Genomic DNA, 1,065,673 nt, shown 5'->3' on the forward strand with positions numbered 1-1,065,673 from the left:
GATTTGTTAAAGGACATAAAATTAGGAGGAACAAGTTGTAGTGTTTTATGGCACTATGGGATGACTATAGATAACAATAACATATTTTCAAATAGCTGGAAGAGAAGATATTGAACACCCCCAACACAAAGGATAAATGTTTCAGATGATGGATATGCTAATTAGCCTGATCTGATCACTACATCTTGTTTGTATGGAAACATCAAAATGTACATGTTTATAATTATGTATTGATTAAAAATAAAATTTTAAAAAAATTAAGAAAACTTTTGGGATCTTAGCTTATGCCGGTAGGAAGCAGACTGCAAAAGCTGTGCTATTCCCAAGGAGGGCATACTCCCTAATATCCACTTCAAATGTGGACAAGGAAGATTATATACAAATGAATCTCCCAGAGGGATGCAAAGGGACGCAGAAAACAGTGGATGTGGAAGTTTCTCTCAGAAAGCAGATCAGAATCAAATCAAGGTTAAGTGACTGTGGAAGGCAGAATTTCTAGAATAGCCCTCCAAAGATGTCCCACCCCAATCCCTGGAGCCTTTGAATACGAGCTATCACTCTTGTTGTGTTACATTACATGGTACAGTTGACCTTAAGATACGGAGGTTATCTAGGTGGGCCCAGGAGCCCTTAAAAGCAGAGAGCTCACCAGGCGCGGTGGCTCACGCCTGTAATCCCAGCACTTTGGGAGGCTGAGGTGGGCGGATCACGAGGTCAGGAGATCGAGACCATCCTGGCTAACAAGGTGAAACCCTGTCTCTACTAAAAATACAAAAAATTAGCCGGGCGTGCTGGCGGACGCCTGTAGTCCCAGATACTTGGGAGGCTGAGGCAGGGAATGGCATGAACCCGGGAGGCGGAGCTTGCAGTGAGCCGAGATCGCGCCACTGCACTCCAGCCTGGGCAACAGAGAGAAAAAAAAAAAAAGCAGAGAGCTCTGCTTGAGCCCAGGAGGTAGATGCTGCAGTGAGTCACGACGGCGCCACTGCGCTCCAGCCAACAGAGCAAGACCCTGTCTCTTAAAAGAGCAGAGAGCTTTCTCTGGCTAACTGTAGAAGTGAAAGAGAGACTAGAAGTATGAGAAGGACTCAGTGTGTCATTGCTGCTTTGAAAATGGAAGGGCTCTAGGAGAAGAGAATGGTCCCCGGCCGACACCCTGCAAGGAAACGGGGACCTCATTCCCACAACCTCAAAGAAATGAATTCTGCCAACAACCTGAATGTGCTTGGAAGTGGATTCTTCCCCGGAGCCTCTGGATAAGAGCCCAGCCCAGCCAGCACCTTAATGTCAGTTTCATGAGACCCAGGGCAGAGGACCCAACTGAGCCCACTCAGATCTCTGACATATAGAAGCTGTGAAATGATAAATGAGTACTGTTTAAGCCACTAAGTCTATGGTAATTTGTTGGACAGCAATAGAAAGCTGGCACAGCGGCCTTTCTAAGGCCTCTTCATTGGTATTCCAGAAATTCTATGGCTGGTGATCGCTGTGACTCTCATTCTCCTCCTTGACACAAAGCCTTGCCTTCCCTGATTCATTCTTCCCCTTCCCGTCTTCCTTCGTTCTTTTTATAATAAGTGAACAAATGCTAGAAAGCTAGCTCTCTTTCAGGCATGGTGTTGGTGTTAGGCTTTAAGAATAATCACGAAGAGGCCAGGACTCTGCCTGTCTGCCTCCCTGGTACTGTGAAGATAGAGTCATGCACGTTTCTGAGAAACTGGGGCTTGTGCTCACCCAGGTTATGAGGTTGGTATTGGAGATGTGTAAGGGCTGTTACCCTGGTCTCTTACAAGTTCTCTGCATTTGTTTAGAGCAGATTCTCTTTTTGTTATTGATATTTTTCACACAAATATCTAACTTTATGACCAGTACCACTTATATAAAAAAGAATTCGTTATCCATATACTTTTCCTATAAAAGACATTCATTTTGGAAAAATCTCATAAACCTTTGCCCAAGACATTGCTTACAAGCTAGAACTCCATAATTACCATGAAGCAAAAACCACTGAAAATCCAGCTGGAAAAACATAGAGTACACTCTGCTGGTACACAGCACAGATAAACCTCATGTTCGTGGAACAGGAAAGGTGGAGTTTGACTTGAATTCTGGCCTACCAGAATATTAAAGGAGTTATTAAGAGAAAGTTATTTTATAAAGGACCCCTGCGGTGATTACTATTGTAAAGTTAAAAATCCTTGGGGAAAGTGTAAAATGTTTAATTTTGTAAGTTGCCCTCCTCCTTGTGTTATGTAAATGTGAACGTTTATATGTGCCTGGTTTCTTTGAAAAAGGAATCACCTGTAGTGGTGTAGAGATTTCAAATGTGTAAAAGGAGACTCAAAGGAAGGCAGAAGGTTCTAGACTCAGTATTTAAATGGACATTTACTTTCATGAGCTTCAGCATCATACCCTGCAGATCACAAGGCCGAACAGCTGGGTGGAAAAATCACTGATTGCCGGAGGAAAAGAGGCACAACCTATGCTCAGTCTCCTTTAGGGACAGAGATGTTTCTAGGAGTACATAAATGATGGACTCCACAGGCAGTAACAGTGAATGGTGTGAGAACTGAGCTGCTGGGGGAGGGGGAACAGCAGGGAATATGGGAATTGGGAGAACCTTTAGCAGTTCACACTGTGCTATCTGCCTTCCTCATTTGTGTGTTTTCTGAGTCAGCATTAGCTAAACTTTCCAGCAGGCCATCCACAAAGTACAGCCTGGGCGTTCAAGGGACGTCACTCATTTCCCCCAGTGACCTTGACAAGTCAGAAGCTTGAAAGCAGGGAAATCCGGATGTCTCGGTTATGAAGTGGAGCAGTGAGTGTGAGCCTCAACATAGTTCCAGAACTCTCCATCCGGACTAGTTATTGAGCATCTGCCTCTCATACCACCAGTGGCCATCTGAGGTGTTTCCCTGGCTCTGAAGGGGTAGGCACGATGGCCAGGTGCTCCAGCCTGGTGTTGCTTCTCACTTCCATCTGGACCACAAGGCTCCTGGTCCAAGGCTCTTTGCATGCAGAAGGTAGGTTTCTTACCAGATTTCCAAACTGAAGCAAGGCTTCAGTCCTAAGCCTCCTAAGCTGTTGACTATGGATTTCTGGGAATGAGGGTGACCTTCAATGTCAACAGCAGGTCTAATTGGTGGTACTGTTCTGCCAAAAATATACCACCATATCGTCAACTTCACCAAAATGATTGACATTTACGTTTATATCATCTGGACTTTTACTTTTGGTTATGGAATATTTTTAATGAGGACATTTTGAAATAAAACATTGAAGAGAAACAAGTTGATTTTTACTCTTTTTTTTATGGGTGGTATTTAAATTTTTTGTAGCGATGGGATCTCGCTTTGTTGCCCAGGCTGGTCTTGAACTCCTGGCTTCAAGTGATCTTCCTGCCTCAGCCTACCAAAGTACTGGGATTGCAGGCATGAGCCACTGCATCCAGAAGTAATAATTTTTTTTTAAGTATTTCATTGAAGAAGCAAACCATGATTGTAAAAAATTTAAAGCAATCACTAAGCTTGGGAATAATGGGTAACTTTAACTAAAATTGGCCTATTTTTATGTTTTTTGGGAGTGTTAGCATAATTATTTTAATTTTGATTTTATCATACCATGAATGAGGTGCAATGTTTTTAAAAAATATTCAGTAAATAGCAAATTAGCTGAAAAAAATCTGTAAAAATATAAGTTTGAAAATTAAGCCATCGGCTGTCTACTAAAGGAATGACAAAGTGATTGCTGGGCTTTTGAGATGCCTAAATGGAAACCTCATTTTGCACTGTAGGCAAAAAAAATTGTAACCACAAATCACTCATTGCAGCTCTGGGCAAATGAAAATCTGAGCACTTTAATAGGAAAATGTGTGTTCCTATGCTGGAAGATGACCTGAGATATAAAATATGCTAGAAACAGACATTCAGAGTTGATTTATATATTGTTGCATTACATTTTATAAGAAAGGTCAGAGTTACATGATTGGTTTTTTAAAATACTGTTACTTTCAAATAAGTTTGGTCCTCTTTGAAATCCTCTGGGGAGACTATTTTTCCCCACAATGCTGCCATTATTCAAACTATTGGACACTGTGTTTTGAAAATGACTCCATCACACTCTGGACTATGCTCAGCAAGGGAAAAAGATTTCCTAAGGAAATTACATTTTTGGAAACAACCAAAAGTCATCATAACCATGACTGCAGAATAAAGTAGCTGATGAAGGTAAGTGAATGGGGGTGGGAACTATTTTTGAGGGCCAATTATATAGTGATCCAGAGCTAGGTGTGTATATACAATTTCATTTAATCCTCTCAAGAAGACAGTTTATAGGTGAAGTGACTTGCCCAATGTCATGCAGGCAGTACATAATAAATATTGGGTTTGAATTCAGCCCTATCTGATTCCTAAGCATATGCTATTATCTGATTCCACATCCTTATATCTAACTCCTAAGCATACACTATTTCTACTATGTTTGCTGTTTCCTGAGAAATCTTAAGGAAGGAGTTACTGGAGTACCCCCTTAAATTCCAGCTCCCTCTTTTGATCCCTAAATGAAATAGGAAAGCATAAAATGACTAATGTTGTTGACTTCCTACTGGGCCCTGCCTCTGCTAGGTACAAGTTATCTAATTTAATTCTGATAAAAATCATGTGAAGAAGATATATCCATCCCCATTTTCAGATGAGAATGCTGACTTGCCTGATGTCCCAACAGCCAGTTAACAATAGAAAAAATATTCAAAGCTAAGTCTATCCACCTAGAATAAGTCTATCACTCCTCTAAATAATAGTATTTAGACTACCAATGACATATGATGAGAGGGTAGTAAGACCACTTGATAATGTGACAAATAAACCTCTGCAATCCATTCCCAAAGAAGTAGCTATAAGAGACCTGAGCAATAGCAAGCTCATGAGCTAAAAGAGCCAAATTTCAGGGTAAACGGTGTGTTCAGGGAGTTCAGCCTAGGGGTGTGTGTGTGTGTGTGTGTGTGTGTGTGTGTGTCTGTGTGTGTTCATTTCCTTATAGCACTGTGAAAGGTAAAACAGTGTCATTGTTAAGAACTGGGGGCCGGGTTGGGCACGGTGGTTCATGACTGTAATCTCAGCACTTTGGGAGGCCGAGGTGGGTGGATCACCTGAGGTCAGGAGTTTGAGACCAGCCTGGCCAACATGGTGAAACCCCATCTCTACAAAAAATACAAAAATTAGCTAGGCATGGTGTCTCGCGTCTGTAGTCCCAGCTAGTCAGGAGGCTGAAGCACAAGAGTTGCTTGGACCCGGGAGGCAGAGGTTGCAGTGAGCCGGGATCATGCCACTGCACTGCAGCCTGGGTGACAGAACGAGACTCTGTCTCAAAAAAGAAAAAAAAAGGGCCAGGCACAGTGGCTCACGCCTGTAATCCCAGCACTTTGGGAGGCCGAGGTGGGTGGATCACATGAGGTTGGCAGTTCAAGACCAACCTGCCCAACATGGAGAAACCCTGTTTCTACTAAAAATACAAAATTAGCCAGGTGTGGTGGCACATGCCTGTAATCCCAGCTACTCGGGAGAATGAGGCAGGAGAACAGCTTGAACCCAGGAGGTGGAGGTTACGGTGCGCTGAGATCACGCTATTGCACTCCAGCCTGGGCAACAAGAGCAAAACTCTGTCTCAAAAAAAAAAACGAACTGGGGTTGTTGCTTGGCCATACTGGTGCACACCTGTAGTTCCAGCTACTCAGGGAGGGTGAGGTGGGAGGATTGCTTGAGCCCAGGAATTTACGACCAGCCTGGGCAACATAGCAAGATCCATCTCTTGGGAAAGAAGAAGGAAAAAAAAGGAACTGGGGTTTTAGAATCAGGCATAATTGAGTGTGTGCTCCCAATCTGCCACCACAGCAAGGTTCATATGGAGGACTTAGAAATGCTCCTTCCATGTTTTCAAAAAGAAACTTCCATTAGATATCAACCTAGAAAGTGGTCAAAGCATTTGACTGAGCATCCAATACACAGAGCTGTGTACAAGCAATTACTTGAGAGATTTAAATGTCCTTTTATGGATGTTTGTGGATGAAGCCCAGTAGGAATAATGTATTTGAATACAATACAACTTGGCAATTTCATACAGGTCTATACATCCCAGAACCCAGAGAAAAGGGTTCAAAAGAATTCCGAAATCCATTAGATTTTGAGTAGAAATATTATTCATATCTTACCTATTCAACAGCGTCAGCTTCTGTGGGGTAATCAACCATTAGCAGACCAAAACCAAAATGCTTTAAAGATAATGATAATGTTATGTGTGATTTATTAAGCACCTACCATGTGGCAGGCACTATGCTAAACATTTGTATTAGAATTTACTCATTTAACTTTCACTACCCTATTCAGTAGACACTGTTACTCTCTTGAATTTATAAACCAGGAGGCTCAAAGAGCTGAAGATTAAAGAGATGAAGTATCTAGGCTAAGGTCACAGAGCTAGCAAGTGACATATGCTAGATCTAAGCCCAAGTCTGACTCTAAAATTCTGCTTTCTTTATTTAGTTTTTCTGCCATTCAAGGTTTACTGCCAGGTCCTCCAGCAACTTCTGAGTAAGCCTGCCCCCCAATGGCCAAAAGACCTGGAACTGAGAGCACTCACATTCTTTGTAACAAGTGTGACATTTGCAGCCCATCTCACAAATAGTAGTGTCCCCAAACCACATTAGTTTGGGGTATTGCTAACTATTCTATTAACTAGAGCCCTGAATTCTATCTTTCTCAAAGTCTCAGATGCTTCATTTTACAGACGCCAGAAAGGTTTGCAGTAACTGCTTCCCTTAGACTGCACCCCAAAAACAGGTAGCCAAAGCCCCTATGTGGTGAGCAAGGCATCTTAATGCAGTGGGATGGGATAGACTTTGATCGGGCGACATTTACAGCTTGGATAAGAACAAGCATCCATCTAGCCCAGCAGACGGTCCTTGTGGAAAATGCCTGGTCTGTGTCCTGTTATTCTAAACCCCAGTCCCGGCCAGATAGACCTCCCTGCTGCATCAAGACGATATGCTCTGCTAGGAAGGAGAGTCTGAAGGCTGGAAACAAGGACAGCAGCAAACTGAGGACCTATGTGATTCCTTTGCAGAGCTTTCCATCCAGGTGTCATGCAGAATTATGGGGATCACTCTTGTGAGCAAAAAGGCAAACCTGCAGCTGAATTTCACAGAAGCTAAGGAGGCCTGTAGGCTGCTGGGACTAACTTTGGCCAGCAAGGACCAAGTTGGAACAGCCTTGAAGGCTAGCTTTGAGACTTGCAGGTGAGAAAAAGCTGGTTTCACTGTCACTGCTGAAGTTCTTTTTTAGCTCTGTGTTCTTGTTCAGCAATAGAGATGAAGCCTTCTAATCATTTTTCTGTTCAACTAGTGTGTATTCTTTTACAGCTATGGCTGGGTTGGAGATGGATTCGTGGTCATCTCTAGGATTAGCCCAAACCCCAAGTGTGGGAGAAATGGGGTGGGTGTCCTGATTTGGAAAGTTCCAGTGAACCGACAGTTTGCAGCCTATTGTTACAACTCATCTGGTAAGTCTGATCTGCAGCCTTTCCACGTGGCATTCTCTGGGTATCTCTCACTCTGAGACCTGTATGGGAAGAGTAACCCTGAGCAGCAGCAGAAGCAATCACAGCCACGGCCATCTAATTCTCCCAAAACTGTCTCTCTGGCCAGGCTAGGGGTGGCAATATGCCCCTCAGAGGAAAAAGTTAGGAGAGATATAACTGAACGGCAACACAGGAGAAGACATTCAGGAGGCTCAATTACCACTGCCAACCATCCCTGCATCCTATAAGATAAGCAGGCAGAAGGGAAGGAAACAAAGGTACAGATGTATGTAATGCATCCATTATGGACAAAGCAATGCACAGTCGTCCCTCAGTGTCAGTGGGGGATTGGTTCCAGCACCCCATCATATACAAAAATCCACAGATGCCCAAGTCTCTGATATAAAATGGGGTCATATTTGCATATAACCTACACACATCCTGTACACTTTAAATTATCTCTAAACTACTTACAATACGTAATACAACGTAGATGCTATGTAAACAGTCATTGTACTGTATTATTTGCTTTTTTATTGTTGTATTGTTATTTTTCTCTTTTTTCCAAATATTTTCAATCCAAGGTTGGTTGATTCCACCTACATGGAACCTACAGATCCATAGGTCTTACTGTACTAGGTTATCTCACTGAACCTTGACAACTTCCCTATGAGATATGCTTTATCATCCCCACTTTGCAAATAAAGAAACCGAGTTCAGGCCGGGCACAGTGGCTCACGCCTGTAATCCCAGCACTTTGGGAGGCCGAGGCGGGTGGGTCACGAGGTCAGGAGATTGAGACCATCCTAACACGGTGAAACCCCGTCTCTACTAAAAATACAAAAAATTAGCCAGGCGTGGTGGCAGGCACCTGTAGTCCCAGCTACTCGGGAGGCTGAGGCAGGAGAATGGTGTGAACCCAGGAGGTGGCGCTTGCAGTGAGCCAAGATAATGCCATTGCACTCCAGCCTGGGCGACAGAGCGAGACTCCATCTCAAAAAAAAAAAAAAAAAAAAAAAAAAGAAACCGAGTTCAAAGGATGTAAATGCATTTGTCTAAGGTCTCATTACTGTAAAGGTTCAGACTCAGGTCTAACTCTGAAACCGCGCTCTTTCCACTGTTCCACATTTCCTTTATAATTTTAAGAACCAGACCCAGTCTCCATTTTATGAAGGAAAAGATTGACACCTGGAGGGTAGCACTGATTTGTTCATGGTCATGAAGTCACCCACTAACCTTGCTTGAAGACCTTGGCTGCCTTAGCCCAAGTGCTTCACCTAAGTACTTCTCAGAAAGTTTTTCTTTTACTAAATTCTCACTTGCTCTCAGTTTGTCATAAGGACCCCTGTCTCATTATTACTCTTCACACATACTCATCTATCTGACCTTCTGAAGGTTAGGTGGCTGAGAGGTCATACACAGGATAGATTTCAAGATCATTCTCTAAGATCCGAGAGATAAATGTGTACCAGCCAATATTAGCAAAAACTGTCCCAGAAAGGCAATATAGGATCCAAGTAGTTCCCTGATCTGGAGGGCTTTGGCACAGAAAAGGCCCATGGAGAAACTTTGACCAGTTCCCTCACTTCATGGATGAAACAACTACAGTTCAGAACAGGGGCTTAGCTTGTTCAAGGTCCTACAGTCAGTTAGTGGCAGAATCAAGACTGGAACATAGGGCTTCTCCTAACATTGTATTTGCCATCTTCCTTCCCTTCTCTGCCTCTTTGGTCTATCATCACTGGCTGGGGAATTGGTGAGCTACATGCCTGCATACCCCATAGCCAGCCCATGCCTGTCAAATGGCTTTGCTTTTTAACTGCCTTCCTGCCAGCTGGCAATGTGATGATACCCAGCCCTCTGACTAAACAGAGAAGAGCCAGAGGAAGAGGACTTGGATTTGTCTATTTCTTCATGGTTTCATTTAACTTGTACTCCCATCCCATGTATTTCTTTTCTTTTTTCCAGAGATAATTTTATTTTATTATTTTATTTTTATTATACTTTAAGTTCTGGGATACACGTGCAAAACGTGCAGGTTTGTTACATAGGTATACATGTGCCATGGTGGTTTGCTGCACCTATCAACCCGTCACCTACGTTAGGTATTTCTTTTAATGCTATCCCTCCGCTAGCACCCCCCCCAGCCCCCAGCTGATGCTACCCACTGCCATAAATAATTAGGGACTTAAAATAGATGCAAATTTATATTATAATATATTGCATGGCTCTGCCATTTACTAGCTCTATGACTTTGGGCGAGTTATTCAATTTCTCTAAACTTCAGTTTCCTCCTGTGTAAGCAAGGGTTTGATAATATTGTTCAACGAGATACCTATTTAAACACTTACTGCCATGGTCAACTCAGATTAAGATGCTTTAACAAGTGTTTCCTCTCTAGCACATGCAACAGATTGGAAAGCAAAGCCTTATCCCTCTCCTGGCCACTTTTTGTTCACTTTTTTTTTTTAATGAGCCCAGAAATATCAGCTCTTAGCATATCTTTGTCCCAAAGTGACACCACATGTGTATATTTGGTCTTCCAATCTATACTTTCCTTCCTTTCCCTTTTCCTTCCTTCCCTATTCATCAAATAGTTATTGAGCATGTGCTATGTACCACACACAGTGCTCATACCATGATGACCAAGACAGATGGGGTTTCTGCTGCCAGAGAGCTTGCAGTCCAGTGGGGAACAGTGTAATGAGAACTGTGACAAGGAAGTACAAGAACATATGCCTGGGGACCCAATCAAGTCAACAAGTCTGCCTGAGAAAGACAGGGTCAATCTGAGACCTGAGGGATGAGTCAGAGTAAGCTAAATAAAGAGAGGCAAAGAGTCATAAAAGTGAATAAAGCATCGTGGTGCAAGGCTTCGATGTAAGATAAAGTGTATCAAGGAATTTCAAATAATTTCAGTATGGCAGGGGCAATGAGAGAAAAAGAGCAGATGAGGCTGGCATGTTAGCAGGGGCCAAATCACAGAAGGCCTTGTAGGCCATACAACAAAGATAGCCACTGAAGGCTTCTAAGGATGGAAGTGATATGGTTAGATTTGCTTTTTAAAGACCATTCCAGCTGCAGTATAAGGGGTTTGGGGGTACTAAGACTAGAGGCAGGAAGAACAGTTAGGAGGCTGTTGCAATACTTTTATTTCATGTTTCCCTCTCCCAACAGATACTTGGACTAACTCGTGCATTCCAGAAATTATCACCACCAAAGATCCCACATTCAACATTCAAACTGCAACACACACAACAGAATTTATTGTCAGTGACAGTACCTACTCGGTGGTGTCCCCTTACTCTACAATACCTGCCCCTACTACTACTCCTCCAGCTCCAGCTTCCACTTCTATTCCACAGAGAAAAAAATTGATTTGTGTCACAGAAGTTTTTATGGAAACTAGCACCATGTCTACAGAAACTGAACCATTTGTTGAAAATAAAGCAGCATTCAAGAATGAAGCTGCTGGGTTTGGAGGTAAATGGTTTCTCTGTCTATGTTACGTGTGTATGTATGTTCATGCATAACAGACAATTCATAGAATCCTGCCTGTCTCTAGATGAGGCACTCAGGATCTGTCAAATACTAATAAAAGCTTAACACAAACTCAACTTTCATAAAGTCATAGAATCTGAGAGCTGTAAAGAACCTTAGTGATTAAGCTAAAAAGTATAAGTATAAAAGAATTTCACTGTTGAAAACTCAAGACTTTTAAAAATAAATCACTATCTGTTCCTATGCAGAAGTTCTTTTTAAAATATATACCCTAAAGGCCTATGACTTTATTCTAGTCATCTCTTTCTCAGGCAGGCTTGTTGACTAGAGTAGGTCTCAAGGCCATGGAGGAGAAATGAACTCTGTCATATTGCAACTGATAGAATTGAGAGAGTGTGAGAAGCAAGGCCAATGATTCTACAAGCATGAAGCAAAGAAGCTGGTGTGGGCCCAACATCATAAGGGGCTACAGAGAAGGTTTTTCTCCTGTACTGTCTACTATCTCAATCACCTGGATCATTCAATGAGCATTACACACAATGTTTAAGTGAAGGAACAACAGGCCATGTCTCTGTTCCTTGCAGGTGTCCCCACGGCTCTGCTAGTGCTTGCTCTCCTCTTCTTTGGTGCTGCAGCTGGTCTTGGATTTTGCTATGTCAAAAGGTACGGTTGTTGGCGTACTGCTAGTCTTGTAATCTTTGTCACGTTTCTATCCTGTGCTTTTTCAGGGTCGCTACTGGCATTTTGCTGGTCAAAATGGAGATAGCAGTCCTCTTATACTTTAAATTTCTCGCTCATCTCATCTCTTTCCCTTCCGCTCAATCTTTTCTATTTCAGCACATGCATGTCATCCAGCCATCAGTCAATGACTGTCCTTTGAAAATCAAGAAATAAAAAAAATTGGCATCTGGGGAAAATTTATATGCTTTATTTGATTTTTGTTTCTTTGGTTTTGTTGGAAGAGTTATGTGGTCAGCCTAAAGTCTGGCCTGCAAACATATTGTCCAATTTAAATGAATCCATTAAGGTGGTGATGTCTTAATGTATTAGAGCATGCATGTGCTGGCATCACTCTGAAATAAAGGTATCCAGTGTACTGTGCCAATATGTACCATGGCCAAAAAGTGTTTTCTATCGTTATGTGTGTTACACAGAGTCTCTCACTTTAATTTCATATTTATGCCTAAAGGTATGTGAAGGCCTTCCCTTTTACAAACAAGAATCAGCAGAAGGAAATGATTGAAACCAAAGTAGTAAAGGAGGAGAAGGCCAATGATAGCAACCCTAATGAGGAATCAAAGAAAACTGATAAAAACCCAGAAGAGCCCAAGAGTCCAAGCAAAACTACCGTGCGATGCCTAGAAGCTGAAGTTTAGATGAGACAGAAATGAGGAGACACACCTGAGGCTGGTTTCTTTCATGCTCCTTACCCTGCCCCAGCTGGGGAAATCAAAAGGGCCAAAGAACCAAAGAAGAAAGTCCACCCTTGGTTCCTAACTGGAATCAGCTCAGGACTGCCATTGGACTATGGAGTGCACCAAAGAGAATGCCCTTCTTCTTATTGTAACCCTGTCTGGATCCTATCCTCCTACCTCCAAAGCTTCCCACGGCCTTTCTAGCCTGGCTATGTCCTAATAATATCCCACTGGGAAAAAGGAGTTTTGCAAAGTGCAAGGACCTAAAACATCTCATCAGTATCCAGCGGTAAAAAGGCCTCCAGGCTGCCTGAGGCTAGGTGGGTTGAAAGCCAAGGAGTCACTGAGACCAAGTCTTTCTCTACTGATTCCACAGCTCAGACCCTTTCTTCAGCTCTGAAAGAGAAACACGTATCCCACCTGGCATGTCCTTCTGAGCCCGGTAAGAGCAAAAGAATGACAGAAAAGTTTAGCCCCTGAAGGCCATGGAGATTCTCATAACTTGAGACCTAATCTCTGTAAAGCTAAAATAAAGAAAGAAATAGAACAAGGCTGAGGATACCACAGTACACTGTCAGCAGGGACTGTAAACACAGACAGGGTCAAAGTGTTCTCTGAACACATTGCGTTGGAATCATTGTTTAGAACACACACACTTACTTTTTCTGGTCTCTACCACTGCTGATATTTTCTCTAGGAAATATACTTTTATAAGTAACAAAAATAAAAACTCTTATAAATTTCTATTTTTATCTGAGTTACAGAAATGATTACTGAGGAAAATTATTCAGTAATTTGTTTAAAAAGTAATAAAATTCAACAAACATTTGCTGAATAGCTACTATATGTCAAGTGCTGTGCAAGGTGTTACACTCTGTAATTGAATATTATTCATCAAAAATTGCATATAGTAGAACGCTATCTGGGAAGCTATTTTTTTCAGTTTTGATATCCCTAGCTTATCTACTTCCAAACCAATTTTTATTTTTGCTGAGACTAATCTTATTCATTTTCTCTAATACAGCAACCATTATAAGCTTAATTTATTATTAACATACCTAAGAAGTACATTGTTACCTCTATATACCAAAGTACATTTTTAAAGTGCCATTAACAAATGTATCACTAGCCCTCCTTTTTCCAGAAGGGCCTGAGAGATGCAGAAATATTTGTGACAAAAAATTAAAGCATTTAGAAAACTTCTTTGCTTTCTTATTTACATAGATGCATTATGCCTTTCGTGTAAAATTAAAGTGAGGACCAGATCATACCATATTGTTTGCAAAAATAAAAGGGACAACGTTGGTTGTTAAAATACAAGCATATGTCAACCAAACAGCATATATCATATGGGACTATTCATGCTCCAAACATTTTATTTTGAGTTGGCCAAGTATATACACATTAAACAGTCCTTTGCTAGAGATGCTGGCCCTACATTTCCATCCATTTCAGAATTCACCAGGGAACTAGAGATTCAGGATGGCTCATTTGTCTCACTTTTGACAGTCCTGCTTCTCTAGTTTTCTCTTTCCCTCCCCCTTAGACTGCTAATTGTCTTCTTTCTCTCACCAGTGACCCCACAGCTCTATGGTTCCTTTAGCCCAGATGCCACAACCTGCTGGCATAATCTTTTCCGGTTGGCCCATGGAGTATAATCTTAAAATTTGGTTTCATTGCCAGGTATTAAAAATCAAGAGATTTCACATGTTTACATTTCTGGGTTCCCTCTAAAAATGGAAAGATCTGGAAGTAAAGAACCCATATTCCCTCATAGCAATCATTATCTGATACTGAGTAGCGGCTGTCCCTTTTCAATGGGGTCTGCTCTTTGTTTCACCACAGTCCTCATGACTCTCTATTGCACACTCATGCCAAAGTAAAGGTGCCCTTTCCTAACACTGTTGCCTTTTCTTCATACCCAGCCCATGTCCCTCATATATATCACCTGCCTGCCCCAGTAGGTCTATGAGTTTGAAACCAGTTTGTCAGTCCTTAAGCTTTATCAGCTTCATCCATTTCTCAGGGAGTAAAGAAGAAAAGAGGGAAAGCGCCTAAGTAGTGATCTTCCCTCTGTGTGTTAGCTGAAAAAAACAGATCTCCCACACCACATCTCCCATCTTGTGGGCATCTACTACATATTAGAATGCTACCATCTTCTCCTGTTAAACAGGTTTGTGCCCTATCCAGGAGGAGGAAGGGGGGAGGAGAAAACCCCACCCAGCCACATAAAATCACTCAATAGCCCAAATATCATGTGCAAACATACTGATAAGAATGTAACTTCCATGATTATGGAAGGAAGGAAGGAAGGAAGGAACGGAGGGAGGGAGGGAGGGAAGGAAGGAAGGAAGGAAGGAAGGAAGGAAGGAAGGAAGGAAGGAAGGAAGGAAAGAGGGAAGGAAGGAAGGAAGGGCTGGCTGATTTATGGAGCATCTACTAAGTGGCAGTCATTTTACATGTTGCCTCATTTAATCTCTACACTTTCCCTGAGAGGTGAGGATAATTACTGCCATTTTTATTAATTAGAAAACTTGATATTTAGAGAAGTTAAATCACTTTCTGAGGTCACAGGTCTAGTTAAATGGTAAAGGTCAGAGTGACTGCAAAGCCTATGCTCCTTTCCCTACACCATAGTGCTTCTCTTGCAAATGACAATATAGAAATGTAAACTATTCCAATATGCAAGCTTGAAATTGGACACTTACCACAAACAACAGGAGTGAAGTAAGGAAAACAACTTAGGACTCCTGTGTCAACTTCACAGAATCTATCTTAAATCCGTTGGCAATGACAAGGAGAAAAAGAGAACCACTAAAGAACTTTGAGAACTGCCTCCTCGTTGATGTAGACACCAACCTCAACAAAGACCTACCTGAGCCAGTTCATAGGGTCAGAAAATGTAAGGCTCAGAAGGATCCAGAATAATTTCCTCTAAAACCTTCATTCACAGAGTAAATAAAATGAAGCCCAATGTCACAGATAGCTAAAGTTAGTGCTTGGTCTAGAAATTTCCTCCTTATTTAAATTTTCTTTATTCTCCACTGAACAAAGAGAAATTGGAAGAATACAAGGGATCTCCCCACTTCAGACCTACAGTCCACCTCGCCACAGCCAGTCTTCAAAAGAGGCAGGTGGAGAGCCACGTGATGGCATTTTCAGCTGGTGCAAAGGATCTTCCCTGCCCTTTCAGAATGCCCCGTCTCCATGCCTGCCTCCCTGGCTCACACAGAATAAATCCACTCCTTTGAGCAAAGATACTCTATCCTGACAAGGAATGGTCTGCAAAATTGTACGCTTTTATAAAGGCCAGGCCACTATCAAACATTAACATGCCAATATAGGTCCAATCAAGCAAAGCTGATTTCCAAGAATAGGAAGCTGGACTAACGCAGATGACTTGAGGCTCCACACAGGGCTTGCACACAATTGGAGTCTACAGATATCATTTGGCTTGAACAGAATCGAATCATATTGATTTCTAGACAAGGATCCTAAATTGTATTGCCTCTAGACCTTCAGCTAGTACCTAAAGCAAAATCAATTGCTCTAGGGAAAAACAAGTTTGTAAAGACAATAATAACATGCAAGTAAATACATTTTTACTAAGGAATGGGAGGGTCTCTCACACCAAAAAGAAAATGTTTTACTATTATGAATAGTGCCACAATAAACATATATGTGCATGTGTCTTTATAGCAGCATGATTTATAATCCTTTGGGTATAAACCAGTAATGGGATGGCTGGGTCAAATGGTATTTCTAGTTGTAGATAGCAAAGAATTGGAATCAACCCAAATGTCCATCAATATAGACTGGATTAAGAAAATGTGGCACATATACACCATGGAATACTATGCAGCCATAAAAAAGGATGAGTTCATGTCCTTTGTAGGGACATGGATGAAGCTGGAAACCATCATTCTGAGCAAACTATCACAAGGACAGAAAACCAAACACCGCATGTTCTCACTCATAGGTGGGAATTGAACAATGAGAACACATGGACACAGGGTAGGGAACATCACACACCAGGGCCTGTTGTGGGGTGGGGGAGGGGGGAGGGATAGCATTAGGAGATATACCTAATGTAAATGACAAGTTAATGGGTGCAGCACACCAACATGGCACATGTATACACATGTAACAAACCTGCACGTTGTGCACATGTACCCTAGAACTTAAAGTATAATAATAAAAAAAGACAAAAAATAAATATCATGCTTGAAAAAAATAAAATTTAAGCCTCTGTTTCAGAAAAACTCCCGAGCCTTGTTTTACCTCTGCTCTCACACCACCACAACAGTCATCAACAAAGAACTCAATGACCAAAGGTAAGGGAGTTTTCCCCACACAACAAGCCGCAGACAACAGCTGGGTGTCCTCTAATTAAATTCTGACACTATCTACCTGGAGATAGCGTCAGATCCCACATGGGGAGGGCTCGGTCCCCAAAACTGCCCCCCACCCCACAGACACCAGTCGTAAGTCTGGGCCTCCAGAACTCCCGACGACCCGCTTGAAGCAGGGGTTCTCATGAGCCCCTCTTTGGGTTCAATTAATTTGCTGGAGCTGCTCACAGAACTCAGAGAAACACATTTACAGGTTTGTTATAAATGTTGTTACGAAGGATACAGATGAAGAGATGTGTAGGGCCAGGTAGGGAGGAAGGGGTGCAGAGATTCCATGCCCGCCCATCTTCCAGGAACCTCCATGTGTTCAGCCATCCGGAAGCTCTCCAAACCCTGTCCTTTTTGTTTTTTACATAGGCATGATTGACAACTGTGTAGAAATGTGATTGGACAAAAAGGATATGACCTCATACTAACAGACTGAGTTGGGAAGCCCAGCAAGGCCTGCCTGTTCAGGTTCCCCTTGGCCTCTCTGTGCAGCTTTTCATCCTCCAGAGTATGGGGTAGGACTCTGTCTGGAATGAGGGTCTTTGACCCACAATCAGATTAGAGTCCTGCCTTGGAGCAGGTAAAAGGAGGACAGGAGAAGGTCAGAGAAAGAGACTCTGTTGGCCGGGCGCGGTGGCTCACGCCTATAATCCTAGCACTTTGGGAGGCCGAGGCAGGCAGATTGCCTGAGCTCAGGAGTTCAAGACCAGCCTGGGCAACACGGTGAAACCCCATCTCTACTAAAATACAAAAAAATTAGCCAGGCATGGTGGCGTGCACCTGTAGTCCCAACTACTCGGGAGGCTGAGGCAGGAGAATTGCTTGAACCCAGGAGGCAGAGGTTGCAGTGAGCCAAGATCGCGCCACTGCACTCCAGCCTAGGCAACAGAGTGAGACTCCGTCTCCAAAAAAAAAAAGAGAGAGAGATTCTGTTTCCTGAGACCTGCTCCTGAGCCCTAAAGCACCTCAACATTGTAACAAAAGACTGTAACAAGGACTCTGGGAGTTATGAGACAGGAACTATGGATGAAAACCAATATATTAATATTTATATAATAGTAATATCATAGCCTCTAAACAGGAGGAAAAGCAGTTATTTGTTAGTTGGATTTTCTAGTTAAAATAAATAAAATTTAGTGGGTTACTCCTGTAATAGTCTATATATAAGGTCAAGTTTGATCTAAGAGCATTTTTCGTAATACTAAAATCAAATAGGAATTCTCTCCTCTCTCTATGTTCCTCAGGAAATGCCCAAATTTCCAAACAGTGCTGATGTGATTTAAGATTTCCTCCTTTAGCATCTAGAAGACTACTTTTTTAAAAAAAAAAAAAAACTTATTTCAGAATAAATTTACCAAAAAAATATGAAAATAGCGCAAAGAGTTCCCATACATCCACACCAGTTTCCCCTGTTATTAATATCTGATATTAGTATGGTACATTTGTAACTTAATGAAACAATGCTGATATGCTATTATTAACTGAAGTTCATACTTTATTCTGATTTCCTTAGTTTTTACCTAATGTCCTTTTACTGTTCTAATAGCCCACCCAGCATACCACGTTACATTTAGTCATCATGTGTCCTCTTGGCCATGACAGCTTCTCTGACTTCTCTTGTTCTTGATAATTTTGTCAGTTCTGAGAAGTACTATTTGTGTATTATATAGGATATCTCTCAGCTGGGATTTCTCTGATGTTTTCTTATGACTACACTGGAGCTATATGTTTTGGGAAGGAAGACCACAGAAATACAGTGCCATTTTCATCATGTTATATCAACATGATCTATCACTGCTGATGTTCACCTTAAGCACCTGGCTGAGGTAGTGTTTGTCAGGTTTCTCCACTGTAAAGTTACTCTTCTCTATACCATATTCTTTGGAAAGATGTCACTATGCACAACCCACACCTAATTAGAAAGGAGTTATGCTCTGCTTCCTCAAAAGTGGAATATCTACATAAATTATTTGGGCTTTTCCTGTGTAGGAGATTCATCTATTCCCCCTCATTATTTTTTAAATAATTTATTCATATCAGTATGGACTCAAGAATATTTTCTACTTTAGGTAATAATACAATACTATTTTATTTATGTTGTTGCTCAATTTTTTCCAAGACTGACTATTGGGACTATTGGGAGCTCTTTCCATTTGCTCCTGTATCCCTTTGACATACTCCCTTGTGTTTTTATTGGGCACTTCCCTACTTTCTGGCACTATAAGATGTTCCAGTGTCCTCTTATTTTGTTATCTTTTTTTGTATCTTATTTTGCCCTTGTTCTAGAATCAACCATTTCTTCAATGAGCTCTTGCCCCCTCCTTTTCTTTAGAGAGAGAGAATATCATTTCTTTACCTTCCTGTCACATGACTTCCCCTGCACTCTTTGACCAGTCAGTGATCTCCATACTCTGGCCCACTCCGAAACCCTTAAAAACCTTAGCCTCAAATTCCCTGAGGAGACAGATTTGAAGTTTCCTTCTGTCTCCTCATTCAGCAGCCCTATCTATGATTAAACCTCTTTCTCTGCTGCAACCCCGTGTCTTGGCATATTGACTTCCTATGCACATTGAGCAACAGACCTATTACAGTTGCATCTCCTGCTTCCCCACTTTTGTTATTATAGAGGAGATGGAAACTTCCCTAGTGGACCCATTCAGAGATAATTGTTCTGGGAGGCATTCCTGGGGCTGAGACCAGAAATTATTACTCCAGCCCTTCCAATGATTTTATAAGTACCTAATTTCCTGTCTTAAACTTTTTTGTGTTGTTTAAAATAGCGAGTTTTCTGTAAGGGAACAGTGAAATAAACGACACTGAGTGCATTTTACAATTTGACCTTGAATCCTCTTCTCAAACCTTATTCATTCCTGCAAGGATACCTCATGCTATGGCTACACAAATTCATTTACCATTCTAGAATTTAATCTCTACGATGCCCTCTCATTTTGCAACTGCCATTCCTTCTATTTTAGTCACCTTCCTTTTCTTCCTAATTGTATGAGTTATCAATTGTTGCAAAGCAAATTATCTGAAAACTTCATGACTTTTACAGCATTTATTATCTAACATTGTTGTGGATCAGGAAACCAGGCATGGGTACCTGGATCCCCTGCTTCAGGGTCTGTCACAAAGCTGCAATTCAAGTGTCTTCCAGGGCTTAGTTGTCTCAGGATTTGACTGGAATAGAATTAACTTTCAAGTTCACTCGCATGGTTGTTGACAGGATTTAGTTCCTTGTTTGCAGTTGGCCAAAGGCTACCCTCAGTTCTTTCCTAGCAGACCGCTCCTTTGGGACAGCTCACAAAATAGCAGTTTGCTTCATCAGAGCAACAAGCAAGAAGAGCCAGAGATGAAGCGTGCTAGCAAGATGAAAGTCATAATCTTTTAGATCTAATCTTCGAAGTGACATCCGATTATTTTTGCCATATTTTCTTCGTTGGAAGCAAGTCACTATGTCCAGCCCATGCTTAAGGGAAAGGGATTATACAAGGGCATGAACACCAAGATGAGGAGATCATTGGGAGCCATTTTAGAAGGCTGCCTCCTATCACATTAATGAACTTTTCTCATTCCTTCTTTTTAAAATTTGTTTATACATCTGTGTTATATGCCACATTGTATTATGTTAACTGTGTACATATTTTATTTTTCCTTGCATTCTTAGCACTTGGGTAGTATATGTAAATCTAGCACATTTACTGAGTAGGCTGTGACTAAATGTTGAATGAATACATGTATATACATTCATCATGTATACATTCATTCACTGAGATTTCATGAGCTGCAAGTTATACCTTTATCCAGTTATCTACATTAAGTGCTAAGGTCACTCAGTACAGGGCTGTTTCTGTCCACTTAAATTTTGTTCTTCTTGAATACTTTATTTTGGTGTAGAATGCAACTATGAACAAGCCAGAATAATGCATAAAGGCTACTATACTTGAACTTTACTCTCTGAGTTGGCCATTGACTCACTTCTGTGAGTCAAACTGATATTTATCTTAATAGAGAAACTAAACTGCAGTGTGTTTTGGACTGTGGGTAATTAAAAACAAATTGAGTTCCCTCAGTAACAACAAAGCTAATAAGTATTGGCAAAAATTTGATTCCTTGTTCTCTATATTTCTATTTTAGTCTTTGAAGCCTAGGACGCTTTCTTGGCAATCTAAAATTCTGCACTAAATGCTATCATTTTCTGAAAATTAGAATCCTTTTTGATAACTTCCAGACTCATTTTACCACTCCACTGTTATTTTGTTTGAATTTTGCCTTCAGTGAAGTTGAAAATATTTTTGTGATAGAAAAAAGACAAAATCAATTAAGAATACCAAAAGACCGGCCAGGCGCTGTGGCTCACTCCTGTAATCCCAGCACTTTGGGAGGCCGAGGTGGGCGGATCATGAGGTCGGGAGATCAGGATCATCCTGGCTAACACGGTGAAACCCCATCTCTACTAAAAATACAAAAAATTAGCCAGGCATGGTGGCGGGCGCCTGTAGTCCTAGCTACTCGGGAGGCTGAGGCGGGGGAATGGCACGAACCCAGGAGGTGGAGCTTGCAGTGAGCCGAGATCGCACCACTGCACTCCAGCCTGGGTGACAGAGCAAGACTGTCTCAAAAAAAAAAAAAAAGAATACCAAAAGACCTAATTCAGTACTCCACTGTGCATATTCTTTTACCTATGAAGATCACCATTTCAGTAAAGTCAACATCATAAATGATAACAGTAATAACAAAGACTTCAATGTTATAAAACATTGATGTTATATAACATTGATACAATGTTATAGTATCATAACCAAATTCTTAAAATCATGTTATGTTTTCTCCATTAGTAAAGATTAGTAAAAGAATATATTAAAGATATACTATCAAGTTAAAGAACATAACAGAAATTTCTATGTAGTAAAAATATGGGGAGAGGATGTCTAAATATGAAGATCCAGCATGGAAAATATGTCTGGGTGGTCAATCCGGAAAGGAGGGTGGGATGAGGCATATACCATTAGTAGGCATCAGAAATTATGTCAACTCACCCTTGGTATTGACTGGTATCTGGGCAGAGGCAAGAGGCAAACTTGATCCTGATTTGGACGGAAACAAGGCTTTGCCTGCAAGAGATCTTGCCCCAAGCCTGAAATCCCAAGGCAGGTAGATCAAAGCACTAATATACTCAATCAAAACGACATAATAATCATTCGGTAGCCAGTGGGAAAGCTGGGGAGTCTGCATCTGCATGAAGGAAAAACGTCACGTGGTGACAATCAAAGCTGGGGAGTCTGTATCTGCATGAAGGAAAAACGTCACGTGGTGACAATCAGAGCTGGAGAACACTTCAGACTGTAACATAAGCAAGAGAATATTCCCATTCTTGCTCCCACTTCTTCATGTCCCCTTTCCAATTCCCCACTCATAGGAAGAGGAGTTGCTAAGCCTACTGAAAAAAGACCAAGACTTTTACTGGTAGGCACACACATTTTACTGATTGGTGAGGTTATCCTTAAACTTCAAGGTAGCTGAGCTACCTTAAAGCTCAGCACCCATTCATGGCACTCACTTGTCTGCTTTCTGTCTCAGCCTCTGGCAGGACTTGCGCCCTAGAGGCAGGTTAGCCACTTTCTACCATTACTTCTATTCCACATATGGAGTTAGATAGCTGGACTCAGCCCCTGTTGCATCTTTCTCTTTGTGGATCCTACTTAGGCCTCCAGGCTTAAGCCATATGCTTAAAAGAGTTTTCTCAGAGAACTCTGCACTGAGGGTTATTAGCTGATATTAATGAAGTATGGATGGGGGCAAAGATAATTATTTTTGTTGTAATATCCAAACTTCTTTTATTCTCCTTTCCCAGAATGATGGCTTGGGATGCGCCAATGTAACCTTTTCTCTGAATTGATTAAAGCAGAATCCTGCTCCCCGCAAAACAACAAACTTCTAGGTTTATCTGGAAGCAAGTGACTCAAATATGCTCACAAGCAAGTGTGATCACTTTCCACATGGCATTAAGTGTTTTCCCACTGCTCTACTCCACTAATTCCACTAATTCTACTCCAATGAGTACTATCATATCTCCCACTAGGCACACTGACCACTTCCCCTTGTTTTGTCCATCTTCCTCCATAACTATTTCCTCTAGGTATCACCACATCTAGCTGGTACTGCTGCCCCTACTAGGCACTGCTTCTGTATCTTCTGGGCACTGCCACACCCACAAGGCACTGCTGACTCTGCCAGACTCTACTGCTGATTCCCTGGTAATATCCTAGGTGGCATCTACCAAGTAACAGTGCTACTTCTCTACATGATGTCTTGTCCACTGGAGACTGCTGCCTTTTCCTCCAGCAACCACAGAACTCTCCAGGCTCTGCCATCTCTGCCAAGAACTATTGCGGTTGCTATTGACTGACACCAGCACGGATACACTGGAATTCTGAAGCCACTTTAGTATGGAAATCAAGGCACCCTTGCTGTGGTACATTCATTCCTATGGGAGATATTATGTGTAAATATGGAAATACAGGATTAGAACATCAATGAAAGATAACAATTGGCAATGTAGATTTGGAAACCATCTCAATACTGGTGAAAATTAAAGCTGTGAGTGCATGAGCACCACACCCCCTCCCCAGGCCCCAAACATTTAAAAAATAAGAGCAGAGGGCTGAGAACAAAGTTTGAGTAGAAGCAGCCAGAAAGAAGAAATCAACGAGATAGAAAAGCCTCAAAGTCCTAGAAAATGATGAAGCTTTCATCTTAATTGTAGGTGACTAGGTGTTCCTCTTATTCTACACTGATAGAATTAAAAGCAGTAATGTATTGTTAGGAAAAGCACTGGACTAGTGGCCAGGAAATCTGGATTCTAACCCAGTTTAATTAACTTGCTCTGTACTCCTTGGATGAATTACTTTCCATCTTTGGGTCTCAGCTTCCTCACCTCTAAAAGAAGAATATTGGACCAGGTGATTGTTAGGCAGTTTTTTTCAACTTTATGATTTTGTGAATTACATACGGAAAGTTAAAAATGTTTACAATCCATAGCCACTCAGGGTCTTCCTCATATATTCCCACAGTCCTAACACAGATGCTTAGTGACCTTACAAAAAAGCAGGAGACACTGGACATACTTTCCTAGAAAAAAATATACCAGGCTGGGCTCAGTGGATCACGCCTGTAATCCCAGCACTTTGGGAGGCCGAGGCAGGCAGATCATGAGGTTAGGAGATCGAGATCATTCTGGCCAACATAGTGAAACCCTATTTCTACTAAAAACACAAAAATTAGCTGGGCATGGTGGTGCACACCTGCAGTCCCAGATACTCGAGAGGCTGAGGCACGAGAATCGCTTGAACCTGGGAGGCGGAGGTTGCAGTGAGCTGAGATTGTGCCACTGCACCCTAGCCTGGCAATAGAGCAAGACTCCACCTCAAAAATAAATAAATAAAAGGAAGAAAAAATATACCATTCCAAAAGTCTCCAATTTTCCTGATCTTCACTACAGGACCATGTTTACTAGAATTTGTCAAAGCCTCTGTGTTTTCTTTAACTGGAAAATACTTATTAAAAAAACTATGAAAATCTGAACATACATTACAAATTACAAGACTCATGGCAAAATGATCCTTCTTCTTATAAAAAACTTACAAAACTTATAAAAAACTTAGAGGTTTCTTCTTCCATAACTCTTACTATTTATATATGTGGTTTCCTACAAATATTTTTCTTATACTTTTTTATATGTAAGAAAAATAAAGTTTTCCTTATTCTGCTGCAAAGTAGCTTCAAAATTCCTATTCCACAGAGGATTTCTAATCTCTTCTATTTTGGTTTTTAAGATAATCTTTATTACTGTCTTGTTCTGTTTTACATTCTAATTAATTCATTATGCTCATGCAAAGGTAAGAAGAAGAAAGCTGTTGTGATGAGAAGGTATCTAGAGATGTCATTAATAATATTAATTTAATACTGATTTTAAATATTTTAGTCTTTTAGTCTTTTACTTGTCAATCCTCACTATACTCCCCATGAGATATAAGAAGGAGTAACGGCTCTATTTTACAAAGTTGAAGGCAATTTGTCCAGAGCACTTTTCATGACTGTTTAGGCCACAATACAAAATCCTTTAAAATTCAACTAGCTATGTCTTTTTTAAACAAGTTTATTGAGGTATAATTGGCATACAATAAACTGTGCATGATTAAAATGTACGAGTTGAGAAGTTTCAACATACGCATCTGTGAAACCATCATTTATAATCAAGAAGATGAACATATCCATCACCCCAAAAAGCTTCCTCCCACTCCTTTGTGGTACTACCCTCCCATCCATCTCCACAACACCACCCCCGCATTCCCAGGCAACCACTGATCTGCATTTTGTCACTATAGGTTAGTTTGGATTGTCTAGAATTGTATATGAATGGTGTCACACCATAGGTACTCTTTTATTGCAGGGGAGGATCGGGCTTCTTTCACTCAAAATAGTTATTTTGAGACTCATCCATGTTGTTGAGGTATACCAATCAACCATTCCTTCTTATTGCTTAGTAATATTCCATTTTGTAGATATACCACAATTTATTTTCCATTCACCTATTGATGGACATTTGGGTTGTTTCCAGTTTGGGCCTATTACAATTAAAGCTGTGTATATTCATGTATAAGCCTCTGTGTAGACATATGCCTTCATTCCTCTTGGGTAAATACCTAGGAGTAAAATGGTTAGATCATGTAGTAGGTGTATATTTAGCTTTTTAAGAAATAGCCAAACTCTTTTCCAAATTGTTGTATTATTTTACATTTCCAACATGCAGTATACAAGAATTTCAGTTGTTCCACATCCTTGTCAACACGTGATATGATCTGTCTTTCAAATTTTAGCCATTCTAGTAGCTACAGTGCACCATGAAACCTTATTATTTTCCTAATTTGCATTTCCCTAATGATTAATGGTATTAATTCATGCACTTGTCATCTATAAATCTTTGGTGAAATGTCTATTCAAATATTTTGCCCATTTTAAAAAGTTGGGTTGTCTTCTTATTGGGTTGTAAGGGTTATTTATGTATTCTAGTTAGAAGTCTTTTGTCAAATATATGTTTGCAAATACTTTCTCCAAGTCTGTGGCTTACCTTTTTATTTTCTTAACAGAGTCTTTTAAAAAGCAGAAGTATTTAATTTTGATGAAGTACAATTCATCCTTTTTTTTTTCATTTATAGTTTGTGCTTTTTGTGCCATCTTTAAGAAGTCTGAGAAATCCAAGGTCACTAAGATATCTTCTAGAAGTTTCGTGATTTTAGCTCTTACATTTAGATGTATGATCCATTTTTAGTTAATTTTTATATATAGTATTGATGGCAGTGGCAGCCCGTCCGGAGCAGCTGCTGGAAAGATGCAAGCTGCAGTAAGGGAGGCCTGGCCAGGGCTGCACACTCCACAGAACCATGAAAACAGCAACAGGCTGAAGCCCCACCCACTTCTGAGTTGGTGGGGTGGGAGCCCTGCCCTCCTGGGCACAGCTGCAGCTGCCCAACCACAGCTGTGGACCTGGGCATCCTTGTGCTCTCAGCGGCCCAGGAAGCCCCTTGTCCCCACAGGCTTGAAAGTGCCTGCTCCTGCTGTCTGGCCTCTCCCTGCTTCTGGCGCAGAGCAAAGTTGTGGTCAAGCCCAGATGCCGTCACAATCTGACAGGTGTGTGCATGCTTGGGGCAACACTGACATGCCAGCCCCCTGCCACTTCAGCCCCTTCTGGACTTTGGATGCTGATGAGCATGAGGGGAAGCTGAGGGGGCGCTGAGGACAGTTCAGTGTGGGTCTGCAGGCTCCCCTTGGCACAAACAGCCTTGGTGCCATGGATAGTGGCATGAGGCAGACAGGCTCCTGAGCAAAAAGGGGTGGGTCCTCAGCAAAACCCTACCTTTAGGCAACTGAGAGTCTGAAGCCTGGGGGCTGGGCTGCCAGGTCCTCAGACTGGAGTGAGAACTTATGGCACTTTTTCTGCTGCCCATGGACCAATCAGCATGCACTTCCTCCCTCTTGAGCCCATAAATACCCTAGGCTCAGCCAGACTCAAGAAACATGGGGACAACCTGCCTGCGTGTAGGAGCTACCCACTCCAGGTCTCCTCTCTGCTGAGGGCTGGCAGACATCCTGACCACCTGCCTGCAGAAAGGAGCCACCCACTGTGGGTCTTCTCTCAGCTAAGAGCTGGGCAGACATCCGGACAACCTGCCTGCAGAAAGGAGCTACCCACTTAGAGTCTCCTGAGAGCTATACTGTCCCTCAATAAAGCACCTGTTCACCCTACTCACCCTCCAGTTGTCTGCATACCTCATTATTCCTGGATGTGGGACAAGAACTTGGGACCTGCCAAATGGCAGGACTGAAAGAGCTGTAACACAAACAGGGCTGAAACACCCCCTTACTCCCTGTGTTGCAAGCAATGAGGAGAGAAGAGAGAAGGACAGAAGAGCTTTGACATTTCGGGGAGCCCAGGCCTAAGAGCTCCCTGAGCCAGGACTGTAACACCCTCTTTGGGGCTCTGCATTTCCTGGCATCTCAAAGCTTCCAGGTGCCACCACGTTCCCTAGTGCCAGCAGTGGAAGCCGCTTGTGGTACTCCTGGTCCAGCCACAGCTTTGCAGGAGCCAGCGCCCATGCCAGCACCTGGAGCTGCCCGCCCCACCACAGCTGGTGTGCCTGACTGTGCACAGCGGCCAGACCTCGTGCTCACTTGCTCACGCACCCCTCACCACTCTGCACCTGGCTCGTCCTTGGCAGGCATGGGATCTGGGCCAGTGGCATGAGCCGAGTGCAGCCTGCAAGGCCAAATGGGCAGAATGAGCCCAGTGGGCCTGAGCAAAACTCGGGCAAAGGAGCCACTGGCCACAGAGGTTTCTGGCTGGCAAAGCAACACTCCAAGGATCCTGTGACAGTATTAGGAAAGGAGCAAGATATTAAGAGATTTTTGGCATATGCTATTCAATTTTTTCAGGTTTATTTGTTGAAAAGATTATCTTTTCCCCCATTGAATTGCCTTGGCATATTTGTCAAAAATCAATTGATGACATATGTATAGATACATCTCTGGGTTCTATATACTGTTCCATTACTCTATTTTCATACCTATACTATACTGTGTTGATTAGCTCTTATTATAATGTCTTGAGATCAGGTAGTGTAAGTCCCAAAACTTTGTTTTTCTTGATGAAAGTCTTGACTATCCTAGGTCCTTTGCATTTCCATATAAATTTTAGAATTAGTTTGGTCATTTCCATCAAAAAGAAATCTGCTAGAATTTTTATTGGAATTTCCTTAAATCTGTTGGTCAATTTAGGCACAAATGATATCTTAAAAATGCTCAGTCTTCTGATTCATGAACATAATATATCCCTATTTATTTAGGTCTTCTTTAATTTCTCTTAACAATGTTTTTTATTTTTAGATTCGGGGGTACACGTGTAGGTTTGTTACATGGGTATATCGAACGATGCTGAGGTTTAGGCTTCTAATGATCCAGGTCACCCAAGTGGTGAACATAGTACCCAATAGTAGTTTTTTCAACCCTTTTGGAATCCCCAGTGTTTATTGTTCTCATCTTTGTGTCTGTGTACTCAATGTTTAGCTCCTACTTATAAGTGAGAACATACGGTATTTGGTTTCCTGTTTCTGCATTATTTTGCTTAGGACAATTGCCTCCAGCTGTATTCATGTTGCTGCAAAAGATATGATCTAGTCCTTTTTGTGGTTGTATAGTATTCCATGGTGTATATGTACCACATTTTCTTTATCCAATCCACTATTGATAAGCACCTGGGTTGATTCCATGTCTTTGCGATTTTATAGTTTTCAGTATACATGTCTTTCTCATCTTTGGTCAAATTTGTCCCTAAATTTGCTGCTTTTTTTTTGGCTGATAAGAGATATTTAAACATTTTCCATTTCTATTTGTTCATCACTAGTATATAGAAATACAACTGATTTTTGTATATTTGATTTTGTATCTTGCAACTTTTATAAACTCACTTATTAGTTCTAGTAGCTTTTTTGTAGTATCCCACAATTTTCTTAGGCAAATAAATGCAGTGCTACAACTTCCGTTCCAACTTGGATGCCTTTTATGTATTTGTCTTGTTTTATTTCATTGACCAGAACTTCCAATACAATGTTTAATTGAAGGCAATTTTTACAGAGTAATATTTCTAACTCCCAGGCCCAGATTAGGCTGAACTATGGAATCTTCTTGAATTTCATATCTTTTGGAATTTACTAAATCATTATTTATACTTCATTTTTAAGCTTTTCCCTTTTCCAGTGTTCAAATATTCATCAAATGTTCAAATATTGAACCACTATCATGCTGGCTGTCGGGGAAATAATGGTGCACAAACAGGCATGGACCTAGCCCTAATGAAGTCTTACCGTACTACCGAGGCAGTTTAAAACAGGAATTAAAAACACAGGTTCAGGGTTCTGTCTGGTTTGGTTTGAATCTGGCTCTGCTCCTTAATGGTTGTTTGACCTTGGAAAAGTTAATCGACTTTTCTAAGCCTGTGTCTTAGTGAAGGTATTAATAATACCTACTCACAGGATTGCTGTGAAGATTAAACGAATTAATACCTTTAAAGTCCTTAAAATAGGGTTTGACATATAGTAAATGGTCAACGAATATTATTATTAGAGGGAAGAATTAGCTCTTCACAGGGTGAATCTACAAGTGACTGGTGAAGGAGGGGTGTCCAAACAAGAAGCATAAAAAGCAGTTTAACTGCTAAGCATAGAGGCAGCAGTGTCAGCTGTACCTGGGTTAAAATCCTTGCTCTGCTGTTTATTGTCTAGGCAACTTCAAGCAAACGACTTAAACAAGAGCAATGCCTGTAAAGTGCCTAGTGCAGTATTTGGCACACAACAGATGCTTAAAAGGCAGCAATTATTGATTCAGACATCCTGAAGAGCAGTAATATCACTAACATGTGTTCATCATCATATCTATCATTTATCAAAGCTCAGGATTTTGAACCTTGTAATTACTTTTCATGCATTCCCTTATGCTTAACAGCTCGGCTAGGTGAACACAATCCATTTCCTCATAAAGAAACAAGATGATCTTTGTGTATCTATGATCAGTGGGGAGGCTGGAGGTCTGGGAAGTGGTACCTTGGAGCCCAACTGTTGACCAAACCAGGGCTCTCAGTGCGGCCTTGGTCGCCCGCGGGGTGCTCGACTTTCCGCTCCGGAGACGGCACCAGGAGAGATGGGAGTCTGCCAGGCCGTTTCCATGGCCACCTCATGAAGCCCCTGCTCCGGGAGCCTGACAGGCGAGACTCTCCTTCGCTGCCACCTCTCGTCTCAGATGACCATCTGGGCTCGAAAGCCCTCAGGAGCTGCGGAGCGCGGGTCGGTAGGGGCGCTGCAGAGGAAGGTTGGGCGCCGTCTCCAGGCAACGCGGGGCGGGGCGGGGCGGGGCGGGGCGGGAGGGGGGAGCGGGGCTTTGCGTCACAGAGGTGCGACCGGGTCCCGGGCTGAGTCGCCGCCACCCGCAGGTCTGAGCTGCGGGCTGAGGCGGCGCCGCCGCTGCTGCAGGGTGCGCGATGCCTTGAACCTGGGGTGAGCTCCGCGGCGCTGTCCTTTCGTGTTTCCTTTGCTAGCTGCTCCAGGACTCTGGGGCTGTGAAGAAAAACCCCAGCTGGCCCTCCGCTGCCGAGCCAGGCTTCCGCGGGGAGACAGGCCCGGCCCCGCCGCCCTCCTCGGGCCTCGGATTGGGGCGTGGGGATGGCTGGGGAGGCCCTTCTGTTGACGCCCGTCTTCTGCCCGGCGGCTTCCAGTTGCCCGGGGTGGCGGTGGTTTGTCCCGCCTGGGGGTGGTTCTGAGGGACCCGGAGAGAGTTTTTCCTCCTCTATCCTAGAACGGTTGTTTGAATATTGCCGCCGGCTCAGTCATTCGGCCACCGGACTTAGCTGTTGGTTAAATGTCCAGGTGCGCTTGAGGAGGGGCTGAGGCGGCGTAGCCAGTGCGAGCGCTAGGGTGGCCCGCGGGCTCGGTCTCCGCCGGGCTGGACACCCAAATAAGAAACGTTTTGCCTGGGACGATAGCTCAGAAATAGCCACGTCGATCTACTTAGCCAGCCCCACACTTCTGAATTGGCTTAGGCTGCTACCCTTCCCAAAGGTCTTTCCTCGTCAAACTAGCTGCTACCTTGAGACCCGGCTAAGAAAAGAACGTTTTCTTGCTAATAATAATAAGGTAGTGTTATGCCCCTTATTAAAGGTAGTGTACCTTCTATATTCTGACACTGTCCTATTTAGCGGTGCCAGCTAATTCAGTTCTTGCCTCTGGCATATATATAAAGCTGCTGGAACACTTTCAGTTGTTTATAGTTCTTACATCTTCAGCACGAATTTATTCGTTTTCACTCCCTTCTGCCCATTCTTCTTGCTATAAAATGACCTCTATACATTCAGAATTTCGTGTGGGGGCATGAGCTGCCACCGGCCGACGATCCTAAATTAGTCACCTCTATGTCGAAGTCACCCATCTGAGAAGTGATGCTTCCTGAATTCAGAGCTCAAAAATAGTATGGATTTTTCTCCTTTTCTTTCACATTGCCTGACTTCAGTTTCTAAAACTTTTTCTCAAGAATATGACTATATGTTTCAAAAATTAATATTTGTCATTTGGTGTAAATGAACTTTATATTTGATGTGTGTAGCCTGATCCTTCTTGGTTCCCGTCTAAATACAAACACGCTTTCCTTCCCCTTCCCTTCCCAAAAAGGCAAGGAAGGTCCAGAGAGAATTCTTACAAGTCTAGTGTGCTTTTTCCAATATGAAATGGATTTAGTAAACACACTGTCACTGTTAGAAATCCATACTCTTAATCTCCTAGTACGGCACTCTATCCTTTTGTAGTTTCTCTCTCCCTCTCTCTCTAATACATATATATATATTTTTTTCTGATCAAGATCTTTGATCCTGGAACAGGCATTCCAGACTCTGTAGTGACTCTGGCCTAATTATTTCACTATGTATCTATGTTAACCTGTCTTGAAAAAAAAAAAGTTGGTATCTGTTTACAGATCTACAGTTTGAGTAAACAATGAGTAATAAAGTAAATAATATCCTTAGGGACCCAGTCAGTAGTACTTGGTATTTATTACTGATGTTAAAGTTGACTTGACAATGAAAATCATTGATGTTTATTTCAATTAAATCCTTTTAACTGAGGTTGATACAAAATTTGATGGAGAACTGGTTTCAGAGAGGTTTTTAAAATACTACAGTACAGTACTTGTCATTTAGTCATTTTGGTGCATTTTCAGCCTTTTCCATTTTGCTTTAGTTATTTTATGAATGAATTATGGTTTAAATTTTTAGGAGTTTTTGAGCAGTTTTTTCGTTTTTGCTTTGCCAATTACCCATGATGTAATTTTTATATTTTTATAAGGAATATTTGAACTACCACAATTCATTTGTTAGAAAAATAAGTGATTCACTATGTACCACCCACTAGAGAATGTGGCATTTTTGGAATCCTTGATCTTGTGCATTTCAAAATAACAGTTCTTTATTTAGAAAATCCTTCAAATGCTTTTTGAAAGCATATTTTTATCTTGCAAAAAATGACTGTGTTATAGGTGGCACAATAATATGAGAGCTGCTAGTTCTTTGAGAAATCTTAACCAGAAATTCGTCTTTTGTTGAATTCTATGCCAGTGGTTTGCAAATTATGTTTCTATGCAGTACCACTGTTGCATGGCCTAGGGGGAAGTATCTTGTTAATATCAAATAGTAAATGTTTCCCAGTTTACATAAGCATTAATTTAATGACAGATTTTCACAGTTTTACATTTTCTTTCATACATATTTTTAACTTCTGCTTCTCTCCAACCTAGTACTAATAGATGACTGACCAAATTAACAAAAGTCAAAAGAATACCAAGTGAATAATAATAAAACAAAAACTGCCAATGGTATTTACTGCATTTATTCAGTAAACATCTATTGAGTGCTTGTGTATCTGCCAGAAGAGAGACCATGGCTGCTCTCCTCAAGAAGCTCACTAGAGGGAAATGGCCAAGTGACTTAACGAATGTCATAGTATGATAGAAATATGTGCAGTCACCAAAGAGGGACACTGAAAAGCTGTAGTGGGTGACTAGAGGATGGCCTCAACAGATTGTTTTTGTGAACATGCACTCTATGTTGTGGTTTTATATTGTATATAGATCACAGAGTCATATCTTATTTTCACACCCATATAGTGATAGATGTTAATATTTGTCAATATTTTATGATTTTCAAAATAAACTAAATGTCAAGCCCTCTTTCTGGAACCAGGTTGAAAACCACTTTTGCAGGCTCTCTCAAGTAGTCTCTAGATAGTGTTGCATTTTAATCCAAGGAGTTAGTGATGAAGTTTCCCAGATACCAAGTACAGTTACAAGATAAGTTAATATGCTGCCTCAAATTATAAACTTTACTCAAAGCTAGGGCGGCAGATGAAAACAATGCTGAAACAAAGGGGATCATTTTCTATTAATAACTCAATAAATAAGCAACTAACTCCTTTTCAAATATGATTTTGGTGGGTAATGTAGGGTAGCAAAATATGCCACTTTGGCATAAGGATTATTTTGAGTTAGAGGCACATTGAAAAGCAGCAGATGTAAGAAGGGCCCACTGACCCTCCTAATTCTTCCTGAAGGCTGGACATAAAACAGCCATGTGAAAGATGTCCTCTCTATGCCAGGAGGAAGACATTATCATTACCAGAGGTGGGCAATCAAAGCTGAGAGAAATGTGTTCAAAGAAGCCTTCTTAAAGTAACGCTTATCTTCCTAGTCACTTTTCTATGATTAACTGCCCTAGCGCAAACCCTTGTGTCTTGTCATGTTTTCACAGTTTACTTCTCCTTTGTCCAATCTACTATGTAAGCTTTTGGCCTTAATTACTTTTTTTAGTCCTTATTTTTCTTGAGGGCTCCTGTATATATATAAAAATTACTAAATAAAATTTCTATGTTTTTCTCCTGTTAATCTATCTTAGGTTAGTTTAATTCTTGGGCCCAGCTGGAGACCCTAAGAGGGCAGAGGGAGAGAAATTCTATCTCCCCTATACCATGTTGGTTAAATTATCATAGGTATTTATATTAAATATTGAGACTATTTCAAAAGTTCAGTTTTTTTCTTTGTTAAGTAATGTAGATATTATTCAAAGTTTCAGCCTGGTTGACTAGAATCTTAATTACATTTTCGTTAAATTGGTACAGGAATGTTAGAGGAAGGTTCAGTTTCATTTGGGGAATAAAATGTTAGGTTAGAGGTCACCTACTCCACTTCCCACCCAGGTAAAAATCCCTATAATACTTATTAGATGTACTTCTAATCTTTACCTAAACACTTCCATACTTCCAGTGAGAGAGAGCTCACATGTAGCAGCCATTTCCACTTCTGGATGGTGGGACATGCTTATAATCAACAAAAATCTGCCTTTCTAATTTATACTTACTATACTTATTGGCCATCCTGTTCTCTGTAAATGAATCTTGTTTTTCCACATATTTAAACAAATTTATATTGCTTCATTGTTACCAAACTATGACTAGAATAAACCTTTTTTTTTCTATGCCCATGAATATGTTCTAATTTATGAGTTTCCTTTAAAGCCAACTGCTTAGAGCTGAATACAGACTTTTCAGTGTGGCCTAATCATTGCAGAGCATAATGGACTAGTAGGCTGCTTGCTCAAGATATCTGCTTTTAGCAAGAGTTTAGGATTATTTTAGCATACTTGTTGCCCCTGTTATACTCTTGACTTATTTTGATTAAAAACCCCAGACTTGACCGGGTGTGGCAGCTCATGCCTGTAATCCCAGTACTCTGGGAGGCCGAGGTGGGAGGATTGCTTGAGCCCAGGAGTTTGTTACCAGACTGGGCAACATAGGGAGACTCCATCTCTTTAAAAAATACAAAAACAAAAACCCAGACCTTCTATATTTTAACTGCTTTTGAGTACATCTTACATATGTGTTTTTGTGCAGTTGGCTCTTCAGGATTTAACTTTTAGTCATATTAAATATTCATTTAACCACATAAGTGTCTGTTTTAGTCTTGATCCTATTATTCACTAGATATTATTCATTTATTCCAGTTTTGGTCATCTGCAGATTGGGCAGGCATACAGTCTTTGGGTCATCAACAAAAATGTTAAACAGCCCAACTCTTGGTGCCAGTTTCCCTCTCCCTTTGCCTCTCTGCTTTAGTCATTGTGGCCTTTTTAAAAATTACCTCAAAGTCACCGTGCTGCTTCCTGTCTCAGGCACTTTTCATAACGTCTGCCTGGAGTGTCCTCCTTTTGCCATGTCCCTACCTCTTTTTTAATCCCTAACTCTGACCATTCTGAACTCAAGTAAAATGTTGTTTGCCCAGGGACTTCTTCCCTGATACAAAACTAGGTCAAGTCCCCCTTTTATAGGCTTTCACAGCACCTGTACTTGTTCACCTAGCACTTCTCATTTTGTCATTTTACATTTATTTGTGTGGTTACTGTCTCTTCTCCACTGTATTGGATGCTCCACAGTGGCAAGAACCATGTTTCTTTTGTTCACTGTTGTATCTCCAGAACATAAGCACCAGGCACATGCTACTTGTTGAATTTAATTTTAAAAAAGTCCTGTAACACAGTGGCTCCCTAATACCAGTCTGCAACCCTTGGCTCCTGATGATGTGTTCACAAGTTTGGATTCGATCAAGAAAAATAAGGACAATGTCTAGTATACCTGGTAAATATGTGGTATACCTCATTGTGAAGTTATTGCCCTTCTTGGGAAAGACTTTTTTTCTAATATTCTACTTTTCAGGTTGTAAGTTCTTTTTAAGATTTTTTTTAAGTTTTGGGGAATTTTTGTTTATTTTTGGAAACTGTCCTTGCTTAGAATTAAAAGAAGTATCCAACACCATGGTGCTTTGAGATTTTACTAGTCTTTGAAATTCAGCAATCACTGTTGTTGACTGCCCTAGAGACCTCTTCTAAGCTAAGATCTTTAATTGTTTCTTCTTGGATATAGTTGCTGTAAATCCACTTGGCTATATTTACATACAATTTGACTTCAGGGATTTTGTTTTTTTTTTTTTGCCTGGATCTTCCTCAACAACTTCCTTTCATTTATCTCTATAATGTGATATTTTATTATTACCAAGTAGGCTCAGATTCAAAACTGTTGTTTTTTTTTTTATTATTACAATTGTCCTTTTCCTATTTTAGGTAACTAAAGGAATAAACTTCAAATACAGTATATTAAATTTTAATACCTAAAGGAAATTTTACATATTTTTGGGTTACTAACTTCATAAAGTTATATATATTTTAAATTTATAACGTTATTTTTTGATTAATGATAAAGCAATCTTCCTACCAAAACTTTTTCTATAAGAGTATTACTGTTTCACCTGCTTTATGTGATATGAGTGTTAATTTGGATGAAATAAAATGATAGTCTTTGATGGATAAATAAAATAGAATTTCTTGGGGGGGCATCTGATTTTGGGGGCATTTAAAAATTTGATAATTAGATATATATTTGGGGGGTACCTAAAAGAGTTAATGAACAAAAGAGCTATCTTTTTCCAAGCAGAAAATGTGAGGTGGTTAAATATCTAACATTTTAATTTTCTTAAGTTTTTCAAGCCACAAGTCTATTTATATATTTTTAAAAATTAAAACTAAGGTACACATCTATAAATAAAGTAATTCAATAACAAAATTATTTAGCTGATGTAAATATATTGTGAGCCAGTATGTCATAGTGGATAAGAATGTAAGTACTAGAATCTGAAAAACAAATTCAGAGTTCACTTTCACCACTTATAGCTGTGTAACTTTAGATAAATCACCTAGCTCACTTTCCCTGTCTATGGGAAATAGGTAGGGGTGTAATATTGTCTACCTCTTAGGATTGTTGTGGGAAGTAATTGACATACGGAAAACAGTTTGGAGCCTGACATGTGGTAAGCAGTCAGGAAATGTTCTTAGGAAAATTATAGAAGGTAGACAAACTTCCTCTTAAATACAATTACTTGAATGCGTGTGCGTGTGTGTGTGTGTGTGTGTGCACATGCACATGTGCTTTAGTGGTTTTTGACTTGGTAAAATTATAAGAATTAGAGGTTCATCACCCTCCCAATAATATATAAGTAAATCCTGTTTTCTCATTTAGCTATGTGAATCTGAAAACAGAGTCATTTAAATTCTACCTTAGACTCATGTAGGTCTACTCAACTCTCACTTAAAGGTATTCCTAGTTTTTCTTTATTCTTTTGAAGAATGAGTATATTGCCGTTTTTGTATTATATGTAAAAGTAACTTTTCTGTATATTTGACAGAAACTATGTGAAGCAACACTCTTTCTCGATTTTGAAAGACATCGTTTCATCATGGGACAGCAAATTTCGGATCAGACACAGTTGGTTATTAACAAGTTACCAGAAAAAGTAGCAAAACATGTTACATTGGTTCGAGAGAGTGGCTCCTTAACTTATGAAGAATTTCTTGGGAGAGTAGCTGAGCTTAATGATGTGTAAGCCTTGCTCTTTTTGTTTTTCATTTTTCCTCTTGTTGTATGTACGCTCCATATGCCATGGCTGTGTAAGATATAACCAGAGTTATTGATTGGTAAGACTTAATGTTTTCAGTTCGCATTAACAAATACTTATTGAGTATCTATTATAAGTTGACTTTCTATGTAGCTTTTTAAAAGTATGTAATGGGGACAGAAGAGATGGAAAGAACTTAAAATGGAACCTGGAACACAGCACAGGCATATTGAAGCAATTCTAGGATACAGTAGTACATACATCCCAGCATCTCAATTTTATACCAATAGACTCTTGTTTGAAAGCACTAAAGGTATGCATAACAAAATGGAATATGAGAATTAGCCATTCTAGAGAAAGACTCCTAGGATAGTCAAAGGTAACACTGAGAAGGTTTCTGTACATGAAGCAATTCATTCGTGTGTGTGTGTATATATACACACACACACATACATATATACTGTTTTTTTACTGTGTCGTTATTTTGCCAGAGGAATACATATGTAGTAATAGCTTATTTCCATCACTGAGAAATAATATATTTCATTTATTCATATTTTCTAATTAGTTAACACCTTTAAATTTCTACTTAACTTTGACTAAATTTCTAAAATGAAATACTAATTTCTCTGCCTTCTTAAAGAGCACACCTAATACAACTTAGTCTTCTAATTATTTATTTATTTATCAGTTTTGGTATTGATCTATGTAGAAGCTATGAAAATATATAGGGCTCTTTGTCTCTGAATGCCCCCAGACCACTGTGCTTTTAAAATATTACTTTTTTGCTGTTTATTTTCTCCCTTGGCGACAATTGGGCAGATGTCATATCTTTCTTTTAAATCTGCCTCTAGCAACATCCACATCTACCTTTATTTATATATATCTTCTAACCCCTGGGAGTATAATTAGAACCTATGGAGTCACCTCTTAAATGAGATCTTAAAGGTTCTCTGTTTAGTCTCTTCAACTTAGCTAACATTCACTAAGCACATAGTATGTGCAAGGCCCTCTGCTAAGGATTGGACCTCTTAACTGAGGGCTAAGTTGATTACACGGGTATTAATGGCATGTCCACCTCTCTGAATCTCAGTTTTCCTGTTATCCCATATTACCTCTCCTTAAACCTTAAAAAGGCTGAATGAAATCGACTAGCAGTTCAGGACCACTTAGTATATAAACTTACAGTACTGTAGTCATTATTAATAGTTTAAGGTAAGATATATGAACCCACTCCATAGGCATTACAACCATGGTGTTAGGTGATAAGAGACATACTTAGCAATCTGGAACACATTAGATAAGCTTGATATACTGTCTTTATGTGAAGACATACTGTCTTTATTGGGAAGAATAAAGACTGTCTTAAAAGTTATCTTAGAAGATAGTTTCTTTTAAGAAGACTGGATTTCATTCATTAAAACAAAACAATACAAAACAAAAAGCTGTATATTGTTGTGGGATGTGTGTGTTTGTGTGTGTAGAAAATGAACTAAACTATTCCCAGTGCTTGTCTCTCGGTTGGGAGACGGTGGGAAAAGAGGGCAGAGAGGGAGATTTTACATTTTACTCTGTGTATTTATGTATTTTTTGTGCTAAAAATATAGTCATTGGTTTTAAAAACTCTAGCATTTTACTTATTTTTTTTAATTTATCCAAAGGGTATTGTGCAAAGCATTAATTCTGGGACCATATTCTTAAAGAATTTTAAAAATAGGATTCTGAACTTAGTAATATAAGAGTGGAATGCTTTGTTATGTTTATGTTTTCAACTCTTATGAGCAGTAATCAATGACATTTACCATTCCTTTAGAGTCTTGGAATTTATATTCATAAACCCAGTCTATTGTATAAAATTTTGCCCTTTAGCCTAAAGATACAGGTATTAGATAAAATGTACCCTATAAAACCATCCACAAACTAAGCTTACAGTGTGATACAGAGGTCTTCCTTTTATTTATTTAGCACAGGATATTTCTGACTGGATTTGATTCTTAAAACCAATTCCCATGGGTCAGAGTTGGCATTTCAGACATGCAATGATCTCCGAGAACTGTAGAATTAAACCTATACAGGATGAAGCTTGGCAGCTAGAAAACAGAGCTGGAAACTGGCACAGCTGAATTATTTTCACCGAAGACTTTGTTTCCTAAGGCTAGTTGCTTAACTTTCGATGGCCTCATTTTATTTAGCTGTTAGTTGAGTGTGATATCCCCACTGGTGCTCAGAGAGAGTTGTTAGTAATGATAAAAGAGAACTGCAATACTTAAGCATGTCTTTGAACTGATTTAAATTAATGTTGATAGCATGATATCATTTATCTTCTAAAAGTGATATATTTTTATGTTAAAATCCTGTAGCTCTCTAAATTAAAATTACTCTGCTAGGGGAGGACAGTAGAGCTATATATAAAGTGTCTCAAATCGTTTGTTTTACTTGATCTAGCCCCAAATTATCTGAACAAAAATTTTCAAGAGGTTTGTTAGTATCGTTGTTTAAACAAGGACTAAACCAAGAGCGAGATGTTTTTCATGCTTTATATACGTCTGAGGCAACAGTCAAAAAATTTTGATAAATGACACTAGCTAACCTTTTTTTTTTTTTTTTTTTTTTGAGACTGAGTCTCACTGTCACCCAGGCTGGAGTGCAATGGCGTGATCTTGGCTCACTACAACCTCCGCCTGTCGTGTTCAAGCAATGCTCCTGCCTCAGCCTCCTGAGTAGCTGGGATTACAGGTGCGCACCACTACGCCCAGCTAATTTTTGTATTTTTAGTAGAGACGGGGTTTCACCATGTTGGTCAGGCTGGACTCGAACTCCTGCCTCGTGATCTGCCTGCCTTGGCCTCCCAAAGTGCTGGGATTACAGGCATGAGCCACTGCCCTGGCCAACCTTTTTTTTAAGTCCCTGATTTCTAAGACTTGTTTTTCCTAAATGTCTTTGTTAGAAATTTAAAGACCATTGAGATATAGATGTGACAAAGAGAGATTTATAAATATCATGCCAGCAAGCTGTTGACTTTAAAAACCTTAGAAATTAAGTTGCATGTTTATGTTCAAAATATTCTCTATCCCTGTTTTAAGAATCCGGTTATTATAATCATTATTATTTGTCTTTTTGTGTTTCTTCGTATTTCCTTCTCTGAAATTGTTTCTTGAATCTAGTTTCATGGCGTATTATTTTATTAATATATAATTTTTCATAAAATTAACATGTTCTTGTCTCTTTTCAGAACGGCTAAAGTGGCTTCTGGCCAGGAAAAACATCTTCTCTTTGAGGTACAACCTGGGTCTGATTCCTCTGCTTTTTGGAAAGTGGTTGTACGGGTGGTCTGTACCAAGGTGAGACTGATGGAGACTTCTGCCTCTGAGCTTAAGCTATTTTGGTGGCTAGAACTATATTTAATAGTGTAAGATAATATAATGCATATACATTTTAATAACTTGGTAGTTTTATAAAACATAGTTTTGTTACTGTTTTTGCCTTCTAACTAGCTGTTTGAATCTTAGAGTTGTCTAATTGCTATACAGCAGGGGTTTTTATAATCAAATTGTTTTTTGCCTCAATATCTCTAACCATTACATCATACTAATGTATCTCCGTTTTTGGGTTTTTAGCTGGCTGTGGAGTGCTAAGGTGACATCCTATTTAGCTCTAAGATGATACCTTAAAAATTAATGTTATCTTGAGATCATTTCTTTTAAGAATACATTCATTCATTAAAAAGAAAAAAAATCCATTGAAAGAGTTTTTTTGTTTTTTAGTAATTTTTAGTTATGGGATAGATTTTTTGCCAGCTGTCATTGAGTATTAGAAAGCCTCAACCACCACTGAGTAGATTCAGATAGAAATTTCTTAACCTTTCTAAGGCTACAAACCTTTTCATTAAATGAAGGCATGAATTTTATTAGGCTACCTCCTATCCCCACCCCAGCTCTAAAACAAAGAACAAAATCATCCATATGCATATAAACCATAAATTGGGCATTCATGAATGCTCTGAAGTTCATTCCCAACTGACCCATAAAGACTCCTTGGGTTAGGACATTTTTCCTTTGACTCACGGACCCTGGAGGTTACCCAAATAATATGCCTTATTTCCTCAGTAGATTGTCAGTTTTACCCACACTATGTTTTGCTTCCAGTTTTTCAAATAAACATTTGAGCACAGGTGTGAGAGGCACTAGGAATATATGATAAGACAGATTTCATGCTCTCAAGCAGACTGATCTCTCTCTTCTGATCTAGATTATCACAGATTTTGTATTAATCTCTATACTTCCAGACTCTTCTCCAAATTCTAATTTATGCTGCTGTGAGATTAACCTTTCTAAAGCACAACTCTCATCAGATTACTGCCTTGCTTGAAATTCCTCAGTAATTCCTTCTTGCCTTCCAAATAGTCCCAACTCCTACAATATGACTCCAAACTGTCTTTTCTGCATTAGTCACAATGACCTTCTTTTGCTCTGCATTCTTATCAGGCTTAACTAACTTAAGACTGTATCATTGTTCGTTTTCTTTTCCAGTTCAGTGCTTATGCTTATTGTGTTTTCTCAACTAGGATGTCCATTCCTTCCATTAGGAAGTCACGGAAAATTCCTGTTAAACCAGTTTAAACAAAAACAATACTTATTTTCTCACTTATCGAGAAATCCTAGCTCCGTAGACTAACTGCAGGATTGGTTAAATTAAAGACCCGGCAGATGTCACTTCTGAACTCACTGGTCAGTATTGGGTCATATCCCCTTCATACACCTACACTGACAGAGGGAATATGATTAGCATGATTGGTTTAGATTAGACTAACCAGGATTGACTCCTGCGTCATTTCAGGAAATGGTGGACACAAAAACAAAATCAGGTTCTGCTGGCAATGAAAAGAAGGAATGGTATTTGGATAATCAGCCAATAGTTTCTGCCACATCTTTTATTTCTGCATCTCTAAACCTGATGTCTCTTTAAAGGTCCACCTCAAATACCATCTCATCCATTAAGTCTTCCTGAATAGGAGTTCTCTTGTCTCTTCCAGATTCCAACAGCACATTATTTATACTTTATAATTCTGCATTATGAAAAAAGTTGTTTAGGTTCTTAGCTCCCCTTTAGAGAGTAAGCTCCTGAGGGCAGGAACTGTGTCTAGATTCGTTGTTATATCTCTTACAGCCTGTAATACAGTGCTTTACACATAGTAGGAACTCAGTATATATTAAGTGAACAAAAAAAATCTGTTGAAATAATACTGTCTTTTTAAATGACTGGGATAGGTTGAAGCTTTCCTTGTTTATTGACGCAGTATATTATCTAAATTACACTTACTGTTCATTTTTATTTCATAAAGTACTCAGCTCACATTGAAGAGGCCAATATAAATTGTAGAAAGCTAAGGGAATATGAATATATCAGGCTTTTCATCCCTTCGTTTTTTGTTGCTCTTTGACAAACACAGACTTAAGTTTTAATTTTATTAGTAGTCAAATTCCTTTTTGCCTCAATTTCTCTAACATCTGTATGTGATTAGTTTAAACATCTTCCTTAAAATAAGATTCTAAGAGAAACAAAAGTACTAAAGGCAGAGGCAATTAGATATTTTTTCATGTGATTTTTCTTTATTTTAGAGCTACTCTAAAGAAATTTTTTTATTTGCATTCCTTAGGTTCTTTCTGAAAGAATCTTAGAGGTCAGTGTTTATATTAGAAAGAGGTCAAGTCTACCATGAAAAACTGATAGGAGACTGAGAGTTTCACATTTCTTAATGTTAAACAACTTTTAAAAAATTGCACTTTAACCCTCTGTGTTACATTAAGTCTTTTTCTTGACTCTCTGCCATCTGCTATGATTATCCTTAAATAATATTTAATCCACTATAAAAAATGATCTAAATTATGTTTAAATGGAATATTTTATGGACATAATATTAGAAAAATAAGAGATTAATTAAAAATTAGGTACTAAGGTGGCTGTTAAGAACTACGTGAATTATATTATTTCATCCTTCTTTTTTCTTAGACCAACTTCTTAGAGTCATTCTTGGCTTTTCTTTGTCTCTCATACCTCACAATCAATCTGTAAGTGAGTCCTGTCACATCAAAATGTATTCAGAATCTGGCTAGTTCTCACCATCTACGCTACTACCACCCTATTCCTAGTGACCATCCTCTCTCACCAGGATTATTCCAGTAGCCTCCTAACTGATCTCCCCGATTCTCTTGCCCTGCTTCTGTCTATTCTCAGCACAACAAGCAGTCTATTCCATGCACAACAACCAGCCTGTTCCACATCACAATTTGAAATGTAAATTAGATCATATTACTCCTTGGCTCAAAACCCCCCAGTGACTTCTCATGCACTTGGAATCAAAGCTACAGTTATTACTGAAATCAGCAAAGTCCTGTATATTCTATTCCCACCTCACCCTCTATCTGCCACTCCTTCCTCTGTCCATCTGTCACTCTGTTCCAAACACTCTGGGCTTCTTGTGAGACTCTTTGTGCTCCTTGCCAGGTACACCTCTATTAAACAGCCTTTGTATTTCCTGTTGTCTCAGCCTGGAATGATCTTCCCCCTAGACATCTATATGACTCATATCTGCACCTTTTAGTTCTTAAATGTCAACTTCTCTGTAAGGCCTTCCCTGTAACCCCTCAGCATTCCTTCTCCCCTGTTTCATCTTCTCCATTACACTTATTTTCATCTAACCTAATCTATATCTGTATTTTATTTGCCTGTCTCTCCTGCCTATCATGTAACTTGCTTGAGGGTAGGGATTTTGTTTTATACACAGTGTGGCTAGTACCTAGAGCAGTGCACACAGTACCAATAACATCCACGTAATGGTACTCAATAAATACTTGTTTCAGAAATCCTATGATGATAGTTAACAGTGTGATACACTTTGCTATTTCTGTACTAACCTTATGTGGATTATTCCATAATTTCTTCTGTACTATGCAGTTCCAAAGGACTACCCCAGTTTCCTCAGCTCCGAAGATCTATTTTGTAAGCCTCTTAAATTCCTGTTACTTTTTAATTCTGTTTATTCTCTACCTCATGTACAGTCTTTTATCACAAAGAACCTTGTATATTTGCATCTCCAGATAGATTTTACCTTCCCAAAATTTAATCAACTTTCTGATTATTAGAGATGGTTCTAAAATTTCTTAGTATGGTATATGACTCATTCTTTTTTTTTTTTTTTTGAGATGCAGTCTTGCTCTGTCGCCCAGGCTGGAGTGCAGTGGTGTGATCTCGGCTCACTGCAACCTCCGCCTCCTGGTTCAAGTGAGTCTCCTGCCTCAGCCCCCCGAGTAGCTGGGACTACAGGCGTTTGCCTCCATGCCCAGCTAATTTTTTGTACTTTTAGTAGAGACGGGGTTTCACCATGTCAGCCAGGATGGTCTCGATCTCCTGACCTCATGATCTGCCCACCTTGGCCTCCCAAAGTGCTAGGATTAAAAGCATGAGCCACCGTGCCCAGCCGCATGACTCATTCTTGAGTCTCAGTATTTTTTTCCCTGCCTTTTCAAATAGTAAGCAATTAATAAATGTGTTACTATTATTTTCATTCACAATATTCAAATGTATAATATTTTAAAATATGTAATCTACCTCACTTTCTGATACCCCTAGTTCCATCAATACATTCCAGAATCTAAAGTCACAATTTTACGGCCCTGTATCTTTGTCTCTTTCCCTATATTCTTCATTTCTTTCTAAATATTTTCTGGTTTTGCTTGTTCCACTTACTCTGATATGCACTTAATAGATTTCATGGCTTACTTCTTCTTCCCCAGTCTTCCATCCTATGTCTTGTGCTGAAAGGAACTATTTCACATCTCTGATCTTTCTCTGATTTCAAGTTCTTCACCCAAGAACATTATACCTTCACCTTACTGGCCTCGATCATTTCATTATGCCTCACTCCATGGCTCCCCAAAGCTTATGAAAGCAATCCCCTCTACTTGCCCCAAAATATCTTGTACATTAGATTATAAACTGGATGGGGGAGAGGTACAACCTGTAAAGGTACAACCTTTGGGCCACTGGTTTCACTTCATATTAAACGAGTTTTTTTTGTTTTTTTTTTGTTTTTTTTTTTTTGAAGCGGAGTCTCACTCTGTCTGCCAGGCTGGAGTGCAGTGGCACAATCTCAGCTCACTGCAAGCTCCGCCTCCCAGGTTCAAGCTATTCTCCTGCCTCAGCCTCCCAAGTAGCTGGGACTACAGGCGCGTGCCACAGCGCCCGGCTAATCTTTGTATTTTTAGTAGAGTCGGGGTTTCACCATGTTGGCCAGGATAGTCTCGATCTCTTGACCTCGTGATCGGCCCGCCTCAGCCTCCCTAAGTTCTGGGATTATAGGCATGAGCCACCGCGCCCAGCCTAAACGAGTTTTTTGATAAAGCTCAAAATGGCCTTCTGGGAAAAGTCCAACCACTTTTTGTTAGGATTTATTTTAAAGTAATTTTCTTGCTTTAGTTTAGAAGTTTTGGTACAAAATAGAACTTAAAGATATTTAAGAAAGTACTTGTTTGAGTTGTAGAATCTCATGCGGTTGTTGGATTCAAATGAATCCTTTGGTTAAGAAATTCTTTAAGAAATTAAAGGGAAAGAATTGTTAATACTGATCTCTCAAATTTATTTCTTAACTCTGAGAAAGTCACCTTACCCATCAACAGGATAATGCCTGATTAATCTTACAGGGTTATTTTGAGTATTAAATGAGATAAATTTGTGTAAGAACTTTGAACCCCACAAATGTAGGGGACATGGTATTACTCATTTATTCAGACTCTTGCTTTCTTACGTAATTTGCAAATCCTGAAAACTCCTATTTCCTAGGATGTTTGACTAAATATTTGTTCCCCCTTTTTGGGAAAAATTGGTCAGAGAAATGATCAACTTTTCTCTTTTTCATGTTCTTTGTATTTTTAGATTAACAAAAGCAGTGGCATTGTGGAGGCATCACGGATCATGAATTTATACCAGTTTATTCAACTTTATAAAGATATCACAAGTCAAGCAGCAGGAGTATTGGCACAGAGCTCCACCTCTGAAGAACCTGATGAAAACTCATCCTCTGTAACATCTTGTCAGGCTAGTCTTTGGATGGGAAGGTATATAATGCATAAGTACTGTATTTCACTTATTTTCTAATATGAAAACAACTAGAATCTTATTAATATTTTTGCTGGTGCTCATTGTAGCATCTTAAATCTTTTTTTTTTTTTTTCTCAGTTGGTATTGTATCTGAGATCAGTTTTGGGGTTATTCTGTGCTTCAGATGTTGTTACAGTGCTAAATTAAAGTGGCTCGGCAGGGCCACTTTAATATTAATGTTACTGTCACACTGGCCTCCAGGAATCCACTCTATATGCATGCATTTATTGACAAAGGAGATAGTTAACACCTTCCTTATAATAGGTATTTAGGTTCTTAGTCAAAGCTTTTTAGGGAATTAGGTCAAAGAATTTGGCAAAATCATCCCACTTTTTCTTAAAAATGTCTAATTGAAGCATTAAAATTTTAAATATTGGCTTCAGGACTTGGCAGTCCATTCAGGAAGTAACCGAATGCATATACTTAGTTACCAGAAGGAAATGAAGTCAGCCAGAGTTTTCTCTGATGATGTTTGTTTACCCAGGCCTAATACATTATTGTTCTATCTAAACTTTCTTTTCCTTCTCTGTTATGCTTTTGGCACATGAAAGCTCCCACCTCTTGACATTTGACAATCATGATCATAATTTAAATTTGTAAATGTCTCATTGGAAAAAGATTTACATGGATCCAAACATGTTGACATCCTGTCTTACTGTCATACTGGGTAGATAGCAGAAATCTATATTCACCGTGTCCTTTACCTTAAAGTTAAGAATGTACTTAACAGTGATTTTTTTTTTTTTTTTTAATTGAGATGGAGTCTTGCTCTGTTGCCCAGGCGCGATCTCGGCTCACTGCAAGCTCTGTCTCCCAGGTTCACGCCATTCTCCTGCCTCAGCCTCCTGAATAGCTGGGACTACAGGTGCCCGCCACCACGCCCGGCTAATTTTTGTATTTTTACTAGAGACGGGTTTCACCGTGTTAGCCAGGATGGTCTCCATCTCCCGACCTCATGATCCCGCTCTCCTCAGCCTCCCGAAGTGCTGGGATTACAGGCATGAGCCACCATGCCCGGCCAGTGGTTTCTTTTTTTTTACTGCTCTATTTACAGTTGCATTTTCTGGTTCATTCTTAACCAACTGGTTTTCAAGTACTATGTTACAGTTAAACTGTATTTTCCATTTATTATTTCCCGATTATGTTTAATAGAATTACTTGGTTTTCTAGGTTTGGTCTATACAAGTGTTACTGATATGCCAAGTGACTTTTAGAACATGGTAGGCAGTGTTTAGGCTTGTCTTTCCTGTATTCTGTAATCTTTCAAAGGTAGATCTGATTTTTCTGCTTTTCTTCTCTCTCTTCAGAATAGTGGTTGTTGTTTTGTTTAATTGTTTTAAAAGCTGAGGATGGTGTTTGCCAATGTATTTAAGCTGTATGGTAGCACATGAAAAGAAAGTATTGTTTTTTCTTGTTGCAATCTTCTTAATGAAGAAGGTAAAGGTGTTATCCCTTTTCAAGTGCCCTCAAAACTGGAAATTCAGTTCCTGATTAGTTTGTTAGGGGTGCTTCTTGTTTTTGTGTGTTTTTCAGTTTATAATAATACCCTTATACACTAGTTCATAGAAAGAGACTTTCTAAATTGAAGGAGGAGGTCTTAAGGGATATTTATGTAGTTGAACTTTACATCTGATGCATAATTCCATTGATGGTTTACATTTATTGATTACTTACAGGGTATAGAATTGTGATGAGTGTTGTACATGTATAAACTCATTAAATTCTCACAACCCCATATGGGAGTACAATTATCGGCCCATTTCAGCCGAAGAATCTGAGATTTAGCTAAGTAAGTGTCATGATTAGAAATTGTTCTAGCCAAGACTCACATTCAGGCCTGTCTGGCAGTACAACTGTGCTCTAACTTATTACTTTATGGTGCATAAAGATCTTGCACACAGAGCTTCTCAAACTTTATTACTCAGTGGTTTTGAGGAGGAGTCTGAGAGTCTGTCAGGCTCCCAGGTGGGGCCAATGCTGCTGATCCTCAGATAACACTTTGAATATCAAGACTCTGCTTACCCACATTTTGCCAAGTCCGGCTTGCAAGTACAAGTAACACCTGCAGTTATGTGAAACTCACTGCCTGAAAAAAAGCAAGCCTTTTCATGCTCAGATGGCTCTAATCACTATGAAGTTTTTCCTGTTGCTTCATTTTCCTCAGAGTAGCCAAAATCTTTCTTGAGGCAGCACAGCACAGACTCTAGCAGCAAGTTGCCTGTGTTCAAATCCTAGCTCCACTCCTGTGTGATTTTTTTGACAAATCAAACTGTTTCCTCATCTTCTAACAGAGATTGATAACTGTAGTATATGCTTTATAGGATTTTTGAGAGAATTAAAAGAAATAAGATGCTTAGAACAGTACTTGACACATAATAATTTGTCTATAAGAGTTAACTGTCATTATTATTGTTACTGTATTCTATTTATTGTTTTCAATGGCTGTGCCCTCTGGAATTCCTCCAGACAAATCTGTTCTCTTTTCCAGCCTTTCAAATATTTGAAAACAGTCATCAAATTCTCACTGAACCTTCTGTTCTCAAGGATAAACACCCCCAGTTCCTTTGGCCTTTGTTTATGTGGGTCTCGTCTACATACTGGAGGCTTTCCCAGATGATCTTTTCTCTGTCAGTATGTGTGCCTTTCAGAGTATGAGGCATAGAACCAAATACTCCAATCTACAAGTGATGTAACAGGAACAAACAGCACAAGACTCTCCTTCCTTCTGGTCACTGTGCTGCTAAGAAGGTAGCAAAAAATTAAGAGAACTTTGTACTGGTTCCACTGGCTATTTCTGTGTCTCCCATTCTTTTATCTCTCTCCACAATGTTCTTCTTTGTAGTCCGCTGCTTCTCACTTTTAAAGTCCAGCCTTCAGAATATTCTGTCACTCTGTACGGATTCAGTTATATTCTCCGCTACTGAGAAACTCAGATACATTAGACCCATATCCATCTAGATTTTTATTCAGTTTTCCCATTCCAATTCAGTGGCTTCCCTCTTTTCCCTGTTACTAACGTATTACACTTAATCTATTACTACATAAAAGATTTGTCTTTTATAATGCTTCTTAGACCTAATTATCTCTCACATGAATTGCTGAAATAAGGTCCTAACCAGTTTTCCTCTCTCTAGACTGTCCCTCATACTGCACTCCCAATTTATCTTCCTAAAGTACCATATCAGTTGGAGTTCACTTCCCCTTGATTATACACTGATTGTAGTTTGCTTGTCAGGACACGTTCAAACTTAATATTTTGACATTTAAGGATGAGATTATCTCCACCTTATCTAGTCAATTTTTTTCCTCAGTTTTCCATACCCAAGCATCATGCCGGCTTCCTGGTTACATATACACAGACATAAACACACATGATTTTGCTTTTTACCTCTACAACTTTGTTTATGCGCCTAGAATGTCCTCTATTAAAATCCTATTATTTTTCTATCTCATCTTTTCAACAAGTTTGAGATACATTCATCTCTTCCTTCTTTACTTAGCACTTACTATATTTAATGTACATTTGACATTTATTTTTACGTTCAAATCAAAATTTTAAGTACTATCTGAATATCTTACATACAGTGCTATAAGCACAACAGGGAATGGAAAACATATTAGTGATAGCTCCTATCCTTAAGAAGTTTATAGTCTAGTGGCTGTACTTTGGAACATTCAGTTTTTATATGATTACAAAAGTAATACATGTCTGATGAAGAAAACCTTAAAAATTACAAAAAAGCACAAAGGTTAAAAGAAATTAAAATCACTTCAAGAAGCATTTATTGAGAATCTAAGACAAACACCCTATATTCAAAGAGCTTACAGTTTATGGAAAGGCCAGCCAATCAATATGCAATATTTAAGTCTTTTCATTGAGGCAAGTGTTGATTTTGAGAGCAGAGAGATGATGATGTTTTGAGCTGAGTTACCAAGGTTGGAGCTTACTAAACTCACAAGAGCAGTTTCAGGAAAGGAAAATACCAGCTGCAAAGGCATATGGCTCATTCAGGGGCTCTCTGAATTGTGGCTGGAGCAAAGGGTTTGAAATCTTTTTTCTTCCCAAGAAGATGAAAGAGCTCCTGGAGGACAGAAACTGCTTTTTATTCCCTTTGTATCTCTCATAGCACCTGATACTTAAGACTAAACTATTCTTTCACTTATATGCCCATTATCAATGTCAGCATTGTAAGGCCCTAATGGCAGGATCCATATTTTAGGGAGCTTTGTGTTACACATAGTGAATAAATTATATGGTCCTGCATCACCTAACAATGTTTTGGTTAATGACAGACTGCATATGTGATGGTGGTCTCATAAGATTATAATGGAGCTAAAAAATTCCTATTACCTGTGGACGTTGTAGCCATCCTAATATTGTGATGCAATGTATTACTCAAATGTTCTTGGTGATGCTGGTGTAAACAAACCTACTGTGCTGCTCGTAGTATAAAAGTATAGCACTTACAATTATGTACAATAATACTTGATAATTATGTTACTGGTTTATGCATTTATTATACTATACTTTTTAATCATTTTAGAGTATACTCCTTCTACTTATTAAAAAAAGTTAGCCGTAAAACAGCCTCAGGCAGGCCCTTCAGCAAGTATTCCAGAAGAAGGCATTGTTATCAAAGGAGATGACAGCTCCGTGCATGTTACTGCCCCTGAAGACCTTCCAGTGGGACAAGAGGTGGAGGTGGAAGACAGTGGTGGTGATGATCCTGACCCTGTTTAGGCTTAGGCTAATGTGTGTGTTATGTCTTAGTTTTTAAGAAAAAAGTTTAGAAAGTAAAATGTAAATAAATATTAAAAATAGAAAAAAGCTTATAAAATATTTCTGTACAGCTGTATAATGTGTGTTTTAAGGTAAGTGTTGTTACAAAAAGAGTCAAAAAGTTAAAAGTAAGAAGTTTGTAAAGTTAAAAATCTATAGTAAGTTAATATTAATTTATTGAAGAAAGAAATATATTTTTTATAAATTTAGTATAGCCTAAATATACAGTGTTCATAAAGTCTGTACACTACTGTACAAGTGCTATACAGTAATGTCCTAGGCCAAGCTTGTTCAACTCGCGGCCCACCGGCTGCATGCAGCCCAGAATTGCTTTAATGTGGCCCAACACAAATTCATAAATCTTCTTAAAACATTATGAGATTTTTTTGCAATTTTTTTTTTTTTAGCTCATCAGATACTGTTAGTGTTAGTATATGTTATATGTGGCCCAAGAAAGACAGTTCTTCCAGTGTGGCCCAGGGAAGCCAAAAGATTGGACCCTCCTGTCCTAGGCCTTCACATCCACTCACCACTACTCACTCACTGACTCACCTAGAGCAACTTCCAGGCCCACATGCTCCATTTATGGTAAGTGCCCTATACAGGTTTACCATTTTTAATCTTGTATACCATATTTACACAGTACCTTCTCTGTGTTCAGATACATTTAGATACACAGATACCTACAGTGTTCCATACAATAACATGCTGTACATGTTTGTAGCCTAGGAGCAATAGGCTATGCCATATAGCCTAGGTATGTAGTAGGCTAAACCATCTAGGTTTGTATAAGTACACTATGATATTTATACAGCAATGAAATCACCTAACAATGAGTTTCTCAGACCGTATCCCTGTCTTTAATGCAATAACTATATCAGTTAAATTTGTTTATATAAGTCCAATATGATTAAAATGGGCTAAGTTATTTCCAGAAAGATTTGACTATTTCCACTTTTGCCTATGTTTTCTTTATCACAAAGTGTGTCTTTTATCTAGTCTTTCTTTATGAAATGTAGCCCTCTTAATACTTTTTCTCTAATATATTTGCTATCCCTGAAAGATAATTTTAGTCTGATTTTGCACATGAGTCATATTGTGCTTTATACTGTGGGCATATAGATGTTTAATAATGCTTTTTAAAGCAACAAAAACAAAGTATAAAGCATAATGACAGAGAATATAATTGTTTCAGCTCAGTTTTCACATTGCAGGGTGAAGCAGCTGACCGATGAGGAGGAGTGTTGTATTTGTATGGACGGGCGGGCTGACCTCATCCTGCCTTGTGCTCACAGCTTTTGTCAGAAGTGTATTGATAAATGGTAAGTTACCTACTGCATTCATGGGCTAGGCCAAGGTCAATTGGTTAGTGTACATGAATAACCTTTGAAAAGTGCAAAAATACTGTAGTTAAGTATGAGAGAGATTTTATTCTTTAGTACTTTGAATTTTATGGCATGCCTTTTACTGGTTAAAACTATTTTTATTTTTACATCTAACATTTATTAAATGTGGGGGTGTACTTTAGTTCTGAAACTTTTGGTGCATGAAAATTTGTGCCTGACTTAAGTCTAAAATCAAACATTTCCCTTTTTTCTCCTCATTTCTACATTTATTCTATGTATGTATTTAGAAGGAATAAAGTCTTGAATACTGGACCTCAGGGAACTTTAAAGATCAGCTAGTCAAGTTCATTATTTTACAAAATAAGACTTGAGCGTTTAGGAGAATTTATAAAATACATACAATAAACTACATGTATTTAATGTACAGTTTAATATGTTTCGACATATATACACACCCATAAAAGTTATGAATTTTTATAAATGGAATCATATAATATATGCTTTTTTCTCTGGCTTGTTTCATTCAATCTAGTTACCTTGGTATTTATCTATGTTGTAGCATGTATCAATAGTTCATGCCTTTTTATTGCTGAGTAATGTCTGTTATGTGGATACCATAGCTTGTTTATTCACCTATTGAGGGAAATTAGATTGTTTTCTATATTTATCTATTACAAAATAAAGGTACTAGATACATTCATGGACAAGTCATTTTATGGATGTATTTTGGTTTTTTTCTTGGGTGAATACCTAGACATGGAATGGCTAGATCATATGGTAGGTGTGTGTTTAACTTTTTAAAAAGCTGCCAGCTATTTTCCAAAGCAGTCTTGTGCCATTTTCCACCCCCACTAGCAGCATATGAGATTGCATTGAATAAATATATCAATTTAGGGAGAGTGAATTTCTTACTAGTGAGTCTTCCTATCCACATACACAGTATATTTCTCCATTTATCTAGGTCTTCTTTAATTTCTCTCACCAATTTTTGTAGTTTTCAGTGTTGCATATCTTTGACATCTATCCCCAAGTATTTCATATTTTTATGCAATTTAAAATGGTATTTAAAATTTCAATTTATGATTGATACTAGTGTATGGAAATGCAATAGATATTTGTATATCAACCTTGTATCCTGCACCCTTATTAAACTCATGTATCAGTTCCGGTAGTATTTTTATAGATTCCATAGGCTCTTCTTGAATGTCCGAATATCATTTTTCAAAGATTTTTTTTCTGATTCAGAATTCTAGACTTGAGAGTATTTTTTCTTTCAGTATGTTAATACACTCATCTTGTTTGCATTGTTTCTAATGAGAGGTCTGTCATCCTTTTTTCCTCTGTGGGTAATGTGCCATTTTTTCCCTTTCTTTTTAAGGTTGTTTTCTTTTCACTGGTTTTGAGCACTTTGATTATGATGTGCCTTAGAGTAGTTATTTCATGTTTCTTGTGCTTGGGGTTTATTGAGCTTCTTGGATTTGTAGATTTACAGTGTCATCAAATTTGAAAATTTTTCAGCCATTATTTTTTCAGATTTTTTTCTATCTCCTCTCTCCTGTGATTCCAATTACCATGTATTAGCCCACTTGAAGTTGTCTCATAGCCCACTGGCGCTATTTTTTTTCTTTTTTGAGTCTTTCTCTGGGTTTCATCTTGGATAGTTACTTTTGCTATCTCTTTTCATATTCACCATTTTTCTTCAGTGTCTAACTTGCCATTAATTCTATCCAGTGTATTTTTTTTAACCTCAGATAATTTTCATTTCTAGAAGTTTGATTTGGGTTTTTATTATCTTTCATGTCTCTTCTTAATATCTTTGAGCTTTCCTCTAGTTTTTTAACTATATAGAATATGGCTATAATAACTTTACATTTTATCTGCTAATTCTAATATCTGTGTTAGTTCTGGGTGGTTGTGATTGATTTTTCTCTTTATTATAGATTATATTTTTCTGCTGCTTTTTTGTATGTCTGGTAGTTCTCAACTGGATGCCAGATTTTGTGGCAGACTTTGTGAATTTTACCTTTTTGGGTATTGGATATTTTTGTATTCCTATGAATATTCTTGAGCTTTTTTTCTGGACTATAGTTAAATGACTTGGAAACAGTTTCATTCTTTTGGATCTTGCGTTTGTGAGTTGTTAGGCAGGACCAGAGCAGTATTTAGTTTAGAACTAATTATGTCCCACTAATAGCAAGATCCTTTAGAGAACTCTACTAATGCCCCAAGAGTTATGAGGCTTTCCAGTCTGGCTGGTGAAACAGGCAGTATCCCAGGCCCAGTGAGCTTTAGGGGACTATCCCCTCAAAACCCTTTGATTGATTGTTCAGCCTTGGTAATGTCCTCACATGCACACACTGATCAGCACTCTGCTGAGTATTCTGGCAAGGACAGTTCCGTAGACCTCTGGAATTTTCCCTCTGTGCAGCTTTCCATTACCCTGCCCTGTAAACCCTAGCTGTTTGGCCCCCCAAGATTCTCAGCTCTGTGTGTTCAGCTCAGGGAGTTTGCCATCTTCCGTCAAGCTTCCCCCTTCTTGATCAGGGACTAGAAACTCTCGAGGTTGTAAGCTGAGGCAAGTATAGGTCTCACCTTCTTTGACTCCCATGTCCCAGGGATCACTGTCCTTTGTTGTCTGATGGCCAGTGCTTTATTTGAAAGATTATATGAAACCATTGTTTTAGTAATTTTAAGTGGGAAGATAAATCTAACCTCTGTTGGTTGGAAGCAGAAGTTGACTATTTTTAAATTGTGATGTTTTGTGCACAGAAGAGCATACATATAATTATCTTGTAAAATATCTCTGAAGAACTAGAAATCAACCTAAATAATATATGCCAGCTCTAGCTTTCACATTTAGTTTTTGGAACAGAGTTCTAAATTTTTGTATAAAAGCCAAAGAGCAGTTGATATAAATAATTACTTTGGTCACAGATTTCACTGAGAGATGAAAAGAAAAACATTTTTCCCTGCATGATATGTCTCTGGCTCAAATATGGTATTTTTTAAATTACCAAAATAATGTTTGACAAGAAAAAAATCCTTTTCGAAAACAATCTTATTTAAGTGATCATATATGAGTTCTTTCCCTGCCAGAAAAATTATTGTGCATGTAAAGTTTATCTTTTATTTTCACTTTGTATGCTCCATTTTTATATGTCTTCCTGTTGCTTATGAGCCATAGGAATTTTTTCAGACCTTTAAGCAAGCAACAGGGAGATATATTGTTGAAAGTCATGTAGATATTACTTAGAAAAATAATTAATAATATCCTTTCCTCTTGTCATATTCCCCTGCCACTGCCAAGAAGTTATTCCTAGAGTAATGGCTTCCATTTAAATAATCACAAATAAGCATTTATACTTGACACTGACCAAATCTTCCATTGATGTGAGGGAATTTCCTCTTAGGACTCAGAAGGAATTTTTATTATAAAGGAAAACTTTACCTGTTTAGGTATGGGGATGCGAATTGCTGCATTGTTGGTAGCAACAAAAGACGGAAAAAAAAAAACAATGTCCTTCTGCAGGAGACTAGTTAAACAAATTATGGCATAGCGATACAGTGTATGTTAAAAAGAATAAACAGCTCTAACAGGTGTTGATACATAATAGTCTAAGATATATTGACAAGTGGAGAAATGTGTGTGTGTGCACGTGCATGCATGTGTGTACACATAAGCTTAATCTAGCTTAGTCTGTCTCTAGAGGAATATATAAGAAACTGGTAACTGCGGTTGCCCCTGGGAAAGAGAACTAAAGATTGAGATAGGAGGGAGGGATTCATTTTTCACTGTATATTTCTATGCTATTTCCTTTTTAAAAGCCATATGCATGTATTACTTTAAATAAAATCCTGTTTTTAAAAAAGAAGAAAAAGCAAACTGTTCTTGTTTTGACTTCTCTAATAGGAGTGATCGACACAGGAATTGCCCTATTTGTCGCCTACAGATGACTGGAGCAAATGAATCCTGGGTGGTATCAGATGCACCCACTGAAGATGATATGGCTAACTATATTCTTAACATGGCTGATGAGGCAGGCCAGCCCCACAGGCCATGATCTTGAATTGAAAGTCTTCTGTTGCTATTGTGGGCTCAAATATTTGGTCGTGGGGGAAGAATGTAGGGTTGTGGCACAGACACAGAAAAATCCATTTTCCCCACTCTTATTTTTGCTATTCTGATCATTTGTCCCCCTTTTAAAAATAAACTTCCCATGTCTTCCATTTGTGGTACTAAAATTTCCTACTGTTTTAGACTGTATTTTCCTATTATTTATCTGTTCAAATTTGTATTATTACAACTAATAGCTCTTGAATTCTTTGCTAAAGGTAACAGCAACACTTCCAGAGGCTTCTGAAACACTACTGTTTTGCAGGGCAGGAGTATTCTGGAATCCTTTTACTTAGATATAAAATAAACCTCGAATATTAAAAAGTTGTAGCCATCTGAGAGAGGAAATTTTAAGTGACTGAAAATGTAGAGTACTTCAAAGTGCATGTTACTACTTAAAACTAGTCATTCTGCTGGAATCTAAGGAGTATATATATGCCCCCTTGTGGTTAATTATTGCTCCTTTAATAATTTTTACTTGAAATGATCCACAATTATTTCATAACTTTAGCAGTGTGTTTTGGAACTACTGTACTTAAAGGTTTGTTTGTTTGTTTGTTTTTGCCATACTGTATAATTTGGGTGAGGTCTACAAAATTGGGTGTGACTTTCCTTTGCAAATGGATTTCTCCTGGGGAATTTTCTTGGCTGTTCTGGAAATGCTTTCCCACAGCTAGGTAACTGTTCTAAATGGCTTTGATAATGCTCACACATCTTGGAGTTTCAGAAGGAAATTATTCTGCATCACAAATACTAAATTTTATATTTCTAAATTACTGTAGGTCATTTAATATTGGTTTATGGTGCTTTTATTTCCTTAACTTGAAAACATCTTTCTGAGATTTCAGAGTCCTCAAATTTGTTCACACCTGTAATCCCAGCACTTTGGAAGGCCGAGGTAGGCGGATCATTTGAGGTTAGGAGTTTGAGACCAGCCTGCCCAACATGGCGAAACCCTGTCTCTACTAAAATACAAAAATTAGCTGGGCATGGTGGCAGATGCCAGTAATCTCAGCTACTCAGGAAGCTGAGGCAGAATTGCTTGAACCCAGGAGGTGGAGGTTGCAGTGAGCCGAGATCACACCACTGCACTCCAGCCGAGATCACACCACTGCACTCCAGCCTGGGGGACAAAACGAGACTCCTTCTCAAAAAAAAAAAAAAAAAAAAAAAAGACGAGAAAATAGAGTGAGGCTTTTTTTACCATATATACATAAAATACTTAGGAAAATTAGAAGATAATTTGGCATTCTTACTGTTTCACTATACTTCCATTAAAATACTCTTTCCATTAAAATATTCTGAAAGAATATAGTAATGAATTGTGATCTTCAGTCGCACCTCAACCATTTTTTTTGCTTATGAACTAAAATTTCTAACATTAACATTTCAGCATGTAATAAAAAAGGGGCCTATCTCCTTTAAAATTTAACATTCCATGTAACTTTTCTGACTTATCATTCATAAGTTGCAAATATTACCATTTTCCTAAACCAGGGTACACAATTTAAGTTGCCACTTACTGATGACAGAATTTCTGGATAATAGGATTTTAATAGGCAAGCAAATAAAATTAAATCAATTTCAAGGAAAAACATCTGGCCAGGGGTAGCTTAATTTCGCCCCCCAAAATACTGAAGACTAATCCATTGACATTCATAATGGGACAGCTAAGTACCAAATAGCTAACTACTCCCTATGGAGGTTTATGCAAGAAGAGTACCAGGGGTTCCATCATATCAACCTGGCAATGTACTTGGTGGCTGTGTGACCCTGAGAAAGTGTCTTACTCTTGTTTATATGTTCCCACTTTAGAAACTGAAACTTTATTTGTTGTTTTCACACTATTTCAGCAGCAAAAACTTTTTCAAGGAAAATCTTACAGAACCTTTAAACAAATGTGCATACACACATACCCCATACCCCACTATATAAAAGTCATTATTATAAATTTCCTTATTTATTATATAAACTTTATATACTATAAACGTGATTAAGTCAACGAATAAAAACATTAATGCATTGGTGATATCCACCATGTTTGAATTTGGTGAGTAACACACATATAGTGGGAGTCGTTATTTAAAAAAATTTTTTAATTAAATTCAAGTCAAATTTGCAGAACCTGTATCTCCTCCATAGATTCTTAGTATTCCATGGAACATATTTTGAAAACCTTGGGATAGATGATCCACTGAAATCTTCTCCAGCTCTAAGATTTTAAATTGTCCTTTTAGATTAGACTTGCTGAGTTTAATTCGGATTACCTAATTTTAAAATGTTTCTGAAAATTGAACAAAGTTACCTTACAGAGTTTTGGATCTTTCCAGGGATAGCCGATGATTTTATCCCCCAGAATCCTTCACCTTTCAAGGAATTATTTAACAATGAGCCCAGTGACTCAATAGGGACCGCCCAAACCTTTTTATTTTACAATATGAGCTCCAAGACACTGATCTACTGTGAATATAAAATGTTATTAGCCTTATCAAGTAAATGAGCACAGCTCTTTGCTCTATTAAACTGGGTGATAATTATTTAGATGTGAATGTTAAGTCAGTTCTACTGTAATAACTAATCGTAAAAGTTGTAAATTTGTTTAATGGATGAAATGTACACTTTTTGTATTCTGTACAGCTTTGTCTTTTTTAAATATGAAGTACTTAAATGTACTTACTATGATAGGAAATATAATGTGTGCCTTCTAGGATTTGTGAAGTGGTTTCATGAACTCTAAGGAATGTTTTCCCTATCCTAACTCAATAACAGAGGGTTTACTCCGATTATGTATAGAACCTTAGTTTGAGAAAATGAATTTTACTATGTACTGAATTTAGAGGTTGAGAATAATAGTATGTGTGTTATTCTTAGTACCCACTGATAAATTGTGCAATAAATAATCTTTCACAAGTAATTTTAGCTAATTGAAGAGATTCTTTTCCTATGTAATTTCACATTCTAATATAGTAAATGTTTATATTCCTTAGAGAACTATTTTATATTGTGCGCTGGGGGCTTGTGATGTTTGTGTGCTGTTTTAAAATTCATTTCAAATTGGACTCGATTTCCTTATATCTAATATATATCTGGGAGAAAAGGCTGCCTGAAAATATCTTTTGATTCGGTGATTTTTAACATTGGGAAGTTGAGTTTATTAAAAGGTAGTCTGAAGAATTTGCATTTTTAACTGTTATTGTCTGAAATCAAGCTTAGTCTATCCAGGAATAAGAAAACTACTTGGAGATTAGGGAAGTTAACAGGTCACTCACATTTATGCTGGGCCACACAATGACAATATAATATAAACATAAGCAGCTGACAACAGACTCATTTGTTCTTATGTCTTTTCACCCTGCTGTAGCGGTCCTCAACCTTTTTGGCACCAGGGACTGCATTCATGGAAGACCATTTTTCCACAGACCAGGGTTGGGGTGGGAATAGTTTCGGGATGAAACTTTTCCACCTCAGATCATCAGGCATTAGTTAGATTCTCATAAGGTGCATGCAGCCTAGATCGCTCGTATGCGTAGTTCACACTAGAGTTCATGCTCCTTGAGAATCTAATACCGCTGCTGATCTGACAGGAGGTGGAGCTCAGGCAGTAATACTCACTCACCCGCGGCTCAACTCCTGCTGTGCGGCCTGCTTCCTATCAGGCAGCAGACCAGTACTGTCCACAGCCCAGGGGTTGTGGACCCCTACCCCAACAGACAGTAAAAATAAAATGCTCAACCCTGTTGTAGTTTGTTTACCTTGTAAAATCATTTCCAAAATATAAGAATATAATTAGAGAAACATCGTAGAATCTTAGTGCTGAAAAGTGCAAGGACATAAGAATGAGTAGCAGTTGGTAGTTAAATTGACTGTATCATCATACTGTGGAGAAATGCACATTTTACTGTCAAAAGACATAAAAGCCTTTGCAGAGATAGGTTTTGACACTCTTGCAGCTGTTTATAGTCTTACTCTCTGTCATCTTCTATGCTACTAATTGCAAAAATTTCCAAGGAACTATGTTTATCTGGTTAGTATTCCCCTAGTTACACTTGTTCTTTATAATGATCATAATTCAGGCAGAGTATTTGGGTATATCACCTTCAGTCATGTCTTAAACCCAGGAAATGAAGAATATTGTTTCACCAACACTCAGAAGTAAAGAGAAAGCAAGAGAAAAGTGCTTTCAGCTCTTTTAATCCAAGAGGCCATGAAAAATAACCCAAGAGCTGTGATTTTTCACGAGGCAAAGAGCAATGATATCGATCGTTTCAGCGGTACAATTTGAAGTAACACATAAAGTGAACTTGAGCCCTTAAGGATAAAGAAGGGATAACTGCCTCAAAAACTGTTGCTTTAGAAACCTAAGCCAGTATACAAGTAATTGCCTTTTATTCCTATTGCAAACACAAAGGAAAGTAGGGATTTGTCCCCCAAAAGGCCAATTAAGTATAACAATGTAAATAAAAGCACAAAGTGCTATAGAAAAGATGTCAGAAAAGCTTGCAGGACAGGTAAAACCCAATAAGGTGTTAGCTGGACAGACTAAAATAATATCCGGGGAAAAGGAAATGAACATGTATAGCTTTGCTCATGAACTATAACGGTAGAAGTTAGAGAAAATAACAAAAGATTTATCTTCTGGGTCTAGTGAGCTTCAGTTTGAAAATTTTGAGTTTTCCTAGTGAATGTCATTCATGTCTGAGTCTTAGTAAAAGATAAATTAGCTATTATTACTGATAGCTTTTCATGGTGCCCAATCTTAACAGTAAAAAAACTTTAACATTTGCTTTAAATATGATTATCTTTAAATAGTTTTAAATTATTGAGCCACAGTCCTAGCTGACTTTATTTAACAATTTAAAAAAAGATACTTGATACAGATAAAATGACAATGAGAAACTACACAATACTTCCTATGTTAGGGCAAATCTATATAAATGGGGGCTTTTCAAAACTAATCCCCAAGATAACAACGGATTTTCATTCAATTTCTTAATTAGCTGTAAGATAGCGTATATATCTGCCTAGTAAAAAGACTGCATTTGTAGTTCCATATGCTGAATTGACCAGTGGAGGGGACAGGCATTATAAAGTCACAAGATGAGACAATCTAAAGTCAAATAAGTTCACAGGCAGAAATCGAATTCTTCTAACTATGATGGTTCAAAAAGACCTCCTGTAGTCTGAATTTGACCACAGAAATAGATAAGAAGTTCCTTGAGCAGCCTCTTAAGTACTAAGAGCACATGTCCTTAAAAAGTTGCCTAAAGAAATTCACTTAGTTATTCAATATTCATTTATTGAGCACCTACTACATACCAGGCACTAGTAACACAGATAAAGAGTACACTGATAAAGCTTAATTCAGATTGGTCTTTAAAAATGCTTTCTACCTGGCCCCTGGGACCATTGTATCTTCTGAAGTCATCATAGTAGATAAGGGAGAAATTTTGCCTTAAAAAAATGCGCCCAGTTACAGTGATTAAAACACACACACACACACACACACACCTAACATTTGTGGGGTCTAATGGAATAGTGGGGAAAAGACAAGATTTGGAATAAGGAAATCCAGTTGTAGGCCTATTACTTATTAGCTGTGTGACCTTAAGTTAAATTTCACTTATCTGGCCTCTTAATTGGTAAAGTGATAGTTGGCCTACAGTTGTAGCATATTAGAGCCAAAAGGAACAGAGATCATCTAGTCCTGTGCTTTTTGAAGTTCTTCATTCAAATGAAAATATTATGTAGCAGCCCCAGTGTAAAACTGATGAACGCAGAGTCACTTTGACAGCCCCTGAGCATCACTCACTCCCTTCCCTCCCCCACCCTAAAGTATTCATGAAGAGATTCACAGAACACCCTGAAAGCCACTCATCTAGTCCAAAGCCTCACTTTCTAGGTGAAGAAACCAAGACTCAGAATAGGAGTGGCTGTTTTCATGAGTACATTTGGCTTCCAACTAGAAAGGGGGGAGAAGGGCTAAATAAAACAGTTTAAGAAATTCATTAAAAACACAAATTGTCAAGAAGGAAGTCTTCCATCTTAACTCCTTCAAAGTAGCCCCTTTATGAAATGGAACTTTGAAATTGATTGTGTTTAAGGCAGCCAGCCATCCAGAGGCTGAAATGAAAAACTACCAATTAGCCTACCTGGGCCAATGGAGAAAAGTATAGCAGAAAACCCCATGTTACTTGGCATCTGACCAGGGAAAATCCTGGCCCCAACAGTTCAGGCACTGGCAGTTTCAAGAGAAATACTTGGAAAATTAAACCAACCAAAATCACCAGTTTAAAATTTCTTCAGAGGCATCCTCTTCACAGAGGAAAGTCCTGGTTTGGAATCTTGACCACTATTTAGCCACAGCAGACTTGAAATTGAACCAAAAAGTTAAAATGCATGTCAAATGCTGGACCTATTTGATCAAGGCGGTGATCTCTTCTGATTTCATAGCATCAGACAGGAAGCTGAGCTCATTGCATAAGGTCTCATATCGGAATGCCATCCGGATCTGAGCCACATTTGTCTTTCGAATATCGTTTCCTTCAGGTCCTTCTTTGTAATAATTTTGTCCCAGAAACTTTTGCTTTTCCTGTGGACCAAGAGAAATACAAATGAAACGATATACTTTTGATTCACTTTCTATAGCCATGTGGGCAGCTTTGACATCAGTCACAGCAAGTCAGACTAGTCCCCCTGAAGCAGATCTTTGGTCAGGACATCTTATCCCCACAGAACTCTTAAAATTCCTGCTGGCCTCTGTGTCCTCAAGGATGTCACCTTGACAACCTCAGTCATCCTCAGACAACCCTTCATTCCTGGCTGTGCTTTCCTTGATCAGAGAGGAAAGATAAGGTCTGCAGCAGCTACTGGGGATGGGAAAGGCAAGGGGAAGGAGGTAAGACTCTAATTAAGAAGTCCCTCCTGAGAGCTGACAAGGACAATGTTCCTGGGGAGGACCAGTCCAAGGCACCACACTGCACATGAAAAGAATCTTAAGCCTTTAACTCTGCTGCATCATCATCTGACAAGCACAGCCCCTAATGCAACCTTTTCCTAACTAGTGACATCACCCGGGCAAGTGTCAGGGGACCTAAGGTACATCAGAACATGGGTCTTAGTGCCAGCTTCTCGTCAGACTTTTTAAAAAATGACAGATGTCTGAGTCCCATAGTCTAGATTTTTATTCAGTCTAGATACTGTTCATCTATTCAAGAAATATTGAGCGCCTGCTATGTGCCAGGGACTATCTAGGGCCCGGGGATATAATTCTGAACAAGCCTCTGCCCTCACAGAGCTTACATGCTAGACGGAAAGACAGAAAAACACATAACTAAATATCAGCAGGAATAAATGGTATGGAGAAAAACAGATTAAGAGGATAGAGAATAATAGCAAGTGTGTGACTACTTTAGAATGGGCGATCAGGGAAGGCCTCTCCCAGGAGGCGTAGAGGTCTGAGAAGCGTGAGGAAGCAGCCATGAAAACGCAGGAGGCTGCCGCATTTTCTCTCCCCATGCCTGAGTGTCTCAGAGGCCCTGCCTGCTGTGTTCATCACAGATCCCCAGTGCCTGGAAGGCTCCTGGCACACAGCAGGCAGCCTTCCCAGGAGGGACACAGGCAGCACCGTCACACTCCATACCTGATGCGAGAGGCCGCTCTGCAGCACGCTGTTCCTGGCGATCTCACACAGGTCGCAGGTGCTCAGCTTCCACACTTGAGCTGCAATGGCATATTCTTCCATAAGAGCTTCCTAGACCCTCCCCCAAAGCATGTGGATTAGACGGGAGGATATCCATGTCAATCGTTCACACATGTCCAAAGCTAACAACATCAGACACTGTGGGTTTAACTTTTCCTCACTAAATGGCACCTGGATCATCAAACATCACACCTTCAAAGCCTAAGATCTTTTCTTCTGTGAAATCACAGGTTATCAAAGAGAGATCTAAAATCGTGCCTCCACATTTATTCATTGACCAGCACTGAGACCTCATGTTGAAGCCCTGTGCCAGTCATCAGGGATGGCAGTCTCTGCTCTCCTGTGACAAGCCCTCTAGTCATGCCAGTTTTAGCACTTGCCCTCTAGCTTTTCTTTTTAACACACTATTTTCTTAACTTTGCGATAGATAGATAGATAGATGATAGATGATGATAGATAGATAGATAGATAGATGATAGATAGATAGATAGATAGATAGATAGATAGATAGATAGATAGATGATAGGTAGATAGATGATAGATAGATGATAGATAGATAGATGATAGATAGATAGATGATAGATAGATAGATAGATAGATAGATAGATAGATAGATAGATAGATGATAGACAGATGATAGGTAGATAGATAGATAGATGAGTAAAGTACTAAAAGCAGAGATGGAACATCAAAAAAAAAATGAGAAGTGATCATAGGATAAGCAGTAAAATGGTGTAATCCCAGAATGATCTGGGTTTGAGCTGTGGTTTTGCTTCCCTTCTGGGATGTGAAGTGCCTATTCATCACAAGCCCTCTGTGACCTCTTCCCCACCCCACTGCCTCTGTAGCCTAGAGCAATGGTTCTCGAAGTACAGATCAAGGACCCCTGAGAGTCCTAAGACCTTTTGAAAGATCTTGTCTTTTCCAATTATGTATTTTCATGAGGCAAGATTTCTATTTTTACATATTTTGCTTAAAAGCAAATTGAAAGCAGAAGTGGCTAGGAGAGTCCTGCTGACTTCCATTAAGACATTAAAGAGGCTTAAAAATGCAAAACAAAGGCAGGGGAAACTGTTACTTTTTAGAAAAAAAAATTATTATTATGTAAAATTTCATTGGTTTATTGATATGGTTTTTAAATGAGATAATAAATATTTTAAAATTTCTTACTCATTTCTAACATGGTAAATATCAGTAGATATAACCCACATAAACAACAGGTCTTTGAAAGCTTCAGTTCTTAAGAGTATAAAGGGGTGCAGAGACCAAGAGGTTGGAGAACCTCTGTCCTAAAAGACTCTGGTGCTTCTGTTTTTGTTAAGCAACGGCTGATCTTGTCAACACCATCAAAACATGCTGGGTACACTTGCAGCTAGTCCCCATGCATGACACCACTGTTACCTTCCTCTTTTATTTTCCCAGAGACCCAAAGTGTAGAAATTATAATAGCATTGATTTTAAAAGTAGCAACCATTTTGAATATATGCAGACACTATATTAGACCCTTTGATTCATTATCTTCATGAATCCTCACAGGGTAGGGACAGAGAAAATTTTATCTCCATTTTACAGATGAAGAGGAGCTTGATCCAGAAATCTAATAACTTTACCAAGGTCACAGAGCTCATAAATGTCAAAGAAAGAGAAAATAGAGGAAGGCAAAGATACTAAATTGTGCCTTTGAGGGTTCAAGAACCCCAAAGAAAGGGCTCCTGGAGGGCACAATTTTCCCCCAACAGTGGCTTCCTTCCTGCCTTCACTGGGCCACCAACCCCACCCCAAAAGCAGAACTGAGCCATGGGCTCAGGTTCCTGAAATGGGAGGACAGGCTAGAACTGGTGCCTACTGAGGCACTACTGTCCTCACCCCAAAGTCCTTACCTTCGTGTAGTGGAACTGCATGGGGTCATCGGTGGAAAGAGAAACATGCAGTCCCTTGTGCAGGAATTCCCTCAGAGGGTTCTTGGAATATTCGAGAAACAAACTGTTGTTGCTAAGAGGAGACATGGCAATGGGGATCTGAGCAAGGTAGTAAAGATACTGCAATACCGGACTCTGCAAAAGAACCACCGAACTCATGTGACAAGTGCCAGAGAGGAGAGAAGGGAAAAGGGAAGGGAGAAAGGGAGGGAAGAAGCATTCACCAGTGGAAACCAGGGGTCTGAACCATGTCTGCCCAAGTCCTCAACCCGAGTTCCTCGAAGCCAGGACACTCAGACCCACTCTCCCCTTCCCCACTGTTCATCTCATTCCTACATTGCATGCCAGCCCTCCCTGGTGCCTCTACCCACTGTTGGAAGTGCTCACTCTTGCTCCAAACCAGAGGCAAGGCTCAGGGCAGGAAGGGCAGCCCACTCCAGCCTACACCTTCAGCTCCTTTCCCCTAGGCATGGACCCAGTCTAGAAGATGCCCCACTTTAGCTATTTTATTGCTTTGACTGCAAACAGCCAGGTTGAGACTATAAACACTCCAGCTCCTGGGAGATGATCCCTGAAGGGATGGGAGGGGCGGACCTGCCCAGGATAGAGTGGTTTTCTACTGTAGCACCCACCCCACCCAAAAATGTGACCCATGGTTACACCTCACCGGGATCAGGGAAAGGGAGCATTTTGATCAAACTTCGTGCCAATGGAAAGTGATCCAAAATATGGAGAAGACTGTATGCACAGAGCTCAAGCGTACACATGTGAAAAGGTGGATGGACTCTGTGTCCAACTAGTGTGGACTTGTTGAGTCGATTACAGACAAAGTGGCAGACCCTTCATCCAGCAACAGCCTTGGAAGGAGGAGTATAGATATTATGTTGCAGCATCAAAAAATGCTGGTCATATAACAGTAAGGGACAAGGCAGGAACCAAATTCTGTGTTCATTATGATAATAAACACATTAAAACTATGCTGTGGATAAAAGATGGAAATTAGATATACTAAAAAGCTAATAATGGCTATTTCTATTAACGTAATATCATAAGGGCTGGCTTTTTTCCATTTCTCCAGTTTTTGGAAAATCAAAATTGTGATGAGTTTGATTATATTATTTTTAAAAATAAAACCAAGATAAGAACAGACATCCCAGCCCAGAAGAGGGCCCAGCCTTCTGGCCTCACTGGTTGAGCCTCCCAGGAGCCCAGGGCAGGGCAGTCACTCAGGACAGGCTCCCGAGAGTGGCCTGGTTACCTTCTTGAGGAGCAGCCCGTGGGAAATGTTGTCAGCAGTGAGGAAGGCAGACACCAGGTGGGTGATGGAGCCGGCCTCCCCACAGTGCGGCCGGAACAGGAACGTGCTCAGGCCACGCTCCCTGTAACAGAAGGGGTTTCCGAATCAGGAAGGCCCCCCCAGTTGGCTCTGCCTGGGGCCTGTGCAGCCTCAGCTCGGGGCCAGCTCCAGAAGGAATGACCACCTATGGTCAGCTGTGCTGACCCGGTGCACCCTGGAAACTACCCCTCCTAAAATGCAGAGGCCCAGGCCCCGGGTCCCCTTAGAACCAAGAACATCACTTCTACTGGCAGAGAGTGGGCCTTGCAGTAGAAAGAGACTCTGCTGTGCCCTCCAGCCACTCTCCTGAATTCCTCTCCCGGCCTTGTGTCCTGCATTCGTAGAACTCCAGAGCAGGGAAGGCCATGAGAAACCACGGAGTCTGACCTCTGTGTTATGGAAATGGGCAAACCAAGGCCCGGAGAGTGAAGTCTATGTTCCATGCCACTGAACAGGTCAGTAGCAAAGCCAGAACCAGAGCCCCCATCTCCAAAAGCTCAGCCCAGGACTGCCTCCACCCTGCCAGGCCATTTCTCTCAGTCAGGACCCCATTCAAAACCTCCACACCCACCAACTAGCACCAGTTTAGGCTGAGCTAGAGAGGCCCCAGGGCCCAGCAGGGAAAAGTGGGATGCAAGACTTGTAGGGAAGGGAATGGCTCAGTGTCCTGCTGCCTTGGGCAGCTAACTCCTGGCCACATGTGCCTCGTCTGTGTGCATACTGGTGGGAGCCTCTGCCTGTAAAGGCATGCATGGATTTAGTCTGTCTTGTTCCCTGTTATTTGTCCAGTGCCCAGGGCAGTGCCTATCGCATGCCAGATGCAGTGATTTGCTGAACGAAAATATGCACATGTGGACATTGTTGGTGTGGCAGTAAGTGAACATGCATGTGTAATAGCATGTCCTATGCTTCCATTATCTCAGGGATGTACAGGCACACATGGAGTGTGCCCTGGTGTGTGTACATATAAATGTGTGGACACGTGTGGACTGTGGCTGCATTGCATACTGTACATGACATATGTCTGTACTGGCATGTGTGTTATGGTGGGCATGTTTGCATGTGTGTGATCACGTGGAGACATGCCTCACACAGCAGGCTGGAAAGTGCTGTGTGTTTTAAGGTGTGTGGGCACATGGACATGCGTGTTGGTTCAGGTGCACATGGACACAAGGATCACATGCATGTGTGTGTGCATGTGTGTGCATGCGCGTGTGTACTAACATATGAACCCAAGCGTGTGCGAGGGCAGGCCTCACGCACCTGCGGAGGTTGTTGAGCACCATGATGTTGGCATACATGTAGTACAGGTAGTAGCTGTAGGGTGGGTTCTGCTCACTGGTCCAGACGTCTGGGTTCGGGCTCTTGTCGGAAAACATGTGGTCGCTGTGCTTGGACTCATCATCCACGCTGTCAAACCCCGTCACCTGGGCAGGAGAGGTCAGCTCAAGGCAGGACCAGGACTCAGCCTCGGCTCAGCCTCCCAGGGCTCATAGCTGCCAGAGGCCTGGGGGTCTGGGACCCTCAGGTTCACACCTCAGCTGGGGACCCCTTGGCCTGGCTGAGGCCATATTCCTCCCAGGGATGAAAAGTGGGTACGACACCAAGGCCTGCCCCTTCGGAGCTTCCATAGGTACTCTGGAGGTGAGACAGGAGAGTGCCAAGCCCCTGTGTGGTGGTGGTGACAGTGGGGGAAACTGCCAAGCCAGGTGAAGGGCAAGGCAGCCATGGCCACCACCTGCCCCTCTGCTATGCCGAGGCCAGCCTGCAGGGAGCAGTGGCCATTGCCATCAGCAGCAGGGACAAGCTGTGAAGGAGAAGGGTCCTAGTATACATCACGCATCAGGCCTTGCTCAAAGCACTTCACTCACGTCAGTTAATTCATATTCAGAGCAACCCAGGAGGGACGGGTTGGCTGCCAGCCCCATTTTACAGTTGAGCAAACCAGGGCCAAAGCAATTAAGAAAGTTGATCAAGAAACCAGGTTTGGCCAGACACGGTGGCTCACCCCTGTAATCCCAGCACTTTGGGAGGAGGAGGCGGGCAGATCGCGAGGTCAGGAGTTCAAGGCCAGCCTGCCCAACATGGTGAAACCCCATCTCTAGTAAAAAAAAAAAATACAAAAATTAACCGGGCATGGTGGCGTGCACCTGTAATCCCAGCTACTCAGGAGGCTAAGGCAGAAGAATTGCTTGAAGCCGGGAGATGGAGGTTGCAGTGAGCCAAGATTGCACCACTGCACTCCAGCCTGGGTGACAGAGCAAGACTCCATCTAAAAAAAAACAAAAAACAAAAAACAAAAACAGGTTCTGGGCTCTGGGTCTGCACTCTTTGGGGCTGTAGGTAGAGAATACTCTAGGGCATGTCCAGGTGTGGCCAGGAGAAACCAGCCAGCTGCCTCACAGACAGATAAGAGGGTCCTTGCTGGGCTAAGCCTTGGCTCCTGGGAGGCAGCTCTGCTCTCCGATCCCCACTGGAGCTGCCCTCTGAGATGGGCCTGAGTAGCCTCAGGAAACCCCCACCCTTCCACTGCAGTTCTACCTTGGCTGGGACCCCGGGGGGCCCCTCCTGAGTCACTGGAGCCTTCTGGCTGATCCCAGAGGTCATCCCCAACCAAGAACACATGCGTGGAGGGTACGGGCTCTCAGCACACAGGGGAGGCTTGCTACCAGGCCACGGCAGTGCCTTGCAAAGGAGCCTCTGAATAGCAAATGGGAGAAAGAGACTGTCCCCCTTAATCCACAACTGGCCCAAACTGGAGGGCTCCCAGCCCAGGCCCCAGGCCCCAGCCAGGTCTGCTGGCCTCTCCTGTTCCTATGGGGGCAGCAAGGGCCCAGAGGAGCAAGGCAGCATGAGGGTCTTGGCCAGAATCTTCCGTGTCACAGAGCCCTGTGTGTCAAAGGAAATGACAGGGTCCCTGCTATGACCCTAAGCACTCCCTAGACGGGTTTGGGGGGCCTGGGAGGATCTTGAGCTCTGCTCTGTGCTCACTAGCTCCATACTTCACCGGAACTTTCTAGGGCCTGGCATGGGGATAATTTCAGCCCCTCTTCGGAGCTCTATCCAGCTGAAGCAGGGCCTCACAACTGCATCTCCCACAGCCTTGGGCGCAAAATACGTTGTCTCCTCCTCCTGCTCCTCCTCCTCCTCCCCACACCTGCTCTTCCTCCATTGCCGGCAGCAACCTTCGAACAGCACACCATCCATGCTCCTGCAAAGCCAGGCATCTGCGAGGCATCCTAGACTCCCCCCAGTGCCTCCTTCAGTCTCTGTCCAGGTCCTGCCAGGTCTATGCCCACCACTTCTCGCCAAGCCCCACACTTTGTGCAGATCCCTGCGCTGCCACACCTCAGAGACACAAGCTGGTAGCTGCTATGCACCTTACTATTCTCACTTGGGAGGCAACATAGAATAGGGGTTCAGGGCACACCGCTGGAGTCAGCCTGCCAGGACACACATTCCAGCTCTGCCACTTTTAGCTTTATGATCTGTTTTAATTTCCTTGTGTGTCAATTGGAGCTAGCAGCTTCACAGGGCTTTGGTGAGGATTAAATGAGATAATCCAGGGAGAGCACTTAACACCGTGTCCAACACACACCAAGCACATAATAATTCTGCTTACTGTTAACAAAATGGTAATAGTAATGGGGCAATTGTGAGGCTTAGGTGAGATCACGTTGTGGCGTCTGACCAGGCCAGGCAGAAGCACGCACGAGTGTGAGCTATTTCCTCTGGGTCAAGCTCCCCTCCTGTCTCCAGGCAGGCCCCTGACTCTCACCCCTGCCCCCACCTCCAGCTACCTTCTCTTCTGGGCCATCTCCACACAACAGCCAGAACATGTTTGTCTAAAACATAACTTTGATGATGTCCCTCAGCCTGTCCAATCACTTTCTGGGCACACAGACTCAATCCTTCCCTCGTGCCCCAGCCCTCGGGCTCCCCCATGTGCCTCTCCCTGTAGAAAGTCATCCATCACCGGGCACTGGCCTGTATCACCATCTGATACACCCTCGATTCCAGGCATCCAGAGGTAGGGACCGGCTCCCGCCTCCTTCCCCCTCCCTCCCTGGTTAAGTGTCTCCCAGACTGCTCCTCTCCTTCTCCTACAACTAACTGAATCTGGAAGGGAAATATATTTTAGGGGCTTGTACTTAATCACACATAGTGTGAGGACCTTTGTTGCTAGGTAAAGCAGGTGAATTGAAGTGTTCGCATTTCTAAAAAAAAAAAACCTGAGGCTGCTGCTTGGTACTGCTAGGGGCTAGATCCAGCCTTTCCAGCCCCACCTGGCAGAAACCGAGTTCCCAGTCTTTGCCCACTGTTGCCCTCCCTGCTGGGGGAAAGGCCTGCCCCAAGACCACCACCCCCACCCCCCCACACCCACTGACTCCCAGAGCTGCCCCTGAGGAGAAGGGGACTTTTTAGAAATCCAGCTTCTTGGGGCTGGTGACCCCATGCCTGGAACACAGGTGGCAGGACCTGAGATACCATCGTGAAGGGCAGGAGCAAACCTGACCCAGCTCACAGCGAATCCATTCCTGCCTCTGCCACTATGAGCCCTGCCTGGGGCGCCACCCGCACTTACATATTTAAGGAAGAGGTGAAGCTCTCGATGATCTTGGGGGTTGATAGTGGCCTTGAAAAGGGGCAGGAAGATGTTCTCCAGCATCTTCCCAAAGTTTGGCAGCAGCTTCTTTGACCTAAATATGTCACTGGGGGACAGCAAAGACTCGCTTGTCAGGTGGATCTAACAGCCTGCTGCCCTGTCAGAGACCAGCCCCAGTCACTTCCTCAGGCACCCTGTGTCCCCATCAAACACCCAGAGTCAATTCAGATGTGACCTGAAAACAGATCCCTCCTCTGTCCTCCTCTCCCAGCAATGTCTGCAATACTCTGCCTTGGTTTGGAAGCTCCACACCTTGCAAGCTCCTCCATGCCCATCTGAGCAGTTTCTCAAGCCAGAAGCCACTGGGAATGGGATGGTGGCATTCTGGCTGACCAAGAGGCTGCGATATGAGTCCTCAAATTCCCAGTGACCCAAACATTCTGTTACTCAGCTCTGTTTCCCTAAACCACATACCCCAGCCCATCCTGGATTCATGGGCTCCACCCTGGCCAGCCGCCTGGAGAGGACAGCAGCCATCTGAGTGACATCCAGGGAGAGGCCAGCAATGTAGACCACTACAGCTCTCCCCATACCCTGGGGCTCACCAAAAGGACAATCCATCCTCAACCCACAATGAGAAGAAGGCGGGGGTGGTAGTTCCCCCAAAGCCTTTGCACATCTATATTTTTCAAAGATCAAGAGTTCTAGTGTCAGCCGGACGCAGTGGCTCACGCCTGTAATCCCAGCATTTTGGGAGGCTGAGGCAGGTGGATCACAAGGTCAGGAGTTCAACACCAGCCTGGCCAACATGGTGAAACCCCATCTCTACTAAAAATATAAAAATTGGCCGGATGTGGTGGTGAGTGCCTGTAATTCCAGCTACTCAGGAGGCTGAGGCAAAGAATTGCTTGAACCAGGGAGGTGGAGGTTGCAGTGAGCCGAGATCATGCCACTGCACTCAGAGCCTGGGTGACAGAGTGAGACTCTGTCTCAAAAAAAAAAAAAAAAAGAGCTGTAGTGTCATGCAGACATCTTTGCTCGTCACTCCTTCTATGGAAAAATCCCTGGAAAGGACAAGCTTAAGCTGGCACCAGAACAGGCCCTACCCCTCAGGAGTGCAGACTCAGCAGCCCACGAGGGACAGACTGTCACCTCTGTAGGGCACAGGGCAGACAGCGGGCCACCTCACTTACTAGATCCGGGGCACCTGGATGATCCAGCGCATGTTGGGAGAGTAGACCTTGTGCTGGATAAACCAGCGGGCCAGGTTGGGCCACTCCTCAGGACTGCGGCCGTAGATGGAGAGCCGTGGCTCTGAATACTGGTACTTGCTCTCCTCCAGCTCCCGGGCAACCTCCTGGCACAAGAAGAGCTTGGGTCAGCCCCAGTGCATCCCAGCTACATGGGAGACTCTCACTCTCCATCACCAGCAGGGTCCTGTAGCTCCCCCAGCCACCTTGCTCCCAGGCTGGAAGCACTGATCTAAATCCCCAGGGCTGCCTGCTCCTGTAAGCTCTTGTTCCACTTTAGCAGAGGCCCCCTCTGGGGAGGAAGGCCTTGGGTCTGCAGAACCAGGCCACAGCAGAAGCATCTCCACACGGAGCTCATCTGCACCCAGCCAGGTTCAGGCTGCAGAGACACGAAAGCCAGGCCAGGTGCTGTGAGCTCCGCCAAGGTGGATACCCTTCCCTCCCCTTCCCGGCAGTTGGCACATGCAGCACTGCCTGGAGCAGGCAGCCAGGCCACAACACTGGGCACCTGGGCACCTCACCTTTGCCTAAGCTGATGGTGGACAGATGGAGGGAAAGGGGCCAGGGGCACACAAGACCCCCACCCTCTGAAAGCCACAGCACTGGGCGCCTGGGCACCTCACCCTTGCCTGAGCTGATGGTGGACAGATGGAGGGAAAGGGGCCAGGGGCACACAGGGCCCCCACTCTCTGAAGGCAGATGTTGGCAGGCACCTGAGAGGCCTTAAAGAGACTGAGGGTTCACTCACCTTGACCATCCGAGCAAAGTACTCTCCTCCCAGATAGTTTTCAGTTTTCAAATACAGGTCACGCAGCTCACTGGCCCCCACAGGGTTGTATTTGGAGTTGAACTTGTCAAAGCGGTGGAATGTCTGTCGGCCCTGGGGGAGGAGACCACACCAATCGACACATCGTTCTGCAGCCACCATGAACATTCCCCTCTCTAGACCTTACGATGCGGCCTTCTGTATGGCCACACCGAAAGACATCTTCTATGTCAATTCTTGCATGAAACCTTAGGAGCTCCTGAGCGCCAGGACCATGGATCCTCACTCGGTCAGCTTGAGATCCTTTGGCAAGGCCCCCTGTGAAGGAACAGCAGAGGCCCCACCTGCAAGTTACCACAGCTCGGCTCGGGACATGGCTGACTTAGTGAGCAGAGAGGCTGCACCATTGAATAATAGAACATTCCCTATCACTACTCACATTTTGTAAAGCACTTTCTCCACATTATATCATTCAATGTTTTGTTTAACAAAGGTTTTTTTTTGTTCTAATAAAGCATGCACAACACAACATTTACCATTTCCACCATTTTTAACTGTACAGTTCCAGTGGCTTTAAGTACATCGACATTGTTGTGCAACCATCACCACTAACCATTTCCAGAATGTTTTTATCATCCCAAACAAACTCTATACCCACTAAACACTAACTCCCCATACCTTCCTCTCCCCAGCCCCTGGTAACTTCTACTCTCCTTTCTGTTTCTGTGAATTTGCCTATTCTAGGGACCTTATATCAGTGGAATCATATGATATTTGTCCTTTTGTGTCTGGCTTCGATTTAGTATAATCTTTTGAAAAGTGCATTCATGGTTGTTGCATGTATCAGTACTTTACTCCCTTTTATGGCTGAATGATATTCCATTGTATGGATATACCGCATTTCGTTTACCCATTCATCTGTTGATGAACACAGGCTGTTTCTATCTGTTGGCTGCTATGAATACAACTGCTATGAACATTAGTATGTATCTGTTCAAGTTCCTGCTTTCAGTTCTTTTGGGTATATACCTAGAAATGAATTGCTGAGGCATAGGTAATTCTATACTTAACTTTTTTAGGAACTACCATACTGTTTTCCATAGCAGTTACACCATCATTTAGTGTTTTAATATTTTTTTAAGTTAATAAGGCACATGGCTGTCACCATTCTATAGGCAAGGAAATAAAAGCTTCCATGAGTTGCCTAAGGGCACAAAACTCCTAAGTGGCAGGAGTGGGATTAGTGCTTAGACCTGTCGGGCCCCAAGCCACACACCCTCTTTCCCTGTCCCATGGCTGCCCCAGACCTGTTATTCTCTGAGGCCACATGACCTCTCAGTCAGATAGAAGAGAAAGAGCTGCTTCCGTAGCACCTCCCCACAAGCACAATCACGGTGGCTTTCCAGGGGGCTGAGTCCCCAGCCAGGGCTGTCATCTGCTGGCGGCACTGGAGCAGAAGCTCACTCACCGCATGGACATCCAGTGAGTCCACAGTGAGGTCGTAGGGGTCCATGTGCAGGCTGTCAAACACCTGCCGCAGGGTGATCTTCCGGCCCCGCTTCTCCGCCACAGTCCTGTCAGGCTCCGTCTGGTATGTGTGCTTGATGAAGCGCAGCAGATGCTTTTGGTTCATGCAGGCAGCCGCATGGATGTGCGTGTCCACCTGGAACACAGCGCCCACCAGGCCCTGAGTCAGGCCACCTCCCCTAGCAACAAGAGTTAAGACATCCAACCCTCAATGTGCACAGAACCCCAGCACCTCGTGGGCCATCGGGGCAGCCCCACCAGTGCCTGGATCCCACCCCCATTTCTCCTCCAGACTTCGGAACTGGTATCCCTCCCTTTCAGCCTTGCTGCACATTCCACCTCCTTACAGCACTAGGAAATATTTTTAAAATGCAGATTGGATCAGGCCATTCCCCAGTTAACAAATGATCTATGGGCCCATCGGCCCAAGCACCTTGGTCTGGGATTCAAGGCTTATTTCAAGCCTTAACTCTCACCTTGCCACTGCCCCATTCTGTGCTGCAGCCGTGACAAACCACTTATGGGTACACAAGACACCAAGGTACTGTATCACTTTGCCCACGTGTCACTTTGCCCACATGTTTCTTCAGTCTGGAATGCCCTCCTTTCTCTCCACCATCTCATCCACCTAGAAATTTCCCACAACCTCCTCCATTTGGGAGCCAACCTTGTTCTTCCAAGCACAACTGAATGCTCTTTCCCTTGCCCAACCTCATAACCTGGCACAGGCATCCCATTGTTGTGCAGACCCTCCTGATCACTCTAACGTTTGTGTGTCTACTCTTTCACTAGACTGGGAGCTCTTCAAGGACAAGGGCCATGTTTGATGCCTCTAAGTCTTCAGCACCTACCCCAGAGCCAGTACAAAGTCGAATCAATGGATGAATTAATGAACAAATTAACAGGTGTGACAGGTTCTCACAGTTTCAGTGATAACCCTGAGGGCCCATCAAATCCCACTCTTCCCATTGATCCCTCTCAGAACACTCAGAGCATTCCCAAAGCAAACCTCCAAGTAGGAATGAATGAGAAGAGCAGACACTAAAGGCCAACCCTCCAAACACACCCTTCCTTGACTAGTTACACCTCACCCAAACTCCAGGGCATCCAAGTCCCAAGAAGAAGCCACTCTACTGGAAGCCGCTCTACTGACCCTAAGCCAACATATGGACTCAAGCTGTGGGGCCCAAGGCCAGAGATCTTAGAGCAAATCCTAAAAAGCAGAAACGAACAGTCAGCTTAGACTTCTCCCCACATTCCAGGGAAAGGCAGTTTTTTGCAGAAGGCACCTTTGCAGAAGGAGCCCAGCAAGGTCTCAAAACACCTCATGGGATTTCTCATGTCCTCTATATTGTGCTAAGTCCTGTGATACCAGACTGACCCCTTGCATCTCTGTCCTCTCCTTTTCAGCCTCCTTAGTCAGCTCATCCTCACTACCAGACCTCTTAATAATGGAATTTCTTGATGCCTGGTCCTGGGCCCTCTTGTCCTTTCACTACAAACTCTCTCCAAAGGTGATCTGTTCCATTTCTGTGCATTTAATTATTTTCCTTATACCAATTCCCAAAAGCTTTTGTCACCAGCCAAAAGCTCCAGAACTATACATACTACTGCCTTCTTGACATCTCTATCTGGATAACCCCAAGGCAGTTCAAATTTAACATATCCAAAAGTGGACTCTCCATCTCTGACCCCAGCCCAAACCTGATTGTCTCCCAGATTCTGGAATCCCAGGAAATGATGTGTCTTGAATCCAGCTGGTCACGCTGAAAAACTGGGAGTCATCCTTGGCCTTCCTACTACTCCCTTCCCTCAGTGAGTCTCATCAGTTCTACCTTCCAAATGGATGTCAAATCCATACAATATTCTCCAACCTCAATGCCACCACAGGAGTTCAAGCCTGCATGTTCTCAGGCCTGAATTCACAGTGATCTCCTAACTGGTCTTGTTCCTTTTTCTTGTGCTCTGGTTCAATTCATTCTCCATACACAGAATCTAGAAGGGATTTTTTAAATGTAATTTGATTCTGTTACTGAACCCTCTTCATTAATCTTAGGATGAGGGCTCTGCTAATATTACCTGGATCCTACCCATCTCCCCAACCACTCATCCCCACTCCGCCTTTTCACTGTGCTTCACTCATAGGACAGCCACAAGACCTAAGGAAATGAAGCCCCAGCTAAGCTGAGGGATGGCCTGACATCACTGTGGGTAAACTGACTCCCCCTCCCTGAGCCCAAGGGACCTACAGGAGCTCCCGGGGAGGACGACAGCAGCCTCAAGGCCAGGCTGCTGACAGCCATTAGACCACACTCTGGAGCTACTGCTGTGGCCGACTGGGCGCTCAGCCCGGGCTGGGGTGAGGAGGCGGCTGACCTTAGAATGCTGTCTATGGCTGGCTGAGCATCTCCAAGTAATGCCAAACCAGATATTTGATCCATTGGACCTCTGTGAGCATTATGCCAGCCAGCCCATGTTGTTAGCCACAGCACTCACTCATCAGCATCCTTCCTGCCATTAATCTTGCCATTCTTACCGGAAACACAGACCACTGGACATTGGGGAAACAAAGCAAAGCAGAAAACTGAAACATCCCCAAAGCCCAGGCTCCTCAGAGATGAGGCTGGGCTCACGTGGGATGCACAAAAGAAGGTCAGCCTGGCTCAACTCAGCTGGACACAGCTTGGTACAACGACCTCAGCATGACTCAGCGGATTCTGGGCTTTCTGGTCCTGTCCTCTGGCTTACCAATGACATACCACAGGGGGGTCAGCCTGTCCTTACCCCCATGAGTCACAAGATAAATGAGGAAAACAACTGGACAATCCAGGAAGCACCCCATCCAAACTTCAGAATCTCAAGGGTGATTATTTTAGGAACAAAATAATTGAAGGTCATTGGAGGTCAGTGTTTTCAGTTCACCAGAGAATCCAAGTGCATTTCCTGTGTTCACCTAAGACCTCAGATATAAACAAAGAGCAGAGTTTCCAGACCTGGGACCTAAGCCAACATTCACCATTTCCATACCCACGGCATCAATAATCGAAGACAGCACTCTTTTCACTAAGCTTTAGGAGTAGCCTCTGGTAACTACCCCTAATTGGTCAGGTTTGGCACAGAAGATAAAACTTATTTGCTATTCTTAATATGACACTTAAACCACAGTGGATATCACCTACTTCTACCCAATTCCCAAGCAGCAAACACACTCAGCCCTTCTGTCTTACTTCTGCATAGAAAACAAGTGTCTCAGTCACACAGTCCTGCTGGCTGGGCCTCGGGGTGTCTCAGCCCTTCACCTGCTGCAGTGTGACAGGTGCCTTCACAGATACCACCCACACAGATCCACGGCCACATCACAGCTCCTGCCTCAGACGACAGCCCTGGTCTGCCCCAGGGACGCCTACAGCCACTTTAGACATATGGAGGCCATCATCCAGCCCATTCTGGATTTTAGAAAGCAGCTCTCCTCCCCATAGTAGAGGCTATGAGAGTGCTATCAAGGCCGGGTGTGGTGACTCATGCCTGTAATCTCAGCACTTTGGGAGGCCAAGGCAGGCAGATCACCTGAGGCTGTGAGTTCAGGACCAGCCTGAGCAATATGGCAAAACCCCATCTCTACTAAAAATACAAAAATTAGCCAGGCGTGGTGCCAAGCACCTATAATCCCAGCTACTCGGGAGGCTGAGGCAGGAGAATCACTTGAACCCAGGAGGCGGAGGTTGCAGTGAGCCGAGATTGTACCACTGCACTCCAGCTTGGGCAACAAGAGCAAAACTTCATCTCAAAAAAAAAAAAAGAGAGAGAGAGAGAGTGCTATCAAGTAGGCAGCACCCAGGGGCGGGCACAGGCCTGACTCATAGCAGACCTGCACCCATGTTTATGGACTGACTATGGTGCCTAAGAACAGGCCACTGGGTCATAGATATCAAGGTCATCTCCGTCCAGAGAAAATATTAACCCCAAGACTGCAGGAGAACCCTGGGGATAGGCTCTGATTTGTTACCCTAGCCCCACACCAGGACTGTTTCTCACGTTGTGGCCAGGGAGCAGCTGGTAGACCCAGGAACACCCACTGGGGCCCCACCTTAGAAGCAAACAGTGTCAGTGCCAGCACAGTCAGCGAGGACACCTTGGCCCCAGGCAGCAAGAAGCAGGTAAGCCCAGAGCATTCACGTATGCTCAGGGCAGGGCTGCATCAGGCTGGGCGAGGCGTTTCTTTGGACATGGGCCTGGGCATGTGCTAGGCGTGTGAAGTTCTTTGGGCAGGGCTGAGAGGAGTTCACACAGTGGTGGAGGCATCCACCTGTCTGAACACCTAAGGCTCACAGAGAAGGAACAAATGGTGCTTGAAGGTGAAAATGCCAGAGTGCCCATGTAAGTTGTGTCTAAAACACCTTTCACTTCTGCCTGGAAATCCCCAAGACACTTCTGTAAGCCTCTCAGGGCACATGAACTGAAGCCAAACTCTCACTTCTTAAAGCTCTTGATCCCATCCAAGTGGGAGTCCGTGTTGGAACCCTGGCGTGTAACAGAAGTGGTCTTAGGGCCTCCAGGTAGGGTCTTCCATCTGCATTGCTGCGTGCTCCCAGCCAGGAGGTCAGGGAGGCTAGAGCTGGGCTTTCCCAGAGGAGCCACATCCTCCCCTGGCCTACCCTCCCTTTTCAAAGCTGACCCCAAAAAGAAGAAGTCCCCAAGAGGTCCCAGCTGGGACAGAGCTCCTGTGGAGATGACAACTCCACTGTGACTCCACTCAGCTTTGGCCATCCCTCCTCCAAGCAAAGCCTGATCCCAACTCTTCCCCCAGGAGCTTCTCTCCCAGCTCGCCACCACACCGCGGCCCACCTCCCTGCCTTCTGTGGGAAACCCACAGCCCCTGCATGATCCAGGACCTCCCCACATCTCTGCAGCCTTACTCTCCCCACAACCCGCTGCTCCCTGCTCCCGATGCCTGAGCTCCAGCCACACCGCCCTGCTTGCAGTTACGTCAACACGCTGTTCTGACTCTCTCATACCATCCCTCCCTCCTGACATTTGCACATCACGTGCCTCTACCTGGAATGCCACCACTTCCATTCCCCTACCACACCCTCTGTCTGGCAAGCTCCTACTCACTCTAAGTCAGCTCAGTTCTGGCCTCTCCCTCAAAGCCACCTGGTTGACAGGAAGCGACTCTTGCTCACCATCAAACACCCCCTGCCTAGCACTGACCCTGTGCCTCACTGCACAGTGCTTCAGCAGAAGAGAATGAAAAGGCTGGAGCCATGATCATTTAACCTTCACTCCTATCGCAGCTGCAGCCCCTGCAGGCGGAGACTGCCAGGAGCCCCGGACAAGGCTGCCATCCCCTCGGTGGGAGAAGACAGGCAGAGATCTGAGCATATCAGAGGCTTTTCTTTAAATCCACATGATCCCGAAGGATGCAAAACCACAAACTCCCATCTCCAGAGAGATCTTTATTTTTTTCAGGGAATTTAAATTTTATTTTATTTACTTATTTATTTTACTTTAAGCTCCAGGATACATGTGCAGAATGTGCAGGTTTGTTACATAGGTAAATGTGTGCCGTGGTGGTTTGCTGCACCTATCAACCCGTCACCTAGGTATTAAGCCCAGCTGGAAGCCATCATCCTCAGCAAACTAACACAGGAACAGAAAACCAAACACCGCATGTTCTCACTCATAAGGGAGCTGAACAATGAGAACACATGGACATAAGGAGGAGACCAAAGAGATCTTAACAGTTGTGTCTTTCCTTGATGACTCAATACATCCCCTACCTGAAAAGTAGGCTGTGCTCAACTTTTATGACCAATTAATAGGCTATGCCCTATTTTCCAAGGAAGAGGGCACATCCCAACAGATACACAATGCGGACAAAGGTTTCCACCTAGAGTGATTCAAGTGCTGTCTGAAGCCCAGCCTGACACAAACACAGCTCACCTATCTTCCTTCTGCACATATGCTTCATACCCCTCTGGCCACAAAGGCTGCCCTTAGCCAGGAGCCCTGACGTTCTCACATGGGACAAGCCTCAGACTGGCTCAGGGCATCCCATGGGCTGGGAGGGGGACCGGGAGGGGCAGCTGTGAACACTGGCCCCTAACGCACCTTTCTCACGTTATAGAAGTCCCGGTGGGGGTTACTCTTCAACTCTTTGAACTCGGACATTTCGTTTAACATCTCATGAAGGCTGAACTTGGATTCCAGAAAGTTCAGTCGTCGGTGACAATAGGTTTTCCTGCAATTGGAGATGGGGAGAGACCACAGTTGAGCAGAAGTCACATCGAGCTCTCCAGTTTGAAGGCCTCCAGCAGCTGCAGGGGCCAACCCTGGCTGGAAGGGTCAGGATGGAGCAGGGCGGAATGAGGAGGTTCTGGCTTTCTACAGACCCTGCTGAACTGTTGAGTCATAGCCACAGACTATAAAGTCAGTGGAGAGTCAGGAGATTGGGCAGTAGCAGGCCAGCTCTGGGACCTCATACTGGTGTTTTGACTTCTAGCTTATGTGTTTAGGGAATTAACTGCAAGCCTCCATTTCCCATGAGTAAATATCAGGTGGTAACACCCAAGGCTGAAGTAAGGGTTAAACTGGTTTATGCTTGGGAAAGGGCCTGACTCCAAGCAGAGTGGATGCTCAGCGGAAGTCTCCCTCCTTCATCCCCTCCTTTCCTTCCTCTTTTCTATCCTCAGCCACTTGTCATTCCTTGAAGAAGGAATCTGTTGCCTGGAGGATTGATAACACAGTCAAACTATAAGGCACGAACTGCCCACCTTGGGTTGCAGAGGAACCAGCCCCCTGACCTAATGGCCATGGCCCAAGGACCTCTCAGCTCTGAGGCTTCACAACAAGAGGTGGATGTTTTGCATCATGGGCGGATTGGGATTGTAGGGATATTTGTTATCGAGACAGAAATCTCTGTAAGGACTGATGCCCCCAGATTCCCACCAACTCAGAGAACGGGCCCATGATTTATCAGCCAGCAAAGGCCTTTGGGGATGGGGGTGCTCACTGCTGTGGCCAACCGCCAGCCCACACACAGCCCAGGTGCCTAGCCACACACCTGCATCCACAGCCACATGGAACCTTTGACCACAATTTATGCTACCCTGCTTCCTCGGGCCCCCAAAACAAACAGCAGCTTCCTTGGCATCTAATCATGTAGACTTCCATAAGAGCGTCTGCCGGTGACGCAACAGCACAGTCATCCATCTGCCCAGACAAGCCCCAGAGTGGACGGAGCACAGGACAGCCTCAGAGTCGGAAGGGAGTTTAAAGGCCATCTCAGTCTCTCTCCCCAGGCAGTATCCTCACAACCTCCCAGATGGGACAGCCACTGCTTGCACACTTGGCCGAGGACAGCCTCTGAGCAACCGCCCCTGCCCTTCCCATGCCTTAGTTCTGCCCTCAGATCAGGGAGGACTAAGAGTCATGCTGCCCATCCACGTTGGGCTCACTAAGCTACTTTGGAGATTGGCATCACAGGATTCCCAGAAAATCAGAGAGAAGGCCCTCAGGAGTGACCAGCACCTCCCCTCACCCAGACTCCCACTCCCAGCACAGCAGCACTCTGAGGCTCATAGGGTCCGGGCATTATCAATCAGCCTAAGTGCCCACCAATAAGTGAGGGGCCAAATTCAGAAAGATGGCTGCCCACCAGGTTAGCTGGAGCCAAGCCCACAAGCATCATGGGGCATCATGCCCATGAGCAAAGTTCCCCAGGCTCCCTGCATGCTCCCCTCCAGAAACCCAGAAAACCCAAGGCCTGAAGCAATGTCTTCATCACTCCTCACCAAATACAGTTATGGTCTGGGCTGGTAACTCTCTGCAAGGCTGCCGTCCTGCCTGGGGAGAGGGATGACAGCCATTCAGAGGCGCCCAGGTGGCCACCAGCAAGCAGAGGCTCCACACTATGCATGCAGAAGGGACAGGGAGGCTGGGCACGGTGGCTTACACCTGTAATCCCAGCACTTTGGGAGGCCGAGTTGGGTGAATTACCTGAGCTCTGGAGTTTGAGACCAGCCTGGGCAACATGGCAAAACCCCTGTCTCTACTAAAAATATAAAAAATTAGCCATGGTGGCACGTGCCTGTAGTCCCAGCTACTCAGGAGGCTGAGGCAAGAGAATCACTTCAACCCAGAAGGCAGAGGTTGCAGTGAGCCCAGATCGCACCACTGCACCCCAGCCTGGGCAACAGAGCAAGATGCTGTCTCAAAAACAAAAGAGGGGACGGGGAGTACCAAGTTGAAGGCTATGCCAGCTTATGAAGGAAAACCGTTGCAGAAACCCGCAAAGCACTGAGGAAAGGAGAAAACCGCGCTCTTTCTAGGATGCTCTAAGTACAGGGGACCCCAGGGCAGAGGGGTGAGGCCTTTCTCATCTCCTTCCTACAGAGCAGCACCTGTGCAAAGAGAGGCAGCCACAGAGAAGCTGGCTTACGTGGGGCCATCGGTGATGAGAGCCAGGATGTGGCTCATGTCCACCGTGTAGGTCTCCAGGTCGGGGTAGGGTAGGCTGTGCGGCTCCTGGCGCTCCAGCATCTTCTTGTTATCATACACGAAGAGGATGCCCCCCTGCATGTGGACCAAGTAATCCAGGTTGGGGGGTGCATCATCCAGGCAGTAGGGGTCTTCCTGGGGCAGTGGAGGAGGGTGGAAATCTGCAAAACAGGATTGAGGGATGGCAAAGTGCCCCTGACCTTGTGAGCACACATGGGCTCAAAAGACACGGAGGCCTGCCCTGGCCTTCCTGCCCAAAATCCAACCCCGCACCGGCCCCGCATCTCATATGCTCTTCCCTGCTTCCTTTTGTCTCGTCAGCACTTACCATGTCAAACCATGTCACTTCTTTATCTCAGATATGATGTCTTCTCCACTCCAATAGAAACTCCACGCAGGCAGAGACTTTAATTTGTGCTGTTCACTGCTGAGTGTCTAAACAGTCCCTGGCACATGGCTAGCACTTCAACAATTTTTTTAAATTTAACTGAAATGGGCTTCATTTTCCTTGGCACTTCAGAGATCCCAGGAATATTAAAAAGAGCAGCGGTGTCTTCTCCCAGGAAGAGAACAGATTGCACCTGGACTGCCCAGTGGAAATAACTGTCCTGAGCCCAAGCCAGCTGAGGGGCTAGATAAAGAAGCCACTCCCTCCCCAAAGGAGCAAAGGATAGGGAACTTGTCTCCCCCAGAGCGAAGAATGCCAATGATAAAGCCATCTGCCCCCCACCACTATAGGTTAAGGTTAGAATTAGTCAACAGGAGGCAGAAAACTCCTCTATGCAATTTCCCTGCTGTGAGACTTTCAGCAAACTCCTTTACCTCTCTGAGCCTATCTCCTCATCTGAAGATAACACCCCCTGCCTTAACACACTGCTGTGAGGGTTGCAATAGTGTGTACAGGAAAATTCTTCATAAACAGTAATGCACTACAAATAATGAATTATAGGATATTATTCTTATTATTCTCATAATTAGTTTTCCTGACTCTTGATAAACTCTGTTCCTGGCCAAGGAGCATATTGATGCTAAATATCAGTAGAGCTGCAGGCTTCAACTCCATGCAGCTCAGCCAGCACCATCCAGGATCAGCTGCCCAGCTGCCAGCATAGGCAGGAGCAAACCTCAAGATCTGCATCAAAGGAAGCTGCCAAGGCAGAGTGACCTGCTTGGGCATCCTCCATCCGTGCGTGGAAGGAACAGACCATCCCTAGAGCACATGTGAGGAGCCACAGAGGGGCTGATGCAGGCAGAGCTGGAGAGGGGCATGCCCCATCAGGCACAGCCACAGGCCAGCTCAGGAGGCCCTAATGCATGCAGTGGTCTGTGAGATGCAGGCAGTTCAAGGCCCGGGTGAAGCTACAGCCTGCATGTTCGGAAGTTGCTCCTCTTTTCCATACTCATGCCCAGAACATGGGGGTCCTCTGTCCATGTAAAGTACACATTTGACAGTTATTTATGTCTGTCTTTGCCAAAACTGGGGTGGTAGGATCCACTTCCCTCAGATAGGGAAATGGGCCCAAAGGGCTGAGATTCACCTAGGGCCCCAGATGCTCAAAGTACAGGACTTGAAATTCAAGGAAGCCAGAGACTGGGGCAACTTGGCACCACCAGCTACTCCCAGAGGCAGCCAGGGTCCCAGGCACTGAGGGAGACCACCAGGCCCTTATGTGTACCCCACCACCAACTTTCAGGAGTGGAGTTTCCTATTGTCCTCATTACCGCCTCTACTGCTCCTACATCCTTCATGGCAAGGCTTCATGAGGGAACCACCCAGCCCTCTCCGATATCCCCTTCCCTGAACTCAGCAGCATAAATGTAGCTACCATTTATTGAACACTGACTAGATGCCAGAACTGAACTACGTACTTCACATGCATTCTGCTGTTTAATCCTCACGACAGCCCTGGGAGATAGGTATTATTTGCATTTCCATTTTACAGATTACATTTTACAAAGTGAGGCTTGGAGAAATATCTTTCTCAAAATCCCAAGAAATTGACAGAGCCCAGATACAAATGCAGGTGTGTTTGACACCAGAGCCTACATGTCTTCCCAGGGAACATGCCCTCTGTTCCTACTCCCATCCCGATCCACCCTATCACCAATTTGGCATTTACTGTGTGATTGTGTTCTTTTAAATATGCCATATGAGGCCAGGCGCAGTGGCTCACATCTATAATCCCAGCACTTTGGGAGGCCAAGGCAGGAGGATCACTTGAGCCCAGGAGTTTAAGACCAGCCTGGGCAACATGGTAAGACCCCCATCTCTACAAAACATAATAATATATTTTTTTAATTAGCTGGGTGTGGCGGTGTGTGCCTTTGATCCCAGCTACTCGAGAGGCTGAGGTGGTAGGATTGCTTGAGCCCAGGAGATTGAGGCTGCAGTGAGCCGTGATTGCACCACTGCATGCCAGCCTGAGCAACAGAGCAAGACTCTATCTCAAAAAAAAAAAAAATCCCACGTAAGACTCACTGTCTCCCTGGTGGACTCCCAAGAACAAGGACTGTCTTTCACTTCTCTGTCTTGACTTCAACAGTTCAGCTCTGCACAGGCTAGGCATACAGTATACCTAGAATCAATCCTTGGGGGAACCATCAAACATCAGTGTGGGAGAAGCCAATGAAAGAACACTGTCCTTTTAAAATACCATCAGGGGAAATATATCGAGCCAGAAAAAAGCCCTGACTAGCTCTCGGTCTGCCCACACTTGGGACCCAACCTCCAGCCAGAGCTCCATACCTGGAAGGCCCTCTTCCGGAGGTGCAGTATCCGCCCGCGGATGACCCAGGTACTGGGATGTGATCCGCGGGAAGCGGTGGTAGGCGAGCCGCGCATACTTCTCCCGGATCATTAGGGCCTTAGCCAGGCTCTTGGCTGCCTGCTCATAGTCCTCCAAAGTGATCTGCAGAAGGGAGGCAGGCAGGAAAGGGTTCACGCAGCAGGCCTGAGACTGCCATCCTTGGAAAGATGTGCTTGCAAGATTGGCCCTTGCCTGGTATATGGGAACCTAGATTTCAGGAGGGTTCTCACCACTCCCTGACCAACAGGAGTGGTTCATTGCACCTAAACTGTTTGTACAAACAATATGGTTTATGTTGGACACCTGCTTTCCTTCTTGGAGGCTGGAATTTGAGATGTGCTGTGCAGATGTGTGACCAGCCCCATTGAAAACCCTAGGCACCGAATCTCTAATGAGCTTCCCTGGAAAACAACACTTCCCACATGTGCTGTCACAACATGATGCTGAAGGTATTCGGTATGTTCTGATGATCCACGTATCTCTCCCTTTGCTGATTTGCTCCGTATCCTTTCACTGTAATAAATCAAAGCTGTAAGTACAGCTATATGCTGAGTCCTGTGAATCCTCCTGGTGAGTCATCCAACCTGGAGTGGTCTTGGAGACCCCCAACACAGGAGACACAGGAGGAGTTAGGGTCGTTGGAAGAGAGACGAGTGCTCCAGCCTGCACACCCAGAAGCTGGCCTCACATGCAGCTAATTAAGCCAAAAGTCTGTTTTTGCACCAGGCCCATGAAAGGACAAAGCCTGAGACCTATCCCTGAAGGCGATGAGCACCGTCATTTTCAGTTGAGAAAATTCATATGTCCTTCAGATGTCGAAACAAAACAAGAAGCAAAAGCAAATTCTGCATGCTCAGCCTGCTTCTTTGCCAACCCCACACTTCTGATTAAATCTGTTAATCACCCAACTCATCCAGGCAACAAGCCCCATTGTCATGTGTTAGGTGCCAGACCTTTCCATAGATTTCATTTTGCTCCTTACTGCAACCCATTTTGCAAATGGGAAAACTGAGGCCCAGAGAGGATAAATCACTTGCCAGGAAGCTACAAAGTCAAATTTCAGACTCTAACCTGATTGAGTCCCAAAGTCTAAGGATGTTCTGCTTTACCAGAGCAGCCTCATATTCAAAGATGAATGAGATAAATTCCCACCTTCCAATGGGCTCATTAATCTTAGTCTGTTTGGGAAGGATGGGAATCGCAGAAAAATGCTTGGGGAGACAAGTGGCCAAACAGACACAATGCAGGGTAAGGGGCACAGCAGAGGGAGGAACCACATGCTGGCATAGCCCAGAGTGGGGAGGGCTGGGGCCTGAAAGTGATCTCCTCTGCTTTAATAAAATCATCATTTTTAATTTTGTAATATTTTAAACATACAGACAGGCGCCAAAGATAATATAACCTACCTTCTAGAGCTGAAAATAATATTTAGCATAATTCTTTCAAATTTCTCACAAGTTTAAAGAAATAAATCATCAAAGATACAGCTAAAACTCTACCCTCCTCCCTACCCCATCCTGAGAGGGAAGAAGTCTGAATGTATTTTTCCTATGCATGTTTTTATACTTTTACTAAATACTACTTCTTACTTTTTGTTACAGTGGTAGATTCTCTTTTCCTGCCTCCAAATGTCCCCATAGGGTATGTTAATTCCTTTTACATTTTCCAGTGGATGGCTTCGGAGAGCGGCAGGAATAGGTGAGCAGATACCGACATCCTAGACAAAAATATGTCCCTGCCAACAACAAAGCCAAATTCTTTCTCTGGGGAACCAATGGACTCAGCATGATAAGGGGCTCATGCCATGGCTAAGGACATCAGAGAGGATGCTCAGGACCCCTGTGGACTAGTGGCCACCGGCCAAGCTTATAGGCATCACAGGCCCCATGGCTGACAGCAGACCTACTGTGTGCCAAGGAGATCTGCAAGGTCAGCCTGCCTCTCACAGACACTTAGCTTTCTGAGGACCAATTGCCCAGTTCAGGTGCTCCATGCACTACTCTGTGCCAGCCAGGAGACTGGGAGAAAGAAGCTATTATATGCTACAGGCTGATGTCCTCCCGTTCAGCTGGTGGTCGACCCACCTCAACTCTTGCTTTCCAATGCCCTGCCCACCTGCCTCAGGCTGGGTGAACACAAAAGACTCATGGTCAGGATGCTGATCTCCAGACAAGGCCTGCATTGCTCCCAACCCAACCTAAACTCCCATCCATGGGAACTTAATTAAAATAAACTATGATACATCCTCACAAAGGAATACTATGTACATATTTTTTTAAAAGGACAAAGGAGTTCTTTATATATTGATATGGCATTATCTTTAAGATGTAATGTTAAGTGGAAAATGCAAGATGCAGTATAATGTATATTGTAAACTACCATTTTTGTAAAAATAAGTAAATAAACTATGTATGCATAAATAATTGTAGGTACATAGACCATACACGTGAGAATACATAAGAAACCAAAACCAATGGTTGCCTCTGAGGAGGAGAATGGGTGGCTGAATAATTGATACCATTTTTGTATCTTTTAAATTTTGTACCATATGCAAGTGTTCTCCATTACATATAACCAAAAAAATTTTTTGAAAGCTAGGGGAAATTTTATAGGAAGAGCAATAAGCTGCATTGCTTTCTCAGATTCACCATATTTTCTACAGCTACTGTTAAAAAGAGACTAATGAAGCCAACTGAGGCATAAGTAGTGAGTTGGGGCCAGGGAGATGGAGCCAAACTTAACCCTGGCACTAACTCAGTGATATTTCTCTCCAAGAAGTAGGCATGCATAAAAAATGCATCATCCAATCAGGTGAAATTAGCACATTTTCAGTGACTGCATTAATTGACTTAGTGTAAACCAATTTGCTCAATTTCTAAACGAGATTCTCTCTTCCTGGTTGAGGGGATCTAGCCTATATTTAAGGGTACTGAACCTACATGTAAGAAGAGATGATTTAGCAACAACTAATTTCACACAAACCACTCGGTACCGTGGCTTTGAATCTACTAAACATTTGGCAACATTGAAAGGCCCAAGCTGGCACCTTTCTCAATGGGCTACAGGGAGCAATTCAGCTTTCTGGACTTAAGAGAACATGTGAACTTACGAGCCACAGACACAGTGTGCCAGCCTGCACCCCGGGACCCTCCTCACAGGGAACAGGCAGCCACCAAGACACCACACCCACACCCCACAACCTCTGCTAGGACCCTCCTTGCCACCTGTGCCTCCTCTTCACCTTCTCCCAGACATCCATGGACAGGGCCAGGCTCCAGAGGGAGGCACAATCCTGTGGCGCATGGGGCCCCTGGCCTCTGCATGCAAGGCACATTCAACACTCCCACAGACGCCTTACCCCGGCACAGTAATCTCCGCTGATGGTGACCCGCTGGAACTCAGGCATGGCATAGGGTGCTGGTGTGGGCAGGGAAGTGGCTCCAGTGACCACAGGGGTTGTGGGAGACATGGCCGGACTGGCTGCCGGGGGGCCTTTCCAATCTTGCTGTGTCGGCATTTGCAGAGACAGGGACTGGGACCGAATCATCTTGAAACTTTTCTTTCTAAGAACCAAGGACAAGGAAAAGTGGGAGACATCAGAAGCTAATTGGGGCAAGTGATAAAGACTCTTTGCTGTGTGCATGGCAGGAGAATTTTGCTATGATTAATCACTGGTGCTGGCCCTAACTATTAAGAAGTTTCTAATTATTCATGCCTTCCTCTTACACATGTCTGCGTGAGATAGAACACAGCCCTCCAGACACCCCTACCTGTGGTCACCATGCACCGCTCAGGGCTGTTTGCACAGCCCACAGAAGATTAAAGCGGGCAAATGCCCCAGGAGACAGAGAGACAAATGGCAGACCACATGGCAGGGGCTCTAAAACCACAGGGCACTGGAGGGGAGGACAATAGCAAATCATGTAGACTTTCCCCACAGTGTGGGCAGCATGCTAGCTTCAGATAACACAAACTCTCAGTCCCAACATATGAACGGTCTCAGAAAGGACCAGGAATAGGGTCACAGAGAGACAATCACACTGCAATTCACACAGTTAGACATTTGGGGCAGTGGAGCCAGAAGAGATAGGGATGCTCAATGAGTCCAATCTCCTTGTTTTACAAAGAAGGAGTCCAGAGAGTGCTCAGGACCGTCGACTAGCGACCGACATCCAAGCTTACAGGCATCATAGGCCCGATGACTGGCAGCAGACCTACTGGGTGCCAAGGAGATCTGAAAGATCAGCCTACTTCTCACAGACACTTTCCCAGAGATGAGAAAGGGCTGGCACAAAGTCACACGGCACAGTGGCTGCTCCACCCAGCCTCCAGCCCTGCTGCTCCCTCCTCTAGCCTGCCATGTGCCATCCTGGCTGATGCTGCTGGAGCAGGCACAGATATATACCTCTGTTTGGGGAGAGGGATTGATCAGCACCAAACTCAGGTCCCTCTGGACCTGTTGCCTTGGCACCAAAAGATGATTACACTGGCTCTTGGGCCCAAAGTTGGTTTAAAATGCCACAAGCCCAAGCTTATTTGCAAGGCTGATTTATGATGACTCCACCTTCCTCATTCATGAAACAGACATCAGATGATGTCACTGCAAGTCTCTTCTGCAGGAAAAGAATTACCCAGCATTAAGGTGAGGCCATCAGCACTCTTCTCCCACCTCGTGTTTCTGACTGCTTCCAGTGGAACCCAGCCTCCCCATGGTGCCATCCCACAGTGTCGAATGCCAGAAACCAACTGACTACCTGCCCTACCTTGTGCCACGGGCCCAGTGGCTTCCTGAGTGTTTATTCTACCACAACCACAGCCACCAGCAAGGACTCAGTGACAACTATGACCCACCAGAGCCCTCCTCCTCTCCAGGTACTACTGTGATACCTACAGGCCTGAAGAAATCGGTTGATCCCCAGATAGGTTTCAGGGCTTACCCAGAAGCAGCTCTCTTCCTCTTGGCCTGTGGCCAGGTCTCCTCACTGCCGAGTTTTCAAGAACCACAGTTCTCCTCCTGTGTTGATACACCCAGTGCTTGCCATGGTCCTCTGGTTCTCACCTGCCTACCCTGTGTTATCACATCTTTGGGACAAGGCTATTTTAACCTGGAAGACAGAGGTGGCTCCTTTTCAGGAATTTACCTTCCCCTTGCCCCGGTCCTGCTAAGTGATGCACTGGGCTGCTTCGGGAAACTCAACCTGAGCCCTGGGAGCCCCCAGCCTCAGCTTTCTCTGGTCTGTCCTCCATCAAATGGAGCTCAGCCAAGCATCCTGCCCCAGGGATGCCACCTTGTCAGTCACTCCTCAGAGGCGGATTCACCTTGAGGATGAGGTTCTCCCTTTGGCATCTTTTGGATGTTCACACCCAGAGGCAGAGCCATTACTTCGGGCTCCCCAACACATTCTGACCTCAGCTGGGACGCATGAGATTCTGGTTTCTGTGTCACTCACGCATGCCTGCCAGGTCACTGTTTTTGTTTCCATGCAACCTCACCCCCAAATGCCTCAGCCAAGGCTGCCTGAGGTCTGGTCCTACCAACAAGAAGCAACAGGTGACATCTAAGGTGAGAAACAGCTAACAAAGTTAAAAAAAAAAAAAAAAAAAAAAAAAAACCACACACGCACACAAAAAAAACACTACAACCCAAATGCTGGGAGGCTGCCTCAGCCAACGGCCTACCAGGCTTGTCCTAGGAATGTTCTTCTGCCCCAGTGAGGAAGCTAGTACCCACAAACTGGTGCCCAAAGAATTCTCCTTCCTGGGGATATCCATTATGGCGACAACCTTGGTCTTCAGATGAGCTCCAGATTGTCACATATGAGCATCTGCGGGCCAGGAGCTCAGACTTTGTAGGCACAAGGGATAGGTTTAACCACAGATGGGCTAACTCCTCAGGGCGCACTCCCCTTAAGCTTGGAAGAACTGGAAGTTAACCACAGCTTGTATCTCAGGAAATTGGAAAAGCTATATGGAGCCCAAGGATGACCCTGGATTTGTTTTCTATTGCTGCAGAACAAATTGCCACAAACTTGATGGCTTAAAACAACAGCTATTTATTAGCTCACAGTTCTATAGGTGAGAAGTCTGGGTGGGCTTGGCTGGGCTCTATGCTCAGGGTATCAAGAGGCCAAAATCCAGATGTTAGCCACACTGTACTCTTGTCTGGAGGTTCTGGGAAGGAATTCACTTCCAAGTTCATTCCAGTTGTTGGCAGAATTCAGGTCTAGTGGCCACAAGGCTGAAGTCCCAGGCTGCTTGCTGGCTTTCAACAGGGGTCACTCTCAACTCCTACTGACCTCACTCCAATCCCTGCACATAGCCCCCTTCATCTCCAAAGCCAGGAGTGGTCATTGTGCTGTTGCTTTGAATCTCTCTGCCCTCCCCTCCTACGCTCAGAAAGCTCTCTATTTTTACGGGCTCATGGGATTAAATCAGGCCCATCAATAACCCCCCGATCTTAAGGTTAACTGTGCCATATTCCATAACATCATCACAGGAGCAATAACTCATGTTATTCACCACATTTGGAGATTAAGGAGGGACATCTGCAGGGGCCGTTTGAGAAATTCTACCTCCCCTAGGCCCATATCTAGCATCCATTCTATACAACCGAGGCCCAGCCAGTAAAGGTAGAGGGTTGGAGCTAAGTGACTGGGTGTGTTGGTGTAAGGGTCAGAGGGTGCGTGACATGGTTTGCATTCATGTCTCTGCCCAAATCTCATGTCAAATTTTAATTCCCAATGTTGGAGGTAGGGCCTGGTGGGAGGTGATTGGATCATGGGGGTGGATCCTTCATGAATGGTTGAGCACCATCTCCTTGGTGCTGTTCTGGTGATAGAGTTTCATGAGATCTGGGCATTTAAAAGTGTGTAGCACCGTCCTCTACCCACTCTCGCTGCCTCTTGCTCCTGCTCCCACCATTTAAGATGCCTGCTCCTGCTTTGCCTTCACCATGAGTCAAAGTTCCCTGAGGCTTCCTCAGAAGCAGATGCTGCCATGCTTCCTATGCAGCCTGCAGAACTATGAGCCAATTATACCTCATTACTTTATAAATTACCAGTCTCAGGTATTTCTTTATAGCAGTGCAAACTAATACAGTGAGTGAGTGTGTCTATGAGTGTGTATATGAACAAAACTGATCCAGTACCCCTGTTAGAAAGCACTTCCTTCTGATGGGCCAAGGTCTGTCTGTCCACTGTCTCACCTGCTGCACCTTGCACTAGCCCTTGGGGCGCCAGCATGCTGGGCCACAGCTGGCACACCCCCTCCTTCCCCCACCCACACTTGCACCTGGCAGAAGCACACTCCTGCCAAGGAGCCAGCAGAGTGTGGGGCTGTGAGGACACCAGCTCCAGGCCAAGCCTGAGGGCTCAAAGAGCCAGGAGCAGTTTTCACATCCCTGAAATAGATGGTCTTCCTGACGCACAAGGACATTCTTGCTAACCAGGCCCACAAGACAAAGAGTTGATCAGGTCACCTGGGCTGTTGTTACAGCATCTTACCTCCCAGCACCTGTCTGGTGCTCCACCTGCTCTATGGCCCTTGGTTGCCCCTGACAGTCACTAAGTCCCCTCCCTTACTCTGCTCCACTCCGTAGGCCATCCTCTACTCTGGGGAATCAGGCTCCCAGGGCCTTCCCTATATAGCACTCATATGCTAAAGTGAGGAGCCCTTCAGGCCCTCCTTGCTCTCCTAGAGAATAGCCAGAATCTTCCCAGGGGCCATCTGAAATCCACTGCTCTGTGTGGTCTGTCCAGATGACTACCAGGCAGGGAGGGGCACTGGAGCCAACCTTTCACCAGGCTCTCATATGTGTACTATATGAGCTGGGGCCCACTATGGACCCCACTTCATTCAATAAACTACTGTGTGCCAGGCCCTGGGGGTAGAGGAGTAGATAAGATATAACTCCTGCCTCCAGGGGATGACTGTGGTGGCTGAGATGAACCTAGACAGTTCTACAGATTATCATACAGTGTGGTTGGTGTAATGAGATGCCCTGGATTTTTTGGGACCCCAGAGGAGACACTTAATCCAGACTAGGGGTGGGAGCAGTGGAGCAATGGGGTCAGAGGAGGGACATTTCAGAACATGGAAGCTGGTTTGAACTCCTCCCCCACGCACACTCAGCTCATTCTGGCAGCCCCTCCACATGAGAATTGTTACGCTAAAGGTTGAAATCAGAAGTCACAAACCGGCACAGGGTTTTGCAAACACCGGGAATCTGAATGCCATTAGGCGGGACAGGCATCCTCCACTTCCACAGGCTCACACTGCTGCTGCTCATGCTGCCCTGGCATTGGCTTACCTGGAATTGGGACCCCCATCTAAGGAGGGAACTAAGAGGAGCTGACACCTCCCCTGTACTTGAGACCAGAGGTCCCAGCCTATCTGGAGAAATATGCTGCACGATGGGCACTATAAAGGGGTCCCTACAGAGAGAGCAGGGGCCCACAGAGACCACTCACTCCGCATGCGCAGCCAGATGACCAGCATCCTGGTCAGGTGGGTGTAACTTTGATTCTAACACTTTGCAGCCAGTCAGGTGTGAAAACTCACAGCCCCACCCTCTGTCTCTCCCTGAGCTCCTCTGGAAACCTGCCACCTCTTTCTCCATCCTCCCTTCCCCACAACCCCTCCTGGCCTACTGTAATCTCCACTCATCTCCTGCCACTCACCTTTGCTTCTCCCTTTCTCAATCCTTCCCAACTGCCCTTCCTCCCTAAAGACCTGGAGATCAAAATGAAGTACAATCTGTACTATCTGTTAACTTAAGTGTTACAATCTCTCTCCCTAACTTTATTTTTAGTTTTACTTTTTTTTTGACACAGGGTCTTGCTCTGCCGCCCAAGCTGGAATGGAGTGGTACGATCGCAGCTCACTGCAACCTCCAGCTCCTGGGTTCAAGCAATTCTCGTGCCTCAGCCTACCAAAAAGCTGGAACCATAGGCGCACATCACCATGCCCAGCTAATTTTTGTATTTTTTGTACAGGCAGGGTTTTGCCATGTTGGCCATGCTGGTCTCAAACTCCTGGCCTCAAGTGATCCACCCATCTCAGCTTCCCATTCTCCCTAACTTTTTTTTTTTCGAGACAGAGTCTCCCTCCCTCAGCCAGGCTGGAGAGCAGTGGGGTGATCTTGGCTCACTGAAACCTTTGCCTCTCAGGTTCAAGCGATTCTCCTGCCTCAGCCTCCGGAGTTGCTGGGATTACAGACATGTGCCGCCACACCCAGCTAACTTTTACATTTTTAGTAAAGACAGGGTTTCTACATGTTGGCCAGGCTGGTCTCCAACTCCTGACTTCAGGTGATCCTCCGGCCTCGGCCTCCCAAAGTGCTGGGATTACAGGCATGAGCCACCGCGCCCAGCCCAATCTCTCCCTAACTTTAAAAGGGGATAAATTGACTATTTCAAATGAAGCTCCTTTGTCAATGACCCTGAATTTTTAAAAAGTTCCCCATTCTTATTTTCACAAGTTTCATAAAATGAAGTGACTTAGCAACACTTTAGCTGTGCTATGCTCAATTCATAATGCACATATGTTTCTCAATTTCACTCAAAACATTCTAGGGAAGTGGCTGTCCTAGATAGCCAAATTTTTCAACTAATAAAGTTTGTTCCCTCTCTATCCTAATTTTTTTCTTTTTTTATTATACTTTAAGTTCTGGGGTACATGTAAAGAATGTGCAGTTTTGTTACATAGGTATACACATGCCATGGTGATTTGCTGCACCCATCAACCCGTCACCTACATTAGGTATTTCTCCTAATGCTATCCCTCTCCTAGCCCCTCACCCCCCAACAGGCCCCAGTGTGTGATGTTCCCCTCCCTGTGTCCATGTGTTCTCATTGTTCAACTCCTACTTATGAGTGAGAACATGAGATGTTTGATTTTCTCTTCTTGTGTTAGTTTGCTGAGAATGGTGGTTTCTAGCTTCATCCATGTCCCTGCAAAGGACATGAACTCATCCTTTTTTATGGCTGCATAGTATTCCATGGTGTATATGTGCCACATTTTCTTTATCCAGTCTATCATTGATGGACATTTGGGTGGGTTCCAAGTCTTTGCTATTGTGAATAGTGCTGCAATAAACATACGTGTGCATGTGTCTTTATAGAATGATTTATAATCCTTTGGATATATATCCAGTAATGGGATCACTGGGTCAAATGGTATTTCTAGTTCTAGATCCTTGAGGAATCACCACAGTGTCTTCCACAATGGTTGAACTAATTTACACTCCCACCAACAGTGTAAAAGCGTTCCTGTTTCTCCACATCCTCTCCAGCATCTACTGTTTCCTGACTTTTTAATGATTGCCATTCTAACTGGCGTGAGATGGTATCTCATTGTGGTTTTGATTTGCATTTCTCTAATGACCAGTGATGGTGAGCTTTTTTTCATGTGTTTGTTGGCTGCATAAATGTCTTCTTTTGAGAAGTGTCTGTTCATTTCCTTTGCCCACTTTTTGATGGGGGTGTTTTCTTGTAAATTTGTTTAAGTTCTTTGTAGATTCTGAACATTAGCCCTTTGTCAGAAGGATAGATTGAAAAAATTTTCTCCTGTTCTGAAGGTTGCCTGTTCACTCTGATGGTAGTTTCTTTTGCTGTGCAGAAGCTCTTTAGTTTAATTAGATCCCATTTCTCAATTTTGGCTTTTGTTGCTATGGCTTTTGATGTTTTATACATGAAGTCTTTGCCCATGCCTATGTCCTGAATGTCCTAGGTTTTCTTCTAGGGTTTTTATGGTTTTAGGTCTTACATTTAAGTCTTTAATCCATCTTGAGTTAATTTTTGTATAAGATGTAAGGAAGGAGTCCAGTTTCAGGTTTTTGCATATGGCTAGCCAGTTTTCCCAACACCATTTATTAAATAGGGAATCCTTTCCCCATTGCTTGTTTGTGCCAGGTTTGTCAAAGATCAGATTATTGTAGATGTGTGGTGTTATTTCTGAGGCCTCTGTTCGGTTCCATTGGTCTATATATCTGTTTTGATACCAGTACCATGCTTTTTTGGTTACTGTAGCCTTGTAGTATAGTTTGAAGTCAAGTAGCGTGATGCCTCCAGCTTTGTTCTTTTTGCTTAGAATTGTCTTGACTATACAAGCTCTTTTTTGGTTCCGTATGAAATTTAAAGTAGTTTTTTTCTAATTCTGTGAAGAAAGTCAATGGTAGCTTGATGGGGATAGCACTGAACCTATAAATTACTTTGGGCAGTATGGCCATTTTCATGATATTGATTCTTCCTATCCATGAGCATGGAATGTTTTTCCATTTGTTTTTGTCCTCTCTTATTTCCTTGAGCAGCGGTTTGTAGTTCTCCTTGAAGAGGTCCTTCACATCCCTTGTAAGTTGGATTCCTAGCTATGTTATTCTCTTAGTAGCAATTGAGAATGGGAGTTCACTCATGATTTGGCTCTGTTTGTCTATTATTGGTGTATAGGAATGCTTGTGATTTTTGCACATTGATTTTGTATCCTGAGACTTTGCTGAAGTTGCTTTTTAGCATAAGGAGATTGGGGGCTGAGATGGTGGGGTTTTCTAAATATACAATCATGTCATCTGCAAACAGAGACAATTTGACTTCCTCTTTTCCTATTTGAATAGTCTTTATTTCTTTCTCTTGCCCGATTGCCCTGGCCAGAACTTCCAATGTTATGTTGAATAGGAGTGGTGAGACAGGGCATCCTCGTCTTGTGCCAGTTTTCAAAGGGAATGCTTCCAGTTTTTGCCCATTCAGTATGATATTGCCTGTGGGTTTGTCATAAATAGCTCTTTTTATTTTGAGATACGTTCCATCAATACCTAATTTATTGAGAGTTTTTAGCATGAAGGGGTGTTGAATTATATTGAAGGCCTTTTCTGCATCTATTCAGATAATCATGTGGTTTTCGTCATTGGTTCTGTTTATGTGATGGATTACGCTGATTGATTTGCATATGTTGAACCAGCCTTGCATCCCAGGTATGAAGCCAACTTGATCATGGTGGATAAGCTTTCGGATGTGCTGCTGGATTTGGTTTGCCAGTATATTATTGAGGATTTTTACATCGATGTTCATCAGGGATATTGGCCTGAAATTTTCTTTTTCTGTTGTGTCTCTACCATGTTTTGGCATCAGGATGATGCTGGCCTCATAAAATGAGTTAGGGAGGAGTCCTTCTTCTTCTGTTGTTTGGAATAGTTTCAGAAGGAATGGTACCAGCTCCTCTTTGTACCTCTGGTAGAATTTGGCTGTGAATCCGTCTGGTCCTGGGCTTTTTTTGGTTGGTGGGCTATTCATTACTGCCTGAATTTCAGAACTTATTATTGGTCTATTCAGGGATTCAACTTCTTTCTGGTTTAGACTTGGGAGAGTGTATGCGTCCAGGAATTTATTCATTTCTTCTAGATTTTCTAATTTATTTGCATAGAGGTGTTTATAGTATTCTCTGATGGTAGTCTGTATTTCTGCGGGATCAGTGGTGATATCCTGTTTATTATTTTTTATTGTGTCTAGTTGATTCTTCTCTCTTTTACTCTTTGTTAGTCTTGCTAGCAGTCTATTTATTTTGTTGATCTTTTAAAAAAAAAAAAAACAGCTCCTGGATTCATTGATTTTTTGAAGAGTTTTTCATGCCTCTATCTCCTTTGGTTCTGCTCTGATCTTAGTTATTTCTTGTCTTCTGCTAGCTTTTGAATGTGTTTGCTCTTGCTTCTCTAGCTCTTTTAATTGTGATGTTAGGTTGTTGATTTTAGATCTTTCCTGCTTTCTCTTGTGGGCATTTAGTGCTATAAATTTCCCAATACACACTGCTTTAAATGTGTCCCAGAGATTCTGGTACATTGTGTCTTTGTTCTCACTGGTTTCAAAGAACATCTTTATTTCTGCCTTCATTTCATTATTTACCCAGTAGTCATTCAGCAGCAGATTGTTCAGTTTCCACGTAGTTGTGTGGTTTTGAGTGAGTTTCTTAATCCTGAGTTCTAATTTGATTGCACTGTGGTCTGAGAGACTGTTTGTTATGATTTCCATTCTTTTGTGTTTGCTGAGGAGTGTTTTACTTCCAATTATGTGGTCAATTTTAAAGTAAGTGCAATGAGGCGCTGAGAAGAATGTATATTCTGTTGATTTGGGTTGGAGCTTGGTCCAGAGCTGAGTTCAAGTCCTGAATATCCTTGCTAATTTTCTGTCTCGTTGATCTGTCTAATATTGACAATGGGGTGTTAAAGTCTCCCACTATTATTGTGTGGGAGTCTAAGTCTCTTTGTAGGTCTCTAAGACTTGCTTTATGAATCTGGGTGATCCTGTATTGGGTGCATATATATTTAGGACAGTTAGCTCTTCTTGTTGCATTGATCCCTTTACCATTATGTAATGCCCTTCCTTGTCTCTTTTGATCTTTGTTGGTTTAAAGTCTGTTCTATCAGAGGTTAAAATTGCAACTTCTGCTTTTTTTTTTTCTTTCCATTTGCTTGGTAAATATTCCTCCATCCCTTTATTTTGAGCCTATGTGTGTCTTTGCATATGAGATGAGTCTCCTGAATACAGCACACTGATGGGTCTTGACTCTTCATCCAATTTGCCAGTCTGTGTGTTTTAATTGGGGCATTTAGCCCGTTTACATTTAAGGCTAATATTGTTATGTGTGAATTTGATCCTGTCATTATGATGATAGCTGGTTATTTTGCCCATTAGTTGATGCAGTTTCTTCAAATTGTTGATAGTCTTCACGATTTGGTATATTTTTGCAGTAGCTGGTACCAGTTGTTCCTTTCCATGTTTAGTGCTTCTCTCAGGAGCTCTTGTAAGGCAGGCCTGGTGGTGACAAAATCTCTCAGCATTTGCTTGTCTGTAAAGGATTTTATTTCTCCTTCGCTTATGAAGCTTAGTTTGGCTGCATATGAAATTCTGGGTTGAAAATTCTTTTCTTCAAGAATGTTGAATATTGGCCCCCACTCTCTTCTGGCTTGTAGAGTTTCTGCAGAGAGATCCACTGTTAGTCTGATGGGCTTCTCTTTTGTGGGTAACCCGACCTTTCTCTCTGGCTGCCCTTAACATTTTTTCCTTCATTTCAACTTTGGTGAATCTGACGATTATGTGTCTTGAGGTTGCTCTTCTCAAGGAATATCTTTGTGGTGTTCTGTATTTCCTGAATTTGAATGTTGGCTTGTCTTGCTAGGTTGGAGAAGTTTTCCTGGATAATATCCTGAAGAGTGTTTTCCACTTGTTTCCATTCTCCCCGTCACTTTCAGGTACATCCATCAAACGTAGGTTTGGTCTTTGCACATAGTCCCATATTTCTTGGAGGCTTTGTTCATTCCTTTTCATTCTTTTTCCTCTACTCTTGTCTTTTCATTTTATTTCATTAAGTTGGTCTTCAATCTCTGATATCCTTTCTTCTGTTTGATTGATTCAGCTATTCATACTTGTGAATGCTTCACAATGTTCTCATGCTGTGTTTTTCAGCTCCATCAAGTCATTTATGTTCTCTAAACTGGTTTTTCTAGTTAGCAATTCATCTATCCTTTTTTCAAGGTTCTTATCTTCCTTGCATTGGGTTAGAACATGTTCCTTTAGCTCAGAGGAGTTTGTTATTACCCACCTTCTGAAGCCTACTTCTGTCAGTTGGTCAAACTCATTCTCCATCCAGTTTTATTCCCTTGCTGGCAAGGAGTTGTGATCATTTGGAGGAGAAGAGGCATTCTGGTTTTTGGAATTTTCAGCCTTTTTGAGCTGGTTTACCTCCCCATCTTCATGGATTTATCTATCTTTGGTCTTTGATGCTGGTGACCTTCGGATGTGGTCTCTGATTGGATGTGCTATTCCTTTCTGCTTGTTAGATTTCCTCCTAACAGTCAGGCCCCTCTGCTAGAGTTTGCTGGAGGTCCACTCCAGACCCTGTTTGGCTGGGTGTCACTAGAGGAGGCTGCAGAACAGCAAAGACTGCTGCCTGTTCTTTCCTCTGGAAGCTTCATCCCAGAGGGGCATTTGCCTGATGCCAGCCAGAGCTCTCCTGTAGAGGTGCCTGTCGGCCCCTACTGGGAGGTGTCTCCCAGTCAGGATACATGGGGGTTAGGGACCCACTTGAGGAGGCAGTCTGACCCTTAGCAGAGCTTGAATGCTGTGCTGGGAGGACTGCTGTTCTCTTCAGAGCTGTGAGGCAGGGACGTTTAAGTCTGCTGAAGCTGTGCCCACAGCTGCCCCTTCCCCCAGGTGCTCTGTCCCAGGGAGATGGGGGTTTTATCTATAAGTCCCTGACTGGGGCTGCTGCCTTTTTTTCAGAGATGCCCTGCCCAGAGAGAAGAAATCTAGAGAGGCAGTCTGGCCACAGCGGCTTTGCTGAACTGCGGTGGGCTCCACCTAGTTCGAACTTCCTGGTGGCTCTGTTTACACTGTGAGGGTAAAACCTCCTACTCAAGCCTCAGCAATGGCCAACGACCCTCCCCCTACGAAGCTTGAGTGTCCCAGGTTGATCTCAGACTGCTGCTGTGCTGGCAATGAGAATTTCAAGGCAGTGGATTTTTTTTTTTTTTTTTTTTTTTTTGAGACGGAATTTTGCTCTTGTCGCCCAGGCTCAGTGCAATGGTGCAGTCTCGGCTCACTGCAACCTACTTCTCCTGGGTTCAAGCGATTCTCCTGCCTCAACCTCCCGAGTAACTGGGATTACAGGTGCCCACCACCGCGCCCATCTAATTTTTGTATTTTTAGTAGAGACAAGGTTTCACCATGTTGGCCAGGCTGGTCTTGAACTCCTGACGTCAGGTGATCCACTCGCCTCAGCCTCCCTAAGTGCTGGGATTACAGGCATGAGCCACTGCACCCGGCCACCAGTGGATCTTAGTTTGCTGGGCTCCATGGGGCTGGGACCTGCCGAGCCAGACCACTTGGCTCCCTGGCTTCAGCCCCCTTTCCAGGGGAGTGAATGATTCTGTCTCGCTGGCGTTCCAGGTGCCGCTGGGGTACAGAAAAGAAAAAAAAAAAACTCCTGCAGCTAGTTCGGTGTCTGCCCAAACAGCTGCCCTGTTTTGTGCTTGAAACCCAGGGCCCTGGTGGTGTAGGCACCGGAGGGAATCTCCTGGTCTGCAGGTTGCAAGGACCATGGAAAAAGCACAGTATCTGGGCCAGAGTGCACAGTTCCTCAGGCTCAGTCCCTCATGACTTCCCTTGGGTAAGGAAGATAATTCCCCCATCCCTTGTGCTTCCCTGGTGAGGCAACGCCTCACCTTGCTTTGGCTCACCCTCCATGGGCCGCACCCGCTGTCCAACTAGCCTCAGTGAGATGAACCAGTACCTCAGTTGGAAATGCAGAAATCACCCCCTTCTGCATCGATCTCGCTGGGAGCTGCAGACTGGAGCTGTTCCTAATCGGCCATCTTGCCAGCCTTAACTATATCCTAATTTTTTAAAAATCAATTTTTGTCTGGCTTCTTAAAAAAATACATAATTCCTGCATTCTTCCTCAAAGCGTGCCGAACATAATTTAAAGTTTTCTCATGACTCAGGATCATCACTGTATTATCCAGTCATGATCTCAGAGGTGTGTTATCCCTAAACTACTGTGCTTCAAATTCTTGTGTCTGCTTTTCATAATTATTTTGTTTCCTCTCTCACTGTTGACTGTCTAATAACAACAATAACAAAACAGGAACATTAATGGTACTCCAAGCACTGTGCTAAGGATTTTTTGTGTATTCGCTCATTTAATTCTCACAAGGTACGTCCTTTTATTATTCTCATTTTGCAGTTTAGGAAACCAGCTCAGGCAGTCAAGAGCTTTGACCAAGGCCATTCAGTAGTAAGTGACAGGGCTGCCACTTGAACCCAATAGGTCTGACCCCAAAGCCCAGGCATATAATCACCACACATCACCTCTGTGACCCTGCCTGTAGAAGTCTCTCTCCCTGCTTCTAATTTGCTTCTTTAAATCTGCCACAGGATAAGAAACAATATAGCCAGATTATAGAACTCTGTGTAAAGTAAGAATACATAGGAGATGGGATGGGAGGTACCACAGATGAAGAGGGAGCTGGAGAGAGGGTGTTCTCCATGAAAATGTTAACTTTTGAACATTTACATATAAAGGCACCTCTAGTGAGAAGAGAAACTAAAAGACAAAATTGGGTATGCACGGACCCCAGAAGAGGATCCTGGGGCATCTGACAGTCCAGGGACCAGGCTTTTTTTCAGGAAAGAAGCCAACGGACAGAGCGGGAGCTTTGACCAGTTTCCCTCCATTTCATTTAGAAGCAACAATTACATTCTAGGGAGCAGCACCTAGTGTCATTCCAGGGTCTACAGACCAGGGAACTGAAGACTCCACCCCTACCTGAAGAGGGGATAGACTTATGGTTGAAGTGTGGGGTCTAGATTCAAAAGATGTGGGCTCTAGTTCTCGCTCTGTCATTTACTCACTATGTGTCTTTGTGAAAAATTCAGCTTCTCTGAGCCTTCGTTTCCTAATCTTCAAAATCAGAATACTAAGAATATCCACTTGATAAGCTTGATGTGAGAATTAAAGAATGAATCCAACCTCCGCAGGCCAGTACTTAGTCCACTTGCTCCCTCTCTCAGCAGCAGGAAGTCAGAGAAATCACTTACATTTATCGGGATGCACTGTAACCAGACACTGTCCTAAACCTTTTACCTGTGGATTCCCTCATTCCTCACAACACCCCATGAAGGTAGCTATTAGCATCTCCACTTTATAGATGAGGATGAGGATGAGGCCCAGAGAGGTTTCCTAATTTGCCCAAGGTCACAGAGCATGCCAGTGAGTGGCAGAACACAGAGGTCCAAGAAGTTGCAGCCACCCTGATGTAGTGTCCATGGTGGCAATGGGGAGGCAGGATGTCTTCCTCTGCCAGACATCCACTGCCCACCAACTAAGTTCCACAATGGATCCAGTCCTCAAGGAGCTTCTAGTCAAATGGGGCAGACAGATGCAAACTAAGACACCATAACCTAGGCAAGGACAGAACAAAGTTTTTGGAGAGAAGTTTGCAGGGGAATTTCTGGAAACCACAGAGCACCATTCGGACTTAGAGTAAGAAAGCTTCCATTTTGCCCTGAGTCTGGGCATTGAGAAGAGCACAGTCCCTTCAGCAGATGTCAGGCCCAGTGTCACTCTGCAATGGAAACTGGTCCCAGAAACTTATCGTTCCTTGTAATAAAAAATACCAGGATTCCTTTTCCTCTCATTGTTAAGGGTCTCAAATGCTCAATTCATAACACACAGAAGGCCCTGCAGACCATTCAGTTGATGAAGTCAGCCCTTCTGTTCCACCCATGGAGTGTGAATGAGGGTCTCTGCAGTCATACTCTTCTTGACCCTCCAGGGATGAGCACACTGCTGGGGCTGGGGCCACCCCACCTTATCCAACACAAGGCTGGCACCAGTGACTCCTGCCTTTATGGGCTCACCATCCTTTCAAGGAAGGAAAGCACTGGTCTTATGAGTGGTGAAGCTCTGTCCTTGCCTTTACACCAGTAGTCAACTTTTTACTTCTTTCCAAACGAGTTAAGAAAATGCTGAGCTTCTACACTACCAAGAAAGGAAAAGACTTGCCTTTAAAACTGAGGCAGTATCTAGTGTGATCACAGACTAGGTCTGAGAGGGCTCAAAGGTCTACCCTGTCAACTATTGATGTTTGCAGGGTACCAGGCAGGCGGAAAATGTGATAAAGCCTGGGGTGAGATAAACTGTGAAAGGATGAGGGCTTCTCATTACACTTAGACTGCAATCCAAACTTCTTATCAGGGAGCACAAGGCCAGTCTGATCTGGGCCCCACAAGTCCTCCAGCCCTGGTCACAGCACTTCTTCCTTTAACAGACCTCTAACCACATGGGCCTTCTGGAAGAAACTGGGGGGCCTTTGCCCTAGCTGACTCTTCTACCTGGAAGGCCACATAGCTAGCTTCTTTATACCCTGAAGCATCCACTAAGATGTCATCTCCTTGGAGAGGCCTTCCATGACTTCCCAGTCCAAAAAAAGATTTTTTCTCTCTCTTTCCCGGTCTCTCTCTCCCCCAACCCCATCTCCTCCTTATTCATCTCTTTCATAGCACTTGCGCTGCTCCTGGGCCTGTTTGCCCTCAGATCCATTCCTCATCCTCTCCTGTGTTTCCCAAGTGTGCCAGCAGGATTCTGGCTAGGTTTGGCCCATGGCAGACATTGGGAGAACCTAGAAGGTGCAGGAAGGGTCAAGCGAGGTATTGCCTGCCTCCATCTCTGCCTTGGGAGGCATCTCTGCAGCTGCCACCTCTCCCCCTTGGCTCCAGTTTCCACTGGAAAGGCCACCACAGTTCCACCTTCCTCAGGGCGACCCCACCTTGGCTCCAGCAACACTACCGCTTTCCTTGTCACTCCTGTCCTGGGTTGTAGCTGCTCCTTACTGTGCCTAATCTCTGAGCCGCCTCTCTCTCCCCTGTTTGGTTTCTCAGCTCTCTACCATCTGTGTAACCAATTCCCTGCATTAAAATTCTAATACTTCATTGGTTTCTGATCTTCTAGTTGGACCCTGACTGATACAGCACTTATTATACTTGTAATTTTTAAGTTAATTTGTCCGGTTACTTAATTATTGTCTAGACCTAAGGACTCTATCTATCTTGTTCATTATAACATCCCCAGTCCCAGCACAGCACCCGGCAAATAGTAAGCTGTGTTCATTAGTAATGCAAAATGCTTGTCAAGTGATAAGAAGAAGTACAATTGCTGTCTCCTAAGAAATCCTCAAATTTCCAAAAAGAAAAGAGAAATGCCATTTGGAAATGGTGTATATTTTTGCACATCAGCAGTAAAGTGGGTTTTGATCTTTTCAGCACAACAGAGGCACCGAGACATCCCTCAATAAATAAGAGGTGAGTTAAGTGGTCTTGGTTAAAGAACCAACACAGCTCCCGGGACGTACCAGTCCCCATGAGGTGCCTCGTATCAGGACACACACCCACAGCCTGCCTGGGTCTGCATGACTCTATGTACACGAAAACAATGCCTTGGGAACAAACCTTTTTGCGGTCTCCACAGACTTCTGCTCTGCCAATTCCTTCTGCAGCTCCCTCTCCTTGGCTTCCTTTTGCCCGATGGGGCAGTCCTCTGGGACAGTGAACAGGGACAGGGCATCTTTGCTGTCCTCTTCTCGAAGCACTTTAGCAAACACCTTCTCCGCCAGGAGCCGGACTTGCTCATCCACTTCAGAGATGTTCAGCTTGGGAAACTGCCGCGGCATCTCGGCTAGCAAAGAAAGAACAAGCATCAACTTAATGAATTGCGGGATGCCCTGAGTCACCAGCACCGGGGAGGAGAAGGCACTGAAGTGAGGGCCAGGCCCACCTGGTACTTGGGGTCAGCTGTCTACTTAGGAATTCCCCAGACCAAACCCAGCATGCCAATTTCAAAATCAGCTCAATAAGTAACTGGATGTGAAGCATGTGGAGCCACTTACGTGTCAGGAGAAAGCAAGTGTTCAAAATTCAAAGAATGAACTGTTCAACTAGGTGGGCTTCCATTTTCCCAAACTCAGGGAATCTGCAGCACCTGGCAGCCCTGCCCTCCTGACTTTGTTCCCATGTTTGAGAAGGGAGAAGAGAGAGTTCAGCTCTCCCTTCTCCAGACTATGAGGATACTGTTATAGCTGCAACAATAATCAAACTTCACTCCCCCACTTCACAGAGGGGAAGCCCAAAGGCTTTAACAGCTAAGGTCCCACAAGATTACAGCAGAGCCCTGGGAAATCCAAAGCTGCATTCTTCATTACATAAATCAAGGCCTTTTGCTGAAGAGAAAGAATCTGCTATTGCAGTTCCAAATCCTCTGGAACCCCCTAATGAGACACAGCAGATAAAATAAAGGTTTTAGAACAGGAAAACTCTTTACCCAGCTGAAAACTCACTCTCTATCCATCTCCTTGCATACTGATTCCTTACTAACAGTCACTGGCCTCAACCACCTGCTTGGTTGGTTGGGTTTCATTCTTGCTTGCTTGCTTTCATTTCCATATTTCTTTCCTTTTTTTGCAATTACTTATATAGCAGTTAATATGTATACTCTGGCCAGGCGCATTGGCTCACGCCTGTAATCCTAGCATTTTGGGAGGCTGAGGTGGGCAGATCACCTGAGGTCAGGAGCTTGAGACCATCCTGGCCAACATGGCAAAACCCCGTCTCTACTAAAAATACAAAAAAAATTATCCGGGCATGGTGGCGGGCACCTGTAATCCCAGCTGCTTGGGAGGCTGAGGCAAAAGAATCACTTGAACCTGGGAGGTGGAGGTTGCAATAAGCCAAGATTGAGCCACTTCACTCCACCCTGGGTAACAGAGTGGGACTCTGTCTCAAAAAGAAAAAAAAAGTACACTCTGGGGCCAGGTATGGTGGCTCACGCCTGTAATACCAGCACTTTGGGAGGTCAAGGCAAGAGGACTGCTTGAGCCCAGAAGTTTGAGACCAGCCTGGACAACACGGCAAAACCTCATCTCTAAAAAAGATTTAAAGAATTAGCCAGGTATGGTGATGCATGCCTGTAATCCCAGTGCTAGGGAGGTTGAGGCAGCAGGATCTCTTGAGCCAGGGAGGTTGAGGCTGCAGTGAGTTATGATCGTACTACTGCACTCCAGCCTGAGAGACAGGGTGAGACCTCGTCTCAATTTTAAAAATTTTATATATATGGCCGGGCGTGGTGGCTCACGCTTGTAATCCCAGCACTCTGGGAGGCCGAGGCGGGCGGATCACGAGGTCAGGAGATCGAGACCACGGTGAAACCCCGTCTCTACTAAAAAATACAAAAAATTAGCCGGGCGTGGTGGCGGGCGCCTGTAGTCCCAGCTACTCAGAGAGGCTGAGGCAGGAGAATGGCGTGAACCCGGGAGGAGGAGCTTGCAGTGAGCCGAGATTGCGCCACTGCACTCCAGCCTGGGTGACAGAGTGAGACTCCATCTCAAAAAAAAAAAAAAAAAAAAAAAAAAAAAAATTTATATATATATATAATACTCTGCAAAGAACTTCATACTTATTAACTCAGTTAATCTTATTATTCCCACTTGACAGATGAGAAAATGAAGGCATAGAGAGCTAACATGCCCAGGGTCACACAAGTCAGCAGAGATTTGTGCTGTTCTCAGCCTTTCTCCCTCATCCCTTTCCTCTCTGATACTCAGCTCAGGGATCTGAACCCAGGCACCTGGTTCCCACCTCTGTGCCCTCACCCACCATGCTGTGCTGCTTCTCTTTGTCCATGTATGTGTCCGGGCATGGGCTTCTCACAGTCCCCAGCATAACACTTGTGGAATGGATTAATACTACATCCTTTCCGACAAGCCACCCTCGCCGGGAGCAGCTCTGGAAGAGGAGTTTCCCATCTACCTATGACCACAGTTTCTTTAAGGTTGGTTTAAAGAGAGAAGCAGTTTTGTGGACCAGACAGACAAGAGTGGAGGTGAGACAGAGCCCTGCTGCCGTCCAGCAGGGAGAAGTGCAGCTACAGGGGAGGAGAACACACTAGGCCATCTTGGGACAGTCATTCTCCGGCCTCACAATGTTCTCATCTGTGAGATAAAGGGATTGAACTAAGTGGTCTCTAAGGCCCTCTCAGCTCTAAGTGGCATAATTCTAGGTACCAGAGAGATTTCTGGTGCCTGAGGAGGGCTTGCTGCTCTGAGTCTGAGTGGCATGTGGGACTAAGCCATGTCACAGACAGGAAGGAGGAAAGCAGGCTAGTAACAGGCAATCGAGCGAGGTCTCCCTTAACTCTGAGACCCAAGGACCTGCCACTCCCTGATGAGGGGAGTGGGAGGGAGCCAGTGGGGAAGAGCCTCCCAGCACACAACTGTCTGGGGAGCAGACACCAAGACAGCGAGGCCTGGCCTCTGCAAAGAGGAAGAGGAACAGAGCTGACTGTGGAGATTTCCATGTCTTGATAGCAGACAGGGGGGAAGCTGGAGGCCATCAAAGGAGGTGACAGGGGAGAGAAAGTCTCCTGTCACCTCAACAGCACAAAGAACCAGACCCAGGAGTTTTCATCAGGCTGAAACGAAACTGGATCCTCACCTCCCCCCTTATTCCAAGGCCACCAGTCAAGGGCAATGTCCCAAAACCTCACATTGCATCTCAGAAGGACATCCAACAGGCTCAGGCAAAAGGCCGCAAATGCCATAAAGCACCACACCATTTGACTAAGCAACTCTACTTCTAGAAATTTCTTTTAAAAAAAGAATCCTAGGAATGAAAAGCACAAGGATATTTACCTGCATTCTTTACATAAATAGCTTTAAAATGCCTAAATTAGAGCATACTCACTTGAAAAAGATGTTAAGTAATCAGAATTATAATTATGAGGATGGTGCAATCACATAAAAAAACATAAAAATACAGTAAATGAAAAAATTAATACATAGAACCATACCCATGCTTTATTTACAGTGATAGGAAAATGCATCCCTTTATGGGCAAGACCTGCAAGAGATTCTCGCACTCAAAATGACCAGGTGGCAGGGCCGCCTGCGTGTGAGAGGATATTTTATTTTGATGATGAATGCTATTATAATGCCATTTTTAACAAATACAAAGAGAATAGAAAGAAAATGAGTAGACTTAAGACTCTATGAAAAGAGAGAAAAATAGGAAGACAAATCAAACTTCTTTTTCTGGCAGGTTTTGGCAATTAGGGCTCCCTCCTTAATTGCCAAAGGGAGGGAGGGAGCATCACCATACCTGGCTAATTTTTTTTTTTTTTTAGAGATGAGGTTTTGCCATGTTGTCTAGGCGATTTGGGAGGCCGAGGAGGAAGGATCACTTGAGGCTAGGAGTTCGAGATCAGCCTAACCCACACTATTGAGAGGCCAGGCCAAAGGGAGTTTCACCATTCAGATCTATCTCTGCATTAGCGCCTACCCTGGACAGAAGCCATCCACCACCAGCAGCACCTTCCTACCTCCTTCATGCCCTCAGACACACACAGGCCTGACCCAGACACCCCCAACCAGGCTCCCTTGGCAATGGGTATTTGGGTGGGAGGGAAGTCCTTGATGTCTGAGGGCTCTTATGCCAGATCCTGCCGTGTTTGTTCATGAAGCATGCATTTATTTATTGATTGATTGATTTAGAGACAGGGTCTCTGTTGCCCAGGCTGGAGTGCAGTGGCACAATCACAGCTTACTGCAGCCTCGACCTCACAGGCTCAGGTGATTCTCCCACCTCAGCCTCCCAAGTAGCTGGGACCACAGGCATACACCACTACGCCTGGCTAATTTTTGTATTTTTAGTAGAGATGGGGTTTCACCATGTTGGCCAGGCTGGTCTTGAACTCCTGGTCTCAAGTGATCCGCCCGCCTTGGCCTCCCAAAGGTCTAGGATTATAGGTGTGAGCCATCACACCGGCGCACAAAGCATTTTTAGCTTTCTCTAATCAACTAAGCATACTTTTCAGGACACAGCTTTCTATAAAATATCTTCCTTTCTCTTTAGCTTAAATCAACCTTTCCCAAACTGGATGCCATAAGAAATTGATACCTGTTGCTGGTAAAACAGGTCCTGTGGTCAGTTATTGGGAGATGCTGCATTCCACAACCCCTCAGCTCACATTCACAAGGCTCATTAAAAATCAAGGATCATAGAGTAACATTACCGTACAGAACCCATAAAAATCTTCTGCAGAACTACTACCAGTGTCCTAAATAGTTGGTAGATAACTCATTCCAAGACCGGGGGCAGTGGCTCATGCCTATAATCTAAGCAATTTGGAAGGCTGAAGAGGATCGCTTGAGGCCAGGAGTTCGAGATCAGCCTGGTGCAACATGTCAGAACCTCGTCTCTACAAAAAATAGAAAAAAAATTGCCAGGTGTGGTGGTATGCACCTGTAGTCTCAGCTATCTGGAAGGCTGAGTTGGGAGAATTGCTCAAGCCCTGGAGGTGCAGGCTGCAGTGAGCCATGATGGCACCACCGTACTCCAGCCTGGGTGACAGAGCAAGACCTTCTCTCAAAAAAAAAAAAAAAAAAAAAGCAAGAAACAACAGCAGCAACAACAAAATAATTAATTCCATATCTTAGTATGGACCAAGTAACCCACTTGGGGTGCTGCAGGCCTTAGCAGCTGCCCGCACATCTACTGCCTTCTGGATGTCCTTGGCAGACAGCTCCCACCTGCCAACCCATCCCTCCAGAGTGTCTCTCCTCTCAGACCCTCCAGACACCTGCCAGGCCAGGCATGACAAGGAAAGCCCACTCTGCAGATGCCAAGCAGAGCTTCAGCTCCAGCTGCATGTTCACGCCTGGCTTCCAACCCTTTGTCAGCTGAAGCCAGCAGGCTTGGGAGGCTTAGCTGTGAATTCACCAACATCAGTCAGCTAGTGATACAGTTTATCTCACTGTTACATGCAACATGCTCCGATGAACTTGAAGAAGCATCCCAAAGTTAGAAAGTTCTAAAACACTGCCAGTTTCAACAAACAGTAACTTTTCATGGTGCCACAGTCCCTCCAGAAAGGAAGCCCAGTGCCACTGAAATCCCCTCCTTATACGAAGGAAGCTGATTCCTACTCTTGCCAGACTCCCCTCCCAGAAGCCCCGACACAGACCTGAGCCTGGCTCCATGACTGGTCCTGAAGATGCCACTCAAGTGATGCACCCGGGCCAGGTGCTGCCTGCCGCCCAGGAGGCTCAGCTGAGTCAGTGCGTGCATGCAGCTGGCTGGGTCCTGTCTGCTGGCTGGAGTGGGAGGTCTCTGTTTTGCATATATGTGAGCAGCAGTGAGCCAGAGCAGGAAAAGCCTGGGCTGGAAATTCTTTCGTGAATATGAAATACGAGTGGAAAATTTCCAAGAGCCCTGAAGTCCCCAGGTAATGCCAGTTATCCAAGGCAAAATGGCTGTGGCATCCTGAATGCAGTGTCCTGGCCCTCTTCACAGCCCTCACAAGAGGAAACTAAAGCGGCAGCTTCCTCATTACAACAGCCGTCCTGCCCAGCGGCAGGAGATAAGCCACAGCCTCCCTCTAACGCCCAGCCTCCTCCTGAAAGCTGAGTAGCAATGAGCGATATCATCACCTTTGCTGCTTCCATTCTGAACGTGCTTCAGGCCTGGCCAGACAACTGGGTCCATTTTATCAAGGGGATTTGTCTCAGGTACAGCCCACCCTGCCTCTTCTCAGAAAGCCCCCCTAAAGCAACCCTCCCGAGGACACCCCATAACTGGCAGGGGGAGCTTCAATCCCAGTTGCTAATACAATCCCCTCCATCCCCTCCTCCTCTGAAAGGGAAAGACCATGAACTGCTTCCACCTTTCTCAGGAAAGGACAGAGACTCAGGGAGCGGGAACTGCCTCAGCACAGAGGCAGACAGTGGACGGGGCAGGCTAGGATGAAAAGCTGACAGCCCCATCCCACTCCTTCCTTTCTTCCCAGAAAGAAGCCCACACCACAGGTGACTGCGGAGCCTGACAAGCTTTACCAGAACCCCCACCCCCATCCACACACACAGAAAAGGAGTACACCCCAACTGACCCACCGGAGCCCACCCCAAACCCTCCCCTGCTTACAGCCGCTCACGGCTCCCACGTGGGCCTCCAGCTCGGAGTGCTGGCTGGACTCTGCCACTCCTCCTGGGGAAGGTGGAGCCTGCCTCGAGTGACCCACAGGAGCAGTCCTCTAAAACTAAGCAGGGTTGATTAAAATGGCATCACAGGGTGCAAAGCTCTGATCTTCATCTGCCCTTTAGGAGAGTGGGAAGGCTCAGAACAGATACACAGCCTCCCAGTGACTGAGGCAAATAGTGTTGGTCTGGGAAATCACCATGAGCAAAATGGCTATTTCTGTGGTGCTGTTGAAATCCTGGGGAGAAGAGCCCAGGAAGGATGGGTCAGTTGTTTACCGGGAGGCTAGCTGTAACCCTGACTTGGGCCTGAGTCACCTCCGCATGTCCAATCGTGAGGTTGTGTCTTACTGAGCTCACATCATAATTCCTGTGTGCACAGAGCAGTATTACAGGGTTGACACATGATCCTCGGGCTGCTGCTGGGCTTTAATGCTACCCAGAGATTACGACCCACCTGTCCTCACAGCTGTTTCATAAACAGTGCAATCAGCAGGCTACAAGCAACCTAGAGGGAGGGTAATATTTATTCATTAAACAATTAAGTGAACTTACATTATGAGAAAAAAATCCAAGCCCTTTAGTACTATTCTGCCAGAAGGAGGAGGGGCAGATGACTTTTTCTGCTAGTGTTTTGGGGAAGGGGGAGGTAGAGTGGGGACTGCAGTGGGAGGATTCCAGCCCAAGGATTTAAGTTCAACATATTCAGGGAATTTTATTCTGCACCTTTAACCAGATCCCAGCTAGCCTTAGTCTAAACGAGCATTTTTCAAAGTGCAGTCTGCAGAACATGAAAGGTCAGAAGGCTTGGAAAACACTGCATCCCGTTCCACCACTTAGTTTTATGACCCTGGGCAAGTTAAGTAACTTTTCTGTGGCTCAGTTTTATTCCCTATAAAGTGTGGATAATAAAAAGCCAATCTCATAGGTTGCCATGACAACGAGCATACGTAAAGTGTTTAGACTGGTACCTGGCATACAGTATGTGTTTTATAAGCATTATCTGCCAACATCATTGTCATCATCATTATGATATCAGATACGAGAGAGAATAACTAGGAAAATAAGCATGAAGTTTTATCTAGACACTGAATCCTTTTATTCAACCTTATTTATTGAGCACCACCATGTGCCTGGCACTCTCCCAAGTTTCTATTACCTGGGTGCAGGAAGAAGGAAAACATTTAAATGTGAAGCCAGATCAGGAGGAGGAACATCCTTCTCCCCTATGAATGGTACGTCTCAGTGACCGTACACAGCCAGGACTCCAGCCATGAGCTCATCCTCCCATGCCCCAGTCAGTTCCTTACAAATCAAAAGCCCAAAGCAATTGTCTGTTGTCCTAGATATGCAACCAGCATACAGAAGAACTAAGAGGTTATTATACTTGGTGGAAGAATCATGGAGGCCAGTGGGCAGCTTTAGGGGAGAAAGTGTATCTCCCTGTTAACCCGAAGGCTACATGTTATCTGCCCATGACATTTTCAAGACCTGAGACAGATTTTGAGGCCATTTGAAGAGTGATCCAGTCAGTGTAGAGGCAAAAAAAAAAACAAAAAAAAAAACACCTCATCTCTCAAAGAGCTTCTTGACCTAGCTGAGAGCTAGGAGAACCTTAGAAGACTGAGGCTGAGCTAAAGATGGGACTGAGAGGTCAAAGAGTCTCCCAGTCACCACCTATGCAAGTGTCATTATTCCTAGAGAGGGCAGCCCCATACCATCATCTTCAGAGCAAGCCAGGCCCCATGGAGCTGCAGCTAGGCCAGGCCAACTACCCCAGACCTGCTGTCAACACTCCTAGAGGTGCAAATTGACAGAGGCTCTGTCTGCCTGGCTCAATGGCTCCATTAACACTCGGCCTTAGTGCTGCACAGCCAGGGGAAGAATTTCTCCTCTGCAGGTTCCAGCTGCAGGCAGCTTTTCCATGAAGATGGCCAAATGTTGGTCACTGCATCCAGAGGGAAAGCCAACAGGGGCTCAAGACCATGCTAAAATCCCTCCTTGTGCTGCCTGCTTTCACCCAGCTCCTTTGCTGATGTGTCACCATCAAGCTTCCAGCCACATACAGTTTGGGGAAATGATACTCTAGTTAGCAAGCCTCTCCTACTCCAAGGCCTCTCAAAACTCTCCCCAGGGACCTCTGCCAGCCTACACCAGCCATTAGCAGCTCTGCTGGCAAAGCAGCTACCAGAAGATCAAGGGCAGAAAGCAGACTGCCAGAGCCCAAGGCTGTACACCTCCCTTGTCGGGAGAGAGCAAAAGAGGTAAGGATGAAGGCCTCAAACGACCTCATCACGCTGTCATCCAGTCCATCCCCCGCCTCCAGGTAGAAGTCCACCTCAGCTGTCCACATCCAGCCAGTCCTCAAGCACCTAGAAACTTGCCCAGGCGCTTAAAGGGTGGCAAGTCCCAGGTCCCTTAATTTCTCTACACCTTGCTATTCCATTCTAGGCCGCCAGGGAATCGGGATGCTGCCGGCTCACCTGAGGTCGCTGGGGCTCGGGCCACCGCAGAGGCAGGGGCAGGGACAGGGACAGGGACAGGAACAGGGGACAGGGCAAGGGATCGGACCGGAGTCAGCGCCACCGCCCCTGCGAGCAGGGAGGGCGGAAGCCGCGGTTCAGACCCCAGGGCGCTGCTGATTCCCGCCTGGGCCGCAGGGTCCGCGGGGCTGGCCCAAGGTCAGCAGCGCAGCCTCGCGCGCACTCACCGGGTTCGGAGGACAGGGCCATGCCGCCGGCCGAAGGGGACGGCCGCAGGGCTGGAGCAAAGGGGACGCTCTGGGCAGGGCGAAGCGGGGCTGCCGGGCACTGAGGCCAGCCGGGGCCGGGGCCCGGCCAGGCCGCGCCCCGCAGCAGGCGAGGGGGCCGGGCGTTCAGAGGGCGCAGCGCTGCGGATCCCCGGCCGGGAGGGCCCCGCGGGAGGAGGGAGGGCCGCCTCCGCAGGGAGGAAGCCGGCCAGCCGCGTGCAGCCCCCGTCGGTGCCCTACCTGGGCGCCGAGCGGAGCAGAGAGAGCCGAGGGGCTACCTGAAGCGCCCGGACCGCGCGGCCAACGGGAAACTTGAGAGCAGCAGGGGCGCGGCGGCCGCCAGGGCCCTTGGCCGGAAGCACCCGCCGCCGCCTGGGCTCCGCGGGGCCCGCGCCGCAGCCCGGGGCAGATGCCAGCCGGGCTCCCCGGACCTCAACTGCGCTGGCCCCGCCGGGCTCCCACACCGCTCCCCGTGCCGCCCGGGCTTGCCCAAAGTCCTCCCCTCTCCGCACAACTTTTCCCCGGGCGAGACTCTGGGGGTCTCGGCCCCGCACAGGTGACTTACTCCCTGTAGTTGCAGCAACCCTTAAACATCGGTTTCTTCCAGGCGTCCTTCTGGTCACTTGCGTATACACACACACACACACACACACACACACACACTCCCTTGCCAACCGTCCACTCTTCCAGGCGTCCTTCTGGTCACTTGGATCACCTACACACACACACACACACACACACACACACGCACACACCACATGCACACGCTCCCTCTCCAACCCTCCGGGCTCTGCCTTCACCCGCCCCTCAAAGTCCTGAATGACCTCCTAGTTGCCAAAGCCACTGGGTGCCGTGCAGCCTCCCTCGCTCACCTCTTCCTGGCATCTGAGCCTGTTGACCACGTCTTCCTTCCTGAAACGCTTGGAGTGCAGTTTCCAGAGTTGGCACCCGCGGCCCCCACCTCCGAATTTTTCACATACCTGGGTACCTTGCAGCTTCTCGGCCTCCGCGGCCTGGCTTTTCTCTGTGGTCCCACCGTGCCAGCCCCTCTCCCAGTCCGAGGCCCACTCTGGGCATCTCAGCCACTCCCATGGTTTTAACAACCTCCTGCCTGATGATGACTCTTGAACTTCATCTCCAGCCCAGAATGCCCCCGAGCTGTTGAAGACGGTGAATCTAACTGCCTAGGGAACATCTCCTCTAGAGCTTCCTAGGCCAGCGGAAGCGGTCCAGACCCAAACTCCTAATTGCTTGCCAGGAAAACGCCAGAACCTGCTTCTGTGTTTCCAGTCTCAGTAAATGATACCGGGGTCGGCACCACCGCGGGGCCACAGTTGGGATCCATTCTTGACTTGGTCTCCCTTTCCTGTTTCAACAAGTAAGTCACCAAGCTCGGAGAGGAAACTTCATTAGTGAGCACCCACTGTGTGTCCTCACTGTGTCAACCACTTTCACAGAGTTGTCTCATGTAAGCACCAAGTTTTATTCCTTCTACCCCGTAGTCTGATTAGTCTGATACTCACAATTCATGTGTTCATAAACATTTTGCACATGAGACTGCATTAATGAGTTACATATTATAAAGAACACTAAAAAGTTAAAGGATGTGGTCAAGATGAAACAATAATTTTAAATTGCTTCATCTTTATGAATGGTATAATATACCTTTTTCCTTTCACTTTAAGTCATTAGCAATAATCTGTTTAGTGATTCCACTAATAATCTGTTAGTGATTTAGTTATTAAATCATTAAGAATGGATTTAAATAAATCTTAGTTTAATATTTTATGAGACCAGAAAGTGTACTTGTAAGTTCAGTTAATGTCTGTACTTGGTCTTAATGGCTATTCTTTAAAAAAAAAAAAGATATCTCACAAAGATTAAATAGACCTGAATAGAAGAACTGTATCTTTGCACCTATTAAATCATAGTTCTTACTGTTTAAATTTGATCTATCAATTTTGCAAATGTGAAAACTCTTCTTTGTCCATGAAAACAACATTTTCAATGATGTTTTCCTCAGCTGTTCTTGCAAATCATTTTAACAAATGGGACTTTTAAAACACTTGAAATTCTGCATTTGGAATATTGTAAAACAGATTTAGAAGTATGTTTCTACATTTTGCAGATTGTGACTATGAGATTATAGGTGACACTGGCATGCTTCATTTTGGCATTAAATTCACATGATGATGGAAACAGTTCCAAATGTCAGTTTTCAAAGTGCCTTCCTTATAACACAATCCTTCTAAAGCACATTTGTTATGTCAGTTCATTGCTGAAATATCACCTTTACCCAAAAGGATACTGTGTGTGTGTGTGTATACGTGTGTGTATGTGTGTGTGTTTCTTTCTGCTACATATATCACACTTGTGACAATCTCAGGCCAGCACATCGGAGGTCAGCAAATTTGGAGCACTTGTTCTTTGTTAAAGAAACTCATCTTTAAATTCACAACGTTCAAGTTGTTTGCCTTGAGATAATCAGTAAACCTTGGAATCATAAGAAAGATTTTTAGTGTCATTCCACATCTCAATACAAAGTGCTATAAAGGTTCTGCTCTATTTTAATTTTTTAATTAACCATATTATTGACATCCTATAATATTTCGTGCTCTTCTTGCTTCAACTTCTTGTTGTACTTTGTAAATGAATAATGTGGTTGCTGAATTTCACACGTAGTCCTCATGGACCAGAACACGAACCACCCCCCCAGTTTTGGAGGAGAGATTTGTGGTGCTGCTACTGCTTGGGGTTGGGTGAGAGCGACAGTGGCAGTGAGAGGTGGAGGGGGTGAGGGGTAGCGGAAGTGGTTGTATTGGCAGAAGACTAGTTAGGTGGTATTCATGTTGAACTGAGGCAATGGAAGGGTTACATTAAATCAGTAGTCTTCAAAGTAGAATGTGTAGAATGATCCATTGAAATGTAGAAGAAAAATTAAAACTTTTATTTCTACGTATTTTTTAGTCTAAAAATAAAAAAATTAACATTCACCAATGTTAACTACATGGAACCCTTACTCAACTCATGCATCAGGTGTCCATGCCATGTGTCATATCAGAGGCATAGTCAGGGACGAGAGGAGGTTGTGCAACACGGGGGACAGAGAATGGGACCATGACACCCTTGCCTTCAAAGTGTATTACTAGGCCTTATGAACTATTTGTATCCCGGGCAGTAGATAAACAGATTATGTTACCTGGTTTTCACTAAACTCTTCTCACAAAAGAGACAAGTGGTAGAACAAGACATTTACACGTCTTGCTGAGTTTATAGCATTTGCATGTCTTGTTGGTCATACAAAACACCAACAACCCTTCATTTTGTATTCCAAAGAGGGCATCCACTCCCTCAGTGGTTTACTTTCACCCATAAAAACCACAGCATGTTTTACTAAGCTGTTCACTGTTGTGAACATATCTATCTCTCCTTTAGTAGATCACAAAAAATATTTCTTTATGAATGTCATTATCAAAAAGCATAGCAAAGACTCAAGGTGAAACATGTTAGCAACTTGCATCCACCCATACAGCAAACCTCCACAACACACCATGTGTTCTAAAACCTATTCTTCAAACTTAAAGCCTGTGTGTCTTCCAACAGAACACATTTTTATGTACTGCCATCTTCTCTCTGTATTAACTCAGTCACTTTAACCATGGCAAATACAACAGCTGTTTTTTCCAGTGATATTGACTGATATTTTGTCTTTTACTATTAAATAAGAAGCCTCAAAAGAGATTTCTGAGCATTTTTTTTCTTTTTTTTTTTTTTTGAGACAGAGTCTCGCTCAGTTGCTGAGGTGCTGGAGTGCAGTGGCTCAATCTCTGCTCACTGCAAGCTCCGCCTCCTGGGTTCACGCCATTCTCCTGCCTCAGCCCCCCGAGTAGCTGGGACTACAGGCTCCCGCCACCACGCCCAGCTAATTTTTTTTGTGTTTTTTTTTTTAGTAGAGACGGGGTTTCACCTTGTTAGCCAGGATAGTCGCGATCTCCTGACCTCGTGATCTGCCCACCTCGGCCTCCCAAAGTGCTGGGATTATAGGCGTGAGCCACCGCGCCCGGCCTTCTGAGCATTTTTATACACTCAATAATAATTCAGTTCACAAAAGCACGCAACTGAGTATCCAGGCGCAGTGAAGTGTGCCTGCACTCCCAGCTATTTGGGGGACTGAGGCAGAACGATCTCTTGAGCCTAGGAGTTCAAGTCCAGCCAGGGCAAATAACATATTAAAAAATAATTTTTTTTGAGACAGAGTCTCGCTCTGTCACCCAGGCTGGAGTGCAGTGGCATGATCTCAGCTCACTGCAACCTCCTCTTCCCGGGTTCAAGTGATTCTCCTGCCTCAGCCTCCCAAGTAGCTGGGATTACAGGCATGCGCCACTATGCCAGGCTAATTTTTTTTGTATTTTTAGTAGGGACAGGGTTTTACCATGTTGGCCAGGCCGGTCTCCAACTCCTGACCTCAAGTGATCCGCCCACCTCGGCCTCCCAAGGTACTGGGATTACAGGCATGAGCCACCATGCCTGGCCAAAAAATAATTTTTAAAAAGTACACAACTAAGTATTGCATGACTTGGAAAATCCCTGAAAAAAAAATTGTAGAAGTTTGTCTTCTTGCCCTGAGTTTATAGCATTTACATGTCTTGCTGATCATGATTTCATGTTTATATTATTATTAGCTAATATCTCAAGGGCCAATATATGGTGGTGTAAATCCATATTTCAAGTAGTCTTTTTTATAAATTTGAACTTCTTAGTTGTCGAGCTGACGACTACTGAGCTGACTAATCATCATAATGGATATCATATGAGTAGTAAGAAATCGCCAGCTTTGACGTTTTCTGAGTTTGCTTTTGCTTGCATTGTTCATATTATTTTCAGTCTGTGGGTTCCTTTGAGGAGTGTCTTCAAACCACTTGTCTCTTTTGTGAGAAGAGTTTGGTGAAAACTAGATAATACGTCTATCCACTGCCCAGGACACAAATAGTTCTTCAGACCTAGCAATACATTTTGAAAGCAGCTGGGCCAGGGAGGGTGCCATGGTCCGCTTCTCCATCCCCCATGTTGTAGAACCTCCTCTCTTCCCTGGCTTGCCTCTGATATGATGCATGACATGGACACCCGATGCATGAGTTGAGTGAGGGTAAAGTGTATAATAGTAAACATTGGTGAAGGTTAACTTTTTATTTTTAGACTAAAAAATAAGTAAAAATAAAAGTTTTAATTTTTCTTTTACATTTCAATGGATCATTCTACACCTCCTGTGAAGACCACTGATTTAATCTAACCCTTCCATTGCCTCAGTTTAACAAGAATACCACCTAACTAGTCTTCTGCCAATACAACCACCTCCCTGACCCCTCACCCCCTCCAGCTCTCACACCCACTGTCACCCTCACCCCACCCCAAGGAGTACCACCAGTCTCTCCTCCAGCTTCACACGAGGGACAGACATCCTGTGCTGTCAGCTCTCTCCTCCAATCGGCCTGATGCTCCACTCATTCAGACCTTTGAACACCTAGGAAAGCACTTGGACCAGAGCTTCAGGTTACCTCCAACAATACTCTGACTCCTAATGCACTGGGGGATGGGGTTATTTGAGCATTTTTGGAAGCCAATATCTGTTTGGGGTCTCTGTTCCCATGCCCTGACTTATGCTCCCTTCTGAATAATGGTTGCACAATGCACACATGTATACAAGATGGGCATGGCAGACTCCGAAAACCCAGTTTCTCTACCACCTTTCCAGTCTTCTCTGCTACAGAGGTCCAAATCTCCCCCCAGGAGGCAATAAGAGAAGTACTTTGCTTCTGAGAGCACTTTAGCAAAGCCTCATCAGATATAGCCAGTTTTCAAACCAAAGTGCCCTGGGGCCTTCTGCTAATTGAGTGGACAGAAATCATGGCATATGGCCTGACACTAGGATAGAAATAGGTACCTCAGAAGTACATGATGGCTGAAAGAAGAATAACCAGGGACATTTTCAGGGCACCACGTGTGGAAGGGCACTGCAGCCTACCCTGATGCCGTGGCATAATGAGAGTACAAGCCTTTCCCGCACCACCCCTCCACTCAAGTTTGAGCCTAATTCCTTCCCAGGATTTTAACTCCGTGTAGTCAATCAGACCTAAGCAAGCTGGAGTCTGACAATTGGCATAGCAGTCTCCTTACTCTTAAGATCTGGTTCCTTTTTTCTGAAATGGGTTTCTAGAAAGAAGAGAACCAAATCTGAGCACTTTGAAAATTGGTGCATGTGACAGCTAGGCCTCGTCACAGAGTGCGTGCACTCAGGATTATGGCAGGAAGTGGGGAGGGGGGTGTCCTGGGCACCAGGTCAGGAGACAACCAGAAAAGGGCTCAGGACTAGGACTGGGCTGAGTCTGTTTCGGCGAACCTTGGGTCCTTGAGCTTAGAGTCCCTAACTCGTCACCAGACTGGAGTGAAACAGAGTCGTGAGTGGGGATCTGAAGCTTGGGGTCTATCACATGTGACCACAAAACCCTCTCTCCATTATCTAAGCGTATGGCAGGGGGCTGGTGCTCCCCAGGCATGGCTGTCTGCTGATAGGGACATAGTTTCTGAATCAAACTGAAGTCTGAAAATTAGCAGTCCTTTACTCCATCTAAGAATGACCTGTCGTCTCTACCTTCTTGCCAGGACTCTGTACAAGATCATCCTCAGTTACACAAGCAGAGTTTATTGCTCCAGGTCACCACTATCTTGTTTCCATGTTTGTGTTTCTTTCACAGTCTCCAAAATGCCACCAGCAGCCTCAACATTACATTATTCTAGTGAGACTCTGCAGCTGAACATCCATAGATGAGAGTCACAGCTTCAAACAGAATTTCCCAAATTCTCTGCCCTCAATCTGCTTCAACTCTTCTGCCTTATCATCTGAAATTCAGACTTCAAATTCTAGCCTGACCATAGCCGCCTAAAATTTTTGGAAGCAGGGAGAGGGAGGTGAGTAGAGTGAAACTCAGGTGAGGCTATGACCTCTGTCTCCCAGAGATGCAATCTACCCCATTGCCGCCCACCTGCCCACCACACACACATTCCGCTTAGGCCATACTCTTTCCCAGGAGTCCTCCCTGGCTGTAGTTTCTAGTTTTCCTAGTCTCAAGCTACCTTCGTCCCGGTGCCTTGTTCAGAACTGCTCACCCAACCATTCAATGGGCAATAGGGTCAAAAGCTAAATCTGGAGTGAGGGTCTGTAGCCTTCCTGTCCCACGGTGTTTGCTTCCCAGTTGAATGTCAGACTCCAGGGGCTGGCCACCATTGGCCTTCGACAGTACCATCAACACTCAATACATCCACAGCTGTGTGTATTCTACCAGGGACATCTGGAGGAAGGGGTGGCTTAAATTATACCAGAGAAAAGCATGGGGATTTTTCAAGTTCCTGAATTCCTTTTATTTAAAAAGAAGCCTAACTATGACCTCACTGGGGCTATACCATCTCTGGGTCGGGAAAGAGGGCTCTATTTAAGAATTTAATTTGGTAGAAGCCTAAACCTCAGCATTACACAATATGCCTATGTAACACACCTGCACATGTACCCCCGAATCTAAAATAAACAAAATAACAACAATTTAAAAAAATTTTTTTAACATTTTTAAAGAATTTAATTTGGGAAATCAAAAATTATGATGATTGTATGACATTGTGAATGCAATTAATGCTGCTGAATTACACATGCAAAATGGTTAAAATGGCAACTTATATATATATTTTTACTACAATAAAAAATTATCAGAAGAACAACAAAATTAAAAATTGAATTTTTTTAGAAACTGTTATTTCAGAACTTTACTATTTCTTCGGAACATTAAGTATGAACAGGGCAGAGCATGTGGATCTCTATCCACCATCCAGTATCCCCAAGCCTTCAGGCAAAGCGGTTTAGCCGTGTTCTGGGGGAACACAGAAGACAGAGTCATGTTCCACACTGGCAAAGCTCAGAAGAGGAAAGGAGGGCAGCAGCCAGGGAAAGAGCGTAAACACCAAACAAGGACTGAGGCCCCGTAGTCAGAATGAGGACTCTGACACAGAAGCTCGAGCCAGGTCCTCAGAACTCTTGAGAAGAACACAAGCCCCAAACAGCTCAGGGTGGGCAATCATTTCCATAGCTCACAATTCATCCAAAGGATGAATCTTTAAGAGGAACAAATCAGCTAGAAGTCATCGGTATCTATCACCTGTCAACTGCTCCCAAAAGGTAAGCCCTCGTCACTGGCCCATCTGCACATTTCATGTCTTGGTCACATTCCAGACAATTCCCACTGGATCCAGATCACTACCAGTCACCTATGGCAAAGTTCAGATCCCCATCTAAATGAACATGATGAACACTTATGATGCACCAATAATTTAGTGTTCACGAATATATTCACGGGAATTAAGTTCAGCTGATGGTAACAGAGACCCACAGTAATAGTGGCCTAAACAAGAGAAAGGTTTCTGTCTCATTTCCTTTCCCTAAATAGTCCAGAGTTGAACATTACAGGCTGTTCCACAAAATCCCCACACTTCTTCCAGCCATCACTCTACCATCCCTCCAGTGTGGCCCTCATACTTTGTGGTTGGGGGGGGTGGGGATGTGGGGAATTAGCTCTTCCTTTGTTAAGAAAGAGGCGGAGGCTAAAGCTTCCGCCATTACACTCATGTTTCATGGAGCAGAAAGGAGGAAGTGATGAAGAATAAAAGGCAGAGGGCACAGGCCAGAGGCCTTTTAATTAAGCCACCATATCACACCTCCCACTGGCCTTACTGAGCTGCTCTCTAACATCACTGACCAGTGACATCAGTATTTTTTGTGTCTCACGTATAATTTCACCAGGGCATAGCCTTCCTTTCTAAATATAACGGCAATTGTTTTTCGTGGTTAACTTGAGTATACCAGGCCTAGAAGCGTGCATCAAAGAGAGCAGATAAAAATGTCAACACAGCACAGTTTAGATATCCTCATAACCTCAGAACTTCTCCAGCTTGGTCTCGGTGCACCACCATATTTGCATAGTTGTAGCAGCCACTGAAAGGTCCAAAGACCTATGAGTTCAGCAAAAACCTTTTGGCAGTTCAGGGAGATCAAAGAGAAAGTATGTCCCTCCTGCTGTAAAGGTAAGATTTGATCTGATTAAAGTTTTCACCCCCCTTCCTTATGAATTCCTGACATCAGCAGGACTCCCTCCTGGTAATGTGTCAGAAATGTGTCAGAGAAACGGAGGCAACATAGGCCTGAGGTTACCAGGATTATATTAATATATTATGTGTCACCTTCTCTAATTTGGGAAGCTAGTCTCAACTTGACATGCTTTAAAAGTCCGTCATGTTGTCATCCATGAAAGATCTATTGAGCATCTAGTTGTCAGCCACTGGGTCCTAGAGCAACAGTGGTGAGCAGAGCACCATTCTTGTCTTCATGGATGTCATCGGCTAGTGGGTGACACAGGACATTAATCAAATGACTTCAAACTATGATAGAGCTGTGAAGAAAAAATACAAGAACCATGTCAGAGCATAACAAGAAAACTCAACCTTCGTCAGGATATGAGGGAGGAGACATCAGGAATGGCACGTGCAAAGGTCCTGGGAGAATTGAGGGGAATAACACCTGAGTCATTTCTTCCCCTACTTTACTTCTATCACATATTTGTGATTGGATATTCTGTTAGGTTTGCACATTAAAGCTTTGTTTTCAATGTGTATAAATTCCTGACTTTACCAAAGGGAAGTACCAGATGGCCTGGGTAAATAAAACCAGATTTAGTGCTCCAGGGTGGTGCTGTTTTTACATTAACATTACATTTTCCAAATCCTGCCACTTTTCCAGCATTTATTAAATATATAACAAACCTATTTTAAGATTCCTCAGGCCCAGGCTCTTGTGTTTTCTCAACATTTCCAGCTGTGTGTCTCACGCATTCCTTCCACGTGAGCATATTCTGAACGTCAGAGGGGAAGAAAGTCCTTCTCCCCATAGCTACTCTGTAAGCACCTTGCTTCCTTCCATCAAAGTTGTAGAGGTGCCCACTCATGCCACTCCCTGTGCAGACACTCTAGTGCCAGGTACCACCCATTCCACCCTCCTCCTTCTTTGGGGGACTCTTCAACTTTAATTCTTCTCTTCTTCCAGGGTCTGGCCTTCTGTTCAGCTCCTCTCCATAGAGCAAGAGGAATAGGTCTGAGTGATGATCATGGCCCTGGGCTGAGGTCTGACTGTAGCCTTCCTGTCCCCTAATACCACCACCCCATTCCTGCCTCAAATCAAATCTCTTTAATCTCTACTCATCCTGATGAGTTAGGCTGCCATGTAGTACCAACTTTCTACCAGGAATCTCTGAAGTACGTCAATGAAGTCACAATCTATATCCTTAGTTTTATGTGATATAAGGGGTCCGCCATTTAAACCTCAGTCCCCGTCTTTTATCTCCAGAGCTGGTTACTGAGAGCCAGAGTTCCACAGGGTCCCCCGGAGCCATCAACAGAATGGCTTCTGCGTTGGTAGAGTCCCAGCAGCAGGCAGATGGTGCATTCATATTAGGCTAATTGATTTTACAGGTCATTTAATAGAAGGACTATTTTCAAAGGTATGGCAAGTGTATAGGGAAACAGTGAGGGTCTGTGCGAGACTCCAGAGCTAATAATATCAGGGCTGTTACTTTCTGGGCCTAAAGGGCCAAGATGAGAGAGCAGCTACAGTGATTATGCAGCAAGCTTCCAATGAAGCCAGATTCCAAGTTATTTATTTGTCTCGGGTTCCCTGGCTAACTCCTGTTAGCCTGGTCCTGATAGGCCTTTTTAATCACTGCCCTATCCTATTTCTCCAGATCCCTCGCAAGATCTCACAAGTCCCCTCTCCAAGTTTTATTCTTCAGCACGGGATCTTCCTGCCTCTGACCTGACCTCAAGGCCTCCTGTGAACCTGATGGCTACAAATACCTGGCCAAGCCCACCTGTCCCTGTAGCTTTTCTTTCCTCCTCAGTGAGGATCTGTAAACAGTGCTAAGGGTCACCACCTTTGCCCCCTGGCCTTCTTTGCCCTTTTTTTTGTAGCTGGTGACTTGTACTCAATCAGGCCTTATGGCTTATGGCCTTAAGGCTCAGCAGTTGTGTCCCAGGGTTTTCACCATGAAGGGGAGAGATCCCTCCCACTATCCCCTCCCTGTCCCCATGTGTCACTATTACTGAGAACACAAAACACGGTGGCCCTGTACTCTCACCACAATTTCAGTGAACTGTCCTGTTGTTATTCACTTTCTACTACAGCCCCTCCCTCTGAGGCTGGGCCTGAGTGAACAACATTCACAGGCTAGACCCTTTCCCAAGAGGTTTCTAGATCCTTCTGCAAACAGACTTCTGCCACCACAATTGCTCTGGACCATCCAAATACACGTGAATCCGACAGTCCTGGTGCTCAGAACACTAGGCTGTCCCACTAAGACCATGCCTCTGGTATAGTCTTGCAAGGGAAAGCTCTGTCCAAGCAGTCTCTCCACAGACATATTTAGAAATATTTTTCTTTCTGTCTAGCTGTCAGCAGCTGAAATCATGCAGCCCAATTTGTTAAACGTTTTCTGCCCAGGGGATAGGATTTTGGGGAGTTGCATGTTCTTCTCATATCCTTCAGGACTGAAAATTATGTTTTTAAATAGGAAAAAAATGTGAATGTAAAACAGATGTTTCCCAATATTATACAGTAATATGGTAAATACTTGTGATAGAACATTAAGTTAGAAAAGCAGTCCACAAGAACATGGTTTCAACTATGTAAAAATAAAGCAAATGAAATAAAATCAATAAAAACCTGAGCATAGAAGTAAGTTGCAGTACAATAACGAAAAACACCACTTTAGATTCTGGGGAAAACCCTCTCAGCTCAGGAGGGCCTGTCCTGTTTCTCCAACAGGCTTCCCACTGCTCCATTTCTGCCTCACAGACATCTGAGTATGCATTGGTCAGTAGAAAAGAGACCTTGAGTAAGAATCTGATTTGATCCAAGGTAAAGAAAAGCTACAACAGCAAAGCTGGAGTGCTTCAGGTTGCTTTGGAATAGGATGGATGGGAAGAAGCAAGAATATGGAATGTGAGGAAAGGGTTTAAATGGAGAAGGGGACCTTAAAGCTTGACAATAGGTCAGGGCCAAACCTGAAAGACAGGCAATGAAAAATTCCCTGGGGGAAGGAGGGGACTGTATATTAAATTACAATTGTTTTGTGTTGTGTGCTATGCTGTAATACCCCTCCGTTAACCCCACATCTTCAGGAAAAACACTTGGGGGAATCAATGGGAAGTCTGTCTTGGCAAACTGCAATATGGACAGATATAAGAGCTGTTGTAAAACAAGCCCTCTTGTAACAGCTAGGATAGGATAGGCCATAGCAAGCCTCTTAAGAAAGAAACAAAGCAGTTCAATACATCAAAGGTATGTTTCTTGCATATATCGCTAGCCAATGCATGTGAGGCAGCTCTCTTGCATGGCTCTCCTCCAGACAGTGACTCAGAGGTTCATGCAGATTCATTCTGCATTTCCAGCGTCAGAAGTCTTTCACTACTGGATATGTGGGGAGAAGAGAGGTAATGTGGTCAATAACACTGCTAAAGCAGCATCTAGAAGGAAACATATACCATTAAGTCAATATATTAAAAAATAAGAAAGGTTAAAAACCAATGATCTGGCTGGGCACGGTGGCTCACGCCCGTAATCCCAGCACTTTGGGAGGCTGAGTCGGGCAGATGATCTGCTGTAGGGAGTTTGAGACCAGCCTGGCTGAAATGTTGAAATCCCATCTCTACTAAAAATACAAAAATTAGCCGGGCATGGTAGTGAGTGCCTGTAATCCCAGCTACTCTGGAGGCTGAGGCAAGAGAACTGCTTGAACCCAAGAGGTGGAGGTTGCAGTGAGCTGAGATCGCACCACTGCACTCCAGCCTGGGCAACAGAGCAAAACTCCATCTCAAAAAAAACAAAAACAAAAACCAACCAATGATCTGAGTTTTCAACTCAAAAAGCTAGAAAAACGGCCAGGCATGGTGGCTCACACTTGTAATCCCAGCACTTTGGGAGGCCAAACCTGGAGAATTGCTTAAGCCAAGGAGTTTGAGACAAGCCTAGGTAACATAGTGAGACCCTGTCTCTATGTAAGAAAATCTTTCTTTAAAATACATTTTTAAATAACAGGAAAAAAGCTAAAACAAAAACAAAAAACAGAAAATTAACACCCTCAAAAAATAGAAGAGAAGAATACAGAGCAGGATCAATGAAATAGAAAACAGACATTTAATAGAGAAAATCAACAAAGTCAAAAGTTTATTCTTTGAATAGGTTAATACACTTAATAAACTCCTAGCAAGACAATTCAAGAAAAGAGAGAGCAAGAGAAAGAAAAACATAAATACAAAAACCAAGCTTGAAAAAGAGAATATCACTACCTGCCTTACAAACATTAAAAAGATAACGAGAGGATGTTGGGAAAAACTTTATGCCAATAGATCGGCATTCTATACACCAATATTTATGCCAGTAAATTAGAAAATCTAAGTGAAACATATGTTTCTTAAAATACAATTTGCCAAAATTGCCACAAGAAGAAATTTTAAAATACCAATAGCCCTATATCTATCAAAGAAATCAAATCTGAAATTAAAACTGTTTCCAAAAAGAAAACTATATGCCCATATGGCTTCACAAAAATTTAATGGATAATTAATCCTGGCCTGCAGAGGTGTGTCCAGAAAATAGAAGAAGGAAAATATTCAAACTCATTTTATAAGGCCCACAAAACATTGATACCAAAAGCTCAGAAACATATTACAAGAAAGGAAAATTACCGGACAACACCTTAGGCTGGGAAATTTAGAGAAGCACATGTGAGCCAACTTGGTGAGCAACAACAGTCTCCACCACAGTTCACTCTTCTGGCCATTAAATATCCCTTTGTTCCCTTCATCCTGAAGGTAGAGCATCTTCCACCACTCCTCACAGAAGACAATCCAAAGTCCAATCTATTATAGCATTGCATTTCTTAGTCCTCTCTATCAGGAAAAGACATGGCTTCTCTTACACCTGTGAACTGAAAAGTCAAGATGTCTGCCTCATATCCGTGTGATATGGGTTGCCTGTGTCCCCACCCAAATCTCATCTTGAATTGTAGCTCTCATAATTCCCACATGTCATGAGAGGGGCTTGGTGAGAGCTAATTGAATCATGGGGTTGGGTCTTTTCTCAGGCTCTTCTCATAATAGTGAATAAGTCTTACAATATCTGATGGTTTTATAAAGAGGAATTCCCCTGCACAAGCTCTCTTGCCTGCTGACATGTAAGATGTCCCTTCGCTCTTCCTCTGTCTTCCACCATGATTGTAAGGCCTCCCCAGCCATGTGGAACTGTGAGTCCATTAAACCTCTTTTCTTGTAAATTACCCAGTCTCTGATATGTCTTTATTAGCAGCATGAGAACAGACTAACTCACCGTGACAGCATACAAACACGTGATAATAGAACAAGAACAGGATAACTACAATAACAGGAACACGATAACTCCCATTCAGAAAGGGGAAGACTGAGAGACCTACAGTAGTCACTGCCTGTGACAGTGCTGGAATACCAATGGGCAGATATTATAAAACCTGCCTAGCCTAGAGCAGGAACGCCCTCCTCCACTATTCTTTGTGATCCTTGGCATCACACTCTGAGGGGCTTCCTCCTGGACCCTGATACTGCTTGACCACATGTAAAGAGGGAGTTAGGGAGAATACTCTCTTTAGAGAAGGTGCAACTTCCTACCAGAGGTTACTTTAAGGCTTAGCTAACGGACTCATGCTTTTTATATAGCCTTGTGGTTTCTTTGACAATACTGTTTCCTCAAAAATTTGGTAAGCATCTGATCTATTTGCCAATATCCACACTCAAGGTTGCTTTTGTAAGATACAGTTTTCCAACTTGCTTTACCTTTCGCCTTCTTGTCCCCCTGCTTCCTCTCTCTTTCAGTATGATAGTGTCTACCTTGAAGCTAGCTAGAACAAAGGAATGCACCTTTAATCAGATATTTTCTTTTTTTTTTTTTTTCCTTTTTTTCTGAGGCAGGATCTTGCTCTGTCGTCCAGGGTGGAGTGCAGTGGCACGATCATGGCTCGCTGTAACTTCAACTTCCCGGGCTGAAACAATCCTCCCACCTAAGCCTCCCAAGTAGCTGAGACTACAGGTGTGCACCACCTTGCCCAGCTAGTTTTTTAATTTTTTTGTAGGGACGGGGTTTCACTATATTGCCCAGGCTAGTCTTGAACTCCTGGACTCAAACAATCCTCCCACTTCAGCCTCTCAAAGTTCTGGGATTATAGGCGTGAGCTGGGATTTTAATCAACTGAGACATTTTCTCGGGCCTTATTATGCAAAGCCTTTTGAATGACCATCTCTTACTATCCGGAAACTAGAAACAGTCAATTTTTTCAATTCTACAGGCCTCAATATTCTGAATTTTCTCTAATTTAGTTAATTTCTGCTGGCAAACAGGCAACTCTTTTTTAAACTTTTTAAAATTTAGACATAATTCACACACCATGATATTCACTGTTTTTAAAGTGTACAGCTCAGTGGTATTTAGTATACTTACAAAGCTGTGCAACCATCACCACTATCTAATTTCAGAATATTATCACCAGCCCCAAAAGAAACCTTGGAACCATTAACAGTCACTCTCCATTTACCACTTCTCGTCTCTCCTAGAAACCATTAATCTACTAACTGTAGATTTGGATATGGATTTGCATATTCTAGACATTTCAGATAAATGAAATAATACACAGCCTTTTGTGTCCAATTTCTTTTAGTTAATGTTTTCGAGCTTCAGCCATGTTGTAATGAGAATCAGTACTTTATTTCTTTATATGGATGAATCATATTCCATTGTATAGATACTCTATATTTTTTAATCTGTTCATCTGTGGATGGACATGAGGGTTGTTTCCACTTTTGAGCTATTATAAATAATTGTGCCATGAAAAATTATATACAGATTTTTATGGGAATGTGTGTGTTTTATAGCTCTTAGGTACCTAAGAGTGGAATTGATAGGTCATACAGGAATTGTATGTTTAACATTTTGATGAACTTTCAAACTGTTTTCCAAACTAGTAACACCGTATGACTTCCCAGCAGCAGTGTATAAGGGTTCCAATTTCTCCACATCCTCACCAGGGCTTGTCATTGTCTCTAATCACAGTCATGTTAGTGAGTAGGAAGTGGTATCTCATTTTAGGTTTAATTTGCATTTCCCTAATGACTAATGATTTTGAGCATCTTTTCATGTGCTTCTTGTCCATTTGTGTATCTTATTTGGAAAAAAACATCTATCAAATCCTTTGTGCATTTAAAAATTAGGTTATTTCTTTTTATTATTGAGTTATAATAGTTCTTTATATATTCTGGATACTAGATGTTTATCAGATACACATGACTTGCAAATATTTTCTCAAGTTCTGAGTTGTCTTTTCACTTTATAGTGTTCTTTGAAACACTTAATGGTGTCCTTTAATTTTGATGAAGACTATTTTTTCTTTTGTTGCTTGTGCTTTTGGTATCATATGTAAGAAATCATTGCATAATCCAAGGCGATGTATACCTATGTTTTTTTTCTAAGAGTATTATACTTTTAGCTCTTAAGTTTAGATCTTTGATAATTTTGAATTAATTTTTGTGTACAGTGTGAGTAGTAGTCCAACTTCATTCTTTTGCATGGATATCCAGTTTTCTCAGCTCCATTTGTTGAAGAGACTATTCATTCCCTATTGAATGGTCTTGGCACCTTTACTGAATATCAATTGGCTATAAATACGTGGGCTAATTTCTGGACTCTCTGTTGATTGATTTATATATCTATCCTTATGCTAGTACCACACTATCTTTATTATTACACTTTGTAGTAAGTTTTGAACCTGAAAGTGTGAATGCTCCGACTTTGTTCTTCTTTCTCAAGATTATTTTGGCTATTCTGGATTCCTTGCATTTCCACATAAATTTTATTATCAGCTTGTCAATTTCCGCAAAAACCTGGCTGGGATTTTCTAATTTCATTCCATTATGGTTAGGGAACACACTTTATATTATTCAAAACCGTACATCAGTTTGTGGAGTACTGCCATCTTACAATATTGAGTCTTCAAATTTGTGAATATGTGATGTCTTTTCATTTATTTAGGTCTTCTTTAATTTCCTTTACCAGTGTTTCATCTTTTTTTAGTGTACAAATATTGCAATTTTTTGTTAAGTTTGTCTCTACATATATTATTCTTTTTGATGCTACTGTAAATGGAATTATTTTCTTAATTTCATTTTTGGATTGTTCATTATTAGTGTACAGAAATACAACCAATTTCTGTATATTAACCTTATATCCTGCAGCCTTACTGAACTCATTGTTAGCTCTAAGAGTTTTTTTGTGGATTCCCTTGATATTCTATGTTCAATAAGATGTTATCTGCAAGTAAAGATCATTCTACTTCTTTCTTTCAAATATGGATGCCAATTTTTTTCTTGATTAAATTCCCTAACTAGAACCTCCAGTACAATGTCGAATAAAAGTAACAAGAGTGGACATCCTTGTTTTGTTCCTGTCTTGAGGGAAATCTTTTATTTTTTCACCTTTAGGTATGATGTTAGCTGTGAGGTTTTCATATATGCTTTTTAGAAGACTGAGAAAGTTTCTTTCTAATTCCTACTTTATTGTGTGTTTTGACCATGAAAAGGTGCTGGGTTTTGTCAAATGCTTTTTCTTCATCTATTGAGATGATAATGTGGTTTTTGTCCTTTATACTATTAATATGGCATATTACATTTATTGATTTTTGCATGTTGAATCAATCTTGCATTCCTGCCATAAGTCCTACTTTGTCATGGTATAAAATACTTTTTATATGTTGCTGATTCAGTTTCCTGGTATTTTTATGAGGATTTTGCATCTATATTTATAAGGAATATTGGTTTCTGCTTGTGATATTTTGTTCTGCTTTTGATATCAAAGTAATACTGCCTCATAGAATGACTTGGAAAATGTTCTCTCCTCTTATAATTTTTGGAAGTATTTGTGAAGTATTGGGCTTAACTCTTTAATACTAGGTATTATAAAATTCACCAGTGAGGCCATTTGTCATCTACTTTTCTTTGTGGTAAGTACTTTTAATCACTGATTCAATCTCTTTACTTGTTACAGGTCTGTTCTAATTTTCTATTTCTTCTTGAGTCAATTTCAGTAATTTGTGTCTTTCTAGGAATCTGTTCATTTTATCTAGATTATCTAACTCATTAGCACACAAGTGTTCATAATATTGCCTTATATTCCTTTCTATTTTTGCAAGGTCAGTAGCAACATCCCCTCTTTCATTCTTGATTTTAGTAATTTGATTCTCTCTCTCTCTCTCTGCTCTCTCTCTCTCTCTCTGTCAGTCAAGGTAAAGGTCTGTTAATTTTGTTGACCTTTTCAAAGAACCAACTTTTGGTTTTGTTTTTTTCTCTATTCTTTTCTATTTACATTTTATTTCTTTCTGCTCTAATCTTTATTGGTTTCCTCCTTCTGCTTGTTCTGGGTTTAGTTTGCTCTTGTTTTTCTAGTTCCTTAAGGCAGAAGTTTAGGTTACTAATTTGAGGTCTTTGTCTTTTTTTCAATTTGGGTGTTTATAGCTATCATATTCTCTAAGCACTGCTTTGGTTACATCCCATAAGTTTTGGTATGTCATGTTTTCATTTTCATTCATCTCAAAATATTTTCTAGTTTTGTCTGTGATTTCTTCTTTGACTCATTGATTATTCAGAAGTGTTGTTTAATTTCCATATATTTGTGAATTTCCCTCTGTTATTGATTTCTAATTTCATTCTGTGTGGTTAGGAAACATACTTTATATTATTTCAAAACTTTTAAACTTATTGAAACTTGTTTAATGACCTGACATATGGTCTAAACTAGAGAATGCTCCATGTGCACTTAAGAAGAATGTATATTCAGCTGTTTTTGAGTGGAGGGGTCTATTGCTATTAGGTCTAGTATGTTTATATTGTTATTTAGTCTCTATTCCCATATTGATTTTCTGTCTAGTTGCTCTATCCATTATTGAAAGTGGTGTATTGAAGTCTTCAACTATTATTGTATCAATTCTGTCAGTTTTTGCTTCATGTATTTTGGGTCTCTGTTGTTAGGTGCATATATGTTTATAATTTTTATATCTTCTTGACAAATTGATTTATTTATAATTATAAAACTCTTCTTTGTCTCTGATAACAATTTTTGTCTTAAAGTCTATTTTGTCTGATATTAGTATAGCCAATCCAGCTTTCTTTTGGTTACTGTTTGCCTGATATATGTTTTTCCATTCTTTTACCTTGAACCTATTTCTGTTTTTGAATCAAACATGTGTCTCTTATATGCAGCATATAGTTGGATCATGTATTATCCATTCTGCAAGTCTCTGGCCTGTCCTATTCTGAGGTTTTCTTGTAACACTTGCCAAATGCAGAAATAGTAGCCAACACACCTACTAATGTTCTGTTTTTCAGTCTCTTTTCCTAGAGATTCCATATAAGTAAACATGAAGCTTGCCTCCCAAGTTAGATTGGTTAATAATATTTTGGCACAACATAACGTGAATTAACATATTTCTGGTCTCCAACATCAGTCTTCCTCTCAGCACACCATCAGCTATTATAGCAGTGCCCTATTTCAATGTACCTATATCTGTCTTAGTATGATATTTATATTAGTCATAGTATGATAAACTATACCCTAGTAATAAATTAACTCAAAAATCTTAGTGTCTATTCACAATAGCCAAGATTTGGAAACAACCTAAGTGTCCATCAATAGACAAAGGGATAAAGAAAATGTAATACATATACACAATGGAGTACTATTCAGTCATTTAAAAAAATGAGATCCTGTCATTTGCAAAAATATGGATAGAACTGGAGGTCATTATGTTAAGTGAAATAAGCCAGACACAGTTAGACAAATTTCACACGTTCTCACTTATTTGTGAGAGCTAAAAACTGAAACAATTGAATTCATGGAGATAGCAGAATGATGGTTACTGAGGGCTGGAAGGGTAGTTGGTGGGGTGAGGAGGAAGAGAGATTGATCAGTGGGTACAAAAAATAGAAAGAAATAAGATCTAGTATTTGACAGTAGGACAAGGTGGCTGTCGTTAATGATAATTTAATTATATATTTTAAATTACTAAAACTGTGTAATTGGATTGTTTGTAACACAAAGAAAGAATAAATGCTTGAGGTGATGATACTCCATTTACCCTGATGTGACTATTATACATCATATGCACATATCAAAAGATCCTATATACCCCATAAACATATACACCTACTATGTAGCCACAAAAATTAAACATTAAAAAAAAATTTTAAGTTTAAATCTTAGCTGTCTAACCCAACAAAGGTTTATTTCTCACTCATGTCACCATCCAAGGCAGGTCAGGTAACTCTTGTGTGGCTTTCTCCAAGCGGTAAGGGATGTTCACATCTGGCAATTTAGGCATTTCAGAGCTCTTCACTTCTGGAGCCATAGAAAGGAGTAAGAGGAGTGGCTGATAATGCGGCGGGGCCAGGGGGCAGGGGTGTTATTTCCAGGATAGAAAATGGCACAAATTTTTCTGCTTACTTCTGATGGGCTACACATCACATAACTCCAAATCAACTGCAACAGAAATAGGGACTTTATAGGAACACATTGGTATTTGGTGATCACTAGTAGTCTCCACCACATCCCATTCCATAAACAAATCAAAATTTCACCTTTGAAAGGGGAGAGGAGTGTCTAGAGTCAACTATTTTATGAATACAGGCCATGTAGGGTTCTAAGAAGCATCATGATTAAGTGGTATTAGCTCTGGAGCCAGTCCATCTGGGTTCAAATCTTGGATCTGCTGTCTATTAATTATGTCATCTTAGGCATACTTAAGCCCTATAAGCTTTGGTTTCTTCATCTGTAAAGTGGGGATTAAATATTACCTACCTCCTAGGTTTATTGTCAACCTGAAATGAGACATTCCAGTGCAGTACCTAGCATACATTAAATGTATAACAGATATAACCTATTATTAGCTAAAGAGCTAGAAAATAATGGGACATGAAATAAAACCATACAGATAATATTATAACTGTTAATGATATTTCCCTCTGCATGCCTGATTGGAAGTGCTCTTGTCTGGGGGCTCTAAGCAGTGGCAGGAAACAGGAGGCAAGACAGATGAGGCGCTAATAGGCCTACTTATATGAGATGAACACCCATCTGATAATGGTATTAGCTCTCAGAAGTACATTAGTCCAGGCCTGAGAATGCCCCCCTGAGGACTAAGAGAGGAGAGACTTAATTGAAGTTCAATTTAAATCTCAATCACATCCCTACTCACAGGAGAGTAGAGCTGCCTGCCTGGTGGCAAGAAGTTTGGACTCTACTTGGGCTGCCTCTGATATTTCAAACCACTCTGTAGATCTGCGAATCCCAGTGGGAGCGCCTAGAGGGAAAATGGCAAGTGTGAATCTTCCAGCACCATTCTGGGGAGCAGGACTAGGAGCTCTTGTTGCTGCCGCAGCTAAGAGATGATACTACAAGGGGATCAGTGAGATAAAGTAGTTCATCTGAGCTGTGCACAGTCAATCTGCTGTCTGAATTCAGAGTCTTCACCTGAGAGATGATAGCGCCTAGTGGTTAAGAGCACAGGTTCCAGAGTCAGACTTACTGAGTTCAAGTCCTAGCTCCTCCCTTGAGTTGACTGTGTGAATCTAAAGAAGTCACTAAGTCCTTCAAGCCTTAGATTATTCATCTGTAAACTGGGATTTGTATTATTGTCTTGGCTGTCTTCTATTTGCCCTTCCATATGTGCTCTCATCCCTCTCTATCCTGACCTGTGTCCCAGGAGGCTGGCCTATATGAACCATATCCAGGGACTCCTTTACCCTCTGGCTTCTAGTTGCACCCATGAAATGGGAAGGTGGGAGGAGAGTGACATCTTGGTGCTTATTCCCCTGGTACCCACACCGCTGGGTTGCGAAGGGTTGGTTATGACCCTCTCCCAGAGACTGAAACTACTTGCAGGCAGCCTTTGGACAGCTCTTTCCATAGGGTCCAGAAGCCACTACCTCCTCTTTCCCCTTCAGGCCTGGGATGGTAACAGCTCCCACACTCACTAGCCCCAAGATACTGCAGCATCCTTTGTTGCTTTCCCTAAACTCTTCTCACTTAATCCCCTCATTAAATGCTCTTCAATTACCCACTTTTCAATGTGCCAAAATCCTAAATGATAGAATTGTGTGCTTGCAATTATCACCCTTTGAGTGACCAATCAGCTCACAGGGATTCCATTTCTCTGAGCACAGCTCCTATATAAAGCTGAGAGTGCCTGGTGGCCATGCCTATGCTACAAATTCCTTTAACATGATTGGTCCAGGGATATACACCTGACCCAAGATAGGCCAATCAGATTCTCCCACCCCGAAACATGGTATTTGGAACAGGGCGACAATAGGGGCTAGGAGCCAGTAGTGCTGCACCAGGTTTATCCCCAAATCCACCTTCTAAGGGGACAAGATCAGGCAAGAATGGGTTCTTATACTTCCAAGTTTTGATTGTTCAATCCTTCCTCTGACAGGGTATCCATTAGATACTCTATCATCCTTTCAATTCATTTGTTCTTTTTCTAACTAGCTAGATTTGGTTTCTGTTGCTTACAATCTAAAGAACCTCAAAGACTCAGCACCTCATGGAATTTTTATTAGATATATGTAGGGTTTTTAGCAAAGTGCTTAGTTTATGGCAAGCTCTCAATAATTTTATGCATTTATTATCTGTAGAAGCAGAGCTAATAATTGCCTCACAGGTTTTGTGAAAATTAAATGAGTCTGTGCAGTCTCTACTAAACCCTGATCGGCACCCACGTAACTCACATCTGGAAAATTAAGTAAAGGTTCTGAATGAATCTCAATTGGTTCTAACATCCTGCAAGAGAAATAATATTAACAATGCCTGAGACTGATACAGCCCTGGAATGGACATGTTATTTGGTCTGCTTGTGTTTCTTCATTTAGAAATGGTTCTGCCCCTGCTTCCAAGGGAGACTTGTGGGACTGCCACTCAAGTAATAACGGAGGAAGAGGGGCAAATATGATAAGCTGGCCAGACGCCCAAGCAAGGAGCAGTTGGAGTCCTCTGAAGAACAGGCTGGGTCTCTAGGAGAAGTCTCTTCTTCTGAGGTCACAAGCTTAAGGACTCTGAAAACCTGGAGTCTTTGAGATTCTTTCAACATGTGGGAAAAGTGTGCTAGGAAAGAAATTCATCATAGAGAGAAACAGGCCCACAAGAAAGGAAAAGAGAGAAACAGATTCCTGGCAAAATTTTGGGTTTCCTGAGCCAGCTACACTTAAAGCTGAAACCTAGAGTTTTCAGTTATGACCACCAATATATTTCCTTTCTTTCTATGTTGATTTGAGATGGATATCTGTTATGTGTAATTGAAATAGTCCTATTATATAAACCAATCTTCTGAAAAGTTTAGACACTGTCAGAGTTATTACCTTTGTCTTAACAAAAGCCCTGGGAAATAAGCAGGTACAGAAATTTTTCTTCCTATTTTTCTGGCAGAAAAAAAACTCTTATATTAAGAAACATATCCAAATTTACACAGCAAGTCAATGGACCAAAATGGCCAATGAGTCAGGGTCCTGTCAGGGCCAAATTATTTATGGCTTTCATGAGCCCCTAACACTTTTGTCTTCCTGAGCTCTTTCCTCCATAAAATAATGCTTAAAATTATATTTTATGAATTCATGAGTATAAAGACAAATATAATCCAGTTTAGGTTCATTGTTATATATTTTATATTCATTTTTTCTATTTTTAAAAGAAATTAAAATTAATACTTTTTTATAGGCCCTGGTCCCTAATGTGCCTGCTAGATAAGCTGGCTTTCAGTCTTCTTTGCAAAAGAAATTAGAAGACAGTATAGGGATGTGGTGTTTTGGAGGGAATCAGGGGCAAGCCCAACTGCAGCTCCACTGGAGAGACGTGAGGCTTGTGGTCCTGGGCCCGGCTGAGTCGCAGCGGCTGAGCTGGAGGTCAAGGATGCACTCCAGGATAGTTCCATAAAAATACATCATCAGCTCCAACCTGATATTTGACCTAGCCATGGAAAACCTCACTGGCACCTCACTAGATCAGAGCATAGCTGGCACTCTTAAAAACTCTTCCCATGAAAAAGTATCAGGAATGAAAATTTAAGATACATTCCTACCACTTCAAGATGTTCTTATACAAGTCAACAGTCTAGCAGATCAGCTAGTCTCTTTCATCATCAAGCTGACATACTCGAGGCACCAACACAGCAAAGGGCACAACATGTCTCTCTATGAGTATTTTTTTTTTTATTAATTTTTTTTTTTGCACACAAAAACAATAAACATTTTCTAAAAAATACATACAAACAAAAAGATGCGTATCAAACATATTAGGAAGGTTGCACATGGGAAGTCGGGGAATAGAAATGGGGGGTGGGAGTTAAAATAAATGAGAGAGGGACTTTATATGGATCAGTGATAATAACTCAATCCTCTATTTGACAAAGAAGAGGGAGAAGGAAGAGGAAGAAAAAGAAAGTGGGATAAAGGATCAGAAAGGGAGGAAAATAGAAAAAATTAGAGTATGACTCCAGGGTAGACCTGTTTTGTTGTCACTGAGTTGGTTGGTTGGTTTGTCTGTTGTATTTTTCATGTTTCGCCAAGTTGGCCAGACTGGTCTCGAACTCCTAGCCCGAAGTGATCAACCCGCCTCGCCCCCCAGAGTGCCGGGACCACAGGCGTGAGCCACCACGTCCAGCCCCCACATTGCTTCTGGCCTCCGTGGTAGACCTCCCAGACGGAGCGGCCGGGCAGAGGCGCTCCTCACTTCTTCCCAGACACGGGGCGGCCGGGCAGAGGCGCTCCTCACTTCCCAGACGGGGCGGCCAGGCAGAGACGCTCCTCACTTCTTCCCAGACGATAGGTGGCCGGGCAGAGGCGCTCCTCACTTCCCAGACGATGGGTGGCCGGGCAGAGGTGCTCCTCACTTCCCAGACGGGGCGGCCGGGCAGAGGCGCTCCCCACTTCCCAGACGGGGCAGCCGGGCAGAGGTGCTCCTCACTTCCCAGACGATGGGTGGCCGGGCAGAGGTGCTCCTCACTTCTTCCCGGACGGGGCGGCCAGGCAGAGGCGCTCCTCACTTCTTCCCGGATGGGGTGGCCGGGCAGAGGCGCTCCCCACTTCCCAGACGGGGCAGCCGGGCAGAGGTGCTCCTCACTTCCCAGACGATGGGTGGCCGGGCAGAGGTGCTCCTCACTTCTTCCCGGACGGGGCGGCCAGGCAGAGGCGCTCCTCACTTCTTCCCGGATGGGGTGGCCGGGCAGAGGCGCTCCTCACTTCTTCCCAGGCGAGGCGGCTGGGCAGAGGAGCTCCTCACTTCCTCCCAGATGGGGTGGCCGGGCAGAGGTGCTCGTCACCTCCCAGACAATAGGTGGCCGGGCAGAGGCGCTCCTCACTTCTTCCCGGACGGGGCGGCCGGGCAGAGGCGCTCCTCACTTCTTCCCGGACGGGGCGGCCGGGCAGAGGCGCTCCTCACTTCCTCCCAGATGGGGCGGCCGGGCAGAGGCGTTCCTCACCTCCCAGACGATGGGTGGGCGGGCAGAGGCGCTCCTCACCTCCCAGACGATGGGTGGGCGGGCAGAGGCGCTCCTCACCTCCCAGACGGGGCGGCCGGGCAGAGGCGCTCCTCACTTCTTCCCAGACGGGGCGGCCGGGCAGAGGCGCTCCTCACTTCTTCCCGGACGGGGCGGCCGGGCAGAGGCGCTCCTCACTTCTTCCCGGACGGGGCGGCCGGGCAGAGGCGCTCCTCACTTCTTCCCGGACGGGGCAGCCGGGCAGAGGCGCTCCTCACTTCCCAGACGATGGGTGGCCGAGCAGAGGCGCTCCTCACTTCCCAGACAGGGCGGCCGGGCAGAGGTGCTCCTCACTTCCCAGACGATGGGTGGCTGGGCAGAGGCGCTCCTCACTTCCCAGACGATGGGTGGCCGGGCAGAGGCGCTCCTCACTTCCCAGACAGGGCGGCCGGGCAGAGGCGCTCCTCACTTCCCAGACGATGGGTGGCCGGGCAGAGGCGCTCCTCACTTCCCAGACGATGGGTGGCCGGGCAGAGGCGCTCCTCACTTCCCAGATGGGGTGGCCGGGCAGAGGCGCTCCTCACTTCCCAGACGGTGGGTGGCCGGCCAGAGGCGCTCCTCACTTCCCAGACGGTGGGTGGCCGGCCAGAGGCGCTCCTCACTTCCCAGACAGTGGGTGGCCGGGCAGAGGCGCTCCTCACTTCCCAGACGGGGCGGCCGGGCAGAGGCGCTCCTCACCTCCCAGACGATGGGTGGCCGGGCAGAGGCACTCCTCATTTCCAGACGGGGCTGCCGGGCAGAGGCGCTCCTCACTTCCCAGACGATGGGTGGCCGGGCAGAGGCACTCCTCACTTCCCAGACGATGGGTGGCCGGGCAGAGACGCTCCCCACTTCCCAGACCGGGCGGCGGCCGGGCAGGGACTGCAATCCCAGCACCCTGGTAGGCCAAGGCAGGCGGCTGGGAGGCGGAGGCTGCCGCGAGGCCAGACCACGCCACCGCACTCCAGCCTGGGCAACACCGAGCACCGGGTGAGCGAGACTCCGTCTGCAGTCCCAGCACCTCAGGAGGCGGAGGCGGGCAGAGTACTCGGGGTTAGGAGCTGGCGACCAGCGTGGCCAACATGGCGAACGCGTGCCTGCAGCGAAAGGAGCGTGCCGGCAGTCCCAGGCAGTCCGCGGCGCGGGCAGCAGCGAGCCGAGTAGATTGCAGCGTGGGCCCCAGAGGGAGGGAAAGAAGAAAGAGAAAGAAAGAAAGAAAGAAAGAAAGAAAGAAAGAAAGAAAGAAAGAAAGAAAGAAAGAAAGAAAGAAAGAAAGGAAGAAAGAAAGAAATGAAGGAAGTCTATGAGTATTTTTTATACTGTGTGTGTGACCCATTAGTGAGGCATGAAATTAATTCTGTGAGTCACAATAAACTTAAAGAAAAATAAATGTAGGTGGCTGGCAAGATGGTCGAATAGGAACAGCGCCAGTCTGCAGCTCCCAGCAAGATCAACACAGAAGGCAGGTGATTTCTGCATTTCCAACTGAGGTATCCAGCTCATCTCACTGGGACTGGTTAGACAGTGGGTACAGCCCACAGAGGATGAGCTGAAGCAGGGTGGGGTGTTGCCTCACCCAGAAAGTACAAGGAGTCGGGGAACTCCTTCCCCTAGCCAAGGGAAACCGTGAGGGACTGTGCCATGAGGAACAGTGCACTCCAGCCCAGACACTACACTTTTCCCACAGTCTTTGCAATCCAGGTGAGACTCCCTCGGGTGCCTACACCACCAGGGCCCTAGGATTCAAGCACAAAACTGGGGCAGCCATGTGGGAAGACACCAAGCTAGCTGCAGGAGTTTTTTTCATACCCCGGTGGCACCTGGAACACCAGTGAGACAGAACTGTTCACGCCCCTGGAAAGGGGGCTGAAGCCTGGGAGCCAAGTGGTCTAGCTCAGCGGATCCCACCTCCTCAGAGCCCAGCAAGCTAAGATCCACTGCCTTGAAATTCTTGCTGCCAGCACAGCAGTCTGAAGTCCACCCGGGATGCTTGAGCTTGGTTGGGGGAGGGGCGTCCACCATTACTGAGGCTTAAGTAGGCAGTTTTCCCCTCATAGTGTAAACAAAGCCACAGGGAAGTTTGAACTGGATGGAGCCCATCACAGCTCTGCAAAGCTGCTGTAGCCAGACTGCTTCTCTAGATTCCTCCTCTCTGGGCAGGGCATCTCTGAAAGAAAGGCAGCAGCCCTAGTCAGAGGCTTATAGATAAAACTCCCATCTCCCTGGGACAGAGCATCTGGGGGAAGGGGCAGCTGTGGGCACAGCTTCAGCTGACTTAAACTTTCCTGCCTGCCAGCTCTGAAGAGAGCAACAGATCTCCCAGCACAGCGCTCGAGCTCTGCTAAGGGACAGACTGCCTCCTCACGTGGGTCCCTGACTGCTGTGCCTCCCTGACCCCTGTGCCTCCTGACTGGGAGACACCTCCCAGCAGGGATGGACAGACACTTCCTACAGGAGAGCTCTGGCTGACATCTGGCAGGTGCCCCTCTGGGACGAAGCTTCCAGAGGAAGAAACAGGCATCAATCTTTGTTGTGCTACAGCCTCCATTGGTGATAACCAGGAAAATAGGGTCTGGAGTGGACCTCCAGCAAATCCCAGCAGATCTGCAGCAGAGAGGACTGACTGTTACAAGGAAAACTAACAAACAGAAAGGAATACCATCAACATAAACAAAAAGGACGTCCACGCCAAAACCCCATCCGAAGATCACCAACATCAAAGACTAAAGGTAGATAAATCCACAAAGATGAGGAAAAATCAGCGCAAAAAGGCTGAAAATTCCAAAAACCAGAATGCTTCTTCTCCTTCAAAGGATCACAACTCCTCACCAGCAAGGGAATAAAACTGGATGGAGAATGAGTTTGACCAATTGACAGAAGTAGGCTTCAGAAAGTACATAATAACAAACTCCTCCAAGCTAAAGCAGCATGTTCTAACCCAATGCAAGGAAGCTAAGAACCTTGAAAAAAGGTTAGACAAATTGCTAACTAGAATAATCAGTTTAAAGAAGAACATAAATGACCTGATGGAGCTGAAAAACACAGCACAAGAACTTCATGAAGCACACACAAGTAACAATACCCAAATCAATCAAGCAGAAGAAAGGATATCAGAGATTGAAGACCAACTTAATGAAATAAAGCATGAAGAAAAGATTAGAGAAAAAAGAATGCAAAGGAACGAACAAAGCCTCCAAGAAATACGGAACTGTGTGAAAAGACCAAACCTACATTTGATTGATGTACCTGAAAGTGACAGGGAGAATGGAACCAAGTTGGAAAACACTTCGGGATATCATCCAGGAGAACGTCCCCAACCTAGCAAGACAGGCCAACATTCAAATTCAGGAAATACAGAAGATATTCCTCAAGAAGAGCAACCCCAAGACACATAATCATCAGATTTACCAAGGTTGAAATGAAGGAAAAATGTTAAGGGCAGCCAGAGAAAAAGGTTGGGTTACCTGCAAAGGGAAGCCCATCAGAGTAACAGCAGACCTCTCTGCAGAAACCCTACAAGCCAGAAGAGAGTGGAGGCCAATATTCAGCATTCTTAAAGAAAAGAATTTTCAACCCAGAATTTCATATCCAGCCAAACTAAGCTTCATAAGCAAAAGAGAAATAAAATCCTTTACAGAGAAGCAAATGCTGAGAGATTTTGTCACCACCAGGCCTGCCTTACAAGAGCTCCTGAAGGAAGCACTAAACATGGAAAGGAACAACCAGTACCAGCCACTGCAAACATACCAAATTGTAAAGACCATCAACACTATGAAGAAACTGCAATGGGCAAAATAACCAGCTGGCATCATAATAACAGGATCAAATTCACACATAATACTAACCTTAAATGTAAACAGGCTGAATGCCCCAATTAAAAGACACAGACTGGCAAATTGGATGAAGAGTCAAGATCCATCAGTATTCAGGGGACCCATCTCACTTGCAAAGACACACATAGGTTCAAAATAAAGGGAGGGAGGAATATTTACCAAGCAAATGGAAAGCAAAAAAAAGCAGGGGTTGCAATCCTAGTCTCTGATGAAACAGACTTTAAACCAACAAAGATCAAAAGTGACAAAGAAGGGCATTACATAATGTTAAAGGGATCAACGCAACAAGGAGAGCTAACTATCCTAAATATATACGCACCCAATACGGGAGCACCCAGATTCATAAAGTTCTTAGAGACCTACAAAGAGACTTAGATTCCCACACAATAATAGTGGGAGACTTTAACACCCCACTGGCAGATCAACGAGACAGAAAATTAACAAGGATATTCAGGACTCAAACTCAGCTCTGGACCAAGCAGACCTAATAGACATCTAGAGAACTCTCCACCCCAAATCAATAGAATATACATTCTTCTCAGCACCACATCACACTTATTCTAAAATAGATCACATAATTGGAAATAAAACACTCTTCAGCAAATGCAAAAGATGGAAATCATAGCAAACAGTCTCTCAGACCACAGTGAAATCAAATTAGAACTCAGGATTAAGAAACTCACTCAAAACTGCACAACTACATAGAAACTGAACAACCTGCTCCTGAATGACCACTGGGTAAATAACAAAATTAAGGCAGAAATAAATAAGTTCTTTGAAACCAATGAGAACAGACACACAACATACCAGAACCTCTGGGACACAGCTAAGGCAGTGTTTAGAGGGAAATTTATAGCACTTAATGGCCACAGGAGAAAGCAGGAAAGATCTAAACTCAACACCCTAACATCGCAATTAAAAGAACTAGTGAAGCAAGAGCAAACAAATTCAAAACCTAGCAGAAGACAAGAAATAACTGAGATCAGAGCAGAAATGAGATAGAGACACAAAAAAAACCCTTCAAAAAAAATCAATGAATCTAGGAGCTGGTTTTTTGAAAAGATCAACAAAATAGACCACTATCCAGACTAATAAAGAAGAATAGACAGAAGAATCAAATAGACACAATAAAAGATGATAAAGGGGATATCACCATTAATCCCACAGAAATATAAACTACCAAAAGAGAATACTATAAACACCTCTACGCAAATACACTAAACAATCTAGAAGAAATTGATAAATTCCTGGATACATACACCCTCTCAAGACTAAACCAGGAAGAAGTCAAATCCCTGAATAGACCAATAACAAGTTCTGAAATTGAGGCAGTAATGAATAGCCTACCAACCAAAAAAAGCCCAGAACCAGACAGATTAACAGCCAAATTCTACCAGAGGTACAAAGAGGAGCTGGTACCATTACTTCTGAAACTATTTCAAACAATAGAAGAAGAGGGAATCCTCCCTAACTCGTTTTATGAGGCCAGCATCATCCTGATACCAAAACCTGGCAGAGACACAACAGAAAAAGAAAATTTCAGGCCAATATCCCTGATGAACATTGTTGGGAAAATCCTCAATAAAATACCAGCAAACCAAATCCAGCAGCACATCCAAAAGCTTATCCACCACGATCAAATCGGCTTCATACCTGGGATGCAAGGCTGGTTCAACATATGCAAATCAATAAATGTAATCCATCACATAAGCAGAACCAATGACAAAAACCACATGATTATCTGAATAGATGTGGAAAAGGCCTTCGATATAATTCAGCACCCCTTCATGCTAAAAACTCTCAATAAACTAGGTATTGATGGAACGTATCTCAAAATAAAAAGAGCTATTTATGACAAACCCACAGGCAATATCATACAGAATGGGCAAAAACTGGAAGCATTCCCTTTGAAAACCGGCACAAGACAAGGATGCCCTCTCTCACCACTCCTATTCAACATAGTATTGGAAGTTCTGGCCAGGGCAATCAGGCAAGAGAAAGAAATAAAGGGTATTTGAATAACAAGAGAGGAAGTCAAATTGTCTCTCTTCACAGATGACATGATTGTATATTTAGAAAACCCCATCATCTCAGCGCAAAATCTCCTTAGCTGATAAGAAACTTCAGCAAAGTCTCAAGATACAAAATCAGTGTGCAAAAATCACAGTCATTCCTATACACCAATAATAGACAAACAGGGCCAAATCATGAGTGAACTCCCATTCTCAATTGCTACTAAGAGAATAAAATACCTAGGAATAGAACTTACAAGGGATATGAAGGACCTCTTCAAGGAGAACTACAAACCAATGCTCAAGGAAATAAGAGAGGACACAAACAAATAGAAAAACATTCCATGCTAATGGATAGGAAGAATCAATACCGTGAAAATGGCCATGCTGCCCAAGGTAATTTATAGGTTCAATGCTATCCCCAACAAGCTACCATTGACTTTCTTCACAGAATTCGAAAAAACTACTTTAAATTTCATTTGGAACCAAAAAAGAGCCCATATAGTGAAGACAATCCTAAGCAAAAAGAACAAAGCTGGAGGCATCATGCTACCTGACTTCAAACTATACTACAAGGCTACAGTAACCAAAACAGCATGGTACTGGTACCATAATAGACATATAGACCAATGGAACAGAACAGAGGCCTCAGAAATAATGCTACACATCTACAGCCATCTGCTCTTTGACAAACTTGACAAAAACAAACAATGGGGAAAGGATTCCCTATTTAATAAATAGTGTTGGGAAAACAGGCTAGCCATATGCAGAAAACTGAAAATGGACCCCTTCCTTACACCTAATACAAAAATTAACTCAAGATGGATTAAAGACTTAAATGTAGGACCTAAAACCACAAAAACCCTGGAAGAAAACCTAGGCAATACCATTCAGGACATAGGCATGGGCAAAGACTTCATGTCTAAAACACCAAAAGCAATGGCAACAAAAGTCAAAATTGACAAATGGGATCTAACTAAACTAAAGAGCTTCTGCACAGCAAAAGAAACTACCATCAGAGTAAACAGGCAACCCTCAGAAAAAACAACCCCATCAAAAAGTCAGCGAAGGATATGAACAGACACGTCTCAATAGAAAACATTTATGTGGCCAATAAACATATGAAAAAATGCTCATCATCACTGGTCATTAAAGAAATGCAAATCAAAACCACAATGAGATACCATCTCACACCAGTTAGAATGGTGATCATTAAAAAGTCAGGAAACAACAGATATTGGAGAGGATGTGGAGAAATAGGAATGCTTTTACACCATTGGTGGGAGTGTAAATTAGTTCGACCATTGGGGAAGACATCGTGGCGATTCTTTAAGGATCTAGAACCAGAAATACCATTTGACCCAGGGATCCCATTACTGGGTATATACCCAAAGGATTATAAATTATCCTACTATAAAGACACATGCACGCATATGTTTATTGCAGCGCTGTTCACAATAGCAAAGACTTGGAACCAACACAAATGCCCATCAATGATAGGCTGGATAAAGAAAATGTGGCACATATATACCATAGAATACTACGCAGCCATAAAAAAGGATGAGTTTATGTCCTTTGCAGGAACATGGATGAAGCTGGAAACCATCATTCTCAGCGAACTAACACAGGAGCAGAAAACCAAACACCACATGTTCTCACTCATAAGTGGGAGTTGAACAATGAGAACACATGGACACAGGGAGGAGAACATCACACACTGGGGCCTGTTGGGGGTGGGGGGATGGGGGAGGGATAGCATTAGAAGAAATATCTAATGTAGATGACGGGTTGATGGGTGTAGCAAACAAACATGGCACGTGTACACGTATGTAACAAACCTGCACGTTCTGCACATGTATCCCAGAACTTAAAGTATAATTTAAAAAGTGTAAAATATCAAAGTGCTTTGCATGGATCCTTTGCCTGAATTGTGCATGTTGCAAGGAATACTGAGGTCAATTTCAATATGTGAGAAAGGTATTTGATGGAGGGGATATGATGAAGACAATGTATATTGGCTAAGAAGTGGTTTTCGGTCATTTGCTCTTGGGTGTCTCGCTTGGTTTTCATATTAACAAAGTTAATGTTGTGCAGTCAAGTTTTATATTACAATAACTTGAAACTAGAGATATTCAACTGAGATTCAATTGCAAAATTTGAGTGTAGTTTTTGAAAAGATGTCATTTAAACTATATATATGTGTTTTTTTTCTTCTTTTTTGAGTTAGTACCAATTATACCATTTTAATCAAACTGGAAAAAATTGCTATTAAAATGCATAATTTCTTTATTAAAAGAAAGAGGAATCATGAAATGAAATATACAGAAGCATGTTCAAGTTCATCTGTTGAATTTGGAAGTGTGAATAGTGACAATACTGAGAAAAATACAGACTCTAATCTGCAAACTTAAACATCATTTGAGCCTCATTTCAAAAAGAAAAACTTAAGTGCAAGACGCTATTATGATTATGACTACTTAAAATATGGCTTTATCAAATGTGAAAAGCCCGTTGAAAATGACAGACCTCAGTGTGTTATTTGTAATAATATTCTTGCAAATGAAAGCTTAAAACCAAATTTAAAAGGCACTTAGAAATCCAGCATGCTGAACTTATTGATAAGCCTCTTGAATATTTTCAAAGAAAGAAAAAAGACATAAAATTATCAACACAATTTCTTAATTGTCCTAGTACTGTTAGTGAGAAATCCGTATCATCATATTTAGTTGCATACCATGTGGCAAAAAGAACATAGCTAACATAGCTGCTGAAAAAATTATTCTTCCAGCATGTTTGGATACAATGCATATGATTTTTGATGAGAAATCAGCTGATAAATTAAAAACTATACCTAATGATAACACAATTATCTCTTTGGATTTTTACTATTGCAGAACATTTAGAAACAATGCGTATTACTCTGTAACAGTCTGGTATAGATTTTGCAATGCAGTGTGTGAAAGCACTGATGATATTGGCAGCTGCACAAGACATTCAGTTTATGTCAGATATGCATGGAAAGATGATTTTATGGAGGGTCTTTTGTGTTTTTTAAATTTAACCTCACACCCAAGTAGATTAGATATTTTTACAGGATTAGAAAGGCACATAATTGGTCAATATAAATTAAACTGGAAAAACTGTAAAGGAATTGCAGGTGACGTCGCAGCAAATGTAACTGGAAAACACAGCAGAGTCATTAAAAAATTACTAGAAGTGACTAATAGTTGTACTGTGTGGAATCACTGTTTTATACATCATGAAGGTTTAGCATCCAGAGAAATTCCACAGAATCTCATGGAAGTATTGAAAAATGCAGTGAAGTTGTCAGTTTTATTAAAGGAAACTCACTGAATAACCAACTTCTTGAAACATTTTGTTCAGAGATTGGAACTAACCGTACCCACTTTCTGTGTCATACCAAAGTTCGTTGGTTGTCTCAAGGGAAAATACTAAGCAGGGTTTATGAGCTCAGGAATCAGATTGACTTTTCTTCTCACTGAAAAAAAATCTCATTTGGCAAATATTTTTGAAGATGACATTTGGATTAAAAAATTGGCATATTTAACTGATATTTTTGGTATTCTTAATAAACTGAGTTTAAAACCACAGGGGAAAAACAGTGATGTATTCCAACATGTCAAACATATCCAGGGATTTCGAAAGACGTTATTGTTAAGGCAAGCAAGACTTACAAGTAACTGTCCTAGCTACTACATGTTTCCGAGATTTTTGCAACATATTGAAGAGAATATTATTAATGAAAACATTTTGAAAGAAATAAAATTAGAGATATTGTTGAATCTCACTTCTCTATCTCAAACTTTTAACCATTTCTTTCCAGAAGAAAAATTTGAAACATTAAGGGAAAACAGTTAGGTAAAAGATCCAGTTGCGGCAAGGTGCAGTGGCTCACGCCTGTAATCCCAGCACTTTGGGAGGCTGAGGCGGGCAGATCACGAGGTCAGGAGATCAAGACCATCCTGGCCAACATGGTGAAACCTCTTCTCTACTAAAAATACAAAAATCAGCTGGGTGTAGTGGTGGGGGCCTCTAGTCCCAGCTACTCGGAAGGCTGAGGCAGGTGAATCGCTTGAATCTGGGAGGCGGAGGTTTCAGTGAGCCGAGATCGTGCCACTGCACTCCAGCCTGGCGACCATCTCAAAAAAAAAAAAAAAAAAAAAAAAAAAAATCAATTTGCTTTTTGAAACCCAGAATCAATAACTGGGCTTAATTAATAACTGGTGCCTGAAGAAGAGAATGAATTATCTTAGCTTAATTATTCATATACATTGAAGAATGATTATGAGACCTTAAGTTTATCAGCATTTTGGATTAAGGTAGACTTTCCTTTGTTAAATAGAAAGAGTGTCCTACTATTACTACCATTCACAACAACTAGTTTGTGTGAACCAGGGTTTTCTATCTTAACTCAGTTAAAAGCAACAGAAAGGAATGTATCAAATGGTGCAGCAGCTATGTGGGTAGGATTATCTTCCTGTGTTCCAGACTAAATGAACTTATGAACAGGCAAGCACATCCATCATAATAAATAAAATCTTATCTAGGTTTTGGTTTTGTATTTCTTATTTTGTAGTATTTTTCTATGTTATATTTAAATGGTAATATAACATTATATGTGATACTTTCGTTATGTTTTAATTTTTGTTGTATCTGACAAAATCATTTTATGTTTGCTTAAAAAAAGAAAGTATGGAAATGAGATAATACATGTGAATATGCTGAAGTGCTCTGTTGACTGTAAATCATTGAACAAATGTAATAAGTATTACATTTATTTCTAGAAGGGTGCTCTCTGGAGGGTAATGAAGGTACGTGGTCAAGAAACAGTTAAAAGTCAAAACCCTAAGTGGCTACAGATGTTTAATGGTAGGAGACCAGAAGGATGGGGAATCGATGACTTTTGGCAGTAAGGAGCCCTTTGTAGGTCAGCATCCACCTCTGCTGACCAGCCTGCTCCCATGACGTGGCCCAGCATGAGGCACAGCTGAGGAGAAGCCAATCCTGGCCACAGCTGGAGGCAGGCAGAGACCCTCACAGGTGTCTAGGCCATGCTCCTCAACTGGAAAAGGCTGGTAGAAGCCACCTAGAAGGATCCGGGCCAAGGAAGAGCTTTAGAAACAAGGCTGGAAAGAGAGTTTTTATTCAGGTTGCCATAGGTGGAATAGAGCCAGCAGCACGGACCAAATGTCAGGTGCAAAAGACAAGGTGAAGCCAAACGTGGAAAAATGCCAGGTCAGGAACTGGCAGGATTAGGAACAAGCCAGAACACAGTGTGTGGAGCTGTCAGGTGAGGTTCAGATCCAACGCTATCAAGCAAAGGATATTGAGACCCATGTTAGTGTCATGCTGGCTTTGTGACCCAAAGGCAGTCCCTAGTATCTTAAGGAACCCATGCAGAGCCAAACATACTGGATAAAAGTAAACTTCCTCAAAAACATGACTACTGGGCCGGGAGCAGTGGCTCACGCCTATAATCCCAGCAACTCAGGAGGCTAAGATGGCGGGATTGCTTGAGGCCAGGAATTTGAGACCAGCCTGAACAACATAGTGAGATATCTATAAAATATTAAAAATCACCTGGGCGTGGTGGCACACACCTGTAGTCCTAGCTACTTGAGAGGCTGACGTGGGAAGATCACTTGACCCAGGGAGGTTGAAGCTGCAGTGAGCCATGATCATCACACTACTGCATCTAGCCTGGGTAACAGAACAAGACCCCACCTCTTAAAAAAAAAATAGCTATTGAAAATTTTCTCCTTTATTGTGAGCTTTCAGCACCTGCTGATGGAGAGACTGAGAATCCCCCACTATTGATATTAAGACCCATTTTTTTTTTTTGAGCCAGAGTCTCACTCTGTCTTGCCCAGGCTGAAGTGCAGTGGCACCTCGGCTCACGGCAGCCTCTGCCTCCCGGGTTCAAGTGATTCTCCTGTCTCAGCTGGGATTACAGGTATGTGCCACCACACCTGGCTAATTTTGTATTTTTAGTAGAAACGAGTTTTCACCATGTTGGTCAGGCTTGTCTCAAACTCTTGACCTCAGGAGTCCTTGGCCTCCAGAAGTGCTGGGATTACAGGCGTGAGCCACTGCACCTGGCCAAGACTCATTTTAAGCAAGCAAAGCATTTCAATGCAGACAGTATGGCATGCAGACAGCTTGAGATGCAGAAGAGGACTTAGAAGCAAAACCAGACAATAAATGAAGAAGATGCTGACAGAATCAGGATAGAGGTAATCTCCTGGCCACATCTGGCTACAGCTGTCACAGTCCCCTAGAGAAGAGGGACTGGCATCAATAACTGAACAGCACTTCACCCTTTTTGTGATGATTTTGTGTCTATACATTTGCTTAATTCCACTTGTGTAGTTCTCATCTCCTAGTGCCAGTATAGTCATTCTAGACTGACTGACCTCTGTGTTGCCATTGTCTTTACAGAGTTCAGGAGAAAACAAAACCCCTCTCTGGATATGGTAATAAGAAATGCTTGTTGTTATTTAAACAAACAAGCAAACAAAAGATACCTAGGCCAGGTGGATTCCAACAGGTAGTCACTGTTTAGGTTCTGCTGCCCAAATGTAGAACAAGCCAGAACATTAAAAAACACAGCCTGAACATGCCTCATGGCTATGTGGGTGTGCCACATATTACACAAGGACATAAATTAATTAAGAAGCAAGGAAGGGACTTAGGACTGGGTGAGACATGAGGGAGTCCAATAAACAGCGAGAACTCCAATCACTGAGAACATGACCTGGGAACCTGCCAGTCAACTGTGTCATCAAGTTAATAAGAACATGTCAGCCGGGTGTGGTGGCTCACGCCTGTAATCCCAACATTTTGGGAGGCCGAGGCGGGTGGATTACAAGGTCAAGAGATCGAGGCCATCCTGGCCAACATGGTGAAACCCTGTCTCTGCCAAAAATACAAAACTTAGCTGGGCATGGTGGTGTGCGCCTGTAGTCCCAGCTACTCTGGAGGCTGTGGCAGGAGAATCGCTTGAACTCAGGAGGCAGAGGTTGCAGTGAGCCGAGATCGCACCACTGCACTCCAGCCTGGGGGCAGAACGAGACCCCATCTCAAAGGAAAACAAAAAAAGAGAGAGAGAGAGAATGTATCGCTGAGAGATGCCAAGTCTCTGCAAAATGACTGAGTGTTTTTCTCGTGCCACCTCTTTTCTAAGAAGCTGAAGAAGAGGCGATCACAGCTCCAGGACTGCGGGCACATCAGGAAGGAAGTGGGAAGTCCTGGGAAAGCCGCCACCAGGGCTCGGCCAGCTCATGCTCTTCTCAGGGCAGCAAGAGTTGAGGTTTAGGATGCTGAGGTTTCAAAAGTTCAGCTGACTCCAGCCTTCCTTAGTTCTGTAAAAATTCCACAGGAGTGCTGTCATCCCCCTGGAGCCTTCAGTCACTCCTAAAGGAAATTATTTTCAGGCACCTTACTCCCCTCTTTCCTCTCTTCCAGATGTTAAGTTTTAGCTCTCTTCTTTGTTCATAAATATGTTGCTATTTTTGTTTTTGTTGTTTTTCCCCAAACCAAAAACTTCAATAACCACGGAGAAACACAAAGGAAAGGAAACGGTGATAAATAGCCATTGCCCACACTCCAGCCCACACTCTTACGGAGAATGTGCTCTTAACATCTGCTCCGAGCTATAGACCACAGATTTTAGTTTTAACATGGAGGAAAAATATGCTTCCTTAAAAAGAGCCACACAGGAACATCCTGTATGTCACAGTCTAGGAGCCTCCTACGCAAAAGGGAGCTGAAAGTCAGTGCCAGGTGCAAACGACATGCATCTTCCCTGTCAGATGGTCTCAGGGCCTCCCAGCCATTCTGAGTCCCACTCCTCACCATTGCACTTGAGGAGCTGGCTGATCATGTGGAAAATTACTCAAAGGCTATAAAAAAAAATTTACGGAAAGTTACAGAATGTCACAATGGAGAAGCTGTGCCGCTTGGGACAAAAGAATGGAGCAAAATCTTTGCAGAGCAACACCTACTGCACCTTTGCTGAGCCGTGCCACGCTCTCCACATCCACTGCCCCTGCCCTCACCTTTCCCTTCAATTTGTACTCGCTGACCCTTTATAAAATTAGAAGACTTTGTGTCATACTCTGGCCTAGAATGAAGCAAAAGTTCAAGAGACCCGCTGTGGAATGCCTATTCTACCCACATCCCCCTCTGCAGGGACTGTCTCTACTCCTAGTCCCTTTAGCTTCATTGGTCATTCATTCATTTATTGTACCTGTATGTATTGAGCACCTATTGTATACCAAGCACTGTGGTAGATAAAGATATGAAAAATGAGCAATACAGACAAGGACCCTTTCTCATAGAGTCCATTTTTTAATGGGGAGAGTTAGCTGGTATGCAAGTAAACAAATAAACAAAATAATTCTGGATAATGATACCTACTATGAATTTTTTAAGACAAGCAAAACAAGGTGAAGTTCTAGAGCACGGGTCCCCAGGGCCGTGAACAAGTACCTGTCCATGGCCTGTTAGGAACTGGGCTGCACAGCAGGAGGTGAGCCATGGGCCAGCAAGCAAGTGAAGCTTCATCTATATTTACAGCCTCTCCGCATCGTTCACATTAGCACCAGAGCTCCACCCCCTGTCAGATCAGTGGTGGCATTAGATACTCATAGGAGCGTGAACCCTACTGTGAACTGCACATGGTGGAATCTAGGTTGTACACTCCTTATGAGAATCTAATCCCTAATGATCTGAGATGGAACAGTTTCATCCCAAAACCATTCCTGGAAAAATTGTCTTCCACGAAACAAGTCCCTGGTGCTGAAAAGTTCGGGGACCACTGTTCTAGCAAATGATTTGGGAGAAGAGGTTCCTACTTTAGATAAAATAGACTAAGAGAGCCTCTCTGAGAATGCGTGAGCTTGCACCTGAGTGATGAGGAGTTGTGGCTGCAGTAAGCATAAGATTGTGGCTGCAGTCTTCCTTCTTGGGCAGAAAGAAGAACAAGTATAAAGGTCCTGGGGTAGGAATGGGAGAGGACCAGAAAGGCCATAGTGATTTAAGCCTGTGTAAAAAAAAAAAAAAAAAAAAAAAAAAAAAAAGGAGTTTAGGCTGGGCACACTGGCTCACACCCATAATCCCAGCACTTTGGGAGGCCAGGAGTTCAAGACCAGCCTGGGCAATGTAGTAAGAACCAATCTCTTTTTTAAAAAAAATTAAAATTAGCCAGGTGAGATGGAGTATGCCTGTTGTCTTAGTTACTTGGGAGGCTGACACAGGGCCTGGGAGTTTGAGGCTGCAGTGAAACATGATGAAGCTGCTGCACCCCACCCTGGGCAATAGTAAGACCTCATCTCTAAAAAGAAAAGAGAAAGGGTTTGCAGAGGAGCAGAGGCCTTGGTAAGAAGTGTGAAATTTATTTTAAGGGCAACAGGAAATCACTGGAAAATTTTAAACAAAGGAGTGGCATAACCTGATAGACATGTTTAATAGAATCATTTGGCTACTATGCAGAAGGTGGATCCTTGGAGGGCCATAGTGGAAGCCAGGAAACCACTCAGGAGTCAATTGGAATAGCCCAGGCAAGACATGATGGTGGCCTTGACAGGAGCAGTCAGTCAGCAGTGGCAATGGAGAAGCAGACTCACTAATCACATATCATGGATGCACCGACAGGGCTTGCTGACATAGTAAATGGGAAAGGAGAAAGGAAGAGCAGAGTGAAGCATGATCCTGAGTTTTGGCCTTCAGCCACTCATTGAATGAGCATGACTTTGATGGGAAATACTAAGAAGAAACTGGTTTGGAGGTGAAAATCAAGAGTTCAGGTTTGCCCAGTTAAGTTTAAGATGCTATTAGGCGTCCAAATGGAGATGTCTGGGAGGAGTAGGTAGTTGAGATTCAGGAAAGCTATCAAGGCTGCAGATAAATATGTGAGAGTCATTGTATATAAAGGTATTTAAAGCCCTAGGACTAGATGAGATCAACTAGGGAAAGTGCATAGATAGAGAAAAGAAGAGGACCAAAGAAAGAGTCCATGGGAATTCCCAGAAGAGGAAGATATAGCAAAAGAGGGTGAAGCATGCTCAGTGGATGTAGCAGACAAATCAGAAGCATGTGTTATCATGAAGGTCAAAAGAAGCAAGTTTTTCAAGAGTGGTCAAGTGTGTGGAATGCTGCTGAGAGACTGAGTATTATGAAGACAGACAGCAAAGTGACCAAGAGATTTGGCAACATGGAAATTGTGGTGTCCTTGACAAGAACAGCTTCAAAGGACTGATGGAGCCGAGAGAATGTGTGGAACAGTGACTAGGATTTCTAATGAAACGTGGGGGTGTAAACACATGTGGTATGTCCATTCCATCCTGACACCCACTAAAGTAAAAGTAATGAAATACTGTTAAAGAGAAAAAGAGTGAGCCCACAAGAGCAAAGAGAATGGCATGAACATGACAGAGGACAAGAAAAGTCAGTAATTATTGGAAGAGGTAAGAAGCTGGATGATAACCAGCTTAGCAAAGCAGAGAGAGCTGAAACCAAAGTGAATGCAAAGAGAAATGTTAGCAAGAAGCAAGCAAGTTCCAACCACCGACCCCACAAAGCCTCATGCATTGGAGCCAGGGTGAAAAATGGGGCTGAAAAGAGGTGGATAGGGCAGAAGTCTTCATAAGAAAGTGTTCCTACCCTAGTCCTCCTCGAAACCCTGCACTGCCTGGAAACTATCCTGGTAGGCTATAGATGATTTCATCTCCAGAGAAATTGATCCAGAGACACTCAAGGATAAGCGATACCTGGCAAAGAGGAAGTTAAAGGTGAAGCACTGTCCTGAAAGCAGGGAGGTTAAGTGAAATCTACATATGGGATGGTGAGACCCTCCCACCTTCCCCAGCTCAGCAGCCAGCCCTGTTGACAGCCCTCTCTGGAGGCGACTGAGGGGCTGTGGGTTACTCCCACTCTGGCTGGTAGCCAGGTTAGCCATGTACAGGCAGAGGAAGTCAATCAAGATGAGAGGAGAGAGAAAGCCGTAAAGAAGAAAGATGCTGCTGTCCCTGGGAGATGTGGACAGTTTTGGGTACTGGCCTCAGGCCAGGAGCAGATAGCTCTTCCAATCACATGACTTGGTACATGCTCACAATACCTTTTCCTTGAGCCGCTTGAGTAACTTCCAGCCTCCTAGGCAGATGATCTGTAGCAAAGGCTGGAGGCATCCAGAAGAAGGCTGATTTTCCAGACCTTGTCCAAGCTCTACTTGCAGTGCTCTCGGTATTTGTTATGCAGAGGTGGCCAACTGAGCTGCAGACTTCCCTTTCCCGCAGGGACTCCAGAATGTCCAAGAAGAGCCCATCTACAGGTCTGAAGGTTCTAGAAAGACAAGCAGTGGTCCCACATCATAGAAGGCCAGGCTGTTAGGCAATATCTTGTGTAGCTACCACATGTTACAGATAGGGAAGGTAAACCTGGAGGCGTTAAGCCATTTGCCTAAAGTCACAGAGCTTTATTATCCAAAGAACTGGTTAAAGGTAAACTACAGTCTCTTGACTTTCAGCCCCTAACTCTTTCCACTACCCCACATTGCCTCCCACCAGACTTGACTGATTTGAAACATGGGGCTGTGCCCAAAGACGACTTGGACAGGTGAGATTTGGTTATTTCCATGGCACTACTGAAATCAAAATACTAAAGCATGAAATTCTAGATTCACTATTGTGTAGCAGGTAACATGCTGAATGCAGAGCCCAGCAATGTGGGTTCCAGTCCTACCCTTACCTCCTTGTTCTGTGTTATCACATAGGTAAGTTGCTGACGCACCCCTCCAGACCTTGTTTTTCTCACTCGTAAAATAGAGACAAAGTGACAGTGCTAAGGGCAGAGGAAACAACACGAATTCCAAGGGTCTGAGAGAATCACCTAAATATGCCTCTAAAACTCAAAATTTCTCTCCGGGCTCCCTATTTCCTTAAATGTATATCTATGCAAATTCAGTATTTTACTCCTATATGTATATTTGTTTTAATATAAACACAGGTGGGGGTGCTATTCCCCACCAATGTTCATGTCAAATTGTTGCTCCAGGAAGATGACCCATATTTGTCCTAACTTTGCTTGTCCTTCATATAACCTGATGCTACAAGGCCTCCTTTTAATGTCCTTTGTGAAGAAAAGAATAAATGCGTTAAAGACTCAAGCAGCAGTGTCAGCTTGGGCCAGGGCCTCGCTGTTGTTGTCCAGCCCACCATTTCTCCAAGGCCTCGCAGGTGCCTCACACAATCCACAAAACACTGGGGCCCAGAGAAATCCCCTTCCTTCCACCCAAAATTGCCCTTTCCCAAAGCAATTATCCTCTGCCACCCACAGCAGACAAAATCTGAGGGTTGAAATCTCCTCCTATAAGAACCCAGGAGAGTTGTGAGTTTGAGTCTTCAGTGCTCTGTGATCAGTCCCCAGGATGCCAAGGGAACTCTCACATGCCTGTTAGGCATAGCTCTCCCTGGGAGGCATGGGAGGCATCTAGCTTCTCTCCATCCTGCCCAGGAAGGGAGGGCCCCACAGGAAACCCACATCTCACTCCCCCTGCCCTCTGCTTCCTGCTCTCTCTGCCCCCTGCTCTCTCTGCCCCTGCCCCATGTCAATGCTCCTGCCAAAGTCCATTTCTGTAGCCTGACCTTGTCCCTGAGTCCATCTCCATCCCTCTCTGCCCTGTGGTGTTACAGGACTCCCTCCTTGGTCCCCATCCCACTCCACCCTTCGGATTCCTTGTTAGTAAACATGACACAATGTTCTCCAGTGTAGCAACAAGCAGGCATCCTCAGTGGCTGAGGGCCCCTGAGGACAGGGCAGGAGGGACTGGCTACAGCTCCCAGTTTCTAGCCAGGCCTGGGCAGATTCCACTAGTGAGCTGCTGATTTAATTCCAGACAACAAATATTATCAAGGCCCATTCTGGGCCCAGCCCTGCAGTAGGTCCAGGAGGGGCAGCTATGAAGCACACACAGCATGGCACAGCCCCGAGGTTGGGGTGCAGGCCTGAGAACCCATAATTAAAATCTGCGGGTTACACAGATAAGATGCCTGGTGAATGGAGAAGGGCAGAGGGGGTGAGGGAAGGGAGCAGCTATGCTGACACTCAGAATTCCAAGAGCCACACCTTTCCTTAAGTCCTCTGCACTCAGGACCCCCCACACTAAATACATGACTCTAAGCCAGGAGTTGGCAAGCGATGCCCCAACAGCCGAATTAGGCCCACCACCCACTTTATGAGGATGATGAGCTAAGAATTGTCTACCTTTTTTAGGCTGGGTGTAGTGGCTCCCAGCCTAAAAACCCTGTCTCTACTAAAAATACAAAAATTAGCCAGGCGTGGTGGTGTGTGCCTGTAATCCCAACTACTCGGGAGGCTGAGGCAGGAGAATTGCTTGAACCTGGGAGGCGGAGGTTGCAGTGAGCTGAGATCATGCCACTGTGCTCCAGCCTGGGCAACAGAGCAAAACTCTGTCTCAAAAAAAAAAAAAAATTGTCTTTACATTTTTTAATGGTTGAGAAAAAAATCTAAAGAAGAATATTTTGTGACACATGAAAATTACATGAATTCCAATTTCGCCACCCATAAATAAAGTTTTCTTGGAACATGACCACATTTATTCATTTACCCATTGTCCTTGGCTGCTTTTCCACTGCAATGGCAGAGTCGAGTAGTTGTGACAGACACCATATGATCCCACGAGCTTCAGACATTTACTATCTAGCCCTTTACAGAAAAGTTTGCCAACACTTGCTCTAGACCAAAGCCCAGAAAGGGAATTTAAGACCCATCTGGCTGACCACTCTCACTTCCCTTCCCATCCCACTCCATTTCTCCTCGCACTGCCCCCGCCACCGCCCTCCACTCTCCATCATCTCCCGTCCTCCCTCCTTCTTCCTCCCACAATTCCCTGGGACCAAGAAATGGGTGCTTATTTGCTTCCTTTATGTCAGATCCTCCCCCTTTCTACTCTAGCCTCACGAGTAAGCCTTAGGGACAGGCACAGGTACCTTCCCTAGGCCAGAGCTTCCCCGTGGAAGTGCTTCAGATGGGCCACAGGCGTGCAGCACAATAGTGATGCCCTCGGTCCTCAGGTGAGAGGGCAGCCAGAGTGCACAGGCTGGGTACCTCTAGGGAGAACCTCACCTACATCTCCTTGAAGGGCAGCCAAGAGTGGGCCCCATCAAACAGTAAGGACAATGATCTCATCCCAAGCGGCGAGGGAGGCCGCCCCCCGGGGACACGTCCTTTGGCAGCTTGCTGCATAGTGTGCCACTCCCACACGGACAGGGCCAGAAACCCACTGGAGGAGTGTGTGTCCCTTGCGTCGAGTGAGCACAGAGCACAGGCCAAGAGGGATGGGGCCAGGGGCAAGGAGAGCAGGAGGGAGCTTCTGGCAGCCACAGTAGCAATGGCAGCCCTGAATCTGTCTTCACGCATATGTACAGAAACCATATTATTCATTGTCCAAAATAGTATACTTTCTTTTTTTAATCAACTTTAATGAGGTATAATTTATATATAAGAAAATGCATCTATTTTAACTATATAGTACTATGAGTTTCTGCAAATGTATAACATGGGTGATCCACCAGTGTCACCTCTACCATGATCAAGATACACAGTGTTGTCATTACCCCCCAAATGCCCCATATGCCCCACTGCAGTCACTCACCCCCACCACTGCCTGAGACAACTACTCATCTGTCTTCCATCACTACAAATTAGTTTTGCCTGTTCTAGAATTTCAAATAAATGGAATCATACAGCATGTACTTTTTTGTGTCTGGCTTCTTTCATTAGGGGCAATGTTTCGAGATTCATCCACACCGTGTATCAACACCAAACTGGCATGCTTCTTGTTTGTTTTTGAGCAAAGGGAAGTGCTCTGAATAGTCATGTCATGTCAGAAGAATGAATCAGAGCCCTTCAGGACAAATCAGGACAACCGTCACTCGATGTATACGGGCTGTTCCTGTCTTTCTCAGCAGGTGAGCCTCTTTAGTCACATCCACACTGCCTGCAGGATATCTGATGTAAAAGTGCATGTGTATTCTGCAGATTAGGGCTTCACCATTACCTAAGTGCACTTGAATCCAAAAGGTTTGAAGGGTGAAATCCAATGAGCATCGCAAAAAATTTCAATACCGCATTTGTTGTTTAAAAAAAGAAAATGCCGTTATAGTCTTTATATGATTTCAACTGATATATATTTTTTAATAGGTGCAAAATTGTTTTTAACTTTTAATCACCAACCTGTACAAATAAATTTCCTGTTAATGATGATTATGGTTACAATGTACACTATTCAAGTGATAGTTACAGGAAAAGCCCAGACTTCACCACTTTGCAATATACCCATATAACAAAATGGCACTTGTACCCACTGAATCTATAAACATTTAAAAATTAGAAACGATAAAATTTGAAAAAAGAATTTGAAGAAACCCTTAAAAATCTTGATCAGAAATTCCATGTAGCCATTTCAAGCCCAAAACTACATAAAAAAGACATGCTAATTTGAAGCAAGCTCATGTTTAACAATAAAATATTTAAATGATTTTATTTAGAATGTTATATAAATTCAATAGTTAACATTTTGTTTTGTATATTATTGTAATAACATAACATGAAGAAAATGTGAATTTTTTTCACTAGCTCTCACGTAGGCGTTCCCAAATCCCCTTTAGCTGACCCCAGTGTGCCATACGCATATTCTCACTTTCTAAGTGTGTTGTGAACAGGGAAGCATTAGTCAGCACTGCCCCCACACTATGGTAGAAGCCAGTACCCTGGGCTAGGACGCATGTTTTCTTGCTAAAGAGACCTCTCCTGCCCTCTAGTGATCATTTTTGTAGCTGGGTCTCAGAGGGAAAACAGTGATGTAATGAGTAATTAAATATACCTGTTTTATATTTGCAAAATTGCCATCCCTGTCACATGCATTATAGCTATCTTGAGTCCTGACAGATAAAAGCTTTCACAAGCATCCCTCTGTTGTTCCATGGGGCCTGGGAGGTCGAGCCTGTGGCTTCTCTTCCATGATTCCACCACTCCTCTCTGCCCTCATCTTTTCCACCCCTGTGGCATGGCAAAGTCTCCACCATCCCTAGCCAGTGACACCAACCTTGCCATCACCTAGGACCAGTGGCCACTGGACCCCCTTCCCACCCTTACCAGATGCAAGGACTGTAGTGAGGGAGAGGGAAGCATGGGCCTAGGAAGCAAACACCCAATTGTTCATTGTACAATAATTTGTTATCAAACGAAAAACTCCAGGCATTCAGAGAATTTGGGATTCCCTTGGCACACAGAGGGAAAGGGGGGCAGCTCTACCATAAACACTTCCCATACCCCCTTGTCTCTGTAGAAACCCAGCCTTTTATCCCCAAGCAGCAGCACTTAGCAAGTGGCCACACAAGAGCGAAGGCAAAATCATCATCCATCAACTAAAGGATGAAGTATCTGAGTTATCAGTATATAGTTACAGAAGTGAAAGATATATGAATGAAAATCATATGAAAATTGGAACATATCAAAGTTGAGTATCACCTATGCAAACAACAAAAAAGTTGTTGAGAACAGCTGAATTTTCATCTGAAATGAGAACTATAGAATATTTACTATTGAGGTAATTTCTGTTCTATTGAGTAGAAATCCAGCAAACAACAATCTTTTTTTTTTTGAGATGGAGTTTCGCTCTTGTCGCCCTGGCTAGAGTGCAATGGTGAGATCTCGGCTCACTGCAACCTCCGCCTTCCAGGTTCAAGCGATTCTCCTGCCTCAGCCTCCCAAGTAGCTGGGATTACAGGTGCCCACCACCACGACCAATTAATTTTTGTATTTTTCTTAGAGACAAGGTTTCACCATGTTGGTCAGGCTGGTCTCGAACTCCTGACCTCAGGTTATCCACCCACCTTGGCCTCCCAAAGTGCTGAGATTACAGGCATGAGCCACCAAGCCCGGCCACAAACTACAATTCTATATATAGTTGGCCCTCCATCTCCAAGAGTTCCATAGCCATGGATTCAACCAAGTGTGGATGGAAAATATTCGAAAAAACAAAGTGGCATCCATCCTAAACATATAAAGACTTTTATTCTCTTCATTATTTCCAAGAAATAGAGTATAACAACTATTTACATAGTATTTACATTTTATTAGGTATTATCAGTACAGTTAAGCATCCATTAACAATCGGGATATAGTCTGAGAGATGTGTCTTTAGGTGATTTTGTTGTGCAAACATCACAGATTGTATTCACATAAACCTAGATCGTATAGCCTACCACATACCTAGGCTACATGGGATAGCCTGTCCCTCCTGGGCTACAAACCTCTACAGCGTGTTCTGTACTGAATACTGTAGGCAACTGTAACACAATAGTAAGGATTTGTGTATTTAAACTTATGTAAACAAAGAAAAGATACAGTAAAAATACAGTATAAAAGACTAAAAAATGAACAAATGGAGCTTGCAGGACTGGAAGTTGCTCTGGGTGTGTCAGTGAGTGATCGGTGAGCGAATGTGAAGGCCTAGGACATCACTGCACACTATTGTAGACTTCATAAATACTGTACAATGAGGCCACACTACATTTATTTTAAACGTTTTTTCTTTCTTCAATAATAGATTAAACTTAACTTACCGTAACTTTTTTACTTTGTAAACTTGTTAATTTTTGCACATCATGACTCTTTTGTAATAACATTTAGCTTGAAACACATAGTATAGCTGTACAAAAATTCTTTATATCCTTATTCTATGAGCTTTCTTCTATTTTTTATAAACTTTTTTTTTTTTAACTCTTTAAAATTTTAAAACTTTAAACTTTTTTGTTAAAAACGAAGACACAAACACACACATTAGCCTAGGCCTGCACAGGGTCAGGATCATCCATATCACTGTCTTCCACCTCCGCATCTTGTCCCACTGGAAGATCTTCAGGGGCAGTAACATTCATGGAGCTGTCATCTCCTATCCTAACAGTGTCCTCTTCTGGAATACCTCCTGGAGGACCTCCTGAGGCTATTTGACAGTTAACAATTTTTTATAAGTAGAAGGAGTACACTCTAATAATAAAGAGTATAGTATAATATAGTAAACACACAAACCAGTAACATAGTCATTTATTATCTTATCAAGTATTATGCACTGCACATAATTGTATGTGCTATACTTTTATGCAACTGGCAGTGCAGTAGGTTTGTTTACACCAGAAACAATGTGAATGGTTGTTTATCATCACAACACATAAATGATGCATTGCACTATGACTATGAGGGCTACGATGTCACTAGGCAATAGTAATTTTTCAGCTCCATTTTAATCTCATGGGACCCCATTGTATATGTAGCCCATCACTGACTTAATCATCATTGTGTGGCACATGACTGTAATTGAGAGATGATTAAAGTATACAGAGGATGTGCATAGGTTATATGCAAATACTGTGCCATTTTATACCACGGACTTGAGCATCCTCAGATTTGGGTATCTGTGGGAGGTCCTGGAACCAATCCCCCACGGAAATCAAGGGACAATTGTACTATGTTCCAGTGTTCAGTTCCACTTAATCTTCATTCTGCTCTGCTACATTTTCAACCTCTTCAGGCCAAAAGCCCTGAATTCTCTGCCTAGTCCTCTTTTCTCCAGGTAGAGACCCGGAAGTCCATTTGGGGAAGAGCTGTCAGAAGGTTAAGGAGTGGCAGCTTGTATGGCTATGATGGACATCAGAGGGACACAGGATTTCTCTCCTAGCCTTTATTTCTAAGTAGACCCTTTTCAGAAGCACCCTCCACCCCAGATGGGTTTTTCAAGTCCTAGTCCTGATGTCTAACTAATCCCTTTTCCCTGGACTATGTGAGCCGACTGGGCTACAGAGCTAGGCAGTAACCAGCCAAATCTCTTCTTAGTCACAGATACATGTGGCACAACAAGGCAGGTGCCTCGGTGTCCAGGTGGGCAGGCTGTGTTCATACCTCATTTGGAATCAAAGAGCAGCTGTCTTGGGCCCCCAGGCTGTTGGTCTCTAGATCAGTGGGGCACCCATTAGATCCCACACAAGATGGCAGTCATCAATAATTGAGCTCCACTGAGTTCCTGTGGGACTGAGGTCTGATGATTTCTTGAGGACACTTCCCTTATCACACTGATCTTTCTGAAGACGAATTTTATCATCGGTTATGTGTCAGGTAGGACTCTTCTGGTTGCAAGTGATTTTTTAAAAATTCTAATCGGCTTAAGCAAAAAATGGCACATGAAACTAAAAAGGACCAGGGACAGCCAGCTTCAGGCAAAGCTTCACACTAGGCTCAAAGAATGGCATCGCCCAGTCTAGCTGTGCCTCTGCTCTACTCTGTCTCTGTTGGCTTCAATCTCAGACTTCACATCTATGGAAAAATGGCTACCAGCAATTCCAAGCTTCATCTTCCCAGACACATGTCCAATGGGAAAAGAACAAGTCTCTTCCCCAATGCTCAGGATCAATTCCTGGAATTCACTCAGAAAGACCACTCTTGGGCCATGTACCTGTCCCTGAACTAATCACCACAGTCACAGTGATGGAACAGGACACATTTCCAACACATCCAAGCTGTGCTGTCTTCTAAAGTCTGGCCACCAAGGCAGCAGCAACCTCGAGTCCCAATCTCTGAGTCAAACCAACCTGCCCATGTCCACTTCCAGGTCTCAGCTTCTAAAGAACTCTTTGTCCTCCCATCTTTTTTTTCCCTGGGCTGTCCACCCAGAGGCTACCTCTCTGAGCCTGTTGGCCAGCTGGCCCTCCCTGGTTCTTGATATAACCTACTCCTCGGTGCCCTCTCTTCCACCTCCAAGTTTAGGCCTGAACTCAGGAACTGGAAAATCGTCTTTCAAAACCCTGAGTCTGTTAGCACCAGGCAGCCAGAATTCCTAGAGAAAGACAGAGCTTCCCTGTGCTCAGATGCCCAGAGTGTGCCCCTGCCAGGTTGCCTGGCACAGGAGACCAGCTGGGGTTCCAGATGAGGCGTGTGAAGAACTGGTAAGACAGAGGGAAGAACAAGAGCCATTCAGGAAACAAAACCTCTCATCCAGCTTCCTCCTAGATGATACAGACTGTGAAGGGCCTTAAATGCTATGTCAAGGAGCTGAGACTTGATCCAACGGGAGGTGAAGAGTAGTCAAAACGCTTGCTGGATGGATGAATGGATGGATGAACAGACAAACAAGTAACGGCTCGGAGATGGAAAGTGACTAGCCCCATATCACACAGGAAGCAACTGGCAGAAACAGGACCAAACTCCAGGCCTACCTGTGCCCATCCTAGGGCTCTAGTATCAGCCCAGGCTGCCTCCATTTCAACAGAGCAGTCTGGGAACCCTGGAGATTATCAGCCACTTCTCAGAGGCTCCAGACCTGGGCTTCTGAGCTTGGAGCAAAAGCAGAGGCCTGGGCATTAGAAATGTGGACCATAGGAAATTTTAGGAAGGCTCGAGCTGGTGCCTAAAGTTGAGGCTGGGGATTTGGAGTAAGACTGAATTCTCTGTGAGGTAGAAGAGGGGCAGAGGGAGACTGCTTGAAGCTCAGCTGCTCTGGGAGAGTCCAGCCAGACCCCCAGAGGGCAGCCCATCCCTGACAAAGCCCAGAACTCAGCAGGAGGGGACCATGACTCCTGGGGAAGAGTTGCGAGGAGATGAGGGGTGTTATCTTTGGCTTCCAAAGGCCTTGCCAGTGTTCCTGATGAGCCTGGCACTTTGCCCCAGGGCACAGAGCTATAATTTAGAGACAGCAGGGACTGGGATCCAGGGTGGAGGGGAAGAAGCCTTCTAGCCCTTGGTTTAGGGGAGGCTGAAACTACTTTAGGGCAGGATAAGTCAGGATATCAGAGGTGAAGAAAGATCCAGAATTTTCATGAGAGCAAGAACTTTGCTGTCTGGCTCACCATTGTATCTCCAGTGCCTGGAACAAACCCTGACACATAATAGTTCCTCAATAAATATTTGTTGAATTAATAATGAACCCTTGCTGAGGGTGAGGGAGCAATTTTTCACTCTCTTTTGCTGCCCACAATTTCCTCTCTACTGGATCTCCAGCATATAGTAAAAAGTCAGTGTGGAGTCAAGTCAGCACATTTACAGTGGTTGGCTGAGGACTTTCTGTGCCCAGAGTGGCTGCACATCCCAACTAGAACAGTTCACTCTTAGCTCCATCAAACATATCTGATGGATACAAAAAGTATGAGGCTGGAAATCAAGAAATTTAGGTCCTAGGTACAGCCCACTGTTTATCAGTGACAAATGTGAAAAAACTTTCAGAACGTCTTCACAATTAATTCTCCTCTTGTTATGCCCATTTCGTAGATGTGAAAGCTAAGTTGAGGCTAGCACTAGATCACACAGCCTCGGAGTGGCAGAGCAAGCCTGACATCCCAGGAACTTGCAACTATCAGTAGCTTCTTTCCCCTCTCTGTGCCTGTTTTCTCACCTGCATTATTGAGGTTTCCAAAGACAGTCCCGGATCTCCTACGGTAGAGGCAGGAGGCGACTGTCCAAGCACCCCACCATGCCCGCTAAAGGCTGGTCCAGCTTAAATGTACTGCAGAGAGGGGTCCACAGGGCAAGATCAGGCCACAGTGGGTGTCTGGGGCTGCTTGGGCCCAGCACGTCTGAGGCCATCATTCGTTTGGATCTTTCTATTACCTTTTCCTGGAACAGAGTAGAAGACTGCAAAGGACTTTTCAGGAGAAGTGAGAGGTGAGGTTAAAAAGTCAGGAAAGAAAGAAGAGGGAAAACAAAGGTAGAGAAAGATACACTAGTGGCCAACGGGTACAATAAAAGATAAATCAAAATCACAATGCAAATCAAAACCACAATGAGCGATCACCTCATACCTGTTAGGCTGGCTATTATCAAAAAGACAAGAGATAACAAGGGTTGGCAAGGATGTAGATAAAAGGGAACCCTTGTATACTGTTGGCGAGAATGTAAATTGGTACAGCCATTATGGAAAACAGTATGGAGATTCCTCAAAAAGTTACAAATAGAACTACCGTATGATCTGGCAATCCTACTATTGGGTATATACCTAAAGGAAATGAAATCACCACCTTGTAAAGATAGCTGCACTCCCATGTTCATTGCAGCATTATTCAAAACTGCCAAGATATGAAAACAGCCGAAGTGTCCATCAAGAGATAAAAGGATAAAGAAATCATGATGTATATGTATAAATATGTGTGTGTATATATATTTCTTTGTGTATATATAAACATATATGTGTGTTACATATATTTATATATAAACGTAAACACACATAAAGAAATATTATTCAGTCTTGAAAAGAAAGCAATCCTGTCATTTGTAACAACATAGATGAACCTGAAGAACATTATGCTGAGTAAAATAAACCAGACACAGAAAGAAGGAAAAACACTGGCAGGGTGCGGTGGCTCACACTTGTTATCCCAGCACTTTGGGAGGCCGAGGCAGGCGGATCACGAGGTCAGGAGATCAAGACCACGGTGAAACCCTGTGTCTACTAAAAATACAAAAAATTAGCCGGGCGTGGTGGCGGGCACCCAGCTACTCAGAGAGGCTGAGGCAGGAGAATGGCGTGAACCTGGGAGGCGGAGCTTGCAGTGAGCTGAGATCGCGCCACTGCACTCCAGCCTGGGTGACAGAGCGAGACTCCGTCTCAAAAAAAAAAAAAAAAAGAAAGAAAAACACTGCATGATTTCACTTACACATGAATCTTAAAAAAACTGAATACTTACAAACAGAAGAATGATGATTGATGGGAGGGACTGGACAGATGTAGATCAAAGGGTTGAAATATGTAGTTGTATAGGATGAATAAGACTAGAGATTCAATGGACAGCATGAGGACTATAGTTAATATTGTATTGCATACTGGAAATTTGCTAAGAGAGTAGATTTTAGGTACTCTTACCAAAAAAAAGGAAGAAAGGTGACAATGTGAGATAATGGATATGTCAATTTCCTCGGCCATAGCAACTGCTTCGGCTACTGATAGAAAGAAACTACTGATAGTTGCACAGCAAGTTCCTGCCTATGTACATTATGCATACATACGTACATTAAAACATCATGTTACATGTTTTAAGAAAGGAGGGAAAGTTAGCACTCCCCTTGACAATGATGGAAGAGGCCCTGCAGCCTGACAACATGCATACAGTTAAGGCATCGTCACCTACTTCAAGGCAACTAACCATCCTTTTTAAAAACACAAAAGGTTTGGTTTGAGGGAGCTTCCTGGTAGCTGAACACCTGAAGGCTCCTGGAGGGTGGTGCATCCAGAGAGGGCATGGAGCCCCTCGCCTCTTCCCACATCTCTTGCCTTAGGCATCTATTCCATCCATCTGTCTGTTGTTCATCTGTATTCTTTGTAATATCCTTTATAATTAACTGGTAAACATTTTTTTAAATTATGTCCTACACTGGCTCCTTTGTAAACTCACTGGCAGGAGTGTCCCACTCAGGACCTAAGAGTTCAACACCCATAGCAGGGCTGCAATCAGCTGTACCAGACTCAGGGGACCCATGGATGACAGACAAGTCTGTCCCCCAGGAAGTCCAGTCTCCTGGTTGGGGGTGGGGGTAGCAAGCACACACAGTCACCAGCAATCCAGCCTGCAAAGTGCTTTGAGGAGGCAAGCCCAGGGGCTGTGAGAGCAGGGAGGAGGAAGTGACTGGCTCTGCTCTCGAGATCACAGAAGGACGAGAGCCTGGGGCGGGATGCCAAGCCTGTGTGTGAAGGAGGATGGACTGTTCTAGCCCCAGGGAAGAGCATATACAGAGGCACTGGGCATGGTCACCCTGAGGAAGCAACTGTTCCTGTGGGATGCCCCTTAGTGATCACAGCCTCCATCCTTCCCCTGATTTCCCTGCTTTTGCTTAGCCTACCTTTGAGACTCTGCATGCCCTCAGCCTCTGACCTCTCCCAGTTCTCCTCCTGCAGGTGCCTATGGTCAGCCATGCACCCTCTGGCCTCCCTGACTTTCAGTCCCATCTTCCCTGATCCCAAACCATTTGCCCACGAGGACTTCAGGAGAGTGTCTTCCAAGAGAAGCCTGGCCCCACTGCAGAGTCAGGCTTTCCATCTTCCAGGGAGCCTTCCTGTAGACCCTTATTCAACCCAGGTGTCTCCCCACTTCTCTGGCCAACAAGCTACACTTCTTTTCTCCCCTGAGCCCCCAAAGCCTCTTTTGCCAAGCTCAGCATTTCCAGAATAGCCTCTCCCTGTAGCAACAGGCAGTGGTCATTTAGTTTCCACTCCCTCCATTTCTCTTCCTTCCACTCCAAATCCACACTCTCTCATCTCCCATTCTTTCCTCCTGACTTCCCCTCTCCAGCCTTACCCATCTCCTGTCCATGCTCCACCCAACTATGAGAGAGGACTATCTGATACACAAAGTTGTCCATGTCACCCATGCTTAAAATGCTTTCTAACTCCCTATCATTCGCAGGGGTAAATCCAGACTCCTCAGATGGCATGTGAAGCCCCCCACACTCTCTCCAGGGGCATTCTGTACCTGTCCCTCACACACTCTAAGATCCAGCCCCTTCCTGCTTCTTGGCCTATCGCGACCTGCCCTGCATTTTATCACATCTGTCACATCCTGAAGCAGCTGCAAGGTTGAGAAAGACTGGAGGGAGAGGGATTAAACACTGGGCGCATCACCCACAGAATAGCAGTCTTGGCATTTTGGGGGTCACCTACCTTTTTTTAGTGTCTATTAGAAGCCATAGTTTCCCTTCCTAGAAAAATGAATATAAAAATGTACCTAAGCACAAATTTTATACCACATGTCTGGGAAGTTACAGATCTTTCCCTTGCAGTCTGATATGGTTTGGCTGTGTTCCCCCCAACAAATCTCATCTTGAATTATGGTTTCTATAATCCCCAGGTGTCATAAGAGGGACCAGGTGGAGATAATTGAATCATGGGGCAGTTCCCCCATACTGTTCTTGTGCTCATGAGATCTGATGGTTTTATAAGGAGCTTTTCTCCCTTTTGCTCGGCACTTCTCCTTGTTACTGCCACGTGAAGAAGGATGTGTTTGCTTCCCTTTCTGCCATAACTGTAAGTTTCCTGAAGCCTCCCCAGCCCTGCAGAACTATGAGTCAATTAAACCTCTTTCCTTTATAAATGACCCAGTCTCGGGTATGCCCTTATAGTGGCATGAGAACGGACTAATACACAGTCCATCCATGAACCCAGCTTTTAAAAGTCCTGCTCCAGAGAGCAGGCAGGAACTGTGGAAGCTGGCCTAGCCATGCCTTGCAGATCCTTGTGCCACCAATAACCAGCATGGATCTGAAACTGAGTTGGTGTCCATAAGAACTTGTGGAACTGAGCTGAATTCAACAGAAGGCAGGAGCTGCCTCAGAGAGAGAGGAGCCAGGGGCTCAAGATACAAGGAGAGCTGAGAAGCTCAGGTAGAACTTCCCGCAGGTATAGCTCATGGGGTTACCATCCAACGGTGGGCTTGCTGATAAAGGAAAGCAGGTGAATTCCAGGCAGCCACTGGGAAAAAGTCGCCCTGTCAAGGTTTCAGCTCAGGTCTCCCTCTTTGAAGCTGGCGCCAGTAGATGACCAGGCCTGACCACATCCCTGCATACCTAAGAGGCATTACAAACCCGATTGCCCACCTTCACCCTCCACCAGCTGTTGCTTCTCCCATCTCAGTTAACGAAAGCACCATTCAACAAATTGCTTAGACAAAAACCCAGAAATCTTCATTCCTCTTTCCTTCATCTGCCACATCCAATTCATCAAAAAGGCCTGTCATTTTAACCTCCAAAAATGCACCAAATTTACCTTTTCTTCATCTGCACTGTTGTCACACTGATCCAAGCCACCATCATCTCTGGCTTGGGTGACGTCTCCAACAAGGCATCCTGCTTCCACTCTTGCCCTGTGTGGTCCATTCTCTACACGGCAGCCAGAGTGACCTTTTATAAAATGTGAGATTATAGCATTCTACCACTACAGACTTTCCAACAGCTTCCTTGAAATTAGAATCAAGTCCCAGGATTCTAACCATGACCTGCAAGACCCCCATGACCTGGCCCCTCTCTTTCTCTCTGACTTCACCTCATGCAACTCTCCCTCTTCCACTGCACACCTAGCAAACGGCCTTCTTTCTGGCCCCCAAGAAGTCACATGTTCAGGGCCTTTGCACTTGCTGACTCCCCTGCTCCCCAGATCTGTGCATGACTGATTCCCGAGCAACCCTCATTCTCAGTTCAAAAGGCACCTCCTCAGAAATGTGAGACCCCATCATTACCAATCCCATTGTCCTGTCTTATTTTCTTCATAGTATTTATCACGGGCTGAAATATTTTTGTTTATTTGTTCATATGATTGACTGACTTCCAACTGGAATGTAAGCTCCATGTGAATAGGGACTGATTTCTCTCTTTTTAGCCGTGGGGCTCAGAATAAATGAAGTGACAAAAGGGAAAAACTAGGTATGACTCAGGGCCCCAGGGATATGGGTTTGGGGTAAGGGTCAGGCCAGGGCAGGGCCAGAACAAGGCAGAATAAGGGGCTTGGGCACCCCCGCCCAGTCCTTCCTGATGGGGCCCCACTGCTCACTGGTGTGACTTGCCGCAGGAGGACTCCACCAGAGGCATGAATGAGATAAGGCACCTTGGCAGCTCCTCCTAATTCTAAGAGACTGCAGCTACTGGACTGTTCACCAGCATGTATATTGCTGCCAGGGTAAGTCCCCGGGATAGTTAATTCTATGCACTAGGCTATGGTGGCCAGTTGTTTAATCAAACACCAGTCTAGACATTGTTTTTGGTGTTTAGAAGGTGTTTTTGGCATGTAATTAACATTTAAATCAGTAGACTTTAAGTAAAGCAGATTACACTCTATACTGTCATGGGCCTTAGCTCATCAGTTTAAGGCCTTAAGAGCAAAGACTGAGAGTTCTTGAAACAGAAGGAATTCAGCCTCAAGACTGCAATATAGGAATTTCCTGAGTTTCCAGCCTGCCAGCTTTCCCTACAAATTTCAGACTAGCCAACCCCACAATCATGTGAGCCAGGTCCCTAAAATAAACTCTCTTTCTCTCTCCTTCCCTCTCTCTCCCTCGCTTCCCCCATCCCTTTCTCTTCCTCCCTTATGTATGTGTGTATCTATATACTCGATAGGATATATATCCAATAGGGTGGATGGGTAGATATCTTAATGGTTCTGTTTCTCTAGAGAGCCCTGACTAATAATACACTCCTTTCCTCTACTTCATCCGCAGAGAAGGAAGTAGCCTCAGGTGTCTTCCAGGGAAAATCAAATCAGAGTGAGGTCACTGTGAACGTCCCGGAAGTGCCATGGCTCTCTTCTCCAACATGAAGGGCCCCAGGGTACCAGCCTGTGCATCATCCTGCGAGCCTGTCCTGCAACCCTTCCAGGAATAGCCTGGCTTGTGGCCTAATGCTCAGGCGGTCCCCTGCACTGATGAGATAATACTATCAGAAAATGAATCTAGTTTTAAAAGAATGTTGATAAATGCGGCAAACATGCACTCAACAGATTACATATCAATGCTAAAGAGTCATCAAAGCCTCTCTTCTCGTCAGATGTAGTCATTCATTCACCCACTCAACAAATATTTATTGAAAGTCTGCATGTGCCAGACATTCTTCTAGGCATCGGGAATGCAGCAGCAAACAAAACAGTGACATTCAGGCAGAGAGAGATGGACAGTAAAGAGATTGATACAGAATACATTATGTGGCGATGATAAAGAGTTACGAAGAAAAAATGAATCATGGTAAGGGGAGTAGGGGGTAGGAGTGAAGAAAGTGTCTAATTGGCTGGGCACGGTGGCTCACTTCTGTAATCCCAGCACTTTGGGAGGCTGAGGCGGGCAGATCACAAGGTCAGGAGATCGAGACCATCCTGGTTAACACGGTGAAACCCCGTCTCTACTAAAAAAACACAAAAATTTACCCAGGCGCGGTGGCGGGCACCTGTAGTCCCAGCTACTCGGGAGGCTGAGGCAGGAAAATGGCATGAACCCGGGAGGCGGAGCTTGCAGTGAGCCGAGATAGCGCCACTGCACTCTGGCCTGGGCAAAAGAGCGAGATTCTGTCTCAAAAAAAAAAAAAAAAGAAAGTGTCTAATTGTTGTGGGGTGTGTGGAGAAGGCCTCTTTGTTAAGGGAGCCTCCAAACGGAGGCCTAAAAGAAGTGAGGGAGTGAACCAGGCAGCACTGTGCGAGAAGAGCATCCCAACAGAGGGCCCAGCAGATGTGAAGCCGCGTGGCATGGCACGCTGGCATCTTCCAGGAACAAGGAGGCCAGTGCGGCCAGAATAGAGTACACAAAAGAGAGTCCAGGAGAAGGGGAGTACTAACTCCATAAAACTCATAAGAGGTAGAGAGAAAAGAAAGGGACAGGGGTGGTTTTACTTCCAGCACTTCTGTGCCAGCCACTCCTAGGCCACATATGCCCCAAAGAGGCCTCCGCGATTGACTTTTCAACAGCTGCTTCCTTGCTTCCCATTTATGTTGCCTCACCTCCCATTTATGTTGCCTCATCCATACAGGACCAGTTTTAACTTCAGGGTGACACACCTGGGAGTGGGAGAACGGTGATGGAGGGAGGAGGACCATCGGGGCCACACTAACCCCCATCTCCACAAGTTTACGCTGCTGCTTTCAATGCTGCTTCCTCTAATCTTTTATCATCATTATCTTAACTGTCGTGCCACTATACCACCTTGAAAACTGTCTTCCAGAAATGTCCCACGGAGACAGTAGCTCCCCCTTTCCTGGCCCTCTGGAGTGTTGATCCTCACCCCAGCCCTCCTCTTTCATGCTCAGGACCACAGCCCTGTGGCTCCAAAAAGGACCTTCTGGGTCAGTGCACAGAGCACTTAGAAGCACCTCTGCCCCTTCCTCACTTACTTCCTGTTCCTCCATCAGCATTCTACAGCTCTGGCCAACGCCATCAGCCTCTACTCAATACGGTGCTTCATTCCACTGTGGGAGGGAAAGTGAGGAAATAAAAATATGACAAAGAAAGAGAGAGCTGAGAGAGCAGGCCAGAGGAGAGGAGAGGCACGATTCAGGAAGGAAATGCTGAGACACTTCATCCCTGAAGGAGCTCAGGAATCACTACATCTGGTGAGCAGGGACAAGGAGCTCATCAGAAAAGACTCTGCTTCCTCAAGTGTGTACTCTAAAGCTAAGAAGAGTGGTGGCAGGAATCTCCATGGTAGGGGAAGAAGGTCCCTGAGGTCAAGTTGGGGACTTTTTTATTTTATTTTATTTTATTTTATTGACATGCAGAAGGGTTCAGCAGGTAAAGGGAAAACTGCACCTATCGAAGTCCTATCCTTTTCACAAGTACCAGCTCAGATGCCCCAAGAAAACAGCCCACATCTCCAAATGGGAATGAACATCTCCCTCCTTCTCTATCCCAGAGAGCTCAGCCATAGAGAATCCAGAGCCCTAGGCGGGAAATATTCTTCCTGGAAGCCAGAGAAGCATGTCATGTTCTCCTGCCACACCAAAATGACATTTTCTCCTCCCTTTCCAATTCTACCCTTCCCGCCTTGAATATTAGACTGACTCCGTGCCCCTCTTCCTCCACATCATGTGATGCTCTGCGTGGGTTCCTCAGGGGTGAAGGGTTGACTCAGCCTGGCTGCCTGAACCCACTTTCCAGCTCTCTGGCCCGCGGCACATCCTCAGCACGGCCTCCACACCACAAAGCAAGATGCGCCCTCTCTGTCTTCGCTGCATTCAAATCCAAAAGAATTTTTCCATGATTTATCACTTTCAGAGAGGGCTTACATAAAGAGTAGTTGTTTCCAGAGCAAAGCAAAGAATAATCAATGGAATTTAAAACAATCCTAAGAAAGGCCAGCCCCAGTGGAGCCAAGGAAGTTCTCCTGCCCCAGTTGAATCACTATTATGCACAGTCCTGGCCCTGCAGGAACCCAAGAGCCCTCATTTTGGAAGGGTATTCCAGGTCCCCCACCCCTGATGTCTTTACTCAAGTCTGTTTGAAAGACCTTAGCTTTAGTGCAAGACTCCCAGGGAAACAGATAAGAGGATGTCCCTCCTACCTTACCTAGTCTCCATATGCTGGCAATTCAGCTTTCGCTCCAGCCCAAGCCTCTCCTGAGTTCCAGTCTCATTTATTCAAGTGCCTACTTGACCTTCGTGGATGTCTAACGGAGATCTCAAACTTAACATGCTCAAATCCGAACTCTGGATTTCCTCCCTGAACTCGGAAGCTTCTCTGCTTGTGATCTTCATATCTCAGTTAAAGACACCACTATTCACTCAGTTTCTCAAGCAGAAATGTGGCAAAAGTACATAAAGTCTCCCTTGCCCACCACATCCTACTCTATACCCCAAACCTGTCTCCAGTGCTGTCCCATCAGATTAAGCCACCGTCATCCCTTGGCTAAAAGACCAGCAGTTCCTTGCTTCCATGTGATCCCCTCTCCAATCTATTTTCCATGTAGCAGCTACAGCAGTCTTTTAAATCAGATCACATCAATTCCTGCTTTAGCCCTTTCCTTTTATAACTTCCTCACCAAGGCCAAAAAGCTGTGCATGAATATGTCTCCTGCCTTCTTCCCTGGTCTCATTGTCTGCCACTTTCTCATTTGCTGTACTTCAGCCACATCAAGCTTCTTTCCAGTTCTGGAACATGTTTTCTTCTCCACCTCACGGCCTTAGCACTTTTTGTTTTCTGCTCTCTGCACATTTTTTTCCCCTATGACATCCTTCAGATCTTAGCTTAAAGGTCACTTCCTCAGAAAGCCTACTAATACCCTTCCTAAGTAGGTGCCCCCATAATTTGTTGTCATTTTCTTTGGCAGTCTTATTCTTTATATAACATTAAGCCAATTAGCAGTTGACAATTACTTATATGTTTACATGTTTATTGCTAGTCTCCCTGCCATTGTCTGCTATCCCCATAAGAATGAGCCTAGACTGGAGACATATTAGTGAGTCCAGCTGGAGACAGTCCAGGTCCTGCCAGACAGAGGCAGGGCTTGAGGCAGACACAAGGCTCCTTGCAGGAAGAAACCATGCCCGAGTTGTTTACACAGGACTTGGAAGATACATTTATTGGATGACTGGATGGGTGGGTGGGTGGGTGGGTGGATGGATGGATGGATGGATGGATGGGGGAATTTCAGCTGTGGGCAAAAGGCAATAGAAACCATGTCTGAGGAATGGGAGGTGACTGAACAGAACAGACCCTGCACTGGCAGGAATTCTATACACACAAGTTCAGAGAAAATGTCATTTTAGCACCTAGATGAGAAAGAGATTAGGATAAGTCAGCCTTGCATGTGCTCATAAGAGGGAGAATTAAAACCAAAAAATAAAGAATATATATAGTCCGACTTTCTCCTTCTTCACTTTGGCCAGAGTTGCCTTGACTCAGGTTAATCACATGGGTTGATGAGCTGATGCGGGATGACCCATAATACTCTGGGAGATGTCTACATGAAGAATTTGATTTTGCAGTCAGTAACCCTTACCGGTACATGAGGAGATCTACTCACTGGGGGAAGGGCTGCTGTCAGTGGACTCCGAATGACCTTTGCAACCAACAGAAGGGAGACAAATGGAAAGGAGAGAAGACTCCTGGGCATGACTCAGTGGGACAGGAAGCATAGCCCATGCCAAGTGTCATTAGAATGGGCTCAGGGAAGAAGTATGTAGGGCCAAGGAGAGGAACAAAGAAAATGGAGAAAGCCTCCTCACTAACCCTGAGCCACAGGTTCCAGCCCAGCTGCAAAATGGGCTGGTAAACTGTTCAGAGGTCATCCCTAGTTGACATCAGTATTAAAGATAGCCAAGCCAGTTGGCAGAGATGATAGAGATGGGAGGTAACATAGAGCCAGGTGAAGGTTCATCACCATGCCCAGGGTTCCCTTCATCAGTGGCTGGAGGAATGGGCCAAAGTTTATAAGCAGGTATAGAGCCCCAGGAAGGCTTAAAACCTGGGTACAGACCCACAGGAAAGGTTCAAGGAAATATAACCAAGTGAACCAGGAAGAAAGACCAAGGCAAGACCCCAGTCCTGTGGATATACTAACACAGCAAAGCAGGAAGGCCAGCCTGGTGCTACCAGAAGGAAGATGATTCCAAGCCCCATAGAATGGGATTGGGGCTGTTTTCAGTATTGGCTCAGGCTCCCGGATGGGCTCAGGCCTGGAAGTGGGAACATCAGTGACTCCAGGCATAAGGTGCTGGATAGACAGATGCAGGGACAGCAAGGTGCACACAAAACTGACAGCATCTTGAAAAACATGAGTATCCCTTCCCACACCAAGATGGTGGAATGAGGGAAAGCGTCATTGTTCAGCAGGATTACGGATGACCAAGGAGACACCAAATGTCCTACCCCTTATAATCCTTTAGGAGCTGGCTCTCTGGCCTGCCTTGGGGACCCTCCTCTCCAGCTTCAGAGAAAGGCCTCTTCCCCTAACACCATTTTATGACTCAGTGTGGTTCCTTAGTGTGAGGTGGGACTCAGGAGAGAGAGGCTCTTCCTCCCTGCCCTGCCTGGGCCTTCCCTACATTCTGTCTAGGAAGCAACCTTGGGCTAAAGAAGACCATCATTGGTAAGGGCCCATCCTTCCCCCAGGATCCTGACACCCTGTGAGAGGTCACCCTGTCCGGGATCTATGACACGTGCCTTCTGATAAACTCCCCAAGGGTTGCAGCTAGCCACACCACTGGCTCCCGACTCGTTCCAAGGCCTGCCAACAAAATCCTATTTAATCAACACTGCTCGTTCTGCAGCTGCTCCCGAGGGGAAACCACATAGGCACAGTCCATTTCACAACTGTTGGCTCCACATCAAGACCAGCGGAACACAGTGTAGCGGAAAGAGCACTGGGCTGGGAGTCAGGAGCCCTGCGTCCAGCCTTACTCTCACACTAATGGCTGGCCCCCATTTCCCTGTCCTGTCTCCCTCACAGAGGTGGAGTCGCATCAAAGGAGAAGCTGTCTGTGACTTGTAGTTCACTACTAAGCACTTTCTATAAAGAAGAACCCCCAGGCATGGGACCTCAGGGTGGGCTCCTCTTAGCCATATTCATACATGTGACTGACCCCCTAGCCACCTCTAATTTTACCAATAGTGAGCCTGTCACCCACCAGGGCTAACTAGCACCTTTATCCCAAGGAATTTGGACTGGGGGAAGAAAGAGAGGGAGAGAAAGAGGCTCATGAGGACTTAGGAGCTGTGGGGCAATTGTGTTTTCTGCCACACTGTCTGGAGATAAGAGAAACCTGTTCTGCAAGGAGAGAGAAACATGAAACAAACATTCAAGACTTGCAGACAGAGGTGCAAAGAGAGCCGGTGGACTTCTAGTTCTGGTTTCCAGGTCTCCCTGAAAGCTGGCTACACCTTTTTTTAAGCTGGCTTTTAAAAATGAGTCTCTCTCGCATCCCAAGTCTCCAGACAGCTTCAAAGTGGTGAGCCCTGACAAGCTATCAGGGTCCCACTCAGCAGTCCACCTGTGTAATGCCTGTGTGTTCGGGCATCTCTCCTCGGCTGCACTGTGCTCAGGCAAGCTGGGCTCAGGCGCTGGTCCACACCTGTGCTTCACCCCTGCCCCACGACGCAGCCCAGTGTTTCAGCCAAAGTAGGTGCTCCGTCAACTGGTGTCAGGTTAAGACAGAGAAAATCCAAAGACATCATTCCTCTGTGAGGCGTGTTCCTCAGAACCAGGCCAGGCAGCAACTCCCTCCCCGTGCAAGGTTGTCCACAATACATTCATGACCTGCCCAAGCCCTTCCGGCTCTGCAATCCATGGCCCTGCATGAGCCCAGAATTCAGCCCCTGATGCAGCCAGCCCACAACTTCCCAAGTTTTATTTTCATTAACCCAACTGGAAAATTGGACTTCACTCAGGATTATGCTGAAAACCAGATGCTGGAGCTGGGCTCTGGTTTCCTAGATAAACACATTGCAATAATATGTATCTACCCGTGAGATGCTCTGTGTGGCGGCACGTGGCAGCACTCCAGAAGAAAGAAAAACAATGTCAAACCTTCATTTGAGGCTTCTTACTCCCCTTCCTGGCCAGCGGCTGGGAAAATAGCCACATTTTTTGTTGGCCCCACTGCAGGCCAGCTCTCTCTCTCTGCTGGCTCCCCTCGCCCTGTCCCTACCTCTGGCCCGGAACTTTACAGCTTCTAGAAAGAACTTCAAGCTTTTCCCAATTGCCCTGTCTGGATCCAGCCCTTTTCCTCTGCGTTCCCACCGTGCCCTGTGTCGACCCCATCCTAGGAGCGGAAGACAGTGTTGCAATTGTTGCAGTTGTCTGACCCCTCCAGAGGGCTCCAGCACAGTCAGTGAACATAGTTCTTAATGTTGTTAAATGAATGAATGAAAGTGAGTCACACCAGTGGCAGTGGGTGGGGGACAAAGTGGGTTGCACATGTGGAGCAGGCATGGGCTTCAGGGATGTCGTTGAGGGCTGATTTTCTACAGCCTGAGTATTTTCATTCACTCATCCAAGGTTCACTGAGCTTTCCCCTTGCAACAGACCCTGTGCTTAGTGTGGGGACAGGTGGGATTCCGACACATCCCTGCCCTCAAGGAGCCTGCCACCTGAGAGAGGAGCAGTGGTAGCAGAATGAGGTTTCCTGTTCCCCTTGCCCACTTCTTCCCAACATATAACCCCACCAACCTTGTAGAGAAGGCTTGTCTCTAGATAGTCACCACAGAGTGGCAGAAACTCTGTTAGCATAAAAGCCACAAGCTATGGAAGGCAATCAATATTAGAAAGAGAATGACTTGGGTTTTGGGGCATGGGAATTTGAGACAGTCTCGCTCTGTCACCCATACTGGAGTGCAGTGGTGCTGTCACAACTCACTGCAGCCTCAACCTCTTGGGCTCAAGCCATCCTCCTACCTCAGCCTCCTGAATAGCTAGGACCACAGGCATGTGCCACCACACCCAGATAAATTTTTACATTTTTTTAAGAGACAAGGTCTCCCTGGGTTGCCCAGACTAGTCTTGAACTCCTGGGCTCAAACGATCCTCCCTCCTGAGCCTCCCAAAGTGCTGGGATTGAGACTTGTTTTATGATGCTCCTCTGACTATCTTGAAAGACGTTAATACCTGAAGACATCAGGATATGATGCTATCACTCTATAATGGAGTAGGAATCCTAGGGGAGGCCAGGGAGTACAAAAAATAAACAGGAGGTCATAAGGGAGGCAAAGAGAGCAAAGGGAACACCGATTTGCCTATCTAAGGCTGCTTCTATATGGACCAGTGGATGATTTGCTGAGAAAATTAAATGCTTTGCTGCACCCTTTAGACTCCATAGGTATACATGAATCCCTGACAATCAGAGGTGTTAGAGCTGTGTACAAGAATAAAGAATTCCAAGATACTTCCAATGGGGCATAATTGGGAATGGTACAAGAGCCTGTGGAGCATAAAGGAAGGGAGGGCTTTTTAGGGAACCCATGCCCTCCTTCAGGCATGTACGCTATGTGGCATTTGGCTTCAAATCCTGCTGTTGTCCTTCTCACTTATTTCCTTGGCCTCTCTTGACCTCAACTGCTCCAGGTGGATAGTAAAAATCCCATTGCATCGTGCAAGGGGGACAAGCTCATGTCAGGAAAGATGAGCACATGGATTCACAGAGCTGCCAGGGGAATCACAATCACAAATCCAGCTGTTGTTGTCAGGGACATCTCTCTGACGAACTCACAGCTCACAGAACTGCTCCAGTCCACATGGTGTTTCTCTCTTCTGAGGACAGTCAGATCCCAGAGAGGAATTCAGTTGCTGCCGCCTCTCCCGGCCCTTGGCCCCCTCGGTTTCTGAAGGGTGGTGTATCCTTAGGGTAATCCAGGGAAGAGGTCACATCTCCTTCGAGGAGAGTAGGGAGGGCAAAGCAAATTTCTTAACAACTTGAAAGCCTGACGTAAAAGCAAACAAATACCAAAAAAGGCTTGGTTTAGACAATAATATGTAATCTACATAAATGCAAACTGGACCACTTTTTTATGTGGAAGAGAATTGAGTCCTTAAATTTTAAAAACTAAAGGAAATTCAAGGTTTTAATTTAAATTAAATTTTAAAAACTTAGGAAATTGACGCGGTTATTATAATGAAACTGTGAAGACCATTTTTAATTATAATTATAAAAATGTGTTGGAAGGCTGAGTCAGGCGGATCACCTGAGGTCAGGAGTTCAAAACCAGCCTGACCAACATGGAGAAACCCCGTCTCTACTAAAAATACAAAACTAGCCAGGCATGGTGGCTCATGCCTGTAATCCCAGCTACTCAGGAGGCTGAGGCAGGAGAATCGCTTGAACCCAGGAGACAGAGGTGGCGATGAGTCGAGATCGTGTCGTTGCACTCCAGCCTGGGCAACGAGAGCGAAATTCTGTCTATTAAAAAAAAAAAGTGAAGACCACTTAATTATAAAGACATTTTTGTGTATTTCAGACTTCTGTATGACTTCTCTCATAGGAATGGCAGGATATCCTCTTTTTTTTTTTTTTTTTTGAGACAGAGTCTCGCTCTGTTGCCGAGGCTGGAGTGCAGTGGTGCAATCTTAACTCACTGCAACTACACCTTCCAGGTTCATGTGATTCTCCTGCCTCAGCCTCCCAAATAGCTGGGACTACAGCTACATGCGCCACCATGCTCAGCTAATTTTTGTATTTTTAGTAGAGACGGGGTTTCACCATGTTGGCCAGGCTGGTCTTGAACTCCTGACCTCAAGTGGTCTGCCCACCTCAGCCTCCCAAAGTGCTGGGATTACAGGCGTGAGCCACCACGCCCAGCTAAGATATACTTTTCTTCTAAATAAATGACGATTCCTAGAGAGGGACTCAGGGAGTACCACAGGCTACTGAGACTCCCAGCATTGGAGAATGAATACCCGGCTCTGAAGGAGGGAGCCCAGTGCATCACAGCACTCACTAAGCCACATACATTTCAGGGTATTTGAATTGCCTGTGAATATCCTTTAACCAATTTTCTCATAGTAGTTGTGCCTTTTTTTTTTTTTTTTGTGACAGAGTCTCACTCTGTCACCCAGGCTGAAGTGAAGTGGTGTGATCTTGGCTCACTGCAACCCCTGCCTCCCGGATTCAAGTGATGCTCCTGCCTCAGCCTCCTGAATAGCTGGGATCACAGGCGTGCACCATCACACCCGGCTAATTTTTGTATTTTTAGTAGAGATGGGGTTTCACCATGTTGGCCAGGCTGGTCTCGAACTCCTGACCTCAAGTGATCCACCCACCTAGGCCTCCCAAAGTACTGGGATTACAGGCGTGAGCCACCGCACCTGGCCAGTTGTGCCTTTTTAATGGATTTACACTTGCTATATATTTTTTATGAATCTTGATATTTTGTTCTATATACACTGCAAATCTTTCCCATGCTGTGTTTTTTTTTTTTTTTTTTTTTTTTTTCCTTTTTCCTTATTGCTTCCTCAGTCTATGAATGAAACTCATCATTTGTCTGTCCAGGACTCGTCTACTTTTCTTGAGGAAACAGATTGTGAGACAACCTGAGTGAAGAGGTAGTAGACAAGACTGGGGAGAAAACCTAAGAGGGAGGATCAGAGACTCAGAACTAGGAGCTGAAACTCAGGAAGAAAGGAGCCAAGACAGGGAAGGAGGAAGAGTCTCTGAGAGAGAGGAGCTGAGACTCAGAGAAGTAGGAGCTGAGACTCAAAGCGGGAGGAGCTGAGACCCAGAGAGGGAGGAGTCGAGACTCAGAGTGGGAGGAGCTGAGACTCAGAGTGGGAGGAGCCGAGACTCTGAGTGGGAGGTGCCAAGACTCAGAGTGGGAGAGGCTGAGACTCAGCGGGAGGAGCCGAGACTCAGGCTGACAGGGACTGGAGAGAGGCCAGACTTAGAAAGATAGACACCAGAGAGAGGGGGCAGAGATGCAGAAAAAGTTTCTTTTGTGTTCTTAATGTTTTTATGGTGTCTTAACTTGCAAAAAAGTTTTCGAGTTTATGTAGTCAAATCTACCAGCCCCTTCTTATTAAGACTTCTCAATTTTAGAATTTCAGAATGGTCTTTCCCACTCCAAGATTGAAAAACTGCTCTCAAATGTTTTGTTCTAAAGCATTTTAGTTTTGTTCTTTAGTATTACTTTCGTAATCCATTTGAAAATTTATTTTCATTTGTATACGTGTGAGATAGGAATTCTAATCTAATCATTTCCAGATAGATAACTAATAACATCATCATTATAATATTCACCCTTATTCCCCTCTTTGTGCCCTGTCATTTCGAATATCGTGTTCATTACTTCTCAGCCTTTTGGCTAAGATCAAGTGTGAAATACCATATTCATCATATACTAAACTTCTACATGTAGATGAATCTGTTTCTGGAGTCTCTGTTCAGTTCCACTAAATTATTTGTCTATGCTCGTGCCAATCCCACAATGTTTTAACCACTATAGCTTTATGGTATATTTTGATATCTAATAGGCAAAATTCTTCACTATTGTTCTTTTTCAAAATGTTCTTGGCTAGACTTCTGCATTTTTTTCTTCCAGATGAACCTAAGAATTTGTGGTCAAGTTGCATAAAAAGTTCAGAACCCATCAAATACTTTGTTTCTAAATGTTTCTCCTTTTCTAGTTACTGATCTATTTCTCCTTCTCCCCATCCCACCTCCTTTAAGCAGTACATATGGTCATCAGCAAGGCACTCCCAAAATTCTAAGAAGTAAAAATTTTAAACCCCCACGTTATAAATAAAACTAGAACATGTAGAAAGCAATAATCATAGACTATTCTGGGGTAAGGAGTAGGAAGCACAGAACCTAATTGATTCAGTTTAACAAACTTACTTTAAAGAATAAAGAGGCTGGGTACAGTGGCTCACACCTGTAATCCCAGCACTTTGGGAGGCTGAGGTAGGACAATCACTTGAACCCAGTAGTTAAAGACCAGCCTGGGCAACATAGTGAGATCCATCTCTACAAGAAATAAAAATAAAAAAATTACCCAGGCATGGCGGCACACAACTATAGTCTCAGCTACTTGGGAGACTGAGGTAGGAGGATCATTTGAGCCCAGGAGGTTGAGACTGCAGTGAGCCATGATCACACCACTGTGCTCCAGCCTGGGTGACAGAGTGAGACCTGGTCTCAAAAAAAATAAATAAAGATAATTGACTAATCATAAAGGGTCAATGACACAAGTACAGAAAAAAAAGGGATGAGCTTTTTTAAGCAAAGTCAATTCATGACTGCCCACAATACAGGGATGGGCAAATATGCGACTTGTGCCCTTCTTATATCCCCTCAGCACTACCCATTTCAGACCCACCAGTCCAACTTCTAACCACCACATCTGTTTCTCTTGACCTGAGCTCTGGCCACCAGAGCTCGTTCTTCCCATGTATGCAGTAGGAAGGATGTGTTGGCAAATTAGCCACCCAATCCACTCCCTGGTCAGGAGTATCACTCAGCCAATGACTTATGAGAGTTGGTGCATAAAGACCCAGATCTCCGGCCGAGCACAGTGGCTCACACCTGTAATTCCAGCACATTGGGAGGCCAAGGTGGGCAGATTATCTGAGGTCCGGAGTTCAAGACCAGCCTGGCCAACATGGTGAAACCCCATCTCTGTTAAAAATACAAAAATTAGCTGGGTGTGGTGGTGCATGCCTGTAATCCCAGCTACTCAGGAGGCTGAAGCAGGAGAATCGCTTGAACTCGGGAGGCAGAGGTTGCAGTGAGCTGAGATCACACCACTGGACTCCAGCCTGGGCAACAGAGTAAGACTCTGTTTCACAGAAAAAAAAAAAAAAAAGACCCAGATCTCTGGACCCTAGGTTGGATTAACATGGGGATAAATATTATACACTGTCTCCCAGAGTCTCCAGTGAGGCTAAGCTTCAGTTACCCACGGTGGTATCTTGTATTGGCTTCCTTCCTTTCCCTGTTTCATTTCACTCTGCTACCACTGTTTCCTGGAACCGCTTTCCAATTAAACAATTTGCACTCAAATGCTTGTTTCAGAGTCCGCTTCTGGAGGAACCTGAACAAAGAGGGGCAGTCTCCTGACCCAAGGCCTTAACCTACCCAGCTTCAAAGGTAGGCCTTCCCCCATCCCAGGTATGGGGGTAACAGCTGATTAGAATCTGTTGCCATCAAACCGCACCATCATAAAATGATCACCCCTAAATCTGATTCCAAGCTCACCAAGCAATCTTCTGATGATGACCTGGTTTCCCAGATGGCTTTCCATTAAAAAAGAGGGGATGCTGACAAGAAGCAGCAAATGCCCAGTTCCCAAGTGGTTTTGCTTCTCATCGCCAACAAATACTTAGCAAGTAGTTTACACAGTAAGCACTTGCAAGCTCAGACAATGAAACCCTATTCTGAGTGAGATAGAGCCACTCTCAGTGTTGACAAACATGTGTTTCCAAACCTACCAAGATGAGAACCAGGCTCTGGGCCAAGGAGACTTTCCACCCTAAAAGCTGATTCATAAAGAGCCTAATGGAAGTCAACCAGCCTCTCCTGCCAGCACCTGACCTGGCCACATACCTTCTTACAGGCTCTGGTGGAAGTGTTCCACTTCTGTTAAGGGAAGCAATAATAGATGGCTTCACAATTTTTCAAATCTTTATGATCCCTCTTTTATGCTTCCTCCTTTTACTAGAGGAAAATCTGTGCACCCTCTAGTACTTTAGTTCCCAGGGCATTCACAATACTGGGATATCCATTTCCTGTTAGACTTCTCTCTTCTACCTGAGTCATTCTAGACTGCTGGTTATGAGCAAGAGAAGCATAACTCTGGATTTTCTGGGACAATCCAGATTCCAAATATGCTGAACTTTAGCCTGAAACCATTGAAATATCCATGGAATTCTAAGACTTCTCTGTCCAACTAACCTCTCCCATATTGCATTAATACTGGGAAATAGCCCAAAATAATTTTTGTAAGACGATGTGTTCTTGATGTTGATTTGGTTCTGAAAATCTTGTTATAAAAGATTCCTGAGCTGTGATACACACCCATCCTTGAGCTGTTTCTAATTCAGTTACTCAGGCTCTTATATTTAGCCAAAGGTCCTTTATTTGGACCAACTCATTCCTTTATATACATTGGGTACATTAAAGAATGAAATCTCTTAAATTGGAGCTCCTTACACCAAAGTGAATTTTTTAAGAAAGAAAGAAAGAAAGAAGAACTGGCCGGGCGCGGTGGCTCACGCTTGTAATCCCAGCACTTTGGGAGGCCGAGGCGGGCGAATCACGAGGTCAGGAGATCGAGACCACGGTGAAACCCCGTCTCTACTAAAAAATATAAAAAATTAGCCGGGCGTGGTGGCGGGCGCCTGTAGTCCCAGCTACTCGGAGAGGCTGAGGCAGGAGAATGGCGTGAACCTGGGAGGCGGAGCTTGCAGTGAGCCAAGATTGCGCCACTGAACTCCAGCCTGGGTGACAGAGCGAGACTCTGTCTCAAAAAAAAAAAAAGAAAGAAAGAAAGAAAGAAAGAAGAACAAGAGAAAGACAAGCCAGTGTTTCCAGAACACCGGTGGCCCAGGGGCCCCACTGAGATGAGGAGATTCTGGTGGCTGATGGGGAGCTGTCCACTAGGGAGGTGCTGACAATTTCCTGGAGTTTAGATGGGGACCGTCCTCAAGAGTTGTGAAAGAGTCCACTCCATACTCCTACCACCACCACATTCCCCAGAAAAAAAAAAAAAAATGTAAAATATTGTGAGGATTTATGGAAACATAGGCCATGCCCCCAAGTTGGAGTGGGAAAGACAAGAATTGGCCCCCAGAGCTTTCTGAATCTTCTCCACTTTGCTCAAATCTAGACACAATATCTGCCAGGACTCCTTTACTCTGATTCTAAACATTCTGTGTGATAGATGCTATAGATGCCTCCAGAGAGGTCTTGAAGTCCCTACAGATGCTAATTCTGGCAGATCCAATAGGAAAAACAAGACCAGCTGCTGAAGAGGGGGAGGTTGCAGTCCCAATCCCCCTCCTATGCCCTAACATTGCCTTCCTTCTCCCTTTCTGTACTGAGAATAAGGGCCTGAAGCCCTACCACCTTTCCTTAATCACAGGGCTTGGGGAAAAATACTGAATGCCTTTGAAGGGACAACTGATTGCCTTTGCTGTGTGTGGCAGGCTGCTGACTCTAAACAAGCCACTCTTTCCCTCTAGGCTTGCTCTCCTCCTATATAAGATGAGAAATACCTGGACTCGCAACCCTTTTGCTGTCTCACTGTCCTCTGGCCATCTTTCCTCCTCTCCTCAGTTGTATGTTTCCCTGCCAGGGTATCCACAGCCTCCTTGCCAAGAATTTCCACCACTCAAGTTCCCCAGCACTAAGGACCCCCGAGCCCTGGAAGCAAAATCCTCTGGAACAATCATTGGTATTAGGGTATCAGAAGAACCTGAAAGCCTTGGTCCTGGAGTATATAGGGTGAGGGAGAGTGGGAAAAGCAAGGAAATCCCCAGTTGTTGGGGGGAAATCCAGGAGCACTGTCTCCCTCTGTTTTTTTAAGATAATGCTTTATTTTTATAAACATGATACACATTTATTATAAAAAATTCAAACAATATTGTAGAACACAAAGAAAATATTTAAAAATCTTCAATATCCCACCACCACCAAATAACCATGGCTGACACAAGTGAACATTGTTGCAGATGTCACTCTCCTTATGTGTACAGAGAGAAGGATGGATAGGTAACTAAGAAGGGACAGTGAATGGATGTATGGATAGTTGAATATAAAAAGTGGTTTAGAAAGAGATCATACCTTACATGTTATTTAATAGAAGGTATAAAATTTAATTTTCCTTGAATTTAAGAGAAGACAAAGATGTTAATAAAGCTAATGGAATTGCTTAACTTGGTGTATTCTCCACAAGAGATATTTTTATTTTTATTTTTTGGGGACAGGGTCTCATTCTGCCACCCAGGCTGGTGTACTGTGGTGCGATTACAGCTCACTGCAGCCTTGACTTCCCCGGCTCCAACAATCCTCCCACATCAGCCTCACAAGTAGCGGGGACCACAGAAATGTGCCACCACACCTGGATAATTTTTGTATTTTTGATAGAGACTGGGTTTGGCCATGTTGTCCAGGCTGGTCTCAAACTAGTGAGCTCAAGCATTCCGCCTGCCTTGGCATCCCAAAGTGCTGGGATTACAGACATGAGCCATTGCACCCGGCCCAAAGGAGATAGTATTTCTCAAGGATGTTGTACCTCTAAGGTTAAGAAAATATGTTATGAAAAATATTCAGAGACTGGAATAAACTTTTTTACATGCTTCAATTTTAGGCAATATCAATTGACTGGCTGCTATAAAAGATAAGGAAATTACCATTCTTACACTTCCCCTTCCTCCCTTCCCCCACTTCCCGAATATTATGAGTAATACTGTTCTTTTTTTCTGTTTTTACCTCTTAATATGAGTCATTGTCAGTGCATGTGATCAAGATGAAATGGTGCATGTCATGGAGAAATGTGATAACATGGATGTCTATATTTATAGATACCAAATAATATCAAAAATAGAAATATTAAAAATTGTATTTGGCTACATAATTATAATAATAATGTCAATGATTTCTGTGGACCACTGACCTTATGCACCTGATTACTATGCAGCTAATAATTGTGTGATTATCTTCAAAGGTCAGATCAGAAAAACAATAATAAAATCAAATAAGCGGACAAACTAGATTATCACTGAGGCTTTTGTAATGCTATGAGTTTTGAAACCTATCTTCTTAGAGATCCCCTGGAGGGATCTTTATATGAGCTCTGGGGAAGCTTTTCCTGTCACACAGCACAGACAGACTTGATAATAATAGCAACAATTGGCCGGGCCTTGTGGCTCAGGCCTGTAATCCCAGCACTTTGGAAGGCCGAGGTCAAGAGTTCGAGACAAGCCTGGCCAACATAGTGAAACCCTGTCTCTACTAAAAATACAAAAATTAGCCGGGCATGGCAGCATGCACCTGTAGTCCCAGCTACTCGGAAGGCTGAAGCAAGAGAATTGCTTGAACGCGGGAGGCAGAGGTTGCAGTGAGCCAAGATCGCACCACTGCACTCTAGCCTGGGCGACAAAGTGAGACTTTGTTGCCAAAAATAATAATAACAATAATAATAGCAATAATTTCTAACATTGCTACTCACTGCCTGCCAGGCACAGGCTTAACTACTTTACATATACTGGCTTATTTAATCTCCCAACATCTCAATGAAGGATGTACTATATTCTTAATTTAAAAGTGAGGAAACTGAGGCAGAGTGATTAAATAACATTCAAGGTCCCACACTAGTGAGTTATAAACCTCAAATACTCACAGTAAGTAGCAGAGGTGGAATTTGAAGACTGTTCCCTTGACCTCAATAACTCACCAAGCCATGTGCCCTTGGGTTAATCACTCATTCTCTCTGGGCCATCATGTTTTCCATAAGCTAGGGACTAATAAGGACTTCCCTGCCTGTCACCCAGGGCTTCACTGAGGATCAAGTAAGCAGTGCTTGGGAAAGGGCTTTGAAAAGCTACATTATTTTCTTCTTCTCCTCTAGTCCTCACTACGGCATGCGGCCAGCGGCCTTGGTCAGGGCTCAGGCAGGAATCAGTCTCTGCTGATGAGAAAAACATTACCACGAGGCCACAAAAAAAACAAAACAAACAAAAAAAAACAGTCCTCCTGCCAGAAGACAGTTAGATGGGGTGGGCAGGGAATACCAATGGCGAACACTTAACCAAGTTCATGTTCAGGGTGAGTTACAGCGAGACGCTATTCATTTATAAGGTTTGTTGTCCAACAACGATTTCACAGTAGAAGTCATTGCATGGAGAGAATATCAAGAGGGCCATTGGCTATTGTCTCCACTCCTTTGGAACAGGTCTCTTTTCTCGGGTTCTCAACACTTGTTCTCCCCTGGAGCAGACATCCTTTGGCTGGCTGAGCTACCAACCTGCCTCTCTGGATGCGATACTTGAAAAGTGACGGCCAGAAAAAATGCCTTTTTAAAACTCAGCCAGTGTAAAGAAGAAGACCAGGCCAGCATTAGGAGCCCTGGGGGCTCTGGGAGACAGAAAAGCTGATTTCTGGCCCTGACTCAAAACCATGACCTTGGGCAAGTCCCTTCTCTTCTCAGGGGTTTTGCTTTCCCATCTCTAATACAAGGGCTTCCTGGATGCTCTCTCAAGGCCCTTCTACCTCTGCCCTCATGCTGACTATTCTGGGGAGAGGTGCAGTGCAGATATGACTGGCTGTGATTTATCTGGGAGATTTCCAGAAAGAGAGCAATCAAGCAAGAATCCAGAGACCACAGATTAAGACAAACTGCAGTTTCAGAACCCTTGGCCAACAATGCAAAGTTTTAAAGCCACAGCAGTTGGTTTGCAGGGCAAAAAGGAGAAGATAGTACTGTCTAGAGGAGCATCTGGGGATGGGTTTTTTAACAAATGTTGCTGGGATCCTCTATTGTATGCAAGGCACGTGGAGAAGGGGAGGGAAAGAGAAGCTATGGAAGCTCCCAAGATGAATAAGACATAGTGTCAGCCCTCACAGATTATAAACTAGGGGAAAAGACTGTTGTATACTAAGCCAAGAGGAATGAAAAGGGTATAGGATAGGGCTGTCTGCACTCGCCGTGGGATGCAACAGGAGCCACTTTTAAGTCCTGTGCTAGGTATGGCAGGGTCAAAGGTCAGAGAGAGGGTCCTCTCCGGTCTACAGATAGGAAAGCTGGCTAGGCGGAAGGGATACTCTTACATACTATCCCAGAACCTTGAAAAAGAGGAGAGAGCTCTAAAGGTCTGGGAATCAGTTGCCACTCCAGTTTCATACCTCTAAGTCAAGACCTGTTTCTCTAAAGGCCTTCCATTTCTCCATGAGCAAAAAACAAGAGCCATAGCTTCCCTCCCCACTGCCCCACTCCCAGCATCCAAGGCCTCATTCCTTTCAAAAGAAGCCAAGATTTCCAAACTTGTTCCCAGACTTGTCACTTACCTTGTCACTGGCACGGCTCCTCTCTGAGAGACGGGTGAGGGTCCTATCTCCCAGGGAGCCTGAAGCTAAGTCTGGTCAAGAGAAGAGAGGCTGGATCTCCCCATTAGACAATCAGAATCATGGTGCTGTTTCTGCCTTGCTGGCTTTCTGTGCGCTGCCTCTGGTCTAACATGTAGCCCAAACAGATAGGCACAGGAGACAGCTTATCTGGGACATACACTCAGCCCAGGAATGATGACTACAATGCCAGCAGGTCCATTCATTCAGATCTCCCTCCTGAACAAAAGCTTCTGTGATTCAGGACTTTGTAAAGGTGACAAAAGGATCGTTTGAAAGACCTAAATCCCCCTATGACATTAACCATGTAATACGGTTTGTGAATTATACATACATATAGATACACATGCACGCACACATAAGCATACATATACATACACATGCATGCATATATGTATATATACATGTATATACATTTGTATACATGTATATACATTTGTATACATGTATATACATTTGTATGCATGTATATATGCATGTGTATGTATATACATGTATATATACATGTGTATGTATATACATGTACATACACATATATACAGATATGTGTGTATATATAGGCATATATACCCATATGTGTGTGTGTACATATATATGTGTACACATATACAGTGACTTTGAATAAAGTACAGTCATGGCCTAGGGGCCTGGGGTTAACTGCCAATCCCCCTCACCAGAATGAAACTGGCTACAGGTGGAGTTTCTGTGATGGCATTCTATGGTCTACCTCTGCCTGATCTGACTGTGCATCTGCTCCCCCACTTCTCTATCTTGATGATGTATATCCCACACAGACTCACACTTCCTTTACAGGTCCCATTTACCAACTGATAAATATGAAGAATTATCAGTAATAGATCTGATCTCTATCAGTGCAGGCTATAGATCATCACTTTTGCCACAATTAAAAATAAAAATAAAAAAGGAGACCATCTCCTTTTTTATTTTTATTTTTAATTGTGGCAAAAAAACACACACACAATGGAAAATTTACTATCTTAATCATTCTTAAGTGTACAGTTCAGTAGTGTTAAGTATGTTCACGTTGTTGTTCTCCATCTCCCCTTTAGCACTTACCTAAAAGCCTTGAAGCAACAGTCTTCATTTGTTATGGTTAGATTGCTTCCAGAAATTTGACTCCTCTTTGCTCCTGCACAGATCTGTGTAGAGCTGAAGTGCAGGAGGTTCATACTTGACCTGAAATGCACTCTGCTAATGGCTATAATAAATTATCTTCACATTTTGCTGACTCCATGGATAAAAGCAGCCAAGAGTCTTGGGCCAGGCAGTGGCATGGGCTCCCTTCCAGGGAATCAGTCTCAAAAAGGAGTGGGTCTACTTGTGTTCACAACACAAGTATTGGTCTGTTTGCATCAGATGGGGACACCAGACAACTGTGCCTTTAAGGGTGGTAGGCACCCACCTTGTGGCCCCAGCTTTGCCCTTTGGAGGAGGCACTTGGAAGAAGCAAGTAATGTAATGTCAGGTTCCTCACCTGAAAAATGGGAATAATATCCACCTTATAGATTATTTCAAAGCTTGAAAAAGATGATGTTCATAAACTGTTTATTTTCAAGTAGTAAATAGTTTAAAATAGTCACATGGTAAGTGCTTTTTTCCCCAAGTTTAATTTTTCAAATTCATTTCTATCTTGCAGTATACTATACTTCATAATATGTCCACTCTTTGAACTTCTATTTATTTAATTGACAAATAAAAGTGTATATATTTGTGCAACATGCACAACATGATGTTTGATAATGACTACATTGTGGAATGACTAAAAATTAACATAACCATTATCTCACATACAAAGAGACTTCAAAAAGTTTATGAAAAATGTGACTTATGAGAAAACTATGCATGGATTTAAAATTTTTTCTGCACCAACATAAACCCATATTAACTTGTTATAATATGTATGAACAGAATCTAGTTTGAGGCACTAAGGAGGATAAGACATGAGTTTGAAAAGAGCCTCTATCAGAGCAACATGAATTCTGCTAAAATTGAAGAACAAACATCAAATTTATGGTGAAGCTTGGGTGGAAGAACGATAAAATCACTGATGCTTTATGAAAGTTTATAGGGATAATGCCCCAAAGAAATCAGCAGTTTGCAAACAGATACCCCATTTTAAAAAAGGATGAGACAATGTTGAAGATGAAGCCTGCAGTGACCAACCATCCACATCAATTTGTGAGGAAAAAAATCATCCCATTTGTTCCCTAATTGAAAAGAACTGACAATTACCAGCACAAAAAATAACAAACACCATAGACATCTCAATTGGTTCTGCTTACACAATTCTGGCTGAAAAATTAAAGTTGAGCAAACTTTCCACTCAATAGATGCCAAAACCATTGCACCCAGATCAGCTGCAGACAAGAGCAGAGCTTTCCATTGAAAGTTTAAATAAGTAGGATCAAGGCCCTGAAGCATTTCTTCGAATAATCGTAATGGGAGATGAGGGGTGGCTTTACCAGTACGATCCTAAAGACAAAGCACAATCAAAGCAATGGCTACCAAGGGGTGGCAGTGGTCTACTCACAGCAAAAGTGGACAGGTCAAAAGCAAAGGTCATGGCAACAAATTTTTGGGCTGCTCAAGGCATTTTGCTTATTGACATTCTGGAGGGCCAAAGAATGATAACATCTGCTAAGTATGAAAGTGTTTTGAGAAAGTTAGTCAAAACTTTAGTAGAAAAATTTCTGGGAAATCTTCACCATAGAGTCTTTCTCCACCACGACAATGTTCCTACTCATTCCTATCATTAAACAAGGGCAATTTTGACAGTGTTTTGGTGGGAAATCATTAAGCATCCTGATTTGGCTCCTTCTGACTTCTTTTTTGTTTCCTACTCTTAAAAAGTCTTTAAAAGGCACCCATTTTTCTTCAGCTAATAATGTAAAAAAGACTGAATTGACATAGCTAAGTTCCCAGGACCCCTCAGTTCTTTAGGAATGGACTAAATGGTGGCTATCAACAATTACAACAGGGTCTTGATCTTGATGGAGCTTATAGTGAGAAATCAAGTTTATATTTTGTATTTTAATTTTTTAGTTCCATTTTTCCATGAACTTTTTGAAGTCTCATACTTATCATTTTTTTCTCCTGAGAACATTTAAAATCTACTCTCTTAGCAATTTTCAAGTGTATAATACATCATCATTAACTACAGTCACATGGTTGTTCAATAGATCTATTGAATTCGTTCTCTCTGTCTAATCTTATTCCTTTGAACAACATCTCCCAATCTCCCTACCCCCATGGTAAGTGCTTAATAAGTAGATAAATAATATTTCTTGTTATTACTGGACCCCAAATTTTCCCAATCCCTGCAAGCCTGCAAGCATGAGTGAAGATGCTTTAACAGTAAGAGATCTAATTTCACCAACTAATGTTCTCCTTTAGTAACTTAGGCTTTCACTTTTGTGGAATGTGTCTCACATGAGTTATCTTTGCCCATGAGCAAATCTCTCTGGAGCATCTGCTGCCCCACAGATTCCTAGTTTCAGATACTGCTCTTTGCACTCAGCACCACCAGAGATGTGTGGAACTTTCTCGGTGTCATGTAGGCTCTCTCTCTGTGTGTCACACCCAGAAAAAGTATCCTAAAGAACCGTGGATGGTGCACCGACGTTTTGCATTATTTGTAAAATGGCTTGAGTTTTTACTTAGAACTCCCTGTTTAGCACAAGACAGGCTTGAGTGAGTCTTTTGAGACTGGATCAAGAGAGATTTCTAAGGGATAGAAAACAATCTGTATTAGTATTTCCTACCCCCTCCTCACCTGGGTGGAGTGTTCTCAGCAACCATACACAAAGATATATGGGAAACCTGACCCTTCAGGTCACCAGCCATGGTGGCCAAATCTGTCCCAGATCAAGAGACACAACCTATACTAAGCAGAGATCTAGAATTGTTATTCTACTGGGCTTTGACATTCCAAACACAATCTCTCAAATACCTGCCTGTATTAGTTATTTATTGCTGCTTAATTAATGATTCCACACTTTGTAGCTTTTGTTATGAGGTCAGGAACCTGGGAGTGGCTTAGCAGGATGGTTCTAGTTCAGGGCCTTTCCCAGGGTTGCCAGGGCTGCAGGCATCTGAAGCTCAGTTGGCAGGAGGCTTTAGTTCTTTGCCACATGGGCCTCTCCATAGCTTATGACATGGCTTCTCCAGAGCAAATTATCCAAGACAGGGTGACTGAGACAGAAACTACAATCATTTATAACCTAATCTTGGAAGTCACATACCATCACTTTGCCATAGTCTACTGATCACACAGACTTACACTAGTACCAGGTGGGAGGGGACTACCCAAAAGTGTGAATACCAGGAGGTGGAGATCACTGGGAGCTGCCTTGGTAGCTGCCACCACACACCCTCTACCCTCTCCAGCTCCAGCCTCTACAATCTTGCCTGAAAGGAGCCCATCTTTCTTCACAGTCAAAGAGGGGAGTTTAGAGGCCCTGAGGATAGAACTAAGCAATGGCAAAGTAGCAGTGGGACCCAAGGATATGTGTGTAAAAGACAAGAACCAGGAAAAGAAAGAGCAGAACATAAGAGGACAGAAGTAAACCAAAGGGCACAGAGCTTTGAAGGGAAAAAAAGAGAAAAAAGCAATACTGTAGGACAGTAAAACTGAAAATAGTGAGAAGACCTCGATCCTCAGGGGGTAGACTGACAGAGGTCTGTACTTTATAACAGCAGAGGTGCATTTCCCTCTTGTGCCACCTGTCCATGGTTGGGAGTTCACTCCGCATCTCACTTGGGAGCCCAGGCTGATAAAGCAGCCATCATTTGAACATCACCTGCATGTGGGTGGAAAGAGCACTCTGGAGGGTCTTGTATTGGCAATGAAATGCTCTGGCCCAGAAATGATTCACGCCCCTTCCATTCACAACCCTTTGGCCACAAAGGATCACCAAGGAGCCAAAAAGTGCAATCCTATCATGTTCCTGGAAGAGGGGAAAACTGGAAATATTTGGCAAAAGCATTCATGACTCCTCCGGGTCTAAGAGAAGAACAAACTTTTCAGAGAGAAAGGTAGGGAAGGGACTAGGACTGGGTACTGGGGACTAGACTGGAGTCTCGCAAATGAGGCTTTTCCAGAGCTGTGCTCTAGAAGGTCCTCTGCCTGTGACCCTACCCCCACCTTGGGTTCAGCTCATCCTTTGCTGCCTCACACAGCAGGCCAAAGGAGCAAGCATCTCTTGGGGACTCTGTCTCAGGCCTGGATCATTCCCTGACCCTCACCTTACACTGTTTTCCTCCCTCACCCAGCCCATTGATCCAGAGGGAGGATGCCCAGACACCAGGTCACAGGTTTCAAAGCAAGGCCCAAGCCATGGGATCCATGGGGGCAGCCCTCAATTCACTTCCCAGAGATGGGTATACTTCTAGCCCTAATCTGACAACCTGACCGTGGTTCTTGGTAGATAGAGCTGGGCCAAGCTCCCATCAACCTGAGAGGTCCCTGGAGTAGTAAAGCCCTTTCTTGCCTAAACCCATTCTCTCTCTTTTGACCAGAAACTCAACTCCTAAGAATCTCAAGTTCTCACCCATACTAGCTGGCCCAGCCTACCCAACCAAGCCAAATACCTCATCTCCCTAGCAGGCTTTTCAGAGAAAGATCTGGAGGTGGCTATAAGACAACATAGGGTAGCAGTCTGGCTTGTCTCTCTGCAGACTCTATGTGACCTCACACTTTTGTTCATAGTCTCACATCCAACAACTGCTTAGGTTAGAGCTGATTTAGTTATCGGCCATTCTTAAGGACTCCACTGGCTCACTCACAGATTAAGAATAACCGTGGTTCATCAGCAGGGCCAATGCCACCTGACCCCAACCTCTTACCCCCATCCCCTAAGCCATCCCTAAAAAGTATACAATGTAAGTGAAATCAGTGTGTTTTCCATACAAGACTTCTAGCTTCCCCTTCCACTGCAATGCCTCCTAACCCCTCCAACATAGAAATGCTGGGGCTGGCAGGGCGTGGTGGCTCACACCTATAATCCCAACATTTTCAGAGGCCGAGGCGGATGGATCACCTGAGGTCAGGAGTTCGAGACCAGCCTGGCCAACATGCTAAAAATGCAAAAATTAGCTGGGCATGGTGGCATGTGCCTGTAATCCCAGCTACTCAGGAGGCTGAAACAGGAGAATCACTTGAGCCCAGGAAGCAGAGGTTGCAGTGAGCAGAGATCATGCCACTGCACTCCAGCCTGGGCAACAGAGCAAGACTCGGTCTCAAGAAAATAAAATAAAAATAAAAGAAATGCTGGAGACAATGGCACCTCTCAGGCTCAAGCACTCAGAGATCAACTCTTGGGGTGGGGTTGGGGGGATGTCCACAAAAACTTAGGACATTCATCACATGAACTTTGACATTAAGTTCATTCTCAGGGGCCAATCTCATCCAGTTCTTGGCTGAAAATAGTTGCAATGGCTGTGCTGCTACAGGAGGCAGAGAAAAACCTCTTAAGGGGCAGCCAGGAACTCTTCATGGGGTAGGTCATATTTTAACTTGGGCCTCAAAAATTGGGAAGATTCTCAGTCAAGGATGCTGAGGAGGTTACTCTGAGTGCAGAGAAAACAGCATATACAAAAGCAAAGAGATGAAAATTTAGCTGACTAATATAGTATGTGTAACACAGTAGTGGAGATAAGGCTGGAAAGACAGCTCATAAACTGACCCCAACCTCAAGAGAGCCTTGAATATCAGTGAAGAGTTTACCCCGATTCTCAAGAGAGATACAGAACAATCAGGATAAAGAATAATCTTAACTAATTAGTCCGTTTTCATACTGCTATGAAGAAGTACCTGAGACTGGGTAATTGATAAAGAAAAAGAGATTTGATGGACTCACAGTTCCACATGGCAGGGAAGGCCCCTCACAATCACGGCAGAAGGTGAAGGAGGAACAAAGGCACATCTTACATGGCAGCAGGCAAGAGAGCGTGTGCAGGGGAACCGCTCTTTATAAAACCATCATATCTCGTGAGACTTATTCACTATCATGAGAACAGCACAGAAAAAACCTGCCCCCATGATTCAAGTACCTCCCACCAGGTTCCTCCCACGACACATGGGGATTATGGGAACTACAATTCAAGATGAGATTTGGGTGGGGACACAGCCAAACCATATCAACTAACATCTATAGAATATTTACTAGGTTGAGCATTAGGCCAAGTGCTTTATATGCATTATTATCTCACACCAGCTTAACAAGTATATCTATTATTTTTCTGTTTTAAAGATGAGAAAACTTGGCTCAGAGATGCTGAGTTACTTGCCTGAAATTACAGAGCTAGTAAGTGGCATGCCCAGAATACAAACCCAAATCTGCCTGATTCTAGAACCACTAGGTGATATTAAATGGTGATGAACAGCATACTTACAAAAGTGCCTCTCCATGGCCATGGACTTAGACGGCATCAGGGGGATGGCAAGGAAGGTGTCAGCCTAAAGCCAGACAATTCTATGCATAGCTCAAGTGTCACTATCAGGTGTCGTTCACAGTTGACAGCTGAACAGAAAGGCTGGACATACACATTGTCTCAGTTAGCAGGGAAGGACAGGAAAGAAGCATGCTGGGCAAAGGTCCATATTGAATGTGATCCCTTCCCTACTCCAGACTCTGCAGAGCTGCCCTGCCCAGCTGCACCAGGCCTTCTCAGAGTTGTCCTTTGGCAGAAATGTAATTCATGTTCCCCACTGAGGGCAGAGTCCAGGCTTTGGGTCTATTCTGGCACCCCTTTTCTTCACAGGCAGCCAAAACAACCCATTGCCTCATTGCAGCACCCCCTTCAAACCAGTCACTTTGGAGAACTTCCAAGGGCTTCGAGACATCTGTGAACACTGGATCTGTTGAACAGAGTTCCATTCTCAATGCCTCTGCCTGTGGAAAGCCACGACAAGGACAGATGTTGTGGCTAGAGGGCAGCAGAGAGCTAGAGGCAGAAGCCCAAGGAGGAGCTAAAGATCCCAGCTGGGAGAGCTCTTGGAGGAAGTAGGGGGATGGGGGGCACATGGAGAACCTCCATCTGCCAAGGAAATCCCCTCCCTTGAGTTCACACAGAGGCCAGTTCAGGTTGAGCCATAGATGTTAGGGGATCACATTGGGAAGCCAGACTAGAGAAGCAGAGAGATGCCAGAGACAACACCACTAAGAGTCAAGAAGAGAGCTGGGAACATACTGGAGGTCACCAGAGGTCCTGAAGGAGGTCTGAACACAGGCCAGCCTTGTTCTCTCCAGGCCAGGAGAGCAGAGAAGAATTTGGGCAAAAAAGCAAAGAAGAAAAGCTGCCCAGTTCATTTTATGAGGTTATCATAACCCTGATAACAAAACCTGTCAAGAACAGCATATACACACACACACACACACACACACACACAGACCAGTCTCACTTTTGAATGGGGACAGAAAAATATCTGGAAAAAAATTAGCAAATTTAATTAAAGCCCATCAAAAAATCATCCATGATAGTCAAGGAGGGTTTAACAACGTAAGGATGGTTTCACATTAGGAAATCTGTTAAAATTATACAGTTCATCCTTAAGAAAATAAATCACCCAAACCTATATTCTGAAAAGCACTTGATAAAGTTCCACATCCATTTCTGGTGGGTTTTTTTAACTTTTAAATTTTTAGGAAGAGCAGAAAAATCCCTTAACATAAGGAATGGTGGCAATATCTTACTTAAAATTGAAATACTACAGATTGTTCCATTAAAATCAGTAACCAAAAAAAAGATCAATGTTATTATTATTATTTAATATTGTTCTAGAAGTTAAGGTCAATGCAATAAACGAAGGAATAAAATAAAAACTAGATGTGGCAAGAATACAAAATCATCATTACTTATCAGTGCTATACCTTAGTTATAAAAGCTATATTTTAAAATTCCAAGACAACTTCCAGAAATAAAATAATAGTAAACAAGAACTTAAAAATCAATAATAAAAGTAATGTGAATAAAACAATAGGCAATATAAGTTGTTTACCACCTAGAATGTTAATGGTCAAAAAGTTTGAAAACAATGTTGATAAGGGTTTAGGTAAACAGGCACCCTCAAATGTTGCTGATGGTATTTTGTATAGGGGGGAAAAACCGTTTCTTCTCTATACTCTCAAAATGTTTCTGGCCACTAAATATGTATGAGCTTTTCCCATACCAACCAATTCTCCAATTCTCTGTAGGCACCAACTGGGTATCCTATAATTTAACTCAATTCTGACACTAACTTTCCCGAGTTACGGCAGACCCCACAGGTTAAGGGCTCAGTGCCACAGGACTGCCCCCAACTTCAGACACCAAGTACAAAGAGTAGGTCCCCAGGTTACCCAATTGAGGGCTGTCACAAGCCCCTTCCCCAGGTTTGATAATTTGCTACGATGACTCATAGAACTCATGGAAACACTTACGTTTACCAGTTTATTATATAATAAAGGATCTGATAAGGATACAGATGGACAGCCAGAGGAAGAGGTACATAGGGCAAGGTCCGAAAGCAGGACAGGCATAGGAGCTTCTGTCCCTGTGGAGTTGGGGTGCACCACCCTCCCATCACGCGGATGTGTTCACCCACCCAGAAGTTCTCCAAACCCTGTACTTCAGGGACTTTTATGGAGGCTTCATCACGTAGGCATGATTCATTATTAACTCAATCTCCAGCCCCTCTCCCCTTCCCTGAGGATGGGGTGGGGTGGGGCTGAAAGTTCCAGGCTTCTAATCATGGCTTGGTCTTCCTCGAGAACAGCCCCCATCTAAGAGCCCACCAAGAGTCATTTTATTAGAACAAAGATGCTCCTAGTACCCTTTCACTTCAGAAATTACAAGGGTTTTAGGAGCTCTGTGTCAGGAACCAGGGTCAGACACCAGTATATACATATATGTATTTCTTATTGTTTCACAGTATTATATATTGGTACAGCCTCTATGGAGAGCAATTTGGCAATATTTAAAAATTATAAATGCACTTGCCTTTTAGACTAGCAGTTCCTCTTTAGGAATTAATCTGACAGATATTCCTGTATCTATGTTAAAAAGTATATGTACAAAATTATTTTTTATTTATTATTATGACATAAGAAAATGGAAATGACCTAAACAACCATCAACAGAAAACTGTTCAATAAATTGTGATATTCATTCACTGGTATACTATGCAGTTGTAAAAAAGAACGAAGAAGCTTTTTATATATTAAAATGGAATGAGCTTTAAGATATAAAGTTAAGTGAAAAAGCAACATACGTAAGACCGTGCATAGTATGCTACCATTTGTATATATACATTTTAAAAACAGGAAAAATCATATTTACTAGTTTATGTACAAAATATCCATGGATGGATATACAAGAAACTAGTAACGTTTATTAAATATGTATGCCGTATTCTATAATTTGAGTTTAAAACTAAGTATATATATTACCTGTTATTAAATATATTTAATTTTAAGAAAGAACTGGGGAAAATGTTCACAAAAGTATGGGACATCCTTTGCTTTGCCAGACAAAAATATATTTTAAAACTACTATTATTAAACACTGTACAACTATAATACTGGCAGAAGTACTGGCACAACATGTAAATTAGTAACTTAAAAGACAAAGGAAACATGAGAAATTAATGCAGAAATATCAAGTTATTCACTCACCAAATGATATTGTAAAAAATAACACTTTGGCAAAAAATTATATTCTTACCCTAGCCCCATATACCAAAATTAATTTCAGATTATTGAAAATTTTAAATGTACAAAATAGAACTATATAAAAACTAGGTGAAATATATGTAAGTAGTTAACCGATCTTTAGATGTTGATGATTTTCTGTTTCAAATGTTAAGTCTACCTTCCATTCCTGGGATAAACCCCACTAGGTCCTGATATATTTTCTTTTGCAAATATTATTGGTTTTAATTTGCCAAAGTATTACCATTGGTTTTAATCTGCTACCTCTATTCATGAGACATGTTGGTCTTCAGTTTTGTTTGTGGTATCAAGATAATGCTAATTTCCTAAAACAAGTTGGGTGACGTTTCTCCTCTATTTTTTAAGTGAGTTTGTATAGAATTGGTATTATTCCATTCTAATGTATAGTAGAATTCACCCATTAAACATAAAGTTGTTCATAATATTCCTTTGTTTTTTAAATATCTATAGAATCTATAATAATGTCCCCTCTTTCATTCTTTCATTCTTAATGCTGGCAATTTCTCTCTCTTCTCTCTCTTTCTCTGTTAGCCTGGTGAGAGGTTTATTATTGGCTTTTTTTTTTTTTTTTTAAAGAACAGCTTTTGATTTTATTTACTTCCTTTATTATTTTTCTGTGTTCTATTTCATTTATTTTCACTCTCATTTCCTTACATTCTTAATTGTTTCTACATCTACTTATTTTGTGTTCAATTGCTCTTTTTCTAGTTTTTATTATAAGGTGGAAGATTAGATCATTGATTTTTTTTAGACCTTTTTTTCTCTAATAAAAACATTTAATGCTAAAATTTATTTGAAAGTACTGCTTTAGCTTCATACCAATTCTGTGGGAGGAGGGGGGCAGTTGTTGTTTTGTTACATTTTGTTTTGTTTTGTTTTGTTTTGTTTTGTTTTGTTTGTTTTAGACAGAGTCTCTCTGTTGTCCAGGCTGGAGTCCAGTGGCATGATCTTGGCTCACTGCAACCTCCGCCTCCTGGGTTCAAAGAATTCTCATGCCTCAGCCTCCCTAGTAGCTGGGATTACAGGCACGGGCCACCACACCCAGCTAATTTTTGTATTTTTAGTAGAGACATGGTTTACTGTGTTGGGTAGTCTGGTCTCAAACTCCTGGCCTCAAGTGATCCACCCACCTTGGCCTCCCAAAGTGCTGAGATTACAGGCGTGAACCACCACGCTCAGCCCATACCACCAATTCTAATTTGTTTTGTTTTCATTTTCATTCACTCCAAAATATAATTTCCCTTGTTTGACCTATGAGTTGTTTAGAAGAATGTAATTTTATTTCCAAATATTTGTGAATTTTCCAGTTACGTTTTTGTCGTTGATTTCTAATTTAATTTTATTTTTAAACAGAGAACCGACTCAGTGTAATTTCAGTTCTTTTCATTTTATTGAGATTTGTTTTATGGCCCAGAATATGTTTTATCTTGTTCAATGTTCCACATGCACTTGAAAAGAATGTGTGTTCTGTTGTCACTGGGTGTTAACACTCTACCTATCAATTAGATCAGTGGGTAGATAATGTTCTAGTCTTCTTTATTCTTATTGATTGGCTGTTTTACCAATTACTAAGAATGCAGTGTTGATATCTCCAACCATAAATGTGAATATTTCCATTTCTCCTTTCATTTTTGTTAGTTTTTATTCATTTTTTTCTATTTTCTTTATTTTTGTCTAATTGCAATTCATATATTTGGAAGCACTGTTACTGGGTATATATATATATATACCATATATATATATGTATATACATATACCATATATATATATGTATATATATATACTTAAAATCTTCTGATTAATTGATCTTTTCATCATTAGAAAATGTCCCTCATTATCCTTGCTAATATTTCTTGTCCTGAAGTCTACTTTGTTTAATACTAATATAGCCACTGCACTTTTTTGATAAGTGTTTGTGATGTCTACCTTTTTCTATCCTTTTTTTTTATTATAAATAAATGAGACAGGGTCTCACTCTGTCACCCAGGCTGGAGTGCAGTGGTGTGATCATTGCTCACTGAAGCCTCAACCTCCTAGGCTCAGGTGATCCTCCCACCTCAGCCTCCTCACTCTCTGGGACTACAGGTGCGTGCCACCATGTCCAGCTAATTTTTTGTATTTTTTGTAGATATGGGGTTTTGCCATGTCGCCCAGGCTGGTCTCAAACTCCTGGGCTCAAGTGATCTTCTCACTTCAGCCTCCCAAAGTGCTAGGAATACAGGTGTGAGTCACCACGCCCAGCTACTATCCTTTTAATTTTAAACCGTCTGTGTCTCTATATTTAAAGTGGGTTTCCATAGATAGCACAAAGCTAATCTCTGTATTTACTGGACTATCTGGACCATTTATACTTAATGTAATTATCTATATGGTTAGATTAAGTTTATCATCTTGCTGTTTGTTTTCTACATGTCTCATTTTCTCTTTTTCTTTTTTTTTTTTTTTTGTTTTGCTTTTTTTTCCTTATTTTATTTTATTTTTTTGAGACAGAGTCTCACTCTGTCACCCAGGCTGGAGTGCAGTGGCATGATCTTGGCTCACTGCAACCTCCACCTCCAAGGTTCAAGTGATTCTTCTAGCTCTGCCTCCTGAGTAGCTGGGACTACAGGCATACGTCACCACGCCTGGCTAAATTTTTTTTTGTATTTTTAGTAAAGATGGGGTTTTGCCATATTGGTCAGGCTGGTCTTGAACTCCTGACCTCATGATCCGCTCACCTCAGCCTCCCAAAGTGCTGGGATTACAGGTGTGAGCCACCATATCTGGCCTTTCTTCTTTTTTTTTTTTTTTTGAGATGGGGTTTCACCATGTTGGCCAGGCTGGTCTTGAACTCCTGACTTCAGGTGATCCACCCTCCTCAGCCTCCCATAGTGCTGGGATTACAGGTGTGAGCCACTGGTGCCCAGCCTCCATTTTTACTTTTTTTGTGGTTGTTCTTTATTATTCTTTTTTTTCTTTTTCCTGACTTCTTTTGAATTAGTTGATTGCCTTTTCAGTATTCCATTTACCTCCCCTTATTTGAGGTTTTTTAGCTGCACTTATTTGGACATGTTTTGTTCTGTTGCTTCTTGTTTTGCATATGCGTATTTACCCTACCACAGCCTACATTCAGACAATATTACACCACTTCATGTATAAGATCTTACAACAACATGCTTCTATTTACCCTTCCATCTTTTGTGCTATTGTGGTCATAATGTTATAAGCATCATGAAAAGTTGTTATCTTTAAATAGTGAATTATCTTTTAATAAAATGTTTAAATTTTTTTAAATTGTATAAATACATTTATCATTTCCTCCACTCTGCTTTCCTTTATGTAGCTCCAAGTTCCCATGTAGTATCATATTTCTTTAGTCTCAAGAATTTCATGGCCAGGTGTGATGGCTCATGCCTGTAATCCCAGAGCTTTGGGGGGTGCCAAGGTGGGAGGATCACTGGAGGTCAGGAGTCTAAGACCAGACTGGGCAACATAGAGAGACTCTGTCTCTACAAAATGTTTTTACAAAAATAAGCAAGAGCGTATCTGGAAAAAAAAAAAAAGATTTCCTTTAACATTTTTGTAGTCCAGGTGATAGTCACAAATTCTCAGCTTCTATCTGTCTAAAAAAGTCTTTATTTTACCTTCATTTTTAAAGGATATTTTTCCTAGGTAGAGAACTCTAGGTTGGCAGATTTTTTGGTTTTAATATGTACTTTGAAGGTGTTGCTAGAAACAAGGGCTTATTTTTGCATTCATTATCTGTGTGCCCCTATAAGTAAGGTATCTCTTTTTCTCTGGCTGAGTTTCAGATTTTTCTCTTTGTCATTGGCTTTCAGCAATTTGATTATGTTTTACCTTGGTATGACTTACTTTGTACTTATCTTGCTTGGGGTTTATTGAACTTCTTAGGTCTGTGGATTTATAGTTTTTATCAAATATGAGAACCTTTTCTGCCATTATTCCATCTGCCCCTTCCTTTTAGGACTCCAGTTACACATCTGTTACACCTCTTTTTATATTGTCCAATAAGTTACAGAGGCTCTGAACATCTTTTTCAGTCTTTCCCCCTGCTCTGCATTTTAGTTGGGATAGTCTATTGCTCTGTTTTCAAATTCACTGATCTTTTCTGCAGTGTCCAATGCATTATTAGGCCCATGAGTGAATTTTTCATTTTATGTATTCTATTTGTCAGCTTTGGAATTTCCATTTCATTCTTTTTTATATCTATCATTTCCTTCCTTATTATGTTCATGTTACTATTTAAATACTTGAGCATATTTATAATAACTGTTTTAAAGTTATTTTCTTCTAGTTCCATTATTTCTTTTTTTTTTTTTTTTTTTTTTTTTTTTTTTTGAGACAGAGTCTTGCTCTGTCGCCCAGGCTGGAGTGCAGTGGCACGATCTCAGCTCACTGCAAACTCCACCTCCCGGGTTCACACCATTCTCCTGCCTCAGCCTCCTGAGTAGCTGGGAAGCTGGGACTACAGGCGCCCACCAACACGCTCGGCTAATTTTTTGTATTTTTAGTAGAGACAGGGTTTCACCATATTATCCAGGATGATCTCGATCTCCTGACCTTGTGATCCACCCGTCTCGGCCTCCCAAAGTGCTGGGATTACAAGTGTGAGCCACCACGCCTGGCCCCATTATTTCTTTAATATCTACATCTGTTTCTGTTTACTGATTCTTCCCCTGCTTATGGGTCACACTTTTCTTGCTTCTTCTCATAACTAGTAATTTTTTGGATGCTGGGCATTGTAAACATTGTGTTGTTACATGGCTGTAAATTGTTGTCTTCTAATGTAAGTAACTTTATATGCTCAAACAGAAAAGGGACACTAGAGAAAAAAGTGGTGAAATCCAGAGTCTGTAGTTTATAATATTGTACAATGTTAATTTCTTAGTTTGACAAATACAACATGGCCATGTTTACAATAAGGTAAGCTAGGTGCAGGTCATACAAAAATTTTCTGAAATATTTTTGCAACTTTTCTGTAAATCTAAAATTATTCCTAAATCAAAAGTTTATTTTGTTCAATTTCTCCTTTTTTCCTTCTATTTATCTTAAGACATTATTTGTTTTGTCTTCCCCTTCCATTGCCTTCTAATTTAGTCTTCATTTCTAAAACAATTTTTTTCATGGTTTCAAATTCTTTTGTTCTATCATCTCATTTCCAAGTTTTCTGATTCTAATTTACTTTGCTCTTAAATCTTTTGTTTGAAATAGAATGTTATATTTTGATCTCCTTTTTGAGTATGTCTCTCTGACATACATGCTTTTGTTGTCTGTAAGTATAATACTGCTTATTCCTTTTCCTCATAGAATTTTTTTCCCTTTTTTTTTTTTTTTTTTTGAGTTAGAGTCTTGCTCTGTCTCCCAGACTGGAGTCCAGTGGTGCAGTCTCGGCTCACTGCAACCTCTGCCTCCCAGGTTCAAGAGATTCTTCTGCCTCAGCCTCCCAAGTAGCTGGGATTATAGGCATGTACCACTGTACCGGGCTAATTTTTGTATTTTTAGTAGAGATGGGGTTTCACCATGTTGGCCAGGCTGGTCCAAAACTCCTGACCTCAGGTGATCCGCCCACCTCCACCTCCCAAAGTGCTGGGATTACAGATGTGAGCCACCATGCCCGGCCTCCTCATAAAATTTTTGACTTTGGTATTTTTCTGTGGGTTATGTTGCTATGAGTTTCATTTTTTATTTTTATTTTTTGAGACAGAGTCTCACTATAGCCCAGGCTGGAGTGGAGTAGCTTGATATCAGCTCACTGCAGCCTTTACCTCCTGGGCTTAAGTGATCCTCCCACCTCAGCCTCCCAAGTAGCTGGGACTACAGTCACACTCCTTTTGGGATTTTATCATAAGAAAATAATTCAGCAACACCAAAAGGCCAAGTACATAAAGGTATTTATGACAGCATCATCTGAGGCAGCAGAAAAATGGAAACAGCTCATGTGTCCACCAATAAGGGACAGGCTGAGTAAATTTTGGTAGGGAATGTTTTGTAACCATAAAAATGATCACTATGAAGATTATGTACCAAAGGTTTGCTCCTCAGGACTACAGGCACTCTCCTCAGCTAAGAGTGTGTGTGTGTGTGTGTGTGTGTGTGTGTGTGTGTGTTTCCTGTAGAGACAGGGTCTCGCTATGTTGTCCAGGCTGGTCTCGAACTCCTGGGCTCAAGCAATCTGCCCGCATTGGCCTCCTTAAGTGCTGGGATTACAGGTGTGAGTCACTACACCCAGGCTTGAGTTTCATTTTTTTAAGTTTTGTTCAGATAGCCTTCAAAATCTCACAGAGCTCCATCTTCTGTTGTTTTCATGTAATGTCAAAAAATAGCAGTCTGTATTCTAAATGAAAATGTTTATTTTTAAAAGTTTTCTTTTGAGACTTCCTAGTTCTTTTCTTCTCCTTTTTTTTTTTTTTTGAGACAGAGTCTCGCTCTGTCACCCAGTCTGGAGTGCAGTGGTGCAGTTTCAGCTAACTGCAACCTCCGCCTCCTGGGTTCCAGTGATTCTCCTGCTTCAGCCTCCCAAGCAGCTGAGACTACTATTTTTAGTAGAGATGAGGTTTCACCATGTTAGCCAGGATGGTCTCCATCTTCTGACCTTGTGATCCACCCACCTCCGCCTCCCAAAGTGCTGGGATTACAGGCGTGAGCCACTGCGCCTGGCCCTTCTCCACTTTTATCTAAACATTCTTTCTTTAGTTTCTTCTGTACTTATCTTATTCAATTTTGATTTCCCTCCTAGAAGTTTCCCTAGTTGGGGGCTTGTCTTTAAATGGCATACCACAGGCCACTCAGTTTCAAGAGTTCATGTTCAAACAGTGCCCCAGTCTCTTCAGGCCTTACCTTAGCCCTTTGTTCTCATACATTATTGAAGTGGACAAACTTCTTCTAGTTTTAGCTGCTGCTCTCAAATTGACCCTCTGTGCTTTTCACCACGTCTGATGTTTTCTCATAATTTCTCAGGTCCATTGGATGTCCTATTGCTTCCCACTGCTTTCCCCCCCTCAGATGCCAATAATATGTCTGTGGTTGTTGGTGACTGCATTTTGTCACCTAGCTTTATTATAAAAGTTGTCCCCAGGTCTTTAGTTTTGTTAGCTAATTGCTCTGTTTTTTAATATGGTGATTAAAGAAGATTCATAAACCATGCTGCTCTGCTCCTGCCATCTTCCCAAAATCCCAATACTATCTACCATTTTTTAGATTGGAGCAGGGTGGGGAACATTAGATATTTTGAAGCAAGCTGGGTGCTATAACTTACACGTTCAATCCCAGCATTTGGGGAGGCCAAGGCAGTAGGATTGTTTGAGTCTAGGAGTTCAAGACCAGCCTAGGCAACATAGTGAGATCCCATCCCTACAAAAAAATTTAAAATTAGCCAGGCATGGTGTTGCATACCTATAGTCCCAGCTACTTGGGAGGCTGAGGTGAGAGGATCGCTTGAGCCCAGGAAGTGGAGGGTGTAGTGAGCCATGATCATGCCACTGCACTTCAGCATGGGTGATAGAGTGAGACCTTATATAAAAAAAAAAAGATATTTTGAAGTAAATCTTATATTATTTTTGGGATTTAACTACAGTGATAGGAGCTTGGAAAAAATTAATTGCTTGAGACAAAGAAACACTCAACACATTTGCACTAATAACATATATAGCATTTGGTATACTTCTTTTGTCTAAATTATTTATTCTGTGTTTTCTGCATTCGGTACCTAATCTTCACAGTGATCATTTTTATGGTTACAGAATATTTCATACCAAAATTTACTCAGCCTGTCCCTTATTGGTGGACGTGTGAGCTGTTTCCATTTTTCTGCTGCCTCAGATGATGCTGTCATAAATATCTTTATGCACTTGGCTTTTTGTTGTTGCTGAATTATTTTCTTATGATAAAATCCCAAGAGAAGGATTATTGGGTCAGGAGTAGGAACATCTCCCTGGTTCTGGCAATCTATAAACTGAAAATGTGTTTTGAGAATTATTTTTCTTATTATAGGGGAAAGGTTGAAGCTCAGTTGTTGGTGGTAAGGATCACATGAGGAAAACAGGCCTGTTTCCCTGAGCCCATTAGCCCAGGATCACTGCCAATCTATCTTTTCTCCAGCCATCAGCCTTTCCTATTTATTTTATTCAATTTTCATCATTCATTCAACCAACCTTTATTGGGGGCATACTATGTATCAGGCACTATTATTTCTCTCTGCCACACTGCAGTGAATCCCAGAAGTGAATCTAATACACAGAATTTAAAGAGACCCAATCCAGACATGCCCTGGCCTATCCTCTCTGAGGACTATGAAAGGTATCAGAGCTTGTCCTCGCCAGAGTTCCTGCACTCCTTCCAACATGTTTGAGATTGTTCATGGAACCCTGGAATCTCTTGCCTGGACAGATCTGGTATTAGCAATCTAGCCCATTCCATAGACAGGCTTGGTACCATGGTAGGGCAGGCCCGAGCAGGAAAGGGAGAGCCTAAGCAACCTCAACTGCACCAGCTGATCCAGTTGCCCGGTATCATCTTGATACTTCTGTCCCCAGAACTGGTAAGCTAGAAGTAACCCCAGGGTCTCCTAGCCACAACCTAACAGCTATATTGATTCAGTCCATATACTTGACTTTCAGCCTCAGTTTCCCTCAGTCTGTCTTTTCAGTGCCCCCCCCCACCCCGAAAACTGAGACTTGTCCTGAACCCAGATCCTCTTGGCTTGGGTTCTGGTTGTGGTTCTGAGTCCCTGCCTTCCCTGGCCAGCATCCTTTCACGTCGGAGCTGACCCTGCTCCACTGATTGAGTCTGTGTGTTTAAAGTGGACAAACTCCCTCCAGTTTTAGCTGCTGCTCTCAAGCAGCAGACTAGTTGATTCATGGGACTAGTCCATGACCAGTTGACTTGTGGGAATAGTCCGTGGTGCTGAGAACCCTATATAACTTGTGTCCAAGCCTGTTAAGTTATTAATAATAATCACAATGTTCTAAAGGTGAGGACCCCAAGGTCTACAGAATAAATGTGACTTTGTGACAGTCAAATAGCAAGTTTGTATCATATTAGGCCTAGAGCTCAAGGTTTTCGCAATCTAGTCCCCTCCATAGGCAGACTTAGCCCCATTCTAGGGTAAACTGCTTTCCTCCTAGTTTATGCCTAGAAATTTAGCAAAATATTCCAAAGCAGAAGCCCAATTACAAGGCCAAGACCCACAGGGTGAAGGAGGAGAGAAGACCCCAGGATTTGAGAATAAAATTTGTTCTACTTTTCAAAAGAGGGGCATGAATCAGGAAAGTCCTGAGCAGCAGGACTGATTTTATGTAGAGCCCTAGACCATCAGTCTGGATCTAGTCATCTTAAGATGCTTCTTGCATCTCAAGAATGTACCAGGAACCTGGAGTAGGACTGGGCTCATAGGTGAGAAGAGACGGGGTAGAAAATTGAGGAAGGATATGGGGGTGAGGAACCAGGCTGGACCTGACGCAGAGATGCTCAAGTAGCCCACATGTCAGTTGAGACCTCTCTGCTTCATAAGTCTTAGGTAACAATTGGCTTAAAATACACATCCCCATGGCCTATGGGAGAATACAGCTTTCTCCAAAATTTCTGTAAATACCCAGGACACATACATTCTCCTGTCCTAGTCTCTCAGGGATAATGTTCTTTGAGTAGTCTTTGCTCTGTACTACATCAATCAAAGCACAAATTTAGCTCTTTCATAGAAAAAAATCTTAATATACCATATATGAATTTAATAGACTTTGCTGAAAATGTTGGGAGGGGTTTCACAGAAAGGGAGTCCGCTCATTCACTGTACCCTGGACAACCTAAAAGTCTCATTCGTCATTGCACATTCTTGCTCTCTGCAGTCCTTGTCAGCCACCCACTTAAGATGGTTTTCTCTATTGGTTTCAACACTACACCCACCCTCGCCTCACTGCACCCACCCTCACGCGCTCCTCTGGTTCTTCTGTCTTCCTTCTGCCTTCTCTTTTCTCTGTTCTTTCTTCTCCGTCCAATCTCTCCAAAGTCAGACATAAATTCCTTTCCTTATCTCATGCAGAGAGGCTCTAGTAGGGGAAGGAGGAATTATACCTCTTTTGCTTCATTATTAAATTCTTTTTTTTCAAGCAAAAACACTTCCTTCCCTTCAAGAATTCTAGTGCCAGATGTTTATTAAGGTAATTCAAAAAATTACTCAATACACATGTGTAAACAAAAAGTATGCAGAGTTATTCCGATGGATAGTTCATGCCAGACCAAGCACTATGATAGTCCTATTCAAAATGGACTAATGAGAATGTTTAGAACATCCTGTCTGATTTAGGAGTATGCCCTTGACCATAAAAGCTCAGCTGAATCCCAGAACCGAGCCTGGGAAAACTTGATTTCTCTTGTGCCCTTTGAAAGAATTTTACAAACTGCTGCTATGGGCAAGATACCCAAAATGGGGTGCTGCTTTTATTAGATAAGACAAAAAGGTACCTACGGTAACCAGAAAGTTTCGAGGTTTTTCAGACCTGTGTGGACTCTTAAGGTATTTTCAGCTTGCAAACTTTGAGCTGAACTGTGATATCAATCCAATTGCAAAAATGCAATGGTCATTTCATGTGGTCAAATCAGGTGACCAGCTGAACAATGAAACTTCAAGATATGTGGCTTGTTCCACTTGCTACCTAATGGTGTAAAACAACAACCAGTTTATTATTCTCAAGGATTATATGGGTCAGGAGTTTGGGAAGGACATGACAAGGACAGCTCGTATTTGCTCTACAACATCTAGAGCCTCAGCTAGAAAGTCTCAAGGCTGAGGATTACTGAATAGCTGGGAGCTGGAATTATATGAAGGCTCTTTCACTCATGTGTCTTGGTCTTTGAGGTCAGAAAGTCTACATATGACCTCCTCATCTGGGCTTTCTCATAGTGTGCTGGTTAAGTTCTGTGGTAAGAAGCCTCTAAAATGGTCCCCAGTGATTTCCACCTGCTGGTATTCACAGCCTTGTGTAATCTCATCTCCTTGATTAATTTGCTTCTAACCCATAGAATATGGCAACATTGAAGGAATATTTCTGCTATGATTAGGTCACAAAATAATCTCTCTCTTTCTCTGGCTTTGATGAAGGAAATTGCCACAGTGAAGAAGCTCACATGGTAAGGAACTGAGTGTTACCCTGGCCAATAGCTATACAAAACTAACGGTCTTCAGTCCAACAATCCCTAAAGAAGTGAATCCTGCCAAAAACCACAAATAAACCATGTAAGTGACTGTGGAAGTAGATTCTTCTCCATTCAAATATTCAGATGAGACCCCAGCCCTGACCAAAATCTTGATTATAGCCTTGTGAAAGATTCTGAAGCAAGCTGGGCGCGGTGGCTCATGCTTGTAATCCCAGCACTTTGGGAGGCCGAGGTGGGCGGATCACAAGGTCAGGAGATCGAGACCACGGTGAAACCCCGTCTCTACTAAAAAAAAATACAAAAAAATTAGCCGGGTGTGGTGGCGGGCACCTGTAGTCCCAGCTACTCGGAGAGCCTGAGGCAGGAGAATGGCGTGAACCCGGGAGGCGGAGCTTGCAGTGACCCGAGATTGCACCACTGCACTCCAGCCTGGGCGACAGAGCGAGACTCGGTCTCAAAAAAAAAAAAAAGAAAGATTCTGAAGCAGAAGGCACAGTTAAACTGTGGTTGAATTCCTAACTCAGAAACACTGTGGGATGGATAATAAATGTGTATTGTCTTAAACTGCTAAGTTTTGGGGTTGTTACATAGCAATAGATATCTACTATAAGTTCCAAGAGCAAATATCTCACAAGAACCAGGCAGAAACCATAGCTTTTATGACCTAGGCTCAGAAATTACATAGCATAATTTCCCCCAAATTCACAAGCCTGCACAGATTCAAGCAGATGGAATATAGACCCCATCTCTCACAACGAGGGGTGTACAAGTGCCAACATGTCATCATAGGAAGAACATATGGGAGGAGAGATGCTGCTGTGGCTATCTTTGGGGAACACAATCTTCCTTGTGGCTCTTTGGCCTTGACCTGTAGCATGGCCTGATCTGCTCATGTGAAAATTTCAAGAAAGATTTATGTTGTTTTGCTATTTTGAAATTGAGGTTTTGTTTATGTTCCTTCTGACATGTCTCCTCTGCTTTTAAGAAATTCTCAAGCAATTCATCAGCATGTCACAAGATTAATGGGAGTCTCCCCTCCTGCAACCAAGGAGACCTCAGAACATAATTTCCAAGAATGTGAATGACTATCTGAAGAACAAGATCCTGTCCACTTAAGAGTGACTCCTAATAAATTACAACATTGCTCTGGCTACACGCTCTGAAACATTCCTGTATTGCCCCACACTCCATGCCAGTTGAGGGGAAAGAAGACAGTGAATGAGGGGGATGTGGTTGGGGGATCTAATGGACACTCAAGCCGGGCTGACTCCAGTGGTATTTCCAGTACCCCATAAACTACAGAACTTCTGAACATGAAGGAATCTCAAAGATCGATCAATTCAATTTATACTGGAAATGATCATAGCTACATTTAGTGAGATCTGATTATAATAGTATGTCCTTTATAGCTGAATGAAGTAGACATTAGAGTCTAATAGAACTCAAGTACGTCAGACTTCACCAGTTTGTAAACTCATGCTTCTATTTAATGCACCATCATTGTAGCTTGAGCCTCATCCTCGACTTCATGAAATCAGGATTTTATCCAGTTCCGCTGGGGAACACTTACATGGTCCACCCATTTCCTCTGTACTTTTCATCTCTGCCAGCTGCCTGGCCCCACATGGGGGACTCCTATGTCTGAACACCTGCTTCCTTCAGGGTACAACTTTCCTAACCTCACTGTTGTGCCCCAGCACGGGCTGTACAGACTCCTCCACCATTTCCCTGTTGTGATAAAGCAGACTAGGCTGAAACTTTTAACAAGACATTACCAAAGGCTTGGAAAGAAAAGAGAATTACAACAGAGAGAAACTTGAAACTCAGTACCTTTGCCCAGATTCCCCAGTCTCTGGGTTTGACTTCTACATTGCTCTCTACTGCTGCCATGGAGGAAGGGCCAGCCTGCCTCCCCACAGTGGGAAGATACTTCATTCTACAAATCCTTGAGGTTCAGATCAAGGACGCAGTTATTTCCCTCACACTTCAACCTAAACTCCATGTCCTTAGTCTTTATTTCCTGCCTTAGGATTGATCGTGTTCCAGGAGGCCTGAGAATTAATGTGTCTATTTCGTGGAAAACTCCAACTTCTAAACAGTAATATAACAAGCATCCTAACTATAGAATACTGTGTGTGATAATAACAGCCCAGTCAATGCTGAGTCCCATAAAGCCCAATTAAGTTCTTTTCCTCATTCTGTCCTCTAGCATGAGTCTATGATCATTGTTATACAGTTGTCTAGCCATCTTCAGTGTCTCAGCTCTTGAGTTTCTATGATTGTCTAGTTGGAAAATGGCTTATTCGGCCTGGCATGGTGGCTCACACTTGTAATCCCAGCACTTTGGGAGGCCAAAGTGGGCCAATTGCTTGAGCCCAGGAGTTCAAGAACAGCCTGGGCAACATGGCAAAACCTCATCTCTACAAAAAATACAAAAATTTGCTAGTCATGGTGCCCGTATAGTCCCAGCTACTCAGGAAGCTGAGGTGAGAGGATCGCTTGAGCCCAGGAGATTGAGGCTGCAGTAAGCAGAGATCATGCCACTGCACTCCAGCCAGGGCAACAGAGCAAGACTCTGTCTCAAAAAAAAAGACAAATGGCTTATCCATTAGAAAATTTTCAAGAGCAAGCAATAATAAAGCGACAAATGGCAGTGTAGATACGTAGGAAATTTTAGACTGGGCATGGTGGCTCTCACCTATAATGCCAGCATTTTGGGAGGCTGAGGTGGGAGGATCATTTGAGCCCAGGAGTTTGAGACCAGGCTGGGCAACATAGTGAGACTCCATCTCTACAAAAAAATAAAAATAAAAAAATTAGCCAGGCGTGGTGGCACATAACTATACACCTCGCTACTCGGGAGACCGAGGTGGGAGGACTGCTTGAGCCTAGGAGGTCAAGGCTGCAGTGAGCCATGATTGTGTCACTGCACTCCAGCCTGGGTGACAGAGCCAGACCCTATCAAAAGAAAAGAAAAGAAAGAAAATAAAAGAGAAAAAGAAAAAGAAAAGAAAAGGAGGGAAGGCAGGGAAGGAGAGAGAGATAAAGAAAAAGAAAGAGAGAAAAGGAAAGATAAAATGCTCCAAATAAAACCTTTTGAAGAGATCAATTCTGCCTAATATGTTGACATTTTACACAATTTTGCCAAACATTTTAATTCTTGGAGTCATAGTAGCAGACATTCCCCCATTCCAAGGTAAGATTTTTTTCTCTATATTTGCATACGGCCTATAAGAAGCATTTTCTGAGACATTTCCTCTTTTTAGAGACACAAAAATGTGTAAGGATTACAAATGACAGTTCTTTTTCAGTCTCTACTTCTCAAGTGATCCAAAAATATTTGGGTCTAATCTCAGCCAAGTTCACCTTGTTATATCCACTTTATGGACAAAGGAAGCTGAGCTTCTATGAAATCCAATTTACTGAATTACACAATTAGAAAATGGGGCTGGGAATGGTGGCTCATGCCTTTGGGAGGCCAAGGAGGGAGAATCACTTCAGCCCAGGAATTAGAGATCAGCCTGGTAACATAGGGCGACCCCATCTCTATAAAATATAATAATAATAATTTAAAAAAATAAAACAATGGAAAATGGGAAGGCTGAAATTCAGAACACCAGCTGCCCTGGATGCTCTGGCCCTTACAACTATACCAGGCCACACTTGATCTAAAAGGAAATGTTACATATCACAAAAATATGCTTTGTGAAGACCAGCCAAGCATACAACAAATCAGTCCCATTCAGTTTCGGATTACAAGCCGGACGAACAATTGAGCAGGCTTCAAAATAAACTTCCGTTTCCAGGATGAGAAGGAAACATAGGGACATAAGCTCTTAGGAGACACCTGCAGTGAGCAAGGACCTGCGCCAGAGAAAGGGTATAAAGCGGAGCCTGAAAAGAGGGGACTCCGAGGAAGACACCGCGTTCATTCTTCCATCCCACAAACTTTCGCCAAGTGAGTCCTTTGTGCCCGGCTTTGTGCTTGGCTTTGTGCTACGCAGCAGGCACATGCTGATGAATCAGTTAGAGGCGCCTGCTCCCTTGGGCCTCAAAATCTGATAGAAGAGACAAACAAGTAAACATAGAACCTGCATTCCTCTCATTCAAGTGAAAAGGACATCCTGATTAAAATATCTATGGCAGCTCTGAGAACATTCGTGCCCAATCACAGTAAGGGCCTGAACTGATTGTCATTTCCTTTGTTTAACCAATTCTCTTACACCTGGAGTAGAATCCCTGGGGCCAGCCCGGCTGGGTACCCAACGTGATCCCTCCAGATCTCTGGAGCAGCTCGCCTTCCTCGTAATCATTTTACCCTGGGATGTTTCAGCCTTTGAGGTACAATGTGTGACTAAGGCCACTGTCAACAGGCAATGACACAAAGCATCTGTCGTCTGGCAAAGACCAGCTGAGCAAATGCTTAACTCAGAAGACTGTTACAGTTTTTGTGAAAACAAATTACATCAGCGCCTAACCCGGGAGTCTCCCAACCAGGCTAAAGGGTGTTTTCTTTGGTGAGCGTGTGTGCTTCTACCTCACACAGCATGAAGGAACTCTGCATAGAGTGAAGTGGCACAAAGTCTCCGTATCTCAGAGCTTGGTGATGCCATCAAGAAGACTCCTTGCAAAATCGGCTTAGCAAGGAGGCAGACATTCTGAGACTTCTCGGCATGCAAAGAGCCCTGTGCTGTGGGAAGGGACACACACGAGGTCAGCCAAGGTCATGGGCTCCCAAGGAAATATTTTTTTTTTTTTTTTTTTTCAGTTTAATGCTGTTATTTTTTTTTTTATGTTATCACAATAAAAATACATTTATATAAAGTAAAAAACATAATGTGGTGCAAATATATACATATACATGTACATTGTTAGAGTTCAAGTGAATATACAGTTTTCAAGTGTGTAAATAAATTTCATAGCACTACAAAAATACAAGTCATCTGAGAGAAGTTTACAGTGGTCCCCAAAACTATAGGAGAAAGTAAAATAAAATAGCTACAGGTAATTAAAAGCTAATTAGATAAATCAAGTTACAGTTTCATCCTTCAGATTAAGGTGCTCCAATATAATCCATACCACAGCAAACAAAATCCTGAAGAAGAGTTCTGCTGCCAATTATCTTGCCTCTTAACCTCAATATAACAAGAACATACATAAAAGAGATTACTGATTTAGTAAATGCTATCATCTCATACGCCATTCACACCACTGGCCTGTGATATTCTTCCCCTGGGAGAGATGTCAAGATTTAATGAGATTCTATCATAACCTGTAGAAAAAATGAGCAACATGGAAACATTCCAATTCCAGTCTTAGGTGAGTTCCAATGAAATTACCTGAAGAACTGAACTAGTGCTTTTAATTAAGGGGAAAAGTGCCCTAGCTTTTAAAAAATATGTCTATAAATCTAGTTTTTTTTTGTTTTTTTTTTGTTTTTTTTTTTTTTTATTATACTTTAGGGTTTTAGGGTACATGTGCACAATGTGCAGGTTTGTTACATATGTATCCATGTGCCATGTTGATTTCCTGCACCCATTAACTCCTCATTTAGCATTAGGTGTATCTCCTAATGCTGTCCCTCCCCACCCCCACCCCACAACAGTCCCCGGAGCGTGATGTTCCCCTTCCTGTGTCCATGAGTTCTCATTGTTCAATTCCCACCTATGAGTGAGAACATGCGGTGTTTGGTTTTTTGTCCTTGCGATAGTTTACTGAGAATGATGTTTTCCAGTTTCATCCATGTCCCTACAAAGGACACGAACTCATCATTTTTTATGGCTGCATAGTATTCCATGGTGTATATGTGCCACATTTTCTTAATCCAGTCTATCGTTGTTGGACATTTCCCAAGGAAATATTTACTGATTAGCTTCCATGGGCCAGGTGCTGGGTGGAGATTTAACTTACCTTATCTCAGTTAATTATACCCCACGTATGCTCAGCCCCATGGCCTTACTCTGGACCTGCCTTAAGGCCAGCACTTCACAAAGATACCTTTAAAGCAATAGTGAATAACGCAGATTCTACCACTAACTCCATGGGGACATAGAAGGGACATTTATATTGCAGACCACAGGTAAATATCAATCTTCAAGAGATCTATTGTACAACACAGTGACTATAGTTAATAACAATGTCTTGCATTCTTGAATATTACTAAGAGAGTAGATTTCAAGTGTTCCCATCACAAAAAAAAAGTACATGAGGTAACGCATATGTTAATTAACTCAATTTAGCCACTCCACCATGTATACAAATTTCAAAGATCATGTTGTACACAATAAATACATACAATTTTATTTGTCAATTAAATACATAGATAAATTTGAAAAAAATACTTAGTTTGACGCCTCCATTGTCTTCTACCTTCTTTCCCTTTCCATTCTCTCTAACTTCCCTGTGACAGTTTCCTCTCTCTCTCTCTTTCTCTCTCTCTCCCTATTTCTCTCTCTGCCTCCCCATATACACAGCTTCTTCAAAATCCCCTCCACATCTTCCTGTCACTTGCCTAACCCCACACACAAAAGCCTAATAATAGCCAAAAGGCAAGAATATCCAATTACTCCTTAAGCAAAATCCTTGTGAGCCTCAGTTTGTCTCATTCATTCATTTAACAAATAGTTGTCAAGTGCCCAGCACTGTTTTGGGTGCAGGAGATTAGCAGTGAACATGATAGACAAAAATATCTGCCTTCATGTAGCTTCCATAATCCTTATAGCAATCCATTTTTTTTTTTTTTTTTTTTTGAGACGGAGTCTCGCTCTGTCGCCCAGGCTGGAGTGCAGTGGCGCGATCTCGGCTCACTGCAAGCTCCGCCTCCCGGGTTCACGCCATTCTCCTGCCTCAGCCTCTCCGAGTAGCTGGGACTACAGGCGCCCGCCACCACGCCCGGCTAATTTTTTGTATTTTTAGTAGAGACAGGGTTTCACCGTGGTCTCGATCTCCTGACCTCGTGATCCGCCCGCCTCGGCCTCCCAAAGTGCTGGGATTACAAGCGTGAGCCACCGCGCCCGGCCAGCAATCCATTTTTACATATAAAAAAAAACAGAGGTTTGGACTCAATTTATCCAACAGAGTCAGATACTTGGGGCCCAGGGGCAAATTCCAGCCCAGAGAAAGCATTTAGCAGGACCCAATGAGGGCTTCAGGGGCCCAGTCAGCACTCTGGAATCTGGTGGTGGGACTGGGTGCCTAGAGCCTGGAGAATGAGGGGAAGGGACTCAAGTGTCATGTTACAAGGACAGCCCTTGGAAACAAATACATTGGGTTCAAGTTCAAGCTCAGCTACTTACTTGGACTAGTTACTTAATTCTCTCTAAGTCTTAGTTTTCTCATCTATAAAATGGGGACAAAAATTAAACTTACCTTAAAGACTGTGATTACATGTATACACACTGTGTATATATATACACAGACACAATCATTAAATTCTCGGCACCCTATGTTGTGCTAAACATCATATATATATATGTGGTCTAACAGAGTAAATGCTGCATTAGTTACCACTTATTTATTTATATTTGTAATTATTATTAGGTATAAAAATGGGTCTACTTAGTAATAGAGCCCTATAATTTGTCAGCCCAGCTCCCTTCTTTTTCTGGGAACAGACTTTCTCACAATCACCTCCCCACCCATCCCCAACCTCCTGATCAACCAACTCTATCTACGAGGTTTCCATGGAAGCCACATGTTGGTACAATATGACCTCTCCCCAGGCACTTGAAACAAGCTTGACACATCAGAGTCCTTTCCCAGAAAGCTTGCCACTGGAATAGGAAAGAAATTAGTCTCCAGGTAGCTAAAGCTGTTACTACTAGCAGCCATGTTTTCAGCCACATGAACTGAGGAGCAGAAATCAGTCTGCAATAAGAACAAAGAATGAAATTGGTGTGCAAATAGATAGAAGTGGAGACAGGATATGGGGAGCTGCACCAGCATTTGAGGGCTGGTTCCACTTCACTGAGTTCCAAGAGACAATTCTGTAAGTGAATACCTCATTTTTCTCAAGCTGGTTTGATTTAGGACATTATGCCTTGCCATTAATGAGTATTAACTACTACAGATTTAATCCAGCAGACTTGGCCTTCATATATGGGTCATACCAGCCTCTAAGAGAACTTCTCTGAAGACAAATTCAATTTCTCCTTAATAGTCAGGATCAGTTATCCCAAGCCAGTTTAGTAGCCCTCTCCTTTTCCTGTTGATTCACTGGCATGATGAGCCCATGTGGCCAGGGGTCATCTTCACTTCCAGGTTAATGATACAGTTGCTGTGCTCCCTGGAGGAAATATTCTTCCCCTGAAAAACAAGACTTCTAAGCCAGCAGAGTCTAAAGTTCTAGAGATAGGAAGATAAAATTTCATAGTGGATGACTAAATTTAATAATAAGAAGAAACTCTCTCATTTCCACTCCTTGATTCCTGAACCCAGAAAAATTGGCTACGGGAGAAACAGCAACATATGTTGGTCACTAATTTAGGACATATGCTACATACTAGGGGACACTGCCCCAGCTCTACAAGGTGTTTCCACCCAGCTGGCCCTGTAACTATGCCTTCAAAAGGTCATTCTACCACTTTTTCAGGACAGCTGCTTCGAGGTAATGGGGTATTTTGCAAGACTAGTGAATTCCATGAGCGTGAGCCCATTGCCACACTTCATTTGCTGTGAGCTCCCTGGTCAAAAGCAATGCTCTGTGAAATACCATGTGAATAACACATTCTGTAAATCCCTGGATGGTGGTTTTGGAAGAAGCATTGTGAGCAAGAAAAACAAATCTTTATCCAGAGTAAGTGTCTATTCATTCCAGTGAGAACAAAGTTCTGTCCCTTCCGTGATGAAAGTGATCCTTTATAATCAACTTTTCACCAGGTGGCTAAACTGGTACTCCCAGGGAATGGTGCCAAATAAATGCTGTGTTGATCTCTGCTGTTGGCAGGTTGGACACTCAGCAGTGGTGATTCAAAGTCCATGTTGCTGAGCCCCCAAATAGCCCTATGGACCATTTTATGTGGCTTCCGTAGAACAAAAAAGGGGAACCTGGGGAAAAAGGGTAACAAATGTTCACGAAACCGGCAATCTCGCCCACCTACTTATTAAGATCTTCTTCAGATGAGATTGCTGTTTGGTGAGCATTCACATGAGATATACTATCTTCCCATTCCATGCAAATTCATAACATTCAACCTACAAACCTCTTTCTCAGCTCTCCCTGCCACCAGTTTTTTAATCATGATCCTTTTAAGGTTTGACCATCCAGCCAAACCATTAGCCACTACCCTAAGTCAATATAGATTCATACTGTCCACTGAGAAGATTTTCCTTCCCCCTGTCTTTCAAGGCTATGCTGTGGTGGAACTGCAATGGTACAACCACCTACTTTTGGGTAGTGCCAGCATATTGGACACAACCATCTTTAAACAAGGCCTGGAATTTTTCCTCTTCAGCCAACTTGTTATAGGGAACTACCCAAAAAGACACAGATGCAGGTTGAGAGGGAAGAGAAATTAATTAACATAGATTTCAAATTAATACAGATAATCATAATAGATAACATTTACTTAATATGTAATGTGTACCAGACACAGTTCTAGATGGTTTACATGTATTATCTCCTTAATTCTCACAATAACATTCCCATCTTATAGATGAGAAAAGTGAGGCACAGAGATTTAGTAACCTGCTCCAAATCACATAGTCATTAGGTGGCAGAGTTGGGATTAGAACCCATACCTTCTCATTCTAAAACCTGTCATGCAATTCTGCCTCCCATGATAAAACAAATTTGCATGTGTTTTTGCAAGTTACACTGTAAACTCCCAAAATTAATACTTTGATTGCCATAGGAGTCCTAACCCTGGAGCTGTGTCTTTTCAACAGAGGGTTATTTTAATACACACTTTTAGATATGATAACAGGTGCAATAGGGCTGCTGGAAATGTTATTATGTGCCAATTTCAACTGCTCTTAGATCTCAATGTGAATTTCAACTTAAAATGAAACAATACAGGACAAAAAATATGATGCTTGTTATTCAAAGATAATGTCTCTTCAACAGAACCTACCTTCAAACAACTGAAATTTAAGGCAGGAACTCAAAGAAAAGAACTTTACTACAAAAAAATTGAGAGTTTCCATATGTTGAAGCCCAGAAACATCATTTTCAACATCCTCTGTCTCTCACAGTTAAATTATCTTAGACAAAAAGTTGTATACAAGGTTTAAAACATCTGAAGTGGAAAATTAATCTGTATCAATGAAATATTATTTTTCTGATATTTCAGACTACAAAAGGCAGGCTGGAAGTTATAGTTTGGATGCTAAAACATTGATATTTTCCAGGTGTTCTGGTGGCTTATGGAGATAGAAAAATTGAAGTCAGCACTGTCCTGGTTTTTCTAAGTTATATGGCAATGTCACTTCTCTGGCCTTACTTGAATAGCCCCTGGAAGGATTTTTGTAATAGAAAACTAATATGCATTTGTAGATGCAGAGAGGAAATTTTGAAGAAAGAGGTACAGCAATCTGAGGATTATGGTTCTGCTAGGGATGGGAGTAGAGATGAAGCTGGTTGGAAATGGGAGAACTTATTTATATGCTTCAATTTTTTGAATATAGCTTCAAAACATGTATTAATTACAAATGTATCCAGCTGGGAATAACAAAAAATAACAACCAAAAAATGTGGTTTAAACCACTGGTTCTTAATCTGGGCTACACATTGGAATCTGCTGGAGAGTTTTTTAAATTATTGAGGCTAGGGCTGGGTGCAGTGGCTCACACCTGTAATCCTAGCACTTTGGGAGGCTAAGGCAGCAGAATCATTTCAGACCAGGAGTTCAAGGCTGTAATGGGCTATGGTTGTGCCACTGCCCTCCGGCCTGGGAGACAGAATGAAATCCTGCCTCTAATTATTGAGTCTTAGGTGCTACCACCAAAAATTCCTATTCATTTGGGGGTATATAGGGAGATCTTAAAACTGGGAACGTTAAGACTCCACAGGTGATTTTAATGGGTAGCTAAGTTTGAAGGCCACTTTACTAACTAGTTCAAAAAAGTAAAGGCTTAGCCAGGTGTGGTGACATGCACCTGTGGCCCCAGCTACTCAGGAGGCTGAGGGGGGAGGATCACTTGAGCCCAAGAAGTTGAGGCTGCAGTGAGCGGTGATTGCACTACTGCACTCCCATCTGGGTGACAGAGCAAGACCCTGAATCAAAAAACAAAACAAAAAGTAAAGGCATTTTTTAAACATAACACAAAATCCGGAAGTGGGTGAACCAAAACCAGCATAGTTGCTGCTAAAGGTTGTCATCAAGGAATCAGGATCTTTCCGTCTTTCTGCTCCACCATACTTAGCTCTCAGCTTTCATTGTCTTGGTAAATAAATGGCTGCTGCTACCTCATTGGATCAAAGCTCCAGACAGGGAGAGGCAGAAGGGCAAAAACACTCCTCCTCACAAGTCTTTGCCTTTTTTTTTTTTTAACATTTTCATAATTTTCTTTTAATTTCAATCCTCTGAAGTAACTAATTTTTTTTTGGTTGATACTATTTTCCTAATTTTATTTTTTTATTTTTATTTTTATTATACTTTAAGTTCTAGGGTACATGTGCACAACACACAGGTTTGTTACATAGGTATACATGTGCCATGTTGGTTTGCTGCACCCATCAACCCATCATCTACATTAGGTATTTCTCCTAATGCTATACCTCCCCTAGCTCCCCACCCCTGACAGGCCCGGGTGTGTGATGTTCCCCACCCTGTGTCCATGTGTTCAAATTGTTCAATTCCCACCTACGAGTGAGAACATGCGGTATTTGGTATTAGGTTTTCTGTCCTTGTGATAGTTTGCTGAGAATGGTTTCCAGCTTCATCTATGTCCCTGCAAAGGACATGAACTCATCCTTTTTTATAGCTGCATAGTATTCCATGGTGTATATGTGCCACATTTTCTTAATCCAGTCTATCATTGATGGACATTTGGGTTGGTTGCAAGTCTTTGCTATTGTGAATAGTGCCACAATAAACCTACATGCGCATGTGTCATTATAGTAGCATGATTTATAATCCTTTGGGTATATACCCAGTAATGGGATGGCTGGGTCAAATGGTATTTCTAGTTCTAGATCCCTGAGGAATCGCCACACTGACTTCCACAATGGTTGAACTAGTTGACAGTCCCACCAACAGTGTAAAAGTGTTCCTATTTCTCCACATCCTCTCCAGCACCTGTTGTTTCCTGACTTTTTAATGATGGCCATTCTAACTGGTGTGAGATGGTATCTCATTGTGGTTTTGATTTGCATTTCTCTGATGACCAGTGAGGATGAGCATTTTTTTCATGTGTCTGTTGGCTGCATAAACGTCTTCTTTTGAGAAGCGTCTGTTCATATCCTATGCCCACTTTTTGATGGGGTTGTTTGTTTTTTTTCTTGTAAATTTGTTTAAGTTCTGTGTAGATTCTGGATATTAGCCCTTTGTCAGATGGGTAGATTGCAAAATTTTTCTCCCATTCTGTAGGTTGCCTATTTACTCTCATGGTAGTTTCTTTTGCTATGCAGAAGCTCTTTAGTTTAATTAGATCTCATTTGTCTATTTTGGCTTTTGTTGCCATTGCTTTTGGTGTTTTAGTCATGAAGTCTTTGCCCATGCCTATGTCCTGAATGGTATTGCCTAGGTTTTCTTCTAGGGCTTGTATGGTTTTAGGTGTTACATTTAAGTATTTAATCCATCTCAGTTAATTTTTGTATAAGGTGTTAGGAAGGGATCCAGTTTCAGCTTTCTACATATGGCTAGCCAGTTTTCCCAGCACCATTTATTAAATAGGGAATCCTTTCCCCATTTTTGCTTTTGTCAGGTTTGTCAAACATCAGTTGGTTGTAGATGTGCGGTGTTATTTCTGAGGCATCTGTTCTGTTCCATTGGTGTATACATACACACACACACACACATATATATCTGTGTTGTGTATATATATATGTTGTGTATATATATATATATGTTGTGTTGTGTATATATACACATATATATATATACACACACATATATACACACACACACACATATATATATCTGTGTTGTGTATATATATGTTGTGTATATATATATATATGTTGTGTTGTGTATATATACACATATATATGTGTGTGTGTGTGTGTGTTGGTACCAGTACCATGCTGTTTTCGTTACTGTAGCCTTATAGTATAGTTTGAAGTCAGGTAGCGTGATGCCTCCAGCTTTGTTCTTTTTGCTTAGGATTCTCTTGGCTATGTGGGCTCTTTTTTGGTTCCATATGAACTTTAAAGTAGTTTTTTCCAATTCTGTGAAGAAAGTCATTGGTAGCTTAATGGGGATGGCATTGAATCTATAAATTACCTTGGGCAGCATGGCCATTTTCACGATATTGATTCTTCCTATCCATAAGCATGGAATATTCTTCCATTTGTTTGTGTCCTCTTTTATTTCATTCAGCAGTGGTTTGTAGTTCTCCTTGAAGAAGTCCTTCACATCCCTTGTAAGTTGGATTCCTAGCTATTTTATTCTCTTTGTAGCAATTGTGAATGGGAGTTCACTCATAATTTGGATCTCTGTTTGTCTGTTATTGGTGTAAAGAATGCTTGTGATTTCTGCACAATGATTTTGTATCCTGAGACTTTGCTGAAGTTGTTTATCAGCTTAAGGAGACTTTGTGCTGAGATGATGGGGTTTTCTAAGTAAACAATCATGTCATCTACAAACAGGGACAAATTTGACTTCCTCTTTTCCTGATTGAATACCTTTTATTTCTTTCTATTGCCTGATTGCCCTGGCCAGAACTCCAACACTATGTTGAGTAGGAGTGGTGAGAGAGGGCATCCTTGTTTTGTGCCAGTTTTCAAAGGGAATGCTTCCAGTTTTTGCCCATTCAGTGTGATATTGCCTGTGGGTTTGTCATAAATAGCTCTTATTATTTTGAGATACGTTCCATCGATACCTAGTTTATTGAGAGTTTTTAGCATGAAGGGCTGTTGAATTTCGTCAAAGGCCTTTTCTGCATCTATTGAGATAATCATGTGGTTTTTGAGGTTGGTTCTTTTATGTGATGGATTACATTTATTGATTTGCACATGTTGAACCAGGCTTGCATCCCAGGTATGAAGGTTGATCGTGGTGGATAAGCTTTTTGATGTGCTGCTGGATTCAGTTTGCCAGTATTTTATTTTATTCTAATTTCTGTTCTTTTACATTTGCTGAGGAGAGCTTTACTTCCAACTATGTGGTCAATTTTGGAATAGGTGTGGTGTGGTGCTGAAAAAAATGTATATTCTGTTGACTTGGGGTGGAGAGTTCTGTAGATGTCTATTAGGTCCACTTTATGTAGAGCTGAGTTCAATTCCTGGATATCCTTGTTAACTTTCTATCTCGTTGATCTGTCTAATGCTGACAGTGGGGTGTTAAAATCTCCCATTATTATTGTGTGGGAGTTTAAGTCCCTTTGTAGGTCACTGAGGACTTGCTTTATGAATCTGGGTGCTCCTGTGTTGGGTGCATATATATTTAGGATAGTTAGCTCTTCTTGTTGAATTGATCCCTTTACCATTATGTAATGGCCTTCTTTGTCTCTTTTGATCTTTGTTGGTTTAAAGTCTATTTTATCAGAGACTAGGATTGCAACCCCTGCCTTTTTTTGTTTTCCAGTTGCTTGATAGATCTTCCTCCATCCCTTTATGTTGAGTCTATGTGTGTCTCTGCACGTGAGATGGGTTTCCTGAATACAGCACACTGATGGGTCCTGACTCCTTATCCAGTTTGCCAGTCTGTGTCTTTTGATTGGAGCATTTAGCCCATTTACATTTAACGTTAATATTGTTATGTGTGAATCTGATCCTGTCATTATGATGTTAGTTGGTTATTTTGCTCATTAGTTGCTATAGTTTCTTCCTAGCCTCGATGGTCTTTACAATTTGGCGTGTTTTTGCAGTGGCTGGTACCGGTTGTTCCTTTCCATGTTTAGTGCTTCCTTCAGGAGCTCTTTTAGGGCAGGCCTGGTGGTGACTAAATCACTCAGCATTTGCTTGTCTGTAAAGTATTTTATTTCTCCTTCACTTATGAAGCTTAGTTTGGTGGGATAGGAAATTCTGGGTTGAAAATTGTTTTCTTTAAGAATGTTGAATATCGGCCCCCACTCTCTTCTGGCTTGTAGAGTTTCTGCTGAGAGATCAGCTGTTAGTCTGATGGGCTTCCCTTTGTGGGTAACCCGACCTTTCTCTCTGGCTGCCCTTAACATTTTTTCCTTCATTTCAACTTTGGTGAATCTGACAATTATGTGTCTTGGAGTTGCTCTTCTCGAGGAGTATCTTTGTGGTGTTCTCTGTATTTCCTGAATCTGAATGCTGGCCTGCCTTGCTAGATTGGGGAAGTTCTCCCGGATAATATCTTGCAGAGTGTTTTCCAACTTGGTTCCATTCTCCCCATCATTTTCAGGTACACCAATCAGACGTAGGTTTGGTCTTTTCACATAGTCCCAAATTTCTTGGAGGCTTTGTTCATTTCTTTTTATTCTTTTTTCTCTAAACTTCCCTTCTCTCTTCATTTCATTCATTTCATCTTCCATCAGCAATACCCTTTCTTCCAGTTGAACTCATCTGCTACTGAGGCTTCTGCAATCTTCGCGTAGTTCTCGAAACTTGGCTTTCAGCTCCATCAGCTCCTTGAAGCCCTTCTCTCCATTGGTTATTCTAGTTATCCATTCTTCTAATTTTTTTTCAAAGTTTTTAACTTCTTTGCTATTGTTTTGAATTTCCTCTTGTAGTTCAGAGTAGTTTGATCGTCTGAAGCCTTCTTCTCTCAACTCATCAAAGTCATCCTCCATCCAGCTTTGTTCCGTTGCTGGTGAGGAACTACGTTCCTTTGGAGGAGGAGAGGTGCTCTGTTTTTTAGAGTTTCCAGTTTTTTTGCTCTGTTTTTTCCCCATCTTTGTGGTTTTATCTACTTTTTGTCTTTGATGATGGTGATGTACAGATGGGTTTTTGGTGTGGATGTCCTTTCTGTTTGTTAGTTTTCCTTCTACCAGACAGGACCCTCAGCTGCAGGTCTGTTGGAGTTTGTTAGAGGTCCACTCCAGACCCTGTTTGCCTGGGTGTCAGCAGCGGTGGCTGCAGAACAGCGGATTTTCGTGAGACCACAAATTCAGCTGTCTGATAGTTCCTCTGAAAGTTTTGTCTCAGAGGAGTACCTGGCTGAATGAGGTGTCAGTCTGTCCCTACTGGGGGGGTGCCTCCCAGTTAGGCTGCTCAGGGGTGAGGGACCCACTTTAGGAGGCAGTCTGTCCGTTCTCAGATCTCCAGCTGCGTGCTGGGAGAACCACTACTCTCTTCAAAGCTGTCAGTCAGACAGGGACATTTAAGGCTGTGGAGGCTCTTGCTGAGTTTTTGTTTGTCTGTGCCCTGCCCCCAGAGGTGGAGCCTACAGAGGCAGGCAGGCCTCCTTGAGCTGTGGTGGGCTCCACCCAGTTCGAGCTTCCTGGCTGCTTTGTTTACCTAAGCAAGCCTGGGCAATGGCGGGCACCCCTCCCCCAGCCTCGTTGCCGCCTTGCAGCTTTATCTCAGACTGCTGTGCTAGCAATCAGCGAGACTCCGTGGGCATAGGACCCTCCAAGCCAGGTGCGGGACACGATCTCCTAGTGTGCCGTTTTCCAGGCCCGTTGGAAAAGCGCAGTATTAGGATGGGACTGATCCGATATTCCAGGTGCCGTCTGTTTCCCCTTTCTTTGACTAGGAAAGGGAACTCCCTGACCCCTTGCGCTTCCCGAGTGAGGCAATGCCTCGCCATGCTTCGGCTCGCGCACAGTGCACTTCACCGACTGTCCTGAACCCACTGTTAGGCACTCCCTAGTGAGATGAAACCGGTACCTCAAGCAGAAATGCAGAAATCACCCGTCTTCTGTGTCGCTGGGGCTGGGAGCTGGAGACCGGAGCTGTTCCTATTCGGCCATCTTGGCTCCACCCCATCCCTTTATTTTGAGCCTATACGTGTCTCTGCACATTAGATAGGTCTCCTGAATAGAGCGCACTGATGGGTCTTGACTCTTTATCCAATTTGCCTGTCTGTGTCTTTTAATTGGCACATTTAGCCCATTTACATTTAAAGTTAATATTGTTATGTGTGAATTTGATCCTGTCATTATGATGCTAGCTGGTTATTTTGCACATTAATTGATGCAGTTTCTTCATAGCGTCGATGGTCTTTACAATTTGGGATGTTTTTGCAGTGGCTGGTACTGGTTGTTCCTTTCCATGTTTAGTGCTTCTTTCAAGACCTCTTGTAAGGCAGGCCTGGTGGCAAACTCTCTCAGCATTTGCTTGTCTGTAAAGGATTTTATTTCTCCTTCACTTATGAAGCTTAGTTTGGCTGGATATGAAATTCTGGGTTGAAAATTCTTTTCTTTAAGAAGGTGGAATATTGGCCCCTTCTCTCTTCTGGCTTATTGTGTTTCTGCTGAGAGATCTGCTGTTAGTCTGATGGGCTTCCTTTTGTGGGTAACCCAACCTTTCTCTCTGGCTGCCCTTAACATTTTTTCCTTCATTTCAACCTTGATGAATCTGATGATTATGTGTCTTGGGGTTGCTCTTCTCAAGGAGTATGTTTATGGTGTTCTCTGTATTTCCTGAATTTGAATGTTGGCCTGCCTTGCTAGGTTGGGGAAGTTCTCCTGGATAATAACCTGAAGAGTGTTTTCTTTTTTTTTATTATCATTATTATTATTATTATACTTTAAGTTTTAGGGTACATGTGCACAATGTGCAGGTTTGTTACATATGTATCCATGTGCCACGTTGGTGTGCTGCACCCATTAACTCGTCATTCAGCATTAGGTATATCTCCTAATGCTGTCCCTCCCCCCTCCCCCCACCCCACAACAGTCCCCGGAGTGTGATGTTCCCTTTCCTGTGTCCATGAGTTCTCATTGTTCAATTCCCACCTGTGAGTGAGAACATGTGGTGTTTGGTTTTTTATCCTTGCGATAGTTTACTGAGAATGATGGTTTCCAGTTTCATCCATGTCCCTACAAAGGATATGAACTCATCATTTTTTAAGGCTGCATAGTATTCCATGGTGTATATGTGCCACATTTTCTTAATCCAGTCTATCGTTGTTGGACATTTGGGTTGGTTCCAGTCTTTGCTATTGTGAATAGTGCCACAATAAACATACGTGTGCATGTGTCTTTATAGGAGCATGATTTATAGTCCTTTGGGTATATACCCAGTAATGGGATGGCTGGGTCAAATGGTATTTCTAGTTCTGGATCCCCAAGGAATCACCACACTGACTTCCACAATGGTTGAACTAGTTTACAGTCCCACCAACAGTGTAAAAGTGTTCCTATTTCTCCACATCCTCTCCAGCACCTGTTGTTTCCTGACTTTTTAATGATGGCCATTCTAACTGGTGTGAGATGGTATCTCACTGTGGTTTTGATTTGCATTTCTCTGATGGCCAGTGATGATGAGTATTTTTGCATGTGTTTTTTGGCTGCATAAATGTCTTCTTTTGAGAAGTATCTGTTTATGTCCTTTGCCCACTTTTTGATGGGGTTGTTTGTTTTTTTCTTGTAAATTTGTTTGAGTTCATTGTAGATTCTGGATATTAGCCCTTTGTCAGATGAGTAGGTTGCAAAAATTTTCTCCCATTTTGTAGGTTGCCTGTTCACTCTGATGGTAGTTTCTTTTGCTGTGCAGAAGCTCTTTAGTTTAATTAGATCCCATTTGTCAATTTTGGCTTTTGTTGCCATTGCTTTTGGTGTTTTAGACATGAAGTCCTCGCCCATGCCTAAGTCCTGAATGGTATTGCCTAGGTTTTCTTCTAGGGTTTTTATGGTTTTAGGTCTAACATGTAAGTCTTTAATCCATCTTGAATTAATTTTTGTATAAGGTGTAAGGAAGGGATCCAGTTTCAGCTTTCTACATATGACTAGCCAGTTTTCCCAGCACCATTTATTAAATAGGGAATCCTTATCCCATTGCTTGTTTTTGTCAGGTTTGTCAAAGATCAGATAGTTGTAGATATGCGGCATTATTTCTGAGGGCTCTGTTCTGTTCCATTGATCTATATCTCTGTTGTGGTACCAGTACCATGCTGTTTTGGTTACTGTAGCCTTGTAGTATAGTTTGAAGTCAGGTAGTGTGATGCCTCCAGCTTTGTTCTTTTGGCTTAGGATTGACTTGGCAAGGCTGGGGGAGGGGCATCCGCCACTGCCCAGGCTTGCTTAGGTAAACAAAGTAGCCAGGAAGCTCGAACTGGGTGGAGCCCACCACAGCTCAAGAAGGCCTGCCTGCCTCTGTAGGCTTCACCTCTGGGGGCAGGGCACAGACAAACAAAGTCAGCAGGAACCTCTGCAGACTTAATTGTCCCTGTCTGACAGCTTTGAATAGAGTAGTGGTTCTCCCAGCACGCAGCTGGAGATCTGAGAACAGGCAGACTGCGTCCTCAAGTGGGTCCCTGACCCCCGAGCAGCCTAACTGGGAGGCACCCCCCAGGAGGGACACACTGACACCTCACTTGGCCGGGTACTCCTCTGAGACAAAACTTCCAGAGGAACGATCAGACAGCTGAATTTGCGGTTCATGAAAATCCGCTGTTCTGCAGCCACCGCTGCTGACACCCAGGCAAACAGGGTCTGGAGTGGACCTCTAGCAAACTCCAACAGACCTGCAGCTGAGGGTCCTGTCTGTTAGAAGGAAAACTAACAAACAGAAAGGACACCCACACCAACAACCCATCTGTACATCACCATCATCAAAGACCAAAAGTAGAAAAAACTACAAAGATTGGGAGAAAACAGAGGAGAAAAACTGGAAACTCTAAAAAGCAGAGCACCTCTCCTCCTCCAAAGGAATGCAGTTCCTCACCAGCAATGGAACAAAGCTGGACGGAGAATGACTTTGACGAGTTGAGAGAAGAAGGCTTCAGATGATCAAACTACTCCAAGCTACAAGAGGAAATTCAAAGCAATGGCAAAGAAGTTAAAAACTTTGAAAAAAAATTAGACAAATCTATAACTAAAATGACCAATGCAGAGAAGTGCTTAAAGGAGCTGATGGAGCTGAAAGCCAAGTTTCAAGAACTACATGAAGAATACAGAAGCCTCAGTAGCCGATGCGATCAACTGGAAGAAAGGGTATCAGTGATGGAAGATGAAATGAATGAAATGAAGCGAGAAGGGAAGTTTAGAGAAAAAAGAATAAAAAGAAACAAAGAAAGCCTCCAAGAAATATGGGACTATGTGAAAAGACCAAACCTACATCCGATTGGTGTACCTGAAAGTGACGGGGAGAATGGAACCAAGTTGGAAAACACTCTGCAAGATATTATCCAGAACTTCCCCAATCTAGCAAGGCAGGCCAACATTAAGATTCAGGAAATACAGAGAACGCCACAAAGATACTCCTCGAGAAGAGCAACCCCAAGCCACATAATTGTCAGATTCACCAAAGTTGAAATGAAGGAAAAAAATGTTAAGGGCAGCCTGAAGAGTGTTTTCTAACTTGGTTCTATTCTCCCCGTCACTTTCAGGTACACCAATCACAGGTAGATTTGGTCTTTTCACCTAGTCCCATATTTATTGGTGGCTTTGTTCATTTCTTTTTACTCTTTTTCCTCTAATCTTGTCTTCTCGCTTTATTGCATTAATTTGGTCTTCAATCACTGACATCCTTTCTTCCACTTGATTGAATTAGCTATTAAAGCTTGTGCATGCATCACGAAGTGTTCATGCTGTGGTTTTCAGCTCCATCAAGTCATTTAAGGTCTTCTCTACACTGTTTATTCTAGTTAGCCATTCGTCTAACCTTTATTCAAGGTTTTTAGATTCCTTGCGATGGGTTACAACAAGCTTCTTTAGCTCGGAGAGGTTTGTTATTACCGACCTTCTGAAGCCTACTTCTGTCAACTCATCAAAGTCATTCTCCATCCAGTTTTGTTATGTTGCTGGTGAGGAGCTGTGATCCTTTGGAGGAGAAGAGGCATTCTAGTTTTTGGAATTTTCAGCTTTTCTGCTCTGTTTCTCCCCACCTTTGTGGTTTTATCTACCTTTGGTCTTTGATGTTGGTGACCCACAGATGGGGTTTTGGTGTGGATGTCCTTTTTGTTGATGTTGATGCTATTTCTTTCTGTTTGTTGGTTTTCCTTCTAACAGTCAGGACCCTCAGCTGCAGGTATGTTGGAGTTTGCTGGAGGTCTACTCCAGACCCTGTTTTCCTGAGTATCACCAGTGGAGGCTATAGAACAGCAAATATTGCAGAACAGCAAACATTGCTGCCTGATCCTTCCTCTGGAAGCTTCGTCCCAGAAGGGCACCCACCTGTATGAGGTGTCTTTCAGCCCCTACTGGGAGGTCAGGCTACATGGGGTCAGGGAGCCACTTGAGGAGGCAGTCTATCTGTTCTCAGGGCTTGAACACCATGCTGGGAGAACCACTGCTCTCTTCAGAGCTGTCAGACAGGGATGTTTAAGTCTGCAGAAGTTGTCTGCTGCCTTTTGTTCACCTATGCCCTGCCCATAGAGGTGGAGTCTATAGAGGCAGTAGGCCTTGCTGAGCTGCAGTGGGCTCCACCCAGTTCAAGCTTCCCAGCCACTTTGTTTACCTACGCAAGCCTCAGCGATGGTGGACGACCCTATCCCTGCCAGGCTTCAGCCTTGCAAGTCGATCTCAGACTGCTGCACTAGCAGTAAGCAAGGCTCCGTGGGCATGGGACCCGCCAAGCCAGGAACAGGAGGGAATCTCCTGGTCTGCCAGTTGCTAAGACCTTGGGAAAAGTGCAGTATTTGGTCAGAGTGTACCAGTTTTCCAGGTATAGTCTGTCACGGCTTCCCTTGGCTAGGAAAAGGAAATCCCCTGACCCCTCATGCTTCCTGGGTGAGGCGACGCCCCGCCCTGGTTTGGCTCTCCCTCCATAGGCTGCACCCACTGTCTAACCAGTCCCAGTGAAATTAACCAGCTACCTCAGTTGGAAATGCAGAAATCACCCACCTTCTGCATCAATCTTGCTGGGAGCTGCAGACTGGAGCTGTTCCTATTCAGTCATCTTGGAAGCAACCCCAAGTCTTTGCCTTTTTATTCAGAAATGGAAGCCCACCTCAGGGACATCTGCTTACTTATCACATTATATTACACAGCTGTCTTAGATTGTGATGAAGTCTGGGAATTTGTGTGTGTTGTTTGCAGCCTCTATAATAGAAAAAGTCAACAGAGAAGGCAGTTGGGATGGTTATTGAGTGAGCCAGTCCACAGCATCTGCCATCCATGAATGTACTACTTTTGTAATTTTTTTAAATGTAAATATAGGCTGGATGCAGTGGCTCACACCTATAATCTCAGCACTTTTGGAGGACAAGGCAGGTGGATTGGTTGAGCCCAGGAGTTTGAAACCAGCCTGGGCAACATAGTAACACCCCATTTCCACAAAAAAATAAAAGAACTAGCTGGCTGCAGTGGTGCACACCTGTAGTTCTAGCTACACAGGAGGCTGAGGTGGGAGGATCACTTAAGCCTGGGAGGCGGAGGTTGCAGTGAGCTGAGATAGCACCAGAACAACTGCACTCCAGCCTGGGTGACAGACCTTGTCTCAAAAAAACCAAAACATGTAAATATAGTGGCATAAGGACTACAGGGAAACTGCCTAAGCATGGTGGCTCATGCCTGTAATCCCATCACTTTGGGAAGATGAGGCAGGATTGCTTGAGCCCAGGAGTTTGAAGCTGCAGTGAGCTACGATTGTACAACTGCACTGAAGCCTGGGCAACAGAGTAAGACCCTGTCTTTAAAAAAGAAAAGAAAAGAAAAGGCCTTACAGAAACAACATACCTGGGAGTAATTTCATCATAACCTGGCCTATCTAACACTCTATTTTCTGTTTATGTCATTCTGCCCAAGCCCCAAATCTCTCTGTCACTTTTTCTGAGGCTATGTTAATTGGTTAATACAGCAGCCTTTTTAAGTCTCAGAGTTTCATTCTAGTAGAAAAGCAGCATTTAGTTTTAAGCCTGGAGAGTAGAAAGACCACAAAATCCTCCCCAAAGTCCTGGCCTCCTCTTGCCTGATAGTCTCCAAAATAAATTTAATTTCTCTGCTGACCTGAAGTTCACATTCGACTGTTTACTGCCAAGGGTTTGAATTACTGCAAATATGGCCCTTGGGTTTATCCCAGTTGAATTAATAATCACAGCCCCTGCCACAATCTCTTGTTTGCCAATTACACTTATTCCAACATCCCTCCTGAACTTAAGACTCATGATTTCCAACTTCCTGCTGGACAAGAACACCTCAATACCCCACAGACAAATCAAACTCAGTATGTCATAGTGATCTCATGATATTCCCCCTCCAAACTCCTGTATTCCCCATCTCAGTAAATGGCACAACTGTTGATCAAGTCATTTGAACTACAAATCTCAGAACGGTGCTCAAATTCTCTCTCTTTTTAATATCATAGATCCAATCAGCAAAATCCTGTCAATTCTACCACATATATACTTTCTAATCTGTTCCTCCTCCTCTAACCCAATCATCTTCTACCTGGACAATTAGCACCTTCAAGAAATAGAAACAGAAGGCTGGATGCCATGGCTCACTGTAATCCCAGCACTTTGGGAGGCAAAGGCAGGAGAATCTTTTGTTTTGTTTTGTTTCATTTTTGTTTTTGAGACAGGGTCTCACTCCATCATTCAGGCTGGAATGCAGTCACCAGATCACAGCTCATGGCAGCCTCAGCCTCCTGGGCTCAGGTGATTCTTCCATCTCAGCCCCCCAAGTAGCTAGAAATAAAGGCCACCACACCTGGCTAATTTAAAATTTTTTTTATCATTATACTTTAAGTTTTAGGGTACATGTGCACAACATGCAGGTTAGTTACATATGTATCCATGTGCCATGTTGGTGTGCTGCACCCATTAACTCGTCATTTAACATTAGGTATATCTCCTAATGCTATCCCTCCCCCCTCCCCCGACCCCACAACAGGCCCCGGTGTGTGATGTTCCCCTTCCTGTGTCCATGTGTTCTCATTGTTCAATTCCCACCTGTGAGTGAGAACATGCGGTGTTTGGTTTTTTGTCCTTGCAATAGTTTGCTGAGAATGATGGTTGCCAGCTTCATCCATGTCCCTACAAAGGACATGAACTCATCGTTTTTTTATGGCTGCATAGTATTCCATGGTGTATATGTGCCACATTTTCTTAATCCAGTCTATCAAACTATACTACAAGGCTACAGTAACCAAAACAGCATGGTACTGGTACCAAAACAGAGATATAGATCAATGGAACAGAACAGAGCCCTCAGAAATAATGCCACATATCTACAACCATCTGATCTTTGACAAACCTGACAAAAACAAGAAATGAGAAAATGAGTCCCTATTTAATAAATGGTGCTGGGAAAACTGGCTAGCCATGTGTAGAAAGCTGAAACTGGATCCCTGCCTTACACCTTATATAAAAATTAATTCAAGATGAATTAAAGACTTACATGTTAGACCTAAAACCATAAAAACCTTAGAAGAAAACCTAGGCAATACCATTCAGGACATAGGCATGGGCAAGGACTTCATATCTAAAGCACCAAAAGCAATGGCAACAAAAGCCAAAATTGACAAATGGGATCTAATTAAATTAAAGAGCTTCTGCACAGCAAAAGAAACTACCATCAGAGTGAACAGGCAACCTACAGAATGGGAGGAAACTGTTGCAATCTACTCATCTGACAAAGGGCTAATATCCAGAATCTAAAAATTTACAAGAAAAAAACAAACAACCCCATCAAAAAGTGGGCACAGGATATGAACAGGCACTTCTCAAAAGAAAACATTTATGCAGCCAACAGACACATGAAAAAATGCTCATCATCACTGGCCATCAGAGAAATGCAAATCAAAACCACAATGAGATACCATCTCACATAAGTTAGAATGGCCATCATTAAAAAGTCAGGAAACAACAGGTGCTGGAGAGGATGTGGAGAAATAGGAACACTTTTACACTGTTGGTAGGACTGTAAACTAGTTCCACCACTGTGGAAGTCAGTGTGGCGATTCCTCAGGGATCTAGATCTAGAAATACCATTTGACCCAGCAATCCCATTACTGGGTATATACCCAAAGGATTATAAATCATGCTCCTATAAAGACACATGCACACGTATGTTTATTGCGGCACTATTCACAATAGCTAAGACTTGGAACCAAGCCAGACTTTTTTTTATAGACAAGGTTTCACCATGTTGCTCAGGCTGGTCTTGAATCCTGAGCTCAAGTGATCCACCTGCCTCAGTCTCCCAAAGTGCTGAGATTACAGGCATGAGGCACCACACCTGGCCAGGAGAATTACTTGAGGCCAGAAGTTGAAGACCAGCCTGGGCAACATAGCAAGACTCCCTGTCTCAAAAAAAAAATTTTTTTTTTAATTAGCTGGGCATGGTGGCATGCATCTGTGGTCCCAGCTATCCCGCTACTCTGGAAGCTGGGGCAGGAGGATTGCTTGAACCCAGGAGTTCGAGGTTGCTGTGAGCTACAATCATGCCACTGCACTCCAGCCTGGACAACAGGGATGAGACTCCATTTCTTAACCAAAAAAAAAAAAAAAGAAGAGAAAGAAACAGAAGCTCACGGGCTTGGCATAAAGAACAGGGAAAAGAGTGTCAGCGGATGAAGTCAGAGAGGCGGACTGGGTCTAGATCCTGGAAAGCTGTGTGAGCCACATTAAGGAGTGAGTTACTTTGTTTTGTTTCTTTAATAATGGTGAAGGTAAGACATTGCAGGGCTTGAAAATGAAAGGGTACTGACTTAATAAATTTGAACTAGTTCACCTTCCACATTGGCCCCATATCACTTTTGTAAAACACAGGTCAAATGGTCTTTAAAACCCATAGTACCCACAACCCCAATCTTGTCATGTGAAAAACATCAGAAAAATTCCAATAAAGGGGCATCCTACAAAAAGCCTGGCCAGTACTTCTCAAAACTTTCAAATTTATCAAAAAAAGAAAAGAAAGCCTGAGAAACTGTCACAGCCAAGAAAAGCCAAAGGAGACATGAAAAATGTAGTGTCCAGATAGGATTCTGGAACAGAAAAAGAACATTAGGCAAAAACTAAGGAAATATGAATAAATGATGGACTTTAGTTAATAATAGTATGTCAATATAAGGCCAGGCACAGTGGCTCATGCCTATAATCCCAACACTTTGGGAGGCCAAGGCAGGAGAATCACTTAAGCCCAGGAGTTCAAGACCAGCCTGGGCAACATAGTGAGACCCAGTCTCTATAAAAAATTCGAAAATTAGCTGGGTTTGGTAGTGCATACCTGTGGTTCTAGCTACTCAGGAGGCTGAGGTGGGAGTATCATTTGGGCCAGAGAGGTCAAGGCTGCAGTGAACCATGATCACGCCACTGTGCTCCAGCCTACATGATAGTGTGAGACTCTGTCTTAAACAACAACAACAAAAAGTATATCAATATAGATTCATCAATTGTAACAAATAGACCATGCTAATGTAAGATATTAATAATAGGGGAAAGTAGGAGGCTATGTGGGAACTCTCTATACTATTTGCTTAGTTTTTCTATATTTCCAAAACTACTCTAAAAAATAAAGTATGTTAATTAGAAAAAAAAACTCTACAATAATTCCCTAGTTCCCAAAGGACGAAGGACAAACAGCATTTGCTTAGGACATTTCCCCAAGTGAATTTCTTATTCTTCTCATGCCTCCAAATTACACCCCAGTCACATTGAACATTTTACTTTTCCTTGGATATTCTAGACCCTTTTTTGCCTCTGAGCCTTTGCATATGCTGGTCCCTCTACCTAGAATGCCATACTTTGCCCTTCTCAGCTTAGCTAACATTTCAATTATTCAACTCAGTGCTTCCCCACCTCTCCCAGTTGACTTCTCCTGTGTCATCCTATAGCTCTTAAACATTCACACTCTCTGCTCACAACAAACTCTAGAAAAGCCAGGTCAACCATCTCCCCTTTGTTCCCAAGGTTCAAGCATCTAATCAAACCATCTCCATCTTTTAAATTTTCCGGGCAGAAGCCAGACAAAAGTCCAATATGGACCCTCCCACCCCACAATGGCAGGAGATACATAACAAGTTCTCAGGGTGGTCCTGTTTAATCCCTTCTCTCTTGATCTGAGATGATAGGAAAAGCACTCAGCTTTATTCCTCGGGGTTGATGGAAGTACAACTCACTGCACAACTTTTCCAAAGAAATCCTCTTTACAAATCCTCTCCTTTTTAATGCATGTGATACCTTTGATATAGAAGAGAAGTTTAATAAATTATGTTGTCAGTTTCAGGTGTCTACTCTGAATACCTACAGATTGGGCACTTGCTTTCATCTGATATCTAGCATACTGTGCTGGATATGTCTGCGTGCTTCAGTGTCCTTTCCCGCTCCTTTCTTTGTGCCTTCCTGTGCTACAGAGACTGGAAGGTTAAAAAACCTCAGATCCCTTGCAGCTGGGATACTAGATTCAATTAAGTGCCCTCACATGAGATTTGGAAGGTATAACTGGGATGGAGGCCATCACCCTACTACCATTTCCTCCTGGCAGTTGAGATCATGGGCACCTGAGATGGGCAGTTGACCTCAGCTTTTCACTGACTCAATTGTGACGAGGCAGCTATGATGGCCATGGCAGAGCCAACAGAAGAGGCATCAGCTTCACAGTCCCCAGACCACAGGCAGTGCATTCTTAAACACATTAGTTCTAGTGGCAGCCCCAACTCCAGCTACTCCAGCTTTTCCAATGATTTTGAAAGCACCTAACTTCCTATATTAAATCTTTCTCTGCTTAAAATATCTACAGTAGTTTTTATACTTGTGTTAGTTTGCTAGAGATGCCATAACAAAATTCCACAGACTGGGTGGCTAAAACATCAGAAATTTATTTTCTCACAGTTCTGGAGGCTGGAAGTCCAAGAATAAGGTGTCAGCAGATTTGGTTCCCCTGAGACCTCTCTCCTTGGCTTGCAGATGGTTGCCTTTTTGCTGTCCTCATATGGCCTTTCCCTGTGTGGGTGCATTCTTGTTATCTTTCTGTATGTCCTAATCTCCTCTTCTTATAAGGACCCTAGTCAGATTGGATTAGGGCCTTTCCTAATGACCTCATTTTAACTAAATTTCTTCTTTAAAGGCCCTATCAAGATTTTTGTTTTTGTTTGTTTGTTTAGAGATAGGATCTCACTCTGTCACCTCAGCTGGAGTGCAGTGGCATGATCATAGCTCACTGCAGCCTCCAGCTCATGGGCTCGAGTGATCCTCCCACCTCAGCCTCTGTATTAGTCCATTTTCAGGCTGCTATAAAGAACTGCCTGGGCCAGGCTAGGTGGCTCATGCCTGTAATATCAGCACTTTGGGAGGCCAAGGCAGGCAGATCACAAGGTCAGGAGATCGAGACCATCCTGGCTAACATGGTGAAACCCCATTTCTACTAAAAATACAAAAAAAAATTAGCCAGGTGTGGTGGCACACACCTGTAGTCCCAGCTACTTGGGAGGCTGAGGCAGGAGAATTGCTTGAACCCAGGAGGTGGAGGTTGCAGTGAGCTGAGACTGCGCCACGGTACTCCAGCCTGGGTGACGGAGACTCTGTCTCAAAAAAAAAAAAAAAAACACAACTGCTTGAGACTTGGTAATTTATAAACAAAGGGGGTTTAATTGACTCACAATTCCACATGGCTGGGGAGGCTTCAGGAAACTTACAATCATGGTGGGAGGAGAAGCAAGCATGTCTGACATGCCAGTAGGCAAGAGAGAGCATGTGTCGTAGAGGAAAATCTACCATTTATAAAACTATCAGATCTCATGAGAATTCACTCACTACCTTCAGACCAGCATGGAGGAAACTGTCCCTGTAATCCAATCACTTCCCACCAGGTCTCTCCCTAAACACCTGAGAATTACAATTCAAGATGAAATTTGAGTGGGGACACAAAGCCTAACCATATCAGCCTCCCAAGTAGCTGGGGTTTTAGGCATATGCCACCACACCCACTAGGGGCCCTATCACATTCTGAGGTGTTGGGAGTTAAGGTTTCAGCACATGAATTTGGGGACTGATATGGTTTGGCTCTGTATCCCTACCCAAATCTCATCTCGAATTGTAACCCCCACATGTTACGGGAGGAACCTCGTAGGAGTGAATGGATCATAGGGGCAGTTTCACCCATGCTGTTCTTATGATAGTGAATTCTCATAAGATCTGGTGGTTTGAAAGTGTTTGGCAATTTCCCCCACCCTCCATCTCCTGCCACCACGTAAGATGTGACTGCTTCCCTTTCCGCCATGACTGTAAGTTTCCTGAGGCCTCCCCAGCCATGCAGAACTGTGAGTCAATTAAACCTTCTTTTCTCTATAAATTACCTAGTCTGATGTAGTTATTTAAAGCAGTGTGAAAACAGACTAATACAGGGAGACACAAGTCAGTACATGCCAACAGCCTTTCCTGAAGGCTGAGACACATATCTCTACTTTAGCATCTTTAACTGAATGAATGAATGAATGAATGAACAAACGTGGTAGTAGAGCTTCACAGCAAAAGTCCTTTCCCTAGTCACTTTCTTCTCCTCATACAGGTTGCTGGAGTTCCCTTCCAATCTCCCTTCCCTACGATCATTTTTTTCTCCTGCAGTTCTAATGGAAGGCAAAAGAAATTAACTGTTAGGATATTAATTAACTATTGCTGCTTAGCCGTATTACCACAAGTTTAACTGCTTAAAAGAGCACAAGTTTATTATCTCAGTTTCTGTGGTTCAGGAGTACGGGTTTGACTTAGCTGGATTTTCTGCTTAGGGTCTTACAAGGTTGTAATCAAGGTGTCAGCCAAGGCTGTGATCTCATCTGAGGCTGGTCTAGGGAAAGATCTGCTCCAAACACACTCAGAATTCAGTTGGCAGAATTCTGTTTCCTGTGGTTGCATTAATAAGACTCAGGGCTTCAGTCTCATGGTGGCTGTCAACCAGTGGCCACCCTCAACTCTTAGAGGCTGCCCACAGTTCTTTGGCACGTGGGGCTCCCACATAGCCATCTGCTTCCTCCAAGCCAAGAGAGCAGTTCAGTAAGACAGCACTAATATTCATATCATACGCAACATAATCAATAATCACATACAATTCACCACCTTTACTATATTCTGCTAGGTAGAAAAGGCACAGGCCACATCCACACTCAAGGAGAGGGGATTATACCAAGGTATGAATTCCAGAGGCAAGGTTTCATGAAGGTCACCTTAAGAGTCTTTCTGCTTCTTCATGGTTTCTGTTTTTTGGCCTTTTCCTCTTTCTCCCTCTGTCAGGGTCTCTGTGGTCAGGACCACATGGCCTACCTGATGGCCATGGAAAAAAGGAAGGGGCAGTGGACCCTCACCCAAAGTAAGTGCCTCTTCTACCACACACTGCCCGAGCAGGAGCTGCCTGAAGGCAGAGAGTCCATCAATTTTCCTATCCTAGGTCCAAGAGTGGCAGAAGAACTTTGGTTGTGATGAAAGTCTCAGCTGCCTGAACATCTCTTGGCTGCTGCTCCAAGGTCTAGGTAGCCCCACAGGAGAGAAAATTATAGTCCTTTGTGTTTAATCAAGGCCCCAGAGCATGTGGCACACTCCCCTGTAGTAGACCCTAACACAGAGAACCTTGTTCCAACACTATAAATGCTTATTTTGTGACCTCTATCAGATTCCAAGTCTCTGGAGGGCCAGGCCCTTGCCCAGTTTTTCTTTTTAATTCCTCAATGTTCTGACACAACTTCGGGCATATGGTGGGTGTTTAATATACATTAGGAAGAATGGATTAGGCTGAGCATGATGGCTCATACCTATAATCTCAGCACTTTGGGAGGCCGAGGTGGGAGGATTGCTTGAGCTCTGGAGTTTGACATCAGCCTGGGCAACATAGACACTATTTCTACAAAAAGTACAAAAATTTGCTGGCTGTAGTGGCACCTACTTGGAGTCCCAGCTACTCAGGAGGCTGAGGTGGGAGGATCACTTGAGTCCAGGAGGTCAAGGCTGCAGTGAGCCATGTTAGCACCACTGCACTCCAGCCAGGCAACAGAGCAAGACCCTGTCTAGAAAAAAAAAAAAAGAAGAATAGATTAACTCCATAATTTGAAAACAAATGATTTTTATGTCAGAGTCTAATGAATTTAAACAGATAATGTGTTAAACACTTAGAAGAGACTAAGGTTCATGCAATGAAATTCTACTGAATAATAGACAGGTAGCCAAAATAGATTAAATTAAAAAATGCAAAATAGATTAAATTAAAAAATGAAGTTACACATGATTATGTTTCTTGTAAAAGAAAAAAATATAATTTTGGTTATTGATAATGATGATAGTTGGCATAATGTATATTGTCAATCATAGTTGACATTTTATTTTCCTGTAATGTGTGACATTTTCACTTAAAACAACGAAAAGGAATATAAAGAGCACTGAGAGCCCAAGTGGTTCATCAGTGAATCATGCCTCATTTCCTTCTTTTAAATATGTGTTTATTATGCTGATGATTCACAGAATTCAGTTTAATTCCACAAACATTTATTGAGAGCCTATTACATGCAAGATACTGGGCCAGTGCCAGGCCGCCAGGGTGGAAATGCTAGAGTCAGTGTAACTTGATTTCATAAAGAAAATACACAATGCATCTCATGACCCAGTGATGGATAAAGTGGAGCGGGAAAGTGGTATAAAAGTACCATGAGGCCAGGCATGGTGGCTCACATCTGTAATCCCAGCACTTTGGTAGGTCAAGGCAGGTGGTTCACTTGAACTCAGGAGTTCAAGACCAGCCTGGACAATATGGCAAAACCCCATCTCTACTAAAAGTACAAAAATTATCCAGGCATGGTGGAGTGTGCCTGTAGTCCTAGCTACTTAGGAAGCTGAGGTGGGAGGATCACCTGAGCCCTGAAGGTTGAGGCTACAGTAATCTGAGATCATGCCACTGCACTCCAACCTAGGCGACAGAGTGAGATCCTGCCTAAAAAAAAAAAATATATATATATATATATATATATATACTGTGAGATGGTTTGGCCACTGACTGAATAGCTATACACACACTCACTCTGTCACCCAGGCTGGAACAAGGGCAGTGGAGTGATCACAGCTCACTGCAGCCCCAAGCTCCTGGGCTCAAGCAATCCTCCTACCTCAGCCTCCCAAGTAGCTGGGACTACAAACACATATCACCAGACCCAACTTATTTTATTTTTAATTTTTTGTAGAGATGGGTGTCTCACTTTGTTTCCCAGGCTGGTCTTAAACTCCTGGCTTCAAGCAATCCTCCCGCCTCGGCCTTCAAAACTGCCGGGATTACAGGCATGAACCACTGCACCTGGCCCTAGTCAATATTTTTATACATGTCTTAAATGATGAAGAAGGTGAGCACAAAGTTTAGAGTAATAGCTAATAGACAAAATAAGCAAGATGCAAAATAATCTGACCGCATGACTTTCAAGAAGAATCATTGTAAAGTTCTGTATTTGGTTCAAAGAAAATCAACAACATAAATTCACAGGGATTCCTGACTTGGCAGCAGTTCATGTAAAAAACAACTGGGCTTTTAATTGACCATGGATTCATTATGAGGCATTATTGGAATGTGACTGATAAAAACAAGACTAGGGCAATTCTTGACCACAGCCATAAATCTAGTGTCCCGATAAGAGGGTGGCAGCTCAATCCTGTTCTGGTCAGACCACACTGGAGTTCTATTTTCATTTCTAAGCATCCATTTCACAGTTGGAACATGGCACCCTTGACCCACTTTTGTGAAGTCATGTTTTCTCACACTCTTTTTCCATCCTGTATTCTAGCATACTCTCAAGTGCGGTATGCTAAACTAGGACAAATGAGCTCTACCCTTGTAATACAGCACAATTGCAAAGCAGTAATGTCATGTGAATCAAGTTCCTTCAGATTTCAGTCATGTCAGCTTTTTGTTAATTTTTCTTTTATTGCAGTCTCCTCTCCCTGGTGACTTGGGCTAAATCTGGGGGTAATGAAATGACCGAAATCTGACTTGCAGCCACTATGTGTACTCCAAATGATTCCTCCTTCCTATTAGTCACAACATAACCCTTTATTCTTGAACCAGGCTGCTCTGCCTAGTTTCCTATTCTTCATGCAAAAACTCCAAGAAACCAGCCTTGCCAACCTCCGATAGGAGTCTAAAGCTACCATTTAGTCTGAAAACTGAGATCTGTGCTACACTTGAATGCAAAGTCATCAGAATTAGCTTACACAAGTTCCCCTTTCTCCCTCTGGCATACACTTCCACTCCTTTGCCATCCCAGCTTTGACTTCCCTTTCTTCTTCAGCCCTAATGAGAACTGGGAGTGAGAAAAAATGTAAGGAAGAAAGGAGGAAAAAGAAGAAAGAGAGGAGAGATTAATCTTGATCCCAAAGATAGGTAGGACCTTTAGTTATTGCACCAGCAAGTCATGGTTCTCTCCTTTCTTCCCTCTTTGTCTCCCAACCCTCTTCAACGTGTATACTTGCCAAGGGAAACCCCAGGTTACAAGATCCACTCCCTCTAAAGGGACTGATCCTAAAATTAAAGCCAGTCCAGAGGGGCCACCTTTCCAGCCTAGGCAAGATATTCAAGCCTCAAACCAGGTTAAGGCCTTGTTGGAGTCTACACATGCCCTCTTCTTCCCTATCCAACAAAGGCCTGAGAAACGATGGTCTCTTCCATTAATGCCCTTGGATTGGAAGGGCAGGGGTCATATATAAATTCTGTGCTAAATACTATGAATTTTTTTTCTTTTTTCAGCATGAGACAGATACTGTGAATGCTATATCCCATTTAATACCCATAGTAAATCCTGTGCTATAATGTATTAATTAAGATGGCTTCCATTAAAAGGAGCAGAAAGCTCAACTCACTATGGGATACTAAGTGAAGGACATGATTGGTTTACACAGTAGAAGTATAATAGGATTGAGGATGGGTCCGTTTAGGAGTTCAACAACTTTATCAGGGAGTTCTATTTTCCATCACTCCACTCTGCCATCACAATGAGAGCTTCCATCTAGGGCTTGCCCCTGTTTTAGTCTCAGAGTGGCTTTCTATTGCTGCTGAGACTGCATATGTCTCCCATTTTTATTTAGCAGGAGAAAGGGAGCTTGTTTTTCTGGAAATAAGCCAGTAAACTTATGCAAACTCATTGGCCTGAATTGCCAGTGAGACCACATATGTGTCCCATTCTCATCTAGCAGGAAAAAGGAAATTTGTTTTTCTGGAAATAAGCCAGTAAACTTACACAAGCTCAATGGCTTGAATTAGGCCAGCACCCATCACTGGGTCCTATAATAGTGGCCTTAAAATGGAATTGCACTAGGCCTGAGTCTTCAGGAGTGGAATGGTCTATTGGGGGAGATGTGGATACCCTAACAAAAGTCATGGTAGTTACCAAGAGAAGAACAAGGGCTGGGGAGGCAACTCCAAGGCTCTCTTAGCTACATATTATCCTATTTTTCGGAGGAGAAACTGAAGCTTGGAGATGCTGCCCTGTGTAATGATAGAGCCAGGATTCTCACCCTTCCCTACACCAGGATATCTTGAAGAAACAAATCAAAGAAAAGCCGGAATGGTCATCCCTTCACTTTCAGCCTAAAACATGTAGATAGGAAAGAGAAGCAGGGATTTCATGAAACTGGGAAAATCTCAGCCACTGTGCACCCAGGAGCTACTGAATCTACCTACTCCACAAAGCTGAGGCAGCTTTGAACCTTCACATCACCTAGGACCAGGCCTAGCTCAGCAACTATTTGTAAACTGAAGAGCAGAGACTACAAAGGTATTACCCATAATGATGAGTTCTAGAGTACTGCTTTCCAAGCCCATTCTGGGTTAAATCAGAGCTGTGGGCTAGCCTGGGAACCTTGCCACACTGCATAACATTGCTTCTCCTGGGGAATGTCTTCCGAGTTCCAAAGGACAGATTTGCAAATAGACTTCTGGAGTACAGGCCCATCCACTGCTGGGAACTGCCTTTGTTTGACTTGTTTATTCAGGAGAGCTGCTCTGGACTTTCACCCAGCCGCTGCCTGGCAGGAGGTGACCTGGCTTTAGCCAACAGTGGGTGGGGACAGCAGGAGAGCAGCTTCTGCTCAGTGCTAACTGGACACAAAGCTATACCATAGGAAGGGGGAAGGGCAGAGTATTCAAAGGCCATAAGACAGCCGGTCTTTGACAAGGGACCTCATTTAAGGAGCATGAGTCTCCCTGTCTCACTTCTACCTGGTGGAAGAGGGAGACAAAATTAACTCACATGACTTGAAAGGCTTTTGCAATTTTTGAGGGCCACTGAGTATAAATTTTCCAGTAAGCAGCTGTTGGATTTTGTTCCTGCTGAGGTCTCTCATAAGGCAGCATCAGGTTTGAGTGTCATGGCCTGCCATGGCCATGCTGGCCTTGAGGGTTTCTGTGGCCTATTTTGAGCGATTTTACTGTTCATGGTCCTGGCAAACATATCCATTTTTCTGACAATATTTATAGTCTGATGTAAGTGTGAACTAGATAATGACCTTTCAAGTCATGGCACAATGTTCTGTTTAAAGTTTTCATTTTTTTGCTCAGAACATCTGCAAGATCCTTTGACCCTTCTGCATGGTCTCTTGGAGATTTTCCTAACTTTCTGACCACTTGTGGGGATAGAGGGGTGAATGATGGGCAGAACCTTCACATGTCTTGGGTCATGTGAGCATCTGAGCCTACAGAGAACACTCCTTTTGCTTCTGAAACTCTTGCAGCCTGTTCTGAGATATGTAATGCTGACCAGTTCATCTCAGGCATTTCTTTCTCTCCAGACATTATAGGATCATCCTCAAAGCACGTGTGAGGGCACATACATCATCAGCTTCCCCTAGTGAGTAGTTACTAGGACTTGGATAACATTTCAAGCTTGACATGGCCAAAACAATACCATATCTGCAGTTAACTTTAGGTGACTCACCAGAAGAGCTATTTTAAACAGAATTTGTAGCGACTAAGATTACATTTGTTCTATGAAAAACAGACTGAAAGGACAAAAGGCTAATGCAATATTTTTGAAATGCTCTTTTTAAGCTCAGTGAAGTCCTGCTGTATTTTCTTGACAGCATCCTAGTTACCAGGCATAACGGGAGGGGCAATAACTGGTATCTAAAACACTCAAGAAACAAGCATGTCTTGACACCATCCAGCAGGAGTATATGTTCATCAGAAGACAGGTTTGTAGAAATAGTGATGGCCATGTTCATCTAGTCACCAGGGATTCTAATGTATTCCCCTGCAAAATAATATTGGTCAGGCTAGAGCTCTGGTAGCCTTGTGAAGGGTACGGTTTACCAGTCACCTGGCCTGCCTTAAGGTCATCTTCAGTTCTCCTGGCAATTACCATACTCTCTTCTCTACCCCAGAGTGCAGACAAAGTTCTGTATTTAGTTCAAAGAAAATCAACAGCACAAATTCACAGAGATTCCTGACAGAGCCAGAAGGTCAGAGCTAGAAGCAGTTTGGGGCTTCTAGCTCTGACCTTTGAGCTGAGACAAGATTTCTAAGGGGAGAAGAATGAACAGATGTGAGGAATGGGGTGCTCTCATGCTACTCAAACGAAGCACAAAGGTAAACACCAACCTCATTATTCTCCTGAGAAGTTGCTTCTTTTCCTGGGGTGGGGAACCTGGGGGCAGGCAGAACTTTCAAGGCCTGAGAACTATCAAGAGACTCTTTAGGAGTCGAGGAGAAGCTGAAACCACTATCCCAACCCAGTTCTCCTGAGTTTTCCTTCCTGCTTCGGGTTTCCCACTTCATTTCCCATTGCTGTGGCATCATGTCAGCCCCTACCTGTGAGGAGATATTGACATTTCTTTAGTGTTATACAAACTCCTTCCCTGAACTCTTCTTCATATAGCTGAGATAGGCTGGAACTTTTCCAAAGCCTTTACAAAATTCTAAGGGAGAACAACGGGGACATAAACAAGAAAATACATGAAACATAAACATGGTCCAGCTTGTGCAATACATTAACAATCATAATATTTAGGGAATGAGACACGGAAGGCAGAAATGTTGTATATAATAACCTTGTTTGATAATTTTTAGGAACTGTATATACTTTATAAGTAATACACATATATTTTGACATATACAGTATTAATTTTGGTCCTACCATAGCATTCTAGCTCCCATGGTTCACTCCACTTACAGACTTTCCACCTGATTAACTCTGAGACTCTTCCTTCTGTTCCTTTCTATCCCCGTCCCTCCCCAACAGGTCTCATGAACCTTCTGGGAAGAACAACGAGTGATAAGTTTGATCATTCAGTCAATAAATGTGCCAGCTATAATGCCAGACACAGTGATAAGCCATCACTTACCTTCAATGCTTATCGGTACCACTCAAATGCCTTTTCTCTTTGATAGGAGAAAAGACCAAGGGTCATTTCCTTAACACTTCTTTCTGTGTCCATCTAAAAAGTCACTTAGAATTAGATGAAAACACACTTAATAGACTCAGTAATCTCTGCCAAGAAAAAGATCTTGGTTGAAAGAATTCTCAGCTACAACAATGACTGCAATCAAAAGGAACTCATTTACATACAAATGGATCTTCCCAAAGAAGGCAAAAAGGAAAATCCCACTTTCTGATTTGGAGCAGCAACAAGCTACTAATATAGTCAAGGCAAGGCAGCCTCTGTCCTCTGGATGCCTCCAATAAGATGACTAAGGGCTTTATCGAGCCCATCTAAGCTTATGACTATATTAACTCTCCAGTGCTCTTTATTTGGGCTCTGAGGAGCCACTGTTTTCCTCATCCCTCTCATCATCTTAACCTGAGCTCAAGTATTCTCATCCGGGTGTGATTCAAATGGAGCTAGCCTTTACTTTCCTGGGCACCCCTCTTCCTTAATCTGCTTCAGTTTCCTCAAGGAAGACAAAGATAAAACATTTGGAGACACCACAAATGAACCTCATCACAAATGAACCTCAAGCTGAGAAGAGCACTTCTGAGAGACACTTCCAATACCACCCACTGACACCCAGCGGAGAACAGTCTGTGCTTGGAGAATTTACCTGCTGTTACAGTTTTCAGAAATCATTGGCCCATAAGGAAAAGACACTTAAACCTATAAGCCTCCTGGGCTTTGCTCTGGAGCCTCACTGCTCAGAGCCTTGCGTGAACTCCCTTGGAAAGTTGTCTGGGATCAAGGAGTCTGCCCTTGAGTCTCAGCAAGGGATGAGGGAGGCAGGACTCCATGGACTGAAAGAGAGAAGCCACCCATGTGGTCCAACAGTTCATCCTAGGAAATGACAGTCCAGTTGGTACACAGCTACATAAACTTATATTCCAAAATCCCCCAAATTCACCACCAAGGCACTTGGCTAAGATAAACTAACATACAATCAACCTAGAACTGTTTCAAGAATGTATTCCTGAAGAAACAGCAGGTGGCAGCAAAGGTTTACATTTTTTTTACCCTTTCGCCTGGAATGAAAACAAAGTGTCACGGAATAATCTCCTCATCTCTGAGTCAGCCAATTGGCCCAGAAACGGGCATATTGCCATCTTGTAACGTGAAGAGTATAGCACCTCCCAAGAATGGGCTCTATGCATTTTGACAAGAGAATACAACATCACCCGCCACCCCCAGGCCAGAGACCTGCCTGGTTCTGTAGGCCACGTAGGAAAGTGACTACCCCAGAATGACCAGATCACAGAGGCTGTGGCCCTGAGTTTCATATTCATTTTCCCAATATCGAGGTGTTGCTCATTTAAAATGTGGAGGCCCTCAAAGAAAACTGAGTATGATTAAGTGGAAGTATGCCTAGGAATTGAGTATACACCTCACAGCATTTTCACCATCATTATGATATAATCCATGTCAGAAATGTGGGGGCAAAAAAAAGTGGAAGAGAAAAGGGGAGTTAATAAAATCTGGTTTCTGGTGTACTTAGAGATTTAGAGATCTCTGAAAGCTGCATCACCACCCCACAGCTGCTGGAGCTTGGGCTCAGGAGCAGGCAGTGCCAAGACCACTGTCTGCTTTGGCCTCAAATACCTTCTTTGACTTAGTATTGTGCTTGGCTCCCAACTTCCAAGTTGTAGCTGGAAAGTTTCCATTGTCACAGTGCAGCACCAGAGTTTGGAACCCAAGTTTTTGCTGAATCGTTTTGCAGAGCAAATCCAGTTTTGCCTTTAAGAAGTGACTGGTCAGCCGGGAGCGGTGGCTCACGCCTGTAATCCCAGCACTTTGGGAGGCCAAGGCAGGCAGATCACGAGGTAAGGAGATCGAGACCATCCTGGCTAACACGGTGAAACCCTGTCTCTACTAAAAATACAAAAAATTAGCTGGACGTGGTGGCAGGCGCCTGTAGTCCCAGCTACTCAGGAGGCTGAGGCAGGAGAATGGCATGAACCTGGGAGGTGGAGCTTGCAGTGAGCCGAGATTGCACCACTGCACTCCAGCCTGGGTGACAGAGTGAGATTCCATCTCAAAAAAAAAAAAAAAAAAAAAAAGAAGTGACTGGTCAGTTTGTTCCATCCCAAAATGGTGATTCAGAACTCTCTCAGACACATCTTAGACTGAGATACTTATTTTTTTTTTCCCCTTTGATTAGAGAAGGGGGATTTCCTTATGTTGCCCAGGCTGGTCTTGAACCCTTGACCTCAAGCAAGGCTCCTGCCTCAGCCTCCCAAAATGCTGGGATTACAGGCCTGAGCTGCCTCACCCAGGCTGAGATGCTTAATTTCCATCCAAGAGGAAACTTTCTTATCATTTAGAGTAGAAATGGAAGGATGGAGGAAGGTGGGGGTAGGGCTGGAGGAATTTTAATTGTTACCATTTTTTTTTAATATAAAACTTGTTCAGGAAAAAGATAAAGTTAAGGACCTTGTTTCCAGGATCCCAAACAGATTTTGCAAACATATATTTGTGGGTTTTCCTTTTGGAAGTAGAGTTGACAGAAAAGTGAGTAGCTTTAACTCTGTAGCAACACAACTCCTGGTGACCAAAGAGAACATTCCTGAAAGATCCGGTGGAGGTAGAAGATGTTCATTTATTTACATGACATGCAGCCTCAGCCCCAAACATGTTTTTTGTTTTCTTTTTCTGCAGAAAATATGATTTTGTTCTGACAACTTAAGGACAAATTTCACAGCTCTCAGCCCCGAAAGGGTCATTTAAGATTATCTAATAAGGAAAACATTGTATAATTCCTTTGAATGTAATAAACAATATCTTTTGGGGCAACTTGCAGCAAATGTTCCAAATTTCACATCAACATTTAATTCCCCCTCTGTGTGTATGTTCTACACTCCACAAAAAACGATGTTAAAACATTTAATGCAGAGAATTGACAGCACCAGGAAAATATTTGGGTTGTCTGGAGTTGTCGTTATTGGCTTTAATTATGACCTACTGGCTCTTGGGTCCTAAAGCAGCCAGAAAATGAGATATGTGTGCCAAAATATTCATTTGAATTCCCTTCTCAGTCATTGTACAGAAAGAACAAGTTTCCTTCTGGCTCCCATCTTCAGTATTTTAAGTGGAATTATTAATATGCCAGATTTTTTAAAGGATCAGTCAGTAAACAAGATTATGTGCATACCTTGTATTTTACATTTAAAAAATCTTGAAAAGGTCAAATGTCCCCTTTGCTCTCATTGTATTACTGTGAAGAAAGAATTGTTTTTGCAGCCATGGAGTTAACCGGTACTCTCCACCCAGGCCTCCTCATCCAAGCCCTGCTCTCTTGAACTGACTTGATCCTATACGCTTTGGAACTGAAAGTACTGACGAAGCACAGCTTGAGTCTCCCAAGGAACTAGTCAGAAAGATAGTTTAATTTCTCCCGCTTTTCGATGTTCATTTCTCCCTGAATATAAGACCTCAGAAGGCTAGAGTCATAGAGGAGGAATCTTTGAGATCCTTGATGCCATGTCCTCATTTTAGAGATGATTAATCTAAGGAGAATTGGTATATTCACTGCTTTACCTTTGTGTTCTGGCATTGAGAAAGAGCAGGTGCTTTTTTCTTCTTTATTTTTTAAACCACAGCATCCTTAGTCGTTACTCTTAAATAGAGTTGCCATTTAATGAGCTTATACTATACTGCCAGGCAGGGGTTGTTGCTTTCATCCATGTTGTAGCATTCATCCTTACAACAAGCATATAAGGTAAATATTATTATCCCCATTTTATAGCTAATGAAACTAAGACTTGGGTTAAGAGATGTGCCCATAATTACAGGGCTAGGAGGAGGGAGTCTGTGTAAACTCAAGGTTGTCTAACTTCAAAGCCTATGTCCTCTACTATACCACTTCCCTGCCCCCATCCTGCCTGCCAAATGAAACAAGGCCAGACTAGAAATCAGTTGGCATATCCTGGGCTCTCACATTGCTTTAATTTTTCAGGTAGTGGGGTGAAGAAAGAGTCCTCCATAGTGATAAAGTGGAGAGAGATGCCTGTGCCCAAGCAGTCTTCACTTACCAGAATGTGCCAAGAGATAAACAGGGACCATATAGATGCAACTCTCCCCTATTAACTACTTGTCAGGTTTAACATAACAGTTCACCCTGAAAGCTTTTGAAAGACTTCCCAGTTTTTAATAAAAGTTGGCTGATTTGGTCCTGACAATTTGTCTTTCATTCAATAGAAAATTGAAAGGGCAATTTGGGTCAGATGCTTATTTTGGGAAAAAATAATTTGGAGTTTTGTTTGCTGTGTGTGTGTGTTTGTGCGTGTGTGTGTGTGTGTGTGCGCGCGCGCTCAAGGTCATACAGGGCTGGGAGAGCAGACGTGGTATGAATTAAAAAAGTTTATCTGATGGTTGTCTACGGTGGCACAGATGATGGGGTTATTGCCTGGAAATGCTTGTGTTTTCCATGGAAACATGGTTTGGGAAAGAAACTGATGTTTTAGAAAAACTAACAAAGTTAAGATAAAGTTGGAATGTTATGTGTTAAATTTAAGAGCATGAGATGAAGACATCTGGGCAAACATCTAAGTTTGCTAACCTAGGTACCAGTGAAAACTGTAAACTGAAAATTTCTTTCTCTCAAAGAGAAAATTCATATACCTGGGTTAGTTATAAATAATCTGCCTGGTCTCTGCTCCCACAGTTCCCTCTCTGAAAATGAAGTTACTGGAACCCTCTGCAAATGGGTACTTGCCTGATCAGGAAGACTTAAAAGACATCATCTCCACATTGGGTTGTCTGAGTGTCAAATCACCCTAGCCACTGACATCCTCTTAATCTAAATGAACATAATTTTTTTATCTGGACTGCTGCAATGGCAGGCTACCCAGTGTCTAGAACAGAACCCTGCATGGAGCAGATTGTTGATCTGAAATATCATTGATTGAATTAATAAATGAAATCCTGTTTGCCCTGACTCAGTTACCCTGTCCTGATTCCCTAACTCTTGTTGCGTGTCTGGTGCTGAAATCCAGCCACGATACCACGTCTCTAGGCCTGTCGCCCAGTCCTGTTCTCATCAATCCCTTTGACAGAAGTACATTCATTTGTGAGGACCGTCATAACAAAATACTACAGACTATGTGGCTTAAACAGCAGACATTTATTTTCCCACACTTCTGGAAGCTGGAAATCCAGGGACAAGGAGTCAGCAGGTTTGGTTTCTTTGGGAACCTCTCTAGTTGGCTGGCACGTGGCTGCCTCCTCTTTGTGTCCTCTCATAGTCTTCTTATAAAGACACAAGTCATATTAGATTGATGACCACACATATGACCTTATTTTTCCTTGATTTCCTCTTTAAAGGCTCTATCTCCAAATACAGTCACATTCTGAGGTACTGAGGGTTAGAAGTTTAGCATATGAATTTGGCGTATGGGGGTAGGGGACACAATCAGGCCCATCATAAGGAATAATTCCAGTCCTGTCTGCTGCCTCCGGCTGGACCTCTCTGGGGCCTGCCTATAGTTTGCTCCTAGAATGCACGCTGCTGTGCTCCCTGACATGCCTGATGCCCTGTCATTTCCTGCTGTTCCTCCTTGATGCCAATACCCTACAGCACAACCACCTGTTGTCTGTTACCCTGCCCTCGGCTGGGGCTGGCCTCCTTCCCATCATCTGCAGCTTGTCTTCTCTCCAAACACCTGCCCCACTGGCTGCAGTTAACCCTTCTATTTCTGGCTGTTTGACTGGATACAACCCTCAATCTACAACAAACGAATAAGTAAATAAGCTCTTGTTCTCAGTCTGTTAGCACCACCAGGGTGCATTTTTGAAATAGCTGTATGGGGACAATGTGTGGGCCAAACAAAGTTAAGTGGCTTCACAAAGATAAAATGTTACTCACAGTCACACAATGACATTAGGCCCCACCCACAGACAATCCAGTTCAGTTGGTTAGGGATAAGGCTTGGTATCAGTTTTTTTTTTTAAGCTTCCCCCACATGACTTTAATAGGCAGAAGAGGTTAAGGATCACTGCCCTATCTGGTGGAACAAACCTATTAAATTGAGACAAAAGGTTACCAACTAGCTGAACATAGGAGCAAAACAAGGCTGGGGGATCCCTTGAATGTAGTGGAGTACGCCTCCCCAGAGTCCAGTCCCTCCCAAACACAGGGGTGGGTGACTCTTCCTTCAGCTCTAGCACCCCTTTGGTGCTAATTGCTCTGCCCTTTGGTCTAAGAAGTTGGGGGTGGCTTATTAGTGTCCTGCCATGTAGCGCAATGTGGGTAAGGTTCAGCAATGACTCTAGACTTAGGCAAGTATCACGTCTGCTGGGCCATCCGAGAGTGACTTGCAGGCTGTTATTGATGAAAGATCTCCAGCAGTAGTAAAAAGAGCAGTTAACATGGCTCTTTGGCTCAGGCAACAGTGGGACTCACTTGGATGGCAGGGGATGAGCTCCAGGCATTTAATTGGCCTCCACAGGTTTGCTGGGACTGATCTGCAGTCTCTCCATGCTGATCTCCTCTCTGTGGGGCTCTTTCCCAAGGCCTCCCTGCAACCTCATAGGTCCCTGCTCTCCCCCAGCCCGGGATGAAGGCGGCTTAGTCCAGCTCTCCCTCTAGTCTCTTTCCAATGTGGGTAAAGCCCAATCCCTGATGTTTCCGGGCCTTCCCTTTTGATTCTCAAGAGCCTTTTCTTCTCTCGACAAAACCTGGTTCTCTGCAAACAAAAGGCTTTGGCTTTCAAAACTATTGTTTTTGATGTGGGCTTCAAGAGGCTATTTTAAAGTCAGAAAACTGAACATTTACTGTTTCATTCTGACTTTCTTTCTCTTAGCATTCCGGTTGTACCAATCCTAATTCTCCTCAAGGCAATGCCTCTGATTTACTAGGGAAAAGGTCAAGTGGAAAAAGTGTAGCAAAGAAAAGCATGAACAATAACATTTCAAGATACTCTTTCTCTATGTAAGAAATACTGCAACACTGGCCACTCCAAACCTCCCCTCAGGCAAGCCCCGACAAGTGAGCAGGCCAGGATGTTCTGGCTGAGTCCACACAGGCAGAGTGAAGAGGACAACCAAGATTTTTCTTGATGATAAAAGTTCTAAATCACAATTATTAAATCATTGTTTTCTTTAACAAGCCAATGGCTAAAAACAAAAGGTGGGAGGAGCTTGCTCTAGATAAAGAAACACTAGAGATAGAACAATTTTGTCTGGATTCTATTTTGAACAAACTATTGTCAAAAGACATTTTTTGAGGGAATTGGGCATAGTTGATTATGGCCTGGCTATGAGATGATACCGCAGAATTATTTTTAATGTTAAGTGTGACAATAGCATTTTGGCTATGTAAGAAAACATTATTTTCCTTTTTTTAAAACAGATGCATACTGAAGTATGTGTGGGTGATATGACAGGATGACTGGACAAAAGAAAATTGAAGAAAAGAAAAAAGTTATTAAGAAAAGAAAGAGGAAGAAGAGAAAAGAGAAGGATAGGCAGGAAAGAAAAGAAAAAAACATACTTTGGCAAAAAAAATTTTTTAAAAACAAAAAAGAAAAAAGTATAGATGAATCAAATGTGGCAATATCATGATAATTATTGAATTTTAATGATGAGCATATGGGGGTTCATTATATTATTATTTCTCTGTTTTCGTGTGTTTGAAAGCTTTCATAATTTTTTAAGTTGTAAAACTGGTGCAGAAAAAGACAGACTGAGCAATGGGAGAGATTAAAAGGGCCAGAAGCAAATTTAAATATTTACTATTTAAGAATTATTATATTACTGATTTGCAGGAAGATGAATTATTTCTTCAAATAAAATCTTCAAGTAAAATCTGATGAGGAGCTCCAACAGAAAGGAATAAAACAAAAAAGGAATAGAGATGTTCCACTAGAAGCTGGAGAAAGAGACTAGCATTTTTTTTCTTCCCCCTTTGCTCCCCAGGAAACTTCAGAAGTAACTCAGGAAAACTCTGTGTCTCTGTGGAACACAGTTTAAAAACCTCTGGTGCATATGACGAAGGAAGACCCTCAGGTCCTACGGAAAATATGCATTACTCATTATAAATACTGGACAATTGGCTAACAATTTAGGGGAAAATAAAAGTTAAATCCCTACCTCATCAGATGCCAAAATAAATTCCATTAGCTTTAAAATGTTTAGCCTGGGCAATATGGTGAAACCCCACCTCTACAAAAAATTTAAAAATTAGCCAGGCATGGTGGTGTGCACCTGTAGTCCCAGCTACCAGGGAGGCTGAGGTGAGAGGATCACCTGAGCCCAGGAGGTCGAGGCTACAGTGAGCCATGATCACGCCACTGCACTCCAGCCTGGGCAACAGAGCGAGACCTTGTCTCAAAAAGATAAATAAAATAAAATGTTTAAAGTACAAAACAAAATCATAAAAATATTAGAAAAAAAGAGATGGCTATTCTAAAATATTGAGGCAGAGAAAGACTTTGTAAGCAAGCCAGTAAAGACAGTAATTATAAAGGAAAAGATTGTTATCTTTGATTATATAAATATTTATAAGTTTTATATGGCAAAAAATAAGCCACACCCTACAAAAAGAAAAAAGGTGTGTCTCTGTGTGACAAAACTTTAGTATTCTTAATCAATAAGAATATTAAAGTATTTCAGGTCAACAGGAAAAAAACAAATATTCCGACAGAATGAATGAATCAAGAACTCAAAAAAAAAAAAATGTCAGGGTATAGTAGCTCATTTATAATCCTATAATTACAATCCTATAATTCCAGCACTTTGGAAGGTTGAGGCAGGAGAACCACTCGAGCCCAGGAGTTCAAGACCAGCCTGGGCAACACAGTGAGACCTCCTCTCTACAAAACATTTAAACATTAACCAGGGTGGTGCACACCTGTAGTCTTAGCTATTCAGGAGGCCGAGGCAGGCAGGTCACTTGAACCTAGAAGCTGGAGGCTGCAATGAGCTATGATCATGCCATTGCACTCCAGCCTGGGTGACAAAGCAAGACCCTGTCTATTAATAATAAATAAAATAAATAAGTAAATAAATAAACAATAACAATATATGTAAGGGGAAATATAAATGATCATGAAGACAAGAAAAATACTCAAGCTACACTAATAATCAAGGAAATAAGTTAAAGTAGTGAGAAGAGTTGATGATGTTAAATTAAATTTAGCCTAAATCTGCTTCCTTACATATTTTAAGTTTGGCCAAAAGCTTTTTGCATACATAGTGAACGGTAACCTAATGATGTGAAAACACACTGTAACCTACTCTTATAACAAGCAGCCAAGTCTCAGCCAATCACAGAAGCCACACTTCAACTACTCACAGGTTGCTAAGTGTTTAAACCTTGTTTTAAAAAGGCAGACACAGAGCTGTAACCAGTCTGGCTGTTTCTGTCCCTCACTTCCACTTTCTCAATGTCACTTTTGTTTTTCTGTCCATAAATCCTCTCCAACCACGTGGCAGCACCAAAGATGCTCTGAACTTACTCTGGCTCTCGGGGGCTGCCTGATTCGTGAATCCTTCGTTACTCAGTTAAACTACGTTAAATTTAATTTGTCTAAAGTTTTGTTTTTTAAACAATGCTGATTCCTCTTCCTGGTGATATAGCAGACTAAGTTGAAAATCCTGCTACTATAAAACATTTAGAAATGCTAAGTAAAATACACTTAATATCCTTTTAAATGCATAGCTGAACCCCATGAAAATACAGAAAAGCCACAGAAAACTAAACCAAGGTAACTAAAAACCAGAGTAGAAAACTTGAGCTGAAAAGCAGTTGCCTGGGCTTTGGGGAAGGGGTTTCCTCCCTTTGGTAACAGAGATTTGTTTAGGGACAGAAGAAAAGGAACTGAGATACTCAAGTAAATCCAAGGACTATCAAAATGCTACACCCCACATCGCCAGCACAGATGCACTTTTGCGTGGTTCATAAACATAAAATTAAGAAATTAAAGAATGGTCTCAGATGGGTAATAACCTTGGGACAATTGGCAGAAGCAAACATAAATCTCTCTGAAGAGACTCAACCCAGTCCACACAGAATTACCATCAACTAAGCTTTAATAAGATGAGCTCGGAACCCCAAATTACGGGAAATAGAAGGAAATACATCACAATGAACAAGAGTCAGCTGATAAAGATAACAGAGTTATTAGAACAAAACTATAAATGTTTTAAATTATTAAGGATATAAAATACAGTCTCAAAAACATGAGAAAAGAATAAAACTTTTTAAAGAGCAATAGGAAACAGCATGTTTACCTATTACATGACACAATATTATTAATTGGAAAGAAGAATAATGTTCAGTGTTTCAAAGGAAATTGGAAATTGACTTTTTTTTTTTTTGAGACAGAGTTTCACTCTTGTCACTCAGGCTGGAGTGCAATGGCACAATCTTGGCTCACTGCAACCTCTGCCTCCCAGGTTCAAGCGATTCTCCTGCCCCAGCCTTCTGAGTAGTTGAGATTACAGGCACCCACCACCACGCTCGGCTAATTTTTTGTATTTTTAGTAGAGACGGGGTTTCACCATGTTGGTCAGGCTGGTCTCAAACTCCTGACCTCAGGTGATCCACCCATCTTGGCCTTCCAAAGTGCTGAGATTACAGGCATTAGCCACCACACCTGGCCAGAAATTGACTTTTTTATACTGTTAGTAGAAGTAAAAATTGATCCTTCCAGCAGGCAAGCTGGCTCAAATGCTTTAACAAAAAAGAGGACAGACCCAATGACCCAATAATTTTATTTGTAATAATTTATCCTAAAAAGTAGTCATAAAATTACTCAAAGATGAGTTGAATGGACATAAAAATGTTCATTGAGGGCTTTAAAAAATTGTTTAGTGATAGGATCCCCCTATGTTGCCCAAGCTGGTCTCGAACTCCTGGCTTCAAGTGATCCTCCCACCTCGGCCTCCTTGTAGCTGAGATTATAGGTGCAAGCCACAGTACCCAGCTATCTTGGGGGCATTTTTAATGGTAAAAACACAGAGGGAAAACCTTAGCATTTAGCCAGGTGCAGTGGCTCATGCCTGTAATCCCAACACTTTGGGAGGCCAAGACAGGAGGATCACTTGAGGCCAGGAGTTCAAGACCAGCCTGGGCAACATAGTGAGACCCCCAGTCTACAAAATATTTTTAAAATTAGCTGGGCATGGTGGTGCACACCTGTAGTCCCAGCTACTCAAGAGGCTGAGTCAGAAGGATTGGTCGGTCCCAGGTATTTAGGTTACAGTAAGCTCTGATTGTGCCACTGCACTCCAGCCTGGGACAGAGTGAGAAACACACACACACACACACACACACACACCCCAAAACCAAAATAACCTTAACATCCGACAGCAAAGAATGGTTAAACAAATTATGATTTGTTTCATAATTTGTTTCATTTCATTTTAATAAAATGAAATACTGTGCAGGAAATTAAAATGATGTTGCATAGATATATTTATTGGCATCAAAAGATGCCCAAATATACTGAGAAGTAAAAAAAAAGCAGATCAGCAGATCATGGACAAATATGATCTCACTTCTTTTTAATTGTGTAGCCCACTAGGAAAAGTTCAAATGACCAATAAATGAAGATATGCCAAAATTCACCAGCAACCAGTAATGGAAAGTAAAACAATATTACTTTTATACCCATCAGCATGGCAAACATCAGAAGAGGATCTATGCTATATTTCTCAGGGTTTTCTAGAGAAACACAATCAGTAGGATATGTATAGATTTGTTGGTTTGTTTATTATGGGAACTGGCTCATGCAATTATGGATGCTGGTAAGTCTCAAGACATGCTGTCTGCAAACTGGAGAACCAGGAAAACTGGGGGTGTAATTCAGTTCAAGTTCAAAGGACTGAAAACCGGGGGAACTGATGGTATAACTCCCAGTCTCAGTATGGAGTGAGATCACTGGTGTAAGTTGGAAACCTCAAGAACAAAGAGGTCTGATGTCCAAGGGCAGGAGAAGATGGATGTCCTAGCACAAGAAAACAGAGGGAGAATTTGCCCTTCCTCTGCCTTTTTTGTCCTATTCCAGGTCTCAAAAGATTAGATAATGCCTGTCCACATTGGTGAGAGAGCTTCTTTACTCAATCTACTGGTTCCAATGCTAATCTCCTCTGGAGACATACTCACAGACATACCCAGAAATTTTTTACCAGCTCTCTGGGCATCCCTTAGCCCAGTCAAGTTGACACATGAAATTAACCATCATACATACAAATATTGCAATGACATGGGGAGGTGAGAACTCTCAGGCACTGCTGGTGGAAATGCATACTGGTACAGGCATTTTGGAAAGCAATCATACAATTTAGCATAATCTGTATGTAGAAGCCTTTTAACTAAATGATGCCATTTCTGGGTATATATCTCGAAGAAATTTCCATTTAGACCCATAAGAGGACATGAAATGGAAGGTTAATTTACATATTGTTTGTGGCAGAGGGGTACTGGGGGCAACCCAAGTGTCCCTCATTAAAAGACAAGAAAAGTAAAATGTGGCAGATCCATAAAATAAGTAATATTCAGCAGTAAGAGGAAACAAATCTACCTGGATAATTTTTTAAAAGTGTTGAGTTAGATTAGGAAACAATAAATATTTTAACACAATGTGTTTGCAGGTTAAAAACATGTAGTTGTGAAATAACACAGCAGATTTTACAAGATTGCATACTATAATAAGCACAGATATCAAACACATTAAAGAGGGTTCCTATAAAGGAGATGTGAAGGGATACGGAAATTAAAGAAGAAAAAATAAAATAATTATTGAAAGAGAGAAGCCTTGCGCAGATTGGTAGTGACAATTTGCCTTAAACTGAGTAGGTTTAATTCAGCTCTCTCCACTGAATTCAATTTTTTAAAGTGTGTATATGTATAATATATAAAAATGTCTAAAAGGAAGTTAGCCAGGCATCATGCCTATAGTCACCCCTACTCAGGAGGCTGAGGCAGGAGGATTGCTTGGGCCTGGGAGTCTGAGGCAGTGAGCTTGATCAAACCACTGCACACCAGCCTAGGCAACCGAGCAAAGCCCTGTCTCTAAATAAATAAATAAATAAATAAAAGATTAAAATGTCTAAAATATTAATAGTTGTTATCTCTGAAAGTAGTATTACAGGTGAATCTTTTTTCTTCTACACTGAATAAATATTGTAAATAAGTAAAATGCGTTTTTTATGCTTTAAAATTGTATCTTAATACTCAAAACTACTTTCCTAATGTTGGATAAATGTACAAAAACCTACTAAATTCAGCTGCCTGTGTGGCCACAGTCATTTTATTGTTTTTCCAGAATGTTCCAAAACAGCTCTGGAACAAGACCAGTGGGACCACCAGATAGCTATCTAGCCTCACCCTTCTTCCCATGCATATGAAGACCAAGCCTCCAGCCTGGCTTTGGCAGAAACCTCAGTGAGACTCAGGATAACAAGGCCTTCTCCTTCTCAGCTGGGGAAAGGAGGGGCCTTATGTCATAGCGCTCTCTCTCTCTCTCTCTCTCTCTCTCTCAGAGTCAGCTCAGAACATCCTCTGAAAAGCTGCCTTGAGCAGCAGTTGCCAAGACAAAAGATCCCACCTCAAGGGTGGAAACTCTATTTGCAGTTTTGTAGACACAGGTGTTCTTCCAGGCGACTTAAGACCTACAGTGTGGGACTGTATTTGGCCAGGAATAGCTCAGAAGGCCTTCCCCTCCGAAACCAGTTCTTGAAGCTTCAGTGTATATTTTAACTATATTTGGCAATTCAAACCAAAGAGGTCAGTGGCTTAGCTCAGGAGAGGAAAAAGGTTGACTTATAATCCCTTCTTCAAACCAAGACCAAGAATTTAAAACTCAGTTCATTTATTTATTTTTCACTCATTGAGCTTACTGCTGAAGCAGCTCTCCTTCCCTCTTCTACCAGCCCTCATGTAAATCTTTCAGAACCACAGGTGTAAATCACCTATACAAGCTCTCCCTGTTTTAGAGGACATTTGGGGACATTTGGCTGGAGAATCTAAATGTTAAAATTATCCCACTTTACTCCGTATGTCTTTAGAGGATCAAAATAGCCTGTAGCATTTGGGTGCAAATCCAGGCTCCATCGCTTATTACTCACTGTGTAACCTTGGCTGAGTTACTTTATGTCTCTGAGGTTGTTTCCTTATCTATAAACAGATAACACCTACTTCACAAGGCTGTTGTAAGAATTAAATGAGATAAGGTGTATAAAGTGGCAAAGAGAATATCTGACACCAAGCAAGTGCTAAAAAAGGAATCTGTTTCCATTCCTCCCCATCACTCCCCTTCACCCTTAGCTGTTCAGCCAAGGTGCTGGCTTTTCAAGAAATTGCCTGATACCCTGTGTTTGATTACAGATGTATGGTATCATTCCCACAGCAAGCAACAGTAGCTAAAGATAAAAGCTGTGACTACTCCTCAGCTGTGGACAGGTCGAATCAGCTCACAAATGACTCATCACTGTTGATAAACAATGTGTTCTTGGCATCAAGAGTCCCTATCCTGATAAGCTTCAGCACCTCAAAGAGAAGGGCCTGGGGTTTGATGGTGACCTTCGGTTAATCCTGAACTCATACCAAACTGGTTTTAGGAGGGTCTCTGTCTCCTCACACATGTCTCCAGTCACAGGATTCTCAGCGGGAAGGACTCCAGCTGAGCAGCTGCGTCTTTTGTCTTAGAGCTGAACCATCTCCTTCACTTGCCTTGGATTCCCTCAAGTCATAAGACTTCCTCAGCACAAGGCTAGACGCCTATTCCCTGCTCACAACCGCCCTAAGCTTGTGCCCAACCTGCCTTCGGCAGCTTTGTTTGCTGGCTGACGCTGTGCCAGGGTGAGGTTTGGCTGGAGTGCTTTGTGGCTACAGGACAACCTTGGCTCAAGGAAAGGAGTGAGTGTCTAATCTTGCGCCACTGTCTGCAAGGCTAAAGTGTTTGCTGCTCTCTGCAGTTTCTGTAGCCCCTTCAGACCACCCAGAACCCACTCACTGGCACAGAAATTCCATGACAGGAATCTTGAGTCACTCTTTCATTCATACATGCCTGGTACCTTCTCAGTGCCTGGCACAGAGTTCCCACAAAGTGAATCTTTTCCTGAAAGGCCCTTGAGGACAAGAATGGTCTGTAGCTGCATTTCTAACCCCCTCAATTCTAGCACACCTCATAAAACTATTAAGATCAAACAGGACAATAAACTGTATGAGATTGGCACTGTCAACAGCCAGGTGCCCAAACTGAGGCTTTGTATGGTCTTAAGGAAATTTTATGTACTCGAGTTTACTTTCTTCTAAATTGAAACTGCTTTGGGATGAGGTATCTCTGGACCCCAGAGTAGGGCCCCTCTCTCTCAGTGGGTATGCAGTCCTCTTCTGCAAGAAACTAAACATCCTAGCCCCTCGGAGGGGACCCTGTAATGTGCAAAAGCCCCAGAAGGCCGTAGGCTACCCTGGAAACATTTCCATTCTCCAAACTCACCTTCAGGTTTTCTTCGCCAGGGAGGTGTCTGAGATCACCTACAAGCACTGACATTGAGGCCAGGGAAGCTTTTTTGGAAGGGACAAGTAGCTGGTCTCCATCTTGGGTCTTCAGGATATTGGATGAGACAAACGGGGCACCCTGAAATCAAAATCAGAGGTCCCTCACTTTACTCTCCCCTTATGTCCTAACTGTTCCTATGTCCCCTGCCTTTCTAGTCACTCAAGGGGGGCTTAGTGTCCGTCTATCGCCGGAACTGGGGTCAACCTTCTCAGAAAATAAGGCATATAAAGAAAGCAAGGAGGAAGGAAGGAAGGAGAGAGAGAGAGGAAGGCTGGAGAGAAATGAAGAAAAAAATGAAAAAAGGCTTGGGAAGGAGGAAGGAAGAGGTGAGCGGCTAGGGGAGGCGGAACAATGAAGGTCTCAGGCCGTCAGAGGCTCACGGTTCCGGCTGCACGTCCGTCCTGCCCGCCTCCAGCCGGCAGCTGCACTCAGCGCAGCGTGTGGGCGCTGAGTCACTGTCCCAGAACAGGGAGCCGCGGTGCAGGTCTCGGGGGTGTAGGGGGACGGCCCTGGTTGGCATCTGCAAACTGTTTCTTTCTTTCTTTTTTTTTTTCTTTCTTTCCTCTTTCATTAAGGCTGTGTGCTGACTCCCACGTAGGAGAACTTATTAAACCGCACGTACTGCTTGGCGGCGCTGGGCCTGTCTCAGCTGCCTGCAGGGGGCGCTACAGCCTCGCCCATGAGCCAGCGGCCCGCGGGCGCTCAGGCCCGGGCAGACCCGGGGTTACTGGGGGTTACTGGGTTTTCCGGAGGTGTCCCAACGCATTGCTGGGGCGGCTTGGAACTTTAACAACCGCGGCAGGCAGGGGGAACGCCTCTCTTAGAAGGCCTCAGAGACCACCCCAACTCTTCGAAGCGCTCTTTCGCGCAGGGTTCTGTGAGCAACTCTATAAATCTAGGACTCCGTTGCGCAACCCGAGAGTCCAGGCTCGCCAACCCACTAGGGCTCCCCCTACCCCCGCCCCGCCTGGCCGCCACGCCAGGCGGTGACCTCGGGCGTCTCCGCGAAGCCCTGATCGCACCCAGGACACGTGTTCTGCGCGCCCCACACAGAGAACAGAGCTCGCGACAGCTCAGCCCGCTCAGAGTAGGGCCAGCACCTGCACGCGCCGCTGTCCCACCTTCCCAAGCCCGGCGGCGGGACCCCAAGGCTCCTGGGCGGACCGGGACCAGGGCACCCTCCCTCCCTAGACGCGAGAGCCGAGCCGAGAGAATGAATCAGCATTGAGACAGTTTATTGGTTTGCTGTTCGCATATCACCCATTTTATGTAAATAGATTACACAGAGACTTGGTGTTTCCTTCTTCCACACAGGAGGTAATCAGTCTTTCTCTTTCATGCACACAAACACAATCACATTCCACGCGGCGAACAACTTTACACCTCGCTGAGACATTCACGTCTTAAAACAGGGGGAGGAGGACAATATAATTGCTTTTAAAATGCCCTTAATACAATATATAACGTACAAAAATATCTCTATATTTGAAGTTACAAAAAAATCTTGACAGCAACAAACTTAAATATTGATAGTTACCTCTGTATATACAACACGCATTGCACTTTTCCTCTCTAGGTTTTGGAAAGTTCAAGTAATAGTGAGGCTTGCGCCCTGGTGGGGTGACACGCCGTGAGAAATCAGTTTGTGGGCGAGCACGGCTGTGGCTCAGACCCCTGCCCCGGGGGTCTCAGCATTCATTTCTCAGTTTCTCCTCTCCTTAAGCCTGGCAAACACTCGGATTCTTCTGCACCCCGACCCCCGGGGCACCTGCACCTGAGCAAGGCTAAGGAAGCGAAGCCCCCAGAAGGAGGGGCCCTTGCAAAGCCAGAGCTCGCTGCCGGACGTTGCCTCCCCGACTCGGGGTCTCTGCAGGGCTGTCAGAGCCCGGTCCCCACACCGCTCGGGAAGTCCTTCGTCCCGGGAGGCACCAGCGGGATGCTTGCGCGACTATTCGTTGTGCCATGGGCGCCTAAATCCTAAAGAAAGTGGGGAGCACTTCCACTCAGGGGGGCTGGAGCCCGGTGTGCTTGTGGCTTGGAAGACATCAAAGTCCGACCCGGTCCGGCCTCGGGTAGGGAGCGCCGGCGCCGGCGGCCGTAGCCCTGGGGGCTGATCTTGCTCCTGGGGGCGACGTTGTCCTTGTCCTTGTCTGTGAACTGGTAGATCTGGTGTGCCAGCTTCTGCACCGTGCACGTCCCGAAGCGGCAGCCAAAGCTCCGGAGGCCCTGGAAGTTGTTCATGCTCTGGCGGTAGCGCTTGACTCGGATGCGGGCGGCATCCGGACTGCTGCGGGGCGGGGGGGAAGAAAGGCAACTTGAGACCCCATCAAGCAGAGCTTTGGCCCCAACATCGGGAATGGGAGCGATTCTAGAGCCAGAGGGAGCTGGAAACTGCTCGCGCCATCTGAGCTGCGGTCCAGCCCCGACGATCCCCCGGGCCCGGGGAGTGCAGAAAGAGAGCTCCTCCCGCACACCTTCCTTCCCTCCCGTCCCTGGACAGCACAGGGCATAGTTACCTGTCTTCGGGGCTTCGAGAAGAACCCTTCATGTCCTGGGGCCGAATAAGAGTCTGGGCAGGCCCGGCCTTCACGTCAGCGAGCCCGGTGGGGTAGCTGCTGGACATCCGCAGTTCCCTCTTCCCACGACTCAGAGCCCACTTATTCCACCTGGAAAACACAAGGAGATCTGATTCGCGTGCGTTCAGGTGACGCCCAGGCCCGTCCCTGCTCCCATTCACTTCTAGACCTTCGGGACCAACGGTCAGTTCCCCTTGCCTGCCAGGTACCAGCCAGGAAGACGCTGCCCCGACTCACTTCTTTCGAAACTCCGACGCGACATCCAGCCGAGCGGTGTCAGCGCCTAGGAAGGCGAGCGAACCCAAGTACATCAGGGCGACGGAAATCAGCTTCATCCCGGCTGCGAAGCGCAGACCCTGGAAAAGAAGAAAGAGAGTCGAGCGTGAGCACCCGGGCCAGCTGCACCGCCCAGGCGGGGCACGGAAGGCGGGCAGGGGCCCCGGCGAGGCGGGTTTAGCCCGCGCTTTCCCTGGCTCAGACGCTTATCTCCCTCCGGCGCAGAGAGGCGCCAGAGGCGTTTGCACGCGCCGGCCGGGTGACAGGCCCCGCAGGGGAGGCGGCTGCACCCCGCCAGGCTCCCAGAAGGTCTCTGCTCAACTTCTTGGAACTTGGCTGACGGAGCAGAGGGGACTGGGTCTCTGGATCTCCAGCTGTGTGCACGAGCTGGGCCCAGGATATGGGGTGTATCCTTCAGAGAACCCCCCAAAGTGGGTTGTTCCCCTCACCAAGCGCTCCCAGTTTAGGGCCTTGGCAAGCACTGCCCCCACTCCATCTCTTAACCCGCAGGGTCTGCGGCACCTACCTGCTAAGAGAGTGATCTGCCAAGTACTTGAAGGAGAAAGTCTCAGATGTCCCACTGGCAATGGCAAAACCCCTAAGTCCAAGCCCAGCTGCAGTGAGAAGCCCGAAGTGGCAAGGCTCGAGCTGTTCTATCTAGTGTCACCAAGAAACCACTGAGTGGCCAGCTCTAGTTCCTGTGCTTTATAAGCGCACGGGTGGGGGAATGGCGGGGCGGGGCCTGGGCTGCCCGGTTGCCTTCCCTTTCTTTCCTCAGCCACGCGCGCTCCTGCTCTCGGACGCGCGCATTGCTTCCTTTGGGGCCAGAGTTGGGATGGGGGGAGGGGGGAGAGGAGGTCCCTCGTGCCCAGAGGGCTTAGGTATGGGCTCCAGGCGGTTGGTGCAAGAACTGCCACAGCCCTAACTCTTTGGGCACAGGGTTCAGACAGTACGCCGGAGCGAAGGGGCGCCACTACAACCTCTTGAGGTCCTTATCCAGGACCTATGCGGCCCGGAGTGCAAAGCCTCCTGGCAAAGAACAGCAAGAGCCCGCGGGAGGGACAGCGCAGATGGCCGGAGCCCCGGACCTGGGGAGCTGTGGCCTCAAGTGGACCGCGCCCCCTGCCGGCTTGGCGCCTGACCGGGCCGCGACCCCAGACTCCCGCGGAGGGGCCGGGGCAGGGACGGAGCAGAGCCGAGAGGAGCAGGACTCACTAGTCCCCCAGAGGACCGAGACCCCGGGGTTTCGGGATGGGCTAGGAAGATTTCACAGTAGGGACAAGGCTCAGAAAAGCTAAACTGAGAATTGAGATTTGGAGGGGGGAATTATCTGAAATTTCAGAATTTTCATTTCTATTTGGAAACATAGGAATAACCAAAATTAGGAGGAAATACACTGTTTCATTTTGCCTCCTTTTAATCCTATTATGCCTTATAAGGTCATAACCTGAGAGTGTGCCTAGCTGCCTTCATTAATCCATCGTAAACGTGAGGACTGACTGCCAGGGAGCACACTAACGCTTCACGTATGCTAATCATTTTACAGTTTACCAAGCACGGCCACATCCCAGTCTACTCTGAGCTTCACACCCACCCTTGAGTCAGGCAAGGAAGGTAACATTCCTTTTCCCATTTCAGCAGGTAGAAAATTCAAGCTCAGAGAGGGGAGGTGTCTGCAGAGAGGGGAAGTCACCCTGCAGGTAGGAAGGAGCAGAGTCCCTACTCGGCCCGACACTCTAGCACGGCCGACTGGGGCGCGGCGTGGATTCCTCTAGGCTGGGGTCACCATCTTCTCAAGGGGGAAAGGAGAGTCCTAGCCCCCGCCCAGAGAATTTGTGCCTGTTCATGATGAATCACGCTAAACACGTTTGTCACCCGTTTGTGCTCTTCCATCACAGCTTCTTCTCTTTCTTCTCTCCTGGGGGCCAAACTGGGAAGGAAAAGCTAAGCCACGGGGCTTCCTGCTTCTTGCTTGTGGGTTTCTGGGGTCCTACTAACCACTCCTCTACTCGAATGTCCTGAAGCCCAGCGACTCGACGGAGAGGCCAAAGGTGCGAGACCACTAGCCAAACAGGCTTCTAGTCCTCACCTCCCGGCAATTCGCTGTGTGAAGGTGGGCGAGTTAGGTCCCATCTCTCGAGTCCCCATCTTAGAGCCGGTCCCCAGCAGACCTTTAAGCTTCCTTCCTACTCTGCCATATGGCTCTGAGCTCCGGTGCAAAGGCGGCTGGGCAGTGGGTCGCGCGGACCTTGCCCAGAGTGGTCTGTCTGGGCCGCGCACTGCTGGCTCAGCCGCCTTTTCACTCTCGGGACTCAACAGTGGACATTGCACCTGGGGAAGAAATGGCCGCGCGGAAGTTATTTAAGGACTCTTCCTGGAAGGAGTCACCTGAGAGGACCTGAATTCCATCTGAGGACGGAGGGCAGATTCCGGGCCGTGACCCTGGCCCTGGTAAGGGGTTGGGACGCGGAGGGCTAGAGGAGTGCAGCGCGGCGCACTGGTCTGGATCCGGCCGCCTGGCTGGGCGCAGGGCAGTCACCGCAGCGGCCCGGCTGGGCGACTAGTCCGTCTGCACCGCAGACAGCAGCTATTACTGCACGCCTGCTTGGTGACCAGAAGCCTCCCCAGCCTAACTATTGTTCTTCTCCCTTGTCTCCCATTTCCTTTTCCTTTCACTTTATCCTCTGCGAGTCAAGCTCTTCGCGCAGATCCAGGACTGGCTATCAGTCGCTCTGAGGATGGGACCTACTTGTCGCCAGCTTCCACTTGGTTCCGCGCCAGGACAGGTTTTACTTTCATTTCTCCCGCGGGCGCCTCCGACTGCTGGGGAGGTCAAGGACAGCTAGGCGTCGGCCCACGGCCAAGGAAGGTCCCGTGGTCTGGACTCGTTCCTTCCAGTCTCCACCAGTCCTAGGGGGTGGGGCGGGTCGGGGGTGTTCGTTCTCCAGAGAACTCTGCGACTGTACCTCGCTGCCCTTTAGAAAAGCCCGTGATTCCGTGGGGAAACTGAGCTGTGGCTCTGCCAAGAGGATCGCGAAGCGAGTGCTCTTGGTTCAAACTCCTCTTTGAGCTGCAGGCGGCTTCAAAAAGGAAAGCAAGCCCAGGAGTGTAGGGAGACTCAGAGGCTAGGCTCTGCCAGCCTCGGGTGCCTACGCCAGCAACCTCTTGGCTGTGACAAGAATTCCCACCTGAGAGTCTTAGCACGCACCTTATCAGCCTGGTGCACTTTGCCGCTCTGGCCCTTAGAGATCTGTCACTTGAGAACCAAGTCAATTCTTATTTTAAGTAAAATCTTGGATTGGCAGCTCAAAGGATTTTGCTAGAAAGTCCCTATCTTGGAGTGCGTGTGTGTGCGCGCGCGCGCACCCCGCTTGCATGGGTGAGTAGCAGGGGCCAGAGTGCTCCCCAAAGCGTCGTGGGTTTAAGTCGAAAAAAGATAAGGAATTTGTTAAATCTGGGCATCTATGTTTTTTCTCGTGAAATCTCGAGTCTGTTTAATTAATCATCGTTAACGACAAAAAAAAAATCACTAGAATGCATTTCTGGTTCAGTGGTTCTATGGAGAAGGAAACGCTGCAGTGGGAGTTCTGATCCTGGTGATTTATTAACGTAAGTTGCATCCATTCAAGTGGCAGTGATTGTAGATTCACGTTGAGCAAGGACAGTACAAGGAAGGAAGGAAGTGAAGGAAGAAACATCTTTAAAGTTTCTGGCAAGAAAAGAGAAAAGAAAAAGAAAAAAAAATCCTTGTTAATGAAGATCTATTTTTTTGTGTGCTCCAGAATTTTAAAAGGTCAGATTATAAATAAACCTCCAAACCACTGTAATAAATGTGTACATCCTGACATTAGAGAGACATACATACACATATGCTAAAGGGTTTTTGCATAATGGTGTTGCAACTTCTTCACATTCCAATTGAATGATTTTTAGGCCCTACATCCAAGCCTGATTCTTAGTAAGTTTGGAGTTTAAAAAAATGTGTGGTAGTGGTTTCTCAGCTAGCACTGTGGACATAGTTCTTAAAGCCAGAGTGGCCATACTCAGGTCTTTCAGAGAAGCATTGAAAAATAATAAATATCAATGATATTAATAAGAATAACTAAAATGTGAGTAGCTAAGTGCATTGCATAATTATCTCAGATGCCTCCTTTATCAAACAGGAAATTTTATGATGCATTTATTATTAATATAGTTCAAAATGTCTTTTAAGCTGAGGACTTGTTTACAAAGTTCACTTGAAAACAAAGTTCAAGATGCATCCTGAAGTCATAACACAAAGTGATTTAGAGAAAGGACACAATCAGCCGTGTGGATTTGATCACTTACAAGGAGAAGTAAAGCAGGATACAAAGCCCAGGGCACTTTTTTGGGATCCCTGACTTCTCTAAGGACCTAATAAAAATATAGATCCTTTCCAGAAAAATGAACACGTACATAAACCAATTAAAGTATAAAATAGGCATACAGTTCTGGGAGGTTGACCAAGTTTAAAACCCTGACACAGAATAAAAAGCACTGTTTCCATATGTTAAATTTCTGTCTGGTTTACAGTGGCAAGGGCAAGGAGGACAGTTAACCTCCCTCTTCAGGGCATAATATTTTCCAGAGCATCAGCATAAAGAAAAGTAATGCATTTGCTGCCTCATTTTTGTGCTCCTGTACAAAACAGGCAGAGAGTAACAGTCAGTTCTTGTACATGATAAAGCCAGAAGGCAAACCTCCCTGAAGCTTAAATAAGGTAAATTACTACAGAACAAATGAAAGAGAAGAGATGGTCCAGTACAGTGGCTTGTGCCTGTAATCCTAGCACTTTGGGAGGCTGAGGCGAGTGGATTTCTTGAGCTCAGGAGTTCAAGACCAGCCTGGCAACATGGCAAAAATCCATTCCTACAAAGAAGAAAACAAACAAACAAACAAAAAAACGAGAGAGAGAGGAGAGAAAGTAGTAAACCTAAAGAAGTTTGTTACAATAACACCTGTAACAGGACAAAATGAAATTACTTCAAGAGAAATTTGCTACAGAGGGCACAATAAATGGCATTAATGAATGGATGATAAAAGAGATGATTAGGCCATTTGAATCATCCATAGCCAAAGAGAATGGTGTTAATGAGAGCAACCATCATGCTACTTGTCTCCAGGTAGGGATCCTGTGGTACCAGATTAGAAGCACCTGGAAAGAAGCAATTATTTTATATATGTATATATATATTTATATTTATATTTTTTCTTTTTTCTTTTCATAGAGATGTGTTTTTATCATGTTGCCCACGCTGGTCTTGAACTCCTGAGCTCAAGAGATCCATTCGCCTCGGCCTCCCAAAGTGCTAGGATTACAGGTATGAGCCACTGTGCTTAGCCAAGAAGCAATTCTGATGTATAAGCCTGAATGAATTGATAGTTTTTTCATTCTTTCAACAAATATTTACTGATTATGTATCATGTACCCAGCACTGTGCTAAGTTCTCAACATACAGTAATCACCAATGCAGTCATCAACAAACTTACCCTCAATGAGCTTACAGCCTAGTGACGTAGCCAGATATAAACAAATCCTTATCGGAATTATGTATTTACATGATTATAAACTGTGTTAAGTATTCTGAAGGAAAAAGCAAGACTGGGGGATCTAATATTCCAAATGGAGGAAACAGCATGTGCAAACACTCAAAGATGGGAAAGAACTTGGTACATTAGAAAAAATGAAAGGAGTCCTGTTTGATAGGAATGCATTGAATGATGGAGAAAAGAGGCCTAAAATGAGATTAAAGAGGTCATCAGGATCAGAGTAAATAGGACCCTTTCCAACATGAAGATTTTGCACTTTATTTACAGTGACATGGAAAACTACTGACAGGTTTGAAGACAGGAGAGGCATGATCTGATATACATTTATTTAAATGATCGTTTTGGCTATGGAATGTGGTAGATAGATTAGAAAGGCACAAGAAAGGAAGCAGCACAGTGGTGGTACTCTGGAGAGACTGCAGAGTCTAGTCCCCCCATAACGTTTATTATACCCCCTCCCCACATACACATACTCATTCCATCCTAAAGTTCACCAGCTTCACTGACATGCACTCTGTTCAGTAGCACACGGCCTGCTCTCAGAAGAGCCCACACTTGGTGGAATGCTCTGCTGAAGCTGTTTTGAAATTCTCCAACATTTCTGAACAGGCAGTCCTACATTTTCATTTTGCACTGGACTCCACATATTATGTAGCCAGTCCTGCTCATCAAACATGTGATCTAAGTAAAAGCAGCCTGTAAACTCTTACAGTAACTATCTACACTGTAGCTGCTAATGTCAGGGGTACTTCAAATAAATGTTAAGATTCAACCATTCATCTCATCACACATGTGACCACAACTGCAGGACACTTTCTTTTTTTTTTTTTTGAGATGGAGTCTCACTCTGTCGCCCAGGCTGGAGTGCAGTGGTGCCATCTCGGCTCACTGCAAGCTCTGCCTCCTGGGTTCATGCCATTCTCTTGCCTCAGCCTCCGGAGTAGCTGGTACAGGTGCCTGCCACCACTCCTGGCTAATTTTTTGTATTTTTAGTAAAGACAGGGTTTCACCGTGTTAGCCAGGATGGTCTCAATCTGCTGACCTCGTGATCCGCCCAACTTGGCCTCCCAAAGTGCTGGGATTACAGGCGTGAGCCACAGCACCTGGCCAGGACACTTTCTACGTCATCTATGAAGCTTTTTCTTTGCACCCCAAACACACACTCAAGGTAGAAATGGTGTGTTTGCTATACAAATTTAATTTTGAGACAGATTCTATAACCTGCTTACTGTCCTTAACTTTTACCTATATAGAAAGTTTGGAACCATCAGTGAAGCTGGGAAAACAGTTAAGAACCTATTGCAATAATAAAGGTAGAAGGTGATAATGGCTCAAACTAGTGGGGTGGCAGTGAGGGTGGAGAGAAGTGGACATATTTGGGAAGTAGGAACAATAGGACTGAGTGATGAATGTGGGGCTGAGAGGCAGCTGTCAAGGGTAACATTCATTAAATTTCTTGCTTAGGGAACTAAATGGTTGAAAATATAGCAATGGATCAGGGAATTTTCCACCACAGCTGCATAGTCTCCTTTGTTATGCTTTGATAGAGACGATCTGAAGAGGCCCCAGCCCTGCCTGGTGACGTTTGCTCAAGTCTGACTCTCATACTGCCTCCTTGAACTACTGTGGCTAACCACAGCAAGCACTTGAAATGACTGTACAGATCAAACCACTTACTCCGCAAGAGCCCACTAGGGGCAATGGGCTGATAAGCCTTGCTCACTGATAATTAGCTCTATTTTGTCTTTTTTTTATTTTTTATTTTTTTTTTTTGAGTGGGAGTTTTGCTCTTGTTGCCCAGGCTGGAGTGCAATGGCGCGATCTTGGCTCACTGCAACCTCCACCTCCTGGGTTCAAGCAATTCTCTTGCCTCAGCCTCCCAAGTAGCTGGGATTACAGGCACCTGCCATCATGCCCAGATAATTTTTGTGTTTTTACTAAAGACAGGGTTTCACCATGTTGGTCAGGCTGGTCTCAAACTCCTGACCTTAGGTGATCCACCTGCCTCAGCCTCCCAAAGTGCTGGGATTACAGGCGTGAGCCACCACATTCCGTCTATTTCGTCTTCTAAAGCAAAAAAGAAAGGCATCTGCCAGGTACACATCATGATAGTGTTACATACCCTTCCTCCCTTCCTGCTCCCATCAGCATTCAGGAAAACAAATCTGGGCTTGCTTTACTCTCTCTCTCTTTGGTGGAAGGTGATGGTGGTTATTGTAGGGGATGGTCTGGCTTTCAGCCAACCTCAGTAATCAGGCTGCCTTGTCAGGGCTTATCAGTTTCAACAGGCTGGCAGCTGTTGGCTGAGAAGCAAAGCACAGCTTTAGTGTATACAAAATATGTTCACATGTATGTACAAACACACAGTGCCTTTCTACATATACCTAGGATATGTTAAAATCTCTATGTGACAAAATGGGCATTTGCAAAGGGACTGGAAGTCTACTTATGACAGTAACAGATGAAATATGCCTAAAAGCAGAATAGCATTTGATTCTAGGCTTAAAAACAACTAAACTTTGATTTTAAAAAATTAAAATATTTAAATGAGTACTTGCAAACGAAATAAAAGCCAAGACATTTAAAAGGTAAAACAAGACCGCTTACCACTACAAAATTAACTCAAAATGGGTCAAAGTACTAAATAGAAGAGCTAAAACTATGAAGGAAACAAGAGTAAATCTTCATCTCACCTTTAATATGGCAATAATTTTTTAGATATAACACTAAAAGCATAGAAACAAACTAAAAAATTGGACTTTATCAAAATTAAAAACTTTTTCGAGCCAAAGGACATTATCAAGAAAATAAAGCCTGGGTGTGGAAGCTCATGCCTGTAATCCTAGTACCTTGGGAGGGCTAGGTGGGAGGATTGCCTGAGGACAGGAGTTTAAGACCAGCCTGGGCAACATCATGATATATCAACTCTACATAAAAATAAAATGAAAAATAAAATAAAAATAGGAAATATTGGGCCAGGCACTGTGGCTCACGCTTGTAATCCCAGCACTTTGGGAGGCCGAGGCAGGCGGATCACGAGGTCAGGAGATCGAGACCACGGTGAAACCCCGTCTCTACTAAAAATACAAAAAAAATTAGCCTGGCGTGGTGGCGGGCACCTGTAGTCCCAGCTACTCGGAGAGGCTGAGGCAGGAGAATGGCGTGAACCCGGGAGGCGGAGCTTGCAGTGAGCCGAGATCGTGCCACTGCACTCCAGCCCCTGGGCAACAGAGCAAGACTCCATCTCAAAAAAAAAAAAAAAAAGGAAATATTTGGGGGGGAATAGGGCATAAAAATTTTAAAAAGAAAATGAAAAGACAACGTACAGAATGGGAAAATATCTGCAAATCATATATCTGACAAGGACTAGTATCCAGAATATATAAAGAACTCTTACAACTCAACCTCAAAAAGACAAAGAATCAATTAAGAAATGGGCAAAGGACTTGAATAGACATTTCTCCAAAGAAGATTTAGCAATGGCCAACAAACACATGAAAAGATCCTCAACATCATTAGTCTTTAGGGAAAGGCAAAACACGACCACAATGAGATATCACTTCACACTAAGATAGCTATCACAAAACGTAAACAACAGGAAAACAAGAGTTGACAAAGATGCAGAGAATTTAGAACCCTAGTGCATTGCTGGTGAAAATGTAAAATGATGCAGCCACTGTGGAAAACAGTAGTAACAGAATTACTACTTAATCCAGTAATTCCAATCCCAAGAATATATCCCCAAAATTGAAAACAGGTACTCAAATACATGTACATGCATGTTTGCAGCAGCACTGTTCACAATGCCAAAAGGTGGAAACAACCCGTATGTCCATATGGGTTGTTCCAGATAAACAAAATATGGTATATACATATGATATGGTTTGGCTGTGTCCTCACCCAAATTTCATCTTGAATTGTACTCCATAATTCCCACCTGTCATGGGATGGATCCGGTGGAAGGTAATTGAATCATGGGGGCAGGTCTTTCTCCTGCTGTTCTCGTGATAGTAAATAAGTTTCATGAGATTTGATGGTATAAAGGAGAGTTCTCCTGCATAAGCTCTCTTGTCTGCCGCCTTGCTCTCCTTGCCTTCCGCCATGTGGAACTGTGAGTCAATTAAATCTCTTTTCTTTATAAATTACCTAGTCTCGGGTATGTCTTTATTAGCACCGTGAGAACAGTCTAATACAACATACAATGGAATATTATTGAGTCATAAAAAATGAAGTATTGATACTTCAATGTGATGCTACAACCTTGTACTGAAACTGCCCGTATACAAGCTGAGAATATACTAAATGAGAAAAACCAAGACACAAAAAGTCCACATATTGTATGATACGAATATGAAATATTCATAATAGGTAAATCCATAGAGACAGAAAGCAAATTGGTGATTGCCAGGGGCTGTGGGAGGGGGTAATGATTGCTTAATGGTTGTGAGGTTTTCTTTTGGGTGATGAAAATGTTTTGTAACTAGATAGACATGGTAGTTGTACAGCACTGGGAATGTACTTAATTGCCACTGAATTCTACATTTTCAAGTGGCTAATTTTACGATATGTAGATTTTACCCTATTTTTAGAAAAGTTGGGAAGGAATATGATAGTTGCCTTAAAAATCTATCATATGAAGATAGATTTTTTTTTTCTGGATAGTTCCGGAGAGCAGAATCAGGGGAAATTACAGTAAGACAACTCTGAAATAATAACAAAGAACTTTCTAACAACAGGGCTGTTAAACAGTGGAACGGGCTACCTCCCAAGGAAGTAAGATTACTCTTTACTGCAAGTGATCAAGTTGGATGATGAGCTCTCAGGGAAGTTACAGAGAGGATTGCTGCATGGGGTATGACTGAGGTTTTTTTTTTTTTTTTGGTTTAATTATTTTCAGGATCAAACTATCTTCCCTCCACGTTTGCAAATTCAGCTGATTCAGTTTTACCATTAGCAACTGACATAGAGGTCCTGGAGTTAAAGTATTCCTTCAGTTTCAGTTCTAGTGCAGCCCAACCCTCCCAATTTGTAGATGAAACAAGTGTGGCAGAGAAAGGGGAAATAGTAAATCACAGCAAAGTAAATCTTCAGGAGCTGAGATGTCAACTCTCTCAGTTCAGAGTTGGAGCCATTGCGGCTTCCTGCTGGTCGTTGGGGAAAATCGCACCTTTACTCATTTAAAATATTTGGTAGGCACCTACTACATACTAGACGCTTTGCTAAGAGGCCTTGTCTTATGTGTAAATATGAAGGATCAAACCCTCAATTAATAGTGAGCCGTGATAAGCAACCACAAACACAACTTCTAAACCACGGAGATTTCCAAAACTTTGGTCTACCACTTGTACAAATTCTACTAAAACTTCGTGAGATATTAACAAATGACAAAGTAAGTTCACCTGAATGTCACACCAGCCAAATTCGAAATGGTCAATAGGAGGTTCAACAAAAAAGCAAGCGACCTTGATAATCCCGACACGGAAGGACGGGACCATCTATTCATTTTTGTGCATGTTTGAGCAGGGAAGTTGGAAGTTCACCTGTTCGGGCTGCGAGACCCTGGGACCGCTGCGAGGGAAGCAAGCCGAGGCGGGCGGGGCTCCCCAGGGAGAGACCAGCCCAGTTCGGGAGGATCCGGGGATGCCGCGTTCCTCGGTGGAATCTGGCTCCCCCGGGCGCTCCAGGGGAAGCCCAGGCCGACCGCCCCCGGCCCACCCGGCATTGAAATCCGAGGCTCCTTGGAGGATTGCGCAAAAGCCTCTCCCTCCCCCCCGTCTGCTCGGTGGCATGTTTCTAAAATTCCCATCTACACAACATAAACAGGAAATGTGCAGCAAAAGCCCTGTCGATGCAAATTCCTTGCTTCCAACCGAGGGCGGGAGAATTTCATCTTTGGTGGTGGTGGGGAGCATAGGAAGCAGCCAGCTTTCCAAGTGACCCCTCAACTCTCCACGTCCCTTCTTCCAAATCCAAACAGAATAGAGAAGGCGGAAGGAAGGACCCCCTGCTTTAGGAAAAATAGGGAGGGGGAGGGGGCCGTGAAGCAGCATCCAGGCCTCAAAGTGAACCACCTCCAGGGGCCGCGGTGGCGGCGCGTGGCGGGAACACGCCCGACCGCCCACTCCCCCAGCGCAGCAGTCCGCGAGGCCCGCCGAGGGTGGGGGTGGGCTCGCCGCCCGGGCTTGGGGCAGCCGAGCCAGCGCGGGTGGGGGCGGGGGAGGAGCGGGCACTAGGCGCCGCGCAAGCGCAGAGCGCGCCTCGGTTGTCAAACATGGCTGAAGCGCTGCCGCTGCCGCTACTGCCGCTGCAGGGAACATGCTGAGCCCTCCCGGGCCGGGTGGGCGGCGGCGGCGAGGGCAGCGACGGGGACCCGCTTCCCGAGCGCGGCGGCGGCGGCCATGGCCCGGCTGGCTGACTACTTCATCGTGGTAGGCTATGACCACGAGAAGCCAGGTAAGGGTGTGGGGCGGCGCCGCCCCCGGGCCTCCCCGCCCCCCGGCCGCTGTCCAGTGGGCTCCGCGGGGCCGGGCATCGGGGCCGGGCGTCGGGGAGGGCCAGGCCGAGTCTCGGAGGAGCGGGCGGTCGGCGTCCGGCCTTCTCGGCTGGGCTGAGCCTGGCGGTGGGCGTGGGGGGCCGGCACGACGGTAGGGGGAGGGAAGACGCTGCGTCTGCCCAGCCCCTGGGCGCACCCGCTGGGCCGGCCGGAGGCGAGTTGGGGTCTTGCGACCCTCCCGCTGGAGGCTGCAGGGTACCCGGGGCAGAGCCCTGGGATTGGGCCCAGGACCGCAAGGCTGGGAGGGCGGGAGCCAACTGTGCTAAGTTCCTCGGGGATAAACTTCTGCCCTGCATCCTGAGTGAGTAACCAGTGACGCAGGGGGTTGTCCTCTCCGAAAGGAAGTGCTGAGAGTCCAGTGCTAACTCACCCCTGTGCTGTTGGGGGCCTAGTGACCTCCCCAAGGAACGCGTGGTACCAGGGAAGGGGAAAGGATTCTTTGCACTTTTACACCTTTCTAGGAAATGCTCCCTATTCTTTCAGGACAAATGTGACGGTCACTTCACAATGACATGACTTGTCTTTTAACTAAGGACAGCCAGCTTACCGCTGAAGGTGATCTTGTTTCACTTTAATGTGTTTTCATTGTTCTTTTTATTTGTCACAATTTTCTTCGTAAGGAACAATTGGGCAAATGCATTGTATTTTACACTTTAATTGACGGACTTCCACAACTTAAGAGAATTCAGGGTTCATGCACGTTTATTTCTGTATTTGTATTCTTTTGTATTACTATGTAGCTAAGCATAATGTAAACAAATTGAGCTGGGGAACCACTTCTATTTCAGGGCAATTCTAGTCCCACATTTGCAAGGAATTTTAGATATCAGCTCTACAGCCCCTTCATTTTTCAAAGATGCTGAGATTGTGTTTTCCTGATGGTTACAGCCATTGGTAGCCCAGAATACCATTGTTCTACCCACTCTTGGTCCACTGTCTCTTTCATTATTCCTGTCCTAAGAACTTCCTCTCCTTTAATGGGAACCTTTCATGTTCTTTTCTCTCTCACCAGTCATGACCTGATTGAGGTCAATTGTTAAAGAGAAAGATTAAATATTTAAACTTCTGGCTCCAAAACTTTATTTCCTAGTAATTTTGCATAGTCTGATGTTTCTTTTCTATCAGGATTAAGTGTGGGAAATCAGTTTTTTAACCTTTAGTTTTTAGTGACATTGTTCCGCTCCCCCCCCACTTTTAAATAATTTTTTTTTTTTTGAGACGGAGTTTTGCTCTGTTGCCCAGGCTGGAGTGCTGTGGTGCGATCTTGGCTCACTGCAACCTCTGCCTCCCAAGTTGAAGCAATTCTCAGCCTCAGCCTCCGGAGTAGCTGGGATTTACAGGCATCCGCCAACATGCCCGCTAATTTTTGTATTTGTAGTAGAGACAGGGTTTCACCATCCTGGCCAGGCTGGTCTTGAACTCCTGACCTCGTGATCCACCGGCTTCAGCCTCACAAAGTGCTGGGATTACAGGCTTGAGCCACCACGCCCGGCCAACAATGTTGAAACAATAACAGACTTGCAAAAAAGTTGCAAGAATGGTGCAAAAAATTCTACCCCCCCCAAACAATTTGAGAAGAAGCTGTTGACCTGTTGCCCTGTCATCCCAGAATACTTTAATGTGCATTTTCTGCAAACAAGAATGTTCTCCTACATGATCACAGTGCAATAACCAAAACAGGAAATGAATAGTGATACAGTACTCCATCTAGTTCTCAGACTGGTTCAAGTTTTGTTGATTGTGCTGTTAATCTCTTTACTGGCAAAAGGATCGAGTTTAGCAATATGTGTTGCATTCATGTTATGTCTCTTTTGTCTCCGTCAATCTGGAACATTTCCTTTATCTTCTCCTGACTTTCATGACCTTGACATATTTAACAATTACAGGTCAGTCACTTTGTAGGTTGCCCCCTCAATTTGGGATTGTCTGTTCCTTCATGATTAGATACATACAAATATGCACTTGGGAAGGATATCACAGAAGTGATGCTCACTGCATCCTGTCAGGTGGTGCCCAATTTCACTTTGTTTCATTGTTGGTTATTTTTACTTTGATTACTTGATATAAGTAATATCTGCCAGGCTTCTCCACTATAAAGTTAATACTTAATTGTTTTTGCCATGTACTTTGAGACTATGTAAATATCTTGTTCCTCACTAAACTCGTAATCATTTATTGACATCTACATGGAGTGTGTGTGTGTGTGTGTGTTTAGTGGATTATATTCTGTTACTATTTGCCTTAATCCATTCAGAAAAAGTCACTAGCCCACCTGCCTGAAGCACTGGCCTGAGTGGGAAGTAAGAGAGTCTAAGCACATCCAGCCGAAGTGAGACCAGAAAGGGGAGCTCATGGATTATATTCTGTTACTATTTGCCTTAGTCCATTCGGGCTGTTATAACAAAAATACCTCAAACTGGGTGGCTTATAAACAATAGAAATTTACTTTTCACAGTCTGGAGGCAGAGAAATCCAAGATGAAGACTCTGACAGATTCATTGTCTGGTGAGGACATGCTTCCTCATAGCCATGTTCTCACTTTAACCTCATACGGCTTAAGGGTCAAATGAGCTCTCTGGGGTCTCTTTAAAAAGGGAACTAATCCCATTCACAAGGGCTCCACCCCCATGACCTGATGACTTCCTAAAGGCCTCCGCTCATAATACCATCACCTTGGGTGTTAGGATTTTAACATATGAATTTTGGGAGGGGACATACACATTCAGACTATAGCATTATTTATTTTGATGTTCAAATTGTTCTTTATTTGGCCAATGAGAGTTGTTCAAGCTGGCTTCTGTGTTCTTATGGTACATCCCCATCACTCTTTGAGAACAACTTTGTACTTTTTGGCACAAGAAGCTGTTCCTGGCTCATCTTGTACTTTCCATGCCTTGATTCTGGAATCAGCCATTTAGGGATCCCTGATTCCTTTTAGTGGAGAATGACATTTAGAAGCTAAGATCTCAAGGCTAGTGTGTTTATTGCTGTTGGGCTGTTATTCCTTCCAGGTCCTGTTAATGGTCAGGGCTGGTAAGTATAGGTATGTATGCATAAACATACATATGCATTTATATCTATATTTATTTATTATCTCTGTATATTGAAAACTATGAATTCATACTGATACCTCCAATTTCAGTCAAATAGTCCAGGATCTCTTCTAGTTTTCTCCTTTTTCATATTGTAACGCTCTTCTTTGACAGTAAGAAATCTGGCTTCCGTTATTCTTAATGTATTTACTTATTGTTCAGTCTCCCATCTTCACTACCATCCACTCCTCTCCCTGCTGGGACTTGGATTCTTCATTCCATTTCCTCCATCCCCCTACCCCAGTCCGGATCTAAGAGTCCATACCAGCATGCTTCAATACAGGGACACCCTCCCCAGCACTCTGGTTATGACTCCTCATGTTGGTCTCCCCACTGTTGGTAGACACACTTCGTACCCCACTCAGACTCTGACACCCCACAGTGAGTTGCTTCCATTGGAAGATATCCTTCTCACTCTGTTGTACCCCAATGCCCTTTGCCAATTTCCCCCTCCTGCCTTAATGCTTGGGCTCTGAAGCAAAATGTTTGGCTCTTCCCCTACCACACAGACTCCCTCCTTAGCTCTCTTGGTCTATGACAATATGACAAGCTCCACCCCAGGGATCCACCTCCACCCCAGGGGTACCATGACAACTGCTCTTCTCACAGCAGGAAAAGGGAAGGAGAAGGAAGATTAATTTTTTAAGTAATACAATCCAGAAGCTTGTATAAATTGTAGAATGTCAATAGTGAAATGTGTAACTTTTTAACTTGGGATAATTCTTCTTTAGTCATGTTGATGACAGCAAGGAGGTGCGGGCGGTGGTGTCAGGAGCGGCTGTGGGAGCAGCAATGATGCTGGTGGGTCCCCTGTGCCCTGCATCCCTGACGCAGCCGACTTTACCGCCCCTGCCCTTGTGCCTCTGGGCAAGACCTGCCCTCAGGCCGGGAGCCTCCCCAGCTCCTGACTCTGGCCCTGTGTCACCACTCTTGCCCACCAATGCTGCGGGGAGGGTGTGAGTAGGAGGCGGAGCTGGAGGTGCGATTTGGGGGTCTGGGGCCGGAAGTGGGAGCAGTGCCTGCTTCGGGGACCCAGCCAGCAGTGTGGTCACCACACCCACCCTGCCGAGGGCACCAGGTTCCTGTGCCTCAGGGGGAGGCTCTGAGCAGGGCTGCCTAGGGCCGCATCCATGGGGTCCACCCTGCATCAGGGTGATTGCCAGGCCTGGCACTCCCAAGGGCTGGGCTCAGGGCCCACAGTCTGCTCCTGGAGGCAGCCCCCTAGGCAGGGCCACAAGCTGGGTGAGGAGGAGCTCGTAGAGATGTTGCCTCTGCCCTAGATACTGGCCCGGGCCCAGCAAGGACCTGGAGCCCCTGCTCCAGGCTACGAGGGGGCATGGCTGGGGCTGCACACTCCACGGACCTGGCGAAAGCCGGGAACAGGCAGCAGCCCTGCCCTCCTGGGTGTGCTGCAGCCACCCAAGTCGGAGCTGTGGACCCAGTTCTCCCTGTCTTCTAGGGGGCCACGAGCAGGAGGTCCCCCCACCCCACACAGCTGCAGCTGCCCAAGTTGGGGCTGTGGACCCAGGCCTCTTTGCACTCTTAGGGGCCAGGGAAGGCATCCCTCCTGCCCTTGTAGGCTTGGAGGTGCCTGCTCTAATCTTGGAGCGGGGTTGGGGCCAAGCCAGGGTGCTGTTACAGCCCAGCCGGGTGTGTACATACTTAGGTCAGCGCTGACACTCTGGGCCCCTGCCTCTTCAGCCCCCTCTGGACTTTGGGCCCTGACAAGCACCGTGGGAGGGGTTTGAGGGCGGTTTGGCGCTGGCCTGCAGGTACCCCTTGATGCGAGCAGCCTCGGCATGGTGGATGGCGGCAGGAAGCAGACAGGCTCCTGGGCAGAAGGGGGTAGGTCTCTGGTGAGGCCCCACCTTCAGGCCGGGGAGGGCTTGAAGGCTGGGGGCCCGGCTGCCAGTCCTATGGACTAGAGCGAGGACTTGTGGTACCTTTTCTGAGCCCACCTATGGACAATTGGTGTGCACTTTGTCCCCTCTGAGGCCCATAAAAGTTGTGGGCTCAGCCCAGAGCAGAGCAGAGGATGGAGAGATGATGGGACAACCAGTTACAGAGAGGAGTTACCCTCTCTGCTGATAGCTGCAGAGATGATGGGACAACCTGCCTAAAGAGAGGAGCTTCCCACTCTAGGGCCACCTCTCTGCTGAGAGCTGAAGAGATGATGGGACCATCTGCCTGCAGAGAGGAGCCACCCACTCTAGTCTAGGACCTCTCTTCTGAGAGCTGCAGACAGCAGGACAACCAGCTGCAGAGAGGAGCTGCCCTGTCTGCTGATAGCTGAACACCTGTTGGGATGACCAGCTGCAGAGAGGAGCCACTCTCACTGCTGAGAAAATACTTGCTGGGGTGACCCACCTGCATGAAGGAGCTACCCTCTCTGCTAGGAGCTGAACACTCATCAGGATACCCTTGCTACAGAGAAGAGCTGTCCACTGTGGGTCTTTGAGCTGTTCTGTTGCTCAATAAAGTTCCTCTTTGTTTTGCTCACCCTCCATTTGTTGTCTGAGGACCTCATTCTTCCTGGTCACAGGACAAGAACTTGGGACCCTTGAATGGTGAAGGTAAAAGAGCTTTAACACAAGCAGAGCTGAAACATGCCCCTTGCTCACCATGTAGCAGGTGAAGGGAGAGAAGAGCTGTGGCCCTTTCGGGAGCCCAGACCTGGGAGCTCCCCAAGCTAGGGCTGTGACTCCATCTTTGGGGCCCTGTGGTTCCTGGCGTCTTCAAGCTTCTGAGTGCCACTGCATTCCCTGGTGCCGGCCAGGGAAGCTGCTTGTGGTGCACCTGGTCCAGTCACAGCCTCACAGAGAGCTGGCGCTTATGCCAGCACCTGGAGCTGCCCACCCTGTGGCAGCAGCTGACATGTCTAACTGCTCAATGTCCAGACTGTACGCTCACTTACACACCCCTCACTGCTCCACGCCTGACTCCAGTCTTTCTTGGAGGCATGGGATCCAGGTTGGTAGCATGAGCTGAGTGTAGCCTACCAGGCCGAGTGGGTGGAACGAACCTAGCAGGTCTGAGCAAAACTCAGGCAGAGGTGCCACTGGCCACAGGTTTCTGGCCAGAAAAGTGACACCCTAAAGATCCCATAACAATATCTAATAAAGTATAAATTACATGCAATAAAATTACTCTTTTAGGTGAACATTTCAGTGAGTTTTGACAAATGTATACATTAGTGTAGCCACTACTGCAATCAAGATACAGATATAGGGCTGGCCGCTGTGGCTCACATCTGTGATGGCAATGCTTTGGGAGGCTGAGGCTGGAGGATTGCTTTAGGCCAGGAGTTTGAGACCAGCCTGTGCCACATGGTGAGCCCCATCTTTGAAAAAAAAAAAAAAACAACAGCCTGGTGTGGTGGCACATGTCTGTAGTCCCAGCTACTTGGGATGCTAAGATGGGAGGAATGCTTGAACCTAGGAGTTCGAAGCTGCTGTGAGTCGTGATCACTCCACTGTATTCCAGCCTGAGTGACAGATTGAGACTCCGTTTCTAAAAATAGGTAGATAGATAGATAGGGAATGTTTTCATGCTTCCAGAAAGTTCTCTCATGCCTCTTTGTAGTCAGTTCCCTTTCTAGCATCTGGCAGTCACTGATCTGTTTTCTGTCTGTATGTTTTTGTCTTTTCTAGAATGTCATATAAATAGTATACAGTTTTTTGTGTCTGACTTTTTTCACTTAGGATCATACAGTTGAGATTTATCTATGTTGTATTTATTGGCAGTTGTTGCTTTTTATTGTTGAGTATGATACGATTTATCCATTCACCAGTTGAAGGACACTTGAATTTCTAGTTTTGGGCTATGGTGAACATAATTGTTCTGAACATTTGCATACAGATCTTTGAATGTTTTCATGTTCATGTTTTTATTTCTCTTGAGTAAATATGTAGGAAAAGAATTGCTAGGTCATAAGTGTCTTATTTGTGTGAGACTGACAAACTTTCCTAATTGGCTGTGCCATTATACATTTTCACTAGCAATGTATGAGAGTTTCAGTTATTTTTAAATTTAATTTATTACTTAAAAATATTTTTGGTTGCTCTGCCTGTGGAGTAGCCATTTTTTTGTTAACTTCTTTAATAAACTTGCTTTCACTAAAAAAAAAAAAAAAAAAAACAAAAACTGGGTGCCATAGCTCATGCTTGTAATCTCAGCACTTTGGGAGGCCAAGGTGGGTGGATCACGAGGTGAGGAGAACGAGACCATCCTGGCCAACATGGTGAAACCCCGTCTCTACTAAATATACAAAAATTAGCTGGGTGTGGTGGGATACACCTGTAATCCCAGCTACTCGGGAGGCTGAGGCAGGAGAATAGCTTGAACTCAGGTGGCAGAGATTGCAGTGAGCCGAGATCGCACCACTGCACTACAGCCTGGTGACAGAGCAAGACTGTCTCAAAAAAAAAAAAAAAAAACCAAAAACTTCCGCTAGCTTTATTGAGGTATAATTTACAAATAAAAATCATATATATTTATGGTGGACAGTGTGATGTTTTATGTATACATTGTGAAATGATTACCACAATCAAGGTAATTAACATATCCATCACTTCACATAGTTACCGTGTGTGTGTGCCCGTGTGTGTTTATGTGTTTATGTGAAGAAATTAAAAATCTCTCTTGGCTGGGCGTGGTAGCTCACGCCTGTAATCCCAGCACTTTGGGAGGCTGAGGTGGGTGGATTGCTTGAGTCCAGGAGTTTGAGACCAGCCTGGGCAGCAGGCTTTTTTCTCCAAAAAAAAGATCTACTCTCTTAACATACCTCATTTATGGTTTTAATTTGCGTTTTCCTGGTGACTAATGATGCTGAACACCTTTTCAGGTGCTTGTTGCCATTTGTATGTTTTTTTGTGAAGTATCTGATCAAATTTGTGCTCTTTTGTATTGGGTTGTTTGACTTCTTACTGTTACTGGTGGAGGGTGTCCAGGTTCTTCGTGTTTTGAAAAAATAATTGGACAAAATGCACAAACATAGCAATGATGGAAAAGCACAGATTTATCGAAATGACACAGATTTATCGAAACGAAAGTACACTCCACAGGGTGGGAATGGGCCTGAGCAAGCAGCTTCAGAGTGCTGGTTACAGAATTTTCTGGGGTTTAAATACCATCTAGAGGTTTCCCATTGGTTATGCAGTGTACGCCTTATGTAAATGAAGAGGATGAAGTGAAGTTACAAAGTTATTTATTTGGTGTACACCCTATGCAAATAAAGAGGATGTTTCCTGACATAGCTGAAGTGAAGTTACACAATTATTTACTTGGATGTAGAAAGTTGGGGTTTTTCTGTTTGATTTAGTTCTAGGAAGTCCTTAGGTTCCCTGCCACCAGGCCCTATTCTCCTGCCTCAGTATTATTGAGATTTTTTTTTTCTAATTCTAGATATAAGTCTGTCCCTCCCTCCCTTTTTCCTCCGCTCTCCCCTCTCTTCCTTGCCTTGCCTTCCCTTTTCTTTTTCCTTTCCTTTCGTCTCACTCTGTTGACCAGGCAGGAGGGCAGTGGCACAATCACAGTTTACTGAAGGCTTGATCTCCCAGGCTCAAGTCATCTTCCCAGCTCAGCCTGCCGAGTAGCTGGGACTACAGGTGCATGCCACCATGCCTGGCTAATTTTTGTATTTTTTGTAGAGATAGGGTTTCACCATGTTACCCAGGCTGTTGTGGAACTCCTGGCCTCAAGTGGTCCTTTTGCCTAAACTTCCCAAAGCACTGGCATTACAGCCGTGAGCCACCTCACTGGCCAAATGATACACTCTTTATTTTTGTTCCTAAAGTGTCTTTTCAATTAACAATACTTGCAGTCGAATTTTTAAGTATTTATATTTTATAATTGGATAAAAAGAAAAAAAACTCTTGTTAGCTGGGTGCAGTTGGCTCACACCTGTAATTGGGAGGCTGAGGTGGGTTACCACTTGTGCCCAGGAATTTGAGACCAGTCTAGGCAACATAGTGAGACCTCATCTCTACTAAAAATTAAAAAAAACATAAAAATAGCCAGGTGTGATGATTCAGCATGCCTGTAGTCCCTCCCTGCTTGGGAGGTTGAGGTGGGAGCATTACTTGAGCCCAGGAGGTCGAGGCTGCAGTGAGCTGTGTTTTTGCCATTGTACTCCAGCCTGGGTAATGGAACAAACTCCAGCCTGAGTAATGGAACAAGATCCCGTCTCAAAAACAAAAGCAAAAACCCCTTGTCTTTTGAAAAATTTCTTTTACAAACTGGAAAAAAAGAGTTAATGCATGTTATTTGAATTATATAGAAAGAAGGGTGCCTGGTACATCATAGGTAGTTAACGAAGATACATGGAATGAAGACACAGTTGTTGAAAATATGGGGAAAAAAGCTATAAAAAAGAAGGGTGGGAGGTGGATGTGGTTATAAAAGGGTAATTGGGAGGAATTTTTGTGGTGATAAAATTTTTTTATGTTTTGACTGGGTGGTGTATACATATATCTACATGTGTGATAAAATTGCATAGAACTAAATACACACATACAACCACAAATGAGTATAGGTAAAACTGAGGAAATGTGAATGAGATTGGTGAATTGTATGATATCCTGGTGGTGATTTTGTAATTTAATTTTGCAAGATGTCACCAATGGAGGGAACTGGGTAAAGGGTATATGGTTTCTGTATTAATTCTTACAATTGTGTGTAAATCTGCAACTATCTCAAAATTAAAAGTTTAATTAAAAAAGCTATGAGGAAGATAGAAAGATACCCTTACTATCTTTTTAAAAACTATTAATGACATAAGGAAAAGTTATTTTATAAAATTTTAGAAAAACATAGTGTCCAGTGGCTGTATTATTGTATCATTTGAGTGTTTCATTTTAACTTAGTCACTTTACTATTGGACCTTGTTTCCAGTTTTGTGTTCTTATAGTGCTGTTATGCTGAGGAGAACATAGCTTGAAAACCACTGATTTTTATGATAGTTTGATTTTAATAATATGAAATTAAGACTTTATTTTTCTGACTTTGCCTGTGTACTATGGCAGAATAATTAGGAAATATCATTAGCTTCTAATATGTGAAGTTATTTAGCCAACTATATTTTTCTTACTGTTTTTACTTTCTTTTACTGAGATTTGTCCAGAAAAATTGATAATGACTACCTGGGTTAATTTTATATGCCTTTACTTTTTTTATTTCTGCTGTCCATTAATACATTTATAATTCATGTATCTTGGTGGTATTTCATCTGGAGTCAATTATGTTAATTATTTGAAGTTCTTGTATTTTTTTCATATCAATCTGCTTAAGTGTGTTAGAGAACATTCGACATGTTTCTTAGGCATTTAATCAGTTTTATTTAAGCACTATAAGTGAGACAAGCTAGAATGTAAATTTATGTATAACACCTGAAATACCACATTTTGAGACATTGTAAAAATTGATAATTGATTATTATTAAACCATTGTAATACATAGCCTGAGTTTTCTCCCTTGAAATAGTTGGTATTTTCTAGTTGCTGTTTATTGCCACCTGTCAACAACCATTTGGGATTCACTGATTTGACAGTTATTTATTGCTTTCCAGGCATTGTGCTAAGTGCTAGGCTAGATACAAATGAGTAAAGATTAAAACTCTATCTCTAACCTAGTCATTAGTGGACAAGGTCTTGAAATAAGTAATGATAAATTGCTTATTTCAAGAGGATGGACCCACTTTACTGAGGGAAAAAGAGAAGACTTCTTATGAGAGGTGATGTTTAAACCAATTTGTATGGTATGCATAAACATTTGCTATGTGGAAAAGAGGACAGAGGAGATTATAGGCATAGAGGAAAAATGTGTGTATGTGAATGTCTTGTTACAGGAATGGAGAGAAGTGAAAGTAGATGGAAACTGAGGTAGGCTTTGATGCTTGAGTGGGTTGACAATTGTGAAAAGCTCTGTACATCAGGCTATAGAATTTAGCCTTGACTTTAAAAATGGTAGCTCTTAAAAAGCAGGAAACAACATAGAAATGTGACCCAAATGGCAATGAACTGAAGGGAGAAAGACCAGTATGAGAAAGCTCAAGCGTTTTTATGGTGGAAATGGCAAGGAAGGTATGGATGCTAGAGAAATTTGAAAGTTCAGATTAGTAAAACTTAGTAATGAATGAATGTGAGGGGTAAAGTAGAGTGGATGAGAGGTAATATGTGTCATGATGCTATGGATACAAATAGGGAATTCAGGAGAAGAAATGAATTTGGATGAGGGAAGGAAATGCTGAGTGAAAGGTGATGGTCTATAATCAAGGCAGAGATGTCATTTAGGTGTTTAGACATGTGAGTCAGGAGGTAAGGAGAAAAGTGAAGATAGAGATTTAACTTGGCAATTGTCAGTAGCCAGCTGATTGTCAAATATGAAGAAAAACGTGAGATTGCGTAGGAAATGTGCAAGAGTGAAAAAAAGAGTGGCCTCAGAATTGTACTCAGAGAAAAATCAATATTCAAAAGGTAGATAAAGCAGTGGCAGCCTGGAAACTAAATAGGAGTAGTCAGAGGTATTACAGAAGAACCAACATAGCATGATATGGTATCATGGAAACCCTGGGTATAGAGAATTTTGAGGAGGAGGAAATAACAAATGTCAAACGCGCTGAAAATGTCATGTATAATAAGGACTAACAATAGGCTTATGGATTTAATAATTAGGATAACTTTCGAACATTATAGTAGAGTTGTGGGGGCCATAGTCATTTTGATGAATGCATGCCCCAGGTCATATGCTGTATAAACCTCATGTAGTCTAGTTTGTTTCATTTCTTTTTAGAAGTTCAATATGACCTGCAACTCATGGCTTGTTGAAAATGGAAAGAGGAGTCAGAGGCAAATTCACAATTGCAGACCTGGAGGTCTGGGGGTACTTGTGATGTTATGACTTAAATTGGAAGATTGAGAATGTTTTTCTTTTAAAGTTACTTATTTGTGTTTGTGGGCTTGACATAGAATGGTGTTTATTTTGTAGCTATCCAAGTGGAGACTTCAAAAGATGGGACAGGTAGGGACTGGGTACAAAGACTTGAGAGTCATTAGAGTATATAGAGTTATGAAATTGTGTAGGTGTTCCCAAGAAGTTGGCAAGTTGTATTTCTTTTTTTTTTTGAGATGGAGTTTCGTTCTTGCTGCCCAGGCTGGAGTGCAGTGAGGCTCGGTCTCGGCTCACTGCAACCTCTGCCTCCCCGATTCGAGCTATTCTCCTGCCTCAACCTCCCAAGTAGCTGGGATTACAGGCGCTTGCCACCATGCCCGGCTAATATTTTTGTATTTTTCTTTTTTTTTTTTTTTTGAGACGGAGTCTCGCTCTGTCGCCCAGGCTAGAGTGCAGTGGCGCAATCTCGGCTCACTGCAAGCTCCGCCTCCCGGGTTCACGCCATTCTCCTGCCTCAGCCTTTCCGAGTAGCTGGGACTACAGGCGCCCGCCACCATGCCCGGCTAATTTTTTTTTTTTTGTATTTTTAGTAGAGACGGGATTTCACCGTGGTCTCGATCTCCTGACCTCGTGATCCGCCCGCCTCGGCCTCCCAAAGTGCTGGGATTACAAGCGTCAGCCACCGCGCCCGGCCCTATTTTTGTATTTTTAGTAGAGACAGGGTTTCACCATGTTGGCCGGACTGGTCTCAAACTCCTGACCTCAGGTAATCCACCCGCCTTGGCCTCCCAGAGTGCTAGGATTACAGACATGAGCCTCTGCGCCCTGCCAATATTTATTAATTTTAAAACATGGTCAGAACTGAGATCATTAAATATTATAAGATTTAGTATCCTATTATTGCTGAGCTCGAAATTTTTGGGGTTGGTTATGCAATTGTTTATTGAGTAAAAGTTATTTATTTAAAATTATTATTACCATAATTTACATTGCGAAGGCAAATATAAGTTTTATAAAAAAGTTGATAATTTTATTTTTCCGTATACTTATCAATGTCTTCATCATAAAATTTTTCATAAGTTTTTAGTTATATCTGTAGGTTTCATTGTTTACTTGAAAAAAATTAAAAACTAATTTTGTCTAGGGAAATATTTCACATAACTGCTTAAGTTTAAATGAATTTGAAACAGTATAGAAGGAATAAAAAGATTGTTAACTAAGAAGATAAAAAAGTTTGTGTCTTAAGGGAAAATTAACACTATTGCGGGGAAGTACAGAGAATTCTCACTTTAAAATGTTTAAACAATAGTGCTTAGTTAAGCTCCAACACTCTGCTAGTTTCTTGGGATTGCCATGACAAATTACTACAAACTTGTGATTTAAAACAAACACCATTCTCACAATTCTGGAGACTAGAAGTCTGAAGTTAAGGTGACAGGAGGGCCTCAGTCTCTCTGAAGGATTTAGGGAAGGATCCTTCCTTTCCCTCTTCCAGCATCTGGTGGCCCCAGGTGTTCCTTGATTTGTGGTGGCATAACTCTGATCTCTGTCATCACGTGGCTGCCTTCTCTGTTACTGTGTCCAAATCTCTTGTTCTTTTCTTTTATAAAGATGCTAATCATTGGATTTAGGGCTCACCCTAAATCCATGATAATTTTCATCAGAAGATCCTTAACTATATCTGCAAAGACCCTATTTCCAAATAAAGTCACATTATGAGATTCTGATGGACATGAATTTTTGGAGAACGCTATTCAACTCACCACAAACACAATGGTTCATGTAGTTTTTATAATAATAGTAGTTGTTTGTAAATATTAGGAAATTTATCTGGATAGAACAGTGCTAAATAGGCTTAATTTTTTAAAAACAATTTTGCAACAAACAAAATTATTCAAAAAGCCAAATATATGAAATAGAAATCATTCCCACAACATTACAAGTTAAATCAGCATCCACTCTAAATACTTCATTGAAAAATATGCTGTAGAAAATTCAGAATTCCTTGGAAGACAGATACATAGCTTTGCATGATTTTTTGTTTGTTCGTTTGTTTAGAGACAGAGTCTTTGTGATGCCCAGGCTGGTCTCAAACTCCTGGGCTCAAGCGATCTGCCCGCCTTGGCCTCCCAAAGTGCTGGGATTACAGGCCTTTTTTTTTTTTTTTTTTTTTGAGACAGGATCTCGCTCTGTTGCCCAGGCAGGAGTGCAGTGGACTATCTTTTTAAATTTTTTTGTAGAGATGGGGTCTCCCTGTGTTCCCCAGGCTGGCCTTGAACCCCTGGCCTCAAGGAATCCTTCTGCCTTGGCCTCCCAAAGTGCTGGTATTACAGGCATGAGCCATTGTGCCGAGCCTGCTTTACACAGATTTAAGAAAGGCTTAAATTTGTGTTGTGTTCTTTGTTCTAACTTTAAATTACTAGTGCCACCTGTTTTCTCCGTATTATTATATTGATAACAACCATAGATACTTTCTTGGGATCTAGTGTCACAGCCTACATTTACTTCTCTATACACTTGTTTTACAAGCAGAGACTATCAGATTGAATCTTCATTCATTTAAAAAAATTGAGTGTGTTCACATTATTGCATTGACTCTTCATGGTTACCCTGAGTTATCCTTGAAGGTGCATAAAGGTTAAATAATTTGCCCATGTTCATACTGATCATGAATGGAATTAAAAGGGATTAAATGAAACTTGAACCCAGTTTTCTGGCTTTAAATCAAAACTTTTTTCTATAAATACATTGTGCGGACTGGGAGGTGGAGATGAGTAGTGCCAAAGGCACTGAACTGATAAACAATGAGTAGATTCTCAATTTGGCTGGAATATTGGGACCATAAGAAAAGAACTAATAAGTAATAAATGAAGATTATATTAGAGCAGCCAAAACAGGTTTTTTTCCAACTATTTTACTAGGCCAACCACTTTACATTGTGTTTCTTCTGTCCTCCTTCTCTGAGTTGAAATTCTTGATATTTTGGCAGCCACACATGAGAAAATTGATACAAATAAATAAAAGAAAATTTGAAACTTGTTACACAGGAAGGTTTAAAAGTGTTTTCACTTTTGGTAGTGGAAACTTTGGTAGTCAGGAAGATTGAAAATGCTTTTGAAAATATTTTTTTGTTGCAAAGTATGGTTGCTGTTTTTGGCGTAACAGGTAAAGTCCAGATTCCTAATTATGGTAGAAAATAATTTTTCCCCTTATCAGTAAAGTATTTTGTAGAAAGTAAAAAACTATGCAAATTGACCACTGTTAAAAGATCATTCTCAGAAAACATTGCTTCTTTTCAAGCTTCTTGACTTTAATTCTTTGCTTTTAACTATGATTACAGCTCCAGAGAATTTTCAGATGTTGAAACCTGTATAGCATGTTGTAATCTGTAGTGTTATGAATACCACATAAATTTAGAGACAGCAATGAAACATCACATTTTTTTCCTCACTCTTAAATGTTGACTTAAGAAGTCACCTAGTAGACTCTCAGTGGTATGTATGATTAAAAATGGATAGAGCCTATAGAATTTTATGTTAAAATATTTATTTTGAAACAATGAATTGTTCCCCAAGAAGCAGTTTTTGTTTTACTCCTTCTAGTATATTGGTTTTTTTGTTTCGTTTTAAGATTCTGTTGCAGCCTTGGAAATGAGGAGGATTGGGATACTTTTTTTTTTTTTTTAATTAATGAAAGAATGTTAAACTGTAGAATACAAGTTAATGACAAGTCATGTAAGTAAAAAGCAATTTTAGTTTTGTAAGGTATACATGTATTTTAGTGTAGAAACTAAGAACACGAATAGTAAAACAATATTCAGTACATCCTACAAATAACTTAAAATATTTTAGTTTTATTTTGTGTAAGTAGGAAGTCATGTGGAGATAGGTGTCATACCCATCAAGATGCTCCAACAGAGAATCAAATATACTTTGGTCTTAGAATTTACAGTTTTGCCACTAAAGACTTTTAAAGCCATATTGTGCTTTTATAGTTACAAGCACAAATTGGGGTAACACCTTGGGAAAAGTACTGGCTCTCAAAGGAACCAGGTTAATTGCCTTTGCTTTCAGATTGATTGTCTGGTGTTCTCTCTCTCTTTTTTTTCTCTTCCCTCTCTTTTCTTGGTCTCCTTTCTCTACAAACTGTGTTTTGTTTTACTCACATTTGACTTTATCTCCTCATAGACTTAGTTTCTGAATGGATCCTTTCTCCCTGGCTATTGAGTTCATGTGTCCATGTGATTTGGAAACTCTGCTCATCTATTTTTCTACCCAGTTTTTACTTATAATTCATAAATAGGATAGTGGTGGTTCTGCTGCACATTTCTGGTGCATGCTTCTGCATATTCATTTGTATATTGCTTCCACTGATGTGCCTATGCTAAACTGTTTTACTTACGGTAGTAATACATGTTAAAAATTTTAAGCATTACAGAAACTTGCTGACTCTTGAATGTAGTACATATCTCTGCAGATCTTATCACAATGAATTTGTTTCTAGGTACTTGAACAGAAACTTTCTAATTTTTTTTTTTTTTTGAAATGGAGTCTTGCTCTGTCACCCAGGCTGGAGTGCAGTGGCATGATCTCGGCTCACTGCAACCTCCACCTCCTAGGTTCAAGCGATTCTCCTGCCTCAGCCTCCTGAGTAGCTGGGATTACAGGTACCCACCACCACTGCCCGCTCATTTTTGTATTATTAATAGAGACAGGGTTTCACTATGTTGGCCAGGCTGGTCTCGAACTCCTGACCTCAGGTGATCCGCCTGCCTCGGCCTCCCAAAGTGATGGGATTATAGGTGTGAGCCACTACTCCGGCTGAAACTTTCTAATTCTCTTAATAAAATGAAACCCTTAATAAAACGAAACCCTGTAATTTTAAACATTACGGAAACCTGCTGACTCTTGAATGTAGTACATATCTCTTCAGATTTTGCCACGATGAATTTAGTTCTAGGTACCTGAACAGAAACTTTTAAATTCTCTTAATAAAATGAAACCCTAGTCCTCTAAGGTTGACAGCAGAAGGAGCACCTGCCTCTCTATGGGAAGGATTGGCTTGAACTCAAAGCTCCAATTCTTCTATTTCTCCAGTGATCTCACGGAGTGCCACTTTTTCTTAACATTCTGGCCTAACTCCCACTGCCAAATCATTCATCCCTTTATTTGCTGAGGCACAGCTGCAGCAGTGAAATAAAACTTTTCTAAAGGTTAAAAATAAAAAGATAATGAAACCAAAGAATAACTTTTAAGTCAGTAGTCTGGTTTGCAAGGTATAGTTTCCTCCTTTTCAGTCTGTAGTCTCCTAAAGGGATTCCACCCTGCCTAGTTTGTGGTCTGCCATCATATGATGAAGGTCACCTTGCCTTTCAACATGCTTCCTTAAGTCTAGGCCCCAGATGGTGGCAAGACAGACAACCTATTCCTGTCAGGTCTATCTAATGAGGTCCATTTTCCTGGTTCTAGTTTTCCATCCAAATGTCTGTTTCTTTTCTGTATGATTGATATCAGGACTGTGCTTCAGGAGATATTCCATTTCTTATCCAAGGCCTTTTTTTTTTTTTTGAAACGGAGTCTTGCTCTGTCGCCCAGGCTGGAGTGCAGTGGCGCAATCTCGGCTCACTGCAAGCTCCGCCTCCCGGGTTCACGCCATTCTCCTGCCTCAGCCTCTCTGAGTAGCTGGGACTACAGGCGCCCGCCACCACGCCCGGCTAATTTTTTGTATTTTTAGTAGAGACGGGGTTTCACCGTGGTCTCGATCTCCTGACCTCGTGATCCGCCCGCCTCGGCCTCCCAAAGTGCTGGGATTACAAGCGTGAGCCACCGTGCCCGGCCCCAAGGCCTTAAACTACAGCACTAACTGGTCTGCTGCATTATAATTTAGCACAAGAAGAAGAGATACACACATACAGCAGTGTGGGAAGGGACATCTTTGTTTTTGTACCTGTTTGCCACCCATGGTCCTAGCATTGACAAAACTTTGATGTTACCTAGAAACGTGGTCATAACATTCATATACAAATCAAAGCACAGCTAAATAAGCTTTATATTTTCTGTTTCTTTTAAAAGAAAAATAAGTTCTCTAGAAGTATGTGCTCATATTTATTTTTAATTGATTCATTGCAGTCTTTTCTGTTTGATTTTAATCTGAACAAATAATGATACCATTTTTATTACTTAGTAAGCATGAATGTTGAAGCAACTTTTTAAAAAACAGTAGTTCGAGTTCAAAAACATCTAGATCCTGGACTGATTTAACTTGTGCAATTAAGTTGAAGTAATGATTTCTGAAAGCTGTCCTATCCCTTTCATTTGACTCCCTTTTGTATAATGGGTCTGTTCTTTCTGCTAATAATTAAACAGAATAATTAGTTATCAAATAATTCAAAAACTAAAAACGATTTTTTCTTCTGTTTACATGTTACATAAAGGCTCACTCCAGGGATTTATTTATTTATTTATTATTTTTTTCTTTTGGAGATGGAGTCTCACTCTGTCACCCAAGCTGGAGTGCAGTGGCACGATCTTGGCTCACTGCAACCTCCGCCTCCCAGATTCAAGTAATTGTCCTGCCTCAGCCTCCACAGTAGCTAGGATTACAGGCATGCGCCACCATGCCTGGCTAATTTTTGTATTATTAGTAGAGATGAGGTTTTACCATGTTGGCCAGGCTCTCTCGAACTCTTGACCTCAGGTGATCTGTCCACCTCGGCCTCCCAAACTGCTGGGATTACAGGCGGGAGCCACCGCGCCTGGCCTATTTTATTATTATTATTATTGTTATTATTATTATTATTATTTTAAGACAAGGTCTGGCTCTGTTGCCCGGGCTGGAGTGCAGTGGTATCATCACAGCCCACTGCAGCTTCTGCCTCCCAGGCTGAAGCCAATCTCTGCCTTCCAAGTAGCTGGGACTGCAGGCACATGCCACCATACCTGGCTAATTTTTGTATTTTTAGTAGAGATGGAGTTTTGCCATGTTACCCTGGCTGGTCTTGAACTTGTGAGTTCGCACTTTGGTAGTGCTGGGATTACAGGCGTGAGCCAGTGTGCCTGGCCTGGTATTTTTTATTTTTAATGAATAATTTTAAAGAAGTGGTATGGTGAAATCACCGTGTTTGCCCAGGGTTGTTTGTACTTGTGGCTCATGAGGTTTGAAGTTATTGAAGAAATTGTTGCAAGAGTTAAGGAAATTGTGTGAGTAGCTGGTAACTAGCAAATAAGTAAGCCTTGGTTACAGTGAACTACTTGTCATTCTCCTAAAGAATCAAGATTGCTGTCCTTGATTTTGCAATTGCTACTCCCTTGTTATTCTGTCTTTTTAATCATAACCACTCCATTGGGTAAGAAGTGGCATACCGCTGACATTTTAACATATATTTCTAGAGATTTTTGTGTGCATCCATGTACATATATATGTATAATTAATTTTACTTCTTTTTTTTTTTTTTTTTGAGACAGAGTCTTGCTCTGTTGCCCAGGCTAGAGTGCAGTGGCACAATCTTGGCTCACTGCAAGCTCCACCTCCCGGGTTCACGCCGTTCTCCTGCCTCAGCCTCCTGAGTAGCTGGGACTACAGGCGCCTGCCACCACGCCTGGCTAACTTTCTTCCATTTTTTAGTAGAGACGGGGTTTCACTGTGTTAGCCACAATGGTCTCAATCTCCTAACCTCGTGATCTGCCTACCTCGGCCTCCCAAAGTGCTGGGATTACAGGCGTAAGCCACTGCGCCCGTCCTAATTTTACTTCTTTTTTTTTTTCGAGACGGAGTCTCGCTCTGTCGCCCAGGCTGGAGTGCAGTGACGCAATCTCGGCTCACTGCAAGCTCCGCCTCCTGGGTTCACGCTATTCTCCTGCCTCAGCCTCTCCGAGTAGCTGGGACTACAGGTGCCCGCCACCACGCCCGGCTAATTTTTTTGTATTTTTAGTAGAGACGGGGTTTCACCGTGATCTCGATCTCCTGACCTCGTGATCCTCTCGCCTTGGCCTCCCAAAGTGCTGGGATTACAAGCATGAGCCACTGCGCCCAGCCCTAATGTTACTTCTTAAAAATATGTTTATAGCATCTATCCATTTATATAAGCTGTGTTTTTAAAACTTAACTGCATGTTATTGGAAGCTTTCCATATTCTATATACAGCTGACCCTTCAACCACATGGATTTGAACTGTGTGGGTCCACTTATACACATTTTTTTCTGCCTCTACTACCCTTGAGACAGCAAGAATAACCCTTCCTTTTCCTCCTTCTCAGCCTACTCAACATGAAGAAAATAAGGATGAAGACCTTTGTGATGATCTACTTCCACTTAATAGTAAATGTGTTTTCTTATGATTTTATTAATAACATTTTCTTTTCTCTAGTCTGCTTTATTGTAGAATACATTATATAATACATACAAACATTAATAATATGTATTAATCTACCATTTATGTTATCTGTAAGGCTTCTGGTCAAGAGTAGGCTATTAGTAGTAAAGTTTTTTGGGGAGTCAAAAGTTATATGTAGATTTTCGACTGCACAGGAGTTGGTACACCTAACCCTTGAGTTGTTCCAGGGACAACTTTGTATGTATAAAACATAATAACATTAATTTTTATTAACTACAAATTTTTTTTATCATTTTAATATATAATTTAAAGTAAATAAATTAATCTCTAATGATTAGATAATTTTGTTATTTCCAAATTTTTGCTGTTATAAATGGTGCTGTGATGAATTGTTCTAGCCAGATTTTTGCATTGATTTTTAATTTCTCAGGATCGATAGAGAGGCAGTAAAGTTTAGTAGTAGAAAAGTTAGAAGTGTGGGATGAGCTAGATGCGGTGACTCACTCCTGTAATCCCAGCAAGTTGGGAGGCTGAGGTGGGAGGATCATTTCAAACCAGGAATTTGAGGTTCCAGTGAGCTATGACTGCACTACTGTACTCTAGCCTAGGTGACAGAGTGGGACCCCATTTCTACAAAAATAGATAAAGTGTGGGATGGAGCCACATAGTCTGAGTTTGATTCTTGGTTTTGCCTCCTAATAGTTCTGGCTTTAGACAAGTTACTTAATTTTTCTGTCTCAGTTTCTGCATTCATAAAATTGGATAATAGTAAATAGTAGTATCTACCTCATAGAGATGTTGTGAAGATTAAATGAGTTATTTCATGTAAAGTAAAACAGTGTCTGGTACACAATAATAGTGCCACATTTTCATCATAGAAATGGAACTGCTGGGTCAAGGATATGTATGTTTATATGGACGTATGTGAATTTTCTTCCTGGCATCCCTTCCTTTGGGAACCATGCCTTCCTTTCCCTATGGTTCCAGGGAAAGTTTCAGTCCTAGTTACCCTACCTTCTACTTTAAGCTGGGCCAGTTAGAACTTGGGTGTTTTCTTTTGGAACAAACTGGCACGCCTATCTTTTCCCACTAGGATGACTAAGGTAAGATGCCGTGATTAAGTTGAGGCTGCCAGTGTGTATTTTCCTTACTGTGTTTAGAGAGTCTCTGAGTATTGAACACAAGCTGAGGCAAGGATAGTCAAAAAATGAAAAGACAGACATAGCTCTGGAAACATTATCTAAACTTCTGGTTCCAGCTGTTTTTGAAAGCCGGAAGAACATTTTGAATAGTTTTGAGGTACATTGCTAAAATGCCTTGCAGAAAGATGTGTCAGTTTATACTCTCAGTAGTAGTATGGGAGTATACCCACTTGCTTCAGGGAGATTTTAATTAGGAAAAAAAATCACTTAATGAGGTATTGCTTAAGAAACAACAGAGGAAACTGCATAGCTTCATGAAGACGAAGATGCTAAGGGGCTGGTTCAGAGAGATCAGACCTTCAGATTACATCTCTGAAACATTTTGCTGCTTGTCTTTGGTCTTTATTGTGACCTAGGAATGTTTGAAACAAGGAATTGGAGTTCTGAAAATTTCAAGGTCTTTCCATTTATATTTGTCTAAATTTTTTAGACTGAAAAAGAGTTCCTTGAGAGTGTGGCCCAAATATATCCCAGTATGCTATCAGTAGAGAAACTTTTGAAACTGGAAAAAAAGTCCTTTCAACAGAGATACTACTTTTTTAGCAGAATGCTTTACATACTGGGAAGTAAACAATTATTTACTGATTGTTTATTGAGTAGGCCGTTGAAGGGCTTTTGGTGATTTTCCTAACAGACTGAGTTAGGAGAAAGAATTTGTGTTGTTTCTGAAAAGGCCTATTTTCCACTGATGACACTGTTCTATAAATGTCATCTTTTTCCTTGATCCATTGTAGCTTTTTGTGTACTGTATTAATAATTTACAAGGTTCACTAATACCGTGATTTGAAGAAAACAAATTGTTTGGGAACTTGACATCTCTCTCTTTTTTTTCTTCAAGCAAACATTCTATCCTTATAGTAATTTAAAATATAGGTTTAAGAACTTAAAATGGAAGATTCTTGTTTAAAGAAAATAACTGGTTTTTCGGCAAGTTTTTAAGTGGAAAAAAAAATCTGTATAGTTAATGACATCTGCTTGTAGGTAAAACTATGTCCTTTGTTTTTCCTAGCTTAAGTTAATTCTAGTAACATTTACAGAGAGAAATCAAGTGTCAGAACAAACTTGGACAATAATAGTATGAAAATTAATTCACAGTGGAAAGTAGCAGTTGGGGGCCGGGCGCGGTGGCTCACGCTTGTAATCCCAGCACTTTGGGAGGCCGAGGCAGGCGGATCACGAGGTCAGGAGATCGAGACCACGGTGAAACCCTGTCTCTACTAAAAATACAAAAAAATTAGCCGGGCGTGGTGGCGGGCGCCTGTAGTCCCAGCTACTCGGAGAGGCTGAGGCAGGGAGAATGGCGTGAACCCAGGAGGCGGAGCTTGCAGTGAGCCGAGATTGCGCCACTGCACTCCAGCCTGGGCGACAGAGCGAGACTCCGTCTCAAAAAAAAAAAAAAAAAAAAAAAAAAGTAGCAGTTGGGACTGGAGTGAATTTTATAAATGCTTCATATACTTGTCCTACGCGGTCTTCTAGGGAATTTGAAAAGAATGTTACTTGTTTTTCTTCGGAGACAGATGTTTTACCAAATCTTAGCCTGAGTAAACCCAAATCCATATGAGATTGGAGTTAATAAAAGTCATTTTTTTAACAGGAGGAAAGAAATGAGAGGGAACGACAGAATAAATATTCATTTAAGATAGTGAAACACTGAAGATTTTTGAAAATGTAAATTACTGTATTACCAAAAAACCATATTACTCCCTTCTCCCTCACCCCCACCTTAAACTCCGTTTCATTGCTACTGTTCAGACTGTGTGTTTGAGGAATTGGGTTGTAGAAGAATAAAGAAAATTCTGAGAGTATAGCACCTGATAAAGTTATCACAATATGAATTAGGAGAGGATTATATGGTGACAGTCTTTGGCCTTTTTTTAATTGTGTGAATGATGGAACACATAATTCCTACTATATGCCAGAATTTATCTAATTGTGTTAATGTCTCATAACAAGCTGATAAGATAGTTGAAGTTACTGTGATTTGGAGACATTAAGTAATTTGCTGAAGGTTATACAGCTGGTACTGGTGGTATCGGTAACTGAGTTGTCTTTTCTTCTTTTTCTTTTTTTTCAATCCAAGACCCATGCTCTTAATACTATGCACAAAACCTCTGTTGACCTTGGGGGAATCCCCAAATATTATTTAGTTATTTGTTTATTTGAGAAATGTTTATTGACCATTATGTGCATGGCATGATGCCACAAAAATAAAGCAAGTCAGATACTGAATGTGCCCGCTTGCAGATTAGAGTAAATAGAACTAGCTCATTTAGGAAAAAGCTAGGCTTTTCTCCTTTAAGGAAGAGTTAGCAGCCTTTCATAAGTGGAGTGCTAAATGACTTCCTTTTAGCCATTCAGTCAAATATCTATCGAGTGATGGGGTATTGGCTTTGTTCTTAAGGAATTTATCCAATTTTGCTAGGTTTAATCAACATTATTAGCAGAGAAATGAAAAATTCTTCTTTTAAAAGGCTCACATCAGCTGGTTGTGGTGGCCCACGCCTGTAATCCCAACACTTTGGGAGGCCGAGGTGGGCAGATCACTTGAGCTCAGAAGTTCAAGACCAGCCTAGGCAACATGGCAAAACTCCATCTCTACAAAAATATACAAAAATTAGCCAGGTGTGGTGGTGTGCACCAAAAGTCTCAGCTACTTGGAAGGCTGGGTTAGGAGGATGGCTTGAGCCTGGGAGGCAGAGGTTGTGAGATTGTGCCACTACATTGCAGCCTGGGCAACAGAATGAGACCCTGTCTCAAAAAACAAAACAAAACAAAACAAAAACACACACACAAAAACAGAAAAAAGCTCACATCCATATTATTAATAGTATTAAATCTGCTAAATTTGTAACAATCAGGTGGTTGTGGACAGCTGTGAGGCATCAGGAGGAACTAGCATGGATATGTAGGTAGGGAGTAGGAGGTGGAACTGCCTACAGAAAAAAATTCACCTAGATGTCTCATAAGAATGGAAAATTCAGGCTGGGCACAGTGGCTTGCGCCTGTAATTCCAGCACTTTGGAAGGCTGAAGTGGGAGGATTGCTTGAGGCTAGGAGTTCAAGACCAGCCTGGACAACATAGGGAGACCCCATCCCTAGAAAAAAAATAAAAAATAAATTAGCCCGGTGCGGTGGTGCGCACCTGTAGTCCCAGCTACTTGGATGGCTGAGGCAGGAGGATTGCTTGAGCCCAGGAGTTTGAGGTTGCAGTGAGCTATGATCACACCACTGCATTCCAGCCTGTGTGACAGAGTAAGACCCTGTCTCAAAAAAAAGAAAAAAGAAAATTCAGCATGTTCAAGCATATCTGGCTCATTCAAACCTCTTCCCCTTGGCCATTCGCTCAAGTCAGAAACTTGCCACACTCTTTCCTTTCTCTCTCACCTTCACTTCAAAGTGTTGTTTTTTTTTTCCCTCAAAATTTTCTCACATCTCTTTTTTTCTCTGTTTTCACAGTCACTGCCATAGTTTAGGCCCTTATCAGTTCTTACTCAGATTACTATAAAGTGCACTCTGTTAGGATAGAGGTTTAGCTTCCAGTAATAGGGACTTAAGTGTCTTAAACAATATAGAAACTTATTTATTTAAAAGTTAAAGTCTGGGTGTAGACAGTTTTGGGTTTGTATAGCCATCTGGACCAGGCTGCTTCTAGCTTTGTACTTAGCATCTCAGCTCCATCCCATCTATATTCCAAGTAGGAAGATGGAGGAAGTAGAGAAGAAGAGATAGCCCCCTTCCCTTTTAAATTTTATTTTATTTTATTTTATTTATTTTTGAGATGGAGTCTCACTGTCACCCAGGCTAGAGTGCAGTGGCACAATCTCAGCCCATTGCAACTTCTTCCTCCCAGGTTCAAGTGATTCTCCTGCTTCAGCCTTCTGAGTAGCTGGGATTAAAGGCATGTGCCACTACACTTGGCTAATTTTTGTATTATATTTTCAGTAGAGACGGGGTTTCACTATGTTGGCCAGGCTGGTCTCGAACTCCTGACCTCAAATCATTTGCTAGCCTCGGCTTCCCAGAGTGCTGGGATTACAGGCGTGAGCCACCACGCCTGGACCATCTACCTTTTAAAGGCCAAAATCAACTATGTTTCCTTTGGCCGAAACTTATCCTGGGAAATGTGGTCCATATCCCTCATGTTAAAATTGGAGCTTCTGTTATCACCATCATCATCATTGTCATCATCATCATAGCTGTTAGGAAATAACTAATGAAGTGTAGACATCTCTTTATTTCCTTGCTTTCAGTTAAATTCTTCTCTAGCTAGTTCCATATTGCCACCAGAGTAATTTTTTTTAAAAGGAATGTTTATGTCACTTTGTATTTAATCCTTTAGTAGTTTGCTACTAGCTTCAAATTCATACTCAGAATGTCTCACGGTATCTAAACATTGTCAGTAGCAGAGGAAATCTGCATTTACCTGTATCTAGCCTGGGTCCTGTTGTCCTGCATACAGGGATATCCCCTCCCCATAGTGATCAGTGTCTCCTAGTCCTTTACAGTCTCAGTGCTCTGTCCTTGGCCGAGAGGTCTTTAATTGCACAAATAGTGTCCTCTCCTCTGTAATTCTGCAGTGAGGGTCTGTATGAGGTAGCATGGCGGATTGATTGGTCACAAGTAGCATAAGTTCTAGCGTCAAACAACCTGAGTTTGTGCTTAGCCACCCATTGGAATGTGGCTGTGAACAAATCATTTAACTACAGAGCTGGGTTTATCCTCTGTAAATCTGGGATAAAAGTACGAGTAGTAACTGCCTCATGTGATTGTTACGAGAATTAAATAAACTGATAAGCAAGGTCTTCTGCCTAGCAGAAAAAGTACTAAAAAAAATGGCAGGTTGGGCTGCCAGGCACGATGGCTCATGCCTGTAATCCTAGCACTTTGGGAGACCAAGGTGAGGGGATCACTTGAGGCTAGAAGTTCAAAACCAGCCTGGGCAACAAAGTGAGACCCCCATCTCTAAAACACACACATGCGTGCGTGCGCGTGCACACACACACACACACACACACACACACACACACACACACAATTAGCCTGGCCTGGTGGTGTGCACCTGTGATCCCATCTACTTGGGAGGCTGAGGCAGGAGGGAGGAGTGCTTGAGCCTGGGAGGTTGAGGCTGCAGTGAGCTATGATTGCACCACTTGTACTCCAACCTGGGTAACAGAGCGAGACCCCGTCTCAAAAAGAAGGCAGCTATTATTATTTACATATGTGCATATATGTTCTTCACATAAGTTCATAATATTTAGGCGTGTTTCACAGAATTTAAGCTGCATGTGGTTTTCGTTGAGTTCTCTAGATTTTTTATATTGACTGTATGTTTGTGTATTCATTGACGTATTTTAAAAAGATACCCTGTGTTGATTCCCCCCCACCCCCCACCGATTTCTGCACTTGAATGTTAGCTTTTAAAGATAGGAACTGTTAAATTTACAAGAAAAATACAACCCCATCAAAAAGTGAGCAAAGGATATGAACAGACACTTCTCAAAAGAAGACATTTATGCAGCCAACATACATATGAAAAAATGCTCATCATCACTGGTCATTAGAGAAATGCAAATCAAAACCACAATGAAATAACCATCTCACACCAGTTAGAATGGCAGTCATTAAAAAGTCAAGAAACAACAGAATGCTGTAGAGGATGTGGAGAAATAGGAACGCTTTTACACTGTTGGTGGGAGGGTGAATTAGATCAACCATTGTGGAAGACAGGGTGGCGATTCCTCAAGGATCTAGAACTATAAATACCATTTGACCTAGCAGTCCTGTTACTATGTACCCAAAGGATTATAAATCATTCTACTGTAAAGACACATGAACATGTGTGTTTACTGCGACACTACTCACAATAGCAAAGAATTGGAACCCACCCAGATGTCCATCAATAATAGACTGGATAAAGAAAATGTGGCACATAGACACCATGGAATACTATGCAGCCATTAAAAAGGATGGGTTCATGTCCTTTGCAGGGACGTGGATGAAGCTGGAAACCATTCTCAGCAAACTATCGTAAGAACAGAAAACCAAACACCGCATGTTCTCACTCATAAGTGGGAGTTGAACAATGAGAACACATGGACATAGGGAGGGGAGCATCACATACCAGGGCCTGTCAGGGGGTGGGGGGCTAGAGGAGGGATAGTATTAGGAGAGATACCCAATGTAGGTGACGAGTTGATAGGTGCAGCAAACCATCATGGCATGTGTATACCTATGTAACAAAACACATTCTGCACATGTACCTCAGAACTTTAATAAAAATTAAAAAAATTAAAAAATAAAGTAGGAACTGTTTTCTGCCCATTTTTTTCTAGTACCTGGCAAAATACCTGGCACATGGAAAACCCTTGGTAAATACATATTGAATTAATATTGAATGAGCAATTTACTAAGATGGGATGGCAGCCTAGATGCTATCCTTCTGCTCCCATTTTCTTTTCAAGCATGCATCTCCCTATATAATCTTCCCTAAAAGAACTTTTAGTATACATAGGTGAGATCTTTATTATAACTCTAAGTCGGTTATTCTCAACATTTTTTCTAATGAGAAGCTGAGCTTAATTTCCCTGAAGTATTGTATTAGGATTAGAGAAGAAGGTGACCGAGTATCATTGTACCAGTTACTGATAGGAGTGGGAGGACGATTATGGTTGCTGAGCATTCCTTCCCCATTATAAGGAATACTCAAGAGCTATAAAGAGGGCAGTTTGGCAGTAAAACCATTTTGGAATTTGACGACGTAAAGCTTGAAGATCTCCAAGCTGCCTGCTGTTGACAAATATTCCTTAGTAAGCTTTACCTAAGGTGGAAGCACATTCACATAAGCACCTTGGATTATCTTGTAGTTCTTATTTTTTAATATTAACTTTATAAATCATGAATATTTTTGTAGTTACCAGGTTATTGTTAAGACCTGTTTGGATAATTTTCCTCAGATAATGCTTGAATGATATGATTTTTGGATATTGTCGTTTTTTGCTTTTTAAGTGGATAATTTGGACTGTTCAAGAGTTTCCTCACCTTTTCTATAAGGATTTTCAAATGTGTTTAATGTATTCCAGAGAGTTTAGTTTCAGCCAGGGTAGTTTTCGTTTGATATGGTATATTCTTCTATGTCATTTTTCTGGGTGAATGGAGTTGAGTATTCTCTAATATAGCCAAAGGCTTCTATTCTTAAGTACAACAGAGATTTTATACAAACGCTTCACTTTATAAATGAAGAACCTAATGTTTAATTAGATACTTATTAGTAGTAAGAGTCTCTGACTTATTTAAAGGTCAGAGTTTATTCTAGTAGAAGTTACTGCATGTCTCTTGATACTAGTAATTAACCTATTGTAGCTTGAATTAACCATAGTTATCATTAAGGCTTTAAGAAGATCGTAATTCATTCTCTTGGTCATTCATACATGGAAGTCAGGGCAACTCCTCTAAACAGAAAGTAAAGTGTAGTTTCTTCCAGTATTATGTCATTATAATTCACACAAATTAAAAAAAAAACTTGAATTTTTACTATATCTGATACTTCCAGCTTCATAATTTTTCTTTGGATAAAAACGTGTAATTATTATTAAAATCATATAAAATATGAATAATGTGCTTATTTTCTTTTGTCCTTAAATGTTGATTTATTGTGCTGATTTTTTTAATTTAAAAGGATAACAGAAGATTCTTGAATGATTTATTAATTGGCCTTCAATAGGTATAGAAAGAAGGTATCTATAAGGAGGAGACTTTAAGATTCTAAATGTATATTGTATATAATTTTTAAAACAGGGAAGTAGTACAATTTCTTTAGGATTAAAGAAATGTATTGAACACTGATAAAATATTTATTAATTTTAAATAATGTCATTACTTGTTAATGCAAGTTTTTTTTTTCCGTCTTATATGGTAGTAAAATTATAGACTCCCCGAGGATCCTTTTATCCTCAGGTAAAGAATCTGAGACCTCTGGTGTCATAGCTCTTTGCAGAACATTTAGAGAAAGCATCAACCAATTATTTTTGCATAGATGAACTATTAAGTTAAATTCAGTAGGTATAGGATATTTCATTAATCAAGGACTCAAAAAAATCAAGGATACTTGGTTAAAAGTTTTTAGCTTTCAATGCGTGTGTGTAGCGTATGCATATACATCCATGTATTTACATTTTAGTTGACTGACAATTGTCTTTTGGAAGTTATGGTTTATAAAATAATTTATACATACATAGAAAGCATAATAAACAGATCACTAAACTCTTTTCTACCCTCCCATCAGAGAGCATCCCCTAAGAGGCTTATAGTCTATTTTGTAAGGATAAGATGTACGTGGAAAGATAATTATCATATTGCCAGATGAGTGCTCTAGACAGTAAGACAAGGTTCAGAAGGCTGAGGGTGACAGGAAAGGGCTAATGGAAATAGTTCATTTTGAGTTGCACTTTGAAGGATTGGGTGAGGCTTTTTTTCCTCTACAACATTTGATTATGAAAAATTTCAAATACAACAAAGTTGAAAGAATTTATACCGAACGCCTGTATAGTACTACCTACACTTTGTACAATTAACATTTTATTATACCTGTTTTATCATATATTACTCCATCTGTTGATTCCTATATCATCCACTAATCTTTTTTTGGATGCATTTCACAGTAAATTATTGACACCAGTATCTTCCCCCAAACTAGTTTGGCGTGCATATAATTAACCATAATGCAATTTTGGGGACTTTTTTTTTCTTTTGATGCAATGTTCACATATAATGAAATCTTAAATTTACATTCCTGGAATTTTACACATCTTTGTAATTTAAACATGTATTAAGATACAATATATTATGCCCCTTCTGAGTCACTTCCTGCCTTGTCCTCCAGAGGCAGTCACTGTTCTGATTTTTTTTGTCTGCCATAGATTAATTTTTCCTATTCTAGAACATCATAGAAATGGAATCATATAGCACATATTTCTTTATGTAAGGCTTCTTTCACTCAGCATGTTTTTGAAGTATATCCACATTATTATGTCTGTTAGAAGTTTGTTCCCTTTTTTTGCTGAATGATATTCCATTATGTGAATCAACAAGTTTGCATATCCATTCCATTGATGAATACCTGGACTGTTTCCAGTGTTTGGCAATAATGAATAAACTGCTATGAATATTCTTATAAGTCTTTTTGTGAGTGTAGTTTTTAATTTCTTTTGGGTAAATACCTAGCAGTTGAATTTTTGGGTTATAGGTGGGTGTATGCTTAGTTTTGTAAGAAATGACCACATCTTTTCCCAAAGTGGTATACCATCTTACGTCTCCACTGACAATGTATGAGAATTGCAGTTGGCTGGACACAGTGGCTCACGTCTGTAATCCCAGCACTTTGGGAGGCCAAGGTGGGCAGATCACCTGAGCCTAGGAGTTTCAGACCAGCCTGGGCAACATGGCAAAACCCACTCTCCACAAAAAATACAAAAATAAGTTGGGTATGGTGGCATGTGCCTGTAGTCCCCACTACCCAGTAAGTTGAGACGGGAGGACTGCTTGAGCCCAGGAGGTGGAGGTTGCAGTGGCAACGATGATACCACTGCACTCCAGCCTGGGTGACAGAGTAAGACACTTTCAAAATCAAAGCAACTACAACAAAAAGAGAATTTCAGTTACTCTATAATCTCATCAGTATTTGGCATTGTCAGTCTTTTTCATTTTAGCCATTCTGAGATATAGATACTAGTCTCTCATTATGATTTTAATTTCTAGTTTTCTCTGCTGATTAATGATGTTGATCAATTTTTTTCTTCTGCCCTTTGATGAAGGGTCTGTTCAGATCACTTGCCTATTTTATAATTGGATTGCCATTGTATTACAGAGTTGTTACTACTTATGTAGTGGTGCTTAAATATTGGCTATTTTTTTTTCTTTTCTCCCTCTCTCTCTCTCTCCCTCCCCTTCTTTCTTTCTTTTTTTGAGGCAGGGTCTCTCTGTTGCCTAAGCTGGAGTGCAGTGGCACAGTCACAGCTACTGCAATGTCAGACTCCTGGGCTCAAGCAATCCTCCTGTCTTAACCTCCTGAGTAGATGGGACTACGGGTGCACACCACCTCGCCCATCTAATTTTTAAAATCTTTTTTTTTTTTTGAGTTGGAGTCTCGCTCTGTTGCCCAGGCTGGAGTGCAATGGCGCGATCTCAGCTCACTGCAAGCTTTGCCTCCTGGGTTCACACCATTCTCCTGACTCAGCCTCCTGAGTAGCTGGGACTACAGGTGCCTGCCACCATGCCAGCTAATTTTTTGTATTTTTAATAGAGACGGGGTTTCATCGTGTTAGCAAGGATGGTCTTGATCTCCTGACCTCATGATCTACCCACCTCGGCCTCCCAAAGTGCTAGGATTACAGGCATGAGCCACTGCGCCCAGCCTCTGAATTTTTTTAATAGAGATGGGGTCTTACTATGTTGCCCAGGCTGGTCTTGAACTCCTGGCCTCAAGTGATCCTCCTGCCTTGGCCTCCCAAATTGCTGGGATTACAGGTGTGTGGCATTGTGCTCTGCAGATATTGGCTCTTCCTTGCATATGCCAAAATGTGCCCTTAGTGGACATGATTACTTATGAAAGATGAGTAATAGTCTTATTGAAATAAAAATAATGCAGAGTTCTAATTTTATTAACACATTGTGGGTTCTGGGGCAAATTAAAAACTATTGTGGCCTTTTAAAATTTTTTTTTTTTTTTTAGATCAGCAAATTTTTTTTATTATTATACTTTAAATTTTAGGGTACATGTGCACAGTGTGCAGGTTTGTTACATATGTATCCATGTGCCATGTTGGTGTGCTGCACCCATTAACTCGTCATTTAGCATTAGGTATATCTCCTAATGCTGTCCCTCCCACCTCCCCCCACCCCCCACCCCACAACAGTCCCTGGAGTGTGATGTTCCCCTTCCTGTGTCCATGTGTTCTCATTGTTCAGTTCCCACCTATGAGTGAGAACATGCAGTGTTTGGTTTTTTGTCCTTGCGATAGTTTACTGAGAATGATGATTTCCAGTTTCATCCATGTCCCTACAAAGGACACGAACTCATCATTTTTTATGGCTGCATAGTATTCCATGGTGTATATGTGCCACATTTTCTTAATCCAGTCTATCGTTGTTGGACATTTGGGTTGGTTCCAACTTTTTGCTATTGTGAATAGTGCCGCAATAAACATACGTTGTGCCTGTGTCTTTATAGCAGCATGATTTATAGTCCTTTGGGTATATACCCAGTAATGGGATGGCTGGGTCAAATGGTATTTCTAGTTCTAGATCCCCAAGGAATCACCACACTGACTTCCACAATGGTTGAACTAGTTTACAGTCCCACCAACAGTGTAAAAGTGTTCCTATTTCTCCACAACCTCTCCAGCACCTGTTGTTTCCTGACTTTTTAATGATCTCCATTCTAACTGGTGTGAGATGGTATCCCACTGTGGTTTTGATTTGCATTTCTCTGATGGCCAGTGATGATGAGCATTTTTTCATGTGTTTTTTGGCTGCATAAATGTCTTCTTTTGAGAAGTGTCTGTTCATGTCCTTCGCCCACTTTTTGTTGGGGTTGTTTGTTTTTTTGTTGTAAATTTGTTTGAGTTCACTGTAGATTCTGGGTATTAGCTCTTTGTCAGATGAGTAGGTTGCGAAAATTGTCTCCCATTCTGTAGGTTGCCTGTTAACTCTGATGGTAGTTTTGCTGTGCAGAAGCTCTGTAGTTTAATTAGATCCCATTTGTCAATTTTGGCTTTTGTTGCCATTGCTTTTGGTGTTTTAGATGAAGTCCTTGCCCATGCCTATGTCCTGAATGGTATTGCCTAGGTTTTCTTCTAGGGTTTTTATGTATATTATTTCTAAAGCTGATCTGAATAATTATTTTGCTGTCAGGAAGGAGAACTCAAACTATCCAAATCAGAGGAGAATGATGTAGATAAATTTCTTAAGATAAGTATAAATTGTTCCTAGTAAGCAAATAACTATTTGAATATATGGAGTGAAATTAATATGATTCAGGCATTAGTTGGGTTAAAATCAGCTAATAAATGGTAATGAGATCACTTGTTTTTGGATTTGAAATTGTTTGTTATTAAAAGGCCTCAAGAGAAGCTACTATTTTTTTCTTTTAAATTTTTTGTTATTATAGTAGTTCTGCATATTTATTCCAAATATAATAATCTTAGAATAAAAAATTATTTTTTATTTTATAAAGTAGGCTTATTTTGTCACCCTTTAAAATTTGTTATGTTTTGGAATCTTTAAAAATGTTGATGCTTTAGATAAGGTATATCTGGTATTGATGTAACATTTTTATCCTGTTTTGGAAGAATTATTTTGTTAAGATCAAACATATTTTCAGAGTATTTAATATTATTAGTTTTATAAAAAGTACTAAGGGTGAGAGATTCCCTATGGCTAAGGCCTTGTGGCTACAGTGTACTAATACATTTTTTGAAAAGCAGTATTTATCAGATGTTTACATCTAGAAGTAGGATTTTTCTTTTTTCTTAGTTAGGTTCTAAGGACAAGGTTTTCCCGTTGAGTGAGAGAAAAGAAATGCATGCAGATTAGTAGTAATAATAGCTAACATTTATTCAGTGCTTTCTATGTACAGAGCACTTTACAGACAGCTCATTTAATCCTTGCAGCCTTACTGAGGTGGAGATACTTTCATTTCCATTTTATACATGGGAATTGGAGGCTTCAGTTAACTTTCCCCAAATTTTGCATCTTAACAATAAAAGATGTGGGCTTAATTACAAGGATTCTAACTCTACAACCTGTGCTCTTAACACCTGACTTGTACTACTTCATTTCAGTGAAATTAAACTCTCCTTGTTTGAATTTAAATAGTGTTGGTTGCAAGGAAAAGAAAACTTCTCAAGCTAGTTAAATCCAAAGGGGTACAATATTATAAGGGTACAACAAAGATCTCATAGAAGTCCAAGGACTAGGTTCCCAGGAGCTAGAACTAGCTCCAAATGTGAACACAGAGTCCATCTCTTACTTTTCTCTATGCCTTCTCTGTTCCCTGCCCCTCCCTTTTTTCTGTTGGCCTTTGCTCTGTTCCTTTGCTTATTAGTAGTTTCTTACTCCTTTGTGATTTCCATCTGCTGTCCTATTGTCACTGTATGGCTATTCTGGACCCTCTGCTTTATTGTTTGTTTCCCATTTTTAAAGATAAATCTTATTGCCCAACTAATCTTTTTGAGGCAGACTATGTAGTGAATGGGCTATATTCCTTTGGTGCCTATTCTGTCCGGTTATCTCAGAATGGGAGTAAAGTTACATGATCCAAAACATGGTCACTGGCCCTCAGCGTGGCCATGACATTTTCACCTAGAAGTGGTGTATGGATGAGCAGTAATCATAAGATTTACTGATTAGTAACTGACCTAGTTTAGTTGAAATTATCAAAGAAAAAGATGGTCATGTGAAATTTTTTTTTTACTAGATAAGCATTTTCTAAGGTGCATTCCACAAAACATGAGTTCCAGGCAATGGCCTGTGAAGAGTGGTAACTTCGGCTAAATAATTATGAGAAACTCTGCTTAATATCTTTACTTATTTACTTCTTGGCTGGGCACAATGGCTTATGCCTGTAAATCCCAGCACTTTGGGAAGCCACAGTGGGAGGTTTGTTTGAGTCTGGGAGTTTCAGACCTATCTGGGCAACATAGAGAGACCCTACCTTTAAAAAATAAAAATAAAAAATTAGCTAGATGTGGTGGTGCATACCTGTAGTCCTAGCTACTCTGGAGGCTGAGGCATGAGGATTGCTTAAGCCCAGGAGTTTGAGGATGCAATGAGGTTTGATCACGCCACTCACTCTAGCCCAGGTGACAGAGGGAGATCCTGTCTCAAAAAAAAAAAAAAAAGCGTGTGTGTGTGTATGTGTGTGTATGTATGTGTGTATTTATACCTCTTAGAGATTCATAGTTTGGATTGGCATATTAAAAATTCTGATATGTCCTACAATATAGAAGTTTGAGCTCTTTTTTAAATTTATTTTTACTTATTTTTATTTTTTTGAGACAGTCTTGCTCTGTCACCCAGGCTGGAGGGCACTGGTGCAATCTCGGTTCACTGCAACCTCTGCCTCCTGGGCTCAAGCACTCCTCCTGCCTCTCCTGGCTAATTTTTCTAGTTTTTATAGAGACAGAGTTTCACCATGTTGCCCAGGTTGGTCTCGTATTCCTGGGCTCAAGTAGTCCACCCACCTCGGCCTCCCAAAGTGCTGGGATTATAGGCGTGAGCCACTGTGCCTGACCAAGCTCTTTTTAGTACAGCATTTCTTTTTTTTTTTTTTTTTTTTGAGGCAAGGCCTCACTCTGTCACCCAGGCTTGAGTGCAGTGATGCTATCATATTTCACTGCAGCCTCTACTTCCTGGGCTCAAGTGATCCTCTCACCTTAGCCTTCTGAGTAGCTGAGACTGGAGGCACACAAAACCATGCCTATTTTTTTTTATTTTACTTTTTAGTAGAGACAAGGTTTCTACTGATAATAGGTGATCCTGAACTTCTGAGCTCAAGTGGTCCTCCCATTTAGGCCTCTCGAAGTGTTGGGATTGCAGGTGTGAGCCACTGAGCCTGGCCTGTAACATTTCTTATGCCTATTTGGTCATAGAACTTTCTTATTGTATGGTATCTCACTGCATAGTGTTTTGGGAATCATTGCATTAGAGCATATTGGGAGATTTTTTTGTGGGGAAAGAGGTAGGATTAGTCAATGTTATAAAATCCTGTTGATGATTCTACTTTGCAGTCATTGACAGTATGGGATAATTGTTAAAAACATGAACTTTGGCATCACAGAGACAGAGTTTGAATTTCAGTTGTGCTATTTATTAGATGTGATCTTGGATAAGAACTTAACCTTTCTGGGCCTCAGTTTGCTAACGCTTGATGTTTCCTATCAAGTGCTTAGCTCAGTGCCTGACATGGTAAATAATTAATAAATGGTGATAAGTAAAATTTACCTGTATTTTTACTAGGAAGTGTTTGGATGTACCAATTAGTATAATCATTCTTCTGTAATAAGAAATAATGATCTTTCATCTGAATAGTTTTGTCTAGCATAATTCTTGTGTCAGACTTCATTATAGGATAAATGTGGGATAAATACTGGGTCAAAGGAAAATTTCAATTTAGAGAAAAGATTTTGATGAGAGAGAGGCTATTACGTTTTCCAGGTCAGGAGTAGAAATTATGGGGGCTGGTGTGAGATGAAATTGCTGTTTTGGATCTGCTGTGAAAGGAGTATTGTGTATAGGGGTGACGGTACGAGACTATACCCTGGAGAGGGTAGGCCAGATTTTTAAGTCTGAGTTTAATGAGGTTTTGGTTTATAATCCAAATGTATGTGGGCAAACAGTGCTGTTAGTGGAAGCTACAACCATAGCTCATTTCTGACTAATGCGGCTTCAAGGGCTTGTATCAGTTGTTATGCTTTGTTATGAAGCCATTCTTCTTTGCCACAATTACCTGGACCAGCAACTGGCATCAGTGATACATAGGTAGGCCAGTGGCTTATAGCTTGGCCTGGCCCAAGAACTCTGTCCAATAGCTCTGTAAATGATGAATTAACTGAATCTTATCTTTCTTAGGGAATTTCAATGTGAGATATCAGAGACTGCAGTAAGTAGAAGCTGCAGGACAGTAGAAATCATGTAGTAGAAAGAGAGTAGTTATTGTGGAGAGTAAAATAAAACTACAGTCATAATAGGGGCAGAGTTGGGAAGCTAAATTTGGACAATAATCAACCAGAATTCCTTCCTATTGGGATACCAATTTTATTTTATCCTGGCCAGTATTCCAGTTGTCAGTGAAGCCTGATTGTGGAGATTTTTCTTATATTTTCATATTACCCCACATTTTCTTGTACTAAATTTTCTTTATGAAGTAGCTTAAATGAGTCTGCATATAGTTTGGCAGTTGGAAAGAGCCCATCTTGCGTAATACACCCTGTAAGTAAAGCACAATAATTTACTTAGTTGATGTGAATGGTGTTGACTGATTTGACAGGTGGGAGCAACAGGGACTTTGCTTGTGGCACTATTGACCAGGGAAACATGACTAAAGTTGTGCTTCTTTCCTGTTTTGACATAGTTTCCTCAGTAATGGGGTAAAGAGACCTGGTTTTATGTCTCTGCCATGCATTAGCTATGTATGATCTTAGGTAACTCTTAATTTTATGGATGACCATTTTCTTTCTATAATTCGAATAAGTCAAACTGACTTTTTGATTCAGAAAAAATGCTTTTTTAGGTCATTGTTCATAGTATTTAGAAATGGTCAGAGATAATAAATGTAAAAAAGTTAGAAAAAGAGGAACTATTATGGTCAATCTAAGTAAACATTAAAATATTGATGCAGCTGCACTAGGAAAGCCTAATAGAATTCAGTGTTACTCTACCACTTTTGTTTATGTAAAAGGAATATCTGGAGGATAATGTATCTTCACAGAAGTGACAGTAACTTATTTACTTTTGCTACCATGTGTTTCTGTTTTTTCTCCTTTATTTATATTTCAAATATTTATAACCATTTCCCCCAAAGAACTTGACAAACCAATAGCTTTGCTTTTCTTTTGTTTAAAGATTTTTATTTTTAATTGACATAAAAGTTATGTATGTTTATCATGTACAACATAATGTTTTCAAATATGTTTACATTAAGAAATAGCTAATCTAGCTGAATAACATATACATTAACTTATTTTGTATACTGAGAACACTTAAAATCTATTCTTTTAGTGCTTTTCAAGAATACAGTATATTATTTTTAACTATAGTCACCATGATATACAATAGTTTTCTTGAACTTTTTCTTTTGGCTAACTGAAGTTTTATGTCCTTTGACCATCTCCTCAATCCTTCTCACCCCCTAGTCCCTGGTAACCACCATTCACCCTCTGCTTCTGTGAGTTTCAATTTTTTAAGATTCCACGTATAAGTGAGATCATTCTCTTCTTGGCTTATTTAATTTAATATCATGTCTTCCAGGTTCATTGATGTTTTTGAAAATAATAGGATTTCTTTTTTTTTTTTTTTTTTTTTGAGATAGGAGTCTCACTCTGTTACCCAGGCTGGAGTGCAATGGCACAATCTCAGCTCACTGCAACCTCCACCTCCTGGGTTCAAGCTATTCTGCCTCAGACTCCTGAGTAGCTGGGACTACAGGCATGCACCACCATGCCCAGCTAACTTTTTAGATATTTTTAATAGGGATTTCATCATGCTGGTTAGGCTGGTCTTGAACTCCTGACCTCAAGTGACCCACCCGCCTCAGCCTCCCAAAATGCTGGGATTACAGGCGTGAGCCACGGTGCCCTTCCTCTTTTTTTTTCTTTTTTTTTTTTTTTTTTAAGGCTGAATAGTATTCAATTGTGTATGTATACCACATTTTCTTTATTCATTCATCTGTTCATAGACACTTAAGTGGATTCCGTATCTTTGACTACTGTGAATAATGCTGCAATGAACATGTGAGCACATATATCGCTTTGAGATATTGATTCCCTTTTCTTTGGATATATAGCTAGTAGTGGGATAGTTGGATCATATAGGTAGTTCTTTTTTTTTTTTTCTTTTGAGACAGGGTCTCGCTTTGTTGCCCAGGATGGAGTGCACTGTCACTGCAGTCTCGACCTCCTGGGCTCAAGCAGTCCTACTACCTCAGCCTCTCGAGTAGCTGGGACCACAGGCACACAGCACCACGCCCAGCTAATTTTTAAAATATTGCTTTTTTTTGTAGAGATAGGAGTCTTACTATGTTGCTCAGGCTGGTCTCAAACTCCTGGGCTCAAGTGATCCTCCCTCCTGGGCCTCCCAAAGTGTGGGGATTACAGGCATGAGCCACCATACCTGAGTATTTTTAATTGTTTGAGCAACCTCCTTACTGTTTTCCATAACTGTACTAATTTACACTCCTTCCAACAGTGTGTAAGGGTTCCCTTTTCTCTGTATCCTCACCAACACTTGCTATTTTTTATCTTTTTGATAATAACTATTTAACAGATGTGAGGTGATATTTCATTGTGGTTTTAATTTGCATTTCCCGTACTATTATCGATGTTGAATATTTTTTCATGTATCTTTTGGCCAGATTTGTTTTTCACTCTGTGCTTACCTAGGCTTTTTATCTGGCATCAGCCTGATAAGGGGCAGAAGACCAAAGAAGGCCTTTTTTTTTTCCTAATGTGTGAATTATAGTAAATAACTGACAAACTAAATTATACTGTGATTCATTATAGTAATATCTCAGGGCAATAGTGATTTTTCCTTTATGAGAAAAAGTGCCCCTTTTAGCAAACAGTAATGCAGACTTCCCAAAAGTAATCATTGTGGTTTTGTATTGGTAGAGTCTGTGATTTAGAGATTCTTTGCCATAATATTCTGTTTCTCCACAGAATCAGGGATATATCCAGGAACAAAAAGAAATTAAGAAAAGTGTTTCCAAGCAGTTAAAATCACTGTCTTAAAGAGTACTAATGTGCAGACAGCGTTTACTTTTGATTTTATGTAGTTCTTACCTTATCTCTTGCATCTTCTCCCAAAAAGAAAAAGACAGGCATTCAGAAGCAAGCTGTGGCTCATTTCTGCTTTCCTTTCTCTCATATCTCTTTTTATTTTCATTATATTGTATATGCACATAGTTTAAAAAGTCAGATAGTTCTGTAAAAGCATATTATAGAAACTAGTATTCCTTACCACTACGCTCTAATTCCTGCTATCATTTTTCTTTTCTCTAGAGGCAAATTCTGGAAACTTCTAAAGCTGATTTTTTTTTTTTTTTTTATATTTACCTCTTGTGTGGAGGTTGCTAGTCGTCTGCCAGTATGTTTTTCCCATGTTAAAACTTAAGCCGAATTAAATCTAAAGGACTTTAATTGAGCAATGAACAGTTCGCTAACTGGGCAGTCCCCAGAATCACAGCAGATTCACAGAGACTCCAGTGCAGCCACGTGGTGGAAGAAGATTTATAGACAAAAAATGGGAAACGACATAGAGAAATCGGAAGTGAGGTACAGAACTGCTGGATTGGTTACAGCTCAGGGTTTGCCTTATTTTCTTTTTTATAACTTTTTTTTTTTTTGAGACAGAGTCTCGTACTTTCGCCCAGGCTGGAGTGCAGTGGCGCGATCTCAGCTCGCTGCAAGCTCCGCCTCCCAGGCTCATGCCATTCTCCTGCCTCAACCTCCCAAGTAGCTGGGACTATAGGTGCCCGCCACCACGCCTGGCTAATTTTTTTGTATTTTTAGTAGAAACGGGGTTTCATCGTGTTATCCAGGATGGTCTCGATCTCCTGACCTTGTGATCCGTGATCTGCTCGCCTCGGCCTCCCAAAGTGCTGGATTACAGGCATGAGCCACCGCGCCCGGCCAGTGTTTGCCTTATTTGAACACAGTTTTAACACTCAGCAGTCTATGAATGGTTGAAGTATGGCCGAGGGGATTGGCCAAGACTTAGCTATTATTACAGACACATACTCCTAAGTTAGGTTTTCAGTCTTGTCTACATATTAAGCTAGGTTGCAGTTCGTCCACAAGGACTCAAATATAGAAGTACAGAGTCCTTCTCAGGCCATATTTAGTTTGCTTTAACAATTTCCCACTTTTGGTCATTTTCTCAATTTTGAGAGATTGACCAAAACTTTAGTTATTGATGTCACTATCACCATTGTAAATGTACTTATTTGTTCTTGAAACCCACTGGGAAACAGTAGAACACTGAGTTTTGCAATGGTAATAACGAGGACTGAGTAGAGGGTACCTCCTTATGCTGGAACATCCTGTTTACAGGAGAAAAACAAAACCTGGTCTGTTCTAGGATCTAGGTGTTTCCTTGAAGTCTTAAGTTTGATTATGTCACATTTAGCATGATGACTCTATTTTAGTTTGGTTTGGCCTGTTGGGGCCTCATGCATGAGCTTAGTCCAAACGGTAGCCTCCCATAATTTTGTTTAAAAAAATTTCCCCATTTTGGTCAGCTTCTCACTTAGGTGAGAGAGTGACCAAAACTTAGGACCTTAGTGCCACTCTCTTATCATTTTGGGTTTCTGGTCTCTGCACATCATTCATAGGTTACGGTGTCCTCACAGTTGCATATTTCTTTCAGCTTTTGTCATTCCCGTTGAAGAGAGACCATTTGACATTCTAGAGATGGCTGCATGCAAACATTTAAAGTCTTTGAGAAGCCGGGCGCGGTGGCTCACGCTTGTAATCCCAGCACTTTGGGAGGCCGAGGCGGGCGGATCACGAGGTCAGGAGATCGAGACCACGGTGAAACCCCGTCTCTACTAAAAATACAAAAAAATTAGCCGGGCGTGGTGGCGGGCGCCTGTAGTCCCAGCTACTCGGAGAGGCTGAGGCAGGAGAATGGCGTGAACCCAGGAGGCGGAGCTTGCAGTGAGCCGAGATTGCGCCACTGCACTCCAGCCTGGGCGACAGAGCGAGACTCCGTCTCAAAAAAAAAAAAAAAAAAAAAAAAAAAAAAAAAAAATAAAGTCTTTGAGAGAATACAGCGCACCAGGGAGACTATTATCATGACTATTGGGAGGATAATACCAGGAGTTTGGAGTGTGCTCCTTACCCAGGGTCCCCATAAACCAAACCACCTAAGATCAAATAGATTAAAGAAAGAGCTAGATGAAGAGTCTACTCACTTGACTAAGTAGTCTTTTCATTAATCCTCTACAACTGAAATTTTATAATCTACATTTGATGGATTTCTCCATAGGCCACAAGTGTCAGTAGCTGCACAGGTACTTTTCTGTTTAGCCAATTCTATTATTTAGCATGTCTTTCACAAGAGAATTTAAAGTCTGTTGTGTAACCATAGCCTTTACAGTAGAATCTGCTATAGAGCCTATTATGAGGGATACATTTTTGATCATTGCCTCTTTTATTCTAAACCATGGAAAAAGGATCTAACAAATGATGTCCTTCTAGAAGAGTGAAGGCTTCCTGACAGTATTCTCTCTAGCCCATGATGTGGGTTAAGAGGAGTTTTGAATGATTATGAGGCAACATATGTACCCTTAAGGTTTTGCATCTACATTGGGCCTTCATCTTTTATCTACCAAAGTATAAGGTTATTCATGTATAAGGCTGGCTGCAAAATCCTCTACAAATAAAAGTATACCCTGTAAGTGCACATAATAGACCCTCTTTACATTTCTATTGTTCATGGAGGCATAAATAAGGAAAAAATATTCAAAGATAAGAGTCTACTGATAGTAGAAGTCTTGATCCATGGTCCTAGGAAAAGCTGTTCACATTAAGGATGCCATTTTCTTCTGGGGAGAAACTTGCCTGGTTAGTTTTACCTTAAGGGTTCCAGTGGGTGTACAGTTTCCAAGAGTGTGGAGGGACCCTTCTCAGTTGTGAGATTATTAACCCAAGGTTCAAGCTTCCCGAGTTGTGTTGCAGTGTGAATGGCAAGGGCAGTCTTTCTCTGATGTTCTCAGAATGTCCAGTCTTCAAGTTCTATATTGTGAAGGGGTTGATTGTCCTTAGTGAACCATAAAAACTTTCTTTACCTAGTGAAAATATACTGTGGCATAGTAATTAACTATTATAACATAAAACATGCATTGAAAATGACACTTGAATGAAATCCCTTCATAAATGTTTAAATGACCCATCAGGTAGCCAAATGTACCTGAATGTTTGATTGTCTTCCCAGGAATATGGAACCAAACATTGGTTTTAAACTAATTTTCACAATTTATAAGTCACCACATCTACATATTTAATTTGGATCATTTTATCCTTTCCATGATGAGTCATGGAATGCAGACCCTTTAATAACAAGAGCTTTAAGGACTCAAGAAGGACAAGGCAGCTGTCCTGGTTCTCTCCATGAGTCCGCTTAACATTGGACTTACATCCTCTTGAATACCACTTGTTTCTACAATTTAGGTGCATAGCACAGATAACTAATGGGTTATCATAGGTAGTTTAACTTAGACCATGGAGTTCAAATTGTATATCTAAACAATTTTAGTATCAGCTAGTTTAACATGAAAATCTGGCAAAGTATTTTCTTGGTATTTAATTTTTTTCTTCTGCTTGGATTAGCAGTTTTACACAAGGATATTTGGTTATTTCTATGGTGTATAAAACTTAATAACCATAATTATGATTGATAGCATATACTCAGACATATTAGAATTTTAGAAATCCCATACAATTTTAGAGCATATATTAATGTTCGCTAAAATATAACCTGAAGATTAAACATTATTTTTGCTTTGACAATGCTTCCCATGTAACTTAACATGTTAAATAATTCTCTTTACCTTTCTTTTAGATGCTTCAGGGAGGGGCCCTCCGTAGCATTCTAAAGTTAGAAGTCAGAAGAGACTATTTGGAAGCTGAAATTTGATTTGGGGAAGCTTATTAAATATGTTAAAGATTTAAAACACTTGATATTATGAACTAGAATTCCATGTTACTGTAAGTCATTTATTTAGCCAAAATAATGAGTCAAAAATTTTTAAAAAGGCAAAAATGTTTACTCGTTGATAGAGGGAAGACTTAGCTTTTCAAACAATCTTTTGTCTTTCCCTTCTTTTTTTCTTTGGTAGTGTATTTAAAAGACAAATAAGTTTTTCATTATCTTTTAATATTACATGAAAATCTTGTCCAAGAGAGAAAGCCATATTTCACTCTTGCATTAGTAGACTATTAATGTCAACCCCAATTTTTAATAAAACCTCATAGACAAATCTGTCCAATCTTAATCAGTTTGACCATAAGGAGAGATTTTTATAAACCTTTTATAACCCTTTACAATTTTTTTTGTTAAAGAGCAGATTAGTGCTTTAAGAAAACCCTGTTGTGCTTTTATTTTGATGTTCAATTTACAGAAAAACCAGATAATACCCCTTTAAATTTAGTCAATATTTTCACATATAGAATTTTTTTCTTTCGAGATGGAGTCTCGCTTTGTCGCCCAGGCTGGAGTGCAGTGTCACGATCTCAGCTCACTACAAGCTCTGCCTCCCAGGTTCATGCCATTCTCCTGCCTCAGCCGCCTGAGCAGCTGGGACTACAGGCTCCCGCCATGACCCCCAGCTAATTTTTTTGTATTTTTAATAGTGACAGGGTTTCACTATGTTAGCCTGGATGGTCTCAATCTCCTGACCTCGTGATCCGCCCACCTTGGCCTCCCAAAGTGCTAGGATTACAGGTGTAAGCCACCGTGCCCGGCCTAGAATTTGTTTTACAGGGTTAATTTTTACAAACTTTCCACAAGTCGTTTAAACCTTTAGATTTTTCCTATTTCACTTAAAACAGTCCTTTAACTAAAGTTAGGCAAAAAATTCACATTCCCATGACTTTTAATAATCTTTTACCAAAAACACATTTAATTTTCTTTACACACCTTGCATGTAAAACTGTTTTTTCAGTAGTTTCAAATATACATTACACTGTTAACCCTTAGCATTTTTACTTTTGGTGAAAAACCTTGGTAAGTTCGGCATTTCAATTATGTACTAGGTATGGAGCCTAGGACCCAGACAGAAATGAAGATAAGGTCTGACTCTTTCCAGCATCTCACTCCACAAGTCCCAAGCCTTACCTAACTGTAAAGCAGGCAGGTAGTACAGTTAAGAGTCATAGTGGCATTTTATGAAGCATTTAAGAGGCCTAATCACCTTTAAATTGTACAACATTTCTTGCATAAATTCCCTTTCACCAATTGTTTCGTGACTTACACAGACCACCTACAACATGCTTAGACTTTTTGACTTGTCCTAAACATCCCTCTTTTTAAATGACCAGTCATTTTACTTTAGCTTAAGGACAAACATTTACTATACAAGATCCTTTTGTATATAAAATCTCTTTTCTTTAATACCTTCTTTGCCTAGCTAGGGGGCATGGGTAATTTCACATGTTGCCAGGCCTTATCTAGAATGTAATGCTCCAAAATAAATTGAACAATTTTTAAAAGTCAAAGAAGCAGCTTATGACCTTAAACCATTTAACAAACTTAATATCTGACCTGCATAATTTAGACCAAATGTTTATACTTTTGAAGACATTTTTATTTTACCAATAATCTTTAAAACTGGGAAGAGGCGGTGTCAGCAATTCAAGACTGTTCATTCTACCCTCTTCAGTGCCTCTTTGAACAATATGAAGTTAAAATCAGGTACTGTAAGGGCTCACCTGATTTTTGTTTTTTATGAAGGTGTTTTCTTCTATGGATAGTTGTTCAATTTGGTGTTCCTGTGAGGAGGATGATTGTTGTAGACTTCTATGTAGCCATCTTGCTCTGTCTCCTATTTTGATTGTTATTTTATTTTATTCATTTGTTTTTTTGCAATGGAGTCTTGCTCTGTCACCCAGGCCTGGAGTACAGTGGTGCGATCTTGGCTCACTGCAACCTCTGCCTCCTGGGTTCAAGCAATTCTCCTGCCTCAGCCTCCTTGAGTAGCTGGGATTACAGGTGCCTGCCAGCATGCCTGACTAATTTTTTTTTTTTTTTTGTATTTTTAGTAGAGACGGGGTTTCACCATGTTGGCCAGGCTGGTCTCGAACTCCTGACCTCAAGTGATCTGCCCACCTTGGCCTCCCAAAATGCTGGGATTACAGGCGTGAGCCACTATGCCCAGCCTGATTGTTGTTTTAAATTCTTTTTTTTTTTTTTTTTTTTTTTTTTTTGAGACGGAGTCTCGCTCTGTCCCCCAGGCTGGAGTGCAGTGGCGCAATCTCGGCTCACTGCAAGCTCCGCCTCCCGGGTTCACGCCATTCTCCTGCCTCAGCCTCTCTGAGTAGCTGGGACTACAGGCGCCCGCCACCACGCCCGGCTAATTTTTTGTATTTTTAGCAGAGACGGGGTTTCACCATGGTCTCGATCTCCTGACCTCGTGATCCACCCGCCTCGGCCTCCCAAAGTGCTGGGATTACAAGCGTGAGCCACCGCGCCCGGCCTGTTGTTTTAAATTCTTAAATTGTAGTGAATGACAGAGACTGATTTTCAAATGTTAAGTCTATTTTACATTTTTAGTAAATGCAGCTTGCTTTGCTATGTATCCTTTGTGTAGTTTGCTTGATTTTGTTTGCTAATGTTTTTAGGAGTTTTGCACGTGTGTTTATGAGTCACATTTGCTTGTAACTTTTCTTGTGTTTTCCATGTCATTTTTTTGGTAATAATGTGCTGGTTGGGAAAGTGTTACATTCCATCCCATTTTTCTTTCACTGGAAGTTTATGTAAGATTGCTGTGACTTCTGTCTTTCTTCCCTTTTTTAAAGACAGAGTCTTATTTATGTCACCTAGTACAGTAGTATAATCATAGCACACTTTTACTTCGAACATCTGGGCTCAAGTGATCTTCCTGCCTCAGCCTCCCAAGTAACTGAGACTATAGGTGTATGCCCCATGCCCAGCACCATGCTGGGCTACTTTTGTAAATTTTTTGTAGAGACAAGGTCTCACTATGGTGCCCAGGCTGGTCCTGAACTCCTGGACTCAAGCAATTCTCCCGCTTCGACCTCCCAAAGTGGTGAGATATAGGCATGACCCACCATGCAAGGCCAGTGTTATTTCTTTCTTAAATGTTTGTTATAATTAAGTGGTGAAGCCATCCGGATTTGGAGTTTCGTTTGTGGAAAGATTTTAGATTCATTGTTTTTAATGGTTATAATGTTTTTCAGATTTTTAATTTCTTTATTGACATATGATTGTCTTTTTTTATCATATATCAATTGACATATGATTGTCTTTTATTGACAGAAACCTGTGCATATCAGCTGGGTGTGGTGGCTCTTGCCTGTAATCCCAACACTTTGGGAGGCTGAGGCAGGCAGATCACCTGAGGTTGGAGTTCAAGACCAGCCTGGCCAACATGGTGAAACCCCGTGTCTACTAAAAATACCAAAATCAGCTGGGCATGATGGCACACGCTTGTAACCCCAGCTACTTGGGAGGCTGAGGCAGGAGAATTGCTTGAATCTGGGAGGTGTAGGCTGCAGTGAGCCGAAATCGCGCCATTGCACTCCAGCCTGGGTGACAAGAGTGAAACTCAGTCTCAAAACAACAAAAAAAAAAAGAAAGAAAGGAAACCCATGCATATTTAATGTATACAAATTGATGAGTTTGGCAATAAGTATACACCTTTTAAAGAGTACTACAGTGTATGCCATAAATCCAGGACCTTCAAAAGCTTCCCCCCACTCTTTCTTTTTTTGTGTGTGATAAGAACACAATGTAAGATCTAGTGTCTTTGTATAATTTTAAGTATACCATGATGTTAACTATAGGCAGTATGTCGGACAATAGATCTCTACGATTTATTCACGTGTATAACTGTAACTTTATACCCTTTGACTAATACCTCCCCAGTTCTCCACCCTCAACTCATGGTAACCACCGAAATTCTACTGTTCTTTTGTGAGTTTGGCTATTATAGATTCCCCCTATAAGTGGTATTTGTCCTTTTGGGTCTGACTTATTTCACTTAGCGTAGTGTCCTTCAGATTTACCCATGTTGTCACAAATGGCAAGATACCTTTCTGAAGGCCAAATAACACTTGATTGTATTTATATCCCACATTTTTTTTTATCCATTTAGCTGTCAGTGGACATTTAGCTTGTTTCCATGTCTTGAGTATTGTGATCAATGCTGCAGTGAGCATGAGAGTGCAGATATCTTTTTGATATCTTGATTTCAATTCTTTTGGGTATATATCTGGAAGTGAGATTGCTAGCTCATATGGTTGTTCTATTTTTAATTTTTTGAGGTACCTCCATAATTTCTTTTATAGTGGCTGCACCAATTTATATTCCCACCAACAGTATACAAAAGGTCACTTTTCTCCACATCCTTGCCAACATTACTCATCTTTTTTTTGTTGTTTAATAATAGCCATTCTAACGTAAGGTGATATGTCATTTTGTTTAAGATTTTTATAGATAGGGTCCCGCTGTGTTGCCCAGGCTGGAGTGCAGTGGCTATTCAATGGCAAAGTCATTGTGCACTATAGTCTGGAACTCCTGGGATCAAGCAGCATTCTCCTGACTCAGGTTCCTGAGTAGATGGGATGACAGGCATGCACTCCCACACCAGGCCTCCATGTGGTTTTGGTTTTTATGAGTAATGTTTTCTACCTTTTCATATACCTGTTGGTTATTTATATTTCTTCTTTGGATAAATATCTAATTAGTTTACCCATTTTAATTTTTTTTTTTTTTTTTTTTGAGACAGGGTCTCACTCCATTGCCCATGCTGGAGTACAGTGGCTGATCTCGGCTCACTGTGGCCTTGACCTCCTGGTTGTAAGCAATCCTCCCACCTCAGTCTCCTGAGTGGCCAGGACTACCCACGTGTGCCACCACACCCAGCTAATTTTTTTGTGTTTGTAGAGACAGAGTTTCACTGTGTTGTCCAGGCTCGTCGTGAACTTCTGAGCTCAAGCGATCCACCCACCTTGGCCTCCCAAAGTGCTGGAATTACAGGCATGCACCACCGCACCTGGCCTGCCCATTTTAAATTATGTTATTATTATTGTTTGCTATTGAGTTGTAGGGATTCCTTGTATATTTTAGATATTAATCTTTTATCAGTTATATAGTTTGCAAATATTTTCTCTCTTCCATAGGTTGCCTTTGCATTTTGTTTTTTGTTTCCTTGGATGTTCAGAAGCTTTTTAGTTTTGGTGTAGTTCCTGTCAAAATCCCATTGGCATTTTTTACAGAAACAGGATAAACATGCCTAAAATTCGTATGGTACCAAAAAAGACCCAAATACCCAAAGCAGTTTTGAGCAAGAACAACAAAGCTAGAGGCATCACACTTCCTAATTTTAAAATATATTACAAAGCTGCAGCAATCAAAACAGTACAGGACTGGTATCAAACAGACTTACAGACTGATGGAGCAGAATAGAGTACCTAGAAACAAATCCATGCATATACTCAACTGATCTTTTACAAGGGTGCCAAGAATACACAATGAGGAAAGAACAGTCTATTCACAGATGGTGTTGTGAAAACTGGGTATCTATATGCAAAACAATGAAATTGGACCCTTACCTTACACCATAAACAAAAATCAACTCAAAGATATAAATGTAAGACCTGAAACGATGAAACTCCTAGAAGAGAATATAAGGAAGAAGCTGTTTGATATTAGCTTTGGCAATGATTTCTTGGATATGACACTAAAATCACAGGCAAGAAAGACAAAAAAAACACTTGTCTTGAGTTATGTATATTGGCCTATGTTGACGTCCCAGGAGGGAAGTCCCACTTGGTCATGGTTTATGATCTTCTTAACATGCTGTTGAATTTGGTTTGCTAATATTTTGTTGAGGATTTTTGCATCTATTTTCAGGGATTTTGGCCTGTAGTTTTCTTGTGTCTTTGTCTGTCTTTGATATCAGGTTGATGCTGTCCTTATAAAAGAAGATTAAAAATTTCCTTGTTCTCATTTTTTTGAAATAATTTAAGAAGAATTGGTGATAATTCTTCTTTAAATGTTTGGTAGAATTTATCCCTGAAGTCATCTGGTCTTGAGCTTTTCTTTGTTGGTTGGTTTTTGATTATAGATTCAATCTCCATATTTGTTATTGGTCTTTTTGGCCTTTTCATTTCTTCTTAATTCAGTCTTGGTAGATTATATATTTCTAGGAATTTATCTGTTTAGGTTGTCCAATTTGTTGGCATATAATTGTACACAATCATCTTTTATGATGTTTTTTATTTATATGGCATCAATTGTAATGTCTCTTCTTCCATTTCTGATTTTGAGTCTTCTTTTGTTTCTTTCTCTTAGTCTGGCTAAGGGTTTTCCAATTTAATTTTTTCAAAAAACTCTCAATTTTGTCATTAAAAAAATTTTTTTCTCATCTCTTTTTCATTTATTTTGACTCTAATTTTTATTATTTGATTCATTTTTTTAACTTTAGGCTTGGTGTGTTCTTTTTTTTCTAGACCCTTAAGGTATAATGTTAGGTTTTTATTTGAGATCTTCTTTTTTTAATGTAGGCATTTATCATTATAAACTTCAATCTTAGTACTGCTTTTGCTGCATCCCATAAGTTTTGAGATATATTTTTGTTTTAATTTGTCTCAAGATATTTTCTAATTTCCCTTTTTGGTTTCTTCTTCGACCCATTAGTTGTTCCAGAATATATTGTTTAATTTCCGCATAGTTTTGAATTTTTTTCTTTTTGTTTTTTAGTTTCATTCCATTGTGGCTGGAAAAGATAGTTGGAATTATTTCAAACTTCTTAAATTTCTGGACTTGTTTTCTGACCTAGCATGTGATCAACTCTGTAGAATGTTCTGTTTGCACTTGAGGACACTGTGTGTTCTGCTACTTTTGTATGGAATGTTTTGTATCTGTCTGTTAGGTTTATTTGATCTATAGTATTGTTCAAGTTTGATATTTTCTTTTGATCTTCTGTCTGGATGATTTGTTCATTATTTTAAGTGGTGATTGAAATATCCTAGTATTTTTCTGTTGCTATCCATTTCTCCTGCAGATCTGTCAATCTTTATGTATTTAGCAGCTTTTATGTTGTTTGCATATATAATTTTTATTTTCCTGTATTCAGTTTTCCCTTTTATTATTATGTAATGACCTTCTTTGTCTCTTGTTAACAGTTTTTGACGTAAAGTCTATTTTGTCTGATATAACTACAGTCACCCTTGCTCTCTTTTGGCTACCATTTTTATGAAATATGCTTTTTCATCTCTTCTGTTTCAGCTTGTGTGTGTTCTTAAATTTAAGGTGTATTTGTTGCAGACAGCATACAGTTGAATCTTGTTTTTTAATTCCTTTCACTACTTCACCTCCTTTGATTGGTGAATTTTACATTTAACGTGATAGATAAGAATTAAGTATTGCTATTGTTAATTTTTTTCTGTTTTATAGTTCTTTTTATTCTCTATTGCTGTCTTTGATTTTTTTTTGTAATAATATACTTTTTTTCTTTTTATCTTTTTTTGTACCTACTATTGGTGTTTTCCTCATGGTTATCATGAGGCTTGCATAAAATTTCTTAATAGTTATGACAGTCTGAAGCTGATACTGTCTTAACTTTAACTGCATATAAAAACTGTACACTTGGCCGGGCGCAGTGGCTCACGCTTGTAATCCTAGCACTTTGGGAGGCCGAGGTGGGCGGATCACGAGGTCAGGAGATCGAGACCACGGTGAAACCCCGTCTCTACTAAAAAATACAAAAAATTAGCCAGGCATGGTGGCAGGCGCCTGTAGTCCCAGCTACTCGGAGAGGCTGAGGCAGGAGAATGGTGTGAACCCGGGAGGCGGAGCTTGCAGTGAGCCGAGATTGTGCCACTGCACGCCAGCCTGGGCGACAGAGCAAGACTCTGCCTCAAAAAAAAAAAAAAAAAAAACTGTACACTTTTATTGCCTTTGCCACACACTTTATGTTGTTTATGTCAGAATGACTCTTTATGTTGTGTATCTATCAGCACATTTTTGTGGATAGTTTTTATTTTTTTAATACTTTGGTGCTAGGACCAGTCCTTGGACCTACCACTGCCCATAGACACCGGTGGACCTAACTTGCCCATAGACCCTAGGATCTAACACACCTGCCTTGGTGTCTGTGGGCAGGCATGTTAGGTCCTAGGGTCTATGGGCAAGTGGGTCTGCAGGGAGTAGGGTCAGCCTGGTGGTGTGGTCTGTAGGTGGACAGGCCTGGTGCTAGGATTTGTGGCAAAGGTAGACACTCACCTTACTCTTTCTTTCTCCCATTGGAGAACTTGTGGGCCAAGTGAATCTGCTGGAGGCTGATTTCTGGAGTTCTCTTGAAGGTAATTTTGTATTTAGATGGTTGTTAATTTTGTGTTTCTATGGAGAGATGAATTTTGGAACCTCCTATTGTGCCATTTCATAGATAACTGCTTCTCAGATTTTCAATTTCTTGAACCAGTTTCGAGAAGTTGTTTTCAAGGAATTTGTCCATTTCATCTAAATTTTCATATTTACCATAACATTGTTCATAATATACTTTTTTATCTTTTTGAAGTCAGTAGGATCTGTAATGTTTCCTGATTTTGATTATTATTGCCGCCTTTTTTTGTTTTGTGTCGCTAGGAGCTTATCAAATTAACAACCGACTTTTAGCTTTGTCATTCTTCTCTATTGCATATTTTTTTCTATTAAAAATTCTGTTCTCATCTTTATTTACTTCCTTCATTGGATTTAATCTGCTGTCCATTTTCAAAGTTCCTTGGATGAATTTTTACATCATTGATTTTTAGCATTACTTACTTTCTTTTTTTTTTGAGACAATCTCACTCTGTTACCCTGGCCAGAGTGCAGTGGTGTGATCTCAGCTCACTGCAACCTCTTGCCTCCCAGGTTCAAGTGATTCTCCTGCCTCAGCCCCCCAAGTAGCTGGGAGTACAGGCGCGTGCCACCACACCCGGCTAATTTTTTTGTATTTTTAGTAGAGATGGAGTTTCACCCTGTTGGCCAGGGTGGTTTCAAACTTCTGACCTCAAGTGATCCCCCCCTCCTCTACATCCCAAAATGCTGGGATTATAGGCATGAGCTACTGCGCCTGGGCACTTTCTTCCTTGTGTATGCATTTCAAGCTATAACTTCTTTTAAGCACTCTAATCTGTGACACAAATTTGTTTAATCTATTAATATTAATTTGTCAAACAATTGGTATATCTTTAAACACTAATATTCCTGTAAGTATTCTTATATTCCTTATGCAAATAATCAAACTTACTGATAATGCAATAAAAATTCCCAGATATTTAAACACGTATTGCAAACTTAAATACTTTTATTGGAGTCATAAAATTTAATAATAAGTGTTTTTCAAATGATCTAAACACATTAAGAAGTAGAAAAAAATGCACCATATATCTAAATTATTACCCCAAACCAGTTACATCATTAAATACCATGAATTTTACTGTTTCACATCCTGATGATAATATAATTCTACTGTTCTAATTTTTCTGTTTTTGTAGGTATAGGTAATTCAACCAGATGCAATTACATTTTGCTTTTTTCTTCTTTGGGTTTTAGTCATACCACCAAACTCAAAGGTAAAGAGCATGCATTCTCAGACCAGCAAAGATACTGATTCTATGTCACTGACCAGTTGATATTTGTGTTGGACATGAAAACTGATTTCTTAGTCCGTGATGATTCGTATTTCAGCTGTTGTTCTCTAGGCCAAGTCTCCATTTAATCTGAGTTTTATGTGTTATATCATGGTACTTTTAAATTCCCATCTTTCCTATAAATTTATTTTGAAAATTTGTTACCTTTCTCAGAAATAAGGAAGTCTTTAAATTTTGTTTGGCCGGACAAACTTAACAGGTTATCCTGGTTTTTTTTTTTGTTCTTTTAATTGTATGCATAGCTCCTAAAATGGTCAGCAACTTATGCCTGCACTTCATTAAAATTATCATGTTCATCTAGGGTTTCATCTCCTGAGATAAGGTTTTAAGTCTGTATAGTTAGCTTACTTTTGGGGACTTTTGTCTCATGTATTATTGGGACACACTGCAGAATCTTTCTTCTAATTGGTTTTTGGATATAACTACCAATACTAATCAGCTGTGGGACTCACCTTATACTTAGTTACTAAAGGACACCTCCAGTGCTAATTGGGTCTTCTTGTTTGTAGCATAATTCCTTCTTTTGGCTAGTGCTGTTTGGCTCACTACTAATTTTATTCATGCTCTTCTTCTTACAAAGATAAAAACAGACACATTTATGTGTTTTATAAATGAACACAAAACATACTCAAAATTTAAAAACCCAAAATATACATATATATTAATACTTTTCTATACATTATAAAAACAAGCTACTATATTTACCATTAGATTTATATAGTACATTTTACGTTTTCTCTTGAGCATTGTTGTGACATCATGGTCTTTTATAAAATAAAAAACGTTAACAATCATTAGTTGGTATTTTTATTTTATGTGCAGTTTTTCAAAGTGTAGTTAAATCCTCTATTTACCTTTTCCTCCTTTTTTAGTGATGTTTATGATCTTGAAAGTAAAATTGTTTTCCATTTACAACAGGATGTTATAGACACATCCAGTTTTTTCTCCTACTCCATTATATTGTGGTTCATTTACTGGTAGAGTATTAGGCACCAAAATATGAATGCTAAGGAAGCATCTAACAAGTTTTGATATTGTATTTTTAATCATTTTGTTTAACATATTTTCTAGTTTTTATTGAAATTTAGTTTTTAACCCATGGATTATTTAGGAGCATATTTTAAAATTTCCAAGTATATGGCAATTTTCTATTTATCTTAGTCTTATTGGTATTAGGTTAATTGCAGATGGTTAGGGAAGAAGCTGTATATGATTTCAGTCCTTTTAAATCTGCTGAAACTTGCTTTCTGTTGCAAACAAATTTAATTTTGGTAAAAATTTTGTATGAGCTTGAAAAGGATTTTATTCTGTAGTTTGTGCAGTGTTATATATATTCACATACATGCACATATACGTATACACACATATACACGTTTATGTTGATATACATATATATGTATATACACATAAACATATATGTGTATGTATGTATAATTCAGGTCAGTTTTGTTTCTTCTGTATTCCCGTTTTGTTTGTTCACATGTTCTCATCAGTTGCTGCAAGAGTTACATTAAAATCTTCCACTATTATTTTACTTATTTATTTTTTGTTTGTTTTTTGAGATGAAGTCTCACTGTTTTGCCCAGGCTAGAGTGCACCAGGGCCATCTCGGCTCACCGCAACCTCTGCCTCCCAGGTTCAAGCGATTCTCTTGCCTCAGCCTCCTGTGTAGCTGGGATTACAGGTTCGTGCCAGCACACCTGGCTAATTTTTGTATTTTTAGTAGAGACAGGGTTTCACCATGTTGGCCAGGCTGGTCTCAAACTCCTGACCTCAGGTGATCCACCCATCTCAGCCTCCCAAAATGCTGGGATTACAGGTGTGAACCACTGCACCCAGCCATGTTATTTTGGATTTGTCTTTTTCTCTTTGTGTCTCCCAATTTTGCTTCATATATTTTAAGGTTATACCATTAGGTACATAAGAAAATGTTAATCTTCTTGTGGAATTCAAGCTTTTTTCAATATGAAGTATTCCTAAAAGTCCACTTTGAAGTTAATAGAGCTACACCAGGCTTCTTTTGGTTAGTGTTTTCATGTTATTTTTATTTGTTTTCATTTTTGAGACAGGGCCTTACTCTGTTGCCCAGGCCGGAGTGCAGTGGTATAATCATGGCTCACCACAGCCTTGACCACCCCAGGCTCAGGCAGTCCTCCCACCTCAGCCTCCTGAGTAGCTGGGATTGCAGGTGTGCGCCACCACACCCAGCTGGTTTTCCTATTCTTTGTAGAAACAGGGTTTCACCATGTTGCCCAGGCTGATCTTGAGCTCCTGGACTCAAGCAATCTTCCTGCTTGCATCCCCCAAGGTGCTGAGATAACAGGTATGAGCCACCGTGCACCAGCCTCCATGTTATATCTTTGAATCCTTTTATTCTTTCTGTGTTCTTGTACTTTAGAATCTGATAGGAGTGTTATCAGAAACAGGCTTCAAAATATGCATACCTTATGCCCATACATAGACTTATATAAGGATGTTCCTAGTAGCTTTATTTGTAATAGCCAAAACCCAGAAACAGCCCAAATGTCTTTCAGTGGATTAATAACTTCAGGTCTACTTATGCAATCGAAGTGACCCCCTCCCAAAGTACATACCATTTATTTACATGAAATTCTAAACTAATTATACAAACTAATCTATAGTGACAGAGGCTGATCAGTGGTGGTTTAGGACTGTGGAGTACGAGGGTAGGAACAGGTAGAAGGCAAAGATTACAAAGGTGCATAAAGAATCTTTTGGGGGTTATGGCTGTGTTAATTATGTTGACTGTGATGATGGTTTCACCAGTGTATATACACATCAAACCTCATTTAACTGTACATTTTAAATATATGCAGTTTATTTAACATTATAGCACAATAAACCTGAAGAAAATAATCCTGCTCAATATGTTCAAAGAAATAAAAGACAAGATAGGGGTATTAGTAATTCTGTATCACCTTAATCCAGTTTTAAGTACTGAGATGATTTGAGGCTAGGCAGTATTTCCAGGGATAGTCAGTTTATTTTAGGTTTCCTAGGGTAGCCTTCAGTGTATGGTCTCCAAGCATCAGGTATTTAACAACACTCCCTTATTTGGCTCCAGTTTTTTTTGTTGTTGTTGTTTTTGTTTTGTTTTTTTTTTTTTTTTGAGACAGAGTCTCGCTCTGTTGCTCAGGCTGGAGTGCAGTGGCACGATCTCAGCTTACTGCAACCTCTGCCTCCCAGGCTCAAGTGATTCTTATGCCGCAGCCTCCCAAATAGCTGGGATAACAGGTATATACCACCACACCCAGCTAATTTTTGTATTTTTAGTAGAGATGAGGTTTTGTCAAGTTGGCCAGGCTGGTCTCAAACTCCTGGCCTCAGGTGATCCGCCCGCCTCCGCCTCCCAAAGTATGGCTCCAGTTTTTGTTCCACATTCGTTTATGCCTGTCAAAAAGCCCTGCCTATCTTCTAAACCTTCATCTGGATTTCAGATTGGCAAATACCCTGGGGGAAAAGTGCCCCCAAATGCTGACTTTATCTCTGGGTTTTCTGTTTTTCTTTCCAGATCTGTGTCCTGTAATTTATTTTCTGTTTTCTTGACTCATTAATGCCTTTAATCAGATTTATCCAGCTTTTCTATTTGTTTCCATCAGAGAAGTTAGTCCAAATTACTGAATATACATTACTAGAAATGAAAGTAATTTGTTTACATTGAACATTCTTTAAACTTTTTTAAGAGACAGACTCGCGTCTGGGCGCGGTGGCTCACGCCTGTAATCCCAGCACTTTGGGAGGCTGAGGCGGGTGGATTAAGAGGTCAAGAGCTCGAGACCATCCTGGCCAACCAACAGGGTGAAATCCCATCTCTACTAAAAATACAAAAATTAGCTGGGTGTAGTGGTGCACACCTGTAGTCCCAGCTACTCAGGAGGCTGAGGCAGGAGAATTGCTTGAACCCAGGAGGCAGAGGTTGCAGCAAGCTGAGATCACGCCACTGCACTCCAGCCTGGGTGACAGAGTGAGACTCCATCTCAAAAAAACAAAAAAAAAGAGACCGACTCGCTCTGTTGTCTAGGCTGGAGTACAGTGGTGCAATCATAGCTCACAGTAGGCTTGAACTCCTGGGGCCAAGTGGTTCTCCCACCATCAATCTCTTGAGTAGCTGGGACTGCAGATGCATACTACTATACCCAAATAATTTTTTTATTATAAAAAATTGTTAATAGAGATGGGATCTTCCTATGTTGCCCAGGCTAGTCTCAAAATCTTGGCCTCAAGCAATCCTCCTGCTTCGGCCTCCCAATTTGATGGGATTACAGGCATGAGCCACCAAGCTGGACCTAAATCAAACATTATTTCAGATATTCTTTGTTCATTTTTATTTGTTCATTTGTACACTTTCTCGTTATATGAGGACCCTTTTTTTTTTTTGAGACAAGGTCTCGCTCTGTCGCCCAGGCTGGAGTGTGGTGGTAGGATCACGGCTCACTGCAGCCTTGACTTTCTGAACTCAAATGATTGTCCCACCTCAGCCTCCTGAGTAGCTGGGACCACAGGCACAAATCACCACACCTGGCTAATTGTTTCTGTTATTTCACTATGTTGCTTAGGCTGGTATTGAACTCTTGGGCTCAGGTGATCCTCCTGCCTCATCCTGGACTACATTTTTAAAAAGCAAATTTGCTACTTATCTTGGATGATGGATATCTAGATGCAGCAATGATTCAATTTTCCTGTTATGGATTAATAAAGTTCTAGGACATTGTCAATGATAGTCCTAGGATCTGGTCAGTGATAGTCATTGAGAAATTGTAATATGAAATATAGAAATGTTCAAAGGATTGTTGATTTGAAAGTATCTTCTAATTTTTCCAAAAAGGGAAGTTTATGTAAATAGGCTTGCTGTTAATGTTGGCCAAGGTTCTCAATTGATTTTTTTTTTTTTTTTTTGAGATGGAGTCTTGCTCTTGTTGCCTAGGCTGGAGTGCAATGGTGCAATCTCGGCTCACCGCAACCTCTGCCTCCCGGATTCAAGCGATTCTCCTGCCTCAGCCTCTTCAGTAGCTAGGATTACAGGCATGCACCACAGCTAATTTTGTATTTTTAGTAGAGACGGGGTTTCTCCATGTTGGTCAGGCTGGTCTCAAACTCTTCACCTCAGGTGATCCTCCTGCCTTGGCCTCCCAAAGTGTTGGGATTACAGGCATGAGCCACCATGCCTGTCCTCAATTAATTGACTTTAAAAAAATACTTCAAGTTCACTTAAAAAAGGAAGTATAATTAGATGTATACTTGAAAAACAATAAAGTGTAAATTAGTTATTTATTAAATACTCAAAAGTGTTGGCAATGAGCTATGAACTTGTTATCATCTCATTTCAATCTTTATAAGTACCATAAGGAAGATATTTATATTTGAGGCTACCAGTGCTTACTCATACCTGTTTCTCCTTAATTGGCACAAAGAAACCCTATGTAGTTCTCTTTGTATGTAGGAAGTGCAACGTAACTAATTTTAGGCAACGAAATTTTAACAAATTGATGTGCCATGTCAGGGCTGAGGCATATAAGAGACACTGTACCACCTGGCCACCCGTATCCCTTTTTCTAACAAGCTATAACCACGCTGATTTTCTTTTTGTCCAGCCAGCACACTAAGCTTGTACCCCTTGTTCTATTTTGGATGCATGCATTCTTTTCGTCATAGAGATGGAGGAGTATTCCTTTGAGAATACTCCTCAAAGGACAGTCGGTGCAGGACAGTCGGTGCAGCACACTGTGTGCGAGCCAAAGCCGGGTACTCCTCTGAGACAAAACTTCCAGAGGAACTATCAGCTGAATTTGTGGTCTCACGAAAATCCACTGTTCTGCAGCCACCACTGCTGACACCCAGCCAAACAGGGTCTGGAGTGGACCTCTAGCAAACTCCAACAGACCTGCAGCTGAGGTACCTGTCTGGTAGAAGGAAAACTAACAAACAGAAAGGACATCCACACCAAAAACTCATCTGTACATCACCATCATCAAAGACCAAAAGTAGATTGAAACGACAAAGATGGGGAAAAAACAGAGCAGAAAAACTGGAAACTCTAAAAAGCAGAGCACCTCTCCTCCTCCAAAGGAACGCAGTTCCTCACCAGCAGCAGAACAAAGCTGGACGGAGAATGACTGACGAATTGAGAGAAGAAGTCTTCAGATGATCAAACTACTCCGAGCTACGGGAGGAAATTCAGAACAATAGCAAAGAAGTTAAAAAGTTTGAAAAAAAATTAGATGAATGGGTAACTAGAATAACCAATGAAGAGAAAGGCTTAAAGGAGCTGGTGGAGCTGAAAGCCAAGGCTCGGGAACTACACGAAGACTGCAGAAGGCTGGGTAGCCGATGCGATCAACTGGAAGAAAGGGTATCAGTGATGGAAGATGAAATGAATGAAATGAAGCGAGAAGGGAAGTTTAGAGAAAAAAGAATAAAAAGAAATGAACAAAGCCTCCAAGAAATTTGGGACAATGTGAAAAGACCAAACCTATGTCCGATTGGTGTACCTGAAAATGACAGGGAGAATGGAACCAAGATGGAAAACACTCTGCAAGATATTATCCAGGAGAACTTCCCCAATCTAGCAAGGCAGGCCGACATTCAGATTCAGGAAATACAGAGAACGCCACAGAGATACTCCTTGAGAAGAGCAACTCCAAGACACATAATTGTCAGATTCACCAAAGTTGAAATGAAGGAAAAAATGTTAAGGGCAGCCAGAGAGAAAGGTCGGGTTACCCACAAAGGGAAGCCCATCAGACTAACAGCTGATCTCTCGGCAGAAACTCTAGAAGCCAGAAGAGAGTGGGGGCCGATATTCAACATTCTTAAAGAAAAGAATTTTCAACCCAGAATTTCATATCCAGCCAAACTCAGCTTCGTAAGTGAAGGAGAAATAAAATACTTTACAGACAAGCAAATGCTGAGTGATTTTGTCACCACCAGGCCTGCCCTAAAAGAGCTCCTGAAGGAAGCACTAAACATGGAAAGGAACAACCGGTACCAGCCACCGCACAAACATGCCAAATTGTAAAGACCATCAAGGCTAGGAAGAAACTGCATCAACTAACGAGCAAAATAACCAACTAACATCATAATGACAGGATCAAATTCACACATAACAATATTAACTTTAAATGTAAATGGACTAAATGCTCTAATGAAAAGACACAGACTGGCAAACTGGATAAGGAGTCAAGATCCATCAGTGTGCTGTATTCAGGAAACCCATCTCACATGCAGAGACACACATAGACTCAAAATAAAGGGATGGAGGAAGATCTATCAAGCAAATGGAAAACAAAAAAAGGCAGGGGTTGCTATCCTAGTCTCTGATAAAATAGACTTTAAACCAACAAAGATCAAAAGAGACAAAGAAGGCCATTACATAATGGTAAAGGGATCAATTCAACAAGAAGAGCTAACTATCCTAAATATATATGCACCCAACACAGGAGCACCCAGATTCATAAAGCAAGTCCTCAGTGACCTACAAAGGGACTTAAACTCCCACACAATAATAATGGGAGATTTTAACACCCCACTGTCAACATTAGACAGATCAACGAGACAAAGTTAACAAGGATATCCAGGAATTGAACTCAGCTCTGCACAAAGTGAACCTAATAGACATCTACAGAACTCTCCACCCCAAATCAACAGAATATACATTTTTTTCAGCACCACACCACACCTGTTCCAAAATGACCACATAGTTGGAAGTAAAGCTCTCCTCAGCAAATGTAAAAGAACAGAAATTATAACAAACTGTCTCTCAAACCACAGTGCAATCAAACTAGAACTCAGGATTAAGAAACTCACTCAAAACCGCTCAACTACATGGAAACTGAACAACCTGCTCCTGAATGACTATTGGGTACATAATGAAATGAAGGCAGAAATAAAGATGTTCTTTGAAACCAACAAGAACAAAGACACAACATACCAGAATCTCTGGGACACATTCAAAGCAGTCTGTAGAGGGAAATTTATAGCACTAAATGCCCACAAGAGAAAGCAGGAAAGATCCAAAATTGACACCCTAACATCACAATTAAAAGAACTAGAAAAGCATGGGCAAACACATTCAAAAGCTAGCAGAAGGCAGAAATAACTAAAATCAGAGCCGAACTGAAGGAAATAGAGATACAAAAAACCCTTCAAAAAATTAATGAATCCAGGAGCTGGTTTTTTGAAAAGATCAACAAAATTGATAGACCACTAGCATGACTAATAAAGAAGAAAAGAGAGAAGAATCAAATAGATGCAATAAAAAATGAAAAAGGGGATATCACCACCGATGCCACAGAAATACAGTCTACCATCAGAGAATACTACAAACACCTCTACAGAAATAAACTAGAAAATCTAGAAGAAATGGATAAATTCCTCGACACATACACTCTCCCAAGACTAAACCAGGAAGAAGTTGAATCTCTGAATAGACCAATAACAGGCTCTGAAATTGTGGCAATAATCAATAGCTTACCAACCAAAAAGAGTCCAGGACCTGATGGATTCACAGCCGAATTCTACCAGAAGTACAAGGAGGAAATGGTACCATTCCTTCTGAAACTATTCCAATCGACAGAAAAAGAGGGAATCCTCCCTAACACATTTTATGAAGCCAGCATCGTCCTGATACTAAAGCCTGGCAGAGACACAACCAAAAAAGAGAATTTCAGACCAATATCCTTGATGAACACTGATGCAAAAATCCTCAATAAAATACTGGCAAACCGAATCCAGCAGCACATCAAAAAGCTTATCCACCATGATCAAGTGGGCTTCATCCCTGGGATGCAGGGCTGGTTCAACATATGCAAATCAATAAATGTAATCCAGCATATATACAGAACCAAAGACAAAAACCACATGATTATCTCAGTAGATGCAGAAAAGGCCTTTGACAAAGTTCAACAACCCTTCATGCTAAAAACTCTCAATAAATTAGGTATTGATGGGACGTATCTCCAAATAATAAGAGCTATCTATGACAAACCCACAGCCAATATCATACTGAATGGGCAAAAACTGGAAGCATTCCCTTTGAAAACTGGCACAAGACAGGGATGCCCTCTCTCACCACTCCTATTCAATATAGTGCTGGAAGTTCTGGCCAGGGCAATCAGGCAGGAGAAGGAAATAAAGGGTATTCAACTAGGAAAAGAGGAAGTCAAATTGTCCCTGTTTGCAGATGACATGATTGTATATCTAGAAAACCCCATTGTCTCAGCCCAAAATCTCCTTAAGCTGATTAGCAACTTCAGCAAAGTCTCAGGATACAAAATCAATGTACAAAAATCACAAGCATTCTTGTACACCAATCAGAGACAGAGAGCCAAATCATGAGTGAACTCCCATTCACAATTGCTTCAAAGAGAATAAAATACCTAGGAATCCAACTTACAAGGGATGTGAAGGACCTCTTCAAGGAGAACTACAAACCACTGCTCAATGAAATAAAAGAGGATACAAACAAATGGAAGAACATTCCATGCTCATGGGTTGGAAGAATCAATATCGTGAAAATGGCCATACTGCCCAAGGTAATTTATAGATTCAATGCCATCCCCATCAAGCTACCAATGACTTTCTTCACAGAATTGGAAAAAACTACCTTAAAGTTCATATGGAACCAAAAAAGAGCCCGCATCGCCAAGTCAATCCTAAGCCAAAAGAACAAAGCTGGAGGCATCACACTACGTGACTTCAAACTATACTACAAGGCTACAGTAACCAAAACAGCATGGTACTGGTACCAAAACAGAGACATAGATCAATGGAGCAGAACAGAGCCCTCAGAAATGATGCCGCATATCTACAACTGTCTGATCTTTGACAAACCTGACAAGAACAAGCAATGGGGAAAGGATTCCCTATTTAATAAATGGTGCTTGGAAAACTGGCTAGCCATATGTAGAAAGCTGAAACTGGATCCCTTCCTTATACCTTATACAAAAATTAATTCAAGATGGATTAAAGACTTACACGTTAGATCTAAAACCATAAAAACCCTAGAAGAAAACCTAGGCAATACCATTCAGGACATAGCATGGGCAAGGACTTCATGTCTAAAACACCAAAAGCAATGGCAACAAAAGCCAAAATTGACAAATGGGATCTAATTAAACTAAAGAGCTTCTGCACAGCAAAAGAAACTACCATCAGAGTGAACAGGCAACCTACAGAATGGGAGAAAATTTTTGCAACCTACTCATCTGACAAAGGGCTAATATCCAGAATCTACAGCGAACTCAAACAAATTTACAAGAAAAAAACAACCCCATCAAAAAGTGGGCAAAGGACATGAACAGACACTTCTCAAAAGAAGACATTTCTGCAGCCAAAATACACATGCAAAAATGCTCATCATCACTGGCCATCAGAGAAATGCAAATCAAAACCACAGTAAGATACCATCTCACAGCAGTTAGAATAGCGATTATTAAAAAGTCAGGAAACAACAGGTGCTGGAGAGGATGTGGAGAAATGGGAACACTTTTACGCTGTTGGTGGGACTGTAAACTAGTTCAACCATTGTGGAAGTCAGTGTGGCGATTCCTCAGGGATCTAGAACTAGAAATACCATTTGACCCAGCCATCCCATTACTGGATATTTACCCAAAGGGCTATATATCATGCTGCTATAAAGACACATGCACACGTATGTTTATTGCGGCAGTATTCCCAATAGCAAAGACTTGAAACCAACCCAAATGTCCAACAGCGATAGACTTGATTAAGAAAATATGGCACATATACACCATGGAATACTATGCAGCCATAAAAAATGATGAGTTCATGTCCTTTGTAGGGACATGGATGAAACTGGTAACCATCATTCTCAGTATACTATCGCAAGGACAAAAAACCAAACACCGCATGTTCTCACTCATAGGTGGGAATTGAACAATGAGAACTCATGGACACAGGAAGGGGAACATCACACTCCGGGGACTGTTGTGGGGTGGGGGGAGTGGGGAGGGACAGCATTAGGAGATATACCTAATGCTGAATGACGAGTTAATGGGTGCAGCACACCAACATGGCACATGGATACATATGTAACAAACCTGCACATTGTGCACATGTACCCTAAAACCTAAAGTATAATAATAAAATAAAAAAAGCACATGAATTGCTCTAGCAATTCAGTGAAATGAACATTTTTTAATAAAATAAATGGTTTAGCTATCCTATAGAAAATCAAGATAGGATATTGGCTTAGTGAAACTGGCTCAGGAAAAAAAGATACATCCTTGATGTCAGGGTAAAAGCATTTACAAGATCAAAATGAGGGGTAAAAACAACTACCTCAACCCGCATCTCAAATCCTCTGCATACCTGTTTTTAATAGTTTAACTCTCCATATTTTTAAAATTTTGTCTGATAGGTATGGCAGAATGTAAGGGGACATATAAATGAGAGAAATAAATATTGGTACTAGAATTGTAATTTTAAATCTGGATCTTTAATGAATAATATTGATGTGTCAATATTAAATCATTATATCTGTTGGGTCCTTTGGGAAGAAGATGCTGAGGTGGAGTTAGGAGTGCAGGAGGTTGATTGAGGAACAATGACTGTGAAGGATTAATGAAAACAACATAGGGCCAAGGGAGTCTCCTCACAGTGATGCAGAGCTGACAGTCTCAGCCAGCCCAGTAGGGAGACCAAGAGTAAAGATTGCATATCGAAGGAGTCCCATGTTAGGCAGAAATGACCAGGCCCTAGTACTACATCTTTGCTTAGTCATTGGTTGGGAGATAACTTGGGGAGATAATAGTTTTAACCGGAATGCTGATGCAGAACCTGAAGGCTCTAATAGCTAATTACCCTCCCTTGCAGCTGAATCATAAATTCTTTCTTGAAAGGAGATCTGAGTGGCTCATATCTTTGGCTGACTTACTAATCAATACCTTTTTTTTTTTTTTGGAGAATTATCACAGGTTGTTTAAAGTGATACAGAATCTTTGAGAGAGAGATATATATATATATATTTGGTTAGGATATATACCAAGAGGTTAAGAAAAAAAATGGCTACTTTTAAGCTTAGAGATCTTAAAAATCAGTGGTATAAGATTAAGATTATGAAATATGGATTATTCATAATGGGAGCACCCGGCAGTAAAATTTTGGTGGGGAGGGTTTGGGAGAGGATTGGCTACACAGTTCTTGTACTTTAAGACAGGAATAGAATTCTTCCTATTCAGTTTTGATGATGATTAGAACATAATACTTATGATACATGGGAAGAAATCTTGTCAAAATATGATAAAAATGGAAAGAATTGATGAAATGACAAGATTACTTTGTAAGGAAAAATTAAAGAGTTCAATTTGTTTATAAATATGAAACTTTCAAAGGGATGAAAAGGTATGAAAATTAGTACTAAAAATCTAAAAATAGGTCTTCGTATGTGGCTAATTAGCTTCTTTGGCTGAAAATATTTGCTTAAAAGGGAGGTGTAGACCATTTATGTTTTCAGCGTTTTGTATTATAGACTGCATTCGTGACCCCTGGCAACTGGGGTTATGCAGATGGCAAATTTGTACTCTTGGTTTTCCTGAATGAAACAGCACAAATTCATCACACCCTATGAGAGATCACAACTTCTAATTCTAAGTACTAAGTAAATGACTTGTCTGAAGGACTCCTCGTTGTTATAGAAGTAATAGAATTTAGTTTGGGGAAGCTTAAAAATAGGCTTCATATTTAGGAAATAAACTTTTCCCAAATGAAAGCATCTTTTCCCTTGTCATAGAAGTAGAAGATGCTCATTTTAAAAGTTCTAAACTGGTCACAATTGTGTGTACCTGTAGTCCCAGCCGCTCAGGAGGCTGAGGCAGGCGGATTGGTTGAGCCCAGGAGTTCGAGACTGCAGTGAGCTATGATCTCACCAATGTACTCCAGCCTTGGTGACAGAGCAAGACCTTGTCCCTTACAAAAAAAAAAAAAAAAAAAAAAAAAAAAAAAAAACAGACAAAATGAAAATATAAGAAAGAAACCCTACTACTTTCATGTAATTCTGCTAACATTTTGGTCTATGTATTTCCTGACTTCTTAAAAATACATGTGTACCACATGCAAAAAACATGTTTTGTTTCTTAAATGTTACTTCATAGTATAATGCTGTTTTGTGACTCCTTTTTTTATTTCTTGGTTTTTTGGGACATCTTTCTATGCTAATAAATAAAGATATATGCTACTTTTAATAGCTGTACACTGTCTTTTAAAAAAATGAATAGCCTTTATTGTGACTCGGTTGTGACCATGAATATGCCATAATTTATTTAAAAAATTGCCAGTGTTAAATATCCAAATGACACATAGGTCATTTAAATTTTTTCAGTGTTTTCAGTTTTATAGTAAACAGGCTTATATGTGTCTTCTGGCTGCTTATTTCTGTTGGATAAAATTTTAATAATGAAAATCCTGGTTTAAAAGGCATGAATATTTTTTAAGACTTTGAAAAACATACTACTAATCGACTCCTATACATTTTATTTCAAACAGTGGGGTATATGAGTGCTTTTTCCTTTTTTAAAAAGATCTCATCAGCTGTGGGCATTATCAGTCAATTTAACTTTTGCCAACCTTATTACAAATGGTTGAGTCTAAAATGATGAAATGTTCTTGGGAAGAAGTCAAAATAATTTCCCTTGAGATAGTTAGAAGTAAACTGCACAAAATGTTATTTAAGAATTTTCTTGACAGAATGAATGAATGCTTTTGGTAGAATTAAATAAATGAAGGCAAAAAACCCAGCACTTTTTTCTTTTTGAAAATGATGTGTCATCTAGAATTTCTATAAAGATAATACAAGACACAAAAATAGATCACTTATTAGGAAATAAATTTCTATTTATAATAGCACAAATATAACCTGTATGACTAGTCTTTAGGGACAGAGAGTACTCCTTGTCTAGGATTTAGATGTTTACTATTTTCTTAAGAACATTCTTATACCACTTAGACAACTTTTTTTTTTTTTGATAGGAAATTGGGTTTTCAAAATGCTGCTTCTATTAAAAAGATCATTTTCATTTATCTGGCATAATTTCATGTTCCATTTGTGTCTTTTTTTTTAAAGAAGTGTTTTTATTTTTGTTTGTTGAAACAGTTAAATATCAATAATATTCTCAAATTGGTATATTTTAAGATATGAGTTCATTTGGAAGATTGCCAGTGATTTGTTGAGCTTTTTAATTTATATAAGTTCAGTTGTTTTTCATCCTAATTCTGAGGTAACATAGATTATCAGGGACAGTGAAGGGAATGTTTTTATGTTCATTTTATTTTTAATAAAAATACATTATGAGCATTTATTTGTTAAATTAGTCTCCTCATACCCCTCTATCTCCAAGATGGGAAACCTATTTAAAATGAAACACTATTTGAAATGTGTGAAAATTTGAGTTTATCTTGAGCTCTCAGTTAATAAAATTTATAAGCACCGTCGCTTACTCTTATTGTATTAGCCATTGGGCATCCTGGTAAGTCATGCAGGTGTGGTCCCTGTTCTCATGGAGCTGTAGGCCTGTAGGGGTCTTAGGCAATAAAAGCAAAACAAAACAACAACACCATAATTAAGCAATTTGCAACAAGTACTATGAAGGGAAAATATAGTGTTAGATAATGGAAAATCTATTTTCAACAAGGTGGTAGGATAGGTACTCTGAAGAGGTGTGCCATACAAACTAACGTGAAGAATTCGAAGGAACCAGTCATGTATGCAGAAAGGGAAGTAAACCAGTCTGAGGGGACAGCCTATTAAAAAAACTTTAGGTATGAAAGAACTTGCAATTTATCCTTTGCATGTTTGGTTCAGGGGTCAGCCAGAAATTTGTACAGAGTTTGTAACTAGATTTTGTGTCTCTACCTTTCTGGGTCTCTTCTTTCTAGGATGTGTTTCTCACTTTTCAGCAACTGTGGTCTTCCTGAACTCTGTCCTTTGATTCTTCAAGATAGTAAAACAGTGGGGTTTATCTTAGAGTTTTAGGCACTTGCTATGGTGCTGACTGGATCTGCCCTCAGGCCAAAAGTTGTAGATGGGAAATTCACCTAATACCATACTCTTCCAAGTATTTTGCAACCTACTCATCGGACAAAGGGCTAATATCCAGAATCTACAATGAACTCAAACAAATTTACAAGAAAAAAAGAAACAACCCCATCAGAAAGTGGGCAAAGGACATGAACAGACACTTCTCAAAAGAAGACATTTATGCAGCCAAAAAACACACGAAGAAATGCTCATCATCACTGGCCATCAGAGAAATGCAAATCAAATCCACAGTGAGATACCATCTCACACCAGTCCTTGCCCACGCCTATGTCCTGAATGGTATTGCCTAGATTTTCTTGTAGGATTTTAATGGTTTTAGGTCTAACATTTAAGTCTTTAATCCATCTTGAATTAATTTTTGTATAAGGTGTAAGGAAGGGATCCAGATTCAGCTTTCTACATATGGCTAGCCAGTTTTCCCAGCACCATTTGTTAAATAGGGAATCCTTTCCCTATTTCTTGTTTTTGTCAGGTTTGTCAAAGATCAGATAGTTGTAGATATGTGGTATCATTTCTGAGGGCTCTGTTCTGTTCCATTGATCTATGTCTCTGTTGTGGTACCAGTACCATGCTGTTTTGGTTACTGTAGCCTTGTAGTATAGTTTGAAGTCAGGTAGCGTGATGCCCTCTAATATTTCTCTGCTTTTGGTCACTCTTCAGTGCCTGATTTTTATATTTTGGTATATACCTATTTATATATAGGTAGCTGATTTTTATATTTTGTTCAGAATTTATAGTTGTTACCTGTGGGAAAGTTAATCTGGTAGATGCTTACTCAGCCATAGCATAAGCAGAATTCTCTCTTGTTCCTCTTTGTGGGGAAATTCCCTTCATGATTGTGCCCCCTAATGTAGATACTAGCTTTGTAGCTGTATGATGCATAAATTAGTTAAGAAATTGTCATTTTGAATATCACTATTGTAAAGTGCTTGACTTGTGAGAAAAGCCACAGCTCTTAAGAAGTAACAGTCTTGGCTGGGCACAGTGGCTCACGCCTGTAATCCCAGCACTTTAGGAGTCTGAGGCAGGCAGATCACTTAAGGTCAAGAGTTTGAGACTAGCCTGGCCAACATGGTGAAACACTGTCTCTACTAAAAATACAAAAATTAGCTGGGCATGGTGGCTCACGCCTGTAATCCCAGCTACCTGGGAGGCTGAGACAGGAGAGTCACTTGCACCCGGGAGGCAGAGGCTGCAATGAGCAGATATCGCGCCATTGTACTGCAGCCTGGGCAACAGAGCGAGTCTCAATTTAAAAAAAAAAAAAAAGGAAGTAACAGTCTAGTAGGGAAGACAAATAGGTAAATAGAAAATAGTAATATAAGTGAAAGGAGCCGTGATAAGAGGTATAAACAGGATACTATGAAGAACACAGAGGAATAGAAGCTTAGCCCAGTCTGACAGGAAAGAGAGGAGATGAAAGAAGGCTTTCTAGAAGAGGTGATTCCTGTGTTTTATCTATGAGAAATAGGATGTGCCAAGTGAGGAATTAAATAAAGGGCTTTCTAGGAAGAAGAGAGAAGAACACAGATATGTATGTGGGGGCCTAACAATGAATGACAGGTTGGAAGAATTGCAAGTGGTTTTGGTGGGGCCATAGTATAGGATATATATGGGGAAAGGGGGAAGTGTCAAAATGTGATGCCAGAGAAGCTAAACTGGAGCCAGATGATTCAAGGCCTTGAATGTCATGTCAAGGACTTTGAACTTTAAATCATAGATAGTGGGAAGCCATTGGTGCATTTTAAATGTGAGTATGACTTCAATTGTGCATGTTAGAATGATTATTTTGGTAGCAATGTACAGGGTAAGAAACGGGAGGTAGGGATACCAAGTCACGCAAGAAATTATGAAGGCCTAAGGGAGTGGTGGTAGAAAGGAGGGATGAACTCACATGAAAATTTAGTAACAGAAGCTATAGGTCTTGGTAACAGATTTGTTGTATGTGCTGTAAATGTTAATGAACAATAATCTAGAACAATTGGAGGTATCATTTGGCTGTGTCCCACCTAAATCTCATCTTGAATTGTAGCTCTCATACTTCTCATGTGTCATCAGAGGATCCCGGTGGGAGGTAATTGAATCATGGGCTGGCGGGGCAAGGGTGGGTCTTTTCCATGCTGTTCTCGTGATAGTGAATAAGTCTTAAGAGATCTGATGGTTTTAGAAAGGGGAGTACCCATACACAAGCTCTCTTGCCTGCCACCATGTAAAATGTTCCTTTGCATATCCTTTGCCTTCTGCCATGATTGAGGCCTCCTGAGCCATGTGGAACTGTGAGTCCATTAAACTTCTTTCCTTTTTAAATTACCCAGTCTCTGATATGTCTTTATTAGCAGCATCAGAACAGATTAAAACAGTAAATTGATATTGAGGTAGGGGGGCACTCTGTAAAGATACTTAAAAATGTGGGATCATCTTTGGAACTGGGTAACAGGCAGAGGTTAGAACAGTTTAGAGGGCTCAGAAGAAGACAGGAAGATGTGAGAAAATCTGGAACTTCCTAGAGACTTGTTGAATGGCTTTGACCAAAATGTTGATAGTGATATGGACAATAAAGTCCAGGCTGAGGTGGTCTCAAATGGAGATGAGAAACTTGTTGGGAATTGGAGTAAAGGTCACTATTTTTATGCAAAGAGACTGACAGCATTTTGCCCCTGCCCTAGAGGTCTGTGGAACTTTGAACCAGAAAGAGATGATTTAGGGTATCCAGCGGAAGGCATTTCTAAGCAGCAGAGCATTCAAGAAAGAGCAGAGCATAGAAGTTTGGAAATTTTGCAGCCTGACAATGCAATAGAAAAGAAAACCCTATTTTCTGGAGAGAAATTCAAGCTGGCTGCAGAAATTTGCGTCAGTAAGGAGGAGCCAAATGTTAATCACCACGACAATGGGGAAAATGTCTCCAGGGCATGTCAGAGACCTTTAAGGCAGTCCCTCCTATCACAGATCCAGAGGCCTAGGAGAAGAAAAATGGCTTCCTGGGCCAGGCCCAGGGCCCCCTTGCTGTGTGCAGTGTAGGGACTTGGTGCCCTGCATCCAGCCACTCCAGCCGCAGCTAAAAGGGGCCAAGGTACAGCTCAGGCCATGGCTTCAGAGGGTGCAAGCCTCAAGCCTTGGCAGCTTCCACATGGTGTTGAGCCTGTGGGTACACAAAAGTCAAGAATTGAGGTTTGTTGAACCTGTATCTAGATTTCAGAGGATGTATGGAAACTCCTGGATGTCTAGGCAGAAGTTTGCTACAGGGATGGAGTCCTCATGGAGAACCTCGGCTAGGGCAGTGCACAAAGGAAATGTGGGGTCAGAGCTGCCACACAGAGTCCCCACTGGGGCACTGCCTAGTGGAGCTATGAGAAGAGGGCCACCATCCTCCAGACCTCAGAATGGTAGATCCACTGACAGCTTGCACTATGCACCTGGAAAAGCCACGGACACTCAACAGCAGCCCATGAAAGCAGCCAGGAGCAGGGCTATACCCTGCAAAGCCACAGGAATAGAGCTGCCCAGGGCTGTGGGAGCCCACCTCTTGCATCAGCATGACCTGGATGTCAGACATGGAGTCAAAGGGGATCATTTTGGAACTTTAAGGTTTAATGACTGCCCTATTAGATGTCAGACTTGCATGGGGCCTATAACCCTTTTGTTTTGGCCAGTTTCTCACATTTAGAATGGTGTATTAACCAAATGCCTGTACCTCCATTGTATCTAGATGAGATCGGGTGCATTCTGGGTGGTATGGCTGTAGACCTCTGTTGTATCTAGGAAGTAACTAACTTGCTTTTGATTTTACAGGCTCATAGGTGGAACAGACTTGTCTTGTCTTGGATGAGACTTCGGACTGTGGACTTTTGAGTTAATGCTGAAATGAGTTAAGACTTTGGTGGACTGCTGGGAAGGCATGATTGATTGAGAAATGTGAGGACATGAGATTTGGGAGGGGCCGGGGTGGAATCAGATTGTTTGGCTGTGTCCCCAACCAAATCTTAGCTTAAATTTTAGCTCCCGTAATTCCCACGTGTCATGGGAGGGATCTGCTGGGAAGTAATTGAATCATTGGGAGGGGGGTGGGTCTTTCCCATGCTATTCATGTGATAGTGAATAAGTCTCTCGAGATCTGATGCTTTTATAAAGGGGAGTTCCCCTGCACACACTCACTTGCCTGCTGTCATGTAAGATGTGACTTCACAGCCGGGCACGGTGGCTCACGCCTGTAATCCCAGCACTTTGGGAGGCCGAGGCAGGTGGATCATTTGAGGTCAGTAGTTCGAGACTAGCCTGGCTAATATGGTGAAACCCTGTCTCTACTAAAAATACAAAAATCAACTGGGCGTGGTGGTACACACCTGTAATCCCAGCCACTCGGCAGGCTGAGGCAGGAGAATTGCTTGAACCTGGGAGGTGGAGGTTGCAGTGAGCTGAGATTGCGCCACTGCACTCCAGCCTGGGCGACAGAGCGAGACTCCGTCTCAAAGAAAAAAAAAAAAGATGTGACTTTACTCCTCATTTGCCTTCCACCATGATTGTGAGGCCTCCCCAGCCATGTGGAATTGTTAGTCTATTAAACTTATTTTTTTTAATAAATTAACCAGTCTCGGTTACGTCTTTATTAGCAGGGTGAGAACAGACTAATCCAGAGGTTATCCTTCCCTTCACACATTATTATAAAATAGAGTAATACCTCTCTAAGGCTTAGAGTTTTTTCTCTCATAAAAATTATCAGGAAGTAGCAGCACATTTTGGCCTCTGATAGAGGCATCTCATCATCTCTGACTTGTAGCAGTGAATATTTTGTGATTTTATAGCAATGATACTTTAGAACTAATAGAAGAAACTACTTAAAGTTGTCAGGGGTTATTTGCCTTTTATTGTCTTAAGTACATAATCACGGATTTGCCAATTATTTTCTGCCATGTTATAGCATTAGTAACTGTTTTATTAAGCTACTTGTGTGTGTGTATGTGTGTTTTTTTTTTTAACTATACTTTAGGTTTTAGGGTACATTTGCACAATGTGCAGGTTTGTTACATATATATCCATGTGCCATGTTGGTGTGCTGCACCCATTAACTCGTCATTTAGCATTAGGTATATCTCCTAATGCTGTCCCTCCTCCCTCCCCCAACCCCACAACAGTCCCCGGAGTGTGATGTTCCCCTTCCTGTGTCCATGAGTTCTCATTGTTCAATTCCCACCTATGAGTGAGAACATGCGGTGTTTGGTTTTTTGTCCTTGCGATAGTTTACTGAGACTGATGTTTTCCAGTTTCATCCATGTCCCTACAAAGGACATGAACTCATCATTTTTTATGGCTGCATAGTATTCCATGGTGTATATGTGCCACATTTTCTTAATCCAGTCTATCGCTGTTGGACATTTGGGTTGGTTCCAACTCTTTGCTATTGTGAATACTGCCGCAATAAACATACGTGTGCATGTGTCTTTATAGCAGCATGATTTATAGTCCTTTGGGTATATACCCAGTAATGGGATGGCTGGGTCAAATGGTATTTCTAGTTCTAGATCCCTGAGGAATCGCCACACTGACTTCCACAATGGTTGAACTAGTTTACAGTCCCACCAACAGTGTAAAAGTGTTCCTATTTCTCCACATCCTCTCTAGCACCTGTTGTTTCCTGATTTTTTAATGATGGCCATTCTAACTGGTGTGAGATGGTATCTCACTGTGGATTTGATTTGCATTTCTCTGATGGCCAGTGATGATGAGCATTTCTTCGTGTGTTTTTTGGCTGCATAAATGTCTTCTTTTGAGAAGTGTCTGTTCATGTCCTTTGCCCACTTTCTGATGGGGTTGTTTCTTTTTTTCTTCTAAATTTGTTTGAGTTCATTGTAGATTCTGGATATTAGCCCTTTGTCCGATGAGTAGGTTGCAAAAATTTTCTCCCATTCTGTAGGTTGCCTGTTCACTCTGATAGTAGTTTCTTTTGCTGTGCAGAGCTCTTTAGTTTAATTAGATCCCATTTGTCAATTTTGGCTTTTGTTGCCATTGCTTTTGGTGTTTTAGACATGAAGTCCTTGCCCACGCCTATGTCCTGAATGGTATTGCCTAGATTTTCTTGTAGGATTTTAATGGTTTTAGGTCTAACATTTAAGTCTTTAATCCATCTTGAATTAATTTTTGTATAAGGTGTAAGGAAGGGATCCAGATTCAGCTTTCTACATATGGCTAGCCAGTTTTCCCAGCACCATTTGTTAAATAGGGAATCCTTTCCCTATTTCTTGTTTTTGTCAGGTTTGTCAAAGATCAGATAGTTGTAGATATGTGGTATCATTTCTGAGGGCTCTGTTCTGTTCCATTGATCTATGTCTCTGTTGTGGTACCAGTACCATGCTGTTTTGGTTACTGTAGCCTTGTAGTATAGTTTGAAGTCAGGTAGCGTGATGCCTCCAGGTTTGTTCTTTTGGCTTAGGATTGACTTGGCAATGTGGGCTCTTTTTTGGTTCCATATGAACTTTAAAGTAGTTTTTTCCAATTCTGTGAAGAAAGTCATTGGTAGCTTGATGGGGATGGCATTGAATCTATAAATTACCTTGGGCAGTATGGCCATTTTCACGATATTGATTCTTCCAACCCATGAGCATGGAATGTTCTTCCATTTGTTTGTATCCTCTTTTATTTCATTGAGCAGTGGTTTGTAGTTCTCCTTGAAGAGGTCCTTCACATCCCTTGTAAGTTGGATTCCTAGGTATTTTATTCTCTTTGAAGCAATTGTGAATGGGAGTTCACTCATGATTTGGCTCTCTGTCTGTGATTGGTGTACAAGAATGCTTGTGATTTTTGTACATTGATTTTGTATCCTGAGACTTTGCTGAAGTTGCTAATCAGCTTAAGGAGATTTTGGGCTGAGACAATGGGGTTTTCTAGATATACAATCATGTCATCTGCAAACAGGGACAATTTGACTTCCTCTTTTCCTAATTGAATACCCTTTATTTCCTTCTCCTGCCTGATTGCCCTGGCCAGAACTTCCAGCACTATGTTGAATTGGAGTGGTGAGAGAGGGCTTCCCTGTCTTGTGCCAGTTTTCAGAGGGAATGCATCCAGTTTTTGCCCATTCAGGATGATATTGGCTGTGGGTTTGTCATAGATAGCTCTTATTATTTTGAGATATGTCCCATCAATACCTAATTTACTGAGAGTTTTTAGCATGAAGGTTGTTGAATTTTGTCAAAGGCCTTTTCCGCATCTATTGGGATAATCATGTGGTTTTTGTCTTTGGTTCTGTTTATATGCTAGATTACATTTATTGATTTGCATATGTTGAACCAGCCTTGCATCCCAGGGATGAAGCCCACTTGATCATGGTAGATAAGCTTTTTGATGTGCTGCTAGATTCGGTTTGCCAGTATTTTATTGAGGATTTTTGCATCAGTGTTCTTCAAGGATATTGGTCTGAAATTCTCTTTTTTCGTTATGTCTCTGCCAGGCTGTGGTATCAGGACGATGCTGGCTTCATAAAATGTGTTAGGGCGGATTCCCTCTTTTTCTATTGATTGAAATAGTTTCAGAAGGAATGGTACCAGTTCCTCCTTGTACCTCTGGTAGAATTCGGCTGTGAATGCATCAGGTCCTGGACTCTTTTTGGTTGGTAAGCTATTGATTATTGCCACAATTTCAGAACCTGTTATTGGTCTATTCAGAGATTCAACTTCTTCCTGGTTTAGTCTTGGGAGGGTGTATTTGTCGAGGAATTTATCCATTTCTTCTAGATTTTCTAGTTTATTTGCATAGAGGTGTTTGTAGTATTCTCTGATGGTAGATTGTATTTCTGTGGGATCGGTGGTGATGTCCCCTTTTTCATTTTTATTGCATCTATTTGATTCTTCTCTCTTTTCTTCTTTATTAGTCTTGCTAGCGGTCTATCAATTTTGTTGATCTTTTCAAAAAACCAGCTCCTGGATTCATTAATTTTTTGAAGAGTTTTTTGTGTCTCTATTTCCTTCAGTTCTGCTCTGATTTTAGTTATTTCTAGCCTTCTGCTAGCTTTTGAATGTGTTTGCTCTTGCTTTTCTAGTTCTTTTAATTGTGATGTTAGGGTGTCAATTTTGGATCTTTCCTGCTTTCTCTTGTGGGCATTTAGTGCTATAAATTTCCCTCTACACACTGCTTTGAACATGTCCCAGAGATTCTGGTATGTTGCGTCTTTGTTCTTGTTGGTTTCAAAGAACATCTTTATTTCTGCCTTCATTTCATTATGTACCCAATAGTCATTCAGGAGCAGGTTGTTCAGTTTCCATGTAGTTGAGCGGTTTTGAGTAAGTTTCTTAATCCTGAGTTCTAGTTTGATTGCACTGTGGTCTGAGAGACAGATTGTTATAATTTCTGTTCTTTTACATTTGCTGAGGAGAGCTTTACTTCCAACTATGTTGTCAATTTTGGAATAGGTGTGATGCGGTGCTGAAAAAAATGTATATTCTGTTGATTTGGGGTGGAGAGTTCTATAGATGTCTATTAGGTCCACTTTGTGTAGAGCTGAGTTCAATTCCTGGATATCCTTGTTAACTTTGTCTCGTTGATCTGTCTAATGTTGACAGTGGGGTGTTAAAATCTCCCATTATTATTGTGTGGGAGTTTAAGTCCCTTTGTAGATCACTCAGGACTTGCTTTATGAATCTGGGTGCTCCTGTGTTGGGTGCATATATATTTAGGATAGTTAGCTCTTCTTGTTGAATTGATCCCTTTACCATTATGTAATGGCCTTCTTTGTCTCTTTTGATCTTTGTTGGTTTAAAGTCTATTTTATCAGAGACTAGGATAGCAACCCCTGCCTTTTTTTGTTTTCCATTTGCTTGATAGTTCTTCCTCCATCCCTTTATTTTGAGTCTATGTGTGTCTCTGCATGTGAGATGGGTTTCCTGAATACAGCACACTGATGGGTCCTGACTCCTTATCCAGTTTGCCAGTCTGTGTCTTTTAATTGGAGCATTTAGCCCATTTACATTTAACGTTAATATTGTTATGTGTGAATCTGATCCTGTCATTATGATGTTAGTTGGTTATTTTGCTCGTTAGTTGATGCAGTTTCTTCCTAGCCTTGATGGTCTTTACAATTTGGCATGTTTGTGCGGTGGCTGGTACCGGTTGTTCCTTTCCATGTTTAGTGCTTCCTTCAGGAGCTCTTTTAGGGCAGTCCTGGTGGTGACAAAATCACTCAGCATTTGCTTGTCTGTAAAGTATTTTATTTCTCCTTCACTTACGAAGCTTAGTTTGGCTGGATATGAAATTCTGGGTTGAAAATTCTTTTCTTTAAAAATGTTGAATATCGGCCCCCACTCTCTTCTGGCTTCTAGAGTTTCTGCCGAGAGATCAGCTGTTAGTCTGATGGGCTTCCCTTTGTGGGTAACCCGACCTTTCTCTCTGGCCGCCCTTAACATTTTTTCCTTCATTTCAACTTTGGTGAACCTTACAATTATGTGTCTTGGAGTTGCACTTCTCAAGAAGTATCTTTGTGGCGTTCTCTGAATTTCCTGAATCTGAATGTTGGTCTGCCTTGCTAGATTGGGGAAGTTCTCCTGGGTAATATTTTCCAGAGTGTTTTCCATCTTGGTTCCATTCTCTCCGTCATTTTCAGGTACACCAATCAGACGTAGGTTTGGTCTTTTCACATAATCCCAAATTTCTTGGAGGCTTTGTTCATTTCTTTTTATTCTTTTTTCTCTAAACTTCCCTTCTCTCTTCATTTCATTCATTTCATCTTCCATCAGCGATACCCTTTCTTCCAGTTGATCGCATCTGGTACTGAGGCTTCTGCAATCTTCGCGTAGTTCTCGAAACTTGGCTTTCAGCTCCATCAGCTCCTTTAAGCCCTTGTCTCCATTGGTTATTCTAGCTATCCATTCTTCTAATTTTTTTTCAAAGTTTTTAACTTCTTTGATATTGTTTTGAATTTCCTCCCATAGCTCAGAGTAGTTTGATGGTCTGAAGCCTTCTTCTCTCAACTCGTCAAAGTCATCCTCCATCCAGCTTTGTTCCGTTGCTGGTGAGGAACTGCGTTCCTTTGGAGGAGGAGAGGTGCTCTGCTTTTTAGAGTTTCCAGTTTTTCTGCTCTGTTTTTTCCCCATCTTTGTGGTTTTATCTACTTTTGGTCTTTGATGATGGTGATGTACAGATTGGTTTTTGGTGTGAATGTCCTTTGTGTTTGTTAGTTTTCCTTCTACCAGACAGGACCCTCAGCTGCAGGTCTGTTGGAGTTTACTAGAGGTCCACTCCAGACCCTGTTTGGCTGGGTGTCAGCAGCGGTGGCTGCAGAACAGCGGATTTTCGTGAGACCACAAATTCAGCTGTGTGATACTTCCTCTGGAAGTTTTGTCTCAGAGGAGTACCTGGCCGTGTCAGGTGTCAGTCTGTCCCTACTAGGGGGATGCCTCCCAGTTAGGCTGCTCAGGGGTGAGGGACCCACTTTAGGAGGCAGTCTGTCCGTTCTCAGATCTCCAGCTGCGTGCTGGGAGAACCACTACTCTCTTCAAAGCTGTCAGTCAGACAGGGACATTTAAGTCTGTGGAGGTTCCTGCTGACTTTTTGTTTGTCTGTGCCCTGCCCCCAGAGGTGGAGCCTACAGAGGCAGGCAGGCCTCCTTGAGCTGTGGTGGGCTCCACCCAGTTCGAGGTTCCTGGCTGCTTTGTTTACCTAAGCAAGTCTGGGCAATGGCGGGCCCCCTCTCCCAGCCTCGCTGTGGCCTTGCAGCTTGATCTCAGACTGCTGTGCTAGCAATCAGCGAGACTCCATGGGCATAGGACCCTCCGAGCCAGGTGTGGGACACAATCTCCTAGTGTGCCGTTTTCCAGGCCCGTTGGAAAAGCGCAGTATTAGGGTGGGACTGACCCGATATTCCAGGTGCCGTCTGCTACCCCTTTCTTTGACTAGGAACGGGAACTCCCAGACCCTTTGCGCTTCCCGATTGAGGCAATGCCTCGTCCTGCTTTGGCTCGCGCACAGTGCGCTTCACCGACTGTCCTGCACCCACTGTTTGGCACTCCCTAGTGAGATGAAACTGGTACCTCAAACAGAAATGCAGAAATCACCCGTCTTCTGTGTTGCTCAGGCTGGGAGCTGTGGACCGGAACTGTTCCTATTCGGCCATCTTGGCTCCACCCCGTGTGTGTGTGTTTTTTGTTTTTTGTAAACAAAATAGTCATTAAACAGAAGAATATGAAAAGTCTCCCTTCCAAGAAAAAAGAAATAATCTTGCACACTCAGTCCTACTTCCTCAAAATAAGACCTCTTTTCAGTCAGCTTTTGTTCTGTTGGTGGATGCTTTATGAGCAATGAATATATTGGACAACTTTAGAAAGCATCTGTTCTCCAATATGAAGGATGGGGAATTTTGTGTTTTTAATAATTGTCTTCTCCTTTACCTGCTGATATCTGTTTGCTATGTTAATGTTTAGTATTGTCAGTCTAGAGGATACTTGATTACATTAAACCTCTATTTCCTGAATTATCAAATGTATAGTGTCCATTGATTACCTACTATGAAAGACAAGGAAAGTGGTATACTTACACTTTCTATTTTTAGCTCCTGTATTATTTATGATTTTTAAAAATTCATTTAGGCACTTATTTATATCATTTAAATATTTGGACTTAATCTTAAGATGAGTTCCACTTTGTATCCCTTTCTACTTTTTTTTTAATTATTATTTTGAGACATATTCTCTTTTTGCCACCTGGGCTGGAATACAGTGGTGCAATCTTGGCTCACTGCAACCTCTGCCTCCCAGGGTCAAGTGATTCTCCTGCCTCAGCCTCCTGAGTAGCTGGGATTACAGGGGCCCGCCACCACCCCTGGCTAGTTTTTGTATTTTTAGTAAAGACAAGGTTTTATCATATTGGCCAGGCTGGTCTCGACCTCTTGACCTCAAGTGATCCACCCACCTTGGCCTCCCAAAGTGCTGGGATTACAGGTGTGAGCCACCGCACCTAGCCCTCTTTCTACCTTTTAATCCTTTTAGAAGTTCTTACTCTGAACTAATTCTTCTACGTTCCTTAAATTGTTTCACTTTAGTTGAACACTATTAAGGATTAGAGCAGTCAACGGCTGAGAAGCTATGCCTATCATAAAGAAGGAATAGATGCATTTTTTCTTATTCCAGGTAACATCAGTTGGTGAGAGGACTTCAAAAAGATTTTGACTCAGTGTAAGGAAAAAGAAAGTTTCTAAATGATTTAGATCTTTCAACAACAGAATGAAATAATCTCTCAGCGTTCTCTTATAATCATTTTTATTTTTTTCCTTTATGTCTGATAGTTAAGTCCTACTGGAGAAGATTACATAACTGTTTGCATTTCCTCCCTTAAGGATTTTGAGTAAGATATTATGGAAGCATAGGGAAGGACCACTCTTAGTCTAGGGGAACAAGGTGTCAGGAAACATTCCTAAAAAGAGATGACACTTTAAAATGTGTAAATGTTAACCTGGTAATGGGAGAAATGGAGGTAAGACTAAAGAGGAGAATGTCCACAGAAGGGACAGTATACTTAAAAGCAGATAAATGAGTTTGAATGGACCTGACTTACTTGGGGAGCTGTAAACAGGTTGTTGAAACTAGAGCACTCTTAAAGACATAGATGAGTATTTGGTAAGTCAGATGGAAATTCAGTCATTATCCTGAATGTGATGAGAAGTCAGTTAAGTGGAGTAACATGCTATATAAATTCTGGTACTTTGGGGAAAATGATTTGAAGTGCACAACAAGTAAAGTCAGGGAGAGCAGTTATGAAAGTATTGCAGTAGTCTATGCAAGAAATGATGTGGATTCATTGTAGTAAGTGTGGGAGAATGTTGCAGTTCAGAATCATAAGAGATACATGGTTTTTTGTTTGTTTTTTTGAGTCAAGGTCTTGCTCTATCACCCAGGCTGGAGTGCAGTGGTATGGTCATGGCTTACTGCAGCCTTGACCTCCTGGGCTCAAGCAATCCTCCCACCTTGGTTGTTATTGATGCAGAGGATTTTCCTTTATGGAAGTCCAGATGGTTACACAAAGAGGTTGCTACAAGGTGACATTAACCTTAGTTTGGAATCTATATTCCAGTAATTCAGGCTTAGAAAACTGCATTATTGATAGGTTAAAAATGCAACAATGCAATAATTTATAGGTTACATCTCTTGGAGAATACCAATTTTTAAGATGACAGTGAAAAACATAGCTTTCACAATGAGAGTGCCTAATAGTCTTCTTGGCTAGTAAATTTTTTTTTTTCCCTATAGGCTGCTTTGTTTTTTGGACATGATTTAGGTTCCACCCTTCAGATGCACTTTGATTTGGAAGTGAACCACCTGGGGAGAGAGGAAGGATGTGGGCTTAGATTATGAGAAAAGTAGAATGGTTCTGACCTAGTAGTTGGTGGGGCAGCCTTCTCACTTAGCAGTGGCTTTCTAATTCTGCAGCTTCTACCCGAGCTTTCTTGCTTGCCAGCTTCCTACACTGATGATACCAGCTTTTGTGATTGTGGCTGAGGCGGAGTGGTTCTGTGGGCTAGGAGGTGTTTCTAGGAGCTCAGTCACTCTGGACCCTGCCTCTCTTACTTTTTGCAATGATTTTGTGAGCATCTGATTCTTATCTTAAGCCCCCTTTTTGCTTAAACTACCTGGAGTGGATTCTGATCCTGGACCATTAAATAAATGTAAAACTGTTTTGGGCAACAGATCCTCAAGCAATCTAGAAGAGTCACTGGTAACCAGTTTGTGGCACCTAGTGTTTTTCATCTGTGGTTACCTGGGATGAAGTATCTGTTGAAGGCAAAGCTTTGCTAAACCGATTGATGATCCATTTAGGAAAGTAAAGATATGGAAGGACTGGCTGTTTTTATTTATTTGTTTGTTTGTTTTTTGTTTTTTTTAGACGGAGTCTTGCTCTGTTGTCCAGGCTAGAGTGCAGTGGTGCTATCTTGGCTCACTGCAACCTCTGCCTCCCGGGCTCAAGTGATTATCCTGCCTTAGCCTCCCAAGTAGCTGGGACTACAGGCGCATTCCACCACACTAGGCTAATTTTTTGTATTTTTAATAGAGACGGGGTTTCATCTTGTTAGCCAGGATGGTCTGGATCTCCTGACCTCGTGATCCGCCCGCCTCAGACTTCCAAAGTGTTGGGATTACAGGTGTGAGCCACTGCGCCTGGCCAGTTGGCTGTTTTTAACTCCACTGTAGAGTTTAAAGCAGTGGTTCTCAACCTGGGGTGATTTTGCTCTCCGAGGCATATTTGGAAATGTCTGGTGACATTTTTAGTTATCAGACCTGGGGGAGCAGGGTACTACTGGTATCTAGTGAGTAGAGACCAAGAATGCTGCTGCACAGGATTGTCCCCTCCCCACCACAACAACAAAGAGTTACCTGGCCCAAAATGTCAATAGTGTTTAGTTTGAGAAATTCTGATTTAAAGAAAATTTAAACCGCAGGGCTAAATTTTTAAATCTTGGCTGAAGTTATGGTTAGAACACTAAGGAATTTGATGATTGGCTTAAAAGAGTCTTTTATGTCTTATAACTCTAGGACTGTCATAGTGTAAATCAGGTTCAGAGTCTGATCCAACAAGTTATTAAACTGTGTTCAGTGCAGGGTGAACTCAGAGCTTCATCAGATTTCATAGGTGTTAAGTTGGGTTATTGATTGGGAAAGAGTAAGATTCCAGGAATTGGAATCATGACATGGAACCATTTGAATGACTCCAGGTATTCTTAACCTGTGATTTGTACTGAGCCTCCCTTGCCAGCAGAAGTAACCCTTCTTCCTTTGAGTGATGCTTAAAGATGTTATAATGACTTCAGCTTGTTGAGTGATAGCTATTTTTATTCCATTCCCACCACCTTTTGGCCTCTAGACCAATAGTGAGAGTCAGATCCTAGGAAGTTCAAGGCTAACTTCATGATGAAAGAAAAGTTTTGTGCATCAAAAGAATTGCAAGAATTTTACTAGTTTGTTAGCAAAAACCTATGCAATTGATATGAAATCAAATTGAAAGAGGTTCTGGACCGGGAAAGGAGGAATCTAATTTTAGTTTGGGCTGAATCAATTAATGTAGATTCATCTATGAGAGATTTTAGATTTGGTTCTTGCTCAAGCAGCTAGGAGTGGTTCTAATTGTCTGCTTGTTTGACTGAAATGTGGATTCAGTAGTGACCTCCATTGAGTAAAGTTGAGATGCCAAACTTGGGGAGTTAGGAATGTTGGGGTGGATTTATTTTCTGCAGCTGGCTTCCTTACTCTCTAAGAACGTCCCCCAAGACAGGGCACAGACAAACAAAAAGACAGCAGTAACCTCTGCAGACTTAAATGTCCCTGTCTGACAGCTTTGAAGAGAGTAGTGGTTCTCCCAGCATGCAGCTGGAGATCTGAGAACGGGCAGACTGCCTCCTCAAGTGGGTCCCTGATCCCTGACCCCCAAGCAGCCTAACTGGGAGGCACCCCCAAGTAGGGGCAGGCTGACACCTCACACGGCTGGGTACTACTCTGAGACAAAACTTCCAGAGGAACGATCAGGCAGCAGCATTTGCAGTTCACAGAAATCTGCTGTTCTACAGTCTCCGCTGCTGATACCCAGGCAAACAGGGTCTGGAGTGGACCTCTAGCAAACTCCAACAGACCTGCAGCTGAGGGTCGTGTCTGTTAGAAGGAAAACTAACAAACAGAAAGGACATCCACACCAAAAACCCATCTGTACATCACCATCATCAAAGACCAAAAGTAGATAAAACCACAAAGATGGGGAAAAAACAGAGCAGAAAAACTGGAAACTCTAAAAAGCAGTGCGCCTCTCCTCCTCCACAGGAACGCAGTTCCTCACCAGCAACGGAACAAAGCTGGATGGAGAATGACTTTGATGAGTTGAGAGAAGAAGGCTTCAGACGATCAAACTACTCCGAGCTACAGAAGGAGATTCAAACCAAAGGCAAAGAAGTTAAAAACTTAAAAAAAAATTAGACGAATGTATAACTAGAATAACCAATACAGAGAAGTGCTTAAAGGAGGTGATGGAGCTGAAAGCCAAGGCTCGAGAACTATGTGAAGAATGCAGAAGACTCAGGAGCCGATGCAATCAACTGGAAGAAGGGTATCGCTGATGGAAGATGAAATGAATGAAATGAAGCGAGAAGGGAAGTTTAGAGAAAAAAGAATAAAAAGAAACGAACAAAGCCTCCAAGAAATATGGGACTATGTGAAAAGACCAAATCTACGTCCGATTGGCGTACCTGAAAGTGACGGGGAGAATGGAACCAAGTTGGAAAACACTCTGCAGGATATTATCCGGGAGAACTTCCCCAATCTAGCAAGGCAGGCCAACATTCAGATTCAGGAAATACAGAGAACGCCACAAAGATACTCCCCGAGAAGAGCAACCCCAAGACACATAATTGTCAGATTCACCAAAGTTGAAATGAAGGAAAAAAATGTTAAGAGCAGCCAGAGAGAAAGCTCGGGTTACCCACAAAGGGAAGCCCATCAGACTAACAGCTGATCTCTCGGCAGAAACTCTAGAAGCCAGAAGAGAGTGGGGGCCAATATTCAACATTCTTAAAGAAAAGAATTTTCAACCTAGAATTTCATATCCAGCCAAACTAAGCTTCGTAAGTGAAAGAGAAATAAAATACTGTACAGACAAGCAAATGCTGAAAGATTTTGTCACCACCAGGCCTGCCCTAAAAGAGCTCCTAAAGGAAGCACTAAACATGGAAAGGAACAACCGGTAACAGCCACTGCAAAATCATGCCAAATTGTAAAGACCATCAAGGCTAGGAAGAAACTGCATCAACTAACGAGCAAAATAACCAGCTAACATCATAATGACATGATCAAATTCACACATAACAATATTAACTTTAAATGTAAATGGACTAAATGCTCCAATTAAAAGACACAGACTGGCAAATTGGATAAAGAGTCAAGACCCATCAGTGTGCTGTATTCAGGAAACCCATCTCACATGCAGAGACACACATAGGCTCAAAATAAAGGGATGGAGGAAGATCTACCAAGCAAATGGAAAACAAAAAAAGGCAGGGGTTGCAATCCTAGTCTCTGATAAAATAGACTTTAAACCAACAAAGATCAAAAGAGACAAAGAAGGCCATTACATAATGGTAAAGGGATCAATTCAACAAGAAGAGCTAACTATTCTAAATATATAGGCACCCAATACAGGAGCACCCAGATTCATGAAGCAAGTCCTGAGTGACCTACAAAGAGACTTAGACTCCCACACAATAATAATGGGAGACTTTAACACCCCACTATCAACATTAGACAGATCAACGAGACAGAAAGTTAACAAGGATAACCTGTAATTGAACTCAGCTCTGCACCAAGCAGACCTAATAGACATCTACAGAACTCTCCACCCCAAATCAACAGAATATACATTTTTTTCAGCACCACACCACACCTATTCCAAAATTGACCACATAGTTGGAAGTAAAGCTCTCCTCAACAAATGTAAAAGAACAGAAATTATAGTAAACTGTCTCTCAGACCACAGTGCAATCAAACTAGAAGTCAGGATTAAGAAACTCACTCAAAACCACTCAACTACATGGAAACTGAACAACCCACTCCTGAATGACTACTGGGTACATAACGAAATGAAGGCGGAAATAAAGATGTTCTTTGAAACCAATGAGATCCAAGACACAACATACCAGAATCTCTGGGACACATTCAAAGCAGTGTGTAGAGGGAAATTTATAGCACTAAATGCCCACAAGAGAAAGCAGGAAAGATCCAGAATTGACACCCTAACATCACAATGAAAAGAACTGGAAAAGCAAGAGCAAACATTCAAAAGCTAGCAGAAGGCAAGAAATAACTAAAATCAGAGCAGAACTGAAGGAAATAGAGATACAAAAAACCCTTCAAAAAATTAATGAATCCAGGAGCTGGTTTTTTGAAAAGATCAACAAAATTGATAGACCACTAGCAAGACTAATAAAGAAGAAAAGAGAGAAGAATCAAATAGATGCAATAAAAAATGATAAAGGGAATATCACCACTGATCCCACAGAAATACAAACTACCATCAGAGAATACTACAAACTCCTCTATGCAAATAAAGTAGAAAATCTAGAAGAAATGGATAAATTCCTCGACAAATACACCCTTCCAAGACTAAACCAGGAAGAAGTTGAATCTCTGAATAGACCAATAACAGGCTCTGAAATTCTGGCAATAATCAATAGCTTACCAACCAAAAAGAGTCCAGGACCAGATGGATTCATAGCCGAATTCTACCAGAGGTACAAGGAGGAACTGGTACCATTCCTTCTGAAACTATTTCAATCGATAGAAAAAGAGGGAATCCTCCCTAACTCATTTTATGAGGCCAGCATCATCCTGATACCAAAGCCGGGCAGAGACACAACCAAAAAAGAGAATTTGAGACGAATATCCTTGATGAACATTGATTCAAAAATCCTCAATAAAATACTGGCAAACCGAATCCAGCCGCATATCAAAAAGCTTGTCCACCATGATCAAGTGGGCTTCATCCCTGGGATGCAAGGCTGGTTCAACATACGCAAATCAATAAATGTAATCCAGCATATAAACAGAACCAAAGACAAAAACCACATAATTATCTCAATAGATGCAGAAAAGGCCTTTGAGAAAATTCAACAACCCTTCATGCTAAAAACTCTCAATAAATTAGGTATTGATGGGACGTATCTCAAAATAATAAGAGCTAACTATGACAAACCCACAGCCAATATCATACTGAATGGGCAAAAACTGGAAGCATTCCCTTTGAAAACTGGCATGCCCTCTCTCACCACTCCTCTTCAACATGGTGTTGGAAGTTCTGGCCAGGGCAATTAGGCAGGAGAAGGAAATAAGGGGTATTCAATTAGGAAAAGAGGAAGTCAAATTGTCCCTGTTTGCAGATGACATGATTGTATATCTAGAAAACCCCATTGTCTCGACCCAAAATCTCCTTAAGCTGATAAGCAACTTCAGCAAAGTCTCAGGATACAAAATCAATGTACAAAAATCACAAGCATTCTTATACACCAATAACAGACAAACAGAGAGCCAAATCATGAGTGAACTCCCATTCACAATTGCTTCAAAGAGAATAAAATACCTAGGAATCCAACTTACAAGGGACGTGTAGGACCTCTTCAAGGAGAACTACAAACCACTGCTCAATGAAATACAAGAGGATACAAACAAATGGAAGAACATTCCATGCTCATGGGCAGGAAGAATAAATATCGTGAAAATGGCCATACTGCCCAAGGTAATTTATAGATTCAATGCCATCCCCATCAAGCTACCAATGACTTTCTTCACAGAACTGGAAAAAACTACTTTAAAGTTCATATGGAACCAAAAAAGAGCCCGCATTGCCAAGTCAATCCTAAGCCAAAAGAACAAAGCTGGAGGCATCACGCTACGTGACTTCAAACTATACTACAAGGCTATAGTAACCCAAACAGCACAGTACTGGTACCAAAACAGAGATACAGATCAATGAAACAGAACAGAGCCCTCAGAAATAATTCCGCATATCTATAACTATCTGATCTTTGACAAACCTGACAAGAACAAGCAATGGGGAAAAGATTCGCTATTTAATAAATGGTGCTTGGAAAACTGGCTAGCCATATGTAGAAAGTTGAAACTGGATCCCTTCCTTACACCTTATACAAAAATTAATTCAAGATGGATTAAAGACTTACATGTTAAACCTAAAACCATAAAAACCCTAGAGGAAAACCTAGGCATTACCATTCAGGACATAGGCATGTGCAAGGACTTCATGTCTAAAACACCAAAAGCAATGGCAACAAAAGCCAAAATTGACAAATGGGATCTCATTAAACTAATGAGCTTCTGCACAGCAAAAGAAACTACCATCAGAGTGAACAGGCAACCTACAAAATGGGAGAAAATTTTTGCAACCTACTCATCTGATAAAGGGCTAATATCCAGAATCTACAATGAACTCAAACAAATTTACAAGAAAAAAACAAACAACCTCATCAAAAAGTGGGCAAAGGACATGAACAGACACTTCTCAAAAGAAGACATTTCTGCAGCCAAAAAACATGCAAAAATGCTCATCATCACTGGCCATGAGAGAAATGAAAATCAAAACCACAATGAGATACCATCTCACAGCAGTTAGAATGGCCATCATTAAAAAGGCAGGAAGCAACAGGTGCTGGAGAGGATGTGGAGAAATAGGAACACTTTTACACTGTTTTTGGGACTGTAAACTAGTTCAACCATGTGGAAGTCAGTGTGGCAATTCCTCAGGGATCTAGAACTAGAAATACCATTTGACCCAGCCATCCCATTACTGGGTATATACCCAGAGGACTATAAATCATGCTGCTATAAAGACACATGCACACGTATGTTTATTGCGGCACTATTCGCAGTAGCAAAGACTCGGAACCAACCCAAATGTCCAGCAACGATAGACTGGATTAAGAAAATGTGGCACATATACACCATGGAATACTATGCAGCCACAAAAAATGATGAGTTCATGTCCTTTGTAGGGACATGGATGAAACTGGAAATCATCATTCTCAGTAAACTATCGCAAGGACAAAAAACCAAACACCGCATGTTCTAACTCATAGGTGGGAATTGAACAATGAGAACACATGGACACAGGAAGGGGAACATCACACTCCGGGGACTGTTGTGGGGTGGGGGGATAGGGGGAGGGACAGCATTAGGAGATATACCTAATACTAAATGACGAGTTAATGGGTGCAGCACACCAACATGGCATATGGATACATATGTAACAAACCTGCACATTGTGCACATGTACCCTAAAACAAAGTATAATAATAAAAAAAAAAAAGTTTCCATTCCAATGAGTGTGTAGTGATAGCAGGTTGTTGTAATTTCCATTTACCTGCTGACTAAAATTGCTGCATCTTTTTTATATGCACATTGGCAATTTGCGTATCTTCTTTTGTAAAGTTTGCTTAATTATAAAGGGGTTATCTGTCTTTAAAAAAAAAAAAAATGAACGTCCCCCAAGATAGGTGTTCTCTACTACCTTTGAGAAAATACAACAGTGAGAGAAATGCTGGCATCCTTTAAAAGTACTGTAGTGGCTGTCTTCTCTGGCCTTGGTATGAATGTAAGAGATGCTACAAAATGAGCTTTCTGAATTTAGTGGAATCCTGGAATGGCAGAGGCAAATAACAGAACTTTTTTTTTTTTTTGAGCCAGAGTCTTGCTCTGTCACCAAGCTGAAGTGCAATGGTGAGATCTCAGCTCACTGCAACCTCCACCTCACAGGCGATTCTCCTGCTTCAGCCTCCTGAATAGCTGGGACTACAGGTGTGCACCACCATGCCCAGCTAATTTTTGTATTTTTAGTAGAGATGGGGTTTCACCACGTTAGCCAGGATGGTCTTGATCTCTTTACCTCGTGATCTGCCTGCCTTGGCATCCCAAAGTGCTGGGATTACCGGCGTTAGCCACTGCGCCCTGCTGCGAGTAACACAACTTAACCATCAGACTCAAAATAGACATGCTTAATATAGTATGTGAATTGATTCAGGGGTTCCTAGGACTGATATGGAAGGGTAGCTCACTAAGGTCTTGATCTAGATACTGGAACTAAACAAACAAACGAAAAGAGAACACTTTAGGTCCAATGAATGTAGTATTGATTTTAGGTCTCCATAATGTCTAATACCTATAACTTTATCACTTTACAGATCTAGAACTCCTTGAAGAAAAAAGAGGCAGCATATCTTCCTTTAAGGAAGGACCTTGTGATAATATCACAAGTAGGCACAATTAATTTTCTTCATAGCCTTCCCGAAAGAAAGGGGTCTTTTATTATTTACAAGCATAACTGTTAATCAGAAGGCAAATACTGAAAGCTTTCAGGAGTTATTGGAATCCAAGCTAATGATAACTCCCAGTGACTCAGGACACCATTGTGTTCCATGAGGCAGATGGGAGCTTGTGGAAATCAGGCCTGGAATGGAGCTTTGACTTGAAATTATTTCACAGTCCATGAATTTGTACTGTGGTTAGTATCTTGTCTTATTGCATGTTTGGAATAAATATGTTCAACAAGTGGAAGAATCCCCAAATTAGTTCCCATATCCATGGGTTAATGGACTTTATGGTAGGAAGAGCCAAGTGTAACCTCCTGAAGTTCTTTTTACCAAAGCAGTCTCACATCCTGAATCTCAGAGATTAGTGCCATATTAAAGACTTGAAAGGTTGAGCCTGCTAACTCTGGTTTTACCTATGCAGAAAATAGATATATTTTGGAGAATGATGGTGTATTATCATAAGCTGCCTCTACCACTCCAGTTGTATCTTTTTTTCGACATGTGGTCTCTTTGCTGGAAACAGAACCTGGCAACTTGGTAGTTAACTATTGATCTATCAAATGCCTCACTGAATCTAATTAACAGAGAACATCAGAAATACCCAGCAGTGTAGTACACTGTCATCATATTGCCTCCATGGTTAGGTCAGCATTTTGTCTCTGTGCCATCATTTAGTCTGTAGGGATTTTGTTCATCTCACTATCCCACAGTATATTATTCTGGTCCCCTACAGTGATGATATCATGCTGATTGATAGGACATTGTAATAGAGAACTAGCAGGCACCTTAGATCCTTTGTAAAGGCACTAAAGACACAGCTGATGATGGGACATGAAGTCCATAAAAAATTGGAGGACCTGAAACCTTAGTGAAGTTTCTGAGGTAACAGTATTTTGGGATATATTGGGATGTCCTTTCTGAAGTAGAAGATAAGCTATTGCATCTTGTATTCACTGCTACCAAAAAGAAGTGCAGTAACTGGGGGGTCTCTCTGGGTTTGAAGTCAGGATGTACTAAATTTTAAGTGTACTGCTCCAACCTCTTGACTCAACAATCTATACAAACTGCCATTTGGTTGCTATGTGGAATTTGTGGCAGGCTCTGACAGGAGAATCACAGTGAAGCCTCCTTCATTTTAGAGCTAACCGTATCTTCTCTGAGAAAGCTACTGGCTTTGTTGTTATATGTGATAGAGAACAAATTTCTAAATACTGGATACCAGTGACATGAGCATGCATAGCAGTGTTACATCATCAGATAAAAGCAGTATACCTGGGATTGGGCAAAATGGAAGTACTGAAAACACATGTACATTGAGCAAGCAAGAGGCTCTTTTCTTTTTTTTTTTTTTGAGTCAAGATTCTTGCTCTTGTCACCCAGGCTGGAGTGCAGTGGTGCGATCTTAGCTCACTGCAGCCTCCGCCTCCTGGGTTCAAACGATTCTCCTGCCTTAGCCTCCCAAGTAGCTGGGATTACAGGCACTTGCCACCACATCCAGCTAATTTTTGTACTTTCAGCAGAGACGGGGTTTCACCACGTTTGCCAGGCTGGTCTCGAACTCCTGATCTCAGGTGATCCACCTCCCTTGGCCTCCCAAAGTGCTGGGATTACAGGTGTGAGCCACTGCGCCTGGCCACAAGAGGCTCTTTCTATACTGTGATTCCTTTCACAACCCCACACCCATGGTTTTATTCCTGGGGAGTCTGCTGTGTTCTTGGTTAACAGGTGGTTCTACATGATGTGTTGGCATCTGTCAGACTAAGAGCAGACTCTGGTAGAAACAGCCAGTTGCCTTCTAATACTTTTTTTATCCTTTAGAAATAAAACTCTTGTTTTTTAGCAGGGTAATTGTCTGAGAGACTAGGAGACTCCCTTGCTATTGGGTGTAATCATGTGACAAGGCTTTGGCAAGTGATATGTAAGTGAAATTGTTCTTCCAGAAATTCTCCTTAAAATATTCTATACCTTCCTCCTTCTTCTCTTCCTCCTCCTTCTCTCCCTCCTCCTCCTTTCTTTTCTTCTTTTTTTTCTTTGTGCAAGGGAGCATAGGGTCTTGCTCTGTTGCCCAGGCTGGAGTGCAGTGGAGCAATCTTGGCTCACTGCAGCCTTGACCTTGTAGGCTCAAGCAATTCTGCCACCTCAGCCTCCTGTGTAGCTGGGGCCACAGGTGTGTGCCACCGCACTCAGCTAATTTTTGTGTTCTTTTTGTAGAAGTGGAGTTTTGCCATGTTGCCCGGGCTGGACTGGAACTCCTGGCCTCAAGTGATCCTCCTGCCTCAGCCTCCCAAAGTGCTTGGGATTACAGGCATGAGCCACTGTGCCCAGCTTCCTTCCTTCCTTCTTGATTTCTACTTGAAACATGGATATGATGTTTGGAGCTCTAGCAGACATTAAACCATGAGAACAAGGGTCTAAACCTGTAGATAGTGGAGTGATAAACCTGAAGAAGCTGGATCTTTGAGACCATAGATCTGACATTGATCCTGAATGTTGTCTTTGAGACATCTTTTATATGAAAGGAAATACACTTTTATCTTGTTTAAGCTATTAATGTTTTAGGTTTTCTGTCATATGCAGCGGAACATAATCCTAGTGGAGACACTGAATGCTTAGATGGATAACGTGCCATTCTCTGAGATAGAGAATGGAGGGAGAGAAGATACAGATTTTGTAGAAATAATAGAAAATCCCAATTTGGTCATGATTAATTTGCTGTGTTTATGGAAATGCTTAATAGGGGGTACAAACAGCATTGGGAGCTTAAGAAATACTCTGTTTTATCTGTTACGAGAAGGAAATGATTGTCTTCAGGAGAGTAAAACGTTAAGGAAAACAGCTGGTAGTAAAGTATATTACAACCAGCCTCGTAACTTGTTTGGACAGATAAACAATCTGTAATTCTTTTTGCAGGATAGGAAGTTTGCGTTTCAGAAGAGTTGAGCAGAAAACACACGGCTTGGATTATCTGTGCTGTAGATGCTCCAGGGTGAACTTTGAGTTGCAGATGGGAAGTTAGAGATGGGAAAAAAAAAAACAGAAATTTGTGGAGAGGACAGCATTGTAGGCAGGGGACATGTTTAAACTGTATTTGGGAAGAAGAAATTTGTCACCTGTATTTGTGTAATGAGAAAGGCCTAATTGATTTTGAAGGCACAGGTTGCTGGAGAACTAAGGATTTTTGTAGCTTCTCCTTTATTGACATAGGGTTAGGGAATACATTGATAGGGACACATTGAATGAGTTTTAATGAGAAATTTATGTGTATCATGTCCAGTTGCATTATGCAACATACAAATTTCTCGTTTAAGGAAAATTAACATAATAGCCTTTGCTGTTTTTCAATCAATAATTTTCCTCCCTAGTTTAAAAATGTTGTATTTAAAAAATCTGTGCTGAAACTAAGCACTTGCTATGTACTAGTCTTATCTTCAATTGGAGGAAAACGTAAATATAACTTAAACATAGTGAAAGTGGTACAGTAAGTCATAGTAGAGAATTGTGTTTTAGATTTTCAGTTGTCTTTTTATTCTGAAAAGATCAATGTTTTATAGATACTACCAATATATTAATGTTTTTAAAGCTGGTTCCAAGAAATTTGTCTGAAATTTTAATGTGGCAGTGTTTTCTCTGCTGAATTATCAAGGGAGGCTAAATATTCTGTGGTACAGTGGTAATACATTTTCATAATACCTTGATAGGCATAGATAATACTGCAGAAATCGCCAAAAACCAGCTTCTTTTTTTTTCTCCCGTCTGTCCCTCCACCTGTGTTCTTTCCTGCCACACGTCTTCACCGCCTCCTTCACCCCCTCCTTTGTTGTAAACTTATTTTCTTAGAATTATGTAATAAGCATGTCTCTGTAAATTTTCAGTTTGGTTCATGATAACTGTAACTAGTTCAGAAAGAGGTTTCTCATTCTACATCATACAAAATAAAAGTATTTATGAAGTAGCCGGGAGTTCTTTGCCAGCAGACAAGTTATTGAGGCTTAGTTTAAATTGGTATAATTTAAACTGGTATAGTTTTCCTAACAAGGTAATCTATCTGGAGGAGATTTTGGTCTGCTTTTCAGATCAGCAATCATAGTGTTATGCCATCTAGTGGTAGATGTATGTATTTCACATTTTTTGTTGGTTTACCATGCCTGGAAGTTTGGAGCCAGGAGGGACCTAAGATCACTTTACAGGTGGGAGACCAAGGCTCAGAGAAGTTAGAGGATTTGCTTAAGGTCATCACTTAGTGACAGAGCTAAGATAAGCCTCAGATCTCCTGATTACCAATGTAGTATTCTTTTCAAAACATGGCAGTGTTTTTCTTGAGGACTTTCTTAGATTAATTTGAGTATATAAACCATGGGAAGGTATTTATATTTTAGATGATTTCTGTTTATTCATAATTACTGTTGATAGCTTTAATGTAGTGGTGTTTTAATAGGCCCTTGTACTCAGAAGTTAAGGGAAATGGATATCATATTTACCTTTGATAAGACACAGTAGTTTTCTTTAAGTAGTTAAATAAGTGCTTGTGAGAGGGTTGAGCTTGTTTTCCATTTGTTACAGTTAGAACAAATATTAATTATTGTGCCTTTGAGCTTGCCCTTGTATGATCTAGTTTTTTCCCATAGAAAAGGAACTATTAGGAGAGAGGGCCCTAGGACTAAACTTATCTGTTAGGGTCATACTCAGATTAAGTTTTGTGTTGAAAAAAGAATCAATTCTGACAGTGCCTTCTGGTCCCTCCTCACCCTACCCTGGCAACTAAAGGTTGCAAATCAGGCAAGCAGTAAGCTTCAAGGACACAGAAGTTTTAAGCAATCTTAAAGGTTGTTGGAATAAGCATGAAGAACATTGCCCTGGGAAGAGGTTTAGAGCCAATTGATATCAGAACACCAGCTATTGGACTGGAGAAGTATTTAAGTACTAGATTGAGGATGACTTAGATTTGTATTTTTGTTTTGCCACTGATGCTCCAGTATTGCTTCTTTTGTAATTTCCTTTCTGTTTAAACACCTTCCTTCAGCCAATCTTCAATGTTAGTGTTTTGTTTTGTTTTGTTTTTGGTCCAAGAATGTCTGGATTTTTCTTTCATTCCTTAAGGGTAGTTTCGCGGGAAATAGAATTCATGGTTGATAGTTCTTTCAGCGCTTGAAAAATGTTATGCTGCTTTCTTCTGTCCTTCATGGTTTCTGATGAGAAATTTGCTGTCATTTGAATTGGTGTTATCCTGTAGGTAAAATGTTTCTCTCTGGCTTCTTTCAATACTTCTTTGTTTTTAATTTTCAGATGTTTAATTATGATGTATCTTAGTGTAGATTTCTTTGAGTTTATCCAGTATGAGATTCACTCAACTTCTTGAATATGTTTGGTGCTTCACCAAATTTGGGAGTGTTTTAGCCATTATTTGTTTGAATATTCTTTTAGTTCCCCTCTTCCTCTTCTTTTTTCTGGGACTCCAGTGATATGAATAGTGGATCTTTTGTTATGGTCTATGGACCTCCCGTGGGTCCCCAATATTCTTTTCTTTATATTTTAATTTGTTTTCTCTCTGTTGTTCAGACTGGGTAAATTCTACTGATTTCATCTCAAGTTCACTGATTCTATGCTATGCCATTTTCACTCTACTATTGAAACCATCCAGTGAGATTTTAATTTTGGATATTTTATTTTTTAGTTTTATAATTTCTGTTTGATTTATAACATATTTCTGTGCTGATCTTTCTATTTTTCATTTGTTTCAGAGAGTTTATGATTTGATGTATTTTTAAGGTAGCTGCTTTAAAATCTTTGCAGATAATTCTGACATCTGATTCATGTCTGTGTTGGCATCAGTTGTCTTTTTGTCATTTAAGTTGTGATCTTTTCTGGTTCTTGGTGTGATGGGTGCTTTTTTACTATATCCTGGACATTTTGGCTGTTACGTTAGTTTTTGTGTTTAGAGTTAGCGTGTAGACCATAGTCTAATTTTGTAGGCTGTTGTTCCAGTGGCAGTTTAATTTTCAGAACCTTTGCAGTGTTATTTTGATTTTCTTGGTTATTTGGTTTTGTTTATTTAATGCTGGGGCCATTAAATATAGCCCTTCTGTCACCTCAGGCAGCACTAGAGCTCCCGCTGGTGCTGCCTGAGGTGGCAGAAAGCATTCCCCAGGCTGAGCTGTTTAATGTCTCTTGGTGGGGGAGGGGACTCTCAGGCTACAGGGACAAAGAGGTTTTGCTGGACCAGGCTACTTTGTGTGGCACGATGTTCATTATTGGTGCTATTTCACTGCCCTGATGTCACTGGGGAGAACATGAGAGATTCTGACTCATGAGGACAAAGAGGCTCCCTGGGCCAGACTGCTTGTTACAGTGGAGTCTCTCTTACTGGTGTCCTCTGACTACCCCAGTGTTTCTGGATTGTGGAGGGAATTCTTAAGCCCGTAGAAACAAAATGTCTGCCGAGGTCACTTGATACAGCGAGATACCTCTTGCTGGTGCAGGCTGGACACCTCAATATCTCTTGGTTGTGTAGGAGAGCCTCAGGCCTGTGGTGACAGAGGCTTCCCAGGCCATCCTGCTTATTCTGATGGGGTCTCTCTTGCTGGTGATTCCTACTCACATGGTATCTCTCTTTGAGGGAAGGGAGTCAGAGCCAGGAGTGAAGGAAAGTGCTTTCCCTGGCTGCTTATTATCATTGTGGCTGTCTGTCACTTGCTCATGGTTCTGGGCTTTCCCTGTGTTGTTAGTGGAACTTCTGTTTGATCTGGGAGATGAGTGAGCCTACCTTGGCTGCCTTCTGTTGTTAGCTTGGGGATTGGGACATGCTAGGCCTGGGTTGCCTTCTTCTGTTTGGTAGAGATACGTAAGATGTCCTGCCATTGTGTTGTTCCTCCATTTCGAGGGTTACAAAACAGTTTACTTTCCTCTTACCACCTTTCAGAGTTCTCCTTTGGTTGCCTCCTGTTTTATTTATAGGCTTATACTTAGTGGGGAAGAGCAGGAAGAAATGAATTTATACCATTGTGTCTGATCAGAGATTCATTAAAGAAAATCGTTTATTGAGATATAATTTACATACCATAAAGTTCTTCCTTTTAAAATGTAAAATGCAGTGGTTTTAGTATATTCAAAGAGTCCATTATCACTATTTATTTATTTGTTTATTTATTTTAAACTTTAAGTTCTGGGATACATGTGCAGGACGTGCAGATTTGTTACATAGGTAAACACGTGCCATGATGGTTTGCTGCACCTATCATCCCGTCACCTACATATTAAACCCCACAAGCATTAGCTATTTTATCCTGATACTCTCTCTCCCCTCTCCCACCTCCCCTCAACAGGCTGTGGTGTGTGTTGTTCCCCTCCCTATGTCCATGTGTTCTCATTGTTCAGCTTCCACATACAAGTGGGAACATGCGACATCACCACTATTTACTTAAAATATTTCATCACCGCAAAGAAACCCTATATCCATTAGCAGTCACTCCCTTTACCCTCTTAAGCCCTTGTCAACCATGAATTTACTTTCTCTCTTTGAATTTGACTTTTCTGGGCATTTCCTATAAATGGATTCATACCAATATGTAGCCTTTTGTGTTTGGTTTCTTTCAATTAGCATACGGTTTTCAAGGATTATCCATGATACGTAGCATGTATCAGTGCTTCATTCCTTTTTTTTTTTTTTTTTGAGATGGAGTCTTGCTCTGTCGCCCAGGCTGGAGTGTAGTGGCGTGATCTTGGCTCACTGCAACCTCCACCTCCTGGGTTCACGCCATTCTCCTGCCTCAGCCTCCTGAGTAGCTGGGACTACAGGAGCCTGCCACCACACCCAGCTAATTTTTGTGTTTTTAGTAGAGACAAGGTTTCACCATGTTGGCCAGGATGTTCTTGATCTCTTGACCTTGTGATCTGCCTGCCTTGGCCTCCCAAAGTGCTGGGTAATATTACAGGCGTGAGCCACCGCACCCAGCTTTCATTCCTTTTTATGTTCAAATAATATTTGATTATATAGATATACTTAGCTTTTTTTTTTTTTTGAAGGATATTTTCTCTGGGTATAAAATGTTCGGTTGGCTTTTTTTTTCCTTTCAGTATTTTAAAGATGTAGCTCCACTGTCTTCTAGCTTGTACTGTTTATAATGAGAAGTCTGCTGTCATTCTTATATTTGTTACTCTGCACAATGTATCTTTTTTCTCCAGCTGTTTTTAGATATTTATCTTCATATCTAAGTAATTTATTATGATATGCCTTTGTGAGTTCTGTGTGTTCTTCGTGTTTGGGATTTGATGAGCTTCTATGATCAGTGTGTTTATAGTTTGCATCAAATTTGGAAAAGTCAAATTTCATTAAATTTGGCCATTATTACTTCAGATATATCTCTATCCCCTCCATTCCATGCTGGGACTCATGACTCCTGTTACATGCATATTAGGCCACTAGAAGTTGTTGCACAGCTCTGTTTTTTTTTGTATTTTTTTTGTTTTTTGTCTTTTTCCCAGTCTGTTTTCTCTGTTTCATTTTGGAAGTTTCTATCACTATAACACCATTAACCTTTTTTTCCTTGTAGTGCCCAATTCATTAGCTATATTCAATATATTTTTTACATTTATATTCCTCAGAATATGCAACATAATGATAATTTAGAATATCTTTATCTACTAATTAATACCTACATCATTTTAGAGTCTATTTCAGTTGATTGATTTTTGTCCTTGTGGCCCATACTTTTCTGCTTCTTTTCATGCCTAGTGATTTTTGTTTGCATGTTAGACTTGTGAATTTTACTCTCTTAATTGCTGGATATTTCTGTGTTCCTGTAAATATTCTTGAACTTCGTTGTGAGATGTAATTAAGTCACTTGGACATAGTTTGATCTTTTTGAGGCTCGTTTCCCAGCTTTGTTAGGTAGGTCTACTACAGCAGCATTTTATCTAGGGTTAATTTTTCACACTGAGGCAATACCCTCTGGGTTCTCTGCATGATGCCTAGTGAATTATGCAAGTTTTTTTCGTTTTTTCCTCTTGGCTGTTGGGAACAAAAACAGTCCCTGGCTTTGTGTGATTTCTAGGGATTGTCCTTTCTGTTCCTTTTGTGTGCTTCATTCAGCCTTCTGCAGGTCTCTCAACTTCTTTCTCCCTGTTAATGTCTCTTCTCTTTGATACTCTCTGAACCCTAACCTCTTTGGGTTCCCTAGATTCCCAACTCAATTGCTTCAGTTTTACAGGACTTCTCCTGGATTTCCCTTGATTGAACTGCAGTCTAGAAACTGCACCCCCTTCTCACCACCCCCACCCCAGCTAAGCATCTAGATCCTGCATGGAAACTCTTACCAAGAAGTAAGATGGGGCAATTATAGGGCTCACATAATTTGTTTTCTTTCTCTCTGGGTTCACTGTCCTCTGTTGCCTGATGTCAGGTGTCTGAAAACCATTGTTTTGTAGATTTTGTTTTTTTTAGTTATTGTAGGTTGGAGGGTAAATTCAGACCTTGTTAATTCACCTTGGATGAGGTAGAAGTCCCTAAGGTAATGATTTTGGACAATTTTTTTTTTTTTTTTTGAGATGGCGTCTTGCTCTGTCGCCCAGGCTGGAGTGCAGTGGTGCAATCGCAGCTCACTGCAAGCTCCACCTCCCGGGTTCACGCCATTCTCCTGCCTCAGCCTCCAGAGTAGCTGGGACTGCAGGCACCCGCCACCACGCCCAGCTAATTTTTTGTTGTTGTTATTTTTAGTAGAGACGGGATTTCACCATGTTAGCCAGGATGGTCTCGATCTCCTGACCTCGTGATCCACCCGCCTCGGCCTCCCAAAGTGCTGTAATTACAGGCATGAGCCCCTGCGCCCAGCCAATTTTGGACTATTTTATTATGTAGCTAGTTTGAGAATTACTGAATTATTTTGATCAGAGAAGTTAGGGTGAAGAACTTTGATTTTGCAGAGCTTATTTCTAGACTGCCGGAAACTTGAACATGGCTCGGAGTGAAGTGAAACAGGAAGCAGGGAGATGATGAGGCTGCTGCTGTTACCCAGGTGAAGATGATGGGAGTTTGAACTACTAGAGTGATTGTGAATGATGCTGGGGGTAGGAACACATTCGATGCATATTTGGAGAAGGGACTTGATAAGACTTTCTTTTCTTAAATGTTGATGTACAACCATATAGTTTTCACAGCATTCCAGACTGCCAACCATTCTTTCTTCACTGCTGTTAAAGAAGACATTTTAATTCAGTAAAATGATGCAGTCTGAAGAATTTCATCAAAATGCTAGATCATATGTTTAGTTTTAATTTCAGTTTGTATTCATTTCTCAGTTTTTCTTAGTGTTGACATTCTCTAGATTGCTGGATTTATACATTCTCAATGAACTGTGAGTTTATAAGGATTAAAGCTGTGTAGCTGCTATTTATTATTTTTAATGACATACCTTGTTCGTTATGTATTCTCATCAACTTAAAAATGCATTTTTTTTTTTGAGATGAAGTCTCGTTCTGTCACCCAGTGATTGTATTTTTAGTAGAGACAGGGTTTCACCATGTTGGCCAGGCTGGTCTCAAACTCCTGACCTCAAGTGGTCCGCCTGCCTTGGCCTCCCAAAGTGCTGGGATTACAGGCATGAGTCAGTAAAAATGCATCTTTTTCACTTCTGTAAAAGCCTATGGGCTCTTTGCTAAATTTAAGTCTGGGAAAAATAGCTTGTGTGTTCCAAATAAACCTTTTGAATAATAGGAGATTGTACTGGAAAATCAGAAAATCATATTACATTCCTACCTAAATTTTTAAATAACCACAAAAAAGGCTTATGTCAGTTGAAACAAACAGACTTCTCTCATTAAATGCTAAATGGATCAAATATGAAAGCCTTTTGTAGAATGATTTCCTGCATGCTTTCTTTTCAGTGAATGAACAGCTTTTATTTTCCTTATCTTTTGAAAGTTGGTCTATACTGGCACAATTAGATCTACTTATTTTGGTGAACTTTGATTTTCTGGCTGTCTTGGCATTATAACACAGGTCTTCTAGAGAACATGAAAATAACATTTTAAAAAAAATCATTTGCTCAAAAGCAGATTTTCCAAATCACAAACGGGAAACTTGGAACTTGCAAATTGAATATGGCCTTCATCTTAGTTCTGTCTTTGAACAGGTTTCTTTAGATCGGCTTCTATTCTATTAAAATGAGTAAATCAATGCATGTACCCAAGAGTCTGATTTTCTAGTGTTGTGCTTTTGCTTTAGCCATTTCTTCTGAGATGATATTCTTAATGAAGAAGAGAGAAGAACAGGTGCTAGGTACAATGCTGAAGTTCCATGCAGATTGTTTTGGGATAGAATGGAACAGAAGCGCTGGTGCCAGTGTCAGTAATGTGTATATAGCATGTTTTGACCAAGACTTTTATCCTCAGGAAATTTTGATTATTATTGGGAAATTATAATTGGACTTATGCCAATATTGATGAATTTTTTGGGGGAAATATTTTCTGGAGGAACTCCTTAAGCAATATTTTAATATAATTTCCATTTTCTCCATTTTTGTTTTTATTCTACTGCAATTGTTTTTATTGAGAGTTTGTCAATATATATCAGACTGTTAATTTAAAATGGTTGCATTTTGTAGTATGTATCTGTAACTAAAAAAAAGTAAGTTAATTAAATAAAAAATGGATATAAATACACTGGGTAACCGACATAGGATCCAAAAATTGCATGTACTGAGCTGACTAAAGAAATTTAACAGGGATAAAACTTGAGTCTGAAAAATCTTTTGTACAGGTACAGAACAGCATTAAACATGTTTTAAAAAGGGATTTACATGTTTCATTCCAAAGTAACTCCAGTAAATCAAGAGTCCTGTGGCCACCAAGAGACCTTATATAACACCATTCTTCTTTGTTAATAACATAATTGTCTAGAACAATAATAGTTTTCTTCTCTACACTGTATTATTCAGACCGGCTCAGTAATCTCAACTATTATGTTCACGTTCGAGTGCTATTCTGAGAAACATGCACCTACTCATACTGGTGTATATTTTACATGCACATTAACTTAAATTCTTCCTCACAAGAGCTCTAAGAGTTAGGTAATAGTATCTTCATTTTTTGTATGGGGGAAATGAAGTACAGAGAAGTAATGTAATTTTCCCAGGGTGGAATGGTGGAACTGGACTAGAGTATAGGTAACCTGGATCCTGAGTCCATGTTCTTAACCCTGTTTCATATGTATATAAAACCTCACGTGACAGGTCGCAATCAAAATGCAGATAAATGTTAATTTCTCAGTTTTGACAACTCCTGGGCTCAAGCAGTCTTCTTGCCTCAGCCTCCCAAATTGCTGGGATTACAATAGCATGCCCCTATGCCTAACCAACATCCTGCTTTTAATTCCTTTGGAAATATACCCAGAAATGGGATTGTTGGAACATATGATAGTTCTATTTTTAACTTTTTGAGAATCCTTCATACTCCATACCTTCATATTCCATATTTTCCATAGTAGGCACACCATTTGACATTGCCACCAACAATGCACAAGGGTTCCAGTTGAGTCTCGAGTAGCTGGGACTACAGGTTTGTGCCACCATTCCCAGCTAATTTTTGTAGAGATGGGGTCTCAATATGTTGCCCAGGCTGGTCTCAAACTTCTGGCCTCCTCGCTCCTGGGCCTCCTAAATCCCTGGGATTACAGGTGTGAGCCAGTGCACCTGGCTTTACTTTTTGCTTAAAATTTTCTGACTAAATCTCCTTTTTATAGACAGACATACTTTGGTTTATTGTTCTTTGCTTATTATTTATTATTATTTGTTTATTGTGCCTTACAGATATTGCGGGTGGGTTTTTTTTTTTTTTTTTTTAACAAATTGAAGATTTGTGGCAACCCAATGTTGAACAAGTCTGTCAGCTCCATTTTGCCAACAGCTTGGGCTCATTTTGTGTCTCTGTGTCTCATTTTGGTGATTCTCACAAGTTTTCAAGCTTTTCTATTATATGTATTTTGGTGATATGTGATCAGTGATCTTTGATATTACTGTTTTGTTTTGGCATGCCACAAACTACACCCATGAAAGGTGGCAAATTTAATCCATAAATGATTTATGTATTCTGACTGCACCACTGACCACCCATTCCATCATCTCTCTCCCTGTCCTCAGGCCACTCTATTCCTTGAGGCACGCCAGTATTGAAATTAGGTTAGTTGATGACTTTACAATGGCCTTTAAGTGGTCAAGTGAAAGGAAGAGTTGCGTATCTCTCACTTCAAATCAAAATCTAGAAATGATTACGTTTAGTAAGGAAGACATGTCAAAAGCCAAGATAAGCCAAAAGCTGGGCCTCTTGTACCAAACAGCCAAGTTGTGAATGCAAATGATAAGAAAATGAGACAGCATTATTACCAATATGGAGTCTGAGTGGTTTGGATAGATGAAATTAGCCACAACATTTTCTTAAGACAAAGCCTAATCCTCAGCACAAGGCCCTAACTCTCTTCAATTCTGTATAGTCTGAGAAAGTTGCAAAAGAAGTTTGAAGCTGGAGGTTGGTTCATGAGGTTTAAGGAAAGAAGCTGTCTGTATAACATGAAAGTGCAAGGTGAAGCAGCAAGTGCTTATGTAGAAGCTGCTGCAAGTTATGCAGAAGATCTAGCTAAGATGATGAGGGCAGCCACACTACAGTAACAATGTAGACAAAACAGGCTCTGTTGGAAGAAGATGCCATCTAGGATTTTCATAGCTGGAGAGCAGAAATAAATGCTTGGCTTCAAAGAACAGGCTTACTGTCTTTTTAGCAGCTAATGCTGCTGGTGACTTCAAATTAAATCTGTTTCTCATTTACCATTCTGAAAATTCCAGTGCCTTTAAGAATTATGCTAAATCTACTCTGTCTGTGCTCTGTAAATGGAACAACAATGCCTGGATGACAGCACATCTATTTATGGCATGGTTTACTGAATATTTTAAGCCCACCGTTGACAGCTACTGCTCATAAAAATATTCCTCTCAAAATATTACTACTCATTGACAGTGCACCTGATAACATAAGAGCTCTGATGGACATGTATAAGGAGATTAATGTTGTTTTCATGCCTGCTAACACAACATCTATTCTGCAGCCCATGGATCAAGAGTCATTTTGACTTTCAAGTTTTACTATTTAAGAAATACATTTCATAAGCCTATAGCTGCCATAGATAGTGATTCCTCTGACTGAATCTGGTCAAAGTAAATTGAAAGCCTTGTGGAAATAATTCACCATTCTAGATGCCATTATAACATTTATAATTCGTGGGAGGAGGTAAAAATATGAACCTATTAACCAGGAGCTTAGAAGAAGTTGATTCCAACCCTTATGGATGACCTTGAGGGGTTCAAGACTTTAGTGGGGAAAGGAACTGTAGATGTGGTGGAAATAGCAAAATAACTAGTGTTAGAAGTGGAGCCTGAAGATGTGACTGAATTGCTACAATCTCACGATAAAACTTTTAACGGATGAAGCTTTGCTTCTTATGGATAAGCAAAGAAAATGGTTTCTTGAAATGGAATCTACTTTTGGAGAAGATGCCGTGAATTTTGTTGAAATGACAAAGGATTTAGGATATTACATCAATTTAGTTGATAAAGCAGCAGCAGGGTTTGAGAGGGATGATTTCAATTTTTGAGAGAAGTTGTGCTGTGGGTAAAATGCCATCAAACAGCATTGCATGCTATGGATAAATTTTTTGTGAAAGAAAGTGTCAATCGATATGACAAACTTCACTGTTGTCTCATTTTCAATAATTGCCGCAGCCACCACCCTAATCAGTTAGCAGCCGTCAACATCGAAGCAAGACATTCTACCAGCAAAAAGATTACAACTTGCTAAAGCCTCAGATGATTGTTAACATTTTTTAGCAATAAAGCATTTTTAAATTAAAGCATGTACATCTTTTAGACATAATGCTGTTGCACACTTAATAGACTACAGTATAGTGTAAACAAAACTTTTACATGCACTGAGAAACGAAAAAATTTGTGTGACTCACATTATTGCAATATTCACTTTATTGCTGTGGACTGGAACCAAACCTGCAGTATCTCCCAAGTATGACTGTAATTGTTTCCAGATCCTCTACTAGTTTCAAAGAACTCAATCTATCAAAGTGCCTCTTACAGTAGTGTAGTCTCATTTAGGTTCTTATAAGGAATACACACCAATTCTAGCTTCAGTAAGAGAAAAAAATATTGTCAGAATGCCTCAGACATTTGCTGACAGTTGCTACAGTTTATTAGAGGTAGAATCTGGAAAAGAGTATTTTTTCAGGAAAAGTGAGATGAGGATAAAGATTTGTAAATAAAGATGTTTATTGTAGTATTATTTATAATAGTGAGAAACTAGAAAATGTATGTTCAACAACATTAAAGGCCCTTTGTAAAATATTAATAAGCCAGTGTATAAAGTTAGGTTCAGTGTGGTATTCATTCTGTAGGAAAAAATATATATATATATTTATGCAAGAAACCTAGGAATAAATGGACAGTCCAAAATGTTAATAATAATTGTCTCCAGGTGTGGGATTATGGGTGATTTCTTCTTTATATTTTTATGTATTTAAAATTCTTTCTGCACTTAACATTACTTTTATAATTAGTGAAAGTTAATATGATTGGGCTGGGTACGGTGGCTTACACTATAATCCTAGCACTTTGGGAGGCCGAAGTGGGTGGATTGCTTGAGTCCAGAAGTTCAAGACCAACTTGGGCAATGTGGCAAAACCCTGTCTCTACAAAAAATATGAAAATTAGCTGGTTGTGGTGGTCTGCACCTGTAGTCCCAGCTATTTGGAGGCTGAGGTAGGAGGATCGCTTGAGTCTGGGAGGTCAAGGCTGCAGTGAGCCATGATTGTGCCACTGTACTCCAGTCTGGGCAACAGAGTGAGACCCTGTCCAAAAAAAAATTAATATGATAAATATTTCTTGAGCCTAAAATACATTGGGTATGGCTTTCAGAACTGAATAAACAATATAGGGACATGATTAAACATGATAGAATAAGTACATTAATTTATCTCTTTAAAAAGAAGGGAGCAATAAACTTAAAACAATTTCAGTCAGTACCAATGAATTTATTAAAGTAAACATTTTACTCAGTATAGACTATATGCCAGGAATTCAGTATGCCAGGTGCTTGGGGAAACAAGTTGGTTACTGAAAGGAAGTAAGCTTGCTGTCATTTCTTCCAGAAAGTTTTGTATGGTCTTTCTATCATTGAGCTTATTATGATAACATAACTGAAATTATCAGTTCATTTGTTTGTTTCCCCGAATTGATTATGAGTTCCTTTAGGATAGGGACTATGTCTTTTTCATTTGTGTACCTCCAACACCTAGCAATTTGTTTCATTAACCCTGCTTGGGATGTCGTAAGTGAGATGCTTGAGGCGGATTTTGAAGAATGAGTGCCTATGAGAAAAAGTTGGTTTACTCTTAACAAAATCCTTCATTCCCCTATAACAAGAGATAGATAAGTTATTGTAGTGCTGCAATTATTAATTTTAATTGAGAATATTTTTATTTTGTCTTTTTCAAATGGATTTTGGTTTGACCTCGTTTCAGAATACAGTTCTGAGTTGGTCAATAAAGTGAATGTCACTTTCCATTTATATTTTAAACATAAAAATTTGGCCATAAATTGATTGCACTTTAGGTGAGGGGCAAGGGAGAAGTTGCATTCATAGAGATGAGGTTCAGAAGTAATACTGGATGATTTTTAAAGTATATTAACAAAATGAATTTGTTGTGAAGACTTCCTCAAGTTAGGTATACAAAACAAATAATCAGAATATTGTTGCCTTCATTTCATATGAACTAGGACAACATGTAGAATATGCAAGCAACATGAAGATCTTAGAAAACTATAGCAAGAATTAGTTTAGATTTAACATGTACCTTCCATCCCCAATTTACTCACAAATTACATCCCCAAAGTTCAATGGTAAGTTGATTCCTTCTTTGGTGTCACAGGATAATTTGATAACAATAGTGATAGAGATCTGTGGTTTTCAACCCAGGGAACATTTGGCAACATCTGGGGACGTTTTTCATTGTAACATCTTGCTGGTGGTAGAGGGTGCTACTGGAACCTGGGAATTGAGACTAGGAATACTGCTAAACATCCTACAATGCACAAGTCAATCCCCATTCCCCCAAAGAAGTATCTATCTGCAAATGTCAGTAGTGCTGATGTTGGGAAACCCTGCCAAAACAATGGTCAAGTTCCCAGGCCAGCCTCAAAAACTTTAACCAGTAACAGTATTTATAGCCCATAACTGAAACTTAGTGTTAGTGATGCCATTTCATTTGTTACTTAAAATTATTTCGTCTCCATAGAAAAGTTCTTCTTAAATTTCAATTTGGGATTAATTTCCTTATTGGGGCACAAAGGGCAGTTACTCCCATAATGTGGTAGAGACTCTAGATTTCATTGCCTCTGGCTAGTGTTTTTTTAGCTTTTCATATGTATCAGTCAATCTTACAAAATAGTGGCCAGGTGCCGTGGCTCACACCTGTAATCCCAGCACTTTGGGAGGCCAGGGCAGGTGGACCACTTGAGGTCAGGAGTTCAAGATCAGTCTGGCCAACATAGTGAAACCCCGTCTCTACTAAAAATACAAAAATTAGCTGGGCATGGTAGTGGATGCCTGTAATCCCAGCTACTCGGGAGGCTGAGCCAGGAGAATCGCTTGAACTCGGGAGGCGGAGGTTTCAGTGAGCCAAGATCATACAACTGCACTCCAGCCTAGGCAACAGAGCAAGACTCTGCCTCAAAAAAAAAAAAAGGGTTTATAGAATAGAGATTGCCTGTTATTTCAGTACAGTCATCCCTGGGTATTTGCAGGGGATTTGTTCCAGAACCCTCACGGATACTAAAATCCATGGATGCTCAAGTTCCTTATATAAAATGGTACAGTATTTGCATATAGCCTATGCATATTTTCCTATATACTCTAAATAATTTCTTGATTACTTATAATACCTAATACAATGAAAATGGTATGGAAATATTTGTTATACTGTATTTTTAAGATTTGCATTTTTAAATTGTTGCGTTGTTAATTTTATTGTTTTTTCATCCCAAATATTTTCAATTCATGGTTGGGTGTCTCCTTCAGATGCAAAACTCATGGATATGGAGGTCCGACTGTATAATGTTTAGATGGTGCATACTCACATGTTTTTTAAAACTTGAAAATGTTTAATCAGTTTATTAACTTATTTACCAAATATTCATTTAGAAATAAGTAAGAGTAGAATGAGTATTTGTATTTTTTAGTATCCCACAACTGATTAACTTTGATTTTATTAACAGGATCAGGAGAAGGTCTGGGGAAAATAATCCAGAGATTTCCACAGAAGGACTGGGATGATACACCTTTTCCACAGGGAATTGAGTTGGTAAGTGGTTGTTGTATTATTGCATATTTATAATGTTATTTTTCTTTTTTGTCACAGTGGTTTTTACAGTTATGTTACATTTGCTGTTAAATAATTTGATAATTTAATTGTAAGATATTACTGTACTAGAAACAATTATCTTCCCTCCTAGTCCCTGAAGTACAGTCATCTTTGAATATATTAATTCTAGAATGCCTATTTTGCTCTTCTTTTTCTCATTTAAATTTCCAATATTAAAGATGAAATTGAGGGCCAGGCACGGTGGCTCACGCCTGTAATCCTAGCACTTTGGGAGGCCAAGGCGGGCGGATCACGAGGTAAGGAGATCGAGACCATCCTGGCTAACACGGTGAAACCCTGTCTCTACTAAAAATACAAAAAATTAGCCAGGCATGGTGGCAGGTGTCTGTAGTCCCAGCTACTCAGGAGGCTGAGGCAGGAGAATGGCGTGAACCTGGGAGGCGGAGCTTGCAGTGAGCCAAGATCGTGCCACTGCGCTTCAGCCTGGGCGACAGAGCGAGACTCCATCTCAAAAAGGTGAAATTGATGATTTTCATATACTTAAAAGCAGAAAAGTTCCACTGCTTCTTTAGTAAAAGTCTTAGCCTAGTAACTTCAGGGATACACATACATATTTTTTTTTCCTGAAAATGTCCAGGTTATTGTCTTAGTAAAAACAAAACAAAAAAACACAGATAAATAAAAAACCAAAAGTTCGTTTAATGTTATAACCAGTCATGGTTTGAATTTGATCTTAAAATCACAAATTAGATTTCTTCTGTTTTTAGCTACAAGGTCTGAAGGTTATTTTGTAATAGTGCAGTTCAACTCCTTTTGTTGTTGTTGTTACCCATTTTAAAGGAATTTATTGGTTGAACATAATTTATGCTGCCCAAGATACTCTATCTGGTGGTGGATCCATGGTGGTTAAATGAGGGACTAGAAAGGTGATTACTAAAGTACTTTGTAATATGTCTATGAAGTTTGGTTCTCCAAATTTACTGGGGGTGTGTGTGTGTACTTATTTATATTGTGTTTATGGATATGCACACACATAAACACATAGAAGCAGTGTCTTCAAAGCAGTCCTGTTGAGAGGACATTTGGTATAATATGATACTTAAGAGTACAGGCTCTGGAGCAGAGTGCCTAGGTTAAAATCTCAGCTGCATGGTATGACTTTTGACAAGTTGCTCAACTACTTTGAGCCAGCAGAATACTTATCTATAAAATGAGGATAATGATTATATTAATCTCATAGGTTGTTGTAAAGATAAAGTAGAAAAAATACACATAAAATGCTTAGAACAATGTCTTCCATACATGAGTTGTCCGGTTGTTTAGTTAGTATTGTTGTTGTTTGTTCAACATATCTCAGCACCTTACCCACAGGAACAATTGTTCATTGTCTTGTTGGCATGGATCAGAAATATCTATTAGACATTTTGTATTGGAAATTGTAAATTTTCTCATCCTAGCTAATAACTGTCCAGTTTTGCTTCACTGAAAATTAAGGACACATTGCTGAGTGCTTAGTTTTGATTGTTATAACTCAGCCATGTAAAGAAAGCTGAGGGTTCTGTAGGCCTACAGAGGGGGTAAATCTTGAATTTTGGCATTAAAAATGAGGAAGGAATGTGAGGATCCAAGGAAAATGGCTTTTTGGAGAGCCCTTTGCATTCCTTTCTGTTTTTCCCCATATGCCTGCAAATACCAGTAATTGACCTTACGGTGTGAATAAGCAGGCACTTGTTCTATACAAGCTTTTAAACCCTGTTTCAATGTCCCTTTTAGTGTGATTGAGGGGAAATTTTTGGTGCTAGGGACCTGTTAGAACTTTTTGTGGGTTCCTACCTCCATTCACATCAAAGTGTGGAGAGATATAAACTATACTAATTTAACAGTATGAGCAGTGACTCACCTTCATAAGTTTCAAGAACAACAGACATCATAGAGGGAGAGAGAAATCATGGATTGGCATAGCTATTTAGCCAGAACAGAGAAAGGATAGTGTTGTTTTGAAAACCAAGAGAATAGATACCTATGATACCTCTCTTGTTTCTCTAGTAGCGAGGGAGAGAAACATACTGATTTTACTACTTAGTAAATGGATATTTTCTCTTTGTATGACAGACACTGCCATGTTCAAGTGCTATAAATGTCTCTCCAATAAGTGGAGTCATGTGCTGCTAGAATAGTGAAATGGAGGTGCTTAAGAGATAGACAGAACTTTTCCTCCCTAAGATTTTCCTAGATGACTTCTTGGCATATTCTTAGCGTAGCATTTCGAGATTTGTTGGGCTAGATTAATATTTAAAGAGTAATCTGTTGGATTACGTCAGAAATTTTCTTTTTCCTTTTCCTTTTTCCATAATGGATCGCAATTTCAATTCTTTAATGTCTATGGTGTTGTCAAGTACAAAATAAATTTATCTTACATCTATCAAAGTCCATTTTAAAAACAGAATAAATCACTATTAATTTTTTATTGTCTAGTCTTTATTGCCTTATTTTTGCATATCTTTAGAGAGTGTGAATATTCTGTATATGAACAGCAATAACTTGAATAATTGTGATGCCTTATGTGATCTAACCCTGCGGCTTCCAGACCAAAGATAGACATAATAAAATTTTAGTCTAATTGAAGGTGATCTGGCTTAGTCCTTAAGTGGTTTGTTGTTTCCAGTGTAGTCGTGACCCTTTTCTGATGATTTATGGGAAAAGTTCTTACCCCTTCCACAATGGTGGAACAACATTAGCATATAACATTCATGTTAATATCTAACAGTTTTATAGGATTAATAGATTGTGGTGAACTCACATACATAATGGTGGTAGTATATTAATTCACAAATAAGTAAACAGAGGCTTAGGAAGTTTAAATAACTTTACTGAGATCTGACAGCTAGGATACAGCAGAGCTAGGATTCAAACCCTGATCTTTTGACTCTTAGTGTCAGCCAAGATCTGAGAGATTTCTGGGAGTGACACTTTTAGCTATGGTTTGCATTTTAGTGTAAATGGTTAGTCTTTTAGTGTAAATGTAGAATTCTGTGATTTGGAAGAACTAAGGTTGAGAAATGTTAAGAGAAGGCTGTGTTATTGAATAGGGACGAACTTTATTATTTATTTTATCTGAGAACACACATGGGTTCAGAATATAATATTATATTCAAATTACTTTCTATTGCCACTTCTCCTTCCCAGGGAACATATAATTGATGTATTTAAGTTCTAAATGAAAAATAGATATGTTCAGCCTTACAAATGGTGGAAAAGGATTTTAGGCATTCATTCACTAATTAATCAAATTCCAAATTTAATTTAGAGGATGCTGAATTTCTTTTTCCATTTTTACATAAAGAAATTGCCTTCTATTTTTCTGTTGAAAAATGGTAAACTTTAATTCGGATGGATTTTAAAAATAAAAATATGAAAGTAAGCTAAACCAAACATAATGACTGCTTTTCCAATTCTGGGATATTTTTATCTTTCTCTTGTGCTTTTTAGGCATACATGAAAACCACAGACAGTCATATAAATAAAGTTGCAGTTAATTTTAGTGACAGCATTTCAAAGAAAATTAAATTGTTTTTCAGAGGCATTCTATGGTTAACAATCTATTCCTGATTATAGGAACAATATTTTTATTGACTAGATCAGAGACATCTAAACAGCTTAAAGAATTAAAGCAAAATAGTATTGTTTTGACCTTAGCTCTTTTTTTTTTTTTTTTTTTTTAGATGGAGTTTCACTCTTGTTGCCCAGGCTGGAGTGCAATGGCACAATCTTGGCTCACTGCAGCCTCCACCTCCCAGGTTCAAGCAGTTCTCCTGCCTCAGCCTCCTAAGTAGCTAGGATTACAGGCATGTGCCACCACACCCGGCTAATTTTGTATTTTTAGTAGAGACAGGGTTTCACCATGTTGGTCAGGCTGGTCTCGAACTCCTGACCTCAGGTGATCCCTCTGCCTTGGCCTCCCAAAGTGCAGGGATTACAGATGTGAGCTACCACACCCAGCTGACCTTAGCTCCTTTTTAAGATGCCCTGCCTTAGGAGTGAATTTTTTTATATCGTTATTCAGAAAATATGCCACAATCTCAATAAGGCATGCCTGTACTAAGGTTTTTGTTAGACGTACCTGATTTTTTTAGAAGACTAAAGTACTGTGATAAATAAATTTTGTGGCTTGAAAAAGAGAAGCGTTCAGTTAGAATTTCTAACTTTAATGTTCTTAAGAAATTAGTTCTGTTATTTAAATTATACACTAGCGATTTGACTACCTGCCCTATGAATTCAGTCTTCTGTAAATGTAGATTGAGGAGAAGAGAGGAAAAAGAGCTTGTATTCCACATTGTGCAGGTGTAACATAGGAAAAGTAGCTTTAATATGGGATGTTATTTGCGGGCAGAGAGGTGAATATAAGTACCATGTAATGCTTTAATTCTTTAAGCTGTTTAGAATGCAATACATACAATAAATGGGTAGCAATCATCCATCTGACACAGATGTAAATACTGTTTGGTTGGAAGAGACTTTTCCTTTTTGTAGAAGAATATGCTTGAAAGGAGAATGAGATGACAGAATCAGCGTTCACAAACATTTTAAAAGGCAGGAGTTATGGGATGTTTAAGAAAATGAAATATAATAAGTAAAAATTTAAGTTCTTGCATGTGAGTATATAAAGCTAGATTTATAAGTAATTATTTAGAATAAAGATAGGCAGATACTATCCAGCTAGAGAGGTTTGGGAAATAGAAGAAGACAGATTTTAAAAAGTTTACAAAAGGTATGTATGGTAGATACTGTAGATAGAATCTAAAGCCTCTATACTGAGGTAGGGTGCGAGGTAAAATACACAGTTTTAAAGATGGTCCAAAGCTTGGTATAAATGGTGTGTGGAAGGACTCTTGATTTGGCATAGAGTTGAGGCTGAAAACTTAAGAATACTGCTATGAAGTATGAAGACATGGCTTTTAAAACATACTAAGAACTATAAAAAGGATTTTAAAAGTTATGTTCACAACAAAGCAAGTGGATATAAATGGGGTTTAAGCTAGAAAATGGTCGTTTGAGCTCGTATTTTTGGTACCCATTCCCAGACTGTTGTCTCTTTGAAGTAATAAAACCACAGGGCAGGGAACCTGATGAAGTCTGGAAGGTGCATGTGAGGTAGTAGATTATTTTATCATCTCTGAGGAAGAGATTAGTTAATCTTGGTGTTATGATTCTAATACACTCCTCCATACTCACTACAATGGTTTGTTTATACTGTACTAGAACTAGTGTCTCTCAATTCTGCTTATTTTGCCAGTGCATTGATACCCTCAGTTATGCTAGAAAATCTTTCCCCTACAGTCACATACTTCACTACTGCTCTCAGAACCACTTTAGACAAAGTTTTCTTGTCATGCTAGGGTTCTGCTCTACCTGGTGCTTTAAGACCAGAGAGAACTTCCTGAGGAAGATGTAGAGCTACATAGGCCTGACCCACTACATCTGTGTATTGTTTGCAGGCAGCCTGGACTTCATTACATGGTATCATACTGCTACTCATCTCTCATGTGCTTGTCTGTCATATCACCCTTATGGCTTATTCTGTACTTCTTAAGTTCCAGTTCCTTTTTGCTACTATTCTATTTCTATTAATCCTATTTCCATTGTATCTATAATTTTAGCAAAAAAAAAATTTCTTGACTTTATGTTTTAGCTACTATCCTATTTCTTCTTTATTGTAAAATGTTTTCAGTGAGTCTTCATTTGCTGTCCCAATTTCTCTAAGAGACTAATGTGGTTCAGTAGAAAGAATACGGGATTTGAAATTTAAAAGCCTTGAGCGAAGTTAATTTACTCTCTCTGATAATAATATTTTTCCTACAGGGATGTTATTAGATGATCATCTGTTAATATTTTAATATTTGTAATGTTACAATTTCTTGTTATTTATTCTCATTTCATACCTCTATCTCACGCACATTTCAGGGATTTATTCTGAAGTATAGTTTATGTCCTCTCTGTTCTGAAATCACAAAGTTGAAGTTAATTTTTGCTGAGTTGGTTAAGGTAATGCTAGCTTTTGTAATAGATATACCTGGAAATCTTAGTAACTTAACGTAATAGAAGTTTCTTTTTTTCCTTATTTACATAAAGGCTAATTAGTGGCAGTAGGGTAGATGGGAGTGGGGTTTGCCATTTTCAAAATGTGGTCTTGTAACCAAAAAGCAAGTTAGATGCCCACTGAATATAGAGTTCAATTAATGAGAGTGATGTCTGATTAAAAAAAAAAAAAGTGAGTTTATTCCAAATCTAGCTTGGGGGAAGAGGCACAAAGCGTTCTTCCTTTAAATGTCCCACTTCACCTTTGGAGCAGAAAGCAGGCATTTTTATAAGGCAGGGGAGGAGATGAGCAAAGGCAGGGGTCTCCCAGCTACCAGGCAGTTATCTACTAGGCAGTTGGGTTGGCATCTTCCTGGGAAAAGTTGTAAAAGGTGCCAAGTGGACATGCTTTCAGCAAGCCCTCCTAGTAGGTGTAAGTTCTGAGGTGGGTGGAGAGGGGAGGCAGAGAGAGAGAGAGAGAGAGGAGAGAAAAAGGGAAGAGAGAAGAGAGAGAGGAGAGAGAGGAAAAAGAGAATAATTAAATCACCTCCAGAAAAATGGGGGTACTTGGTTACAGTCCTCAGGGTCTTCTTGGGCAGCAGTAGTTGGTCGGCAGACTAGTAAGAGAAAGCATGAAGGATAGTAAAAGTTAGTTTTATGGGATATGTCTGGAGGCAGTATATATTATCCATATTCTATTAATCAGAAGTCAGTCACAAAGCCAGTTAGCTGTAATAGGAGGTTGGTAAATAAAGCCTAGATGTGTGCTTAGGAGAAAAAGGAAACAGATTTACTGAACAAATAGCTTTCCTCTGCCATAGTGTTCATGCTGAATCCAAAGATTGTTTCCCTTATCTTAATTTTCCTTGACCATTTTATTTTTTGACCTCATTAATTTAGTCTTTGTGGTATAATGAAAAAATAAATGTTTGGTCTTTGTCCCCAGTTTCTGGCACAGAGCTCCTGAAACCTTTGTAATTTACTGTGTTTTATATGCCAGTGAGATGGCTCTTGGGTTGAGAGGCCCTAAATAGTTTCAGGATGGGGGCTGGTCACCAGACGAAGCAACTATGCATTTAGTGGGTTGGAACTTTCACCCCCAGTGGGGAGAGAGACGGGCTGGAGATTGAGTTTAGTCACCAATGGCAATGATTTAACCAGTTATGCCTACTTAGTGAAACCTCCATTAAAACCCCTAGGTAACAGGGCTCAGAGAGCTTTTGGGTTGATGAACACATTTTTTTTTTTAAGTGACAGGATCTTACATACTCTGTCACCCAGGCTGGAGTGCAGTGGTGTGATCTTAGTTCATTGTAACCACTAACTCCTGGACTCAAGCGATCTCCTGCCTCAGCCTCCAGAATAGCTAGGACTACAGGTGTATGCCACCATGCCTAGCTATTTTCTTATTTTTCAGAGACAGAGTCTGTCTTGCCCAGGCTGGTCTCAAACTCCTGGCCTCAAGTAATCCTCTCACCTCGCCCTCCCAAAGCACTGAGATTACAAGCATGAGCCACTGTGCTTGCCCGATGAACACACTAATGTCTTGTGAAAGCGGTACACCTGAGAGAGGGCATGGTCCCTGCCATACCTCACTCTGTATATCTCTTCCACTGGTCTCTTTCTTAGTTGTATCCTTTATAATAAAGTGGTAAATATAAATATCTTTTTCTAACACTAAATTTCTAATATGAGGTAAGTTCTGGGTAACAAATAGCCTGGAAGGTTAAATCACAGCTAGTTCTTGCCTAATTTCGCTTTCAGCAATTTATCTTATCCTTAATCTGAAACTAGGGTAACTGTGTCTTATTCAAACCAGAATGTTTTTGAGAGTGAAAAGGAGTGAATCAAAAATATGCATAAACGATCTATCTAGAACCAACTGATTTGTATGGTTACTTATATACATGTGTATGTATGAATTACCTGTATGCAAAAGATTGGAAACTATCTAAATGACCATTAGTAGGGGACTCGTTGAATTAGCGGTACCACAGCCACTCATCAGAACATAGTACAGCTGTTAAAAAGTATGAGATAAGGAGATCTACAAGCACATGAAAAGATGCTAACATCACCAATTATTAAGGAAATGCATATTAAAACCACCATAAGATACCATTGTATGCCCATTATTATTGCTATTAAAAAAAAAAAAAAGCCAAGCACAGTGGCTCACATTTGCAGTCCCAGCAACTGGGGAGGCTGAGTGGAAGGGTCACCTGAGCCCAGTGGTTGGAGGCAGCAGTGAGCTATGATTACACCACTGCAACTCCAGCTTGGGTGATAGATGAGATTCCAACTCTAAAAAAAAGCCCCAAAACAAAACAAAAATCCCAGAAAATAACAAATGTTAGCAAGATTAGGGAAAACTGGAACTCTTGTGCACTGTTGGTGGGAATGTAAAATGGGGCAGCCACTTGGAAAATGGTATGGAGAGTCTTCAAAAAAAATTGAAAATAAAATTACCATATGACCTAGCAATTTCACTTCTGGATATATACCTAAAAGAACTGAAAGCTGAGATTCAAACAGATATTCATACACATGTCTATAGTAGCATTGTTCACAATAGTCAAATGGTGGAAGCAACCTGAATGTCCATAGACAGATGAATAGACAAGTGAGATGTGTGATACACGTGCGCGCGCACACACACACCCCAGAATGTTATTCAGCCTTAAAAAGGAAGAAAATTCTGACACATGTTACAACATGTGCCAACATTTGTTGTGTTGTGCAAGGTTCAACCTGAAGGATGAACCTTGGGGACATTATGTTAAGGGAAATAAGCCAATCACAAAAAAACACAAATACTAGGAGATCGAGACCATCCTGGCTAATACGGTGAAACCCCGTCTCCACTAAAAATACAAAAAATTAGCCGGGCGTGGTGGTGGGCGCCTGTCATCCTAGCTACTTGGGAGACTGAGGCAGGAGAATGGTGTGAGCCCAGGAGGCGGAGCTTGCAGTGAGCGGAGATCACACCACTGCACTCCAGCCTGGGCGACAGAGTGAGACTCTGTCTCAAACAACAACAACAACCAAAAAAAAAAAAAAAACCAAACAAAAAAAAACCAAATACTGTGTGATTTCACTTATATCAGAGACATAGAGTAATCAAATTCATGCAGACAGGAAGTAGAATGGTGGTTGCCAGGGGCTGGGGAAAGGGAGGAATGGCAAGTTGTTTAGTGTGTATAGATTTTGAATTTTGCAAGATGGAAAGAGTTTTGGAGTTTAGTTGCACAACAGTGTGGATGTACTTAACACTATCTGAACTGTCCACTTAAAATTGTTAAGATGATAAATTTTGTGTTATATATATTTTACTATAGTTAACTTTTTAAAACAGTATGAAATAAAGCTTTATGTACTGAAATGAATAAATCTCTAAGGCATATTTTATAGCAAGTAGCCAAAACCTATCTGGGGAAAAAAAGAACAAAGCTTGGAAGACTTATACTACCTGGTTTCAAGACATCCCATAAGGCTCAATAATCAAGACAGTATGGTATTGGCTTAAGGAATAGACATGTAGGTCCATGGTACAGTCTAGAAGCAAACTCACATATATATCATAAATGTATTTCTTTTTTCTGAAATGTTCCACTTTATTGAAAGAAAAGCATGTGTTATCTTTTTTGCCTTTTCCTTTTATTTTTAGTTGATACGTAATAATTCTACATGTTTATGGGAAACAGGGTGATATTTCAGTACATGTATGCAATGTATAATGGTCAAATCAAAGTAATTAGTATATCCATCACCTCAAATACCTATCATTTCTCTGTGTTATGAACATTCAGAATCTTCTAACTTTTTGAAAATATACACTAAATTATTGTTAACCGTATTCACCTTACGGTGCTACAGAACACTAAAACATTTTTCCCGTTTAGCTATGACTCTGTGTCTGTTAACCAGTCTCTTCCTTTCCTCCCCTCCCCACATCCTTCCCAGCCACTAATAACCACAGTTCTACTCTCTGCTTCTATGAGCTCAAATTTTTGGTTTTTTTGTGTGTTTTTAGCTTCTACATATGGATGAGAACACACAGTAGTTATCATTCTGTGCCTGACTTCATGAATTGGTTTTTTGACAGAGTTACTAATGTAATTCATTTGTGGAAAAGATAAGCCCAAATGGTGCTGGAACAACTGGATATCCATTTAGGAAAAAAATGAGCCTTGACCCTTAAACCATACACAAAAAGTAACTTGAAATGGATCATAGTCTAAATGTAAAAGCTAACAGTATAAAGTTTTTAAAAGAAAACTTAGGATTTTGAGACGTTTAGTTAAGCCAAGATTTTTTAGAGAGAATGTCAAAACCGTGACTGATTAAAGTTTCTCTGGATTTCCTGAAAAACGTTGAAAAATAGTATATAACCATGCAGAAAAGGTGGATAATACAATAGCAATAAGCCCCATTTTTTTAAGAAGTTTCCCTTGGATCTACAGAATCTTTGGATGCTACGTGGGCCTTCTAGTTTTTACTATTTACCATTGGAAAGGAGGAAGACGCTGAAAGAAATGAGAGGATGTGGGACACTTTAAGCAGCACTTTCACTTAGAAAGGGAGAGCAAAGTTTACACAGGTGTTATTTTTGCCAGATGCCAGGTTTTCTTCTTCAAGCCAGAATTTTGGGTATATTAAAAAATGTGGGGTGATGATCACCCTGGGCAACATGGTGAAACCCTGTCTCCACAAAGCATAGAAAAACTGGCCAGGCACAGTGGCTCATGCCTGTAATCCCAGCACTTTGGGAGGCCGAGGTGAGCGGATCACGAGGTCAAGAGATCAAGACCATCCTGGCCAACATGGTGAAACCCTGTCTCTACTAAAAATACAAAAATTAGCTGGGCGTGGTGGCGCGTGCTATAGTCCCAGCTACTCTGGAGGCTGAGGCGGGAGAATCACTTGAACCCAGGACACGGAGGTTGCAGTGAGATGAGACATCGCCACTGCACTCCAGCCTGGCGACAGAGCAAGACTCCATCTCAAAAACAACAACAACAACAAACAAACAATAACAACAACAGCAACAAAAAGACATAGAAAAATTAGCTGGACATGGTGGTGCTTGCCTGTAGTTCCAGCTACTTGGGAGGCTGAGGTGGGAGGGTCGCTTGAGCCCAAGAGGCAGAGATTGCAGTGAGCCGAGATTGCACCACCACATTGCAGCCTGGGTGACAGAGTAAGACCCTGTCTTAAAATAAACAGACAAAAAAAAAGTCGGGTGAATTTGACAATAAGACTTCTTTCTTGAAGTTTTGATTGCCATAAATGGTAGCCAACTTGAGATATTAAAATCATTATGTGAAAGACTTTGTGATATGCAGGAAAGAATACTGAACTCAAGGATTTTATGTATCTGTATGTTTATATTTATGTATATATAGAGGTGTATATTTACATATAAATACATAATTTGCTTATAATGGACAACAGCAATTTGAAAGAACACCATCTCTCTAGGTCATTCCTGTAGGTCATCTCTCTAGGTCTACTTTCAAAGGTATATAAGGAATGAATTTTTATATTACCTACCTCCCCATTTTGATCTCATAATGCTTTTTGTCGAATTATACATCTATACATCCATACATCCTAATTACTGTATGAAATATGTTTACATATTTTTGCTTGAGTTTGAATAATTCTTTAAGAGTTCCCAGTTACGGATATTACCATGTATGGTCATCTCCTTGTAACTTAGCTTAACTTAAAGTACCTTTAAGCTAGCCAGAATAACTTGCAAATCTGTCGATTTAATAAAATGAAGTATTTGGTGGCCTCTAGTGGTACTTATGTGTCTATAAAAAGTCACCAATGTACAAAATTTTAGAGTGAGAGTTACTAAGGTGACAAAGTAAACAAATATGTGTATTTATTGAAGAAAAGTTTTTTAGTCTTTGAGAACTAAAAGCTCATTAATCAAATATAAGTTTATCAATGATATGGCTGTATGTACTTTTATAGCAAATTATCGCCACTAAATTTTCCTGACTTTCAAGAAATGCCTTGGAATTATATCTCTTAATTGGAAGAATTTCTATGTAAGTTGTATTTAACATTCAGAAATAGTTTACTATTGCATTGAATTGAGATGTGTCCGGGAGGGAGGATGGTGGTAGTATTTCTGACCTCTTTTGAAATGTAATGAAAGCTAAAAAGGGAGTCACAATTTCATAGATTAATTATAAAGATAAAAGTCCTTAGTAAAATGTACTTTTTTAAACAGTTAATTCTGGCTAACTCATTATTATTATTATTATTATTATACTTTAAGTTTTAGGGTACATGTGCACAATGTGCAGCTTTGTTACATATGTATCCATGTGCCATGTTGGTGTGCTGCACCCATTAACTTGTCATTTAGCATTAGGTATATCTCCTAATGCTGTCCCTCCCCACTCCCCCCACCCCACAACAGTCCTCGGAGTGTGATGTTCCCCTTCCTGTGTCCATGTGTTCTCATTGTTCAATTCCCACCTATGAGTGAGAACATGTGGTGTTTGGTTTTTTGTCCTTGCGATAGTTTACTGAGAATGATGATTTCCAGTTTCATCCATGTCCCTACAAAAGACATGAACTCATCATTTTTTGTGGCTGCATAGTATTCCATGGTGTATATGTGCCACATTTTCTTAATCCAGTCTATCGTTGCTGGACATCTGGGTTGGTTCCAAGTCTTTGCTATTGTGAATAGTGCCGCAATAAACATACGTGTGCATGTGTCTTTATAGCAGCATGATTTATAGTCCTTTGGGTATATACCCAGTAATGGGATGGCTGGGTCAAATGGTATTTCTAGTTCTAGATCCCTGAGGAATCGCCACACTGACTTCCACAATGGTTGAACTAGTTTACAGTCCCACCAACAGTGTAAATGTGTTCCTATTTCTCCACATCCTCTCCAGCACCTGTTGTTTCCTGACTTTTTAATGATGGCCATTCTAACTGGTGTGAGATGGTATCTCACTGTGGTTTTGATTTGCATTTCTCTGATGGCCAGTGATGATGAGCATTTCTTCGTGTGTTTTTTGGCTGCATAAATGTCTTCTTTTGAGAAGTGTCTGTTCATGTCCTTCGCCCACTTTTTGATGGGGTTGTTTGTTTTTTTCTTGTAAATTTGTTTGAGCTCATTGTAGATTCTGGATATTAGCCTTTTGTCAGATGAGTAGGTTGCAAAAATTTTCTCCCATTCTGTAGGTTGCCTGTTCACTCTGATGGTAGTTTCTTTTGCTGTGCAGAAGCTCTTTAGTTTAATTAGATCCCATTTGTCAATTTTGGCTTTTGTTGCCGTTGCTTTTGGTGTTTTAGACATGAAGTCCTTGCCCATGCCTATGTCCTGAATGGTATTGCCTAGGTTTTCTTCTAGGGTTTTTATGGTTTTAGGTCTGACATGTAAGTCTTTAATCCATCTTGAATTAATTTTTGTATAAGGTGTAAGGAAGGGATCCAGTTTCAGCTTTCTACATATGGCTAGCCAGTTTTCCCAGCACCATTTATTAAATAGGGAATCCTTTTCCCATTGCTTGTTTTTGTCAGGTTTGTCAAAGATCAGATAGTTGTAGATATGTGGCATTATTTCTGAGGGTCTGTTCTGATCCATTGATCTATGTCTCTGTTGTGGTACCAGTACCATGCTGTTTTGATTACTGTAGGCTTGTAGTAGAGTTTGAAGTCCGGTAGCGTGATGCCTCCAGCTTTGTTCTTTTGGCTTAGGATTGACTTGGCGATGCGGGCTCTTTTTTGGTTCCATATGAACTTTAAAGTAGTTTTTTCCAATTCTGTGAAGAAAGTCATTGGTAGCTTGATGGGGATGGCATTGAATCTATAAATTACCTTGGGCAGTATGGCCATTTTCACGATACTGATTCTTCTATCCCATGAGCATGGAATGTTCTTCCATTTGTTTGTATCCTCTTTTATTTCATTGAGCAGTGGTTTGTAGTTCTCCTTGAAGAGGTCCTTCACATCCCTTGTAAGTTGGATTCCTGGGTATTTTATTCTCTTTGAAGCAATTGTGAATGGGAGTTCACTCATGATTTGGCTCTCTGTTTGTCTGTGATTGGTGTACAAGAATGCTTGTGATTTTTGTACATTGATTTTGTATCCTGAGACTTTGCTGAAGTTGCTAATCAGCTTAAGGAGATTTTGGGCTGAGACGATGGGGTTTTCTAGATATACAATCATATCATCTGCAAACAGGGACAATTTGACTTCCTCTTTTCCTAATTGAATACCCTTTATTTCCTTCTCCTGCCTGATTGCCCTGGCCAGAACTTCCAGCACTCTGTTGAATAGGAGTGGTGAGAGAGGGCATCCCTGTCTTGTGCCAGTTTTCAAAGGAAATGCTTCCAGTTTTTGCCCATTCAGTATGATATTGGCTGTGGGTTTGTCATAGATACCTCTTACTATTTTGAGATACATCCCATCAATACCTAACTTATTGAGAGTTTTTAGCATGAAGGGTTGTTGAATTTTGTCAAAGGCCTTTTCTGCATCTATTGAGATAATCATGTGGTTTTTGTCTTTGGTTCTGTATATATGCTGGATTACATTTATTGATTTGCGTATGTTGAACCAGCCTTGTATCCCAGGGATGAAGAATTTTGGCTAACTCTTAAAGATACTTTAAGTCAGGCCAAAAATTATCCAGAATCTAAACTGCGTGTAGAAATTTAGAAAGATCACTTCAAAAATTGGGAAAATTTTTATAAAGTTAAGATTTAGAAAACCAAAGAGAAAAGTGACAGTTTTAGGTAAGTTAAATTTATTTCTTAAGTGCTAAAATTCATTCATTAAAAAAATTAGAAATTGAAATCTCGGATTTCATAGCTTGCTCAGTGTTATGTAGCTACTTAGTAACTGCTGAGATGATAATAAAAACCTGGTCTTTTGATTCTCTGCTAAAGCTTTTCTTTTTTTTTTTTTTTTTTTTTTTTTGAGGCTGAGTCTCGCTCTGTCGCCCAGGCTGGAGTGCAGTGGCGCGATCTCCGCTCACTGCAAGCTCCGCCTCCCGGGTTCACGCCATTCTCCTGCCTCAGCCTCCCGAGTAGCTGGGACTACAGGCGCCCACCATCGCGCCCGGCTAATTTTTTGTATTTTTAGTAGAGACAGGGGTTTCACCATGCTAGCCAGGATGGTCTCGATCTCCTGACCTCGTGATCCGCCCGCCTCGGCCTCCCAAAGTGCTGGGATTACAGGCGTGAGCCACCGCGTCCGGCCTTGCTAAAGCTTTTCTAAAACTATTCTACTAGTTGTATTATATGAGAGAGGTGATTTTTTAAAAAAGTTTTCTTTATTTGTGATACTTAAAAATTAATAGACTAAGCCTTAGATTCTAATTAGAATGGTTTAAGTGGCATTAGAAAGACACTTAGAGAAAAAGCATTTTCTAACATTATAATCAGAAGAGTGTAATGACATGAATACTTGGTGCTTAGAGAGTTGGCAGCTTTTATTTTTTCCAAAGGTAGACCGTATTTACCAGAAAAACCTCTAATATCTGTGAACTTAGGAATAGCTTTGATTATGACAGCCACAGTGTTCTAATGAAAAAGTTAGGTTTTACTATTGGATTCAAAACCAAGTGAAAGATTTCAATAAAGCTAAGGAATGCATCAGAGTCTCTTAACAGCAGCAGAATTGATCAAACAGAAGAAAGAATTTGTGAGCTTGAAGAGAGGCTATTTAAAAATACCAAGTCAGAGAACACCAAAGAAAAAAGAATGAAGCATACCTAGAAGATCTAGAAAATAGCCCCAATGAGGCAGATCTAAGAGTTATTGGCCTTAAAGAGGAGGTAGAGAGAGATAGGGGTAGAAAGTTTACACTAAGTGATAATAACAGAAAATTACCCCAAACTAGAGAAAGATATTAATATTGAAGTACAAGAAGGTTATAGAACAGCTAGCAGATTTAATCCAAAGAAGAATATATCAAGACATGTAATATCAAACTCCCAAAGGTCAAGGATAAAGAAAGGATCTTGAAAGCAACAAGAGAAAAGAAAGAAATAACATACAATGGAGCTCTAGTACGTCTGACAGCAGATTATTCCATGGAAACTTGACAGGCCAGAGAGAGTGGCCTGATGTACTTAAAGTGCTAAAGGAAAGAAGCTTTTATCCTAGAATAGTGTATCTAGCAAAAATATTCTTCAAACACGAGAGACAAATACTTTCCCAAACAACAGTTGAGGGATTTCATCAACACCAGACCTGTCTTACAAGAAATGATAAAGGGAATAGCTCCATCAGAAAGAAAAAAAATTAATAAGCAATAAGACATCATCTGAAGGTACAAAACTCACTGGCAATACTTATAACACTGTAGCTGTCATGTGTAAACTCCTCTTAAATAGAAAGACTAAAAGATGAACAAATAAAAAATAAAAACCACAAGGACTTTTCAAGACATAAACAGAACAATGAGGTACAAATAGAAACAATAAAAAGTTAAAAAGTGGAGGAACAAAGTTAAATTACAGCGTTTTTATATTTCTTTTTGCTTGCTTTTATGCAATTAGTGTTAACTTGTCATTAAAGTAATTGGTTATAGGATATTATTTGCAAGCCTCATGGTAACCTTGAATTGAAAAACATACAACAAATACACACAAAACAAAAGGGAGTAAAAATAAAAATAAATGAAAACATACCACCAGAGAAAATTACCTTCACTAAAAGGAAGACAGGAAGGAAACAAGGAAGAGAAGACTGCAAAACAACCAGAAAACAAATAACAAAATGGCAGGAGTAAGTCCTGCCATATGCATCCAACACTGGAGCACCCAGATATATAAAGCAAATATTATTAGAGCTAAAGAAATAGACACCAGTACAATAATAGCTGGAGACTTCAATACCCCACTTTCAGCATTGGACAGATCAAGACAGAAAATTCAATAAAGAAACATCACACTTAATCTGCACTATAAAACAAATGTACCTAATAGACATTTATAGAACATTTCATCTAGTGGCTATGGAATATACATTCTCCTCAGCACATGGATTATTCTCAAGGATAGGCCATATGTTAGGTGACAAATTTTCAAATTTCAAAAATTTGAAAACATTGAAATAATACCAGGTATCTTCTCTGACCGCAATAGAATAGAACTAGACATCAATAAAGAGGAATTTTGGAAACTATACAAACACATGGAAATTAAACAATATGCTCCTGAATGACCTGTGGGTCCATGAAGAGTTTAAGAAGGAAATTTAAGGCCAGGCACGCTGGCTTATGCCTATAGTCCCAGCACTTTGGGAGGCCAAGGTGGGCGGGTCACTGGAGATGAGTAGTTCAAGACCAGCCTGACCAACATGGCAAAACCCTGTCTCTACTAAAAAATATAAAAATTAGCCAAGTGTGATGGCACATGCATGTAATCCCAGCTACTCGGGAGGCTGAGGCACGAGAATCGCTTGAACCCAGGAGGCAGAGGTTACAGTGAGCCAAGATGGCACCACTGCACTCCAGCCTGGGCGACAGAGCAAGACTCCATCTCAGAAAAAAAAAAGAAATTTAAAATTTTATTGGCCAGGCATGGTGGCTCACGCCTGTAATCCCAGCACTTTGGGAGGCCAAGCCGATGCATCACCTGAGGTCAGGAGTTTGAGACCAGCTTGGCCAACATGGTAAAACCCCATGTCTACTAAAAAATACAAAAATTAGTTGGGCGCGGTGGCAGGTGCCTGTAATCCCAGCTACTTGGGAGGCTGAGGCAGGAGAATCCCTTGAACCTGGGAGGGGGAGGTTGCAGTGAGCTGAGATGTGCCATTGTGCTCCACCCTGGGAGACAGAGCAAGACTCCTTCTCAAAAAAAAAAAAAAAATTATTGAAACAAACAATAATGAAAACACAGCATACCAAAACCTGTGGGATATAGTGAAAACAGTATTAAGAGGAAAGTTCGTAGCTATAAGTGCCTACATCAAAAAAGAAGAAAAACTTCATATAAACAACCTAATGATGCATCTTAAAGAACTAGAAAGGCAAGAGCAAACCAAACCCAAGATTAGGAGAAGAAACTAATAAAGATCAGAGTAGAAATAAACTGAAATTAAGAAAACAATACAAAAGATCAACAAAACAAAAAGTTTGTTTTATGAAATGATAAAATTGACAAACCTTTAGCCTGAGTAAGAAAAAATAAAGACCCAAATAAATAAAACCAGAGATTAAAAAGAAGACATTACAAACAATACTGCAGATATTCAAAGGACCATTAGTGGCTACTATGACCAGCTATATGTCAATAAATTGGAAAACCTGGAAGAAATGGATAAATTCCCAGAGATTTACAACCTACAAAGATTGAACAATGAAGAAATGCAAAACCTGAACAGACCAATAACAAGTACCAAGATCAAAGCCATAATAAAGTCTCCCAGCAAAAGAAAGCCCAGGAACCAATGGCTTGACTGCTGAATTCTAATATCAAGCTTTTAAAGAAGAACTAATACAATTTCTACTCAAACTATTCCAAAAAATTGAGGAGGAGGGAATACTTCCAAACCTTATTCTGTGAGACTAGTATTACTATGGTACCAAAACCAGGCAAAGACACAGCAAAAAAGAAGACCATAGGCCAACTTCCGTGATGAACATTGATGCAAAAAATCCTCAATAAAATCTTAGCAAACCAAATTTAACAACATGTTTAAAAGATCCTTCATCATGACCAATTAGGATTTATCCCAGGGATACAAGGATGGTTCAAGACACACACATCAATCAATGTGATGCATTTTATCAACAGAATGTGCAAAAACCATGTGATCATTTTAATTGATGATGAAAAAGCATCTGATAAAATTCAACATCCCTTTATGATAAAAACCGTTTAAAAACTAGGTATAGAAGGAACATACCTTAACACAATAAAAGCTATATACAACAGACTCACAGCTAATGTCATTCTGAATGGGGGAAAACTGAAAGCCTTTCCTCTAATATCTAGAAGATGACAAGGATGCCCACTTTCACCACTGTTGTTCAACGTAGTACTGGAAGTTCTAGCTAGAACAACCAGATAAGAGAAAGAAGTCTAGGGCATCCAAATTGGAAAGGAAGAAGTCAAATTATCCTTCTTTGCAGATGATGTGATCTTATATTTGGAAAAATCTAAACACTTCACCAAAAAACTATTAGAACTGATGAACAAATTGAATAAATCTGCAGGATACAGAGTCAGCATACAAAAATCATTAGCATTTCTATATGCCAACAGTGAACAATCTGAAAAATAAATCAAGAAAGTAATCTCATTTACAGTAGCTACAGATAAAATACCAAGGAATTAACCAAAGAAGTGAAAGATCTCTATAATGAAAACTATAAATCACTGATGAAAAAGAAACTGAGGAAGACACACAAAAAAGGAAAGATATTCCATGTTCATGGATTGGAAGAATCAATACTGTCAAAATGTTTATACTACCTAAAGCAATCTATAGATTCAGTGCAGTCCTTGTCAAAATATCAATAACGTTCTTCACAGAAATAGAATGAACAATTCTAAAATTTACATGGAGGCAAAAAAGACCCAGAATAGCCAAAGCTATCCTGAGCAAAAAAATTAAAAATAAAATTAAAAAAACTGGAAGAATTACATTATCTGACTTCAAATTAAACTACAGAGCTATAATAACCAAAATAGCATGGTACTGTCATAAAACCAGACACACAAACCAATGGAACAGAATAGAGAATCCAGAGACAAATCTGTATATCTACAGGGAACTCATTTCTGAAAAAGGTGCCAAGAACATACACTGGAGAAAAGACAGTCTCTTCAGTAAATGGTGCTGAAGAAACTGGATGTCCATATGCAGAGGAAAGAAACTAGACCCCTCTTTCTCACCATAAAAAAAAAACAAATCAAAATTGATTAAAGACTTAAATGTAAGACTTCAAGCTATGAAATTACTACATGAAAGCATGGGAGAAACTCTAGGGCATTGAACTGGGCAAAGACTTCTTAAGTAATACCCCATAAGCACAGACAACCAAAGCAGAAATGGACAAATAGGATCACATTAACTTAAAAAGCTTCTTCTGTACAGCAAAGGAAACAATTAACAAAGTGAAGAGACAACCCACAGAATATAGGAGCTCAAACAACTGTGTAGTGAAAAAAATCTAATAATCTGATTAAAAGCTGGGCAAAAGATCTGAATAGACATTTCTCGAAGGAAGACATATGAATGGCAAACAGTTATATGAAAAGGTGCTCGGCATCACTGATCATCAGAGAAATGCAGATCAAAACTACAGTGAGATACCATCTCACCCCAGTTAAAATGGCTTATATCCAAAAGACAGGTAACAACAAATGCTGGCAAGGATGTGGAGACAAGGGAACTCTCACACAGTGTTAGTGGGAATGTAAATTGCTAAAGCCACTATGGAGAAGAGTTTGGAAGTTCCTAAAAAAACTGAAAATAGAGCTACCATATGATCTAGCAATTCCACTGCTAGGCATATACCCAAAAGAAAGGAAATCTCAGTTTATCGAAGAGATAATCTGCACTCCCATGTTTACTGCAACACTATTCACAATGGCCAAGATTTGGAAGTAACCTAAGTGTCCATCAACAGACAAATGGATAAAGACAATGTGACAATATACACAATGGAGTATTCTTTGACCATAAGAAGAATGAGATTCTGTCATTTGCAACAACATGAAACTGGAAGTCATGTTGAATGAAATATGCTAGGCACAGAAAGACAAACTTTGCACATTCTCACTTATTTGTGGGAGCTAAAAATTAAAGCAATTGATGTCATGGAGAGAGAGAAGAAGGATGGTTACCAGATGCTGGGAAGGGTAGTGTGGCAGGGGAGAGGAGGTAGTGGAGATGATTAATGGGCACAAAAATATAGTTGGATAGAATGAATAAGATTTAGTATTTTATAGCACAACAGGGTGACTACAGTCAACAATAATTTTTGTACATTTAAAAATAGCTAAAGGAGTATAATTGCATTTTTGTAACATGAAGGATAAATGCTTGAAATGATGGATACTCCATTTACTGATTATTATGCATTATATGCCATATCAAAATATTTCATCAAATATCAAACTGATAAATGTATATACCTGTGTACCCATAAAAATTAAAAATTCAAAAAAGATTTCATTAAGAGTACTAACAGCTTCAGTATTTTTCTCCAATTAAATGCTCTTCAAAAGAAAGAAAAACAGTACAATATTATATACTTACTTTGGAAAGAGGATTAAACTGCTTTAAAACTTGTGTGAAAAATGTGCTCAATTGGTTAATTTATTGTGGTATCCATTGCTTGAAGTTCATTGTCTTTTTCCTTATGCAGTATAACTGCTTTTCCTGAGACTTCTGAGCTTTGATAAAAAGATGAGGTGGAACCCTGGGTTGTTTTAAATATTTTACTTTCTGACGAGCCAAAGAAGCAGAAGAAAAGACATGTCCTTAGAAGCAGCACAGGAAGGCCACCTGCTCATAAATAATATCTTCCACTCATTCTGTTAACTACAGATTCTTTTAGGCTGATTCTGGCCTCTTTAAAATTTCCAGAAGTTACATTTTAAATTCATATAAATATTTACCTGGATTAATATTGTTCTACCTGGGTATTATCTGTAATTTCATCTCGCATAGCAGCCTGTTTCCTGTTGGTGACAGTGACAACTTTGAGTAGAATGACCATGTGATGCTGATACTAGTAAAAGGGAAGAATTGTTTCTTGAACATGAAACGGGTAAGGGTGGAGTCTAGAAACTAATAAGTTAGTTATAGATCACCAACAACTGGCTTGCAGGTACTTAGAGAAAAACAACCTTTTTTGGTCGTTGCTCATTTATGCAGAATTTTACTTTACAATTTATAGCCTTTTTGAATATTTAGCAATGATAGATTCTATCTAGTCTATTCATTTAACAGATATCTATTTGGTACTTACTATGTGCCAGGAACTGAGATCAGGGTTGAAGATACAGCTGTAAACCAGATAAAAGCTGTCTTCTCAGAACTTAAACTTCTAGTGGAGAGAGACCAGTACTAACCATAATGTTAGTAAATTATGTAGTATGTGATAATTGATAAGTACTATAAAAAAACAGTAAAGCAGTGATGGGTGGAATGTGGTCTGTTACTTTGTTTTTGTTTTTTGTTTTGAGACCGAGTCTCACTCTGTTGCACAGGCTAGAGTGCAGTGGCACAATCTCTGCTCACCACAACCTCCACCTTGGGGATTCAAGTGATTCTCCTGCCTCAGCCTCCAGAGTAGCTGGGATTACAGGCACGTGCTACCACGCCCAGCTGATACTTGTAGTTTTAGTAGAGATGGGGTTTTACCATGTTGGTCAGGCTGGTCTTGAACTCCTGACCTCAGGTGATCCGCCTTCCTCAGCCTCCCAAAGTGCTGGGATTATAGGCATGAGCCACTGTGCTTGGCTGTGGCCTATTACTTCGTAAATAACCAAGGCAACCAGTTTCCTGCTGCCTTTTGCCAAACAGAGTCTAAGGAAAGCGATGATCTAGGTAAAATAGCTGTTAGCATTTTTCATATTTCCTATATTGCCAAGCAAATTGTAACTAGATTTTATTTATTTATTTATTTAGAAGACATGGTGTTGCTCTGTTGCCCAGGCTGGAGTACAGTCTGTGGTCAGGGCTCACTGCACCCTCGACCTCCTGAGCTCAAGTGATCCTCCCACCTCAGCCTTCCAAGTTGTTGGGCCTATAGGCATGAGCCACCATGCCCAGCTAATTTTTTAATTTTTATTTTTGTAGAGACCAGGGTTCAGTATGTTACTGAGGCTGGTCTAGAATTCCTGGGATTACAGACATGAGCCACCACGCCTGGCTTGTAACTAGACTTTTAATCTTAACAAATTACTGAAGAAAATATCTTTAATGTGAAGTATATTATGGGAAGTTATGTGAAGTTCATTAACGGTGGACATTAGTTTCTTGCCTTAAATTAACGATTATTTAATGTGTGACCTATTTGTATATAATTCAAAGATTTCAAAAATATTTGTATTTTATAGAAGGACAGAGAAAAGAGTAGGGAAATATAGTCAGATATTTGCAGCTTATCATTAAGTACAAGTATAAAAATCCTGTGTATTTCTAAACTAATTCTGTAAGTGAGCAATTGCTTAACTGGTACTGAACTTTTCAATTAGTAGCTTTTTTAAATTTTTTTTTGGAGACAGAGTCTTGCTCTGTTGCCCAGGCTGGAGTACAGTGGCATGATCTTGGCTCACTGCAACCTCTGACTTCTGGGCTCAAGTGATTCTCCCGCCTCAGTCTCCCGAGTGGCTGGGACTACAGGCATGCGCCACCATACCTGGCTTATTTTTGTATTCTTAGTAGAGATGGGTTTTGTGATGTTGGCCAAACTGGTCTCGAACTCCTGGCCTCAAGTGATCTCCCCACCTCGGTCTCCCAAAGTGCTGGGATTACAGGAATGAGCCGCTGTGCCCAGCTAATTTGCAGCTTTTAAGGAAAAAATAATTCTTACTTTCAATACCAGGGATTTTCCCCCTAATTATTAATACATCATTTTGGGATTTGTTCTTTTAACACAATTCATAGACCTAGTCATTTTTAGATTAACATTTTTTTGGTGTATAAATATAGAAGTATATAAACAAGGTTAATTTATCCTTTAAGATCACTAATGTTTTATGGTTTCTCTTGTGCTCCCTTCCCCCCCCCACCCCCGCTTGACAGTTATTTGTATAAAAAGGCTGACTGGTAGATTATAATGCATCCTGTGGTTACTGATAGACATGTTTCTAGTAGTCCTTTTTATAATAGAGTATGACCTTCATTTAATACCTTCACTGGCATAGTGATGAAAATGGTATGAAGTCTTGAGGTTTGGAAAGCACCTTAAAGATTTCCTGGTCAAATTCTAACCTTCCTTTTACTGATTAAATAAGTTTGTATACAATACCCCTGTCAAGTGATCATCTAATTTTAGTTTATATTAAATATTTGCTATGATTCATTCAGCCTTATGTATTTTCTTAGTGCCTATTATGTGCTAGTCAAGGTGTTGGGTGCTGGGAATATAGTGGTAAATAAAACCAGTGTGGCAATGCCCTTATGGACTCGGTATTGTACGGTTTTTGCAGTGATTGTGAACTTCCTCTTGTATGTATACTCACCTTCATTGATACATGTTATCTTCAAGAGTCTTGTTCTTTTCCTTGAGTTTATAGGACCATTAACTTGACATATGCTAAAAGTACAGTTACTGTAATTGAAAATACTGTGAGATCTTTTTCTTCTCAGAAGCCTATTTGCTAAATTTGTATTAAAATACATACATATTCAAATTCCTTTTTCAAGAGTTGAAGCTCCTAATATGTATGAATGTGTCATTAAGTTATAAATATAGAACCCTTAACCTAATAAAAATTTCTAGAACTTAGGCAGGGCAGAATGTGGAGTATTTCCATCTCATTTAAGTACATTATACTAAGGGTGAGATTTTAGATACTATCTAGTTGAAGTGACTGGGATGGAGATTTGGTTCTGTTTAGTGTTGGTACAGTGTACAATGCTACAGTGTACTGGTAGAATCTTAATGAAGTTGTCCTGTGCATTTCAAAGAGAAATTCAACTCCGGCAAATCTTTGGACATCATTTTTGGCTAATTTTGCAGCAGATCATATTGGAAACTGGAAACTAGTGCCAACTATTGCTAATGGGGCCATGAGCTCTTGCTGTTATTCTGGCAGTCATTTTTAGGGATGTTAGCTGTAGTGCTATTAGGGCATGAAAGCATGGCAAGGCTAATGTAAAGTTGATCTAATCCATATCACACTGGATTAATATCTGTGGCAAGCTTCAAATACCAATAGCAATGCATTATATCTTACAATCTCACATCACCTTAGCGCTTTGGATCATGTAGCTGTCCCTTGTCTGTGGAGGAAAGAGCTCACCTAAAGACCAAAATCATTTATATAGTAAGTTACCCAAGCTGCTAGAAGAGGTATTTCTCCAGATTAAAAATAGAAAATAGGAGGGCCTGAGGTATAGGTCAGAATTAGCCATTGTTTATTTCTTTCTGCCTCTCAAGAGAAAGTACAGAAGACAGCACTTTCCACATCCTGTTGTAAAGGGAGGTGGGAAGCAAGGAATCCATATGAGGGACCTTCAGAGTTGTTCCAAGATTTTGGATGACTATCTGGTTTGGAATAGATTAGGATTAATTAATGCTGAGAGCAAATAAATTGTGGTAGTTTAGTGTGAAACTTGCTAAGAGATGCCCTGAGGCACTTGGCTTAGACCTAAGTGTGTTGAGATATTGAGATCTCTGACTGTGAGCAGTCTTGTGATTAGCCATGCTATGGTGTATAGATAACATTCTCTATGTTGCATGAAGTGAAAAAGGTTGGAGAGCACTGTGATTTACTGTATGCTATGGACTGTTTTTAGCTGTTTGGTTGTTTCCATTTGGTAGTCTTTCTGGTCTTCAAACTGTCTTAGTGATACTCAGTGGAACCAAGACAGATTAAAGGAAGCACCGGGCTCCCGTGACAGTTATATAAATTAGGATTTTGGTAATTGAACTAAGAGCGCCCCACTCCAAAGTGTAACTTATGTGTTAAAAGGTCACTCGATTCAGCTACTCTCCTTGACTGTAGATTCTATTAAATATTTCCAGTGCTAAAATCTTAAAGGCTATGTGTTTCGTTTGAATAGGAAATGTGATTGATTTCTTTTAGTTTACCTTAAAGTTTTGCCTATCCAATTTGTGTTTGGTGTATATCTGGAAGGGAGGGTTAATATGCAGACTGGAATAATGGACTGAAATTAATAAAGTGAATTTTTTTAAGGAAATGTAAAATATTTTATTATAATTATGTCCTATTAAATTATGATATGAGACCTGCAGTTCGTGTGAAAAAGACCTAGATGTTTTATTAATAAGGCTGGCATGAGCTATTAGCTTATAGAAAAGCTGATGCAGTTTTTGACTGTACAATATCCAAGATGGTGACAATATGAGTGGGAATGGAGTATTTAATTGACAGGGTTTGGTTGGATGACTAATTGAATATGGAATGCACTGAGGCACCAGAAGTTATCTCACTGATTCAAATTTGGATAACTGGGAGAGAATCACTACCTTGATAGAGTAGTGAGAAGATAGAAATAATTGCAGCTTTGTCCAGCTTGACTCTCTAAACGAACTTAAGGTATAACACTTAGAAAGTAATTTGGTACTGGCCAGGCGCGGTGGCTCACGCCTGTAATCCCAACACTTTGGGAGGCCGAGGCGGGTGGATCACCTGAGGTCAGGGGTTCGAGACCAGCCTGACCAACATGGAGAAACCCTGTCTCTACTAAACATACAAAATTAGCCGGGCATGGTGGCGCATGCCTGTAATCCCAGCTACTCAGAAAGGCTGAGACAGGAGAATCACTTGAACCCGGGAGGCAGAGGTTGGGGTGAACCGAGATCGTGCCATTGCACTCCAGCCTGGGCAACAAGAGCGAAACTCTGTCTCCAAAAAAAAAAAAAAAAAAAGAAAGAAAGTAATTTGGTACAGTGGTCAATATCATGGACTCTAGAACAGTCTTCTTGGGTTTTAGTTCTGGCTTCTCCACTTGGTAACACTGTGACCTTGGGCAAATTATTTAAAGGCTCTGTACCTGTTTTTATCAGTCTAATGGGGATAAACTTCATATACTATATACCAGGAACCATTTTAAACATTCTATGTATATTAAGTCATTTGATCCTTATGTATCTATTAAATGTTTCCAGTACTAAAATCTTAAAGGCTCTGCATTTCTTTTGAATAGGAAATGTGATTGATTTCTTTTAGTTTACTTTAAAGTGTTGCTTATCCAATTTGTGTTTGGTATATATCTGGAAGGGAAGGATATGTGGATCAAATGACTTCATACACATAAAGTGCTTAAAATGGTTCCTGGTATATAGTAAGCATAAAAGTAAAAGCTGTTGCTACTCTTATTGTCATTATTAGGGTATGTTTTCAAAAGTAATACTGTGGTATCAGTATAAAACCTAATGTTATCAAAAGGATTTCTTTCATTAGGAGCAGTTCTAAGAAACTTCATTTTCTTTCCTTACTTGCCACCTTTGCCCTCTCAAACTTGTAGATCCAATGTGTGGAAAATTAGTTGTGCAGTTTTAATTATTAAATCTTGTCATTATTGTGTATTTTAGGGATGTGAGAGAGTCTTTGAAAATTTTTTTTTGCTGTAATTACAATTCTTTTTGAATTTTAAAGAGCCATATTGAAAATGGCTATTTCCCACTTTGTCATTCTCATCTGGACACTGTGTTTAGCTTATGTTCAGAATTGTGATTTCAGCTTTTATTTTTCTCCTACTAGACCTCACTTAATGACATTAGCTTTGTCCCTCAGTGAATTTATCTAGTCGTTTGGACTTCATGTTTTATGCTCTCTTCGACCCTCATACATTCCCTGATATTTTCATGAAACATATAGGAAGCAATTTGCATTCTTAGAGGAACTAAAATTAGTCTAAAGACTCAGCTGAAAAACCTGGGTTTTTTTGGAAATTTCCAGATGAAAGGGACAGTCTGAGGAATGCTGTCAGACTGGAGGAAGCCCCACATATAAACAGAAGTGTTCCTAGTTATTCTTGGATCTGTAAAGGTCATATAGTTTTGGATGTTTCTTCTCTTTGATTTCCTTCCATCTATCACTATTTAAATAAATTATGCATATCCATTTCTGTTCATTGAATGTTTTAAATAGAGCCTGTCTATTTAACTGCATGCGAGATAAGGATGTTAGAATATGGAGGGGGACGGAGTACTGGTAATTTGGTTCTGATAATTGGACTGCCAAAACTTGTGACTGTTTTATTAAAAATTTTTAAAAGAGTGCATTTAAGGGTATCTGTAAAAATAAGGTTATTCTCACTTATCTGCATTCTGATATCTTTTTGAATGGAAGAGAAACCAATGCTATTTTAGTTGCTGCTCTGGCCTGCAACGAAGCTCAGACAACATGAAACCCTGTGTTCTTATTTCAAAGACATAACAGAAACTCTTTGGGTGCTCAGCATTAGAGTTTGTCTTTTCACTGTTGGCTATATTTATCATTCTCAATTATATTACTCCTTTGCCCCAAGGATAGAAATTTCAGTTAGTTCCACTAGTTATCCTCAGCCTCCACTGAGGCATATATTCAACTAAATGTCTGTAACAGAATACTCAAACTGTAGTGGAATAAATGAGGTAGGGATGTATTTTTCTGCCCTGTTGGGAAAAAAAAAAAAAGACAAGGTAGGTGATTTGGGGCTGTTACAGTAACTTTGTGATGTTGTCAAAGACTCAGGCTCTGTCTAGCTTTCTATTCCTTCCTATATAGGATATCACTCGTATCTTCATGTTCTCATCCTACACAGAAGGAAGAGGAAAGGGTAACAGTGCTAAAAATGCAACCAAGTCTTCCTACAATTTTTATTTATTTATTTTTTAGACAGGGTCTCACTCTGTCGCCCAGCCAAGAATGTAGTGGTGCAATCACAGGACACCACAGGCTTGCACTTCTGGGCTCAAGCAATTTTGCTGCTTCAGCCTCCTGAGTAGCTAGGACTAGAGATATGTGCCACCAGGCCTGGCTAATCCTTATTTTTTAATTTTTTTTTTTTTTTTTTGTAGAGAAGGGGGTCTTGCTATATTGCCCGGACTGGTCTTGAGCTCCTAGCCTCAAGCAATCCTTGTTGGGATTACTGGTGTGAGACACCACGCCCACCCTCTTCCTCCTTTTAAAAATAATTTTCCTGAAAGTGTACCAATCACTTCCACTGGTATCTCTTTGGCCAGAACTGATGTGTAACTATGTCTGACTACAAAGGAGGCAGAGAAATTTAGTGTGTATTTGTTTGAGTTAGGCATATTGCCATATACAATATGGAAAATGGATACTAGTGGACAGCCAGCAGTCTCTCCCATATTATCCAATATGGAGAGTTCTTAACAGTGCAGGCTTCAGCTAGTCATTCCTGTACTAATCATTTGTGGTTAGGAAATTAAAATTGGTTTCTCTTGTCATTCTTGGCTTTGTAAATTATAACAGACTGCTTTGGCTTGCTTTTAAAGAGGAGGCATATAACTGGGAAACACTGTGAGGCTTCATACCGTATTCATTAGGAGTAGAGTTATTTAGCTTCTTGTGGGAAGAATGCATAACTTTGGATGTGTCCATGTTTGTAGTAGCCAGAAAAAAATGATTGAAAACTGCTATTTTCTTATGACCTATTTTTTTTTTTTTTTTTTTTTTTTTTGAGACAGAGTCTTGCTTTGTTGCCCAGGCTGGAGTGCAATGGTGCAATTTAGGCTCACTGCAAACTCTGTCTCCCAGGCTCAAGCAATTCTGCCTTACTCCTGAGTAGCTGAGATTACAGGCATGTGCCACCAAGTCTAGCTAATTTTTGTATTTTTAGTAGAGATGGGGTTTCGCCATGTTGGCCAGGCATGTCTCGAACTCCTGGCCTCAAGTGATCTGCCCATCTTGGCCTCCCAAAGTGCTGGGATTACAGGCATGAGCCTGTAATGAGGTTTGTGGTACAAGAAGATTTTATGGAGGAAGTGTTACACGTGTAGTTTTGAAGGATGAATAGGAATTAGCCAGGTGCAGGTAAATGGGGGTAATGTTCCAGGAAGAGATAGCTGCTTCTGCAGAGGTACAGATATGAAAAGATACAAGGGTATGGGGTGTGGCAGGAGGTGTATGAACCACATAATGAAGGGCTTAGAGTTCTTTCAGAATATCATTAAAGACATTTTCAAAACAACTTTTTTTCTCTCTCTGATGAAAAAGGAAGCACAGTTTTTAAGGACAATCTCCAAAATAGAGAAAGGTGTATAAAGAAAAATATGAAGATGACTCATAATCTCTTCAACCAGAGATAACCACTGTTAACATTGTGGTATATGTACTGCCATAATTCCTCTATTTTTCCCCCTCTCTTTTTCCTCCTGTCTTTCCTTTTGTCCTTCTTCCTTTTTTCCTCTCTTTACCTCTTCTCTGGCCAGATCTTTTTGGCCCATATGGCAAAAACTTGAAGCACTCACTGAAAATAGAGATTAGGGATGGAAAGAGGCAAGGTTTTTGTCTTAGAATAATTTTCTGAAATAAATACTATAGAAAAAGGTATAGTGTTGGGAATGGAGAGTTTGAATTTGGTCATTAGACATGTTTTTATTTCACCAACACTTATGTAGCATGCAATACGTGTCCACTACTATTTTAAGACCTTTAAAAATTACATATTTAAACCTTTTCATGACCATGCAAGGTAAGAACAGGTTGAATATCCTTTATCTGAGATGCTTGGGAGCAGAAGAGTTTTGGAATTTGGATTTTTTTCAGATTTTGGAATATTTGCAGATACTAACCAGTTGAGCATCCTTAATCCAAATATCCAAAGTCTGCAATGGTGCAATGAGTATTTCCTTTGAGTGTTACCTTGGTGCTCAAAAAGTTTCAGATTTGGAGCATTACAGGTTTTGGATATTGGATTTTCATATTAGGGATGTTTAAACTGTATTATTATTCCCATTGTATAGGTGAGGAAATCGAGACACAAAGAGATCTAGTAATTTGTTTAAAGTTAACAAAGCTAGTAACTGAAGAGCCTGAAATCCAGGCTCTAGATTTAAATCAGGGCAGTTCTGGCTCCAGAGATCATGCTCTTTACCACTATACTATGCTACCTCTCAGAATGAGGCCAAAATATATGTGAAATCATCAAGTAAAGATATTCAATAGGCATGCAATTATCCATTGGAAACCCAGTGACAGATTAGGTCTAGGGATATAGATTTGGAAGTGATTTTTATTTCTTCTTTGGATATATGTCTATTCAGGTTTTTTTTTTTTGCTGTTGAGTTGTTTGAGTTACTTATACATTTTGGATCTTAACCCCTTATGACATATATGGTTTGCAAATATTTTCTCCCATTCTGTAGATTGCTTTTTCATTTTGTTGATTGTTTTCTTTGCTGTGCAGAAAAAATTAAATTTGATATAATCTTGTTTATTTTTGCTTTTATTGCTTATGCTTTTGGTGTCATATCTAAAAAATTGTTGCCAAGACCAATGTCAAGGAGCTTTTGCCTTCTATTTTTATCTAGGAGTTTTACAGTTTCAGGTCTTATGTTATATCAAACTTTAATCCAGTTTGAGTTGATTTTTGTGTATGATGTAAGAAAAGAGTCAAATTTTACTCTTTTGCACGTGGATATTCAGTTTTCCCACCACCACTTATGGAAGAGGCTTTCCTTTGCCCATTGTATATTCTTGGTAACTTTGTCAAAAATTAGCTGACTGTGTATGTGTGAGTTTATTTTTGGGCTCCTTATTCCGTTCTATTCGTATATGTGTTTGTTTTTATTCTAGTACTGTGCTGTTTTGATTACTGTAGCTTTGTAATACAATTTGAAATTAGGAAATGTGATGACTCTAGCTTTGTTCTTCTTTCTCAAGATTGCTTTGGCTATTCGGGTCTTTGAGGTTTCATATGAATGTTAGAATTGTTTTTTCTACTTCTGTGAAAACTGCCATTGAAATTTTCATAGGGATTGCAGTAAATCTGTAAATCATTTTGGGTAGTATGAACATTTCAATGATATTAATTTATCCAGTCTATGAGCATGAGAAATCTTCCATTTATTTGTATCTATTTCAGTTTCTTTCATCAGTGTTTTATAGATTTCCAGGTACAGATCTTTCACCTCCTTGGTTAAATTCAATTTCTAAGTATTTTATTCTTTTTGATGCTATCATACATGGAATTGTTTTCTTAATTTATTTTTTTGGATAGTTCCTTGTTAATACATAGAAACACAACTGATTTTTCTTTGTTTGTTTTGAGATGGAGTTTCACTCTTGTTGCCCAGGCTGGAGTGCAATGGTGCAATCTTGGCTCACTACAACCTCTGGCTCCCAGGTTCAAGTGATTCTCCTGCCTTAGCCTCCCAAGTAGCTGAGATGACAAGTACACACCACCACACCCAGCTAATTTTGCATTTTTAGTAGAGACAGGGTTTCACCATGTTGGTCAGGCTGGCCTCGAACTCCTGACGTCAGGTGATCTGCTCGCCGTGGCCTCCCAAAGTGCTGGGATTACAGGCATGAGCCACCGCATCTGGCCCACAACTGATTTTCATATGTGGATTTTGTATCCTATGACTTTACTGAACTTGTTTATTCTAACAGATTTTTGGTGGAGTATTCAGGATTTTCTGTCTATGTATACATAAGATTATGTCATCTGCAAAGACATTTTTTACTTCTTCTTTTACATTTTGAGTGTCTTTTATTTCTTTTTCGTGTCTAACTGTAACTACCCAAGGGGTTCACCTTGCCTGCTGCCTAGCCAGAGCTGATTCATCAAGACAGGGAAATTGCAATAGAGAAAGTGTAATTCACACAGAGCCAGGTGTGCAGGAGAACAGTTTTATCATTACTCAAATCAGTCTCCCCAGGCATTTAGGGGGCAGAGGCTTTTTGTGGTTTTTTTGTTTGTTTATTTGTTTGAGATGGAGTCTTGCTCTGTTGCCCAGGCTGGAGTGCAGTGGCGTGATCTCGGCTCACTGCAAGCTCCGCCTCCCAGGTTCATGCCATTCTCCTGCCTCAGCCTCCTGAGTAGCTGGGACTATAGGCGCCTGCCACTGCGCCCGGCTAATGTTTTGTATTTTTAGTAGAGACGGGGTTTCACTGTGGTCTCCATCTCCTGACCTTGTGATCCGCCCGTCTCGGCCTCCCAAAGTGCTGGGGTTACAAGCGTGAGCCACCATGCCCAGCCAAGGGGGCAGAGTTTTTAAGGATAACTTGGAGGGAAGCCAGTGAGCCAAGAGTGCTGATTGGTCAGGGATGAAATCATAGGTAGTCCAAGCTGTCTTCTTGTGCTGAGTCAGTTCCTGTGTGGGGGCCACAAGATCAGATGAGCCAGTTTATTGATCTGAGTGGTGCCGGCTGATCCATCAAGTGCAGGGTCTGCAAAACATCTCAAGCTCTGATCTTAGGAGCAATTTAGGGAGGGTCAGAATCTTGTAGCTTCCAGCTGTATGACTCCTAAACCATAATTTCTAATCTTGTGGCTAATGTTAGTCCCACAAAGGTTATCTAGTCCCCAGGCCAGAAGGAGATCTGCTTTGGGAAAGGGCTGTTACCATCTTTTTTTAAACTATAAACTACATTTATCCCAAAGTTAGTTCAGCCTACGCCAAGGAACAAACAAGACAGCTTGGAGGTTAGAAGCAAGATGGAGTCGGTTAAGTTAGATCTCTTTCACTATCTCAGTCATAATTTTGCAAAGGCGGTTTCGTAATTGCTTGTCTCTGATGTTAGAGGGAAAACTTTCAGAGGAAAAGCTTTTTGTCATCGAATATGATGTTAGTGGTGGACTTGACATATATCGACTTTATTATTTTGGGGGTACATCCTTCTTACCTAATTTTTTGAGAGTTTTTATCATTAAAATATATTGGATTTTATCAAATGTTGTTTGTGATCTAATGAGATGATCATGTGATACTGATTCTGTTAACGTGGCATACTAAATTTATGGATTTTCATATATTGAACCATTCTTGCACTCCAGGGATAAATCCTACTGGATCATGGTATAGAATGTTTGTAGTGTGCTGTTGAATTCCATTTGTTGAATATTTTTGAGTCTGTATTCACCAGGGACATTAGCTTGTAATTTTCTTTTTCTGTAGTCTTTATATGGCTTTTTATGATTTGTATGATTCAGTCTCCTTGCTTATTATTCATCTACTCAGATTTCCTCTTCATGATTCAGTGTTAGGAGGTTTTATGTTTCTAGGAATTGATACATTTCTTCTAGGTTATTCAATTTGTTTGCATATGATTGTTCATAGTAATCTCTTATGATTCTATTTCTGTGATATCAGTTGTAGTGTCAGCTGTTTTATTTCTGATTTTATTTATTTGAGTCTTCTCTTTTCCTAGTCTGGCTAAAGGCTTGTCAATTTTGCTTATCTTTTCAAAAAACCACCTCTTAGTTTTGTTGATTTTTTTCTTCTGCTTTCCTTGTTTATATTTCATTTATTTCTACTCTAATCTTTATTATTTTCTTTTCTGCTGACTTAGACTTAGTTTGCTCTTCTTTTTCTAGTTCTTGAGGTATAAAGTGAAGTTGTTTATTTGAGATCTTTGTTTTTTTATTAATGTAGGCATTTATTACTATAAACTTTCCTTTTAGAACTGCTTTTGCTGCATCCCATAAGGTTTGATATGTTATTTTTTTCATTTTCACTTTCTCAAGATATTTTTTGACTTCTCTTTTGGTTTATTCTTTGATCCATTGGTTGCTTAAGAGTGTGTTAATTTCCACAGATTTGTGAATTTTCCAGTTTTTCCTCCCATTATTTATTTCTAATTTCATACCAATTTTTTTAGAAAATATTCTTGGTATGATTTCAGCTTTCATAAATTTGTTACGACTTGTTTTGTGACCTAACTTGATCTATCCTGGAGAATGTTTAATATGTGCTTAGGAGAATGTTTATCCTTCTGTTGTTGGGCGGAATGTTCTGTATAGGTCTGTTAGGTCCATTTGTTCCAGAGCAGTGGTCCCCAACCTTTTTGACATCAGGGACCACTTTCGTGGAAGACAGTTTTTTCATGGACTGTGGGCAGGGGGATATGATTTCAGGATGATTTAGGTGCATTACATTTATTGTGTACTTTATTATTATTACATTGTAATATATAATGAAACAATCATAAAACTCACCATAATGTAGAATCAGTGGGAGCCCTAAGCTTGTTTTCTTGCAAATAGAAGGTCCCGTCTTATTATGTGGTTGTTTGTTTTGTTCTTGTGAATTTAAGTTCCTTATAGATGCTGAATATTAGACTTTGTCGGATGCATAGTTTGCAAAAATTTCCTCCCATTCGGTAGCTTGTCTGTTTACTTTGTTGATAGTTTCTTTTGCTGTGCAGAAGCTCTTTAGTTTAATTAGATTCCATTTGTCAATTTTTGCTTTTGTTGCAATTGCTTTTGGCATCTTTGTCATGAATTCTTTGCCAGTTCCTATGTTTAGAATGGTATTGCCTAGGTTGTCTTTCAGAGTTTTTATGGTTTAGGGTTTTGTATTTAACTCTTTAATCTATCTTGAGTTAATTTTTGTATATGGTGTAAGGAAGGGGTTCAGTTTAATCATCTGCGTAAGGCTAGCCAGTTATTCCAGCGCCATTTATTGAATAGGGAATCCTTTCCCCAGTGCTTGTTTTTGTCACGTTTGTTGAAGATCAGATAGTTGTAGGTGTGCAGTCTTATTTCTGGGTTCCTTGTTCTGTTCCATTGATCTGTGTGTCTGATTTTGTGGCAATTCCATGCTCTTTTGGTTACTGTAGCCCTGTAGTATAGTTTGAAGTTGAGTAGCATGATGTCTCAGCTTTGTTCTTGTTGTTTAGGATTGCCTTAGCTATTTGGGCTCTTTTTTGGTTCCATATGAATTATAAAATAGTTTTTTTCTAGTTCTGTGGAAAATGTCAATGGTAGTTTAGTAGGCATAGCATTGAATCTATAAATTACTTTGGGTAGTATGGCCATTTTAACAATATTGATTCTTCCTCTGATAAGCATGGAATGTTTTTCCAGTTGTTTGTGTCATCTCTGATTTCTATGAGCAGTGGTTTGTAGTTCTTCTTGTAGAGCTCCTTTACCTCTCTGGTTAGCTGTATTCTTAGGTATTTTATTACTTTTGTGGCCATTGTGAATGGCAGTTCATTCCTGATTTGGCTCTGTGTGCTGATTGGTCCATGTGTGGCCACAGGCAGACCTGGAAAAAGCGCCATCTGGCTGGCTGAACAGCCATCAATGAAGTTCTCACTCTGAGCCCCAGTCTTCACCCAGAATTGACAATGCCGACTTCACCCAGAACTCAATGGCCTGGACCCCAGGCTTCAGGCTATCCTTGGCCTGAAGGTGGGGGTTTCACCGAGGACCCGCCCCTTCCTGCCTGGTAACCTATCTGCCTCCCACTGCCATTGACATGCTGTCCACGGTGCCCAGGCTTTTCGTGCCAAGGGGCAGCTGCAAGCCAGCACCCATCTGTCTTCACTCCAGGCCTCCCTCCCATGCTCACTTGTTACCAAAGTCCAGAGGTAGGTGAGGCAGCAAGGGGCTGGCATGTCAGCACCGCCCTGAATGCACACACCTGGCCAGGTGGCGACAGCACCCGGGCTCAGCCACAACTTTGCTCTGAAATCGGAGTGGGCACTGAGAGCAAGGAGAGGCCAGGGAATAGGAGCAGGCACTTCCAAGCCTGTGGGGATGGGGGGCTTCCTGGGCTTCCTAGAGTGCAGGGATGCCCGGGTCCAGAGCTGCAGCCGGGCAGCTGCAGCTGTGCCTGGTAGCACGGGACTTGGTAGGGGGCGGGGCTCCCACCTGTCCCCCACCCCCGTGGGCTCTGTGGAATGCACAGCCCCAGCCACATGTCCCTGAGTGCAGCTGGCATCCCCACAGTGGCTCCTTCAAACTGGCCACTGCCACCATCAATTTGTATTCATTCTTTCAGTAAAGTAAATGATCTGATAGCTTGATAAATTGTATCCTTGAAAAGATACAAATAGTATAAAGTACATGGTAATTTTCCCTATTTGTAACTTTCAATAATGTGAAAATACCTGTAGGCATGGAAAAATAAAATTATGAAGACATTTAAAATGTTACTCTATTTTAGAATAAGGTAGAGTTGAAAATTGTCAGAACTACAAACGTTATTTAGCTATTTAATCCTTTATATATGTGAAGTTTTAAAATATGTATGACCTTCCTCTCTGAAATGAGAATAAAATTGGTGGGAAATTTTAACAAAAGAACATATAAAGTTCTAGACTATAAACATAAATATTATTGTTTGGCATTACCCCAAAGTTCCCCTTTAAAAAAAGAATAAATGGAAATAATATATATTTGAGTGTTCTGTCTCTACTTTCTTTGAACCAAGGAGGCCTCATACTTTATGAGTTTGTTCCACCCTCTTCTAATATATCTGTCAACAGAGCATGGCAACGGTGTTACAAAATTTAATGTTTTAAAATTTTGAACAAATTAAAAACATTAAATTTATATTTATCTTACATTTTACTATTCTCTAATGAGGGAAAATGATTTAAATTTTGGACTAAATGCAACCAGTGTGTAAAATAATTCTCTTCTGAGTGATAGTGAAACAATTACTGAATTACAACTATATGCAGAAAGTATTTTTGCCTAACGTGTTTTCCATGTGACTAACATTATAGCTCATTGCAAGTGGTTTATTTGTTTTATAATTAATGAAGTCCAGGTGGACTTTAACACAAAAACAGAAGACAGAGAGCATTTAATTTTGGGGAGAGCTTTCAGTACTAAAATAGGTAGTCAGAATTTTCTGACTTTAATGGAGTCAGAAACTGGGTAACTTCATTCTTTTAACTTAAATCAGTTTCTGGATTTAGTTTGTCAAAATAGACTATATTGTATGTGTATTGGTGAACTAGAAATAGATCAGCTCTCACTGAGACTGAATCCTAGCCTTGAATAATTTTAACCTCTGATTGGATTAAGGTGATTTGTTATTTCTAAGGCCATTAGGCTAGCTGCCTGCTAAAAGAAAACATAAGTTTAATTTGGATGAAGGTAGCACCATTGAGAGTCCCAAGTTATGGCCACATAAAAAACATACAGCATTTAGCATTTAATCAAAAGTAGTCAGACATTCAAGGAGGTAAGACAATGTGATTAAGAAACTAAGAGAAATATTACTAGAAACAGACTCACAGGGGATTTAGCTAATGGCACTATCACACATGGCTGTGCTTAGTATGTTGAAGGGGGAAAAAGACTTAGTATGTGGCAGAGAACTAGAAACTAGAAATTACATCAAATATGAGAACTGAAAAAGTATGATAACTGAAATTAGCAACTCAGAGGATTGACTTAGCAGCACATTGAGTATTGTTGAAGAAAATTAGTGAACTAAAATATAGTCCAGAAGAAAATACCGAAACTATTTCATGGGAATTTTCTTAAAAAGATAAAAAATACAGAAAAGAGTTGATAAAATGATCCTGTATGTGGAATATTTTCCAGAATCTCCAAACACTACTAAAACTAATTAAGGATTTCTTGGAAGTTGCAAGATAAAAGATCAGTTTACAAAAATCACTTTTGTATAGGATAGCAATAATCTATTGGAATTCAAATTTATATGTAAGTGCAAAAGACCTAGACTAGGCAAAACAACTTTGAAAAGTAAGAACAAAGTTTGAAGACTTCCACTAATTAAATTGAAGATACATTATAATGATTAAAATAGTTTGATACTGTAGACAAGATAGATAATAAACAATATGAATTTAATCAGTAGAACTAAATAGAGAATACAAACATAGACCCATACATATATGGACAACCTATTTTTTAAAAAAATGTATAAAGATTATTCAGTGGAGAAGGGTAGTCTTTTCAATAAATGGTGCAGAATAACTGAATAAGCATATTAACAAATGATCTTCAATCCATATCTCAGTGTATTAAAAATGATCCAAATAAATCATAGACCTAAATGTAAACTCTAAAATTATAAAACTTCCTTCTTTCCTTTTTCCCTGATCAATCTATAAATTTTGTTGATCTTTTCAAAACCAGCTTTCATTTATTTTTTTCTATTACTTTTGTTACCACTTTCATTGATTTCCATTCTCAACTTTATTGTTTTCCTCCTTCTGCTTACTTTTGGGTTAATTTGCATTACATTTTCAAGTTTTTAGGATAGAAGCTGAAGTCATTGATTAGAGACCTTTATTCCTTTCTGGTAAAAGTTTTTAGTGCTATAAATTAATCTTTAAGCACTGCTTTAACTGCATCCCACAAACTTTATTAAATTGTGTTTTATTCAGTTAAAATATTTTTAAATTTTTCTTTTGAATTATTCTTGACCCGTGAGTTATTTAGAATTGTGTTCCTAATATTGTGAGATTTTGTAGATAAATTGGTTTTGAATTTAATTCCATGGTGGTCAGAAGATGTAGATTTGTATGATTCAAATTATTTTAAATTTTATGAATGCTAGTTTTGTGGCCCCAAATATGGTCCATCTTGGCCTCTACTGCTTAAATTTAAGGCTCTCATTATCTTTCTTCTTGGTAATTATAAAAATTTCTTATCCAGTCATCCTCTAGTTTATCATTGCCTACATTTCACTGTCACCAGAGTTATTATTCCTAAACACCAATTTGATTTGTCACTTTTACCTTACTCCAGAAGTGTCAGGGACATCCCACTATCTACAGAATGAAATGAATCCTCTTTATCATTGTAGAAAATGTCTTTCATTATTTGCCTATAAGTTGTTTTTCTATGAAAGCCTCGTCTAGTACTGTCACCCTTTTCTGCTTCTTCCCGAACATTCTGCATTTCAGCCATGTTTTATTGGCTTTTTTTCCCCCAGAAAATGTATTATGGAATTTCAGACCTCTGTGCCTTTGATCAAGCTATTCCTTTCTCTTTGAATTCCCCTTCTGTCACCTTCTTGCTTTTCGTTTAATACCCATGGTTGATTCTGCAGCACATGTGGAACATTTTTGATTCCCTTAGTCAGAATCCTGCTTTATCTTTGGTTCATCATTTATATGTTTCTTATGGTATACTTTGACTTTGGGTGACACTTTTTGTGTCATTGTTCTCACCTTTGAGTAGATGCCATTTTTCTACTAATCTTTTAATACCTGAAATACAGTAGGCATTCACTGTATCTCAGTTGTGAGGAAATTAGGACAATATATGGGGTACTTTCTTTTCTTTTCTTTTTTCTTTTCCTTTTTTTTTTTTGTTTTTTTTTTTTTGAGATGGAGTTTCGCTCTTGTTGCCTAGGCTGGAGTGCAATGGCACAGTCTCAGCTCACTGCAACCTCCACCCCCCAGGTTCAAGCAATTCTCCTGCCTCAGCCTCCCGAGCAGCTGGCATTACAGGCATGCACCACCACGCCCTGCTAATTTTGTATTTTTAGTAGAGACGAGGTTTCTCCATGTTGGTCAGGCTGGTCTCGAACTCCTGACCGCAGGTGATCCACTCGCCTCGGCCTCCCAAAGTGCTGGGATTACAGGTGTGAGCCACCGCTCCCGGCCTATATGGGGTATTTTCTAATTAATAAATATGCCTTCCTTAATTCAGCATATGGGTCAAGGGGTTCTGGCACGATGAAAATTTTTAAGTTATGTTTTAAGATAAATTGGATTCAAAATCATAGATTCTATACGTATGTCTTTTACAAGTCATCTGCATTATGGATAGTTTTTACAAATAGAACAGAATTCCCAGTTCAGTTCCACAGGTACAGCAGAATTCCCAGCCTAATTTTTAGTAGATCTTAGAGAAAAACAAGAACTAACTTTGACAATGCTACAGAAAATAATGAATCACAAAAAGAACTAAAAATATAGTTTATTGGGTGATAGCTATAAAAGTATGTGTTCCTGAATGTTTAGTGAAGATGACAGTAATAGTTAATTAATGTTGACTATTCATTGGAAAATGAAATTATGGGTGATGTAGGAATCATACGCATAGTGACAGCAATAGACCTATTTAAATATAAAGAGGAAGATGGGCAAAAATTACCTGCAAAGCTAGAAATTTCTTCTGTGGTAGCCAAAGTCCCCAGTCCATAATTTTATGTTATACTCAATAATTTAGTTTAATTTATGAAAAACAGTAGGAAGGTTATTCAGGAAATCATCACCTTTCTTCTAAATCTAAAAGTTTCTTATTGTAGTAAAAGTTGTACATTTATGTTTTAAGTTAAAATGAACAGAAATGTTTATCATTTTTTCTGATTTCCTGTGTTTGTCAACTAGTTTGAGTAATCAGATTAACCTGCTGTATACTTTGTGCTCTATAAGGAATTATGTGAACGGGAGTTATTCTTATAACCAAGAAAATAAGCTCTATGCATTAGTAACATTTGAATACCACTTTTACCATTGTCGAAGATATTTTGGGTGTGCCGTTTCTTTAACTTTCAACAACGTGGGGAGGAAAGGAATCCTAATTAAAGATATCAATGGATGTATGGAACCTTGTGCTCTTCCTCCCTAATCAGCGAAAAAAGATGGATCCAGATGGCTGAGCGAGCAAAGAGATGCCAAGGGATTTTCTGGTCAGCATTATAGAACCTCTTTAGAACTGGATTACTGGATAGTTTTAGAGGTATAAAGTATTGTGTATGTTTGCATAGATGTTTTCAAATGTTATTGAGTCCCTGAAGGCAAAAGACCGTGTATTTTGGAATATAAGATTTGATAACATATAGACATGTTCTCCAAGGGAAATAACATGTCAACCTTTAGCATAGAAAGTTGGGAAGGACCTTTTACTTTTCTAGGAGTCTTACAAAAAATGCTGACTAGTGTTTCTGTAATGATTTCATCCCAATTCCAGAAGGTTTAAGTCATATGTGATTAATAATTTAATATATTAGGTAATTGCTCCAGTTCTACCTTTATCCTTATTTGGTGATTTATCCTCCCATTTCATTCCTATTCTTTTTACTTAGCAGTTGACCTTTTTATATAGACTTGAGGGAAAAAAAACAATAACTAAATGCCTCCATTTATATTTAAAGTTATGTTTTTCTTTGAAGTGTTTAAGTCTTTACTGTTTTATCCAGGTACAACATGTGTGACATTTATGTTAAGGTAGAACTAAAACAGATGATCAGTTATTTGTCAATAAAGAGTTTTCAACTGAACAGCTTAAAAACTACCTTTTGGGGTTGATTTCTAGTCAATAAAATATTTTGAATTATTTAAACAAGACAGATTATTGTAACAAAACAAATTTTTTTCTTTGAAATAAATTTTAAAACATTTCAAAGTAAATTTAAATATTAAATTATTATGTTTCCATTTAAGTACCCCCTCTTCCATCAGTAATCCCATTCTCCAGAAATAATAGATCTTGATTTGTTCATCTTAATCTTTTATGTTGACATTTGGTCAGGAATGAAAATGGTGTTTCGCCCCTGAAAAAGTAATGAGTTTTCTGTCATAAATTTGATCCAATCATGACTAAGATAATTTATCTTTAAAAGAATGACAGTAAAATATTTGACCGGACGCGGTGGCTCACGCTTGTAATCCCAGCACTTTGGGAGGCCGAGGTGGGTGGATCACGAGGTCAGGAGATCGAGACCATGGTGAAACCCCGTCTCTACTAAAAATACAAAAAATCAGCCGGGCGTGGTGGCGGGCGCCTGTAGTCCCAGCTACTCAGAGAGGCTAAGGCAGGAGAATGGCGTGAAACCGGGAGGCGGAGCTTGCAGTGAGCCGAGATTGTGCCACTGCACTCCAGCCTGGGTGACAGAGCGAGACTCCGTCTCAAAAAAAAACAAAAAATTTGATTTCAATTAAGTTCATATGGTTATATCAGAATTATACTTTATATACTAGAGTAAATGAACCTATTGAATTCATTTATTTAGTATTCTCCATCTGTGGGCTGAGAAGGGTCTGCTTGAAATGATAGTTTTGGATTTTGGCATAGGTAAGAGCATGCAATTTTTGTTCAAGGATACAGATATGGCAGAGACTGGGTGGTTATTCTATTATAACCATTTTCTCTCTTCTGTGGCATACTATTAGACTATACTTCCTCTTGTATTAGGTGGGGCCATGATACTAGCTCTCGAAAGTGGAATGTGGATGAAAATAATGAACATGACGTTTAGAACTAACCCTGAAATTTCCTTCAAAACTTTCCATACTCTCTTCATTGAGGAATATTTGGTGGGTGTTTCCAAGGCCCTAGGATAGACATTAGTAGACAAAATGTCATTGAGTCACATAGCGAAAGACCATCTTTCCCTGTCCCAAATCGATTGTGACATAAGAGGGAAAACTTTTATTGTGTAAGCCACTGAAGCTTTGGGGTTGGTTGTTACAGCAGAGAGAGTTACTTACCCTGATCAACACAGAAACACATTTTGAATTGGGTTGCTACTGTAACAAGATCCCAAAGTATATGACATTGGCCTAAGGGTTGGGCAGTGAGGAACACATACAGCATATTGGGATGGCCAGAAATCCATGTCATGTGATGCATGTTTGTAAAACTCTTACCTTTGGCAACTTGGATGCCATTCCGTGTTTCTACCAAGATTGAAGGTTTAAGAAAAGAAGTTCTTAGTAGGGGGGGTGGAGCCAAGATGGCCGAATAGGAACAGCTCCGGTCTCCAGCTCCCAGCCCCAGTGACACAGAAGACGGGTGATTTCTGCATTTCTGCTTGAGGTACCGGTTTCATCTCACTAGGGAGTGCCTAACAGTGGGTTCAGGACAGTCGGTGAAGCGCACTGTGCGCAAGCCGAAGCAGGGCGAGGCATTGCCTCACTCGGGAAGCGCAAGGGGTCAGGGAGTTCCCTTTCCTAGTCAAAGAAAGGGGAAACAGACGGCACCTGGAATATCGGGTCAGTCCCGTCCTAATACTGCGCTTTTCCAACGGGCCTGGAAAACGGCACACTAGGAGATCGTGTCCCGCACCTGGCTCGGAGGGTCCTATGCCCACAGAGTCTTGCTGATTGCTAGCACAGCAGTCTGAGATCACGGTGCAAGGTGGCAACGAGGCTGGGGGAGGGGCGCCCGCCATTGCCCAGGCTTGCTTAGGTAAACAAAGCAGCCAGGAAGCTCGAACTGGGTGGAGCCCACCACAGCTCAAGGAGGCCTGCCTGCCTCTGTAGGCTCCACCTCTGGGGGCAGGGCACAGACAAACAAAAACTCAGCGAGAACCTCCACAGCCTTAAATGTCCCTGTCTGACTGACAGCTTTGAAGAGAGTAGTGGTTCTCCCAGCACGCAGCTGGAGATCTGAGAACGGACAGACTGCCTCCTAAAGTGGGTCCCTCACCCCTGAGCAGCCTAACTGGGAGGCACCCCCCCAGTAGGGACAGACTGACACCTCATTCAACCGGGTACTCCTCTGAGACAAAACTTTCAGAGGAACTATCAGATAGCTGAATTTGTGGTCTCACGAAAATCCGCTGTTTTGCAGCCACCTGTGCTGACACCCAGCCAAACAGGGTCTGGAGTGGACCTCTAGTAAACTCCAACAGACCTGCAGCTGAGGGTCTTGTCTGGTAGAAGGAAAATTAACAAACAGAAAGGACATCCACACCAAAAACCCATCTGTACATCACCACCATCGAAGACAAAAAGTAGACAAAACCACAAAGATGGGGAAAAAACAGACCAAAAAAACTGGAAACTCTAAAAAACAGAGCACCTCTCCTCCTCTAAAGGAACGCAGTTCCTCACCAGCAATGGAACAAAGCTGGATGGAGGATGACTTTGATGAGTTGAGAGAAGAAGGCTTCAGACGATCAAACTACTCTGAGCTACGAGAGGAAATTCAAAACAATAGCAAAGAAGTTAAAAACTTTGAAAAAAAATTGGAAGAATGGATAACTAGAATAACCAATGGAGAGAAGGGCTTCAAGGAGCTGATGGAGCTGAAAGCCAAGTTTCGAGAACTACGCGAAGATTGCAGAAGCCTCAGTAGCAGATGCGATCAACTGGAAGAAAGGGTATCGCTGATGGAAGATGAAATGAATGAAATGAAGAGAGAAGGGAAGTTTAGAGAAAAAAGAATAAAAAGAAATGAACAAAGCCTCCAAGAAATTTGGGACTATGTGAAAAGACCAAACCTACGTCTGATTGGTGTACCTGAAAATGATGGGGAGAATGGAACCAAGTTGGAAAACACTCTGCAAGATATTATCCAGGAAAACTTCCCCAATCTAGCAAGGCAGGCCAGCATTCAGATTCAGGAAATACAGAGAATGCCACAAAGATACTCCTCGAGAAGAGCAACTCCAAGACACATAATTGTCAGATTCACCAAAGTTGAAATGAAGGAAAAAATGTTAAGGGCAGCCAGAGAGAAAGGTCGGGTTACCCACAAAGGGAAGCCCATCAGACTAACAGCTGATCTCTCAGCAGAAACTCTACAAGCCAGAAGAGAGTGGAGGCCGATATTCAACATTCTTAAAGAAAAGAATTTTCAACCCAGAATTTCCTATCCCGCCAAACTAAGCTTCATAAGTGAAGGAGAAATAAAATACTTTACAGACAAGCAAACGCTGAGTGATTTTGTCACCACCAGGCCTGCCCTAAAAGAGCTCCTGAAGGAAGCACTAAACATGGAAAGGAACAACCGTTACCAGCCACTGGAAAAACATGCCAAATTGTAAAGACCACCGAGGCTAGGAAGAAACTATAGCAACTAACGAGCAAAATAACCAACTAACATCATAATGACAGGATCAGATTCACACATAACAATATTCACGTTAAATGTAAATGGGCTAAATGCTCCAATCAAAAGACACAGACTGGCAAACTGGATAAGGAGTCAGGACCCATCAGTGTGCTGTATTCAGGAAACCCATCTCACGTGCAGAGACACACATAGACTCAAAATAAAGGGATGGAGGAAGATCTATCAAGCAACTGGAAAACAAAAAAAGGCAGGGGTTGCAATCCTAGTCTCTGATAAAATAGACTTTAAGCCAACAAAGATCACAAGAGACAAAGAAGGCCATTACATAATGGTAAAGGGATCAATTCAACAAGAAGAGCTAACTATCCTAAATATATATGCACCCAACACAGGAGCACCCAGATTCATAAAGCAAGTCCTCAGTGACCTACAAAGGGACTTAAACTCCCACACAATAATAATGGGAGATTTTAACACCCCACTGTCAGCATTAGACAGATCAACGAGACAGAAAGTTAACAAGCATATCCAGGAATTGAACTCAGCTCTACATAAAGTGGACCTAATAGACATCTACAGAACTCTCCACCCCAAATCAACAGAATATACATTTTTTTCAGCACCACACCACACCTGTTCCAAAATTGACCACATAGTTGGAAGTAAAGCTCTTCTCAGCAAATGTAAAAGAACAGAGATTATAACAAACTGTCTCTCAGACCACAGTGCAATCAAACTAGAACTCAGGATTAAGAAACTCAGTCAAAACCGCTCAACTACATGGAAACTGAACAACCTGCTCCTGAATGACTATTGGGTACATAATGAAATGAAGGCAGAAATAAAGATGTTCTTTGAAACCAACGAGAACAAAGACACAACATACCAGAATCTCTGGGACACGTTCAAAGCAGTGTGTAGAGGGAAATTTATAGCACTAAATGCCCACAAGAGAAAGCAGGAAAGATCCAAAATTGACACCCTAACATCACAATTAAAAGAACTAGAAAAGCAAGAGCAAACACATTCAAAAGCTAGCAGAAGGCTAGAAATAAATAAAATCAGAGCAGAACTGAAGGAAATAGAGACACAAAAAACCCTTCAAAAACTTAATGAATCCAGGAGCTGGTTTTTTGAAAAGATCAACAAAATTGATAGACCGCTAGCAAGACTAATAAAGAAGAAAAGAGAGAAGAATCAGATAGATGCAATAAAAAACGAAAAAGGGGATATCACCACCGATCCCACAGAAATACAATCTACCATCAGAGAATACTACAAACACCTCTATGCAAATAAACTAGAAAATCTAGAAGAAATGGATAAATTCCTCGACAAATACACCCTCCCAAGACTAAACCAGGAAGAAGTTGAATCTCTGAATAGACCAATAACAGGTTCTGAAATTGTGGCAATAATCAATAGCTTACCAACCAAAAAGAGTCCAGGACCTGATGGATTCACAGCTGAATTCTACCAGAGGTACAAGGAGGAACTGGTACCATTCCTTCTGAAACTATTCCAATCGATAGAAAAAGAGGGAATCCTCCCTAACACATTTTACGAAGCCAGCATCGTCCTGATACCAAAACCTGGCAGAGACATAACCAAAAAAGAGAATTTCAGACCAATATCCTTGATGAACATTGATGCAAAAATCCTCAATAAAATACTGGCAAACCGAATCCAGCAGCACATCAAAAAGCTTATCCACCATGATCAAGTGGGCTTCATCCCTGGGATGCAAGGCTGGTTCAACATACGCAAATCAATAAATGTAATCCAGCATATAAACAGAACCAAAGACAAAAACCACATGATTATCTCAATAGATGCAGAAAAGGCCTTTGACAAAATTCAACAACCCTTCATGCTAAAAACTCTCAATAAATTAGGTATTGATGGGACATATCTCAAAATAATTAGAGCTATCTACAACAAACCCACAGCCAATATCATACTGAATGGGCAAAAACTGGAAGCATTCCCTCTGAAAACTGGCACAAGACAGGGATGCCCTCTCTCACCGCTCCTATTCAACATAGTGCTGGAAGTTCTGGCCAGAGCAATCAGGCAGGAGAAGGAAATAAAGGGTATTCAATTAGGAAAAGAGGAAGTCAAGTTGTCCCTGTTTGCAGATGACATGATTGTATATCTAGAAAACCCCATTGTCTCAGCCCAAAATCTCTTTAAGCTGATTAGCAACTTCAGCAAAGTCTCAGGATACAAAATTAATGTACAAAAATCACAAGCATTCTTGTACACCAATAACAGACAAACAGAGAGCCAAATCATGAGTGAACTCCCATTCACAATTGCTTCAAAGAGAATAAAATACCTAGGAATCCAAGGGATGTGAAGGACCTCTTCAAGGAGAACTACAAACCACTGCTCAATGAAATAAAAGAGGATACAAACAAATGGAAGAACATTCCATGCTCATGGGTTGGAAGAATCAATATCGTGAAAATGGCCATACTGCCCAAGGTAATTTGTAGATTCAATGCCATCCCCATCAAGCTACCAATGACTTTCTTCACAGAATTGGAAAAAACTACTTTCAAGTTCATATGGAACCAAAAAAGAGCCCACATCGCCAAGTCAATCCTAAGCCAAAAGAACAAAGCTGGAGGCATCACGCTACCTGACTTTAAACTATACTACAAGGCTACAGTAACCAAAACAGCATGGTACTGGTACCACAACAGAGACATAGATCTATGGAACAGAACAGAGCCCTCAGAAATGATGCCGCATAGCTACAACTATCTGATCTTTGACAAACCTGACAAAAACAAGAAATGGGGAAAGGATTCCCTATTTAATAAATGGTGCTGGGAAAACTGGCTAGCCATATGTAGAAAGCTGAAACTGGATCCCTTCCTTACACCTTATACAAAAATTAATTCAAGATGGATTAAAGACTTATATGTTGGACCTAAAACCATTAAAATCCTACGAGAAAACCTAGGCAATACCATTCAGGACATAGGCGTGGGCAAGGACTTCATGTCTAAAACACCAAAAGCAATGGCAACAAAAGCCAAAATCGACAAATGGGATCTCATTAAACTAAAGAGCTTCTGCACAGCAAAAGAAACTATCATCAGAGTGAACAGGCAACCTACACAATGGGAGAAAATTTTTGCAACCTACTCATCTGACAAAGGGCTAATATCCAGAATCTACAATGAACTCAAACAAATTTACAAGAAAAAAACAAACAACCCCATCAAAAAGTGGGCAGAGGACATGAACAGACACTTCTCAAAAGAAGACATGTATGCAGCCAAAAAACACATGAAGAAATGCTCATCATCACTGGCCATCAGAGAAATGCAAATCAAAACCACAGTGAGATACCATCTCACACCAGTTAGAATGGCCATCATTAAAAAATCAGGAAACAACAGGTGCTGGAGAGGATGTGGAGAAATAGGAACACTTTTACACTGTTGGTGGGACTGTAAACTAGTTCAACCATTGTGGAAGTCAGTGTGGGGATTCCTCAGGGATCTAGAACTAGAAATACCATTTGACCCAGCCATCCCATTACTGGGTATATACCCAAAGGACTATAAATCATGCTGCTATAAAGACACATGCACACGTATGTTTATTGCGGCAGTATTCACAATAGCAAAGAGTTGGAACCAACCCAAATGTCCAATGACGATAGACTGGATTAAGAAAATGTGGCACATATACACCATGGAATACTATGCAGCCATAAAAAATGATGAGTTCGTGTCCTTTGTAGGGACATGGATGAAACTGGAAAACATCATTCTCAGTAAACTATCGCAAGGACAAAAAACCAAACACCGCATGTTCTCACTCATAGGTGGGAATTGAACAATGAGAACTCATGGACACAGGAAGGGGAACATCACATTCCGGGGACTGTTGTGGGGTGGGGGCAGGGGGGAGGGACAGCATTAGGAGATACACCTAATGCTAAATGACGAGTTAATGGGTGCAGGAAATCAACATGGCACATGGATACATATGTAACAAACCTGCACATTGTGCACATGTACCCTAAAACCCTAAAGTATAATAAAAAAAAAAAAAAAAGAAATGGGTGTACAGTGATAAGCAGAAGACAATATATACATGATCACGACTTTTATAATATTTATGGTACAGGTAGTGGCTAATCAAAACAAAATACACACACACACACACACACACACACACACAAAAAGAAAAAAAAAAGAAAAAAAGAAGTTGTTACTAGTGTGTGTTCATTGTAATTGCATTACCTTGCCAAATGTAGTCAAGGAAGAGATGAGTTTAGGAAAGTATTGTTTGGTTTCCAGGAGTGAAAGAAAATAATAACCAGAAATTCAGAATTGGAAAAAAAATGACTGTTTTTAAACTATCAAAAATAAAAGATGTATTTTAAGAAGGCTTTGAGCAAAAAAGACCCCATAAGACTTCTCAGTTGAGCCGAGTGGCTACACATTGATATAATGGTCAGATTAAGATGTGTGGCTTTCTTGAGCCTGAAAAGTCAAAGTAGCCACCAGTAAATTAACAGAGAGATGAGACATTGGGAAAAGAAGCAAATAAATGAAGCAGATTTGAGAATGATAAAAAGTAATTTTGGAGTTAGTTATTAGCATTTGGATCTGACTGGAAGCTGCTATGATTCTGATGGAATTTTGTTGCTAGAGAAACTGTGAACTTGGCCTTAGAAGGCATGGGACTGTTCATTGAGCTCTAAAAGCTATCCTCAAGTGGCGTACTTCTCAACACCAACTTCGTATGTGGCCACGGGAGATAACAGGCAAGGAAAACCCATAGAGGGTGAAGCCAGGTGCCATGGAGAACAACCAAGGACTAGGGAGTTTCTCCTGGAGAACAAAATTAGGGCCTTAACAAGGAATTTCTTCCTTCACAATGTTCATACATCCAGTGGGATTTCAGAATGCTACAGATTAGCAACCACTGAATATTTTCCTTTTTTTTTTTTTTTGCCTTTCTAAATGTGGTGATCCTTTCTCTGTTTTCCCATGGTATGTGTTTTGTACAGAGGGAGATGGGACAGATGTCTTTAAGGCATATGTTGTGGGGACATGGAGAGCGACATCTACATCTGATGAAGAAGATTATGTATGAACTGGAGATCCTAGATTTTGTCCTGGCTGGGACCTTTGGTAATCTTCCTAGTGGAGAGCTTGAGTGCATTCTATATCTGGGAGGAAGAATTAAAAAAAAATAGGTATTTAGTGAGTTAATTAAGGGATTGTTTCAGAAACTAATTAGATTCTCTCTTTGCTCTTCTGGGGCATACAGATAGACTCAGATAGCCCCCATGTATGGAGGCTATGTGACTATGCCTTGTCAATGGAATATGAGCAGAAGTCATTTCGAGGCAAAGGTAGGGTTTGCTTTCTTTTCCCTTTGAATTATGTCCTCAAAAGTAGATCTCACAAGATTTTTGGAACTTAGTTTCCTAAATGACCATGTACCAAGTATTCTCTCTCTACTGCGATACTCCTGCTCACCCCCACCCCCAAATCTAATATTTAATGAATATTAGACTTTCATTGTGTTAAGGCATTGAGATTTGGGTTATAGCAGTAAACTTACTCCGTATTATGTAGTAAAGCACAAATAAAAAATCAATATTTTACATTTACAATATTTTGGTAACTTTTAGAAAATAACATTTCTTGATTATTTACAATGTTTTAGGTACCATGCTCTAAGCATTTAGCACATTGTCATCTTATTTGCTCTTTATAGTTACTTATCAGAAGTGAATGTTATTCCTGTGTTAGAGATTTAGGAACTGAAGCTGAGAACATTTATAAGTAACTTTTTCTAGTAGCTGCTATTTATTGGGTTTGTATTTTACCATAATTACTTAATTCAGAGGCTGCAAGCCCCAAGCCTTGGCAGCTTCAACGTGGTGTTGAGCCTGCCGGTGCACGGAAGTCAAGAATTGAGGTTTGGGAACCTCCGCCTAGATTTCAGAAGATGTGTGGAAATGCCTGGATATCCAGGAACAAGTTTGCTGCTGGGGCAGGGTCCTCAGGAAGAACTTCTGCTAGTTCAGTGCAAAAGGGAAATGTGGGGTTGAAGCCCCCATACAGAGTCCCCACTGGGCTGCTGCCTAGTGGAGCTGTGAGAAGAGGGCCACTGTCCTCCAGACCCCAGAATGGTAGATCCACCGATAGCTTGCACTGTGTGCCTGGAAAAGCCAGACACTCAACAGCAGCCTGTGAAAGCAGCCAGGAGGGAGGCTATCCCCTGCAAAGCCACAGGGGCGGAGCTGCCCAAGACCATACAGCTTACCTCTTGCATCCATGTGACCTGGATGTGAGACCTGGAGTCAAAGGAGATCATTTTGGAGCTTTAAGATTTGACTGCCCCGCTGGATTTCGGACTTGCATAGTGCCTGTAACCCCTTTGTTTTGGTCAATTTCTCACATTTGGAATGGCTATATTTACCCAGTGCCTGTACCCCCATTGTATCTAGGAAGTAATAAACTTGCTTTTGATTTTACAGGCTCATAGGCAGAAAGGACTTGCCTTGTCTCTGATGAGACTTTGGACTGTGGACTTTTGCGTTAATGCTGACATGAGTTAAGACTTTGGGGGACTGTTGGGAAGGCATGACTGGTTTTGAAATGTGAGGACATGAGGTTTGGGGGGGGCCAGGGCAGAATGGTATGGTTTGGCTCTGTCCCCACCCTAATTTTATCTTGAATTGTAGCTCCCACAATTGCCATGTGTCATGGGAGGGACCCAGTGGGAGGTAATTGAATCATGGGGGGCAGGTCTTTCCTGTGCTGTTCTAGTGATAGTGAATAAGTCTCATGAGATCTGATGGTTTTGTAAAGGGGAGTTTCCATGTATATATATATGTTCTCTTCTCTTGTCTGCCGCCATGTGAGACATGCCTTTCACCTTCTGCCATGATTGTGAGGTCTCTCCAGCCACATGGAACTGTGAGTCTATTAAACGCCTTTCTTTTTTAAATTGCCTGGTCTCGGGTATGTCTTTATCAGCAGCATAAAATCGGACTAATACAAAGTCTAAGGAATTTAGAAGCTTTATGTAAGATGCTCCTACCACTGCTATCACTCAGGGGATTTAGGAGTTCGGTGTCAGGAACCAAGGTCAAAGACCAAATATTAGAACAAAACATGCTCTTAGGACCCCTGTCATTCACGAAATTACAAGAGTTTTAGGAGCTTTGTGTTAGAACCAGGGGCAGAAACCAAATATATGTATTTGGTTTGTTCCATTGACCACTAAGTCAGTGGAACAGAACAGCAAACCCAGAAATAGCCTATCCAATTACAGCCACCTGGCTTTCGACAAAGGTACAAAAACAATTCAAAGGAAAAGAATGGTATTCTTCAGAAGTGAGGCCAGTGCAATTGGATATCCATAGACAAAAAACTTAGATCAAAAAAAAAAATCTTGACCTAAGACTCACAATGGTACCAGAGTAACTCAAAATGGATAATAGATTGAAGTTTAAAATGTAAAACTATAAAACTTTTAGGAGAAAACATAGAACGTCTTTGGGAACTAAAACTTGGTGAAGAGTTCTTAGACATGACACAAAAAACATGATCTATAAAAAATTGCTAAATTGGAATGTATTAAAATTAAGAACTTTTGCTGTGCTAAATACCCTGTAATGAGAATGAAAAGACTAGGATAAAATATTGGCAAAGCACTATCTGACAAAAGACTTGTATATAGAATATATAAAGAACTCTCTTGGCCGGGCGTGGTGGCTCATGCCTTAATCCCAGCACTTTGGGAGGCCAAGGCAGGTGGATCACCGGAGGTCAGGAGTTTGAGACCAGCCTCCAGCCTGACCAACATGGAGAAATCCTGTCTCTACTAAAAATAAAAAATTAGCCAGATATGGTGGTGCATACCTGTAGTCCCAGCTACTTGGGAGGCTGAGGCAGGAGAATTGCTTGAACCCGGGAGGCGGAGGTTGTAGTGAGCCAAGATCACGGCATTGCACTCCAGCCTGGGCAACAAGAGCAAAACAAGAGAATATATAAAGAACTCTCAAATCACAATCTTTTTTAAAAACAACAGTAAACAAGAGTTCATTTAGAAAATGGGCAAAAGACACAAAAAGATATTTTGCCAAAAAGGATTTAGGGTAGGAGGATCTACTTAAGCCTGGGAGGTCAAGGCTGCAGTGAGCCGTGATCATGCCACTGTACTCCAGCCTGGGCAACAGAGCCAGACCCTATCTTAAAAAAAAAAAAAATTAGTGGCATTATTAAATGTTGGCAAGGAACAGCCACTGGAGGTGGCAAGGATATGGTAATACAGTCTCTCATACATTGCTGGTAGGAGTTGTAAAATAGTATAGTTGCTCTGGAAAACAGTTTAGCAATTTCTTAAAATGCTAACTATACACTTAACCATATGACTCAGCAGTTGTACTCTTGGGCGTTTCTCCTAGAGAAATTAAAATTTATTTCTGCACAGAAACCCATACATGGTTTTATTTTCAATGGCCCAAAATTGGAAACAACCAAAATGTCCTACAATAGTAGGAATGATTAAACTGTGGTACATCTGTACTATGGTATATCTCTTAGCAATATAAAGTAATGAACTATTGATACCCTCAAAAATTTGGACAGATCTCAGTCAGGAGCATTATGTAAGTGAAAAAAAATCAGTCTCAAAAAGACACATACTGTATGATTCAATTTATATAGCATTCTCAAAACAACAAAATTGTAGAGGTCATCAACAAATTAATGGTAGTCATGGGATTTTTGTGGGGGCGGGGTTGGGTGAAGCTATAAAAGTGTAGCATGAGGAAGCTCTTTATAGTGATAGAATAGTTTTATTTATTGATTGTGATGGTGATTACACAGATCTATGCATGTGATAAAATGACACAGAACTATACACACATTGTACCAATGTGATTTTTCTGGTTTTGATATTGTATTATAGTTATATAAGAAATAACCATGAGGGGGACTGAGTAAAGAGTACAGGGGACCTCATTGTATTGCCTTGTAACTTGATGAATTTCTATAATTTTAAAATAAAAACTAAAAAAATTCTTTAAGGGTATATTGTTAAGAGTGTTAAGAAGTCTACTGAACTTTTTTTTTTTTTTTTGAGACGGTGTCTTGCTCTGTCACCCAAGCTGGAGTACAGTGGTGCTATCTCGGCTCACTGCAACCTCCGCCTCCTGTGTTAAAGTGATTCTCGTGTCTCAGCCTCCCAAGTAGCTGGGACTATAGGTGCCCGCCACCACACTCGGCTAATTTTTTGTGTTTTTAGTAGAGATGGGGTTTCACCATGTTACCCAGGATGGTCTCCATCTCCTGACCTCGTGATCTGCCCACCTCGGCCTCCCAAAGTGCTGGTATTACAGGCATGAGCCACTGCGCCTGGCGAGGTGTATTGAAATTTAAGACTATTTTAAGTTTTCCAGTCCCTTTTTGGTTTTTTCTTTTTTAATATTTTGAGATTGGGGTCTCCTTCTTTCACCCAGGCTGGAGTGCAGTGGCATGATCTTGGCTCACTGCAGTCTTGACCTCCTGGGCTCAAATGAGATTCCCACCTCAGCTTCCCAAGTAGCTGGAATTACAGGTATGCACCACCATACCTCATTAATGTTTGTTTGTTTGGGTTTTTTTTGTTAGAGATGGGGTCTCGCTATGTTGCCCTGGCTGGTCTTGAACTGGTGGCCTCAAGCAACCCTCCTGCTTTGGCCTCCCAAACTGCTGCGATTACCGCCTTTTTATTATATTTGATTAAAGATGCTGTCTCTAGGTAAAACATTGAGACATAATTAATATTCATAAGATAATTTTTGGAAAAACCATTTTGGTTTACTTCCCAGAAGATTAGAAACTGAATAATTCTCATGTCTGTGTATAAACCCTATTAGAAATTAGATGATTCCCAATTAATTGCTTTCAACAAAATTAAAGGAGAATCTGATTAGGTTGAGCTGATATAAGAGAGCACCTGCCTTACTTATAATTTATTTTTTAGTTTTCTCACTTCCTAAGCACAGCACATGGCTATGTGTTTGATATATAGCTGTTGATTCCTTTGAAGAAAGGAGAGAAAATTGGCTGGACGCGGTGGCTCATGCCTGTAATCCCAGCAGTCTGGGAGGCTGAGGCGGGCAGATCACCTGAGGTCAGGAGTTCGAGACTAGCCTGGCCAACATGATGAAACCCCCGACTCTACTAAAAATACAAAAATTAACTGGGTGTGGTGGTGCATGCCTGTAATCCCAGCTACTCAGGAGGTTGAGGCAGGAGAATCGCTTGAACTCGGGAGGTCAAGGTTGCAGTGAGCCAAGATCGTGCCACTGCACTCCAGCCTGATGGAGCGAGACTCTGTCTCAAAAAAAAAAAAGAAAGAGAAAATTGCATGCAAATAACAAAACCATTTTTCTCAATGCTTCCTATCACCAAGAAAATGGTAACAAAGGAGTAAGAAATAGTATTTCATGGGAAACATGACTCTGTTAGCCTGTAATCTACTTGTTTGGATACTATCTGCATTGGTGCAGGTGGAAAGGAATTCCTGTTTTGATAGCTGAATAGAACTAGGTAAGAAAAGAAGCAGGAAAATAAACATGTATTTATTAGCAAATGTGGTTTGAAAGAAAACAAACTTGTTTCCCCTACATGTTTTAAACAGATGAAATGTTTGCACTTTCTAAATTCGCTATCTTTTATTTTGTTGAGCATTCTTTCTTCTACAAGTTGAGTTTATAAATTAATAAAACTGCCAAAGTATACTGTATCTCATTTTCAGTCTGAACAGCAGTATTTTCTTTAGGACTTTGAAGTTTAGTACTGTAGTTTCATCTAATGCCAGAGTCATCAGAGTTTTTAACCAGTGTGTAATGTACAACTACAGATTATTTTTCTTTATCTAGCATATGTTCTTGGGATTAGAACATGTTGTAAAATAGGCAGGGACTGAAACAGATCGATATTCTGTGGTTACCTTTGTAAAAAATATAATCTCTGCTTTTACTGTTCAAGAAGGCAGAATCATCTTTTCTTACAGGGAAAAGAGGAAGAGGGGGGTTGTTGTTAGTAATGTAAGCATCTGAGTTTGAATTTTACAAAACATTAGCTTTTTGATTAATTTATTCAGTAGTTATTTGAATGCCAAATTTGTGTGCAGTGTATTTCTCCCAACTTCTGTGTTAGGTGCTGTCTATATGGTAGTAGATAAAACTGATACAATGTCTGACTTCATGAAGGTAGTGTAGTTAGGAAGACAGCTAAAGAACTGGCAAACAAACAAGTGTGTGTTTAATCATATTATTTTCTCAAGTTTGTCACCAGTGTGCTGTAGAGTCACCAAAATCGAGTTTCATTTATAATTCAACTTCTCAGAAATTTGCTAAACATCATTTATGCTAAATAGTATCAGGCACTTCTAATAGTAATACTGAATGCTAACATTTATTGGGTGCTTATGTTCTTTTAACATTCATTATTTTATTTAATGCTCACATAATGTTATAAAGTATAGATACTTTTATTCTTGCCATTTTGCAAGTGAGAAAAAAGAGACTCAGAGATTAAGTAACTTGCCTAACCTCATAACTTGCTTAGCCTCATAATTTGCATAGCCTATTTTGTGGTAGAACTGGTTTTTATATTGACTTAGTAACAGCAGATCTTGAGCTCTTAACCACTTGTGTATTCTGTTCTGTATTATTTAGCACTGTGTTAGGCCATATAGGGATATAAAAGAAACATGACCAAAATCCCTATCCCTTAAGGTGCTTTCGGTCTTATTCCAGTAGATAAAGACAATATATTTAACTGTTAGATGATGTTAATAGATAAAATTCTAAAAGTATAGTCAAATGACATACTTTGACACAAAAGCATTTTTGGATAGAAAATAGAGATAGAGAACCATCAAGAAGAATTATTGGGAAAGACTCCAGGGAGAACTAACCCTTAGAAGATGGTTAAGATAAAGATATAGATGGGGAGCTGCACTGTGGAGGCAATGGAGAGATGTTGATGAGATAACAGCAATAGAAAAGGATGCTTTGCAGGAATTAGCATGAGTCTTTCAGAAGGTTTTGAGGATAAGACCAGCCTAACAGAGGAAACAGTTTTGCCCATTCATTCCTTAAACTTTCTTTTGAGAGAGCCAGATACTTTGTCAGTAAATAGTAAAGCGTAATATGTGAAAAACATTTCAAACTAATTATGTAGCATCTTCAGTTCCAGGTAGTAAGGAATCTGTATTTATTTAATTTTTTAAATTATAAAATATGCATACACATAAAATTTACCATTTTAAGTGTTGTAAGTGTACCATTCAGAGGCATTAAGTACATTCACATTGTTGTGCAACTATTGTTGCTATTCATCTCCAGAACTTTTCCATCATCCGAAACTGAAACACTGTATTCATTTTTTAAAAACCTCTCAATTTCCCTTTGCCCCTACCTCCTGGTAATCTCTGTTCCCTTGTATGTCTCTATGATTTGCCTGTTTTAGGTACCCTTTATAAGTGGAATCATGCAATGATTTGATCTCTTGTGTCTTATTTCACTTAGTGTAATGACTTCAAGGGTCATCCATGGTATAGCAAGTATCAGAATTTCTTTCCTTTTTAAACATGAATAATATCCTGATGTATGATTATAGTACATTTTGTTTAACCTATTCATCCGTTGATGGACAGTTGGATTACTTTCACTTTTTGGCTATTGTGAATAGTACTGCCATGAGCATGGATAGACAAATATCTGTTTGAATTTCTGGTGTCAGTTCTTTTGGATATATACCCAGAAGTAAAATTGTTGGATTGTATGAAATTTTGTGTTTAATTTTTCAGTATCTATTTACTAAATATAATATTTTATTCCCACCTGTTTAATGTTGCTTACATCTATTCTTTTTCATTCCTGCATGTATTATATATTATAGCTAGACCAGATTACAGATCACATGCTCCATATTTTCCAGCCTTCTTTTGCTGTAGTCATCTGGCTTGTTCCCTTTGCCTTCCTCTTTCCTTCTTGATCTGTCAGCACATTGACCATTTATCAAGATCTAAATACCATTCGTTTGATACATAATGGAGTTAAACGGTGACAGTAAATTAGAAAACCAAAATATAATTGATAATGAAACTCAAAAAATGAACAAATTAGGTATACCCTAAAGAAGCCTAAGAAAAAAGAGAAAGAAAACAATAATATACAGCATTAGGGTTGAGAAAAGCAGTATAACCACAGATTTAGATAATACCAAAAATAATAAAACATTTTGTGCAGTTTTAAACACACAGTTATTAAATCTAGATGAGACAATTACATTTTAAAATAAAATATAAAGTATCAGAATGAAACGTAAGAAGAGAGAGAAAACCTGAACAAACTGGTAACAATGGATGAAGTGAAAAGGACTGTTAAAAACCAAGTAACCAAGATTCACATCACCAGTAATAAGTCATGTGAATAGAATGTACCTCCTAATATGATGCAATGAGAAGATCACTTCACCTTTGTGGTATCCTTCCCCTAAATCTGTAACACAGTCTAGGCATTACAACACAGAAAATAAACCCAAATTTTGGAACATTCTACAAAATTTCTGACTCATACTTTTTAAAATTGCCAAGTTTATGGGAAAAAAGAAAAGACTGAGGAATTATCACAGAGCAGAGGAGAACAATTAAAGAGTCATGGTGCTAAATGCAGTATAGTGTCCTGGAACAGAAAAGGACATTAGTGGAAACACTGGGGAAATCTCGATAGAGTCTGTGGCTTAGTTGATAGTATTATACTAATGCTAACTTCTTAGTGCAAACAACTGTACCCTGTCTCTAAGATGTTAGCCTAGGAGGATGCTGGGTGAAGGGTATATAAGGATTCTATTCTATATTTACAATTTTCTTTAAATCCAGAGTTGTTAAAGATATGACAGACAGACACACACACAAAAGGCAGCAGGCTATGTCGTTTTATAGACTTACTGCCCTTTCTAGTGTCGTTCATTAATAAGTAACTGAAAATTCTTAAATTACTATTAAAACTATTTCCAAATATTAAAAATATAGAAAGCATCTCACTGTATTATACGAAGGCGGCATTACTTCAGTACAAAAAAAACTTAATGAAGATACCAAAAAAGAGAAAATATGGCTGCAAAAATCCTAAGCAAAGTGTTAGAAAATCGAATCTCGTAGTCTGTTGAGAGAGTAATATGCTATGTAGTTTTCATTTGAGATGTACAGTATGTTTCATTACAATGAAATATATCAGTATATTTCATTACATATTGAAAGAGTAAAACTGCATAATCATACTATTCATGGTAAAATTCTAAGTAGATTTTTTTTTTTTTTTTTTTTGAGACAGAGTCTCTCTCTTGTCGCCCAGGCTGGAGTGCAGTAGCGAGATCTCAGCTCACTGCAACCTCCGCCTCCTGGGTTCAAGCAATTCTCCTACCTCAGCCTCCTGACTAGCTGGGATTACAGGCACCTGCCACCATGCCTGGCTAATTTTTGTACTTTTAGTAGAGACGGGGTTTGCCATGTTGGTCAGGCTAGTTTCCAATTCCTGACCTCAGGTGATCCGCCTGCCTCGGCCTCCCAAAGTGCTGGGATTACAGGCGTGAACCACCGCGCCCGGCCAGAAAATTTTTTTAATCTGTGGAAAATAGATGAGTATATATATGTTTGTTTGTTTGTTTGTTTTTTCACAGTGCAGAAATGGAGATGACCTTCCTCAGTTAATGAGAAAGCCCAGGTGCTTTAAAGGAATAACGTTGATAGATCTTTCTACAAATAAATTAAATGTCAGGTAATTTTCACACATTAGAAAAATGACTCTCATGAAAATATAGAATGAACATGTGTCAAAAACTCATTCAACATTTTAATTAAAGTAGGAACCAGTAAGATAATAAAACTTGATAACTTGATATTAGAGCATTTGAATAATAGAGACTTATATAGTCCACCTTTCCAGGAAAATTGAAAAGTGATGCCTTCAGAATAATATTGATTAGATACAAATTTGGTTAATTTTCTAAAAAGTTATAAAACTGTAACCTTTGGGTTTATACTTTCTGTAGGACAGAAATGTACAAGTTACATGGAACTTCACAGTATCTAGACTCTAATCAGATAGAGTAAGTAGGCAGGTTAACAGTTTTCTAGTATGCCATTGGAAGGATAAATTTTCTTAATGTTAGTGTACTGTGGTAGACATTGTCAACCAAGTTAAAAGATAAAAAAGTTGGTTACCTTGATCAAAAACACCTTAGAACTTAATAGTAAAACTAAACAACAACCAAAAAAATACAAACTGTCAGTTCACTGAAGAAATACATATTGCCAGAAACCATGAGAAGCTGCCTGCAATCTCAGTCATAATTTTTTAAAGGCAGTCTAAAATAAAAGTGAATGAAGATTTTGGCTATCAGATTGGCCAAACCATAAAATGTTTCTATAACTAACTATCAGTCTTAGGCTCTTCATATTCACACTTTAATAGTGAGATTTTAATTTGTTATAAGCATATTCATTGGTGTTTCTTGGAATAGCAAAATACTGAAAACCGTCTCAGTAGTCTTGATGTTAGGTAAATACACCATGTTTGAGAAGTGTAGAAAAGAATGAGATTGTTAAGTGAGAAAAGCAAGATGTGGACAAATGTACATTTTTATTTTAAAAAGCTATTATTACATGTGTATGTTTATACCTAGGTCTGAATAATGCAGACAATAAAGCTTATTTATGTTAGTGGAAGTAAGGAAAATATTTTTCTTTTTTTTTTTGTAAGGAAGACTTTATAGTCAAGACTGGGGAGAGAGATTAAACTCAACTCTGAATACAACAGGAACTAGTGGAGATCTATAACCATTAGGCACTGTTAGGAAGTAGATTTCTCTCTCTCTTTTCAAGTAGGGATAAGTGATTTTAGTTTTTGTATTTTTAAAAAGAATTTAAAAAATATGAATACCAAAACTTAAGTATCACATTCTCTTGTTAGATTTCTTATTGTCGGGATTTATAAAACTACCCAGATAACAGGGAAATCCTTCAGTTTTTCCTAGTAATGTTAAAGACAGATAAAGTAGAACGAGTGATTAGAGTATACAGTACCTCAAAGTGTCTGTCATAAATAAACTACTTAGAGAGGAGGAATGAATATTTTGTACTCAAATAAATTGCAAGTATTTGTGAGCTGATCCCTATGTTTCCCTTCTTACTCCTGTTTGTGTTTGTCGAACTCTTCCTCCCTGACTTTCTCTTTCAAAGATGAGCATACATGGATTCATTTCGGTTTTGTAGTGTTTTGTGACACTCTAACCCTGATGTTTTTTTCAGTAGGGAAAATCAGAAGGGTTTTCTATAGTTGAGCCAGGTGATTGGAGTGGTGAAACCAAGCAGGGAGAGGTAAAGCCAAAGTAAGAGCTGCCTATGTGGTGACTCATGAAATGGTTGAGGTTTTAATAGCTTTTGGCAGAAAGCAGAAGAAAAACGGAGACAAGGTATGGGTGTGTATGTGTGTGTGTAACTACACGCTGTACAAGCTATGCATATTTCTGAGAGCACATACTAATATAATTTAACCTTTGATGACTAAGGCTATTCTATAGAGTTTCAATTCTTGTAATCTACTCTAGTAAATGATGCATACAAGTAATATGTAAGTGTGTAGGTATGAAGGGCTGACCTAGCCTACTGTGCGTGCTGAGACTCCCATGTCTCCATCTTCACCCCCAGTGTAAATGCATTGGTTATAAATTGGAAAATGACTTAGTTGAATTTGCTAGAATTATGTGTAAAAGTATCTAATAACTGAGTGTCAAATGATTCTCCTGTGAGGAACATCAAGTGCCTTTTAATAAAGAGTTGTGATATCTAATTTTAGTTTTTTATAGTTTGCTTGTTTGGCCTACTTTAAGGACCTTGGCTGTGTGCCACATAATTGAGGGTGTTGAACAAGTGAGATGTTGGAAAAGTCTCATAATTCAAATATTAAGCAAGTTTTTAGGGCCTGTTCTGAGTTCTAGCTGTATACTCTAAAATACATAAATATATATTAGTCCCCACTTATCTGAGGAGTATATGTTCGAAGACTCCCACCCTGAAACTGTGGACAGTACCCACTTGATTGCCATCAGTAGGAATATGTTTTTATTCCTGTCTTCCACCCACAAATTTAATGCCTTTTTCATCTTAACTAAACACTTACTATACACTGTAGCTGTAACTTTGGCAGTTTGAGGTGTGACAGCAACACTAGCATGAATTTCTTTTTCCTTCTTCACAATGTCATGGGTAGAAGATTTATTCTTACCATAGATCATAGCAGCCTAAGCATACGATGTTTTTCTTTCCTTATTCACTTGAGAATTTTTACTTTTACACTTAAAGGAAGCACTTTATGGCTTCTCTTTGGCATATCTGAATTGCCAGCATCACTACTCTTGTACTTTGGGGCCATTACTAAGTAAAATAAGGTTACTTGAACACAAACCCTGTAATACTTCAGCAGTCATCATAACCAAGATGGTACTAAGTGAGTAACAGGTGGGCAGATAGCATGCACATTGTGGATTCACTGGACAAAGGAGTGATTTATGTCCGAGGCTGGATGGAGTGGTGACAGATTTCATCACACTATGCAGAATGGCGTGAAATTTAAAACTTAAGAATTATTTATTTCTAGAATTTTCCATTTAATATTTTCAGATCTGAAGGCACAGAAAATGAAACTGTGGGTAAAAGAGGACAACTGTAATTTATTCTACAGATTCCCAAGTAAATGCTTGGCTTGTACAAAAGCATATTTTTATATCAATGTTGGTTGTTTTTGTTTCTAAAAATTGTCAGTCTTAGGTGAAATAGGGGATCAGCTGCTCGTTATATTTAAAATTGGTTGCGAGAATACCAGCCCTGCATACCTCTGCCTTGTAGCTAAGTCTTAAGGCTTTATCCCATCCACCTTACCATGTGGTGGCGAGAGGGGGATATATCTTTCCTTTAACAGTATGAAGACTTCATACATAAATGTCCCTGGGAGAAATAAAAAATGTTCCTCAAGTCATATTAAATCCTTTCTTAAGAGCAGAATTGGATTGAAAGAATATAGAAAAAGGAGAGATTGGAGAGATTTCAAAGAGGGAAGCAGGCTGAGTCTTAGATGGAAGAAGCAAACCAGTCTTACTTGAAAGTTTTGTCTCTCATCTAATTGTATTTCAACTATTACCTCTCTATGTATTATCTTCTGAGTGCTGATCCCATATTTCTGACTGGATGTTATTAATGTGGATGTTTCTTAACATCACTAATCATTAGAGAAATGCAAATTAAAACCACAATGAAATGTCACACCACACCCATTAGGTTGGATACTATTAAACAAACAAACAAACAAACAAACAAAAAAACAGGCCGGGCATGATGGCTCAAGCCTGTAATCCCAGCACTTTGGGAGGCCGAGGCAGGTAGATCACTTGAGATCAGGAGTTCGAGACCAGCCTTGCCAACATGGTGAAACCTCGTCTCTACCAAAAATATAAAAAATTAGCCGGGCGTGGCTGGGCATGGTAGCTCATGCCTGCTAGCTCCTAGCATTTTGGGAGGCCGAGGCAGGCGGATCACGAGGTCAGGAGTTCCAGACCAGCCTGATCAACATGGTGAAACCCCATCTCTACTAAAAATACAAAAATTAGCCAGGCGTGGTGGCACATGCCTGTAATCCCAGCTACTCAGGAGGCTGAAGCAGGAGAATCGCTTGAACCCGGGAGGCAGAGGTTGCAGTGAGCTGAGATCGCGCCACTGCACTCCAGCCTGGGTGACAGAGCGAGACTCTGTCTCAAAAAAAAAAAAAAAAAAAAAAAAAACAGAAAAAAACAAACAAACAGAAAACAACAAGTGTTACTGAGGATGTGGATTAAATTAGACCCTTTTGCCCTATTAGCAGGAATGTAACATGGTACAGCCATTGTGGGAAACAGTATGAAGGGTCCTTAAAAAAATTAAAAATAAAATTAAAAAAATTATATTTACTGTATGATCCAACAATTCCACTTTTGGGTGTACTTCCAGAAGAACTTCAAGGAGAATTGCAAAGGTATTTGCACACCCATATTCATTGCAGCATTATTCACTGAAGCCAAGAAGTAGAAGCAACCCAGATGTCTATCAGTGGAATAAAGAAAATGTGGTATATACTTTCAATAGAATATTATGCAGCCTTAAAAAAGAAGAAAATCCTATTACATGCTACAACATGGATAAACCATGAGAACATTATGCTGTGTGAAACAACCCAGTCATGAGAAGACAAATACTTAATAATTTCATTTATAACACGTCTCTAAAGTAGTCAAACTCATAGAATCAGGAAGTAGAATGGGATTGCCAGGGGCTAGGGGTAGGGAAAATGGGGAGTTGTTCAGTGGGTATAGAGTTTCAGTTTTGCAGGATGAAAAAGTTCTAGAGATCTGTTACACAACAATGTACACACAGTTAACACTACTGAACTATACATTTACCAATGGATGAGATGGTAAATTTTATGTTTTTACCATAATTAGAAAATTTAAAATATTGATTCTAAGGCCTGACTGCCAAGATATTCTGATTTATACAATTTGAGATGGAGTCTTGATATTGCAGAATTTAAAAAGCCTCCCAGGTTGATTCCACAGCACAGAGTTGAGAAACACTGAACTAAACATAAAAACATAAGTAATTGTAACCACAAGGTATTAGGTAGGTGATTTTTTTATGACCTTATAAATAACTTTATTCCAGGAGATTAAACATTCTTTGGTTCACATACTGTCAGACTCCAATTTACTAAGCAATTATTTATTAATTTAGCCATCAGAGTTTAAAACAGAGAATCACTTTAACAAATGAAGAAATAATGTGAAAACAGACATATCAGGTTCTCTTATGAATGATTTTGACCAGTGTATACAAGATAACAGCATATCACTTGGTTAAGAACTTTTGAATCTATTTTTGACCTTGCAATGGCCTATGTACAGTTAAACGAACATTTATTTAACTTAAACTTTTGCTTTGGGAGATGAAGTACAGTTCAACTGGAATAGTGTTTGTTGCTTATGCCTTTATTGTTTTTATCTGTATATATCTTTAATTTTTTTCTGGATTTTTTCCAGAAAAATTGTCTCTACTTTATTCTTTATACTAGTATTTACTCATGAGAATCATAAATGGTAAATATAGTCCATGGGAAAAACAAGCAGAACAGGGAGTACTAAGACAAGCTTTGTCATATAAAGTTTTAGAAAACATGGTACAAATTGGAGACTTGGACAAAGTGGCAGACTTACTAAAATATATTAATTAATAATATAACTACCATTTAAATATTCTGAGTGTGGAATTTCCACCTTAAATATTTGACCCTATAAAACTATTTTTTTCAAACATTGTTCTACCCCGAGCATTGCAAAATATCTACTGGCAGGATATGAACTTGGAACAGCAGATTGTTCTTTTTTTAGTAGCCTTTTTCCTGCAGATGTGACTTTAACAGAGGAGGATGCTGAGTGTTTTTTTTGTTTGTTTGTTTAGTTTTGTTGGTTTTTTTTTTTTCTTCCGGTACTTCAGGTAATCAGCAGAAGTAAAGACAATAGTTATTTGCTAAATGAACCCTAGTTAATTTAGAGATAGAGGGTGTATACCATTGAAAAATGTTTGAGATTTTCTAATGTTCTTTTTAAATTGCTTATTTTCTTTGAAATTCCTCTAGGGAAATTTTAGAAATTTTAACTCATTCAATTATGTCATCTCTGATTTTGGGGGGAACAGGTACATTTAATCCATTGACTAAAATTTGAGATGGAAAATTGATAGTAGCAATTTTTACATGTGATTATCACATGACATTAGAAAAAGGATATATGGTACAACCAAATATTATTTATTATAGAATTTAAATTCTTTTTAAATATTTTCTGCTTACGTATGTTTGAAATGTATACCTTCTGACCATATTTTAAAATTTGATACTAAGCCAGAATTAAATTTCTTTGGACAAAATTTGATAATATTATTTGTAATTTTAAAATAAATATTAATACCCTGGTGAATTTGACCCAGACTTACTTACATATATGTATGCTTATGGATCTTATTCTGCCTGACACTTGACTTATTGCATTTTTTTCTTTATTGTACTTTAGTCCCTGTCGTAATCTGGAATGCAAAAAGAACTTCCAGGAAGGACATAAGTTTTACTTTAAAAATGTACAAATAGGAATAGAGTCATCGGTCAGTGACTAAGGATAGCTGAACTCAATTTGCTGATGTTTAAATTGTCTAATGTCCTGTCTTTCAGAGAGAACAACATTTGGCCTTCAATATCTGGGATTGTGGGTGAGGTGAAAGGAAAGGTGAATTCTAATAATGAATCAAGGCAGGAACTGAAAGAGGCTTTGTTTGTTTCTTTAACTTGTTTTGTAATAACATCAGTTGTTTCAGTGAATAACCAAGTTGTAGTGACATGAAGAATTGCACGTTGCTTGTGAGATGCAGAACGACATAGAAACTGCCAAGATTCTTTTCATTTATCATGAATTCCAGAAAAAGAACTTTTGACCAGAAGTATCACATTCTTTGTTTTAACAAAAAACTAAACAGTATTAATTCTTTAGAGAATACAGCATTCCAGCTGTACTTGAAATCCCAAATGGAGTCATATTGCATAAGTATAACCAGAAAAAGAAAAAAAACCCAACAACATGGAAATAGCACCCAAGAGAGACTCTTAAGGCTGCTTTCCCAAGTTCAAATATGTCTTTGTGTCTCTAAGCAAATCCATAATTAATCCTCCCCATCTCCCCTGCTCCCAATAATCACACCTAATTTGTATTGATGTGAACTTACACTTGAAAGTTCATAAACTTTCAGTCTGATCAGGAAAGAGGAATGTCAGTGGATTAACCTGCAATAAACAGAAATGTGTAATGGGTCCCATTTGTGATTTTAATTTTTGTATTAAGCTAGCTGAAAAGCAAAATAGGACACAGGATTTGATACATATCTTTTTTTTTTTTTTTTTGAGACGGAGTCTCACTCTGTTGCCCAGGCTGGAGCGCAATGGCGCCATCTTGACGCACTGCAACCCCCACCTCCTGGGTTCAAGCTGTTCTCCTGCCTCAGCCTCCCGAGTAGCTGAGATTACAGGCATGCGCCACCACGCCTGGCTAATTTTTGTATTTTTAGTAGACACGGGGTTTCTCCATGTTGGCCAGGCTGGTCTCGAACTCCTGACCTCAAGTGATTCACCTGCCTTGGCTGCCTGAAGTGCTGGGATTACAGGTGTGAGCCACCATGCCTGGCCTGATACATATCTTTTGTTTTGCTCCTTACTTCATGTATCGGTATTATGAAAGTAAAAGATCACTAACCTGGGTTTTTGACTAGCTTGAAATATTTAACTCTTTGATCTGGGCACTTCACTTAATTACTCTGAGATTTAGTTTTCTATCTTTACAATCTCTTTTCTTTTTAATAGAATTTCCTCTAATGAAAAAGAGAAATGATCAATAATGTTTTCCATATTCCACATAAATTTGGAAAAAGTAATAGTTTTGAAACAAAGAATAGAAAAATGCCATGGGTAACTTACATAATAATGTCTCTAGCTATAAATAGGAGCTCAAAATGAAGTAGATTAAGACTTGAATGGGCCTGAAGGCTGGACAGGGTTTTTCCTGCTAGTAAGAGGGTGACACAGGAAGTGAGGACCAAGGCAGAGTTGTAAGCAAGATGGGGACTTACTTAAAGAGACTGATCTGACTTAAGCAGAAAGCTCATGGAGAATTGTGGAGGAAAAAAAAAGACAATTAAAATTGTATAAATTAATGAAGCCAGGTAATAGAGGGCCTTGAAAGTTGTGTAGAAGTTTATATTTGAATTAGGAAGCAGTGAGAAACCATTATAGATTCTTGAACAGGGAAATAATATGACAAAAGCAATGTTTTGGAAAAATAATATATCAATTATTTTTGAAAAATTTAGAAGAGAGTATCTTGAGTTTTTTCTGATGTATAAATCCTCTCCTGGCATTGTAATTCAGCAACTAGTTTTTAAAGATTTCATGTTTTCCACTGTATTTAATTAAATGCCTTACGTGGTATATGACAGTCAACTTTATATGTATAGTCTTACTTTCTGTTTCAGAACAGTATCACAGTATAATCTTTTTAGAAAACTAGACAACCAGGTATTAAATGAATTAAAATTCAGTCACAATGACATACAAATGCAAATACCTCAACCAAAGTAATATTCAGATAAACAAATATTTTTTTCTTTTTTTTCTTTTTGAGAGGGAGTCTCACTCTGTTGCCCAGGCTGGAGTGCAGTGGTGTGATCTCGGCTCACCGCAAGCTCCGCCTCCTGGGTTCATGCCATTCTCCTGCCTCAGCCTCCCGAGTAGCTGGGACTACAGGCGCCCACCACCACGCCTGGCTAATTTTTTTGTATTTTTTTTAGTAGAGACAGGGTTTCACCGTGTTAGCCAGGATGGTCTCGATCTCCTGACCTCGTGATCTGCCTCAGCCTCAGCCTCCCAAAATGCTGGGATTACAGGCGTGAGCCACCGTACCCAGCCCAGATAAACAAATATTTTATATGCACAATTGTGTTTGTAGTAGTATTATAACTTACTTTTCTACCTGATCATCAGAAAGTTTCCTTTGACATTAATTGAAAGATACATCCTGATTGTAGAAACATTAAAGTGTGAAAGATATGTTTTAGGTTTGAGGTTATATAGTGTTTTCATAATGCCTATAGCATTATGTGTCTGGTAGATTAGGAGTGTCGATTAGTGTTATATGTTAATAATTGAAGAAGTAAAATAGGTGGGAAGAGTTGCAGGATTTAGTATCTAGAATTTAGCAGAAAACAAGGAAGAATAGTTACCAATGTGAGAATATCAAATATGTGTACTCCAAATGAACAGTAAATGGGAATGTAGTATATTTCTATGTATGCACATGAGCCAGTAGGTTTGGATCTCGGATCTTCATGTCTCAAATGGGATTAGTAAACCATGCCCTTTCTTCCCAGGGTGGTTGCAAGGAATACATGGAAGACATCATTTTTTGAATTTACTTAAAGGATTATGTAAACTCTTAGCATACAACTTGAATGTATTTAATATTATTTTTATCACAATTACTCTAAAAATACACAGCAGTATATTGTAGTCCTTTATTAAAAAGATGATTTATAGAAAAGGTTAGAACTGCCAGTACTTGGGATAGTAGTATACATATCTGGTATGATTTGAGTATATTGTTCAGAGAAAAACATCTAAAAGAATGTTAATTTGTTCACTGAGGCCAGGAATTTCATTAACAATGATGAAGTCATCCCTATCAAAATCAAAAATACTGTAAAATAAGCAAAAAATTATGCATAAATAAACAATTCCTACAAACTTGAGTTGCATGTGAACTTCTTTCCCATATCCCTGGTTGGAACTAATGAGAGCTCCTGGAGCCTGGCTGAAGCAAATGTCCAAATGCAACTGCCCTGTAGATGGATTTCCATAGCTCCAGGCACACCAGGCTCCCACAGAATAAACTGACCTTTGCTGATGGTTATAGACATTATAAACCACAGGAGAAAACAAGCCATCATGTAGAAGAATGTGCAAACATAAGTAAGATAATAAACACAACAAGAACTGGAGATAATAGAAAAACCTCAAAGAGACTGTGAAACAAATTTGTTTGAAATGATTATAGACCAAAAGGACAATGGGATCATAATGGAAAACCTGTGCAATACAAAAGGAACAGGAAGATTTGAAAGAGGTCAGACAATACTTAGAAATGAAAGCATACAATAATTGAAATTAAAATGTCATCGGTTTTCATTCAGCAAACTTTTGAGTTCTTTCTATGTGCCACTGTGTAGTTCTTACTATAGTGTAAGACATGCAAAGACAGACTTACATAATATGAAGGAAGATTTGAGGATGTCACCTAGAAAACAGCATGTAGATATAAAGAAAGAGGAAAGGAAGAGACATGTTAAGAACATGGAAGACAAAATGAGAAGCTTCAACTTATGCCTAATAGGAGTTTTAGAACCAGAGAATAAAAAGAATAAGAAACGCCATCTGAAAGGAAGATAAAGCATATATTTTCCAAAATTAAAGAAAAGCATGAGATCTCAGATTGAAGATGGATACTGAGTTCCAAATAAAGTATGTACAAATAAATCTACACTTAAAAATAATACATAACATTTATTGAGCACTTATTATGTTATATCCCTGGCATGTTCTAAATACATGCATTATCTAATTTAATTCCTTCAGTAATGCTTTGGGAGAAAGTACTGTTTTTATTCCTTTTTTAAAATTGAGGAAACTGAAGCCCAGAGAAGTAACCTACCTAAAGCCACGCAAGTAGTAAATGGTGGAGCCAGTGTTTGAAATTGTGCAATCTTCCTAACATTGATCAAGAAATAAGAGAAATACACACTAACAATATTAGGAATGTAAAGGGCACCTGTTGAGATTTTAAAACTTATAATAGCAGCTTTGAACAAGTTTATTCTAAAGTTATGAAAATTTTGAACAAAGAATTTCCAATTTTCTGGAGAAATATAAAAGCAAATAGAAAATCTTAAGGAACTCTAACCTTTAAAGACATTGACTCATTTTTTTTTAAACTGCATGTAAGAGAAACACCAGTCTCATACATTTTATTTCTGAATTCTCCCAAACCTTCTATTAGTATTTCCAGAAAATATAAAATTGAATAATTTTTCTGAGTAACATTTACCACATATCTCTACCTAATGTATGTTTCACTTTCCCACTAAAAAGTAACCTTTATAAGGGCAAGGATCATGTTTTGTTTATTTGCCATCTACATCTTTAGTCTTTATAGTGAAATACCTGGCGTGTGTTAGGCTCTCAATAAATATTTGACTTAAAAATAGATACAGTAATATCTTAATTAATGTTTTTAAAATATTTATAAGTCTTTGATAATTATATTTGCTCTCATTATTTGAACTGTCGTAATTCCTATAGAAAATATCAGATGAAACAAGTTTGTTTATATTTTTATATTATTTATTCTCTGCAAATATTTCAGGCTTAAATATTTAAGATTTTTAATGTGTGTCATTTTTGAACATGTATGTTGTTATTAGAAAATAGTCGCAGCCAGGCATGGTGGCTCACGCCTGTAATCCCAGCACTTTGGGAGACTGATTTCGGAGGACTGCTTGAGCCCAGGGCTTTGAGATGAGCCTGGGCAACATAGTGAGACCCTGTCTCTATAAAAAATAAAAAAATCAGCCAGATGTGGTGGTGTGCACCTCTTGTCCCAGCTACTTGGGAGGCTGATGTGGGAGGATTGCTTAAGCCCAGGAGGTGGAGGTTGCAGTGAGCTGAGATTGATCCACTGCACGACAGCCTGGGCAACAGAGTGAGACCCTGTCTCAAAAACAACAACAACAACAAATAAAATAAGAGAATGATCTCTTTGAGATACAAGAGTGTTTTGTATTTTGTTACTTTTTAGAAATAATTCAGGAGAGGAGAAGATAGAAAAATTGTTTTCTGTTCTTCATAAGTACACGTATGTAATGCACTTCTTTCCTATTTATTTTTCATTCTGTTTTCAGCATACTTCAGTAGGTTTTCCTTTTAATAAGGAACATTCTCATTATTTTCTTTAATGCACTTATAATTTAAAGAGCTGTGTCAGAGTCAGATTTACATGATTTTGCTGTCCCTGATCTTACCTCTTCTGTTTATTCATTTTGCTTCTGTGTTCTGTTTGTTGAGCCTTACAAATTTTATTTTCCCCAAAGGTGTGTGCTAACTGACTTACTAAAGGTTGCATTATCCTTATCTGGTAGTGTATTAGTCCATTTCAAACTGCTGATAAAGACATACCTGAGACTGGGTAATTTATACCAGAAGTTTAATGGTCTTACAGTTTCACATGGCTGGGGAGGCCTCACAATCATGGCGGAAGGCAAGGAGGAGCAAGTCATGTCTTACATGGATGGCGGCAGGCAAAGAGGGAGCTTGTGCGGGAAACTCCCATTTTAAAAACCATCAGATCTTGTGAGACTCAGTCACTATCACAAGAATGGTGCAGGAAAGACCCGCCCCCATAATTCATTCACCTCCTGCTGGGTTCCTTCCACAACACGTGGAAATTGTGGGAGTTACAATTCAAGGTGAGATTTGGGTGGGGACACAGCCAAACCATATCAGGTGGTAAATGCCCTCTTTACTCTCAGTTCTTTTTCTTTTGCTTTCAAGAGTTTAGATAAAGGAAAGACCAGATGTGTTTTAGAAATCAAGGGTTCAAACTTTATCGTATGTAGAATGTGACATTTAGTTCATGGCTGGTCTTATTCACACTTTGATTCTTGAAATTAGAGACTACATCTTTCTGTGATTCAGAGTAACTTATGTCATTCAAATTTGATGTCTAAATACAGCTTATAACTGCTTTCCTCTGAAATGGGGGATTTTGCCCTTGATAGAATTTTTTAAATAGTGAAACAAAACATCTCTAATAGAACTCTAAGCTAATTTTTTTTTTTTTTTTGAGACTGAGTCTCACTCTGTCACCCAGGCTGGAGTGAAGTGGTGTGATCTCAGCTCACTGCAATCAAGCGATTCTCCTGTCTCAGCCTCCCGAGTAGCTGGGATTACAGGCGTGCGCCACCACACCCAGATAATTTTTCATATTTTTAGTAGAGATGCGGTTTTGCCATGTTGGCCAGGCTGGTCTTGAACTCCTGATCTCAATTGATCTGCCCACCTCTGCCTCCCAAAGTGCTGGGATTACAGGCATGAGCCACTGCGCCCAGCCAAGTAAAATTTTTGTTCTTAATTTATTTGTATTTAAAATCCAACTACAGTAACTTTTTTCTAGAGAGAAATTCTTAAGGCCCTAGAGTTATTGACACACACCAAAATTATGCATTAAGTATGTGTTTATGAAAATGATCTACTTCTGGTTCTTTATAGTATTGGAAATGAAATACTGTTGCTATGATTTGAGTGATTGTACAACTTTACTGAAGCCTAAAACATATATTCTTGCTGACTACTTCGCATTTATTTCTGATGCATGTGGGAAACCATCCCTCTTCCATAAATTAAAAAGTAATTATTTATAAAATATTTCTTGGCTGGTAAAATTTCTTCTTTTTGTTTAGAATTTTAATTTTTGGAGCAAGCATGAAATATTTCTGTGAAATCATCTAAAATCATATTTTTATTAAATTAAAATGGGTTACTAAATTTAAAATATTCATTTTTATGCCAGCATATGATAATTTTAACATTCTTATTAAATCCTTGACAACCTAAGCTGTACAAAAGTTAATTCAGTTTAATGTGGTTGTATGTGTGTATTTATACTCCTGTAATTTGCATTGATATATGACTAGCTACTGTTTCAGTTTAATGTGGTCGTATGTACATATCTATACTCCTGTAATTTGCATTGATATATGACTAGCTACTGTGTCTCGGTAAATTAAACAATTTTCATATAAAGTAAGTATTGATATATCTGTTTACAATTATTATAACTAAATAGTATATGTGTACATTCTTTTCCTGGGTAAAATTAAACATTTCAACTAGATCACCCGTTTTCCTGATTTGACTTTCTTTAACATTTAAATAGAGTTGTTAAGCATTTGAAGGATCTCTGGTAGAGGGCAAAGGAAATATATGTGCCAACAGAACCATTTTTGTTTTTTTTTTAGTTAGTTGAACTCTTAATATGATGGAGGTTGGTTTTGTGATATTAAATTTATAGCTTTTAAAACTCGTGTCATTGGTATTTTAAAGTAATTTGAAATTTTGAGACTATGCAATTAGATCCAGGTGTATTACTAATATTATTAAATTTTGTTGTGATCATTAATTTGCCAATGTAGATCCATGTTTTCTTTGTGCATAGAAGTTTATTTTAGATCTTGAAGTCATGACATTTTAGTTAAAACTGAAGGAATACTTTTTCTCTTTAATTTGCAAATAATGTGAAAGCAAAAATTGTTTTAAAATTTTCTATTTTAATTAGTATGGCTACTGAATACCGAGAAAAATGGAGGATTATAAAAATGATGTTAAGTTGATTCTGATTTACTAGTAACTTTAATGTGCATTGATAATATGAAAACTACTCGATATATAGTTTGGTTAATTTAGTAATAATTCAACAAATGATTCCTTCAGAATAGTGGAAGACTCAAGATTTGTAGGATTTCCTTTTTGCTATTTTTATCTAGTGTATTTTTAAGTGGCCTCAAATAAAGCCAGTGAAGAAATGTTTTATTTTTCCTCATACATGTGAAATACATCTGGACGAATAAATCCACATCTGGTTCATGGATTTCCTCCATGGAGATGATCCAAAATCAGTGTCAAGATTAGAGCTTGTACTCATGGGTTTGCAGAATCTTGTGTGGAATTTGAAATATTTTGTTTGGAAGTAGTTGAGACAACAATTGATTCACATGTTTGTGTTAAGTTCTAATTTTAGATATATTTCTCCCTCATGAAAAATAAAAATGTTTTGTGCTTCATAATATAATCAAGGTATGTGAAAACACTGTTTACATTTAACAAGATGTTTTAGGTGACCATTCTCAAATATTGTTTTATGAAAGAGAGATCAATTAAATTGTTAAACTTACTAGGTAATGATCATTGGTAACCATAATCCTTACTAGAAACATACTTCTAGTACATAATGTTATGTGGCCTGAATTATACCATCTTATTTCATTGAGTCCATGTAGAAGCAACAACAGTCATTTTTTAATTATTCTAAGTGTCTACCCGAATGAGATGATAAATTTGGATTCTCAGAATATCATGTTGTGTGCACTGAGTGCCTCCCTCAGCCTCCCAGTTGCTAACAAATGTATTTGTATCTGAATGGAGTCCCTAGAGTAGCATAAAGCAGCAGCATTTGTGGGCTGAATCCAAGAAGCATGCAAGCTAAAAATAATATTGTCAAACTTTTATGAATTATTTGTCTTATGCATTGAGACTGCCAAATCAAGCTGCTAGTCATGTGAATTAAACTGAATACACTAGAACAAATGGTTGCTGCTTAGTAAATCTCCCTCATTAAAGAAGATGTTTGATCTTTCTCAAGGATTATTTTTTAGTCCTTTAACATGTAATATATTTTCCATATAATAACATTATAAAGTTCATTCATAGATAAATCTACAGCTATTTGCATATATATATATAACTTTGAACTTTCTGTGGAATAGAAAAAAAATGCCTTTTGCATATGTATTTAATTTGGCGGTTTCTAAATAATATGGCAGGAATTTTTATGTTCAGCATATTTTCCAATGCATCACCAAATTGTAGGTATTGTAGGAGGCTTGGAAGGAGCCAGCCTTTGGAGGTTCCTACTCTTTTCCTCTTATTCTTTCTTCTAACTTTTCCTCCTATTCTTTCTTCTAACCTTTCCTCCTCCTTTAGTCTGCACCATGTAAAATTTTCTTCTTGGCAAATGAGAGTTAAGTGGAAACAATTTATTTGGTCTTATGTATGCTAATGTTACTATAGAAATCTGGTTTGTCGTACTGGTACATACAGTCCCCTTAAAAAGTTAACTATTACTGTTTGTTTCTGCAGCCTTCTTTGAGGTTCTGTGTGCCTTACTTTGTTCCAACAAGCACCCAAACTGCACTGGATCTATAAATACCACTTCATAGTTAACACAGGGAACTCTGAATTAGTGCTTCATTGATCCACTGACTCACTCCACCAGTATTTGTTTAGGGTCTATGTAGAAGACAATGCTCAGGGAACTAATTGTAAACTGTCTGATTTACCTGTCTTCCCTTTTGGGGTAGCAGAACTCATTCTTCCTTAGCCTCTGTCATTTATTAATTTATAGCTCAGTGTTCTGCTATCGTTTCTCAATTCCACATCTTTTTAAACTATTTCTTCTATTGTGTTTGAATTTATGGTTACTTACTTAGGTTATATTTGATGGTTGTATTCGGAGACTCAGACAGGAGAAATTATGATATTCTTGTCACAAACTGTATACTTTGATAACTTTTAATATACATTTATATGCATGAAGCCACTACCACAATCATGATAGTGGATATATCTATCACCTTAGAAGTTTTCTCATGCCTCTTTGCAATTCTTTCCTCTAATCCCTCCCCATCTCCAGATAACCACTGATTTGCTTTCTGTCGCTAGAGCTTTGTAGTGGGTTGAATGGTGCCTCCACCCCAAAAGATATGTCTATCCATAACCTGTGAATGGTACCTTATTTGGAAAAAACCATCTTTGCAAATGTAATTGAGGGTTTCAGATGAGATCATCCTGTATTAGGACAGGCCGTAAATCCAATGTCAAATATCCTTAGAAGAGAGGGGGGAGACATAAAGAGAAGGTGATGTGATGGAGTAGGCAGAGACTGGAATAATACATTTAGAAGCAAAGGAATGCCAAGTATTGCTGGCAGCTACCAGAAGCTAGTCAAGAGACACAGAATACATTATCCTTCAGAGCTTTCAGAATGAACCAATCCTGCCAACACTTTGATTTGGGACCCTGGCCTTTAGAACTGCAACAGAATAAATCTATGTTGTTTAAAACCACCAAGATTCTGGTAATTTGTCACAGCAGCCCTGTGAAACTAATACAATATCGGTTTGTATTTTATAGAATTTTACCTAAATGGAGTCATACAATATTCTTTTTTATCTAGATTCTTTAACTCAGTGTAATTATTTTGAGATCTGTCTTTGTTATTGCATGGATTAATAATTCATCTTTTATTGCCAGATAGTATTCCATTTATATGTATATGCCACACTTTATCTGTTCACCTGTTGATGAATGTTCGGTTGTTTTAGTTTTTGGCCATTATAAATTAAGTTGCTATGAATATTTGTGTCAAGTTTTTGTGTGAACACATGATTTCATTTCCCTTGGGTAAATTTGTAGAAGCTGAATGGCCTGGACTTATTTAACTATATATATGTATATAGTTAACTTTTGGAATAAACTGCCGAAGTATTTTTCAAATATATTGTACACCATTTTACATTTCTTCAAGTAGAGTGAGGTCCATTGCCTCCACATCCTACTAACATCTAGGAAGGGACAATTGGTTTAATTTTAACCATTGGACTACAGTGTAGTGGCATCTCATGGTTTTAATTTTCATTTGTCTAATGAATTAGAATATTGAGCATTTTTATGAGCTCATTTTCCATCTGTATATCTTATTTGGTGAAAGTACTTCAATTCTTTGGCCCATTTTTTAAGTTGGATTTTTATTTTAAATTATATTTTTCTTACTTGGTTTAGAGATTTAAAAAAATCTATCTGGATACAAGTCCTTCAGGTATATGATTTGCAAATATTTTTCTTTCAATCTGTGGCTTTTTTATTACTTTGTAAGTAATATTTCAAAAAAAAAAAACTGAGGTTTAACAATTTCATTAGTTTTTCAATTGTGTGGGTTTTTGGTTTTTTTTTTAATTGAGTCGGAGTCTTGCTCTGTCACCCAGGCTGGAGTGTAGTGGTGCGACTTTGGCTCACTGCAACCTCTGCTGCCCGGGTTCAAGCGATTCTCATGCGTCCAGGCGTTCGCCACCTGGGACTACAGGTGCATGCCACCATGTCCGGCTAATTTTTTTGTATTTTTAGTAGAGACGGGGTTTCGCCATGTTGGCCAGGCTGTTCTCGAACTCCTGACCTCAGGTGATCCGCCTGCCTCGGCCTCCCAAAGTGCTGGTATTACAGGCATGAGCCACTGTGCCCAGCCAGTTGTGTTTTTTGTTGTGTATCTAAAGGATTATTGCCTTACCCCTGTAACAAAGGTTCTTCCCTATCTTTTCTTTATTTTCTTAATTTCAAAAAGGTATAATGAGATGTAATTTACACACAGTGAACTACACATATTAAAAACTACAGAGGGAAGTGAGGAAGTGGGGTAAGCGTTCAAAAACTACCTATTGGGTACTATGTTCACTACTTGGAAGATGGGATCATTACAAGTTCAAACCTCAGCATCAAGCAATATAGCCATGTAACAAACCTGCACATGTACCTCCTGAGTCTAAAATAATAATAATAATAAAAAATAAAACTACACACATTTGAAAAGCTTTGACATATCTAAACACCTGTGAAGTCACTTTTGAAGATAATGCAATATTCATCAATTCTAATAATTTCCTATTGCCCCTTGGTAATCTCCCTCCTGCTCTTCTCCATGCACCTCCTTCTTGTCAGCTATCACTGATATGCTTTCTGTCACTATGCATTAGATTGTATTTTTAGAGTTTGATATAGCTATAGAATCTGCCAGAATGTGCTTTGAAAATTGGATTTGACTATTGCTTCCAGTTACCCATTCATGCTTCAGCTGATGGCTGATTGATATAGGTTAGGTCATGTGCCTTTCCCTGGCTGCAGAGAAGACTAAGAGAGCAAGTGTTTGACATTTACAGCATATGTTAGTGAAATGGCCTTACATCGGATATTCTCTAAACATAAAAAAGTGAGCTCTTACTTTTCACAGGCTAAAAGAATATCAAATGCCTTCTGCTCTGTTATTCAAAAGGTACATAGCATGTAGTGATACCATGTTCACATTGTACAAGAATGGTACAATCCATTTACTTAATCTATTTACTTTAGTGAGATTATAGCAGTGTGATTATTCTTCAAGAAGTAATTGAAAATTGGAGATATAAATTCCTTGTATGTTTCTTTTTATCATCATGTTTTAGTAGCTTATTACCAATGTACCAGAAATTGCTGAGTTACAGCAAAGTAGGCTGCTTATTTCCTTAGTTTGTTTTAAAAATTTCTCATATTTGTTCCCTTAGTTATGGCATTTCTTCACCCCTCTGTCCTAAGACTGGCTTTTGCAGGTCAGATTTCACCAACTGTATCAGTGCTCTCAAGACACAGTGTTTTCTTTTGAACCCCTACATTGCTAATCTATCTGTAGCCCATCGTTCACAAAGTCTTTCAGTGAATAGAGGAGGAGGAATACTTTCCAACTAATTATAAGGCCAGCATTATTCTCACCTTAAAATCAGGCAAACACATTATAGGGGGAAAAAAAGGCCAGTGTTCCCAGTGAAGATAATAAAAATATCCTTAACAAAATATTAGCAAATTGAATCTAGCAATATATGAAATAGATCATATGCTGTGACCAAGTGGACTTTATTCCAGGAATGCAAGGCTTAATACTCAGTGAAGAAGAGAAAATAATATAATCAAAGATGACTTCTGAAATGATAGTGTGAGATGCTCCACAAGTATTTTAAGTCTCTGGAAATGGTCCTAAGGTCATAAAGCAAATAAAGGAAAATTTATTTAAGAAAATCTATTAGAGGATTATGGGAAGAGGCTGAGTAGGAAGCAATAAGAATCTGTCTCTTCACCTAGACAACAATTGCACTGGTAGAATCTAATGTGACTATTGTGGAACTCTGGAGACTGTTTAATGCTTACAGTTTCCAAGAAAAGGCTTAGATGATAAATGTAGTTTGTTTTGGTCAGTTTCAGCTCTTATCACAGTACCAGCTCCCTATCTCTCACACCCAGCCCCGTGATAGGCAGCCATGTATATATTCCTGGAGCAGTTTGCACCTACGTTGCAGAAGATAGGAGCCTGTTCTCCAAATATTGGGGATCTGTGCTCCAATTGCTGATTGCTGCTTCTTATCTCAGATTTCCAGACAAAGAAGTGGGCAGCCATTGTTGTTATACCTTCCACCGTTGTTTCAAACTGCTCTTCTTTTGACAAGTGACCTCCAGGGGATTTAAAGGGCTAGTACTGTTTCCTTTTCTTTTTTATTTTCAAATTTTTCTCAGTTACACATGGAACATTTCCCAGGATAGATCATGTTTTAGGACACAAATTTTTGCCTCAAATTTAAAAAGAGATATCTTACAAAGTATCTTCTCTGACCACAACAGGATGAAGTTAGACTCACTAGCCAGAAGTAAAATTGGAAAATTCACACATTTATGGAAATGGCACTCTTTTTTTTTTTTTTCTGTCTCACTCTCTTGCCCAAGATGGATGGAGTACAGCGGTGCAGTTTCAGCTCACTGCAACCTCCACCTCCTGGGCACAAGTGATCCTTTCACCTAAGCCTCCTGAGTAGCGTGGACTCCAGGTGTGCACCACCATGCTTGGCTAATTTTAAAAGGTTTTTTGGAGTGATGAGGTCTGACTATGTTGCCCAAGCTGGTCTCAGCTATCATCTCAGCTCAAGCAGTCCTTTTGCCTTGGCCTCCCAAAGTGCTGGGATTACAGTATGAGCCACCACACCCTGCCAAATCATGAGGGAAATTAGAAAATACTTAGAGATAGATAAAAATGACAACAAAACATACTGAAATTTACAGGATGCAGTGAAAGCTGCGCTAAGATGGAAATTTATAGCTATAGACACTTATCTTAAAAAATAAGAAAGATCTCAGTTCAACATTTTAACTTGACAACTTAAGGCACTAATAAAAAAAAATAAGACTAACCAAAAGCTAGCAGAAGGATGGAAATTATGAATACTGGAGCAGAGATAATAAAACAGATAATAGAAAAAATTAGAAAATCCAATAAACCAAAAGTTGGCTTTTTTTAACAAAATTGACAAAGTTTTAGTTAGATCAAGTGATGAAGAAAAAAGAGACAAGACTCAAATTGCTAAAATCAGAAATGAAAGTGGGAACATTACTACTGATTCTGTAGAAATAAAGATCATAAGAGAATACTATGAACAGTTCTACACCAACAAATTGGGTAACCTAGATGAAATATACAAATTCCTAGAAATAAAACCTACCAAGGCTAGGTCACAAAGAAATAGAAAATTTGAAAAGACCTATAACTAGTAAGGGATTGTGATAAAAAAATCTTGTGACAAAAGCCCTAAAGCTAAAGTCTTAACTGGTGAAATCTACCAAACATTTAAAGAAGACTGAATACCAATCTGTATACCAAACTGTTTTCATGCTGCTGATAAATAACTGACACTGGGTAATTTACAAAGAAAGAGATTGAATGAATGGGCTCACAGTTCCACATGACTCGTGAGGCCTCACAATCATGGTGGAAGGTGAAAGGCACATTCCACATGGCAGCAGGCAAAGTGGGAATGAGGGCCAAGTGAAAGAGGTTTTCTCTTATAAAACCATCAGATCTCATGAGACTTACTACCACAAGAACAGTATGGGGGAACCACCCCCATGATTCAATTATCTCCCACCAGGTCCCATCACAACACATGGGAATTATAGGAGCTACAATTCAAGATGAGATTCAGGTGGGGACACAGCCAAACCATATCAAAATCCTTGTCACAGTTTTTCAAAATATAGTCATGCACCATATAATGCCTTTCAATCAGTGACGGACCATTTATATGATGGTGGTCCTGTAAGATAATACTGGAGCTGAAAAATTCCTATTGCCTAGTGATGTCATAGCTGTCATAATGTTATAGCATAATACATTACCTTTAATATGTTTAGGTATGCTTAGATACACAAATACTTATTGTATTCAGTTGCATATAGTATTCAGTATAATAACATGCTGTAGAGATTTATAATCTAGGAGCAATAGGCTATATCATAGACTTGGATTGTATAGTAGGCTCTGTCCTCTAGGTTTGTATAAGTACACTTTGTGATGTTTGCACAGTGATGAAATCACCTAACAATGCATTTCTCAGAATGTATCCCCTTTGTTAAGTGAATCATGCCTATATTGAAGAGGAAGGAAGACTTCCTAACTCTTTCTATGATGCCAACATTACCCCGATACCAATGCTAGATAAAGGCACTATAGAATAAGAAAACTATATATCAATATCTTTTATGAACATGGATGTAAAAATACCTAAGAACATACTAGCACATCAAATTTAGATGTATGTTAAAAGATTATATACCATAACCAAGTGGGATTTAGTGCTGTAATACAAGGATGGTTCAACATTAAAGAAATTGATCATGTAATACACCATATTGAATGAGTAAAGGAAAAAAACACATGATCACCCCAAGTAATACAGAAAAAGACGTTCACAAAACTCCACATCCTTTCATGATAAAAACACCCAACAAACCATTATGGTTAGAAAAGATACTTGATATGATTTCAGTCTTTTGGAGTTTGTTAAGATTTATTTTTATGGGCCAACCTATGATACATCCCAGAGAATGTTCTGTGTATTCTTGAGAAGAATTTGTATTCTGGCGCTATTGGATAGAATGTTCTATATGTATCTATTGGGTCTATTTAGTCTAAAGTGTAGTTGAAGACCATTATTTGCCTGTTAATATTTTGTCTGGATGATATATTCATTGTTGAAAAAAGAGCTGTTGAAGTCTCCTAATATTATAGTGTTGCTTTCTATCTCTTCCTTCAAATTTGTTAATATTTGCTTTATATTTAGGTCCTTCAGTGTTAAGTACATATATGTGTGTGTGTGTATGTATATATATACATATATATATATATTTTTTTTTTTTTTTGAGATAGAGTCTCACTCTGTTGCCTAGGCCGGAGTGCAATGACACGATCTCAGCTCACTACAACCTTCGCCTCCTGAGTTCATGCCATTCTCCTGCCTCAGCCTCCCGAGTAGCTAGGACTACAGGCACTCCCCACCACACCCGGCTAATTTTTGTATTTTTAGTAGAGATGGGGTTTCACCACGTTAGTCAGGATGGTCTTGATTCCTGACCTTGTGATCCACCCACCTCAGCCTCCCAAAGTGCCGGGATTACAGGCGTGAGCCACCATGCCCAGCCTAACATCTTTGTTTTAAACTATAAACTAAGTTTTAAACTAAGTTCCTCCCAAAGTTAGTTTGGCCTTTGCTTAGGAATAAACAAGGACAGCTTAGGGGTTAGAAATAAGATGGAGTTGTTTAGGTCAGATCTCTTTCACTGTCTGTTGTATTATATTGCACTGGCGGTTTCAATTCCTACCTTTGGGTTTTGTTAACACCTTAAACTAAGGTGTTGATTAATGAAAATGGGAAAAGGGTGAATACTGCTGTAATTGCTTCCTGCTGACCAGGGGCATAATGGTGGTAGGTGTTACCCCAAGGCAAGAGTAGTGGAACTGCTTTGCAACTGTCTGTACTCACGCAGGCCTGGTTGGGGTTCCAAGACTTGTATGACAAAGGAGTTAGTATCGTCATGTATAGTTTTAGTACTGCATTTAAGGGAACAGTGTACTATAAGGTAAATAATGAATACTAGGATTAAGGGGTGCAATTCTCAGTTTTAAAAGTAAATATTTGAAAGCATTAGTATGGGGACTGGTAGCCTGCCAATAGTTTAGGATTTAGTCCAAACTGCAGGGAAAAAAAACTCAAGAACAGCTAAAAACAGATGTACTATAGTTTTTTTGAAGCATAATTGCTCTCTTTCTAGTACCCATTTTTATTAAACATAAATCATGATAGGACTGATTTGTTTGCAAAACAAACTTTAGTCTTATTATACTTGGCCTGATTATTTGCATAAAATGCAGCAAGAATAATCATTTTCCCCATAGGTTTTCATGGAACTCTGTTCCCTAAGGTATCTCAGGTAAGACTTTTTAAAAGCCATGCCCAGCCATGGATTTGTACCCTCAAATACCTATAAGTTGGATAAATTCCTCTCCTCTTGAGGTCCCAAGATAACTTGGGGCTCCTGGGCCTGTCAGAAAGTGGCATTCTTTACTTACCACAGGTCAGGAACCCTGCACAGGGACTGTGTAGACAAGGTATGACACCAGTTTTCCCAAGGGGCTTTGATTGGTGTGCTATAAGTCAAGTTTGATTCCCTAAAGGAACCATTCCACTCAAAGCCTTGGTAAAATAACTAGTTTCTCTAGTTGTATCCTGTTAAAGAAAACAGATTCTTATTGTACTTATGCAAATAACTATACTACCATAAGTTGGGAAGACTCACAAACAGTTTTTATATTCTGGAGAAATCAGGTAGAGAGAAGCAAATATGCTCCAAATTTTGTTTACAGGAGTATGTTTTACTCAATGGTTAAAAGTTATAAATAGCTCAAAAGAAAAGTTTTCTTGGCTCTGGAAAACAAAAAGGATTAGCAACACTTTAGGTAAAAAAGTTAAAAAATGTTTACTTCCATTTTCTTTTTTTTTTTTTTTTGAGATGGAGTTTTGCTCTTGTTGCCCAAGCTGGAGTGCAATGGTATGATCTCAGCTCACTGCAACCTCCACCTCCTGGGTTCAAGCGATTCTCCTGCCTCAGCCTCCCGAGTAGCTGGGATTACAGGCATGTGCGACCATGCCCAACTAATTTTTGTATTTTAAGTAGAGATGGGGTTTCTCCATGTTGGTCAGGCTGGTCTCGAACTCCTGACCTCAGGTGATCCAGCTGCCTCGGCCTCCCAAAGTGCTGGGATAACAGGCGTGGGCCACCGCACCTGGCCTTCATTATCTGTTAGTTCAGTCCATTCGGTTAACTCCTGTTTTGCTTGATGGTCATGAACATATCAGCTCTCCATGAGAGTCCTAAAAGTTATTTCCCTTCATTTTAATGTTGCCATCTTCAAAGTTATCAGAAACCTGCATTTAAGAACATCCGTTAGAGTTTTACAGCTGATTATAAAATCACCATTTAAAGAGGATCAAAGCAAGACAACAATTTTCTGTGGATGACAAAAAGTCTTAGCCACAGGTAAAGACAAAATTGACAAGGAAATTTGTTACTTTTGTGGCATACAATAATTTAACATAATTATTACTGGTACCATATACTAAGTCATATCAGAATTATGACTTTCATATAATTTTGCGACATATACCAATAACACATTTACAGAAATATAGCACAAAGAAAGCCAAACACCATTTCATATTTGACAGTGTTTCTTTTATGATTTTTATACCAAATAAACCAAGTGTGTCGTTTTTGGTCTTTAGAGGACATAGTATCTAAAAGATTAATTAGGTCAGAAAAAGGCATACTTCATAATTTGATTTTGGAAAATTTGTCAAATATGAAAGGTTTAAAACACTGGATATCACAAAATAGAATTTCAGGTCACCATAATTCATTCATTTGGCCAAAATGATAACTCAAAAATTTTTAAAAAGAAAAACCTTTCCTCTGATAGGAGACTCAGCTTTCCAAACAATATATTAGACCCAATGAAGACACCCTGAGGCCAACCGAATCTGTTTCTTCTCTCTCCCCTCTCTCCCCATTTTTTGTAGTTTACTCAAAAGGCAAGCAAAAATCTTTCATTGTCTCTCAATATTACATAAAAATCTTTTTCAAAAGAGAAAAATTTTATGTTTTTATTAGTGCATCTTTAATGCTAAAGCCAGTTTTTAAATAAAATTTTATAAATTCATCCACTTTTTATTAGTTTTACAAAAACATAAGGTAAGATTTTCATAAACTTTTTAGATCTCTTTATAATTTTCTGTTAAACAGCAGATAAATTTTCTAAGAAAACCCTCTTACTGGGACACATGGGCCCAGATTCTGGCCCCACATCAGTGTGCCTTTATTTTAATGTTCAACCTACAGAAAAAAAATAATACGCTTCAAACCTTAGCCAACTTGCTTATACCCCCAGAACTTTTTTTACAGGATCAACCCTTAACACACCCTTTTCAGCCTGCTTAAACTTTCAGTTTTGTCCCATTACTCTTTTAGGTTAAGACAATCTTTAAAACCCTCTGAACTACACAAAATTACATTTTCTTTCACAAAAACCATATCCCCATGCCTTCTTTTCATCTCCCAGCAAAACCATATTCTACTTTTTCCTTCTATACCTTGCAACCTTGTATGTCAAGCTATTTCTCCAGTAGTCTCAATTACATGTTACAGTGTTTAACTCTTTGCAACTTTTATTTTTGATGAAAAAGCTGATAAATAAGTGATTTTAATTATGTACTAAGTGTGGAGCCTAAGACATCAGACAGAAGTGCAGGTGAGGTCTTACTCTTTCCAGCATAGCTAGGCAGCCAGGCTAACTCCACGTGTTCCCAGGCCTTATCTAGATTCTAATGCTCCAAATTAGGTAAACTGAACAATTTTCAAAAGTCAAAGAAGTAGTTTATGACCTTAAAGCATTTAGCAAATCTGATACCTGACCTTAATTTAGACCAAATGTCTAAATTTTGAGGACTTTTAATTTTACCAATAATCTTTAAAACTGTCTTTATTCCCAAAAGATTACTAAAGTCACATGTCTTCTGGATGGTGGAAACCAAGAGAGAGTATCGCCACATGGTCACAAGGTTAAGCTCTTAAGGACATAAAACAAGACAAAGTTTCATCTAGTATTGGTTTCAGGGACCCCTAGCAAAGTTTGTAACTGACCAGCCTGGCAGGCCGGCTTGAAAGGTAGGCTTATAGGGGTCCTAAACCCATGTTCTATCCTGTGATACCTCTCTCTCCATTACAGAATGACACTGAAAGATAAATTCGTAGCACAAAGCGCACCAGATTTGCTACAGCTTAAGACTAGTCTCACAAATCCTTTTTTCTATTAATTAAACCCTTGCAGAGGAGATAAATACTGACATTTACCATGTACACACACACACACACACACACACACACACACACACACACACACACACAGCGAGAGAGAGAGACACACCAGAAACTTTTGACTGGTAAGAATTTCTTACGCTTTTTGCCGGCTTACCAGGTTTCCGGGTTCCATTTCTCTGCAGCTTCCAGAAAAATGGAGCAGTTTTTGATGACCCTGCTTACTGTGCAATAGCTGTGGGGGTCAAGCCACTTTACAAAAGGAAATCACCCTTTTCTGTTTTATGGAACTATTGGCAAAAGATTCTCAATTTTGCAAAATGCTGCCCAACAGACTGCATGGGGAACTGAGTTAACATTTTCCATCCCAGCCAAAGCAAAATACATATAACAAAACAGACACTAGTCAACTCATTCAGCACCCAATATTAAACTGGCAAGGTTCAACTTTCTCCTGTTGGTCCCTGTTGCCTTTGATTTACTCCAGGCAGGGAGGGATGACCTCTGAATGGTAATTCATTGGATAGTTGCTGGGTAAGACGAAGAGTGGATAGTCTCCCCGAGTCAGGCCTGTTGAGCTTCCTTCAGGCTCACCGAATGTGACCAGACAAATAAGGAGGGTTCTCTGAGTTAGGCCTGCTGAACTTGAGCCAGCAGTTCCTCCAGAGATTCCCTTCACATAAACAAACACACACACAAAGACACGATAGGCAGAAGGCCTTCCAAATCCAGATCCCTAACCAAGAACTCCAAGAGTACCCTTTCTAAACTACTCTATTTTCCATCTGAGAAATCTCCCTGAAATCTTCCTGATTGAGATGTCTGCTGAACCAAGACTCCTCCTTCTAATTAGGGAGAGCCAACTGAGACCCCCAAAGGGGTTGAACCCAGACACCCTGCAGTGGAGCTACAGACACCCCCACACAAGGCTACAGAAAAACCAAGACCCCTGATGGAGCCAAACCAAGACAGACACCATGCAGTGGGGCTACAGACAGATACTCCACCGTGGGGCTACAGAAAAACCAACACCCCTGAAGGAGCCAAACTGATCAGGAGAGGGAAGGAGGTGTGGGCAGCACCTAGGATACTAACCAAACCAGATAACCCATAGTGGGGCTACAGCTATAAGCACTCCATGACCAGGCTACAGACATATACCCTGCCATGGAGCTACAGACAGACACCCTGTGGTAGGGCTACAGTTATGGGACGTCTCCCTAGGACTGTTTCTCTATTGCAGTTAAATTCATGCATATTGGATCGGCAGCACCCTGCCAGTAGAAAGATTACCAGAATCAGCCCCCAGCCCAAGACAACTGTGGCTGCTTGGGCTGGCCTTTGGATCCATCACCAGAGAGGGGGCTACTGAACCACAGGCAGGCAGCCACAAGGGCAATCCCAGACGAGCCCCCAAATTTGTAACTGCCCAACAGATTCACTCTGCCCGCTGCCTAGACAGAGCCAATTTATCAAGACGGGTGAATTGCAGTAGAGAAAGAGTAATTAATGCAGAGCCAGTTGTGCAGGAGATTGGAGTTTTGTAATTACTCAAATCTGTCTCCTTGGTTTCCATTTTTACGAAATGTCTTTTTCCATCCCCTTTTAGCCTATGTGTGTTTGTAAAGTTAAAATGAGTCTTTTGTTGGCAGCATATAGTTGGGTCTTGTTTTATTATTGATTCACCCACTTTGTCTTTTTATTGAAGAATTTAGTTTCATTTGCAATTTAAAGTAATTATTGACAGATAAGAACTTAGTATTGCCATTTTGTTAAATTTTTTTCCTGCTGCTTTGTAGGTCCTGTGATTCTTTCTTCCTCTTTTGTGTTTTTCATTGTGACTTTATTTTTTTATAGTGGTATACTTTGATTTCTTTCTATTTCTTGTTTCTATTTGTTTCTATTAGAGGTTTGTGTGTGTGTGTGTGTGTGTGTGTGTGTGGTTTTCATAAGACTTATATCAAACATTTTATAGTTTTAACAGTCTTTTTTAAACTGATAACATCTTAAATTCACTGACATACAAAAACTCTGCACTTTTATTCCCCCCACCCCAACAGTTTGTTATCGATGTCACAAGTTACAACTTTTTGTCCTAATATACTTAACAAATTATTATGGCTATAGCCATTTTAATCGTTGTCTTTAAGCCTTTATACCAGAGTTAAAAATGATTTGTGTATCATCATTATAGTATAATATTCTGGCACTGACTACTTACCTTTACCAGTTAGTTTTATACCTTCATGTTTTCAGGTTATTAATTAGAATAGTTTTGTTTCAGGTTAAAGAACCCCCTTTAGCATTTCTTGTAAGGCAGGTTTACAGTTTTTGAACTCCCTTAGCTTTTGTTTGGGAAAGTTTTTAATCTCTCATTTCTGAAAAACATTTTTGCTAGTTATAGTATTCTTGGTTCACATGGTTTTTTCAGCACTTTGAATATATTATCCCTTTCTTCTGGTCCGTAACATTTTTAGGAAGAAGCTTGTGGATAGGCTAATTGGTGTTTCTTTGTCTCTCATGAGTCAGTTTTCTCATGCTCCTTTCAAAGTCTGACTTTGTCTTTGACTTCTGGTAATATGATTAGCACATGTCTTAGTATAATTTTCTTTGGATTGGTCTTGATTTTAAGGATCTTTGAGCTTCATGAATATGGAAGTCCATCTCTCAAGATTTGGGTAGTTTTAAGCCATTATTTATCTAAAGAAGCCTTTTGCTCCTTTCTTTTTGTCTTCTTTTTCTGGGACTTCTATCATGCATATTTTGGTTTGGTTCATTTTGTCCCATAAATCCTGCAGGCTTTCCTCACTCTTTTTCATTCTTTTTTTTTCTTTTTCTCCTCTGACTGGAAATCAAATGACCTGTTTTTGAGTTTGTAGATTCTTTCTTTTCTTTATTAAGTCTGATATTGAAGTTGGCCGTTACATTTTTATTTCATTTGTTGTGTTCTTAAGCTCCAGAATTTCGTGTGTGTGTGTGTGTGTGTGTGTGAGCATTTTTTGTCTTTGTTGATTGTATATTGTTGATATATTGTTTTTCTGGTTGCATCGAATTGTCTGTGTCCTCTTGTAGCTTATTAAACAATTATTATGAGTTCTTCGTCAGGCAATTCATAGATCTCCATTTCTTTGGTGTTAGTTACTAGAACTTTACTTTGTTTCTTTGGTGGTATCATGTTTCTTTGTTTTTTTTTTTAATTTTCCTTGAAGCCTTGCCTTGCCATCTTCACATTCAAAGAAGATGTTATCTTCTTTGCTCTGTAGTGACTGGCTTCAGGAGAAAAGACTTTGACCAGTCAGCTGAGGTAGGGATTCTGGAGGTCTTTCAGACCTTTTCTGTGGATATAACTACTCTACTTCTTCCCTTTTTTGGGGAAGAAATCTTAGGTTTACGTTCCTTCTCTCAATCCTGCAAAGGTAGGTCCATTGTTGAGAGCCTCCTTTAATTTTCCCTACGGTAGTGTCCTGAAATGTTCAGAATCAAACCAAGTCTGTGGATGCTTGTATGTATTGTCTGCAGGGGCACATATAGGGTGCCATGTACAGGAGAGAGGGGTGCACGGTATGTTAGGGGAACATATAGCCTAGTTGGCAGATGGGACCACAGGTAAGATGTTCTTGGGAATACCTCTTGGTGGAGTGTGGGAGGCAGTTAGCAGAAACCATGGTGCTTTGTTGAGTTCTGTGCCCTAGTTGTTTTGAGTCCCCACCCTTTTCTCCTGTTTCTAGCTTCTCCTCTGAGTCTTCTATGTGTTGTCAGTGGGGTGAGAAAGAAGTAGGCCTCTTAGGCAGTGACTCTCAGAGCTGTAGAAGACAGGAACTCACTATGCTTTTACTTCCCTTTGTGGGACAGATCCAAGGCTGATTGGATCTCTCTTGGCACTGGGCTGTGCTGCTTTAGGGGAGGGATGAAGAAATAGCTAAAGTGAAATTGTTCTTACCCTTTTCAGTGCATCTATTTATTTAAGCTTTTTTTCTACTGGGTTATTGGCCATATCTGCTGGACTTTTGGGCTCCCACAAAGCTACTCTCATCTGTGGGTGGTTGACAAAATTGTTTCTGTAGGAGGATGATAGCTGAAATTTCCTATTTCTACATCTTGATGCCAAATTTTTGAGGATTTCCTTTCTAATAACTTTTTTTTAAAGAATGTGTCTTGGAATATTTTAAATTTTGTTTATTTTGTTTCGTGGTCTCTGCCTGAATAAACAGGCACTTGCCTGGAAAGTAATACTGTTTCACTGCGTCGTTTTTACCTGTTTAATCTAGAACCAAATTGGGTCAATGTGTCAGCCCATTTGTGCTTTTGTAACAAAATACTACAGACAATAATTTATAAAGAATAGATATTTATTTCTTCACAGTTCTCAAGGCTGGGAAATCCACGCTTAAAGGTTCCAGAAAGTTTGTTGTCTGGTGATGGCTTGTTCTCTGTTGTCAAGTCCTTGTTGCTACATCCTCTGGAGAGAATGCTGTGTTCTCAAATGGCGAAAGTGACGGACAGGGTGAACTCATTTCCTCAAGCTCCTTTTTAAGGTTGCTAATTCCATTCATCAGGGTTGTATTCTCATGACCTAATCATCTACTGAAGGCCTCACCTCTGAATACTATCACATTGTTGATAAAATTTTAACACATGAATTTTAGGGGCCTTTTAGACCATAGCAATGGGAATAGTAGGTTCTAGAGAAAGTCATAGTGACTGAATAATGTAAATGTGTTGGTTTATTTCTTCTTTATTCATCCTTTATATACATGTCCAATTTTCTCTTAATTTCTATTATTGCTGCCTGTAGTGGTGTCAGAAAAAAAATGAATCATTGACACTATAATTTGGAAAGCAAATTATTTTGTACTTTATAAGAGAATATTTTCCCTTAAGTTTTATGAGAAAAAGTAATGACTCATTGCAAGGTGATAAAAAAGTGCATTATTATTGTCACAAATGTATACTATTGAGTTGCCTTTTGACATTATCAGAAAAGTAATATTTTTAAAAGACTTAGCGCTTGTATGAGATTTTGTGAATACTTTATTCCAGACCTTGAGCAGTTCTGCTATTTTGTACTTGCATAATTACTTTGTTCTAAGTCTCATAGGGCTTTTTATTTTTTATTTATTTATTTTTTTAATGTTTAACTTTTTTTAATTTTTATTTTTATTATACTTTAGGGTTTTAGGGTACATGTGCACAATGTGCAGGTTTGTTACATATGTATCCATGTGCCATGTTGATTTCCTGCACCCATTAACTCGTCATTTAGCATTAGGTGTATCTCCTAATGCTGTCCCTCCCCCCTCCCCCCACCCCACAACAGTCCCCGGAGTGTGATGTTCCCCTTCCTGTGTCCATGAGTTCTCACTGTTCAATTCCCACCTATGAGTGAGAACATGCGGTGTTTGGTTTTTTGTCCTTGCGATAGTTTACTGAGAATGATGTTTTCCAGTTTCATCCATGTCCCTACAAAGGACACGAACTCATCATTTTTTATGGCTGCATAGTATTCCATGGTGTATATGTGCCACATTTTCTTAATCCAGTCTGTCGTTGTTGGACATTTGGGTTGGTTCCAACTCTTTGCTATTGTGAATAGTGCCGCAATAAACATACGTGTGCATGTGTCTTTATAGCAGCATGATTTATAGTCCTTTGGGTATATACCCAGTAATGGGATGGCTGGGTCAAATGGTATTTCTAGTTCTAGATCCCTGAGGAATCGCCACACTGACTTCCACAATGGTTGAACTAGTTTACAGTCCCACCAACAGTGTAAAAGTGTTCCTATTTCTCCACATCCTCTCCAGCACCTGTTGTTTCCTGATTTTTTAATGATGGCCATTCTAACTGGTGTGAGATGGTATCTCACTGTGGTTTTGATTTGCATTTCTCTGATGGCCAGTGATGATGAGCATTTCTTCATGTGTTTTTTGGCTGCATACATGTCTTCTTTTGAGAAGTGTCTGTTCATGTCCTCTGCCCACTTTTTGATGGGGTTGTTTGTTTTTTTCTTGTAAATTTGTTTGAGTTCATTGTAGATTCTGGATATTAGCCCTTTGTCAGATGAGTAGGTTGCAAAAATTTTCTCCCATTGTGTATGTTGCCTGTTCACTCTGATGATAGTTTCTTTTGCTGTGCAGAAGCTCTTTAGTTTAATGAGATCCCATTTGTCGATTTTGGCTTTTGTTGCCATTGCTTTTGGTGTTTTAGACAGGAAGTCCTTGCCCACGCCTATGTCCTGATTGGTATTGCCTAGGTTTTCTTGTAGGATTTTAATGGTTTTAGGTCTAACATATAAGTCTTTAATCCATCTTGAATTAATTTTTGTATAAGGTGTAAGGAAGGGATCCAGTTTCAGCTTTCTACATATGGCTAGCCAGTTTTCCCAGCACCATTTATTTAATAGGGAATCCTTTCCCCATTTCTTCTTTTTGTCAGGTTTGTCAAAGATCAGATAGTTGTAGCTATGCGGCATCATTTCCGAGGGCTCTGTTCTGTTCCATTGATCTATGTCTCTGTTGTGGTACCAGTACCATGCTGTTTTGGTTACTGTAGCCTTGTAGTATAGTTTAAAGTCAGATAGCGTGATGCCTCCAGCTTTGTTCTTTTGGCTTAGGATTGACTTGGCGATGCGGGCTCTTTTTTGGTTCCATATGAACTTGAAAGTAGTTTTTTCCAATTCTGTGAAGAAAGTCATTGGTAGCTTGATGGGGATGGCATTGAATCTATAAATTACCTTGGGCAGTATGGCCATTTTCACAATATTGATTCTTCCAACCCATGAGCATGGAATGTTCTTCCATTTGTTTGTATCCTCTTTTATTTCATTGAGCAGTGGTTTGTAGTTCTCCTTGAAGAGGTCCTTCACATCCCTTGTAAGTTGGATTCCTAGGTATTTTATTCTCTTTGAAGCAATTGTGAATGGGAGTTCACTCATGATTTGGCTCTCTGTTTGTCTGTTATTGGTGTACAAGAATGCTTGTGATTTTTGTACATTAATTTTGTATCCTGAGACTTTGCTGAAGTTGCTAATCAGCTTAAGGAGATTTTGGGCTGAGACAATGGGGTTTTCTAGATATACAATCATGTCATCTTCAAACAGGGACAATTTGACTTCCTCTTTTCCTAATTGAATACCCTTTATTTCCTTCTCCTGCCTGATTGCTCTGGCCAGAACTTCCAGCACTATGTTGAATAGGAGCGGTGAGAGAGGGCATCCCTGTCTTGTGCCAGTTTTCAGAGGGAATGCTTCCAGTTTTTGCCCATTCAGTATGATATTGGCTGTGGGTTTGTCGTAGATAGCTCTTATTATTTGGAGATACGTCCCATCAATACCTAATTTATTGAGAGTTTTTAGCATGAAGCGTTGTTGAATTTTGTCAAAGGCCTTTTCTGCATCTATTGAGATAATCATGTGGTTTTTGTCTTTGGTTCTGTTTATATGCTGGATTACATTTATTGATTTGCGTATGTTGAACCAGCCTTGCATCCCAGGGATGAAGCCCACTTGATCATGGTGGATAAGCTTTTTGATGTGCTGCTAGATTCGGTTTGCCAGTATTTTATTGAGGATTTTTGCATCAATGTTCATCAAGGATATTGGTCTGAAATTCTCTTTTTTGGTTATGTCTCTGCCAGGTTTTGGTATCAGGATGATGCTGGCTTCATAAAATGTGTTAGGGAGGATTCCCTCTTTTTCTATCGATTGGAATAGTTTCAGAAGGAATGGTACCAGTTCCTCCTTGTACCTCTGGTAGAATTCGGCTGTGAATCCATCAGGTCCTGGACTCTTTTTGGTTGGTAAGCTATTGATTATTGCCACAATTTCAGAACCTGTTATTGGTCTATTCAGAGATTCAGCTTCTTCTTGGTTTAGTCTTGGGAGGGTGTATTTGTCGAGGAATTTATCCATTTCTTCTAGATTTTCTAGTTTATTTGCATAGAGGTGTTTGTAGTATTCTCTGATGGTAGATTGTATTTCTGTGGGATCGGTGGTGATATCCCCTTTTTTGTTTTTTATTGCATCTATTTGATTCTTCTCTGTTTTCTTCTTTATTAGTCTTGCTAGCGGTCCATCAATTTTGTTGATCTTTTCAAAAAACCAGCTCCTGGATTCATTAAGTTTTTGAAGGGTTTTTTGTGTCTCTATTTCCTTCAGTTCTGCTCTGATTTTATTTATTTCTAGCCTTCTGCTAGCTTTTGAATGTGTTTGCTCTTGCTTTTCTAGTTCTTTTAATTGTGATGTTAGGGTGTCAATTTTGGATCTTTCCTGCTTTCTCTTGTGGGCATTTAGTGCTATAAATTTCCCTCTACACACTGCTTTGAACGTGTCCCAGAGATTCTGGTATGTTGTGTCTTTGTTCTCGTTGGTTTCAAAGAACATCTTTATTTCTGCCTTCATTTCATTATGTACCCAATAGTCATTCAGGAGCAGGTTGTTCAGTTTCCATGTAGTTGAGCGGTTTTGAGTGAGTTTCTTAATCCTGAGTTCTAGTTTGATTGCACTGTGGTCTGAGAGACAGTTTGTTATAATTTCTGTTCTTTTACATTTGCTGAGGAGAGCTTTACTTCCAACTATGTGGTCAATTTTGGAATAGGTGTGGTGTCGTGCTGAAAAAAATGTATATTCTGTTGACTTGGGGTGGAGAGTTCTGTAGATGTCTATTAGGTCCACTTTATGTAGAGCTGAGTTCAATTCCTGGATATCCTTGTTAACTTTCTGTCTCGTTGATCTGTCTAATGGTGACAGTAGGGTGTTAAAATCTCCCATTATTATTGTGTGGGAGTTTAAGTCCCTTTGTAGGTCACTGAGGACTTGCTTTATGAATCTGGGTGCTCCTGTGTTGGGTGCATATATATTTAGGATAGTTAGCTCTTCTTGTTGAATTGATCCCTTTACCATTATGTAATGGCCTTCTTTGTCTCTTTTGATCTTTGTTGGTTTAAAGTCTATTTTATCAGAGACTAGGATTGCAACCCCTGCTCATAAAGCTTTTTAAAAGTATTGTTATGATAACAATATAGTTAATGCCTTGTGTAATGGACAGCAAGGAATTTAGATTTAAATAACTGATTCCTGATAAAGTGATAGAGATAAGTAAGACCTTTGGCTCATTTAATTGCGTTTTTTTTTTTAACATAACTTTGACTTATAAGGCTAATCAAATTAAGTAGTTAAAAATACATATTTCTAGGGAAAATATTTTATTTTGTTATATACTAAATCTTATATATCAATCGAAGCAAAATCTTGATTCACCTGTATTGTTTATTAATGTGTAGGTAGTTTTGATTTTAAATCTTTGTTTATAAGCTATACCTAAAACTTGATGATAAACTAGCTTACATGTAGAAAAATACAATTATCTTGTTTTAGAAAACCTCTAGCATCTATTTAGCCAAATATTTTTAAAGTATGGAGAGATTTGTTTATGAAGGTCTCCTTTGTGTTGAGTCAGTGTGGCCTGGTTTATTTGTATTTATTAGATGTTAGGGCATTTTATGGCTCCTGGTTCAGTTTACTTTTGAAATAGTTCACTGGTTATGGCTCCTGGTTCAGTTTACTTTTGAATAGTCACTTAGTTAAAGTAACTAAGCAATGGCAGGTTGAAATAAAAATAACATTTATTTTTTTAGGTATGTTCTTCTGATGTTAGCATACTTCTTTTTTTCTCCCACTCTGAGACTCTATATAGCTGTTTTATTTGGGACATTTTGCTCAACTGTGTAATATAAGGTTCTGTAAGTCTAGAAACAGGTAATGTGTGATTAAAATCAGTATGTGTGGCCGTTAGTTTGTTCTCTGAGACAAAAGCTTGAATCCTCTTCTTATTCTCACGCAACTTTCTTTTAAACCTTTAAAAAAAATGGACTATTTTCTTTGGAACATGACTCATCAAATATACCATGTGCTTTGATTTTCTTATTCTAGCAGCAGTTGATTTTAAAAAAAAAATAAGCTTGTGGAGTTCAGTGATATTCCTTTATATTTGGGGAAGAAATGTATAATACTGTCATTGTTGGCTGTTGAACGTACTAAATTGTGGGTTTAAATCTGTTTTCGTTAAAGTATTTCTATGTTATATATCTTAAGTTTGTGTGCAAGTGATATCTTGTGTTCTCTGCACATGTTTAGCCCTCCGATCTTACATCAGGAGTTGTCATTTTAGTGCTGATACAGACTAAATCCTATTACTTCATTGTTAATAATGTTTTCTTACTATTTAAATGTTTACAATAACTTGAAGGTGATATTATTGTACTATTTAAAAACCAAATATAGGCAGGACACTGTGGCTTATGTCTCTAATCCCAGCTTTTTGGGAGGCCAGGATGTGAGGATTGCTTGAAGCCAGGAGCTTGAGATTAGCCTGGGCAACATAGCAAGACCTTGTCTGTACAAAAAAAAAAAAAAATTTAGCTCGGCATGGTGGTGCATACCTGTATAGTCCCAGCTACTCAGAAAGCCAAGGTAGTTGTTTGAGGTTACAGTAAACTGTGATTGATTGCATCACTGTACTCCAGCCTAGGAGACAGAGCAAGTCCCTGTCTCTTAAAATATGTGTGTGTGTGTGTGTGTGTGTGTGTGTGTGTGTGTGTGTGTGTTTATGTATTTAGTGGCTTTGATGGTTCCTTTTTTTTTTTTTTCTCAGCTGGCCATAACCTATGCTGTTTAAAAATGTGATTGTGTGGGATTCCTTTTTATTTTTTTTTATGGTTCATGAGTCTAAGAAGGCTTGTCAGTGATACCCACTCCCCATTTACCACCACCCAAAAATCATATGATATTAATACAGATATAATCTGTATGTATTTGGGCCAGGCACGGTGGCTCATGCCTGTAATCCCAGCAGTTTAAGGAGGCCGAGGCGGGTGGATCACCTGAGGTCGGGAGTTGAAGACCAGCCTGGCCAACATGGTGAAACCCCATCTCTACTAAAAAAATACAAAATTAGCCAGGCGTCGTGGCGGGCACCTGTATCCCAGCTACTCGAGAGGCTGAGGCAGGAGAATCACTTGAACCTGGGAGGCGGAGATTGCAGTGAGCCAAGACCAAGAGTGAAACTCTGTCTCAAAAAAAAAAAAAAAAAAAAATCTGTATGTATTTGTAGTAGGGAAAAAAAAAATTTTAAATGTATGTAGTCACATACCCACAGACTCATATGCACAACCTTTATAGGCAGTCGGGTTTAATTGTTAAAAATAAATTCCTGGCCGGGCGCAGTGGCTCACGCCTGTAATCCCAGCACTTTGGGAGGCCGAGGTGGGCGGATCACGAGGTCAGTAGATCGAGACCATCCTGGCTAACACGGTGAAACCCCGTTTCTACTAAAAATACAAAAAAAAAAAATTAGCTGGGCGAGGTGGCGGGCGCCTATAGTCCCAGCTACTCGGGAGGCTGAGGCAGGAGAATGGCGTGAACCCCGGGGGGCGGAGCCCGCAGTGAGCCGAAATCGCTCCACTGCACTCCAGCCTGGGCAACAGCGAGACTCCGTCTCAAAAAAATAAATAAATAAATAAATAAATACCTATATGTTGAAAATGATTCTAAATGAAAGTGGCAAATTACAGGCCTTATTTTGAATAAAAAGTTAATATGTATACATCTATTTTTTTGAGATGGAGTTTTGTTCTTGTTGCCCAGGCTGGAGTGCAATGGCACCATCTCAGCTCACTGCCACCTCTGCCTCCTGGGTTCAAGTGGTTCTCCTGCCTCGGCCTCCCGAGTAGCTGAGATTACAGGCATGTGCCACCACTAATTTTGTATTTTTAGTAGAGATGGAGTTTCACCATGTTGGTCAGGCTGGTCTCAAACTCCTGACCTTAGGTGATCCACCTGCCTTGGCCTCCCAAAGTGCTGGGATTATAGGCGTGAGCCACTGCACCCGGCCAAAAGTTAATATATTTATAGGAACTTTTAGGAAACTCTGAGAAGTACTTTCCAAATTTTATGCTTTACCAAATACCCTTGTTTGTATTTTTTAATGCTTTTTAATGTTTATGCCATCTTACCGTTAGCGAATGGGATTGTCTAAACTTTATTGTGTCTATTTAACTACTGTATGTAGTTTGTGATTTATTTGTGACAAGAATGTTGGTATTATTTACCTATCTTCCTAGTTTTTCAAGATTTCACTCCACTACAAAATATCCCAAGTTGGTATTTACTGTACACAAAGTTATTTTGGGATAACCTTTCTGTATTTAGCAAAAGAGAACATACTTTAAAAGTTATTATTTTTGAAACAAACAATCACAGTTTAGTGGGAGAATAGAAGTCCCATATCTATTATTTATTGCTTTAAGAAATAAAACTAGATAGGTATTTAGCATATGTTAACAATCATGTATAGTTTTTTAGTACATATGTGCCCATCATATGTGATAACTGGGTTCTAAAGTTAACACATAAGAAAAAAATCTGGTATTACCAAGGATGTCTTAAGAAATTGATAAATTATCTGTATAATTACAGAGGTAATATAAAATTAAATCTTATATATAAAGCAGCTTATTCTTTCAACATTGGAAGAAATTTTTTGTTGTTGTTGTTTTTTCCAGCTGACCACTGGATGAAGCTGTTAGTATATTTGGAGTTTATATTGATCTAAAATTATGAATTGTAGGCTGGGCACAGTGGCTCACACCTATAATCCCAGCACTTTGGGAGGCTGAGGCTGGTGGATCACTTGAGGCCAGGAGTTCGAGACTAGCTTGGTCAACATGGCAAAACCGTCTCTAATGAAAATACAAAAATTAGCTAGGCATGGTGGCATGCACCTTCAGTCTCAGCTGCTTGGGAGGCTAAGGCAGGAGAATCGCTTTAACCCAGGAGGAAGAAGTTGCAGTGATCAGGGATCATGCCACTGCCCTCCAGCCTGGGTAACATCAAGACCCTGTCTCAAACAAACAAACAAACAAAAAAAAAAAGAAAAGATAATGAGGAATTGTGACTTCAATGCTTGAATCATACATAGTGTAAATGTATTCTATTTTTTTTTTCCTAAAAGGTGTTCCTAAATTGAGGTAAACTGTGGATAGCATGTTTTTGTTTTTAATCTTATGCTCGTTCTAGGGTATAATCTTACTGAGAGGAATATCAAGTAAAATTGCCTACACTGCATTCATTATGTTCTTTCTCTCTCACTTTGGTGTTGGCCAAGCTCCGTTAGTTAACTCTTGAATTTAAATGCATGTGTGTGTGTCATCCCTTTATTTTAGCATTAATGGATGTTCTCTTCCTCTAAATCGTACCCTCTTTCATTCCTTTCACCAATAGAAATTACAGCTTCTGCACAGATAGCAAGTTGACTTAGATCTGCCAGAATTAATTTCTAGTTCTAGAATATTAGAGAAAACAGATCTGTGATAAATGGTTTAGTGGAGTTATATGATTGCATGGTAGCACAAATGATTAATGATATACTCCTTTCTTATAATCGTATGGGAAAATCAGATTCTGTCTTAGGCAAGTCAAAGTTTTTCACTTCTCATTTCATTCTTCAGCTAATTAGAGCCATACATAAGTTGCAAAAATTACAACTTCGGCCTTATATTTACAGAGTCCTTCTTTTTAGAGTAAAATGTTTTAAAACTAAATATAGCAATAAAAATTACCCATTTTCTAGGAAAAATTAAAATCATGTATATGTTATCTCCAAGAAAAAAATTAGGGTATTAGTAATCATTTTGATTGCCAAATGATGGAGCTTTCTAGGGCCTTAGACCCTTACTGTTCCCTTGGGACTTGTTTTAATTTCTGTTTCTCAAAATTACTAACTTTGCTTTTTCTCTACTTTTATAAGTGATTGGAAGAGTTATTTTCTCTAAATATTGTCTTCAGATCATATTTTGCATTATTTTTCCTCTGTAGGTGAGTTTGATTATCTTCGGTAGTCTTGAAATGTTTAATTATTTTAAAGTTCTTAAAAATCAGATTACAGTTATTACATTTTACAGTACAAATAAATTCAGCTAAACTATTATTTGACTAATCCAAATTGTACTGATGTCTTCTGGACCTCTTCCAAGTAAGAGAAATCAGGGAAGCAAAACCCAAAAACTCCTAGAAATGTACCAAGAACTAACATTTCATCATAACCGACAACTGTCTTGGTTTTAGATCATTTCATGCTTTCTTTATCTCCTTGTGCAGGAAACCACAAAAGTATGTACTGGCTCACCTAGAAAGTATAGAATTGTCTCAAAATAAAGGCAGCAAGTAATTGTTGAATGCCTGCCATATCCATAATGCTAATACTTTTTGGAGTGGAATAAATGATGAGATACAGTTCCTCCTCTATGCAGCCTCCCTACCCCCAAAATTATCTGTATTACAAACGTTAACCAGTAATTGTTTGCTTTATTATGTACACAGGCAGTATTCCCGAGAGCTTATAACGGAAGCATTCATTTCAGTTCATTGGGTCTTTATGGAGCACTTTCTTTATGTACAGAATTATATTTAATAATGTACTTTCTGTTAGCTCAGTTGTTATGGTGACAAGCTGATGTATAAGAAAATTGAATATAGATTATATCATAGAGTACAGCAAATTACATATAGAGGCTAGAATAATTAGGGAAGACTTCTATGAAGAAGGACAGTAATCAAGTAGAGAACTGATATTTCTTGAAATCTGTAGGAAAGTTTATAGGAAAGTTTGTATCATGTCTGTTCTGGAGGTTTCTTTCTTGTCTTAGCTCCTTTAAAATCTGTTGTTTGTGCCACTCATTTTGAACCTTGTATATGTTGCTTCATATTGTATATAGTTTTTAATGCTTACCTACCTGGTCCCAAACTGCATTGTATTCCCAAAGAGTGAGGATAGTATTATACTTCATTGTACTTAATTTGTTAGCATAGTATCTTGAGTAGAGTAGATATTCTGTGATACTTAGTAGCTGTATCAATCCCTAGAAGATGTGCTGATGAGTTTTCAATAATTATTTCTCAGATACCATTTTCTTGGATTTTGGTGTGTGAGAATTGCAATATTATAAGTTAGGTTTTATAGTAGAAGCTCCTTGTTCATAGCCCCTGGAGCTGGAAATTGAAGAAGAAAAAAGGAATTGCATTTTATTTAGCATTCTGGCCTCACACCTGGGACTTAGGAAGAGGGGAATTACTGTTTTGATTGTTTAGTTGTACTAGGTTCTAATGGTTTTTTTTTTTTTTTGAGATGAAGTCTTGCTGTGACTCCCAGACTAGAGTGCTGTGGCGCAATCTCAGCTCACTGCAACCTCCGCCTCCCAGATTCAAGTGATTCTCCTGCCTCAGCCTCCTGAGTAGCTGGGACTACAGGCGTATGTGACACACCCGGCTAATTTTTGTATTTTTGGTAGAGACGAGGTTTCACCATGTTGGCCAGGCTAGTCTCAAACTTCTGACCTCAAGTGATTTGCCCGCCTCAGCCTCCCAAAGTGCTGAAATTACAGGCGTGAGCCACTGCGCCCAGCATCTAATAGTTTTATGTGCTTATTTTTCACAGTAAAGTTATATCTATAAGATGGACATGGGTCATCTGTACCTGGGTCAGTGTTTGGGTGAGACCTGTCAACTCTTCCTTCACTAAGTTTATATAACTGTGTTAAAATATATATAACATAAAATATACCTTTTTAATCATTTTAAAGTGTATAGTTCAGTGGCATTAAGTATATTCTCATTGTTATGCAATCAGCACTGCTATCCATCCCCAGAACTTTTTAATCAGCCCATACAGATGCTGTACCCATTAAAAAATAACCCCATTTCCCTCATCATTCATCCGCTCATAATCACCATTCTATTTTCTGTCTCTAGGAATTTGACCATTCTAAGTACCTTGTATAAGTGGAATCATCCAATATGTATTGTTTTGTGTCTGGCTTATTTCACTTAGCATAATGTCTTCCAAGCTCATTCAGGTTGTGGCCTGTATCAGAATTTCCGGCCATCTTAAGACTAAATAAATTTCATTGTGTGCTTATACCACATTTTGTTTATCCATTCATCTATTGATGGACATTTTGGTTGTTTTTACCTTTTGGCTATTATGAACAATATTGCTGTGACTATTGGTATATTCACTGAGTTTTTATTGTTGAGTATTTGAATATTTCTCATTTCTCCCCACCTCCTTTCTACTTAATATAATTCTCTTGAGAATATATTTTTAATTAAATGCCATTAGTTTTGTGTTGGTCTGGCTTGTGGACCAGGCTTGTAGACCAGAAATTTTTGAAAAGATGACACTTTGTTGAAATATATGTTAATGTTTAAAATTTTATCTTGGAGAACAGCTTTACTTATTTCATTTCCAAGTTTTTTTGGTACGTAACTGCCCTGTATACATACAATATTTGTTTACAAGAGGTATTAAATAAAGTACTCTGGGTATCTGTGGATGTAATAGAGTTATTTTAATTAAGGTAAATCAGGGAATAGAGAAAGTGAGATTGACCCATCACTTGAACAATTTATACTATTTTGATGAATAGTTGGAAAATAAGGGAGGCATTCAAGAAGAAACGTTTTGAAAGATACAGAATCAAGAAACAGTGAAACTTTTATTGGCATGTAGGTTGTTTAGGCCAAAGAAGTGCAGTCATGCTCTGCATAACGATTTTCCAGTCAACAACGGGCTGCATATATGATGGTAGTTTCATAAGATTAATGCCACATTTTTACTGTACCTCAAGGTGTATATATGGACATACAGTGTGGACTCATAGACATTCGAGACTTGAAAGGTGGGAGGAGTTTAAAGGATGAGAAATTACTTAATGGGTTCAATGTACACTACTTGGGTGATGTATGTTGTATTAAAAGTACAGACTTCACCACTGTGCAGTGTATTCATGTATCAAAACTGCACTTGTACCCACTAAATTTATACATTTTTTTAAGACCATCTTTTGGAGGAGGGCAGGACCCAGGTTCTATGTGTCAGTATTTACATAAGCAATGGAAATACTGATGATGATCTTGGGGCTGATGATAATTATTTCAGTTAATTTATTGAACAACCACTATATGCAAAGGCCTGTTTTAGGATCCAAAAATACAATGAGAAAGATAAAATCCTTGCCCTGCGGAAGTTTACTTTTTGGTGTTTCTCATTATTCTGATTGCCATAGTTTGGATGTTTGTCCCATCCAAGCCTCATGCTGAAATTTGAGCCCAATGTTGAAGGTGAAGCCCTAATGGAAAGTGTTTGGATCGTGGGGGTACACTCCCTCAAAAATAGATTAATGCCTTTCTGCGGGGGACGGGGAGGTGAGTTCTCACTCTATAAGTTCCAGCAAGAGCTGGTTGTTATAAAGAGCCAGGCACCTCCCCTTCAGTTTTTTGCTTTCTCTCTCATCATGTAGTCTCTGCACATGTTGGCTTCCCTTCCCCTACCTTGGGTAGAAGCAGCCTGAGCCCCTCACCAGATGGCTAATCTTGAACAGTCCAGCCTGCAGAACCATGAGCTGAATAAGCCTCTTTTCTTTATAAATTGCCTACCCTTAGGTGTTCCTTTATAGCAATAATAAACAGATGAAGACACTGTGGATATAGTGTATAGTAACTCTCTTTTCTGTGGAATGGCTACATCTCTTAGACTACTCTTGCTATAAAGTTTGCAGAGGGCTGGGCATGGTGGCACATGACTGTAATCCCAGCATTTTGGGAGGCTGAGGTAGGCGGATTGCTTGAGTCCAGGAGTTTAAGACCAGCCTGGGCAACATGGCAAAACCTCGTCTTTACTAAAAATACAAAAAATTAGCCGGCCATGGTGGTGTGCGCCTATAGTCCCAGCTACTCAGGAGGCTGAGGTGGGAGGGTCACCTAAGCCCAGGAAGTCAAGGCTGCAGTGAGCCGAGATCACGCCACTGCACTCCAGCCTGGTCAACAGAGTGAGACTTTGTCTGAAAAAAAAAAAAAAATTAAAGTTTACAAAGGAAATGACACTTTGACACTTCAGATTACAATGATATCTGATACAGAACCTACCACATAATAAGTACATAAATCTCAAAAAACACCTGTAACAAAATCATTCTTTGGCAGCCAGGAATCAAATGAAAATAAGTTTCAAAATACCAATTCAATTCATGGCTGATATTTCAATGGCAGAAACAACCCAGGTTTTACTGAAAATGCTGACTGATTGGAATACTCCAGTCACCATTGTTCTTCAAAACACAGGATACAGTATAACTTGTGATTTGGAAATAAATCAAAATATACATCTAAAGAAAACTAATGAAATATGACTGAAGCAGCTCTAAATTTGTTAGTTTTAGCCCGCATGAGCTTCATAAAAATATGTTTGGTATGAAATACTAACACTGTTTTTGATAAAACCTGTCTAAACAAGATGAGTATTATTTACCATAACAGAAAAACAATGTTTTAGCCAGATATGGGCAGTTAGCTAACTAAATTTAACTTCTATTATCTCGGTCATTCAAAATATTTACTGCTTGTTTACTTAATGCAGCCCTTCTGAGAAAGGCACTTGCAGAATATTCACTGGCTGCTAAATATTATTGTTAAAATCAGCAACCAGAGATGGTTGTCTGTTTAAGCTGTTTATCTTTGTCTCTTGAAAAAAAATTATGGCAAATAGAACACAATGTCCTACTGCAGCAGCCCAGTCTAAATTGTATCTGGATAATAGCAAAATGGGTGTTTCCTTGGAACTTCAGATTGAAAAGCAGACTGGAGGAGAAGATTTTCAAAAATTACATTATCAAAAGTAAAACATACGGTGACAAACTTTTCCCTTGAAAATACACATCAAAATTAGCCATCACAGATGAGAGAATGATTGACTGACAAGCACCAGGACCCAGAAGATGGAAGATTTAAGTGCAAGGTCCAACCTACACAATAAACAAAAAAAAAGACAAAATGGCTAAGTGGTCTCCAGTCAGATTCACTCATGAGAAAACTTTGGTATATAAAATAAAATAATAGCACATCTTACATTTACGTAGCATCTTGGCATTTTCACAGGACTTTAGATCAAAGATGGGTTACTAAGTGAAGTTTTTACTCGTTTCCTCAAGTGTAAATTATTCCTTTTGGAGGGTTGTCTTAATTCATTGTTTATACCTAGTTTAGTGTTTACCACAGTCCACATTGCATTCTTACAACTCATAATAAAACAGGCAATCTGGACCACAGTATTATAAATAACCAAAGGGCTATGCTTCAATTTTTATTTTCCTAGACCTAGCAATATATCTGTCTCCAAACAGAAGCTAAGTAAAACTTTGTTGAATTTCACTCTGTTATCTCTGCAGTGTCCTCAACAACTCCATGTCAAGGTGAACGTAGACCTTATTATACCTTATTATAGCTGTTTTATAAAGGAAGAAATTGAAATACAAAAGTGCCCAGATTCACTCACCTAGGCTCCAGGACATTAGACTTCTGGGCTAATAATTCTCTGATTGTACTATAGTGCTTAGAAAACTTGGGGGCAGGAATTCTTGGAGAACTTACAGAATTCAGAATGAAGCCAAGCAATTGCAAGTTATCAATAAGTAAGCCACTTATATATTATCTACTGCAGAGGACCAGCAAGTGAATTACATTAGATTTATAATCCTAACTTTTCCTTGCCTTTCTTTGTCCACTTAGAATCAGTAAGAGCTATGTCAGGTATATTTGAAAATCTACTAACTTAGGAACTTGTCTTCAAATCAGGATGCCATGATAGTGAACCATCAATCATTGATTGCACACCAAAAACATGGCCAGGACATATAAAACATATGAAAAGACAAAAAAGGCAGGGCCAAGTTCAAAAGCAAGATAAACACCTCAATTGCCAATAATTAAACAGAAATTGTATAAAGAAGAAAAAGGAAACTTAGCCTGTTGATGATAAAACTTAAACAGAAATGACAGAGTTTAATAACACACCAGCACTTGTCTCTAAGAAGGCAAGTTAGAACACACACACATGCATGCACACATGCACGTGTGTGCCAGCCTCCACTTACATCTTTTAACAAACTGCTTGCCTGAGGATACCTGGGGTGGGGAGTAGGGGGAAGGACAGCTGACGTACTATTAATCTATTAGAAACGGAACCAAAGTATCAAATATGTCTAAAGAGTCTTCCATAGATACAATATAACTGGTGATAGAAGAAGAATTATTTTTGGCTGGGGACAGGAGGGTCAAGATGAAAGATAAGGACAGACAGGTATGAGCAGGGAGAAGGAAGTGAGAGAAAACAACCGCAGAAAAACATCTTCCACTCAAAACGAGCTGTTAAAACAATATTCAAAATCATATGGAGAAATCTGCTGCTAAAAATTACAGCCAGAAGAAGAAAAGTCAGAACTTGAATTTGCTCAATATGAAATTAATTTTACAGAAATAAATAACAAAAACTTTAAAAATATGTTCATACCGAATGTTCAAAAAGACAAATGCAGACAAACATCAAATAAAAATGAACAGAAAATGATAAAAGCAGGAGAGAAATGTATGTAGGAAGAGAATCCAATTAGAAACTTGAAAATAAAAATACAGTCATTGAAATAAACATAAATCAGTACATGAAATAAAAACTTCTCTAGATAGAGTTGAAGAGAAAATTCCAGATAGTCCTGATACATTTACCAGAAACTCAATACAGGGTCAGAAAAAAAACAATTTTTTTTTAATTTACCACAGCCAAAAGACATATAAAGTAGATTGAAAGGCTCTAATATTCATGTAATATGAGTTTGAGAGAAAGGGATTAAAAGAAACAGTGAAGAAACAATAATTGCTCAAAGGTTTTGAGAACAAAAGAAAAATGAATCAAGAAACTGGACATTTGAAGTCAGCCTGAAAAAACAGTATTTTCAAATTGTTTCTTAATCCGGGAATTTCCCATAGATTTGTCTCTACCTCAGCATCCTAGTCTTTTCTGTTTTGTTTTGTACACATTTGTGGAATGCAGGTGCGATTTTATTATATACATTGATTATGAAGTCATGTCAGGGCTTTTAGGGTATCCATCACCCAACTAATATATATTGCACCCATTAATGAATTTTTTTACCATGCTACCCCCACCATAGCTCCTCACCTGTCTGAGTCTCCACTATATATATAATTCCACTCTCTCATCCATGTGAACACATTTTTAGCACCCATTAAGTGAGAACATGTGGCATTTGACTCTGTTTCTGAGTTATTTCACTTAACAGCCTCCAGTTCCATCCATGTTGCTGCAAAATACATGATTACATTCTTTTTTTATGGCTGAATAGTATTCCATTGTATATACCTACCACATTTTCTTTATCCAGTCATCCATTGATGGACACTTAGTTTGGTTTCATATCTTTGCTATTGTGAATAGTGCTACAATAAACATACACAAGTGCAGGCATCTTTTTTATGTCATAACTTATTTTCCTTTCAGTAGATACGCAGTAGTGGGATTGCTGGATGTAATGCTAGTTCCAGTTTTAGTTCTTTGAGATATCTTCATACTGTTTTCCACAGAGGTTGTGCTAATTTACATTCCCACCAACAGTGTATAAGCATTCTCTTTTCTTTGTATCCTCACCAACATCTGTTATTTTTTGACTTTTTAATAATAGCCATTCTGACTGGGATAAGATGCCTCATTGTGGTTTTAACGTGTATTTCTCTGATTATTACTGATCTTGAGCATTTTTTCCTATGCTTGTTGGTCGGTCATTTGTATGTCTTTTTCTGAATAATATCTGTTCATGTCTTTTGCACACTTTTTTTTTTTTCCAAAAGTTCCAGGGTACATGTGCAGGATGTGCAGGTTTGTTATGTAGGCAAACATCTTTCTACACTTTTTAATAGGGTTAATTTTTTGTTTTGTTCTTAGTTTGAATTCCTCATAGATTCTGAGTATTAGTCCCTTGTTGGATAGATACTTTGCAAATATTTTCTGCCATTTTGCAGACTGTTTGTTCACTCTGTTGATTATTTCTTTTGCTGTGCCTAAGCTTTTTGGTTTAATTAATTCACATTTGTTTATTTGTGTATGTTTTATAGAGATGTGGTCTCACTGTATTGCCTGGGGTAGTCTTGAACTCGTGGCCTCAGGCAGTCCTACTATCTTGACTTCCAGAGATTCTGGGATTCCAGGTGTGAGCCACCATGGCCATCCATTTTTGCTTTTGTTGCATTTGCTTTTGAGGTTTTAGTAACGAATTCTTTCCTTAGGTCAGTGTCCAGAAGAGTTTTTCCTAGGTTTTCTTCTGGTATTTTTTTATAGTTTCAGGTCTTATATTTAAGTCTTTAAAAATATCTATCTTGAATTAATTTTTGCATATGGTGAGAGATATGGTTCAATTTTATTCTTCTCCATATGGCACTCCAATTTCCCTAGCACCATTTATTGAATAAGGTGTCCTTTCCCCATTGTATGTTTTTGTTGACTCTGTCAGAAATCAATTGTCTGTAGGCATGTGGCTTTATTTAGTTCTCTGTTATGTTCCATTGATCTGTGTCTATTTTTATATTAGTACAATGCTGTTTTGGTTATTATAGCCTTGTGTAATTTGAAGTCAGGTGATGTGGGGCCTCCAACTTTGTTCTTTTCTCTCAGGATTTCTTTGGCTATTTCGGCTCTCCCTTGATTCCATATGAATTTTAGGATTATTTTTTCTAATTCTGTGAAAAAATGATATTCGTATTTGGATAGGGATTGCCTTGAATCTGTAGACTGCTTTTGTCAGCATCATTGTTTTAATGATATTGATTCTTCCAATTCATGGTGTGGGATGTTCTTACATTTGTTTGTGTCATCTACAGTTTTTTTCATCAGTGTCTTATAGTTGTCCTTGTAGAGATCTTTCACCTCCTTCGTTAACTGTATTCCTAGGGTTGTGGTGTTGTTTCGGTTTTGGTAGCTATTGTAAATAGGATTGACTTCTTGATTTGGTTCTCAGTTTGGTAGTTATTGGTGTATAGAAATGGTACTGATTTTTGTATGTTGATTTGTATGCTGAAACTTTAATGAATTCGTTTATCAAATACAGGAGTCTTTTGGAGGAGTCTTTAGGGTTTTCTAGGTATAAGATCATATTGTCAGCAGAGATCATCTGAATTCTTTTCCAATTTGGACGCCTTTTATTTCTTTCTCTTGCCTGGTTGCTCTGGCTGGGACTTCCAGTACTGTGTTGAATCGGAGTGGTGATAGTGAGCATCCTTATCTTGTCCCAGCTCTTAGGGGAAATATTTTCATCTTTTTCCCCCTTCAGTATGATGTTGACTGTGGGTTTGTTTTATATGGCTTTTATTACATTGAGATATGTTCCTTCTGTACCTATTTTGTTAAAGGTTTTTATTATAAATGGATGCTGAATTTTATCAAATGATTTTTTGCATCTGTTGAGATGATCATATGGTTTTTGTTTTTAATTGTGTTTATCTGGTAAATCATATTTATTGATTTGCATATATTGAGCCACTCTCGCATCCTGGGAATAAAACCTACTTGATCATGGTGCATTATCCTTTTGACGTGCTGTTGAATTCAGTTTTCTAGTATTCTGTCAAGGATTTTTGTGTCTGTTCAAGAGGGATATTGATACGTAGTTTTCTTTTTTGTCGTCATTGTTGTGTATTTGCTGTGCTTTGATATCAGGGTAATACTGGCATCATAGAATGAGTTAGGGAAGTTTCCCTCCACATTAATTTTTTGGAACAGTTTTAGTAGGACTGGTACCAGCTATTCTTTGTACATCTGGTAGAATTTGGCCGTGAATTATCTGGTCCTGCACTTTTTTGTTGATGGGTGAATTTTTATTACTAGTTCAATCTCACTAGTTAGTCAGTTCATAATTTCTGTTTCCTCGTGGTTCGGTCTTGGGAGGTTGTGTGTTTCCAGGAACTTATCCATTTCCTCTCGGTTTTCTAGTTTGTGAATGTAGAGTTGCTCATAGTAGTCTCTGATGCTCTTTTGCATTTCTGTGGTATCAGTTGCAGTGTCTCCTTTTTCTTTCCTGATTGTGTTTATTTGAATCTTCTCTCTTCTTTTCTTAGTTAGTCAAGTGTTCTATCAATTTTGTTTATATTTTCTAAGTATCAACTTTTTTATTTTTGGCTGATCCTTTGTGTTTTATTTTTTTGGTCTCAATTTCTTTCTATTTGCTTGAATCTTTGTTATTTCTTTTGTTCTTCTAGCTTTGAGTTTGGTTTGTTCCTGGTTTTCTAGTTCCTTGAGATACAATGTCAGGTTGCTAATTTGCAATATTTCTTTTTCTTTTTTTTTTTTTGAGGTGGAGTCTCGCTCTGTGGCCCAGGCTGGAGTGCAGTGGCATGATCTCAGCTCACTGTAACCTCTGCCTTCCAGGTTCAAGCGATCCTCCTGCCTCAGCCTCCCGAGTAGCTAGGACTACAGGCGCGTGCCACCATGCCTGGCTAATTTTTTGTAATTTTAGTGGAGATGGGGTTTCACCATGTTAGCCAGCATGGTCTCGATCTCCTGACCTCAGATGATCTATCTGCCTCAGCCTCCCAAAGTGCTGGGATTACAGGTGTGAGCTACCGCACCCAGCCATTTCTTTAAACGGAGATATTTAATGTTATAAATTTCCCTGTTAGCACTGCTTTTGCTGTATCCCAGAGGTTTTTGGTATGTTGTGTCTCCATTTTTATTCTTTTCAATTTTTGTTGTAAATTTCTGCCTTAATTTCATTGTTGACCCATAGATCATTCAGGAGCATATTCTTTAATTTCTATGTGTTTGTATGGTTTTGAAAGTTCCTCTTGGAATTGATTTCTAGTTTTATTCCACTGTGGTCCAAGAAGATACTTGGTATGATTTTGAGATTTTTTTTAATTTATTGAGACTTCTTTTGTGACCCAATATATTTACTGTATTGGAGAATGTTCCATCTGTTGATATATTCCTTGTATAGAATGTTCTTCAAATCTATGTAGGTCTGTTTGGTCTAAAGTCCACTTTAATTTTCTGTCATGATACTCTGTGTAGTGCTGTCAGTGGTGTGCTGACATCCCCCACTAGTATTGTATTGCTATCTGTATTTTTATCTTAGGTTTAGTAATACTTGTTTTATGAATCTGGATGCTGCAGTGTTGGGTCCATATATATTTAGGATTGTTATATTTTCTTGGTGAATTGATTGCTTTATTATTACATAAAGACTTCCTTTTTTTTTTTACTGTTGTTGATGTAAAGTCTGTTTTATCTGATATAAGTATAGCTATTTCTGCTTGCGTTTGATTTTTGTTTGCATGGAATATGTTTTTTTACCCCTTTACTTTCAGTCTATACATGTCTTTATGAGTAAGGCAAATTTCTCATAAGCAGAATATAGTTGGATCTGTTTTTAAATTCATTCCACGAATCTGTTATCTTTTAAGTGGAGCATTTAATCAATTTATGTTAAAGAATAATACTGATATGTAAGGTTTTTGTTTCTATCATAATGTTTCTATCTACTTGCCTTTGGGATTCCTTTTTTTTCTCTGTCTTTTTAGGTTTAGTAGGGTTTTGTCACATTGCCATATGATTTATGTGTCTTTCTCATATGTGTAATTGTTTTATAAGACCTGTGAGTTTTATACTTTTGTGTTTTGTTAGGATGGAGAGTGTCAACCTTTTGTTTCCATGTTAAAAACTCCTTTGAGTTTTTTTAATAGGACTGGTCTAGTGGTGATGAATTCCATCAGAATTTCCTTGTCTGGGAAAGACTGTATTAAATTTGGGGTTTAAAGAGTTTTATTTTTAAAGAGTTTATAAAATTTGTGGTTTACTTTTTTTTTTGGGGGGGGGACAGAGTTTCACTCTTATTGTCCAGGCTGGAGTGCAGTGGCCTGACCTCGGCTCACTGCAACCTCCGCCTCCCGGATTCAAGCAATTCTCCTGCCTCAGCCTTCCGAGTAGCTGAGACTATGGGCACACACCACCAGGCCCGGCTAATTTTTATATTTTTAGTAGAGATGGGGTTTCACCATGTTGGCCAGGCTGGTCTCAAACCCCTGACCTCAGGTGATCCACCCTCCTCAGCCTCCTGAAGTGCAGGGATTACAGGCATGAGCCATCATGCCCGGCCCACATTTTTTTTTTCTTTAAGCACTTTGAAAATAGAATCTCAATCTCTCTGGCTTGTAAGGTTTCTGCTGAGAAGTCTGCTGTTAGTCTCTTGGGGTTTCCTTGATAGGTCACTAGATGCTTTACTCTTGCTGATTTTAGGATTTTTTTTTCCCACTCTTAATGTTAACCATAGGCATTCTGATGACTATGTCATGGTGAGTTCCTTCTTGCAATGTATTTTGTGGAGTTCATTGAGCCTCTTGTATTTGAATATCTAGATCTTTTGCTAGAATAAGGTAGTTTTCCGTAATTATTTCCTCAAATCAGGTGTCCAAACTTTTTCTTTCTTAGGAGTACCTATGATTGGTAGGTTCAGTCTTGTTTTTATAGTTCCATACTTCTCAAATGCTCTGTTTGTTTTTTAAATCCTTTTTTAAAAAACTTTTGTCTAACTGGATTAATTTGAAAGACCTGTCTTCAGTTTCTGAGATTCTTTCTTCCATTTGGTCTAGTCTATTGTCGGAACTTTCAACTGTATTATGGAATTTCTTCAATAAATCTTTCATTTCCAAAAGTTTGGTTTGGCTTTATAGATAGATAGGTGGATGTAGATATCTTTGGTGAATTTCTCAGTCATATCCTGTAAATGTAGATACTGACGTAGTTGTATATATCTTTGCAGATTTCTCAATTATATCCTGAATTTATTTTCTAATTTCTTTGCGTTGGTTTTCTGGTTTCTCTTGTACATTGTTGTGAGATTTCTTTTTTGTTAGGCTTCATCGCTATAGAATTACGGCATTTCTTTGAGATGTCATAGCATCTTGTTTTTTTTTAATATTTCCAGTATTATTGCACTGATACATTTGCACATGGGGTAACAGTCACTTCTTATTTTTGAATTCACTTTTACTGAAAGGTAACTTTTTTTCTTCTTCAGGATGCATCTATGGTGTATGTTGAGTAGCGTTCTCTGGCTTTGATTCTGGGTGCGTTTGGTGGCATAGACTATGTATGATTTTCTTGGTTATAAATAGCCTCAGTTTGGTGGATTTCTTAAATGCTAGTTGCAGTCATAATGTAAGGTTGAGCAAGTGGGTTCAAGTCCTCCTGAGCAGCCAGGGTGTGATGTTGGTAGTAGAGGTCACGCAAAGCTTGTCTGTTCTTCAAACCTCATGCACTTTTTTTTAATTTGTTTTTTATTATTATACTTTAAGTTCTGGGGTACATGTGCACAACCTGCAGATTTGTTACATAGGTATGTGTGCCCTGTTGGTTTGCTGCACCCATCAACTCGTCATTTACATTAGGTATTTCTCCTAATGCTATCCCTCCCCCAGTCCCCAAACCCCCGACAGGCCCTGACTTGTGATATTCCCCTCCCTGTGTCCATGTGTTCTCATTGTTCAACTCCCACTTATGAATGAGAACATGTGGTGTTTGGTTTTCTGTCCTTGTGTTACTTAGCTGAGAATGATGGTTTCCAGTTTCATCCATGTCCCGACAAAGGACATGAACTCATCCTTTTTTATGGCTGCATAGTATTCCATGGTGTATATGTGCCACATTTTCTTTATCCACTCTATCATTGATGGGCATTTGGGTTGGTTCCAAGTCTTTGCTATTTTGAACAGTGCTACAGTAAACATACGTGTTCATGTGTCTTTATATTAGAATGATTGATAATCCCTTGGGTATATACCCAGTAATGGGTTCGCTGGGTCAAATGGTATTTCTAGCTCTAGATCCTTGAGGAGTCACCACACTGCCTTCCACAATGGTTGAACTAGTTTACACTAGTGTAAAAGCGTTTCTCTTTCTCCACATCCTCTCCGGCATCTGTTGTTTCCTGACTTTTTAATGATCGCCATTCTAAATGGCATGAGATGGTACCTCATTGTGGTTTTGATTTGCATTTCTCTAATGAGCAGTGATGATGAGCATTTTTTCATAAGTTCGTTGGCTGCATAAATGTCTTCTTTTGAGAAGTGTCTGTTCATATCCTTTGCCCACTTGTTGATGAGGTTGGTTTTTTTTTCTTGGAAATTTGTTTAAGTTGTTTGTAGATTCTGGGTATTAGCCCCTTGTCAGATGGATAGTTTGCAGAAATTTGCTCCTAGCCTGTAGGTTGCCTGTTCACTGTGTTGATAGTTTCTTTTGCTGTGCAGAAGCTCTTTAGTTTAATTAGATCCCATTTGTCTATTTTGGCTTTGTTGCCATTGCTTTTGGTGTTTTAGTCATGAAGTCTTTGCCCATGCCTATGTCCTGAATGGTATTGCCTAGGTTTTCTTCTAGGATTTTTAATGGTTTTAGGTCTTACGTTTAAGTCTTTAATCCATCTTGAATTAATTTTTGTATAAGGTGTAAGGAAGAGATCCAGTTTCAGCTTTCTGCGTATGGCTAGCCAGTTTTCCCAACACCATTTATTAAATAGGGATTCTTTTCCCCATTGCTTGTTTTTGTCAGGCTTGACAAAGATCAGATGGTTGTAGATGTGTGGTGTTATTCCATTGGTGTATATATGTGGTTTGGTACCAGTACCATGTTGTTTTGGTTACTGTAGCCTTGTAGTATAGTTTGAAGTCAGGTAGCGTGATGCCTCCAGCTTTGTTCTTTTTGCTTAGGATTGTCTTGGCAATATGGGCCCTTTTTTGGTTCCATATGAACTTTAAAGTAGTTTTTTCCAATTCTGTGAAGAAAGTCATTGGTAGCTTGATGGGGATGGCATTGAATCTATAAATTACTTTGGGCAGTATGGCCATTTTCATGATATTGATTCTTCCTATCCATGAGCATGGGATGTTCTTCCATTTCTTTGTGTCTTCTTTTATTTCCTTGAGCAGTGGTCAAACCCCATGCAATTTTATCAGCAGATAATGTAATAAGATCTGCAGGTTGACCTTGCAGCCAGTAGGTGGCGCTAGCATGTGAGAGCCAGCTGAGGTGGTGGCAATATGCTTGACCTTTGTTAACCAGAGATACTCTGATGTCTTAGGTGATGGACTAGGCTGTGGAACTCCCAGGGGCCCTGTTCCCAAGCTCTTCCTCAGATGCAGGTTGATGGAGGCAAGGCCAAGTGGGGCTAGGCTGGACAGTCCCATGCTCTGGCATCCCCAACACCAAGCACAAGTGCTGTCTCCAAGGAGGATCAGAAAGCAGTTCTCAGGCCCCTGGGGCAATGCTCGAGGGAGGAGAAGAGCAACTGGTGCTGTGTCAAAGAGCCAATACAGGGACAGAAGGGTAGTTTTGGTTCCACAGCCTAGCAGGCAGTAGTGGGACCTGCCTGAAGTCCACGCTTTCAGCCTGGCAGGGCTCCCTCCCATTGCCTGCTGCCAGTAGTATGCTAATACAGCCAGCCAAGTTATAAGCAGTCTTTCTTCAGATTGTAAAATCACCCCAGGTCTCAAAGCTCCCTCCCTGAGACAAAAACATGGCTCCCACACCCCTCCTGGTCTCATCCTGCAAACGGCTAGTGCCCAACTCCTGTACCCAAAGCTGGAGTCCACATATTCTCACCTCTCAGTTCTGGCCACAGGGGCTTCTGTCCCACTAGAGACTGGATTGCAAATCCTGGTCTGAAGATTCTCCAAACCAGTGTCTGCCACCTGTGCTGGCAGGCTGGTTTTCATGCAGCCCCCTTAGTTGGATCAAGAATGGCCTTCTGTCAGTAGTGAGAGATGGGAGTGCATATGGAGCACTTGCTACTGCCATTCCTTCTCACAGTCTCCCTGTTGTTCTCCAACTTAGATCTAGCTCTCAGTAGGGTCACGGAGCTCCCCAGTGGCCTGGATTGCCTCGTTCCTTAGTGGAAATATGTATTGTAAGATACTCTCTCCCTCGTCATACACTGGTGATTCACTCACGGTTTTCCACCACAGATCCACAGCGCAGCCTAATGCCCACTGTATTTTCAAAGTATTCAATTATGCTTTTGCTTTTATGTTCAGCTCCCATATTCCTTCTTGAATAAAAGTTCACCATGTGAATCTGTACACGCTATTTTGCTATTTCTGAGTGGGTGAGTTATGGTAACAAAGCCTCTAATTTGCCAACTCGCAGAAAAAAAAAAAAAACTACCAGAAATGGTTTTCTGTTTCCTCTACGATCCCATCCTTTATGTCTCAGGCTAGAGGTGTCCTCTGTTCCATTCATCAATTACTGTTAGTCTGTTCTCACGCTGCTATAAAGAACTACCCAAGACCGGTAATTTCTAAAGAAAAGAGGTTTAATTGACTCACAGTTCCACAGTCTGGCTGTACAGGAGGCATGGCAGAGAGGCCTCAGGAAACTTCCAATCAGGGCAGAAGGGCAAAGAGGAAGCAAGCATGTTTTCACATGGTGGCAGGAGAGACAGCAAATGAAGGGGAAAGTGCTATGTACTTTTAAACTACCAGATTTCATGAGAACTCATTCACTATCATAAGAACAGCAAGGGGGAAATCTGCCCCGATGATCCAGTCACCTTTCACCAGGCCCCACCTTCAACACTTGGGATCACGATTCAACATAAGATTTGGGTGGGGACACAGAATCAAACCATATCGACTACCTATTATTCTCTTATATAGCAATAGCAGTAGTGGTGAAGATGTTACTCATTACTTGCGTACTGATTGTGTGACTGGTCATAATTCTGTAACAGTGTTTATTAATCACTTACAATGTCTGAGGCGGAATGCTAACAAATTTACATGCATGATATCATTTAATCTTGACAGTAATGATGTATTTTGTGTTTAAGGAAAACTCAGGTTTAGAGAAATTAGGTAATTTACCAAAATCATAACCTAAGTTAAGAGTCAGATCAAGATTCTTGTCTGTCTGGTGGCACAGGCCATGAGATTATCAAGTTTTAGCCTTCTCTGTGAATCTCTTTATCTGATAAATTGCCATCCAACTTCTGGTTTAATATGTGAAGTAAGGGGTTCTCATTCTCTAGGACGTAGTTTATTCCATTGTTTGACAGCTTTAAATGTTAACGCATTCTCCCTAATATTAAGGAAACATTAATATATTTTTCTGTAACTTTTAAACTATTATATCTTAACCATTCCAGATATACAGAGGGTAAAATGAATCTATTCTTATTAACATTGGCTTTATTTAGCAAATTGTATTTAATATATGTGTAAACAAAATTGGCCTGGCTATAAGCAAGAAATCTCTTTTCAGATGGATAAACTTGTATTTAAAATTGTGTGTGTCTGATGTAAAAACCAAAAACAAAATTACTCTGGGGAATTTAATGTACACATTTTCAATTTTCTCTATTCTCCCTAGTCTATACCTACATCTAAACTTAATAAACAGAGATAGGTAATGGAGTTCAGTGCAAATATTTTTAATCAGCCTAAGTAAAATAATATAAAACACTTAAAATAAGCAAAAGATGAATATATAGCTATCACAGACTTTGAGAGATAACTTTGAGAGATAATAAAATCTGCAGAATGAAAAGTCAGTCATATGTGAGAGTTTTATAAAATTCAAAGAACATTTTGTTTCTAATTTTTGTCTTTCCACTTGATCTTCCTTTGCTGGCTGAGTTTTTGTGAATTCATCATTTCTTATAGATGGACCTTTCTAAGAATATTGATTTAAACATGTTCAACATCTATGTTTTTGGTATTTATTATTTATCAAATACAGTGCTAATAAGCATTAGGCAAGGCACAGTTGTATAAGGTAGGGTTCTCTTGGTTTTCTTGTTAAAAACATAGAAAAATTAAAACATAAAAATAGAGAACAATGAACTCCCATGTACTCATCATACAACTACGGCAATCATTAACTCTGGGTCACTCTTTCTTTCCCCCTCTATTATACCTGTCTACCTACTGGCCTCAAACCCTTCTAATTGGATTATTGTAAAGCAAACTACAAGTTTATTAATTGAATCATACAAACTACAAGTATATTAATTGAATCATACAAAATTGTCTGCATCCATTTATTTTGACCTATAAAATAATTACATATGATTCAACTTCATATCACTTTGTTCATAAATATTAGAGTACTTCTAAAAGACCTCTTTTTTTCTTAACACAACCACAGTGTCATTTATCATACCTAAAAAGTGATAACTAATAATATCACCAACCATCTGCAGTCTTTATATTTCCCCACTTGTAGTATGTAAGTGTGTATATTGCTCATTTACTATCTTTTCACAGTTGGTTTGTTTGAATTCACATCCAAACAAGGTCTACATATGCATTTGGTTGATAGGTCTCTTAAATCTTTTTTTTGTTTGTTTTTTTGAGTTGGAGTGGCACTCTTGTCTCCCAGGCTAGAGTGCAGTAGTGCAATCTCGCGATCTTGGCTCACTGCAACCTCTGCCTCACAGTTTCAAGCAATTCTCATGCCTCAGCCTCCTGAGTAGCTGGGACTACAGGTGCATGTCACCACACCCAGCTAGTTTTTGTATTTTTAGTAGAGACAGTGTTTCGCCATGTAGGCCAGGCTGGTCTCAAACTCCTGACCTCAAGTGATCTGCCCGCCTGGCCCTTCCAAAGTGCTGAGATTACAGGTGCAAGCCACTGCGCTGGGCCACTTAAATCTTTCTTAATCTATAGTTTCTTCTTTGATTTTCTTCTATGTAATTTGTTAAGGAAATTGCTCTTCCTTAATTTCAATTTAATAAGGAATTTGAAAATTTTAATTTTAAAATGAAAATAATTTTAATAATTTTTATTTCAACTTTACAAGGGATATAGGAAACACATAACTATAACTCATTGTAAGTAAAAGCTTACTTTATTTCTTTTCAGATAAGCCTTTATTGATTACTTACCTGCTAGGCAGAATTCTAAGTACTTTCATATTCACAGCAACCCCGTAGATCCCATATTGCAATACATCCCATTACTCAGATCACATTATGTATCGGCCTTTTGAAGGAGTCAATTGAAAGCAAGATTCCCACTGGGTGCGATGACTCACACCTGTAATCCCAGTACTTTGGGATGCCAAGGCAGGCGGATTGCTTGAGCCTAGGGTTTCAAAACCAGACTGGGCAAAATGGTGAAACCTGTCTTTACCAAAAATAATAATAATTAGCCATATGTGGTGTCACGCATCTGTAGTCCCAGCTACTTGACAGGATCATGATTGCTTGACTCTGGGAGGGCGAGGCAGCAGTGAGCTGAGGTGGCGCCACTGCACTCCAGCCTGGGCAACAGAATGAGACCCTGTCTTCAAAAAAAAAGAAAAAAAAAAGATTCCACTGGATTTTTTTGTTTTTTGAGAACATAGTAATGCAGCTCTTAGTGGAAAAGCCCCAAATGATAGCATTCTTTCTATTTGTTGTCCAGGAAATTAGTAAAATTCCAACTTTTATAATGTATAAGAAAGGAAAAGGAATTGAAATGGAGCTCACCTTATTTCCTCTATTTAAGTACTTTTACATTTATTCTTAAAAATCAAAGAATTCTTATTACTATTTGTCAATTTTAATTGAAAAAATAAAAGTATATCTTCAACTGTTTCCTGAGTCATTATGCATAAGATTTCTGACTTTTAAAAGCTAGTGAGCTTCAAGAAGTGAGTAGGTTGTTGGGCCTGAGAGATTTTGAAATGTCAACACTTTGTGCTTACTAGAATCTTAAATTTCCCTTAAAATATACAAATCCTTGATGTTATGAGTCATATTTTCTTAGAAACTGTTTGTAAAGTTTTGGCTTTAGGAACTGTAGTCTTAATATCTACCTTAAAGGCTATATAAGATATAAAAGATATTTTGGTTAAAAATCAAAATTAGGTATTTTTATGTGGTGAATTATTTGGCAATTAGTGAATCTAGGTAAGGGTAAATGGGTTTCATTGTACTATTCAAATTATGCCTGAATATTTATATGCACACATACATGTGTATGTAAATGCATACAAAAATATTTGGAAGGAAACACATAAAGCAATTAATAATGATTAATATGGCTGGAGGTGAAGGGTGGAGTGCCCCACATCATTGGGTTGGGCGGCAAGAACTTGAATGATTTCCCTACAAATTTCTGTATTGATGCGAAAATCCTCAATAAAATACCGGCAAACCGAATCCAGCAGCACATCAAAAAGCTTATCCACCACGATCAAGTCAGCTTCATCCCTGGGATGCAAGGCTGGTTCAACATATGCAAATCAATAAACATAATCCATAACATAAACAGACCCAATGACAAAAACCACATGATTATCTCAGTAGATGCAAAAAAGGCCTTCAGCAAAATTCAACAGCCCTTCATGCTAAAAACTCTCAATAAACTAGGTATTGATGTAACATATCTCAAAATAATAAGAGCTGTTTATGACAAACCCACAGCCAATATCATACTGAATGGGCAAAAACTGGAAGCATTCCCTTTGAAAACTGGCACAATGGCTGGGCACGGTGGCTCACACCTGTAATCCCAGCACTTTGGGAGGCTGAGGCAGGCGGATCATGAGGTTAGGAGATCAAGACCATCCTGGCTAACATGGTGAAACCCTGTCTCTACGAAAAATACAAAAAATTAGCCAGGTGTGGTTGCGGGCCTTGTAGTCCCAGGTACTCTAGAGGCTGAAGCAGGAGAATGGTGTGAACCTGGGAGGTGGAGCTTGCCGTGAGCTGAGATCACACCACCACACTCCAGCCTGGGCGACAGAGCGAGACTCCCTCTCAAAAACAAAAAAAAAAAAATAGAGAAAAAGAAAAAAGAAAATTGACACAAGACAAGGATGCCCTTCCTCACCACTCCTATTCAACTTAGTGTTAGAGATTCCAGCCAGGGCAATCAGGCAAGAGAAAGAAGCAGAGGGTATTCAGATTGGAAGAGAGGAAGTCAAATTGTCCTTGTTTGCGGATTATAATATTGTATATTTAGAAAACCCCATTGTCTCAGCCCAAAACTTCCTTAAGCTGATAAGCAACATCAGCAAAGTCTCAGGATACAAAATCAATGTGCAAAAATCACAAGCATTCCTATATACCAATAACAGGCAGAGAGCCAAATCATGAGTGAACCCCCATTCACAATTGCCACAAAGAGAATAAAATACCTGGGAATCCAGTTTACAAGGGATGTGAAAAACTTCTTCAAGGAGAACTACAAACCACTGCTCAACGAAATAAAAGAGGATACAAACAAATGGAAGAACATTCCATGCTCATGGATAGGAAGAATCAATATCGTGAAAATGGCCACACGGCCCAAAGTAATCTATAGATTCAATTCCATCCCCATCAAGCTACCAATGACTTTCTTCACAGAATTGGAAAAAACTACTTTAAAGTTCATATGGAACCAAAAAAGAGCCCACATTGCCAAGACAATTCTAAGCAAAATGAACAAAGCTGGAGGCATCACGCTACCTGACTTCAAACTATACTACAAGGCTACAGTAACCAAAACAGCATGGTACTGTCACCAAACCACATATATACACCAATGGAATAGAACAAAGGCTTCAGAAATAATACCACACATCTACAACCATCTGATCTTTGACAAACCTGACAAAAACAAGAAGTGGGGAAAGGATTCCCTATTTAATAAATGGTGTTGGGAAAACTGGCTAGCCATATGCAGAAAGCTGAAACTGGATCCCTTCCTTACATCTTATAATAAAAATTAATTCAAGATGGATTAAAGACTTAAATGTTAGACGTAAAACCATAAAAACCCTAGAAGAAAAACATAGGCAGTACCATTCAGGACATAGGCATGGGCAAGGACTTCATGGCTAAAACCAAAAGCAATGGCAACAAAAGCCAAAATTGACAAATGGGATCTAATTAAACTAAAGAGCTTCTGCCCAGCAAAAGAAACTACCATCAAAGTGAACAGGCAACCTACAGAATGGGAGAAAATTTTTGCAATCTACCCATCTGACAAAGGGCTAATATGCAGAATCTACAAAGAACTTAAACAAATTTACAGGAAAAAAACAACCCCATCAACAAGTGGGCAAAGGATTTGAACAGACAATTCTCAAAAGAAGACATTTATGCAGCCAACAGACATATGAAAAAATGCTCATCATCATTGGTCATCAGAGAAATGCAAATCGTAACCACAATGAGGTACCATCTCACACCAGTTAGAATGGTGATCATTAAAAAGTCAGGAAACAACAGATGCTGGAGAGGATGTGGAGAAATAGCAATGCTTTTACACTGTTGGTGGGAGTGTAAATTAGTTCAGCCATTGTGGAAGACAGTGTGGCGATTCCTCAAAGATCTAGAACTAGAAATACCATTTGACCCAGCCATCCCATTACTGGGTATATACCTGAAGGATTATCAATCATTCTAATATAAAGACATATGCATATGTATGTTTATTGCAGCACTGTTCACAGCAGCAAAGTCTTGGAGCCAACCCAAATGCCCATCAATGATAGACTGGATAAAGAAAAGGTGGTACATATACACCATAGAATACTATGCAGCCATAAAAAAGGATGAGTTCCTGTCCTTTGCAGGTACATGGATGAAGCTGGAAACCGTCATTCTTAGCAAACTATCACAAGGACAGAAAACCAAACACCACATGTTCTCCCTCATAGGTGGGAATTGAACAATGAGAACACTTGGAATAGGGTGGGAACATCACACTCTGGGGCCTGTTGGGGGGTGGGGGGAGGGGGAAGGGATAGCATTAGGAGAAATAACTTATATAAATGATGAGTTGATGGGTGCAGCAAACCAACATGGCACATGTATACCTATGCAACAAACCTGCACATTGTGCACATGTACCCTAGAACTTAAAGTAGAATATTAAAAAAATCAAAATTAGTTATTTTTATGAGGTGAATTATTGACAATTAGTGAATCTAGATAAGGGTAAATGGGTTTCATTGTACTATTCAAATTATGCCTGAATATTTATATGCACACATACATGTGTATGTAAATGCATACAAAAATATTTGGAAGGAAGCACATAAAGCAATTAATAATGATTAATATGGCTGGAGGTGAGGGGTAGAGTGCCCCACATCATTTGGTTGGGCAGCAAGAATTTGAATGGTTTCCATACAAATTTCTATATTGTTTGGGCTTTTAACAATAAAAACATATTCATATTTTAATTGTTTAAAGAATTCAAAATAATCAGTATGTATTTTCATTCATCAGCTCCTTGAGGGCAACAATGCTGTGAATTGATTCAAGTTTTGAGGTAGAGAAGAATCAAGTTGACATTATTTTGAAGGGGATGACGGGGAGTGAGTCGGTAATAATATTAGTAATAATGATAATACAACAGCTACTATTTATTAAATATTTACTCTTTACTAGGTACTCTGTTAAACATTTTAAAATAGATTTTTATAAAAACTACATAAGGTATATCACAGTATTTTCATTAAGATTTTATTAAAGGATTGTGGAGAGCCCACACAGCTAAGTAAATAGCAAGTCTGAAATTTGAATATGTCTTTTATTCTAGAATCCAAGTCTTAAACACAGTGCTAGAGTCTGAATAATGAGAATGGGGAAGAAATAGGAAAACAGTATTTCTAAAGTCACAGCTCTGAAAGTGGTTAAAATGGTCATGTCAGTGGTATGTAGGACCCTTAGCCAGAGGGCTAGACCTTGGATTCAAACAGAAAAGCAGCTTGTTTCTCAAACTGACCAAAATGAGGATTCAGGAAAGGGTGAGTTGTAATCAGAACTCAATTGCCTATGATTTATTCTTAAAAATCACTTAAGGAAGCCCTTAATACTGTATAAATACATGTAAAGTAAAATTTAACCATGTGGATGCTATGCTAAGGTTGCAGCTGGCAGTTTGCAAGCAGCAATAGATCAGGTAATCCAATTTGCAGGGAGAATTTCTGCTGCCGAGGGACCTTCTCCATTAACACATTGCCTCATTTCATGATTTCATTATCCCCTGCTTTAAGAACACCTAACAATAGTTATACTTTTCTTGAGCAAGTGTTAAAGTTTCTCATTAATGGAAAGGGATCAGTTGTCCTTGTATTTGTGGGTTTCTATGTTTTGTTTTATTTGTCTGTTTGCATGTCTTTTTTTTATTGGGGGCAGGGGTATCATTTTGTTGCCAGACTGGAGTGCAGTGGCATGATAATAGCTTACTACAGCTTCAACCTTTTGGGCTCGATTGATCCTCCCACCTCAGCCTCTCGAGCTGGATGCAGACAGCTAAGTTTTTGTTTTTTGGTTGTCGTTATTTTTTATAGAGACAGGGTATCCCTATGTTGCCCAGGCTGGTCTCAAACTACTGGACTCAAGCAATCCTTCTGCCTTGGTCTCCCATGGTGCTGAGATTACAGGTGTGAGCCACCACACCAGACCGTATTTGCATTTCTTTACTCCAGTATGGGAATTTTTTTTTTTTTTTTTTTTTTTTTTTTTTTGGTTAATGTTGCTTTACCACAATTGTCGGAATCAGGTAGTGTTACTTCTCCAATTTAGTCTGTTTCAGAGTTGTTTTGGCATTCTAGGTCCTTTACATTTTCACTAGAATTTCAAGCTCAGTTTTACAACTTCTACTGTCCTCACTTTCCCCCTCCCCCTCAAAAAAACAAACACACAACCAGAAAACCTGGTGACACTTGGACTGGGATTGCATCAAATCTGTAGATTTATTCAAACATAGATTGACTTGTAAGAGAATTGACATCTTGACAGTATCAAGTTGGCCAACCCTTGAACAACATACATCTTCCTATTTGTTTGAGTCTTATTTAGTTTTCCTCAGCCTATGTTTTGTAATTTTCATTGTCCAGCTCTTTCACATCTTTTGACATATGTATCCCTAAGTAATTCATTTTTAAAAAAACAGAGACAGGGTCCCACTGTGTTGCCCAGGCTGGTCTCAAACTCCTGGCCTCAAGCAATCTTCCCATCTCACACTCCCAAAATGCTGGGATTACAGGTGTGAGCCACCATACCCAGCTTAGTTCATATTCTTGATGCTATTGTAAATGACATTTTTATTTAAATTTCTGGTTTGCTCATTGCTAGTAGGAAGAAATGTAATTGATTTTTACATATTGATCATGTGTTCTACTACCTTGCTAAACTTATTTGTTCTAGACACTCTTTGTAGAGTCCGCTCTTTGTAGATTTTCTCCGTAGATTTTCAGCAATCAGGTTCCTTCCTTTTTTTTGCTTGATTGACCAGGCTAGAACCTGGAGCACAATGTTGAATACAAGTGGTGATAGAGGACGTGCCTATCTTGTTTCTGATCTTAGTGGAAAAGCATTCAGTTTTCCAACATTAAGTATGATGTTAGCTGTAGATTTCACATCAATGCTCTTTATTAGGTTGAGGAAATCTGGTTTTTATTCTAGTGTACTCAGAGTTTTTAACAGAAGTGTTTGTTCACTTTTGTCAAATGCGTTTTCTGTTTGTGTTGAAATGATCATATCATTTTTCTTAGTTTGTTTCTTTTTTATTTAAGCATGTTAAAATGAATTCTGTTGATTGCTTTTAAAATGTAAATCAACCCTGTATTCCTGTGTTAAACCCCACTTGGTCATGATATGTTAGCCTTTTATTACATTGTTGGATTCAATTTGCTAAAATAAAAGATATATATATATATAGATATATATATATTAGTATTTTTACAACTGTGTTCATGAGGGATATTGAACTGTAGTTTTCTTGTAATGTCTTTATCAAGTTTTGGTATCAGGGTAATGTCGGCCTTATAAAATGGGTTGGAAAGTATTCTTTATTTTTCCGTTTTTTTAGAAGAGTTTGGGTAGAATTGCTATTATTTTTTTAAGGAAAAAACCTTAAATGTTTAGTAGAATTTACCAGTGAAGCCATCTGGAACTGTAGGGTTTTTTGTTTTTGTTTTTGTGGAAAGTTTTTTAACCATAGTTTTATTTTCTTCAGTGGATATAGGGTTATTCAGGTTATGTCTTCATGAGTGAGGTTTGGTAGTTTGTCTGGTTTTTTGTTTGTTTGTTTGTTGTTTGAGAAGGAGTTTTGCTCTTCTTGCCCAGGCTGGAGTGCAATGGTGTGATCTCGGCTCACTGCAACTTCCGCCTCCTGGGTTCAAGGATTCTCCTGCCTCAGCCTCCCGAGTAGCTGGGATTACGGACATGCACCATCACACCTGGCTAGTTTTTGTATTTTTAGTAGAGATGGGGTTTCACCATTTTGGCTGGTTTCGAACTCCTGACCTCAAGTGATCCGCCCGCCTTGGCTTCCCAAAGTGCTGGGATTACAGGTGTGAGTCACCGTGCCTGGCCAGTAGTTTGTGTCTTTTAGAGAATTTCTTTATTTCATCTAAGTTGTCAAGTTTATTTATAGGATGTTTTTCATAATATTCCCTTATGATCCTTTTAATAGCTATAGAAATTCTAGTGATATCATCTTATTCCAAATATTAACATATTTTTTCTCTTCGTGTGATCAGTCTGGCTAAAGTTTTTTTTTTCATCTCAAAGAACAAACTTTTGCTTTAGTTGATATTTTATTACTGTGTCTACTTTTTATTTTATTTATTTCTGTTTTTATCCCTATTATCTTTGCTTGTTTATTTACTTTGATTTAATTTTCTCTTCATCTAATTTCTTAAGGTGGAAACTGAGTTCATTGATTGAAACTTTCTATAACATTTTAAGTGTTTAGTGCTATAAATTTCCCCTTACATACTACTTTAGTAGCATCCTACAAATTTTTATAGGTTGTTTTCATTTTCATTTAGTTCTGAATACTTTCCAGTTTTTCTTCTGACTTCTTTGGCTTATGAGTTATTTAGGTATGTATTTAGTTTTTAAATTTATGAATTTTCAAGAGATGTTTCTGTTTTTCATTTCTAATTTAATTCCCTTTGACATGAGAACATATTTTATATTGTTTAAGTCATTGTAATTTTATTGTGGCTTACTTAGTAGCCCAGTATATGGTCTGGTTTGGCAACTAATTCAGATGTACTTGAGAAGAATGCATATTCTGCTGCTGCTGTGTGGAGTATTCTATAAACATCAAATAGGTCAAGTTGATTGATAGATTGTTCAGATCATCTATATCCTTACTATTTTTCTATTCATTCTATCAGTTATTGAGAGGAGGTTTTGAAATCTTTGACTGAAATAGAGGGTATTTGTCTCTTTCTTCTTGCTGTTGTATCAGATTTGTTTCATATAGTTGAAAGATCTTTATTATGTACAAAAATGTTTAGGATTTTATGTTCTCTTAATTGGCCCATATATCATTATAAAATGTCTTCTTCCTGTTTAAAAAAAATTTCTGAAATCTACATTGATATTAATATAGCCACTCTAGCTTTATTTATTTAATGGTAGCATAATATATCTGTTTCCCCTCCTTTTTCTTTTAACCTTTTCAAGACTTTGTATTTAAAATGTTTCTTGTACACAGTATGTAGTTGGGTCTTGCTTTTTTACGTGGTCTTAAAATCTATTTAATGTAATTATTAATATGGTTAGGCTGGAATCTATTATTTTACTGTTTTCTGTTCATTCCATTTGTCCTTTGTACCCTTTATTTTTCAGCCTTCTTTTAGGTTAAGTCCTTTATTGGCTTATTAGTTACAATTCACTGTATTTTCATTTCAGTGGTTACTTTTGGGCTTAAACAATACTTGTTTAACTTATGCAATCTTTAATATGTATATTCTACTTTCAAGTGATACTGTATCACTTTTCCTATAGTATAAGAACCATACAGCAAGAGTACTCTTTCATTTCTCCCTTCCCAAATTTTGTGCTATTGTTAACATATATTGTAGTTTTATATATGCTATAAATCCCATGCTGCAGTGTTATTTTTATTTATATAGTCAATCATCTTTAAAAGAGATTTGAATAATAATAATAAAATCTTATGCATTTACCCTGTAGTTACTCCTTCTGGTATTCTTCATTGTTTTATGTAGTCATATTTTCATCTGGTATTAGTTTTTACCATTATTTCTTAAAATATTTTTGCTCCCCCTGACACCTTAATTCCTGTTATTTATATTTTAGGCCACTTGAAGTTCTCTTACAGCTCACTGATTCTCTTTTCATTTTCTGTCTCTCTCTCTGTGTGTGTGTGTGTGTGTGTGTGTGTGTGTGTGTGTGTGTTTTATTTTAGATTATTTTTATTGGTGTAAACTCAAGTTTACTAATCTTTTCTTCCATAGCATCTAATCTGTTGTGAATATCATTTTATTTATCTTTTATCTCAGACATTATGGTTTTTGTCTTTAGTAGTTTGAGTTTTTTTATATTATAATTTCTAAATTTTAAAAAATTTTTGGCTGGGCGCGGTGGCTCACGCCTGTAATCCCAGCACTTTGGGAGGCTGAGGCAGGCAGATCATGAGGTCAGGAGATCGAGACCATCCTGGCTAACACGATGAAACCTGTCTCTACTAAAAAATACAAAAAATAGCTGGGCATGGTGTCAGGCACCTGTAGTCCCAGCTACTCGGGAGGCTGAGACAGGAGAATGACATGAACCCAGGAGGCAGGGCTTGCAGTGAGCCGAGATCGCGCCACTGTACTCCAGCCTGGGCGACAGAGCAAGACTCTTTCTCAAAAAAAAAAAAAAAAAAAATATATATATATATATATGTGTGTGTGTCTGTAAATATATATATTTTACTTTAGGTTAGAGGGTACATGTGAAGGTTTGTTACACAGATAAACATGTGTCGGGGGTTTGTCATACGTATTATTACATTACCAAGTTATTAAGCCCAGTACCCAATAGTTATCTTTTCTGTTCTTCTCCCTTCTTCCACCCTCCCCCATCAAGTAGACCCCAGTGTCTGTTATTTCCTTCTTTGTGTTCATATGTTCTTATAAGTGAGAACGTGTGGTATTTGCCTTTCTGTTCCTGCATTAGTTTGCTAAGGGTGATAGCCTGTAGCTCCATCCATGTTCCAGCAGAAGACATGATCTCATTCTTTTTTATGGCTGCATGATATTCCATGTGTATATGTACCACATTTTCTTTATCCTGTCTGTCATTGAGCATTTAGGTTGATTCCATGTCTTTGCTGTTGCAAACAGTGCTGCAGTGAACATTCACGTGTCTGGGTCTTTATGGTAGAATGCTTTGTATTCCTTTGGGTATATACTCAGTAATGGGATTGCTGAGTTGAATGGTAGTTCTGCTTTTAGCTGTTTGAGGAATCACCATACTGCTTTCCAAAATGGTTGAACTAATTTACACTCCCACCAACAGTGTATAAGGGTTCTCTTTTCTCTACAACCTTGCCAGCATCTGTTATTTGTGGAATTTTTAATATAGCCATTCTGACTGGTGTGAAATGGTATCTCATTGTGGTTTTGATTTGCATTTCTCTAATGATCAGTGATATTGAGCTTGTTTCCATATGCTTATTGGCCACATGTATGTCTTTTTTTGAAAATGGTCTGTTCATGTCCTTTGCCCACTTTTTAATGAGGTTGTTTGTTTTTCCCTTATAAATTTGTTTAAGTTCCTTATAGATTCTGGATATTGGACCTTTGTCAGATGCATAGTTTGCAAAAATTTTCTCCCAGTCTGTAGGTTTCTGTTTACTTTGTTGATAGTTTCTTTTGCTGTGCGGAAGTTCCTACGTTAAATTAGACCCCATTTGTCAATTTTTGGTTCTGTTACAATTGGTTTTGGTGACTTTGTCATGGAACCTTTGCCTATTCCTAGATCCGTGAGGGTATTACCTAGGTTGTCTTCCAGGGTATTTATAGTTTTGGGCTTTACATTTAAGTCTTTAATTCATCTTGAGTTGATTTTTGTATATGGTGTGAGGAAGAGGTCCAGCTTCAGTATTCTGTATATGGCTAGCCAGTTATCCCAGTACCATTTAGGGAGTCTTTTCTCCATTGCTAGTTTTTGTCAGCATTGTCAAAGATCAGATGGTCATAGATGTGTGGCCTTATTTCTGGGCTCTCTATTGGTCTCTTCCATTGGTCTGTGTGCCTGTGTTTGTACCAGTACCAGGCTATTTTTGGTTACTATAGCCTTGCACTATAGTTTGAAGTCAGGTAACATGATTCCTCCAGCTTTGCTTTTTTTGTTGAGATTTGCCTTGGCTGTACAGGCTCTTTTTTGGTTCCATATAAATTTTTAAATAGTTTTTTATAGTCCTGTGAAGAATGTCGTTGGTAGTTTGATAGGAATAGCATTGAATCTGTAAATTGCTTTGGGCAACGTAGCCATTTTAATGATACTGATTCTTCCTATACATGAGCATGGGATGTTTTTCCATTTGTTTGTGTCTACTCTGATTTCTTTGAGCAGTGCTTTGTAATTCTCATTGTAGAGATCTTTCACCTTCCTGGTTAACTGTATTCCTATGTATTTTATTATTTTATGTGTGGGAATTGTGAATGGGTTGCCTTTCTGATTTGGCTCTCAGTTTCATTGTTATTGGTGTATAGGAATGCTAGTGGTTTTTGTACACTGATTTTTGTACCCTGCAACTTTGCTGAAGTTGTTTTTCAGCTGAAGGAGCTTTTGGGCTGAGACTGGGGTTTTCTAGATACAGAATCATGTCATCTGCAAACAGAAATAGTTTGACATCCTCTCTTCCTATTTGGATGCCCTTTATTTCTTTCTCTTGCCTGATTGCTCTGGCTAGGAATTCCAATACTAAGTGGTGAGAGAGGGCATCCTTGTCTTGTGCCAGTTTTCAAAGGGCATGCTTCCAGATTTTGCCTGTTCTGTATAATGTGGGCTGTGAGTTTGTCATAGATGGCTCTTACTATTTTGAGGTATGTTCCTTCAATATGTAGTTTGTTAAGAGTTCTTAACATGAAGGGATGTTTAATTTTATCAAAGGGCCTTTCTGCATCTAGTGATATAATTATGTGGTTTTTGCCTTTAGTTCTGTTTATATTATGAATCACATTTACAGATTTATTTATTTATTTATTTTTATTTTTTTTTAGACGGAGTCTCGCTCTGTTGCTCATGCTGGAGTGCAGTGGCACGATCTCGGCCCACTGCAAGCTCCACCTCCCAGGTTCATGCTATTCTCCTGCCTCGGCCTCCAGAGTAGCTGGGACTACAGGTGCCCACTACCACGCCCAGCTGATTTTTTGTATTTTTAGTAGAGACTGGGTTTAACCGTGTTAGCCAGGATGGTCTCGATCTCCTAACCTCATGATCCTCCCACCTTGGCCTCCCAAAGTGCTGGGATTACAGGCGTGAGCCACTGCACCTGGCCACATTTACAGATTTTTATATGTTGAACCAACTTTGCATCCCAGGGATGAAGCCTACTTGGTCATGGTGGGTTAGCTTTTTGATGTGCTGCTGAATTCAGTTTGCAAGTATTTTGTTGAGGATTTTTGCATTGATGTTCATCAAGGGTATTGGCCTGAGGTTTTCTTTCTCTGTTGTGTCTCTGCCAAGTTTAGGTATCAGGATGATGCTGGCCTCATAGAATGAGTTAGGAAGAAGTCCTTCCTCCTCAGTTTTTGGGAATAGTTTCTATAGGAATATTACTAGCTCTTCTTTGTACACCTGGTAGAATTCAGCTGTGAATCCATCAGTTCCTGGGCTTTTCTTTGGTTGGTAGGCTATTTATTACTGATTGAATTTCAAAGCTTGTTAGTGGTCTGTTCAGAGATTCAGTTTCTTCCTGGCTTAGTCTTGGGAGGGTATATGTGTCCAGAAATTTATTAATCTCTTCAAGGTTTTCTAGTTTTTGTGTGCGGAGAGGTGTTCATAGTAGTTTCTGATGGTTATTTTTGTTTCTGTGGGTTCAGTAGTAACATTCCCTTTGCCATTTCTAATTGTGTTTATTTGGGTTTTCTCTCTTTTCTTCTTAATTAGTCTAACTATTGGCCTATCTGTTTTATTAATTTTTTTCAAAAAGCCAATTCCTGGATTATTGATCCTCTGAATGACTTTTTGTGTCTCAGTGTCCTTCAGTTTGGCTCTAATTTTCGTTATTTCTCGTCTTCTGCTAGCTTTGGGGTTGATTTGTTCTTGTTTCTCTAATTCTTTCGTTTTGTGAAGTTAGGTTGTTAGTTTGAGATATTCCTAACTTTTTGATGTGGGCATTTAGTGCTCTGTATTCTTCTCTTAACACTGCTTTAGCTGTCCCAGAGATTATGGTATGTTGTATCATTGTTGTCATTATTTTTGAAGAACTTCTTTATTTCTGCCTCAATTTCATTATTTACCCCAAAATCACTCAGGAGCATGTTGTTTATTTACCAAATAACTGTATGGTTTTGAGCAATTTTCATTGTGTTGACTTCTATTTTTATTGTACTGTGGTCCAAGAGTGTGTTTGGTATGATGTCGGTTCTTTTATATTTGTTAAGGATTGTTTTATGTCCAATTATGTGGTCGATTTTAGAGTATATGCCATATGGTGATGAGAAGAATGTATATTCTGTTGTTTTCGGGTGGAAACTTCTGTAAAGGTCTATGAGATCCATTTGGTCCAATGCTGAGTTTAGGTCCTGAATATTTTGGTTAATTTTCTGTTTAATTTAGGATAGTTAGGTCTTCTTGTTGAATTGAACCCTTTATCATTATGTATTGCCATTTCTTGTCTTTTTTTATCTTTGTTGGTTTAAAATTTGTTCTATCTCAAATTAGTATTGCAACCCTTGCTTTTTTATTTGCTTGGTAGATCTTTCCGTATGCTTTTATTTTGAGCCTATGAGTGTCATTACGCATGAGATTGGTCTCTTGAAGACACATATCATTGAGTCTTGTTTTTTATCCAGCTTTATCCAGCTTGCTACTTTGTGCCTTTTAAGTGGGTCATTTAGCTTGTTAACATTCAAGGTTAATATTTATATGTGTGGATTTGATCCTGTCATTGTACTGTTAGCTGGTTGTTATGTTGTCATGTTTGTGTGGTTGCTTTAGAGTGACACTGGTCTGTGTGTTTAAGTGTGTTTTTGTATTAGCTGGTAGAAGTCTTTCCTTTCTATATTTCATGTTCCTTTCAAGATAGACTCTTGTAAGGCAGGTCTGATGGTAATGAAGTCCCTCAGTATTTGCTTATCTGAAAAGGATCTTGTTTCTCCATCATATAGGATGCTTAGTTTGGCTGGATATGAAATTCTTGGTTGAAGGTTTTTTTCTTTATTAATGTTGAATATAGGCCCCCAATCTCTTCTGGCTTGTAGGGTTTCAACTGAGTGGTCTGCTGTCAGCCTGATGGAGTTCCCTTTGTAGGTGGCCTGCCCTTTCTCTCTAGCTGCCTTTAACATTCTTTCTTTCATTTCGAAAATCTGATTACATGTCTTGGAGATGATCTTCTTGTGTAGAATGTTGCAGGAGTTCTCTGTATTTCCTTAATTTGACTGATTGGCCTCTCTAACAAGGTTAGGGAAGTTTTCATGGACAACATCCTGAAATATATGTTCCATGTTGTTTGCTTTCTCCCCCTCCATTTCAGAGATGCCAGTGATTCATAGATTTCTCTTTACATAATCTCATACTTCTTGGAGGTTTTGTTCATTCCTTTTTATTCTTTTTTCCTTATTTTTGTCTGACCATCTTATTTGAGAGAACCAGTCTTCAAGTTCTGAGATTCTTTCCTCAGCTTGATTTATTCTACTCTTAATACTTGTGATTGCATTGTCAAATTCCTATATTGTGTTATTTAGCTCTATCAAACCTGTTAGATTCTTTTTCATACCAGCTATTTTGTCCTTTGGCTCCCATATCACTTTATTGTGATTCTTATTTTCCTTGGATTGGGTTTTGCCATCCTCCTGAATCTTAATGATCTTTGTTGCTATCCATATTCTGAATTCTATTCATCAATCCATCTAGTTTGGCGTAGTTAAGAACTCTTGTTGGAGAACTGGTGCAGTCATTTGGAGGACATATGACAGACACTCTGGACCATTGGAGTTAACAGAGTTCTTGCATTGTTCTTTCTCATCTCTGTGTGTGGGTGTTTCTTTAATTGCAGTGTAGATTGAGTAAACTCAATAGACTTCTTTTCTGGATGTTTTCGTCAGGCCAAGACTTTGTGTAGGGTCTTTATTTGAAACTGACTTCTTGTCTCTGGTTTTAGAGGGGGGTGTGTTAGTGAGGTATTTTTGGTGTTGAGCTTTGGGGTATGATCCAGCAGGTTGACACTTAGGCTTATTGGTCAGTTGGTTGATTCTTGCTTGGTTGTGTGGCTTCCCTATGTTTCCTCATGGTTGTAGCCATGTTCCCTCTCAGTGCTTTGAAAGTGTGGGCTTCTCTCCCACTTGAGTACTGGCTGTAGTTCATGACTTGGTACTCCTGGGCTGCCCACTGCAGCTTTGGGGCAATCTCTGTGTTTATGTTCCTTCCTCAGCTTAGAGGCAGCAGAGGAAGAAATCTTAGTAGTAGTTGTGGCCAAGGGTCATTTGCTTGACTCCTGGAGGCTCCACCCCAGAGAGATGCAGGTCAGCAATCACTCAGTACAATCATCCCAGGACAGAGAGTGTGCGCTATGGACCCAAGCCAGGGGTTCCCTGTCTGATGACAAGACACGGGGGGTTTGTGGGACCCATGGGAGAAAGACTGGCCTCCTCTCCTTGGGTCAACTGCCACTTATTGGAGGTGTGGATAAGGTACTTAGGGTCTTTGCTCCTTCGTTAGTCCGAGGGTGACAAGGGCAGTTACATTGCAGAGGTAGTGGCAGAGAGGCTATGTCCAGGGTGTTGCTGAATTGGTACTGGCTTGACAGTTCTGGCAGGGGGTGGCTGGAGGCTCAGGCCTGGAGGACCTGCCCAGTAAGGAGATGTGGGAACAGGCACCCATGTAACAGTCTGGCCACTTTTCTGTAGGACTGCTACAGTATGCTTGGGGCCCGCTGCAGTCTCTAGTCACCTCAGATTTTCCAGAACCTAGAAGTGTCACCAGTGAAGTTTGTGAAACAGCAAGGATGGGAGCCTGTTTCTCCCTCTGGGAGCTTTGTCCCAGGGAGGTACAGACCTGTTGCTGGCCCAAAGGCACCTGTAGGAAATTGCTGGAGACCCTGTTTGGGAGGTCCTACCCAGTGAGGAGGAACAGGATTGGAACTGCTTAAAAAAACAGTCTGGCCACATTTTAACAGAGCAGTTGTGCTGTGCTGGGGTCCATTTCAGCCCCCAGTTGCCTCAGACACTCCAAAGCCCAAAGACTGGACCAGTTAAGTCACCCAAACAGCAAAGATGGTGGCCAGCCCCTCCCTCTGGAGCACCATCCCATGGGAAATTCAGTTCTCTGTTGGCTGGAAACCTCAGGCGAGGGTGGCTGGAGGCCCTGGTTGGGAGGTCCTGCTCAGTGATGAGGGACAGGATTACCCACCCATGTAAAGCAGCAGTGTGGCCACTTTTTGTTAGAACTGCTCCTTCAGCTAATAAACAACTTCAGCAAAGTGGCAGGATACAAAATCAGTATATGAAAATCACTAGCATTCCTATACACCAACAACAACCAAACTGAGAGCCAAATCAGAAAGGCAACCCCATTCACAACTGCCACACACAAAAATAATTACCTAGGAATACAGCAAACCAGGAAGGTGAAAGATCTGTACAATGAGGATTACAAAACACTGCTCAAAGAAATCAGAGAAGACACAAACAAATGGAAAGACATCCCATGCTCATGTATAGGAAGAATCAGTATCATTAAAATGGCTACACTGCCCAAAGCAATTTACAGATTCAATGCTATTCCTATCAAACTACCAACAACATTCTTCACAGGACTAGAAAAAATTATTTTAAAATTTGTATGGAACCAAAAAGGAACTTGAATAGCCAAGGCAAACCTCAGCAAAAAGAGCAAAGCTGGAGAAATCATGTTACCTGACTTCAAACTATAGTGCAAGGCTACAGTGACCAAAACAGCATGGCATTGATACAAAAAGTTTTCTTTTGTGGTCTTCATCTTGGAATTATTTTAAACTTATAATTAGTTTGCAGGGTATTTTTTCTGTTTAGTTTTTTCAAAACTTGAATGTTCAAAGCTATTCCAAATGTTTATTTTTCTCTTTAATTTTCTTCTTGAAATTTTTATATGTACTTCATTTTAAATTTTTTAATTGTTTTATTTCAATAGCTTTAGTGGGGTATAAGTGGTTTTTGGTTACATGGACAGATTATATCATGGTAAAGTCTGGGATTTTAGTATACCCATTACCAAGATAGTGTACTATGTACCCAATAGATAGTTTTTCATTTCTTACCCCATCTACCTTCCCCATTTCCCCACTTCTGGGACTCTATTGTCCATTATACCACTGTATGCCCTTGCATAATCATAGCTTAGCTATCACTTAAAAGTAAAAAATGTGGTATTTGGTTTTTCATTCCTGAGTTGTTTTTCTTAGGTAATAACCCTCCAGTTTAATCCAAGTTGCTGCAAAAGACATTATTTTGTTCTTTTTTATGAGTTAGTAGTATTCCATGGTGTGTGTGTGTGTGTGTGTATCATTTTCTTTATTCACTCATCTGTTGGTGGGCACTTAGGTTGATTCTTTAGCTTTGCAATTGTGAATTGTGCTGTCATAAACATAATTCACTCAGGTGTCTTTTTCATTTAATGAATTCTTTTCCTTTTGGTAAGATACCCAACAGTGGAATTGCTGGATCAAATTGTAGATCTACTTTTAGTTCTTAGAGAAATTTCTTTACTGTTTGCTCTAGAGGCTATTCTAATTTACATTCCCAGCAGCAGCATATAAGTGTTCCCTTTTCACCACATCCATGCCAACATCTTTCGTTTTTTGACTTTTTAATAATAGCCATTCTGGCCAGCCTTGGTGGCTCACACCTGTAATCCCAGCACTTGGGGAGGCTGAGGCGGGTGGATCGCCTGAGGTCAGGAGTTCCAGACCAGCCTGGCCAACATGGTAAAACCCCATCTTTACTAAAAATACAAAAATTAACCGGGCATGGTGGTGTACGCCTATAGTTCCAGGAGGCTGAGGCAAGAGAATTGCTTGAACCTGGGAGGTGGAGGTTGCAGTGAGCCGAGATCTTGCCACCACACTCCAGCTTGGGTGACAGGGCAAGACTGTCTCAAACAAACAAACAAAAAAAAAACAAAAAAAACCATGGAAACAAACAAAAATAACGGGCATTCTCGTTGGAGTAAGGTGGTATCTCGTTGTGGTTTTAGTTTGCATTTTCCTAACGATTAGTGATGTTGATCATTTTTTCATGTTTCCTGGCCATTTGTTTTTCTTTTTTTTTTTTATGGATCAATGATAATAACTCAATCCTCTATTTGACAAAGAAGAAGGAGAAGGAAGAGGAAGAAAAAGAAAGTGGGATAAAGGATCAGAAAGGGAGGAAAATAGAAAAAATTAGAGTATGACTCCAGGGTAGACCTGTTTTGTTGTTGCTGGGTTGGTTGGTTGGTTTGTTGTATTTTTCATATGTTTCGCCATGTTGGCCAGGCTGGTCTCGAACTCCTAGCCTCAAGTGATCAACCCGCCTCTGCCTCCCAGAGTGCTAGGACTACTGGCGTGAGCCACCACGTCCAGCCCCCACATTGCATCTGGCCTCCGTGGTAGACCTCCCAGACGGGGCGGCCAGGCAGAGGCGCTCCCCACATCCCAGATGGGGCCACCAGGCAGAGGCGCTCCTCACTTCCCGGATGGGGCGGCAGGGCAGAGGCGCTCCTCACATCCCAGATGATGGGCGGCCGGGCAGGGGCGCTTCTCACTTCCCAGATGATGGGCGGCCGGGCAGAGGCGCTCCTCACTTCCCAGACAGGGCGGCCGGGCAGAGGCGCTCCTCACTTCCCAGACGGGGCGGCCGGGCAGAGGCGCTCCTCACTTCCCAGACGGGGCGGCCGGGCAGAGGCATGCCACACTTCCCAGACGGGGCGGCCGGGCAGAGACGCTCCTCACTTCTTCCCAGACGGGGTGGCTGGGCAGAGGCGCTCCTCTCTTCTTCCCATACAGGGTGGCCGGGCAGAGGCGCTCCTCAGTTCCCAGACGGGGCGGCCGGGCAGAGGCGCTCCTCAGTTCCCAGACCATGGGCGGTCGGACAGAGGCGCTCCTCACATCCCAGACGATGGGCGGCCAGGCAGAGGCGCTCCTCACTTCCCAGACGGGGCGGCCGGGCAGAGGCGCTCCTCACTTACCAGACGGGGCTGCCGGGCAGAGGTGCTCCTCACTTCCCAGACGGGGCAGTCCTGGCCATTTGTATATCTTCTTTCAGAAAATATCTGTTCATGTCATTTGCCCACTTTTTAATACGATTATTTGTTTTCTTCTTGCTAATTTAAGTTTCTTATAGATTCTGGATATTAGTCCTTGTCAGATCCATATTTAAAAATATTTTTCTCCCATTCTGTAAGTTGTCTGTTCACTCTGTTGATTATTTCTTTTGTTTTGCAGAAGCTTTTTTAGTTCAATTAGGTCTGCTTCATTTATTTTTGTTTTTGTTGCATTTACTTTTGGGGCTTAGTCATGAAATTTTTAAATTTAAAGCCTTAATCTGTTCATGAGACTCATATACCAAAATATTAAAAACTTAGAAGTTAGGTTAGCTTATCCTTTGTCTTTGAGAACATATTAAGATTACAAATAGGATCTTTTTTCTAATTACTTATTGCTGATGTCAAAGAAAATTTTTGATTTGTGTATGTTTGTATATCTGCCTACCTAATTAAACTCTTACTAATTGAAACAGTGTTTAGTCAGTTTGTATGTATTCTCTAGACAGACAATCATATTATCTTACATGTAATGGAAGTTTTATTGTGGTGAGGACAATGCAAATGTTTTATAGTAGTAATAAAATATATGGATGTAAATTTTTACCAAAAGCAATATAGGTGACCCATTTCAGTTGTTTCCATTTTAAGCAAATAATTTTGGATAGTCCCTTTTAAGTATATACTTTATCAAAAGCTGCTTATTAAAATTGGGCCTATATGTGACATGCATTATTCTGTAAAAACAAAATGTTTGAGATTTCACAAACTCTTAAATTGACTTCTCTTCCAAAGTCTTCTGCCAACTATATTTTCTCTGAACTTTCTTTTTTTTTTTTTTTTTTTTTTTTGGTGGAAGAACAGAATCTCGCTCTGTCACCCAGGCTAAAGTGCAGTGGCATGATCACAGCTCTCTGCACCCTCAACCTCCCGGGCTCAAGCAATCCTACCCCAGACTTCTGAGTAGTTGAGACTACAGTTGCATGCCACTACTGTTGGTTAATTTTTTTTTTTTTTCCGAGACAAGGTCTCACTCTGTCACCAAGGCTGAAGTGTGGTGGTGCGATCTCAGCTCATTGCAGCCTCTTATGCCTAGACTCAAGTGATCCTCTGGCCTCAGGCTTCCAAATTGCTGGGATTACAGGCGTGAGCCACCATGCTGGGTCTTTTTTCAAACTTTTGAAGAATATCTATATAATGTTCAGAGCACACATCTGACACTGCCTTGGCCTGGCTTGGCACAGACTTCAGTCTCCTAAAGCTTCTATTACTTTTTTCACAAATCAGTTCTTCTTTGGTCAGAATGTAGTTTATAATAACAGTTCTTTGTTATCACTTCTTTTCTATCTTCTTTAGAAATGCATCCGCAAAAACAAAACAATTTAGGGGTTGCTTAACCTTTAAAAAGGAATTCAAAGATAATTAAACATTTTTGTGCTCAACTTGTGCATGCTCTAGAAAACCAGTTCTGTTTCCCTGAGAAAATAAAAAGACATGTCTGGAAATATTTATATACTACTATGCTTATTTCAGCGTTAATTATAAAACATTATAAACATCTTAACCAACAATAGGGAATTGGTTATGATATTTTATATCTACGTGATGGTATAATATTCAGTTATTAAAAATAATTATGTTAAAAATATATAAATACATGGGAAAATACATGTTATAGGAAGGGGAGAAAAACAGGATTCATAACTATATATACAATATGCCCTCCTTTGGATAAACACACACACACACACACACACACACACACACACATACATACATGCATACCTTCAGAGATAAATGGTTGCTAGGAAATATTACATGTTACAAAATTTATTTCACTTTCATTTTATTTCTTAAGTTTTTCTGCCATGTATTTATAATAGCATAAAATAATATGCATAAGGTGATTTATGAAGATAATTTAGAAGTGAAAGAACACGGTTTATAGAAATGCAGAGACTTGGATTCTAGTCCTGCCAGTGCCACAAACTCTTTATGACCTTAATGTCTAACAGTCTTGGTTTCATTGTTTGTAGAATGAGTCTTGTGAGATATGGTTATATATAAAATATCTTACAAACCTGAGAGATTGTTATATTAGCACATACCTTTTATTTGCAGATGGATGGCTTATTTGCAAATTATCTACTTCATACATTTGGGCAATTAAGCAAGTAAACAAAGCGGGTGTTTATAATGCATTAACATATAGAGTTTAGCAATGTCTAACAATTCCAGCCTTGCACCTTGAAGTAGAATTTGCTTATAGGTTATACTGAGTTCTTAAAGAAAACCAGAGAAACAAAGACAGAAGAACATCCTGAAAAGGATTCCCCCATTGCCTGTTCCCAGATATGTTGTAACATTTTTATGGGCATGGTATGTGTGAAATAGTGAAGTCAAGGTGGAAGGGAGTTGTCAAAAACATAAGTCGTTGCACATACACTCATGCATGTATGAAAACGGTATTATTTGTCAGATTACGTGGTATATTTTGTCACTACAAATGTGTGTGTTTTCTCAGTGACTTGAAAAAAGGAGGGCGCAATGTTAGGTCAGTCTGTTATGACAGTCAATTCTAAACATTTTGGGTTTTGCACCTGTGATAGCTTTTTTTTTTTCCTATTTGCCTATAAAGGCACTGGGGAGAGAAAAATCCTGATTTTTATCCTGTTTGTTTAATGCTTATCATCCTGCTTACTATCTTTTAGTGACTGCTCTCCAGCTGTCTAAACATTTTCCTCACATTCCTGTCAGAAGTGTGACTTAAACCCAGGTTCAAGAATTGTAATGTCCACATCCTCACTGTTTATTTCTCTAACACATTTTTAGTTAAGAAGGGAAAAGACTAAACCAACTAGCATTGTTACATTTGAAATCAAAATTCTATGAGGAGTTCTTCTCATTAAATTGTGGGTTTGTATTCTGATACTCCCAAATCTATTATTGCTTAATCTTATGATACAGTGAATTGAAAGAGTCATTTAACTGCAGGTTAGGGTCATTTCTTTTCATCCTTTGAGAAAGAATTTTTGTAAACTGTGTAACATAGACTATGTCTATGTTAGTGTATTTTATTTGAGAATATAGAATTCAAAATTTCCTATAAAATGTTATTCTAATGGTATTTTTAAATGCACAGTATGTTTAATGTCATTTACATGTGAAATAGAGGATCTCATACGTAACCAGTGTCTAGTTAACTATATTAACCTCTTTGTGAAAAATTTAGTAAACAAAATCTGACCAGGCCAACCGTTAATTACTATACTATTTGAGCTGTGGTCACATTAAGCTGAGTTTTGAAGAAGTCTATTGGATTTGAAAATTGATCCTTGGAATTTCCCAAAAGTTTTAAGGGTAATACTTTTTTAATCACAGAATTATTCTTATAGTGTAAACTAACATATTTATGAGGCTATTTAAGTAACTAAGGTGGTCTTACTACCTAAACTCTCACATTCTTTTTCTGGATGTTATATGTTTATTATTTTCTATTAGGAGAAGGAATTTTCTTATAGGCTTTTTAAAAAGACACATTTAATTTAAATGTTATACATTAAAACATGACTCAATAGCTATAAATTTATGGATGCAGATGAAAGTCTTGGGAAATATTGAAAACCTATAATATTTCACCTTCAAGAAATCATTCAATTTAGTCACAATGCTATGGACATTTTTGTTATTCTGGTATATTTTTCTTATATTGTCTGTATGTGCAAAGCATTTGAGAAAAATGGGCACATTAATAGTTATTTTTTCTAGTTTCAGGCAGCAAAATATCTGACTGCTCATTTAAGTAATAGATCTACTGTAGTTTCCCCCTTACCCATGGTTTTGCTTTCTGTGGTTTTATTTACCCATGGTCAACTGAGGTCCAAAAATATTAAATGGAAAATTCCAGAAACAATTCATTGGTTTTAAATTATGCACCATCTGAGTAGTACAATGAAATCTCACACCATCCCACCTGGGATATGCATCATCCCTTTGTCCAGCATATCCACACTGTATACACTATGCACCCATTAGTCACTTAGTAGCCATCTTATCTGATTTACCATCAGAAGGTCAATAGTAGCCTATAGCTATGTCACAATGTTTATGTCATTCACCTTTCATCTCATCATGAAGGCATTAAATCATCTCACATCATCACAAGAAGGGCAAGTATAATACAATAATACATTTTGAGAGAGACCCCATTCATATAACTTTTATTATAGTCTAATATCATAATTGTTATATTTTATTATTAGTTATTGTTCATCTCTTACTATGTATAACTTACAAACTAAACATCATTGTTATGTATGTATGGGAAAAAACATAGTACGTATAGCGTTCCATATACATACATACATAGTACGTACAGAGTTCGGTATTATCCACAGTTTTGGGTAACCACTGTTGGATTTTGAACATATCCTCCATGGATAAGAGGGGACTTATAGGCCTATATGTATATGGTTATAAAAAGTTGCGTTGTTATTTCTGTTAGGTAACTTTAATTTGAGAAGTCAAATATATTTGGTAGAATTAGAACTAAAATGAAGGGATTTTGTTTGTCCTTATTGAAAACCTATGGTTTCTTTAAAAATGTGAAAATATGCAGTCATCATTCTCTAGTGTATATTTTTTAGTACCATTTACCAAGCCTAGTGATTAGCTAATGATATGAATGACAGACTTCTATGAGAATGGGATTTTTGCTGTTAATTCACAGAACTGATTCACTTTTTATCAGAGGGGCAGTTTGTGGTGGTGGTAGAACTGATGATGCAGGCTGTATCGTTACATTATGTTATAACCCAAGCTCACATACTTCCTTCCTGATTCTGAGGCTCATTTTAGAAAATGATGTACCTTATTCACGAAAGAAGTTTGTTGAGAGAAAGTAAAAGGATTTTGAAAGATATTTTTGGCTTTTACTGTAGCCTGATAAAACTTTCCAGTTCTACCAAGGATTATACCTTTCTGTTACCCAAGTAGTTTAAGCCAAGGATTGTTACATGTTAACACCCATTCTCATTAAAATAGCAGTTCCCATACTTTTAGTCTCAGTACCCTTTATACTGTCACAAATTATTGAGAACTCTAAAAGAATTTTATGTGGTTTTATCAATTCATTTATATATTAGAAATTACAACTAATTTTTTTCTTTTTAAGATGGAGTCTGTCTCTTGTTGCCCAGGCTGGAGTGTAATAGCGCGATCTTTGCTCACTGCAACCTCTGCCTCCCGGGTTCAAGCTTTTCTCCTGTCTCAGCCTCCGAAATAGCTGACATTGCAGATGTGTGCCACCACACCCAGCTAATTTTTATATTTTCAGTAGAAGTGGGGTTTCACCATGTTGGCCAGGCTGGTCTTAAACTTCTGACCTCAAGTGATCCACCCACTTTGGCCTCCCAAAGTGCTGAGATTACAGGCGTGAGCCATTGCACCCAGCCACAACTAAAATGATTTTTTTTTAATTTACCCACTTTTAAATAACAAAATCCCATTTCATGTTAACAAAAATACCATGTTTTTATGAAAAATAACTATCTTTTCCAAAACAAAAAAATACAGAAAAGAGTGATACTGTGTTACATTTTTGTAAATGTCTTTGATATTTGGCTTCATAGAAGCAGCTGGATTCTCATACCTGCTTTTGCATTCAAGCTCTTGTGATTTGATTTTTTTGGTCGAAGTATATGAAGAAAATCAAATCTCACAAATATGTCATTGGAAAAGGAAGGAGTATTTAGTAGCTTTTTCAGATAATTATGGATACTTTTCTTTATATACTGCTCCAATATCCAATGAATAGTAGTTTCTTAAAGGTTACAGTGTGGAATTTGTAACCACATCTGTGAACTTTTCTTATTGTTACATTAAAATCTGTTGGTCTACTGGGCACTTTGAATGGATCTTTCACATGCATGATTTTATAATATCATGCAGTGGTCATTTGGCAAATATGGGTTCAGCTTCCAAATATTGACACATGTCACTATATAATACTTAAAATATAACATTAACTGATAGTATGATAATATTTGTCATAGAAGTCTTAAAATATTACAAAACTCTCAGGTACTTGAAAGCTCATATTTTATCATTGATAACAAATTGTCTTAGATCTTTATCTTGAAGTGACAGGCCCAGTTGATTTATGTTGAGAAAATGTCTGCCAAATACATGTCTGCCAAAATATGTTTGGCATATATAATGCCAGTTATAATGAAATTAAAATGTTTATTGCCTCATCAAGGGCCTTTTCAATTAAAACTGGCTTTTTTATTGCAAATGTGCAGCTATAAAGAATACAGCGATTACTAGTATAGTTTGGTGCCACTGCTTTGATTCCTATTAAGACACAAGCAGTTTTACTCACAGGAAAGAAAAAACCAATATCTTAGTTTTATTATGAAAATAATTTTGACATTGGGGACTCTTTTGATAGCTGCTATTCTAGAATAAAAATGCTTATTGCAGTCACAAGTAAGCCTGAGATATAGGGTTATGGAATTTAGTATAGATGGGTTGTTGAGAGAAAAATATATAGATATCAAGGGCCGGTTTTTCATATCTGCAGGTTCCTAAGGGCTGACTGTGGGACTTGATTATCTGCAGATTTTGATATTAGTGAGGGGACCTGGAACCATTCCTCCACAGATACCAAGGGACACATAAAGATAATGATGTTGGCTTTTCTTTACCAGATTAGTATCAATAGATAAGAAGTTCTAGGGAAATACAGAGGAGGATAGGTTATTATTGTTGTTGTTATTCATAATAAAGATGGTTTTGGAGTATAGTAGAGGAACAGCCTGGCCTGATTCTTTGGTTTGGAGAAGGCGAGAGAAGCTAGGAAGTTTCAAAGAAGACTTCATAGAATAAATGATTCTTAAGTTATCAATAATATTTTGAATAAATTGCTATTTTAAACTAAATATGTAATAGGAATGTTTTTACTGATTTGCTAATTAAGGTACAGTTAAGCCTTTCTCTAGAGAAACTGTGAACATGATTAACATTCCTCTCCAAATGTAGGAAATCATGTCGATCTTACTTTTCTGTTGTCTCTAGACTCATACAAGGTAGGCAATGAGACAGTGAAAGGAAGAGCTAGTTTTGGAAAACGTCTGTACGAAAGAGGAAAATGTCAAAGAGATGGGGATAGAAACATGGGTTGGATCAAAGGGGGTAATGGTCATAATATCTAACATTTACATCCACTGGATTATATGCCAGGGGCTTCTCTGAGCACTTTGCAAGTGTACATAAGATCAGTTGAATGTATTTGTGTAAGTCTATTTCTGGGCTCTCTATTCTGTTTCATTGATCTCTTTGCCTATTCTTTTGCCAGTACACACTGTCTTGTCTACTACAGCTTCCTAGTAGGTCTCAAAGTTTGGTAGTGTCAGTCCTCCAGCTGTTTTTTCCAATATTGTATTGGCTATCGTGGATCTTTTGCCTCTCTTTATAAACTTTAGGATCATTTTGTTAATATCCATAAAATAACTTGCTGGGATTTTTGTTGGAATTATGTTGAATCTGTGGGTCAAAGTGGAATGAACTGACATTTTATCAGTAGTGAGTCTTCCTATCCATGAACATAGAATCTCTCTTCATTTATTTAGTTCTTTGATTTCTTTCATCAGAGTGTTATAGTTTTCCTCATACAGATCTTTTGCATATCTTGTTAGATTTATACCTAATTATTTCATTTAGTGGGTGCTAATGTAAATGGTTTTATATTTTTGCCTCAAATTCCACTTATTTCTGACATAAAGGAAAAATGGTTGATTTTTGTATATTAACTTTGTATCTTAGAACTTGTTTTTAATTGCTTATTAGTTCCAGGGATGGGTTTTTTTTTTGTCCTTTCAGATTATCTGTTTACACAATCATGTCATCTGTGAACAAAAGCAGTTTTGTTTCTTTCCTCCCAATATATATACTTTTTATTCTTTTTCATTTTATTGCATTAACTAGGACTTCTAGGATAATATTGAGAAGCAATGGTGAGAGGGGCATCCTTACTTTATTGCCCTGATCATTCTTGGAAAGCTTTGAGTTTTTCATCATTAAGTATGATATTAGCCATAGGAGTTTTTTTTTAAAAGATATTCTTTATCAAGTTGAGGAAGTTTCTCTCTACTTCTAGTGTACTGAGGCTGTTTATCATCAATAGGTATTGGATTTTGTCAAATGCATTTTCTGCATCTATTGGTATGATCACATGATTATTATTCTTTAGCCTGTTGATATGATGTAATGCTTTAATTGATTTTTGAATGGTTAACCAGCCTTGCTTGCCTGGGGTGAATTCCACTTGGTCATGATATTCTTTTTATTCATTGTTGAATTCAACTTGCTAATATTTTTGCTTTTATGTTAATAAGCAATATTGGTCAATAATTTTTATTTCTGTAAATGTCTTTATCTGGTTTTGGTATTAGTATACTGCTGGCCTCATAGAATAAAGAAGGTATTCCCTTTGCTTCTGTTTTCTGAAAGAGGTTGCAGATAATTGGTATACAGTTGTCCTTTGGAATCTGCAGGGGGATTGGTTCCAAGAATCCCCCACACATACCAAAATCCGAGGATGCTCAAATGTTTTATATTAAATGTGCATATAACCCATGCATATCCTCCTGTATATTGTAAATCATCTCTAGATTACTTATACCTAAGACAATGTAAATGTTATGTGAATAGCTACTATCCTGGATTTTTATATATACTATTTTTATTGTTGTATTGTTATTTTTCTTTTTTTTTCAAATATTTTTGATCCGTGGTTGGTTGAATCCACAGATGTAGAACCCACAGATACAGAGGGCTGACTGGAACTTCTTCCTTAAATGTTCAAAAGAATCCACCAGTCAGTCCATCTGGGCCTGGTGCTTTCTGTTTTGGAAAGTTATTAATTATTGATTCAGTTTCTCTAACAATATAGGACTATTCTGATTGTCCATTTCTTGTGAGTTTTGGCAGATTGTGTCTTTCAAGAAATTGGTACATTTCATCTACATTTTCAAAGCTGTGGGCATAGAGTTGTCCATAATATTCATTGATTATCTTTTAAAAGTTCATGGGAACCTTTGTGTGGAGGAAAAGTTAAATATTAAATTTGAACTCAATTGAACGTGGACACTCCTGGCACAGGTTGTGTGAGCCCGTTCAGGTGTTCATCCAGCACTGTTTCAGAGAAATCTCTATTTCAATCTATTCCTATACCTTAGTTATTGAAAAGCAATAGGCTGGGTGCGGTGGCTCACGCCTGTAATCCCACCACTTTGGGAGGCCAAGGCAGGTGGATCACTTGAAGTCAGGAGTTCAAGACCAGCCTGGCCAACATTGCAAAACCCCGTTGCTACTAAAATACATGAATTAGCTGGGCATGATGGCGGGCACCTGTAATCCCAGCTACTCAGGAGGCTGAGATAGGAGAATCACTTGAACCCAGGAGGCAGAGGTTGCAGTGAGCCGAGATCGTGCCACTGCACTCCAGCCTGGGTGACAGAGCAGGACTCATCTCAAAAAAAAAAAGAAAAACAATAGACAGTCACAAAAACAAGTTGACCTTTTTGTGTTCCTTGAGTCCAGTCACGAAGGGCCTTCATGACTGGACCTCCTGCCAAACAACTCGTTACAAAAACAGCTAGGGTCCCACGCTGTGTGGAAGCTTCATGAGACCTCTCCTTGTCTATGCACAGACAAGTGGCTGACTCTAGAGCCCAGGCTGTTGCTTCCCAGTCTGGTGGTTGTTAGAAACAAGTGCTTGGTACTGCAAAGTGAAACCAGCACTCAGGCAAAAAGCGTTCTCAGCAAGGCAATTTAATTCTGCAGAAGGGTGCTCCCTGCATCAGCCACGATCACAAGAGCACACTGAACAAATAGGGTAGATGCACGATTCACAAAGGAGGGGGTAGAAGTGGTTCTTCTGCTACGGCACAAGACATGTCTGGACATGTCTGGGCAAGTTAGGGCACAGCAAGAGTGGGAGGGCTGCTTGCAGGCTGAAAATGAGAAAGTACAAGGAGTTGGGGCCTTCGAACCAAGGACATTACACAATTAAACCCTTTGAAGAGGAATTCACCACCTCTGGCATGGTGAATCCTCCATAGTCTGGTGAGTGCCGTGTCCAACTCTGGAGCCCAGACTGTTGCTTCCCAGTCTAGTGGTGAATCCTCAATAGTCTGGTGGGTGTAAAAACATTTATCTCTTTTCCCTTCTCCCCTTTGCATTGCAATTTGCTTATTATATCATTTGCTTATTTTATTCATTTGCTTATTATATCATTTGCTTATTATATCTACATTGCCATTTACATAGGATAAAGCTTGTTTACCTTTAAAGGTATTGTGTATGTGCCTTTTCTTCTCTCGTGGGTCTCCCGCCCAGAACAATCTGTACTGATATCCCCTCTTTCATTTCATTTGTTAGTAATTTGTACCTTTTTTTTTTTAATTAGCCTGGCTAGAGGCTTATTGAGCTTTTCAAAGAAGCAGCCTTTTATTTTATTGATTTTTCTCTACTGATTTTCTGTTTTCAATATCATTGATTTCAATTCTAACTTTTATTTTCTTTATTTGCTTACTCTGGATGTAATTTCCTCTTCTTTTCTAGTTTCCAAAGGTCAAAGCTTAGATTACTGACTTTAGATCTTTCTTCTTTTCTAATATGTGCATTTCAATGATAGAAATGTTTTTGTAAGCACTGCTTTCACCACATCCCACAAATTTTGATGTTTTATTTTCATTTTCAGTTAGCTCAAAATATTTTTTAAATTTCTCTTGAGATTTCATCTTTGACTCATGTTATTTAAAAAGTATTATTTCCCTTCCTTCCTTCCTTCCTTCCTCCCTCCCTCCCTTCCTTCCTTCCTTCCTTCCTTCCTTCCTTCCTTCCTTCCTTCCTTCCTTCCTTTCTTTCTTTCTTTCTTTCCCCTCTCTGGCCCAGGCTACAATCTACTGGGCTTCCTGCTGCCCCCGCCGCGGACTGCCTGGGACTGCCGGCGCCCGCCACCGCTGCCTGCCTTTTCTCCTTTGGATGCAGGCACGCGTTCGCCATCTTGGCCACGCTGGTCGCCAGCTCCTGACGCCGAGTGCTCTGCCCGCCTCAGCCTCCCGAGGTACTGGGACTACAGACGGAGTCTCGCTCACCCAGTGCTCGGTGTTGCCCGGGCTGGAGGGCGGTGGCGTGGTCTGGCCTCGCGGCAGCCTGTACCCCCCGGCTGCCTGCCTTGGCCTGCCAGGGTGCTGGGGTTGCAGCCCCTGCCCGGCCGCTGCCCCATCTGGAAGGTGGGGAGCGCCTCTGCCCGGCCACCCCGTCTGGGAGGTGAGGAGCACCTCTGCCCGGCCACCCACCGTCTGGGAAGTGAGGAGCGCCTCTGCCCGGCCGCCCCGTCTGGGAAGTGAGGAGCGCCTCTGCCCGGCCACCCACCGTCTGGGAAGTGAGGAGCGCCTCTGCCCGGCCACCCACCGTCTGGGAAGTGAGGAGCGCCTCTGCCCGGCCACCCACCGTCTGGGAAGTGAGGAGCGCCTCTGCCCGGCCACCCACCGTCTGGGAAGTGAGGAGCGCCTCTGCCCGGCCACCCACCGTCTGGGAAGTGAGGAGCGCCTCTGCCCGGCCACCCACCGTCTGGGAAGTGAGGAGCGCCTCTGCCCGGCCACCCACCGTCTGGGAAGTGAGGAGCGCCTCTGCCCGGCCACCCACCGTCTGGGAAGTGAGGAGCGCCTCTGCCCGGCCACCCACCGTCTGGGAAGTGAGGAGCGCCTCTGCCCGGCCACCCACCGTCTGGGAAGTGAGGAGCGCCTCTGCCCGGCCACCCACCGTCTGGGAAGTGAGGAGCGCCTCTGCCCGGCCACCCACCGTCTGGGAAGTGAGGAGCGCCTCTGCCCGGCCACCCACCGTCTGGGAAGTGAGGAGCGCCTCTGCCCGGCCACCCACCGTCTGGGAAGTGAGGAGCGCCTCTGCCCGGCCACCCACCGTCTGGGAAGTGAGGAGCGCCTCTGCCCGGCCACCCACCGTCTGGGAAGTGAGGAGCGCCTCTGCCCGGCCACCCACCGTCTGGGAAGTGAGGAGCGCCTCTGCCCGGCCACCCACCGTCTGGGAAGTGAGGAGCGCCTCTGCCCGGCCTCCCATCGTCTGGGAGGTGAGGAGCGCCTCTGCCCGGCCGCCCCGTCCGGGAGGAAGTGAGGAGCGCCTCTGCCCGGCCGCCCCGTCCGGGAAGAGGTGAGGAGCGCCTCTGCCCGGCCGCCCCGTCCGGGAAGAGGTGAGGAGCGCCTCTGCCCGGCCACCCCGTCCGGGAAGAAGTGAGGAGAGCCTCTGCCCGGCCACCCACCGTCTGGGAAGTGAGGAGCGCCTCTGCCCGGCCGCCCCATCCGGGAAGAAGTGAGGAGCTCCTCTGCCCGGCCGCCCCGTCCGGGAAGAGGTGAGGAGCGCCTCTGCCCGGCCGCCCCGTCCGGGAAGAAGTGAGGAGCGCCTCTGCCCGGCCGCCCCGTCTGGGAGGTGAGGAGCGCCTCTGCCCAGCCACCCATCGTCTGGGAGGTGAGGAGCGCCTCTGCCCGGCCACCCATCATCTGGGAGGTGAGGAGCGCCTCTGCCCGGCCACCCATCGTCTGGAAAGTGAGGAGCGCCTCTGCCCGGCTGCCCCATCTGGGAAGTGAGGAGTGCCTCTGCCCGGACACCCATCGTCTGGGAGGTGAGGAGCGCCTCTGCCCGGCCGCCCATCGTCTGGGAAGTGAGGAGTGCCTCTGCCCGGCCACCCATCGTCTGGGAAGTGGGGAGCGCCTCTGCCCGACCACCCATCGTCTGGGAAGTGAGGAGCGCCTCTGCCCGGCCACCTATCGTCTGGGAAGAAGTGAGGAGCGTCTCTGCCTGGCCGCCCCGTCTGGGAAGTGAGGAGCCCCTATGCCCGGCCGCCCCGTGTCTGGGTAGAAGTGAGGAGCTCCTCTGCCTGGCCGCTCCGTCTGGGAGGTCTACCACGGAGGCCAAAAGCAATGTGGGGGCTGGACGTGGTGGCTCACGCCTGTGGTCCCGGCACTCTGGGGGGCGAGGCGGGTTGATCACTTCGGGCTAGGAGTTCGAGACCAGTCTGGCCAACTTGGCGAAACATGAAGAATACAACAGACAAACCAACCAACCAACTCAATGATAACAAAACAGGTCTACCCTGGAGTCATACTCTAATTTTTTCTATTTTCCTCCCTTTCTGATCCTTTATCCCACTTTCTTTTTCTTCCTCTTTCTTCTCCCTCTTCTTTGTCAAATAGAGGATTGAGTTATTATCACTGATCCATATAAAGTCCCTCTCTCATTTATTTTAACTCCCACCCCCATTTCTATTCCCCGACTTCCCATGTGCAACCTTCCTAATATGTTTGATACGCATCTTTTTGTTTGTATGTATTTTTAGAAAATGTTTATTGTTTTTGTATACAAAAAAATTAATAAAAAAATACACTCTAAAAGACAAAAAAAATAAATAAATAAAAAGTATTATTTGGCTGGGTGCAGTAGCTCATGCTCATAATCCTGGCACTTTGGGAGACTGACACAGGAGAATTGCTTGAGCCCAGGAGTTCGAGACCAGCCTGGACAACATGGAAAGACCCTTTCTCTACAAAATAAAAAATATTAGCCAGATATACCGGTAGGTGCCTGTAGTCCCAGCTACTCAGGAGGCTGACATGGGAGAATCGCTTGAGCCCAGGGGGTTGAGGTTAAAGTGAGCTGTGATCATGCCACTGCACTCCAGCCTGGGTGATGGAACAAGACCCTATCTCAAAAAAAAAAAAAAAAAAAAGTGTTGTTTAACCTCCAAGTATTTCCAGATTTTCCAGCTATCTGTCTGTTATTGATTTCTAGTTTAATTCTGTCATGGTCTAACAGCAGACATTCTATGATTCCTCTTCTTTAAATTTGTTAAAGTATATTTTATGGACAAGAATGTGGTCTGTCTTGCTGAACAAGATATCTCTTTTTTTGTAATGAATTGAAGACTCTCAGATTCATACAGAAATTTTAAAATAATTCTATTTTCCCTCAATGATACATATTTTGCATTTGATATCTAATGTATTCCATGATTTGTTCTCATAGTTAGGGGGATGTCTTTCATTTTGATGCGGTATTCCTACGTATGCCAACCTAGGTCTCAGAAATGGCACCCAGAGTGGCATCTGTGGGAAATCGAGACTGTCTTCATGAAATATATATGCACACTGGTGAAAGTTTTCAACATTATGAATCTGTACATGAAATTTTTTTTAAATGTTGGCTTTAGAGTCATACCACATCAGGTAGGAACTGGTTAAAATGGGCAAACATTTAAAATTTCTCAGAGATTAACTAATAATTAACTTTTATTATTTTTAAATGTTACTTTTTTTTCTCTATTTCATTTAGTTTTGTCAGCCTGGCGGGTGGCAGCTGTCCAGAGAGAGGAAGCAGCCAACATTCTTTGTGGTTGTCCTGACAGATATTGACTCAGATCGACATTACTGCTCATGCCTAACCTTCTACGAGGCAGAGATCAATCTTCAGGTACAAAAACCTTTACTAGCTAAAGTACAGTCGAAGGTACAACATTTAGGAATGTTTTTTATATGCCATATTTTTGTTAAAACTGCAAGTTTGCGTTTTATGGGCTAGCTTAAGAAGCATGAAGAAATTTTTATGTTTAAGGTTGGAGAGGAGAGCAACATGTTAAAATTACTTTCCAGATTTAATTGTCCTTTTTCGAAACATTGATCATAATCTGAATATTTCTAAAAATAGTGCATCCTTGAATTGGTTTATTAAAAATATTAATTTCTTCTCTTGGTGAACCTATGATTTTCCCTGCCACCCCTACTCCTGGGAGGTCTTTCATACAATGTGGAACATTTACTCACAATGTTTGCAAATCATTATTACAATGCTTGACATTATTGTTTAAGCACCCAAATGTTAACTCATTCTTCTTAGGGGTAGTATTATCAACATGATCAGGCAGAAATTCATAAGCTAGAACTATGAAGACATATAAAATAATTGCTCTTTCAGACTATTGGTTGAAGTTCTTAGTTTCACACTACTGGCTCTACTTTCTCTAAGCAGAAAGGAGTCATAACAAAGTGTTTGGCAACTTATGAAATTTTAGGGGTGAGGGACAAGCAGGGAACCAATTCTGGGTACTAGGAACGGCCCAGCTTGGTGCTATTCTCATAGAAACCATATTCATTCCACCTTTTACCACTTGGCACTTATGATGCTGGGTATATATCAGACATTATAACCTTCACCATAGTTGTGCTAGAATATCCATTCTCCTGCAGATATTCACACTGCTGACTTCTGCTTTAGTCTCACACTGCTGACTTCTGCTTTTAAGTTTTACATGAGTTGTTTCTTTGGTGGAAGTAAGATTGTATACAGAGCCCATTTTGCCCCAAAAAGTTTAGGGTTTTTTTTTTTTTGTTGGTGCTGATGGTGGTGGTTTTTCTTTCCAGGCTCTATAATAGAAGAAGGAAACCATAAAGGGGATTTGGAAGATATTGAGTAAGCCAGTTTGCATAATCTGCTGTAGTTTCTGCTACGTATAGAGTATCACCACTGGGGGGAATAGATTGGCCTGCTTTCTGAAATGGCTTAACAAAGGAGTGTTTGGTAGTTTTGATTATGTTTATCAAACTCTAAGATCTGAATTTTCTGAATGCAAAAATCTGATTTTTGAGTACAAGAGGAGACAAATTACCTTTCATGATGCAGACTCACTATTCAAGTTCATTAGACTGATGTATTAAAACCAACATGCTAGATTACTAATTTATAGGAAATGTGAAAAGTGCTGAAAATGCATATAGAACAAAATATGCATTATCAGCACGTTGTCTTCCTGTCACCAGATCTTAGTAGAAAGCCATATCAAAGTCCGGGATTTTGATTATGGAATCAAACTAAGGGATATTTGATGTTAAATACTTAAAGACTATCAGACTAACATAGCCTGTTGCTTCTGTTTGAAATTAGAGATTACCGTATGTTATCAATGGGGACAGAAAACTTTTGGTCTGTGACTTAAAGTCTCCTCTCCCGTGGATAATGTTCGGATGTATGTTGCCAACAAATAGCTAATCAAATTCTCATTTTTATCAGTTCAATCTGAATAAGTTAGAGGGTGTTCTGTAGCCCAAGAACCACTCTGTCTCTTTTATTGGCCTTTGATTTCTCTGTTGATCTTTAGCATTTAAGTTAATGCTGAGAATTCAGTATATTCTATTATTTCCATATTCTTGAGGGTATCGCTTCACCACTCCTTGGAATTATCTAATGAAACTAACTATAATTATTTAGATTCTCCCTCTTCACTATTCACCCCTCTTCTTCTAGACAAACTGACAGGAAGGGAATATATTGACATTATATTAATAGCAGATGTTTATAAATAGGTTATAGGAATTCTTGGGTATTTTTCAAACTTTTAATTTGGAAATAATTTTAAACTTTCAGAAAAGTTGCAAGAATAATGCAAACATGTATATAGCCTTTACCCATATTCACCTGTTGTTAATATTTTGCCCCATTGATTTATTTGAGGTCTTTTTTCCCTACCCTTCTTTCCTCTCTTTATCCTTCTTCCCTCTTCCCCCCTCTCCTCTCCCCTTCTCCCCCATACACACACACACCTAAATTCTTTAGAATACGCTTCAGAGGTACATGAACAGTACATAAACAGTACAGTTATCAACCTCAGGAAATTTAACATCAATATAATAAAACCTACTATCCATATTCCAGTTTTGTCATTTGACCTAATAATGTCCTTTATAGCACCCCCCCATCCCTTTTTTCTTCCAGTATAGGATCTAGTACATACTACATATATTGTGTTTAGTTTTCATTTCTCTTTTGTCTCTTTTCATCTGGAATAGTTGTTCAGCCTTTCTTTGTCTATAATGTTGACATTTTTAAATAATGTAACTTCTCACCCCCATTTTTAATACAATGTTTCTTATTTTGTGTTTTCCAGTGTCTCTCATTGTTAGTTTCAGGCTGGCTCAACAGTTGGAATATTACCTGTGTTTCTTCTAAGGGCATCCTTCTAAGAGTACACATCCGGAAGTCCGCAATGCCTGTCTGTCCCTCATTGATGATGTTAATTTTGGTAACTTGGTCAGATGATTGTCAGATTTCTCCACTTTATAGTGGCTATTTTTATGTTTGCAATTAATAATCAGTCTACTAGAAGACACTCTAAGACTATGCAAATATGCTACTATTCATCAATTATGTTCCCCTAGATTCAGCATTTACTAATGATTCTTGCCTATAGCAATTTTGATTCTGATAACAAAAAATGATTATTTTCTAACTCCATACTCCCTCTACTTTTAGCAGTCAGCAGTCGACCTTTTACTATAAGCAAGAACTCTCTCTTCCTATTTGAGCTACAGATTCATGGATTCAGGTTTTTTTTTTCCAATAATATATAAATCATTAATGGTTTTTATTATTTTAATGCACAAATTATCCCATATTTGACCAGCGTGCACCACTCAGACAGATTCCTGTGTTCTTTTCACAGATCTCCTTTTAGAAAAAGTACTTCTTAACTTTTCATCGTAACAAGTTGATCTAGGATCATTTTATTCCTTACCTGCCTCTGCCTTGAAATCAGCCATTTCTTCAAGGAGTCTGACTCCTTTGAATAGGGAATAATATTAGAAGCTAAGATCTGGGTTCTTGTATAGTTTGAATCCATATGTCAAGAAGTTATTTCTTTTTTTAGCTTAGATATTTTCCTACTTGCCATTTTAAGTGGACCCAGAAATCATAATTTATTTGTTACGATCACCTTACAAAAGGTTACAGTCTGCTTCATATCAGTTTTGTCCAAGATTCTGAAAATGTGGATAGGTTGTGAGAATTCTGGATTCTGTATAATTGTACTCAGGTACTAGCCAGAATTGTAAGACCACTTTTCTGGAAACATAAGTTAATGTCTTTTGGGCTTGGTTGAAAAGAGGGACAAACAATGAAGCCGAATTTGAAAAAAAAAATAGAACCCAGAAGATGTTTCTTTCTTGTCATCAGTAAAGTTGTTTTCATTTTTGGCATGAACTGTTTATGTGCCTTTAAAAATGTGTTTTTCTTTTCTTTTTGGATCATATCATCAGTTCAAAATAGATCTTTTAATTCTTGTTTGGTGTGAATTACTTCATACCAAATATACTATGACACATTATTTGGAAGTGTTAAGAGGGGGAACTTAGGGACATACACCATCCAAAATATGATTGTGCAACTTTAAAAATGTTAGCTCTGTTATCTTTCCAAGATACAGTAACACTGTCAGTAATCATAAGCAAAACTTGGCATTAAACTTTTGGTAATATGTTTCCAAAATTACTCAACTAGGTAATATATCTTAAATTTTTTTAAGTAATAAGTAAAATATGATAGATTTACATTGACTTTTATTACTTATCTAAATAATTATTTGATTATCTTAAAATATGTTAAAAGTATAAAATTTTAAATATCTAAAATTTAAATTTAGTTCTATATCTTTTTAAAGTTATTTCATATGTTTGTATACTTGTCTCTGAATCAGTGATAATTATGCAGTTCTCAGTGAGAACATTTGGTATGTCATCAAATTGTCATCAAAGAAAGAGAGAGGGAATGAATTTTGTAATTTCGAGAGATAAGAGGAGGAAAAAAGAGGGAGAGACAGGCCGGGCGTGGTGGCTCACGCTTGTAATCCCAGCACTTTGGGAGGCCGAGGTGGGCGGATCACAAGGTCAGGAGATCGAGACCATGGTGAAACCCCGTCTCTACTAAAAATACAAAAAAATTAGCCGGGCATGGTGGCGGGTGCCTGTAGTCCCAGCTACTCAGAGAGGCTGAGGCAGGAGAATGGCGTGAACCTGGGAGGCGGAGCTTGCAGTGAGCCGAGATTGGGCCACTGCACTCCAGCCTGGGTGACAGAGCAAGACTCCATCTCAAAAAAAAAAAAGAGGGAGAGACATAGAAGGTATAAGATATGTTTCTCCATCACAGTGGGCTTCAAATCTAGCTTGGGAAGCAGAACCAAAACTTAAGTACAAAACCATTCCAAAGTATCATATGCTAAGTATCATTCAGTGAAATAGATAATAATTGCAGACTAGGCAACTGGAATAAATCATACAGAGTTTAAAAGACTCAGTGGACATTTTAATAAGAGCTAACACCTAGAGTAAGGGAAAGAAAAAGGACAATTCAAACAAAAAGCTTGTGAAAAGGAAAAAAGATCGTAGTGCTTATAATAAATTAAAGTCTTATGTTCTGGGTACTGTGCTAAAAGTTTTACAACACTTTATTTCATTCTATTTTATTTAACTCACATATAGTTTATTCTCACAAAACATCATTTGATAGGTTTTAACATTTCCATTTTACAGATGAAGCTTACTTAGGGACATTCAGTACCAAGTTGAAGTGCTCGATTGATTCTGCCTCCAAGGACCAAATAATAACTACATATACTACAAAGCTGTGGAAATTATATCAATGTGCTATAGGTTCAAGAATTAAGTTTCAAGGATAAAAGCAATTACGGGAACAAAAACAATACTCCAGAAGCAGACCCTATTGTGTATAGGAGATCAGTATCCAACAATAGAAGCTTTATAAATCAATGGAATGTGTGTATTTCAACAAATATTATTTAAACAGTTGATGAGCTATTTGAGAAAACAAAAAAATTTAAACATAATATCATATAATTAATTCCAAGCAGTTAAGTAATTACCTGGAAAATGGAGTAATAAAAAGGAATTTATGAATTCATCTCTAGATGGTATAAAACAGTGGAGAAAACCACACACAAAACATTGTATAGATTTAGCTGAAGTACTACAACCCAATCATTTCTGGTACTCCTGCACCCCCACCGTCCCGCTCTTTATCATAGTAAACTATACTTATTGTAGAAAAGCATAGAAAGAACATGCAGGAAAAAATTTGAGAGAACAGAAAAAAATTATTTGACATATTTTCTTCCAATAATAAGGATTTTTTTTTTTTTTACAAAAATTGCTGTACACTAGTTGACCATATGGGTAGGTTTAATTAATCCCCTGATGGACATGTATTTCCTGTTTTGTCAATATTATGAATAATTGTGATGAATATCTCTTTGGAAAAACCTTAGTTCCTTCAAGAAAGGTTTAGTCCCAGGTAATCCAACTCTTTGAACTAAAAATTAGAAATAGCGGTGTTTGGGAATTGGGCTTGCTGATATTGTAATCAACTTTACACTTGGTAGCATTCTAGAGACTAATTCTTAGGTCTTATTCAACAAGACTAGACTTTGTTAGAGTCTAGTGAAAACTAGCATGCGTAACATAATTCACACAGAGAAAAAATTGGGAGACTTGTATATTCTGAGTTTATTCTATAGTTTGATAATTTACAACTTTGCAAGTATCCACATGGGATTCTTCTTAGAGTATGGATGCTGAAGATTATGTTTTTTACCAAAGAATCTGTCTTCTCCTCCCCCTTTTTGAAATGAGAATTGGCAAATGGACAGAATGCTGAATCTTAACAGTCCCCTTGATGTCCCTCACAGATGTATTTTGTAGGGAAAAACTATCACTGAATTAACTATGATTTAATTGATGCTACATGCTTAAAATGATATAAGACTTTAAAACAACAGGAGAAATTTTTGGGAATAAGTTTCCGGAATCCTTCAACATCAAATACCTTTTCTTAAATTTTGACAACTGTTTCAGGCTAGGAAGGGCTGCAGTGAGAACTGTGTATTGTTACTATTTCATTTTAAAACAAAGATTACTACATTCAAATATAATTAAAGGAAAAACAAACCTGAACATCTTTTCAAATTGACAGTTTGGCATCTCAGTTGTTATCTTTCCTAAACAGCTTATTTTAACTAATATGTTATTTCTTATAAAGGTTACATATAAGAGTATAGGATACTGGAAAGAGAAGTAGCTTAAGAGAAGACTTGGCTTGTTAATCCCAGTTATACCTTTAATGATCTGTATGACCTTGGCAAGTCATTTCATCTCTCTGGGCATGTGATTACTGATTTATAAAATGAAGTAGGTAGCATAGATTTTAAATATCTTCCACTACTGTATTATTTTTCTTATTCTGTTGTGTTAACTATATCTGATTTTGAAGATATATTTTAATATTGTTCATAGCAGATATACTTTAAATTATGTCCCACAGAATACTATTGCAAGTCATCTTCTGAATAAAGTGTACTTTTATTTTTTTTTAATTTTACTTTAGGTTCTGGGGTACATGTGCAGAACATGCAGTTTTGTTACATAGGTATACATGTGCCATGGTGGTTTGCTGCACCCATCAACCTGTCATCTACATTAAATATTTCTCCTAATGCTATCCCTCCCCTAACCCCACCACCCACTGACAGGCCCCAGTGTGTGATGTTCCCCACCCTGTGTCCATGTGTTCTCATTGTTCAGCTCCCACTTACGAATGAGAACATGCGGTGTTTGGTTTTCTGTTCTTGTGTTAGTTTGCCGAGAATTATGGTTTCCAGCTTCATCCATGTCCCTGCAAAGGACATGAACTCATCCTTTTTTATGGCTGCATAGTATTCCATGGTGTATATGTGCCACATTTTCTTAATCCGATCTATTATTGATGGACATATGGGTTGGTTCCAAGTCTTTCCTATTATGAATAGTGTCACAATAAGCATACGTGTGCATGTGTCTTTATAGTAGAATGATTTCTAATCCTTTGGGTGTATACCCAGTAATGTGTTGGCTGGGTGAAATGGTATTTCTAGTTCTAGATCCTCAAGAAATCGCCAGACTGTCTTCCACAATGGTTGAACTAGTTTTCACTCCCACCAACAGTGTAAAAGCGTTCCTGTTTCTCCACATTCTCTCCAGCATCTGTTGTTTCCTGACTTTTTAATGATCACCATTCAACTGGTGTGAGATGGTGTCTCATTGTGGTTTTGATTTGCATTTCTCTGATGACCAGTGATGATGAGCATTTTTTCATGTGTCTGTTGGCTGCATAAATGTCTTCTTTTGAGAATTGTCTGTTCATATCCGTTGCCCACTTGTTGATGGGGTTGTTTTTTTCTTGTAAATTTAAGTTCTTTGTGGATTCTGGATATTAGCCCTTCGTCAGATGGGTAGATTGCAAAATTTTTCTCCCATTCTGTAGGTTGCCTGTTCACTCTGCTGATAGTTTCTTTTGCTGTGCAGAAGCTCTTTAGTTTAATTAGATCCCATATGTCTATTTTGGCTTTTGTTGCCATTGCTTTTGGTGTTTTAGACATGAAGTCTTTGCCCATGCCTATGTCCTGAATGATATTGCCTAGGTTTTCTTCTAGGGTTTTTATGGTTTTAGGTCTTACGTTTAAGACTTTAGGCTGGGCATGATGGCTCACGCCTGTAATCCCAGCACTTTGGGAGGCTGAGGTGGGCAGATCATGAGGTCAGGAGATCAAGACCATCCTGGCTAACATGGTGAAACCCCGTCTCTACTAAAAATACAAAAAAAAAAAAAAAAAATTAGCTGGGTGTGGTGGCAGGTGCCTCTAGTCCCAGCTTCTCGGGAGGCTGAGGCAGGAGAATGGTGTGAACCCAGGAGACGGAGCTTGCAACGAGCAGAGATTCTGAACTGAAGACTAGTGGCCTAGTTTGTTTGAAGGCTTGTTATCCTAAAATGTGTATTTCTTATGCATTCATTATTTTCCAGACCAATGAAAGGGCAAACCTGGTTTGATCATGTAGACATGTCAACTTGATTAAAAGATTATTTGGCAAGAAATGAAGGGTTCAGGGGGAATTTTAGAACTTACAGAATTTTGCAACTACTTAGGCTCCATTATTTCCAATTCTGGAAAATTTTTAAGTTCTTAAATTGCTTTACTGAGACAATTCTATATAATGGTACACTTGCTGTATATTACATTTCAGAAAGGAAATTTAGGACTGAAAATTTTTTACTTGTGGAATTAATTTTATCATCCTTTTATAACTGATTATTTAAGAAATGCTGTAGGAAGATTTTTAGTGTGATACAGTATTGTTAAAAATGAACATAGCACAGAGAAGATGTTGGATGCAACAGTTCTTTAAGGATAAAAGGGTCAGGACTTGACAGTTATTTTGATATTAAAATTAAGCATCAAGATACAATAAAGATGAGGCTGAAGTGTTCAACCTGAATGGTAGGATAACCTTCCTTAAAGCTTGTGCTGATCTGCTACATCAAGTTAGTGCATGCAATCGGCAATCTAGTACTTTTTGTCTCAGGATATGTTTTAAGAGCAGTAGCACTTTTAGGCCAGATTGATATGGTGAGTACTAATTTATCCCATATTATTGAAGCACAGAGACGATGAACTACACATAAGTTACACAGAAGCTGGGGATCACTAGCAGATGTAATCCGTAGTGGTAATTGGTAGGCAAAGATAACTACAAATGGGCAAGTTGTGGCATGTGATTATGATATGTATTGACCTTGTAACTCAATGTGAGATATTTAGTAAACAGTGTTTCAGATAAATTTGTATCTTTAATGAGACCTACTAAAAGCAAGGAATAATCTTTAAGTGGCCAATTTAATGAGAAGAAATAATCTTAAGTTGGCAAAGCCCTTAAAATATTGTTCATCTGGATAAAATATGTGAAACTGTTTTGTAGTATAAAATATTAAATTTAGCATTATTAGAATATCTCATATTCATAGACTATGTTTTGAATTTCCTGCTTATTTTTAAGTTTTTCACATCTTTCCAATGGGTGAAAATCTGTCATTGTAAAACACACACCAAATAAAACTAGTGTCATTATATAATTATTACATAGAATACATCTAGCAGCTATATAGAAGAGGGAGTATTCCTCTTACATGATAAATTATTTCTAGAAAAATTTTATCAAAAATGTCACATTACCATTCTAGAACAAACTTTATTTTACATAACAAATTTGGGGTTTATTTGTGTGTGTGTGTGTTTAATCACAGCAGTACATTTTGCTTTAAAAGCTGAAATAAGAATTTTTCTCTAAACTTGGGGCATTACATTCTTATAGGAGAGATATTGAAATTAAGAACTAAGAATATTTTAGGATTTGTAACACATTTACAAAGGAAAAGTCAACATCGTAATAAAAAGTGATATAAATTAAAATTATTTTTTATTTAATACTGATTTTCACTCTGTTGGACCTTTTTCTTTCTCATTAATAACTATTCCTTTTGGTGAGTGTTTAATTGAAGAGCAGCTTTAAGAAATGACCAATGTATTCTATTTTGTGTTTTGGTCAAAGTTAGTTAATGGTCATATATTTGAAATGGTTATCTACTGACTCTAGCTGACTTCTAATGGTACTCTAGGGCATTTATCACAATCTCATAAAATGTGGATAGCTTCATCTCTTCCAAGAATTTTAGTCATTCTTTTGTCATTTTGAATTTGTTAGTAATCCATGAAGAATATGATTCATTAAGTGTGGAAATCTTTGGTAAATTCATATTCATCACATTTTTATTATTTCTAAGGATTCCAGAAACCAACCAACCTAATTTTTGTTTTTGCTTTGTAATACATGAAAATCTTTCAAGAGCATATGGACTTTATCATACATACAAAAACTAAACAGATAGTTCCCTTTGGATGTACACATTCCACAGACATCTAATACTTTGTTATATTGTATTGTACTAGAAACTAAATGAGCTCTAAAGAAAGTAGAAAATATAATTCTTGGCTTCTGTGAATGGGGGGAAAGGATTTCCCTTGATAAAATGCTCAAAAAACTATGCCAAGAAAATGTATTCATGCATGTATGCAATGAATAAATATTAAGTATCAGCTATGGGCATAGCCCTTATTTTAGGAACTGGAGGAAATCACCGTTTAACAAAACAGAAATCCTGGCCTTTATGGGAGCATGTGCTAGTGCAGTTGACAGACAAACTAAAAAACAAGATAAGTGAAATAGATAAATATGTTGGATAGTAACAAGTGCCATGGAGAAAAATAAAGCAGAGAAAGTGGGTAGAGAGTGTTAAGGCATTGCAGTTTTAAATAACGTTGTCAGCAAAAGCTTATTAGAGCAGAAGATGCTTGAATGAAAACTTAAAAGTGATAAGGAACTGAGTCATTAGAATATCTGTGGAAAGAGTATTTAGGCAAAGGAATAACACAGAAGTGCACAGAGCAGTGGATGGGAGCATGCCCAGTGTGTTTAAAAAGCAGCAAGGAAGCAAAGTGAGGCTAAAGAAGAATAAAGGAGATGAAGGGAGGCTGTTAGAGTAATCCACACAAGAGATTATAGTAGCTCACAGCATTATGGTAGCAATAGAGGAGGTAAGAAATCAGGATTTGTTGACAGTGGGATATAGGTTATTAAAAAGAGGGGAATCACGATTTTGGGTTTGTTAAGCGGGAGAATCATATTTTTTCAAGTTTATTAACCAGTGTTTAGTTATTGAAACTTATGTATGGTTTTAAGCCTTTTTTATTGTGGTAAGATATATATATATATATATATAAGATTTGCCACTTAGCCATTTTTAAGTATTCAGTTCAGTGACATTAAGTACATTCTGAAATTCAGTTTTGTATGTAAAAATGTTCTCTCAGCCAAGCATGATGGCTCACACCTATAATCCAGCACTTTGGAAGCATAAGGCAGGAGCATCACTTGAGCTCAGGAGTTTGAAACCAGCTGGGCAGCATAGGGAGACCCTGTCTCTACAAAAAGTAAAAAATTAACCTGGCGTGGTGGTGTGTGCCTGTGATTCCAGCCACTTGGGAGGCTGAGGTGGGAGGATCCTTTATGCCCAGAAAGTTGAGGCTGCAGTGCACTGTGATTGTGCCACTGCCCTGCAGCCTGGGCGACAGAGCAAGACCTTGTTTCAAAAACGGAAACAGAGTTCTCTTTTCTCAAAATATCAGCATTGTTGCTTATGAACAAAAGCAATTTAGAGCCAATTGTGCTTTACTGCCAAGAGTGTTGAGCACCAAGCATTCTCCAAGCCTTAGAATCCTTGTTTGAGAGAGTGAGACAAGTAGAAAAACCAACATGAAAATTAGTGTCCTATTTCCAAAACAGATCTTCTTTTGAAAACTGACTTTTCATTTAAATATCATTTTTTAACTTTTCATCTAAGTGAGTATAGTTTTTAATTGGATCACTATTTAAAACAATTTGAGCATGTCTTATTTGTCTTTGATTCACTCAGAAAGGAAATGCTCAAATAAAGTTGTGTTATGTATCTGGAGCTTAAGGAGCTTTTCAAAAATGAAATAAGTATTCCCTGCTTCATAATTTGTCTACTTTACTTTCAGAATGCTCTTAAAGTCTATTCTTTATTTGTAATTTGATTTTTTAAATTATATTTTATAATTAATTTTGAATTTGCATAAGTTATATTTAAGGTGATGTTCATCTTTTGTGAATTATGAACCTAGGAAATCCCTTCTGTTTGTTGATTTCAGTGTCTCTTTTTCTAGGGAACAAAGAAGGAAGAGATTGAAGGTGAAGCAGAAGTGTCTGGTTTAATTCAGCCTGCAGAAGTGTTTGCTCCCAAAAGCCTGGTGTTGGTATCCAGATTATATTATCCAGAAATTTTTAGGGTAAAGAACACATAGTTATCATTATTAATTTGTATTATTGTGGGAGTCTCTTGAGTGAACCATGGTACAAATTCTTTGGATTGAAAATATTGTTAGATTGATTTAGGAGTTCATCTATGAAATACAGTTAGCGTGAACAGAAGAAATATTTTCATGTTGGATGAAATAAATACCTGAATAAGTTAATGTGACTACGAAAACTTCTAAGGATATAGTGTTTGTTTTAAAATAGGTCCCACATTTATTGAATCCAGAATGTATACATCCTAAAGAAATAATTTGATTACCTGTAGTAAATGTAAATGCATGAGTGATTTAACAAATTCGTGTATGTATATTCACCTTATGAGGAATCAGGTTCAAGTAAATAGGGTGAGTGTTTGAGATTTCAAATAATTCTGATCATACTTCTGTCAAAATAGTATTAAAATATTGCTTCCAGGTATTTTCTTGTTTTAGAAACACAGAATTTTCAAACATAAGAGGAAATTTTTATTCATTTGTAAATATTTGTACTAAGATACAATTTCTGTAAAACTTCTAGAAATTGAGATTATTTGTGTTATAAAAGAATTAAATTAGTGCCAAGATTTCAATGACAATGGGTAACTCCAAGCAAATACTAAGTTTTCAGAGTCACAAATTTTGCTATACTGAAAGATTCATAAAGATTGCATTATGTCTATTTTACCACCTACCTCCTTCTGAACTCAGTGTTAATCTTACAATCTTGTCTCTGTTTTGCAATCCTTTCTTAAAATTCACATGTTAAATTTTTCTGTAGAATAAGCATTCCGGATTTATAAGAACCACCAAACAAGATAAAATTTCTAAGTTTTTATCTTGAGATTTAGAGTTTAACAAACTAAGTTGAGGCAAAAACAATATTAGCCCTGCAGATTTGCTAGAGTAGTTATCAGAGCACAAACGTCTGTTTTACAAATTGTGGATTTCTGCTTTCTGTAAACTCATCTCAGAAGCTCATTTGGAGGTTCTGGTTCTAAGGAAAATTTAATAAACTTAATTTTTGCTGTTTAAAATGTATTCCATGTTCACTGTATAATATACTTTACTAGGTTCAAAGAGAAATTGTCCTAGAGCAGATGTCATAACAATTTATTTTTAATGCTTTTTCCATGAAATAATTACATGTATTTATCTTTTTGCAGGCTTGCCTGGGTTTGATCTATACCGTGTATGTGGACAGCCTGAATGTCTCCTTGGAAAGTCTAATTGCAAACCTTTGTGCCTGCCTTGTCCCAGCGGCTGGAGGGTCTCAGGTAAATAGAGTAGAAAGAGAAGTGGAGAAGGATTGTTCCTCTTCCCCTCTCCTCCAGTTAATTTAATTTATGGAGAAAGGGAAAGAAATAATTCTTTAAATATTTTTGTTTTAAGGAAGATCCTACTTTAGTTAAGCATTGTCCCCATGGTCTGCTTTCTAGATACTCAAGATTCCATTCTTTTCTTAGGTCATGAGGTTAATTTTAACACAGGGTTCATCTTTCACATAGCATAATTAGAAGTCGTATTTTGTGTAACTTGAACTGCAGTTTGTATTTTCTTGGAAATATATTAAGTTGAACTTTTAAATGTGCTCTTTTTCTTACTCCTGTATATAGTTACACCTCATTTTTATTAACCTAAATTGAAAAATGTTGGAGTGAGAAAAATTAGAAATTAAGAAATTAGACATTAAGAAAACTCTCAACACAGTTCTTTGTTACATTGTAACTACTTATTAATAGATTCATTTATTCTGTATGTCTTGAGATTTTCATATTTGTCTCTAAAGTAGAAAAATAAGAATCTCTGCTGCTATGATTTATTTATTGTTTCTTGGTCAACCATACTTTTTAAAGAATAGATTTTTTCCTTAAACCCTAAAAATGAATAGTTGATAATTTATTTTGCTTATTCTGATATAATATTGGGGAAGAGGACAGCCTTCTAAAAATCACATTGTTTTCAGTCTGACGAAGATCCTGCTTATAGTGGGATTGGCATTTCTTTTTCTTGCCCTTCACCTTTTTACTTCTCTTCTATCTTTCTCATTGTCTTTTGTCTTAAATTTTTATCCTTCTTTTTTCTCTCTCTCTCTCTTGCTCTCTCCTCCTTCATTCTTCTACCTCTGCTCAAAGGGCAGAATATTAAATGTGTGTTTGGTCACAGATGGGTCTAAACTTGAATTGCTTTATGAGCGTTTATTAAAGTTGTTGACTTTAACATTTCATTATTTTTTAGCCAGTTATGATTATCAATGATTTTTGTGTCTTATCTTTACTAGATTTTCAACTTTCAACCACTGAATTTCCTTATGCCACTTAAGTATACAAAGAACTTAAATGTTTTGGGGTATACATTGTTGCCCTTTGTATCTGTTAATTGGATCTTATATGGTCGTTTGCTCTAAAAATGAACATCGAAGGTATTTTTATTTTTTAAAAAATGTCTGAAATTGTGTGTGTGTGTGTGTTTGTGTTTCTCCCATTCTACAGAAGCTGTTTTCTTTGGGTGCAGGAGATAGACAGCTGATCCAGACTCCTTTACATGATAGTCTTCCTGTCACGGGCACTAGTGTGGCTCTCCTGTTCCAGCAATTGGGTATGTCTTTTCTCCCATTTTCAATGTCATCTTGTAGAAGCCTATGATTAAAGAATTTATTTTAAGTCGACATCACCTCACATGAATCAAGAAAATACTTTTTAAACCATTAAATATTTTATATATAGGATATATATAATTTTGTGGGTCCTGATCTTACCTAGTGTTCATTCTTTTTAAAAATTTTAACCCAGGCCCCTTTTTTCCTTAGGTCAGTTAGACTTTTAGAAAGTGGATGAGACGGGTGTGGTAGCTCATGCCTGTTTTCACGGTACTTTGGGAGGCCGAGGCAGGAGGATTGTTTGAGCCCAGGAATTTGAGAACAACCTGGACAACATAGTGAGACCCCATATCTACAGAAAAAATTTTAAAACATTAGCTGGGCATGTTGGTGCACACCTGAAATCTCAGCTACTAGGGAGGCTGAGGTAGGTGTATCACTTGAGCCCAAGAATTCAAGACTGCAGTGAGCTATGATGGTGCCACTGTACTCTAAAATAGAAAGAAGGAAAGTGGACATATTTTCTTTATGCTAAAAGATGAATAGATGATATGTTTTGCGTTTCCATAGATGAACTGCTTTTGTAGAAACCTTGTCAGATGGGACTGTGAGTCTCATTCTTCTCATCCCACCATTTATATGAGGACTTTATCTCCAATTTTTTAGCAGTGGCTAGGATGAAAGATTGGGAGGATTCTAGAAAGTGTCCACTGTACATTGGACAGCTTTTACATTATTTAATAAAAATATAACTTAAAAATGAGGATATTTCAAACCAGGGCTGCCCAAAGATTCCCATTTACGTTACCTCTGACTTGTCCTTTGTATATCCTGCCTATGAGTGTCCCACTCTCATTGTTCTCCATCTGTGTTTGTCTTTTCCTAGTTGTGCTGAAATCTTCCCTTCCCTAAGGTCCATACCCTGCCTCTTCATGGAATTCTTAATTTCTTGCACAGAAATTCTACCCTCCTGCTTCCCTCCTGTCTCTTGTTGAATTTTGCTTGTAGTTTTGCTTTGTATCTTACCACCCTTTTCATCAGTGTCCCTATCCATATTCTTCTGCTTTAACTTCAATCAGTGAAAGTTAGAAAGCCTTAGAGGAGATTAGTATAAATATAAATAGAATCTTCTAATATCTGAATTAAAATGAGTGGTGTTATCAATTTCAAAGTAATTCTTTCCAGCTACATTTGCCTCTTCTCGCGCCAACTCTAAAATAATATCTCCCTTTGGTCAAAAGATACAAGATTTCAATTAGGAGAAATAAGTTCAAGATATCTACTCTGCAACATGGTGACTACAGTTAATAACAGTGTATTGTATACTTGAACATCATTAAGAGAATGGATTTTAAGTGTTCTTACCACAAAAAAAAGTATGTGAAGTAATGCATATATTAATTAGCTCAATTTAGCCTATCTGCAATGTGTACATATTTTAAAACATCATGTTGTACACTGTAAATATATAGTTTTTGTCAATTAAAAAAATTACATCTCCCTTCTAGTGCAAGTTTTTACTCATTGAGCATAGTTAAGCCTTAAACTATTTAAAGCTATTTTCTTTAATTTCATATTACATAGATATTTAATGCATATCTATGTAATATGACGTACATAATCCCTTCCTGGTGGCATGTCTCCAAAGAACATCTTGTTGATTACATTCTCCCTCCACAAGCTTTTGGAAATTAACAAAAAATTTTTTTTTGGAGACAGGCTCTTAGTCGTCACGAAGGCTGGAATGCAGTGGCATGAACAGAGCTCACTACAGCCCCCAACACCCTGGACTCAAGCAGTCTTCCCTCCTTAGCCTCTTGAGTAGCTGGGATGATAGGCACATGCAGTCATACCCAGTTAATTTTTTAAATTTTTTTTGTTTTATAGAGACAGGGTCTTGCAACATTGCCCAGGCTGTTCTCAGTCTCCTGGGCCCAAGCAGTCCTCCCACTTTGGCCTCCCAAAGTGCTGGGATTATAGGCATGAACCACTGCCCGCAGCCTGGAAGTAAATTTAGTAGATTCATGGACTACCTGCAGCTTGTCTGTGGTCCCTATTAACCATTGACTTAATTGATTTTAGCCAAGAACCATTCACCTGACCTTTTTTACTTTAAAAAAGGTTGTATACCTCTAAAGGGTCAATCAAAGCAGAGGTTTACTATGAAAAGGTATAGAAGGATATGACACAAATGAAATTATTTCACATTTCCAAATGTGAACTTAATGAGTACCTTATAAACCTCTATGGTCTTAGTTTTACAATGAGTTGTGAGGGGGGAGGAGAGGAGGAGGTTGTAACCAGCATTTAGCGTCAAGGACCAGGGATATTAAACATCCTGCAGTTTGTGCGATGTTTAGATACCAGAAGCATTTTTACCCCCAATACCATTAGCATTCCCACTGGAAAAAAAGAAAAAATACTACTGTAGATAAAGTATAAATTTCTAAAACCCAGAGCTCTCTTCCAGTAATGGTGGCCTGTGTAATTCAGAATAATCCTCTTAACAATGACAACTTGAAAAGATAAACAAATATAAAGAAGATCCACTAGATCAGGCACAGTGGCTCATGCCTGTAATCCCAGCACTTTGGGAGGCCAAGGCAGGTGGATCACTTTAGGGCAGGTGTTCTAGACCAGCCTGGCCAACGCGCTGACACCCCGTCTCTACTAAAAATAGAAAACATTAGCAGAGCATGGTGGTGGGTGCTTGTAGTGCCAGCTACTCAGGAGGCTGAGGCATGAGAATCGCTTGAACCCAGGAGGAGGAGGTTGCAGTGAGCCAAGATCATGCCACTTCACTCCAGCCTGGGCGACAGAGTGAAACCCTGTCCCAAAATAAACAACTAAAATAAAATAAAAATAACATCTGCTTGAAGGCGTCAGAGCCGGTAAATAATTGCCAAGCCATGATCTAGGAGAAAATGAAGTGAGCCAGACATTTGGGACCATTTTTTCCTAAGGGCACTTGTTGATTTTGGAAGAAATGGCTGAGAAGCTGATCAGTACTATTGATATCTTATTAGGAAGAGGGAAAATTGGAATTTAAGTTTTAACAAGATGGATTTTTTTTTATGAAGCTCTCATAATTTGAGTTGAGACCATAAAAGGCCACAGTCCGGGAGTGGGTAAATCAGAAGTAGATTGGCTCCCTCGGGAACTACAATACAGCTAGAAATCATTTCAGTTTCTTGAGTTGGACTAAGGTAATCCTTGATGCTACTGTCTGTCCATCTCATAGAAGTAAAAGTATATCCTCTCTGAAACAAGATAACTACATTCTAGACCTCCAACTTGTCTATGAATTTTTATATACCTGTACTCAATCAAAAATAACCAGAAACGTGAGGACCAAAACTACATGAAAGAAATGCAAAAGAAACCATAGACAATATGAAAGAACCACAGGGGCTCTAGCAAATAGAGTTATCAGATGCAGTTATTAAAATAACTATATTTGAAATCGTGAAGGAAATAAATAGTCAAGACTGAGAATTTGGGAGTGACATTAACCAGATAGAGGAATAGGAAATTCCAGCCCTCCCTCCCTGACAGAAACACTGATTTAACAAGGATTTACTGACAAAAATCCCTACATGACAATTCCAGATTCTAGTTAAGAAATTACAGTACCTCAGACTTGCACAAAGCAGAGAATAGCAGCATTGAAATGTGTAAGTAGAGCAATTTTAGGTTACCTGTATCAGCCCCTTCCTCAACTCTCTCAGGCTTGGGGGTACAGGGAGGAGGGAAGAGTGGAGCTTGCATCCCAAATTCTGGCTGTTGAGCAAGCTGCCTAAGGGACTTGTTTCTGTGTTGCCTCATTGGAAGCACAAGCAGGAGCTGACATAGTTTGGATGTCTGGGGTGGCTGAGAACAAAGAAGGGGTTTGGGGAGACGCTTGCTGTGACCTGCACAGCTTGGTGTGATTGGAAGAAGGCACACAACTTGAGGCTTATCAACCTTGGCGAGAAGCGGGAGGAGCATTTTGTGTTGAGACTTCAGAGTGCTTCTCTGAGTACTGGTAAAAATGTGAATGAATTAGACCTCTTATTCATGGCTAATAGGAATATGAAATGGTACCACTATCTTGGAACACAGTTTGACTATTTTTTTTAAAGTTTAAAAATGTTCATAAAAATATTTGTATGTGAATGTTCATAGCCATTTTATTTATGGTAGTGAAAAACTGGAGACAAACTCAGTGTCCACCAGTGGTAAAGAATAATGGATTATGGAAATGGATGAAGCATCTGTGGTATGTTCATACAATGTAATACTACTAAGCTAAATGAATAATGAATGGCTGATACACGCAACATAGATTAACCTGGAAATAATTATTTTGAATGAAAAATGTCAGAAAAATTATATACGGCATGATTCGATTTCTCTAAAGTTCTAAAAAATGTAGTCTAATCTGGCCGGGCACGGTGGCTCACGCTTGTAATCCCAGCACTTTGGGAGGCCGAGGCGGGCGGATCACGAGGTCAGGAGATCGAGACCACGGTGAAACCCCATCTCTACTAAAAATACAAAAAAAAAAAAAAATAACCAAGGCTGAAAATGTAGTCTAATCTATGGTGATGGAAACAGGTCACTGGTTGTTTTGTGGATAGGAAGAGCGAGATTACAAAGGGACATGAGGAAACTTTCTGGATGATATTTGTGTATACAGTCTTGATTGTGGTGATGGTTTTATAAGTATGTACATAAGTCAAAATGTATCACATTCTTAAAAAAACTGAAAAACATATATTCACACCAAAACTTGTACATGAATGTTCATAGCAGCATTATTTATAAGAGTCAGAAAGTGGAAGCAATCCAAATGTCATTCAGCTGATGAATGGATAAACAAATTGTGATACATCTGCACAATGGAAAATTATTCAGCCATAAAATGGAATGAAGTATTGATACGTGCTACAACCTGGGTGAATCTTGGAAACATGCTAAGTAAAAGAAACCAGGCACAAAAACTGTATATTATATGATTGTGTTTATGTGGCATGTCCAGAATAGACAAACACATAGAGGCAAAGCAGATTAGTGATTATGAGGGGCTCGAGGGATGGGGCCGTGAGAAATAACTGCCAGTGAGTGTGGGGTTTCTTTTGAGGAATGAAATTCTTCTACAATTGGATACTAATGATGCTTGTACAACCTCGTGACTACACTAAAAACTACTGAATTGTATACTTTAAAATGGGGAATTTATGGTATGAGAATTAAGAAAAAATGTTACTGTTAGAGGCTTGTTAAAAGAACTCAGGAGCCATCTTGAAGAGGCTCACAACTGATTTAAGATGATAGAATTTGAGCTTCAAAAATTACAATAATTGCAGTTGGTTGAAACCCAGCAAATATTTTAAGATCCATGAATTCATAATATTAAAAAGGGATTGTCACCTACCTCAGAATATGATAAAGAACAATTTATCTTGAAAACTAATCAATAAAGAAAAAATGATAACCAATAGTAGTTGAGGGCAATTATCTTTTTAAGAAAGTCTTCTAATTAATAAAGGTGAAAGAAATGATAGAAATAGAGTATCATTTTGCAATCCTCAATGAACCAAGATCTAAGTATCAACAGCTGTTACCACAAAAAGAAAAACAAGCAAGTATTATGTGCCTAACCTTACCAAACACTACTTATTGTTTTGCCAAAGGGATTAAACCTGAGTCTAATCACAGAAAATGTAGAAAATAGAGGAACACATTAAACTGCACCAAGAGAATGTAATTACCAAAATCCAGGCTGTTAGAAACTCTCTTAGTCAAATGTCCCAGAGGTTCCTTAACCTTGAGATTGAAAGAGATTTAAAAGACATCCAACTTTTTAAGAGTGAGACTAAACTATAGTGTCTACAGATGTACTTTTGGGTGATAAAAACTGCCTATAGAAAAAAATCAGGAAAGTGGATAATATTAAATAAAAACATGGTTACTCTTGGCAGTAGAGAGGAGATTATGATGGGGGGGTACATAAAAGCGGCTTCCAGGGGCTTTTACTTTTGCTGTCAAAGTTCTCTTTCTTGATGTGGGTGGTATTTTTAAGATAACTTATTAAGCCATACATTTGATTTGTGTGGTTTTCTCTATCTGTGTTTTATAATAAAAAGATTTTTTTAACTTGTAAAATTATTTATGTCCTTTATGTGCATACCTAATTTTTTTTAAACCTTAAAAATATATATTTAAGCAAAATACAGATTTTATCCTTCTCACATAACAAAAAGTCTACATACAGGTAGGCAGTCCAGGGCTGATGTGTATTGATTCTGGAATGTCTTCAGGGATGTTACGGAAATTCTATCCTATGCTTTTCTCCCCTGTTTGTTTATAAGAAGTTTTTCCTAAAACTTACATGTCTTATTATTCTTGTGTACTATATATCTGGCATAATGCCTCAGGTACAAAAGGCATCAATGTTTACTGAATAAATGAAAGAATGCACTAGCTATGAGGAAGTGGTAATCATATTGTAGAAGATTTTTCTGTGGGCTGATGAAGTGTGCCGGAATACATAATAATTGGTCATTTGAAGATCAAATTTTTATTATTTTATTTTACTCTAGCATTTTCAGCTTCATTATCTTTTGCTTGCATGTTGTAAATTCACTTTTTTCTGGGAAAGAATGGGGAAAAGATAAGGAAGCAAAGCAGAAAGAAAGATGCAGTGCAGTGTGCAGAGTTGTTGTTTCCAAAGCATATGGTGGTGATAATTCTATATAAAGGCATTCTCTTATCACCAGTCATTTTGTTTGGACTTTGTCAAAGGCCAATATTAGGCCATTATCAGAGTTCATGAGCTGGGTTGGCAGTAGTGGTTGTAGTGGATTTTACAAAGCACAGACAGGAAGCAGATAAGACTATAAGATCCTTTTGTAGCCTTGACTAGTTTTCCTGTGGAAGGTCTAAATGTAGTGATAGCATTTCCTTTGTTCTTCTCTCTAAGAATTGTTATGATAATGAATTTGTTTTTCACAGTTTAAAAGGTCTCTGTGTTTTTCTGAAATAATTATATGGACTCTGCCATTCCAAGCTTCACTCCCTACAATTTCCTGTTAATCGCCTTCATCTCTTGTTTACTGTCTTTTATTTGGTTTTTGGGGTTTTTTTGTTTTGTTTTGTTTTGGCAGCCTATGTGAACTATTTTTGTTTACCTGAGGATTAGTGTTTTCAGTGTACTAACAATGCTGGGATTTTTAATGTTAATAAGTTTGTATTCACAGGAACTGGTTTTTATAGACCCTGTGATATTTTAATCTAATCCATACCCGTTTAAACTTGGGTGTCCCTCCCTGCCCCAAATAATCTTGTAAAATGCTCTTGACATCTTTTGTCATGTCTGTTCACGTGTAATTTGGGTTTTACTAGAACATGTTCTAGTTTTAGAATATGTATCCAACAGTTTTCACAGTGTACTCTTTAATAGACATTTTTGAAAACTGACTAAAATGATCCTGGGCCATCAGCTATCCACACTTTGTTTCCACAGTTAAACCACATTAATCTTGTATTATTTGTGTTTGTACCTTTTTCTATGCATACTTTCTTTTTACTTGTCCATGTTTAACTTTGGCCAGTTTTTTCTTAGCCATTGATGGGTCGATATGTCTCCATTGATGATCTCTGATATTAAATATAGGTTTTTTTTTAAAGTTCTTAAAGTTTTTGTTCAGTTTGTCTTACAAATATTATTCTTACTTTGTACATAAAAGTTATTGAAATGTTGACTGTAGCCATTCCTTGCTATTAAGCAAGTTGTTTCAGTTTTAAAATGCTTTAATGGAAAACCTTTGGTAGTCTCACTTTTGTCTTTCCCTGGAAAAACTTCTCTCTGTAATACTATGTGATTATTTTTGAAGTGATAATGTTACTGGCAGTGAACCCATAGGGGTCTGCAGCAAAAATTGTTGCCTCCTCAGAAGAAAAAATTCAGCCAAGGGGCCTAAGGCAGAGTGAGAGACCAAGGCAAGTTTTAGAGCAGGAGTGAAAGTTTATTAAAAAGCTTTAGAGCTAGAACAAAAGGAAGTAAAGTACACTTGGAATTGGGCCAAGCAGGCAACTTGAGAGAGCAAGTGCACGGTTTGGCTTTTTGACTTGGGATTTTATAGGTTGGCATGCTTCTGAGTGGTTGCATTTCTCCTCCCCTGATTCTTCCCTTGAAGTAGGCTCTCTGCATACACAGTGGCCTGCTAGCACCTGGGAGGTGCAGTGTGTTTACTGGAGTTGTACACATGCTCACTTTAGGCATTTTTTCTTTACCAATCCAGTGTTCCTAGAGGAAGGTCATATAGCAGTTAAACTCTGCCATTTTGCCTCTTACTGCACCTGCGTGAGCCCACTCACCCAACTCCTGAGATCTTATCAGGAAGCTGCTGAATCACCAATTTCAGGTATTTCTATCTATTGGGAAACTGCCCTTCCCTGGCACCACTGTGACCAATTATTATTTTAGAGAGAGAGTTTAACAACCTACCTGACCATCACCTGATGGTTGCCTGACATTCCTGGTTGGGGTTGGGCAGGGGAAGGAGGTTCTCCTGCTCTGCTTATGTCTGTCTGAATATCTACTATAACAATAAGAACATTTGTAGGAGCCTTAAAAATAACTTACGTTCCTAAAACATAAAGATGAAAAGATGCCAGAGATGAAAATGAAAGCTTAGGATGTGTAAAAATGTTTTCTTTAAAAAGAAAATACTGATTGGTAAATTGCTGAACCATCCAATTAATGCATCAATTGCAGGATAATTTTTGTCCTTTTTACTTAAATGATCAACATCTAGGGCCTCAGATCATGTTTCTGTCTTAGTTTTCTCAGCTTATTCATATAGCATTATTACTTGTCTTAATCTTATTCTCACTTACAAGGGGAAAAAATGAAGTAGTCTTTTTTTTCAATGTTTGACTTTGAAGGAAGCTTGCTTATTTTTCTCATACTATTCTGCCTTTTGTCTTAAGGGTCTGTCCCAACAACAAACTTATCAGGGTTAAAAAAAAATTTAAAGAAAATATATTTCCTCTCCTATCATAAAAACATAGTTTGCAAATTTGAGTACACAAGATTTTAAACTATTACTAATAATGGCATCTTGTGCCCTATTTTACTAATTTATTAGTAAAATTTATTTAATAATTTATTAATTATTTTTTGACAGTTGAATATCAGCTATGTTCTTTGGGGATTTGAAGCAAATTAAATCTCCTTGCTAGCCCATTCTGGAGCACTTTTCTGAAGAAACTGCTTACCACGTGTACCATGTGCTTACCTTCAGAGGCCTAAGGATCTCTAACGAAAACTGTTCCAATGTAATTTCTTCTAATAAATGGCATGGAAGTCTATAATAAAGTTCCCATAATGCCCTCCTGCTTATATGATGGTAGAAGTATGTTTTTTTCACCAAATGTTTACAAAGCCATTATTATGTGCCAGCTCCTGAGTTAGTCACTGGGGACATAAAGATGAACAAATCACAGCTCTTATCCCAGATGTACTTTTAGCCTCATGGAAAAGCAGGTATCGTTTTAAAACTATAGTAGAATATAATTAGTGCAATAATAGAGATACCAAGAGCAAACTCTTACTTGCTAGAAAAGTGGAATAAGGGCATTCTAGAAGGAGAAGCATATTTAGCAGTATAGGAAGTTATGAAAGGCCTTCATGGAATAGTAAGATGTTTGGTGAAGCCTGAGAACAGGGTTGTAGGAAGTAGTCAGAATGTTATTAAGAAACTGATTGCTTTTCATTTCAAAATTAAAGATTAAATATTTATGCTAGTTCTATAAAGAAACCATTGTAAAAATATCAAAGACTGACAGTCATTGACCGATTGAGTCCTTGTTGACTGGTGTACTATGCTTGCTCAAATCACATGTGAAGAAAGTAGTTGCTACATGATATAATCTGAGGAACGTTCAGAAAGATCCTGGTTCAAAACTGTCCTGTCCATTGTCCTTTTTTGGCACTTAGATGCTAATATTAAATAGCTCTATCTTTGCATTGAATTATCTATAAAGAATGTAAATGCTCCAAGGCAAGAGAGTAATTAGGTATCGTTCTTCCTTGTCACAAAGTTCTCTTCTGTAAAATTTCTGTTTGCTCTTTCAGCATTTTAGTGGTTAATATTTTTATAAAATATGGCTACTCCAACATTTAAGTATATAGCTTCCAAATGGTGGCAGGATGAAGTACCTTTTTTTTCCTGTGCTCTGTAACATCTGATACATAGCTCTATTATTTTACGTTTTAACAGTTTATTTACCAGTCTTTCATCTTCACTGAACTGTGAGCTCCTAAGAACCTGTCTCGTATTTCTTTATATCAGTCCCTAGAATTTTATGATTGATGATATATCTCAGTAGTTCAGTAATAATGTAATAGTGGCAGAAGGGAAGAAAAGGGAAAAGAAAGGAGGAAGTTTGAATTAAAAGAGTTGTTTCTGCCAGGACAGTTCCCTCTTATTTGTTCCTTGCATAATTCTTCAGTTATTCTCTATTCTTCTTCCCCACTGCTTGCTGCTCTACTCACAAGACTCCTTTTGCTTCCTAATTCTTAAATTTAGAATTAAAAGTAAATAAAAACCAAGTCAAGCAGAACAGACATAGCCTAGGAATTTGAGTCATTGGAGGTTGGAAAAATCTGATGTTATTACCTTAGAGCTAGAAAAACAATTAGAATGTTCAAGAAGGAAGAAAAGGTGCTGTACCTTTTTACACAGTTTTGGTTGAGTTGGCCTTTTACGTATTTGAATTATTTTTAGTCTTATGTATTTGGTAATTGACTTCTTATATTTAGTCTCCCACATTGCTACGCTCTATTTGTGTGTGTAAAATGTATTTAATTCATGTCATACTCAGAGGGTTGAGCCTGTGTTCATAAGGACTAAACTACACCTCCTTTCAGATGCCCAATTTACCACACTTTTTACTTTTTTACTTAGAATATTTGCCGTATCTATCATACGTGGAAATAATGCTAAATTTGTAACAGATAGTAAACATTACCTCTCAGTGACAAATTTGAAACTGTATATAAAGTTTTAGTTAATCCATGAAGTTAGGGATATTGTCTTCATTCACTGCCATATTCTAGTGCCCGGAGTATAGTACACAATAAATATTGGTTCAGTGAATGAGAAATCTCCTTTTTCATGACTTACATTAAGCTGTGACCAGAACTATACTGTTTTCCCCATTGTGGGTTGGCCAGAAAGAACTATGATAAATTGTGCAGGGCTTTTTGAACTATATTCTGTTTCGAAACATGGTCTTCAGTTCCACCGTTTACCCATTTGAAAGCTGAGACACAGTCTTCTATTTGTGTAACATATCATTATTATTCAGAGAATGGAGGAGTCTGGAGAAAGTTTTTTTTTTCTTTCCCCAAAAAAGAAACAAATACATTTGTTATCATGTGGTGCAATGAATTTTAGAACTCTAACCTCTCAAGAAAATTGAGATCAGGAAGCCATCTTTCAGAATGTTTTACTCTTTGAATAATCAACAGGATGTATATGTATCATTGTAGTGAAATCACTAGTAATTATCACTGGCATGTCTGTTGTTCATATTTTCTTCTCCTGTGTTATTGTGCAGCTTTGAATGGATGTTGGGCTACAGAAAATGAGACAATTCAAAGTTATATAGAAAACTGATTTTGACTTACAAAATTAAAAGAAACTGGATTTCTCAATAGCTATGTAACTGTGAACACAGCAACAAACACTGATACATAGGAATAAAAATCATTAATGTAATTTAAAATATTTGAGATTATTAATTATGTAAAACTTGCCAGGCACAGTGGCTCACACCTGTAATCTCAGCACTTTGGGAGGCCGAGGCGGGCAGATCACGAGGTCAGGAGATCGAGACCATCCTGACTAACACAGTGAAACCCCATCTCTACTAAAAATACAAAAAATTAGCCGGGCGTGGTGGCAGGCGCCTGTAGTCCCAGCTACTCGGGAGGCTGAGGCAGGAGAATGACGTGATCCCAGGAGGCGGAGCTTGCAGTGAGCTGAGATCGCACCACTGCACTCCAGACTGGGTGACAGAGTGAGACTCCATCTCAAAAATAATAATAATAATAATGTAAAACTTAAGAAAGCATGTGACATTTAAGAATAAAGAATTTAAGTAGTACTTCAATTAGGCTTGGGTAAATTGTTTTGTATTATACTATTAATTTTCTGGATAATGAAAAACTTACCCTTTAAGCACTAGAATATTTTTCCTATCTCATTTCTACATTATGAGACATATATCCTCTCAGTAAATATAGTATAGCATTGCCTCCCTTGACAATATCAACTGATTGTTTTTACTAGTATGAGTAAGGTAAAGTTCCTTACAACTGCATGCCTCCCTTCTTCACAATTTATCTGATACTAAATAATACTGATTATGAATTTTATTTTCTGATGAACTACTTGTAAATCAGTTATCCTTTTTTTGTGGGATAGGGCAGAGTGTTCAGATGAGAGCAAAGTGGGGGCCGGGCATGGTGGCTCATGCCTGTAATCCCAGCACTTTGGGAGGCCGAGGCGGGTCGATCACCTGAGATCAGGAGTTCAAGACCAGCCTGGACAACAAGATGGGACCCCATCTCTACTAAAAATAGAAAAATTAGCTGGAGTGGTGGGGGGCGTCTGAGGCAGGAGAATTGCTGAACCTGGGAGGCAGAGGTTGCAGTGAGCCGAAATCGTGCCACTGCACTAAAGCCTGGTGACAGAGTGAGACTCCGTCTCAAAAAAAAAGCAAAGAGGAACAAGTTTTTCCCCAGAGTCTTCATTAAAAAAGACTAGACTTGACATGACATACAGATTCTTCATAAATTTGTCTTTGGCCAAATTACTTGTAGGTCTGTTAATGCCATTTGCTTCCTCACTCTTCTGTCAGCTTTGAATGCTATGCTTTTCTTTTCTCCTTAACTAATGCATCTCTGTCAAAATCTACCTCAAGGGTCAGTCCCTTTAGGAAGCTCCCACCCCAGGTGGACCCACGATAACCTCAGGAGTCATTAATAGGGTGGCAAAAGATTTACCTTCAGAGTAATACAGTATGACTGCTCATAGTCAACTTTGAAGATGGAAGGAAACCACAAGACAAAGAATGTGAGAAGTCACCAGAAGCTGGAAAATTTGATCACAGGACTTCCACAACAGTAAAATAATAAATTTGTCTTGTTTTAAGCCACGAAATTTGTGGTAATTTGTTACAGCAGCCATAAAAAACTAATACATCCACAGACTTTAAAAAGTATCACTTTTTATTTTAAATAGTTTGACTCACAAGAAATAACTAAATTCATCCGGAGTCCCTATGTATGCATTGCCCACCTTCCTACAACAATATTTTACATAATCATAGTACATTATGGATACCAGGAACTGGCATTGATACAGTATTATTATTTTATTATTATTATTATTATTATTGTTGAGACAGGGTATGTCTTGCTCTGTTGCCCAGGCTGGAGTGCAGTGGTGCAAACTCAGCTCACTGTAGCCTCGACCTCCCGGGCTCAGGCAGTCCTCCTACGTCAGCCTCCGCCCAAGTAGCTGAGACGATAGGCATGCACCACCATGCCTGGCTAATTTTTGTATTTTTTTGTAAAGACGGGATTTCACTGTGTTACCCAGGCTGATCTCAAACTCCTGGGCTCAAGCAATCTACCTACCTCAGCCTCCCAAAGTGCTGGGATTACAGGCATGAGCCACTGCACCAGGCCTGGTACAGTACTATTAATTGAGGGAGGGAATGACACGTCCCTAAGTGTATCTTCTTGTATTATTTTGACTTCTGGTAGCATATTTATGTGTTACATATATTAAAAAAATCAGTTAGGATAAGAAGAAAGGAAAGAAAGGGAAGAAAATATTACCTTAAAAGTAAAAGCATATGTAAACAAACTCCACTGTCATTCAAATAATGTAACCACACTTAAGAGGGAAAAAAAACTAAGTTACTTTAGTAACTTATGAGTATTTGACTGTACAAACTCACCTTTGGACAGTTTTGGGAACAGAATTGCAAACAAGTAGTGTACTCCATTTTCGTTTTTTTTTTGTTTTTTTTTTTAGTTGAAATGGCTGAAACAATTCTGAAGCTCTTTTATGTGTAATATAGGATTTAGCAAATGAATAAGTATGTTGATGTTATTAGGATCCAGGATTCTCAGTGGAAGAAGGAACATACAAATATAAATTGGGATAGTGAGGGATACCCTGTGGGAATGGAATTGAAAGTAATGGCATAGACAGGATTTCTCAAATACATATGCATGTATATGTTCTCATGTATGTATGTATATGTATATATGTACATGCATATATTTCCTAGCTCCATCTGTAGGCAAAAGTGGCCTACAAGCAAAGTCACCCCAGTAGAGATGATCTAACACATGCCCTAACACCTAAAATTTTGGTCTTTGATACCATTTCTCACCAAAGGGAACCAGGACTCTTAGGAGAAATGGTTGGACTAGGGCTAGGACAGGGTAGGTACAATATGAGCCTGGAAAAAGAAAAGAGCTCTGTCTCAAGGACACAGGAACTAAGTTAAAGGGCTCCTACTGCATAAATCTAGGACATGTTTAGCACCAGAATAATTAAGGACAGTAGTGACTAGACTTTTAGGAAAAAGTAGATATTCATGAGTCCACACTGATAACTAATGAAGGAATGAATGAGCAAGTAAGTAGAGGAAAAGGAGGACTCTGCTATGTAGAATGCCAAGTGCTGACTGGGAAATACAGAGTGAGTGCTGCATTTGGAAAATTATAATCATTATAGTAAAGATCTATTCAGGCAGAAATTATCAGTAGATGCTAAATCTAGCCAGGCATTTTAGTGAGAGATGAGATATTTATGTGGTCTTAAAGTGTCTTGATACAGATTGCTTTTTAGTTGCAGGAAAAATAATAAGTATTCATTGGAGAAATTGGACAGCATTGGACAAAATTTAGGAGACAAAATTAACATCACCAAAGACAGTACAAAGAGTTTAGCAAATCCTTTCCCCCAAAGAACCAGTATAAAACTAGACAAAATTGTTGGATACAACGATTTCAGGGCTCTGGAAATTGACCAAAAGCAAATGACAAATTTAGAAACATTTATTCATGCTGGAACTTTGTGTAAAAACAGCAGGAGTCTGCAGCATTCTTATCTGGTGGTTGCCCCCTCTCCCCTACATCCCAGCTCTGTCAGTGAGACTGGTAGTGACAGAGTAGTGCTGGGTAGAAAACCAACTTTGCTACCAGATGGAGTGGAATTTATTTGGGATGGAGGGCTAAAACCCATGGCATCATTATCAGTAAAAGTATTGAACCCAGTAGGAGATGAAAGGAGAAAAACATCAGATGCCTGTCTGAATTACAGTCATAGTTGGGGCTAGTGGCACATCAGCCAGAAATTTAACAGAGAAATTGTGGAGAGGAGAAAGTCTTAGAAGGACTAGACAATGTCTCTCTGCATCCTTGGCTGCCTGGGAAACTATGCACATGTCTGAAACTGAAAGCATCCTTAAAATCTGGCTAAACTATGAACGTGCTTCAACCTATGCAAAATTGGTCAGCAGTACATAGAAGCTTTGTTGGCTCAAGGTATTTGAGTACAACCTCTGCCCAAATTATGGACTGACCAAGTGAACCATGCAAACACAGGGATAACCCATAGGAAGCCAAGCTAAACAATAAAAATAAAAATTTTTAAACCAGACATCAGCAGCCTAACATTACAAGCAGATTTTGCAGCATAAAGCAGTGAGCACCCTCCCAAAGAAAAAAAAAAGCTTTCAGGAAAAAAATATAATTCAAATGTAGTGCAGTATATTATTTATAATGTCCAGTTTTTACCAAAAAGCGAGAGGCATTCAAACAGTGAAGTGTAACCCATACTCAGGGGAAAAAAAAAATAGTGTTAACTGACTTTGAGCGCACATACTGGATTTAGCAGATAAGGACTTTAAATCAGCTATTATAAATATGCTAAAAGAATTAATGGTAGCCATATTGAAAGAATTAAGACAAAATATAATGACAGTGGCTAAAAACCTAGGCAATTTCAGTAGTGAAGTAAAAACTGAAAAAGAGCCAGATAGATATTATAGATTGAGCAGTATGATAACTGAAACAGGCCAGGCATTGTGGCTCATACCTGTAATCCCAGTACTTTGGGAGGCTGAGGCAGGAGGAGCTCTTAAGCCCAGAAGTTCAGGACTGGCCTAAGAAACATAGTGAGAACTCATCTCTTCAAAATAAAAAACTAGCTGAGTGTGATGGTGCACCCCTTAGTCCCAGCTATGCAGGAAGCTGAGGTAGGAGGATCGCTTGAGCCCAGAAGGCTGGGGCTGCAGTGAGCTGTGATTATGCCACTGCACTACAGCCTGAGCAACAGAGTAAGACCCTTTCTCAAAATAAATAACTGAAACAAAAAATTCACTAGCTGAGCTTAACAGCACATTTGAGATGTCAGAAATAAAAATCAATAAAATTTGGTGAAAGACCAATAGAAATGATCCAATATAAAGAACATAGAGAAAAAGATTGAAATGAAAATAACAGATTCTCAGAGACCTTTGAGACAATAATAGCTTTTAGGTACAGAGCATCTCCATTGGATGAATATGGGGGTGATTAGAAAAACGTATTTGAAGAAATAGTGCTCAAAATCTTCCAAAATTTGTTGAAATCATTAACCTGTAGACCCAAGAAGCACAATGAAGCCCAGGTTAACAGTAAAAAAATCCCCATGTAGACACAGCATGATTGTGAAACTGGTGAAAGGCAAACCCTTGAGAACAGCAAGAGAAAATAATTCATCAATATGAATCAACAGAACTATAATATTATTACAGTGGGTCTCTCAACAGAAAGAACGGGAGCCAGAAGGCACTGATGTGACATATTAAAAGCACTGAAAGAAAAAAATATCAAACAAGAATTCTGTCACTGACAAAACTGTCTTTCAGAAACAAAGATAAAATGAAGGCATCTTCAAGTAAACAAAAACAGATTTATTGCTAGTAGACCTGCTCTATAAGAAATACAAAAGGCTTTGGGAGGCCGAGGCGGGCGGATCACGAGGTCAGGAGATTGAGACCATCCTGGCTAATGCGGCGAAACCCCATCTCTACAAAAAATACAAAAAATTAACCAGGCAAGGTGGCGGGCGCCTGTAGTCCCAGCTACTCGGGAGGCTGAGGCAAGAGAATGGCGTGAACCCCAGGGGGCAGAGCCTGCAGTGAGCCAAGATCGCGCCACTGCACTCCAGCCTGGGCGACAAAGACTCCGTCTCAAAAAAAAAAAAAGAAATACGAAAGGAAGGCCTGGTGTGGTGGCTCACGCCTGAAATCCTAACACTTTGGGAGGCTGAGGTGGGTGGATCACTTGAGCCCAGGAGTTCACAACCAACATGGCAAAACCCCATGTTTACAAAGAAATACAAAAATTATCCAGATGTGGTGGCGTACACCTATGGTCCCAGCTACTTGAGAGGCTAAGGTGGAAGGATCATTTAAACCTGGGAGGCAGACGTTGCAGTGAGCCAAGATTGCACCACTATACTCCAGCCTGGGTGATCGAGTGAGACCGTGTCTCAAAAAAACAATAAAAAATGTGAACTCCCATTCACAATTGCTTCAAAGAGAATAAAATACCTAGGAATCCAACTTACAAGGGATGTGAAGGACCTCTTCAAGGAGAACTACAAACCACTGCTCAATGAAATAAAAGAGGATACAAACAAATGGAAGAACATTCCATGCTCATGGGTTGGAAGAATCAATATCGTGAAAATGGCCATACTGCCCAAGGTAATTTATAGATTCAATGCCATCCCCATCAAGCTACCAATGACTTTCTTCACAGAATTGGAAAAAACTACTTTCAAGTTCATATGGAACCAAAAAAGAGCCCGCATCGCCAAGTCAATCCTAAGCCAAAAGAACAAAGCTGGAGGCATCACACTACCTGACTTTAAACTATACTACAAGGCTACAGTAACCAAAACAGCATGGTACTGGTACCACAACAGAGACATAGATCAATGGAACAGGACAGAGCCCTCAGAAATGATGCCGCATAGCTACAACTATCTGATCTTTGACAAACCTGACAAAAACAAGAAATGGGGAAAGGATTCCCTATTTAATAAACGGTGCTTGGAAAACTGGCTAGCCATATGTAGAAAGCTGCAACTGGATCCCTTCCTTACACCTTATACAAAAATTAATTCAAGATGGATTAAAGACTTATATGTTAGACCTAAAACCATTAAAATCCTACAAGAAAACCTAGGCAATACCATTCAGGACATAGGCGTGGGCAAGGACTTCATGTCTAAAACACCAAAAGCAATGGCAACAAAAGCCAAAATCGACAAATGGGATCTCATTAAACTAAAGAGCTTCTGCACAGCAAAAGAAACTATCATCAGAGTGAACAGGCAACATACACAATGGGAGAAAATTTTTGCAACCTACTCATCTGACAAAGGGCTAATATCCAGAATCTACAATGAACTCAAACAAATTTACAAGAAAAAAACAAACAACCCCATCAAAAAGTGGGCAGAGGACATGAACAGACACTTCTCAAAAGAAGACATTTATGCAGCCAAAAAACACATGAAGAAATGCTCCTCATCACTGGCCATCAGAGAAATGCAAATCAAAACCACAGTGAGATACCATCTCACACCAGTTAGAATGGCCATCATTAAAAAAGCAGGAAACAACAGGTGCTGGAGAGGATGTGGAGAAATAGGAACACTTTTACACTGTTGGTGGGACTGTAAACTAGTTCAACCATTGTGGAAGTCAGTGTGGCGATTCCTCAGGGATCTAGAACTAGAAATACCATTTGACCCAGCCATCCCATTACTGGGTATATACCCAAAGGACTATGAATCATGCTGCTATAAAGACACATGCACACATATGTTTATTGCGGCACTATTCACAATAGCAAAGAGTTGGAACCAACCCAAATGTCCAACAACGATAGACTGGATTAAGAAAATGTGGCACATATACACCATGGAATACTATGCAGCCATAAAAAATGATGAGTTCGTGTCCTTTGTAGGGACATGGATGAAACTGGAAAACATCATTCTCAGTAAACTATCGCAAGGACAAAAAACCAAACACCGCATGTTCTCACTCATAGGTGGGAATTGAACAATGAGAACTCATGGACACAGGAAGGGGAACATCACGCTCTGGGGACTGTTGTGGGGTGGGGGGAGGGGGGAGGGACAGCATTAGGAGATACACCTAATGCTAAATGACGAGTTAATGGGTGCAGGAAATCAACATGGCAGATGGATACATATGTAACAAACCTGCACATTGTGCACATGTACCCTAAAACCCTAAAGTATAATTAAAAAAAAAATAAAATAAAAATAAAAATAAAAACTGAAAAAAAAAAATAAATAAAAACAAAAGGAAATCCTTAAGACTGCAGGAAAAAGAGACCAGTTAATAACTTGATTTCACATAGACAAACAACACTAGAAATGGCAAATCTGTGGGTAAATAGACTATATGTGTATTTTTTTATTTCTTCTCTTAGTTTTTAAAAAAGCATAAAGAAATCACAAGTATTCCTATACACCACTAATAGACAAACAGCCAAATCATGAGTGAACTCCCATTCACAATTGTTACAAAGAGAATAAAATACCTAGGAATACAACTTACAAGAAATGTGAAGGACCTCTTCAAGGAGAACTACAAACCACTGCCCAAGGACATAGGAGAGGACAAAAACAAATGGAAAAACATTCCATGCTAATGGATAGGAAGAATCAACATCGTGAAAATTGCCATACTGCCCAAAGTAATTTATAGATTCGATGCTATCCCCATCAAGCTACCACTGACTTTTTTCACAAAATTAGAAAAAACTACTTTAAATTTCAAATGGAACCAAAAAAGAGCCTATATAGCCAAGACAGTCCTAAGCAAAAAGAACAAAGCTGGAGGCATCACACTACCTGATTTCAAACTATACTACAAGGCTACAGTAACCAAAACAGCATGGTACTGGTACCAAAACAGATACATAGACCAATGGGACAGAACAGAGGCCTCAGAAATAACACTGTACATCTACAACCATCTGATCTTTGACAAACCTGACAAAAACAAGCAATGAAGAAAGGATTCCCTATTTAATAAATGGTGTTGGGAAAACTGGCTAGCCATATGCAGAAAACTGAAACTGGACCCCTTTCTTACACCTTTTAAAAAAATTAACTCAAGATGCCTTAAAGACTTAAAACCATTAAAACCCTAGAAGAAAATCTAGGCAATACCATTCAGGACATAGGCATGCGCGAAGACTTCATGTCTAAAACACTAAAAGCAATGGCAACAAAAGCCAAAATAGACAAATGGGACCTAATTAAACTAAAGAGCTTCTGCACAGCAAAAGAAACTATCAGCAGAGTGACAGGCAACCTACAGAATGCAAGAAAATTTTTCCAATCTATCCATCTGACAAAGGGCTAATATCCAGAATCTACAAAAAACTCAAACAAATTTACAAGAAAAAAACAACCTCATCAAAAAGTGGGTGAAGGATATGAACAGACACTTCTCAAAGGAAGGCATTTATGTGTCCAGGAAACATGAAAAAAAGCTCATCATCACTGGTCGTTAGAGAAATGCAAATCAAAACCACAATGAGATATCATCTCATGCCAGCTACAATGGCAGTCATTAAAAAAGGAAACAACAGATGCTGGAGAGGATGTGGAAAAATACGAATTCTTTTACACTCTTGGTGGGAGTGTAAATTAGTTCAACCATTGTGGAAGACAGTGTGATGATCCCTCAAGTATCTAGAACCAGAAATACCTTTTGACCCAGCAATCCCATTACTGGGTATATAGCCAAAGGATTATAAATCATTCTGTAAAGACACATGCACACGTATGTTTATTGCAGCACTGTTCACAATAGCAAAGACTTGAAACCCACCCAAATTTCCATCAATGATAGACTGGATAAAGAAAGTATGGCACATATACACCATGGAATACTATGCAGCCATAAAAAGGATGAGTTCATGTCCTTTGCAGGGACATGGATGAAGCTAGAAACCATCATTCTCAGCAAATTAATACAGGAACAGGAAACCAAACACCGCATGTTCTCACTCATAAATAGGAGTTGAACAATGAGAACGCATGGACACAGGGAGGGGAACATCATACACCAGGGCCTGTCGGGGGGGTGGGGAGAGTAGGGAAGGGATAGCATTAGGAGAAATACCTAATGTAGATGACAGGTTGATGGGTGCAGCAATCCACCATGGCACATGTATACCTATTTGGCAAACCTGCACGTTCTGCACGTATATTCCAGAACTTAAAGTATAATAAATAAAAATATATAGAAAGCAATAATTTTAACTGTTTTGCAGTTGTAACATATTTAGATGTTATATATGACCATAGGAACATATCCAGACCTCTGGATTAATGAGACGGTCCATGGGCAGTTCATCCTTGTGTGTGGTTTCTTTGAGGCGTAAGATTGCAGTTGGAAAGGGGGATATCTGCCCTGGAGGAAAGGTTAACTGAGCCTCTAGTCTAAATAAAATATTTCTACCCAAAAGGGGTATGGGACATTCTAGCAACACTAAAAATGAATGAGAAAAGACAGTTCCCCCAGATAGGCAGCACAAAGGAGGAGTAAACCTCCTGGTTATGGGCACCACATTTATCCCCATTATCTGGCAGGATTTGGAGGATAATTGCCCAGGAAAAGAGGTAAGCATTGAGTAGGTTGCTCCAGTGTCCAAAAGAAAACTTATAGTCCTACCTACCACATGCAAAGCATTACTTGGCTCTGTCCCTTCAATAGTGATGTTTGATCTGGGAGCCAGCTGGACTGTAGGCCCCCCTCAGCTCAAGGCCAAGGATTCTCTCCTAGGAGCCCTCCAGCCCTCAGGGCAGTCCTATTTCCAGTTGCCAAGCTTGTGGTAGAGGGGGCAAGCCATGTAAGGCTTTTTCCCATCTGTCCCATTGATGCAGTTGGCCTTCCAGTGTCCTGGCTTCTCACACCAATGGCAATTATTTGGGAAGATATTCCTAGGACAAATTGGAGGGAGCTGTTGGACTTGTAAGACAGCCAGTAGTTGGAGCTGCCACTTTTCCGTTTGCCTCTCCTTTTCCTGAGCCCTTTCTTCTTCGTTCTGGTCCTTGCTGTAAAAGACCAAGGCACCTGTTTTGAGAATGTCAGGCATAGGGGTATTGGGGCCCAGTGCTAGCTTTTGGAGTTTCCTCTCAATATCTGGGGCTGCCTGAGTTAGGAAATGGTACTGTAGGACCAGTTGCCCTTCTGATGTCTCTGGGTCTAGGTTAGTATGTTTCACTAGGGCCTCTTGTAGCCTCTCTAGGAAAGTGATGGGGTTTTCAAGAGGGCCTTGATCTATTAAGGCCATTGTATTATAGTTCACAGCCTTCGTTCTGCTAGCTTTTATCCCTTCTACCAGAGGAACATGTTGTTTCTTCCCCATATACCTCCCTGAGTATTGTAATCCCAATTGGAATCAACCTGGGGAACTGTGATGGCTCCTACAGGGTAGCCACCGGGGTCAGTCATATGCATTGGATTTGCAAATTGTTGGGCCACCTCCATAATGGAATCACTCTCTCCCTTAGACAGAATTTGCCCTAGTATGACTGAGAAATCCCTCCAAGTGAGTTCAAATGTTAATCCCAGTTTACAGAACCCTTTGATATATTTGTCAGGGTCCTCCATAAACTCCCCTAGTTCTGTTGTAATTTGGCTCAGGCCTTACATAGTGAATAGAGTCTGGTTTCTAGTGGGTCCACTGGGGCTACTGACCTCTTGAAGGGGGCGTGACCTAAGAGGGTGGTGTCCAGAGGATAGCCCTGGATATGGAGGGGCTCCAGGCCTGGGAGACTTGAATATAATGAGGTAGAAGGGGCAGTAGGGTTTGAGCCATCATCTTTTGCTCCTCTGGGGCTTGAAACCAGGGTAAACCCAATAAGGAGTGTCCCGAACCAGCCAGAGGGGGCTGCCTGACTATGGCAGCTATCATCACTAGATCCATTTTACAAGCCCAACAAAGGTCAGGGTTGTTTCATAGGGCTATGAAGGCCTGTACATAGGGGATTTCTATCCATATTCCCTGCTGGTGGCAAAGTAAATCTAGTTGATAGATCATATTAAAATTTTGGTTTTCTGTCCAAGATTCCTGGTCTTTGAGTTTGTATTCAATTCAGGCTGTGTTACAGAAAAATATTAGCCTTTTCCTTTTTAAGGTTTTGGAGTCAAACTTTTCCCAGTTCTTGAGAATGCATCTGAGGGGCATGTCCTGTGGTATGAAGATGCAGTTACCCATCTGTGAAGAGAGAATAGATGAGAAAAAAAGAAAAAAGAAAGCGTCTTCTCTTCCTATTATCCTGAATAGGACGTCCCCCATTTGTCCTTAGGGTTCTGGAATGAGCTGATCTTACCATGTACCCTTAACTTCCATACCCTCTTTTCACAGAGGAGATACCAGAGAGAACAGAGAGCCCTCTCCTGTTCATCCGTGGGGTTCCGGAATGAACTGGTCTTGCCATGTACCCTTAACCTTGCCTTAATCTCTGTTACAATGATAATCTATTAACCCGGGACCAGCCTTCGTCTCTGTCCTATGGGTCTCTTGTGCCGACGGTCTTGGGCCATCCTGTATTCTTGCCTCCATGACCTTCCAGTGACTCTCACTTGGACCATTCTAGCAACAAAGTGATTATCCCTTTTCTCAGATTCCCATTTCCTTTGTTCTCTAACTAGACAAGAAGTTTGTTTTTCAGCTAACTACTGCAAGGGGGCTGAACTTCCCTCCCTTCAAATATGACCTTCAAGGTCTTGATGAATATTGAGAAGGGCATGGAAGTGATTAGAGAAATGGAAGCTCCAGGAGAAGGTGGGAGGAAGCCAGAGGAATAATCATGGAAAGCCTTCTTATGCTTCCAAAAACAGCATCCCTTGGATTTGAGAGGGCAACGTTTATTTGTCTTCTTAACATAAGGTAGTAACCTCTGGAGGACTTAGGGCTTGATGTAGGAACTCACAAATGGGAAAGGAAGAATTTCCCCTCCTCCCGAAGGGGTGCTAACTCAAAAAAAGCAAGTAGATGGGGTCCTTAAAGGGCTCCTATGCGGGTGGAAAACTACTTCAAAAGCCACTGGAAAACTCAGCCCTGGACCGTAACAGGAACAAAAAGCATATGGTAAGTCATAAGGAGCTGACTGGGGATCCAATTAGTGTCTGACCTGGCAGTGTGCCAACAGACAGGAAGGATTAGAGGTCATCTGAGCTGGTAAGGTAAAAACTAGTGTAAGTCTCTAGATATCCACAAGGGAGCCCATGTTTTTGCTGCTGCGCAAATTCAGCAAGAGCCGAGGGTGTACGAATGACAGTTACATGGCATGCAAAGTGAAAGCAGAATAGGCTGACTTGCCTCGAAGTGGACGGTCCAGAGGGTGTACAAGGCCATTTCAGAATACATACAGAGAAAACAGGAGAATAGGTGGTGTGGGTTTTTGGGAAAGAGCCAATTTGAGTTGAAAAAGCAGAGGAAACCCCAGACATTGCATGGTTTTAGGCTTTAGCCCTACCACTCTCATGAACCTCTTGTCTAGGAGAGCCATTGTGTCTCAGGTCAAGGATCTTACCTGGGAAGGACTCCAAGGTCCTTCCTACCCCTGTGAGCAGGAGCTGAGAGATGAGCTTGGGGAACAGAGCAACTGTGGCCGAGAAGAATTGTTCTGGGGGTTGGTTAGTAAGCAGAAGAATAAAAAGAGCAAACGAAACTGTGTACAGGGGTTAAACACCTCCAGCCAAAGAAGTTGAGGCATAGAGATGTCTTACCACTGAGGAAGCATATTCGAGTCACGTAGCACCAAAGTATGTTAACATAAGAGAAGGTATCCAAATCAGAGCACCAAAGTATGTTACTGGCAGCAAATCCATAGAGGTCTGCAGCAACCTCAATTCTTGCTTCCTCAGAAGCAACCAAGGAGCATAAGGCAGAGTGAGAGACCAAGGCAAATTTTAGAGCAGGAGGGAAAGTTTATTTAAAAGCATTAGAGCAGCAATGAAAGGAAGTAAAGTACACTTGGAAGAGGGCGAAGCAGACGACTTGAGAGATCAAGTGCACTGTTTGAGCTTTGATTCGGGATTTTATATGTTGTCATGTGTCTGGCATCTTGCATCTCCCCTCCGCAGATTCTTCCCTTTGGGTGGGCACTCCGCATGCACAAAGGCCTGTCAGCATTTGGTAGGGGGCACATGTGCAGTATGTTTACTGGAATTGTATGCATGCTCACTGGAGGCTTTCTTCCTTTACCAGTCCAAATGTTCCTAGAGGGTCATATACCAGTTAAACTCTGCCATTTTGCCTCTTACTACAGAGGCGTGAGCCCACTCGCCACCTCCTGAGATTTTATCAGGAAGCTGCTGATCACCAGTTTCAGATGTTTCTGTCTATTGGAAGACTGCCTTTCCGTGGCATCAGCTATGACCAATTATTATTTTAGAGAGACAGTTTAATAATCACCTGACCATCACCTGATGGTTACCCGACATTCCTGGTGGTGGCATGGGGGTGGGGGATCCTCTCCTTCCCTGCTCATGTCTGGCTAGCTACCTGCTATAACAATGAGACATCAATAAATATGCATAAGATGTACATTGGTTTGGTCTGGAAAGGTGGGACAGCTCAAAGCAAGAGAGGGGGCTTCCAGGTCATAGGTATATAAGAGACAAAAGGTTGCATTCTTTTGAGTCTCTGATTAACCTTTTACTGAATACACAATTTACATGTGAGAGGAAGATAGAGGAATAGTCACTTAAGCTTTAGTCTGGCTTAGTGAAACAATAGGGCAGAGGAAGCAATCAGATATGCATTTGTCTCCCTGGAATACAGGGATGACTTTGAGTTTTGTCTGTCCTTTGTCCACAAGGAATTTCCTTGTGGGCAAATTGTGAGGGAGGTATGGGAGGTATGTAGTGTTTTGTTTTTTTTTTTTATTTTTGTAGCTATCTTATTTAGGAATAAAATGAAAGTAGGTTTTCCTGGTGCAGTTTCTAGCTTGACTTCCCTTTGGCTTGGTGGTTTGGGGGTCCTGAGATTTATTTTCTTTTCACAGCTATATAATCATTGTGCACCTTACTACCCTCAGTCAGTATTATACTTGGGAGAGTTAGTCATGATGATACATATAATACTAGCTCATTCATTTCCACTGTTGTTTAAGTGTACCAAAACCTTAGTGGGTTTTTAAAATTCATGTTAAATCTAAAAGAATATTTTTTGTAAAATTTGTAACATTTATTCTTGTGGATTTAATATGAATTTTAAAAACCGCTTGAAAATTGTATTTAGATTTCTTTAATCATTATTTAGTTTTTTACATTATTCTAGAAACTATCTGGAGGGTAGATTTGAAGGGAATAAGGACTGTATTAGGAAAATCACTTATGAAACTATTACATTAGTCAAAATGAATGAAGATTAAAATCTGAATTAAAAATTCTGATGTATCACATGAGATAAGTTGGAAATGATAAGAGGGAATAGCAATTAATAATAGACTAAGGAAATTTGCATGTCACAAGAAGAAATAAGCTATGATAAAGGGAAAATATAGTATTTTACCTTGAGAAAACAAATGGGGACTCTTGCTTTACTGGGTGTGTATGATTAAAGTTGAAGTGATATAAAGAAAGATAATTTGGTTCAGTAATAAACAGGAGAAAATAAATGGTATATTTATTTAACTTCAATTTCTTAAGTATGTATATTGTATTTTCTAGAGTTGCCACTAAAAAAAATAGAAAAAGAGTTTATAAATACCATACTAACAGAGGGGATGAAAGAAGAGACAGGAGAAATTGAAAAGAAAGAAAAAAAAGATAGAAAAAACAAAAACCAGGCCGGGAGCAGTGGCTCACGCCTGTAATCCCAGCACTTTGGGAGGCCAAGGTGGGCGGATCACCAGGTCAGGAGAGCAAGACTATCCTGGCTAAAATGGTGAAACCCCGTCTCTACTAAAAATAGAAAAAATTAGCTGGGCATGGTGGCAGGCACCTGTAATCCCAGCTACTCAGGAGGCTGAGGCAGGAGAATGTCATGAACCCGGGAGGCGGAGCTTGCAGTGAGCTGAGATCGTGCCACTGCACTCCAGACTGGATGACAGAGCAAGGCTCCGTCTCAAAAAAAAAAAAGAAAAGAAAAAGAAAAAGCATAAAATAAGGTACCACATGTATCTCTATATATAGTGTATGTCTCAATAATTACAATAAGTATAGATGGATTAAGTGAACTAGTTAAAAGACAAAGGTTGTCAGACTGGATTAGAAATATTTCAGTTACAGACAGTCTCTGATTTATGTTCAATTTAAGATTTTTCAACTTAACAATGGGTTTATTAGGATGTAACCCTATCATTAAATTGCGGAGCATTTGTGTATGCTGTTTACAAGAAGTAGAGAAAGGTTGAAATTAAAAGATGAGAAAAGATATAGTAGGCAAATTTCAACAACAACAAAGCTGGTGCGGTATTATTAACGTCAGACAAATAGACTCTGCAGGGGTTAGTTTTTTAGAACAATGCTAGCATTCTAAAACAGGAACCTAAATACAGGCCTTAGAGATGAAATTGAAAAGAAGGTAATAGTGTTTCCAAACAACTAATATGTTCAATGAGTATTACCTGATTTGAAGAATAAAGGCAAAACTGAAAGTTTGGGAAAACAAATACTCATAGATTATATGGAATTTACAGTTTAACCAAGTATTTTCCTTCAGAGAGTCCGAAATTACTGGCTTTTTCTTTCCGTGTATACTGTCTATGATTGTTGACAACACATATAAAATTAAATGCATTTGTAAGTCCTTGCTCTTATATTTTCAGGAATTCAAAATGTCCTCAGCCTGTTTTGTGCAGTCCTCACAGAAAATAAGGTTCTCTTCCATTCTGCAAGTTTCCAGAGACTTAGCGATGCTTGTAGAGCCCTGGAATCTTTAATGTTTCCTCTTAAATATAGGTGAGGTTTTCATTTGTTAATTTTATTTATTCCTAAACTACATATCACTTATTGTTGATAAGTCACAATGTTATGGCACAATGGTTTTGAACCACATAGGGATATTTCACAAAGTTATGCTGTTATATGAGTCATAGTTCTGATAAAATCTAGTCTAGAATTTGAGACTTTCCAAGTTGTCCATTACTGAATGTTGATTAGTGTAAAAATATTTAATTTGAATAGTATTGTCAGCAACTTTTAGTTGTCTTTTAACACAATTGGCATAAATGTCTAGTCAATGCTATTTGATATTAAAGAATTATTAATTTTTAGAAGTTATAATGATAGAGATTCTATTAATAAAAAGCTCTTATCTTCCTTAGATACCCACTGAAGTATTATATGGGTAAACAATATGACATCTGGGATTTGCTTGAAAATAATACAGTAGAGAGAAAAAAAGTGGGTAGAAATATATATGTAGCCATGCACTGGTAATTCTCAAAGTTGACAATTACTGCAGGGCTTCGTTATAATTTTTTCCTCTGTTTTTTTATGGGATATGTTAAAATTTTTTTCCTAATAAAAACTAAAAAACAAAAAAATCTAAACAGTGATGACTAATAGTGCTGTAACTAGAATATTATACCTCTAATACACTGTTTAATCAATTGATAATCATAACATCTGGGAAATTAGTTCATATAAACTAGATAAAATTTTAGACTCTCTCCAGAATTTCTTTAAAAAATTTTTTTGGCCGGGCGCAGTGGCTCACACCTGTAATCCCAGCACTTTGGTAGGCCGAGGTGGGCAGATCACGAGGTCAAGAGATCGAGACCATCCTGGCTAACGCGGTGAAACCCCGTCTCTACTAAAAAAATAGAAAAAATTAGCCGGGCGTGGTGGCAGGCACCTATAGTCTCAGCTACTCGGGAGGCTGAGGCAGGAGAATGGCGTGAACTCGGGAGGCAGAGCTTGCAGTGAGCCGAGATCACACCACTGCACTCCAGCCTGGGCGACAGCGTGAGACTCTGTCTCAAAAAAAAAAAAAAAAAATTTTAAATTTAGGTGCTTTTCTTAACTTTTTAGATAAGATAGAGAATTATTGTCCCCCCCTTTTTTTTGCCATTCTTATTGAATGCAAAAATCAAGTATAGAAAGTGTTGAATGCTTGTTTTACATAGATAAATCATTGCCTCATATTGAGAGGGGAGGCCCTATCAGAGAGTCAGTGTTACTGTCTAATGTCCGGTTTCTATGTAAGGAAAAATGCTTTCAAACAGTATTAGAAGACCTAAAGCGACTGCTTGCCTAGAAGAAACAAAGGTTAAGGAAGCAGGCTTGGATTCCATTTACTTTATGTCTTATATCTGATTGTATCTTTCACATGAAGATTTTTAAATCATTTTTTCCAAAATTTTAGTATTAAAAAGCATGAAAACATTATTGATAATTTCTAAACATAGGTAATGTAAAACTTACGCAGCATAAACATGAAAGAAAATATGTTTATGTTAAAGAAAAATATATTTGACCATATTTTTATTATTTCCAGTTATCCTTATATCCCTATTCTCCCGGCTCAGCTACTGGAAGTTCTAAGTTCCCCAACACCTTTCATTATTGGAGTACATTCTATCTTTAAAACTGATATCCATGAACTTGTAAGTATTCATCTTTAAAGTTTCCAGTTTTGAGTCCAGAAGTTTATCATATTTCTTTGGGTCCTATAACATTTCAACTAATCACCATTTTCAGATCTGTAGCATTTCCAATAGAAAAGATTGGATAGAAGAAAAATATCATTGAAAAGTCTGTATATTAATTTTGCCATATAGCAAGGAGGCTTTATAAAGGAATTTATTAATATTTTTAAATATCCCTGTTTTGGTACATTGTTTATCTTTATTATTCATCTTACGTATGACAAAAGATAAATTAATATTCTATTTATACTTTTGATATTAGTGCATAATTGATTTATATTTTGAAGTGAGATGTGTCTTGATACCAAATTCCTGATAACTAACAAAGCAGAAAGCATATGCAAAAGAGGGAAGAGTTTTAGTGGAACAGAAGTTTGGTATGAGCTTCCACAAAATTTTTGTATTCTTAATGCCATATGAATAGAAATACCGAAGAAGCAAAAGTATACTCTGTATTCAAGCCAGTTCTGGAATAATTCATTTAGTTCTGTGTATCACACTTTATGAGGGACTGTAACAAAATAAAGCACATCAGAAAAGGACATCCAGGATTATCAAGTATTTAGAAACTATGTTCTGTAAGGGCCTAAGGAAATTTTCTCAGGTAATAATCTGATGCTATTTGATAGGTAAAGGTAAGTATTTAAGTTACTGTCATAGAAGAAGGGTTGAGATTCATTTTTTGTAACTCTAAAAGGCTGAAATAAAATCAGTGGATGAAGTGGCTATAGAAACAGATTTCTGTCCAGTAAAAGTGTTTCCAACAATTAGAACTGCCTGGTTATAGAATGGATTTCCTTATGTGAGATGAGGAGTGTACTCTCAAGCACTGTAAGTAGAGTGTAAGGAAAAGATTACGTGACACTTTTCAGGGAGTCTGAGAAAAATTCTTTACTGTAAAGTTAGGCTGCATAACATCTGTGATCCACAGATCCCTAAGATTTTGTAATTCTACTTCTGTTTTAGTTTTAAATGCCAGCAAAGAAGTAATTACAGTTGTAACCAAATCAGAGGTGTCGTTTAAACTAAAAAAAATTATTCAACATTATAATTATAAGCAGGACTTTCATTCATATAGTCATCATTCTTTCTAACTATATGTTGATACTTAGTTCCTATTTAATTTTGGTATCACCATATAAATATATGTATAAATCAATAAACATTTAATAAAACCTAATTAATACTAATTAGAAGCATATCCACCTGGTTTGTAGATAATTTTATTTCTGCTAAATATAAACAGTCACTGGAGGCTGGGCATGGTGGCCCACACCTGTAGTCCTAGCACTTTGGGAGGCCAAGGCAGGTGGATCACCTGAGGTCAGGAGTTTGAGACCACCCTGGCCAACATGGAGAAACCCTGTCTCTACTAAAACTACAAAAAGTTAGCTGGGTGTGGTGGTGCATGCCTGCAATCCCAGCTATTCGGGAGGCTGAGGCAGGAGAATCACTTGAACCTGGGAGGTGGAGGTTGCAGTGAGTCAAGATTGCACCACTATACTCCAGCCTGGGCAAGAGTAAGACTCCGTCTCAAAAATAAATAAATAAATAAATAAATACATACATACGTACATACATACAGTCACTGGAAGTAGGACAAACCAAGTGTTGCCAAATAAATAAATAAAAACAGTTGCTGGAGGTAGGACAAACCAAGTGTTGCCAAATGCAAATTTCTTAAAATCGTAATGAATAAATTAGAATGAAGTATAATATTGTCAATACAACAACTTCACTCATCTTGGTTGTTTTCTCTTACACTTTTATGTAAGTTATTTTTAAATAGACTTTTGTAAAATGCTAAAAATCAGCTTTTTCTAAGTGGCTAAACAGCACCCTTTTGATGTATACTAATTGTTAATTCTTGTAATAAATACCAATCTTTTTAGAATATTACTAAACTACTTAAATAAAGTGTCTAAAATGCAATCCTCTGTGCTTGCTGCAGCAGCATATATAGTAAAATCAGAACAAAATGCAATGGCTCAAACAAAATAAAGTGTTATTGAACACTCATGCAGCAGTCCATAGAGGTGTTCCATTATGCCAGACCAGTTTGCTCTATGAAGTCATTCAAGATCCAAGCTTCCATCCTTCTTGTTTCTCCAACAGAATCCTCCCAGGCATTGTCATCATGTGTGTGCTGAAAGCTGGTTTGCTGCCAGTTAATAATTTCAGTCTAAGGGAAAAGGAAAGATAGCATAGGAGAGCTTTACATATCCCCTATCTTGAAGGACAGGAAAACACATGTCACTTCTCATGTTTTATTGGCAGAATCTTAGCCACATGCCACACCTAATTTCAAAGGAAACTAGGAAATACAGGGTAGCTGGGAACTTGTTAGCTCAGAATTCTATTACTATGGACAAACAAGAGTCTCTTCCACATCTGATTCTTCTCGTTTTGAGTTAGTCAAGGGAAAAATAATTTGCTTAACAACATATGTATTTTGGTAATTATAGGTTAATTTTTTTTATCTCTTTCAGTTAGATGTAATCATAGCAGATTTGGATGGAGGCACTATTAAAATTCCTGAATGTATTCACCTCTCTTCCCTCCCAGAACCACTTCTACATCAGACTCAATCAGCTCTTTCTTTGGTATGACATATTTTTGTAATAGTAACTTTCTCTTTATTTAAATCTGAAGCTAAGATAGCTGAAATTAAAAATGTTTGTCAATGCAGTTTGTTACTTTAAAGAGAGCTATATATTTGAAACATGAACATAATCTCATACAGTATTTAGAATTCTTCATTTACTAGGTAGTTATCTAAAGCATATATTTTGGATCCTAACTGAATATTTGTTCTACATTCCTTCCTTCATTCAGCATACAGGACCTAGTACTGTCCTAGGTATTGGAAATTCACCTTTGAAAACAAGGCTCTGCCTTGAAATCCCTGATACCCTAAGATCCCCCATTAGATGTTGGCTTCTCTTCTCTAATCTCCCTATTGGCATCTCATTCCTCTTTGGTACCTGCAAAACACTGTAATATTGTCTTGCCAATACTTTCAGGTTATTACAGAAAGATGTGTCGTATTGATACATAAAACGTCCAACATTCCATTCTTTTTTTTTGAGACGGAGTCTCGCTCTGTCGCCCAGGCTGGAGTGCAGTGGTGCGATCTTGGCTCACTGCAAGCTCCGCCTCCCGGGTTCACGCCATTCTCCTGCCTCAGCCTCCCGAGTAGCTGGGACTGCAGGTGCCCTCCACCATGCCTGGCTAATATTTGTGTTTTTAGTAGAGACAGAGTTTCACTGTGTTAGCCGGGATGGTCTCGATCTCCTGATCTCGTGATCCGCCTGCCTCAGCCTCCCAAAGTGCTGGGATTACAGGCGTGAGCCACCGTGCCCGGCCCAACATTCCATTCTTAATGCCATATGAATAGAAATACCAAAGAAGGAGAAGTATACCCTACATTATAGCCAAATAAAGCTTTAAAAATCATGTGGCTTGGTTTCTCTCATTGAAACAAATTTAAATTTTTTTTGCAGTTATTTTACCTTAGCTGAATTTTGAAAACAGTATTTTGTTTTCAAAACTGATAGCCTTTTAGGTGCTTATCATCAGAAAATTGAACTGTAGAAATTCTGCATTGCTTTTCAAGATATCACTAGAACTAAGGCCTTAATATTCTACTTTAAGAATATTTTATTCTGGGCTATTTAAAACATTTTTTCCCTCTTAAATAGAAACTTAGAAGCCTAGGATTACCAGGAGGGATTTTATTCTCAGAAAACTTTCAAATTTGTGTTAGTCTTTTTGTTGTCATGGTGGTAACTATGAAATGGGAACAGTTAGAGAAGACTGACTTTTCCTAATATAATTTGTAATCTGAAATACAAGATGTGATAGAGTGCAAAAGACACTAGTGTGGGATACAGGATACCTGAATTCCAGTCTGTGTTCTGCCACTTGGTATTATTGAGAATCACATTTTTATCTCTAGGCTGTCTCCTGGTCTTTACCTGCAGGATGAATGTTTTTACAGAGATGACTAGGTGATTGTTTGCCAAAATGAAGCATGGTGATGATTTGGGGTAATATGTGGTCAACCTTTTTTATTTTAATAATTATGTTTTTATTATAATGTGTACTTAAAATAGCATATAGAACCTGTCATTGCTCAACTATCATCTAAGAAAATACTAGGTTTAAGAAGGTGAGTTTGGCAGGGTGCGGTGGCTCATGCCTGTAATCCTAGCCCTTTGGGAGGCCGAGGTGGGCAGATCATGAGGTCAGGAGTTCGAGACCAGCCTGACCGACATCGTGAAATCCCCATCTTTACTAAAAATACAAAAATTACCTGGGTGTGGTGGCGCATGCCTGTAATCCCAGCTACTCAGGAGGCTGAGGCAGGAGAATAGCATGAACCTGGGAGGCAGAGGTTGCAGTGAGCCAAGATTGCACCACTGCACTCCAGCCTGGGTGACAGAGCTCGACTCCATCTCAAAAAACAAAATAAACAAAAAAAGAAGGTGAGTTGATTTAAAGACAATTTAAAGAAAAATATTAACTATATAATTGCATAGGTGGTATATAGATATAGCAAAAGCTGAGAAGGTGGTATTTGAATGACTGAAGAAAGTTTAATGTTTCTAGAATTCCTATAGTGATTAAATCTTATGTGTGGTTACTTACTAGTGATATGAATAGTTATTTAGGGGTTAAGTAGCAAAATTAACAAAGATTAAGATTGTACGACTTAAGCCAATGGCTCCTGGTAAGGGTTCTGCTGCATACTCGTATACCTAAACCTGCAACACCCGTGCCACCAAATTTGATCAATGTGTAAGATTCCTTTTTGGTAAAACTGAGTATACATATTGTTACAGTTACTAAGCACAATGGTGGATTAGGTGCTACTTAATGTACTGTGAATAAGAAATAGGAGCATAGGGCCGGGTGCGGTGGCTCATGCGTGTAATCCCAACACTTTGGAAGGCTGAGGAGGGCGGATCATCTGAGGTCAGGAGTTTGAGACCAGCCTGACCAACATGATGAAACCCTGTCTCTACCAAAAAAAAGAAAAGACAAAAAATTAGCCGGGTGTGGTGGTGCACACCTGTAATCCCAGCTACTCAGGAGGCTGAGACAGGAGGCTCACTTGAACCCAGGAGGCAGAGGTCACAGTGAGCCGAGATCATGCCATTGCACTCCAGCCTGGGCAACAAGAGCAAAACTCTGTCTCAAAAAAAAAAAAAAAAGAAAGAAAGAAAAAAGAAAAGAAAAAAAGAAATAGGAGGATAAGTTATTGTCAAACTAGACCAAAAAGAGACTAGATTTCATGGATGATTGGGAGCATCGACACACAAGTATATAAGCTTTGTTTCACTAGTAAATAATTATAATTATTTAAATGCTGACATTTTCATCTTAATGTCTCAATAATAGATTTCATTGATATTATGATATTTTACATAACAAAATTTTTTTGCTTTAGATTTTACACCCAGATTTGGAAGTAGCAGATCATGCTTTTCCTCCTCCACGAACAGCTTTATCACACTCAAAAATGCTGGTAAGAAGTTTAATATTTAAATTTAATGCTGTTAAAGAGAGCTGTACTTTTATTTGTAGGGTTATTAAAGAAGCTAAGTGAAGTTATAGTTAGATGGACAGCAGAGTAAAAAGTGCCCCAAATTAGAAATTAAGAGACTTGCCGCTGACTGTCCTTATGTCCTGCTCAAGGAGGAGCCACAGGGAAGTGCACTGGGCAAGAGGTCACTAGGGCTAAGATTGTTGCCCTGAGGAGGCATGAGTTAAGTGTAGGACAGAAAATCAGAGCCTAGATTATAGCCTGGAAAACTGTGCCAAGCATCAAATTGAAACGGCCAGGCAAGGATTAAAAACAAAAGAGATGCTTACAAGAATGGATATAAAGAATGTTGGTTATAGGAGAGAATCAAGTTTGAAGAGTGTGTGGATGAAAATAGTTCCAATTAGAAGCCATAAAAGGTTACGTATCTAACAGAGGCCCCTTTTTTATTTTGCTCAGTGCATTTCTTAGCAGTGGGCTTTGTAGCCAATAAGGAACCTCAGGGAGCCGAACACATATACTTAAGCATTCTTGACCTTTCATTTCCAGATCAATTAAGTAAGGCATTGACTAACAGAATCTGTAAGTTTCCTTACAGTTCTAAACTGTGATTCCAATAAAAGCTGGATTAAATACAATCTTGAGAGTTTTTTCTTCTTATATTTGGTTGTGACTGTAATTGTTTTGGTGGATATAAAAATCAAAGGACTTGCAATATATGCCCTTTTCACCTTTTTGACTCGATATTTCATTTGTTTTTAAAAAGTTAAATTACCTAACATTTCTTCTTATATTTTTAGGATAAAGAGGTGCGAGCAGTTTTCCTTAGATTATTTGCACAACTCTTCCAAGGATATAGGTCCTGCCTGCAACTTATAAGAATTCATGCAGAGCCAGTAATACATTTCCACAAGGTAAGATAGAGTACTATATTGTATCTGTCCAAAAAATATATTCTAATTTAAAAAACTACTTGTTTTTTTTCCTAGCCATTTATTTTGACCTTGATTTATCAAATGTGATTATTTAAAATCTCTGTGTGGCTCAAGGAGGCCTGCCTGCCTCTGTAGGCTCCACCTCTGGGGGCAGGGCACAGACAAACAAAAACTCAGCAAGAACCTCCACAGACTTAAATGTCCCTGTCTGACTGACAGCTTTGAAGAGAGTAGTGGTTCTCCCAGCACGCAGCTGGAGATCTGAGAACGGACAGACTGCCTCCTAAAGTGGGTCCCTCACCCCTGAGCAGCCTAACTGGGAGGCACCCCCCCAGTAGGGACAGACTGACACCTCATTCAGCCGGGTACTCCTCTGAGACAAAACTTTCAGAGGAACTATCAGACAGCTGAATTTGTGGTCTCACGAAAATCTGCTGTTCTGCAGCCACCGCTGCTGACACCCAGCCAAACAGGGTCTGGAGTGGACCTCTAGTAAACTCCAACAGACCTGCAGCTGAGGGTCCTGTCTGGTAGAAGGAAAACTAACAAACAGAAAGGACATCCACACCAAAAACCCATCTGTACATCACCATCATCAAAGACAAAAAGTAGATAAAACCACAAAGATGGGGAAAAAACACAGAAAAAAACTGGAAACTCTAAAAAACAGAGCACCTCTCCTCCTCCCAAAGGAACGCAGTTCCTCACCAGCAACGGAACAAAGCTGGATGGAGGATGACTTTGACGAGTTGAGAGAAGAAGGCTTCAGACGATCAAACTACTCTGAGCTACGAGAGGAAATTCAAAAAAATAGCAAAGAAGTTAAAAACTTTGAAAAAAAATTAGAAGAATGGATAACTAGAATAACCAATGGAGAGAAGGGCTTCAAGGAGCTGATGGAGCTGAAAGCCAAGTTTCGAGAACTACGCGAAGATTGCAGAAGCCTCAGTAGCAGATGCAATCAACCGGAAGAAAGGGTATCACTGATGGAAGATGAAATGAATGAAATGGCCCTCCCTCCTTCCCTCCTTTCTTTCTTTCTTTCTTTCTTTCTTTCTTTCTTTCTTTCTTTCTTTCTTTCTTTCTTTCTTTCTTTCTTTCTTTCTTTCCTTCCTTCCTTCCTTCCTTCCTTCCTTCCTTCCTTCCTTCCTTCCTTCCTTCCTTCCTTCTCTCTTTCTTTCTTTCCCTCTCTGGCCCAGGCTACAATCTACTCGGCTTGCTGCTGCCCGCTCCGCGGACTGCCTGGGACTGCCGGCGCGTGCCACCGCTGCCTGCCTTTTCTCCTTTGGATGCAGGCACGCGTTCGCCATCTTGGCCACGCTGGTCGCCAGCTCCTGACGCCGAGTGCTCTGCCCGCCTCAGCCTCCCGAGGTACTGGGACTACAGACGGAGTCTCGCTCACCCAGTGCTCGGTGTTGCCCGGGCTGGAGTGCGGTGGCGTGGTCTGGCCTCGCGGCAGCCTCTACCCCCCGGCCGCCTGCCTTGGCCTGCCAGGGTGCTGGGATTGCAGCCCCTGCCCGGCCGCCGCCCCATCTGGAAGGTGGGGAGCGCCTCTGCCCGGCCGCCCCGTCTGGGAGGTGAGGAGCACCTCTGCCTGGCCGCCCCGTCTGGGAAGTGAGGAGCGCCTCTGCCCGGCCACCCACCGTCTGGGAAGTGAGGAGCGCCTCTGCCCGGCCACCTACCGTCTGGGAAGTGAGGAGCGCCTCTGCCCGGCCACCCACCATCTGGGAAGTGAGGAGCGCCTCTGCCCGGCCACCCTGTCTGGGAAGTGAGGAGCGCCTCTGCCCGGCCGCCCCGTCTGGGAAGTGAGGAGTGCCTCTGCCCGGCCACCCATCGTCTGGGAAGTGAGGAGCGCCTCTGCCCGGCCTCCCATCGTCTGGGAGGTGAGGAGCGCCTCTGCCCGGCCGCCCCGTCCGGGAGGAAGTGAGGAGCGCCTCTGCCCGGCCGCCCCGTCTGGGAAGTGAGGAGCGCCTCTGCCCGGCCGCCCCGTCCGGGAAGAAATGAGGAGCGCCTCTGCCCGGGCGCCCCATCCGGGAAGAAGTGAGGAGCGCCTCTGCCCGGCCGCCCCATCCGGGAAGAAGTGAGGAGTGCCTCTGCCCGGCCACCCATCGTCTGGGAAGTGAGGAGCGCCTCTGCCCGGCCACCCACCGTCTGGGAAGTGAGGAGCGCCTCTGCCCGGCCGCCCCGTCTGGGAAGTGAGGAGCGCCTCTGCCCGGCCGCCCCGTCTGGGAAGTGAGGAGCGCCTCTGCCCGGCCGCCCCGTCTGGGAAGTGAGCAGCGCCTCTGCCCGGCCACCCCGTCCGGGAAGAAGTGAGGAGCGCCTCTGCCCGGCCGCCCCGTCCGGGAAGAAGTGAGGAGCGCCTCTGCCCGGCCGCCCCGTCCGGGAAGAAGTGAGGAGCGCCTCTGCCCGGCCGCCCCGTCCGGGAAGAAGTGAGGAGCGCCTCTGCCCGGCCGCCCCGTCCGGGAAGAAGTGAGGAGCGCCTCTGCCCGGCCGCCCTGTCTGGGAAGTGAGGAGCGCCTCTGCCTGGCCGCCCCGTCCGGGAAGAAATGAGGAGCGCCTCTGCCCGGGCGCCCCATCCGGGAAGAAGTGAGGAGGGCCTCTGCCCGGCCGCCCCATCCGGGAAGAAGTGAGGAGCGCCTCTGCCCGGCCACCCATCGTCTGGGAAGTGAGGAGTGCCTCTGCCCGGCCAACCACCGTCTGTGAAGTGAGGAGCGCCTCTGCCCGGCCGCCCCGTCTGGGAAGTGAGGAGCGCCTCTGCCCGGCCACCCACCGTCTGGGAAGTGAGGAGCGCCTCTGCCCGGCCACCCACCGTCTGGGAAGTGAGGAGCGCCTCTGCCCGGCCACCCACCGTCTGGGAAGTGAGGAGCGCCTCTGCCCGGCCACCCACCGTCTGGGAAGTGAGGAGCGCCTCTGCCCGGCCACCCACCGTCTGGGAAGTGAGGAGCGCCTCTGCCCGGCCACCCACCGTCTGGGAAGTGAGGAGCGCCTCTGCCCGGCCGCCCCGTCTGGGAAGTGAGGAGCGCCTCTGCCTGGCCACCCATCGTCTGGGAAGTGAGGAGCCCCTCTGCCCAGCCGCCCCGTGTCTGGGTAGAAGTGAGGAGCTCCTTTGCCTGGCCGCTCCGTCTGGGAGGTCTACCACGGAGGCCAGAAGCAATGTGGGGGCTGGACGTGGTGGCTCACGCCTGTGGTCCCGGCACTCTGGGGGGCGAGGCGGGTTGATCACTTCGGGCTAGGAGTTCGAGACCAGTCTGGCCAACTTGGCGAAACATGAAGAATACAACAGACAAACCAACCAACCAACTCAATGACAACAAAACAGGTCTACCCTGGAGTCATACTCTAATTTTTTCTATTTTCCTCCCTTTCTGATCCTTTATCCCACTTTCTTTTTCTTCCTCTTCCTTCTCCCTCTTCTTTGTCAAATAGAGGATTGAGTTATTATCACTGATCCATATAAAGTCCCTCTCTCATTTATTTTAACTCCCACCCCCATTTCTATTCCCCGACTTCCCATGTGCAACCTTCCTAATATGTTTGATACGCATCTTTTTGTTTGTATGTATTTTTAGAAAATGTTTATTGTTTTTGTATGCAAAAAAAATTAATAAAAAAAAAAGACTACAATGAAATTCAAAAAAAAAAAAAGAAATGAATGAAATGAAGAGAGAAGGAAAGTTTAGAGAAAAAAGAATTAAAAAGAAATGAACAAAGCCTCCAAGAAATTTGGGACTATGTGAAAAGACCAAAACTACGTCTGATTGGTGTACCTGAAAATGATGGGGAGAATGGAACGAAGTTGGAAAACACTCTGCAAGATATTATCCAGGAGAACTTCCCCAATCTAGCAAGGCAGGCCAGCATTCAGATTCAGGAAATACAGAGAACACCACAAAGATACTCCTTGAGAAGAGCAACTCCAAGACACATAATTGTCAGATTCACCAAAGTTGAAATGAAGGAAAAAATGTTAAGGGCAGCCAGAGAGAAAGGTCGGGTTACCCACAAAGGAAGCCCATCAGACTAACAGCTGATCTCTCAGCAGAAACTCTACAAGCCAGAAGAGAGTGGGGGCCGATATTCAACATTCTTAAAGAAAAGAATTTTCAACCCAGAATTTCCTATCCCGCCAAACTAAGCTTCATAAGTGAAGGAGAAATAAAATACTTTACAGACAAGCAAACGCTGAGTGATTTTGTCACCACCAGGCCTGCCCTAAAAGAGCTCCTGAAGGAAGCACTAAACATGGAAAGGAACAACCGGTACCAGCCACTGCAAAAACACGCCAAATTGTAAAGACCATCGAGGCTAGGAAGAAACTATAGCAACTAACGAGCAAAATAACCAACTAACATCATAATGACAGGATCAGATTCACACATAACAATATTAACGTTAAGTGTAAATGGGCTAAATGCTCCAATCAAAAGACACAGACTGGCAAACTGGATAAGGAGTCAGGACCCATCAGTGTGCTGTATTCAGGAAACCCATCTCATGTGCAGGAGACACACATAGACTCAAAATAAAGGGATGGAGGAAGATCTATCAAGCAACTGGAAAACAAAAAAAGGCAGGGGTTGCAATCCTAGTCTCTGATAAAATAGACTTTAAACCAACAAAGATCAAAAGAGACAAAGAAGGCCATTACATAATGGTAAAGGGATCAATTCAACAAGAAGAGCTAACTATCCTAAATATATATGCACCCAACACAGGAGCACCCAGATTCATAAAGCAAGTCCTGAGTGACCTACAAAGGGACTTAAACTCCCACACAATAATAATGGGAGATTTTAACACCCCACTGTCAACATTAGACAGATCAACGAGACAGAACGTTAACAAGGATATCCAGGAATTGAACTCAGCTCTACCTAAAGTGGACCTAATAGACATCTACAGAACTCTCCACCCCAAGTCAACAGAATATACATTTTTTTCAGCACCACACCACACCTATTCCAAAATTGACCACATAGTTGGAAGTAAAGCTCTCCTCAGCAAATGTAAAAGAACAGAAATTATAACAAACTGTCTCTCAGACCACAGTGCAATCAAACTAGAACTCAGGATTAAGAAACTCACTCAAAACCGCTCAACTACATGGAAACTGAACAACCTGCTCCTGAATGACTATTGGGTACATAATGAAATGAAGGCAGAAATAAAGATGTTCTTTGAAACCAACGAGAACAAAGACACAACATACCAGAATCTCTGGGACACGTTCAAAGCAGTGTGTAGAGGGAAATTTATAGCACTAAATGCCCACAAGAGAAAGCAGGAAAGATCCAAAATTGACACCCTAACATCACAATTAAAAGAACTAGAAAAGCAAGAGCAAACACATTCAAAAGCTAGCAGAAGGCTAGAAATAACTAAAATCAGAGCAGAACTGAAGGAAATAGAGACACAAAAAACCCTTCAAAAAGTTAATGAATCCAGGAGCTGGTTTTTTGAAAAGATCAACAAAATTGATAGACCGCTAGCAAGACTAATAAAGAAGAAAAGAGAGAAGAATCAAATAGATGCAATAAAAAACGAAAAAGGGGAGATCACCACCGATCCCACAGAAATACAATCTACCATCAGAGAATACTACAAACACCTCTATGCAAATAAACTAGAAAATCTAGAAGAAATGGATAAATTCCTCGACAAATACACCCTCCCAAGAATAAACCAGAAAGAAGTTGAATCTCTCAATAGACCAATAACAGGTTCTGAAATTGTGGCAATAATCAATAGCTTACCAACCAAAAAGAGTCCAGGACCTGATGGATTCACAGCTGAATTCTACCAGAGGTACAAGGAGGAACTGGTACCATTCCTTCTGAAACTATTCCAATCGATAGAAAAAGAGGGAATCCTCCCTAACACATTTTACGAAGCCAGCATCGTCTTGATACCAAAGCTTGGCAGAGACATAACCAAAAAAGAGAATTTCAGACCAATATCCTTGATGACCATTGATGCAAAAATCCTCAATAAAATACTGGCAAAGCGAATCCAGCAGCACATCAAAAAGCTTATCCACCATGATCAAGTGGGCTTCATCCCTGGGATGCAAGGCTGGTTCAACATACGCAAATCAATAAATGTAATCCAGCATATAAACAGAACCAAAGACAAAAACCACATGATTATCTCAATAGATGCAGAAAAGGCCTTTGACAAAATTCAACAACGCTTCATGCTAAAAACTCTCAATAAATTAGGTATTGATGGGACGTATCTCCAAATAATAAGAGCTATCTACGACAAACCCACAGCCAATATCATACTGAATGGGCAAAAACTGGAAGCATTCCCTCTGAAAACTGGCACAAGACAGGGATGCCCTCTCTCACCGCTCCTATTCAACATAGTGCTGGAAGTTCTGGCCAGAGCAATCAGGCAGGAGAAGGAAATAAAGGGTATTCAGTTAGGAAAAGAGGAAGTCAAATTGTCCCTGTTTGCAGATGACGTGGTTGTATATCTAGAAAACTCCATTGTCTCAGCCCAAAATCTCCTTAAGCTGATTAGCAACTTCAGCAAAGTCTCAGGATACAAAATTAATGTACAAAAATCACAAGCATTCTTGTACACCAATAACAGACAGAGAGGCAAATCATGAGTGAACTCCCATTCACAATTGCTTCAAAGAGAATAAAATACCTAGGAATCCAACTTACAAGGGATGTGAAGGACCTCTTCAAGGAGAACTACAAACCACTGCTCAATGAAATAAAAGAGGATACAAACAAATGGAAGAACATTCCATGCTCATGGGTTGGAAGAATCAATATCGTGAAAATGGCCATACTGCCCAAGGTAATTTATAGATTCAATGCCATCCCCATCAAGCTACCAATGACTTTCTTCACAGAATTGGAAAAAACTACTTTCAAGTTCATATGGAACCAAAAAAGAGCCCGCATTGCCAAGTCAATCCTAAGCCAAAAGAACAAAGCTGGAGGCATCACACTACCTGACTTTAAACTATACTACAAGGCTACATTAACCAAAACAGCATGGTACTGGTACCACAACAGAGACATAGATCAATGGAACAGAACAGAGCCCTCAGAAATGATGCCGCATATCTACAACTATCTGATCTGTGACAAACCTGACAAAAACAAGAAATGGGGAAAGGATTCCCTATTTAATAAATGGTGCTGGGAAAACTGGCTAGCCATATGTAGAAAGCTGAAACTGGATCCCTTCCTTACACCTTATACAAAAATTAATTCAAGATGGATTAAAGACTTATATGTTAGACCTAAAACCATTAAAATCCTACAAGAAAACCTAGGCAATACCATTCAGGACATAGGCGTGGGCAAGGACTTCATGTCTAAAACACCAAAAGCAATGTCAACAAAAGCCAAAATTGACAAATGGGATCTCATTAAACTAAAGAGCTTCTGCACAGCAAAAGAAACTACCATCAGAGTGAACAGGCAACCTACAGAATGGGAGAAAATTTTTGCATCCTACTCATCTGACAAAGGGCTAATATCCAGAATCTACAATGAGCTCAAACAAATTTACAAGAAAAAAACAAACAACCCCATCAAAAAGTGGGCAGAGGACATGAACAGACACTTCTCAAAAGAAGACATTTATGCAGCCAAAAAACACATGCAAAAATGCTCCTCATCACTGGCCATCAGAGAAATGCAAATCAAAACCACAGTGAGATACCATCTCACACCAGTTAGAATGGCCATCATTAAAAAAGCAGGAAACAACAGGTGCTGGAGAGGATGTGGAGAAATAGGAACACTTTTACACTGTTGGTGGGACTGTAAACTAGTTCAACCATTGTGGAAGTCAGTGTGGCGATTCCTCAGGGATCTCGAACTAGAAATACCATTTGACCCAGCCTTCCCATTACTGGGTATATACCCAAAGGACTATAAATCATGCTGCTATAAAGACACATGCACACGTATGTTTATTGCGGCACTATTCACAATAGCAAAGAGTTGGAACCAACCCAAATGTCCAACAACAATAGACTGGATTAAGAAAATGTGGCACATATACACCATGGAATACTATGCAGCCATAAAAAATGATGAGTTCGTGCCCTTTGTAGGGACATGGATGAAACTGGAAAACATCATTCTCAGTAACCTATCGCAAGGACAAAAAACCAAACACCGCATGTTCTCACTCATAGGTGGGAATTGAACAATGAGAACTCATGGACACAGGAAGGGGAACATCACACTCTGGGGACTGTTGTGGGGTGGGGGGAGGGGGGAGGGACAGCATTAGGAGATACACCTAATGCTAAATGACGAGTTAATGGGTGCAGGAAATCAACATGGCACATGGATACATATGTAACAAACCTGCACATTGTGCACATGTACCCTAAAACCCTAAAGTATAATAAAAATAAAATAAAATAAAGTAAAAATATAAAATAAAATAAAATAAAATCTCTGTGTGGTTAGATATCAGTTCTTAATAATAATATGGAACTCACATAATGTCTTAGAATATGTTAACTTTAAATCAATTTTTCTTTTAAAATTGAATGTTAATTTCTGATTTCTTCTCCTGACATGTAGACAGATTCATTTTTATTCTTTTCAATATATGTAGCATTTCAGAATAACTCTCTTTGAGAGAAATATATTTTATGACAACACATATGTATACATGAAGGGATTTATATAGGCTTTGATCTTTTTATTGTATTTCTGTTTTGACCATTTGTCCATTACCAAGTGACAAATTATTATTTCACATTTTCTTTTTTCACAGACAGCATTCTTGGGGCAGCGTGGTTTGGTCGAGAATGATTTCCTCACTAAAGTACTCAACGGAATGGCATTTGCAGGTTTTGTTTCAGAAAGAGGTCCTCCTTATAGATCTTGTGATCTCTTTGATGAGGTATAGTTCTTATTAAATGAAGGCATTATTTATAGACATAATTAGACTAGTAGTTAAAAGTAAAAAGTAACATTTTTCATATTTATATAGTCAAATATAAATTAGGTATTAAATAATCCCAATGTTATTTATTATGCTTATCAAATCTCGATATTTTAATGTGGATTATAAAAATTACAAAAAATTATGATGCCTTGGAAATACATACAATTTTTGAACAACTGAATTTTAAACAATTGAAGAATGTATACTACTCACGTGATGGGTGCACCAAAATCTCAGAATTCACCACTATGTAATTCATCCATGTAAATGAAAACCACTCATACTCCAAAAGCTACTCATATTTTAAAATATTACATTTTAAAAAATAGTTGTTTAAAATATTTTTGAAAATTTAACAGTGATTGTATAAATAGAAGTCTTATTTTTAAAGGCCCTAATACAGTAATTCTTTTGTCAGTGTTTTAGGGAGAAAGATCTAATTTGAAGCTAAGATAGCTGAAATTACTTCAAACTGGAGTTACATTTAGTCTATCAGAATCATAGAGCCATAGTTTAAGTTTGTGGCATTCTCACTAATCAATTATCAACATTTCTCTACCTGTCTTAAGAGACATTAAATCTATGGAAAACAGATTTTTGTCTCTATCTTCAAGGAATTAGCCATATAAAGGGAGAAATAGGGCAGATGTGACTCAAAATAAGGATGCTGTTTTGCATTTATTGTGCTCTTTTTTAAAAGCATCTTTCCTTTTATCATTTAACTCTATATTCACAGCAGCCCACTCTGGTGGATAGAACAAGAATATTATTCTCATTTCAGTTTTTGAAAGAGTACTGTATTAGAACCAAAAATGTAAAAAGTTTCTTGAAATCTATAAAAGAACAACACTCCTAGAACCCAAGATATTGGAGAATCGTGGTAGTGGTCATGTTTTGCTTCTGGTGATTTTCTTTTATATAGAGAAGGTAGGAATCAATGTCTTAAATATCTTTGGTTCAGAGGAGAAGGATCTTTTATTTTTTGTAAAGATATTGAAGTATTCACAGGTAAGAATTTTTAAAGAAGAGGCACATGTTTTAGTTCTGTGTAGAATATGTTTACTGCATCAGATGCTTTAATTAAAAACACAAAGCATATTAAGATTTAGGAAACATCCTGAGGTGGACAATTTCTTCTAATCAATTATTGGTCATTGATTCTCTAATACTACCATATAATATGATTGGTTATTGATTCTACTAACATATCAGCCTTTAGATTCTGTACTAAGTAATTCATAACATAATATTTTATGGGATTAAATAGATGCTCTCCAAGGTCTTTTCTAGCACCTACATTTTGTTAGTCTTTGAAGCTTTATGAATAGTAACATTGGTTTATATACTCTTTCTTTTCTATTCAAATTTATCTTCCTCTGACAGCTTCATCGCAACTAAAAAGCAAGATTAGTTACTTGCAGAAAACTTGCTTGCCACAGCCTCTATTTTTGTAGGTCTTTCCCTTGCTTGGAGTGCCCTCCTCTGTTCTTCATACTCTGCTCTTATCTCACCATCTCTTCCAAACTCTCCCAAAGTCGTTGACTCTGAGAGCCACTCGACTGCATTAGGCTTCATTTTATGTCTCTAACTTTATATGGTAACTTATTTTTTATTCATTTATTGTTTGTACAAATATACGCTAGATTGGAAACAATGATAAGGCAAGGACTCTGTCCGAGGTTGCTATTGGGTCACCCGTTAGTGTTCATCCAGTTCTGTTTGGCCTACAGTGGTGACTTTGGGTGTCTTACTTATGTTAGTTGACTGCCAGTTAATCATATGTATATATCAGTCAAGAGCCTAAGAAAAATGAGCCATCAGAACTAAATAATTTCTCATTCTACCCTCTTTGGTGGTTTGCATGGGAATGCTTTGGTTGAAAAATAGCATTTGCTCCTGGGAAAGTGATCCTTGTTTTCATTTAGCCTAAGGCAGCCTACCACAATGGGGTGTTATGGGGGTTTTGAGAGGCAGCTTGCATTGTGCATGGCCTTGTCCTCACACTTCCATCAGACAGATGTCTTAGAATGAAAAGAATGTTTGCCCTTGACAATCTTTCTTTATCCTGGCCTAGAATAGGTAAGCCATAGTTTATACGCCTATGCAGTGAATCTATTAGTTCCTAGAAGAATCCTATATTGTACCTTTTTATTTTTGTCGTCCATCTATTTACCCTCCCACAATTTTTTTTTCCTGTCAGCCTTCTTTTCTTTACCCTAAGTATACAAACTCACACAGTTCTCCCAGTAAATTAGTTAATAAAGAGATAGTTTGAGAACTAGAAGGAGTCTAAGGGTCATCTTGTTCTTCCATCTTATTTTAGAGATGAGAAAACTGAAGCTCAGGAGTTTAAGTGCCTTGTCCCAGATCACACACTGTCAGCAGAGCTAGGACTAGAGTCTGAGCATCCTGACTTGAACATTTGGTTCATGTTTTGTGAGTTAAGGAAATGTTTAGACACTTTCTGACTGTCTGAATTTCCCTGACTGAGGCCTGTGAAATGACAGGGTCTCTCTGAGTTCCAGAAATGACTTTTCCCTAGAAGAAATAGGGCCCTAAATCCTCAGGGAGGGACCACTAGACAATTCAAGGGTTTGATTGACCCTGTAACCCCAGAATGGAGGTGAAACCCCAAAACCTAAAATATTTTGTTTTAAAAATAATGTATATGTTGGATTTTTTTGGCTTGCAAATTGTATGAAATTATCACAGTTTTTGAATTTGGCATGTTTTGGAATTGATGTGTTGCCATTTGATTCTTTTTCCTAGTTGGTAGCCTTTGAAGTAGAGAGAATTAAAGTTGAAGAAAATAACCCAGTGAAGATGATAAAGCATGTCAGAGAACTTGCTGAGCAACTATTCAAAAATGTAAGTAAGTGTATTTATTTAGGCAGTCATTAATTTTATTTATTTATTTATTTTTCCATAAGTTATTGGGGTACAGGTGGTACGTGGTTACCTGAGTGAGTTCTTTAGTGTTGATTTGTGAGATTTTGGTGCACTCATCACCCGAGCGTATATACTGCACCATATTTGTAGTCTTTTATCCCTCGCCTCCCTCCCACTCTTCACCCCAAGTCCCCAAAATTTATTGTATCATTCTTATGCCTTTGCGTCCTCATAGCTTAGCTCCCACGTATCAGGGAGAACATACAATGTTTGGTTTTCCATCCCTGAGTTACATCACTTAGAATAATAGTCTCCTATCTCATCTGGGTTACTGCAAATGCTGTTAATTCATTCCTTTTCATGGCTGCGCAGTATTCCATTGTGTATGTGTGTGTGTATATGTGTATGTGTATGTATGCATATGTATATATATATATTTGGCACAGTTTCTTTATCCACTTATTGATGGACATTTGGGTTACTTCCATGATTTTGCAATTGTGAATTGTGCTGCTATAAACATGCATGTGCAAGTGTCTTTTTCGAATAATGACTTCTTTTCCTCTGGGTAAACTCCATAGTGTGATTGCTGGATCAAATGGTAGTTCTACTTTTAGTTCTTTAAGGAATCTCCACATCATTTTCCACAGTAGCTGTACTAGTTTACATTCCCACCAGCAATGTAGAAGTGTTCCCTGTTCACCACATCCACTCCAACATCTACTGTTTTTTTATCTTTTGATTATGGCCATTCTTGCAGAAGTAAGATGGTATCACGCTGTGGCTTTGATTTGCATTTCCCTGATCATTAGTGATGTTGAGCATTTTTTCATATGTTTGTTGGCCATTTGTATATCTTCTTTTGAGAATTGTCTATTCATGTCCTTAGCCCACTTTTGGATGGGATTGTTTTTTTTCTTACTGATTTGTTTGAGTTTGTTGTAGATTCTGGATAGTAGTCTTTTGTCAGATACATAGATTGTGAAGATCTTCTCCCACTCTGTGGGTTGTCTCTTTACTCTGCTAACTGTGCCTTTTGCTGTGCAAAAGCTCATTAATTAGGTCCCAGTTATTTATCTTTGTTTTTATTGCATTTGCTTGTGGGTTCTTGGTCATGAAATCCTTGCCTAAGCCAATATCTAGAAGGGTTTTTCCAACGTTCTAGAATTCTTACAGTTTCAGGTCCTAGGTTTTAAGTCCTTAATCCATATTGAGTTGATTTTTGTATAATGTGAGAGATGAGGATCCAGTTTCATTCTCCTGCATGTGGCTAACCAATTATCCCAGCACCATTTGTTGAAAAGGATGTCCTTTCCCCGCTTTATGTTTTTGTTTGCTTTGTCAAAGATCAGTTGGCTGTAAGTATTTGGGTTTATTTCTGGGTTCTCTATTCTGTTCCATTGGTCTATGTTTTTATACCAGTACCATGCTGTTTTGATGACTATGGCCTTATAGTATAGTTTGAAATCAGGTAGTGTGATGCCTCCAAATTTGTTCTTTTTGCTTAGTCTTGCTTTGGCTATGCGGGCTCTTTTTTGGTTCCATATGAATTTTAGAATTGTTTTTTCTAATTCTGTGAAGAGTGATGATGGTATTCCGATGGGGGTTGCATTGAATTTGTAGATTGCTTTCAGTGGTATGGCCATTTTCACAATATTGGTTCTACCCATCCATGAGCATGGGATGTGTTTCCATTTGTTTGCATCGTCTGTGATTTTTTTCAGCAGTGTTTTGTAGTTTTCCATGTAGTGGTCTTTCAACTCCTTTGTTAAATATATTACTAAGTATTTTAACTTTTTTGCAGCTATTGTAAATGGGTTGAGTTCTTGATTTGGTTCTCTGCTTGGTCACTGTTTGTTTATAGAAGAGCTTCTGATTTGTGTACATTAATCTTGTATCCAGAAACTTTGCTGAATTCTTTTATCAGTTCTAAGAGCTTTCTAGAGGAGTCCTTAGGGTTTTCAAGGTAAATGATTATACCGTCAGCAAACAGTGACAGTTTTACTTCTTCTTTACTGATTTAGATGCCCTTTATTTCTTTCTCTTGTCTGATTGTTCTGGCTAGGACTTCCAGTACTATGTTGAAAAGGAGTGGTGAGAGTGGGCATCCTTGTCTTGTTCCAGTTCTCAGAGGGAATGCTTTCAACTTTACCCAATTCAGTATTGTGTTGACTGTGGGTTTGTTATAGATGGCTTTTATTACATTAAGGTATGTCCCTCATATGCCAGTTTTGCTGAGAGTTTTAATCATAAAGGGATGCTAAATTTTGTCTAGTGCATTGTCTGCATCTATTGAAATGATTATGTGATTTTTGTTTTCAATTTTGTTTATGTGGTATATCACATTTATTGGCTTGTATGTTAAACTATCCCTGCATCCCTGGTATGAAACCCACTTGATCATGGTGGATTATCTTTTTGATATGTTGTTGGATTTGGTTAGCTAGTATTTTGTTAAGGATTTTAGCATCTGTGTTCATCAAGGATATTAGTCTGTAGTTTTCTTTTTTGGTTATGTCCTTTCCTGGTTTGGGTATTAGGGTGATGCTGGCTTCATAGAATAAATTAGGGAGAGTTCCTTCTTTCTGTATCTTGTGGAATAGTGCCAAAAGGATTGGTACCAGTGTTTCATTGAATGTCTGGTAGAATTCTGCTGTGAATCCATCTGGTCCTCGACTTTTTTTTGTTGGTAATTTTTTAATTACTATTTCAATTTTGCTGCTTGTTATCGGTCTGTTCAGGGTATCTAATTCTTCCTGATTTAAGCTAGGAGGGTTGTATTTTTCCAGGAATGTATCAGTCTCTTCTAGGTTTTCTAGTTTATGTGTAAAGGTGTTGCCTTGAATGATCCTTTGTATTTCAGTGGTGCAGGTATAATATCTCCAGTTTCATTTCTTAGTGAGATTATTTGGATTTTCTGTCTTCTTTTCTTGGTTAATCTTGCTAATAGTCTATCAATTTTATTTATCTTTTCAAAGAACCAGCTTTTTGTTTCATTTATCTTTTGTAATTTTTTTTTGTTTCAGTTTCATTTAGTTCTGCTCTGATCTTGGTTATGTCCTTTCTTCTGCTGGGTTTAGATTTGGTTTGTTCTTGTTTCTCTAGTTCCTTGAGGTATGACCTTAGATTGTCTGTTTGTGCTCTTTCAGACTTTTTGATGTAGGCATTTAGGGCTATGAACTTTCCTCTTAGCACTGCCTTTGCTGTATCCCAGAGGTTCTGATAGGTTGTGTCATTATTGTCATTCAGCTGGAAGAATTTTTTAATTTCCATCTTGATTTCGTTTTTGACTGAATGCTCATTCAGGAGAAGGTTATTTAAATTCTATGTATTTGCATGGTTTTGAAGGTTCCTTTTGGTGTCGATTTCCTGTTTTATTACACTGTGGTTTGAGAGAGTGCTTGGTAAAATTTCAGTTTTCTTAAATTTATTGAGGCTTGTTTTATGTCCTATGATATGGTCTATCTTGGAGAAAGTTCCATGTGCTGTTGAATAGAATGGGTATTCTGCGGTAGTTGGATGAAATGTTCTGTATATATCCATTAAGTCCATTTGTTCCAAGATATAGTTTAAATCCATTGTTTCTTTATTGACTTTCTGTCTTGATGACCTGTCTAATGCTGTCAGTGGAGTATTGAAGTCCCCCACTATTATTGTGTTGCTGTCTATCTCATTTCTTAGGTCTATTAGTAATTGTTTTATAAATTTGGGAGCTCCAGTATTAGGTGCATATATGTTTAGGATTGTGATATTTTCCTGCTGGAGAAGGCCTTTAGCATTATATACTGTGCCCCTTTGTCTTTTTTAACCACTGTTGCTTTACAGTTTGTTTTGTCTGATATAAGAATAGCTACCCAGCCAGGCATGGTGTCGTACACCTGTAATCCCAGCACTTTGGGAGGCCAAGGCAGGAGGATCACCTGACGTCAGGAGTTTGAGACCAGCCTTGCCAACATGGTGAAACCCCGTCTCTACTAAAAATACAAAAATTCCCCAGGCATGGTGATGAGTGCCTGTAATCACAGCTACTTGGGAAGCTGAGGCAGGAAAATCACTTGAACCTGAGAGGCAGAGGTTGCAGTAAGCCAAGATCGCACCACTGTATGCCAGCCTGAATGTCAGAGCAGGACTCTATCTCAAACAAAACAAAACAAAACAAAAAACAACTAAAAAGAATAGCTACCCCTGCTCGCTTTTGGCGTCCATTTGCATGAAATGCCTTTTTCCACCCCTTTACCTTAAGTTTATGTGAGTCCTTATGTGTTAGGTGTGAGTCTCCTGAAGGCAGCAGATAGTTGATTGGTGAGTTCTTATCCATTCTTCAGTTCTGTATCTTTTAAGTGGAGCATTCAGGTCATTTCCATTCAATGACATTCAATGTTAGTATTGAAATGTGAGGTACTGTTGCTTTCATCATGCTCTTCGTTGCCTGTGGGCTTTGGTTTTGTTTTTTGTTTTTGCTTTTTAACTTGTATTTTTGTTTTATAGGTCCTGTATGATTTATGCTTTAAAGAGGTTCTGTTTTGATGTGTTTCCAGGATTTGTTTCAAGATTTAGAGCTCCTTTTAGCAGTTCTTGTAGTGGTGGTTTGGTAATGGCAAATTCTTTCAGCATTTGTTTGTCTGAAAAATGACTATCTTTCTTTCGTATATGATGTTTAGTTTCACTGGATACAAAATTTTTGGCTGATAATTGTTTTGTTTGAGGAGGCTGAAGATAGGGCTCCAATCTCTTCTAGTTTGTAGAGTTTCTGCTGAGAAATCTGCTGTTACTCTGATAGGTTTTTCTTTATAGGTTACCTGTTGCTTCTGTCTCATAGCTCTTAAGATTCTTTCCTTCGTCTTAACTTTGAATAACCTGATGACAATGTGCCTAGGCGAAGATCTTTTTGCAATGAATTTCCAGGTGTTCTTTGTGCTTCTTGTATTTGGATGTCTAGGTCTCCTGGAAGGCCAGAGAAGTTTTCCTCAATTATTCCCCCAAATACATTTTCCAGGCTTTTAGAATTATCTTCTTCCTCAGATACAGTGATTATTCTTAGGTTTGGTCATTTAATATAATCCCAGACTTCTTGGAGGCTTTGTTCATATTGTCTTACTCTTTTTTCTTTGTCTTTGTTGGATTAGGTTAATTCAAAGACCTTGTCTTCCAGCTCTGAATTTCTTTCTTCTACTTGTTCAGTTCTATTGCTGAGACTTTCCAGAGCATTTCCCATTTCTAAAAGTGTGTCCAAAGTTTCCTGAATTTTTTATTGTTTTCTCTTTAAGCTATCTATTTCTATGAATATTTCTCCATTCACTTCTTGTATCATTTTTTGGATTTCCTTGCATTGGGCTTCGCCTTTCTCTGCTCCCTCCCTGATTAGCTTAGTAACTAACCTCCTGAGTTCTTTTTCAGGTAATCGGGGATTTCTTCTTGGTTTGGATCCATTACTAGTGAACTAGTGTGATTTTTTGGGGGGATGTTGAAGAGCCTTGTTTTGTCATATTACCAGGGTTGGTTTTCTGGTTCCTTCTTATTTGGGTAAGCTCTATCAGAGGGAAGGTCTAGGGCTGAAGGCCGTTGTTCAGATTATTTTGTCCCACAGAGTGTTCCCTTGGTGTAGTACTCTCTCCTTCTTTTCCTATGGATGTGACTCCCTGTGAGCCAAACTGCAGTGATTGTTGTCTCTCTTCTGGATCTAGCCACCCAGCAAGGCTACCCAGCTCCAGGCTGCTGGTACTGGGGATTGTCTGCACAAGAGTCTTGTGATGTGAACAGTCTATGGGTCTCTCAGCTGTGGATACCAGTGCCTGTTCCGGTGGAGGTGGCGGAGGGTGCAGTGAACTCCATGAGGGCCCACAGCTTTGGTGGTTTAATGCTCTGTTTCTGTGCTGGTTGGCCTCCTGTCAGGAGGTGGTGCCTTCCACAAAGCATCAGGTGTAGTAGTGTGGAGAGGGACCAGCGGTGGGCAGAGCCCTTGAACTCCCAAGATTATATGCCCTTTGTCTTCTGCTACCAGGGTGGATAGGGAAGGACCATCAGGCTGGGACTGAGCTAGGCCTGAGCTCAGATTCTCTTTGGGCGGGTCTTGATGTGGCTGCTGTGGGGGATGGGGGTGAGGTTCTCAGGTCACTGGAGTTGTGTACCTAGGGAGATTATGGCTCCCTCTGCTGAGTCATGCAAGTTGTCAGGAAAGTGGGGGAAAGCCAGCAGTCACAGGCCTTACCCAGCTCCCACGCAAACAGAAGGGCCAGTTTCTCTCCCACTGTGCCCCCCAGTAGCCCTGAGTCTGTTTCCAGGCAGAGGGCAAGACGGGCTGCCAGACGGGCTTGAAAACTTGCCCGAGGCTATCCGCCTCCCAGCTGTGAAAGAAAAGTGCTTTAGTTCTTCCCCTGCCTGTGAAGTCTGCAACCTGGATTTGCAGCCCCCCACTACCCCCCGGGCTTCTTACCCCATTCAAATAGTTACAAAGTCAGCTAGAGAATTACTTCTCCCTGTGGAGTTTTACCCGCTGCTCCTCTGGCCACCCTCCCAAGGGATCCCTGTGGTGCCAGGCAGGAATGGGCTGCTTTGGGACCCAGCAAGCTCCCAGGGCCTTTCTGCTGCTTTCTCTACCGCTGTGTTTCACTTGGTTCTCTAACTTGACTCAGCTTTAGGTAAAGTCGGAAACTTCGCCCACAAGCAGACCTTCAGCTTCTCCGGTGTGTGTTCGGGAGAGGAGGGTCTCCCTTTCCCACTTACGCAGTTGGGGCACTGACAGTATTTGGGGTGTCTCCAGAGTCCCACAGGAGCAGTTCACTTCCTTCTGAGGATCTGTGGGTCCTCTCCAGATTGCTGGTTTGTTCTTGCAGTTGATCTGGAGCTGAAACTCACAATGCAATCCTCCACATGCTGCTCTGTCTGGAGCTGCAATCTAGTCCTGCCTCCCGTCTGCCATGATCCTCTCTATTTAGACAGTCATTAATTTTAAAAATATACTGTTAAATAAAGTATTTTGTTCACAGAACTAGAAAGCTTCCTCTTTCTGTGATAGTTTTTTTGCTCTGGATTGTAAATTAGGAGATATTACAGTTGGTACTGTATATCAAAATAGACCACATTTTTCAAAGTAATTTTCCTGTCAGTCAGTGTATTATGAAAACATGTTAGTCACAATTTTTTCCAGTTTGTCGTTTGCCCTCATTATGGTTTTCATTTGGGTCTCTTGTAAGACATAAAGATTAGACTCACTGGAGACCAGAACCACCTCAGACAGAACTGACCAGTGTCCTCTGCTTTGGCTTGGCACCGCGGTTGTCAGCTGGTCAGGAGTTGCATTGTTTTGAACAGAGGGAGCAAAAAGCTAAAAGAAAAAAAGCAAATTGGCAAGTGACCACAGAAACACAAGGATGAAAATATTCCATGGATAGAGGAAATGCAATAAATTAAAAGGATTCGGATGTGGTAAAGTGTGAAATAACTATTTGAACACCAGGAAAGAAAAGAGCATAAAATGAGAGATTATATTCATACGGAAAAATGGGTTTGGGCTAATGAGTGTTCCTTATTTCTCCTGCTGTGAAGTTTTGAGTCCTAAGAAAAGTACAGTAAGTGGGAACTATAGTTCTCCAGGGAAAAGTTGAGGGAAGATGTAATTTTTTTTATTACGATTAGGTCCTGACTTTAGTAAACAAAAAAATATTCTGGAAGACAGAAATGTAACATTCTATACTGTTTCTAATCTAAACATTGTCAAAGTAGAAATTTTCTTTTAATTTGTGGTTCTAACATATACTTTATCTGTATAGCAAATAACTTCTGCAAAGACAACTCAACCGATCTAAATTTAGAGCCATATCATTGATTTAAAGATAATATTGGCATCCAAAGATTAAAATATAATAATGGTTATACATTTTCTCATTAGTCTTTTCATAAGGGAAATATAGAATTGAACATTAAAATCTTACTAATAAGATGGTGGTTATTGGTTGTGTATCTCTTGAAAAAATAAGAGAAATTAAATTATAAATCAAGTAAACTTTTGTTTTTGCCTATTTCAAACGTTTTTTAAATAATTTCAACTTTTATTTTAGATTTAGGGGGCACATGTGCAGATTTGTTTGCTGGGCTTAGTGTGTGATGCTGAGGTTTAGGGTACGATTGATGCCATCACCCAGGCACTGAGCAGAGTACCCAGTAGTCACTTTTCATCCCTTTCCCTACTCCTTTCCTCCCCTGTCTAGTAGTCCTCGGTGTCTATTGTTGCCAGCTTTAATGAGTACCACTTATTTAGCTTCTGGGGAAGATGTATTTTTAAGGAAATAGTGAAGAAGAATTCAGGGTCAGTATCTTGACTCACAACAGGTATTGTTTAATTTAGTGATTTGACTAGATGGACCTTTTTGGACACTGGATTATTAGTCAGTGCTTTGTCACATTCATTTTAAATTTGAGAACCAATTGGATACAAGCAGGGATACTAAAACATTCGTTTCTTTTTTTTTTTTTTTTTTGAGACAGAGTCTCGCTCTATTGCCCAGGCTGGAGTGCAGTGGCGCAATCTCGGCTCGCTGCAAGCTCCGCCTCCCGGGTTCACGCCATTCTCCTGCCTCAGCCTCTCCGAGTAACTGGGACTACAGGCGCCCGCCACCACACCGGCTAATTTTTTGTAGTTTTAGTAGAGACGGGGTTTCACCATGGTGTCGATCCCCTGACCTCATGATCCGCCCGCCTCAGCCTCCCAAAGTGCTGGGATTACAGGCGTGAGCCACCGTGCCCAGCTCGTTTCTTTATGTTATTCCATTATTTCTGAGTTTTAAGTTCTACATTTAGAATATGATATTTCTTTGAGGGAATAAATACTTTTTTGAAAGAACAAAGTAAAGTTCAGAGGTTTCATATTAAAACAAAAAAATCCATCTTTTATGAATTATGCTTATCTAAATTTTGGTAAATAGAAAATTCTTGCCAGGCACGGTGGCTCACGCCTGTAATCCCAGCACTTTGGGAGGCCGAGGCGGGTGGATCACGAGGTCAGGAGATCAAGACCACGGTGAAACCCCATCTCTACTAAAAATACAAAAAATTAGCTGCGCACCGCTGTCAGGCTCCTGTAGTCCCAGTAACTCAGGAGGCTGAGGCAGGAGAATGGCGTGAACCTAGGAGGCGGAGCTTGCAGTAAACCGAGATCTCGCCACTGCACTCCAGCCTGGGCAACAGAGTGAGACAACGTCTCAAAAAAAAAAAAAAAAATTCTTAAGTTCTTTGTTATCGATTGCTAGTGGTTCATTATAAATTCTGGAAATAGATATGGTCTGCCAGTAATATTAAGGGAACAGTAATATTACTAACACATGCAGAAATAATTAGCCATAACATTTCTTGTGCCTGTTAAAAGATGAATTTAGGCTGAGTGTGATGGCTCATGCCTGTGATCTCAGCACTTTGGGAGGCCGAGGCAGGAGGATCGCTTAGGGCTAGGAGTTCAAGACCAGCTTGGGTAATATAGTGAGACTCCATCTCTACAAATTTTTTTTTTTTTTTAAATTACAAGAGGCTGGGTATGGTGGCTCATGCCTGTAATCCCAGCATTTGGGAGGCTGAGGCGGGCAGATCACTTGAGGTCAGGAGTTCAAGACTAGCCTGTCCAACATGGTGAAATGCCGTCTCTACTAAAAATACAAAAATTAGCTGGTCATGGTGGCACATGCCTCTAATCCCAACCATTTGGGAGGCTGAGGCAGGAGAACTGCTTGAACCTGGGAGGTAGAGGTTGCAGTGAGCTGAGATCACGCCACTGCATCTAGCCTAGGTGACAGAGCAAGACTCTGTCTTGAAAAAAAAAAAAAAAATTACATGTGGTGATGGACACCTGTAGTCCTGCCTGTTCAGGAGACTGAGGTAGGAGGATTGCTTGAGCCCAGGAGTTCAGCCAAGGAGTTTGAGACTGCAGTAAGCTATGATTGAGCCACTGTACTCCAGCCTGGGCAACAGAGCAAGACCCTGTCTCAAAAAAAAAAAAATAAATAAATTTAATTTCAATTTTAAATTACTTAACACAGAAGTACTTTAATTGACTGTTACTTGTAGATTATTAGCTTCTTTACTAAGAAGCAATATTTTCAGATTTCTAAATACATCACACATTAAATCATAATATTGGTTTAGCAAAAGTATAAATAAATTATTTTTCTGGCAACTTGCATGCCAAGATCTGTTACTTGAATTTATTGACTGATCACATTTTTAGTTATTTATAACTATGCCTGATACAATAAATGTGTTTCCTGATTAGTATACTAAAACTTAAAAAAGAAATCTGGTAGAATTCTGTTAGAAGGAAAACTTGTGTGCTCGTCTTTGCCACTTACAGTGGCTGTGTAGAAGTAATTACAGCATGATCATATGAGAAATTTCTTTTGACCTATTATGATAATAATAAATATTGGGTTCATATATAAATATACTGCTTTTCTTTCCATGCCCAGTTGATGATGCAGGAGATGGCCCACTTTGGCTTTCAGAATCTTCAGTGTCTGCATGAGAGCACAGTTAGCTATATTGTGCCAGGCATAGGATTAAGCACTTTACATACAATTATCTCTCATCCTCATAACGACAATGTAAGGCAGGTGTCATTATCCCCATTTTAGTGGGGCTAATTGGCTCAGAATCATATGACTCTTGAGTGATTAAATCCAGATTTTAAATTAGGAATTTTCATCTCTTCATTTCCTAAGCCTGTGTTCTTTCACTGTAAGGCTGGATCGTCTCCAATTGGAAAAAATGATGTTTCCAGTAGTTGACTTTACATGTTGTTCTTTTTGTTTGTTTGAGACAAGGTCTCACTGTATTGCCCAGGCTGGAGTGCAGTGGCACAATCTCTGCTCACTGCAGCCTCGACCTCCTGGGCTCCAGCAATCCTCCTACCTCAGCCTCCTGAGTAGCTGGGACTACAGACATATGCCACCACACCCAGCTAATTTTTTTGTATTTTTTGGTAGAGATGGAGTTTCACCGTGTTGCCCAGGCTGATCTGGAACTCCTGGGCTCAAGGGATCCACTCGCTTCGGCCCAGGAGGTCGAGGCTTGAGCCCAGAAGGTTGAGGCTGCATTGAGCCGAAATCCTGCCACCACACTTCAGCCTTTGTGATAAAGTGAGACCCTGTCTCAAAAACAAAAACAAAAACAATCAAACAAACAAAAACACAGACAATCCCTATCCTTTAAAATTGACACTTTAAAAGTGATCATCATGAAGTATTATTATTAAGAGATTATATTACTAGGTAAGAGCCCTTCAAATGTCTTCTACATTTCGTGGGCCTTATTGGAAATTTTTTTCACAATCTAATTATATTTCATTTAATTTAATAAATTCTATTCGTTAAGTACCTATTAGTGCCAGGCATTTTCTAGGTACATAATTCTCCTAATATCCTTCAGAAGAGGATACACAGACATGACAAGTAAGAATTTGTGACTATCCCAGTGGATTGTCATTAGATTGTCTGAGATTCCTTCTAGTGCTAAAATTCTGAAGTCCATGATGATAAAATCATCATTCATGAAGTAAATACTTTATAAAGTTAAAAAGCAGAACATGACAGTAAAGTTACTTTATTAGGTTATGCAGGAAATTGGGGGAAGGGAGGCAGGATGGTGTCAATGCGAGGAAAATAATCCACATGGTTCTATTTTTAAGTAGTCAGTTGTTGTTTTTTTAATCACATTTCTAAAATTCCCTTTTGGTAAATAAGAACCAACCATCTAATTTGACTCTTTCCTTATTATTGGGTTGGAATTGAGGCCTGGTGATTCCATTCAGATGTTTGTAAATACTTTATTGCACTGAAGTCTGGTATGTGTATCTAGGCCCTCTTTTCATTTCCCTTTGAAGCATCTCAAAAATATACCTTAATTTTCTGTCTCTTCTCACCACTCCTTTATGTTGCTTTTTAGTGAGGTTTTAGGAATGTGAGTAAGATGAATTGTAACTGAGCTTAGCTGCTCTTTTAGCTTTCTGGAGCTTCCCAAATAATTAAGAAATGCATTTGGTGACTTTGGCGGAATGGGTTAGGTGGAAGGAAGGAGAAGGAAACCACTAAACCCACTAGAGACAAACAGTGTAAGCATTGGTAACAAAGATTATTGTAAAAAAGATATTGTAACAGAGATTATGGGCAACACATCTATGCAGCTTCTTTCCATTCCCAATTGATAATGTAGGGGTTGGCCTATTTTTTTGGCTTTCAGAATCTTCAGTGTCTGCATGAGAACACATTTAACTACTTCCCTGCCCTATCCCTATGATTCTTTTTTTCTTAAAGAGACAGGGTCGTGCAGTGGCTTGATCATAGCTCATTGCAACCTTGACCTCCTAGGTTCAAGCAATCCTCCTGCTTCAGCCTTCCTAGTAGCTGGGACTATAGGCACACACCACCATGCCTAGCTAATTTTTTGTAATTTTTTTGTAGAGACAGGGTCTCACTATGTTGCCCAGGATGGTCTTGAACTCCTAGCCTCAAGCAGTCCTCCTATCTCAGCCTCTTAAAATATTGGGATTACAGGGGTAAGCCAATGCCCCTGGCCTCTATGATTCTTGATATGCACATATAAAGGACCACTAATAAATGTTTTCACAAAGTGAGAACATTAAGATAGGCCAAGACAAGAACTTTATAAAACTTCTACTTCAGGGCATTAAAAAACCAGTTGGGTGGGGCGCAGTGGCTCACGCTTGTAATCCCAGCACTTTGGGAGGCTGAGGCAGGCGGATCACGAGGTCAGGAGATCGAGACCACGGTGAAACCCCGTCTCTACTAAAAATACAAAAAAATTAGCCAGGCATGGTGGCGGGCGCCTGTAGTCCCAGCTACTCGGAGAGGCTGAGGCAGGAGAATGGCATGAACCCAGGAGGTGGAGGTTGCAGTGAGCTGAGATCACGCCACTGCACTCTAGCCTGGGCGACAGAGCGAGACTCCGTCTCAAAACAACAACAACAACAACAACAAAACGAAAGAAATCAGTTGGACATGTGTTTTATTGTTTTACATAGTACAGTTTTTCTAATTTGTTTTGCATCTGCGATAGTATAAAAATATTTGCTAGATATGTAATTTGACAATTTTTGTTTTGTTGTTTTTTGCTTTTTATTTTAGAGGTGGTATCTCACTTTGTTGCCCAGGGTGAAGTACAGTGGCTATTCACGGGCATAAACATAGTGCACTACAGCCTCAAACTTGTGGGCTCAAGCAATCCTCCCACCTCACGCTCCCAAGTAGCTGGGACTACAGACACTTACCACCATACCTGGCTTTGTCTGACAGTTTTAGTAAAAGTTAAAGGAAATATTAAAGAACCTAAAATTCTGTGTAAAATAATATCAGATTTCTAGGCCGGGCGCAGTGGCTCACGCCTGTAATCCCAGCACTTTGGGAGGCCGAGGCGGGCGGATCATGAGGTCAGGAGTTCGAGACCAGCCTGGCCAACATGGTGAAACACCGTCTCTACTAAAGATACAAAAAATTAGCCGGGCGTGGTGGCATGTGCCTGTAATCCCAGCTACTCAGGAGGCTGAGGCAGGAGAATCGCTTGAACCTGGGAGGCAGAGGTTGCAGTGAGCCGAGATCACGTCATTACACTCCAGGCTGGGCAACAAGACAAGACTTCGTCTCAAAAACAAAAAAAAAAAAGAATAATAATATGAGATTTCTAATTGTGCCTTATGGATATTTCATTGCCCAGCATTGAACCAAATAGATGTTAGAATCCTAATGGGAGAACAAAACTCAGATACAAGAAATAACTAGTCCAAGTCAAATAAAATCTACACCCTTTACATTTCTGCAAAATGTTAATTTCACTACCAGGCAAATGTCATCTACACTAATGATATTTATACTGTTTGCCAACTGTGAATAAAGGAATTTTTTAATTATAGGAAGGAAGTAAAATATTGTGATTACCTTTAGAGAGTCAAGACATAGACATAAACGACTTATATAGATTATGATGATGAAATGAAGCCCTACCCCCAAAGCACAGGCTTCAAATTGAACCCCCTCTCCCGTCCTATCTGATTTCTTTGTTTACTTATAAGTCAGGTTTATCATGATCTAATTTTTATATACAGTAAAATGTATACTTTTTAATCTACATTTATGAGTTTTGACAAATGCATGAAGTCATACAACCACTGGCACCACAATAAGTACGTAGAGTATTTCTATCACCCCCCAAAGTTCCTTAATGCTCCTTTATAGTCACATCTTCCGACCACCTCAAACACTTGGCAACCACTGATCAATTTTTTTGTCTGCATAGTTTTGCCTTTTCCATAATGGCATTATGCAGTTTTTCGAGTTTAGCTTCATTCACTTAGCACAGTGCATTTCAGATTCAATCATGTTGCTTCATACAGTTGTTTATTCCTTTTTCTGAGTGGTAATCCACTTTATGGATGGACTAAAGTTTTATTTACCTGTTGACCAACTGAAAGACAATTTTAGCAATAATGAATAAAACCACCCCAAACATTTGCGTAAGTTTTTGTGTAAATATAAGTTTTCATTTCTCTTGTATGAATACCTAGGAGTGGGAGGCTGGAATATATGGGAATACAATATTTAACTGTATAGGAAACTGCCGAACTGTTTTCTCAAGTATCTACGTTATTTTGTATTCTCACCAGCAGTATATTAGCATTCCATTTGCGCCACATCTTTACTAACACTTGGTATTGTCAGTTGGTTTCTTTTGTTTTTTGTTTTTTGGTTTTTTTTTTTTGAGTCAGAGTTTCGCTGTTGTTACCCAGGCTAGAGTGCCATGGCACAATCTCGACTCACCACAACCTCTGCCTCCTGGATTCAAGCGATTCTCCTGCCTCAGCCTCCCAAGTAGCTGGGATTACAGGCCTGCGCTACCACACCTGGCTAATTTTATATTTTTGGTAGAGTCGGGGTTTCTCCATGTTGGTCAGGCTGGTCTCGAATTCCCATGATCCACCCACCTCGGCCTCGCAAAGTGCTGGGATTACAGGCATGAGCCACTGCGCCCGGCTGGTTTCTTTCTTTTCTTTTTTTTGGGGGGGGGTGGCGGTGGGAGGCGGGGGTCTGGTTTTAGCCTTTCCAACAGGTATGTGGCGGTATCTCATTGTGATTCTAATTTGTATTTCAGCAGGTGAGTGAGAGTGTAGGACTGTTAGCTGGTCACTGTATGTTGCCTTCGTACTTGTGACAAGAGTGCTTGTCTTAGAATAGGAAATCTCTATCTGGAGTCATGAATTAGAGCAGTGGTTCTCAACAGCAGCAACCCTTCCACCCTACTTCATGAAATTGGTCTGGAGACATTTTTGGTGGTCACAGTTGGAGGGACTGTGCTACTGTCATCTAGTGGATAAAGGCCAAAGATACTTCTAAACATCTTACAATACACAAGACACCTACTCTTTACCGCAAATAATTATCAAGCCCAAATGTCAATTAGTGCATAGGTTGAGAAACCCTGAATTAGGGCAACCAGCATATCAGATATTAAAGTCATCTACCAAATGTATTTGTATTAAGGATAAGACATTCAATTGAATGTCTCAGTCATCTCACAAGGATGTGATCCTTGAAAGTCTTATGAAGTTGGAAAATTGAGGATGAGTCATTCCATCAATGTCATGTACACTACCAGGCAACTCTAAAGAGTCCAGTTACATTTTGACGGTGTTTAACAATTTACTCCAGTGACAGTATTGCCATCAACTGTATTAGAAAAAAAATTGTGTAACTTGCTATCCCACATAGCTCTAAGTATAATTTGTGCACATTAAATAATTTCAAATACTTGAATTAATCTGGGAAGCTTGGTAAGCTATAACAATATCATATTGATTTGTCGTTCAATACTGAGACCAATGCATAGGAAAAATTTTCTTTTTCCCAAGGTGGCTGTTCCCTACTTTGAATTTCCATTGGGGTTTGGGGCTTTTGTTGTGCCTTGCTTTGCTTTTATTTGAAATTAGTTTCAAGCCTTGTATTCTGTAACCCCTAGGCATATTCTCACTTAGCCTACCAAAGCTGGGGGGTTTGGGGGAGTGCTGCAGACCAGATGATATGTATATATGTCAGTTTTTCATGTCTAAGAAAAATCATTCTACCTCGAATTACTAAAGTATACTCTTAAAGCAGGATTTTAGAGACCATTCCTTGAAAATCATTATCCAAATTCAAAATGTAGAAGACAGTGCATTCTGCCAAACTCTTTTCAGTAGTTTATTTTGGTTACTTCGGAAAAAAATGTTGCCAGGTTCACTGTAAGTGTTTAGTTGTCTAGCCCTTGTTTATTGCTTTATATTTGCATTTCTCTGGAATCAAAGAGGAAAATTTGGCTGCTGCTTTGTACTGTCGGAAAATAATGGATTTTCTTATTTCAACAAGGAGATTCAACACAAAATTGGGCTGTAGCTTTTAATGAGCTTGGTGACGTTCAAGGGACCAGTCCAAACATATTTGTGTTACAAGTAAGAGCAGATGTTTTTAAGTATATGCAGAATACAGTGAGCCCTACCCTAAACCTCCTTTCATTGCTGTTGTGTTCTCAAAAGTCATTTTGTGACCAAGTTAGGTTCAAGGTAGCAAATGTGGTCCTTTACATTTAACATGCTGCCCGTTAGAGGGCAGCAGTATACAGACTCAGGAGCCAGAAAACCAAATATTACTATATTCTGGGGCATGAGTCTTTTTCGAATCTTCTAAACACAGCTAAATATATCATAATTTAACAAAATTAATCCCTACTCTGCATTTTGGTGTAGAATATCTATACAATTACAGATATTCAACTTTAAACTTTGTTTTAACATGATCTTTTAAATGCTTGTAATTCTAAATTGTGTATGGATTTGGTTTACAACATTTCTAATTGCTTCTGGGAAAACTGTTAATAACTTATAGCAACATCTTTTTTACATAAATGTTTTCTATTTAAAACTTATTAGAGGGCTGGGCGTGGTGGCTCACGTCTGTAATCCCAGCGCTTTGGGAGGCCGAGGCTGGTGGATCACGAGGTCAGGAGTTCCAGACCAGCCTGACCAACATAGTGAAACCCCATCTCTACTAAAAATACAAAAGAATTAGCCAGGTGTGGTGGTGCACACCTGTAATCCCAGCTACTTGGGAGGCTGAGGCAGAAGAATCACTTGAACCCGGGAGGCGGAGGTTGCAGTGAGCAGAGATCACGCCACTGCACCCCAGCCTGGACAACAAAGTGAAACTCTGTCTCAAAAACAAACAAACAAAAAACATATTGGATACTACTACTATAATTACTAAAATATAAGTAGTTGGTAATGTGATGGAAATCTTGGGAGAAAGAGATGGCTTTAGTTATAGAAGCATGGTACCATGTTAGAATATGCAGAGAATAAGAGAATAAATATTTTTAAATGAATGTAGCCAAAATTTTTGGAAAACAGACTTTAGCTTCATTCTGGGGTGGTGTGTGTGTGTGTGTGTGTGTGTGTTCTAACAGCTTTACTGTAACAGCCCATTCAATACTCATAAGAACCTTATGAAGTAGGTACTGTATTATTATCTTCCTTACAGATGTGAAAACTACAACACAAGGGGTAAGTGAATTGACACTGCACCAGGTCACACTACTAGTAAGTGGCCAAGCTAGAGTTTGCAATGAGGCATTCTGAAATCAGAGATCATGAACTAAAAATACTTTGTTATACTACCTCTCATTGAATTGTCTAACCTTTCCCCCTGAATTGTCATGCCACCTATCTCTATCATATTTTCTCACATAGTCCTGTTTTGGGGCTCTCTATTCTATTCCATTCGTCCTTTTAACCCTTCACTAATAACAGTTGTTGTACTGTATTAATTATTAAAGGTTTATGTAAGTTTTGATATCTGGAAATCTTAACTCTCCCACATAACTCTTCTTCCGAATTTCCTTGACTATTTTTGGTCTTTGTATGTCCCTATAAAGTTTAGGATGAACTTACCAAATTATAGGACCAACTCTTTAGAGATTTTGACTAGAAGTGATATGTGCATCCTTCTTTTTCTTTTTTTTTTTTTTTTCCTTTCTTGAGACAAGGTCTCACTCTGTCACCTAGGCTGGAGTGTGGTGGTGCAATCATAGCTCACCATGGCCTCCATTTCCCAGGCTTAAACTATCCTCCTCCCTCAGTCCCCTGAGTAGCTGGGACTATGGGCAGACACCACCATGCCTGGCTAATTTTTTATTTTTTGTAGAAATGGGGTCTCACTATGTTGCCCAGACTGGTCTTGAACTCCTGGACCAAAGTGATCTGCCCACTCCGAACTCCCAAAGTGCTGAGATTACATAAGCATAAGACACTGTGCCTGATCAATGCATCCTGCTTTTTCTAAACCACCCCAAGTCATTTTTGGAAAAAGACAGAAGACAGATAATATAACAATAGCGAAAAATATATATATATATAACTAGAAAAAATACTGGTGTTACTAAGATTATTTCTACTTTTATTTTTCCAAGTTTTAAATTTTATTATAAATATTTACTTCATGGGAAATATATTTAGAGTTTTAATTTTTATTATAAAGAAAGTATAAATAGAAACCAAAGTAATGAATATACTTTAGATAATTCAGACCTCAAGATCCACATGAATTACCTGGCCAGCCTGAAAAAAAGATATCTACCCAATATGTTTTAGAGAATTGATATTTATTATTTTTGGGAAGACAGTATATGAGTAAGAGTCATGCCTAAAGAACAGAGAAGAACAAAAATACTACTTTTTGAAAAGGGCAGTTTTAGACACTACAGGCCAGTGACATTGGTGTTAAGTCCAGACAGAATTGTAAAACAGTTTTCAACATTTGGTGTAGAAAGAGTGATTACTAAGAGTTGGACTAAGGATTTACTTACTTATTTTTCCCTGTCTTTGCTAGATATGGGGGGAAATACAGAGCATGTATGAGAGCTGCTTTGGCAAGAACAGATTTTAAATCTGATTTCACCTTCTGAGGAGCCTTATATAAGATAAGCTTAATTATATAACTTAGGCAAAGTTGTTTGTCCTGCATCACATAATAAGGATTAGAGCAAGAACTGGAACCCATGTGTTTTGACACTTACGGCAGTGGGAGGAAGCAATGTGTTTCTATTATATTGCTGAGACATACTAACTATATCATCTGCCTTAGCCCAACATTTTCTTTATCTAGGTCTGGGCCATATAACCAAAAAGAACTGTGGGGAGCAGCCCTAAGAAGTGATGGCAGTTGGCCATTTTAACTGTCAAGAGGATGTATGGGAGGCCGAGGCGGGTGGATCACGAGGTCAGGAGATCAAGACCATCCTGGCTAACACAGTGAAACTCCGTCTCTACTAAAAATACAAAAATTTAGCCGGGTGTGGTGGTGGGCGCCTGTTGTCCCAGCTCCTCGGGAGGCTGAGGCAAGAGAATGGTGTGAACCCAGGAGGCGGAGCTTGCAGTGAGCCGAGATCACGCCACTGCACTCCAGCCTGGGCGACAGAGCAAGACTCCATCTAAAAAAAAAAAAAAAAAAAAAAAATAGAATATATGGGATAGTATTGAGTTTAATCTACAGCATCAATAACATAGGTTCAGTGGGAATAAGGAATTTTCTGGTTGCAAAGAGTAAGTGTTAGAATTGGTCAAGAATAGTTGTAAAGTAGCCTTCCCTAGAGAACTTTATAAAAGAATGGATTCCATTCTACCTGGAGTGTTTGAGATCTAATCCTGCTTAACTAGATGACTAAAAAGTTCATGCCAACCCCAAGAGTCTACAAAAATATTAGCTGACACATTTAATTCAATTCTTGCAATCCTTATGTGTGTTCAGCATTGTGTCCCCCTCATTAAGATGCAGTGGGAAGAGCTTTAGAGTGCCTGCTATGTGCCAGGCAGTTTCTAGACGCAGTAGGTATACATCTACCCTCATGGAGCTTTATTTTATGGAGAGAAGGATAGACAATAAACAAGTTAAATAAAATGTAAAGTATGTGAGAGAGTGGTAAGTGATATAGAGAAAAATATAACAGGGATAGGGAGTGTGTTGGGGGAGAGAGTATAATTTTAGATAAGGTGATTGGGAAAGGTGGCTTTTGAGCTAAGAAATGCAAGAAAGGAAGGAGGATGCTGTACAGATTCATGGGGCACAGGCAGTCCAGGCAGAGAGAACAGTTAAGTGCAAAGGCTTTGAGTCAGGAACAAGAAGTTCTGTGTGTCTAGAGCAGAAAAAAATGAAAGAAATCATGGCAGGACACAACATATAGAAAGGCCAGATCTTGTAGGGCGTTGTTAAGTTGTTTTAAGAACTTTGGGTTTTATTGTGAGTGAGATGACAAGCCATTGGAATGAACGGAACGGTTATGTGATGAACTGACATACTCTTAACTAGATCACGTAGTCTGCAGTGTTGAATGAAGGAGTACAGGTGGAAGCAGGGAGACTGGGAGACTGTTGTACTGCTGTAACGTGAGGTGTTGACTTGAACCAAAGTGTTGTGAAACTGGCCAAGTTGTAAACATTTTAAAGGTGTAAAGTCCACAAGATCTGCAGAGGAATGGATAGTTGGGTGTTAGAGAATGGCATTAAAGGTAACTCTAAGCTTTTTGTCTAAATGGTTGGAAAAAATAAATGTGCCATTTACTGATGTGAGGAAGACTGAAGAAAGCAGGGATAGAGGTGGGTGAAGATTAAGGGCTCCATTCTGGACATAGGTTTAGAATTTTTTTAAAAATCCAAGTGAAAATATTGTATAGAGAGTTAAACATGTGGGTATGAGGTTTAGGAGAAAGCTTGTTTAAAGAAAAAAAACTTGTGAATTGTTGGTATTTGTATGGTTTAAAGATAGGAGACGAAGTGATCACCAAGGAATGAGTGTTAATAGAAAAAATACCCAAGGACTGAGCCCTGAGATATTCACATTGTTAAGAGATTAAGGAGATGAGAAATAGATGAGAAATAGACAAAGATGTAGCAAGAAGACCTAGAAACCAAGTAAAGAAAGTGTTCATGGAAGAGGAGGACAGATGCCCAGGTGTATCAGATGCTGGTGATAGGGCATGTAAGAAGAAGTAAGATTTTGGTACTTCATGTTTTATGGCGTATATATGAATGTATGTATAACCACCCAGCTTGTGTCCCTGTAAGCTGCCACTCCTTTCCTGGTGATCTGCCATTGTTATTTTCACTTGGAGTAATTTTACCTATGTCTGATATTACAGGAGAATCCAAATCCTCATATGGCATTCCAGAAAGTTCCGCGGCCAACAGAAGGATCCCACTTGCGAGTTCATATTCTTCCTTTCCCAAAGATTAATGAAGCCCGGGTTCAGGAATTAATACAGGAAAATCTTGCTAAGAACCAGAATGCACCTCCTGCCACACGAGTAGAAAAGAAATGTGTTGTGCCAGCAGGTCCACCTGTTGGTATGTATTTGTCTGTCTGTTTTAAAAGTAAACTTTTTATAAAGATGTAAGACGCAAAAAGGAAAACTGTGCAATTTGATGAATTTTCACAAAGTGAACAAACTCCTGTAGCTAGAATCAGGGCATTATCCATACTCAGAAACTCTGTTTCATTCACTGCCTCCCAAAAAGGGTAGTCATAACCCAAACACTGCCACTATAGAATCTTTTCCTTTTTTAATAACAGCTTTATTGAGATATGTTACATACTGTAAATTCACCAATGTAAAATGTGCGATTCCATGATATTTAGTATATTTACAGACTCATTCAACCATCATTACTATTTAATTTGAGTATATATATATATATATATATATATATATAGAGAGAGAGAGAGAGAGAGAGAGAGATGGAGTTTTGCTCTTGTTGCCCAGGCTGGAGTACAATGGTGTGATCTCGGCTCACCGCAACTTCTGCCTCCTGGGTTCAAGCAATTCTCTTACCTCAATCTCCTGAGTAGCTGGGATTACAGGCATGCGCCACCTCGCCCAGCTAATTTTGCATTTTTAGTAGAGACAGAGTTTCTCCATGTTAGTCAGGCTGGTCTCGAACTCCCGACCTCAGGTGATCCGCCCACCTTGGCCTCCCAAAGTGCTGGGATTACAGGCATGAGCCACTGCGCCCGGCAAGAATGTTTTTATAACCTAAATAGAAACCTCACACCTATTAGCAGTCACTCCCCATTTCGTCCCCAAACCACCTTCTCCCCAGCCTTATACAGTAATCTACTTTCTGTCTCATAGCTTTGCCTATTCTGGACATTTTATGTAAATAGAATTTTACAAAATGTAATCTTTTATGACTGGCTTCTTTCATTTAGCATAATATTTCCAACATACATCTACACTATAGCATGTATCAGTATTTCGTTTTTTTTTTGTTTTTTTTTTTTTTTGAGATGGAGTCTCGCTCTGTCAGCCAGGCTGGAGTGCAGTGGTGCGATCTCCGCTCACTGCAAGCTCCGCCTCCTGGGCTCACGCCATTCTCCTGCCTCAGCCTCTTGAGTAACTGGGACTACAGGCGCCCGCCACCAGGCCCAGCTAATTTTTTGTATTTTTAGTAGAGACAGGGTTTCACTGTGTTAGCCAGGATGGTCTCGACCTCCTGACCTCATGATCTGCCCGCCTCAGTCTCCCAAAGTGCTGGGATTACAGGCGTGAGCCACTGCACCAGGCCTCGTTTATTTTTAAATGTCTGAATAATACTCCGTTGTTTGGATATGTATCACGTTGGTTATTTATCCATCAGTTGATGGATATTTGAGTTGATTCTACATTTTGGCTACTATGAATAATGCTGCTGTGAACATTTATGTGCAAGATTTTGTGTAGATATGTTTTCAGTTCTCTTGGATGTATACTTAGGATTGGAATTGCTGGGTCATGTGGTAATTCAATGTTTAATGTTTTGAGGAGCTGCCAAACCATTTTCCAAAGCAGTTGTGCCATTTTAGATTTCTTTCGTTCTAATTTTAGCCACTGATACTGAACATTTTTTCATGTGCTATTGGTCATTTCACTGTCTCTTTGCCCATGTTGAAATCGGGCTATTTGCCTTTTTATTATTGAGTTGTAAACATACTCTGTATATTCTATATATAAGTCCCCTACCAGATATATTATTTGCAAATTTTTCCCCATTCTGTGAGTTGTCCTCCTTTACTAACTTTTGTCTCTTTTTTTCAGCTATTGAGGAAGAACTATTAAAGTCTCCCATTATAATAGCAGAATTCCCTGTTTCTCAGTTTTTCCTGTTTTTCTTGATATATTTTGAAGTTGGTTAATTAGATGCATGTATAAAATGTGAATTAGGTTGGATTCTCCAAAGGAAAAAAATTCCAGATAGTAAACATATTTATTACAAGAAAATATGTTTTCTGGCTGGGCGTGGTGGCTCACGCCCATAATCCCAGCACTTTGGGAAGCCAAGGTGGGCGATCACTTCAGGTCAGGAGTTCAAGACCAGCCTGGCCAACATGGTGAAACTCCATCTCTACTAAAAATACAAAAAATTAGCCAGGCGTGGTGGTATGCGCCTGTAGTCCCAGCTACTTGGGAGGCTAAGGCAGGAGGAGAATCACTTAAACCCAGGAGGCAGAGGTTGCAGTGAGCCAAGTTCACACCACTGTACTCCAGCCTTGGTGACAGAGCAAGACTCTGTCTCACAAAAAAAAAAAAAGAAAAAGAAAATGTGTTTTTTTTCTAATAACTCAGCCTAAAGAAAATTTAAAATACTGCTAAAGATATTTTAGAATTAAAAGTTTATAAACATAAACATGTTGCTCTCTCAATAAAGTATGTTATTAATTGGAGATTGTTAAGTTTTCTATTCTAATATAGATAGATTTTCAGTTTATGCCACCAACCTATGTGTGTGGGAAGCACCAGAGCCCACAATTGTGAATGAGCATTTCAGAGAGAAAAGTCATGTGAAATAATCAGTTTAACCAGAAAATTAATGTTACATGATTAAAAATGATTTGAAGAAAACTGGTAAAATTCAAGTAAGGTCTATAGTCTCATTCATTGTATTATGTCAGTTGTTTTCCTGATTCTAATAAAGCATAATTATGAAAGATGTCACCATAGGAGGAAGCTAGGTGATGAGTACAGGGATCTTCTTTGTATTACGTTTGCAGCTTATTGTGAGCATATAATTAGTTTTATTAAAAAGTTTAAGGCTGGGCGCGGTGGCTCATGCCTGTAATTCCAGCACTTTGGGAGGCCAAGGTGGGCATATCACCTGAGGTCGGGAGTTTAAGACCAGCCTGAGCAACATAGAGAAATGTCGTCTCTACTAAAAATACAAAATTAGCCGGGTGCAGTAGCGCATGCCTGTAATCCCAGCTACCTGGGAGGCTGAGGCAGGAGAATCACTTGAACCTGGGAGGCAGCCGAGATCGCGCCATTGCACTCCAGCCTGGGCAACAAGAGTGAAACTCCATCTCAAAAAAAAAAGAAAAAAAGTTTAAAACATTATTTGAAGAATATACGTTTTGTATTGATGAGATGAAAGGAATACTAATGAGTAAAATATGATAGTCTTTCTTCTTAGGTATGGGAGAAGGTGAAGGGATTGTGCCTTTAGAATCCAAAGAGTAGCCATAAAATATAAGTAGTCTTTTTGGCTTGAGAACCGTTGATACTGTTCTCACTTATAAATGGGAGCTAAATAATGTGTACACATGGACATCAAGTGTGGAATAAGACATTGGTGACTCGGAAGGCTGGGAGGGTGGGAAGGGAGTGAGGGATGAGAAATTACTTGATGGCTACAATATACATCATTTTGGTTGATGGATACACTAAAAGCCCGGACTTCACCACTGTGCAGTATGTCCGTGTGACAAGGCTGCACTTGTACCCCTTAAATTTATACAAAAAAAGAACTATTGATACTACCTCATTTAAACAAATGGCATAGTATAGTTCTTTGTGAAAGTATAAATTTTATATAAGTACTACATTCATTTATATCCTTCTAATATTATTTTAATAAGTTAAATTTATTTAGGTAACTAGCTTAGTAGCCTAGGTAATACACTAGAATTTTCTAACCCTATGGTAAAAGGTGAAAGGTGCTAGGTTTGCATGACTAAAAAGTGACTTTCCTAAGCCAGTATAACAGTTCATTGATCATGATCATTTCTCTTTTTTTTGCACTACTTCTTTCTTTCAAGTCCCCTCTACTCAAATGTGTAATACGTAATATTTTGTGGAATGCAGTTTTTCTTTGGCAATATCTTAGAAATGTTAACAATATTACTAGTTGTAAACAAAGTTTAAAATAGATGTTTGCCTTTGTTTAATGTAATTTTACTTTGCAATGTGAATTAGTTTGCATAAAAGTTAAGTGTCTCATTAGAATCTATCCTGTGAAATTATTAATCAGCTAGCCTGATACTTCAACACTGGAACATGTAATCAAAATAATGATATGGAATACTTTCAATGCTCTGTAATAAGGGAAAAAATAAGGAGTAGGTCATATCAACAGTTTTTGTTTGTTTTCTAATAAGAGATGTGGTCTCACTCTGTCACCCAGCTGCAGTTCAGTAGTGCTATCCTAGCTCACTGCAGCCTTGGACTCCTGGGCTCAAGTGATCCTCCCACCTCAGCCTCCCGAGTCACTGGGATTACAGTGCAAGACACCATGCCCGGCTAATTTTTGTATTTTTTGTAGAGAAGGGTCTTGCTATGTTGCCCAGGCTTGTCTCAAACCTCTGGACTCAAGGGATCATCCCACCTCAGCCTCCCAAAATTGCTGGGATTACGGGCGTGAGCCTCCACGCCCAACCTACAGGCTTAAAGTAATAGTCTCTTTGCTTTTGTAATTACCAAAGGAGTTTAATTTATTTGTGCTTTCTTTATATTCTTTTACTAGTTTCGATAATGGACAAGGTGACGACAGTTTTCAACAGTGCACAGAGACTAGAAGTTGTCAGAAACTGTATCTCATTCATATTTGAAAATAAAATTTTGGAAACTGAAAAGGTAATAAAATGTCATCTTTCCCAAGTAAGCATTTATCATTTCCCTTTCAGATTTACATGCCGAGGTTACCAGCTTCTCTCTTCTTTAATTCTATCCCTTTTCCTAATAAAGTATCCTCTCATTGTTTGGATCATTTTAAATGAATAGTGTCTAAGATTTAAAGCTGTTGGGCCAAGCTTAATTATATGACCACCAGAAATATATTCGTAGTAATTTTTTCTCTCAAACTTTTAAACATTGTTCACAAAACACTATTTTGGCATATTACTTAGAAACTTAACATTTTATTTATTTTATTTTTATTTTTGGAGACAGAGTCTTGCTCTGTCACCCAGGCTGGAGTACTGTGGCATGATCTTGGCTCACTGCAGCCTCTACCTCCCAGATTCAAGCGATTCTCCTGCCTCAGCCTCCCAAGTAGCTGGGAATACAGGCACACACCACTGCACCCGGCTCATTTTTGTATTTTTAGTAGAGATGGAGTTTCACCATGTTGGCCAGACTGGTCTCGAACTCCTGCCCTCAAGTGATCCAGCCACCTCAGCCTCCCAAAGTGCTGGGATTGCATGTATGAGCCAACATGCTTGGCCAAAACTTAACATTTTAATATAATTTTATGTATTGCAAAGAATCTAGTTAGAATATGTAATGGATTATAGGAACTGTAATATTGAACTTAAATGTGCCTCCTTAGAGCATGTTTTCTTGCCTTCTTCAATGAAACATGCTGAACATACTGTAACCCTTTCTTACTGACTCATTGTCATAGTTCTGAATATCTATTTTCAGGGGTTGGTAAAGCATGTAGAAATGTTTACCTTTACACTAACTGACCCAGTGCTCTTTACATTTTGTGCTTTTTGGTTTCTATGTTTTCTTACTGTTGGAGTCTTTCACTTCTCTTGCTTTCAACTTTCGCATCCTATTTCTTATACCTGCTTTCAGTGATATCATGCCCTCCTACTTACTTCTTATTTTCTCCTTTGTTCTGATTTTTTAGCTAAATAAGCTTATTATTATTATATATGAAGTGAATTAACTAAGTCCTACATGGTGAACTGAAGGAGGCATCTTTATGGATGTGCCTGTTGTAAAACGAAAAGAGTTTTAATGCATACACCTAGAGATACCTATTTTTGCAACTCTGAGTCCTTTTTCTTTCCTTTTGTAAGATATTTAAATGAGAAGAGATTGTAGAACTTTTCAGTTATAAATTAAAGCTGAATAGTGATTAAGCAGCCAACCAGTTTAAAAGTATGAAATCACTTGTATTTCTTATTGTTTTAATTTTTCTTTCTGTTCTTGCTATGGAAAATTGACTAGTTATAGAAAGAAGATGTCTTACATATCTATGGCTTTGACTCATGATCTGAAGCAACAGTCAATTTGGTAACCAAAATTTTGTTAAGTTGAAGAAAAAAAGTGAAATTAAGTGTTTTTCAATTTATCACATAATTATCTTATATTTCTTGCTGGTTTACATATGATAACCACAAATCTATTTTATAATTGGTCTTAATAATAAATCACCTCTTCCCTAGGAGTTTAATTTTACTAATAACTATGTTAAATAAATTACAGGATGCATTTGAATTTTCAGGATGATTGTTTGAAAGTTATTGTTTCCCCCAGTGGTACCATTTGGTCATTTGTACCTCTCTTGTCCTCAGACCCTTCCTGCTGCACTCAGAGCCCTTAAAGGAAAGGCAGCGAGACAGTGTCTCACTGATGAATTGGGTTTGCATGTCCAGCAAAACCGGGCAATATTAGACCATCAACAGTTTGACTACATAATAAGGATGATGAATTGTACTCTGCAGGTAATTTGTAGTTCTTTCAGATTATTCCTCTTATTTGAGAATACTTTTCATTTCTCCAGAATATTTTGTAATTACCAATATATCAGTTCTTGAGCCTACCACAGCTAATAGGATGAAGCGTCAGTATCTATATCATTTTTGTCAAATACTTTTTTATTACTTGGCATAAATATTAAGAGTTTTTGTTCTTTCTTTGTCTTCTCTTTGAAAATGCTAGATTATTTTACTAGTTTTGTAATATAAGCAAGTTCTTTGAAAATGAAAAGTCATCTTTAAAGCATTCAGTTATGTATTACTTAATGTCTCTAGTCACATCAGCCCTTTTCAGTCCGTTTTCAGTTGTCCAAGCAGAGGACAATGAATGGTGGATAATCCAAATGATAAGTGAATTACTTAATTAAGTATTTAAGTGCTTTGTGTTTGTAAAGCACAACAACAAAATTTCCACTTGGCTTCAAAATATGTGTATGATCTTTCAGAAGCAAACTTCCCACAAAACAGTGAAGACAATTTAGGAGAAGCTAATAGTGTTGTTTCCTCATCCTGCCTCCCTTGTTAGAGAGTCTATGACATTGGCATTCTGTTGAGAGGTAATATAAAGTTCCTTTCTCAAACCTTTTGCACAAGGTGGAAATGTAATTAAATATTAAGACTTCAAAGATCATCTGTGGGACTCCAGAAAAAGTAAATAAATGCATGTGAAATATCGGTACATTGGAAAGCAAGAATTATAGGATATAATTAATCAAATTTATGAATGAAACAAGGCCTAAATAAATGAGAAAATATACCATTTGCACGGAATGGAAGACTTAATATGTTAAAGATATCAATTCTCCCCAAAACAATCTACAGAGACAATGCAATTCCTATCAGAACCTTAAATAGAAGAATAAAAGCCTTAAAATTATCAATATACTCCTAAAGAAAAACAACAAAGCATAGCAATTTACCTTGTTGGGTATCAAAAATTTAGTTTAAGATTATATTATTTGGCCAGGCGCAGTGGCTGATGCCTGTAATCCCACCACTTTGGGAGGCCGAGGTGGGCAGACCACAAGGTCAGGAGTTCGAGACCAGCCTGGCCAGCATGGTGAAACCCCATCTCTACTAAAAATACAAAAATTAGCCAGGCTTGGTGGCAGGCACCTGTAATCCCAGCTACTCAGGAGACTGAGGCAGGAGAATCACTTGAAACCGGAAGGCGGAGGTTACAGTGAGCTGAGATCGTGCCGCTGCACTCCAGTCTGGGTGAAAGAGCGAAACTCTGTCTCAAAGAATAATAATAATTATTATTATTCTTTAAGACAGTGTAGAATTGGCACACTCATAAACAAATTGACCAACAGAATAAAATAGAAAGCCCAGAAACAAATGCACACATACATGGAAACATGATTTATGGCAAAATTGGCACCAGCAGTGAAAGATGAGCAGTGAAAAGATGAGCAGTTCAATTAATAGTGCTGGGACATGTACACATAACATACCATTGATACAAAAAATGCATACATACTTCCCACCACACACAAGAATCATTTCCACATGTATTAAAAACTTAAATATGAAGAGCCAAAAAAAGCTAATCTATAAAGCTTGAAAGTTTTCAAACATAATACAGGAAATATCCTTATGACTTTGGGGTAGGGAAAGATTTGTTAAACTAGTCACAACTAGTGCCAATGTTAAAAGATTGATACATTTGACTACATTAAAATTAAGAACTTCTGTTCATTAAAAGATACCATAAAGAGAGTGAAAACATAAACCTCAGAGAGAGAAGTTAATGCTCAGATTACAAGAGCTATAAGCCAGGCATGGTGGTGTGCATCTATAGTCCCAGCTACTCAGGTAGCTGAGATAGGAGAATCACGTGAGCCCAGGAGTTAGGCTGCAGTACGCTATAATTGCACCTATGAATAGCCACTGAACTCCAGCCTAGACAACTTATCAAGACCCCATCCCTTTAAAAAAGAAAAACACCCTACAAATCAATATTTTTTCAAAAAGACAACCTAACTTGAAAATGAGCAAAGATTTAAGTATCTTAAAAGGCAGAGCCGAGAATGGGAGAAGAGCAGAGTTTCTGAGCAGCACAGTGGCCTCCCCTCCTCTCTCCTCACCTCACTCTCACAGCCTACCTTTACCTACCCGCCTGCTCAGTGCCCAGAACACCTTCCACCATGACCACCTTAGCAAGCTCCCACTTAAGCAGAGGCATCAAGCAGTTGTACATGTCCCTGCCTCAGGGTGAGAAAGTCCAGGCCATGTGTATCTGAATCGATGGTACTGAAGCAAGACTACACTGCAAGTGAGCCCAAGTGTGTGGAAGAGTTACCTGAGTAAAATTTTGATGGCTCTAGTACTTTGAAGGCTCCAACAGTGACATGTATCTCGTGCCTGCTGCCATGTTTTGGGACCCCTTCCACAAGGACCTCCACAAGCTGGTGTTCTGTGAAGTTTTCAAGTGCAATCGAAAGCCTGCAGAGACCAATTTGAAGCACACCTGTAAACGGATAATGGACATGGTGAGCAACCAGCACTCCTGGTTTGTCATGGAGCAGGAATATATAACCTCATGGGGACAGATGGGCACCCCTTTGGTTGGCCTTCCAGTGGATTCCCTGAGCCCCAGGGTCCATCTTAACTGTAGTATGGGAGCAGACAAAGCCTATGGCAGGGACATTGTGGAGGCTCATTACCAGGCCTGCTTGTATTCTGGAGTCAAGATTGCAGGGACTAATGCTGAGGTCATGTCTGCCCGGTGGGAATTCCAAATCGGACCCTGTAAAGGAATCAGCGTGGAAGATCATCTCTGGGTGACCTGTTTCATCTTGCATCGTGTATGTGAAGACTTTGGAGTGATAGCAACCTTTGATCCTAAGCCCATTCCTGGGAACTGGAATGGTGCAGGCCGCCATACCAACATTAGCACCAAGGCCATGCGGGAGGAGAATGGTCTGAAGTACATCGAAGAGGCCATCAAGAAATTAAGCAAGTGACAGCAGTACCACATCCTCATTTGTGCCAGGCCTGGCACCTAATTGGATTCCATGAAGCTTCCAACATCAACGACTTTTCTGCTCGTATAGCCCATCATAGTGTCAGCATACACATTCCCCAGACTGTTGGCCAGGAGAAGAAGGGTTACTTTGAATTGAAGATCATTGCCTCTCTGCCGACTGCGACCCATTTTCGGTGACAGAAGCCCTCATCTGCCTGTGTCTTCTCAAACCAGAGTTGAGCCCTTCCAGTACAAAAACTAAGTGAACTAGACCTCCAGCTTTCAAGCCCCTCCTAGTTCTTCATCCGACTCCAACTCTTCCCCTCTCCCAGTTGTCCTAATTGTAACTGAAAGGATGGAATATGAAGGTTTTTTTAAATTCCTTGTGCCCAGTTAATCTTGCTTTCTTTGTTTGGCTGGGATAAAGGGATCAAATTATTAATTTCTTTACATCTTTACCCTCCTTTTTTTTTCCCTGTCACTGAAGCTTTTTAGTACATTAGTGGGGAGGTGGGTGGTGAAACATAACCACTGCTTCCATTTAATGGGGTATGCCTGTTCAGTAAGCATAGCTATCAGAACAGACTGCATGTTTGAAGGAGGGGAATTTTTTCTTTGAGGTACCTGAGAGGGGAAGACCTGACTTATTCTGGTTAGGTTAGGATTTCCCTTTGTGGTAGAAATGTTTCTTAAAAGGTTATAACCAACTTTCTACTAAAAGTAGGGGTTAGGAGAGAAGGTAGGGGTTGGGGATCAGGGAGGAGAATGCCCTTGGTCTCCTGCTTGTGTGGGACTAGCCTAGCTTGGGGTGAAATGCCCTCCTCTGAACACAAAGCTCAGTATAAACTGATGGATATCCCTACCTTAAAAGAAGAAAAGGTTCTTTTTGCTTGGTCCTCTATTTATCACACAAAACAGAGTAGTATTTTTATATTTGAATGTAAAAACAAGGGTCGGGTGCGGTGGCTCACGCCTGTAATCCCAGCACTTTGGGAGGCCAAGGCAGGTGGATCACGAGGTCAGGAGATTGAGACCATCCTGGCCAACATGGCAAAACCCTGACTCTACTAAAAATACAAAAAATTAGCCAGGCATGGTGGCAGGCGTCTGTAGTCCCGGCAACTTGGGAGGCTGAGGCAGGAGAATCGCTTGAACCCGGGAGGTGGAGGTTGCAGTGAGCCGAGATCACGCCACTGCACTCCAGCCTGGGCGACAGAGCAAGACTCTGTCTCAAAAAAAAAAAAAAAAGTAAAAACAAAAAGATTATATATATATATATATATATATATATATATAGTTTTGTGGCTTATGTGTGTTTTGCTAAGGGAAAAACAACATACAGGTCACGGGGTACCAAATTTGAAGCAAATAGTCTAGACAGAAATCAAGTAGCCCCTTTTGAGTAAGGAGTGAGGGAAGTGGTGCTTGGAAAGTTGTTGATTTGCGGTTAGTCCCTCATGACCACTCTAGGGTTTCTGTGCCCTGCCCACCCTCTGGAGAAGACAAATACTGGTCAGTTAACAGATGACATGTTACTAGCAGTCACTTGATTCCCATGGCTTTGGTTTAAAAGACATATACTTGTCCACATGGGTTTAGAGGTAAGAGTTAGCTGGTCAACTTGAGCATGTTACTGACAGAGGGAATATTGGGGTTATTTTCTGGTGAGAATAACATGTCACTAAAGCAGGACTTTTGATATATTAAATTTTTAAAAAACAAAATAGAAGTTTAGATTTTAATCAAATCTGTAGAGTTTCTAAGTAATTTTTACAGAATTGCTTGTTTGCTTTAACTGTCTCCTTCTACCTCTGCTTTTGGAGGATATGGGGACAAGGCTAGAGTCAAAACACTTGAAATTTTGTATCCCAGTGTCTTTTCTCCCGGTGTGAAATATTCCATTCTTTTGTTAAGACTACTGAGGAGTTATTTTTTTCTTTTGTAATAAGAAACAAACCCCACCTTTATCTCTACATTTCCCCTATCATTCTCTGGTTTTTGTGTTTGCTTCAGGGGGCCAGCTGTGGTTTTCTCTTGCCATGATGACTTCTAATCGCCATGTACAGTATGCTCAAAGTCAAACAACTTACTATAAACAAATTGTGTAACTGCCCAGAGCAGCACTTATAAATCAGCCTAACATAAGATCTCCAAAAAAAAAAAAAAAAGATTTAAGGAAACCCACTTGGATGATAAGTATATAACAAGATGATCTGTGTCAATAATTAAAGAAATGCAAATTAAAACTATAAGGAGAGCCTTTTACACTCACTATTTGGCAAGAATTAAAAAGTCTGATAATTATCAAACAAATGTATGGAACAAATAGAGTGTATAAACTCTGCTAGTGAATGTGTAAGTTGGTATAGCTACTTTAGAAAATTTAATAAGATCTGAGAAATAAGATTATTTGTCATTATCTTATAAAGCTGCATATGAAGCGTACTCTATCACCTAGTGATTTCATTCCTAGAGGAGCTCTTGCCCACATACATCAAGAGACATGTACAAAAATGTTAATGGCAAGATTGTTCAAAATAGCAGAAAACTTGAAACGACTCATATGCCAACCAACACTAGAATGGGTAACTTATATCTTCTTACACTAGAATAGTATATATCAGAGAAAATAAATGAACTGCAGTTACAGGGGATAATGTAGATGAATCTTAAAGGAGATAATTCTGTACAAAAATAAAAAGACAATTCAGCACTGTCATGAGTTACAGAAAAATAAAAAGGAGAAAAAAAAGGACAATTCAACTATAATATGGTTCCACTTTACAAAATTCAAGTGCATGTTATATACTATTTAAGGATATTTAATCTAATGATACAAACATATGTGGTAAAAGTATTTTTTTTTAACTAAGGTAATAAGAAACAAAATATTTAAGAAAATTACCTCATTCTTCATAACCTTATAGCTTATGCATATTTTATGTCTTAAGGTACTGACTGCTGTTAGATTTTTTACAGGGCATATTTATCTTCTCAAACTCACTTCAAACATTTTGTAGATTGTATAAGTTAATTGACAAGTTAGGGGATGATTCACTTTTACTGGATTTTACTGGATATACATTCTTTATGAGACAATAGATATAATACTTTATAATGGCAAAAATCAAAAACAACCTAAATGCCTACCGTTTGGCTAGTGATTAAATATGGTGCAACTCTTCTTTAGAACACTGTTCAGCTACTAAATAGAAACAAGTAGATCTATATATGTACTGATACGGAAAAATTTCTTATATATTGCTAAGTAGGCAAAAGGGAAGTTACATAAAGCAGATATGAATCTATTTTTGACCTAAAATTATATGTATGTATGTATGTATGTATATGATAGTAAAAATCTGGAAGGATATTTACACTAAACCCTGTTAAGATTATCCTGATAAGAGAGATACCAATGATTAACTCTGGGATGTGGATTAGAAGAGTTTTGATTTCCATTTTAAACCCTTCTCTGCTTGAAACATACACATATAACTACATTATATAAGATACATAACAATCATGTATTACTTTTATAATTTGAAAAAAGTCCTCAGTTTTTTAGAAAGGAAATTTTAGCATCCTATGAGAAGAACTTGCCCTAAAAAAAAAGGCCCTGTCTTTTGTTACTTTATTACAGTTACTTTGTTACCATTATTATAGAGGATAAAGGAATATAATTAACAGATTAAGGTCTCTAGAAGTCCTAAAGTCAGGTAATTTCCTGATTCCCCAATAATTGGTATTAAAATTACAAAAACCATTTTGGAGTTTTTCGCTATTAGTACTTTCTGTGCTGTTTATTAGCTGAAGAACTAACTGTTAAGGCTTTCTGTAAACTTAATGTTAGAATTTGCAAATTATGGCACTTATAGAATAGCAGATACCCTTAGGCTACAAATATTTTTCATTTGAATAACCATATTTCTAGGAACAAAAAGACATGGAGTTTTTTTTTTTTTTTTGCAGCTTTCAAATACAGTTGATTTACTCAGGAGTTGTTTGAAAAAAAAACAAATACATTTGGATTGAGGGACACTTAATATTTTATAATTCACTATTTCATGTATACATAAAAAGAGATCCTGTGTTTCATCAAGCACATGCTGTTGTTGAACGTTATATAGAGGCCCTTCGCAGTAATGAATGGGCTTACATGTGATGTTCTTACTTTAATGTATTATTTGTTTAATGTGTCACCCGCTTGGGATTTGTTAGTATTTATATTCTTGATGCAACAACATACTTATCAACAGGGATTTAACATGACATCCTGAACATTTTTTTACAAAAGCATAGAGTTTCAAGGCAGAGTGGCCAAACATCTGTGTTGATGTTTTAAGAAAGAAACATTAACTAAATGAACTAATTTTTAGGTAGTGATTCAAAAACTTTGGTAATTTTTACTTTTCATGACCTAGAAGTTATTCTTCTGTCTTTACTGTCCACAAAGGAAAATTAAATGGAACATGAGTACTGCCAAAAGGCTGTTTATCAGGTTATTTCAATGCCAATGTAATTTTTTACAGCACTGTTTCATAGAGGTTATAGACTATTCCTACCTATCATTTCATTTCAAAGAACTGGCCATATTTTGGTATTTTTTGAAACTGAGATTACTAAAAATCTCTCCAACAATATCATGGCCTTAACTTTTTATTTTGTCAAATATACAATTAAAGCTTTTTATGTGTCTGCATCCTAGCTAAGATCTTTTAAAAATAAATTATAATTTTAAAACCCAGTGAAGTCTTCTATGTCCAGCATTATGTTAAATTGCATATACTATGAGGAATCTTCTCACTAACATATAGAAATAGATCTCAAAAAATTGCAAACAAATATAAACCATTATTTTGGTACATTGTTTCTCCTAAGAAGAAAAGAAAATCTCTAATGTATACCTCTTTATACTCTGAAGAAAAGGACAAATAGAGAAAACGAAGCCCTGAGCAGTTAGCAGTTGGGACAGTCAGATTTGTGAGTACACCCTTGGCCTCTATAAGTCTTGGCCATCTGGTTGAACCGGAAAGTTTTGCGTCAAGCTGGAACACTGGAAAAAGAATAAAGTAATCCTTATTCACTTAGAATAATACTCTCCAGTATCATCCAGGTTGCCGTGAATACCATTAATTCATTCCTTTTTATGGCTGAGTAGTATTCCATCATATATATCTGCCACGGTTTCTTTTTTTTCTTTTTCCTTTCTTTTGAGTCTCGCTCTATCGCCCAGGCTGGAATGCAGTGGCGCGATCTCGGCTCACTGCAACCTCTGCCTCCCAGGTTTAAGCAATTCTCTACCTCAGCCTCCCAAGTAGCTGGGATTACAGGTGCACGCCACCACGCCTGGCTAATCTTTGTATTTTTAGTAGAGATGGAGTTTCACCATCTTGGCCAGGCTGGTCTTGAACTCCTGACCTTGTGATCCACCTGTCTCAGCCTCCCAAAGTGCTGGGATTACAGGCGTGAGCCACCGTGCCCAACCCAATATGCCACAGTTTCTTTATCCACTCATTGATTGATGGGCATTTGGGTTGGCTCTGCGTTTTTGCAATTGCAAATTGTGCTGCTAGAAACATGCATGGGCAAGAATCTTTTTGGTATGACTTCTTTTCCTCTGGGTAGATACATTACTGGATCAAATGGTAGTTCTACTTTTACTTCTTGAAGGAATCTCCACACTGTTTTCCACAGTGGTTGTACTAGCTTACATTCCCACCAGCAGTGTAGAAGTGTTCCCTGTTCACTGCATCCACACCAACATCTATTATTTTTTTATTATGGCCGTTCTTGCAGGAATAGGGTGATGTCATATTGTGGTTTTGATATACAGGAAAGAGCCTGTGTTTTTGAAAACTGAAGAATATTTCCATATTAGTGAGGATAGTGTAGAAATGTGGTTGGAGAAGAGATGAGAACAGTAGATGGAGTAACCTATGGTTAAAGTAAGCAGATTGCGTATGTACATTAATCTCTGCTACCACCCAAAACCCCATTAAAACAAAAGTAAACCACTTTAAAAAAATACATAAACCCACAGGCAAAACAGGAGACAACAGCAACATCTTAGAAACTAGAAAGCTGATAAATGAGTGATCTTTACTTAGCAGACCCAAGAAAGCCTTTTCCCAAGTAGCAGCGGGAAAAGTCTTGAAGCAGCCCAGTTTACAAAACCCCAAAAGGCTCAGGAATTAGTAACATCATGTATCTCTGCGTGCAGAAGGACAAGGTGAGGCTAAAACATAAAAATAGAGGATTGGTTGAAAGCTGCTTAAGATTCTGTTGGATTCCCCTCCCAGTTCCTTTTTTAATTCCGTATAAACAACCAGCTGCCTCTTCTTTACCATGGCAGAAGATTAGATATTTGTTTGTTTGTTTGTTTGTTTATGTATTTATTTTTATGAGAGAGAGGCTGTCATTGGCCTGGAAGATACTAGGTCTGGTTGAGGGAAATTCTGTCTTGCTGCAAACAAGGAGGTTATGTGAATGCCAAATATTGAGAATGCCAGTGGGCTTTCCCCCTTTAGCTTCCAGAACTCTGGCAGCCTACCCTCCAGGCAAGAGATTGTAAAACTGTTCTCTGAGAAATGTGACCAGCCAAAGAGAAAAATACTTTATTAAGGATGTGGAGGTTGACGTTTTTCAGTAGAACAGCTCTCCCAGGGCATACTATAATGAAGCTGTCACTCAACAAGCTTCATCCATGTGGACATTATTTTCTTTTGTCATTCTTTGGTTTACTTCTCCTTTCAGGGAATGACCTGAACAGAAGGGACCATCAAACAAAGTCAGTTGCTGCTCCCCACCATTGTTCCCCCAGTCTTCTTTCATTTTCCATTTTTTATTGTAAAAGAACCATCCAGTCAGCATTTATAACCTCTTCCTTCTTGGGTGCCTGTATCATTCTGTACTGCCTCAGATAATCTCAGCTTTTATTTGTCCGTGAAACTGGTAAGCCACAATCATGGTTGCCCTCTGGAAATAGACTTAAAGAAATTAAGTACAGAAATTAAGTACATTTTTGAAATCACACAACTAGTAAATTAAAGCGATGAATTCTAAATGAAAAATCTGGTATTTTCATTTGCCTCTTTAGATCCATCTTTAGATCTTTTCTCAGTCTAAAATTCTCCCTAGGCAGTCTTACTCATCTGCATTACCATCTCTTGCTTCTGCCTTCCAAATCTCAAGCCTAAATTCATCTCCTAAATTATTCTGCTACTGCACCAACTTCTTAACTGGTTACTCTACCTCCATCCTGACCCATTTCTATAACATAACTGTTCTCCATTTCACCAAAGTGATACTCATATATTTCAAGTTGTATCTTGTCACTTCACAACTTAAAATCCTTTGCCTTCATAGTAAATTCTGATCTTATCTTGGCCCCTGTCTATATCTACAGTCTCATCGTTCACTGCTGTCAGTCCCCAGGCCTTACACATCTATTGCCTTTGTTTGGAACACTGTTTCTTCCCCCTTTCCTTTCTCCTCCCTGCTCCCTCAATCTTTCCTTTCCCTTGGCCAACTCCTACTCATCCTTTAATTTCAGCTTGGATGTCATTTCTTTCTGGAAGCCTTCCTCAGCCCATGAAGCCTGGATTGGTAGCCACTCTGTGCCTCTACTTCATCTTGTACTTCCCCTATGCTATCCACCATGATCCTGCAGTAGCACTTACCACATATAATGATATTGCCTGTTGACATCTGTATTTCCCATTTTGTCTGGCATGGAGTAGTCTCTCACTAAAAATTTGATGAATTAATAAATGAAGGTATTGTAAGTAGCTGCTTACCTCATCTGGTTAGAATTTTAGTCCCTGTACTGAGTTTCTGTCCCTTCACAGGCCAGTAGCTTTTGCCCCTTTCTTGGCTATAATCTAATCATCAACCCGAGCCAAGCTCTATTCACCTTTATGTCTTTGTGCACAGTCATCTCTAGGTTAGAGAATGTTGACGGACATGTTGATAATTCATGACCTAGCTTGAAAGTAAACTTAAAGTTTACATACAGCTGGTCAATATTGTGCCAGTGGACAGTAGTGTCATTGATATATTTAAAGTGCAAATGTTCATACTGCCAAGTCACAATCACCATAGCTGAAGCTTACACATCTGTATTTTTTTAATGTCCCACAAGTAAATTTGATATATACCTAGAGTTGAAATATCAGTGTCCTGTTATCTGGAGTAGTCATTTTTAAAACTTTTCATGTTCATTTCTGGGTCCCATCATCAGATGTTCTGATTTGTTAAGTTTGGGAAGAGGGAGATCAGAGCTAACATTTGAAACTTTTCAACAGTGAAATGGGCAGCTTTGTAGAAATGCCATCCCCATCTCATACAGTGTGCCATCAAACACTCTTATAGTCATTTGTCAGGAAAGCTGTAAAGGATTTCTACATTGTCAGGGAGGTTGGACTAAATGCCCTCTAAAGTGTCTCCTTCTCTGAATTTCATGATCTCAGGACTCTTTTTTTTTAATCCCTGCTTACGAGAAGCATTCCTGGTTCTCCAGTTCATAACACATTATCATCTTTGGTCCCTGCAAGGTCCCTTCCTTCTTTTATTTATTTGTTCATTTTTGTCAGCATTATGCTCCTAGTCTCCCTCAAGCATTTAAGTGTGCTTTTTAAACTGACAGATAAAGTTGTATATTTATCATGTGCAACATGATGTTTTGAAGTATGTATACATTGTGGATATTTTAATATGTTCAATATATTTTCTATGCAGGTGTCCTTGAAAAATGTATATTGTTTAGTACACGTGTATTTTAATTTGTGTAAATGGTGTATTATGTATTTCATTCTGTTTATGTCTTTTGTCAGTCAGCATTATGTTTTTAATAAAACGTGACTCTCAAGTAAATCTGATTCCAAAATCAGATAGATACAATATAAAGAAAGGGAAAAAAGCCCCTTTTTCTTATGAATGTAAGTGCAGAACTCTTAAGAAAAATATTGGCTAATCTAATCCAGTAGTGCATTAAAAAAGTAAAACGTCATAATATAGTAGAGTTTAACCTAGGATTCTTTCAGTGTAATGCACCCCATTAATAGATTAAAGGAAAGGAATTATGATTTTCTCAGTCAGTTAAGAAAAGGCGTTTAATAAAGTTTAATACTATTTATTTAAAAGTTCTTAGAAGCTATTATTAGAAAAGAGCTTCCATGTTTGGTAAAACCTACAGCAACCCTTGTAGTTAATGAAGAAACTTTATATGCATTCCTTTAAAATTAGAGCAAGACAAAGATGCTTACTATTACACTATTAACAATGTTATTAGTGTGTCAGTAGCTGTCATTATTTTTAGATAGAAAATCAGATTTCTGATCCTCTACCTAGAAAATGTATCAGATAGAACAAACTATTTTTACTAATAAGATGATTCAGTTAGGTTTTCAAATATAAGATTAGCCTATAAAAATCAATAGCATTTATTTTCATCAGCAAAAAACAACTAAAAAGTAAAATTTTTTAGAAATTGTGCTTTCTACCTTTCCTTTCCCCCTCCCATTCCTTCTTCTTTTCTCCCGCCTTTCCTTTCTGCTTCCCTCCCTTCTTTCCTTCTTTCTTTCCTTGTCCAGGCACCATTAAACAGGCTCAGGGAGAGAAGTAATGGCAGCCAAATAGTAGCTGGGACTTATAAACATTGAGTTTAAATGAGGTAGTATAGGTGGCCTAGTGAAGTCAGGATATTGTTTATCCTCAAAAGACAAAGCAAATAAGTAAATCTATTGAGGGTAATGGTAGGCAAGTTTTTCACAGATAGAGAAGTGAGTACAAATATGGAAAAGGAGAAAGCTAGAATGAATCATATGGTTTTGGGTGAATTTAAGCTAATGATGCTTATCTTTTTATAAATACTAAAATAACAGGTGGAAATGTGGGTATATGTCTGTGTATATGAGGGGAGGAATTAGGAATGCATACATATATTTCCTGGCTCTGTTCTGAGAGAGTCTGGCAACAGAGACACCCTATAGCAATGAGCACGTCTAGTGTCCAGATCTTGGTTTCTAAATACGAGTCTACTAAAAGGAACTAGGAATTCTTGAAGAAATGGCTAGCAGCAGGAGTAGGGCAAGGAAAATATAAGAAGGGCTTGAACATCTTTTTATTTCAGAAAGTACAGAAGTGCTTAAAGAATCTGTGAACTCTAGTTGGATTTTTAAAAACTGTGGTTAAATATAGATAACATTAAACTTACTATTTTAACTATTCTTAAGTATACAGCTTAATGGCATTAAGTATATTTATTGTTGTGCAAATGTCACCACCATACATCTCCATAACTTTTTCCATCTTCCCAAACTGAAACTTCCTATCTATTAAATGATAACTCCCATTTCCCCCTGCCCCCAGCTCCTGGCAACCACCATGCTACCTTGTGTGTCTATGAATTTGGCTACCCTAAGTACTTAATATAAATGAAATCATACAGTATTTGTTCTTTTGTGACTGACTGATTTAACATAATGTTGTAGCATATGTCAGAATTCCCTTCCTTTTTAAGGCTAAATAATATTTCATTGTATGTATATACCACGTTTTGTTTACCCGTTCATCTGTCAGTGGACACTTTGGGTTGCTGTCACCTTTTGCTTATTGTAAATAATGCTGCTATGAACATGAGTATGCAAACGTCTCTTCAAGCTCCTGCTTTCAGTTATTCTGAGTATACAGCCAAAAGTAGAATTGCTGGATCTTATGGTAATTCTCCTTTTAATTTTTTGAGGAACTGTCATACTGTTTTGCATAGTAGTTGCATCATTTTACATTCCCACCAGCACAAGGGTTTCAGTTTCTCCATATCCTCACCAACGCTTGATTTTTTTTTTTTTCTAATAGTAGCCATCCTAATGTATGTGAACCGGATATCACATTGTGGTTTTGATTTGCATCTCCCTAATGGGAGTGATGTTGAGCATCTTTTTGGTTAGTGACAGTATGAGCAAGCTGCAAGAGTACCTGACCCTACATTGACCTCTAAGCGTAAGCATAGATGCCGCTTCACTTCCACCTTCCAATCACAAAGTGACACTAACAGCACCATACAGAGAAAGGAACTAGAGGTAATGTAGTACCAGCTTAGCTAAATTGACAGTACATAGTCACCACACTCTTCTTCCCTGTCAGCATCTAATTTAACCTAAAAGACCTGTGAGGTTGTGAACTCAGTGTGTCTTGTTAGCTGAGTCAGCTAAAACATTAGACTTTGTATATTATATTTAGACATCTCAACACTGCAGCTGCTATATCTTACTTGATTTATCTTTTAGAGCGGTCATAGACATTTTTCTGTTCCCTGACCTGAAACTTGTGATAGGAATCTAAAGCCTGAGCTTATTGTGATCTTTCTCCAAATTCTCTAGCACACTTTAAAACAATGGACTAACTCCATTGTTCTTATTTGAACTAAAATATTTTATGGCAGTAACTATTTGCTTATCTATAGGCACTTGATTATAGTTGTCCATAGGTGATAATTTATTTAATTAATTGTTTTGCCATTGCATGCCATGGACTACCAGTTTCTCATTAACTGCTGGCAAAAAACTTACCAATGCTTTTCAATCTAATTAGATCAAATAACTAATTCTAGATTCCAATCCTTAAGTTTCATTTCTCTTAAAACAACTTTTGTTACAGATTAGGAAATTAAGTAACACTCTTTATTTTCTGCAAGTCTTTATTATACTTATCCCAGTTATATCTGTCTAAGTGTATAGAAAAGACCCGCGGTAATTTCCAAATATTCTGGATAATTGCTTTTGCAAGTAGAATTTAAAATAGTATCTTACCTAGTTATATCAAATTGTATTAAGTGTTTGTTATACATATATAAGTGTTTGTTAATAGAAATATAGGCTGGGTGCAGTGGCTCAAGCCTGTAATCCCAGCACTTTGGGAGGCCAAGGCGAGCGGATCACCTGAGGTCGGAAGTTCGAGACCAGCCTTACCAACATGGAGAAACTCCATCTCTATTAAAAATACAAAATTAGCCAGGCATGGTGGTGCATGCCTGTAATCCCAGCTACTCGGGAGGCTGAAGCAGGAGAACCGCTTGAACCTGGGAGGCAGAGTTTGCCATGAGCCAAGATCGCACCACTGCACTCCAGCCTGGGCAACAAAAGTGAAACTCCATCTCAAAAAAAAAAAAAAGAGCCAAGATGGCCAAATAAGAACAGCTCCGGAGGCCGGGCGCGGTGGCTCACGCTTGTAATCCCAGCACTTTGGGAGGCCGAGGCAGGCGGATCACGAGGTCAGGAGATCGAGACCACGGTGAAACCCCGTCTCTACTAAAAATACAAAAAATTAGCCGGGCGTGGTGGCGGGCGCCTGTAGTCCCAGCTATTCGGAGAGGCTGAGGCAGGAGAATGGCGTGAATCCGGGAGGCGGAGCTTGCAGTGAGCCGAGATCGCGCCACTGCACTCCAGCCTGGGCGACAGAGCGAGACTCCATCTCAAAAAAAAAAAAAAAAAAAAGAAAACGAACAAGAACAGCTCCGGTCTACAGCTCCCAGCGTGAGCGACGCAGAAGGCAAGTGATTTCTGCATTTCCATCTGAGGTACCAGGTTCATCTCACTAGGGAGTACCAGACAGTGGGCGCAGGACAGTGGGTGCAGCACACTGTGCGTGTGCCGAAGCAGGGCAAGACATTGCCTCACTCGGGAAGCGCAAGGGGTCAGGGAGTTCCCTTTCCTAGTCAAAGAAAGGGGTGACAGATGGCACCTGGAAAATCGGGTCACCCTACCCTAATACTGTGCTTTTCCGATGGGCTTAAAAAATGGCACACCAGGAGATTATATCCCGCATCTGGCTCAGAGGGTCCTACACCCACGGAGTCTTGCTGATTGCTAGCACAGCACTCTGAGATTAAACTGCAAGGCAGCAGCGAGGCTGGGGGAGGGGTGCCTGCCATTGCCCAGGCTGGATTAGGTAAACAAAGCAGCTAGGAAGCTCGAACTGGGTGGAGTCCACCACAGCTCAAGGAGGCCTGCCTGCCTCTGTAGGCTCCCCTCTGGGGGCAGGGCACAGACAAATAAAAAGACAGCAGTAACCTCTGCAGACTTAAATGTCCCTGTCTGACAGCTTTGAAGAGAGTAGTGGTTCTCGAAGCACGCAGCTGGAGATCTGAGAACAGGCAGACTGCCTCCTCAAGTGGGTCCCTGACCCCCAAGCAGCCTAACTAGGAGGCACCCCCCTGTGGGGGCAGACTGACACCTCACACAGCCGGGTACTCCTCTGAGACAAAACTTCAGAGGAATCATCAGGCAGCAGTATTCGCGGTTCACAAAAATCCACTGTTCTGCAGCCACTGCTGTTGACACCCAGGCAAACAGGGTCTGGAGTGGACCTCTAGCAAACTCCAAAAGACCTGCAGCTGAGGGTCCTGTCTGTTAGAAGGAAAACTAACAAACAGAAAAGACATCCACACCAAAAACCCATCTGTACATCACCATCATCAAAGACCAAAAGTAGATAAAACTACAAAGATGGGGAAAAAACAGAGCAGAAAAACTGGAAACTCTAAAAAGCAGAGCACCTCTCCTCCTCCAAAGGAACGCAGTTCCTCACCAGCAACGGAAAAAAGCTGGACGGAGAATGACTTTGACGAGCTGACAGAAGAAGGCTTCAGACGATCAAACTACTCTGAGCTACAGCAGGAAATTCAAGCCAAAGGCAAAGAAGTTAAAAACTTTGAAAAACAATTAGACGAATGTATAACTAGAATAACCAATACAGAGAAGTGCTTAAAGGAGCTGAAGGAGCTGAAAGCCAAGGCTCGAGAACTACGTGAAGAATGCAGAAGCCTCAGGAACCAATGCAATCAACTGGAAGAAAGGGTATCAGCGATGGAAGATGAAATGAATGAAATGAAGCGAGAAGGGAAGTCTAGAGAAAAAAAGAATAAAAAAACGAACAAAGCCTCCAAGAAATATGGGACTATGTGAAAAGACCAAATCTACGTCTGATTGGTGTACCTGAAAGTGATGGGGAGAATGCAACCAAGTTGGAAAACACTCTGCAGGATATTATACAGGAGAACTTCCCCAATCTAGCAAGGCAGGCCAACATTCAGATTCAGGAAATACAGAGAACGCCACAAAGGTGCTCCTCGAGAAGAGCAACTCCAAGACACATAATTGTCAGATTCACCAAAGTTGAAATGAAGGAAAAAATGTTAAGAGCAGCCAGAGAGAAAGGTCGGGTTACCCACAAAGGGAAGCCCATCAGACTAACAGCGGATCTCTCAGCAGAAACTCTAGAAGCCAGAAGAGAGTGGGGGCCAATATTCAACATTCTAAAAGAAAAGAATTTTCAACCCAGAATTTCATATCCAGCCAAATTAAGCTTCATAAGTGAAGGAGAAATAAAATACTTTACAGACAAGCAAATGCTGAGAGATTTTGTCACCACCAGGCCTGCCCTAAAAGAGCTCTTGAAGTAAGTACTAAACATGGAAAGGAACAACCAGTACCAGCCACTGCAAAATCATGCCAAATTGTAAAGACCATCAAGGCTAGGAAGAAACTGCATCAACTAACGAGCAAAATAACCAGCTAACATCATAATGACAGGATCAAATTCACACATAACAATAATAACTTTAAATGTAAATGGACTAAATGCCCCAATTAAAAGACACAGACTGGCAAATTGGATAAGGAGTCAAGACCCATCAGTGTGCTGTATTCAGGAAACCCATCTCACATGCAGAGACACACATAGGCTCAAAATAAAGGGATGGAGGAAGATCTACCAAGCAAATGGAAAACAAAAAAAGGCAGGGGTTGCAATCCTAGTCTGATAAAACAGACTTTAAACCAACAAAGATCAAAAGAGACAAAGAAGGCCATTACATAATGGTAAAGGGATCGATTCAACAAGAAGAGCTAACTATCCTAAGTATATATGCACCCAATACAGGAGCACCCAGATTCATAAAGCAAGTCCTGAGTGACCTACAAAGAGACTTAGACTCCCACACAATAATAATGGGAGACTTTAACAACCCACTGTCAACATTAGACAGATCAACGAGACAGAAGGTTAACAAGGATATCCAGGAATTGAACTCAGCTCTGCACCAAGCGAACCTAATAGACATCTACAGAACTCACCACCCCAAATCAACAGAATATACATTTTTTTCAGCACCACACCACACCTATTCCAAAATTGACCACATAGTTGGAAGTAAAGCTCTCCTCAGCAAATGTAAAAGAACAGAAATTAGAACAAACTGTCTCTCAGACCACAGTGCAATCAAACTAGAAATCAGGATTAAGAAACTCACTCAAAACCACTCAACTACATGGAAACTGAGCAACCTGCTCCTGAATGACTACTGGGTACATAACGAAATGAAGGCGGAAGTAAAGGTTCTTTGAAACCAATGAAAACAAAGACACAACATACCAGAATCTCTGGGGCACATTCAAAGCAGTGTGTAGAAGGAAATTTATAGCACTAAATGCCCACAAGAGAAAGCAGGAAAGATCCAAAACTGACACCCTAACATCACAATTAAAAGAACTAGAAAAGCAAGAGCAAACACATTCAAAAGCTAGTAGAAGGCAAGAAATAACTAAAATCAGAGCAGAACTGAAGGAAATAGAGACATAAAAAACCCTTCAAAAAATTAATGAATCCAGGAGCTGGTTTTTTGAAAAGATCAGCAAAATTTATAGACCGCTAGCAAGACTAATAAAGAAGAAAAGAGAGAAGAATCAAATAGACGCAATAAAAAATGATAAAGGGGATATCACCACCAATCCCACAGAAATACAAACTACCATCTGAGAATACTACAAACACCTCTACGCAAATAAACTAGAAAATCTAGAAGAAATGGATAAATTCCTGGACACATACACCCTCCCAAGACTAAACCAGGAAGAAGTTGAATCTCTGAATAGACCAAAAACAGGCTCTGCAATTGTGGCAATAATCAATAGCTTACCAACCAAAAAGAGTCCAGGACCAGATGGATTCACAGCCGAATTCTACCAGAGGTACAAGGAGGAACTGGTACCATTCCTTCTGAAACTATTCCAATCGATAGAAAAAGAGGGAATCCTCCCTAACTCGTTTTATGAGGCCAGCATCATCCTGATACCAAAGCCTGGCAGAGACACAACCAAAAAAAGAGAATTTTAGACCAATATCCTTGATGAACATTGATTCAAAAATCCTCAATAAAATACTGGCAAACCAAATCCAGCAGCACATCAAAAAGCTTATCCACCATGATCAAGTGGGCTTCATCCCTGGGATGCAAGGCTGATTCAAAATACGCAAATCAATAAATGTAATTCAGCATATAAACAGAACCAAAGACAAAAACCACATGATTATCTCAATAGATGCAGAAAAGGCCTTTGACAAAATTCAACAATGCTTCATGCTAAAAACTCTCAATAAATTAGGTATTGATCGGATGTATCTCAAAATAATAAGAGCTATCTATGACAGACCCACAGCAATATCATACTGAATGGGCAAATACTGGAAGCATTCCCTTTGAAAACTGGCACAAGACAGGGATGCCCTCTCTCACCACTCCTATTCAACATAGTGCTGGAAGTTCTGGCCAGGGCAATTAGGCAGGAGAAGGAAATAAAGGGTATTCAATTAGGAAAAGAGGAAGTCAAATTGTCCCTGTTTGCAGATGACATGATTGTATATCTAGAAAACCCCATTGTCTCAGCCCAAAATCTCCTTAAGCTGATAAGCAACTTCAGTAAGTCTCAGGATACAAAATCAATGTACAAAAATCACAAGCATTCTTATACACCAATAACAGACAAACAGAGAGCCAAATCATGAGTGAACTCCCATTCACAATTGCTTCAAAGAGAATAAAATATCTAGGAATCCAACTTACAAGGGACGTGAAGGACCTCTTCAAGGAGAACTACAAACCACTGCTCAATGAAATAAAAGAGGATACAAACAAATGGAAGAACATTCCGTGCTCATGGGTAGGAAGAATCAATATCGTGAAAATGGCCATACTGCCCAAGGTGATTATTATAGATTCAATGCCATCCCCATCAAGCTACCAATGACTTTCTTCACAGAATTGGAAAAAACTACTTTAAAGTTCATATGGAACCAAAAAAGAGCCCACATCGCCAAGTCAATTCTAACCCAAAGAAACAAAGCTGGAGGCATCACGCTACCTGACTTCAAACTATACTACAAGGCTACAGTAACCAAAACAGCATGGTACTGGTACCAAAACAGAGATATAGATCAATGGAACAGAACAGAGCCCTCAGAAATAATGCCGCATATCTACAACTATCTGATCTTTGACAAACCTGACAAAAACAAGAAATGGGGAAAGGATTCCCTATTTAATAAATGGTGCTGGGAAAACTGGCTAGCCATATGTAGAAAGCTGAAACTGGATCCCTTCCTTACACATTATACAAAAATTAATTCAAGATGGATTAAAGACTTACATGTTAGACCTAAAGCCGTAAAAACCCTAGAAGAAAACCTAGGCATTACCATTCAGTACATAGGCATGGGCAAGGACTTCATGTCTAAAACACCAAAAGCAATGGCAACAAAAGCCAAAATTGACAAATGGGATCTAATTAAACTAAAGAGCTTCTGCACAGCAAAAGAAACTACCATCAGAGTGAACAGGCAACCTACAAAATGGGAGAAAATTTTTGCAACCTACTCATCTGACAAAGGGCTAATATCCAGAATCTACAATGAACTCAAACAAATTTACAAGAAAAAAACAAACAACCCCATCAAAAAGTGGGCGAAGGACATGAACAGACACTTCTCAAAAGAAGACATTTATGCAGCCAAAAAACACATGAAAAAATGCTCATCATCACTGGCCATCAGAGAAATGCAAATCAAAAGCACAATGAGATACCATCTCACACCAGTTAAAATGGCCATCATTAAAAAGTCAGGAAACAACAGGTGCTGGAGAGGATGTGGAGAAATAGGAACACTTTTGACTGTTGGTGGGACTGTAAACTAGTTTAACCATTGTGGAAGTCAGTGTGGCAATTCCTCAGGGATCTAGAACTAGAAATACCATTTGACCCAGCCATCCCATTACTGGGTGTATACCCAAAGGACTATAAATCATGCTGCTATAAAGACACATGCACACGTATGTTTATTGCGGCACTATTCACAATAGCAAAGACTTGGAACCAACCCAAATGTCCAACAACGATAGACTGGATTAAGAAAATGTGGCACATAAACACCATGGAATACTATGCAGCCATAAAAAATGATGAGTTCATGTCCTTTGTAGGGACAGGGATGAAACTGGAAATCATCATTCTCAGTAAACTATTGCAAGGACAAAAAACCAAACACCGCATGTTCTCACTCATAGATGGGAATTGAACAATGAGATCACATGGACACAGGAAGGGGAACATCACACTCTGGGGACTGTTGTGGGGTGGGGGGGGAGGAGGGAGGGATAGCATTAGGAGATATACCTAATGCTAAATGACGAGTTAATGGGTGCAGCACACCAACGTGGCACATGGATACATATGTAACAAACCTGCACATTGTGCACATGTACCCTAAAACTTAAAGTACAATAATAAAAAAAAAAAAGAGAAAAAAAAAAGGAAAGAAAAAAAAAAATTGCCTGTCAGCAGTTGTAGATTTGGCATTTTTTTCACCCAACTTTTATTTCAGGTTCGGGGGGTGCATGTGCAGACTTGTTATGTGGTTAACTTGTGTGTTGCTAGATTTTGTATGATAATGGCCTCCAGCTCCATCCATGATGTTGCAATGGATGTGATTTCATTTTTGTATGGCTGCTTAGTATTCCATGGTGTATGTGTACCACATTTTCTTTATCCAGTCAACCATTGATGAGCATCTCGGTTGATTCCATTTCTTTGCTGTTGTGAATAGTGCTGCAATGAACATACAGGTATACTTGTCTTTTTGGTAGAATGATTTATATTCCTTTGGGTATATACCTAGAAAGAGAATTGCTGGGTTGAATGGTGGTTCTGTTTTAAGTTCTTTGAGAAATCTCTTACTGCTTTCTACTGTGGCTGAGCTAATTTACATTCCCACCAGCAATGTATAAGCGTTCCCTTTTCTCCACAACCTCACCAACATCTGTTGTTTTTTTTTTAACTTTTTAATAATAGTCCATTCTGACTCGTGTGAGATGGTATCTCACTGTGGTTTTGATTTGCATTTCTCTAATGATTGGTGATATTGAACATTTTTTATACACTTGTTGGCCATGTGTATGTCTTCTTTTGAGAAGTGTCTGTTCATGTCCTTTGCCCATTTTTTAATGGAGTTATTTGGGTTTGCTTGTTGGTTTAAGTCTCTTTTAGATTCTCAATATTAGACCTTTGTCAGATGCATAGTTTGTAAATATTTTTTTCCCATTCTTTAGGTTGTCTGTTTACTCTTTAGATAGTTTCTTTTGCTGTGCCAAAGCTCTTTATTTAGATCCCATTTGTCTATTTTTTATTTTGTTGCAACTGCTTTTGGAGAATTCACCATGAAACTTCTGCCAAGGCTTGTGTCCAGGATGGTATTTCCTAGATTTTCTTCTAGGGTTTTTATAGTTTTAGGTCTTACATTTAAGTCACTAATCCATTTTGAGTTTATTTTTGTATATAGTGAAAGGAAGGGGTCCAATTTCAATCTTCAATCTTCTGCAAATGGCTACCCAGTTATCCTAGCACCGTTTATTGAATAGGAAGTCCTTTCCTCATTGCTTGTTATTCTCGACTTTATTGAAGATCAGATGGTTGTAGATGTGTGGCTTTATTTCTGGGTTCTCTAACCTGTCCCATTGGCCTATCTGTCTGTTTTTGTACCAGTGCCATCCTGATTTTGGTTACCATAGTTTTGTGGTATAGTTTGAAGTTGGATAGTATGACGCCTCCGGCTTTGTTTGCTTTGGCTGTTTGGGCTTTTTTTCGGTCCCATATGAATTTTATTTTTTTGAGATAGAATCTTGGCTCTGTCACTCAGGCTGGAGTGCAGTGGGGCAATCATGGCCCACTGCATCCTCAACCTTCTGGACTCAAGTGATCCTCCTGCTTCAGCCTCCCATGTAGCGGGACCACAAGCATGTGCCACCACACTTGGCGAATTTTTTGTTTTTTGTAGAGACAGGGTCTCACTCTGTTGCCCAAGTTGGTCTCAAACTCCCGGCCTCAAGCATTCCTCCTACATCAGCCTCCCAAAGTGGTGGAATTACAGGCATGAGCTCCCACTCCTGGCCCCACATGAATTTTAGGGTCATTTTTCCTAATTCTGTGAAAAATAACATTGGTAGTTTGATAGGAATAGCATTGAATCTGTAAATTGCTGGGCAGTATGGCCATTTTAGTGCTGTTGATTCTTCGAATACTTGAACATGGACTGTTTTTTCCATTTATTTGTGTCATCTCTGATTTCTTTGAGCAGTATTTTGTAATTCTCATTGCAGAGATTTTTTCACCTCCCAGGTTATCTGTATTCCTAGGTATTTCACTCTTTTGTGAAAGTTTGATATTATATGTGTTTGACTGTTTGAGAATATCCATAATATGTAGTAATGTGTGTTTTTGCTAGTGAAACACTGGTGCGTAAACCTTGCTAATCACTACCCACTCTGCATCTCAACTTGGCATTGTTTTCTAGTAGTCATTGTATGACCTATGAAATGAAATCTATAGTATTTATTAATATGTTTTGTTTAAAGAACAATAATAAAATATATCTGTGTGCCCAACACCCAGTTTAAGAAATAGAACATGAACATTGAAGTCCTTCAGAGCTATACTGCAACTGCTTTCACTCTTCCTCTCCTTTAGAACCACTGTCCTGAATTTGGTTAAATCATTTCTTTGCTTTTTCCTACAGTTTTACCCAATAAGGATGTACTCTTAAAATATTATTCAGTTTAGTTTTGCCTGATTTTGACCTTCTTGTGATTGGAATCATCCTGTTTATTCACTGATAAAATAAGTATTCATTGAGCAACAGCTTATAATATTCATACATGTTGCTTCATGTAGTTATGGCTTATTTATTTGCACTGATGTTTAAGTCCATTCTACTATTGAAGGATATTTCATTGCCCTGGCAATGAAAATGGTGTTGTAACTAAACACAGTGTTGTAATGACCATTCCTAATAGATGTCTCCTGATGCACTTGTGCAAGAGCTTCTCTTGGATAAATACATAGGAATGAAATCAGAGTCAAGAGTATGTGCAACTTCAGCTGTGTTAGATTATAACAAATTATTTTCCAAAATGGTGTTACAAATTTATACTCTTACAGCAATATATGAGAGTTTCTATTGCCTCACATCCTTGCCAACTTTTAGTATTAAAAATTCTGAATTCTTAAATTCTACCAGTCCAGTGATTATAAAAGGACATATCATTGTAATTACCATTTGCATTTCCCTGATGACTAATAAATGGAACAGTTTTTCATGTTCATTGACTTTGCATGTTTTCTAAATAAGGAAATGCCTTTTGCTTCTTTTGCCGTTTTTTTCTTTTGCATTGTTTCTTTTTTATCCTCATTGATTTATGGGAGTTTTTAGTACGTTCTGAATACCAGTCGTTTGATATTTATACATGTAGCTGGTATTTCTTCCTAGTTTGTGGTTGTCTTTTCTCTTTCTGATGTCTTTTGGCGAATATGTTTGTAATTTTAATGTCATCAACTTCATTAATCATTTCCTTGATGTTTTGACACTTTTTGTGTCTTGTGTAAGAAATCCTTCACTATCATGAGGCCATAAAAATATTCTCATACTCTCTTAAAATGTTTAGTTATTTTACCTTTCCTATTTAAGTCCTTAATCTATCTGAAATTGATTTTTGTGAATTGTGTGAGGTAGAGATCCAGTTAATTTTTTGCAAATGCATAACCAATTGCCCCAGAACAATTTATTTCATACTGTGTCTTTTCACCACTGATTTGCGATGACCCCTTTTTTATATATCAGATTTCTATAAATATGTGACTCCAGGATTTCTATTCAGTTCATTCATTTGCCTATTTATGTAAGAGCATCACAATCTTTCTTTTTCTTTCTTTCTTTCTCTTTCTTTTCTTTCTCTTTCTTTCTTTCTTTCTCTTTCTTTCTCTTTCTTTCCTTCTTTCCTTCCTTCCTTCTTTCTTTCTCTCTCTCTTTCTTTTCTTTCTTTCTTCGTTTCTTTCTTTCTTTGTTTTTTTGAGACAGGGTCTTACTCTCTTACTCTGTCACCTAGGCTGGAGTGCAATGATGTGACCATGGCTCACTGCAGCCTCTGCCTCCTGGGCTCAGGTGATCCTCCCACCTCAACCTCCCTGGGTCTACAGGTGCATGCCACCATGCCTGGCTAATTTTTTATATTTTTAGTAGAGACAGGATTTTACTATGTTGCCCGTCACATAGTCTTAATTAAAGTTTTTTAATAAATTTTAATATCTGCCAGGGCAAGCCCCCATGCTGTATCTTCCTAAGAAATGTCTTCTGTATTCTTTCCCCTTGTGTTTCCATGTCATTTTAGAATAACCTTATTCACTTCCATGAGAGCCTTTATTGGAACTTAAATTAAGATTACATTGAATCCATAGATTAATGTATTAAGAATTGACATTTTGCAAGTCTTTCTATCTATAAACATAGTATTGTACATCTAGATCTTTAATGTCTTTCATAACATTGTATGGGCTGGGCACAGTAGCTCATGCCTGTAGTCCCAGCACCTTGGGAGGCCTAGGCAGGAAGATTGCTTGAGCCCAGCTTGGACAACATGGCGAAACCCTGTCTCTACAAAAAATACAAAAATTAGCCAGCCATGGTAGCGCACACCTGTAGCCCCAGCTACATGAGAGGCTGAGGTGGGAGAATCACTTGAGCCCACTCGAGGGTGCAGTGAGCCGTGATTGTGCCACCGCACTCCAGCCCAGGTGACAGTATGAGACCCTGCCTCAAAAAATACATGTATGATTTTTCTCCATGAAGGTCTTATACGTATTTTGTTAAATTTATTGTTAGGTGCCCTGTTTTGTTGTTGTTATTGTAAATGCTTCTTTTAAAATTGCATTTTCTAGTTGCTTTTTTTGATATATAGAAATATAGTAAACTTATCTATTAATATTGCAAACTTCCTTAATTCTGGTAATTTGCCACATATTCTTTTCTGTTTTCTGTGTTGGCAATCATACCGTCCAGTAATAGGAATGGTTTTTACCTCACTTTCTAAACGTTATATATATGTATTCTTTCTTATTTTCTGGCAAGGACCTATAGTATAACATTAAATAGAATTGACAGTAAGTGCCTTTTTTTTAAAGTTTAATCATTAAGCTTTACCTGTGCTAAAAGTTTTGGTAGATATTTGCTATCAGGTTATTAAGTCCATTTCCATTCCTGGTTTAAGAGTTTTTGTCATAATAGATGTCAGTTTTATGAAATGCTTTTTCTGCAGCTCTATCTCATTCTTAATGTACAATTATTTTCATGATTGAAATCAATTTATAATTTCTCATCTACTCCTTGACTGGTATTGGAGCTAAGTTATACTAACGTCAAAAAATGAAATAGGGAGTATTCCTCCGTATCTCTTCTCTGAAACACTTTATGTTAGAGTGAAATCTTGTGTTCCTTGAAAGTTTGTTAAAACTCACCAGTTAAAGCCACCTTAACCTGATGTTTTCTTTGGGATAATTTTTTTTTTATTATTTTTACTGAAGAGACAGGATCTTGCTCCATTGCCCAGGCTGGGGCTGGAATGCAGTGGTGGGAATCATAGCTCACTGCAGCCTCAAACTTATGGGCTCAAGTGATCCTCCCACCTCACTCTCCTAAGTAGCTGGGACCACAGGCATGCGCCACCATGCACAGCTAATTTATTTTTTAATTTTTTTGTAGAGGCGGGGTCTTGCTTTGTTGCCCAGGCTGGTTTTGAACTCTCAAGCAACTTTCCCACCTTGGCCTCCCAAAGTGCTGGGATTACAGGCATAAGCCACCACGTCTAGCCTTTGGGAGAATATTTTTAATTTCTAATTATAGTTTCTTCAGATTTTCAATTTTTCTTGAGTTCATTTTCGTAATTATTTCCTAAGAACATGTCTATTGATTAGTGGCTTTTTTCTTTTTTAAAATTAGTTTTGTACATTTTATTAGTCTATGAACCCTTTGCCTTTGTATATTTGCTTTCTTTATAATTCATTTCTATCTTTATTATTTCCATTCATCTAAGTTTTTCACTTGTTCTGTTATTTTTGACTTCTTGGGCTGCAGGTTTAAGAGATTCCCAAATTTTCTGAGTTCACAATGAGTCCTTAGTATCTCAGCAATATTTTCTTGGTGCTCCCTGGGCCAAATCAAATACCTAACAGCTTCATTTAGTAAATCTTTCAGGCCAAGTAATGTGTATTATATTCCTACAACTTAATAGCCATTTGGGAAAAAATATACACTTAAATTTTTTCAGAAATAGTAATATTTTTATTTCATTTAAAAATAACTACAACTGCTTACTAATGGTATATGTGCTCCTGTTGGGTACTGCACAGCTGCTCAGACTTTGGTATTAGACTGGCTGTACCACGAACATTTCTATCTTTTAGCATAGTATGTACTTTAAAAAAAAAATTTTTTTTTGAGACAGAGTCTTGCTGTGTTGCCCAGGCTGGAGTGCAGTGGTGCAATCTTGGCTCACTGAAAGCTCTGCCTCCCGGGTTCACACCATTCTTCTGCCTCAGCCTCCTAAGTAGCTGGGGCTACAGGTGCCCGCCACCACGCCTGGCTAATTTTTTTTGTATTTTTAGTAGAGGCGGGGTTTCACCGTGTTAGCCAGGATGGTCTCGATCTCTTGACCTCGTGATCTGCGTGCCTCAGCCTCCCAAAGTGCTGGGATTACAGGCGTGAGCCACCGTGCCAGGCCTTAGCATAATGTGTACCTTTTAATCACAGCAACCACTCAATACCCAGCTTTGCAAAGACACAATATCATTAATAGTAATGTAGCGTGATCTAATGTTGAAACTGAATTACTTCAAGCATATAATGTCAAGAGATTCAGTGTCAATATACATTCAAAAATGCTGCGTTTCCCCTGAAAATTAAAAATATATGACATCACTCTTGACACTTCCACGTAGCACCTAGGATGACTTGCTCCACAGTTTGGGACCTAGGCTTTCAGACATTCTTTTTAATTATTACTTAATATTTTGCCGGGCACGGTGGCTCACGCTTGTAATCCCAGCACTTTGGGAGGCCAAGGCGGGCGGATCACGAGGTCAGGAGATCGAGACCACAGTGAAACCCCGTCTCTACTAAAAATACAAAAAAAAAAATTAGCCGGGCGTGGTGGCGGGCGCCTGTAGTCCCAGCTACTCGGAGAGGCTGAGGCAGGAGAACGGCGTGAACCCGGGAGGCGGAGCTTGCAGTGAGCGGAGATTGCGCCACTGCACTCCAGCCTGGGCAACAGAGCGAGACTCCATCTCAAAAAAAAAAAAAAAAAATTATTACTTAATATTTCATGGTGTGGGCCAGCTTTTTTCCCCTTTGAACAAAATTTCAACAAACATCCTTGTATATATGTCTTTGTTTACTGGTACCTGTAGTTAATAAGTACTGGCAGGTTGCTGTCCAAAAGGCTATGTTTCATATCTTTACCAGCAGTTTTTCAGAGTATCTCCTTTCCTACATCCTTAACAACAACAGATTTCAGTTGCTCTTGTAAATGTTGTTTGTTATATGGGCAAAAAAGATGGTAAAAGTACATATAAAGAACTTGTTTGGTTTGCTTCTGATCCCCAGCACCTAAAATAGGGCCTAGCCCATGAAAAGTTTCAGTAAATATTTGTTGAGTGAATGGATGCAGGAATCAGTCAACTAACTTATGTTATTGTTACAATTTGTAGTCCCTGCAGTATTAATTGAATTTGAGCATTATTTTAAATGCGTGTTTTGGCCGGGCGCAGTGGCTCACGCCTGTAATACCAGCACTTTGGGAGGCCAAGGTGGGCGGGTCACAAGGTCAGGAGATCAACACCAGCCTGGCCAAGGTGGTGAAACTCCATCTCTACTTAAAATATAAAAAAATTAGCCGGGCATGGTGGCAGGCGCCTGTAATCCCAGCTACTTGGAAGGCTGAGGCAGGAGAGTCGCTTGAACCTGGGAGGCAGAGGTTGCAGTGAGCCAAGATCGCACCACTGCACTCCAGCCTAGGTGACAGTGAGAGAGACTGTCTCAAAAAGTAAAATAAAATAAATAAAATTAAATAAAATAAAGAAATAAAGCATGTTTGTTTGGCCTTTCTATTTTTCTTTGACTTGCTTATGCATACTTTTTGCCTTTTTTTTGGGGGGGTTAACTTTTTCTTGACATTTTGTAAGAGCACTTTAGATATTGCCCTTTACAATTTTTTCCCAAATACATTATTTATCTGTTGACTTTGTGTTTTAACTTTTGCCGTAGAAAAACTTTTAATTATATTTGCTCATTTTGGCTAGCCTTTTTTTTAATAACCTCTATATTTTCAGTCTGTTTAGAACATTTTCTTCATCAAGATATATATGTTGTCTAAATTTTCTTGCAATATTCTTATTGCAGCTGGAATTTATAACTATATAGTATATTAGAAATATCCAGTTTTATTTTCTTCTGAAAGAATGGCCATTTATTCTGGCAAAATTTATTAAATAATTTGTCATTTTCCTACTGAATTGATCTATAATATTTGTCATATATTGGATTTTTATACATAGTGGGATTTATTTCTGTATTGTTATTCTAATCCATGGATATTTATTTCTAAACTAATACCATATTTATTTGATAAAAGGACATTATGTTCCAAAAGCAAATTATCCTACATTGATTTTTTTTTTTTTGTACTTTTTAAGCCATTCCTGAGCATTGATTATTTAATATAAACGTTAAGACAATACTGTTCAATTCCCCGAAAAAAAATCCACTGGAATTGAGAGTGCAAACCATTTGGAATTGCATTCTATTTATATGTCAATTTTGAAAATTTAATATTATCTTTTTTTTTTTTTTTTTTTCTGAGATGGAGTCTCGCTCTGTCGCCCAGGCTGGAGTGCAGTGGCTGGATCTCAGCTCACTGCAAGCTCTGCCTGCCGGGTTCTCACCATTCTCCTGCCTCAGCCTCCTGAGTAGCTGGGACTACAGGCTCCCGCCACCACGCCTGGCTAATTTTTTGTATTTTTAGTAGAGACGGGGTTTCACTGTGTTAGCCAGGTTGGTCTCGATTTCTTGACCTCGTGATCTACCCGCCTTGGCCTCCCAAAGTGCTGGGATTACAAGCATGAGCCACCGTGCCCAGCCCTGAAAATTTGATATTTTCTTATAAGTCTTCCCATCTAATAACATCCAGTTTTCAATTTTTGTTTGTGCCTTTCAGTAAGCTTTTAAGGTTTTCCTGCAAGTTTTTTGCTTTATTAGATGTATTCTTTAGCATGTTATGGTTTGTACTGATACTGTGAGTGAAGCATTTTTTCTGTTTCCATTTTCAGTTGCTTTTTTGCTATAATAAATCAAAACTATTGCTTTTACATACTTACTTAATATCTATCCATTTTACCAAATTCTCTTATTAATTTCTGTTTTCTGTTAGTGTCTTGAGTTTTCTAGGCATGCAATAATACCATTTCAAAAGAAAGTTTTATATCTTTTTTGCCCATTTTTATACAATTTATTTGTTTCATTTTCTTGTCATATTGTATTCATCAGAACCTCCAAGACAATGTTAAATAAAAATCTGATAAAAATTATCACTGTCTTAATCCTAATCAAAATGGTTAGTGTTTTGTTATTTAGGATAATTATTTTTTATTTGGCTTTAGTAAATAATTTTTATTATCTCGAACTAGTTTTCTTCTGTTCCCATTTTACTTGTTATTTTTATTGGCCGATAAGTATTTTTCAATTGCTTTTCAGCACTTATTATAATGTTTTTCTCTTCCTTAGTGTTCTGATTTAATAGATGAAATTGATAACTTTTTTTCATTGATCCATGATTGCATTCCTTTACGCTTCCCACAAAACTTTGTCTTTTCTCTATGGAAGCTTGTAGGATCTTCCCTTTGACCCCAGTCTTCTGAAATGTTACAGTGATGTCCGCTGATGTCATTGGGGTATTTCCATATATTGTGCTGAATATGTGTCAAGCCCTTTTAATCTGGAAGCTTTTGTCCTTAAATTCTGGGTAATTTTCTTTGATCTTCCTTCTTTTTCTCATTTTGCTCTTCTGGGATTTATACTATTCAGATGTTGGCCCTTGCTATACTTTGAGTGTGTTCCTCAGAATTCATGTGTTAGAAATTTGGCCCCTGATGTGTTGGTGTTGGGAGGTGGGACCTTTAAGAGATGATTAGGTCATTGACAGTGATTAATGCCACTCATTCATAACTGAGTTAATCCTCAAGGGAGTAAAGGAGTTCTCGATCTCATGTGCCATGTTGGTTTGCTGCAACTATGAACTCATCATTTACATTAGGTATTTCTCCTAATGCTATCCCTACCCCAGACCTCCACCCCCGACAGGCCCCAGTGTGTGATGTTCCCTGCCCTGTGTCCAAATGTTCTCATTGTTCAGTTCCCACCTATAAGTGAGAAAATGCAGTGTTTGGTTTTCTGTCTTTGTGATAGTTTGCTAAGAAGATGGTTTCCAGCCTCGTCTATATCCCTGCATAGGTCATGAACTCATCCTTTTTTATGGCTGCATAGTATTCCATGGTACATATGTGCCACATTTTCTTAATCCAGTCTATCACTGGTGGACATTTGGGTTGGTTCCAAGTCTTTGCTATTGTGTATAGTGCCACAATAAACATAGATGTGCATGTGTCTTTATAGTAGCATGATTTATAACCCTTTGGGTATATACCCAGTAATGGGATTGCTGAGTGAAATGGCATTTCCAGTTCTAGATCCTTGAGGAATCACCACCCTGTCTTCCACAGTAGTTGAACTCATTTACACTCCCACCAACAGTGTAAAAGCGTTCCTATTTTTCCACATCCTCTCCAGCATCTGTTGTTTCCTGACTTTTTAATGATCGCCATTCTAACTGGTGTGAGATGGTATCTCATTGTGGTTTTGATTTGCATTTCTCTGATGACCAGTGATGATGAGCATTTTTTCATAAGTCTGTTGGCTGCATAAACGTCTTCTTTTGAGAAGTGTCTCTTCATATACATCACCCACTTTTTGATGGGGTTTGCTTTTTTCTTGTACATTTGTTTGAGTTCTTTGTAGATTCTGGATATTAGCCCTTTGTCAGATAGGTAGATTGCAAAAATTTTCTCCCATTCTGTAGGTTGCCTGTTCACTCTGATGATAGTTTCTTTTGCTGTGCAGAAGCTCTTTAGTTTAATTAGATTCCATGTGTCTATTTTGGTTTTGTTGCCATTGCTTTTGGTGTTTTAGTCATGAAGTCCTTACCAATGCCTGTGTCCTGAATGGTATTGCCTAGGTTTTCTTCTAGAGTTTTTATGGTTTTAGGTCTAACATTAAAGTCTTTAATCCATCTTGAATTAATTTCTATATAAGGTGTAAGGAAGGGATCCAGTTTCAGCTTTCTACATATGGCTAGTCAGTTTTCCCAGCACCATTTATTAAATAGGGAATCCTTTCCCCATTTCTTGTTTTTGTCAGGTTTGTCAAAGATCAGATGGTTGTAGATGTGTGGTGACATTTCTGAGGCCTCTGTTCTGTTCCATTGGTCTATATATCTGTTTTGGTACCAGTGCCATGCTGTTTTGGTTACTGTAGCCTTGTAGTATAGTTTGAAGTCAGGTTCTGTGATGCCTCCAGCTTTCTTCTTTTTGCTTAGAATTGTCTTGGCAATGTGGGCTCCTTTTTTGGTTCTATATGAACTTTAAAGTCATTTTTTTCAAATTCTGTGAAGAAAGTTATTGGTAGCTTGATGGGGATGGCATTGAATATATAAATTACCTTGGGTAGTATGGCCATCTTCACGATATTGATTCTTCCTATCCATGAGCATGGAATGTTCTTCCATTTGTTTGTATCCTCTTTTATTTCGTTGAGCAATGGTTTATAGTTCCTCTTGAAGAGGTCCTTCATATCTCTTGTAAGTTGGATTCCTAGGTATTTTATTCTCTTAGTAGCAATTGTGAATGGGAGTTCACTCATGATTTGGCTCTCCATTTGTCTGTTATTGTTGTATAGAACTATGCTTGTGTTTTTTTGCACATCGATTTTGTGTCCTGAGACTTTGCTGACGTTGCTTATCAGCTTAAGGAGATTTTGGGCTGAGACCATGGGGTTTTCTAAATATACAATCATGTCTTCTGCAAACAGGGACAATTCGAATTCCTCTTTTCCTAATTAAATACCTTTTATTTCTTTCTCTTCCCTGATTGCCCTGTTGAGAACTTCCAACACTAAGTTGAATAGCATTGGTGAGAAAGGGAATCCTTGTCTTGTGCCAGTTTTCAAAGGGAATGCTTCCAGTTTTTGCCCATTCAGTATGATATTGGCTGTAGGTTTGTCATAAATAGCTCTTATTATTTTGAGGTACGTTCCATCAGTACCTAATTTATTGAGAGTTTTTAGCATGAAGGGCTGTTGAATTTTGTCAAAGGCCTTTTCTGCGTCTTTTGAGATAATCATGTGCTTTTTGTCGTTGGTTCTGTTTATGTGATAGATTACATTTATTGATTTACGTATGTTGAACCAGCCTTGCACCCCTGGGATAAAGCCAACTTGATCGTGGTGGATAAGCTTTTTGATGTGCTGCTGGATTCGGTTTGCCATTGTTTTATTGAGGATTTTTGCATTGATGTTCATCAGGGATATTGGTCTAAAATTCTGTTTTTCTGTTGTGTCTCTGCCAGGCTTTGGTATCAGGATGATGCTGGCCTCATAAAATGAGTTAGGGAGGTCTTTTTCTGTTGATGGAATAGTTTCAGAAGGAATGTTACCAGCTCCTCTTTGTACCTCTGGTAGAATTCGGTTGTGAATCTGTCTGCTCCTGGACTTTTTTTGTTGGTGGTAGGCTATTATTGCCTCAATTTCAGAGCCTGTGATTGGTGTATTCAGAGATTCAACTTCTTCTGGGTTTAGTCTTGGGAGGATGTATGTGTCCAGGAATTTATCCATTTCTTCTAGATTTTCTGGTTTATTTGCGTAGAGGTGTTTATAGTATTCACGGATGGTAGTTTGTATTTCTGTGGGATTGGTGGTGATAGCCCCTTTATCATCTTTTATGTTATTTATTTATTTATTTATTTATTTATTTATTTATTTATTTATTTTTGAGACAGAGTCTTGCTCTGTCACCCAGGTTGGAGTGCCATGGCACGATCTCAGCTCACTGCAAGCTCCGCCTCCCAAGTTCACGCCATTCTCCTACCTCAGCCTCCCGAGTAGCATTTTTTTATTGCGTCTATTTGATTCTTCTCTCTTTTCTTCTTTATTAGTCTTGCTAGCAGTCAATCAATTTTGTTGATCTTTTGAAAAAACCAGCTCCTGGATTCACTGATTTTTTTTGAAAGGTTTTTTGTGTCTCTATCTCTTTCAATTCTGCTCTGATCTTAGTTATTTCTTGCCTTCTGCTAGCTTTTGAATTTGTTTGCTCTTGTTTCTTTAGTTCTTTTGATTGTGATGTTAGGGTGTTGATTTTAGATCTTTCCTGCTTTCTCTTGTGGGCATTTAGTGCTATAAATTTCCCTCTACACACTGCTTTAAATGTGCCCCAGAGATTCTGGTATGTTGTGTCTTTGTTCTCATTGGTTTCAAAGAACATCTTTATTTCCGCCTTCATTTCGTTATGTACCCAGTAGTCATTCAGGAGCAGGTTGCTCAGTTTCCATGTAGTTGAGCAGTTTTGAGTGAGTTTCTTAATCCTGAGTTCTAATTTGATTGCACTGTGTTCTGAGAGACAGTTTGTTGTGATTTCTGTTCTTTTACATTTGCTGAGGTGTGCTTTACTTCCAATTATGTGGTCAATTCTGGAATAAGTGTGATGTGGTGCTGAGAAGAATGTATATTCTGTTGATTTGGGGTGGAGAGTTCTGTAGATGTCCATTAGGTCCACTTGGTCCAGAACTGAGTTCAAGTCCTGGATATCCGTGTTAACCTTCTGTCTCATTGATCTGTCTAATATAGACAGTGGAGTGTTAAAGTCTCCCATTATTATTGTGTGGGAGTCTAAGTCTCTTTGTAGGTCTCTCAGGACTTGCTTTATGAATCTGGGTGCTCCTGTATTGGGTGCATATATATTTAGGATAGTTAGCTCTTCTTGTTGAATCGATCCCTTTACCATTATGCAATGGCCTTCTTTGTCTCTTTTGATCTTTGTTGGTTTAAAGTCTGTTTTATCAGAGGATTGCAACTCCTTTTTTTTTTTTTTTGCTTTTCGTTTGCTTGGTAGATCTCCCTCCATCCCTTTATTTTGAGCCTATGTGTGTCTCTTCATGTGAGATGGGTCTCCGGAATAGAGCACACCGATGGGTCTTGACTCTTTATTCAATTTACCAGTCTGTGTCTTAATTGGGGCATTTAGCCCATTTACATTTAAGGTTAATATTGTTATGTGTGAATTTGATCCTGTCATTGTGATGCTAGCTGGTTATTTTGCCCATTAATTGATGCAGTTTCTTCATAACATTGATGGTCTTTACCATTTGGCATGTTTTTGCAGTGGCTGGTACTGATTGTTCCTTTCCATGTTTATGCTTCCTTCAGGAGCTCTTGTAAGGCAGGCCTGGTGGTGACAAAATCTCTCAGCATTTGCTTGTCTGTAAAGGAATTTATTTCTCCTTCATTTATGAAGCTTAGTTTGGCTGGATATGAAATTCTGGGTTGAAAATTCTTTTCTTTAAGAATGTTGAATATTGGCCCCCACTCTATTCTGGCTTGTAGGGTTTCTGCCGAGAGATCCGCTGTTAGTCTGACGAGCTTACCTTTGTGGGTGACCTGACCTTTCTCTCTGGCTGCCCGTATCATTTTTTCCTTCATTTCAACCTTGATGAATCTGACCATTGTGTGTCTTGGGGTTGCTCTTCTCGAGGAGTATCTTTGTAGGGTTCTCTGTATTTCCTGAATTTGAATGTTGGCCTGCCTTGCTAGGTTGGGGAAGTTCTCCTGGATAATATCCTGCAGAGTGTTTTCCAACTTGGTTCCATTCTCCCCATCACTTTCAGGTACACCTATCAAACGTAGATTTGGTCTTTTCACCTAGTCCCATATTTCTTGGAGGCTTTATTTGTTGCTTTTTACTCTTTTTTCTCTAACCTTGTCTTCTCGCTTTATTTCATTAATTTGATCTTCAGTCACTGATACCTTTTCTTCCAGTTGATTGAATCGGCTATTAAAGCTTGTCCATGCGTCACGAAGTTCTCCTGCCATGGTTTTCAGCTCCATCAGGTCATTTAAGGTCTTCTCTATACTGTTTATTCTAGTTAGCCATTCGTGTAACCTTTTTTCAAGGTTTTTAGCTTCCTTGCAATGGGTTTGAACATGCTTCTTTAGCTTGGAGAAGTTTGTTATTACTGACCTTCTGAAGCCTACTTCTGTCAGCTCGTCAAAGTCATTCTCCATCCAGCTTTGTTCCATTGCTGGTGAGGAGCTGCGATCCTTTGGAGGAGAAGAGGTGCTCTGGTTTTTAGAATTTTCAGCTTTTCTGCTCTGGTTTCTCCCCATCTTTGTGGTTTTATCTACCTTTTGTCTTTGATGTTGGTGAACTACAGATGGGGTTTTGGTGGAGATGTCCTTTTTGTTGATGTTGGTGCTATTCCTTTCTGTTTGTTAGTTTTCCTTCTAACAGTCAGGTCCCTCAGCTGCAGGTGTATTGGATTTTGCTGGAGGTCCACTCCAGACCCTGTTTGCCTGAGTATCACCAGTGGAGGCTGCAGAACAGCAAATATTGCAGAACAGCAAATACTGCTGCCTGATCCTTCCTCTGAAAGCTTCGTCCCAGAGGGGCATCCACCTATATCAGGTGTCTGTCAATCCCTACTGGGAGGTGTCTCCCAGTTAGACTACACAGGGTCAGGGACCCACTTGAGGAGGCAGTCTGTTCGTTCTCAGAGCTCAGCCACCATTCTGGGAGAACCACTGCTCTCTTCAGAGCTGTCAGACAGGGATGTCTAAGTCTGCAGAAGCTGTCTGCTGCCTTTTGTTCAGCTATGCCCTTCCCACAGAGGTGGAGTCTATAGAGGCAGTAGGCCTTGCTGAGCTGCAGTGGGCTCTGCCCAGTTCGAGCTTCCCAGTTGCTTTGTTTACCTACTCAAGCCTCAGCAATGGCGGATGCCCCTCCACCAGCCAGGCTGCTGCCTCAAAGTTCAATCTCAGACTGCTGCGCTAGCTTGCAGTGAGCAAGGCTCCATGGACGTGGGACCAGCCAAGCCTGGCACAGGAGAGAATCTTCTTGTCTGCCAGTTGCTAAGACCTTGGGAAAAGCGCAGTATTTGGGTGGGAGTGTCCCGTTTTTCCAGGTACAGTCTGCATGGCTTCCCTTGGCTGGGAAAGGGAAATCCCCCAATCTCTTGCGCTTCCCAGGTCGGGTGACACCCCACCCTGCTTTGGCTCGCCCTCTGTGGGCTGCACCCACTGTCCAACCAGTCCCAATGAGATGATCCAGGTACCTCACTTGGAAATGCAGAAATCACCTGTCTTCTGCATTGATCACTCTGGGAGCTGCAGACCGGAGCTGTTCCTATTCGACCATCTTGAAACGGATCTCCCCAAGTTAATAACTTTTTAACATGTATAGACACGTTTGAAACTATCACAGTAATCAAAATAATGAACACATTTATTATCCCCAAAAGTTTCTTGTACCCTTTTGTACAAGAAAAGGGACACAAAGGGTACTCTCCGCCCTTCTCAACACCCTGCCTCTATACCCATTCCCAGGTAACTGCTGGTCTTTTCTCTGCCATTATAGATTTGGTTGAATTTTCTACATTTTATGTGAATAGAATCAAATGTGTAATTTTTTTGGTCTGGCTTTATTTACTCAGCATCATTATTTTGATATATGTAGTATGCATCAATAGTTCATTCCTTTTTAATGGTGAATACTACTGTTATATATTGTATAAATATTAGGTTGGTAAAAAAGTAAATGCAGTTTTGGACCATGAATTTTAAATCATTTTAACTAGGCTTAAACATATTTTTTTTCACCTGTTTGTACTTTTTTTAAAATTTTTTATATTCTGAGGTACATGTGCAGGATGTGCAGGTTTGTTACATAGGTAAACGTGTGCCATGGTGGTTTGCTGCACCTATCAACCCATCACCTAGGTATTAAGCCCAGCATGCATTGGCTCTTTTCTGTAATGCTCTCCCACCCCCACCATCCCCCAACAGGCCCCAGTAAGTGTTGTTCTCCTACCTGTGTCCATGGGAGCTGAACAATGAAAACACATCTTTATTAATCAGAATAGGAACTGTTACAATCAACACATTTTTGCCAGTTAATAATAAGTTTCTTTATTCCTGTAGCATAAATATCTGTGCTTCAAGATTCAAGGAACTCTTGGAAAGCATTTTCTGCATCCTGCTGGTTGTGGAAGCATTTTCCCTGCAAAAAGTTGTTGAGATGCTTGAAGTGGTAGTCAGTTGACGAGGGGTTGGGTGCATGTGGTGGATGAGGCAGCACTTTGTAGACCAGTTTGTTCAACTTTTGAAGTATTGGTTGTGTCACATGCATTGTCATGGAGAAGAATTGGGTCCTTTCTGTTGACCAATGCCAGCTCCAGGCCTTGCAGTTTTCGGTTTATCTCATTGATTTGCCGACTATACTTCTGAAATGTAATGGTTTCACCAGGATTCAGAAAGCTGTAGTGGATCAGACTGGCAGCAGACCACCAAACAGTGACCATGACCTTTTTTGGTGCAAGTTTGGCTTTGGGAAGCGCTTCGGAGCTTCTTCTCGGTCCAGCCACTGAGCTGGTCGTCACTGGTTGTCATGTAAAATCCACTTTTCATGGCACATCACAATCCAATTGAGAAATGTTTCCTTGTTGCATAGAGTAAGAGAAGATGACACTTCAAAACGATGGTTTTTTTTTTTTTTTTTTTTTGGTTCAGCTCATGAGGCATCCACTTACCGAGCTTTTTCACCTTTCCAGTTTGCTTCAAATGCCAAATGACTGTAGAATGATCAATGGTGAGCTCTTCGGCACCTTCTCATGTAGTTGTAAAAGGATGAGCTTTGATGATTGCTCCCACTTGGTTGTTGTCAACTTCTGATGGCTGGCCACTACACTCCTCATCTTCCTCCTTTCCTTTGCAAAACTTTTTTTGTTTTTTTTTTTTTTGTTTTGTTTTTTTTTGAGACGGAGTCTTGCTTTTTCACCCAGGCTGGAGTGCAGTGGCGCGATCTTGGCTCACTGCAAGCTCCGCCTCCTGGGTTCACGCCATTCTCCTGCCTCAGCCTCTCCCAGTAGCTGGGACTACAGGCGCCCGCCACCACGCCCGGCTAATTTTTTGTGTTTTTAGTAGAGACGGGGTTTCACCGTGGTCTCGATCTCCTGACCTCGTGATCCGCCCGCCTCGGCCTCCCAAAGTGCTGGGATTACAAGCGTGAGCCACCGCGCCCGGCCTCCTTTGCAAAACTTCTTGAACCACCACTGCACTGTACGTTCATTAGCAGTTCCTGGGCCAAATGCATTGTTGATGTTGCAAGTTGTCTCTGCTGCTTTATGACCCATTTTGAACTCGAACAAGAAAATTGCTTGAATTTAATTTTTATCTAACATCATTTTCATAGTCTAAAACATAAAATGAACAGCAAGTAATAAGTCATTAACAAAAGAAAAATAAAGTGAGAAATGCCCATTAAAATGATGTATAAAACATAGCCACATTTATTTAAGAATGTGTTCTAGTATCAAATGGCAGATTCCAACAATGCAAATACCTCAGTTACTTTTGCTTATCCATGCACATGTTAATAAATATTTGATTCATTTCCAGTTGGGGCCTGGTGCAAGTAAAACTGCTCTCAATATTCATGCATGAGTCTTTGATGGACATAATGCATTCATTTATCTTGTTTAAAAATAACAGGAGTGTATTGGCTGGAACCTATAGTGTGTGTACTTTTGACTTTTTAAGAAATGTCTAAGCTGTGTTTCAAGCAGCTGTATCATTTTACATTCCTTCCCACCATGAGTATATGAGAGTTCCAGTATTTCCACACCCTCTCCAACACTTCCTGTAGTCAGTCTTTCCATTTGAAGCCATCCTAATAGGTGTGTGGTGGTATCTCATGTGGTTTTAATTTGCACTTTCCTAATGACTGATGATAGTGGACATCTTGATTTATACTTATTTACCATCTATATATCTTTGTTGATGTATGTTCAAATATTTTACTCTTTTTAAATTGGATTGTTTGTTTTCTTATTACCAAGTTTGGAAAAATTTTTATTCTGAATACAAGTCCTTTCTCAAATATATGATTTTCAATTATTTTCAGATATTGTCTTATATTTTTATTCTCTGAACAGTATCTTTTAAAGATCAGAAGCTTTTTATTTTGATAAAGTCCAGTTTATCAATTTTTTATTCATGGATAGATATGCACTTGGTATATCTAAGAAGTCTTCTCTAAACCCAAAGTGACAAAAATTTTCTCCCATTTTCTCCTAAGAATGCTAAATGTTTAGCTTTCATATTTAGATCTCAGCTGTTTCTAGTTTGTCTTTTTAATTTGGTACAAGGTATGGGACCAAGTTCATTTCTTTTACAAACAGATATACAGTTGTTGTTGCATCATTTGTTTCCTCATTGAATTGGCTTTGCACTTTTGTGAAAAATAGTATAGATTTAAGTGCAGACACTAGCTGTAGGGTTTTTTTGTAGATACTCTCTTATCTGTTTATGGAAGTGTCCTTTGTTTCCTAGGATACTGAGGAATCAAATAATTGATGTGGTATTTTGTCAGATTTTTTTTCTGTATCTTTTAAGGTGATCAGATAGTTTTTCTCTTCAGTTTTTTAACAGGGTGAATTACCTTGGTTGATTTGCTAATGTGAAACCAGCTTTCCATTCCAGTTGATCATGATGTATTTTTTATTTTTTTATTTAATTTTTTTATTTTATTAGAGACAGAGGACTTGCTATCTTGCCCAGACTGGCTCCAGTGATACTCTTGCTTCAGTATCCCAAATAGCTGGAACTATAGGCACGTAGTACTGCATCCGGTTTAACTTGTTGGGTTTGATTTGCTAATTTCTGTGTCTGGTTTTGGTAGCAGGGTATTGCTGGCCTCATAAAATGAGTTGGGAAGTGTATACTCCAGCTTGATTTTCCAGTAGAGTTTGTCTAGAATTGGTATTATTGCTTCCTTAAATATTTGGTGGAATTCACAAATAAAGACATCCAGGCCTAGATCTTTCTTTATGAGAAGGTTTTTAACTTCAAGTTCAATTATTTTATAGATTTAATGTATTAGGATTATTTATTTTGTAAGAGATCTTTAGCAATTGGTATCTTAAAAGGAATTTGTTCATTTTGTCAAAATTGTCCAATATATAGATATAACATGTTAATATTATCTTTTTAATATCTGTAGAATCTAGAATAATGTCATCTCTCTCATTCCTCATGGCAGTAATTTGTGGTCTCCCCTTTTTATCCTGTTCAGTCAAGCTAGAGAGTTATATATTTTATTAAATTTCTCAGAGAACCAGTTTTGGGTTTCATTGATTTTTCTCTCTGTTGTTTTTGTGTTTTCTATTATTGATTTCTACACGAAGTTTTATTTCCTTTCTTCTACTTACTTTATATTTAATTAGCTCTTTGTCCATTTTCTTAAGGTAGATGCTAAAGTGATTGATTTGAAACCTTCTTTTCTAACACAGGTATTTAGTGCTATAAATTTCTCACTAAATACCGCCTTATTAGCAGCCAACAAATTTTTATATAACATGTTTTCATTTTTATTCATTTTTAAATACTTTCTCATTTCCCTTTTGATTTCTTCTTTGAACCCTTAGGTTATTTAGAATTAGGTTATGTAGTTTATATTATAAACTTTGTGTGGATCTTTCAGAGGTTTTTCTCTTCATGCTTTCTAACTTCTATCGTGTTCAGGTAACATGCTTTTAAATTCATTGGGAGATGTTTTATGGTCCAGTATATGGTCTGTATTGGCGGCTATTCCTTCTGCACTTGAAAAGAATGTGTGTTCTAATATAAGAATTTTGATAGGTATAGCATTATGAAATTTTAAGTAGGGGCCATCCTTTTGCTTTTTCCCTACTTAAGATTTTCAGTCTTTCCAATGATAGTTTGTTAAAAGGAAAAAAAAGACAATTTTTTTTATTCTTAAGGCTAAACTTCAATTTTGAATTGTCACCAGTGACAAACAGGTTTGCAAGTTTCTAATAGCTACAGGAAAATCAAATACAGTCTACCCCAAATATTTTTCTACTTATGCAGTGTAGAAATGACCAAAGTTCAATGTGAAAAGGGAAAAAAACAAGGAGACAGAAACACTTTTATAAGTACAACTTAAGCCAGATTATAGATAGTCTGCAATAGAGACATCCCAGTTTCATAACAGAGTCAAAGGGGAAAGATCCACATATCAGTCTTTGAGGCTGACTTTGATACCCTTTGAAGTTCAAACTGTTCTCTCTTTTATCTATAACTAATTTCATGGAAAACGTGTTATTATGTTGGTTCCAAATCTTATTTTTTAGCCTGGGGTGACTGACATTTTTTAGTTGCCCTATAACAAGTTCAGTACCCTGATTTGATGTCCCCTGCCATAATTTTCTAAACAGTATTCCAAAAATAGCAGCCAAAAGCCTAAGGAAAGGGCAGTTGTGGGAAGAAAAAAGATAGAAAATCACACTTTCTATGACTTTAGGACTACAAGACCTATATTTTAAGAGTATTGTAATCTAGTGTAGTCCAAAATCTTCATATGACACATGTGGAACTATATTTGACTAGGTGAAATGTGTCTAATTCAAACCAAGATGTGCTGTTAGTGTGACATATACATTGGCTTTTGAGGACTTAGTCCAGTAAAGGAGTATAAAATATCTCATTAGTGGCTGGGCACGGTGGCTCATGCCTGTAATCCCAGCACTTTGGGAGGCCCAGGCAGGCAGATCATCTGAGGTCAGGAGTTCAAAACCAGCCTGACCAACATGGAGAAACCCCTGTCTCTACTAAAAATACAAAATTAGCCGGGCGTGGTGGCACATGCCTGTAATCTCAGCTTCTTGAGAGGCTGAGGCAGGAGAATTGCTTGAACCTGGGAGGTGGAGGTTGTAGTGAGCCTAAGGGAAGAGACCACCCCTCATATTGTCTTATGCCCAATTTCTGCCTCCAAAGAAAGAAAAAGTAAAAGCTAAAAGGCAGAAATGAAATCCACAAGCAGACAGCCCAGCGCCACACCCTGGGCCTGGTAGTTAAAGATCGACCCGACCTAATCGGTTATGTTATCTATAGATTACAGACATTGTATAGAAAAGCACTGTGAAAATCCCTATCCTGTTTTGTTCCTGTCTAATTACTGGTGCACGAAGCCCCCAGTCACGTACCCCCTGCTTGCTCAATCAATCACGACCCTCTCACGCACACCCCCTTAGAGTTGTGAGCCCTTAAAAGGGACAGGAATTGCTCACTCGGGGAGCTCGGCTCTTGAGACAGGAGTCTTGCCGATGCCCCCAGCCGAATAAACCCCTTCCTTCTTTAACTCGGTGTCTGAGGAGTTTTGTCTGCGGCTTGTCCTGCTACAAGCCAAGATCGTGCCATTGCACTCCAGCCTGGGCAACAAGAGCAAAACTCTGTCTCAAAAAAAAAAAAGAAGAAGAAGAAGAAAGGAGAGGCTATTTCAAATCTTGATGGAAAATCGGCTAGAGAATGTGAGGGAAAAGAGATTAAAATATTCTAACAATAGTGGTATAAAGAAATTTCTAGGAATTATGAACTCAAGAATGACCTAATTCTGGGATCCTGGTAATTTACCTCCATACATTTACTTCTACTCTTTTCCTAGAAGTTGGATAGTAGAGGATTTAAAAAAAAAGCCAGGTGCAGTGGCTCACACCTGTAATCCCAGCACTTTGGGAGGCTGAGGCGAGCGGATCACAAAGTCAGGAGATCAAGACCATCCTGGCTAACACAGTGAAACCACATCTCTACTAAAAAAAAATAGAAAAAATTAGCCGGGCATGGTGGCAGGCACCTATAGTCTCAGCTACTCGGGAGGCTGAGGCAGGAGAATGGCGTGAACCCGGGAGCCAGAGCTTGCAGTGAGCAGAGATCACACCACTACACTCCAGCCTGGGCGACAGAGTGAGACTCTGTCTCAAAAAAAAAAAAAAAAAAGACGTAAATCCACAAGGAAAAGAAAATAGGTAAAGAGATATCAGCTACAACATTTTAGAAGACAGAAGGCAAAGGGGCCGGGCATAGTGGCTCATAAATGTAATCTCAGCACTTTGGAAGGCCAAGATGTGTGGATCACTTGAGCCCAGGGATTGAGACCAGTCTGTGCAACATGGCAAAACCTTGTCTCTACAAAAAAATAAAATAAATAAAATACAAAAATACGAAAATTAGCCAGGCATGGTGGCATGCACCTGTAGTTCCAGCTACTCAGGAAGCTGAGGTGGGAGGATGGCTTCAGCCCGGGAGGTCGAGGCTGCAGTGAGCCATGATTGTGCCACTGCACTCCAGCCTGGGTCATAAAGTGAGACCCTGTCTCAAAAAAAAAAAAAAAAAAAAAAAAAGAAAAGAAATAAAAAGGAAAATGGACAAGTAGACTTAGTAGACATGGGAAAGCTATAAATAGGAGGATGGGGGGGAAAACAGAGAAGCAAGCTGATTTGTACTACAGAGCTCCCCCAAACGTTCAGAAATGGATAGGAGTCAAGGTTATAGCCATGGTGAAAGTCCAAAGGTAGTAAGTTAGTAAGAGGGAACTGATGACAAATGTGGTGAAGATAGAAATAACAGTACTTGATTAAGCTTCAAAAGGGCAATGATTATATAACTGCTTAATTCATGGTCCCTAGATGCGCCTATTTCAACTAAACATATTGTTGGGTAGATAGATAGAAAGAAGGTCACTTTGGAGGCATCAAGTTGATATCTGATGGAATCGTAGGGTATGATGTGATGGAAAGGTTTTTGGCTAGGTGACTGAATAAATGCTGGTCCTGTTTACCAAAATAGTGTGGAAGAGGATCATGCTTAGGGGTGAGTGTCAGAGGCCTGGGTAGAGATAATTGAGTTTAGGGTATATCGAGTTCAGGGTTTTTAAAGACATCAAATTGGAGGTGTCCAGTCAGATGGAGCTGAGAAGGGGTGGTCTAGGCTGGAGATACAGATTTCAGTGGTGCTTTATATCACAAAAATGGTCACGCTAACCTCAGGAAGGCACGTACCATAAGAAGAGATCTGAAGATGAAAAAGAAAGTGAGGAATACTAATATTAAGGGGGTAGATAGAATAATAAAAACTTGTGGCCGGGCGCAGTGGCTCACGCCTGTAATCCCAGCACTTTGGGAGGCCGAGGCGGGTGGATCACTTGAGGTCAGGAGTTCGAGACCAGCCTGGCCAACATGGTGAAACCCCATCTCTACTAAAAATACAAAAATTAGCCGGGCGTGGTGGTGTGTGCCTGTAATCCCAGCTACTAGGGAGGCTGAGGCAGGAGAATCGGAGAATCACTTGAACTCGGGAGGCGGAGGTTGCAGGGAGCCAAGACCATGCCACTGCACTCCAGCCTGGGTGGCAGAGGGAGATTCTGTCTCAAAAAAAAAAAAAAAAAAAAAAAAAAAAAAAAAAAAAAAAAACTTGTAATGGGACCTGAGACAAAAGAAGGTCACAGAGGCCAAGGAAGGAAATCAGTTCAAGAATAAAGTGACTTTATAAAAGATAAATTATATGAATAAGTATATAATCTGCAATTAGGAAGAAAATGAAGTATTGACACCAAAGTGTCTTTTTTTTTCTTTTTTTTTTATTATTATACTTTAGGTTTTAGAGTACATGTGCACAATGTGCAGGTTTGTTACATATGTATCCATGTGCCGTGTTGTTTTGCTGCACCCATTAACTCGTCATTTAGCATTAGGTATATCTCCTAATGCTGTCCCTCCCCCCTCCCCCCACCCCACAACAGTCCCCCGAGTGTGATGTTCCCCTTCCTGTGTCCATGAGTTCTCATTGTTCAATTCCCACCTATGAGTGAGAACATGTGGTGTTTGGTTTTTTGTCCTTGCGATAGTTTACTGAGAATGATGTTTTCCAGTTTCATCCATGTCCCTACAAAGGACATGAACTCATCATTTTTTATGGCTGCATAGTATTCCATGGTGTATATGTGCCACATTTTCTTAATCCAGTCTATCGTTGTTGGACATCTGGGTTGGTTCCAAGTCTTTGCTATTGTGAATAGTGCCGCAATAAACATACGTGTGCATGTGTCTTTATAGCAGCATGATTTATAGTCCTTTGGGTATATACCCAGTAATGGGATGGCTGGGTCAAATGGTATTTCTAGTTCGAGATCCCTGAGGAATCGCCACACTGACTTCCACAATGGTTGAACTAGTTTACAGTCCCACCAACAGTGTAAAAGTGTTCCTATTTCTCCACATCCTCTCCAGCACCTGTTGTTTCCTGACTTTTTAATGATGGCCATTCTAACTGGTGTGAGATGGTATCTCACTGTGGTTTTGATTTGCATTTCTCTGATGGCCAGTGATGATGAGCATTTTTTCATGTGTTTTTTGGCTGCATAAATGTCTTCTTTTGAGAAGTGTCTGTTCATGTCCTTCGCCCACTTTTTGATGGGGTTGTTTGTGTTTTTCTTGTAAGTTTGTTTGAGTTCATTGTAGATTCTGGATATTAGCCCTTTGTCAGATGAGTAGGATGCAAAAATTTTCTCCCATTCTGTAGGTTGCCTGTTCACTCTGAGGGTAGTTTCTTTTGCTGTGTAGAAGCTCTTTAGTTTAATTAGATCCCATTTGTCAATTTTAGCTTTTGTTGCCATTGCTTTTGGTGTTTTAGACATGAAGTCCTTGCCCACGCCTATGTCCTGAATGGTATTGCCTAGGTTTTCTTGAAGGATTTAATGGTTTTAGGTCTAACATTTAAGTCTTTAATCCATCTTGAATTAATTTTTGTATAAGGTGTAAGGAAGGGATCCAGTTTCAGCTTTCTACATATGGCTAGCCAGTTTTCCCAGCACCATTTATTAAATGGGGAAACCTTTCCCCATTTCTTGTTTTTGTCAGGTTTGTCAAAGATCAGATAGTTGTAGATATGCGGCATCATTTCTGAGGGCTCTGTTCTGTTCCATTGATCTATGTCTCTGTTGTGGTACCAGTACCATGCTGTTTTGGTTACTGTAGCCTTGTAGTATAGTTTGAAGTCAGGTAGCGTGATGCCTCCAGCTTTGTTCTTTTGGCTTAGGATTGACTTGGCAATGCGGGCTCTTTTTTGGTTCCATATGAACTTGAAAGTAGTTTTTTCCAATTCTGTGAAGAAAGTCATTGGTAGCTTGATGGGGATGGCATTGAATCTATAAATTACCTTGGGCAGTATGGCCATTTTCACGATATTGATTCTTACATTGATATTCAAAGATGGCAGGATTTATCACAAGATATTTTGCTTTCTTTTCACTTACCTGTATTTCCTAGATCTTTCATATTGAAATGGAAGTTTGTGAGTTTTGTTTAAATGAAAATTAAAAAAGAACACATGTTTAATCTTAAATGGTACAGAAGTTAAATTAAATGTCTAAATATAATCTATTTGTTTGATGAGGGTGGGGGTTACAGAAGGCCCAAGCCAAACAAGAGGCTGTTGATCTTCTGACTAGTATCCAATTTTATGTTGTCATTAAGAAACAAGTTCAGGGCCAGGCATGGTGATTTGCTCCTGTACTCTTAGCACTTTGGGAGGCTGAGGCAGGAGGATCACTTGAGGCCAGAATTTCAAGACCAGCCTGAACAACATAGTGAGACCCCATCCCTACAAGAAATTTAAAAATTAGCCAGATGTGTGTAGTCTCAGCTACTCAGGAGGCTGAGCAGGAGGATCACTTGAGCCCAGTAGTTCAAGGACACATTGAGCCATGACTGCACCACTGCACTCCAGCCTGGGCAACAGAGCAAGACCCTGTCTCAAAAAAAAAAAAGGAAAAGAAAGAAAAAGATATAAGTTCAGGACTTGCACATTGTTTCTTAGTATTTCCAAGGCTGCTTTCATGTTACTATCCTGACCACCTGTAACACTTCACATTTCACTGAGTGTGAAAAAAATATATTGAAGCACAGGGAAATATGTGAAATATAGATATATTTCATTCATTGTACAGAACTGGATTTTGAATTTCAAAAACATTTTCATTAATAATGCTCGGCAGGAACAATTACATTCTTAAAATTTAAAATTTTTCTGCCAGTGTTTGTTTTTGACCATTGACAATAACATTTCAGGATATTTTTCTTGAAACTGAGAGCTAGCTAAGCTTTTCTCTGATCTTCTATTATCATCTTTTTATGATATAAGTCATAAAATTATCCCTAGTTATTTGTGATAGTTGATTATATAAGTATTTGATTAGTTTATCTTTGCTAGTATTATAAAGGCAACATTATGGTAGCTCATAGATTTAAAATGCTAAAAATTACTATTTGGTTTTTATGTTGGTTGGTTTGTTTGTTTTTGGAGACGGAATCTCACTCTGTCACTTGGGCTGGAGTATAGTGGTGCAATCATGGCTCACTGCAACCTCCGCCTCCCAGGTTCAAGCAATTCTCCTGTCTCAGCCTCCAGAGTAGCTGGGGTTACAGGCGCACACCACCACATCTGGCTAATTTTTGTATTTTTAGTAGAGATGAGGTTTCACCATATTGGTCAGGCTGGTCTCGAACTCTTGACCTTAGGTTATCCACCCTCCTCGGACTCCCAAAGTGCTGGGATTACAGGCATGAGCCACTGTGCCCAGCCTATTTGGTTTCTTATGACATTTTTTATATATATGAAGCTTTTTCTAATGTACAGAATGGTTTTTTGTACGTTTTATTTATTTGGTCATCCTACTAACCCTTCTAAATATGACAGGTTTATAATTCATTTTCCTTTTTTCTCACAGGAACTTTAAGTCTGGTCTTTAATTTTTTTTCTGAAAGAAAAGCAAAAAAAATCACAGTAGCAACTTTGAAACTATGTAAACTGTACAAATTATTAATGTTATTTCTTCATGGGTAAGTCCATCTTTTCCTTGTTTTAAAGATAGAGGAAGCAGTTTATCAGCTACAATTTCTTTTTTTTTTTTTTTTTTTCTGAGACAGACTCTTGCTGTTACCAGGCTGGAGTGCAGTGGCGCGATCTCGGCTCACTGCAGTCTCCGCCTCCTGGGTTCAAGCAATTCTCCTGCCTCAGCCTCCCAAGTAGCTAGGACTACAGGCACGCGCCACCATGCCCAGCTAATTTTTGTATTTTTAGTAGAGATAGGGTTTCACCATGGTGGCCAGGATGGTCTCAATCTCTTGACCTCATGATCTGCCCAACTCAGCCTCCCAAAGTGCTGGGATTACAGACATGAGCCACTGCACCCGGCCTCCTTTTTCAAGTACTCTCTTTCCTTGGCTTCCATAATGAAACATTTGTAGCATATCCTTCTGTCTCTCTGGCCATTTCATCTCCATCTTCACAACTTCATCATTCTCTACTTGTCTTTTAATTTTTGAAGCCTTATATTCTTTTTCTTTTTAATAGAGTTTATTTTTTAAAACAGTTTTTAGTTCACAGCAACAGTGAGCAAACGGTACAGAGATTTTCTGTATACCACCTGCCCCCCACACATTTATAGCCCCCCCCACTATAAACACCCTGTAACATAGTGGTATATTTGTTACAATTGGTGAACCTACATTAACACATCATTGTGACCCAAACTGCGCATTTTACATTAGGGTTCATTCTTGGTGTTGTACAGATTTATATTTTGCCAATATTTTCTCTTAATCTGTGGCTTATTTTTTCATTCTTTTGATGGTATCTTTCACAGAACAGAAAATTTTGATTTTTATGAAGCCTCACTTATCAGTTATTTCTTTCATGGATCATGCTTTTGATAGTGTGTCCAAAAAGTTATTGCCAAGCCCAAGGTTATCTATATTTTCCCCTGTGTAACCTTCTAGGAGTTTTATAGTTTTGCATTTTACACTAAGGTATCTGGTCCGTTTTGACGTATTTTTTGTGAAGTGTGTAAAGTCTCTGTCCAGGTTCTGTTTTTGCATGTGGATGTCCAGTTGTGCCAGCACCATTTGTTGAAAAGACTATTTTGCTTCCATCCTACTGCCTTTGCTCCTTTGTCAAAGATCAGTTTACTATATCTATGCAGATCTATTTCTTGGCTCTCAGAGATTCGTTCCTCAGCTGTGACCGGTCTACCACTAAGCCCATCAAAGGCATTCTTTATTTCTGTTAACTGTGTTTTTGATCTCTAGCATTACTTTTTGGTTCTTTCTAGGAATTTCCATCTTTCTACTTACATTGTTCATCTATTCTTGTGTGCTGTCTACTTTATCCAGTGGAGTCCTTAGCATATTAATCACAGTTATTTTAAATTCCTGGTCTGGTAATTCCAACATATCTCCATATCTAAGTCTGTTTCTGATACTTGCTGTCTCTTCAATCTATGTTTTTGGCCTTTTAGTATGCCTTATAATTTTATCTTGATAGCCAAATGTGATATACTATGTAAAACTGCTATAAGGTCTGGTGTGGTGGCTCATAATGCCTGTAATCCCAGCACTTTGGGAGTCCAGAGCAGGTAGATGGCTTGAGCCCAGGAATTAGAAACCCACCTGGGCAACATAGTGAGACCCTGTCTCTATTTAAACAACAACAACAACCAAAAGGAGCTGCTGTAAGTAGGCCTTTACTAATGTATTGTGGTAAGGTGTCAGGGAAGAGAAGCGTTCTGTAGTTCTATGATTTGGTCTTAGTCTTCTGGTGAGCCCATACCTCTGGACTGTCACTCCTACATTTTATTCATGTGGTCATTTTGGTTTTTTCCACGTCTCAGCTATTTTAAACAACTCTGTTAAAAACATCATTGCCATGCAATTCTAGTACACATGTATATAAGTGTTAGAATATATACCTAGGAATGGAATTGCTAGGTCATAGAATATGCATATGTTCAACTTTATTAAATGTGGTCAAATGTTTTTTTCTTAGTAATTATACTAATCTCATTCCCACAACAAACTCCATTATCGTTTCACATCCTCGTCAACACTTGTCAGCCTTTTTAATTTTTCCCAATCTGGTGGCTGTGTAATGCTATCTCTTTGTGATTATAATTTGCATTTACTACTGAAGTTGAGCAATCTTTCATGTCTCTTGGCCATTCTGGTTTTCTCATTTTGTTTGTTTGTTTGAGACAGAGTCTCACCCTGTTGCCCAGGCTGGAGTGCAGTGGCGCGATCTCAGCCCACTGCAACCTCTGCTCAAATGGTCCTCCCACCTCAACCTCCTGAATAGCTGAGACTACAGGCGCATGCCACCACGCCGAGGTAATTTTTGTATTTTTTGTAGAAACAGGGTTTCACCATGTTGCCCAGGCTGGTCTTGAACTCCTGGGCTCAAGCCATCAACCCCTGTCAGCCTCCCAAAGTGCTGGGGTTATGGGTGTGAACCACCACACCCAGCACGGTTTTCTCTTTTTTGAAATACCTGTTTACATTTTTACCCAACTTTTTCTGAGTTATCTCTTTTGTTCTTAATGTTTTTTAGTAATTCTTTATATAGTCTGGATAACACTTATATGTTTTACAAATGTCTTCTTGTATGCAATGACTTGTCATTTGACTCTTCATGATGCCATTTTATAAATTTTTAAATTGACAGTGGGGATACATGCTGAGAAATGTGTAGCTTGACAATTTTGTTGTTGTCCACTTAGGCAAACTAATTTTTTAAAATAAGTAGGAGTGTACTGTAGATGGCACCGGGAATGTCCAATCTTTTGGCTTCCCTGGGCCACATTGGAAGAATTGTGGTGGGCCACACATAAAATACACTAAAAATAGCCGATGAGCTAAAAATTAAAATTTTTTTCTTTTGAGATGGAGTCTCTCTCTGTTTGCCCAGGCTGGAGTGCAGTGGAGTGATCTCAGCTCACTGCAACCTCCGCGTCCCAGGTTCAAGCTATTCTGCCTTAGCCTCCCAAGTAGCTGAGATTACAGGCACCCGCCACTACACCCAGCTAATTTTTGTATTTTTAATAGAGATGGGGTTTCACCATGTTGGCCAGGCTGGTCTTGAACTCCTGACCTTGTGATTCGCCTGTCTTAGCCTCCCAAAGTGCTGGGATTACAGGCATGAGCCACTGCACCCAGCTAAAAAATAACAAAATAATTTATAGAGTGCAGTGGAGTGATCTCGGCTCACTGCAACCTCCACATCCCAGGTTCAAGCTATTCTGCCTCAGCCTCCTGAATAGCTGAGATTACAGGCACCCGCCACTACGCCCAGCTAATTTTTGTGTTTTTAATAGAGATGGGGTTTCACCATGTTGGCCAGGCTGGTCTTGAACTCCTAACCTTGTGATTCGCCTGCCTTAGCCTCCCAAAGTGCTGGGATTACAGGCATGAGCCCCCGCACCCAGCTAAAAAATAACAAAAAAAATTTATAGTGTTTTTAAAAAGTTTATGAATTGTGTTGGGTGCATTCAAAGCTGTCCTGGGCTGCATGTGGCCTGTGGGCCGCGGGTTGGACAAGCTCAGTTAGCCTATTCCACACCTAGGTTATATGGTATAGCCTCCAAGGTTACAAATCTGTATAGCACATTACTGTACTGAATACTGTAGGCAGTTGTAACACAATGGTAAGTATTTGTATATCTAAACATATCTACACATAGAAATGGTAAAGCAAAAATACAGTATAAAAGATTAAGAATGGTACACCTGTATAGGACAATTACCATAAATGGAGCTTGCAGGACTGAAAGTTGCTCTGGGTGAGTCAGTGAGTGAGTGGTGAATGAATGTGAAGGTCTAGGACATCACTGTATGCCACTGTAGACTTTATAAACACTTTACATTTAGACTACACTGAATTTATTTTTTTAATTTCTTCAAAAATACATTAACTTAGCTTACTATAACTTTTTTGCTTTACAAAATTTTTAATTTTTTAAACTATTTGACTCTTTTGTAATAACACTTAGCTTAAAAGCCATGATATTGTATAGCCATACAAAAATATTTTCTTTCATTATATCTTTATAAGTGTTTTCAATTTTTTTTTTTTTTTTTTTTTTGAGACAGAGTCTCACTCTGTCACCTAGGCTGGAGTACACTGGCACGATCTTGGCTCACTGAAACTTTCACCTCCCAGGTTCAAGTAATTCTCTGCCTCAGTCTCCGGAGTAGCTGGGATTACAGGCACCCACCACCACACCCAACTAATTTTTTGTATTTTTAGTAGAGATGGGGTTTCACCAATATTGGCCAGGCTGGTCTTGAACTCCTGACCCCATGATATATCTGCCTCGGCCTCCCAAAGTGCTGGGATTACAGGCATGAGCCACCGTGCCCGGTCGTGTTTTCTTTTTTTTTTTTTTTTGAGACGGAGTCTTGCTCTGTCACCAGGCTGGAGTGCAGTGGGGCGATCTCAGCTCACTGCAACCTCTGCCTCCCAGGTTCAAGCAATTCCCCTGCCTCAGCCTCCTGAGTAGCTGGGACTACGGATGCACCCCACCATGCCCGGCTAATTTTTTTTTTTTTTTTGTATTTTAGTAGAGACAAGGTTTCACCATGTTGGCCAGATGGTCTCAATCTCCTGACATCATGATCCACCCGCTTTGGCCTCCCATGGTGCTGGGATTACAGGCGTGAGCCGCTGTGCCCGGCCCCAGCTGTGTTTTCTATTTTTAATGGAAAAGTAGAAAAAAGTAAAAAAAAATTTTTTTTTTTTTTTACTTTTTAAACTTGTTCATTAAAAATGAAGACACAAATGCACACATTAGCCTAGGCCTAAACAGTGTCAGGATCATCAATATCACTGTCTCCCACCACCACGTCTTGTCCCACTGGAAGTTCTTCAGGGGCAGTAACACACATGGAGCTGTCATCTCCTATGATAACAGTGCCTTCTAGAATACCTACTGAAGGACTTGCCTTGGGCTATTTTACCATTAGCTATTTTTTTTAATAAGTAGAAGTGTACTCTAAAATAATGATTAAAAGTATAGTGTAGTAAATACATAAGCCAGTAACATACTCATTTATTATTCAGTATTATGTACTGTACAAATTGTATGTGCTATATTTTTATGAGACTGGCAGCACAGTAGGTTTGTTTACACCGACATCACCCCAGATGTCTGAGTAATGTGTCACACTGTGATGTCTTGGATGTTACGATGGCTACAGTGTCACTAGGCAATAAGAATTTTTCAGCTCTGTTATAGTCATATGTGGCCACCATCATATATGCAGTCCATCGTTGACCAAAACATCATTATAAGGCCATGTGACTGTAGTTGAATTTATTAGTCTTATTCTCTGTGACTGTGCTTTTTTTATCATAAGAAATGTTCCCCTAACCTGAAGTCATGAACACATTTTTTTGTGTTACCATCTAACCTTCACCCACCTGGAACTGATTTTGCATGTACTTTGAAGTAAGAGTCCAATTTTATTTTATTTTTCCATATTTCTGCCCAATAGCCTCAGCATCATATATTAAAATATATATCATTTCTTCTTTGATCTGCCATGCCACTTCTGTCAGGAATGGCAATATTTTTTAATGGGAAGTCCTAGGCGTAGATATTATTCCAATAGTTAATGAAGATTCTGAGCTATACTTGATAGTAGGTTAACTTCTGAAAATAAACCCACAGACTACAGATGTTTACAACTTAACTTCTTACTAAGATTTGAGTGTTTTTACCACAAAGGCCACAGGGTATCTTTTTTTTTTTTTTTTTTTTTTTTTTTTGAGACAGAGTCTCGCTCTGTCGCCCAGGCTGGAGTGCAGTGGCGCAATCTAGGCTCACTGCAAGCTCCACCTCCCAGGTTCATGCCATTCTCCTGCCTCAGCCTCCCGAGTAGCTGGGACTACAGGCGCCCGCCACCACACCTGGCTAATTTTTGTATTTTTAGTAGAGATGGGGTTTCACTGTGTTAGCCAGGATGGTCTCAATCTCCTGACCTCATGATCCACTGGCCTTGGCCTTCCAAAGTGCTAGGATTACAGGCGTGAGCCACCGCGCCCAGCCGCCTCAGGGTATCTTATATTGTAAGTTAGGTTTTTTTACCTTCCTTCTAAGGTCAAAAGGAAAAAAAAAAAAAAAGAGAGAAAGTATGGGGGGAAATACAAAACCAACAGAATAGAAAACAAAAACCCTCCAAAATAAGTGGTTAGGCTAAAGTGAGTTCCTTAGAATAAAACTGCACATTTGAGAAGTGATTTCATAAAAAGGAATCACTATACTAATACTTTATTTTCTCTTTTAGCTGTATTTGTAAAATAGCTTTCTTTTCATTTTTAGAGTAATCTTTCTTTTGTTTAATAATACTCATTGAACATCTATTATGTATAACACAATCATTGTCCTCAAAAGGCCTTATAATACAAAATAAAGAATAGGCTGGGCATGGTGGCTCACACCTGTAATCCCAGAACTTTGGGAGGCTGAGGTGAGAGGATCGCTTGAGCTCAGGAGTTCAAGACCAGCCTGCGCAACGTGGCGAAACCTTATCTTTACAGAAAAAAAAAAAAAAAATTATCCATGCACAGTGGCACATGCCTGTAGTCCCAGCTGCTTGGGAGGATCGCTTGAACTCGGGAGGTCAAGGCTACAGTGAGCCAAAATCACACCACTGCACTTCAGCCTGGGGGACAGAGTGAGATCCTGCCCTTTCTAAAACAACAACAACATCAACAAAAAGATTATGAACAGATGGAATTTGGGCTAAAAATTTAAATAAAGGTAAGATTTTTTTTTTTTTTTTGAGACGGAGTCTTGCTCTGTCACCTAGGCTGGAGTGCAGTGGCGTGATCTCGACTCACCGCAAGCTCCGCCTCCCGGATTCACGCCATTCTCCTGCCTCAGCCTCCCAAGTAGCTGGGACTACAGGTGCCTGCCACCACACCCGGCTAATTTTTTTTGCATTTTTAGTAGAGACGGGGTTTCACCATGTTAGCCAGGATGGTCTCGATCTCCTGACCTCGTGATCCACCCACCTCGGCCTGCCAAAGTGCTGGGATTACAGGCGTGAGCCACCGCGCCCGGCCGAAGATTTTAATATCTAAAGATTAAGGAGGGCGTTTCCACTATCTCTCTAATCTAATGTAAACTGTGATAAAAGGGACTTTGATTTGTTTACTGCAATATAACTGGCACCTAAAATAGCACTGGGCACGTAATGGGAGTTCAATAGTGGCTGAATGGTTGAACCTGTCCTCCACATGGCTCTTTCTCCACACTATTGTCAGAGTGGTCATTCTAAAAAACAGATGTAATCCAGCTACATCCCGGCTTAATAACTTGCTTTCACCTACTGTCAAAACTAACAAGAAAATACTGATATGTAGATGTCTATCTATAAAATTTTATCAATATGTATGAATATTTACAAAAAGTTTAAAGTAGAAAACTACTTATGGAGAAACCCAGTTATCTGTGTATTCACAGGTAGCCATAAAAGATGTTCTGTTTTCAGTGATTTGGTGCACGTGTGTAGAACCTTTATTGCTGTGCGTACTTGAGCTATGTAGAAATGTTAATTCAGGTTTCCAACAAGTACTGAAGTGGCACCGTATTTGGGCTCAATTTCCAGAAATACTTCCATTGGTGCTGTTTGCATGCTATTTAAGAAAATACTTGATATCTTTGCGAAATCAGTTTGAACAGCATTTTTTGTAGTATGTTCTAGAAACTACCAGGAAGTCATGATTATATATATATATATTTTTTTGGAGACCAGTATCAGCTCTTTTGAATCATAAATTGTTCTATATATCTTATAAAGTGAAAATTAGTTTTGTTTATTGTCCCCGATAATTTTAATAGATTAGATAAATGAAACTATGTCTAGTGAATATTTAAAAATGAATGTGATGTTGGTGAATTGTACCAAATATTTAAGAAAAAAATGATACATCATGAACCGGTGTGATTTATCTCAGAGTTGCAAGTTGGTTAAACAATTGAAAATAGGTTCACCGTATTAACACACTAAGAAGGAAAAGCTATGTGATCATCTCAATAGATGTAGGAAAAGTATATGACAAATTCATATCCCACTCATTACAAAAAAAAGTTTCTTCACAGTGGAATTAGAAGGTAATTTTCTCAGTCTAATAAATACACAAAAAACCTATAGCTAATACCAGATGTAATGGAAGAAGACTGAATGCTCTCCCCATAAGTTTCAGAGGAAAAGTAAGGATGTCTGTCCTCACCATTCTACTCACCATTATAGTGGAGTTTGTAGCCAGTGAAATAAGGCAATACAAAGAAATAAAATGGATAGGTATTGGAAAGGAAGAAGTAAAACTGTCTTTATTCACATATGATATCATATATAGAAAAAAATCCTCAGAAATCCAAACATACACAGAAAACTTCTAGAACAAGTGAGTTTAGCAAGGCTGCCAAGTACAAGGTAAAATTTTAAAAACCAGTTGATTTCTATATAATAGTAACAATTACAATTTTTAGAAATACTGTTTACAATAGCACCAGTAAACATGAAATGCTTAGAGATAGATTTACATGCCAAGACCTATACAATGAACAGTACAAAACATTACTGAGACAAATTAAAAAAACTGAAATAAATGAAAAGATGCCCCATAACACATGTTCATAGGTTAGAAGACCCAAAATTCTTAAGACGTCAATTCTCAAATTCATGTATATTCAGTGCAGTTCTCATCAAAATCCTAGCAGGCTTTTTTGTAGAAGTTAGCAAGCTGATTCTAAAATATATATGGAGATGCAAAGGACCTAGTATATAACCAAAACAATTATTAAGAATAAATTGGCCAGGCACGGTGGCTCACGCCTGTAATCCCAGCACTTTGGGAGGCTGAGGCAGGCAGATTACCTGAGGTCAGGAGTTCAAGACCAGCCTAGCCAACATGGTAAAACCTCGTCTCTACTAAAAATACAAAAATTAGGCGGGTGTGTTGGCACACACCTGTAATCCCAGCTACTCGGGAGGCTGAGGCAGGAGAATCACTTGAACCCGGGAGGCAGAGGTTGCAGTGAGCCGAGATTGCACCACTGCACTCCAGACTGGGTGACAGAGTGAGACTCCATATTCAAAAAAAAAAAGAATAAATTGAAAAACTGATTTCAAAACTTACATTAAAGCTGTGGTAATCAAAGCTATGTGGTATTGGTGTAAGAATAGCTAAATAGGCCAGGCGCGGTGGCTTCATGCCTGTAACCCCAGCACTTTGGGAGGCCGAGTCATGGGGATCACTTGAGGTCATGAGTTCAAGACCAGCCTGGCCAACATGATGAAACCCCATCTTTACTAAAAATACAAAAATTTCCAGACATGTTGGCGGGCACCTGTAATCCCAGCTACTCGGGAGGCAAAGGCAGGAGAATCGCTTGAACCCGGGATGCAGAGGTTGCAGTAAGCCGAGATGGAGCCACTGCACTCCAGCCTGGGTGACAGAGTGAAACAACATCTCAAAAACAAAATAAAACAAAAAAATAGCTAAATAGATCCATAGAACAGAATGGGGAGGCCAGAAATAGACCTACACATATATAGTTTATTTTTGACAAAGGCATGGTAATTCACGGGGAAAGGATAGTCTTTTCAACAGATGATGCTGGAACAGGACATCCACATGGGATAAGAAGTGAAATTCAACCCTTACCTTATATCATTTATAAAAATTAAGTTGTGGACCTAAATATAAGGGCTTATGCTGTAAAACTTCAGAATAAAACATAGGGGAAATATGTGTGACCTTAGTGTAAGGCAAGGATTTCTTAGGACGCAAAAAAGCACAAACCATAAAAGAAAAAAATGATAAATTGGATTTTGTCAGAATGTAAAACTTTTTCTACAAAAAATACTGTTGAAAATTAAAATGCAAACCACACACTAGGAGGAAATATTGGCAAAACATATCTGACAAAGTTCTTATATTTTTAAATATCTAAAGAATTCTTACAAAATGTTAAGCCACTTGATTCCTATTAATGGATAAAAGAGTTGAGCAGACATTTTATCGTAGAGGATATATAGATGGTAAATAAGCACATAAAAATCTATTAGCCATTAGGGAAATGCAAATTAAACCTTAAAGAGATGCCACTATACACATACTAGAATAGCTAAAATGAAAACACTGAAAATATCAAAGGCTGACAAGGATGCAGAGATATCAGAACTCTCAAATAAAATACAACCAGCCGGGCACGGTGGCTCATGCCTGTAATCTCAACACTTTGGGAGGCTAAGGTGGGCAGATCACGAGGTCAAGAGATCAAGACCATCCTGGCCAACGTGGCGAAACCCCATCTCTCCCAAAAATACGAAAATTAGCTGGACTTGCTGGCGCATGCCTGTAGTCCCAGCTACTCAGGAGGCTGAGGCAGGAGAATCACTTGAACCTGGGAGGCAGAGGTTGCAGTGAGCCGAGGTCGTGCCACTGCACTCCAGCCTGGTGACAGAGCGAGACTCCATCTCAAATAATAATAAAAAAATAGTACAACCTATCTGGAAAACAGTTTGGCAGTTTATTATAAAGTTAAACATATACTTGCCATATGACTTAGCCATCTCATTCCTAGGGATTTACCCTGGAAAAACAATCAAAACTTACATTAACACAAAAACCTGTACATAAATATTAATAGCAGCTTTATTTGTAATTCCCAAAACCTGAAAACAACCCATATGTCCTTCAACAGATGAATGGATAAACACACTGGTACGTGCATACAGTGGAATACTACTCAGCAATAAAAATGAACTGTAGTATACAACAGTGTGGATGAATCTCAAAGATGTTGTCATGAGTGAAACACTCTCAAAAGGTTATAAATAGTACAATTTCATTAACATAACATTCTCAAAAAGACAAAACCATAGTGTCAGAGAAGAGACCAGTAGTTACCAGGGTCTAGGGGTAGGAGGACAGCATGACTATAAACAGATGGCAATGAGAAATGTGGGGAGTGATGGACCTGTTCTGTATTTTGAATCAGACTGTGGTCATATAATCTAATGTGGTTATGTGCTAGAATCTATAGAACTATATAGCCAGAAAACAAGTCCATTTTGCTGTATATTACTTTTAAATATAAAATAAAATAAATGTTTAAGTATTTTTTCTCAGTACTCTGAAAACATTGCTATTTGTGATTTTATTTCTTTTTCTAAGTAATTTCAACTTTTATTTTGGATTTGGGGGTATGTGTGCAGGTTTGTTACACAAGTATATTGCATGACGCTGGGGTTTGGGATACAGATTGATCCCATCACCCAGGTAGTGAGCATAGTACCCAACTGTTTTTCAACTCTTGCCGCCTTCCTTCTCTACTGCCTCTAGTAGTGCCCAGTGTGATTTTCTATCATCTAACACTGTTGAGCTTTTTTTCCCCCTAATTCTTGTTTCTTTGTAGATGAACTGCTTTTTTTTTCTCTTAACAGCTTTTAGACTCTTTTTTTAAATCACTGGTGTAATGAAATTGCACCACAATATGTCTCAGTATAGTTGTCTTTCGTTTGTCCTATGTGGACTGTCTCATCTGAAGACTCAATTTTTAAAATTATTTCTTCTGCCGGGCGCGGTGGCTCAAGCCTGTAATCCCAGCACTTTGGGAGGCCGAGGCGGGCGGATCACGAGGTCAGGAGATCGAGACCATCCTGGCTAACACGGTGAAACCCCGTCTCTACTAAAAATACAAAAAATTAGCCGGGCGAGGTGGCGGGCGCCTGTAATCCCAGCTACTCAGAGAGGCTGAGGCAGGAGAATAGCGTGAACCCCGGGGGGCGGAGCCTGCACTGAGCCGAGATCGCGCCACTGCACTCCAGCCTGGGTGACAGCGAGACTCTGTCTCAAAAAAAAAAAATAAAAAAAAAAAAATAAAATTATTTCTTCTATATTATCCCATCTGCCTTCTCTTTTTTTTTTTTTTTCTTTTTTTTTTTGAGGTGGAGTCTTACTCTGTTGCCCAGGCTGGAGTGGGTGGCACCGTATAGGCTCACTGCAACCTCCGTGTCCTGGGTTCAAGCAATTCGTCTGCCTCAGCCTCCCAAGTAGCTGGGATTACAGGCACCCACCACCACGCCCCGCTAATTTTTTTATATTTTTGGTAGAGACAGGGTTTCACCATGTTGGCCAGGCTGGTCCCAAACTCCTGACCTCAGGTGAGCCACCCGTCTCAGCCTCCCAAAGTGCTGGGATTACAGGCGTGAGCCACCGCACCTGGCCCCCCATCTGCCTTCTCTATTCACAATTTCCGGTACTCCTGTTAGGTATATTTTAGAAGCTTTAACTTCATCCTCTATATTTTATAATGTTTTTAAATTCCTAAATATAGAGATAAAATGAACACATAAGAAAAAAATTTTCTTCAAGCCCTTCCATTGCATTTTAATTGTAACAGTTATGTTTTTAATTGCTTTTTCATCGATGTATAGTTTCAAACTCTCATGAGGATATTATTTATAATTTACTAGAAGGTTTCTTTTCCATGAATTATGTTTCCACAGATTCCATTTTTATATTCCGTTCAATATCTTACTTGAGAGGCAAGAGAACATTGAGGTTTCAAGCACAAATACTGGAGTAATACTACCCAGGTTCAAATTCTGGCTCTGCCATTTGTGGCCATATAATCTCAGGCAAATAATTTAACCTCTGAGAGGTTCAGTTTCATTATCAACAAAAAGGACATAATTACAATACCTATCTAATCGAGATGTTGTGAAGATTAAATGAAATAATATCTGTAAATTCATACTTCAAATATGTGTGATACTTAGTAAACACTTAATAAGTGCTATTATTACCATATGCCAGGTGCAGTGTTCTAGTTTCCAGCCACATAAAGTTGAAAGTGACTTGGTCCATTCACTCAAATAACTTAAAATAAAGCTTGATATTATTTGTCAAGCCTAGCATTCACCTTCTATTGCAATGGGAGTCATTGTACATATAAATAACAGTGGTATTCAAAACTGTGGTACATCCTTTATGGTTTTATAGGTTTATTTAATGTTAAAATATAACTGGAAGCTGAAACTGTAATAAAAAAAATCCTTTGGCCTATTTTTTGCTTAACATTGTACTTGGAAAGAAGGGAGAAATATGGGGGCATGCATATGAAGATACCAAGGAGAAAGCATGTAAATGACAAACCAAAGCATGGATGGGCTTCCTCAACTGTATTAGATATGGTAGGAATAAGTATGATGTGGAATAGAAGGTGATAAATAAAATAGGTTGACTAAAGCAGCAGCTTGTGGCAGGGGCCCATATGGTCGGGTGGGTATAGAAGTGGATCCGTACCGAGAAGGCCTAATAAGCCTGGCAGAAGAGTTTGGTCATTATTCTATAATGGTCAGAAAATAGCTGAATTTTTGAGTAGGAAAGTAATGTGATACAAAGAGGAATTTGTGTTTTTAATTTTTGTCCTTATGTAGAAGATGCAAATGTTTTCAATGTTTTGGGCAATTCAAAAAAACTTTTTTCTGAGCTGTGTCTAATCTAAACTCTAAAGGAAAATCAGTTCTGTAACACTTGTTCCTTTCAATCTAGTTTTTTCTTTAATGTTTAAATATAACATTTTTTAGAGATTCCAGAGTTTTATCAAACTGGAATGTTGGCCACAACAGTTCAAACATATCTAGGTTAAAAGTACGAAGTAATTGAGGATAATGGGAAATTAAGATTGCAGGGCTCACTCTTCAATTGTAGCAGGAAAATTAAAGGTAAATTACAAAGCAAAGTTCAGAATAAAACATGTATCAGTATTCAAGACCTTGCAAGTTTATAAAATGTCTGGTATGTTTATTACTACAATGCTATTATTTGGCCAAAGCACAGGGGACTTCAGATTGTGTATTTATGGACTGATTCCCCAACAGATAACTGCACACTTCTGGAATGCTGTTGCTGTGTCAATAGTTGTAGACTTATTGTTGTAAATTTTTTCCCTCTTTCAACCTAATTAACTTAGAATGTCTCTAACGTGATTTGCAAAGAATTTTTTATTTATATTTTGCAATCAGCATTTGACCAGCACACAGGTTTGAGACATGCACTACAATGTGTAAACGTTTTGTAAGATAATAAATAGTGCCTACTAGTCTAAATGTTTTATGATTGCTTGTTCCCTGCTAATTGGTCATGGATTGAAATTCCCCATTGTTTAATTTTTTTAATTTGTGGAAAATCATTATAAATGTGTGTGTAGGGCTTCATATCACAGCTGTTGTCATTTAAAGTTTGGACAGTGTCATTGCAAGTGAAGCCCTGCTGTGAAATCAAAGTCAAAAGGCATCTTGGCATCCCAACCATTTCCTTGGGAGAAGATTACAGCTCAAGTCTGTTGAACTTTATTGCCTTGGGCCTCATGACAGTCTTCAGAAACATGCAAGGCATTTCTGTTAAAGAAATTCAGATGTGCTAGGACACAGATGACATTCTTGTGCATAGCAGTGTCCTAGGGGGGTGAGGAATAAGTCAGGAAGAAAAAGATGATTCATACCTTTTGCTGCATTCTGGGATTATTATATAAAATCCATGGAGAGGATAGAGACCTTGCAGTGATACCACATAGGAAAAATGTGCAGTGTTTTCCTACGCGGCCTGACTGTATTTTAAAATAAAAACCTAAACACGACTCCAAGGTAATGACTGCCTTCAAAGTAATATTTTAGTTGATTTTAATATTCTCTTTGAAGGAAGTTCTCATTGACTCATATTTGTTTTCTCCCTCTCCTTTCTCACACACATTCATTTCCAGAGGTTTGACTGAGGGAGAGATGCTACTCAGTTTTAACAGTCACTCTTTTTATATGTAAAACTCATGTTCTTGAATTTAAAACAAAAGTTTACTTGTTCTAACTTAAAAATCTAACCAGTAACTGAGCTCCAACAAAGGTCCCCACAGAGACATCATAAAAGAACATCATTGTCCCTCTAATTTCAGGATGTGTCTTATTCAGCCGTGAATTTATCTCATCCCTTTAAAATGTGTTCTTATTTTTCATCCCTATTCCCTCCTGGGATCAAGAGATTCCTGAGTTCATTAGCTACAGCATGCCTGGCACATAGTAGATACTCAATAAATATTTGTTGAGTAAATGAAAATCGTTATTCAAAGGAAAATCCTGATTATGCTCAATGTTAATTCTGGAAATCCAAGACCTAGTAAGATCATTTGTTCTACTGTTCTTTCAGCTTTTTATGACATTCAGAAAGGCATATCACTCATTCAACAACTTGCCATAAATATTGATAACTGCTTCTTATTCACTGCTATAAAAATGCCATTAAATTGCTTATAGTCTAGTAAAGAGACATACAAGTAAATAGATAATCACAATTGAGTGGGATATGCTAAGCATTTCCTAGCCTCAGTGATAATAACATTTATTGAGTACTTACTGTGTACCAGGTACAATTTTAAGTATTTTACATGCATTAATGTTTTCTAACTTAATTGCATTGTGAGCTGACAACTCTATCTATATGATTCAAAACATTTTGAAATTTACTGATAGTTTTTTGTTTTGTTTTGTTCTTGAGACGGGGTCTTGCTTTGTCACCCAGGCTGGAAGGCAGTGATACAATCATGGCCCACTGTAGCCTCGACCTGCTCGGCTCAAGTGATTCTCCCATCTCTGCCTCCCAAGTATCTGGGAGTACAGGCACATGCCACCACACCCAACTAATTTTTAATAATTTGTAGAGATGAGCTCTTACTATCACTCAGGCTGGTCTTGAACTCCTGAGCTCAAGCGATCCTCTCACCTCGGCCTCCCAAAGTTCTGTGATTATAGATGTGAGCCACCATACCCAGCCCTGATACTTATTTTATGGACCAGTATGAGGTCAATTTTTTAAAATCCATGTGAACAGTTCTGGGTACAGCGTTAGAGTGCAGTGTCCATTAGAGCAAGCAAGTTTTTGTATACAGTGTTCTATACATATCTATTAGCTCTAACTTGTACAGTATTTCTTTTAATCTTCTATATGATAACTGATTTTTCTACCTGCTTGACCTATCAGTTACTGAGAGAGGTATATTAAAATATTTTAGCATGATTGTAAATTTATGTGTTTTTCCTTTTACATCTGTCAGTTTTTGCTTTGTATACTTTGAGGCTAAGTTATTAGGTTTATATACATTTAAATTGTTATAGCTTTCTGGTAGATTGAGCTATTTATTATTATGTAATGCTTCATTTTATCCCTAGTAATGCATTTTGCCTTAAAGAGCATTTTATATTCTGATTGTTAATATAGCTACCCCAACTTCTTTTGGTATTTGCCTGGTACATATTTTTTCATCCTTTAAATTTTGTGTATCCTTAAGTTTTATATATATATATATTATATATATGTTGTTTATAAGCAACAAATATTTAGATTCTGGTTTTAGATTCAGTGTCAATCTTTGTTTTTTTAACCAGAACATTTGGTCCATTTGTGCTATTGTATTTGTATTTGTTACAAGTAGACAGGCATGAGCGGGGCAGGAGGAAGCTGTCCCCCACCCACTAGGAATGTCAAGTGATGGTTGGGCAGTTATCACTCTGCCTCTCTAAAAGTGATAAATGGGTAGCTGGCACCAGGGAGAGGCCATTTCCTGATTGTCCACACCTGGTACACTAAAGTGTTAATTGAATGCAGGCACCAGGGAGAAGCAACTTCCTGGGCATGAGCATTAAGAAACAAAATGGCAGAGTGTGACCTCCCAGGGGCACACCACCCAAAAAGGGAAGAAAGCCACAGATGGGCGTGCATACAACTTCCTAAACACACTGCGCATGCTCACCTCCCAAGTGTAAGGAGGGCACTGCACTTATGAGTAGCCCAGCCTAAGGGAAGAATCATGGGAAAGGGGCCAGCGTATAAATAAAGTCCTAGGATCAAGGTTAAAATGGCACTTGACCTTCATGTGCCCACTTGGGTCTCTTCCAAGCATTATTTCATTTCTTTTCCATTCTAAAACCTTTTAAAATAAACTTCCACTCCTGCTCTGAAACTTGCCTCGGTCTCTTTTTCTGCCTTATGCCCCTCAGTCCAATTCTTTCTTCTGAGGAGGCAAGAATTGAGCTTGCTGCAGACCTATATGGATTCACCATTGGTCATACCTTGGATACCTTGACTGGTAACGTATTTGGTGCCGTGAGACTCAGATATTTGCCACCACTAACACATTTATTCCTACCATCTTATTTTTTTTCTCTTTCTGATTGTTTCCCTTTTCTTTTTCTTTTGTTTTTGAAATGGAATCTTGCTCTGTCGCCCAGACTGGAGTGCAGTGGCACGATCTTGGCTCACTGGAAGCTCTGCTTCCCTGGTTCACGCCCTCTTCTCCTGCCTCAGCCTCCCCAGTAGCTGGGACTACAGACGCCTGCCACCACACCCGGCTAATTTTTTGTATTTTTTAGTAGAGACAGGGTTTCACCATGTTAGCCAGGATGGTCTCGATCTCCTGACCTCGTGATCTGCCCACCTCAGCCTCCCGAAGTGCTGGGATTACAGGCGTGAGCCACTGCGCGTGGCCGATTGTTTCCCTCTTCTGAGTTTCTTTTTCCACTTCTTTTTTGTTTTCCCTTGGGTTCAGGTTTGTTGTTTTTTTTTTGTTTTCCTATTATTCCATTTTTTCCTCCACTAGTTTGGAAGTTGCAACCCACTCTATTTCTTTCGTGATAATACAGAAATTCTTAAATGCTTAGTTAATTTATCAAAATCTAACTCCAATTCACTCCCTTACAAAGTCTATGCTACCATGGTTGTATAGTTTAGTTGTATCTTAATTTTCTTTGCTATCAAAAGACAATATTGTCATTGTTTTATACAGTCAATGTGTTTTTAGATTTACCTACATATTTATCTCTTTTTTGGCTCAGTTATCTTCTTACATCTCAGACTTTCTATCTGGTGTCACAGATGGCTTTAGAGATCCCAGGATTATTGTCATTCTTGTTAATTGAAAAACCAAATCTCTAAAATATTTTAAAGAGGCTTATTCTGAGCCAATAGGAGTGACCACAGCCCGGTAGTTGGGTTGCAGTTTAATTTTATATATTTTAGGGAGACAGAAATTGTAGGTAAAATCATAAGTCAATACATGGAAGGTGTACCTTGGTTCATCCTAAAGAGGTGGGATATCTTGTGAGGTGGTGGCTTACAGGTCATAGGTGGATTCAAAGATTTTCTGATTGGCTACTGATTGAAAGAGTTAAGCTTTGTATAAATACTTGATGTCAGTAGAGTAGAAAGAAACGCTTGAGTCAAGATAAGGGAGTTGTGGAGGTCAAAGCCCTTATTATGTAGATAAAGCCTCATAGGTAGTAGCCCTCAGAGAGAATAAGTGGTATGTCTCTTTTTAGACCATAAAAGTGTCAGACTCCCAGCTAATCTCTCTCACAGCTGAGAAAGTCCTAGAAAGGGAAGGCCTGGCTGCATTAATGGAGATTCTCTACAGATGCAAATTTCCCCCACAACCGATGACTTTGCAGGGCCATTTCAAAATATGTCAAAGAAAAATATTTTGATTTCCTTCAGGGTCTTCTATCTATCATGTGATGCTGTGTCAGAGTCAGGTTGGAAAGGAAGCTGCTTTATGCTGGGATAATTTTAAAAACCTGTTTTCATGCCTATGATCCCAGCACTTTGGGAAGCCAAATGTGGGAGGATCACTTGAGTTCAGGAGTTTGATTCCATCCTGGCCAATATGGTGAAACCCCATCTCTACAAAAAATACAAAAATTACCTGGGTGTGGTGGCACATGCCTGTATTCCCAGCTATTCAGGAGGCTGAGGTGGGAGGATCACCTGAGCCCAGGAGGTCGCAGCTGCAGTGAGCTCACACTGCACCACAGCACTCCAGCCTCCAGAGTGAGACCCTGTTTCAAAATATAAAAATTTTTTAAAAACCCATTTAATGAGATTTTATGGTTTATAGGGTATGACTTAACCCCTGCCTTGCATGGCCTTAGGTCGTGTTTATAATCTGGTATCTTATTGCCACAAAGAGTCTGTTTTGTCAGATCTGTAATTTTACCTAAACACCAAAAGGGAGAGGGCATAATGAGGTGTGTCCGACCTCCCTTCCTGTTATGGCCAGGAATTCAGTTTTTCAGGTTTCCCTGGGATCCCTTTGGCCAGGGGTCTATTCATTTGGTTGTGGGGCTCAGGATTTCATTTTTGGTTTATATTCTCCTAATGGACTTCCTCCCTTTAGCAAGTGCTAGTCTTTTTGTCTTATCCCTTGAGTCTCTTGAGTTCACAACTAATACTAAAATTTGCTCACCACCGGTTCCTAAGTTAAAATTTAGCTTCAGTGCTCTGTTTATCTTTTCAAGTTTCTACTTATATTTTGGTCTGCATATTCCTTGCTTTCTTGCCAATTTATTGCATTGTATTAAAGATTTTAAAATATTTTATCTATCATTTAAAATTATTTTTAGAAAAATTGCCTATCAGATTATGAAAACAACCATAAGTCAAGAAATAAAAATCCATAAGTAAATTTTTAAATGATCTTTTCGGCTGGGTGTCATGGCTCATGCCTGTAATCCCAGCATTTTGAGAGGTGGAGGCAGAAGGAAGCAAGAGTCCAAGACCAGCTTGGACAACGTATAGTGAAACCCTGCCTCTACAAAAAAAAAAAATAAAAATTAGCTAGGTGCAGTGGTGCGTGCCTATAGTCCCAGCTACTTGGAAGGCTGAGGCAGGAGGATCGCTTGAGCCCAGGAGTTCAGGGCTGCAGTAAACTATGATTGTGCCACTGCACAGCCTAGGCCACAGAGCAGGATCCTGTCTCTAAGAAAATTTTTAAAAAAATTTTTTTTTGGCCGGGCGCGGTGGCTCACGCTTATAATCCCAGCACTTTGGGAGGCCGAGGCGGGTGGATCACGAGGTCAGGAGATCAAGACCACGGTGAAACCCCGTCTCTACTAAAAATACAAAAAAATTAGCCGGGCGTGGTGGCGGGCGCCTGTAGTCCCAGCTACTCGGAGAGGCTGAGGCAGGAGAATGGCGTGAACCCGGGAGGCGGAGCTTGCAGTGAGCCGAGATTGCGCCACTGCACTCCAGCCTGGGCGACAGAGCAAGACTCTGTCTCAAAAAAAAAAAAAAAAAAAAAAAAAAAAAAAAAAAAAAAAAAAAAAAATTTTTTTTTAAATGATCTTTTTGTTATAAATAAAGTTTTGGTGCCGCAAAAGAAATAGCACTCAAATATAAAATTGTATTTTTCTCAGCAAGGCAAGTTACTTCTATAGAAGGGTGCACCCTTACAGATGGAGCAATGGTGAGCTCACACTCGGACAAGGCAGGGGAAGGGGTTCTTATCCCTGACTCACGTGGCCCCTGCTGCTGCGTCTTTCCCCTATTGGCTAGGGTTAGACCGCACAGGCTAAACTAATTCTGATTGGCTCATTTAAAGAGAGTGACAGAGTGAGTGGTTTGGTGGGAAAAATGGTTATGCAGGGTGGAGAATGAGTCAGGGCGGAGCAGGTAGCACGTAATTGGAATGAGTCAGGGTGGAGCAGTAATCGAAAAAGGTTGCTTCATGAGGAAGTTAAGTTTAAAAGTAGAAGGCAAAGAATTAAACATACTGACATATTGATTGATTCTTTAAAATGAAATTTAGAACTCTTATCTAACATTTTGGTTGGAATTCTTTCATAGGATTTTTGATGATCTTAAATCATCATTTTCCAAAATGTATTCTACAACTGCTTTCTTTTAAAATACTCAGTGAAACTAGGTTTACAAATGCTGTATACCGAATTCCCTTCATAGAGTCACAGTTTAAAATCCTGCAAAATCCTGTTTTTTAAAAAAAAAAAAAGAAAGAAAAGGAAAACCTTGTTTAATTTTGTTTACCCACCATTTCCCCAGTTCCCCCCAAGTAACAGCTATCAGTACTCTACAGAGCTAGCAGAATAGTTTAAAGAGCTCTCCCCACTCATCCTCCCCTCGCCATAAAAATAGGAAGTCCTGAGTCTTCCTTGCAGAACCAAGCTTCTTTTTCCCCATATGTTATATCTGATGATATCATCAGGGATCTTGCTGTTTAATATAAATTCTAGATATTTGCTTTTTATGATGTTTTCAGGGTCTAACCCTGCCTTAGAAATGGGGACCATATTGACTACCAGACATATCTCAGAGTCCTCAGTCTACTAGTGATCTTTCTTTTTCCTCTCTCTCCTCCACTGGAGTTTCCCTTTTAGTGTACTTGGGACCCTTCTAATTCTCAAGAATCAAAGGATTGGATAAAATCTCACCATTCATCTAGTTGAGCCCTATTGAGATTCATTAAACAATAAACTTAGATGTAATAACTCTTCAAGTGGCTTTTTTTTTTTTTTTTTTTGACATTGTCTCTCTGTGTCACCCAGGCTGGGGTGTCATGGCGTGATCATAGTTTGCTGCAACCTCAAACTCCCAAGCTCAAGCAGTCCTCCCATCTCAGCCTCCCAAGTAGCTGGGACTACATGCGTGCACCATCATACCTGGCCAATTTTTTATTTTTTTTATTTCTTGTAGAAGCAGAGTCACCCTATATTGCCCAGGCTGATCTTAAACTCCTGGGCTCAAGCAATCCTCCTGCCTTGGCTTCCCAAAGTGCTCAGATTATAAGCATGAACCACCACACCCAGCCCAAGTGACTATTTTATTGCTCTCCTTTTCAACCTTGAAGATTTATAGTCAGGGCCTTTTGTTTTATTCTACTCACCTGTTCTCTAATAATTTCAGAAGTCACCAGTGACCTCTTATATTCATCAGTTTCTCATGTTTTTGTTTTTGTTTTTTTTTTAATCTTTATTTTACTAAACTTCCTCTAAAGCATGTAACACTGTTGGTCATTTCCTCTTAACATCTATGATACCATTCTCGCCAGTTCCTCTTCCCCATCTTGATTTTCCTCTCTGCCTTTATATAAATACATATCTTTCCCAAGTTTCTGTCCGTAGCTCCTTTTTCTCATTATTCTCCTTACGTTTATTCCTTTGTTTATTCACTTATTCATTTCTCCAATAAATATTTATTCAATAGGATGAATTAGTTAAAATATTATTTTTAGCATAATATAGGAAGCTTGAGCCTATCTTTTACTTTTTTATTTTTAACTGGGTCACAGAATGTGAGCCATATGAGAATGACTTCTTACTGCTGAGATTTATCTTATAATCCTTTTTTTTAAAGACAGATCTCACTCCGTTGCCCAGGCTGGAGTGCAATGGCACCATCTCAGTTCACTGCAACCTCTGCCTCCCAGGTTCAAGCGATTCTCCTGCCTCAGCCTCCTGAGTAGCTGGGACTACAGACACAGGCCACCGTGCCCGGCTAATTTTTGTATTTTTTGTAAAGACAGGGTTTCACCATGTTGCCCAGGCTGGTCTTGAACTCCTGAGCTCAGGTGATCCACCCGCCTCTGCCTCCTAAAGTGCTGGGATTACAGGCGTGAACCACCGTGCCCAGCCTTATAATCCATTATTGTTTCAGTAGTCATTGCAATAGAACATGCAGTAAATTCTAAACTGTTTTTCAGAATTGACAATACATGAAATTCAATTGAAAACTCTTTTAGCTGATCCTAGTACCAAAAGCACTCAGGCTAGAAAGACTAGCTTTAGACTAGATGGCCAATTCTAGGCTAAGCTCTTGAAAGAAAGTTTCTTCCTTTTTCCTCAGGGCAGTACTACACCCTCCCCATCCACAGCAGTAGTTTGAAATAGGCAAAGATTATCTTTGCCTATTTCGCTTCTGACTCTTCCTCACTTCTGACTTTCCCTTCTGACTCTTCCTCCTGTTTTCTAGAGTGCTTGTCCCAGGCACTAGTGCACTTAGGCAGCTCTAAGCCTTCTGCTGCTCTCCTGGTCAGGTCTATTCTCACCACCCTCACACTCTAAAATTAGTGCTGGAAGTTCAGACAATCCATATTTTCTACCTCATAAATTAAAGGAAAGCAAGTACAAAAGGCAGTGTCTAGAGGAAAAAACACCACACTGATAGGTAGATAAATCTAGATTCCAGTTGTGGCTCTGTGGCTGACATCTGTGCCTCTTTTCTCTAGTCTGGAAAGTGGAGGAATTGCACTGGAATAATTGATGTCTAAGGTCCCAGCTCTATGAGTTTAAAATCATTTCATGCAAACATATAACAGATGGATGAGGAGTTTTGATGGAGATGGCTACATTGTCTAAGGTCAGGGCTTTAATCACTATTCTTCACCCACTAGGGAAATCAATTGCAGCTTTTGCAGCCATTGTGGGCACTATTCTGGATTCTGGCCACATTGGACCCCACTGCTAGACAGAGGAAGGACTGGTTAATATAACTATATGAAAATATCTATCTGCCAGGCATGGTGGTTCATGCCTGTGATCCCAGCACTTTGGGAGGCTGAGGCAGGTGGATCACTTGAGGTCAGGAGTTAAACCCCGTCTCTACTAAAAATATAAAAATTAGCCAAGTGTGGTGGTATGTGCCTATAATCCCAGCTACTCGGGAGGCTGAAGCACGAGAATCGCTTGAACCTGGGAAACCGAGGTTACAGTGAGCTGAGATCACGCCACTGCACTCCAACCCTGGGTGACAGAGCGAGACTCTGTCTCAAAAAAAAAAAAAAAAAAATTATCTAACATAATGTCCTCGAGGTTCATCCATGTGGTAGCATGTGTCAGAATTTCTTTTTAAGGCTGAATATTCTATGCATCTATGTGTGTGCTTGTATACCACATTGTGTTTATTCACTTATCTGTCAACAGTAACCTGGGTCACTTTCACCTTTTGCCTATTGTGAATAATGCTTCTGTGAACATGAGTATACAAAAACCCGTTTGAGTTGTTGTTTTCCATTCTTTTGGGTATATGCCCAGAAGAAGAATAACCGTAATATACAGTAATTCTATATTTTTTTTTTTTTTTTTGCGTGTGTGGAATCGCTATACTGTTTTCCACAGTCACTGTGCCATTTTACCTTCCCACTGAGATTTCCTGACCTTTCTATTCATCAGCATTTCACTCAATGGGTTTTAGAATCAGTGATATATCTTGTCTGATCAATAGCAAGATCCTCCCCGCCACCCCCCTCGTTGTTTTTTTTTTTTTTTTTGAGATGGAGTCTCATTCTGTCATCCAGGCTGGAGTGCAGTGGTGGGATCTTGGCTCACCGCAACCTCCGCCTCCGGGGTTCAAGCGATTCTCCTGCCTCAGCCTCCTGAGTAGCTGGGATTACAGGCACCCGCCACCATGCCTGGCTACTGTTTGTATTTTTAGTAGAGACAGGGTTTCCCCATGTTGGCCAGGCTGGTCTCGAACTCCTGACCTCAGGTGATCTGCCTGCCTCGGCCTCCCAAAGTGCTGGGATTACAGGCATGAGCCACCGCGCCCAGCCTGCAAGATAACCCTTTTTGTATAACAATAAGAAAGAAAAAAATACCTCCAGTCAATTATAAGATGATCCCAATCTCAGAAATGTTAAAATGTGCAAAAAAACGTATCTTAGACTCAATGGAATACAGTTGGTAAATATACTAAAACTCCCTCCAAAAAAAAATTTGTGTAAGTTACACAACTTTTAACACAGTCTTTGTAGAGCAGGAAAGTAAAGGTGGCTACTCAGCAATAATGTATGAAAATACCTTTCTCAAATGTACTTTTACCTTATTTATAAAAGAATGTGCTTCACACACAGTTTTTTCCCCAAAAACTTACCTAGCTATGCCTTAATGGCAATTTGGAATAAAAGTACAAACCCCTCTGTCAGGTCCTCTGCAAAATAAAAATAAAAAGGTAAAAACCCCATAGGACAGTAAACAGTGTATCCCAGATGTTAGTTCCCATGTATTTGTGATTTCTGGTAAATATCCTAATGTTCTTTTGTCTCTGTTTTGCTTAAAGGATTGTTCAAGTTTAGAAGAATACAACATTGCCGCAGCATTACTCCCTTTGACCAGTGCTTTCTATAGGGTAAGTTTCATTGGTCCATATATAAGCTTGTTATGATTTACATAAATGTATTCAGTTTGATTTATTATGGAACTACATGAATCCTGTCCTCTTAGTAGTATGCCTAAGATATATCTGTGGTTATATTTATTATAACATTTATTGCATGCTTTGTGTAGGAAATTTAATATAGAACACTAAATCATCTCCTAAAATAGCACCCACACCCATTACATCCTTTTCCTTAATTTTCTTTATAGTACTTTATGACAACTGAATTTATGTTACATATTGGTTTGTTTACATGTTTTGTCCCCATCACAGAAAGTAAATTTTATGAGGCTGGGATATTGTCTGTCCTCTTTACTGCTATGTCCCAGGGCCACTCAGTAAATATTTATTGAATAAATGACATTGAAGCCAGAAATTAGAGTTTAACTTTACTGGTAATTTCTGCGAACCTTCTGAGAATTTTCTGGAATGTTCAAAGTGATTTTTTTTAAATTCTGTCACTTACTACAGTTACATCTATGCTTTTTCATAAATAGATTCATTCTTATGGCAGACAAAAACCAGCAAATTTATTTTCCCATGAAGGACTTGTAAAGAATTAGATAACAATGCATTTAATACATCCTTCTGAAATACACAATAATAAACAGTAAATCTGTGGTAGCAGCTGACTTACTATTCAGCCACATGCACAGTCAGCTTCAGGAAGCAATAAGTTAACAAGTTTGGTAACTGCCATATTGTTTATCTGTGTTAGCAGATTAATCATACATAGGTTTTAGTGGTGGGCTTAGATTTGATTTTTTGTGGTTGGCATGGTTCGTTGTTGGATGAGTTTGTTTTGGGTTGTTTGGGTTTAGGGATGAATCAGTCAAGGTCCAATCAGGAGCCAGAAACCACACCAGTAATTTGAACAGGGAAATTTTATTTTATTTTTATTTTTATTTATTTATTTATTTATTGAGACAGAGTTTTAGCTCTTGTTGCCCAGGCTAGAGTGCAGTGGCTCAATCTCAGCTCATTGCAACCTCCTCCTCCCATGTTCAAGTGATTCTCCTGCCTTAGTTGCCCAAGTGGCTGGGGTTATAGGCATGCGCCACCACACTTGGCTGATTTTTTGTATTTTTAGTAGAAATGGGATTTTACCATGTTGGTCAGGCTGGTCTCAAACTCCTGACCTCAGGTGATCCACCCACCTCAGCCTCCCAAAATAGGCCTGGCCTATTTTTACTTTTTTGAGGCAGTGTTTCACTCTGTTGCCCAGGCTGTAGTGCAGTGGCACAATCTTAGCTTCCTACAGCCTCTGCCTCCTGGGCTCAAGTGATCCTCCCATCTCAGCCTCCCAAGTAGCTGGAACTACAGGCACACACCACCACACCCAGCTAATTTTTTTTTTTTTTTTTTTTTTTTGAGACGGAGTCTCGCTCTGTCACCCAGGCTAGAGTGTAGTGGCACGATTTCAGCTCACTGCAACCTCCGCCTCCCGGGTCCAAGCAATTCTCCTATCTCAGCCTCCCGAGTAGGTGGGACTGCAGGCACGTGCCACCACACCCGGCTAATTTTCGTATTTTTAGTAGAGACGGGGTTTCACCATGTTGGCCAGAATGGTCTTGATCTCTTGACCGTGTGATGCACCTGCCTTGGCCTCCCAAAGTGCTGGGATTACAGGTGTGAACCACCGCGTCCAGCAGATTTTTTGTATTTTTTCATAGAGATGGAGTTTCACCATGTTGCCCAGGCTGGTCTCAAATTCCTAGACTCAAGCTGTCTGCCCACCTTGGCCTCCCAAAGTGCTGTGATTACAGGGATGAGCCACCACGCCTGACCAGAAATTTTAATATAAGGAGTTATGAAGTAGTAATAGGTTTTAACTACTAAGTAGTTAATAAGATTAACTACTAAGAAGTAAAGAGAATTCGTAAGAATACAGGAATAGAATATAAGGAGCAACTACTACCTCTATGGCTCAGGCATAGTACGTAACAAAGAAGCAAACTTGGAAGAGAGCCCCTTCCCAGATGTAGGCTGATTCAGATCATGTTGGAGAGGTGTTGTGGCCACTGGATGGCATAGAATTTCCACAGACCAGAACTGGCAAGCAGTAAACTGCCTGCTGGAGTGCTGGCAAGACTTGCTAGGAAGCCACCCCCTAGGATGGCCCTGAAACTTCTAGAGTGCCAGTGAAACTTGATAGGAAGCTACCACCTGGGGTACCGCTGAAACTTTATAGATAGCACTGCCACTGTGGTCCCACACACCACCATTAGGTGCCTACCACAGGAGCAAGAAGGAGAAAGTACACCAGAACTAGGAAGAGAATCCACTTTCTACTGCAGTGTTCCTTCTGCACCTTTACTGGCAAAGCTTAATATTCTGCATTTTGGCTAGGGAGAAATGTTTATAAGGGCAGTATCACAAAGCAAGACAGAGAAGGATAGATTTGGAAGAAAGAAGTACTACATTGATAACAGAGGGGTTAGGTAAGGTAGATCACACAGATTCTCGGATATTTTCTAAATCTTTACCTTTTGGAAAATTATTTCTAGTGCATATTAGATTTGTTAATTCAGGAAGTAGATGTAAGTTGCATTATCCTGGGCACAAATTGCAAATTAGCCATCCTCATACTGTCCAGCTAGTATAAACTCCTGGGTCTTGCCAGCATTTCTTCAGAGAATGGACTCAGCTGCTTGTCTTGTTTAAACTTACTTTTAAAATACTTTAAATAACATTATTAATTTTTTTCAATGGAACAAAAGTTTATTGAGTATCTCAATATAAAAAGCTACTATAACAGGCAACATCTGGGCAGAAACATTAATAAAACATTGTCATGGTCCCTAGGAACTTATATTAGTAGTCTAATAGTACAGATAATTTTTAAAAATCAAACTGGTCCACAATGCCACCAACCAGATGGACATTATCTAAAGTAAAATTTATATATATACCGGGTGCGGTGGCTCACGCCTGTAATCCCAAAACTCTGGGAGGCCGAGGTGGGCAGATCACCTGAGGTTGGGAGTTGAAGACCAGCCTGACCAACGTGGAGAATCCCCATCTCTACTAAAAATACGAAATTAGCCGGGCATGGTGGCGTATGCCTGTAATCCCAGCTACTTGAGAGGCTGTGGCAGGAGAATTGCTTGAACCTTGGAGGCAGAGGTTGCCATGAACCGAGAGCGTGCCACTGTACTCTAGCCTGGGCAACAAGAGCAAAACTCGATCTAAAAAAAAAAAAAATTATATATATATATTCGAGATAGTACAGAAAGGAACAAAATGCAAAGTAAAAGTTCCCTTTTCCACCTTCACTCCATTTCCTCTGAACCATTGGTTTCCTTCCTGGGGAAAAGGAGTGGGAATGAGGGTGAGGGGCCAGGGAAGAGTCACGCATTACTGCCAGCACATGCAGATAAAAATTTTCTTTTTTTGGTGGTGGATCACTTGAGGTCAGGAGTTCGAGACCAGCCTGGCCAACATGGTGAAACCCCATCTCTGCTAAAAATACAAAAATTAGCCAGCCATGGTGGAGTGCGCCTATAGTCCCAGCTACTCAGGAGGCTGAGGAAGGAGAATCACTTAAACTCAGGAGGCAGAGGCTGCAGTGAGCCGAGATCACGCCACTGCACTCCAGCCTGGGTGACAGAGCAAGACTATGTCTCAAAATAAAAATAAAAATAATTTTTTAAAAAAGTATCTTTTTTAACAAAAACAATCAAACCATTTACACTATTTTCACACCTTGATTTTTTCAGTTAGTAATACATCTTGGTCATCCTTTCATAATAGCACATATACCTAATTATTTTTAATTACTCCATTTATATTTTTAATGAAAAGATGGTGTGTATGTACCTACTATTCTCATATGAGCAGGATATTTCGTTAGCCCAGATGAAAGGTTATGTTTATCTTTTAGAGTTTTATTTAGTGTCAGAGTGTTCAAGATTTCCCACTTGTAACATCGCCTGTCTTAGATCCTTTGGAATTTGTCATGCGACAGCCACCACAAATTATTTTTTCCCCTAGATTGTAAGCCTACAGTTCCTTCTTACTTCTTTCCACTTTTACTAAGTAACATGTAATTCATTAACTCTTATGGAAGCCTTCTTTGAAGGTGGTACCTTAACAGCCAGGTTTAAATTCTTAGGATTACTTTTACTGTGAAAAATAATGTAATCTTTTATACTTATGTTTGTTGTTTATATGGTACTTGCATTTTCGATTTCAATTTATTAGATATGCCAAGCCCTGTGCGTATATCTGTTTCAGAGTAATCACAGATTAGTAACACATAATCCCTTACCCTCAGGACACATACTAATGACCTGTCATATCCATTCATCAGCTGTTGACAATAGAGGAATCATTTCAAAGTTGATGAATAATAACATTGGGCTACTCATTGATTTACTTATGCCCTTTTCATTTAAAGATTATGTTTATTAAATTCAGAGCCAGAGTGTATACTGAGAATATGTAAAGCAGGGGTTCATGTCTGAAGGTTACTTTTTTAAAAGGAACATAATAAAACCCAATAGAGCAGAAATAGAACCACAATAGGATACTTTTGTGTTATTCCTTCCCAACAATAGCAGTGAGCAACAGTGAAAGTCATGGCCCCTTCACCACAAGCCACCATTTAACTTTTTTTTTTTTTTTTTTTGAGACGGAGTTTCACTGTTTTCGCCCAGGCTGGAGTGCAATGGCACGATCTCAGCTCACTGCAACCTCTGCCTCCTGGGTCAAGCAATTCTCCCGCCTCGGCCTTCCGAGTAGCCGGGATTACAGGTGCCCACCACCATGCCTGGCTAATTTTTGTATTTTTACTGTAGAGATGGGATTTCACCACGTTGGCCAGGCTGGTCTCGTCTCGAACTCCTGACCTCAGACGATCCACCTGTCTCGACCTCCCAAAGTGCTGGGATTACAGGTGTGAGCCACCACACCCGGCTGCCACCTTTAACTTAATGCCTTCTCTCCAGTGACCCATGCACCTCAGGGTCACCCTGTTGTAGTTCTTAATAACCAGGGTATTCCAGAGGGTTTCCTGGAATCTGTCAAAGTATGGCAAAGCCGTCCCATTACTTCTTTGAGGCACATCTGTTGGTTATTGATACTCAAAATGACTCCCAGGAGAGCTAACACTTTCTCCTTTAGTACCCATTATAGCCTATGTTTACCCTGGGAGGAAAAATAAATACCCTATTCACCTTAAGTGCAATCATCCTGAAGTGAAGCCTTTCCAGATTCTAAAGATCCCCCCACATGTAATTGGCATTTGAGGAAGTTTTATTGATTGAGTTAGGTCTTACTTCAGAATAAGAGCATTATTCAAACACTCATTCTCAGGAGAAACATATTTTTTCTTCAAAATTCTCCATTCAACATGTAAAAATTTATTTTCTAGTATCTGGCCATTCAAAAGATTTGTTTGAAGAAGATTATTGAAGTATAATTTATATATCATAAAATTCACCCATTTTAAGTGTGTATATTAGTAATTTTAGTGTTTTACAGAGTGGTAAAACCATCACCGCAGTCTAATTTTAGAACATTTCTCAAAAACAAAAATAAGTAAGTAAATAAATAAATAGGCCAGGAGTGATGGTTCATGCCTGTAGTCCCAGCACTTCGGGAGGCCGAGGCAGTTGGATCACCTGAGGTCAGGGGTTCGAGTCCAGCCTGGCCAACATAGTGAAACCTCTGTCTCTACTAAAAATACAAAAATTAGGTGGGCATGGTGGCACACTCATGTAGTCCCAGCTACTTGGGAGGCCGAGACAGAATAATCTGTTGAACCTGGGAGTTGGAGGTTGCAGTGAACCGAGATTACGCCATTGCATTCCAGCCTGGGTGACAAAGTGAGACTCTGTCTCAAAAATAAAAAATAGAAATAAATAAATAGGTAGAACATTTCTGTCACCCCAAAAAGAAACCTTATGCCCATTCTCAGTCACTCCCCATCCCCAGGCAACCACAAATCTGCTTTCTGTCTCTATAAATTTGTCTTCTCTAGACATTTTATTTAAGGGGAATCATATAATATATGCTCTTTTGTGTGTTGCTTTTCTCACTGAGCATAAAGGTTTTGAGGCTCACCCATGTTGTTAGAAGATTTCGTTAAGACTGCTAATTATTAAGAATTTTCCACACCTGGAGTGCTTAGGTAACCTGTATTATTTCAAAATGTGTCTAATTCAGTATATAATATACAATTGAACTAATTCTCTTATAAATATATTAGGAAAAAATGTGAGATGTACAACATGACTCCTCAGTTTAAAGAAATATAAATTTACATTTCTACCTGATTTTATAGTTATTTAATTTCTTTATTGCTGAATTTTAACTTTAGCTTATACATTCCACATAAAGACCCACTAGTTTATCTGGCTGTAAATAAAATTTTTAGACCTAGTTATTATTTCCATTTCAAAATACGAAAGCCCATTGCAAGTAAATTCAGGGTAGAGTAATAGGAAAGTCTACCTGGAAAAAGTAATCTGTGTCATTTGTATGAATCTAACTTACCTAATCAGAGAAGCAGTTAGAAAAGTCATTTGTGTCATTTGTGTAAATCTGACCTAATCAGTTAGTGACATTAGTGTAGAGAGTCACAGCATTTCCTGAGCTAGCTAAGTGGTGACCTTCCTGCCACCATCAGACTCTAGGTATTCCCCCAGCCAATACCCTCTAACATGAGTAAAGTAAAATCTGTGTTTTTCGTGTCAAAGCCTGGTGTTTCTTATGTAAGTCCATTTACCTAACAGAACACGGTAAAGAATGGGAGTCCAGAGGCAGGTGACAGGAATAATAAAGAGAGCTAATATTTACTGAACTTTTACTATATACAAGATGCTACGTTTGACTTGCAGTACCTAATCTAACCCAGTGAAATTTTATTCCATTTTAAGGTGAAGGAAATGTGGCTTGGAAAGAATCTATACTACCTAGCTAGTAAATGTCAAAACAGGACTCACTGAATTCTGTCTGATTTCAAACCTCATGTTCTTTAACTATAATAGAGTTCTTCAAATGAGTTCCAATTTATGAAGCATACCTCTAGAAACTTTTTTTAAATCTTTTTGCTTAGAGATATTGAATTGGCATCACTCCTGCCCTCTAATTTCTTCAGCCGTTTTCACACATATAACCAGCAAGGATACTTCATTAAGTTTTGGCTTAGAGGGGGCAGAGTCAAGATGTTATGGTTTAATTAATCGTTACATAGTATTATTTATAAGTTTCAAATATTCATATATTTCTCTCTTTTTTTTTTTTTTTTTTTTTGAGATGGGTTTTTGGCTCTGTCGCCTAAGCTGGAGTACAGTGATGCCATCTTGGCTCACTGCAACCTCCGCCTCCTGGGCTTAAGCAATCCTCCCACCTCAGCCTCCTCAGTAGCAGGACTGCAAGCATGCACCACCACACACAGCTAATTAAAAAAAATTTTTTTCTTTTGTAGAGATGACATCTCACTATATTGCCCAGGCTGGTCTCAAACTCCTGGGCTCAAGTGATCCTCCCCCTTGGCTTCCCAAAGTGTTGGGATTATAGGCGTGAGCCACCATGCCTGGCCATTTTCACATATTTCTAATAGGAAACGTAGTTTTCAAAATTACACTAAATACACTTTTGTATTTCACTGATAGTTCAGAAGTTCCTTGAATACTGGCTTTGCCTTAGTGATTAATATGGATCCTGATTGTCCTACTATAGATATGAGAGTTTGTAGGTAATTCTGATGGAATACAAATATGCCAACTTTCATAGTATTGAGATTGTGGCTAGAAGAAAAATCTTACAGAAATATAAAAAATAGATATTTCATAAGTCATCACTTTTAATTGGTAAATGATAAGAGGTCTCAAAAATTTACAAAATAGGAAAAGAATTCTGTTTTTTTTTTTCAAACTTCATGATCTGGATACATCGCATTTCCTACAATAGATCTCAAGGGATTATATTTTTGATCACAAAAAAAAAAAGACGGGAGGGAGTGGGTGATGAAGGGTCTTTTTTCATCGTTTTTTCTGCTGTAAACCAAATATTAATCTTAAAAATAAATTAGCAGAAAAATGTTTGAGAGTGAAGACAAGCATCAGTGCTGGCTGAATCCAAATTTAGCCTGGAAAAGATGTGAATGTGTTTATTACAGCACATCTTTCCAGCACAGCAGAATTTTAGAATGGTCAGAGAATTAATGTCTTGCTTTTATTTCCTCCCTTCATTTTCTTCTTGTTCTTTAAGACAGTTTAGCATTCCTCCTCCTCCTCTTCCCTTTCAGCACAACTTCTCCTTGCTTCTCCCACTTTTCCTTTCTCGTTTTGAAAGACTGTTCCTTTATCCTACGGCTCCTGAAAAACTTCTGCTTCTGAGAAACTGTGAATTATTATAATTAGTTTAGAACTAATGTTCTTTATTAAGATTAGTTTATATATACTATTTAAACTAGTGATAGAAGGAAACTGGGGCAATTTACTCAGAAGCTCTAGAACACTTATTGTGTTTTTCAGTGAATAATTAACAGTATTTTTAATCTTATTAAATTTATTTTTGTAATAATTACTAATTTTTAATTTTATGAAATATTTTTCTGAACTTGTCAACTTTTTTTGTATGATGATTAACTTTTTTCATGTGATGGACAATTTTTTTTAATATGATGAAAAAAAGGTTTGGACCCTTTTGTTCATTCTTCAGAAAAATGAGGCAGCCTACTAAGACTATTTCTTTCTCTACTCCAAAAGAAATATAGTACAGTTCAGTAGACACTGAAGTCCTATGCTACCACGTCCTGAGTATTAGGACTACAAAAGCCAACAAGTCAAAATCTCCAGCCTTAAACGCACATGCGTACAGAGAAGATAGATTAGTCAAACAAATTATAGCATGTGTATTCTAAAACAGATACAATCTAAGTACTGTAAGAATACATTAGTTCCTGGTGACCCGAGGAACACCCCCCAAAAATTGTAACATGTGTGCCCATGAATGATAAATGAGCATTTATCTTGCAAGTGGGAATGAGATAAAGAGTGGGTGAAGTATGAGATGACATAAATATTACAGGCAAAAAAAAGAAACACGTGAATCACTTACTGGGAATTGTGACTGGAAATGGAGGCAGAAGGAACAGGATGGTGCTACTGCACTCCAGAGCGAGACTCCGTCTCAAAAAAAAAAAAAAAAAAAAGGCAGAAATCCACTTTTTAAAGATTTCCTAATTATTAATAATAAAACTAAAACCAAAAGAACTACAGGCTACCCGTAGCTTGGAATTCTATGTGGATCTGTCCAGAAAATAAGGAAAATTGCAGAATTTTAACTTGAAAGGTAGGTCCAGCAAAAAATATAAATACAAGAGGCTTCTACAGAGAGATGATTACAGAACTCTGTTGGAAGAAGAGAAAAGAAAAAGCAATAGAGGTCAGAAACATGGAAAAAAAATCTATGGAATAACAAAATGAAGGAAAGCTAAAGAATGAGACAGCACAGGAGAATCATGTGAAGATGAGGTGAAGTTGCAGTATTTCTACTTTGGAATAGAAGTTAAAAGAAAGTTGCTAATTTGAGCAGTCTTTAGTAGGTTATGTAGTGCCATTAAAAATCAATTGATCATTTATTTTGCAAGAAAACAGTGAGAAAGGAAACATAATTATGACTGAGCCAGACTCTAATTTATTCTACAGTAGCGTGGAATTTGATTATTTCTGTTGGCCCCGCCAAGTACATTTTCTTTTTAGAAGATTGTAACACCTCCCTCAAACAGGTAAAGGGACCATGTGTTTGACAAAAGGAACAATGCCCTCTCTTCTAATTCTGAGACAGTAGGAGGTGAAGGCAAAGATCGTACTGAAGGGAGGAGGCATCCCATCTCCTAGAAAGTCATGCCAGAAGATTGGGGGGCAAGGCTACGGAGGTTGTCCTGTGTGGGTCTGTTTCAATTCTGTTTCTGCCTTGGAAACAATCATCCTGGACGCTTACAGGAGGATTCCAGGACCATCAACCTGACATACACATTTAAAAATAAAATTTTTACAACAGAATAACTTAATAAAAACATGAAAATTTTTATTGAAATTTTTCATCTTCCAGAAAAAAATGAATTTCTTCCAAAAGTATACCTCTTCTTACTTTGCTATCACCGTGTATAGAACATAATATAAAGTGTTTGTCCCCACTAAACCAAAAAAGGAACTAGCAAGCTTTAATGTCTACTGTGATTTTTCTCAGAACCAGTAAGATTATTGCTGTTTCTACCCACTGTCTTACGTCTTGTAAAACTTGAAGAAAAAAAGATTGTGAAGTATACAGACTTAGACTTGAAAGAGTTTTATTCGTGGGCAACGTGAGAGTTGGAAGAAAATATTAGACAATATGGATTTAAGTTTTTAATAATATTTTTAAATTTTCAAATAATACAATGAAGAGTTCGTCATGAGCCACTCAAGAGTATTGGCATCATGTTCAATAATGGGAAGTAATTACACTGGGTTTTTTTGGGGGGGGTGGGGGCGGGGTTTGTTTTTTGTTTTTTGGTGTTTTTTTTTTTTTTTGGAGGCAAAGTCTTACTCTGTCCCCCAGGCTGGAGTGCAGTGGTGCAATTCTTCTGCCTCAGCTTCCTGAGTAGCTGGGATTACAGGCGCCTACCACGACGCTCAGCTAATTTTTGTGGTTTTAGTAGAGACAGGGTTTTACCATGTTGGCCAGGCTAGTCTCGAACTCCTGACCTAAAGTGATCCATCCGCCTCAGTCTCCCAAAGTGCTGAGATTACAGGCGTGAGCCACCATGCCGGGCCGTAATTACACTATTTGAATGTCTAGGTCCCAAAAAGCTTTCTTTGGTTTATGGATTTACTGCCTTAGATTGTTTCCATGAAATGTTGAGAATGTATTTACACGATTGAATATTTAAGTTATTTTGTTAGGTTTTCCTTTCCCAGAATATTACTTGGAACAATTGGAGAAGAGTGGCTAATTTAGCCCAGAAAACACATGAGAGAGTCTAAGCAGAAAGTCAGAAATGGTACAAACTACAGTGCCTCCCGTAAGACTTGAGCAGATAGGGACTGTTCTGAGCCAAGGTTCTAGTCAGCTTGAGTATTTTGTGCACCCACAGCTCTGTGGCAAATGCTTGACTTCTCTTCCGCTGCGCTCCAAGAAAAGTGAAATTTGCAACCTTAGGATAAGGAGAAAGTACGCCACCAAAACTATAGCAGGAAAATGCGGTTAGAGTCAGCTTCCAATGGAGAAAAGCAGGGGGAAGGCTAATGCAGTATAGTAGGAATTCCTGATGCCAACCTGCTTTCCTTTTGTTTCTTTTGCATATATTGAACTTATATGTAAGATTTCGTTTTTAAAAGCTAAAACCACATTTTTTTTAAAAGTGGGAAAACCACTCCCATCTTTAAATGATCAGACTCAAAAACTAAAGGTCTGGATTATTGGCTCCTCATTCTTCATGTTGTGATATCTAGCATAGAGCATTTCACAAAAACAGTTTCTCGAATTGAATTGATGATCCAATATTCAATACAAGAGCCCAGGTCTCCTGATTGCAGATCTGTTATTGCTCAATATGGGCTCTAATCCTTTGACCTGGACCCATGACTCTTAACTCTGCTGCACCTTAGAATCACCTGGAGTGCTTTTAAAGACAACAGATGCAAAGCCCCCATCAAAGGGTAGTTGAAAACAAAATCCCTGGGGCTGAAGCCATCAGTGTCTTAAAAATTCCAGAAGTATTCAAGGGTCTCAGAATCCTAAGAGTCTATCATTCACTTCTGTGTAAATGCTGATGATGTCTAATACAGCTTAATGTCTTACTTCACCAGTAGACACTGGTTATAAAGATAGTACTCTCCAGGCTGGCATGGGGGAGTACTTGGAGATTCCAGCCTCCAAAAAATAACTTAGGGCCCCTTTTTTTCAGGTCTGTAAGTTGAGGGTTCTAAAAGCTTAATGAAAAATGAGGGATACTTATTTTTAATTTATTACACCTGTTGATTCAAATCAAAAGTATTTATTCAGGTCTTTCTTGTGTTAAGAACCCTTTGGTGGTCTAAATGAGGAACCTCAACATCGAAGACCTAGCCTCTGCCTTTGAGGAACTTGTGATTTATTATCATTGAGTTGAGGATAAGTAACTCATAAAATATGATAATAATGATGCTCAGCATTGACTGAACACTTCCTAGGTACCAGATACTATGCTAAGCACTTCACTAAGCACTTCACATACACACATGTGAGGACTTAATCCTCACAATCATAACCTTGAGAGTTAGTCTGATTTCAGAACCTATTCCCTTAACCATCAGTCAATCCATAGACTAGTGAGAGGTAATAAAATGGTTGTTCTGGGGGACAGAGCTGGAGGAGGCACCTGCAGTCCTCTGCTATGTCCTGGGTATAAATTTATTTTAATCAATTTAAAATAAAAAAAATACAAGGGTTGTTTTTAAGCCACTAAGTCTTGGCTGTTTTTTTTTTTTTTTCCACACAGCAATAGATGGTAGAAATACTGGTACATAGTAAGTGCTATTGACATCTTAGCTAATATTGCCATTATTATGTAGATCTTTGATGCCAGGTTGTAAAATCCAGATATGTGACCAATAGGGAGCCTTTTTGTGTGTGTGTGTGTTTGTTTGTTTTTTTGAGACAGAGTCTCGCTCTGTCGCCCAGACTGGAGTGCAGAGGCATGATCTCGGCTCACTGCAACCTCCGCTTCCTGAGTTCAAGCAATCCTCCTACCTCAGCTTCCCTAGTAGCTGGAATTACAGGAGTGTGCCACCACACCTGGCTAATTGTTGTATTTTTGGTAGAGACAGGTTTTACCATATTGCCCAGGCTAATAGGTAGCTATTTTAGGTGCTTGGGCAAGAGAAGCAATGTGAATTAAACAATATTTTATTAAGTTTGTAATGAAGTATGGCTTAAAAGAAATATTGATTAGTGCAAGAGAAGATATGGGTTTTTTTTTTTTTTTTTTTTTTTGAGACAGAGTCTGACTCTGTCACCCAGGCTGGAGTGCAGTACCGTGATCTCAGCTCACTGCAACCTCCAACCCCCGGGTACAAGTGATTCTCCTGCCTCAGCCTCCCAAGTAACTGGTATTATAGGCGCCTACCACCACACCCAGCTAATTTTTGTATTTTTAGTAGAGACGGGGTTTCACCATGTTAGCCAGGATGGTCTCGATCTCCTGACCTTGTGATCCACCCGCCTTGGCCTCCCAAAGTGCTGGGATTACAGGCATGAGCCACCACGCCTGGCCGAGAAGATATATTTAAGCACTGTATCAGAAGTTTCACAAAAACAGAACTGTATGGAAGTGCAAATCAGTGGTTCAACACTAAATTACATATTACAGATATCTGCTGAAGTTAGGCAATTGTATACCTTCTGTGATTTAAGATATTGTGTCGCCATTAACAATTATTCTTCCTCATGGTAACAATAAAAATTTTATTGGCTTCATCCTAATCTTGTGAATTTTGTAGGAAATTTTCTAAAAACAACAAAAGTACAAATGCAAAGTTTTCAAGGTTAAAAAATTATGAAGAGGTTTGTTTTCACTCAAGCAAGCCCTAGGATACATTTTCTGAAATGTTATCTGGCAACTGCTTGCATTTTTGCTGTCTTTCAAGTTAAGGTGACATTTGTATTGGTCTGGAATTTTTATCTCTTTACTAAGTAACTGATTTCCGAATTGCATGTTTAATAACTTGACTCATTATGTTGTGTAAAGATCTGTGGTGTTACAAGGAGAGCTGTGGAAAAACAACACATTTGTGCTTTATTGTTTTTCTTTTTTTATTTATTTATTTTTTTTTTTTTTTTTTTTTTTGAGACGGAGTCTTGCTCTTTCGCCCAGGCTGGAGTGCAGTGGCACAATCTCGGCTCACTGCAAGCTCCGCGTCCCGGGTTCACGCCATTCTCCTGCCTCAGCCTCTCCGAGTAGCTGGGACTACAGGCGCCCGCCACCACGCCCGGCTAATTTTTTGTATTTTTTAGTAGAGACGGGGTTTCACCGTGGTCTCGATCTCCTGACCTTGTGATCCGCCCGCCTCGGCCTCCCAAAGTGCTGGGATTACAAGCGTGAGCCACCGCGCCCGGCCTTGTTTTTCTTTTTTTAAACACAAGGTCTCACTCTGTCACCCAGGCTGAAGTGCAGTGGCACAACCATGGCTCACTGCAGCCTCAAACTCCTGGGCTCAAGGGATCGTCCCACCTCAGCCTCTTGAGTAGCTGGGACCACAGGTGTGCACCACCATGCCCAGCCTATTTCTTCTTCTTCTTTTTTTTAGAGATGGGGTTTTGCTATGCTGCCCAGGCTTTTATTGTTTTCCTTACAAAATCAACTTTATTTGTTTAATTGGGGGAGATGGGGAGTGTTGTAGAGGCTCTACTTGGCCAAAGCTAAAATCTGTTCTCTTTTCCATCCAAGAAGGCTAGCTGAAGCTGACATGACTTCTGGGAAGTGCCTTGCAGCTGACCTCTGGGCATGCTCCATGCCAAAGTGTTATCATGAGAAATCAGTCCAACAGGAGTTAGATTTGAATCCTCTAGAAGGATTAAGGCAGGGGAAAAGTATCTGGACAGTATCCCCTTATTTGGAATTAATAAACTAAATTTTTACAGCTTAACTCTCTCTGTAGTTAGGAGAGATGAGATGCGTGTAACAATTAACAGTTACTCATTCTTCCTAAAACAACTGTATTATCAGTTTCACTGGCTTCACCCCAGTGTTTTGAGCCTCATATGTGGTAGTACATTTTAGAATCACCATCCCAACCCCCAGCAGAGTGCTAAACACATCTTTGGAATTCTGAAAAATGTTCATGGTTATAATTTATCCTTAGGTACCAGTGCCATGCCAAGAGCTTTCTGTCCAAATACAATTCTTACTTTAATCATTCATTCGGTTCATTTAAATATTTTATCTGTCATCCTATTTTTGTTGTTGGACTTGAAGAAATGAGATTCTATATCCAAAAATGCCTTTTTATGCTATAAAAAGGCAAAGGAGCACTAGTGTCTCTGTGAGTGGCTTGTACATAACCTGACTCCAGATCTTTTTGTTAAGCACTTGCCAAAGTCTTCTGTAGGCAGTAAAAGGATTAAGGCATGCATTTCTGAGGCTGGATATAAATAAATTGTAAGTTTCCTTTTTCTTCTTCTTAAATTTGAAAATCATATTTTTTGTGATCCAAGCCATTGATTAAAATGCTGACGGGGCAGAATTTTGTAGCAGGCTACTAGACACCCCCTCCTAGGATAGCTGCAATCCATGCAGTCATTACACAAGGAAAATATGACAGGAAAAGTAATTTGAAATCAAATCACAGAATGTCTAGAATGTCATGTTAAGGAGTTTAGACTAATATTATTCTCTGGTCACTAAGGAGTACATAATACCTTACTCTTGAGTAGGGCAGTGACGTGATTGTTTCAGAAACAAACTAGAGCAGTGTAGAAGATAGGAAGATGAGAGGTTAGAGCAACAGAGGCCACTTAGTAGGCTAGTATAACAGACAAGTACTGATGAGGGTACTTAGAGATCCACACAGAGGTAGCGAAAGTTACAAACCAAGTCTACAGGGGCCAAACAAATAACACAAATGAGTTAGCAGGCCACATGAAGAGTACATGTCCCATCTAAGGGGCAGCCTCTGCTCAGCTTCAGCAGTTGTTGCCATACAGGGATGTAGGAACATTGCTACCACATCTTTAGGCTTTTCAAAAGAAGCGTGAAATTTAGATTGTATGTAAAACCTCTTCAGATTAAAATGTTGGCTTCATTTTTCAAAAATCCTAGACAGCCAAAACACATATGCAGCCAGATGTAGTTAATAACATGTGAGCTTCACAACCTCTAGCTTTTAGCTTCTGATTGTGAATTGTTGTTGTGTGGTATAGTAAGGAAAAGGCCTGAACTCTGGGGCCACAGAAAGATCTGGATTTGAATCTTGGCTCATCCTGAGATCTTTTTTTTTTTTTTTTGAGACGGAGTCTCACTCATTGTCCAGGCTGGAGTGCAGTAGCATGATCTCAGCTCACTGCAACCTCCGCATCCCAGGTTCAAGCTATTCTCTTGCCTCAGCCTCCTGAGTAGCTGGGAATACTGGTGCGCACCACCACACCCAGCTAATTTTTGTGTTTTTAGTGAAGACAGAGTTTTGCCACGTTGGCCAGGCCAGTCTTGAACTCCTGACCTCAAGTGATCCGCCCACCTTGGCCTCCCAAAGTGCTGGAATTACAGACACTAACCACCAAGCCTGGCCTCATCCTGAGTTCTGAAACAAATGTTTAACTGAACTTTTATTCTTCTACTCTAAAATGGTGATAACTAAAGGTGAAATTATTCATATAAAGCACCTAACATAGTGCCTGGCATATAGGAAGTGCACAACGAGTATTTGTTGAATGAAAGACAGAACATGAATTCAACTATAAATTGAATGTCTGCTTCACCAGTCACTGGATATACATTGACAAATAAAACAGACACAGTCCCTGTGCTCACCAAGCTTAGCCCAGGTCCTCCAGCTGGCAAATGGCAAAACCTATGATGATGCATGTCAGCATCCTCCACTTTTGGGGTTGGAAGTCACAGGGCATACTTGATTATGTTGGTTTTTAGTGGACTCTAATATTTTCATTTAGGGCAAGGACTTTGTAGCCTGAAGATAGGAATTAGAATACTTTTGGTAAGATACAGCCTAATAAAATAATTGAGAAAAGAATGAAAAATGCAAAACTCATGACTCGTGAATAACAAAAGCAACGATTTTAATAACTATGTGTCCCTAAAAAGAACTTTATGAATAGATTATTATTCTAGTTTAATTTTGCTTAGGTGGCACTGTTTCCTTTGTATTAGCCAGCATTGTTAGCATTTTTGAGAAGTCATAGATTTGATGGGGATTTGTGGAGGAGCTGCTGAATTACAGAAGAAATTATTATGGCAGAAAATCAATTATGTGGTGCTATAAATACTTGCTTCAGTAACTCAGCAAATTCCCTTTATGTCCAAAGTGCAAACATTTTGTACCTAACTCAAAAGGTCTGTTTTTAATTTCTGCAGCTTTGCAGTTGTTCCTCTTTGTCACTGATAGATTTTTACATGACAAGAGAGACATAAAGATAAAGAGGGGTCACTTTCAGAGGGAGTTTTAAGTGTTCGGGAGATGAAAGCATGGGATTAACCCTCAGTCATAGGCATGTTTCAGTACTGGTAGCAGGAGATTACCTGGAAGAAGTCAGAGAACCACCTGGAATGACTGTGGAGTTAGCTGGTTTTATTATACTCTTGGGTGACATTTCCAGCTAATAAAATTAGAATTAAAATTATAATCTTAGAAGCAAGCCTCTGGGAAATATGTAATTAACCTTTTGGAATTTAACAAGCATTGTGTATACCTCCAGTACCTATATTTAAGATGCTTTAACATAGCATTTGAATTGATGCCAAGATGTGCAAGACATGGTCTCTGCCCTCAAAGGCTATTAAGAGAGAGACTATATGTACACAGATTTTTTTTAATTATTTAGGTTTAATTCATAAAAACCCTAGAAGAAAACCTAGGCAATACCATTCAGGCCATAGGCATGGGCAAGGACTTCATGACCAAAACACCAAAAGCAATGACAACAAAAGCCAAAATAGACAAATGGGATCTAATTAAACTAAAGAGATTCTGCACAGCAAAAGAAACTACCACAGAGTGAATGGGCAACCTACAGAATGGGAGAAAATTTTTGCAATCTGCTCATCTGACAAAGGACTAATATCCAGAATCTACAAAGAACTTAAACAAATTTATGAGAAAAAAACAACCCTATCAAAAAATGTGCAAAGGATATGAACAGACACTTCTCAAAAGAAGACATTATGCAGCCAACAGACACATGAAAAAATGCTCATTATCATTGGTCATCAGAGAAATGCAAATCAAAGCCACAATGAGATACCATCTCACGCCAGTTAGAATGGCAGTCATTAAAAAGTCAGGAAACAACAGATGCTGGAGCGGATGTGGAGAAATAGGAACGCTTTTACACTGTTGGTGGGGGTGTAAATGAGTTCAACCATTGTGGAAGACAGTGTGGTGATTCCTCAAGGATCTAGAACTGGAAATACCATTTGACCCAGTCATCCCATTACTGGGTATATACCCAAAGGATTGTAAATCATGCTACTATAATAAACATGCACACGTATGTTTATTGTGGCACTATTCACAATAGCAAAGACTTGGAACCAACCCAAATGTCCATCAATGATAGATTGGATTAAGAAAATGTGGCACATAAACACCATGGAATACTGTGCAGCCATAAAAAAGGATGAGTTCATGTCATTTGCAGGGACATGGATGAAGCTGGAAACCATCATTCTCAGCAAACTATCACAAGAGCAGAAAACCAAACACTGCATGTTCTCACTCATAGGTGGGGATTGAACAGTGAAAACAGTTGGACACAGGGTGGGGAACATCACACACTGGGGCCTGTCGGGGAGTTGGGGGCTGGGGTAGGGATAGCATTAGGAGAAATACCTAATGTAAATGACGAGTTGATGGGTGCAGCAAACCAACATGGCACATGTATACCTGAGTAACAAACCTGCACATTGTGCACATGTACCCTAGAACTTAAAGTATAATTTTAAAAAATTATTTAAGTTTAATTAATGATTTAGTATTTAGTTTTTAAAACCTAATTGTTGGCATTTTAAAAATATTATCTCTTAATGAGCATACAAAAATAGGAACAACATAGGAACTTACTTCATATAATACATTTCCTTATAAAACGGTAGAGTATTATTTATTTTTTAAAAACTCTACCTTGATCATCTTTCTTGTCATAGAAATACTAATACTTTATATTGTTATTATGGCTGCTATTTTATCTTGTATCAAGCCTAAGAAAGGCTGTAGCATAGCATTTCAGCACATTCTAGAGCAAAAAATAGTCCTAAATGTAATACAAAATAGAATGAAATAATTGTTAAAGAAGTATAAACAAAGTTCTAGGCCAGGCATGGTGGCTCACGCCTGTAATCCTAGCACTTTGGGAGGCCAAGGTGGGTAGATTGCTCGAGGTCAGGAGTTTGAGAGCAGCCTGGCCAACATGGTGAAACCCTGTCTTTACTAACAGTACAAAATTTAGCTGGGGATGGTGGTGGGCGCCTGTAATCCCAGCTACTCAGGAGGCTGAGGCAGTAGAATTGCTTGAACCAAGGAGGCAGAGGTTGCAGTGAGCCAAGATCACCCCACTGCACTCTAGCCTGGGTAACAGAGCAAGACTCCATCTCAAAACAACAACAAAGTTCTACTTAAGATAGTGTCATAGTCTGCTCAGGCTGCCATATCGAAATACCACAGAGTGGGTATTTTAACAACAGAAATTTATTTTCTCAAGATCAAAGTTCCAGCCAATTCACTTTCTGGGAATGGCTTTCTTTCTGGGTTGCAGATGGCTGCCTTATCACTATGTCATGTGGCCTTTCTTCAGAACATGGGGCAGTGGGGAGAGAGGGAGAGAGAGAGCAAGAGCAAGAACAAGCTCTCTATCTCAGGATACTAATCCTGTTGGATCAGGGCCTCACCCTTATGACCTCATATAGCCTTAATTACTTCCTTACTACAAATATGGGCACACTGGATGGAGATAGGGTTTCAACATATGAATTTAAGGGGGACACAAGCATTCAGTTTATAACACATAGTAAATAAAGAGAGAGCAAAGAGGGAGGGCATTTTGAAAGAGGTAGCATCTGAATAGGCCCTTGGAGAATGGATTTTAACCATTAGAGATTGGAAGGAGGGATTCCAAGTAGATGAAACAGCTTGACCAATGTCATGGCAGGGAGAAAGCAAAGAGTATGTTTAGTACACAAAGCATTCAGCTCGTTCAGCTGTGGGATACAGCCTACAGGGGTGAATAGTATTCAGGAAGTTGAGAAAGGGAGGATGTGACCAGATTGTTTAATACCTTATAAAACATCTGATGCTGGCTTCAGCACTGCTCTATCTAGCTGTTTGACCTTTTGCTATGTTTCTTTTCTTCTGTTTATCTTGGCATTCCCATGTATTAGTGAAAAAAAAATCTCTGAGGTTTATTCTAACTCAATGAGTCTACACTTAATAACAAGTTAAGTGATTTAAGTTTAACAAGTGTTATGTGTTTGTGTGTGCCTGCATACTTTCACCTTTGTGTCTCACACCAGCAGATGTGCAGCTTCTGCAAATTTTTTATAATAGGCAGAAAAATCTATTTTGGCTTCCCAAGTTGAATTTCAATTTCTCCCACCCCTCCATGAATTGGGAAGCTTATTCAGCATATTCCAAGCACCCAAACTGGACCTTGCAGGGAGGATTGACCAGGCAGATAGAGAAGATATATGGCTTCCCCTGCCTTGTTCCACACTCTTTTTTCCACTTCACTGGCCCTGTTATTTTATCCTGCTTTTGACTTCATTTCCCTCATAACTGGTCTTTCTACCCTGTTATGGAAACTTAATCCCAAAGCCTTCTTTCATATTCGGTTATGGACAATTAGGTAAAGGCATCCTCAAGCCTGCAGTAACATTTGCTTTGTATTAGGAAGTAGGCCTTAAACTATACAAATGAAACATAAATAGCAAACCACTAGATATTAATAAAAAGAGAGCTAGTGGGTAGGAGGAAGGTGGATTTTATGGTGTTCCTAGAAGCCTTAGAAGTGAGAAATGATCCTCTGGAGCTTGAAAACCATCTTCAGTCCTAGAACAGTTTAATGTAACTTTATAGCTATTTATTCTTAGCACTGGATCTGTCTTGGTTATTTTTAGCTAGATGATTACTGCTGTTTCCTCATTTTCTAGAATTCCTGGCATAATTATTGGCTTACTCGTGCAAGTACTTGGAGAACTTTGACCCAGTCTATATGATTTGATAGATAATTTTTCTTGGGAAATGGCCACTAGGTAAACAGCTTGTCTCTCATTCTAGAGGCTCAGTCTTAATGAATCTTTCCAAAATAAATACAGTCTAGAATTAAAGTTGAAGAGCTGTTTTTCTCAGTAACAGAGGCATATTTCTCCTCAATAAATAAATGTTCTTATAATCAGCTTACAATGCTGTTTGTCTTCCAATAATAAGTTGGTCTCCTTCTTTCTCTTCATATAACATTTTAACTTTTTGTACTATTGGCTCTTCAAGGTTGATAGGTTAGTCTACTTTTAACAGATGTACATGCAAGTCAAGAGGTGTTATTTTAATAATAGACTTAAGCTAGGAGCTTAGGTGACTCATCCAATAATATTCTGTAAGTCAGAGCCTCTTCAAGGCCCAACCCCATATTTACTGCTTTGTAGCCTCCACTTTGTGTAGGCACCACCTCAGTGAATCACTCTGGCTGGCTGTCACTGATTCTCAGAAGACCACAGCATCAAAATAAAACCCTTAGAAAGTATAGGCACTGAAGTAACAGTTACAGTTTAAATGCACCCACAGTTGACTGTATCATGGAGGCAACCTACAATTTGAGTCTTTATTTGGTCATTGACAAGAGTCTTAAGCTTTTTAGTCAAAATGTCAGTGAAATTCGGAAAATTGGGCCCCTAAAAGATATTGATTTTCTTGTTTATAGGAAATGCTTTTAAGACTTTGCTTTTTGTATCTCTGATAATATTTTTAGGGGTCTCTGGAAAAGTTGAGTAGATAGAAACTAAGGAAAGAAGAGATGTACTATAAAACTGTAATTCAGTAGTACTGTGATTTCTGCCTTCATCTAGTAAGAAGTAGAAAATAGTATAAGGAATAAGTTTTTACTTAGATTCACTATTATGTACTTGGCAATAAAAATTCAAGTTAAAAATGACTTAGAATGAGAGCTTCCTAATTATGTTTTTTTTTCTAGATTCTCTTTGTCATTACAGTAGTCTCTAAGATAGAAATAATATTATGCAGATTTAATGAGGGGATTTAAACTCTAAAGCTCAGTCACACAAGGAAAGAAATATGCTCTTTTTTTTTTTTTTTTTTGAGACAGAGTCTTGCTCTTGTCTCCCAGACTGGAGTGTAATGACGCAATCTCAGCTCACTGCAGCCTCCATCTCTTGACAGACCACGGGTTCAAGCAATTCTCTTGCCTCAGCCTCCTGAGTAGCTGAGATTACAGGCGCCTGCCACCAGGCCCGGCTAATTTTTGTATTTTTAGTAGAGACGGGGTGTCACCATGTTGGCCAGGCTGGTCTCAAACTCCTGACCTCAGGTGATCTGCCTGCCTCAGCCTCCCAAAGTGCTGGGATTACAGGTGTGAGCCACCATGCCCAGCCAGAAATATGCTCTTTCAAGGGACTTACTTTTGTCTTTTCTTTAAATCCTAATATAGTGCTGAACTACTAAATGAAAGATCTTTGGAGCTAAATGATAGCCAACTTTCTAGGTATATGCCACCTCACTGCCCATGCAGATCCCCAAAACTGCTTACTGTTCCTCTACCTAGGCAGGTACTTCTATTTTCCAGTTATCGATGACTGCCTATGTGGGTTTCCTGCTATTGTACCCTGACCTTGTGCAACTATGCTGCTGCCCCCACTATCCCTTGAGCCCCTGGCTGCTGCTTCTGTTTACTAAATACATATTAAGTGGATCTTCTTACCTTCATGTGGTAGAGCTGCCCTGAAATGAAGTTAGCACCATACACCATAATCTTCTTAGCTTTGTTTCCATAACATATCTTTTGAATTGTTAAACTGTGGTGAATGACTATAACCACCATTTGTGGTTGTGAACCAATATTTTTATGCCATACTAATCCATATGACTTTAAACCTTTGTGATGAACTACATAGAGCATTTTTTAGTAATTTTTTTTTTTTTTTGAGACAGAGTCTCACTCTCTCATCCAAGCTGGAGTGCAGTGGTGCTGTCTTGGCTCACTGCAACCTGCACCTCCCGGGTTCAAGCGATTCTCCTGCCTCAGCCTCCCGAGTAGCTGGGACTACAGGTGCGTGCCACCACGCCCAGCTAATTTTTTGTATTTTTGGTAGAGACAGGGTTTCACCATGTTAGCCAGGATGGTCTCCATCTCCTGACCTCATGATCCATGGCATATATGTATACATTTCAGAAATATAAAGATTACAGTTCATTACAAAAACAGAGGTGCCTGTTCTTCTTTTATGAGGTACTTTTCAGACACAACTATGTTGAACTCTTCAGAGGTTTCTTTTGGTTATTTGGCTTAGCATTTATTATTATTATTTACTCGAACTCCTGCTCTCAAGTGATCTACTTGCCTCAGCCTCCCAAAGTGCTGGGATTACAGGTGTGAGCCATTGCACCCAGCCAAAAGTACATTTTTTCCATAGTACTGCCATTTTATATTCTTTCCAGCAGTGTATGAGTGTTCCAGTTCCTCCACATCCACGTCAGTGTTTGTCATTTTAGCCATTCTTGTAGATATGAAGTAGTAGGTTATTGTGATTTTCATTTTCATTTCCCTAATGACTAATAATATTGAGTATCTTTGCACGTTCATATTTGCTATCAATATATCATCTCTGGTGAAATCTCTATTCACATATTTAGACTTTTTAATTTTTACCTATTTTTTTCTTCAGCCTTTAAGTCCAGGGGTACATGCAGGATGTGCAGGTTTGTCACATAGGTAAATGTATGCCATGGTAGTTTGCCGCACAGATCATGCCACCACCTAGGTATTAAGCCCAGCATCCATTAGGTATTCTTCCTGATGCTCTGACAGGCCCCAGTGTGTGTTGTTCTTCCCTATGTGTCCATGTGTTCTCATCTTTCAGCTCCTGCCTATAAGTAAGAACATGCAGTGTTAGGTTTACTGTTCCTGTGTTACTTTGCTGAGGTTAATAGCTTCCAACTCCATGTCCCTGCAAAGATCATGATCTCATTCCTTTTCATGGCTGCATAGTTTCCATGGTGTATATATACCACACTTTCTTTATTCAGTCTATCATTGATGAGTATTCGGGTTGATTCCATGTCTTTACTATTGTTAGTAGTGCTGCAGTGAACATATGCATGCATGTATCTTTATAATATAATGATTTACGTTCCTTTGGGCGTATACCCAGTAATGGGATTGTTGGGTCAAATGGTATTTCTGCCTTTAGATCTTTGAGGAATCACCACACTGTCTTCCACAAGGGTTGAACTAATTTACACTCCCACCAACAGTGTAAAAGTGTTCCTTTACTGTGCAACCTCACCAGCATCTGTTGTTTTTTTACTTTAGTAATCGTCATCCTGGCTGGTCACGGTGGCTCATGCCTGTAATCCCAGCACTTTGGGAGGCTGAGGCAGGCGGTTCACGAGGTCAGGAGATCAAGACAATCCTGGCTAACACAGTGAAATCCCGTGTCTACTAAAAATACAATAAATTAGCTGAGCGTGGTGGCGGGCACCTGTAGTCCCAGCTACTCGGGAGGCTGAGGCAGGAGAATGGCGTGAACCCGGGAGGCGGAGCTTGCAGTGAGCCCAGATCGCGCCACTGCACTCCAGCGTGGGCGACAGAGCAAGACTCGTCTCAATAATAATAATCATCATCATCATCATCATCATCATCATCCTGTCTGGCGTGAGGTGTTATCTCATTGTGGGTTTGATTATCATTTCTCTAATGATCAGTGATGGTGAGCTTTTTTTTCATATGTTTGTTGGCCACATGTATATCTTATTTTGAGAAGTGTCTATTCATGTCCTTTGCCTACTTTTTAATGGGGTCTTTTTTTCTCGTAAGTTTACTTAAGTTCCTTGTAGACTCTGGATATTAGACCTTCGTCAGATGGATAGATTGCAAAAATTTTCTCCCATTCTGTAGGTTGTCTGTTCACTCTGATGGTAGTTTCTTTTGCTGTGCAGAAGCTCTTTAGTTTAATTAGATCCCATTTGTCAGTTTTGCTTTTGTTGCAATTGCTTTTGGCGTTTTCATTATGAAATCTTTGCCCATGCCTATATCCTGAAAAGTATTGCCTAGATTTTCTTCTAGGGTTTTTGATAGTTTTGCATTTTACATTTAAGTCTTTAATCCATCTTGAGTTACTTTTTTTTTTTTTTTTTTTTTTTTTTGAGACGGATTCTCACTCTGCTGGCAGGCTGGAGTGCAGTGGCATGATCTTGGCTCACTGCAACCTCCACCTCCTGGGTTCAAGCGATTCTCCTGCCTCAGCCTCCCAAGTAGCTGGGACTACAGGCATGCGCCACCACACCCAGCTAATTTTTGTATTTTTAGTAGAGACGGGGTTTTACCATGTTGGCCAGGATAGTCTCGATCTCCTGACCTGGTGCTCCACCCACCTCAGCCTCCCAAAGTGCTGGGATTACAGGCATGAGCCACTGTGCCTGGCCAGATTAATTTTTGTATAAGGTGTAAGGAAGAGGTCCAGTTTCAATTTTCTGCATATAGCTATTAGCACCATTTATTAATTGGGAATCCCTTCCCCATTGCTTGTTCTGTCAGGTTTGTCAACGATCAGATGGTTGTAGGTGTGCGGTCTTATTTCTGAGTTCTGTATTCTATTCCACTGGTCTACATATTTGTTTTGGTACCAATACCATGCTCTTTGGGCTCCTGTAGCCTTGTAGTATAGTCTGAAGTCAGGTAGCATGATGCCTCCATCTTTGTTCTTTTTGCTTAGTATCGTCTTAGCTATTCAGGCTCTTTTTTGGTTCCATGTGAATTTTAATATAGTATTTTCTAAATCTGTGAAGAATGTCAATGGTAGTTTAATGGGAATAGCATTGAATCTATAAATTACTTTGGGCAGTATGGCCATTTTCACAATATTGATTCTTCAAATACATGAGCATGGAATGTTTTTCCATTTGTTTGTGTCCTCTCTGATTTTTTTGAGCTGTGGTTTGTGGTTCTCTTTGAAGAGGTCCTTCACTTGCCTTGTCAGCTTTATTCCTAGGTATTTTACTGTTTTTGTAGCAATTGTGAATGAGAGTTCATTCATGATTTGGCTCTCTGCTTGCCTGTTGTTGGTATATAGGAATGCTACTGATTTTTGCACATTGATTTTTGTATGCTGAGACTTCGCTGAAGTTGCTTATCAGCTTAAGAAGCTTTTGGGCTGAGACAGTGGGGTTTTCTAGATATAGGACCATGCCATCAGCAAACAAAGATAATTTGACTTCCTCTCTTTCTATTTGAATACTCTTTATTTCTCTCTCTTGCCTGATTGCCCTGGGCCAGAACTTCTAATACTGTGTTGAATAGGAGTTGTGAGAGAGGGCATCTTTGTCTTGTTCCAGTTTTCAAAGGGAATGCTTCCAGTTTTTGCCTATTCAGTACAATATTGGCTGTGGGTTTGTTATATATGGCTCTCATTATTATGAGGTATGTTCCTTCAATACCTAGTTAATATTGACAGTTTTTAACATGAAGAGATATTGAATTTTATCAAAGGCCTTTTCTGCATCTATTGAGATAATCATGTGTTTTTTGTCTTTAGTTCTGTTTATGTGATAAATCACATTTATTGGTCTGCATATGTTGAACCGTGACTAGCCTGGCCAACATGGCAAAACCCTCTCTCTACGAAAAATACAAAAATTAGCCAGGCATGGTGGCATGAACCCGTAATCCCAGCTACTCGGGAGGCTGAGGCACGAGAACCACTTGAACCCAGGAAGCAGAGGTTACAGTGAGTTGAGATCGTGCCACTGCACTCCAGCCTGGGTAACTGAGCACGACTCTGTCTCCAAAAAAAAACAAAAACAAAAAAAACCACATTTCCAGTGAACTCTTATGGATAGATTTTTTGGGAGGGTTTGTTACTAAACTTAGATTTAAGAATAATTTAATAGTGAATCAAATATGTTTTAAAATTTATGAGTTGATAAAGATATTAATTTTTAAAAACCAAACTAATTGGTTACCTGTGGTAGACACTAGAAAAATAACTTATTGCTTTTTTTTTTTTTTTTTTTGAGACAGAGTCTGGCTCTGTCACCCAGGCTGGAGTGCAGTGGCACCATCTCGGCTCACTGCAAGCTCCGCCTCCCAGGTTCACGCCATTCTCCTGCCTCAGCCTCCTGAGTAGCTGGGACTACAGGTGCCCGCCACCACGCCCTGCTAATTTTTTTGTATTTTTAGTAGAGACAGGGTTTCACTATGTTGGCCAGGATGGTCTCGAACTCCTGACCTCGTGATCCGCCCATCTCGGCCTCCCAAAGTGCTAGGATTACAGGCTTGAGCCACCGCGCCCGGCCTGCTTTTAAAATTGTTAAACGAAGGGATAGAATCAAATATTTATCCTGCTTTTCTAATACAGGCTATGCCTGCGGTTCACTAACAGTTGATAAGGGAAAGTTTCTCTTGATAGAAGTACTCTAACTAATGAGTGAGGAAGTAATGCTAGAATTAGAATATCACAATTTTACAACTTCTAATTATTAACAAATCTGGGCATTGACAATCAACATCCTGTAACATAACAAAAGGAGAGACAAACAGATGTGCCCCGTGAGTGCTACCCCTCAGGCTAGTACTGTCTGAAGTATTCTTGCCAAACAAGCCCGAATCTGATCAAGCTCTAGATTCAACTACTAATTTGTAGTAAAACACAGAGGACAAAAGAAATGTTTCAGATGTCACCACTGGGATGCAGTCAGACTGATGGAAACTTTCTAGGACAAATGATCCAGTTTCTTCAACAAATAAATTGCAAGTGGAAAAAGAAACTAGAATAAAATTGATGCCAGCAATATACAAACTAATGGTAATATATAGACCTTATTTGACCTTAATTCCTACTCGAGTTGAGCAAACTGATTGTAAAAATAACAGAAAAACAAAGACAAACTTTTTTTAAAATTTTTATTTATTTATTTTTTGTCTGTCACTCTGTCGCCCAGGCTGGAGTGCAGTGGCGCGATCTCGGCTCACTGCAAGCTCCACCTCCCGGGTTCACGCCATTCTCCTGCCTCAGCCTCCCGAGTAGCTGGGACTACAGGCGCCCGCCACCACACCCGGCTAATTTTTTTGTTGTTGTTGTATTTTTGTAGAGACGGGGTTTCACTGTGTTAGCCAGGATGGTCTCAATCTCCTGACCTCATGATCCATCCGCCTTGGCCTCCCAAAGTGCTGGGATTACAGGCGTGAGACACTGTGCCCCAACAACTTTTTTACATTTAAAAAACAATTGTAAATTTGAACAATGACTAGATATTTGATATTAAAGAATTTTTATTGATACATAAGTATACATTTTTATGGGGTACAAGTGATATTTTGATACATGTATAAAGTGTGTAATGGTCAAATCAGGGTAATTAGAATATCCATCACCTCAAACATTTATCATTTCTTTGTGTTGGGAACATTTCAAATCTAGCTATTCTGAAATATACAATAAATTATTGTTAACTGTAATCACCTACTGTGCTGTCAAACACTAGAACTTATTCCTTCTAAATGTATTTCTGTATCCATTTACCAACCTCTGTTTATTCCCCCTTCCCAGTGGCCCTTCCCAGCTTCTTGGAACCATCATCCTACTCTCTACTTCCATTAGATGAACTTTTTTTGCCCCCACATATGTGTGAAAATGTGGTATTTATCCTGTGCCTGGCTTACTTCATTTAACATAATGACCTCCAGTTCCATCCATGTTGCTGCAAATGACAGGATTTCATTCTTTTTTTTATGGCTGAAAATTATTCCACTATGTATATATACCATGTTTCCTTTATGCACTCATCTGTTGATGGACACTTAGGTTTATTCCATATCGTGGCCATTGTGAATAGCGCTATAATAAATGTAATCTCTTTGATATACTGGTTTTCTTCCTTTTGGATATATATCCAGCAGTGGTATGGTAGATCTACTGTTAGTTTTTTAAGGAATCTCACTACTGTTTTTGCATAATGGCTGTACTCATTTACATTCCCATCAGCAGTGTACAAGCATTCTCCATTCTCTGTGTCCTTACCGGCGTCTGTTACTTTTTCTTTTTTTGATAATAGCCATTTTAACTGGGACAAGATAATATCTCCTTGTGTTTTTCAATTTAATTGAAACAAGATAATATCTCCTTGTGTTTTTTAATTTTTAATTTTTGTGGGTACATAGTAGGTGTATATATTTATGGGGTACATGAAATGTTTTGATACAAGCGTGCATTATGTAATAATCACTTTATGGAAAATGGGGTATCCATCCCCGCAAGCATTTATCCTTTGTGTTACAAACCAATTATATACTCTTTTAGTTATTTTAAAATGTACAATTAAACCATTAATTACTGTAGTCACCCTGTTGTGCTATCAAATACTACGTCTTATTCTATTTTTTGGTACCCATCTCATAATGGTTTTGATTTACATTTCCCTGATGTTTAGTGAGGCTGAGCATTTTTTAATATGCCTGTTGACCATTTTTATGCCTTCTTTTAAGAAATGTCTGCTCAATAATTTGCCTTTTTTTTTTTTTTTTTTTTTTTTGCTATTGAGTTGCTTGCATTCCTTATATACTCTGGTTATTAATAATCCCTTGTTGGATGGATGGATAGTTTGTAAATATTTTCTCCCATTTTGTAGGTTGTCTCTTTAGTTTGCTGATTGTTTCCTTTGCTATGGAGAAGCTTTTTAACTTGATGTAATCCCATTTGTCTATTTTTGCTTTTGTTGCTTGTGCTTTTTGAGGTCTTGCCCAAGAAATCTTTGCCCAGACCAATGTCCTGCAGCATTTCCCCAATATTTTCTTCTAGTAGTTTCATAGTTTCAGGTCTTACATTGAAGTCTTTAATTCATTTTGATTTGATTTTTGTATATGGTAAGAGATGGAGGTCTAGTCTCATTTTCCTGCATGTGGATATCCAGTTTTCCCAATACCATTTATTGAAGAGACTGTTATTTCCCCAGTATCTGTTCTTGGCACCTTTATGGAAAATCAGTTGGCTATGCATACATAGATTTATTTATGGGTTCCCTATTCTGTTTTTTTAGTCAACAAGTCTGTTTTTATGGCAGTACCATGCTGTTTTGGCTACTATAGCCTTATAGTGTATTTTGAAGTCAGATAGTGTGATGCTTCCAGCTTTGTTTTTTTTTCCTCAGGATTGCTTTGGCTATTCAGGGTCTTATGTGATTCCATATGAATTTTAAGATTGTTTAGGCTAGGACTTCCTGATAATAAAGAATTATTGTTAATTTTTTAAAATAGTGGATTTGCAAAATATCTGCATGAAATAATTTATTAGAAAAATAACCAATATGCAATAACCCCAAAATGCTTATTGGTATAGATAACAGTGAGAATTACCACATTTACTGGGACCCGTGTCAAGTACTTCCAGGCCCTACTAAATGGTACTGAAACCAATAATCAATAGTTGGCAGTTGAAATATATGATGATATTTATGCATCAGTGTTTATAATAGCAAACAGTTGGAAATAATACACATGTCTATTAACAGAAACAAGAAAATGCTGTATATTCGTACCATGGAATTCCATACAATAGTTAAATTGTGCAGTAGTTGAAAAACAAGACTCTATAAGCCAAACTGGCTGGGTTCAAATCCCATCTCTGGCTCTGTCACTCTCTATCAGTGTTCCCTTGAGCAAATTACTTCTTTTTGCCTCAATTTCACTGCCCCCCCTCCCACTTTTTTTTTTTTTTGAGACAGTTTTGCTGTGTCATCCAGGTTGGAGTGCAGTGGCACAATGTTGGCTCACTGCAACCTCCGCCTCCCAGGTTCAAGCAATTCTCCTGCCTCAGCCTCCCAAGTAGGTGGGATTACAGGCGTGTGCCACCACACCCAGCTAATTTTTGTATTTTTAGTAGAGACAGGGTTTCACCATGTTGACCAGGCTGGTCTTGAACTCCTGACCTCTGGTGATCCGCACACCTCAGCCTTCCAAAGTACTAGAATTACGGGCATGAGCCACTGCGCCCGGCTATTTCCTCATTTTTAAACAGGAGAAATAATGGTACTTATCTCAGTGGGTCATAAGATTGTTGTGAGGACTAACTGAATCAGTAAATATACTGAGAATGTATTATACTCAGTACAGGTTGGTTATAATAATTTTTTCTTATTTTAAATATCTTTTACAGAGATATTTCTAGTTGTCAGATAATTCTCATTACCTGAATAAATCTAACAACATAATGCATGAAAAACCAAGTTGCAGAATGAAACACAACATTGTACTACTTGTATAAAGTTGTCCAGCCTAGGCATCATAGTGAGATCCCCATCTCTACAAAAACTTTGTTTAATAATTAGCCAGGCATGGTAATGCATGCCTGTAGTCTCAGCTACTCAGGAGGCTGAGGTGGGAGGATCACTTGAGCCCCAGAGGCTGAGACTGCAGTGAACCAAGTTTGTGCCAACTGCACTGTAGCCTGGGCAACAGGTGAGACCCTGTCTCAAAAAAATAAATAAATAAAAACTGGCCAAAAATGGGAGGATTGGGAGAATTTAGATCATATCTTATATTTTTGAGACCACCAAACCCAGGCAAAGGACTTGACAACAGTCTTGCATTTGATGTCCACAAATTTCTGGACCACAAAGAAAGAAACTGATTTATCTTCTGAACTCTTAATATTTACTAAACAACTTAAGACACAGAATCATTAGAAGGCTAAGTGGTTTAAAAACAGAGTTCAGCTGGGCCTGGTGGCTCATGGCTTTAATCCTAGAACTTTGGGTGGCCAAGGCGGGAGGATCATTTGAGCTCAGGAATTTGATACCAGCCTAGGCAACAAAGTGAGGCCCCATCTCTACAAAAAATACAGAAATTAACCAGACATGGTGGTGTGTGCCTGTGGTCCCAGTTACATGGGAGGCTGAGACAAGAGGATTGCTTGAGCCCCGGAGATCAAGACTGCAGTGAGCCTTGTTTGTGCCACTACACTCCAGCCTGGGTCACAAGGCGAGACTATGTCTTGAAAAAAAAGGACTTAAATCCTATCATCCCAACTACTGACATTTACAGAACCTGGCACATCAAGTGAATACTGGACAATGCTGGTGGATGAATATACCTCTCGTGCAGAAATTGTATGCCTCGATCTTCTGAGCAATCTAGAAGGGGTATAGACTATTCTGAGTTTAAGGATACTTGTACTGTTCAATCTGAGTATCAGGTAGTAAAACAGGAAAAACTATAGAAGATGCTTATAGTCATCCCATTTAACTAAATGGATTACTCACTATTCTGTAAATCCCACTAACTAATGAGCATAATATCCTAAATACTCATTGCTTATAGGCCATTCTCTTTCTGCTCCTGCTGAGTTGTATGTTTACATAAGCCAGTTGTGTTTTGTCCTGATTAACTATATAGTTTTGTTAGATATCACATAAATAGATGAAATATGAGTTATATACATGAAAAGCATCAATAAGGGATAGAATAAAACCTGCAATGTAACTTATGTATTCTTTATGGACATACACAGGTAAAAAAAAAAATGGGAATGATAATATCTAATTCATGATCATGGTTACCTCTAGGATAGGAGAGAAATAGAATCAGGAGAAGTATACAGTGGACTTGTATGTATTGTATGTCCTTTCTTTAAAAAAAATAAAAAAAGAGGGAGGGACAAAGCAAATATGTTTAAGATTTGATAAAGCCAGGTTTTGGATACACATTTTTTCTATTCCTATCTTCCTTTTGTTTGTCTCTCAAGACTAAGCAAAAGAAAGACTCCCTATTTCATCAGAAAATGCTCCAAAATTAATTATTAAAGTGGTTTAATATCTGGACTTGGTCAGGCCAGAGCAGAATCACAGGAGGACTTGCTAGCACCATCCCTGAATTGTGCAGTTAGTTAGGTACACTTATATTCTAGGGACCAAAACTAGATAGGAAATCTCCAGCAATTTAGACAATGAATCTCTGCATGATTCTTTAAGACCATTACGTGTTTATGGAAAAGTCCTGCCAGCTAGCCTTCTTTCGTGAAATCTGGTTTTCCCTGAGCTCCCAAACTAGAGCCTTGAGCGTGGGGAACTAACGTGTCTAGCCAGACAGGCCTTCAACAGGCCCCTCATGCTGATATCTTAACCTTTCCCTTGACCATCTCATCTCTCAGATGATTTGCATCCTTTATTTGGATTTGAATCTGGCCTGCTGGTTGGCGAGCCCCATGAGTTTATTCTTCATATCCTGTCCCATGCTGGGTTTCCTTTGAAAGCTTTGTGGAAAATGAATGGCATTGCTTAATCTAGTACCTTCAAGGGCTATTTTTTCTAGATAAAGAAGGAAGTCAACACATTCTTAAATGTCTCATAAAATTGCATGGCACAATATCACTTGTTTCTTTAGGACAGAATCATAAAAATTATTATGAAATGTAAATATTGTTGCCAGAATTGAAGAGAATGAAAGAGAGATGTGATTTGACAAAAGCATTCCCAACCAGCACCACCACTCTCACACCCTCAGTATGAGTTAAATCTCATCTTTGTGCAATATTAAAAGATTATGATGCTAGTATACAGACCAATTTGTAAAACCATCTTGTCTTGGGAAAGTTTTTTCTTCAAACCAGCGAAATTATTAGAATCAATAAAATAAAATAAACACAAAATAATAGAGAAAAAAATTTTAAAATAAATTATTACAATCAGAAGATAGTTTTTTTGTTGTTTTTTTTTTTGAGACGGAGTCTCGCACTGTCGCCCAGGCTGGAGTGCAGTGGCGCAATCTCGGCTCACTGCAAACTCCGCCTCCCGGGTTCACGCCATTCTCCTGCCTCAGCCTCTCCGAGTAGCTGGGACTACAGGCGCCCACCACCACGCCCGGCTAATTTTTTGTATTTTTAGTAGAGACGGGGTTTCACCGTGGTCTCGATCTCCTGACCTCGTGATCCGCCCGCCTCGGCCTCCCAAAGTGCTGGGATTACAAGCGTGAGCCACTGCGCCCGGCCCAGAAGATAGTTTTATCCAAGATGCTTATTTTCTCTGTTTACTAAAACTACTGCTACTGTCCCAGGTTATACTGAATTTGAAACCCTAAAGTCTCATTACATCTTTCCCTACATAATTATATTACAGGTTTGTTTTGTAAAATATCTTCATTTTGTATCTTACAGAAACAACATAGAGTAATGGAAAGCTTTATTTCTGTTCCCATCTGTTCTACTCATCTTACCATATGACCCTGAACAGTTCTCTTTCTTTATAGATTCTCTCAAATGTACAGTGAACACCTGAAATATTTACCTTACCACCCGTGTTCTAGCCCAAGCTGACTGCAAAGTTCCATTTTTGCAATTTGTAGATCAAGCCATGATGGAGTCTAGGCAGAATAAAGTGATACTGCCCTCTGCTGGTCCTGAGAACGCCCATCAGTGGAATGGCCCTGCCCATCCTCACTGAGGCACAGTGCTCCCTGCTTGTGGTTGACCAGACAAAGCAAGAAACCACAAAGAAAGAAGGCAAATTGCATGTCTAGAAAAAGAATAATATTTTAAGTATTTGGGGGTTAATGATTTCTAACACACATATCAGGAGATCATTTTATCTACAGGCACTTATTTTCTCTGTTTACTAAGACTACTGCCACTATCACAGATGCCATAGCCATTTGTGTCTGTCTTGCCACCAAGTGTTTGTACTATAGTCACTTCACCCTGCTGTAATTCTCACCTAGTAAACAGGCTGTGGATTCTGACCCTTTGGGTCACTGTCACTCTGTCTTGCACTGTTTTTCTTCCTTGGAACATATATAGTCCCACTTTTGCTCAAACTATTTAGATTAGTTTTTGCGTATTCAACTTTTAGTTTGTGCATAAACATGAAGATACAGGTTGAGTATATCTAATTCAAAAATTTGGGCCACACTTGGTGGCCTAATCCTATCCCAGCACTTTGGAAGGCCGAGGTGGGGGGATTGCTTGAGGCTAGGAGTTCAAGACCAGCCTGGGCAACACAGTGAAAACCTATCTCAAGAAACTTTTTTTTTTTTTTTTTTTGAGATGGAGTCTCGCTCTGTTGCCCAGGCTGGAGTACAGTGGTGCAATCTCAGCTCACTGCACCCTCCACCTCCCAGATTCAAGCAACTCTCCTGCCTCAGTCTCCCAAGTAGCTGGGATTACAGGTGCCTGCCGCCAAACCCAGCTAATTTTTGTGTTTTTAGTAGAGACGGGGTTTCACCATATTGGCCAGGCTGGTCTCGAACTCCCAACCTTCAGTGATCTGCCTGTCTCAGCCTCCCAAAGTGCTTGGATTACAGGCGTGAGCCACTGTGCCTGGCCTCAAAAAACATTTTTTAAAATTAGCCAGGCATGGCAGTACATGCATGTAGTCCTAGCTACTCAGGAGGTTCAGGCAGGAGGATCCCTTGAGCCCAGGAGTTCTAGGCTGCAATGATCTATGATTGTCATCAGCCTGAGTGACAGAGTGAGACCCTGTCTCCAAAAAGAAAAAAGAAAATTCAAAATGCTCCAAAATTCTAAACTTCTAGTGGGCTGGCATGATACTCAGAAGAAATGTTCATTGGAGCATTTCAATGTCAGATTTTCAGATTTAGAATGCTCAACCAGTAAATATGATGCAGGTATTCCAAAATCTGAATCACTTCTGGTCCCAAGTATTTCAGATAAGGGACACTCAACCTGTAATGTCAACTCAAATGTGCCAAGGAAAGTAAATATACACCATCAGTGAGAAAAATGCTGAAGAAAGGTGGAGCTTCATTACACCCTCAGATTCCTGTACATCTCTGTTAAGTTTTAATAAAAGATGTTTAATTAATAACTTTTTTGGTGTGCTGATTATCCTAAAAGTACTTTGTGAGAATCTGGTAAGGATTTGTTAAAAGCTCAGTTTTTTGGAGCTTATTTATATGAATATAATTTCAAGGCTTCAACATTTTTAGAGTTGCCATTGATTATGTTATGCTGCATTTGTAAGAAATGGTAATGCCCTGAGTATACTCATGGTAAAGGCCGTTGAGAATTACAGTTTTATCTCATTTGAATTCAGTGCCTTTAAAATCTCTTTCAGGCTGGTCATGGTGCTTACATCTATAATCCTAGCACTTTGGGAGCCCAAGGCAGGTGGATCACTTGAGCCCAGGAGTTCAAGACCAGCCTGGGAAATATGATGAAACCCCATCTCTACAAAAACCCCATCTCATCTCACTGCAACCTCCGCCTCCCAGGTTCAAATTTTTCTACAAAAAACTACAAAAATTGCTGGGTATGGTGTAGCACACCTGTAGTCCCAGCTACTGCAGCTACGAGGGAGGCTGAGGTGGGAGGATCTTTTGAGCCTGGGAGGTTGAGACTGCAGTAAGCCATGATCATGCCACTGCACTCCAGCCTGGGTGACAAAGCCAGACCTTGTCTCAAAAAAAAAAAAACCTGTTTCAAAATAGGCTTGTGTACTGTTACTGAAATAATTGTTGGTCCTTACAGTAAAGGACTAAAAAATGAAGGAGGAAAAAGTGTGTAATCTGTGTCCCAAGTGTCTTCATGCAGAGTATAGAAGAAGCTTGTGATTCAGTGTGTGTGGCTTCTGCTTACGCACTCACAAAACCACACACATTTTGTTCATGATTTCCCATAGGTAGACAGTAACTGTTTCTTAAATGAGCAGATAGGCATCATGAAATCCAACAATGATCCCTGTGCACCCTCAGAGAACTCCTGATTTTTGCTTCATAGTCAGCCACAACTTACAACCACTTAATAGGGAAAATTGAGGTTATAGCCAGTTACCTCAGCAGCAGCAACACAGTCCTATCTTGAAAGGGTCTTACACATGGCACGTAGTACACAGAGACTCTTCAAGGCAAAATCACAACCACCCAGCTTCCAACTACACAGGTACTACATTTCATGGTATGCAGCTCTAAACCAAAAAAGAGATTAGCATGTATTGAGCATATAATTTTTACCAGATGTCTTATGTATCTGGTGTAGGTCCCTAAGAAATGAACCAACTTTTGTTGTGTAACTGTTATATAACCTTAGTAATCATCTTCAGTGTCCAACATTTCAGGAGAAGAGACTCAGCTTATTAAATTGCTTCAAAAGAAAACTTATCAGAAACTTTAGTTCTACTCACAGAAAACAGATGAATTCAATTCCAAATAATAAAATGGGCCAAAAAACGTTTATTGAAAATGGTACCTACTCTTTCTTGGAAAATTATGAATTTTTAAAAATTTGAAACATCTTTAACTTTTAGAGGTGAGAGAATTAGTTCTGGAAAGATGACTCAAGTCACTAACTGAAATTTGGCAATGTAAATTATCTTTAAAATTTAAAATGCAATGTTATATAAGTTTTTTTCAGAGGTTCCAAGGTAGAATATTACTTTGGGAAACAAAATCATAAAGTGAGGGGAAAACAGAAGTGCTAATTGGCAGTTAATTTGGCATTTCATTTATTTTGATTTACTTTCAGTTCTTTTGAAAGACAATTTGGTGTTGTAAAAAGAGCAGGGATTTTGGAACTAAACAAACTTAAATATATATGAAGTGCCTTCTAAATGCCTGCAGAGTTCCTTCCCTCTGTTGTTAATCACCTCTTAAGTTTACTCTTATGCTGAAACCCAGGAGGAAGTCCCTGAAAGGAAGGAGGTTTGGTTTGTGTTTATCTTTCCCTGCACAAATTTGGTTACCAGAAAATGCCCTTGAAGCCCAGGGCAGTCTTCTAGAGAGTATATGAGCCAGGCAGCAGCTTTGGTGGGGAGGTAATGGGCTGAAATGAGCAGTAGGAAAAGTGCAGTTCTCCTGAGTCACTAATTCATGCTATATCCTCATTCTGTGTGTAAGGCCAAGCTGTAGGTTCACTCATATTTCAATTGTTGTCTCTTTAAAAAGAGTACCCTAAAGCCAAGTAGAAGAAATGTTAAATTATCTGGAGTTTTATGTTTACGTCGTGATGGATTTTATTATATGCCCTAATTGTAATAACATTCACTAAATCTACAGTGCCTCCTTTTCCTGTATTTTCTAATTGATATAATAACAGCTTTGATTTTTAGCTGTTACTAAAATACCCATTTTGATGGTGACTGAGACTCTCAAGGATCCAACAGCAAGCCCACAGTTGCCAGTTAAAAAGGAGTAAGTTGCTGATTGCTAAGCCTGTACTACCATACGATATTCTTTAGAGAAATCCTTTGATCACATCTATGATTAACTGTGGCCCCTGTGACCTTATGAACTGTTATAATTCTGCCAGCCACATGGTGATGTATTTTGTGTGTTCTCACAGAAACTTGCCCCTGGAGTCAGCCAGTTTGCTTACACATGTGTACAAGACCACCCCATTTGGACAAATCAGCAATTTTGGGAGACAACCTTTTACAATGCAGTGCAGGAACAGGTTCGCTCCCTTTATCTCTCAGCCAAGGAAGACAATCATGCCCCGCATCTGAAGCAAAAGGTAAGAGAGAAGAAAAGAATGCTAATTGTGTGGGATTAGGATTCTGGCTTTAAGGAAAGCAGATGTTCCCAGGGCAAAAAAAACTCTAGCTACTTCCTGCCAGTGTATTTGGGTTTTATTTAGGGAGCTCTGTGATATCTTTCTTCTGTTGATTTCAGACATTATGTTTTTCCATAATAACTTCTTAATACAGTTCTTCAGCACTAGGATTGTTTTAATATACTTTAATAAATAAGAATTTCCTGGAAATGATTATAGGAAGTTGAATAGAAAGAACAAACCTAAAATAACAGGCATACTTCTCTATGCAACTAACTTCCCTGGAGGAATGTCAAATTAAAGTTAATTGACTCCAAAATAAATGTAAAATTTAGTAGTTCTATTAAAAAAATGCCAGTAATAAATCTAGGTCTTCTTCTAGGAATATTCTACATGTTTCTCTATGTTTTATCAGCATAAAATATTTTTATGAAAAATATCAAAAAAATTTAAAAATCAAGAAAATTGTTTTTAATTTGAAAGAGTAGTTTTAAATACTCTGAAAGTTTAAAACATCATTTACTAGCTCTCTGGTTTGGGGCAAGTCATGTTACTTCACTGTGCCTTATTTCCTCACTGGTAAAATGGATATGATTATCATGAGATTTTGGTGTCTCATGTATAAAGTGCATTGAAGAGTACGTGGCATGCAATAATAATAAGTGTTAGAAATTATCATCCTCACGAATTGAACTTAAAGCAGCCTTAAAGGCTGATTATCATTATACTCCAGAAATTTATTGGGCTTTGGGGGTGCTTTTGATAATTTTTTAAGCAGATGTAATGTTAATATTGACACATCTCAAAAGCATTCATAGAGCAAACACATGTCACTGCTTCTTTGTCAGCCATTCTAAAGAAGTCTATCCCGGAGCCAGCCCTAGGTTAGGTACAAGTGAGACCATAGACATACCAGCTCTTCACAAGCTATAAGGTGCTTTGCTGCTGCTTCCTGAGGTTTGTCACATAGTTCCACTCAAGGCCTTTTGGATCTGGGAAAGAAGACTAGGTTTTGTTTTGTGGTTGTTATGTTTTGTTTATGTTTTCATTTTTGCTGATGTAAGCATTTAATAGAATAGTTATTTAAAACATCTATGTTTTTTAAGCTCACCTGAAGTGATGGTTCTCTTTTGGATTGTGTTGCTTTATTTTTTAGGATAAGCTCCCTGATGACCATTATCAGGAGAAGACAGCAATGGACCTGGCAGCTGAGCAACTACGCCTTTGGCCTACCCTGAGCAAGTCAACTCAGCAAGAGCTAGTGCAACATGAGGAAAGCACTGTCTTTAGTCAGGCCATTCACTTTGCAAACCTCATGGTGAACCTGCTAGTTCCACTCGACACAAGTAAAAACAAGCTCCTAAGAACATCAGCGCCAGGTGACTGGGAGAGCGGAAGCAACAGCATTGTCACAAACAGGTACCAAAATGTGAACAAACAGACCCTCCTCCTACTCTTCTTGGAGCCAGTCTTGGCTTGACAGATAATATTAAACATTTTGAGCAAACATTGCTGTACATATTTCAAAAGTTAACCATTTTTCCTCACCTTTGGACTTGCTCAGCTTTTCTAAAAGATTCACTTCATCCTACTATTCTTAACCACTTCCCACACTTTCTTCTTTTTTATGACCTAATTTTTCCAAATGTCTCACCCATTACTGATCCAGCCCTTCAGTTACTGTCTGCCAAAGCAATTTACAGAAATCATTCCAAAGAAATTAGTGAGCACCTTCTTGCAAAAGTGGCTGTTTGTTTCTCAGCCCTCCTTTTCCTCAACCTTATAGTCATATCCTCAACCATGCCTTCCTCTCTGCCCTCCAGTGACTTCTCATACCACTGAAACTAAAACCCAGTGTTTACCATGGCCTGCAAAGGCCTAACAGAATCCGTCTTCTGGCTACTGCTCTGACCCCCTATTTCCTATCACTCTTCTGTCAACCAAACTGGTCTCCCTGCTCATGCTAATCCTCAGACACTCCAAGCATATTCCTGCCTCATGTCCTTTGTACTGGTATTTTCATTCTGGAATGTTCTCACCTAAACAGTCCGAGAATCACTTCCTCACTTTATTTAGGTCTCTGCTCAAATGTTACTTGCCTTGAGAAGCCCTCCTGACTTCTGCATCTTAATAATACCTCTCCCTCTCCTACTTTGCGTTATCTTTCTTTCATGTCATTTTTTACAACCTGATTTATTTTAATATGTTTGCTTGTTATGTTTCCTTTGTCAGTTTTGTTCATTGCTATATTCCTAGTGTCTTTGCATATAGTAGATACTCAATAAATATTTGGTTGAACAAATGATTAAATGAGTGAATAAATGAACTTATCAGTCCAACAGTAGTGAAATTCTATCCTTCTTAGGGCTTCAGTGATGGGTGCTGCAACATCCTGGTAGTTCTTCGAGCTCGCATAAATTCTTCTCCTCATGGTCCTTCAGGCAGCTCCTCTTCTCTTCCCATTCTCAATTTCTCTTCCAAGCTCTTCTTACTCTGTGGAAGACTCATCCGCAAGCCTAAATCTCTGGCCCAAACCTTTTAATCCTGTTATCCTAGGTACTTCATTTTTATCAGGAACACCTCAGAGTTTCTGGTCTTCCAGGCTAGACAACTTGGAATCAGCATTTCACACCATACAGTCAACTGCACAGATCTCTTACCCCCACCCGTGTAGAGTTTCTTGTTCATCCTCTGGTTATTTAATGGGAACAACATAGTCTGGCCTTTATCATTTCAAGCCCTAATTATAACAGTCTCTTAGCTGTTTCATTTTTTATTATTCTTTCTACTGCCAAAAGGATCTTCCTGAAATGATGCTTTCCCATTCCTTCACTACTCATAATTCCACAAGACTCTGTTTCGTCAATACAGGACCTTTCTGTTTGTAAGATATTCCTTAGCTGTCACAGCTTTATCTCCATTCTCCATTGCCAGTGAAGTTTGTCTTCATTATAACAAGCAATAACTATACTATACATTTCTTTTAAAGTTTTGGGCCAGGCATGGGGCTGACTACCTTATAATCCCAGCACTTTGGAAGGCTGAAGCGGGAGGATTGCTTGAGGCCAGGAATTCAAGACCAGCCTGGGCAGCATAGTGAGACCCTATCTCTACAAAAAATAAAAATTAGTCAGGTGTGGTAGCACACACCTGTAGTCCTAGCCCCTTGAGAGGCTGAGGCTGGAGAATCACTGCTGCAAGAGGATTTCTTGACCCCAGGAGTTTGAGGTTACAGCTGGCATCACTGCACTCTAGCCTGGGTGACAGAGTGAGACCCTGTCTCTAAAATAAATAAATAAATATAAGCAAATAATAATCATTATAGATGACAGTGCTCCCTCAAAGCCTACAGATTGATGGCCATAGCCTCTGCTTAGCTTTACTTTAACAATCTCTAACACTGATTCAGCTAATGTTGTTGGCTTTGCAGAAAAGAGAACTTAATAGGAACAGACAAATGAGTCTTTTCCCAGAGTCTGATGGGTTGAACAGTAAGAGCTGAATAAGCAAGAAGGGCAGAGATTGAGCTTTCACATCTGTTCCATTTCAAATTTGTTCCCTTCTCTTGCATGATTTTATCATCTACAGAAGAATGCTGGCTTCAAAGTGGCCAAATGGGTTGCAGTTTACTCAGAGAGTGATAAATCCTGGCAAGAGAAGGGACAGTTTGGTCCTTACATATGGAAGAGTATGCTTGTTGCTGAGAAAAATTCTTACTTTGCCTACCAGGGAACATGTTCCTCAGTTGCCAAGTTGCCAAAGATAGCCATATTACTTGTTCTCTATGTAATAATTAACTTGGGAGGACAGGTTGCTTTAGAAGGCCCAGGTAGTCCATAATAAATGAAACAATCCTCTTTTGCTTTATTTTCTGCCGTTCCTGCATTCCTTTTGGGAGAGTGACAAAAGGTATTCCTTACAGAAACAAATCTGGGTCCAAACAAAGTTCTTTACAGAAACTTACTGCCTGACAGTAGTTTCCAAATGTAGACAAGTAGAACATTTTATCACCCTCACTTACCAAGGAGCCATGGAGTTAAGTGAGCCTTCTACTTGAGTAGACATCTCTTTCATCATGTTTCAGTCGCTATGTAAATTGACTACTATATAGTGATCATTTGTTGCATTTGGGTACTGACCATGATTTCTTTCCTTGACTGTCTTAGTATTGCAGGAAGTGTAGCTGAGAGCTATGATACAGAGAGTGGGTTTGAAGATTCAGAGAATAATGACATTGCCAATTCTGTTGTGCGGTTCATTACCCGATTTATTGACAAAGTTTGTACAGAGAGTGGAGTTACTCAGGATCACATCAAGAGCCTTCATTGCATGATACCAGGTAATCGCTTTGCAGATATTAGAGAATCAGAATATTGGAGATTATTGAGTTTCAGCATAAAACCTGGCAATACATGTCTTCCATATAGCTCAGCCATGCTATTTATTTATTTTCTGATTAGTTTTTAAAATGTTTTTAAATTGTTGTAAAATACATATATAACATAAAATAATCTAAGTGTACAATTCAGTGGCATTAATCTACAATGTTGTGCAGCCATCACTATTATCTATTTCTAAAACTTTTTTATTACCCCAAACACTCTACCCATTAAGCAGTAACTCCTGTTTCCCCATCCCCTAGCCCCTGGTAACTTCTAATGTATTTTCTGTCTCTATAAAGTTGCCTGTTCTAGATATTTCACATAAGTGGATTTAGATAATATTTGTACTTTTGGGTTTGGTTTATTTCATTTAGCATGATGTTTTCAAGGTTCATATGTGTTGTGGCATGTATCAGAATTTCATTCCTTTTTATGGCTGAGTAATTTTCCATGGTATAGCTGTCCCACATTTTATTCATTCATCTGTTGATGGACATTTGAGTTGCTTCTCTCTCCCTTTTAGCTATTATAAATAATAATATATGAATATCCACATATAAGTATCTGTTTGAGTCCTTTCATCTCTTTTGGATATATATGTAGAAGTGGAATTGTTGGGTCATAATAGTAATTCTCTTTAACTTTTTTGAGGAACCACTAAACTTTAATTAACTTTTAATTCTAAAATATCCAGAATTTGTTTTTTTTCTGCTTGTCTGTGTTCTTTCATTTTGAATACTCTGACTCATCCTAGGAATTGTAGCTATGCACATTGAGACCCTAGAAGCAGTACATCGAGAAAGCAGAAGACTTCCACCTATTCAGAAGGTAATAATTCCAGACTACATGCTTTCAGGGTATGGCCTCTCTTCATAAAAACAAACAATAGACTGCTGTGTGCCAGGAAAGTATGTTCACCTAACCTTTTACAGACACTAGCTCCAGTTTTAATGATATGTTAAACTTTCAGAGGAGTTTGTCATATAGAACCTTATAAAAAGGATACTGAAATAAGAACAGAATCTTTTCTTAGATTCAGCAAAGGAGCAATAATAACCTCTCATTGAGTCTACTTTTATAGGCAGGGCATAAATTAGGAACATTTCTAACCTCTAAGCCCAACCCAAGATTTTATACTGTGCCTATTTTCTCCCGCTCCCCCACCACCAAAAAGGATTTAAGGCAATTACCATAAAACACCCAGGTTTCTGAATCTGACTATACATCCCAAACAGCTGGAAAGTCTATTAAAAATTCAGAGTCCTGGACCCAACCCCAGCCTCCTGAATTGGAGTACCCCAGAACATGTCTGGGAATCTGTATTTTAACAAGGCTCTCAGATGATTACTTTGTAGTCTGGCGCCAGTAGACTATGGCTCAGGATGCTCTTGCCTATATAACAGAACTTTATAATAGAACAAAAACAAGTTGAGGCCAGGAGCCATGGCTCACACCTATAATCCCAACACTTTGGCAGTCTGAGGCAGGCAGATGACTTGAGCCCAGGAGTTTGAGGCCAGCCTGGGCAACATGATGAAACCCCATCTCTACAAAAAATAATTTAAAAGTTAGCCAGCCGTGGTGGTGTTATCTGTAGTCCCAGATACTCAGGAGGCTGAGGTGGGAGGATCACTTGAGGCCAAGAGGTTGAGGCTGCAGTGAGCCGAGATCATGTCATTGCACTCCAGCCTGGGTGACAGAGCAAGACCCAGTCTCATAAATAAATAAATAAATAAATAAATAAATAAATAAATAAATAAGTAAATTCATTCATTCAGTCAGTCAAAGGAGTGAGCAGAAGCCAGATAGGTAGGAATATAATTCTATCAGAAACCTGAGACACAGTGATTATTATACTTTGGCTTTACATTTAGCTCTAAACTCACTAGAGCCAACAAAAAGAATAGTTCTGATTAGTTTTTATTGCTTAGTAAAAAATAAACATATTGGACCTTCAGGAGAGATTTTTTTTTCCTAGCCCTAAACTCTTCAGAGGAATGTATTATGTGGTTACTGAGTCAGAATTTCCTGAGTTGTGTAAATGTTCGTTACGTGGCCAAGAAGGACAGGTCTTGTTAAAAGCTTGTCCGTATTTTTTGTTTTTTTTGAAAAACAAAAGTAATAATGTCCAAATAATTTCCAAAGTAAGAATGTTCTTTGTATAAATTTGAGCATAAAAGAAACATACATTGTAAAGTGAAAGTCCCCTGCAGTCCTCCCTATACTACCTCCACCTCCACCCTTAACGGTGATACCATTGCCTTTAACAGTTTGGTTCACAGTCTTACAATTCCTTTTCTTTTTCCAAAAATGGGATTATAATGTACATACTGGTTTCTAACTTGCTTTTTAAACTAATCTATGTATTCTGGATTTTTTTTTTTTTGAGATGGAGTCTTGCTCCGTTGCTCAGGCTGGAGTGCAGTGGCACGATCTCGGCTCACTGCAACCTCCCCCTCCCAGGTTCAAGCGATTCTCCTGCCTCCACCTTCTGAGTAGCTGGGATTACAGGTGCCTGCCACCACGCCCAGCTAATTTTTGTATTTTTAGTAGAGGCAGGGTGATGTTGGCCAGGCTGGTCTCGAAATCCTGACCTCAGGTGATCCACCTGCCTCAGCCTCCCAAAGTGCTGGGATTACAGGCGTGAGCCACTTCACCCGGCCTTCTGGATATTTTTCCATGTTGACACATATAGATCTATGTCATTTTGTAAAGGTTACAAAATGTTTCATTGAATGAATATTTCAGATATTTGAGTTATTTCTCAATGATTTTACTTTTACACAATTCTGCAAAGAATCCTCCCACATTTGGATGTATAAACTTCATTTCTGCCTCTTATCAAATCAGCTTTCTCATGTGACTATCTGGGAAGTCTGGCTTAAGTTTTTTAGGTCTGTAACTGAAAAGATAACCATGGTCTAAGTATTAGAAACTCCACAAAAATTGTGTTTAAAATACTTTCTCCAGCCGGGTATGGTGGCTCATGCCTATAATCCTAGCACTTTGGGAAGCTGGGGCAGGTGGATTGCTTGAGGCCAGGAGTTTGAGACCAGCCTGGGCAATGTAGCAAGATCCTATCTGTACAAAAAAAATTTAAAAATCAGCCAGGCATAGTGGTGCATGCCTGTAGTCTCAGCTACGCAGGAGGCTGAGGTCAGAGGATCTTTTGAGCCCAGGAATTTGATGCTGCAGTGAGCTATGATTGCACTACTGTATTCTAGGCTGGGCAACAGAGCAAGACCCTGTCTCCAAAAATCAATCAATTCGTCAATCAGTCAATCAATCAGTCAATCTTTTTCTGTTGTAAGCCCAAGATTCTTAGACCTGCTCTGCTGCCAGGAGAAGAAATTGTCTGTGAGGGTCTTCGAGTCTTGCTGGATCCTGATGGAAGAGAAGAAGCTACAGGAGGTCTTCTTGGAGGCCCTCAGCTCCTGCCAGCAGAAGGAGCCTTGTTCCTCACCACATACAGAATTCTCTTCAGAGGAACACCCCATGATCAGTTAGGTATGACTCGATATGCCATCAGAACATGAATATCTGTGTGGTACATGAGGTCTCGATCCCATCTGTGCACAGTGATCTGCAGATCATTTTAAATCCAAAGTAAGCTTTTTGCCACACAGGTATTTTGGTGAAATACTTTAGTCTGACAGAGCTAATGATAATTTGGGTCATAGTTTTTTACTTGAAGAACAAAGGGTTATCTTCTAAACAATAAATCAAGGGTTCATTTGCTGAAATGATCATAATTTCATGAGGCAGAGTATTATACCCTAGAGATATTCACTCTAACTGCTGAATATACCCCTTGCTGGTTTGTCCACACTTTCTGAGTCCTACAGTTAACTGTAAAACTGAGGTCTTGCAGATACTTGAACCTTTTTGTGGAAGGATATGCTAACCATCACAAGGTTGTCCAGCACCAACTAATCCCACTTCCCTCTTACTCCATTCCAGTTAACCCCACTTCCCTCTTACTCCGTTCCAGTTAACCCCACTTCCCTTTTAGCAGACAACTTCTCTTCTACTTGTCAAACTACCATAACTTCTATTTCTGTTTTCTACCATTCAGTACAGCCTTCTATATTAGAAAGGAATAGCATGCCCTACCAGAAGTAATCTACACTATCTTCTTTTTTTTTTTTTTTTTTTTTTGAGACGGAGTCTTGCTTTGTCGCCCAGGCTGGAGTGCAGTGGCACAATCTCGGCTCACTTCAAGCTCCGCCTCCCGGGTTCATGCTACACTATCTTCTTAAATTCACTATAGTCTGTATGTAAAATGCTCTTGTTGATAGGAAAAGCACATAATTAAGACTTTGGGCATAACAATAGGACTCCAAGTCAAAGCTCAGTGACTTAAGTCACTTAACCTTTCTGGACTTTATTTTCCTCTTTTATAAAATTGGGAGATTGGGCTTTCATTGGTGATAATTCAGTGGTTCTTAACGTTGGCTGTATATTTGAATTATCTGGGAATCTTTAAAAAAAATACCAGTTTCTGGGCCCAACCCTCAAACAATTGAAGTAGAATCTGAAGCAGTAGAAATAGGGAGACCCAGGCGTCTGTGTATTTCTTTAGCCCCACAAGTGATTGTGATTGAGAACCACTGGGCTAAATGGTCACTAAAGTGCCTTTCTCCTTTGAAATTATGTATTCAGTAGCATTTGATGAGTATGCACTGTGTGCTACTCATTTGTTGGACAAGTGAATTCAGATATATAAAATGTATTCTCTTTTAAATCTTAACAGTTGCATTATTTCTAGGTTGAATAGAATCAAGATGGCTTAGTACATCAGTCATAAAAGACTGCTTACCATATAATGCGCAGCAAGTTCATAAAATTAAATAAGGAAAGATGAATTTGTAAGAATAGTTCTGCTTATTTTGAAAAAGTGAAAAGGAGAAAAAAATGTCTTAGCCTGCTCCTTCATACTGCTATACACAAATTGTATTTGAAAGTAAACGTACTTTTAAAAGAAATTGTACAGTACTTACAATTTTTTATAGTAGGACTTTTGTGAGGTTAATGGCCATAAACACACATTTTGGACACGTAAACATGATACTTATGTGGTCATTTAAATTGCTGTAATTTATTTATTTTGAAGTATGCTTAGTGTGAAATCTCATATTCTCTGCCTTTTCCTTACTTACGTGGTCATTTAAATTGCTGTAGTTTATTTATTTTAAAGTCATGCTTAGTGTGAAATCTCATATTCCCTGCCTTTTCCTTTCAAATTTTGGATTAATTTCACTTAGGAAAATTATTTTTATCAAAGAAAATCTTTTTATTTTCTTTTAAATTTCTAATTTAAAATTTATCCTTTGATGACACATAGAAATATTATAATTTTGCATGTTATATAAATGTAGGTGTTAAATACATCCTAGAACTTAAATCCTATGTACATCCTGACTTTGCTTAGCCTCTAGATATGAGCTTGATGTAAAAAGATAGTCAGAATTTTTCTAGATTACAGATTGATAGATCCAGGGAATTAGGATTCTGATTATAATAAATGAAGAAATGTATGGGCTGTTAAATAAGATGAACCTAGTTCACATCTCCCCACCCCCTCCCCACCCTGGCTTACTAGCTGGGAGGCCTTGTTCATTGCCACTCCTGTTATGTTCCTCGACCACTGCCTAAAATGCTCTTCCTTTCCCTTCTGCAAATCCAGATTCTACACTTCCTTTAAAGCTCGTCTTCTCTCTCACTTCTCCCAAAAATCATTTTCTATCCAGCTAGCAAGCAGAGATCCTTCTCTGAAATATTTAAATCCCTGTAGACTGTTTCCTCAAACGTAGGAGCTAACCACATATTATTATATTCTGCATGTGACTCTCCTCCCACGGGAAATTGGAAGCTCTTCAAGGGAGGTCTTGAGTGTGCTACTTTTTTTCTAGACTCTCATCTTCGTAACCTCAGGTACTTGATAAATAATTATATTTTCCCATGTTTGCTTTAATAAACTCCCAAAAATCATGCGCCTAAGTCCAGGCTTGTTTTCCAAAGGCACATATATATAGTATAACACCTTTTACATATATGGAAACAAACTTTTAAAACCTGTTCTCTTTTGCTTTATCCTTACATTAAGTATCTTGGATGTCTTTTCAATACTTGAGGAGTGCTTTTTTTTTTTTAATAAAACCTCCCTTCCTATAAAATTGCCTTAAACCAGGTGATCTTATGTGGCACACAGTAGGTTGGGGAGATAGAAAGAATGAAGGCAGTCAGGCTGTGACAGTTTCTTCACTCCAGGAAAGAACTCTGTCTCAGGAGTGGCAAGTCACTTGTCTCTAACTTCTCAGATTTCCAAGAATTCCAGCTCTTGCCTCATTCCTCCTAGTCAAGGATCCCTTCTATTGCCTCCTATGCTAGTTGTGTGAAATGTAAGTCACTTGCCACTCCTGAGACATAATCCTTTGCTGGAGTGAAGGACACTTTCACTGCACCCCTGGGCAGTGTCCTCTTCAAATACATTTCTCCAGCAGAGACTGATGAAGTGAGCAGTAGACACTCTAAAAGTGAGCTATAAAGTGTTGTCGCCAAAGCTGTGTCCTGTCTATTTACAGTGGGTGAGCAGACAGTTGTGCGGAGCTTTCCCATTGCCTCCATCACCAAGGAGAAGAAGATTACAATGCAGAACCAGCTACAGCAGAACATGCAAGAAGGACTGCAGATCACATCAGCATCTTTTCAGGTATTAAAAAAGGAAGCCATTGTTTTACTATTCAGAAATTTTCAAAAGTCAGATGAGATTGTGGCCATTTTCTGTGGTCATGTGCTCAGAAGTTAAGAGGGTGAGAATGGGGAAGATGATAGGGTCTGAGAGGGTAATCATCAACTGAGTAAACTCATGAATAGTCTTGGATTTAATCCCTGGAGCCCCTTAGCCAACTCAGAGCACCAGCAGATACTCAGCAGTGAGTGATCCTAGAAACCTAGACACGCACAACTGGCTCTTATTCTCTGCCAAGTTATACCTCAATACCTGTTTGATGAAGCCTTTAGATAAAAAGCAATTAGCTTGGCATCTGTTTTGAAGGAAAAGCCCTGTGGCTGTTCTATGGAAAGGTAAACAGTATAGCTAGGGCTGAAGTTCTATTGGTACTAGTTGCATACCCCTGATAAAGCAAGAGGTTTTCGAGGGGTTTATGACTGTATCAGAACTTTGTAGAGTTACTGATGCAAACCAGACCCTGGAAGAAGTGACCTTTTCTTAGTTTTTCCTGTTTTTAAATTCTCAGTTTGCAATATTTTGCTTTTCTTATTCTTCATCACTTCTCAGATTTCTAAGAATGCCAGTTCTTGCCTCATTCCTTCTAGTCAAGGATCTCCCCTATTGGCTTCTGTGCTAATTGTGTGAAATGTAAGGCTGCTGATCTTTAGGCTCCAGACCTTCTCTCATCATCTGAAAGCATTGGCTGCCTAAGGATTTCCTCACTGTTCCAACTACCAAAGGACTCCACACTCGAATATTGCCTAGCTGTACTGATTAGGATTCTCGTCAAATGGATTTTTTTTCTTCCTACATTTGTTGTATCTGGGTAGGAAGAGACCTTATTAGGCCAAATTCTGTATCTGGAACCAACCAGTTGAGAAATGAGAAGGGCATGTTTGCTAGTACAATTCCCTATCCCATTGTAGAAGAAATAATCTTAAAGAAACTGACTTGAAGATACATGATTTACCTTGCCAACTAGCCATTTATGGCAATTAAACCTTTTTGAGCCTTTTTTTATTTTTAAAAATTTAAAAATTGTATTGCATGTTATCCAAAGTCCCTTCAACCTCTAGTCTTGCCATTTTGTGTTATTATATTCTGTTGTTTGGGGGAAAGTTGCCTGGAAATCCTTAATACTTCTTTTGTGTTTAATCTCTTTTGCTTCTAGTTGATTAAGGTAGCATTTGATGAAGAAGTCAGTCCAGAAGTAGTAGAGATCTTTAAGAAACAGCTGATGAAGTTCCGTTATCCTCAGTCCATTTTCAGTACCTTTGCTTTTGCTACTGGACAAACTACCCCACAAATAATTTTACCAAAACAGAAGGAAAAGAACACTTCTTTTCGGTAAGAAGAAAGACAAGTCTGTTAATTTCAGCCCTCCCATAACTGATTGCAAAAGGAGCGACCTATCCTTTGTGTCCAGGTGTAAGCGATTGCTCTTTTCATTCACTGTTCTGTTTCTGTCAAGCCCATGGGGCCAAGATCATAAAGTTATGGAACAGCAGCATTGATAAATGTAGCAAGTTTCAAAAACTAAAAGCTACCAGAGGCTTTGACTGTCATGTCCATTGCTCACAATGCATTTTTAGAATGTGAAATTCTATTTTCTCTTTTTTCCATATTGATGACTTTCTAAATGCTTTTGACCAATCCCTTCAGCTTTTATTAATATCCAGGCCCAGTGGACAGATTTGCTTTTATCTAGGAACAGGAGGCTTTATTTTCTGTTTTTCATAACTCTTTTGAACATTTCAAACTTACAGAAAATTCATAACAGTAGTACAAAGAATTTCTGTATGTATTTTACCCATATTCATCAAGTTTCTACTTTGGTCCATTTGTTTATCATTCTCTCTCTCTCATATATACACATATTTTTTTTTTTTGAGCCATTCGAGTTAGATGTAAGATGTCCCTTTATCCTTAAATACATCACAATCCGTTTCCTAAGAACAAAGACATTATCTTTTTATGTTTTTTTATTTTATTTTTTAAATTTATTTTATTTTAAGTTCTGTAATACATGTGCAGAACGTGCAGGTTTGTTACATAGGTATACATGTGCCATGGTGGTTTGCTGCACCCATCAACCCATCATCTAGGTTTTAAACCCTGCATGCATTAGGTATTTGTCCTAATGCTATCCCTCCCTTTGCCCAGCATTATTTTATATAAGCGCAGTAATCAAAACCAGAAAATTTAATTAATATAAAACTTTTATCTAACCCAGAGTCTATATTCACATTGTGTTAATGATCCTTTTTTAGTTTAGTACCTAAACTTTTTTATTCGTGGTCCGGGATCTAATCCAGGATCAGGCATTGCATTTAGTTGTCATATTTCTTTAGTATGAACCCTTATTTTCTAGAAAGTTTTTAGAAATTTATGTTGAAAGTTTTAAACTTCAGTTATTACAAAATAACAATTGTTTTAAGTTATCTTCCATCAGTGATAAAATATAAGGGCTAAAATTTCATTCACTGTTAACCATGTAGAATTCGGCATCTGTCAATACAAATTACAATACTAGGGAGAGCTTTGCAGACTTTGGAAAAGAGGCCCTTCCTTTGCCTGAAAAAAGGGTAGATTGGGGATTATAGAAGATTTGAGGTTCCAGACAGTATATTATTTCTCAGTTGCACAACTAGCCACCTGTATTACCTGGTAAGCAAAGGAGACCAGGAGTATCCGGGTATGGTATGCTGAAGCATGAGCAAGTTCCTAGGGATTTACAGCAGTGGGCCAAGCATCTTGTCTTAGCACCATAGGGTCAGAGAGGAGCCTATGATGTTTGTTATCTCAGCCTTCAATGGAAGAGACAAAGCTTTGTGTGGTATTTTACATTTAGAAACTATCAGAAACATGTATATTAGTTTCAGAAATATGTACCTGTATCAAGCCTGTTGTATCAGCTGCAACAGAGATATAGCAATTTAAAAATTTTAAGAGTTGCCTGGGTATATGAAACAAAAGATATAGCTTTAGCTGGGAAAAAATTTCAAAAATCCCATTGACTACACCTAGTGTTACAGCTCTTTTAGAATTTGTCTAGCAGACTTTCCAGTTTTTGCCGGAAAGCCCACTAATAAAAATTTAAAAATAAAAATAAAAGTTACACAAGTGATTTACAATAAGTTTAATTTAGGAAATATCAGTATTTTATGATTCCCAGCTGTTATCTCAAACTTGTTTCATAACCTTCAGGTTTACATTGCAAATAACTAAAGACGGAGTCTGGTGAAACTATTTGACAATAAAAGAAGCCTTATCACTTTTTACTGAATGGCAGGAAAACACCAGAAGAATTCTTTGTGATAGAGAAGAATATAATCAAGAACAGTCTTCAGAGTCTTCACCTCCATCTGATTAGTCAGGAAATAGGTTCTCTGTTTAATTCTCTGGATTGCCTAGATTTTCTATCAACAAGAAGGGGTAAATTGTTTGAATAAATAAAGTACTTTTAGGTCCAAATGATTTACATCTTAGTTTCCCTTTAATTAAAGCTGATTCTCAAAAGGATACTCAAGTTTCTGATTTCTTATTTTTCTCCTTTCAAAAAAGGGGAATTATATTATTTTTCTATGCTTCTTAAGGTTTACAGCTAATTAGAGTCAGGACATCACATATACACACTTAAAACAGTTAAGAAATAAGCAAATGTGTTGCCAACTGTGAAGGTCATATGATCTCAAAGAAAGGCTTATGAGTTGGTAGAAAGAGAGTTTGAGTAAGTAGAGAAGTGGGCAGGCTGGCTTTCCATGTAGGAGGACTCCAGCAAGCATGCTTTGTGGGAACTGTGGTAGGGACAGTGGCATGAGGATAACCAGAGTGGGTTCAGGGCAGTCCTCCCCGAGAAGCTAAACCAAGGAGTTTAGATTGGGGTGGTAAGTAGTTCATGTCTCACTTTACGCTTTCCTGCACGTTTTTCCTAAGACAGTATCCTGATAACAGTGGTGTTTTATGGGAAATTAGTCTACTGCCATATTAAAAGTAACCTAAAGAAGGAGAGGCTTAACAAAAGTCTGGACCAGTAGTGGCTATGGGAAAGGAGAAGAAACAATTTGAGCTAAGTAGGTGTCAACAATACAAGTAGTGCTTTTATATTAAGTTGACGTTCTCTTTGGTTTTATGACATGTAGTACCTTCTCAAAAACAATTGTGAAAGGTGCCAAAAGGGCAGGGAAAATGACAATTGGGCGGCAATATTTACTGAAGAAGAAGACAGGGACAATTGTGGAAGAAAGAGTAAATCGTCCTGGATGGAATGAAGATGATGATGTATCTGGTATGTGAGAACTTGAATTTCCTTCATTATTCAGCTTTATTTCTTATGTGAATAAGAGACTAAGGTGTAGTTGCACTTAAATCTTGATCCACAAAAACCTAGATCTCATGAGAAGATGGAAGCACTTACCAGCTTCTTAGAACTGGGGGAAAAACTATTTTCCTGATATTCCATTGTTCAGGTAATATTTTGTTAAATTATACTTCTTCTTTACTAAATTCATACAGCTAATTGGTCATTTTTATGTGGGTCTCATTAAAAGAAGAAAGAAGGAAACCCCACTGCATGGGAAATTTAGGTATAGAGTAGTCCCCTGTATCTTATCCTTCTAGAATAAGAATTTAAGGTAAGGACATTGAACATTTCAAATTGAAGATTTCAGTTTTTGGTAAGAACATTGTTGGTGCCCTTAATCAAAATGGGGGACCTAAGATGAAGGAATACTTAGGTCATAAGAAAAAATACTTGCTAAATATTTGAAAGAACAGCTACAATACCTCTCAGTGGGAAAAATAGAGGCAGAAAGCTAGTAGCAAAATGTCTGAGTGACTGTTTCCCATTCTTAACCCAGTATCAAATATGCTATGGAATCAGCACTACAGAGAAGCTGATATAATGGGAGGCAGAATGCCATTACACCCTTTTTTTCCCCTCAGGATCTTAGAATCAGTCACTGGTGGTTTTGCAAAAACTACTACTAACAACAAAAACATTTTAAAAAAGAAACCTCATCTTTAGAGAAAGCACTGGCTAACAGGTCTCCATTTTCAGTTGCTGGGATAAAGAACTATGTGGGCTGGGCACAGTGGCTCATGCCTGTAATCCCAGCACTTTGGGAGGCTGAGGCAGGCGGATCACTTGAGGCCAGGATTTCGAGACCAGCCTGGCCAACATGGCAAAACCCTGTCTCCACTGAAAATACAAAATTTTAGCCAGGCATGGTGGCATGCACCTGTAGTCCCAACTGCTCAGGAGGCTGAGGCATGAGAATTGCTTGAACTTGGGAGGAGAAGGTTGCAGTGAGGCGAGATCGCACCACTGCACTCCAGCCTGGGTCGGACAGAGCGAGACTCTGCCTCAAAAAAAAAAAAAAAAGAAGAACCTATGTGGTTTTGTATGTATGTATGCATGCCCTGGGTGAGAATGTGTACATGCAAGCTTGCCTCTGGGGCAGTGAAAATACCCACCATTATATCACTGAAATAACCGTTTGTTGGAACCCTGATCTTTTCACAGTCATATGTCAAGCCATAAAAATATTATTGCTACCCATCACTATTGACTCTTCTATCTCAATTTTTTTTATATTTCATGGAACAAAACTTATTATTCTATGATAATTATTCTACTAAAAGACCAAATTATATAATGTTCTTTGCTCCTCTGAAAATAAAAGGCCAACACAGAATTGATACCTGATTATATTGCATTGTAAAGTTCACAAATTGAAACACGAATTGAAGTTCACAAATTGAAACACTTAACTGTTCTGCTTTTTTAAAATATATTTCATGAAAGAGGGCCATATCTTTGCCTGCACATTAGTACTTTGAGTACATTTTCAAAAACTTTGAAAGCTTGATTTGATGTCTCTTATTTTCAAAATAAATAGGGAAGTAAATTAGGACAGTTTTTAACATGGCTTTTTTTTTTTTCAGTTAGAACATGCAGTACCAATTAGGAATGTCCTTTATTAAAAAAAGCCTCCCTAAAATATTTGATTATTGAGTAAATTCTTCCACATCTAAAATCATAAAGGATTCTGTAACCTGTGATTGTAAAACTGTGAGGGGGTTTCCCACGTACACCACATCCTCTAACAAAAATATTTCCAGGAAAAAAGTGTAACTTCTTTATACCTCTCTGAGGAAATAAAGTTATTTTTCCCTCTAGTGAACTTCTAGTTAATCCAGAAATTTCCAATAAAAGTTTATAGTCTGAAAAGTAAACTGAAATCTGGATGATGAGTTTGTATAGTGATTTTATGAAAGATAAATTTTACTGATGGGTTAGCCTCTGACAAGCTTTGGGTGTTTTTATAGAGTCCTAAATAGAAATCACTGCAATTTGACAATAAGCAAGCCTTCATAAAACAGAACAGTGTAGGTAATGAATTCAAAATTATATTGTTTTTAGAAATTATTTAAATGGTATTATTTTCCTGACATTTTTTAGTTGAATCACTGACTATTCATTACACTTTTATGTTTATTTAAGTGTGATTCCTCACAGAAGTTACATGATTTAATTTGTGATATACATAATATTTGTCATCCTAATATAAACCTGTCTTGGTGTAAGAGTCTTCTTCAAAAGGAAGCGGGGTTTTTTTTGCGGGGTAGGGGGTGGTTTTGAGACAGTCTCACTCGGTTGCCCAGGCTGGAGTGCAGTGGCACGGTCTCAGCTCACTGCCACCTCCGCCTCCCGGGTTCAAGTGATTCTCCTGCCTCAGCCTCCCGAGTAGCTGGGATTACAGGTGCCTGTCGCCATGCCTGGCTAATTTTTTGTATTTTTAGTAGAGATGAGATTTCACCATGTTGGTCAGGCTGCTCTCGAACTCCTGACCTTGTGATCTGCCCACCTCAGCCTCCTAGTGCTGGGATTACAGGCGTGAGCCACCACACCCAGCCCAAAAGGAAGTTTTTAATCCTGTGCTTTGAGCTAATCATTTCTTCAATATCTGTCTCTACCATCCCAGTTTCAGATGAGAGTGAGCTCCCCACAGGTACTACCCTGAAGGCCTCAGTTGCTTTGAGCTAATCATTTCTTCAATATCTGTCTCTACCATCACAGTTTCAGATGAGAGTGAGCTCCCCACAAGTACCACCCTGAAGGCCTCCGAGAAGTCTACAATGGAACAGTTGGTGGAAAAAGCTTGTTTCAGAGACTATCAGCGTTTAGGTTTAGGAACCATAAGTGGCAGCTCTTCCCGTTCAAGACCCGAGTATTTTCGAATTACTGCCTCCAACAGGATGTATTCACTCTGCCGGAGGTAAGTGTGTCAGTGGGCTCCAAAAAGAGGTCTTCTTTCCTTTCTTCTTATTTGAATCTTTAATAGGCCATTTGCATCCATAGCCCTGAGATAGATAAAAATGCCTGAAAATAAGAACAAGGTCTCCAGGATATGAGCAAGCATCTCATTGGCATTCTCGGAACAATTACCTTACTCAAAGTACCTCTAGTAGGTGAGAAGGTGAAAGATAAAGTACTCACCCCCTATGAATTTCTCTTGTCTTTCTCTTCCCAGTTTGCTTCTTTTCTAGCATGACTAAAGATAACTTGAAGAACAGGATTTTCCCAGACCAATAGAAGACATGAAGGTCTTTTGTAGGCTGGGGAGCCACAAACTCTTTCTATAAAGGGTCAGTTGGTAAATATTTTCAGTTTATGAGCCATAGAGTCTCTTGTTGCAACTATTCAACTGTGCCACAAAAGCAGCCACAGACAGTAAGGAAATGAGTGGGCATGGCCAGTTTTGGTCCACAGGCTATAATTTGCTGACCCAGGTGTAGGCAAGGCTTTCTTATGCGGTCTAATTGGAATGTTTTCAAGGGAATATTACTTAAAGGATGTAAATAAAGAGGCATTTTCTTTTTTCTGTTCGTCATCTCTCACTGTTTTTCAAATATGTTGAGCCTTATTCCATGCTTTACTATATGTAAATATATATTTTCTAAAATTACATTTTCACCATTCACAAATTTAGTCATTTTCATCTCTAGGTAAGTTTTTTCTTTGCATTTATAAATTCCTGCTTAAACAGCTCTGAAAGCACTTTGTAAATTGTAAGCTTTGTACATATTTTAGAAAGTTATCTTAATGTTACTGCTAGTTTCAACCCTGTTGCTCTTAAAGATAGATATGTCATTTTAAATGACAATTTAAGTTTACAAATATTAATATGAAACTTGAGAAACAAGTTGGGAATATAGTTTTGAGATTGTGGCCAAATAAACATTTTGCGTGAAGTTCTGAAAAATTGGCACTCTGAGTATGCAGTAATTTTTCTGGAATTCTCTGTCATTCTAACTAAATTTTCTCTGAAGATGAGTCATGTTGTCGGGGTGTGATGTCCTGCTGTTTGGAAAGTTTGCTATCAAAATTATGCCAGCCATTGAGAAAACAGACTCATTTATCATTCCAATCTGTTAGAAGTAAAATAAAATTTTAATAGATGACTTATTAGAACACTGGTTATAAAGCATTTATGATGGTAGAAAGTAATATATATCCATTAAGTTATTAGCAGGAAGGAAATGGAATAATAAAAAATAATCCAAAAGAAGGCAAGAAAGGAAAAAGGGACAGAACAAATGGAATAAATAACAAGTAGTAAGATGGTAGATTTAAATTTAAATATATCCATAATTGCATTAATTATTAATTGACTAAATGTTCCAATTCAAGAAAGAGATCAGGGTTTGCTTTAAAAAAAAAAAAAAAAGTGGCTGGGCACAGTGGCTCACGCCTGTAATTCCAGCACTTTGGGAGGCCGAGGCGGGCAGATCACGAGGTCAAGAGATGGAGACCATCCTGGCCAACATGGTGAAACCCTGTGTCTACTAGAAATACAAAAATTAGCTGGGCATGGTGGCATGTGCCTGTAGTCCCAGCTACTCGGGAGGCTCAGGCAGGAGAATCACTTGAACCCTGGAGGCGGAGGTTACAGTGAGCTGAGATCATGCCACTGCACTCCAGCCTGGTGACAGAGCAACACTCCGTCTCCAAAAAGCTTTCTGCTGCTTTTAAGGGACAAATCTAATACACAAGTATATAAAAAGATAGAAAGTAAAAGCATAGAAAAAATATACCACGCAAAACTACCTTTAAAAAAAGTTGTTGTCACTATATGAATATCAAAGTAGACTTTAAAAGCAATAAGAAAGGATGGTTGATAATGACAAAAGGTTTATTTTTACACACAGCAATTCATTAAGACCAAGTGGAGTTTATTATAGGAATAGAGTACTGGTTTGACATCTGAAAATCAGTCAGTGTAATTTACCACATTAACGGAATTAAAAACAAGTTTATTATATAAAGATAAGCATTTTGCAAATGCAAAGTACACTTATGAGTTTTATTTATGTAAACTTATGTAAATTCTGTATTTTTTGTCACATTTGTGATTTTTAGAAAAAAGCTCTCAGCAAAATAGAGTAAGAATGAACTCCCTATGAGTAGCGCCCTGAAGGCCTCAGAGGAGTCTACAGTGGAACAGTGGGTAGCTCCTTAATCTTCTGTCTTAAAAATCCTACACAGGAAATTACTTATCTTAGAAATAAATAAAATATTAACAGCTTTTTCTCTGAAATCTGGACAAGGATGCCCATTATCACCATTTCTATTCAGTGTTGTACTAGAGGTCTTAGGCAGTGCAAAGAGACTAGAAAAGTAATAAAAGGTATAAAGATTGAAAAGAAAGAAATAAAACTGCCATTACTCAGAGATGACCAAAATGCACATGTAGAAAATCTGTAGGAATCTGCCGATAAACTTTTAAAATTATTAAGTGGATTTAGTACAAGGTCACTGATAAGGTCACTAGTACAAGGTCATTTACAATAATTAGTCATATATATACTAAAAACATTATTACAAAATGAAATTTTCAAAAAGCGATGCTATTTTGGTACTATTCCTACTATTCACAGTAGCACTAAAAAACATTACTTAGGGATGAATCTAATAACCAGTGCAAGACCTCTACATGGAATACTTAAAACAATATTGAAGATCATTGAAGAGCTAAATAAGTAGATATTTCAGGTTCTTAGATTAGAATATTCAATATTCTAAAACTGAATTTCCTGAAATTGTTCTATAGACTCAGTCCCAATCTCAGCAAAATGTTAATGGAAACTGAAAAGGTAATTCTAAGAGTTACATAAAAATGTGGAAGACAGAGTAGCCAAGATAGTCTTACAGAATAATACTATAGGATGTCAAGACTTTTTATAAAGCTACAGTAATTAAGACAGTATAGGACTGACACAAGAATGGACAAATGGACCAGTGGAGCAAAATAGGGAATATATTAAACAGAAACACCCCAACATATGTGGATACTTGATTTAAGATAAAAATGACACTTAAGAGCGGTGGATAGAAGATGTTTTTTCAATAAAGGATGCTGGGAAAAATTAATCTTGACCTATTCCCATTGACGTATAGATCTATATGTAAAAGGTTAAAACAATAAAACAATAGGTTTGTTATTAAGGTTAAAACAAATAAGCTTAAAACAATAAAGCTTCTAGAAGATAAGAGAATGTCTTCATGACCTTGAGGTATAGGGAAAGATTTCTTGGGATGGGAAGAACATTATCTATAAAGTAAAAAATTGATGAATTTAGAACTTCTGTACATCAGGAGATATCAAGAGAGTAAAAAGGACTATAAATTGGTTAAATAACTTTGGAAAGTTGTCTAATGCTGTCTAAACATTTAAACATCCACTGAATATATTCATAACCTAATTCCTAGAAATTCTCCTCTTAGGTGGAGTAGAATTTCTTTAATTTCTTTTTTTTTTTTTTTTTTTTTTTTTTTGAGACGGAGTCTCGCTCTGTCGCCCAGGCTGGAGTGCAGTGGCATAATCTCGGCTCACTGCAAGCTCCGCCTCCCAGGTTCACGCCATTCTCCTGCCTCAGCCTCTCCTAGTAGCTGGGACTACGGGAGCCCGCCACCACACCCGGCTAATTTTTTGTATTTTTAGTAGAGACGGGGTTTTACCGTGGTCTCGATCTCCTGACCTCGTGATCCTCCCGCCTCGGCCCCCCAAAGTGCTGGGATTACAAGCGTGAGCCACTGTGCCCGGCAGGTGGAGTAGAATTTCTAACAGAAATACATATGTGCTCCCAAAAGACATCTACAAGAATGTTCATGGCAACATTCCTAATAATTAAAAAAACTAGAAACTACTCAAAATCAACAAGAGAATAGATAAATGGTATTATACTCACACGGTGAAATACAGTAATGAAAATGAACATACTACACATGAGTACAATAACACTGATGGATCTCATAAACATAATATTGAGCAAAAGAAGCCAAACATGAAAGAATAAACTCTGTTGATTCCCTTTATCTAGAATTCAAAAAGAAGCAAAACTCATCCACATAGTTAACAGTCAGGATAGTAATAATCTTTTTTTTTTTTTTTTTTTCTTTTTGAGACAAGGTCTTGCTCTGTCTCCCAGGCTGGAGTGCAGTGATGTGATTCCAACTCATTGCAGCCTCCACCTCCCTGACTCAGGTGATCCTTCCACCTCAGCCTTCTGAGTAGCTGGGACTAGGCGCATGCCACCAAACCTGGCTAATTTTCTTTTTATTTTATTTATTTTTGTAGAGAAGAGGTCTCACTATGTTGCCCAGGCTGGTCTCGAACTCCTAGGCTCAAGCAATCCTCCCAGCTGGGCTTCCCAAAGTGCTGGGATTACAGGTGTAAGCCACCATGCCAGGCAGGATAGTGGTAATCTTTAAGAAAGAGGAAGAAATAGTGACTGGGAGGAAATACTAGATCTTGGATGCTTGTAGTGGTCCATTTCTTGACCTAGGTGGTAATGATATCACCTAGGTTTTGAGCATTTGTATGTGAATTATGCTTGAATTAAAAAGTTTCCACAAAAGCTTCTGAAGCCTAGTCAACTTCTTGAGAGTTAACTGTGGAGCCCGGAGCTGAAGGCTCTGAGTAGTGGGTTAGGATGGGTGGCAGGGAAATTGATATCTTTCATTACGAAATGAGACTGGTACTGAGAGTAGCTTCCCTTGGTCTTTAGGCTTCACACAATTTGCCCCAGCACTAGGGGCTATCCAGCTGTCATTGAAGCCCATGTCAGGAAGCAGGAGAGAGCCATGGATCTTGTATGTAACAGAGGATGGTCTGTGTGTGGTGCTCATTCACAGTGGAAGGAGATGGCTCACTACAGGGGGCAGGGAGTGAAGGAGTGTGCTCGCTCTTTACCAATTACTGAAGTAGCTCCTGGAGCCATTAAACATTATTCCCCTATCTAATACACATTGTATCTTGAAGCAAGTTGGGAAAAACTGATATTCAAGTGGAGATAGAGGGTCCTAATTATGGAACTGCCTTTTCAGTCTTCATGAGTGATTATGTCTATAGCTTGGTCTTTTCATCAGTTCGTGGTATTACAAAAATTCAGGCCACAGATTCCTAGAGCACCAAAGCCCTAGGCTTTCAGAATGCTTCCAAGGTATCATTGGTTAAGTATGGAAAGTTAATTTGGCATTCAGTAAAGTAGTTGAAGGTTATGATTTATGTGACCATAAACTAGCTTTCCTTTCCCTCCTCTCAGCACTGGTTCTTATCAAGATAAGGGATAAGAAGTTCTGGAAATGGATAATGGTGGTAGTTGCCCAACATTGGGAATGTACTAAATGCCACTGGTTTGTATACATAAAAAAGGATAGCATGAATCCCAGCACTTTGGGAGGCCAAGGCGGGTGGATCACCTAAGGTCAGGAGTCCGAGACCAGCCTGACCAACATGGAGAAACCCCATCTCTACTAAAAATACAAAATTAGCCGGGTGTGGTGGTGCATGTCTGTAATCCCAGCCACTCAGGAGGCCTGAGGCAGGACAATTGCTTGAACCCAGGAGGCGAAGGTTGCAGTGAGCCAAGATCGCGCCATTGCACTCCAGCCTAGGCAACAAGAGCGAAACTATGTCTCAAAAAATAAATTAAAAATAAAATAAATAAAAAAGGATACCATGGGCCGGGCGCAGTGGCTCACGCCTGTAATCCCAGCACTTTGGGAGGCCAAGGCAGGCAGATCACCTGAGGTTGAGAGTTCGAGACAGCCTGACCAACATGGAGAAACCCTGTCTCTGCTAAAAATACAAAATTAGCCAGGCGTGGTGGCACATGCCTGTAATCCCAGCTACTCAGGAGGCTGAGGCAGAAGAATTGCTTGAACCCCAGAGGCAGAGGTTGCAGTGAGCCGAGATCGCGCCATTGCACTCCAGCCTGGGCGACAGAGTGAAACTCCGTCTCAAAAAAAAAAAAACCAGGATAGCATGGTAAATTTTATGGTAGGTATATTTTACTAAAATTTAAAAATCACCGGCTGGGCACGGTGGCTCATGCCTGTAATCCCAGCACTTTGGGAGGCCGAGGTGGGCAGATCACGAGGTCAGGAGATCGAGACCATCCTGGCTAACATGGTGAAACCCTGTCTTTATTAAAAATACAAAAAATTAGCTGGGCATGGTGGCAGGCACCTGTAGTCCTAGCTACTTGGGAGGCTGAGGCAGGAGAATGGCGTGAACCTGGGAGGCGGAGCTTGCAGTGAGCCGAGATCGCGCCACTGCACTCCAGCCTGGGCGACAGAGCGAGACTCCGTCTCAAAAAAAAAAAAAAATCACCAAAAAATATAGGATTAGTGATTAGGAGTTTATAAATATAAAATCTGTTTAGTGTAATATTTCTAATTAAACTAAAAAAAAGAAATGACTCTGAAACCTGCCTATCTTCTTGCATTTATTAATCTGTATGTACTCTTACGTGTTATTTTCCCAGCATCATATCCTGTAACTTTATAAGCTAATCTTTTAAAATAAGTATCAACATGTAGTGTTATTAACTATTTAAACTCATTTGACATTTAAACATATTGTTCTCATGCCAAAAATAATTTGGTTTTGGTTTTTAAGCCTTTCACCATCTCAGGCAGTCTAATATTGGCATGCTGCATTCTCTAATGTCATCTCAGTGATCTATGAAGTGTTTACAATTTGACTTGTCATTCTCATAAAGTTGACATTAATCCGGTAATCTCACAACCTTTATTTCAAGTTGTGGAAAAGTAATGTATAAGGCAAGGGAAATAGTTCAACAGAGGCCTTTTAAAGAATTCTACATAATATTTTTATTTTCTAAGTTTATTCAGCAGAAGTCTGCAATATCAGTGAAGGGGGCTCTTTTCAAAAAAGGCTACAGATCAGTGGATGAGTTAGCTAGTTTCACCATCTAGGGATTTTCTTCTCAATCCCTGAAGAATTCAGGAGTTGAAACTAAGTCCCATATTTGAAATATGTTGGCCAGGCACAATGGCTCACACCCATAATCCCAGCACTTTGGGAGGCTGAGGAAGGAGGATCGCCTGAGCCCAAAAATTTGAGACCAGCCTGTACAACAAAGTGAGACCCTGTCTCTACAAAAATAAAATTAAAAAGAAAAGAAATATATCTTACCCTTCAACTAATATGTTTCTGAATCTTAGAAAAATACTATGATACTAGTATTCAATTTCTTATATTCTCTCTCTCCCTCTTCTCTCATTTCTTTCCCCTTTTCTTCCCCTGTGTTCCTTCCCCCAATCATTCTTTTCTCCCTTCTCTATCTCTGAAGCTATCCTGGCCTTTTAGTCATACCTCAAGCTGTACAGGACAGTAGTTTACCAAGAGTAGCTCGCTGCTATCGACACAATCGCCTGCCTGTTGTATGTTGGAAGAACTCAAGAAGTGGTACTCTGCTCCTCCGATCTGGAGGATTCCATGGGAAGGGAGTCGTTGGTCTTTTCAAATCTCAGAACTCCCCTCAGGCCGGTAAGCATCTCTCTATAACACAATTACCACCCGTTCACATAAGGACAGTACTAAAAATAAAGGAAGTAAAATCTGGGAATGGTGCCTTTTCATCAAGTCTTGTCTCACACACAAACTTTTCCACTTTGCTGCATACAACATGTACAGCTTAAACAAGAACTATACTTGGTAGTGTGAGGCTCCACATTGAATTTGACATCTTAATATGTCTGGTCTGTACTTGGATTTTAATAGAAATTAATATAATAAAGTCTTTGGTCCTAGGCAATTTTCATTCCAGCAAACCAGAGTATTCACAGATGGAAACTAGGTTACACCAACCTTTTTTTTTTCTCCTGGGAAGCATCCAAATACATTTAACAGCTTCAGAGGCAAGACGAGATTCTGTGCCATCTGATATCAGATATCCATCCTCACTCTTACAAGTCATACACACACACAAGACAGCAAACTAATGACCGCAAATGCTGCTTCAGGAGCTTTCAAGCAAAGAGGTTTTTAGGAAGCTAGCGAAATAGTAAGTACAGCTGTCCCGTATTCTGAGGATACTTGTGAGTACCATGTCTGAGGTCTTGAAGTCAGGAGCTGTATTTTGCTGACCTTTCTCATAGCTTCTGCCTCATAATAGATGCTCAAAAAAAATGAAACAGGCCACTAAGAAATCAGATCCAATTTAGGGATGGCTGCATTCTTCCACCTTTGGAAATGAAGTAAACTCAGAATCTGTGATTCACCAGGTACAACCATGTGCTTTTTGAAAGTCAGCCAATGTTTTGATCATTAGGTTGACTGAGGGCAGCCTTCCACCTGCCTTGGAGTCTCACTACTGGTGTAATTGAAGGCAATTGGCTTTTTACTGTTTCTCCTCTGAAACCCTGTGTCCTCCCAAGCCACCTGGTGGGTATGTTAGAACATAAGAAGGGGCCAGGTGCAATGGCTCATGCCTGTAGTCCCAGCTACTTGGAAGGCCAAGGTGGGAGGATTGCTTGTGCCCAGGAGTTCAACACCAGCCTGGGCAACATGGCAAAACCCCGTATCTACAAAAAAATACAAAAATTAGCCAGGCGTGGTGGCACACGCCTGAGTCCCAGCTATTCAGGAGGCTGAGGTGGGAGGATCGCTTGAGCCCATGAACTAAAAAGGCTGTAGTGAGCCACGATTGCACCACTGCACTCCACCCTGAGTGAAAGAATAAGACTCTGTCTCAAAAATGTGAAATAAAATAATAATAAACTAGAACACAAGCATATGTAAGTTATATAAAATGAGTGAATGATTTTAGGAGCACCGATAAGCATATCACTAAGCTTTTAGTTGGAAAACAATTGAAACTTATTCCACTGGTTGCTGAGTTTTTTAAATCTAATTTAAATTTACTATATTTCGTATTCAACTTCCACATTTACTCACAACTAATATCTTTGGGGTTTTTTTGTTTTTTGTTTTTTTGTTTGTTTTGTTTTTGTTTGTTTTGTTTTTGTTTGTTTGTTTTGGTTTTGTTTGGTTTTGTTTTGTTTTTTGAGATGGGGTCTTGCTCTGTCGCTCAGGCTGGAGTGCAATGGCGCGATCTTGGCTCACTGCAACCTCCGCCTCCCAGGTTCAAGTGATTCTCCTGCCTCGGCCTCCCGAGTAGCTGGGATTGCAGGCATCCGCCACTACACCCAGCTAATTTTTGTATTTTTAGTAGAGATGGGGTTTCACCATGTTAGTCAGGCTGGTCTCGAACTCCTGACCTCAGGTGATCTGCCCGCCTCAGTCTCCCTAAGTGCTGGGATTACAGACGTGAACCACTGCACCCGGCCGACAACTAATATCTTTGAAATTGCAATGCATCTTACAATTGATGTGATCAGAAAGAAGAGTGTCATAGTTTAAGTGGCAATTTTTTTATTGATAAGCAGTTTTTATTGTTAGGCAATAAAATGACAGTGTGTCTTAGAATTGATGACATATTAAAGGTGATAAAATACAATAATGCTAATTATTTATTTTCTATTCCAGTTGTAAGAAAATTTATGAATATCTGTTGTCCTTGTAGTGAGTCCATCCCCTATCCTCTTTAAACTGTCTGGGCCAATTTCAGTGATTCTGTTTTGCTTCACCCAAACCAGGCTTATATGCCTATCAACCCAGAATTGCTCTCACAATTGTGTATACTTTTTGCTCCTCATTTAGAAGGACCAGGGATTGGCAGTAGTTGCTCCTATCTTCTCCCTATCTTCTTCCACTCTTCCCTCTACAAATCTTTATACGCTCATGTCCCCTGGTGGGTCTATGTGGCAGAATTGAAATAAAGTTACTGGTAGTGGAAAGTTCTTAACTCTACCCATTCTGGGATGTCAAAGGAACCCACTCCCAAGCAATAACCTGGTCAGGATGGTTGGGGGATATCATCAAGGAGTTGTTGTTCGTGAGTCTTCATTTTAAGTTGCTTGGATAATGAGAAGCTATACCCTGTGCTTTCAAGCCCAATCTATGCTTGGAAGGATAGCCCTGTGCTGGTTTTCCAGACCTGGGCTCTTTCTGGAAGGATAATGAGGCAATCAAGAAGTAGGTGTGGTAAAACCAGCATTACAATGGAGGATTAGCCATTTAATAGACTGGCAATTTAAGTGGGGCTGGTTTCTATATTTGGGTGTAGTAACTTGTAGACTATATAGAGAAAAACAAGCATAGATAGATAGATAGATAGATAGATAGATAGATAGATAGATAGATAGATAGATAGATAGATGATAGATAGATACTTCTGTTAACACAGAGACAGTTTATTTTATTCAATATATTTTCCTTTTATAGCTCCTACCTCCTCTTTAGAATCTTCCAGTAGCATAGAACAAGAGAAATACTTGCAAGCCTTACTGAATGCCGTTTCTGTCCATCAGAAACTCAGAGGCAACAGCACTCTTACAGTCAGGCCAGCCTTTGCTCTATCTCCAGGTAAGATTTGATAATACTTTTCTTCTTTACAGCTTCTAATGAAAGGTCAGTTCTGTTCCTAGGGTTATTTGTACTGTTATTTGTTATTTGTACTGTTCCTTCACCAAGACTTCTTAAAAGTTTTACCCTGAAGGGTTATAAGTTTAACTCCTTTTACTTAGAAATCTACCACTATTAATGTCTAGTAAATAGTAACTAAACTTAGAGATTCAGTTTTTTCTTTTTGTTTTTTGTTTTTTAAGAGATGGGGTCTCACTGTGTTGCCCAGTCTGGTCTCGAACTTCTGGGCTCAAGCAGTCTTCCCGCCTCAGTGTCCCAAAGTACTGAGATTACAGGTGTGAGCCACCACACCCAGCTCAGTTATTTCCTTTTCGAAAGAGTAATTGGAGAGGAAGTGGGGACTATAAATAAAGTCACCCTTTATTCCCATATTTATCTTTCATAGACTTTAAAATATTATTATGACATGGAATATGTGAGTGGAACATGTTTCTTAAATGTGTATTTATTAAAATCATCATTTATAAGTTTGAAATTCCCAAAATATCTGCAGCCTATTACGATTTTCAGTACAGTTTGTTTTCACTGGATTTGGATGAAGCCATTAAGACTTGTACTAATATTCTGTTTCAGTTATCATGTGATGGAACCCCAAAGGGTTCATGTAGAGGTAACCCTAATGTGTTAGACACAGGAGCATGTGACTTGAGAAGTTGGTCTCTTTGGCTTAATCAGCTATTTGAATTAGCTCAACATAAGCAGAAAGTGGCTTTTCTTGTAAAGTAACACCATGCATGCCTTGCTCCATTTATCATTAAATTCTCTGATTGCACTTGCCAAACCTAACTCTATAATCTTGCAAATGTGTGTTATCTCTGATTAATAATAACATTGCCTTGTTATCTCTAATAAAGCTTTGGGTACTTAAAAGTACAATGTTTGGCAGCAGTTAAACATGCTACACATGAAGATAACTTTTTGTCATTTGAGTAATGTTAACCCAAACAACATGGTTTTTGTTCTTCTTTTTGGCCGACTTTAGGGACTGAAAGGAGGACTTCAAGAATGTCCACTGTGCTTAAGCAGGTAGTGCCAGGACATTTGGATGTAAACCCATCCAATAGCTTTGCTCAAGGAGGTTAGTAAGATTGATTTTATCACTGAGCACTGATGCAAGCTTAAAAGCAGAAAGCATTTTTCTAGATAGTTGATATTTTAAATCAACTAATTATGGTTCAAATTGTTTTTAATTACCCTCTTCTGAATGAATGGTCAAATGTATTACTAGCATGATGACAGATGAGCTTAGCCTTGTGGGACAAGAAGTATAATAATTGCTGATGCCATATATATTGATAAGTTTGGGAGCATTAGGAGGTAAGGGGAGCATGTCTAAATGATGAGTCAGCCCTGGGAGTATTCCATAATACTCCAGATTTGCAGGGCAGAAAGACCGATCAATCACAGAAGTATAGATAGTTAAGGAGAAGTGACTCCAGATCCAAGGAACTCCAAGTCCTGTTATTTTTGCTCCTGCCCTCTGAAATACTGGTTTGGAGGATAAGACATCATGATATCCAGGTAGCTGCTGACATGAGGAAATAGAGAAAGGCTAAGTATTCATTCTTTTAAGCTCCAAAAGGTCATCCACTTTGTTCTCTGGAAGTTTATGTGAGATTCTTTCACTCTGCAGAGGAAATTCCAGACCAGATTTTTTTTTTTTAAGACAGAGTCTTACTTTGTTGCCCAGGCTGGAGTGCAGTGGAACTGTCACAGCTAACTAACTGCAGCCTCCAACTCCTGGGCTTGAGCAATCCTCCTGCCTCAAGCTCCCAAGGAGCTAAGACGACAGGTGTGTGCCACCACTCCCAGCTAAATTTTTAAAATATTTTTTGGGACAGAGTCATACTGTGTTGCCCAGGCTGGTCTTGAACTCCTGGCCTGAAGCCGTCCTCCCACCTGGGCTTCCCAAAGTGCTGGGATTACAGGTGTGAGAAAGCACCTGGCCCCAGATATCTCAACTGTGAAGTCCCACTGTCTCACAATGGAGTCACAGAATCTTAGACTCTTCCTCTCACCCCCATATAATGATGAATTCCCTTAAAAAGATACTAAGTAGGCCAGGCACGGTGGCTCACGCCTATAATCCCAGCACTTTGGGAGGCTGAGGCAAGCAGATCACCTGAGGTCAGGAATTCCAGACCAGCCTGGCCAACATGGTGAAACCCTGTCTCTACTAAAAATACTAAAATTAGCCAGGCGTGGTGGTGCACACCTGTAGTCTCAGCTACTCAGGAGGCTGAGGCAGGAGAATCAGTTGGACCGGTGAGGCAGAGGTTGCATAGAGCCGAGATCGCACCATTGCTGGGCAACAAGAGCAAAACAAGAGCCGAGATCACTCCAGCCTGGGCAACAAGAGCAAAACTCCATCTCAAAAAAAAAAAAAAAGTATATATATGTACACACACACACACACACATATATATACACACTACACACTAAGTAAGTAATCTTGTTTCTGCTTGAACATCATCAGTAATGGGAAACTCATTTCTTCCCCAAAATAATCCCTTACATTTGTGAGCAACTCTATGTGTTGCTTTCTCATATTGACCACCACTTTTACATATTGGGCCTAGCTCTATCCTCTGAGGTTAGAAAGTAAGTGTACTCTCCCACACCTAAAACCCTTCAGGAAAAACTCTTGTCAGGCTTGCTTTCTGCAAAATTCACTTTTTACAAAAATTCACTTTTTTCCCTTTTGAAAACCATACACATCTTGGTCCTTTGGATATTTTCTTTTCCTGTCTTTAGTTAACTCTGAATATCCCCAGTTCAAATGGTTGTAGTCTGCCCACCATCCTTATCACTCTGAACACTCCACAGAATTGAACCCAGCGCTCTAGGTGTTCTCACAGCCTAAAACTGCATTAGCTATGGGCAGCCCCATCACTAGGTTAACCCATGTGGAGATTAATATCATTTGAAATCCCTGTCTGCTTCACGTGTGCTATTGTTCTTAAAAATATACTGGCCTTGATGGTTGCTTTTTGGACCCACTAGCAGTGTTATAACTGGGAAATGTCATGTTTTGGGATGTGGACTGGTATTTTAGACCTTTGGACCCTGATTCTGTCTACCGGTGCCTTTGCTGTTTTCAAGCCTTTTGTCATCCATACATTTGATCATTGTTGTCATGTGATTCTTTGTTTAAAAAAAATGTTGAACAAGCCAGAGCTAAGGACAAAGACCTACAGCAAAATAATATAAACCTCTCTGAAGAAAAAGATCAATCTGTTCATCTATACTGGTTATGAGTCTTCCCACTAAAACTCACCAGGCCCATATTTCTAAATCTCTGTCAATCGTTTTAATCCACTATTTGCCAGTCTTTCAAACAATTAACTGCATCACCAAGGGTTTTATGGTTATTTTGCTGTGATTTATTATAGGAATCAGTGCTTTTTTTTTAAAGTAATTATAAATAGTCCATTGATAATCCATTCGTAGAATTTGGTTCAGAATCAACATAAAGATTCTACTTTACAAAATTCACTTTTTTCCCTTTTGAAAACCATACACATCTCCTAGTGGTCATACTGGTTTTTAGGATACTTTCTTTTCCAGCCTCGTCAGAACTTTCTGTAATTGCAGGATTTCCTAAGAGCTTTCAACCTTCTTGAGTCATCTTTCCAGTTAGTGTGTCAGGCCTTGAAGTCGTATTAGTTTCTTAGGGCTACCATAACAAAGTGCCACAAATTGGGTGGCTTAAACAACTATTGTCTCACAGTTCTGTAAGCTGGAAGTCCAAGATCAGGGTGTCGGGGGGGTTGGTTCCTTCTGAGGGCTGTGAGGAGGAATCTGTTCCATGCCTTTCTCCTAGCTTCTGGAGGTTTGCTGGCCATCTTTGGCATTGGTTGGCTTCTGGAAGCATTACCTAAATCTCTGCCCTCATCTTCACATGGCATTCTCCCTCTGTGTCTGGCTCCAAATTTCTCCTTTTATAAGTACACCAGTCATATTGAATTAGGGGCCCATTCTACTGCAGTATGACCTCATCTTAACTAATGATATATATTCTGAGGCACTGGGGTTAAGACTTAATATAAATTTTGGGAGGGGGACACATTTCAACCCATTACAGCCATATATATCATTTTTCTGAATTTTTAGAGTACTATTATTTTAAAGTTTAAGATACACACATCGTTCTTCTCATCATTTCTTTATCAGTGAATTTGAACTAAAAGATGGTACAGTGATTTTTCTCCTAAGGTTCCTGGTATTTCAGTTGCTAAGCACTCTTGTCAGAATTTGGTTCGAGATTGCATTTCCCCTTACTGCTTTATTTACCATATGAAAGTGTACATTGTCAGCAAGGAAAGTCAGTAATTTTTCCACTCAACTTTTAGACAATGCAACTTTCAGCAGATGTCTAGTTAATTGAAGCCCTCCCATCCCACAACCTGATCTTGTATTTTGCCATTGTACACGTCACCATGTTATCCATTCCAACATTTGGCCAGGTGGCCTATAATATAAATTGTAACTGCACAGTTGTCTCCTCCTTTTATGTTGGTACCCAAGGCTCATGGATTTTCAACAATCTTTTTCTTTTTTTTGAGATGGAGTCTCGCTCTGTCACCAGGCTGGAATGCAGTGGCGTGATCTTGATCTTGGCTCACTGCAACCTCGGACTCCCTGGTTCAAGCAATTCTGCCTCAGCCTCCCGAGTAGCTAGGATTACAGGCACGTGCCACCATGCCCAGCTAATTTTTGTATTTTTAGTAGAGATGGGGTTTCACCATGTTGGCCAGGATGATCTCCTGACCTCGTGATTCACCTATCTTGGCCTCCCAAAGTGCTAGGATTACAGGTGTGAGCCACCCCACCCGGCCTTAACAATCTTTTTCAACTACATTATCTTCTTTTTTAACACTGGCCTCCAACTCTTGGCTTCTTTTATACAAGGGAATTCCCAGTAGTGGTTATATTCTTATGACTCCATTCTTTGCTAATCCTAAAGGCAACCAGAAGGCTGTATTTACCTTGTCAGATTAAAATCTCCTATTTAACTTATGACCGCTCTGTGCATATCTGAGGCTATAAATATTATTTCTGACACCCTGCTCAAATACTTTCTGCTGAAAATTACTGTGAATTTGGCTTGTTTCCTTATGACAGTTTTTTACTCCTAACCAGGTGCCTGTCATTCTGGTATCTTAAGCTAAAATCCAGAAACGCAAATCTCATTCTTTTACTCCATCTCTTAACTCTTCACTCCTAAAGCCTCCAAAACCTTGTAAAGTCCCAGTGATAAACTGGACAAAGAGATACTGCTCTTTCCTGACACCTTCAACATTCTCTGTGATCTCTAGAGCTGCTTTCTGTGTTTCTTCTGATAATGTCATTCCTTCTCAAAGTAGGAGGAATGAACTGGGGCAAGCAAGTTAAGGGTCTCAAAAGATTCTCTGTTATGTGAACATGCCAGGCAGACACACATTTAGACTGGCCAGGGCAAGACTAGGTATAGACATGCCCATGCCTTGCAAGTAATTCATTTCCTTGTACCGACTCACAGTACAGAGTCTCTTCATTCTTCCAGAGTTAGGTACCACTGTGGAAGGAGCCGCCTGTCATTTAATTCTTCTTCTTATTTTTTTTTACCCAAACCCCTAGTTCTTCTTCCTAGTCTTTTTCTTTTTGCTCCCCTATTTTCACAACTTTTTTCATTCCTTTCATTGTCGTACAGTCTTAGTTCCAAGTTTTCTTATGTTAGTTATTTCCACTGTGTGTCTCTGCTGGTCTGATAAGCCAGGGTTAAGATTGACCTTCACCTCTTTTTCAGTCAGGGTGGTCACTTTGCATTCAGCATGCATGTTGGTGAGTTCCTAATGCAAGGACTGCATCCTTTTTTACATAAGGATCATTTTAAAAGCAAGAAGTGAATAGATCACATTGTTTTTCATTTAAAATTAAAATAGCATTTAAGCCCAATGGGGAAGCACATATACTTACAACTTGGATAAATTTCTTTGTTGAGTAGAAAAATGCCTTAAGAAAATTCGTACTGCCTCTCAAATACCAAAATATAATAGCTGGGTATATTTGAGAAGTAGCCACTTGGAGGCAGCTTTTTAATTTTTCATCCTTTACATTTTAAGTTTTTCTCCATGTATTATTTTATTCTTGAAATAACCTCCAGGATATGTATTTAAAGAGACCCAGGGAGATTAAGTGACTTGGCCAAGGCCACACAGCAAATATTAGTATAACTGGGACTAGAATTAGTTCAGTGTTGCATCGTATCAGTGCAGATGTATTTACTGAATATATCTAGTGTCTCACGCACTGGGCCAGGTATAAGATCACAATGATAAATAAGGCCCCACATGTGACCTAAGCATCTCTTTTCCTTCTCCCCTATTTCAGAACAGAGTAGAGGAAACAACACCAGTGCTTAGGAAACACTGGTTCTCTGAACAGTAATGCATTCCTATGGGGAAAATGAACTGTGTCATATCTTCCCTGAAGCAGTCCCTTTAGCCACTTCTTACTGATTGGGTCCAAGGTCACATGGTTCCTCAGGAAACAATACATTAAGAGTTTAGTGGCCGGGCGCGGTGGCCCACGCCTGTAATCCTAACACTTTGGGAGGCCGAGGCGGGCGGATCAGGTGGTCAGGAGATTGAGACCATCCTGGCTAACACGGTGAAACCCCGTCTCTACTAAAAATACAAAAAATTAGCCGGGCATGGTGGCGGGCACCTGTAGTCCCAGCTACTCGGGAGGCTGAGGCAGGAGAATGGCGTGAACCTGGGAGGTGGAGCTTGCAGTGAGCCAAGATCGCACCACTGCACTCCAGCCTGGGCAACAGCGAGACTCCGTCTCAAAAAAAAAAAAAAGAGTTTAGTTTAGTTGCATTCTAATTCAAACTATAGTCCCACTACTTACTGTGTGATTAAGCAAACTAGGAAACCTCTTAATTCTCAGTGTCTTCATCTTTAAAAAATAATATAGATTTTTAAGGTAGTTATGAGGAATAAATGAAATAATATATGTAAAACATTTAACTTAGTAACTAGCCCATAGTAGCATTTTAATAAATGTTACTTATTATTATTATTATTATAGTTATTGCTATCATTGCCATTGCCTAATACTCTGCTGAAATGAGAAGAAAGTCGATATTTGCATTTAAATTGCTTTGAGCCTTACTGATCTAAGGCAAGGGATAGAAGGCATATGCCCTGGGTCTAGCCAGTGACTTTCAAACTTGTTTGATCATGACTCGCAATAAGAAATGTATTTTATATTTATATGTATATATACCCATTCATTTTATATCACAATTCAGGTAATACTAAGGCACATGCAAAATGTATAATGTATACACTAAAACAAAAGTTTTGTGAAAAAATATTCATCCGTACCACATGCAGTGCTCATTAGTATTTTCAACTGTAATGTTTAATTTTGAAAAAAATACTGATTTGACCTAGTAGAGTGATTTCCCAAGCCACTAAGGAGGATCCTGCAGTTTGGAAAAACACAGCTTGAGACGCTTTGCTGGTGTTAAGTGCCCAGGACATCTAGAAATCATTCAGGAAATCTAAGTAGACCTCACCACCACCAACCAATGTGGTAGTCTAATTCCTTTGGTTAAAATGACTTCCAGATGGGATTAGAATTCTCAAAGCTCCCTGCTGGCCCCATATCAGTAGTGGCCATTTTATCATTTTGGATATTCTACTAATTGGCCAAAACTTGGCAGTTTTTCATTGATGAGCCTCTGTTTAGGGGAGTCCTTAATATCTTTTGTTTAATACCCCCTTTTCACTCTTTGAGTGCAAATAATTGGGTTGAAGATATAATAATGAGTCACAACAGCTCACAGTGTATTGGTTTGCAAAAAGTAAATAATCAACAAATTCTTTGAGTGCCTGTATTTCAGGCTCTCAGCATGGATACAAGAATAAACATGATTAGGTGCCTGCCCTCGCAAGCACATGTAAACCAAAAAGTACCTGAGACAGGTCTCAATAAATTCAGAAGTTTATTTTGCCAAGGTTAAGGACTCGCCCTGGAGAAAGGTCTGTGCCTTTCTCCAGCAATGATTTTGAGGGCTTTAATATTTAAATGAGAAAGAGGGAGGGTATAGTAATCCACATGTTGCAAGAAAAAAGGAGCAGGTAGGGGAATAGTCAATTATGTATTCATCTGTCAGATAAAGTGAACATACCAGTAGCTACCTGTGGATAAATTTAACCTTTTAACTGTAGCTGTTTGTTTAGGAACAAAAGGAAAAGCAGCTTCTTGTATGTCTCACCTTTCAGCCTAATTTCTTCCTTTTGGCGTAGTGAACTGGAGTCCTGAGTTTTTATTTTCCTTTCACACACACACTCTTGTAGAGTGAAAGAATATACAGATAATCATGATGCAATGTGATCAAAGTTCAAATAGAGCTCCTCAGCTTGGGAGCAGTCAGGAATGCCTTTAAGAGGTGCTAATATTGTATCTGGATCTTAAGGGTTAAGTAGGAATGTGTCAGGTAAGGAAATGGGGGAAATCATTCCAGGCAATAAGACTAGCATAAGAAAGTGTGATGTGTTAAGGGAACAGTATCTCAGAATCAGGAACTACTCAAGCATCACTATCATCATCTTGGTGTCCCATATTCAATAGGAAAGTTCAAACTTTTGGCAGAAACAGCAGTCAGCCAACACAGAGGAGGCCACACAGTGTGCCTTGGCCATGTCGTCCCAAGCCTTTGTTCCGTCTTGCAGTCACATTCTCTGTCTGTCATCAGCCAGCACCTCTGCAACCCTTACTTTCTGACTTCCTTTGGCCACCAGAGCCATCAGTGCCCTTCATTTTCTGCTTCCAAAGGAGTGAAGTGGGAGTGAAAACTCACTTGTAATGATTTTTGTTATGTCGTATGTTATAGAATTTTGCATTTTATAACTTAATACTACTATTAAAGATTGTAATCCTGAATAAATATAAAATCGTTTCTTCTAATTGACTTGAGCAATTTGTTTGCTTGGAAAATGCTAAAACTGCTCACAATTTTTGGTTTGCCATCATCATAAACCCCTTTCTTTGTGTTGGAAAAAAATATATTACTCAAATTACAAAACTATTATCTCTAATACTGCCTATCATTTTGGCACAAGTAGGGATTTTAAGAGAAGTCATTACTTCAATCATCACAAGCTGTATTATTAGTGGTATTGGGTATTGTCACAGGATTATGAATTTTTGCTGCTTATAACTATTTATGGAAAATAAATGTAATTTCCAAATGAAAAGAGAAGAAGGAAGATAGCGTGGCAATGCTTAATGCTCTACTGCAAAAACATGCCCTTAGTTATTCCAAATGGTTGCTAGAGCTTCATTGTTTCCTGGTGTGATGACCTTGCTCAAAGAACAAACGTGTTGTACAACACACAGCATTCGCCAGTCTCCTTCAATATGAGGACCAATGTATTCCTAACATTTACCCATACACACCCCAAATTCCTTAATTTTATTATATAAATTTGTTTCTGACTGAATGACAATCTTCAAAAGCTTATTCCATTTGGTATAATTTTTTAGTGGCACCTTCTGCTGTGTGCTGTCCATTTCATTGTGCTTATAGTATTTATAAACAGGTGCTGAAATTTCATTTAACAGGTACTCAATGCATCTTTTTTTTGTGTGACTGTGCAGCTTTTTGTTTGTTAATTAAATCTTCTACTTTTATTATATTTTCCCCTGCTAATTTTAAAAATTAAATAGCCTATTCTTCTCTTACTTAATCTGCTCTGACATTTGCTGCTATATACATTTTATTTCTCTTTCTGTCTTTAATCTTACCTACCAGTGCATGGGTACAGAGATAAATGTTTTACTCAGTCAAATCCCAAATCTTCAGCTAAGGGAAGAGTCCATAATCAAGGTACTGTATTATGTGTCCTGATATATAACTCTTTTAAACCATCTTCATGTGAAACTACATATGTTACAAGTAATTTTTTTGCATTTGTAAAATTATATCCTTTATTCTCATCAACATTCTGAATTTCCTCTGATTCCATTTACAAAAAAATTAATAATTGCCATAATGTCTAAGAAAAACTCATAAACTACATAGAAAGATTCATGCGGCCGGGCATGGTGTCTCACACCTGTAATCCCAGCCCTTTGGGAGGCTGAGGCGGGTGGATCACCTGAGATCGGGAGTTCAAGACCAGCCTGACCAAGATGGTGAAACCCTGTCTCTACTAAAAATACAAAAATTAGCTGGGCGTGGTGGTGTGCACCTGTAATCCCAGCTACTCGGGAGGCTAAGGCAGGAGAATCACTTGAACCCAGGAGGCAGAGGCTGTGGTGAGCCGAGATCGCGCCACTGCACCCCAGCCTGGGCAACAAGAATGAAACTCTGTCTCAAAGAAAGATTCGTGCATGTGAAGCTGAAATGACCAATAAAAACTTTTCTTGGGAACTGGTCTCCTGACCCCATAAATGCTTATAAAGAGAGAAGCAGATGTGACATTATCATGGTGACTTCTGGTCACCTAGCAACATGACTTTGATTTAATACTAGGAAAAGACTAAAGCTTCTCAAACAGGCTTTATAGATCTAAAGAAGAAAACCCACTTTAGGGAGGCAGTAGGAAAGTCCTGTATCCCTGTGACCCCATCACTGAGATAAATACCACAGTTCTACAGGCATTTATGAGGGCCTCTTGATTTGAAGGTGATACAGTGCTAGTCAAATTTGAGAATTAGTACATGCCTTTGTGTCTGGATGTTTGATATTTAATAGTTTCACTGGCATATAGAAATCCTTGATTTTTCTATTTAATATAACTAAGGTCAGCTTATCTCATTGAGACTCTTCTAGCATTTTAGCTTGCCCTTTCTCTTAGAAGATATCTGCTTCTGGCTGGGCGCGGTGGTTCATGCCTGTAATCCCAGCACTTTGGGAGGCTGAGGCAGGCAGATCACCTGAGGTCGGGAGTTCGAGACCAGCCTGATCAACATGAAGAAACCCCGTCTCTACTAAAAATACAAAATTAGCCAGGCATGGTGGTGCATGCCTGTAATCCCAGCTACTTAGGAAGCTGAGGCAAGAGAATCGCTTGAACCCAGGAGGTGGAGGTTGCGATGTGCTGAGATCACGCCATTGCACACCAGCCTAGGCAACAAGAGCGAAACTCCGTCTCAAAAAAAATAAAATAAAATAAAGGTATCTGCTTCTGACTGTACATTTTATTCATTTATTTTATTTTAGAGACAGTGTCTTACTCTGTTGCCCAGTATGTAGTGCAGTGGCGCTATCTTGGCTCACTGCAACCTCCGCCTCCAGTGGTCAAGGGATCCTCCCATTTCAGCCTCCCAATACAGGCGTCTTTTTGTATTTTTTTTTTTTTTTTTGGTAGAGACGGGGTTTCACCATGTCGCCCAGGCTGGTTTCAAACTCCTGGGCTCAAGCGATCTGCCCACCTTGGCCTCCCAAAGTGCTAGTATTACAGGCATGAGGCACTTTGCCCATTACTAAATTTATAATTTCTCATTTTTCATGGATACTGAAAAAAACTATAATATAATCTTGTTTAGAATTACATCGTTTTGGCATGATATACAAATATTAATTCCAAATCCAGCCTCAGATTTTAGTAGACTTATGAAGTTTCTCTTTCATATCTTTAAATGTCATGTTAAATTGACCAAATAAGCAGAAGAATGTTCCTTACTTTTTTCATGAAGTCCTGAGAAATTGCATAACTCAGCATTTGCCTTCCTAGACTTTATTAGTACCTCCTGCCAGCATGTTTTGTTTTCAGTATCAATGTACTGTTTCTACTTATGATCTTAGTATTTACTTTTAAATCCTGAATTTACATCAAAATATAAAATAGGATTGATTTGGGGGATTTGCTAGGTCGTTCTGAGGCTAAGATTGTGTGATTTTGAAATGCTATATTGGATAATGCTTATGTTACAGAAGCAGCAAATGACCATATGACTTATGATTTTTAGATTAATCGGCTTGCTATGACCTCTAAAACTGTAGCTCCAGAGCATGCACCTTTTTCCTTAGTTGGTGGCATTCCCACATTAGATTATCTCACTCCATGACTTTGGCTTTTGTGAAGGTGTGTGGGCAAGTCTTCGCTCTAGCACTCGCTTGATCAGCTCTCCAACATCCTTCATTGATGTTGGCGCCCGACTGGCAGGCAAGGATCACTCGGCCTCCTTCAGTAACAGCACCTACCTACAAAACCAGCTCTTGAAACGGCAAGCAGCCCTTTACATATTTGGTGAAAAGTCGCAACTAAGGGTAAGATTTCTTTTTTCTCACTTAGAAACTTGATGGATACACTAGGGCTGTTTATAAAACCTGTATCACAGACCAGCTTTGCTAGAATATTTTTTACAGCATGATTCTTAACCTGGAGTTAATAATCTCAAAAAATTTAGCTCTCCTTTTATATTTTTTTATATATATATTAATTTTTATATAGATACATGTATATACATATGCATATTTATTAGCCATGAAAATAAATATTTATTCATAATAGTAAAAAGTCAACATAAACATCAGGAATACTAGGAAGTGTACATACAAAAAAAGAAATAAGGCTTCATCAGGCTGTGTTTTCAACAGCCTTGATTCAGTTTCCACAGGAATCTGCCCATGGCAAAACAGATAGTTTTGTTATGGTAAACCTAAAAAAGGCTACAGAAAGATAGAAGAATGGAGAGAGGAAGACTGTGGTACCATGTATGGAGGCAAGGCAAGGCCAAGTCTAGGTTTTCTGAGTAACACTTGTTAAAACTTCGCAAGGCTATATAGAAAGAGACATGTCCTAAGACATGTCAGAAAATTCAAAATACTAGATGCTAATCAACTTTATTCATACTGTTAAGTTGTGCTAAAGAGCTTCACCATGCTGAGGGCCCATAAATTGTAAAGATGGTCTTTTCCTCCAAAAGCAACGATAATTCCTTGAATTTAATGTTTTGCAAGTCACACATTACAAAATAAATTTCATTACTACCAGTAGGTATATAGGACATGAAAGTTATCTGCTAACTCAGAAATCTCAACGTTTAGTCCATTGCTCCAGTTGGCACTGGACAACCTAGACAGACCTCTGGCTGAACTGTGGAGCAGAAACTGTGAGCAGGGTGCCATTAGCAAGATCCCACATGCTTGGCCCTTAAGACGCCAGTAACTGAGTCATCTCTTCTGGAGCAGGCTGGTGGCTTTGCTAGCTCTTCTCCCACTGCCTGGACTGCTGCAACCACTTAGTCACTAACCTTTAGGGTAGAGGGCATAAAACTGCTGAGTAATGCTCAAGTTTTAAATCTGCATATGTGTCTTCTGATACAGTAGATAATTTTATATCCAGAAAATAGAACACTTTTCTACAGCAATCCAGGGTTGCTGGTGCCAGTGTCTTTTCCAGAGCACAGACTTTCCATGCTTCAGCACAACACTTACTCATGATCCGAATCACTCTCCGAGGTTTAGCGCCTTAATACTCCCCTCTGCCATTCTCTTTGCACATAATTTCTCAGATTAGCTATGTGATCATACGTATTTGAGTAAGAAAGAGTTGGGATGCTGCCTTTTTCCTTCCCTCTCTTCCTCCTGCCTTCTTTTTCTTTCTGTTTGTCCTTCCTCAATCAAGTATTATTATATATTTTTTTATATTTTTTAGGATGGAGTCTCACTCTGTCGCTAGGCTGGAATGCAGTAGCATGATCTCAGCTCACTGCAACCTCCGCCTCCCAGATTCAAGCAATTTTTCTGCCTCAGTCTCCCAAGTAGCTGAGATTACAGGCGTGCACCACCACACCCAGCTTTTTTTTGTTTTGTTTTGTTTTTTTAGTAGAGATGGGGTTTCACCATGTTGGCCAGGATGGTCTCCATTTCTTGACCTCATGATCCACCTGCCTTGGCCTCCCAAAGTGCTGGGATTACAGGCGTGAGCCACTACACTAAGACAAGTATTATTATTTTTAAAAATGTAATCCCACCATTCTGGCACAGTAGTTGTCAGCAATTCTGTATATTCCATTCAGGTTTTATCTTTTATTCAATTTTGTATGTAGAATATGGCTCTGTATCTGTCTGATACGTGCCACATTCTAGCTAGCACAATGCCGTCCAGTTGCAATTCCATACCTTTTTCTCCCAACAAAGAAGCAGAAAGGAAAGCCAATAAATTACAGTGACTTATTCTGAAAATAATCTTGAATTTGGCCTTTACTTAGGTGAATTCACATACTTTAATATTTTATTATTAGGAACAAATTCCTTACAACCTAATGGAGTGTCTCAATACTTTGGTTAGTAACTCCTGGTTTATAAGATAGGCATACCTAGCTCATGTATAGTTGGAAAATAGGAATCTACCTTTCCTGAAAAGTAAACTATGTTTTGTCTATTATAAGTTTTTAAAAATAATAGAAAGGAACTCATGTATATCGCTAGGTTCTTTATCTGAAGCCTTAACATCATGTTTCCATGTCATATAGTCTTCATAACTATTTTAGTCATTATTTATCCCATATTGTTAGATGTTTAGGTTTATCTTCTGTATATAAAATTACAGTCACAATTCTAAGCAAATAGGTTATTTTGTTATTTTTTTTAATTGAGATACCATTCCCTGGGGTTTTTTTCATATTAGATTATTTCCTTAGAGTAGCTTCCTTAAAATAGAATTATTAAGACAAAGGAAAAATTATAAAATACACCTAACAAGATTTACCATCTTAACCATTTCTAAGTGTATGACTCAGTATTATTAAGTACATTTACGTTGCTGTGCAACCAATCTCCAGAAAGCAGTTTTACTCTTAGAAAAGCAGATGGTCCAGTAGAGTAATTTGGGCAAAATGAAAAAGTGGAAACATTTTGAGAAAATTAATTCATTCTTTGGCATGAAAAGTTAGAGGACTTTTAAATCTTCTTCAGAGCTAGGCAACCAGGTTATTTAAATGAAATATACCAGTAGGCCATCAGTATAGCATTCTTTAATTACAAATGCAACACTCATACCACACACAAAATAAATTCCATATGGATTAAAGATGTAAATGAGAAAGTACTCAAATAAATATAGGTTGATACATATATTAAGTGAAAAAATATTATCCCAAAGATAGAAATGAACAAAGCCTTTCATGGTTTTTTTATGTAATTTTTTTTTTTAAGGTGGAGTCTCACTCTGCTGCCCAGGCTGGAGTGCAGTGGTGTCATCTCAGCTCACTGCAACCTCCATCTCCGGGGTTCAAGCGATTCTCCTGCCTCAGCCTCCCGAGTAGCTGGGATTACAGGTGCCCGTCACCACGCCTGGCTACTTTTTGTATTTTTAGTAGAGATGGGATTTCACCATGTTGGCCAGGCTGGTTTTGAACTCCTTACCTCAGGTAATCTGCCTGCCTCGGCCTTCCAAACTGCTGGGATTACAGGCATGAGCCACCACACCCGACCATGTAATTTTTTATTATTGACTTTTAAGAAGTAGGACCAGGCACGGTAGCTCACGCCTGTAATCTCAGCATTTTGGGAGGCCGAGGTGGGCCGATCACAAGGTCAAAAGATTGAGACCATCCTGGGCAACATGGTGAAAGCCCATCTCTACTAAAAATGCAAAAATTAACTGGGTATGGTGGCGCACGACTGTAGTCCCAGCTACTCGGGAGGCTGAGGCAGGAGAATCGCTTGAACCTGGGAAGCAGAGGTTGCAGTGAGTCAAGATCGTGCCATTGCGCTCCAGCCTGGGTGACAGAGCAAGACTCCATCTCAAAAAAACAAAAAAGTAACCACAATGTTGGTAGTCTTGGGGCAGTAAGAAAGTGATTTTTATTTCTTTCTCAATATTTATCTCTACCTTTTTTCATTTTTATTATGAATATGTTTTACTTGCAGAATAAGAAATATGTGCATATCTACAAACTTTAATACATGTACAGTCTGGAACTCCAACAGTGTATTACCTATCCCTTACCATATACATCTTGGGAAGACTTAGTTTACACTGTTGGAGTAATCATACTGTCCATGTATCATTAGTTCCTCTTTAAACTTCCAGGTTCATGGCCTTATAATTGACTTATATTTGGTATTATAAGCTCCATCAAGTTCCAATCTACCAGTAGTCTCTTCCAGTTCTCAGAATGAGAGCATTCTTACACTAAGTAATCTACCTCTAGTAAGGACTAGATTTGCCATTCTAGGCAAACCACTAGCCTGTACTGAATGGCTCTTCCCACCAACACTGACACGTTGCCATACAAGATTGACTTTCTTGACCCACTGGCAGCCTCTGCAGCTATTTGGCCCCAAATAACTGTTTATCATTATGCACTGCCCCATTGGAAACATCACTCTTTTACCTATAGCACTTCATCTGCCTAATTCTCTGAATCTTCATCCACAGAACTTCAAGATAGAATTTGCTTTAAATTGTGAGTTTGTTCCTGTTGAATTTCATGAAATCCGGCAAGTGAAAGCCAGTTTTAAGAAGCTGATGAGGGCTTGTATCCCAAGCACCATCCCTACTGACTCAGAAGTGACCTTCCTGAAAGCACTGGGAGATTCTGAGTGGTTCCCACAGGTAATGTCTGAAGCAGCTTCTTTCTTTACAACTCAAAGAAACAGAGGCCCAAGTAGATATACAGAACTGTATTTGAGAAAAAAAAATACTTGGTTCCTCCACCCCTCAACATTCTCCTCCTTCATTGTGTGCCATCAGTAAAGGCCTTTCAGTCTCAGGAAATCATCTGGTATAGGTGAGGGAGTAGAAGTCTTGATCGCTGGGTTTTTATCTCTGTGTATTTAAAAGTTTGGTATCTGTAGGACACTAAGGAGAAAATTATTTTTAGATGGAAATTTTTGATGTAGTAAATTTAATCAGCATGTATTTACAGGGCTCCTGCTCTGTTGTTAATACAGTAAGGATCCAGGGCAGAGGGCAACTTCTGCATGACTCCCAAGAGCTCTCACCTTTCATTTGTCTGCCTATCCCAGGTCTCTAGATTTTAGATTCACCCCAAACTACCCACCAAAGGCACACTGGATGCCCCCAAGCCTACCTAAGGCTTGAGAAAAAAACACAATGTCCATCTTTCAGTTCAGTCAACTTTGGGATATTCTTAGTTGAACTTTTATTGAGAAATTAAAGGGTCTTGTCTTTAAGCCCCTTTATTTCTTATATTGCCCAGGCTGGTCTTGAACTCCTGGCCTCAAGTAATCCTCCCACCTTGACGTCCCAAAGTGCTGTGATTACAGGCATGAGCTGCCACGCCTGGCCCCCATTATTTGTTATCACCTTGCAGAAATTCCCAGTCCCCTGCCTCCATCTACCTCCAAGCATCCTGCCTCTTGTTTCCCACAGCACATTGGACTAAAAGGCAAAAAAAAAAAAAAAAGGAAATGATGTCAGTACCCAGGGCTGTGACTGTTCTCAAGATACTTAAACCAAAGAGAAATGCCACCACATATATATTTGGCTATAAATGTATCATACCTTGTTCATTATTATTAAGGCAATTTAGGGTGCTTTGCATACCCGTAGAAGGAACTGATCGATACTCCCTTCTGTCCCCAGGCTATGAGCCCCAGCTCCAAACGGACCCCACCACCCAACTTATCTATCCATGTTTCTGATACATTCTGTGCTCTACTCTTTGCTAGAAAGTGGACCTGTATCAAAAGTTAGGGACTAAAGACAGTGGAAAATAATTGCCCACTTGGGATACTGACATCTTAAAAGTTATCTCAAAGCAAATTATTTTTTTAACTTTTATTTTGTGTTTAGGGGTACATATATAGGTTTGTTGTATAGGTACATTGCATATCTTGGGAGTTTGGTGTACAGATTATTTCATCACCCAGGTAATAAGCATAGTACCTGATAGGTAGTTTTTCTATCCTCACCCTCCTCTCACCTCCAACCTCAAGTACGCCCCAGGCGTCTATTCCCTTCTTTGTGTCCATGTGTACTCAGTGTTTAGCTCCCACTTACAAGTGAGAATATGCAGTATTTGGTTTTCCATTCCTGTGTTAGTTTGCTTCAGCTGTGTTACTCTAAAGGACATAAGCTCATTCTTTTTATGGCCGTGTAGTGTTCCATGATGTATATGTACCATATTTTCTTTATCCAGTCTACCGTTGATGGGCATATAGGTTGACTCTATGTCTTTGCTATTATGAATAGTACAGCACTGAACATGTGTGCACATGTGACTTTATGGTAGAACAATTTATATTCCTTCAGGTATATACTCAGTAATGGGATTGCTAGGTCAAATGGTAATTCTGTTGTAAGTTATTTGAGAAATCACCAAACTACTTTCTACAATGGCTGAACTAATTTACATTCCCACCAGAAATGTATATACATTCCCTTTTCTCCACAGGCTCACCAGCATCTGTTATTTTTTTACTTTTTAATAATAGCCATTTCTTAGAACAAATTCTGAGCCCAAAAGCATTCAGGCCTGGTGATAGCTATGTTGTAGAAACAGTTACATGAGGAGCTTCTCATCACTGAGTAGGACATTTGCCTTATTCCTGTGTTTAAAGTAGCCGAGCTCTGTTTAAGATATGGGATTTTTCATTTTTGTTCTTCTTCAGTTGGATTCAAATTGCAAATCATGTCTGATGATCATTAAAATATTTTTTTAAATTAGAATGTTATACATTCGGTTTTAATACCATTCTCGTACCTTAATTGTTTATTAAGGACTTTGAGCCAATTGACGTGGCTTTAAAAACTTAGCACAAATATAGTGATGTGGCTTTAAAAACTTAGCACAAATATAAAAGTTTTTTTCTCTTTTAGTACACAGTACAGACAAATAGGAGTATCTTTTTTATTTTTATTTTTTGAGACAGGGTCAAGGCTCTGTCACCCTGGCTGGAGTGCAGTGGCACGATCACAGCTCACTGTAGCCTTGATCTCCCAGGTTCAAGCGATCCTCCTATCTCAGCCTCCTGAGTAGCTGGGACTACAGGAAGATGCCACCAAGCCTGGCTGGGTTTTGTATGTTTTATAGAGATGGGGTTTTGCCATGTTGCCCAGGTGGTCTCGAACTCCTGAGCTCAAGCACTACTCCTGCCTCAGCCTCCCAAAGTGCTGGGATTATAGGCGTTGAGCCACCACGCCCAGCCAGGAGTTTCTTTTTTAACATATAATTCACTTACCATAAAATTTATCCTTATGATAAAAGTGTACAACTCAATGCTTTTTGGTATATCCACAACATTGTGCAACTATCACCACTATCTAATTCCCAAAAAATTAAGAATATCTGAAATAGGCCAGGCATGGTGGTTCATGCCTGTAATCCTAGCACTTTGGGAGGCTGAGGTGGGTGGATTACCTGAGGTCAGGAGTTCAAGACTAGCCTGGCCAACATGGTGAAACCTTGTCTCTACTAAAAATACAAAGAATTAGCCGGGTGCACTGGTATGTACCTGTAATCCCAGCTACTCGGCAGCCTGAGGCAGGAGAATCACTTGAACCCGGGGGGCGGAGGTTGTGGTTAGCCAGGATTGCATCATTGCACTCCAGCCTGGGTGACAGAGCAAGACTTTGTCTCAAAAAAAAAAAAAAAAAAAAAAAACCAATTATCTGAAATAGAACTTACTGTATCATGGAAAAACAAATTTTAAATCCAATAAAATTCATCTGAATTTCCTTCTTTTGTTGGGAAGTCCACATAGAATCTCTATTTTTTGTACTCTATGGAATTATAGCTCACCTACTTTTGGGGGAATCACGTAAGGTAATTTTATTTCATTATGTATTACTAGAATGTATTGTTTTAAAATGTGTTTACTTTTTTGAAGTGTCATTTTGTTGTTGTTTTTATTGAGATGGGGTCTCACTATGTTGCCCAGACTGGTCTCGAACTCCTAACCTCAAATAACCTGCCCAGCTCGGCCTCCCAAAGTGCTGGGATTACGGGCCTGAGTCACTGCATCCAGACAAAAGTGTCATTGTTTAATCTTGATTTGAAAGAACTTTAAGTATTTAAAACATTATGTGGTTCTTTTGTCCAAGCGCTTTATCCCTAACTCGTTTGATTATCCAGGGTTGAAAGCAACTCTTGACTTCTGCACTCAGAAAGTGCTTGGTCTAATTGTGTTCTCCTTCCTATCTCTTAGCTTCACAGGATAATGCAGCTGGCTGTGGTTGTATCAGAAGTACTTGAGAATGGTTCCTCAGTTTTGGTCTGTTTGGAGGAAGGCTGGGACATCACTGCACAAGTAAACTATTAGACATATTTTTTGATACTTCATTTTATATTTATATTTCCATTTGGTTGTTTTTAAATTCTTCAGATGACTCTTTTGTATAATGACTAATGTGTTTATGGACAGAGAAAGTCCTGTGTTAAACACCACCTGCTATCCATCAGAAAACTCTGTACCATGAGCTCTTAGCCCTTACGCAGGGGGCTCTCCCATCCACAGATGTACCATGCAGGCTTGCGGATGGAGCCCTTGACCAGCAGCAGTGTGAGGCATGGACACCATCCTTCCTGGGTTTTGTCAGTCCATCCCCTGGCTCTCTATAAGCCCCGCCTTAACTCACTCCAGAGTGAAAAGTGTGAGTTCAGACTACATGAAGACATTAATCTGCATCTGCCAAAAAGTAGAATTGATTTTAACTGATCCTCTGGCCTCTGATTAACTTAGGAAAAGATTGCTGTCAGCAAACTGGCCAGTTAAGGATTAAAGTCTTAATTCCCTGAAAGTAAACTTGTAGCCAAAATGAATTTGAGCTTTAGTTTTTACTGGCAAATTTACAGAATTAATTTTATTGGCCATCCTGGAATGGTTAGTGAACAAATTTGCTGTTGAGGTAAATTTGTGAATTAGCTATCATCAGAAGGAAGTGCTTTTATCTTAGTAATAGGACTTTTTCAGAACTAAAATTAATGACAATCCATCCTGCTTATGCCCTAGGTGACATCCCTGGTTCAGTTACTCAGTGATCCCTTTTATAGGACACTTGAAGGCTTCCGGATGTTGGTTGAAAAAGAGTGGCTCTCTTTTGGTCACAAATTCAGTCAGCGGAGCAGCTTGACCCTCAACTGTCAGGGAAGTGGTTTTGCTCCAGTCTTCTTACAGTTCTTAGACTGTGTACACCAGGTAAGTAGAGCAAGCTTGAGTTGACTTGATATGAAGGAAAGAACACAACATACTAGCATTGATGGAGCATTGCGATGGTGTGCCCAGTACCTTCCTGTCGTAACTCTGATTAACTCAGCCACAGGACATGCTGAAATCTTAGCAGTAGACTCCTAGGAATGGAAAAGAAAAAAAATCAGTTGGTTTCTGAAACTAGGACAGCTAAGCTGGCTGTTGAGCTTGCCCCAAGTGAAGTAGCCAGTACTCTAAATGACCATCTTCAAAGAAGAGGAGCAAACTTGGGCTTATTACCTAAGAACAAAATCTCTAGGTAATAGGGGTCCTGAAATCCAGCACATGGTCTGCCCAGTTTGGGAGGACCCCAGCTTGTGCCTGGGAACATAAGAGGTAAAGCCTAACCCCTGGAGAAATAATCAGGGCCCAGCCAGACAGGCATACAGGCTTGAGAACACTGGTCACTTCTACCACATTGAGAAACTGTGGTACATATACACCATGGAATACTATGCAGCCATACAAAAGAATGAAATCATGTCTTTTGCAATGACATGGATATAGCTGGAGGCCATTATCCTAAGCAAATTAATGCAGAAGCAGAAAACCAAATACCTCATGTTCTCACTTACAAGTGGGAGCCCAGGTATATCCATTCAAATGCAGTGAGGGTAGGGGAGATGTGACTGCTCTAGGCTCCCTCTTGCCTTCATTGCAGGCACATCAAATACAGACCTCTGGATGGGGCCTTGGTCAGGATTGGGTTTGAGAATTGGATGGCACCGAGCTTGCAAGTTGAAGACTGAACTGGCCTAGGAAAAGCAGCCCTATTTCCAGCTTTCATTTGACCGCAATCCCAGGGTTGGATGAATGGGTTCTGGCATGTCAAACATATTTGTGGGAATGGTGAGCCTCTTTGAAACACACTGGCCTCAAATATCGATTGGAAAGAAAGGCAGAACCATGTTTTCAGGAACCAGAGTTGAAACTAACTCTGATGACACCAAGTTAGTATGTGGTTATGTTTTATTTTGTTTTTATTCTAGTAATCACTTGATCAACTTTCCAGATCACTACATAATTTTTGTAAATAACAGGTTTATTGAACTATATGTCTTACAATTCACCTACTTAAAGTGTTCAGTAGTTTTGAATCTATTCACAAAGTTTTCTAACAATTACCACAATCAATTTTAGAGCATTTTATCACTCCAAAAAGAAACTCCATACTCATGAGCAGTGACTTTCCAACCTGTCACCCCACACACAGGAAGTTATGTTTTTTACTGCTCTAATTTACTTATTAAAGAAAAGACCGACTGACGAATTTCAATTGATCTGTCCAAGCAGTAACTGGAGGAGCTGGTCACAAGGTTAAGCATGTACCTTTAAACTCTTTGCAGCAAATAGTATACTATATTTGTTTTCTGTTTGAATATTGGCCCTTTTATTCATACTCCTTTTGGCAAATAGATGAGGGAGAAGTTTGGAGACCATTGTCTCTGAAACAGAAAGCTTACCTGAGGCCAAAGGAGAGGAGCAAGCATCTCTTCTCATTTTTAGGCAGGTGAAAGCATATGAGTTCTTCATGAAAGCATTTCTTATCTTGCTTTTTTATTATGCTTATCAATTGGACTAGACTTATTTCCTGCCTCCATATACCACCATTACTAACAATAATTACTAATTTGTGTCGACTGCTTACTATGTGCCAGGCACTGTTCTGAGCACTACACGTTATTTTAGTTCATAATTCTTTGAATCTTTTGCTGGCCCTCACCCTCCCACTTTATTTATATTTCTAATGAGTTAGGTGTAGACTTCTTTCATAACATCTGTAGCACTAAAGTATATTTATTTGTATGTAAGTATTGCCCTCTACTTAGTCTGAGAATTCCCAGGAACAGGGACTATGTCATACTAGTCTTCACATCCCTAGTATCTAACACAATTACAGTTTCAGTCTCTGGAATATAATAGACAATAAATAGATAATCTCAATGAATATGTGAGAATTTGAAAGACCACAAGTCTTATTCATGCTCTTACCATCCTTCATCAAGACCATCTAGAATATCCTGGCCAGGCGTGGTGGCTCACACCTGTAATTCCAGCACTTTGGGAGGCCGAGGTGGGTGGATCACGAGGTAAGAGATCAAAACCATCCTGGCCAACATGGTGAAACCCCATCTCTACTAAAAATACAAACAATTAGCTGGACGTGGTGGCACACGCCTGTAGTCCCAGCTACTTGGGAGGCTGAAGCAGGAGAATCGCTTGAACCCGGGAGGCGGAGGTTGCAGTGAGCTGAGAATCCCCCACTGCACTGCAGCCTGGGAGACAGAGCGAGACTCCATCTTGGAAAAAAAAAAAAAAAAAAAAAATCTAGACTATCCGAAGTAGAATTGCTGGCATAATCTTCCAAAAGCTCAGATACAATCCTTTTATTCCCCTCCACAAAAGTCTTCAAAGCAAACAAACAAAAACCTTCAGTGGCTCCACATTTCCTAAAGAATTACCCTTCCACGTATCCAATTTGAATATAACTGGGGGGAACCAAAATGTCCTACAGTAGGTGAATGGCTACACAAACTGGGATACATCCATACCGTGGACAACTACTCAACAGTAAAAAGGAATTACTGGCACATGCAACACCTTAAAGGGATCTCAAGGACATTATATTGAAAGAAAAAAAAAGGCAATCTCAAAGGGTCCAATTGAGTATGATTCCATGTATATAATTTTTTTTTTTTTGAGACAGAGTCTCACTCTGTCACCTAGGTTGGAGTGTAGTGGTGTGATCTCAGCTCACTACAACCTCCGCCTCCCAGGCTCACGCAATCTTCCCACCTTGGCCTCCCAAGTAGCTGGGACCACAGGTGCACACCACCAGACCTGGTTAATTTTTTGTATTTTTGGTAGAGACAGGGTTTTGCCATGTTGTCCAGGCTAGTCTTGAACTCCTGAGCTCAGGCAATCCATCTGCCTTGGCCTCCCAAAGTGCTGGGATTACAGGCGTGAGCCACCATGCCCAACTAATATTTTAAAATGACAAGATCATAAATTATTGGTTGCCAGATTCAAGATAGTGGGAGAGAAGGAAATGAGTGTGACTATAAAGGGGTAGCATGAAAAACAAACCAAATGTCCATCAACCGATGAAGAGATGAACAAATTCTGGCATATTAATTCAGTGGAATACCACTCAGCACACAAAGGGAATGAAATATTTATATTACAAAGACTGACCAATCTTGTGATCACTATGCTCAGTGAAAGAAGCCAGGCAGAAAAGACTATCTACTACATAAGTTTATTTATATGACATTCTAAAAAGGGCAAAACCATAGTGACTGAAAGCAGATCAGTGACTGCCTGGGACCAGTGACCAAGGGAGGGGATCAATCATCATGCAAAGGGCATAAGCAAACTTTTCAGCGTCAGGAAACTGTTCTGTATCATGATTGTGGTGATGGTTACACAACTGTGTACAGTGACCAAAACTAGTAAAACTATACACTTAAAGTAGGGAAATTTTATATTTAAATAATACTTCAATAAATCTGGAGGAAAAAATAATAATCTTTAATTAGTAAGTCCAACATCTCAGTAAACTAGAGTTCCAGAAAAAGAAAACAGCAGCTACCTTGTTTCTACGGAGAAGAATTTGTCTGGGGCCCAGAAAGTACTTGTAGGTCTGGCTGCTTGTTTTCTGGAAACAGGGCAGGAAATAGGTCCAGGGAAATCCCAGTTCAGTATGCAGACTTTTCGTTTTTTCCATGCTATTTTCGGTGTTTCCTAAGTCTCATCACTAACCCAGTTGTGTCTGGTGTTCCCAAGTCTAGAGCTTATCAGGTTTGTTTGTTTGTTTGTTTTTCAGAAAATAAACCTCCGATCTGTTGCTCTGAAAAGGGTAATCATATGACTACATGGGGTGGGAAAGGACCTGGGGTCCGTTCCTGCCTCCATAGACTTCCAGCTAGTCCCACAATAGCCTCCATTTCACCCCTGCATTACTCAATACTTGGGCCTCTGTGCCCTGAGCCTTTCTGGGTTTACACAGCAAATTGTTACCTTCTCAACTCATTTTCCTCCTGGCAGGAATCCCAATATAGCTTCTCCTCTTCTATCATTTACTGCTACTCTTCCTTCTATTTTCCATCTTTCAAAAATTTGCTGAATTGCTTTGGCCCAATGCTGTGTTTCCTCCCATTCTCCCCACTCCCTTTTGGGTTTTTAACCTCTTAAAAATTCCTTTAATGGGGGAGGATTCCAGGGGAATGAGCTTGTACAGCCAAATTTGGCTTAAGTTAAATGGACTACTTAATATGTTAAATCTCTATGTTCAACTTGCAGAATTAGGCACACCTAAACATTAGGGTCAGCAAAATAATCCACTCACAATCAGTAAGAGATAGGAGGTTCTCATGTAAGATGCACTGTCCTCAAAGATGGGAACATCATTATCTCCCAAGTACAATAATCCTTGGAATGAAATTCTTCTATTTTATTATTGGGGATGGGGCTGGGAGGAGGAGTGGGAGAGGTCTAGATGCTGGAAGGTAACCTGTATTCTGTGAGTACCCCTTAAGTGGTATGATTAAAGCAATTTAACATACACTAAGATGTAGCGTAACTTACATTCCTATTATCTTTAGAATACATTACAATAGATGCTAAAATTACAAAAGGCTAAGTTAATTAAAACAATTTGGGGTATATGCTTAATTTCTGCTGTTTTGTTTTATTTACTAATCAGCTGAATTTAAGATTTATCTGGTTTTTTTTAAGTAAAGAATTAAAATTCAAATGTATTATATAAACTAGTTGATTCTGAAATCAAAAACAGAAGTTAACTTTTAATTAAAGTTTGATTATTTGTAGGTGAATCCTTCACAAACTGTAAAAAGTAATATTGTTCAGGATCTAGAGACCCTATTAGTATGACTTCAAATCTGGCTGTGCCAAATTAAAATTTTTTAAATTAAAACATAAATTTTTAAGAATTTGCCTGAATCCTCCTTTCACTTAATACCTCATACATAATAACCTAAGTGCAGACAAGTCACAGCAAAGCAAGCATATGACCTTAATTGCAGTAAGTAAAGCATGCTTGGCTACCAGAGGTATCAGCTTTGGTGATGCAAATTATTTTGTGCTGAAAAGGGATTGTTTGTTTATTCACTCAAAAACAGAGGAATCTGAGAAGACTATAGTTAGCAAATAGTTTTTCCGACTCTTGCTGACTTAATTATAAGGTAGTGTTTCATCATATTCGACATACTGGTTTTAGGCATTAGAAAATGCCTTCTTTGAATGCCTTTCAAGTGAACACTAGTGCTTTACATGACTCTGGCTTTTACCAGATAATTCGAATTCGTGCTGCCCTCAGTCTCTCAGGGACACACAACAGAACTAGGCCCAGAAACATCAAAAAAATAGGTTCAAAATTACACAGCAGCAAGTGAAGCTTTCCCAGATGGCATGTGTTCCCTGCTTATTAACCATTTCTAACATCATTGAATGCCAAAAGGCAGTCCATGGACATATGCCTAGACTTGTCCATTAGTACTAATAAAGTTACAAGAAAACAGATGAAGTACTGAACTTAAATTAGAACTGCCTCATCCTATAAAAAGCCATTGTTTACGCCAGTATATCCAGGTGTCAAATGAATTATAAATGCTAGCTCACTGTTTCATAATAGCAACATCTGGCAGATTTTTTGCTTCTAAAAGAAATTGGCTTAGCTCAAATGATATCATTACAGGACTTCCTTTTCTTAAAATAGTTGAGCCAAATTAAAAAAAAAATCCAATATACAAAGATTAAATTTTTATGTAAAATTTCTTTTTAAAATATAATACCAGGAGAAAAACATGAATAGTATGAATGAAAAGATGAAGAAAGCATCCCCTTTATTTCGGCATTAGAGTAAATCTTTGAGGGTATCTATCATCTATCTTAGAACTTTTTCAGTATTTTTAACTTTGATTTCAAAGTTTATTCAAATTGTAAATTGATTCACTTTGGTATGGCTTTATGTGATTCTCCTCATGGTTACCTTATGACAGCACTATGCTAGGTCCTACCCCAAAGAGAAAAGCTATTTGCCTTTTGAAGATATGAGCCTTCCTTGTGAGCACTATGTGAGCAGCTAAGCTGCCCCCACACAGGTTGGTTATTCTAAAACTTATCCAGTAATATTGGCAAAATAGCTGTAGTTGATGGATTGTTGGTATATTCAAGAGTTTCTGCTGTCTGCTTCCTATGGAACTGCAAACTGGCAAAAAATGAACATAATCCAATCCGTTTTATAACAAGGCAATTTTGCCTCAAAGCTTAATATTTAAGGCCATATAATATGGAAGGATGTAACACAAAGCACACAATGTTTGTTAAGTCTTAATTTGTGAAATAACAAAAATTAATATTAGCTATATACTCTTCTAGGGTCTGTTTAACCATATCCAGTTTTTCACTGTGTTGATGTATAGTGTCTCTTGTAGCTCAATATTTATAATTCTGAAAGCAGAATCCAGTTTTAATGTATTAAACTTTACTTCCAAAATGTTGATCTTTCCAGGGATTTGAGTCATAGCTTATTTTTATGGGCCTTTAAATTTTACAAAAAGTACTTAATGGCACATGGGCAAAAAAAAAGACCCTATAAATTCATGTTTCTCCAAATTCCATTTCAGATTCTCTTCTTATAAATAAGTGAAGTTGGCAAGTTTCACTCCATAACGGAAAAACAAAACTAAAATGCTTCATGCAGTTTAGTCTTTTAAGTAAGTCTGTATACTTTTTAACCTGCAACAAAATAAATACAAAATTATTTTGAACAACAAAATCCAGATGATACCTGAGAGAAGCCTAAAACTCTATTCATCACCATACTTAGGGAAATGCTGACACAGAATTAATTTATTAGCTGAAATACCTATCATTCCCAATTCTATATAATAAGGCTAAATTTATTTGAAGCACACTTGCCTTTAGGCCCCCAAAATCTTGTGGCCAACAATAAAGAAAACTAATGAAACCAAAAGCTGTTCTTTGAGAATATCAATAAAATTGATAAAGCTCTAGCTAGACTGCTTGAGAAAAAAAAGACACAAATTACCAATATTAGAAATGAGAAAGATGACGTCACTACAGATTCTACAAATATTATAAGGCTGATCCTGGGTATGGTGGCTCAAGCCTATAATCCCAGCATTTTGGGGGGCCAAGATGGGATCACTTGAGCCCAGGAGTTCAAGACCAGCCTGGGCAACACAGCAAGACCCCACCTCTAAAAAACAAAATAAATACTTTTTTTTTGGCCGGGCGCGGTGGCTCACGCCTGTAATCCCAGCACTTTGGGAAGCCGAGGCGGGCGGATCACGAGGTCAGGAGATCGAGACCATCCTGGCTAACATGGTGAAACCCCTTCTCTACTAAAAATACAAAAAATTCGCTGGGCGTGGTGGTGGGCGCCTGTAGTCCCAGCTACTTGGAGAGGCTGAGGCAGGAGAATGGCGTGAACCCGGGAGGCGGAGCTTGCAGTGAGCTGAGATTATGCCACTGCACTCCAGCCTGGACAACAGAGCAAGACTCCGTCTCAAAAAAATAATAATAATTTAAATAAATAAATACTTTTTTAAAATCCCTGTTAAGCAAATGAAAAGCCAAATCACACATTGGGAGAACATATGTGTAAACCATATATTTGCTGAAGGATTTATCTAGAACACATAAAGAAACCTTAAAATTCAATAATAAGAAAACAACCTTTTTTTTTTTTCTTTGAGACAGAGTCTTGCTCTTTCCCTGAGGCTGGAGTGCAGTGGCAAAATCGTGGCTCACTGCAACCCCGCCTCCCAGGTTCAAGCAATCCTTTCACCTCAGCCTCCCTAATAGCTCAGATTACAAGTGTGCACCACCACGCCCAGCTAATTTTTTTATTTTTAGCAGAAATGGTGTTTCACCATATTGGCCAGGCTGGTCACAAACTCCTGACCTCAAGTGATCCACCCACCTCAGCCTGTCAAAGTGCTGGAATTATAGGCATGAGCCACTGTGCCCAGCCAACAACTTATTTTTGAAATGGGCAAAATATTTGTACTGATTTCACCAAAGACATACAAATAAGCACATGAAAAGATACTTGACATCATTCTTCATTAGAAAATGCAAATTAAAATCACAAGAGTCTAGGTGAGTTCCATTGGCAAAGAGGAAAAGAAGCCATTGAACTGGACAAACTGAGTCACTGGGGTGCAGGACTCAATGGAGAAAGTATGATTTTTCTTGCTTCCTAGAAATCTAAGCAGCGTAAGAGTTCAGCCATCTCCTCATCATTTCTTCTTACATGATGGAAGAAAGACATCTCAGAAAATTCCTTGTTTCTTAATGTCAGATTCTAAACATGGTATCTAGGTACTAATCAACCCAGCCTTGAGGTCTATCTGACTTTTCTTTTTCCACCAAAGAAATGTTTACATGCTTGTTACTTTATTGCTGAAGAGTAAAAAACAAACTGCTCTGCATCTTCTCTTCCACTTCCAGTAGACCTGATCGTTAACCCCAGTTTGGGGAGGTTTGTTTTTCAACCCCAAACAGTTAGCAACTGCAGGTGCTCCTGTGGCACACAGGAGGACACATGCATAGTGCCCCCAAGCGTATACACCTTGATGCTTTCTCCACGCACCAATTCCAGTCCCAGTGGAGTGGGTACAAGAGGCCTTGGAAAATTGTCTAACCTTTCTAGCATAATTGTAGAGGGCTTGTGGTGAGGCCAATATACTGGGCTATGAAAGCATTTTTTGACTTGTAAAGAAGTTTCACGTTTAATCTGAGCACATGATCTCCCTGAAATGCCTGTAAGTTCAACTTAAGATCATATTTCCATTCTACTTTTACCTCAGAAGTGGGTCTTCAAAATTCTATTCCTGAGTAGATTAAATATCAGAATAATCAAGAAAAGATACAAGTATGTATGAGGCATGTCGTTTCTATGGAACAGTCATTGAGAGAAATGTTATTTTGAGGCTTTAATAAAGTTTTTGTTGTTGTTGTTTGGTTTTTTTTTTTTTTTTTTTTGAGACGGAGTCTCGCTCTGTTGCCCAGGCTGGAGTGCAGTGGCGCAATCTCGGCTCACTGCAAGCTCCGCCTCCCAGTTTCATGCCATTCTCTCGCCTCAGCCTCCCGAGTAGCTGGGACTACAGGCGCCTGCCACCACGCCCAGCTAATTTTGTTTTTGTATTTTTAGTAGAAATGGGGTTTCACCATGTTAGCCAGGATGGTCTCAATCTCCTGACCTCACGATCCGCCCGCCTCGGCTTCCCAAAGTGCTGGGATTACAGGCGTGAGCCACCACACCTGGCCCTTGAGGCTTTAATAAAGATTTTTAAAAGAAATTTTAGAACATATTGTAGACTGGTTCAGTGGAAAGAACTCTTCCTACCTTGGAAACAGTGAGCGAGGGGCTGGCCTGTGACTACTGAAGGTTTATCCCAAGGGCTGTTGGGGCAGTTGTCCTTGGAGTTCACCCTGCCTGAGCACACTGCAGATTTCTCCTCCCCAGGACTCAGATGGTAGGGAACCAAGTTCCATCCTTAGTTGCCCTGTCCCCTTCTTCCGTCCCAGCACCCACAATCTGAGTAACCACCCTCTCCATCACTGGCTCCTTGGGGTGAGGCTGTTGATTCCAAAGCAACAGCTCAGACTGGAGAGCTCTGCATGGCATTACAGGACAGGTTGAGGGGGAAACTTGAGGTCTGAGCAATGCTTAAGGAGCCAAGAAGACCAGAGAACCAGGCCTACTAGAGAGTCAAACCCAGGGCCTTCTTTGCTGTGCATAAGTATCAGTAGAGGCAAGCATTTGAACGAGAATTGCTGTATTAAGAGACATGGTTGACTACTGAGACACACATACAGGGCTAACAAAACAAGGAAATAAAAGGTATTTTTTAATATTGATCCTTAATTATGTGTCACATCTGCTTGTTTTATTATAACTATAAACTCTTCAAGTTTAGCCTTTATCATTCATTCATTCATTCAGAGACAGGGTCTCACTCTGTCACCCAGGCTGAAGTACAGTGGCACAATTGTGGCTCCACTGCAGCTTCGAACTCCTGGACACAAGTGATCCTCCTCCTCAGCCTCCTGAGTAGCTGGGGCTACAGGCGCGTGCCACCACACCTGGCTAATTGTTTTAATTTTTGTAGAGAAAAGGTCTCACTATGTTGCCCAGGTTGGTCTCAAACTCCTGGCCTCAAGATCCTTCCACCTTGGTCTCCCAAAGGTGCTGGGATTACAGGCGTGAGCCACCTCACCCAGCCAGTTTTTATAATTAGTTGCTCATATTGCATGATCATAGGAAACCCATGATTTCTTATCCCTTCATTTTCACTGATGAGAAAACTCTACTTAATACAAATGCTTATAGTTCTACAAACCTGGAGTATGGCACACTACCTAGCTATTCAGAGCCATGTCCCATGGAAAGCTCTGCTGTCCTGTGGAGATCTGATGCAACAGGAAGGCAGTGGCTCACATCAAGGAAGCAGTTCCATGGTTTACAGGCCCACTGCATAGGAGTCAAACTCTTTTTTTAATGCATCTTCCTAAAATCCATTTTATTTTACATTACTTACAAGCTAAAATTTTAGTTCCATTAAAAAGCCAGTAAGAAAATGTAGAAAACCCTTTAATCATCACAGAAAACCAGGTTCCTAACCAGATGATAAATTTTGATAAATCAATGATATCCAGATTACGACTTTAAATTCCCATTAGTCCACTGGACAATCAACATATCACACACATGCCTGCTCACTTTGGCTGACCCAGCTGACTAAGTACAGGTCCGTATTGCCAAATTAAACATGGAGGAGAACGCTGACTTTTAGACAGCTTGCCTAAATTTAGTGTTAATTTGAACCAGCTTTTGAGTAAGTACAATTATGATTGGAACTTAATTTCAGCCAAACAAAATTTTCTAGCTGGTCATGAGAGATTGAGCAACATAGAGGTGAGATTGCGAGGCAGACTGGGGAATGTCACAGGGTCATCAGCCTACCCTCTGCCAATGTAAGATGGCTCCACAGTCTGTATACGGTTTGCCTAAAGCGTGCTATAGCTCAATGACCATTCCAAGCTTTACCCAGCCTTCTGCCTCCCATGTCATTCACTCATTCCTATTCCTGTGCCCAATGACCTCACTGCCTAATTTACTGATGAAAAATTAGGGCTAAAAGGCATTAGCTCCTGCCCTTTCCCTTGGCACTTGAACTATCTTTCTCTTGCCTACCTTTCATCCCTCCCCTGTTTCCAAAGCTGTTCCCTAAATCTAGGCCCAAGCCTCATTCATTCTTGCTTTCCCAGGATCTTATTCTGTTAGTTATTAGCTAACAAATTTTTCTAAAATTTATTCTCTCTATTGGCTCCTCCTGGATTGCCTTCAGACACACACACATTTCTTTTGACCAGAAAACATCTCTTGCTGTCCCCTTAAGCGGCCACCTTCTCTTCTCAATCCTTTTCATTGCCAGACTTCTGTAAGAACAATTTTTCTTGTTGTATGTCACACTATTACACCACAGTTGCCTGGAAAGCAAGAACCATAACTTATGTTAATATATATCTATCACGTGCCAAGCACAGTATAATGTAGTGAGTGGGGTAGAGACTTTGGAGCCTAATAAGCCAGGGTTAAATTTGGACTCGCTAACTACTGTTTAATGTCATTGGATAAATGTCTTAATCTTGCTGATCCTATGCTTTCTCAATTGTAAAGTGGAGATAATAATGCCTCTCTTGCTATACCGTAGAGATTAAATGAAATTATGTTTATAAAAAAAAAAAAAAACAACCCTCATCTGGTGTCTGGCACACAGTAGGTGCTCGGAAAAGCTGGTTCCCTTCCCATCTCTACTCATGGTAGGGATTCAGGTATTTGTTGAGTGAATGACTGAATGGTCTCCTGCATGTTTCAGTTAAGCCTTCAGTGGCCTGGCATCCACTTTTGTTCTGTTTGATTCTTACTCTTTTCTTTGCCTTGTGTGTTTCAGGTTCACAACCAGTATCCAACTGAGTTTGAATTCAATCTCTATTACTTAAAGTTCTTGGCTTTCCACTATGTGTCTAATCGCTTTAAAACATTTCTCCTGGATTCAGACTATGAAAGATTAGAGCACGGTATGTGTTTGTATGCCCTTGTTTCACCTTTTTTGTTAGTTCTGCATATTTTTAATGAAAATTCTAATAATGTAACTACCCCCAAGAGTGACAAGCTGAGTTAAGGTTTAACTCTGAACTATGAATGTAGAGGAGAGGATAAGTGGCCAAATTCTAAAATTATGTGCCACGTTAGCTCTTAGCAGGTGGTCGTTCCTATAGCATCTTTGTAAAATTAAATATGTTTACTATTTTGATACCTCAAAGTGATCACACTGTTTGAGAAGAAACATTTGACTCATAGTTTTTCCAACCCTGATGCACTCTGGTAGGAAGCATGCCTGCCCTTGGAGGCAGCTTGAATAGCAGCTAAGACCCTGTGCTCTAGACCAAACAGACCAGGGTAAAATCCCAGCATTGCCAGTTACCAACTGAGTATTTTGGGGAGGGGTTAAGTACCTCTCTGAGCCTCAGTTTCCTCATCTTTAAAACAAAGATAGTAATACCATCCCACCTGTCAGGGCCATGATGATCACATGAGGAAAAAGTTGTAAACTCTTCACACAGTCACTTAGCCTCTTAGCACAGTCACGAGCGCATAGTAAGCGCTCAATAAATATTAGACATCACTAGCATTATTAATGACAGTGATGAACTATTTTTTTAATAGTTGTTTCTTGATAGTTGTAATGAGTAGATTCTGAAAGTCAGCCCCGGTAAAAACATTTCCCAAGGGGATTTTACTTTCTTACTTTTATAACTGTTACAGGCGGAGAGGAAACACATGACTATTTTTGTTAAGCAAACAAAAATCAGTTCTGTTCAATATATTATATGCACTCAGTACCATAAAGAGGACTCTTAATTCCAAGAAAATATTTACTGATGTTCTCAGTTTGAAATCTGAAATCAGGAAATACTGCTTTCCAGGGCATCCTATTGAAATTGTCTAGTATGATATTTCATACTTTTGATAAGGCAAAGAGCACTGGTGAGACCATTTCCCATCCTGTTTATACTTCCAGACCTTTGTTGACTCATGGAATTGTTATTCTTCACATCACAATCAGAAACCTTAATTTCTTAAGCATCTGCATACTGCTTATTGGGAAGGTAGTAAGTATAGCTGGTTACAACTGCCCCAGGCCTGGTCTTTTTTTTTTTTTTTTTTTGAGACGGAGTCCCACTCACTCTGTCTCTGAGGCTAGAGTGCACTGGTGCAATCTTGGCTCACTGCAACCTCTATTTCCCAGGTTCAAGCAATTCTGCTGCCTCAGCCTCCCTAATAGCCGGGATTAGAGGCCTGTGCCACCATGCCTGGCTAATTTTTGTATTTTTAGTAGAGACAAGGTTTCACCATGTTGGCCAGGCTGGTCTTGAACTCCTGGCCTCAAGCAGTCTGGCTGCCTCAGCCTCCCAAAGTGCTGGGATTACAGGCGTGAGCCACCGCGCCTGGCCAGGCCTGGTCTTAAGTGGACTGACCTGTACCTACAGGGGTCACCATGTCATTCAGCTTTATCACTGAAAGGAACAACATGTACAAATATTGGTGGGAGTAAAACGCAGGTATTTGCCTCCTTGGAGTAGTTGTGTTTTTTGGGTTTTTTTTTCTGTTTTTTTGTTTCACTGGCGGGGGGGAGTGGTTGTTTTGTTTTGTTTTGATTTGTTTTGTTTTGTTTTGTTTTGTTTTGTTTTTGAGGCAGGGTCTCCTCTATCTCCCCGGCTGGAGTGCAGTGGCAGGATCTCGGCTCACTGCAACCTCTGCCACTGGGACTCAAGCGATCCTCCCACCTCAGCCTCCTGAGTAGCTGGGACCACAGGCATGTGCCCCCATGCCCACATAATTTTTGTATTTTTTGTAGACATAGGGTTCTGCCGTCTTGCCCAGGCTAGGTTTTTGGTTTTTTAATAAAGCAGTTTGTTTTGCTGAATTAAGCTGATCAGCAAATTACCTTAATAGCATGCAGATGTGGCCAAAGACCAAGGCTTCTCCTATAGCAGATGGTGGTTCTCTTCATTAGAGAAGCAACAAGGTCTAGTGCAGTGGTTCTCAGACTTGACTGAACATTAGAATCACCTGGGGAGCTTTTAAAACTTCCAAGGTCCAGGCAACATCCCCAACCACTTAAATCAGAATCTGTGATGGTAAGGCCCAGGCATCAACAGCTTTTAAAACTCCCCAGGTAAGGCCAGGCACCGTGGTTCACGCCTGTAATCCCAGCCCTTTGGGGAGGCCAAGGTGGGTGAATTGCTTGAGGCCAGGAATTCGAGACCAGTCTGGCCAACCTGGCGAAACCCCATCTCTACTAAAAATACAAAAATTAGCCAGGCGTGTTGGCATGTGCCTGTAATCCCAGCTATCTGGGAGGCTGAAGCACGAGAATTTCTTGACCCCATGAGGCAGAGGTTGTAGTGAGCTGAGATCGCACCAGTGCACTCCAGCCTGGGTAACAGAGTGAGACCCTGTCTCAAAAATAAAGAATAAAAAAAACTCCTCAGGTGAGCCCATTATCCTGCCAAGTCTGAGACCCACCACTGGTCCCACGAGTAGAGCCATAGATCAAGGGTCAGAAAATGTCAGTAACTTTGGGTAAATTACTTCATCTCTGAGTCTCAGTTTCCTCATCTGAAAAACTAAACAGCCCTGCCTATCACACAGGGCTGTTGAAAAGATTAAATAAAATGATGCAGATAAAAGGATATGTTTGGTATATATTGAAAGATTATCATGATTATTTGAAAATATAAGCATTTCCATCCTATGAAACATGTTTCCTCTTAAAACTCATAAACACAGGCTGTGTGCAATGGCTCACACCTATAATCCTAGCACTTTGAGAGGCTGAGGCGGGCGGATTGCTTGAGCCCCAGGAGTTCAAGACCAGCCTGGGCAACATGACAAAACCCCATCTCTACAAAAAAAAAAAAAAAAAAAACACAAAAATTAGCTGGGTGTGGTGGCACACTCCTGTAGTTTCAGCTGTTCAGGAGGCTGTGGTGGGAGGATCACTTGAGCCCAGGAGGTCAAGGCTGCAGTGAGCCGAGATCACACCACTGCACTCCAGCCTGGGTGACAGGGTTGAGACCCTGTCTCAAAAACAACAACACATAAACCTGCATTTCTAATCCTAGAATGTCATTGCTGAAGGCTCAGTAGAAATCATCTACCCAGCCTCCTCTCTGGATGTTAGGCCACCCACCTAATCAACATCAAGGAATCCTAGTTTCATGTCCCTAGTGCAGACTAGGTTGCCTACTTGAAGTCTGTTCCTTCTTGTGTTCTGGTAGATGCACTCGTTATCAAGCCTACAGTGAAACCTTGTTTAGGAACAGCTGTGGTAACTACCCTCTATCTGCCAAGACGATGAAGTGGAGAGTAAGTAATCTCAACCACTGCTGGTAGAATTCATCAGTCACAATTTTTTTTTTTTTTTTTTTTTGAGATGGAGTCTCACACTGTTGCCAGGCTGGAGTGCAGTGGCATGATCTCAGCTCACTGCAGCCTCCACCTCCTGGGTTCAAGTGATTGTCCTGCCTCAGCCTCCCGAGTAGCTGGGATTACAGGTGCCCGCCACCACACCCAGCTGATTTTTGTATTTTTAGTAGAGAGGGGTTTCACCATGTTGGCAGGCTGGTCTCAAACTCCTGACCTCAAGTGATCCGCCCACCTCAGCCTCCCAAAGTGCTGGGATTACAGACGTGAGCCACTGCACCATGCTGAGTCATAATTTTTAAGGTTTTATCAGAAAAACTTAAACACAATGAATTCTCCTGTGTCCTAAAAGCTTAATATGTTGATTATTACATACTGGATTATAGGGTTGTAATTTGATAGGATTTGGCACTAGCTGTCTGATTTGGACTGTTTTTAAGATGTTCCTTATATGTGTACATGTTGCCCTAAGCCAGCCATATGGATACTGTAAGAAAAGTCCATTGGACTTGGTTCCAATTACAAGGTGTTACAATAGCGCTAAGGAACAGAGGGCCATGTATTGCATCTCCTCTTCTGGTTTCAGCTCATTCTCTTTCTGTCTACAAAGGTGCTAGAGCCTATTTCAACTTGGGCTGACCACCACACAGCCTTTCAGTCTAATCCATGCCTCAAGGCGCCAAATGGAGCAATATACATGGTGGCTTTCAAAATCTTACTGCAACCCCTAGAGCATTTGCAACTTTGGACATTGGAGTTACTTGAACTTTTAAAATAACTAATATCTCGGGCCATCCCCAGAGATTCCGATTTAATTGATCTGAGGTGAGACCTGGGCATTGGGATTTTTTTTAAAGCCCTTGGTTTTTTAAATGCATGTCCAAGGTTGAGAACTACTGCACTGGACCCTGCAGTTAAAAGGTAGAGAAGAAATTGTTAATTAGTCTTAGGGGCCCCACATATAGAATTTCATGCCATCTTGGGCTTGAGTCTTTTTTTTTTTTTTTTTTTATAAACTGGTAAAATGCATGTTGATTTTGACTGAGTCACTTCATTCCAAGCAAGACACCACTGCTGAGACACCCTTCATGGCCTTTTAAAGAACTACTTTTTGCCTCACCCCAACACATTTTCCTCCCTATTAAAAACAAAGTGGGCTCATGTTAGTAATAGATTGACTATTTGAAAAAGGTATAAAAGTTCTGCTTTTATTTTTAAGTCACCCAAGGACACAGACTACACCCTTCTGTCATCTAGAGTCTCAATAACCATGATCTGCAGTATATATACACTGCTAAACAAGAAAACTCTTTAAATGGCTTCATAATAAATAGCCAACAACTTAAAAGAGAAACATAAAATTATGTTTTTTACTGAGCTTCATCAAATCAACTCTAAAGTCCTTCCATTTTCTCTTGAAAAGCGTAGACTGCCTCCTGCATGGACTTCTTTGAATCTAGATATAGATGCAGGATGAGGGTTGGAAGAGTCATGATTGATAGACTGCTGGCTGCTTAGGCAAACTTTATCCGATGTTTCCTCCATCTGGATCTGTTTCCCCATAGCTATGAAATTAATTCCTGTCTTTAGCTTTGCAGTTATTTTCTAAGGTTTTCGCACAAATGTTGCTGTTTTTAAAGCCATAAAAAATATTCCACTTTTTTATCTGCTACATGCATCATACGTTTTTTGGCAAAGTATGAATTTATTTAATTTTGTTTTATTGGATTTTTTTAATTTACAGGAACTTTATTTGATGATAAAGGAGAAAAGCATGCCAAAAAGGGAGTCTGTATTTGGGAATGTATTGACAGAATGCACAAGAGGAGTCCCATTTTCTTTAATTATTTATATTCACCATTGGAAATAGAGGTAGAGTAAGAAATCATTTATGTTTCATTTTCTGAAATTTTGTGTTAAGGTTTTCCTTAGTTTTAACATATATAAGCAGTTTAAGCTTTTTATAAACATTGGACTAGGTTTCATACCAAAAAGCTATTTCAAAGTTTGAGACACTATAGGTTTGGGTTGTGACACAAATGGAAACTGTTCCCTAAATTCTTGCCACGAAAATTAGGAGCTGGCTCTCAAAACCTAGAAGGGAAAACTAGAGAATCAAAGCAAGGCACCTTTCCCCAGAAAGAAAGAACTAACAAAATTTGAAATATCAACAGGTGGTCTAAGCTGTAAAACCTTAAAATACTTTAGAAAAGGTTTCTTTAAGTTCATCTGTACCAAAGCCATGGAAGGATCCCTGTAGGAAGCAGAGATATTTGGAGCTGAGCCCAAGAAGGATAACATATCTCGGAGCAGCTGCCCCACCATGCACATCTACATAACACACGCCCTGGAACGGAACAGACTGGTCTGATAAGCAGTTCCACCATTACTTAGGGCCAAGAGAGGCCCCTCCCCTGGGCCCCAATCATAGAACTCTAGTCTGGCCTTCCTCCAGCTGCATCCTCCTCACGGAGGTGAGCAGTACAAGAAACCAAAGGTACATGCTTAGATGCCCTTCCTTCATCTAAAACGTACTCTGTCTCGGTACTTCAGAATTCTTTGCCCAAATTCAGGCTGCCCACCAGGCTACTTCTCCAAGTCAGTCTCCTAAGTCAGTGCATGGACCCCAAGGCCCAAAGAATGGCAAAAAGTAGCAGGTTTGACAGAGTGGACAGAGTTTGACTTTGTGGGCTGGGGTATACATAATCATTCATGTAAGACCCTTAGAATGTAAGATAGGGGTGGGAGGAGAAGAGAGGCCAAGGACAGGGGGCTGGGGCCAGCTCCTCCAGTGCTACCACTTGTTAGTATAAAATTCTGAGGAATCCTAGAATTCTCTATTGAACTTGACCTTCTAGGTCATTAGGAAGTTACATTTCTCAATGTAGGAGGGAGGATTGGAGGATGTTTTATTTAATAATTTATCTTAATGTATGACTTTTAAATATTTAGACATATGGTATTTGAACTCCATTCATACTCTTCCTCCCCTGGACTCTACAAATGTTAGGGATTTGCCTGACAGTGAGCTTGGGGTACTTTGGGGTCAAGATGAAACTATATTTCTGTTTTCTTTAACAGGCTCTGAAGCCCAATGTAAATGTCTCCAGCCTCAAGAAGTGGGATTACTACATAGAAGAGACCCTGTCCACAGGCCCTTCCTATGACTGGATGATGCTAACCCCCAAGCACTTCCCCTCCGAGGACTCTGACCTGACTGGAGAAGCTGGGCCACGGAGCCAGAGGAGAACAGTGTGGCCATGCTACGATGATGTCAGCTGTACTCAGCCCGATGCTCTCACCAGCCTTTTCAGTGTAAGTCAACTGTGGACACACACCTAGGGGCACCAGGGGCCCTGGAGGCATGAGGGCAAAGGAACCAGGCTAAGAATGGTTTACAAACTTCTGAGCATGGCTCTCCTTACTCTGGGCTAGGGTTATGGTAGCACCCTCCGTGTATGAAGAAACCAGATTTGCTCCCCATCATCAGTGGGGGACCAGGCTTCACTACTGGAAAAGAATCTCAATAAAAGTGATTTTCCAGCCTGGCATGGTGGCTCATGCCTGTAATCTCAGCAGTTTGGGAGGCTGAGGCGGGCAGATCACAAGGTCAGGAGATCAAGACCATCCTGGTTAACACAGTAAAACCCCGTCTCTACTAAGAAATAAAAAAAAAAAAAAAAAAAAAAATTAGCCGGGCGTGTTGGCAGGCGCCTGTAGTCCCAGCTACTTGGGAGGCTGAGGCAGGAGAATGGCATGAACCCGCGAGGCAGAGCTTGCAGTGAGCGGAGATCATGCCACTGCACTCCAGCCTGGGTGACAGGGCAAGACTCCGTCTCAGTAAAAAAAAAAAAAAAAAGTGATTTTCCAGCATTACAAGAAAGCAATCAAGCAAATAGAGCAATTTACTCCTTCCGGCAGCTTCCCAGCTGTTTTAGTTGCCCGAGCAGCCTTAGTCAGGCCTTGGCTGTGGCTTTTGTGGGTGCTTTACTTCCTCTGGTCAGAAGTGTGGGTAGTCAGTGGCCTGATGGGAGTGCTGCCAACCATCTTCTGCAAGGAATGTTCCGGAACCAACCCCTCCTGGCAGTAGCCAGCCTGAGGAATAGCTTTGAGTCCTGATATGGGCCAGACAGTTCCTAAAGAGTCTTCCCCATCTGGTTTCCTGACCAGGAAGAGTATGCTTCAGTGGTCATACTGTCGTAGAGGCAGCTGCCCTGATCTCCAGCTTCCCTGTCAGAAGGTATATCTGTTTCCTTGGGCATTTCTTGGTTCATTCTTTCCACATCTGGTTTGAATCATCAGAGTTGAGGGGTTCCTCTTGTCAAGGACTGGCTTCTCATCTACCTCAGCTATTAGGGCTGGGCCACGGGCCAGTGCTTGACCTCTTGCTTTGGCTATCAGATTTCCCATGGGCTGCCCAAGGGTGCAGATGTCTGAGATACATATTTCACATCCCAGTATGTAAGCTATCCTGTACAAAAAGGCCTAGTTATAGGTCCTAATAAGCCATCTCTGCCACAGTACGGCACACCAACTAGAGCTCTCACCACTGTTCCTGGCTGGGAGACCTCACAGGCCCATGTCCACCACTTTCCTCAACTGCCCTCTGGCCATGCTGCTTATCTGGGCCTAGTACAGAAGCAGTATGGCTTTGGGGCCCATCCTGATTTCTATGAAATACTGATCAGAAAACTTTTAATTTATTTGCAGGAAATTGAAAAATTGGAGCACAAATTGAACCAAGCCCCTGAGAAGTGGCAGCAGCTGTGGGAAAGGGTAACCGTGGACCTTAAAGAAGAACCAAGAACAGATCGCGTGAGTTGGCAATGCCCCTTGAGAGCTACTTCTGAGCTTTCTGAGGGTGCTAAGTCAGGTGGAGCCCACTGCGACAGGTGACAAGACCCAGCTGGGTTTATGGCCAGAAGGAAGGGTGGAAAGGAGAGGGGTCATGTCCTGGGGGACCAGGGCAGAAAGTTCCAAATGACTGAATACTTCCTGAGTGTCTTACTTCACCACAGTGACATAATACTTATGTCTCAGCACCCCGAATCCAAGGAAAATTACTGGGTTCTTTCCTATCTCAGTGCCCCTGTGGTTTCAGCTGATCTTCTACCACATAAGGCAGGAGAGGAATGCCAAGACCATGTTTGCCCCACAGAAAGTATTTTAAAACAACAAAATATGCTACCCTGTGTTGTTCACAGTCCCTTTTCTGTTTCTGACTTAAGAAACATTTATCATAAAAATATTTTAACAGCCGGGTGTGGTGGCTCACGCCTATAATCCCAGCACTTTGGGAGGCCGAGGTGGGCGGGTCATGAGGTCAAGAGATCGAGACCATCCTGGCCAACATGGTGAAACCCTGTCTCTACTAAAAATACAAAAATTAGCTGGGCATGGTGGCGCATGCCTGTAATCCCAGCTACTCAGGAGGCTGAGGCAGGAGAATCTCTTGAACTCAGGAGGCGGAGGTTGCAGTGAGTGAGCTGAGATCGTGCCACCACACTCCAGCCTCATGATAGAACAAGACTCCGTCTCAAAAATATATATATATATATATGTATTTTAAAACCAAATACTCTTGTTTTCTGCTTCTCATACCCCATTTCCTATTTCTGATTTAAGAAACATTTATCAAGCACATAATATGTGGAAGGGTCTGTGCTTAGTACAGTACACACCTTCGCATCCTATTTAATCCACTGTGAGGGAATGGCGTTCCCTCTCCTACATGAGGAACAGGCACAGAGATCATACAGCGGCAACTGGTAGAGCCACCAGTCGAACCCACATCAGACTGGCTCCAAATGCAACAGAAGGGAAATTAGGACAGATGAGTGTTCTGAAGAACAGTTCAGGAAGAAGAGGCCAGCAGGTCAGATGTTACAGAAAGGTCAAGAAGAATGGAGGGTAGAAGAAAACCTTTGTGGTAAAAAGAGAACATCTGGGGCTCTATCTCTTACCCTCAAATAGCAATTCAGGAGCTGTTATCAGACAGACAAGACAACAGGTAGGTGATGCCTTAATGCTCTTTTGTTAGAAAAATAATAGTTTATTGATTTTTTCTGATAATGAAAGTAATAATGTTCATTTTTTTGAAAGAACACACAGAAAGTTATAAAAGATGAGAATCACCCACGATTTATAACCTAGAAGTAAACCACTATGCAGTCAAACTTGTTTTACCCTTATAAATTCACATATAAAAGAGATTTACTAGACATACTATTTTAAACCTGCTTTCTTTTTCACTCCACGTTGGCATACATGTCCTTCCATCTGTCACTGTGTATATACCAGTGTCTGCCAGGCGCAGTGGCTCATGCCTGTAATCCCAGCACTTTGGGAGGCCGAGGCAGGCATGAAGTCAGGAGTTCGAGACCAGCCTGGCCAGCATGGTGGTGTGTGCCTGTAATCCCAGCTACTCGGGAGGCTGAGTCAGGAGAATCACTTGAACCCAGCAGGCAGAGGCTGCAGTAAGCCGAGATCACGCCACTGTACTCCAGCCTGGGCGATAGAGTGACCCTGTGTCAAAAAAAAAAAAAAAAAAAAAAAAAAATCATCTTTATTTTTTTTGAGACAGGGTCTCACTCTGTCACCCAGGCTGGAGTGCAGTGGCGTGATCATGGCTCACTGCAGCCTCAGCCTCCAGGGTTCTGGTGATCATCCCAAGCAGCTGGGACTATAGGCACACACCACCACACCCGGCTCATTTTTTAAATATTTTTTGTAGAAATGGGGCTTCGCCATGTTGCCCAGGCTGGTCTCAAACTCCTGGACTCAAGTGATCCACTCACCTCGGCCTCCCAAAGTGCTGGGATTACATGTGTGAGCCACCACGCCTGGCCATAGTAGCATCATTTTTTAATGGCTGTCTAGAATTCTACTCTATGGAAATGCCATAATTTGTTTAATGTCCCTAATAATGGACGTGTAGGTTGTTTCCAGTTTTTTTACCACAATAACTAACTCTGGGATTGAAACCTTTGTACATTATTATTGCTTATTAGTCCAGTTTTTTCCTTGAGATAAATATTTGTAAATGAAATTTTCCAGTCAGTAGTTTAAGTGTCTGTAAAGGTTTCCTAGCTCCTGTCCTGTCTTTTTCAGTCCCAAAGACACCTGTCGAGGTCCCCAGGAATTGTGTCTACCAACCTACCTTCCTATCAGAAGAGGTCTCTGCTACATCTCCCAGACAGCAGCATGGGGGAGGAACAGAATTCCAGCATCTCCCCATCCAATGGAGTGGAGCGAAGAGCAGCCACGCTCTATAGCCAGTATACATCCAAGAATGATGAAAACAGGTGACATGCTGAACCCTGCTCACTGTGCTGAAGACTTCCCCATAGCACCTGAAGCTAAACCACAGGTCCTTCAATAAGCTAGGCCTGTGCAGTACAGCCTTTTATAAACTTGAAATGGATTTGCTTTAATTTTTGTAATGTTTTAGATGTTTCTTTGAAAAGAAAAAAAACAAAAATTACAACTAAAAATAATGCCAAGAGGTTGTAGTTATTTGTAGTTGAGTCCTGATGGCTCTTATCTCGTCTGCCAGAACGTTTGAGGGAATATGTGTTAGCCAGCACTTTGTCAGTGGCAAACATCAGAAATCCAGCTTATGCTAGCTGAAGCAAAAAGGAATTTACTCACATAAGCTAGGACAGCCAAGGGTATGCTAGCTTCTCACACAGTATCCTCTATCCACTTCCCGGCTCTGCTTTGCCCTTTCTCTGTGTTATGTCAGTCCCAACATGGCACAAAGGATGGCTACTGATCATTCCAAGCCTCACAGATGTGGTAATCCCAGCAGAAAGCAGCAGTCTTTCCCCAGAGGTCTAGCAGAAAAAATCCAGGGAGAACTCTTATTGGCCATTTTTGAATCATCTAGGGAAAATAGAGACTTGACAAAAACAACAGACATCCCCTCCCCTTTACAGCATTTTGTAAGTGTAAATCAAAATTAACTCTCCTGTCATCATTTCTTCTAGGTCCTTTGAGGGAACGCTTTATAAAAGAGGGGCTTTGCTGAAAGGTTGGAAACCCCGTTGGTTTGTTTTGGATGTAACAAAACATCAGGTAATACTCTTAAAGCCAAAAGAAATTACTTCTGTTTAGGCTAGTCCCAGTCCGTGGCTATTATGTGGCTCTAGCAGACAGATTCCTCATGTACAGACTGCTTTTTTAGTGCCTCTCATATGCAGTCTGGAGGCTCCTCAAGGGCCCCAGATGTCCCTGAGTAAGGGCAATAGCCTTCCAAGGGAGTTTCCCAAGTAGCTCGGCCTGGTACATGCAGGCAGAGGTAGCAACAGTTGAGCCCAAAGCATAGAGCAATAGAACTCTTTTTTTAATGCTCAAATATCTCTTGCTGACTGATCTTAAAACCCAGGTGAGGGGATTCCTAAGGTTTTCAGCCTGTTGCATACATATCACATGCACATATAAGCCTGTGCCTGTGAACACTCCCCAGAATACAGGTTACCTTCGTCCTCGCAGCAGAAAGCATCCATTCAAAACGGAGGGCATTAATTTATTCTACAAACATTTATCGAATACCACCTCTGTGCCCATTGCTGTACTGGTTACTAAAGAAGGCACTATTACCCTTCAAAGATGGCAGCAACAGGGGAGTAAAGGGGCCCCAAAAGAGGCAGAAGGGGATGTGCCCACCCAAACTTGGAATTCACCATGGGCAAGTACTAGACTGGACCTTGCTGACTACGTCAAGAAATCTTTTGACTACTGTTAGGTTCTTAGCTATTCCTGTAGCAGCCTCTGCAATCCTTAGCATCATAGTCTTTACTCCAGTGATTTCAAGGGAGAGCAATTCCTACCCAAACCTCCAGCAACTCTGTACCGTGCATTTCTGTGAGCTGCATGGTCTCCTATGTTCTGACTGCAGGCCTTACTCCACCTTGGAATTGACCACTCAGCCTTGAGGCTAAGGCTTACACATTTTGATTCTCAATGCATTTATCTATAAAATGGAATCTGTTAGGAAAAACCTGAACTGTTACTCCTGTGCAGTGCTTTGGTTGGACCTGCATCTAGAAGACTCCTTCCAAATGAAGACTGTATTTGGGGTCCAGCTTTTCCTCTGCTCAAGGAGTTTCATAACGATTACAGAGTCTTTGTGGGACAATATAGATAATTTATGTTCAAATATACAAATGGAAGCCCTGTTAGGGAGCTATACTCTGAAATCATAGCGCCTACACTGTGTAAAAAAAGTTCCATTAAACTTCTAAATATAACATAGTTCTAAATATAACATAGGAGAATGTCATAATTTTTCTATAATTTACAATTACATCAAATTATACTTGCATTCTTACCAGTCTTCTGGACTTCTTTAACACGAAAGATACAGTTTTTCCACTTAGCCCTGCTCATACCATGCCTGAGAGGAGAGACAGAGAAAAGTCTCAGGCCAGAGCCATGGTGTCAGAAGCACCACTTTCTTGCCATGCTTGCCATGTACACTAGAAAGTGAAATCCACAGATTATGGCCCAATAAGGCTTATTCCCTAGCAGTCTCTTTGAGTTTTTTCCTTTTTTCTTTTTTTTTTTTTTGAGACAGAGTCTCGCTCTGTCACCCAGGCTGGAGTGCAGTGGTGCAATCTCGGCTCACTGCAAGCTCCACCTCCTGGGTTCTCGCCATTCTCTGGCTCAGCCTCCCGAGTAGCTGGGACTACAGGTGCTCGCCACCACGCCCAGCTAATTTTTTGTATTTTTAGTAGAGACAGGGTTTCACCATGTTAGCCAGGATGGTCTCCATATACTGACCTCGTGATCCGCCTGCCTCGGCCTCCCAAAGTGCTGGGATGACTTTTTTCCTTTTTTCTTATTCCAAAAGCCAATATATGCTTATTATGCCACATTCAAACATTTCATACAGATCTCAAAGTCCCCTGTGTAGTCAAATGTTAAGCTATTTATTGTGTTCTTCAGAAATCATTTTATATCTACATGCTGTTGGCAACTTGATTTTCAAAATGTCTTGAACAGTTTTCCTATATGAGTTCTATGTGAACTCATATAGATCTTCAATATTCTTTTTGAAAAGCTCTATAGTATTCCATTTTATTGATGAATTGTCATTTAATGTATTCACTGCTGCACTGAAAGACAAATATGTCTTTTCCAATGTTTAGCTGATAAAACAAAGCTGGAGGAAACCTCTTCATACATGTTTCTTTGCATGCTTATAGGAGTATTTCTATAGGACTACTTTATAAAGGTGGGAAACGTGTTTCTTTTTTTTCCTTTTTTTTTTTTTGAGACGGAGTTTCACTCTTGTCACCCAGGCTGGAGTGCAATGGTGCAATCTCAGCTTACTGCAACCTCTGCCTCCCCGGTTCAAGCAATTCTCCTGCCTCAGCCTCCCCAGTAGCTGGGATTACAGGCGCCTGCCACCATGCCCAGCTAATTTTTATATTTTCAGTAGAGACGGGGTTTCACCATATTGGTCAGGCTGGTCTCAAACTCCTGACCTCAAGTGATCGGGATTACAGGCGTGAGCCACCGTGCCCAGCCTGGAAAGATGTTTCAATAGGCATAAACATTCTAAATTTTAGTTGATATTGCCAAATTGTTCTCCAAAAAATTTCTAAGAAATTATATTCACACTGGCAGTATTTGAGATGATCTAGTACCTTATTGGATATCATCAGCCATTTTTAATATTTCTCAATCCAAAAGTGAAATCTCATTTATTGTCATTTACTTTTCTTTGATTAGTGAGGTTGATCATCTTTTCAGATGTTTATAGGTCATTTGTATTTCTCTGTGACTCGCCTGTTGAGATATTTTGAGCATTTTTCTACTAGATTGTTTATCTTTTTCTTATCAATTTCTGGGAATTCTGTATATTACTAAACATTAGCCCCCTTTTTATATGTTACATATACTTTTTACAGTTGTTACTTGACTTCTTTTTTATTTTTTGAGACAGGGTCTTACTCAGGCTGGAGTGCAGTGGCAGGATCTCAGCTCACTGCAGCTCGACCTCACAGGCTCAAGCAATCCTCCCACCTCAGCCTCCTGGGTAGCTGGAACTACGGGCATGCACCACCACGATTGGCTAATTTTTGTATGTTTTTGTAGAGACAGGGTTTCACCATGTTGCCCAGGCTGCTCTCGAACTCCTGGGCTTAAGTGGTCCATCCACCTTGGCCTCCCAAAGTGCTGGGATTACAGGCATAAACCACCATGCCCAGCCTTGATTCTATTTTTTAAGATGATGTCATACATTTCGATTTTCAAACAGTACATAAGTCTTTCCCCCAATGCTTTCTCCAAGCCACCTAGTTCTTCCTAGAAGCAACAAGTATTATTAATTTTTTGTATATTCTTCCAGGCATAGTTTAGCATATATAACCAAGGTACAGAGGAAGGTATTCAAATGCAGTTTGAAAAGCCATGCCATTTTCTCTTTCTGTGTCTCTTATATCTCATTTGTATCCTTTTGGTTCCAGCTGCGCTACTATGACTCAGGTGAGGACACGAGCTGTAAAGGCCACATTGATCTGGCTGAAGTAGAAATGGTCATCCCTGCTGGCCCCAGCATGGGAGCCCCAAAGCACACAAGTGACAAGGCTTTCTTTGATGTAAGTTGATCTTACTTCTCTTTTCCTGGCTCTGCCTGTGTATCATTCTGTCTGTCTCTAAGAATGATGGAGCTCGCAGAGCAATTGGTAGTGACTACAGATGGATGACAGACCCCCTTGGCTATGGGAATTGTTCCAGAGCTTGAACTCAGCATTATTGACCCCCAAGGCTATCCTCTCTTCCTGTCTGTATGTCTCAGAAAAGCTGCATACTGCTTTGTGCAAAAGGAGTCCAGCCACACATGGAAACACATTAACTCCTTGTTAAATGTTGTTAGTTATTTTAGTCACCACCTACTTTCAAGAACAGATGCTATTTCCCTAGTATTCAGTGGTCTTCATGCTTGACTACCCACAAAAGACTGTCCTTAGTCACACATGATAAGTATCTACCCTAACATCTTCAGCAGCCCTTAGGTAGGCCATGGGGCACTTTATAGGCCACATAATAGAAGGAGACTTATGTAGTCCCTGGAGTCAAGCAGGGCTTTATAAAAAGGATAGGTCATCCTCTATGGCCCTGCTCAGGCCATGAGACCGTTTTCCTGACAGTGGGCTTCCAATATGGCTCCAACTGAAGAAAGGGGACACAAAGGCCAACTTTATGGTATGGATGAATCTCAGGCATCCCCCTGGAGCATAAGGAGCTCCCTCACCTTTAGTACACTGGTGCAGTGCATGGGAGAGGTTAAAGGCACTATTCATTGCTGACCCTTCCTCCTTAGTCAAAGAAGACACTAAGAAAATGCAAAATAAGGCGCTCCCAGTGTGTCTCCTTTTCCTGCCAGTATCCTTCTGTCAACATCCGCTATGACTCTAGAGACCAGAAAAGTAAAGGTAGTAACAGTATGGTAGTTGAGGAAGAAAAATTCATACAGAGGTTCTGGGGCAGTATGGAAAAGAAAGGTCACAGGGACTGATTTACCACTTACCCAAATCCATAAAACAGCCCTGCCCTTCATCTCTGGTTCACTGTCATTTGGTTTTGTAGCTCAAGACCAGCAAACGTGTGTATAACTTCTGCGCCCAGGATGGACAGAGTGCCCAGCAATGGATGGACAAGATCCAGAGCTGTATCTCTGATGCCTGATGCCCATGGTCAACCCACGCAGAAAAAATAGAACTCATGCTGCCAGACAGAAAAAAAAGCATGGATCCTTGAGCTGACAACAAGTTATCCCAGGGCCTGAGGTTCTCCTGCCCAGTCCCCTCTTGCGGGGGTTGCTATATCTACTTAACCTGAATAGGTGTTTCACACAGGTCTGGTCAACAGCCCCATGCACTCCCTGTATCTTGCACTAAATTTTTCTAACAGGGTCTTAGTGGTTAATAATCGCAAGATGTCTCCTGAGCCAACTGTGAACCTCACCCAGGCAAAATGGCTACCACCTACTTGGGTCCTTCTTCATGAAAGCTGTAGATCCTTTTTTGTTCTCTGAGGTCACAATTTCCTTGGAGACCTGTTTAACAAGCAAAAATCAAAACCCTCCAAGATTGTCTCATATTCTACCTAGACTAGGTTTCCTATGAGAGGCATCTACTTGTACTGCCTGACCTTTGAGATGCTCAGTTCTCTGGTGCTGCCAAAAGGTGCTTCTTCCATGGTCCATGCTCTGCCAGTGGGGTTCACAACAAGAGACGTCATTGTTCAGTGGCAGGCAAAGAGGGAGCACACAGCATTATTCTGATGGAAAAAGATTATCCAGGGAATGGTACAACAATGAGCAGCCCAATGCAGGAAAACACTACTTCCAAAACATTGAATTCTCTAGACCAGAGGCTCTCTGAGGACCAGGGCCTTGTGTTCTTATGTATCTACTGCTTCCTGACAGTTTCTTTTTCAAAATAACATGCAAAAAAAGCTGAATGCACTAACTCACAAAACAAACACTTGCACTGAATTCCCAATGAAGTGAAGATGTTGGAAAGACAGAGGCCAGCTATTTAGGACCACACACACCTGTGACAAGGGCTGTGTTGACCACAGTCACACTGTGGCATGACTGGATACCCAAACTACACTTCTACACATGAAAAGTAAGAACTGTCTTTAGATTTTCTTTACTTTGACAACTTGTGTTTGTTTAGCTTAAGACCCAAGAAATGCTGTTTGCTCATGGTAAACAGAAACAGCATCTTTGCTACAACCACTGACACCAGCTGGCGTCATAGGTAGCTAGATCATTGCATTTGTTTTGAAATGTTAATATGTTAAATACTAAACTAATATTTCAAAAATGTGTATATATGATTTCTATATCCTTGTTTTTCAGATAGCCTGCTTATAATTTAATATAAATTAACTGATGCATTCATAAGATTTCAATAATGAAATGGTTCCCTTTTAAAAAATAAAAATACTTTGTAGATTAAAAATAAATCAGAATTTCAAATTTAAAATTGTCTACACACTAGGAAATAGAACTGTGTTAATATATAAGAAATTCGGGGATAATTAAGAATGAAGGACTTTTCTATCAATCATTTCCATTTTATAAATTGCCACCTGTGAAAATGGTTTTTGCACATTATTTGTATTTTTCTTTGTATATGAAATAATTTTTTGTACTTTGTAAAATATGGAGCCCATTGTACCTTCAGCTATTTGAGACTATACACAGTGCTTCTTTTGTAACTGGATTACTTTAACTTTCGTGAAGGCATTACATTGCCTCACATTCACTAACCACCTTGAATTAAATTTATTTCTTAAGAAAAAGCATCCCTCATTTACTGTGAACTAAAGTTCATTCTGTAGTGCACAGCATTCAGGAGGGTAACACTCAGGATTCATACATGGGACTAAAGGTTCAAGAATAAAACAAAGCATGACCCACTTTGTTCCTTCATTCTCCTAATGTCATCACTGCCCTTTGCTCAAGAAGTAACCAGGGATACCGGACATGTTAGCATGAGCTTCTGGGTGCCAGACACACTTCTGCAGAGTTTAGGTAAGAGACTTGAGGTCAAGATTCTCACATGTGCTGCCACTCCTACCACTCTGTCTCTAATAAGCTGTTTGAAATTGCTTAAGTCCCTTACCTATTCTGGGTTCATTCCACCACCCAGAGTATATGGTAATTTGTGAAAATTTTAGGCATGAGACATTGAAGTCTGTTTGAGCTGCAGATTTTTCTGCTTCAGGGAATTTTTTTTTTTTTTTTTTTTTTTTTTTTGGAGACAGAGTCTCGCTCTGTTGCCCAGGCTCTGGAGTTCTGGAGTGCAGTGGTGCGATCTCAGCTCACTGCAAGCTCCACCTCCTGGGTTCACACCATTCTCCTGCCTCAGCCTCCCAAGTAGCTGGAACACAGGCGCCCGCCACCACGCCTGGCTAATTTTTTGTATTTTTAGTAAAGATGGGGTTTCACCGTGTTCACCAGGATGGTCTCAATCTCCGGACCTCGTGATCCACCCTCCTTGGCCTCCCAAACAGGGAACTGTTAAACAGTACAAATGATCAGTGATTTCAGTTCTAGGCAATACTTCCTTGGTTAAGCCCATGAGTTTACCTCATGTAGCCAACAGAGAATGCAAGTTTTCATCTCAGGGCTGAGCCTTTAAGTCCTTTGACATCCGGAGTCCTCTGAGCCAAGCAAGAGGACCCCAAATAGCCACTGAGGCTCAAGGTGAGATATAGTGACATATTCCCTTGAGCTTTCGGTTCTCCTCAGTCTCAAGAGCATGCTGATCTAGCCAAGGGCCCTCTAGCCTTTCCTTGGTCCTAGGCCTCTCAACAGCTACCATTACACATTGCTGTGTCCCTGAGATTCAGTCAGGAGGGAAACAACTGGGATTAGGGGTTGAGTAGAAGCTGTGTTCACAGTGTCAGTATCTGGATGCCCTTCATTCCTGAGGTCTTAACTGTGAAAGGGGAGAATACTGGGTTCTGTAAACAAAAATAAAATTCTAAGCCCCCCAGATGACTGAATGGACCCCCTCTCAGCCAAGGGGGTTCCAAAGAAACCTGAAAAACGAGTTCCAGCCATGATGCTGGGGCAAGGAGGTAGACATGCCTCATTATACCCTCTCCCTTTTGGAGTTTAGACACAACAGACCAGCATTAACATTAAAACTGATCTTAAGACTGACAAAATAGACTGTCACAATAAAATACCAAATTCCAACCTGACTCTAGTATAGCATCACATAACAGATAGCAAGCCCTGAAGGAAATCAAAGCTTTTTTAATCCCAAAATACATTCCTTTTACATATTTTGAAATGGCCCTGCAAAGCTGTATCTTGTGGGGTGGGGAAGGGGATTTACATTTTGTAGAGGATCCCTTTCCCTTCCCAGGTGTTTTTCTGATCCTGAAGAGATTAGCTAAGAGTCTAGTACCTTTTATTAAAGGTCTGAATAGGAAATATTTGCTATCTGTTGCCTCTAAGGGCAGCCACCTATGAGACTTCATCTACCTAAGAACCTAAGTCTCTACAACCCCTTATCTTAACCCAGACTCTCCTTTCAATTAATTTCAGCCTTTTAGATAATAACTCTTTCAACCAATTGCCAATCAGAAAATCTTTGAATCCACCTGTGACCTGTAAGCTTCTGCCTTTCCAGGCCAAACCAATGTATACTTCACATGTATCGGTTGATGTCTTGTGTCTCCCTAAAACATAAAAACAAGAGCTTTTAACCCAACTACCTTGGGCTTGTATTCTCAGGACCTCCTGAGGCTGTGTCCTGGGTCATGATCCTGAACCTTGGGAAAATAAATGTCTAAATTGATTGAGACCTGTCTTATATACTTTTTTGCTTTACAGTTCCAAGGGAGAAAGACTAGGGCTTGGCAACCTGCAAGAGCCTTAACAGGGCCCTTCCTTCTGTGGTCCCAGTGACAAAACCCTTCTAATATGGGCTCTTGAAAGATACAAACTCAAAGGAGCACATAGCATAAGTCCCTTCCCAACCCCTTTGACCCAAATCCTTTATTCCCACCTCCCAAACCCCTTCACTCTATTATCTCCACTCCGGAGCTAGAGCTTAAACTGCTAATAACATGGCAGATTTGCTTCTCAAGGGAAACTGACATTTATAGGTATTTAATCAGGGATTCTTGTAAGAGTTACTAAGTAGCCCTATCATCCCATAAAGAATTTCTGAAAGATCCCAAGCTGATAACAGAGAAGTTCCCTCAGCAATGCCAGCCAAAGCTATTAAGCAGTGAATAAAGCAGTGTTCACGAAGAGATCGGGTTTACAGCAGCACCATCAAACATATATAATGCAAGCCACATAGATATCTTTAAGTTAAAAAATCATTAATTTTAATATATTTGTTTTTACCATATATTTACTCCAATATATCAAAAATATTTTAATGAGTAAACAATACCAAAAAAAAGTAATGAAATATATTCCTTGTTCATACTAAATCCTCAAAATCTAGTGTGTATTTTATACTTACAGCACATCTGAGTTTGGACTAATATTTTTTTTCAGAGGCCATTTCTGATAAAACAAATGCATGTCATGTTTCTATACCAGTTCTCCAACATCAACTGGACATCCAACAATTCAGTTCAAGTCTGACACTAACTCCCCGGATTTAGCATAGACTCCACAAGTTCAGGTCTGTCCTCAAGACTGCCCCCACTTCAAACACTAGTTCCAAGTTCCAAGGGCCACCAGAACTTCTAACCAACCAGCTATAAATATGAAGGTTTCCACAACCCCCTCCTCAGGTTCAGTAATTTGCCAGAACAAATCATATAACTCAGGAAAACACTTTACTTAACATTTACCAGCTTATTTCTAAGGGATACACCTCAGGATCAGCCAAAGGGAAGAGATGCACGGTATGGAGGGAGGCAGCACACCACCTGCCCAGCATCTGATGTGTTCACCAACCCAGAGGCACTCCTTATCTCATTATTCAAGAGTTTTTACAACCCAGTCTCCAATTACCCTCCCTCCCCCGAGGTTGGGGGTGGCTGAAAGTTCCCACCCTCTATTCACTTGTTTGGTCTTTCAGATGACCAGCCCACATCCTTAACCTACTAGGGACCCCACCCTGAATCACCTTGTTAGCATAAACTCAGGTGTTGCAAAGGGCAGTTATGAATAACAAAAGATACTCCTAAAGGGTGGGGTGTGTTAGGAATAACAAACTACCACTTAGGAAATTTCTAGGGTTTTAGACACTGTGCGCCAGGAACCCAGAACAAAGAACAAATATATTTTGTACTCTACCACAACTAGCCTTATTTCCACTGCTACCACACTAAACAATGCATATTTACAGCAAATAGCCTGCTCACAGCAGAGCCTGCGGGGGTAGGGAAGAGCTGGGTGGCAAGAGACCTGGCTTCTAGTGCTGGCTGTCTTCTAATGTAATCTATGACCTTGAACCAGTCCCTTAACTTTGCAGGGCTTTGACTTATAAAAATGCAAGATGCAGATGATCTGTTACTTTGTGATTCCAAATATTTACCTCGGCAAGGACTCAGTTTCCAAACTGAAATTTAAAGGATTTGCTGAAAAATCCAAATCATCTAAATCAGTGCATCTCAAATTGTAATGCATATATGAATCATCTTGTTAAAATGAGATTCTGATTCAGTAGGTTTGGTGTGGGGCTTGACATTGTGCATTTCTAATGAGGCCAGTGCTGCTGGTCCAAGGACCACAGCATTGGTCCTTGGTAACAGAATTGTTCTTGGAGTAACAGAAATGTGTCTCAGTCCTCTGAGAAGCAGACGCCTAATAGGCAGGAACTCCGGGGAGGCTGGAAGAGCCAAGAGACCATGATGCTGGTGTAATCCTTGTGAAAAAGAAAGGGAAGCAAAGGTGAGTGGAGGAGACTTGGAGTGCAGTGCAGTTCTAAGGAAGTTCAGCAAGGCAGATAAGAAGTCCTTGAGCCATCAGGGAAATCCCACATATTCCAAGAATGGGCCTTCCTAGGATCCCTGCCATGCTCAATCATTGGCTAAGAGCAGTCCATGGGAAGCATGGTTTTGGTGGAAACACAGTAATAGATTTCAGAATATACCAGCTGAGGCCAATAGTCAATGACAGTCCCTGCAGTCAGAGATCTGAGAGAAATCTTTTCATGGTTGTCAATGTTAAAGTTGTCAGAATCAAAATGGAGTCACTTATGTTTAAAAAAAAGCAAAACAAAACAAAAAAGCCTGATAAATTGAGCCAGGGAAAGCTATGAAGAGAGAGTACTCATGCATAAATGCCTGATAACAAAAACTATCAAAAAAAATGCAAAAATTGCAACCTTGCACAAAGGCCATTGCAACCTTACACAAAAATTACTCCTCTGGCTGGGCGCGGTGGCTCACGCTTGTAATCCCAGCACTTTGGGAGGCCGAGGCGGGCGGATCACGAGGTCAGGAGATCGAGACCACGGTGAAACCCCGTCTCTACTAAAAATACAAAAAATTAGCCGGGCGTGGTGGCGGGCGCCTGTAGTCCCAGCTACTCGGAGAGGCTGAGGCAGGAGAATGGCGTGAACCCGGGAGGCGGAGCTTGCAGTGAGCCGAGATTGCGCCACTGCACTCCAGCCTGGGTGACAGAGCGAGACTCCGTCTCAAAAAAAAAAAAAAAAAAAAAAAAAAAAAAAAATTACTCCTCTGAATGCATCTGTCTAGCAACTGCCTGTCCAGCCTTGGATTAGTGTCACCCTTATTATTGATCCTTGTAGCCAGGATAATTATCTCAAAACAATTATGTAATGATCCTCATTTTTCCTTTAAAAAACCTTTGTGTTCCTTTACCTCCCTGAATACACACATAGTTTACTATGGTGTTATATAGGTATTCCCATTGCAATGCCCTTGATATAGTTTGGATGTGTGTCCTCACCCAAATCGCACGTTGAAATGTAATCCCCAATTGGAGGTGGGGCCTAGTGGGAGCTGATTGGATCATGGGAGTGGATTTCTCATGAATGGTTTAGTACCATCAACTTGGTAACTATTCTCATGACAGTGAGTAAGTTCTCCTGAGGCTTAAAAGTGTGTGGCATCTTCCCCCTCGCTCTCTTGCTCCTGCTTTGGCCACGTGACATGAAAGTTCCCGCTTGGCCTTCTACCATGATTGTAAGATTCCAGAGGCCTCCCCAGAAGCAGATACCACTATGCTTCCTCTACAACCTTACAGCCTGCAAACCATGAACCAGTTCAACCTCTTACAGTGTTTTTTTTTTTTTTTTTTTTTTTTTGAGACAGCGTCTTGCTACGACACCCAGACTGTAGTGCAGTGGCGCAATGACAGCTCACTGCAGCCTTGACCTCCTGGGCTCAAGCAATCCTCCCAGCTCAGCCTCCTGAGTAGCTGGGACTACAAGTGTGCTCCACCATGCCCAGCTAATTTTTTTTATAGAGACAGGGTCTCACTATATTGCCCAAGATGGTCTTGAACTCATGGGCTCAAACAATCCTCCCACCTTGGCCTCCCAAAGTGCTAGGATTCCAGGCATGAGCCACCGCACCTGACGTCAGGTATTTCTTTATAGCAATGCAAGAACAGACTAATACAGCCCTATTAAATAAATATTATTTTCTTTTAGAGAGCCTCTCTGTTATGTAGGGTGACATAAATGGTGTCCAGAAGCAGGACCTGAAAAAGGATATCAGAAGGAATTCGTGACTCTTGGAACTAGTGTGCAATACTCACCTGAGCCCTTTGAGCACCCTGTTTCTATGGCTCACATTTTCTGCCCTGGTGCATTTTCTGTCAGGCCAACCCTCCCCCTTTTTGGTAGAAGCTCTTGACTTTGAACCGGAGTTGTTGTGTAAGGTAATACCCGAGGTTCATTGCCTCATGCCAAGAAAATTAAGGACACAGACACACACAAGGAGTGAGTTTAAGAGCAGAGGTTTACTAGGCAAAAGAAAGAGAAAGAACAGCTAGCTCTGTCCTTCAAGAGAGATGGGCTCCCAAATGGGACTTTTGGCCCACAGTGGAGTGCACCAGATTTTATAGACAGGCTTGAGGAGGTGATGTCTGATTACATAGGGCCCAAAGATTGGTTGGACCAAGTGTGACATTACATAGTGCCCAGGGAATCTGGCCACCCCACCCTAATCTTATTATGCAAATGAGGTCTTTGCTTGGCTGGCAGCATCTTGTCTGCTCCTTAAGGTATGCGTGGCTAGCAAAGAGAAGGGAAGATGGAGCTGTCATGTTGGATATGCCTAGCCCCAGGTAGCCTTTTCCTATTGACACAACTGCTGGCATTCACCCATGCAAACTTCTAGCTTGCTTGTCTATGTCTGCAGCTCAATTTTACAGGCTGCTGTTTGTTAGAAAAGAAAATTATTTGGGAGCTACTTTTCATTAAAAGGAAAACCTTACCGAGGACTTCCTTACCCTATCTGCCTAATTTCTTAACTCCTATATCAACTTTATTCAGGATTTGGTTTAGTTATAAAGCCACCTTTAATAAAGGACTGTACGTTCTCCTGGAATGATAAAAGGTTTTTTATCTTTTTTGGTTTAAAGACAAGTGTCTTTCTGGATTGAGTACTCTGGTTTCTCCAGAATCCACTTTCTGTCTGCAAGACATGACTTCTCTGGTAAATTTACTTTTGTTTCTTTCTGCGTTGTGATGGTTAATACTGAGTGTCAACTTGATTGGATTGAAGGATGCAAAGTATTGATCCTGGGTGTGTCTGTGAGGGCATTGCCAAAGGAGATTAACATTTGAGTCAGTGAACTGGGAAGGGTAGACCCACCCTTAATCTGGGTGGGCACCATCTAATTAGCTGCCAGTGCGGCTAGAATATAAAGCAAGCAGAAAAACGTGAAAAGAGAGACTGGCCTAGCCTCCCAGCCTACATCTTTCTCCCATGCTGGATGCTTCCTGCTCTTGAACATCAGACTCCAAGTTCTTCAGCTTTGGGACTCAGACTGGCTCTCCTTGCTCCTCAGCTTGCAGACAGCCTATTGTGGGACCTTGTGATCATGTGAGTTAATACTTACTAAACTGCCCTTTATATATATATCTATCCTATTAGTTCTGTCCCTCTAGAGAACCCTGACTAATACATGCATGCATAATTTAATTTTTTTCTACATTCCTGGGTTAAAATTTTTGTGAACATTCTTATCTTGGTTTCATTTTGGTTTGGTTACATGAATCTGTAAATGATTTGGCTCCTTTCCCTTGCTTGTTTCTAAATATCTTCTGAGAGCAAAAATAAATATTCTAAATGGCAGGTGCAGGATGGCTATTTAAAAGCCACTAGGACAGTTGTCACTATCTAAAACATGGGTCCAAACTCTTGACATTCTCTGACAGGATTTATAGGATTTTCTTTGCTCTCAAGAGATTAATAAGAAATGAAATGGGATTCTCAAATATTAAGGCATGCCAAGGTTTTCTGAGACTCCAGCCAGCTACATATTATGGTCTATTCTCATGAATATATTTAAACTAATGGGTCAGGTGCAGTGGCTCATGCCTGTAATCACAGCAATTTGGGAGGCCGAAGCAGATGGATCACTTGAGCCCAGGGGTTCAAGAACAGCCTGGGCAACATGGCAAAGCCCCATCTCTACAAAAAATATAAAAATTAGGCAAGCATGGTGGCATGCACCTGTTGTCCCAGCTTCTTGGGAGGCTGAGGCAGGAGGATCAATTGAGCCCAGGAGGTTGAGGTTGCAGTGAACCATGATCGCACCACTGTACTCCAGTCTGGGCAACAGAGTGAGACCTTGTCTCAAAAACAACAACAACAACAACAAATACTAATGGACAAATCATATCAAGGAAAATTCAGAGCTAAAATAGTCTGATGTGGTGGCTCACGCCTGTAATCCCAGCACTTTGGGAGGCCAAGGCAGGTGGATCACTTGAGGCCAGGAGTTTGAAAAGAGCCTGGCCAATATGGTGAAACCCCATCTCTGCCAAAATTACAAAAATTAGCCAGGCGTGGTGGTGTATGCCTGTAGTCCCAGCTACTTGGTAGGGTGAGGCACAAGAATCACTTGAACCTAGGAGGAGGAGTTTGCAATGAGCTGAGTTCATGCCACCGTACTCCAGCCTGGGTGACAGAGCGAGACTCTGTCTCAATAAAATAAAAATAAAAAAATAAGAGTCATAATTTGAACTCCCTAAAATATACTACAACTATAGTGTTAACATCACAGTCTACCCCTTGTGCCACACAGATCTTTACTCTCCACCAGGTTCAGGGAGAAGTTCCTCCCCATTTCCCTTGGGCCTCTATTCCCAAGGGGAACTCAGAAGAAAGCAGGAGCCATAACTGGCCTTCATTCTCTGCCTCGTCCACTATCTATTCCGAATTCCCCCCACCCTCAACAACCTCCTCAGATGTTGGTGGCTTACCTGATGGTGTGAGCCAAACTTTCATTCTAGGAGTGAGAGGAGGGGGAGAGAAGGGGATAAATGCTAAATACTCAAACCCTTCTCAGGGTTGCTACACATCCTTTCACAATTACAGTGGGGCTACCTGGAGGTGCACAGTGGATCACATGGGCTCCATACACATTCCTCCTGCCCTCATTATGCAGGAGCAGCCTTGCCCCTTCCTGTTGATCAGGGTCAGTTATCCCTGCCAGTATGACTCTTCTTCTTGTCTGCTGGTTTCTAAGCACGAAGAATCACAAGGGCCCTGCGGCAGCCACAAACCATAGTTCAATAGGACCCTTGCTGTCATTGTGTCCCCCAGTTAAGTGCTGTGCTGTGTGGAATTCCATGCCTTTGGATCAGGCATTCTGTACATCCCTGGAAAGTGATGCTAACTAAGGCTCTGTGGTGAGGAAAGGCAAACCCATGCCCAGAATAAGTCTCTATCCCTGTAGAGATGAACCATTGGCCCTTCCAGAATGGAAAGGGCCTGATGCAGTTGACTTTCCCAAAGTGATGAGTTGGTCTCAAGGAATAGTGCCATTTCAGGGGCTCAGCATTGGCCTCTCTTGCTGACACACTGGACATTCGAAGGCCCCTAGACTTTTCTGCCCTATCACATCACAGTGATCTCCAAAAGGTCTCTTAAAGAGGGGCCATGATGATGCTTTGAGCTCCAAGTGTTAATGTCAACTCAAACTCTGCATCTGCTACTCCTCAAAATGTCTTGTTATCCCCATTTCTCTAGTGAACGATTACCTAAATGGCCATAGGTCCCTTTGGGGGAAAAAATGAAGGAATCATTGTGACATATACTTGCTGCAATTCCACAAGGTCCTTCCTCTTAGAGAGCTGGCCACCTCTTTAGTCAATGGTTCTCAAACCTAAGCTAATTTTCAGATATGGAACCATTCATTTCTAAGGGAAGCACCTGTAAGGGACAATAGGCAGGGAGGCCAGAGAGGTTGGGAGGGCTATCAGACCATGATGGGGGTAGACCGCTGTGAAAGAGAGAGGGAAGGAAGGAACAAATATGTTGAATAAATTATAAACATCTGGTGCATACTGGGCACTGAACAGCTCCCAAGGAATCTCTGGATGAATACAGTACAGCTCAGCCCCCAAAGAACTCACAAACTAAGGTAGACCCAGACTATTTGCTGTAAGCAGAATAATCCCCCCCTTCTCTGAAGATGTCCATGTTGTAATCCCTGGAACTTGTGAATATGTCATCTTACATGGCAAAGGGGAATTAAGGTTGCATATGAACTTAAGGTTGCTGACCGAGACATTATCCTGGATCGGTCCAATGTCATCACAAGGGTCCTTATAAGTGGAAGTGGGAGGCAGAAGCAAATGTCAGAGAAAGACCCAATAGGAAACTCAATAGGAGAAAGACTTAATGAGCCATTTCTGGCTTTGAAGATGGAAGGAGGACGGACATGAGCCAAGAATGTGGCAACCTCTGGAAGCTAGTAAAAGGAAGAAAATGGATTCTCCCTCAGTGCTCCAGAAATGAACACAGCCCTGCCAACACCTTGATTTTAGCCCAGTAACACCCATTCTGGACTTCTGGCCTCCAGAATAGTAAGAATAAATCTGTATTGTTTTAAGCTGCTAAATTTGTAGTAATTTGTTACAATAGCAATAGGAAACTAATAGGGCTATATAATGAACCACAGTGATTCGTGCAATTGCATTGTATTCGTACAACAGCTGTGTACAGGGGGCAGGAGCTCAGAACAAGCAAATCGGATGGGGGATGGCCTAGGGAGAAATAAGATGAGGCAGAGGGGCAGAGGTGCAATGTGATATGCAGAGGCAGCTGCTGCAAGGCCACGAGGGACACTCACACATGCAAACATACAATCCTGTGCACACATATGCAACACAAGGGCATACATGTTCTCACATATACACACCCTAGTGATATTGGCACTTACGCATGCAGACTCTTTCTGACATAGGCCCACCCACTGCCTGGATTCCACCTGTTTTTGGTGACCTCTCTTGTATTAGTCCGTTCTCATGCTGCTAATAAAGACATACCCAAGACTGGGTAATTTATAAAGGAAAGAGGTTTAATTGACTCACAGTTCAGCATGGCTGGGGAGGCCTCAGGAAACTTACAATTATGGTGGAAGAGAAAGCAAACATGTCCGTCTTCACATGGTGGCAACAAGAAGTGCTGAGCAAAAGGGGGAAAAGCCCCTTGTAAAACCATCAGATCTCGTGAGAACTCAGGATCACAAGAACAGCATGAGGGTAACTGCCCCCATGATTAAATTACCTCCCACTGGGTCCCTCCCATGACATGTGGGCATTATGGGAACTACAATTCAAGATGAGATTTGGGTGGGGACACAGCCAAACCATATCATCTCTGTCATCTCTTAACACCACATTTCCTGAGGGCAGCTGAATTTAGCAGGTGGGAATAGGGCTTGTCTACCACGGCTCCATCACTAGCCTTCACCTGAACAGGAGGTACACTGGGAGGCTGAGACTCACCAGTTGGGGGGCAACTGGAAATCATTTACCTGCCCAGCATTTTAGTATGTACGGTGTCAGGGTAAGCCCTGACCATGCACATGTTCTCCCAAATCTCAGTCTCTCCCCTCACAGCTGTATGATGGAACCTATTATGAATGAGCTGGTCACCCAAAACCAGTGTGTCCATCTTCCCATGCATTTGTCTGTCCATTTTCTTTCATTCAACATATATTTATTGATGCTTCTTCTGTGCTAATGCCTGCTCCTGGATACTTTGGACCCCAAATAAAATAACCTACTATCCAAGACATGATTTCTGGTATAACCAGAGCTATGATAGGGTGAGAGCAAGTAGGAGCCTGCAGAAAGATGGGAGGAGCTCATAGCCCAGGCTTGGGGTAAGAGAGGACTTCCTGAGTAAATGACATTTAGGCCGAGTATTAAAGGATAAGATCACTGGGCAAAGGTGAAATCAGGAGAAGCAAGGAAAAGAAGTTAAGTCAGGTTTGTGACATGTATTCTAGAAAGATCTGCCTGGTGAGGATGGCGAAGGGGGACTGGGAGGGAGGCAGGCCAGTGAGCAGCTGCTGTAATTATCCCAACCTGAGAAGGCAGTTGGGCTGGATAGACGTGGGAGCTCCAGAGACATGCCTGAGGTGGTATCTATAGGATGTAGGGCCTAACTGATGGAGACAGAGGGGATAAAGGGGGAGAGGGGCAGTTGAAGACTGTCAGGTTGATGCCTGGGACATCTAAGAATGGCCCCAGCCTCAGACTCAAGTGCCAGGAGTAGAGAAAGGATGACCAGGCGGGGGGCACCCAGGCCCTGGTGCAGACTTCAGGAGCAGGCATATGCTTCCCAGCTGGTAGAGAGGGTATGTGCAGCACTTCCAGGATCTGGGAGGGGTTCCCCAAGTCACATACACACACACACTGATCACACATCTGGGCTTAGAGAAAGAAGTTAAGTAGCCCCTTCCCATTTTAACAGCTGAGGAGTCCATGATTTCAAGAGGTTAAATGACCTTCTCCAAGGCCACACAGCAGTGCCTGATGGAACTGGGATTTGAACCCAGGCTTGTCTGACTGCATCCTGTGCTCTTCTCCCCAGTCCTGACAGGTCAACCAAGCCAGTCTTGGCACCAGAGAATTAAGAGTACAGGGGATCTCTGACCTCTACATCACACCCAGCCTGGCCAGGCCACTTATAGGGCCATTCAAAGCCAGGACTGCCTCACCCTCTTAGACACTGGACCAGGATATAAAGTTCTCTTTGTGGGTAGAATGAGCTTGGGCACTCCAAGGAGAGGCGGGATGGGCCCACAGCTAACTTAGCCCTCTCATACCCACTCCACACCATGGCCACCCACCCCACAGCTAGAGCACCTAAGAAATGCATCTCCTAGTCTGGAGGTGAGCAGGAGGAGCCAAGGCCAGCATGTCCCCCACTGACACACAGCTCAGCCACAGCTGGGCCTTCCAGGAAATCCAGACCTGGGCAATTAGAAACAGAGAGCTCAGGGCTTAGAATGAGATACTCTGCAGGATCCTGATGAGGATCTGGCCCTGTCTGAGCCTATTTCCTCATCTGTAAAACATGAAGTTAGGCTTATTTATCCTACAGCTCCCACAGCTGCAATGGTCTTTTTGCATCTCCTCTGCAGTCCCTGGCCTCATCCAAGCCTAAGAGTTGAACAACAGATGCCTGGTCCCTATGGAAAGCCCCCAACTCTGGCCTCAGCAGATCCACCTCCTCACTCCCCACAGATCCCCTGAGGTTCAGTGCAGCCCCAGCCAGAAGAATGTGAACCATTCCCGGCATCTCCTCCCCTGTGGCCAGCCCAGAGAGGGGCTGGAGCCTCTGGGCCCTTCTGACAGGAAATTAGCTGGGCCTGGCCTTCCCCACTACCAGCTGCTCTGCTGACCCTGGCCTTCCCCACTACCAGCTGCTCTGCTGACCCTGACCCTGTGTTTTCTGAAACTTGATACTGCAAATTTCAAAGCCTCTTCTCCATTCCCTGGAGGCCTGGCTGAGCTGTGTGTCTAGTGGGGCCTCCACCCTACGTGTGGGCCTGCCTTCCTGTCCTGGAAAGGGCCCTGGCTGAGAGTGGGGCAGGGAAGCCTGAGGCCCAGCCCCTGCCGTGACCCTGAGCAGGGCCTACCCCCAGGCGATTCATCTCCCCATCTCTGAGCTGCCAGACGGAACCCACGTGCAGAGTGGCTGCAACATGGAGAATGGGTTGGAGGGACCCAAGAGGAGCAGTGGAGAGACCACTTCAGAGGCAACTGCGATGGTTCAGGGAAGAGATGGTTTGGACTAGGATGGGACGGTGAAGATGACAAAAACTGTAGACTCAAGAGATATTTAGGAAAACGGACAGATACTGGTGATGGTTTGGCCATGAAGGCTGAGGGACACAGGTGTCAAAGGGCCTGCTAGGTTTCTGAGTTACCCAGATGAATGGATGGTGGTATCTTTCCCTGAGATGGTGAACACCAAAGGATGACCAGGGTTGGGTTGAGGAGGGGAAAATATCCTGTTTGGCCTTAGTTAGAGGCTGAGGTGCCTTTGAGATGTCCCAGTGAAGAGGCTGAGCACTTGGATATCCAGAGAAGAATAAGCTGAAGACACTTATTTGGGAGGGAGAAAAGTAGACAGTAGCTTGAGGACATGGATAAAACTGCCAAGAAGGAAGAGTATTAAGTAAGAAAAGAGCCCAGCCTGTGCCTTAAGGACACTAATGTTCAATGGCCAGGTAAAGGAGGATAAACCTGGAATAGAGGGTGAACAGAGAAAGAGCATTGTTGTGCCTTGCAATGAATGGAGAAGAGTGTTTCAAGAAGCAAGAGAATGTTTGGATGCTGCTGGAAAATCTAAAAGGAGAATGAAAAACGCACTTTGGATTTAGTCCTGAAGGTCACCTCACCAGTGATTTTAGGGAGTGCTGTTTCGGTGAAGTGAGGCAGGTAGAGGCCAGGCTGTCATGGACAGGAGGCATGTGAGGTGTGAGGAAAGAGACAGCGCTCTGGAGACGTTTGACTGTGGTTGAGAGGAGGGTGGGGCAGTAGCTGCAGGAAGACATGGAGTCAAAGAAGGAGGCTTTTGTTGTTTTTTAAGGTAAGTGAGATTCAAGCATGTTTAAATGTTGATAAGCAGAATCTTGTTCAGATGAGAGGTTGACAATGCCTGAGAAAACAGGGACAACAAACATAAAAGTGTTTTTGACAAATCAGGAGGGCTTGCCAGGGCCCCTCAGCAGGGTAGGGCTCACAGGGAACATCTCCAATCCTTTGAAGCTGGCTCCTGGGCACTAGGCTGGCTGTGGCACTGCCTCTGAGTGCTCTATATGCCCCACAGCCAAGGCCAGCGCCCTTGGATGGCCAAGTACCTATACCTTATGGATCTTATTCAACCCTAGTTGAGGATGGCAGGGGTTAGAGATGACTGGACAGACCATGGTGGGCCATGATGTCCTAAACAAGGGTGCTACATCCCTGGGAGAAGGGCCATGGGCCTCTAGGCCTATTGTGGACATTAAGCCTATTGCCAGTGACAGGATGCCTGGAGCCCTGCTGGATGACATCCCTAGTCCAGGGTCCCCAGATTACTCCATTCCAGCTTGGCAAGGCCATTTTGGCTCTACTGGCATGGGATACTTCCAGGCACACCACAGGGCAGTGGTTCTCAGAGGACGGCCTCTAGACTAGGAGTATCAGCATTACCTAGAAACTTGTTGGAAATGCAAACTCTGAGGCCCCACCACAGATCTATCAAATCAAAAACTCTGGCGGTAGAGTCCAGCAGTCTGTGTGTAACAAAGTTTTCAAGTGACTTTGAGGCACCACTTCTATAAGGTATCAAGCTGTTCATCCCTCCATTTGCTGTCCATCCAGTAACCTAAAATTCACACATCCACCAATCTAAACAGCCATCATCCAACTGTCCATTTCTCAATGTAATTCAACCATCTGTCTAAGTCAGTCTGAGCTGCTATAACAGGACATCCATAGACTGGGTGGCTTATAATCAACAGAAATGTATTTCTTGCCATTCTGAAGGTTGGAAAGTCCAAGATCAAGGCACTAGCAGATCTGGTGTCTGGTGAGGGTCTGCTTCCTGGCTCACAGAGAACTAGCTATCAACAATCCATGTTCACATTCTGTCCAGCCACCTGTGCCTATCTATCTAATCTGATGTAATTTAGTCTATCATCAGCCTAAATGACTATTCCTAAACATTCCTTTATTTATGTTACATACATCTACTCACTACCCTCACAACTCATTTATAATACAAAAGAATATCTAAGCTCTGGTACCCACCACACCCACCTCCCCTTTCTAAGGAAAATGGACACAAACATTTCTTTCTGCTTAAAGTTTCAGGATCATATCATGTGTGTTAAGTGAAATCAGTTCTATTTCTCTGGGCAGCAACCCTGACTGGACAAGGGGCAGGTTCATGGGGTTCCTCAACTAAAGGCAACTGTGTTTGTATGTGTATAATCTTAATATATATACACACACACATATATAGTAGCTTATGTATTACATACAGATATGATATATTCTATAGATATAGATCTGTCACACATATGTGTACGTATATAACTTCAACAGCTTGCCATAAAACTCTGCCCAAATGAGGCTGTCTGTACTGGATGGTGACAGACTTAGCCAGTCATAAACATTCTCTTACTTCATTCTCTTCCTTGGAGAGTATGAATGTTTGGTATCACTGAGAAGTCAGGTCACTTCAAGCTCCAGTTCTATCCTAACAATGGTAAGCTATGTTCCAGTTTTCAATTAAGCCTGCTGAATATATCTGCCTTGAAAGAGTGGGATTTAGAGTGGCCTTACAGCTCAGACAGAAACAACTTTGCTGCTGGGTATGACTCTCAACCCTGCATTTAGCCCTCATTATCCAAGACAAATGTCAAGCTGCCTCTGCTGGAGGATGGAGCTAGACGGCCACACTATACCACATATCCTCCTTGTCCACAGCTGATTTGAGCAGGGCCACCTCACCAGAGGGAGGTCGCACCCATTTCCCATCCATCAGCAAATCCTGATTACCTTCAAAATACATCCTAAACTGGACCACTTATCACTGCCCTCACCACTGCCACCCTGGTCCAAGCCACAAACATCTCTCACCTGGATTTCTGCAGTTGACTCCTAAGTGGTCTCCCTGTTTGCCTCCCTTTCCCACCTTGTCCCTTTCAGTCTATTCTCATCACGGTAGCCAGAGAGGTCCTTTTTAAAATCTAAGATCATGTCATTTCTCTGTTGAATATCCTCTAATGCCTCCCCTCCTTCTTGGAGTAAAAGTCTAAGTCCTCACAATGGCTTGTAACACACTTCATGATCTGTCCTCTGCTACCCGTCTGACCTCATCTTCCACCATCCTCCCCATGTTCACACAACATCAGCCACACCAGCCTCACTGATGTTCCTCACACAGTGCCACAGAGTTCCCACCTCAGGATCACTGCACTTGCCATGCCCTCTTCCTAGAACATTCTTCCCCCAGATATCTTCACAGCTCACCCCCTCAATTTCTTCAGATTTCTGCTCAAATATGACCACATCAGGGACACCCCCTCTGAGTATCCTATATGCAGCAGAAACCCAACCCCTCCCCAAACTGCTCCCTGCTTTATTTTTTCCATAGCATTTAACGTCAGCACACATATAACTGCCTACTGTCTCTCTCTCCTCATTAGAAAGTATGCTTCATAAATGCAGCATCTTTGTTTTGCTTGCTATTTTTCAACACGTAGGAGCTTTGTTGAGGTACAAACAGTCACATAAATAAGCACTTGGTAAAAACTTGTGGAAGGAATGAGTAAGAGTGGCTGAAAGTAGACCATAAGCAAGAACATCGAGCAGAGGGAGCCTGCTGAGACAGGAATGAGTACAGAGAAATGCGAGAAAGAGAGGAACCTTGAGGTCCTCTGGAGACGGAGAGAAGAGCCACCGTTTCTGACTTTCCAGTTCCAATCTTCACGAGGCCTGAACGTCAGTGCTCTCTGCAAGGTTGTCCACTGTATTCTCACAACTGTGCCCCTCATTCTTGAAAACATTTGGAGTTTTCTTTGTTCCTTGCAACAAAAACAACCTTGACTTGAGCAGTATCCTTCCAACCATCCATCCACCCATCTCTCCATCCCCACATGCCCTCCTAATCATTTATACTTCCTTTTTTTTTTTTTTTTTTTTTTTTTTTTGAAACAGAGTTTCACTCTTGTTGCCCAGGCTGGAGTACAATGGTGCAATCTCAGCTCACTGCAAACTCCGTCTCCTGGGTTCAAGCGATTCTCCTGCCTCAGCCTCCTGAGTAAGTGGGATTACAGGCATGCACCACCACACCTGGCTAATTTTGTATTTTTAGTAGAGATGGGGTTTCACCATGTTGGTCAGGCTGGTCTCAAACTCCTGACCTCAGGTGATCAGCCTGCCTCGGCCTCCCAAAGTGCTGGGATTACAGGCATGAGCCAACGTGCCTGGCTGATCATTTATACTTCTAATCATCTGTCTACAGATCAGTCCACTAGTCCATTCATCCCTATAAGCATCCATTATCCTAGAGTCCACCCATCACCCACTGATCCATATAACCAACAACTATCCATCCACATGTTACCCTTTCATAACCTCCAGGTAGTGTGGAGTCAGGTCATGAAGGATCTCATCACAGGGCTAAGGCCACCCAACTTTAATGCTGAAAAGTGGGAAGCTATAGAAGGATTTTGAACAGGAAAGTTATATAGTTGGACCTGTATTTTAGAAAAAATAACTCTGAGAGCTATGAGCAAGATAGATAGGTCTTACTGTCTAAAGGCAGGAAGACCAGTTGGGGTAATATTAAAATATTCCAGATGATGAATTAGGGCAGAGACACAGGGGCTTCAGAAAAGAAGATTCAGGGGAGAGACAGAAAAGCAGCTCTGGGAACAAGCCCAAGCCAGAAGGGCAGGTCTAGACGGAAAACTGTTTAATAGGGGGCCTCAGTTTTGCAATCACCAGCTCAGCCCAGGCACACTGTATTTGCCCCAGATCTCAAGTGGGACCAGGCCTCCTGCACATTCTGCACATTTGGGGCGGTTCCCAAGAAGCCCAATCCAGAACCAGTCCTCTCTGGGCCCTTCAGCAGAGCACTCTGTCCTGCATCTCAAGTCTCTGAGTAAGTGATATTTCCAGAGTACACATGCCCCCACCAACTCATCTCACAGCTCAGCCTTGGCTACAGAAAGCCAGGGCCTCTTCTCTGTTAATTTTCTTCAACTCCTCAGAGGTTGGGCCTCCGGCCCAGTGAAGTCAGGGTCTGGGAGGCAGTCCTGGCTCCCTGCCCGCCCACAGAGGCTATATTTGGAGCAAGACAACTCCCTCTGGACACAGAGCTTGGGACCCACCCTGCAGGGCTGCCCCAGCCAATTTTACTGAGTATCCACGCATTGTGGTTGTCACTCACGTTTTCACTTGTTAGTTCATTCGTTTACTCATTTATTCATTCCACAAACATTTATTGATCTGCTGGTATGATGCAGCAGATACAACAGGACGTGTGGTGGGCACATATCTGTATATGTGTGTATATGGGTATCTCTAAGCAGGGATGGCAGAACATACTCTGGGTGCCCTCCCTCAGGGTTCAGTGGTGATGATGACTCACACTCAGGTGTATATGGCATCTGTGGGGACCTGTGTGCAAGTGCATGCAGGCACGTGCTCTCTGAGGAGGTAGCTATGACTCAGTGGCACGCGGCACCTGTGGGTACCTGTGTGGATATGTGTCTGAGTGCAGGCATGAGCATAGGCGCTTGCTCCCCAGAGGGTGGAGGAAGTGGTTGTGACTCAGCTGCACGTGGTGACTGGGAGCCTACAGGCCAGCTGTGACTTTATGGCTTTGCTTATTTGCCAAGCCAAACAGTTAGTGTTGGGCGTAAATATTCTATCAGAGTGTGCATAGAATAAGTCCTGAGCCACGGACCTCCAGCAGGCAGGAGAGACTCAGTAGTCTTGGCCCAGCAGCATCTGTCCCCCGCCTGCCCCCTCCACTGTAGGTATACAGGTCCTACCCTCCCTCCCTCGCCCTCTCCACTCCTGCCTCCTGGAGACTCAGCGAGCTCGTCCCTCATTGACTCTACATCACCCCTTACCCACCGGTCCCAGGTGCACACACGAGACCAGGCCCAGAGGTACAGTGCTGTGGCCTTCAAGCTGTCAGCCCAATCCATTTTTCTACCATACCAAAAACCCCTTCTTTTTCAGCCCTCATGACCGCTTCTTCCTTCAACATCCCAGCCCGCTCGGCAAGCCCGCTCCAGGGCCCACTTCCCATCTCGGCGGCAGCAGACCCGCTGCCTCCCCATCGGCGCGGCCCCATCTTCACCTCTGAGCTCCTTGCCCCTCTCCCTGGCTGTCTCTGTCCTTATCTGTCCCAAGTCTATCTTTGTCTCTTCTCGAGCCGGGCTGTCTGCAGCAGAGGCTTCACCAGAGTGGAGGTGCTGACAGAGTGGGGGAGGACACTCTGTGTCCCTTCTTGAGCCTTATCGGGAAAACTTAAGTCACCGCTCAGGGCTCAGACTGGAATTTCGCCCTAGATGACCTTGCTGGGTCTGCTGGGGCCTCCGCAGAGACAGCCAGGGTCAAACGAGTCAGGAAACAGGCCCCTGCTTGTGGGCCGCCTGCCCGCCCTCACCCCAACCAGGCCGCCTGCAGCGCCCTCCGTGGGAGACGCCGGGGAGGGGAGAGAAGGGAGGAGACAGGAGGGGCGGCCCCGTCTTGGGCACTCACAGGGACCGGCGGGAGGCCGTGTGGGGCTGGAATTGTGACCACGGATGCCGCAAGGCCACAAGGCCCTCTTCGGGGTCCCGGCCGGAAATCCTCAGGGGCCCGAGGAGGAGCCGGGGCTGCCACCCGACCACCTCCCCGCGGGCCGCAGGCAGGCGGCGTGCCGTACCCGCCAGGAACGCGGGAAGAGGCCATCGAGTCTGGACACCTGGGCTTCGTCCCAGAGCCGTCACTGCTGTGTCCCCTTGGGCAACTGCCTAGCTCCCTGAGCCTCACTTTTCACACCTGGAACATAGGAAAATTGCGCCCACCTTCTGGGTCGTGGCAGATAAAATGAGTTCACGTCAGGGCTGGCTCTCAGGAGGCGCTCAGTGCCCGTGGCTTTCCTCCCCAGTGGACAGAACCCCGGGGCAGCTCCCCGCGCTCTGGCGTCCAGAGCGGAGCGGCCCGGAGCGCAGCGACCACCGCCCACCGGACCCGACCCTAGTCGGCCCCGCGCGCCCGGGTCGGGGCGGGAACCTGCGGGCGTGGCGCACGCCTGCCACCTGGCGGCGAAGCCCCCAGGCCGCCCGTCCCGCCCACGGCCGCGCGCGTGCGCAGGCCTGCACCACCCAGTCACCCCCACCACGCCGCGCCCCGCCTCCCTCGCCCAGGGACCCCCTAGGCCACGCCACGCCCCTCCACCCGCTCAGGGAACCCCCTTGGCCATGCAGACCTGCGCCACAAGGTCGTTTCCTGCCCTCCTTCCCCCGAAAGCGTATGCATTTCGTTACCCCTGGAACTGGGGTCATTTCAGGACCTCCCAAGGAGGGCCAGGATGGTGGTACTGGCCTTAAGGGGACGCGGGCTCAGGTTGGCAGTTGAAACCGTGTTCCTGTTTCAGACAAACCTAAATGTAGGCCTGGAAGGCTGTGCACTGAAATCCTAGTATTAGGTTGGTGCAAAATTAATTGCGGTTTTTGCCATTGTAGGTTGTCTGCAGAGTGAGATTATGGCGAAGCATTTTATTCTTTTTACAAACCTGCTCTTTCTCAGTTTTCCACATTGGGTATGTATTGGTGATAAGGAAAAAAAAACTACAAAAGATATTTTTTGAAAAAAAAAATCACATGGAGAGAAAAGGGGACAAATTGGCCTATCAAGGGGGTTTCCGGAAGTTAACTTTCTAGTATCTCTGTTTGCATGTAGACCCCCAGGGTGCCCTGGGAGAAATGGAGAAATGGAGAAATGAAGCCCAGGACTTGAGGCACTGGGATGGATGGTCCATCTTTCACATGTGCTGGGATTAACTTCCTTTAAGGAAAAAGGAAGGCAAAAGAGTTCCCAGCCTTAGGGTAGGGTGGGGCAGAGGCTCCAAATAAACCAGAAACTCTTGAGTTGAGGTGGTCAGTCACTGCCGTCTGGTTCAAGCTCTGACTGGACTCAAGGGGACCAGATCCAGGATATATTTGAGAACAAGGAATTTATTTCAGAAAGGGGCCACTCAAAAGCCAGCATTTACTAAGAGCCTGCTTGGTACAGGGTGCTGGAACTACCACAATGAGGCTGCCCCTGCCCTTAAGGAGTTCTGGGCTGACTTTTGGGAAAGTTCATCAGCGGTGACCGGTAGTGAGTGAGGCAGATCAGCAGGAACATTACAAGCCGCAGGAACCGTCAGCTGCTGATAGAGGCCCTGGGAGGTAGAGTGGAGAACAGCTCTGGGCACCACAGCTAATGGCCACCAAGGGAGCGACAGGACCCTTGAAGGGAGAGCAGAGGCTGGACGTCCTTGGGGTCTACTGGGAGGTGGCAGTCACAGGCCCTTGGGTCCTCTCCACAGCCTTGCTGGAACCTTCCAGAGAGCAGGTGTGACTGGGGAAGTGTGTTGCTCGGCTGTCGCCCTCACCTGGGACCTCCTCTGTTCACTCATCCATTCACAGACTTGCCAGCTACCTGCCTTTGCAGGACACCTCAGAAGTTACAGACCTGCCTGTGGAAATGCAGAGAGCACCTGAGGTATTTCCCAGACTCTCCAGTAGTAGCCTTGAATGGCTGACCAACTGCAGTTACCTGCCAGATCTTCTCAGAACCGGCCAGCCCATCAGCAACATGCCCATTAAGTGGCCTGACCCAGCCCAGATGGAAAACTCCCCTCCACGTGACTTTCTAAAGAACATGCATGAAGACAAAACACCAGGTGCCTCAGGCATGACACCCTGAGGACACATCACCTGTACAGTATCCTAACCCACCCAAGACGACACAGTAAGGTAAAACCACAGTAGAGCCCAGGCCTGTTTGACTCTGAAGTCCAGGCTCCTTTCCAACTTAGTGCCCTAAAGGCCTGACTGGGGTGGGGGTAGGGAGGAAGATTCAAGCACTGATGTTTGTAGCCCAGGCTGAGAGGGCAATAGCTCTAGAAAAAAAGCCATTCACTGCTTTAACCATCTTCCAGATAACTGCAGTGAGGTGTACAGGGCCATGGGGCTCTGGGATGAAGTCTTCCACCTCTACACCTTGTAAGCAAGGATTCCAGACACACCCTCCAAATGGGAATGGAGACACACGTTTGGCAGAGTTGGACAGTGATGCTGCTCTCTTATCAGCCTGGACTTCGAGGGGAGTGGAAAACTGATGAGTGTGGAGGTGCAGCAGTCCTGGTATCCCCTGAAACCAGCCTGTGAGAGGACAGTCTTCCCTGGGGAGCTACTCAGGATGGTCCTGGTCCATGCATCAGGAAGAAAAGGGAACCTGAGAGCAGAGGGAAAATGCAGAAAGTGGGGCAGGGAAACTGCTCCCTGAAACCCCCATGGGCTGCTGGTCCCAGCAGAAAGTGTTGCCGGAGGGGGAGAGGCAGGGTGAAATGGGACAGGAAACGAGGACTTCCAATGAGGAGGAGGAGGGGGCAGTGGGCTGCGGGTCTTGGGGACTGAACAGAATGGGGTTTGCTAGGCAGAGCTTTCCTCTACCCACTCCTAAAGTCCTGCTGGACCTCAGCTGGCCCCTGTGAACTGCTGTTGAGGGGGATATAAACACAAAGGCCTGCATTCCTGTGGATGCACAACCCTAAGAGACCGTGGACTGCGTCTGTGTGGTGAAAACAGGAAAAGGAGGCTGAGCGTAGCCCTGCTTGGAATTTAGCCTCCACCACAGATGTATCCACTACCCAGGACCAAAGACTCGGCAGCCTCAGAAGACTCAATGGAAGCTGAGCACAGGACTAGAAAGGGTCAGGGCCCTCCTCCGTATGTAGGGGTGGCACATGGCGACTGGCTGGGTGATGGGGCACTGAGAAATTAAATGTTTGACATAAAAATGTAATCAGGACCCGAAAGGAGGTGGGTGGTGTAATGAACAGCATCCTAGAAGTCCGGTACAGATTTCACATGTCAACTTCTAGTTCCTTCTCTGCAAATTGAAAGGTGAGGTCAGGTGCAGTGGCTCACGCCTGTAATCCCAGCACTTAGGGAGGCCGAGGAGGGCGTATCATTGAGGTCAGGTGTTCGAGACCAGCCTAGCCAACATGGTGAAACCTCTGTCTACTAAAAAATAAAAAATTAGCTGGGTGTGCTGGCACACGCCTGTCGTCCCAGCTACTTGGGAGGCTGAGGCAGAAGAATCCTTTGAACCTGGGAGGCAGAGGCTGCAGTGAGCTGAGATCACGCCACTGCACTCTAGCCTGGGTATCAGAGCGAGACTTCTTAAAAGAAAAAAAAAAAAAAGTTTAAAGGTGAGCCAGTTCAGGCATTCTAGCAGCACTGCAGTTACAGACAGTAAACTGCACAAATCCTGGGTGTAAAGTTGTTTTTTCCTATGTAACCACCACCCATTTACAGCATCCCAGAAAGTTCAGATGTGTCCCTTCCCAGTTTACAGCCACCCGCCTCCCACCCTCACTTCTAAATCCGATTAGCAGTGTGTCTTGGAAATTAATATACATGGAATCATATAGTATGTGCTCTTTTGTGTTTGGCTTCTTTGCTCAACAAGATGTCCATGAGATTCAGCCGGGTTGTTGCCTCGCTCTGTAATATGTTAATTTAGGTGTACTATCCATTGTCTGGATATACAATTGCCTATTCTCTACTGGTGGATATTTGGATGTCTCTGGTTTGGGGCCATTATAATAAAACTGTTGTGAATCTTCTTATACAAGTTTTTTGGTGGACATCAGCCTCATTTCTCTGAAATGAGTGGAAACTGCTGGGCCAGAGGGTAGCTTTTTTTTTTTTTAGCTTTAGTGGATATTGCCAAGTAGGAAGTAGGGAGGTGATTATTACAGTCTCTAATATATAAAAAAGGAGTAGAGGGGCAAAGCGAGGAAAGAAATAGAGATTCCATAAATTATTCCCAAAACTGATCCTTTAACAAATCTGGAGCACCTCCTCTGCACTGTAAAAGCTGAGGAGTGCCTCTTACCACGCTTTCATATATCTTGACCTTATTCACCTGATCCTCGCCCGACTAGGGCAGCTGTGCCTTGCTGGAACTACCCAGAAGGTTGCAATTAAGGCTTGGCCAGTTAGAACAAGCACAAGCGCTGTGCAGGACACATCACCACCTGAGTGGCAAATCTGCAAATTCATTCCTCACAAGCTGCTAAATGGTGCTGACAGACCCACCCTGTGTTTCAGCACCTGGAAAGAAATCAGGGTTAAGGCAGCTTTTACACTTCACGCCTCAGCAACTTGGATCAGTCTTTAAAATATATCCAAAGCAACCCCCTCCAGAGGCTCTGGGTGTGTCAGAGGTCCCTGCCCTCTGCTCTCTGCCAGCTCACATAGAAACAGGCATTCTCCCTTCCAGGTGCTCCTCATTTGCACCGAAGAGGTCAGTCAACTCCTAGGACATCTGAAAGGGGAACCCTGACACCAAGGGTTATATTGTGTTCTGGATAACAGAACTTGCCTTTCTGTAGAGCAGGTTTTCTCAACCTTGCCACTACTGACATTTTAGTCCAGATAATTCTGTTAATGGGGGCTGTCCTGGGCATTGTAAGATGTTTTGCAGCATCCCTGGCCTCTACCTACTCGATGCCAGCAACACTCCCTCCAGTTGTGACAGCCAAAAATGTCTCCAGACATTGCCAAATGTCCCCTGGAGGGCAAAATCACCACCAGTTGAGAACCACTGTGATAGAGAAAGAACAGTTTTCTTTTTTTTTTTGAGACGGAGTCTCGCTCCGTCGCCCAGGCTGGAGTGCAGTGGCACGATCTTGGCTCACTGCAAGCTCTGCCTCCCGGGTTCACGCCATTCTCCTGCCTCAGTCTCTCGAGTAGCTGGGACTACAGGTGCCTGCCACCACGCCTGGCTAATTTTTTTGTATTTTTAGTGGAGACAGGGTTTCACCGTGTTAGCCAGGATGGTCTCGATCTCCTGACCTCGTGATCTGCCCGCCTCAGAAAGCACAGTTTTTAAACACACCAACCAGTGTCCTCTCCCTCCCTCCAAGAGGGAAAGATCAGCTTTCCAATATACAATCAAACTGGACTGAGTGGGCCCACTTAGTCCACAACAGGCATTTTATCTTGGCAACAATGTAAACCACAACAAACAAACAAAAAGCCACACGGTTTACTCTGGTGAAAGAAAAACTGAAAGGCATAAAAAGAAAACTAAGGAAAACAGAGGTAAGAAAATCTGAAGGTAACAGCAACAATGAATGAGAAATCATCTTTGTAAGTTCCCGTTTGTGAGCTGACACATCAGCCATGGCTTGCCCACATTCGTGACTCAAACACCAAACATGAGGCCATAGCTAACTTCCTGGGGTCTAAACTCCAAACCCAGTGTTTTCAGGAAATGTCCCTAAACCAAAGTCCATCTCATTATATGAAAATACACATAGATACACCCAACTTTATCCCCCACTGTTTTATTAAATCAGACAGTTTAAAATGTATGTTCTGGTATTTTTAATTTTCTTACTGGGTCCTTTTTACTTAAAAAAAATACAAAACATTTTTTAATATATCTTAGAAAAATTAGCAAAAAATTGAGAAAATTGAGCATATTACATTGTACAATGTTTTCACACGAATGTTTTAAAATCATAAATATTTGGTTTCCTCTCAACATAGCACATCACAAAAATACATTTCAAAAACTTTTTTCATGTATAATTCCTGTAAATGATCATATCCCTACTTATTAAGGAAAATACCTGATGACAAGCACTCAAACACTCTTGAAATTTTCTGTACAGTAATTACAAAAGTAAAACCAAGAGTTCTGTTGGCCCTTTGACAGGTGAAACCATTTTAAATATTAGGAAGAATTCACTTAGTATCAAAATATAATTCCAAATGGGATATACTTAGTTCATTTCTGTGCTATCTTTGATTCACAAGTATCTATCTTAGCCAAAGCACTGTTTAAAAGGATTTTGCCTCCTAGACATAGTGCCACTGAAAACCAAGATGTAAATTGGTAACACTATGCATTAAACAGAAAGCTTCTGCACAACCACATATATAACTGCTTAATCATATCAAGGTCCACATGTGACCAGAAAGCAGGCAGTCCTTAGGTGGATGGCCAGGGTCCAGGCAGTGTGAGGTCTTCAAGAACCCAGGGCTAGAGCAGCTAAGCCCCAGGTCATGTTATCAGCCACAGCTGTGGAATAAGCCAGGTTTAAGGAAGGGCACTCTGCAAAAGTGCAGGGCCTATTTCACAACTTCTAGAAGTAGAAATTCACATATTCCATCATGATCCTCCCCACCATGCAGAGACTATTTGACTCCCAAGGCCACACTGTTTTCATCCATAGATTTCACATAGGTGATTAGGTTCTTTGTAGAATACTTTTTCCTCATTCTGGAATGAGGAATACTGGAGTCTTCTGGTGTAATGTGCAATCAAACCACAGGAAAGGTTCCATTCCTTACCTATGTCTCATTGGTCTAATACACCTGCCAGCTACTGAATAAAATGATAATACTGATAAATGGCTGGGCAGAAATCCAACAACCAAATCAGCTGTCAAATTTCAAAGGCACATGATACAAAAATATTTTAGACAATAAACTTTATAAAGGCAACTATAAGAAATCATTAAATAAAGTTACATTTTTATTAAACAGCCAAAAATCTTAAGACAAATACCTACAGACCATTTCTTCATTGGCAAATATTTTCCAGTCATAAAAGGTGATAATTTATGGGATTATATTCCAGTTTCCTCTCATGTAAATAAATACATACACTGAACCTCTAATACCACTCTCTCTAGATGTATACATCTATTTGGAATTGCTTTCTTAGTATGCACCAGCAAGCACTAGCACAAGAACACCCGAGGTTCTCTGTCCTCATTTAATACCTGTAGAGAGAAAAGAACTTTATTCTACTGAATTCTGCCCTTTTTTGCAACAACTGAATTATCCCCATATTTATTTACAATTTTAAGCTTGATTGCTGTCCACGGAGTTACTGTTGCTTCTCAATTATAACTAGTGTTAGAAGGCTTGATTTCATAAATGTTCTTTTTAATCCAAAGATAGATCATATATGAAAACCTTCCTTAATACTCCTTTCAAATCAGATGCATATAAACTATGATCCCAATTTCCCTGTTAGACTTATTTCTATTGGATATTTCCTCCGTTGTCACCATAGAGGAAGGGAAAAAAAAGCTGCCCACCTAACAAAGGCTAACATAATGGTAGGCTAATATATTGACATGGTATCATCTTTATGATGTTTTGAATCTAACTAGCAGACATACAGTCAACTTCCTGTTGGCCATGTGCATCTAATCTGCTTTCTTAATTATCCAAATAATTTTTATTTCAAATTAGCTTCTTTCTACTACTCAGTATAATCCTCTCGCAGCCTGGCATATACTTGGTAGCACATCATTCACTAGAGAGAGTACGAGAGAAAATCAAGTTGACAATATGGGGCAAAGGGGTAGTCTCCTTTAAGGTGAGGGGAAAGGAGATGGGAATGCAACAAGCCAAGTGTGTGAGGGTTAGGGAAAGAAATATCTTAGTAGAAACTAGAAAACCTCTACTAACAGGATCACATTCCAAAAGGGCAACCGGAAATGGCAGTGACTCCGTGACTTCTCTGTCAGAGCACCAATGGTCAAAGGCATTCCATGTCAACTGTCAGGAAATGGAAAGCAAACTGGCCAATCTAGTTTAACAGCACATACTCGGAGAAGGAAACACACTGCCAAAGGAAAGAGCTGACATCCAGTCCACAGAGGTTCTGAGTACCCAGTGGCAGTGAGCCCCTCCAAACTCTGCAGAGCTGACTGTGCTGTCTGCACTCTGCCTCATTTGGGGAAGAATCTGAGAGAGCTAAAAGACAAATTTCAGAAGGTGATATGTTCAAAGAAAGAGTAAATAAACAGCTTGACAATGTTGACTTTTTTTTTTCTTTTCAGGCAGCCCTTGTTTGCAGGAAGATAAATAAGAAGGCTTCCTTAGGATATTGATCCACTTAGAGAGGCACAGAAGGAAGAAGAGTTGAAAGCAGCAAAGCTGTTTTTTTTTGTTTTGTTTTGTTTTGTTTTTGAGATGGAGTTTCACTCTGTTGCCCAAGCTGGAGTACAATGGCACGATCTCAGCTCACTGCAACCTCTGTCTCCCACATTCAAGTGATTCTCCTGCCTCAGCCTCCCAAGTAGCTGGGATTACAGGCACCCGCCACCACGCTCAGCTAATTTTTTTTTTGTATTTTTAGTAGAGACGGGGTTTCACCAGGTTGGCCAGTCTGGTCTTGAACTCCTGACCTCAGGTGATCCACCCGCCTCGGCCTCCCAAATTGCTGGGATTACAGGCGTGAGCCACCGCGCCCAGCCCCAAAAGCCGTTTCTTTTGTCTTTAGCGTAAAGCTCTCCTGCCATGCAGTATCTACATAACTGATGTGACTGCCAGCAAGCTCAGTCACTCCGTGGTCTTTTTCTCTTTCCAGTTCTTCTCTCTCTCTTCAAGTTCTGCCTCAGTGAAAGCTGCAGGTCCCCAGTTAGTGATCAGGTGAGGGTTCTTTGAACCTAAGAGACAAACATGCTTTAAATACAGGAAGTATATTCTTCAGGGTACCCCATCATTTTTCTACAGACAAAATAGTAACTTTCCTACTTTATTTCTTCTTTGAGGAACATCCATAAATATCATACCAGCTAAAACAATTAGAAGATGTACACCAAGGGGATTAACTGGGCCCTCTTACCTATTAGGGGATAAGGTTTTCAAGAGAAATTTATCCCAAACAGCTTGTTTTTTTTACATTTGGGCTAAAAAAGTTTCTTTAGTATAATTCAAATACACAAGTGAAACAGAAAAATAAATATATAGGCAGGGCGTGGTGGCTCACGCCTGTAATTCCAGGACTTTGGGAGGCTGAGGTGAGCGGATCATGAGGTCAGGAGATCGAGACCATCCTGGTTAACGCAGTGAAACCCCATCTCTACTAAAAATACCAAAAATTAGCCGGGCGTGGTGGCGGGCACCTGTAGTCCCAGCTACTCGGGAGGTTGAGGCAGGAGAATGGCTTGAACCCAGGAGGCAGAGCTTGCAGTGAGCCAAGATCGTGCCACTGCACTCCATCCAGCCTGGGCGACAGAGCGAGACCTCATCTCAAAATAAATAAATAAATAAAATAAAATAAAATAAAATAAAATAAAAATAAATAAATAAAAAATAAAAATAAATATATGATTACTTCATAGAGTCTGTTACCTGGTTCTATCAGTCGAATTAATCCTTCATGATGGGCCACTTTGTCCTTCCAGCTCTTGGTCTTATTAGTTGCCATCTCCAGCTTCTTTTTAACTTCCTGAAACAAAAGTGGATTTTGGACTATGCAGACACACAGGTAGTTTAAGAACCAAATCACAACTATTGGGCCTTACTACGTATTTGTGAATTATCTCATTAAATCCTCTCAGCCCATTCTAAGAAGTGGGAACTACTATTATCCCATTGTACAGAGTGAAAACGGGTTCAGAGAAGGTCAGTAACCTGCCGAGGGTCACACAACAGGAAATGGTAGAGCCAGAATTGGAACCCAGGCTGTCTGATTCCAAAGCCTATTCTTCCACCATCTGCTTACTAATTACAATGGGTGTATGGCCCTGTGTGCCAGTTACAGTTTACTGCCTCTCTACTCCAAATCCACCCTGAACCGTCCTGCTGGTGAAACTAATTCTCCCTCACTAGCTGGCAGCATAAAGCTTTGTCAGTAGAGGGTGCTGAAGGGATACGAGGAGGGAGGGACTTTTCTTCTAGCTTCCACCCAGCGGCTTGTGTGGCACTCAGAACACCCGCAGTGCTCACCACCAGTGAGTTTTTGTAGCACCTCCCTGTGGGCAGCTTTTGCCAGTGCCCCAGAAGGTGGCCTCCCAGTGAGCTTTGCTGGCACAGCACCTCAACAAACTTTTCTGCCATCTATGCACCCTCTCCACGGAGGCCTGGATCACAGCACTGGGGTTAAGGGGCAAGGAGCAAAGAGTGCTCTTCCAGATGGGCTCCCTCCCTGGTGCTCTGCCTCAGTTTTCGAGGCAGTGGCTCCTCCCTACGTCTGCCATTCCTGCATTCTCAAAGCCTTCTTTACAACACAGTAGGTAATATCCTATGACAGTTAATAATGTTTTGTATTAAACTTTCCCTGTTCAAATTACTGTGCAGTTTCTGTCTCTGATGGATGTATAATACATCTTATCTCCCGTAAAATCTCCCTCTTTCTTCTTTCTTAGAGCTAAGCAAGATTCTTAGTACAGCTTCATATTGGCAGCTAAGCAAATAATTCTATTATTGAGAAACGTTTTTCAAAAATTTAAATATACAAGTTTGCAGGGCCAAGTCTCATTACCTCGTACTGCTCAAGTGCTTGCTTCCGTTCTAACTCAAGCTGCTCCAGCTGCTCCATGGCCTCCTGCAGGGCCTGTTCCTTCAGGACACGCTGATTCTCCAACTCCTGCTTCTCCGCCTCGGTTGTCTGAATGGCCTGCTGCTGCTCCAAGTGCCACTTTTCTAGTTCAGCCCTCTTGGAAGACTCTTCCTCCAACAACCTACAATGTGGAGGAAAGCTCCAGATCAAATCCTGCCCAGGTCACCACCCTGACCCAGCAGACAAGGGAAGCATTTTAGACAACAGAATATTTGAGATCATCTAATCCCCTTCTCATTCCACCAGGAGGAAAGCAGGAGCCAGAGAAGCTCATATTCACAAAGCTGGTAAAGCAGCCTATATGTCCTGCTCTAAGCTCTCTCAGTTTCACCCGTTTGTGAAATAAAAAATAGCATTTATCCAGAGTTTAACGTGTGCCAGGAACTGGCCTAAGAGTCAAGTGTATTTTCTCAATTAATCCTCACAGTAAATTTAGGTGCAGTTACTCATATTTTAGAGATGGTGCAAGTGAGACACAAAGTTCAGTGGCCTGTACTAGGATCATCCACCTGCCAGGTGGCAGGGCCAAGATTTGAAATTTGCCTGGTTGCTACAACATGAAAACATTTTCATCTAGTAAAAACCTATTACCATGGAAAAAGCTGATAATGAAGATGAAGAAAGGAGTTAACACAGACAGAATAATAGAGATACTATTTATTGAACAATTGCTACATGCCAGGCCTTTGCCTCCATTATTGCTAATCCCCTAACAATCCTGAAAGGTAATATCCCTACATTACAGATGAAGCAATGAAAAACTAAAGGGTTTAAAAGCATGTTGCATAGGTTATAATGGATTTTAACCCGGGTCTGTGTGACTCCAAAATAACAGGAATACCTATCTGGGAATACCCAGCTATGTGGTTGTTTAAATAAACTAACAAACAGCCAAAACCTGCATTAAAGTGTATATAGTGTCGTTCAATGCCAGCTCAGGACAGGACAAGTATCTAGTGGCTTGAACACCAATATTATGGTAACAAAGTAAAGTCACATGACTGGTCAGTTACTACTACCTGCCAGCATCTGCTCTTATAAAACTAACAACAAAGGAAATAAAGTAACAGACTACACCAACACCAATTTCCAAATTCCCTCTACAACTTCCTGCAAGGTTGTTATTCAACTCAGCTCCAGTACTCTAGGTGATGGGCTACTACTCGTTGCCTCACAAATTGGGCCAGTTTATTTATGGGCAGCTTCAATTCTTATGAAGTTTTTTCTTATACTAAGATGAGCTCTCCCATCCACTACCCTAGTTCCACAAAGGAAGTATCTACTCCCTCTTCCCTGTGATAGCCCTTTAGCAACTGGAAGGCAGCTTTGTTGCCTGTTGAGAACATCCTTCTCTAAGAAGACCACCTCCAGCCTTAACTAATGGGACCCAGCTTCCAGACTCAATATCCTTCTTTGGAGACACTGAGGTCTCCTCAGATGTCTCTTGGAGTTTGATGTACGCAACAGAACACGACACTACAGATGTCGTCTGACCAGTGCAGAGTTTTTTTTTTTTTTTTTGAGACGGAGTTTTGCTCTTGTTGCCCAGGCTGGAGTGCAATGGCACGATCTCGGCTCACCACAACCTCCGCCTCCCGGGTTCAAGTGATTCTCCTGCCTCAGCCCCCCGAGAAGCTGGGATTACAGGCACGCACCACCACGCCCGGCTAATTTTGTATTTTTAGTAGAGATGAGGTTTCTCCATGTTAGTCAGGCTGGTCTCGAACTCCCAACCTCAGGTGATCCGCCCACCTCGGCCTCCCAAAGTGCTGGGATTACAGGCGTGAGCCACTGCGCCCAGCCCAGTGCAGAGTTTATTCACTCAGTTGATGTGTATTTTTTATGTACCTTCTATATGCTTTTCTAGGCACTGGGGATATAAGAATGAACAAGACTGGATAGGTCTGTTTTTTCATTCTAGTGGTAAAAGTATGGAGGGGGAATGGACATTTCCAGGTGATTAGGCTGCCCAGCCTCTGAACTCCTTCACGTGTCTAGGGGAACTGCCACAGTAAAAGTCTTGATGGAAAGTAGGGCTCATTTCCCACTATAGAATCACAGGCCAGACACCTGCCCTCCCACCCCTTGGCAGCTAGGGTATGGTGGAGGCACAAGCTGGGCTTGGCTACGTAGATGCTCCTTCTGGAACTTTGACTCTGAAGCAACTGGCACAAAGAAGCAGAGCCAGTAGAGAATTCATCTTGCCAGTGGCAGTAACATCCAGTGTTGAGTGACAGCAGGAGCAATGGTACTGCTGATGCCTGGTACCAACATGGGCGCCAGCGGCATCCTCACTGGACTCTTCCCATGGCCTGGCTTGGGCTGTAGTTGGGGCTGCTCATCCCCCTGTGGTTCCTGCCTGTGTTCAAGGCCTGGTCACCTGCCTTGCTGTGGAACTGGCAAACTATTTAAGAAACTTTCAACAAATTGTTTTATTGCTTTAGCTAATACAAGGTGGTTTCTGTAGTTTGCAAGCAAGACTCCTGACTAAAGACTTTAGTGCCTCACTCTTTTTCTGTGTATCAGCTTCCTCATTTATCAAAAAAGGAATAGAAACTACACCTACCATCAAAGGTTTATTAGTGTATTAAATGCAATAATGCACATAAGGTACTTACATGCCTACCACACAGCAAGTACTGGTAGGTAACAGCTCATATTATAGAGGGACAATTATCTCATTTGCTCTGGACACTTCACATTCATTAAGGCTGCCTAAGAGTGTATAGGGTTTTGGCAACCACATTTCAGGGAAATGAAACTGTAGAACTTTTCAAATGAATTTCTATAAAGCCAAGTCTCCTGGATCCTGTACTTGTTCTTTTGATATGTTAAATTAGCTTCTTGGTCTTAAAACCATCATTCTAGCCTGTCAACATCTTTTTTTTGAATGCTTATTTTTACATTCCACACATTATATATCTTCCCCGTCTGCAAATGAGATAAAGGAACAGAAAGCAACACACTCTGAGTGACTCCCAAATGCTAGGCATTACTCTAAAACACTCTGCATGCATCATCTCATTTCATCCTCAGAACAACCGTATAAAGTTGGCCATTCTCTCAAGTTACATGGCTAAAAGTACCAGAGCCAGGAATCAAACCATGGCCTCATTCCAGAGCCCAGTCTCTAACCTTCAAATATATGAAAAGTGTTATATCAAATGGAAGAGGGACTGTTGTTCCATGTGGCCCCATTGGATCCAATCATTCATTCACTCAAAAAATATTCCTTGGGTACTTACTGTGTGCCAGGTACGAGTTGCTGGGAATACAGACACGACTAAGGTGTACTCCTGGGTGTTACAGATCAAAAGTGGGTAAGAGTTACAATAGGACAGATTATGGCTCAGCCTCAAGAACTTTCCAATAACTCAATTTTTCTTAAATTTTTTTTCGTTTTTTTCTTTTTTGAGACAGGCTGGAGTGCAGTGGTGCAATCTCCGCTCACTGCAACCTCTACCTCCTGGATTCAAGTGCCTCAGCCTCCCGAGTAGCTGGGATTATAGGCATGCACCACCATGCCCAGCTAATTTTTGTATTTTTAGTAGAGACAGGGTTTCACCATGTTGGCCAGGCTGGTCTCAAACTCCGAGCCTCAAGGGATCCGCCTGCCTCAGCCTCCCAAAGCGGTGGGATTAGAGCGTGAGCCACCGTGTCCGGCCAATAACTTGAGTTTTCTACATTTTAAATGCACAGTTTTCTTCTGAGTTCTCATTCAGAAGAGGCTAGATCACCTTCAGGATTACACATAAAAAAATAAACTTCATAGCACAAAGGGTGACTATAGTCAATCATAATTTAATTGTACATTTAAAACTAACTAAAACAGTATAGTGGACTGTTTGTAAGACTAAGGATAAATGCTTGAGGTGATGGATACCCCATTTACGCTGATGTGATTATTACACATTGTATGCCCGTATTAAAATATCTCATGTACCCCACAAATATAAACACCTACTGTGTACCTACAAAAATTAAAAGCTAAAAAAAAACTTCAATCGTAATTTTTAAAATTACAAGATCTGGCCAGGCGCAGTGGCTCAAGCCTGTAATCCCAGCACTTTGGGAGGCCGAGGCGCGTGGATCACGAGGTCAGGAAATCAAGACCATCCTGGCTAACACGGTGAAACCCCGTCTCTACTAAAAATACAAAAAATTAGCCAGGCGTGGTGGTGGGCGCCTGTAGTCCCAGCTACTCAGGAGGCTGAGGCAGGAGAATGGCTTGAACGTGGGAGGCGGAGCTTGCAGTGAGCCGAGATCGCGCCACTACACTCCAGTCTGGGTGACAGAGCGAGACTCCGTCTCAAAAAAAAAAAAAAAAAAAATTACAAGATCTACGTGTTTCAAGCTAAAGTTCTTGTCTTTCATTTAAACAATTTACTATAAAAAGTTTCTCTTTTTTTTTTAAGACACTGTCTTTTTAAGACACTGACAGAGAAAGAACTATCCATTAGAAGAATAATGAGATTCCAAATATTCCACGAATGACTAGCTGTTGCTTTAAGAAAGGAGTGAGAAAAGTTAACTGAGCAGCCTTTTACACAGGCCCTTGGCGTAAGATTATGTTCATTTCATTAGTGCCAGTTTTCCAACCCAACTCCAGCATGACTTCCCTTGTTTTTTCTATCCAGAAAGGCCTATCCTGAGGAGCAAAGAACAAATCCTCTCTGCCAATCTGACAGAAAGTCCCTCTGAATCAGGCACAGCCTTCAGTGACTTCAGGAAAGAGGAACACACTTCACTTAAAAATGACCACTAGGCCGGGCGTGGTGGCTCACGCCTGTAATCCCAGCACTTTGGGAGACCGAGGCAGGCGGATCACGAGGTCAGGAGATTGAGTCCATCCTGGCCAACATGGGGAAACCCCATCTCTACTAAAAATACAAAAATTAGCCAGGTGTGGTGGTGCGCGCCTGTAGTCCCAGCTACACAAATGGAGGCTGAGGCAGGAGAGTCGCTTGAACCCAGGAGGCGGAGGTTGCAGCGAGCCGAGATCATGCAGCTGCACTCCAGCCTGGTAACAGAGCAAGACTCCATCTCAGAAAAAAAAAAAGGGGCTGGGGGGGGCAAATTTGTCCATTTCAGTTCCAAAAACTAAGTGAAAAAAAAAATTTAGAATAATAAAATAGTTATATTCATAAAATGCCCTTTGCACATTAAGAAAAAGTTAAATTTGTGTGCAGTACTTTCAGCATATTAGATCAGAGCTGTATGTAGAAGTTACATGTGGATTCAAAAGGTTGAAACCATTTTGCTATTGCTTAAATCAGAATGTGCAAAATAATTAGCTGGAGTTTTCTGTTGCTGTTTTGTGTTTTGAGACAGGGTCTCATTCTGTCCCCCAGGCTGTAGTACAGTAGTGCAAATGCAGCTCACTGCAGCCTCAACCTCCTGGACTCAAGTGATCTTCCTGCCTCAGCCTCCCAAGCAGCCTTTTTTTTTTTTTTTAAAAAAAAAAAAAAAAAGATGAGGTTTCACCATGTTGTTCAGGCTGGTTATAAACTCCTGGGTTCAAGTGATCCTCCCACCTCGGCCTCCCAAAGTGCTGGGATTATAGGTGTGAGCCACCACACCTGGCCTAGCCAGAGCTTTTTAAATAACAACACTCATGTCTGGCTCCTATCCACACATATTTTGATTCAGTAAATTTAGAGTGAGGCCCTAAATGTGTATTTTTCAGAAGCTTTGTAAGGTGATTCTGATATATAACATTGGTTGGAAAACCACTGGCTTCAATTATCCAAAATTATCCCTTATTCAAAATATCACTCATTCTATAAACACTAAATAACTAAGACTAGTATTTCTAGAATTATCTGGTTCCCTCTGTGATCTAGTCTCTGCTGTGTCATAATCAACTTCCCACAAAACTGCAGTAATACATATAGCATATTTCACCTGTGAATTCTCCGCACAAAAACAATCTATAAAACTCTCAACATGGCTCAAATTATGAGGTGGCTCAAAAAATGTTGAGTGTCATGTAGAACGTCACTCTGGACGTCACTTGGCACTCAAACATTCCCACAGAGTGAATCTTCTGCTAAAATCACTGCCCAGTGGCACTGGAAGGGAGTTCCAAGAACCTGATAAACCTCACAGTGCAGTGAATGTGTACCTGCGGGGCCTATAAATGCCTGGCAATATGCTACATGCTTAATTTTCTATTTAGAAAATAATTTTTCCTTAAAAAAATTTAAATTTAAAATCTAAATTTCCAAAACAATTTATTTATTTTTGAAGTCACTTTTGGCAAAATATACAACTAAAGATGGCTTCTTCTTTCTCTTCCTATCTAAAGATTAAAGAAACATCTTTTGCTGCTCCACATGTAAAATGGCAGCCATGGAAAATCTACCCCAGCTCATCTCATAACTGCTACCCAAAACAGGGGGTCAGAGATCAAAGACTGGACCATGTGCTGCTACTGTAGTGAATACTTTTTAGTGTTGTCTCCCATCCCAGACATCTTAAAGAATGTAAATGGGGCAGCAAAGTAGAAACTGGCAGAGGATAGGCTCAATTTTTCCCTTTGGGAGTCTTCATTTTATTTTGTCCTCCCTGCTGCTATGAAGGCCCAAAATTGAGAATTTTCATCTGCGAACATGACTATCATAAAGTTCTAAGGGGAAAAAAAATACTAGGTTTCAAATACTTTTAAAATTAGGATTTCAAGTAGTAATTACTGAAGGAATGTTACCAATTTTGAATGACCAAATAGAAACTGCATATTTCTTCCTTATTCCTCAAAACCTGACGGCAACTTTGGCCTGAACAGGCCCCTGCCTGCATACCAACGGCCCTCTCTGGTCTGGAGCATGTTGAAGATGCCAAGCTCTCATGAGAGCTAAATCTGGGTTTGTGGATTTTCTCAAATATGACTAAGGGTACCTCATCAAACATACCTACCAGACTGCTCTTAATTATTTAGCCCCAGAAGCAAGGGTTTCCCAGCGCCCCAGAATGAAAAGAAACACTCCAGCCGGTCGAGTCTCCACGGTCTCTCTAATCTGGACAGCACCTCGAACTCAGTCACAGCCAGAGCAGAGACACTTCTCCCTCTCTACCAGAGTGTCAGTCATTCCAAGAAACTGTATTAGCCCAGGCAAAGTACATAAAGGCAAAGTCTGCAAACCAATATGGCACCTGGCCTGAAGCTTCCGCACCGTCTCTTCATCTTGCCGGGCCTGTCTCTCATCTTCAAGAGCCTCCTGCAGCTTTAGGTACATGTCTTCCAGCTCCCGTACTCGCTGTAAATACTGTTCCAGTTCAGAGGACTTTTGAGCAACCTGTTCTTCCATCTGCTGTCTGATCTGTTGGTATAAAAGGGTCTTGTTTAAATGCAGGTTGATTCTTTCTCAGGGAAAGCCTCCCCTCCACCTGAGGTGTTGCCCACAGCTGCAGCCTCAGCCCATCAGGGTGGCAGGACCCTGTCCTTCAATCCTTGAACTTAAAGATGGAGGAGATGAGGGCACCACACCCAATCGCAATAGTGAAAAAGTCTGGGAAAAGCAAATTATAACCCAAATTATGTTCTGCCCTGCTGTATTTTCCATCCCTTCCACTCCACATTTTAAGACTCAAGTCAAGAAAAAAATGTTTCCTTGTGTAATTTCTCTCTAATTTCCTTTCTGTCTTAAAGTCACAAACTTTTTACCAATAGGGTCTTCTTCTAAAAGAAACGAACCTTTTCCCAGTCAGAGCAGTGGAGTGTTACACTAAAGAAGGAAAGGTCAGCCAGCATGGGATTCCTCCCACACTTCCCTGGCTGCCTCCACTCCCTGGGGCATCTCCAGCTCTAGGGGAACTCAAGCATTTCAGTTAATCTGTATAAGTTAATGGTTTTTCCCTTCTGGATTACAGAGTTTTGAATCCCTGCCTTAAAAATTATAAGACAAGAACATCCTAAATATAACAAACACATTAGCCTATTTCTCTGCAATTGATAAAATATTTTCACTTGCATTAGCTCACTCTGTCCTCGTAAGAGTCATGAGAGAGCATGTGATAATCCTGCACTTAAAGAAGAGAAAGCCAATGTTCAGTAGAAGGACCAGAGAGGAAACAAGACCAGACATTCTGGCTGTTTCTCTACGTCACATTTGCCTTCCTCTTTTCTCTCAAACCACAAACACATCTCTTTCAACTCTAAATAACAAAAAGTGACTAGAGGAAATGTCACATGCATCTATTTAGGCACTGGGCTCAGCACTCTCTGACACAGTATCACTCAATGTGAGAAGACCTGTGTTCCAGCTAACCAGCTAACTACCTAAGACAACCTGGATCTTGGGTCTCTTGAAGATGGAAGCCTCTAGGATGAACCAGAGCTGCCAAGAGCAACAAATCAGAATCTAGATGTTCTTACAATTTCAGGATCTCACCCCCGCCATCCTTGCTTATTACAGAGGAGAAATGGAACCTATGCTTACTTCTTCCATAACTATTTATTTTCCAAATCAGAACTGTTTTGAGAATGAAAAGGAATGTTATTAATAATTATACCAGAATGGCAGGGACTCTCCCAGGCAAACCAGGAAATATAGTTACCCTAACCAAGCATTTATCACATCATTCCACAAATTTTTTTTTTTTTTTTTTGGAGACAGGGCCTTGCTCTGTCACCCAGGCTGGAGTGCAGTGGCAAAATCACAGCTCACAGTAGCCTCGAACTCCTGGGCTCAAGCAATCCTCCCACCTCAGCCTCCTAAGCAGCTGGAACTACAGGCATATACCAACAGAGGCCTGGCTCATTCTTTTTTTTTTTTTTTTTTTTGTAGATAATGCCCAGGCTGGTCTTCAACTCCTGGGCTCAAGCAGTTCTCATGCCTTGGCCTCCCAAAGTGCTGGGATTACAGGAGTGGGCCACCGTGCCTGGCTCCATAAATTTCCACTTAGGAGTCTTGAAAACAAGGTTTATGTCTTTTGCCATTACATCTTTGGCACAGTGCCTGGCACATAGAAGGTGCTCAATAAACAGATAATGAATGAATGAACAAACATGCAACTTCCCCTACAGCCCATTCCAGGTCAGTAGGAAAGCCAAGCTGATGACATGCCTCACTGTAGCCTCCAGCCCTTCCCTGTTCCCACCGACCCAGGCTGAGCTACTGCAGCTGCTTTCTCCAGCTACGTGACACTCACAAGCTTCTCTCTTTCCAGCTCTGTGCTGAACCTGGCCTGAAGTTCCACTTGAGTCTGAAGGCGTTTCTTTTCCTCTTCTGCTGCACGAGATGCTGCTTCCTCCAGTTTCTAGCCAATCAAAAACCCATCCACAGAAAAGCAGGTGTTAGAGTAGAAGTACATTAAGGAGAGAGAGACAGTCATACTTAAGTACAGGAAAAGCCAAACATTCTTAACATTCAATAAAGATAATAGAATAAAAACTTTTAGCTCCATTAGAATTCCAGTCTAACAATCTGCTGAGTCAACATACAAAATAAATTAGGTAAATGAAAGACTGTTGATAAGCCTGAACAACATTTTGCAAAGAAAGTTTTAGTATAGTCATTGAATTAAATTCACTTGCGATTGCATTCATGAGATTTTTATTTATTTATTTGAGACTGAGTCTTGCTCTGTCGCCAGGCTGGAGTGCAGTGGCATGATCTCAGCTCACTGCAACCTCCGCCTCCCAGGTTCAAGTGATTCTCCTGCCTCAGCCTCCCCAGTAGCTGGGAGTACAGGCGCACACCACCACGTCCAGCTAATTTTTGTATTTTTAGTAGACACGGGGTTTCACCATGTTGGCCAGGATGGTCTCGATCTCTTGACCTTGTGATCCGCCTACCTCAGCCTCCGAAAGTGCTGGGATTAAAGGTATAAGCCACCATGCCCAGCCACATTCATGAGATTTGACAGCTATTTCTTGAGCTCTTTCTGTACAGTTTTGTCATCTTATACATTATTCCTTATAACTTTTACCAGAAGCAATTTCTAGAAGGGTGGCATAAGGAGCTCCACAGACCCTTTCCCCAGCAAAACAACCATAACTGGTGAAAATTATTGTTAAAAAAACAAAACCTTTAAAAGTCTCTAGAAATTATGCTAAGGACATTCTAAAATGGAGAACATTTATCTAAGAAAATCTAACTCTCAGTAAGAACCGTGAGGGTCTGTGGCATATGATGCACTCCCTCCCCTCCCCCACAGTGTCAGTGAGAAGGAAGCTCTTCTCCTGGCAGATGGAACCCCAAACAAGGGTTCCCCTCCCCTCAGCTCAAGCCTAGGGCTATGATACCTTCCTGGGAGGGGCAGGCTGGCTGCCAGAATTTCTCTTTGTCCCCAGCTGCATGTTGCAGAAACTTTATTCCAGGCAAGAGTGGCTGAGAATTAAGAGGAGGCCAGTAGCTCCATGAGAACAACACACTAACCCACAGACCAGCTAAAAGTGTTGTTGGTCGGTTGGTTGACTGCTATGAGGTCTTGCTATGTTGCCCAGGCTGGTCTCAAATTCCTGGCCTCAAGTGATCCTCCCACCCTGTCCTCCCAAAGTGATTAACAGGTGTGAGCCACTGCTCTTGCCAGACCAGCCAAATGTCTGACAGACAGAACTAGAGAAAGAGACAGCTAAGAAGAGTTCTCATGTAGTAGGAACAAGTCTCAAAGACTGACCTTAAAGACTACATGTAGGCCTGAATTTAAATGATCTCAGACTATGAGGCAATTCAGGTTCCAGGGCATTATGGAGAATAACAGAACAAAATTAGTGAACTCTAACAGCTGTTGGTGTGGTACCAACAGAGGTGGAAAGCTTAAATGAGAGATCAAAGAAAGACACTCAAAGTGAGCCCTGCAAAAATCAGGGTCTTCGCAGGGTGACTGTGTTCCTGTCCAAGCCTGTGCCTCTGAGGAGCAACAGTCAGAAGCTTCACACTGTGAGGAAAACAAACTTCACTGAAATAGTCCAGCCAAGACACTAAAGAAATAAAGGAGCAAACAACAACAGGCCCCTGGGTAGAGCGGTGGAATCAGAATCCAGAGTTGCTACCACACATTATCTAAAATACCTAGTTTTCTACAAAAAATTATGAGACATGCAAAGAAAAAGGTAAGTATGGCCCATATACAGGGAAAAGGCAGGCAACGGAAACTGCCTTTGAAGAGGCCCAGATGGTGGATTTAGCATATGAAGACTTCAAAGCAGTTACATTTTATGCTCAAATAACTAAAGGAAACCATACTTAGAGAAGTAATGGAAGGGATGACAATATACCATCAAATAGAGAATAACAAAGAGATATAAATCACAGAAAGAAGCAAATGGAAATTCTGGAAGTAAAAAGTCCCATAACTGAAACGAAAAATTCACTAGAGGGACTCAACAGTATATTTGGGCTACAAGAAGAATCTACTAAAGATAGATCTATAGAAATTATGCAACTGGAAAACAGAAAAAAAAAAAGAAAAATGAACACAGCCTTAGAGAAATGTGGGACACCATTATGTGTACCAACATTTGCATAATGGAAGTATCAGAAGAGGGAAAAAAAAGTAGAAAAAATATTTGTGGCTGAAAACTTATCCAGCTTAAGGCAAAACATTAATCTACATATTCAAGTTCAATATACTCTAAACAGGATAAACACAAAGAGATCTACACCCACATACACCACAGTAAAACTGTTGAAAGACAAAGACCAAAAAATAATCTTAAAAGCAGAAACAGAAAAATGATTTACTACACACAAGGGAACTCCTGCAAGCTTGACAGCTGACTTCTCATCAGAAAATTCTGACTAGTTCTCACCAAAATATTATAAATAGAAGTACAGTGTGACATTTCTGGGCTGGAGCACTGCATTGCCAAACCCTAGAACACTTTTTCTTCCGGCACAGTGAATAGCAACACTCAAGATGGCGGCTGGTCCATCAGCCTGGATTTCATAATTACACACTTTGTCCCAGCATTCCCACTTCTGAGAATTCATTCCCCAGAGATATCAGAACATGTATGAACACATATACAATGACACAGGTACAAGATTATTCCCTACAGCATTACCTATTAAAACAAAAGATTAAAACAACCCAAATGTTCACTAACAGGGAATGATTAAGTAATGACACAGTTGTATAACAGAATACAGCCATAAAAAAGAATGAGGTGACTCTCTTTATACTGATATGGAAAGATCTAAAAAATATATTAAGTGAAATAAACTAGAGGCAGAACAGTAACACTAGTATATACTTTTGTGTGTTTAAAAAATGGGAAAATAAGAATGTATATATTCATATTTCCTTACCTTGGGCAAGGTGTGGAAATTCATAAGTGGGGGAAGGGGAGGAAATCTTTCACAGCTGCCTTTTTATATTTGTATATTTTTGAACCTACACAAATGATTATATTTTTTAAAAGAAACAAAAGTAGAAATAAAAATTTAAGTAAACCCTTTAAGTAAATCTATTAATTTATAAAAACTACCATGATTTCTTATTTCTTCTTCTAATTAAAATGAGGCCTGTTAAATTTTAAGAAACCCACAGATATGTAACCTAATTCCAGATGATTAGAAGATTCAGCTGGGCATGGTGCCTCATTCCTGTAATCCCAGCACTTTGGGAGGCTGAGGTGGGTAGATTGCTTGAACCCAGGAGTTTGAGACTAGCCTGGGCAACATGGTAAAACCTCATCTCTATTAAAAATACAAAAAATTAGCCAGGTATGGTGGTGCACACCTGTAGTCCCAGCTACTTGAGATGTTGAGGCAAGAAGATCTCTTGAGCAGGGGAGTAAGCATTGCACCACTGCACTCCAGCCTGAACAACAGAGCGAGACCCTGTCTCAAAATAAATAAATTTAATTAAATATTCATCTAAGCTGTGTTTTTCTAAGAATGCCTCCATGAAAAAATTGGAGAACTGTGTTTATTGACAAGAAAATCAAAGATTACTAAGCAATCTATAAGAATTTTTCAGCACTTATCCAAGAATCCTAAATCAGTCTTTTAAATAATTCTATAAACCTAGGTAGTGGGAAAGCTGTCTACATAGGTCTACAGCTTGCTAACACCAGGCATGCCTTCTTCACATTATACAGAGCAGAACACTACATGCTCCTGGAAGGCAGAGTTTAAAAGTTAAAAAGGGCATCGATGTATGAATCTCAAATGTACAATGCTAAGTCAAAGAATCCAGTCTTAAAATGTACATTCTGTATGATTCCATTTATATGACAATTTGGAAAATGCAAAAATACAGGAGCAGAGAATTGATCAGTGGTTTCCAGGGGTTAGGGATGATGGAAAGATCTGAATAAAGAATATAAAATGCTCCAAAATCCGAAACTTTTTGAGCTCTGACATAATGCTCAAAGGAAATGCTCACTGAAGCACTTCAAATTTCGGACTTTTGGATTTGAGAGGCTGAGGCAAGAGGATCTCAACTGGTAAATACGGTATATAATGTAAACATTCCAAAATCCAAAAAAATCCCAAATCTGAAACACTTCAGGTCATAAGCATTTCGGATAAGGGATACTCAACCTGTATTGGCAATAATCTGTCTTAACCTGGGTAGTATTTTCATGCGTATTCACTGTATGATTATTTGTATATAAATATTTCATATTCTCCTCTATAGGTACGAGCTATTTTATAATTTTAAAATTATAAAAAAGGACACCAAGTTCTAGCTCCCCGCCATTCCCTCATAACACCCACTTTTGATGTGTGCACAGTGGAAGTAAGCAGCAGCAATCACATACGGCAGGTGCTCAGCGTAACCTTTAAAAGGAATTTTTACAGAAAATATATTGCAGCACAAAGAGGCAAGATGCAAGACTGTTTCAGGGGTGGGAGGCAGTAAGAAATGAGGAGCTGCTTTTAGAAAATAAGTGTGTGATAGTAATAACTTTTTCTAAGATTATATATATGCCCATGCAGCTCCTAAGATTATAAAAGCATTCTTAAAAATCTTCATGAGTCTACTCTACTCAGAGGAAGTTCAGCACACAATGTGGCATTTCTATGGGTTACCAAGGGAGAACCCCACTAGGTATGTGGAGTCATAGATTATGAGCCACCCCCATATCCCAGGGCAAAGTTTTTACACAGATGTGCATGGAAGAGTCCTTGAGCTTGTGGTTAGCAGGTGCTCATTGATTCAAGGCAGACAGACTTAGCCCAAAAGTGTCTCAAATAAAGACCATACCCATATACTGGGGACTCACTACCACCCCTGGGATCACGACATAACTGAGGAAGTGTTCCCAGTGAATATCAACTATCTCATATAGCATATGGTACTTGACCTCCTAATCTTGAGATGGAAGGAAAAGCTGACCCAGACTGTATCTTTAACTCCAAATAGTAAGTAAAACTAACAGTTCTAAAGTAAGAGTCTTCCAAGGTACTCATGAGTGAAGATGGGAGGTAAGGAGAATACTAAAAAGCAACACACCTTGCCCAGGTCACTAAAAACAGCCTTGACATCCTCAAGGGAATGAAATTTCCCATCTTCTTCTGATGAAATTCAACTGTGCTCATTATCATTAAAAATATTCCTTCCTAGCCAATGAAATGTTTCTGCTGCCGAGATCAACATAGTTTCAGGGTTAGGAAAACCAGTGTGTCTCATTTGATGGTCTGGAAACACTTCTGAGAACAGTTCACCACAAGTATCTCCCTAAAACCGCACTACATTCGTCTTGGTAGAACCAACGCCCCTAAGGAAGGCACGATGGCTTCTGCAGGGGAATGAAGGGCCCTCTCCCAGCCCAGCGCCCATTCCCACCTTCCGCACAGCCTCCAGCTCCTGCTGCTTGCTTTCGTTGGCGGCCTGGAGCTCCTTCATTTGTCGCTCCAGTTCCTCTTGTTCAGCCAGCTGCTTCTTCCGGAGTTCTTTCCGACGCTGGCGGGCTTCTTTGTGTGGTGGAGGGCTGCCCAGCTTCAACAGATGAATAGTAGAATGAATGGCTGTAAAAGGTGTAGGAGGAAAAAAAAAATGGGGAGATATTATTTATTCTTTGTAAGCCTACTATGCAAATGGCACAGTGGGAAGAAAATGAGACAGGGAGCCAGAAGGCCCAGTGTAGATTCTGATTTTGCCACTCTGTAGTGGTGTGACCCTGAGCAGTCACATAAGCTCTTGGTTTTTTTTCAGAGCTCCCCTCAAGAAATAACCTCTTGCAGCATCAGTTTCCACATCTCTAAAATGAGAGAGATGATCTATAAAGTCCTTTCTCGCTCCAAAATTCTGTAACTGTATCTGTGCTCAGAAACACTTGATCTGGGAATATTGCACACATTTTTAAGAATTAATGACAATACTTTCAACTCCTTTCTCTATACTTTTCAAAAAGCCAAACAAGATTAAGACACAGTAAGGACAGAGATTCAAATTTCTGATATCTAACTTGCAACCTACTGTGTTTAGTTGGCCTATCATCTATGCCTTATGCAACCCCTTCCTGAGATAACAGGTAACAGCAGCTGTCATTTATTTTAAAAATAAAATAAATATATCCTTTACATGCATTATCTGTTACACAACATCTGATTTTTCTTTTGATATTTTAAATTACTTAAATGTAATTTCTTGAATAGCTAATACTTTCACATTGTTCAAATTCAAAAGACACACAGGGAAGTCTCCCTCCTACTCCTGTCCCTCAAGTACTAGATTGCCCTCCCCACTAGCAACTAATGCTAATGGTTTCTTATGCATCTTTCCTGAGACAGTATAAGCCTATACAAATAAATATGTATATATGTCTTCCACCTTCTTTTCACACAAACGATGGCATAACACACTCTTCTGACCCTCAGTTTTTTTTCATTTAATCTATCTCAGTTCCCAGTATCAATACATAAAGTACTGCATGGTACACCAAAAGTACTATACATGAAGTACTGTATGGTACACCACTGTGCAGCTAAACCATAACTTATTCAACCATTTCCCTATTAACAGATAGCTAGATTGTTTGCAATCTATGTCATTTTGAAAAATGTGTGAGTATATCTGTCATTGTCTATTTTCTAATCCTCACCACAACCCTGGAAAGAACGCACTATTATTATCCCCACTCCACAGAAAAGAAAAGCAGTTACAGAATCTATAACTCAACCCAAGAGACCCAGGAAAGAGCATTCAAACCAGGTGCATTTGCCTCGAACTCTTAAACCACATCAAAAATGACTACATTCTCCAATATAACATAATTTTATCTACGTCTAAGAATATAATATTCAGAATCTCCTTTCAGGATTTTTTTTAAAAAGCCCTCTTATATTGCATTTTATTCTTTACTAATTTTGGAATAATGGAACAACTTTAAAGTTATTCATTCACTACGGAGCCATAAAAAAGAACAAAATCATGTCTTTTGCAGCAACATGGATGCAGCTAGAGGCCACTATCCTAAGCAAATTAACGCAGAACAGAAAACCAAATGAATGTTCTCACTAATAAGTGAGAGCTAAAAACTGGGTACTCACGGACATAAAAGTGGCAACAACAGACACTAGGGACTACTGGGATGGGAGGTAGAGAGGGGGGAAGAGGTTGGAAAACTCTAACTGTTGGATACAATGCTCACCTCCTGGGTGATAGATTCAATCGTACCCCAAACTTCGGCATTACACATATACCCATGTAACAAACCTGCGCATGTACCCCGATTCTAAAATAAAAGTTGAAATTTTTTTTAAAGGTTATTAATTCAAAAGTTTGTGTTCTTCAGTTACCCAAAACTAGTGATTTCTTGTGGGAGTAATGGATCTTGAAAATCACTTGAAGTATTAAAAAACTATTGCATAATTCCTCTTTTCTTTTACATATTACCTCAAGCTCAAGATGGCCACTTTAAAATTCTTCACAGTCCTTAAAGGGGAAAATTCTATATTCTTCAAATAATAAGTAAAACCTAAAGTCTCTAAGATATGGAATCAACCCAAGTGTCCACCAACAGTTGTAGTGTGTGCATACACACATATACCTTGGAATACTACTCAGTCATAAAAAAAGAATGAAATAATGTCTTTTGCAGCAATATGGATAGAACTGGAGGCTATCATCTTGAAGTATTTCTTGAAATAACCCATAAACAGAACATAAACTACTACATGTTCTTAAGTAGAGATGGAGTTTCACCGTGTTAGCCAGGATGGTCTCGATCTCACACCTCTGCCTCCCAAAGTCCTGGGATTACAGGCGTGAGCCACCGCACCCGGCCTACGTGTTCTTATTTATAAGTGGGAACTAAAAAATGTTACACATGGACATAGAGCAAGGAATAATAGACACTGGAGACTCAGAAATGTGGGAAAGCAGGAGGCCGGCAAGGGATGAGAAATTACCTAACAGCAACTATTCGAGTGATGGTTACACTAAAAGTCCAGATTTCATCACTACACAATATATCACTGTAACAAAACTATACTTGCAACCCTAAAATCTATTTAAAAAGTAAATCTCCCATTTATAATTTACCCAAGGTTCATTATGCAAATAAAACTAATGAAAACTTTGAGAGCTCATCTTAATTTGTTTTTCTCTCAGCTACTGTATCACATGCAGAGATAACTACAGACAATGAGGAAATAATGCCTTAGCATCCTTCATGAGATTCAAAACTAGAAAGTCAGAGCTCTTGGCCAGGCGTAGTGGCTCACGCCTGTAATCCCAGCACTTTGGGAGGCCAAGGCAGGCGGATCACAAGGTCAGGAGATTGAGAGCAGCATGACCAACATGGTGAAACCCCGTCTCTACTAAAAATACAAAAACATTAGCTGGGCATGGTGGCTATAGTCCCAGCTACTCTGGAGGCTGAGGCAGGATAATTGCTTGAACCCAGGAGGTGGAGGTTGCAGTGAGCCAAGATCGTGCCACTGCACTACAGCCTGGGCAACAGAGCGAGACTCTGTCTCAAAAAAAAAAAAAAAAAAAAGAAAGTCAGAGCTCTCAAGTTATATCATGGCAAACAATAAAAGATCACCTTACCTTGAATCCACTCCTGTTTCTTCTTCTTATCTGAAGCACTGATTTCAAAAGTCTTATCAAAACATTTTACGAGAAAAAGGCATTTCTTTCCATCTTTGTCAGGCAAGGACTAAAACAGAAAGCAAAATTAGTTCTTCAAAATTTTAAGTATTTAAATGAAATTCAATTTGAATTATTTATAAAAATGAGCTGAAACTTAATGTCAATGAAAAATACCTATAAATGCATATTACTGATTTACTAATGCTGTTCTCTAAGCACATTACTTGTGGTAAAAATGACCCCAGTTGGTATACTACATCTAGACTGGTAAAACTATAAACACCTGATAGGATGCCATGCATTGGGATTTCCTGAGTATAGCAGCTCTTATCCTGAGCACCTCCCTTGCAGGAATCCTGGAAGGTACATCTGTGATGATGTTACGAGAGGTATTAACTCCTATGGGATATGAAGCACCTAAGCCAGGGTGATTCCTACATCTACTTAATGTGGCTTTCTCTCCTTGCACTTGGAATGTTGTGGCTGGCAACCCGTGGTTTCTGTCCTATATGTTTATGAGTAAACTGGCCTTTGGTAACCTTCTAGATCTCCATGTTTAGTTAAATCTAAGCAGACTCCTTCATGGGCATCATACATCTCAAGACATTATTATTCACTAAAATACATTATAGTTTATGCATGAGATTTCAGGTATTTAAATGTTCTTCAACATGTACAGACACGGGGACAGTTCATATAAAAATTAAAAACTCAAAAATTTATGTTCTTGAGAATTTCACTTCTTTAAAGAATTAGTACCTATGAATAAAGTGTCCTGAAAGTCACCCAAAGTATTCAAAGACAATGCTTACATCTTCTTTTATTTCTTGCACTCAGAATGTCCCAGATTTTCTGGCATATTCGTGATTCCAAATATTGTCTTACTGAACTTTTTTTTTACTTTATTATCTCTTTTATGACTCCATTTTATTCAATAAATGATTCCTTAAATGTTCCAATAAGTGATTTAATCCTTATACTTTATTCACAAGTATAAGGTTGAAAATAAATTCACATTAGAAAAAAAATTTTGTCAGCTATCTTTAATTTTTGGTTCAGAAACCATGGCAACTGTATGCCTATATTATTTTGGAAATGTAAATTTGGGGATTATTTTCGTCTAGGTGGAAGAAGGTGAGAAGCTACTTCAGCATCAGGGGGCAGCACGGGGTAATCACGCAAAGAAGTAAGAATAGACTCACCTCTACACAGCAATTTTCATCCAAGAGAATGTCTCCTTTCTTATCCTTCAGATCCTCACTCACATAGTAAGAAATTATGTTGGGTTTTAGTACAAACCATCGCTCAGTCCAGTTTTTCCGTCTGTGGCCCTTTTTCATCATGTAACCCTGTGAAAGATTAAATGTGATATAAATTCTTGTCTTTTTATTTGGAAGAGCTGACATCTCTTCCTTGATATACTTGCCTACTCCATTATTTGATATATGGTCCTGAAAACATGAACACCAATTGTTCTTGGACCCTCTGAGAATCTACGGAGGGGCATTACACCCAGTCGTGCAAGCATAACCAGACAAAAATTTGCATATAATTTCAGACACGTCAGAGACAAACCCTCCCCAAAGTGATATGCAGATAATAGAATCCCCTTGATATTAAGTAGCATTTGAGATTTTTTTAAAAATCATTATCTTTTAGAGATACCTATTGAAATATTTATAAACAAAATAAAATACCTGAGATTTGCTTCAAAATAATACAGGAAAGGTAAAAGTAGGTGGGGTAGGAGTAGCCACATGTTGGTGGTTACTGGAGCTGGTTGATGGGTTTGTAAGAGTTCATTATACTGGTCTAGTCCACTTAAAAAGAAAGAATGAACCCCTAACAATGATTCTCTGTAAATTAAAACCTCAATCAAGCCTGATGCAGTGGCTCACGCCTGTAATCCCAGCACTTTGGGAGGCCAAGGCAGGAGGATCGCTTGAGGCCAGGAGTTCAAGATCAGCGTGGGCAACATAGTGAGACCTCATTTCTACAAAACAAATTTTTTTTTTAGGAGTCTCACTCTGTCGCCCAGGATGGAGTGCAGTGGGTGCGATCTCGGCTCACTGCAACCTCTCTGCCTCCCAAGTTCAAGTGATTCTCCTGCCTCAGCCTCCCGAGTAGCTGGGACTACAAGTGCATGCCACCACGCCCGGTAAATTTTTGAATTTTTAATAGAGATGGGGTTTCAACATGTTGGCCAGGATGGTCTTGAGCTCCTGACCTCGTGATCCGCCCACCTCAACCTCCCAAAGTGCTGGGATTACAGGCGTGAGCCACCGCGTCCAGCCAAAATTTTTAAATAAAATAAGTAAAACCTCAATCAATGAAAATGCTAAATGACTGAGGTAAGTAAAACCTCAATCAATGAAAATGCTAAAGCTTGGCCACATATATCTTCTCAACCAAATATTCAAGGACTTCCACCTCTGGTACCAACCTACCTTTCTGCCTGACCTCTCGGTATTTTGAAGGAGGAACTCTGCCCCAGACCAACAGGAAAATACTGCACCAGGAGTTCAAATACTGGCTTCTAAATGTGGCTTCTAAGCTCACACTCACTAGTTCTGTATTTCCTTCCCACAGACTGGCCTCAAAGGTGTGTGACTCAAATGTTTACTTAAGCAAAATTATACATTATAGGCCAAAGCTCTTCAGGCTTGTTTAAGAATAGCTGCTACTTTTAGTATTAAATCTACAGGTGCTGATAGCACATGATAGAATATACATATCATTAAATATATATAATATTGACTGTAAGTTTCAGTTGGTTATTATATTAAGTTCTAATCATATTACATATTCAGTTTCCTAATCTTTGGACATTTAAGCAAAAGCTATCTCATACTGCAATTCTACTACAGTCATATCCTGCCATCCTAAGAGGCTGAGAATTCTACTTCAGATGGAGACCACATCTCATACCTCTTTGTAGCACCAAAAACCTATACAAATTCAGCCTCAACATTTATGATGTGCTCATTAGGAAAAAAAAGAACAAACACAACACTATTACCTATGGAAGAAAGAAAGGATCAAAGTAAGGAAATCCCAAATCAGTTATTATTCAATATAATAATGTAAGAAGTTTCAAAGAATCACCAAAAAAATATAAATTGTATTTAATAAGCGTCGAGCTTCATCCGCTATGCTGGGTGCTGAGAAAAAGAGGACAGTCTAAATAAGACAAAAGCGACTTTGCTACATAAAGGTATTTTTTTTTCCACAAGTAGAAGTATTTTTCTGATTTTATAAAAATAATATAAAATCATATAGAAAGTCCAATAATACAGAGAGGAATAAAGAAGAAAAAAATTCACCAAAATCCCACAACCTAGAGGTGATCACTGTAAACATTTTTGCAAGCACCTTCCTGACAGCTTTACACACATGCATAACATTACCTGAACGGGACTACAAGATATCTCCTGTTCAGCAATGTGGTTTTTTTTCACTCAACATTATGCCATGGAGATCTTTCTGGATCAGTGGTTATGAATGTGCACATGACAGGAAGATACTTTAAAAATATTTTGGAAATGGCCTGGGCGCGGTGGCTCACGCCTGTAATGCCAACACTTTGAGAGGCCAAGGCTGGTGGATCACAAGGTCAAAAGATCGAGACCATCCTGGCCAACCTGGTGAAATCCCATCTCTACTAAAAATACAAAAGTTAGCTGGACGTGGTGGCACACGCCTGTAGTCCCAGCTACTCAGAATGCTGAGGCGGGAGAACTGTTTGAACCCGGGAGGCAGAGGTTGCAGTGAGCCAAGATCATGCCACTGCACTCCAGCCTGGTGACACTGTGAAATTCCGTCTTGAAAAAAAAAAAAAAATACACATATATATATATAGTATTTTTAATAGAGACGGGGTTTCAACATGCTGGCCAGGATGGTCTCGAGCTCCTGACCTCGTGATCTGCCCGCCTCAGCCTCCCAAAGTGCTGAGATTACAGGCATGAGCCACCACGTCCAACCAAAATATATATATATTTTAACTGTATTCTTAACTGTACTTTAAAATTGCACAAATAATTTTTTTAAATGAAAGCCTAATACAAGACTAGAAAAATAAGAAATTTTATTCCTATTCAAAATCAGGCCAGGCCCAGCGGGTCATACCTGTAATCCCAGCACTTTGGGAGGCCAAGGTGGGTGGATCACTTCAGGTCAGGCATTCGAGACCAGCCTGGCCAACATGGTAAAACCCCATTTCTACTAAATATACAAAAACCAGCTGGGCATGGGGGTGCATGCCTTCAAGGCACGAGAATCCCTTAAACCCAGGAGATGGAGGTTCCAGTGAGCCAAGATCACGTCACTGCACTCCAGACTGGGCGACAGAGCAAGACTGTCTCAAAAAAACAAAAAACAAAAAAACGAAATCAGTGTAAGAAAATAAGTGACTTATACTCATCTTTGTGATAAAAATATTAATTTTAAAATGTCAAATTCTAAAGATGAGAAAAAAAACAGTAACAGAATTCTTACCTGCTTTAACACATCTAATATAAGTTCATTAAAGACTTCATTAATTGCCATAGACACAGTCTGCCGATCCATGCCTTTGCTAAACTGTCCATTTCCAATAAGCTCAATAAGTTCCCATGCAGAAAGGCCATTTTTACTGTCATCAAAGTTGATTTTATAATCTTCAAATTGTTCTTGCTGCCAACCTCCTCCCATAGCTTCTGTAAGCTTCTTAAGCAGGTATTCAACCTATATAAAGAATGTGAAACAATTATTTCCTAGTTAAAAAAACTTTAACATAGTTATGTATTTATGTTATAAACACTGATATGTTCAACTTAGGAAATACTCTTTACAGTTCCAAAAATGCCTATCTTTAGAGTCTCCTAAAATATAGGGAGAGAAGTATAAATAAAATGCCACTGTTCTCTATTAGTGCAGAATAAGTAAAGGAATCAAAAACTGATAACGCTCTAATAGCGTAGTATATTTGTCTGCAGAACTAAAACAAACTGCACATATATGACAATATACAAACTAATTAATGTGATCTGATTACTCTGTTAAATATTTCAATATATCAGAACATTAGTCTTACTGAACAAACAAGCACTAAATTAAACATCTCAAAGTAATATGTACAAGAAGTTATTGATCAATTTACAAACTTTCCACATAAGCCAGTTATTCAAAATTCATGCTGCTTTCTCCCACTGGAACACTACGATGTTGTAAATAATGGTGGAATACCTAGCCTGAGCAGGAAAAGCTTACTAAATCCTAAAACATCATACTTTGTGTAGAAAATACCGCTATTGAAATAATAGCAGTTAGGCCAGGAGCGGTGGCTCAAGCCTATAATCCCAACACTTTGGGAGGCCAAGGCAGGAGGATCACTTGAGGCATGGAGTTCAAGACCAGCCTGGCCAACATGGCGAAACCCCGTCTCTACTAAAAATACAAAAAAGTTAGCCAGGCATGTGGCGCACACCTGTAATCCCAGCTACTCGGGTGGCTGAGGCATGAGAATCATTTGAACCTTGAAGGCAGAGGTTGCAGCGGGCGGAGAACGTGCCACTGCACTCCAGCCTGGGCAACTGAGCAAGACTCTTGTTTCAAAAAAAAAAAATAGTAAAGAAAGAAATAACAGCAGTTAAACAAAACAATAAGGCAGTAAAACTGAATGAGAATTGATACCTCTTATTTTCTGGAAAGCCCAAATATCCTACAGTGCTCTCAAACTCAACATATGTCCAAAAATGAATGAATCCTCTCTACTTTCCAAATGGCTTCCCCCCTCTATTATTGATTTCCATTAGGAACAACACCATTCACACATCCATGTCAGGATTCTTGCTCCCCACCCCCCACATCAAACCAATGACATAATCCTGCTGTTTTATTTCCCTAAATGAGCTCCCTAATAAGTTTGAAAACTGTGGGTTATGGCCCACTATGAAGTCAACTTAGTGGGTAGTAACCAGCATTTTTTTTTTAATGGAATGAAAAACATGTGAGTTCATCCACAATAAAGAAATAGTGTTTTGCGATAAGTTTTGCTTTGAGTGTGTATGTGTGCTGGGTCATGATATAAAATGTTTATCTTCCTATGCGTTGCAGTAAAAATAAAATTTAAAACTTTGTCCCAGGCAGCTCTGAACTCTGTCACTCCTACTTGATCTGCTTTTGGTCGGGCCTCCTGGTTGGTATCCTTACCTCCAGGTCACCACCTTTTATATATATTCTGCCAGAGGTATTTTTCTAAAACAAAAGCCAGAGCCTGACACTCCCCTCTTTAAGCCCTGCCCTGGCTCCCTATCACCTCAAAGACAGAGGCCAAGCTCCTCTGCATCCCTTGGTGATCATCCCCCAGCCTACTTTCTCAAACATGTCCCACCTCAGACTTTACACTCCACCAATACCACAAATACCATAGATCAGGGGATGCAAACTTTTACTGTAAAGGGTTGAACAGTAAATATTTAAGCTTTGTGCCTCCCTATCACATGTCCTTCCTTGATTTTGTTTGTTTACAACCCTTTAGAAATATAAAAACTATTCCTTAGCACATGTGCCATGCAAATATAGGCTGTGGGGTGGATTTAGCCAGCAAGCTGTAGTTTGCCACCACTTGCCATAGATTATAAGTAGTTTACCCTCTTACCATACTTTCCTTATGCTTTATGTCATTCCCCACTTTGTCTTCTCTGTCTAGAATACCTTTTCCCACCTCTCGACGCAGTTAATTGGTATTTATTAAAGTCCTACATCCTCTAGAATATTCCTACTCAAAACGAAGCATGTGGACCAGCGACATCAGCACCACCTGGAAGCTTGTTAGAAATGAAGCCTGGCCGGGCGCGGTGGCTCACGCTTGTAATCCCAGCACTTTGGGAGGCCGAGGCGGGCGGATCACGAGGTCACGAGATCGAGACCACGGTGAAACCCCGTCTCTACTAAAAAATACAAAAAATTAGCCGGGCGCGGTGGCGGGCGCCTGTAGTCCCAGCTACTCGGAGGCTGAGGCAGGAGAATGGCGTGAACCCGGGAGGCGGAGCTTGCAGTGAGCCGAGATTGCGCCACTGCACTCCAGCCCGGGCGACAGAGCAAGACTCTGTCTCAAAAAAAAAAAAAAAAAGAAATGAAGCCTGGGCGGCAGAGCGAGACTCCACCTCAAAAAAAAAAAAAAAAAAACCTCAAAAAAAAAAAAAAAAAAAAAGAAATGAAGCCTGTCAGACCAACCAAAGGACCAAAAATCAAAATCTGTATTTTAACAAAAACCCCTAGTACTTCCATATGCACACTGAAGTTTTGAGAAGCACTGCTGCTTTAGCAAACCTGCTCTGACCAACCCTAACCCAGGTCACGTGTTCCTTTTCTAGGTCACTGCACTTAGTGTATTTTCACTCATTTGCTTTTCTACCATTTTCTGCATTCCTTGTAGGAGGAACCATGTCCCACTCATCTTTAATCCCCAAAGCTCAGTGTGGTACCTCAGAGCTCAACTAATGTTTGTTAAACTGAAATTAAGCTAAGCCTTAATTTTCTCATTTATGAAATGGGCATAATAATACTTACGGAAATGCTGTGGGGTGAAATGAGACAAAAATGGAGCAATTTGCACAATGCCCATCACATAGTAGGTACTCCACTAATGTTGCTTCCCTTCTTCACCGAGTGAAATACTGTTCAACCATTCAAAATTACATTTAAAGAAAGCATTTATGAAACAAAAGAAAGTGAAGAATGCAAAGCTAAATTTACCTATTATTTCTACTGCACAAAGATTATGTAATTATTTTGACAACTATTTGTCAGAAATAGTAGGTTTAATTTGTTACACTAGGATCATGAGTTAATTTTTTTCCTTTTTCTTCTTTGCATTTCCAATAATTTGGTTATAATGTTTTTTGTCAAATAACATATTTTAACAGAAAAATAGACATGCATGTTTGCAAGGGCATATATATTCACAAAATATCACGAGTTCAAAAAATATCAAGAGAAGCCAGGTGTGGTGGCTCAAGCCTGCAATCCCTTTGGGAAGCTGAGACAGGAGGATCACTTATGGCCAGGAATTCAAGATCAGCCTAGGCAACATGGGAAGATCTCATATTTACAGAAAAATTAAAAAGTTAGCCAGGTGTGGTGGTACATGCCTGTAGTCCCAGCTACTCAGGAGGCTAAACAGGGAAGACTGCTTGAGCCAAGGAGTTTGAGGTTACGGTGAGCTATGGTCACAACACTGCACTTGAGCTTGGGCAACAGAACAAGGCCTTATCTCATTAAAAAAAAAAAAAAAAAGAAAAAATATATTAAAAGGTCTATTGATTTAATTTGATGAGATGCTGTAAGCTCTTTTAGGACAAAGATTTATCGTATACCCTAAAAACAGCACATGGTAAGTGTTTACCAAAATTTACTTGTTGGAGAAAAACATGCTTAGATCTTTTCTTTCTCTTGTTGGAGATATGTCATCTACTGTTAAACTTATCAGATATTATCAGGTATTTCCTTGGCTCTTTAAAGAGAAGTAACAGGGATAGGCAGAGGAAGGAAAAAAAAGAAAATGTTAAGAAAAAGAGGGAAAAGGGAAGAGGGAAGGAGAAAAGGGGACAGAAAAGAGAAAGGTATAAAAAGATTAAGAGATTGAAGGCCGGGGTGGTGGCTCACGCCTGTCATCCCAGCACTTTGGGAGGCCGAGGCGGGCAGATCACCTGAGGCCAGGAGTTCCAGACCAGCCTGGCCACCATGGCAAAACTCCATCTCTACTAAAAATACAAAATTTAGCTGGGTGTGGTGGCGCACACCTGTAATCCTAGCTACTCGGGAGGCTGAGGTAGGAGAACCATTTGAACCCGGGGGGCAGAGATTGCAGTGAGCCAAGATCGCGCCACTGCGCTCCCGCCTGGGAGACAGAGCTAGACTCCATCTTTAAAAAAATAAAAAATAAGAAGAGATTGAAGAGATAAAAGCAAGAAAAAGAGTCAAAAAGGATATTAAGATAAACAATTGCTCAAGGTAAAATAATCAGTAGCATTAACAGGTACAGAAATTCAATTTCCCTAAGGCAGCAAAAAGAAGGGCCCAGGCTGGCAGATTATAGCTTGGGGTAAAGGGAGTACAGGCATAAGTCGAAGTTTCAGTAGCAAGGCAAAGGAAGCACATGTGTATAGCCACATGTGTGTGCAGTATGACTACACATGGGTGAGACAAGATAGTAGAGCCGATTGACCATGTCCTGGCACAAGTCAAGAATCAGCCTTAGCTCTTCCTCACCTACCTCTTACTGAACCCAAGCCATTCACACTCCAAGCTTCAGTTTCTTCTTCAAAATCAGATGACTTTTTATGTTTGTAACTCAGAAAGCGCCTATTAGTAGCAAACTCAGCTCTAGAAGTAGCTTGCCAGGTTCATCCTGAACCTTTCTGAAGGTGCCCTCCCAAGCCTTATGAAGTTGTCATTAGCACCCAGCTTCGATCTGCTCAGCATTCCCAGTGACTGTGCCAGACAACGAATCTAGATTCATTTCCTGCTGACTTTCAACACAATTATATACCTATCATAACCAAATAACTTAAGGGCCTTTTGATTCATTATATTGGGCCAAGGAGAGACAAACATTACCATTCTCCACTATTCAATTATACTAAATAATAAATCACATGTTGCCGTTTTAGTCCCTAGTGGCCTGCATCAATTCTAAGAGCTCATTCAGTTTCAGGAAGCAGCTTACTTCCTCCTTCCAAGCAAGTTTCACCAAAAATAACAAAGAAAAAACTTTCAAGATGCATGTGATTTTCAAGGCCTTCAGTTTCAAAATTTATTTTATTAAAAATTCTTTATCATCATTAATAAGGGGCATTTTATCAGCTTAATAGGTTTTATTTATTTAGGGTCTCTTAAAACTATTTCAGGTTCAATTTTTAACTGCATCAAGGCAATTCTTCCAAATAAGTACACAAGAGACACATCCTGTTTTGTTCCTGGTTCTGTGAGAAACGAATACTAAATAAAAACTATACTTCGCAGGCACATATTTCCAGGAATATATTCTAACAAAAATTATGGAATGAACTCAAATGGGGACACACTATTTCTTACATCTATGTGACAGAAACATCTTAACTTTACTATGTAAGTCACTTAAATATTTATTTAACATACTTGACACTACTTTCTGGGTACAGAAAACTGAATCAAAAGCAAACATTAATTTTTTTTTTTTTTTGAGATGGAGTCTCGCTTTGTTGCCCAGTGGCACGATCTCGGCTCACTACAACCTCCACCTCCGGGGTTCAAGCAATTCTCCTGCCTCAACCTCCCAAATAGCTGGGATTACAGGCATGCACCACCACACCTGGCTAACTGCCATGGTTATATCGTTTTTTTTGAGACATGGTCTCATTCTGTCACCCAGGCTGGAGGCAGTGGAGTGATCTTGGCTCACCGCAGCCTTGATCCCAGGCTAAAGCGATCCTCCCACTTCAGCACCCCTGCCTGGCTAATTTTTTATATTTTTTGCAGAGATGGGGTTTCACCATGTTGCCCAGGCTGGTCTCTAATTCCTGAGCTCAAGTGATCAGCCTGCCTCAGCCTCCCAAAGTTCTGGGATTACAGGTGTGCGCCACTGCACCCAGCTGACAATTATATCTTTATTTATTTATTTATTTATTTATTTTGATTCAGTGTCTCGCTCTGTCCACCAGGCTGGAGTGCAGTGGCATGATCACAGCTCACTACAATGTCCGCCTCCTGGGTGATCCTCCCACCTCAGCCTCCCAAGTAGCTGAGACTTTAGGCATGTGCCACTGTGCCCAGCTAATTTTTGTATTTTTTGTAGAGATGAGGTTTCACCATGTTGCCCAGGCTGGTCTCAAACTCCCCAGCTCAGGCAATCCTCCCACCTCAGCCTCCCAAAGATTGCAGGCATGAGCCACCAAGCCAGGCTGGTTATATTTCACATTGTATTAATTAAGGCTTAAAAAAAAATCTTTCTTAAAAAACACTCGACTTAAACAAAATACAAATGATCATTACGGTAAGTGGATTATTGGAAAGAAGTATTACTTTAAATTTATAAATCCTAAAAACTATTGATAAGATAACAAGTTAAACCCAGCTATATGTTCATGAAAAATTAAGACATTATACTTCAAAATTTATCTTTTAAATATATCTGTTTTCACATTAAATTTTATTAAAATCTGTAAGTCTACAATCAGTCCAAATATAGTTTTTGAAGTGTTATTATTCAGAAAGGAAGCAAAAGCTAACAGAGAATGTATTTTTCATAATATAGCATGACCTTGAGTTTGCAGTGCTTGGTCAAAGGCCAGGTGATAGGCTAAGAGCTCCATAAATACAAATCCATGTGATTAACCTCAGGAGGGTAGTTCAGCAGCTAGACAAAGCAATCTCACATAAATCTACTCCAATGATCCCTTCTTTCCCCACACAAGCACTCCTGCCCCAGAGGAAAATCTGTAAAACTAACTCAAATTCTACTTCTAACCAGAAGAAATGATGAGAGAGTAAAAGCTATCAAGGCACAGAGTGAGTCCAAACAGTAACATGACAAGGTACGCTGCCTGGCTATTCTAGCAAATCAAAGAAAGGCTGTTCACTTCTCAAATGAGATTAACTTGATTCGAAAGAGAATCAAGACATTTCTGTTAGCCTGCAAAGGTGAAGATAAACACGCCAGGAGCCTTGGCTGGGCTCTGGCCTACAGAAACGCACATCAAGGCCCATGTGGGTTCCAATTCTTCGGGATGCCTGCAGCACAAATCTTTTGAATTTCTTAGGCACAGTAGTCAGAAAACTGATGCTGACTGGCTCCCTTCACAGCCTGTGGCTCAATGGTGATTTAATGCCATTGACATGTCATCCACATTAAGCGAGTGCTGCCTAAAGCAATAAAAATACTCACTAATTTCTAATTCTGAAATCAGGACAAGGTCACTTTCAAGTACACCAAATATTTTAGTGATGGAAAAAAACAAAACATCAAGGGTAAGAGACCCACCCCATATCCAGTTTTTCAAAGAAAACACAATTAATTGTGGAACACAGTATAACTACAAAATGTTTTAAAATACTGTAAATTTTTTTTTTTTTTTTGAGACAAGGTCTGGCTCTATCTCCCAGGCTACAGTGCAGTGGCATGATGCCACTCTCTGCTCACTGCAAGCTCCACCTCCCGGGCTCAAACCACCCTTTCAGACTCAAGCCATCCTCCCACCTAAGCCTCCCGAGTGGCTGGGACAACAGGTGTACACCACCATGCCCAGCTAATTTTTGTATTTTTTTGTAGACACGGGGTTTCACCATGTTGCCCAGGCTAGTCTTGAACTCATGAGCTCAAGAGATCTGCCCGCCTCAGCCTCCCAAAGTGCTGGGATTATAGGCTTGAGCCAGCACACTTAGCCTAAAATACTGTAAATTTTATTTGCACAGTTCTTTCAAGCAGCAGCTAGGTTTTAAAACCACCACTGGGATATCCTTTTCTACAGACATTCCCTTCTATACACCTCTGTATTAAGCTAGACAATTTCCTTGGACAAAAATTTCATAGCATGTTTCATTTTTCATTTCCTTTTTAACATACATACACGATTACATCATTATTGTTATTAAGCACTAAGAAACTGTTCCCACCAATACAGTGAAACTGCCTTCTCCTTGATCACCAATGAGCACCTAATTGTTAAATCCAAGGGCAACTTCTCACTTACCATTGTCTAATTTTTCCATAGCATCTAATGCCAGTAACTACTTTTGTGCTTCTTAACTTTGTGTTTCTTAGACATCTATGACTCAGCACTCTCCCAGTTCTCCTACCTCATAGCATGTTCAATTCAGCTTCCTTTGCCAAATCGACTTCCTCTCTCTGCTACAGAAATGGTCCCAAGGTTCCGTCCTTGGTACTCATGTCTCCAACTACAGTCTTCTTCCCTGATCTAACCTACTCCTGTGGTTTCCCCACCTCCGTCTCCAGCCCTGGCCTCTCACAAGCTGTAGATAAACACTTCCAGTGCACAGCTCCACAAGGATGTTCCACCTAAAATCCCAAATGTATCAAACTCACCATCATGCAATATGTCCCAAATTTGTTCATCATCCTACCATTCATTCACACACACCCCTTTTAGTGAACAGCTACCATGGGTCCAGGCACTTTATTAAATGTTTCACATACATCAACTTTTTCAATCCTCACAGAGTCCAATGAAGAAGGTAGTTACCCCCATTTTACAGATGGGGAACCCCAAACAGAGACAGTGAGTAATTTGTCACAAAGCTAATAAGTGGGAGTTCGGTTTCAAACCAGTCAGTCTGATTTCAGAGACCATGCTTTAAACAAATATAGTATATTACTCCCCAGTTGCCCAGGCCTGAAACTTGTCTCTACTTCCTCACAGCCAGGCACTATATGCTTGGTCCTGTGACCTCTAGGTCCTTCCCATCTGGCCTTCTTTTCCATTCTCGTTGTATTTTAGTCCTCAATGCCACTTAGCTTCTCTCAACTTCTCACTTCCCATGTCTCCATATTTCATCTATTCACCTATCATTCTCTTCCTCAAAAATCATCAGTGGCTCATCTTTCCATACTGCCTACAGGATAAAGTCAAAACTCTCCAGCTTTGTCTACTGCCTATCTTCTTCACAGCCATCGTGTTCCAGTGAGAAAGGACATGTATCATTCTTTTTTGACTGCCCAGCATTTAACCCTTTTCTTATGTCTGGGGAAATCCCTACCTGCCAATGTAGAAGCTGAAAATGCAAATGTATCCTTTCCAAGACTCCTTTGCAGCTAGTACACAGTGCCTGACCTAGGCCATGCCAATTAGATACATCATACCCTGATGATAATTGGGAAGTGGGCACTATGGAGAATTCTCCCTCGTAGGAAGAACAGTTCCAGGAAGAGTTGAGTTCTGGGGCAGTGATACGGTTTGGCTGTGTCCCTACCCAAATCTCACCTTGAATTCCCAGGTGTTGTGAGAGGGACCCAGTGGGAGGTAATTGAATCATGGGGGCAGGTCTTTCCCGTGCTGTTCTCGTAATATCGAATAAGTCTCATGAGATCTGATGGTTTTATAAAGGAGAGTTTCCCTGCACAAGCTCTCTTCTCTTGTCTGCCACCATGTGAGACATGCTTTCACCTTCTGCCATGATTGTGAGCCCTCCCCAGCCATGTGGAACTGTAAGTTCATTAAACCTCTTTCTTATATAAATTGCCCAGTCTTGGGTATGTCTTTATCAGCAGCATGAAAATGGACTAATACAGGCAGCAATCAGTGTCCAGGACCAGATGTGTTCCATGGTATAAGTGCAACACCCATCCTCTGGTGGCAGCAGCATTTTCCTTGTTGTTCCTCATTGAAGGGGCCAGTACAGTAAATAGGACAGACCAAATTGCATAGCCTCCACACCTGTCTTTTAAGCCATCATGATGATTCTGTAAGCTATCCAGCATACTTTTAAAAAATTCCCTTTTAGGCCCTGCACAGTAGCTCATGCCTGTAATCCCAGCACTGTGGGAGGCTGAGGTAAAGGGATCACTTGAGGCCAGGAGTTTGATACCAGGCTGGGCAACATGGCAAGACCCCATCACTGCAAAAAAAATTTTTTTTCATTAGCTGAGTGTGGTGATGTACACCTGTAGTCCCAGCTACTCAGTAGGCTGAGACAGGAGGATCCCCTGAGCCCAGGAGGTTGAGGCTGCAGTGAGCCGTGATTGTACCACTGCACTCCAGCCAGGGCAACAGAGTAAGACCCCATTTCTTAAAAAAAAAAAAAAAAAAAAAAAAAAAGGCAGGTGTGGTGGCAGGCACCTGTAATCACAGCTACTCGGAGGGGTGGAGAATCATTTGAACCTGGGAGGTGGAGGGTGCAGTAAGCCAAGATTGCGCCGTTGCACTCCAGCCTGGGCAATAAGAGCAAAACTCTGTCTCAAAAAAAAAAAAAAATTCCCTTTTTGGCTTGAATCAGCCAGTGTGGCTGTTTCTAAGTAAGTATTCTGACTGGCAACTCAGTCAAGCTGGATACCTCCCTCACTCCTTTTAGAACATGCCCTTTGCTTTCCTGACTCATAAAACACTGCCTACTGTTGCTTCCATCGAGAATTCTCCTCTGCCTTCACTATTGGTCAAAATCCTTCCCACCCTTTAATGCCTTGGTACGGCCTTTCTGAAGGGCAACTTTGCCTTGTTCATCTAATACCCTGAAAGTGTGCATTTCTTAGGACTCAAAATTCCACTGCTGGAAGTTTATCCAAAGAAAATAATCAGACTAGTATGCAAAAATGCATGTAATAAGAGTAGTCTTAAGAGTTACGGAGTACATATTATGTGCCAGGCATTAAACTAAATCCTTTAAATGCAGAATTTCACAACCCTTAAACATTGTAATTGGCTTTATTTCACAGATGAGAAAATGAAGACTTGCAGGTTAAATCATTTGTCCAAGGTTAAGGGATTATAGATGACTTTTTTTTAAGTGTGGGGACTACAGCTGATTTTAATTGTGTATATTAATCTTTTCTGAATTTTCTACTGTAATAACCATGTATTAACATGTGTCACTTTTTAGGACAGTAAGATAGCACAGAAGGCTTACTCCTATTTTTTTTTCCTTTGGAAGCTTAGGGAAAATAACAAAACAAGCATTCTGTTTCTTTTACTTTGAAAGGTATGGAAAGTCATCACCCTGGACTTTGAAACAAGAATAGTATTTACTCACACAAAACAGCCCTGAAAACAACATTCTGGATCTTATGTGTTTCCCATGTACCAGCACTCAGCCAGTTACGTTTTGTCAACATGCAAGTAGTATGAAAATTATGTTGTGACTTGTACAGAATACTCTTTGGACATGAGGATAGATTCACTTATCATCATAGTCATTTAGAGAAGAAGAGACCCACTTTCCCTGTAAATCTCCAGGGGTATTACATGCCCCAAATTACTATATTTGGGGCTTTTCTATATTCAGGCTGCTTTGCCTCTCTGATCCAAAAACACTAGTCAAGGATCTCCTTCCATATCTATGCTGAATTAACAGAAAAAGTACCAAGCCAAGTCTATTAAATGCTAAAATGACCAAGTAAAAACTCCCCAAGCCACACCTTACCTCTTCTGACACAATAATTAATGGATATTTGTCCTCAGATAAAAAGTTGAAAATAACCCATATTTTAAATGCATCTTCTTCTGTAATGAGCAGGGGATTCTTTGTGAGGTTTTTTTTGACACAGAGGGTCCAACACATCCTATTGAATTCAATCTTGTCAAAGTCGTCTTGGACCTAAAAAGGAATAAAGAAAAACTCCAACAAATCTGTCCGATATAAGCAATATGTAAGGCAAGTAAAATAGAAAGACAAAGCCTCCTTTGGCTCCCATTTTAATCAATCCAATTAACCAATAGCCATATCCTACATATTTGCTTTAGGTATTACACTTTCAGTGGCTCAATTAAGATGTTACATTTAGCATGACACTGAACCAACATCTGTCCATATCACTCCCTTGGCACATAAAATACTGACCTCTCAAATAGTTACTGTTTCATGGGTATACACTATCTTCCTATTAATAAATAGACTACCAATCCTAGCACAGACCTCTCAAATAGTTACTGTTTCATGTGTATACACTATCTTCCTATTAATAAACAGGCTACCAATCCTAGCACATAGAAGAAACTGAGAATGTCAATTACTCAGTATGAGCCAAGTACGGGTACCTTATCTTTACATATATGGTCAAAGAAGAGGCTGGGCATGGTGGCTCATGCCTGTAATCCCAGCACTCTGGGAGGCCGAGGCAGGCGGATCACCCAAGGTCAGGAGTTTGAGACCAACCTGACAAACATGGAGAAACCCCATCTCTAGTAAAAATACAAAAATTAGCCGGGCTTGGTGGCGCATGCCTGAACCCGGGAGGCAGAGGTTGCAGTGAGCTGAGATCGCGCCATTGCACTCCAGCCTGGGCAACAAGAGCGAAACTCCACCTCAAAAAAAAAAAAAAAAAAGGAAGAAGATACCTTCTTTTGCGGAAAACTATTTAACTGAAATTCTAAAACAACAATCCTCCATTCCTTCATTTGTTCACGTATCCAGTGTTCCCTCAGCATCTACTACAAGCCAAGTACTGAGATTACATAGGCATGAGCCACTGTGCCTGGCCTATTTTTTATTTTTATTATTATTATTATTATTTTTTTTTTTTTTTTTTTTTTTTTTTTTTTTTTTTTTTTTTTTGAGACGGAGTCTCGCTCTGTCACCCAGGCTGGAGTGCAGTGGCGCGATCTCGGCTCACTGCAAGCTCTGCTTCCCGGGTTCACGCCATTCTCCTGCCTCAGCCTCTCTGAGTAGCTGGGACTACAGGCGCCCGCCACCACGCCCGGCTAATTTTTTTATATTTTTAGTAGAGACGGGGTTTCACCGTGGTCTCGATCTCCTGACCTCGTGATCCACCCGCCTCGGCCTCCCAAAGTGCTGGGATTACATGCGTGAGCCACCGCACCCGGCCTATTTTTATTTTTTTAACATTGTTTATATTAATTTAAAAAATAAATAGAGATGAGGTCTTGCTATACTACGCAGGCTGGTCTCAAACTCCTAGCCTTAAGCATTTCGCTTGCCATCAGCCTCCCATAGTGCTGGGAGGCACTTTTATATCCTATAAACTAAAGATATAAAGATGAAGAACTAGGTCTGTGCTCTTAAAATGTTCACAGTTTATTAGGGAAAACAGATATGCAAATAAATTTTAATATAACTGTGTATAATTTAACAGTGTATAATTCAATAGAATTGTTCACTCATTTGACAAATAAAATTTAGATCATAATTATTATTTGCCAAAGACAGTACAAAGATACTCAACATAATACTGGCCTATGTTCCCAAGGAATGTAAAGACAATTACAGCAGAGTGTGACAAGTACTGTAATAGAGATAAGCAGAGGATTTTGCAGGAACACTGAGGAGCTAACACAATCTTGACATCTGGGGAAGGATTCGCAGAAAGAGTGACAGGACAACAGAGCTGAGTTCTCAAGCAGCATCAAGAGTCAAACAGATCAAGAATGGGATAAAGGGTATTCCCGGTAGAAGAGAATGTGAGAAAGCCCTGAAGTGGAGGCAAGCATAGTCAGTTTGGAAGAACTGTGAGTATTTAATGTGAATGGGGCACCTGGTGCTGGAGGGTGGTATAACTAAGACTCTTCATAAGTGCAAGTAACAGAAACCACCTTGGGTTCCTTCAAAAACAAAAGGAATTTATTGGAAAAACAATGGGTAACCTCACAGATCTAATGCAAGGGCTAGAAAGATCTAGGCTCTGAAATTAGGCTGGTACCAAGGTAGAGTAGGCAGCCAGAACTGCGGCTGAACCACTCACGGGAACAGTCTGGTGGAGACACCACTGCCTGTATAACATGAGAGCACCCTCACTATTACCACTGCTACCACTGCCCCTGTCCATGATCTTCTGCGTCACTCACTGCAGATTCAAAGTTCTATTGGCTGAGCCTGGGTCACATTCCTGTGCTCTAGCTGCCAAGGAACAGGGAAAAATGAGTACCTGAACTTTCCAGATTTTGAGGTGTGAGACAGGTCCTGTTCCCCACCAAGACTCTGTAGAATTTCCCAAATGTAAGAAAAAAGTTCAGATGCTAGACAGACAGACAGACAGACACACACACACAAACACACACACACACACACACACACACAAAAGGCAAATTTCCACTACATGGGACACAGTGAAAGACAAGCCAGTGAGGTAGGTGAAGACCAGATCATTAGGAGATTTATCATTCATGTTAAGGAGTTAGGACTTTATCTGGACTGAAAGAGTTGAAGGTAGTAACAGATATACTCTTCATTTTAAAAGCCACATTCTGCACCAGTGCAGTGCCTCACTCCTGTAGTCCCAGCGCTATGGGAGGCTGATGCAAGAGAACTGCTTAAGCTAGGAGTTTGAGACCAGCCTGGGCAATATAGCAAGACCTCATCTCTATTTATTTTTTAAATTAATATAAACAATGTTAAAAAAATAAAAATAAAAAATAGGCCAGGCACAGTGGCTCATGCCTATGTAATCTCAGCACTTTGGGAGGCCAAAGCATAAAGACTGCTTGAGCCCAGGAGTTTGAGACCAGCCTGGGCAACAGAGAGAGACCCAGTCTCTACAAATAATAATTTTAAAAATTAGCTGAGCACAACAGTGCATGCCTGTGGTCCCAGCTACTCAGGAAGGTGAGGCAGAAGGATTGCTTGTACCCAGGAGGTCAAGGCTGCAGTGAGCCATGATCATGCCACTGCACTCCAGCCTTGGAGACAGGGCAAGACACTTTCTCAAAAAAAAAAAAATTTTTTTGAAAATTAAAAAAAAAAAGCCATATCCTGGAATAACATGGAAGATGTACTGGAGGAGGCAGGCATGGGCAGCAGAATAACATCAGCGAAGCATTTCTTTTTAGAAAGATGTGAACAAAGCATTTTGTTTACTATGTGAAAGAAGTCACCAGCTGTCCGCAGGCAGAAGTTTCACCTGATCTCTAACTTTAATTTGTAGTTGGCAAACCAGTCCTCCAGGAGTAGAAAGAGCTCCTTTGTGTTCTGCCTTTAGCACCCTGCCTCAGTCTAACACCATTTCCCATGGCCCCATCAAATACAAGTGATCCCATGGAGGGAAAGCAGCAGCAGCAGCAGAAGCAGCAATTGCTGCTGCTTTTCTTTTTTGCCTTATCACTATCACCTTGAAGACTTACTATATGCTAGGCATTTTATATGTCATTTCTCACTTAAATTTTTTATTAGTCCTATAAGGTTAATTATTGCCCCTATTTTACAGATCAGAAAGTACAGGTTCCAAAAAACTGAGCATCCTTGAACAACATAGATTTGAACTTCGAGGGTCCACTTAAATGTGGATTGGGTTTTCTTCTGCCTTTGCCACCACTGAGACAGCAAGACCAACAACTTCTGCCTCTTCCTCAGCCTACTCAACAAGAAGACAATGAGGATAAAAACCTTTATGATGACCCACTTCCACTGAATGAATAGTAAATATATTTTCTCTTCCTTATGATCTTCTTAATAACATTCTTTTCTCTAGCTTACTTTATCATACGAATAACTGCATATAATACATTTTACATTAAAATAGGTGCTAATCAACTGTTTATGTTATTGGTAAGTCTTCCAGTTAACAGTAGGCTATTAGGAGTTAAGTTCTGGGGGAGTCAAAAGCTATCCTTGGAGGCCAGGGACAGTGGCTCATGCCTGTAATTCCAGCACTTTGGGAGGCCAAGGCGGGTGGATCGCTTGAGTTTAGGAGTTTGAAATCAGCCTGAGCAACATGATGAAACCCTGTCTCTACCAAAAATACAAAAAATCAGCCAGGCATGGTGGCATGCATCTGTGGTCCTAGCTGCCCGGGAGGCTGAAGTTGGGGGGAGATCGCACCACTACACGCCAGCCTAGGTGACAAAGTGAGAGACTCTGTTTCAAAAAAAGAGTTACACTTGGATTTTCAACTGTGTGGGTTCAAGGGTCAACTGTACATTTACAAAGTTCACATGGCTAGTAAATATCAAAACCAAAGCTTAAACTCAAGCTCAGCAAGGTGTGGTGGCTCACGCCTATAATTCCAGTGCTTTGGGAGGCTGAAGTGGGAGGACTGCTTGAGACCAGGAGCTCGAGACCAATATGGGCAATATAGTGAGATCTTATTTCTACCAAAAAAATTTATTTTTAATTAGCCGAACATGTTGGCACATGCCCGTAGCCCCAGCTACTCGGGAGACTGAGGCAGGAGGATCACTTGAGCCTGGGAGGTGGAGGCTGCAATGAAGGCAAGACTGTGCTGCTGCACTCCAGCCTGGGCGACAGAGTGAGACTCTGTCTGAGGGAAAAAAAAAAATCCAGCCTGGGCAACATAGTGAGACCCCTGTCTCTAAAGAAAAACATTTTTTAATTAGTAGGGTATGGTGGTTTGTGCCTATAGTTCTAGCTTGTCAGGAGGCTGAGGTGGGAGGCTTGTTTGAGCCCAGAAATTCACGGCTGTAGTGAGCTGTGATCATGCCGCTGTACAAATCCACACTCTAATCTGCGTGACAGAACGCAACTCTGTCTCAAATGCTAGCTCTTCCCACCATACCAAACTGCTTGTAGAACTCAGTAGGTGGAGGCCATCTATGGGATGAATGCCATCTATGCAGAACATTTCCAAGGCCACCACCACCAACTCTATCCACACCCCACAAAACACTAAGTGGAAGATATGCCACACAGGGGAAATGACATGTGCACAAAAGCAGATAGCCTTGCTCTGAGAACAAGAAGTGATTCTATGTGGATTATGTGGTGAATCATAGGGTTCCTGAGGGGAAGTGGCTAGATATACAGCTGGAAAAGCAAACATAAGACCAAATCACAAAGGGCTTCATAATTTTAAGAAATAGACTGTAGGAAAACAGTTCAAGGATTTTAGAACAGAATACATAAAGAACTCCTACAATTCAATAACAGAAAAACAAATAAGCAAATTTTAAAATGGGCAAAGGAATTATTCGACATGTCTCCAAATAAGATATACAAATGGCCAACAAGCATATGAGAAGATGCTCAACATCACTTATGATCGGGGAAATGCAAATCAAAACACAATGTGATATCACCTCACACCTGTTAGAATGGTCACTATCAAAAAAACCAGAAAATAACAAGTGTTATTGTTAGGATGTGGAGAAATTCGAACCCTAGCACACTGTTAGTGGGACTGTAAAATGGTGCAGCTGCTATGGAAAACAGTGTGGAAGTTCCTCAAAAAGTTAAAAATAGAACTACCATATGATCTCGCAATCCCACTTCTGGGTATATATCCAAAAGAACTGCAAACATGACCTTAATGAGACATTTGCACACCTATACCCACTACAGCATAATTCACAATAGCCAAGATGTGGAAGCAACCTAAATGTCCATCCAAGGATGAATGGATAAAGAAAATGTGATATACATTGGGTGCAGTGTACACTTCTTGGGTGACAGGTGCACCAAAATCTCAGAAGTTACCACTAAATAGCTTATCTATATAACAAAAAAAAACACCTGTTCCCCTAAAACTATTAAAGTTAAAAAAAAATTTTTTTTTAGTTTTTTAAAAGAAAACAAGGGCCAGGCACAGTGGCTCACGCCTGTAATCCCAACACTTTGGGAGGCCAAGGCAGGTGGATCTCTTGAAGTCAGGAGTTCGAGACCAGCCTGGCCAACATGGTGAAACCTCGTCTCTACCAAAAATACAAAAATTAGCCGGGCATGGTGGCAGGCACCTGTAATCCCAGCTACTAAGGAGGCTGAGGCAGGAGAGTCACTTGAACACCGGAGGTGGAGGCTACAGCCAAGATCGCACCACTACCCTCCAGCCTGAGTGACAGGGTGAGACTCTGTCTCAAAAAAAAAAAAAAAGAAAGAAAAAGAAAATGGTGTGTTATATACATACAATGGAGTATTATTCAGCCTTAAAAAAAGAAGGAAATGCTGTCACAGGTGACAATAGGGAGGAACCCTGAGGACACTATGTTAAGTGAAAAAGCCAATCAAGAAAAGACAAATACAGCATGATTCTACTTATAATAGAAGGTATCTAAAGTAATCAAACACACTTTAAAAAGATAGTAGAATGGTGATTGCCAGGGCCAGGGGGAAAAGGAAAAGAGGTGTTGTTCAAAAGGTGTAGAGTTTCAGTTATGCAAGATAAAAAAGTTCCAAAGTTCTGTTGTACAATAATGTGCATACAATTAAAAATACTGTACTATACCCTTAAAACTGTTAAGAGGATAAATTTACATTACATATGTACCAGTTTTTTTTAGGTATAAAATCCATAGTTTTCATAGAAAATAGTGCATAAAGCATTAGTATTCAAGTGTTTTCACACAAGGTATAATGTCAAACAAAATAAAGAAATTCAATCTTAGGTTTCCAGAATTTCATATACCATACACTATACTGAATGGTTTTCAAGGTTCTATGAATAAGATATGTGAAAGAATCTTGCTAAAGAAAAAAAATGCTTCCTTCCTGTAGGAGATAGCTAAAAATAAAGAAAAAAAGGAAAAAAAATGCTGCAAAGTATTCATTATTAAATTATATGTACTGACCATATACACAGCTGTAACAAGAAAAAAAAACGAGTTCTTTATGTGCTACTGTGAACTAATCACCAAGATACGACATAAAGGTACACAACACAAAGAATTATACAATGTTCAGTGAAAAAATGCAAGTCACAAAAGACCATATAGAGCATGATCCTATTTTTATGTCTCCAGAGTAAAAATTAATCATACCTTAAGATATACATATATGACAAAACTTTTTTCTAATGTGAGAGGAAAATGCACATAAAATTCAGGATGGTGGCTTCCTCTTGGGAGGAGGCAGGGAAATGACAAAAGAGAAGAGCAAAGAGGTTGAGGCAACAACATTAGTGATGTGTTTCCCAAGATGAGTGGTAGGTTCACAGATGTTCATTTTATTATGCTTTATAATTTTCATATATCCTACAAATATTCTTTTGTATATATCATATTATAAAATAAACAAAAAGACAAAATGGGGGGAAAAAAAACAAGTGCTGATCAATGTATACAGATCACCAAGTGTACACAGATCACCAGTGTATACAGATCACCAAGTGTATACAGATCACCAAGTATATACATATCACCAGTGCATACAGATCATCAAGTGTATACAGATCAACCATTTGTGTACAAAGGGGAAAGAACAGATCATCTTTGCTGTTTGTATAAAGTGTAGCAATGTCTGCATCAATATGTCTTTGAGCTGAACTGCAGCTCAAGACTCTTATTCTAGATCCTGTCTTTTACTGTGTATCTGTGGATATGCAAATATTTGTTACCTGTCTACTACAGGTCAGTCAGCATCTGGTATGGGAGGAGTCCCACATAAAATAAGTCATACGTAGTCTCTAAGGAGCTTCTAAGTGCAAGGAGGAAGACAGACTAACAGTTATGTGCAAATGCTCCAATAAAGGAGAATACAGGGAACTCTAGCAGGGCACAGTGGTTCACGCCTGCAATCTCAGTGCTTTGGGAGTCCAAGGCAGGCAGATGACTTGAGGCCAGGAGTTCGAGACCAGCCTGGCCAACACGGTGAAACCCAGCCTCTACTAAAAATACAAATTATCCAGGCATGGTAGCTTGCACCTGTAATCTCAGCTACTCGGGAGGCTGAGGCATGAGAACCACTTGAACCCAGGAGGCAGAGGTTGCAGTGAGCCGAGATTATACCATTGCACCCCAGCCTGGGTGACACAGAAAGAGTGTCTCAAAAAAATAAAACAAAATAAAAATTAAAAAAAAAAAAAGAGGGAAGATGGAGGTCCTTTTTCCTTGCCTAATGCAGCCATGGCTTGTGGTCCCAAGAAGCATCTGAAGCAGGTAGCAACTCCAAAGCATTGGATGCTGGATAAATTGACCAGTGTGTTTGCACAGTGAGGCCATATATATATATACACAGTAAGGCCATAAATATATATATGGTCTCTCTCTATATAGACAGTAAACAGAATTGTGTCTGTTATTAAAATATTATAGAACATACTGGGAAATTCTCAGAAATCCAGCATTTGGATAGGGATGATGGCCACACAACACAGTAAATACATTCACAACTATTTTACTGTACACTTTAAAATGGTAGGTTTTATGTTATGTGAATTATATCTCAATGGTTTTATAGCTTCATAAAACCATTTAAACCAGAGCAAGAGCCAAGAAGGAGAAAGTAAAATGGTAGGCTCTTCTCATATAACTACATATACATTTCTAACCTCAAACTCTTTCCTGAGTCCCAGTTCTATATTTTATTACAACTCACATGAAATCATTAATTCTTCGAAATCAAAGGCCATATCTTATTCAGCTTTGTACCCCTCTGCCTGGTTTGCAGTATTAATTTGCTCATTCATTCATTCAAATCATTGTGAGTGTTTACCAGGTACCAGTTACTATGCTAAGAGCTGGGTAACAGTGAACCAGTTCTTGCCGTCACAGAACTCACACTCTGGAGAGGGAATCAGATATCAAATAATACAGCAACAACCCAGCCACTAGTAAGTGCTATAGAGGAAAAGCACAGGCTGCTGGGGGAAACACATTATAGAAGAGCTGGTTAGCTCTGGGAAGGGTGGGTTCTACCAGAAGAAACCTCCCTGAGGAAGTGACAATCAAGTCCAGAGCTAAAGGATCAACAAAAATTCGCTGCATTTGATGGGCGGAGTTGGCCTTACAGCACAGGAAGCAGCATGCCTGAAGGCTCTGAGGCAGGAAGGGTCTTGGTAATCTGAGGAACAGAGAGAAGGCCAACGTGGTTGCACTAAAGTGAACAACCCACATGTCCAACAACTGATGAACTGAATATGTAAACAAAACATGGTATATCCATAACGGAATGTTATTCAGCCATAAAAAGGAATGAAGTATTGTTATAGGATACAACGTGGATGAACCTTGAAAACATTATGCTAAGTGAAAGAAGCCAGATACAAAAGGCTGGCTATTGTATCATTCCATTAATATTATATGTCCAGAATAGGCAAGTACATATAGACAGAAAGTAGATTTGCACTTGCCTAGAGCTATAGGGTAGAGGGAGTGATTGCTAAATGGGTATGAGATTTTGGGGGCAGCAGTGAGATGAAAATATTCTAAAATCAATTGTGGTAATGGTTGTAGTGAATGAACAAAAAAACCACTAAATGGTACCTGTTAAATAGACTAATTGTATGGTATGTAATTTATATCTCAATAAAACTGCTACTTTAAAAAACAATATGTCTTTACAGTACATGACTCATATTGCTGGCCAAAGTATTCATCAGTATAAAGTCATTCATGTTTCTCAGCATGAAACCCCTTTATTTACTCAAAAGTTTACAGTCCTCTATAGTTTCACAAATACAATGAAAATGTAGAGTCCAACTTGGTCATTGCACCAAATTATAACTATGTAACTTTCAGTCAGGTGCAGTGGCTCACACCTATAATCCCAGCACTTTGGCAGGACAAGGCAAGAGGATCACTTGAGCCCAGGAGTTCAAGACCAGCCTGAACAACACAGTGAGACCTCTGCAAAAAAAAAGTTACAAATTAGCCAGGCATGGTGGTACACACATGTAATTCCAGCTACTCCCCAAGCTACTTGGAAGGCTAAGGTGGGAGGATCTCTTGAGACCAGCAGGGCAAGGTTGCAGTGAGCCATGATCATGTCACTGCACTCCAGCCTGGGCAACAGAGCAAGACCTTATCTCAGAAAACAAAAAAACAAAACAAAACAAAACCCACGCTATGTAACTTTCAAACAACAATGAATGAAAAAATAACACAGGCTAAAGAGCAATAAAAAAGAACCACACGAAAGCACAGGCTTGGGTGTTTAAGAACAGTACCACTTCCTACTAAATGATGTTGTTAGGCACACATTTGAAGTGCTTTGAGCACTGATGGGAGTCATTTCATTAACAGAAGAAACTTGAGACCACACTTTATAAAAGAATTGTAAGTGACATATGAACAAAAAGAAAGTACACCAAGGGGAAAAAGCATAAATGTTAGACTAGAAAAACAGAATGCAGAGGCTGCTAGGCTCTAGAGGAGAGACATACTGAACTGAAAAGTTTCTGTGTTTTTCTTTTGTGTATGTTTCCAAAAAAACAAATACAAAAAGACTTCTGTTGGAAAGCACCAGATTCCGCAATTGGAACTTGGCATACTGCCAATGGATTAATGATTTTAATCATATAGCCCAAACCAAGCCTTAATATGAGAATCAGAGAAAAGAACTGACAAGATTTGGACTAGCAAGCCTAATCAGCCATTAAATCTCATGGAAGAATTAGACTGCCTTAAAAATATGCTGAAGCAAAACTAGTTTTTTATATACTTTATTGGTACTAACTAGAAGGTAGTAATATACGGCTTTCTTCAATTATTCACTGTCAGATAATCCAGCAATAATGTCTCTGCCAAAAAAAAAAAAGAGCCCACAAAAGTTTCTTCCTAGACGTTTAAAGAATTCCATTCTTTACTAAACAAGGATTTTTTTTTTTTTAACAGACAAGGTCTTACTTTGTTGCCCAGGCTGCTCTAGAACTCCCAGGCTCAGGTAATCCTCCTGCCTCAGCCTCCCAAAGTGCTGAGATTACAGGCATAACCTAACACGCCCAGCCAAGAAGGAATTTAAAAATTTAACATTTGGGGCCGGGCACAGTGGCTCACGCCTATAATCCCAGCACTTTGGGAGGCCGAGGCAGGTGGATCACCTGAGGTCAGGAGTTCAAGACCAGCCTGGCCAACATGGTGAAACCCCGTCTCTACTAAAAATACAAAAAGTAGCTGGGCGTGGTGGCAGGCACCTGTAATCCTAGCTACTCAGGAGGCTGAGGCAGGAGAATCGCTTGAACTCAGGAGGCCGAGGTTGCAGTGAGCCAAGATTGCACCATCGCACTCCAGCCTGGGGAACAAGAGTAAGATTTGTCTCAAAAAAAAAAAAAAAAAAGTTAACATTTGGAAGGAAAAAATACTTGGTAAAGGAACAACAGACAGGTTAATCATTTGAAGTCTCAGGAAAGCTGAAAATTAATTCTATCGATGTAAAATAACAAAGTAAATATAAAAACCAACCATAAAAATTACTTTTTGGAAAGTTTCAATATAGTTTAACTCTTGGTACCAACCTCCTCAGAATAATTCTCCCAGGCAAAGGCAGAAAACCCCTAAAACAACCTGGGAAAAAAACTGAAAAAAACTGACCAAAATGAATACTAAGGAACACCATACACTAATTAAGACAAGAGAATCACCTCAAAACAACTTGAGACAGAACAGAAGAAAACTGGATGAAAACTGAGCAAATGTGAAGTAATCAAAATGGCTTTTAAACAACTCTACCCCTCCCTGCCTTCAACCAATGTTTCCCCCATGTATCCAAATATTAGACATTGGAAAAAAATTAATTTCTAAAGGGAGTAATTAATCCTTCAATAGCACAGTTAAAGAAACATTGGTGGTGAAGTTAAACGGCTTAGGTTCAAAAATCTACCTACCACTTATTAGCTAGGCCACCTTAAGCTGTTTCCTCTTTAGTTAATGGGGGATAATTCCAGTTCTGCCTCACAGAATTAACATGAAGATCAAATGAGACAGTATGTATACATGACAGCATACCTTGCAACTTTTTAATAACTATTTCGTATTTTCTCTGCATAGCTGATTATAATCTCTAAGTTTTATGTTAACATTCTTCAGTCACTGTTGGCATTTCTTTTTTCAACCAAGTTTCAAATAAGGCACTAATCTTTGCTCAATTTAAACTCAAACCATGGAAACCTTGCCTGCTTTACTTGGATTGCAGGACTGGCAAAATTCCACTCCAGGTGGCTAAGCAATAATAAACAAGGGCTCACTGTTTCATCATATCCTCATTCCCTCCGTGAATAAGTTTCTCTCCAAATTTAGTGGCTCATTTTGGACTTTTAAAATACTACTATTATTTCCTCCCCCAGTTATAAAACTTTTAAAACTTGAAATACTAAAACAAAGAACATTTTAAAACTAAATAAAATTCAGTAAGTTTAAAAAATGTCACACCAAGGAGAACAAAATGCAGTAGTAGGGTACAGCACTTCAAGATATTAAACCATGTTTCTCTATCCACTGGCCCAGCACACACAAATTCTAGCACTGAAATAAGAAAAACAAATTCGGATTTCTGAGAATTTCCCAGTATGTTCTATAATATTTTAATAACAGACAGAATTCTATTTACTGTCTATATCTAGAGACTATATATATATATAGCCTGGGTGACTATATATATATATATATATGACATATATATATATATATGGTCTCACTGTGTCACCCAGGCTGCAGTGCGGTGGCACAATCATAGCTCACTGTAACCTCAAACTCCTAGGCTCAAGCGATCCTCCCACCTCAGTCTCTCAAGTAGTTTTAGGACTACAGGCATGTGCCACCAAGCCTGGCTAATTTTTAAGCTTCTTTATAGAGACATGATCTCACTATGTCACCCAGGATGGTCTTGAACTCCTGGGCTCAAATGATGCTCCTACCTCAGCCTCCCAAAGCACTGGGATTACAGGCATGAGCCACTGTTCCCAACCAGTGTCTATCATTAAACACACATACACACAGCAGGTCATCAAGTATTTGTGTTCTATAGTTTTATTATAAGTATATATGAAATATACTCAGCAAATATTTGACATATTAGACATATTTACATATAATAAAACTATAGAACACAAATAAGCTACCTGAGCAATAAACAGAACAGCAATAACAAAAAAAAGCATTATACTGTAAAGTGCTGAGACTTTACACATCAAGTTTGGTACAATTTAATTATTTTTTTATTGAGATATAATTCACATGCCATAAAATTCACCCATTTAAAGTATACAATTCAGTGGTTTTCAATATATTCATAAGGCTTTATCACTGGTTAATTCTAGAATATTTTCATCATTCCAAAAAGAAACCCAAGACCATTAGTAATCACTCACCATTCCTACCGCCCCCTCACCCCAAGAAACCTCTAATCTACTTTGTATCTCTATTTACTTGCCTATTTTGGACATTTCATATAAAAAGAATCATACCATATGTTGCTTTTGTGAATTTAATTAAATCTTACCTTTCATTATCATGTGGTTTTTCTTCCTTCTTTTTTTCCTAATTAAAGCATGATCATGTACCACATGATAACTATAGTTTATAACAATGTATTAAATACCTAAAAATTGCTAAGAGAGTAGACTTTAAGTATTCTCACCACAAATAAGGATGTGCAGTAATGTACATTACCTAGTTTCACTTCACCATTCCACAATGTATACACATTGCAAAGCATCATGTTGTATCCCATAAAAATATTTTTTTGGTCAATTAAAAAAATAAATACGAAGAAGAGAAAAAAGCACGATCAGGGTAATGTTATCATCTCTGCAAAGGAAATTCTTTAAAAACATGCATTGAGGTTGGGCACAATGGCTCACACCTGTAATCCCAACACTTTGGGATGCTATGGCAGGCAGATTACCTGAGGTCAGGAGTTGGAGACTAGCCTGGCCAACATGGTGAAGCTCCATCTCTACCAAAAATACAAAAATTATCCAGGTATGGTGGCACATGCCTGTAGTCCCAGCTACTCAGGAGGCTGAGGAAGGAGGATGGCTTGAGCCCGGGAGGCAGAGGACACAGTGAGCCGAGATCATGCCACTGCACTCCACACTGCAGCCTGGGGGACAAAGAGAGACTCTGTCTCAAAAAAAAAAAAAGAACCCAGAGCAGGCACAGTAGCTCACGCCTGTAATCCCAGAACTTCGGGAGGCCAATGTGGGCAGATCACCTGAGGTCAGGAGTTTAAGACCAGCCTGGCCAACATGGTAAAACCCTATCTCTACAAAAAATGCAAAAATTAGCCAGGCGTGGTGGCACGCAACTATAATCCCATCTACTGGGGAGGCTGGGGCAAGAAAATTGCTTGAACCCAGTAGGCGGAGGATGCAGTGAGCTGAGATCATGCCACTGTACTCCAGCCTGGGTGACAGAGCGAGACCTGGTCTCAAAAAAAAAAAAAAAAAAAAAGTGTATTGGCCAGGCATGGTGGCTCACATCTGTAATCCCAGTACTGTGGTAAGCCCAGGTGGGAGGATTGCATGAGGGCAGGAGTTCAAGACCAGTCTGGGCAACATAGTGAGATCCCGTCGCTATAAAAAATGTTAAAACTTAGCCAGGTGTGGTGGCACACAGCTACAGTCCTTACTACTCTAGAGGCTGAGGCAAGAGGACTACTTTATTTAGCATAGGAGTTCAAGGTTGCAGGGAGCTATGACAGCATTACTGCACTCCAGCCTACGCAACAGAGCAAGACACAGTCTCAAAAAACCAAAAAACATGTGTAACACATGAAATACACACACACATACACACAGGCGTGCATAAACACAAAGAAAGATCAGGAAATTGTATTGTGAGGCTGATATGGAATAACAGATATAGATACAAAGATTATCACACAGATGAACATTGTAATTTTTAGAATCTTTGCTGCAAAATTCTTGAAAAATATTTCTCGTGGTTTCTAAAAAGAATCCTGGCTGGGCACAGTGGCTCATGCCTGTAATCCCAGCATTTTGGGAGGCTGAGGTGGGAGGATCACCTGAGGTCAAGAGTTCAAGACCAATCTGGTCAACATGGTGAAACCCTGTCTCTACCAAAAATACAAAAAATAGCTGGGTGTGGTGGTATGTGCCTGTAATCCCAGCTACTCAGCAGGATAAGCCAGGAGAATCGCTTGAGCCTGGGAGACAGAGGTTGCAGTGAGCTGAGATCGTGGCATTGCACTCCAGCTGGGGAAGCAAGAATGAAAAAAAGAAAAAAAGAAGAATCTCAAAAAAAAAAAAAAAAAAAAGAATCCTGACCAACATTTTGGCATTTTCCAAACTATTAAATTATTATTATAAATGCTAATTACTATACTTTACTATTGTAAAAAGACATTAAACTATTTTTAAAAATATACATATAAATAATAATAAAAATCTGAAGCCACAGAAAAACATGTATATAGTTGTGTATTCAGATTTGATGCAAAAATTGAGTTTTGAAAATTTTTTTAATGTTTTAATTATATATTTTTGGAGACAAGGTCTCACTATGTTGCTCAGGCTAGTCTTGAACTCCTGACCTCAAACAATCCTCCCACCTCAGCATCCCAAAATGCTGGTATTACAGAAATAAGCCACTGTGCCCAGGTGCAAGTATTTTACTTTTAATTCGAAAGTATTATCATTATCATTTTTTGAAAGGCATTATTGAAATATACTTGTTATGGAGAATGGTCTAAGCAAAAAATGATAAAAATAGTAAGAATTGGCCAGGAGCGGTGGCTTACGCCTGTAATCCCAGCACTTTGGGAGGCCGAGGCAGGTAGATCACGAGGTCAAGAGATCAAGACCACAGTGAAACCCCGTCTCTACTAAAAATACAAAAAATTAGCCAGGCGCGGTGGTGGGCGCCTGTAGTCCCAGCTACTCCGGAGGCTGAGGCAGGAGAATGGCGTGAACTTGGGAGGCAGAGCTTGCAGTGAGCCGAGATTGCGCCACTGCACTCCAGCCTGGGCGACAGAGCGAGACTCCATCTCAAAAAAAAAAAAAAAAAAAAATAGTAACAATTTAAAACTTAGAAGTATACAAAGACATTTCATGCTTGGTGTTATAAATAGGCAAAAGGAGGAATTCACAAACTTTTGATATAAATAAATGCTTACTTTCATATCTTAACTAAATGTACATGATATGGAAAGATGACACTAATATATTGTTCAATTAAAAAAATAAGTTGCTTATATCCTACCAGTCACATAAAAAAACCTTTTTTTTTTAAGTTGCAGAGCTGTATGTATAATATGATCCTATTCATGTTGAAACAAAATACTATATATTGATTTGAGGGTGTGTGTACATGTGTATGTGTGTGTGTGTGTGCATGTGTATGTTTTCATGTAATTTTTGAAAGTCTACAAAGATATTCTCTAAATTATTAACACTGATTACTCCAGGAAAATCAGACTACAAAAAATTAAAGCAACGTTCACTTTTTATTTCACATATTTCTGTATTAATTGCTTATGTACTACCTTTTGTAACTTTTTCATCACCAATTTTAAAAATTATTTAAATGTACCATCTTTTCTTGCATTAAATTGAAAACTTTAGTGTGTCAATTTGTAATTATCCAACCCAAGGGAAAAACTGAACATGGCCCCAAACACTAATAGGTGATATTTGGCTTCCAAGCACCTCAGAGGTTTTTTAAAGCATCTTTACTCAGAACATATCCCAGAGGAAGCATCTAAGTGGTACCCTGAAAAGTCTGGTATAAGAGTTGGCTGTATAATATCTATACAGTAAAGATAATCATCGCTTTTAGTATTCACACATTACTCCACCACTTCCATGCTTTAACAACCATTGCCCCAGCCTGGGCAACATGGCAAAGCCCTGTCTCTACACAAAAATACAAAAATGAGCCAGGTGTGGTGGTGTACGTCTGTAGTCCCAATAACAGGAATCTGAGGTAGGAGGGTCACCTGAGCCCGAGGAGGTCAGAGGCTACAGTGAGCTGAGATCGTGCCAGTGAACTCCAGCCTGGGTGACAGGGTGAGACCCCTCAAAAAAACAACTATTGCCAGTACATATGAAACCAGATTTTTTTTCTTCTTAAAAAAAACAAAAACAAAAAAACGGATACCTGTGCAGTACGTGCAGGTTTGTTACATAGGTATATGTGTGCCATGGTGGCTTACTGCACCTATTGACCTATCCTCTAAGTTCCCTCCCCTCGTCCCCCAACCCCCAACAGATCCTGGTGTCTGTTGTTCCCCTCTCTGTGTTCATGTGTTCTCATTGTTCAACTCCCACTTATGAGTGAGAACACACGGTGTTTGGTTTTCTGCTACTGTGTTAGTTTGCTGAGGATGATGGCTTCCAGCTTCATCCATGTCCCTGCAAAGGACATGATCTCACTCTTTTTTAGGGCAGCATAGTATTCCATGGTGTATATGTACCACATTTTCTTTATCCAAGCTATCACTGATGGGCATTTGGGTTGGTTCCATGTCTTTGCTATTGTAAATAGTGCTGCAATAAACATACATGTGCACGTATCTTTTTTTTTTTCTGAGACGGAGTTTCGCTCTTGTTGCCCAGGCTGGAATGCAATGGCGTGATCTCGACTTACGGCAACCTCCACTTCCCGGGTTCAAGCGATTCTCCTGTCTCAGCCTCCTGAGTAGCTGGGATTACAGGAGCATGCCACTACACCTGGGTAATTTTTGTGTTTTTAACAGAGATGGGGTTTCATCATATTGGTCAGGTTGGTCTCGAAATCCTGACCTCAGGTGATCCGCCCGCCTCGGCCTCCCAAAGTGCTGGGATTACAGGTGTGAGCCACCCTGCCCAGGCATGCATGTATCTTTATAGTAGAATGATTTCTATTCCTTTGGGTATATATCCAGTAATGCGATTGCTGGGTCAAATGGTATTTCTGGTTCTAGATCCTTGAGGAATTGCCACATTGCCTTCCACAACGGTTGAACTAATCTACATTTCCACCAACAGTGTAAAAGCATTCCTATTTCTCCACAGCCTCGCCAGCATCTATTGTTTCCTGGCTTTCTAATAATCACCATTCTGACTGGCGTGAGATGGTATCTCATTGTGGTTTTGATTTGTATTTCTCTGATGATCAGTGATGTTGAGCTTTTTCATATGTTTGTTGGCCGTGTAAATGTCTTCTTTTGAGAAGTGTCTGTTCATATCCTTTGCCCACTTTTTGATGGGGTTTTTTCTTGTAAATTTGTTTAAGTTCCTTGCAAATTCTGGATATTAGACTTGAATTTTTTAAAGCACCCTGAGAGAGAACAGGTACAGATTAACACAAAACACAGTTCTTAATTTCAAAGAATGAACCAAGTTGGAAAAACATCAAACCAAGGTTTAGAAGACAGTGGAGGAGAGGGAAGAATAGGAAGCACTGTCAGTTTCTCATTCTTTCTTCCTTTCTGGTTTATCTAGTGATTCTTTGTACCTCAACTCCTTAGTGAACTCACCAACAGGGGGCTTTTGGGCCCACTTGAAACATGCAAACCAAACAATGCTGCACCCAAAAAAAGGTCAGAATCATACCTTTTCCAAAATGAACCTGTTTAAATAAGGCATGTAGCCCTGGTTGGACACTGGACCCTCATCATCATCCCTGAAGTGCTCTTCAAGGGCAACCGGGTCATGAGGAACCTTCAGCACCGTGCACAGGTTATGGGAAAGGACCTGCAAGGGAAAAGAAAATCGTTTAAAGACTCCCACTAACCAGCACATGACACCTTCACCATGAATACAACATGCTGCTCCCTGTCCTGGGTAGAGAAGGATGGAAAATAAACTAGCAAAAACAGGGTGAGGGCTGCTCAGCTGCCAGCCCCTACTTGTCACCTGTTATTCTTTCTCATTCCTTCCCAGGTTTGGTTCACTTAGAACTAGTCTCTATTACATGCCTACTATGAGCCAGGCTCCATGCAAGATCTGTGAATACAATACCCCTGTGGTCTTTTACTAATTTGTCCACATCAGAAAGAAAAGGGGGCGTGGGGGGAGAAGTGTAAGAGAATGTGTTCAAAATTAAACTTTTCACCAAGTAGAGCAGAGTCAGCCAATTAGAGCTGTTCAGAGAAAGAACCTGGTATTGGGAGGCTGCAGCCAGGGGTTCTGGACAAGGAGGCTGACCTGGGCAAGTCACAACCTCTCCAGCTTTAGTTTTCTCATTCATTCAATAGAAAGGGCCAAATTAATATACCAAATATTAATTAGGAATCTCTAAGTACCTAAACATTTCTAAAATTCTATGACTAGGCTAAATTTCAGCATGAGTATAAAAGAATATAAATATAAAAAGAGAAAGAAATCAAGGGCCTGGATTAGAAATAGGAAAAAATTAAATAGCAAAAATAGGAGTCACCAACCTGGTTAAAAATATTTTACAGAAAACTTGCATTCCATAGCATAAATACATATAAAGGGCTACCGTTCACACTTCAAAGTCAAGGTACAGTAGTTAAATTAGCAGTCTGGGCTACCTTAGTATTAATCTTGTTTTACATTAAATGAAAATTTTAAGATAGAACTTAAATCCCTTCCGTTTCATTTGTGCTTTCTGAACAGATCAAATTACATAGCTAAGGCTGTACTTTCTTCAACAGAGAATCTTCCTAGTTGAACCCCAGGTGAAAACATTCCTTATTTTTCTCAGCCCTAAACATTTAACCTTAAGGAGCCACATTCATCTCAATAAATACTTGCATTTGCATTAAGCGAGTCCCTTTTTCTGCATACACATATTTCAGTTAGGAGTTTTTTTAAGATTAAAAATTTTTAATCTATAAAATAATTTGCATATCTTCTTTCTAAATTTGTTTTGTTTCTCAAAGCTTCATTTATGTGGAGATCCTTTTCTACACGCTCTACTGGTTTTAAGGAAGTAAGTTAAGGAAGTAAATTCACAAATGGTTATAAATGCAGTAATGAAGACTACAAAGCAGGCTGTGTTTCTCAGGCAAACCCTGTGTTTGCCAGTAAAGCACATGAAAAGAGTACGGTGGAGCTTTTATTGGAGAATCTTGCACCAGAGTCGCAAAATTTTAAATAGATATTTAATTTATATTAGCCTAGTAAATCCTATATAGTCAAGATCAATTTCAAGAATATAAAGTGCTTAATAACTGTAAAATGCTATGGAAATACAAGTATTAAAGAAATGAAACGCACATTTCTCAGATCAGGTTCAAATGTCATTCAAATTTTAAAATCATTTGAAACTTTACCCAAGTTAACAATTCCCAACTACTGGTTAAATTAAGGTATATCCATAAAACATAAAAACCATGAGAAAGCTTGCTATGTACTGATATGAAAAGATCTCCAACATAAATTAAGTGAAAAAAACAAGGTACCTAAGAATATGTATGCCATCTTTTGTATAAAAGAAAAGGGAGGAAGAAAAGAAATTCTGGAAGGATATATAAGAAACTAGTAACTGTGAAGGGAAGACAAGTTTGATGAGACCAAGGTTAGAAAAAGACTTCACTGTACCCCTTCTTTGTATTAACTTTTTAAAAAAAATTAACCTACTCAAAAATGTACTACATATTTTAAAAATTAAATATATATATATTTTTTAAGTGGCCAGCCTAAGATCACATAGATCAATCTATTTATCTTCACAGCCTATACTTTTTCTTCTACATTAACCTGCCGACTAGAAATGAGGTGTAAAAGGAAGACATACTCCACAGCAATGTACCATGACTAATGGACGAGTGAGCTGTAAGGGCAATAAATGAGTTCAGAAAAGGAGAAACAGTATGTGTTACAGTGACTTCACAGAGGAAGTGAAATGTAACTATGGCTTACAGGATAGATAAGGATAGCTTTAGGATAGGAATAGAGGCAAACAGAAAAATTTCCAGATAGGGGAATAACATGATAAAAGTAGCTGATTAATCTAAAGCCCTCAGGAAACAAAAAACACCATCTCTCCCATACCCACCCTGTTCTCTACCTTAGGGTTTCATAGATCCTCTAACTAAAGTCCTGGCAGGAGCCTTGGACGTCATATTGTCATCCTCATCTTATAAATGGTGACTACAGACTCACAGATACTAAATTTGTTTTTCTTGACTAAAGTTACTAAGAAGGACTGAGACTAGAACTCAGGTTTGGTAATCTCTGGTCCAGCACTCTCCAGTAATAAGAAACATTGTCTTCAGTTCTCTAAAGTCCACAACGCTCTTGTACATATAGATGCTTAGTTTGATTAAGTGATCCCACTGAAGAATATATAGATTTGAACTCAAGATTTCAGCCTTTGACAATTAAACAGCACTCTCGTTAAACGCAGGGATAGCTAAATTCAGTGATAATTTTCTTAACCATCTTTACTTAGTTAAGCAAACTGTGAGGAAGGCAGCACATTATACAAGGCACCTGGAGGAGACCTGCACTCCAATGTCTCTACATCCTCACTGTCAAATGACGAGTTGGACTTGTTTGTAAAACCCTTAACTATCAACCCAAACTCATTTCATAATTTAGATAAGAAGTCCAGCTTTGTGACAGCTTTTTCACTGTTAGTAAGGTCTATAAAAGGGAAGTCTTCTTCAAAAAATGTAACAACAGGCCGGGCATGGTGGCTTATGCCAATAATCCTAGCACTTTGGGGGGCTGAAACAAGCGGATAGCTGGAGCCCAGAAGTTCAATACCAACCTGGACGACATGGCAAAACCCCATCTCTATAGAAAGTACAAAAGCTAGCTGGATGTGGTGGCACGTGCCTGTAGTCCCAGCTACCTGGGAGGCTGAGATGGGAGGCTGAGGTGGGAGGATCACCTGAGCCTAGGGAGGTCGAGGCTGTATTGAGCCATGATCATGCCACTGCACTCCAGCCTTGGTGACAGAGGGGGTCCCATCTCAAAAATTAATTAATTAATTATAATATATATGTATATATAAAACAACCAACTGAATAAAGCAACAATGAAACAGTATTTCTAAAAGAGGAAAAAATTGTGTACTATCTTTAAAACTTTTTATCAGCAACCTTTCTTTAAAGCTTAGATAGTATCTCAAGTATTTTTTTCTTTTTTAAGATTTATTTTTATTTTTTAAAAAATAGAGATGGGGTCTCACTATGTGTGCCCAGGCTGGTCTCAAACTTCTGGGCTCAAGTGATCCTCCCACCTCAGCCTCCCAAAGTGCCAGGATTATACACATGAGCCACCATGCCCAGTCTCAACAAGGTTTTTTGTTTGTTTGTTTTTTGTTTTGAGGCAGTCTCACTCTGTCGCCCAGGCTGGAGTGCAATGGCATGATCTCAGCAACCTCTGCCTCCCAGGTTCAAGCAATCTTCCCACCTCAGCCTCCCAAGTAGCGGAATTACAGGCACCTGCCACCACACCCAGCTAATTTTTTTGTATTTTTAGTAGAGACAGAGTTTTACCAAGTTGGCCAGACTGGTTTCAAACTCCTGACCTCAATTGATCCACCCACCTTGGCCTGCGTGCTGGGATTAGAGGTGTGAACCACTACACCTTGCCAAGGTTTTCTTTTTATAAAAATAAAATATACAAGAAATAAAATTTTTGATGGCCGGAATATAAACTAGTAAAAAGAAGCAAAAGCTCCTCCATAAACTTACTTATACAGCAATTTATGCTTTTTCAAGTAGACTCATACCATCTATTAATTTGTTTTAGCCTCTCCACAGGGAGAGTAGATATTATTGCTATTTTACAGATGAAGAGGCTGAGTCAGAGATTAGGAGATATGTCCCAAATCACAGAGTTTTATGTGTAGTGAAACTGGGATTAGACCCAAGCGTCCCACTCTGGTGTCCTTTCCATGCTTTGCTACCTTCCCTCTGTTTCTGGAAAAACAGATAGCCCTGCCGATACAAAGATGGACACACCCGCGAGGTGTTTCTAAATTTCAGTGATGTGCTGGTGCTACCCCAGCCCCACCCCATCAGCTCCACAGAGCCCAACAGAGATGACAGGCACTATTCAGCAGAGCCAAGTTAGTGCCAGTGGCAAGGAAGTCCACATACCTAGAAGTCTGGGACCATTCTCTCTCTGGGAGCCCTCATCTCCCAGTACCCTATCCCTCTGGGGGAATCTGCACTAAGAGGCACTAACCCCTTCTCCAGATGAGGAAGCTGAAAAGCAGATTAAGACAAAAGAATCAGAAAGAGGACTACAAGTTCTTGATTTGTAAAAGGACTGCCCCAAATCACTCTAATCAGGGTGTTTGCAAGTTTCTTGAAAAAGCTGAATTTATCCCACTTCAAATGCCTGTTCCTCCGAAGGCCATTCTTTGAGCACCCACATCATTGCTAAGCAGCTTTGCTCTCATTCTGCTGATCTGAAGAATAAACTATTGTTACCACAATAACAGATCCATATCCATGCCAGAAACTCATCTCTCCAGTTCCCTCATAGCTGTCTGCAGTTGCCTCTGCAGGGCCTCTGCTGACAAGATGACTAATTAACTGCATGAGCCCTGCTCGTGTGGTCTGTTCCTGTTCAGTGGTTTGCTTGACATTTACCCTTTTTAAGCATTTTGCTCCAGCCATTATGAAAATGAAATCAAGGATGGTGAACAGTGTTTTAACACGAGTAAGTAGTGTTCACCCTCCTTTCTCCAAAGACGTAGAAATTCTAAAAAGTTATTTAAAATGTGCCACCCAGTAACACACTGTTTCCCTTTACAGGATGTGCGTAATGGGCAAGATTCAACACTGAAAAAAAGCAGAGTGGGGCAGATTTCTATTCCAAAAGACTTCTCTGAACTGACACAATTATAGACTTATAACTCATAATGGGCAATCTTTTTTTAAAACATTAAAATTCCTGTCTGATTTATAAAATTTCAAGCCAATGGCAAATTACCAGAAAATTCTTCCTAACAATGGACCAGCATGACCAATTTCCTACCACAGCTATGCCCTGCCTTAAGAGCATTGTCTACTCTAAGTCCTGCCCATTCCCGCATGGACTCATTTTCCCCTTCCAAACATCTTTTCATCCTGCTTGTCACTGCTTAAGTCTTGCCTGTTTCCTCTTATCGTTAATCTATCCAGCCTCAAAAATCTCAAAGTCATTGTTCACATTGCTCTCAATCCCTAAGTACAATAAATTACCATCCTAGACACTTACACCAAATCTTCAAGTACCACTAACATCATGTTATCCCCCTGCCTAAAAATCATCAGAAGACTACAGAAGGAAAAGCTAAGGAAATATGTGAGTTCTATATTTAAGTCACTCCACAAGCCAGCCCACTTCACCTTCCTTATTTCTTCCCACCCCTCTGCACCAACCATACAAATCCAGCCAAATAAGCTTACTAACTGCATCCCAGGCAACCCCTGTACTACACCCCTTTCTCCCCTGGGCCCTTGCTCAATTTACCCCTACCTCCTTTCCTACCTAACAAAAATGGCATCTCTTTCTGAAGCCTTCATCACCCAAACCAAGATGATCTTTCTTCACTCTGTTTCCCAAGCAGTACCTCTTGTGCTAACTACCACACATGATTTTTCTCTCCTGTAAGACTGTACATTTCTGAAAGGCCCATATCTTATACAACATTGCATGCCCACAGCATCTAGCATGCTGCCCAGAATCCAGAAGACTTTCAATAACTGCTAAGTGAATTCTTTCTAAAAATTCTCTTAACACTAAAGCTGTGATACTTTAATATTAACAATAATCTTAGAAAATATACTATTTCTATCTCCTCATTTCACAGATAAAAAGACTGTGGCCTGAGACTTGGCCTAAGTCACACAGTAATTAGCAACAAAATAGGGACTAGAACTCAAATCTCTTAGCTCTCTGTCCCACAGTGATGCCCTGTGCTGGAAACATTTCTCTTCTGCCTAGTCACATCCTTCAAGATTGGGTCATTCATAAACTCTAGGAAATCTTCATGGATTACCACCCTGCCCCATGAACTCCTATTCAGCATTTAACTATGTTCTGTTTCAGATACTAATGGTATCTCAAATATCTAACTTATCAAATATCCTCCCTTACTGAAGGGAGGAAATAAATATTTTCCTTCTGCGTCCTTCAGTGACTAGCATAGGGCTAAGGGAAGATTCAGTAAGAGCAGAACACTTACAGATTAAGGAAAAGTAACTCAAAGTCATCTGTTGGAATGCTGTCCACAGAATATATGCCACCGATGTCATTCATACAGCATGGATGGCACTGGATTACACTCTAACTGAACCACCTTTTTAAAGTTATTTTGGAAAACTTACCAACTTACCCCTCTTCAGAAACTAAACAGAAAATACCGGTAAATTTGACCACAGAAAAATGCTTATATTTTCTTTTAAAAAGAAAGAAACCATAAAAAAACAAAAAAGGCAAATAGCTCCAATATTCAAATCATTCTCGTGGACATGAATAGAAAATTCACAAAAGAAACTAATCACTAATAAATAGAGGATATTCAAGTTCAGGTGGGACTCCTGGGACCTTTAGCTTTTAGACTGTATGGCTAAGGCATAATGTTGTTTGTTGTGTATTATATTTGGTATAACTTTTCTTACTGTTTCTCTACTAAGAACGTCTTTAAATGTGGTTATTGTGATACTTTTTACAAGGAAACTATACTTGAGCAGTTCCAAATTGTACCTACTGTATGAACCTTGTCCTCTGAATGGGTTCCTTATTTCTACATGGAATTTCATAGCTTGCAGTATCATGTAACTAAAGATTAAACCCCACCTTTTACTTCAAAAATAGGTAAATAAAATATAGGAAAAGATGCTTAACCTTGCTAGTAATCAAAAGAATGCACATTAAAAGAGCTATTACTTTTTGCCTAAGTAACAATACTTGGTGTTTGAGGAGATATAAGGGAGTAAAGACTACCAATATCCAACACTGCAGAAGGTACAGAGCAGGTTTTTCTCAACTTCAGTACTACTGACATTTTGGGCTGAATAATTATTTGTTTGGGGGACAGGGCAGGTAACCTACGCATTGTACAATGTATAGCAGCATCCTGGGTTAAAAACATTTAAAACATCTCAAATACCTGTCAATAGGAACTGGTTAAATAAAGCATGATGCATCAACACAATGAAATAGTTCACAGTCATTATAAAGTATGGTGTCTGTATCTATATGCATTTATACAGAAAGACGACCCTAACACAATGCTTAAGAAGAGACTATAGGCCAAGCACAGTGGCTCTCACCTGTAATCCCAGCACTTAGGGAGGCCAAGGGAGGAGGATCACTTGAGCCCAGGAGTTCAAGACCAGCCTGGGCAACAAAGTAAGACCCTATCTCTACAAAAAATACAAAAGTTAGCTGAAGGAGGTAGCGTGCGCCTGTGGTCCCAGCTACTAGGGAGGCTGAGGTAGGAGAATCAAATGAGCCCGGGAGGTTGAGGCTGCAGTGAGCCGTGATGGTGCAGCTGTACTCCAGCTCTGGCAACCAAGCGAGAACCTGTCTCACAAAAACTAAATAAATAAATAAGAAAATAAAAGAGGATACGAATGGATACAGAATATGACCCTATTTATACAAAAGGACATATATGTCTGTGTATTTACATACATGTATATGCATGTGTGTACATGATGGGGGAAGGGAGAAAGAGATATACAAGAAAGATATTCACTGAAAAGTTAATTACAACCTGCCTTTGGTGGTAGAATTTGAATGTTTTACTTTGGACTCTGTACTTTAATACATTGTTTGAGTATTCTATGTATTACCTAGAAAATGAAGCTTTTATATTTTAATATTTTATATATTTTAAATAGCAAATTTAAAAATTAAGTAGGGCAGAGGGCTTGCTATGGTCTGAATGTGTCCCCCAAAATTCATATGTTGAAACTTAATCTCCAATGTGTCAGTATTAAGAGGTGAGGCCTGGCCGGGAGCAATGGCTCATGCCTGTAATCCCAGCACTTTGGGAGGAGGCCAAGGAGGGTAGATCACGAGGTCAGGAGATCGAGGCCATCCTGGCCAACATGGTGAAACCCCATCTCTACTAAAAATTTAGCCGGGCGTGGTGGTGTGTGCCTGTAGTCCCAGCTACTCAGGAGGCTGAGGCAGGAGAATCGCTTGAACCAGGGAGTCAGAGGTTGCAGTGAGCAGAGATCACGCCACTGCACTCCAGCCTGGGTGACAGAGCGAGACTCCGTCTCAAAAAAAAAGGGGTGAGGCCTTTAGGTGGTGATTAAGTCAAGAGAGCAGAACTCTCGCAAATGGGATCAATGACCTTATAAAAGAGGTTGAAGGGAGGGAGTTCCCTAGTCTCTTTTGCCCTTCTGCCATGTGAGGATACAGCAACAAGGAACCATCTTGGCAGCAGACAGCAAGCCATCACCAGACACTCAATCTGCTAGCATCTTGATCTTGGACTTCCCAGTATCCAGAACTGTGATAAATAAATTTATATTATTTATAAATTACCTAGTCTGTGGTATTTTGCTGCAGTATCAGGACTAGGTGAAAACAGGGCTCCTCCTAGAAAGCACCAGTAAAATTAGAAAATGAAAAGATCATTGTAGAACTATAAAGTTGATAAAATTAACTCATCTGAGTCATCCACAAAGCATGCTTTCCCATGCCTCTTTAAAAAGCCACCCTGTGGAGGTTGTGGCAGGCCGAGATGGTGCTACTGCACTCCAGCCTGGGCACAGAGCGAGACTCCATCTCAAAAAAGAAAAAAAAAAAAAGTCACCCTAATGGGCAACAAAGTCCCCCAATTTGGGACAGCCTCCTGAGAGTCCAGCCCCCCAATGAAATATTGCACAAATGTCTTTTAAGAAGGTAAATCATTTGTGAGAAGATTTAACTCCAGCCAGCTTCTTTATCTTTCTCACTACTCTTTAAGTTCCTTAAAGAGAGGGTCTGTATTTTAGCCATCTGTGCAATACATATTTTAGCCATCTGTGCAATACCAAAACCTAATGGAGTACCTAATGAGAGAGCTGTTCAACAAATGTTTGCTAAATTAGTCCCATTTAAGAATTTCTACGAATTTTTTTTCTTTTTTTAAATTTCATTTTGCTACTCTACCATCTTCATCTAGATCTGGGTCTTTGCATTTATTTTACTATACTACCATGTTTCTAGAAGAATTTTTAATTGGAATCTCTAGTTCAGATCACTTTCAGAGTGAAAAGCAATGCCTCCATCAGTTCTTAACACCACCAGAACTAGCCAAGCATAACTCATCTGGCCTGAGATCTATTAGAGACGTCCAGTTCCTTAAAATTCAAGTACAGACTTCTGAGAGAAGGACACAATAAGAATTAACAAGCAGGTGTGAGAGAAGGCTCTATAACAGAAGAGGGGGCTCTGAGCTCCTTGACTATCACCTTCCTTGAAAGTTTAATTTAGTACATTCATCTCCAAGAGAAAATGTGAAGTCACAGTGTGCACTCAAGTAGTGACAAAGACCACAAATCTAGCTGGACGCAGTGCCTCATGCCCATAATCTCAACACTGGGAGGCTGACGCAGGAGGATCACTTGAGGTCAGGAGTTTGGGACCAGCCCGGGCAACATAACAAGACCCTGTCTCTATGAAAAATATAAAAATTAGCAAGGCATGGTGGCACACACCTGCAATCCCAACTGCTCAGCAGGCTGAGGTGGGAAGACCACTTGAGCCAAGGAGTTCAAGGTGGCAGTGAGCCGTAATAGCACCAGTGCACTCTACCCTGGGTAACAGTGTAAGACCCTGTCTCAAAAATAAAATTTTTTAATTTAAGAAAGATCACAAATCTGGTCATTAAAATATATAGAAATCAAAAATATGTAAAATAAAATTAAAAATAAAAGAATGAAAAAAATCACAAATGTGAGGTTTCCCTCGGCTGCTCCACCTTCTCACCAACCTGACCCCGCATGGTCCCTAAAATATGACTTCTATCCCTATCAATCTCTTGAAATTGCTTTTCTAAATGGATTCTGAGGTAGACACAGAGATGCACCACTCAGATGCCCCCTCAAGTAGGTAACTGCTACCCAGCTACAAGGACTGTGTTAAGCTGATAGCCTCCAGCTACTTTCAGGGTCCCAGTGACACAGCAGGGTGGTACAATCTCTTTTCCTCAATGCAGGAGTCCCATAAGGGGCAATCTTTGCTTCAGAACTCCTGGTTTTGCCAAATCCATATGATGGTTTGACAGTTCCTTTTCCCAATTTCATTTCCTCTCTCCCACCCCACAGGTAACACTTTTGTATTCCTAACACTGTCTTAGCATTGGCTTCCTGGAGAACCCATGCTGGGACAGATACCTTCTGGCCAAGTCACTCTCCCAAAGGTCTGGCAGTTGGCAGTCTGAATCACCCCCTCCTCTTAGACGTTTTTGGTCCCTGACATACCATTTTCTTTTCTTTTTTTTTTTTCTTTTTTTTTTTGAGACAAAGTCTTGCTCTGTTACTCAGGCTGGAGTGCAGTAGCTCGATCTGGGCTCACCACAGCCTCGACTTCCTGGGCTCAAGCAATTCTCCCACCTCAGCCACCATCCCCCACCCCTCATCCCCAGCAGCTGGGACTACAGGCACCTGCCATCACACCTAGCTAATTTTTCTATTTTTTGTAGAAACAGGTTTCACCATGTTGTCCAGGCTGTTCTCAAACTCCTGAGCTCAAGCCATCCACCTGCCTCAGCCTCACAGGTGCTGGAATTACAGGCATGCACCAGCACACCCGGCCCAGACAGAATAGTTTCTAAGTTCTTCTAAGGTGCCTTTATGCAGTCACATCCATCATCCCTCATTCTCCCAATCTGGTCATTTCCCAAAGATCAATTTTCAACCCTGAGTTCTATTTTAATTTCTTCTTAGAAAGTGCTTTTGGCGGCCGGGCGCGGTGGCTCACGCTTGTAATCCCAGCACTTTGGGAGGCCGAGGCAGGCGGATCACGAGGTCAGGAGATCGAGACCATGGTGAAACCCTGTCTCTACTAAAAATACAAAAAAATTAGCCGGGCGTGGTGGCGGGCGCCTGTAGTCCCAGCTACTCAGAGAGGCTGAGGCAGGAGAATGGCGTGAACCCGGGAGGCGGAGCTTGCAGTGAGCCGAGATTGCGCCACTGCACTCCAGCGTGGGTGACAGAGCAAGACTCCATCTCAAAAAAAAAAAAAAAAAAAAAGAAAGAAAGTGCTTTTGGCCAGGCACAGTGGCTCACACCTATAATCCCAGCACTTTGGGAGGCCAAGGCAGGTGATCACTTGAGGCCAGGAGTTTGAGACCAGCCTGCCAACATGGAAAAACCCAGTTATCTACTAAAAACATAAAAATTAGCTGGGCGTGGTGGCACATGCCTGTAATCCCAGCTACTTGGGAGGCTGAGGCATGAGAATCACTTGAACCCAGGAGGTGGAGGTTGCAGTGAGCACAGACTGTCACTGCACTCCTGCGTGGGCAACAGAGGAAGACCCTGTCTCAAAAAAAAAATAAAAAGTAAAGACATTCTGTGTTTATGAATCAAAAGACTTAATTAAATTTTTTTAATTTTATATTTTATAAATCTAAACATTTATAAAAATAAAAAAGTGACTTTATTCTGACAACCTTAAGTAATCTCTATTCAAATGATTTATAGATCTCTTTCTGATCTTAACCTCTCCAATAAGCTCTGGTTTATATCACTAAACAATACTAAGTGATTTCTATTCTAAATCTGCCTCATGTCCAAAAGATCCAAATGAGATCTCATCACTTTTCTCCCCAAAATAGGTTTGCCACCCTGATTCTGACTTTGGTATCACCATTGCCTTAAGAAAACTATGGTCTCTTCTTATATCTCTTTTTCATATAGTTTGTCCACCTTCTGGATCTAATTCAGCCCCAGCCAGTGCCAACTCCTGTCTCTACTGCGTGAGCCGCTCTGTCACCTTCAGGCTAACCAAGCAGAGTGTGTGAGGCTGGGGAAACAAGGGCTCCTCTCCTCACCTCCCAGTACAAGGTCCCATTCTCCCCTCTCAGGCCCTTTCAGAGAGTTGCTGCAGAGCAACTACTCCTCAGGATATAACCATGGTAAACACATCAAGCTACAAGGTTCAGTTAGAAGGCTAAACCTCAAAGAGCGTGTCTGCCACCCTACATTTTACAAATGAGGAAACTGAAGCCCAGCAAAGAGAAGTGACTTCCCATGACCATACAAGTAATGGAGTACAGGTAACTCTCCTTACTCCCCAACTCCTCTCTCTTTTAACACTTTTCATGTTCCTCTAAAAGTTTTACTTTCTGAATCTTTCATCATAGTATTCTCACAGAGGAATTTCCTACATCCTTTTCAAGTTAGTGACAAATGTCTCCTCCTCTAGGAAGCATTCTCTGAGCTAACTCCTCATGTCCTCACCCCAAGCTAAATAGGTTCCCTTCCTCTGCATTCTACCTTCTGTATCTCACTGTATTTGAATTGCCAGTTTGCTCATCTGTCTCACTCACAAGATGTTAAGCTCCACAAGGGGAGTGTACATATCTGTTTTAATTTCCATAGCTACCACTACTGACCCACCCTCACCAACTTACCCAGACTTCATAGCACCCCACTATCAAGTCCCCCAATCTCCAGCCTCTCACCTTTAGTCATTAAACCTACATCATCAGAATAATTTTAAAACCGTATCTCTGCCATATATATACCTAAAAACTTTAAATGACTTATCCTCTTTACAGGGTCAATTCTGAACTAATTCTAACACAGACTGTCAGTCAATAAACATATATTAGCCATATATTCTGTGCAAAAACATTCAATGACATCTAAAATGTAGCCCCATCTCTCTTTAAGTCCTAATTCTCCACTACGCATTAAAACAAACCTTCTACTCCACTCACAGTATTTCCTTTCTGCTCAAATACTCCAAGTTGAGGCTCTTGCTCTTAATTTACAGTGCTACCACCATATTTGTCACCTTTTTGCAATTATACTGGACAAGATCTGCCCCATTCTCTCAAGACCTTGAGAGCTTGTCTGGAGGTTCTAGCAGGTGAGCACAGCTACTCATATACCCTTGACCAAAGACCGGTCCTCCTCTGTCGAGGATGGTCGTTCCCTTTGACTGAGCAGACAGCATTGGGAGGGACACATATGGAGTGGTGAGGGAGGAAGTGGACAACCACCTAGCCAGCCAGATCAGCGAAATCAACCCTGGTGATCAATGGGGTGACAGATGTCACAGCCAGATCACCCTCACATTCACCATTCCCTCAAGAAATAGCTGAAGTTCTATCTCCTTCATGAAACTTTGTCTGTAACTGTCTATATCCTCTTCTCTATTTGCCCTGAACTTCTACAGCAGTTCTGGCCAATGGAAATATACTGCAAACCACGTATGAATTTAGAATTTTTAAAGCAACATTTAAAAAAAAGTAAAAGGGAATAGGTAATATTAACTTAAATACTATATCCAAAATATTGTAATTTAAACATGTAATCAGTATTTTTAAAAATCATGCCTGCAATCCCAGCACTTCAGGAGGCCGAGGCGGGTGGATCATCTGAGGTCAGGAGTTCAAGACCAGCCTGGCCAACATGGTGAAACCCTGTCTCTACTAAAAACACAAAAATTATCCAGGCGTGGTGGCAGGCACCTGTAATACCAGCTATTTGGGAGCCTGAGGCAGGAGAATCACTTGAATCCAGGAGGCGGAGGTTGCAGTGAGCCAAGATCATGTCATTGCATTCCAGCCTGGGCGACAAGAGCAAAATTCCATCTCAAAATAAATAAATAAATAACGAGATATATTACTCTTGTTTTGGTACTAAGTCTTTGAAATCCAATGCATATTTTATACTTAAAGTACATTTCAATTCAGGCTCACGACTTTTCAAGCAGTCAACAGCCAAACGTGGCTATTGGCTAACACTGGATGGCACAGCTTAGAGTGGTCATCTTCTACACTCTCTAGAACTTGCTTATATATTGCGTCGTTGTGGTCATTTCACGTATTATCTTCTTGACTACATCACACAATCCTCAACTTAAGGGACAAGGCTGCATGTTTTTTTTCTTCCCAGGGTGCCTAACAAAAAATGTTCAGTAGACTGAAACCTTCAAATTCATATAATGTTTTATACATTAGTTTTCTTCAACATCATTGTTTGGTAGAAAATAAAAGAATTTCTGCTGTCACATATAAAGGTTGTGAGCTCTATTATAATCTTAAAATATAAAAAGCAGGCCGGGTGCAGTGGCTCATGCCTGTGATCCCAGCACTTTGGGAGGCCGAGGCGGGCGGATCACAAGGTCAGGAGATTGAGACTATCCTGGCTAACATGGCAAAACCCTGTTTCTACTAAAAATACAAAAAAATTAGCCAGGCGTGGTGGCGGGCACCTGTAGTCCCAGCTACTCGGGAGGCTGAGGCAGGAGAATGGTGTGAACCTGGGAGGCGGAGCTTGCAGTGAGCTGAGATCGCATCACCACACTCCAGCCTGGGCGACAGAGCAAGACTCCGTCTCAAAAATAAATAAATAAAAAAAAATAAAAATAAATAAAAAGCAAAGGAAGCTTCCCAAAGGCACCCAGGTAATTCCAATGTAGTCTGATCTACTAACTGTCTGGTGTCCTATTACCTAACAGGTATTCTCAAATTATCACTGAAGACGATCACTGAGGCTGGAGTCAGTTGCTCATCAAGCTACAAGGTTCAGTTACAAGGCTAATTTTCAGGATAACAGCCAGCTAGGTGAGTATCCATCACCCTAGGAACTGAAAGAATTGATGGGGATGTGCTGCCTGCCAAGGCTAACATGCCCCATCCTCCCACAGCTGTCTGTAGAGTGGAATGTAATACCTTCCAACACTGTGCATATGACCAGAACAACTTTCATCCTAACTAGCATCACTTCTGGCTGATACACCATGCCCACATAACACCATTCTCCTCCTTCAAATCAAATGTTGTAAAGCTAATTGTTCCTAAAGAAGCAAAAGGTATAGAAAACAGTAGAGTCTTAGATAGAAAAAAATTAGTTTTAGATAGAAAGTTTGGAGGAAAGTTTTATCTAAAAAAAATTAGTTTTTCTAATATTGCAGAAATCTCTCCTTAACCGCGAGATCTCCTTATATGAAATTCAAGTATACACACATTTCCATTTAAATATCTCCCTCAACTGCTGAAAACTGCAGTTTCCAGCAGATACAGATTTTGAGTTTAAAGAAAAGGAACACGACGGTGGGATGAGAAGAAGGAAATAAAGCAGAAGGTAGAGCAGGAAAAATAGTTTTATGAAACGCAGCCTTGGGGAAGAAAAAGGAAGCTGAGGCAAGGATCTACCTTAGGCTTGTGTTGTGGGAGGGGAACAAGGACATGCCTAAGAGGGACTAAGGAAGCAGTGAGAGTGCTAATGTGCCAATAATCACCACTGATGGGACTAAGGTTCTATAACCCTCACGGTGGGAAGGAATGAGAAATACCTATTGAGTGATGGCATGCTGAGTACCTGGGAGAAGGTCACCTAAAGCCTCTTCTGTCTCTAGCTTTGTTACTATGTACCTCTGGGACTGTGATGAGACCCCAAAGGAAATACAAAACGGAGATCAGAGAGGTTAAGAACTCTGAGTCCTAAGATCAGAAATGTACTGACTATTAAGATGGAAGGTCAAATACAAAAAAAAAAGCACCTCACAGTTTACATGTTATTTTCGATAAAAGTACATGTTATTTCCAAAAAAAAAACACACAAAAATGTCCAACTTATCTCACTGAAAAGTTTCTAGCAAGTAAGGAATAGAAACTAGAAATAATCCAACATTCATTATCCTATTTTAAGATTTCTAAATGTGTAATTTTCTCTTTATTTAGAGAGCTGCCTTTACTATTTTATTTTGGTGATAGCTACATAAAAAATATTTACAAAGACTTTAGGCTGGGTGCAGTGGCTCAGGCCTATAATCCCAGCACTTTAATAGGCTCACTCAAGACTCTGATCCCCAACCCCATTTTAAAAATAGATTGTTTTTGTTCCTCAATAGAACCTTTTACCACAGAGGTTAACAGAAACACAACACAAAAGATTAGGGACGGAATACTATACATGCCAAGTTCACAAAAGAATTAACTACATTTGTATATTGTGTTCCACAAATAAAAACCCTGTCTCATAATTTGCTTCCTTTATATTTTCAACTTACCAATGGCCTGGCTGAATTACCTTTGTAACTAGCAAGGTTAAAATTTTCTTAGGCTAAATATCTATATGGGAACAGAAAACATGGTATGAGTCATAAGATATCCAAACTAATTGTGAGGCAAAAGATAAAAAAAAAAAAGAGATTTTAGTTGAAAATCTATCATCGAGAAAATAATAAAGATTTAAACTATCCATGTTGTTTGTCAAAATTTTTTTCATTTAGATCTACACCAGAGTTGTAAATTCTTTTATTTCAAAAAGGTACAATAAATTTTTTTAAAAGCTGTATTTCTAAAAACAACAGGATAAAAATGCACAGCCAATGAGTTCATTTCAAGACATTTCCTGTGCTGACATGTAATTCACCCTGCAACCATAATTGCAAAGTAAAGCTATAACAGAGGTTACAAAAAATATCACTAGATTTTGCTATTTTAAGAGGAAAACATTTACTAAACGATAAGGGTATTAATTTTAAGCTTCATTTTGATCTCTCGAAGGAACAGAAGAAGCTAGAAATAATGGTTACCTCCAGGACAGGGGACTAATGTGGGCCAAGGGTTAAGGGAAACTTACTTTTCATTTTTGTAAATACCCTTTAGAATTTTATAAAATTTATATGTGTCTATATGAGATATTTAAAAAGTTTCTTTTTAACATACATGTTTAAATAATAACCTTTTTTCTTAGAATTGCATGTACTGTATTTCTAAGTAACACTGGAGATTTAGCATCTTTCAGCAAGACCACTGAAATTCTAAATAACTTTTTTTTAATTTTTTAGCATCAGTAGAGGAGAAACAATTATTGCCTCTACTTCAAATAAGATGCCCTATTCCTATTTCCATTATGACTTCTGCAAATTTATACCATAATTTAAAAGTAACAATGTCTGTTTCAGGTGCCACATTAATAAGGTTTATTATTACTAGAGAGTATAGAATCCACATACGAATAGCTCTCATTGAAAAAAAAAAGAGAAATACAGTTGGCCCTCCGTATCCCTCGGTTCTGCATCTGTGTGTTCAAGCAGTTTTTAAGGGGAATGTTTCAGTCCCCTTAAAAACTGCATCTGGGCCAGGTGCGGTGGCTCACGCCTATAATCCCAGCACTTTGGGAGGCCGAGGCAGGTGGTCACGAGGTCAGGAGATCGAGACCATCCTGGCTAACATGGTGACACCCCGTCTCTACTAAAAAAATACAAAAAAAATTAGCCAGGCGTGGTGGCAGGCGCCTGTAATCCCAGCTACTGAGGAGGCTGAGACAGGAGAATGGCGTGAACCCGGGAGGCGGAGCTTGCAGTGAGCCGAGACTGCGCCACTGCACTCCAGCCTGGGCAACAGAGCAAGACTCCGTCTCAAAAAAAAAAACTGCATCTGTACTTAACATGGGCAAACTTTTCTTCCTGTCATTATTCCTTAAACAATGTAACTTAACAACTATTTACACAGCATTTATATTGCATTAGGTATTATAAGTAATCTAGAGATAAAGTATAAAGAAAGACATACATAGGTTATATGCAAATACTATGCCATTTTATATAAGAGTCTTGAGCATCCTAGGATTTTGGTATCTGCAGGGAGTCCTGGAACCAATCCCCCAAGGATACCAAGGGACAAGCTGTACAAACAAAAGAAGAGCAGCAAAACCAAACCAAGGGGAAAAAATGGTGGAAAAAATGTCTAACATTCAATTCAACTACATTTACTCAGCTACCTATGTGCACCTAGCACCTTCCTACAGATATAAAGAAAACCCCTTTCCATGTCTCTCAATACAGTTTTCAGTCTCCCATCAGTTATCACAGAATATACTAAAATTGCAATCAAAACAGATAACACAGTCTTAAACTATACAGTTTGTTCTAAGAAAGGACTATTCATGAATACAAGTTTAAAAGCAAGTAGAAAATGTGTTTCTGGAAGTCTGTTTCACCACTATTAGCCTATTGCTATCTACTTCAGCTGCTGAAAAGCAAGTAAATCTTTGCTTAAGAAAAAGCTCAAAACAATCACTTAGTGTTCCTCGTTAGTTCAGCCTGAAAAACAAAGTAACACCAAATCAACATGACAATCAGTTGTCTTTTAACAATCCAATTGCAAATTAAGTTAACAGAGCTGATGACTTCTATGAAGGTGCACAGGATGGGTGTAGAGATGAAGGCCTACGTACCCTCAACTCAGGTGGGGAGCCAGAAAAGTTACAACTGGAGCCAGAGAGACAGAGCTCCCCTGTAGAAGGTGCACAGATTGCCAGGAAGATGCCCAGTGAGATTACAGGGAATGTGGGAGAAGGAAGGAGAAAAAAAATCAAGGTAAGGAAAGGGAAGCAGACAGAAGTGGTTCCCTTTTTGGGGAGAGGGGTGGTGTGCGGAGGAGGGCTTAAAGATTCGAGAAAACCTACTGACCTGCAATGACCTTATTTATGGCTATAAATATATACAATATATATAAAATATAAAACAGTTGTTTTAACAAGAAAACATTACTGTGACTAGACAATCAGCAAACATCTGTTTCTACTGTAGTTTATGTAAGTCATGAGAGGTCTTTCTCCCTTTCTCCCTTTCTCTCCCTCTGTCCCTCCCTCCTCCCTCCTCCCCCTCCCCCTCCCCCTTTCTTTCTTTTTCTTTGGATACAGGGTCTCACTCTGTTTCCCAGGCTGGAGTGCAGTGGCACAATCATGGCTCACTCCAGCCTCCATCTCCTGAGTTCAGGCCATCTCCTGTCTCAGCTACAGAAGAAACTTGGACTACAGGCATGTGCCACCATACCTGTCTAACTTTTTAAATTTCTTGTCTTACCATGTTGCAAAAGCTGGTCTCAAACTCCTGGGCTCGAGTGATCCACTCGCCTCAATCTCCAAAAGTGCTAGTATTACAGGCATGAGCCACTGCACCTGGCCTAGGAGTGGCTTCTATTTTTTAAATTTTAATTTTTTTTTTTTTTTTTTGAGACGCAGTCTCGCTCTGTCACCCAGGCTGGAGGGCAGTGGCATAATCTCCCCTCACTGCAAGCTCCGCCTCCCGGGTTCACACCATTCTCCTGCCTCAGCCTCCCAAGTAGCTGGGACCACAGGCACCCGCCACCACACCCGGCTAATTTCTTTTTTTGTATTTTTGGTAGAGACGGGGTTTCACCGTGTTAGCCAGGATGGTCTCCATCTCCTGACCTCGTGATCCGCCCACCTTGGCCTCCCAAAGTGCTGGGATTACAGGCATGAGCCACCGCACCCGCCCTATTTATTTATTTTTGAGACAAAGTCTTGCTCTGTCACCCAGGCTGCAATACAGTGGCACTATCTCAGCTCACTGAAACCTCCTCCTCCTGAGTAGCTGGGACCACAGGTGCCCACCACCATATCCAGCTAATTTTTTAATTTTTTGTAGAGACAAAGTCTCATTATATTTTCCAGGCTGTTTTCAAACTGCTGGCTTCAAGCAGTCCTCCTGCCTCAGCTTTCCAAAGTTCTGGGATTATAGTCATGAGCCACTGCACCCAGCTTCCCAAGGGTTTTTTAAAATCTGTGTTCTATAGTTCGATTTTATTGGTAAGTTTGACAAAAGTCTATGTTTGCAACATATGATATTATGAGACAGAGATATATATAGATAAATATATATAGGTTTTCACCCACAGTCCCTGGCTCGTAACGCCATAGCCCTTGTTATAATGTTGGGGTACTTTAGGCCTCAGAAGCAGGTCTCAGAAAACAGAATCTCGGCTGGGTGCAGTGGCTCACACCTGTAATCCCAGCACTTTGGGAGGCCGAGGCAGGCAGATCACTTGAGGTCAGGAGTTTGAGACCAGCCTGGCCAATACGGCGAAACTCGGTCTCTACTAAAAAAAAAAAAAATTAGCCGGGTATGGTGGCATACACCTGTAACCCCAGCTACTTGGGAGGCTGAGGTAGGAGAATCGCTTGAACCCAGGAGGCAGAGGTTGCGGTGAGCCAAGATCATGCCATTGCACTCCAGCCTGGGCGACAGAGTGGAATTCCATCTCAAACAAACAAACAAACAAATAAATAAATAAATGAAAAAAGAAAAGAGATCTCTCTCTCTCTCTGACCTTCTGTCCTTTTTTTGCCTGCTCCTTTTTCTCCCCAAGGCAGGCCGTAGAAACTAAAAATATAATCTCATCTCCCCCAACCTTTATATCTTGGAGCTGGCCATAAAGAAATTCTCTGACCTTCCTTGTCTAATTGTAGGCCACAAGACCTTCATTTCAGAAGGGGTCCTCCCCCATACCCTGGAGGAAGGAAGGCTACACAGAGAGACCAAGAAGAATCTGAACAGACAACCCTTGCTGGATTTTCCCACTCAGTCTATTAATATTAGATCATACGCTTTTTTGTCTAATCACATTTCTACATGGTTGTCTGTACTTTAATCATGACTATCCAATAAAGTCTCCATAAGAGACCCAAGAGGACAGGGTTTGAGGAGCTCCCAGAGAGCTGAACATGTAGAGGCTTAAAGGAAGGTTAATGAGAACTCACTCATGTACCAGGAGGGCAGTGTACCCCAACTCCACGAGGATAGAAGTTCCTCACCCTGTGTCTCTCTTCATCTGTCTATTTGTATCCTTTAAAATATCTTCTGTAATAAATCAGTAAACACGTCGCCCTGAGTTCTGTGAGCCACTCTAGCAAAGTAATTGAACCCAAAGACGGGGTCACGGAGAGCCCAACTTGAAGCTGGTCCATTAGAAGTTCCAGAGGCCCAGATTTGCAACTGGTAGGAAGGAGGAGGACCATCTTGTGGGACTGAGCCCTCAACCTGTGGGATCTGACACTCTGTGGGATCTGGCACTGTCTCCAGGTAGATAGTGTTGGAATTGAACTGGAGGATACCCAGCTGGTGTCCACTGCAGAATTGATTGCTTACTTGGTGTGTGGGGAGAAACCTCCACACATTTGGTCACCAGAAATCTTCTGTGTTGATTGTTATTGTGGTGTGAGAGCAGAGAAAAAAACAGTTTGTGTGTTGTTTCCACTGACATACTATTAAAATGATATCTAATTATGTTGTTAATTTTTCTTCAGATTTTGCTTCAAAATTTACTTGGATAATTTTTCTTTTACTTAATAATAGGCTATTTGTTAAAAATTAGGTATATAAATAAGCTTTGTCTGTACTACACTGGGGGCCCTCAACGCCGCTATTTACTAATTATAGCAATGACTCAAGCACAGTTATCTAAATGAATACCATTCTACAAAGTAATCTTCTTAAAAATGAAAGATACAGGCTGGATGTGGTGGCTCATACCTGTAATACTAACACTTGTAGGTGGATGGACTGCTTGAGCCCAGGAGTTTGAGACCAGCGTAAGCAGCAAAGTGAGACCCTGTCTCCACAAAAAAAAAAAAAAAAAAAATTAGCCAGGTGTGGTGGCATACACCTGTAGTCCCAGATGGGAGGATCGCTTCAGCATGGAGGTCATGGGTATGGTGAGCTATGATTGTGCCACTGCACTCCAGCCTGAGTGACAGAGTGAGACCCTGTCTCAAAATAAATAAATTTTTTAAAATAAGTAGAAAATACATTTATTCCAAAGATGATGTCAATATTCCAAGCTTTTCATAACTTCTCTTTAGAGAAGAAATATGAAGTTTATGAGACATGGAAAGGAAGAACCAACCTGATTACTTTACAATCATATATATATATATATATATATATATATATATATACAAAACAATAATAGGCCGGGCATGGTGGCTCACGCCTATAATCCTAGCACTTTGGGAGGCCGAGGCGGGCGGATCACAAGGTCAGGAATTCGAGACCAGTCTGGCTAACACGGTGAAACCCCGTCTCTACTAAAAATATAAAAAATTAGCCAGGTGTGGTGGCGGGCGCCTGTAGTCCCAGCTACTTGGGAGGCTGAGGCAGGAGAATGGCATGAACCCGGGAGGCGGAGGTTGCAGTGAGCCGAGATGGCGCCACTGTGCTCCAGCCTAGGCGACAGAGCGAGACTCCGCCTCAAAAAAAAAAATAAATAAAAATAAAAATAATAATAATAAAAAACTAACTCTCAAAGGTATGAGACCACGTTTTCCTTAAAAGTCTTCTCCCTCAGCTCCAATGTTGCCCCAAAGGGGTTCTTATCTCTGATTTCCAGTCCTCTGCTTTTCTTGTTCCTCTCATCATCTACTATAGCCATTCCCCGAGACTGTCAATGGCTCTTTTCTCCTATTTTTCCAAGCTTCAACTACCAAATTCCTTACTGACAACCCCAAATTTTCCCAGGAATATCATCTCCAGCTGAACATACACCCATCAAAGACCTCAAAAAAAAAACAAATAAATAAAACAAAACAAAACTTTTCATGTTCAAAACTGTATCATTGCATAAACAGCTCCTTCTCATGGCTTTTCCATTTCTATTAAAACCCACTTCTATTAAAAACCATTATTAAAAAAATCAAAACCACTACTATACATTTGGTCAACTGTAGTTGACATTTGAGACATTTCTGAATCTGTCCTTTCCCATCCTCCTCCCACCCAATCATGGGTCAAGGTTCATACCTTGACCCACCATTTCCCTCTTGTCCATCTTCACTGTCTCTAGTCCCTATTACCTCTTATCGGGGCTATTGCAATGGTTTCTAACTGTTATCTTCCCAATCCACTCTAGCCAGCACATCTGCTATGTCACCCAAGCTGGAGTACAGTGGTGAGATACCAGCTCACTGCAACCTCCGCCTCCCAGGTTCAAGTGATTCTCCTGCCTCAGCTCGCAAGTAGCTGGGATTACAGGTGCGTGCCACCACACCCAGCTAATTTTTATATTTTTAGTAGAGACAGGGTTTCGCCACGTTGGCCACACTAATCTTGAACTCCTGACCTCAGATGATCCACTCACCTCAGCCTCCCAAAGTGCTGGGATTACAGGCATGAGCCACTGAGCCTGGCAAGTAACTTTCTAAAGTGCAATTCTGATCACAACTCATCATCCTCTGAAAACCTGGGGGGCCCCTGGCATCCACCTAATTTGTCTGGCAATCAAAGCTTTCTATGCATTAACCCCAATCTATTTCTGTAGCTTTATCACCAGCAATAACTCTCTCATACACACACAGGAACACACATGTGTATGTTCTATACTCCAATCAAAGTAAGTTACACAGAAGTCCTCATAAATACCTGATTCATTCCCATCTCTTGCAGTAGTTCAGTGTTCCCTAGGGATAACAGCAATCAATAAATATCCATTAAATAAATAAATTAGGCCGGGCACGGTCACTCATGCCCACAATCCCAGCACTTTGGGCGACTGAGGCAGGTGGATCACTTGAGGTCAGGAGTTTGAGACCTGCCTGGCCAACATGGTGAAACTCTGTCTCCACTAAAAATACAAAAATTAGCTAGACATGGTGGTGCGAATCTGTAGTCCCAGCTACTTGGGAAGCTGAAGCAGAAGAATCCCTTGAACCAGGGAGGTGGAGGTTGCCACTGTACTCCACCCTGGGCAACAGGGCAAGACTCCGTCTCAAAAAACTAAGTAACAAATTAATTAATAGAATGGGATTAATCTTCCCCCATTCCTACATAATCACATCCTAACTTCCTTCGGAGTTCATTTCAAAGAAGCTTTTTTCAAAAAGCAATCATACCAGTGAGAAGAAATCGCTTCTTCCTTTAAAATCTCATGGCTCCATATCTTCTGTCACACTCAATATCTTCTACCCAATATTTCTGTTTCTTACCTTCACCACCAGACTTTTATGTTTTTTAAGGATCAGTAATTGTCTGAGTAATATAATCTCTATCTGGAAAGAAAGAGTGCCTTCTTTAATGGTCATTTAGTCTTTTAATTTGCCTACCGAAGTTTAAACTCTTTGAAGGCAAAGATTCATATTTGTTTCTTTTTTCTCTGCCTTTCACCACCATATCCCTTATCTAGTGAATATATCCATTCTGTGTCAAAAGTTGTGAAGATAACTCAAAAAGGCAAGTATCAAAAATATTTTAGAATACCCATATAGCTTTCCAAAGCAATACATTTTAACCATCATTTTGGATATATAATTATTAGTCTGCTGTTTAACAAATCAATTATTTGACATTTCCTCCAAGGAGATATTAACTCTTAAGAGCCTAAAAATACTAACCTTATTAAATTAGCATGGTACCTTACACATAGTAGACTTACAGAAGGTTACTGTATGAGTGAATGAATCAATCAACAAATTAAGGCAAAAACCCTACTCCCAGCCAACAGAACACAGAACTAGGGTCAAACACAAAAGGAGACCTAGATAAAAATGTTTAAATATTTTCAGTTCTACAAACACTGGCAAGATGAACTGAACTAAACCAATCCCAAAGTCTCATACAGACAAGAGAGAGACAAAATACAATCGCACAGTTCCATTATCAACATACTGTGGGTGAAATCTATGAACTGGGATTTAACACTTCCTGCCAAGACGCTTTTCCTATAAGCAGCCATAATGACAATTTTGAATAAAGTATAATCAAAGTAATCCAAAAAATCTCATTTATGCCGTCAACTGGAAGAGAAGAAAATAAAGAAACCATTGGCTTTAAAGTGTGAAAATAGGCCGGGCATGGTGGCTCACACCTATAATCCCAACACTTTGGGAGGCTGAGGCGGGTGGATCACCTGAGTCAGGAGTTCAAGACGAGCCCAGCCAACATGGTGAAACCCCATCTTTACTAAAAATACAAAAATTAGCCAGGTGTGGTAGTGGGCACCTGTAATCCCAGCTATTTGAGAGGCTGAGGCAGGAGAATCGCTTGAACCCAGGAAGCAGAGGTTGCAGTGAGCCAAGATCGCACCACTGCACTCCAGCCTGGGTGATAGTGCGACACTCCGTCTCAAAAAAATAAAAAATACAACAGTAATAGTAATAAAGTGTGAAAATAGGATGGGTGCAGTGGCTCGCGCCTGTAATCCCAGCATTTTGAGGCTGAGGCAGGCATATAGTCTGAGCTCAGGAATTCGAGACTAGCCTGGGCAAATGGCGAAACTCCATCTCTACAAAAAGTACAAACATTAGCTGGGCGTAGTGGCCTGTGCCTGTAGTCTCAGCTACTTGGGAGTCTGAAGTGGGAGGACTGCTTGAGCCTAGGAGGTTGAGGCTGCACTGAGCCATGATCGCACCACCGCACTACAGCCTGGATGACAAAAAGACCTTGTCTCCAAAAAAAAAGAAAAAAAGAATTATAAAGAGTTGGCTGGGCCGGGCGCGGTGGCTCACGCTTGTAATCCCAGCACTTTGGGAGGCCGAGGCGGGTGGATCACGAGGTCAGGAGATCGAGACCACAGTGAAACCCCGTCTCTACTAAAAATACAAAAAATTAGCCGGGCGTGGTGGCGGGCGCCTGTAGTCCCAGCTACTCGGAGAGGCTGAGGCAGGAGAATGGCGTGAACCCGGGAGGCGGAGCTTGCAGTGAGCCGAGATCGCGCCACTGCACTCCAGCCTGGGTGAGAGAGCGAGACTCCGTCTCAAAAAAAAAAAAAAAAAGAGTTGGCTGGACAAGGTGGCTCATATCTGAATCCTAGCACTTTAGAAGGCTGAGGTGGGTGGATGTCTTTGAGCTCAGGAGTTCAACACCAGCCTGGACAACATGACAAAACCCTATGACTACAAAAAAATACAAAAATGAACTGAGCATGGTGGCTCATGTCTGTGAGCCTAGCTGCTTGGGAGGTGGAGGCTGGTGGATCGCTTGAGCCAGGAAGTGGAGGTTGCAGTGAGCCAAGATAGTGCAACCGCACTCCAGCCTGGGTGACACAGCGAGACCCTGTCTCTCTCTGTCTCTCTGTCTCTCACACACACACAAAAGTGTGAAAATCTTGGTTCTAGAGTAGCTACTACTTACAACTGTGACTTTGGACAAATCACTAAACATATCATTGAGGTTGCTCACACCTGTAATCCTAGCACTTTTGGAGGCCAAGTTGGGCAAATTGCCTGAGCTCAGGAGTTCGAGACCAGCCTGGGCAATACGGTGAAACCCGTCTCTATTAAAACATACACAAAAAAAAATTAGTCAGGCATGGCAGCAGGCACCTGTAGTCCCAGCATTTTGTGGGGCCAAGGTGGGCAGATCACGAGGTCAGGAGTTTGAGACCAGCCTGGCCAATATGGTGAAACCCCATCTCTACTAAAAATACAAAAATTAGCCAGGCTTGGTGGCACGCGCCTGTAGTCCCACCTACTCGGGAGGCTGAGGCAGGAAAATCGCTTGAACCCGGGAGGCAGAGGTTGCAGTGAGCCGAGATCATACCACTGCACTCTAGCCTGGGTGACAGAGTACAACTCTGGCTCAAAAAAAAAAAAAAAAAAAAAAAAAAAAAATTAAGAGGTCATCTGGGAATATCTGGAAAAAAAGAATAAAATTTTCTTCTCCTCTTAAGATCTTTAAAAAAGAAATGATGGTTGAAAGCAAAAAATTTAATATTGTCTGATGGGGATTTCAATGTATGTAGATTAATAAATATGACAATTACAACAGAAAGCAGAGAGGGTAAAGGGACCTATATGGTGATAAGTTTTCTACATTCTCCTTAAAGTGGTAAAATATTAACTCTAAGTACACTATGAAAAGTTAGGGATGGATATTCTAACTCCTAGAGCAAGTATTAAAAAAACCTACACGAAGAAATATAGTAAAAAACTCACTATTAAAATGGAATATTGGCCGGGCACAGTGGGTCACACTTGTAATCCTAGCACTTTATGAAACCAACGAGGGCAGATCACCTGAGCTCAGGAGTTCAAGACCAGCCTGGCCAACATGGTGAAACCCCGTTTCTACTAAAAATACAAAAATTAGCTAGGCGTGGTGATGCACACCTGCAATCCCAGCTACCTGGGAGGCTGAGGCACGAGAATCTCTAGAACCTAGGAGGCAGAGGTTGCAGTGAGCTGAGATCGCACCACTGCACTCCAGCCTGGGCAACAGAGCAAGACTGTGTCTCAAAAAAAAAAAAAAAAACTAAAGTATATTCAAATAATCCCAAAGATGGAAGAATAAGGAGAGGAAAAAAAAAAAACAGAAACCAAATTATAATAAAATGGTAGCCCTAAATAAAACCATATCAATAATTACATTAAATGTAAATGGCCTAAATATGCCAATTAAAAGACACAGATTGTCAGAATGAATAAAAAAACAAGACCCAGCTACATCTATTTATTAAAAACTTACTTTAAATAAAATGCCATAGGTAAGTTAAAAGTAAAAATAAAAGTAAAATGTAGACCTACTCATAACTCCCCCAAACTGGAAATAACATAAATTCTCAAGGATGCATGGCTAAAAACTACCATACATCCATGCAATAGAATATTACTTAGCAATTTAAAAAATTATTGGTACACACAACAAAATGGATTAATCTCTAAGGCATTATGCTGGGCAAAAGAAATCAGTTTCAACAGTTACAAACTATATGACTCCATTTACATGGCACTTCGAAAAGGTAAAACTATAGCAATTAGAAAAGATCGATTGGTTGCAAACAGTTGGGGTGGAGGCAGGGCAACATCAGGGAGTATTTTAGGATGATGGAACTGAGGAAGCCATGGTTGTGGTGATAGTTATATAAATCTATACATATGCTGAAATTCATAGAACTGTACACCAAAAGTCAATTTTACTGTATGTTAATTTTTAAAAATAAAGTAAAATAAAAATTACGTGGATGATCTCCATGGACCCTTCCAGACTATGATTCTATCAGTGAGAAAAAGAGAGGAGAGGCAAAAGAAAGACAAGGAGAATGTTAAGTCCTACTGGCATAAAAGCCACTACTCACAAGAACCTGGTTACTGTACAAAAATATACAAAACAAACCCAATCTTAAGAATTTATTCCCAGAAGGGGCTAAGAAAACCGGACATTCGGATCTAAAATGTGTATATTTTTAAATGCCTATGAATAGCTCTTCTTGTCTGTTTCTATATTTTATACTTTCAAGAAGCTGCCAATTTCTCCTGGCTGAATGCCAATTTCCCTGCTTGGGGTTACTCAATTTACAAGCATCCCTTTATTTATACCCTATACTCTAGGGTCTCTGGCAGTCACAATAAAGACTCTGAAAAAGCAGTCGCTTTGCAGGGTGCCAGAAAGATCAGCACTCCTCACCCGGAACTAAGGTCCCTGTGGGACACAGTACACCCGGTCTACTAGTTCCAAACTTAAAAACGCTGGGCGGAAGGTCTTCCCAAGTCAAAAAGCCTCCCAAAGGAGGAGGACGCTGGAGGCCGGGCTTCGGGGCATTTCTGCGTCTCCGGACTGCCCTGTCGCCTCCGGGGCGGCTAGCCGTTTTGAGGACCGTCCTGGTGTGGGGCTGTGGGCTGCAGAAGGTTCTGCCCAGCGACCTTGGGCAAGTCCCTTCCTCTCCTGGAGTAAGAGGAAAATTCTGGGAAGGCTGTGTAAGGGAGCTTCCCATTGCCGCCTCAGAATCCACTTTCTGTCCCCCGCTATCCAACGCCAAGAAGGAATCACACTTGCCCCTCAGACTTCACCCCAGTCTTATGCCCGCCACCCTTCCCAGTCCCTGGGAGACCCGCGGGAACTAACACATCCAGCCGAGGGCATGGCCCGAAGGCAAGGGGGAGGCAGTAAACACCAAATCCCGGTCTCAGACCTACTCCGCCCCAGCGGGCCTACCGGGCGCATTCCGGCCCGCCCTGCCCTGCGGTCACGGCCCGCCAGGTCCCGCTTCCACCCAAGGGAAGTACAGAGCGCGCCGGGGACAGTCGGGTGGGGGGCCGGGTCAGGAGGCGCCCACCTTGAGCTGGGACTTGGAGACCTTGCCGCTGTGGTCCTGGTCGAGTGCGGTGAAGGCGTGCCAGATGGCTTTGAGCAGCTCGTCCTTCAAGCTCCCCATGGCCGCGGCCCTGCTGCCCCGCCAACCCCTCCTGCCCAACCAGCCCCTCCGCGCCTCGGACGCCCCTCAACCTCCGCAGCCACAGCCCGCCGCGCAGTCACCTGACCCGCCAGGTCCCGCCCCCGCCAGGCCCCGCCCTGCTGCTAGCGCTGGTCCAGTGCAGCGCCCACAGCCGTCAGAGTGTGGGTTCTGCGGGTCAAGCCACGCCTGGTGGCAGGAATGCTTGGCCTTCAGTGTCAGCCAGGACGGTAAACACATCTCCCTAATGTTTCCCAGACCAGTTCGGGCCATTTTGGGTGCTCGAGTACAACACCTCACACAAATGACCGCGTCTTGAGGAAAAACCCGAGAGATTAGGTGAGCAGCCTACCCGCCTCCTCCCAGCGCCCCGCAGTGAAAAAAGGAGCCCTGGTCCTGTCCTGGGAACGGAGCCACTGTCTGAGGAGGCCAAAGAAGACCCCGAAAAGTCCCCAGACCGGGACTCAAATGATAGCGCAGTCCCAAGTCGGGGAGATGCAGAGCGGCGGGGAGGCAGAGAAGGACCTCGAGGGAAGTTTGTTGGTTCATTTCGCAAAAGTTTATTCATGCATACTCTATCTTGGGTTCTAGGGACACAGAGACGAGGTTTAAGGGGAGTTTTAGAAGTCAGGGTCAGGCAGCATTTTCTTCCTAACGCCTAGCTGTTGTTCAATTCACATCTTAGGAAGGGTTTGACCTGGGTAATGCCTCTGTAGTGTTTCTCTGCTTGCAAAATAGGAGATCTGGGCCAACTCCAAATCACTCCACCCATTTTACTAATCAAAATAGATGGACCATTTAAAAGAACGTATTCGGCCGGGCGTGGTGGCTCACGCCTGTAATCCCAGCCCTTTGGGAGGCCAAGGCGGGCGGATCACCTGAGGTCAGGGGTTCGAGACCAGCCTGACCAACATGGAGAAACCCCGTCTCTACTAAAAATACAAAATTAGCTGGGCGTGGTGGCACATGCCTGTAATCCCAGCTACTCGGGAGGCTGAGGCAGGAGAATCGCTTGAACCCGGTAGGCGGAGGTTGCAGTGAACCAAGATCACGCCATTGCACTCCAGCCTGGACAACAAGAGTGAAACTCCGTCTCCAAAAAAAAAAAAAAGTATTCGATTGCAGCTGTTGAATTAGTATCCATTCACAGTGGTCACAATGGTCACTTGATCTCTTTGGGCTTCAAATTATCCCGTATAAAAAGAGCAGTGTTGCACCAGATGTTCCGGAAGGGTTCTTGCAGTACTAGCATCCTAGGTTAATAACTATTGCCGGTTAACTAAGGTCTGATTAAGTTGCCAAGCTCAGTACCTCTCCTCTCCAATCCTAGACTAATTGGAGAGAACAATAAACACCAAGAGTTTTTAAAATGAGGTGGTTCTCAGATGAAGTTTGGTTTTGTTTTGCTTTTTTAAGTTCCTTAATGCACGTTTGCCTTATTAAGAAAAGAAAAGATCTTCATAAGAAAGGGATATTTGGAAAGAGAAGAATAAGAAGGAGCCTCTTCAGTGAGTTTGAGATCAAAAGGGAAGTGGTGGGGAAGAGGAGGGGATGGCCCCACTGACAAAAGAAGGGGCGGGAGCAAAAGGGTGGCCAGCCCCTCACTGTGACTGTCTTGAAGGTTCTACCCCATTTCATCACCATTTGTCAGGACTTTTCTTGCCCTACCAGAATCCAATTTCTATCATTTATCTTCCCCATTTCCAGCCCAAGTCTGCCAGTCAGCAAAAACATATGGTTTAACCTCTGATTTATTCATGTGAACTCAGCTTACCCTGAGTGGCAAAAAAAAAAAAAAAAAGAAGAAGAAGAAAAAAGAAACGCAAAAAAACCTCCTAATTCTCAAGGTTCAGTTTAACCACTATATGACACTCCCTCTCTCTCAGTATCTGGAAGCACCAAACATATTTCAAAGCCTTTTTTTTATGACAAGACCAGGACATTGTGGACTTCCAAATTCCTACTTCTCCCATCATCTTCATTCATACAATCCAACGAATTTTTTTTTTTTCTTTTTTTTTTTTCTTTTTTTTTTTTTGAGACAGAGTCTCATTCTGTTGACCAGGCTGGAGTGCAACAGTACGATCTCAGCTCTCTGCAACCTCCGCCTCCCAGGTTCAAGCGATTCTCCTGCCTCAGCCTCCGGAGTCCTGGGATTACAGGCGCCAGCCACCACGCCAGGCTAATTTTTTTATTTTTAGTAGAGACGGGGTTTCGCCATGTTGGCCAGTTTGGTCTCAAACTCCTGGCCTCAAGTGATCTGCCCTCCTTGGCCTCCCAAAGTGCTGGGATTACAGGCGTGAGCCACCATGCCCTTCCTATCCAAACAAATTTTAAAGTAGCATGATGTCATAGAAAGCGCTGTGCTTTTCCTGGGTGCAGTGGCTCCTGCCTGTAATCCCAACACTTTGAGAGACTGGGGTGGGAGGATTGCTTGAGGCCAGGAGTTCAAGACCAGCCTGGGCAATGGAGCAAAACCCCGTCTCCACAAAAAAATTGAAAAAAAGAAAGAAAAATAAAGAGTTGTGCTTCAGAATCTAACAGATTATATTAATCTAATGCTGTGTAACCAATTAACCCAAAATGTAGCAGCTTAAAACTATAATAAACATTATTTCGCCCTACCCCTTCCCTTCCTTGTCCTTTCCTGTCCTTTCCTTTCCTTCCCTTCTTCCCTCTGTTGCCCGGGCTGGAGTATAGTCGGCTCACTGCAGACTCCCTGCCTCCGGCTCCGGTGATTCTCCTGTCTCGGCCTGCGGGCTGCCTGGGATTGCGGGCGCGCACCACCACCCCACCTGGTTTTTGTCCTTTGGCTGGAGGCGCGGTTTCGCCATGTTGGCCAGGCTGCTCTCCAGCTCCTGACCTCGAGTGGTCTGCCCGCCTCGGCCTCCCGAGGTGCTGGGACTGCAGACGGAGTCTCGCTCACTTGGTGCTCGGTGTTGCCCCGGCTGGAGTGCGGTGGTGTGGTCTTGGCTCGCTGCAGCCTCCGCCTCCCAGCCGCCTGCCTTGGCCTCCCAGGGTGCTGGGATTGCAGCCTCTGCCCGGCCGCCGCCCCGTCTGGGAGGTGGGGAGCGTCTCTGCCTGGCCGCCCATCGTCTGGGGTGTGAGGAGCGCCTCTGCCCGGCCGACCCGTCTGGGAGTTGAGGAGTGCCTCTGCCCAGCCGCCACCCCGTCTAGGAAGTGAGGAGCGTCTCTACCTGGCCTCCCATCGTCTGGGAAGTGAGGAGCGCCTCTGCCCGGCCACCCATCGTCTGGGAAGTGAGGAGCGCCTCTGCCCGGGCGCCCATGGTCTGAGATGTGAGGAGCGCCTCTGCCCGGCCACCCCGTCTGGGAAGAAGTGAGGAGCCTCTCTGCCCGGCCGCCCCGTCTGGGAAGAAGTGAGGAGCCTCTCTGCCCGGCCGCCCCATCTGGGAAGAAGTGAGGAGCCTCTCTGCCCAGCCGCCCCGTCTGGGAAGTGAGGAGCGCCTCTGCCCGGCCACCACCCCGTCTGGGATGTGAGGAGTGTCTGTGCCCGGCCGCCACCCCGTCTGGGATGTGAGGAGCGCCTCTGCCCGGCCACCCCGTCTGGGAAGTGAGGAGCGCCTCTGCCCGACCGCCCCGTCTGGGAAGTGAGGAGCGCCTCTGCCCGGCCGTCCCGTCTGGGAAGAAGTGAGGAGCGCCTCTGCCCGGCCGCCCCGTCTGGGAAGAAGTGAGGAGCGCCTCTGCCCGACCGCCCATCGTCTGGGATGTGAGGAGCGCCGCTGCCCGGCCGCCCCGTCTGGGAAGTGAGGAGCGCCTCTTCCCGGCCACCACCCCGTCTAGGAAGTGAGGAGCACCTCTGCCTGGCCGCCCTGTCTGGGATGTGGGGAGCGCCTCTGCCCGGCCGCTCCGTCTGAGAGGTCTACCACGGAGGCCAGACGCAATGTGGGGCCTGGACGTGGTGGCTCACGCCTGTAGTCCCAGCACTCTGGGAGGCCGAGGCAGGTTGATCACTTGAGGCTAGGAGTTCGAGACCAGCCTGGTCAACATGGCGAAACATATGAAAAATACAACAGACAAACCAAACAACCAACCCAGCGACAACAAAACAGGTCTACCCTGGAGTCATACTCTAATTTTTTCTATTTTCCTCCCTTTCTGATCCTTTATCCCACTTGCTTTTTCTTCCTCTTCCTTCTCCTTCTTCTTTGTCAAATACAGGATTGAGTTATTATCATTGATCCATACAAAGTCCCTCTCTCATTTATTTTCTTTAATTCCCACCCCCCATTTCTATTCCCCGTCTTCCCATGTGCAACCTTCCTAATATGTTTGATATGTATCTTTTTGTTTGTATGTATTTTTAGAAAATGTTTATTGTTTTGTGTGCAAAAAAATTTTTTTTAAATTAAAAAATTAAAATAAACATTATTTCGTATTTTCTGTAAGTCAGGAATTTAGAAGCCACTTAGCTCTATAGTTCTGGCTTGAAGTGTCTCAGGAGGTTGCAGTAAAATATGGGGCTGTAGTCATTTGAAGGCTAGGCTGGTGCTGGAAAATCTATTTCCAAGGTGGTTCACTCACATGGATGGGTCGTTTACAGAAGGCCTCAGTTCCTCTGTATATGGGCCTGTCCTCAGGCTGCTTGAGTATCCTTACAACACATCAGCTGGCTTTCAATTGATTCAAGAAAGAGAAAGATGGAAGCTGCAATGTCTCTTATGATCCACCATCAAAAGTCATTCATCATCATTTCTGCAATGCTCTACTGATTGCTCAGGTCAAATCTATTTGATTTGGGAGGGAAACTACAAAAGGGTATGAGTACCAATGGGCAAGAATCATGGGGGTCATCTTGGAAGATGGCTACCACACAGATGTCAGGAAGAATCCAGGCTTCCCCATTGACTCATCTATGAGTAAATATAAGGCTTCATTTCCTCATATGTAAAATGAGAATGCTAATATTTATTTTGCAAGACTTTTTTATTCTTTTTTTAATTTTTTTTTTTTTTTGAGACGAAGTCTTGCTGTCACCCAGGCTGGAGTGCAGTGGCTTGATCTTGGCTCACTGCAACCTCTGGCACCTGGGTTTAAGCGATTCTCCCGCCTCAGCCTCTGAAGTAGCTGGGATTACAGGCGCGTGCCACCATGCCCAGCTAATTTTTGTATATTTAGTAGAGATGGGGTTTCAGCATCTTGGCCAGGCTGGTCTTGAACTCCCGACCTCGTGATCCACCCCTCCTTGGCCTCCCAAAGTGCTGGGATTACAGGCATGAGCCACCGCGCCCAGCCTCTTTTTTTAATTTTTATTTTTTTGATGAGGTCTTTCCAGATGAGGTCTATTTTGCAAGACTGATATGAAGTTTAAATGAGAGGGTAGTATGTATAAGACACAGCATCAGCATCATGGTATCTGACAGTCACTAATGTTTGTAGTGTGTCAATTAGGTAAGTTGAAATCTAGTTCCTCAAATGTCCCTTCCCAATATGGGTCCAGGATAGGATTCACTACAAAAGAATTTCGTGTAAGTTTGGAAGGAGCAGGTAAGATTCGTGTAAGATTTGGAAGCAGCAGCCCTTGTGTTCCGAAGGTTGATGTAAATATCACATGTTGCTGCAGATCATAGAGTTGTTACTGATCTGCTAACATACTTTGTTGGTACAGAGCATTAACTGGCCCACAGCTCCTTCAACTCCCACCAGATTTTCTATTTCAGTGTCTCCAAGCCTTGGAGCAAGGCACGTGTAGTTCCATGGTAAAGGCATTAGCTTATGCGACATATCACATGCTCATCAATGTGAAAGATAGCTGTGAGTTCCATTTTGTCTTCGTGGGTTCCAGTTTGTCCTATGGATTCTAGTTTGTCCTCACTCTCCCTCAGTGCAATCCAACTTTTCTTCCTGATTGCTAGCCCTGATGACCTGTCATAAACTTCAGGCCCATTGCTGGATGCAGAGGGAACAGCCTTCCATGTACTCATTCGTCAGCTTTCCTTTGTGATCTCTGGTTAGTGACTTTTCTGATTGTCCAGCCATCTCCTTTCAGACCTTTTCTTCCCTAGCTTCTCCTGCAATTGTATTGTATCCAATTCTTAGAATAAAGCCTGTATTCCATAGTGGTGGCCACTTCCCTGATCAGCCCATAACTGATAATAAAATTGGTGAAGTTAGATACTGCAATAATGAAAAATATGTGTCAGCCGGGCGCAGTGGCGCACGCCTGTAATCCCAGCACTTTGGGAGGCTGAGGCAGGCGGATCACGAGGTCAGGAGATCAAGACCATCCTGGCTAACATGGTGAAACCCTGTCTCTACTAAATATACAAAAAATTAGCCGGGTGTGGTGGCAGGCGCCTGTAGTCCCAGCTACTCAGGCGGCTGAGGCAGGAGAATGGTGTGAACCCGAGAGGCAGAGCTTGCAGTGAGCAGAGATCGCACCACTGCACTCCAGCCTGGGTGACAGAGCGAGACTCTGTCTCAAAAAAAAAAAAAAAAAAAGAAAAAGAAAAAAACATGTAAAACATGTATCATCGGCTTTGGACAGGGGTGGGCGGAAGCCAAAAGGACCTCAAGTGAAGTCTTGAAGGACAGTGAGGAAATTGCTATTGAAGGTCGGTGCTTTGAGTTGACTTGTGTCCCCACCAAAATTCACATTGAAATTCTAACTCCCAGTACCTCAGAATGTGATCTTATTTGCTCTTGTTTTTGGTTTTTTTAGTGACAGGGTCTCACTCTGTCACCCAGGCTGGGGTAGGGTGGTGCAATCATAGCTCGCTGTAACCTTGAACTCCTGTGCTCAAGTGATCCTCCTGCCTCCACCACCCAAGTACATAGGATTATAGGCACATACCAGCATGCCCAGCTAATTTTTTTACTTTTTTTGTAGAGACAGGGTCTTGCTATGTTGTCCACACTGGTCTCAAACTCCTGGCCTCAAAGGATCCTCCCACTTCAGCCTTCCCAAGCACTGGGATTACAGGCATGAGCCACTGCACCCAGCCATAATGTAATCATATTTGAAGATAGGGTCTTTATAGAGGTAGTTCACTTAAAATGATGTCATTAGATTGGGTCCTAATCCATTATGACTGGCGTCCAAATTTTGGACACAAACATGCACACAGGAAGAACACCATGCCAGCCTGAAGACAGAGATCAGAGTGATGGATCTACAAGCCAAAGAATGCCAAACATTGCTGCCAGCAAGCAAACCACGAGAATCTAGGAAACATGGGACAGATTATTGCTCACAGCTCTTAGGCAGGATCAACCCAACCAACACCTTGACCTTGGACATCTAGCCTCCAGAACTGTGAGATTGCCAGGGGCAGTGGCTCATGCCTGTAATCCCAGCACTTTGGGAGGCCGAGGCAGGTGGGTCACTTGAGGCCAGGAGTTCAAGACCAGCCTGGCCAACATGGCAAAACCCTGTCTCTACTAAAATACAAAAAATTAGCTGGGCATGGTGTCATGTGCCTGTAATCCCAGCTACTTGGGAGGCTAGGGCATGAGAATCGCTTGAACCTGGCAGGCAGAGGTTGCAGTGAGCTGAGATTGAGCCACTGCACCCCAGCCTGGGTAACAGAGTGAGACTCTGTCTCAAACAAACAAACACACACACACACACAAAACAGAACTGTGAGGTGATAAATTTCTGTAGTCTAAGCCACGAGTTCTGTTGTTTAAACCACCCTGTTTGTGGTACCTTGTTATGGCACCCTTAGCAAACTAATATAGTTGGATAAAAGATAACCCCTGTCGTATAGTGGCAGAAAGTTTGGCAGCACTGTTGTCTGAGGTAATGTAAAAAACAGAAAGAGTAGTGAGTATGTGGTGTGCACCTATAGACCCAGCTACTCAGGAGGCTGAGGCAGGAGGATCATATGAGCACAGGAGTTCAAGGCCAGCCTGCGCCACATAGTGAGACATATCGCAACAAAAAAAAAGGAAAGAAAGGGTATCTCATGAAAATTAGAAAGTGCAGTTAATGATCTTGTATGTCATGGGTTTGGCTAGGGAAGTTTCCAGTCAGAATGTTGAAATTGCCAAGTGGAGTCTTCTATTTGTTTAAGACAAAATACAAGAAAGTTGAACTAAGGAATTGTTTAATTTTCAAGCAGCACTTAGAATATTAAAAAGTCAAGACTTGCTAGGTCAAAAACAAACCTGTTTCTAACCTCTAGTATCTCCCAACAAAAAGACTTTCACAGCAAGAGATGACCTAATAGCAAAGATTAAATTCAATACACTTCAAGTAAAGTATGGCCTCTGGGTAAAAATAAACTTGGGGGGCTGGGCATGGTGGCTCACATCTGTAATCCTAGCACTTTGGGAGGCCAAGCCAGGAGAACCACTTGAGGTCAGGAGTTCAAGACCAGCCTGGGCAACATAGTGAGACCTGGTTGCTATAAAAATAAAAGTAAACAATAATAATCTCAAGGGCTTTTTTCAGCTCAGGAAACAGCTGTAAGATTGAAGGGCATGCTTCATAGACGTTCCCAATTAGACAAAAAGGCTTCAGGAATTTTAAGAGCATTATCTCAGAGTACCTTGATTGTAAGTCCAAAGAAGAGAGCAAATAGCCTTTAAAGACTTTAGGGGGCCAGACGTGGTGGCTCAGGCCTATAATCCCAACACTTTTGAAGGCCGAGGTGGATGGATCACTTGAGTCCAGGAGTTTAAGACCAGCCTAGCCAACATAGCGAGAACCCCAGTTCTACAAAAGAAATTTTTTCTTATTAGCTGGCCATGGTGGCATGCACCTGCAGTCCCAGCTACTCTGGAGGCTGAGGTGAGAAGATTGCTTGAGCCTAGGAGGTCAAGGCTGCAGTCAGCTAGGTAGTGCCACTGCACTCCAGCCTGGGTGACAGAGCAAGACCCTGTCTCTTAAAAGACTTTAGAGTGTGGCTTTTGTCTAATAGAGTGAACCTCAATACTATTAATAGAAAACTCACAATGTTTTTAAGAGAATTATATTGGTAGAAGCACCATGAACTTGAACTGAAAAGAACAGATAGTTCAAAAGGAAAAGAGGCCTTATGGCACCCAACTTTATATAGAGAGGAAGCAGGCTGAAAAGGCAACTTATTTGCAAACACAGGTTATTTTTTATGGAAAAGGAAGTAAAGCTAAATGCAGAACCAAGAGTCCAAAGGGAAGAGCCAAGAATCACAGAGAAAAACTCCCTTGGAGCAGGACTAGGCCTTAGTCAAGGAACTAGAAATATGTGCCTGGATGGATTTCAGAATTGCTATGAGCCAGTAACTGCTATGTGCCTCTCATTCTTCCTCCCTCCACCTTTTCCTTTTCCTTTTTTTTTTTTTTTTTTTTGAGACAGAGTCTCACTTTGTGCCCCCAGGCTGGAGTGCAGTGGCATGATCTTGGCTCACTGCAACCTCTGCCTCCTAGGTTCAAGCGATTCTCCTCCCTCAGCCATCCAAATAGCTGGGTCGACAGACCCACGCCACCATGCCCAGCTAATTTTTTGTATTTTTAGTAGAGACGGGGTTTCACCGTGTTGCCAGGCTGGTCTCGAACTCCTGACCTCAGGCAATCCACCCACCTCAGCCTCCCAAAGTGCAGGGATTACAGATGTGAGCTATCATGCCTGGCCCCTCCACCTTTTTCTTTTTTCTTTTTTTTTTTTGATAGGGGGTCTCACTCTGTCACCTAGGCTGGAGTGCAATGGCACAATCTCGGCTCACTGCAATCTCCACCTCCCAGGTTCAAGAGATTCTCCTGTCTCAGTCTCCCGAATAGCTGGGATTACAGGCACATGCCATCACGCCTGGCTAATTTTTTGTATTTTAGTAGATACGGGATTTCACCATGTTGCCCAGGCTGGTCTTGAACTCCGCCTCAGCCTCCCAAAGTGCTAGGATTACAGGCGTGAGCCACTGAACCCGGCCTTTCCTCCACCTTTTTCAATAGGAGTATTTGCTATAATTTTGCTGTCCTTATATCACTATTACATGTTGGCCAGTGTGCAAAATAGAGTTAACCATAGCAAGCCTGACTACTTATCCTTAGAAGGGTATGCTTAGGCCAGGCATGGTGTTTCATGACTGTAACCCCAGCACTTTGAGAGGCCAGGGCAGAAGATCACTTGAGCACAAGAGTTTGAGACCACCTGGGCAACATAATGAGACCGCATCTCTACAAATAAAGAAAAATTAGCTGAGCATAGTGGTGCATACCTATGGTCCCAGCTACTCAGAAGGCTGAGATGGGAGGATCGCATGAGCCCAGGAGGTCAAGGCTCCAGTGAGCTGTGATTGCACCGCTGCACTCCAGCCTGGGTGAAATGAGATCCTACCTCAAAAAAATAAAAGTAAAAAACTAGCCAGGCATGGTGGCTAGTGCCTGCATGCCTATAGCCCCAGCTACTTAAGAGGCTGAGGCAGGGGGATCACTTGAGCCCAGAAGTTTGAGGCTACAGTGAGCCGTGATTGCACCACTGCACTCCAGCCTGAGCAATAGAGCAAGAACCAGTCTCTAAAAAAGAAAAAAGACAGAAAGGTCTGCTTCCAAGGTTAGCCTTTTGTTTTGTTTTGTTTTGTTTTGTTTTGTTTTGTTTTGTTTTTTTGAGACGAATCTAGCTCTGTTGCCCAGGCTGGAGTGCAGTGGTGCGATCTCGGCTCACTGCAAGCTCTGCCTCCCGGGTTCAAGTGATTCTCCCACTTCAGCCTCCCGATTAGCTGGGACTACAGGCGCATAGCACCACACCCAGTTAATGTTTACATTTTTTTGTAGAGACAGGGTTTTGCCATGTTGCCCGGGCTGGTCTTGAACTCCTGAGCTCAAGTGATCCACCGACGTCGACCTCCCAAAGTGCTGCGATTACAGGCGAGAGCCACCATGCCTGGCCACTTTGCTCTGTATCTTCTTGTTGTAGTAAATCTTAGCCATGAATATGACTATTTGCTGAGTCCTATTAGTCTTTATAGCGAATCATTCAACCTCGGGTGAGGGACCCATAACACAGGCAAGAGACACAAATAACTCATCTCTAGTTTGTGGCTCTTCTGATCAAGAGGAGATTGCAATCAAGGCGCCTCATTCACACCTGACCCTAATTTATATGCGATCCTGGACTTCAAGCCAATACCATGAAATGGACATGAATTGTGGTAGCCTGTGCCGTTCATTCTATTCCTTCCTATAGACACACATCAAGGAAGTCTAATTCCCCTCCTCTGGAATATGGGTAAACTGCGTGACTTGTTTGAGCAATAGAATGTGGCAGAACAGGGACTTCTAAAGCTAGGTTGTAAAAAACCATACAACTTTTCACCTGGATTTCTTGGAATTTTCACTCCTGGGTTGCTCCCTCTTGGAAACTTCCTTCCATCCTGTAAGAAGCTAAAGCCACACGGAAAGGCTGCATGGAGAGAGAGAATAATGCTGGTCAACCCCCAGCTGTTTCAGCCACACAAGCCCACAAATAAGATATGTTAGGAAAGGAGGAAAGGAGCTACCTGGGACATTCTAGACCCAGTAGACGCTACATGGAGCAAAACTGAAGCCCCAGACATATGACAATGTCATATGTTCTTGCCATCTCCAGCCATTTGAGCCAACCCAGCTGAGACCTCCAACACTGGGAAGCAAAGACAAGCCATTCCTGCTCTGCCCTGCCCAAACTCCAACCCTCTGGATCCTGAATATAATAAAATAGTAGGGCCGGGCGCCGTGGCTCACGCCTGTAATCCCAACACTTTGGGAGGCCGAGGCGGGTGGACCACAAGGTCAGGAGTTCAAGACCAGCCTGGCCAAGATGGTGAAAGCCTGTCTCTACTAAACATACAAAAATTAGCTGGGAGTGGTGGCGGGCACCTGTAATCCCAGCTACGTGGGAGGCTGAGGCAGAGAATTCCTTGAACCCAGGAGGCGGTGATTGCAGTGACCCGAGATTGCGTCACTGCACTCCAGCCTGGGAGACAGAGTGAGACTCCATCTCAAAAAAAAAAAAAAAAAAAAAAGCAAAAAAACAGTAGTTGTTTTATGGCACTAAGTTTTGGAAAGGATGGTTATGTAACATTGGATAACCAAGCAGCAGTAACACGATAATGTCCCCAAGAAAATGTTTCCTTCTCCTGCCCACCAGAGAAGATTCTATCTTGGCCTACTCAGATTCTTCCCCTCTCCTGCCTTCCCAGACCAGTTTTTTTGCTTTTTGTTTTGTTTTGTTTTGTTTTCTTTCAGTGGAGAATTAAGAAGAAGGAAGAAGGAAAGAGGACCACAATGCAGAGTTTTTTGGAGGGAAGGGGCAGTCGTTGAAAAAAAAAAAGAAAGAGCAGCTACAGTATGTGAAAACATTGGATGGGAAAGGGATGAAGGGGGAATTCTAAGAAGTCTCATGGGACACTAAATGTTTCTATAGTGTTCAAAATGTACAAATAAAGTATGCGGAATATTTTTAAATTTGTTCTGGCTGCATGGACTGTATGCTTTTATTTAGGGCTAGCTCGGTCACGGCTGACACTTGGTCACTGCTTTCTAAGAGTTGTCCTGCTAAGTGCTACAAAGGAAAAGTAGGGGTTGATATGAGAGTATACACTGGTGAACTTGCTGGTCTGTTGGGATCAGGGAAGCCTTCAAATGAGAAAATGTCAATGAGTCTGGATCCTGATGGATGAGTTGCAGTTAACTGGGCAAAAAAAAATGGGGGAAGAGCCTTCCAGACAGAAAGATCAGTCTGAAAGGAGAATGGTTTAGTCAAGAAACCCAAATGAAGGCAGCAGGTCTGGAGTGTGGTGAACACTGGGAAGAGTGCTGAGATGAGAGAAGGGAGTTGGTTGGTATCTGAGTCTATTAAGCCAGGAGCACCAGGCCTGTCAGTTAGTTCAGTAGAGCTCTTATCTTCCCCCCAAATACCCTGAAATACCCTGTAATCAGTGGACACAATCTGGCAACAGGAGGCAGAAATGTTGAATGTCTGTGACTAAAGTTGGCAGATGTTCAGCAGTAGCTGATAGCATCTTCATTACTGCCATTTCCTGAGGAGGAAAGGTCATTTCTGGTTCCACAGTAAGTCTCATAAGCTGGCCCCAGGATTTAACCAGAGCCTGAGGAAGTTAGGCCTGTCTCATGTCTTCAGAGTCAGGTGAGATTGCAGGCTCCTCAACTGGCAAAAACAACACCCCTCTCCGCCTCACAGGGTTGTTATGAAGAATGAATAAAATAATAACAGCTGTGAAAGCATGGCATAATCACGATAGCCTATCCAAATGGGAGGGGTGAGAGTGACAAACAGGAAAAAAGAGAATAATAATAATAGAGTTCTGATGCCAAAGAGGACAAAGGCCTCTGATGCCTTGGGGTTGGGTGGTTTGCACAAGGTACAAAAGCAGCAAAATATGATCTTTTAATGATAAGAACTGGGTGACAGGACTAACTTTGAAAGACTTCTCAGACATTAGAAACTGAAGTTCCAGCTCAGCCCAGCATTCCATGAAAAATCCCAATTTAGTGATAATTCCACTGGGACCAAGGCCAGATCTACTGCCACATTGAATGCATGAAAATCCATATCAGCCTAACCCACTGAGGACAGGAGTAGGAGTACAGTCAGGAGAAGCTTACTACATGTGGCATGTGAGACTTGAGAATTAAAGTTCACAGATAGCTACAGAGGGAAAGGAATGATGTTCCAGAAACAGCTGCATGTGCAGACATATGGGAGCAAAAACAAAACAAAACAGGCCGGGTGTGGTGGCTCACGCCTGTAATCCCAGCATTTGGGGAGGCCGAGGCAGGGGGATCACGAGGTCAGGATTTCAAGACCAGCCTGACCAACATAGTGAAACCCTGTCTCTAATAAAAATAAAAAATTAGCCGGGCATGGTGGCGCATGCCTGTAATCCCAGCTACTCAAGAGGCTGAGGTAGGAGAATTGCTTGAACCCAGGAGGCGGAGGTTGCAGTGAGCCGAGATCACGCCACTGCACTCCAGCCAGGGCAACAGAGCATGTCTCCGTCTCAAAAAACAAAACAACAACAACAACAACAAAGTATGTGAGAGATGAAGGAGAAAAAGGACTGCGGAATGTTGTAGAATGGTATTTTGGCCAATATTCTTTGGTCTTTGCGGTCACAAAGGTGGTAAAAGACAGGACTTTTTAAGGAGAAATTGAATCAAAAAGCCAGGCAAACCCACAGCCAACATCATACTCAATAGTCTAAAAGTATAAGTTTTTCCTCTAAGGTCAGAAATAAGGTAAGGATGCCCACTCCCACCACTTCTATTCAACATAGTACTGGAAGTCCTAGCCAGAGCAATTAGACAAAGAAAAAAAAAATTCTAATTGGAAAGAAAGAAATGAAATTATCTCTGTTCACAGATGATATGATCTTATATGTAGAAAACCCCAAGATTCCACCTCTCAAAATGTTTAGAACTAGTGAATGAATTCAGCAAAGTTGCAGGATACAAAATCAACACTCAAAAATCAGCTGTAATTCTTATACACTAACAATGAACAATCCAAAAAGAAAATTACAAAAACAATTTCGTTTACAGGAGCATCAAAAAGAATAAAATGGCCAGGCACAGTAATCTCAACACTTTGGGCAACTGAGGCAGAAGGGTCACTTGAGGCCAGGAGTTCAAGACTAGCCTGAGCAACATAGTGAGACCTCATCTCAAAAAAAAAGTAGAAATTTTTGAGATATATATTTAAAAAAGAGTAAAATACTTAATAAGTAACTTAACCACGAAGGTAAAAGACTTGTACAATGAAAACTACAAAACATTGCTGAAGGAAATTAAAGAAAACACAAATAGGCCAGGCACAGTGGCTCACACCTGTAATCCTAGCACTTTGGGAGGCAGAGGCGGGCAGATCACCTGAGGTCAGGAGTTCGAAACCCGCCTGACCAATATGGAGAAACCCCGTCTCTACTAAAAATACAAAATTAGCTGGGTGCAGTGGTGCATGCCTGTAATCTCAGCTACTCAAGAGGCTGAGAGAGCAGAATTGCTTGAACCCAGGAGGCAGAGGTTGTGGTGAGCCAAGATTGTGCCATTGCACTCTAGCCTGGGCAAAAAGAGCGAAACTCCGTCTCAAAAAAAAAAAAAAAGGAAAGAAAAAATAAAACACAAATAATGGAAAGTTATCCCATGTTCACTGATTAGAAGACTTAATTTTGTTAAGATGTCAATACTACCCAAAGCAATCTACAGATTTAATGCAATCTCTATCAAAATCCCAGTGACATTTTTTGCAGAAATAGAAAAAAAAGTCCTATGCCAGGCACGGTGACTCAAGCCTGTAATCCCAGCACTTTGAGAGGCTGAGGTGGGAGGATCACCTGAGGTCAGGAGTTCAAGATCAGCCTGGCCAACATGGTGAAACCCCATCTCTACTAAAAATACAAAAATTAGCTGGGTGTGGTGGCACATACCTGTAATCCCAGCTACTCAGGAGGCTGAGATAGGAGAATTGCTTGAACCTGGGAGGTGTTCAAGCCGAGATCGCACCCTTGCACTCCAGCCTGGGTGACAAGAGCAAAACTCCCTCTTAAAAAAATAAAGAAAAAAAATCCTAAAATTCATATGGAATCTCAAGGGACACCAAATAGCCAAAACAATCTTGAAAAAGAAGAATAAAGCTGGAGGCCTCACATTTCCTGATTTCAAAACTACTACAAAACTACAGTAACCAAAACAGTTTGGTACTGGCATAAAGACAGGCATATAAACCAATGGAATAGAATAAAGAGCCAAGAAAGAAACCTTTGCAGATATCATCAAGTGGTGTTTGACAAGGGTGCCAAGCCCCTTCAAAGGGGAAAGGACAATCTTTTCAACAAATAATACTGAAAAAACTGGACATCCACAGGCAAAATAATGAGGTTGGATTCTTGCCTTACATAATATAAAAAACTTAACTTAAAATAGATCAAAGACCCAAAGGTAAGACCTAAAACTCTTAGCAGAAAACACAGGACAAATTTTCACTACATTAGATTTGGCAATGGGTTCTTGGCTTTGACACCAAAGACACAGGCAACAAAAGAAAAAATAAACAAATTGGACTTCATGAAAGTTTTTAAATTTTGTTCATCAAAAGACAATCTCAACAGGGCAAAAAGACAACCCACAGAATGGGCAAAAATATTTGCAAGGCATGTATCGCATATTTAATATTTAGGGCCGGGCGCGGTGGCTCACGCCTGTAATCTCAGCACTTTGGGAGGCCGAGGTGGGCAGATCACTAGGTCAGGAGATCGAGACCATCCTGGCTAACATGGTGAAACCCCGTCTCTACTAAAAATACAAAAAAACTAGCCGGGCGTGGTGGCACATGCCTGTAGTCCCAGCTACTTGGGAGGCTGAGGCAGGAGAATGGCGTGAACCCGGGAGGCGGAGCTTGCAGTGAGCCAAGATCGTGCCACTGCACTCCAGCCTGGGCGACAGAGGGAGAGACTCCGTCTAAAAAAAACAAAACAGCCCTCCCTCCCTCCCTCCTTCCCTCCTTCCTTCCCTCCCTCCCTCCCTCCCTCCTTCCTTCCTTCCTTCCTTCCTTCCTTCCTTCCTTCCTTCCTTCCTTTCTTCTTTTCCCTCTCTGGCCCAGGCTGCAATCTACTCGGCTTGCCGCTGCCCGCGCCGCGGACTGCCTGGGACTGCCGGCGCGCGCCACCGCTGCCTGCCTTTTCTCCTTTCGCTGCAGGCACGCGTTCGCCATCTTGGCCATGTTGGTCGCCAGCTCCTCACGCTGAGTGCTCTGCCCGCCTCAGCCTTCCGAGGTACTGGGACTACAGACGGAGTCTCGCTCACCCAGTGCTCGGTGTTGCCCAGGCTGGAGTGCGGTGGCGTGGTCTGGCCTCGCTGCAGCCTCTACCCCCCAGCCGCCTGCCTTAGCCTACCAGGGTGCTGGGATTGCAGCCCCTGCCCGGCCGCCGCCCCATCTGGGAGGTGGGGAGCGCCTCTGCCCGGCCGCCCCGTCTGGGAAGCGAGGAGCGCCTCTGCCCGGCCGCCCCGTCTGGGAAGCGAGGAGCGCCTCTGCCCGGCCGCCCACCGTCTGGGAAGCGAGGAGCGCCTCTGCCCGGCCGCCCACCGTCTGGGAAGCGAGGAGCGCCTCTGCCCGGCCGCCCACCGTCTGGGAAGCGAGGAGCGCCTCTGCCCGGCCGCCCACCGTCTGGGAAGCGAGGAGCGCCTCTGCCCGGCCGCCCACCGTCTGGGAAGCGAGGAGCGCCTCTGCCCGGCCGCCCACCGTCTGGGAAGCGAGGAGCGCCTCTGCCCGGCCACCCCGTCTGGGAAGTGAGGAGCGCCTCTGCCCGGCCGCCCCGTCTGGGAGGTGAGGAGCGCCTCTGCCCGGCCACCCATCGTCTGGGAGGTGAGAAGCGCCTCTGCCCGGCCTCCCATCGTCTGGGAGGTGAGGAGCGCCTCTGCCCGGCCGCCCCGTCCAGGAGGAAGTGAGGAGCGCCTCTGCCCGGCCGCCCCGTCCGGGAAGAAGTGAGGAGCGCCTCTGCCCGGCCGCCCCGTCTGGGAAGTGAGGAGCGCCTCTGCCCGGCCGCCCCGTCCGGGAAGAAATGAGGAGCGCCTCTGCCCGGCCGCCCCATCTGGGAGGTGAGGAGCGCCTCTGCCCGGCCACCCATCGTCTGGGAAGTGAGGAGCGCCTCTGCCCGGCCACCCACCGTCTGGGAAGTGAGGAGCGCCTCTGCCCGGCCACCCGTCTGGGAAGTGAGGAGCGCCTCTGCCCGGCCGCCCCGTCTGGGAAGTGAGGAGTGCCTCTGCCCGGCCACCCATCGTCTGGGAAGTGAGCAGCGCCTCTGCCCGGCCACCCATCGTCTGGGAGGTGAGGAGCGCCTCTGCCCGGCCGCCCCGTCTGGGAAGAAGTGAGGAGCGCCTCTGCCCGGGCGCCCCGTCCGGGAAGAAGTGAGGAGCGCCTCTGCCCGGCCGCCCCGTCCGGGAAGAAGTGAGGAGCGCCTCTGCCCGGCCGCCCCGTCCGGGAAGAAGTGAGGAGCGCCTCTGCCCGGCCGCCCCGTCCGGGAAGAAGTGAGGAGCGCCTCTGCCCGGCCGCCCCGTCCGGGAAGAAGTGAGGAGCGCCTCTGCCCGGCCGCCCCGTCCGGGAAGAAGTGAGGAGCGCCTCTGCCCGGCCGCCCCGTCCGGGAAGAAGTGAGGAGCGCCTCTGCCCGGCCGCCCCGTCTGGGAAGTGAGGAGCGTCTCTGCCCGGCCGCCCCGTCCGGGAAGAAGTGAGGAGCGTCTCTGCCCGGCCGCCCCGTCCGGGAAGAAGTGAGGAGCGCCTCTGCCCGGCCGCCCCGTCCGGGAAGAAGTGAGGAGCGCCTCTGCCCGGCCGCCCCGTCCGGGAAGAAGTGAGGAGCGCCTCTGCCCGGCCACCCATCGTCTGGGAGGTGAGGAGCGCCTCTGCCCGGCCACCCATCGTCTGGGAGGTGAGGAGCGCCTCTGCCCGGCCACCCATCGTCTGGGAAGTGAGGAACGCCTCTGCCCGGCTGCCCCATCTGGGAAGTGAGGAGTGCCTCTGCCCGGCCACCCATCGTCTGGGAGGTGAGGAGCGCCTCTGCCCGGCCACCCATCGTCTGGGAAGTGAGGAGCGCCTCTGCCCGGCCACCCATCGTCTGGGAAGTGAGGAGCGCCTCTGCCCGGCCACCTATCGTCTTGGAAGAAATGAGGAGCGTCTCTGCCTGGCCGCCCCGTCTGGGAAGTGAGGAGCTCCTCTGCCCGGCCGCCCTGTGTCTGGGTAGAAGTGAGGAGCTCCTCTGCCTGGCCGCTCCGTCTGGGAGGTCTACCACAGAGGCCAGAACAATGTGGGGGCTGGACGTGGTGGCTCACGCCTGTGGTCCCGGCACTCTGGGGGGCGAGGCGGGTTGATCACTTCGGGCTAGGAGTTCGAGACCAGTCTGGCCAACTTGGCGAAACATGAAGAATACAACAGACAAACCAACCAACCAACTCAGTGACAACAAAACAGGTCTACCCTGGAGTCATACTCTAATTTTTTCTATTTTCTTCCCTTTCTGATCCTTTATCCCACTTTCTTTTTCTTCCTCTTCCTTCTCCCTCTTCTTTGTCAAATAGAGGATTGAGTTATTATCACTGATCCATATAAAGTCCCTCTCTCATTTATTTTAACTCCCACCCCCCATTTCTATTCCCCGACTTCCCATGTGCAACCTTCCTAATATGTTTGATATGCATCTTTTTGTTTGTATGTATTTTTAGAAAATGTTTATTGTTTTTGTATGCAAAAATTAATAAAAAAAACCAAAAAAAAAAAAAAAAGAGTTTAATATTTAGAATATATAAAGAACTCCTCAATCGCAACAACAACAATAAAAAACTCAAATTTTAAGTGGGCAAAGGATTTGAATATTCAAAGAAGGTATGCAAAAAAACTAATGCTTAACATTACTAATGTTGATTAGATGCTCAACCTTATTAATCATTAGGAAAATGAAAATCAAACTACAATGAGCTATCACTTCACACCCATTAGGAAACCTACTATCAAAAAAAGGAAAGAGCGAGTGTTGGCAAGGATGTGGAGAAACTGGAAACCTTGTGCACTGACAGTAGGAATGTAAAATGATATAGTCATTGTGGAAAACAATATGATGGTTCCTCAAAATGTTAAAAATAGGATTACCACATGATCCTGCAATTCCACTTCTGGGTATTACCCAAAAGAATTGAAAATAGGGTCTCAAAGAGATAGTTGTGTATCCATTTCATAACAGCATTATTCAAAATAGCTAAAAAGGAAAAACAACCTATGTCCATGGATGGATGAATGAATAAGCAAAATGTGGCATATACATACAATGGAATACTCTTCAGATTTAAAAAGGAAGGAAATAGTGATACATGCTGCATGGATGAAGGCTGAGGACATTATGCTAAATGAAATAAGCCAGTCACAAAAAGACCAACATTATATGATTCCACTTATATGAGGTACTTACAGAGTAGTCTAAATCATAGACACAGAAGTACAATGGTGGTTGCCAGGGAATATGGGGAGAGGAGAATGGGAAGCTGTTGTTTAGTGGGTGTAGATTTAGTTTTATAAGATGAAAAGAGTTACGAATGGTGATGATGGTTGCACAATGTTATGAATGTATTTAATACTACCAATTGTATACTTAAAAATAGTTAAGATGGTAAATTTTATGTTATGTGTATTTTACCACAATAAAAAAATTAGAAAAAAAGGCCCAGCCGAGGCCGGGCGCGGTGGCTCACGCTTGTAATCCCAGCACTTTGGGAGGCCGAGGCGGGCGGATCACGAGGTCAGGAGATCGAGACCATGGTGAAACCCCGTCTCTACTAAAAATACAAAAAATTAGCCGGGCGTGGTGGCGGGCACCTGTAGTCCCAGCTACTCGGAGAGGCTGAGGCAGGAGAATGGCGTGAACCTGGGAGGCGGAGCTTGCAGTGAGCCGAGATCGCGCCACCGCACTCCAGCCTGGGCGACAGAGCGAGACTCCGTCTCAAAAAAAAAAAAAAAAAAAAAAAAAAGGCCCAGCCGAGTAGTGAAATCTCAGGACAAGACAGAGAGGAGGGGAATCTGGCATAAACCCAGAGGTGGAGAAATCAGGGAGAACAGGCCAAGTCATGGATCCAAACCCAAGGGCAATAGGCAGAGCCTGAAGAAATGCCTGAGATTTTCTCATGGTCATCATGAGAAAATCATGTCATCATGGTCAAAGGCAAGAGTGTAGCCCGAGGACTTGTGGGTAATGCCCAGCTCAGGTGTAACATACATGTACAGTTGATGCTTGAACAACACAGGTTTAAACTGTGCGGGTCCACTTATATGCAGATTTTCTTCTGCCTCTGCCACTCAGAGACAGTAGGATTAATCCCTCATCTTCCCCCTCCTCAGCCTACTCATCATGAAGAAGTTTATGATGATCCACTTCCACTTAATAAATATTAATACATTTTCTCTTCCTTATGATTTTCTTAATAATATTTTATTTCTATAACTTTATTGTAAGAATATAGTATATAATAAATATAACATACAAAATATGTGTTAATCAACTGTTTATGGTTATTAACTGTTATTCTATTCCATTAGTCTATACGTCTGTCTTTACACCAGTGCCCTACTGTTTTGATTACTATAGCATTGTAGTACTTTTGAAACCAGGAAGTGTGAAGCCTCCAGCTTTTTTCTTCCTTTCCTGGTCAATAGGAGGCTATTAGTAGTCAAGTTTTGGGGAAGTCAAAAGTTGTAAGAGAATTTTCAACTACATGGGGTAGGGATAGGGGTCAGCTAAAATTAAGGAGTGGCTTAAAGAGGAGCCCATGAAAAAGACTAAGACTAAGAAAATGCAGCCACAGCAGTGAGCAGTGACTCATGCTTGTAATGCCAATACTTGTGGAGGCCAAGGCAGGAGGATCGCTTGAGGCCAAGGGTTCGAGACCAGCCTGTGCAACATGGTGAGACTCCGTCTCTAAAAAATTAATTTAAAAATTAGCCAGGTGTGGTAGCACTTGCCTGTAGTCCTAGCTACTCAGGAGGTCAAGACAGAAGGGTCTTTTGAGCCCAAGAGTTTGAGGTTGTAGTGAGCTGTGATTGTACTACCACATTCCAGCCTAGGTGACAGAGCAAGACCCTGTATCAAAAAAAAAAAAAGAAACACAGAGAGAGAGAGAGAGAGAGAAGGGGAGGGAAGGAGGGAGGAAGGAAGGAAGGGAGGGAGGGAGAGAGGGAGGGACGGAGGATGGAAGGAAGGAGTGCCACCAGAGGGGTCCAAAATCTCCCCTCCACTCTCTCCATCAAAATCTTCTCCTAAGTGTGGGAAACCAATCTAAATTAAAGCAATTTATATTCAGGAGTGAATGACCAATGCTTCAGCCATCATGGGTATTAACCTACAAGGTAAATTAATCTCCACTGGATGAAATTTTAGCCTACTTGACCTGGGAGTGGCAAAGAACGCTTCAATTATGGCTACTGTAGTCATTGACTTCAGCTTGTGGGAGAGAAGCAGAGGAGACAGTTGGAAGCAGCTCTGAAGCTCCTCTGAAGTCCTAATTCTGGGACACTCACGTGTTTCCTCTCCCAACATCTTCTTCTAATGAGGACATCTACAGTTTGAATCTGATGCAAACCTCTAACTGACAGCTACGTATCCATAGAGTTTCTGGGCAAATATTGGCATCCAAGTAGGACAGGGCAAATACCGGTTTCCAAGGTCCAGTTCAGCCTCAGGCTGAATATCCACCTGTCCTCTGCCCCATTATTGACTCAATAAGGACAGAACAATTCAGGCCTCTGACTCCACACAAGAAACTAATAGGAGAGAGTAGTGGAGAAGAGGTCATCACTCGCCATTCATCCTCTCCTTCTGGGAAAGCATAGAACATCTTTTCCTCCATTCTTCACTCCCTTCCTTTTTTCTCCATGCCTTTCTTTCCTCTTTCCTTTCTTCCTTCCACAAATATGTATTCAGCATCTTCTCTGTATCAGGTATTATGCCAGGCACTGGAGATCCAACAGTGGACATGCATGCACGGCCCTTTCCCTCGTGGACTCATGGTTTGGTGCAGTCCTGTCCCTTCTGCTGATGACTTGAGGAGGCCATGCCATGTGGGTGCTGCTGAGTCACCACTCAGAACCATACAGCAGGCCTTCAGAGCAGCTTCCTCCTCCTTCCCATGTTTCCAGTCCCCCATTATCTAATCTTTATTAATAGTGTCATTCAAAGGTTTTACCAGCCAGGAAAGGAAGGATTGAGTCTGCAGAGTCAGCTTTTTTTTTTAATGGCATCTGATTTACACACCATTTTGTAACACATTATTAGACTCTCTTTTTACCTGGTTATTAAGTGACCATGAAGGTTGTTCAGTTTTTCCTGTTCTTGGTATAATTCCTGCCTTTTTACATAACTCTTTGGCTTACTCACAAGTTCCCTGAATACATTCTTCCCTCATTAGCAGAGAGAAATATATTTTATACGCAAAATAAACTTAACAGAAGAAATACAATAGGCCAGGCGCAGTGATTCAAGCCTGTAATCCTAGCACTTTGGGAGGCTGAGGCAAGCAGATCACTTGAGGCCAGGAGTTTGAGACCAGCCTGGCCAACATGGCAAAACCACATCTCCACCAAAAATAAAAATAAAAAACATTAGCCGGGGGTGGTGGCGCACACCTGTAATCCCAGCTATTCAGGAGGCTGAGGCACGAGAATCGCTCGAACCCAGGAGGCGAAGGTGGCAGTGAGCCAAGTTCGCACCACTGCACTCCAGCTTGGGTGACAGAGCAAGACTCTGTCTCAAAAAAACAAAAAACAACAACAATGACAACAAAAAAAAAACCAAGAAATAAAACAACTTGATAATGAGTTAGAGGGACATTGTTTCCAGGGGATACAACTGAAGAATATTTTTCTTTTTAAGACCATAGGTTTTTATTAAAATGTTTGATTTTTATCCAACTGTATCTTATTCTAAAATAGAAATTTCAGTAATGTTCTCTACCACATACTTCATTAATTTTTAACCTGTCACCAAATTTATTATTGTAACCTCTTCTTTTTTATAATCTTTATTTGAATAATATATTACCATTCAGAACTCTCTTCATTGATGCAAATTTGTTTGCATTCATTTGTAGTCTAAACTAAATTTAGTCCTCAACTGTAAGATTTTCCAGTTAGCTCTGCACATCTATGCTTTGGCTATTAATAAATAACCTGTACTATGCTTCAAATTTAATCCTTTTATGGAAGAATCTAAGTAGGAGATAAACGAATAGTTTAGTATTTTAATCAAATAAAACTTGATAACAAAGCAAACCTGTTATATAGGTATGAGTTGTTATTCTGTTATGTATCTACAGAAAAGTCTGCATACATTATGTAATTACACACCTGAAGATAGTAGGTCAAGGGTTAGATGGCTGAAGAGATGAGGAAAGATTGGAAACATGGGAAGGAGGAGGAAGCTGCTCTGAAGGCCTGCTGTATCGTTCTGAGTGGTAACTCAGCAGCACCCACATGGCATGGCCTCCTCAAGTCATCAGCAGAAGGGACAGGACTGCACCAAACCATGAGTCCACGAGGGAAAGGGCCGTGCATGCATGTCCACTGTTGGATCTCCAGTGCCTGGCACTCCAATACCTGATACAGAGAAGTTGCTCAATACATATTTGTGGAAGGAAGAAAGGAAAGGGGAATGGAAGGCAGGCATGAATGAAGTAAGGAAGGGAGTGAATGTCTAATATATAAGCCATGTAAATATTTCCAATCATTCCAAACATCTGGGTCAATATATAACAAAGACACTATAATCAATTACATAATACTAACCAAGCAAAATTTTAAAAATACAGAGACTAGGTGCTGTGGCTTATACCTGTAAGCCCAGCACTTTTGGAGGCCTAGGCAGGAGGATCACTTGAGGCTAGGAGTTAGAGACCAGCTTGGACAACATAGAGAGACCCTGTCTCTACCAAAGATTAAAATAAAAATATTAGCCAGGCATGGTGGTGCTTGCCTATAGTACCAGCTATTGGGGAGGCTGAGGTGGGAGGAGTTCTTGAGCCCAGGAGTTCCAGGCTACAGTGGGCTATGATCGCACCACTGCACTCCAGCCTGGCCAACAGAGCAAAATCTTGTCTCTAAAAAAAAATGTTTAAATACATAATTTCAGGAAATCCCCTATGAAGAGTATAGACATGGCAAGTGCCATTGATAGAGCAAGTAAAGTTTAATGATTAAAAGGTGCCCAGCCTCCACATAGTGTATGATTCTATTCACATGAACTGTCCAGAAAAGGCAAATTCAAAGGGACAGAAAGTAGACTGGTGGTTGCCCAGGGCCAGGAGGAGGGGAGAATTGGAGCGTGACTGTTTAAGGGGTTTCTTACTGGTGTGATGGAAATGTTGTAAAACTGATTGTGGTGATGGTTGCATAACTCTGAGTATACTAAAAACCACTGAATTTTAAACTTAAGCAGGTGAATTGTATGGTATATAAATTAATTTATACAATTCTGTTGTTAAAAGGATGTAAGAGGCACCCTAATGCATGCTGACTAAGGTTTAGAAGGTGCCACCAAGTCCCCTGCTCCAGCCAAGAATCAATCTCAAACAAATAATATAAATAACCTACAACCTTGGCTAGTATGAAATGGTCTTATTTGAATTTGGGGTCTAGTAATATTACTGTAACCCTAGAAAAATATCAAAATAAATATTACTTATAAGTGTAGAGGCAATAAAAATAAAATCCATGATTTTAATGTTTTAAAATTAGATTTAAGTGTAGTTTTAGGCTTTGTGATCATTTTATTTTCATGTTTCTGTCTATTATTTGATGTGTTAGGATGTTTGCAGGGTTTAAGAGATCAGTTTTATTGAATTTATTATTGTAATTTAGATTCTTTAAGGGAATTTAAATTAAGTTTATGTAGTGATCCTTATGATAGACTACCAACATTCATTCCACTCTGAGATGATTAGTAAAAGCCAACTGGCAATCCTATTCTCGCCAGTGGTTCATTTAGGAACAGGTGTGTTACACAGTTCTGGCCAATGAGGTTTCAGGAAAAGTCCACTGTGAGGCTTCTAGGAGAAGTTTCCACTTCTCCTAGAAATAGTAAGAATCCCACTTCCTCCTCTGAACTGTGTCTGGATATGACATTGGCACTGCATCAGCCACATTGCTAGCTGAGGATGATACAAATACACTGAGAAGGGCAGCAATGAGAGAATCACAGAAAATGGAGCCCAAGCCCAGACGTACTGTGCCCGAGTCCACCCTACCTCTTGATTTCATGTTATGGGAGATAATAAATTTCCTTTCAACCTAGGCAACAAATTGAGACCCCATCTCTACAAAAAAAAAAAAAAAAAATCAAAAAATTAGCCAGGCATAGTGACACACACGTGTGGTCCCAGCGACATGAAAGGCTGAGGCAGGAGGATCACTTGAGCCCAGGAGGTTGAGGCTGCACTGAGCCTTGATTGTACCACCGCACTCCAACCTGAGTGACACAGTGAGACCCTATCTCAAAAAAAAAAAAAAAAATCCTTATTGCTTAAGCCATTTTGAGTCAAGCTTTTCTATTATTTTCACCCAAAAGAAATATAGTTTGTAATTAGGATTTAAATGTAAAAATTAGCTTAGAATTTTTTACTTCCAGCCGGGCTCAGTGGTTCATGCCTGTGATCCCAGCACTTTGGGAGGCCAAGGCAGGCAGATCACCTGAGGTCAGGAGTTCAAAACCAGCCTGGCCAACATGGTGAAACCCCGTCTCTACTAAAAACATAAAAATTAGCCAGGTGTGGTAGCGTGTATCTGTAATCTCAGCTACTCAGGAGGCTGAGGAAGGAGAATCACTTGAACCCAGGAGGCGAAGGTTGCAGTGAGCCGAGATTATGCCACTGTACTCCAGCCTGGGTGACAGAGCTAGACTCTGTCTCAAAAGAAAAAAGAAAGAAAGAAATTCTTATGTCCTAATTTTGTTTACTAGGCATATAAATTTGATAGTGAGCATCAATTATACTAGAAGTTGTAGAGGGTATTCCTTTGCCCACACAGAAGCCCTATGGACTATAAAGAACCGAGAAACAGTAAAAAGAGACAAATTTCAAAAAGAGATTCATCAGGCCAGGCACGGTGGCTCACACCTGTAATCCCAGCACTTTGGGAGGCCAAGGAGGGTGAATCACTCGAGGTCAGGAGTTCAAGACCAGCCAGGCCAACATGGTGAAACCCCATCTCTACTAAAAATACAAAAATTAACCAGGCGTGGTGGCGCACACCTGTAATCCCAGCTACTTGGGAGGCTGAGACGGGAGAATCGCTGGAACCCAGGACGGGGAGGTTGCAGTGAGCCAAGATTGTGCCATTGCACTCCAGCCTGGGCAACAGAGTGAGACTCCAGCTCAAAATAAAGGGGGGTGGGGATTCATCCCCTCACTCCTCATATGAGGACCAAGAGGTAACATGAGAAATGTTTTCAACTGTAGAGAAATATCTTCCATGTTGGGCATTAAATGTAAACTTGGGGAAGACATGTCTGCAGGAATCGCAAACACTGATCTGCTAGTATCATTTCTCATACAGGAGGAGAGAGCAGAGAACACAATGAAACAGATCACTGGCAGCTGTGCTCTCTATCAATGACCAAAGGGGACTTCACAGGCCAAGAGTCCAAAATTCAAATGCCTTCAGATCCCAGGCAAATTCCATAGATGAATGAAACTGACCAGAGTGAGGCAGTAGGAAATGGTGGCCCCACCTAAAGACAGCATCTTCACTCCGATCCAGGTGATGTTACTACGAGGAAATGGAGCTTCAGTATCTCCAGAGCTTCCATTTTTCAAGAAAAGCCAGAAACCTGGATCATGTGAATCTATCAGTTTTTAGATTTTGGCAAACAATTCAACTTAAAAAACAAAAGTAAAACACCATTGGACCAAACAAAAGACATCTATAGGCTGTCTGTGGTTCACAGGGTATCCTCTCAGCCCATAGACTTACAACAGGGTCAGAGTGGACATGTGTGAAGTTGAGAGGTCTGCCCTCGCTTTCAGGCAGGGCAAACATTCCCCTCAACAGAAGCTTCTTAGACACTTGGATTCTGGGCCACATAGCTGAAAAGATGTGGTTCATTCTAACAGCCCACCAAGAAGGATTAGCTGCAAAATGCACCTGAGTAGCTGAATGAAATAACCTGTTGCCTGGGGCCACTTAGTGTCATCTGCTTAAATGTTGAAGATTGACCCACAATTTTCATTTCAATCCTTGCTGGAGCCAAGCTGTACATCCAATCAATGATTCGCTACCAAGGTGATCAGTCCACTAAACTCCTTTGCTGTGTTTATAGACACAGTCATTCACCTGCAATTGAAAACTAAAGAGAGAAGAAGGATCGAGATTCCTAGAGTTGGAGTCTTGTCACACCTCTTTGGAGCTCCCCAGCACAGCGTAGCACAGTCCCTGCCTGCAGTGGCCACACAACAAATATTTACTGGTTTCTTGAAAATAAGAGTAAACCCAAGGCAAGTGAATGCCTAACTCATAGAAAAATCTGCTCATTTTCATGGGCCTGTTTGTGTGTATGTGTTTTGTTTACTGTTTGTTTGCTTGTTTTGAGACAGCGTCTTGCTCTGTCGCCCAGGCTGGAGTGTAATGGCACGATCTTGGCTCACTGCAACCTCCACCTCCTGGGTTCAAGTGAGTCTCCTGTCTCAGCCTCCCAAGTAGCTGGGATTACAGGCGCACACCACCACGCCCAGCTAATTTTTTTTTTATTGTATTTTTAGTAGAGACGGGGTTTCACCATGTTGGCCAGGCTGGTCTTGAACTCCTGACCTCAAGTGATCTGCCCACCTCAGCCTCCCAAAACGCTGGGATTACAGGTGTGAGCCACCGCACCTGGCCTGTGTGTTATTTTAAAAATAAGTGTGCTATGACATACTGTAGCAGGAGGAACTTAGGTTAGATATTAAGAACTATTTCCTAACTACACAGATTGTGAAATATTAGAGCAGACTACAAATGAGGAAGTGGCAGCTCCATCTATGCAGGACTTTTCTGCATAGGGTAAATGCCTGGTATCTTGGTCAGATGTTATCACTGGTAAGGCGGGAACGTGGTATTTATGCAATGTGTGTGCTCCTGCCTGTCTTCACTTTTGTTAAGAGCCACCATTTACAAAGGGTCAACCTGCTCAGTGTCTTACATCCCTTATCTCATCAAGCCCCCACAGAAACCCAGTAAGAGAAATTATCCCCATTTTACAATTGAAGAAATGGAATAATTTGCTCAAGTTCACCCTGTTAACAAATGGAAGAGCCAGAATTAGGACACACATCTGTTTGGCTTCAGGCTGGGAGTGGTGGTTCATGCCTATAATACCAGCACTTTGGAAGGCCAACGTGGGTGATCGCTTGAGGCTAGGAGTTTGAGACCAGCCTGGCCAACATGACAAAATCCCATCTCTACTAAAAATACAAAAATCAGCACGGCATGGTGACACGTGCCTGTAATCCCAGCTACTCTGGAGGCTGAGGCACGAGAATTGCTTGAACCCGGGAGGCGGAGGTTGCAGTGAGCTGAGATTGTGCCACTGCACTCCAGCCTGGGTGACAGAGCAAGACAATATCTCAAAAAACAAAACAAAAACACACACAGCTGTTTGGCTTCAAAATCCAAGCTCCTTCCATCAGGCCATACTGCCTAAGGTCCCTGGGAAGAGCACCTGTGATTGCATGTCGGGAAGAGAGACCAAAAGGCAGTTAGGCAAGGGGAGCATTACCCAAAGAAGTTCTCTGAGCACTGTTGAGGCCCAGACAGGAAGCCAGGGTCAGGAAGAGAGATAAGATGGCAGCTGGGGAAGAGACAGAGGCACCGAGGGGAAGCAAGGTCAGAACCTGGAAGTCAAGGGACATCCTTCCAGAAGTGAGTTGGGAGTGACTTGGACTGTCCAGGAAGGGAAGATGTGGTACAGGGAGTTCCTTTTAAGCAACACCCAGCTCATGCTGCAGAGCCTGCCAAGCACTGGCCAAGTGCTGCTGACCCGCCCAGCTCAGAGTTTCCTTTGGTGACCCTTGGCCTGCCAACAATGTCCTTGGACTGTTCTCATTCCCACTCCCTACCCATTAGCAATTGTCTTTGGTCTACGAGAGCTGAAACCCTGTTTCTAACAAAGACTGTAATTTAATTATGTGCGTATGAACTTCCTCAGATACCTGCAATCGTGGAACTTTCCTTCTGTAAAGCATGGCCCTGTTGTTTCTGCCCTGGTAAGGCCCAGGTTCCTAGAATAGCATCATTGCTGCAACATAATATGAGGCAGGTTGAAAACTAGTGGGTCAGTATATTGTAAGTTAAGCCACATTACCTTTTCTACTTAATGCTTGTGGCTGAAAAGAATTAATGTCTCCATTGCAAAATCAGCCAAAAAGTAACTCCAGCCGATTCTGGGACTGGGGCCACATGTAGACTATTTCAACAGGTGATCTGCGTCCTTCATTCCCTCTTTTAAAAGTTTGGCTTTCTGGCCAGGCATGGTGGCTCACACCTGTAATCCCAGCACTTTGGGAGGCTGAGGTGGGTGGATCACCTGAGGTCAGGAGTTCGAGACCAGCCAGACCAACATGGTGAAACCCCATCTCTACTAAAAATACAAAAATTAGCTGGGTGTGGTGGTGAGCACCTGTAATCCCAGCTACTTGGGAGGGTGAGGCAGGAGAATCACATGAACCTGGGAGATGGAGGTTGCAGTGAGCCGAGATCCCGCCATTGCACTCTATCCTGGGTGACAGAGTGAGACTCCATCTCAAAAAAAAAAAAAAAGAAAGAAAGAAAAAAGGTTTTTTTGGTTTTCCAAACTCCTGTGATCCTCAGGAGCTCCAGACTCCATGTTCAGACAGGAAATTGAAGGACATAAAAACACAACACAGACATGAGGGAGAACATCCGGGCTGGGCTCCCAGATGTTTGACTAGAACTGATCACCAATTCCTTTCATTAAACTCAAAACTTCCTGGAAGCTTAGGCCTCCTGGACCAGGAGGGAGCCCCAGACCTGCCCTGCAGGTCAGTGCCTTCAGGAAGTTATTTCATTCAGTCTGCACTTTCCTGAAGCCCACACCCTTTAACGAGAGCAGTAAGAGCAAAATAAACCAGAAATTTAATAAATAAACAGAAAATAAACAAACCAAGACTTTTCTTTCTCTGGATGGCCTTAGGTTGGCCAGGTGAACATATCAATGCAAGGACACATCTTCCTGAAATTATTTATCTCACCCTACCCACTATGAAAAAGGCCAGAGCTTATTTAGCTATGATTCCAGGGAAAGGTTCAAGTTCTTGAAAGCCTTTTGAGATTTTGGCCTAGGGATTAACAGAACTCTGGGGGGAATGCTTTGGATTTCAGATTAATCAAGTTATTCCACAACCATCTATTGGGTACCTTATATTTTCTGGGTGCTGAGTTGAAATGGTGGAATCCTCTAGAGATTACTAGAACACAGACCGTGCTCTCCAGCTGCTCAGGGTGGAGTAGGGAAGATAAACCATGAAGTAGGTAACTCTGGATAGAAGGAAAAAAGTGCTAAGTGCCACAGAGAAACATAACCAAATAATAATAATCATTTATGTTTGAACAGGACTTCTTTTTTGTTTTTTTTGAGATAGGGTCTCTCTCTGTCACCCAGGCTAGAGTGCAATGGCACGATCATAGCTCACTACAACCTCGAACTCCTGGGCTCAAGCAATCCTCCCACCTCAGCCTCCCGAGTAGCTAGGACTGTAGGCGCATGTCACCACACCTGGCTAATTTGGTTTTTTTTTTTTTTTTTTGGTAGAGACAGGGTCTTGACACGTTGCCCAGGCTGGTCTTGAACTCCTGGCCTCAAGCAATCTCCCTGCCTTGACCTCCCAAAGTGCTGGGATAACCACACCTAGCCTGATCAAGACTTTCGAAGTCAGTTTCCTCATATTGTCTCATTTGATCCCCAGCACATCTGTGGTGGACCTCTGCAGTTATTCTCATCTAGCATCCTTTCACCATGCTGGAAATGCACCCTAACTTCTCATTGCAGAAACTTCACCCATCCACACTCATCCCATGTGTTGCTGCCAGGGATGCACCCCAGGGTCTGAGGTAGAACAAGTCCCCTGGGCCCTAGGCAATCCAAGCATCAAATTCTCCTGGCCATAGTGACCACCTCAGGGATGGGCACATGATCCAATGACAGCCCGTGATAACTTTGTTGTGACTGGAGAAAGATGTTCTCAAGCTAGTCAGCTGGACTTGAAGCAGAAAGATTGGGTTCTGAGAGTGCTGCCAGCCATCAGGCTACTCTTTGAACCTGGGCATAAAGGTGACAGAGCAAAAGGCAGCTCTGAGAGAAGACAGTCAGACTTCTGCTGATAGCATTTGAGCTTTGAGTCCACCCCACGCCTGAAGCCATCTCTACCCCTGGACTTTTCACCTATATAAACCAATCTATGCCCTCTTCAGTTTGGATTTTCCTTCACTCAAAACCAAAATGGTCATAAAAGTGACTTTAATTCTGTGAGGGAAATATTTCCATCTGTTTTAGATAATAATTGAGGTTGAGATAGGTAAAAAGAGGCAGCTAAGGAGTAACAGAGCCAGGTCCTGAGCCCCTAAGTCCTGATATCAATTCACAGGTTGAGTCCTTTACACTGCAGTGGACTTCTTCAGTCGCAGAAATACAGAGGAAGCACACAAAACTTTAAGCTGAGAAGATTAGTTAGGCTTTATAGCAGCACCCATTGAGCTGGACTTTGAAAGACGTGTTGGATTTGGCCTGCAGTAATGCCAAAAGTGTATGGTTAGTTACTTGGGAGGCTGAGGCAGGAGGATTGTGTGAGCCCAGGAGTTTGAGGCTGCAGTGAGTTAGGATCATGCCACTGCACTCCTGACTGGGTGACAGAACGAGACCCAGTCACCTGGGGAAAAAAAAGTACCTGGGTAAAGAGCGCATCATACGCAAAGACATAGGGCCAGGCGTGGTGGCTCACGCCTGTAATCCCAGCACTTTGGGAGGCCAAGGCGGGCGAATCACGAGGTCAGGAGTCCGAGACCAGCCTGGTAAACATGGTGAAACCCCGTCTCTACTAAAAAAAAATACAAAAAATTAGCCGGGCGTGGTGGCACACGCCTATAGTCCCAGCTACTTGGGAGGCTGAGGCAGAAGAATCGCTTGAACCCTGGAGGAGGAGGAGGCGGAGGTTGCAGTGAGCCGAGATTGCCCCACTGCACTCCAGCCTGGGCAACAGAGCGAGACTCCGTCTCAAAACAAACAAACAAACAAACAAAAAAGAGCACATTATATGCAAGGACATGGATATGAGAAAGCTCAGAGGTACACGGAAAATAACAAGCACCTTTGGTTTCTCTAAAGCATTGGGTGGATAAGAGGAAAGTAGGAAACTGAGTTAGAAACATACTTGGGGCAGAAAGTTTGGAGGTCTTGAACTTTATCCTGAAGGCCAGAAATTCTCAGACCTCACTGTATTAAAGATTGGCTGCAAGTGACCGACACTCAATTTTGGCTAGCTTAGTTGCCCTATATCTTGGAGATGAGGCTATTGACCCAGGAAAGAGAATTCAAAAGAACCCAGTCAGGAAAAAAGTCAAATTCTTGGCTTTTAGTTCCAAAATAGTGTCTTCTTTTCTTTTTCTTTTCTTTTTTTAACACAGGGTCTTGCTCTGTCACCCAGGCTAGCATAGAGTGACATGATTACAGCTCACTACAGCGTCTACCTCCAGGGCTCAAGCAATCTTCCCACCTAAGCCTCCTGAGTAGCTGGGACTACAAGTATATGCCACCACTTCCAACTTTTGTATTTTATTGGTAGAGACAGGGTTTTGCCATGTTGCCCAGGCTAGTCTTGAACTCCTGGGCTCAAGCAATCTACCTGCCTTGGCCTCCCAAAGTGCTGGGATTACAGGCATGAGCCACCACTCCCAGCCCAAAATAGTATCTCAAAATCAGACAAGCTGACTGAACCAAAGCAGGAATCACCTCTCACACAAATAGAAATGCTGAGTAATTTTTAGAGACATATATGATAGCCAAACTAAGAAAAAAAGAGAGAAGGCCCACGTGCAGTGGCTCGTGCCTGTAAGCCCAACACTTTGGGAGGCTAAGGTGGGAGTTTGAGACCAGCCTGGGCAAAATGGCGAAACCTCGTCTCTACAAAAAAATACAAAAATTATCTGGGAGTGGTGGCACATATCTGTAATCCCAGCTAACCAGAGGCTGATGTAGCAGAATTGATTGGGCCCAGGAGATCGAAGCTGCAGTGAGCCGAGATCGCACCACTGCACTCCAGCTGGGCAACCAAGCGAGACACTATCTCAAAATAAAACAGAGAAAGAGAGAGAGAGAAGATCCAAATAAATGGAATCAGCAATGAAAAAGGAGACATTACAATTGATACTGCAGAAATTCAGATGATCATTGGTGGCTACTATGAATAACTATATGCCAGTAAATTGGAAAATCTAGAAGAAATGGAAAAATTCCTAGACACATACAACCTACCAAGATTGAACCAGGAAGAAATCCAAACCCTGAACAGAACAATAACAAGTAACAAGATAAAAGCAGTAATGAAAAATCTTCCAGTAAAGGAAGGCCTGGGACCCGATGGCATCACTGCTGAATTCTACCAAACATTTAAAGAACTAATACCAATCCTACTCAAACTATTCCGAAAAAATAGAGGAGGAGAGAATACTGTCAAACTTATTCTACAATGCCAGTATCACCCTGATACCAAAGCCAGACAAAGGCACATTAAAAAAAGAAAATTACAGGCCAATATATCTGATGAATATTAATGCAAAAATCCTCAACAAAATCCTAGCAAACAGAATTCAGCAATAGATTAGAAAGATCATTCACCATGACCAAGTGGGATTTATCCATGGGATTCAAAGATGGTTCAACATGTGCAAATCAATCAATGTAATACATCATATTGACATAATGAAGGATTAGAACCATATGATCATTTCAACCAATACTGAAAAAACATTTGATAAAATTCAACATCCCTTCATGATAAAATCCCTAAAGATATATCTGAGATTGAAAGTAAGAAAGAGACATTCCCAGGTGCCACAAATCAAAAGGGAACCCAAAGCTACCACAGTAAAGAGAAACTGAAGCTAAGACAGAATAGGTCTTGGCATGGCAGCAGGAAATGAGGCCTTGAGCCCTGACAAGATCTGAAGTTGGAATAAAGGTTTTATTTGCTCCCCACAGGAGAAAAGAAAAACTCTATTTACCAGTTTGGGGAAGGAACAAGAAAGCTTGCCATTGGCCTAGACCACAGGGAGGAAAAGAATCAACTATGAAAAACAGGAACCTCAAGTCTGTTTGTACACCAATGGGACCTGAACCCACATAATCTATCAGGTGCAGGCCATAGATACTGAGCAAAATACAAATAAAGTCATGTCCAGCCAGTGTGACAGCTTTGGAAAACATCAAATATAAGAACCCAAAATCTTAAAAATAACCAGTAGAAAAAGACAGACTACTTACAGAAGAACAACAAACCACTGCAAGCTACTCTTCAACAATAGATGCCCAAAGACAAAGAAATAGCTTTTAAATTACTGATGGAAAATAATTGTCAAACTCAAATTCTACCCAGCTAAACTAGCATTAAAGAAGGAGAGGCAAATACACATAATTTCTAACATACAAACCACCCAGTTTCTTCCTGAAATAAGGATTAAAAATATTTGTCAGCACAAAGAAAATTGAACCCCAAATACCTGAAGTAATAACAGCAAATAGGCATTCATACGGATAAGTCTAAGTAAGTATTGGCTTCTTAAAAAAAGAAGACCAACTCAAAGCGGCTGGTTAAAAATAAAATAGATCTGGAAAACCCAAAATAATCAAATAAATAGTTGTAAATAATAAGAAAAATAGATGAGAAACGAATAAAAATAACTACAGGGAAATTATTAGTCTCCGAATATATCAAAAATAAGCAGCTGAAAGATAAAATGGAAGCAAACACCATTTACAATAGCAACAAAGACAATGAAACACCTGAGTATAAACATAGCAAAAATGTGCAAAGAAAGAAAACTTTATAAAGAAAACTTTCCATCTCTACTGGAGGACACGAAAGAGTAACTGAATAATTAGAAAGGCACACCATGTTCTTAATAGGAATACACACTTCATAAAGACTGATCAATCTGGCCAATTTAGTCCACCAATTAAACATCATCCTATTAAAAACACCAATAAATTTTTTGAGGCAGATAAGCTGATTTTAAAGTTCATATGAAAGAAATAAACAAGCAGAAATAGCCAGAAAATTTCCAATGAAGAAGAAAAAAAAAAAGGAGAAACAAGCCCTACCAAATAGCAAAATATAGAGCTATAATTATTTTAAAAAGAGAGTTTTGGTGCATTAATAAACATATCAGTGAACAGAATAAAAAGTCTAGAAAAAACTCAAGTATATACAGGAATTTAATATGTGCTAATGGTGGCATTTCAAAACAGGACATGATTGATTATTCAATAAGTAATTTTGGATAACTGAGTAGTGATCTGAAACATAATAAAGTTGGATTTCAATCCAACTTATTCTAATCCATATCTTATATTAAGTTAGTTCTATAATTGAGCAAAAAATTTAATGAAAAAAATGGCCCATAAAAATGCTAAAAGGAAACATGGAAAAAAATTTTTAAAATAATTTTAGAGTTTCAGAGTAGTTTCTTCTAAGCATAACACAAAACTCAGAAGATATTTTTAAAATTTGATACATTCAATCACATGAAAATAAAAGCATTTCTACATGGCAATTAAAAAAACTATAGGTTGGGCACGGTGGCTCATGCCTGTAATCCCAGCGCTTTGGGAGACCAAAATAAGAGGATTGCTCGAGCCCAGGAGTTCGAGACCAACCAGGGCAACATAGCAAGACCCCATCCTATTTTTTTTTAATTTAAAAATTTAAATAAAAGTAAAATTTTTTAAACCTATAAGACAAAGTTTAATAAGTGGGGAAATGATTTGCAAATCATGTAATAGATAAAGAGCTCATTTTTTTTTGATATGTAAAGTGCTCTTGCAAATTGGTAGAAAAATACCGGCCCGGGGACAGTGGCTCACGCCTGTAATCCCAGCACTTTTGGAGGCCAAGGCAGGCAGATCATTTGAGGTCAGAAGTTTGTGACCAGCCTGGACAACATGGTGGAAACCCGTCTCTACTAAAAACACAAAAATTAGGTGGGTGTGGTGGCGGGCACCTGTAGTCCCAGCTACTCAGGTGTCTGAGGCAGGAGAATCGCTTGAACCCAGGAGGCAGAGGTTGCAGTGAGCCAAGATTGCACCACTGCACTCCAGCCTGGGTGATAGAGCGAGACTCAGTCTCAAAAAGAAAAAACAAGACAAACAAACAACAACAGAAAGCAACAACAAACAGAAAGAAAAAGAAAAGAAAAATACCAACAGTTAAAAAGAAAAAAAAGACAAAGCTGTAGACAGATCATAAAAAGGAAATACAGGCCGGGTGCAGTGGCTCATGCCTGTAATCCCAGCACTTTGGGAGGCTGAGGCAAGTGCATCACCTGAGGTCAGGAGTTCAAGACCAGCCTGGCCAACATGGCGAAACCTCGTCTCTACTAAAAATACAAAAATTAGTCGGGTGTGGTGGCGCATGCCTGTAATCCCAGCTACTCAGGAGGCTGAGGAAGTGGAATTGCTTAAACCCAGGAGGCAAAGGTTGCAATAAGCTGAGATCATGCCACTGCACTCCAGCTTGGGCAGCAAAGTGAGATTCTAACTCAAAGAAAAAAAAAAAAAGGAAATACAACTGGATCCTAAAAACAAAAAATATAGTTACCCTAAGACATATCTTATCCCCAGTCAGAACATCAAGCTCATGGTTCTGCTTTTCAATTCTGACTCCAACCCTGACAAGGCCAAACAAGTTGAACTGATGAGAGACTATTGCATTAAGTATCCTAAAGCTGACATGCAGATTTTGCCTGTGTCTGAAGAGTTTTCAAGAGCTCCAGCCCTGGAAGTAGGATCTTCCTAGTTTAATAATGAATCTTTGCTCTTCTTCTGTGATGTCCTCATGTTTACTACAGAATTCCTTCAGTGATGTCAAGCAAATTCAGTTCTGGGCCAACAAATGCCTTTTCCAATCATCTTCAGTTAGTGTGACCCAAAGATTGTTTATAATGGGAAAGTTCCAAAAACAAAAACAAAACAATTTTTCTTTTTTCTGAGACAGAGTCTCACTTTTGTCACCCAGGCTGGAGTGCAGTGGCGTGATCTAAGCTCGCTGCAACCTCCATCTGCCGGGTTTAAGCGATTCTCCCGCCTCAGCCTCCAGAGTAGTTGGGATTACAGGTGCGCGCCACCACACCCAGCTAATTTTTGTATTTTTAGTAGAGACAGTTTCACCATCTTGGCCAGGCTGGTCTCGAACTCCTGACTTCGTGATCTGCCTTCCTTGGCCTCCCAAAGTGCTGGGACTACAGGTGTGAGCCACCATGCCAAGCCAAAAACAATTTTTTTTTTTTTTTTTTTGAGACGGAGTTTCACTCTGTCTCCCAGGCTGGAGTGCAATGGTGCGATCTCGGCTCACTGCAACCCCTGCCTCCCAGGTTCAAGCAATTCTCCTGCCTCAGCCTCCCAAGTAGCTGGGATTACAGGTGCCCGCCAGCATGTCTGGCTAATTTTTTGTATTTTGAGTAGAGACAGGGTTTCGCCATGTTGGCCAGGCTGGTCTTGAACTCCTGACCTCAGGTGATCCACCTACCTCGGCCTTCCAAAGTGCTGGGATTACAGGTGTGAGCCACCGCACTCAGCAAGGTCTGCCATTTCTTGAGTACCTGTTAGTTATTATTATTCATGTCTATCAGGAGTATGTTTAGTATGTTTTATTTGCAGTAAATCGATCTCCAACGATTTCCTTTTGAAAATGCTTTTTCCCCTCCTTAACTTTTACATTCCTTCTGTTTTACTAAATATTAAGTGTTCTTTGAAAATTTTGGTGCTCACGTGTTTTGGAAACAAAAGTGAAATGAATCTGTCATTATACCAGAAAGTTTGTTTGTTGTCTCAGATCAAATGTGCCTGAATAAATTTTTTTTTCATTTAGATTTCAAACAGTGATAGACTTGCATTTGAATATACATCATTGGAGATCTGCTTATTTGTAAATAGCCTGTTGCTCATTTGGAAAAATAAACCAGTGAACAATATATTCCTATGGTACTTTTCAGAACCATTTTGTGTCATTATTCCTGTTGTAGCTGAACAATTGTATTACACTTGGAGAGTAAAAGACTTGAACACAAAAAAATAATAATAATGGCTCCCAGTTTGTAAATGATATTGTCATGTGTTGGGAAAGACTGAAAGAGGAGGAAGTTTGGAGGAAGAAATCAAGAGTTTTATTTTGAACATGTTAAGTTTAAGATATTTATTAAACATGCAACTGGAATTGTGAAGTTTGTATGTAGACTGAGTCTGGAACTCAGATAGGATATTTAATCTGGAGATAAAAATTTGGGAGTTATTGGACTATAAACAGTATTTAAAACTATGGGATTGAGGATATCGTCAAAGGAAGGGTGCAGATAGAGAAAAAAGCCTCGGGCCCAGAGGTGTAGTATTTCCATATTAGTTTTTCAGTTTTTTTTATTTTTTATTTGTAAAAGCTTTTTGTAAAGACAGGGCCTCACTATGTTGTCTATTCTGCTCTTGAACTCCTGGCCTCTAGAGGTGCTGGGATTAGAAGTGTGAGCCACTGCGCTGGCCAGAACTTCTACATGTGGAATTCAAGGAGAGGAAGAGGAGCTGTAAAGGACAACGAGAATGAGTTTCAGGAGAGTGTGCGGTCAAGCAGAGAGTGATGTTTTAAGAACAGTGTGGTCAGTTATACCAAAGGCTGACAATACACCAAGTAAGATTAAGACAAAGAAATGTCCATTGAATCTGGCATCCTAAAGATCACCAGTGACCTTAACCGTGGTGGTTTCAGTAGAGGGGTAGGGGACAGAAACCAGGTATGAGGAGGTTGAAGTCAACACAAGGAAGTGAGCTTGTCTCCAAAACCCCCTTTGCTTCAAACACTCAGGCATGACATTTAAAATATAAAAATGATTTTTCCAAAAAAGACACAATTGCACTCATATATCTCCATGAACCAGAAATAGAATGGAAACACGTTAAGCTAAGTGGGGCTGAAGTCTCAAGCTTGTGGGGCTCTAAGTCTGGAAGTTGGACACTGGCAGCTGGATGAGGGTTTAGCAGGGGAGTAGGGGGCTAAAGCACTCCCCACAAGGTGGGAGACGGAAGCTTCCAACTTGATACCAGAGACTGAAGTGAGCTCCATCGCTTGTGAAAAGAAGATGAAGATAATAGCTGTTAACCTGTGGACTGAGACTTTATTAGAGACTAGGGAGATGAGGAGCAAAGAGAACACCTCATTACCAGAAATTGTCAAGCTGTCTGCTGGACCCATAACTAGACCTGCCACATTCCTAATATCCAGGGCTAGAAAAATCATAATCCTAAGCTTTCACTCTAGTTTGAGAGCTGGAGCCCTCCTGGAAAGGAATGAGGGGAGAGTAAGAGAGAGAGAAATCAAACAAAAACGAATACTTTCTCACACTAAAAGAGCTTTCAACCATAATTACAAAACAGAAAGAAAGCTTTTGAAATTAACAATCAGACCAGAAATTTTCTCAAATTTCCTTTGGATTTTAAAAATGTTCAGAGATGAATGCATAACTTTCATTTCAAAATGAAATTATTCAGCAAAAATAGGCAGAAATGAAACAGTATGAGAGAGAACCAACTGGAAATCCTTGAAATAAAAAAAATACACTAATGAAATTTTAAAGGTCATAAGTGGGAGAAACTCTAGATTGAACACACTCAAACAGTAAATTAGAGAATTGGAAGACAAAACTGAGGACTCATTCAGAATATAGCACAAGATAAACAAAAAACAGCAACTAAAAACATGGAGAATAGATTACAAGATTCAAATACTTATAAAATAATAGGAGTTCCAGAGAAAGATAATTAGACGTAAAAAGCAATATTTGATGAGAAAATTACTGAGTTTTTTCCCCTAGAATTGAAGAAAATGCCCTATAAATGGAAGAAATTTACACTCAGCTAAATTACCATTCAACAGTGTTGGGGGGAGGAAAAAAAAAGATTCTGCATATAAAAACTAAAAGATTCTTAACACTTACAGGCACCTTATGAAATAAATGACATATATATATCACTCACACACATGCACACACACACACACACACATATATACTTTTTTTTTTGAGACAGGGTCTTGCTCTGCCTCCCAGGCTGGATGGAGTGTAATGGTGTGATCTCAACTCACTGCAACCTCTGCCTCCTGGGCTCAAGCGATTCTCATGCTTCAGCCTCCCAAGTAGCTAGGATTATAGGCGGGCGCCACTGCCGCTGGCTAATTTTTGTGTTTTTAGTAGAGATAGGTTTCACCATGTTGGCCAGGTTTCCCAACGTATATTTAAAGGCTGGATGCAGTGGCTCATGTCTGTAATCCCAGCACTTCGGGTGGCTGAGGCAGGAGGATCGTTTGAACCCAAGAGTTCGAGATCAGCCTGGGCAACATAATAAGACCCTCCCCCCCATCTCTATAAAAAAAATATCAAAATCAGCCGGGCATGGCGGTGCGTGCCTGTGGTTAAAAAAACAAACAAAACTGAAAGATACTCTCAAAATGTAAGAGAGGGCCTATTACTCCTTTGCTCAGAATCCCCTAGTGCTTCTCATGTGACTCCGAGTAAATGCTAAAATCTTTACAACAGCCTACAAGGTCCCAGGGGGCGTCAAACTAATGCCGGCCAGCAAAATCCTTGTATGGCAAGAGGGAAGAGAGGGCTTTCACACTTTTTTCAAAAAGAGAAAGAATATGCAACACAGACCACATGTGGCTTGCAAAGCTAAAAATATTTACTATCTAGCACTTTACAGAAAAGCTTGCTGACCTCTGCACCCAACAACTCGGCCCCTTTGTGATGCAGGGTTCATCCCCTAGCCCGACTCTTTCTGCTCACAGAGCTCCAGACAGACTGGCCTCCTTGTCATTCCTTGCAGTTTCTTGCAGTTTTTCCAACCAGCCAGGCATGCTTCCGCCCGGAAAGCATGGAGGACAAGAAAAGCATGAAGAAAAGGAGGACAGGAAAAGCATGAGGGGGCTGTTCAATAGTGATAAAGTCGTGGGTCAATGTCTTGAAATGTAATAAGGTCAAATAATTGTAGCACGGTGATTCATTCTCTATTGCTGCCAGTTTCTCGCAGTTATTCCAGCCAGCCAGGCACGCTTCTGCCCTGCCATTTCCCGCCATTTTCTCTGCCGGGAATGAATGTTCTCCCCCCAGATAGCTGCACAGCTAATTCCTCCCTTGGGTGGAATTAAAAGCACCTTCTCAATGAAGCCTTACCTGACCATGCTAATTAAGGATCATTATCCCTCTCCCTACACTCCTAACTCACTCTGCTTTCTTTGTTTCATAGCACATATCACTAACATACATGTTTTAATTTTTATTGCTGTTTTTTTTCCGATATTTTCCTACTAGAATATAAACTGTTCCTGGTGCATAGTGGCTGCTCAATATGTATTTCTTGAGTGCCCTTATGGGTCGTGAAAGCCATCACATCCCTCTGTTTTCTATACGGCACTTGTCACTAGCTGTAAATGCCGTATTTAGGGATTTTGTCCACAAACTTCATGAAAGGGGGGGTCACAGGATAACACTCAACATATATCAAGTATCCAGTGTAATATTGATTCAATGACTACACATTCCATACATCTTTCAAAAGGGTGAATGGGAAGGGAGGAGACAGACACACAGTGATCCAACAACTTTTTCAATAATGTTTGCTGTGAATGGGGGCAAAGAAATTGGATGGTGGCTGGAAGAGGACATGGGGCCAAGAAGGCGCTGAAGATGGGGATCCAGCAAGTAATTCCGATGGACACATATGCTAATATGATAGGAAGGAGGAGGCAATTAAAGAAGCAGAGTTCTTGGAGAGGTGAGAGCAATAGGGTGCAGGGACAGGAGGAGACAGTGGCCGATAGTGGGCAGAGATCTGTCCTTCCACTGTAACAAGAAGGAAGAAGGAACAGTCTCAGGCAGGGTTGCAGCCTCGTGGGAGGGAAGATGAGGGAGTTCCCATCTTCTGGCCTTTGGTTCCTCACTGAAGTGTGGGAGGTAATATTATCTGCTGAAACTGAGGAATGGAAGTACACGGGAGGTCTGAGAAGAGAGGACAGACAGTGTATGAGAAAGACAAAGGGACTTTATTAGGGAAATGGAAAAGGACAGGCAGCTTGGCAGTTATTAAGGGTTATTTAAGGGCTGTAACATGAATTTAAATGAAAGCAGTAGGCTCAATTTGGTGATTTTTTTTCTTGAGCAACACCAGACTCCTTGGTTGCAGGTGCGAAGAAGACTGTCAAGTGCGATCAGGGTGATTGTAGCAAAGCAGTGGTTCTCAATGTGTGGTCCCTGGACCAGCAGTATCGGAATCATTGAAAACTGGTGAAAAATGCACATTCTCAGACCCCACCCAAAACTCCTGCATCTGAAACTGTGGAGGCAAGGCCCAGTAGAGTGTGCTTCAACAAGCCCTCCAGGCGATTCTGATGGCGTGCCAAGTCTGAGCAGCACAGTAATAAAGGTAGAGAAGAACAAGAGAGCTGAGGATGCTTATGTGAGATGATTAAAATGGCAGCCTACAGAATCTAAATTGGAAAAGGAAGACAGGAAAGACATGAGGGGGCTGTTCAATAGTGATAAAGTCGTGGGTCAATGTCTTGGAATATAATAAGGTCAAATAATTGTAGCATGGTATATTCCTTTTCTATTGCAGCCGGAATAAAATACCACAGACTTAGTGGCTTAAAACAGTAGCCATTTATTATGCCATAGTTCTGGAGGTAAGAAGTCCAGGTACAGCATGTCTCAGCTGGCTCCTGTTTAGAGTCTCATAAAGGCTCAAATTAATGTGTTGGTGGGACTGCATTCTTCTGGAGATTCTAGGGATAAATCTGCTTCCAAGCTCATTCTGGTTATTGGCTGAATTCAGTTTCTTGCGGTTGTAGAAATCAGGTTCCCATTTTGTTTCTGGCTGTCAGCCAGGAGCTTCTATCAGCTTCTTAAAACCACCTGCATCCCTTGTCAAGTTGCCTCCTCCATCTTTCAACCAGCAACAGCACTGGAGTCCTTCTTTTTTTATTATTTTTATTTTTATTTTTTTGTAGAGATGGGGCCTTGCTATATTGCCCAGGCTGGTCTCAAACTCCTGGCCCCAAGCCATCCTCCCACCTCAGCCTCCCAAAGTGCTGGGATTCCAGGCAGGCATGAACCATTGCACCCAGCCTGGAGTCCTTCTTTCACCTCAGGTCTCTTCTGACTTCCCTTCCAGCCACATCTCTTCTGCTTTTCTCTTTTGTTGCATGTGTCTTGACTCCAGCCAGAGAAAGTTCTCTGCTTTTAAGAACTTTGGTGATTAGATTGGATACACTTGGATAAGCTAGGCTAATCTACCTATTTTAAGGTTTATAACCTTAATTATATCTACAAAGTTCATTTTGCCACACGAGGTTACATGTTCACAGGTTCCTGGGATTAGGATGTGAACATCTCAGGAGACCTTTATTCTACCTCCTACAACATGAAGTGACTAGAACAAATGAGATGAAGAAGCAGAAGGTGCAGAATTTAGAGGTGGGGAAGATTCTGGTGGTAAGGTTCAGGGTGTAACCACAGGAGTGAGAGGAGTAGAGGGAATGTCATTGGTGGCTAGAAGGCCAAAGAATTGAGAGGCCTGGGTGTTGGGAGGTCACCCACCTGGATGTTGGAGTCATCAATGATAATTACGCAGCAGGGGTGGAGGGAAAGGCTATGAAGCAGGAGCTCAAGTTCTCATCAAAAGGCTTTAGTCTCACTGACCATCGGAATTACTTGGGAGCTTCATAAACATGCATGTTTTGGAGCCCCACTCCAGCAATCCCGAATCATAATCATGATTATGACTATTCTGAAACATCATGCTTCTGATGATAATCAGATTAGGAGCTACAACTGCAGGCAAGCAGAAGCTGCAGAAGCCTTTGGTTGGGAAGTTAGTGATTATAACTATGCTTTGAGATATTCGTCTCTGGGATATCAAGGGTTATGCAAGAATGAACAGTTTGAGGGGAACTTTGACTTCCATAGATATTTTTCTTAATTTTAAAAAATGTTTTAAATTTTTAATAAAAATTATATTTAATAGAAACCAGGTCTTGCTGTATTACCCAGGCTAGTCTTGAAATCCTGGGCTCAAGAAATCCTCCTGTCTCAGCCTCCCAAAGTGTTAGGGTCACAGGCATGAGCCACCATGCCAGCTCATAGGTACTTTTGCATAAAATTGACCTAAGGATGCACCTTCAGTGTCTACCATCATGCCTGTTGTCCTTTCCCATCTCCCCTTTCACAATCTCCCTTTCTCTTTGCAAAAGAAAGGTACATCTCTTACCCATCCTGAATCTTACATTGCAAATTGGCGCAGAATATTAAAAATTCATCTCTTTAAACAGGACACCTACAGGAGGCTTCAAGTCTTTCCCTGTCCTATACATATTTCTGTTAAGTTTGAAGCACCACAGTGGAAACAGTGTAACTTAGCACATGTTGAGATGTTAGAGATGTTGACCAAGGAATAACAAGCTTTATTCCTTCTCCCATCTCTAGACTGCTGTGAAAGGATGCATTGCTTCCAAGACAGAATCCTATGAGGGCAAAACAAATAGAAGTTCAGTAGGAAATACCAAGCGTGGCAGCACCTTCTGTCATCCCAGCACAAACTCAGGGCCTTGCTCTCTGCCTTGGATAGTTATTCAATTTAGAACTAGAATTCAGACAAGAGATAGGGAAACACACATTTTATCAAAATTGAAAACTGAAGCCTAATTGGCTATTAATTTGATAATAAGATGGTTTTGTCAATTTGGTTATATGACAGATATTTTCCTAAGTTGAATGAGTTGCTTCTGTAGCTCCAAGTTTCTGACAAACTATAAAGCCCGTAGTAAGATAAAGCATTTTATTTTTAAATAATTATCAGGCATGGTGGCTCACACCTGTAATCCTAGCACTTTGGGAGGCCTAGACGAATGGATTGCTTAAGTCCAGGAGTTCAAGATCAGCCTGGACAACTTGGCGAAACCTGGTCTCTAAAACAAACAAACAAACAAGGCATACTAAAATTAATATTTTTATGTCTCCAATTCTTTCTCAGTATATTGGGCTACATAAGGTTCCTCTATACGAAAGAATGAAACATATAAGTAATTTTTTTTTTTTTTTGAGATGGAGTCTCACTCTGTCACCCAGGCTGGAGTGCAATGGCGTGATCTCGGCTCACTGCAACCTCCGCCTCCAGGGTTCAAGCGATTCTCCTGCCTCAGCCTCCCAAGTAGCTGGGACTATAGGAGCCCCGCACTACGCCCAGCTAATTTTTTATATTTTTAGTAGAGACGGAGTTTCACCGTGTTAGCCAGGATTATCTCGATCTCCTGACCTCGTGATCCGCCTGCCTCAGCCTCCCAAAGTGCTAGGATTACAGGTGTGAGCCACCACGCCTGGCCAAGTAATATTAATTTGTTACATTTTGGTAAGAATTTTCTTGGAGCCGGGTGCGGTGGTGGCTCATGCCTGTAATCCCAGCACTTTGGGAGGCCAAAGCAGGAGGACTGCTTGTGCTGAGGAGTTTGAGGAGCAACATGGCAAAACCCCATCTTTACAAAAATTAGCCAGGCATGGTGGCACGCAACTATAGTCCCAGCTTATTGGGAGGCTGAGGTGGGAGAATCACTTGAGCCAGGGGAAGTTGAGACTGCCTCAAGCCATGATTGCACCACTGCACTCTAGCCTGGGCGACAGAGTGAGACCCCATCTCAAATAATAAAATAAAATAACGAAAATAACCCCTGCTCATTTTAAGAACTCAGATAACACCAAAATGTAAAAAGTGAAAAATTAACCCCTTTCCCCACCCATCTCATTTTCTTAAAGCTATCGCAGTTACAAAATGGGATGATTTCTATAATACCACACCTCAGGTGGGAAAAACATAGACTAGCTAGAGAGGAGAGGAGTCAAAAGGTGAGGAAGCCTAACTCCTGGGTCACCCTGGGTCTAGGTCTGGATCTGTGCCTGCCCTGAAGGCCTAACTCAATGTGCTCAGCTGCGGGTACACTCACACCCTGAGGGTAGTAAGGAATAACACTGCCTCACTCTTTGTGTTTCCAGATGCCTCTGAGACCCAGGGCCCAGCGAACTTCTTCTGTGCATAGACCCTGTAGGCAGATTCCCCTTCTGGGGCTCTACTAACTCTGGTACCCATATATTTCAGTCCTTTCAGGGACTTGCATGTTTGAAAAACCTGCTGGTTAACCTGGATGAATCTCTATTTGGTCTAACTGGTAGCTCTTCCCCACATTCCTTCCACCCACCAGCATGTCCCACCCCAGGACTTGACTGGCCTCAGAGAGTTCACAGGGGATGAGGAAGGGAAGGGAAGGTTGAGCACGGTCTCAGTTACACAGCTGCCCCACACAGCTGCTTGGAAAGCTTTGGTCTTCTGATCCCGCTTTTCTGCCCTTCTTGACTCAAGGCAGGTCCAGAGCCCCTGGGCAATAAAAGGACAGTATTTACTGGAGGAGCACCAACCAGTTCAGTCATCCCACCTTGAGATATTTGGCTGCTCCTGCAACATATTGGTAGCTCCGTGAGAGTGAGACAAATGTCCTGCTCAAAGATTATACCACTTGTGTGCTTCACCTTTTTTTTTTCTTTTTTTGTCTCGCTCTGTCGCCCAGGCTGGAGTGCAGTGGCGTGATCTCAGCTCACTGCAGCCTCTGCCTCCTGAGTTCAAGCAATTCTTCTGCCTCAGCCTTCTGAGTAGCCGGGATTACAGTTGCACGCCACCATGCCTGGCTAATTTTTGTATTTTAGTAGAGATGGGGTTTCATCATGTTGGCCAGGCTGGTCTCAAACTCCTAACCTCAGGTGATCCGCCTGCATCAGCCTCCCAAAGTGCTGAGATTACAGGTGTGAGCCACTGCACCTGGCTGGGTGCTTCATCTTTTGAGTTAAAGGTCTTTCTGGACATAGTACTGATATTCCCAGTGTCTTCCATGCTGAAAGTGCAGAGAAGGCATCTGATGAATGATTAACTGAATGAATGAATGAATGAACAAATGACTATATGGTTTCTCTAACTTCCTGTTTTTTAAGACTGTCACTGCAGTGTGTTTTAAAATATGCTTTCATCCCCTGCCTTGGTCCAGGCCCTTGCAATTTTTTGCCTGTGCCCTTCACCCAGTTCAGAAGAAGTCTCAGCAAAATCTCAGGAAGGTAATGAATGAGACAAGGGGGCTAGCAGAAAGAAGAGCATTGTAAGGAGAGGAAAGAGGCAGGAGTGTGTCTGGCATGGTTGAGGAACAACAAGGAAAGCTATGTTGCTGGGGCCAATTGACTGATGGAAAGAACAGTCAGATGTAGGGTCATAGGTAGAGGCTCTGGGTCGGATCGGGAAGGCCATTATAAGATCTCTTTTCTTTTTTTTGAGACAGAGTCTCACTCTGTCACCAGGCTGGAGTGCAGTGGTGCAATCTCGGCTCACTGCAACCTCCACCTCCCAGGTTCAAGCAATTCCCCTGCCTCAGCCTCCCAAGTAGCTGGGACTACAGGTGCGCACCACCACACCTGGCTAATTTTTTGTATTTTAGTAGAGACAGAGTTTCACCATGTTGGCCAGGATGGTGTCAATCTCCCGACCTCATGATCCACCCACTTGTAATCCCAAAGTGCTGGGATTACAGGCGTGAGCCACTGTGTCCAGCCAGGACTTTGTCTTTTACTCTGAAACAGCAAGCTGTTTGGAGGGTTTTGAGCAGAGGAGGGATGTGATCTGACAGGTTTTTTAAAATCCCTCTGTTGAGAACAGAGTGGTCAGGGACGGGGAAGGCCAGCTGCAGAAGCAGAGAAATTGTTAGGAGTAAGCCAGGCAAGAAACAACCAATGGCAGCTCTGATCTGGATGGTAGCAATGAAGGTGGTAAAAAGTGTTTGGATTCTGAATATATTTTCAAGGCAGAGCCAAGAGAACCTCCTAACCAATTAAATGTGGGAGATGAGAGAAAAAGTAAAGTCACTCCAGGATTTTGTCTGAGCAATGAAAGAATAGTGATATCATTAACTGAGATGGGGGAGGCTACGGGTGGAATTGTTTAGGGGAGTTAAGATCAGATGTTGTTTTGGACATTTTGAGCTTGAGCTGTCTTTTAGACATCCAAGTGGTGATGTCAAGTAGACAGCTGGATAAATGATTGGGAGAGAAGTCTGGGCTGGATCTCATGCCATTTCATGCTTTAAATATATCCTCACTCATGTCTCCAAAATCAGCTCTGACTTCTCCCGTAAACTTCAAGTTCTTATATTTCACTGCCTACTTGACTTATTCGCTTAGCTTTCTAACAGGCATCTCAAATTTATTATGTCCAAAACTAAATTCCTAATTCCCCATCTCCCCACACAAAACACAAGCAAATGAGCAAACAACAAAACTCAGAAAACACAATAGCAGTTCCATTCTTCCTAAACCTTGATGTCATCTTTGACTCTTCCCTTTCTGACTTTTAAACCATAAACAAATCCTATTAAAACCGTCCCCAGGGCGCTGTGGCTCACGTCTGTAATCCCAGCACTTTAGCAGGCTGAGGACGGCAGATCACCAGCGGTCAGGAGTTCGAGACGAACCTGGCCAACATGGTGAAACCCTGTCTCTACTAAAAATACAAAAATTAGGTCCAGGCGTGGTGGCTCACACCTGTAATCCCAGCACTTTGGGAGGCCAAGACTGACAGATCACCTGAGGTCAGGAGTTAGAGACCAGCCTGACCAACAAAGAGAAACCCCATCTCTACTAAAAATACAAAATTAGCCAGGCATGGTGGCGCATGCCTGCAATCCCAGCTACTCAGGAGGCTGAGACAGGAGAATCGCTTGAACCAGGGAGGCGGAGGTTGCAGTGAGCCAAGATCGTGCCATTGCACTCCAGCCTGGGCAACAAGAGTGAAACTCCATCTCAAAAAAAAAAAAAAAAAAGCCATCCCCAGGCTATCCCTACCACTCACACCACCACGTCCCGCTCCAAAGAAGGGCTTCGTCTCTTGCCTGGATTATTGTAACAATCTCCAAACTCTGGCAATCTGTTCTCCATCGACAAGTTCATTCTTTTAAAATCAGAGTATCTCATTCCTCTGCACAAAACCCTTTAACAGCTCTTCTTCTCAGTGTGAAAGTCTATAGGCCTCACAGGGTGTGGGCCCACCACTTACGACTCACCTTCCTACTCAAAACAGCTTTCACTCCTCCTGGCCCACTGCACTCCTGTCATGCTAGCCTCCTTCAACACGCCAAGCACACTTCTACCTCAGGGACTTTGCAATCATGTTTCCTTTGCCTAGATAGCAGTTTCCCCAGCCAGGCACAATGGCTCACACCTGTAATTCGAACACTTTGGGGGGCGAAGGCAGGAGGATCCCTTGAGTTCAGGAGATTGAGACCAGCCTGGGCAACATAATGAGACCCCCATCTCTACAAAAAAAAGAAAAAAAAATTAGCTAAATGTGGTGGAGTACACCTGTAGTCCCAACTACGTGAAAGGCTGGGGCCAGAGGATTGCTTGAGCCTGAAAGGTTGAGGCTGCAATGAGCCATGATAGCACCACTGCACTGTAGCCTGGGAAACAGAGCAAGACCCTCTCTCAAAAAAAAAAAAAAAAAAAGAGAGAGAGAGAGAAAACCCTTTTCCCAGATTTGCAAAAAGTTTACTTCTTCGTTTCCTTCATGTCTCTGCTCAAATGTCAACTTATCAAAAAGGTCTACTTATCAAGTAAATCTACTTGAACTTAACTTGGCTGTAAAATGAAACCAACTATGCCCTTGGACTATTTCTGGGGTCTGAGGGAGGGACAGTCTATAAGTAGGGAAAGGCAAGTCCTGGCTCTACTCCAAAGTACATCTGATCTCCCTTACCTTGCTTCATCTCTCTCTGTTACACTTACCAGTATCTGACTATATATGCGTATATAAATTAATGTTGAAAGCATTACTTCTCTGGAACTTGAGAGTTCATGACACCAGAAACTGGCTAGGGAAAAGAAGAGACCTCAGCATGAGCACAACGTTCATGACACAACACCACTACTACCACACAAACACACACACACACACACACACACACATTAAATAACCTGGAACCGATGCAATTGTATAACAAAGAGAAATGATAAAGTGTGCTTGTGGGGTAGAAAAGTATACACTGATTGATTGGGTGCACTGGCTCTTGCCTGTAATCCCAGCACTTTGGGAGGCCAAGGCGGGCAGATCACCTGAGGTCAGGAGTTCGAGACCAGCCTGGCCAACACAGTGAAACCCCGTCTGTACTAAAATACAAAAATTAGCCAGATGTGGTGGCACATGCCTGTAGTCCCGGCAACTTGGGGGGCTGAGGCAGGAGAATCGCTTGAACCTGGGAGGCAGAAGTTGCAGTGAGCTGAGATCATGCCACTGCACTCCAGCCTGGGCAACAGAGTGAGACAGTAATTAAAAACACTAATTACAAAGACAGTAAAATGCTTATAGTATGTTATGGAAAAGTAGTACCATCAATTGTAAAACAGAGTGGCTCTTAATATATAATTACATACAGTACTGCTATAATCACAACAATGCAAAATACATACACATAGGAAAGCTGAGATTTAAAACAAAATTAGTTATTGTGTTAGGCCTATTAAGGGGATTATGGGTAGTTTTGTAATATTTTATTCTTCACAAGTAAAAAAAAAAAAAAACTTACACTCTTTTTTTCCATAAAAGGACCACGTTTTAACTCCCTGGGCACATTGGTTGAGGAAAATCCCAGCCCAGTGAAGTCAGCACCCAAGTTCCCCAGAGACTCCCATGTGTGGGTGGCAGAAGGGTCCTGGGCCAGGTCTGTGCAGAAGGGCTGTCCCAGAGGTTGAAACGAGTAGTAAGTGAAGCATAGAGTATTTGCATGACTAACCCAGGGGAAAATACCCACCAGAGAGTTATTTCTATTTAAGACAGAGAAATGCAGAAGTAAATCTACTTGAACCTAATATGGCTTTAAAACGAAAACAACTGTGCCCCTTGGAGTTTTGGGGGGCCCTCCTGTAAGGAGAGAAAATCAAGTCCAGGCTCTAGTGACCTTCACTGTAGACCCAAATTCTCCTGCAGGGGTCCAGATTGGGGGCTTCGGGCCCTCAAGGGGGCCTCACTGCTAGTGCAATGAGTTCTGAATCCATAAACCTGCTGAGCATTGACCTTAGACCAGCATTTCTTAACCAAACTAAGGTTATGAACCCTGGTAATCATAAAAACGACAGAACTTCTTCCCAGAAAAACTGCACATTTGCCCTAAAATATGAAACAATCTCAGGAGTTTCATGGGCTCCCTGAATCCTATCCACTCCTAGTTGTCCCCATACCCCAGATTAAGAATCTCTGATGGACCTGAATAAATACAATGTCCTACATACAATGTATACAACGTGTATGCTGTTTTTCAAGTCTACTGATAGAAATGTGATAAATAAATACAACTTCATTTAAAAGAAATACTGAATTTAGCGACTTCTTGTTACATGTGATCTCCAGAGGACCAGTAAATGCCTGTGCAAGCCAAGGAACACGTTAAAAGAATCCCCTATCCCTGCAACAAAGCCTTCTTCCAGGCTCCCGAAAGGGATCTTAATGGGACAGTTGCTCTGTCCCAGGGCCCAGGCACTGGAGAGAGCCTGACTCCACCGGAGCAGGTGCCGGCTTTTCGGGGTTTTCTCACTGAAATGTTCAGCTGCCGGTGAGTTCACGTGCATTTAAGTTTTATTCTCCAGTTAGGACCGGGTTTTCCAGATGCGGGTTGTCAGCGCGTGTCCAGTAACCAGCTTGCGCCCAGGCGCGAAACGCAGTCATTGGGTCTCTCCGGGTGTGCGTCCTGGGTGGAGCCCCAGGGGCCCTGGCGTGGGTGGCCGTCCTGCTCCGCGGGTACCCGCGGAATGCCCTGCCCGCATGCTCCCTCTGCTGGGCGCGCCTCGGCGCCTTCCGGGTGCACGGCCCTGCCCAGGAGCGGCGCGTGGGGCCCCGGGTCTGCGGATGAATGGGGAGATAGCGAGGGGAGGGGAGCACAGCACAGCTCACTCCCCCTTACCCACGCCTCCAGAACAGCCCTACCCCTAGCCCCAACACCTCCTTCTATCCCCCTGTCCCCCTCTCCCCAGATGCTCTTAACCTGATTGAGACTTTGGCACGTAAACGCGGTTCTAGGAGCCCGGGCTGGCTCAGTGCATGACTTATCAGAAACTTATCCGTATCTAACACACAATAGATTCGTGCACATCTGTTGAATAAAGAGGAGTGTGTTTTTCGTGTTTGAACCGTGTCTGCTTCAATAACGCTTCCTGCAGTGGTCCTTCTTAGGAGGGGTGCAGTGAGTGGTATACTGCGAGGGAAGCGGGACAAGGAGGCAAAGGGAAGGGAAACAGGCGGGCCCAGAGAGCAGCTTCCGAGTGAGCTGGAAAATCAGCGCCCAGAACTCATCTAGACACAGAGGCTTGGTGCCGTGGCATTCCGCGCTGACTGCCAGAACCGCTGGGGTCGGAGAGGTGGAAAGGCCCGAAAGGAAGAGCCCAGAAGGGGACAGTCCCCACCCGACGGCAGGGTAAAAGCCCGTCTCTACTGGTTGCTAGAGACGTGGAACCCAGGAAGCTCGAGGCCCCAGGAAACCGGCATAAAAGGAGGCCTATCAAAGCGGCCCCGAATCCTCCCGCAGGGACAGAGCGACACGTCCACCCGGGCTCGGAGGACTAACACCAGGAGTCCCCCTGAGGCCCTGCCCCAGGGTTCCCAGGTTGTGGGGACACCAGCTGCCTGCAGGGGGCGAGATGTTCCTTTGGTGCTGCTGGGCTGTGACTAAGAGCAGAAACAAAAATAGAAGCTGAGATCAACGGAAAGGAATGAGACTGAACAAACACACGTATTAATCCTGATGGGATGCACAGTAAAACAACATTCCCAAACACGGCAGTAAGAAAGGATGAACTATGTAAAGAATGCGCAGATAAACGAATGAAAATTTGGAGGACAAAAATGTGTTTCACATCGTATGTCAAAATAAACACCAAGTGGATTAAAGTGCTAAATATTTTAAAGAACAGCCATAGAAACTATATATTTAATAGGATAAGGCAGTTATATTTATGGATAAATGTCAGCGTTCTCAAAACTTGAAACAACAGAAGAAACAACAAAGGAAGACTAATGTTCAAAAATACAAAAACTGGACAGAATTTTAAAAAGACAACAGCTTGAGAAAAATGTCTGCACCAAGTGACAAGCAAATACTACCTGAAATGTATAAAAGCTTGTTTATAGGCCAGGTGCAGTGGCTCACGCCTGTAATCCCAGCACTTTAGGAGGCCAAGGCGGGTGGATCAACTGAGGTCAGGAGTTCGAGACCAGCCTGGCCAACATGGTGAAACCCCCGTCTCTACTAAAAATACAAAAATTAGCTGGGTGTGGTGGCACGCGCCTGTAGTCCCAGCTACTTGGGAGGCTGAGGCAGGAGAATCGCTTGAACCCAGGAGGTGGAGGTTGCAGTGAGCCAAGATCACACCACTGAACTCCAGCCTGGGTGACAGAGCAAGATTCCATCCCCACCCCCAGCAAAAAAGCTTGTTTATATATATAAAAACAATCAAGGTACCAATTGCTAAATAGACAAAGAAGGTAAACATGCACTGTAATTCACAATAAGAAATAAAAGTCGTACCCAAGTGCATGGGGAAACGATTGATAATCAGAAATTTTAAACTTAAAACAGTTATGACATAACACCTTACATCTACTAAAGTAGCAAAAATGTTTTAAAATTATAATGCAGGCTGGATGCAGTGGCTCATGCCTGTAATATCAGTTCACTGGGAGGCCGAGGCAGGAGGTTCCTTTGAGGCCAGGAGTTGGAGACCAGCCTGGGCAACAGAGTGAGACCCTGTCACTACAAAAAGTTTAAAAATTAGTCAAGCATGATGCTGTGCTCTAGTAGTCTTAGCTGCTCGGGAGGCTGAGGTGGGAGGATCCCTTTAGCCTGAGAGTTACAGTGAGCTATGATCACACCACTGCACTCCAGCCTGGGCAATAGTGAGACCCTGTTTCTATAAAAATAATAATAATAATGCATAATGTTAGCAACATGGTAAAATAATAGTCACCATTGCTTCATACAACTCTTTCTGGTTTTTTTGAGACAGAGTCTTGCTCTGTGGCACAGGCTGGAGTGCAGTGTTGCCTCACTGCAACCTCTGCCTCCCAGGTTCAAGTGATTCTCCTGTCTCAGCCTCCTGAGTAGCTGGAACTATAGGCACACGTCACCACACCTTGCTAATTTTTGTATTTTTAGTAGAGATGGGGTCTCACCATATTGGTCAGGCTGGTCTCAAACTCCACTGCTCTGTCGCCCAGGCTGGAATGCAGTGGCGCAATCTCAGCTCACTGCAACCTCCGCCTCCCAGGTTCAAGCAATTCTCCTGCCTCAGCCTCCCAAGTAGCTGGGACTATAGGCGGGTGATACCATACCCAGCTAATTTTTATGTTTTTAGTAGAGACAGAGTTTTGCCATGTGATCCACCCACCTTGGCCTCCCAAAGTGCTAAGATTACAGGTGTGAGCCACCGCGCCCGGCGCATACAACTCTTTTGAATGGCAATATAGTGATTTTCATTTATTCAATAAACAGCTATTAGGGAGTTCCTATTGCAGGTTAAACACTACTGTAAGATCTCACTATAATGGAGGGAAGAGACAATAAAGAAACAAATATACATGATGCAAGGTGGTGGTAGTGGTAGGAAGAAAAATAGAACCATGAGCAATGACACGAGCTAATTGCATCAGCTTGGTTAGTCAGGGTAAGCCTCCCTGATAAGATGACATTTGAACAGAGCAACATGAATGAAGTGAGGGAGCAAACCTCATTCACATCTGTGGGAAGAGTGTCCAGGCAAAGGGAACAGAAAGTACAGTGACCTTGAGGCAAGATCATACTGTGGTAGAACATCAACTGATTGCCTTTTAACCAGGCACACAGTAACACTGAAGAAATGTTTAAATTAACTTACTTTATGTACATATTAAGACCCACAAGAAATGTATTAAGTGGAAGCAATATAGTCAAATATCTGTTTTTTATCTTAACTAAACGAAAACTTAACCTCAGTGGAAGGTGACATTGCCAAAAGTTTGCTTCACCCCATCCTCTTCTCAAAGCTAGAGTCTGCCAGACATGAAATGTTAGGTCTTCATTTGCAGCATGCTCAGTCCTTTTCTAAATAATATCTAAACATGTGAATTAAAGTACTGTCACAGCTCAGAAAAACAGTCATCACAATAAAGGCAAAAAGTCTTGAGTGGGATTATCCAATTTTGTAGATTTTTTTTGTTTTTTGTTTTGTTTTGTTTTGTTTTTTTTCTGAGACAGAGTCTTGCTCTGTCGCCCAGCCTGGAGTGCAATGGCGTGATCTCAGCTCACTGCAACGTCTGCCTCCCAGGTTCAAGCGATTCAGCCTCCCAAGTAGCTGGGATTACAGGCACTTGCCACCATGCCCAGCTAATTTTTGTATTTTTAGTAGAGACAGGGTTTCACCATGTTGGCCAGGCTGGTCTCGAACTCCTGACCTCAAGTGATCCACACGCCTCAGCCTCCCAAGGTGCTGGGATTACAAGTGTGAGCCACTGCACCCAGCCAGTTTTGTAGTTTTAATTATCATCACTTTTCTAGTAAGCCTCAAATAAATCCCTAACCTGAACCTCAACCCTGAACTCCAGACTCAAATATCCACCTGTCTACTTGACCTCTCCACTTAGACGTCTGATAGGCACTGCAAATTTAAATGTCCCGGCTGGGCACCATGGCCCACACCTGTAATCTCATCACCGTGGGAGGCAGAGGCAAGCAGATCACTTGAGTTTAGGAGTTAAAGATCAGTCTGGGCAACACAGCAAGACCCTGTCTCTACAAAAAAAAAATTTAAATTAGCCAGCCATGTTGGGACATGCCTGTAAGTTCTAGCTACTAAGGAGGATAAGGCAGGAGGATCACTTTCGCCAGGGAGGTTGAGGCTGCAGTGAGCCATGATTACAACCACTGCACGCCAGCCTGGGCAACAGAGCAAGACCCTGTCTCAAAAAAAAAAAAATTAAATGCCCAAAACTGACCATTTATTTTCCATCTGCCCTCCCCCCACACACGCATAATGTAGTTTCTCTAACAACTAATAGCAAGGCAATTCTTTTTTTTTTTTTTTTTTTTTTTTGAGACAGAGTCTCACTCTGTCACTCAGGCTGGGGTACAGTGGTGCCGTCTCGGCCCACTGCAACAACCGCCTCCCGGGTTCAAGCAATTTTCCTGCCTCAGCCTCCCAAGTAGCTGGGATTGAGCTACCACACCTGGCTAATTTTTGTATTTTTAGTAGTGACAGAGTTTCACCATGTTGCCAATGGTGGTCTCGAACTCCTAGCCTCAAGTGATCCACCAGCCTCAGCCTCCCAAAGTGCTGAGTTTACAGGTGTGAGCCACCACACCCAGCCAACTAATAGCAAGTCACAAGGCCCCATGTGACCAGCTTCATCACCTCTGTGACCTCCTACTCTACCCTTCCATCACCCCTTTGGGTCGAATTGGCCTCCTTGCCATTCCTCAAACACACCAGACCTGTGCCCACCTCAAGGCCCTTGGACTTGTTCCCTCTACTGAGAGTGATCTTCCCCTCCAAACTCATCCGTGGTCCATGTCTCAGTTTGTTGAGGTCTTTACACAAAAGCCAAAGCAACTTTCTGAGTGAGGCCTTCCCTATACAACCTATCTAAAATAAACACACAAAAAAACTCCCTGATTTGAATTTTCCACTTTAGCATTTTATTGCCTTTTTCAAGACAGGGTCTTGCTCTATCACCCAGGCTGGAGTAATGTGGCATGATCATAGCTCACCGCAGCCTTGAACTCTTGGGCTCATGCAGTCCTCCTGCCCCATCCTCCCAGGGCCACAGGCATGTGCCACCATGCCTGGCTAATTTTTTATTTTTATTTTTTGTAGAGACAGGGCTCTCACTGTGTTCCCTAAGATGGTCTCAAACTCTGAGCCTCAAGCAATCCTACACCTCAGCCTCCTAAAGCACTAGGATTACAGGAGTGAGCCACCATGCCTGGCCCATTTTATCACTGTTTAAAGTTATATATTTTTTACTTGTTTATTTTGTTTATTGTCTATATCTCCCTATTAGAATGTAATCCTATAAGCCCCAAGGGCATGGATTATTGTCTATTTTGTTCACTGATGTATCCCCAGTGCCCAGAATGGTGCCTGCTACCTGGTAGACACTTGATAAATACTCACCGAACGAATAAGAGTGGGAAGGAAAAGCACATAATAACCACGTGGTATGGATCAGAGACAAGAAACATTCTTATTAACAGAAAACAATTTAGGGAGATTACTAAGAAAGTCAGGTGTGGTCATGCAAAAGATTCTACAAAATATAACTAAATGTCTGAGTCACCAAGATAGGGGCTGGGGGTCAAATAGTCTCTGACAGAGAAAACTGACCCCCTCCCCGACTCACAGTTTACATCCAGCTCCGTCTTCAGAATCACAGTCCCCTGAGGGCTGAAAACTCCAGAATCTACACATGCCCAGCCCCCATACATACCTTGGTCCCGGAAGATAGGTGGGAGCTAATGGGGCAAAGGGATGTCTAAGGTATGTTTCTTTCAGCTGGGATGCTCTCAGGTAAGACATGGTAACAGAAAATCCAGTTCAAACTGGTGTCAGTAATAAAGAACATTTGGGAGATTGAGGTGGGAGGATCACTTGAGCCTAAGAGATCGAGATCAGCCTGAGAAACCAAGCAAGACCCTGTATCTTGCTTACAAAAACTACAAATTAATAATAATAAAAAAAAAATTAGCCAGGCGGCCAGGCACAGAGGCTCACGCCTGTAATCCCAGCACTTTGGGAGGCCAAGGCGGGCAGATCACCTGAGGTCAGGAGTTCAGGACCAGCCTGACCAACATGGAGAAACCCCATCTCTACTAAAAATACAAAATAAGCCGGGCATGGTGGTGCACGCCTGTAATCCCAGCTACTCTGGAGGCTGAGGCAGGAGAATCGCTTCAACCTGGGAGGCAAATGTTGCGATGAGCCTAGATTGCACCACTGCACTCCAGCCTGGGCAACAAGAGCAAAACTCCGCCTCAAAAAAAAAAAAAAAAAAAAAGAATGGACTCAGACAAGGTTGTTTCTCCTTATAGGGGCAGAAATGGCTGCAGTTTTTAAAGATTTTACATCTTTGCACTAGACTTCAATCTGACTTCAAATTACTGGGCTTCAATCTGTTTGGGTCAATGTTTGTCACAGATTCACTCTAAAGCAACCCCTGTGACCAGAGAAAAGTCAACACACAGAGGAGGGTAGAGCTGGCTTGGGCCATTCCCTGACCCAAACACTGGGCCCGGGGATGGGATTTTTCTAACTAATTTAGGACACGCCCCTGAGGCTGGAAGTGAAGCCAGTCCTACCTGAAGAGCTCCTTCGTAGAGAACAGCGTGTGAATGGATGGGGGACCGACTACAGAATCCATGACAAAGACATATCCACCCAGGGAGTCCAGGAGACCACTGTCGACTTCTATTCTGACTTGGGTCTAGTTATCCCTCTCCTCACCAGGGCCAGGCCCTGCAGAGGCTCACCAAATTTCTGTTGGGAACCTGGTGCATATCAGGCTGTAGGCATAGCCTAGGGCCTTGGTCTGCACAGCGTGGAAGCCAAGTCAATCCTGGTCTCTTTTAGTGCCTCTTCTATCAGCCCCATGATGCTCCCAACTCTTCCTGTCATCCTAGGCTGACTCCCAAAATGCAAGTGAATCCAGACAGTGGGCCTCTCCTGTACTCTTGGGATGATGCTGCCCTCTGTGTTTCCGGCTATTACTACAGCGTCCTCAGCCTGTATCACCAGGAACCTTGGTTCATTTATAGATGGGCGCTCCCTCCACTTTCTGCTTTAACTGAAACCTGGCTGAGGACATGGCATGAGGCCTTGCTAACTTCATCAAGATAGCCCACCTACCATGTGACAAGGAGGAAGATGGTCCGCATTCCCCGCCCTCACTGCCTCTTTCAGATCACCACTGTTCTTTGGGCTCCTTTCCTTGGCACTTCCCCTACATTCACTGAGGACTTTGGCCCCTGACTCACAGACTTCCCAGGAGAAATACTGTCATCATCCTGGGTGATTTGGTGTCCCTGTGGATAACACCTTCTATATCTTAATAAAGTCTCTAACCCCCTTGTCTCCAATGACCTTAGCCCTTCTTACTGCTCAGGCCACTCATCCCCTTGGTCACACTCTGAGCCTTGTCATCACCTAAAAGTAATACTCTGACAAAATCCGATTATCTAAATATAGGCACCTATTGTTACAGCTCCCCCTTCCTTATTTCATTACATCTGTGTCCCCTTAACCTTCCATCTTCTTCTTTTTTTTTTATGGTGAAAAGATATATATATATATCTATATATATATATTTAGAATTAGGCAGCTGGACTCAGTTTAGATGATCCCGATTTTCTTGGCAACATCCAAAGCATCGTAATCAGGAGCCAGTCGAACAGATGCCTTCTTCTCTCCATCAGGCCGAATCAGGGTGTTGACCTTGGCCACATCAATGTCATAGAGCTTCTTCACAGCCTGTTTAATCTGGTGCTTGTTGGCGTTAACATCCACAATGAACACAAGTGTGTTGTTGTCTTCTATCTTCTTCATGGCAGACTCAGTGGTCAGCGGAAACTTGATGATAGCATAGTGGTCAAGCTTGCTTCTCCTGGGAGCACTCTTCCGAGGATATTTGGGCTGTCTCCGGAGTCGCAGTGTCTTGGGCCGCTGGAAGATGGGTGACGTGTGGATCTTCTTTTTTTTGTGGCTGTGGACACCTTTCAACACTGCCTTCTTGGCCTTTAAAGCCTTCACTTTGGCTTTGGCTTTAGGAGGGGCAGGAGCTTCCCTCTTCACTTTCGGCACCGTCTTGTGAAAAGGCCTTCCATCTTCTTGACATCACGTAGTGCTGAGCAGTGTAGGGAAAGCTCCATTCCCCTGTAGATTGGCGCCAGGTTCTTCAACCCCCTGACATCTGGATTCTCTCTCTGCTACACCACTGAAGCCGCTAATGTCACCAGGGACTTCCTTGTTGCTAAACTACAGGGACCCCTTATCTTCTTAGTCCTCCAAGTCCTTATCTTTTTAGTCCTCTATGTTGATCACTTCTACATTCTTGAAATCCTCTTCTCCTGCGGCCATTAAATTGCCGGTCACCCATCATTTTCTTCTGACTCCTCAAATGCTTTTTCTCCTTCTTCTTCACTAATTCCTTTTCTTCCCATCAGCCCCATAAATGTTGCTGTTCCCAGAGCTCTGTCTTGGTTGACTTCTCCTTTCATTTTACAAATTTTTGGATTATCTCACTCATACCCAAGGTTTCAACAACCACCCAAATACCAATGATGTCCAAACCTAAATTTGGGGCCTTGATTGCTCGTTGGGTATTGCCACTAGCATGCCCTGCAGGGGCCTTAATCTCAGCATGTCCCAAATTGAACTTTCTATTCTCTACCCTAAACTCTGTGGGACATGACAGAATGTATGGCCAGGCGCAGTGGCTCATGCCTATAACATCAGCACTTTGGGAGGCTGAGGCGGGTGGATCACTTGAGGTCAGGAGTTCAAGACCAGCCTAGCCAACAAGGTTGAAACCCCATCTCTACTAAAAATACAAAAATCAGCTGGGCGTAGTGGCAGGCACCCATAATCCCAGCTACTCGGGAGGCTGAGGCAGGAGAATCGCTTGAACCCGGGAGGTGGAGGTTGCAGTGAGCTGAGATTATGCCACTGCATTCCAGCCTGGGTGAGAGCAAGACTCGATCTAAAAAAAAAAAAAAAGACAAAAAAAGACCAACAGATGTCACCTCCCTCCGGACAGAAAAGGAAATTTGAATAGTACTCATCATTACTAATTTAAGATGTATTAAAATGTCCCAAATATCCCTTTTATTCAGCAAGTTGATGAGTATAAAAATATTTATAATCCTATTTTCTCCTTCAAGTCCTGAGTTGCTCAACTGTGAATTCTCCTCCCACAGATGATTTCAGGAGGACCTGCTGTGCCTTGGCCATCGGCCCACCTTGTATTGGCCATAGACACGAATCATGGAGTAGAGAGCAATTGTCTTGTAAGTGGGTGCAATGTATTTGTTTGCATGTTTAGAAATGTATTTTGCTTTGATGCAGATATTAAGTATAGTATAAGAAGAGGCTGGCCAGGTGCAGTGACTCACACCTATAATCCCAGCACTTTGGGAGGCCAAGGCAGGTGAATCACATGAGGTCAGGAGTTCCAGACCAGCCTGGACAACATGGTGAAACCCCGTCTCTACTAAAAATACAAAAACTAGCTGGGCATGGTGGTGGGCGCCTGTAATCCCAGCTACTCAGGAGGCTAAGGCAGGAGAATCGCTTGAACCTGGCAGGCAGAAGTTGCAGTGAGCTGAGATCGTGCCACTGCACTCCAGCCTGGGTGACAGAGCGAGACTTTGTCTCAAAAATAAATAAATATATAAATAAAATTAAAGAATTAGCCAGGTGTGGTGGCAGGTGCCTGTAATCCTAGCTACTCAGGAGGCTGAGGCACGAGAATCACTTGAACCTGGGAGGCGGAGGTTGCAGTGAGCTAAGATCGCGCCACTAAACTCCAGCCTGGGTGACAGGGCCAGACTCCATATCAACCACAAAAAAAAAAAAAAAAAAAAAAAAGGCTGAGTCATGTGTAAAGCTGAAAACAGATATGAGACCCAGCATGTCCTCTGAAGACACTCCAGAAGGGTCTTATATCACCTTTTGAACTGTGGGCTCTTACCAGGCAGTTCCAGGTCTTATGTAAATGGACTGAGAATTTTCTAGAAAGTGAGACACTAGCTCTGGTAATGGAGCTTCCAAAACTGGCTAGGGGAAAAGCAGTCCCTATTGACACAGCGCCTCCTGGGTGCCACTGTGATTGAGGGATGCAAAGTAATCTGAGGTCTCAGGAGGAACAAAGTTTTGGATAACATTAATTTAACCTACTCAGTTTGTCATCTGTTTTCTTGGTGTGTGGTGCAAGACACAAAAACCTAACTAACTACTTTAAGAAGGAAAAGCGGGGGTTGAAGCTTGTTGGAAGGATAATTGAGTGTTTCAAGTAGCAATTAAACCAGAAGAATAAAAGGGAAACTCTGATTTGGGGCCTTGGTCAGATACAAATGGAACCAAGGATTCAGTGTCTAGTTCTCTGGTTTCCTCTGCATGCTGCCTTCAACTTTCCCCACGACTGCCTGAACTCCTCAGTGTGACTGAGTGACATTAGCTCCCTGGCCTCATTCACATCCCACCTGCCACTGGCAGAGAGGGACTGGTCTATTCTCACTCTGCTTTGCGAAAGGACTCTGGCCTGGCTTGGCTCAGAGGGAGACCCCCAAACTATTGGTGGTTGGGCTGTGAAGAGATCTGATGAGACCTCTTGATTCAAGTCTGTCCCTGGACCAATTAGCTATATGCCATGGGGACAGGGTCATATAGTACAGACCTGGTCATTGGGCACTCACTCTGTGTAACAAAGACAATTTCCAGGGTAGAAGGATGTGTAAGAATATTAGAATTTGGGGCCGGGCGCGGTGGCTCACGCCTGTAATCCCAGCAGTTTAGGAGGCCGAGGAGGGTGGATCACCTGAGGTCAGGAGTTCGAGACCAGCCTGGCCAACATAGTGAAACCCCGTCTGTACTAAAAAATACAAAAAATTAGCTGGGCGTGGTGGCAGGTGCCTATAATCCCAGCTACTCAGGAAACTGAGGCAGGAGATTCGCTTGAACCTGGGAGGCAGAGGTTGCAGTGAGCTAAGATCGCGCCACTGCACTCCAGGGCAACAAGAGCGAAACTCTGTCTCAAAAAAAAAAAAAAAGGAAAAGAATATTAGAATTTGGACTGCAATTAGAATATTAGAATTAGAATATGGGCAGCCACCCTAGTGGGGATTACTACATCATTGCTAAGTATTTTTTCATTTTTCTTGAGACAGAATCTCACTCTATCACCCAGGCTGGACAGCAGTGGCACGATGTTGGCTCACTGCAACCTCCACCTCCTGGGTTCAAGCGATACTCCTGCCTCAGCCTTCCGAGTAGCTGGGATTGCAGGAATGCGCCACCACATCCGGCTAATTTCTGTATTTTTAGTAGAAATGGGGTTTCGCCATGTTTCCCAGGCTGGTCTCAAACTCCTGGGCTCAAGCCATCTCCCTGCCTTGGCCTCCCAAAGTGCTGGGATTACAGGGGTGAGCCATCATGCCCAGCCGCTAAGTGTTTTTCAATTCTTTCCCACGACACAGTCAAATAGCCTTAGCACGTTGCCCACGATAATGAAGTCATGTGCCAAAACACATAAGAACATGGCTGAGCCCTCTCTCCTTGCTCTGTCAGTCCCTCAGGCCCCTGGGCTGTCCTCCATCTCCTGGCTTCCAAGGCCTCAGCCCCTCTCCCAGGCTGCTTGCAAAAGTGTCTACCCAGGCCGGGTGCGGTGGCTCACGCTTGTAATCCCAGCACTTTGGGAGGCCGAGGCGGACGGATCACGAGGTCAGGAGATCGAGACCACGGTGAAACCCCGTCTCTACTAAAAATACAAAAAAATTAGCCGGGCGTGGTAGCGGGCGCCTATAGTCCCAGCTACTCGGAGAGGCTGAGGCAAGAGAATGGCGTGAACCCGGGAGGTGGAGCTTGCAGTGAGCCGAGATTGCGCCACTGCACTCCAGCCTGGGCGACAGAGCGAGACTCCGTCTCAAAAAAAAAAAAAAGTGTCTACCCAAACCCTGCCCTCTGTGTTTGCTCCCTCTGAGTTGATCTCTTTTCTTATTATACCCAAAGGGAGAGCCTTGAAGTCTTCTGGAAGGGAAACATCTACAGATGTAAATCTGCATGTGCTCCATAAGAAGAATGGAGGTTGAGGAAGGGTTTCCTTCTAAGATCTGGTGCAGCTGGGCGTGGTGGCTCACGCCTGTAATCCCAGCACTTTGGGAAGCCAAGGCAGGCGGATCTCTTGAGCCCAGGAGTTCAAGATCAGCCTGGCCAATATGGCAAAACCTCGTCTCTACAAAAATACTAAAATTAACCGGGCACAGTAACTCTGGTAATCCCAGCTATTCAGGAGGCTGAGGCATGAGAATCGCTTGAACCCAGGAGGCAGAGGTTTCAGTGAGTCAAGACCGCACCACTGCACTCCAGCCTGGGTGACCAGAGTAAAACCCTGTCTCAAAAAAAAAAAAACCAAAAAACAAACAAACAAACGTGGTGCAGAAGAATAGGTGAGGGGAAGGGGTATTTGTGTTGCAGACTTCCCACATGGGTCTGGGTCCCTCCCCGGGTGAGGGTCTTTTCTGCCCCCCTAGATGTGTGAGCCAATGTGTGTCTGTGTGTGCGTGTGTGTATGTGCTCATGCATGAGCCTGTGTGACAGACCAACTGCATGCAACTGACAAGTGGGCAGCTGAGAGTGGGCAGTGATTGTCCCAGGCCCTTCCCACTCACTCCAGGTGCAAGCTGGGATCCAAGCCTTCTGCTTCTGGCTTGCAATTGAATTTGACATCTGCACTGGCCCTTGCTGCTCCCTAAGGTTTGAGCTCTTATACACCTTCTGGCCACTTTGGTTAGCATCTCCTCCTCTAGTTTCAGCTTTCACATTAAACCGCAAACCCAGCCTGTGGGAAAGTCCTCCAGTCAACCTCACACCAGCAACACTCTTGGGGCTCAGCAGCAAATATGCATACTACTTCCTGTCGGAGAGGGAGCTAGATTCTTCTGGGTCCTGTCTGGGCACCAAAGAGTAAGAAAGATAGAGAAGCAGCTGCTCTGCCAAAGGGGAAGAAATGCTCAGCTCCGAAGTACAGCTCTGCCCTCCACCACCAGCCTCCAGCTCTGTCTCTGCTGGGGCCGCTCAGCATTCGGGAACCAGGAGATAGGAAGGGACCTAAGGGGACCTGTGGGTGGTAATGCTCAAGACTCAGGCACAAGGGCCTGGGCACAGAGGAGGCAGCACCAGGAATACTGGGGACAGGAGGATGGTGCAGGGGACATGAGGGACAGTGCCTAGATCAAGCCTGCTGAAGGAGCAGACAGCAGAGCTGGTGTTGCAGCAAGAGCAGCTGCTCTGGGCCCTTGCCAGAAGAAGATGAGGCTCCTAAGAGGACAACATTGCAATGGTGACACAAGTCCTTCTCTTCTTTTCTTCCCAGAAAAGAATGTGACTCATTCCTTGATGGAAAAAGCCTAAGCTCTCTTATATACATTCCTTTCATTTGCTCATTCATCAATATTTTCAGCTTTTGTCTGAACAAGAATAAACAGAAATTCATATTTTTCAGAAGTTTGCTTATTGCAGAATTGAAACCCAGCAATGGAAAACATGAATCTGGCAGTGAAACTGGCTTCACTGGCAGTGAAACACACTATGCTCTTGCCACCCTGATAACCTGCACAGCTGCATTCCTCTGGGCCTTGTTCATGATGATGGATCCCGCTACCTGTGAAACCCTTCTACCTCATCCACTTGGCAAACTCTTACCCATCTTTCAAGCCCTAGATGAGGTGTCGCCTCTCCTGGGAACAGCAATACCCAGCTCTTTATCCCGTGGATTAATTGCTTATCATTTGGTCCCCATAGTGACCTATGCTTGCCATAAAAGAACATTATTTTATTGTATATGGTTAGTTGTTTCTGCCTAATACCTCCACTAAACTGTGTACAATGGAGAAGGAGGAAGGATTATCTTGTTTGTGTTTGTATCTGTGTCTAGCACTAGCTAGTAACTGCTCAGCATTCAGGTACCAGGAGAAAGAAGGGGACCTGGAGTTAACATTGCTCAAGTCTCAGGCACAGAGGCCTGGGCACAGAGGAGACAGCACTAGAACACTGGGAGCAGGAGGATGGCGCAGGAGACATGAGGGTGCAAGGACCAGCACAGTGCAAGTCCTTAAAGTAAATGTTGCTGCACATGGTGGCTCACACCTGCAATCCCAGCACTTTGGGAGGCCAAGGTGGGCAGATGGCTTGAGCTCAGGACTTTGAGACCAGCCTAGACAACAATCCCATTTCTACAAACAAACAAAAATTAGCTAAGCATGGTGACAGAAGCCTGTAGTCCCAGCTACTCGGGAGGCTGAGGTGTGAAGATGGCTTGAGCCTGAGAGATTGAGACTGCAGTGAGCCAAGATCGTGCCACTGCACTCCAGCCTGGGCAACAGAGTGAGACTCTGTCTCAAAAAATAAAAATAAAAATTAAAAAAAAATGTTGATTGAAAAAAATGAACCAAAAAATTGAATCAGCAAAGTAAACGTAAGTGCCATTTCCCTGTATGCTCTGGTCCCTTCAGTGTCGAAGCCAGGAATCTAATTGGGAAGCACGTGGTGGAGGCAGGTCCTCTGTTTTCTCCAGCTTCAGTATTTTGCTCCATCTTTTAACGAGGAAGCTTAAGGCTACGTGTGGTGGCTCGTGCCTGCAATTCCAGCACTTTGGGAGGCCGAGGCAGAGGATTGTTTGAGCCTAGGAGTTTGAGGCCAGCCAGGGCAACACAGCAAGACTCCATCTCTACAAAAAATTTTAAAATTAGCTAGTCATAGTGGTGCATGCCTGTAGTCCTAGCTAGCTACTCTGGAGGCTGAGGCAGGAGGATAACTTGAGCCTAGGAGTTCGAGGGTACAGTGAGCCGTGATTGTGCCACTGCACTCCAGTCTGAGTGACAGAGTGAGGCCCTATCTCCAAATAATAATAATAAAGACTGAGGAGCCTTGAAATACAAACTTTTCCCAATTTCAAATACAAATTTAAGACTCCTCATGGATTTTTTTTTTTTTTAGATGGAGTCTCACTCTGTCACCCAGGCTGGAGTGCAGTGGTGTGATCTCAGCTTACTGCAACCTCCACCTCCCAGGTTCAAGTGATTCTCCTGCCTTTGCCTCCTGAGTAGCTGGAATTACAGACATGCACCATCGTGCCCAGCTAATTTTTGCATTTTTGGTAGAGATGAGGTTTCACCACGTTGGTCAGGCTGGTCTCGAACTCATGACCTCGTGATCCACCCACCTTGGCCTCCCAAAGTGCTGGGATTACAGGCGTGAGCCACCGTGCCTGGCCCGCCTCATGAGCTTTTATCTCAATTTTCACTCCCCAAGAATAGATTGTTTGATACTCATAGCAATAGTGTGTGACAGGAAAACAAACTGCACATTTTATCGTCCAAATCACCTGGCTGCATAGGTCTCTTTAATAGTTAATGGAACTATGGGATGTCTAATCCTGTTCAACAGAAGTCAAGTTCTAGCAGTAAAATTCTTTCTGGAACTGCTGTGCCTGGTGCTTTGCACCAAGTAAGCCACTAGAAAATTAATGCTATAAGTACATGTAACGAGGAAAGTGAGGCAGGCCAGGAGGAAATGCTGCAGGGTCTGCTGCTATCACATGCCATTCTTGACAAAGCAGAAACCTCAACCAAAGAATGAACCCGGGGACCCTCAGATCTTTGCAATCCTCAGTCATGCTATTAGGGAAGGGGAATCAGAGTGACATCATTTTAAAATCAATTCCATCTTTTTTTTTTTTTTTTTGAGACAGAGTCTCACTCTGTCACCCAGAGTACAGTGGCACAATCTGGAGTGCAGTGGCACAATCTTGGCTCAATGCAACCTCCGCCTCCCGGGTTCAAGCGATTCTCCTGCCTCAGCCTCCTGAGTAGCTGGGATTACAGGCGTATGCCACCACGCCTGGCTAATTTTTGTATTTTTAGTAGCAATGAGGTTTCACCATGTTGGCCAGGCTGGTCTTGAACTCCTGACCTCAGGTGATCCACCCACCTTGGCCTTCCAAAATGCTAGGATTACAGGCGTGAGCCACCGTGCCTGGCCTAAACTCCATCTTAAAACTAGCCAAAGCACATTCCTTGCCACTCATGATCCATGATCATAAGCTGTTTACAGTTGAGGAAACAGCTTAAAGATACCTGCAAGGACATACTCCTACAACAACTAAAAGTCCAGATGTCTCAATACCCATAACAATATATGCTTTCAAGATAATTATAATGGCCAGATGCAGTGGCTCATGCCTGTAATCCCAGCATTTTGGGAGGCCAAGGAGGGAGGATTCCTTGAGCCCAGGAGTTTGAGACCAGCCTGGACAACATAGCAAGACCCCATCTCTAGGAAAGTAAAAAAAAATTAGCCAGGAATGGTGGTGTGCGCCTGTGGTCCCAGCTACTCAGGAGGCTGAGGTGGGAGGATCACTTGAGCCCGGGAGGTGAAGTTTGCAGTGAGCTGAGATTGTGCCACTGCATTTCAGCTGGGTGAGAGAGTGAGACCCTGTCCCCCCCAAAAAACAAAAACCCAAAATATAATTATAGTTATACTTTGACGTACTTACACACTAGAATGTCAAGGATAGCTTTCTTTAAATCAACAGAATAATAAATTTTGTGATGCTGTCAACCTACTCTCATGTAGACACATCTTAGCCTAGCTTTTATGTAGACAAGACCTCTATATAAAAAAAACTTAAAGGTGAAGTGTTCCTCCTCTTGCCTCAGCTCACTTCAACCTCCGCCTCCCAGGTTCAACCAATTCTCCTGTCTCAGCCTCCCAAGTAGCTGGGACTATAGGCGCATGCCACCACGCCCGGCTAATTTTTGTATTTTTTAGTAGAAACAGGGTTTCACCATATTGGTCAGGCTGGTCTCGAACTCCTGACCTCAGATGATCCACCCACCTCAGCCTCCCAAAGTGCTGGGATTACAGGCATGAGCCACCCCTCCCAGCCGACAGTAGCTTTCAATAAACTATCTCTTCTCACTGCACTCTGTGATTCACTTTGAATTCCTTCCCACACAAGATCTAAGAATGCTCTCTTGGGGTCTGGATCAAGACCCATTTTTCTGGCAACAATACAGTATCTAGATGATTTAACTCATGGCTTACAAGTTTAGAAAAATACGTTGCATTAGGCAAGCTCTTTTCATTTCAAGCAACTGACTCACCTTAAAATAGCTTAAGCCAAAAGAGGAATATGTATAGGTTCATGGAATCAAACCAAGATTGGCTTCAGGGACTCAGACGTTCTCAGATCTCGCCCTCCTCAGTTCTCAATTCTGCTTCTGTGTTGGTTCATTCACTTCACCTGCAAATCAGCTTTTGCTATGCAGCTTGGCTTCCTTATCTTTGCCAGCAACTGGAGCATCTGCAAGGTTCCAGGAGAAACTCCATTTGGTCCAGCCCAGATCATATAGGTGCTCCTGTATTCAAGGGAGTGGTGCCCATTATTAGAAATTTGTGGGGGGAGTAGAGGATGATTATTGGACAAATCTTTGCAAGCCAGGTGACTTGCTCAATTTCTATTGACTGCATATGTTAATAACTTTTTGTTTGTTTGTTTGTTTGTTTGTGTGTGTGTGTGTGTGTGTGTGTGTGTGTGACAGGGTCTTGCTCTGACATCCAGGCTGGAGTGCAGATCTCGGCTCACTGCAACTGCCGCCTCCTGGGCTCAGGTGATCCTCCCTCCTCAACCTCCCAAGTAGCTGAGACTACAGGTGCATGCCATCATGCCTGGCTAATTTTTGTATTTTTAGTAGAGATGGGGTTTCACTATGTTGCCCAAGCTAGTCTCGAACTCTTGAGCTCAAGAGTTTTTTTTAAGACGGAGTTTCGCTCTTATTGTCTAGGCTGGAGTGCAATGGCACGATCTCAGCTCACTGCAACCTCCGCCTCCCGGGTTCAAGCAATTCTGCCTCAGTCTCCACAGTAGATGGGCTTACAGGCATGCACCACCAAGCCCAGCTAATTTTGTATTTTTAGTAGAGACGGGGGTTTCTCCATGTTGGTCAGGCTGGTCTCAAACTCCTGACCTCAGGTGATCCGCTCACCTTGGCCTCCCAAAGTGCTGGAATTACAGGCGTGAGCCACGGTGCCTGGCCCCGGCCTCAAATATTTTTTAAAAGGAAAAAGGAGTGGGAAAGCTTCAGTAATCCCACCAGTCACATAAATAACAGCTGTTGTTGGCCTTCATTCTTTTAATGCTTTAACAACAATCCTATGTGTACAATTTTGTTTGCTGATTTTTTTCTTTATTATAACACATATATTTCTCTAATCATAAAAACTTCTTGAAACGCTGCTTTAAATATCTATATAGTATACTCTAAAGACTCACCCAGGCTGGAGTGCAGTGGCACATTCTCAGCTCACCGAAACCTACAGCTCCCGGGTTCAGGTGATTCTTCTGCCTCAGCCTCCCTGGTAGCTGGGATTACAGCACCTGCCACCACACCTGGCTAATTTTTGTATTTTTAGTAGAGGCGGGATTTCACCATGTTGGCCAGGCTGGTCTTGAACTCCTGACCTCAAATGATCCACCCATCTCGGCCTCCTAAAGTGCTGGGATTACAGGTGTGAGCCACCGTGCCTGTAAGACTTTTAACCACTTCATCCAGAAGGAAAGAAGGCAGCGGCAGCAGAGTGAGGAGGCATTCCTTCTGTACATGTGCCTCTGTCCTCAGGCCCCTGAGGCACTTTCAGTTCCTGGGCCACGATTCCAACTTCAGAGAGAGGGCATTAAACTGGAATTCCCCTCCCCATTTCCTTCACTTCCCAAAACTTGTCTCATTCACACTTATTCTTCCTCTGCTCCAGGCTCAGAGAACTTGCTACAAATTTGGCTAGTGGTTCAGCCAAACACTTTAGGTTTGAATCCTGATGCTGTAGCTTTGTAATTGGGGAAACATTTTGCCTGTCTAAAAACCATTTGTAAAATGGGGATTTTGTCACAGAGTTCTTATGAGGATTAAATGTCATTATGTATGTAAAACACTTAGCACGTAGATGATAAATAATACAAAAATCAGCAACACCCAGGTCAGGTGCGGTGGCTCGCACCTGTAATCCCAGCACTTTGGGAGGCCTAGTCGGGCAGATCACTTAAGCCCAGGAGTTTGAGACCAGCCTGGGCAATATGGCAAAACCCTGGCTCTACCAAAAATACACAAATTAGCCAGGCGTGGTGGTGTATACTTGTGTCGCCAGCTACTGGAAAGACTGAGGCAGGAAGATCATTTGAGCCTGGGAGGTCGAGACTGCGGTGACCGGAAATTGGGCCATTGTACTCCAGCCTGGGCTACAAAGTGAGACCCTATCTCAGCAAAACAAAACAAAACAAAACACCCCAGCAAAACCCAAAGAAGATTCCCCTCTAATTATAGCCCTCTCCTCCCTTCCCCTTCTCTTTCAGTCATGCTTCTTGCAAATGATCTGTGCTTGCTATCTCTATTCCCTCATCTCCCATTTACATCTCAGCCCATTGTAATCTGGCTGTTTCCCCTGTACTGACACTGCTCACCAAATATCTTCTAATGAACTCTAGATACCTTCACAGAGCTTTGAGTCATTGTTCAATCTTTTCTGTATTAGTCACAGTTAATCAATTTCTCCTTCAAAATTCTCTTGTTCTCTGTCAGATTCCATCCAGTTTTCCTAATTCTCAGCCTGCACCTTCTTACTCTCCTTTGCTGCCTGAACTCTGTCTTTTAAGTCAGGGGTCCTCAACCCCTGAATTAATGGCAAAACCCCCATGGTACCAGTTAGTGGCCTGTTAGGAACTGGGCCGCACAGCAGGAGGTGAGCAGCGGGCAAGCCAGAGAAGCTTCATCTGTATTTACAGCCACTCCCGATTGCTTGCATTATCACCTGAGTGCCACCTCCCATTAGATCAGCCGTGGCATTAGATTCTCATAGGAGCACGAACTCTATTGTGAACTGCACATGCGAGGGATCTAGGTTGCATGGTTCTTGTAAGAACCTAATCCCTGATGATGTGTCACTGTCTCTCATCACCCCAAGACGGGACCATCTAGTTGCAGGAAAACAAGGTCAGGGCTCCCACTGACTTACATTATGGTGAGTTGTATAATTATTTCATTACATATTATAATGTAATAATAATAGAAATAAAGTGCACAATAAATGTAATGTGCTTGAATCATCTAGAAACCATTCCCCTGCAAACCCCAACCCCAGTGAAAAAATTATCTTCCACAAAACCAGTCCCTGGTACCCAAAAGATTGGAGATCGCCTCTTTAATTAGTATTTGTCTTCAACTTTCATATGTCTAGAAAAAGCATGATTCTTTGCTGTGAGATCTGAGTTGGAATTCTGACTCTGCTACCTACTAAATTGATTTCCTAAATTATTTTACTCTCTTGAGGCTTCATACTCTCACCTGCAAAAAAGTTCCTCCTCTCCTGGATAGTCATCCTAAATTGAATTGTATACCAAACCTGTATTTCCAAGCCGGGTGCGGTGGCTCACGCCTGTAATCCCAGCCCTTTTGGAGGCCGATGAGGGCAGATCACAAGGTCAGGAGTTCGAGACAAGCCTGGCCAACATAGTGAAACCTTATCTCTACTAAAAATACAAAAATTAGCCGGGCATGGTGGCGGGTGCCTGTAGTCCCAGCTACTCGGGAGGCTGAGGCAGGAGAATCACTTGAACCTGGCAGGTGGAGGTTGTGGTGAGCCAAGATTGCGCCACTGCACTGGAGGCTGGGCAACAGATCAAGACTCCGTCTCAAAAACAAAAAAACAAAAACAAGCAAAAAAAACCCTGTATTTCCCATTGGCATAATGAATTAGTAAGCATAAATTGGAATTCCAGGCCTGGAAACCTATTTCATACCATAACTATGTCAAAAATCAGAAGAAATATATGCTCTTCAAAATGTTTATTAACCATATAAAACTAAACAATGTGAACTGTGATGTAAATGTTCCTTTCAGGTATTTTTCTTCATGGGCTGGACTGGCTGAAGTTTCTTTGACTCTTAGTTTAATGAAGTTTGGACACAATATGCCATCTTTTCCTGGTGAATCTTCCTAGGGCATACATAGATATTTTTCCTTACTCCAGAGACCTTTGAATTTGCACTGAAAATTAGGGTCATCTGCCACAAAGAAAAAAAAAAGTTCAGTGATGTTCAGATGAATGCCTCTCAAAAGTTTTTGAATGCTAAATGTTGGGAGAGGGACAGTTTCAATGATGTCTTATTCTTCCATTTTTATGAAAATCTACTTTGCTGAGCTTCCGAGAAATGTCTAGCAATATTATCAGTTTGCAAGAGAAATTTCTAGATTCACTTACCCTGCAGTGTCTCTCAGTTTCAGTGATGCTTTTTACAGTTATACAAATACCTTCAAAAATACTGAATGAGGCAGTTTCCTCCAAATTCCTAGCTCCAGGCTTCACTTAAGATTTACATAATATCCAAAACACTTACAAAATTCTTTTTTGATCTATCCTCCTTGTTGATTGCTTTAATTGGCCTTTGCAAATTTCACAAATAAAGATACCTTACGAATGCAACAAATTCTGTAGCAAGCCAACTCAGAAAAAAAAAAACGCAACAATTTATTTGCTCTGTTGGTCAAAAGTCAGTGAGATGCTTTGTAAAGATGAATTGGGGAAGAAGGAAAACTACTCTATTGTCAGGATGCTGCTGCTTAAGAATTGGGAGACAGCCTGGAGCATCCCAGGACAGTTGACATTAAACCCAGCTGTTATGAACTTTTGAAAAAATGCCATATTTTTTTTTTTTTTTGAGACAGTTTCACTCGAGTTGCCCAGGCTGGAGTGCAATGGCGTGATCTCGGCTCACTGCAACCTCCCCCTCCCAGGTTCAAGCAATTCCCCTGCCTCAGCCTCCCGAGTAGCTGGGATTACAGGCATGGGCCACCATGCCCAGCTAATTTTGTATTTTTAGTAGAGATGGGGTTTCTCCATATTGGTCAGGCTGGTCTCGAACTCCTGAACTCAGGTGATCTGCCCACCTCGGCTTCCCAAAGTGCTGGGATTACAGGTGTGAGCCACCATGCCCGGATTTTTTTTTTTTTTTTTTTGAGAAGCAGTCTCACTCTGTTGCCCAGGCTGGAGTGCAGTGGTATGTTCTCGGCTCACTGCAACCTCCACCTCCCAGGTTCAAGCAATTCTCTGCCTCAGCCCCCCAAGTAGCTGGGATTACAGGCATGCGTGACCACGCCCAGCTAATTTTCGTAGTTTTAGTAGAGATGGGGTTTCGCCATCTTGGCCGGGCTGGTCTTGAACTCCTGACCTCGTGATCCGCCCACCTTAGCCTCCCAAAGTGCTGGGATTACAGGCTCGAGCCACCACGCCTGGCCTCAAAAAAATGCCATAGTTTCTTGACTTCCGGAACAAAGTGGAGTGAAAATCAAAGTTTGATAATGGACTCTTCAAAATACATTAGTTAATTAATTAAAGCCTACTGCTCTTGTATTCTTGGCAGGATTAAAGTTAAGGCAACAGTTTCAATTTGGAGTCAATCACAATATGTAATACCTCCTACCCAACCACATAGTCAATATTTAAAATTTTTCTACCTTACCAAAGTCAGCTTTCCAAAAAAGAAACTTTTATTGATGGCGAATACCTGTCTCAAACAGTAACATACCCCTGCATTTTAGTTAAGTTTTCTGGGAAAATCTTCAATGCTTCAATCTTAGCAACAAACAAAAACTGTTCAAAGTTTCAAACTGTTCAAAGAAAATCCCTATCCTCTTATTTTCTATCCTAGTTCAGGCCCTCCTTTCTTGTACGGTCATTATTATACAATAATCTTGAAACTAGTCTGAACATAATTCCCTGGATCCATTCTCCAATCTACCACCAGTATCTTCATAAGGTACATATGGTCTTTTGAACCTTCAGTCTACCTTGCACAATCCCTCCACCATTAGCATTTATTACATGTTATTGTCATTATATATTTACAAAAGTCTCCTCTATTTTATCCTGATTTCCTAGTGGGCAAAAACAAATTCTTACTGGTCTTTGGTCTACTACATAGTCAGCACATAGCACTCAACAAAAGTACCTTTAGTTAAATGAGTCTAACTTTCATATCAGCTTTTAGATGGTCTAAGAATTCCCTCTTTGAACACCAGATATCAGTTTTCCTTCTTAATCCAATATTCTTATGTGAAAATTTTACTGCAAATATTGATGAAAAACACCTGAATGTTTCTTTGAAGCTAGTGCACTGGAAAAATGCACCTTAGTGACTTAAAATGATCATAAATTAACACCATTATTATATATATACATACATATATATATACATACATACCTATATATACACATACATATATATATATATATGTATATATATATATATATATTTTTTTTTTTTTTTTTTCTAGAGACAGGCTCTTACTCTGTAACCCAGGCTGGAATGCAATGGCGGCATTGTAGGTTACTGGGATTATAGGTGCAAGCCACAGCACCCAGCCCAATTATCGTGATCTTTTTATAGCTTTGTCATCAGTAGCTACTAAAAGGTGTGAGTTGCATGCTCCAGTTCCTATGGCATTTTAGGTTTTATACCCATACTCATCGGCTTTTATATCTAATTCTCCTGTCTGCACCAATTCATCTCACACCTCTAAATAAGATACCATAGACTAGAAAGCTAATATAATCAAGTTTGTTAGAAATATTTATGGCAGAGGTTGGGCATGATTACACACACTCATAGTCTCAGTTACTCCAGAGGCAGGAGGATCTCTTGGGCTCAGGGGCTCAAGACCAGCCTAAGCAACAATGAGACCCCATCTCTGGTTCTAATCAACATCAGAAAACGATGCCATAGAAATAACACTATCACTTCAATTTGCACTCAATTCTTTTTTGTTTTTTGTAGAGATAGGATCTGTGTTGCCCAGGTTGGTCTCAAACTCCTGGCCCCAAGCAATCCTCTTTCCTTGGCCTCCCAAAGTGGTGGTGATTACAGGCGTGAGCCAAGACACCTGGCCTCAAATCTTAAAACCCAGCCTAGTTTAGTGAGAATTAAAATCCTCCCCACTTTAAGGGCCAGGCACCTGTAATCCCAGCAGTTTGGGAGGCCAAGGCAGGCAGATCACCTGAGGTCAGGAGTTCGAGACCAGCCTGGCCAACTTAGTGAAACCCCGTCTCTACTAAAAATACAAAAAATTAGCTGGGTGTGGTGGTGCATGCCTGTAGTCCCAGCTACTCAGGAGGCTGAGGCAGGAGAATCACTTGATCCCAGGAGGCGGAGGTTGCAGTGAGCCAAGATTGCGCCACTGCACTCCAGCCTGGGTACCAGAGCAAGACTCCATCTCAAAAACAAAAACAAAACCTCCCCGCTTTAAAGTTTTCTTCTGTGACTCAGTCCAAATCATAAAGTTATGAATCATATTATATATTCACTTAATAATCTGAATATATTTTAAATTACATCATGCTACATTTCTAGCAAGTCACATGCATAACATGCAATGTGATATAAAAATATTAAACATTTATGACAAAATATATTCAAAGTTGATGGGTAAATTTTTCTTAAATGGCAAAATGTAGCTTTGTTCTAAAGCCCATCACGAAACAGTAAATTTCATATTCAATCAAAATGTGCCGGCCGGGCACGGTGGCTCACGCTTGTAATCCCAGCACTTTGGGAGGCCGAGGTGGGCGGATCATGAGGTCAGGAGATCGAGACCACGGTGAAACCCCGTCTCTACTAAAAATACAAAAAATTAGCCGGGCGTGGTGGTGGGCGCCTGTAGTCCCAGCTACTCAGAGAGGCTGAAGCAGGAGAATGGCATGAACCCGGGAGGCGGAGCTTGCAGTGAGCCGAGATTGCGCCACTGCACTCCAGCCTGGGCGACAGAGCGAGACTCCGTCTCAAAAAAAAAAAAAAAGTGCCCTCTGCTTTTGTAATAGTACATTATACACACTATACATTCTATAGTATAGCAATAATAGAGATAAAATATTAGAAAACAGGCATCACAAGGATTTAGACAATTAAGGTAAGCTCAGAGTGACTTTTAATATGCCAATCAATGTTAATAAAACACAAGTCAAAGACAAGTGCAAACATGTTTTAGACCAAAATTAATGAGAAAACAAACAACAATTTTTTTCAACATCTGTTAGCCAGTATTAGTCAAATGGCTAATCACAGATAAAATATATTTTGTGAAAAACTTGGAATGTCAGAAGTCATTCTGGCATTTCAAACAGCTATGTACAGTATCACGAAGATCGGTTTATATAAACAAATATTGAAGAGAAACCAGGCAAAACATTTAAAAACAGACTAATAATACAATCAAGTACAAAACTTGAGGGGAGACATTTAAAAAGAGTCCGGGAAGGACATTACCAGAACAAGTTACAAAACCAGTAATTATTATACTACATTAATACAGCATTCCAAAGGGGGGAAAGGGTGCATTTTTCCAATGCACTAGCTTCAAAGTTCAAAGGAAAAAAAAAAGGCAAATAGCTGCTTTTCATCAAAAGCAGCTATACATTTCACATAATTGTTTCAAAAAGAAGACCTATTAACAACAATGATTGTTTAATGCTACAAGTTTACAGCAAAGTCAAAACTAAAATAGCAGCAAATTCACAAGGCAATACTTCCACAGAATCATCATCCCATGGTTCATGCAATGCCTACAAAGTGCTCCCAGTGGGATATACAAGTCTAATTCACAATTTAAAAAAAGAAACATAAGATGGACACACAGGTACATTGAAGGCTGAGTAGTAATGAGTCTTTTAGCATGTCCCTTTTCAAAGGGAGAGTATGTCTGTAATAAAGCCCTTGAGTACTTTTTACAGGTCACTACAGGGAAAAACACCTTTTATTACAATGCAACAGCAAACTATAAGCAGCACACCACCACAGTGGTTAACCCTGGAAAGGCTGGTGTAACATCCAACAGTGACACATTCTACAGAAGACAGACTGGTAAGATTAAATGAAAGCCTGACATAGCAATCGTCAAAACACAGCTTTCAACTGTAATTCACAATAAAAGTCCTAATCAGTAAAACTACCGACACCAATCGAGAAAGTAATTGCAAACTGGATTCTATCAGTGATTTCAACCTAGCTTCCTCTTGTCACAGTGTTCAGGGGGAGGTGGGAAAGGAGTAGCTCAGTAAATAGTAAGGCTGACAGAGCGGTTCATTTTCTTTCCAATAAGTCGAGATGTTCTATTACTCTGGGTGGTGGACCTAGTGGCCATCCGGTCAGTGAAGAGTGCTCTTTCCTCAGCTGCAGCTTTTGCCATCTGTGCTTTCTTGAGTTCTCTGACATAAAAATAGAAAACAAGGTATTATTCCTAGGAAGAGATCCTAAGAAACTAACACAAACTATATTGTCAATTGGGAGATATTTGCATGCCATCATTATTCTAAGATGTAATTGAAAAATAAAACATGAAACTGAAGCTTCTATTAAAACAACTTAAATTTATGAAATTATTTTATGCTTTTTGAATTAAAATATCACATATACTTGAAAACAAGTAGTAAAGATGCTAGTAATGACTGGTTCTTATAAAATAATTTGAGCTGGATGTGGTGACTCACACCTGTAGTCTCAGCTACTCGGGAAGCTGAGGTTGGAGGATCGCTTGAGCCCAGGAGTTTGAGGCTGCAGTGAGCCATGATAGCGCCACTGCACTCCAGCCTGGGTGACAAGAGCAAGACCCCATCTTTTTAAATAAATAATAATAAATAATTTCCAGACAAACCTATCCCCAGTAAAAAAAAAAATTAAAAATAAATAATAATTTCAAAAACTCCAATTTATATTGCAAATCTATCCTTACATAACAGAGATGAAAGGAACACTTTATTTCCTATTTGTATGAACTATGATGGATATCAAACTAGTGGCAAGTAAACCTCTTAATATACAATTTTTATAATTTAAATATTAAATGTTAATATTGTTAACATAACCTTTTCAAGTCGGTTTTATTAGGTTAAAAGCAAAATGGCTGCAATAAATCAAAAGAATTAGAAATGTGATCTGTGGTAACTTAATATTCTCCAATATTCTCTTTTTAATAACTTTTACCATTGCAACCAGCTTTTCGAAAATATCAAGTCATTAAGTCAAATATGAGACTCTTCATTCAGTATATAAAGATTTAGCCAGAAATTAAAAACATACATATGAGAATCATCTACTAACCAAATTGACATTAATTTCATCCTTTCATAAAATAAGAACAGAATGTTTCAAGGACAATGTTAATTTTTGGTGAGAGTCTAGGAAGAAAAGATTGGTATAGGCTCGCTTAGCTTTTACTACCATTTATGGCTTGGGGACTATCACCACTTGCAAATATGTTAGTCTCAACATTTTTAAAGTTCGTAATTTGAAAGTTTAGAAACAACACAAATTTAATAGGTCAAATACTAATTCATGGCAGAAGTCCCCAAGCTTTCACTGTATAACAACATACCAAACTACTGGAGCTGGGTGACATGGCTCACTCCTATAATCCCAGCACTTTGGGAGGCCAAGACAGGTGGATGGTTTGAGCCCAGGAGTTCAAGACCAGCCTGGGCAACATGGCAAAAACCCCATCTCTACAAAAAATATAAAAATTAGCTGGGTGTTGTGGCATGCATCTGTGGCTCAGCTACTCAGGAGGCTGAGATGGGAGGATAGCTTGCGCCCAGGAGGTGGAGATTGCAATGAGTCATGATAGCACCAGTGCACTCCGGCCTGGCGACAGTGAGACCCTGTCTCAAAAAACAAAAAACACAAAAAACCACTACATCCTTTGTTGACAGAAAGCTTAAATCATCTCTCATTAAAATTTGAGAATTAAGGCGAATGAAAAAGTAAAAAGAAAACAAAACCCTCACTTACTTTTGTAAAAGTGAATTTTTGAACTTTTCGGCATTCAATTCTATTCGTAATTGTTCTGCACTCTTTCTAGAAGCGGACAGCAATACTGAATGCTTTACCAGTGCCATTGCTGAAGGTCTTCTCTCTGGATCTGGATGAATCATAACCTTAAAAAGAAAAGTAAAATGAAGGTAAAGACATGCATTTAATAAAATATAGAACCATGTCAATAAAGGGCTTCATATATAAAATGCTTACTTTTAGCAACTCTGTAAATTCTTGAGAAAGCACTTGTGGTATCCGAGGTAATCTACCCTGTCTGATTTCATGCCACTGATCTCCATTTCTCGGAAGAGGTTCAGCACCAGCAGCACATACCACTGTGAGGGCAAGTGCAAAAATATCTGCTTTTGGTAGATGGGTATAATTCTGTAAAATTAAAACAATTTTTTAAAGGAATGTAAACATGGTCAAAATAAAACAAGATTACATCTCAAAGATGACTTAGGTGAAAAATAGGACTAAATCAAAATGTCTAATACCACATTTAAGTTTGGGACCTATTCAGAGAACAAACTGCTAAATTTGAGGATGTTTATTTTTTAAATTACAAAATAATACACACTCTTGGGGGGAAAATGCAAACACATATATAAAAGTAAATGCCTCTTCTTTATCAACAGCCCAATTCAACTCTCAGAAGAAATCCCTCTACCTCTAGGCATTCATATGCAAACACAACACATAGAAACACAGACAAGTTACAAATACACATATACGTGATAAAGCAAACATATATATACACATATTTACAAAGAGCAATGGGATCAGACAATTACACTTTGTATTTTTCTACTTATTCTATTTTCATTCAAAATTTTTATCAAGAAATACCGTCACACTCTTGAAACTATAGGCCATACTAATAACTATGTGCCATAATTTACTTAATCATTCTCTTATTAGTAAACACTTATTTATACTGTTCTCAACTTGTGTTTGTATATGAATAGTTCTATAGGAAAAACTCCTAGAAGTGAAATTTATGAGTCAATGGGTACATGATTTTTAAATATTAATGCAATACTAATACTCTGATCTCTAAAAAGGATATGCCTTTATAAAGATCCACCAGTGGTGTATGAGAACATATTTTTTACCACAACTCCATTATAAATCTTTGCCTTCATGACTTTTTGCTTATTAAATGCCCTCAGAAGATGGTTTAGATTTTATTTCCATTCTATTAGTTAACTTAAAAGTTTAATACATCTGAATTTATATTATTCTATCAACTGCTAAGTGTTACAAAGCAAACTATGATTAAGGGAGAAGAAAAATTACCTCCTGTAAAACTTCATTTGCAAGAAAACGACTATCGCCCTCTTCAACTTGTGGACTGGAGATCCTTGTTACATGCCCAAGATCACCTAGAAGTATTGAAAAACTTACAGTGAAGAGCAAAAACAAAACAGCCTTCTCTTTATTTGAAGGTAAAAATCTGGTTACCTTTCTTACCTATTTTAAATATAACTTTGTTGGATGCCCAATCATCTTCGTCTCCTTCTTCAGAGGCAGCATTTGGGATTGAGGTTCGAGATATGAAAATATTACCTGTCAAACAGTTAATTATGTAAGCCAAACTAACAACAATAAAACCAGAGTTCATAAACAAGATCATATACCAGAATCATCCAGAATGCTTTTTAAAATGCCGATTCTCAAGTTCTAGCCCAAACCCATGGAATAAGCATCTCAGGGGATACAGATTAGGGTTATATTTGCTGGGAATTTTTTTTTTTTTTTTTTGAGACAGTGTGCTCTGTCACCCAAGCTGGAGTGCAGTGGCATGATATTGGCTCACTGCAACAAGGTTCAAGCAATTCTCATGCTTCAACCTCCTGAGCAGCTGGGACTACACGCACATGCCACATCTAGCTAACTTTTATATTTTTAGTAGAGATGGGGTTTTGCTATGTTGGCCAGGCTGATCAAACTCCTGGCCTCAAGTGATCCTCCAGCTTCAGCCTCCCAAAGTGCTGGGATTACAGGCATGAGCCACGACTCTGGGCCTCTGGGAATGTATTTTCCAGCCTAGCACTGATCCTAAACACTTTAAACTGGATGAGGCCCTTGTCTTCTGCACATTACCCTTCAGCAAAAAAGGTAGTATCAGTAATTTGTGAAATTCTGTGAAAGCACAAGTTTTAATGAGCTGGTGTGAGCAGAATGAGTCATTTAGCCAGTGAGTCTGGCTGACCACACAGCATCTACCTTGCAATATGGCTTTGTGATTCACTATTTCCTATTGTATACACATTACCTTTTTCTTCAAATTCAGGTAAGATCATAATTAACATGAGCTTTTAGTGGCAGATTCTATTTTAATAGTTTTATCAGTATAGTATCAGCCAGGTATGGTGGCTCAAGCCTGTAATCCCAGTGCTTTGAAAGGCTGAGGTAGGAAGATTGCCTAAGACTTGGAATTCGAGACCAGCCTGGGCAAGATAGTGAGACCTTGTCTCTATAAAGAGAAAAAGAAAAAATAAAAATAGCTGGGAATGGTGGTGCATGCCTGTAGTCCCAGCTACTTGTGAGTCTGAGGCAGGAGGTTCATTTGAGCCAAGGAATTCAAAGCTGCAGTGAGCTATAATTGCATCACTGCATTCTAGCCTGGGCAACAGAGTGAGACTATCTCTAAAAAATAAGGCCGGGAGTGGTGGCTCACACCTGTAATCCCAGCACTTTGGGAGGCCAAGGTGGGCAGATCACTTGAGGTCAGAAGTTCAAGACCAGCATGGCCAGCATGACAAAACCCCATCTCTACTAAAAATACAAAAATTAGCTAGGCATGGTGGTGCACGCCTGTAATCCCAGCCACTAGGGAGGCTGAGGCAGGAGAATTGCTTAAACCCAGGAGGCAGAGGTTGCAGTGAGCCAAGATCGCACCACTGCACTGCAGCCTGGGCGACAGAGCAAGACCCTGTCTCAAAAAAAAAAAAAAAAAAAAAAAAAAAAATATATATATATATATACACACACACACACACATATATGTATATATGTGTACATATGTACATGTGTATATGTGTATGTGTACATATGTGTGTATGTGTATATTTGTATATATGTGTATATATGTATGTATATATGTGTGTATGTGTATATATATATGTGTGCACACACGCACACAAATATACAGTATTAAATTTATGTTACATTTACTGGAGTCATCTATACAGTTTTACTTTCTTTATAGGACAACTTATTTTGTGATGGTATTTGTAAATCTGAAGTTTTTTTTTTTTTTTTTTTTTTGAGACAGAGTCTCACTCTGTCGCCCAGGCTGGAGTGCAGTGGTGCAATCTCAGCTCACTTCAACTTCCTTCTCCCGGGTTCAAGCAATTCTCCTGCCTCAGCCTCCAGAGTAGCTGGGACTACAGGCGCCTGCCACCACACCCAGCTAATTTTTTGTATTTTAGTAGAGATGAGGTTTCACCGTGTTGTCCAGGCTGGTGGTGAACTCCTGAGCTTAGGCAATCCACCTGCCTCAGCCTCCCAAAGTGCTGGGATTACAGGCATGAGCCACCACGCCCGGCGAATTTTTTTTCTTTTTTTTTTTTTGAGACAGAGTCTCACTTTGTTGCCTAGGCTGGAGTGCAATGGTGCAATCTCGGCTCACTGCAACCTCCGCCTCCCAGGTTCAAGCGATTCTGCCTCAGCCTCCCGAGTAACTGGGACTATAGGTGCACACCACCACACCCGGCTAATTTTTGTAATTTTAGTACAGACGGGGTTTCATCATATTGTCCAGGCTGGTCTCCAATTCCTGCCTCGTGATCTGCCCACCTCAGCCTGCCAGAGTGCTGGGATTACAGGTGTCAGCCACTGCACCTGGTCTAAATTTGAAGATTTTTAAACTTCACATCCCTTAATATTTTTAACTTTTATGCCTTATAAGGGTCCATTATATTTGTCTAACACTTTATATGAGTACAGCTATTCCTTAAGAATTCACATTTACTGCCTTAAGTCCAAATATATTTTTGTCTCTTGAAAATAAAAAACAAGCTGGGCATGGTGGCTTACGCCTGTAATCTCAGCGCTTTGGGAGGCCAAGGTGGGCAGATCACAAGGTCAGGAGTTCGAGACCAGCCTAGCCAACATAGTGAAACCCCTTTCTCTACTAAAAATACAAAAAATTAGCCGGGCATGGTGGTGTGTGCCTGTAAGCCCAGCTACTCGGGAGGCGGAGGCAAAAGAATCGCTTGAACCTGGGAGGAGGAGGTTACAGCGAGCTAAGACTGCGCCACTGCACTCCAGCCTGGGCAACAGAGCCAGACTCTATCTCAAAAAAAAAAAGAAAAAAGAAAAGAAAAAACATTAGTGACTTGTTAACATACACATATGAAATTCTAGCATATAACTCATAAAGTTGTACAAAATGACTTAAATTCTCATGAATCAACACATTTCCAAAGATTAATAAAACCTCACTAAATTCATCTAGCCAAAAATGCTTAACTTGAATCCATAATCCTTAGTTATAACTTCCAACTTATAGGAAATATACGAGAAAAAGGAACAAGCTAAATGATACAAGAAGCAACTAGTCAAATCCAGAAAAAGGGATAGCTTGCAAGATAAGTGTATATTATTTTTACAAAGTAGAGGATGGGTTCTGAAAAAGAAAAACTGATATAACCAGATGCAATGCATGATCCTTAAGTAGATACTAATTTGAACAAATGAACTATTAAGGACTTGAGTCAACTGGGGGAAATTTTAATATGGTCTGGCCTAGTGGAAGAGTGGGGCTTTAAACACAGATTTTTAGTGCCCTCATTAGTATCCCACCTGTAGTTCCTACAAGATGCAGCAAAAATTTCGGTTTTTAATAAAAATGAATTTATCTGGGCATGGTGGCACATGCCTGTAGTCCTGGCTACTCGGAAGACTGAGGTGGGATGACTGCTTGAGCACAGGATGGGGAGGTTGCAGCGAGCGGAGATGGTGCCACTGCATTTCGGCCTGGGCCACCGAGTGAGATGCTGTCTCAAAAAAGTTTATCTCAAATTTTGGGGATTAACAAGGGAAGAGATAAATAGAAATCATAAAACAATATTGGTAAGTGGATCTAAGGCCTTTTAAAACTAACAATGAGAAAACATAAGATATATATTTTTTCAATGTTGTCATAATGAAGCAATTTATTCTCTATAACCCCAAAGAACACAGGTCAGAAGATCTGCAATACTTACTAGGTTTTATATCCATGTGAACCAAAGACATTGAATGAATATACCTCAAGCCTCGGCCAACTTGCAAAAGGAGATCCTTCAACTCTGCTTCTTTAAAGTAACTCATGATTCTATAGTTTTCACTTATAGCATCAGCTAAACTTCCACCTAACAAAGATAGAAAACATTAGCATTTTCTTCTTTCTGAAATATTTTCTTTCTTCCATCTTTACCGAATGAGTCTCAACCAACCAATCTCAACCAAGAAAGTGTTATTTTATAGGACCTTCTCCCTTCAACCTGCTTGTAAAATCAAAATGTTATTGTTTTTTCAACAGGTAATACATTTGCATGGGTACAAAATAAAGTGTAAAAAAAGTCTCTCTCTCAATCATACACCTCAGCAACCTACCTGTTTCTTTCCCAGAGTAAACCAGTATTATCAGGTTTTTTTTCTTTTTTAATTTATAAGAGACAGGGTCTATTTATGTTGCCCAGCTGGAATGCAGTGGCTATTCACAGGCTTGATCCCACTACTTATCAGCACAGGAGTTTTGACTTGTTCTGTTTCCAACCTAGGCCAGTTTACCCCTCTTTAGGCAACCTGGTGGTGCCCCACTCCACAGAGGTCACCATACTGATGCTCAACTTAGATCGGCATAGTGCACTACAGCCTAGAATTCCCAAACCCAAATTCAAATTCCCTGCTTCAGACTCCCAAGCAGCTGGGACTACAGATATTGCCACCATGCCCAGCTCAGGTCTATGTATTCTTTTCAATTTTTTGCATAAATAACAGCATATGTTCATTATCTTAAAGATCACTCTATACCAATATACAAAGACAACCCATTTCTTCTTGTCTTTATAGAATTCCATTGTATAACTGAATAGAAATGCATTTATTGGCTGGGCACAGTGGCTCACGCCTGTAACCCCAGCACTATGGGAGGCTGAGGCAGGCAGATCACGAGGTCAGGAGTTCGAGACCATGCAGGCCAACATGGCGAAACCCCGTTTCTACTAAAAATACAAAAATTAGCCGGGTGTGGTGGCACGCACCTGTAATCCCAGCTACTCAGAAGGCAGGAGAATCACTTGAACCTGGGAGGCGGAGGTTGCAGTGAGCCGATATCGGGCCATTGCACTCCAGCCTGGGTGACAGAGTGAGACTCAGTACCCCCACCAAAAAAAAAAAAAAAAAAAAAAAAAAGAAATGCATTTATCAGTCCCTCATTTGCTGGATATTTTAAAATTATTTCCAAGCCTTTGCTATTACATACTATGGCCTAATAAATAACCTTGTACATTGGTAATTTCACGTACATTTAGTATATCACCTAGAAGCCAAATTGCTGGGTTAAAGGGTATGCACATTTGTAATATATGGAGATGGTGTGTTTTACACAAACACACACACCTCCATAGAGAAGGCTGTACCAATATATACGCCCATTGTCAATGCATGAGAATACCTGTTTCCCCATACCCTTGACAAGTCTATAAATGTTATAGGTAAAAAGTCAGTATTGTAGTATAGTTTTAATTTATACTACTCTTACTATGAATGAGACCATAACCTGCTTTTATAGAACAGTTAAATCAACCAGTTAATTTGTGTATATTTTTTCAAACTTTTAAAGTTTATATTTTATCTCAAAGGCAATAAGGAATTGTTTTAAACATGTTCTGTTTAAGGCTTAGGAATAAAAAAATCACAACTGGGTAATAAAATTAGGAAGGTCAATGATGTATTAGTCAGAAAAGGAGGTCCTATAATTTAAATAAGACAACATAATGTCAAACGTGTTTTTAAAATAAATGATACATCTTGGTATCTTAGTCTTGAGTATGTTCTCCTTACTTGTACAAATCTTGAACTGAGGGAGGGGAAAGAGTGCTCTAGAAGGGAGCAAACCAATAACGCTGTCAGACAAGATAGGCTAAGTCCTAGATCAAATGTGCTAAGAAAGGGTATGGCTAATTCTCTTTTTTAGCAGGTCCAGCAACCATAGCTGTGCCAATTTCTTCTCTTATTGCTAGAAGGGCAAGAAAGGTGATGAGAGCAAAACAGGTTCTGACATTTCAGGTTCTGTTTCCCTATCCATCAATATTTTTCTACACTTGTTTATACAGGTTAATTCCAATCTATCACCAAACCAAGATAAAAGGCTTATAATGCAAATGAATAAGATAATAAGGAAATTAAATCACAATAAAGGGAATCAGTTACTCATGTACAAATAAATAACAGAATCCTTTTCCAGTGAAACTGTGGAAAAGATGTGAAGATGAGCCCTATTAGTATATTCAAAGCTTTATGTGGAGAGAGGAATGGTGGACAGAGGAAACAAAAGGAAGAGATCACAAATGCATCCAGACAGTCGTATTTTCTTTTATCTAAGTAGGACAAACAGTCACACAAAGAGGCAGTCCTGTTTCATGCAGGACTATTTATTTTCTTCAAGAGTTTTATATTGCTTTAAGAGGTCAAGGTGGGCGGATCACAAGGTCAGGGTTCAAGACCAGCCTGGCCAACATGGTGAAACCCTGTCTCTACTAAAAATACAAAAATTAGCTGGGTCTGGTGGCATGCATCTGTAATCCCAGCTACTCAAGAGGCTGAGGCAGGAGAATCGCTTGAACCCCGGAGGCAAATGTTGCAGTGAGCAGAGATTACACCATTGCACTCCAGCCTGGGCGACAGAGCAAGGCTCTGTCTCAAAAAAATAAATAAATAAATAAATAAAAACTTATTTTCAATAGATTATTTTCTAATCTAACATTACAGGACAAGGTTTTTGTAATCTGAGAGGGTAGCAAGACTACTCACTCAGTTCCCTATCTCCCAGGCCCAAGTGAGTTTTCTCAAAATCATCTGATTTATACAACCATGTATTGGTAGGTTGCTACATATTTGCCATTCCTGGACTACTAATGAACTATTCTGTTAAGAGAACTATTCACATCAACAAGGTGAGAAAGAGAAAGAAAGAAACTGAAAACAGATGGTGTCTAGCAAATATGAAATGGAGATGACATTATGGTCAAGTTGTTCTAGGTTAAATGTAATACCTGAAAAATGAAGGTTAAGAAATAGAATAATCCATAAGGGTGTGATAGTTACATAAATATTTTGATGGTATTAATAAAAACATTTCAAGAGCTGTGTGAAAAAAACTAGCAGCAAGGCTGTATACTAGACACTCAAGTTCTTTCAAGTGTGGAGAACTTTATTAAATAATGAGGAATCAGGTTTGAAAAATGAATCTTTCACTTCTGTTTTGTTCACTGTTTTTAAGTATGGGGAACCTGAATCCATACCTACACCACTTATTTATTTACAAGTTATGAGATAACTGGTCTTGTTTATTTAAGGAATAATAAGAATCAACAAAAATAAATCTTTGTTATCTCAAGTGTTCAATAAACTCTAAATTCTCTATATTCACAGAAGATATACAGAAATAGAAACTACAGATATTTTTCATTTCAGACTGGTAATGTGCTGATGTCGTAACAAGGATTGAGGGAGGCACATTTCACACTTGAGTATGAAAACCCAATCATCATGCTTATAAACTACAAAAGTGTTGAGAAATAATCCATAAAAGATTTGGTGTATAATAATGACAGACGTCCATAAGAACCAGAATTCTGACCAAGACTTTGGTGAAGGTTTTTAATAGAAAAGGAGAGACATAAGTCGGCCCTTGAAGGACTTACCGAAACTGAAAGCTATACGAGACATCCAAACTTGAATCTATACATGCCTGTTTTGTTTCATCCTTAGGGGAGAGGAGGGAGAGAAGACAAGCTAGAGAACTAAAAGAATGTAACATAATAAAGCGTTAGTGGATTCTAGGGTAGACTAGCTTGGATAGGTGGGAGTAGGGCCAGACTACAGAATGCTTAAAGAAACAGCTGAATTTAGATCAATGGAGACTCACTGACTAACAAACATCAATTTTAGCAGCACACCACATGAAATGGAAATAAAAGACTAGACACAGGAACAATCTATTCAACATAACATTTCATAATACTATATGCTCCACACACTATGCTAGGTACTACGGACACCAAAATAAATGTGTCGAGGCCATTGTCTTGTCAAAAAGTTCAGGTGGAGTGACAAGCACATAAATAGCATGCAAAGTTCTACTACTGAGATATGTACAGGGTGCTTCAGAAAGGACAAGGTTTTTAATCTTGTACTTGAAATTTATGTTAGGCCTCTGATCTTTAAATTTATAAAAGATAAAAGTGACAGAAATAGAGCAAGATTTTAGATAACCATAAATATTTCCTCGATGTTCATTTTCTCAAGCTCACAAGAAAACCATTACATCACTCACCATTACAATATTCATTCTGTATAAGCATATGATCATCTTCTGCCCACGCAGAGAAATATCGAACTACATGAGAATGCTGTCCAAGCACTGCATGAGCATATACTTCTCTCAAAGCGTTCTGCCTAGAAGAAATTTGAGATTAATAGAATGGTAAATAATTTTCACTCAAGCTTAAACTTAATTAATTTATCTGAAACTTCATACAATAAACTTTTGTTATCTATTGTTATGCTAAAAAGCAACTTGCTTAAGAGAGGAGGTGTTTAGACTTGTAAGAGATTTTTCCAAAGGCAGATTCCATTAAAGAAGATTTATCAGAAAGAAGAAATGTTGCTTGCCCTAGGACTCAGGTAAGAATAAACTCCATTTTACTGTGAATTCATGGATGCTGACTAGAAATAAGAAATTTAAGTTAGGTTCCAAAATCAGACTACTCATATTATTCAACAAGTCCAATAAGAACTGATGGTATTAAGTGAAAAGGACCTGATTAAATCATTACAGCTTCTCAGAACTTAGAGATGGAATTCAGTGTTTGATCAGCTGAAACCTTAATGTTAGTAACACCATAGGGGACAAAAGAGCAAAAGACAAAATGTTTAATACATACTCATCAACAGAGCCGGCCAATGGCTTTTTTGATCGCTTAATGGCATAAATGCATCCATCCAGCCTCTTCACACACTTAAATACAGAACCAAATTCTCCAGAGCCAATTTTCTCTAGCTCATGAAATTCTGTTGTATACCGGGACTTCATATTGCTTTCAGTAATTGTAATTCTCTGTAATAAAAAGTGTTTCCATATATGTAATACAAATATACGAAAACAATTATTTTTTGCTATGGTGATAGGGCTATGTGTGAAATTTAAAAACCATTCTACCTTATGTGTTAATGCTTATTTAACATATTCATAGCATGCTTTAAGTGGTAGAAAAGCAAATTTCAAAAAAATAAAAATAAAAAGCTATTTACCTTAGCAGGTCTTGTTTCATCTTCAAGCTCATAATCACTGGCTTCCATGTCTTCACCACAGGAACTAAAAAAATATGTATTTTTCTATCAATATATCTGACAGATACATCCATGCCATTAAATAGGAACTAAATTTTGATAAGTGTACCAAACCAATCTTAGGTTATTTGGAGAACCAAATTGTTAAATAAACGACTTACTCATTCCAATACGTTCTCTTTCTACGACGACACTGTCCTGAGGAATGAAGCAACAAAGAATCCGGAGTAAAAGGATTAATATTCACTTGAGGAGTCTGTCGCACATCAAATTCCCTTTTTCCTGATTTTTCTGTATCCATGAAGAGAGAACTACCCCGGAGTTTAACAGAGCTGGAATCAATTCCTCGAGCTTTGGAGAGCAAACTCTAGGGAAAGAAAAATACAAATACAATTTTTAGGATCCAAGTCCTGTAGTCAGCCTTCTCAGCCTAACCTTCAACGAGCCTTTCATATGGCTGAATGCGTAGGTCAAAGCAACACACAAGCCTTTGTTAGAGTTCAAGCAAAATAAATTGTGGCTAATTTAGGAAGACTGAAGCTGGGTATTAGCTACCTTTTCTGGAAAAAAATGGCCAAGTAAAATCTGCCTCTAACCCTAAAAAGAATATAAATGCTGCCTAAAACTAAGTTCATTCTAGTGGCTAAAAGTTAACAAATTCTTTCAACCCATCCAAAAATAGAAAGCAGTCTGAGAGCCCCATAAAAGCTCCCCTCCCCCATCTAACTAGGGCTTCGATAGCCACCTCCGCTGGACTCCTCCCCTCACTTCCAGAGGGATTTTGCCTTGAGCAAGTCGGCCAATAAACAGTAAAGCTCAAAAGCACACAGATTCCCTAGGCTGATGACAAACAGTACATTGAAAACAAAACAAACTCACTTTAAAAGGTGCATCTTCCGTGTTAACTTTACAAATGCGAGGCTTGTCTTAATCTCTGGGAAGTATCAGCTTTAAAATCTGCAGTTTTAAAAGTGGTAATCTGCATAGTACTCGAAGGCCATTCAAAACACAGGTGCTGAACACCTCCTTCTTTAAGATACCTTATCAACAGTAGGATGTTCCTAATCACATGGAGGCCGGCCAAACTCTGGACACCACAAACCCACGACATAAACAAACGCTAGGCCAAGACCTTGTCCCGAAAGAGGCCTCAGTGCTACCTGGACTTACGGATGAGTCTGTAGGACTGTAAATGCTCGGAAGGCCAGCCTTTACTCCCAAGTCCAAGCGCAGTCTCCCCGCATGCCCCAGACCTTCCCCTCATCAACGCCACACGACACGACACGATACGATCAGGGAAGGACAATTATTATTTTTTTAAACTCCTTCTGCCCGTGCCGCCCAAATTACAGCCCCGATCACCGCGTTTAAAAGGCACCATATGGCTCGAGAGTGTCAGGTGGCCGGGCCAGCACCCTCCGCATCCTCGCAAACCGCGTTATCGGTGCCGCACTCGGGGCTGACACGCTCGGGGCGGCCCGGACTCAACAGGCGGCAAATCCTTGGCCACCTGGACGGGCCGATCGGCCCCTTTGTAAGATGAAGAAGTTCCAGACGAGGCCCATTGTTCAGTTACATAATCTCAACGGACAACCTCGGGGCAGGGCCAAAAACAAGGGCTGCCAACTTTGGGGGGCGGCGCAGGAAAGCGAGCGGAGGAGCGGCCGGCCGGTTATGTAACCGAACCCAGGCAGCGGCGCTGAGCTCCGGCGCCGCGGCCTTTTTAAAAGGCTGGGTCGGCGCGGGCCCGGGGCCCCGGCCGCTGGGTGCCTGCGCCCGCCGCTCTCACCTTGGGCGTGTGCGGGGTGTCGAAGAGTCGCAGCTTGCGGAAGGTCTTGTGTGGCGGGGTGCCCGGGTGGTCCGGCCGCGGCGAGCAGCGGCCTTCGCCCGCCCGGCGCGCCCCGCAACCCCGCGGCGACGCATCTCCCGGGCCGCCGCAGCGCACCGGCGAGAACGGGCTACCCAGGAAGTAGGGGGCCGCCGGCGACTTGACCGGCGACGAGGAACCGAAGCCCTCCTCCTCCCACGAGTCGCCCTCCGCCCCGCCGCCCGCCTCGTCCGCGCCAGGGCAGGCGCCGGGCAGCAACAGGTCCTCCTCCAGCTCGCCTGGGCTCCCGGGGGCCGGCCCGGGCGAGCGGCGGCGCTCGGGCCCGGGCTCCGTGGGGCTCCGCGCGGGCGGCAGCGGCGAGTCGGGCTCTTGAAAGGCCGAGTCCTCCCCAGTGCTGTGGCCGCTGCCCTCCTCCTCCTCTTCTTCCTCTTCTTCCTCACAGTCGCTGCAGGGCGAGAAGATCAGCTTCTGCCGCAAGGTGCAGGCCGCCCCGGCGCGGCGGGGTGGCGGCGGCTGCTGTCGGCGCAGGAAGCTCATCGCGGCCCTGGGGACGGGGCCGAGGACGGGAGAGCGGAGGCCCGCGGGGTCCAGCACACTGCGGGCCAGGGGGCGGGTCCGCCACGTGCGGCTGGGCGCGCCTAGTCGCTGTCGCGGCGTCTCTGCGCGAAGGCGGCGGCCTGCAGCTCCGGGGCGCTCGGGCTGCGAACGGTGGCGGCAGCGGCGGCGCGGACTTTCCGGCAGAGGCGGGGCGGCCCGAGCACCGAGGCTGAGGTCTCCTCAGGTCCAGTCTCAGGTTCGGGCTCCGCGGCTTCCCGCGACCGTTAACCACGTGAGTGCCCAGTCCACCAATCCCCGTCCAGCTCCGGGTTTGAAAAAAAAGGAGGGCGCGACGTAGCCCGCGGGGGAAGGACCAGCTACGCGATTTTGGCGGGAACCCGCTGGCTCCACCCCCGGCTCGGCGCCAGCCAAGGCTGGGCGGGCTGTGGTGTTCCGGGCCTATGAGCGAGCCTGGGGCGGCTGGGGGCCCGGCCCTGCGCCGCCTGAACACCGCCCGGACGGGGCTGAGCCTTCTGGGAGGGGCAAAAGAGAGCTGGATTCGCCTAAGCCGACCCGAAAGCCGACCTGGACGCAGCCCACTCGCTGCTCCTCCTGTGCTGGGGGATCTGAAGAGGAGCAGGCGGCCGGGCAGCGCCTCCGGATCTCTGCGAGCTGGGAAGAGCCAGGGACTGAATGGCCTTCGGCCTCTGCCCTCGGAGGCCACTTCTTGCCCCTTGTCCCTTGGGGCGAACCACTGGGGCGTAGTGGGCGTGGCAGTGGGCAGCCACGTTCCGGGTCGAGGTCTGAGCCGGAAATGGTGACTCAGGCCTCAGGACCTTTCTGAACTGCGGGAGCTGATGTGCTTAGACTGGACACTGGCTGGAAGGAGGCCTCCGAGCCCCATTATTTCCCCGGGGTGGGTGACTGTTAGGGGCGGGTGTCTGCACAGCGAGAGGAGCTCTCCCAAGCAGGGGTCCACCTCTGCCGACCTTGTCCGCGGCCAAAAGAAACAGCAGCACAGTCGCCCACCACGAAACCAAGTGCCCAGCACACGATCTCCGTGTTTACATTTGTTCGCCAGCACGTGGGCATGCGTTGGCAAAACCGATTGGCCCGGCTCGCTGCAAACTCAAACGCAATTTTAAAAAATTTCCCTAGTGCTTCGTTAAACTGATTTAATCTGTCCCTTAAGCACTTATACGTTTCTTCCAGTTTTTTTTTTCTTTCTCTTTTTTTTTTTTTTTTTTTTCTGAGACAGGGTCTTGCTCTATCACCCAGACTGGAGTGCAGTGGCACGATCTCGGCTCACTACAACCTGCAACCTCCGCCTTTAGAGTTCAAGCGATTCTCATGCCTCAGCCACCCGAGTAGCTGGGATTACAAGCGGCTGCCATCACACCTGGCTAATTTTTGTATTTTTAGTAGAGACGAACTTCCCAATGTTGGCCAGGCTGGTCTCCAACTCCTCATCTCAAGTAATCCGCCCGCCTCGGCCTCTCAAAGTGCTGGGATTACAGACGTGAACCACCGCTCCTGGCCTCTTCCAGTCTTCTGTTGTAAATAATCCCGTGGTGTATATTCTTCCTTCTCCATGTTTTTTGTTTTGGTTTTTTTTTCGACACGGAGTCTCGCTCTGTCGCCCAGGTTGGAGTGCAGTGGCGCGATCTCGGCTCACTGCAGCCCCCACCTCCCGGGTTCCCTGGTTCCAGCGATTCTCCTGTCTCCCGGGTAGCTGGTATTACAAGCACACACCAGGCCCGGCCAATTTTTGTATTTTTGCAAAATACAAAATACAGAGTTTCGCCATGTTGGCAGGCTGGTCTCAAACTCCTGACCTCCGGTGATCGCCCGCCTAGGCCTCCCAAAGTGCTAAGATTACAGGCGTGAGCCACCGCGCCTGGCCTTTTAAAAATATTCTTTTGGCTACCTCCCTGGAGTGATAATTCCTCAGTCAAAGGATACAAACTGGCAAACTGCCCTCTAGAAACACAATACATTCTCCCTAGCAGTGGATTAGAGCACACTCTGTGAATTCAGGACATCAGTGGATGTTCGTTGATGTGGTTTTGTTGTTTTGATTCATATTGTTGAATAGCTGTCATGGGTTTAATGATAATTTACATTTATTTCTATTGCCTGTCTTTCTTATTGTTAGCACTTTATGGATATTAACACTTTGTCATATATGTTGTTCTAATGCTTTTCAAAGGCTAAATAAACTCAGGCTGAATTTTTCATGAAACACACGGTAGTACTTAACACGTCAAATCGGGAATTTCCTGAGATCACACAACTGAAGACACAGTGAAGGATCAACAGCTGTCTTCTCCTAACATTTGCTAACTGGTGTATAAATGTGTTTTTTATATGGTCATGCAAACCTAATTTTAAGCTCTTGGAGGACAAGAACTCTAGACTTGTATAAGGAGAGTTAGTCAATGATCCACAGTGGCCAAAGCCAAGGAGTGATTTTCAGAACCCTCGCTCCAACACTTCCCCTCCTGCCACTCCTTTTTTTTTTATTTTTATTTTTTGAGACAGGGTCTCACTCTGTCCACCCTGTCTCAAAGTGGAGTACAGTGGTGCAATCACGGCTCTGCAGCCTCGATCTCCCCAGGCTCAAGAGATCCTCCCACCTCACCCTCCCAAATAGCTGGGACTAATGATGTGTGCTACCACGCCCAGCTAATTTTTGCATTTTTAGTAGAGACTGTGTTTCACCATGTTGCCCAGGCTGGTCTAGAACTCCTGGGCTCAAGCAATCCGCCCGTCTCCGTCTCCCAAAGTGCTGGAATTACAGGCATTGGCCACCATGTTGCCCAGTCTGTGGACCCCCTCCTGCCACTCCTGATGACAAATATAATTATTTGAGATAATTGACGTTTTCTCAATTTAATATGAAGCATAAATAAAAATAGAGAACCACTACTTTTATCGATCTGTAACATAAACTGTATGTGAAAATAGTGTGCTTTCTAAGTAAATGGGACTTTAAAGCCCCTTAGTTACCTCTCCACAACTAGACTGATGCTCCTAAACTCCTCCTATGTAAGAATTCTGTATCTCTGTTCTCACGCCCCCTCCCTCACCCTTTGCTCTTTCACAACACCTGGCTTTATTTCCTTAGCAGGCTTATTTCTATCTCAAAGTATGTTGTTAGTTTATTACTATCTGCTTCTAGAAAAATAAGGTCCCTGAAGGTAGGGACCTTCTGTTCCTTGTTCATTGCAGTAATCTAATGTGGATTAGGCGCTCACTCCCTTATGAGTGATAAAAGAGCCCTTATTTAAATAATTGTTGGTTTATTCGCTTCCTAAATTGGCACATTTGCAGATAAGTTTGCCTATTTCAGATTTTGAACTGGGAGGGGTAGTTGTTCACACCTGCAATCCCAACACTTTGGGAGGTCAAGACAGGAGGATCATTTGAGGCCAGGAGTTCAAGACCAGCCTGGGCAACATAGTGAGACCTCACCTCTACTAAAAATTTAAAAATTAGCTGGGCGTAGTGGCACATGCCTGTAGTCCCAGCTACTCAGGAGGTTGAAGTGGGAGGATCGCTTGAGCCTGAGAGATGACGGCTGCAGTGAGCCGTGACTGTGCCACTGCACTCCAGCCTAGGCAGCAGAGCGAGAACTATCTCAGGAAAAAAAAAAAATTGAACAGAGATCACCACTCTATTGCTCTATTTAATGCAAGATTGTAGAGGTAGCAGCCATCATACTTCCTATTTTTCCCCATTCCAATAACAAAAATTTAAATGGTACAAAATTCTCCCACCTATCCCTTCAATTCCCAGCCCAGTTCCCCTTCCTGAAGGTAAACACTCTTAACAATGTTTTGTTTTGTTTTGTTTTGTCAACTCCTACTTTGCCACCTGTCTGCTTCCCTAAACTGGGAGGTCTTTGAAGTAGGCTAAGGCAGAAGGGCTTGGGTTGTGGATGGGAAGGGAAGAGTTCTTGGTCCACGGACCCAGGACTTTGAAGTCCTCACACAGAATCGAAGAGGTAAGTTCACAATAAATGTGTAGAATGATTGGGGAAAAGAATTTTTTTTTTCTTGAGACAAAGATTTGCTCTATTGCCCAGGCTGGAGTGCAGTGATGCGTTCATGGCTCACTGCAACCTCCCCTTCTGGGCTCAAGCAATTCTTCCACCTCAGCCTCTTGAGTGGCCAGGACTACAGGCAAGTGCCACTACACCTGGTGAATTTTTGTATTTTTTGTAGAGACCGGGTCTCACCATGTTGCCCAGGCTGGTCTTGAACTCCTGAGCTCAAGTGATCCGCCTACCTCAGCCTCCCAAAGTGTTGGGATTACAGGTGTGAGCCACTGCACCTGGCTGAAGGAATTTTTTTTTTTTTTTTTGAGTTGAAAACAAGACTCAGTGCTGGAGCCGTTTCCTCGCTGAAGCCTTTCCTGACTCTCCATTCCCTACTCCAGACTTTCCACCGCACCCAGCACGGACTATGTAACACTCTTACTTTGTTTACTTGTCTGGTTTTCATACTGCCCAGGGCAGGGTCCAAACTGTATTTGTCTTCGGAGCTCCAGCAACCAGCACTGTGTCTTGGCCCCTGAGAAAGTGCTTAATAAATGTTTCTGGAATAATTTAATGAAAATCCAGTGATCTTTAAAACAAAATATGTGAGAAACCCAGGCCCTGCCTCTTCAAGCTGAGAACATGGCACAATATTATGGTTTAACTGTAGCAACATCCTAACTGAAATTTTAAGTGACTGTTCTGATTTTTAAAATTTCACGCTCCTCTTGAGTAAAGCACACACTGTACTGGAGAGATGGGTTACACCCGCCTGCCCCAGGCCATATCTAATTCAAATTTCCAGTTCCTTTCTCCACCCAATGTTGTTTCTAACTAATGTTGCTAGGCAACTTTTGCAGAATCCACATGCTTGTGGTAATGTTGAAAGAACTGAGTAAAAATCTTGCCTCTAGCTTCTGGGATAACAAACCTAACCTGTTTATCCTCTTTAGACTCATGACTTAGCACGTAAAGAGCTTTAAAACTATTTTCAACCCATTCACCTTCCTTAGCAACAAAACAAGCAAGATTCTTGCCCTGAAGATTTAAAACTGAGATTTCTAAATCACCTTCTCAAGTATTTTTAATACATATAGCACATGAATATGCATGCATATTCCTATTAACAAGAGCCTTGCACTTTGAATGAAATCCTTCAGAATCAGGAACTAACTTTTCTCAGTGATGCAAAGCCTTTAGGAATGTTTCCTAAGACTAGTCAGCCGTTACGGAAAGCTGAATCTTTTCTATTAATATGCTTTTTATTCTGGAGAAATAATCAGTTTCTCTAAAGACCCTACTCTGATAGATTTCTAACTTTAAAAAAAGACACATTAGTCAAATGTCAGTTTTTCACTTAAAAGACAAATAATATGCTTAAAGAGTTCAACTTTCATCTTCCTTGTTATCTTTACCTTTCTCCTTATGCTTCTTCTCACAGCAAGTCTCAATTTATTTCAACCCATATCTGTTACCAGCTGCCTGTTGGCCTCAGGAATACAAATCTCAGGCTAGAATGTGGTAACTCCTAGACTGCTCCTGTTTGACTTCCCAGGTATAAATTAGATTTCTCTACTTCGTCACGTGCCTTAATAACCTCTGATGGATGTGATTATTTGACCATTTCACCGCATGTTCATCAGCATACCCTGAGAATACAGTACCGTCAAAGTCAATTCTTCCCTAATTGTTAAGTTTTTTTGGTTTGTTTTTGTTTTTGTTTTGAGACGGAGTCTCGCTCTGTCGCCCAGGCTGGAGTGCAGTGGCACGATCTCAGCTCACTGCAAGCTCCGCCTCCCAGGTTCACGCCATTCTCCTGCCTCAGCCTCCCAAGTAGCTGGGACTACAGGCGCCCGCCACCATGCCTGGCTAATTTTTTGTATTTTTAGTAGAGACAGAGTTTCACCGTGTTAGCCAGGATGACCTCGTGATCCGCCTGCCTCGGCCTCCCAAAGTGCTGGGATTACAGGTGTGAGCCACCACGCCTGGCCAATTGTTCAGTTTATTAAATGTGAGACTAGCATTATCTCATGCGAATAGTGTTCAATAAATGTAAGTGTGCTTTCAGGCTTGGCATGGTGGCTCACGCCTGTAATCTCAGCACTTTGGGAGGCCAAGATAGGGGGATTCCTTGGGTCCAGGAGTTCGAGGCCAGCCTGGGCAACCTAGGGAGACTCCCTCTCTACAAAAAATTTAAAAAATTAGCCGGCCATGGTGGTGTGCGCCCGTGGTCCCAGCTGATCTGGAGGCTGAGGTGGGAGGATTGCTTGGGCCTGGGAGGTAGAGGCTGCAGTGAGCCATGATCACATCACTGCATTCCAGCCTAGGCAACAGAGCAACACCCTGTCGGGGAAAAAAAAAAAGTTATAAGTATGCTTTCAATTATAGCAATGCTGTTTGAGAAAAATTCATAGTTGTTAATGGCTTTATAGTCAGTAATTGCAGTATGTGACTCCTGATGTCCCCAAAATAAGTTTGCTTAATATGGATGGGCTTGAGTTTATGCACAACCAGCTAGGAAGATCAAATCAGAACACAGTATCTATGTAATAAGAACTTGAGAAGCATAACCCAGGAGAAACAACCAGTTAAGAGCTTGTATTTTAATAAAATAAACATTTCTTGTCGTGCCGAATTAATCTTTAAGGACTACTAACATGCAATTTCCATGCATCGTTCTGATATTTATTTAAGATAGATCAAGGGCAGATCATTATATCCTTTGGATATGGGTATATCAATTGTATGGATTCTATACAAAATGTCTGAAGATCTAAGATTTTCATTCAGGTTTTGCCTGGGGTCTTCAGCTAGAAGAGACCATGCTAGGGTACTTAAAGGTTGTGTCTGTTCATGTATGAAACAGCTGTAACCAGCCTTATTTATGAAAGGAGCCCTTAGGCCTACTCCTAGTTATCTCAGCAGTTCTCAGCCTTACACAGGCCCCCTAATCTTTTTTTTTTTTTTTTTTTGAGACAGAGTCTGGCTCTGTCCCCCAGGCTGGAGTGCAGTGGCACCATCTCGGCTCACTGCAAGCTCCGCCTCCCGGGTTCACGCCATTCTCCTGCCTCAGCCTCCCGAGTAGCTGGGACTACAGGCGCCTGCCACCACGCCCTGCTGATTTTTTTGTATTTTAGTGGAGACAGGGTTTCACTATGTTGGCCAGGATGGTCTCGAACTCCTGACCTTGTGATCCGCCCACCTCGGCCTCCCAAAGTGCTAGGATTACAGGCTTGAGCCACCGCGCCCAGCCTAGGCCCCCTAATCTTGAAACACTTCATAGTCCACTGCAATAGGTCAGGCAGTGGTACTAATGCAAGACTTTTCCCAAGAGAAAATACCACTGACCATTTCATTCCTAGATAAGAGAGTAGTTCTCAACCAAGATATTTTAAAATGATAGCTCTCTGAAGCATTTAGCCAAAACATTAGCAAATAACCCCTTCCTATTTGCTATTTTATAATTCTTTTCTATTGGAATGGAACTAAATAGTCCCATTTTCTCCAATATTCCTTTTTTTATTTCCTTTACAGAGGCACAAAGGTTGCTGTTCTAATGCGGTCCCTCCGTTTGGGGTCCCTGACTTCCCGCAACACTGTTCTCTATATTTTTAATGAGTTTCAATAACTGAAAAGTTCACTTCACAGAAATGTCATAAACAGAGGGAACTGTGAGTGCCCAACAGAATGCAGGCACTCGTTAAATATTCAGGTAATTGATTAATTGCCTCTCCTTTTGGGTTAGTGACATACACAGGAAATGACCTGAATGACCACGGGGACTGCCAGTTGTTTGCTGGCCACATTGTGATTATTTAAACTGGCTTTGTTCAGATTACTGCAGCACAAAAGATGTGATGACTCTTCTCCAGTGAGTCAAGGGGCCCTGTCTCATTAGGGGAGGGAAAGGAGGTAAGACAGACATCCCATGCTGCTCTTTTGTTAGCAACAGGAGTGTGTTTAGGTATTGCTGTGTTTTGATGACTCAGTGGTGAGTCAACTTTAAAGTTCCATAAAAGGCCTTGTTCAGCTCAGACAGGATTGAGAGATGACCTCATCCAGTATCTAGTTGGGTAGAGAGTAACCAGTTGTGTGTGACATGATAAGCCGATAAGCCGATTGGGAGTGTATACAAGAAAAAAAAAAAATACTGGTGAGGATGAACTAGTTTCTAACTACAGAAATCAACTCTGCTTGGCAGTCCTTTATTGAGTGTTTACTATGTTCACTATGTTCAAGCATCTTATCCTACCAACTGCACATTTGCTTAATACAGGTCAGAATATGAGAAATGCCCTAAGTGCTACAAAGAGCTGGGGTGCCTTTGCAGGAGCTGGGAGAGGGGAGAACATTTTGGTGCCAACTATATGACAGGCACTGGGCCAGATGCTTTACATACTTATTTAATCTTTACAGGAACTCTGTAAGAGAGTTATTTTTATTCACATTTTACAGATGAAAATGAAACACAGGTTAAAAAATGCCTTCATCGTACAATCATAGAACTAGTATTACTGAGACTATATTTCTGAAACTTTATTTTTAATTTTAAAATTAAAAATGTTTTAAATTTATCCATCCAATGACCTATCAATATTTTTTATTTTAGAATTATATTTTTGAGACAGGGTCTCCATCACCCAGGCTGGAGTGCAGTGGCACAATCATGGCTCACTGCAGCCTCAACCTCCTGGGACCAAGCAATCCTCCCACCTCAGCCTCCTGAGTAGCTGGGACTACAGGCACATGCCACCATACCTGGCTAATTAAAAAAATTTCTTGTTTGGTTTTTTTTTGGAGACGGAGTCTCGCTGTGTCCCCCAGGTTGGAGTGTAGTGGCACGATCTCAGCTCACTGCAAGCTCCGCCTCCTGGGTTCACGTCATTCTCCTGTCTCAGCCTCCCAAGTAGCTGGGACTACAGGCACCTGCCAACACGCCCGGCTAATTTTTTGTATTTTTAGTAGAAATGGGGTTTCACCGTGTTAGCCAAGATGGTCTCGATCTCCTGACCTCATGATCCACCCATCTCGGCCTCCCAAAGTGCTGGGATTACAGGCGTGAGCCACCGCGCCCGGCAAAATTTTTTTTTTGTAGAGACGTGGCCTCACTATGTTGCCCAGACCAGTCTCAAACTCCAAGGTATCCTCCCACCTCAGCCTCTCAAAATGTGGGGATTACAGGTGTAAGCCACCATGCCCAGCCTTCTGAGACTTTATTACTGCTGACTTAAAGCCTGGTTCTTCCTACACCAGTAAGAAGGGCGTAAGGTGAAGGGCGAAACAGGAGATTTGATGAAGGCAGGGTCACACTGGACCCAGCTGGTAGGCCAGGCTAGTTGAGCCGTGTGATGTCTAGAGTCATCCTTCCAGGTAGCCCAGCACACAACTTGATGGTGTGAATGTGGACAGTGGGATCCAGAGGGAGTCAGACTTGTACCTTATTTTTTTGTTTCATCATAAAATCCAAATGTATTTTAAACTCTAAAATCAAGAGGAAAAATTACAAAGATTGATATCAGAAAGTAAAGTAAGGGATGAAGAAGTGGTAGAGGGCTGGAGGAAAGTGCTAGTTTAAAGTAGTAAAATCAAGGAATGCTTTTCTGAGGAAGTGGCATTTGAGCAGGAACCTGAAAGGAGTGAGAAAATCAGCCACATGGAGATCTGGGGGAGAGTTTACAAAACCAAATATTGGTATTGTTTATTATACTCCATATTGGAAACCACCCAAATTTCCATTAAATACTAAGTAACTATAGCTTGCAAAATAATGAGCTGGAACTATACGTACAGAATGAAAAGATGTCTATAAGATAATGGAGAAAAGGGCAAGGTGCGGTGGCTCACCTGTAATCCCAGCACTTTGGGAGGCCAAGGCAGGTGGATCACTTTAGGTCAGGAGTTCTAGACCAGCCTGATCAACATGGTGAAACCCAGACCGTACTAAAAATACAAAAATTAGCCAGGTGTGGTGGTGCATGCCTGTAATCCCAGCTACTTGGGAGGCTGAGGTGAGAGAATCACTTGAATCCTGGAGGCAGAGGTTGCAATGAGCTGAGATTGTACCACTGCACTCCAGCCTGGGTGACAGAGCAAGACTGTGTCTCAAAAGACAAACAAAACATATAATGGAGAACAGTTGCAAAACTGTATAATGATTCAATTAAAAACAAACGAGAAAATTAACCTAAAGCAAACATATTTATCACAGGGAAAACATCTGAAGAAATACAAAAAATTGAAAATTGGGCTGGGTACGGTGGCTCACATCTGTAATACCAGCACTTTGGGAGGCCGAGGCAGGTGGATCACTTGAAGTCAGGAGTTCCAGACCAGCCTGGCTAACATGGTGAAACCCTGTCTGTAACAAAAATACAAAAATTAGCCAGGTGTGGTGGTACATGCCTGTAATTCCAGCTAGCTAGTCGAGAGGCTGAGGCACAAGAATCGCTTGAATCCGGGAGGTAGAGGTTGAAGTGAGCCAAGATCATGCCACTGCACTCCAGCCTGGGCGACAGAGCGAGACTGTCTAAAAACAAAACAAAACAGAAATTGAAAGCTGGATGGTTGGAAGCAAGATGGCTGAATAGAAGCCTCCATCAATCGTCATCCCTGCAGGAACATCAAACTGAATGATTTTCTACACAAAAAACACCATCATAAGAACCAAAAATCAGGTGAGCGATCATAGTACCTGGTTTTAACTTCATATCACTGAAAGAGCCACTGAAGAGGGTAGGAAATACAATCTTGAATTATACAGTCTTGACAGACCCTTCCCCCACTCCCCAGCAGCTGCTGCGTGGCACAGAGAGAGAATCTGTGTGCTTCAGGGAGGGCAAGTGCAGCTATTGTGGGATTTTGCATTGGAACACAGTGCTGCCAACACTGGGCAGAACTCAACCGGTGCCCATAAAGGCAGCAGTGGACCAGCCTTACCCAGAGGGGAATCACTCATCCCAGTGGTCAGGACTTGAGTTTTGGCAAGCCTTGCCACCACAGGCTAATGTTCTCTGGGGTCCTAAATAAACTTGGAAGGCTGTCTAGGCCACAAGGACTGCAACTCTTAGGCAAGGCTTAGTCCTGTGTTGGGCCCAGAGCCAGTGGACTTGGGAGCCACACGACCTAGTGAGACACTAGCTGGGGCAGTCAAGGTAGTACTTGTGTCACCCCTCCTTCAAGTTCAGGCAGTGCAGTTTGCAAATCCAAAAGAGACCCCTTCCTTCCACTTGAGGAGAGAGAAGAGTAAAGAAAACTTTGTCTTGCAACTTGGATACCAGCTCAGCCACATTAGGAAAGGGCGCTGGGTAGAGTTGTGAGGCCCCCATTCTAGGACCTAGTCCTAGATGACATTTCTAGACACAACCTGGGCCAGAAGGGAACCTGCTGCCTTGAAGGGAAGGACCCAGTCCTGGCAAGATTTATCACCTGCTGATTAAAGAACCCTATATAAGCAGCAGTGGTAACCAAGTAGTACATGCTGTGAGCCTTCGGTGAGACTGAGATGTGCCAGCTTCAGGTGTGAGCCATCACATTCACAGCCAGTTCTGTGCTGGCTTCAGATCTGACCCAGCACAGGAGCAGGGGTGGTGGCCACAGGGGTGCTTGTTTAACCTCTCCTCCATCTCCAGGCAGCTCAGCACAGAGAGAAAGAGATGCTGTTTATTTGGGAGAAAGTATGGGGCCAGGTGCAGTGGCTCATTCCTGTATTCTTAGGATTTTGGGAGGCTGAGGCAGGTGGATCACTTAAGGCCAGGAGTTCAAGACCAGCCTGGGAAACATAGCAAAAACCTGTCTCTACTAAAAATACAAAAATTAGCTGGGCATGGTGGCACATGCCTATACTCCCAGCTACTCGGGTGCCTGAGGCATGAGAATTGCTTGACCCCAGGAGGCGGAGGTTGCAGGGAGCCAAGATTGCACCACTGCACTCCACCCTGGGTGACAGAATGAGACCCTGAGAAAGAAAGAGAGAGAGAGAGAGAAGGAAGGAAGGAAGGAAGGAAGGAAGGAAGGAAGGAAGGAAGGAAGAAAGGAAGGAAGGAAGGAAGGAAGGAAGAAAGGAAGGAAGGAAGAAAAAAAAGAAAAGAAAAGAAGGAATATATTGTATGAGAAAAGAACAAGAGTCTGCCTGATAATCCAGAGACTTCTTCCAGGCCTTATCCAAGGTAACCAAGGTGGTACCTCTATGAGTCTGCAAGAACCATGGCGTTACTGGGTTACATTGTGGGTTACCCACCAATGGCCCACTAATGACCAAAAACTTTATCACAACACTCAAGTCTCTTCAAATACCTGGAAAGCCTTCCAAAAAGGACAGGTACAAACAAGCCCAGATTGTGAAGGATACAATAAATACCTAGCTCTTCAATGCCCAGATACTGATAAACATCTGCAAGCATCAAGACCATCCAGGGAAATAGACACCAGGGATTAATCCCAGAGACAGAGAGAAATTTGACCTTTCAGACAGAGAATTCAAAATAGTTGTCTTGAAGAAACTCAAAGAAATTCAAGATAACACAGAGAAGGAATTCAGAATCCATTAGATAAGTTTAACAAAGAAATAGAAATAATTAAAAAGAATTGAGCAGAAATCCTAGAGTCGAAAAATGCAATTGACATACTAAAGAACTCATCAGAGTCTTTTAATAGCAGAATTGATCAAGCAGAAGAGTTAGTGAACTTGGGCTGTTTGAAAATACAAAGTCAGAGGAGACAAAAGAAAAAAGAATAAAAAAGAATGAAGCATACCTACAAGATCTAGAAAATAGCCTCAAAAAGGGCAAATCTAAGAGTTATTGGCTTTAAAGAGGAGGTAGAGAGAGAGGTGGGGTTCATTCAAAGGAATAATAATAGATAACTTTCCATACCTAGAGAAAGATACCAATATTCAAGTATAAGGAGGTTATAGAACACCAAGCAGGTTTAACCCAAAGAAGACTACTTCAAGGCATTTAATATTCAGACTCCCAAAGGTCAAGGATAAAGAAAGGATTCTAAAACCAGCAAGAGAAAAGAAACAAATAACATACAATGGAGCTCCAATAGGTCTGGCAGCAGACTTTTTGATGGAAACCTTACAAGTCAGGAGAGAGTGGCATGACAATATTTAAAATGCTGAAGGAAAAAAAAAACTTTTACCCTAGAATAGTATTACTATATCTGATGAAAATATCCTTCAAACATGAAGGAGAAGTAAAGACTTTCCTGGACAAGCAAAAGCTGAAGGATTTCATCAACACAAGACCTATCCTACAAGAAATGCTAAAAAGAATTTTTCAATCTGAAAGAAAATGATGTTAATAAGAATAAGAAATCACCTGGGCCAAGGTGGGAGAATTGCTTGAACCCAAGAGTTTGAGATCAGCCTGGGCATTACAGTGAGACTCCATCTCTACAAAAAAAAAAAAAAAATTGTCTTAATTGGCTGGGCATAGCGGCTCATGCCTGTAATCCCAGCACTTTGGGAGGCTGAGGCAGGAGGCTACAGTGAGCTATAATCAAGCAACTGGACTCTAGCCTGGGTGACAAAGTGAGACCTTGTCAAAAAAATAAAAAATAATAATAAATAAATCATCTGAAGGTACAAAACTTACTGATAATAATAAGTACTACACAGAAAAACACAGAATATTCTAACACTGTCATTGTGATATGTAAACTACTCATATTTTAAGTAGAAAAACAAAAAAGACAAACCAATCAAAAATAATAATTACTGGCCGGGTGCAGTGGCTCACACCTGTAATCCCAGCACTTTGGGAGGCCAAGGTGGGCAGATCACGAGGTCAGGAGATGGAGACTAACCTAGTTAACACGGTGAGACCCCATATCTACTAAAAATACAAAAATTAGCTGGGCGTGGTGGCACATGCCTATAATCCCAGCTACTCAAGAGGCTGAGGCAGGAGAATCACTTGAACCCCAGAGGGAGAGGTTGCAGCAAGCTGAGATCGTGCCACTGCACTTCAGGCTGGGCAACAGAGCAAGACTCCATCTCAAAATAATAATAATAATAATTACAACAACTTTTCAAGACATAGTACAATAAGATATAAATAGAAACAACAAAAAGTTAAAATGTGGGGAGACAAAGTTAAAGTTTGTATTAGTTTTTATTAGTTTCCTGTTTATTAGTTAGTTTACACAATTAATGTTACATTGTCATCAGTTTAAAATAATGGGTTATAAGATATTATTTGCAAGCCTCATGGTAACCTCAAATCTAAAAACATACAATGGATACACAAAAAATAAAAAACAAGAAATTAAAACATATCACCAGAGAAAATCACCTTCACTAAAAGGAAGACAGGAAGGAAGGAAAGAAGGAAGAGAAGACCAAAAACAACCAGAAGACAAATAACAAAATGGTAGGAGTAAGTCCTTACTTATCAATAACAACATTGAACGTAAACGGACTAAGCTCTCTAATCAAAAGATGCAGAGTGGCTGAATGGATTTTTTAAAAAAAGACTCAATGATCTGTTGCCTACAAGAAACACACTTCACCTATAAAGACACACATAAATTGAAAATAAAGGGATGGAAAAAGATGCTTTATGCAGACGGAAACTAAAAAAGGAGCAGAAGTAGCTATGCTTATAACAGACAAAACAGATTTCAAGACAAAATCAAGGCTGGGTGTGGTGGCTCACACCTGTAATCCCAGCACTTTGGGAGGCCGAGGTGGGCAGATCACCTGAGGTCAGGAGTTCAATACCAGCCTGGCCAACATAGCGAAACCCCATCTCTACTAAAAATACAAAAATTAGCCTGGCATGGTGGCACACACCTGTAATCCCAGCTATTCAGGAGGCTGAGGCAGAAAAATTGCTTGAACCCAGGAGGTGGAGGTTGCAGTGAGCTGAGATTACACCACTGCACTCCAACCTGGGTGACAGAGTGAGACTCCATCTCAAAAGAAAAAGACAAAAACTATAAAAAGAGACAAAGAAGGTCATTACATAATGATAAAGGGGTCAATTCAGCAGAGAATACAATTGTAAATATATATGCACCCAACACTGAAGCACCCAGATAGATAAAGCAAATATTATTAGAGCTAAAGAGAGAGACAGACTCAACTACAATAATAGCACAAGATTTCAACACCCCACTTTCAGCATTGGACAGATCATCCAGAGAGAAAATCAACAAAGAAACATTAGACTTAATCTGCACTATGGATCAAATGGACCTAATAGATATTTATAGGACATTTCACACAATGGTTACAGAATACACATTCTTCTCCTCAGCACATGGATCATTCCCAAGGATGGATCATATGTTAGGCCACAAAACAAGTCTTAAAGCATTAAAAAAAATGAAATAATATCAAGGATCTTCTCTGACCACAATGAAATAAAACTAGAAATCAATAACAAGAGGAATTTTAGAAACTATACAAACACATGAAAATTAAACAATATGCTCCTGAATAACCAGTGGCTCAACTAAGAAATTAATAAGAAAATTTAAAAATTTCTTGAAACAATAATGGAAACACAACAACATATCAAAACCTGTGGGATACAGTGAAAGCAGTACTAAGAGGGAAGTTTATGGCTATAAGGGCCTACCTCATAAAAGATAAAAAGGCTGGGTGCAGTGGCTCATGCCTGTAATTCCAGCACTTTGGGTGGCCAAGGTGGGCAGATTGCTTGAGCTTAGGAGTTTGAGACCAGCCTGGGCAACATGGCAAAACCCCATCTCTACTAAAAATACCAAAAAAATTAACCAGGCATGGGGCACATGTCTGTAGTCCCAGCTACTTGGGCGGCTGAGGCATGCGAATTGCTTGGACCTGGGAGGCGGAGGTTGCAGTGAGCCAAGATTGGCCACTGCACTCCGGCCTGGGTGACTGAGTGAGACTCTGTCTCAAACAAACAAATGAACAAACACACAAACTTCAAGTAAACAACCTAATGATGCCTCTTAAAGAACTAGAAAAGCAAGCGCAAACCAAACCCAAAGTCAGTAGAAGAAAAGAAATAATAAAGATCGGAGCAGAAATAAATGAAATTGAAACAAATGAAACAATACAGAGGATGAAGACAAAAAGTTCGTTTTTTGAAAAGATAAATAAGGCTGGGTTCAGTGGCTCACACCTGTAATCCCAGCACTTTGGGAGGCTGAGGTGGGGGGATCACGAGGTCAGGAGATCAAAAACACGGTGAAACCCCGTCTCTACTAAAAAACACAAAAAATTAGCCAGACCTGGTGGTGGGCACCTGCAGTCCCAGCTACTCGGGAGGCTGAGGCACGAGAATGGAGTGAACCTGGGAGGTGGAGCTTGCAGTGAGCCGAGATCGCACCACTGCACTCCATCCTGGGCAACAGAGTGAGACTCCGTCTCAAAAAAAAAAAAAAAGAAAAGATAAACAAAATGACAAACCTTTAGCCAGACTAAGAAAAAAAGAGAGACTGAAATAAATAAAATGAGAGGTGAAAAGGGAGACGTCACAACTGATACCAAGAAATTCAAAGGATCTTAGGTACTACTATGAGTAAGTATATGCCAACAAATTGGAAAACCTAGAAAAAAATAGATAAATTTCTAGATACATGCAACCTACTGAGTTGAACCATGAAGAAATTCAAAACTTTAACAGACCAATAGTAAGTAACAATTTCAAAGTCAAAATAAAAAGTCTGCCAGCAAAGAATAGCCTGGGGCTCAATAGTTTTACTGATGAATTTTACCAAACATTTAAATAACTAATACCAATCCTACTCAAACTATTCAAAAAAATTGAGGAGGGAATACTTTCAAACTCATTCCATGAGGCCATTATCACCCTGATGGCAAAACCAGACAAAGACACATCAAAAAAAAAAAAAAAGAAAGAAAAGAAAAAAGAAAGAAAACAACAGGCCAATATCCCTGATGAACACTGATGCAAAAATCCTCAACCAAATACTATTAGGTCGGTGCAAAAGTAATTGTGGTTTCAGACTGTGAATTTTAAATCATTATAACTAGGCTCAAACACATCTTTATTTATTTAGTTATTTATTTATTTATTTATTTATTTATTTATTTTTTTGAGACGGAGTCTCACTCTGTCGCCCAGGCTGGAGTGCAGTGGCGCAATCTCGGCTCACTGCAAGCTCCGCCTCCCGGGTTCACGCCATTCTCCTGCCTCAGCCTCCCGAGTAGCTGGGACTACAGGCGCCCGCCACTGCGCCCAGCTAATTTTTTTTTTTTGCATTTTTAGTAGAGACGGGGTTTCACCATGGTCTCGATCTCCTGACCTTGTGATCCGCCCGCCTCGGCCTCCCAAAGTGCTGGGATTACAGGCGTGAGCCACCGCGCCCGGCCAAACACATCTTTATTAATCGAAACAGGAAACACTACAATCAACACATTTTTGCCAGTGAGAAATGTGTATTCCTATAGTGTAAAAATCCATGCTTCAGGATTCAGCAAACTCTTGGAAATCATTTTCTGCATCCTGCTGGTTGTGGAAGCGTTTTCTCTACAAAAAGTTGTTGAGATGCTTGAAGAAGTGGTAGTCAGTTGGTGATAGGTCAGGTGAGTATGGCAGATGAGGCAAAACTTCATAGCCCAATTTGCTCAACTTTTAAAGTGTTGGTTTTGTGACGTGTGTTTGGGTGTTGTCATGGAGAAGAATTGGGCCCTTTCTGTTGACCAATGCTGGCTGCCGTTGTTGCAGTTTTTGGTGCATCTCGTCCGTTTGCTGAGCATACTTCTCAGATGTAATGGTTTTGCCAGGATTCAGAAAGCTATACTGGATCAGACCAGCAGCAGACCACCAAACAGTGGCCATGACCTTTTTCGGTGCAAGTTTGGCTTTGGGAAGTGCTTCGGAGCTTCTTCTCAGTCCAACCACTAAGCTGGTCATCGCCAGTTGTTGTATAAAATCCACTTTTTGTCACATGTCACAATCCGATCAAGAAATGGTTCACTGTTATTGCATAGAATAAGAGAAAACAACACTTTGAGACAACGTTTTTTAAAATTTTTGCCCAGCTCATGAAACACTCACTTATCAAGACATCTTTTTTTTTTCCACCTTTTTCACCTTTCCAATTTGCTTCAAATGCCACATGACCATAGAATGGTCGATGTTGAGTTCTTTGGCAACTTCTTGTGTAGTTGTAAGAGGATCAGCTTTGATGATTGCTGTCAGTTGGTCATTGTCAACTTCTGATGACTGGCCACTACACTCCTCATCTTCAAGGTTCTTGTCTCCTTTGCAAAACTTCTTGAACCACCACCGTACTGTACATTCATTAACAGTTCCTGGGCCAAATGCCTTATTGATGTTATGAGTTTTCTTGCTGCTTTATGACCCATTTTGAACCCAAATAAGAAAATTGCTCTAATTTGCTTTTTGTCTAACATCATTTCCATAGTCTAAAATGAACATAAAATAAACAACAAATAATAAGTCATTAGCAAGAAAACATAAAGCGAGAAATGTCCATTAAAATGATGTATAACATAACCACATTTATTGAAGAATGTATTCCAATATCAAACGGCAAATTCCAACAATGCAAAAACTGCAATAGTTTTGTACTCACCTTAATAGCAAACTGAATTCAACAACACATTAAAAAGATCATTCATCATGACCAAGTGAGATTTATCCCAGGGATGCAAGGATGATTTGTCATATGCAAATCAATCAATGCGATACATCATATCTACAGAATGAGGGACAAAACTATACTATCATTTCAATTCACACTGAAAAAGCATTTGATAAAATTCAACATCCCTTCATTATAAAAACCTTAAAAAAACCTGGGTGTAGAAGGAACATACTTCGGCCGGGCACAGTGGCTCACATCTGAAATCCCAGCACTTTGGAAGGCCAAGGTAGGTGGATCACTTGAGGTCAGGAATTCGAGACCAGCCTGACCAACATGGTGAAACCCCATCTCTACTAAAAATACAAAAAAATTAGCCAAGCATGGTGGCACACACCTGTGATCCCAGCTACTCAGGAGGCTGAGGCAGGAGAATCACTTGAACCCAGGAGGCAGAGGTTGCAGTGAGCCGAGATTGCACCATTGCACTCTAGCCTGGGCGACAAGAGCGAAACTCTGCCTGAAAAAAAAAAAAGGCATACTTCAACACAGCCCTACATGATAGACCCACAGCTACTGTCATACTCAATGGGGAAAAACTGAAAGTCTTTCTTCCAAGATCTGGAGTACGACAAGGATGCCCACTTTCATCACTGTTACTCAACACAGTACTAGATGTCCCAGCTAGAGCAATCAGACAAGAGAAAGAAAGAAAGGGCATCCAAATTGGAAAGGAAAAAATCAAATTATCCTTGTTTGCAGATGATATGATCTTATATTTAGAAAAACCAAAAGACACCACTAAAAAATTATTAGAACAAATATACAAATTCGGTAAACTTGCAGGAAATAAAACAATATACAAAAGTCAACATGCAAAATCAACATGTATCAGTACACACAGCTATTACTGGGTTAAAAAAAAGAGAACATAACATATAAAAATCATTTCTAGGCCAGGCGTGGTGGCTCAAGCCTGTAATCCCAGCACTTTGGAAGGCAGAGGTGGGTGGGTCACGAGGTCAGGCGTTCAAGACCAGCCTGGCCAACACGGTGAAACCCTGTGTCTACTAAATATACAAAAATTAGCCAGGCATGGTGGTGCGCACCTATAGTCCCAGCTACTCAGGAGGCTGAGGCAAGAGAATCACTTGAACCTGGGAGGCAGAGATTGCAGTGAGCTGAGATCGCACCACTGCACTCCAGCCTAGGCAACAGAGTGAGACTTCGTACCCAAAAAAAATAAAATAAAATAAAAAATAAATTAAAATAAATTTAAAAATTGGCCTGTAATCCCAGCACTTTCAGAGGCTGAGGTGGGCAGATCACAAGGTCAGGAGATCAAGACCATCCTGGCCAATGTGGTGAAACCCCATCTCTACTAAAAATACAAAAATTAGCTGAGGATGGCAGTGTGTGCCTATAATCCCAGCTACTGGGGAGGCTGAGGCAGGAGAATTGCTTGAGCCCAGGAGGTGGAGGTTGCAGTGAGCTGAGATCACACCACTGCACTCCAGCCTGGTGACAGAGCTAGACTCCATCTCAAAAAATAAATAAAAATTAAAATTAAAAATTAATAAAAAATAAAAAATGTATTTCTATATGCCAACAGTAAACACTCTGAAAAATCATAAAAGTAATCCCATTTACAATAGCTACAAATAAAATAAAATACCTAGGAAGTAATTTAACCAAAGAAGTGAAAGATTTCTACAATGAAAACAAAAAACATGATTGAAAGAAATTGAAGAGGACATTAAAAAAGGAAAAATAGTCCATGTTCATGGATTGGAAGAATCCATATTGTTAAAATGTCCATACTATCCAAAGCAATCTATAGATTCAATACAATATCTATCAAAATACTAAAGACATTCTCCACAGAAAGAGAAAACACAATCCTAAAATTTATATGGAACTGCAAAAGATCCAGAATAGCCAAAGCTATCCTGAGCAAAAACAAACAAACAAACAAAAAAAAAACAACTGGAGGAATCACATTACCTGACTTCAAATTATACTACAGAATTGTAGTAACCAAAACAGCATAGTACAGGCATAAAAACAGACACATGAACTAATGGAACAGAATAGAGAACCCAGAAACAAATCCATACATCTACAGTGAACTCATTTCTCAACAAAGGGGCCAAGAGCATACAATGGAGAAAAGACAGTGTCTTTAACAAATGGTGCTGAGAAAACTGGATATCCATATGCAGAAGAATGAAACTAGACCCCTGTCTTTCACCACATACAAAACTCAAATCAAAATGGATTAACGACTTAAATCTCAGACCTCAAACTATGAAACTACTAAAGAAAATATTGAGGAAACGCTCCAGGACATTGGACTGGGCAAAGGTTTCTTGAGTAATGCTCCACGAGCACAGGCAACCAAAGCAAAAATGGACAAATGAGATCACATCAAATTTAAAAGCTTCTTCACAGCAAAGGAAACAGTCAGCAAAGTGAAGAGACAACCCACAGCATAGGAGAAAATATTTGCAAACTATCCTTCTGACAAGGAATTAATAACCAGAATATATAAGGAGCTCAAACAACTCTATAGGAAAAAATCCAATAATCCAATTTTATTTATTTATTTATTTATTTATATGAAGTCTCGATGTCTCCCAGGCTGGAGTGCAGTGGCGCGATCTCAGCTCACTGCAAGCTCTGCCTCCCGGGTTCACGCCATTCTCCTGCCTCAGCCTCCTGAGTAGCCACGACTACAGGCGCCTGCCACCATGCCCGGCTAATTTTTGGTATTTTTAGTAGAGACGGGGTTTCACCGTGTTAGCCAGAATGGTCTGCATCTCCTGACCTCGTGATCTGCCTGCCTCGGCCTCCCAAAGTGCTGGGATTACAGGCGTGAGCCACCGTGCCCGGCCTTATTTATTTATTATTATTTATTTTGAGATGGAGTCCTGCTCTGTAGCCCAGGCTGAAGTGCAGTGGTGCAATCTCGGCTCACTGCAACCTCCCCCTCCTGGGTTCAATCAATTCTCCTGCCTCAGCTTCCCAAGTACCTGGGATTACAAGCATGCACCACCATGCCCAGCTAACGTTTTGTGTAGAGACAGGGTTTCACCATGTTGGTCAGGCTGGTCTCGAACTCCTGACCTCAGGTGATCCACCCCCCTCGGCCTCCTAAAGTCCTGGGATTACAGGCATGAGCCACTGTGTCTGATCTGTATGTCTCCTTTTGATAAATGTCTATTCAGATCTTTGGTGAGCCACTGTGCCCGGCCAATCCAGTTTTAAAATGGGCAAAAGATTCAGATCACAAAAAGTTAGCTGGGCATGGTGGTGCATGCTTGCAATCCCAGGTAATTGGGAAGCTGAGGCAGGAGAATTGATTGAACCCAGGAGGGGGAGGTTGCAGTGAGCCGAGATTGCACCACTGCACTTCAGCCTGGGCTACAGAGCAAGACTCCACCTCAAAATAAAAGATTCAGATCTTTTGCCCATTTTAAAACTGGATTGACCGGGCACAGTGGCTCACCAAAGATCTGAATAGACATTTATCAAAAGGAGACATACAGGTCAGGCGCAGTGGCTCATGCCTGTAATCCCAGGACTTTGGGAGGCCGAGGTGGGTGGATCATCTGATGTCAGGAGTTTGAGACCAGCCTGACCAACATGGTGAAACCCCGTCTCTATTGAAAATACAACAATTAACTAGGCGTGGTGGCGCATGCCTGTAATCCCAGCTACTTGGGAGGCTGAGGTAGAAGAATTGCTTGAACCTGAGAGGCAGAATTTGCAGTGAGCCGAGATCGTGCCACTGCACTCCAGCCTGAGAGACAGAGCAAGACTCCATGTCTAAAAAAAAAAACCTAAAAGAGTATAATTGGATTATTTATAACACAAAGGATAAATGCTTGAGGGGATGGATGCCTCATTTCCCCTGATGTGATTATTACACATTGTATGGCTGCATCAAAATATCCCATATGCCCCATAAACATATATACCTACTATATACCCTCAAAAATTAAAAATAAAAATTTTTAAGTAAATTTTAAAAATTGTCAAAAAATCTGACTTCTAAGAGTTGTTGCATGGATTGAATGAGAGAACAATAAGTCAAAGTGCTTAGGTGCCTACTAAAGAGAGAGCCAGGAGGAAGGCCTTGTCATCTCTAAAACAGGATAGGGCAGACAGAATTACGACATGAGTCCTGAAGATCCATCCCCTTGCTTTTTCTGATATACTTAGAGCTCTCCTCTCTTTCATGCCATGTATGCCTGACCCTTCCTCATTTCCTCACATGGTTTGTCCCTCCTCTAGCTTTGCTCTTGGGAAAGGAGCCTGTGCTTCTGTTTTTTAATCTGGTTTCTTCATCTGGAATGACCTTCCTGCCACCCTCAGACAAACAGCTTTGTGCTCTGGCTGCAGTTCGTGGAGAGGTGTTGATAAGGAAGAGGGCTTCCTGGATCCCTCTGGTTCATTGTAGCCTCACTTCAATGTGGTGCAGTGCAATGTCAAGAGCAGCGTGAAAGGCTCTGTTGTGTCTCCCCCACCAACCCCATTCTATCCTCAGAACATTAGGATTGCTCACACACACTCTGGCTGAGGTTGACTGCATCGCCTGCCTTCCATTTAAGGTTTTTGTTTTGTTTTGTTTTTATGAGACAGGGTCTTGCTCTGTCCCCTAGGCTGGAGTGCAGTGGCGCGATCTTGGCTCACTGCAGCCTCCACCTCCCAGGTTCAAGTGATTCTCATGCCTCGGCCTCCCAAGTAGCTGGGATTACAGGCACAGCCACCACGCCCAGTTAATTTTTGTATTTTTAGTAGAGACGGGGTTTCACCATGTTGGCTAGGCTGGTCTTGAACTCCTGGCCTCAAGTGATCTGCCCATCTCGGCCTCCCAAAGTGCTGGCATTACAGGCGTGAGCCACTGCACCCAGCCCCGTTTAAGGTTTTTGAGGGATCCAAGCTGTAACTGTTTCTGCCCATCCCATCCCCACTCTCAGCCTCCACTACCAAGCTCTGCTGATTTTCAGGGTCCTGTGTGCTTGAAACCAATTGTTAGAAACAATTGGCTCTGTCAGTATGCTTCTCAGGCAATTGTTAGAAACAACACAGCACAGAAAAATAACCAGTATAAAATAAGTGCAAATAAAATAAATATAGAAAGAATATTCTGTGCTCTTGTATTTTTTTTTTTTTTTTTTTTTAGACAGTGTCTTGCTCTGTCGCCCAGGCTGGAGTGCAGTGGCGCATCTCGCCTCACTGCAAGCTCCACCTCCCAGGTTCATGCCATTCCCCTGCCTCAGCCTCCCGAGTGGCGGGGACTACAGGTGCCCACCACCAGCCCGGCTAACTTTTTATGTTTTTTAGTAGAGACGGGGTTTCACCGTGTTAGCCAGGATGGTCTCAATCACCTGACCTCATGATCTGCCCGCCTCAGCCTCCCAAAATGCTGGGATTACAGGCGTGAGCCACCATGCCCAGGCTCTCTTGTATTAGTTCTAACAACTATTCATTTGATCATTTTGGATTTCTAGGCCGACAATCAGGTAATTGGTAATAATTCTCTGATCCACTTTAGTATTTTGACTTTTATTCTATTGTCTAATTGCATTAACTAGCACTTCCAGAACAATATTAAATAACAGAGGTGGTGAGAATCCTTGTCTAGCTCCTGACTTTAATGGGGATATTAATAATAATATTGATTGGGCCGGGTGTAGTGGCTCACGCCTGTAATCCCAGCACTTTGGGAGGCCAAGGCGGGTGGATCACCTGAGGTCAGAAGTTCGAGACCAACCTGGCCAACATGGCGAAATCCCCATCTCTATAAAAATACAAAAATTAGCCAGGCGTGGTGGCGGACACCTGTAATTCCAGCTACTGGGGAGGCTGAGTGGGGAGAATCACTTGAATCTGGGAGGCAGAGGTTTCAGTGAGCTGACATCACACCATTGCACTCCAGCCTGGGCAACAGAGAGAGACTTCCTCTCAAAAAAAAAAAGGGAGAGAATTAGGGCCTTGCATTGGCCTAAGGGAATGTTGTGACCGGTGTAATCTATCCAGACCATTCAGACATCCTCCATATCAGAAATAAGGCTGTTCTGCTTTCTTATCTCATTGTGTATTCACTGGAGTAGCACTTTTAATCTCCTTCAAGAACTTTTCCCTTGCATTTACAACTTAGCTAACTAACTTTCAGCTTGTCCCAGCTTTTGACATGCCTTCCTAACTAAGCTTAATTATTTCTAGCTTTTGAGAATGAGAGATGTGTGACTCTTTCTTTCATTTGAACACTTAGAGGCCACTGTAGGGTTCCAACTGGCCTAATTTTAGTATTTTTGTGTCTCAGGAAATGAGGAGGTTGCAGGAGAGGGAGAGAGACAGGGGAACACCCAGTCCATGCAGTAGTCAGAACACACACAACATTTACAGATTAAATTCACCATCTTGTATGGGCACGGTTTGTGGCACCCTGAAACAATTGCAGTTGTAACATCAAAGATCAGAGATAACATAATAGATATAATAATAATGAAAAAGTTTGAAATATTGCAAAAATTACTAAAATGTGACAAAGAAACATGAAATGAGCACATGCTGTTGGGAAAATGGCCTGATAGACTTGCTAAATATAGGGTTGCCACAAACCTTCAATTTGTAAAAATGCAGTATTTGGCTGGGCACCATGGCTCATGCCTGTAATCTCAGCATTTTGGGAAGCTGAGGCAGGTGGCTCATTTGAGGCCAAGAGTTCGAGATCAGCCTGGGCAACATGGCAAAAAACCGTATCTACTAAAAATACAAAAAATTAGTGGGATGTGGTGGTACACACCTGTAATCTCAGCTACTCAGGAGGCTGAGGCAGAAGAATCACTTGAACCTGGGAAGTGGAGGCTGCAGTGAGCCAAGATCACTCCACTGCACTCCAGCCTGGGCAACAGAGCGAGACTCTGTCTCAAAAAATAAAAAAATAAAATAAAGAAGACGTCCAAGCACAGGGGGCCCCATTTTATAACAAAACCAGTCCCTGGTTGTCTGTAGTTTCACTTTCTGCAGTTTCAGTTACCTGGGGTCTGAAAAATAAAATATTTTTTTTAATGAAGTATTTGCAAAGCCTAATGAAGCAGAGCAATAAAATGAGATGTGCCTGAGTTTTACATTTTGTTTTTCCTTTTTAATGTTTTTAATTTTAATTTTAATTTTTTGATTGTTTTAATTTAAAAAAATGTTTTTTGAGACAGAGTCTTGCTCTGTTGCCCAGGTTGGAGTGCAGGGCACCATCTTAGTTCACTGCAACCTTCACCTCCCAGGCTCAAGCGATTCTCCTGCCTCAGTCTCCCCAGTAGCTGGGATTACAGGCATGTGCCACCACACCTGGCTAATTTTTGTATTTTCAGTAGAGACGGGGTTTCACCATGTTGGCCAGGCTGATCTCAAGCTCCTGACCTCAAGTGATCCGCCTGCCTCAGCCTCCCAAAGTGCTAGGATTACAGGAGTGAGCCACTGTGCCCAGCCTTAATTTTTAATTATACTTTTCTATTTCACAATCTAGTCCCAAGATGTGCCTGTGTTTTTTAAGGTGTTCTACATCTACATTTATAAATGAGACTGGTCCATAGTTTTCCTGCTGTATGATATAAACTTTTGGCTTTATGAAACACTGAGATGTTTATCCTTTGGAATATGAGTATGATTGATTACCTGAATGTTTGAAAGAAGTTGCTCATTAACCTATCTAGTTTTAGCTTAGGTCCTTAAGTATATCTTTTGACAGCTTTTATCCATGATTACTTATCTGTTTAGATTTTTGAGTCCCAATTGGTAATTTTATATTTCCTCAAATATTATATATTTCGTTCAGATTTTATATTGTATTAGTATTGGGTTGGGCAAGGTATTCTCTTGTAATTCTCATTTCCTCTGTACTGATGGCTATAAACCCTTTCTCATTCCTGATGTGTATATTTATGTCATTTCTTCTTTTGTTTGTTTTGTTAGCTAGTGATTTATCAAATTTGTTGCTTGCTTCGTGCCAAATAACCAGATCTTAGAGTTATTCATCAACCATATTGTCTTAATTTTTTTTTTTTTTTTTTTTTTTGAGACGGAGTCTCGCTGTGTCGCCCAGGCTGGAGTTCAGTGGCGCAATCTCGGCTCACTGCAAGCTCCGCCTCCCGGGTTCACGCCATTCTCCTGCCTCAGCCTCTCCGAGTAGCTGGGACTACAGGCGCCCGCCACCACGCCCGGCTAATTTTTTGTATTTTTTAGTAGAGACGGGGTTTCACTGTGGTCTCGATCTCCTGACCTCGTGATCTGCCCGCCTCGGCCTCCGAAAGTGCTGGGATTACAAGCGTGAGCCACCGCGCCCGGCCTTTTTTTTTTTTTCGAAATGGGATTTCCCTCTTGTCACCTATGCTGGAGTGCAATGGGGCAATCTCGGCTCACTGCAACCTCCACCTCCCGGGTTCAAGTGATTCTCCTGCCTCAGCCTCCCAAGTAGCTGGGATTACAGGTGCCTGCCACCATGCCTGGCTAATTTTTGTATTTTTAGTAGAGACAGGGTTTCACCATGTTGGCCAGACTGGTCTCGAACTCCTGACCTCGTGATCTGCCCACCTCGGCCTCCCAAAGTGCTGGGATTACAGGCATGAGCCACCTCGCCTGGCCCCCAAAATTTTTTTTTAGAGACAGAGTCTTTCCCTGTCGCCCAGGCTGGAGTGCAGTGGTGTGATCATAGCTGACTATAATCTCCAGTTCCTGGGCTCATGTGACCCTCCTGCCTCAGTCTCTGAGCAGCTGGAACTACAGGCATGCACCACCATGCCTGGCTAATTTTGTTGTTGTTGTTGTAGATACAAGGTCTTGCTATGTTACTTGGGCCAGTCTTGAACTCCTGGCCTCAAATGATCCTCCTCCCTTGGCCTCCCAAAGCACTGGGATTACAGGCATGAGCCACCACACCTGGCCAATTATATTGTTTTTCTGGTTTTGAAATAATTCAGTTTGCTTTTATCCTTAATTTTTTCCTTTTGCTTTCTTTAGATTTTGCCTTACTGTGACATTTTCCCCTTTTAATTTCCTGCATTGTCTACTTTGTTAATGAACTTTTATTCTCACTAAGCAATAATAGTGTTTACAGCCATGCATTTTCTCGTGAATACTACTTTGGCTGCATTTCATAAGTAGTGTTTCATGAGTTATTTTTAAAATAGTCTATAGTTCTGTTTTTAAGCTTTGTATTGAAGTATGATACACATACAGAAAAGCAAACATATCAAAATATGTTCAGTTTGGTGAATATTCACAAATTCAACACCCAGATTGAGAAACAGAACATTGCCAGTATCAATGATATAATTTGCAGGGCCTAGTGCAAAATGAAAATGCTCAGCCCTTTGTTCAAATATTATTAACAACTTTGGGTAGGGTGCAGTGGCTCACGCTTGTAATCCCAGAACTTTGGGAGGCCAAGGCAGGTGGATCACCTGAGGTCAGGAGTTCGAGACCAGCCTGGCCAACATGGTGAAACCCCATCTCTACTAAAAATACAAAAATTAGCCGGGCATGGTGGCACATGCCTGTAATCCCAGCTACTCGGGAGGCTGAGGCAAGAGAATCGCTTGAACCCGGGAGGCAGAGGTTGCAGTGAGCCAAGATCGTGCCATTGCACTCCAGCCTGGGCAACAGAGTGAAACTCCATCTCAAAAAAAATAATAATAATAATTTTGAAATGGTGACAGCAGAGTGTTAGCCAAACGCTGAGCCTAAGTGCAGGGCCTTGTGAGCATGCTCATGAAGCTGGCTGGCCCTGGCAACTCACTGTTGGGCTTCCTTCTACTCCCTAACTCGGCCTCCCTACCAAGTGTAACCACTACCTGACTTCAAATGGCTGAGAATTGTTAGTCTGTACCCTTGTGTCTAGTTTCTTTTGCTTAGCATTATGTTTGTGAGGATCATTCATACTTCTATGTGTAATTGAAGAGCATACATTCTCATTGTTATATAGTTTAAAATAGTCCGGCCAGTTGCAGTGGCTCACCTCTGTAATCCCAGCACTTTGGGAGGCTGAGGCGAGCAGACTGCTTAAGGTCAGGAGTTTGAGAGCAGCCTGGCCAACATGATGAAACCCCATCTCTACTAAAAATAAAAAACTTAACCTGGCATGGTGGCACACACCTGTAGTCTCAGCTAGTTGGGAGGCCGAGACACAAGAATTGCTTGAGCCCAGGAGGCGGAGGGTGCAGTGAGCTGAGATCACACCATTGCACGCCACCCTGGGCGAAAGGTCAAGACTCCATCTCAAAAAAAAAATAAAAGTCTGTAATTCAGTTTTGGTTTGTCACTGATTAAAGAGTTGTTTAGAACTTAAAAATTTCTCTAAGAGGTTGACTTCATCAGGCAAAGGACCAGCTTCCTAGTTTCAGGGGTGGAGCTAGAAACAGACTGGTTTTCTTTGAATGAGTGGGTCTTTACTCATAGAATAACAGTATGGGTAAGAAACTAGCAAGCTTTATTTTCTCCTTCTGGTCTTCTGATACTCAATGAGGAAGAGAAGAGCCAGTGAGGGTAGTTAAGGATAACAGGTTTTTCCTCTCC

General features: G+C 41.0%; 8 protein-coding genes, 2 long non-coding RNA genes, 3 other non-coding genes and 1 pseudogene across 37 annotated transcripts; 7 read left to right on the forward strand and 7 right to left on the reverse strand.

Annotated features, from left to right (window-relative positions):
* Positions 1-2,805: 2,805 nt before the first annotated feature.
* LYVE1 (lymphatic vessel endothelial hyaluronan receptor 1) lies at positions 2,806-14,582 on the forward strand. Its single transcript, XM_055282427.2, has 6 exons — positions 2,806-3,023; positions 7,117-7,288; positions 7,412-7,551; positions 10,747-11,052; positions 11,655-11,733; positions 12,260-14,582. The coding sequence occupies exons 1-6, from the start codon at positions 2,939-2,941 to the stop codon at positions 12,444-12,446; spliced, it is 969 nt and encodes a 322-aa protein (XP_055138402.1). The 5' UTR covers positions 2,806-2,938; the 3' UTR covers positions 12,447-14,582.
* Positions 14,583-30,377: 15,795 nt separating this feature from the next.
* On the forward strand, positions 30,378-76,875 carry RNF141 (ring finger protein 141). 7 transcript variants are annotated; one of them, XR_008658443.2, is made up of 8 exons: positions 30,397-30,489; positions 37,262-37,455; positions 40,088-40,207; positions 40,704-40,812; positions 46,403-46,584; positions 51,815-51,995; positions 52,622-52,729; positions 76,763-76,875. XR_008658443.2 is itself a non-coding variant. In XM_055282445.2 (7 exons), exons 2-7 carry the CDS (start codon positions 37,313-37,315, stop codon positions 56,812-56,814), a joined length of 813 nt encoding a protein of 270 aa, XP_055138420.1. In that variant the 5' UTR covers positions 30,380-30,489; positions 37,262-37,312; the 3' UTR covers positions 56,815-56,980. The 7 variants fall into 7 exon arrangements, 3 of the variants coding, with proteins under 3 accessions (XP_055138421.1, XP_055138420.1, XP_055138422.1); XR_010121310.1 differs by lacking the exon at positions 76,763-76,875 and adding an exon at positions 56,664-56,714; XM_055282445.2 differs by lacking the exons at positions 51,815-51,995; positions 76,763-76,875 and adding an exon at positions 56,664-56,980 and having other exon boundaries at positions 30,380-30,489.
* On the reverse strand, positions 61,043-117,370 carry AMPD3 (adenosine monophosphate deaminase 3). Of its 8 annotated transcripts, none has more exons than XM_055282436.2 (15): positions 117,154-117,370; positions 107,268-107,493; positions 90,635-90,839; positions 87,216-87,378; positions 84,411-84,630; positions 82,082-82,211; positions 75,912-76,106; positions 74,426-74,557; positions 73,621-73,784; positions 72,407-72,533; positions 69,085-69,248; positions 67,744-67,864; positions 66,447-66,620; positions 64,507-64,617; positions 61,043-63,456 (listed from the first exon to the last, which is right to left on the reverse strand). In XM_055282436.2, exons 2-15 carry the CDS (start codon positions 107,486-107,488, stop codon positions 63,280-63,282), a joined length of 2,304 nt encoding a protein of 767 aa, XP_055138411.1. In that variant the 5' UTR covers positions 107,489-107,493; positions 117,154-117,370; the 3' UTR covers positions 61,043-63,279. The 8 variants fall into 8 exon arrangements, with proteins under 8 accessions (XP_055138411.1, XP_055138409.1, XP_055138413.1 ...); XM_055282434.2 differs by lacking the exon at positions 117,154-117,370 and adding an exon at positions 116,550-116,953; XM_055282438.2 differs by lacking the exon at positions 117,154-117,370 and adding an exon at positions 116,829-116,945.
* On the forward strand, positions 117,323-124,367 carry LOC134736888 (uncharacterized). The gene is made up of 2 exons (XR_010121323.1): positions 117,323-117,966; positions 123,341-124,367. It is a non-coding gene; the product is annotated as an uncharacterized lncRNA (long non-coding RNA).
* Positions 124,368-124,372: 5 nt separating this feature from the next.
* On the reverse strand, positions 124,373-269,710 carry LOC134736882 (uncharacterized). 2 transcript variants are annotated; one of them, XR_010121315.1, is made up of 4 exons: positions 269,056-269,710; positions 247,107-247,227; positions 159,292-159,515; positions 124,373-126,076 (listed from the first exon to the last, which is right to left on the reverse strand). It is a non-coding gene; the product is annotated as an uncharacterized lncRNA (long non-coding RNA). The 2 variants fall into 2 exon arrangements; XR_010121317.1 differs by lacking the exon at positions 124,373-126,076 and adding an exon at positions 141,022-144,476.
* Positions 171,265-171,390, forward strand: LOC129485593 (U6atac minor spliceosomal RNA). The gene has a single exon (XR_008658731.1). It is a non-coding gene; the product is annotated as a U6atac minor spliceosomal RNA (small nuclear RNA).
* A 626-nt stretch (positions 269,711-270,336) lies between the features above and the next one.
* ADM (adrenomedullin) lies at positions 270,337-272,854 on the reverse strand. Its single transcript, XM_055282448.2, has 4 exons — positions 272,497-272,854; positions 271,932-272,050; positions 271,635-271,784; positions 270,337-271,405 (listed from the first exon to the last, which is right to left on the reverse strand). Exons 2-4 carry the CDS (start codon positions 272,027-272,029, stop codon positions 271,096-271,098), a joined length of 558 nt encoding a protein of 185 aa, XP_055138423.1. The 5' UTR covers positions 272,030-272,050; positions 272,497-272,854; the 3' UTR covers positions 270,337-271,095.
* Positions 272,855-283,789: 10,935 nt separating this feature from the next.
* Positions 283,790-830,017, forward strand: SBF2 (SET binding factor 2). 6 transcript variants are annotated; one of them, XM_063641080.1, is made up of 42 exons: positions 283,796-283,994; positions 392,970-393,055; positions 546,623-546,760; positions 558,738-558,860; positions 560,030-560,140; positions 561,356-561,461; positions 589,431-589,563; positions 591,104-591,212; positions 593,744-593,857; positions 596,707-596,784; positions 597,603-597,716; positions 606,501-606,629; positions 609,444-609,542; positions 630,774-630,978; positions 635,404-635,513; positions 637,184-637,333; positions 711,489-711,557; positions 749,794-749,964; positions 751,160-751,422; positions 754,170-754,342; positions 755,140-755,213; positions 757,697-757,892; positions 760,970-761,097; positions 762,290-762,465; positions 765,261-765,406; positions 768,200-768,398; positions 775,783-775,979; positions 778,779-778,919; positions 779,962-780,057; positions 788,788-788,862; positions 791,066-791,250; positions 795,371-795,547; positions 799,105-799,206; positions 799,909-800,094; positions 812,154-812,280; positions 817,437-817,564; positions 818,774-819,007; positions 820,403-820,507; positions 822,803-822,996; positions 823,681-823,768; positions 827,167-827,298; positions 828,290-830,017. In XM_063641080.1, the coding sequence occupies exons 1-42, from the start codon at positions 283,940-283,942 to the stop codon at positions 828,386-828,388; spliced, it is 5,721 nt and encodes a 1,906-aa protein (XP_063497150.1). In that variant the 5' UTR covers positions 283,796-283,939; the 3' UTR covers positions 828,389-830,017. The 6 variants fall into 6 exon arrangements, with proteins under 6 accessions (XP_055138403.1, XP_055138404.1, XP_055138405.1 ...); XM_055282428.2 differs by lacking the exon at positions 788,788-788,862 and having other exon boundaries at positions 283,790-283,994; XM_055282429.2 differs by lacking the exons at positions 779,962-780,057; positions 788,788-788,862 and having other exon boundaries at positions 283,790-283,994.
* LOC129484420 (glutamine synthetase-like) lies at positions 637,422-643,179 on the forward strand (annotated as a pseudogene).
* LOC129485539 (U7 small nuclear RNA) lies at positions 764,143-764,204 on the forward strand. Its single transcript, XR_008658683.1, has one exon. It is a non-coding gene; the product is annotated as a U7 small nuclear RNA (small nuclear RNA).
* Positions 830,018-855,791: 25,774 nt separating the features above from the next.
* SWAP70 (switching B cell complex subunit SWAP70) lies at positions 855,792-943,158 on the reverse strand. 2 transcript variants are annotated; one of them, XM_055282442.2, is made up of 12 exons: positions 942,921-943,158; positions 913,583-913,723; positions 894,898-895,071; positions 883,282-883,509; positions 879,987-880,133; positions 878,743-878,851; positions 875,533-875,714; positions 869,941-870,048; positions 867,943-868,109; positions 860,713-860,911; positions 859,581-859,677; positions 855,792-858,892 (listed from the first exon to the last, which is right to left on the reverse strand). In XM_055282442.2, exons 1-12 carry the CDS (start codon positions 943,017-943,019, stop codon positions 858,786-858,788), a joined length of 1,758 nt encoding a protein of 585 aa, XP_055138417.1. In that variant the 5' UTR covers positions 943,020-943,158; the 3' UTR covers positions 855,792-858,785. The 2 variants fall into 2 exon arrangements, with proteins under 2 accessions (XP_055138417.1, XP_055138419.1); XM_055282444.2 differs by lacking the exon at positions 894,898-895,071 and having other exon boundaries at positions 942,921-943,137.
* Positions 943,159-1,003,245: 60,087 nt separating this feature from the next.
* On the reverse strand, positions 1,003,246-1,015,395 carry LOC129485262 (large ribosomal subunit protein uL23-like). The gene is made up of 2 exons (XM_055284646.2): positions 1,015,323-1,015,395; positions 1,003,246-1,003,757 (listed from the first exon to the last, which is right to left on the reverse strand). Exons 1-2 carry the CDS (start codon positions 1,015,393-1,015,395, stop codon positions 1,003,267-1,003,269), a joined length of 564 nt encoding a protein of 187 aa, XP_055140621.1. The 3' UTR covers positions 1,003,246-1,003,266.
* A 5,266-nt stretch (positions 1,015,396-1,020,661) lies between these two features.
* On the reverse strand, positions 1,020,662-1,036,715 carry WEE1 (WEE1 G2 checkpoint kinase). 5 transcript variants are annotated; one of them, XM_055282450.2, is made up of 11 exons: positions 1,035,916-1,036,715; positions 1,034,288-1,034,493; positions 1,034,088-1,034,151; positions 1,033,721-1,033,893; positions 1,033,111-1,033,232; positions 1,028,774-1,028,920; positions 1,025,031-1,025,126; positions 1,024,857-1,024,942; positions 1,023,771-1,023,941; positions 1,023,534-1,023,679; positions 1,020,662-1,021,954 (listed from the first exon to the last, which is right to left on the reverse strand). In XM_055282450.2, the coding sequence occupies exons 1-11, from the start codon at positions 1,036,489-1,036,491 to the stop codon at positions 1,021,801-1,021,803; spliced, it is 1,941 nt and encodes a 646-aa protein (XP_055138425.1). In that variant the 5' UTR covers positions 1,036,492-1,036,715; the 3' UTR covers positions 1,020,662-1,021,800. The 5 variants fall into 5 exon arrangements, with proteins under 5 accessions (XP_055138425.1, XP_063497195.1, XP_063497197.1 ...); XM_063641125.1 differs by lacking the exon at positions 1,035,916-1,036,715 and adding an exon at positions 1,035,505-1,035,764; XM_063641127.1 differs by lacking the exon at positions 1,035,916-1,036,715 and adding an exon at positions 1,035,297-1,035,492.
* LOC129485597 (small nucleolar RNA U13) lies at positions 1,032,243-1,032,346 on the reverse strand. Its single transcript, XR_008658734.1, has one exon. It is a non-coding gene; the product is annotated as a small nucleolar RNA U13 (small nucleolar RNA).
* Positions 1,036,716-1,065,673: the final 28,958 nt, after the last annotated feature.

This window comes from Symphalangus syndactylus, chromosome 6 (assembly GCF_028878055.3).
Source record: "Symphalangus syndactylus isolate Jambi chromosome 6, NHGRI_mSymSyn1-v2.1_pri, whole genome shotgun sequence".
In the NCBI taxonomy this organism is placed as follows: Eukaryota; Metazoa; Chordata; class Mammalia; order Primates; family Hylobatidae; genus Symphalangus; species Symphalangus syndactylus.

Coding starts and splice junctions, on each gene's coding strand:
- LYVE1 (XM_055282427.2), top strand. CDS start 2,939: ATGGCCAGGTGCTCCAGCCTGGTGTTGCTTCTCACTTCCATCTGGACC. Junction 3,024..7,116: donor AGGCTCTTTGCATGCAGAAG/GTAGGTTTCTTA, acceptor ATTCCTTTGCAG/AGCTTTCCATCCAGGTGTCA. Junction 7,552..10,746: donor CTATTGTTACAACTCATCTG/GTAAGTCTGATC, acceptor CTCTCCCAACAG/ATACTTGGACTAACTCGTGC.
- RNF141 (XM_055282445.2), top strand. CDS start 37,313: ATGGGACAGCAAATTTCGGATCAGACACAGTTGGTTATTAACAAGTTA. Junction 40,208..40,703: donor CTGAGTAGCTGGGATTACAG/GTGCGCACCACT, acceptor GTCTCTTTTCAG/AACGGCTAAAGTGGCTTCTG. Junction 52,730..56,663: donor CAGAAGTGTATTGATAAATG/GTAAGTTACCTA, acceptor CTTCTCTAATAG/GAGTGATCGACACAGGAATT.
- AMPD3 (XM_055282434.2), bottom strand. CDS start 116,571: ATGGCCCTGTCCTCCGAACCCG. Junction 76,107..82,081: donor ACTTCTATAACGTGAGAAAG/GTGCGTTAGGGG, acceptor GCTGTGTTCCAG/GTGGACACGCACATCCATGC. Junction 67,865..69,084: donor GTGCTCAACAACCTCCGCAG/GTGCGTGAGGCC, acceptor CTTCTGTTACAG/GGAGCGTGGCCTGAGCACGT.
- ADM (XM_055282448.2), bottom strand. CDS start 272,029: ATGAAGCTGATTTCCGTCGCCCTGATGTACTTGGGTTCGCTCGCCTTC. Junction 271,785..271,931: donor GCGTCGGAGTTTCGAAAGAA/GTGAGTCGGGGC, acceptor TGTGTTTTCCAG/GTGGAATAAGTGGGCTCTGA. Junction 271,406..271,634: donor TCTCGAAGCCCCGAAGACAG/GTAACTATGCCC, acceptor CCCGCCCCGCAG/CAGTCCGGATGCCGCCCGCA.
- SBF2 (XM_063641080.1), top strand. CDS start 283,940: ATGGCCCGGCTGGCTGACTACTTCATCGTGGTAGGCTATGACCACGAG. Junction 635,514..637,183: donor AAATTTTGGAAACTGAAAAG/GTAATAAAATGT, acceptor TCTTGTCCTCAG/ACCCTTCCTGCTGCACTCAG. Junction 800,095..812,153: donor TCTTAGACTGTGTACACCAG/GTAAGTAGAGCA, acceptor TGTGTGTTTCAG/GTTCACAACCAGTATCCAAC.
- SWAP70 (XM_055282442.2), bottom strand. CDS start 943,019: ATGGGGAGCTTGAAGGACGAGCTGCTCAAAGCCATCTGGCACGCCTTC. Junction 895,072..913,582: donor ACAGGTTCATTTTGGAAAAG/GTATGATTCTGA, acceptor ATTCCTTTTTAG/GTCCAAGACGACTTTGACAA. Junction 875,715..878,742: donor GAAACAGGAGTGGATTCAAG/GTAAGGTGATCT, acceptor CACCTTTTACAG/CCATTCATTCTACTATTCAT.
- LOC129485262 (XM_055284646.2), bottom strand. CDS start 1,015,395: ATGGGGGTTTTGCCATTAATTCAGGGGTTGAGGACCCCTGACTTAAAA. Junction 1,003,758..1,015,322: donor AGTTCAGGCAGCAAAGGAGA/GTAAGAAGGTGC, acceptor GATGTCAAGAAG/ATGGAAGGCCTTTTCACAAG.
- WEE1 (XM_055282450.2), bottom strand. CDS start 1,036,491: ATGAGCTTCCTGCGCCGACAGCAGCCGCCGCCACCCCGCCGCGCCGGG. Junction 1,033,894..1,034,087: donor ATGAAACAAGACCTGCTAAG/GTAAATAGCTTT, acceptor TTTTTATTACAG/AGAATTACAATTACTGAAAG. Junction 1,028,921..1,033,110: donor ACAGAATGAATATTGTAATG/GTGAGTGATGTA, acceptor TATCTTTGTTAG/GTGGAAGTTTAGCTGATGCT.